General features: G+C 43.4%; 7 protein-coding genes and 3 long non-coding RNA genes across 37 annotated transcripts; 6 read left to right on the top strand and 4 right to left on the bottom strand.

Moving 5' to 3' along the window:
• Window positions 1–60,059: 60,059 nt before the first annotated feature.
• Window positions 60,060–65,124, top strand: XBP1 (X-box binding protein 1). The gene is given in 6 exon segments (XM_014742035.3): window positions 60,060–60,339; window positions 61,404–61,500; window positions 62,316–62,444; window positions 63,510–63,545; window positions 63,548–63,655; window positions 63,973–65,124. Coding segments are annotated over 6 exon segments (1,161 nt in total). The 5' UTR covers window positions 60,060–60,106; the 3' UTR covers window positions 64,531–65,124.
• Window positions 65,125–67,907: 2,783 nt separating this feature from the next.
• CCDC117 (coiled-coil domain containing 117) lies at window positions 67,908–78,229 on the bottom strand. Its single transcript, XM_023646925.2, has 5 exons — window positions 77,885–78,229; window positions 77,307–77,360; window positions 73,239–73,463; window positions 72,423–72,560; window positions 67,908–70,729 (listed from the first exon to the last, which is right to left on the bottom strand). The coding sequence occupies exons 1-5, from the start codon at window positions 78,064–78,066 to the stop codon at window positions 70,492–70,494; spliced, it is 837 nt and encodes a 278-aa protein (XP_023502693.1). The 5' UTR covers window positions 78,067–78,229; the 3' UTR covers window positions 67,908–70,491.
• Window positions 78,230–89,576: 11,347 nt separating this feature from the next.
• HSCB (HscB mitochondrial iron-sulfur cluster cochaperone) lies at window positions 89,577–104,251 on the bottom strand. Of its 10 annotated transcripts, XM_070219852.1 has the most exons (7): window positions 103,905–103,940; window positions 103,309–103,445; window positions 102,808–102,904; window positions 102,369–102,458; window positions 101,594–101,738; window positions 96,651–96,698; window positions 89,577–89,714 (listed from the first exon to the last, which is right to left on the bottom strand). In XM_070219852.1, exons 5-7 carry the CDS (start codon window positions 101,691–101,693, stop codon window positions 89,623–89,625), a joined length of 240 nt encoding a protein of 79 aa, XP_070075953.1. In that variant the 5' UTR covers window positions 101,694–101,738; window positions 102,369–102,458; window positions 102,808–102,904; window positions 103,309–103,445; window positions 103,905–103,940; the 3' UTR covers window positions 89,577–89,622. The 10 variants fall into 10 exon arrangements, 9 of the variants coding, with proteins under 9 accessions (XP_070075953.1, XP_001499619.1, XP_014597607.1 ...); XR_011420739.1 differs by lacking the exons at window positions 103,309–103,445; window positions 103,905–103,940 and adding an exon at window positions 104,016–104,251 and having other exon boundaries at window positions 102,364–102,458; XM_001499569.6 differs by lacking the exons at window positions 103,309–103,445; window positions 103,905–103,940 and adding an exon at window positions 104,016–104,251.
• Window positions 104,252–104,329: 78 nt separating this feature from the next.
• Window positions 104,330–148,728, top strand: CHEK2 (checkpoint kinase 2). 14 transcript variants are annotated; one of them, XM_070219841.1, is made up of 16 exons: window positions 104,330–104,581; window positions 105,422–105,586; window positions 106,343–106,871; window positions 124,839–124,963; window positions 125,082–125,229; window positions 127,667–127,757; window positions 131,820–131,928; window positions 133,788–133,841; window positions 137,071–137,132; window positions 138,965–139,064; window positions 140,516–140,602; window positions 141,421–141,584; window positions 141,808–141,923; window positions 142,949–143,034; window positions 147,473–147,553; window positions 148,298–148,728. In XM_070219841.1, exons 3-16 carry the CDS (start codon window positions 106,550–106,552, stop codon window positions 148,385–148,387), a joined length of 1,635 nt encoding a protein of 544 aa, XP_070075942.1. In that variant the 5' UTR covers window positions 104,330–104,581; window positions 105,422–105,586; window positions 106,343–106,549; the 3' UTR covers window positions 148,388–148,728. The 14 variants fall into 14 exon arrangements, 11 of the variants coding, with proteins under 11 accessions (XP_070075942.1, XP_005612528.1, XP_001499632.1 ...); XM_005612471.4 differs by having other exon boundaries at window positions 104,474–104,581; window positions 105,415–105,586; XM_001499582.5 differs by having other exon boundaries at window positions 104,474–104,581; window positions 105,415–105,586; window positions 106,544–106,871.
• On the bottom strand, window positions 128,372–156,650 carry LOC102149738 (uncharacterized). 2 transcript variants are annotated; one of them, XR_290689.4, is made up of 7 exons: window positions 156,258–156,568; window positions 144,096–144,269; window positions 133,389–133,480; window positions 131,193–131,365; window positions 129,927–129,991; window positions 128,726–128,818; window positions 128,372–128,649 (listed from the first exon to the last, which is right to left on the bottom strand). It is a non-coding gene; the product is annotated as an uncharacterized lncRNA (long non-coding RNA). The 2 variants fall into 2 exon arrangements; XR_011420740.1 differs by lacking the exon at window positions 129,927–129,991 and having other exon boundaries at window positions 156,258–156,650.
• An 18-nt stretch (window positions 156,651–156,668) lies between these two features.
• On the top strand, window positions 156,669–753,561 carry TTC28 (tetratricopeptide repeat domain 28). Of its 4 annotated transcripts, XM_023648122.2 has the most exons (23): window positions 156,669–156,887; window positions 184,831–185,109; window positions 472,357–472,504; window positions 479,049–479,321; window positions 480,291–480,421; window positions 587,138–587,645; window positions 644,859–646,200; window positions 647,441–647,964; window positions 651,464–651,573; window positions 653,517–653,646; window positions 655,631–655,849; window positions 657,801–657,966; window positions 704,926–705,066; window positions 720,435–720,579; window positions 732,572–732,751; window positions 734,743–735,463; window positions 737,824–737,948; window positions 740,307–740,538; window positions 741,209–741,285; window positions 742,854–742,877; window positions 743,696–743,825; window positions 746,937–747,044; window positions 748,362–753,561. In XM_023648122.2, the coding sequence occupies exons 1-23, from the start codon at window positions 156,786–156,788 to the stop codon at window positions 749,990–749,992; spliced, it is 7,446 nt and encodes a 2,481-aa protein (XP_023503890.1). In that variant the 5' UTR covers window positions 156,669–156,785; the 3' UTR covers window positions 749,993–753,561. The 4 variants fall into 4 exon arrangements, with proteins under 4 accessions (XP_023503890.1, XP_023503891.1, XP_023503893.1 ...); XM_023648123.2 differs by lacking the exon at window positions 742,854–742,877; XM_023648125.2 differs by lacking the exons at window positions 156,669–156,887; window positions 184,831–185,109 and adding an exon at window positions 349,510–350,303.
• On the bottom strand, window positions 753,552–809,804 carry LOC111774821 (uncharacterized). The gene is made up of 3 exons (XR_011420741.1): window positions 809,651–809,804; window positions 790,769–790,853; window positions 753,552–753,819 (listed from the first exon to the last, which is right to left on the bottom strand). It is a non-coding gene; the product is annotated as an uncharacterized lncRNA (long non-coding RNA).
• On the top strand, window positions 767,902–803,092 carry LOC138915157 (uncharacterized). The gene is made up of 2 exons (XR_011420742.1): window positions 767,902–768,177; window positions 800,080–803,092. It is a non-coding gene; the product is annotated as an uncharacterized lncRNA (long non-coding RNA).
• Window positions 809,805–809,876: 72 nt separating the features above from the next.
• On the top strand, window positions 809,877–873,380 carry PITPNB (phosphatidylinositol transfer protein beta). Of its 2 annotated transcripts, XM_070219855.1 has the most exons (11): window positions 809,884–810,032; window positions 814,680–814,710; window positions 818,108–818,253; window positions 828,994–829,090; window positions 830,262–830,336; window positions 831,954–832,037; window positions 852,336–852,413; window positions 864,873–864,983; window positions 866,609–866,731; window positions 870,130–870,216; window positions 871,402–873,380. In XM_070219855.1, exons 1-10 carry the CDS (start codon window positions 810,013–810,015, stop codon window positions 870,175–870,177), a joined length of 813 nt encoding a protein of 270 aa, XP_070075956.1. In that variant the 5' UTR covers window positions 809,884–810,012; the 3' UTR covers window positions 870,178–870,216; window positions 871,402–873,380. The 2 variants fall into 2 exon arrangements, with proteins under 2 accessions (XP_070075955.1, XP_070075956.1); XM_070219854.1 differs by lacking the exon at window positions 870,130–870,216 and having other exon boundaries at window positions 809,877–810,032.
• A 42,271-nt stretch (window positions 873,381–915,651) lies between these two features.
• MN1 (MN1 proto-oncogene, transcriptional regulator) lies at window positions 915,652–959,847 on the top strand. The gene is made up of 2 exons (XM_023646926.2): window positions 915,652–919,415; window positions 956,827–959,847. The coding sequence occupies exons 1-2, from the start codon at window positions 915,680–915,682 to the stop codon at window positions 957,006–957,008; spliced, it is 3,918 nt and encodes a 1,305-aa protein (XP_023502694.2). The 5' UTR covers window positions 915,652–915,679; the 3' UTR covers window positions 957,009–959,847.
• The last annotated feature ends 113,772 nt before the right edge of the window (window positions 959,848–1,073,619 follow it).

Raw genomic sequence — 1,073,619 nt, forward strand, 5'->3', positions numbered from 1 at the left:
GCCCCCTCACCCTCGCCCCGCCTCCGCCGCGCTCCGCCCTCGTCGGCAGACATTTCCCCTCCCGGTGGCTGGAGTTCGGCGGGAACTGGGATTGCGTCCTGCTCCGGGGCGACGTGTGTTCTCTCTGGAGGCCCCGCGCCTCCTGGTGCCGTGCAAGAATTAAGGCCTTGTCCTTCCCGACTCCCTCGCCCCAATCCACAACTCCCGGGAGCGGGGCGTCCGCACCCGTCCCTCCACCCCACCCCCACCTCCAGCATCGAACGAGAAAGCCCAGGCGGTCAGGGGGCGTTTGCAGCTCGGCCTGGCCGGGACGTGTCCAGTTGTTGCGCCAGTGTCGTTTAGACAGTTAATCTCAACTGGTGGAGGGACCTGGGGTGGATTTAGCCATGAGGATTCTGATGGAGTTCATGTTTCTGCAGCTCCAGAGACTGTAACTCAAACACCCGCCTCAAGAGAAGTTCTGAAACTTTGAGTCTCATGGTGTGCAAAAGGCTGGAGGATTCCAACACCCATCGCCCTTTATGCACAGACTGATGACTGCCAAATTAAGGTCCGTAGGATAGATGCTCCAGGGCCCAGATGTTCCCAGTCACCCAGAAGATAAACTTTCAATTCCCTGCCCCTCTTCGGAATATGCCTTTTCCTTCCTCATCTAGTCCTCTTTAAGAATCCAACCTTCCTTCAAAATCCAGATTCCATTCCCACTTCCTCCGTGGAGTCTTCCTTCTCTCAGCAGAATGGCTTTGTTCAGATATTCGCAAATATTTGGTTAGGATGGTCTGCTTCTACTTGCTCCCACACCCAAAATATTAAAAAGACAAAAAAAGAAAAGAAAGCTCATTGAGAATTATCTTGGGTAAACATTTCACCAGGGTTACATTTTAAAGTAGAGAAAATGTTTTCAAAATGTGGGATAGAAAATACACTTGATTAAGTCCACAGATCTGCGATGCCACATTTGGACCACCCAGAGCTTCTGCTCAGGAGGGAGGCGCCTAGGAAAGCAGGACTTTGAATATGGTGGCTTTTTAGTTTCCCCAGAACCAAGCGTAACCAGTACTGACTGGAACTGAGCAACAGCAGTCCTGACTATAGTCTCCCCCTAGGTGGGACAGGCCAGTGACACTGTGCAGTATTTAGAATTCAAGGTCACCATCAACTGATGAATGGATAAACGTGGTATATCCATACATGGAATATTATTTGTCAAGGAATGAAGTACTGATACATGCTATAACATACTTGATACAATGTTTCAAGGATGAACCTTGAGAACTTTTATGCTGAGTGAAGGAAGCCAATCACAAACAACCATATAGTGTATGATGCCATTTATGTGAAATGTCTCGAACAGGCAAATCTACAGAGGCAGAAAGTGGATTAGTGGTTGCTGAGGGTTGAGGTGAGACAGGAATGCATAGTGATTGCTAATGGGTTTCTTTTCGAGGTGATGAAAATGTTCTGGAATTAGATAATGGTGATGGTCGCACAACTCTGTAACTATACTAAAAACTACTGAATTATACACTTTAAAAGGGTAAATTTAATGCTATGTCAATTATGTCTCAATACAGTTGTTAAAAAAATTCAGAGTCCTTAGTGGTATTTTCATGCAAACGCACACGCATGCATACACACAGGATACTGTGTAAGGATATTCTCTGCTCTTTGAAGTCTTACTGCAAATCTCACACCCTCAACAAGACCTACCCAGTCTACTCTATTTACACCAGCAATGTGCCCCTTGTCCTCGACTCCCAACCTCCCTTGGCCTGCCCGCCCCCCCGTGGCATTTATCACCTTCTAACGTACTAAATAATTTGCTTATTTATTTTTGTCTCTTCTCCACGCCCCACATACACACATGCCAGAGAACAAACCCTATAATGGCAAGGAGCTTGTCTTGTTCACTGACTAAGGCCAAGCCTGCCTGGCCCAGAGTAGGCACTCAATAAATATTTGTTGCATGAATTAATGACTAAATGAATGAGTGATAAGCTCATCATCGTGTATCCCTCCCATTTTGCAGACATTTGGGGCAGCTTGTTAACTAACAGCTGCTTAGGAACACGGGCTTCATGAGACCAAAATAAATTCTGAATGTGGAGAAGAGCAACAGTCCTTCCCTCAGGGACTGCAATGAAAACCCAGACAAGGGTCAAACAAGAAACCGCTTTCAATTTTTAAAACTCAGCTTAACGAAAGATATAGTTAATAAGACACAGGCCAGCAATACAAAGGTAACATGATTCATCTCTCAGCAATGTAAAGCTGTTTAGAGATGGAGGTATTTACTGAGTAATGAAATTTCACCAAAATCTGGCGGGCAGCAAGGGGAGATAGAAAATAACTTCAAATGAGAGATAAGACCCATTGGCCAGGAGCAAGGACTGGCTAAGAGAGCAGAGAGCGGGATTAAGTGATAAGAGTGATGAGAAGTAATGCACATTCATTATCTCTTGTGGCACATCCTTAGTAGGCCATCCTGAGTATAACTTATCTTGTTCCTTTCTCTACTTATCAGACACAGCTCAGATGAAAATAACCAAGAACAGGTGCATCAGCATTGGTTAAAGCTGCCAGGCCTTTGGCAAATCTCGCTGACTTAGGCCAAACACCACACAAAGCTTCAGGAAATTTTCTGCCATCAAAGTTCTATTTATACGACCAAAGAGGGAAGTTCGGGGATTTCAAATCCATAAACGTATGCTTTAATACCTAAAGAGACTATATCTGTGCGAAATCAAAACAGACGTGGATACTTACTGCAGTATTGTTTTTAATAATAAAAGACAGGAAACAACCTAAATGCCCATCAGTAGGGGATTAGTTAAATAAATTGTGGTACATCCATTTAATATATAATGGAACACATATTAAATAGTCATTAAAAGGAATGAAGAAGCACTCTATGAACCTACATAGAATGATCTCTAATACATACTGCTAAGTAAAAAAGATGTGCATGTGGTATGCTGCAGGGGAAGGGGAGTTAGCAAGGAGACATCGGATACATGAAGGTTTGCAAATGTTACCTATGTGTAGAAGGAGATGTAAGAAATGAGTAAACGGTTGGAGAGGAATCTGGGTGATGGAAGGCAAGGAGAGGAGAGAGACCTACTTCTCCCTGTATACTCTGTACCTATTGAATTTGCTCCGTGCACATGTAATTTACCTTTCAAAGGTAATAAAATAGAGACTAACCTGCTAAATCAACAGATAATAACATTCATTTTCTATATGCAAACATATTCATTCAGTAAACTTTATTGAACACCTACTATGTGCCAGTGGAATCAAAAAGGGATTGGCCTATAGTTATAGAAGATGTTAGTACTGGGGGAATCTAGGTAATGGGTACACAAGATCTCTCTGTACTGTTTTTACAACTTCTTCTTCTAATTATTTACAATAAAAACTGTACCTTAAAATAATGGATTAGGCAATCCCTATATTCAAATAATTTCCTTTCTTTTTTCCCTGTTTCCTTTCTTCCCTTTTTCCATCCTTCTGGAAACATTTATTACTATATGAAACAGATAGAGAAGTCATAAAAGATGACAATAAAGTACACCTTAACTATTTTACAAAGTAATTTTAGGAGTTTGAATCTCATCTTGCTTCTTTAAGGTGATTCAAATTTAAGGCATGCTAGCATTCTTCCACAGTATTTATATCTATTTCTGGAAACTTTCATTTATTGTATTTAAACATCATATAATTCTCTTGAAAGGTACAATAGATGTTATACAGACAAGTAGCGGCAGTTCTTTCAAAACTCTTAGAAGTGTCTCTTCCACCTTTGAAGTACACCATCAATCTACGTCTACTTTGAGCCTTGAGGCGGAAGGCCAATCTGGGCCCCGATTCATCAGTGGTTTAAACCTTGCTTCAACCTGTCCCTGATTTGCAATGGCCACCCAACCAGGAGTCACAAACTCAAACAATGCTCCAGGGGCCAGCCAGGGAATGCGACTGAGCGAGGTGGGCCAGGTGTAAGCAAAAATAACCCAGCAAGTAAGATGGTAAATGGCAAAAGGGCCTCGGGCAGAAACACCCGTGGGAGTGGTGGCCTGGGAACACATGGCCATCCGGAAGGCCTCCACCACACATTGTTGCTCTGGGGAACATGGGCCTAGGATTTATACATCTGATTTGTTCAAAATAAGCAAAAATCCAGATATATTGGTAGTGTCTTCTGATTTTTAAATGTTTGCAGTAGATTTTAAAGATTTGTATTGCCCTATGGGGCCAAATAAACTCATCTACAGGTCATTTTTGGCCCAAAAGACACAGAAGAAAAGTCTGACAGAGTAGAGGCTGATTGGACCTGGTCATAAAACTATCAGTCCTAGACTGTAAAGGTAGAGGAAGAGGAAGAAACTCCAAGATCTGAGAAGTGTAAATACTGCACCATATAAGGAGACAGTTGCATGTGTGGGCAGTACCCTTGACTACATGAGGCATCTGTCTTCAGGATGCAATATTTCAATGAAGTGGAAATGTAGTCACATGTCTACTTGACCAGGAAAGGCTGACAATACATGAGGGGTCGTTAGAGCTTTGAAAGATAGACAAGATGAGTTGCTTAAAAGGTTTCCCTGATTATACTTTTATTTAAAGATAAAGTATTGAGAGAAAACGCTAGAAGAAAATAATGGCCAATCACTTGCTTTTGTCCAACTGTTTGAGATAGGGTGGCTTAGCACAGAAGTGAGTTAATAGGAGAGAAGAAGGATTTTGGGTGAGAATATAGACATGTACACTCCATTCACACTGGGTGGAAAGCAACATCAGTTTCCAGCAGGTAGTAATGAACAGGAATTGTTGACACAGCAACCCTTCCCATGGGTAACCTCCCCTTTCTGGTCCACATCGTCTCTCTAGTGCTGTCAGTCACAGAGCTCAGCTCTCTAACATATGTGGGCATGTGACCCAGAATGGCCAATCAGAGTATTCCACTCTGCTGGCTACAATGATTGGTTCAGAGGTAGGCATGTGACAAAAGGTGGACCAATCAGAGTCTTCCTTGAAATTTGATCTTTTGGAAACTGGGGGAGAGAAGGTCTGTCTTCTCCTGTGGGATCTCAGACTGTAAGGATTAGGCAAATTTAAACCATTTGTAGCTATTTCCCCAATCACATAGAAAATGCTGCTGCTGTAGATAAAGAAGGAGAAGCAGAGACAAGCTGAGATGAGACAAACAAGAAGGGAAAAGATTCTCACCGCATCATTTGAGGCCCTGGATCTACCCCTATGACAAAAGACTGCTGACAAATACAACAGTAAAGCTGACTAGTTCAATGACAATTTCAGTGACAGTAGGGAGCAGACATATACACACACCATAAAACCAAAGAAACACTGAGATCGAGGTAAGTCAAGAAACCCAAATTTTGCTAAAAGCAATTGAGTCAAATATAGTTTCATTTTGAGTTCTTTAGTAACTATCCCCCCAAAATTTTTGCTAACCAAGAAAAATGAGCGGCTGGCCCCACAACAGAGTGGTTGAGTTCCCGCACTCCACTTCAGCGGCCCAAGGTTTCGCCAGTTCGGATCCTGGGCGCGGACATGGCACAGCTCCTCAGGCCATGCTGAGGCAGCATCCCACATGCCACAACTAGAAGGACCCACAACTAAAAATACACAGCTACGTACCGGGGGACTTTGGGGAGAAAAAGGAAAAATAAAATCTTTAAAAAAAATAAAAATAATTCTGAAGCAAAAGATCTAAATAAACAAGTGTTGGGGCCAGCCCTGTGGTGCAGTGGTTGGGTTCAGCATGCTCTGCTTCAGTGGCCCAGGTTCATGGGTTGGGATCCTGGGTGTGGACCTACATCACTCAGCAGCCACGCTATGGTGATGACCCACATACAAAACAGAGGAAGACTGGCACAGATGTTAGCTCAGGGTGAAACTTCCTCAACAAAAAAATAATAATAAATAAATAAAATAATGAGGTGTTCAGTATATTAATTAAGTGCATGGATGAATAGGTGAATGAATGAATAACTACTTAAACTAGAGTTTCCTATCATTTCAATTAGAGAACACTTAAAAGAAATAACTCACTATGTAGAAACAACAAAACCATATTCTCCAAATACAACATAGACTTCCAAGAGGCCTCACATTTTATTCCTGAAAGACACCTCAGAGATCATATAATATAGTTGTTGTTATTTGCTTAACAGGTGAGCAAATCAAGACCTAGAACCCACAGGCTAATAGATGAATACAAATTACACAGCACAGCCTCTCCCAGCCACCTATACTTTCTCATTTATACACAGGTGCTATCTGGCAACAATTAAACACCGGGCACAGATGCGATGTAGAAGAAAGGTATCCCACAAGTTTGCTTTATTTGTTTGTGTGTTTGAGGCGCTGGCTTGCGGCAGAGCCACCTTCCCCTGCCCCGGCCAGCTAGAACCTTGAGGCTTTTGGAGGCCACAGCTTAGATATTGTCCCAAGGAGCTGACAATCCCTTTCCAAGAACAGCTGTGTGAGCGGTGTTACTTCTACCTCTTACTGTTTCCTTTGCTCTGAGCATCTTTCCTTTTTCCATCTAAGATAGAAGAAAGAAGAGAAAAATCAAGAAACAGGAATCTGAAATGAAACAATAATGAGAGTGAAGTTTGAAAGAGGCCAAAGAATTGATGATGTGGAGTGGGAACTGGGGCAACTCCTTTGGAGGACAATTGGGCAAAACCTATCAGAATTTAGAATTCACCCACCCTTTGGATCAAACAAGCCCACTAAGGTAAACTTATTCTACAGGTGCTTTTACACCTGCATGCAAACATTTCTTTACAAGGGACCTTCGTTTGAGCACTGTTCGTAGAAGACGAAGAATGGAAACAACCCGCACCCACCAGTAGAGCATGAGTTATGGACAAGTGATACAATAGCCCAGATTTGTTTTAAAATAATGCATTGGGGGAGAAAGTGTGGGTGGGGGTAGAGAAGAAAGAAGATTGCCCAGATGTTGGTAATTATTGAAGCTGGGTATTTGATACATGGAACTCCTACATTCTCTCTTTTGTATATGTTTGAAATTTTCCATGATACAATGCTTAAACATTTAAATTACATGTCCAGTAACAGAATATTCTGCAACAGTTAAAAATGAAATAGACTTATACGTCCTGATGCAGCAAGAGTTCCAAGACATATTGCCATATACAAAATGCAGGGTACATCACAGCATATATACTATTTTCCCAATTTTTTTTCTCTCTCTGAACCTCAGGTATATAGAATTAGACTAGTCATGGCACATACATCATTGGTCCATGTATGGCCCACTTTTATTTAATTTGTTAGTTACCTTTTACGATACAATGACAGTCATGATCCCACCATCCAAAATGAAAACTAGGACCTTGAAAATCACCTACAGTTTATTGTACAAAAAGATATGTACCAAATGTTAAGAGAAGCACTATTTACAAGAGCAAAACTTGGAAATAACCCAAATGCCCATCAACAGAAGAATGAAATGAATAAACTTTGATAAACGATATATCCATGCAATGAAATATGATATGAGTCAAAACCAGCGAACTTCAATGACTCACAACAAGGTGGATGAATATTAGCAATAGGATATGAAGTGGAAAAAATAAAGAAAGGTCCCAAAAGATTACATGCATTATGATATTCTTCTGTAAAGTTAAAAGCAACTTAAATGAAAAAATAAAAGTTTTAGGGTTACATATAGATGCAAATAAAGTATATAAAAGGACAGCAAAGGATTCAAAATGATGGCTAACTCAAACGGGGGAATGCAGAGGCATGAAATGGGGACTCTTACAGATATTCCCTTTTTTGCAAAACAAAACCATATACATGTATATATATGTATGTATGTATTCTCCCCGCAACCCCGGGATGTACAGAAGAAACTGTTGTCAAAATTGTTTGAAAAAAGGAAAACTGGAAGTCAGGGACGGAAAAGAGACTGACCATATTGAATCTTTTCTTTTACCATAACAGAAATCCAACTCAAACTGCCTTAAGCGAAGAAAAAGAAATTTAATGATTCACGTAACTGCTTTCCTCTGCGCTGTCATTTTCCTCAGTTTCTACACGGCAGCCCATCTCTTCCAGGCTCATACCGTTCCTGACGCCAGCGCTCCCGGGGAGGAGAGAGGTGTTTCCTCTATGCGCCAACCCAAGTCATGACTTGACTCTCATTGGCCAGAGTTGGTTTACGTACACCTCACTGAACCAATCACTATGGCCAGGGGGATGGAATATGCTAATTGGCTAGACCAGGCTCATCTGCCGTTCTCTGGAGCTGGGGACATGGGTCAGTCCCTTGCAACCACATAGACTGAGGTTGGGTGGTGACTGATTCCCCTTAGGAAAGGGGGAATGGATACTGGGCAGGCAGAACCCACAAAAGCAAAAATAGGTGTGGTACTCGCCTCCTCCGTCCCTGGCTCCCCACCCTTGGGTGGACAGGTGCTCCTCCTCCTGTTCTCGTGCCACCTTAAGCAGAATTTGGGTCATGTTGCACAACATTCGTCCATTTGTGTGTCTCTTTCCTCCTACTAGACCATTTAACTCCTTGAGAACAAGGACTATGCCTTTCGCTTAGGTAGGCAATCCCTGTAAAATACCTTACATACAGTTGGCACACAATAAATATTTGCTAAATGAATGAATGGCTCTTCAGTGTATGCCAAAATAAAGTCCTGACATTCAAGGCTTTTCCTGATTGGGCCCCGAGCCATCCTTCCTCTTTCTTCTACACCTTCCACAGCCTATAGGTCACACACACCAGGCCCTTTGCCACATCTAAGCCTTCATCTTGCTATTCCCTCTGCCTGGCTGCCCTTTCATCATGCTCAAAGAGTTCATGATGGAGGGATCCGGAAAGGCTGGCCAACCAGTTTCTGATCTCAAGACCCTGCAGCTGAAATTTCTGTAATAGAAAGCTTTTGACTACTCTGCTCAGCTTCTCATCTCCACTTTTCTTAAAACAAATCCACAGTCTCCTGAGACTGTTTGAACAAAAGGACTCACCTCTCTTCCTTGCTATAGTTGGTTCTCCGGCTGAAGAAGTCAGAACTGGGCTGCTAGTAAGTTGACAGGTGAAGCTGGAACCAGGAGGGCCAAGGAGGCTGACTCCTATCATGTGAGATGAGAAGAGCAACTGGCATTTATTGAGCATCTATACTGTGCCAGGCACTGTGCCAAGGGCTTTGTGCATTTTATCTCCTTTGATCCTTACATGGGGACCATAGTGTCCCCATGTTATAGTTGGGGAAGTGGAGAGGAAGTGGCTTCCCTATGGTCGCAGAGGTAATAAATGGTGAGGCCAGAACTGGATCCAGCTCTGATGCCATCTTCCTTGCTCCTAATCCCAAAATAGAGAGAAGAATAAAATAAATGCTCAGTGAGAAGTAGATCAGGAGGCTTTGTAGTCCCAGAAAGAGAGAGGGGGACAGTGGCTTCCTTGCCTCCTGATGGCTTCGCTGGTCCTGGCCCCTGTCTTTTAGGAGGCCCAACTATGCTTACTGTTCTTAGGTTCCTAAACACACCTTGAAACCTAAAAATTAATTCCTCTTTTTGCAAAAGCCAGCTCCACTTGTGGTAGACCACTGACAAGCTGTGTGGCCAGGGCACATCCTCTCTCTCTCTCTGGGCTTGGGTTTCCTGGTCTGTGGAATGTGGGCAATCCTCACCCTACTTCAGAGGGTCAAGTTGAGGATTACGTGAGATGATGGGTGGGCCATGGAGGGCAGCATGACCTGCATGTGGACGCTCATGATGGCTGTGAGCTCCGATTCCCCCAGCTCTGAGCTGAAGGCAGATTCTGAGTATCGTTATGCATCTCTTCCCACAGCACCTGGCACTGTGTCTCGCTTGCAGAAGGTGCTCAGCAAATACTTGCACTAGCCTATGGGAACCTTGAGTGGCAGCCACTCCTGATAAGCAGGACTTCTTAACTTCCATGCGGCTCTCAAGCCCTGGTGCTCAAGATACGGCCTACACTCTTGTTTGTTTCTTCAGTGAGTTAATGATTTACCTCCCATGTTAAATTTTGTTTAAACAGACATGACCCCGTTGGTGCCCAAGGCTCTGTCCCATCCAAAGTGGCCCAGGGATCAAAGAAGCCCAAAGACACAGGGAGCCCTCCCACTGCGCCATCCCGGAATTGTCCTTTAGACTGCTGGCATCTGCCTCTGTGCTGTTGTCCCCTTGGCCTACCCACCCTGCCTTCAGCCACGCTGTGGCTCGCCCTTAGTTTTCTTTGGGATTAATCTGCCTCTCTCCGGCCCACTGCAGCAGCTGAAGTGGCCACCCCCTCACTGCCCGGTGTTCCTGGGGCCACCCTGGGATCCCTCCTGCCTCTCTCCCCTGTAGATGAGTTATTTCAAGGTGTCTGGAGTGGATTCATTCATTCCCGTGAGGACACTGAGAGCCAAGTGTCCTCCCAGTGTTGCCCTGTCACTTACACCCACTCCGCAGCTACTGTCTCCTTGACTCTCAGATCTGGGAAAGTGGACTTGCCTCCTGGCTGGGGGCTTGGACAGGGTTCCTTCTACCCCCTATCTCATCTTCTCAGCCCTCCAGTCTGGGCTCCCTGTCCATCAACTTCTCTGGCTCCCAGCTCAGTTTCCCGCCTATATTAGTGTCCTAGGGCTGCCATAACAAATTATCACAAACCTGGTGGCTTAAAATGACAGAAGTACATCCTCTCACAGTTCTGGAGGCCAGAGGTCTGAAATCAAGGTGTCACCAGGACCATGCTCCTTCCAAAGAAGAGTCTTTAGAAGGGGAAGATCCTTATTCTTCTTCTTTTTTTTGCTGAGGAAGATTCACCCTGAGCTAACATCTGTTGCCAATCTTCCTCTATTTTGTGTATAGGCCGCCGCCATAGCATGGCCACCGACAAGTGGTGCAGGGCCACTCCCGGGAACCAAAGCTAGGCTGCCTTAGCGGAGAGCGCTGAACTTAACCACTAGGCCATAGGACTGGCCCCAGGATCCTTCCTTGACTGTCCCAGCTTCTGGTAGCTGCTGGAGTTCCTTGGCTTGTGGCTGCTTCACTCCTGTCTCTGTCTCCATCTTCACATGGCCTTTCCCTTCTTCTCTCTGTGTGTATTTTCATCTTCTGTGTCTTATGAGGACACTTGTCTTTGGATTTAGGGTCCACCAGGTAACGCAGGATGGTCTCCTCATGAGATCCTTAACTTAATTACCTTTGCAAAGACCCTTTCACCAAATTAGATCACATTTACAGATTCTGGGTGGATATATCTTTTGGGTGGCCCCAATTCAACCCACTACAACTAGTATTAACTGAGACCAAAAGAATATGGACATGCCAGGTAGTAAGCATAAAACTAGTGAAAGCTTGAGGTAATAGAGAGCCTGATCAGTGTGCCTGGAGCCCAGGAGGATGGTGAGAGGTGAGGTGGGGGACTTGGGGGGAGTTCGTGCACTACCTAGTAGGCTGAGGCAAGGAGATTGGGGATCTTCCTCATGGTCCTGGGGAGCCACAGAGGGTTTTAAGTAGGGGAATGACATTAGTCAATTGTCATTGATTATTGAAGATCTAGGGAGCAGACAACGTGTTATTCAAATAGAAAAAACGGCAGAGGGGATCTCTGCATCACAACATACCCCAAAACCAATTCCAAGAAGATTAAATTCCTCAACTGGAAAAGCAAAACTTCAGAAAGCACATATTGTTTTCACTTTGGAGTAGGAAAAGATTTCTTGAACAAATCACACTATAAAGGAAAAGAGACAAATTAAACTTTAAATCTTCTGTTACACAAAAGACACCATTAAAAAGGGAAAACAAGAGCACAGATGGGAAGATTTTTGTGACATGGAATCAACAAAAGATCAGTATCAGAAAGACATAAAGAGCATCTATAAAGAATAGGATAAAGATAAGCACCTGACAGAAAAGTAGGCAAAATATAACTGGGAAAGCCACAGAATAGGCAATCTGAACAGCCAATAAATGTGTGAGGAAACTCACTTATGAACAGGGAAGAGTAAATTAAAACCACAACAAGATCCACTGCACAGCCATCAGATTGGCAAAAATCAGAAAGTTTGACAATACCAAGTGTTGGCAAGGATGTGGAGCCACGGGAACTCACATGGCTGGGAGAGTGTAAGTTGCACAGTGGGATTGGAGAGCAATCTCATAGTATCTGGTACAGCTGAAGATGTGTACCCCCAACAACCACTCAATTACACTCCTACATGCACACATCTCCAAAAAATCTTGCTCGTGGACACAAGGTGGGTAAAAAATGTTCAGGGGGCGTTGTTTATAAGAGAAAAAAAAATTAAGGAGAAGATGACAATTAACAGAGAATGGATAGGTGTGATACAGTTGCCATGAAATAGCATGGAGTAAGTGAATGAATTACAGTTACATGCTTCAAGTTGGTTGATTCATAAATGCTAAATTAAAGAGTCAAGAAGAACACGTGCTGTATGACTTCATTTCAATAAGCTATACAAACGTGCAAAACAATACTACTTCTTGTTAGGGCATTCATGCAGATACAATAGAGTTAGAAAGAAATACATGGAAATAATAAACATCATGCTTCGGATAGGGTGCACCTGGGGGAGAAGAAGTGAATGGGAAGCGTGCGAACAGATTCTGCAGTTTGGGGGATGTTTTATTTCTCAAGCCATGTGATGAGAACACAAGCGTTTATTGTATTATCCTTTAAATCTTTCGATATGTCAACTATTATATACTTTAAAAAGAGGTGATACCAAAGAAGGTATACAAATAGCCAACAAGCACATGAGAGCATTCTCAATGTCACTAGGCATCAGAGAAACACAAATAAAAACCACGATGAGATGTTACTTCACAGCCACTAGGATGAACATGATATTTTTAAAGAATCCAGAAAATAGCAAGTGTTGGTGAGGACGCAGAGAAACTGGAATACTCTGTCTGCATTGCTAGTGGGAATGCGAAATGGTGCAGCTACTATGGAAAACAGTTTGGCGGTTCCTCAAAAAGTTAAGCAGAAATTACTGTATAATCCAGCAATTCCACTTCTAGGAAAATACCCCAAAGAACGGAAAGCAAGGACTTGAACACCCACATTCATAGCAACATCATTCACAAAAACCGAAAGGTGGAAACAACCCAAATGTGCAAATGTTTATCAACAAATGAATGGATAAACAAAATGCGGTGTATACCAACAATGCAATATTACTCAGCCTTAAAAAGGAATGAAACACTGATACATACTACAACCTGAATGAACTTGAAAATATCGTGCTAAGTGAAATAAGCCAGACACACAGGGACAAATATTATGTTATTCCACTTGTATAAAGTATCCGGAAGAGACAAATTCACAAAGGCAGAAAGTAGAATAGTGGTTACCAGGAACTGGTGGAGTTTAATGGGTACCCATCATTTAATGGGTACAGAGTTCCTGTCTGGGATGAAGAAAAAAATCTCTGGAAGTGGATAGCGATGATAGTTGCACAACATTGTGAATGTACTTAATGCCACTAAATTGCACAGTTAAAAATGATCAAAATGGGAAATTTTATGTTTTGTATACTTTATCACAGTAAAAATAAGTAAATAAGTTTTATTTACATTTATTTAAATAAAAATAAATTTTTATCACAATAAAAATAAAATTCGCCAAAAAAAGTAAAAGGATGGAAAAAAGATATACCAAATCAATTCTAATAAAAGGAAAATTATAGTGATGGTATTTAAAAAAGAAAGATTATAGCAAAGCAAGACACTGCAGAATCTAAGCTAGTTGTCACCAATATTTGTTATATTTATATATTTAAAAAATTAACCCTTAAAAGTAAACTTGGGGTCAGCCCTGTGGTGTAGTGGTTGAGTTTGGCATGCTCCACTTCGGTGGCCCGGGTTCGTGGGTTCAGCTCTCGGGCACAGACCTCTACCACTTCTCAGCTATGTGGCGACAACCCACATACAAACTAGAGGAAGACTGGCACAGATGTTAGCTCAGGGCTAAACTTCCTCAGCAAAAAAGGAAGAAATTTTAAAAGTCTACTCAAAGAACAAATTGATTTAAAGAAAAAAGTAAACTGGATCAGGAGCATGCACGCTGTTTAGTCAACATTTTATTGAAGGTTAATGTACTCTCAGAGATGGGTAAAAATCACAAGTGTACAGCTCGATGAATTTTTATAAAATGAATACATCTGTGTATCCAGCTACTAAATCAAGAAACAGAACATTATTTCTGGGGCTTCCCTCCAGAAGCCCTCTTAATACTTACTCCTAATGCCTACCTTCCCCCTAAGAGTAACCAGTATTCTAACCTTGATACCCACGAATGAGTTTTGCCTGTTTTTCAACTTAATATAGATGGAATTATACGGCACATAGACTTTTGAGTTGGCACTTTCAAATCAACATTATGTTTGTGGATTCATTCTATTGTGGCAAGTAATTAATTTCATTTCCTTTACTCTCGCTGCTGGATAAAACCCCATTAGTGTGAACATACCCCAATTTATTTATTCAGTCTCCTGTTGATGGGCTATGGGGCAGTTTTCAGTGTTTGCTATTACAAAGAGTGCTGCTATGAACATTCCAGTGCGCGTCTTTTGGTGTATATGTGTACATATTTCTGTTGAGCGAATACCTAGGAGGGGAGCTCTTGGGTCACAGGGTGTGTGTACATTGTCGACTCCAGCAAATACTGTCAAACAGTTTTCCAAAGTAGTTGTTGTCCCAATCATCACTCCTGCCAGCAGGATCTGAGAGGGCCAATCGTTCCACATCCTCAACAACAATTGTTATTGTGTGCCTTTTTTTTTTTTTACTTTTTTTTTGAGGAAGATTAGCCCTGAGCTAACATCTGCCGCCAATCCTCCTCTTTTTGCTGAGGAAGACTGGCCCTGAGCTAACATCCGTGCCCATCTTCCTCTACTTTATATGTGGGATGCCTACTACAGCATGGCTTGCCAAGCAGTGCCATGTCCGCACCCGGGATCTGAACTGGCGAACCCCGGGCTGCCAAAGCGCAACGTGCAAACTTAACCTCTGCACCACCAGGCCGGCCCCTGTATGCCTTTTTCATCTTAACCAATCTAGTGGATGTGTGGCATGCACATTTTTAAGGCTTTTGAGTCATGTTGCCCAAATAGACCTCTGGAAAGTTGCCCTAATTTACATTTCTGCCAACAATGCGTGAGTGCTCAGAAACCTTGAGTTCCTTGACTGAGTTTAAGTGGATAAAAATGTCCCCAGAGGGTCTCTACAAAAATCTATATCGTGGTCCCTTGAAGTTGTGTGATGTATTGTCCTTTGCAATCTACTTTGAGGTGTATGATCTCATTTGACCCTCGTAACCTGAGACAGGTAGAGCAGATATAATTATCCCCATTTTACAGGTTGGGGACTGAGGTTCTGAGATGTTTAGTCACTCAGCTTGTGAAGCGTGAGGCTGGGAACACAGCTCGGGTCTTCTGACTTCCAGTTCAGAAATACTGTTAACAGAACACATTTACTTGCACCTATTTCTTTTTTTTAAAGAATTTATTTTTCCTTTTTCTCCCCAAAGCACCCTGATACATAGTTGTGTATTTTTAGTTGTGGGTCCTTCTAGTTGTGGCATGTGGGACGCCACCTCAGCGTGGCCTGATGAGCGGTGCCATGTCCGCGCCTAGGATCCGAACCAGCGAAACCCTGGGCTGCCTAAACGCAGCATGCGAACTTAACCACTTGGCCCGGGGCCAGCCCCTACTTGCACCCCTTTTTAAATGGATGGTGGCTACATCATACAACGGGGATATCTTCCAGGAATGAAGCTCATGTTAATTCCAAATTTGCTTAGAGGAACCTGATCTTCATGCCTAAATGTAGCCACATTCCGTACCTGGACCTGAAAATTCCCAGCGAAGTTCTCAAGGTCAAGGGCAAAGTTGAGTACATGCTCTCCTACCGCTTAATTGCTTTGAAACGTGATGGTTAACCTCTCCACTCAAGTAAAGCCTTTTCGCTAAGTCAGTGGGCCAAAGCATCATGTTCTTTCAACCCTGCTAAGCATTATAATCACGTAAAGCAGAAAACTTTTCTGTCTCTACCTAATGGACAAAGTCATTGAAATACTGACTCCAAACCACCCAGAACCAGCCTAAGCTGGTCAACACAGAGAGGTTTCTGCTATTAAAATTCCATTACCGTAGAAGGCTGGCACTAACAGGACTTTTAAATAAATTTTTTAATTAAATTTCATTTTTTTATTACTATTTTTTCCTTCTTCTCCCCAGAGCCCCCCAGTACACAGTTGCATATTCTAGTTCTGCTATGTGGGATGCTGCCTCAACAGGGCCTGATGGGAGATGCTGGGTCCGAAACCCTGGGCTGCTCAAGCCGAGCAGCAAACCAACCACTGGGCCATGGGGCTGGCCCCTGGGAGGACTTTTAAGTCTAAAGTCAGAGAGAGCTAAGGTCAAAGAGATGGCAAAAAGGTTTCCCCTGTGGGCCAACTCTCACCAGCTGTTGTGTTGAAAAAGACTCTGAGGCTGTGTGTGGACTTGGCGGGAAAGGCTCCTCGGGCTGGTGAGAGACTCCTGCCATGATACAGGAGGCAGTCAGAAAGCACACAGGATATGTGTTCACTGTGTGTAGGTGGCTCCTTCTCATTTCACAGGTGGAAGCTAATACTCAGAGGGGAAGCCACCTGCCCAAGGTCACGCAATGTATTATTGGATGAGCTGGGACTAAGTTGAAGGTCTCCTAGTGTTCAGGCTCTGACTCTTCCCCTCTCTGCACAGCCTCAGTGGACCTTTCCACCACGTGCTGGTCTCGTCTGGACGTCATAACAAGACAGTATTACTAAACTGTTTTCTCTTCCAAACAAAATCTCAGTCTACCCCTTGGATTTCCTCCTTCTGGGTGTCCATTTGTCATTCATAGGCAATTTGTTACCTACATGCCATCTCCTCAACCGCACACGTGATCCGTGAGAGAAAAGTGATGGATCCAAGATTTCATGTGCAATCCAGCCCTATTCCCTTTGATGGAAGTCTGAGTCTCTAACCAGCCTAGCAGAAGGCTCTGATTTGTGTGCTTAGGGTTTTGGAAGAGGTCGGGGAACCAAAGTGGAGCACAATCCTCTTTCTGCACCTAATAACAAAAACTGTCACAGCAGAGTGTCTAATGTTCTGGTTGTATTGCCCCCTAGTGCTAGAAACAAGAACAACACACTAGGCGACTTGCAACATTTTCCAGCTGCAGCGAATTGGTCTTAGTGGCCTTAATTCAATCAAAACCCTTTATTTAGAGTTCTTATAAGGACACTAATCCTATCAGATTAGTGAGGAAGTTGAGGAAGGCAAGGTCCACGAGGGGAAGGGAATCACCGGGACATAAGGCAACTCAGTGGTACAGTCAGGACTGAAAGCAAGACCTAAGCTTTGAGTCCCGTATTCAGGACATTGCCATAGAGTAATAAACTAAGAAATACTTTTCTTAAAAGAAGCAATGACCCATCATAGCACATGCTTTAAAACACCCAGCAAAATGCACATAAATTGTCTTTCTTCTGCCTCCTTTGAAGGCGGAAACTTTGGGTGAAGTACTGAGATCCCTGAGGATTCAGAAATGGCAATAACCATGTAGATGGCTCTTACCATCTATTGTGCTAGTCCCATGACCCAGACACTGGGCTTGGCAGGACTTGGCTGCTGTGACCACTACTCCATCCTACTTTTTTCATTCATTCAACAAATACTCATGGAACCCCTCTTCTGTGCCAGGCACTGTTATTGGTACTGGGGATGCCAAAATGGCCAAAACAGAGTCCCTGTCCTCAGGGAGACTAGATCCAATTAGGGCAGATAGATGATAAACAAGTCAATAATCAAACACATGGTACGTTGGTATAATGGACTGAATGATTATGTCCCCAGAAAATCCACATGTTGAAGCCCCAATGTGACTGTATTTGGAGACAGGGCCTATGAGGAAGTGATTAAGGCTAAATGAGGTCATACGGGTGGGGCCCTGATCTGATAGGATTAGGGTCCTTATAAGAAGAGACACCAGAGAGCACTCGCTTGCTCTCTCTGTCTGGGCATGCACAAAGGGGCCACAAGAGCACACAGGGAGAAGGTAGCTGCATGCAAACCAGGAAGAGAGGCCTCACCAGGAAGCAAATCAGCCAGAACCTTGATTTTGGGCCTCCCAGCCTCCAGAACTGCGAGGAAATTCGCATCTGTTGTTTAGGGCACCCAGTCTATGATATTGTGTTACGGCAGCCCGAGCCGCCTAAGCAGGTTGAGTAGCCATAATTACTATGGAGAGAAATAAGCCGGGGCCAGGGCATCATGAGGGTGGGAGGCGATATGCTCCTTCCAATAAAGTGGAGGGGAAAGGCCTCTCTGATAAGGTGCCAGGGTGTAGCTCGAAGAACTTTTACATATATCACACTCACGTGGCATCCACCCAGATCAAGATATGAAACATTTCCAGCACCCAACATGCTCCCTCGTGCACTCTGCCATCAGTACGCACATACGAGCAACCACTATTCTGACTTCCATCAGCATGGATTAATTTTGTCTGTTTCTGAACTTCATAATAGTGGAATCTTATAGCATGCTGACGGACATTTGGGTTGTTTCCAGTTTGAGGCTATTATGAACAAAGCTGCAAAGAACATCCTTGAATATGTCCTTCGGTAAATATAACACTCACTTTTGTTGGGTATATGCCCGGGAGTGGAACTGCTGGGTCATAGAGCATACATTTGCTCAGGGTTAGTAACTACTGCCAAACACTTTTTCGAAGAGGTGTTATCAGTACATGTCCCCACCAACAAAATAAGAGAATTCTAGCTGTTCCTCACCAATGCTTTACATGTCAGACTTTTTAATTTTAGCCATTCTGGCAATTATGTCGTAGTATCCCTTTATGGTTTTAATTTACATTTCTCTCATAAAAAAAGATGCTGAGTACCTTTTCATAGGTTTATTCGTCATTTTAATATTCTTTTCTGTGAAGCGTCTGTATGAGTCTTTTGCCCATTTTTAAAATTGGGTTGCCTACCCACAGAACGGGAGGAAATACATGCAAATCACATAAAAGGGTCTAGTATCCAGAACATATAAAGAACTCGTACAACTTAACAACAAAAAGACAAACAACCCAATTAAAAAATGGGTAAAGGACTTGAATACATGTTACTTCAAAGTAGATATACAAATGGCCGAAAAGCACATGAAAAAATGTTCGATGTTGTTAGTCATCAGCGAAATGCAAATCAAAACCACACTGAGATACCACTTCACACTCACCAGGATGGCCATTAAAACAACAACAAAAAAGGAAAATAACAAATATTGGCAAGAATGCAGAGAAATTGGAACTCTCACACATTGCTGGTGGGAATGTATAATGGCGCAGCCATGGTGGAAAACAGTCTGTCAAGGGCCGGACCCTAGTCGAGTGGTTAAGTTCGCGCGCTCCACTGTGGCGGCCCAGGGTTCTGCCGGTTCGAATCCTGGGCACGGACATGGCACCGCTCATCAGGCCATGCTGAGGTGGCATCCCACATGCCACAACTAGAAGGATCCACAACTAAAAAATACACAGCTATGTACCAGGAGGCTTTGGGGAGAAAAAGGAAAAATAAAATCTTTGGGGAAAAAAAAAAGAAAACAGTTTGTCAGTTCCTCGATAAGTTTAAACATAGAATTACCATATGACCCGGCAATTCCACACCAGGTATATCCCCAAAAGAACTGAACATGTACAACCACACTTGTACAAAAACTTGTGTATAAATATTCATAGCAACTCTATTAACAATAATCAAAATGTGGAAACAACCCAAATGTCTATCAACTGATGAATGGATAAACGAAAAGCGGTATAGCCAACATACAGTGGAATATTGTTCAGCCATAAAAAGGAATGAAGTAGAACATGGATGAACCTCGAGAACACTATGCTAAATAAAAGAAGCCAGACACAAAAGGCCACATATTGTGTAATTACATTTATATGAAATATCCAGAATAGACAAATCCATACAGACAGAAAGCAGATTAGTGGTTCCCAGGGGATGAGGGGAGCAGGGAACAGAGAGTGACTGCTTAATGGGTGCAGAGTTTCTATTTGGGGTGAGGAAAAAGTTCTGAAATTAGAAGTGATGGTTGCACAATATCGTAGATGTACTTAATGTCACTGAATTGTGCACTTTAAAATTTACAATGGTAAATATTATGTTAATATGTATTTTACCACAATAAAAAAAATTGGGTTGTCTGTCATTTCTTATGGATTTGTAAAGGTTCTGCCTATACTCTGGATGTGAGACTTTTGCCAAATATATCTTCTTCCTCTCTGTCTTATCTTTTCACTCTCATTTTTTAATGTTATCTTTTAAATTAATGGAAATTCTTAATTTTAATGACAGCCAATTCATCAATCTTTTAATTTTTTTATTATTTAATTTTTCTTTTTAAAGATTGGCACCTGAGCTAACAACTGTTGCCAATTTTCTTTTTTTTCTTTCTGCTTTTTCTCCCCAAATCCCCCCAGTACATAGTTGTATATTTCAGTTGTGGGTCCTTCTAGTTGTGGCATGTGGGACGCATGAGCAGTGCTGTGTCCGTGCCCAGGGTCTGAACCAGTGAAACCCCGGGCCGCCACAACAGAGCGCGCAAACTTAACCACTCAGCCATGGGGCCAACCTCCCATCTTTTCTTTTTTTTATAGTTAGAGCTTTTTGTGTCCTACTTAAGAAATCTTTGCCTATTCCAAGGTCATGAAATATTCTCCTATGTTTTCTTATAGATGCTTTATTTGTTTCAAATTTAAGTCTGTGACCTATCTCTAATTAAATTTGCATATGGTGTGAAGCATGAGTCAAGGTTTATTTTCTTCCATACAGAAATTAAATGCACCCAGATCATTTATTGAAAAGACCATCTTTTCCCACCGCACTGCAGTGTCACTTTTGTTATAAATCTGGTGACCACTGTGCTAAGGTCTGTCTCTGGACCCTGGGTTCTACCTGTTGGTCTGTTTGCCCACCTGCATCGTTACCACATGTGTAATTTGTTGCAGCTTTTCAGAAAGTCTCAAAATCCGGTAGTGTAGGTCTTCCAGCTTTGTTCTTTTTTGATATCAGCTTGGCTCTTCTGGGTCTTTTGCATTTCCATATAAATTTTAGAATCAGGTTGCCAGTTTACGCACACACGTGCACATACACACGTGCACACACACACAAAACCTACTGGGCTTTGGGTTGGGATTCTGCTGAATCTATAGGTCAGTTGGGGAACTGACAGAGAGTCAAGAGGCTGTCCTCTTTCTTTCTTCCAGGGAAGAGGGAGAGATTCTGCTCCATCAGGCTCAGACGCCTCCCCACTTTCCTGTCATCTGCAAGGTTCCATTAATGCTACTTTCTCCCGGGAATACTTGCTTCCTCCTCTGACCTCCCACAGAAAGCTCTCCACATCTTTCTAATGTATCTCAACACAGTCCTACACTGTATCAAAGTCCCTTGGTTATCCGGTTGTCTGTGAGTTTCTAGAGAACAGGGAACCACGTCTGAGTCATTTGAGAGAAGGCAGGGGAAGCAATATAATGAACTGGGGAAGGTATAGACCAGCACAGCCCAGTCGAACTTCTGTGATGATGGAAATGTGCTGTATGTGCGCTGTCCAATACTATGGCTGGGAGCCAGCTGTGGCTATTGAGTGCTTGAAATACGGCAAGCGTGACCGAGGAACTGAATTTTTAAGTTTTCTTTCACTGCAATTAATTAAATTTAAACAGCCTTGCGTGGCCAGTGGCCACTGTATTGGACAGCACAGGAATAGACTTTGGGGAAGGAAATTGACCCCTAGCTCTACCACTCAGAAGCTGGCACCAAGCCCTGTCCACTCCACTTCCTGAAGGTATCCCAAATCCATCGTCTCCCCCTCCTCCCACTGTCACAGTCACAGCCTGGCCCAGGTTGTTCTCCTCCTGCTGCCAGACTGATCTTTTAGATAAAAAATCTGATTTCGTCTCTTTTATACTGAAAATACTTTAGTGCCCCCACTGACGAGCTGCTTCTCAAACCAGGAGCTAGTGACATATTCTTGGGGCTCCCTGAGTTCTTTATGCTAATTTTTAAAAAAATGTCAAACCCACAGAAAAGTGGAAAGAACAGAATTCATTTAGAATTACAAATTATTGACCTTTTGTCCTATCTTTCTGTTTCACTTTCGCTGAACCATTTGAAAGTAATTTGCAGCTATGAAAACATTTTACTCCTAAACATTTCAAAATACATCTCCTAAGGATGTTTTCTTATATAACCACAATTTCATTATGTTTATGATCATCTTGATATTTTGTTTTAATAATGTAAACAGGGGCTGGCCCCGTGGCTGAGTGGTTAAGTTCGCGCGCTCTGCTTTGGCGGGCTAGGGTTTCACTAGTTCAGATCCTGGGCGTGGACATGGTACTGCTCACAGGGCCATGTTGAGGTGGCGTCCCACATGCCACAACTAGGAGGACACACAACTAAAATATACAACTATGTACTGGGGGTATTTGGGGAGAAAAAGCAGAAAAAAAATAATGTAAATAATATAAACATATCCTCCATCATCCAGATGGCCTCTTTATATTATAGTATTGTGCCTCAAATTCAGTGCCTGTGTTAGACAGGATGGGCTAGATTCTACTGCAGTAAGAAATAGCCCCCAAACCTCAGTGTCTCGTAACAATCAAAGTTTATTACTATCTCATGCTACCTTTCCATTACACGTTGCCTGGCACTTTGCTCCATGTCACCTCCCTCCAAAAGCCAGGCTAATACCAAAGCGGCCGCCACCTTGAATATTGCTGGTTGCCATGACAGAGGGAAATAGCGTTCTGAAAGGTCTCACGCCAGCAATTAAATGCTCTGGCCCTGTTCACAACTCACTGGCCCATAGGAGTCGAGCAGCCAGAGAGGCAGAAATTTTGGTGAATAGAGTTAATGAGAACCACAGTGCCCAAGTTTTTGTTTGTGTTTGTGATCATCCTGGAGAGAAGATAGCACTACTTTGTCAGGGGTTAATAAGAAGAGAACAGAGTTGAGCTTAATGCTTAAAATTTATGTTTGCACCCACTGAGGGCTGGTGACATCCAGTATAGTTTCAACGGAAGGTTTCAGAGACCGCCTTCTCTTCCACTTCTTCCTCCTCACTCTCCTCCTCCTAGTACTTCTACCTAGTACTAACACAAGCACTGTGCTAAGCACTTTACGTGAATTATTTCATTCCACTATCCCTATGAGATAGGTGTCATCGCCGCGCTCTTTTACTCTTGAGAGCCTATGGCTCAGAGAGGTGAAGTCATTTGCTGCAGGCACACAGCTAGTAAGTGGTAGAACCCTGGGTCTACCTCAGGCAGCCTGACTTGGAGCACACACTACTAAGAGCAGGGGTTGTGGATATTCCAATAGAGAAAAGTGTGGGAAGAGTCAGTCTTCCGGCTGTCCTACAAGCAGGGCAAACTCGAAGAACGGGGCCGTTGCAGCCAGCATCATCTCCGTTTGTTCTGAGTAGTAATTTCGTTTCAGCAAAGCAACTTTATCTGTCACATTAACTTGTTGATAATTGTAATCTTTATTTGTAAATTTGGTTCTGGAGTTCTGCAAGGAGTTTATCCCCAGTGCTACGCTTCTATATCACGATAAAAGTACTTTCAGTGAATACCATGTGGAGAGAGGGTCAGCAAGTTTTTTCCCTTAAAAAGGTCTATTTATACATTATTCAGGTTTCAGGAACAAAACCCTCCAGGATAAAGCTGAAGTTCCTAGCGAGGCTTCGAAGGCCCTTGGTGATCTGGTCCCTGTGTACATCTCCAGCCTCATCGTGTCTATACTCCCTTTTCTCCAGTCGTCTGGACCACTTGTAGCTCCCTGTCTTGTTTTCTCAAGCCTTGTATAAGTTAGGGATTGGTTGGGCTCCATATAACAGAAAACCCAGCTTACTATGGCTTAACCAAATAGGGTTCTTATCTCTCTCATGTAACAGGAAGTCAGAAGTGGGGAGCTCTGGGCTTGTATGGTGGCCCCTTGATGCCAGAAGGGACCTCCATTCCATCTATCATTCCTCACTCCCAACGTGTGGCTGTCAGCCTTGGGCTCATCCCCTCGTGGTCACAGGATGGCTGCTCCATCTCCAGCATCTTCTCTGCATTCCAGGCAAGGGCAAAGAGCAAAAGACATGCCAGCTGAATCTGCCCCTTTTAAAAGAATTTATCCGAAAGCTCCTCTTAGCATTTTTTGTTTCCGTCTCATTGGTGAGATCTCTATGATCTGTCACACAGCCTCTAAGAGTTCGCTTACCTGCTGGCGGTGCTTCTACATTTCTGTGGTGAAATTGAGTAAATTAATAGGATTTCTACATCCTGGACAACACCTGCTTCTACTGAAAAAATTTCCAAAAATACAGATGTGTCAGCTCACCTTTTCCAGAAGCAGACACCGAGATGGGATTAGATGCACAAGAGATTTATGGGAGAAACACCTGCGGACAATAAAGGGGAGGGGGCCAGAGAAGGCAGGGAGAGCCTTTAGACCCCGACGCAGCTCTCACACCTGTGAAGGGGAGGAGCAGGAAAGCGGTTTGGGTAAGAAGAGTCTCAGATGGTCACGCAGTTCTGATAAAGTCTCAGTGAGGCCAGTGGGGAGCTCTTGAGCCAAAGTTGCCTGGTGTAAGCGTCCCATGTCGCCCCGGAGTGGGCCTGCAACAGTAGCCCCACAGGACTCCTTCACTGCCTGGGAGGCCTTGGTGTGAACAGGAGTGCAGGGTGGATTCAGAAGGGCAGCACATTTCCACCACGGCCATACAGCATACTACGTTTCTGGACAAAGGGACCTTCAACAAATCCTTCCCCTACGATGCCCGCAGACCAAGTCTGAAGTTCAAACTGACGTCCTGAGCGTCCTGTGCTCTTCTCCCCGACAGCCCACGGCCCAGGGTGGGGGAGGGACTAACAACTATTGAGGCTCCAGTATGTGTTGGGACTGTTGTGTGTGCTTTTTTATCCCATTTAGTCATGAAGGCAGCTCTGGGAAGTAGGTGTCGCCTCACCTGCTTCATAGCGATGTGGTGGGTGGTCGAGCCTGGCTGCCTGGTGGGGGCAAGCTGGTATCTGGTGTATTTGGCTTCTGGGGTGGGAAGTGGGTTCTTCCAAGACTGACGTGGTAGGAAACTCCACAAAGGCAGGAAGGGTCCATATGCTGGGCAGGAATTTAAAAAAAAGAAAGAGGGGGCGGCCGGGTCGCGCAGTGGTTAAGTGCGCATGTTCCTCTTCGGTGGGCCACGGTTCGGTTCGGATACTGGGTGAGGACATGGCACGGCTTGGCAAGCCATGCTGTGGTGGGCGTCCCACATATAAAGTAGAGGAAGATGGGCATGAATGTTAGCTCAGGGCCAGTCTTCCTCAATGAAAAGAAGAGGATTGGCAGCAGCCGTTAGCTCAGGGCTGATCTTCCTCAAAAAAAAAGAAAGAGAAATGTCTCTCTAACTTTTCCTGATCGGGACCCTTGCCCAGGAAGTGGTGTAGCTCTCTCCTTTGTGCTCCCGATAGACCTGGTCCATGCCCTTATTGTGGCCCTGATCACACTGGTGACAACTGCTTAGATTATCTTCCCTTGTGTTAACTCTTTGGTTGTGCACAGAGGATCCTTCTCATCATTCAGTCTTGCAGCCCTGTAGGCACTGGGGATTCAGTGGTGAAGGAGAAGCACGCTATCCTTGCCCTACCAGAGCTTCTGGGCTGGTGGGGAAGACGATAAAACACAAAGGATGCAGAGATGGGGTGTGCAGAGTCCTATGGGAGGACACAGCATGGGAAGGAAGCTGGGGCAGGGGACAGAGGAAGTATATTAAAGCCAACGCTAGCCATATAGCTTTTGTAGCTGGCTATTGTTGTGCCTGCCCCGCGTGCTCTCCCCTGTCTGCCCATCCCTCCCCACCTCCTGTCGTCCAGGTAAGGCTCTCAGTCACACTGCTCTGTCCCTCTGCCACCGCCACCCTGCTGGGCATGTGATCCTGGCCAGCCAATCAGAACACCAGTCCCCACGTCCACAGGGATTGGTTTAGGACGGGGAACGGGAGCCCAGCAGGGCCATTCAAAGTCTTCTCTGAGTTTTGATATAAGGGAACTGGGAGACAGGGCTTCTCTTCCTTTACAATTATAAGCTGTAAAGACAGTGTAAACTGGAGCTATTTGCCGTTTTCCCAGACGACATGGAAAAAGCCATCTGACTAGGCAAGAATGAGACCGATACACAAAGGAAAGTAAATAAAAATGGGGTGAAGGGAGAGCCCTGGTGATATCTTTCGAAGCCCTGGATGCATTTGTACCTGAAATCCATCTCTAGACTTTTTAGTTAAGGTGAATCATTAACTTTTTAAAGGTTACTTTAAGTAGTGTTGTCACTTGTTAAAGTCATCCTGACTGACACATTGAGTCTTTCATCTTGGATGTTTGCTCCTTCGCTCAGAGTAAGAGATTGATAAATATTTGTTAGATGGGTAGAGATTGTGGGTGGATGTTGACATGAGGTGGTTTTCCTCCTCCATCGTGCTTTTCACCTTCTGAAGCCTAGTAATTGAAATTCTCTGTGAATAATTCCTGTATTTACTTCATTTTATTTATTGTTTTCCAGCTTTATTGAGATATACAGTCAGCCCTCCATATCCGTGGGTTCCACATCTGCAGATTCAACCGACTGCAGAGCAAAAGGCCTGAGATGGTTGTGTCTGTACTAAACATGTACGGACTTTTTTTCTTGTCATTATTCCCTAAACAATACAGTATAACAACTATTTACATAGCATTTACATCGTGTTAGGTATTACAAGTAATCTAGAGATGATTTAAAGTATACGGGAGGAAGTGCGTAGTTTCAACGCAAATACTGCGCCATTTTATATAAGGGACTTGAGCGTCTGCATTTTTTGGTACTGGGAGGGCGTGGTGGAACCAATCCCGCGTGGATACTGACCGACGACTGTAATTGACGTATAACATTGTGTAGGTTTCAGGTGTACATGTTTTCTTGATACATACTTCACTTTTGATTTCTGAAAAATATAGCCACATAACTATGGCTTTGTGGCAGCTTCCAAGGGCTTTTTCATTAGGCACAGAGGATCATCTTAAGTAACAAATACATTGTTCTTGCTTTAAAAAATTTTTTTTTGAATATCCAAAATGTAGCCCCAGGATTTGAAATAATCAAAAGTACCACGATTGAGCACATCCAGAGTCCACATCTTGGTTTCTAGGATCATTTTCCAATTAAAGGAACCAGAGCTTCTTGGAGAAATGGCTGATTCCAGGACCGGGGCAGGAAATAGATAGAGATGAGCCTGGAGCATCTTGTGGTGGCAGAAGGTAAGGAAAGGCCCAACAACAACAAACATACTTTGATGGAGGTATGTCAAAGGGTCCCAGAGCTCCCAATGATAAAAACTGGAACAATTTGGGGCTGGCCCAGTGGCGCAGTGGTTAAATTCGCACGTTCTGCTTTGGCGGCCCAGGGTTTGCCGGTTCGGATCCTGGGTGCGGGCATGGCACTGCTTGGCAAGGCATGCTGTGGTAGGCATCCCACATATAAAGTAGAGGAAGATGGGCACGGATGTTAGCTCAGGGCCAATCTTCCTCAGCACAAAGGGGAGGATTGGCAGCAGATGTTAGCTCAGGGCTAATCTTCCCCCCCCCCCCAAAAAAAAGGAACAATTCAAACAACAACATAAATAAAGTAGTAGTGTTAGATTATAGCCCAAAGTATAAAATAAATATTAATGAGTCTATAGTGATATAGTGATTGAATAAAAAGATAAATAGGGGAGAAGTGATGAATCTCCCATGCAGAAGAATTCCAAATAACCTGTGTAGCTGCTCTGCCCTTAAGAAGGTGGAGTATATTCCTCACTCCTTAGATGTGGGCTGTGCCTACTGATGCCCTTGCAAAGAGTACAGTATGGAAACGCAGGGAAAAAGAAAAATGTAACAGTGGAGAAAGCTGACATACACCACTTCAGCCAGGGGATCGAGGTCAACATCAGCAGTGACGGCAGGTTGGTGGTGTGTACCCTTAATAGGATGTGACGAGAATGGCGCTTTACCTCTGTAGTCTTCTTCCTAAAAACTCACATCTCTGGTCTAACCATCAGAAAAACATACCTGACCAGTATTCCTCAAAGCCGTTAAGGTCGTCAAAAACAAGGAAAGTCTGAGAAACTGTCACACTCAACAGGAGCTTAAGGAGACATGACGACTAAAGTAATGGGGTGTCCCGGATGAAATCCTGGAGCAGAAAAAGGATATTAGGTAAAAACTAAGGAAATCGGTATAAAGTACGAATTTCAGTTAATTGTAATGTATCAATATTGGTTCACTAATGGTAACATGTATCATACTGATGTAAGATGTTAATAAAGGAAGAAGGTGGGTGTGGGATATGTGGGAACTCGCTGTGCTATCTTTGCAATTTTTTTTTAACAGTCTAAAACTGTTATAAAAATTGAAACTTTTTTTTTAAAAAATGTATCAGAGTTAGCAACAAACACACGTAGAGTGCTGCGAAGTTGTGAAGTAGTCACTGGCCTTGAGACCTCACCCTCTTTTCTTGAAGGCTAGTAAATTTGAAAAGCAGAGGGCTTGAGCTGCCTACTCAGGTGCTCCACCAGCAGGTTTAAAGGCTCAAGGCAACTCCAGAGGAACGCAGGCTAAAGAGAGTTCCACAGCTTCTTTTCACTGCGACTGAGAATTTCAGTTCAACTTACACATACCTATGGTCTGCGGGGGGGCCCCAGCCAGCCCTGCGGCCCTGAGACTTCCGGGAGGCCCGACAGGGCAGCGAGAAATAAAATGCAGAAGCGACTGGTAACTCAGGCACAGCAGGGAATTTTGAACTTACAACTCAGACATCAGGCTCACGTCACGGTGGCTGACATGCTCTGTCTCCCAGAATAAAAAGGGACAAAATGTTCCCCAGCGTTCTAGACCCCTCTGATGGGGCACATTCCTCACCCCGCTAGGAAAGCTGAGGGCACTGGACTTCAGGTGCATCTCTGAGGCCCAGGGCCAGGGGGTACCTTCGATCTCAGGCGTTTCCCTCACGCAGCTCTCTGGCAGAAAAGCAAAGCGAAAACAGTTTCAGCTGGGCCCGAGTTACCTGCCCCACCAGTCCTCAAACCGGGCCCAAGCCTTGGGGGTCTGGCCTGGCTCTTATTCTCACCCCGTTATGGGTGGTCACAGACTACAGATGACGACAGGGGTGAGGAGACGGCTTGAAGGGTGAGACACCTCTCCTGCCTTCTAGGAAGTTGGAAACTGTCACTTGATACCATCAAGCCTGTCACTTTTCACTTTACAGTGCGATTCGTCATGCAGATGCTTTTGATTTTGATACAGTCCAATTTAACAATCTTTTCCTTAATGGTTTGCACTTTTTGCATCTTATTTCAAAGATCCTTCTCCAGCCTGATGTTCCAAATATATTCCTTAAATTTTCTTCTAAAATTGTAAGGTTTCATTTTTCGCATTTAGAGCTTTGATGCATCTGAAATTCATTTGTGGTCTGATGTGATGTAGGGAGCCAATTCTAGTTTTTTCCATATGAATAATCTGTTGTCCCAACACAATCCCTTCCCCGTTGACCTGCTGGTTTGGTGTCCAGGCTGAGTCAAAGTGGATCAATTCGGTCTACGCAGTGCGGGCCTCATGGAGGAGCTGCCCTCTGGGTCACCGGACACTAGCCTTGCAGCCAGCCCCTTAGAGACTGCATTGATGAAGGAAGACGCCTGTTACAGTTTTTAGAAAAGTTGTGGTTTAAAACTGTGGAAACTTTGTAGGCAGAGAGAGAAGAGTGGTACAAGGGCATAGTTACAGATCCGGGCTTTAGAGTCAGACAGACTTACCATCAGACCCCCCCCTTTCCCTCTCATACGTGTTTCCTCCCAGCGTTCTATGGCTATCCCTCCTTGGAAGCCCCTTCTCCGACCACACCATCCCCAGCTCTTCCCTGGCTGCCTAACTGTGTCCACCCTCCCCAAACCACAGATGGCTCAGGTGAACCCTGGACAGAGGGAACCCACTCTTAGAGGCTTAGGTTGTGTTCCCTAAAAGCAGAGACAGAGGCAGGTGAGATTCTTGTGCGAGTGATTTATTGAGGCAGCGCCCTCAGGAGAAACCTGTGAGGAAGTGAGGAAAGCAGGACAGAGCCAGGGAAGAAGCCAAGCAAATATGTGCTTTCTGGAGAGGTCTAACCACAGCCTGATCCCACAGGGAGTTCTGGGGTATTTATTACACGCAGAGTTTGTCCCGCCTTGAGGCCAGGGAGCTGGGCTTTGTGCCCCACCCTGTTAGTCAGTCATTGGCCACGGGCCACTCGGGCTGTGTGTGTAACCTCCCAGGCATCTCCTGGCAGGGCAGCTCCCACTAGCTGACAGGATCCTCCAAAGAAGGATGGAGCCACAAGCTTTCAGCAGCCGACACCCAGAGCAGCTGGGAAGTGGGTGCACCAGCCTGTAAAAAGGACCTGGGCAGGGCACCAACAGCATCCTCCATAGAGACCAAGTCTCGCTGTGCGCTGCAAGTTAGTGTGACCTAGGAAGAAATGTTCTAGCAAAGACTGAGGATGTGATGATGGGAAAGGATTAGTGGAAAATATGTCCTTGGCTCTATCTTCACAAAGCTTCATCTGAGAATGATCTATTTTATTATTTGATGTTTATATTATGCTGGTTTAATTAAATTGTCCTTTGGCTTTATTCTTTCTGATGACAAAAGAAATCCTTGTGCACTGTAAATTATTCAGATGCTAAAGTTGTATCTTAGAAAGTAAAAGCGCCCCATGTCATACAATCTCTGCCCACACCCCCAGCCTGATGTAACCACTGTTAAGAGTGGGAAGTACATTATCTCAGCTTGTTATCCATAGGAGTCATTGTTCCGAAAAGTCCAGAAAGCAGAAATCTCATGAAATCTGACCCACTGAAAACCTCTAGCAAATATACTTACTGGTAAATTTGAAAGCTCTCTTTCTGAGATGGGGAATGAGACGAGACAGCTGTTCTCAACACAAATATTTACCATGGTCCTAAAGGCCTTATGACCTTAGGCCATGTGAGAAGACAATAATTAAAGCACAAGGTTTGAATAGAGAGAAGTAAAACTACCATTATTCGATAGCGACATGATTGTGCAAACAGCAAGCCCAAATGAATCTAAAAAGAAACCATTAGAATAAATGAGTCAATTGAGCAAATTTGCTAGATACAAGGTCAATATAAAAAATTTACTTCTGCACACAAGCAACAACTATAAAATGAAATGTAAAAAAGCACCATGACAATAGCATCAAAAATTCAAATATCTAGGGGCCAACCCAGTGGCGTAGCAATTAAGTTTGCAAGCTTTGCCTAGGGGGCCCGGGGTTCACAAGTTCAGATCCGGGGCTCTAACATAGGCACTGCTTAGCAAGCCACACAGCAGCAGATGTCCCACATATAAAGTAGAGGAAGATGGGCACGGATGTTAGCTCAGGGCCAGTCTTCCTCAAAGATAAAATAAAATAAAATAAAATATCTAGAAATCAACATAAAAAAGTTGTGCACAATCTCTTTACAAAAAAAAAAGCAAAATAATCCAAAAACCAACAATAACTATAAAACATTATTGAGGAGGAGTAAAGGATTTTTGAGGCACTGCTCGGGCTTCTTATTGTAAGCCTTTTACTTAGGCCTGTTTGGGCAGCTTTCTGTCCCCTGCCTGGACTGTGCCATCTTTCTATAAGCATTGAAGAAATCAGTAGCAAGTGTTTGCTTGTCAGGAACAGCAGCAAATACATGACATGCACACTTTATCTTAGAACAATCCTGTCCCCAGTTATCTCCATTGGGCAAGAGGACAGAGGGTCAGAGAGTTTAGATAAGTTGCCCAAAGTCACCCAGACAGCAAACTCTAACCCAGGCCTGCCTGGCTCAGGAAACAGTGCTCAGAATCATGGCTCAATGGCTGGCAACTCAATCTTCAGATTTATCGTGAGACAATATTTTTAAGTCCAAGGTTCTAGGAACATTTATAAAATTAATTTCAAAAATTCCACAAAATGGCAAAGATCCTCCTGTCAGAAACCTGGGAGCGAGTTAACCATTTTTTGCAAATGTGAAATAGAACTGCCGTCACTTGCAGGTGCAGTGAGGACAATGGCCACTAGATGGCCCTGCAGCTCTTTGCGGTGTCACTGCCAACCGCCTCGGCCTGTTTGCTTCTCGTGGCCAAAGCACAGAGAGCAAAGAAATGAGAAAAATAAGCACAGTGTAGGGCATTTTTCAAAAATGTTAATGTATTAAATTTAAAAGACCATCCTGTATTCTGAGATCACGTCTTTCCTGCTTTTGGGGGTGGTAATAGATGGTCGTCCCTGGGCAAGTATTCTTCCTTGGCAAAATTGACCTATTATGGTAGACCTCTCCAGCCCCTCCTTTTTTTAAAAAATAATCTTACTGAATTGTGAATTCTGAAAGTCTGGGATCAGTAAAGTATCAGCTTCCCATGAGAAACGGATCCAAGTCAAAAGTCTTAATATGGTTTCAGGATTCCCAGCCCTCCAAGCAGCGGCTCTTGAAATAAATGAGCCAACGTGACTGCAAATGTTAAATATAGTCATGAACATTGTATTTGGAAGATCTTTTTTTTTCTTCTTTCTTTTTGATAGTGAAATGGAAAAATGTTGATAAAAGAATCGTGAAGTCAAGGCAGCTCAGAGTCAGTAAGAATTTCCCAAGGGAAATATTGACATCAGTCGTTCAACAGTTGGAGTGTCAGGAAGGTACAGACATGTGGGGAGTTGGTTCTAGAGAAAGCAAAGCAAGAAGTCTTTGGTGCATCATGGGTCAAGGCTCAATCGAGGTGTTGACCGGGAAAGGTCAGAGCTGCCAAGGACTGGATGTTCTTTTTTTTTTTAGGAAGATCAGCTCTGAGCTAACGTCTGCCACAAATCCTCCTCTTTTTGCTGAGGAAGACTGGCCCTGAGCTAACATCCATGCCCATCTTCCTCTACTTTATATGTGGGACGCCTACCACAGCATGGCGTACCAAGTGGTGCCGTGTCCACACCCAGGATCCGAACCAACGAACTCCGGGCCGCTGAAATGGAACGTGCAAACTTAACCGCTGCGTCACCGGGCCGGCCCCCGGACTGGATGTTCTGAAATGGAAGGGAGGGGAACAGGGAAGAGGAATCTGGATGAATGTAGTCTTCTATTTTGCATTTAAAGATGTCAGTAACCGTGTCTCTGGGTGTGGCCAGAAGGCACCTGGGCCTCACCCCAGGATAAGAGTAGAAGGCCATCCAGTTATGGACACAGCCATTTGGTTTTTCTTTTCTTTAAGAACTGTTGAAATTTGAAACCCTCAGCTCAGTCTTGCTTCCAGAAGCTTCTCTGACTCCCTCACACACATCAAACCAGGTGACTGCTACTGTTTCTTAGTGTTGCTTGAAATTCTGCTTCAGTGTTTCCTTGGCTAACGATTTCCTCTCAGACCTACTGTGTGCCACTTAGCATTCTAATTGCTGTACATCTTGAATCGTTACAATATGAATAACCTTTCCCAAGTTCCAGTAAGCAGCCGGAAACTAGAGATGTGGCAATTCTCTTAGGGTGACTTTCCCTCTTGGTCAGGCAGGTGGATCCTGGGTTCTGCCCAGGTCAGGGCTCCAGGAATTGGGCTGGGCTGGGCACTGGGGGCCTGCAGCTCTGGGTGTGGAGCACAAAGGACCTGGAGTGTAAGCCTCCGATGAAGAAAACCAGGGAAAGTCCCAAGTGTCAAGTTTAGGAAAGTAGGTGTTAGGCAAGAGTCACACAGGAAGCCAAAATGGGCATCTGAGAATAAGCAAGATGAGCCAGCGAGTTCAGGGAGCTGTGCTGGAAAGATCCCCAGAGATACGGGGGTTGAAGGGCAAGGGCATTCTAGGGGGTGCCACTGTATGGTACTCCATGACCTCAAATGGCAAAGAGGCTGGCCCCAGCATCCTGGTTCCGGTAGGAGGCCCCAGGAGTCAGATAGAGCTGGGAAGGTGGAGGAGAATGTCTCCTGCTTGGGACAACTCTCCCTCAATTCTTCTATTTCTCTCCTCCCTGCTCCCTCTAGATATTCTGAGCTCTAAAATTACCCCAGTTTTTTAAAATAGGAAAGAGGCATGCAAAGAGTTCCATAGGTATCCAATTTGATCATTCTAATTCTAGGTTTCCATTTTCCCAATGATATTTGAAGTGCCATGTGCATACATATTTTGTTTTCAGTCCAGGCCGATTTAAAAGGCTTGCAACAAACTCCAGCTTGCCTCTCCCACGCCTCCCCTCTCCTCGATCTTGCTCCTCAGAGGCAACTTCTTTGCTCTTACTTCATGTTACCTCCTGGATTTAGCTTCCTTTTTCTAAATAATAACATTATATTTTTCCATCTTCATGATCAATCCTTAACTTCATTAATTGACTTCCAAATGAGAAATTAGTTCTCTTTTTACAACCACATCCACTTCCCCTCATTCTTCCAATGTATTTTATGTCACCATTTTTATTAATGGAGTGCATTATTATGGTTATATAATTATTATTCACAGCAGAGACACATAGTATATGATGATTAAATTTTCTTTCTTTTATAACTCTTTGTTTTTCCTGTACTTATTAACTGCCTTGCTTTTTCACTTCCTTACTTTTCTCTATATCTATTGCTTTTTGTTTTTAACCAAATACTTCTATGGATCTTATTTTATTCCTATCTGGAGTCCTCCTCCTCCGATGTACACTACTTGTTCTCATAGCCTGTGGCACAACCTTCCTTCTCAGAGTCCCGTCGTTGTCTCCTGCGTGGGAGTTCTTATTTCCTAGATCCCATGCCTTCCTCTTTCTTGGGACACTCCCTTATTATCCTGGAGCACATCTGTCCTTTAGTTTCCTAAACACATGAAACGTACATTTTTAACAGTTTAATTTAGATATAATTCACATACCATATAATTAATCCATTTAAAGTATAAAATTCAATGGTTTTTAGTATATTCACAGAGTTTTGAAACCATCACCCCAAAAAGAAACTCCATACTCTTTAGCTATTAGCCTCCAACCCCTCTCACTATGCCCACCCCTCCAGTCCTAGGCAAGCACTAGTCTACTTTATGTCTCTATGGATTTACCTCTTATGGACATCTCATATAAACGGAATCGTACAATATGTGGTCCTTTGTACCTGGCTTCTTTCCCTTAGTGTAATGTCCTCAAGGTTCATGTGTCAGAATCTCCTTCCTTTTAAAGACTGAACAATATTCCATTGTGCGTTTATCCTGCATGTTGTTTATCCTTTCATCCATCGATGGACACTTGGGTTGCTTCTACCTTTTGTCTATTTGTGAATAATGCTGCTATGAACATGGATGTACCAATATCTCCAGTCTCTGCTTTCAATTCTTTTTATTGCCAAATAATATCCCATTGTATGGATATACAACATTTTATGTGTTCATTCATCAGTTGATGGACATTGCGTTGTCTGTCCTTTTTGGCTGTTTTGAACAATGCGCTATGAAAATTTGCATACACATTTTTGTGTAGACATGTTTCCGTTTCTCTTGGGTGTATATGTAGGAGTGAATTTGCTGGGCTGTACAGTAACTGTTTATGTTTCCCGTTTTAAGGACCTGCAGACTGTTTTCCAGAGCAGTTGCGCCGTTTTACATTCTTATCCGCAGTGTGTCGGGGGTTGATTTCAATTTCTCCACATCCCCATCAGCACTTGTTATTGTCTGTCTTTTCTATTACAGCCACCCTAGCGGGTGTGGAGCGGCATCTAACTGTGGTTGTGGCTTGCATTTTCCTAATGACTAACGATGTTGAGCATCTTTCCACGTGCTTTTTGGCCATTTGTGTATCTTCCTTGGAGAAGCGTCTACTCAGATCCTTTACTCAGTTTTAATTGGGTTATTTGTCTTTATTACTGAATAGTAATAGTTTGTATATTCTAAATACAAGTCCCTCATCAGATATAGGATTTGCAACAATTTTCTCCCATTCTGTGGGATGACAGGACACATTTTTTGAGTCCTTGAATGTTTGAAGAAATTCTATATTCCATCCTGCCACTTGAGTCATGGGTTTGGCTAGGTTGAGAAATCAAAGTTGAAAATCATTTTTCCTCAAAATTTGAAGACATTGCCCATACTTCAAGATTTGAATGTTGTTGTTGAGAAATTCTGTCCATTGTGATTCCCAATCTATGGTATAGGATTGTTTTTCTTTCTAGAAATTTAGCATTCTCTCTCTATCCATGGTGTTGTTACGTAACAGTTCCTTGATGCGGTTCTTTTCATTCTCTGTGCTGGGTAGTCAGCAAATCCTCTTAACATAGAGATTCGTGACCTCTACTTCCTTTATTTGTGTATTTTTTTGAGGAAGATTAGCCCTGAGCTAACATCTGCTGCCAGTCCTCTTCTTTTTGCTGAGGAAGACCGGCCCTGAGCTAACATCCATGCCCATCTTCCTCTACTTTCTATGTGGGACGCCCACCACAGCATGGCTTACCAAGTGGTGCCATGTCCGCACCCAGGATCTGAACTGGCGAACCCCAGGCCAGCAAAATGGAACGTGTGCACTTAACTGCTGTGCCCCTGGGCCGGCCCACATGACCTCTACTTCTGGGAAATTTTTTTTTTTGTATTATGGCTTCAATAATTTCCTTATCTCCATTTTCTCTGTTCTTTCTTACTGGAACTCCTATTAGTTGGATGTTGGGCCTCTTGGATTGAGCCATCAGTTTCTCTACTTTTTTCTCGCCTATTGTCCATCTCTTTGTCTTATTGTTCTACTTCCTGGGGCATGTCTTTGTCTGTATCTTACAAAATTTCTATTATTTTATTTTTTAATTTCAGTTGTCACACTTCTTAACATCAAGAGCCTTTTTTTTTTTTTTTGAGGAAGGTTAGCCCTGAGCTAACATCTGCCGCCAATCCTCCTCCTTTTTGCTGGGGAAGACTGGCCCTGAGCTAACATCCATGTCCACCTTCCTCTACTTTATATGTGGGATGCCTGCCACAGCATGGCTTGATAAGTGGTACATAGGTTTGCACCCGGGATCTGAACTGGTGAACCTCAGGATGCCGAAGTGGAACGTGTGCACTTAACAACTGTGCCACTGGGCCAGACCCCCAAGAGCTCTTTTATTATTATTATTATTATTATTATTATTATTATTATTATTGAGGTCATAATGGTTTATAACTGTGAAATTTCAGGTGTACATTATTATTTATCAGTTTCTTTATAGACTGCATCGTGTTCACCACCAATAGTCTAATTTTTGTCCATCACCATACATATGTGCCCCATTACACCTTATGCCCACCCCCCAAACCCCTTCACATCTGGTAACCACTAATCTGTTCTCTTTGTCCGTGTGTTTGTTGATCTTTCACATATGAGTGAAATCATGCTGTGTTTGTCTTTCTCTGTCTGGTTTATTTCACTTAATGTAATACCCTCAAGGTCCATCCATGTTGTTGCAAATGGGATGATTTTGTCTTTTTTATGGCTGAGTAGTATTCCATTGTATATATACCACATCTTTTTTTTTTTTTTTTTTTTTTTGAGGAAGATCAGCCCTGAGCTAACATCTGCTGCCAATCCTCCTCTTTTTGCTGAGGAAGACTGGCCCTGAGCTAACATCTGTGCCCATCTTCCTCTACTTTATACGTTGGACCCTTACCACAGCATGGCTTGCCGAGCGGTACATAGGTCCACACTTGGGATCCGAACTGGCAAACTCCAGGCTGCCAAAGCAGAACATGTGACTTTAACTGCTGTGCCACTGGGCTGGCCTGCTACATCTTCTTTATCCATTCATCAGTCAATGGGCACTTGGGTTGCTTCCAAATCTTGGCTGTTGTGAATAATGCTGCAGTGAACATAGAGGTGCATAAGTCTCTTTGAATTGTTTCAAGTTCTTTGGATAAATACCCTGTAGTGGGATAGCTGGGTCATATGGTATTTCTCTTTTTAACTTTTTGCGAACTTTCTGTACAGTTTTCCCTAGTGGCTGCACCACTTTGCATTGCCCCCAGCAGTGTATCAGGGTTCCCTTTTTTCCACATTCTCTCCAACATTTGTTATTTTTTGTCTTACCGAGAGTTCTTTTTGATTTTATTCCTTTTTCATAGTTTTGTGGATGCAATATTTTCTCCAGCTCCCTGAGGAGGATAACTCTAGGTTGGGGTATTTGTTTATTGTTATTGCTATTTTGTTTTCTCATAGCCCCTGCATTGCTTCTGTTTTCTCTGGTCCTTTTAGCTTTTCATTTTCGTCTCACTCTTTCATTTTCAAGGTTTTCCTCAAATGTCTGGGGATCCTTGGCCATCAGTTCAAAGTTGAGAATGGGGGGACTAGAAACCTGATTGCAAGTTCTGTATTTGTGTGACAGGCTTGTTAGCCATTTGGTTTTCCCTGTAACATAACCAAGGGAAACCCTGTCTTTTTCCTGTGAGAATCCCCAAAATGACAGTGCGTCCGAGTCATTTATCTGGGACAATTCAGTTTTCCTGGAGGAGAACCTCCCGTCTCCTGTTTGGGGATAAACTTCCCGGGAGTAAGAGAGAGAAACAGACCTGGGAGTCTCACCATTGGTTATGCAGACTTTCAATTAACCCCTTTGTTCTTGGTTCTGAGTCTTCTCTCCACCCCCTGCCACGCCTGGGGTCCCTAAATCTGGAGACTCTTAGGCTCAGTTTTTCAAAACTCTAAATTTAGCTGCACAGGTAAGATCTCTAGAGAACCAACTCTTTACTTTTCACCAGATATATTATTTCATTTTATCCCTTAATGATGACAAGACTTTGAATAACCCTTCAAACATAGAGTTGCCAGATTTAGCACATAAGAATACAGGATGACCTATTAAATTTGAATTTCAGATATACAGTGCAATATCTGGGACAATCTTTGCACTGGTCAGCTTGGGCTGCCATAACAAAACACCACAGATGGGGTGGCTTAACCAAGAGAAATTATTTTCTCACAGTTCTGGGGGCTAGGAGTCCAAGATCAAGGTGCTGGATAATTTCGTGTCTAGTGGGAGCTGTCTTGCGGCTTGCACTGTGTCTTTACAGGGCAGGGAGAGAGGAGGGGGTGAGCTCTCTGGCGTCTCTTCTGATAAGGATGCTAATCCTGTGGGATCAGGGCACCATCCTATTGACGTCATTTAAGCTTAATTACTTCCTCCAAACACAGCCACACTGTGGGTTAGGACTTCAACATACGAATTTTGGGTGGGGCAGGGGGCGGACACACAAACATTCAGGTCATAACAATCATGTACTAATAATTATTTGTTGTTTGAACTTCAAATGTAACCAGATGTCCTGCCTTTGGCAATCCTACTCACACGACTTATGCCCTTCCCTGTGGCTGTGCCGGGATCCAGGCATCAGCCCGCTCAGCCCTCAGGACAGCTGCCGGGGAAGTCTGCATCACCCCTGCTCTTACCCAGCAGGAAGTCATGCCCTGAGGGGTTAAGCAACATGCCAAAGTCACACAACTTGGTAGTGGCCAAAGCAGAAAGATGAGGCAAGAGTCAAACCGCTGAGGCAGGATGCAAATCCAGAGCCTCTGATGGCAAAGCAAAAAGCTGGTAACCACTTCATCAACATCCCTGTCCAGAGAGGGCTAAAGCCATTGTCACGCTTGGACAGGCTCTTTTAGCTCAAAGTACATAAAGTTCTCCAACATGACATTATTTACAAAAGCCACATGCCCATAAGTGAGTAATAATGCAACCTCTTCCCCTCCAAAAACTGTATCCATAAAGAAGGCAATGAAGTACCAGAAAACAGTTCTTCAGGGCAACACATTGGAAAACGGATGACCCCACTCCAGGGAAACGTGTCAAATCAAAGATTGCTGGGTCCTCTGCCTTTTTTCTAGGATGTTCACCTTTACATTTTTTTTAATTAAAATTTTTTTTCATTTAAATCTTTTAAGGAGGTATAATTAACAATAAATGCACAGATCTTAAGGTACAATTCAGTACTTTTTGACAATTGTATATACCCTGTAACAATTGCCCAAAACAAGATGTAGAATATTTCCATCACTCCGGAAAGTTCCTTTACACCTCTTTCCAACCGTGCCCTTTCCTTCCCCCACTGCAACTGCTCTTCTGATTTCTATCACCTAGAGTAGCCTGTTCTCGAACTGCAGATGAGTAGATTCATATAGATCATTCTCTTTTGTATCTGGCTCCTTGACTTAAAATGACACTTTGTTTCGTTTTTGATTGAGGTGAAATTCATGTAACGTAAAGTAATCGTTTTAAAGTGTACAATTCAGTGGTATTTTGTCCATTCACAAGGTTGTGAAACGTCAGCTTCTATCTAGTTCCAACACGTTTTCATCATCTCCCAGAGGAGATCCCATCCCCAGTAAGCAACCACTCTCCAGTTCTTCCCACCCCAGCACCTGGCAGCTACTAATCTGCTCTCTGTCTAACCTTTGCTTTTTACGGCTCAGCAGTTGTCAGCTGTCTGGTAAAATCTCACAAGTGGAGAGGAGTTATTAAACAGAGCTCCAAAGAAGGGAAGCAGGAGGACAGAAGCATGACTAGGTCAAACGAAATCAAGCCAGATGATGAAGCCACGAGGAAGGCCGTTCCTAACCCCCCAAACTGGAGTTTACTCTTCATCTTGAGCAGAAGGCTGCTGCTCCAGCCAGTCTGGAAGGCTGCTGCGTGCTGTCTACACGCCAGTGGTGTTTATTTCTTATCAACAAAGTACAATTCAGTGGCAATGTTGAAAGAGAAAAGCCCCACAGCTGGATCTCTCTACAAAGGGTATTGACATAAAGACCGAAGTAAATATTAACATCCTGGAAACAGCAGCAGGTGTTTTAAATACAAGAATAGCAGCCCCTGGGGCGAACTGTGACCACCTGCTGAGTAGCATCTACTTAGAATTTATTTGAAATGGTCATAATAGGGGTGATTTCTGACTTCTAGGTGCATTCTGTCATTGGTCTTTTTGCTAGGTCTTTCTTTGCAGGGGATTTCTGGATAATTTCTGATGTTTTCCAACCAGCTTCTTGCTCACCACCATACCCTTAGCACCTCATACATAGTGTGATGCTTGGTGCATAGTAGGTGAACAATAAAAAATTTTGGAAGGAATGAATGAATGAGTGAACTATCTGTGCTACTGATTGTAAAAGCGGAATCATAAAATCATTGCACGTTAGACTCAGAGGAGAGCTAGAGAGAAGGGAAACAAAATCAGTGACTTCCCACCAGGGACTGTGCAAGGCAGTGTCTATACATTACCCCATTTAATCCTCAAATCACCTTAAAGATGTCCTGATGCTAACTTTACAGATGAGGAAACTGATGGTCCAAGAGGCACCCTGCTGTCTCCCAGAACACTGAGTTCAAGCCTTTCATTGGATAATTGAGGAAACTCAGGCCCAAAGCAGTCAGGGGTCCTGACCCAGGTGACAAAGCTGGCCTAAGTTAGCAGCCTGACCAAAATGTTCCCAGGTCTGTTTCTAGCTGAAGGCATGATGATCCCAGAAGCAAAATGACCATTTGTATCTAAGGCATAGACAGTTTCCAAAGCTAGAGTATTTGCTTGTGGGGGGGAAAAGAAAAAGGAGCACGTGGCCTCCTGGGCAGATCTTAGGCAAATAAGCCTTTATGGGTAACACTAGGTAGACGCATATGACAGGAATCTCAGGGGATGGTCATGGGTGAGCAGAAGCAGGCGGGACACTTGGGAGGCCAAAAGGCCTGGGACTGGAGCACCTGGGATTGGCCCATGGGTCCCGGCTGATCCCTTTTCGCCTTTCTGTGCCTCAGAGAAGCAACTGACTAGGGACGTACTGAGGGCCTGCCAAGTGCCCTGCCAAAAGGGGCAAATTCAGTCAATAATAATTTGAGTGCAATTAAGTGGCTGGGGGGTAAAGAGGTGTATAAGAGTCAGTCCCTACTTCTTTCTCTGATGGGACAAACAACCATCCAGATTTGCTGAGACTATCCCGATTTAAGAGCTGAAAGTCCCGAATCCCAGGAAACCCCTCCATCCCGGGCACACCGGGACAGTTGGCCATCTTCGCGAGGTCTCGACGAGCAGAAGAAACCACATTTGCCATAATGACAAACAAACGCTATGGGTATCACGTGATGCCGTGTCTAACACAGACACCGCAACGGACACAAGACAACAAACGGTGTGTGCCAACCACATCAGTGCCTGCAGCAAAAGGCCTGAGTTCTGTGCTTTCATGGCTATGTGGGGAAACATCATTTAAGTATACATGTATATACTCATGTGTATATAACTTGTTTCAAGGAATTGGATTATATGATTGTGGAGCTGGCAAGTTTGAAATTTGGAGGGCAGACTGGAGGCTGGAAATTTGGGCAGAAGCCAACGCCGGAGTCCACAGGCAGAATTTCTTCTTCTTCAGAGAAACCTCTGTTTTGCTCGTAAGGCCTTTCACTGATGGGTGAGGCCCACTGAGATGATCTCCTTTACTTAAAGTCAACAGCTAGTAGACGTTAACCACGTCTACCAAACACCTTCACAGCAACACCTAGATTAGTGGTTGACGGAATAAACACTAATTATAGCATAGCCACATCGACGCATAAAACTAACCATCACAAGAGGAGAAAACCGTTCAGGGAAGTTACGTAAATTGTCCAAGATCATCCAGCAGATTGGTGTCAAAGTTGGGACTGGAAACGTGCTGTGTGTGACCACGAAGTCCACATCCTCATGTGTCTTGCTGTTTCTGGGCCTCCAGAGAAGTTCCTGGAGCATCAGAGCAGATTCCAAATCGTCTGCGTGACGCTGGTACGTCTGCGTCATAGTCATTTGCCTGTGTCTCCTCCTGGACTGTGAGTTGTTCGAGAAAACGTCTGTGTGTAAACATCTTTTTATCATCCACAGAACTAGTAAAGGGCCCCGTATGTGCCAGGCATTCAGTGAACATTTGCAGAATTAGAGAATCTAACTTCTTTTTTTTAGTTTGTTAACTTTTGGTTTTATTGAATCTCAATCCCCCCCCCCCCCAAAATAAAATCAAAGGAAAGGACTCTTGTGGCCATTACAGTATATTCCAGAATTCTGTGGTACGTTCTAACTCTGACTTCTTGACAGCCCTGTGAGGTGGGTCCTATTATTTTTGGATGAATGATAGGAAAACAGATGCTCTGAAAAGTTAAGGTGGTGTCTCAGATCACAGAGTTTGTAAGTGGTGAAACTCACGCTCGAACCCAGACAACTGGCTTCTTCTGTCTGCATGCCCTACCACCTTGCCACACTGCCCCAGGCAAACTGACCCCTGCGACCAGATTGGACCTCAGACGTCATGGAGTTGATTTCCTCCACTTCCAGAAGAGGAACAGAGAAGTACAGGTGTTAATAATGGCAGCACCCGGACCAGAGCTCCAGGCTCCTGGCTCCCCTCCCACACGCACATTTTCCCATTTTCCTAGTTGTCTCTCAAAGAGCGGCCCGGCTGGGGACCTTGCATACCCTCCCTGGGCCTCCAGGTGCTATTTACTCAGCTAGGTGTGGGCTCTGCCTGCCTCGCAATCTGTTGTTTGCACGGTAAATGCTGCCCAGGCCCCACCAGTCTATACCCCCAACCGAAGGATGGGAACAGAGACTGAAAGGAACATTCTTTTACTGGTTTCAGACACCTTGACTTGAGTTTTCAGTTTCTATCGAATAAAATGCAAATCACTGAATGTGGGGGTCACCTCAGAAGCATCATGTCCTAAAAGCAATAGGCCAGGCCTGGGTCGTTTCCTTGCCTGTGCAACCTCCAGGAAACTGGGCCACATCTGAAGTCACAGAGATCTGGGCTTGAATCCCAGTTCCATCACTAGTTGTGTGACCTTGGGTTTAACCTCTGGGAACCTCATCTTCTTCCTCTGAGAAATGGGGCCAATTCCTACCTTGCAGAAATAAGAGAACCGATGCCAATTTCCTCCTCGGTGCCTGGCACACGTCCCACACTTGCTAGCTATGGTTCCCCATATTGACATTTCACACACCCTCATGCTTGTTTCTTTGAAAATAAAGGGAACTTGGGAGCAAGGAGGACAAAAACAAGGCTTAATGTTCTTTGCCACTTTGATTTGCTATTCCCTGGCTTCTTCCTGGAAAAGGGTTCCAAGAACTTTTAGAAAGAGAAAGTGAACAAACATGGGAGATTTTAACTGGTAAAAACAGACGTGCAGATTCTGTCTTTCTCAGGGAGGCAAACGTCTACAGCTGGAACCAAACCCACTCAATCAGTAACTTGACCCCCCCTGATCAATTTCCAACAAGGAGTTCCTGTTCTGGAACCAGGATATGCAAACAAGGACACTTACTGGAAGGAAGGTTTCAGGGCCTCCGGATTTGTCAGCTGCCCACTCTCCCAGGAGAGCCGGTGGGACCTGTCAAGCCAGCTGCCAAGGCCAGAAGGCAAGCGGAACATTTCAAGGTCTACCGGGCCTCCTGCTTTTGAGTTGTTAATTTGAGCGGGATACATTCAAGAAATGCCAAGGAGGAAATGGTGTGGATTTATGGTTGCCAAGCCAAGTGGGGTGCAGGAAAAAAAACAAGATGAAATAGAAAAGGTCAGCTATCTCATTGTGCAAAGTGAGGAGGCGGGACAGGTGCAGGCAGCACAGCCTCAGGTCTCAGGAGCCCTTGGTTCCCTTCCCATCTCCTGACCTCCAGAGATAACGTCTCCCTGGGACTCCAAGGGAAAGTGACAATACCGCCGATGCTCAGATACCCGGAAGTCCCTTCTGGCTGCTTTAGGGAGAGAGGCGGAGCAGGAAACGGGGAGGGAGTAACTGTGCACAATTTAAAATCAGACGGGGTGGGGGTGGGGGGGTGCCGGTGGCGCAGCAGTTAAGTTCCCATGTTCTGCTCTGGTGGCCCTTGGTTCGCCGGTTTAGATCCTGGGTGCGGACATGGCACTGCTTGTCAAGCCATGCTGTGGCAGGCGTCCCACATATAAAGTGGAGGAAGATGGGCACAGATGTTAGCTCAGGACCAGTCTTCCTCAGCAAAAAGAGGAGGATTGGCAGCAGATGTTAGCTCAGGGCTAATCTTGTAGACCAGGGACTTCCGGGGGGTGGGGGGGGGAGGGGAAGTGTCATCTCTCTTTCTCATATTCCTGCCTCTATTTTCTTTTTTTAGAAAAGTTGTTGGTTAAAAGAGAAACGTTAAGGAAATCTTGAAGGGGGCTGAAGATGAGGATAGGAAAAGGACAAGGAGAGTTAAAATAAGTATATAGAAATCCAGAAGGATCTTTTTATCCACTTGGGCTTAGGGATAACAGCAGGTGTTAAAGATTGAATACACATTTTGTGTTAGTTTCAGGTATTTTTTTAGCACCAGGTGAACTATTACTGCTTTCTTGAGATTCTATGTCAGGGGCTAGGTGGCATCTAGCTTCTCTAGCCGGGAGAAGGAGCTGGAGGAAAAGAAAAGCTAAGTCCTGTGCAAACTCCTACTCATCCTTCAAAGCCCATGGGAACATCCCCTCCTTTATGAAAGCCTTCCCTGATGGCCCTTCCTTCTCGGTGTCACCACGAAGGGCTGGTTACAGTTACTGCATTGAAATGATTTCCATGTCTCTCTTCTCTTCTAGATTCCGCTCCCCTAAGAGCAAGATAAAGGCAGCACAGAGTTCAGGATGGATGAATGACCCCAAATCAAGGTTTTTCTGGCCATAGTTCTAATCGTGCTGCTGGAAATATCAGTTTATTTCATGTGGACACCCAGGCCCTGGGTAGACACCAAGTTAAAAAAAAAAAATCACTGAATTCAAATGGTTGAGCACAGGTGAAGGGTGGAGATTTCTGGGAGAAGCTCAAGTCAGTACAAAGGCAAATTGTTCTTCTCACGCTGGTGCCTGGGGGTGTGTGGGACACTTCTTTGATCAAGATTTGGGGAGTCCCTTTAGAAATCATTGTCTTCAACTTTTTTCTCCTAAAATTTTTAAGTCGAACTTAGAATCAGACAATCCACTCCTTGCAAGCCTGAACAAATCTGATTTTTCGAGCACTGATGAAACACTTTGAGAAATGTTCATTCCCATCGAAAGCTGTCCCCAGGGCAGCTATCTTCTTTACCCCTTGATCTGTTCCAGAAGGTAAGAAAAAGCCAGACTCACAGACCCTCCGAGCTGTGAAGTCACCTAGGTCACCCAGAAGGTGAATCTAAAGGACCCCCGTCTCCCCAGTATGTGTCTCTGAGATGTCAGAGAATCTGCGTTTGTTCCTTTGGCACCTCTCTCTGTACCGAGCTGCGCCCTGGGTGGGAGGCCAAGAGTCAGTGGGCATGTGCTCTGGTACCCGCACCCAGGCTTCCCAGGCGCCGAGGGGGCCGTCTTTGGGCAGGCAGAGCTCACGGGCGGGGGTTTGTTCCTGTTGCTAACATCCTCCTTTAGGTACCATGGCAGAGCTTCCTAAAGTGAGGGGGTGTGGCTCAGGCTGGGATGGGCTGCTGCTCTGGAGCCTGGAACTAAATGAAACGAACCCCTTCCTGGGTTCTAGGCACTCTGCTAGGTTGCTTTCATGCATATTCCCACATTTTCTAGCAAAAACAAACAACAACAACAACAAAGGAATCTCTTGAAGAGGTTCCTGGTTTACTCCCGGTCATCCAGCAGAGCCGAGCGCTAACCCCCATCGCGCAGCTCAAGGTCAGCGGTTGGTCCACGACCTCTGGGCTCCCCAAAAGGCTGAGGATTGCTGCCGGGACAGACGACAAGTATTTTTGGAAACACATTGTGGGTCCTAAGGACTATAATAAATTCTATAATTCTGGAACTATATGCTGGAAAACACAACTTATTTTCAAACGGAAAATGATTGTGTTGTGTATGAAACAACAGGGTCCCATTTTTCAATTGCAGATCTCAGCTTCTTCTTTCCCAGACTGCACTGCCTCACCCACCTGTTCTGCGTAGAGCAGCTCCCATCAGCCTCCAGCCCCTACTATGGCGTAATCCAAACCCGGCCCCTGGCATCTCACCGAGGGTCATGGGGCTGTGTGCTCAGCAAATGTTTACAGCGCTCTGCTGGGAACGTTGTTCCAGGTCGCACTAACAGGGCAGATCACTGGCAGCCTGCGGCCAGGTCTGGCCCACCCAGGGGTCAAGTGAGCATTTTGTTCTCAGGTTGGGGGAGGGGTAACTGAGGAAAACTCAGCTGGTGTCCATTGCTACGATGTTTTTCCTGCTTTGTGGACCCCATCCATGCTTGTGGTCAGTAACTTCATTTCACACTTAGGCATATTTTAAAGACTTGGACCCTCGATTGTTCTGCTCAGCCTTCCAGGACCTGTCCAACTTCTGGCTACCAAATGTCAAAAGATGGAAGAAAGGATGAGATCAATGGTAGACTAGGAAGAGGGTAGCAACGCCAGTTGGCATTAGGGTGGACCACTGTTGGTAACAATAATACTTCACATGTATTACATGCTTTCTCTGTGTCTCATGCTATGTTAAGTATATTATTTTGTTCAATACTCAATTTTCTTTTTTTTTTAATTTTATTTTTCCTTTTTCTCCCCAAAGCTCCCTGGTACATAGTTGTGTATTTTTAGTTGTGGGTCCTTCTAGTTGTGGCACGTGGGACGCCACCTCAGCATGGCCTGAGGAGCAGTGCCATGTCCGCGCCCAGGACCCGAACTGGCAAAACCCTGGGCCGCCGAAGTGGAGCGCGAGAACTTAACCACTCAGCCACGGGCCCGGCCCCTCAATTCTCATTTTACAAACAAGGAAACTGAGGCTCAGAGGTGTTAAGTAACTTGTCCAAGGTTGCCTGTCCAGTACATGTTAGAGCTGAAACCCCCCCATGTCTCTCCATCTATTTCACAAGACAAGGCCCCTAGTGTGCAGGTGTAATGACTGTTCTTACAGGGTCTGGAAGTGGAAGATGGATGGGCTCTGTCCCAGTGCTCTCTGAAGTAAATATAATTCTGCTTCCTCCTCTGCTCCTGAAGCTTTTCTCTTCTCATAGCCCCTTTAGTCACAAGACCAGAGTTTAGACTATATTTTACCCAGCTAGCTCTCGGAACCACATAAATCCTGGCTGTTTTCATGGAAAAATAAAGTTTATGAGAGAACAGAAAAAGTACAGTTTACTGTCTTTTCCCACACGAATATCAGATGCACAAAGTCAGCTATAAATAAGAGAGGATTTTTTTTCAACGTTGTGAGTCCCCAGGCCATTCTCAGGAGATCCCGTCTCGGAGCCAGGTAAAGACAAGGCCCCCTCACCAAAGCGGGAGGGGCTCCGTCGCTGTTATTTTGGAATCAAAGCCTCGGAGTGCACATGTGTCTGGGAAGGTTGAATGAGTAAAGTCAGCTCTTCAAATAGATACCATTTACTGGAATTACTCATGAAACATTTCACAACAATGGATGAACCTACAGAAACTAAGTAATCAAAATCAAGGCAGAATCCTGGAACAGACAATGGGCATTAAGGGAAAAATGGGTGAAATCCAAATAAAGTCTAGAGTTTAGCTAATAGCAATGTGTCAGTGTTGGTTCTTAGTTTTGACAAATGTACCGATAGTAATGTAGGCTGACATTAGTGGGGGCTGGAACTGGGCAGGTAGGGGTGTATGGGAATTCTCTGTACTGGCTTTGCAAGTGTTCTATAAATCTAAAATTACATCAGAGTAAAAACCACCAACACCAGTGAACTGATATTTATTCTCCCAGTATTAACGAAGGGGGCCTGCAATGCTTAAATTTCTTTCAAGTGAGATAAAACTTGCTTCTGTCTTGCGGTTGAACCTTGGTGTCAATAAAGGTACTGAGAATGGAGGTTTGCGCTTTCTTTAAAGAGACAAGAACAAATGCAGAGCCTTTTAGCGATCTAGGTCAATGCCAAGAGAAAAGGGGAGACGTGCGGTATGTTTGCATTTTCCAAACATATCTTTTCCTTTTGTTTTGTGCCCTTTTAGGCTCTGTTTAATTTACTGGGCAAATGAACTGCAGGGTTTTGCAGCAGCCAAAGGAGTATTGAATTTCTTCGAACTGTAATACACACAAATGAATTCAGGAAGTGTTGCAACTCTTCTCCAGAAAGGGGTGGGCAACCACAGGATTGAAGGAAACATCCGTCCACACGACCGGGGAGGATTTCCTGCCCACATGCTCCCAGCCTCAATGTTACTTGAACGTTTCATAAACGTCCTCCTAGAAAAACATATTCATAAAATTAAAAGGACTAGGGTCACTGGTGCCAGCAAACCAAACGACTGTCATCCATTTCTAGAGGGCCGTGGAGCCCTGTGCACCAGATTCATTTCTTAGTTGTGACAAGCGTCCCATGGTCGTAGAAAATGACAGCATTAGGGGAAACTGGAATTGGGTGAGGGGCGTACACAGCACTTTCTGCAAGATTAAGATGCAACTTTGATTCCATTAGGGAAACAACAATATTATATAGACCTTTGCTCTTCACTCTTTCCTGTATCATTTAAGAGTTTTTTGTTTTCCCTTGGGAGATTATAGAAGTTGTCTTAGAATTTGTGCTTTCCTTTTCCATTTCCACTGGTGTTCAGAACAATGAGCAATGTAGTAATTTCTTGCTGGACTCTGCCTCTTGGTTACAGCACGGGCGTCTCCGAAATATGATGCCAAGCAAAGGCGTGGGACATATGAGTCTTTAACGAGTGTCAAAAGCATGGTGTCAGGGAGCCAGAATTCCTGAATGCTTTTCCCATTCTTCTCCTGAACCATTTTTAAATCTGTTTGGTCGATAAACAGGGGGATACAAAGATGAGTCAGATGCAGTGCTTGCCTTCAAGGTGCTTACAGACTAATAGAGAGATACAGGCAGGTGAACTTGTACTGGCAACTGTCACAAGTGTTTTGCTGGAAGTCTGGAGGACAGCATGGGAACAAAGCGGGTGCAGAGTGAGGTGATGTGGGGCACAAGGTTAGAGCAGTGGCTCTCAACCGGGAGACATCTGGGCTCCCAGGGGACATCTGGCAATGTCTGGAAATAATTTTGGTTGTCATAACTTGGGGGCGGGTGGGTAATGGGCTACTGGCATCTAGATGGTAGAGACCTGAGATACTAATAAAATCCTGCAATGCACAGGACAGCCTCCACAACAAAGAACTGCCCAGCCCCAAATATCGATAACGCTGAGGTTGAGAAACGGTGGTTCAAACAGAAAGATGAACGGGGGTTTTCCAGGCAAACTCAGGGGAAAAGGACATTTCAGAGAAATGGTAGGATTGAAGTATGGGGCAGCCAGATAAGCTAGAAAAGTAATCTACAGTCTTAAGCTGATTATTTTGTCCCTTTGAACCTCAATTTTCCCAGCCACAAAATAGTGATGCTGTAATGCTAAATGACTCATCACTTTTCCTGGCATCAGAAAAAAGTGGCACTGATTAAAATTATGTCGCTGGGACCCACCTACTTTTAGTTGCCCTACGCAAGCATACTTGTTCCTCAGAGGTGCCGGGAGCCCAATCATGAGAAAAACAAAGACAGTGTTTGGGAAATCTGACTTAGGGTAACATGGTGGGTAAAGTGCCTGTGAAAGTGAGGACTCCATGGTGTGGTGTGTAACAAGAACCCAGCCACCACGGTATTTATATTTCTCACTTAACTTGGGATCTGGAAGTGGGCAGGCTAGGACTACACTGGGGCTAAATGGCCATCAGGAACCCAGACTCCTTCTGTCTTTCCCCTCTGACATCCTAAGCATGTGGCTTCCTTCCTCATGCTTGCAAGATGGCTGCTGAACCTTCTCAACCTTTCGAACTTTCATCAACATTCCAGGCAAGAAGGGGTTAGGGGAGAAAGGGCAACAGACAAAAGGCGAAATGCATCCCAGTTGAGTCTTTTCCATTAAGAAACTTTCCTGGAATCCTCTCTGACCAGAACTTCCACTTATCCCTTGGCCTGAACTGCATTACACAGCTATCTATAACTCCAAAAGAAGCTGGAAGCTGAGTGTTTTCAGCTGGGCACTCGACAAAATTAATTTTTTTTTAATAAGGAAGAAAAGTAGAATAGATGCTGTGTAGTAACTAGAAATATTGCCTTAGTGCCTTAAAATGAGCACAATTCCAGGCTTTTGGCATGAGTCCAAGATAGACCAACCTTATGTTGAATTCTGCTTTCAAGAAAACGGTATTGTGTAGCTATCTTCCAGGGTAATTTAAAAGATGGTCTGTCTTTTAAAGCATATTGCAGACAACCTGACAGTTCAATAATCATTTAAAAAATATTACTAGATGTCTAATATGTACTCGACACTGTACTAAACACAGAAGACCAGAGAACTATAGCACGTGCTTCTGTTTTTAATGAGCTTGTTGAAATCCAGTTGGGAAAAACATACAACACAAACAAATGAAAAGCTGAGTGACAATGAAAGAGTTAAATGACAATCTGAAATAGCCATAGAAGGAAGCAGGACGTTGTTGGTGGGAAGGTAAAATGATAAAACCACTTTGGAAAACTGGCAGTTTTTGAACATACACCCACCACATGATCCCGCAATTTCTCTGGTAGGTATTTACCCAAGAGAGATGAAAATACAAAAATGTCTTTCACGTAAAGATCAGTACACAAATGCTCGCAGCAGCTTTACCCACAAAAGCCCAAACTCGGAAATAATACCATTTCTAAACCTAAAACAGAATGGTTAATCTCACTCTTCAAGAGTAAAATGGAATCAAATTTCATGAATGTTTCTTTTTTCAAAAAAGTATGTTTTCTTGATTGGGAGGAAACTCCTCTATTAGACCCAACTTGTTAATTGTGCTATTTCAATCTTTTTTTCCTGCTCCATCTGCTGATTCCGGGAGAGGTGTGTTCGTCTCCCAATGTGATCGTGGATCTTGTGGATCTGTCATTTTCACCATTTATTTTCAGTTTTTGTTTCATACATTTTAAAGTATGCTACTGTGTTTATAAAGATTTATGACTGGTAACTTGTACCTTTAATCAACAGGTAACACCCTTCTTTGTCCTTGTTAATGCCTCTGCCTTAAATTCTATTTTGTCTGCTGTTAATGTTGCTATATGTGCTTTTTTTCTGTGAACATTTGCCTGATAAGCCATTTTCCATTCTTATGCTGTTTTGTTTTATGTGTGTCTCCCGTAAACAGCGTGTGGCTGGATTTTGGATTTTTCACTCAACCAGAGTCTCTCTCTTTTACAAAGAGAATATAATCCATTTATGTTTATTTTTGATTTTTTATATATTTGGACTTCTTCCTACCATGTTATTTCATGTTTCCTACTTGCTCTGTTTCTTGTGCTTTCTTCTTTTCTTATATTTTCTGAAATGACTGTTTATTGTTCTCTGTGTGTCTCTCTTACTCTCCTTCTCACTCTTGTTCTCTCTTTCTCTCTCCTAATGTTTTGGTTCTATTCTTCTACTACAATGGACTTGAAACTTTTTTGTTCACATGTTCCATAAAATAATTTAGTAAAACTATATACTCCACACAAGTTTTAAACTTGACATCTAAAATTTCTCATCATAAGCTTAAATAGTTGCAAAGGATGTCATTTCTAGTGCAACTGGGAGTATTGGCATTTTAAAATAAAACTTTTTCCTCAAAAAATTAAGAATAGAACTACCATATGAGGGGCCAACCCAGTGGCACAGTGGTTAAGTTCGCATGTTCCACTTTGGCGGCCTTGGGTTTGCCAGTTTGGATCCTGGGTGCAGACCTAGGCACCACTTGTTAAGCCATGCTGTGGCAGGCTTCTCACATATAAAGTGCGGAAGGTGGGCATGGAGGTTAGCTCAGGGCCAGTCTTCCTCAGCAAAAAAGAGGAGGATTGGTAGCAGATGTTAGCTAAGGGCTAATCTTTCTCAAAGAAAAAAAAAGAAATATCATATGATCCAGCTATTCCACTGCTGGGTATTTATCCAAAGAACATGGAAACATGAATGTGTAAAGATACATGAACCTCAATGTTCGCTGCAGCATTATTCACCATAGCCAAAGTTGGAAGCAACCTAGGTGCCCATCAAGGGACGAATGGATAAAGAAGATGCGGTATATATACACAATGGAATGCTAGTTGGCCACAAGAAATGATGAAATCTGGCCATTTGTGACAACATGGACGGACCTTGAGGGTATTATGCTAAGCAAAATAAGCCAGAGGGAGAAAGTCAAATACCGTATGATCTCACTCATAAGTAGAAGATAAAAACAACAACAAACAAGCACATAGCAACAGAGATTGGGTTGGTGGTTAGCAGAGGGGAAGGTGATGGGGGTGGTTAGGCACATGTGTGTGGGGATGGATGGTAATTAGTCTTTGGGTGGTGAACATGATGTCATCTACACAGAAATCGAAATATAATGATGTACCCCTGAAATTTATATAATGTTATAAACCAATGTTACCACAATAAAAAATAAGTAAATAAAAAGCAAAAATAAATTACAAAAAACTTTTGTATCATTCTTTTAAATTTATTCAATGGAATCTAAATACCATAGTGATTTGCTATCCGTCATCATAAATTTTTAAATACGAGCCGAGGATTTGGCCAAGAATGGTTGGCTGGGATGGGGGTTGGCACGTTCTGGGACTGAGGATTCAAGTAGTCATTGCTAATAGATTGGTCACATATATTTGCATTCATGAGAATTTAGAAAATAAATATGTTGAAGTTAATGGGAACTTGTTTTCTTGTTGTCAGAGAACGGAGTTAAAATTATGAAATGAGAGAAGGTTAGAATAACCCTTAGGTGTCGGATTGGAATTGGAGTTATTGGTGTGTGCTCATGAGTTTTTAATACATATAGATAGGTTGATATGAAAACAGGTATAGATATATATACATCTATCTACTTCTACATCTTTCTATCTATGTGGATATATACACACATACACATAAATATATTTTCTCGTTCTATCTGCTGAGAGAATGTAGAAGCAATGATATCCTAATAGCAATGGGCACATCATTCTCCACTAAAAGGAACCAGAGCTCCTTGGAGGAATGGCTGATTCCAGGGCTTGGCCTGGGAAAGAACAGATGAATCTGGAATATCTTGTTATACCAGAAAATAAGGATGTGCTCAAAGAATGATTGGGGCATGTCAGAAAGGACACATGCCACACACTCCCAGGGCTGGCCGGGTGGCGTAGTGATTAAATTTGTGTGCTCCCCTTCAGTGGCCTGGGGTTTGCGGGTTCAGATCCTGGGTGCGAACCTACCCACTGCTCATCAAGCCATGTTGTGGCGGTATCCCACATACAAAAATAGAGGAAGATTGGCACAGATGTTAGCTCAGGGCCAATCTTCCTCACAAAAAAAAAAAAAAAGAGAGAGAGAGAAGAAGCTCCTATACATGCTACAACATGGATAACCTTGAAGACGTTAAGTGAAATAAGTCAGACGCAAAAGGAAAAATACTGTGTGATCCCACTTATATGATGTACCTAGAGCAGGCAAATTCACAGAGACAGAAAGTAGAATAGAGCTAACTAAGGGCTAGGAGGATGGGGGAGTGGAGAATTATTGTTTAATGGGTACAGAGTTTCTGTCTGGGATGATGAAAAAGTTCTGGAGACGGATAGTGGTGATGGCTGTAGAACAATGTGAATACACTTAGTGCCACTTAATTGTACACCTAAAAATGGTTACAATGGTAAATATTATGTTATGTATATTTTACCACAATAAAAAAAGGAGGGGGCTCCCATTGGCCAAGTCTGAGACAGCCTGAGAATCAAAATAAATAATGTAGTCACAGATTTTTAACCCACTGAGTAAAACAGGACTCTAGGAGTTGATACCGACGTAAACAAATAAGTAACAAGGGAAAGTTCCACCATACCATAGAATTCCAAATAATAAATACAGAAGGAATGAGGGAACTGGAAATCACTAATTGGAAATCATTATAGCAACAATTAATTTAGGCAGGAATCACCAGTGGATCCTAAGACTGGTGGGTGAAAGTCTAATGAGGAACAAGACAGGTAGATATCTCAAAATACCTTTCTACAAAATACTTATGATTAATAAGTATCACACAATAATTAACTTCACCTTGGAGAAACCTGGCAGACGCCGTCTTAACCAACTGGTAAAAGTTCACATCACTAGTCTGAGACAGACCAACATTGTGTGCCTCCTGAGGGGCATTGAGAAAAACCAGCATCACCTCTGTGGTTTTCCTGACTGAAACGCATAAATCATGAGGGAACATCGGATCCATCCAGACTGAGGGACAGTCTACAAAGTAATTGACCTGTACGTTTCAAAAATGTCAAGGTCAGAAAAGACTGAGGAACTGTTCCCAATGGAAGGACGCGAAAGAAACGTGATAGTCACCATAGGAAGTGCTTGATCTTGGACCAGATTCTGGACAATAAAGGACATTATTGGAACAATCAGTGAAGTTTGAATGGACTTTGGGGATTAGATAGTGATATTGTATCTGCATATATGCTAATTTTCAGATTTTGATGTTTGTATTGCAGTTACGAGGAGAATGCTCCTTGGTTTTAGGAAAAACACACTGAAGTATTTAGGAGCAATGGAGCATCACAGATGCAACTTATTCATAAATGGTTCAGAAAACAATTGTGACTATATACATGATGTATACACATATATACACACATCTACATACATCCACAGACAGACAGACAGAGATTGATAAGGCAAACACAGCAGAAAGTTAATTGGGGAGTCTGAGGAAGGAGTCTGAGTAAAGAGTAAGCTGGAACTCTGTACTATTCTTGCATCTTTTCTGTAAGTTTGAAATTATATCAAAATCAAAAATCAAAAAAATATACCAACAAGCTCTTTATTGCAAACAAGAAAATTTACCTCATTTCTTTTCTTTTCTTTTTTTTTTTTAAGATTAGCCCTGAGCTAACATCTGCCAATCCTCTTCTTTTTGCTGAGGAAGATTGGCCCTGAGCTAACATCTGTGCCCATCTTCCTCTACTTTATATGTGTGACACCTGCCACAGCATGGCTTGACAAACGGTTCATAGGTCTGTGCCTGGGATCCAAACCAGAGAACCCCAGGCCGCGAAAGTGGAGTGCATGAACTTAACCACTGCACCACCAGGCCAGCCCCTCTCTTTCTCTTTTAAGTTATATTTCCATTCTGCTTTATCTACAGACTTTTATCTCAATGTAATATAGTTTAATGCTGAAAAGTCTATTATTGATTAGCTAATATGCCACCTTGCAAAAAAAGTATATACATTTAAGTATTTAAAAACTTTCTTCTTACCATAAAAATTATTCTGCATGGAGCTATCATAACAACTAAAATCATACAAATTTTACAAAGTTTATCAGAACAATATACATTTCAAGTTTTGATAAATGATTATTAAACATAGAGAGTAAAACAATGTTGGAAATGTAGCTTTAGATTCATCTATCATATATCAAGTACTTGGATTAGTAATACTTATTGCTGGCATGAGACAGGATTTGGCATTAATTTATTCCTTTATTTTTTTCATTAAAAAAAAAATGTAAGTGCCGGGCCAGCCTGGTGCCATAGTGGTTAAGTTTGCACAGTCCACTTCGGTGACTTGGGATTCATGGATTCGGATCCTTGGCACGGACCTACACACTGCTCATCAAGCCAAGCTGTGGCAGCATCCCATATACAAAAACAAAAACAAAAAATAGAGGAAGATTGGCACAGATGTTAGCTCAGGGCCAATCTTCCTCACTAAAAAAAAAGAAAAAAAACGTAAGTGCCCCAAAACATCATTCACATAACTAAGTGGAAGGAAGGCATTTTGTCACAACGTCCTTCAATTGTTTGAACATCTTTTGAGCTAGCAGCCAAGCCACAGAGTGACCCATCATCAAAAATTATTGTATTGAACTCTCAGCTGACAACTCAATTTTGTCTTCCATCAATTTTACTGAAAACAAAGAATTAGAACTAATGGAGTTGGAAAGGGATTTGGTACTCAGTGATGAGGGTCATTTCCTTTCTCAATACCATCACCAGCAGCTAGACTGGTCTATTTGTCTGAAGACCAAGAGTTTTTTCCACCTCAGGGGAATGCACCTTGGGTAGATTAAGCATGGGTGAGAAGAGGGTCTCCCCTTGGCAGAGCGCAAGAATGGGGGACTGCGAAAAAGAGAGGTGGGAAAAAGAATCTGCTCCAGAGGCACCATTCTCAGGCACATGGATCTTGGAAAAGAGATTTATCCATGTAACACACGTGGCTTGGACAGTCTTTGTGTACTGTTAAGGGTACATGCACCTTAGTTCTAAAATCACTATTAACACACCTATTTATTCTAAAAGTGTCTAGGATTAATCATTATGCATACCTTTCCCCTGAATAAGGAAGGAAACTTGGCAGGCATTTATTTCCCTCCTTCTCTCTTTACCTGTGCCGTCTCCCACATTGGAATCACCTAGACTAGCGTTGTCCAATAGAAATATAATGCAAGCCACTTATGTAATTTAAATTCCCGGTATCTAATTAAAAAAAAGAAACGGGTAAAATTAATTAAAAAGTTTAACCAAAATATCAACCATACTACCCTGTCAATGTATCATCTATATAAAACGTGATCAATGAAATATTTTACATTCTTTTCTTCATACTGTCTTCAAATCCAGTGTGTATTCCACACTTGCAGTACATTTTAATTCAGACTAGCCACATTTCAAGTGTTCGATAGCCACACGTAGTTAGTGGCTACTGTATTAAACAGAGCAGTCCTTGAATTTTACTTTCAGGTTGTTAATTGGGGTTTGGTTTGCTTTGTACATTGACATTTATTTAGACTTGATGTGCTTCTCATCACTGTTTCTTACATTTCACAAAGACTAAGAACATTGTATTTCATATATTTTATCACTCTTATCACAAGTGCCTAGTAAGTGCTTGAAAATACTAATGGCATCTGATGCAATAATTATCAGAATAATCTTACAGAGAGGATATGAAACTATTCAAAGGTTTGGACTTGAGGGTTCAAGACTTCATGGATAGCAATCGGCAGTGGGTCAAATTACTGTTTTTGAACATGATTTTAAATGTTTATCAAAAAGATAAAAAGCCTTGAAAACAAAGCTGGGGGAGTCAATTTCAAATTCCATCTCTACTCAATTAACGAGACCAAAATGCAATCTATCGACCTTTTCTCCTCTGCCCCAGCAGCACGTGCTGTCTCCATATGGTTATTCATTTATACCCTGCTGGACTAATAGGGGCCTCATGCATTTTCTTTTTATGCTAAATGATTTAAATTTCTTTCAGTCTCACCGAGATTTCTTCCACAGTGCCAGATATTCTCTTGGCGTTCACAAATGTTAATACGATAAATAAAAGGTTGCATGACAATTACAATGCACTTTTCTCAGAACGTCCTTCAGCTTTCCAAGTTCCTTTAACATAAATGTGTAATTCTCAACCAGTAGGCACTCCAAAGATTTCTCCCAAAAGGTCCCAGAGGCCAGGAGTGAGTCTCCCACCCCGGGAGATACATTAGGACCCAGAAAGCTCAAGGCTGATGAGAGTTAAGAAGGAGGCCCGGCTTCTTTGTCCTGCAAAGTCTCTGACCGCCCCCACCTCCTTTCCAGTCCACAGAAATAGTGTGTGGGAAGGACGCCCCGAGCTGGGCCAGCTCAGTTTAGATTAACAGTCACTGATGTGGCTCTGCCAATTTGGAGGAAGAAAACGCGTTACGGGACTCATGGTCCAGTCTTGGAAATAACAGAAACTGTGCCTCTTTAAAGGACCTGTATATCAAGAGATTTAATTGGTTTAGTTCCATCTTCCATCCTGTTCCCTCCCCACCAAAATATAACTGAAGAGCTAATGTGATTTAATAGTACCGATGAATTACCTAGAAACATTCTATCTTTTCATTTTTTGGGTATCTTCCAACCACCAGCTGGTGAGTTTTACTGATCTTTGCATCGTTAGAACCTAGAACAGCGCTAAACCCAGAGGAAGCAGTAACTACTTATTAAAGAAAGTACTGCTTTGTAATTCCAGGGAACTTAAGTTTTTGTAATTTGCTTTAAGAGAGTGAACATGCCTGCGTGGGGTGTTTTCTCCGTTTTAACATCTGTTTGTCTAAACTGCTCTCTGGCTGCGGGTTGGAGGTCCCTCTTTGGCAAGCGCGGGGCCCGGCATTGCTCAGCAATCGACCGGCAAGAGCCTCGAACTTTCCTGCGCTCGAGGGGGCTGAAGGTAAATCCCGGGACCCCCGATTTTACAAGTGAAATTTTCCTTTCTTGTCACTGAGAAAGAAAAAAAAAAGCAAGCAAGGAAGAAAAGTACGTTTATGCTATAAAGTTTAGAAATGCAAAAATATTGAATTACATCTGTTTCTTCCACTGGGAGCTAACACATCGTTTATTAAGACTTCACCAAGAGCTACACCTAGTTCTAAAAAGCGCGATCTCATTTACTAAAGATTTTTATTTCGCGGAATTTCACCGCAGGCTTCTTTCTAACCCAAGGCCCGATTCGCGCTCCCTCCCGACTTTCCGCGTCACTCGGAGCCCGAGGTGGCGCTGGAGACAAAATGCTGTCCGGCGGAGGTAAAAATCTGCTACTCTCGGTGAAAATTTGTCGGTCTGGAAACCGCTCGGTTTGGAATTAAACTCTGTCGTTCCGGGTGAAAATGCGTCAGTCTCGGGGGAAATCCGGGAGTTGAGGAAACTCCGAACCCAGCTCCAGACCCTTCCTTGCCAGGCCCGGGCCGCCCCCCACCTCCCCGTGGCCCCGCCCCCGCCCCGCGCTGGGGGTCGCCCCCCGGTCGCCCCCCGGTCGCCTTCTCAGAAAATGCCTGGGCCCCCCCTGCCGGGGACAGCAATCGCCACGCTGGACGACCTGGCCCCGCCCCTGCCGGGCCCGGCGGGCCAATGGGAACCGAGATCGGCTGTGCGTCACGCGGCGCTGGCCAATCGCGGAGGGCCACGATTGTAGAAAGGCTGGGGGTGGCGGGGGCGGCCGGCAGGGCAGCGGCGGCGCGCAATCGCGTAGACAGTCTCTGGCCATGGTGGTGGTGGCAGCCGCGCAGAGCCCGGCCGTCGGGGGCCCCAAAGTGCTGCTTCTGTCCAGCAAGCCTGCCGCCGCCGCCGCCGCCGGATCCCCGGCCGGCCGGGCTCTGCCGCTCATGGTGCCGGGCCAGCAAGGCGCCAGCCCAGAGGAGGCGAGCGGGGGGCCGTCCCAGGCGCGCAAGAGACAGCGCCTCACGCACCTGAGCCCCGAGGAGAAGGCGCTGCGGAGGTGGGCGAGGGTCGAGGCGCGAACCCGGAGGGCGAGAGGCCGGGGTCTAGACCCGATCTGAAACCGGGCCAGGGGGCTGGGGTAACGCTGGGGCGCCCTCGGCCTGGCCGGTCCGGTGCCAGCGTGGCGCGGGGCGGGGCGGGGCAGGAAGCCTGGACTGACCGGATGCACCGCGCCGGGTGAAGTCCAGGGCTACCCAGGCCTTTTGTATTCCCTTCTCTTGTATCTCATTAGAGATGACCAGAGCTGGGTATGCGGGCACCTGAGTTCCAGGCCCCCTTGCTGTGTGCTCACAAAGCCATCGGTCAGCTCCTCCGAACTTGGGTGTAACACGGAGTCGATTAGTCTCTTCTTGGTTTGTCTACTGTTTTGGGGGCCACGGAGCTGAGATGACAGCTATTGAAAGGGCTGTGAGCTCTGTAAGGCTCACTAGTCAAACTCAATCTCTGCGTCCTTAAAGTGGTGTCTGCTTCATGAGGTCGTGGGGGAGACTGAATGAGAAATGCTTAGGACTTAGTCCTCCGTAAATGTGAATTCTTTTATGATCCGTGTGCCTCTTGTGATTTATTAAGTGCCTCCTCCAGCAGACACGGCCCAGCTACCGGGCACTGCCTAGGACACTGGGGCGAAAGGCATCAGCTGTCCCTTATTTGAGTTGGGTTTGGGGAGGGAGGGTTTCTGTCATAATGCTATGGCAGCTTCGTTAGATTTAATCAGTCCAGGTTGGACCCTGTTTGAGGAAGTTGCAGTCAGGAAGCAGTGGGGGAGTTGAAAGGGGAGGAGAAAATTTCTTATGATGCAAGATGGATAATATTTGTGTCCAGCCCCCATGCTGTGGCCAGGGTGGGTGATGCAATAGGAGAGAGAATAAAGCAGGTCTTCAAGCTAGATTGACAGAAGGCAGTATTTTTTTGTTGTTTCATTGAGAGGAGGAGTCTGAAGTATATTTTACGGTTAGTCTACCGTATCCTGTAAATTAAAATGAAAGCACCAGCTGGCTACGTTTTTAAATAAAGGTATAAAGTTTGAGATGACTCAGTGTGGTATATCCTTTCTGTTTTCAGGAAACTGAAAAACAGAGTAGCAGCTCAGACTGCCAGAGACCGAAAAAAAGCTCGAATGAGTGAGCTGGAACAGCAAGTGGTAGATTTGGAAGAAGAGGTAAAAATACTTCAGGCCAAATTCTTATCTTTTATCCGTTGTGTATCTTCCTGTGGTGAATGTTCTGATATTTGCTGCTCATCGCAAGTTGTTTCAGCTCCTTTAGAATACAGTTGACTTTGTAATTAAAAGTTAAACTAATCTAAGTCAGGGTAGATAGGTAGTTGGTTAAGTGGTGAAGCTTGATGAGAGTGGAAGTGATTGACCCTTTAGCATTTGGTGCCAGATCTATCTCAAATTTGCTGAATTACGACATTACGACAAAGTCTATCGAGTTGGCACTATGAAATTAGTGAAAGCAGATAGGAAATCATTGCTTAAACTTGAGACGCTTCCTGGCCTGGCCAAAAGTCCACCAACTGTTCCCTTCCCCTTCTAGGGTCCACGTGTTACCTAATCTTAAATCGTTGTTAGTTATACATCTTGAATGCATCAGGATTATTTCTATGGTTCTTTTTTTTATACATTTTGATTTTATGCTCCATGACTGCCACTTTTCTTATTACCTGCCAGTTCAAGATAGGATTTATTTTTAATATCGTATCTAAATCAAAGCCACAAGTCACCCCTTGCTGAGGTCTGTCTTAGTAGTTGGAGGCATTGTCTTATTTGTGACCCCAAGAAATGGCACTTCTTAAATAGCTTATTTTTATGACCTTGCCTTCTAATACCTACTGTGAACAACTTCATAAGCATAGAGTTTTCCAAAAGGTCAAGGAGAAGCAAAGGAAGCCAATTGCAGTGAATGTTCATCAAGTGGATTCTGAAGTGAAAGAATTAGATGTTTTAATAGCCTCTTATGAACTTTCTTTCAGAACCAAAAACTTCTGCTAGAAAATCAGCTTTTACGCGAGAAAACTCATGGCCTTGTAGTTGAGAACCAAGAGTTAAGACAGCGCCTGGGGATGGATGCTCTGGGTACTGAAGAGGAGGCCGAGACCAAGGTAAGTCACCTTCTTTATTTGGTGCCCTATTTGAGAACTGGTTCTAAGTGACATGACATGACCGATTTCTTTAATGACACATTCATTTTTCAGGTATGCAGTGAATAGTACTAAGTCCTAATAATTAAAATAAGTTACATGGCTCTCTAAGAGCAAACATTAACAAATGGCAACAGCCAACAGGATGTACCATTCCAGCATTAAGAACCAGAATAAGGGGCCGGCCCTGTGGCTAAGTGGTTAAGTTCGCGTGCTCCGCTGTGGCGGCCCAGGGTTTTGCTGGTTTGAATCCTGGGCGCGAGCCTGCCACCGCTCCTCAGGCCATGCTGAGGCAGTGTCCCACATAGCACAACCAGAAGGACCTACAACTAGAATATACAACTATGTACTGGGGGGCTTTGGGGAGAAGAAAAAGAAGAAAAAGATTGGCAACAGATGTTAGCTCAGGGCCAATCTTTAAAAAAAAAAAATTGGAAAAAGAATCAGAATAAGAGAGCCAGTCAAATCTGACGCTAAATGCTACTAAATTATAGTAGTTCTTTAATGAACATGAATGAGTAGAGAAAGGATTCATTGTGATAGTGACAGCTCTCTGACAGTAAGGTGACATATGGGTTTGAATCTATGGACTATGGCAAATTCAATGACAACGCTTAAGTGGTCTAAGATTGACAGTAGGGCAGTTCTACTCTATGAAGGTGATGTTCAGGACAAACAAAAATTACTATCCAAAAAGATTCTGGGTCTGCATTTCACTATAGAACTCTGTTACTTAGGAACATTATTATTAATGAGAATATGATTGAGATATTAAGAATATCGGTCCCGCCGCAGTCTTGCCTTGGGAAGGGAAAATGTTTCATTGCAAAGAAAATCACAATGAAAAGTTAGTCTTGCCTCCCTTTTCTCCTCTCTTCTTGAGGAGGACTCAAGAAAATGGAAATAATAAAGGTAAGGGGAAGATTTCAGCTCTGAAGAATAGCTTGCTAGCTTTCTTGAAAGTCAGGCATCATAGCCGCCGGCATGCATTTCCTCGGGGTCTCTCAGCTTTGGTTTTCCTTCTAGGGGAATGGAGCGAGGCCGGTGAGCGGGTCTGCTGAGTCCGCAGCACTCAGTCTACGTGCGCCTCTGCAGCAGGTGCAGGCCCAGTTGTCACCCCTCCAGAACCTCTCCCCATGGATTCTGACAGTGTGGACTCTTCAGACTCTGAGGTAGAGATTATTTAGATTTACTCAAGTACGATATAACTAGTTAATTCCATGTTTGATGCCTAACATCCCTAACCAGATAGATGAGGGCAGGAGAAGTTAGTTTTGGTTGGGTTAGAGGTGAACGTTGACTGCCTTACTGTTTCCAGGCGATTTAGGACATGGAGTAAAGTGTAGATAGATGGGTCTGGTGGGGCCCGGAGGTCATCCCGGAGCATAAGGATTAATTTTCATTATGGAACCTGGTACTTAAGTGTTCTAGGTAGATTCTCAGGTGCCTTCTCATAGTTGGACTCTGTTTAATTTTTTGCCTTTTGCAGTCTGATATCCTGTTGGGCATTCTGTTCAACTTGGACCCAGTCATGTTCTTCAGATGTCCTTCCCCAGAATCGACCAGCCTGGAGCAACTCCCAGAGGTCTACCCAGAAGGACCCAGTTCCTTACCAGCCTCCCCTTCTCCATCACTGGGGACGTCATCAGCCAAGCTGGAAGCCATTAATGAACTGATTCGTTTTGACCACGTATATACCAAACCCCTAGTCTTAGAGATACCCTCTGAGACAGAGAGCCAAGCTAATGTGGTAGTGAAAATTGAGGAAGCACCCTCCAGCCCCTCAGAGAAAGATCACCCTGAACTCACTGTCTCAGTGAAGGAAGAACTTGTGGAAGATGACTTCATTCCAGAGCTGGGTATCTCAGATCTGCTTTCATCCAGCCACTGCCTGAAGCCATCTTCCTGCCTACTGGATGCTTATAGTGACTGTAGATATGAGGGCTCTTCTTCCCCCTTCAGCGACATGTCCTCTCTGCTTGGTGCAGACCATTCTTGGGAGGACACTTTTGCCAATGAACTGTTTCCCCAGCTGATTAGTGTCTAAGGAGCGATCGAGTACTGTTGCCCTTTTCCTTGACTAATACATTGCCTGGAAGATAGCAGAGAAGCCTGCCTGCTCCATTCAAAAAGCCAAAGTAGAGGGTGTACAGTCCGAGAGAATTCCTCGAAAGTATTTGTCTGTTCAAACCTCATTAGGTCACCCCAAGTATTGGTTTTTGACATTCAACAGTGCAAGGTACTCAGATATACTACTGTAATCGAGAATTAAAGCTTTTGAGGTTGTACCTTTATTTTAGGGCATTAGTTTGCCCTAAAATACTTATGTAAGGGTCACTGGACAAACGTCTCAGACATGGAATTTATGAATGGCCCTTCATCATTCCTTTCCCCTTCTCAGCTTCCCAGGCTCGCCTCCAATTTTAGGTCCTTTAGTTTGCTTCTCCAAGCAGAGAACACCTACCTGAGGGGGCTCCTTTTCCCTCATTTACAGTTCAAGTAAAGATCAAGAATCTTTTACAAAATTATAGAAATTTACTATGTAAATGCTTAATGGAATCTTTCCCTGCTAGTGTAACTTTTGGAAGGTGCTTTCTCCATTTATTTAAAACCTACCCGTGCAATTAAAAAGTGCAATGCAGTGTCTTTGTTCTTTGATTCCTTCTTGGGCCTTAAGTCTTACTGTGCTTGCTCTAGGTGTCTCACTGTTTGCCATGGTAGTGACTTATCCAACTTGAGTAAGCATGCCACTTTTTAGTGACTGAAGGCACTTCCCCCTTAATTAGTACCTCTTTCAATTCCTGGCTGCCGTAAGTGATATAATCTACTCTTGAAGCAGTTTTATATTTCTAACAGTTTCTTCAGCCCAACTGACCAATATCCCACCTAGTAAGTGGCAGAGTTAGAACTCTTAACAAGGGTTTGCTATACCACTTTATGTTAGAGAAGGACATGCCATTAAATACCAAGATTCTCTTGCCATGATTATAGGGATTAAGAGCATTTTCTATCTCAAAACCCCTGGGTTCAATTCTGCCACTGGTTGGCCGAGTAACATTGGACATAGATCACTTATTTCCTCATCTATAAAGGGGCATAATAGTCTTTTTCTCTTAAAGCTTACTGGAGAATTAAAAGATGATGCACTATAAACACTTAGTATATGCCAGGCACCATCCCCAAGCACTCAGGAGTTAATTATTACCTCCTAATCCACTTTGGAAGGGTTTTAATCTCTTAAAGAGGTATATACACTGTAGAACTGGTTTCAAAAAGAAGGAACCTGTTCAAGAAAAAGTCCTGGGGACATGAATACAACCCCAAAGCTACAGAGACTGGATAACCTCATCATCCTTCATGGTGCATCTTTCCCTTGGGATTCCTCTTAGATGACATTAAAGGGCTTCCCTCATTTATACAAATTATTTCACCTATGCCAGCATTATGCCAATATTTATTAAGACTACCTCTGGGGAGGTCAAAGTGAATGAGTGGACAAATAAGGTGGGATTCAAAGAATCCCAAGCTGCAAGGCAAAGCAGGCTATAATTTCAGCCAAGTACAGGGGACTGTGTTTGGAATGACTGGAGGCACGTCCACAAGCATACCAGGAGGCAAGACAGCCTAAGATACCTGCTTGCTGAAGTCAGAGCCCGATCCTAGTGCTTGGCAATACAAGCTTGCTAAAGCTCTGAGTTTCTGGATCCTAAATGTAAGGACAACCTCCAGCTGTCCCCATGATTAAAAACCTGATCACCTGATTTTCTAGAACTGAAAACTTAAGTGCTGAAAATCTATTTAGGGATTGTATAGACAGCTGTAATTACAGATGTATTTTAACCTCCATCGTAACAGAACAAGCAGCTGGAGATTGAGGCTCAAGTAATTTACATTCAGTGACATCACATGAAAGAGGCAGCTGTACTAACAGGAATAACGAATGGGACAGACATAACCTATAGATGATCAGGGTTTTCATTTCCTGCACAGATGGGTGAGAATTACTCAACACACTGTGCTCAGCCTTGAGAAAACACCTGGTATTCAAGGACATTTTCATATTGAAACACTAAATTGAATGGTTAGAAATAAAAATCCAGACCTTTTTCTGCAAAACCAAGGCAAGATTTCTATTAAATGCAAAAGGCTGTCCATAAATAATATTAAAAGAATCAGATGACAGATGTCTGCACACCATTTCCCTGGGCCTTGGAACACCAACCTATGCGCGTGTCTCCCGGCTTCTCTACTAGGTATGCTTCTCGGGCAGACACAAAGTAGGGAGAGAACTGTAGGCAGAAGGTAATGCTGCCTACTCCAGGAATATTGTATGGCATCAGCTACATTCTAACCACCTAAGAAGTACATCTGTACCCTATTATTCCTAAAGTTCATTAAGGCACACAAAGACTGGCTTGTTTACCCAATAATTATTTGCTGAAAGACAACATCCTTGTCTTGCTGGAGCTGTAGTCTAACACGATATTCTAACTGCATGTAGCTCGTCTCTAAAATGCCACTGGTAAAATATTTGAACCAAATCTATATACACAAAACTATATACCCTCAAGGAGTTTAGCATTACATTGCCTGAACACTGGATTGTAGATTATTTCAATGAAATCTAAATTACATTTTAGGTATTGCTGCAAAAAGACCGTAAAACCACTGGTCAAGCAGGAAGAACACTGGGCCTGCTGAGTTGAGTTATAACATTAAGTTATCACTATCTACTTAGGCTTTAGTTTCCAAACCTGTAAAATAAAGAAATTAGACAGCTTTGAGCTGTGATTTCCAAATTTTGGTGAAAAACAAAGCAATATCCTGAATCTTCTGTAATTGCAACCCAAACTTAACTCCACCTGCCCACAAATCAGGGATCCACATTTAAGAAACAATGGTTGTAAATATGCAGGCAATACTGCCACCCAGTGACCTGTCAACTCTTAAGGAATGACCATGTAACTGAACCTCATGGAATCTCCCTATTTCCTATTTTTAAAGGTCCCAAATCTGTAAAAAAAAAAAAAAAAAAAAACCAAAAAACAAAACAACAAGACAACTGTGAACTTTCTATACCATTTCCAACTCCCTATTTGAACATTTTTGAAGACTCAGCCACCACTGCCATCTGAATACTGGCAATCAATCACCACTGCAAATCAGTGCTGTTGACTGACAACAGCAGTGAATTGCTAAGTGAGAGTGGAAAGCATTCTGTGGGTTTTAGAATTGCAAAACATAGTCTGCCTATTTTGGAAATAACTAATTCATTTATGAAACTTACTTTTAACCCAACATAATCATCTCTTCAGAATAAATTTAAGCCTTTCACAGATATGAATGCTGCTTCAAATACAATTTGGAAGAAAGCAAAGCAGTAGTTGATTTCATTTACTTAAGTGCAGGGATACAAATCTATCAAAAAGTCCAAAACACAAGTTTTATTGAAAACAATAAAATACAGAAACACCGGATTCTCATTGTAAAATAAAATTGACATCTTCCAAAACTTTCCTAGTACTGCACCCTTCTTGTCACTATTAGAAAAACAAAACCAAGTTCCAGATCCAAAATAATTAATGAAGCTGCTGATAAACAATCATTCATGGTTCTAGCTCCCGCACTAGTTATTTTTCTAAATTTTATATTTGCACCTTTTCAAGAATGAGTAGCAGCTGTTTTTTTTTTTTTGTTGACTGATTAATATTTGTGAGAACCGGACTTACTTTCTTCATATTAATGAAAAAAAACCACACACACCCTACTCAAACTCAGAGAAAATATACATTTGTTCATTAAAGCTCACCTGCTTTAGATAATTTTTTCTCTTCACACATTAGCATACTAAGCCAATGTTTGATCCATGCTGTAAAAGCTGTACAAAATGAAAAGACCTGTTAATTCCCGAGGGAAACCTTAAGGCAAAAGCAAAAGCCTTACGCTACAAAAGAAACACAAAGCCAAGGCCTGGGGACTGTGGAGAAGGCTCAGATGATTAAGCACCACAAGGATGAAGACAATTTTTGTACAAACAGATGCAAGAAGATAAAGTTTAAAAAGGAGCATTAGACATCTATTTTCCTGCAGAAATAATTATGTCAGATAATTTGACTCCTGAAACAAGTCTGTTTGGATTTTACTGGCCGGAATCTTGATTCTTTTCCATATTTACCAGCGGTATCAGAGCCTTGTTTGGGGGCTCTTCTTTCCTCCTCCTCATCGTACAGACCTTTGATCAGAGGCCTGCTCCACAATTACTATAGAAGACAATCAGTGTGCTTGGGTCCTTCTTTGGAAAGCTGTCACCTCCCCTTCTGCCCTAACACTGGGACTAACTCCAAATTCCGGGCAGTCACTTCATGTTTTTGAGTTGTACCAGAATAAATTTTTCAGCATGGAGATTTCTTTAAGGCTAGAAACTTTACAAGTTGGTCCCATTAAACAATAACCTAAAGGCAGGAGTTTTTCAAACGGCATGAATCAAACACTTGCACACTTCAACAGAAGACAGTTTACATTCATCTCTAAATCTGAGATTAAGAAACTATTAGCTGGTTTCCAACTGGTTTCAATACTGGTTTGAAGTTCGAATAATTTTACTGTGTAGACATTAAATATTTTGTTTAAATATTAAACATTAAATCATTTCCTGACTATCCAGACAGAAATAGAGAAAGCAGGAACAACAGGCAAGAGAAGAAACAGTCCAATTAACAGACTTGTAACTTCTATGCCATCTGTAACAAGAGGAGGGATTTCAGCACAGGTTTCAAAAATGCCTAGGAGCTGGTTTCTAAAAAGTCACCTGTACTTGGCATAAACCATTTTTTCCTACACAAGATATTGTATTCCTACAAAGAGGAAAGAAACTCAGAAAACAAAACAAGAAGAACTAGGGTGGTCTCCTGTTGTGTGATGAATGAGTGTTTAACAGTGTTACCCTATTACACTCATTTAATTAGTTATAGTGGATATTCTGTAGCACTAAAGGAACTGTCATTTTACTTTGCACTACTGAGTCCTTGCCACACAGAAGAGCTCTTCCTGAGAAATAAAAAGTTCAATCCTGGTTATCCCCAAAGGACATCTTGAGCCTGGTTTAGGTCACCAAGACAAAGATTTCCTGCTAGCAAAAGGCTATTCTCAGCTACTAACTTTTAGGCTTACTGCACAAAAGTTGAAGCACCAGGAAAATTGGCCATTTCAGTAAATCTCAATATCATTTGCCCATATATTCTCAGTTAATTATTCAGTCATTGTTTTCTAAACTAACATTAAAAAATGTTACTGAAAAATAACTGGGCTTACCAATTACGCAAGGGAAACCAAGGAGCAACAGTAGCACAAGGCAAAAAAGCCTTGAAGGAAAAACCTTTTCTCTGTAGTCTCATTGCATTTTTGGGGACAAAGAAGTGAGTCACAATGCTACTGGCTATTTAATCAATATAGCTACCCTGAACTGACAACTAATATACACATTTCAGAACCTCCGTTAAATTTCTTAGCAATAGGCTCAAGCTACCACTTTCTTCCCTCCTTCTCCCCAACCATAGTCACCACTGTAAACAGAGCTTCTATCTACAGAAGCAGCTGTGACTCAAGAGGCAGGGCACAGTCGTCGGAGGAGCAACCTTTCACCCTAATGCATCTTTTTCAACCCAAGTGTCTGAATGTTCCCCAAGTGTCTGAATGGTTTAGACAATGTAACAGATGACTTGAGCCACCCTGACACACACAGCTTCTAGACTTGCCTTTGCAGACCGTAATCTCACGTTCCTTTAACAAGCCCCCTACAAAACTGCTTTTCCGTTGAGACAAGCTTCCTTGGCAAAAAGCTGAATTCAAGAAATGGCTACCCAAGATGAGAGTCCCACCCCAAATCACAGGTGGAGATATTATTACACCCGTTTCATAAAATTTTCAAGTCCCTATATTATACAAATAGGCTCACGACTAAACACATGAGCCTTCTAAAATCTGACAACTTTAGTGTAGAAACTGGTTTCTAGAGTTCCATTTCTTCTTCTGTGCAAGCAGCTGTCTCCACACTATCGTAAACAGGCATCCCTGTTTGCCGAGGTTCCAAGAACAGTTCAGTTCTCTGAGGGAAGGCAGCGCCAGCAGCTGCACGCTCAGTCTGGCTCTCTCCTGTGTAGTTCTTAGCACTGGAGGATGGCTTTGGCTTGTCAGAAAGGAGTTCAGGAAGAGGTTTCCAGAGCACAAGCTCCATGGAAGGACGGCTCCTAAGACATAAAATATAGATTTTTATCAAAAATTTTAGGATATGAAAATAAGAGGTTGAAAAGCTGATGTCTGCTACCTAATATATAGAGTTAAGAACTGACAGCATCAAAAGAGATTTATGATAATCCAAATTAATCTTTAGAAAGGTCACTCAAATACATAAAATCTTACAGTTCTGCACCTTTTTTTAACCAAACCAACTGGTTGTATCGATGCTGTGATTAAAAGTAAGATACACATCCAATGTGAAAAATAGAGGCCCTTAATTTAACACTATTTTTTAAAATTGTGGTTCCTACTAGGAGATGTGGGCTACTATCTTGTACTAAAGCATTATAAATGAAAATGAAACACTGGACAAACACATTAAAAGGGTCTCAGTATGCTTTCTGCTTACTATAGCTATGAAGTATAATGCTTTTTTCAGTAAGCCAAAACGATTATGTCGCCAATGTCTATGCCTGCCCCTGAGCCCTCCCCCATCTAGGGATGGTTTGATTATTTCTGGGACCCAAAGGCAAGTAAGGCAAAATAAAACACAATGAAGAATACCTCCCAAAGGCTTGCTTCTGGAAAATGACCAAGACCAGAAAAGTGCTATGTTTTAGGCTGGAGGACAATGTGACCTGCCTACTCTTGGCTAAACAATATACCCACCCTCAGGGCTGGATAGTTAATTATAAACTCAAGTTAGGGGGCTAAGGCAAAACCTCTGTGATCGCATGACAAGCAGCAGCTAAAGCCACTCTGGCAAAAGGCAATAATGCCTCATCTACCTGGCATGATTGGGACTGGTGTCCTAGGAGAATTTTTCAGATATGAGACACACTAAGTACTAAGTCTAAGCCTTTCTAGGCAACACCTAAATGGCCCTTTATAACTTGCCTACTTTTTTACACAGCAGATAATGATGACTTGAGATCATCTAGACACAAGGACTAAAAGAATTACAGGGCTATCATTAGTTCTCAATTAATAGGCCCCAGGCTGCTTTGCCTTTTTTTTAGGTTCTTAAGTTTCCTTTCCAGTTTTCTCTCTTGTCCTCACACTAGACTATCACTACTTGCTACTACGAATTTGTTTGTTCTGTTCTCACTTGCTGTGTCTGTGTATCTACTCTGATGATCTAGGAAAGCAGATAACTGAGCTCATTAAGTTGTGTCTAAATTAAGAGCAAAAGGACTCTGAGAGCTAAACGCCTGAAGGGCTATACATTATGAGCCGAGAGTATGAGCTCTGGTTTGTGGCCTCTGTAACAACTATTTCGATTGCTGGGAGAGTTCTGTTTGCTTGTTTCCTGGGTCTCAATAGTGCTCCTGGACAACTGAGAAAGCCAGGTAAACAAGAGGTTTTGAAATGTGGTTCCTATAGCCCGTCACCAGAGTTTAAGAGAATGGGCTTAGACATCCCATTCCTAAATATGAGACTATAGTGCATTTCAGGACTTCAAAAGCATCCAGGGGTAAGCAGGCAAGGCAGCCACTACTGCGTATGTCAAACTCCTGCTTGCACAGCATTTTGCTCACCTGCAGTGAACTAAGAAAAGGTCTGTCTCCATCCTGGGCTAACACAAAACCTACTGTGCTTTCACTTGGTTGGTGATCAGGAGATGAAGAGATGGTTAGGATAGGACAGGTAATGGCTAGAGACATTGAGTTTTCCCTCCAAGATCAACCAGGAACCAAAACTTACATGGACTCAATCATTTTCTTTGTAAAAACTTCATCAAATTCCCTCTTCAAACCTGTTTTCATGGTATCAGAAAGGACAAGACTGGGGAGATGGTTAATATTTCTGTCAGCTTCAACTTCTTCATCTTCGTCAATTATCCTAAATAAAGACAGCAAAAGCAGAGAAAGAAAAATTATTTAGTCAAGCTACTATATAGTCTAGTAATGGGACAAAATTTAAAAAATAAAAAAGATGGGCCAGCCCCGTGGCTGAGTGGTTGAGTTCGTGGGCTCTGCTTCGGAGGCCCGGGGTTTTGCTGGTGCGGATCCTGGGCGCGGACATGGCACTGCTCATCAAGCCGTGCTGAGGCGGCGTCCCACATGGCACAACCAGAAGGACATACAACTAGAATATACAACTATGTACTGGGGGATTTGGGGGAGAAGAAAAAGAAAGAAATAAAAAAGATAAAAGCAACAGATGCTACAGGAAAAGATCAAGTAAAATATGAGGCCATACCTGAGTGAAAAAAGTACATCCAGGAGTTATTCAACATTTAACAAAATAGTTTTACATTATATGCAATTAAATTTGAAGAATGTGTCCCTGAAAACTCCCATAAACCAAAATTCAGTATCCAGAGATAGTAAAAATATTTAGTACAGTTTTACGAGAAGAGCTTACTTTAACATTTAATGTGTGCATTTTGAGTTCCCTGATCTTCAAAGTGAGAGGATGAGGATCAAAGTATTACCAAATGATGACTTAGATGAGCTTCAAAGAGTAGAGACATTACAGGAGAAAGCAATCAGTCAGCTACGTACACTGCCCATTTACCTGTCCTCAATTTCCTGAAGCCTCCTTCGGGCAACTTCACACTGTGGTTCTCCGGTTGTCTGATCCATTTCTTCACAAATAGCATCTAACATGCCAGGCGCAGAAAGGCCACCAGTGCACGGATCTACTCCTTGGCCCTCTATGTCCTGATGCGCACAAAGAATCCAGTCATTAGGACCAGCACAGAGCCCTGCTTCAGTTAGCCTTTTCTTTCTCACTGGACAACTGGAAAAAAAAAATTTCAATGAAAATCCTAATATAAATGAAATATATATCATCCCTATTTCTAAACAAATTCTCACATAAAAAACCCTCTAATTTTTGACAGTCTGTGTTTAGAAGATAGAAGATCAAGTATTTTCTTTTCTCTCATTCTTAACAGCCTCCCTGAGATGTTTTCTTCTACTGCTCTTGGCCAAATTAGGCTGCACCTGCAAGATTCTGCCTTTCTAGTTGAGAAGCATTCAATGTGGGAACTTAAGGTCATTCCTATTTATTTGGGTCTAGACAGGTCAAGCGGGAAGAAAACAAAAATCACAAAGCAGCAATTCAGTGCCAGCCACGTTTCGTCACACTGCTGCTGCTCCATCAAACTGGGCATACGGGGTGGGTGGCCTGCAGGCATTCTATGTTCTCTTATGGCAAAACAGATGCCTCACTAGGTCTCTTCCAAGTACTACAAGGTGCAAATGATACTGCTGATTTCTTGGTCCTTCCCAAAAGTGTCAGACTGTCACTTGGCTCTATGAGTCTCCGATGAATAATGGGCTACACTTTCCTCCTACTATGCAACATAAACCATCTTTAATTCCTAGAAAAATTTATATTTCATAGAGACCTTAGAGTTCATCAAATACAATTTCTTTGTTTTGCAGATTAGAAACTAGGATCTAGAAAAGCTAAAGTGCCCCTCCAAAGTGTCACAGAGTAGAGCTGCATGTTGGACACCAGACCCCAGAGCTCCTGAATCCTACCTCTATGCCATTTTCACTAAAACCTCCAGCCTCCTTACGGAAGTTCAACTGTTCAAGCTCTTGCCATGAGCTAGGATCTGCAAGCACTATGACATGCCCAGTTTAGTTGAACGCTATCTGAAGCAAGTTAAATAGACAATTGGCTCTGTTTCATTTAAGCATATAGACCAAAAGTACTTTATTGCCTGGGCATCAGCAAGTGACTCTCAAAACCAGAACACAGCTCTGCAACCAAAAAAATTCATTAATGGCTACAATAGGTTCTGATTCTCTAAAGTGAGGGTCAAAGGAAGCGGGATGCGTTTTATAAGGAGAAATTTCTATTCCATGTTAAGACTATGAAAATCAACATTAAAGTCTGGCAATCTGACAAGTAAATATGCTCTCTTTAACTTAGATTTTTGATTGGAATCAACTATTAAATCATGTTTAGTTTATAATTAGCTTTAATTTGTACGTATTAAGAATGTCTAGCTGTACATCAAATATTTCTGCAATATTTTCATAGTTTTAAAAGTATGTAATGTTTGGAAAGCAGAAGAAAAAGTTATACACAGAAGAAACCAGCTAAGAAAAAGCAGAAATAAATCTAGAGGGGAACAGGTAATTTCCTAGCACATCTAACAATTCAACTGAGTGTAAGAGCTGGGTTCTGATCTCTGACCTCCAACATGATTTGGACTAAATTATTTCATGCTTGTAGGTCTATTTTGCAAATAATTAGAAATCAATGATGATTAAGTTCCAAAGAAGATGTGATATAAAAGACTTCAGAGTACTGATAAGAGCTATGGAAGTGGCAGCTGGGCAGCACACATCCAAATGTCAAGTCCCTCATCCTCCCAGGGCTTCAATCTCTCCATCTGTAAATTAAAGGTGGTTAACTAAGCCAATAGTTTTTACACTTCAAAGTTTTTATTTTTAACACTGGAACTCTTTATTCAATAATCTCTTAAAGGGAACCCCAAAAGATAATAGCAGAGGTCCCTGGGTATCCACAGCAATCCCAAGGTAATAACACATTATCTGGTCCAGTGGTTTTTAAACTAAGGCAACTTTCAAATCTACTGTCTTCCTAGTCTATGTATCAACAAGGTTAGAAAATCCAAAGTTTCTGCTGGCCAAAAAAAATCATACACAAAGTTAAAAGACAAATGCCAAATTTTGGGAAAACATTTGTAACACACATAATAAACTGATTTCCTTATTAAAGATTTCTTATAGATTAACAAGATCAATAAGCCAATAAAAAACTTGCAGAAACATGAATGATTCACACACAATTAAACACAAATGACCTAAATGAAAAGACGTTCAACATCACTTATAATTTACAAAATACAAATTAAAAGTGATCTAATTTCTTTTTAACTATAAAATCCTATGCTCATAAAAGTATAAACAATTTAATGAACAATTACAAAACAAACATCCATGAAAATAACTTTCAAGATCGAGACTGGTGCCAGCATCCCCAAATGATACTCTATTCCCTCCTCCCTACAGGTAAACGCTGTCTTCTATGGATATTTTTTTTTCAAAAACATGCTATCATGCATGCAGACATGCATCCTTACACAATGTTTAGTTTTGTCTGGTTTTGAACCTTATATTTAGGGAATTATACTATCTACGTTCTTGTGATGTTTCTTTTGCTCTTCTTATAAGACACATCCATGTTGCTAGGTGTAATTCACTTTTTTTCTTTTTGCTGAATAGAACTCCACTGTATGATCTTGTAATTTACTTTATCCATTTTACCATTAAGGGACATTTGGGCTGTTTCCAGTCATGAGTATTATGAGCAAGGATGCTATGAACTTCCTTGCACGTGTCTCCTGATGTGCATGTGTCCACACTCAGGAGGGGAAGTGGTGGGCAAAAAGAGTATGCGTGCCTTCACATTATTAGATAATGCCAAACTGTTTCCCAAAGCGCTTGTACCAGTTTACGTTCTCAGCTATAGCATGTGAGTTGCTGCTGCTCTGTGACAGCTCCAATATCTGGTAGTAGAGTGAGGAGCTCATTGTGGCTTTAATATGCATTTCCCTACAAGACTGATGAGGTCGAACATCTTTTTATCTGCCTGATCATTTGGAAATCCTCTTCAGGGAATCCTTTCACTCCTTTTTCTCAACAGACTGCCTATCTATGAGACGCAACTTTTTACCTATCAGATGAGTCAAAAAGTTTGAAAATACAGTTCTGGTAAGGTGTAGAAACAGGCACTCCCACTGTTAAAAGAAGTATAAAGTGGCAAAACTCTTGTTCAAAATTTAAAATGCATGCACTCTGTACAACCAGAGGCACTCACAACTAGAACAGACAACTGCGGACTGGGGGCTTTGGGGAAAAGGAGGAAAAAACAAACAAATAAATAAAATGCATACACTTTTAAGACCCAACAATTCCCCATCTAAGACTCCACACTCACCTACTTGTAAGTAAATACAAAGAACTTAAAAAGAATGGTCACAGTTAGTAACGGCAAAAGATTAGAAATAACTTAGAAATCCATCAATAGCAGACCGGTTAATTATCTATGCCTAGGCTTCCAACGGAATTCCATCCAACAATTGAAAAAAAAAAAAAAAATTAGGCAGAACTCGATGTGCCCGAACGCAACAAGCTCCAGGAGTAAAATGAAAGATCAACGTGTTGCAGTGGAAACAGTATCTTCCTACAAACGTAAAAAACCAGAGGAATATACAGCTATCCGCTGGCAGGTTTTCTGGTTATCTTCCAAAGGGGAAACGGCAAAGAGGGCACAGGCGTAGACCGGGGAGAGCGGTGAGCACGGACTGGGACGATTTTCAACGTCTCCTTTCGCACATTTGGACGTCTTCTCCCTCGCGCATGTAATAATATTCACGCGGCTCAAAACGCAAACATTACAATCGGTCACAGAGCGAAAAGTTCCCCTCTGCCCTGCCAGCCACCCAGCTACTTTCTCTAAAAGGCAACAACGGTCTCACTCCCTGTGCCTCCCTTCGGGGCCACCTGTTTCACCCTCCCACTTACAACAAGGAGGTGGGGATACGAAATAGGCTAACCGAAGGGACCATAAAGTGAATCAATGGCACCTGAAACTTACTCATCGTCTTCCTCCTGCTCTCGCTTGTGTTTCTTTTTGCAGCGACCCGAAACACTGTTGAGACAGACAGACAGGCAGTCAAGGGAGAGACAGGGGGCTCGCGCTCTCAGCATCCCCTCTTTCTTGCTCCAACACGCTTGCCCACCCCACACGTCCTAGCTGTCCCTGTCCTTGCCGAGGGGGCTGGACACTCAAGTCACACGGCCAGCCGGGCGCGCGCTGGGTGGTCCTGACCTCACTGGAGCCTGAAGTCCACACTTCTCATTCGTCACGGGAGCGGGAGGAGGACCCGGGGGCACCAGCGGAGGGAAAGGCGTTCGGGGCCGGCGCCGCGCTCAGCGCTCGTTCCCACGACCTCACCCGCAGGACCCGCGCTGTCCCACTTCGCGCAGGAGGAAACTGAGCGACCGAGGGGCAGCGGCCGCGCCGCGGGGACGTGCGGCTCCGCGGGGTCCGGAGCGGACTCGGGCGCCCTGGAGTTGGCGTCTCTGGGGATCAGTTTCCTCCTCCGCACGCTGCGCCCGGGGCTCGGGAGGAGGGAGGGGAACCAGCCCGCCCGCGCCCGCCCGGGGGCTCACCGTCCGCGCGCCGTGCCCCCGCCGGGGCTGCTCGGGGCGGCGCGGGGTCCCGGCCGCGGCACCAGCTCGGCGCCGTCCGCCCCCGGCGGGAAGGCCCGGCCCGAGAAAGCCGGCGGCGGCTGCAGGAAGTCCGAGCTGCCACTCAGGGGGAGGCCGCTGAAGGGCCGGCCGAGTGCGGCCATGGCCGGGGAAACGAGGAGACTGCGCCCGCGGCCCCGGCCGCCCGCGTCCCCAGGCCCAGCAGCTGTGGCCACAGCGACTGCCGACAGGCACCCGCCTCCGAGCCCGCTCTCGACCCCACGTCACGCCTTCTAGAACCCTCCACCCCGGGCCGCCCAGGGGCACGCCGGGATTTGTTGTGTGTGGAGAGCCGCTGCCGCGAGGGATGCCGGGAATTGCAGTCCTTGCAGACTACAAACAAGATGGCTGCCTCGGCTTGGCCGTTGGGCTGTGAGGATGGCTCTGGTGGGCCTAGAGCATAAGCCAGGTTCGAATCCTCAGTTTGCAAGTTACGTAACCTCTGTACCTCACTTTTCTCAGTAGTAAAACCTGTCTTCATAGAGTTTATGGGAGAAGTCAATGAATCAAAACATCTAGAGTCTTTAGAACATTGCTTGGCACGCACTACACACTCATTAAATATCAACTATTAATTCCTTCCATGTTTTAATGTAAGTGAAGTTGGTGAATACTTAGAGGGAACAGCACCGAGGATCAGTGAAAACCTCAGAGCGCTTGTGAGAGGTACTGGCAAAGATAGTCGACCCCATTTTTCCCTTCTCAGGGAAGGGCTCCCTCATCCAGTTTGAGTTGCTTATGCCAACGTCAACGCCCTTTAGCCAAAAACCACCAAGAACACGCCTATAATTGAACAAAGATGGATTTATTGACTCCTTGCAATGAGGGAGTATCTCAGCAAGAGGGTGTTAGCCAAGGCTTCTTATAGGATTTGGGTGTGTCTTAGGTGATTTGGGGGAAGGTTGAAGGACAGCAGGACTTTGCTCTGGAATTAATAGTTAGGAAGCTGGGATAATTCTATGATTATTTTAGCCAATCTTTTCGAGAAGGTGGGAGGGATGGAGGGAGGTAAGGAAGCAATAGTCCTTCCTACTGACCAGGATGGGGGAATGTTTGGTCATTTTTGTGGTTTGGACAAGGCTCACATTTTTTCTTGATCCATCGAAGTCAGTCTTAGTCCCTGTTTGATGCTGACATTCTGTGAAATTGTTTAACAGGAAGACATCAAGTCCTACCTGAAAGTACCAGGTCAGTTTCAGCTGTCGGAAGATGCTTTTATCATTCTAACCCAAAACCTAAGCATCGTGATTGGTGCCTCTTTTTTGTTCAGCTCCCTATTTAATCAATTAGCAAGTCCAGTGGGCTTTACTTCTGAAATGCTTCTAGATTCTCTTCATTTTTCTCCATCTCCATTGCCCTCATTATGGTCTAAGAAAAAATGAATGAACTCCTTTTGCCTAATGTAATAGAATAGAATAGGTTTACGTTTTCTGTGTGGCATTTACAATCCAGTTTTGTTTTCGTAAGTTAACACCCTTGCTTACCTCAACTAGATATGAAAGATAGTTTTCTGGGTCATTGCAATCCTGTGTTTATGCTAACGAATGAGATGACTCCAGATAGGGGCCGGTCACCAGAAAGACCAACTATGTGATTAGAAGATTTAGGGCTTTGAGCCAGCCCAACCTCTAGGGAGGGGAAGGAGGCTGAAGGTTGAATTCAACTACATGGTCAATAATTCAGTCAATAATGTTTGCATAATAAAACCCCAATAAAAACTCTGGACACCAAAACTCAGTGGAGCTTCCCGGTTGGTGAACACATTGATGGCTGGGAGGGTGGTACCCTGATTCCATGGGGAGACAGCATGGAAGATCTGTGTTCAGGACCCTCCCAGATCTGGCACTATGTGTCTCTTCATTTGTATCCTTTAAAATACAATCGTAATCATAAATATAACTTTTTCTTGACTTCTGTGAATCATTCTAGTGAATTGTTGAACCTAAGAGGGGTCATGGGAACCTCCTGGATTTGTAGCCAGTCTGTCATAAGTATGGATGACCTGGGAACTCCACTTGAGGCTAGCATCTGAAATAAGGGCAATTTTGATGGACTTCAACCTGTGCCCTTAAAGCTGTGGGGTCTCACGCTAACTGTGGGTTGTTAGCATTGGAATTACACTGCAGGATTGCAGTGGTGTCAGAATAGCAAAGGACCGAGAATAGCCAAACAATCTTAAAAAAGAATGAAGTTGGTGGACTCCAACTTTCTGTGATGAGAAAAACAACTTGTTTTTCTGAGTTGCTACCTAGGCGTTTTACAGTATGATAACCTTGCTCACACCCCACATCTGGACATTTAGCTAAGAACCTGAGCTTAGGATCCCGCTGTAAGTTCCTACTTTGCTTTTCCTGGGGCACCCAACTTAGAGTTAAGCCCACAAAAAGTTAGTGACCTCTGCCCCAACCACCTTATAAATAACAGGGGGTTGCTATGTGGCTGTCTCCTGCTTGCTAGTGACCTGGGAAGGAAGACTGCCATTCTCCTGGTTCATTCTGGCCATCTCCCTACCCCCAGCCCCATCCCCGCACTTCTGGGATTTGTGAGTAATAAATCTTTTGACTTTACTTCCTTTGTGTGGGTGTATTGAAACTGTACCTTCAATCAAAATGGCCCTGTGGGTTTCACTTCCCCAAAGTGGGAACTCAGAAACTAAGGGAGCTATCTGCCCACCCCATGTGGGTGGCTTGTGCCTCCTCATTCAGCAGGTCATAATCTGCATATTCGTTTTTTTTTTTTTTTTTGGATTGGCCCTGAGCTAACATCTGTTGCCAATCTTTTTTTTCTTCTCCCCAAAGCCCCCCAGTACCTAGTTGTATATTTTAGTTGTAGGTCCTTCTGGTTGTGCTATGTGGGATGCTGCCTCAGCGTGGCTTGATGAGCAGTGCCATGTCCGTGCCCAGGATCCAATCTGGTGAAACCCTGGGCCACTGAAGCACAGCTCGTGAACTTAACCACTTGGCTAGGGAGCTGGCCACTCTGCATGTTCTTAATTCAATACGCTAGCTCTAGCTTTTCAACACACTTTCCAATTTCAAAACAGTGTGGTATTGGTATAATGGTAGACATATAGATCAATGGAATTGAATTAATAAATACAAAATATACCCTCACATTTATGATCAATTGATTTTCAACAAGGTACCAAGACAGTTCATTGGGAGAAAAGAATAGACTTTTCAACAAATGATGTGGGACAATTGGATAGCCACATGCAAAAGAATGAAGTTGGACCCTTGACTTGCACCATGTACAAAAATTAACTCAAAATGGATTATTGACCTAAATGTAGGAGGTAAAAATATAAAACTCTTAGAAGAAAATACAGAGGTAAATATTCGTGATCTTGGGTTAGGTGATGGTTTCTTAGATATGACACCGAAAGCATAATAATAAAAGAGAAGATTGATTAGTTGAACTTCATCAAAATTAAAAACTTCTGTGGTTCAAAGGATTTCAAGAAAGTAAAAAGATAACTCACAATTTGAGAGAAAATATTTGCAAATCATGTATTCAATAGGAGACTTTTAACCAGAATATATAAGAAAATTCTTACAACTCAATAATAAAAAAGACAACCAGGTTTTAAAATGGGCAAAGGATGTGAATAGACATTTCTTCAAAAAAGATTTTCAAATGGCTAGTAAGTACATGAAAATATGCTCAACATCATTAGTCAGAAATGCAAATCAAAACTACAATGAAATACCACCTTACACCGACTAGGATAGCTAAAATTAAAAAGACAGACAATAACAAGTGTTGACATGGACGTGGAGAAACTGGAACCTTCATACACTGCTGGTGAGATTGTAAATCGTATAACCACTTTGGAAAACAGTTTGGCAGTTCTCAACATATTAAACATAGAGTTACCATATGACCCAGTAATTCCACTCCTAGGCATACACCTGGGAAAAATGAAAAGATATGTCCACACAAAAACATGTACATTTATGCTAAGTGAAACAAGCCAGTCACAAAAGACCGCTTATTATCTGGTTCTGTTCATACGAAATGTCCAGACTAGGCAAATCTACAGGTTAGTGTCTGCCGAGGGCAGGAAGTGGGGAGAGGAAGGGGAGGATGGAAAGTGATTGTCAAGGCTGGCCCCATGGCCGAGTGGTTAAGTTCATGTGCTCCGCTTGGGTGGCCCAGGCTTTCGCCGGTTCGGATCCTGAGCACGGACATGGCACCGCTCATTATGCCACGCTGAGGTGGCATCCCGTATGCCACAACTAGAGGGACCCACAACTAAAAATATGCAACTATGTGCCAGGGGGCTTTGGGGAGAAAAAGGAAAAATAAAAATCTTAAAAAAAAAAAAAAAGAAAAAGAAAGTGATTTTCTTTTTGAGATGGCAAAAATGTTCTAAAATTAGATCCTGGTGATGGTTGCACAGCTCTGTAAATAGGCTTAAAACCACTGAATTGTACACTTTAGATGTGGGGACTTTGTCGTATATAAATTACATCTCAGCGCAACTTTGAAAAAAACAAACCTGGTAGAAAGGTTGTGGGAGAGGAGCTCACACCTACCTCCGGCTCTCGGTGGTTTCTGACACCTACCGAAAGGAAGCGATAGCTATGCATGACCAGGCTGCCTCAGGTCCGTTTGCAAGACAAACCGCCTTTCCTGCTACAGGTGTGTGCCATTTTTTTTCTAACGTATGCTTTGAGGGTTTGGTAACTATTGTGAGTAAGAGATACATAGGAGTTATAGTGAGGTTTCCTCTACTTCTCTGAGAATTGGAAACTAAAGAAGCCAGACAAAATATGAACTATTATCATAATGATGAAAGCAAACATATATAAAAACAGCATGCAGAGAAATGATGGCTCCTCAGCCAACACTTGTAATATAATTGGTATTTAGGACCATGTTTTCTTTTTCTCTTTTTTTTATTGTGATAAAATATGCATAACATAAAATTTACCTTCTTAATCATTTTTAAGTGTACATTTTTTCCCCTTTTTTCTCCCCAAAGCCCCCTCATACATAATTGTGTATATTTTAGTTGTGGGTCCTTCTAGTTGTGGCATGTGGGATGCCACCTCAGCACGGCTTGATGAGCGGTGCCATGTCCATGCCCAGGAGTCGAACCGGCAAAACCCTGGGCCGCCAAGGCAGAGCGCACAAACTTAACCACTCAGCTACGGGGCCGGCCCCATAAGTGTACACTTTTTAAGTGTACAATTCAGTGGCATAAAGAACATTCACATTGTTGTGCAACCATCACTGCCATCCACCTCCAGAACTTTTTCATCTTCTCAAACTGACACTCTGTACCAGGAGCACATTTTCTGAAATTAGGGACCTGAGTTTGATTTTCCTCAAACTATTATTATGTGAATTTGGAAGAGCTCCTTTGCCACTCAAAGCCTTAGTTTCTCCATCTGTGAAATGGGGGTGATAGTTCCTGCCTGAAAGGGCTAATTCAAGGATTCGGTGAGAAGGGGAGCAAGAGGTGGTTATAAAAGGCCTGCTCACCAGATCTCTATCTCCTGCCCAGACATTTTTCCTCAGCTTCAAGCCAACCTCCAGTTGCCTATTGAACACCTATTGGAAATCCCAAGGACACACACACATCCTGTCCAAAGCAGAGCTCAGCCCCTCCTCCACCCCAAGCTGCAGCTCCCCTTCCTGGGTCAAGGCCTGTCTATCCTCCAGTGCACACACCATGAATTTCAGGTCCCTTAACTAAGCCCTCACCAGAACCAATATGTTGCTAAGTCCTAGTGGTCCCATCTCCTACAACACTCTTGAATCTGTCCACTTTTCCCCCTCACCACAATGCTGCCTTAGTTCAGGAACCATCACCTCTCAACTCTCCTGAAGTCCCCACATAGTCTCCCTTTCTCCTCCTGATCTGGTTGCCTCGTTCTCAGTGTCATCTCTGCCACTTCCCCACTCCCACCCTCACCCACTGCGGTAAGATTCTTCTTCATTTGCATGCCATTTCTCCTGCTTACCTGTCTGAAAATGCCAAATGCCTTCCTATTCTTCAAGACTTAGCTCACGGGGTGCTGCCTCCAGGAAGCTTCCATGATTCCACCCCTAACCCTGGTCTAGGTTAGGAGGCCCCCTCTCTGCTCCTATCTCATTCTATGCTTCCTATCAATATTTGCCAAGTGCAGGGCTAGGCTCTGTGCTAAGCACTTTGTGTGGATGACTTTATGTACTCTTCACTCCTCAGGTTATATCTATACCTCCTCGTTATCCGCATTTTACAGATGAGAAAACCGAAACAGAGAACTTAACTGCTCAGGGTCACACAGTGAGTAACAGGAAGTACCAGAGGAAACTCAGTTCTGACCTCATGAAATCTGCAGTATCACAAATATAATTTGTAACTTCTTCTTCCTTCCTGAGTCCACAGGTGAATAGTCTCATTTTTTTTTCCTTGAGGAAGATTAGCTCTGAGCTAACATCTGCCACCAATCCTCCTCTTTTTTGCTGAGGAAGACTGGCCCTGAGCTAACATCCATGCCCATCTTCCTCTGCTTTCTATGTGGGACGCCTGCCACAGCATGGCTTGACAAGCAGCACACAGGTCCGCACCTGGGATCCCAACCGACGAACCTGAGCCGCCGAAGTGGAACACGTGAACTTAACCTCTGCGCCACTGGGCTGGTCACTCATTTTTTTAACCTTGCTGCTCTCACATCACCTCCTCTGCAAAGCCTATTCTGTCCCTTCCCCTTTTGCCAGCTGACTTAGTGGTTTCTTGCTTCATGCTTCCATGGGTCCTGGCAGCCCCAGGGAAATTTCCTGTTAAAATCCCCATTCCAGCTTCTCTTGAAAAAATCAGGAGATTGTCAACACAGTGTCTGAGTCTCACCATGCCAGCAAATACCAGAGCCAAGTGGCGTCTCCTCGCTCCTCTCCAGCTTTGAGGCGGGACACGTCCTCTCCATTTCCTGGGAGACCTCACTCTGTTCCAATAGCATCCACTTCCACCACCATCAGCCCTGTGTATTTCCTGCCTGGAGCCCCTACCCCTCTGTACTCTCATGATTCATTTCTGAGTCTCTTTTGCCTCCTGAGAGCAACCCCTGGAAAGGAAAACATGGTGTCTTGTCTTAATTTTTTCTTTTTCTTTTTTTTTTTTAAGATTGGCACCTGAGCTAACAATTTGCCAATCTCTTTTTTTTTTTTTTTTTGCTTTTTCTCCCCAAATCCCCCCAGTAGATAGTTGTATATTTGTAGTTGCGGGTCCTTCATAGTTGTGGCATGTGGGATGCCGCCTCAACGTGGCCTGACAAGTGGTGCCATGTCTGCGCCCAGGATCTGAACCGGTGAAACCCTGGGCCGCCAAAACAGAGCACACAAACTTAACCACTCGGCCACAGGGCCGGCTCCTTCGTCTTAATGTTTTCATCTGGCCAACTCTGATATATCCAACATGTCACAAAAAGCGACAGAACCAAAGGAATTCTTTGTTAAACAAAGCTTTAGGTCCAAGTCTGTTGCAGCCATTTGTCACTTGCCATTGAACACAATAGGTGGCATGACTGCTTTCTTGACTCAGAGAGCACATCTTTCTCTTTGCCGGGCGGCAGCCACAGAGACAGGAAAAAGTCCTTTAGCAATGGAGGTGCCTTCCTCTCTGGTTATAGATTGTTTGTTCTGTAATTCTCTCAGCTGCGATGGGCCCTCCCATTGGCTTCTGTGCAGAAAAGAATTAACATAGCAGCCCTGAGATTGCATATCCTTAGAAAGGCCTGTGACAAGTTGGCCCTTGGCTGGTGTCTGGGAATTTGGATTTGGGGAGGGTTTCCCTCTTCCCAGAATTGGTAAGAGTGGCCCACTGTGCCTAGATGGCTTGTAGAAACAATGCAGTTTATGCTGAATACCTGTTTTCCGTCTGGGAGTCTGGAATTCTGGCACACGCTAGGCAGAGTGCTTATGTGATCAGTGCCCAAGAAATATTCTGGGTACAGAGTCTCTAACGAGCTTTCCTTGCAGACAACATTTCCACACATGTTGTCACAACTTGTTGCCGGGGAAAGGAAGCATGTCCTGTGTGACTCCACTGGGAGAGGACCCCTGGAAGCTTGCGCCTGGTTTCCATCGGACTTCACCCCAAGCGCCTTTTCCCTTTGTTATGTTCCCTTTGGGTCCTCTCGCTGTAATAAATCCTAGCCATGAGTAGTCTTGTGAGTTCTCCTAGTGAGTCACTGAACCTGGGGGTGGCCTTGGGGAACACCTAACACAGGTTCTCTCTGCCTGTCTGGATTCTGCTCTCCCTCTTCCCTGAAGCCTTATTCCTTGGTTTCCACACCTGGGAGCGATCCCTTCCTTTGCCCAGGGAAGCTGCATGCACAGGCTTTGGAAACAGGGGCTCAGGTCAGATCTTTCCTCTGCTTGGCACGGTGCAGGCCCTGGTAAATGGCCCCTCTTGAGGAACTGTTTCATCCCCCGGCTGGTACTTAATCTGGTGAGTTCAGCCTCCCTAAGAGCACAGGCTTTGCAGGAAGAACTGGGTTTGAATCCCGGCTCTTGACTCTCTTACCTTCTGGGAGCTTGTTTCTTCATCTGTAAAACGAGTTGGATTGGGTTTAATTTGATGGAATCATGCAAAGTACTGCACACAGTGCCCAGAACACAGTAACCACACAGCAAATGGAAACTTTGATTATCGCTTTGTTATTGGTATAAAAGTTATCTCACCAAACAGACAGGAAACATCTAACTGCTCTCTCTCTCCCAGGACCAAGGCCAAGTATTCTCTGACACAAAGTAGGTGCTTGAAACTTTGTTGAAAGGATATTTACCTTCCAGTGAAAGGCCTGATTTTGTTGCCAAAGTAAAAATAATGTCATTATCTTTATTTATTTATTTATTTTAAGATTTTTAAATTTTTTTCCTTTTTATCCCCAAAGCCCCCCGGTACATAGTTGTGTATTCTTCGTTGTGGGTCCTTCTAGTTGTGGCATGTGGGACGCTGCCTCAGCGTGGTTTGATGAGCAGTGCCATGTCCGCGCCCAGGATTCGAACCAAGGAAACACTGGGCCGCCTGCAGCGGAGCCCGCGAACTTAACCACTTGGCCACGGGGCCAGCCCCTGTCATTATCTTTTAAAAATCAGATTTGAGTGCTTACTATGTGCCACGCACTGTGCTAAGCAATTTGTAGAGATAATTTATTTCATTTAATCTTCACAATGAGAGGGTTGGACTGCTGGCACAGCAGTTAAGTTCGCGTGCTCCACTTTGGCGGCCCAAGGTTCACAGGTTCAGATCTCGGGTGTGGACCTACACACCACTTATCAAGCCATGCTGTGGCAGGCGTCCCACATATAGAGGAAGATGGGCACAGAAGTTAGCTCAGGGCCAATCTTCCTCAGCAAAAAGAGGAGGATTTGTCGCGGATGTTAGCTCAGGGCTAATCTTCCTCAAAGAAAAAAAACCGTTGCAATGAGATAGGTGAGATAGGTACTATTATTCTTATCATTTTTAAAGTTGAGGAAATGAAGCTTAGCACAATGGTAGACTCACAGCAAATAAGTGGCAGAGCTGGGATTCAAACCCAGGTGTATCAGTCTGCTCGGGCTAACAAAGCACCATACACTGGATGACTCCAACAACCCAAGTTAGTTTTCTCACAATCTGGAGGCTGGCAGTCCAAGACCAAGGTGCCAGCATGGTCGGTCTCAGTTTCTGGTGAGGAGTCTCTTCCTGGCTCATAGACTGCTGCCTTTCTCACGGGGCCTTTCCCAAGGGCATGAGTGCAGAGAGAGAGAGGGAGGGAGCTCTCTGGTGTCTTTTCTCATAGGGACACTAATCCTATAGGATCAGGGCCCCATCCTTAAGACCTCATTTAACATTAATTGCTTCCTAGAGACACCATCTCCATATACAGTCACACTGGGGTTTAGGGTTTCAACACGTGAGTTTTTGGGGACACATCCAGTCCATAACACCAGGGCTGTCTGACACCAGAGCCTGAGAAGAAATAATCACAAATTAGTCAACACCTCTGATTTGTTCTGACGCTATATTAGGAATTACGTGGGGAGGGAGGGAGATGTTTAAAGTGCTTAATTTGCTTCACTTGGTCAGAAACTTTAATCCAAACAGAGCTGCTAACCTTTCAGACGTCTAGAAGCATACCTCCCATAGGGCTTTCTCGGGGAATACTTGAAAAGGTTCCTGGATTTAGAAGTCCAGCTAAACTTGGAGTTTAGACTAAAAGGGAAAAAATTTGGAAGAGAGGAAAAGAAAAAAAAGTAATCCCACTGACTGACTCAGTCTTTTTTATTTATCCCTCAAGTCAGAAATGGTTTGTTGCTTGGCCCGGTGGCCTTTCCAGCTGATGGCAACAGGTGAAGGAAAACTTTTTTGAAGTTCCTCCAAAGACGTCCTTTGAGGCAATGTTTATCTGATTTCTCTTTGTGGTCAGATTGTTTTGGTTCTGATTATTGTTCTGAAGAAGGAATGAAGATTGTCTACAGGAGTATGCCAAACACTCCTCCACCTCCTTCTTTGCAGAAACACCCAATTTAATCAGGACATTTGCTCGCATTGTAATTATTTACTTAAAGAACTCCCTGTGTGTTTTCAGACAAGTAGCTCATTCTCCCTGTAAGTTGTGAGGGGGTTGGAGATTGTACTGATATTCCTACAGACGATTAAACCAAGACAGCTACTGTGGTTAATTTGCCTTCAGAAGATGCATAACTCCTAAAATGTTAACTAACATTATAACTGGATCAGGATTTACAAGATACAAATTCTAACACGAAGACAAGGCAGGATGCAAGGGAGTTGCAGTTTTAAGCTTTAGGAGTAGTGTTTAAATCCTGGTTCAGAACCCTGACTTTTTTCAATCACAAACAAGCAATTCTCTCCAAGAGTTTGAATGCTGTTTCTTGGAATTTTTTAATCAGAATTTTCTATTTTAATCTTCCTTGACCCAGAGACTTAAAAAAAAAAAGTATTTTTTTCTGGAAATGAGTCAAGAACTTAAACTGAATTTCCAAAGGTCCAGAGAAGCATGGGAATTGTGACAAGAGAGTGTCCACTGTCAGAAAGAAATTAAAACTGCTCCACCCCACCAAGGTGGAGCTGAAAATGTGGTTACTGTTTAATACTGGACTAGTTCTTGATAATATTATCCGTATTTTGAAATGTAGGGCAAAGAGACCCTTAGGCAGATCTGCACGGTTAACAAGAGGACTCTCTGTCAGTGAAGGTCATGGCATTAGAAAGATGTGGCTCTAGGGCAGAGGTTGGCAAATTCATGGCCAAATGCAGCCCACTGCCTGTTTTGTAAATAAAGTGCTACAATGACAGAGTTGGGTAGTTATAACAGAAGCAGTATGGCTCACAAAACCTAAAGTGTTCACTACCTGGCCCTTTGTAGGAAAAGTTTGCCCACCCCAACTCTAGAGCTGCAAGGTGGTCCGGTCCCCACCCACCTCCTCATCATTGGCCAAGATGCGGCACATGGCGTATCAAGTGCCACATGAAGAACTGACCACTCAAGCTCTGGCCAGGCTGTATTTCCCGAGGGAGAAACTTTGTCATCAGCTAATGCCTGAGTCACAGATTTAATTAAGATGATGTTAGCAGGTAAAGCATACCTAGTCTCAAGTAGTAGAAGCCAGAAAAGAAATAGACAAGAACTTTATTTTTAAAACTTCACAATTAACAACAGTTAGACGGGAATCTTCTTTAACTTGATCTTTTCTTCTACATTTGAAAAGTATCTCATCTTTGTTAAAATTTCCTTGGCTTTTTCAAAGTCATCTAAAATAAACAGAGACATTAACATGAGGCTTCATTTCAAGCAAGAATAAAATCAACTCTACCGACCGAGGCAGCCAGATCGAAGCTGAGCTCCGGGCTCTGGAGGGCCAATCAATTGCTCAGTAAATCTGAACAAGAGAGAGGAACCATCTGGATTGTTACAGGGATAAAGGGATTAACTAAAGGGGCCAAAAGCATGCTTGTTTACAGGATTCAGACTTTAAATATGCGAAGCTGATTCTCTCCAGGACAGTTCCCACATAATAAATGGGTTGTGTTTCAAGAGTTCTGTCTCATCATACCCGGTGGTCTAACCCTCAGGAGGATGTGGAAGCACTGGGTGCTTCCTCTGTCAGGTGCTGAGGTACAGAGCTGCCCGCAGGGGGCCTCGGTCTCTGGAAATGACGCCCTCACACTAGTGGTTTCAACTGGGGGTGATTTTGTGCCATATTTTCTGGCAATATCTAGAGACATTTTCGGTTGCCACAACTGGAAAGGTGGTTACTAACATCCAGTGGGTAGAGGCCAGGTATGCTGCTAAATATCCCAGGGCATAAAGGACACCCCCCACGACAAAGAATTATCTTTCCCAAAACGTCAGCAGTGCCAGGTTGAGAAACCCTGACTTAGATATATGCAAAACTAAACAATATACCGTTACATTCATATATAGTTAAAACCATCAAGAAAAGCAAGAGAATGATTAACATGAACTTCAGGAGAGTGGTTACCATGGAAGAGGGATGCAACTCAAAGGGCCTACTGGGGCTTAGAAGGCAACGGTCACGTTCTAGTTCTTTATTTATAAAAATTATTTTAATGGTGGTAAAATACACATAACATATTTATTATTGTAACCATTTTTTTCTTTTTTTTTTAAAGATTGGCACCTGAGCTAACATCTGTTGCCAATCTTTTTTTTTCTTCTTCTTTTCCCCAAAATCCCCCAGTACATAGTTGTATATTCTAGCGGTAGGTACTTCTGGTTGTGCTACCTGGGACGCCACCTCAGTACGGCTTGATGAGCGGTGCTGGGTCTACCCCTAGGATCCAAACCAGCAAAATCCCGGGCTGCCAAAGCAGAGTGTGCGAACATAACCACTCAGCCATGGGGCTGGCCCCTGTAACCATTTTTAAGTGTAAGGTTCAAAGGCATCAAGTCCACTCACATTGTTATGCGACCATCACCACCATTTATCCACAGAACTCTTTTCATCTTGCAAAACTGAAACTGTACCTATGAAACAATAACTCCCTATTCCCCTCTCCCTCCAGCCTGACAGCCACCATTCTACTTTCTGTCTCTATGAATCTGACTACTCTAGGTACTTCATATAAGTATTTGTCTTGTTGTGAGTAGCTAATATCATTTAGCATAATATCCTCAAAATTCATTCATGCTGTAGCATGTATCAGAATTTCCTTCCTTTTTAAGGCTGAATAATATTCCACTATATGTATATGCCACATTTTGCTTATCTATTCAACGTCGATGCACATTAGGCCTGATTCCACCTGTTAGCTCTTGTGAAAAATTCTATCACCATACGTGCTACAAAAATTCTTTCCTTGACCAAATGCTAGCCAGGCTCCTCTGAGCCCTCTTCTGGACTAGGCCTCAATCTTGAACTAGAAAGGCCTGAACAAACACAAACACAGTTTCTAACAGCTCAATGCCCCATCCCTAGGATGACCCTAACCCCGCTTAAAATGCCTGCCTGAGAAAATTCAGGGCTGACAAAAGAATTTATTATTTATTCCAGCCAACACCTGAAGCCTGGGCCCCTGTCTCCCAGTGTCTGTGACTGGACAGGAGCCTAACTTCAGTAAATGCCAGTCAGCACACCCAGGAGGGTTTCACGTGGAACCATGCCTGCTTCTCACCGTTTGTAGTTTTTCCCTTCCCTCATTCTAATAGCTCCCTGAGAACCCTGTCTCTTTTTCCTCACCGGCCCTTTAAAATGCCCAGTCACAAATAAGTTGAGTTCAGTTCACCCTGGACACTTTCCCCTATTGCAATAGTTATTACTGACTAAAATCTGTCCTTAGCACTTTAACTAACGTCTGGCTTTGTTTATCTTCGATGGTTATTTGGCACTGTGACTTGGATCTGGACTGGAAACACCATTAGGCCCTCGGACGGACGTAACCACCAGGCTTTTCTGCTCGCACAGAGACCCATGTCTCATCTCCAGTCTGCTTGCTTGTTTGGGTATCTGGTGTTGAGTGTGATTCCCGATCCAATTCTCCAGATAAACGTCCGCTGAAGCGCAGCGAGGACAGACTTGGATCCTCAGGATTCTGAGCGCACTCTCTGAGGCTAGGCTAGAGTCCCAGGCTGCTTCTGAAAGGTGGCTCCTGGGCTGGAATTGTTGGCTCCTTGTTTCTAGGGGGGACTGGCTCCTGGGCTGGAAATGTTTCTCCCCTGGCTCCTTGTGAGGCCTTTGTTCTATTTGATCCTGCACCTTCCATGGGAACTCAGTCAACTGAAACCCTCCTTCTCAAACTCCTGCTGCCTGGATGCCACCATGGTGCTCTGTTGGCTTCTTTTCTTGGTGGTATCACTTATCCCCAAGCTATCGCCTTTAATACCTCCACTCTCCTTCCTCCTTTCACCACCTTCCATCTCCCTTCAGCTCCCTTGCATCCTTTGATATGTCCCCCTTCAAGCCCCTTCCGCCTCCACTCCTCCGTCCACCCTGCCAGACCTTTCTCTTCCCACTCCCATCCTTCAACTCCCTATAGTCACTGGAATCTTGGGCCCCCTGTCTCCTCTAGGGGTTCTCAAGGGACTCAGGTACCCCCAAAAGCAACCACCTAAAGCTGAAAAAGAAAAAAAAAAGCTAACTGAAAACAGACATTTAGTCTACAGCCTCCATAAGATTATATATCAGGGCCAAAAAATAAAAAATAAAAAATCTTAGGGGCCGCCCAGTGGTGCAGCGGTTAAGTTCGCACATACCGCTTCTCAGCGGCCCAGGGTTCGCCGGTTCAGATCTGGGTGCAGACATGGCACCGCTTGGCAAAAGCCATGCTGTGGTAGGCGTCCCACATATAAAGTAGAGGAAGATGGGCACGGATTTCAGCTCAGGGCCAGTCTTCCTCAGCAAAAAAGAGGAGGATTGGAAGTAGTTAGCTCAGGGCTAATCTTCCTCAAAAATAAATAAATAAATAAATAAATAAAATGTTTAAAAAAAAAAAGAAAATCCCCTTCTCTTTTTTTTTTTTTTAAATTTATTTTTATTTTTGCTTCTTCTCCCCAAAGCCCTCCCGTACATAGTTGTGTATTCTAGTTGTGGGTCCTTCTAGCTGTGGCATGTGGGACGTCGCCTCAGCATGGCCCAACGAGTGGTGCCATATCTGCGCCCAGGATCTGAACCGGCGAAACCCCAGGCTGCCAAAGCAGAGTGCACGAACCCAAGCACTTGGCCACGGGCTGGCCCCTGCTTCTCTTCTTTCTTAAGCTATCTATGACTCATAGCAATCTCATAAATTATACTTTTGTAAACAAACTTAAAACATTTATCTTTTTCTCTCTTCCTGATCCCTCAAAAACTATTTTTGAGTATTCTTATTTTCATGGCAATATAGTTATTTGCAAAGGTTCAGTAAGAATCTGTCCTCTTTGTGATAGGACATACATAAAAACATTGGTTATACTACCAAAGTTTGGAATGGAACGTCATTTTTGAAAATGATGCATAAAATCAGATATAAGCAGACAACTTTAAGAAACTAAGGTTGACCTTATGGAACCAATGCTTACAAAGTCTTCTGAAAAAAGCCAGCCTGGTACCTGGCTTATAGGGTTCCCAGCCTTACAAGTGAGTAAGGAAGGTCACTTCCTGGCAGGCCCAGGAACCTTAGGATATTTTAGAGACCTTGAGAAGAGGGGAATTCACCCAAATTTATAGGTACTGCAGGTGAAGGCTGATGGAGAATTCTTGGCTTGACTTCCTAGCATTGAGAGGCTTTTAAAGTCCAATCTGAGATTCCTTATACAAAGTTTCATAAAGAAAACTTAAAATGTCCTGTATGGCTGATTACCATTCTTGCTGTACTTGTGTAAATAATCAGGCTAAATTTAAGGAAACTAAAATTATTTTGTAAACAAGAATAATCTTACTTTGATTATCTTTGATCAAAAAGGGGGGTCATTGTAGTGAGAAACTTTATTTATTTCAGTGGAAATGTATAACACACCTTTGTGGGTTATTAGAATGTAGTCCTGTTCAGTCTTTAAGATTTTATTTCTCCCTATAAACTGGCTTACACATTTTATCAGCCCTTACCAAATCCTCAATTCTTCTAGTTTCCTTCAATATCTGACTACAACTTTCCAAAGTGATGTTTCCAATTCTTCTGCCTCCTTCCTGACTTGATGTCACTAAGAACTAAAACATGACTGCCCAGATCCTTATTGGGATTCAGCTTGTCTCACAGTTGCCCCTTTCCTCCAGGATCTGAAGCCACACAACTTGATATAAACTTCAAAGAACTCAACACCACCACAAATCATGAATGGGCAACTTTTGTACTTGGAACTGCTGGTAGATGGGCCACTCAGAAAGTCCACCAGAACTCTCGCATCTTCCATGCTCTGCCCTGGGAAAGAACCATGACCGTGACACTGATGTCTAAGCCATCACTACAAACATTCAAACTATAAACCAGGAAATCCATTAGATTGGCACTGCCATCCTCACGCCACCATCTAAAGATGCTTAAGAGTTCAACGTCTTCTCAAGTGGCTGCCCTCTCGACTCAGAAATGGGGTTTATGCTCTGCTCCAACCATTAACCTTTGTTTTTCTTTTTGTTTCCATAGAGATGCTCCTCATTAAATGCCTGATCGCTCATGTCATCCAGCAAATATCCTCTATTACCAAGTATCAACAGATGGTTCAGCTAGTCCTTAATAAACATAAGGCGATCGAATGAGAAAAGGACTTACATTTTTCAGAGGAAAGAAGGGTATCTCTTTCTTAGTGTTTGTCCTAGCTAACACCTGAAGATAGGGCCCCTGTCTCCCAGGCTCTGTGGGAGGGTAGATGCTGAACTTCTATAAGCACCACCGAGCAAACCCAGACGGGTTTCACCACCAACCCCTCCTTCCAGCTTTCTGTAATTTTTCACTTCCCTAACTCTGTTGAGCCCTGCTCATGCTCCCTCCCTACTCTCTCATTCTCCCTTTAAAATGGACTCTTTTCTCCACTGCAATAGTTGTTACTGATTCAAATCTGTCCTTACCACTTTAACTAATGTCTTGCTTTTTCTCTGACAGTGCATCTCTTTGAGCTCCTGTTGTCAATTCTTCCACCCAGAAGTGCAATTGCTGGATGGTACGGTAATTCTACTTTTAATTTTTTGAGGAACTGCCATACTGTTTTCCATAGTGTCTGCACTATTTTACAATCCCAATAACAGCACACAACGGTTCCAACTTCTCTACATCCTTGCCAACATTTATTATTTTCTGATTTTCTTTATAGTATCTATCTTAATTGGTGTGAGGCGGTATCTCATTGTGGTTTTGATTTTCGTTTCCCTAACGATTAGAGATGTCAAGCATCTTTTTATGTGCTTATTGGCCATTGGTATATCTTCTTTGCACGTTTGCATGTTCTATTTCTTAAGCTGAGTGGCAGGGACATGGGTGATTGTTCGATTATTATTCCTTAAATTGTACTTACATATTATTTGTTCTTTTGAAAAATTATCTTTCATAATTAAAAAAATAAAAGTATGCAAAGGTATAACAAGAGCTGGCGGTGGGCCTTGGTGGAACACAATCTGACCATCTTAGCCAGAGGGTTAGGGACATGGATTTCAGGAAGATACGTGGGGCTAGGTTCCTTTCTTGTCTGTCCTGTCTGTAATCTATATTCCCCCACATCTTTTTAGAGACCCGCCATCTGCCTGCTTCTCTGAATCGACTCCTCAAGTCCCTACAGAGTAGGCAGAACACTGTGTAAGCCTATCTCCTGGGCCCTAGCTAATTGGACTGGAGTGGACATCTGGCTCAAGCTGGGCCCATCAAATTCCCTCTCCCAGGAATCTAGAGTTGGGCCTAGGGGACTCCAGTCAGATGGGGAAAGGCCTTGTTCTTACAAGGTAATAGACAAAGCGGGACTCAAGAGTCATCCAGTGGAGGAGGCCACTTTGGAGCCCTGCACATTAATAAGGAAGCAGATGGAACCGGTTTATAGAGAGGAGAGGAGGATGGCGTGGACTGCCAGGGGCACAGATCCAGGATTGCAGTCTTGGTTCCAGACTGCTTTCTGGCTCCCAGGTTGTGTCTCTGAAAACCTCTTGTCACACTGTTCTATAATCACTGCAAAGACTTTCTCTCTGGATTCTGGGAGAGAGTCCTGATTCCTTATAATAACCTCCCTTATTTGGGCTAGTATGAGGGGCTTTCTGCTTCCTGCAGTTAAATGATCCCTAAGCCAAAGAGCTATCATTTTCTTATGTAAGGGGTGGCAAAGTCAGGGATGGAGAGAAAGGTTGTTCTTGCTTAAAAATAGTTAGAAATAGATCTAGTCTCTGCAAGCTGAGAGTCAGGAGCAGTGGGGAGCAGGATGAGCATTCCATATTTGTAATTCAGGCACAGCTCTGCCATGGACTTCTCCTCCTGCGCTTTGCAGAAGAAACGGGTGTGCAGGTTTAGCCAAACGTTGAGCGTGCAGCCTTGCCCTTAGGATCTGCCTGTGTTGGTTTCAGCCCCCACCCCTCACCTTAGCTTTTCCTACTTGCTAAGGGGATTGGAAGCACTTTCTCTCATCCAGTCTTTCACTGGCATGGCACTGTTTTTGGCACACAGTGTATTTCTCTTGTAAGACTGTGAATCCTGAAGGCAGAAGTGTAGACTCATATATATTTTATACCTCCTTAAAATAAAGTCTTTAAAAAAAAAGTCAAGAAATGAAGAAAGTACCTCGTTCAAAAGCTCTGCTCACATTGTCTGTCAGTTCTTTCTGTTTGGCTGAAAGAGAAAACCATTATCTTAATTTTTCTATTTGAATTGACGCATGATATGAAGACAACACTGAGTAATCATGCTGGTGTGAAAGCAACGCAGCAGGGAGCTAGGATCCAAGAGTACAGCATCACAGCCTCTGTCTCTACATGTCCCATGACAGCAGCTCGGTTTACTTTGGCTTGGGCTGACCCGTCCCACTCTTGCTTTTCCACCCATGAAAGGTCTGTGGGGCAATTACCAAGTCCCATAAAATGGTTACAGATTAAGAAAAAAAAAAGGACAAGGAAATGTCTTGATTATCTCCACCAAGCAATCTAAATCCTTCAGATTTCAGCAAGGAGAAAATTAACAAGCTGGGCTTGCCTATCAGGAGGGCATCACGGAGTGTTTTAGACAGCTACTTCGCGTTATATGGCCTCTCCGGAAAATGAAACATTTAGAGCATACTGTACCTTAAGGGAGAAGACGCCAGATGAACTAAAGGGGCAGCTATTTTGTGTTTCTGTTGTTTCCTCATTGGGAAATGAGGAATTTTACAGTAAGTGCATTTTCCACATATAAGTGTATCAATCATTTATATGGTGCTTGTTTTCAGAGCACTTTCAAATATATTATATCCCCATCGTAGGCAATGGCAGGTATTGGGGGATTGTCCTGTGGTCACGTGGTTGTTGAGTGGAGGAGCTGAGAAGAGACCCCCAAGTCTCCAGACTTCTAGACCGTGGTTAGAAACTCGCTTCTTGGGTAGCAACGTGGTTGACAGAAGAGCACTGGACTAGGAGTCTGGAGGCTCTGAAGTGCTGACCCCAAACCAACTAGCTCTATGCCCCTGAACTCTCACTTAGCCTGGGCCTCAGCAGGTACCTGTGCGGAAGGATTTAGGAATTAATGTAAATGAAGGTGAGTGACTCGCTCAAGTCGGTAAGGTCAGCCCTTTCTACAGGGCTAGAACAACCTCCACTGTTGCCTGAGCACTTACTACGGGCCAGGCATGTGTCAAGTGTTTTACATGCTTTATCCCATTCAGTTTGATCCTTGCAACAACCAGCATTAATATTGTCTCCATTTTACAGATGAGGAAACTGAAGCTCAGAGGGGTGGAGTCACTAGCTCAAGGTCACACAAAAGTCAGTACTGTGCCTTTTAGTGGTGTTGGGACTGAACCCAAGTCCACCCCACCCCAGAGTTTCGCAATCTGCTGCCTTCCAAAGCCGTGCAGCTGCGGCTGCTGACTGCAAAGCTGGAGTTTCTCGTCTCCTCCACCCCCCAGACCTAATGCTGTGGATGCACCCCGAGCTGATAGTCCCCCCACCACGACTTCTATTTTACTGCTTTTAACTTGTTTGTTATTTATCCACTGATCTGACAAATATTTACTGAGCCTCTGTTATAATCCAAGTACGGCTCCGTGTGCTGAGGATGTGAAGGAAGCAAAAAGCAGACACAATTTCTGCCTTTGCAGAACTACTAGTCTAATAGGGCAGGCTGATATTGGTCAAATAATCTTACATAGAACAGTAAGGTTATAATGGTGATCAGTCCTACAACAGAGGTACAGACAGAGGTTCTTTGAGGATTCTCTCAGGAAGCAATGATTGTCCTCAGATCTGATGGGAGGAAGAATTAACTAGATGGGATCAGGGAGAAGGTTTTAGGCAGAAGCAACAGCATGTACAAAGGCACTGGGGTAGGAAGATGCATGGTACAGATAAAGAACTGGAAGTAGCCCATGTGGCTAGAATGGAAGGAACAAATGGGAGAAGTAGAGGCCAGACCATGCAGGGCCTTGTTAGTCATGCTAAAGAGTTTGGTCTTTAACCTGAGAGCACTGGGATGCCACTTAAAGTTTTTAAGCAAGGCCAAGGGTGATATGATTAGATTTGGGTTTCAAAAAGATCACACAAGATAAACTCAACCAAGGAAGTGAAGGATCTATACAATGAAAACTACAAGACTTTCTTGAAAGAAATTGACGACGACATAAAGAGATGGAAAGACATTCCTTGCACATGGATTGGAAGAATAAACATAGTTAAAATGTCCATACTACCTAAAGCAATCTACAGATTCAATGCTATCCCAATCAGAATCCCAAGAACATTCTTCACAGAAATTGAACAAACAATCCTAAAATTCATATGGGGCAACAAAAGACCGCGAATTGCTAAAGCAATCCTGAGCAAGAAAAACAAAGCCGGCGGAATCACAATCCCCGATTTCAAAACATACTACAAAGCTACAGTGATCAAAACAGCATGGTACTGGTACAAAAACAGGTCCACAGATCAATGGAACAGAATTGAAAGCCCAGAGATAAAACCACACATCTATGGACAGCTAATCTTCGACAAAGGAGCAGAGGGCCTACAATGGAGAAAAGAAAGTCTCTTCAACAAATGGTGCTGGGAAAACTGGACAGCCACATGCAAAAGATTGAAAATTGACCATTCTTTTTCACCACACACCAAAATAAACTCAAAATGGATCAAAGACCTAAAGATTAGGCCTGAAACAATAAGTCTTCTAGAAGAGAATATAGGCAGTACACTCTTTGACATCAGTTTCAAAAGAATCTTTTTGGACACTATATCTCATCTCCTCAGTTGAGGGAAACAATAGAAAGAATAAACAAATGGGACTTCATCAGACTAAAGAGCTTCTTTAAGGCAAGGGAAAACAGGATTGAAACAAAAAAACAGCTCACTAATTGGGAAAAAATATTTACAAGCCACTTATCCGACAAAGGGTTAATCTCCATAATATACAAAGAACTCACACGGCTTAACAACAAAAAAACAAACAACCCTATCAAAAAATGGGCAGAGGACATGAACAGACATTTCTCAAAAGAAGATATAAATATGGCCAATAGACACTGAAAAGATGTTCATCATCGCTAATCATCAGGGAAATGCAAATCAAAACTACACTAAGATATCACCTTACACCCGTTAGATTGGCAAAAACATCCAAAACCAAGAGCGACAAATGTTGGAGAGGTTGTGGAGAAAAAGGAACCCTCATACACTGTTGGTGGGAATGCAAACTGGTACAGCCACTATGGAAAACAGTATGGAGATTTCTCAAAAAGTTAAAAATAGAAATACCCTATGACCCAGCCATCCCATTACTGGGTATCTATCCTAAGAACCTGAAATCAGAAATCCCAAGAGTCCCTTGCACCCCTATGTTCATCGCAGCATTATTTACAATAGCCAAGACGTGGAACCAGCCTACATGCCCAGAAACTGATGATTGGATAAAGAAGATATGGTATATATACACAAGGGAATACTACTCAGCCATAAAAAAAGACAAAATTGGCCCATTCGCAGCAACGTGGATGGACCTCGAGGGTATTATGTTAAGCGAAATAAGCCAGTCAGAGAAAGACGAACTCTATATGACTCCACTCATAGGTGGAAGTTAACATATTGACAAGGAGATCTGATCGGTGGTTACCAGCGAAAAGGGGGGGTGGGGGGAGGGCACAAAGGGGGAAGAGGTGTACCCACAACATGACTAACAATAACGTACAACTGAAATCTCACAAGGTTGTAATCTATCATAACATTAATAATAAAAAAAAAAGATCACACAAGTGACAGTGTAGGAACATATTAGATTGAAGGTACAGATAAACCAGCCTGGAGTTACTGCAGTTGTCCAGGTGAGAGAGAATGGTAGTGTGGAACAGGGTGGTGGCAGTGAAAATGGATGGATGGATTTGAGACACATTTAGAAGGTCAGCTTTTCAAGACTTGGTGATGGAGTGTCTACGGGGGAAAGGGAGAATAAGTTGTTAAAGATGCCTACTCATTGTTTTGGACTTGTGCAACAGGAAAGTGTCATTCCCTTAGAAAGAGAACATCAGAAGAGGCATAGATGATTTTTTTGAGAGGGAGGGGAGACGCTCATGAATTCTATTTTGGACACATTGAGCTGGAATACACAAACTCCATGAAGGCATGGACCATGTCTTTCTTGTTCACTGCTGTATCCTCAGGGCCTGTATATATAGCAGGCATGCCATAAACACTTGTGAAGGTATCTATGTGCATACTATCAGAGTGAGAACCTTGAAGCCTTTTCTACATGGCATGGTCAATTTTATGTGTCAAATTTTAGGCTATGGTGCCCAGTTGTTTGGTCAAACACTAGTCTAGATGTTGCTGTGAAGGTACTTTGTAGATGTGATTAACATTTATAATCAGTTGATTTTAAACAAGGAGATGAACTTTGATAATGTGGTGGGCCTCATCCAATCAGTTGAAGGCATTAAGAGCAAAAACTGAGGTTTCCTGGAGAAGGAATTGTGCCTCACGACTAACACAGAAGTCCTGCCTGAGTTTCCGGCCTGTCAGTCTGCCCTACATATTCTGGGCTCACTAGCTCTCATAATCATTAAAATAAATTTCTGTCTCTCTCTCTCCATGTATAAATGTATACATACACACATATACACTAATGCTTCTGTTTCTCTGGAGAACCCCGACTGACAGACTATGGAATAAAGTGGAAAGGAAAGCAATCTGGGATCAGAAGATCAAGGTCTCAATCTTTGCTCTGCAATGTGACCTTGGGTATTTCCACAAACTTCTGAGGCCTATTTTTCTCGTCAGAGATAATAATGTTATCCAAATCATGTCAGGGGTAGGAAGGCGGATTGCAACCTGCAAAATACTACCATATTCTTGGTTGAAGGCAGACTTCCAGAGACTTAGGGATGTTGTGAGTCTAACCTCCAGACAAAATTGGTTTCAGTAAAATCAAGAAAAAAATTACTCCCTGAATCACGATGATGACCAGTACGTACTCTTTATATGCATTTTGCACTTAACCCCACACATGTACTCATAAGGGCAATAAAATGAATTTGGTGGTAGTTCATCTTTTACCTCTGACAACAGACTCAATCTCTTTCATGGCAGCTTCACTCTGAGCTTCGGCAAGTTTTTCATTCATTTCCATTATTTCCATGAGGAACTGCCTGTCCATTTCATAATCCGTCCCTTCAGGAATCTCTACTCCACGGAGCTTTAGCTATTCAGGCATAAAAGCAGGGAAAATAAGTTTTAAGAAACTTATTTACATTTATTTATTATTGATATTTACACTTATTTCTTAGAAATAAGGTTCAAGAAACTAGGGTCAGAGTCATAAATCCGACTGAGGACAGAATACCATTCACAGGGAAAACCTGAACTGTCCTGATAGTGAAAGAGTGAGGGTAGGCTGCTGGAAACTTGGGCTGAGACAGGAGTGCTGGGACGGGATCTCTCTCTGCTACCTGGAACTGGGTGACCCTGGGGGGAGTCATTCCTCCATTGGGGAGGTTAAACTAGATATTTGTAAAGATTCTACTAAATCCTAAAATTCTAAGGTGCTCGTCCCCCTCCAAAACTCCCCAAATTACTCTTCCCTAAAAGCTATTACCATCCAAGCCTTGAAATTTATAGAAAATAGTTAAAAAAAAATGCAATCGGGCAAGTAAGATTTAGAGAATACTGAGAGAAAACTGTATTTGTGTAGTGTCTTTGAGGCTAAATGTTGTTGGGTCCCTGGACTAGCTGAGGTCTCAAGCACTCTTCTGCTGAACACAGAGGAGCAGAGGTCCCATTGCACAATGGACACCAGGCAGTCCCACATAGAAGGGTTGGGAAATCACCTTACAAGATATAGTCCCCTGCTCAGGGGGGCCAGAAGGGTCTTATAGGCATCATTCACCAGGGTCGAGTGCTTCTCTGAGAAGTCCTTTTCAGTCTGTTAGCGGAGATGAAGACAGTCTTATTACCAACCAAAACAGCCATCTTACAGTCACAAACTCTTTCATGAAATACTGATGGGCAGGCACCTACGAAGTGGCCAAAGTAGAAGTGGTGTGGGATGAGCTGTCTTTATTTTCAACTGATGGGTTCTAATTCTTTTGGGAAGTCAGGTAAAAAGCTGTGGGTGCAGGACAGGTCCAGGGCCTGGCTGGCTGGGGGCAGGCTGCCACTGGGTGGAGCTGGTTGTCCAGCTCTGTCCCTGATAACCACATCACCACAAGGCCCCTGCCACCCACCCGGTGTGCACATGTGTTGGATCTCCTTAGGGGTGGCCAATAGGCTACCTGAGACCTCTGGCTGAAGAAGTCTGGGTGGACAAGACGCTGTAGCTGCTGGTACCTTTGCTGGAGCTTTGCAGTGTCAACTCTGAAGGAGCGGTTGCTGGAAGGAAATCGGAAGAAGACATTCATGCACCAAATATTTATAGGTTTGTATACTATGGGCCTGGTTCCTGGTCTCATGGGGAAGATGCAATAAACATGGAGACAGACATAATTTCAAAAAGCGGGAGGTGCTGTGAAGGAAAAGAGAATAGGGCCAGAGAGAGTGGTAAATGTGGTAGACAGCTGACATTTGAGCTGAAACCTGAATGATGAGCAGGAGTAATCAAAGGTCAGAGGAAAGAGTCTTCCAGGCAGAGGGACCACACAAAGGCCCTGAAGTGGGAACAAGTTTGGCACCTTGAACAACTTAAAGGGTGGTGTCACTGCAGCCCATCATAAGTGCTCAGTGCCTGCCGGGAGCAGATCCCAGAGATAAGGGGAAGGGGCATTCCGGAATCCCACCTGTCTTTCCAAGGCCCAGGTCTCTTCCTCTGTCTCCTGCTTTATTGTAACCCAATCCCTTTCGCTTTCTATGCCCAGAGCCTGCTCTGACAGGTTTAGCTCCGCCCACACGTCACCACCTGTCCAAGCTCCTCAACCTTCGGAGGAAAATGGGAAAAACTCAGACCTCCCCCCAGTTCTCACTTTTCCCTTAGACTCTGCCTACAATATTAGATTTTCTGTGCTTTTACTTTCTTATTTTGGCCAACACCTCAGTACTCCTTTCCTACAAGTCTCGACCCAGTTTTAATCATCCTGACCCTATCTCTCAAGTCGCCCTTCTCCCGGGCCCCTCAGGTACTCTTCCCTCAGGCCCCGCCCCCCAACTCCGCTTTCCCTCAGGCCCCGCCCCTCGAGTCTCCCTCCACTGAAGCTTCGATCCTTCAATTTCCCCTAACTTCACTCCTCACCCCTCCAGTCCTGCCTCCACGCTTGTCTCTATCCCTCAAAGCCCCTTCCGTCAGGCCCGCCCTCAATTTCCTCTCTCTCAGGACACATCCCATCCTCCACTCTCCCAGACCCCGTCGCCAGCCCCAGTTCTCTAGCGCTCCGCCCACCTATCTGGCCCGTTCCTCCTCCTGCCCGAGCCTGATCCGCCCTCCCCTCTCGCACGCCAGCCCCCGACGTCCCTCTGGCACTGGCGCGTTTCCCGAAACCGCCTCCCGTACCAGTCCATGAGGCTGAAGTAGTCTCGAGTGAGGTCAGGTGGCTGCAGCGCGCGGCACTGCGGGCAGAAGAACCCGTCCCCCCGCACGGGGCCCCCTGGGCTGCCGCAGTTCCAACAGCCGGAGGGGTTGCTTCCCGCCAGCGATGCAGCATTGCAGCTTAGCGGTCTCCTTCCGAGAACCCCTGCTGGCCACAACCCCCACACCCGGAGCAAAGCCCCGGCCCTCCCGCCCCACATCTGGCTCGCGGCCTAACTGGCCGTGGTCACCCGTGGGGGGAAAAGCGGAGAGAGCGGTCGACCAGACTAGTGATGTTGATTGGCTGGGGAGCTGAGGGGGCGGGATCACCCGGGGGAAAACTGGCTGCTGAGTCCCGCTCTGCGTTCTAAACTACAACTCCCAGTAAGCCTGAGGAGACGCGTGGACGGTCACATCCGCTGCTCCTCATTGGTCCGGCGGCGGCGGAGGGGTGTTTTGATTGGCTGAGGGTGGAGTTTGTATCTGCTTGTTTAGCGCCACTCTGCTGGCTGCGGCTGCTGTGAGTGTGCGATTCCAGGTGGGCTCACGCGGTGAGTCGTAGTGGGGAACTATTCTTGAGTGTTTGGGGGTTCGAATCCAGTCCTCAGGGTCTTAATGCGAGCTGAATTTCCCGAGCTTCCGCTTTGTTCGGTTTTTGAGGTCGGGCGGTGGGGAGAGGAATGCGTGGCGACTCTCTTCCTTCTTTGTAGATAAACTCGAGGTGAAGTTCACTTCCCCTGTTACTTACAAGCTGAAACTAGCCGGGACATACAGGATAAGAAGGCACAAAGTTGTGCTGTTCAAAATCAGAGCGAAGTTGTTTTGTAAAGAGTTCTATAAATGTTTATAATTCCTACCATACTTGAGGATCAATTTCCAAAATATCTATTAAGTACCAATTCTTAGATGTTAGGCGCTGTAGGAACGGGAAACACACTGACCCATGTAGGAGGATGCCCTGAGAATGTCCATAAGTAAGTGTGTGGGATGGGGTGGCGGGGAACGGTTAGGAGGGCACCAGTCCTCCTTGGGACTCAGTTTCTCTATTTGAAAAAAGAATTATATTGCACTTGTAAGGGCTTTTCCAGCTGTCGGATTCTTTGGGACTGGAATTCAGTTCTCAATTATCAAGCATTAGTGGAGGAGGAGCTTTCACGCATCATCTCAGTTAATCCTCAAGATCTACTTTTTTCAGATAAGGAAATGGGCTCAGAGAGGTTGTAATCTACCTAAAGGTCATGCAAAAATTTGACTCGGGCATCTGACTCCAGACTATTCACTTCTAACCACTCCATTATACTTTCTCCTCATGGCTGAGACCAGTGTGGTCCTTATTTATCGTAAGCGATGATAGCAGCTGCTTCTTGAAACAGTCTTTTACCAGTTTTCAGGGTGGAGAAGTCTTGTTCGAAAAACAGCAGAAGGACACAGCCTGGCTGGGGTAGGAGAGCAGCAGGTCCTGGAGTGGCAGACTCAGCTCTGGCCTCACCTTCCTGTGCTTCAAGGAAAACTCATCAGGACCTTTGTATCTGGAAAGCTGTGTAAATGTGATCAGTGTGAGTAATGTTTACTATGTTCTCCTTGAGTAGCGTGAGTGTGGGCATCTGGAGAGAATGCCCTTTTTTTTTTTTTTTTTTTAAATCAGATTGGGGGTTTAAAGTTAGGGATTGAAAATGACCTTACTGTAAATTCTATTATCAGAGTTCAACTGTCCGTCAAGTTAATTCTAAAGCAAGGGTGGGAACCTATGTTACCGTCTCCTGTGACCCAAAGAATGGTTTCTGCAGGATTCTGTCATGCTGGGAGACCATTTAGGGTGTTGACAAGCTGAGCCCCGTAATGACTTAGCATCACAAAGGGCTGGTTGGAGTTGTTTAGAGGAGTCTTCTTTGTGATCTGCCTCATTAAGTGGCCCTGCTCTTAGGTAGGAGTCAAGGAATCTAGAATGAAGAACACACAGTAGTCCTACCCTCCAGGAGCTGGCTTGGGGGAGGAGGGGCGTCAGTGTCATTTTATGTTAATGGCCACCCCTAGAGAGGCGCAGGGAGTTATGGTACAGTTTCTCTTTGCCCATCTTCTACCCCTGGCCATCTAGCCTGTCCCCTTCTTTCCCTTTCCAAAAATGTATGAAATTTAAGTGTAGTGTAGACTGTTAATGAATGTTTTAGATTTCATTTCTAATTTTTAAAAATTGAGTGAATGTAAGCTGTTACAAGTCTCTCTCCCCCTCAACTCAGTTTCATTGCTTTTTACTTATTTATAGCCTTCAAATAATATTTTTGTTTCTTTTCCCTCTGGTTTGTGGCTGTCAGACAAAAAACTGATCCGGTGAAAGCGATGTGACGAGAAGCTCTGTCCAGAAGAACTATAGTCTAGATTGTTAGAATTTTAATTTTTGCAGAGCATGCTTGCTCTGGATTTTTTTTTTTCCAATGTAATATGCCCATCCTTCACTCTTGAACTTTAAGTTTTGTTCCTTGAAACTCACCTTATTGTTGGACACTTATTTTGAGGTCGTGATGTCTCAGGAGAAGGATGTGGAGTGTCAGCAGTCCCACGGCAGTGCCTCCTCGCAGGCCCAGAGTGGCTCCTCGCAGTCCCATGGGCTTTCCTCACAGACACAGGGCGCCTCCTCGCAGTCCCAGGGCACGTCCAGCTCCTCCACCAGCACAGCGCCCACGTCCAGCCAGTCCTCTCACTCCAGCTCGGGGACGCTGAGCTCCTTGGACACAGTGTCCACTCAGGAACTCTATTCTATTCCTGAGGACCAAGAACCTGAGGAGCCTGTCCCTGTCCCTTGGGCTCGATTATGGGCCCTTCAGGATGGATTCTCCAATCTTGGTAAGACCCTTTGTTATATAGTGTAATATTTTGTTCAGAAATACAATTAATGGAAAGTTGTTGTAGCAGAAAGCTCAAGCCGCTCCTGGAATGATTCTGGAGTTTGAAGGTGATGAAAGATGAAACCAAGGAAGCAGTTTCGGGTGGGTGCTAGCTCTTAGCTATTTTGGGTCCCCTTCATTTTTTCTCTCAACACATATTAGTTGGGCATCTGCAATGTGCTGTGCCTCTGAGCATCTGAAGAGAGCTGTGGACTCTCCCTAGAAAAATGGAGATTGATGCAAACTTGCAGATATTTACCATTTAATCACAAAACCTCACTTAACCCCTGCTGTGGAATGCAGCAGCTTCAGAGCATCAATTGTACGCTTCAGAATAGGGAAGATTATTTGTTGACCGCCTGTTATATGTTTTTATCTCAAAATAGCCAACCTTGCATTTCAGATACATTCGTCCTCTCTGACACCTGGTTCCAATAGTAAGGCATTGCTATCAGCATGTTTTAAATAGCATTTTTTCTCCTTCTCGGATTAAAATGACCTCTTGATTTAAGAAAAAAATTGAACTTGACTTTAATGGAATAGAAAATAATAATGTAAAGAAATGAGTGACGAATGTACCATTTTGTGCTTTGTCAGTCAACCTTCCCTTGTATGTCATGTCCAACTTCGATGACTTGAAAAAACAGTGAAAAATGGAGAACAACTTTAAATTTAGAAGTAAACATTTGAAGCTATTTACTGATTTAAGCCATATTTTTAAGATAGGCTAAGGGCTTATCTTAAGCTTAGGTGAGTGGGAAACAAATAGTGGGAAAGGGGGAAGTGGGATGCATCACCTTTAAAAGTGAGATTACATATAAAGAGCCTGACAAGTGATCAGCATAAAGTAGATGCTCAATAAATAGAAGCTATTTATTATTATTTGTTACTGATCTACATCTATGTTTTCTTCTAAAATTTTATACTTTTAGCTCTTACATTGATCCATTTTGAATTGATTCTTGTCTGTGCTGAGGTAGGGGTCCAAATTCATCCTTTTGCATGTGACTGTCCAGTTGCCTGAGCACTATTTCTTGAAACGGCTATGCTTTCATGAAACATTGAATGTTCTTGGCATCCTCATCAAAGACCATTTGACCATAAATATGAGGGTTTAATTCTGGACTTTCAGTTCTCTTCCCTTGATCTATGTCTGTCCTTGTGTCAGTGCCATAAAATCTTCCCTACTGTGGCTTTGTAGTAGGTTTTGAGATCCAGAGTGTGAGTCCCGATTCGTTCTTCTTTTTCAGGGTTGTTTTGACTGTTTTGGGTCCCTTAAATTTCCATATGAATTTTAGGATAAGCTTGTCACTTCCTGCAAAGAAGCCAGCTGGGATTTTGATAGAGATTGCATTGAATCTGTAGATCACTTTGGGTAGTATTGCCATCTTAACAATGGTAAGTCTTCCAATTCATGAACACAGGCTGTCTTTCCTTTTATTTAATTCTTCTGTAATTTCCTTCCACGATGTTTTATAGTTTTCAGTGTACAAGTCTTGGCACTGTAAAAAATTTATTCCTAAGGTTTTTTTTAATGTTTACTTTTTCTTATTGTGGTAAATATATATAACAAAATTTTGCCATTTTAATCATTAAGTATATAGTTCACTGGCATTAAGGACATTCACAAGGTTATATAACCATCACCATTATCTATTTCTGAAATTTTTTTCTCTGATAATTTCTCTCCTTTTTTTCCCCCTCAGCTTTATTGAGATATAACTGACGTTTAACGTTGTGTAAATTTAAGGTGTACAATGTGTTGATTTGATACACTTAGATATTGCAAAATGATTACCACCATAGTGTTAGCATCGGTGGTAACATCGCATAATTACCGTTTCTTTTTTGCGGTAAGAACATTTAAGATCTACTCTTTTAGCAACTTTTTAAACATTTTTTATTTTTTAGTATTTTTTAAGATTTTATTTTTCCTTTTTCTCCCCAAAGCCCCTGGTACATAGCTGTATATATTTTTTAGTTGTGGGTCCTTCTAGTTGTGGCATGTGGGACCTTCTAGTTGTGGCATGTGGGACGCTGCCTCAGCATGGCTTGATGAGCGGTGCCATGTCTGCGCCCAGGATCTGAACTGGTGAAACCTCAGGCCGCCAAAGCAGATTGCGCGAACCCAACTGCTTGGCCATGGGGCCGGCCCTCTTTTAGCAACTTTTAAGTATATAATCCAGTATCATTAACTATAGTCACCATGCTGTACGCTAGATCCCCAGCACTTATTTATCTTGTAACTGCAAGTTTGTACCCTTTGACCAACACCTTCCCATTTCTCCATCCCCCAGCCCCTGGTAACTACTAATCTACTCTCTGTTTCTGTGAGTCTAGCTTTTATAGATTCTACATACAAGTGATTTCATACAGTATTTGTTTTTCTCTGTCTGGATTATTTCAGTTAGCATAAGGCCCTCAAGGTTGATCCATGTTGTTGCAAATGGCAGGATTTCCTTTATTCTCATGGCTGAATAATATTCTATTATATATATACCACATCTTCTTTATCCATCATTCATCTGTTGACACTTAGGTTGTTTTCACATCTTGACTATTGTGGATATTGCTGCAATGAACATGAGAGTGCAGATGTTTATCTCTTTCGTATTCTGTTTTCATTTCCTTTGGATATATACACAGAAGTGGGATTGCTGGATCATATGGCAGTTCTGTTTTTAATTTTCTGAGGAACTTCTATACTGTTTTTCATAGTGGCTGTACTTTACATTCCTACCAACAGGGCACAAGGGTTCCCTTTTCTCCTCATCCTCACCAACACTTACCGTCTCTTGTCCTTTTGATGATAGCCATTCTAACAGGTGTGAAGTGTTATTTCAGTGTGGTTTTGATTTGCGTTTTCCTGGTGATTAGCAATGTTGAGCACCCTTTCATGTACCTGTTGGTCTTCTTTGGGAAAATGTCTATTCAGATCTGCTTACTTTTTGAAGAGACTTTCCTCTCTCCATTGTATGTTCTTAGCTCCTTTGTCAAAGATTAACTGTCTGTAGATGAGTGGTTTTATCTCTGGGCTTTCAGTTCTTTCCATTGATCTCTGTGCCTGTTTTTGTACCAGTACCATGCTGTTTTGATTACTGTAACTTTGTAGTCCATTTTGAAGTCAGGGATTGTGATGCCTCCAGCTGTGTTCTTTTTTCTCAGGATTTCTTTAGCTATTTGGGGTCTTTTGTTGCCCCATATGAATTTTAGGATGCTTTGTTCTATTTCTGTGAGAATTGGGATTCTGATTGGGATTGCATTGAATCTGTAAATTGCTTTAGTTGGTATGGACATTTTAACTATATTTATTCTTCCAATCTGAGTGCGTGGAATACCTTTCCATTTCTTTATGTCATTGATTTCTTTCAATAATGCCTTACAATTTTCATTCTAAAGGTTTTTCACCTGCTTGGTTAAATTTATTCCTAGATATTTTATTTTTCTGTTGTGATCATAAATGGTATTGTATTCTTGAGTTCTCTTTCTGTTAATTTGTTATTAGTGTATAGAAATGTAACTGATTTTTCTAAGTTGATTTTGTAACCTGGAACTTTGCTGTAGTTGTTGATTATTTCTAATAGTTTTCTGATGGATTCTGTAGGGTTTTCTATATGTAAACTCATGTTGTCTGCAAACAGTGAGAGTTTCATTTCTTCATTGCCTATTTGCAGTCCTTTTATTCTTTTTTCTTGCCTAATTGCTCTGGCCAAAACCTCTAGTACAATGTTGAATAAGAGTAGTGAGAGTGGGCGCCCTTGTCTCGTTCCTTTTCTTAGAGGGATGGCTTTCAGTTTTTCCCCATTAAGTATGATGTTGGCTGTCGGTTTGTTATATATGGCCTTTATTATATTGAGGTACTTTCCTTCTATACCCATTTTATTGATAGTTTTAAAAATCATAAATGGATGTCGAATCTTGTCAAATGCTTTCTTGGCATCTATTGAGATGATCATGTGGTTTTTGTTTTTCATTTTGTTAATGTGGTGTATCACATTGATTTGCAGATCTTGAACCATCCCTGTATCCCTGGTATAAATCCCACTTGATCATGGGGTATGATCTTTTTAATGTATTGCTGTATTTGGGTTGCCAATATTTTGTTGAGGATTTTTGCATCTATTTGATCAGCAATATTGGCCCGTAATTTTCCTTCTTGGTTTTATCAATGTTTGGCTCTGGTGTCAGGGTGATGTTGGCCTTGTAGAATGTGTTAGGAAGTGTTCTGTCTTACTCAATTTTTTGGAATAGTTTGAGAAGGGTAGTTATTAAATCTTCTTTGAATGTTCAGTAGAATTCTCCAGAGAAGCCATCTGGTCCTGGACTTTTTTTTTTTTGGGAGATTTTTGATTACTGTTTCTGTCTCTTTACTTGTGATTGGTCTCTTCAGAGCCTCTATTTTTTCTTGGTTCAGTTTTGGGAGGTTGCTAGGTCTAAGAATTTATCCATTTCTTCTAGATTGTCCAATTTGTTGACATATAGCTTTTCCTAGTATTCTGTTATAATCCTTTGTGTTTCTGTGGCATCCACTGTAATTTCTCCTCTTTCATTTCTAATTTTATTTATTTGAGCCTTCTCTTTTTTTCTTTGTGAGTCTGGCTAAGGGTTTGTCAATTTTGTTTATCTTCTCAAAGAGCCACCTCTTTATTTCATTGATCCTTTCTACTGTTTTTTTTTTTTTTTTTTAATTTCATTTATTTCTACTCTAGTTTTTATTTTTTTCCTTCCTTCTTCTGACTTTGGGCTTTGTTTGTTCTTCTTTTTCTAATTCTTTTAGGTGTACTTTAAGATTGCTTATTTGAGATTTTTCTTGTTTGTTAAGATGGGCATGTATTGCTATAAATTGCCCTCTTAGGACCACTTTTGCTGCATCCCATGAGTTGATATGGTGTGTTTTCATTCTCATTTATCTCCAGGTATTTTTTGATTTCTCCTTTAATTTCTTCAGTGATCCATTGGTTGTTCAGTAGCATGTTGTTTAGTCTCTACATATTTGTCACTTTCCCACCTTTTTTCTTGTAGTTGATTTCTAGCTTCATAGCAGAAATCAGATAAGTGCTTGATATGATTTCAATCTTCTTAAATTTATTGAGGCTTGCCTTGTTTCCCACCATATTGTCTGTCCTTGAGAATGTTCCATGTGCACTTGAGAAGAATGTGTTTTCTGCTGTTTTTGGGTGGAGTGTTCTATATGTATCTATTGAGTCCATCTGGTCTAATTTTTCATTTAAATCCAATATTTCCTTGTTGACTTGCTGTTTGGATGATCTACCCATTGATGCAAGTGGGGTGTTAAGGTTCCCTACTATTATTGTGTTGTTGTTAATATCTCCTTTTAGGTTTGTTAATTGTTACTTTATGTACTTTTGTGCTTTTGTGTTGGGTGCATATATAAGTGTTATGTCTTCGTGGTGGAGTGTCCCTTTTATCATTTTTTTTTTATTGATTTTTATTTTTTTCCGTTTTCTCCCCAAAGCCCCCTGGTACATAGTTGTATATTCTTCGTTGTGGGTCCTTCTAGTTGTGGCATGTGGGACGCTGCCTCAGCGTGGTTTGATGAGCAGTGCCATGTCCACGCCCAGGATTCAAACTGACGAAACACTGGGCCACCTGCAGTGGAGCGCGCGAACTTAACCACTCAGCCACGGGGCCAGCCCCCTGTCCCTTTTATCATTTTATACCGTCCCTCTTTGTCTCTCATTACCTGTTTTGTCTTCAAGTCTACTTTGTTTGCTATAAGTATGGCAACACCTGCTTTCTTTTGTTTGCCATTAGCTTGGAGTATCATCTTCCATCCCTTCACTCTGAGCCTGTTTGTCTTTAGAGCTAAGATGTGTTTCCTGGAAGCAGCACATTGTTGGGTCTTGTTTTTTTTTTTTATCCATTCTGCCACTGTGTGTCTTTTGGTTGGAGAATCAATCCATTTAAATTTGAGTGATTATTGATATACGAGGGCTTAATGCTGCCATTTTATCACTCGTTTTCCAGTTCTTCTGCATTTCCTTTGTTTCTCGTCCCATGTATTTCGGACTACCAGTTCAGTTTGATAGTTCTCTGATAGTTTTCTTAGTTTTCTCTTTATTTATCATTTGTGTCTCTATTCTAATTATTTGTTTAGTGGTTACTATGCGGTTTGTATAAAAAATCTCATAGATGAGATAGTGCATTTTCTGATAGCCTCTTACTTCCTTAGACTAAGCTGATTCCATCCCTTTCATCTTCGCTTTCTAAGTTCATATTGTCACAAGTTAATCCATCTTGTGTTGTAAGTTTCTGGTTAGAATGATGAGATTATATTTGTTTTTGATATTTTCCTTCTCTTATCTTTAATGTTATAATTAAGTGTTTGCTAACCTGTTATGATAGAGAACTGCAGTTTCCTGGTTTTGTCTACCTATTTATCTCCTTGCTCAAGGCTTTGTAACCCCTTTCTTTTCTTTTTCAAGTATGAGGGCCTTCCTGAACATTTCTTGTAGGGGGGGGTCTTGTGGTGATGAATTCCCTCCGCTTTTGTTTATCTGGGAAATTTTTTATTTCTCTGTCATATCTGTAGGATATTTTCTCTGGATAGAGTATTCTTGGCTGAAAGTTTTTGTCTTTCAGAAGTTTGCACGTCATTCCACTCTCTCCTAGCCTGTAAGGTTTCTGCTGAGAAATCTGCTCAAAGCCCGATTGGGGTTCCTTTGTAAGTTATTTTCTTCTGCCTTGCTGCCCTTAATATTTTTTCTCTGTCATTGACTTTTGCCAGCTTTACTACTATATGCCTTGGAGAAGTCCTTTTTACATTGATGTAATTAGGAGTTCTGTTGCCTTTTTTTCACTTGTATTTCCAGCTTCTTCCCCACATGTGGGAAGTTCTCAGCTATTATTTCTTTGAACAAGCTTTCTGTTCCTTTCTTCTTCTCTTCTCTCTCTGGAATACCTATAATCCCTATGTTGCATTTCCTAATTGAGTTGCATATTCTCTGAGAATTTCTTCATTTTTTTTTACTCTTAGTTCTCGCACTTGAAACATTTCTGTATTTCTGCCTCCAGACTGCTGATTCTCTCCTCCATGATATCAGCTCTGCTTTTCAGGAGTCCAGATTTTTCCTTATCTCATCCATTGTTCTTTTCATCTCCAACATTTCTGATTGTTTTTCTTTATAGTTTGAATCTCTTTTGTTAAGAAGTTCCTGGTTTCATTGAACTGTCTATCTGTATTTTCTTGTAACTCATTGAGTTTTTTTTACGATAGCTATTTTGAATTCTCTGTCATTTAGATTATAAATTTTTGTGCCTTCAGGAGTGATTTCTGGATGCTTTTCATTTTCCTTCTGGTTTGGAGAATTAATATATTTTTTCGTAGTGTTTGATGGTGTGGATTTGTGCCTCTGTTTAGTGATCTGGTTGCAGATTCCACCTGCTACCACTGGGTGGGAGTCAAGAGCTTTGTTTTCTGAGCTTGCCTTGACCCCAGCTCGCTTGCTCTCAGCTGTTGCTTTTCTATCATATGGGCAGGTGCTCTGGCCACCCAGCTGGGCTGAAGTGCCAGGCGGTGGGTAGGGGCATTCTCTTTTGCCTGTGTGATTCTGGGGGTGTTCTCGCTCTGCCCTTGCTATCTGCTCTCCTGGGGTGCTAGCTTGATGAAGCCACCCCCCACCATAGGTTAGTCACCTCTGTGTGGGGCTTTCTCACGGTCTGTGAGGGAATTTGGAGAGTGAAAGTGTTCCTGCTGAGGGCTGCCCCTCCCGCCTTTCCTTTCAGAGCTGAGGATGGTGCTGTTCCTAGGGTCACTACCATTAGGAGAGGAAGAGGAGATCCCCTTACCTCCTTCCACTTCCTCTTGGAGGGTCTGCCTTCAGTCATATGGCTGCAGGGGTCTCTCAGACGTCTTTTGCGTTATATGAATGTCCTTTTTGTTGTATCTTAGGGGGAAAGTCTAAGGGAAGAGCTCACTCTGCCATGATGCTGATGTCACTCTCCCAGATCTGCTTATTTATTTATTTTTTTTAAAGATTTTATTTTTTCCTTTTTCTCCCCAAAGCCCCCCGGTACATAGTTGTGTATTCTTCGTTGTGGGTTCCTCTAGTTGTGGCATGTGGGACGCTGCCTCAGCGTGGTCTGACGAGCAGTGCTATGTCCGCGCCCAGGATTCGAACCGACGAAACACTGGGCTGCCTGCAGCGGAGCGCGCGAACTTAACCACTCGGCCACGGGGCCAGCCCCCACATCTGCTTATTTTTTAATCATGTTTTGTTTTTTTTTTGCTATTGAGTTATGTGAGTTTTTTATGTGTTGGATATTAACCCCTTAACAGATATATGATTTGCAAATGATTTTTCCCATTCCATAGGTTGCCTTTTCAGTTTTTCAATTGCTTTTTTGCTATGCAGAAACTTTTTAGTTTTGTGTAGTCTTACATGTTAATTTTTGCTTTTGTTACTTGTGCTTTTGCTGTCATATCCAAAAAATCGTTGCCAAGACCGGTGTCAAGGAACTTTTTTTTTTTCTATGTTTTTTTCTAGGAGTTTTATGGTTTCAGTTTCAATTCTTATGTTTAAGTCATTAATCCATTTCGAGATAGTTTTTGTGAGTGGTGTAAGATAGGGGTCCAATTTCTTTCCTCTGCATGTGGTTATCCAGTTTTCTCAACACCATTTATTGAAGAGGGTATTGTTTCCCCATCACGTTCCTCTGGTAATTTCTTACCTACTTTCTGTGTCAGAATTTACCTATTCTGGATATTTTGTATAGTGAAATTATAACATTTATCCTTTTGTGTCTGCCTTCTTTCATTTAATGTTTTCAAAGTTCATTCATGTTGTATCAGAGCTTTATTTCTTTTTATCGGTGAATAATATTCCATTGTATATATTTTACACATTATCTCTATCCATTCCTTCATTGCTGGATACTTGGGTTCTTTCCACCTTTTGGCTATTTTGGATAATGCTCCTATTAATGTTTGTGTACAAGTATCTTTTTGTGTCCCTGTTTTCAGTTCTTTTGGGTATATACCTAGGAGTAGAATTGCTATATAATATGGTAATTTTGTGTTTAACTTTTTAGGGAATCACCAAGGTCTTTTTCACAGCAGCTGCACCATTTTATAGTCCCACCAGCAATGTATGAGGGTTCCAGTTTCTCCACATTTCACCACCATTATTATCTGTCATTTTGATTCTAGTCATCTTGGTAGGTGTGAAGTAGTATCTCATTGTGGTTTTGATTTGCATTTCCCTAATGGCTAATGATACTGAACATCTTTCCATGTACTCTTTGGCCATTTTTATATTTTCTTTGGAGAAATATTTTCTCCCATTCTTTAAGTTGTTTTTCTCACTTTCTTAATAGTGTTCTTTGACACACATGTTTCAAATTTTAATTATGTCCAATTTGTCTATTTTTCCGTTTGTTTTTTGTCTTATCTAAAAAAAGCATTGCTTAGCCCAAGTTACAAAGTTTTATCAGTATTTTTTCTTCATAGAGTTTTATAATTCCAGCTCTTAGAATTAGTGTTCGATTCTGTTGCAGTTGATTTTTGTATATGGTGTGAGCTAAGAGTTTCAACTATTCTTATTTTGCATGTGGATATCCACTGTGCTAGTACTATATGTGAAAAAGACTTCTTTCCTCAATAAATTGTTTTGGCACCCTTTTTGAAAATCAGTTGACTGGAAATGTGAAGATTTGTTTCTGGTCTCTCAGTTCTTTTCCATTGATCTATATGTCTATCCTTATGCTAGTACCACACTCTCTTGAGTTTGGTAGCTTTCTAGTAAGTTTTGAAACTGCAGAATGTGAGTAAGTTCACTAACTCTGAACTTCATTTTCAAGATTATTTTGGGTGTTCTAGGTCATTGCATTTCCATAAGAATTTTAGATTGAGCTTGTTAATTTCTGTGGGAAGGCAGCTGGCATTTTGATAGGGATTGTGTAAATTTGTAGTTTGGGAGTGTTGCTATCTTAGCAATATTAAGTCTTCCAATTCATGAACATATATAGACCTTTACAAATTTTTTTCAACAGTTTTGTAGTTTTTAGAATATGATTTGCATTTCTTTTTTAAAATTATTCTTAACAGTTTTATTCTTTTTTTGTTATTGTAAATGGAATTACTTTCTAATTTCACTTTAGGTTTGTTGATTGCTAGTGTATAGAAATATAAGTTTTTTTTTTTTTTTGAGGAAGATTGGCCCTGAGCTAACATCTGCTGCCAATCCTCCTCTTTTTGCTGAGGAAGACTGGCCCTGAGCTAACATCCGTGCCCATCTTCCTCTACTTTATATATGGGACGCCTGCCACAGCATGGCTTGACAAGTGGTGCCATGTTCGCACCTGGGATCCAAACTGGCGAACCCTGGGCCACCGAAGTGGAACATGCGCACTTAACTTCTGTGCCACCAGGCTGGCCCCAGTCCTCTTCTTTTTGCTTGAAGAAGATTGTTGCTGAGCTAACATGTGTGCCAATCTTCCTCTATTTTATGTGGGATACCACCACAGCATGGCTTGACTAGTGGTGCTATGTCCGCATCTGGGATGCGAACCTGCAAACCCTGGGCCACTGAAGTGGAGCCTGCAAACTTAATCACTACACCACTGGGCCAGCCCTGAAATACAAGTGATTTTTGCATATTAATCTTGTATCCTGTAATGTTGCTGAACTTTGTTTATTAGGTGTAATGATTTTTAGTGGCTTCCCTGCGGTTTTCTACATAGAAGATTATGTCATCTGTGGATAGAGATAGATTTGCTTCCTTTCCATTATGGATGCCCGTTATGTATGTATGTGTGTGTGTATGTACCCTAACTGCCGTGGCTAGAACCTCCAGTACAATCAACAGAAGTGTTAAGAGTGGGTGTCCTTATCTTGTTTCCTATGTTGGGGGGAAACTTTCAGTCTTTTATGATTAAATATGATGGTAGCTGTGGGTGTTTCATAAATGCCCTTTCTTGTGTTCACAAAGTTTCCTCCTATTCCTAGTTTATTGAGTTTTTGTTTTTTGATCATGAAGGGATATTGGATTTTGTCAGGCAAACGTTTGGTCTGTTTCTATTCTCTGGAGCTGATCTTGTGGTTTTTGTCTTATATTCTATTGTTATTGCATGTTACATTAATTAGTTTTCACATGTTAAACCAACCATGCTTTCCTGGGTTCTCACTTCATCAGGTATAATCTTTTTTATATGTTGCTGGATTCAGTTTGTCAGTAGTATTTTGTTGAGGATTTTTGCATCTATATTCATAAGGAATATTGTTCTGTAGTTTTCTTGTGATGTATTTGTTTGTGGTATCAGGGTATTATTGACCTCATAGAATGAGTTGGGAAGGTTCCCTCCTATATTTCTTGGAAGAGCTTGAGAAGAATTGGTTTTAATTCTTTAAATGTTTGGTAGAATTTAAAATAAAGCTATCTGGGGCTGGGCTTTTCTTTGTAGGAAGTTCTTTGATACTAAGTCAGTCTCTTTACTTGTCATTGGGTCTCTTAAGATTTTCTATTTCTTCTTGTGTCAGTTTTGGTAGTTTGTGTCTTTCAAGGAGTTTGTCTGTTTCATCGATGTCATCTAATAGTGTCATACCGTTGTTCATAGTATTCTTTTTTTTAGTCCTTTTTATTTCTGTAAGGTCAGTAGTAATTACCTTTCTTTCATTCCTGATTTGAACAATTTGAGTCTTCTCTCTTATTTCTTTGGTCAGTCTTTCTAAAGTTTTGTCAATTTGTCGATCTTTTCAAATAACCAACTTTTGGTTTCATTGATTTTCTTAATTGTTTTTCTATTCTCTATTATATTTGTTTTTGCTCTAATTTTTATTATTTCTTTCCTCTGCTTGCTTTAGATTTTATTTGCTTCTCTTTTCCAGTGTCTTAAGGAAGGTTAGGTTATTGATTTGAAATCTTTCTTCTTTTGTAACTTAGACATTTACAGCTATAAATTTCCCTGTAAGTAATGCTTTAGCTGCATCCCATAAATTTTGGTATATTGTCTCTTCATTCATTTCAAAGTATTTTGTAATTTCCCTTGTGAGTATTTTTCTTTGTCCTTTCAGTTATTTAGGAGTGTGCTGTTTAGTTTCCACTTATATGGGAATTTACTAAATTTTTTTAAAGAATTTATTTTTCTTTTTTCTCCCAAAGCCCCCCCGGTACATAGTTGTGTATTTTTAGTTGTGGGTGCTTTTAGCTGTGGCATGTGGGACGCCACCTCAGCATGTCCTGACGGGTGGTGCCATGTCCTTGCTCAGTATCCAAACTGGCAAAACCCTGGGCTGCTGCAACAGAGTGCGCAAACCTAACCACTCAGCCACGGGGCTGGCCCCCTACTAAATTTCTTTATGTTATTGAGTTCTAATTTCATTACCCTTTTGTTGGAGAACACACATTGTATGATTTCTAAACTTTTAAGATATCGATGGGGGATTTCTTGGCCTGGCTTATGTTCTATCTTGGAGCAGGTTCTTACATGCATTTGAGAAGAAGGTGTATTTTCCTTTTATTGGGTGGAGTGTTGGGACTATCTTATTTAAATTTCAGAATAATCCTGTGAGTGAGTATTGTTATTCTTATCTCCATTTTACAGAAGAGCAAAGTGAGGCCTAGAGAGAAATTGATTAACTTGTCTCTGGTCATACAGCCAAGAGCTGGTAAACTCAGGAATTGAACCTATGACTTTCAGACTTTAAACGTAGGTTCTTAACCTGTAATTGGGAAAGAAATGAGTGTGGGGTAAGAAAGGTAACAAAATTAGCAGCCAAAGGGGACTGTGGAATGCAACAGAGGCTTGTTCCTGTTTAAAATGAGTGTATGAGGGGCCGGCCTGGTGGCTCAGTGGTTAAGTGCGCACGTTCTGCTTCTTGGCGGCCCGGAGTTCGCTGGTTCGAATCCCGGGTGCAGACATGGCACCACTTGGCAAAAAAAAGCCATGTTGTGGTAGGCGTCCCACATATAAAGTAGAGGAAGATGGGCATGGATGTTAGCTCAGGGCCAGTCTTCCTCAGCAAAAAAGAGGAGGATTGGCAGTAGTTAGCCCTGGGGTAATCTTCCTCAAAAAAAAAAAAGCAACAAACATACACACGAAAATAAATAAAATGAGTGTATCAGAGACTGATAGAGAAAGAGCTTAAAAATGCTTGAGTGGCATATATGGAAGATAACAAATACATGGATAAAGAGAACAGATTATTGGTTACCAGAGGGGAAGTGGGTTAGGGAGTGGGTGAAAGGGATAAAGGGGCACATATGTATGGTGATGGATAAAAATTAGACTACTGGAGGTGAGCACAATGAGGTATATTCAGAAATAGATAAATGATAACGTATACTTGAAACTACACAATATTGTAAACTATTATAATCCCAATAAAATTACTTGGGGAAAAAAATGCTTGAGTGGGAAGAAAATAAGGGTGAGAGTGTAGCTGAGGTGGGGGGTGAGTTGGGAGAAAGGGTGAGGGTGCTGTGGATTGAAAGACATGGGTTCAAGTCCTAGCTCTGTCCCTTGCTAGCTGTGTGACCTCGGGCAAGTGATATTACTTCTCTGAGCTTCATGGTCCTCTTCTGTAAAAGGGGAAATAATGTTAAAGGAATGGTCAGGAAAATATGCCAAAGGTTGGGATTGAAAGGGAGAGACAGGTTAGTTTTTCTCAGATGGCCTTAATTTTTTCAGTGATAGAGGATTCTCTGAGGGAGGTCAGTGAGTTTGAATTTCAAAGAGGTCTGGAATCCCTGGCAAAGGAAAAGAACTTACCTAAACTTTCACTTCATTTACCAAAACCAATGTATCTGTTCCTGTCCTCACACCCTCGCACCTGCACCCCCGTCTCCTCTCCTGGGAGGAGCGGCGCCTCCTTGGGTTCATACCTCTTGTTAGCTCACTGAGAGCTTCTGGCCCCCTTACCTCCTCCCTTGCTCTCCCTTTGCCCTTCCACACATCTGCCTGAGGCCTCTCCTAATGAGCAAAGATCCAGGCATGTCCTTCCATGGACAGCTGCTCCTTGCATTCTCTGTCCACCACACTTATTAGTGTCCTAAACTCTCATGCCGTTTTTTTCTCAATTGCCTCAGAATCTCCTGGTTTCTAGTAGAAATATCATGGTTCATTTATTCCTTCCTCTATTAAGAGATGCTTAGTTTGTTTTCAGTTTTTACTCCTGCAAGCAAGACTCCAGTGAATGTCCTGTTGTTGTCTCTTTCATCAGTTGGGCACTCTCTAGGGTGGAGCCTGAATCCAGTCGCTGGGTCATAGAGTAGGCATGGCTTTACTTTTAATGGATGCTGCCATATTGCATTCCAAAGGGGTCGTTCAGTCTATCCTTACTGTCTCACCTCCTCCATGCAGCCTCATTGGTAGCCCCAAGCAGATTTGCCTCAGAATTGTCTGGATAGTCTGCCTGTTGTATTACTGTTTTTTTTTTATGTTCATCTCCCCAGCAGACTTCAGACTCTTTAAGTGATTCATTTAATTTTTTTTTTAAAGATTTTATTTTTCCTTTTTCTTCCCAAAGCCTCCAGTGCATAGTTGTGTATTTTTAGTTGTGGGTGCTTCTAGTTGTGGCATGTGGGATGCCATCTCAGCATGGCTTGATGAGCCGTGCGATGTCTGCACCCAGGATCCGAACCCGCGAGACCCTGGGCCGCTGAAGTGGAGCGCGCGAACCTAACCACTTGGCCACGGGGCCAGCCCCTGATTTAATTTTTGAATACGTTATATTTGTATTAGGTACAAAATTCAAAAGAGGTGCAAGGTCTTCGTCCAGTTTCTGTCCTTCCCCCCTCTGCTTCCTAGTATTGCTGATTTCTTATGTGGCCTTCCAGAGATATTTGATGCATATATAAGCAACTAAGTGTCTATATGTTCTTTTTTCCCTTTTATTTTTAATACTAATTGTAATTCACAACACATTGGTTACAACTTATATTTTCTACTTAACAATATATCTTAGATGTCCTTCTATCAGAATATGAAGATCCTCATTCCTTTTTTTTTTTTTTTTTTTGGTGAGGAAGATTGGCCCTGAACTAATACCTGTTGCTAGTCTTCCTCTTTTTGCTTGAGGAAGATTGTCACAGAGCTAACATCTGTGCCAGTCTTCCTCTATTTATATGTGGGATGCCACCACAGCATGGCTTGATGAATGGGGTGACCTAGTGGTTAAGTTTGGCACACTCCACTTTGGCAGCATGGGTTCAGTTCCCTGGCACAGACCTACATTGTTCATTGGCAGCCATGCTGTGGTGGTGACTCACATACAAAATAGAGTAAGATCAGTACAGACATCAGCTCAGGGTAAATTTTCCTCAAGGAAAAAGAGAAAGATTGGTAACAGATGTTAGCTCAGGGTGAATCTTCCCCAACAGAAAAAAAAAAAGAGAAAAAGAAAAGGAATAATGCTGGGGCCGGCCCTGTGGCCGAGTGGTTAAGTTTGTGCACTCTGCTTTGGCGGCCCAGGGTTTTGCTGGTTCAAATCCTGGGCACGGATGTGGCACTGCTCATCCTGCCATGCTGAGGCAGCGTCCCACATAGCACAACCAGGGGCACTCAGAGCTAGAATATACAACTATGTACTGGGGGGCTTTGGGGAGAAGAATAAAAAAAAAAGAAGATTGGCACCAGTTGTTAGCTCAGGTGCCAATCTTTAAGAAAAAAAAATTTACTCAAAAAAAAAGAATGATGCTATAGTGAATAACCTTGTACATATGTCCTTATGTCCTTTCATAATACATACAATTCTCTCCTTTCTGGGGCCAAGGGTGTGTGCATATGTAGTTCTAAAAACTCAAAGTGAAATTCACATCACATAAAATTAATCTTATTGTGTGTGTGTGTGAGGAAGATTGTCCCTGAGCTAACATCTGTTGCCAATCCTCCTCTTTTTGCTTGAGGAATATTGTCACTGAGCTAACATTTGTGCCAATCTTCCTCTATTTTATGTGGGTTGCTGCCACAGTGTGGCTTGATGAGCGGTGCTAGTTCTGTGCCCAGGGTTCCAAACCTGTGAACCCTGGGCTGCCAGATCAGAGCGTGTGAACTTAACCATTATGCCAGTGGGCCAATCCCCAAAATTAATCATTTTAAAGTGAACAGTTCAGTGGCATTTAGTACAACATTGTGCAACCACCACCTGTGTCTAGTTCCAAAACATTTCCATTACACCAAATAAAACCCTATATCCATTAAGCAGTTACTTCCCATTCCTTTCTCCTGCCCTTGGCAACCACCAGTCTGCATTTCATTTCTGTGGATTTAACCATTCTGGATATTTTATGTAAATACCATCCAATATGTGGCCTTTCGTATCTGGCTTCTTTCATTTAGAATAATGTTTTCAAGATTCATCCATGATATAAAATGTATGAGTTGTAGCGTTTATGCCTTTTTATGGCTGAATAATATTCCATTATATGTAAATACCACAATTTGTTTAGCCGTTCCTCCATTGGGGGACATCTGGGTTGGTTCCACCATTTGGCTTTTGTGAATAGTGCTGGTGTGAACACTCGTGTACAGAATTTGTTTGGGTACCTGTTTTCAGTTCTTTTGGGTGTATACCTAGGAGTGGAATTGCTGAGTCATTAGACAGTTCTATGTTTAACTGTGTGAAGAACCACAAACTGTTTCCGACAGTAGCTGTACCATTTTACATTCCCACCAGCAATGTATGAGGGTTCCAATTTCTTTGCATCCTTGCCATCACTTGTTGTTTTCCTTTTTTTGATATTATAGCCATCTTTATGGGTGTGAAGTGGTTGCGTATGTAATTTTGATAGATCTTGGCAAATTACACTCCCTAGACAGTGTATAAACTTATATTCTTATTGGCAATGTATGAGAGTAACTGCTTCTTCATACCTCTTGCCAACACAGTGTAATATGAAGTTTTTGGATTTTTGTCAATCTGGTTGTTGAAACATGGAATCTTATTGTCTTTTTGGTTTTTAAAGTTTCTTGTATTGAGTTAGCTTGGCCATCTTTTCATATGTTTGAGCCATTTGTATTCTGTCTGTTGTGAATTGTTTCTTCATATCATTTGCCCCTTTTCTACTAGATTGTTTGTCTTTTATTTGTAGGAACTTTACAGATATTAGAGAAATTAGTCCTTTGTGTGTGATAGGAGTTGCTAATATTTTCCCTAGTCTGTCTTTCCCTGAATATTTACTTGCCCACCGTATGCATTGTCCTAGGTGCTGGAGCTGTACTCTTAAACAGGAGACCCAAGGCTGCCCTCCTGGAGTTTATGTACTAACGGGAATGCAGGGAGATGATATACAAATAATCAAGATAATTTCCAGTTATGGTCCATACTTAGAGGGAAACAAAGCAGGATGTCATTATGATAACTGAAGGGTGGTGAGGTGGGAATCTGCTTACATAGAAACCTGAATGGGAGGTGATCATTTGAGTCCAGACACAAAAGGCAAGATGGCCATTCAAATAGCTGTGAAAGAGGAATGCAGAGGCCATGAGGCAGATTGAGCCTGGCATATACGGGGCAGTGAAAGGAGGCCAATGGGCTGGGTGTAGTGGGCAAGGAGAGGGGTACAAGATGAGGCTTGTAGCCAGGGGCCAGATCCTGAGCATCTAGGCTGCCATGAGGAGGAGTGCTGATTTTGTACTGAGTATGATGGGGGAGCCTCAGGAGGGTAATAAGTCGGAAGTTACTATGATATCATGTCTTTTTCCAAATCATTAAAAATTGTTTGAGAACGCTTAATGTCTGCTTGTTATTTCGTGGTGATGTATAAACCATAATTTATTAAACTCATTGTTGGGAAATTTTGATATTTTTCCTCCGCTCTCATATTTAATCATAAAATCTTGATAAACTAATGTATAATTTTGATTGCCTTCTTAGGCTATTTTCCTACGATAGATTTTATGAGCAATTTTTAAAGGTGTTTGAGATGTGAAATTCCTCAGCCCGCTGGAGTGATCTTTTGTGTTACAGACTGTGTTAATGACAACTACTGGTTTGGGAGGGATAAAAGCTGTGAATACTGCTTTGATGAGCCACTGCTGAAAAAAACGGATAAATACCGGACTTACAGCAAGAAGCACTTTCGGATTTTCAGAGTAGGTGACAAATATCCATACATTTGGGAGAGCTGGTAATCTAGTCTTCACTCTTAGATATCTTCCCGCTATAACTCCCCACTGTTACAACTTTGAAATAAAATGTTCTCTATTTTAGGAAATGGGTCCTAAAAACTCTTACATCGCATACATCGAAGATCACAGTGGGAATGGAACCTTTGTAAATAGAGAGCTTGTAGGGAAAGGAAGACGCCTTCCTTTGAATAACAATTCTGAAATCGCACTTTCAGTATGGAATAATAAAGGTAATGTTGTTATTATTATCTTATGGTTACTGGAACTTTTTTCCTCCCATATAAAAGGAAAATTGACGTGTATTCTTGCCGAAGTATGGTTTGAGTAAGTAAAGTAAGCAGATTTGCATTCAAGATTCAACCGAGTCCTAGTTGCGTTTTCAAATTATCAGGAAGTTCTATCATGATAGACACATTTCCTAAGGTTTAATTGGTTTGATTAGTTTTATTTAAAGCCATATGCTGTCAATTGAATTATCATATTGTTTACGAGAGTTCCTAGTTCATTGATGGATACAGGTTATGCCACATCAGTCTTAGATAGCTGTTGAGTTGTTGTTTTAGGCCATTAATTCATCTCCCTCCCTCCCTCCTCGTTTTTCCCTTTCGTGATCCCTTCCATTCATTCATTTCTGCATATATTTATTGAACTATTATATTCCAGGCAATAGGCTACAGGCTATGGGTTTTTCTATAAGAGTCTCAATTTAGACATTCCACCTTCTTAAATACCACGTGATTATCCTGTGAAAGTGGAGATGTTTATTGTCATCATCAAGTACTGTTTTATAAGCATCCATTCCTAAAACTTCATGAATATCACATCTAAAATGAACAATTGTCTTTCAGCGCAAAAGATTCAGTGCAGAAAGAGTAAAAATACCCTACAACTATCTGAGAGTTGAATAGCTTGGAAGGGTGTGTGTGTATGTGTGTGTAGATAACATCTTAAAAATATAGATTCCCACAGGCACTCTCCCGCAGACCCTCAACTAGTAGTTCCGAGATTTAAAACATCCTGTCTAGGTGATTCTTGCGCAGTCAGGCTTCAGATTGACCTCTGAGAACTATGACTATACTTGGCATGCTAACGTCCATTTTAGGATTGACTTAGTTTTCCCTGTTTCTGACTATTTTGTTTCCTATCTGATAGTTAGAGTCAGGGCAGCTGCATAGGGTTTTGCTGTTTGAGAACAGCTGGTGGAAGGGGCAACTGGGCCCTGAAATTTGGCCTGTCTTCCACTTGACAAGCTGTGTGCCACCTTCTAATTGGTCTCTCCAAGGGGCACCTTTTCTAATTTGAACACAGATGTCATATGGGTTAAAGGTGGCCATGGTTGAAATAGATCAAACTGGTATTCTGCAGACTGCATTTGGTCTACTGACATCTTATCAGGCATTTGCTGATATTTGTACTTTAACATGAAAATCCACGTTTCTTTGCGAAGGTAGAGTATCTGGCCACACTGAGCCTATAATCCCACTACTTGAGGATTTGCAGGTGCTGAGTAGAGGCTGCCTCCTTTAGATCGTGATATGTTTTCTCCTTTGAGTCCCCGTTGCTCCATGTTGTCTTACACTCAACCCTGCCTTCCAGCTTGTGTGGGCAACTGCGTTTGCAGCCCCTGAAGTAGAGCTTGACTTTTGTGAGAAATACATCTCCAGAGCCCCTCAAATTCCCAGATTCTCAAATGCCACTGGAACGTCTAGGTTCACAGATATCCACAAGCAGAGGGGCATCGTTGTCTCCTGGGTGGCCAGCAGGTTTCATTCACTAGGCAAGTGTCTACCTTGTGTGGACCAGTCTGGAATGAAGCGTACTGAGGTGGCTCAGATTCATGCCAGAGACTGGATCTCTAGGTTACTCCAGGGAGGTCAAAAACCGTCACCTGAAATCTGGGAAACTCAAGGGTCTTAAATTTCTCTCTTTCAAGATTTAACAGGTAGTTGCAAATTTACCATTGATGACTGTAGAATTGAAGTGTTTGGTAACTGACTGCAGGCTTGGCCCATGTGGATGGTTAAATTATTAAACGAATAGGTGTTTTTTTCCTCTTGTTTTTTCTCTGAGATACAGCCCGAATAATAGAGAAATCAATGGGATTCTTTTGGAAAATGCTATTTATTTAATTTTACAAGTAGGTTCAGGGCGGTTTGCACTATAAAATACCAGATATGTAAAGGTATAAATGGTAAAGAAGGTAATACAAGTATGATGACCTATGGTCTAATTTTTATTGGGTTGTTTATTGCTTGCCTAGAATATTTTTTCCTAGGCTCAAACTAATTGCCTTTTGGTTCTGAGCTTGTGTTAATCTGCATGGATATTTTATATTACTGCAATTGATTAATATTTTGAGGTCAAAGAATAAGACTAGCATTTATGTGTGGATTTCCTGTCCTATAGTGAGAATGATGCTGTGGATTTCCTGTCCTATAGTGAGAATGATGCTGTGTATTTCCATTAAAGAATGAAATTTGACAATCATCATTTTCCGTGGGTTTCATGATATGTATAGCCTATGTAAATAATTCCTTCAGGGTTAAATGTTAAATGTAATTAAAAACAATTGTCTTATATTCTATGTGTTTACTAAATTTTAGTGGCATTTATCTTCTTTTTTATTGAATGAATTAATGAGATCTATTTCTGCCTGTTTTTCCTTAGTTTTTGTATTTTTTGATCTGACTGTAGATGACCAGTCAGTTTATCCTAAGGAATTAAGAGATCAATACATCATGTCAAAAACTCTTGGAAGGTAATTTTCTTATTTCTTACAGATATTGCACTTAATTTTTTTCTAAACATTTGTCATTGCTTAGTTTTCCATTCCTGGTTTTATAACATTCATTATCTATTCATAACATATTTTAGGGGATCTATTTGTGATATGTATGTTATTGATTTATTTGATAATGATCAATTTAAATGAACAGGTTTTCCTTATAAATTTTATCTGTAATAACTTCTTAAAAGCAATTTTATTGATATAATTCACCCATTTAAACCCATTTAACTTACCCATAAAACTCACCCATTTAAAATGTACAATTCACTGGTTTTTAATATATTCACAGAATTGTGAAACCTTTACCACAATCAATTTTAGAACATCTTCACTAACTTCCAAAAAGAGACATTTACTGCATTTCTGCTCTCTTCAGAATTTGTGAAATCTTGGGAAGTGAAATGAAACTATCCATTGAATAGGGCAAAGTTCTCAAAATTTTTGTTCTCAGGACCCCTTACACTCTTAAAAGTTGCTGAAGACCCCAAAGAGCTTTTGTTCATAAGTATCTGTTGATATTTACTATAGTAGAAATTAAAACAGAGACATATTATTAATACTTAGTTCATTAAAAAGAAACTCACTTATGTTAAGATAAATAACATTTTTTAATGAAAAATAATTACTTAAAAAATGATTAGTGAGGGGCCGGCCTGGTGGCACAGCCGTTAAGTTCACACATTCCACGCCTGGGGTTCGCCGGTTCGGATCCCGGGTGTGGACATGGCACCACTTGGCAAGCCATGCTGTGGTAGGCGTCCCGCATATAAAGCAGAGGAAGATGGGCACGGATGTTAGCTCAGGGCCAGTCTTCCTCAGCAAAAAGAGGAGGATTGGCAGCAGATGTTAGCCCAGGGCTAATCTTCCTCAAAAAAAAAAAAAAAAAAATTAGTGAGAAGAGAGGCATTGTTTCACATTTTTGCAAATCTCTTTGATACCTGGCTGGCTTAGTAGAAGATGGCTGGATCCTGATATTTGCTTCTTCATTTGGTCTTTTGTGATATCGCATGCCACGTAGCCTCTGGAAAACTCTGTACACTCATGAGAGAATGAAAACAAAAAAGGTAAATAATGTCTTAGTATTGTTCCAAAAATAGTTTTGACTTCATGGACACCCTGAAAGGGTCTTGGGGTCTTTAGGGGTTGGTTGCCTGATCATACTTTGAGAACCACTTCCTTAGGGAAGGTGTTCAGGACACCTTACCGTGTTACACACTGTCCTTCACCCTCCCATTCCTCCCCCACCCCCAAAGGCCTTTCTATTTATTGATGTTTTTGGAAACATGAGAGTAGGAAATAATAGAAGGCAAGACCACTCATATTCCTGCCACATGGAATCATGCATAGTGTACTCTTTATGACCATCTGTGGGAGATATTTTAGTTTATGGACATGAAATTCAGTAACTCGTTGTGTTTCCATATTTGCATTGGCTACGTGGAAGTTTGCAGCCAAATTTGTGCCTGCCCTTAAGAAATGTATGAGACTCTAATTTTTCTAAGGGAAGATTCCACACAAATCCTTTAACTTTTAGCGGGTGACAGAAATTTAACTCAAATGAGTCAGGTAAGAAATTTACTGGCTCTTGTAACTGGGAAATAGAGCAGCACAGCTGACTTCACCAGGCAGCCTTTGGGCTTCATTGCACTCTGTGGCTTTGTCTGTGGCTGGACCTAAGGGCTCCCACAGTGTTGCCAGGGATCTGGCTCCATCTCTGGATTCAGCTACTCTTTGTTGCCCTCCTATAGAATTGCTCTCTCTGTGCAGCAGAAAAGTGGCTTCCAGGAGCCCCACATTCATATTTTCTTTCTTCTAGAAACCACAGCAGAGAGAACTGTTTCTTTCCCAACATCAACATTTGATTCCAGGGAAAACCTTAATTGGCTCAATTTTGGTTACACGTCCACCTCCAGGTCCTCGGAGTGGGTGCTGTGCTATTATAGTCACTCCACTAGAGCTATGTGGACTCAGGGAAGATTTCTCAGGCAAAAGGTTACTGTTAGCAGCAGCAGGAGAATTGGAAAGCGTTTTGAGCAGATTTAAAAAAATAATAGTTACACGGACCAATATCTCACACCTTATACAAAAATTAACTCAAAACGAAACAAAAAACAATATATAAGAGGTAAAAATATACACCTGTAAGAAGACATAGGGACAACTCTTCATGACCTTAGATTTGTCAATGGTTTCTTAATAAGGCACTAAAAGCACAAGCAACAAAAGAAAAAATAAAGAAATTAGACTTTATCAAATTTAAAAACTTTTGTGCATCAAAAGACACTATGAAGAGGGTGAAACAGAACCAACAGAATGAGAGAAAATATTTGCAAATCATACATCTGATGAGGATCTAGTATTCGGAATGAAGAACTCTCACAATTCAACAGCAAAAAGATAACCCAATTTAAAAATGGGCAAAGGATTTAAGTAGACATTTCTCCAAAGAGACAGAAATAGCCAAAAACCACATGAGAAGATGCTCAGCATCATTAGTCATTAGGGAAATGCAAACCAAAACCGCAGTGAAATATCACTTCACACCCACTAGGATGGGCATAACAAACAGAAAGAGACAAGTGTTTGTGAGGACGTGGAGAAATTGGAACTCCTTTCCACTGCTGGTGGTCATGTAAAATGGTACAGCCAGTGTGGGAAATAGTTTGGTGTTTTCTCAGAGTTAGACGTAGAATTACCATGTAACCCAGCAATTGCCCTTGTAGGGTGTATACTCCCCCACATTGAAAACAGGTGTTCAAACAAAAACTTGTGCATGAATGTTCATTGTGGCTCTAGTCACAGTACTCGAAAGGTGGAAACAACCCAAGTATCCATCAACAAAGGAATGCATAAACAAAATGTGATATAGCCATACAGTGGAATATTATTTAGCTATAAAAAGGAATGAAATACTGCTACATGTTAAGGCATGGATGAACCTGGAAAACATGCTAAGTGAAAGAAGCCAGACACAAAAGGCCACATATTGTATGATTCCATTGATATAAGATATTTGGAATAGGCAAATCCATAGAGACAAAGCAGATTAGTGGTTGCCAGGGGCTGGGGGCAGGGTAGAATGGAGTAATGCTTAATAGGTAAGAAGTTTCCATTTGGGCTGATAAAAAAGTTCTGGAACTACATAGCGGTGATGGTTACACAACATTGTGGATGTACTTAGTGCCACTGAATTGTACCCTTTACAATGATTACAATGGTAAATTTTATGTTATATATATACAAAATACACAATAAAAAAGATGTCTTGGCAAACCCCTGACCCTACCCCCAAACCCACAATAGTTATAATAGTCTACTTCAGGCAGGTAATGAATGACTGATACTTGAGTAGCCATTCCTTTGGGCTGACCCAAGCTTTGGAGAACAGAGCCTACAGAGGATTACCTGTGTCCTCTGTGGCATCCCGGGTAGCATTCCTCCTCCATTTTACGATCCCAATTAATTGGAAATCTTTGAGAGCTTGCTGCAAGCAGGTTAACTGTGTAATGCTTTTGATTTCTTAGGTATTGTGATTTTATTTAGGGTGCAATTCATGGCATCCACTACTTACACACTTCCTTTGAAGACAGAATAAGAAAGAAATATATCAGTGAAAGTAATTCATTTTCAGATACTGTTTACTGTTACTTGTTTCAAGTGCTTATTTTTGACTAGGACTTTGTACTGTTTGATGTTTCTCGGACCTCTGGGATAAGTCATTTCTCTCTGATTTGTTCTTAGTGTCTGTCTGAGAATTTCACAATCTGGGATGACAGTAAGATTTAAGTCTGTATCACTTAGCTCAAAAAGTGGAATTTGGAGCTGACCCAGTGTTGTTGCATGGTCCACATTCACTTGTGCCCTTGACATTTTACATTGGTGCGGTGTTACTGTGTTCTCTGAAACCAGGGACAGTGGAAGGGTTGTAGATGGACCGTCTTTAACTTGTAATAGTTGAGGCTGACTCAGGAGTGGTGGGTCTCTCATAATTAAAAACATTCTCACAGTTACTTTCTCTATTTTTCTCTGTAGTGGTGCTTGTGGTGAGGTGAAGCTAGCTTTTGAGAGGAAAACATGTAAGAAAGTAGCCATAAAAATCATCAGCAAAAGGAAGTTTGCTATTGGCTCTGGGAGAGAGGCTGTAAGTACCTGTGTTTGTGGCTGCTCAGCTGTTCTTAACAATTTCTTCTTAACTTCTCAAAATAATTTTGGAGTGGTGATTTTCAATGTCAGAAAGAATTTACTGCTCAGATATGTGAATTTGTATCAAAGAACATTGAAAATTTTTGAGTATAGCCAACTAATCTAGAAACTTACTTACAGATAATTTGGTTCCAAAAATATTTGGTTGTACATAATAGTATACGTAGCAGGAAGTTTTTTTTTCTTCCAAGTTGTTACAAGACTGTTTTTACAATAAATGAAAGGAAATTAGGAAAAAAAAAAATCCAGTCACATCCCCATCACTGTAACCCTACAGCTGTTTTCAGTTTTCTTTTTCCTTCTAGTCTTTGTTCATATGAATTCCTGTTTTTAGATGGTTGAAATCATATTGTATATACAGTTTTGTATTCTTCTTTTCAACATAATCATTATTAATGCATAAACTTTCCCTAATATATCCTTTTTGATGATTGAGTCTTTATTTCATCGACTTTATCATAATTTATTCAACCATTTCTCTGGTTGATCATTTAGATAATTTCTAATTCTTTGTTCTTCCCATTAATGTGGCAATGAATATCTTAGTGTTTATAGATTTTTAAAAGCTTAATTAAATTATTTCAACAGTCTCTTTATATGGTAGCCATTCATTTTATTGCATTTTCTATAAAATACATTTACACTGGAATGGCCAAGGGTGTTGGTCTTTCAATATATGACCTAGCAAAGTAATGTGAAATATGGCCTGTAATCACATTTTCCTTTGTGGCCAGCTGTTTCTGGCTATTATACTTTAACATTCTTTAAAGATCAATTTTTTTCCCCCAAGACAATGCCATTCTCATGTGGCAAGAGGAATTTCCTTTCTGTGTTCATTGCGTTATAGATCTTTTCCCTTGTGATTCTGGATTTGTTTCCCATTTTCTGGGGGAGAAAATGCTTACCAGATTCTTAATGACTTGCAGCAAAATTTTCCTTCTTAATTTCCTCTTTCAAATCTTATTGGACTCTTTTAGAGCTCTCCACCGTCAGAGTCCACCCTGACTTGGTAATGAGTTTAACGGCTTATAGAAAGAGGCAGGCTTTTAAAATTAAACATCTGGGTTTCTTAGCCAAAGTCCATTTTACATAAGTATGTAATTCTATATCCTCTTTGCTTTGGAGGGTGTAGCCCCTGAGGTTGAGTAACTCAAGTCATCCTTTTGGAATTGTAACGGAGAGCAACTTCAGTACCCTGAAGCTTCCTCTCGTCGGAGCCTCTGTAAATACGACAGCCTGCAGTCAATTGGAACCAGTGTCTGTTCTATTATTAGAAATTTGACTTGACATTTTCCTTATACAGTTTAACTGAATACCTTCTTGCCTGTGGCTTTTGTTTGTTGTATCATTTTGATGAATGTAAATAATTCTACAGCTGATGAGACAAGCAGATCTTACCAGGTAAGCATGAGAAGAGTGGAAGCACATTTGTTTCTGGCTGTGGGAACTGGAGCAAGTGGCTTCCTTTCTCTCAGCCTCAGTTGTTCCATCTGCAAAATGGGGATAATAGAACCCAGTTCATTTGGGAATTATGAGGGTTAGATGAGATGACCGTTTTAATTAAAGAGCTTGGCATAGGGCCTGGTCACTTACTGAATGCTTACTATTGGCCAAGCACTTTGCAGAGTGATTTTAGGTGAGTTATTTAATTTACTGACCTCTAGGCCTTGATCTCTCTGTATGAGCAGAGCTGGGAACTCAGACAGCTTTTACTCAGCTGAGTTTAGCTGTAAATATTTTCTAAATATTGGCTATTATTATTACTAATAAACTCTAATATTATTTTATTTATCAAAGGATCCAGCTCTCAATGTGGAAACAGAAATAGAAATCTTGAAAAAACTAAATCATGTAAGTATTGCTGTAAAATATGACCCATACCTGAATTCATTCATCTCAAAATATAGCAGGAGTGCAAAGCATTTCAATATAATAAAGCTGGTATTAACCTGGGTTCCTTAACTGTGTATGTAAATGTGTACATGTGTGTGTTTGCATGCACGCATATATGTTTTTAGCTGCCATTTAGCTGGGAAGAAACTTTACCCTGAAATTTTGAGAGGACAATACTATGTAAAGATTTCATGATTAAATAATTATGTGATATTTCCACTGAGTTAGTTTCTGACCAAAAGAGATAGTAAATCTCCTAAATATTATATTTCATAGGGGCTTGATCAACTGATTATCTTTGTGAAGACAATGCTAATTTGGCAAATTTGGTTTAATTATACCTGAAGTTTTAACACCTCTGCATACCTTTTGACAGTACTGATTTCCATTTACTTCATTTGGAGTAAATCAAATAAATTCAAGGGTATCCAATAAGTATGACAACATTCTGTCCTTACATCTGACTAAATGGTGTCAGTGGCTTTGTTGAGTGTACATAGTTCCTATCTTTTTTGTGCCGTGATGACCTTGTCTCAATGGAAGTGTCTAAAGATGTGAGAAGAGAAAGTTAGCGTTGTGGATTCCATCTTCCTTTTTATTGTTCTTTTCATTTCTTCATTAATTCATGAGCCCTCATGAAGTCATGAGCTAGGTAGGCACTCGAGTGAAACTTGAAATAAGACCTCCAGTCTGTCCAGCTAAGAATTATCTTATGCTGATTCTTAACCTCCAACCAACAAGATTTCTTCTCCCTTTTCTCATCTCCTCAAATTGCCCCAAACAACAAATAGAAACTAAGACCAAAATCACTGCCATCATCACAATAATTCAGCAGCTTCCTTTAGAACCCATGGTGGATCTGAAAACCCATGAGAATCTGCGTGGCTGACCTTCCTGCTTGACTTTCTTCTAATTCCCTTCCAACTTCCTTCTTGCCTAAATTTTTCTTCTTCTCCAAGGGATCTGGAATCTCTTGTTAAAGAGAAGAGCCCTCTAATTATTTGGGGTGGAGTTGCTTCAAACATACCCCTAAGATAAACACTTAGAATCCTCAGAGAATTTTCTCTGATGTCAGAGGATCCCCAAACATAATATTTATACAAGTCCAATGTCCACTGCAGTCAAGAGGAATTTAGAACCCTAAAAAAGATCTCTGGAGATACTTCTTGGCAATTTACAAGGGCACGTGGAAGCCCTTGGGAATTTAATTTGGGCTCATGAGTGCATTTTGTTGCTTGAGGACAATGAGTTGAGCCTAATAGAGTCCAGTAGACTCTGGCCTTTGGAGTCAGGCATTGATTCAATCAACTGTCAAACACGTATTGTGCCAGGTTGTCTTCTAGGCCCCGGGCAGTAGTGAGCACGGATGGACTTGGCCATCCCTCCTCTCATGCGGCTTCAGTCTAGTGGGGAGACAGACCTGGGGTCCCATATCATCTCTGTCACCTCTTGGCTCTGAGAAGCTCATTTCAGTTTCTGGAGCCTCTATTTCCTCATCTGTCCAATGGACACAATGGGATATTTACCTCAAAGGTCAGCGTGAGAATTAAATGAGATGTGCTCGTAAAGCTTTCAGCACAGAAAACACACTTGGGGAATGGTAGGGATCTATAATTCCCTAAACTGTTCCCCGTGTGACCTAAATGGAGGGGCTGGGTTAGTAGCCTCTGGTTCCTGAGAGACACTTTCAGCTGTGACAGCTCCAGCCAGTGACCCTGGAGACAGTGCCTACTAGAGGAGACAGCTCATGCTGGCTTTGACCCAAGAGGACCTCTTCATGCTCTGTGAGCTCCCGGCCCCACCCATTCCCAGGTGGGCACTGCCTCTGCCTGATGAAGCCAAGCTGAACCAAGCCGCTCTCATTCTTAGCTCTAATCTCCTGTTCCTTTTCCGTGCATATCTTTCCTTCTGCTTCTCTTTTTTACTTTATCACTTGTGTATAGCTGGAGTCAGATAGTGCTAAAAGTTCCACAGCCTTCCTAATCTCCCTCTCTGCAAACATTTTACATCTCTTTTAGCGTTTTTTTTTTTTTTGAGATTTTACTTCCGTATTTCTACATAACAAACTATTATCTCTTGGTTTATCAATTTTACATAGCTTATTGCCTTCCTGTTGTGTTTTATGAGAATTTCAGCTCTTCTTTCCTTTCTATGCCTCTTAATAAAGTACTTTAGTGCCTGTTCAGTGTTTTCTTTATTGTGACCATAACACATGTTCCTGCAGAGCCAACTATACTGTGATCATAGGGAAGGAGTGGTGGAACTTGTTGGCTCTCAGTCTGACTCCCATGGCCATGTGTTCCATGCTCACAATGTGGCTGGCAGGGTCTACCCTCAGTGGGTGGTGTATCTGTTATTGATGTTGTTGGTATTAATATGGGCAGCATATGAGTGTCTTCTGAGTGCCAGCCGTTCTGCTGAGTGTTAGTCCTCGAAAGATAAATAAGACTTGACTCGGCCCATGCGGTGTCTGATGAAAGGAGACCCGTGGTGGGTGTTAGTTTCCTTTCTCTGCCCTCCTGGAGCTCACAGCCTGGCTGGGAGACAGATGCTAAAGGTGCAGTGTGGGGTGGCACAGATTAGAACCACCGCAGGGAGTGTGGTGCATTCTGAGGGAGACATTTGAGCTGGAGCCTGATGCCTGAGGCCGAGTGTGCCCAGAGGGCTGGACCACCAGGCAGGGAGGTAGCTGAGGAAAAGTGTGGTGCTGAGAAAGAGCACAGGGAGTCTGGGCTGATGGGGAGTTTAGTGGTCTGGAGAGGAGGACGCTTGGAACAGGAGTAGGAGATGAGGCCGTGCTGGTGGGTCGGGGCAAGACGAGGGGCTGGGTCACGAAGGGCTTGCTAATCCCTGCTGAGAAATTAGATTTTAGCCTCTAGGCAGCAAGAAGCCAAAGGATTTCTCTCTTGTCTTCCTGCCTGCCTGCCTTTCATCTCATCCCTTCTTTTCCCTCCTCCTCACTCTCCTCTTTTCCTTCCTTTAAATATTTTTAAATTATATTTAACACACATAAAATAGTAATTGTAAATTGTAAAGCAAACCAATAAAATGAACACCTTTCAACTCGCCATCCAACTTAAGAATGAAAACTTGACCTCCCTCACCCTCCAGGCCGATGTCCCCACTTTGCCCTTGTGGTTTTCCTCTTGGGAGCTTCTCACTAGTTTTCCTTTTTTCCCTCATTTAGCCTTGTATCATCAAGATTAAAGACTTTTTTGATGCTGAAGATTATTATATTGTTTTGGAATTGTAAGTAGTAAACTTTTTTATTTGTTTCCACTTAAATGCCTGTAAGCCCCCAAAGAATCGAATGCTGGCATGCATTTCTCATCCTGGGGACCCTCATTGTATGTATGTGGTGGTGGGGCCCACAAAGAGTGTGTGTGTGGGGTTCGTATAAATCCTAAAATCCCTCTGGTGTTTCCAAAGGAAGGTGGCTGAGAGGTCCCAGGCCCTGGATCTGAGGCCTGTGTTTGAATCGCACTCTCTAAGTGACTGACTGCCCTCGGGTTAGTTTATTTCACCTCTGAGTCTCATTTTCCTAGTGTTAAATGGGGAAGATAATGATGCCCCTGTGCACCAAGTCGTAGTGATTAAATGCTATGAGGGAGGGAAAGCCCCCAGCAGAGCACCTGGCATCTGTAGGTGCTTAACCACAGGTGGATATTATTACACTGAAATACCTGCCTGTTAAGGGTGGACCTTTCTGTTTGGGATCACGGTACCAGGTTGCATGGTGACACCTGAGTATCTCTCAGGTGCTGGTTTACTTGCTGGTTTATTTCAGTGGCCATAAAGTCCTGTCTTATTTGGTGTGATGAAAATCATTTCCTGTCTCATTCCTGGAAGGGGCCTGTCTTGATGTCTGTTCCTGCATAAAAATGTAGTGTTTCTAGGGGTGGCTATTGTGGCAGACAGGCAAGGCTTTGCATCTGAGTGACCAACTGTGGCTATGCAGGTGACCATTAAGATTATATACCAGGGGTGGCCCAGTGGTGCATTGGTTAAGTTTGTGTGCTCTGCTTCAGTGATCCAGGGTCCACCAGTTTGGATCGCAGTTGCAGACCTGCACACTGCTCATCAAGCCATACTGTGGCAGCGTCCCACATACAAAATAGAGGAAGATTGGCACAGATGTTAGCTCAGTGATAATCTTCCTCACCAAAAAAAAAAAAAGAAGAAAAGAAAGAAAAAAAGATTATCTACTAGACAACAGCCCCAATCATAGCACCAGGGGAGACTGGATGGCCTGTGTGGTACTTAGGGGAATATCTGTTGCTATTAAATAGGAGCTTGGGACCTGACTGGATCTAGTTAAAACAGCTTAATTATAATAATAATAATAATATAATAATATAACAGTAACTGATTCTAATTAAGCACTTAATATGAGCAGAGTACTGCTCTGAGCATTTTACGTGGATTGAATCATTTAACCTTCTTTACAGTCAGCCAGGTTACTTACAGGTTATGGGTGGGTTACTATTTTTAGCCCCACTTTAGAGAAGAGCAAACTGAAGCACAAGGAATTGAATCTTCTTGCCAAGCGTCTACACCGTACCAGGTGCTTTACCTACATCACTTCTCTCTTAATTTTTGTGACAGCCATCAAGATAGGGGGGATCATCCCTATTTTTTTAAGAGGCAGAGACAAGCTCAGAGAGGTTACATAAGTTTGCCAAAATCCCACAGCTGGACTGTGGTGGAGCTGGGGCTCAGACCCTGGTTGTCTGATTATAGGCTCCTGCTGGCTTCTCTCCACCAGTCTCAGAATCACCTGGAGTGCACTATAAAATGTTCCTGGCCCCACCTCTGATCTATTGAAACACTTTTACAACCTTCCTAAGTGTCTCCGTTGCCCACTGCACACTCCTTTCATCCTTCCTTGTTCCTTAGTTTCCCACGGGCACATCGGATTGTGGATGAGGGTCATTACCTCATTGCCATTTACAAATGGGAGTCAAGAGTGAATAAAAATGGCAACTCTTTCCTGTGTTAATGAGTTTGTTTTTTTTGTGTTATTATTTTCCCTCCAAGTGAGTTTCCCTCCAGGAACGAGCCCCCTGCTTTGTGTGTTTCAGGATGGAAGGAGGAGAGCTCTTTGACAGGGTGGTGGGGAATAAACGCCTGAAAGAAGCTACATGCAAACTCTATTTTTACCAGATGCTCCTGGCTGTACAGGTAAGAGAATTCCTCAGTTCTTTGGATAACCTGCTTTCCTCTAGGTGAATTACTCCCTGAGTTAGGCAGAAAGCGAGCGACCGTGGATGAAAACCCAGAGAGCCGAGAGTCTGTGTGTGTGTTGTTCTGTTCTTGGCAAAAACTTCTCACCCCTTTGACTCAGATGAGACAGCGCATGCTGTGAAGCTTAAGAGAGAGTAAGAAAGGGAGTTACAGAAATAAATGCACAGTTCCATGTGTCTTCTCTTTAGCTTGGCGGTATTTCTGGAGGATTGGTCTCTACTTCTGCCTGATCCTTATAGCAATCTGCCTTTACCTCTTAGGGTGGGAGTAGGGCAGGTATGAGGGTAAGGATGGCAAGTTTGGGCGGTTGTGACAGACGGATTGCTCCCCATGGCACGGTGCTGGGTGTTCCCTTCCGTGGAGCATCCTCTTAACTGCAGCGGGCAGGCAGGCAGGCTTGTGTTGCTGCCTTCTCTTCTCTACTTTGGGAAAGTGTTGGGTGGAGGAACAGCCGGGGGTAGCCTGCCTGCTTCGAGGAACATCACCCTTTCTCAAACCAGGTTTGGCTGTGGTGCTTCCCCACCGAGGTTTCTTCCCTTGAAATCTTGCTCCTTGCAGGAAACAGTGATTGGAAGTAGTGCTTGCTGAGTGAGGATGGAGAGATTTTCCTGGGATGCTTCATCTGGGTTTGCCCTCCCTGGGGGCTTCACCAGGTCCCTTTCCCAGTAGAAGTGTTTTGGAGGAAATTTTTCCCTAGGCCAGGGAAGACTGAAGTCCATAAACATCTAACCAGTGCTTTACTCTCTTACTGGTTTATTTCCTCCCTTTTATTATACCAAGTATATCTGGGTGAATTGAGTGCAGATCGGTGGATGTGGGAATTTCTTTTTCCTAAAGAAATATGACAACATATAAAAGTGAACACACAACCATCAACATTGTATTTCAACCGTAGAGTTTTCGAAGACTAATAGTCTTTGCATCGAGGAATATGTGAACTCTGGGTATTTAAACAGATAATTTACAAATATGTATTTTACAGATTCCTTTTAAAAATATTCTCAGGGATGGAACAACCAAATATATTAGTTTGATGGAATTTTTACGCTTTACTTTAATATGGTCTCAAGATATTTTATATCACTCATTTACATTTTTGTTATTGACATTGACACCTGCCAATGGGAAGGGATATTTATTATCTTGAAAAATGAAATAAAAGGTTTACTGTCATAAGTTGCCTTTTTCACTCTTCTACTCTTTAATGATTTTCTTGAAAACAAATTTGTAAACACTAACCCCTTTACCCAATGGTTTTCTGTGATTTTTGAGACTATGGTTGAGAGTAACATGGCTTACGGTTTCACCCAGCTGTAAGATGCGTGTGTGTGTATCTGCTGATGTACCTACTCCGTAAGTCTAAGGGTCCTGCCTCCCTTTGTGTGTAGTACCTTCATGAAAATGGCATTATCCATCGGGACTTAAAGCCAGAGAATGTTCTCCTCTCATCTCAAAAAGAGGACTGTCTTATAAAGGTGAGAAATTTGTGTTCTGTGTGTGATCACTCCAGTAGATTTCTGTTTAGAAACTGTTTTTTAATTCATCAGGTAAAACGTAGGAGCATATAAAGATTGAGAATTATTAGTTTTTAAAAAACAATTATTTTAAAATTATTTTAGAGGTCAGGTGGTATTGCTCCAATCCAGAGTCTAATGAGCTTTTATTGGGCTCCACTGTATACAAGCCACTTCTGTATTCAGAGGGAGGGAGGGAGTGGTCTAAATGGAGGAGTAAAGCACATCCCCTGTCATCCCCTTCCCTTTGTCTGAGGCAGTGCTTCCTGAGCCTGGCTTCCTTTTAGAATCACTGTTGATTAAATTAAATAAATATTTAATTAATTTAATTTTAAAGAACCATGACACTTCAGCATCTCTTGAAGGTGGCACCCAAGTGTAAGTATTTTTTTCCAAGCTCCTCAGGTATTCCAGTGTGCAGCCAAGGTTGAAAAACCAGGGTCTAAGAAGAACCATGCATTACTAGTTAGAATCCTAGAGTGTCTGTGATAAGGGCTATAAACATTTTGTGAGACAACAGAGAACACGGATAAGTTGGAAAAAACCCTGGGCCTTGAGGTTCCTTGGCTCAGAAATTTTAATTTAAGCAAAATTAAATAACTTGCAGAGCTTGAGATTACTTTACAAAGACGTGAATTTGCAGATGCCAGATTAACGGCAGGCGGGAATTATTGGATAGGCACTCATCTAGCCTGCATGTCTTTTGGGACCGCAGACTATGTTAGTCCTTTTTTTTTATGATGCCATTAAAATTGATTCCCTTTTGTCCTTAATTTTAGATTACAGATTTTGGGCAGTCCAAGATTCTGGGGGAGACCTCTCTCATGAGAACCTTATGTGGTACCCCCACCTACTTGGCTCCTGAAGTTCTTAATTCCTTTGGAACTGCCGGATATAACCGTGCTGTGGACTGCTGGAGTTTAGGAGTTATTCTTTTTATTTGGTAAGAAAAGTTTTCATTGCTTCAGAGTCTGGTTAGAGGTAATTAGGTGAAATCAGAAATATGTCCCGGGAGAGAGCTTGTGTTTAATTTAGGACACTTTTTTTGACCATCGATTTAAAGAAAAATCTAATTTTTCATTATGCTGAAAAAGAAATCTGTATATCCGAATGCCACTGAGAATGCCACTTGATTTCTTTTCCTTTCTCTCTCTACCAATATTAAGCCTTAGTGGGTATCCACCTTTCTCTGAGCATAAGACTCAAGTGTCACTGAAGGATCAGATCACCAGTGGAAAATACAACTTCATTCCTGAAGTCTGGGCAGAGGTCTCAGAGAAGGGTATGGATACGAAAGGGTTAAGAATTTGTGGTTTGCTAAAATGTGTGTGTGCTGTGGTGGGAGTTTCTTTTCAAATTTCCTGATGTTTTCTTCTGTCAATTCTGTTATTTTCTGTTGTTAGTTTTGTATCATTTGAGAGGCAAAAGAAGTTGTTAACAGTGTGGGCTCCAGAGCTCGGCCGATCTAGCCTCAAGACCTGAGCTGACTACGTCCTAGCTATGTGACCTTAGGCGAGTTACTTAACCTCTCTGAGTCTCCATATCATTTATAACAATAAACTCCTAGCTTAAAGTGTTTTTGTGAGGGTTAAGTGTAACATATGCAAATACCTGGCACCTATTTAAGTGTGCAAAATAATAAGTAACTTTTTAGTTATAAGGTTTCGTTTGAGTAAGCATGTAAAAGTTGAATATAATTAGTTACTTTGTTTTAGAATTTAAAAGTACAACTTTGTAATTCTCAAAAGAAAAAGTAGCAAGCTAAAGCTACATGTCAAATAACATAACATAGATGATTGTGTTAAATGTCAGACTGTCTAAGGAATAATGTTGCAATAAACAAGCTAGCCTCCCTTTGTGGCTGGCTCTCAAGCTTTATTTCTGCCAAGACTACAGTTCCAAGGAGCCTTTCGCTGGCTGAGGAACTTTTCACCATCAATCCATGGGTCTCGGGGAGAGTTGGCAGAGTATCCTGAGTGTCTTAGAACTGGGTGGAAGTGCAGCTTTAATTAGTTTTGAACTTGAGTCCAATAATGAGAGAGGGAACAGAGGGTTAAGAGGTTGTGATGTGCGAGCAGGGCGAGATGGGGAGCATCATGGTCATTTCTGGTATTCTCACAGCACTCTGATGAATACAGAGTGAGGAGGATTAGGGGGCCCTGCCCACCACGCCTGCTGACTCACAATGACCTCAGCCCCTCTCTCCTCTTTCTGGATGTTGGCCTGTGATTCTGGCATACTTAATTTTTCTGATTTAATGTATCTATCCTTTTCACCGTGATTTGCCAAATTATCTTATTGCTTTAGCTCTGGACCTTGTCAAGAAGTTGTTGATAGTGGATCCAAAGGCACGTTTTACAACAGAAGAAGCTTTAAGACACCCGTGGCTTCAGGTGGGTATGGGGCAGTGCCTACTAGCAAAAAATACATGGGCAGCCCTGATTTGTGCCTGAGACATGAGAAGGAAGATGGAAACACAATGTTTGCTTTGTTTGGTCTGTTTTTATAAGATTTTATTTTTTTAATTTTTTCTCCCAAAAGCCCCCCGGTACATAGTTGTGTATTCTTAGTTGTGGGTCCTTCTAGTTGTGGCATGTAGGATACCGCCTCAGCATGGCTTGATGAGCGGTGCCATGTCCGCGCCCGGGATTGCGATCTGGTGAAACCCTGGGCTGCCGAAGCAAGTGCGCGAACTTAACCACTCAGCCACAGGGCCAGCCCCTAGGTCTGTTGAATGCAATTGTTTTAGATCGAATTTTAGGTGTGTGGGGTGTGTGTGTGTGTGTGTGTGTATGGGTGTGAGTGTGGGTGTGTCTTTGTGTTTGGGTGCAACCTTTTCAACTAAACTTGTGGCTCTTGGATGGACAAGCCCACTTTATGGCCTGTCCTGGTTCCACTTGGCTTCCTGAGTCTGCAGTTTGGCTGTGTTCCTTTCACGGTTGGTTCTAGCATCACACCTCCACCCCCAGCTGTGCCCTACTCTTTCCTCAAACCCCCACCCCAAACAGGTGGGGTGGGCTGCATTCCAACCATCTTCAACCTTAAATCAGGGAAGCAGGTTAGGAGGAGGAGGACAGCCTCTCTGGGGGAGAATCTGGCTATTTCTCAGGCCCAAGTGATTGAGTATAAAGGGTCCCACTTCTTGTTCATGGTGAGTAAGCATGCCATTAGTGCAGGCTGTTACCTGCGCCTTTCAAGTCTGCATTACCGCTGTGTTTCTGCTGGGGGTTGTGGCTGCCATTGGGTTATGCACTGACCTCACTGGAGCTGCCAGAGTTGGAGGTCCTTTGTGGTTTGCTGGGCTAGTCTTTGGTTTTGGAGTTAACTTACAGCATCGGGCAGTTTTCTTCTGACGAGCGTCAGGTCTTCAATTATGTGCAGTCCATTTGGCACAGCCATGCCCCTTTCTACTAACTTTCATTCGGTCTCTGTTTCCTGTGGGGTGGGGACTTACCCAGGTAGCTTGAACCAGGGGCTGTCACTCTGGAGGGTTACTGTTCCAGGAAATCCTCGAGCCAGCCAGTCGCAGCACTGTGCTTCTGGGACTCTGGGGAAGACCGTCCTCATTCTTTCTCTTTTCCAACCCTTCACCTCTTAACAGTTTTGCTCAGGTTGAGAACAACAAATCCTTAAAAGAACAAAAAAGTAGATATATGTTTGGGATGTTGCCCTGGAAACACCAGTCCCCCCAGAAGAAATCTGTCAGATGATTTAGCACATAATAGACCACACAGATTTGAAACAGCAGGACCCTGGAGAAAAGGAATTTGGAAACAAAGGGTGCCTTTGCATGTGGGAATTTAATTTCGATGAAAAAGAAAAACATGCCTCTTGGCTCTTTTCAAGTGCCCTGCTAGGGAAACTCTTGGGGCCAGATGTGGAGGTGGAGGAGCTTGCCAGTTAGGCCTGGGAACAGGGTTTGCATCTGCCGGAAATTTAAACAAGTCTATCTGATTTTTCTTGTCTCAAAAGAAAACTGTTACTGACACGGAGGAAGAGGTAAAGTTCAGCCCTGCCACAGGGGTCTCACTTGAACACCCTTTTGTCTACTTTTTGTTTTTGCAGCAAAAGGTGGAGCGAACATTGAGTGAGGACAAGGATGCAGATTCCCCATGTAAATCATCTGCTAGCGATAGTTCAGCTTTTATTTTGGGAAAATTCAGTGTTTTTGAAGAAACCAAACGGTTTTGTGGATCTGCCACTGGACTGAGCATTTGGAATGTGAATTCCGGTCTCTGTTTTGTCATTAATAGTGTCCAGTTTGGGGAGCATCCCTTATATCCACTTTTGGCCTCGTGTTCACTTCCCAAAATAGAGGATTCCTTCCTGCTTCCCTTTGAGGCATATTACAATTTAATATTACTGAATAGACTGTAGACACCTCAGAGGAAGGATATTTAGAGGTACACGTTGCGACCTGTGGTATGTAATGAGCTCCTTTTCCAAATTATTGCTAATTGACTTGTTTTAAATGTAGGCCTAAATGGGCTTGTGGTCAGTTCTGTTGGGCTGCCACAAGGGGCGTTCCAGCATGGTTTCATTTCTTAGTGCATTCATTCTTTCAGGGACAATTAATGAGCTCCTATGTTGAGCACTGTTAGGTACTGTGGATGCAAAGAGGAGTTAAGATAAGCCCTTGCCTTGGGGTTCTGACAGTCTGAGTGGGGGCCAGGCCTGACCAGGGTCACTACAGAACAGTGGGATACATGTGTTAAGAGAGGTAGGTGCAGAGTATGGGGGATCCCCAGGATGAGATGGGACCACTAACCACGGGGCTTGAGGTACTCACAGGTTCACACGGTGTGGATAGTGTCTAACGGTTGGGTAGCCTGGGGCTGACATGGGTGTATTCATTTGCTAGAGCTGCCATAACAAAACACCCAAGACTGGGTGGCTTAAACAACAGAAATTTATTTTCTTACGGTTCTGGAGGCTAGAAGTCCAATTTCAAGGTGTTGGCAGCCTTAGTTTTTCCCGAGGCCTCTCCCCTTGCCTTGCAGGTTGGCCGCCTTCTCCCAGTGTCCTCACATAGTCTTTTTTCTGTGCGCTCACATCCCTGCTGTCTCTTTCTCTTTCTTTTTTTGAGGAAGATTAGCCCTGAGCTAACATCTGCTGCCAATCCTTCTCTTTTTTGCTGAGGAAGACTGGCCCTGAGCTAACATCCGTGCCCATCTCTCTCTACTTTATATGTGGGACGCCTACCACAGCATAGCTTGCCGAGTGGTGCCATGTCCGCACCCGGGATCTGAACCAGTGAACCCTGGGCCGCTGAAGCGGAACATGCGAACTTAACTGTTGCACCACCAGGCCGGCCTCTCTTCTTGGGAGGACACTAGTCATAGTGGATTAGGGCCCCACCCTAACAGCCTTATGTTAACTTAATCACCTCTTTACGGACCCTGTTTCCAAATATAGTCACAGCACTGGGGGTTAGGGCTTCAACATATGGATTTGAAGGGGGGGGGAGGGGAGCCAGAGTTCAGCCCACAACAATAGAGGACAGCATTTTCAACATTGACTGAGTCCCTCTGATATGGAGGCCCCTGTGCCTGTCACAGTGCCTGGCATCTAAGAGTGCTGGGGAAATATTTGTTCATGGAGTGAATGAGAAAGGTGGGCGAGGGGGACGGGCAGGAGGGCCAGGAGGGCATTCCCGGGGAAGGCTGTGAGCAGGTGTAGGAGGAAATAAGGCGCGGACCTTTAGAGTGGCACTGTGCCAGAAGTGAGATCCTAAGGGAGGTTGTGGAGTGGAATCCAGATGAACTTGGCACTCTCAAAATGGGCAGTGGGGAGCTACACTGAGTGATGCCATCAACAGAGCGATGGAAGCAGGTGATTCTCCACGAGATATATAACAGGTGAATTCATCTTTGAGCACTGAAGTTTTTTATACCCATTAATTTGCTGAATGTTGGAGGCCTTCACTCCCATGTCCTCTCCCCCACCCACCATGGTACACGTGGCTTAGTGGGAAGAGTAGGGTTGGGTGGGAAAGTAAGTGGGGCTTTGGAATCAGGCAGCTCTGGGTCTGTATTCTGCACACGTTACTTGTGGGTGGCTGAGCTGGGCGTCCAGCTGTCCTCAAAGCCTCTGATCCTAGTCATGGATGCTTTACCTTTCTGAAGGCGGGGAGAGCTGCACCGGGTCACCTCTCAGGACTCCCAGAGGCAAATCTTTGAACCCTGCAGAAGTGAATGTCCAGGGAGGTAGGAGTTACCCTCATACACATCTGGGCAGGATGTGCATGTGCTGCACCCCCTCTGCCCCCTCCAGCAGCAAGAAACACCTGTAATGCTGTGGCCTCTTATTGTCTTCCTTTCTCGTTAGAGCCAAGCTCTAGGCTATTGTGCACCTGAAGTCCTTCTGGGACTTGTACAGCAGTTGCTGGCTGAATTTTCCTAGGGTGCTGAGTTGGTTTGTTAGGCTGGCCCCAGTTACTGGCTTCATTGTTATCAAGGAGGAGAGGGGGTGTCCTGGAGTCAGCCCCCAGAGAACTGAGCCAACCCCAGCCTCTGGCCTCCTGCTTGCCATCTCTCAGCATCTGGGATGCTGGTTCTGCAAGTCTTGACTGCTAAGGTCTGTGGTTGTCTCTGACCCACTGAGAGCTCTTAGGTATGTGGGTTTGAGTCCTGACTGCTGATTAGACCACTCTGGGAAGGCAGAGGTGAGGACCACCTTTCTCTCATGGAGCTCCAGCAAAGGTATGCCTCTAGGTGCACATACTGGATGTCTTTTCCCACTTCCCTGTTTCCAGGGGCATCCTAGCCTTGTCTTTCTAGGAGCTTTCTTTCCCTCAGACACAACCTATTTATGTTTCTCATTTCTTCACAGGATGAGGACATGAAGAGAAAATTTCAGAATTTGCTTTCTGAAGAAAATAAATCAACGGCTCTACCTGAGGCCCCAGCCCAGGTATTCTGGATGAGGGTCATTAAACGTAGGCTAAGTTTAAAGAGCAGATGAGCAAGGATGTTGAATTCCAATAGCCTCTTTAGCAGCAATTGCTTAACATTGTTTTTAGGATCAATGTGGTATATTTTGTTTCAGCTTGATCTGCTCTAGCAGCCTTAGAAGATTTAATAATGAAGAGTATGTTTAATGCATTAGAGAAGCCCAGCTAGGGAGTGTCTTTTAGGACGTCTCCTGCCAGTCAAGATTGGAAGCCTATTTTAGAGGTTCAAATTTAAATTTGTTGAAAAATTTAAAGAGTGGGCGAATGGTTGATAATTTATTGATTATAATTTTATTCCTCTTCAAGTTCTTCATAAGTTAATATCTATTCATTCTTGTCCTATCTTCTGTTGGTGAATGATAACACCCCTCTTCCCACTGCCCCTTCGCAGTTTTATAAATGGGAAAACAAAGACACAAAATGTTGTCTTCTCACAAAAGAACAAGGCTTGGGGCTCCTGGTGAGGGGTGTTGTAGTCCCTTTACACTTCATAATTTAGGAGAAGGTGACCAGAAGGAGGCTGGCTATGCTGCTGACTTTCAGTATATATCTTTGAATGGTTGGAAGCCACAGGGGAGAGAAATGTGAGTTTGATAAGCTTGTCTGAGTCTCGAGAGGTGTAGTGGAGATTCAGAGGTCAATGAAGACAATCAAAGAATCCAGTGGTTTTCTTTGAACATTTCTCCCTTTTCCCTTATCTCCAGCCTTCCACAAGTCGAAAGCGGCCTCTTGAAGGGGAAGCAGAGGATTCTGACACCACAAAGCGCCCGACTGTGTGCACTGCTGTCTCATGAACACTAGCTGAACATGGAAGAAATGTACCTTCTTGAACCTTGCTGACATTTTCTTTAAATCTGTTTTTTTTTAAATAACTTTTTTTTTTTAAATTTAGGTTATAATAGCTTACAACACTGTGAAATTTCATTTGTACATTATTTTTTGTTAGTCACCATATCAGTGCTCCCCTTTACCCTTTTGTGCCCACGCCCGCAGCCCCCTTCCCCCTGGTAACCACTGAACTGTTCTCTTTGTCCATGTGTTTGTTTATCTTCCCCATATGAGTGAAATCATACAGTATTTGTCTTTCTCTGTCTGGCTTATTTCGCTTAACATAAATACCCTCAAGGTCCATCCATGTTGTTGCGAATGGGATGACTTTGTCTTTTTTTGTGGCTGAGTAGTATTCCATTGTGTATATATACCACATCTTCTTTATCCAGTCATTGGTTGATGGGCACTTGGGTTGCTTCCACATCTTGGCTATTGTGACTAATGCTACAATGGACATAGGGGTGCCTAAGTCTCTGTGAATTGTTGATTTCAAGTTCTTTGGATAAATACCCAGTAGTGGGATAGCTGGGTCATATGGTATTTTTATTTTTAGTTTTTTTTTTCTGAGGAAGATCAGCCCTCAGCTAACATCTGCTCCCAATCCTCCTCTTTTTGCTGAGGAAGACTGGCCCTGAGCTCACATCTGTGCCCATCTTCTTCTACTTTATATGTGGGACGCCTACCACAGCATGGCTTGCCAAGTGGTGCCATGTCTGCACCCGGGATCTGAACCGGCAAACCCCGGGGTGCCAAAGCGAAATGTGTGCACTTACCTGCTGCGCCACCGGGCTGGCCCCTATTTTTAGTTTTTTGAGAAATCTCCATACTGTTTTCCATAGTGGCTGTACCGCTTTGCATTCCCACCAGCGGTGTATGAGGGTTCCCTTTTCTCCACAACCTCTCCAATGTTTGTTATTTTTTGTCTTGGTAATTATAGCCATTCTAATGGGTGTAAAGTGATATCTTAGTGTAGTTTTGATTTGTATTTCCCTGATGATTAGTGATGTTGGACATCTTTTCATGTGCCTATTGGCCATCTGTATATCTTCTTTGGAGATATGTCTGTTCATATCCTATGCCCATCTTTTGATCGGGTTGTTTGTTTTTTTGCTGTTGAGTTGTGTGAGTTCTTTATATATTATGGGGTTTAACCCCTTGTCAGATATATGATTTGCAAATATTTTCTTCTAGTTGGTGGGTTGTCTTTTTGTTTTGATCCTGGTTTCCCTTGCCTGGCAGAAGCTCTTTAGTCTGATGAAGTCCCACTTGTTTCCCTTGTCCAAGAAGACATGGTATTCCAAAAGATCCTGTTAAGACCAATGTCAAAGAGTGTACTGCCTATATTTTCTTCTAGAAATTTTATGGTTTCAGGTCTTACCTTCAAGTCTTTGATCCATTTTGAGTTCATTTTTATGTATGGTGAAGGATAATGGTCTACTTTCATTCTTTTGCATGTGGCTGTCCCGTTTTCCCAACACCATTTATTGGAGAGACTTTCTTTCTCCCTTGTATGTGCTTGTCACCTTTGTGGAAGATTTGCTGTCCCTGGATGTGTGGTTTTATTTCTGGGCTTTCAATTCTGTTTCATCGATCTGTGTGTCTGTTTTTGCACCAGTACCATACTGTTTTGATTACTGTAGCTTTGTAGTACATTTTGAAGTAAGGGATTATGATGCCTCCAGCTTTGTTCTTTTTTCTCAGGATTGCTTTATCTATTTGGGGTATTTTCTTGCTCCATATCAATTTAGGATTCTTTGTTCTATTTCTGTGAAGAATTGGGCTTCTGATTGGGATTGCATTGAATCTGTAGATTGCTTTGGGTAGCATGGACATTTTAACTATGTTTATTTTTCCAAACCATGTGCATGGAATATCTTTTCATTTCTTTATGTCATCATCATTTCTTTCAATAATGTCTTATAGTTGCCATTGTATAGGTCTTTTACCTTCTTGGTTAAATTTACTCCTAGATATTTTATTCTTTTTTGTTGCAATTATAAATGGGATTGTATTCTTGAGTTCTCTTTCTGCTAGTTCGTTATTAGACTATAGAAATGCAACTGATTTTTCTAAGTTGATTTTGTACCCTGCAACTTTACTGTAGTTGTCGATTATTTCTAATAGTTTTCTGATAGATTCTGTAGGGTTTTCTATATATGAAATCATGTTGTCTACAAACAGCGAGAGTTTCACTTCTTCATTGCCTATTTGGATTCCGTTTGTTCCTTTTTCTTGCCTAATTGCTCTGGCCAAAACCTCCAGTACAATGTTGAATAAGAGTGATGAGAGTGGACACCCTTGTCTTGTTCCTGTTCTCAGAGGGATGGCATTCAGTTTTTCTCCAATGAGTATGATGATGGCTGTGGGTTTGTCATATATGGCCTTTATTATGTTGAGATACTTTCTTCTATCCTGATTTTGTTAAGGGTTTTTATCATAAATGGATCTTGTCAAATGCTTTCTCTGCATCTATTGAGATGATCATGTGGTTTTTATTCCTCATTTTGTTAATGTGGTGTATCACATTGATTGATTTGTGGATGTTGAACCATCCCTGTGTCCCTGGTATAAATCCCACTTGATCATGATGTATAATCTTTTAGATGTATTGCTGTATTCGGGTTGCCAAAATTTTGTTGAGGATTTTTGTATCTATGTTCATCGGCGATATTGGCCTGTAGTTTTCCTTCTTTGTTTGTCCTTGTCTGGCTTTGGTATCAGGGTGATGCTGGCCTCATAGAATGTTAGGATGTATTCCATCTTCCCTAATGTTTTGAAATAGTTTGAGAAGGGTAGGTATTAAATCTTCTTTGAATCTTTGGTAGAATTCTCCAGGGGAAGCCATCTGGTCCTGGAGTTTTATCTTTTGGGAGGTTTTTTTGTTTTTTTTTTTGAGGAAGATTAGCCTTGAGCTAACATCTGCCACCAATCTTCCTCTTTTTTCTAAGGAAGACTGGCCTTGAGCTGGCCCTGAGCTAACATCCATGCCCATCTTCCTCTACTTTATATGTGAGAGGCCTGCCACAGCATGGCTTGACAAGCATTGTGTAGGTCTGCACCTGGGATCTGAACTGGTGAACCCTGGGCCACCAAAGCCGAACATGTGAACTTAACTGACTGCTGTGCCTTGGGCTGGCCCTGGGAGGTTTGTGATTACTGTTTCAATCTCTTTACTTGTGATTGGTCTATTCAGATTATCTATTTCTTGATTCAGCTTTAGGAGGTTGTAAGATTCTAGGAATTTATCCATTTCTTTTAGATTGTCCAATTTGTTGGCATATAACTTTTCATAGTATTCTTTATAATCTTTTGTATTTCTGTGTATCTGTTGTAATTTCTTCTCTTTCCTTTCTATTTATTTTTTTTTGAGGAAATTAGCCTTGAGCTAACATCTGCTGCCAATCCTCCCTTTTTGCGGAGGAATACTGGCCCTGAGCTAACATCCATGCCCGTCTTCCTGTACTTTATATGTGGGACACCTACCACACACAGCACAGCTTGCCAAGCCGTGCCATGTCTTTACCAGGATCTGAACTGGCGAACCCTGGGCCGCTGAAGCAGAATGTGCAAACTTAACCGCTGTGCCACTGGGCCGGCTCCTCTAATTTTATTTATTTGAGCTTTCTCTCTTTTACTTTTTGTGAATCTGGCTAAGGGTTTGTCAGTTTTGTTTATTGTCCCAAAGAACCAGCTCTTTGTTTCATTGATCCTTTCTACTGTCTTTTGTTTCAATTGCATTTATTTCTGCTCTGATTTTTATTATTTCCCTCCTTGTGCTAACTTTGGGCTTTGTTTTTCTTTAACTCTGTTTTTTATAGTTTGTATTTTAATTATGGGAACAGTTGCTTTTCCATCATCATCGATACACTGTTCAAAACCTATTGGAACCTGGGCTTTATGCTTCTGCTTGATGACCAACTCTTTGTTTGCATGCCTTTTGTGTGTGTGTATCTGAAGTTGTTGTGTGCCTTTCATCTGGCGGTCTGTCCTGGCCGTAAGCAGGCAGGTGTTTCAGGATGTATCCCTGGTCTCAGCCTGGGGAGCTGCGTACAAATTCTAAAGGCCCCTTAGAAAGTTGCAGGGAAAGGGGCCCAGCAAGGTTGGGGTGGAGTTGGTAGAGACTGGCTGGCTGCCAAAGTCCTCATGAGATAGTAGCTGCTTATACCACAGGCCAGTGTTAAATTCTCACCTTCATAAAGATACAAGTCCACAGTCCCTGAAACCGTGGGGCCAGATAAGTTGTAAAATTCCAAGTTTTCCTGATTTTAGGAAGACGACATGGCACATCGACTGTACTATGTGTAGCACCCTGCAGAATCCTATAACCAAACAATTGAATATTTCTGTAGCAAATATTCACGGTAAAAAGGAGAGAGAAGACTATAAGTAGCTTCAAGTCAGTTCAGTGAGTTATGATGACTCTCAGGCTTCAGAGCTGTTTGGATTTTGGAAATGCAAATAAGGCATGTGGGCATGTCAGGTTGACCCAACAATGATCAAGGAGGCCCTGTGTAAAGCCCCTCTCTTGGTTGGTCTTGTCTAGTCCTCACAGTGATTCTATGGGTTGGGTCCTGCAACCACCCTTATGTTATAGGTGAGGAACCCAGGCTGAAGGAGTGACTTGTCCAATGTCACATAGCTAGTAAGTAGTAGAGCTGGGACCCAACCCAGGTCTTTCTGACTCTAAAACTAACGTTCCTCATCTCCTCAGTCTCGTATTCAATAAGACTCAGGGATGTTGACTCACACAGACAAAACTCACAAGAAGTTGATGTCTAAATCTTGAATGCCAGTGTGTTCAATGATTATGAATGGGTACAGCCCCATGATCTGTGCAAGTTGGAACACCTTGGTGGCAAGGAACAGAGGTCCATTCAAAGTACTTCATGGAAAAGGGGATTTGTTTCAAGGTTACAGATGGCTGGGCCTGGGAGCCATCAGGAACCCAGGAATTTCTAACGGCTGGCCTTTTGTCTTTCTGACCCATTGATTTTGCTTCTCTTGTAACTTTTTTCAGATGCCACTGGTCAGCCAGCCAGGGCAGGATCAGGGGCACACAGCTGTTGCCCCAGGCAATGGGGGTGATGGTTGGTAATTTCCATACGAAGGGTGTGCAAGCATTCTGAGGCTTGGCTGGCCTGGTGGGGGTGGGGGTGGGGGTAGATGGTGATTTAGGTGGTTTGTATATTTATGGGAATGAGGCTTAGATTGCCAAGTTAGATGGATTTTAGCTCATTTGAATATTTAATGTGAAGGCTGTGGTTTCTTAGGGCGTTTTTCCTTCTTGGGGCAGGGTCACCCAGCCCTTCTCTGTTTCCAGAGCACTGTGTACGAGCTCCCTCTGATTATACTTACCAGAGTAGGCTGAATAATGGCGCCCAAAGCTATCCTCCTTCTAATTCTCAGAATTTATGAATATGTTCCTTTACATGGCAAAAGAGACTTTGCAGATGTGATTAAGTTACGGATCTTGGGATGGGAAGATTATCCTGTCTTATCCAGCCCAATGTCATCACAATATTCTTTTTAAGAGGGACACAGGAGGAGTCAGAGTCAGAAGAGAAGGAGTGATATGCGTTGCAAATGGAGGAAAGGGCCACAAGCCAAGGAATGTAGGCAGCCACTAGAAGCTGAAAAAAAGCAAGGCAATGGATTTTCCTCTTGGAGCCTCCTGAAGGAACCAGTTCCTTACACCTTGACTTCAGCCAAGTGAAACTGATTTCAGACCTCTGACCTAGAAAACTGTAAGAGAATACATTCGTGTTGTTGTAAGCCACCCAATTTGCGGTAATTTGTTACAGCAGCCATAGGAAATTAATACACTCACCAATGGGGAGACACCAGCTGCTGACTTGGGGCTGCCCAGCATCTACTTCCTCTTCCTAATTTCACTCCAATTTTCTTTCGGGGGGATCTTTTTCCCTATCCTATGAAGTCATGGTGGGAGGGGGAGATGGTAAAGTTAAGTGTCTGCCTGCCCCCCATTATGGAAGCTGAAGGGGTCCCTGGAGGCTCCTTCCCTGACAGAGCTCCTCCCATTGTCCACCCAGCTGGAGGTGGGCAGAGGATTTTGCAACATGAGCAAATGGTGGTGGGCTGGCAACAGTGGTGGTAGGAGCAGTACTGTGCTAAGCTGCGCTCTCTGCACTTCCTGACTTTGGCTTTGGGCAAGTTACTTCAAACTGTTGAGCTTTTATTTCCTTATATGTAAACTGGGTGCAATAAGAGTACTAACCTCACATGGTGTTTGTGAGGTCCATCCATCAATGCTGGCTTCTATTCTTAAAGGTAGGAGGGCCATGTAAGTGGCCAGTGGGAGCCACTTGATCAAGTTCTTGATCAAGGAAGTAACATCATCTCTTCACCTTTTTGGGAGGCACACAAGATGGGAGGATAACCTAGATGCCTTTGGCAAAGCAGATTTGGGAAATGCTGAGGCTGGGGTGGGTGGTGGGAGCAGAGGTGGAGGGGCATTTCCCAAGGGCTAAAGTAACCGCCATTCCCTTCTGAAGAACAGGCATGTTGCCCCACGGCCGACCTGCCACATGCCTAGATGACGGTGCTGTGGACAGCTCTTAGTTTTGCCAGTCCTGCACCTGATGCCTCTTGTGGTAATTGCATTCCTATTTTTCTGGGGGAGGCATGCCTCCTTCCACTTGCCCGCACCCCATCTCCTTCTTGAGGGGCTGATCTCACCCCTTTCCTAGAGGGGCTCCATATAGCCAGGTCTGGCCAATCTTGCTCTGATTGGCTCAGGCAGGGGCATGTGACCCAAAAGGGTGCAATGAAAGTCAACCCTGGGACTTCGGCTGGAACTATTGGGAAACAGCTCCTGCTTTCCCCGTGGCATGTGAGCTAGGAGCTGCCGGGGACACTGGAGAGAACTGCATGAGAGTGAAGTCATCACAGGGGGAAGCAGTGCAGAGAGATTCAAGGAAGACTGAGGTTATTGTTTGAGCACCTGGATCTAGCTGTGCCTGAAGTGAGGTACCACCCCAGGACTTTTAAATGTGTTCCCGTTTTTGTTATACTCTGAGTTGGTTTTTTGGTCACTTGTATCTGGAAAAGGCCAGACTATTTACCATTTACAAACTCCAAGAGACCCCTGCAGACTCCTTTTTCTAGTAGGGAGAACATTCTCTGCTGCTGTTTTCCTGCCAACTTTAGGGTTTTCAGAGAGGTTTGGGGCAGAGAATGGAAAGCGAAGATGTGGGAAGTAACAGTACCTCCAGCCAGAAGGTTGTATGAACCCCTCCCAGCTAATTATACCACAGGGTTTGGGAACAGAGTACTCTCAGTAAACTTTTAGGAGTCTTGGAAGGATAGGGCAGGAATTAAACCAGCAAAGCTTGGAGAGCTTGGTGCGTGCCAGGTACTGTGCTCAGGGATGTACACCCATCGTCTGAAAACTAGCCTCAACCCTGTGAGGCACTACTACCGCTCTCCCCTTCGCAGATTTAGAAATCAAGGCTCTCTGGTTCGGACAAGTGGCCTGGTCAACGTTTCCCAGTTTGCAAGAGGTGGAGGTGAGACTTGAACCGAGATTTCCCTTCTCGAGAGCCCTTGGTTTGGTTACGTTAAAACTACTCAAGAGGTCTGGTCACCCGATGACCACTTGTAAGTACTAGGCGGCAGTTTTGACACTTTAGCTGGATTATCTCACTGAGTCCTCCCAACATGCTTTAGTTGTCGGACCTTCCTGATTAAGGACAAACAGGCCCCTGGAGACCTGACCTTAATCACGCAAAGGCTCTCGGAGATGCGAGACTCAAACTCAGGTTCTCCATTGAGTTTGGCTCTCCCAGGGACATGGGCATTCACTGTGCCACTTACGTTCGCGCACGCGCTTGCACACCTCCAGGACGGGGATCTCATCACTTCAGCGGCGTCGTTCCCCCGGCACTTCTTGGGGGTACTTCCCTCCTCGCCGAGTCCTGAGCCCCAAGTCCGGCGTCGCGGGTGAAGCAAAAGGGGCAGTGGCAGGAAGGGGCGGAGGCGCCTGGCCCAGGGTCGTCTGCAGTGCGGCAGGCGGCGGCGCCGAGCCCTGAACTGCGAGCGCTCGGGTCAGGCCGGACGGGTGCGGAGGGGGTGGGCGCGACGCCGGGAACAGCGGCCGGCTCCGAAGGATGCGAGGCGGGGCGCGCGGGGAGGGGGCGCGGCGAGTGCGCGCGTGCGCGGTTGGGGAGATCCGCGGCGGCGCGCGGGGAGCGGGCGCGGCGAGTGCGCGCGTGCGCGGTTGGGGGTGGAGTGGGTTGCCGCGGCGGCGCGCGGCACGGCGGGAACATGGCGCGCGGGGTCGGCGCGCGCGCCTAGCTGGCGGGACCGTTAGCTCGAGGCGGACGCGGCCCGGGCCCCGCCGGGATGGAGCAGTTGCCGCCGCCGGCGCTCGAGCCAACCCCGGGGCCGACCCCGGCACGGAGCCGCAGGCGGCGGGAGCCCGAGTCGCCGCCGGCGCCGGCGCCGGTGAGTGCGTGAGGGGCGCGGGCCGGGAGACTTTCTTTGTGAAACTCTGTCGGTGCGAGCCGGGCAGGGCCTCAGCGGCTGACGAGCGCCCGCGAGGCGGAATCCGTCCCCCGGGCCGGGTTCGAGCCCCGCCTCGCCCCGCTTGGCGGCAGGACCAGCTCTGCTGCCTGCCCGCCTCAGTTTTCTGCGGGTTTCTGTGCGCGCGCGCGCGGGGGTGCGGTATACAGTCGGCGCCTAATGCCGCGGCCCCTCCCCCTCGCCTTCCACCCCACCGGGAGGCGGCTGCCGCCTACCGGGGTCCCGCGGGAGAGGTAGACTGCAGCCGCTGGGAGACAGGTGTCGGCGCAGCCCGGGGAGGCTCAGGTGCAGACAGCCCCAGGTGGAATCTCAGGGAGTGAGCTGTCCGTCCCCGGGAGGAAACAAGTCTGTCGGTGGCTCAGCACCGTGATTTTGGGATGCTTTACATCCACCCCAGCTTCGTAGTTTGTTTGGGGGTATCGGTCAGGGTGAAGGATGCTGAGCGAAATGGACTTCGGAGGTGTGCCCTCGCCGGGTGGGATGGGATGGGATGGGATGGCCTTGAGCATTGGGCTCCCAAAACAGCCAGGGCATAGGAATAATCTGGAGCGCTTGAAATAGATACAGGCGTCCCAACTCACCCCAGGCCCACGGATTCAGGCTCTCCAAGGCGTAGGAGCAGGTTTTGAATTTGAACAAGCTCCCAAGTTGTTGTGATGCAGGCACATTGACAGGCACTGTTTTAGAGTGAGCTTCCTGCAGCGGGGACCTGTTGTGTTTATAGCTCACCATGGCATCCTGATAGCAGGCACAGTGCTTGGCACATGGTAGATGGTCAGAAAATATTTGCAGGAAGACTAAATGACTTAGGGAGTTTCCAAAACAGGAGTTCTTGAGACACTTTCAGGAGCTTTTTGAGATTATCTTTGTTAGATTTACTGTGTAATGTGATTTTTCTCAGGTCCCAACTTAACTTTCGTGACTGTTCATAATGCCGTGTCTTCAGTATGTTCTAGGCAAAAGCGGAGTATACATTGGTTAGTATAAACCATCCACTCCGTATGCCCTAGCTAGGTTAAAATTAATTCTGAAACAAAATGCAGAATAAAAAAAATGTATGTTTCTTTCTCTTCATCATTTGGGGATGCTAGGCTTATAGGATTTTGTTCCTTTGAGGCAGGTAAATATTTACATTTTCATCAAAGCAAATCTGAATTACTGTTTATTCAGAAAAGTTGGCAATTTGCTTAAACCTCTGAGTATTTGTAGTCTTTGTGTGACATTTTGAAATTGAGATTTATGTTTAGTTCAGAGTCGATGCTAAAATAGAATTGTTTGGAAGTTATTTGATATTTCAGGGCCTTTTTTTGGAATTTCAATAGTGTTTTTTTGTTCTTCACTGGATGAAATATGAATGTGTAAGAAGCCCAGACTAGGAGTTGAGGTTGCATCTGAAGAAGAAAAATGGAAAAATTAGGTGCTTTATTCTCTGTGTCATTTTTGTAGTTTATGTGGATGTCTTTTTTTTCTTTTTTGCATGTGTTGGTATTATTATGATATGATTTTCCCTTTGTTCTGTTGATATGATTAAATATATTGATTTTCAAGTGTTAAACCAACTTGGCACTTCTTTTTTTTTCAAATTTTTAAAATTTTTTTAAAGATTGACACCTCAGCTAACATCTGTTGCCAATCTTCTTTTTCTGGGGATATCTTTCTTTAAATCGAAATATAATTGACATTAGTTTTAGGCGTATGACATAATGATTCGATATTTGTGTATATTGCAAACATCCATCACCATACATATGATTTTTTTCCTTGTGATGAGAACTTTTGAGATCTACTCTTTAGCAACTTTCAAATATCCCAATACAGTATTATTAACTATAGTCACCATGCTGTACATTACATTCCTGTGGCTCTTTTTTTGTGTCTTTTAAAAAAAAACAAGTTTTTTGAGATATAATTTGCCTACCATAAAATTAACCTCTTCAGTGTACAATTTCGTGGTTGTAGTATATTCGCTATTTGCCCAACATCACCAATATCTACTTTTAGAGCATTTTCATCACCCTACAGAGAAATCTCGTGCCCATCAGCATTTTTTATTAGATTGTATCCCAGCCCCAGGCGTAACTAACCTACTTTCTGTCTCCATGAATTTAGTTATTCTGGACATTTTTCATAATGTAATCTTACAACATGTAGCCTGGCTTCCTTCACTTAGCACCATGTTTTTGAGGTTCATCCATGTTGTAGCGTGTATCAGTACTTTATTCCTTTTTTTACCGAATAATATTCTATTGAATGGATATACCACATTTTGTTTGTCCACTCATCCATTGATAGACATGTGGATTTTTTCCACTTTTTTGGTTATTATGAATAATACTGCTATGAACATTAGTGTACAAGTTTTAGCATGGTCATGTGTTTTCATTTCTCTTGGGCATATCTCGATTGCTGGGTTATATGGTAACTCTATTTTAACCTTTTGAGGAGTTGACAGACTTTCCTAAGGCACTGCACCTTTTACATTCCTACCAGCAATGAATGAAGGTTCTAGTTTCTCTGCATCCTCACCAGTCCTTGTGGTTGTCTGTCTTTTTAACTTCAGCCATCCTAATAGGTATAAAATAGTATCTTGTTGCGATTTTGATTTGCATTTCCTTGATGAGTAATGATGTTGGACATTTTTTTGTGTGCTTATTACCTATTTGTTTATCTTCTTTGGAGAAATGTCTTTTCAAATCCTTTGTCCATTTTTTGGGGGTCCATTTTTTAATTGGGTTATTTATCTTTTTATTATTGAGGTGTTTCTTAAATATTCTGGATAGTAAACCTTAATCGGATATGTGATTTGCAAGTATTTTCTCCCATTCTCTAGATTGTCTTTTCACTTTTTTGGGTAATATCTCTTATTGTAAAAGAAGTTTTAATTGTGATGAGGTCCAATTTATCTATTTTTTCTTTTGTTGCTCGTGCTTTTGGTGTTGTATCTAAGAATCCATTGCCAAATCTATGGTCGTGAAGATTTACTCCTATGCTTTCTTCAAAGAGTTTTATGTTTTTAGCCCTTATATTTAGGTTGTTGATCCATTTTGAGTTAATTTTTGCGTAAGGTGTAAGGTAGTGGTCCTAGTTCATTCTTTGGCATGTGGTGATCCAATTTTCCAGCACTATGTATTGAAAAGACTGTTCTTATCTCATTGGTTGGTCTTTGTACCCTTATTGAAAATCGACTATGAGTTAGGTTTTATTTCTGGACTCTCAGTTTTATTCTAGTGTCTGTCTTTATGCCAGTACTACACTATTTGATGACAGTAGCTTTGTAATAGGTTTTGAAATTAAATGTAAGTCCTGTAACTTTGTTCTTCTTTTTCAAGACTGTTTGGCTTTTCTGGGTCCGTTACATATGGGTTTTAGGGTGAGCTTATCAATTTCTGCTGAAGAGTAGCTGGGACTTTTACAGGGATTGTGTTTCGTCTGTCCTTTTAGTAATGTTTTGTAGTTTTCAGTTCCAAGTCTTCCACTTCTTTCAAAAATTTATTCCTAAGTATTCTATTTGATGGTGTTGTACGTGCAACTGTTTCTAAAATTTTGTTTCATATTGTCATTGTTCATCACTATTTCATTGCTAGTGCACAGAAGAAATGTAATTGAGTTTTGGATATATGTTTTAATTTCATCATTTAGAGGTAGTCTGTTCCAATTTTCTGTTTCAAATGTTCCGCCCAAAATAGTGAGGAAGAATGGTCTTTGAAAGCTCAAGTATGGATGCAGATCTAGGTTCCTATCTCAAAGTTTTGGCTCTGCTACTTACTAGTTACGTGATTTTGACAGATTTTAGCTGTTGTACATCTCAGTGTTCTCATATATTTAATGGGCAGTATTGTTAAAGAAAAGAGAATATAAGTAGGTATTTAGAACAATGCCTTGTATGTCGTAAGGAATTGATATATTTCTTGTTTATCTTCTTCTGTTAATTAATTACATTTAAAAACAAGCCAAAAAACAAAAAACAAACAAAAACACCAAACCAAAACAAAAATAACTAAAAAAACCCCCAAACCCCCAAACAAACAAACCTAAAACCACAGACCAAAAAAAAAAAAAAAAAAAAACCACAAAGAAAAAACCACAAACGAAAACCTCAAACCTCTTCCGGTCCCCATCTCTTTTTTGTGACCCAAGAAATCCCTGTGAGTGCTTGAGGAACATCGACAGACAACGTCTCGCATACCACACAGTTGTATTGTAAAAGCTGCTGAATCTAGGCTGCCCTATAGGCTATTCGACCACGTATTTCTAAGTATTATTAAAAACAATAAAAGTGTAACGCAAAGCTATTTGTTTTTACCCCATAGTTATTAATGTGCTGTTCTTACACTACTTATTTCTCCTAAAAGCAGAAGCAATATCTTTTCATTAAATTTTGATGATTATAATTCTATTTCTTTTAAATGATTGCTGTTTTTTAAAAACTCTGTTAGAGGGGCTGGCCCCGTGGCCGAGTGGTTGAGTTCGCGCGCTCCGCTGCAGGCGGCCCAGTGTTTCGTGGGTTCAAATCCTGGGCGTGGACATGGCACTGCTCATCAAACCACACTGAGGCAGCGTCCCACATGCCACAACTAGAAGGACCCACAACGAAGAATATACAACTATGTACCGGGGGGCTTTGGGAAGAAAAAGGAAAAAAATAAAATCTTTAAGGAAAAAAAACAAAAACAAAAACAAAACTCTGTTAGAGACGAAGCCTCATGTGTGAACTTAAACTTAATAATACTTTTACTTTGGTGTCTATTTTGGTAGCCAGAGTAGGTCACTATTTTGTATAGGAAGAAACCAGAGACACAATATAATCCAAATATGATGCTTGGAACACATCATATTCGTTGAATGTGTATTTACTATGAACCAAAGAAAATAATTGTTCACGCTGTAAATATTATTTTAACAATAACAACTTACTGCCAAAATCACAAGTATAATTAAATTTGTAACCCACAAACCCGCAGTTGATAACTCACAGGCGTTTCTATAAGAAAATTTTAAATCGAAGTTGATCTTTATCTAAAAACTCTTTTATTATTACAAAAACTGCACATGTGCATCGTATAAAACTATAAAATATAAGATGAGCAAAATTACCCCCCATAGCATTACCAAATGTAGTGATTATGACTTAATACTTTAATACTTATCTTTGTGGAAATTTATCTGTGCGTCTTTCTATCTAACAGTATTTACACACACACACAAATGTATATAGATATTTAACTAAAATAAGGTAGAACTGCATAAATTGTCTTTAATTTTTATTGTGTTTTATAGTAAACTTAATTTAGGTAAAACTTACATACACTAAAATTTACGATTTTAAGTGTGTAGTTCTATGAATTCTGACAAGTATATGTAGTTGTATAATCACCAGCACAGTATGTAGAAGTAACAGAAGACTGTTTCTTTTTATTACTGAGTATTACTCCTTTGTTTGTGTCCTGCAATTTGTTATCTGTTCACCAGTTTTTGGTGATTGTGAACAGAACTACTATGAACATTCACACACAAGTTTTTGTGTTTTTCATACACGCACCCATACATACATATATATAAGAATGAGATTACTGGTTTGTATGGTGAACATATACAGAAACTGTTTTGAAACCTACTTTTTTTTCCAATCAACAATCCAATCTCCACTTTCCATTTAAGTAAATTTTCCTCTTATTAAATGCTCAGACAATAATCAGATTTTTTCCAGTCTATCCAAAAATGTTCTTTAAAGCTGTTCTGTCAAAATCAGTATTGAATCCAGGATCGTGCCTTAATTAATGTTGCTTAAGTCTGTTTTAATCTAGCATGATCCCTTTTTTCATGACACTGATTCATTGAAGAGATCAAACCAGTTGTCCTGCAGCATGTCCTATCATCTAGATTTGTCTGGTAGCTTCCGTGTGGTGTCATTTATCTTGTTCCTCTATTTCCTATAAACTAGAAGCTGTATAAAAAGACTTCGTGGGTATGAGTTAAATATTTTTGGCTACATTATATCATTGGTAATGTCTACTTAATGTTGTAATATAAGGCTTGTTTTATCATTAGTATTTTCTTGCTGTTGAGAAAGGGAAAACAGTGGTAATGTCCTTCTATTCTTTAAGTAGTGATCAGAGACTAGTCCCTTTTGCTAGAGATCAAAAGTAGTATTGGGAGATTGAAAAGACGATAACACTAACTAGAGAGTAGAACAGAAAAAGGGGGAAGTAGGTGTCATTGTATGGCTCCATTTACCCTCACTGTGACCACTACCAAAAACTCCCTTTTCATCTTATGGTTATAGTTACTTCTAGGAGAAGATACTTCAGTCTGAAAAACATGCATTATTTTAAATTATTAATAGTGTAAAGTTAACTTGCAATAATCTGAAATGTGATTTGTTGAGATTCTAGATGACAAATAATTGATGATTTGTAATGAGTATGTGATACTATTTTGTGGAGGAAAGAATAGGATTGCTAAGAAATAGCAAGCGGTCTGAGTACCACAGCAAACCTGACTTTGTGTTGTGGTTTTGCAAGGAAAAGAAAGGTTAGCTCTGACTGTTAAATCAGGGAAAGCATGTTATTGTATGTGGTTTCTTATTCCATGATTATATATTTGGCATTTCCATGCTATCACTGGCTAAGTTTGCCACGGTGGAAGTTAAAAAATTGCCATAGTAGTGTTTCAACTTACTGTGGACTTAGTTCAGAAAATGGTAGGAAAAATTTTTTATCGGTATTCTTTGCACTTGCAGAATTGCATAAAGAATATCACTTTGATGAAGATGAAAATTACTGAGATTGTTATTGTCCTCTAATGTCAATCATCATAAAAAGAAAATCAAATTAACCTTGATAGTTGTATTTTGCCAAATCATGCATATAGAAAGCCATTAGTGCTCATTTTTAGATTATAGACACAAGAAAAAATAGTTTATGAAGATGAGGAGGGGAAAATAATGGTGGAATAGATTAAAAGAAACAGATGTATTGGAAAAGAATCAACCAAATAAGCAGAAAGCAGAAGAAAGTGAAGATGGGAGGAGAGAAGAGGGTAATGTTTAGATTTAAAAGACAAACGTTCTAAAAGATATTATTGGGTTCTCTGTATACCTGGGCCTTTTCTTTTTCTTTTTTCTTTTTTTTTTTTGACTGAGCTCTGCAGCATCAAGTAAAGCTGGAATGGATTCAGTTCTTTGGGGCTGAAGGTATATTTCTTGGTTATTTTGTTTTAGCAGTTGGACTGGGCAGTTTAAGGAATGTAGTTCTGAAATAAGAATAAGTCTAATCTTGACATCCCATGTTCATGGACCAAAAGACTTAACATTGTTAAGATGACAGTACTCCCCCAATTGATGTACAGATTAAGTGCAATCTCTATCAAAATCTCATCTGCCTTGTTAGCAGAAATCAACAAGCTGATCCTAAAATCCATATTGAAATGCAGGGTGCTCAGAATACTTTACTTCCCAATTTCAAAATCTGCTTTAAAGCTACAATAATCAAGACAGTGTGGTACTGGCATAAGAATAACATAGATCAATGAAACTGAGAGTCCAGAAATAAACCGTCACATTTATGGTCAGTTGGTTCTCACCAATGGTGCAAAGACCATTCAGTGAGAGAAAGAATGGTCTTGACAAATGGTGCCAGACAACTGGATATCCACATGCAAAAGGATGAATTTGGATCCCTGCCTCACACCATACACAAAAATTAACTCAGAATGCATCAAAGACCTAAATGTAAGAGCAAAAACAATAAAACTCTTATCAGGAAACACAGGAGTAAATCTTTGTGACCTTGAGTTAGGCAATGATTTCTTAAATATGATACCAAAAACACAAGTAACAAAAGAAAAAGATAAATTGGACTTCATCAAAATTAAAAAGTTTTGTGTGTCAAAGAACAGCATCAAAAAAATGAAAAGAAATCCCATATAATGGAGGAAAATATTTGCAAATCACACATCTAAAAAGAGACTTGTATGGAGAATATATAAAGAACTCTTATAACTCAATGATAAAAAGACAACCCAATTAAAAAAATGGACAAAGTATTTGAATAGACATTTTTCAAAGAATATATGCAAATGGCCAATAAGCACATGAAAAGGTATGCAACATCATTAGTCATCAGAGTAATGTAAATCAAAACCACAGTGAGATACCACTTCATACCTACCAGGATAGCTAGAGTAAAAAAGACAGTGACAAGTCTTGGTGAGGGTGTGGAAAAATTGGAGCCCTCATGCATTGCTGGTGGGAGTGTAAAGTAGTGCAGCCATTTTGGAAAACAGTTTGGCAGTTCTTTGGACTGCTAAGCATAAAGCTGCCATATGGCCCAGTAATTCTACTCTTAGGATATATACCCAAGAGAAATGAAAGTATTTGTCCACAAAAACACTTGTAAATGAATGTTCATAGTAGCATTTCATAATAGCCCAAAAGTGGAAACAACCCATAAGTGCATCAAGTAACTGTTGAGTGGATAAACAAAATGTGGTATAGTCATACAATGGAATATTATTCAGCCATAAAAAAAGAAGTACTAAAACATAATACAACATAGATGAACCTTGGAAACGTTATTCTGGGTGAAAGAAACCAGTCACAAAACATCACATATTGTATGATTCCACTTATGTGAAATATTTAGCATAGGCAAATCCATAGAGACAGAAAGTGAATTAGTACTTGCCAGGCACTTGGGGAGGCAGAGTGGAGAATGACTGCTAATGGGTGTGGGACTTCTTTTTGGGATGATGGAAATATTAAAATTAATTTGTGGTGATAGTTACAAAACTCTGAATAAATCAAAACCACTGAACTGTCTACTTTAAATGGATGAATTTTATGGTATGTGGCACGTATCTCATTAAACATATAAAAAAGAAAGTCAACTAGAAAATAAAAAGAATATCTAATTTTTTAAAATGCCATTAAAGATATTCTCCTAAAGTCTTTATTTGCCCCTCTCCCATTTTTGTTTTTGCTAGTACATAGTAATATGAGGAGGATTATACCTGTCATATAAGATTATCCTGTCATCTGAGGCTGAGTCCAATAATAAACCTTTATGTTCTCTCATTACTTTTATTTGATAATTATTAACATTTTGCCAATAATTGGATATACTTTGAGAAATAGTTAAGATGTTTAGAATGTCTTTAATTTTCTAAAATAAAATGTGTTCACTAAGCATTTATGTAGAGAACACCTGAAATTAAGATGGATGAGAAAGTTTCTGTGAATTAAAAAAATGTCATGTGAACATATTAAGATGTCTGAACTTTTTTTGGAATAGTCAGGTCTGTAAGTGACAACAATTTTTAATGCAAGCATGTTATCCTTCATGTGCTTATGAGATTACTGTGCCAAATTGTAGAACAGAGGGAACTGTCGCCACTGTAAGACTTTGCCCATGACCTGTCCTCTACTAGGAGCTTAGTTCCTGATATTTCATTAGTGCAATTTGGTATTGAGGAGTGTATATTTAATAAGGCTAAGCACTTAGGTTGGGATAGTACCTTTTATTTTGGAGTTAACTGGTCACAATCTGGGTATATTTTCATTCCCTTCTCAGGAATTTGCATGTTACCAATATGATTTTGGAATTCAGGCACCGTTATTGGACATTTGGCCTTGTGTGTAGTTTCTTGTCATTGGGAAAAGTATATTACAATGGATTGCACAATTTCCTGAAAGAGTATTAAAAACACTGCCACAATTGCTTTTGTTCTGTACATAATGTTTTCGTATTGACTGCTGTCTTGGATCCTTATGGTTTTAGCTTATACAGAAACATGATTTTTGAAAGTTGCTCCACTGTCAAGCAGTGTTCTTCTTCAATTCATTACTTCCTAATCTCCACAAAGATTGTGGAAACCTTTCATAAAAATTGTTCAGGAAATTGGCCATAAATTCCAAATATATTTTATAAAAAATAAAATTTTCATTAGGCGTGTTTGGAAGAACTGTGTAAATTATAGAGTACTTGTGTGGAAGCAGTGTTCCTTCTATAAGTATAGTCTGTTGGTTTCAGATTAATATCACTAACCTGTTGTGTTTACTATGTGTCAGGCACTGTTCTAAATCCTTTATATATATTAACTCATTTAATCCTCACAACTACCGTATGAGGTAGGTACTATTGTTATTCTTGTTTTACACATGAGGAAACTGAGGTCCATTGAGGTTATTAAATAACTTGCTCAAGATCACACAGCTTGGAAGCCGAGTTGCCCTGGATTCTAGTTTAGCAGTCTAGATCTGGAGTCTATGTTCTTAACCATTGCACTAGACTATCTTTGATTTGAATGATCGTTACGCAAACAGTGATCAATTATAACTATCTTTTGCTATTGAATGTTAAACTTATTGCAGGAAAGCAATACAGGCAGTTCCTCTGGATATCTTGTTAAAATGTAGTTTTTATTGTGCACTGTATGGTTATGCTGCCACAGTATTCTGGAATTTGAGTTTCTATAATGATGATAGAGCAGAGAGACGAGTATTTGATGCTAAGTTTGTATCAAAAGATAAAATTAACTAAAATGTAAGCAGTTTAATTTTTTAAGTATTTAAAGTTACAAAACTGTTGTTAAACTAATACTTAATGTAGTACCTGCCATAAATGTTTCTTGAATGAATGATGGGACTTAAACCAGATAATGAAGAAAGATAGTAAAGATAATAAAGGAGTGATTTTAATTTCATGTACATCTCTGAAATAAAAAGAATTATAAAATAAAGAAAAGCACTGCTTGTATCTTCCTTATTTATTTATTTAAAGGTTTTTTTTTTTAAAGATTGGCACCTGAGCTAACATCTGTTGCCGATCTTCTTCTTCTTCTGCTTCTTCTTCTTCTCCTCCTCCCCCTCCTCCTCCCCCTTCTCCCTCCCCCTCCTCCTCCCTTTCTCTCTCTCTCCCCCCCCCCTTCCCTCCCCACAAAGCCCCCCAGTACATAGTTGCATATTCTACTTGCAGATCTTTCTGGTTGTGCTATGTGGGACGCCGCCTCAGCATGGCTTGCTGAGCGGTGCCATGTCCATGCCCAGAATCTGAACTAATGAAACCCTGTGCCACCGAAGTGGAGCGCACAAACCCAACCACTCAGCTATGGGGCTGGCCCTACCTTGTTTATTGATAAAGGTGTATCAGTCTTTACAGTGAAAATTAAAAGTTGTTAACTAAAGACAAAGCATATTGATACTGTAAGTCGTTTGTTGATTGAGAATTTTAGTCCAAGGCCAGGTATGTGAAATAAATGTATAATTATAATTTCTTGAGAAAAGTTTTTGTTGTTGAAAAACAGTGGATTCCAGAAATTTATTCTTCATTTGCGTATTCTTCATTTGAATTTCCTGTGAGGCTAAAATATAGGTATTTACTTAATAAATATTAATTTTTGAGCTTATTTCTTATTCTTAAAGAGAATTGAAATAGCTGAATATCTGGAGATATTTTATCCTATTTTTTTATTTGCTTATTTATTTTTTATTGAGGTATTGGTTTGTAACATTATATAAACTTCAGGTATACGTCGTACTTCGATTTTTGTGTAGACTACATCATGTTCATCACCCAAGGACTAATTACCATCTGGCACTGTACACACGTGCCCTTTTACTCCTTTCACCCTTCCGCCTCCTCCCTTCCCCTCTGCTAGCCACTAATCTAATCTGTATATCTATGTGTTCTTTTGTCCTTGTTTTTGTTTTTTATCTTTCGCATGTGAGTGAAATAATGATACTTGGCTTTCTCTAGAATTTGGCTTTCTCTGTCTGATGTTTTTCGCTTAGCATAATACCCTCAAGGTCCCTCCATATTGTTGCAAATGGCAAGATTTTATCTTTTTTTATGGCTGAATAGTATCCCACTGTGTATATGTGTGTGTGTATATATATATATCACATCTTCTTTATCCATTCATCCATTGATGGGTGCTTAGATTGTTTCCAAGTCTTGGCTATCATGAATAATTCTACAATGAACATAGCAGTGCATATATCTTTTCGAATTAGTGTTATCATGTTCTTTGGATAAATACCTGGAAGTGGAATAGCTGGATCCTATGGTAGTTGTACTCTTAATTTTTTTTTTTTTTTACTGAGGAATGTTTGCCCCAAGCTAACGTCTGTTGCCAGTCTTCCTCATCTTTTTGTATGTGAGTTGCAGCCACAGCATGGCCACTAACAGATGAGTGGTGTAGGTCCGTACCTGGGAACTGAACCCTGGGTGGCTGAAGCTGAGTGTGCCAAACTTAACCACTAGGCCACTGGGGCTGACCCTATTCTTAAGTTTTTGAGGAATCTCCATGCTGTTTTTTATAGTGGCTATGCCTATTTACATTCCTACCAGCAGTGTATGAAGGTTCCCTTTTCTCCAGATCCTCTCCAACACTTCTTATTTCTTATCTTTTTGTTTATTAAGATTATGATAGTTAACAACCTTGTGAAATTACAGTTGTACATTATTATTAGTCGTGTTGTAGGTACAACACTTCACCCTTAGTGCCCTCCCCCACCCCCCCCCCCCCGTTCCCCTGGTAATCACCAATCAGTTCTCTTTGTCTATATGTTAGCTACCACCTATGAGTGGAGTCATACAGAGTTCGTCTTTCTCTCTCTGGCTTATTTCACTCAACATAATACCCTCAAGGTCTGTCCATGTTGTTGTGAATGGGACGACTTTGTCCTTTTTTATGGCTGAGTGGTATTCCATTGTATATACATACCATATCTTCTTTATCCAGTCATCAGTTGCTGGGCACTTAGGTTGGTTCCATGACTTGGCTATTGTGAATAATGCTGCAATGAACATAGGGGTGCATGGGACTTTTGGAATTGCTGCTTTCAGGTTCTTAGGATAGATACCCAGTAGTGGGATGGCTGGGTCATAGGTATTTCTATTCTTAACTTTTTGAGGAATCTCCATACTGTTTTCCATAGTGGCTGTACCAGTTTGCATTCCCACCAACAGTGTATGAGGGTTCCTTTTTCTCCACAGCCTCTCCAACATTTGTCATTCTTGGTTTTGGATATTTTTGCCATTCTAACAGGTGTAAGGTGATATCTTAGTATAGTTTTGATTTGCATTTCCCTGATCATCAGCGAGGATGAGCATCTTTTCATGTGTCTATTGGCCATCGGTATATCTTCTTTGGAGAAATGTCTGTTCATGTCCCCTGCCCATTTTTTGATTGGGTTGTTTGATTTTTTGTTGTTGAGCTGTGTGAGTTCTTTATATATTATGGAGATTAACCCTTTGTTGGATAAATAACGTGTAAATATTTTTTCCCAATTAGTTGGCTATTTTTTTGTTTCAATCCTGTTTTCCCTTGCCTTGAGGAAGCTCTTTAGTCTGATGAAGTCCCGTTTGTTTATTTTTTCTATTGTTTCCCTCGTCTGAGGGGTTATGCTGTCCGAAAAGATTCTTTTGAAACTGATGTCAAAGAGTGTACTGCCTATATTCTATTCTAGAAGACTTATTGTTTCAGGCCTAATCTTTAGGTCTTTGATCCATTTTTTATTTCTTTTTAATAGTAGCCATTCTGACAGATGTGAGGTGATATATCATTATGGTTTTGATTTACATTTCCCTAATAGTTAGTGACCTTGAACATCTTTTCATGTGCCTGTTGGCCACCTGTATATCTTCTTTGGAAAAATGTTCAGACCCTTGGCCCATTATTTAATTGAGTTTTGCTGTTGATGTTGTTGAGTTGTATGAATTCTTTATGTATTTTGGTTATTAACCCCTTATCAAATATATGATTTACCAATATCTTCTCCCACTTGTTAGGTTGTCATTTCATTTTGTTGAGGGTTTACTTTGCAGAAGCTTTTTAGTTTGATGTAGTCTCATTTGTTTATTTTTTCTTTTGTTTCCTTTGCCTGGGGAGACATGATATTAAAAAAGATACTGCTAAGACCAATGTCGAAGAGAGTACTGCCTATGTTTTCTTCTAGGAGTTTTATGGTTTCAGATCTTATGTTCAAGTCTTTAATCTATTTTGAGTTAATTTTTGTGTATGGTGCATGATAATGGTCTACTTTTATTTTTTGCATGTGGCTGTGCAGTTTTCCCAACAGCATTTATTGAAGAGACTTTCCTTTGTCCATTGTATGTTTTTGGCTTCTTCGTCAAAAATTAGCTGTTCAGAGATGTGTGGGTTTATTTCTGGGCTCTCAATTCTGTTCCATTGATCTGTGTGTCTGTTTTTGTGTCAGTATCACACTGTTTTGATTACTACAGCTTTGTAGTATAATTTGACTCCAAGGAGTGTGATACCTCCAGCTTCTTTTTTCTCAGGATTATTTTGGCTATTTGTGGTCTTTTGTTGTTTGTACTCTATGTTTGAAGTCATGTCTATTTGTGAACTCAAAGCTATTTAGAGAAGAACTTTAAATTAAAGTTCTTTTTATTCTTTGTGAGGTGGGTTGTAAACAGGTTAGCAGATATAGAGAAATACGATTACTTTTCTACTTTACAGTACATTTTTATTTCTAGTTGAACTTAGAAGTGTAGAATGAATTCATGTGTTTACTAGTTAAAGTTTTTTCAAATGTGCTTGGTTTCCCACTATTGTCAAAGCTTTTGATTGATTTTATAGAGGGAGTTAAAGTGAATTTGTATCAATTTGGTTCAAAAAATTAAAAAAATTTTTTTTCTTGTGTAGTGTTTTATTCCTTTTTGTACATAGTGACTTCAGATGCAGCAGTATTTTAACACTGAGTTTTTGTAATCCTGAACCCTTAATCATGACACTAAAAACACTATCATTGTGTTTAACAATACTGCAAGAAAGTAAAAAGTACTTTTATTTAATTTCCATTTATATGAAGTTTGTGTGTAAGACATGTATTTGTTATTAAGGATCAGAAACTCTTTTTAATTTTATATTCTCGCTCCAGGATATTTTTGAGCTTCAGTCAATAGAAATAGTAATTTTAAAAATAAGTTATACATATGTTTACCATGAATTAACTTCCTTCTGATTTTTGAGTGGGACGGTAGTGAAGGTAGTAGTTTTTATTTTGCAGTGTGGAGGATGATTTGATTGCCTGATTTTCTGCCATTTTATCCTATATTGTTTAGGGCACCAGAAGTGTGTTGCCAGTTTTGATGTTCTCAGCAGAGAGTCTTGAAAAATCACTCCATGTGTGAGAAAATGATTTTACATATAGCTACAAATCCAGATAGGAACTTTAAAAAGCATGAAGCTAGTTGTGTGCAACAAGTGTTGCTTTTCAAAGGCTGCCTTAAATTTAGAGAGTAGGGGGCTGGCCCAGTGGAATAGTAGTTAAGTTTGCATGCTCTGCTTTGGTGGCCAGGGTTCATCAGTGTGGATTCTGGGTGCAGACCTGTTCGCCACTTATGAAGCCATTCTGTGGCAGGCATTCCCCATATAAAGTAGAGGAAGATGGGCACGAATGTTAGCTCAGAGCCAATCTTCCTCAGCAAAAAGAGGAGGGTTGGCAGCAAATGTTAGGCCAGGGCTAATCTCCCTCAAAAAAAAAAATTTTAGAGAGTTGTGTATCATGGCATTGTAGCATATGTAGTGGTCAAAGGCATGGGATCCACACCTTGCTGTCCCATCTATAAAGTAAGAATACTACCGTTACATCCTTCACAGGGTTGTTGTGAGGATTAAATTAATTAACACATGTATACTATTTAAAACAGTTCTGGACATGTAGTAAGTGCTAAATAAAGTGTGGTTGTTTTTGTTGTTATTATTATTACTCTTCCAGAGTATTGGGAGATGATTGTGTTGGATACAGACTGACGCCCTTGATTTTGATCCCCTGCTCAAAGTTGTAGATTATTGAACAGATAGTTATGGGACCTTAGAACAGAAAGTATTTTGCTGGTTAAGTTATCTCTTAGCTCCACATCTATGTGTTTATTCTGCTTTCTGATCCTGGGGGCTGCAACTCTGCAAGCCTCCTTTCTGCGTTGCCAACTGCTCCCTGTTTGGCTGGCAGATAGGGGGCAGTAAAGGGCTGGAGGAGGAGGGAGGGACTTGCTCTTCCTTTGCTTTCTGTGGCCTTCCTCTCTGCTGTTCCTGTGAATGCCACCCTAACAACACTTCTTCATTCCTTCAGCAGCAGTACCTTCCTGTAGCAGTTGCTGGATCCAGTTGGCAGTTTTTCAGCACTGGAGGACCAGTTTAATCAAGCTTCCTTCAGATACCACTAGTGCCAGGCAGCTAGCACCCCTCTTCAGAGGTCTGATCCCAGACCTGTGAGGCCTCTCCTCAGAAATCAGAGACACCAGCACCTGCTGAGCAGTGCCTTCTCCTCAGAAGTCTGAGTTTAAGTTCCCTGGACCCCTCCTCTAAGCTTCTGTTAGCCTAGTGTTGGGCATGGTAGCTACTTTCTGCAGTTGCTGTCTGTATGATTCCTTAGAGGTCTCTTTTTTCCCCTTCAGCTCTTTACCTAAAAACTTCATACTCAGTTAACAAATCTTATATTAAGTTCTATCTGTTCAAATAACGGGTATGGGTCCTGTAGAGGCCATAAGGACTAGTAGCCAACAGGGATGTGCTTAAGAATTTGTTGCCACTTTTTTTGTTTTTAGGTAATTCTAAGATGACACAGTGTATCTTGACTTTCCCAAATAATTTTATAAAGTATCCCTTGAGAATCTTATGGAAAACATGAATCTTGTAGATTTACCGTTAATAAAGTTGTTGAATTAGACAATCATAGAGTTGATAGAAACCTGCAAGAAGTCTGTACCAAAATACAAGACCCTATTTTTTTTATTTAGTCTTAATGAATAATACTATTTCTTGGATGAAGACATGAGACCTTTCACAAATATGAGATGGATAGATAATACACTGAAAGAATTAGGATTCAAAGAGACATTGATATACTAGAACAGTAAGATAAAGATAATTCTATAATCTTGAGGGGAGGGACCATGTCTATTTTCTTTTCTTTTTTTATGTCCAATCCTTAGTAAATGCTTGGCACAGAGTATGTGCACAATAATTGAATATATTGATAAATCAAGGCAAAATTAATCAATTATAAGTGAGGTTCTGCGTTTAGGTTCAAATACATATGAACAGACCTTACATATGAGTATTTGTGGGAAAAAGTTTTGGGTTATCTGTAAGCTCAACATAAACTGACTATATTCAGTCACTAAGAAGCTAATGAATGCAGTCTTAGTATTTATTAATGAACATATGTAGTGTTATAGTCTTAGAAAGCTGCTGTTGCTTCTCCTCCATTCTGAGTTTGAGTCCAGTTTTAAGAATCATATTTTTAGAGGAACATATTAGTTAACTAGAGAGCATCCTAAAAGTGATTAGGTCACGTGATGAACATTTGAGGGAATTTAGAGAGGAAACATCATTTCCTACTCCTCACCTAAAGATTTACTGGTCCACTGGGAATGGTTGAAGTGACAAATTTGTGATAACTTCTTAGAGGATGTGCTAAGAAAACACCTCACAGTGAGGGAAGGGAAAGGAAGAACTAGGCATAATTTTTTTTCAGCCCCTGAGCAGTTCCTGAGTAGGCCGTTAGCAGGGTCTCAGTTCTGGGAAGGCATAAGCTGGCTTGGGTGTACATGGTCCTTAATTAAGGACTTGCTGGATTGCTGCTTTTCAGCCCTTACAAGTTACTGAGGGCACTTGGGCTTTTAAATGGGGATGTGATGGGAGAGCTACAGCTTATCAAATAGAAATGAGCAGGCACACTAACTTGTCTAACCAGCCCCTCTATAATGTACTCATTAATTCTCCTCTCCCCTGCTTTGCTCTTTCTCCCAAGTGAAAAGGACATGTTGCAAGGATAGAAGTTCAGCACACAACAGTCCTAAGCCACAGGAGCATACCAGAGATGTGGGAGTTGTGTACAATCTCTGAAGGTAGAACCTGCTGGCCTACAGCAGGGCGCAAAACTCAGACCAATGGGTGGAAGTGTTAGGGAGGCAGGTTTAGGCTAATGAGAAAAGAAACCTTTCTGGACAGCAAATAATAGGAAGTTGTATTTTCTGCTGTGGGCTTGGATTGTAGGTGTTCTGTGCTGTACTCTGAGGGCATATTTTTACAATAGGGATCAAATGGGCAATGGTAAAGATGCTGTCAGTTTCCTTTTTTGCAATATTGAGATGCTTAACTTGGTGTCTCATCTGATTGAAGGACCATCCTGCTGACCTACAGAACAGGTTGAGGGGGTACCCTTGAGGTCAAAAGTGGTATTTTCTGAAAAAACATTTGTCCGTTTCAGCCCTAGAACAAATGATAATCTCAAAGTTCTGCAATATAAAGACCGGCTAAGAAGATTTTGGCTTGAAAAATTTCTAAGCAGACATCTGCATTAACTGTAGACCAAAATCTCACAAATGTTTCAATGGACTTTTAGTTCTGTGTATCATAACTTCCCTTTGAACTTTCCAGGTAAGAGTGTTGTAAAATGTTCCCTTAAATAACCAATAAATAGACCAAGATTATTGAGGTTTTGAATATAAACCTATTACATTTTGAAAGATGTCTGGCAAAAACAATAGAATAGTTGCTATTAAGACATTATTTCTGGTAACAATTAGATAGGAGAATTGATTAACCAGCATAACCCTTTCTTCTCTGTAGCAAGGAGAATTCTACCAGATGACTCCTTCCTACTGTTTTGTGGACTCCAAAGGCGGTCCATGGTTCAATTTACGTGTATACCAAGAATTATCTGTAGACTGAGTAAATAAAATAACTTGTTTGCATACGTGCTTCTGTTTTTTCAAATATGTATAGATACTGTTTTGATTCACGAAATATAGATGTATTTAAAGGCAATACTGAATTCAGGATAGACTTTACTGTTTATTTGTATTTTCTCAATTAGCTGTCTTAAGATGTTCAATTAAAAGATCAGAAAAAGGTTTTGATGCTTAAAAGGGATCAAGAGACTAGAAATTATTGACAATTATTGATCTATATCAGAAGTTGGCAAATTTTTTCTATAAAGGGCCAGTAAATATTTTTAGATAGTAAATATTTCAGGCTTTGTGGGCTATACAGTCTCTGTTGCAACTTTAAACTCTGCCATTGTAGCACAAAAACAGCCATCGACAATATATGAACAAATGGGTGTGGCTGTGTTCCAATAAAACTTTATTTCCAAAGACAGGCAGTGGGCTGGATTTGACTCACATGCTGGTTTGCCTATACATGTGTGGTACTTTGAATTATCCTCAGAATTGCTTGTAATATTTTACTGGTTTAGTCATCAGTTATTAAGGTAAATAAAGTCTTTGTTGTGTGTTTATTTTATATTTGTCTGAGAGTCATGATTTTACCTTTAGGAAAACAGATATTTTAAGAGGAACAGGTCACTTAATAGTTTTTATTTACTGGTTCACCTCTCGCAAAATGCCCGTCAAAGAAGGAGAGTATGAACGTACCAGTAAGTTCGGGGATTACTAATCCTCAGGAATTTCCATTATTTGTCATAATTGCTGAAAAATAATGTTTTAAAAATTTTATGGTATGTGAGTATAAATTATTCATGCTTATGTGTTAAATGTTTAAGTTGCATGTATTTGTAACTTGGTTGAATTTGAAATTTTAATAATTAATTTGACTGTGTATTTTGAATAGCCTTTGTTTTGAGTAAACAAGCCAAATTATTTTCCACACTAGCCTTGAAAGAAGGGAATTGGTTGGTTACCTAATAAAATGGTATCGACTTATTTGTAACTGTCTCAAGTGAAAAGAACATTGTAGAAATACAAAGTTATGAATATCAGATTTATGTTGTAGTAAATCTCCAAATCAGAGTTTTTATTGAATGGTTCGTGGTCTAGATTCTATTATTCACTGGCATGAAACTATAGGAATTAACAAGTAAATGCAATTTGGGGTTGATTGACGGGGACTGTCTTAAAACAAACAAAACCTCAACGGGTTACAAAATCTATAAACTGACAAATGGAATGTTTTTAAATGAGCAAAAGTAATTTTGGACATAGTTCTAGCATGGCTTATTCAGGTTGCAGGAAAAAGGCCTAAATAGACTTTTAGCATTTCCCAAACTTTGTAGGGACAAAGTTCTGCCAGATCTTAATAGGTATTCTGGGACATGAATAAAATGTTATGTTTTCAAGTAATTCTGGAAGGAAGGGTAAGAGCACGGACTCCCAGACTGCCTGGGTTTGAATCAGCTCCACCGCTTATTAGCTTATTATTTTCGCACTCTCCCTTTTTGTTAGGTTATTTAACCTTTCTGTGCATCATTTTTTCATTTAAAAATGGGGAAAATAATAGTACCTACTTCATAGGGTTTTGTGAAGATGAAACGAGTTAACACATGTAGCACTTAGAATAGTGCCAGGCACATATTAAGTCCTCAGTAATTTGTCTTATTTGGAAAGACTGTATATTCTCTCTCTTTCTTGGAAACTAACAAAATACATTAGCATGTTAAAGGTTCTAAGGAAGGCTTACGGTAGGCAAATCTGCTTTCTTCCAAACTATTTGAAAGTATTGGCAACTGTTGTTCTAGAATCAGCTAAAAGAGGTTTCAAATCTTAATAAATTTTTCAAAGATCCGAGTGAGGAATTTCCCCCAAATTATTTACATTAGTTTCCCCCAAATTGCTTGACAATGGAATACCTTTTCAAGGACGCCTTTTAAGATCATTTCAAGGAAGAGTTTGGGAAGTGTTCACTTATTTGCGCTAAGGACTGGGAATTTATTGTAAGGATAGAGAGCTGATGACCTCTCGTGGTGTATCTGGCACTCTCTTTGACTCTTGTGTTAGCTGCTGCTGCTTCTTTTTTTTTTTTTTGAAGATTGACACCTGTGCTAACATCTGTTGCCAATCTTTTTTTTTTCTTCTCCTCAAAGCCCCCCGGTACATAGTTGTATATTCTAGTTGTGAGTGTCTCTGGTTGTGCTATGTGGGATGCTGCCTCAACATGACCTGATGAGTGGTGCCATGTCCGCACCCGGGATCCAAACCAGTGAAACCCTGGGCCACTGAAGTGGAGCGCGCAAACTTAACCACTCAGCCACGGGGCTGGCCCACTTGTATTAGCTTCTTAAAGTATCTTTATGATAGCCAACAAAGCTCTAAATTATCTCTATGCAGTAGAACTTTCTATGAAGAGGGAAATGTTCTATATCTACATTGACTAATCTAGTAGCCACTAGCTACCATGTGTGGCTGTTGAGTACTTGCTCTGTGGCTAGTACATTTGAGGAACTGCATCTTTAATTTTATTTAATTTTAATTAAGTAAAATAAAAATTTAAACAGCCACATATGGCTGGTGACTACTGTATTGGATAGTGCAGCTCTAAATGGTTTGCGTCCTAGTTACCTCTGTGACCTTACATGCTTTCACTTTTCACCCTGTTCTTAGCTACACTGGCCTTTTTGCTGTTTCTCAAACATGCCTGGCCCATATTGCCTTTATTTTGTTTCCTCTAGGTGCTGTGGGGGATCAGAATTGGCCACCCCAAAATGCATCTCTTTGCCTTGATTAATTTTAAGAACAAAAGACTCTGAAAGAAACTTTGACCTTCCCCCTAACTGCCTAAAACAATTTAAGATAAAAGGCCTGTCCCCAGGACAGGCCATCACTGTAGATAACTCTGGGTAGAGTTTGAGGGTCCTTGCTAAGCCCATCCTTATCAGAGTTCTGTCTACCATACGTTTGCTTTGCCATCTCCATGTGAATTGCCTTCCTCCCCTTTGAAGCCCCAAACCACTACCCCCAACATCCTCCTTTGTCTTCAGTAGAAGTTGATATTTAAGGTGACAACTTCAGCCATTTTGGCTGAGTTGCTCAGTTTTCCTGGGTTTCTCTCATGTATACACCTTATAAAGCTTTGTTTGATTTTCTCCCATTGTTCTGTCTCATGTCAGTTTGTACACCAGCCAGAAGGACCTAGAGAGTAGAGGGATTCTCTTCCTCTCCTACAATACCTAATTCCATATCTATTTCCGTGGCCAATTTCTTTGCCTTCTGACTTGTCAGTCTTTGATCTAGAAGATCCTTGTTGGAGTCACTGATCTTATCAGTTGTGGCGTGGCAGGAGGATTTTTTCCCCTCTAGAAGCACAGAGCTTTACAAGGCATGAAGAGCTGCCTGAGTCACAGATGGAGCCAGTGTTTTTTTGGCAAGCAGCTTATACTGTTATTCGTTATATACAGATTTTATCTCCAATGCCTATGAGAGTGCCTGGCACATAATGGATAATATTACTATGTTCTAGCTAAGAAATCTTTGCCTGGGGCTGGCCCGGTGGTGCAGTGGTTAAGTGTGCACGTTCTGCTTTGGTGGCCTGGGGTTCAGATCCCGGGTGCCAACATGGCACCGCTCATCAAGCCATGCTGTGGCAGGTGTCCCACATATAGAGTAGAGGAAGATGGGCACAGATGTTAGCTCAGGGCCAGTTTTCCTCAGCAAAAAGAGGAGGATTGGCAGTAGTTACCTCAGGGCTGATTGTCCTCAAAAAAAAAAAAAATCTTTGCCTAACCTAAATTCACAAAGCTTTTGCTCTGTTTTCTTCTAGGAGTTTTAGTTCTTATATTTTAATGTTTCTTTTTTCTTCTGTTTTTTTTTTTGATTAATCAAAAATTTTTATCATCTTTCTATTAAATTGTTAGTTATACAGTTTTTTACTCTTTATTTATGCTTCCCTTAGTGATTATGACATGCATCCTTGACATAAATGGTCTAATAAAATTAATATTTTCATCACTTAGCCCTTCCTCTAGGCTCGTGCAGCTCTGGGCCAGGGTGCAAAGGCTGGTTTTTAACTCCCTTTTGTCTTCTCAGCTAGACACCCTTAGAAAGTGAACAGATTCTACAGCTATGCATGGGTGCCCTGATATATAAAAGTAAGCTATGTTCTGTTTTCAGAATGATTTTTTTTGATATTTTGAAAAAAGCCCGTATATACATATAGTAAAATATCAGACAGTACAAAATTCAAAAGTTGGTCTTCCTCCTACCTCTACCTTCCAGTCCTCAAACAGCTCTTGTGAGACAGTTACTCTACCAGTTTATATATTGTTGCTGACATAATTAATCCATGTACATTTAAGCATGTAAGCGTATGTCCATGTGTTACCGAACCAGGTTCGTTTTTTGCCCACCACCCAGAAAGCCAAACACCAAGACGACGAGATTTGCAGCCGAGAGAGTTTACTCACAAGGCAGCCACGTGAGGAAGTGAGGAAGTGAGAGCATGAGCCTCAAATTCGCTTCCCTGAAAATAAGGACTCAGGGATATTTATGGGATAGGGGGCAAGGTGGTCTGAAATGTGGGGGTAGGTGATTGGAGGTGGGGAGAGGTGAGGTAATGATGATCTGCGCAAGCGTGGTCAGACTCCACGCCTCTTCATAGGACCCATGTTCACAAAATGGTGGCGTTAGCATGATCTGAGTGTGGAGTTTTTAGCCTCTTGACGTCAAAACGTCGCCTATTGGACATCTGTGTGGGCCCAGTTGATGGGTTGGTGGTCTCAACTGGCTTGAAGTGGACAAGGAGTTCTAATTCCTGAAAAACAGCTCATATACCCATCACCATGGAGACCCAGGCTCCAGGGAGACGTTATCTATAGGAGCCTACTGGGAGTCAGATAGCATACTGCCTATAGCAGCACAACAGATAGCACAGTTAAGGATGAGTGGGTTAAACAGCTAAAAGCTATAATCAGTAATTGCAAAAAGGAAAAAAACTTTAGTACCTAGCTACTTAATCATCAATGGCTAACTCTCTGCCGGTTTCACATGTATGCGTTATTTCCTTCCCCCTTTTTCATGGAAGATAACATATTGCATATCTCTATTCTGCATCTTGATTTTTTTTCTATCTTTCCATGTCACTATATAAAATCTGCCTCATTCTTTTGGCTGGATTTATAGTATCAATTTTATGGATCTATTAAAACTAATTTATCTGTTTTCCCGCTGTGTAACATTTAGGTTATTTCTAACCTCATGCTAATGCAAATGATGCTGTTATGAATATCCTTATATATATGACTTTGTTTACATAGATAAATGTATCTGTAGGATAAATTACCAGAAGTGGAAAAAAATTCTAGAATTCAAAGTATATGTACTTTTTACATTTTTGTAGATATTCCCAAATTGTTTTATAAAGAAATTATATTAGTTTATACTTCCACCAATAATGTATGGGTTAACTTTTTCTTTATTCCCTTACCATTAAAGTGTGCTGATAATTTTTTTCCCATTAGTTTCAGAAGTGAAAAATCATATCTTGAGGTTTAATTTTCTTTTAAAATAACTGAAGTCACACATTTAAACTATTGTGCCTAAAAGCCATATAGATTTCCTTTCTCATGATCTATCTTTGCATATTCTTTGTTCATTTTTTCTGTTGGGTTGTTTTCTTTCTTACTGATTTGTAGGAGATTTTTATATAGTAAGAAAATTAGCCTTTTATCATGTGTTTCAAATAGTTTTTTACTGATTTGTTTTTCATCTTCTTGCTTTTTTAAATCTATTTTTTCCATGCCGATATTTAAAATTTTTATGATGTCAAATTTACCAGTCTTTTCTGTTATGTTTTTAGGTTTTGTGTTGTACTTAGGCCTTCTTCAGTTAACATGATAAAAAATTCTTCTGTTTCATTTTAATAATTTAATAATTTTATTTGAAACATTTAATTCTTTAATTCACCTATAATTTTTTTGATATAAAAGATGATAAGTATTTTTCTATATCACTTGAATAATCAAGATCTATAGAGGCCGGCCTGGTGGCACAGTGGTTAAGTTTGCATGTTCCGCTTTGGTGGCCTGGGGTTTGCTGGTTCGGATCCTGGGTGTAGATCTATACACTGCTTGTCAAGCCATGCTGTGGCAGGCATCCCACATATAAAGTAGAGGAAGATGGACATGGATGTTAGCTCAGGGCCAGTCTTCCTCAGCAAAAGGAGGAGGATTGGTGGCAGATGTTAGCTCAGGGCCAATCTTCCTCAAAAGAAAAGAAAAATCTATGACAGGGCTGGCACTATGTTTAGTAATTCTATGTGGCCAAATATTCTGAGCCCGTTTGGTCCATATGTTATTGACATTCCCACTACCCTTTTAAGTTGAGTTTGTCAGAGATTCAGAGGAAAATATCAACAATATTAATATATGTTGATATCCTTAAACTGTATGTGTATGAAATATATGAGGGAAGAAAGAATATCATAATCAGTCTAATTAAATGAGTAATTCAATATTTTATTTTTCTTTATCTGCTTAAGTAAAACTATTCACTCTAATTAATAGTTGCTGAATTTGACATGGCCAGTTATTCCAAGTACTATATATATATATAATCTGAGAAATACGTGCAGAAGTCTTTTCTTCCTCTCGGTCATGCCAAGTTTCTCAGTTGCAGAGAAGATAGAGGAGGACTAGGGGAACTATATTGCTTTTTTTAACCATACACAAAAATTGCTATTTCTTAGCCTCCTAAGGACCACCTTGTAACCAGCTGAGTAGACATGGCATATTTTGACAAATTGGAAGCTTCTGTGGACACTTATTAGAGTGCATTTTTCTCTTAAATTTGTGGACATTTGATGGTGATAATGGTGTTGGAGTTCTCTTCTACTATTTGTAATCTTTCTGCACCAGCCCAAACTTTTTCCATGGTGTTTTTCTTTGCTCTTAGAGGCCTTGTTTAGTAGTTTACATCAGTGTTTCAAGATATTTCTGGGCCAGCTAGATATTTCATTGAAAAGGTCCTTTGATTTCTTAATCTATGGTATCTCCCCTCTCAGATTTACAATGTGTAAAATAAAAGCTCTGAGAGGTCTTCCACTAAAGAAGAAACCTATTTAATTTTGTTCATCCCAGTATCCGGAGCACCTCGGGGTTCCTTGGAACATATTTTGGGAAATGTTACTTTATATTACTGTGTGTGTAGGTAGTAGAATGCAGACCTTTTTTTCTCTTAATTTGATTCTTATCTATATTGACATTGAACCAAAATTATTATTCTGAGAAGTAGGGAATGCTGTAATAGTAGGATCATATCTTTTTCACTGTTAGGTTACATATGAACCTAGCCATTTTACTTTTAAAGGCTGTTATTGCTTATACTCCTGAATTTTCAAATATAGAATTTGTTTCTATAATTTATGGCTGGTACTGCCTTTCAGTAGAGTCATGACGACTAGATTTTCCAAAATGAAATCAATCTTATACATTGTCAATGTCTTACACATTGGTTGGATGATATGCATAAAGTAATTAAAAATCAACACTGTTCAGGAAAATCCTGGTTGTTTGATAAATGTTACATAGTCCATTCACTGTCAAGCAATATATTTCATGATCATAATTTAAAACAAAACAAAAAACCAGAACTAACCAGAATACTTTATTGGTTAGCCACTTCCAGTATGAGGAAGTTGAGGAATATAACTTGGACACTGATATTTGAAACTTCTAGGATATTTTAATGTTTCAAATTCTCCTGGAAATCTAGGACATGATATCCCTGTAAGCGGTAGAAAAATAATGGTTGTCTGTGTGAGATTAGCGCTGTCTTTCTGCTTCCTCTCTGTGGTGTTTATTCTTTTTAACGCGAATACCACTGTGAGGAATCTATTACTATTGTGCATGTTGGTGTGTTACGTATCAGATTCTTCTTCTTTTGAAGGGAGGGACTGCACTTAGTCTTAAGGGAAGACATGGGGAAGAAAGTTACACTTATTAATTTCGCTTAGGGTAAGCCTGCTTAGAATTGCAAACTTTCTTGATACTGCTGTCTTAACTTTCTTCCCTTGGGACTCTAATGCAGTTCATAATTTTCCCCTTTTAGAAATGAATAACGTTTGACTCATTCACTCTCTTTGGTTTTAAAGTCAGTGCTATAAAGTCATAGAGGACTTAGCAATTTGGAAAAATCAACATCAAAAATGGCCTTAAATTGCCAAGATACAATTTACAGCAGATCTTTTTTCTTTTTGGTGATCTCCAAAACCTGGTGTTTGTCTTTGAAATTCCATGGTAGTAGCCAAATTACAGTTCCCAAATTTGCAAGTCTGAAAAGATTTATTGGTACATTAAAATTTATTAAAAAATTTTTTTTCGTTTGAAAACTTAACATATGCTCATTGCCTAACATTTGGATAGGAGAAAGTTTTAAGAAAATAAAAGTAACCCATAATCTTATATCTAAAGATAATTTAGGCTAGTTAATATATTGATCTTGTTCCTTTCAATATCTTTTTTTTTTTTTTTTTTTAGATTTTATTTTTTCCTTTTTTTTTCTTCCCAAAGCCCCCCGGTACATAGTTGTATATTCTTTGCTGTGGGTCCTGCTAGTTGTGGCATGTGGGACGCTGCCTCAGCGTGGTTTGATGAGCAGTGTCATGTCCGCGCCCAGGATTCGAACCAACGAAACACTGGGCCGCCTGCAGCGGAGCGCACGAACTTAACCGCTCGGCCACCGGGGCCAGCCCCTCTTTCAATATCTTTTTAAGTGCAACCATCTTAACATAGTTGAGATCATATTGTCTTTATAGGTTTGTATTTTGGTCTTTCCCTTAGCATAACTTCACCAAGGAAAAGCCTGAATCCAGTACTCTTTTGCATTCATTCATTCATTCTCTCAATCAAAAAATATATACATATGTAAATATAAATGTGTATGTTTATAACTATATGTCTATATATAATCACACACATACATATATATACGTATGCATTCAAGGCAGTATGTTGGCTGCTTCTTGGAAAGTTTATTGTCTTTCTGGGCACAAAAGTTAACTATAGTACAAAGCAGACCGTGAAGAATGTCCATGTTCTCTTGAAGTTCAGACAAGGAAGCCCTCTGGATTATCTGAACTTTATCTCACAAAGTTTCTTTGTTTGTAGATTCCTCTCTTTGGTGCTAAGACTATTGGCCGGAGAAGTCCTGATGGACCAGTACTGAGCAAAGCTGAATTTGTTGAGAAAGTTCGTCAGAGTAATCAGGCCTGTCATGATGGAGATTTCCACACAGCTATTGTTCTGTACAATGAAGCCCTGGCCGTTGATCCTCAGAACTGCATCTTATACAGCAATAGATCTGCAGCCTATATGAAAATCCAGCAATATGACAAGGCGCTGGACGATGCAATCAAAGCTCGACTTCTCAATCCCAAATGGCCAAAGGTAGAAATTTCATTTACTTTCACAGAATCTTTTGTGCTGCTTTCTTATTTTAATGTGAGATTTTATTGACTCACTACAGTTATTAATATTTTAATAGTCTATACTTCAGCAAAATGTAGAATGGCTTCGTTAGAGCTGGTACGCTAGTGAATGGCTTCCTTTTTTGTGCTTTGGAAGTTTGCTTTCTATGTCCAAGTTTAATTCTTTTCCTGTATGTTTGAAATTTGAATTTTTTTTCACTCAGCTTCTTAATAGGATACATTCTAGTTATTTATATAGGTTTTGGACATCTTTTTTTTGCATAGATGTTTTAGATGGAGGATGATGATCATGTTTCTTCCAGTTTAAAGTAATTAATTTTATTCCCTGTTAATGACTGCTTGTTTACAGAATGGTATTTAATCAGAGAGACTTTTTCCCCCCTAATAAATCATTATAATTAGCTGTATTCCCTTGAATAGTTTAAGGCTTGAGTTGTGATCTTTTTTTTTGTATATACTTTATTTTCAGTGTGTCTGTTCACCGCCTAACCCCCAGTTTATTTTATTTATTTACTTTTTTGGTGAGGAAGCTTGGCCCTGAGCTAACATCTGTTGCCAATCTTCCTCTTTTTGCTTGAAGAAGATTGCCGCTGAGCTAACATCTGTGGCATGAGCAGTGCATAGGTCCGCACCCAGGATCCGAACCTGTGAACTCCGGGCTGCTGAAGTGGAGTGCGCCAACATAACCATCAGGCCACCGGGCTGGTCCCACCCCCAGTTTATTTTGGAAATGATTTCTTAAGATGTGACTGAAGTATTTGAAATAGTTTTTATTGAACCACAAAACTGTTTGATCCCATTCTTGACTTTCTGTTGGGTTAACAAAAGTTAATGGTTATTTGCTAGAGATTTAAAAAAGGTTTTTACTGTCTTAATAATAATGTCATAGTTATATTACTTTATACTTTAATTCTCTAGGTATTTTTGGCTTCATTCAGTGGCATTTCCAGTATTGGTGCTGCCTCATGAATTGTTTAGTGTTCTGCAGTTCCCTAAAGGATTTCGTTTATAACCATAGTCATTATAAATTGAAAAAAATCTGTTTTAAAGCATTGTCATATGACACCATTTGGGAGTTAGAATGCTGTTTTAAAGGTCAGACCTAGGTTCAAGTTCCTTCTCTTCTATTAGTGACAGTATGGCTTTGGGTAAATCTCTTAACCTTTCTGGGGTTAAGATAAATGGGATAATAATACCTATCTTGTAAGGTTATTTAAGAAAGATAATTTGTTACTTGTACATAGTAGGTGTGTGGTGTATAATAGCTATGTTTGTGACATTTTTATTAAAAGTTCAGATTAATAAATTATTCTAGCAAGGCTTGGCAGGTGTCTTCTCTTTTTCTTTCTCCTTTTTTTTTTTTTGAGGAAGATCAGCCGTGAGCTAACATCTGCCACCAGTCCTCTTCTTTTTACTGAGGAAGATTGGCCCTGAGCTAACATCCGTGCCCATCTTTCTTTATTTTATGTATGGGATGCCTGCCACAGAATGTCTTGATGAGCAGTGCATAGGTCTGCGCTCGGGATCCGAACCGATGAACCCCGGGCCGCTGAAATGGAGTATGTGAACTTAACTGTTAGGCCACTGGGTTGGCCCCTCCTTTTTGTTAAAAGCTTGTGGTTGATGCAATAAGCCTGATGCATATAGAGACCTTAATTTTCAAATTAAGTATCTCCATTCCTTCCTTTTTTGGATCCACTTATCTCATGTCCTTATATTTGTAAACATCATTAAACTTTTATTTTTTTCCTTTTTCTGTGTCATTTCCACTTTCTCTTGTTAACCTCTTGTGATTTTTGCACAAAAAAATGGCTGAAAAAGGTGCAGTTTTATGGTTATAGATGAAAATTCAACCTTTCAAGATAACTTTTATCAGGTTTTAGTCTAATTTTTTCCCTTATTATAAGTGAACTTATTGTATATTGACAATTTGCATTAGTATTTCATTCAGCTCCATATTTGGCTTTAAGCAAACTTAGGAACATCTAGAATTATATAAAATTATATAAAATATAAATTAGGGTTTATTATTGAAATCATGAAAGGGTCTTCCTATACAATATGACTCATATTAAGATTAACTTATAAAGAAATTTCCATTACTGCCTAAAAAGTTTCATTTTATAAAAACTTGATTTTATACTTATTTTTCTAGAAATATACTCATATGTAAAAGAGAGTTCACTAATACTCTCGTCATAAATATGTCTGGTGAAATTTTATCAATTCATTTTTCTTTTATTTTTGACTTTCTGACTTTTTCATTATAACCCTTTGCCCTTCTGAAGTCTTTCTCTGAGATGTTGTCATTGTCTAGTTTGATGTGGGAAAATATACCTTCCAATTTCTATCTCTCTGTACATGTTAATTTTTTATGTAGAGATCCAAGGGCTCCAGAGATTAGATAGAGAGTCTTTTATTTACGTCTTTTTGTCTGAATGAAAGATTGCTTTTGGTGTGAAATGAGCTGCAAGAGAGATATGAACAAAGCACTATGAGAGCCCTCCAAAAAGAATAAGCCCAGTCCTCTCACTAAATTAGGATACCTTATCTCCAGCTGCCTGTTAGCTCTTGTCTGTTGATGTTCATTCTTTTTGGGTTCTGTTTAAGAAATGTTTGTCTTACTCAAGATTATAAAGTTTTTCTTATGTTTTCTTCTGGAACTTTTATAGTTTTTACCTTTAGGTCTAAGATTCATTTTGAATTAATTTTGGGGTATGGTATGAGGTAAGGGTAAAGTTTCACTATATTTTTTCCATATAGGTAACTGTGTTCCAGCAACATTTGTTGAAAAGACTATTCTTACCCCATTGAATTATCTTTGGCACCTTTGTCACAACCATTTGACCATAAAAGTATGGGGCTATTACCAGACTCTCTACTTTGTTCCCTTGATCGGTCTGTCTATCCTTATGCCCTGATCATACTGTCTTGATTACTGTAGTTTTATTGTAAGTCTTGACATCAGACATTGGAGTTTCCCACCTTTGCTCTTCTTTTTCTATGTTGTTTTTGCTATTCTCTGTCTTTGCATTTTTCTGTAAGTTGTAGAATCAGCTTATCAATATCTTCAAAAAGCCTACTGGCAAATTAATAGGATTGCATTGAGTTTTTAGAGCAATTGGAGAGAAGTGCCATCTTAACATTATTGAGTTTTCCAATCCATGAACATGGTATATATCTCCCCATTTATTTAGTCTTTATTTCCCTTTGCAACTTATTGTAGTTTTTAGTGTTCGGGTCTTGCACATCTTTTATTAAATTTGTTCATAAGAATTTTATTTTTTGATGCTATTACAAGTGGACTTAAAATTTTTCATTTCTACTCTATTGGAATACAGTGTATTTTTGTACTTTGTGTCATGTGACCCTGTTGAATTCACTTTTAAGTTCCAATAGGGTTTTTTGCAGATCCCTTAGGATTTTTTCTGTACACAATCATGTTGTCTGCAAGTAATGACAATTCTTTTTCCTTTATTTTGCGTATGCATTTTACTTCTTTTTCTTGCTCTATAGTGCTGGTTAGGCTATCCAGTACAATTTTGAATAGAAATAGTGAGAACGAACTTCCTTTACTCATTCCTGATCTTAGTGGGAAAGCATTGAGCTTTTCATTGTTGAGGATGATGCCCTTAATCAGGTGGAGGATGTTCCCTTCAATTCCTATTATGATTGAGTGTTGAATTTTTTAAAATTTTTTTCTTCATCTATTGAAATTATAATATGTTTTTTTTCTCATGGTAAATTAAATTGATTTTGTTTGGGGATGTTAAGCCAACCTTGCATTCACGGGAGAAATACCACTTAGTCATTATGTATTATCCTTTTTATAAATTGTTGGATATGATTTGCTATAGTTTTGTTAAGAATTTTTGCATTTGTGTTTATGAGGGATATTGATCTATGTTTTCTTTTCTCATGATGTCTTTGTCTGGTTTTGGTATCAGAGTGATATTGGCCTCATACAATGAGTTGTGAAGTCTTCCCTCTTTTTGTATATTCTAAAAGAGTTTATGTAGGATTGGTATTGTTTCTTCCTTAAGTATTTGGTAGAATTCACCACTCAAGCCATCTTTACCTGGACTTTTCTTTGTGGGAAAATTTTAATTATGAATTCAATTTCTTTGATTGATATAAGGCCATTCAGGTTTTCTAATTCTTCTTTGATTAGTTTTGGTATTTTATTTCTTTCAATTAATTTTTACATTTAATCTCAGCTGCAAATTAATTGACATAAACTTGTTAAACATTCCTTTCTATTATCTTTTAAATTTTTGTGGGATCTATAGTGATGTCCTTTCTTTCATTCTTGATATTGTTAATTTGTGTCTTCTCTCTTTTGTCTCATTAGTCTGCCTAGAGGGTTATCAGTTTTGCTCATCTTTGCACATACTCAGCTATTGGTTTCATTGATTTTCAATATTGTGGTATGTTTTCTTCTTATTAGTTGTGCTCTTTATTATTTCCTCAAATTCTACTGTTTATTATTTCCTTCTTTCTAATTATTTTACATTTAATTTGCTCTCCTTTTCATTTCTTAAGATGGGAATTAGGCTATTTATTTTAAAGCTTTCTTCTTTTCTTAATATAAACATTTAAAGCTAAAATGTTCTCTCCTAGGGCTGCTTTTGCTACATCCCACAAATTTTGATGTTATATTTTCGTTAGTATTCAGTTTAGAAATTTTCTAATTTTCTTTGTGAATACTTCTTTAATTCATGTGTTTAAAAGTTTGTTGCGTACTTTCCTAATAGTTGGGGTGTTTTTAGTTATCTTATTATGGATATCTGACTTAATTCCATTGTGGTGGAAGAACATACTCAGCATGATATTAATACTTTTAAATTTACTGAGGCTTGTTTTATGGCCAAGCTTATGATTTATCCTGATAAACTTAAGTTTTACCTGGTAAAACTATTGGCACTTGAAAAGAATGTGTCTTCTGTAGTTGTGAGGTGTAGTTCTATAGATATGAATTAACTCAAGGTCATTGATGCTGTTGTTCATACCTTCTGTGTCTTTGCTCATTTTTTTTTTTTTTGTCCAGTTATTCCATCAATTGCTGGAATAAAGAAGTTAAAATCTCCAACTAAGATTTTGGAAATTGACTGTTTATCCCTTTAATATTGTCAATTTTTGCTTCATGTTTTTTGAAACTATTATTAATATATACACTTCTATTATTGTTAGATCTTCTTGAAGAATTGATCCTTTTATCATTATGCAAGGTCCCTATTTATCCCTGGTAGTAATTTTTGTCCTAAAATTGATTTTGTCTGATATTGTTATAGCCACTCCAGCCACCTTCTCCTTATTTTTTGCATTGTGTATCTTTTTCTCTCCATATATTTTTAATATTTCTAGGCCTTTACATTTAAAATTCATTTCTTTTGGACAGCATATAATTGGGTCTTGCTTTTTAAATCAGTTTTGTCAATCTCTGCCTTTGATTGGAACCTTTGTCCCTTTACATTTAATGTAATTATTGATGCTGTTGATTTTTTTTTTTAAGCTTGGCACCTGAGCTAACAACTGTTGCCAGTCTTTTTTTCTCATTTTTCTGCTTCCCAAGGCCCCCCAGTACATAGCTGTATATTCTAGTTGTGAGTGCTTCTGGTTGTGCTGTCTGGGATGCCACCTCAGCATGGCCTATGAGTGGTGCCATGTCCGCACCCAGGATCTGAACCAGTGAAACCCTGGGCTGCCGAAGCAGAGTGTGTGAACTTAACTGCTTGGCCATGGGGCCGGCCCTGATGCTGTTGACTTTTGCCTCTACCATTTTATTATTTCTTTGTCTTCTCTGTTTTTGTTCCTCTGTTTCTCTTTTCCTGCCATTTATTGGTTTATTTGAATACTTTTTGAGTTGATTTTTTTTTCTCTTGAGAAAGTTTTCCATTCTTGTTGGTGGTGTTGCTTGGCAGGTAATTATTTTGGTTAGAATAGAACTGCATACTTTGTTTCTGGAGTTGTAGCTCCAACTTCAGTACAGATATTTTGTCTTTAGTTGAACTGCTTTGAATTTGTTCCATACATGTGTAACTCAAGTGTTAGTGAAAGATTCAAGTAGACAGAATTTGAATATCCCTTTTCTGTTTCTTTTCCTCCTCGGATCCCCTTCCTCCTCGGCCAAAGGCTATGGTTTCTTGTGCTTCCGTATTCTGATTCCCCAGGCCAGAAAGACAGCACTCCTCTCCCTCTACTCACCACTCCAATTGCACCCCACCTCTGTGACTTGAAAATGGGAGCTCACTTCACAATTCTCTTCTTCCAAAATCTGCCTACTTCTCTTCACTCTACAGTGCTTTCAGGTAACTCCTTTATGTATTATGTCTAGATTTTATAGTTTTTTTTTTTTGTATGTGAGAGTGGGTCCACTAGGATCTTACTCAGTTATTACTGGAAGCAAAAGTGACATCTTTTAAGTGATCTAAGGTTCCTCACGATCAGCAGATCCCCAACAAACTCATGTTGCCCCCTTGGACCGGTGGCTTTTTTGATGTTTTGAGTTTCTCTTATTGGGGTCGTTGTTCCTAGCTACCTGGTCTCATACATTTAGGATATTTATCTCTTTATCCTTTTTCATTCTTTGTATCAAATTAGTCAGTAACTCCTCTGCACGCTTTCTTAAATGTATTCCGTATATATCTTACACAGCTTATTTCCACAGCCAGTCAAGGTTCTTATAGTTTCATTCTTATTTTGTTGTGATAGCCTTTTATTCTTATAATGTTCTCATAAAAACTTTCTGTTGTTCCATGTTGCCAGTTGGACTGATATTTAAGACTGCACAGGCAGTCATGTTTCCCCCTTTGTTTCTTGCTACTCTGGTGACAAACCTTCTCTTCTTTTTGGTCCTGTCTTCTACTTTTCTTCTTCCGTCTTGTTTCTGCCAAGCTCTGTGCCTGGAGTTTTCTCCCTTGCTCCCACTATTATTGGGCTAAGTAGGTCCAGTTCAACTCTTACCTTTTCCTGGAAGCCACATTGAGCTTCTGTGAATATGTCATTCATCATCTCTTGCTAATTTCACTTAATATTTATATGGTTATATACACATGTCACTTGAATGTATCTGAGTTTTAAACTAGCTTGAAAATTCGTTGAAAGTTTGTCTTTTACTTATTTTATAGCCTAGACATTGCTGGGCACCTTTTTTTTTTTTTTAACCTCAGTGTCTAAATCAATGAGAAAATTAGGAGACGTAGTTGTGTATTTTCTTCTTGAAGACTACTAAGGATGCAGATGTCACAGACCATAAACTTATCACCTTGATGGTTTAGAAGTTCTTGCTTATCGTTAGATGAATTCCTCAATAGTTTTAATCTACTTTTTAATGAGTTCTGGAAGGAATCTAACATTTATTTCAAATCTCTCATATTAAAACCTTTCATATGTTTAGTGAGATAGCATAATATAATGGAAATAGTGTATACAGGCAGTCTTTGCTTTGCATGGTAGCAAAGTACCATAGAAAGGACTGTGCAAGCTGAAAAACCTTTCACTGTGATTTTTTCAACAATTTAGATTGTTCTGTGACATTTAAAAGTTTTTATCAAAATACTAAAAACTCTCTTGCTGTGGGTTATAAATGTATAAAGGATGGGAAAAGTATTAAAATTTATATTTATTTGGTACAACGTGATTTAAAAATGTTAGAAACATTGAGAATTTATTTTACTTTTCTGTAAAAAAGCTTATCTAGAGTTATTTGAAGAGTGCTTGCTGCCTTCTTCTCATCATATAACTTATGATACAGAGTGAGCACCTTTTCTATGCCTTGGCAAGGCATCATACTCCTTTCTAATTTGGATCAGCTTCCTCCATTTTAACCTTTGTGCTTTCAGTTTTATGAATTATCTCTGAGAATTCCTGTAATTCCAATAATTTTGCCAGTATCGCTTTCTCTGGGACGTTTTCAGGCTTTTTGTCACATCCTCTTTCCTCATTTATGTCGATAAGTTCATCTTCACTAAGTTCTTCTGCCTGAATGTCTTGAATGGTGGCTGCATCCACATTCCCATGGTCAGTTATTTCTTCTTTAACTCTCTTTATGTTTGATCTGAATTTCACCTCCAGCGTTATCACTTTTTATTTTTTTGCTGCACTCATCTCTGTTGGTCAATTCTGTCTTTCAAAAATCCATTTTTATAGAATGACCATGTGTTTATCACTGAGAGATAAGGAGACAACACTACTCCCTCTTTGCTGTTTGTGCGTAAGCTGAATAACAGATGTGTGGTGACCAATCACTGACAGACTTTGAAATAAGTGATGTGATTGGTCACTAAGCGTGATGTACATCTCTTAATTACATTGCCCTTGTGGACTAAGGAGCTAGGAGAGGAGTTGTGCTTTATACATTTACTCACAGTTAATATACCATGGTAACTGAAATTTGAACTGTGTTATTAAGAAACTGGTGTTATTTAACTGTGGTAACTAAAATTCGTGTATATTGAAGCAAGATACATGTGAAGTGAGGACTGCTGGTTCTTTGGAATTGGACCTGGATTTTTTCCCCCTTGCACAATGCTTCAGTAAACCTCAGTTTTCCCATTTGTAAACTGGGTTAGCATCACAAGCCTTGAAAGGTTGTGTTGAGGATTAAGTAAAATAATATTAGGCACTTAGCAGAAGTTTTTCATATATTGGTTATTTAATGCATGATGGTTATTAATGATAATAGTGATCATCATGGTGATGTTAGTAATTGTTCTGTATTTATACACACATAGTTTTTCATCAAACTACCCAATTCTTTTTTGAGCATTTTTCTTCCCGCTATAATAGTCTCAGTTGTCTTCTGAATCTCTCTAATTTCTGCTCCTCATTTTTAAAAAAGTATGATGCCAAAATGGATAAAATATCCCGTTAAGATATATATGGAGTAAAATTCAAATCAAGTGTAAAGGAAGTTATAGAAGAAATAGCTGACCATGGGAATGTTGACACCCACCATTCAAGAGAGTCAGTCAGAATATAAGATATATTAAGAGGAAAGGGGAAGAATTATTTTTCACCACATATATAGGAATATGCTTTTTTGAATAACTTATCAGATCCTATTCCTCTTTTATATGTGTGCTATATTTCATTTATTTCAATTCAGTAAATATCTATTAGGCATTTACTATAGGCAAGCATAGTTCTGCTACTGTCTTCTCTGGTAACAGTATTTGGTTGATTTATCTTTTTTTAAAATTTAGCATGCTGACTTTTCTTCATTGTTTTGGTATTTTACTCTTCTCCATTATTAAAAAAAAAACCCCACAAAGAATATAATGTTGATTTGTACTTGTATCTGCTAGCTTTTGCTCCGTAACAATTCACCCTAAAACTTAGTGGCTTAAAATGACAACTGTTTATTTAGCTCAAGATTCTATATGTCGTCAGCTGGGTGGCTCATCTGGTCTGGTCTGACCCGGCTGATTTCTGCTGGGCTTACTTATGTGTTCAAGGTCAACTAGAGGTTTGACTGCTGGTTGCATCATCTAAGACAGTCTCACTCACCTTTCTGACAGTTGCTGTGCTGTTGGCCAGGGGGACAACAGCAACTGGGCCACGTGCCTCTTATTATCCAGCAGGTTTTCCTGAACTTCTTCACATGGCAGTTGTAGGATTCCAAGAACAGCAAGAGAGTGGAAGCACAAAGCACAAGCACTTTTTGAGTCTGTTTATACCACAATGCTATTGTCTCATTGGCCAGAGCAAGTCATATGGCCAAGCCCAGAACCACTGTAGGGTGGGGATTACCCAAGGGCAAATATAGAAAGGAAAGAATTTGTGGCCAGTCTTGTAATTTACCTCAATATTCATTGTCAGATGATATGCACAATATGGTACATATACATGTGCCCTCATTCCTAGAACATATCCCTTTTTAGTTGTATCTATTTTAGTTTGACTTTTTACCCTTTATCTTTTTGTTCTGGAATTTTCTTGAATCACATCTTTTAGACAAGTCAGTTGTGAAGTAGTTACTGTCATTTTAGTGTAATTATGAGTTGCAGAAATAGTTATATTCTTCAGGGGTACCATAGGAAGAGAAACCCCAAGGAATGGTAGATTTTCATATGATACAACACTATGCAGGCATACCTCAAAGATGCTGTGGGTTCAGTTCCAGACCACTGCAGTAAAGCAAATATCGCAATAAAGAGAGTCCCATGAAGTTTTGGGTTTCCTACTGTATATGAAAGTTATGTTGACACTATACTGTAGTCTGTTAACTGTGCAATAGCATTATGTCTAGAAAAACAGTATACATACCTTAATTAAAAAATACTTTATTGCTAAAAAATACTAACCATCATCTGCACCTTTAGCAGTAGTAATCTTTCTGCTGATCCAGAGCCTTATAAAAAATGCAGTATCTGCAAAGTGCAATAAAGTGAAGTGCAATGAAAGGAGGTATGCCTGTGTAGGGAAAAGTTCCATAGTGGGGTTTTCCCATTAATTTTGAAGCACACCATAAATACCTCCTCTTTCTGCTCTTCCCATATTCTCATTCACTGATTTTTACCTGGTGACAGAATCCTATCATCAGGTGTAATACTTGATGACAGAGTATTATGCCTTATTTGTCAGGTATTATACCTGATCACAGAGTTATATGTAAGAAAAATTTTTTAACAATATCTTGGCCTCATATTTCCTTTTGGTTTACCTATGTGATAATAGTAACAAAGTATAATAGCTCTTTTTGAATGCTTTTTCCCAAAGGATTGTCTGAGTCTTTTTATTTGTGATATAAACTTTATACTCAGAATAATCTTATGAAGTAGATATTGTTATCATCCCAACTTTACCAAAAAGAACATTTATGCTTAGAGATTAAATACCTTGTGCAGGACATCCAGCTAGTAACTGGAAGAGTTGGACTTTAACCTGTGTCTGTCTGATTCTAAGGAATCTATGCTTAATCAGTATACTATACTATTTCCCTAGACAAGGGAGTCCATCAGTTAAGAGATCTTAAGAGTTTAGAATTCTCTTTCAAGTTTTAACACTGATATGTCCATATGCTGTTGAGGTAACTATTTAATTTTAGTTCTTATAATATAAATCAGGGCCTGAGATTGCAATTTACTTGCCTTTTACTTGTCATTACAAGTAAACAAAGTGTTTTATATGCCTTGAAGCTTAATGATAGAAATGCACAAGATGGTTTTTAAACTACGTTTTTATGGATAATCGGAATAGTGTGCATTCATTACACACTTCTTGGGTATATGTGCTTTTTATAATTTCAGTTCATTTCCTCAAGAAGAAATAAGTTTATTTATTGAGCATTTCTATGTGCTAGGCGCTGTTCTAAACCATAGTGTTTCAGCCAAAGACAAGGAGGAATAAAGTTACTACTAACATTCCGGTGGGGAGAAGCACGCAATAAAGTAGTAAATATATATGAAAATATTTGAAAGTGATATGTGCTCTGAAGACAATTTAAAATACGTTAAAGGGGCCGGCCCGATGGCATATTGGTTAAGTTCACACACTCTGCTTTGGTGGCCCGGGGTTCACAGGTTCAGATCCCGGGTGTGGACCTAGCACTGCTTGTCAAGCTACACTGTGGCAGAATCTCACATAAAATAGAGGAAGATTGGTACAGATGTTAGCTCAACGACAGTCTCTCACACTCACACACACAAATAAAAAATAAAACAGACGAAAGCAGAGTACTGAGAAAAGAGAATGACAGCACTGTGGGAGAGTGTGTGGGAGAAGATTCAGGTGAGACCTGAAAGAACCAAATGTGAAGATCTAGGCAAACTGCATTCTAGGCAGAGTAAACAGCGAGTGTGAACTTGGCTAACTGAAGAAAATTAGCGTGAAGGCCATTGGAGCACAGTGAGTGAGCGAATGAAAAGGAGATGGTAGGAGCTGAGGTTATTGAGGTGGGCAGGAGCTAGGTGATGCTGGGCCTTTTAAACCATTGTAAGGAGGTAATATTTTATTCACACACTGATGGGATGTCATTGGAAGAGTTTAACTAGAGGGATGACATTTAATTTATTGTCTAGTTAAAGGTTATGAGTATGTTTAATTCCCACATATTTGTGACTTTCCAAATTTCCTTCTGTTATTGATTTTAAATTTCATTCCATTGTTGGAGTACATACTTTGTATCAACAAAGAGATATCAATCCTTTTAACTTTATTGAGGCTTTCTTTATGGTCGAACATGTCATCTGTCCTCAAGAATGTCCCATGTGCACTTGAGAAAAATTCTCAAGTATTCTCCTGTTGGTGGTGGGGTGTTCTAAAGATATCCATTAGGTCTGGTTATATAGTGTTGTTCAAATCCTCTACTTCCTTGTTGATATGATGGATGGTCCTATTTAGTATTGAAAGTGAAGTCTCCAACTATTATTGTGGAATTTCTTATTTTTCCTTTCAATTCTGTCAGTTTTTGTTTCATGTATTTTGGGGTTTGGGTGCATATATTTTTATGATTATTATGTCTTCCTGAAGGATTGATCCTTTTATTAATTCCCAAATCCTTCTTTGTGTCGTGTAACAATTTTTGTCTCAAAGTCTATTTTGTCTGATGTCAGTATAGGCACTGCACCTCTCTTGGTATATCTCTTTTCATACTTTTCCTTTCAACCTGTTTGTATCTTTGAAACTAAAGTGAATGTCTTGTAGACAGCATACGGTTACATCATGTTCTTTTTTTAAAATCTGTTTTGCCAATCTCTGTCCTTTGATTGTAGTATCTGATCCATTTGTATTTGGTGTAACTGCTGATAAGGTAGGAAATATAACTGCCTTTTTGTTTGTTTTCTTCTGTTTTTCTCTTGTTGCATCACTTCATTTTATGTTAAATAAATGTTTTCTAGTGTACCATTTAAATTTTCTTGTTGTTTCTTTTATTATATATTTTTTATTATTTTCTTGGTGTTTGCCCTAGGCATTATAATTAACATTTTAATTTAAAATAATATAGTTTGAATTTATATCAATTCCAATAGTATACAAAAGCTTTGCTCTGATATAGTTCCATTCTCTTCTCCTTCTTTTGTGCTATTGTTGTCATACAAATTACGTCTTTATGTATTATAAGCCCATCAGCATAGTTTTATAGTTATTGCTTTATGCCATTGTCTTTTAAATCATACAATTTCTATCTCTTTATTGATAATCTCTATTTGGTGAGATATTGATCTCATGCTTTCCTTTAATTTTTTAGACATGGTTTTCTTTAGTACTTTGGACATGTTTATAATAGCTGATTTAAAGTCTTTGTCTAGAGCCAGGCGTGATGGCCTGGTGGTTAAAGTTTGGTATATTCTGCTTTGGCAGCCTGGGTTCGGTTCCGGTCATGGAACCATACCACTTGTCTGTTAGTAGCCATGCTGTGGCAGCGGCTTACAGAGAAGAGCTAGAAGGACTTACAACTAAAACGTACAACTATGTACTGGGGCTTTGGGGAGAAAAAAATAAAGTCTTTGTTTAGTAACTGCAGTGTCTAGATTTCCTCAGGAAGAGTTTCTATTGCCTGCTTTTTTTTTTTTTTTTTGCAGTATATGGGCGTACTTACCTGTTTCTTTGTGAGTCTCATAATTTTTTGTTGAAAATTGGACATTTTAAGTAATATAATGTGGCAACTTTGAAAATCAGATCCCTTGTCCTCCCCCCACGTAGGGTTTGTTTTGCTACTCTTTGTTGTTGTTGCCTTTTGTGAGTTAGTGACTTTCCTGGACTGATTTTTTTTTTTTTTTTTTTTGCTGTGGAAGCTTCGCCCTGAGCTAACACGTATTGCCAACCTTCCTCTTTTTTGCTTGAGGAAGATTAGCCCTGAACTAACATCTGTACCAGTCTTCCTCACTTTATATGTGGGTTGCTGCCACAGCATGGCTCACAAGTGGTGCAGGTTTGTGCCTAGGATCTGAACCTGCAATCCTGGGCCAATGAAGCAGAGCACGGCAAACGTTATTAACTACCACACCATGGGGCTGGCTCCCTGTACTCATTTTTTAAAGTTTATATTCTTTGTCATGTGCAGCCACTGAATTTCTGCTCAGTTAGCTTAGTGGTCAGCTATTGATTGGACAGAGATTCCTTAAATGCTTTGAACCAATAACTGTCCTGACTTTGTTGAAGAGTTTGCTGAGTGTGTTGGGACAACCTTCAACACTCTGGCAGTTTACAGCTCTGTCTTAGCCTTCACTTCCTGCTTGTGTAGAACCTCAGGCTCAGGCAGAGGTGAGAGAATACAGCATTCTCAGGTCTTTCTTGGGTACGTGCACAGCCCTGCACGTTCCTAGATTCCCAAGAATAGTTTGGAATTTTTCAAAGTCCCTCTATGAACATCTAATTCTCCAGGTTTTTCTTTTAAATTTTTTCTTTATCCTCTTGTTTACCCAACTTGTATTCCTGCTTCAGGCAGCTGTGATGTTAAGCAGTTGCCACTGGTTTTGTTTGACGTACACCCTGGGGAGAGGGCTGTTTGCACGGAGCAATCTCTAAATCAGGTCAAATAAAGTCCTGTGAATGGAGCTTTCTTAAGGAGCTGCCAGACAGGTCAAACAGTGGTAATTTTCTGGGGCTAGGGTGTTTTGGGGAGCTCTAAACCATTCTGACTTCTCCATTGGCTCCTAAGCTTCTGCTTTTCACAGGTATTGTGCTTGAGAGGCTGCTGGTTTTCACGTCTACCACAGAGCTAGGGAAAGGGGATAAAAATAGCGTAAGGTTGTAACACCACAAACTTGCTGTTCTTTGAGATTCAGCTGTTTCTCTCGAAGAAACATGTTTTGGGTTGCTGCAAGTTGTTGGTTAATTTCCAGAATTCTGAAAAAGTTGATTTTGACAAGTTTTGCTAGTATTCTCATTGCTTTTATGGGAGAGTAGAAATTTGGAGTTGCTTACTTTGCCTTTTAGGTCCTTATTCTGTCATTTTGGAAGTGCTTTTCCATAATTTTATTTGTGGTCAAATATAAAAAATCACTGTGAGGGAAATGGAAAGTAGAAGAGTGAGAGCAGATGCTAAGTTTGACTAGAGCAGTGGTGGTGGACACTGAGAGAAGCTGAGGGTCTTGGGCTATGCTTTGTAAAGACTCACTGAACTCCACAACTGAAAGTCTCTTGCCGATCCTCGTAACAGTCGTCTGGTGTCGGTGGTGTTGTCTCTGTTTTACAGGTAAGGAAGTTCAGGGAGATTTAAGTAACTTACGCAGAGTCACAGAGTAAGAAAAAATCAGTATTAGAAACTGTTTATCTGACTCCAAATTTTCTTAACACCTGTGCGTTCTGCCTGATGACATTAAAATCAAAGTTATGAGTCAAATATTAAATTCACAATAAATACTTACAGTAAAACTGACTGTCTTCCTTGCATAATCCTTTTGTATAAGTTTATTCTTTTTTTAAGGAGGTAAGAATTTAGTTACTCCAAAGCTTTTTGTAGATGGTTGGAATGATAATCAGGAAAGGGGATTTTTCATATGCAAGAATGTGACACTTCCCTTAAATTTAAGTGAAACTCTATATTCTACCATAAGCAAAATCCATCACAGCCAGTGGTTACTTATTTTATTTAATTTTTTTCTTCTTCTTCTCCCCCAAACCCCCAGTACATAGTTGTATATTCTAGTTGTGGGTCTTTCTGCTTTTGCTATGTGGGACGCCACCTCAGCATGGCCTGATGAGCAGTGCCATGTCTGCACCCAGGATCCGAACTGGCAAAACCCTGGGCCACTGAAGTGGAGTGCAGGAACTTAACCACTCAGCCATTGGGCTGGGCCCCTGTTACTTCTTTAATGTTACAGATTTCATTACCGAAACAAGTGTTATTACCAATTTATGTTTGGGAATAAATAGTTTCTTATTTTTAATATATAGGGCATTATTTCATATGTCTTAAACATGATTTTATGACAGGCTTATTATTTGTACGCATTTGAAGCTATGTTTCAGGTGTTTTGGGTTAGTCTATAAATTGCACATGTACATACACACATAATTTTTAATTATAAAAGTAACTCAAAATTACTTATGGAAAAATCTCAATAAAAATTATATTCCTCCATCTGCTGCTCATCCCATTCCTTATCCCCATTCCAGTCTTAGAGTTAACTGTTTTTATCCAACTTGAATATTTTTTGAGATCTTTTGCAGTATACCTACAGCTCTACACATATGTATACATGTGCTCACACACATATGCCTACATATTTTTTGAAGAATGAGGGTTCTTTTTGAATGTTAGATTTACAATGTGTTTATTTTTCTCTGTTAATTCATATGCCTAATTATTTTTAGTAGCTATATAATATTCCATATTTTGAATGTACCAATTTACTATTTTTGATTTTTTACTTAAGAAGAAGATAAAAATCTATAATAAGAGCTGAGATAAAAAGTGGTTGAAAGATTTCTATCTTTTCTTGAGTCCATGTAAGAAGGCACAGAGTACTCTTTGTTTCTTTGTTATTCAAGAAAAGACTCCAAACAAAGGTCTACTTTCTAGTTGCCACCATTTGATTGGGAGCTTTTTCTATTTGGTGTTCAAGTGAGTCTCTCTTAAGCTTACTGGTCATTGTTTACTTATTTATGCGTTTAGTTTTTATTTTACTGTTGTTGATTTGAGATGAAAATCAGTTTTTTACAGAGAGGAATTTTTCTCATAAATGTGAGCCTGAGGTAATGCAGAGTCCACAGCATCTCCTTGGAAACCAGGCTTTTGTGGGATAGAACCAACTACTTTAAGATGGATGCTTTGTCCTTAGGAAATGATTCAGGAAGTCTGGCAAGAAGGGAAGTCTTGCTATAAAGGAAATTCGGGAAATGAGAGCTCAATTATTTAAATTCGCAGGTTTGTTTGTCATAATTCATTTCAAGAATGTTCTAATAACCAAGTTATAAACAGACGTATGATAAGTAACAAGTCTCACTTCCAGCTCCCAGATGGTGTGTCTTTATCACTTAGAAATGTGAATACATTGTTTTAAGTGAAGTGAAAGTTCTATTGTTGTTTGCACTTGACAGTTGATTAAACTTTAGATGTATGCTTTGTGGGTGATATTATTTAAAATGTATTAGGACACTCAACTTTTAAAGGTTTCTCTTTGTCTTGTTTCCTGTAATAAAAGTTTGGGAGCATTTTTTATGTTAATGAAAAGAGAAAGCTATCCTAGGGGTTTCCACAGTCATTTCATAAAAGTATTTTTCAGTAGTTTCAAAAAACATTTCCGATTCTAAGTTATGAAAGCAACTCTGGAAACAATGGCAAAGAAATAGTTTTTCCAAAAAATATTTTAAAACAATAAAAATGGTAGATGACCACTATATGTAAATAAAATTAATCTTTTTTGGAAATTGAAATATTGCTTCTACCAAAATTGGAACATTCTTCTTATATTTGTGTTACTATAGCAACACTGGAAGTCATTGAATAAATCTAGTCATTGATTAAATTTAGTGGTTTTCTTTTTCTCATAGGAGATTGGCTAATATTTCAGAAGTGTTAATTACACTGTTTCAGTTTTGAAGAAAGCTATTAAAAGAATTATTTTTACATTATATTTTAAAAGTTACCTTTAGGTAACTTCCTAGAATGTGAACATTATTACCTTCATTTGAATTTTCTGGAAGGAGTACCTTCCAATTTAATTGAAGGGAAATATTTTTTCTTGCTAATTGAAGTTCAGTGAGGCTCTTAAGAACTGAGGTTAGAATTGCTTCATATGTTTATTCCTTTAGATAATTTTTGAGATGTACTGTACCCTATTGTCAAAGAATTCCATTAATTTTTTTAACTTTTTATTTTGAAATAATTTCATGTGCTTATTAGTTTAGATATTTCTCTTTAAATATGCTGCACTCCACTGTCAAAGCATCTATATATTTTATTTACTTATATATTTTTATATTTTTAATTTTGGAATAATGTGAAACACAGAAAAGAAGACTTCTGAATAACCTTCATCTAGATCCCCCAATTGTTAACATTTTACCATATATATTTAGCTTATAATTCTCTCTTTGCCTATCGTTATTGTTATTTTCTGAACTATTTGAGAGTAAGTTGCAGACATGATGTCTCAACACCCCTAAATCCTTCAGTATGTATTGAGAACACTCTGATATACAACAATACAACCATTAAAACTAAGACGTGGGGCTGGCCCTGTGGCCGAGTGGTTAAGTTTGCACGCTCCTCTTTGGCAGCCCAGGAGTTGCCAGTTTGGATCCTGGGCGTGGACCCAGCACTGCTCCTTAAGCCATGCTGTGGCAGCATCCCACATAAAGGAACTGGAATGACCTACAACTAGGATATACAACTATGTACTGGGGCTTTGGGGAGAAAAAAAAAATCAAGATGTTAATATTGATACAATACTGCTATCTAATCCACAGACCCTATTCAAATTTCATTGATTGCCCTAGTAATATCTTATATAGAAGAAAGGGTCCATGATCAAGTACCTGGCAAGAATATATTAGGAGTCTAGTTCGGATAGATAGACTTTAGTATCAGGTCCGTACCACCTGCTTACATCGCAGGAAACTTATTTAATTGACTGGAGTTTGACCACTTTTGGTTTCCTAATTGTTGCTATTTCCTTGGTTAGTGCCCTGACCTTTGATCACTAAAATAATGTATTCGTTAACCTTTGTTCTGGGCTGTCAGCCTTTGCCTGTACTACCTAACCTGCAGCTCACTGCTACTAGTCTGGATTTTTTGTTTGTCTCTTGATCCTAGTAGTCAGTTCGTCTCTCTTGTTTCCTTAGCATAATAATATGTAAGGGATAAGTAATATTTTTGTGCCTGTGTCTGCCATGCCAGGTCCTCATGTAAGGTGCCTCTTCTGTGTAGAGTTAGGCGCAATATGAAACTTTTGGCATTCAGCATAATTTCATGTGTCACAGATAGTATTAAGACTATATAAAGCTGAATAGAGCTACACACCTAGAACCGTGTTTGTGTGTGTGTGTGTGTATGTAGATTATATTCTACCATGAATCTTGGGGTAGGCAGAAAGTGCTCTGGAATTATTTTGGATTATGCTCCTGCCTATAGGCTCTGTAATCTTCGTCTGGTTGCTTCATATACAGAAACTCCTCAGGTGGTAGCTTGTTATTTCTCTAGGGAGTGAACTAATGAAATCATAGCCTACCATTTGGGATTGCTTGGCAACTCTTGGAATGGAACATTATAGACAGAATATTCACTGCTTGAGAATTAAATAGCGAATATTAGTATGACATGGATTTGGATCAGTTTCTGAAAGTTGGGGGTTTGTTTCTTACAAGTAAGTTTCTTATGATTCTAATCATTCAACAGATAAGCTTTAACAATACTTGAAAATAGGCATTTTAAGAGTTGACTAGCTTCTAAGTAGTAGGTTTTCCAAGGAGAAGTTAGACTACAAGGTGGCATAAACTTCTGATTAAAAGTAATAATTTTTCTTAATGATAAAATATTAAATTTAAGTTTAAAGTCAGTTTGGATGAGGAATTTGTGTTAGCAGAGAAGCAGTGATTTGATTTCTGGAAAGTCTGTTGAGAGAGGGAAATATTTTCAGTGCAGTTGGCCTCTAGTACATATGTGAAGAATTCTTTACAAATCCGTGAGACCATGCATTAAGAGTGACAGATTGTTCAGTAAAATGCAACTTGCCTTTGGTTTTATGAATTTCCCAGACTTGTGCGCCCTCTTGTGTTTAACTTATAGTTAAGACTCTTCTATGTTATGTGGCTTTCAGTAGTTTGATGGATTGGGTTCGTCTATGTGCATTTTTTGAAGAGATTAAAAATTTTCAAGCATAATGATAAATATTCAGTGCATATTACCTAACCTTGTTATTATAAGAGGAAAGAATATTAAGTGTTTCCCTAGTTCTGTTCCCTACATTTACTTTCATATACTCCCCATCAAATTTTATTATATTTAATGAATGTATTTATTGAGGTGTATGTCCTTGAACATAAATTATTTTTTAAAAGGCTGAGAAGGTTTAATTATACTACTGTTTTTATAGGAAGCTTCTGTGGCTGTTGTAAGCTGTGTTGTGTGATCAAGCTAGTAAGTGCTTGGCACACTGTAGACCTTCAGTAAATATTTGTTGAAAGGAAGAATGGAAGTATTATAACTGATGACTTGTATTTTCTTATTGACTGAAAGAATTGAAATTAGTTGGATAATTGCCTACTTACTATATTCTGAAGGACAGTTTGTTACTCTGGTTCCAAAGACACCTGGAGAACAAGTGACTTGATCTTTGGGTCAGTATTTAATTGAAGTAGGACCTTTATACCTCACAGTACTTAGAACCATATTAAAATCTCAATCTATAACCTTCTTTTAATTGACAAGGAAGTAGGCCCCCTTATCTGGACCCTTCATGTTCTGAATTGCTTTGATTGATTTTGTGGATCCCATTAGAATCAGATCAACTTTGGTGCAGATTTATGAGCCATTGTGCCAAACTGATTATAGAAGCTTAGCAAATAGTGTCGTACACAAAACGTTTCATTCAAATGCGGGAGGAATTAAAAAGGTGCTTATAAAGAGTTCATTACCAAAGGTTCAGAATTTGAGAATGCTTTGCCTGCCTACTAGATAATAGTAAAATCCTCCTACATTTGGTTTGTATAGGCAATTATAGGCTAAATCATACAATTTAGAGTTGGAGAAAAAGGACTTTATATGGCTTTCTTGATTATGTTCTCAAATTTAATACCTCTTGCCTTTTAAAGAGTGAGATGTAGGATTCTTCACGTAAATCCCACATAGTTCTATAACTATATAGTGTCACAGAGTAGTAGTTTTGATTTTGGTTTTAGTGTTAATTTATTCTATACACAATCTTGTCTGTGCTTGTCACCTTGTAATTTTCATTGAAAAAGCATTCCATTGATAGTTTTTGCAATCTCTCAAATCACAATTCAAAAAGAAATTACTTTTGGAAAGAGTGACTTACGTATATGTAGTATATTTTTCTAAAGATTTGCTGCTCTGTATCATAAACAGCCACACCCATAATCCTGCCCCTTTTGTTCTTGATATATGTAGTATGTAGATTTATATTTTGATCTTTTAAGTTTGACCTCACCATTAGCAGATTTAAAAGAGTTCATTTTCTATGCACCAAATGGTTGGAGGGAATTTTGCTGGTTCTTCATATTCAGGATACTCTATAAATAATTTGACAAATATTTAGTAAATAGTAATTGTATGCATAGAACTGTGTCAACTATTCCTTGGTTATAAGTAATACGTTATTTGGATTTATCTTCAAATAATTTATATATGTGTAGAAGTGTTTACAACTTTCAAATTGTGTTTACATTTATTTCATTTTTTTCCTTGTTTCAACTCTGTGAGGTCAACATGGTAGGCCCGTTTATCCCTCTTTCACGAAGAAAATAGATCTGGAGAGATTGTAACTTGACTAAATGAATTTGTGTATGTGGAAGTACCTTGTAAAATATAAAAGGCTAAAAATATAAGAGAACTTTATTATTATTGGTTAGGCTATTCTCAAACTTGTGATTTTATTTTAGGGCCAATAGTCATTCTTCCTATGTACTATGTATTTTTCCATATAAATAGATCATATTGGCTAGTTGCCATACTGCTAGCAGCCAGTAACCCTGCCTCTCTATAATTTTGTTAGTGTTCATGGTGGATTGGAAATAGTGTAGTGTGTATTATAATATAATTCTCAGTCACTTCTGTGTTCCTGCCTACATATCGGAAGCAATTCTTAGCTCTTTCCACTATTCACATATTGGTTTAGAAAATAGATGAAATGTGCTTAAACAATTAGTTTAAACAAACTAAAATACCGACTCAAAAACTTGTATACATAGTTTCTTTTGTAGGGGCATCGGTAGTGTTACAATGTAATATCAGTTAAAAAACAAGGAGTCACTTAGAAACACAAAGTAGAATGGCGGTTGCCAGGGGCTTGCAGGAGCGGGAAACAGAGTAGTCATTCAACGGGTATGAAATTTCAGTTTTGCCAGATGAAAAAATTCTGGAGATCCATTGCACAACAATGTGAATATACTTGACACTACTAAACTGTACAATTAAAAAATAGCTAAGATGGTAATTTTGTGTGTGTGTGTTTTTTTTGCCATAATAAAAAAAAAAACATTAAAAAGGTGGAAAATGCTCAAAGTTTAGCATATCAACTATTCACGACCCTGCTACCTAGAATGAGCAAATGATAATGTTTTCTCTGCAGTGACTATTTGTGAGGTTAAATTTAAGTGAATCTTGGTGTTAGAGCTTGGTGTTAGCCTTGAGGTTTCTGCAGCCACCATATTATATCAGGTGAAATATAAACCTGCCTTTAATTTTTAGGCTATTGCTTTATTTGGTTCAGTTAAAATGGTGAGAAATGTTCTCTCTTCTAAATGATGTTACTTTTTTTATTCTGGTTTCTCTGGTAAGAGGAAGAGATGTATTATGTTTAATGACACTTCTGTGCTTTCACTCAGGAACCTCCTCTCCAGATGTCTCCCTGGCACTCATCATGAGCTATTTGGAGATATCTTAGGCTTTGCAAAATTAATAAGTGATTAGCATAAGATCCTAGTATAGTTATCTATAATGTACAGTGGTTTATGCGGGAGCTCTTCAATTTCTTTTAATAATGACTGTCAAAATCTCATTATTCTAACTTCTATTAAAATGTTAGTAGACACTGCTGTTTTATCCTTTAGTCTGAAGATTTAATTATAAAATAACTTTTCACTAAAAAGTAATTTATTAAAACAGAAGGGCTCCCTAACCAATAGCATAGTAATTTTCCTTTCTCAGTATTAATTTTCCTTTTAGTGCTACCTACTACGCAAATGCAGCAATTCAAACTGGCACATACATATTATGGAACCTTAGATAACTTCCCATCTCACTTAGAATAAAATTCTTTTTTTTTAAAGATTTTATTTTTCCTTTTTCTCCCCAAATTCCTGTGGTACAAAGTTGTGTATTTTTAGTTGTGGGTCCTTCTAGTTGTGGCATATGGGATGCCACCTCAGCATAGCTTGATGAGTGGTGCCATGTCCGCGCCCAGGATTCAAACTGGCGAAAACCTGGGCCGCTGAAGCAGAGCACACAAACTTAACCACTCAGCCACGCGGCCGGCCCCCTCGAATAAAATTCTTATCATGGCCCAAGAAAGCCCTGCTCTGGCCTGTGCCCCCCTCTCTGATTTCATTTTCTATCACTCACTTATTGACCCACTATACTCTAACCACAGTCTTTTTTTGCTGTTTGTTGAATATTTGCATTTCTTGTCTACTTTGGACCTTTTGCATTTGCCACCTGGAATTATCTTTTCCCCATATAATTATGGGTGGTTCATACATACATTCAGATATCAACTTGAATATCACTGCCTAATTTAATGTAACTATTTAGCCATCTGTAGTCGCATTGCCCTATTTTAATTCTCTCTATAGCTCTTGTTACTACCTGATAGTTTGTTGTTTTTTTTTTTTTTGCTGTCATCTGCCTTTGCCTCCTGGAATGTATGCTCCATGAGAGTAGGGAAGTTGGCTTTCTCTTTCCTCACTGTATCCCTGTGTCCAGAACAGTGTCTGACTTGTAGTAAATGCATAATAGTTGGACAAATGACTGATTCATTGTTGTCTCTTGCTGTGTGCTAGACACTGTGCAAAGTCCTTTGGAGGTAGAGTTTAGTCACAGAGACTGACAATTCAATAACCATAATACAATATTGTTAAGTCTTATAATAGAAGGATCTATAAAAAGCCTATGAGGCCATAAATAAAAGAGTAATTTCTCTTAGAGGTAGGTCATGGAGTATTAGAGATGAATTAATGTATTAATGCTTCATATTTCACATTAAACCGTTCTGTGGCACTTTGCTCATTAGTTACTGATTGGTTCTTGAATTTCTAATACTTCATTACCCTTGCTATTTACTTTCCTCTAAAAAGAGGGTGGTGATATTGACCTCAAGAATATTGTAAAAATTAATTGTTTAATGTTGGCTAAGTGCTTTCAAAATGCAGAATGTTGTATAAGCCCTGATGTTCTTAATCATATTAACAACCTCTTTCTATAATTGTTTTATTATACTTTGTTCCCAGTTATTCACATAGGAATAAATATTACACTGGTTTTTTTTTAAGATTATTTAGGAAAGGCCTGCTTGTTATTTGACATGGACCTTTTGCATTGTGTTTTTAGTAGAAAATAATATCTGTACTTTCTATTTATGCCAATGTTTTCTTAGAAGAGTAGTAATGTACTATAACCCCCAGGAGGCAGTAGGGTACCAAGAAGATGGTGTGCTTAGGCAAGCTAAACAGCAACGCGAGTCTGCTAGTGATTAGTGACTTGATTTAACGTGCAGAGACGTCCCTTCTTATTGATCAGATAGTGAAGGTTTCAACAGATATTTTAGCTTTCCTTTTCCTATGGTATTATGTTATCTTGTGTTTAAGAGTTTTTCCTTCCTCAAAGAGAAGATCTTATCTAGTTCAGTACTTGGAATGTAATGATATCTAGGGATTGTTATATACACAGAGGTAGCTCGCTTTTTACTATATCATACTATCCTGTGCTATATTACAGATTTTTTTTCTAAAACTTATGAATAGAGTGGAACTTTCCTAAATTGAGTCTTACTTTAAACTTATTTTGGCAGTGAGCTTCAGCCTTCGTTTCTGCCCTGAAGCACCAAGGGGTAAGGTGCGCTTGAGACAGTGGCTTGCTGCTTCAGTGATTCTCAACTGACGGCAGTTTTTTTTTTCCCAGATCTTAGAGGGCTTCATGTTTCATTAACTAATTTAAAAGTCCTACTTCAGAGAGTTAGGGTTAACCATCTTAAAGAATTAGGGCTAGTAGCCATCAAAAAGAGTATTATTCTTAATATTTTACCCCTGCATCCCATTTATCTTTAAGGATTTTTTTTATATTAACATACCAGCAACAGTGTTTTCTGAAGTGTGGCCGTTTTATAGATTTTTTAACAGTGAAATAGTTGGGTATTTATAGATTCTTTCTGGAGAGTCCCCTGTGTGCCCCTGTGAACCTGCTCTTATCCTTCCCCTGAGTCCTGACTTAGCACACTGTGTTATAACTGCCTGTTACTCCGGGCTGCTTCTCTGGACTGTGAGCTTCTTGAGGGTGGGGACTTTGTCTTGTGCTCTCTGTGCTCCAGGCCCAGTTTGGTGCCCGGCACAGAGTAAATGCTCAACAGGTACTGAAAATGAGTGCTGGATTTGTGCAGACTAGAGATATTTTAAGTAAAGATACTTAGTGCAGAGACACAAAGATGCTATTTACAAACGTTTTCTGCTGTGGCAGGGTGGGGGGGTGGTGGTGGTTAGGAGTTGCGTTACACAATGCATTGTGTCAGTGAAATTTTAGGAAATTCTTATTGGGAGTACTGGTTTTAGAGGTTCCTGAAAGCACCAGTGGGCACTTAACACTGATTTTATTCCTCTTTGACGAAGATATGGAAGCCGACAGTTAGAAGGTGGTTTCTAAGAAGGTGGTTTGGCACATTGTTTCATTGATTACTAATTCCTGGAAATTACATGAAGTTGTTGAGAACTAGCATTTTAATTTATAGGTGTTGAGGCTTGATTTTAATGTTTTGTATTAACTTTTTTTTTTTTAAACCCACTTCTGTATAAAACGCATTCTACACTCTTGGTGGAAATATGAAGATATGAAAGCCCTACTCTTCCTTCTGTGGTTCTCTACCCATACACGTACACACATATTTTCCTGATTCTGATTTCAGAGTTAGCACATGTGTAGTTTAGGCCACGCTGTCAAGCCTGGTATCTTAGATAGATTAGCAGCATAAGGCACTGTTCTGTGTAATTCTGGAGATACAGTCTCTGGCTAAAGCTTGAGTGACTGCTCTTTTACCTGCCCACATTTATCATTGTTACACTCTCATTACTTTCATCTGTACTAAAAACTGCACAGCTTTATGTTACATAGGTTGTTTTTTGTTCTTTTTGTTTTCTGTCATCCAGAACATGAGGAAATGCTTTTAAAAATACTTGAAGCTCTAGGATAAGACTTCTCATTACAATTATTAATTTAGTTGTTTGGGGCTCATTTACAGATAAGTGCAAGGAATATTTTTGCCTCCATTATGACTTGTAAGAATTGAGAAAAAACTTAAAAAAAAAACCCCTATTCTCTTTTTAAAGCCATATGGAAACCCTAAGTACTTTGGGAAAGAGATGCTATCACTTGGTAATGGCTTCGGTACTGGAAGTTAGGGAAAGTGTTCCAATGCTTCATTTTACTATGTTCTCTGCAATGTACATTTTAGGTTAAAAGGTCTAGTAAACTGTTACAATTTACATAATCTCTGATTAAAATCCTCAATTTATTGATAGTCCCAAATTGTATTTCTAACTAGTCACCTACTTCCAGGGAATAAATGTGGAAATTTTCAATCTCATCGTAAGGTAAAAAAAAAAACCAAAAAGACTGTGATTCACTTTGGAGATGAGAGATAAGATTAGCTTATTAGCAATTAAAAAATAATGCTGGAAGCTTTTCCATCTCTAAAATTCATTTTGTCTTTAAAGTTTTAGGCACAGCATCGATGACTCTCATCACAACTTCCAGCACTTTATCTGTGCCTTAATTATAGTTCTGGGGACTTTTGATTTTTGTCTTTGTATCTTTTAAGAGTAGTTGTTAAATATGTGAATTAATGAATGAGAAAATTTCTTCTTCCAAGCTTGAGAAGGCTTGATCAATAGTTTTATAGCTGATCTTTTCCTTATAACACCTCATTTCTGAGAAGTCATTCTTCCCCTCCCTTCTCCACTACTCCTTATAGTGCAGAGATTTGAGCAGTAAAACCAGTAAATGACCACAGACAGAAAAAACCTCTGGGTCCATGGGGCTCTTAGGGACATAAAGCAGTAATTATGTAGGTATATAACTTTTAAATAATTACTTCCCTTTTGAATAGAGATACATGCTTATAGTATGAAATTCAAGAAGGTACAAAAGAGTATAGAGTAAAAAATAAGTTTTCCTTCCATTCCTGTCCTCCAGCCATCCAGTTTCCCTCTCCAAAGGCAACTGCTATTACTGGATTGTTTTGTATCCTTCCCAGGGTATTTGATGAATGTATAAGCCTCTCCTTTTCCATAACTATATATATGTATATATGATCTTTATATATCTACATCTATCTATCTACATATAGACAGATATATAAGTACCTATAAATCTATACCTAATCTATATCTTTATGATTGTTAACAGTTTGGGATTGATAAGGAAAACAGAGATATTTAAAATATTTTAGGAATAAGAATTTTAGTCTGGGAGTTAGGGCTTACATGATTATTGGAAGAGCTGGAGGAGTGAATGTCAGGGAAATTACCTTGGAAAGTCAGGGAAGCAGACGCTGAAGACCTCCAGGGTTCTCAAAAGTTAATTGGGAAAATGCTGCAATTGTCAAGAATCTTTGAGATCACTTCTGCCATGTGCCTTGGGCTGCAGCCAATAAAGCAGGTGATTCTCAAACACTTGCCCAAAAGCTACTATGAATCTAACATCTGCCTCCAGCCACCTCTGAAGGGTAATGGCTTCTACTCTTTCCAGATCTCACATGCATTTTTTTCTCTGGCAAAATCTAACCCAGATTGATACAGAGAAGGGGTTTCTAGGAAACATAGAGGTGTCATAGAAGAGTGGTTGGTTGTACTAAGTTACCCAGACAATGGTCAATAAGATTTTTCACCTGAGAAAACTGCTTTGTCCCAAATAGGACTGTCATTCTTACTTGTACTCTAAGAAAGGGGTTTGAGATTTTTGATAAAAGATAACGGATTATAGACACCAAAAAAGACACCAAAAAAGGAGAATCAAGGAATGCAGTGTCCTGAAAGCCAATGAAGGTAAAAGTTTCCACGAGAATTATGCAGTTAATTGTAAACAATACTGTAATGAAGATAGAAGGGAGGAGGAAGAAGAAATCTATTGTGTTTGAAATGAGGATAGTCATTAGTGAGATTCAAGAGTAGTTTTGGCGGACTAGCCAGAGCAGCGACGTCTTTATAACTGGTCAATAGCATCATAATAACCAATCACATAAATGAAGAAAAGTTTATCAAGTGAACTTTGCCCTATTTTATCATCTTTCCAAGTGTTTTTCTGCTATATTTTTCATATTATTAAATGTAAATATCCAAGTGGAATGTAATACTCCTATAGTTGTCAGAGCAAAATAGTGTATACCTACAAATTACTTCTTAGTTCATTTACGTAAATTATCTTCACTTGAGTTAAAAAAAATCTGAGTCATATTGTTTGTGGTCCATTATTATTCCCAGGCACTATAATAAAAAGTACATAGACAATATCAATTCATGGTTTTGATAACATACTTATGTAAGATTAACCATTGGAGGGAACCTGGTAAAGGGTACATGAATCCTCTGTACTATTTTTGTAACTTCCTATGAATCTATAATTATTTCAAAATTTAAAAAAAGTACATGGATCTGGCATTGAATCTAGGAATCTCTACTTACTAGCTGAGTCACCTTGGGAAATTCATCTAACTTATTAGCCTTAGTTACCATACCTATAAAATGAGATTGCTTTTTATAATACATCTAAATATATGTATTATACATTTTTGTAATATATCTCTCACAGGATCAATATAAGGATCAAATAAGATTTTTACTGAAAACAGTTTGTGGACAGCAGAGCACCATTTGAGTCTTACTCAAAATTGTACACTTTTTATAATTAAGAATACTTTTACTTATTAAGGGTCATTTATTTTTTCCAGACCAACTCACAGATTCATCAAAATCACTTTGAACTTTAATTGTGCTTTCTAAAGTTATGATTCTTCTACAATTGATTTTACCTGCAAACAATGAGTATACTCTCAGTATTATGTGTAGACCAAAGATTTGCAGTGGGGTATGATCCCTTTTGGATTAAATTCATATTTTTATTTTCTTAGGAACAGCAGCTGAAGCCATCATTTGAAAGGTTTGTCGTTATTTGTAGGGTAGGTAGGTTTTATAATCCATTTTTTAGGCTAGACAGATAAAAAAGAATAGGGCCTCATGGCTCTTAGCGATTGTGGTCCGTTATCATTCCCTAGCCACTAACAGACCACTGGTTTATCAGTTTTGGTTCTTTTCAACAGATGTTAATTGGGTATCTGTTGTGTGCTGGATAATGTTGTAGGCACTTGGGATACATCTGTGAACCAAAAGAAGAAGTTGCCATCAGTTGAGATGGAGCTTTTTAATGGGACAGGAGAGAAACAATAATCAAAATAAATATGTGGTACATTAAAAAATGATAAGTACTGTGGGAAAAAAAAAACAAGGTAGTACTGGTGGGAAGGATGGAAGTGAGGGTAGGTTTTATGCAAAAGGTAATATTTGAGCAAAGAGTTAAAGGAATAGAGGAAGATAATCATGAAAGTATCTGAAGGAAGAACACTCTAAGCAAAGGGAACAGCTAAAGCAAAGGCCCTGAGGCAGGTGGAGACCTGGTACGTTTGAAGAAGGAATTTCAGGCTGGAGTGGAATGAGCAAAGGAAAAAGTAATAGGACATTACGGGGACCAGAGCATATAGGTCATTGTAAGCCATTGTAAGAACTCTGGCTTTTACTTGAGAAATGTGGAGCCATTAGAAGGTTTTGAGCAGAGAAATGATAATATAACTTAACTTTTAAGAGGATTACTCTGGCTGCTGTGTTGAGACTGGACTGTGGGGGATAAGAGTAAGAGCACAGGGACTTGTTAGGACGCTATCGCAGTAATCCATGTGAGAGATGATGGTGGTAGTAGAGGTAATAAGAAGTAGTTAAGATTCTGGATATATTTCAAAATAGTGCCAACAGTATTTTCTGACAATTTCAAGGAAGTCGAGGATAATTCCAAGGTGTTTTGCCTGAGCAACAAAATGGGTAGATTTGCCATCAACTGAGATGGAGAATGTTGTGGTTGTGGTTGGAGTTGAATTGGAAAGAAGATCAGGAGTTCCGTTTTGGACATGTTGAGTTTGAGATGCCTGAAAGACATCCAAGTGAATTGTTGAGTAGGCAGTTAAATATGTAAGTCTGCAGTTTTAGAGAGAGGTATGAGCTGGAGATATAAATTTGTATTTAAAACCACGATATTAGTTGGAATTACCGTGGGGAGGTAGATAGAAAAGAGAAGAAGTCTGGGGACTGAGTCTGGCAGTGCTCTACCATTCAGAGGTCAAGGAGAAGACAAACAGCAAGCAAAGGAGATTGAGGAAGAGTGATGAGTGATGCAGAAATAACCAAGAGAGTGTGACGTCTTGGAAGCCGTAATATACCTCATCAGTGGGTGAATTATTGTTAGGCATGAGCGTGATCAAGATACTGAAAATGTATATATCAAAAGATGGTTTATGACTCTCATTCCTGAAAGTGGTGGGTTTAGTTTAAGTGGGTGTGAAAGTTGCTGATAGCGTTCTATAAATGTTCGTTAATTGAAATTAAAAAAATTATAATTTCTATAATTGTTTTGCAAAGGTTCATTGATCCTGCTAATTCATTGCATAAGCAAATATTTTGCATCATTGCTGGAGATTTTTAGTTCTTGCAGATTTGTTCTAAATTTTCATGGAGAAGATACTGAGGCCCCATGTAAGATTTAGAAATTGGAAGATGCCCATGAGGATCAAACAGGAAGTTATAGGAACCTTTTCAAGTACCTTGTTATTTTTATAATTCAACTAGGGATAATTTCAGGAAGTTGCCAAAAACCCCATATATTCCATAAAACTGGATTTATATACGAGAGTCCTTTTCAGGGAAAGTGTCAACTAAGAATGTACAACAAGATTATTTAGATAAACGAGAGGTTGGAAGATAGGGGAATGGTAGTTTTATCTTTTAGGGCTTAGAACTGCTTGAGGTAAGAATTGGAGAGTCTTATTTCAGAATAGCTCAATGCTGCTTTATTTCCCTGAAGTGCTAAAAGAGAAATGAGAGCTAAGAAGGCCTGAACATAGTATATGCAGAAGTTAAGGATGATGCTCAATGAAAATGCATAGTTTTTTTCTCTCAAATCTGAAAACAGAGATTAATTATATAAATATATCTCATAAATTAGTTTTGAAATGTTACTTGAAAAAATCATTTACTTAGTGATTCTAGTCTTTGGAAGAGAATAACTAACAAAAAGGCAGTTGCGTAATACGAATGAAGAGGTTTTCAAGAGCCCCAGGAGCAGTGTGCAGACCCTGGGTTTAGGTATTCCCAGGCAGTTTGTAAAGTTAGGAGTAAAGGTGCAAAAGTCCATCCGCAACAGAAGCTTTTTCTGTGGCCCTGGGATAGAATGAAGTTTGGCCTAGTACCTTGTCTGCTAGTGGTGGTTGAGGGTCTTGGAGTTCAAGAAGGTATGCCATTTTTGTACTATTGTGCTCTTCTCAGATCTGCTGATATTTGTGCTAGATGCTAGAGAAGCAAAGAGGAAAAAACCAAGTTGAGGAGACAGACGTAAAGCTATGCCTTTTCCATTTCAACTATTGTCATGTTTTAAAAAGGCCTTTTCTACTAGTATTTAACATGTTAATCACAATGATTTTAAATTCCCTCTGTGTTAGTTCCAGTGTCTGGGTTGATTCTGTTGGTTGCATTGTCTCTTGACAGTGTGTTATCTTTTCTTGCTTCTTTGTGTGTCTCATATATTTTAGTTGAAAGCAGACGTCTTGTGTAGAGCAGTAGACACTGAAGTCAATAGTATTTATGCCTGGAAATGGTCATATCTCTTCTTTTTTCGGCTTTTTTCGTAGGAGTTGTGTCAGGTTAGTCAGAAGCTGAGCTGAGTTTGTTGCTGCCATTGTTATCCCCAGTCCAATATAGGCTTCAAATTCATCTAGTGTTACCTTGTGCTCTGGGTGAGGGCTGGTTTACCAGAGACTTTTTCTCAAAGTCTCATCCACTCTCAGTTTTTTTTAGTACCTGCACCTCAGAGAGAGTCTCTTTCCACATCCTTGCCTTCCCCCCATCTTTAGATCTACGATTACTACCATTATTTTGTTACTCAGTGCCTCCTAACTTGGTATTGGGGGCCAGGGTGGGAGTGTTTTTTGTTGTCCTGGTTTAGCCTCAGCCTTAGGCAGTTGCTGTGTTTGAGGCTTTCTCGGTGTTCCTGATCCAAGTTCCCTCGGAGGTAGAGGTAGGAAATGGCCTGGACCTGGAACATTTTCCTGTGTCTTTCCCCACTCAGGTCTTTTTCTGATCCCCTCTCCCAGCTTCGGTCAGCTTACGGCTTTTGTTCTGTAGGGAAGAAGGATTTGGATGGGGTTTCAGGCTTTCCTTGGAACAGCTGCTGCTTCCCTCTCCCGGGCCTGCACACAAGGGAGAGCTTCTCTGGTTTCTCACTCTTTCTCTCTAGCACCAAGAGAAGTCTCTAGAGGAGAATCTGTAAGTGGGTGAAATTCTGCTTGTTCTCTGACTCCCAGGGGTTCTATACTCTCTTGCTAGTCCACAGTTGGCTTTTAGCAATTTGTTAAAAATTTTAGCTGAATTTTTTCTACCAAGTGTATAGCACCTGGTATCTGCTCCAAGTAAGCATCTGCTCATCTCCTATTTCTCCTTGGAGGCATCTGTCTTTCCTTAGATTTCAGGGTAGTTGTTTGTCCTACAGCTTTAGTTCTTTAATGGTTTCTAGGAAAGTTTATGTTTGTTTAGATTATCCACTTTTATCTTATAAGAGTGGCAACAACTCTGTTTCCAGCATTCTACATCCTAAATGGAAGCCGGGAATTGTTTATAATGTCTTAAAATTTTAAACTTTGTTTCTATGATAGCCAGGCTTAAATGACATTTAAAGATAAATTAGTTCTGTTATTAATGACAGAAAGTATAATGCTTCCTTACTGAAATTTACAGCTTTATATGTTTTTTAAGTTACAATTTACTCCTGGTAACATAACGTTTTTATAAGTATATATTTTTTTCTACTTTAGGGAAAATTACTGATACTTGAGAAATTTTAAAACTATTTGACTTTATTTAAATTAGGAGAATTTTCTTACAGTTCAGGATTCAAGATAATAGATATGAAAGGTCTTTATAAAAATTCCAATTGTGGTACAAATGCATGGTTTTAGCGTTATTAATGATAAAATAATATCAGTTAAGCAATTCAGTTTCCTCTAATTTGTAATAAGCCCAATGAAAGGTGATGCTTCATACCTTTGTATTACTTATGAAACATACAGCTATGGTAAATTTTAAGTATATTTAACCACAATTTAAAAAATTGGAAAACATAGCTGAAAATTGCCTAAGTATCAAAAGAATTTTGATCTCTCACAAGAAAACACTAGCTTAAGTACTTTCTGTGTATGCTTTCAATGTGTCAGGTACCCAGCTTTATTAGCTAGACATCATGAGTCAAGGACTGATGATAAAAGAGAAGTACCATTTCTGGTCTCAGATCTATTTCTCCCTTTCTTCCCATCATGGATAGGTCAAACCATCATCTTAAACTTTTACTTTCATCTTCTCACACCAGGTCTTGCCCTCTGCTTTACAAGGAAAACAGAGATTATCAGGTTTTAATTTCATCTATTTCCTGTCTTCCCTAAACCCCTTGTACTATAAACATACATAAATTCACACTTACTTGATTTCTGTCTTTCCATCTCAGAGGAAGTGATTTTCCTCCTCTCATCCAAGGTTATCTCTTGCCTAGACTCTGACTTTCATTTCTGCTCATCTTCTCCAGAGCCATTCCCCATCAATTACTCTATCACTCTTTTTTTTTTAAATTTTTAATTTTTTAATTCAGTAACATTGGATTATAATAATATAAAGCTTTCAGATGTACATCGTAACATATTTCAAATTCTGTGTAGATTACATCATGTTCACCACCCAAAATCTAATTATAGTCCATCCCCTCACATGTGAGCCTAATCACTCCTTTTGCCCTCCCCGCTCCTTCCCCTGTGGTAAACACCAATCCAATTGCTGTGTGTTTGTTTGTCGTTGTTTTTGTCTTCTACTTGTGAGTGAGATCATATGGTATTTGACTTTCTTCCTCTGACTTATTTCACTCAGCATAATACCCTCAAGGAGACCATCCATGTTGTCACAAATGGCCGGATTTCATCATTTCTTATGGCTGAGTAATATTCCATTGTGTATATATAACACATCTTCTTTATCCATTCGTCTCTTGATGGGCACCTAGGTTGCTTCCAAGTCTTGGCTATTGTGTATAATGCTGCAATGAAAATTATCTTTATGGCATGTATCTTTATGTCTTTGCGTTTTCAAGTTCTTTGGATAAATACCCAGCAGTGGCATAGTTGGTTCATATGGTAGATCTACTCTTAATTTTCTGAGGATACTCCGTACTGCTTTCCATAGTGGCTGCACAGGTTGCATTTCCACCAGCAGTGTACTAGGGTTCCCTTCTCTCCACATCCTCTCCAACACTTGTTGTTTCCTGTCTTGTTAATTATAGCCATTCTGACTGGAGTGAGGTGATAGCTCATTGTAGTTTTGATTTGCATTTCCCTGATAGCTAATGATGTTGAGCATCTTTTCATGTGCCTATTGGCCATCCGTATCTCTTCTTTGGAGAAATCTCTGTTCAGATCTTTTGCCCATTTTTTAATTGAGTTGTTGGTTTTTTTGTTGTTGAGATGTATGAGTTGTTTGTATAATTTGGATATTAACCCCTTATCTGATATATGGTTTGCAAATACCTTCTCCCAATTGTTAGGTTGTCTTTTCGTTTTGTTGATGGTTTCCTTTGCTGTGCAGAAGCTTTTTAGTTTGATGTAGTCCCATTTGTTCATTTTTTCTTTTGTTTCCCTTGCCCAGTCAGACGTGGCACTTGAAAATATGCTGCTAAGACTGATGTCAAAGAGCATACTGCCTATGTTTTCTTCTAGAAGTGTCATGGTTTCGGGTCTTACGTTCAAGTCTTTAATCCATTTTGAGTTGATTTTTGTGCATGGTGTAAGGGAATGGTCTACTTTCATTCTTTTGCATGTGGCTGTGCAGTTTTCCCAACACCATTTCTTGAAGAGGCTCTCCTTTCTCCATCGTATGCTCTTGGCTCCCTTGTCGAATATTAGCTGTCCATAAATGTGTGGGTTTATTTCTGGGCTCTCGATTCTGTTCCATTGATCTGTGTGTCTGTTTTTGTGCCAGTACCGTGCTGTTTTGGTTACTATGGCTTCGTAGTGTATTTTGAAATCAGGGAGTGTGATACCTCCCTCTTTGTTCTTTTTTCTCAGGAATCCTTTGGCTATTCGGGGTCTTTTGTTGTTTCATATAAATTTTAGGATTCTTTGTTCTAGTTCTGTGAAAAATATTGTTAGAACTTTGGTAGGGATTGCATTGAATCTGCAGATTGCTTTAGGAAGTATGGACATTTTAACAATGTTAATTCTTCCAGTCCAAGAGCACGGAATATCTTTCCATTTCTTTGTGTCTTCTTCGATTTCTTTCAACAATGTTTTATAGTTTTCAGTGTACAGATCTTTCACCTCTTTGGTTAAGTTTATTCCTAGGGATTTTATTCTTTTTGTTGCAATTGTAAATGGGATTGTATTCATAATTTCTCTTTCTGCTACTTTGTTGTTAGTGTATAGACGTGCAACCAATTTTTGTATGTTGATTTTGTATCCCGTGACTTGACTGTATTCATTTATTGTTTCTAAAAGTTTTTTAGTGCATTCTTTAGGGTTTTCTAGATATAACATCATGTCGTCTGCAAAGAGTGACAGTTTCACTTCTTCTTTTCCAATATGGATCCCTTTTATTTCTTTTTCTTACCTGTTTGCTCTAGCTAGGACTTCCAATACTATGTTAAATAAGAGTGGTGACAGTGGGCATCCTTGTCTGGTTCCTGCACTTAGAGGGATAGCCTTCAGTTTTTCTCCATTGAGAATGATATTTGCTGTGGGTTTGTCATATATGGCCTTTATTATGTTGAGGTGCTTTCCTTCTATACCCATTTTATTTAGAGTTGTCAAATGCTTTCTCTACATCTACTGAGCTGATCATGTGATTTTTATTCTTCATTGTGTTAATGTGATATATCACGTTGATAGATTTGTGGATGTTGAACCATCTATCACTCTCTTATATCTTTAGTCTTTCCACAGATTCTTTACTGCTTCAGTCCTGCATTTCTCTCATCAGTTCTACACTGACCTTTAAGAGATTGAATTTTGGCCTGGAAAAAATCCCTAGTTTTATAATCCCAGCCCCACCAGAGTGTCCCCGGGCAAGTCACGTATAGCCCCTCAGAGGCACTTCTATAAAATGGAGATGCGGTTTACTGCTACAAGTTTGTTTTGAGGATTAAGTAAAGTTAAATGGAGTAATCAGTGTGAAGCCCCTTATTTCAAATTCTAGCACATAAGTTCTCCATGACGTTTGTTCCCAACTTTCTTTCTTCCTTCAGAGGCAGACTTCTTGAAAGAATGATCTATATTTGCAATCTCTATTTCAGGTGAGGTTTACAACCCCACTATTCTACTGTAACTTCTCTGTCTGAGATTACTAGTGATCTCCTAATTGCCAAATTCACTGAGTACTTTTCAGACCTTCAGCATGACCTTTCTCTTACCTCCCGCTAAAATCCTATTCCCACAAAGCAACCAGAGAAAGCCTTCTTTTTTTTTTTTTTAACAATTACGTTTTATTTTATTTTATTTTTTTGTGAGGAAAATTGGCCCTGAGCTAACATCCATTGCCAATCTTCCTCTTTTTGCTGAGGAAGATTGGCCCTGAGCTAACATCCATGCCCATCTTCCTCCACTTTGCATATGGGACGCTGCCACAGCATGGCTTGATGAATGGTATGTAGGTCTGTGCCTGGGATCTGAACTTGTAAACCCAGGGCTGCTGAAGTGGAGCACGTGAAGTTAACCACTATGATACCAGGTTGGCCCCCAGAGAAAGCTTTCTAAAATGTAAATCCAACCTTTTAGTAACTCTCCATCATATGTAGGATAAAGTAAATCATTTTTGGTAGGGAAAAAAGCACTCTTGCTCTAGATCAGTGCTAATATGGTAGGTTACTAGTTATATGTGGCTATTAAAATTTAAATTCAAGTTAATTACAATTAAATAAAATATAAAAAGTCAATCCCTCAGTCACACTAGCCACATTTCAAGTGTTCAGTAGCCACAAGTGACTAATAGCTACTGTATTAGTCAGCTTAGTTATAGAATATTCTCATATATCACATAAAGTTCTTTTGGACAGAGCTGATCTAGATTTGAGATATTTTTTAAAAAGGGAGACAGATTGGCATTATGCCAGACCTTGCTGGGTTGGGCAAGGGAATCATGGGTGATGATGCTAGAGAACTCATATTGTTAACCTGTGGAGTCAAGGTGCCTGGGGAGAAGCTGGAGTTGCCTTGAAATGAGGGATGCTTGGAAAGATCAGCAGAAGTGATGGTGGTGTCAGGAGAGGCAGGAGCTGGTTCTGTCATTTTGTTGCACTATGGATGAGAAATAAAGGAATCTCATTGATTAAATGAGAGAAAGAAATGGAATACTGCTGGAAATTTTGCTTTTTGCTTGCGATTGAGCAGTTATCTCAGAAGAAAAAAAATGGTGCTTACTTTTATTATTAAGAGAAAAGAATAAATGATTGAGAAACAGTTTCTTGGGATTTTTTTTTTTTTTTTGAGGATGATTAGCCCTGAGCTAACTGCTGCCAATCCTCCTCTTTTTGCTGAGGAAGACTGGCCCTGAGCTAACATCCATGCCCATCTTCTTCTACTTTATATGTGGAACGCCTACCACAGCATGGTGTGCCAAGCAGTGCCATGTCCGGATGCTGCCAAAGCGGAACGTGCGAACTTAACCGCTGTGCCACCGAGCCGGCCCCAATTTCTTGGAATTTTAACCTTTTGGTAAATGATACCTCAGACCTGATATTAACCCATATGTTTTTTGGCTTAAAGGAATTTTGCAGGTATAAATGCTTTTGCTGAGCTGAAAGAGATATTTTTATTCTTATATTCTATAAATAGTCATCTCCAGTCTTTAGATTTATTTTCTGTTCAGCTTATAGTCAAGAATGCTGACTGTTTTAGTCCCATCTGTATAAGTTATTCATGCTGTGGTTTTTTTTAAGCTCCTGGATATTAATGTTTTAAGTTCCCAAACTTCCACGAGACAGGGTCCATACTGAAGGAGGCAGCTGTAAAATGCAGATGCTGACAAGCAGAAAAACAAAGAGATTTTCACAAGGAATTGTGGGTATTTAATGTAACTCTTTAGTTCACAGTTCAGTAAAATCGTGTTGTCTCCATAGTACTGCATTCTGTACTAACCTTCTGCTTTATTGCACAGCTAATTTTAAGGAAGAAAGATGTGTTACATTTTTCATCTGCTTCTTATCCTGCATTTTAACTTTTAAGCCTCAGAAGACGGGAATTCTACTGTCCCAGCGCAATTTGAGCTATTTAAAGTGGTCTGTACACGTTTGTAACTTTTACTTAATTATTGATGAGGAAACTTTAGTTTGTGTTTTATTATGATTATGAAAGTGAAGATGAATCACAAATTCATGAGTGGAACTGACTTTTTATTTACACTTGCTCTATTTTCTCGTTATGTCCTTTTAAAAAACGATTTTGTAAAATGAGAGTACTGCAGTGCTATAGAGGAAGAAAGGGAAAAGAGGTGATTGCATTGCGAGGGTGGATAAAGGGGCAGGCGTTGAGATCACTAGGCAACAGGCTGTGAGAAATGGAGCATTTCTCATTTGTGTCGTCATGTAACTATGGAGGAACCACCATAGAGCCTAACCTGGTATTTCTTTTTAATCAAGTCCAGCTGTTGGTCATGTGAATACACTCTTTCCTCTGGGTATTAAGGGTGTGTTTTCTCCTTTCCTATGGTATCTTAAATGGCTACTTATACATCACCTGGAATGTACTCATGTATTCTAGGAGCCCCTGTTACACTGGTCATTTTTCTTTATGAATCACAAGTAAAATCCTCACCCCAAGTTGCATGTAAAAACTTTAGAACAAAGAATGTTACTTGACCACATAAGTATTCTTTTTTTTTTTTTTTTTTTTAAATGAATAGAGCTCTTGTTTTTAATTTGATGAGCAGGGAACTTTCCAGCTCTAACCCTCTCTTTACAATCTGTCTTTAATTTGAGAAAAAGATGCATTCCAATTTTTCAGACATAAAACTATTTAATGGATTTTTTTGCATTCACTAGTTCTCTAGTCATGATGGGTTATCCTGAAATTCAACATATACCATTTCATAGATTTCAATCTCCTTTTCTCATTTGCACAATTACGTTTACTGCTTTGATATTAAAAAATAATTAGATGGCATCTCACCTTAGTCCTCCTTAAATAATACACAATTGCAGCTGTTAGACTGTTTTTATAGACTGTTGTTACCAACCAGGTCTTCCCTGAAAGAAATATGAAAGCATTTTCAACATCTTGGATCATTTAGTTTATTTTACTTATCCTCTGTGAGACATAATCTATGTGTATTTTTAAGACTGCTCTGTGTTTAAACATGGAACTTTTTTGTTCTACTGTATCTTCTTCGTAGCACTAAGAAACAAATACTTTTCCCTCTGTTTTCTGGAATCTTTTTCTTCCCATCTCCTCTTACTGTTGTGGAAATACTCAAGACGTTCTAAGTCCCAACACTGGACAAAGAATGGTCAGTTAATCATCCTTATAAATTCAGATAAGATAAATCTAAAAACTTGTATAATAATCATCTATTCTTAACTGAGAATAATGGGTAGTAATTGTAGGCGTGAATATTTGCTTTGTAGGCCACAAAATTATTATAATAATATTACTTTGTTTAAAAAATACCCACTTAATATTATTTTGAGATAATAACATTGTGCTTGTCAAAGCATTCTAAATAATACACTCTTTCAAAAGTTTATAAAGCCCTTACTCTGTTTTAGGCCTAATATCAGGTACATGAGATGCCACATGCATCAGTGTGTTGTTTATGATGCATGATCTACTAATAAGATTATGCCAGTTAATGTAGATACATAGGAAAATAGCCATGTGGCTAAAGGAAGAAGTGCTCTTTCAGTGATATCTGTAGATAAATCATTGAATTCTGCTTGTTAGAGGTTTCCTGCTCCTACCTGTTGAAATTTCAAATTGTATGTATGTGTTTGATAATTACTCATGACTATTAGTTTCTTTAAATATTTCTAATAGTTATTTAGATTTTTCTCCACTAAATCACATGTGATATATTTATTCCTTGGAATTTCCTGATATTACTTAATTCACTACCAAATGCCTATTTTGTGTCATTCTAGGGTATATTAGTAATCTCTAGGAATGATATAAACTTATTAGAGTAAAATTAGTTTTAGTTTATATAGATATCTTTTAAAAATTATTATTATTATTACTTTTTGAGGAAGACTGGCCCTGAGCCAACATCTGTTGCCAATCTTCCTCTTTTCTTTCCCCCTCAAAGCCCCAGTACGTGGTTGTATATCTTAATTGTAGGTCATTCTAGTTCTTCTAGGTGGGATGCTGCCACAGCATGGCTTGATGAGCGGTGCACAGGTCCATACCCAGGATCTGAACTGGTGAACCCTGGACTGCTGAAGCGGAGCATGTAAACATAATCATTCGACCACGGGGCTGACCCCTAAAAATATTTTTGAGGAAGAGAGCTATTGCAAAATCAAATAATGATAGAATTAAAATATGTGATTTAAATAAATGCTAATTTTCATTTAGTCCCAGAGGATATATTTTGAAACCCCAGGGATTTTAGCTTCCTAAGACAGGCTTTGCACTGTTTTTAGAGTGAGATGGATAACTGAAACCTAAAGACCCGGTTGTTTTCTCCCCAAATGTCATATTTTATAAATTACTTTAGGAATTGATACCGAATTTGTCAAAGAAAAGCAAATAGATTCAGGTAAAAATAATTACAATTCTATATTCAGTAGGAAGAATATTTAATTCCAGATCTTATGCGGTGTTTAGCCAGCCCTGGTGATCTAGAGGTTAGGATTCAGCACTCTCACCACCTCACCGTGGGTTTGTTTCCCTGTCAGGGAGCCATACTATTCATCATTTCAAATACCAGCAGGGTCACCCATGGTGGACATGTTTCAGTGGAGCTTCCAGACTAAGATAGACTAGAAAGAAGGACACACTTCTGGAAAAATTGGCCATTAAAACCCTATGAATGGCAGTGGAGCATTGTCTGATAGAGCGTTGGAAGGTGAGAGGATGGCACAAAAAAGTTTGGGCAGGATTCAGCTCTGCTGTACCCAGGGTCACTAGGAGTCGGAATCCATTCAAGGGCACTAACAACAAAAGTACAGTGTTTAATACATTATATACTGTCTCCAGTAAATAATTAAACATAGCTATGTTTAAAATTTGTGTAAAAATGACATTAGAACTAAGCAGTTAGGTAAATTTATGGACTCCTGCAAAATTGAATACAGCATGAAAGGAATCTCTGTAAGAGAGTAAAGGGATAGTGCAAGATGGTATAGTACTTAAATGGAAAACACAGATTGGTGGTCGCCAAAGAAGGGAGGAGGTTGTAGGGTGGGGAAAATGGGTGAAGATGATCAAAAGGTACAAACTTTCAGTTATCAGATAAATAAGTTCTGGGAATTTAATGCACAGCATGATGACTATGGTTAACAAAACTGTATTGTATATTTGAAACTTGCTAAGAGAGTAGATCTTAAAAGTTCTCATCACAAGAAAAATGTAACTATGTGAGGTTATGGATGTTAACTAAACTTATTGTGGTAATCGTTTTGTAATATAGATCAAATCATTATGTTGTATACCTTAAACATATACAATGTTATATGTCAATTATATCTCAATAAACTGGAGATAGAAGGTGAAAACATTCACTGAGGAAAAAATTAAAAGATGGCATGGATTTATTAAGATTTGTTGAAGAAAAACATTTCAAAGACACAGCACTATAATGAGAAAATTAGGAAAGTGTAGTTATTCTTTCAACCTATATAATTGCCTATTATTTGGTAGAGAAGAAATCATAAGTCAAAAACTACCTCCAGGTTGGACAGAGTGCCCCTTCTCTGTGTTTCCTTATTACCTTCTATGTATTCTTGCTGCTGTCTTTATCATGCAATACATTGAAATTGTCTGTTTGCTTAGATATATATCTTAAAGAAACAATATAAATTACAGGCAAAGATTTTTCAAAAAGATGTCTGGTACAGCATTATTTAAAAATAATGAAAAACTGAAAACAGCCCGAAAGTCCTGTATTAAGTAGATGGTCATATGAATTTCACTTCTTCCATAGGAAAGAATGTAGTATTTTGACCTCATCATTAGGCTAGTGGCAAGTTGGTCACAACAGTTCCAGACACAACAATCTCCAGAGGGGGAAGAGGCACCTTTTCCTCTCTCTCCTTTAGGAGTGTGAAAATCTTGCCTGCAAGTTCTCAGCTGACTTATCCTTATTTCTCATAGCCCAGAATTGGATTTCATGAGCAGCCATTGGCAGGGCTGATAGGATCCATGGTGGAGAGGATTCAATCACAGAGACTGTTACAATAACAGATAAAAAATGTTGAGAGTGGTTATATTTTTGTAGTGGGAATAATGGGTGCATTTTATTACCTCACTTTTACTTTCCTAGAGCTTAGAAGATATTGCTTTAGTCATCAGTAAAAAAAAATATAGATGCATATTAAAATATTTTTGTGTTTGTTTGTCTGGGTTCCCAAACCATTTGCAGGCAGGGCACTGGTCTGTGGCTTCTTTATCATGGTATCTCCAGTGCTTAATCCATGCCTGGTGATAATAGGTTCTCAGTAGCTGTCGAACTGAATCAAGGATTTAATTAAAGTTAAAAAGAAACAAGCAATAAAGGAATGTAAAATATTATTACTTTTAAGTACAGTTCACATTGTGAACCACCCTGTATTTAAGTGCTAGTAAGTAAAATGAATTAATTAAAAAGTAATCATTCACAATAGGCTCTCATTAATTGTAATGCACTTTTCTCTCCCTAATTTTTGATGCTACTCTTTTTTATAGGACAAATTTTTCTCTACTTTTTGTGAGGTATTTCATAACTATACAAAAAGTGTAAATGTATAACTTTAAAGATTAATTATAAAGTGAACAGTTCTATAACCACCTCCCAAAAGAAATAGAATATTACCAGAACTTGGATTCCACTCGTATATGCTCTCGCCTGAACATCACACTCTGCTAACAAGGTAAACACTGTTCTGGTTTTTATAATAAATTATTCTGTTACTTTTCTTTATAGTTTTGTCATCTGTATGTAGATCCCTAAATAATATATTATCTAGTTTCACTTGTTTTTGAAATTTTTTGTAAATGGAATGAGACTGTAAGTATTTTTCTGTGACTTCCTTCTTTAGGTCAATGTCATATTTTAATATTCATCCATATTGATGAATGTTGCCATAGCTTGTTCATTTTTGCTCCTTTATAGAATTCCATTGGCATAAACATACTATAGTTTATTTATATAATTTATATAATTTCAGTATTTCTTTGTTTCCAGGTTTTAACTCTTAGGAACTATGCTGCCATGAACATTCTGAATGTTGCTATGAACGATTCTTTATGAAAGAGTTTCCCTTGGAGTTAAATTGCTGGGTTGCAGAGCATACATCTTCACCTTTACTTATAATGTAAAGTTGTTTTTCATAGTTTTGTTCCAATGTAACCTGCCATCAGCAGGATGAATTTGAGAGTTCTTATTGCTCCGCATTCGTGCCAATACTTGGTGATCACAATTTAAGTTACTTGCCAATTGGGTGAGTTGCAAGGAATTTTTAACTACTTAACTAAAACTTATGGCTGAGACTTGATTTGAAAAATCTTAATTTGAAAGTAAATTAATCCTTATTTCTTAAACATGTTCTTAAGAAGAAGATGTCACCACCAATTGAGAGAAAATATTTGTAAATGATATATCCAACAAGGGGTTAATCTACATAATATGTAAAGAACTCACGCAACTGAACAACAAAAAATACAGACAACCTGTTCAAAAAATGGGCAGAGGATATGAACAGATATTTCTCCAAAGAAGATATAAAGATGGCCAATAGGCACATGAAAAGACGTCAACATTGGGGCCAGCCTGGTGGCGCAGTGGTTAAGTGCGCATGTTCTTCTTTGGTGGCCCGGGGTTCACCGGTTTGGATCCTGGGTGCGGACATGGTACCGCTTGGCAAGCCATACTGTGGTAGGCGTCCCACATATAAAGTGGAGGAAGATGGGCATGGATGTTAGCTCAGGGCCAGTTTTCCTCAGCAAAAAGAGGAGGATTGGCAGCACTTGTTAGCTCAGGGCTAATTTTCCTAAAAAAAAAAAATGTTCAACATCACTAATCATCAGGGAAATGCAAATCAAATCAAAACTACACTAAGATATCACCTTACACTCATTAGGATGGCTATAATAACCAAGACAGAAAATAACAAATGTGGAGAGGTTGTGGAGAAAAGGGAACCCTCATACACTACTGATGGGAATGCAAAGTGGTGCAGCCACTATGGAAAACAGTCTGGAGGTTTCTCAAAAAATTAAAAATAGGGGCCAGCCCAGTGGTGCAGCGGTTAAGTTCGCACATTCTGCTTTGGTGGCCCAGGGTTTGCCAGTTTGGATCCCAGGTGCAGACCTACGCACCACTTGTCAAACCATGCGGTGGTGGGCATCCCACATATAAAGCAGAGGAAGACGGGCACAGATGTTAGCTCAGGGCCAATATTGCTCAGCAAAAAGAGGATTGGCAGCAGATGTTAGCTCAGGGCTAATCTTCCTCAAAAAAAAAATTAAAAAATAGAAATACCATATGACCCAGCTATACCACTGTGGGGTATTTACCCAAAGAACATGAAATCAACAATTCAAAGAGACTAATGCACCCCTATGTTCATTGCAGCATTATTCACAATAGCCAAGACGTGGAAGCCACCAAAGTGCCCATTGACTCACGATTGGATAAAGAAGATATGGTATATATATATATAAAATGGAATACTACTCAGCCATAAAAAAAGACAAAATTGTCCCATTTGCAACAACATGGATGGACCTTGAAGATATTATTTTAAGTGAAATAAGCCAGACAGAGAAAGACAAACACCATATTATTTCACTCATATGTAGAAGATAAACAAACACATGGACAAAGAGAAGTGTTTAGTGGTTACTAGAGGGAAGGGCAGTGGGGAGGTGGGTACAAAGAGTGAAGGGGTGAACCTATATGGTTACTGACAAATAATGTACAACTGAAATTTCACAATGTTGTAAACTATCATAACCTCAATTAAAAGCAAAGAATGCTTTTCTGAATTAGTATAAGTTCTGAGTCATGGTATCAAATTTGCTAAGATGCTATAATAGAGAATTTGTGGAATTTCTTGTTAAATTCATTTATCCAGAATTAGATCAATTAGAATAGATATCCAAGGCTTCAGTTATGATATTGGAGTTTGAGTCAGGTAGAAGGGGTGGTGCCAAAGATGTACTCTGCACAACTTAATTTTGCTTAGTTTGGCTACTGCCCAAAATTGCATGTAGCTTCAGATACTTTGCTTTGTGTAATAGGCATATTTTTGTGAGTATAGACCTGTTCAGGACATATGCATTCCTCAAATGTTCATGCATGTCATCATTTTGTATGCTTTACTTCAGTTAAGGAGCAAATTAAAAGAATAGTCTAAATCTTATTTATACAGAGAGAAAAACAATGCCAGCTTCAAAATTTTCTGATTTATTTTTTATATTTAGTTTTCGTTTTTGTGAAAGTTATACATATAACTCTTTTAAAGGCTCATTGAACGCCTACACTCCCCTGCAATGCCTTGCCTATCCTTACCTTCCCGCAACCATCTAGCTTCCTTGCTCTTGAGAGGCAAAAAAAGTTCAACTCTTGGCAATTTGTTTTGTAGTTTACCTCCCATATGCTTTCGCTTTTACCTCTTGTTTTCCTTTTTATTGTGGTAAATATACATAACATGAAGTTTACCATTTTAACCATTTTTTAGTGTATACTTCAGTTGCATTAAGTACATTCACAGTGTTGTACAACCATCACCACTTTTGCTGTTACTCCTACCTTTTTTTAAAAAAAAGAATTTATTTTTTAATTGAAGTATAGTTGACATCTTTTGCTGTTACTTTTTAAAAAAATCTTTTTAATTGAGGTCACACTTGTTTATAACATAAATTTCAAGTATACATCATTATATTTTGACTTCTTTATACACTGCATCATGTTCACCACCAAAAGTCTACTTGCCATCACCTTACACATGTATCCCTTTACTCTTTTTGCCATTCCTCCAACCCCTTCCCCCTCTGGTAACCACCAATCTGTTCTCTGTATCTATGTGTCTGTTTATCTTCCACATATGAGTGAAGTCATATGGTAACTATCTTTCTCTGTCTGCCTTATTTTGCTTAACATAATACTCTCAAGGTCCATCTATATTGTCACAAATGGCAGGATTTCATCTTTTTTATGGCTGAGTAATATTCCATTGTGTGTATATATATATATATATATATATATATATATATATGCACACACCCGACATCTTCTTTATCCATTCATCCATTGGTGGGTACTTAGGTTACTTCTAAGTCTTGGCTATTGTGAATAATACTCCAGTGAACATAAGAGATCCATGTATCTTTTTGAATTAGTGTTTTTGTGTTCTTTGGATAAATATTCAGAAGTGGAATAGCTGGGTCATATGGTATTTCTATTTTGAATTTTTCAAAATTTTTTATTGAGTTAATGATAGGTTACAATCATGTGTGCTTTCAGTTGTACATTATTGTTTGCCAGTCATGTTGTAGGTGCACCCCTTCACCCTTTGTGCCCACCCCCCACCCCATCTTTCCGCTGGTAGCCACTAATCTGTTCTCTTTGTCTACATTTTTAAATTCCTCATATGAGTGGAGTCATACAGAGATTGTCCTTCTCTAACTGGCTTATTTCACTTAACATAATTCCCTCAAGGTCCATCCATGTTGTTGCAAATGAGACGATTTTGTTCTGTTTTATGGCTGAGTAGTATTCCATTGTGTATATATACCACATCTTCTTTATCCAGTCATCTGTTGATGGGCACTTAGGTTGCTTCCATGTCTTGGCTATTGTAAATAATGCTGCAGTAAACATTGGGGTGCATAGGACTTTTGGAATTGCTGACTTCAAGCTCTTTGGATAAATACGCAGTAGTGGGATAGCTGGATCATATGGTAGTTCTATTTTTAATCTTTTGAGGAATCTCCATACTGTTTTCCATAGTGGCTGCACCAGTTTGCATTCCCACCAGCAGTGTATGAGGGTTCCTTTTTCTCCACAACCTCTCCAACAATTGTTACTATTAGTTTTAGATATTTTTGTCATTCTAATGGGTGTAAGGTGATATCTTAGTGTAGCTTTGATTTGCATTTCCCTGATGATCAGCGATGATGAACATATTTTCATGTGCCTATTGGCCATCCGTATATCTTCTTTGGAGAAATCTCTGTTCAGATCTTTTGCCCATTTTTGATTGGGTTGTTTGATTTTATTTTTTGTTGAGTTGTGTGAGTTCTTTATATATTATGGATATTAAGCCTTTGTATGCTATATGACTTACAAATATTTTTTCCCAATTAGTGGGTTGTTTTTTTGTTTCAATCCTGTTTTCCCTTGCCTTGAAGAAGCTCTTTAGTCTGATGAAGTCCCATTTGTTTATTCTTTCTATTGTTTCCCTTCTCTGAGAAGACATGGTGTCCAAAAAGATCCTTTTAATACTGATGTCAAAGAGTGTACTGCCTGTATTTTCTTCTAGAAGCCTTATGGTTTCAGGTCTCACCTTTAAGTCTTTGATCCATTTTGAGTTTATTTTGGTGAATGGTGAGAAAGAACGGTCAATTTTCATTCTTTTACATGTGGCTTTCCAGTTTTCCGAGCACCATTTGTTGAAAAGACTTCCTTTTCTTCATTGTATGCTCTCAGCTCCTTTGTCGAAGATTAGCTGTCCATAGATGTATGGTTTTATTTCTGGGCTTTCAATTCTGTTCCATTGATCTGTGCACCTGTTTTTGTACCAGTACCATGCTGTTTTGATTACTGTAGCTTTGTAGTATGTTTTGAAGTCAGGGATTGTGATGCCTCCTGTTTTGTTCTTCTTTCTAGGATTGCTTTAGCAATTCAGGGTCTTTTGTTGCCCCATATGAATTTTAGGATTCTTTGTTCTAATTCTGTAAAGAATGTCATTGGGATTCTGATTGGGATAGCGTTGAATCTGTAGACTGCTTTAGGTAGAATGGACATTTTAACTATATTTATTCTTCCAATCCATGTGCATGGAATGTCTTTCCATCTCTTTATGTCGTCATCCACTTCTTTCAGAAAGGCCTTGTAATTTTCATTGTATAGGTCTTTCACTTCCTTGGTTAAATTCACCCCGAGGTATTTTATTCTTTTTGTAGCGATTGTGAATGGTATTGTGTTCTTTTTCTGTTAGTTCGTTATTAGAATATAGAAATGCTACTGAATTAAGGCAAATTGATTTTATACCCTGCAACTTTGCTGTAGTTGTTGATTACTTCTAAAAGTTTTCCAATGGATTCTTTGGGGTTTTCTATGTATAAGATCATGTGGTCTGCAAACAGCGAGAGTTTCACTTCTTCCCTCCCTATTTGGATTCCTTTTATTCCTTTTTCTTGCCTGATTGCTCTGGCAAGGACCTCCAGTACTATGTTAAATAAGAGTGGTGCTAGAGGGCATCCTTGTCTAGTTCCTGTTTTCAGAGGGATGGCGCTCAGTTTTTGCCCATTGAGTATAATGTTGGCTGTGGGTTTGTCATAGATGGCCTTTATTATGTTGAGGTAGTTCCCTTCTATGCCCATTTTGTTCAGAGTTTTTATCATAAATGGCTGTTGGATCTTGTCACATGCTTTCTCTGCATCTATTGAGATGATCATGTGGTTTTTATTCCTTAGTTTGTTGATGTGGTGTATCATGTTGATTGATTTGTGGATGTTGAACCATCCCTGTGTCCCTGGTATGAATCCCACTTGATCATGACGTATGATCCTTTTGATGAATTGATGAGTTCTGGTTGCCAAAATTTTGTTTAGAATTTTTGCATCTGTGTTCATCAGTGATATTGACCTGTAGTTCTCTTTTTTCATGGTGTCCTTGTCAGGCTTTTGTATCAGTGTGATGTTGGCCTCGTAGAATATGTTAGGAACTGTTCCACCCTCCCTAATTTTTTGGAATAGCTTGAAAAGGATAGGTATTAAATCCTCTCTGAAAGTTTGGTAGAATTCCCCAGGAAAGCCATCTGGTCCTGGGGTTTTATTCTTTGGGATGTTTTTGATTGCTGTTTCAATCTCTTTCCTTGTGATTTGTCTGTTCAGATTATCTGCTTCTTCTTGAGTGAGCTTTGGGAGATTGTAGGAGTCCAAGAATTTATCCATTTCATCTAGGTTATCCATTTTGTTGGCATATAGTTTTTCATAGTATTCTCTTATAATCTGTTGTACTTCTGCGTAGTCTGTTGTAATTTCTCCTCTTTCATTTCTGATTTTGTTTATTTGAGCTTTCTCCCTTTTTTTCTTTGTAAGTCTGGCTAGGGGTTTGTCAATTTTATTTATCTTCTCAAAGAACCAGCTCTTTGTTTCATTGATTCTTTCTCCCACCTTTTTTGTTTCAATAACATTTATTTCTGCTCTGATTTTTACTATTTCTCTCCTTCTGCTGACTTTGGGCTTTGTTTGTTCTTCTTTCTCTAATTCGGTTAGGTATAGTTTAAGGTTGCTTATTTGGGATTTTTCTTGTTTGTTCAGATGTGCCTGTATTGTGATGAATTTTCCTCTTAATACAGCTTTTGCTGTATCCCATATGAGTTGGTATGGCATGTTATCATTTTCATTTGTCTCCAGGTATTTTTTGATTTCTTCTTTAATTTCTTCAATGATCCATTGCTTGTTCAGTAGCATATTGTTTAGTCTCCACATCCTTGTGCCTTTCTCAGCTTTTTTCTTGTAATTAATTTCTAGCCTTATAGCATTATGATCAGAGAAGATGCTTGTTATTATTTCAATTTTTTTAAATTTGTAGAGGCTTGCCTTGTTTCCCAACATATGGTCTATCCTTGAGAATGTTCCATGTGTATTCTGCTGTTTTTGAATGAAGTGTTCTATATATGTCTATTAAGTCTAATTGTTTTAGTTTTTCATTTAGCTCCACTATTTCCTTGTTGATTTTCTGTCTGGATGATCTGTCCATTGATGTGAGTGGGGTGTTGAGGTCCCCTACTATTATTGTGTTGTTTTTAGCATCTTCCTTTAGGTCTGTTAATAGTTGCTTTATGAACTTTGGTGCTCCTGTGTTGGGTGCATAAATATTTATAAGTGTTATTTCTTCTTGATGAAGTGTCCCTTTGATCATTATATATTTTCCCTCTGTGTTTCTCTTTACCTGCCTTATTTTGAAATCCGTTTTGTCTGATATAAGTATTGCAACACCTGCTTTCTTTTGCTTGCTATTAGCTTGAAGTATTGTCTTCCACCCCTTCACTCTGAGCCTGTGTTTGTCCTTGGGGCTGAGGTGTGTTTCCTGGAGGCAACAAATTGTTGGATCTTGTTGTTTAATCCATTTTGCCACTCTGTGCCTTTTTATTGGAGAGTTCAATCCGTTTACATTGAGGGTGATTATTGATGCATGAGGGCTTAATGCTGTCATTCTGTCGCTCATTGTCTGGTTTTCCTGAGTTACCTTTGTTTCTTGTCCTGCGTGTTTTAGCCTACCTATTAACTACTGCAATTTCTTATGCTGGGTTTCTTAGATTTTTCCTTGTTTGTGTATTGTGGCTCTGTTCTGTTTTTTAGTTTGGTGTCTACCCTGAAGTTTGTATTTGTAATCTCGTGTATAATATAGTCCATTCTCTGGTGGTCTCTTACTTACTTGGCCTAGACTGATTTAGTCCCTTTGCTCTTCCCCTCCTAAATTATTGTTTTCATCTCTTATTCCAACTCGTGTTATGAGTTTGTAGTTAGAGTGATAAGATCGTCTTTGCTTTGGTGGTTTCCTTACCTTTATCCTAATGCTATAGTTGAATATTTGCTATCCTATTCTGATTCTATCTATTTGTCTCTCTACTCTGTGGTTTGTGACCCCTTTCTCCCTTTTTTTATTTTTTCAGATATGAGAGCCTTCTTGAGGATTTCTTGTAGTGGAGGACTTTTGGTTACAAATTCCCTTAACTTTTGTTTGTCTGGAAAAGATTTAATTTCTCCCTCATATCTGAAGGATATTTTTGCTGGATAGAGTATTCTTGGCTGAAGATTTTTATCTTTTAAAGTTTTTAATATGTCACTCCATTCTCTCCTAGCTTGTAAGGTTTCAGTAGAGAAATCCACTGAAAGTCTGATGGGAGTTCCTTTCTAGGTTAGTTTCTTCTGCCTTGCTGCCCTGAGTATTCTTTCTTTGTCATTCATTTTTGCCCTTTTTCTACTATATACCTTGCAGTAGGTATTTTTACATTGACAAGTCTAGGAGATCTGAAAGCTTCCTCCACACACATTTTCCCCTCAATCCCTAGATTTGGGAAGTTCTCTTCCATAATTTCATTAAGCACACTTTCTGCTCCATTTTCCTTTTCCACACCCTCAGGAATTCCAATGATTCTTAAATTCGTTCTCCTCATTCAATCCACTATTTCTCTGATATTTTCCTCATTCTTTTTAATCCTTAGTTCTCTTTCTTCCTCTGTCAGGAGCCATTCAGCCTGTCTATCTTTGATTATGCTAATTTTCTCCTCTATGGTGTCTACATGGGTATTCAGGGAATCCGTATTCTGTTTTGTGTGGTCCATTGTATTTTTCATCTCTAGTATTTCTGATTGGTTCTTCTTTGTAGTTTCAATCTCTTTTGTGAAGTAACTCCAGAACTTATTGACTTGTTTCTCTGTATTGCCGTGTACCTCATTGAGTTTTTTGATGATAGCTACTCTGAACTCATTTTCACTTAGTTTACCTATTTCCAAGTCCTCAGGATTTAATTTTGTGTTTTTATTGTTTTCCTTCTGGTCTGGAGCTTTTATAAATTGCTGAATGGCAGAGGGACGGTTTTTGCGCGTGATGGTAGTATTCGGTTGCAGTTACAGCCTGTTGCCACTAGATGCGAGTCGAGAGCCGCGTGTTCTGAGTCCTCCGACTTCAGCCATGATGGCGGGTGCATAGTGTGGGTTGGGGGAGGAGGGGCACTTTCTCTCACCTGCTGATCTGAATTCCGATTAGCTCTTGCTCTCTGGTCTCCTGGGGCCCTACCTTGATGGAGTACCCACCCGTGGAAGCTTTCCCCCATCAGTGGGTTTCCACTGCACTGGTGGTGGGAGTCCTGGATGATCCCTGGATGTGCGGCTCCTCCCCCGCTCCTTTCCTCCCCTGCATCAGCGATCCCAGTCTCTAGGGGAGGGAGCGAAGTTCTCTCTTACCCCGTTCCAGCTCCTCCGAGGGTGGCTCCAGCCTCTCCGTCCTCCGTCGTCTTGCTGCTGTAGGTCTCTGACGGTCTCTGTATGAGAGTTATTGGTTGAAATTCAGTTCTTCTGATTCTTTGGTTGTAGTTTGGAGGGGAGAGAGTCCTGGGTCAGCTCACCCTGCCATTTTGCTGATGTCACCCCCCTCTATTTTTAATTTTTTGAGAAATCTCTATACTATTTTTCACAGTGGCTACGACAATTTACATTTCCACCAGCAGTGTATGAGGATTCCTTTCTCTCTACATCCTCTTCACACTTGTTATGTCTTGTTAATTATAGCCATTCTGATGGGTGTGAAGTGATATCTCATTGTAGTTTTGAGTATAATTTTCCTAATAATTAGTGATGTTGAACATCTTTTCATGTGTCCATTGGCCAATCTGTATGTCTTCTTTGGAAAAATGTCTGTTCATATCCTGTGTCCATTTTTTGATTGGGTTGTTCTTTTTTTTTTTTTCTAAGAAAGATTTTCCCTGGGCCTACGTCTGTTGCCCATCTTCCTCTCTTTTTTTCCCCACATCCCCAGAGCCCCAGTACGTAGTTGTATATTCTAGTTGTAAGTCCTTCTAGTTCTTCCATGTGAGCTGCCACCACAGCATGGCTGCTGACAGACGAGTGGTGGTGTTCTGTGCCCAGGAAGTGAATCTGGGCGGCTGAAGAGGAGCAGCCGAACTTTAACCACTAGGCCATCAGGGCTGGCTCAGGTTGTTCATTTTTGGTTGTTAAGTTGTATGAGTTCTTTATGTGCTTTTGATATTAACCTCTTATCAGATAGATGATTTGCAGATATTTTCCCATAGTTGGTTGTTGTGTTTTCATTTTGTTGATGGTTTCCTTTACCGTGCAGAAGCTTTTTAGTTTGATGTAGTCCCATTTATTTATTTTTTCTTTTGTTTCCCTTGCCTGAGGAGACATGATACTCAAAAAGATACTGCTAAGACTGATGTCACAGAGTGTATTGCCTATATTTTCTTCTAGGAGTTTTATGGTTTTAGGTCTTACATTCAAGTCTTTAATCCATTTTGAGTTAATTTTTGCTGTTACTTCTTACTTTTAAAGTATTATCTATTGTCTTCCTGAAATAAAATATGAAGATTGAACTCTTTCCCCTCTCTGGCACGTATGCACACTTCCTGTACTTCTATTCTCCCTGTATAATTATATCATAAATTTATATAGATTAAAATTATTTATATTAGTGTTATTCTGAAAACGCAGTTCACAGCTGAATCATTTGGTGTGCTATGATTACTTTTCCTTTCTTGTAAAACTTTGTTTCCTCTTGAGTTGATAGTAATTGTCCCCCAGTTTTTTTCTGTGTTTTTATCGCTAATTCTTTCCCAAATTATCCCCTAATTCTCTAAATCTCCTCTCATTGCACTTCGGACACACAGAGTGTTCAGTAAATTTTGTCTTCTTGAGGACATCTCTTCTGACTAGTTTCAAATTCTCAAGGAAGATATAGTTTCCTTATTTTTTGTAATGGCTCCAATCTTTCTCACAACCATCTTACCCACTTGGGTAGTGATAGGCGAGGAGAGGGGCAGGGTGTTAGCTTAAACTTGCCAGCTAACATCTGTTTGATTAGGTAATTCACTTTCTTTCAGGTATATGCTCAGTCTTTCAGATATCCCCAGATATGCCCCCTCTCCTCTTTCCCCTGCTGTGCCACGAGATGCTGTTTAAGTGCTATGGGAGTGGTCCTTAGGTGATTTTGTCATGGTGGTAGAGAGTATCTTGGAATTGTGTACTGGTCATTGGTACTGGTATCTGCTATGGGTAGCTTCTCTAATTTGTCCTGGACTGATTTGACTGTTTAGATGTTTTTTTGTGTGCGTTGGGAGTGATATTTCCAGTGCTAATGGAACTTCTGGATCCTCTGCATGTAGACCATAGGGAGCCAAGAGTATTGCCTCAAGCTCATTTACGTGTTACCTTTCTCTGCTAAGACACTGTTGTTCCTCCTTCCAGACCACATTGCCCCAGGACCATCCTGCATGATGGTATTCTCTCAGGATTTCATGTGGGGAGCTAGACAAAGCCTCCCCCTACTTTTGATTGTTCCCTTGTTTACATATTAGGAGTGGAAGAGGGGGCTTTCTCTGTCCCCCTAATGTTTGGAAGGTCCTTTATTTCATAGCCCTTTCTTTTCCAAAGTAGAATTTGTCACACCCTCTTGACTGGAGCCATAAGGGCAGATGGAGTACAGGGAGAGAAATTTGCCAATATGGGAAAATCCAAAATATCCCAATTACATTAATTAATTGTCTTATAATATAGCAGAAGAAATTTTGTCATCTCCTTTTAAAATGATTTCAGCACTTCTGAATTTTTTACATCTTTAATAGTAAATATACTTTTCCAACTCTGAATCAATCATTCTCAGTCATGATTTGTGAGATGTAATCTCAGAACAAAATTTGAGATTAGTAAGCAGTTAGTAAAGAGCTATTTTTATATTCTTATGGCATTTCCAGAAGTTGGCTGGGATGTGCAGATTCCATTATAGCTGCTTTTCATGTGGGAACTCTTGGATCAGATCCAGTTCTTTGAAAGATGGATTATGTGAATATTTGAGTGTGTTTTAAGAGTGTATCAAAATGTGTAATCAAGGAATCCCTTTTGATAGTGTTCTAGCACTTTAGGACTAACTACTCCAAGCCCCGTATCTTATTAATTCTTCAGTATTCATGCCAGGTATCATAAAGTGTCTTCTTTGGTACATTTTGGAGCAATTTATTTTGCATGGAAGCTTTGGTAGATTAAAATTGTTCTTAATTTTCTTTTTCTAGAGACAGAGCATAGCTATATATTACCCATGCATATTGTTTCTCTTGTCTTCCAGCTGAAGTGAGTACTAGTTGTTCTCTGCTGTGGATTATTAAGTTGTCAGCCTAGAGTACTGTACTATGTATGAGTGAGCCCCACTGAATATAGCAGAGATCTTCACCTTTGGTGCAGGGAGTTTGCATTCCTCTTTGAGAGCCTGATGAAAGCTATTGTCACTTCCCTTCCTGTACCTTTGCCCCAAAAATAGTACATAAACACATTTGTTTCTATTGTAGTTTTCTGTGTTGAAATATATATGATTTGTAGATCAGTGGTTCTCAAGATTGGTAGCAGAGGTAGGATGAGGTAAGATGAGTATGGAGAGAGGGATCAGAATGATATGGGATGTTTTGCGATGTTTTCACGTCCTCTTGTCTTCTTTGAGCTAGTCTCATATACCTTGGTAGGTGGGTGTGGCTAGTGGTGTAGAATCACTGCTGGAGCGAGCCACTGTTCTTCATGCATTGTGCACTGTCGTTCAGATGCCCAGAATGTTGGGGGAGAAAAGTGTGATAACCGTATAACAGTCATGCATAAGGTGTTACGTTAAGTCATTTTAATGTAAAAATTAATAAATTAATGTTACCTCCTTAAAAAGTTGAAGTAAAATAGAATTGGGGAAATAGAACACTTAAGGCTGAATAGACCATTAAACCTGTGACATCTTTGAGGTGGCACTTTGTAAGTTTTTTGACATTGATTTGATTTCAACCTTAGGTTTTTAAAAAAACTATTTATTTAAAAAATTTTACATTTGAAAAAAGGAGGTGAAATTGGCATTACATAAAATTAACCATTTTAAAGGGAACAATTCAGTGGGATTTGGTACATTTGAAACATTGTGCATCCACCACCTCTATCTAGTTGTCCCAAAATATTTTCATTGCTTCAAAAGGAAACCCCACACCTATTAAGCAGTTGCTCCTCATTTCCCCCTCCCCTCAGCCCCTGTCAACCACCAGTCTGCGTTCTGTCTCTAAGGGTTTACCTCTTCTGGATATTTCATATAGATAGAATCATACGATATGTGCTTTTTTTGTGTGGCTTCTTTCACTTAGCATAATGTTTTTGAGGTTCATCTACTTTGTAAATTTATCAGTCCTTCATTCCTTTTTATTTCTGAATACTATTTTATTGTGTGTATATGTCATAATTTTTTTATTCATGCAGTGATGGACATTTTGGCTATTTTCATCTTTTGACTATTTTGAATAGTGCTACTGTAAACTTGTGTGTCCATGCATTTGTTTGAGTACTATTTTCGCTTCTTTTAGTTATATATCTAGGTGTGGAATTGCTGGGAAAAGAAGAAAACTATTGTTTCCCTCTTTACTCATACTCTTACAACACCTCTGATATCAGATATATGGGTTTTTCACACCGAGCAGTTCTCTTATGGACACCAGCTGGGTGTCCTACAGTTTAATTAAGTTCTGACCCTAATTACCTGGAGTTAGTGTAGACTCCATAGGTTAAGGGATCAAACCCAAAAGACTGCTCCCCCACTTCAGATACTAATTGCAACTCCTAGATTGTCACCTATACTTTCGAGTGAATGGCTATAAATTGAGGATTCTCACAATCCACTCCGTGGGTTTGATAATTTGCCAGAATGGCTCACAGAACTCAGGAAAGTGCTTTATTTACTATTACCTGTTTATTATAAAGGGTACAGTTCAGGAACAGCCAAATGGAAGAGATGCATAGGGCAAGATATGTGGGAAGACGTGTGGAGCTTCCATGCATTCTCTAGGCGTGCACCCTCTCAGTGCCTCAGAGCGTTCAACAACCCAGAAGCTCTCTGAACCCCTTCAGTTAAGTTTCTCTCTGGAGCCTCCATTATGTAGACACAATTGATAACATCATTGGCGATTGAACTCAATCTTCAGCTCTTCTCCCCTCCCCAGAAGTTGGGGGAGGGGCTGAAAGTTCCAAGTGTCTAATCACATGGTTGGTTTCTCTGGAAACCAGTCCCCATCCTCCAAGAGCGACCTCATTAGCATAAACTCAGGTATAGTTGAAAGGGGCTTTATTATGAATAACAAAGAGCTCCTCTTACTCCTTCACTCAGGAAATTCCAACGATTTTAGGAACTCTGTGCCAGGAACTGAGGATGAAGACTGAATATATATTTTTTTAATATATCATGACATCACACTGGGTCATGTGGCAGTCCTACATTTAATTTTATGAGGAACTGTCAAACTGTTTTCCACAGTGATTGCACCATTTTACATTCCTACTAGCAATTTATGAGGGTTCCAATTTCTCCACAACCTCGCTAACACTTATTTCCATTTTTTGGTTATAGCCATCCTAGTGAGTGTGAAGTGGTACCTCATTGTGGTTTTGATTTGCATTTCCCTAATAACTAATGATGTTGAGCATTTTTTCATGTGCTTATTGGTCATTTTTATATCTTCATTGCATCAATATCTGGTTTTGATGCAAAATGTTTGTTAAACACTTTGATTCAGAAAGGTAGATAGTACCAAAGCCAATCATTTCAATCCATATTTGCTTTGACAGGAATTACTTGCCTTATATCAAGGAATCCCAGAAATTTTCTAGACATTTGATTTACATGTATGTTATATTATTTGCTCTGCCTTTTAGCAGGGTCACAGCATCATTGACACTGTCTTCATTAGTAAGAAAAGGATGACAAGTGTACATTTCCCATTTAAGGTCATTGAGCAAAAGAATTCTTTTACAATATTCCTATAGATTTCTATCACCTTTTCTTGAAACACTTGAAAAGCCTTCCTCTAATGAAGTGATTGACTTTAATGTCAGAAGTCAAGCTTCTCTGGGGCTTTTGGCAATCTTTGACACTAGGGTTTGTGTGCTGGTTGGTCAGTTAACTGTTTCTCAGCTCCAAACCCACATACAGAATATAAAATATATTCTGTGATCTTGAAGATGGGACTCCGCAAACTACATTTCTTTTTTGTCAGCTGCTCCTTTCTTCTAGTGCAATAATAGTATAATAATAATGAAGACATTGAAAGCAGCATCGTAAGCATAGATACAAAGTAGTTGTTGTTGTGGATGTCTTCTGTGAAACATTTTTTTTTTTTTTTTTTGGTGAGGAAGATTAGCCATGAGCCAACATCTGTGCCAATCTTCCTCTATTTTGTATGTAGGATGCCTCCACAGCATGGCTGATGAGTGGAGACTGTCCACGCCTGGGATCCAAACCTGTGAACCTGGGCCACCGAAATGGAGCATGTGAATTTAACTACTGAACCACTCTGGCCAGCCCCTATAAAGCCATTTTTAATTAGCTTGAATGAAGGTGGCTATATTTCTTATTCTCTTCCCCATGTACTCCATGATTCTATTTTCCATTACAAATTTTTTTGCTTCATTATTAATGTTTATCATTATTGTAACTATTAATGTTTATTAAAGGTACTTAATTACTATGCTTATTCAGTATTTTAAAGGTGATCTAAGTGTCCAATTTACCCTTTTGTGTGAGTATACATTTTAATGAGTAATTCTGAAATTCCATAATAATTTGAGTATCCCATATGTGCCAAGTATTATGTTAGATACTAGAGATATAATGATATACAATTTAGACGTGCTTTCAGGGAATACTTATTTTGACAGAGCAGACAACTACTCAGTAATTACAAAGCCAATGCTTCATGATAGAGAAAAGACAGGATAGTATAAGAGCATATGGCGGGGCTGGCCCTGTGGCTGAGTGGTTAAGTTTGTACGCTCCGCTTCGGTGACCCGGGGTTTCACTGGTTTGGATCCTGCATGCAGACATGGCACTACTCATCAGGCCATGCTGAGGCAGTGACCCACATAGCACAACCAGAGGCACTCACAACTAGAATATACAACTATGTACTTGGGGGGGTGCTTTGGGGAGAAGAATAAAAAAAAAAAAGATTGGCAACAGTTGAACAGTTGTTAGCTCAAGTGCCAATCTTTAAAAAAAAAAAACATATGGCAGGGGGATTAAGCATAGTTCACCTAGTTGACTGATTCAGGGAAAGCTTCTCTGAATTGATAGTTAAGATGAGACTTAGGAATAAGTATAAGTTAGCTGGATGTAAGGGGCAGAGGATGTGGAAGAGCATTCCAGGCTCAGCATTAAGAGAATGTGTGAAGTCAGTGGTTCCTGATGAGGCAGGAACCATATAACAATAGGTTTTATAACTCATTTTAAATAGATTGCACTTTATCTCAAAGCCAATGGGAAACCACTGAGGGATTTTTAGCAGAGGAGTAACATTACATTTAGTAAATACCTACTGCATGTCAAATGCTGTTCTAGGCACTGGGGATTCAGTGGTAACATGGCAAAATTCCTACTTCCTGGAATTTGCATTCTGATGCAGGAAAACAGACAGGCAAATAATATACAGTATTATTTCAGGTAGTGATAAGTGCAATAGAAGAAACAAAGGTAAGGAGATAGGAAATGAAGGGGAGGTAGCAGTTTTAGGTAGAGTGATCAGGGAAGTTCACCCTAAGGAGGTCATCTGAGGAGGTCTTTCTGAGTAGACATTTGAGCAGAGATTTGAATGAAGTAAGGGAGTGAGTCAAATGAAGATCTGGGGAAAGTGTGTCCTAGGAAGAGAAAACAGATAGTGAACAGTACTTGGGCAGGAATGAGCTTTATATGTTGGAGGAACTGCAGGAAGTTTGTGAGTGAGAAGATAGATTAGGGAGGAGGTCAGTAAGATATGAGGAATTTGAACGTGAGTTGTGAGAGGAAGAGAGGATGAGTCCTAGGTCCTTGGCCTATGCAACTTGGTAAATGCTGTTGCCAGTTCTGAGATGAGAAGGATTAAAGGAGAAATACATATTTTTTTGAGAGGAGTAATACAAAGCCAAGAATTCTATTTTAGATGTTAAATTTGAGATTCCTCTTGGACATCTAAGTGGAGATGACAAGTGGATATCTTGGCCTATGGGAGAGGTAAGTGCCTGAGTTACAAATTTGGGATTCATTAGCACATATCTGGTAAGTAAAACCGTGATAAAACTTGACAAGATCCTTAGAGAGTGTACATACAGAAGAGAGAAGTTCTGAGGACTGAATCTGTGGCACTTAAACATTTAGAATTTGGGAATAGGTGGGCAGATGAGTAAAGGAACCTGAGGAGTACAGCGAATGTGGTAAGAGAAAAAACTGGAGCATAGGATATCCTAGAAGTTAAGTGAAGGAGGGAATGATCCATTATGTCAAATACTAAGAATATATCCTGAATAAAGACCACTTTGATTATAGTATGGATGATGGACTACAGAGAGGCAAGACTTAGAAGTGGGGAAATAGAATGCTGTTTTACCTATCCAGAAGAGAAATGAGAAATTATGCCTTAGACTGGGACAGTGGCAATTGGGATGCAAAGTTGTAGGCAAATTCAGGAGGCAGAATTAACAGACTTGATAGTTGGGTATGGAGTGAGTGTTATGAGTCTTTGGTATAATCTTTTAAAAGATTGAACTTTAAAAACTAAAGTATTTAAATAACAGACAGACAAAAAACTAAAGTTACTGCAACTGGAGTACTTTTGTATGTTTGAGGCTGAAGTTTTTAGTATTATTTGAACTGATCAAGACTACAAATTTGGCTAAGTCAAACTATTTAGTGACATTTTAACCAATATTTTGGATTAGGGCATATCAATTGATCTTTGTGGAAAAAGTATTTCTAAGCATGTGGATAAAGTAAAGATTGCTGGAGTCATGATTAACTCATGTGAACGATTTTCAAGCAGTCAATTTTGAACAGGCCATCTACACAGCAAATCTTTTCAGGGTCACTATATGCTTGGAAATAAGGAAACTGAAATTCTTCAGGAAATTCTGTTATTCATACTTTGAAATATTTCTGATATGCTATATCCTCATTACGTGAAGTCCACGTTAATGAGGTGCTATATGATTAAAATACCCCAAGGTTTTTAGTTTCTTAGTGATAGTTTACATCTTACCATGCAAATGAACTCTAAATGATGAATTACTTATGATAAGTATTAAAATGAGTCTATGATAATTTCTCTGGAATTATTTATCAGGTAGAAGATGAGTAGATAAGAAAAGGACTTGGGGACTTTGACTTCTGGAAGAATAACAGACAAGTTAAGTTAAAGACCTTTCACTGCAGACTATTGGATAATGCATTGCTGGACTTTCAATTAAGGGAAATCTTACAGAACCCCTCAAGTGCAAAGCAAAACAAAATAACAACAACAAAATCCCAACTAAAAACTGTGAACTAAAAAAGGAACAGTAAAAGATAAGCACACATGAAAGGTTACCCTGGAAATAAATGCCCATATCAGCACAGCAGTTGGGAGTCTAAGTCTTGGGCTGATGACAAGGTAAGAAAGCTAAATATGAGATTCTAGCTTTAAGCCAAGGACCATAGAAGGGAGCTAAAGTGAGACTGATAGAACTCCATTGTTCCTGGCAGAAGCAAATACAAATTCTCTCCAAAGGAAAACATTTGTAATTTGCCCCCTAGGATACTCTCAGATTAAGATCAACCAGATATGAAGGTCATAATCAAAGATGACCAACCACACAAGGTAACAATTCATTCTTAAGGAGTTGGTTGAAAAAACAGTCAACAGATTTAGACCTCCAAGGACTTTCGATATTGGAAGGATCAGGTATAGAATATTAAATAACTATGCATTAAATATTTAAAGAAATGAGATGGACTCACAAAAATGAGCAAGTAACAAGAGATTAACGAATATGATCAGGAAGATTTGAAAAAGAACCAAATAGCATATCTAGAAGTGAAAAATGTTGTTGTTGGAATAAAAACCTCAGTGACTTGGGTAAATAGCAAATTAGATATAGCTAAAGAGAGAATTAATGAACTGGAGGATGGATTTGAAGGAATCACACACAATGCAGCACAGAGGCAGAAAAATGGAATATATGACAGCGAGGTTAAGAGAAATGGAATAAGAAGGTCTAATATAGATCTAATCAGAATCCCAGAAAGTGAGACTAGAGAATATAGGAGAGACAATATTTCAAGAGTTAACAGCTGAGAGTTTTGTAGAATTATTGACAGGCTTGAATCTATAGATATAGGAAACACAGTATATACAAAGCAGAATAAATAAAAATAAATTCACACCTAAACACATTGTAGGTAGAACTGTGTCTGGTAGCCAGTCTCCAAGATGATCTGCAATGATCCTTTCCTTCCAGTATTCAGTCACATTTTTGTGTAGTTCCCTCTCACACTTAGTAGCGCTGACCTTTATAACCAACAGGATGTTGTGCAAATGAAGGAGTCTGGTTTCTAAGGCTAGGTCATGTAAGACATTATGGTTTTCACCTTGCTCATTCTTGGATCACTTAGTGAAGCCAGCCACCATATTGTGAAGACACTCAAGCTGCCCATGGAAAGGCTCAGATGGGGAAGAACTGAGGCCTCCTGCCACCAACTAGCATCAGTTTGTGAGGCATATAAGTGAACTACCTTGGAAGTGGATCCTCCAGCCCTGGTCAAGCCTTCAGATGATTGTATTATAACTGGGATTTTCCAAGATTATTGTATCAGGTCTTAATGTTGGTAAAAAGCAGAAGGTGAGATGTGAGCTAAAGTGAACAGTTCTACATTTTCCCTCTACTTAAATAGTATAGATGTCCAAATCTCTTCACATTTCACCGCCTGCTCAGGCAGCCATGACATTCTATATTAGCATATCATGGATCTGATTGGCCAATAGAAATGTAGAACATCTAATCTATTTTAAGTGAATGACTACTGAATACACCCAAGGTGATCCTTTGAAATAACTTAAAATAGGTCCATTGTGACTTTTTTTTGTTTTTTGTTTTTATTTTTTAATACTGGGAATAGTAGGTAGAATTCTGTCAAGACTGATCAAATGCTTTGCTGCAGTGCAAGTCCATTAGACCATTCCATTGATGTCATTACACTATAAAATAGAATTTATGAAACATGAGTACTTTTTAATGTTTCATTCTTCTCTTTTTATAGTTTTTCATAGAGCAAAATAATGTTAGAGGCCATTTTTCATATTAGCTTTGCCACGATACAAATGAGAAAAGTGCACTGCTGATAGAAGCAGGGCATAGAAGCTTGATTAATCATTAACAGTGTTGGTTACAAGGAAAATACACTGCAGTTACAGTTGATTCCTGAACACTAAGTTATTTGAATAGATATGTAGAATTATTGTGATTGATGAAATGAACTAGAACAGTCTTGTCTTTAAAGAATTGTAGCTTGAATCAAGAATAATGAAACCATACTAATGGAGATAAACTTTACTGACATTTTACACTTTTGAAGGGAAATGAGATCTTAAGCTGCTTTGGCTAAATTTTCAAAATGAATTGTAGTCATAATTCTGACATTATGGCTCTCTGTCCCTAAGAAATTCTTTAAAAGAATTTACTGCCTACTTCTGCAAAATGTCAATACTGTTATTTACCTCTTTTTTTCAGGAAGGTAGTCAGGATTAACTCTTTGAAAGTAGAAAATGTTATCTGTTAAATTGTTATATCTCATCACTAGAAAATATTGTTTCACTGAACAATTATAGAGAAGATAGTTATCGTTGATGTTAAGAGTTTATCACATACCTCATTGCACTAAAAATTTTGGGAAATTAAAGTGCAGATCTTATTTGTGAGCAAAAGTAACTTCCAAGCTTTGACTTATTAAATATAGAAGTGTGGAGATTTGGGGTTTGATAAAAAATCATTTACAATAGTGTTTTGTAAAATTAGTGATCTCCAATCTTTAGATTGAGGAAAAAGGTTAAAGCCCATAATTTCTACAGTTATTTTTCTCTTCCTATCAATTGCAGTTTTTTTGCAAATGTGTTAACGTAATAAGCATATAACCACATAGCTCTTCCTTTGAGAAGGGATCTGAACTAAAAAATACAGTGGTTATGTATTTTTACATTTAAAGATGTTCTTGTTCAATTAATTGGAAAATATTTGATTGCTTATTATATATTAACATACTAGGCACTGTGATGAGTACAAAAGAATTAAGATAGACTAAAAACAAAAATGGTAGAATCTAAATCCTTGGAGAATAGGACCATTTGTTTTTATTTTTGTGTTCATGGTATCTACATGGGGCCCAGCAACAGGAGACATTTAGTAAAGGTTAGTTGAATGAGTTGACGAATGAGAAGGGCTTTATGGTTGCCCTCAAGAAACTTAGAGCTCTTAGATATAATAAGATGAATATACAGAAAATCAGACTGAACAATAGACAATAATCAATAATTATGTGCTAAGTAACTAGAATTTAGAGGTATTAGAATGTGGAGGAAACACTCAAATAGTTTTCAAACATGATATTTGAAGTGCTATTATCAGAATTTATAGTTGCAATGTCAGATGAAATCTTCTTGAACAAAGTGGGACTTGAACAAACTCTAACAGATTGGTAGGATTTGGATGTGAATATGGGAGGCATCATAGGTGAAGAGAACATCATGACTGATAGGGGGATGAGAAAACGTGTTTTATGGGCCAATGAGAAAAACTGCCTTATTGGAAAACATTAACCTATACTAAGGTTGTATTGGTAGGTGGTATTTAGACAGAAGAGTTTGGATTCCCAAATGGCGGTTTTGCCATTCACCACCAAAACTGATGTGCTGAATGCTTCTAACCATATCCATCTTCCAGTAGTCTGCCTGGCACATTGCCTCTCAGCTATTTGCTCAAGGAGTTTGAGAGCTGCATAGGTAGCAAGAAATGGTGCTGTTAGTATCAGTAAAGCTGCCATCTCTGAAAGCTAGCAAACCAGCAAGATTTCAAGCTTTCTGACTAATGATTCATGGTGATGGTAAATAAAAAAAAAGTAACTTTAAATGGTATGGGATAGGCCAGGCTTGCCTTATTATTTGGAGGTTACCATTGTGGTATGATGTCAGGCTGGAAGGTCTCTCTGTTCACACTACAACATACTTCATCAGCACCCTGAGATGCCAGAACCAATTGATTATTTCTTTGCCCACCGACAAAACATATATTTGGAGAAGGGACCATGCTCAGCTTACTATGAGTGCATTTCTCAATCTTTCCCTAAGACCAGGATTTAATAGAAACGTGGGTAGAAAGAGCATAAGCTCACTGAATGCTGGTGAAGTAGAAAAAATAGTGAGAGAGTATCAGAGGATGAGGGACAAAGGGCAGAGAAGAGGCTTGAAGAACCAATGACAAATTTCATCCACATTACGGTTTTGCTCAGAGCTTCAGCTGCAGGTAATTACAGATTGGTTTAATATTATTGCAGGTGCTTGTAATTTATTAGGATTGAATTCAGTGGTTGGATATAACTGTACAGTATAGACTGGTAATGAGAAGAATTGAGTTTTCATTCTACCCTTTCCTGTTAATTATCTGTATGATTTTTAAACAAATTTGTTCATTTTCCTTCTTGAGGAAACTAGATTACGAGAACCAAGTGAAGGAATCTTGGAGTTCTCTTTTAATCCTAACATTTTGTGAATCTCTGTGGCAATCCAACAACATAGCTGGGAATGAAATTCATGGATACATATAATAAAACCCCTAGCAATTGCAGTCTGGATAAGAATACTTAATTGAGGGATGTGTTTATGTTTCCAACAAAGAAAGCTAACAGTTGTTCACAGGCTTTGTACTTTCTCTCTTACAAGTCAGAAGTATCTTTCTGTTGTACTGCTTGGTTCTTGGTTAACTTTATTATATTTTCATTTTGATTATATAGTATATTTAAAAATTATGCAATTTATATGAGCTGTCCAGGTGCAAGCATTGTTGATTGATTTTAGCTCCTTAGTAATTTTTATTGATCTAGTAGAAATAGACTGTAAATACCTGAGCATTGAGATATGTTAGCAATTTAATACTAAATACACCTTTCGACAGATGCCCACTTATAAAATCTGTCTGATTTAGTAGAGCCTCCAGAATCCTGGTCCGTGATAGAATAGGTCTGGGATGCCCAATCTGGCTTTAGATGCTTCTGGTTGGTTTCCTAGGAAGATATTTTGTTTGAGGACTGATGACTGAAGGCATAAGGCCAAATTTATTAATTCTTTATGCTGGAGTCCGCCTCTGCCCTGTCCCAGAGCAGAGTTCAATCCAAGGATTTGCTTTGGGACTGCCTTGTCCTTCCAAGATGATCTCGGGCTAGGCTAGATCCCTTAGGGTAACCACAAATTGTACTCCCCTCCCTGTGTAAATCGATGTCAAGGACATCGATGCTGAAGTAGGGGAAGAAAATCAAATGTCACTTGGTAGATCCTTTGTCCTTTGTTAGACAGTATTTAGGTAATAATAAAAAAACTAGTACATTAGAATGATGTGACATAAAAGAGTTCCAAAAGAGAGCAGCAGTGTTGAGTGATTAGAAGTAGAGAGATTAAAGACCTATAATTTTCATATATGGTGTTTTTTTTTTTTGAGGAAGATTAGCCATGAGCTAACATCTGCTGCCAATCCTCCTCTTTTTGCTGAGGAAGACTGGCCCTGAGCTAACATCTGTGCCTATCTTCCTCTACTTTTTACATGGGATGCCTACCACAGCATGGCTTGTCAAGCGGTGCCGACTCCGCACCTGGGATCCGAACCAGCGAACCCGGACTGCCCAAGTGGAACATATGAACCCAACCGTTGTGCCACCAGGCTGGCCCCTATAGCATTCTTGATGGAATTATTGTAGCATTAAAAAAACTATGACTAAAGATGTCCTTACTTAAACACTGGCTGAAGGTTAAATAATTTTAGCTGTTTACCCACTGTTAAAGCATATGTTGTTAGAGAATGGTCTATGTTAAGCTTACTATGAATAAATTTCTCAGTCTTTCCCTAAGACCAGGATTTAATAGAGAAGTGGGTAGAAAGAGCATAAGCACTGGTTTTGCACAGTTTAATTTTTTTCAGCTAGTGAGAGTTAAGTGATACATATCTCTAGAATTGTTTTATGATACTTTTCTTTAACATGCCTCAGCATTAAAATGTCCTTAAGAATGTTGCATTATATCATAATAATCTGACTATGGAAGGAATGCAACCATATTACGGTTGAGTAAATTTTTCATGACCATAACACATGGATGTTAAATAAAAAATGATGGCTTCTTGGATTTGGTTGCAGTGTAAAGCTGTGACTCAGAATACTAGATTCATAGACTGGGGGTGGAAAGACAACAGACAGGACACTTAGTATGAGAGGCAGAAAATGTTTTGCATACTTTATAAGAGAGAGATGAGAATCTTAAGTGTAGTTCTGCATCATTTATTAATGGTAGAACCACTTAGTTGAAATGAATTAAGCATAAAGGCTTTTACTATTTCATCTTCATTCATTCAGCTGGTGTATAGGAGGATGGTTGCCGATTAAATGAACCTTTGGCTATGTTTATGCAGGGGGAACACTTATTTGGCAGTCCCGATCGCTGGACAGCACAGCCATGGAAGGTTGTAGCATAACTCCCATGTTCCACATGTGTGTAGAACAAACGGGCACACATGTGCCTGCGTGCACACGCAGAGAGAGAGCGAGATCTGTCTTAAGAAATCATTTTATTGAAGTATAATTTACATACAGTAAAACGTATTCATTCTAAATCTATAGTTCAGCGAATCTAACAAATATATAAATCTTTATAATTAGATTTATATATTTATCCTGGCTGTGCAGTCAAAATATAGAACATTTCTCTGACCCCAGAATATTCCCTGTGCCCTTTCCCAATCAGTCCATCCCTGTGCTCCTACCCAAGGCAACCACTGACCTGTTCACCATCGCTGTAGATCAGATCTGTCTTTTCTAGAGTTTCATGTGAATAGAATTGTACAGCATGGACTCTTTTGTGTTTAGTTTCCTGGCTCAGTGTAATGTTTTTGAGATTCCTCCATGTTGCTTTTATTATCAGTAATTCGTTCCTTTTTATTGCTGAATAGTATTCTATTGTGGTGTTCCAGACACACTACAGTTTATTTACCCATTCACTTGTTAATGGACCTTTGGGTTAGTTTTATCTTTTGGTGTTATGAATAAAACTGCTATGAACTTTTAAGTACAAGTTTCTGTGTATACGTGTTTTCGTTTCTCTTAGGTAAACACCTACATGTAGATTTCATTAGGTTGTGGGCATTTTTACTGTTTTCCTCTTGTGTGTTTGGTTGTTGTCGTCCTTTAGAAAGTGTTTGGCTGTGTTGTAGCAGGCAGTTATGCACAGATCTGTGTAGCTCCTTCCTCTTTGGAAGTCTGCCTTGCCACCTTCGACTGCCTCAGTCTTCCTGAACTCTGACCTCTGACTCTCTACTCAGTAAGACCTCTGTGTTTTGGATTTCCCTCTGTGCTCTATGGCCCAGAATATTCCTAAGAGCCAGAAGATCCTAAAGGGCACAAAGCGGGATATTCACAGGTCTCACCTCATTTGTTTCCCTTCTGTCAGGCATCACAGTTTTGTGCTGTTCTGTTGTCCAGAGTCTAAAAACAGTTGTTTCATATATTTTGTTCAGTTTTCTAGTCGCTGTTGCAGAGCATAAATGTGGTCTTTGTTACTGCATCATGGACGGAAGAGGAAGTCACCAGTGGTTTTAATGTAGGTCATAACACATTTGAAAGTGTGGTAAATAACGTAAATCTATCAAAGATTTATTCTGGGTAAAAATCTATGAAGATAGTCTGATCTTTTCTTATTGCCTTTTAACTAGTCTTCCCTTGTTTTATAGTAATGGTACCAGGAGTGTGATGATTCATCATGACCTATAGAATGAAAACTAGATCTGGAAAGATTTAATCTCATTTTGCCGCTGACTTGTGTGTGTCTTTAGACATATTCAAACCATTCAAACAACCCTTTCTTCCTCTGTAAAATGAAGAAAGCATATTCAACTGACCTAAGATTTGAAGTCTTTTTCAGCTGCAAAATTATGTGACTTTATATTATATCTATAAATGTCACTGCAGGTTGAATTCCAAGCTCTGAAACCAGTTAAGTATTGTAGAAATTGAAGAATCTGGGTTCTGGTTCTGGCAAAGTTTGTTCCTTACTTGATCTAGTTAAATAATAAAACAAGGATGAAAACAATATTAGACTATTGGATTTTATGGTACAAAGGGCGTGTATTCATAACAGTGTTTGATGCAAATAGATGGTAAAGTGCTATTACGATATCTGTGGGTTTGCATAGGATCTTATTTAGAATCAACTTCCTGCAGGGAGAGGCACAACTGAATGCATGGATATTCATGAATACATGGACATCTGAGGGCTGGCCCGGTGGCGCAGCAGTTAAGTTTGCACTTTCTGCTTCTCGACGGCCTGAAGTTCGCCAGTTCGGATCCCGGGTCTGGACATGGCACTGCTTGGCAAAAAGCCACGCTGTGGTAGGCGTCCCATGTATAAAGTAGAGGAAAATGGGCATGGATGTTAGCTCAGGGCCGATCTTCCTCAGCAAAATAAAAGAAGAGGATTGGCAGCAGTTAGCTCAGGGCTAATCTTCCTAAAAAAAAGAAAAGGATATTAAATTCTTAATCTCTATTAAAAATTCTCACTCAAATCCTTTAAAATATTAACTATTTTGGTTATGTAAAACATGCACATAGTTCCAAATATGAAAGGTACTAAAGAGAATTGATTGAAATATAAATTTATCTCTTTATCACCCCTCCCCAACCTTTAGCAATCTAGTTTCTCTCTCCAGAACCCCTTTCCAGAAGCAATATTCTTGTTTGTACTACCACAGATAGCCCATGCCTATAAAAGTATACCTATGTATATTAAAATTATATGTATATACACATATACACATACCGAGTAGCATACTATCTACATTGTTCGCATGTTTTTTTTCTTTTTATATTTAAAAATTTTTCCATATCTGTTTATAGAGAACTACCTTTGTCTATTAGCTGCTTGATATTGAACAAATGGGTATATCATAATTCGACAGTCCTCCATTAATGGATTGTTTTCAAGCTTTTGCTGATACCTTCAGTTTATAATGAATATATTTACTTGTAATTTTTTATTTATCTTAGATTATTATTTGTTTTTTGACATTGTTTATGCTGTGGGGTTTTTTTCATGCATAAAATTTCAATTTTTGTGTTTTTTTGTTTTTCTTTTGGAAGATTAGCCCTGAGCTAACATCTGCTGCCAATCCTCCTCTTTTTGCTGAGGAAAACTGGCCCTGAGCTAACATCCGTGCTCATCTTCCTCTACTTTATATATGGGATGCCTACCACAACATGGCTTGCCAAGCGATACCATGTCCACATCCGGGATCTGAACCGGTGAACCCTGGGCCGCAGAAGCAGAACGTGCACACTTAACTGCTGTACTGCCAGGCTGGCCCCAAGTTTTGTGTATTTTGATCTCTTTTATGTTTCTAAGTCTTTCAATCGTTCTTTGAAAGGCCTTCCCTACTCTTAAGATTTTTAAAATGCTCATTTTTATATTTAAAATTTTGACGAATCTGCAATTTATTTTCATGTGAGAGGATCCATCTTTATTTTGTTTCCAAGGTGGCTGTCCATCCATCTTTTCCCCACTGATACACAATTTCATCTTTATTATGTTCTAAATTTCCATATATATTTGGGTTGTTTCTGAATTCTCTCTTCTTTTTCATTGATATGCTCCTCTACTTATATATCATAGCCATGCTTGTAACTATTGTGGCATTATACTGTAAAATGTGTAACTATAGTTTAAGATCTGAGTTGAGTCAGTACTCATTACTTCTTTTTTTGAATATCTTTCCAGTTTTACTCACCCGTTTGTTTTTCTGTTTACTTTAGAATAAAGTTGCCTAATTAAAAAATTCTGCTGGGGCCATCTCAGTGGCCAGCGGTTAAGTGCCCATGCTCCACTTTGGCGGCCCAGGGTTCTCCAGTTTGGATCCTCAGTGCGGAGCTATGCACTGCTTGTGAGGCTGTGCTGTGGTAGGCATCCCGCATATAAAGTAGAGGAAGATGGGCATGGATGTTAGCTCAGGGCCAGTCTTCCTCAGCAAAATGAGGAGGATTGGCAGCAGGTGTTAGCTCAGGGCTAATCTTCCTCAAAAAAAAAAAATTATAGGTGAAAGAATTGACACTTTCATGGCATTGAATCTTTCTGTTCAAGATAGGATAGACCATTACACTTATTCAGTGCTTCCTAGTAGTTTCAAAAGATTTTATCATGTAGATCTTGCACTTTTCTTGATAACCTGATTCTTAGGTCAATCATATTTTTTTGTTGCTCCTAGAAGTGGAATAATTTCCTCTTTCATATCTTCTAAAATGGTTGTTTATATATTTGAAAGCCATTTACTTTTTGTATTAATGTTATTAGCTTAAAAAATATTTTTTCTAGTTAATTTCTATACGTTTTCCAGAAATTCAACCATATTAGCAAATAAACTTTACTCCCTTCTTCCTAGTTTTTAAACTTTTATTCTCTTATCTAATTGTATGAACTTTTAGAAAAATGCTAAGCAATCATGGTAACAGTGAATATGTTTTTGGCTTTTTCCTGACTTTGGTGGGAATACTTCTAGAGTTTCCTCATTAAATATGATGCTCGTTTTTAGGTTGAGATCTATATAAATTCATTTCTATTTTATTATGTTAAGGGAATAGCTATGTCCTTGTAATTTATTAGTTTAATTTGTTGAGATTTTATAAAATTCAGGCTTCTGTTTGTGTTGATTACATGTTATTGGTATTTTTATTTATGTGTTTCTGTTTCATTTCCATGGATATTTTCAACATTATGTTCAAACTGTTCTCTTTAAAGTGGTCTGTTTGAAAATGAAACAAAAAAATCAAACCATAAAGGGCATTACAGAGATTGGAAAGCAAGTAAAATTTGTTTCCATTGGAAATAGACTGATAGATTTGCAAAATCACTAGTATAGTGTGAATCAAAATGTTTCTGCATCATGTTAAAATAGTACAAAATTATGATATATGAGCCTTAAAGTTTCCATTTCAATTCCTACATTAAGTTTTTAGCTGACGTATTTGCAATTTTTAATGTGCTACTCCGGAGATTACAATATGCATCCTTAATGGTCTACTGAGGGGTAGTATGGCACCAATTCATGTAAAAGATGAGAACCTGGCAACAGTATAGTTTTATTTACCATCTCCTCATATTTTTTGATATTGTTGTCATATATATGGCACCATACTCTTTAAACCCCACAATATAGTGTTTTAATTTTTACTTTAAACAGTCATATGTCCTTTAAGAAATTAAGGAAAGAAAAGATATGTTTTTTATATTTATTCACAAATTTACCATATTTTGTGTTCTTCAGTCTTTCCCAAAGGTCTAAGTTTTTGTTTGGTATCAATTCCCTTCAGCTTGAAAAACTTCCTTTAGATTTTTCATAGGGAAGGCTTGTAGATGGTAAATTCTCTCCGTTTTTATTTTTCTGAAAATAACTTTATTTTGCCTTAATTTTTGAAGATTTTTTCACTGAATATAGAATTTTAGATGGACAGTTTTTTCTTTCAGTGTTTAAAGATATTCCACTGTCTTCTGGACTTGTTATTTCTTATATGAAATCTTTCCTATTTGAAGTTTCAATATCTCATTCTTTCCCAATCAATGTCTTGAATTTCAGATGAGAAACTTGGTGAGACTATGAATTCCACTGTTGTTGTAATTCAGTAACCCACACAGTTAAATTTTGTTTTTGATTTTTAGCAAGATCTGCCCTGTATCTACAAGAAATAAAAGATTTTTTCAGGGCTCTCATGGAAGCCCTATGAATCTCAGATATGACTTGAGCTGAGAGTCAATTGAGTCTGTAATTTTTCTCTCTGTGAGCAATGAAGTACACTCGAAAGAATTCATCCCACATCATAGTCCTTAGAGTTGTTATCATCATAATTGTGAAGAGCACCAGCCATTTGAACCCCTAAGGCACTTGCTTCAGTTGATACTTGATTGGAAACAACCATAGGTGATATTTTGATTAACCGTGATGCCACTGCGTGCCATGGGTTTTTAGCATCCCATTTCCCATTGGCGAGGAGCTCGTAGTTCCCTCAAACCCACGTGCCCAAACAGACCAATCCCAGAATCCCATCTTTAGGAATCTATTTCCTGAGATTCCCTGTAATAATTCTCTATTGGTCTGGGTCCAATCAGGAGACAGTAATTTAAACAGGGAAAGTTTAGTGTAAAGAATCATTAAACTGTAATAAAAATGTATCTATAACACTTAAACGAACTCTCTAGAGTACCTTAAAGTTTAGAGAGAGTACCCAAGAAAGGACAGACTTAGAAGGATGTCCCTTCTTCAAGGCTGGAGACCTTGTTGACAAAGGTGTAGTTGTAGCCCATTGGATGGGAGAGAAATTTCTGGTTTATCTGGGCCAGAACTGGTCTGCAGATTTTAGGCAAGCATGTAACAACTCTTGGGACAGACTAAGCCTCATGCTGGTCACCTCACTCTGGTGACCAGTCTCCTAGGAGTGCAGAGGAAATGGGGACACCAGTCCTTGCAGGAGACCTGGAGTACACTGTGTCCACATTGGTAGGGATGTGGCATTGGGAGGGTTATAGGAAACACAACTCCAGGGAAAGGAGCAAGCAAAGGAATTTGAGGCACCAGTGTGGGTCGGGGGCCTGGAGTGTGCAGTATGTGTCTTGAGAGAGCTGCTGAAAGGTAATCATTAGGCTGAGCTGGGGGCTGTGAAATTGCTAAGGGACTGCATGTTCTTAGCACGTGGCTGTGGCAGAGTGCCACCAGATGTCCTCATACTGCCATCACTGATCCCCTGTGCAGCAGCCAGAAAAACTCTGGAGAGCTCACTTTCCTCCTTCAGTGGTCCTCTAGTGCCCTCTACTGAGAAAGCTCAGTATCGTGTTGACTGTAAAGGAGAATTCCATCCATTCTTGCAGAGCAGGTATTGAAGGGTGAATTTGGAGCTGAGAGACAATAAGTTAATAACAGACAAACCTGTCCTCTAACTTCTCAGGCCGGTAAGACTGTGGCTTTCTGTTTGAGTTCCAGCTGTCCTGCACTGTGTGGACTGGGAGTATTCTCAGACAAAAAAACATTTACATACAGTTTCTGCCAACTGCAGTTCGGTTCTTTCAAGGTTTGACTCCTATCGATCTTCTGTCTGACTTTGGTTGTTATTTTCCTTTAAATGGTTATTTCTTATATTTCGTTCATCATTTATAATGTTTATTTTCAGAGGGTCTATATAAGCTACTCTGTTATTACTGAAAGTGGAACCTGCATTTTTATTATGGAAGGAAAAATTTAAAGCTGTGAAAGATATGTTAGAATAATTATGTCTAACACATATTGAACATTTACCATGTATCAAATGAGATATGTTATTTTAATTCAACCTTCATAATAGGTAATTATTATCTCTAGTAGTTTTTCAGATCCAGGATATTAAAGTTCAGAGAGGTCCTTATTTTACTAAGATCATATGGCAGAGCTAGTATTTGAGTGCAAATGTGTCCCACTCCACAACACATGTCCCATACTTACAGATAGAAGAATAAGTGCAACTTCATTCATCGTGTTAGTATAAGAAGTCAAAAAAATATTCTGTAATTAGTGTTTGGACTTGTTCATTAGAATTCGAGTTTCTTTAGTGTAAAAGTGGTATGCTTCTCTTTTTTGTGATGAATTCTTATGATATGTGGAACATAGTACATTCTCAGTAGGTGTTTGTTAAATTGGATTTATTTCAATCTGAAAAGCCATACAAATATTTGTAAGAACCATTTTATGAAGTTATTAAATAAAAATACTTTTAGGTTTTTAATAGGGCAGTTAATTTTTCTTAAATATGTATTTTGTGTTTTTCAGATCTATTTTTATGTTCTCCTGAGGCTTTAATTAACATTCAGGATATAAGAATGAATTCTTTGTTATATTCACGGCACCTTCACAGACTCCATTTGTAGTATTCATGTCTTCTTTTTTGGAAACCTCATGAAATATAGATCATGACTATTTAAATGAAATTACTTAGAAAAGATACATTCTACTGTCTAAGTTTAAATATTTTTCCTTTTCCCCAGTGATCCTTTTAATCATCCATTTAAAAAAGATGTGAGTGTGTTTCTGCCTGAAAGATTTGTACTAGAGAATAACTAATAAAAACAAAACTTTAGATTAAAAGATTTTTTTGTGTGTGTGAGGAAGATTGGCTGACTTAACATCTGTGCCAATCTTCTTCTATGTTGTATGTGGGTTGCTGCCACAGCATGGCTTGATGAGCAATGCATAGGTCCATGCCCGGGATCTGAACCTTCAAACCCCAGGCCGCTGAAGTGGAGCGCATGAACTTAACTACTACACCACTGGGCCAGCCCCAAAGGGTTTTTTTAATATCAGCACATTTTATTTGTAGATCATAAAGACACGTTAAGTATAAAGAAAAATTACAAGTAATTTAAGCCCCTCAACAATAAGCCCAGTAAACATTTTTTCCATCTGGTATGTCCTGAACACTTTTTCATGGCTATAGAAATTTTTGAAAGAAAAAATGACTTAGAATAATTAAACGCTATTTCATTGTATGCAGATAATACAATTTTATTATGGTTTATTTATATAACTTTTTCTATTTGGGGACATGAAGATTGCTTCCAACTTTTCAACATTAAAATAATACTTATATGAATTTTTGCCTGTGATTCTTCCTTAGTATAAATTCCCAGAATTAGAATGACATGGTTAAAGAGTGTTATGATTTTTGTCGTCAATGATATGTAATTCCAAATTGCCCTCCAAACAGGTTATACTGATGTATGTTTTCGTCGGCAGCATATGAGAGTGCTTCTTTCACCATGCCTTTGCCAATGCTGTGACTTAGAATTTAAAAAAAACAACTTCATATTTTTGTGAAGTAAGGAACGGTTTCTTTGTCAATTTACATTTCTTTGATTTCTAGTGAGAGTAACATTTGCATATATTTACTGGCTACTGTTAATTTTTTGAGGGTAAATTACTTACTCATGTTCATTCGTCACCCCTCCATGACTTTTTTTTTTTTTAAAGATTTTATTTTTTTTTCCTTTTTCTCCCCAAAGCCCCCCGGTACATAGCCGTATACTCTTCGCTGTGGGTCCCTCCAGCCGTGGCATGTGGGACGCTGCCCCAGTGTGGCCCGATGAGCAGTGCCATGTCCGCGCCCAGGATTCGAACCAACGAAACACTGGGCCGCCTGCAGCGGAACGCGCGAACTTAACCACTCGGCCACGGGGCCAGCCCCCTCCATGACTTTTTTAGAATTTCAAACTGACTCTGTTAAAAATAGTTTTTAATAAGGATGAATTTTGATAAAATTGTGAATTATTCAGAATCTGCTTTTTCACACTCTTCCTTCTCCAGGTTTTTCTGCTACATACTGTTTTGCCTTCATGTAGATTTTAAGAAGGCAGAGGAAAAGGAGGGAAAATATGAGATAATCAACGTAGAGCTCTTAGTACTGTGCTTGGCATTTACTAAGCACTTGCCACTGCTATTATTGTTATTACCGTTAAAACATACTTAATTACTATTGGATTTCTTTAGGTCCCTACTTTTTAAGATTTTCTCTATTTGGGTTCTGGACACAGGCAGATCTGGCTTCAGTTCGCTGCTTTACTACTTATAGATGTGACTTTGAACAAATTATCTAATCTCTCTGAGCCTTAGTTTCCACCTCTCTAACATGAAAATAATAACATTTATCTCGTAGGTTTCTTCTGAGGGTTAAATGTGAAAATGAATTGTAATGTTTAGCTCAGTGCTAGAACATAGTAAGTGATCAATCAATGCTCATATCTGAAAAGATATCTTTGGTTTAACAGGTTAAATCTCTCCAATTATATGTTTTCTTTCTAAAATGATCTTTCTGAAAATCATGCTTCCATCAAAGAAGTAACTTCAGTGGAGAGGATTTCAGACAGTGTGGCAGGTGGCAGGACAAAGCTTTTTGAGTAAGGAGTATCTTTTGGTGGCGAAGAGGAAGCCTAAGGGACGTAATTATATTTTTGAAAAGAAAGAAGAGAATTCACTACTACAGAGAAAAATTTTGTATGAAAGTTCAAGCTGCCACTGTTGTGGTACACTTTGAATGGTGAAAACATGTGCTCAACAATGACTGCATAGATTGATAAGAGAGGACAAAAAAGCTATTAAATAATGGCATCATCAGCTTTTTATTTTCCTAAAGCAGATCCTTTAGGGAAGTGACATACTAATGAAGCTAGAAAGACTGATTTATCTTAATCTAGGTCCTGATACAATGGGTTCTGATTAGTCTCCATAGTTCCCTGCCACGCAGTACATTGAAGGCTTAAAAGTTTTTATTGATAGTGGTTTCCGAAAGGCATAGGGAGACTGCTATGTAAGTAATCTTTGGCTAGTTAGTTCTCCTTCTCCTGAAACTCAACAGACTTTAGGCTTTGGTAAATTATGAGGAGCTGAAACAAACGAAGAATGGAGGGGCAAGGTCATCATTGTGAAATAATTATTAATGCGGTGTTCTGTGGAATTTGTGTTTTGTGGCTTTCAGTTAAAGGCAACTTGTCCAATTCTTTGTGATTCTTTTGGCTTAAAAACTCACACTTTTATTTTATCTTGTTCCTTAGATTTCTAATTTGGTATATTTATCAGCCTTTTTAATTGTTTGTTTTTCTGATAAGAAAATAATAAAAAATTAAAAACATTTGTTCTTTTTTTTCTGACTTTACCTAAATTGTTCCTTACCCTAGGACAAGTTGCTGAAGTACTTCTTAAATTTTCTATAGAAGTATCCCTAAAGACACAGTTTATTATTGCTACTTGTGGAGTTTGGCCAGAGCTGGCTGCTGCGACTGGGTGAATTCTTTTTTAAACATAGTGATTCATGTGAATTTTGCATTTTACTTATTCCATAACATATCGGCATTTGTTTTAATAACAGATGATTCAGATTACTTTCCACTGAGCAAAACTGATACTGCAAAGATGCACCATATTTTTTTCTGTGGTTTGAGTTTCTTCTCCATCACTGCCTCTGCTAAGAGGCTTCCAAATCAGTTTGGGAAGTACTGTCTTATAGAGAGTTGTTTCTGCCTTTTGGATAAAACCTAAGTTAGATGGAGGGCCTGCTGGAAGGTTATAGAGGATCCTTTGCAAAGGCTTCATCCAGGCCTTGCTTGGGTCATATTCAGGCTGGTTACCGTTTTTCTTGTCTCCTTTAGGTTTCGGAAAAGAATAGGGTCACTTCAACAATGGGCTTGGCATTGAACCATGGCTCTACAATTTTCTTTGCTAGCTGTGCGACCATGGGTAAAACCACCTGATCTTTCTGAGAGTCTGTGTCCTTGTTTATAAAAGGGGAGTAGTGATGCACCTGCCTCATCGGGCTATTTCAAGGCTGGATGGGACAACATGTGAAGAGCGCTGAGCACATTGAAGACCCTCAGGTACTGACTTTCCCTCCTCGCCCCCATCTCCCCTGACTTCCCTCTGAGAGCCTGAGAGAGCAGAGCTAGATTAAGTTGAGGTACCTGAAGGGTGCATTCCTGTGGCTGCCCAGGCTGAGTTTTGGTGATCTCAGTGTTATCTGGAAGAGTGTCCTCCGGGGGTCAGGCCAGCCCTATCCCAGTGGTGGTGGCAGCTGATTCAGGCTGTGCAGATTTTTTTTTAAGGTACTCACACCATTTGTAGTGAAAAATTTCTGTCAGTAACAATAACACCCAAATAACCTGGCTTTCAATAGCATAGAGTTGAAAGGGAGCAAACACACCAAGATTCAACTATGAGGTCTCCTGGCACACAGAGTGGGAAGGCCTCAGTGTTTCCAAATTGTCTCCTCTTTAGATTTTAGACTTGCCAAGACTCATTAGGGTTATAGTGAGAAATGATCTGGGTAAATCTGTAATGAGGTTAAACTGAATTATTTATTTTAAAATTAATATTCTAAACACTTGAGAATAGCGATCTTTGGGTCCCTTTTAATGGCAATTATCAGCTTCACATTGTACCTGATTTGTTTTTGACATTCTTTTCGGCACTGGTGATATATCAGTGAAAAAACCGACTTAGAATCTGTGATTACAAAATTTTCACATTTATATACTAGTTGAGAAGACAGACAATAAATAAAATAATAGAGATTGTGATAAATGCTAAGAGGTAAATACACAGAGTATTAGAGTATAACAAGAGAGACTGAATTGTGATAGGGTAGTTATGGAAGACATTTCTGAGGAGATGGCCGTTAATATGAAACCTGGAAGCTAAGAAGCGTCTAGCTTTGTGAGGAGCCTGCAGCACAAATGCTTTGAGGTAAGAGAAATTCTGTGTGTTCCCTATACTTACAGAGGGGCTTCAGGTTACTGTGTAGTACCTGAGGGACACAATGGTAGGAGATGAAATTGAGCAGGTAGGCATGGGCCAAAATGTATAGAAGCTTTATTTTAAGAGAGTAGGAAGCCATTTGATGGGTTTAATTAGGGGAGTGGCATGACCTGATTTGCATTTAAAAAAAATATTTATTTTTTTATTGTAATAACATTGGTGGATTACAGCATTATATAGCTTTCAGATGTACATTGTAATATATTTCAGATTCTGTGTAGATTACATCATGTTCACCATCCAAAAACTAATTATAGTCTATCACCTTACATGTGAGCCTAATCACCCCTTTTGCCCTCCCTCCTCCCCCGTTCCTCTATGGTAACCACCAATCCAATCTCCGTTGCTATGTGTTTGTTTGTTGTTTTTATCTTCTACTTATGAGTGAGATCATACGGTATTTGGCTTTCTCCCTCTGACTTATTTCACTAAGCATATTACCCTCAAGGTCCATCTATGTTGTCAAAAATGGCCGGATTTCATAATTTCTTATGGCTGAGTAGTATTCCATTGTGTATATATACCACATCTTCTTTATCCATTCATCCCTTGATGGGCACCTAGGTTGCTTCCAAGTGTTGGCTATTGTGACTAATGCTGCATTGAACATAAGGGTGCATGTGTCTTTATGCATTTGTGTTTTCAAGTTCTTTGGATAAGTACCCAGCAGTGGAATAGCTGGATCATATGGTAGATCTATTCTTAATTTTCTGAGGATACTCCATACTACTTTCCATAGTGGCAGCACCAGTTTGCACTCCCACCAGCAGTGCACGAGGGTTCCCTTCTCTCCACATACTCTCCAACACTTGTTGTTTCCTGTCTTGTTAATTATAGCCAATCTGACTGGAGTGAGGTGATAGCTCATTGTAGCTTTGATTTGCATTTCCCTGATAGTTAATGATGTTGAGCATCTTTTCATACGCCTGTTGACCATCCGTATCTCTTCTTTGGAGAAATCTCTGTTCAGATCTTTTGCCCATTTTTTAATTGGGTGGTTGGTTTTTTTGTTGTTGAGAAGTATGAGTTGTTTGTATGTTTTGGATATTAACCCCTTATCTAACATATGGTTTGCAAATATCTTCTCCCAATTGTTAGGTTGTCTTTTCGTTTTGTTGATGGTTTCCTTTGCTGTGCAGAAGCTTTTTAGTTTGATGTAGTCCCATTTGTTCATTTTTTCTTTTGTTTCCCTTGCCCAGTCAGACGTGGCACTTGAAAATATGCTGCTAAGACTGATGTCAAAGAGCATACTGCCTATGTTTTCTTCTAGAAGTGTCATGGTTTCGGGTCTTACGTTCAAGTCTTTAATCCATTTTGAGTTGATTTTTGTGCATGGTGTAAGGTAATGGTCTACTTTCATTCTTTTGTGTGTGGCTGTGCAGTTTTCCTAACACCATTTATTGAAGAGAGTCTCCTTTCTCCATTGTATATTCTTGGCTCCCTTGTTGAAATTAGCTGTCCATAAATGTGTGGGTTTATTTCTGGGCTCTCGATTCTGTTCCATTGATCTGTGTGTCTGTTTTTGTGCCAGTACCGTGCTGTTTTGGTTACTATGGCTTCATAGTATATTATGAAATCAGGGAGTGTGATACCTCCCGCTTTGTTGTTTTTTCTCAGGAATCCTTTGGCTATTCGGGGTCTTTTGTTGTTCCATAGAAATTTTAGGATTCTTTGTTCTAGTTCTGTGAAAAATGTTTTTGGAACTTTGATAGGGATTGTGTTGAATCTGTATATTGCTTTAGGAAGTATGGACATTTTAATCATGTTAATTCTCGCAATCCAAGAGCACAGAATATCTTTCCATTTCTTTGTGTCTTCTTCAATTTCTTTCGACAATGTTTTATAGTTTTCGGTGTACAGATCTTTCACTTCTTTGGTTAAATTTATTCCTAGGTATTTTATTCTTTTTGTTGCAATTGTAAATGGGATTGTATTCTTAATTTCTCTTTCTGCTACTTCGTTGTCAGTGTATAGAAGCACAACCAATTTTTGTATGTTGATATGTTGATTTCGTGTCCTGTGATTTGACTGTATTCCTTTATTATTTCTAAAAGTTTTTTAGTAGATTTTTTAGGGTTTTCTAGATATAAAATCATGTCGTCTGCAAAGAGTGACAGTTTCACTTCTTCTTTTCCAATATGGATCCCTTTTATTTCTTTTTCTTGCCTGATTGCTCTGGCTAAGACTTCCAATACTATGTTAAATAAGAGTGGTGACAGTGGGCATCCTTGTCTGGTTCCTCTTCTTAGAGGGATAGCTTTCGATTTTTCTCCATTGAGAATGAGATTTGCTGTGCGTTTGTCATATATGGCCTTTATTATGTTGAGGTATTGTCCTTCTATACCCATTTTATTTAGAGTTTTTATCATAAGTGGTTGCTGTATCTTGTCAAATGCTTTCTCTGCATCTATTGAGATGATTGTGTGATTTTTATTCTTCATTTTGTTAAGGTGGTGTATCACGTTGATAGATTTGCAGATGTTGAACCATCCCTGCATTCCTGGAATGAAACCCACTTGATCATGATGTATGATCTTTTTAATGTATTGTTGTATTTGATTTGCTAATATTTTGTTGAAGATTTTTGCATTGATGTTCATCAGTGATATTGGCCTGTAATTTTCTTTTTTTGTGTTGTCATTGTCTGGTTTTGGTATCAGGATAATGTTGGCTTTGTAGAATGAGTTAGGAAGCCTCCCTTCCTCTTCAATTTTTTGGAAGAGTTTGAGAAGGATAAGTATTAAGTCTTCTTTGAACATTTGGTAGAATTCACCAGGGAAGCCGTCTGGTACTGCACTTTTATTTTCTGGGACATTTTTGATTGCTGTTTTAATCTCATTACTGGTGATTGCTCTATTCAAATTCTCTACTTCTTCCTGGTCCAGTTTTGGAAGGTTGTATGTTTCTAAGAATTTACCCATTCCTTCTAGATTATCCAATTTGTTGGTGTATAGCTTTTCATAGTATTCTCTTATTATCTTTTGTATTTCTGAGGTGTCTATTGTAATTTATCTTTTCAAAGAACCAGCTCTTGGTTTCACTAATTTTTTCTATTGTTTTTTTAGTCTCTATTTTGTTCATTTCTGCTCTGATTTTTATTTCCTTCCTTCTGCTGACTTTGGGCTTTGTTTGTTCTTCTTTTTACAGTACCTTTAGATGCCCTGTTAGATTGTTTATTTGGGATTTTTCTTCTTTGTTGAGGTAGGCCTGAATTGCTATAAACTTCCCTCTTAGCACTGCTTTTGCTGTATTTTGATTTCTCCTTTGATTTTTTCGTTGACCCAATTGTTGTTCAGTAGCATTTTGTTTAATCTCCACATTTTTGTGGCTTTTCTGGTTTTCTTCCTGTAATTTATTTCTAATTTCATACCTTTGTGGTCCAAAAAGATGCATGGTATTATTTTGATCTTCTTAAATTTATTGAGACTTGTTTTGGGGCCTAATATGTGATCAATCCTGGAGAATCTTCCATGTGCATTTGAAAAGAATGTGTATTCTGTGGTTTTTGGATCAAATGTTCTATATATATATCCACTAAGTCCAGCTGGTCAAATGTGTCATTTAAGGCCGTAGTTTCCTTATTGATCTTCTGTTCTGATTTGCATTTTTAAAAGGTCACTCTGGAAGCTAGGAGAAGAATAGATTGTGAGGGGGCCAAAAGTGGAAATGGGGAAATATGAGGCTACTCTAGCATCTGAGTGAAATGTTATGATACCTTGAACTTTGGTAGTAGCATTGAAGATGGAAAGAAGTCAAGGTATAGGATATATATTTTGGAGATACTGTTGACAGGACTTGCTAATAAAGTTTGTAAGGAAAAGAAAGGAGGCAAAGATGACTTTGAGGTTTCTGTCTTTAGTAACTGTTGGTGAGGAACAGACTAATGAGGGAGAGGGACAAAATGAAGAGTTCTGTTTAGGACATGTTAAGTTTGAGATACCTCTAGTAGACTCAAGGGGAGATATCCAATAGGCGGTTGGTTATTTGAATCTGGAGCTCAGAGAAGAGGTCAGGGCTAGAGATAAAGAATAGGAATTATCATCTTATAAATGGTATTTAAAGCCATGGGATAGGATGAGATCACTATGGGTCGTGTGTAGTTTAAGTAAAAGAAGAGGGCTTGGTACTGAACCCTGTGAAACTCCTGCATTTAGAGATTGAGTTGAAGAGCCAACAAAGGAGACTGAGAGGAAGCTGCCAGTGCAATAGGAGCAAAAGCAAGAGAGCCTAGCATCATCAAAGCTGAGAAAGACTACCATTTCAATAAAGGATGACAGTCAAATGTGTCAAAGGCAAGTGGGAGGTTGAGTTAGATGGATTTTAGAGAAGCCACCATTGTATTTGGCAATAAGGAAGTATCGTTGGCTTTGGTAAGTGCTTTCAGTGGAATGGTGCTGCAAGACATTATATTCATATGAGAGGAAGCATGAAGGGGGATTTGAGAAAGTTGGGAGTTAATCAAGTTGGGCGACAGTATTTTAGGGGAAGTATTGCTGTGAAAGGAAGCAGAGAAATGGGATGATATTTAGTATTTTACATGCCTAAGTATTATACCTAACTTTATCCCATACCTGCAAAGGAGGCGTTGAAGGGCACATTTCCTAAGGCTAAACTTCAAGCTAAAAGTCAGCTATACATAGGATTTGAACTTCAGTTTTAGTCTTATTTGTCAGAACATGACAAATAATACCTTCTGCTGCAATCTTTCATGTTCAAATTATTCAGATTTTATTATTAACCGAAGGGATATTATACTGATTTATTATTATAAACCTAACTGGATATTCAATTCCTCTATGTTCTGATAGATTTTCTGTCTACTTGCCCTATCAGCCATTAAAAGAGGTAAAGTTTTCCACAATAATTGTGGATTTGTCTACTTTTCCCTTTTAGTTGTGTCAATTTTTGCATTGTATATTTTGGTATGTTATTGGGTTGTATTAGTCAGCTTTTACTGCATAACAAACAACCTCAGAGATCTCTGTAGCATATAAAAATAAACATTTATTTTTTCCTTATGGGTCTAGGATCAACCAGATAGTTCTGTTACAGGCTGCAGGTTGAGTTTAGTTCTATTTCATGTATAGTTTTGCAGCCCCTGCTGTTGGGGTAAGGCTATCTGGGATTTTCTCTTCTTAGGGTAGATCAGTGAGCACAAGACTCAATCCAAACTGTGCAGATGCATTTAAGGCCTCTACTCCTGTCGTCCTCACTGACAATCCATTGGCTGATACAAGTAAAATGGCCAAGCCCAACATTAAAGAGAGTGGGGGAGAATACCTTTACTGAGATGTAGAGGGAAATGTATATTTGCTGAATAATAACGCAATTTATCATATGGGTATACATAGATTTAGAATCGTGGTATCTTCTTGCTGGATTAACTTTTAAAATTGTTACTATGAAATGTCTCCATCTCTAGTAATGCTATTTTTGTTAAAGTCTGATATTTATGTAGCTATACTAGCCTTCTTTTGGTTTGGGTTTACATGTTAAATCTTTTTCTACTCTTGTACTTTTAGTATTTCTGTATCTTTATACTGAAAGTGTGTCTCTTGTAAGTCACACGTTGAGTTTTGTTCCATTCTTTTTAATAATGGCTTTATTGAGATGTAATTCACGTACCATTGTATCTTTTTAAAGTATATAATTCAGTGGTTTTTAGTATATTCACATAGTTATGCATGCATCACCACTATCTAGTTCCAGAACTTTTTTGTCCTTCCAGAAAGAAATCCTATACCCATTAGCACTCACTCTCCATTTTTCCTACCCCACTCAACCTCCTAGCCTCTGCTAACTACTACTCTGTTTTCTGTCCGTATGGCTTTGCCTATTCTGGACATTTCATATAAATAGAATCATGCAATATCTGGTCTTTTGTACCTGGCTGGAATTTCACTTAGGTTGTTTTTTTAGGCTCATCTGTATCCTAGCATGTATTAGTCATTCATTCTTTTTTTAGATTTTTTTTCTTGCTCTGCTTCAGTTAATTATTTTCTGTTGGCCTGCTTTTTAGTTCATCAATAATCTGCTGTTAAACTCATCTATTGAATCCTAATTTCAGTAGTTGTTTTTCAGTTCTAGTACTTCAATTTTATATTTGTAGTATATTTTAATTCTCTGCTGAAATTCTCAATCTTTTTCCTAATATTTTCCATCTATTTCTCCATTTTTGTAAACATGTGAATCATGGTACTTTAAAAGTTCTTATTTGTTAACTCTACATTCTGAATTTCCTGTGGTTCTCTTGTTTGTTTTTTCTCTTCGGTGTCTGCCTTGTCTTTCTTGGCATATCTGGTACATTTTGATAGAAAGGTGGACATTGTGTGTAAAAATCACTGAGTCTACAAATAACGTTTTCTTGTGCAGAGGTTCTCTCTTTCCTCTCCTAGGCAGGTAGAGTGAGGCTGATCACTTTAATCCAGAGACTGAGTTGTGGCTAGCCTTCTAGAACTTTCAACTGAGAGTTCTGGTTGTTTGCCAGGGCTTCTTGCCTTGATGGGTTCTGAGCTCTAATTCTTGTCTCCTCAGCATTCTGAGACTGCAGAAAACTTTTTCCTCCATTTTGAAGGCTTTCTGTTTAGCCTCTTGTCCTGCGCTTGTTTAGCAAGTGTCTTAAGGAGAAAGCTGGCTGTGTGTCAGGCTTAGTTCTTTACCTCTCTCTTTTCCCTGGGATCTTGGCCCCTCAAGTTTCTAATTTTGTTTTACTAGCCCCAGGAGACAAGCAAAAAGCTCTGCTTGTTTCTGTGTTTTCCAGAAGCAACCTTCTGTCTGGAGGAAAGCCTGGATGGATTCTCAGCCTCTTGACCTTTGCCCAGAATTAGCCATGCCCCCAGGGAAAGAGGGACAGAAGAATACCTGCTCACCTCTGTGTTCTTTTCTCATCTCTGGAATCTTGGCTTCTCTAATGCTACTTGCTCTATCAGCTGTCTCTGATGCCTTTAAATAGATAGTTTTAAAAAAATATATTGTTTGGATTTTTGGGAATATTTTTGATGGGAGAGTTGGTCTGCCACAATCTACTCCATCGACTTGAAATCAATAGTTGGACCTAACTGGATAATCTCATTGCTTTTGTTTATGAGTGAGTCGAGCTCTCTGTTGTTCAGAGAATCACACTAAACTTTTATAGTTTTCTCATGTCTATGCAGTTGACCTCTAGTTGTACTCTGTAGGAAGGTAAAGTTTTGGTATTAATTACTTCAAACCTTGGAGATGGAAATTTATAAGATGTGTACATGAGACACTAGTTTATGAAACGCTTTTATATAATTACAAAACACTTTCAAAGATTTCAATTCATTTGGTTCTTTCAACTTTGTGAGGATAAGCATTATTATCTTCTTCAGTTTTCCAATTAAGAGTTGGGCTTGAAAAGACTATAACTTGTTTTCTATCTTTCATTTGCTCCTTTTGGGTAGAATGAGTTCTCAAACCCAGATCATATGAGCCCAAATCCAGTATTTTTTTCACCTGCATCCATTTGGAACTCTAGGAACTGGTTCTTTTGTAAATCAATTTGTCTTATTGCCTAATAGCTTCCTGTAAAGTATTATAACTGTAAAGTGGTATATAACTTACAGACATACATCAAGGATACACTTTCTTTTTCTCTTTAATTTGTCCTAAGTAGAGCATAAGCTCACAAATTGTTCTGTGTTTTGCTTTAACTGTGAACACTTGAAAGTGATAAATTTTACTTCTATCTTGTCTGTTTTTCTTCATCCTCTAGTAAAATGACCAAAGCAAAATTGAAGTGCCGGAAGAGAAATAAGACCCTTGAGTAATTCATAGAAAGAAGAGCTGTTTTCTTCTATTCTTAACAGACCCAGATTACTGTGAGGGTTCCTGGGTCTGATTGTTAAAATATTTTATTCTCTTTCTCCTTTGTCACCTGTCACTTATGCCATTATCAATGGTTTGCTTCTTGTTATATGTCCTTCTTCTCTCTCTGACTATTTTTGATCTGCTATTGCTGAGGAAATTAGGTAACCTAGGGTGTTAAAATTGTCTTAAAAAATAAGAACAGCATTTTAGGACTTTAGAGGGTAGCTGGTGTACCTTTTCTTTACTTTATAGATAATGAAATTGAGGTCCAGAGAAATTAAGTGCCTTGCCCAAGACACACAGCTAGCTAGTTAACACAGAACAAGAAGAACTGAATCTTCTTTTCTATGGACTATAGCATGGTCTTCAATTTTTCCACCGTTTTTTGCTTTTCATGCCTTGAATGAGGGCCTAGAAGCCTATAACAAGTTAAAGGACATTATTCTTGAATGTTTAGGGACATTTTTACTTCCTTCCTAATTGGTAGACAAATTCTTCCAGACATGTGACTTCAACATGTTTGATTTGTTTGTGTATATGTGTTTACACTTATTTAATCTTACATACTAATTTTCAAAAACTTGTCTATCTGTGATCTTAAAACAGGTAGCTGATAATGCAAACAAACCAGTTAACATCTCAGTTCACTGAAACCTGTGCAGCTGAAACCCTACAGCAGTCTTCATTTTCACGAATCTATAGTTTCCATGCTAAAGCCAGAAAGAGCCAATGATAGGAATATTTGAAGATTTCTGCTAAAAATTGCTGAGCATAATGTATCTAATATTTATAGTAGATATATATCATAGATGATTAATAAACATTTGAAGACTCCTCTGTCTAAAAACTTCAGAAAAGAGAAAAATTACTTAATAGTCACTTTGAATGAGTTCAAATTTAATATATTATGAAGTATTGAAGCAGTGTTTGGGGAAGTAAAGAGTTGAAAGTGTTTTCTTCCTATAGCCCTAATTAGAATAGTCAGGATATTGCTTTAATACGTATTTAACAAGTATGTTTAAGAACTTTAAATGACTTTATGAAGTTTTTTCACTTAGGATGAACTGTGGGACTCTAGGTTAACCTGGTTATTGGGAAGGGAAATTCTTGGTCTGATGGTTGAGTCATTCTCTAGCTTAGGAGCTTACAAGAGTTTTCTTACCACAAAGATAGCCTTGCCATTGTATACTGGACCTAACTGGAAGTTCACCAGCTACGGTGAATCTAGGCTCTGCTTAGAGCTCTCTGTCTGTATTCCTTTTTAGGGTAGAGGGGAGAGTGGGCGCTTGACTATCCCTTATGGAAATTTTTCTTTTCCTCTTTAGATTGCTAATTTCGTTGGGTATGTCACGTTCATGTCTTTTATGATGCTCTACTTTGGCTATAATCGGGCAAAAGCTAATTGGAAGAAACTCTTTAGCCACTTATTTACACTTGATTGTTTTACAATTTAGGACCTATCAATTTTTACCTTTGGAAAGGCAGTTTTCTCTCTTGCTTTTAGGGGACTGTTGTCCTCAAACACTAGACAGAATTTTAGAAATGGAATATATCAAAGTCCAGTAAATACTGGGAGTTGTGGAGTAGTGTGAGTTACATATATTCTAACCAAATAGTTAGTATACACCTTTGTTCTTAGTTAATAGATTTATCTTTACTTTTGGTTGTTAAAGAGTGCTAGAAGATTTCTGCTTTTATCCTGTTTACTTTCATGTTATAGAATCTATAGTTCTAGTCCCAATTTTCCCTGCTGACTAGTCCTTAGAGGATTTGTGGTTTATACTTTTATATTAACTCTCTTTAAATTTGGTCAGTTTGATATAGAGGAAAACTTTAGAGTCAGAAACACTTGGTTTGAATACCTAGCTTTGCCCTGTGCTAACTGTGCAACCCTGGGCAAGATATTTATTGTCTCAGCTGTAAAATGAGTTTTAGTGAATATATCTGTTAACTACAGAGTAGTGAGTTGTAGAGAATATTATTGATAACATATGAAAACTATTCTGTTATCCTGGAGCATGGCATATATTTTACAATTTAATCATTGATTTTTCAGAACCATTCTTGTGTCTTACATTTCTAAATAGCTTTTGGTTTTGAAATGCTTGCATAATTCTTAAGAAGCATCACAGTGTCTAGTAGACATGCTCATGCCTCAGAAAATCATTAGCATTGCCATATTAGTTTACTGTTTACGTTAAAATATGGATAATAAAATCATCTCTTTTCCAAATCACATGAATTCACTGAAATTTTCTTATAAATGGAAATATCTTACTATCCATTTTTATATAAAAAGATGTAAACTTTTATATAAAAAGTTGGTTAGGTAATACCTGACTTCTTTTGTAATTTACAAAATTTCAGACCCCACTACATATACCTTGTACAGAGGTTAGCTTGTATCCCAGCCTCGTGTGAGAAGGGCTAAACCAAGGGATGCTGAGGCCTTCCAAAGAGTGCTCTACTGTGTTGCATTGCCTAAATATTAGATTTCTTGATATTTGCCTTAAAACTCTCAATAGTTTGTGCTAAGAGCTCTGCTATTTGCTAAACTACCTTAGTAACCAGCATGCTGTGAAGCAAGACCCCACCTGGAATCTTTCAGTAAAATCTTTTTACTTTAGTTTTCCTATACTTACATGTGTGGTTGTATATTATAGACCAATGGGAAAAAAATAATTTTATGTGAGTAATGTTGCTTTTTCCTCCAGTTTTTTCACTGCTTTAAAAAATCATTAAGGGCTTTTAATACCTCTTTGAAAATAATTATCAACATTTTTAACTATCTTGAAATATCATAGAATCTATTATACAATTGTTTGAAAACGCTTTAAGTGGAATGTTTAAATTAGAAAAATCAGAATATTATTGAAAGCTTTTCTTTGATAGAAAAGCTGCTTTGAGTTTTATTTCATAATCATTAATTAAAAATATCATTTACACAAATTATGATTTACAACTGTCATAGTAATTTTCATCTATCTTCATAATAAAAATTCACTCTGTAATCTCTTGCATAAAAAGACAGTAAACAGCACCTGCCAGAGCACTGTAGCAATAAGAGCCATCAAGTGTGTATTCAATTCACTATGGAAAACAACAGTGAAAGAGTTAATAAAAGCTGAATGCATTACAAGATTACAAAGGTTTTTATTTATTAGGGGATAGGGAGGGTATGGAATATATGGGATGAAACATTAATAACCTCTCCATTCTGCAGGACCGACCTGTTGCTTTGGAACTACTCTCTTAGCCCCACAGGGACTGTGAAACTGTGTTTTGGTGGTCTATAGGAGAGGCTAGACTTGGCAAACGTTGTGGTGAATGATGTCACTGAATGCATACCATATGTATTGAGAGTCAGTGAACGCTGTTCTCACTGCCGTGCACAGGCATATGTAAGTGTTGGAATGGAAAAATCATTTTTATGAAAATACAGAGAAGTAAAACAAGAATGTTCTGTCCTAAGCCTGATCAAATCACCAGTAGCTGCCAAGTACGAATACTCCCTGTAAGGTTTTCTCTTCTTAATTCTCCAGCTTCCGGCCTTTTGTTGGCTCTCAAAGTAGACCCTGCGGAAGGCCTTATTCAGCATGTTCTTTCTCTTGATATGATATGAACACCAAATGAAAGTTCCATTTTCTCCATTAAAGTGAAGCTGGGAGAGTATTTTAGTGTGCATGGTTTGGAGCAGATGGAAATGATTAATTGATTTCACTAACTTGCCAGATTGTTCTCTTTTCCCCAGTAGAGCAGGGTTATCTGAGAGATTCGTACTGTTAATCATTATTCCACTCATTAATATATCAGAAAAGATATAATTGTTGTGTTTTAAATATTTTCGTTACTATTAAGACATTATGCTCTAATGGTACAGTAATGGATATATGGAATACATAAAGCAATTGGTTCCTATTAGGAATTTCAAGCCTGTAAGACAGAATAGAAGACTATATGGAGATACAGAAATGTGAAGTACCCAGTTATTTTATTCTTAAATTTTTATTAGCATGACACAGTGTCCTTAGTAAAAGTTCAATGTCATTTTTCTTAAGCTTAAATATATGCCATCTTAAAATCTTAAACTCCTTTGTATTATATACAAAGACCACCTCATATAAAAAATAATATGATTTTAAAATTATATAAAAATAAAAGCAATATTTGCCCATTACAGGACATTAGAATATATAGTAAATATAAATAATAAAATAAAGCATGTCATTATAACAGAATTCTGTTAATATTTCGATATATTTCATTTTAGATTTTTTCTGTATATGTACACATACGTATATACATAGACATATGTATGTGTGTGTAAAGACATAAGTGTATAGTTTTATTTTTATAAAATTTGGAAACCTTCTGAAATTAACATTTTTGACTATTTTTACTTAATGGTCTATCATGAGATTTTCTTATGTCATTAAAATGTTTTTAGAAATCTCATTTTTACTGAGAAATGAGGTTTTGTTTTAAAAAGGAAATGCTACCTTTTGGACTAGAAAATGTCAACAGACCCTTCCATTTCAGCTACTAAAATTTAAACCATGGAAACAGTGGGTAAGATTAAATAGTGAGGTGGCTGAAGCTGTCACTTGACACATTAACTCTCTCATTGGCTCTTTTCATTCTCGATCAGGGCATGACTATTGTAGGTAAAAAGCAAGAGCTAATATCTTCCTGACTTTGCATTAGAAAAAAGTGTGGGCTGGTTAATAACCAGTTCTTACTGTGTTGTCTTCAGTATGAGTAGTGAAGAAAAAATTTCCAGGTGAAAATATTTTAAAAAGAAGCACAGTGTGCAAAATTCATGTGGAAAATCACCTTTTTTCTGTTAAAAAATTTTTATTATGGAAATTTTCAAACATATACAAAAGTAGAATAGTGTAATGAGCCTATATCAAAAATTATCAGCTCATAGACAATCTTATTTCACCCTTACATCACCCTCCCCCCTCCACTAGGATTTTCTTGAAGCAAATAACAGACATTATATCAACAGACATTTGTGTAATATAAAAAAGCATTTTTTATTAAGAGCATCTCTTCCTTCAGAGCTAAGAATGGACAACCTCAGAGGGTGAGTATTGTAAAGTATGAGTCAGGTGTCAGAAAAATATTATGATGGAGAGAAACTGTAAAATCCATTTAGCAAACATTCACTGACTGCCTATTATGTTGAAACATTGCACTAGGTGCTGAGGATACAGATTTAAAAGATAGTGACCAGGCCTTCTCAGAGTTCACTTTCTAGGGGGGATACAGATAAACACTACATAATTATAATACAATAGAACAAGTGTGGAGTTTATATATGTGCATATGTGTGTGTATGTATAGTATCCTACACATATATGTGTGTATGTATACATGTGTGCATATGTATATATGTGTATATGTGTGTATGTGTGTGTGAGATGAGTATATATACATACACACATATAAGTATAGGATACTTTAGAAATACATAGGAGAAGTATATAACCCAAGGTGTAAAATTGCATGTGATTAGTAACTTCCCTTCTAGATTTTAGTTGTTTACATACAATTTTTTAAGTCTTATGAAGACAGTTATAGGAAAGAGATACCTAAAAGAGGTTAATGAACAATTTGGGTTGTATTTATTACACAAGTGAGAGGGAAAATAGATTTTTTCCTTTACCAAATTCATGATCAGGTTACTGTAGAAAACAAGAAAAGAAATGTATGTTGTTTTACTGCCAGGTTTATATTAAGGATCAAAGTCTGTAAATGTAGCAAATATAACAAATTATTGATTTACATGAGTCTATTGACTCAAGTGTAGTTGTGGGTGAATTGAAGAAGCTCATCTTTCCCATATTGATCCACATTTTAACTAGTATATTTGTTTGTGAGGCTGACTCCATAGGAAATGCTTCTTTCGGAAGCGTGAGTTACAGTGGGCCTGCCAGGCCTTCATGTGAGATGGACAATTATTATGAAACTAGCAATCGTTAGATCAGTGCTTTGAATCTGTCACAGGCTGCCACTGACTGGAACTAATGACTACTTATTAATTTTTGTCAGACAGTTTCATTATTTATTAGCATGTTAATAATCTGTAAGATTTTTTAAAGACCTTAGCTAATACTATTAAGATACTGCTCCAGACAACATTAGCTAAAATATAATGTGAAACATCCTTGCTGAGAATAATAGATTAACATTTTTATACAACATTTTAAAGTTGAGAGTTCACAAATCCCAACACTCAGTAAGGTAGCCTTTTCATTATCATCATTTCATAGATATGGAAACTGAAGCTTAATGATATTCAATGACCCTTTCAGATTTACTTAGTAAGTTGTAAAGCTAGTGTTTGATCTCAGTTATTTATCAACAAATACTCACTTTGAGTCTGCTGTAAAAGGTACTGGGAAATAAAGTTGTGAAAACTCATGGCTCTTATATCCTAGGGGAGAGCCAGATATTAAACTAATCAATCACAGGATTAATTATTTAATTACAATTGTGATTAATGATGGGAAGGAGTACAACGCAAAATGAGAGCATACAACAGGAAGACCTAACCTAGTCTGGAATTCTCTAGAGAAGTAATTCATCTGAATTCTCAAGAAGGTGGAGGAGGGTGGGGGGAGTGTTCCAGGTAGAGGGAGCAGCATGGGCAGTAGTCTGGAGGAAAAATGTTGTTAGATTTAGAAACTGAAATTAGACAGCTGTGTTTACAGCATAAAGAATGAGTGAAAGAGATGTCTGGTGAGGTAGCTAGAGGTCAGGGTCCAAATCTTATCCTTTTTAGCAGAAAGATTCGATAAATTGTTTAGTGCCTGCCATCCATGAGGCAATGTGTAATGGAGTATGAAAGAATACAGTCCTCCAATCTAAATTAGAAAATGCAAAAAAAAAAAAAAAATGCTGCCAAAAGCCAGCCATGGACTTTTGTGGGTATTGTGGTATTATATGATCAATTTGTACTAATAAACTATATAACCCAAACTAGAATATGCTTGCTTTTATCCTTGGTTTAAAAGGTTAAGCCTTTTCCTCTGACTTTTGGAAAAATTGGAGAAGATTTGTATTATCCAAGATTTCTGCAATGATAGTCTTATTGTCAGAATCTTGTGGGCAGCTCTTTAGAAGGACTTTTGGGTGTTGCCTTTATATTTTCCCTCATAATTTCTTCAGAAAGGAGTCTGCATGATTCCTACTGTGTTGCCAGTCAGTAAGTGATATTTAGTGATATTGAAACCAGTTGATCAGCATTTTCCAAGCTGCAGCTCTCTCGGGTGCAGGGATAATGGGGATTAGGCTGTATTAGATATTGGTGCTCATTGTAGAAACAGCGGTTATCTTTTAACTGATTGTTATTAGATGGATTTTCAAGGCTTTGGTTATAGACCATTACCAGAAGTAGTAATTCTATTCTGTTCCATTTGAGATATATGTATGAGAGTGCTATATTAACTGTGTAAGTCTTAAAAGATTTGGTGAAAAAACGTAATGCCTTTATGGATACTAGAAAAAGCTTTTAGTACCAATCAGCTCTTCAATTTAAAACATCAGCATACACTATAAAACCCAAAACTGAATAGCATTTTAAAAATTCGTTGCATCAAAAGAGAATAGATATAAAAAAGTGAATAGGTAAGTGATGATTTTTAAAAAGTATATTTTCTAACATTTCATAGATTATTTTAAAAAGCAAAAAGAATACGATAATGAAAAGACTCCTCATCTATTTGCATTATCATGAAAATATGAAATTTGGAGATGTACTTGGGAAAGAACTACTCAGTAAGATTCGAATTCATTTTTCAAAAATCTGGATCACCAAGTAGGATTTCTTCAAACTTACATAAAGTTGTTCCTGGAGGAGATCTTGTTAAGAAGTAGAATAGGCATAAATATCATATGTTTCAAACTGACTTTTATCAGATCTGTAGTACAGACACTCTGAGATTCAAAATGTGAAGCTTCTTTCTACGTAGGAGTGTGAAATATAAGCTATGTATGTTTTGAAGTAATATCTTGATCTTATATTTGTTTTGTATCCCCCTTATTACATCAGGTATAGCAGCCTGCAATTAAAAAAATTCCATCTTGGGGTTGGCCCGGTGGCATAGTGGTTGAGTTCGTGTGCTCTGCTTGGGTTGCTCAGGGTCCACAGGTTCAGATCCTAGGTGCAGGCCTACCACCTCTCATCAAGCCATGCTGAGGCGGCATCCTACATAAAATAGAGGAAGATTGCCACAGATGTTAGCTCAGTGACAATCTTCCTCAAGCAAAAAGAGGAAGATTGGCAACAAATGTTAGCTCAGGTCCGATCTTCCTTGTACACACACAAAAATTCCATTCTCCATTCCGAAATTCTCCATTCTCACTGACACTGCCTCAGTTCTGACCCATATTAACTTTTAAAAACTTCATTTTGTTTATATATAGTATAGACACAGAAAAGTGCAAAATCATGTGTGCAAGAGTGAACATATCCATATAACCACCTCTCAAATTGAAGAAATGGCATATTACCATTGTCTTGGAAGCACCTCCTTTTGCTTGCTCCCAGTCATTACCCCTTCACTTCTCTCTAAAGGTAACCACTGTCCTGATACCCAACATCATAGACTTTGACCTTTCTTTATAAGGAACCCAACAATATACATTCTCTTGTGGCTTCTGTGTGTTCTGGCTCCTTTAGCTCCACAGTATGTTTGTGAGATTGACATGTTACATGTAACACTAGTTTGTGCGCTTTCATTGCTGTATATTCAACAATTTACTTTGCTATTGTTGGATATTTGGATTGTTTCTAGGTTTTGGTTATTAATAACGATGCTATGATTATTCTGGGTGTATCTTTGAAAGCACATATATATACATTTCTGTTGGTATTTACCTGGGAATATAATTACTGGGTCATAGGGTAAGTATGTGTTCAATTTCATAGGTAATGTCAAGCTGTTGCGCTAATTTGAACTCCCACAAGCAGTTTATGAGACTTCTAGTTTTTCCAAATCATTTCTGACACTTGGTATTTTCAGTCTGTTTAATTTTAGCCAGTCTAGTGATTGTGTAGAGATTCTCATTATGACTTTCATTTGTGTTTCTTTCATGATTAAGGAAGTTGGGCACCTTTTGTTTGCTGTCCATTTGGATGTCCTAATTTGTGAAGTGCCTTTTGAAGTCTTCTTGCTGATTTTTTGTGTGTTGTCCTTTTTATTAGTGATTTATAGAAAAGCTCTCTATATAATCTGGATACAAACACTTGGTAAAGATATGCATTGCATAAATTTTCTTGCACTCGGTGGTTTGCCTTTGTGTTTTTCTAATGGTGTCTTTTGATAAACAGAGGTTGATTTTAATGTAGTCCGATGTACTATTCTTTTCCCTTATGGTAATGCTTGTATCTTGCCTAAGAAACCTGTACCTACTTCAGGGTCATGAAGATATTCTCCTATGTTATATTCGAAAAGCTTTATTGTTTTATCTTTTACATATAGATCTACAATTCACTTGAATTGATTTTTGTGTGAATGGTAAGAGGTAAGGGTAAAGTTTTATTTTTTTCCCAATATGGATATTAATTGACCCAACACCATTTATTGAAAAGTCTATCCTTTCTCTACTGCTCTTCAGTGACACCATCATCATAAATCCAATGTCCATTTAAGTATCGGTCTGTTTCTAGACGCTCAATATTGTTTTATTGATCTTTTGTTTGTATTTTCTTTAAAACTACACTATCTTAATTACTCTATCTTTATATTATGTCTTGATATCCAGCAGAGTAAATGCTTGTACTTTGCTCTCCTTCTTCAAAGTCGTCTTTGCAATTGGCTATTCTTTGTAGTTCAATATACATTTTAAAATCAGCTTGTCATTACCACATATGTGGGATTTTGGATTGAGATTGCATTGTGTCTATAATAGATCAATTTAGGGAGAATTAACATTTTTATAATAATGAATCTATGTCTGTAGGACCTGTAGTGATTGCCTCCCTTTTTATTCATAATGTTAATTATCTGAGCCTTCCTTCTGTGTGTTTTTTTCTTGATTAGTCTTTGGAGGAGTTTATAAATTTAATTAGTCTTTTCAAAGAATCAACTTTTGCTTTTGTTGAATTTTATTGAATTTTCTATATTATTAAGTTGTTTTCAATGTTTATTATTTCTCTTCTTCTACTTTCTTTGAGATTAATTTCCTGTTTTTTCCTTTAGCTTCTTGAGAAGGATGCTTAGATTATTAATATTTCAGTCTTTTCTTTTTATTTATATGCATTTAAGGCATGTACATTTCCCTCTGAACCCAGCTTTAGTTGTATTCCACAAGTTTTGATATGTACTGCTTTAATTATTATTTATTTCAGAATATTTTTCTTCCATCCTTTGTAATTTTTTTTGTTTTGTCCATTTTTTTCAAGAATTTATTGCTTAATTTCCAAACATGTTCTGATTCTCTTTTTATTATTGGTTTCTAGCTTAATTGCATCATTGTCAGAGAAATACTTTATATGAGTAGAGCCCTTTGAAATTTATTGAGATTTGGATTTTTGACCTAATTTTTCAAAAGTCAGCTCTATTGATATATAATTTACATACAATAAAATTTACCTATTTTAAGCATAAGTTTAATGAGTTTCAACAAATGCATATACCCATGAAACTACCGCCTCAATCAAGATATAAAACGTTTCCATCATCTGAAAAGTTTCCTTGGACTCCTTTGTGGTCATCCTACTGCTATTACCCCTGGCCCCAAGCAACCACTGATCTGCTGTCACTATGGATTAGTTTTAATTGTTCTTGAATTTTGTTTAAAAGGAATCATACAGAATGCATGTATTGTTTTGTATTCGTCTTCTTTTACTCAGTATAATGTTTTTGAAATTTGTATGTTATTGCACATATCAGTAATTTGTGCCTTTTTTTTACTGAGTAGTATTCCATTGTATGAATATATCACAATTAGTTTATCCATTTATTTGTTGATGGATATTTGAGCTATGTCTAGTTTTTGACTATTATAGATGAAGGTATAATGAACATTAGTTTTTGTGGAGACATATGCTTCCATTTCTCTTGGGTAAATACCCATCAAACAACAACTCTCCATTCCTCCCTCCCCTCAGCCCTGGCAACCACTGTTCTATTTTCCATTTCCATGATTTTGACTACTCTAAATATCTCATAAAGGTGGAATCATTACAGTATTTGGCCTCTTGTGACTGGTTTAGTTCACTCAGCAGGATATCCTCAAGATTCATCCATGTTGTAGCATGCAACAGGATTTCCATATTTTTAAAAGCTGAGTATATTTCATTATATGTATGTACATCTGTATATATATATGTGTGTGTATATGAATACATATGTGTATTTATGTGTGTGTGTCTGACTTATTTCACTTGGCATAATGCCCTCAAGGTCCATCCATGTTGTTACAAATGGCAGGATTTCCTTCATTTTTTATGCCTGAATAATAGTCCATTGTCTATATGTACTCCACATTTTCTTTGTCCATTCGTCTGTCATTACACATTTGTGCTGCTTCCATTTTTTGGCTATTGTGAATAATGCTGCAGTGAACATGGGTATACAAATATCTCTTCAAGATTCCACTTACAATTCTTTTGGATGTATATCCAGAAGTAGCATTGTTGGGTCATATGGTAATTCTGTTTTTGGTTTTTTAAGGAATCTCTATACATTTTTCTGTAATGGCTACATCATTTTACATTCCCACTAGTGGTACACTGGGATTCCAATTTCTCTAGATCTTTGCCAAGGCTTTTTATTTTATTTTTTATTTTTATTTATTTATTTATTTATTTATTTAAGATTGTCACCTGAGCTAACATCTATTGCCAGTCTTTTTCTTCTTCTTCTTCTTCTCCTTCTCTTCCCCCTCCTCCCCCTCCTCTCCCTCGCTCTCTCTCCCTCCCCCCTCCCCCTCCCCCTCCTCCTTCCCAAAGCCCTCTAGTACACAGTTGTATGTTCTAGTTGTAGGTCTTCTGGTTGTGATATGTGGGATGCCACCTCAGCATGGCTTGATGAGTGGTGCTAGGTCCGTGCCCAGGGTCCGAACCAGCAAAACCCTGTGCCACTGAAGCGGAGCCTGTGAACTTAATCACTCAGCCATGGGGCCGGCCCCTATTTTTTATTTTTTTGATAGTGGCTGTCCTAACAGGTGTGAGGTGATATCTCATTGTGGTTTTGATTTGCCTTTCCTTGATGATTAATGATGTTGAGCATCTTTTCATGCATTTGTTGGCCATTTGTATATCTTCTTTGGAGACATGTCTGTTCAGGTCCTTTGCCCATTTTTTAATCAGGTTACCTGGTTTTTTTTTTGGTTTGTTTTTGAGTTGTAAGAGTTCTTTATATATTGTGAACCTTAACTCCATATCAGATATTTGATTTGCAATTATTTTCTCCAATTCTGTAGATTGCTATTTCACTCTGTTGATTGTTCTCTTTAATGTGTGCACGTTTTTAGGTTTTATATAGTCCCATTTGCTTATTTTTGCTGTTGTTGCCTGTGCTTTTTGTGTCGTATCCAAGAAATCATTGCCAAATCTAATGACATGAAGATTTTCCCCTGTGTTTTCTTCTCGAGGTTTTATAATTTTAGGTCTTACATTTAGGTCTTTAATTCATTTTGAGTTATTTGTATGTGGTGTAAGTGTCCAACTTCATTCTTTTGCATGTGGATATCCAGTTTTCCCAGCACCATTTGTTGAAGAGACTGTCCATTCCCTACCATGTGGTCTTGACACTCTTAGCAAAGATCATTTGGCCATATGCGTGATGGTTTATTCCTGGGTTCTCTATTCTGTTCCATTTTTCTGTATGTCTGTTTTTATGCTAGTACCTCACTGTTTTGATTACTGTAGCTTTGTAATATGTTTTGAAATTGGGAAATGTGAGGCCTCCTTTGTTCCTTTTCAAGATTATTTGGGGGGGGGGGGCTGGCCCTGTGGCTGAGTGGTTAAGTTTGCACACTTTGCTTTGGCTGCCCAGGGTTTCACCAGTTCAGATCCTGGGAGTGGACATGGCACTGCTCATCAAGCCATGCTGAGGCAGCATCCCACATGCCACAACTAGAAGGACCCACAACCAAAAATATACAACTATGTACCGGGGGGCTTTGGGGAGAAAAGGGAAAAATAAAATCTTAAAAAAAAATCATTTTGGAAATTTGGGGTCTCTTAATATTCCATAGGAATTTTAGGATTTATTTTCTATTTCTGCAAAAGATGCCATTGGGATTTTGATAGGGATTGTGTTGAATCTGTAAACTGCTTTGGGTGGTAGGGACATTTTAACAATATTAGGTCTTCCTATTTATGAACATGGGACATCTCCATTTGTTGTGCATCAATTGAAATGATCATATGATTTTTGCTCTTCATTCTGTTAATGTGTTTTATTACATCGATTGATTTGTGTATTTTGAACCATCTTTGTATCCCAAGGATAAATCCCTTTTGGTCATGGTGTGTGATCCTTTCATATGCTGTTGAATTCAGTTTGCTAGTATTTTGTTGAGAATTCTTACATCAATTAGTTTGTAGTTTTCTTGTAGTATCTTTGTCTGGCTTTGGTATCATGGTAATGCTGGCCTCATATGAATGAAAATGTTCTCTCCTCTTCAATTTTTCTTTTACTGTTTCTTAGAATTCTTCAGTGAATCTTTTGTTTGTTGGGAAGCTTTTGGTTGCTGATTCAGTCTCCTTTCTAGTTATAGTTCTGTTTAGATTTTCAGTTATTTCATGATTCAGTCTTAGTAGGTTGTATGTTTCTAGGAATTTATCCATTCTTCTAAGTTATCCAATTTGTTGGCATGTAACTGCTCATAGTAGTCCCTGATAGTACTTTTATTTCTGTGGCATCAATTGTAATGTCTATTTCATTTCTGATTTTAGTTATTTGAGTCTTCTCTCTTTTTTCCTTAGTCTAAGGTTTTTTCAATTTTGTAGATTTATTCAAAAAATCAACTCTTAGTTTTGTTCAATTTTTCTATTGTTTTTCTTTTTTCCATTTCATTTATTTCTGCTCTAATCTTTATTATTTCCTTCATTTTGCTGAGTTTGGGTTTAGTTTGTTCTTGTTTTTCTAGTTTCTTAGGTGTAAAGTTGTTTATTTGAAATCTTTCTTCTTTTTAAATTTAAATGTATATTGCTATGTACTTCTCTTTCACGACATCCCATATGTTTTGCTATGTTGTATTTTTATTTTCATTTATCTCAAGATATTTTTCAATTTCCCTTGTGATTTCTCCTTTGACCCATTGCCATTCTTTTAAATTTTGTTTTAATGGTATCTTATTGTGGTTTTTAACTTCCATTTCCCTGATGAATTAATAATGTTATGTGTCTTTTTTCTGTGCTATTGGTCATTAGCATATCTACTTTTTAAAAATATCTGTTTAAATTTTTTGCCCAATTTTTAATTGGGTTGCTTTCTTCCTATTAGTAAATTAAAAAAATTTATTCTGGATACAAGTCCTTCATCAGGCATATGCAGTGAGAATGTTTTCTCCTAATCTGTAGCTTGCCTTTTGATTTTCTTAATGGCATCTTTAAAGAATAGAAATTTTAAATTTTGGTGAAGTCTAATTTATCACGTAATTTTTTTATAAGTTGCACCTTTTGTCTTATGTCTAGAGAATTTTTGTCTATTCAAAGATTGTGAATATTTTTTCCTAGGTGTTTTATAGTTTTGGCTTTTATATCTGGTCTGTGATCAACTTTTAAAAAAAAATTAATTAATTATTTTGAGGAAGATTAGACCTGAGCTAACTGCTGCCAATCCTCCTCTTTTTGCTGAGGTAGATTGGCCCTGAGCTAACATCCCTGCCCATCTTCCTCTACTTTATATGTGCGATGCCTACCACAGCATTGCTTGCCAAGCAGTGCCATGTCCGCACCTGGGATCTGAACCGGCAAACCCTGGGCTGCTGAAGTGGAACGTGCACACTTAACTGCTGTGCCACCAGGCCGGCCCACTGTGATCAACTTTGAGTTAACTTTTATGTACGGTGTGAGGTAAGGTTTGAGATGCATTTTTTTCGCATACAGCTATCCAATTGTTAAAGTATCATTGATTGAAAAACTGTCTTTTCCCTCATTGAATTAACTTGATAATTTTGTTGAAAGTGAATTGACTGTATATACCTGGGTCTACTTATGAATTCTTTATTCTGTTCCTTTGATTTATACATGTATCATGGCACCAGCATCACACTGTCTTGGTTACTGTCTCTTTATACTTTATAAAGAGTATAAAGTGTACTTATACAAGTCTTAAAGTCAGGGAGTGTGAGTCTGCCAACTTTGTTCTTCTTTTTCAAAACTGTTTTGGGTATTCTAGGTGCTTTGCGTTTCCATATAAGTTTTAAAATCAGCTTGTCAGGTTCTACAAAAAACTAGCTACCATTTTGATTAGCCTACCTTAAATCTATGGATAGATTTGGTGAGGACTGACATCTTAACAATACTAGATCTTTCAGTCCACCATCATGGTGTATATACTCCATTTATTTAAGTCTTCCTTCGTTTTTCATCATCCTGGCCTTCCAGACCCTTCATGATCTGACCTCTGCTAAAATTTTCAGCCCCAATTCTTGCTACTCCTTGACTCTAAATTCTTTTTCCATGTACACTGAACTGTTCACAGTTCCCTTCACACACAGTATTGTTTTATGCTTTGAGACTTATGTGATTTCCTTACCTGGAACACCAGACATATCACATATTCATATGATTAATAACAAGCTGCAGAGTCAGCCTGGGTTTGAATCCATCTAAAGCTTTTAATATATTACCTATCTCATGGTAATTGCTCACTAAATGTTAGCTTTTATGATGCTTGTATTTCCTTTGTCCACTAGATTGTGAAATCCTTTAGAACAGTGACCATATTTATTCATTTTTAAAAACTATCCAGTGCCTCATACAATGCTTGGCTTGTAGTAGATGCTCTACAAATGTTTATTTTATGAATTTTTGCAAGAGCTCTAGCAATAGACACTGAGGAATATTTTCCAAAATGTTCAAATTTCACACCAGTAACAGATATTCCTCTGGTGTCTGAAATTTTATCAAATAAGATACTCCATTTTTCAAGTTTACAAGCACATTAAAGGAAAATATAACGGAATAGTTGACATGTTTTTTGTTTCAGCCACAGACAACAGTGCCTCAAGTGATCTGTTTCTAGTTTCTCTTCCTCCTGTCTCATTTTGCAAAATTACTAACTATATTTTATTCTTTGTACAGCTTTATGGAACTCAAATTATCAGGAATCATGCAGAAGATTGTTACTGCTAACAAATAGAAATTGTTACTGCTAATGAAAATTATGGGATTACTGTGATAAGGAATTGTCTATTATAAATGTTGAGTTTTCTGCATATTGTAGACTTTAATGTAATTAGCTGTGTCCTAGCAAGATTATATATTAATCGAAAGATAAAACTCATCTGAATATTAAGGATAAATTGGACTTACTACTTCTACTGTTACCATTTTGTAATCATTTTCTCTTTGTAATGGTGGATCCTTCTATAAGAAAAGTATTTTTGAAAGATTATTACATGTATCTGACCTCGCCTCTGAATTCTTCCTATTTTATGGGAAAGCTCGATAAAGCCATATGGAGAGAAGATTAAAATAAATGATCTTAAACACATTGACACTGGAATTCTAACAGCAAAACGTGTGAATGGATGATAGCAGACAAAGGCCGCAGCTGTCAGACTGCTCACGATCGTCTTTTAGGTTAAGGTGGTGATGGTTCTTTCTTGGAGACTTCTCTCACTTTTGCAGGCTCTCCAAAGGGTTTAACATTAGCATATCAATTGAAAAAATATTTATTCAGTACTTACTATTTGTATTATTTGGAAAGATGTTAGAATTAAGGTATGTTATTATTTTTTTCAGCTCTATTGAGGTATAATTGACAAAATTGTAAGATATTTAAAGCGTACATCGTAGTGATTTGATATACATACACATTGTGGAAGAATTCCCCCCGTCTGGTTAATTAACACATCCGTCACCACACCTATTTATTTATCTACTTTTTGAGAGGAGATTTAAGTTCTGTTCTCCTAGCAAATCTCAGTTATACAATATAATGTTAGCAGCTATAGTCACTATGTTTTCCATTAGATCCTCAGACCTTATTATCTTATAGCTGAAAGTTTGTACCCTGTTCCCAACCTCATTCTGTTTCTCTCACTCCCCAGCTCCTGGCAACCACTGTTTTACTCTATTTCTTTGAGCTTGACTTTTTTTTTTTCAATTCCACATATAAGTGATGCCAAGCACTATTTGTCTTTCTCATCTGGCTTATTTCACTTAGCATAATGCCCTCAGGGTTCATCTATGTTGTCACAAATGGCAGGATTTTCTTCTTTCTCACAGCTGAATAATATTCCATTCTATGTATATACCACATTTTCTTTATCCATTCATCCCTTGACAGACACTTAGGTTATTTCCATATCTTGGCTCTTGTGAATAATGCTGCAGTGAACATAGGAGCACAGATCTCTCTTCAACATCCTGTTTTCATTTTTTTTTTATATATACCCAGAAGTGGGATTACTGGATCATATGGTAGTTCTATTTATTTATTTGTTTATTAAGTAATTAATTAATTATTGTGGTAACACTGGTTTATAACATTATATAAATTTCAGGTTTACATCATTATATTTCGATTTCTGTGTAGATTACGTCATGTTCACCACCCGGGGACTAATTACAATCCGTCACCACACACATGTGCCTAATCACCCTTCTCACTCTCCTCCCTCCCCTCTTCCCCTCTAGTAACCACCATTCCAATCTCTGTCTCCATGTGATTATTTGTTGTTTTTACCTTCTGTTTATGAGTGAGATCATATGGTATTTGACTTTCTCCCTCTGACTTATTACACTTAGCATATTACCCTCAGGGTCCATCCATGTTGTCACAAATGGCCAGATTTCATTGTTTTTTATGGCTGAGCAGTATTCTATTGTGTATATATATCACATCTTCTTTATCCATTCATCCCTTGATGGGCACGTAGGTTGCTTCCAAGTCTTGGCTATTGTGAATAATGCTGCAGTGATCATAAGGGTGCATGTATCTTTACACATTCGTGTTTTCATGTTCTTTGGATAAATACCCATCAGTAGAATAGCTGGATCGTATGGTAGTCTATTCTTAACTTTTTGAGGAATCTCCATACTAATAGTGGCTGCACCAGTTTGCACTCCCACCAGCAGTGTATGAGTGTTCAATTTTCTCCACATCCTCTCTAACACTTGTTATTTCTTTCATATGGGCGTTCTATTTTTAATTTTTTGAGGAACCTCCATACTGATTTCTATAGAGGCTGCATCAATTTGTACTCCCACCAGTAGTGCACAAGGGTTCCCTTTTTCCACAACCTTACTAACGCTTATCTCGTCTTTTTTTTTTTTTTGGTGAGCACGATTGACCCCGAACTAACATCTGTGCCAATCTTCCTCTATTTTGTATATGGGCCTCCACAGCATGGCTTGATGAGTGGTGGGTAGGTCTGTGCCCAGGATCTGAACCTGCGAACCCCAGGCCACTGAAGCAGGGTATGCAAATTTAACCACTATGCCACCGAGCTGGCCCCATATCTCCTGTCTTTTTGATAATAGTGTTCTAACAGATGTGAAGTGATATCTCATTGTGAGTTTTTTGTTTGTTTGTTTGTCTTTTGGTGAGGCAGATTGGCCCTGAGCTAACATTTGTGCCAGTCTTCCTCTATTTTGTATGTGAGACACCACCAGAGCGTGGCTTGATGAGTGGTGTGTAGGTCTGTGCCCAGTGTCCAAACCTGCAAACCCTGGGCCACTGAAGCAGAGTGCATGAACTTAACCACTACATGACCAAAGAAAAAAAAGAAAGAAAGAAAAACGGCAGACAATAACAAGTATTTGTGAGAATGTGGAAAAACCAGAACCCTCATCCACTGCTGGTGATTGTAAAATTGTGCAGCCACTTTGGAAAACAGTTTGGCAATTCCTCAAAACATTAAATAGTGACTTACCATATGACCCAGCAATTCTACTCCTAGGGATATACCAAGGGAATTGAAAACATGTCCACACAAAAACTTTCACAAGAATGTTCACAGCAGCATTATTCATGATAGCAAAAAAGTAGAAACAACCCAAGTGTCTATCAACTGATGAATGGGTAGAAAAAATGTGATATATCCATATACAGGAATATTATTCAGCCATAAAAAAGAATGAAGTATTGATACATGGTGCAATGAGGGTGAACCTTGAAAAGATAATTCTAAGTGAAAGAAACCAGACCATATATTGTGTAATTCCATTTATATGAAACATCCAGAATAGGCAAATCCAGAGAAACAGAAGGTAGATTAGTGGTTTCCAGGAGCTGAGGGGAGGTGGAAATGGGGAGTTACTGCTAATGGGTATGGAGTTTCTTTTCAGGATGATGAAAATGTTCTAAAATTGATTGTGGTAATGGATGTACAACTCTGAATATACTAAAACCACTGACTTATATACTTTGAAAGGATGAATTTTATGGTGTATGAATTATATCTCAATAAAGTTGTTATTAAAAAAATCATGATGTTGGAGTTTATCTAATAGGCTAATTTAGAATTGCAGTCTTATGTTATCTTATCCATGTATGCTGTCTTCACAACTCTAATTTAAGTTCTTTCAGGATGGGAGCCATGAATTTGTGTTTCCTTCTATTTCTAGAGCCTAGCAATCTCTCTCTATATTGTATTTTCTCTATCTATACAAGCACACATATGCACATATACATATATATCATATCCGACATATCTAAATGTTATATAATTATAATCAGAGATATAGCTAAATAATCATATATCATGATTTTAGTTATTTGAGTCTTGTCTCTTTTTTTCTTAGTCTAGGTGAAGGTTTGTCAGTTTTGTTGATCTTTTCAAAAGACCAACTCTTGGTTTCGTTGAATTTTTCTGTTGCTTTTCTGTTTCATTTACTTATGCTCTGATTTTTATTTCCTTCCTTCTGCTAACTTTGGGCGTAGGGTGTTCTTTTTTTCTAGTTCCTTGGGGTGTAAAGTTGTTTATTTGAGATCTTTCTTTTTTCTTAATGTAGGCATTTATCACTTAAATTTTCCTCTTAGAACTGCTTTTGCAGTATCCCATACATTTTGGTATATTGTGTTTCCATTTTCTTTTGTTTCAAGATATTTTTTGAGTTTTTCTTGATTTCTTCTTTGATTCAGCTTGATAATAGATAAGTGAATATGACGATTGAAGATTGACTGTTGGATTCAGCAACATGGAGCTTACTAATGACCTTGACAGGAGCAGATTCAGTGGAGTGGTGGGGGTTGAAAGCCTGTTGGGCATGGGTTTAAGAAATGATGGGAAGAGAAAATTGGAGATGATGAGTATATATTATGCATTAAATCCTCCAAATCTCCCCATTGTGTAAAACTTATATTAATATGTTCAGACCCATGAGACATTCTTAAAATTTTGTATTCTTGAAATCTCTCTGGAGCCTTCTGATCTACTCCGATTTAGATTAGTTGCTCCATAGCTATTGTATTGCGATAATCATTTACTGTCAACTGAGGGTTACCCCTCTCTTTTGATTCGTTTTTTTTTTTTGATCCCATGTCATCTTCCCATCTTTTGTTTTGGAAGTACACATTCTCTAGCTGTTTTGTGATAAATGAAACATAGGAAGAAAAATGTTAAAATTTTGCATGCGTTGATGAAAATGTCTTTCTTTGACTCTCACAGGAGATGAATAGTTTGGCTGGTTATAGTATTCTAAGTTGGGAATTATTTTCCCCTGTGAATTTTGAAGGAATTGATTCAGCCATTGTCTTTTTCTCTTTTTTTTGGTTGAGAATTCTGATGCTATTTAAAATCTTGATCCTTTATGTGAAGACTTTCTTAGCTCTGGGAGCTTATAGAATCTTCTTTGTCTTCCGTGTGTTCCAGGGAGGATTTGTTTTCATCAATTGTTCAGGACCCTTGATGGATAACTCCCAATCTAAAAACCTATGTACTTTAATTCTGGGAAGTTTCTGTTAATGATTTCTTTAATGATTTCATTTTCATAGTTTTCTCTGTTCTCTTTTTCTTGAACTACTCTTATTCAGATATTGAATCTCATTAGCTAATCTTCTAATATTTTTTCTCTCTCTTTTTCCACCTCTCTTGTTCCTTAATCTGTTTTCTGCAATATTTCTTCAACTTTGTCATCCAACTCTTCTGTTTAGTTTTTTCATTTCTATCTTTTTAAAAAATTTCTAAGACCTTTGTTCTATGGTTATTCCCTTTTACCTAGCATCCCATTCTTGGTTCATAAATGCAGTATTTTCTCATTTCTCTCAAGGTTTTTTAGTTGTTTTAAAATTTTCTTCTTCAGTCTGTTTCTTCCAAGTTTCCTCTTTCCTTCCTTCCCCTTCCCTCTCTTCCCTCTGTATTTTAAGTCTCTGTCTTTCATATTTGGATACTTTTCTCAAATGTTAGATGATCTTTGAACTTCATCTGATATTTAAGAATGGGTACATGCTAGTCCTGGTTTTCTGGGGTTGTCACAGGGTGAGTGGCTGGGCTGTTTCCTTGGGAGGAACTCCTGATGCCAGGCTTTTTAGGTCTTTTCTCTTGAGCTTGTGAGACTCTGTAGTGAAGACTGTTTCAATTTCTGGCCCAAAGGATATTCTTTTGACTGCCAATGCTCTTGAAGTCAAGTTGGAAAAGGAAGTTAGAGAAGAATCATAACATTCATCAAGTAAACTTTCAGTTAATTCTCATTTCATGCAACATCTTATACTTCACTGTTCCTGGTGTCCCTTCTATGAGAGACCCGATATTTTATTCTCTCTCGAGGATAAATCTATGCCATCTTCCACTGGGATGCGGGGGGGCAGTTATTAGATAGTTTGAAAAAGGTATCTTGGTGGGAGTGGGGAGTTTAATTGCTTTTTTAACTTTTCACTATAAAAATTTCAAGCATATACAAGTAGAGAGAGATCAATTTCCATGTACAGTTACTAGCTCTTGGCCAGTCTTTTTTAATCTATTATTTTGAAGCAATCCTAGACATCGTTATTTCATTCATAAATATTTTAGTATGTATCTCTAAAGGAAAAAGACATTTTTAAAAAAGAAGGAACATTGCTGCAACACCATCATTACACCTAAATATCATTAATAATAATTTCTCATTATTGTCAGATAGTTTCATCAGTTTCAGATTTCCCTCATTGTTTCATTAATGGTTCCCATTTCTACCCCATAGCATGTTTGTTTGACTCATGGTCTAAATTAAGATCCATATATTGCCATGTCTCTTAAGTCCCTTAATCTCTCTCTCTTACTCTCATTCTCTCTTTCACTTTCTTTTTTTCTCTATTGCATATGCCCTTGCTCTCTCTCACTCTCTATCTCTCTTGCTATCTCAGTTTCTCTTTCCCCTTGCAAATTCTTGTTGAAGTAACAGGGTCAATTGTCATATAGTTTTCAGCCTGAACTTTGCTGATGGTATCCTTGTGATGTCTTTAACATGTTATGGTGTCTCTTCCATTTCCTAAAAACTGGTGGTTGGATTTAGACACTTTGTCAGACTGACTGTTGCAATTTTTTGTTTGTATATGGTGGCAAGACTACTTCAGAAGTGTTGCATACATCTATCATGAGGCACTAATGTCTTGTTTTTTCTTTTTGTGTTGTTGGCAGCCACTGATGATCATTGGCTAGTTCCTTAAATTAATTTGGGGTTGCAAAATGAAGATACTCTAATTAATTTCATTCCATCCACATTTATTAGCTAGAAAACTTCTATAAAGCAGTCTTCTTCTCATTTGCTATTTGGTTACCTGTGTTGTGGTTCCTATAGAAAGGCAGGATGACAGTTTCTACCCCTTAGTTTCCTGTTTTCACATTAATGAATTGGTTCCTTTACATCCTCCAAAGGGGACCCATGGATTTTGTGTGTGTGTGTGAGGAAAATTGTTCCTGAGCTAACATCTGTTGCCAGTCTTCCTCTTTTTGCTTGAGGAAGATTGTTGCTGAACTAACATCTGTGCCAATCTTCCTGTTTTTTATGTGGGATGCCACCACAGCTTGGTTTGATGAGTGGTTCTAAGTCCACGCCCAGGATTTGAACCTGTGAACCCTAGGCCGCTGAAGTGGGGCCTGTGAACTTAACCACTATGCACCAGGCCAGCGCCTCCTTTTTTCTGTTTAGTCTCATGAACCCTTGGATTTAAATGGATTTGGTGTGTGTCAGTCTGTTGCCATTATTATGCCTGACAATGATCAGTCTCTGGGCCTTGAAGCCTCTTCAAATTGGCTTCTGAGTCCTTTTGACATGACTCTAATGTCTTTGAAAGCTGTCTTAGTTTTTGGAACGACAAGATGTTTGGGCACATTTTGTACATTTTCTGCCTCAGACCTGGAATCAGCTGTTTCTTTAGGGAATTCTGTTCCTTTTTGGAGACATGATATTTAGAAGCCACAGACTATGTTCTAGGGGCTAATTGCTTCTTAAACAAATTTTTACCAGTCCTCCTATTTTTAGACCAATCTCCACGTCTTCTTTTAGAAGTGCCTGGTGCTGTTGCTTGCTGAGCCTTTGAGAGATTTTTCCATGTAAATTGATTGTTTCTTAGCTTTCTCTTCTGTTGGCTTAACTGTATTGGATCTGCTTAGTCTGTTTTCGCTTCTTCATCAACTTTACAGCTTCCAAAATTATGTTGCTCTTTTTTTCTGTTCCTGGTTGGGTTTTTTTTTTTTTTGTCCTTTTGGGTTTATGACTTTAAATAAAATCTCTCATTTTAGTTTTAGAGAGTTTTTTTGTACTAAATATGTAAATTTTAATCTGTTGTCTTTAACTAGAAGCCATATATTAACTTCTTATAGCAATAATTTGGCTATCTTGATTTCACCCTCTTCAAAGCTTATTAGGATATTTTCTTAAACCAAGGCAGTACTCTCCCTAAGAGAAACTCTTTAAAAATATATTTTATCACTTTCCTTCAATAGGAAGAGGAAGAGAAGGAAAGAGATGGGAGAGAGAGAAACAAGGGGGCAGGAAGAAATGACAAGGCTGAGGATTTCATAGATGATTCCTAAGCTTAAGAATTTGTTGGTTTTATTGCTCTTGTCTTAAAAAAAAACCTTCTTGACTAAAAACAGTTTAAACTACTATATGATTGACTTATGTTTTAGGCAAAGAGGCCATTACTAGTGGTATCAAAGGAATTTCTTTTCTTTTAAGTGCACAGTATACAATTTTTATTCGACTTCTGTCTATTGTGGTGTGTCAACCATTTTCTTCTCTGATTAGAGAAACGTTAAGTTAGTGGGGTAAATTGCTTGGAAGAGTAGAGCCCTGTATAACTGCTCCATTTACTCGGTTGACAAAGGAAGTCTAGTTGCCTGAAACAGTGAATGCCTGAGGCTGTTGTCAGGCCCACACTTCTCTGAGACCATCTTGTGGTTCTCCATTAAACCCTAAAAGTGAAATTACTATGTAAGTTTTCAACTGCATTCCATTCAGCATTTCTTTCTTTGTATTACTAATGGAGGTGCTTTTTGAATAGTTAAATTAACTGTGTGTGGTGGCCCTTAGTGCTGTTCATCACTACTTCTGGTTGTCTTCATTCTGGGGCACACAGTATCTCTGTACTTCCCTACCCCCTTGAAGTTAGACCTGGTTATATGACTTGCTCTGACCAAGAGAATGTCAAGGAGTCAGTACGGGATTTGCCATTTGCCGTGTTCTCTTCCACCTGCCTTGTGACCTGCCTTGTTCCATATGGTAGAAGCTCTCGCAGCTTGCATCCCTGAGTGAGGACTGTAAAGAGCAGAGCGATGGGTATGCGGGGAGAGCAAGAGAAGACTTTATTACTTGAAGCCGCAGTGGTTTGGGGGTGGTGCTGTGATGTAAACTAGCCTTTCTTTACTAACGGGCTGTGAATGTAGACTTAGTTACTTAGAAAAACGTGCTGCTATTTCTCTTGATTCCTGCTTAGGCAGTTAAGAACAAAAAGATATAGATGATTGATTTTTTAAAAACTTTATGGCTATTTTAAAATCAAGCTTGAGTTTATGAAGGATAAAATTTTAAAGTGTTTTGAAGGTGAGATTTTGGAGGAATATGTTCTTCTTATCCTTGATGGTTATGGTTGTATCATAGGACACAAAAAGAAAGCTTTTGAATTCTGACTTTGTGGAAGGGTAAATATCTTTTAATGTAGAGATAAAATATAGCTTTCCTTTAGGAAAAGCAATATGCTTGGAAGTTTAAATCTGTTGTGTTGTTTTTGCTACCTCTCACTCATGGTGGCTTATTTCCTTTAATGGTTTAGTGATTTTTAAAAACAGATCATTTGTATATATTTGTTTGAACTTAATCTGTGAGAATCCTAAAGGCCTAAATTGGGGATTGTTTATTTCAGGGAGGATTTGCATTTATTTCTGTTAGAAGCCAAGGGCTCTACAGACTTGAGACCACTTTAGCAGCATTTGAGAGTCTTGGCTTAATTTCAGGGTGAGAAATTCTCATTCATTTCATCCAGGTTTAGTTCCTCCATGCCTCCCACTCGATTTTAGCTCATTGTTCCTTTCTCCACCTTAGGGCTTTCCCTTACTTACTTGTAAACCCAGAAATACGTTAGAAAATATTTTTTATAGAGTATCCTGGATCTAGTTGTATAATAGAGGACAAATCTTGTTTTGTTTGCCGAGAGCAAAAGCCCTAGAAAAGTCATTCCTAAAATATTGAGAGATATCCTATTTACTTGCAGTGTTCATTCATAATGTACTGTGTTCCTTTGGTAATAATGATATGTTACATTCATATAATGCAGGTTTACTAGGAGTTTTCATGTCCTATCTCATTTAATCTCCACAGCAACGAAGTATAAAAACCTTAAAAACAAAGGTATGCATGTTTGTTATTAAAACTAGTCATTTCCAAGAATGAGGAATTGACTTTATAAATCACAATTAGGAAGGGTATTTTGATATTAGTACTTATGGCAAAGTATCTCATTTGTTGTATTTTGCTTATTTTCATTCAGCAACATAGAACATGCTTACAATGGATAAAGAAAGAATATAAGATTGTATCTTTTATGATTATAATTAAGTCAATTACACATTCATATGGGTAAGCATTAGAAGTAAATGTGGCAAAATAAAAACACTTGACTTAAGGTATTGGGATTGTTATACTCATTTTTATTCTAGTGTTATGATTATGATTTTTTACAGTTAATAAAAGACATCTAAAACCTATTCAAAGGTTATTAATCTCCTAGTTTTAATTAAAATCTGTATATACATTTATGCAGAGAAAAATCAAAGATGGGCATATGTGTGTATGTTTGTTTACATATCAAAACCTTAACCATTATCATCTCTGGGTGGTAGGATTTCAAGTGATTTAAAAAAATTTATTCTTTATATTTTTGTAATAACCCATTTTTAAAAAGAGGGATAATTTATTACTTTTATAATTATAAAAAATGACAAAGCTATTTTTATTTTGAGAAAAGTGCCCTGTGTACTATAAAAACTAGGCTTTTGTTTAAAAATTTATCTTTTCATAGGCTGAGGAAGAAACAGCTTATGTCCAAAGGAAAAAGAAGTTTACAACGAATCTTTCCATAAATCTTACTTCTGTGATGAGAGTACGTAAAAATTGAAGACTAAATTTATCAACTAAATGTTGAGTGAGAGTCATTTGCCTTCAGAAGATCACATAGTATACTCAAATTTTTGATCATTCAACAGTAAATCTCAAATATTTAAGTAAATATTTGCCTGACGTGTAATTTATTAGAGGAATTAACATTTACTGAGGAAAGAGCCAGGTACTTTATATATGTGATGTTTAATGTCACAATCATCTTTAATCTCAGAACAGTCCTGCAGTGCTGGCATATCCTTCATTTTGTACATTTGTGAAAATTGAGACTCGACAGATTAAATAATGGGGCAAAGTCATTTACCTAGGAAGTGGAAGAGTCAAAATTTAAACCCAGTTCTGAAAGATTTGAAAGGCTTTGCTCTGTCCAGTGTGGCCTCCATAAAGAGTAGGCCCTTCCTGCTGTTTATCTTATTTGGTTTTGTTCTGTACTTATACCATTTCCATTTGGCACTTGGTTATTTCAGTGAAGGAAGATATTGAAAAATACACATAAAAAGTTGATTAGTTGTAATTCTCATAAGATTTGAGAAATTTCATTCTCCCCCCGCCCCCTTACGTGCCCCCTGCTTTTTTGGCAGTTTGCAAATGGTTAAACTTGATGAAATACTAATGAAGAATTACAGAGTTATTTGTTTGACTTTGCCACTTGGGACACTTGGCAAATGAGACAATTCATCTCAGTATGCAGCTAGTCTCATTTCTTAAAGAAAATTAATTAATGCAGTTTGTCTTCCTCCCATATCTCTGATTAGTCCTTTTATTATACCTTGACTTTCCTGCTTTTCTTTTCTTCCCTGGAAATATCTGTTTTTCAAGACTTCCTTGTTTCTTTCAACCTGATAAGTAAAAGCAATTTTCCTCAGTGTAAGTGCATATTTGTAATTTTAGTACACTTCAGACAAGACAAAGACATTTGTGCAATATCCATAGGAAGAAAATTCCTTGCTAAAAAATTTCAAAGGCATCAACCCCTTTTAAAGTGATTTCATCACTTTTCTTTTATAATTGTCTTTATAACTCTTTGTCTTCTTTTTGGCAAGATGGGTTAGTATTGTGTATATCTCACCACAGTTGTCTTCCTGCACGACAGCTCATTACTTAAATTTATTAGCAGTGTAATTATTTTGCTCTTAATACCTTTGCGTCTTAAAAATCATAATACCTATGATTTTGGGGCCATATTTTAGTGGTCTTTGAAGAACAGGGAGTTGTTTTCTATAATTTTAACAGTTATAACTAGAAATGTAATTTCTTTTCAGGAAATGTCTAGAGCAGTTTGTTACTCAGTTTCTTTGAATATATTTTTTCCCTATTTTCACAGTGTGGACTTCTCATTTTAAAGGTACAATGACTACATGCTCATTTTCTTTCTCTTTTGATATTCATCTGAAAAAATGGGATTTCAGAAAATCTAGCTTTTAAATCACTTTTAACATTTTTTCCACCCCACAGTCCCAGCAAGGCATCAGTTTGAAAAAAATGAGATTGTTATCAATCATCTACCATACCAATGTTATATAAAAAAATTTTAATCATGCTGGTGAGAACACGGAGAATTGGCATGAATATATTTAAAACCGACTGAATGAGAAAAGATATCAGAAAGAAAGGATGGAAGTGAAGTTAATTAGGAATTAAGCAAATACCTCATGTTAAGATAGCAGTTTGTATTTTTATATTAAAATTAAATAAAGGAAATATAAAAGTCACTGTTATAGATTATTCTGGTTTTCAGATTATTTTATATCTATATAGGATATTGACTTCCATATAACTAAAAATGAATTATAGTGAAATGGCTTGAGTCAGTCACGACCAGTTTAACAATGGAAGGATTTTATTTTTCTTAAGATTTGATAATCTTTTCTAATTTTGTCATCAGACCAGGTTTTAGAATTATTGGATTATTTCATTCAGTCACAGCCTTTTAAAAAAATGTTGACTATGTAGATTTACAGAAATAGTATGCCATTATTTGCCCTTGTGATAGCTGATATCTGGCAGTTGAAGGAATGGTAACCTTTAAAATGAAATAGCCCTGTCATAATATCATGACAGAAAACTGACAGGATAGTAAAAATATACTGGAGTTTGAGGGGCATTCTAGGGGGAGCAGTTTACAGATATTTTTATTAGGGAGATTTACAGATGCTATGCTATTTGGTATACTTAATGTCAAGCTGAGGAGGCAGATCGGACACATAAATCATGTTTGAAGATTCTAAGATAACCCAGAAGAGTCTTCAGATTTCAGAGAATAGTTGTGAAGTTGGTCTGCTATTTTCACCTTTTGCTTACTTACTCCTCTTATTTATACTTTCATTGAATTATTTCGATGTAAATCTATATAGTTTTTGTCATTTGAGGTTCTTTTGGGGTTGGAGTTATGGAGGGTTTCCTTTCTGGCCCCAGTCTATCATGAGTTTAGGGTCCATGGGAGCCATCTTTGGTAGAGGCCCTGGGGAGCAGGGGAAGGGAATAATTATATAGTGAGACTTAGAATGTGAGCGTAGGGAATGTTTTTGAGGTCGTCTACCTCTGAGGCTTCCAGGGAGGGATCTGAGGAGCTTCAAATATTAAAAGTGACAAACCATGGGGTATGCCTGTTTTTACAAATAAATTTGACATTCTGAAGTGCTGGAATTATAAAGCTTTTAATAAAACTTTAGGGGTGACGTGATGACTATAGCAGAGCTTTTGAAGAGCAAGGACAAAAGACTATTGCTTATCAGTCTTTACAAAATTGTATATCATGAAAAAAAATAACCTCATGTTAACTATTCACCAATCCTGTTGTGAAGTAGTATATTTCGTGTTACTTTTTGTATATGTTTAGCAAAACATTTCAGAATTTTTCACACTTCTTTAGTACCCTGTGAAATTTCATATTGGGTCATATACTTAATAGTAAGCTATAAACCCACTTTCTCCCTCTAGTGATAATAAGTTTATGCTGTACAGTTCTTTCATTGCTCAAAGATCCTTCTGGCATTGCCCCAGACCTCATAGCAGAGAGTAATGATTAGGTAGGATTATGTCACAATTATGACCTAAATAAACTTGTGGCTTACTTAAGTTTAGAAGAACCTCAAATTCTCTGAAGTCACGAGTTCAAATGGGTAAAATGGCAAGTTCTTTCTTAGAATATTCATTTAGCCAATACAGATACTCGTCTTGAAGAGGAATATGTAGGTTTAAATTTCAGCTCTGCCACTTACTTACTAGTTGTGTTGCATTGGGCAAGTTACTTAAGCTCTTTTTGTTTAGATCCTACATCTGTAAAATGTGAATAATGATCTTTCTTACTTCATAGAATTGTTAGGAGTAGCAAATGAGATAATATATAAACCATTTAGAATAGGGTCTGGTACATACTAAATGCTTAATAAATGTTAATGTAAGTATATATAGTTAAGTATATTTTAAATACTTTAGAACAAAGTTTCCTTCATTAATTTCATTCATTATTTTTTGAGCACCTACAATATACAAGGTACTGTAGAAGTTCTCTGGAGATGGAAAGCTGAATTAGACATGGATTCTGCCTACAAATTGGTAGGTGATGGTGTAGTAATAATTTAAACTTGTAAAAATCCTGTGCCCATAGATTCATTTGTTCACTTCATCATTAATTTAATAAATATTTATCAAGTGTCTGCTATGCAATAGGGATTTTTCTTTTTTTAAGATACTTGGGATACAACAATAAACCAAACAAACCAGATTTCTGTTCTCAAAAAACTCACATTTTTGTGGAAGGAAGCTAGTGATAAATACACTAGAAAAATCATTCCAGATAGTGATAATGCTCTAAAGAAAATAAAGTGTATGATGAGATAGAGAGTGATCTGGTTTCATGAGGAGGTAACATTTAAACTGAGACCTGACTGACAAGATGGAGTTAGCTACATAAAGATTTGAAGACACAGTTTCCTGACAGAAGAAACAACAAATACAAAGACCCTGAGACAGAAATGAACTTGGTGTACTTGAGGTACAGAAAGATCAGTGTCCTGGAGCGTAGAGAGTGAAGAGTTATGATAGGCAATGGTGTCAGGGAGTTTGGTAGATACCTGGTCATGAGGCTTTGTAGTAGGATATGGCAAAATATTTGGATTTTATTTAAGTGCAGTAGAAAGCCCTTGAAGAGTCTTAAGGCTGGAAGTGCCATCATCTGATCAGTGATTTAAAAAGATTACTGTGGCTGCTGTGTGGCTTATAGTGGTCAAGAAGGGAGATCAGTTAGGAGGTGAGTCCTACTGCAGTAGTTTGAGTGAGTGATGGTGATGACTTGAACAATAGAGAAGAAGAGACAGGGACAAATTCCAAATATATTTTGGTAGCAGAGCTGATAGGACTAGGTGATAGGATGGATATGGGGAGGGAAAGAGAAGAATCAGGATGGATCCTAAGTTTTAGCCTTGAGTGATCAGTTGTATAGAGGTGCTATTTATTATGATAGGAAGACTTGAAAAGGAACATACATGGCAAGGAAAATAGAAAATTATGTCTTGTACTTGTTAAGATTGAGATGCTCTGAAACATCTAACTGGAAAAGTTTGGAGGCAACTCCATATAGGAAGTCTGCACCCCAGTAGAGACGTTAAGGCTCAAGATATAATTTGAGAGTCATAAGCGTATAGATGACAGGACTGAATGAAATCACCTGGGAAGAGAGTTTAGTTTGAAAATATGTTAAGATCTAGTATATTTCTACAATGGAGTAGTGTGTTCTAAAAGATATGTTGTCTGAAAAAAAGAAAAGTCAATTAAATAGTTGATAAGGTAGTTTTGAGTTTAGGTTGAAGAAATAACATGGGCAACTTTTAGATGAAGAAACTTAAGAAAATTGATTTGATTTTAGCCAACATTTTGGGTTTTGTTTACATCTTGGTTTTATTTATGTAAATAAAATATTAAGAACTTGAGTGAAGAATGATGTCTTTAGTCATATTGTTAAAATCTTTCACTATCATAGTGGACTTTGAATCATTGAGTCCTATCTGGGTTAGAATTCCACTTTTACTGTGTATATCTGTGTCATCTTTAACCTTTACTTTATCTCTCTAAGTCTTAGTTTCTCGTGTGTAAAATGGGAGTAAGGATGTTTATCCATATTAGATATTTATTTCTATATGTATATTCATATACATGTATATGGTATATATTATATATATTTTGCCCAACTATACCAGGCATGTATAGGAACTCAAAAGGTAGCTTTATGATATTCTGTTCTGAGCTTATAATTCTTTTGGTATATTACTACCCTTCAATATGTATTAGTTGATCCTAGAGTTCCTTTGCAATTTAGATAGTACTCCTTGGTTTGGAGTGTAAACTTCTGATTTCTCACTTCATCGGTTTAAACTGGGGCTATTCTCTAAAGTAGGATTATGGATAGCTATTTTTTCACTCAACTAAATTGACTTAAAGACAGCCAAGGCACCATGTCATCGCAGCTATGTCTGGGTTTCTTTGGCTACCTCTTAGAGGTTTCCAACTGTACTATTCAACATGTATTTCTTAAACTTTAGACTGGAAGGGACCTTAGGCATCCTCTCCCCTCACTCCTGTCCCCACACTTTCTGGAAATTGAGATCCAGAAAGGATAGCTGACTTGTTTAAGGTAGTAGAGCAGGAAGTAGAACTGGGGTTCCTAACCCTTAGCCAAGTATATTTGCCCCACATTTGGAATTTAATACTTTATCTGAGTTATTCATAATTTGCTAGTTACATTCGTTTGAGAAATTGATGGTTTGAGATTTTAGAGTCCTGACATTCCACACCATTTTATTCAATGATTACCTCTAACTGTAATCATATCAGAAGTGTAGGTTTGTTGCCACAGGGCATACTGGTGATGAACAAAATTCACCAGATGGGTTTTATTTTGTATCACACAAGATAAATAGCAAGAATCTTTATATAAAGTTACTAGTCTGAATTAACATTCAGAAAAAGTCACAAAGGGAGCATTATCAAGCCGAAAAGATGAAAGTACTTTGGAAAAATATCATATAAGAAATAATGTTTCATAAAGAATAAATGTTTCACTGGCTATTGAGGTATCTAAAAGTGTTTAATTATCTCATTTCATGTTGTTTATATATCAGAGAGGCCTTTCCTGAGCACCCTATATAAAATAGTACCATCCCATAACTCCCTGTACCCTACTCTGGTTAATTTTTTCATATCACTTACCACCATCTGATATGACATTTATATGTTACACATTTACATATATAAATAGTGATTAACTTGCTTATTATTTTTCTTTCTCAGTAGAATGTAAACTTCACGAGAGCAGAGACTATCTGGTACTTGGTTGGTCCTCAGGAATGCTTGCTTGGCTGTGGAAAACAGTTCAGCAGTTTACCAAAAAGCTAAATGTAGAATTACCATATATGACTCTGCAATTTCACTCCTAGGTGTACACGCAAAAGAATTGAAAACAAGTACTCAAATAAATACATATACACACACATTCATAGCGGCACTATTCACAGCAGTCAGCAGGGGGAAATATCCATCAGTGGATGAATGGACACACAAATTGTGGTATACATCAACAATGAAATATTCAGCCATAAAAGATGAAGATCTCATGCATACTATAACATAGACGAACCTCAAAAACTTTATGTTAAGTAACAAAAGCTAGACACAGAAGTTCACAGTGACCTTTTATATGATTCCATTTATATGAAATGTTCAGAATAGATAAATCCATAGAGACAATACAGATTGATGGTTTCCAGGAGTTGAAGGAGAGGGTGGGGGCATGGAGAGAAACTGCTTGTTGGGTATGGCGTTTTATTTTGGAGTGATGGAAGTGTTTTGGAACTAGATAGAGGTGGTGGTTGTACAATATTGCGAATGAACTAAATGCCACTGAATTGTTCACTTTAAAATGGTTAATTTTATGTTATGTGAGTTTCACCTCAGTAAATTATTTTTAAAAAATGCTTGCTTGCTTACTGAATAATGAATGTGGTCAGTTTGTTTGAGTGCCTGCTGAGTGTAGGGTATTGTGTTTAAGACTGCCAATTACTAGTTCTGCAGTCTGAGCAAAATGGGAGAATGGGAACAAGCAATGATTAGACTAAAATTCTGCAGAAGTTTTTGGTTTATATGGAAGAAGGAAAACACTTGATTGACGTGGAGCACACTTAGAAATAGTTCCTAAAACCTGATGTAACATGAGGGACAGAGCAGAATAAGATTGCTGGTGCATATAGGGTCTCTGTAACAGTGACATACACTTGTCAAGTTGAGAAATGCTAATTCTTTGGCTCTTTCCTTCCCATGAGACTGCCTGCCTGTATGACAGAGCTCATTTTACCTACTCCTCCTTACTTTATCCTTATTGTGCATCCTCCGTTCCAGCTGAAATCTTTCCAGCTTGGAGGTGCGGTGGAAGCACTGCAGCCCAAAAACCATCTTTTAATTGGCTAGAAGTATCACTGTTGACTGACGTGATCTTTCTTCCTTGGGGAATGAAGGAGGAGAACAGTACCAAGAAATTAATCCAAATTCTGTCTCAACATTGGAATCCAGTCATTTTACCCTAGCAGCTAGAAAAGCTTGCCCTTCATCCAAATATGTAGAACAAGTTTCCTGATCCCATCTTTTCCCTTCGTTTCATTCTGTAGCTTTGTTGAGCTCCGCGATGATTATCTGTCACGTGCAGACTTTCTGCTTTTTGCTAATCAGAATCTAGATAAATTTGGATTATTGTAAATTATAACCAAATGTCCAGACCTGGTGTTTTCCATACTAAAATACAGCCTTTTGTGTATATTCTATAATCACAAAGTGCTTTTTTCCCCTTAATTTACCCATGTTCTCTTTTCTGTTTATATTCCCGTGTGTTTAATTATTAGTAATGGTTTCTGTATTTTAGGCATCTCTCGAAATGGGGGAATATCTAAGTGGTAAACCTAAGGTTATTCTCAAATGTAGTGCTTTTCTATGAAAATTAATAATGAACCACCAAAATTTCTGTGGTATGTCACCTGTCATATAAGTGACAGAAATAAAAGTTAAAGAAACATTTTATTCTTTTAAAAGTACCTGTCTTGAAATAGGTAGATTTTTTTGTTGGGTAAGTTTTATAGATGTAATGCAGTATATAACAAAGAATAGAATATCAGAGTAGTGTAGTGATTACAGGCACAGGGTTTTGGAATCAGACCTGAACTTGCATCCCTTCTCTGTAATTTTTGGCTGTGTGACCTTGGTGAAGCCATTTAACCTTAATAATCCTCAGTTTGTCCATTTATAGGATGAAGATGATCAAACTAACTCTCTGATGTGTAAAGCCCTTTAAAAAAAAATAGGACCTGACATTTAGTCAGGAGTGATTTTTCTTTTAAATTAATGATTTTGAAAATACAATAAGAAAATTTTCAGTGTAACTTCTGTCTTTTGCAGCTGTGAACACTTGACTGCATTTTCTCTTTTTTGGTTTGCTTTCCTCCCTAACTATTCTCACCGTTGTCTCATTTGATATAAAACAGTGTAAAAGCATAAAAAAGCATTTAAAGTAGGCTAATCTACGAATGAAACTCTCTTTCCTCCTCTAGAAACTCAGCTTTTGACTTGGTTCTTATGTATGTATGCAAATGAAACACTGAAGAACTGTAGAAAGGACCTAAATAAAACATTGGTTTACCAATCATCAGATTGTTAGTATGCTAGAGAAATGTGCCAGACTGCTTTTGACAGAACCAGAATGAAAGGCTTTTTAAACAGCATGCCAAATGCTAATTAATTTTCTGAACATTTCAAGATTCCTACTGAGTTTATATTCCTGAGTCTTTCTACAGAGTCTGTGACCTGATATTATTGCCAGAAAGTTGATGGTGAGGTCACCAGTGTAAAATTTTAGTTTTATGGCAAGATAGTTGGCATAAAACATTAGGATCTATGTATAGCTTAGTTACATGAGAAACAAGTGTCTGAAAAACAAGAGAAAGGAAATTGTTGGATATGTTTGCAAAATTTCCCAACTCATTAAACAAATGCTTTTAGAATGAATGCTTGTAGCAGCACTCTTGTTTCTCGTATATAGCCTTTGTGAGATTGCTGTGGTAATCATTGTGACTGACAGTTCACATCTGGAGACTTGTAAAATCTGCATATTGATAACCTCCATTTGGCTTTGCCTCATCGTCTGTAATATGAGCTAGCTGCTTGCCTTTTTCTCTCCCTCAGGAAGGAGATGCATAGTCTAATAGGTAAAAACAGTATCTTTTCGTAGTTTTATTTCTTATATTATTCAGTAAATATTTAAAAATATGAATGAGTTCCTTTTAATGGACGCTTGGAGAGGAAGGGAAGAAAGAAGGGATAAGACAAGAGATTGGAATGGGCGTGGAGGAAAAGAGAAGAAAGGGAAAGGAAGAGATAAATTGAGAATAGATGACAGAATAGCAAAGATGAAGAGACTGGGGTTGTCAGGTATAGGGGTGGAGGAGAATGGGGCGGAGAACAAAGGTGATTATTTTGAGGTTAGTGTCAGTGAGAATTTACACACTTGTCATTTTAAGCTTTGAGATTCTGATTATCACCTGTTACTTACTGTCCTTTGAAATGTTTATTAATTAATTATGATTCACCAGCTCTAATACTTAAGTCATTAAAGGTTTCATTCCAAATGAGGTAATCAGAGCAGCCTACTAGAATGGAAAATTCTCTTAGATGCAACAGCAGTGACTAGTGAAAAATCATATTAAGGTCAGATTTGTCATCCTCTTGTGATTAGAGAGGTCTTTATAGTCAAAGAAAAGAAACGCTTATGACCCTTTGTATGAGAGTTTATTGTGAGGATATATGTGTATAGCACAGAAAGTCACCCTGATGGGGTTTTACTCACCCTTTGTGCAAACACTGGAAATGCAGAGGTTGTTATGGAGAAGCTAGCCTGCTTGTAAAGGGTAACAACCTAAGCCAGAGTGGCTCTCCTCATTCCATATACTGTTTGTCTGTTCATATATTCGAAAGAGAGACAGTCTGATTGGGTCAGCTTGCCACTCTGTGCTGAGTACCCCTTTTGGTTGTAGTTCTGTGAAGACATCTCAAAGGTGTTTCTTCTCCCTTGTACTTAGGCCATATACATTGCCTCGATTTGTACATTTGAAACTCAGTTCAGTCAGCTGTGGTTTGATTTCTTTATTCTTTGAGCACCTACAATAAGCCAGATATATACCAGGTGCTGGGAAATCAGAAGTGAGCAAGATAGAAAGGCCCTTGCCTCATGGAGTTTACATTTTGGAAGTGTGGAGGTGGTGAAACAGAAAATAAATAAATGAATGAACAAAGTGATTTCAGATGGTGATGTTAGCACACAAAGGGCACGATCTGCTTGCCTTGAGACAAACACCAATCGTCAAGAGGCAAGGTGGTGGCAGAGAAAGGGCATTTTATTACAACTCGCTAGCAAGAGGGAAGATGGCCGACTAATGTCCAAAAGAACCACCTTAACAGGGACACAGAATCTTGAAGCAGTTATATAGGCCAGTGGGTTATAGGGGAGGGGGTTAGGAATGTTGACTCTCTGGTGTTACGCACTGGGAGTGGCCACACCAGATAGACTCCCTGTCCGGGGATCATCACATTCCTAAGGAACTCAAAAGAACAAAGTTATTGTCTTATCAAAACTGGGAGATACCTACAGAAGCAGGGGTCATAAAATCTACAGAGCAGTTAGATCTCCTGGAGAGTGTATATCCAGCTGGGTGAGTTAGTCAGAGGTCATTCAGAGTTACAATATGGTTTCTTTTCTACCATATGGCTTCTTTTAAGTCAGCCTTGTATTGAGCCAGTGTCGGTAATAAGTCCCGTGGAGACAGGACAGAAGTCAGGGTGATGTGATACAGAGTGACTGGGGAGAAGGTCTGTTTTAGACAGGGTAGTCAAAGAAAACCTCTCTGAGAAAGTAGCATTTTAACTGAGGCCTCAATGAGCTGTGGCAGAAGGAGTAGTAGCAAGTGCAAAGGCCCTGAGGTTGGTTGGCTTGAATTAAAAAAAACCAAACACTTTTGGGGCCAGCCTTGTGGCCTGGTGGTTAAGATCGTGCACTCTGCCTTGGTGGCCCAGGTTTCTCCAGTTCGGATCCTGGGCATGGACATGGCACCGCTCATCAGGCCATGCTGAGGCGGTGTCCCACGTAGCCAGCCAGAAGGTCCTACAACTACAGTATACAACTATGTACTGGGGGGCTTTGAGGAGAAGAAGAAGAAGAAGAAAAAAAAAAAGAAGATTGGCAACAGGTGTTAGCTCAGGTGCCAATCTTTAAAAAAAACCCAAAACACTTTATTATGGAAAATTTCAAACAGAAAGATACAGAGAAAGTATAATGAAGTCTCATGTACTCATCACCAGTTTCAATGATGAACCTTCCACCCCACCCTATGTAATATGTAATGGTTTGACTATACCAGTTTATTTATTCACCTGTTGATGGACATTTGGGTTGTTTACAGTTTTTTGACTGTTATGAATAAAGTTACTATGAACATTTGTATACAAATAACTCTTTTTGTAAATGTCTTCATTTTTCCTGAGCATATACTTAAGAGTAGAATTGCTGAATCATATGGTTTAGTGTATTTCAACTTTATAAGAAACTGTCAAACTGCTTTTCAAAATTGTACCACCTCATTACTAATCAAGGAAATGCAAGTAAAGACCACAGGGAGATACCATGTTCACCTAATAGATTTTTAGAAGTACCATTTAACACAGTTTTCTCGGGGATGATTATCACTAGGACCTCTTACATCTTGCTAGTGGGAATGTTAACTTGTATAACTGATTTTGAAAACAGTTTGGCAGTATTTTGAAAGTTCAACTTTAAACTTCATACTCTACAACCCAGCAATTTCACTCCTAGGTGGAGAAACTTTTGTACAAGTGCACTAGGAGCTATGCATTAGAATTTTGAGAGTAACTCTGTTTATAATAGCAAAAAACTGGAAGCTATCCAAGTGTCCATTGACAAGATAAAGGGTAAATTGTGCATATTCACACATTCCAATATTATACGTTAGGGAAAATGAATGAACTGCAATTACATGCATCATTGATAAAGTTAATAAACAAGCAAAACTAAATAATATTTTGTTCAAGCATAATGTGAGAAAACTATGTCAAAAAAGGCAAGGAGATGATAAACACAGCATTAAGAGTATTTCCTCAGGCAGGAAGCAGGTGGATGGAGTGGTGGAGGTAAATCCAAGTTATGGGTAATATTTTGGTTTTGGATTGCTTTATAACGTAAATATAATCTTCAGTATATCTCTTGGTATGTCAAATATTATATTTAAAAGATCATACAAATTAAATAATTACTCTGGCTTTTATGTAGAAGAATGGATTGTAGTGAGGCAAAAGAGGGACTGATTTCATTGAAGGCAGAATCTGTTACAACTGTTACAGGAAAAACCTAGTTCATGCCTTTTCCTTGGAAGGGAACACTGTATTTGATGGGAGTGGACAAGTTTGGCAACCCATCCTGTATACTATGCTTCTTGGGTTAGTGATTCCCCATTCATACTTCTTCAGTGTTTAGGTCCAAATTCCCATTAAATAGGTATTTAGAAAATTGGAAACAATTTACTTAAAGTACATTTATAGCATTAATTCATCGTTTATTAATTCATTCAGTGTCTGCCTGGCATCGCCTTAATTACAGCATTTATGTTATCATTTGCAACTTAAATAAGAATAAACCTTTATTGATGGATTGATTAACTAAGCCTGATTCTTCACATACACAAGAGCCAACAAAAAAATTAGTATTTTACTTTGAAATTTAAACCCCTCTCTTTCCCCGTGCCACCCTCTCTCCTTTTCTCTGCTGCGTTAGCTATTGTCAAAGGATTTCCCTTCATTCTCATTTGGGGACTGTATTTACATCTCATTTTTTGGATCTTCTTTTCCCTGGATCCCACATCTTCATCTTTTTTGGTTTACTCTTTAATTTTGGTAGAACATGCTCTCCAGTGCCTTCCCAAGAAAGGGAGCATAAGAGATATATTTTGTTCTCACAATTAGTTTAATTCTAGTTTAGAAATTATTTCCTCTCAGAATTCTTAAGGCATTGATTCATTGTTTTCTAGTTTTCACTGTTACAATTGAGAAGTCCAGTTCTATTCTGATTCCTTTCTTTGTGTGAAAGCTGAGCTTTTTTCCCCCTCTCTCTTTAGAAGCTTTTAAGATCTTTTCTTTGTCCCTAGCATTCTGAAATTTCACAACAATATGCCTTAATAGGGATCTGTTTTGATTCTCTGTGTTCAGGCAAATTTTTACAGAACTTACAGGCATAGAATTTGATAGTGTAGCTCTACTTTTCTCTATTTCTCTTCCTAGAATTTCTGTTACTGGCATTTTGAACCTCATGGACCTCTTGTTTAATTTTCTTATTTTTTTCCCCCCGTAATTTCATTACTTTGTCATTTTGCTCTAGTTTCTAGGACATTTCCTCTACTTTTTCTTTCAAATATTCTATTGAGTATTTCATTTCTTGCATCATATTTTTAATTTTAAAAATTCCCTTTTTAAAAAATTGAGATATAATTCACAAAGTTCACCATTAAAAAAAATGTACAATGCACTGGTTTTTGGTTCACTCATTAGGTTGTGCAACCATCACCTCTATTTAATTCCAGGACGTTTTCATCATTCCAAAAAGAACCTGTTAGTCATTCTCTATTCTCCTTACTCCCTAACCCCCTGCAACCACTAATCTACTTTCTGCCTCTATGGATTTGCCAATTCTGGACATTTCATGTAAGTGGAATCATATAATATGTGGCCTTTTACTTCTGGCTTCTTTCACTTACCATAATGTTTTCAAGGTCAATTCATGTTGTAGTATGTATGTCTTTTTTTTTTTTCCTGAATGTTCTTTTTTGGTACACCCTGTTCTTGTTTCCTTCGAGCAATATTTTCTCTTACTATCCTTTAAGGTATTTGTGATAACTTTTTGAGATTTCCGTCTGTGTACGTAGTCCCTGTTTTCCTCACGTTGCTTATTCCTGTTTGTTTTGGTGTGTGCTTTCTGTATTAGATGTTTTCTAGAAAATGTCTACCATTCTTATTTTTCTGCTTAGATTTAGGAGTGCAGGACAATAAAACTTAATGGAAGCTCTCTAAGCCAGGGTGAGACTGATTGACTGTGCTTTTCATCACATGGTGATCTGGCTGAGCTATAGAATTCCTTTGGGTCTTTTTTCCCTCTTGGGTGTAGTCAGATTCTCTACTACCAACTCTTCCATTTTCCTGCCTGAGGATTTACGTTTGGCTGCCTATCAGTGTTCTGAGAGCCAAACGTGTAAGCTTTTATTTCATCCACATGTCTTCAGTATGGAGCCCTCCAACCATGCCTATTATCTCTTAGCCCAGAGACTTCGTTTTCTTTTCTCCGGCTTCTGCCAGAAGAGGGAGGAGTAGTCATCTGGAAGTGTAACTGCTTCTTAAACGGACTTTCAACCTATCTTCCTGTTGCTAGCCCATCTTCTCAGCTTTCAGACGTATGTGGTACTGCCGCTTCCTGAGCCTGATAGGGATTCTCCAATACAAACTGGCTTCCTTTGCAGTTTTTCTCACTGGCTTAAGTTTGAGTTCTGCTAAATCAGTTACCATCAGTCCATCTGCTTTCTAGCTTTTAAAACTTTGCTGTTTTTGCCTCTTCTCCTGATCTTTTTTTTCATTATGAGTTTATGCTATTTATAAAATCCTTTAATGTCATTTTAGTGGAATTTTGGAAGAGAAGAGGCCTAAATGCATGTGTTTAATCCACCATATTTAACTAGTATTAATTATTTTGGCAGAGTACTAAGAGAATTCTGTTAGCTTGCTAGGGCCGCCATAACAAAGCACCACAGACTGAATGGCTTAAACAACAGGAAGTTGTTTTCCCACAGTTCTGGAGGCTAGAAGTCTGAGAGCAGGGTGTCAGCAGGATTGATTTCTTTTGAGGCTTCTCTCCTTGGCTTGTAGATGGCTGTCGTCGTCTTCTAGCTTCGCGTGGTCTTTCCTCTGGGCCTGTCTGCATCCTAATCTCTTCTTGTAAGAACACTGGTCATACAGGATTAGAACCGACCCATATGACCTCATTTTACCGTAATTACTTACCTCTTTAAAGATCGTATCTCTAAATATAGTCACATTCTGAGGTACTGGGGGTTAGGACTTCAACATGTGAATTCAGCCCATAACAAGAATATTTTTGACATTATTAAGTGAATTTGATTTTATTATTTTTCAGCCTGTATACCTTTTCACTATTATTTCATTATAGTGTAAAGCAATCTTTTATAAGAATAATTATGGGTCACTTCCTCTCTCTTTTTTTTTCCTGGCGGAAGATCAGCCCACTGTTTCGTTTCAGGGTCTCTGCCATAGCCTGGTTGATGAGTGGTGTAGGTCCACACCTCGGATCTGAACCTGTGAACCTGGGCCACTGAAGCGGAGCATGCCAAACTTAACCACTAGGCCGTGGGGCAGGCCTCACTTTCTCTTTTTATTCAGTGAAATTAGTAATGTTTTAGCCAAGGCTCTTTTGTCGTTTTTTTGAGAAGGATTAGAAACTCACCCAAACTAGCTTAAATAGAGTATTTCTGTTGAGAAGTCTAAAGCCATTCTGATTCCAAATCCTTTCTTCATGACCCTTTAATATCTTCCTTTCTCTAGAAGCTTATAAGATTTTTAGTGTTCTGAAATTTCCTGATATGATGCCTAGATGTGAGTGCACTTTCATCTATTGCATTGGGTAGTTGGTGGGCTTTTTCAAACTGAAAATTAATATCCTTTGAAATTTTCTTGAATTATTTCTTTGATGATTTTTTCCCTTTGTTTTCTTTATTCTCTTTTGCTGGAATGTTTGCTATGCAGATATTGGCCCTCTTAGACAGGGCCTTGAATTTTTTGCTTATCTTTTCTCTCTTGCTTTCAATGTTTTCCTTTTAATTTTACTTTTGGAGAGACTTCCTTAGTTTTATCTTACTGTCCTCCTAGTGAGTCTTTAATTTTTATTTCATCTTTAATTTCCAAGAGTTCTTTTTGATTCTCTGAAGTTTTTTTTTTTAAGTAACCTGTTCTTGTTTTGTCATTGCGGTTTCTCTTTTTATGTATTTGAGGACACACACACACACACACATTTTCTGTTTGTCAAAATGTAATCTACAAACACAAAGGTATACAAAACAAGATGTTTCATTTATCAGAAGCAAACGTCTTTGAAATTACCATCCAGGACAAGTAATAGAATGCAGTTCTCCTGTCTTCTCCTTTTTACCTCCCATCTCCCACAAGAATTATTTCCCCACTGCTTGAGGCTCATAACCCCCGCTGGTAAAAGAGTGACTATACAAGTCAATCTTTACCATTATTCTTTATAAAGAGAATAGCAGCCAATTAAACAAAGAAATGTCATTGTATTAAAAAAAAGAGTGATAGGAACATCAGGAAGAAAATCATCCAGGCTGGAGAATTGGAGTGTGAAAGGTAGATATGATATTTGATGTAAATTAATAAAGGAATGATAGATATAAATAGATAGCCTTTTGTGTTTCTTAGTTGTTTAGAGTATGGTATTGTATTTGGGGCTTTAATTAGCAATACAGGAAAAACAGACTCTTTGAAGAAAGGTTTTTGATATTAACTTGTGTCACTCATTTATCAACCAACCATACATCATTTATTAAGCACTGAAGATTCGAAGATGCCTTGAGCACAGTCACTGCCCTTTAGAGGCTTAATGATGCTCTCTGACTTCAAATGGGCCTTTCTTTAATTGGTAGATCCTAATAAAGGTCAGAACATGAAGCATTGAGTTTTTACCCAAGCCAAAGAGATGTATCTGAGACTGGCCTGGCAAGAGATTGGAATATTATGTTAATGTTCCCAGTATTCTTTCTCATCTTATATAGAAATCACGCTTCACTGATTCTAAGTTTCAGTGGATTAGAGGAAAATCTTAAACCCAGGAAGATTAATTCAAATCCTGTATTAACCTATTTGATCATGTCACAGTATTACTGGATAATTTGTAATTAGTGACAAGCATTTAGAGTTCATGAATAATCCTGTTTGGGTGATTGCTCCCATGTTCTGACCTTCCATGCTCCCTGTTGTTTGCAGGTGATAAATGAGCACGTTAGTTATCTATTGTTCAGGACACTCTGCTTTTTCTTTACCAAATGATACAGTATCTTCCCAATTTATGTTAAGCATGCGTTTTCCTCCCCCAGGTCTTTGTTTTTTGTCACAGTGTTCTTTCTAGATGGGTGTGTCTTTATTTCCCATGATTTTAGCTCTAGTATTCAACCTGGATTAGGTTTCTGTTATTAGGATTTTATTTTTCTGCATCACTAATCAGTTTCTAATGACATCTTGTCTTTTCATGTGAATTGAAGATTGAGATATAGGCATTCTAGCACTATAATGACCTATCTCATAAAGCTACTAAAAAGAACGATAACACCTTTTGGAAAAAGAGCTGTATATACATACCATAAGAAGGTAAATAAAAGACTGGTAGACTAATAATTATTCACAAAAGTACAACTTTCCAAGCTCTGAAAGATGAAAGGATTGGTAAGCTTGTCCATTTCTCGTTATTGAAAATGGAAAACTGCTTCTCTCATTCTACTGAGATCTAGTGAGTGACTCATTTTGGGAGAATATAATTTCTGTACTGAGCTGTTAAGATAGGTTTGGTTTTTGAAGTACATTTTGATTTCTCTGTTGATCCTCTAAATCTGTAGGCCTTAGACTGAAATGTGGGGAAAATCTGCTTATATCATCTCCGGGCTTTGAATCTAATCTTCTCTGGGTACCCATTTCTCTTATAGTGTTCTCTACCTGCTAAAACTTCTTCCTTTTTCATTGCTAGTGTGTAGGTTTTTCCCACACCAACAACCAGTTCTCTGGTTCTCCAGACACGAACTAGGGCTCCTCTGATTCGTTTCAATTCTGACACTAACTACCTGGAGTTAGTACAGACCCCACAGGTTAAGGGCTCAGTCCCAAGAGACTGCCCTCACTTCAGGTGCCGGTCAAAAGTCCCAGTTTGCCACCTGCACTTCTGACCAACTGACTATAAATCAGGGGTTCCCGTGACCCCTTCTCAGGTTTAATAATTTGTTATAACAGCTCACACAACTCAGGGAAACACTTTTTGGAAGAGACGCATAGGGCAAGATATGGGAGGAGGGGCACAGAGCTTCCATGTCTCTCTTAGGTGTCCCACCCTCCCAGTACCGCAATGTATTCACCAACCCAGAAGCTCTTGGAACCTCATCATTTAGAGTTTTTATGGCACTTTCATTATGTAGGCATGATTGATTAAATCATTGGCCCTTGGTGATTCACTGAACCTCTAGTCCCTTTCCCCTCCCCGGAGATCAGAGGTGGGGCTAAAAGTTACAACCCTCTAATCGTGCCTTGGTCTTTCTGGAGACTAGCCCCCAGTGACCAGTCATCTCATTACAAAAAACACTCTTAACCACTCCAGAGGTACCAAGGATTTTAGGAACGGTGTGCCAGGAACCAAGGACAAAGACCAAATATGTATTTCTTGATGTATCACAGTCATCTTACTGAATTTTGCCCAAGATGCAGCTTTAGGTTCTGGTCTCTTCCAATTTCCTTCTGGTCAATGTACCTTTTCTTTGTCAATTTTCTGTAGGGCTAAATATAAAATTTTGTTATATTATTTTGTTGACATATCTATGTTGATATGTTCAGTTGATGCAATTATATTGGGGAATTCCACATTTAGGTAAAAATAGAGTTTCATTTTAAGGCAAGGTATTCTAGAGATAATACCTAAAGCTACAAGGGTGATGACTGTGGTAGAAATTTGGGGCACTTCCAAGTATGTTTTTAAGCAGCAAATACATTTTTATGTGTTATGATTCTTTCCAAATTACAATGCATAGCTTCTTATACTTTCACTTTATGGAAGTAGATGAAAGTATAAGAAGGTATAAGGCTTGCTTTACATCTTAGCTAAGAATCTGATTGGCCTAAGCAAAATGTTGATTTATTGCAGTGGAACACTGGTATCTTGTGGAACGTAATGGCAAGATGTGTGAGCTAGGGCTCTTGAAGGAATGAAATAGAAAGCAGTTCGAAACTCAGGCAACCACTTTCTTAGTCTCTCTTTCTAGGGCCATGTGGTCTCTATATGAGTTTCTTGTTGCTGCTCTAACATGCTACCATAAACTTGATGGCTTAAACAACAAAGTTGTGGAGGCTCAGAAGTCAGAAATCAGTTTCATTGGATTCAAATCAAGGTGTTGTCAGGGCCATCTTCCCACTAGAGGCCCTAAGGGAGAATCTGTTTCCTTGCTTTTCCATCTCCCAGAGCTACATTTCTTGCATTCTGTGGCTCATGTCCCCTTCCTCCATCTTCAAAGCAGCATGGCATCTTGTTAGTCATTACATTGCCTACTTTTTCTGTAGGAAAATTTCCCTCTGCCTCTCTTTCACAAGGGCCTTTTAATTATATTTAGGGCCTACCTGGATAATCCGGGAGACTCTTCCCATCTCAAGATCTTTTACTTGATCACATCTACAGAGTACTTTTTGCCATATAAGGTAACATTCACAAGTTCCAGGGCTTAGGACCTGGATAACTTTGTGAACTGTTATTCAGTTTACCAGTCTCTTAGCACTGCACCTCTATCTGCAGCTGTTTATGCTTCTCTCTTTTTCTGAAGACTAGCTTTCTCAGTTTGGCATATAGGTACCAAGCATATCTCACCCACAATGGCAGCCTTAGGTCCTGGGTTCACAAGACAGTAGTCCAGACTAATAGGGTAGTAGACAATAGAATTGAGTATCAATTCCAGATTCCTATAAGAGGTAGTTTGAAGCCCTAACTTGGTCAGATGTCCAACCCTTGTCCAGCTTCCTATGGCCAGGGCACAGATTCATGCAAAACAAACATGCCTTCAGACTCTCAATCCTATTGAGGAAATGCAGTTCTCAGAGAAAGAAAGATAAGTAGGGGGCCTAAATTGAGGTTGTGAATTTAGTTATAACTAGAGACAGACTAAATACATGTTCTTGAAAATCATAATTTGAGTATTTTGGTTGTACTAAGAAGGATGAATCTAACGAGTAATGATAGACCCTTAATGATTATTATCTCTTTGTCCTCAAAACCAAATGAGAGCTAAACTTACAGTTGTGACCCTCAACATAGCATCATAAGAGGTAAATTCTTATATGTTTGAAAGAGGTAGAGGATGAAAGAAATGATAATCCAAGTTTAGAAGAGAGATAGGACACAGACTGAAAATTAGATAGCTGTGTGTCTTTACTGTTTATATTTCCCCTGAGCTTGCCGATTTAAATAGCTTTTACCTTCAGTCAAATAAATAGACTCTGTGGGTCTTGGGATTGCAATCTGGGCTTCTCCTAGTTGTGCTGTGAACTTCAAGAAACTGTCCCTTAACTGCTCCTGCCATTTGTAGACCAGCTGCAGATCTACCATGAGGATTCATTCAGCTTCTTCTCGGAGAGGGTGTGTCTGTTGCCCCAGAATTATGCGCACATTCTTTGAGGATGTTTTCCTTTTGGACTCATGATCCTATTTTCATAGCATTCTTACTTGCACCTTATTTCTCTAAGTAAAACAGATCTTTTCCGGGATCTTTCAGATTTCTTTTATTTTAGGATATAACAAAAATTCTAAGCTTATGAATGCTTGAGGCATGTCTTTATATCTGTTTGTCATGTATAATTCCTAATACTACAATTCCATACTAAAAATTAATTGAGGATCCATTAATTGGTAGCACTTGAGATAGAAGAAAATGACCATATTCAACAGTATATTGTTAGTCTGGAAAGAAATTACTACCACAGCTGCCTTACTGAATAGGCTCACATGATGTGTCTGCTTGAAGCTAGATGCCAACAGATCAGTAAGTACAGAATTATTATAATAATAGGAAATCAGTATTAAAATTTAACAAATAAAGTCTTAGTTTTGTAATTTTTATTGAATTTTCAAGAATTCTAGTTATTAGTGTGGATTATTCTTTAAAAATATGATTCCCATTTTTGGTAGGGGCTGCTAATTTTTCGCAAATAGAATAAAGTGCCCATTTTCAAAATTGTCTTCCTAATGTGTTCTAAGTTAAAGTAATAGTTACCTCTTCATGTCCTCCTAATGTATTAATTAGCAAGGTTACAGAAGATGTTTAGCAAGGTATATTGGATGTGAGAATGCTGATTATGGGAAGTGGGAAAAAATAAGAATAAAGGGGTTATGCTAGGAAACTAATGAAGGGTGAGGGGTGGGTACTGCCAAGTCTGGGCACCTATAAAGTACAGAAGATGTGGGTGCTGACCCACGAGTATATGCCGAGTGCTAGTCTCTGAAACCATCTGGCTTAATGCATTTATATGAGCAAATTAAAGATGTAAATGTGGCCATGCAGGATTAATCACTCACTGTGCTGCTCTTTGCTAATCCTAGCGCCAAATCACATTTCAGATTCTTGGTACTCTGTATGATTTCTTTGATGTATTACTTTTGTTTGCTATACCGTCTTTTATACAGCATTAATGCTCTACAGTGGAATTTTTTTATGTCTATACCTGCAACCCGGAGAAAGGATCTCAAGGGGAAAGATGAAACAGAACGCATCAACTCAACATTGTTTTATTTTCTTTCACTGCTCAAATGCTACCTCAAATCCTTAGTAAATTTACTGCTGTCTCTACGTTACGAATCTCTTGGCATTCTCAGTATAACCCTATATTTTCTGGCATTTTTCTTTCTTTTTATCCCCCAACTTTGTTGAGATATGATTGACATGTGACATTGTGTAAGACATTTACCTATTGCAAAATGATTACCACCACGGCGTTAACAAACATCTCCATCACGTCACATAATTGCCATTTTTTATGGTGAGAACATTTAAGATCTACTCTTATAGCAACTTTCAAGTATATAACAGTATTATTAACTGTAATCATCATGCTGTACGTTAGATCCCAAGAACTTATTCATATTATAACTGGAAGTTTGTACTCTATTTTTCTGGTTGATATTCTTCATGCCAAGAGTGGGAAGAGTTTTGAGTGAGAATGACTTGCCTGAGGTCACAGCTTAAGTTCTGGTGCTCAGAAACAATGAAATGTGATCACCACTGTGGTGGAAATTGCTAGCTGTTTCCCAGGATTCACTTCCTTTTCTTCCCTAGCAATAAACTCTCCAATTATTAACTGAATCTTTGGCCACCCAGAATAAATGCTACCTTTCCCGCCCTCACAGTTAGGGTGTACTATTCATAAGACTAAATTCTGGCCAGTGAGATGTAATCAGAAGTGTCAAGTACAATTTCTAGGACATATCTTTACAGGGAGGGATGTGCTTTTCTTCCCGTCTTTCTCCTTCCTGCTTGCTGGAATGTGGATATGATGGCTATTGCTTAAGTAGCTATTTGGACTGTAGTTGAAAGCTATGTGTTGAAGATGGGAGGAGGCAAGATTGGGGAATAGATCCTTTATGATAGTGGAGATGATATCTCAGCCTTGGACTTTGGTCTCTGGACTTTGTTTATATCGGATAAAATTAAACTTCTCTTAGTTAAGCCACTGTTATTTTGAGTTATCTAGTACCTGGAGCTAAATCTAACCCTGACTAATATAATCATCCCAAGATAAGACTTATTTTGTGCCCATTATAAAGTTGGAGAGTTGACAATTTCTAGAATTTAGATATGTACTTTTAAAAATTAAAATTTAGCTCCTGGTTTTCTTCTCATTATCTTTGTCTATCCTATTGTATTCCTGCAATTTTCCTACATGTAGAGTTTACCCTAATAATTGTGTTTCAGGAAGATAGCCGAAGAAAATAGTTTTCTCCCAAATGAAAAAAAACAGAGTTTATAAACCTAAGTCAGTAACCAGAAAGCGTAAATCTATGATGTTTTATAGTTCTGCTTATTAGATATGACCATTGGACACAGAAGTGCAGAAATGCCGTAAGAAATTGAATTTTTGGGGGAGTTTAAAAAATGGAGAGCATCTGGTGTGAAGTCTATAAAAGACCACAATATCAGGTCATTTCAAACTCTTGTGTGAGGTGAGATTTGGCTTGATGTAAGTGGCTTCCAAGTGATGGTCTTCCTTCTGTTCTGGAGGAGGATATTAAAGCAGTGAAGATGCTGTAGTTCCGTTAGGTGGATGTAAACATCCTGGGAGGGTCAACTCTGGGTAAGTATCATCTCTGCCAATGTTGAAACTGAAGTGAAAGCAGGGGGCAAACTTAGAGATAGCAGAAAAAGTAGAGATAAGATACAAGTCCTGATACTGAGAGAGAAAGGACATTTCATTTTAAATTCTGTTCTGAAGAAGATACAAGTCTGAGGATTTTTTCCCTTCTGAAGTGAGCAAATGAAGATCAGTAGAATCTTATCATGCTCTAATTTGATCTTTTTCATAGATAGGAAAAACCTTTCCTAAAGACAATTGAAAAGTAAACATATCAAGAGAGTATAAGATACATGCCTGTAGTCAGGAAAACAAAGATGCAGATATGATAAATGAGCATCTGGCTTCCTCACCAATCTTCTAGGGGTACAAGCATGACCTGGCTTTATTTTCCTACAATCATTTCCTTCAACCGTGCTCTGCCAAATCTGTCTTTCTGGGCAGATTCCAGATTCCATAACTTTCTGTGTGCTTTTGGATATTAAAAAAATTCATTCTGTTCCAATTTAAAACTCCAGTATTACACCCAATTTAAAGTTCTTCCCTTTTCCTTTCTCCAGAGCCAGTGGCCTAGGCCTCATCAGGAGAACTTTTCCTCCCCATCTCTTCTGGGTGGCTAGCTCTTCTGGTGTATTAGAGGGAAGGAGATGGAAAGGATTAAATGTCTCTCATTTTACTGATGCAATTGTATAGCTCACTCACTCTTAATTGTTGCAGTTTCTCTGGTCAACAGTGGCAGGTGTCCAAATGCTAGTTCTCTTATGGAAGCACATGTATGAATATTTTGAAGGACCCTTTAGGAGCTTCTCCATTGCAGTTTTTTAATATGAGAGACTAAGTTCCAGTTCTGTTTCTTCCAACCTCTCTCAGTGTCCACCTCTAGTGGTACACTCTAGAGCCTGTTCTTACTGGAATCCCCTTGTCTCCAGGCAATCCTCTTGGGTGGGATACCAGTAAGATGTCCCAAGTCATCTTCTCTGGTATGTACATTTTGGAAATTCTTGCATCTTTGCCATGCCAAATGATGAGAATTTAAGCTATTCTACCTTTGCACCCTTTCTGCTAGTTCTCTCAAATTAACAGGGCAGATTAACTATTCATTGTTTAGCCAAGTAGTTCTCAAAGTGTGGTCCCTAGACCAGCATCATCAGCACCATCTGGAAATTTGTTAGATGTGTAAATTTTGGGGCCTGGTGGGGCCCACTGATCTGTGTTCTGACATGCCCAAACAGCTGATATAACTAATTATCCAAATAGGGAATGAGATGCCAGTCTTCTCTTACCACTGGTACTCTCAATCTTAATGATTAATTTTCTTGGAAGCCCCCAGCCCCTCTTTGACTAGGGGTAGGGAGAACCAAAAGACTCCCCAAGTAACTTCTCGGAATTTCTAATGTTGTTGTTGTTATTGTATAAACTGGAAAGGTAGGGGAGGGGAAAGCAGCAGCAGGAGGAATATTATTTGGGGGTATTAGCTTATGCTATATTATGCTGGGGTAACAATCCCCCAATCTCAGTAGCTTGCAAGTGCAAAGGTTTAGTTCTTATTCTCATTGCTTATTTACATTGGCTGCAGGTAAATTGCAGGCCTGCTCCACAACTTTTTTCTTCTATGACCCAGACTGGGCTCAGCTCCTCTTTTGAGACATGCCAGTCTCATGGCAGGGGAAAAAGAAGCATGATGGAACCATGTGATAGCTCTTAAAATTGTGTTCAGATGTGGTATATGCCACTTCTACTCACATTGTGTTTGCCAAACTTATTCATACGTCCAAGCCTGACATCACTGGAGAAGGAAGTATACTCATCTCAAAAGGAGGGATTCTTTTAGGATGGGCCAGCCAAAGAGAAGAGCAGTGAGTATTTTGAACAAATAATACAACCTATCACAGTTGCTTAATAAATTGTAGCTATTATATTATTGTTAAAATATAGTTTCTACTTTCAAGAGATGATAGGAGAGGAAACGCTAAGTAATATAGAGCTGCCAGAGAACAACTAATATTAATCTATATACTCTAAGTATAATTACAACATGAGTTTAGAGAAGAGAAGATTTTCAGACAAACTACGTGGTGAATGATGGCTGTGATTAGGATGGTGGGACATGAAAAGGGAGGGAGTTCTAGAATGGGGCAACGGATTAAGCCATGACATGGATGGCGGTAAGCATAACTGATGGAAAGGGCAGAGAAGAGACCAGTTTTCATGGACTAGGGTGACCTGATTTTAGAGTCAGGGAGGATAGAGTTGGCAAAGAGAGTAGGCCCGGATCATGGAGGACCTCAGAAAACAAAGGAAAAGATTTGGTTTGATATTGTAGGTAACAGGGCATTTTGTTTATCAGTTTTTAAGATTGGCTTGATAGAACCATATGGTCCAATAGAGAGAACTAGATTGAGAATTGTAATGCTATTTCTGCCACGTATGAGTCATTTATCTTTAGATAAGTCAATGATCATTCATTCGTTCAACAAAGTAAGTATTTGGTGTTACTATGGTACTATACCTGTAGTATTACAGGTGCTAGAGATATAAAGATGAAATGATAGAGATTCTGCTTTTAACAAAGTTTTAGGCAATTGGAACATAACTTCTGTAGAAAATAAAATAATGACAATAGGCAAGGAGGTCACAAGAGGACAAGCTTGGGAGTGTGCCAGATACTCTTGCTGAGGCGGGGGCCATAGGTAAGCAGATCCTGCCCATGGGTCAACTAAGCTACTGCATTTTGAATATAATGTAGTCGTTTAAAATTAGAGGAGGTAGCTCATGAGATGTCCTGGGTATTCTTTGGGGTGGAAAAGCAAGTTGTAGGTCCATAAATAAAGTATTATCTCATGTGAGTTGGAAAAAAAGTTTCTGTGTGCGTAGAAGAGTTCAGGCAGTGATGGAGAGGCTGAGTTTAAATTTTTATTTTATGCTATTCTATCTATTTACATTTTTACCACAATATATTTTAACTTTATAATTAACACTAGTTAAACAAAAGAGTATCTCACCATAATCAGCCTTTACCCATGACTTTATCTCTGGATTCAAACATCCTAGTAGTAAAACCTTCATGTTAGTATACTTCAACTGTGACCTGGCTTCTTTCGTTTATTCAACTTTTATCCTGATAATCCTACTTGTTTTTCCTTGTAGAGTCTCATCAAATAGCTATTCTTTTCTTATAGACTCTCAGGTTCACTTCTATTATTTGTTTTTATGTTCAATTTTTTTTATTGTGGTAAAATTTATGTAATAAAATTTACCATCATAACCATTTTTTTTTTTTTAAAGATTTTATTTTTTCCTTTTTCTCCCCAAAGCCCCCCGGTACATAGTTGTGTATTCTTCGTTGTGGGTTCTTCTAGTTGTGGCATGTGGGACGCTGCCTCAGCGTGGTCTGATGAGCAGTGCCATGTCCGCGCCCAGGACTCGAACCAACGAAACACTGGGCCGCCTGCAGCGGAGCGCGCGAACCCAACCACTCGGCCACGGGGCCAGCCCCCCATCATAACCATTTTTAAATGTATATTTCTTTGTATTTAACTCCTTTTCTTAATGAACATATTCTTCCACCTCCCCAGTCATCCTCCTCGGGACAAGCAACATTTTTTAAAAGGACAGCCTTGGAACTGATAGTTACAGCCAAGCCTGGGAATTTGAGAGCAGAGAACAATCCAGAATAGATACATACCAAAAATCAGAGCCAGATAATAGGTCAGGTGTCAAGATGTTCTTGAGGGCAAGAGCCAGGCATTGATTCAGATTTCTGGGTATTCAGAGACAAGGAATAAAAAACTTGCATAAGGAGAGGACATCAAGGAATCAGGACTCAATTTAGGAGATTGAGGACAAAGGCAAGATAATTGCATTGTTAATGTGGAGCAATAGCAGTAACAAGAAAGAAAAGAGATGGCTAATATATACTTTCTGCAAAAAAGAAGGAGCTAGTCTTGGACTATGGATGGGCCTGACTTGGAAGAGGGAAGCAGGTGGCACTTTGACCCTGTTTTGAGAGAAATGTTGCAGAGCAAGGCAATTTCTATCAAGTTCTATGCACCTTCTTTAGACTTTCTATTAGAAAAAAAGATTAGGATCTTTGGAGTAGGAATGGAATACTCCCAAACCAAACCACTTACCACTCCCACCCCCTTTGTCAAAACACACACCCACCACCCCACGCATGCACACACACAACTGCCTGCAGCCAGGAGATCTTTTGAGCTTTGGATGTTGTATTCATAATCTTTTACTGGAATGCATGATACATTAATGATCTGATAAAACTAGAATACACTTATTATTCTGGTAAATATATTATTACTACCTTTCAGAAACTGACTTCAAATAAAAGATTAAGCCTCTTATTCAGGAACATAACTTTTGATGTTTCGATCTTTATCAAATCCTGGTTTGTATTAGAACTTCTATTTCAAGGGAGATTATCAAGAAAGTTATTGAAAAACAAATTTAGGTGCATCTGAATTTTTGAAATTATCTCACCCATTTCAGAGTGGTTTTTAGATATAAATTTGAAATGAAGTCCATACTGTCTTCAAGCTAAAATCAACTATTTTAGATTTTATATTTCCATTTGGATGAATTTGTTACCTTGTTTGTTTTATTTATTTATTTTCGTATCTCTAGAAATCCTCAAACAGGACTTTCTTACTCATTTAAGTGTATTTTATTATTATTTTGAATTGTACTCTAGGCTTTTTGAGATAAAACTTTTATGCCTAGAAAATCCAAATAAGTTGACTAAGATAGTAGAAAAAATGAGTTCAGTTAAATAAGTAGCATTCCACTTAGCATCCCACCTAAGTTAGAAAATATAATGGGAAAAAAGAAGCACATTTATCAGAGCAAAAATTACTTAATAATAATGTAAATAAAACTCTGTGTGATTTTATATAATGAAAACAGTAAAAATATCAACTAAATTTTTCTTGAAATTTGACATGATTAATTTGAAATTTATGTAGAAGAACGAATAGATTAGCATATCAAAGATTATTTTGAAAAACTAAAGCTAATGAAAAGAGATTAATTGTACACTATAATAAAGCATACTTTTAAAAAGGCTATAATTAAAACAGTATGATTTGATTTGATTTGATTATTATAACAACAATTTAAAACTCATACGTAATAACGATAAGAAGCTAGAAATTTCTATTGACAACATGAGTTTTGGATTTTCAGATATGAAAACTGTGACTGTTACTTGTCATTAAGATGTGACTATGCTTTAGGAAGGAGAGGTTTTTCTTAATATTTGGAACTGCTTTTGACACAGAACAGTCACTGTGTTTTAGATTGGAATTTCCAAATTTTATCTTTGAAGTCGCGGTGCCAAAATTGGTGAGGATTACAAGAAACAACCTTTTCACCTATATTTTTTGGGGGGCAGTTGAGAAAAGGTTTGTGCACAGGTTGTGGTTCTTTTGAGTTTGTAGTCGCGGATGAGATATGTTACGCTAGGTAGAGATTAGTTTCATCTTTATTTGGCCTTATTAGCTTTGTTCTGTTTCACTGGCTCTAACGTGTCTAAATAAGATAGCATACAGAGCCATGGTGTTGTTAGTAGAATGCTATGAAATATTGACATATTTTATTATAAATTTCAAATGTGCTATAGGCAATGATAATTATAGAAAATGATTCTGTGGTACATACTTACAGTAAATTTATATCATCAGCACATGTCCATGAATAAAATAACCCATTCAATTAAGAATGTTGATCTGTTTTCTCAACTTTTCATGCTGACATCAGTTTGCTAATTGTTTATTTTTGTTGTCTGGTACTAGAAGATGAGCGGTAGCTCATACCAAAGATTTAAAAAATTTATGCGAAGAAAATGTTTTAAGAAGAGAGAATTGTATTTTAACTTAATGTTTTTGTGAATTGGGGAAAGCTGGCTGCCTTTTTTTTAGTAACATCTTTATTGTGATATAATTCACATACCATAAAAGTAATCCTTATAAAGTGTACAATTCTGTGGTTTTTCATGTAATCACAAAGTTGTGCAACCACTATCCAATTCCAGAACATTTTCATCTCCCCCAAAAGAAACCCTGTACCCATTAGCAGCCACTCTTCACTTCCCCATCCCCCAGTCACTGGCAACCGCCAATTTACTTTCTGTCTCTATGGATTTGCCTCTTCTGGACATTTCACATAAATGGAATCATTAATAGGTGTTCAGTTTCTTTTCTAGCAGCAGAATATCTGAATCCAAGTCTAGAAACACCAGCATTCTTACCAAAGCAAATATGAGCAAAACTTCAGTTTTATTGCTAGACTTGATTTCACATCCCAGGAAGTGAGGTGATACATGAAAGTGTAGATTTGATGGCAAATTCATCAACGCAATGAGGGGAACATTTCAAGGAGATCCTATTTTGTATAGAATTATTAGTGTTGCAAGAGAGAGGGATGCTTAGGAGAAATGTGAACAAGAAAACCCTTTACACTACTAAAGAAAAAAAGGAAAGAAAAATAATATTTGTACATTTTAGTTAAATCTTTCACCCTATTTTGGTAGTTGTTTACTAGTTGATTTTTGCCATTTACAGTATATAATTAACCCCAGCTGCTAACATGGAAAGTTATCTTTGCACTGTGTTCTATATGCAGAAAATTGCCAATAATTGTGTTAGATGGTATAATTGATAAGAGTATTTTTGTGAGAGTTGGATCTTCTGAATTATCTCCCATGCAGGTCAGTTGGTAGTTGTCTTATATGTGCATTCAGAACTTAAATGGAAAATTCTTTATGATCTTAATTGCAGTTGCTTAATTTAGTAATCAGAACGTCCACTGTCTGACCCATTCATATACTTTGGATATAGGGAGAAAAAGCCCTCTTATATTTATATGGATGGCCAGATAGACAGCACTTTAAAAAATTAGCATATGAATGTTTTGACTATCTCACTTAAGACAGCCTGTCAGTTTGGCAGCTCTGAGCCTGTTATTTCTGTGTCTTCCCTTTTTGCATTTTCATGTTTTGACAAATGAGATTGTACTTTTGACAAGTGATTTGTACTTCATCTAAGGATTTCAAAGTGTTTTTCATTTATTTATTAAACTATCTAAAGATCATTTTATCTACCAATTTTTGGGTAATGTAAGATTCCCCTTAATACAAATAAAAATAGAAAGTGATATTACTGGAGTTCTTGAAATAAAAAACATCATTGGGCAATAATTATTTTTGAGAATAATTATTGCTTAGTTCTCAGCAGCTTATATTTCTTTCAACTGAACAGCTTTAAACTTACGCCTGGATGTAGTACTGATTTAAGGAGAATGGCCCCTTTTTGTGTCACGTGGGAGAATGTATCTTTCACAGCTGAAACTATTTATGAATATTCCTTGATAAATGAATAAATGCTATGTTGAAAATTTTATTGCAAAAGAAAATTCCATGTATTTAATCTTATCATATAACTGACATTAGATTCACTCGTTCATTCAGTGAATCTTTGAGTGCCTGATATGTGCTGGGAACTGTTCTAAGTACTGGAGTTACAGTGGTGAACAATACAGATACCACTCTGTAGACCTTATAGTCTATTGGGTGACATAGAGATCAAAGAAGTCAATAATGCAATTTCGAATTGTAATATGTAGTTTGAAGAAAACAAAGCAAAGTAATAGAATATACAGTGAATGTGGGGAGGGAGTGAATTTTGGTCAGGAAGCTTCCCTGAGGCCTTGCTATTTGAAAGGAAATTTGAATATTGAGAAGGAAATACCTATTCTGGAGGAAGAGAATTCCAGGCTGGCATAACTGCAACCACCAAGGTCATGAAGGAAGCATAAGAAGGCAGGTCTGGCCTCAGCACAGTTAAGGGAAAGTATGATAAGAGAGGTCTTGTAGGACTTTGTAGGCCTTGGTAAAAGCTTTGTATTTTATCCTTTGTGCAAAGGGAAGCCTAAGGTGGGTTTTAAACAGGGGAAATGGATGTTCTGATTTACACGATAGAAAGATCATTCTGACTACACAGAGAGACTGAATCACAGGAAGCAAAGTGGAAGCTATTGTAGTAGTCCAGTTGACTTTAATGACATCTGTGGCTACAGAAGAAGGGGTAGAGGTGGTGAGAAGTGGCAGGATTTGCATTAGAATTTGTCAGTAGAGAGCTGAGGACTTGCTAATGGATTAAATGTTAAGGGTGAGGAAAGGACGGGAGTCAAAGGTAACTGTAAAGTCTGAGCTGCTAGATGAATAGGGATGCCATTAACTGAGATAAAATAAGACTGGCACAGCAACCGTTGTACCTGGGGTGCCGGAGCTGGAACTACCACTGCTGGAGCTGGATGCTGGATACCACAATGAGCTCCACTGGCACTGATGAACATGGTAATTGGATGTTGCTGTGGCTACTGCCAGAGTAAATTCTCTGTCACTAGTCTTTCTGTCACTTTCTTCACATTCAAAGTTCTGGCAAAGAAACAAACCTAGGTGTTCTTCATCCTAGCTATCAAGTGGTGGGAGAAAGTAATTATCTGACCTTTTTAGTTTCTGTCATGAGAGGTATTTCCTACATTCCACAAAGACTCAGATAATGAGGAATTCCCCCAAAACAGAGCGTGGAAGTTCACATATCAGGCAGTTCAACAACCACCATAAAAGTGTTAGTTTTGTGAATGTAATCCATTTAGTTGCTTATAAATTTATAATTATACAGTTAGGCACCAAATGAGTAGAGGGGCTTCAAATGGACCTTAAAAATAATATTTTCTCTCTACTGACTTTCTTTTCTCATAGCCCGTTTCCTGCCCTGGGATTGAGAAGAGATCCACTTTTCCTATGTTTCTTTTAACAAGAGAGAAATACAGCCTCTTTTGGTTAAAAACACACAAGTAAATAAGGCCCCAGTTCAAGCATCTTTCTTAAGTAAACATATATTAAAACACACACGCAATTACTACCATTGCACACTCAAGATTTCTTTAGGAAGGTGAATAAATCCTACAAAATCTAATGCACAGTGAGAAAGTCCAGCATTCAATCATTTTCCAGTAACACTTATTAAAGGACATGGGTGCTAACCTGGAAATATTTTAATTGTTATCTCTTTAGCAAGCAATTAATCTTCTATCATAAGAATGCTATGACTGTGTTACAAATTTTCCAATATAAATCACATCAATGGACTATCATATTTTGGGCTACAATCTTGTTACTTCTCTCTACCAGGTAGCCATAGTCACAGAGCATGTATAATTTTTCTGTTATATAATTTATCAATCTGGGAGAAATTTCTGTCTATGTTGTTCAGCAAAGAGTGTTGAACTTTGTTCTGGCAGATAGTTCTTACTTGTAGATTGTTTGCTTCTTTCAAATTTGGTTGTTAAGCTTTGTTAGGGTGAGTTTAAGTATACTTTACTCTAGGCTAGTTTCTCCCTTCTATAAAGACATGACTTTTAGGAGTGATGTCACCATCATGGCAGTGTGAGTTGTTCTCTTTGTCTCTCCCCTCTAAGTTACAATCAATTGGATATCCATTGACCAACAAAGAATTCCAGACACAGCACAACAGGATACATAAGAGATCCAGGCATCTATATAGCTGAAGGTGGGTAGGCAGGACCCCCCCCCCCCAGGGGGCAGTGGAACTAGGAGAGCAGCCCCGTCTCCCTTTCCCTGGCAGCAGCCATCCAGGGTGTGGATCCCCACACTGGCCCACATACCTGCGAGACGACAGGCATGGCTTGCTCCTTGCCTGCCTCCCAGCAGACCCAGACTACTTTTCCATGAATGGTCCCAGTGAGGGTGGAGAAGGTGGGCTGGCCTGCTCCCTACCCATCTCCCCATGGACTCATCCTGCTCTTTCATAATTGGTCCTGGCAGGGAGGGAGAAGGTGGGTTGGGTTACTCCCTGCCTATCTCCCAGGAGATCCAGTGTGTACACCCTCTCCCCTGGTAGTGGCTAGGTCTTTCCAACCGTGGGGATAGTATACAAAACTTGGATTTTCATGGCTGGGGTGGGATGCTCTGACCTGAGTTTTCAAAGCACACTGGATAGCACCAGAGACCAGAGGCTGCATAGTGAGCAGCAACAAAAGCCTCTCCTTGCTTAGCACCTGCTCCCCCCTAGCAGTGGCAGGTGTAACCTGTGACCAGAGGCTTTAGGAGCTGCAGCAGAACCAGTGACCCAGCCTGCACTGGCAGTATCCCCAACACCAGCTTCATCAGCAGCAGGGGCTGCATACAATTCCCCAGGTCCCCAGGGCCCCAGCAGTTACAGCAACACTCATGAACCCAGCACCCCCAGCAGCAGTGCAACCAGTGCCCCCAGACAACCCAGGAGCAGAGCCAGCACCCCCAGATAACCCAGGAGCAGCAGCACAGGTGGTGCACAGGGAAGCAGCATCTGAGCCTGTGGAGAAACTGCGGAGAGCCAGTGGAGGAACATGAGACCCAGGTGACCCTAGATGCAGTAGAAGTGCTCGCAGCCTGGTGATCCCACTGGTGACACTTGACACTAAAGAGAAGGCATCAGCAACCCTGGAGGCATAAGAAGCACAAGGAGGGCACTGATGATGCCCCTGGCAGAGGCATTGGGGGGTGGAAAGTGCAAGCTCTCAAATACAACCAGAAGCAGCACAGAACCAAAGTAACCAAGGCCGTAGCCAAATAAGAAAGGTGGTTACCGCCACAAATGCTCCGGTAAAGGATCAGTTCATCAAACACCACAAAGAACTACAGGAAGATGGCAGAATAGAAGGAGAATGACAGCTCTCTGGAAACCAGACTAGAAGTCACAGAAGATTACAATCTGACTAACAGAGAATTCAAAATAGCTGTCACAAAGAAACTCAGTGAATTACAAGAAAACTCAGAAAGACAGTTCAGTGAGCTCAGGAATAAAATTAATGAACAGAAGGAGTACTTCACCAAAGAGCTTGAAACTCTGAAAAAAAACAAACAGAAATTTTGAAGATGAAGAACACAATAAATGAGATAAAAATAATGTAGAAAGCATTAAAAATAGAGCAGACCATATGGAGGAGAGAATTAGTGAGCATGAGGATAGAAACCTAGAAATGAGTCAGGTGGAGGAGGAAAGAAAACTAAGATTTTTAAATAATGAAGAAATTCTTCAAGAAATATCCAACTCATTTAGGAAAAGTAGTGTAAGGATTATGGGTATCCCAGAAGGTGAAGAGAGAGAAAGAAAGGAGCAGAGAACTTATTCAAAGAAATAATAGCTGAGAAATTCCCAAACCTGGGGAAGAAACCAGACAAGCAAGCATATGAAGCTGATAGAACTCCTAATTATCTCAACGCAAAAAGACCTTCTCCAAGGTATATAATATTAAAACAGTCAAAAGTCAACGACAAAGAAAAAAATATTAAGGGCAGCAAGGCAGATGAAAATAACCTAGAAATGAAGCCCTATCAGGCTTTCAGCAGATTTCTTAGCAGAAACCCTACAGGCTGAGAGAGAGTGGAATGATACATTCAAAATAATGAAAGACAAAAACTATCAGCCAAGAATACTCTATCCAGTGAAATTATCTTTCAGAAATGATGGAGAAATAAAAGCCTTCCCAGACAAACAAATGCTGAGAGAGTCCATCGCCACTAGACCTGCGTTAACAAGAAATGTTAAAAGGAGCCCTCCTATCTGAAACTAAAAAGCAAAGGTTTACAAAACCTTGAGCAAGGGGATAAATAGATAGACAAAATAAGAAGATTGCAGCTCTATACCAGAATAGGTTAGTAAGCACTTAATTATAACATAAAAGATAAAGGGAAAGAAAGCATCAAAAATAATTATAACCAATACAATTTGCTTACAAATTCACAACACACACACACAAAAATAAGAATTTATGACTACAAAAACATAGAAGGGGATGCAACCTGCATAGGCTAATGGAGATAAGAGGCTTTCTGAAAAAGGACTATCTTGGGCTAACCCTGGTGGCCTAGTGGTTAAGTTTGGTGCACTCTGCTTTGGTGGCCAGGCTTGGTTCCCAGGCACGGACCTACACCACTCATCTGTCAGTGGCTATGCTGTGGTGGCAGCTCACATACCAAAAAAGGGGAAGATTGGCAGCAGATGTTAGCTCAGGGCAAATCTTCCTCAGCAAAAAAAAAAAAAAAAAAGAAAAAAAGAAAGAAAGAAAGAAAAAAGAAAAAGGACTATCTCATTTATGAGGTCTTTTATATAAACCTCATGGTAACCACAAAACAGAAAAATCAGAGCAGAGTCACAAAGCACAAATAAAGGGAAACTAGAGAAAAACATCACAGAAAACCAGCAAACTGAAATAGCAGACAGAAATACAAGGAAAAAGAAACAATGTAAATATAGAATGACTGGAAAACAAGATAAAATGGCAGTATTAAGCCATCATTTATCAATAATCATTCTAAATTTACTGGATTGAATGCTCCAGTCAAAAGACACAGAGTGGCTGGATGGATTAAAAAACAAGTCCCAACAATATACTGCCTCAAGGAAACACATCTCAGCTCTAAAGACAAACATAGGCTCAGAGTGAAGGGATGAAAGATGATGCTCCAAGTAAATGGCAAGCAAAAGAAAGCGAGTATAGGTATGTTTATATCAGACAAAACAGACTTTAAGATAAAAAGGAAGAGTCAAAGATGTGTATTATATACTGATAAAAGGGACATTCCAACAAGAAGACATAACGCCTAACACAGGAGCATCAAAGTATATAAAGCAACTATTAACAGACCTAAAGGGAGAAGTTTACAGCAACACAATAATAGTAGGGATCCTGAACACTCTACTTAAATCAATGGGTAGATCATCCAGATAGAAAGTCAATGAGGAAACAATGGGCTTAAATGAAATGCTAGACCAGATGGACTTCATGTTCCATTAAGAACATTCTACCCCACAACAGCAGAATACACATTCTTCTCAAGCGCATGTGGAACATTCTCAAAGATAGACCATATGTTGGGAAATAACGCAAGCCTCTATAAATTTAAGGAGGTTGAAATCATATCAAGCATCTTTTCTGATCATAATGGTATGAAACTAGAAATCAACCACAAGAAAAAGCTAGGAAAGCCACAAATATGTGGAGACTAAACAACGTGCTACTGAACAACCATTAGATCAGTGAAGAAATCAAAGGAGAAATTAAAAAATACCTAGAGGCAAATGAAAATGAAAACAAAACATACCAACTCTGATGGGATGCAGCAAAAGTAGTACTAAGAGGGAAATTTATAGCAATATAGGTCTTACCTAAAGAAGCAAGAAAAAATCTCAAATAAGCAATCTTACACTATATTTAAAAGAATTAGAAAAAGAACAAACAAAGCCCAAAGTCAGTAGAAACAAGGAAATAATAAAAATCAGAGCATGAATAAAAGAAATAGAGACTAAAAAAACAATAGAAAGGATCAATGAAACTAAGAGCTGGTTCTTTGAGAAGATAAACAAAATTGACAAACACTTAGCCAGATTCACTAAGAAAAAAAGAGAGAAGACTCAAATAAATAAAATCAGAAGTGAAAGAGGAGAAATTACAGTGGCTACCACAGAAATGCAAAGGATTATAAAAGAATACTATGAAAAGCTATGTGCCAACAAATTGGATGACCTAGAAGAAATGGATAAGTTCTTAGACTCATACAACCTCCTACAGCTGAATCAAGAAGCAACAGAGAATCTGAATCGACCAATCACAAGTAAAGAGAATGAAACAGTATTCAAAAACCTCTAAAAAACAGAAGTCCAGGACCACATGGCTTCTCAGGTGAATTATACCAAACCTTCAATGAAGATTTAATACCCATGCTTCTCAGACTATTGTGAAATGTTGAAGAGGACAGGTAGCTTCCAAACTCTATGAGGGCAACATTACCCTGATACCAAATCCAGATAAGGACAACACAAAAAGGGAAAATTACAGGGCAATATTGCTGATGAACATAGATTTGAAAATCCTCAACAAAATATTAGTGCATGGAATACAACAATACATTAAGAGGATTGTAAACCACGATCAAGTGGGATTTATTCCAGGGATGAAGGGATGGTTCAGCATCCACAAGTCAATCAACATGACACACCACATCAGCAAAACAGAGTGAAAATCACATGGTAGTCTGAATAGATGAAGAGAAAGCATTTGACAAGATCCAACATCCATTTATGATAAAAAACTCTCAGTAAAATGGGTATCGACGGAAAGTACCTCAACATAATAAAGGCTATATAGGACAAACTCACAGCCAAGATCGTACTCAACAGATAAAAACTGAAAGCAGTTCCTCTGAGAACAGGAACAAGACAAGGATGTCCACTCTCTCTACTCTTATTCAACATAGTACTGGAAGTTTTAGGCTGAGCAATTTAGGCAAGAAAAAGAAGTCAAAGAGAGCCAAATAGGAAAAGAAGTAGAACTGTCACTGTTTGTGGATGACATGATTCTATATATAGGAAACCCTAAAAAATCCATCAAAAAACTGTTAGAAATAATCAACAATACAGTAAAGTCGCAGGGTACAAAATCAACATAACAAAAATCAGTTGTATTTCTATACACTAATGATGAACTAGCAGAAAGAGAAATCAGTACAATCTCATTTAAAATCACAAGAAAAAGAATAAAATACTTGAGAATGAATTACATCAAGGAGGTGGAAGACCTAAACACTGAAAACTATAAGACATTATTGAAAGAAATTGAGGAAGACATAAAGAAATAGAAAGATATTCCATGCTCATAGATTGGAAGAATAACATAGTTAAAATGTCCATATTACCTGAAGCAATCTACAGATTCAATGCAATCTCAATCAGAATCTCAATGACATTCTTCATGGAAATAAAACAAAGAATCCTAAAATTTTTTTTTAAAGATTTAAAAAATTTTTTTCCTTTTTCTCCCCAAAGCCCCCCGGTACACAGTTGTATATTCTTAGTTGTGGGTCCTTCTAGTTGTGGCATGTGGGATGCCGCCTCAGCATGGTTCGATGAGCAGTGCCTTGTCCATGCCCAGGATTTGAACCAATGAAACACTGGGCCGCCTGCAGTGGAGCGCACGAACTTAACCACTCGGCCACGGGGCCAGCCCCCCCTCAAATTTATATGGAACAACAAAAGGCCCCAAATAGCCAAAACAATACTGAGAAAAAAGAACAAACCTGGAGGTATCACACTCCCTGACTTCAAAATATGCTACAAAGCTATAGTAATGAAAACAGCATGATACTGGCAGAAAAACAGACACAATGGAACAAATCAATGGACAGAATGGAAAGCCCATGAATAAAACCACACATCTATGGATAGCTAGTCTTCGACAAAGGAGCAAAGAATGTACAATAGAGAGAGGAAAGTCTCTTCAATAAATGATTTTGGAAAAACTCGACAGCCACGTGGAAAACAATGAAAGTAGACCATTGTCTTGCACCATATACAAAAACTAACTCAAAATGGGTTAAAGACTTGAATGTGAGACCTGAAACCATAAAACTCCTAGAAGAAAATATAGCCAATACCCTCTTTGACATCGGTCTTAACTGTATCTTTTTGAATACCGTCTCTACTCAGGCAAGGGAAACAGAAGAAAAAATAAATAAGACTACGTCAGACTAAAAAGTTTCTTCAAGGCAAAGGAAACTGTTAACAAAATGAAAAGACGACCTATCACCTAAGGGAAAATATTTGCAAATCATATATCCAATAAGGGGTTAATTTCCAAAATATATAGGGGCCGGCTCCGTGGCCAGGTGGTTAAGTTCGCGCGCTCTGCTGCGGCGGCCCAGGGTTCGGATCCTGGGCGCGGACATCGCACTGCTCGTCAGGCCACGTTGAGGCGGTGTCCCACATCCCACAACTAGAAGGATGTGCAACTAAGATATACAACTGTGTACAGGGGGCGTTTGGGGAGATAAAAGCAGAAAAAAAAAAAGATTGGCAACAGTTGTTAGCCCAGGTGCCAATCTTTAAAAAAAAAAAAATATATATATATATAAAGAACTCGTGTAACTCAACAGCAAAAAAATGAACAACCCGATCAAAAAATGGGCAGAGGATTTGAGCAGACGTTTTCCCAAAGGTATACGTATGGCCAAAAGGCACATGAAAAGATGTTCAACGTCACTAATTATTAGGGAAATGCAAATCAAAACTACAATGAGATATCACCTTACACCTGTCAGAATAGCTATAATTAACAAGACAAGAAATAACAAATGTTGGAGAGGTTGTGGAGAAAAGGGAACCCTCACACATTACTGGTGGGAATGCAAACTGGTGCAGCCACCATGGAAAACAGTATGGAGATTTTTCAAAAAATTAAAAATAGAAATACTATATGACCCAGCTATTCCACTACTGGGTATTTGTCCAAGGAACATGAAATCAATAATTCAAAAAGGTATACACACCCTTATGTTCATTGCAGCATTATTTACAATAGCCAAGACATGGAAGCAACTCGAGTGCCCATCAACGATTGAGTGGTTAAAGAAGATGTGGTATATATATATACAATGGAATACTATTTAGCCATAAAATTAAGACAGAATTGTGCCATTTGCGACAGCATGGATGGACCTTGAGCTTATTATGCTGAATGAAATGAGTCAGACAGGGAAAGACAAATATTGTATGATTTCACTCATATGTGGAAGATAAACAAACACATAGATAAGAAGAACAAATTAGTGGTTACCAGAGGAGAAGAGGGTTGGGGGAGGCCAAAGGGGTAAAGGGGCACATATGTATGGTGATGGATAAAAACTAGACTATTGGTAGTGAACATGATGCAGTCTGTATAGAAACTGAAATTTACACAATGTTGTAAGCCAGTGTGACCGAGTCTTTATTCCATGTCCCAGGTGTTCCGTCCACTTGGGCTGCTTAGAACTTGCAAGTCTTGCAGCCCTGGTGAGCTGTGGCAGTTGTTCATTTTATAGCTTCCTTTTTCCTAGGCTTGTGGAGTTTCACCCTACATTGGACAACTTTATATTCAGCCAAAACTCAAGGAGACCTCTTTGTTGATTTCTGGAGCACCTTGTCTGTGCGGCCCCTTAGAGTTCATCTTCTCCATTTCTCTACCCTGAAGGTTCTAGCTACTTTGTTCTCCTCAAACTCTGATCTCTGTTTTCTCGACTTGGCAAGACCATTAAGCTCTGCTTGGGATCCACTTCCTGCTCTGTGGTCTGGAAAGTGCCTCCAGGCAGAAAGCTAGGGTGATCATAGGGCTAACTTCATTTGTTTTGCTTCTCTCAAGGTTCATAGTTCTGTGTTACTTATTGTCTGAAACACTATGAAAACAGTATTTTCCCCCGTATTTTGTCCAGTTTTCTAGTTATGTCAGGAGAGTAAGCCTGGTCTCAGTTGCTCTGTCATGAACAGAAGAAGTCCCATGAAGAAAATGATTCTATCACGGAAACACATGAGCGTTAGTTCTAGCAGTTTGCAGCCCTTAAAATGTAATCAACACAAATCCATAGTATTTTGAAGAAAGAGAAAAAAAATCACGGTTAGCACAGTAAAACAACAATAACAACAATATTAAGCAGATAGCATCATGTACAGGATATATTTTCGTGTATATAATTACATTCATAATTTAATCTTTGCAACAATGATGTTTAGGTAGGTGCTGTTATTATCTCCATTTTACAGAGTTGGAAATTGAGGTACAGAAAAATGGAGTAATGCATGGTCACACAGCTAGTATATGGTAGATCTATGGTTTGAACTAGGCACATAAAAATTGCTGCCTCAGGAAACTGGGTAGGTCTCCCACCCATCCCAGCTGGGCAGTGAATTGTGTTGTATTTAGAAGTAAAGCATTGCTCAAGATTCAGTTCTGTTCCCTCCCTCCCTCTCTCTCTTTTATCTTTTTGCTCTAATTCCATCCCTGGGGGAATATTTTTTTTTAAGCAAAAACTTTATACATCATTATGTGAATGACCTCCAAATCTCTTTATCGTTATAGCTGTATATCCTTAACTCCAGACCAGACCTCCACCTACCTACTCCATATCCCTGGGTATCTCTTCTCTCTACCTCAGGCTCTATAAGTCTCAAACTGAATTCAGTGTCTACTTGTTCTTTCTGTGATCCATACCTCAGTGGAGTGTCTCTTTTTCTAAAAGATGATGAAAAATTTTAGAATCGTCTTTATTTTTTTATTTTTCTTTAATTTTTTTTTGATTTATTTTTTTTCCCTTTTTCTCCCCAGAGCCCCCCGGTACATAGTTGTGTATTTTTAGTTGTGGGTCCTTCTAGTTGTGGCATGTGGGACACTGCCCCAACATGGCCTGACAAGTGGCGCCATGTCCGCGCCCAAGATTCGAACCAGTGACACTCTGGGCCCCCAAAGGAGAGCGCGCAAACCCAACCACTCGGCCATGGGGCCGGCCCTGGAGAGATTCTTGCCCTGGGAGGCAACAGGAGTGGCTAGCCTCTAAGGTTCTACACTTCTCAGATCCTGGGGTCGGTCTTCAGGAAGGAGGCACCCCTGGAGGGCTGGGAGGTGGTGTGAAGTGAGCACCATTGATGCAGTAGTTTTGGAGCTTTTAAGGCTTCAAAGCTCTGCTCCTAAACCTCCCTATTCATGATGGATAGGTTCATATGACAGGGTAGATTGTTATACACAGAGCCACATTTTCTTAAAGAGCTAGGAAAACAAATCCCCGTTCTATTCATTAAATTCTTTTTTTTTTTTACTTTTTATTAAGATTATGATGGTTTACAACCTTGTGAAATTTCAGTTGTACATTATTGTCAGTCTTGTTGTAGGTGCCCCACTTCATCCTTTGTGCCTACTCCCCACCCCGCCTTTCCCCTGGTAAGCACCAATCAGTTCTCTTTGTCTATATGTTTAACTTCCACCTATGAGTAGAGTCATACAGAGTTTGTCTTTCTCTATCTGGCTTATTTCACTTAACATAATACCCTCAAGATCCATCCATGTTGTTGTGAATGGGACAATTTTATCCTTTTTTATGGCTGAGTAGTATTCCATTGTATATATATACCATATCTTCTTTATCCAATCATCAGTTGACAGGCACTTAGGTTGATTCCATATCTTGGCTATTGTAAATAATGCAGTGAACATAGGGGTGCATGGGACTTTTGGAATTGCTGATTTCAAGTTCTTAGGATAGATACCCAGTAGTGGGATGGCTGGGTCATATGGTAGTTCTATTTTTAATTTTTTGAGAAATCTCCATACTGTTTTCCATAGTGGCTGCAGCAGATTGCATTCCCACCAATGGTGTATGAGGGTTCCTTTTTCTCCACAACCTCTCCAACATTCGTCGCTTTTTGTTTTGGTTATTTTTGCCATTCTAATAGGTGTAAAGTGATATCTTAGTGTAGTTTTGATTTGCATTTCCCTGATGATTAGTGATGATGAGCATCTTTTCATGTGTCTATTGGCCATCTGTATATCTTCTTCGGAGAAATGTCTGTTCATGTCCCTTGCCCATTTTTTGATCGAGTTGTTTGACTTTTTGTTGTTGAGCTGTATGAGTTCTTTATATATCATGGAGATTAACCCTTTGTCAGACATATAACTTGTAAATATTTTTTCCCAATTAGTGGGGTTTTTTTTGTTTCAATCCTGTTTTCCCTTGCCTTGAAAAAGCTCTTTAGTCTGATGAAGTCCCATTTGTTTATTCTTTCTATTCTTTCCCTCGTCTGAGAAGACATGGTGTCCGAAAAGATCCTTTTGATACGGATGTCAAAGAGTGTACTGCCTGTATTTTCTTCTAGAAGCCTTATGGTTTCAGGTGTAATCTTTAGGTCTTTGATCCATTTTGAGTTTATTTTGGTGAATGGTGAAAAAGAATGGTCAATTTTCATTCTTTTACATGTGGCTTTCCAGTTTTCCCAGCACCATTTGTTGAAAAGACTTTCTTTTCTCCATTGTATGCCCTCAGCTCCTTTGTCAAAGATAAGCTGTCCATAGATGTGTGGTTTTATTTCTGGGCTTTCAATTCTGTTCCATTGATCTGTGCACCTGTTTTTGTACCAGTACCATCCTGTTTTGATTACTTTAGCTTTATAGTATGTTTTGAAGTCAGGGATTGTGATGCCTCCAGCTTTGTTCTTCTTTCTCAGGATTGCTTTAGCAATTTGGGGTCTTTTGTTGCCCCATATGAATTTTAGGATGCTTTGTTCAATTTCTGTAAAGAATGTCATTGGGATTCTGATTGGGATAGCATTGAATCTGTAGATTGCTTTAGAGGTAGTATGGACATTTTGACTATGTTTATTCTTCCAATCCATGTGCATGGAATGTCTTTCCATGTCTTTATGTAATCATCAGTTTCTTTCAGGAAAGTCTTGTCGTTTTTGTTGTATAGGTCTTTCAGTTCCTTGGTTAAATTCACCCCAAGGTATTTTATTCTTTTTGTTGGGATTGTGTTCTTGAGTTCTTTTTCTATTAGTTCGTTGTTAGAGTATAGAAATGCTACTGATTTATGTATGTTGATTTTTATACCCTGCAACTTTGCTGTAGTTGTTGATTATTTCTAATAGTTTTCCAATGGATTCTTTGGGGTTTTCTGTATATATCATGTCGTCTTTATTTTTTTATTTTTCTTTAATTTTTTATTGTGTTCTAAATAGTTTATAACATTGTGAAATTTCAGTTGTACATTAATATTTGTCAAACCCCATATAAATGTGCCCCTACACCCATTGTGCCCACCCTCCTCCCTTCCTCCTGGAAACCACTAAATTGTTCTCTTTGTCTATAAGTTTGTTTATATGGAATCATCTTTAAATCCTTCTGTCTCTGTCCCTTTCACGTAACAGGTTCTTAGGACCTGTTTTACTTGTGAAATGTCTCTCAAGAAAGTCCTTTTTCTGCTTGTACTGCCCTAATTCAAGGCCTCTTCATCTCTTATTGATCTATTGCAACAGAAACTTATTTCGCCTTCCTGTCTTTATTGTTCTCCAATTCTTTCTATCTTTCACAATATTTCCAGAGTTAGCATAGAACTCGAATAGATTTGCCAATACCTTGATTAAAATCCCCTGTGCTCATCATTGTATTCTAAGTCAGGAGTTAAGAATAAGGCTTTGGAGTCTAATGGACTTGAATTTCCTTTCATCTACTTTCTAGCCATGATACTTTGAGAATTTACTTAATTCTTTAGCTATAATTTTCTCTTCTGTAAAATGGGCAGAATAGTAGTTCCTCCTCATAAAGGTATTAGGAGTAATCAAGGAAATAAAAAAATATATAAAATAGTTTAATGCTTGGCACATTATCAGTAAATAATGGTTATTATTATTATTGCTATTGTTAGGCTATTAGCTTTCACAGTCCTCTAACCTTAAGTCCACTTCACTGTGCCTTGCGTTCTAGGTTTCAGATCTATTAGATGACTTGCTAGTGTGGTGCACATTTTCATACCTCCACGTTTTTGCTCATGCTCTGTTCCTTCAATCTGGAATACTCCTCCCCAAATCACTTCTCTGCTTGTCGAAAGGATGCTCTGCTACCTCTCCTGTAACACCTTTCTCAGTTACCACAGTCAGGATTAATTGCTGTTTGGGGTTTCATAATCTTAATATGCTATTAGTTATTTCATTCTTCTGGCACTTAGCTTTCACTAAGAGCTTGGGCTCTTAAGAGTCAGATGAATAGAAGAAGGTCAGTAAGTGTCAGCTGCTACTGTTATTGTTATTTTTGTTAGTTGTGTACCTGTCTTCTCCTTCAAACTCTACCAGACTGCTATCTCCCCAAGGGCAAAAATCATCTGATTTTTGTCTCCTCTCACAGTGTCTAGTACTGTCCCTTGTATATGATAAGTACTCAGTCAGTGTGTGTTGAATTTAAAGGGCTGGGTTTCAGCCTCTCTGTCATTGACTGATAGTGGAAGGAAGTGAGGTGGGGAAGGTTAGAGGTGATCTTCTCTGGAGGTTGTGGAGCAGTTTACCCCCAAGGAATGGGAGCATAGTCCTGCATCAAGTTGGCTGTTTGGCAGAATTCTTACTGTAACAAGTTATTTTAGTTTCTTTCTTTCTTTCTTTCTTTCTTTTTTTTTTTTTTAGCAAAGCAAGGCCTTTATATTCTGAAAGCACCCAGTTGTGTGAAATATCACTAATGAGGCAAAATCTTTTGGTCTCAAATATACTGCTACTTTTGTCCCTTTACTTTCCTAACATCTCTTTAGATACGTGAAAATAATTTAGAAGTCTTTAGGGAAATTAATATATTTCCCAAATACTGTTTCACATTGAGTTTAATACTCTACTTCTAAAACACAATAAATATAAATAAGTATGAGGCTAGCTTTTTCAGGCATTTACCCTGTGATCAATGTTAGACATGTTACTCCTTAGGAAATCTTGAAGAAATTCACAACAATGGAAAAAGGTGTGTTTTCTCCATTCATTTCGTCTTTCTTGCTTTTGTTCAAATTTGAATAGACAAGTGGTTATTGAGGAAAAATACTATTTTAATAGAGTGTTTTACAGTATCTGCTTTTAAGGAAGTGATTTGCAAAGTGCTATGTTATAAATGAAGGAGTTGTAAAAGTGCCTTTTAGTAGCTGTGGATCTGATAAATTGTGTTCTTACTATTTGATATTGGATCTTTGAAACAATAAACTAAATTACAACATTTTGAACCATGTTAGCTTGGTAGCTCTATATAAATAATTCCTAATGGAGAAAGTATATTGGTATAATGGTAATTCTATAAATATTTCAGGTATAATTGCCAGTTCAATTTGGATAAAGCAAAATAAATAAATACACAGAGACAAAAAAATAAGGTGATTTAAGATAGTATTGGTATTTAAAGGTTTCTAGGGAATGGTCCTCTATCCAGTGGTACCTATTAAGTGAAAGTTGAAACACACCAGACAGCAGGGGAAGAAATACCATACAAATAAGTGACTCAAAGGATATGCCTCAAACACTGAAAACTAGTTTAAAGCCTTGTATCACTTTGAAGTTTAAATTGATTCTGTCTTCCTATAGAAACATAAGTATATTTTCTCTCTCCTTTCCTGTTACAGTCCGCTGTTTTCAGACCCCCTCTCCTGCAATTTAAATAACTTTGTCTTTTATTAAATCCAACAACATCTGATCATGAGAGATTGCTCTTCAGTCCACAGACCATGATGGTATGCATATGGATTCACAGATGCCTTCAGAAAACCACCCCACAGATTAGGAACCACGTGGGTCCCTTAATTTACAAACGGGAAAGTGAAGCCTTGAGTGGTTTAAGTCAGCAGTCACAAATTAGGACTTGCACATGGAATTTAGACCTACAGGCATGTTTTGTTTGGCCTGTTAGGATGCTTTAGAATTTTTGAGCAAACAGTTAAAAATCAGGAAAAACCAGGAAATTTTTAGCTTCTCATGAAAATTTAGAGAATCTGGCACCATTGGACTGATATTCCTGTATGACATCAATTGACTAGAGTTACGTAGTGGCTACCTCTTTTGCATGATTCTTGTAGCTCCAGGTTTACAATCCTCATAATTCCTTTTTGTCTCAAACCTGACTCTGTTTCACTTATTCATGTCCCCTACCTTGCCCTTCTGAAAGTTGTTTTATATAGCAAGTCAGAGGCAGAGTAGAAAGTAGAAACTTTTCTCCTGGGCTCCCAAGCAATTGTAGGTGCCTGCCCCCATCACGCAGGCGTTGGTTTATAAACCCTGGGTTCTAGCCCTTCCATTTGCCATTAACTTGCTGTGTGGCATTGACCAGGTCATTTAACCCCTCTGAATTTCAGTTTTGATATCTGTCAAACAGTCATAATCAGCATTTTAATCATGCACATAGTTTAAAAAAAAAATCTAAATTCATATAAAAAACAGTCTCATAAAGTCATAGTTAATATTTTGTTATATATTAGATTGCTTAAAAATGTTGCTTCAACCATGCCCCTTGCCTACTGTTAATACTTTCAATGCCCTGCATTCTGCAAAGTACAAATTTCTTTGCCTTACAGTGTTCCCTACCATTTGGTTCCAACATACCTTGCCAAAGTATCTTTTACTTTGTATGGAATAGAATGGAATTTCACTCATTCACTATTCATTCTTTTTTTCTGCCTCACCGTTCATTGTTTTATCCCATAAATATTGAGCACCTCTGCTGTGCCAGGCACTATTCTGGGCCTGGGGCATTCCAAAGCTGAATAAGACAAAGTCTCTTCCTTTAACATTCTCATACTTAAGCCTTCTATTTTAGGCAGGTCAGTATTTTGTATCTTGACTACATCTTACATATACTTGCCTCCTCTGCTCACACTATTCTCCTTTTTCTCTTTCTTTCATTGTTTCATTCAACAAATATTTCTTGACTGCTTGTTGTGTCAGGCACTGTTCACTGGGTGTTGGTATTATAACAGAGCAAAGTCCCTGCTTCCTTGTCATTTATCTTCTTGTGGGATGAACAAGAAAGACCTTAAATAAATAAACAAATAAGATATATGTATGTCATTAGGGTTATGAAGGAAAATGTAACAAGGAAGATAGAAAGTAACAGTATGTGGGTCATGGTGCTATTATTTTAGAAGGGATGGTGAGAGACAGACTTTGTAATATGATATTTTAAGAGTCCTGAAGGAACTGAGGGAAGGAGCCAAGAGAGTATCTGGAGGAAGAGTGATCCATGCAGAGTGTGCAACAAGTGTATGCTTGACATGTTCACGGGACAGTGAGGTTCAAGACGGCAGGGGCTGAGAAAGAGAGTGGGAACGGGGTAAGAAATGAGTTCCAAAAGGTAGGGGGTCTAGGTCCTGAATGGCATTACTGGCCATAGTAAGCATCTTGGCTTTTGGCTCTAGAATGAATTGTATCTCCTCTAAATTTTTACTTCACATTCCTTTGTGAAACTTTCCTTGACCATCCCTGTTTACAGTGATTTCTCCTTCTAACTCCTGGAATACCTATTGACCACATAAGTCATTTTTTGCTTAACTGACTAAGGCAATGCCTGGTTGTCTTCTTATAGGCCTTCTGTTCTGTCCTAACTTCTTTGTAACTTCATCTAGCGTGGGGACTTAGTCTTACACCTTTCTAACCTACATGATGCTTTGCACCTAGTTGGCACTTAATATATGTTTGTTTTGTGAGGCTTTGGCCTCAGATGTCAGCAGTAGGAATTTGAAAGCCATGTCTAAGAAAGAAGTGAAAGGACTTGGTGATAGATTAGACATAAGGAATGATGTTAATGTTTTAGTTTGTGATCCTGGAAGAATAACAGTGCTATGGACAGATAAAGGAAATTTGGGAAGAGAAACTGATTTTGGGGTAGATTGATGAATTTGGTTTGGAATTTATTGAACTTTCCGTGCGAGGAAGATATCCAGGTTAAGCTGTGCAGAATGATTTGGATATGTCGGAACAGATACAGGGTATTGGTATTATTTGTGACTGCTGCCTGCAGTCTGTAATTTCAAGAGTGGGAACAGCCTCTAACTCATATTTCTAGTGCCTGCAAAAGGGGCTGGTGAATTATGGGTGCTTAAATCATAGGCACTGAATAGTTTTATTGAGATGAGAGGTAAGGTCGGTGTGTAGCTAGGATACACATCATGGAAAGAGCATAGGCTCTGGCGTCAGGTCATCCTGGGTCTGAATTCCAGTCCCACCACCTTCTATGTGTTGTGGTTTTGGTTGAGCAAGTGACCTCTCTGAATCTCAGTGTCCTCATCTGGAAAATGGAACAATGAAATCTTTCTTGCAGGGCTGTGAGATGATGAATGTAGGCATGGGTCCTGTCATAGAGTAGTGGCTTAAGAAATAGTACCTATTCAAACAGCTATAATTGTTAATATTATTATTAAAAAGATAATACTTTCATTGTTGAATTTCAGACTCTTAGGCTTAGAGAAGAGCTCAAAAGTAAACTGTTTCAGTTAACTGTTTTGAGTATTTTAATGACATTTATAGTCTGATATAGTTAGTGTCCAATCTGCATATAATCACCCATATCAGCCAATCCTGCCAATGCATATAGAACTCTGAGAGTAATAAATTAAACATTGTTGGAACATTGGACTCATAGTATATCAGTTACTATTATTATGTACATCAGTTAGTATTCTAGTAGCTTACACTATCCGTTTTATTCCCAGTTGTCAAAAGAGCCTCATGGAATAGGAGTTGATAGACATGTTGGATGGCAAATAATAGTAGAATTTGATATAGTATTTTGTATTTGGAGATATATCTCTTTAAATAGGATGGAATAATTTTACAGAAGATGAATGAAACTCAATCTCCATAGCAATATATGTATATTTTTCTTTGCTGAGAAAGATTTGCCCTGAGTTAACATATGTTGCCAGTCTTCCTCCTTTTTTTCTTTTATGTAAGCTGCCACCACCACATGGCCACTAACAGAGAGTGATGTAGGTCTACACCCGGGAACTGAACCCCAGCCACGCTGAAGCAGAGTGTTCCAAACTTAACCACTAGGCCACTGGGGCTGGCCCCATAGCAATATTTTTTATAGTAATAAAATTAGTGCTAAATTTAGAGAAGCAAAGTCTATTCTTGGTTACATTTTTTATTATCAGATACCTCAAATCTTTTCCTTCAAATCACACATTAAGATTTTGTCTCCTTTTGATCTAGAGTCCTTCCCTTTTCCTTTTTTCTCTTGATATAACACAACTTAAGTACATCTTTTGAGATGGTTTCCTGATTTTGTAGATCTCTTCTAGCTCTGATTCCTTAGAAGCTGTTGGGTGCCTCAGAAACTGTATTTACTTTTTGCTTTGGAGCAGATGTCGTGGCACTAAGACCCAGAAACCATTTGCTCTGTGTGGCTGGAGCTGGGCAGGCTGTGCTCACACTGAAGGGAAGGAAGTCATTAGTGCAGACTGAGCTGTGGAGTTGGGTTCTTGCAGGATTTCCTTCCAGCCTTTCCCCACTAAGGTTCTTGGGAATTAAAAAAAAAAATCTAAACACACAAACCAAGTTTTCCTATTTACAGTATTCAGGGAAGGTAGACATTTCGTGAAGGGCAGATCCTTTCCCCAAGTTCCAAGAAGGAAGAGAAAACAGCGTAAAGAAGCTCTGATTACACATCTTTGGAATTTTCTTTGCTAAATTTTACAAACGAGAAATACACCCAGAATTTTGGGAATTGCTCCAGGCTGCGCGTGAGGGTTTGATTGCTTGTCTAATCTTTTTTTGAGAAGAGGAGAATTCGCCAAAAGGGGTTTGGATGGCAGGAGCCGGGCTGGGTTTCTGCAGCAGCTTGTGTTCTCAGTCTCTTCTCTGAGGGAGGGTCTCAGCAGCCGAGCTTGGAGACCCCCTGCCGCAGGCTCCTTTTGCAGGCGCTAGCTGGAGGGGAAAATGCCCCGCTCTGGCAGGAGTGTGCTGGTTGCTGCTAGGACTTCCTAGCCCGGTGGGAAGTGTGTTCGTGGTTTGGGGATACTTTTCATTGAACTGAAGGCGAAAAGACTGGACTCTTCTGGGCTTTTTCCCTTCGCAGTGAATATGGGAAACAATTAGGAGGTGGGAGGGAGGCAGCATGACTTGCAGTCGCCGCTGCCCTGCATCTGCCCCCAGCCCCAAGCCAGCATCTTGATGTTCCACGTATCGGCTGTACAAATATGATGAAATGGCAGCCCCGGAAGAAGGTAAGTGTCCCGGAGTGGGAACGGGGCCCTGACGCCCAACCCAGGGAAGGGTGACAGGGGGCGGTTGCCCTCGGGTCCCTCTACCCCTTCCGTAGTTTGCTGGACCCACGGGTCCGAGCAGCTCCGTCACCTTAGGGACTTGCACCAGTCCCTTAGGGATGCGTTGCCAAGTCTGGTCTGCGTTCACTGCCCTCTTAAGTTTTTCCTTCTTGGTATGCCTGGACTCTCAGGGGTGACAGCTCAGAAACATCCGTTTGCTTTAGAAGCCCTGTGGAGCCAGTGACACGATTAGCTTTTCAGGAGCCAGCCAAGACCTGCCAGGGTCTAAGGACTAGGTGGCGCCCCGTCTGGGGGGTGGGGGAGGCATTTGAGGATGTACCCCGACACATTCCAGTGTCCCCGCAGGTGGGTGTTGTAGCACTTACTTCCCCAAGGGGTTAATAGGCTTCCAGCCGCTGGCAGCTGCTTCCCCAGGGCCCCGCTGGGGGGCGAGCATCCCCAGCACAACCGCCCAGCAGCTGGTTCCCGGGCTGCAGGGCCGCGGGGCCTCCTTCCCTAGCGCTTGGGGCAGGGCCCTGGCTGGGCCTTCAGCCCGCGGGAGCCCGAGCGGCTGCGTGGGCCTGCGCCAGTGGGCTCGCCGGCCATTGTGCGCGGGTGTGTGTCTGTGCGTGTCAGCGTGCACGGCGTGTGTGCATCGATCGTGGGGAAGAGGGGGAGGGGGCACTTTGCTTTTTGCGAGATTATTTCCTAATATGGCTCCTTTGTTGAGAACTCAGGAAAAAAAAAACCAGTGGTTCTATCAAAATAAATTGCTATTGGTCCCAGAAATAACGTTTCTAAATGTGGGACTGGTCGCTACCCCAGGACGTTCAGGGAGAAAGACAGCTTTCTTCAAGTTGTTGGTGGCTGTAGGTTTGGCTAGGGCTCCCTTTGCTAACTTGTCTGACTGGCGCTAACTGTTAGGTGAACCCAGTGGTTCACTGCATAGCAAGACTCCCACCCCCCCCCCCCCAACCTTCCCAACCCCCCCCCCTTCAAATACCTAATTTGGCCGTGGTTTTTATTGACATTCTTCTGAAGGAAAACATAGCGAACTGAGTATATTGTGCCCCTCCCCGGCTGTGACCTGTCTCTGTTAGCAGCTGCCTGGTGTTTTACTTGAACTAGCTAAACTGACTCTTTCTTTGTGGCATGATGTGTGATACCATGTTTTACATCAGAACTGAAATAGAAATCATGTGTGAAATGCATGAGAAGATATTGTGCATTTGTTTTATTGCTAGAGAATCTAACAAACCCTGCTTCAGTACAGCCTGGTGAATTGAAAGGTTTTCTTTGATATTTAATTGATACAGTTTTGATCTCTAAGTCATTTCTACCTCATCCTGCAGTCAGGGTCTCTCATCTATTAGTTCTCATCTTAGAGCTTCTTTCAGTGAGATTGGTTTCATTTGTTTTAGTTGAGATCTATGTATCTCCCCCCACCCCCATAAAAATCAGAGTTAGCATTAGGAAAACCCATAGAGGAAACCAGATAATTAAGCAATTTAAACAATGCTGTTAATTCCTAAAGCCCCCCCCCTTTTCTTCTATATTTGTAAATTGTGTATTTATGAGTACTTTTAAGATGTCTGCAAACTATATATTCATAAATGTCTGTTTTTTCTATTTTACCCAATATGCAGTAACTCATGTGGTTATGTCTGTGGAAACCCCTCTGGGTACTGGTATTGCTTGAACCACGGAAGTATTATTCTTGGCAGTCAGGTGGATTTCTGGACTCTGGAAGATTCTGTTTCAAGTGTTAGGATTCACTCTGCAGTATTTACTCACTCTATGATGCTTAAATTGCTATACCAGAAGGTTGTGTTTATTCACTGTATTCATAATCCCAAATCATCATGTTATAAGGATCTAGATAAAATTCTGCAGAGGTCATAGCAGATTGAAAAATAAGCTGAGCCATCAAATACTGTATGATTGTTTGGTGGTGGCTTGAGAACAAATCTTGCTTCTTCTACATTGGAAATGGAAGCTTCCTTGAAGAGACTCGGTATTCAATTCAGGATACCAGTAAGTCCTTGCAAAGATTAGGTTTATCTCTGGCAAGAATGCTCATGTGATCAGATCATTGCCATGGTTTCTGGCTGGGTCTGCTAGCACATTTAGAGTGGTACAGTCACATGCCATGTGTTTTGCCAAACTGTTTCATAAAAGCATTTACACTACAGATGAAAGGTGATATTGCATTGATGTGATTTTAACAAAGCCAGGAAGATCATCCATAGAATGCTGCCCCAAGCAACATTTGTGTATAGCTGGACTTCAGGACTAGGATCGGTTGGTAGCTTGCCATCATGGTGCCCTGTCAGCCACTACCGGTGTTGGCTTTTGTATACTCTGGGCTCACTATAAGAGAATGACCATAGGTTCTAGGTTTCTTTGTTTCTGAGCATGTAGCTGGGGTACATGATTGAAGGGGAGTTCTTTACTCCTCTTTTCTCTGCTTACTTGCTGAGTTAAACAAAATACTAAAATTCAACATGTGGACTCTGGAGTATTCAATTAGAATCTGCTACCTTTTCACAAAGAAACCACCAGAACATGATTAATCATATTCCGCTCTCGGGACCAGTGAGGAGCTTAGGACCCAGTCTTCCAGAGCACAGTAGGCCTCTCACCAAGAGCCCTGTGATTCCCCTGAAACAAGATTCTGTGCGGTTGTGATTGCATCATGGTAAGAATGACATTTAATATCACGCAAATAGCAGCTTCCATTTTTAAGGCACCTACTCTAAGCTAGGCATCTCTACTTGCTCTACATGCATTCATTTCTTATCCAGTAAGGTGGTAGGTGTTACAATTTGCATTTTACAGATAAGGAAACAGGTTTAGAAAGGTTAAATGACCCATCCAGAGTCACGTGGCATGGCAGGGTCAGAGCTAGAATTGGATCAGGCCTTATTTGCCTCAAGAGGTGTATTTGTCACCATTGTACTTGGGAATTTTGATGGCCAGGGCTGTTTATCTGACAAAGATATAGCCTGAGAGCTGAGATGATCCCAATATATGAAGGTTAAGCTATAACTTTTCTCCCTTACTCTGGATATTAATACCAAGATGCTCTTCTTTCCTCTCCTTCTTGGAGAAACACAGTGATTTTATCTGCCTCGGAATTTGTAGAGCATTTAGAATCTATGCCCTTTTAGGCTGATTGTCTTTTATTGATAGTAACCTTTTTTTATCTCTTAATGTATATATAACTTTATCTCTTTATGTATATATCTTGCCTCTCAATTACACTTCAAGCTTCTTGAGTTCAGGAACCATATCTCACACTTCTTTTTTGATGCCAAAGATAATATAGTTGCTCAATATTTATTTGATGTAAAAGTAAATTAGAACTATTACTTTCTAAAACTTGTATTTTTAGACTTGCTTATTCTAAGAGTTGGTATGAACTTTAAATGTGAAAAGTTTCAAAATGTTTCAGTCGATTCATAGATATTAGGCTGTAGTGGATTATTAAAGAAAACCAGAATATTTTGCCACTCACTTCTAATCTTTTGTACACAATATCAGGGAGCGGACAGCTACACTTTCCACAAAATCTCCATGGCAGTCATTGTTAAGACGTACTACCAGGCTCCATGGATCAGCCTCCTGATCCAGTGTCACGATCCTTTTATTAATGTAATCTTATTGGCCTGGCAAAATATACTTTTTCCTGTTTTCATGTTAAAAGGCTATTATGCAGCACATTATTTTTATCTTATATTTGCAGAAATGATAGTAATTAAAATGTTCATCTCCTAGGAATATGTTTGTTTACAATTCTGAAGTGATTTCTGCTCTTAAAAATCCAAGGATTAGTATCAGATAACACTGTGTAAATAAGGCAGCAGTCAAAACCTTCAGGAAAGCTGCTGCTGACTGGATTTTTTCATTGCTTATCTAATGTTATTTTACTGTTCACACATAATAAAAGATCATTAATAGGAATATGTCACCTAAGCTACATTAATTATGTCATTTGAGAATCATATGATGTATTTATCTTGTTTTACTTGTCACATTAATATAATGTGAATCTGGCTTCTTAAATGACTTCTGTGATGGAGCTTCATTTAAAAAGCTTGTTTGGAAGCTCACTTGTAAGGATTCCATCCTGTAAATTTGTGTCTTGGAATACAAAAGAGTGTATTTTAAATCCCTGCACTTTGTCTATGATAAAGTATTTTGTTTCTGGTTTGGAAAGCTAAGTCTCAAACTTTAATACAGCTATACTAAGTTACTTAGTTACCTGCCTGAATGCTGTGCTAGTTGATATTATTATATTATTCATTTTGGACCACAGTTTGATAGTCTAAAATTAGACTTAAAAATAATCAAGCACTGGGGACAAAAGTAGTCATAAAGAGAAGTCTTAGAAGTTTCATGATAAAGGTCTTTCTGCAAGTCCATTCTATGCAACGTTGGATCAGTACAAGCTAGATACCCAAGTTTTGGTTCTGGCAGTTTTCATGACTTGTGTCCTTGGGCATGTCATTTAATCTTTCGTAACTAACTCCCCACTGTTATAGTTTAGCGCCTCGTTATCACTTGCTGGATCTATTACCCGTGGCATCCTAATGATTTTTCTTTTTCTGGTCTATTTTTTTCTCTTATTTTTCCTTCTCATTCCTTCTAGAGTAGTTGTTAAAAAAACACATATCCGCTCACATTATTCACTTTCTTAAAACCCTGCCATGTCTCTCCATTGTCTAGTAGAGGTCTCCAAGGCGAGGTAAGCACACCTTGGGCTAGGGGGTGTGCAAGAAACTGACTGGGTTATGGGAAAAATAAGAGAATTTCTGTTTTTATGTATTTTTGAATCTAAAAGAATAAGAATTAAATTAAGCTTTACTAATCTTTCGATATGGTTTGCCACTTGCACCCTTATTTGTTCGGAGGCCGTATGGGGTTCTTAGTGATGCACACTCATTGTTCACGTCAGTCATTTGTTCACCTTTAGTGTGGTATGGTGTACTGTAGTTTCCATAATAAAAGATCTTGCCTAAGTGATTACTTTTATTAAAGAGAAGAAGAAGAAAAAAGGAGAGTGTAGCGTAGGTTGTATAGATGAAGAGGATGGGCTTTGAAGCTAGACTGCCTGGGTTTGAATTCCAGCTCAGCCTCTTTGAAGTTGTCTAGCCAAGTTACTTAAACTCTCTGTACTTCAGATGTCTCATCTATTTAATGTGAATGGCACCTAGCTCTTGGTGTGACTTTGAGAATATAATATAAAATACAAGGAGTGCCTGGCACGTAAAATGTGCTTACTGCATTTTTCCTGTTAGTGTGATTGTACCATACAGTCCAGCTGGACCTGGCTCACTGGGCCTCTGTGCATTTGCATATACTCCTTCCTTTGCCTAGGATGCCTTCTTCTCATACTCTTCTTAATTGCCTTCCTTTGCCACTAGTCATAGCTTAAGAACTAACTTGACCTTCTCCTCCTTAGTGAATCATATAATTGCTGGGCACAGTTGGCCATACCCTCATTTGACCATACTTTTATCGACCATAGTCATAGCCCTGTACTGTAACTGTCAGTATGTCTGTCTCTACCAGTGTAAGGATTTGAAGGCATAGGCACAGAGTAGGAACTGAACGAGTGAATATTTGAAAAAATGTAGTGTATTTATGGAATGAGATGGTCAATGATCTTCCACCAGTTGGCAAGATTCTCTGACTTGCCAGTTATTGGAAATACCTAACTTGCAAGTTTGTCTCTAACCATTTCTCGCCACCTCAGAACGTCGTATTGACTATGAGTGAGGGTGATTCATTAAAGGGATAATCTTAACCATGCACCTGTTAAAAATAAAGTCACAGTTTTGAGGTGGTGGTTGCAAAACATTGTGCGTGTAGTAAAGGCAAGTGAATTGTACACTTTAAAATGGTTACTTTTATGTTATATGAACTTCACCTCAGTTGGAAAAAAATGGGGGAAAAAGTTACAGTTATTTGTAAAACATCTCAAAGCTATCACAAAACATCAGTGCAGCAACACTGTGGTTGTAAAACAGCAGAGTAAATCTTTATTCCCTTCAACCCTAAACAGTTTTGCTTTTGTAAAATTGGTAGGGAATGGTCATCTATAGAAAACTACTTCTGGAAACATTTGAGAAGCTGGGAATGGTTGATCGACCTGATAAGAAGTGAAGGAGGTCAGCGATGAGGAAATCTGATTTGGCACCTTTACTGTTCAGGAGCTAGCCAGTAAACATTGCCAGTGTGAGAGGCTACAGAGTTTAATTGGTCCTAACTTCAAGAAAGGGCGCCAGCAGCCACGTTCATTTTGCTAGTCAGTCACAGTGATGACATGCTGTGGAAGACACAGTGGAAGCAAGAGAAAGCCTGAAATCCTGGCTGGCCCTTCTTAGCTTCCACAGTGAATTCATTATATCATTAATAACAATGTATGTCTTAGCTTTAAGACTTTGCTTTTATTGATGTGCTAAAAGCATGTACTTTTATTGAAAGCTATAAAAATTATATCATTTAACTGACATTTTTAGGATTTATTTGAAGCCTTTGTCCTGAACTTTCTTGTTAGTCCCCCCTTTAGGTTTTTGTAGCTAAGAGGGGTTTTCTCATATGGTGGAGCCCTTTAACTATATTGCTTTTTCAGCACATTTATTTATTCTGTTAGAGTGTTCTGTCTTTGTTATTTTGAGTATTCCATCCTTTTAGCGTATATTTTAAGGAAAAACATAAAACTGTATTCTTTGCCTTACACTTCTGTGTAATAAACTTAGCATTTCTGGAAAAGGTACATGAAATAAGCTTGATGGCAATTGTCAAAGCTGCACATAATCTTTTCGCTGGTATATGTCTCTCAGTTTGGACTATTAAAGGACTGAAATTTCTTTAACTTAAATCTGGCTATGTAAGCCAGTGTCCATTCATGAAGGCACCCATATTTCCAGCATTATTTAATTTGTGGGAGGTAGTGTTTTCGATTTACATCCCATTGTGGAACTGAGACTTGCGGAAGCGCAGATATTGAGGCAATTCTGAGTTAGAGAGCAGTTCACATTTTGGAATAGGGTCAAAGTGGAGTTGGGAGACAGGAATTCATTGTGGGAACTCATTGTGTTTGGATCCGTACCCTCCAAAACACGCAATATACATAGACTTGAACCTAGAAAGGTAATAGTAGGCAGTAGGGAAGGGAGAAATCCACAAGGAAATGTTGTTGCGCATCCTGGGATAACTTTCTTATATTCTATGTTGGCATAACAACACTTATTAGATTAGAAATGGTTTTCTTTTTATTGAGAAATGATTTCTTATTTTGACTTGTCTGGTGTAGGTGTTTCTTGTTTTAAGAAAAATCAAAATACAGTATTTTGAATGGGAAAACAGATTGAATGCCAAATTGTTTTACATAACTAAAAACCTTGAATGTCCATTATATTTATCTGGATTATTACTTCATTGCTCTGACCATTTATTGTTAAGCATATTATATATTTTTTATTATTTATAAATGAACATAGGAGGAATGCACACACATATTTTCAGGATTATGCTAAATTGTAGTATCTATGCAAAGGTGTAATGCTTAAGCCCATATATATCAGATATTTTTGGAACTGTGTTTGTGGAGTTGAGATTCTCAGGCATAAATAAGATTGCTATGTTTTTGAGAAGTAGAAAGAAAATGTCATAATTTTGTGATGGTGGACCCATGATCATTTTGGTGGACTTTGGGTCTTTACTACTTAATAATTAGTTTTTTCCAACAGAGGGTGGGCTAGAGAAAGAAAAGATATAATGCAAACCACTTTATTTTATTCTTTTATTTTTTTAAAGATTTTACTTTTCCTTTTTCTCCCCAAAGCCCCCCGGTACATAGTTGTGGGTCCTTCTAGTTGTGGCACGTGGGATGCCCCCTCAGCATGGCTTGATGAGTGGTGCCATGTCTGCACCTAGGATTCGAACTGGCGAAACCCTGGGCCACTGAATCAGAGCTTGTGAACTTAACCACTGGGCCACGGGGCTAGCCCCTATTTTATTCTTAATAATTTTGGTAAAGATATTAGGTCGAACCACATGAAATTGCTGATGTTTGACCATCTTTTATATACAAAAATAGAAATTTGCTATGGTTCAATTAATATTTGAGGGATTAGGAATGGTGGTGATAAATATTGAAATTAAGACTAAAATGTATTGGGGGATTGTTTATGAATTTTAATATTTGTTGAATACTATATTTATTGAAAAAGAATGCCAAGCCAGATACACCAAAGCAAAGTCAGACAAGGGAAAACTACAGTGGTATTTATCAAATCATTCAAAATTTATCATAATAATATTATGAATTTTAATATTCCATATTCACATTCCATAGTCACCATGGTTTCCATGGAAAATCCCTACACTAATATTTAATTTATGTGTGTGTTCTTGTGAATTTCCTGTTAACTCAAACTTAATTCATTAGCTGCCAGAATTTGTTAAATTTCGATCATTTTTTGGATGTGAAATTTTCTAAAATATGTTACACATTTTTTGCCTTCTTAAACAAGAGGTACTAAGCATGATTTAAACTTCTACTGATTACTCAGGATTATCATCACAAACATGAATTATTCTACTTTGCTGTAATATTGCAATACTGTCAAAGCTTTTAAGGAAGATAGCGTTATTTGTTCCTATACTGAATGATCCCAGATTACTCTTTATTTCTTTTAAAATCCTTTTGTGCCTTCTTTGTACAATTTTTATCTTTCTTTCCATGTTGCCCAAATTAATGCTGCTGTCACGTGCCTACCTCTTGTGATTCTGTTTTATATACTTGTTTCCTATCTGTGGTGGGTAAGAAACACAACTAACTGAGCCTTAGCTTGTGACTGAGATTAAAGTAAGTAGACTCTGAATGAGGGTTTCTCTTATAAGTATATGAACTTTAGAGTGTGAACTGTGGCTTTCTGTTTTGACTGCTTAGAGGTTTTTGTTTTTGTTTGATATTTGATACTTACCTTCTGGTTTTAGATAGTTGAGGTAGTTAAATAAGTGACCTTTTGATAAGTTAGATATTTATTATGCTTTTGATTACCTACATTTAGATATATTTAAGAAAGCATGGTCACAGGGACTGAAATTTTGAATGATAAATACCATTGTAGTTTTAGATATATTTAAGGATGCATGGTCACAGGAACTGAAATTTTGAATGATAAATGCCACTGTAGTTTTCCCTTTTCTGACTTTGCTTTGGTATATCTGGCTTGGCATACTTTTTCAATAACTTGTTCAAATACATACACACGATAAAAAACTATGGTGGAAGGACCTAGTATTAGCAGATTATGTGAAGGGTAGAATTGCCTATCCTGGGCAGTATATGTGATTGCCTTTGAGAAGAAATGACCAAGGAATGTGGGATTCATTTAAATATTAGTTATATATCAATTAACCAAAACATCATTTTTTTAGTGACACAAATGTTATTTTAAACAACCCTTTTAGTTTTAGCTTAGGCTCTTACTAGACAGTGCTTACCATACTGAGACTAAAACGTTTTTAGAAATGAAAGGAACCTTAAGAAGCATTTAATTTTACGGATTAGGAAGCAGAGTCCCAGTAGGGTAAACTGGCTCCCTCAGAATCACGTGGCTGTTCAGAGGCTGGCCCCAGACCTGGGTGCTCTAAGGAGAGGGTCATGTCCACTGGGCTGTAGGGCTTCTACTTCTTCTCTAGGAGCTGGGAATTTAGTGTTGGCCTGGTATGTTAAAAAAAACACACAGTTATATAGATGCTATATTTTGAAGACACAAGAAATTTATTTGCTTTCAGATGCCTCTTCTGTGACTTATTTTCCTAAAACTTCCTTTGTGCTAATGCTTTAAAAATCCATAGTGAAATGCAAATATGATAGTAGCATTTGTTTGCTATTTGTTAGCTTTGCTGATCTGTCACCTAGCAAGACATTCAGAAATGGGATCCTTATAACCTCTTGATCTAGCTGGTAGGGAGGGGTTCATGAAACTTCAGGACTGTAGTGACTGAGAAGCCTGGTTTGAGAGGAGGATGAGGTCACTTTGATGGGGACCCTGACTAGCCAAGAAGCAGCATTCAGGGTTCTGTGATTTGGGGTCAGGCGAAAAAGATAGTTGAGAGAGGAAATAGAGGGTGTTGACCACAAACTTCGCATACTTCATAATTTCAAGGGAGGATGAGCACTAGGTCACGGTAGGTGACGCAAAAAGATCAAGAGTAAGGGAAAAAAATTACTGGCTACTGTCAATAAAGATAGAATAACATCTCAAAAGTAAACAGTTTGCTTAGGTTTACACAAATATGAAGTAGACCTCATTGATAAGTAAATCATATTGGAATGTACTTGTCACTGCTCTAATTATTTCTAATGATAGCTATGGTTCTCAAGAAATTTTAATGAACCATATAAATGCTATCCTCTTTATAGTGGTCATGAAACAAACAATTTAGGACTGGGCTCTTATGGAATTAGTGTTTATAGTCAATAACTGTGACTGTGGGTAAATTATCTGTGTTGATTTGAACAGACCTCTCTGACATTATTTATTTATTTATTTATTTATTTATTCATTTTTTTAAAGATTTTATTTTTCCTTTTTCTCCCCAAAGCCCCCCAGTACATAGTTGTATATTCTTCGTTGTGGGTCCTTCTAGTTGTGGCATGTGGGACGCTGCCTCAGCGTGGTCTGACGAGCAGTGCCATGTCCGCGCCCAGGATTCGAACCAACAAAACACTGGGCCGCCTGCAGCGGAGCACGCGAACTTAACCACTCGGCCACGGGGCCAGCCCCTCTCTGACATTATTTTTTAAGGTGAATCCACAATATATCTTTGCATTGCATCATGCTGAATTAACAATAAATGAGAACGTAAATTCCTACAGCAGCTAATTTTTGAATTATTGTAAATCTACGGAATGTACTGCTGACATTTAGAAGTTGATTAAAATAGGATAAAAATGTGGAGAAAGTGAGTAGATTTATCTTTTTGTTTAAAATTTAAATGTAAAAATTCTAATTTTAGGAGATACCGCTTAAAGGAAGGATCTTAAATTATAGGTTATTGATTATGTGTAATTATATGTGTAAGTATAATTAACATTTATTCTGATCAAATAAACTAGGGAAGATTAATAGGCACAAAGGTTATAAGCTCACCATGGGTGAGTTTTAAACACTAATATAGAAATGTACAGTTTTTGGTTAAATATAACCAGGTATTTGTTCAGAGTTTAAAATATATATAATTTCTTAATGGGTTCTGTAACTATTTTAGATGCTGTTTCAATGATACGCTTCTAAATGGGAATAACTTTAAAAATCAAATCTCTTTTAAATTATTAAATTATAAAACATTTACTAAAGCTGTTGGAGATACAAATATGAATAAAATACATTTTCTGTAGAAGGGAGGATACGACAAGTGCACAAATAACCTGAAATGTGAGGTGACATCTGTTAAGTATCACCAGAGAGAGTGAATAGAAGGAGAGGTTACTGCTGAGTTGGGGGAAGAGTTTGGATTTCAGGACAGGAAGTAGCCCAAGAGAGTCTGCGTGGTGGAGTGGCATTTCAACTAGACTTGATGGCTGATTTTTACCAGACGAAGATGAGGAGGTCATTCTAGGCAATGAGAATACTATAGGAAAAGGCATGCTCTGATCATGTTTGTACAACGTGGTAAGGAATCCCAGTTTGGTTGGAGAATAGATTTCAAATGCCAGCTGAAATCCAGATGTTATTGGCCCCTAAAATGGTGAAATTAGGTTTTCACATGCTTATTCTCCTCGTAATGCTCAGTGAGTAACTGGTCTTTCTCACACTTTCTTATTAAAGGAGAATGAAAAACTGAGTAGATTGCTTATGATGGGATTTTATTTGGCTCTGCAAGGATTTTTATAAATACTACAGCAGCTGTTTACATGTTTTTCATGATTGCCCTATGCATATCAGAATAATTCTCCTCATTGTTTCGTGCGTAAGTCCACATTTGACTCAAGTTTATCTTTGAATGTTTGCCGTTTTCATTTTGTTTTTACTCCTTTGGGTAGTATTAGTTACCTGATGATAGGAATATCATAAATTTGGAATTTCAAGTGCTTCCAACTTCAGAATGTCATCTGTTTACTACACTTACTACATGGTACTATTAAACAATCAGTTTGAGGGCTGTAGCACAATTCACAAAGCAACAATCTCTCCTGTATTTCCAGATAGAGTAGTAGAAGGGAATGATATTTGCAGGATGTGCTATAGTGGTATATTTAGAGAGTACAAGATAATTACTTGTAATTATGGCAATTTTAGTAAGGGAAATCATCCTAATTTGTTCCTACTAAGAAGTAGAATTGCTCTACTCATAGCATTTGAATCTTTTTAGGAGATTAATGTCGTGTGCCTTCATTACTTCGAATGGACATTACAGCTTTTCACTACATCAGAAATTACCCCTTTAATTCACGCTTCTGTTTGAATTCCTGTTAAATGCAATCCTCACTTTTAAAAAGTCATATTCCAGAGCCGTCGTTGGAAAGAACTTATACGTCCGTCCTGAGCAAATTGTCAAAGAACAGTACATCTCTGCTACGAGAGTAAACTTCCGAAGAAGTCATGGTCTGGGTGGTGAAAACAGTCTTAGACTTGGAGCATCCTCCTGTCATGCTATTCCCTGAAGATTGTAAAATATAGATGGCCTTTAGGCTGATGGGTAATTGCTGTGGCTTAAAAGGAATGCTATGTCTCTGGGCATTTTTATGAAGAGAAAATTCTGACTACTTTTCTTATTTTTAAGTATTTAATTATACCATCTGGGAAAGATATCTTACATGTAGTTAAGACAGAGAGAAAATGGAGTGGGAAGAATGGGTTTACACTAGAATATAATTAATTGGAAAGAATATTGAAAAAGAAATGATAGACATATGTCTACATAGGTGACAAAGGTGCTAAGTATGGAAAGTTAACTCATTGTTAGGCTATGATTGTCTACAAAAATAAGTGATTTCAGTCTTCAGAGCTGCTGGGATGGCTTGAAAATTCTGAGTTTTTCCATTAGCACCTATTTCTTAACATTATACAATAATTTCTTTTGGCTCCAGTGAGTTGAAGCTGGTGCCCTAGTGCTAAAATTTCTGTCTCCTCTGATGCCAGGTACACTCAGCAGTAATCAGAAGCCATACTGGAGTACAGCAGCTTTTAGGTAGGATCAGGCAGAGCCAGTGAGACACAAAAGCCACAAGTGACTCAAGAGTTGTTCTCTTATTTTGAAATGTCCTGCTCCTTCGACTAAGGCCTAAATTTGTAGTCAAACTTGGGTTCATCGACTCAATGAAAATTTCAATATGCATTTATTGAGGCCTATTATGTACCAGATGCTGGCTGTTTACATCATAATGAGGAATAAAAATGAGTAATGCTTAATGGTGACTCTGTTATTTCAAAATATAGGATAGTTCTGTTTATCCTTATGAATATTTACCAAGTAAGTAATTACTGAATTTGAGAGAACCAACTAATTTACTAACTATAAGCACTCCCATAATTTATGACATGTTAGACCTTGGGGGTACAGATTTAGATATAATATGATCCCCATTCTCAACAAGCTTACAGTCTAGACAGGAAGTCAGGTGAGAAAATCAATTATTGCAATACAATATGATAACAATGGTACCACTTACAGAGTGCTATGGGAACATTGAAAAGAAGGAAGAGGAGGTTATATGAGCTAAGCATTGGAACTATGTGTAGATGTTGTCTAGGTTAATAACTACCATGTATTTCTATAGTATAGACTTTCTTACCACTTATCCTTTCATTTTTATTACAGTGATTTTCAAAAGTAACTAAAGTAAGCTAATTTTGAAAGTGTTCACCATTCTGATTTCATTTGTTATTTCCATGTTAGCATATTGTTATTCATGGCTTGATTTCCTTTTAGATATTTTTAGAAGCTAAATGTGCGTTTCCTACATATTCACCTCCAATTAGATTAGTTTTTGCAGTTGGATTCTTAATAAAATGAGTGCTACTGCTAGCCTTTTTTTTTTTTTTTTTGCCTTATGGCATAATGTGCTTTTTTCCAAATACTTTAATATACAGACCTTTTAAATACATTACTCATATTAATTTTTTTTTAATTTAAGAAAGCAGTTCTTTTTTTTTTTTGAGGAAGATTAGCCCTGAGCTAACTACTGCCAGTCCTCCTCTTTTTTGCTGAGGAAGCCTGGCCCTGAGCTAACATCTGTGCCCATCTTCCTCTACTTTTATGTGGCACGCCTGCCACAGCATGGTGTGCCAAGCGGTGGCATGTCCACACCCGGGATCCGAACTGGTGAATCCCGGGCCGCTGAGAAGCGGAAGGTGCGAACTTAACCGCTATGCCACTGGGCCGGCCCCAAGAAAGCAGTTCTTAAAATATATTTTATTAGATTCACTGAGGAGGAAAAATTCTATGGTTAAATAAATTTAGAAGAGGTGTACATACTGTCTCCCTCTTGGAGATTCATTTGGCTTTAAGGGTTCTGAGAAGTCCCACAATTTAAAAAGGAAGGAAAGGGAGGAGAAAAGAGACTTCTTTACCTTTATTCAACCAAATATTTCCCAAATATGGCCTCTTTTATTTTTTAAGATTGGCCCTGAGCTAACATCTGTTGCCAATCTTTTGTTTTTTCTTCTTCTCCCCAAAGCCCCCCAGTACATAGTTGTATATTCTAGTTGTGGGTCCTTCTAGCTGTGCTATGTGGGACACCGCCTCAGCGTGGCCTGATGAGCAGTGCTAGATCTGCGCCCAGGGTCCCAACTGGCAAAACGCCGGGCTGCTGAAGTGGAGCTTGGAACATAAACACTCGGCGACGGGGCCAGCAGCCCCTGGCCTCTTTTTTTTTAATGGTATGAAAATACATGTGTTTTGGGAATTGCTTTCTTAACATATCTTTGTTTTTAGATTAGATGTAAGAATTAATATACATAGTCAATATGGAAATATTCTTTTCTTCTTATGGCTGAAATTAATTAGAAGGAAATAGTAGAAGGAAGAAGGCAAGAGACGGAAATAAAATGAGAAGACTATAGGTAGAGAGATGTGAGAGAAAAATACTGGTAGCAGTAGAAAGGTACAAAGAAAACTTATCTTGTAAAAGTTATGAAATGTTATTAAAATGTGACAGAGTGAAATCCATTTATCAGGTTCTTGGATTTAACATTTCTCCAGAGATAGGAAAATGTTGCTAAGTGCCAAAGTATTTTTCTCACATTTAATTTTTTATAGTGCTTAAAACATTTCCCTGCTGTTTTTCCTGAAAAATATTATGAGGGTTTCATTTTATTATTAAAGGACTAAAATTTTTAACAATATAAAGTTAGATAAGAGGGCGTACTTCCTTTGGTGAATTTCACGATTGGGAAAACATTTTTCCTTCCTGGCTTTTTAAGGGCAGCTAAGTTTGAGGTGGTATGAAAAGAATCTCTAAGTTTGATGCTGACTGTGATAGTGTGACCTATAGTAGAACGTCTTTAAGTCTTGAATGAAGGTATGAATTGTTCAATTGTTTGGTTACTTTTTTTCATGGAGTGCTATTATTCTTTTGGATATCAACTGGGATAAAAGGCCATTTCTGAACTTGATTAAGGGGAAGTCAGAGAAGGCCATTGAGTCTGCCCACTCTCTTCTTGCCAGATAGCTTAGGAAAGAACAGAAATTGAGTTGGGAGAAGCATGCTCTAAGTCTTGTCAAAATATTCTGGTTAGCTCTTTCATGGTACATCACCAGCTGGTCCCATTACATCAAAGCAGCCTTAGAAGTAGAAAGTAAGAAAGGTGAAATTGTAGAGACCCTTTGGGGTTAGAATGGCCTGATATAACTCCTGGGGCACACCAACTGACCATAGGAAAATAGATTCAGAAAACTGACTGTGTAAATCGGACTTTTAATTTGATTAATTAATTAATAATATTCTCTGCTTAGTTTTTTTAACTTTGGCATTTTAAGTCTTTTTGAAAATGTCATCAGCTGTATGGAAAAGAACCAAAGGAGGATTTTGTTGTTGTTTTCCTCCACTCCCACTTGATTGGATTGTTCATTGAACAAATATTTAAGAAGTGCCTATGAATTTTGATAAGGAAAGACTACACCTCTTGGTGCCAGTGAGATGGTGGCAGCCACTGTCAAAGTGAATGGACTCCAAGGAAAAGTGAGACTGAGGGGATATTGTTGGGCTCTGTTGTTTTAGTGAGGAAGTTTCCCTTACGGTTTCTAGAGTTTTCCATCTCATCTCAACTTGCCCGAATTGAACTCCTTCTTCAAGGCCTTACTCAAGTCCTCGTCTCCATGAGGCTCTTTGAGATCCACCAAGTTGGAATTAATCCCTTCTTTCACTGCACTGTTTTAACCCTATTAGAGCAATTATTGTAGTTTGATCAATTAATTGATTGATTAGTTCATTTGTTCAACATGTGTTTGTTACACACAATATATCAGCTATTCAATGTATCAGGGAGGGGGCTGATGAGTAAGACTCTATTCTTGTCTTCACTGAGGTAATTGTGCATTGCTTTTGCTTGTTTATATCAGTTTCTCCCACTAGATCTTAAACCCCTAAAGAGCAGTGATGGCTCTTAGCCCTCCTCTCCTGTGTGCCCAGCATAGTGCCTGACTGAACAAGGCATTCAGCAAATGCCTTTGAATAGACTGAATTTGTTTTTGTATCTGACATACAGAACTGAAGATTCATGGATATTGCTTCATTATAGTTGAACTCTGTTTGATAGGCTTATATTGGAGGAAACCCGAATTCAGACAGCTTATATTAAGTGACACATCCAGCTGTATTTAGTAAGTCAGTAACAGATGAATTCATATTCTGATACTTTTTATGTTAGTTTGCAAGCCACTGAACTATTATGCCTTACTTTAGCTTATTTTGAATAAACCAAATAACTGAAGAACTATGTTTTAGAAATATAATTTGTAGTAGAAATAAAGGGTTGGATCTTTGTTTATATGCACGATGATTTAGTAAGCAATAGAGTCAGATGTCAAAAGGCTTTTAGGTCACTGGTTGAGTAGCATTGTGGTTTATTATTTACCTTTTGCCTACCACAAATGTTCTTCTAATCCAAGAACCCAGAGTAAATGTTTGCTGAGAGTCTCTGCAATGCCTAAACAGTGAAATATTCACATGCTTTAGTGGTAGCAAAATTGAATGGCAAACAGCTGCCAGCAGCCATTCCTTACTGATGTAATCCAGGAGGTTTGTGAAAGGCGAACATATGGATAGGGGCTAACTGGAAATTAGCAAAGATCTAAATGTTTGACTAAATGCGGTTATAGTTTGGTATGGTAGAGCCCAGAGGTGAGAAATGACCTCATATCAAAGCCAAATGGAGAAAAAGAACTTTACTGGAAACAGCTATGACACAAACACTGAATTAAGTATGAAATGCTTTTTCATGCGACTATATGCAAAGGAAGTAGTTATCAGACTTATGCTATGGCCTGAGTATTCAGGAGGTAATACATCAGGATGAACTTTTTAAAAAGACACAATTCCTGCCAGGGTATAGTTGGGAAGCATATCTTAATATTCAGTTATAATACAGTATTCTAAGTATTCTGATGGAAGTATGTACTTCAGATTATGGGAACTGAGAAAGGAACATGAGGGAAATTGAGAAAGTTTCTCACACTTGAGGGAAGCGTAGAGGGTTTGTTTCAGGCATGGCATCACCATGGGCAAAGGCAGGAAGATGTGAGACAGTAGTACACGTTTGTTTATTTACTTATTTGTTTATTGTGGGAGTGTAAAGTGTGAAGGGCAAGTAATTACTAAGAGCCTAATTTCCTGTATTCCTTGATATAAATAGTACCAAAAATGATAAATAATCAGGAAAATAGATTTCTGTGGTTTTTAAAAGTATTCCCTAATGTTTAGTGCAGCATCTCTTCTGTGAGTGAAAGGACAAGCTTTCATCGCGTCTTTTTATGTGCAGTTATTTTATTAGGTATTCTTCCAAGTTATTTCATAAGGTTAATGTTACATGAGTTAAGTACACCAAGGAACCTGGCATTTCTAGATGCAACATTCGAGATTTAAATTGTTCTAGTGATCCCAAAGAGGGATGTAGAAATCTGTGATCTTGTGACACCTGTGAGTTGCTTAGCTAATGAGTGAGCATAGCTGCCTACCCAGCAACCTTGTGTTGAACCATTTTATAAATATATCCACGTTTGAATTACTGCTAGTGGAATCTTGACTTCTCCCTGCTATGCAGTGTCCACATCCACCTCTTTATCCTGCTGGCCTATGAGCTGTAAGTGGCCATCATCAGCACTTCGCAGGAGCATTGCTCTGGTTTTGCACAGACAGGTAAGGTTAATGTACCTACTGTAATGATGTAACTTAATGGACTTCAGAGTTTATTTGCATGGCAGGATTTATTTTAATGGCATCATAAATTACTTTCCAGCATTTATAGAACCATCGAGGGTCTGAAAAGGGTTACCTAAAATTTTCAGTTATATTTTAGTGAATTTTGCGGGTGAAGCTATATGCTATGGTATCTTTTGCAAACTTGGGGAGTTAGAATGATCCAGAGATCTTTAGGAATGTCAGGGATCTATAGTAGTTTTTAAATTTTTGGCTGTTAATCTGGAATCTTTCTCCTCTCAGGTACATGGTATGTAATATCTCTATTTCTTTATTTAAAAAACTGAACTATTCTTTCACTATTTTGCGTGCAGAGGTAGGTGACTGGAAATAAGAAAATCGTAATTTGTATTATCCATTGATAGGAATTGTTAATAATGTTAACAGTACATTTTAAAAAATGTCATTGATTTTTAAAACAAAAATTAAACTTTTAGTGTTTATGAAATAAGGGCTTTCTGTCTGAGTTTTAAGATGCTTTTGAGCTTCTTGAGGAAGCATGGATAAAATTTAACTTATTTAATGTTATTGAATGGCAAAAGATGCAGACTGTATAGAATTTAGAGGTATGTGAGGTTTTAAATCACAAGTGTCTGTGTCTCTGTGTTTGTGGTGGTGAGTTATGTGGTTCCAAAAAAGGCTTCTGACCATTAACTTCTGAAACCCATTTATACATCTGCCCATTTCATATATAGAACCTCTTACTGTTCATCAAAGCCATTTAACAGGGAGGCCACTCAAGTGTAGAGTGAGAGGAAGGCAGCTTTCTTTTCCTGTTTCTGAACATTACATTATTACTATTATTCTGTTGAGTGTAACATTTTGTGCTTTGCTGACTTAACAGAGATGCTTATATTCATTTACTCCTCTCTTTTGCTCTTAAAAATAATCACTGGGATTTTTAAAGAGAAATACAGCTGAAGGCCATAACATCCCCATCAAATCTGTTTAAAGCTTATGTTAGAACACATTTGTTGCTCTTCATTTTTTTTTCTTTTTCCTGACTAGGTATCTATTATAGCTCTTCTTGATTTGAAATAGCAACTTTAGGCATTTTGATAAATGCCTTAATTATATAATTTTATCAGTTCTTGTGAAAATGGTATTTCTTCTTTAAGCAGATAATCGGCCTAGATTGATAATTATTGCTAATATATGTATGGAAAAAACATTCCAACCTCAGTCATCAGAGAAATATGATACAGCACTTTTTCACTCCTATTTCTTTTGATGAAATGCTTATTTGTAATTTTCTTTGAAAAGTCAGTAAATTACCATGTAAAATGAAATCAAAACAATTCTTTTTAAAGGTCTTTATTAATTGTATTTTCCTAGATTGAGACAAATCAGTTTCCAGGGTTGAAGTTTAATTTGTTTAATTTTGAAAGAGAATGTGCTAAGTATGCTTTTCGATGTGCTCATGTAAGGGTGGAATAGAATAGGATATGCCAGACTCCTTTTCTATAATTAGCTGGTATAAGACAAAAGAAAGGAAGAAAATAGAAAGATTAAAAATACATGGGAGCATAATTTAAGATCATATAGCATCTTTGTAGGTTGCTTTGTCAGGTAAACCAGAAATGTTGTGGCTCTTTCCTGACTGAGCACTTGGTTGTTGGTCACTAATAGCACTAGCCTCTGCAGGTTGCAACTCTATAGCAGAGTAAGGTCTCTCTGAACTTAGATCATTTTAATGGTAAAGAAGTTTTTATTGGGTCAGACATATGTTATATAGTTTTTGGATAAAATGTGGCATTCTACATTTGAATACATATCAATTAATGTAAAACATAGCAAAAAGAGAGAAGACATCTACTTTCTTTTCCAGGTGTGTCTCAGCTAAAACTGTGCTTAAAATGTTGTTTCTTGGTTTTCTCACTGTAAAAACAGAATTAGAGTTGCCTTCTTTCAACTGGGGAGAACAAAAGAGATAGCCAGAAGGTCAAAGAGTTAAGGCATGCACTCTCTCTCTGTTTTTAGGTGTAATTTTGAGAATTACTGCAGCTGCAGAGAAGACAAACTACCAGGAAAATACTTAACTTTCACCTAGTGTTGCTATTTAGTAATTTCTAATTGGTATCAAAGTTAGAAAAATAAACTATGTTTTCCAAGAGATACACTTGAGCTTTTGTGTTATATTCATGCCTTTTTTTTTTTTACTGCAACTCTGCTTATTAGTTAATAGTGAATTAAAAGTAGATTTTTAATATGGTGGAAGAGAAATAGGCATGTTTATCAAAAGATGAGCAGTTAGTCATCCAGCCAAGAGCTTTCATCTGTCTTCTTTTATAATTGAAACAAAATCTATTAGTCCTGTCAGTCAGCAGTCATCTGGGGTGATGACAAGGGCTGTACAAACACCAGTAGCAGCTGCCAAAGAATCAAAGATGTAACTTTTCAGCATCAGGCTTGCCTAATATGAAATAAATCAGCCCTTCCTGATAAGATTGGTAACTCAATTACTTGACTTCGGAAAATCCGTATCCTGTAGTTTGGATTTTGGGAGATTTTCCTCTTACTTATCATCTTTAGCTCTTTTTATTGAAAATGCATTGAGTCTCACTCTCATTTTAGAACTGCTATTGGGAAAATAGCGTTCTAAGCTATATGGATATTGATAACACTGGCAAGAAGTGTAACAGAAAGAAACTGAACAATGCTACGCTTAGAGTATGAGTGAAGTTTTATTTAAAGTGGAATAAACAGCGTCTTTTGTCATGGTCTGTTTGCTCATCATCGGGTGCTCTGGTTTAACCAGAAGGCCAGCATATCGTGCCTAGAAGGTGGTGGTTTCCTTGTTTAGATTGTTGATTTGCTGTTTAACATCATGTTTGTAACAAGAGTCCTAAATCAGCAGTGTTTCTTAATGATGCCCTCAGACAGTAAGAAAAGGCTAAAATTCTCTTCTGGTTTGCGTGTTTAGTTCAGTTAAACAAATATGTGTGCAACATCTACTTTGAGCAAGGAATTAGGTGTTGGAATAGATACAACGATTCAATAGGCGAGGTTCCATCTATTGAAGAGGTTAACTTCTTGTGGGGGGACCAATGCAAATCTAGCGTAATACAGGGCAGAATATAAGAAACATTTTGTAAAGTGCTGTGGAACACAGAGGAGGGAAGAACTCCTCTGAGGTATCAGATAAGGCTTCTTGGAAGAAATAACATTTTAAATTGTCATGAAAAATGGGTAGAATTTCAACAGGTGGATATGAGGGGTGAAAGTATTTAAAAACAATTATATTCTTTTTTTTCAAGTAATGAGTCTGAAAGAGGGAAATATTGATAAAATGAGAAATTATGGCTTCAGATAGTTATATAGAATCCTTAGTTATGATTCCGTGTTTAATAGGGGTTATTTAGCTTTTAGGTTCTTACAAGAGACAAAAGATTCAATAGAATGCTGATTCCTAAACCTGGCAGGTCATTATAATCATCGAGGCCTAGGAATCTTACAAATGACGTGTTTCTGGATTCTGCTCCTGGAGAGTCTGTCTCAGTGTATCTTGAGTAGGGTTCAAGATTCTGAATTTCAGTTTTCTGTGGCTCTCTCCTGCCAGGTTTGGAAGGCAACCTTCCCAGTACAGTCTTCCTCCTCTCATTCCCAAGTTTGCAAATCAAAGCAAAACAAATGGACATGTTTTAGTCCATGCTTAATTATTTGATCCTTGAAATTTCAATGTTCAAGTGGAATTGGAGTTTATTGTTAGCTATAGGCACATAGGTGCTCAATAAATATTTGTCGAATAGATAAAAATGTACTAAAAATCTTAAGGGTGTGCTGGAGAGTATCCCATAATAAATTTCTTTAAGAGACTCACCCTTTTTTTTGGTCTGTTCTCTCTATGTTTGATCACAGTATGTAATGCTCTTAGGTTTCTGGAAAAGCCCTGCAGGTTCCTTGTGGCCCATGCTTTGAGCATCACTGATAGCTAAGTTCCTATAACATTATGAAGGGCAGCTAGATAAAGCGAGTCATAATGCTGAGAATTTCTGTAATTTTAAGCATCTTTTGTAGCCTGTATTTTTGCTTCTTCACTCAACCAAAAATCTGTTTTCTAGAGATTCTGAAAAAATCTATACTGATGAGTATTTTGAAGTTCTGAGCAGTTCAACTGCTGTCATTGGGGGTTGAACTGTGCACTATATTTGATTTGTTATAGCTTCTTTATTCTACTCGCTCAGCATTTTCCTGGCAGTTAATTACACAGTGGCTTTAGGGTGCATTCCATAAGATGCTGAAGACACAGCTTTGCTGAAGTCTGACACACTTTCCTCCTTGGTTACATAGCTAATGGCCACTCTGGGATAATTAGTGAGAAGAAACTCCAATGGCCCAATTACTGTCTTCTCAAGGTTTTCCCTCTTAATTCTTCTTTGCTTAAATCTTGAAAGATTCCCTCCATTGTAGATTCTGCTTGTGTGCTGTTTAAAACTGGGTTTTCTTAGTTATGGTCAGACAAAAGGTAAACGATCTGTATTTTATGTGTTGAGAGTACTGTAAGAAGTTGATTGTATTTTAGAGAAACCATAGAGTAGTTCCATTCAGAGTAAGAGATAGCTAATATTTTCAAAGCCACAGTAATTCCTGGGTTAAGACTCATACTAACAGTCCTCATCTATGTAGTGAGAGGGCTTGAGGTTTTAGGCTCAGAGCTATTAGGGTTTCCATAGCTTTGCCTGATATGTAGATTAGTAATCAAATATTGTGCCATTTTTCTGTCAGGAAGCTTGGCTTGGGGTATTGTAACTTACTAATGTAATGAAAATGTATGTGCATATGCCTTGGTAATAAAACTATGTGAACATGTCTACCACAGTGTTTGCTAGGTAGGTAGAATCTAAATCTTGTAAATTCCTGAGTCATCTAAGTCAGCCATATGTCGTCTGCCTTTTTAGAATTTCTTTCCAACACAGAACACAGTGATTTCATTCTTTTTTCTAAGGTTCATGTCAACAGAAGGCACTTTTCATTGGGATTGTGCAAGCAAATGTCTATTTCTGAATTTTGTCCAAACTGGGGAAAAAATGACTATGTTAAAAGAAACTCCTTTGAAAAATTGCTTTATGGAAAGTTATTAATATTATGGCTATGCTGTGGATGTGCCATTTTCTATGAATGTGTTCTTTATATAGAGAGAAGGTGCTCAGTGAATATTTGTTGATCGAATGAATGTAATGAAGTTTTATCGCAGGAGTTCTAAATCTTTCCTTTCACTGCAGTCTTCCTGTTTGGTTCGGATGTTCCCAGCTCTCTTTGCAGAGCATGTTACTATCTCACCCAGCCTTTTGTTTCAGTGTTGTGTGCTGTGCTTTCCCAGATAGCTCATGAGGATTGGTAGGGGTAACTTAAAACCTTGGGGTGATGAAACTGAGCCAAGCCACGTTGCTGGAGCTCACCCTAACTTGTCATGTTTTATTGAAGCAGTAAGATTGATGGACATAAGAAAAGAATATTCTGGGAGTATAACAACAACAACAAGTTCTGTTTTACATCCTGGCAAATCTTCCTCTGGTTCGTCTCCAGCAAAGTAAAAGTTCTTTGGGCATTGAGGGTGGGGGCGATTGTATTCAGTATGTAATTACTCCATAATATTTAAGTAATTTCCATTACTTCAGATTGACACATGGAGGGGCTTCGCCTGCTGAGACTGTTCAGAATCCTATAGGAAATTGTGACTGAATGGTATTTTTCTCTAATATCCTCTCAATAAATATTTTTGCTAAGAAGAAGTCTTTTAAAGAATAAGGGAAAAATAACTAATCAATTCATAGAATATTGTGATGTAGTACGCTGAAATTAAAGGAACCAGAGGTGGAGAACAAGATTATTGAATGTACTCTTTATAACTACTGAGATGGCTTCTCAAATGTGTTTTTTAGAGTTTTGTCTACTTGCATAAAGAAAAATCAGGCAATTTTTATAGAGTTTTCTTTCATAGATATGGAGATACTTAGGAAAATTCAAATTTTAATATTGAAATGTTAGAACTTCTTTAAAAGAAAGCTTTTAAGTCCTTTTCCTTACTCAAGGAATTTTCCAGAAATTCTATGCCCTTTGTAAATATATACATTCTTAAACTTTTTATTGAAGGTTGCAAAATGTGGGGAATATATGCATTTGGTGTTTAAAAATTTTTTTGAAATTATTTTGGCCCTTTTAATAAGTTGCATCATTATTTGGATTTTGTCCAGTTTAGAGGCTGAAGTGCCTGATAAAGCACTGAAGGAAGATTTACAACTGTCGTAGCATAAGCTTTTTTTCCAATGATATGATCCTTTTCCTTTCATTGGAATAGCAGTCAGCAAATTGAGGTTTGGTGGTATTTCTTCTGTGTCGTAGCTGTGTGATCGTAGGCACATTATGTACCCATTCAGAGCCTCAGGGTTCTTATCTGTAAAATTGGATAAGGAACTGTGCCTGTCTCAGAGGGCTGTTATGAGGATCTCAAGGGGTAATATATGTGAAAGCATTTGGGAAACTTATAAAGCAATACATTATGACGATTTGTGTGAAAGGGAGTTTCAAATCATATTTACCTTTTGGTCACTATGGTCTATTATAAAATAAACCTATACTTAAACTTCTTTTTATTAATTTCAAAATGAGATTTCACCACAGTTCTAGAATCACATTGAACATATGTTTTATTCTGATTCAATATGGTGATAAATTTTTCCCTTAAATCTGTACTATATATTATTTTTTTCTAATAAAATTATAATTGCTTATCTGCATGCCCCTGAAGGATTGTCTCTCTTTTTCTTTAACTGTTTGTTCATTTAAAATTTCTCTTATTTATCTCAAGGGAATTTCATTTATCTGATATTATCTTATTTTTTCACTTGTCATTTAAGGAATGTGTTAATTAAACTCAGACCCAATACCAACCCTGGCACGTGCAGAGACCCTCCTCCCATTTGACATATTTTCCTTTATCATTTTCCTATGTGATCTCAGAGCCACTTTTCAATCCATCTGGCAGTGCTCCTATTAGGCCAATTTTAATTAAACTTGTGAAGTAGATTCTGAGACCCTGTCTCAGATATTTTACTAGAGTACAGTTTTAGATCATTGGTTTTGCCATAATTCAACAAAATATGCAATTAAAATATTAAAAGTAAATTGATCAAGTCTGTCCAACCTGATTATGTTTTTTAAAAGTTGTAAATATTGTACTGATTATTGCTTGTTACTCCATTTATTTCAAAGGAAGATATTTCTTGAAGTTTCTATACAAAATTGGACATTGAACTATACATATTGTGAATTTATTGGACAATTAGCAGAATTTTGCTCTACTTTTGGTGCTTAGATCATTGCACATTCACTTTTTCTCCCTGAGGGACTAGCTTACATCCCTGTCCTGTCCTTCTCTCTTCAATTCTCCCCCCTCCCCACCTAGTAATAGAAAGGTTTGGTCAGACAACCTTGGTGTTTGAGATACTTGTTACTGTTTCATCCTGATCATCTGTGTTGCCCCCACATGTCTGAAGCACACACCTCCAGTGAGAATGCTTTTTCCATCATAGGGCAACTCTGCTGCAGTTTTCAACTCGGAACCACCTTCTTAACCCTGAGATACGTCTTAGTCTGACAAGAACATAACACATTGGGTTCTCCCCACACCCTCCATCCTCTTACATTATTTTAGAGGGCTGCAGTTAGCATCCCAGATGTTTCAAATATTCCTTCCTGCAGGCACTCCCCAGTTACAGTCTGATCAACTTCAGATTTACTGTTGTTCTCTAGAGAGCTATGCTCCATCTGTACAGGGTGTTTGTTTCTGAAAGGTCATTTCCTGGTGTGAATTCCAACCAAAGGAGATCAAGCCAGAGTACAGCCTTTTTTCTCTTGTGTACTCATTTTACTTGGAAGAGAAATTAAGGCTCCATTCAGATGTGCTGTATAGCACAGAAAATTAGATGATGATGTGACATATTAATGATTGACAGACAGAAATAGGTGAAAATAGGAAGACTAAGCTCATCTGAGTTTTGACATGTGTCTAGGTTTCATAGTGAATTAAGTAGAGAATTATTTCTGAGTTTGAATTAGTCCCTAGTTTATTCTTCTCATTTTTATAATATCCTCTTCAAAGCTTAAAGATAACATAGCTTTTCACCTCTCTGTTGGGTTTTATGTCATTAGGCTGTCATTGTACTTTCTTTTGATCAACCGCAAAGCAAATAGTCCTCCTTCATTTATTCTGTTGTTAGTATCATTGTAAGTGATATGGACCACAGCTCATGGGAATGGTGGGAGGAAGTTACCGAGTCTTTTTTTTTTTGAGCCCTCAATCCTAGTTAAAATTTTCTGAAAACATAGATTTGTTTCCTTAGCATTCTAAATAATTTTGACAAGGTATTTTGAAGTATAAGGGATTCCTCCTGCATTATACATTTAAAATAAGGTTTCCTGTAACAAAATTGATTCTCTTTAACCCCTGTAGCAGCCTTACAGGCTGCTTCTGGTATCAGTATAAATACTAGAGTTCATTATAGCATTTCAGCTTTTATCTCTCAGTATTTCATGAAAGTAAAACCCATTTCTCATCGTTTTTTAGTAATACATCAGATGCCCAGGAATAGTCTGATCTTATAGGAGTCATAAGCATGTTGGTGCCTGGATTCTTCGTAGGAGCCCACCTGAATGTGCTCCCAGGCGTTAGAGATCTAAATAATGCAGCAAGTGAGATGATTTTTTTTAAAAAGGTGACAACCAACTGTTTATATAAAATATTTTAAATTGACTAAGTTTGCCTACAACTGTTTTGCCTTCCTGTCTACTTGCAGCTCACCTGCCCCATCTCCTGCCCATTCTGTTACCAAGCATCACCATTCCTAAATACAGAAAGAGAAAATATTATAGAAAAACACGGGACATGCTAAGACTGTGAAATGAACAGAAGAGCAGTAGAGTAACAAGCTTTAACTCTGAGAGCAGAGCTGGCACTAAAGGAGCAGTAAAATTTTGTCAGTTGGTGGAAGGATGAGGGAAGGATATATCTGGCACAGAACTGTGAAAACACCTGGCATACCTAGTAGGTGGAGAAGATCACTGTGGCAGGATCTTAATAAGTTTGGTGGGATATTATAAGGCTGCAAGGCAGAAAAGATGGATTGGGTCATATTGTGAAGGCCTTGTACTCCAAGAAAAGGAGTTTTTGGTTTTGTTTTGGGGCCAGTGAACATCCAAGAAACATTTTCCGAACTCAGCAGAGAACCATGATCATTTTTCCTCTCTGTCTGTCTCTCTCTGGCTGCATGGTGGAAGATGAAGGAAGAGAGGAGCTGTGGAGGAGGGGTAGAGGGAGGACCTGTTAACCACCTGAGGCAGTAGTTGTAGTCAAGGGGTAACAGAGATGGGCTAAGATGCTGACTCTGACCATCTGGCACAGCCTGCATTCATCTTTTACTCGGCAGATCCTCAGATGTCTGAAGGCAGTCTTGGTCCTTTATCAAGGCATATATTTGAGGAACTTATGAAGTCCCAGCTTCTGTCTCCTGCTAGAACAGGGTATAATGGTCAGTGACTTGTCAACCTACTTTGTAGAACATCCCTTACTATTCTCGTCTCATAATTTTTATGCAACTGTACTATTTTTATTACTTTGAAATTACAATGCTTTAAAATATTTTATTATTTTGAAGTAAAATTGATGTAGGGTCTTTATTTTAGGAGACTCCAGCAGGGTCCAGAACTTTTGGAGAGCAGGATCCTGGAGACTTATGTGATATGATTCTGTTTGCCAGATCTCAGCCTGGCAACAAAGAACTTTGGTTTTGGTTGTTTCTCATATCTCTCATAAGGAAAACTTAAATGATTCAGGTATTACACTGGTTTCTGCTGTAACCCAGCAGTAATTGTAGCTCCTCCAGTGGTTGGAACCATTCATTTTTCAAGATACTACTTTCATTGCCTTTGCGACCCCCGAGATCATCAGTAGTGAAGGCCATTAAACTGACGTTATAACTGTTGCTGGGAAACTAGTACTTTCCTGCAGGCATCATTTAATCCTGTGCCTTTTTGGAAAGGTTATAGTTCTCATTTAGTTGTCAGGGAACATGCTGCTATCTTACAAGTACTGCTTTCTGATGAACTCATGCAGGAGGGATGCTGTTTTTTGCAGAACCTCTTTTTGAGGTTCTGAGGATGGGTAGGCATGATCTCCTGAACCAAAATGCTTTTCCAAGAAATTGGGAGAAGCTTGCTTTTAGATTACTAAGTATGATAAACGTAGCTGAACTGAATGAGAATGCCTTCCCTTCAGAGCAACTGCAGTTGCTCTTCCTGGTTCCAGATAGCTGGAATCTGCAAGTGTGGCTGTCATTGACTTTGCAGCTGGACTCAAGAGAAATTTTTATTATTATTATTTTTTTAAGATTGGCACCTGAGCTAACAACTGTTACCAATCTTCTTTTTTTTTTCCTCTGCTTTTTCTCCCTAAATCCCCCCAGTACATAGTTGCATATTCTAGTTGTGGGTTCTTCTAGTTGTGGCATGTGGGACACTGCCTCAGCATGGCCTGATGAGCAGTGCCATGTCTGTACCCATGATCCAAACGGGTGAAACCCCAGACCGCTGAAGCGGAGTGCATGAACTTAACCACTCAGCCATGGGGCCAGCCCCTCGAGAGAAATTTTTAAGGGTGACAAAACATGATAAAAATATAATACTTTGATCTAAAATCTATTAGAAGAAGTTTGATCTGGAGATTTGCTTAATATGTTTAAAAAAAAAAACAGTGCCTACTGGATAGGTTTTTATTGGAATATGTAAAAATTTACTGGTAAAGCAAGGATATTTAGTCTATCATCTTTTTTTAAGCAAACTTGAAAATAAAGGAATTGTGTAAAAATTAAGTCTTATTCATAGCATACTCAAATTACTGTTTTGGAAACACTTGTTCAGGTTAGCTTTGTGTTTTGTTTTAATTCTGTCCATGGTGAGGAGAATTATTACTGGAAAAAGCTGTATATTGAAGTTTCTATTATTAAAGATAGAATTCTTTCCTTTCAAAAAGATTGAAAAAGCAAGAATTCTACCTATATATTCACTTTATTTGCTAGTTCACCAAATTACTATTTTTCTCTGTTTCTAGGCATTTTATCTTTTTATCCTCATAAGTGTATCCCAAACTCTTCATTTAAACACTTTACTGATTGTATCTCACTAAATATCAGTTTTGGTATCCTCATACTGCCTTAGCCTCTCTTGGGTTCCTCCCAATCTACTTGGCTACTGTCTCTTTTTGAATGACTTCTTTCTGAATCCCAGATATCATCTGTTGATTACTAAGGTCTGTGCTTAGAAGTCACAATTTCTTCTTTCTCACATTAATATAATCTATGTTCCTTCTCACAATGAAATGCTTACCAGAGTGCCATAATTTATTTTCATTCATTATTTAGCAGGTTCATGATAAAGCATAAGTAGCTTTAAGATGAATACAGGTAAACTGGAACCTGCTCAGGATAGCCACCACAGCCAAGATAGTGAATGACAGGGGTGGCTTTTAAACTATTTCACATGAGGAATGACAGAGGGAAAAGGGTATATTTAGAAGTAGGAAGGGGCGTATAGTAATGTGTCCTCAGTATTTGAAGGATTATCACGTGGAAGAGGAATTAGCTATGTTCCACTTTGTCTTAAAAGGTGTGCAAGGACAAATTTTATGGTATATTAATTACATTAAAAAAAATTTCCAGTTGGTGGAAATGACAGGAACATGTTTTGGCTTGTTTCATTTAAGGGAGAACTTTCAAATAGTTAGAATGGTCTCAAATAAGATGCTCTCCCTCTGGAAGGTAGTGAGTTTTCTGTTACTGGAGATTCTCAACTATGTGCTGGAGAGCTGCTGTTGATGAGATTTAGGCATCAGGTAGGAGGTTGAATTAGATGACCTCTATGCCCGATTTCTTTGATTCTAAAAGATGCACTTTTCTCAGCTCTTAGTAATATAGGGATCTGTAAACAATAGACATGATTATGAGAATGACCTCTCTTTTAGTTTTAAGTTTAGAACCATATCATTTAACAATTGTTATTTTTCTTCCCATGATTATCACCAATTTTTCACAGCAGGAGAAGGGTGGAGTGAAACTCCCACATCTCGAAGGCAGATATTGTATAACGTTGCAAGGAGGACAGGGAAGCAAGGATAAGAGTCATAAATTGCAGCTGGAAGCTTGGAACTGATTCCTTTACCCTGCAGTAGCTCAGAAAGGATTCGGCTCCAAGTTTAATGAATAATGAAACATGATCTGAAGAAATTCTATGCAAGAAATACTCTGTCGCCTGGTTCTTAGGTGACTTCTAGTAACTGTACCTTCTGCTCTACATGGGAAGCAGCTCTCCTTGTTCACTTTCCCTTTCAGAGTTTGAGGCAATAGTTCAGGATTCACTTGGAAAGCTCATTTTAATTGCAGGTTAATTTCCAACACATGTTGGTGACCTGTGGCCATTGCAGAGCAGATGTAGAAAAGCACTGGCTTTAAGACTGAGCTTTTAAAATAAAAGTTGGGAGTTTTTACTCAGAGTGTTTGCTGATTGTGTGTATTACGAAATGAAACATTACCTTGAAAATCATGAAATCTTCTAGGTGGAAAGTACTTTAGGAGATACCTGATCCAGTTTCCTTGTTCTTCCTGAGGAACTAAAACAACCCATTGGAAAATGATACTGGAAAGTTGTGTGTTTGCCACATACAATGGTGATGTTTTAGAAACCTTATTATTTTTTTCAATGCTTTGCAACTTTTAGGAAGTCTGCTTCCTAGCATCTTATTAATTAAGTCTACTCTATAAAAATGTGTTTACAAAAGAGGAACAACAGAAACTGTAGCTGAGTTTACAGTAATTCTTCCATAATGTAAGCAAAATATAAGAGAGATTACTGAAATAGAAAAGAGGTTACTAAGAATTCACAAACATCTTTTCTGGAATACTATTATTGAATAGAATCATGTATACCCCTACCTGTCATTCTAAGAGTTAATTGACACCCTGTGACCTTAACTTCTCTATCCAATTCACTTTCCTTAGAGAGGATGTTGACTCTGTGGCATTCAATTCAGTTCCGTGGGTTGTGTACTTGGCATTGTGCCAGATCCAATAGACTGGCCCTTTGGTCATCAAGCACCAATAGAAGTGATTAGCTGTGTGAGAACTAGAAAAATAGAGGAGATAAGAAATTTGTCACCAGGGTGATTCAGTCCTTGTATTCATTAGATGTGCAAATCACAATACATGTACTGCAAAAATACTTAGATTAAAGATGTTATTGTACATTGTAACAACTGTCAGATTTTTCTTTCTTGTAAAATAAGATTAGAGCTCTGAAAAATATAATCAGTGAAGCAGTTAAGTGGATTACCAAGACACACCTACCTTGAACCTCAGCCTTATAGAGAATCAAAAGACATTCTGTCTTGTCCAAACACCAAAACCTTGTGTAAAACCCTGCTTTTGTGTATGTATGTATGTGTGTGTATACATAACAATTCTTTCATATTCCCAAACCTTGGAGCCCAGGGAGCCTGGGCATGCTGGACAGGCTTGTTGGGAAGGACCTTGTTGATAACAGCCATGGAGAACTACCCGGCATAGAATACCAGAAACCTTGGAAATTAGCATTGCTGTGCTTGTCTTTGCTTTCCTCCCTCCTGCCTTCTCTAGAAGTATCTTTGTCCCAGGTCTGGGGAAAGACTAGGCAGGCTAGGAGAGAACTGTATTACTCATCTTCCTAGTTAGGCCAGAAAATGTTAGAACACATGAATTTATACTAGTGGGTCATTTTTTGATGTATTGCTCTCAACAGGCAGGTAGAGACTCACCTATGAAGTACCAAGAAGGATAGTACTTATCCAGTTGCTAAAGCATAAAATATGTTGCTTTTCAACACATCTCCATCTTGCTTCAGGCAGGCCACATACGTACCTTTTTAGCACAGGTTAGAATTTCTAGGGCATGTGCCTCCTCAGAGGGCTAAAACTGACCCTGTAAATTTTTCTGTAAATTGTTAACAGCCTTTTCAAAGGTTTTAAGCATTTCCATGAATTAATAATAAGCGAAAACCTCATTTCCAACAAGAAGTGAAGCATAGAATGGAGTCCATCATGAGTTCTGTTTCTTGTCTGAGGGAAGGGTCTATAGAGGTAGAACGCAGACTTACCCAGGTTAACCGAAAGACTAAGACTCCTGACCTTGGACTCCTGATGTTCTAGTTAGGTGTTATAAGACTTTGAAATTTAGAGACTTGTTTCTAAGATAAAGCTTTTCTTCCCATAATTAGATGTTTACTAGTGCCGGGTTTTGAACTTTTAACATAGCAGATGTTACCAAAGTTTCTGGTTGTCTTTCTGGGTGTCCCGAGGATTTTTTTACTGGATCCCAGTGGAAAATGCGTTTCTGGGCCCACAAGGCTGTTCCTCTGCAACACAGCAGGGACAAGCTCTTCCCCATCTGTCTCAATCATAGATTTCCCCCTGAAATTCAGGAAAACGTTTGCTGTGTTAAGTCATTAACAACTGTTTCAAAACAGTCTGATTTCTAACAGTTGGAGCATGTGGAGATACCTAATTAAAATAATTCCAGTCTCGTTAATAAGTGTGTTTTCTAGTTGCTATGGGATTATTGCTATCAAATACAAAGGGTATGAGGCTTAGCAAGTGAATTTAGCTTGTACTGCAGTCCCTTTGCCAATTTCATCGTAATTTAAGAGTTTAAATCCTTATATTTTTTCTTATATTTTCATTTCAATGAATGGAAGAGGTAACTAGAGAAATGTCAAGGATGGGAATACTAACAACAGACAGTACCTGTAAATTCCACAGGAGATTTAGCTGCCCAGAGAAGTTCACAGAAATTGAAATACTACTACATGGTGAAATAGCCTCTTGTCTGAACTATCCACTATCTTTTCCACTAGTCCCTCAGCTGAAATTGATCTCTTCCTCCTCTGAATTCCCAGAGTGCTTTATATATATCCTTCTTATGGTACTTTCTACTTTCTGCTGTAGCTATTTATATAAACATCTTGTGTAAATGCTTCTCCTTGAAGGCAGGCTCTATGACTGACTAATCTCTTGTCTCCCATGGAACCTAGTGCAATTACTTGCACATCGTGTTTACTCAGTAACGTTTGTTGAATGATTGACCAATAGAAGGAAGAAACATTTTACCATAGACTCTATTTTATATAATTATATTCTAAGTCTTGAGAAGAAACTTAGAACCTGTTCTTAGGTATATAGGGATATTTTTATTTTTAAATCTCAAAAACACTGTCAAAATTATTAAAAGACTTTTGCATGTTGCATTTCATATGAAAAGAAACTGAAAAATGATCCTCTTAGGAAAATCAACAAAATCTTGCAGACCGAATATCAAGTATATCAAGCCTTCTTCAAGAAAACCCTGTATGAAGAGAGAATTCTTTATTAATTGTACAGAGTTCAGAGCTATCACTGAAGTGTCCTGTCTTGACAACACGCACTATTAAATGGTAAACTAATGGGCGAACAGAAGAAAACCACCAAGCATTTGAGGAAGTATTAGAAAGTCAAATATTTAATCAAGCCGTGCTTCCATCCGTCATTGATCATTCCTAGCCCTGGTTGACTCTGAAAACAAATTCTCCCACTGCTGTCTGACACTTTCTGACATCATGATCATTGACATCCTCACTTCCCCAGACTCCATCTTCCTTAAAGCTCTGCTTTCTCTAGATAATTCTTATAAAACAAACATTGAGGTTTTGGCAGCTAACGATCCTAGTAAGGAGTCATAGAGGGGCACCTGAGAAGATAGTGAGAAGGAAAATCAGGGGTGGGTAGGAGAGGTGATAGAGGGACTGGAGAGAGGGAAGAAACTGGAGGTTATGTGCTGGGATGCAGGCTGTGAGCGAGAAGCTGCCGAGGAGAGATCAGGCTGGGCCACAGGTAGGCCAGTGCCTTGGAGAGGGTAACGTGTGTTGTGGAGACCAGTGGTCCACGTCTGTGACCTGCATCATTTCCTTTTTGTGTATATGTCTTAAAAACAATGCGTATATTCTAGTCTTTTTCCATCTTACTAATATTCAGATGCCTTTTGTTAGTGGTTGTGTGTCTTTTGCTTCTGGAGCCTGTCATTTTAGAAGCAAAGAAATCAAAAGCCAAGCCAGTCACATGGAGATGGAAGCTTGTTACTTCAGCTTTTTGGGCAGATGTTTCTTAAGAAAATATGTCTGTCTTCTCTATTGCCTTTCCAGCTCTGGCTGACCTCCTCAGACCTGGGGTGTGAATGGCTGTAGAGATTGTTTTCATGACAAAATGAGACCTGTCACTCCTTTGAACCACACAAAGCTGTTTACCTCTGATGGCAAGAAGCCGAGTAAAACCTGTGTAATGCTCTCCTGTAGCCTCTTACACCTTTGCTATACGTGAAGCAGACGAAATGTGGCATTTGTGATAACAGGATGCTATTTACAGACAACAGACAGCTTTGATTGGCTGCCTGGTATGTTGGGAGTAAAGAGGTCCTGATTTAATACTTCTCCTGAAGCACTTGGGTAACATAGTGGGAAGAAGGGCAAAATGGGCCTTCATGGAGACAGGTGACTCAGGAAAGTATCTGTTTAGAGGGCCTAAATTAGGACATAAAGTGAACAAATGTTAGCCAAGCTTTGACTTTAGAACCGGGCATCATGTTTAACAAGGGATCAGGGCAGTTGTCTACTTAACGAGTTGAACTGTCACTATGGAATCCACCTGCCCTTTCACTGCTATGTTCTCTTTTGGACTTTAGTAACACTAATATTATAAGTGGGTAACAGCTTTGTGCATAACCAAGGTCTGTGGCTAAAACAAAATGTTTTGGGCCAGTTGTTTTTCCAAGTGTTAGCCTTGTAGTAGTCATGTTTGGGATCTAGCGCCAGTAGCAGAGAGCAGCGACTGTAGTCTGTGCTCCTTCTGGTATGTTTGGCATGAGTGCATTGGTAAATTTTTGTGTATGTCTCATGATTTGCTTAATAACAGATAGATGTATGGTTAAGAGATATATAAGCACAATATCTGTAACCTTTGAGATTGACTACCTCCCTAGGTTAAATTACCTTCTGGAGACTGGGAGATTGTATAGAAGTTGTGTAGACGTCTTACTAGTCTGTGACTCAAAAATAATTAGACATGATAAAAAGAACATTTGAAATCTTGGTTGTAAGAGCATGATTGGAGATAAAACTTTTGAAATTCTTTTCCAGTTTCACAGATGGAGGAAGGTTATCAACCCTAATAATAATAATAATAATAGTAAATAAACCATTTACTGAGTGCCTCCTGCATGCTAGGCACTGTTCTGACATCATTACCTACTTCATATCCTAACAATACAGCAAGAGGGTTTTTATTTTTTTAAAGATTGGCACCTGAGATAACATCTGTTGCCAATCTTCTTTTTTTTCTTCTTCTTCTTCTCCCCAAAGCCCCCCAGTACCTAGTTGTATGTTCTAGTTGTGGGTCCTTCTGGGTGTGCTATGTGGGACACCACCTCAGCGTGGCTTGATGAGCGATGTCATGTCTGCACCAGGATCTGAACTGGCGAAACCCTGGGCCGCTGAAGCAGAGTGTGAGAACTTAACCACTCGGCCACAGGGCCAGCCCCAGCAAGAGGGTTTTAAAATGACTGTCTTACAGGGGAGGAAACTGAGTCTAAGAATGGGTCAGTAACTTGCTGACGATCATGGATTTATAAGTAGTGATCTGGGATTTGAACCTGGATCCATCTGACACAGGTGTGCTGCACAATTTCTATAGTTGTGTGCTTTAACATGAAAAAATTACAGACAGGCCTACAAAGAAGTAGTGACAAAACTTCTAAGGTATAGAAGCCTAGAAAGCAGAGCTTTCAACAGGTTATCAAAGATCACAAACCAACAACCTGTGATGATCAGAATGAATTATGGAGTGAGTTACTTAACTAACACTCCAGGGTAATTTCAGGTAAAGGAAAGAGTTAATAGCTCTTATTTTTGCTTGTGCCACCACAGGATTTTTAATGAACTGATTTTCTCTGCTTTAAAAATGACAGTGCTTGTAAGCCGTGTGTCTCCTATCACCACATTAGGCATTATTCAGTGCAGACACCAGGAACTTACTTTTCTCCTTCATCTGTCTACCACTACTACTGGAAACAGATGTTCCTCTAAGCCTACCATCCCAATGCTTCCTCTGACAAGCTCATATAAAGTGGCAGTATTGCGTTTGCTCTTCCTACTCTTCCATTTCAGGGGTTAAACAGAAGACTTCAGTCTCCGTGGCATCAGCATTTCCACAGAGATGTACTCTTGGGGAGCCCATAGTTAGGAGTAATTAGTGCTGAAATCAGACTTTAGCTTTGGACTGAGGATGGGGGAACTTGACCAGTAAGCAGATGGGTGGGAGATCTTGTTTTTTGTTTCTATCTAAGAAAAGGGTCTTTAAAAAAAATCCTGTGTCTGAAACATAGCACTTGTGAATTAAATGCACAGATCTTTTCCAAGTTGATCTTTAGGTTTGGCTGTGTGGATCAGTAAATGAATTGATCCTGTCTCTGTTCTGCTGTGAGTGTAGCGGTTTCGTTGGTTCACGGACGGCACTGCTCTCCATTAGGAGACTAGCCGGTGGGTAAAGCGTTAAGTTGTTATGGGTGGTGGTTCTTCTTCCTCTTCCTCCTCCTCTTCTCCCCCCTCCTTCCTCCCTCCCTTCATTCTTTCTTCCCTTTTCTACTACCACTACTACTTCTTTTTGTCCTAAGGACATTTTATGATTTAAAAGTCCTATTGATATGCTAATAAAGAGACAACATTAATTTGATAATAATTATCTTGACATTAGGGATGTATGACATATGCATGCTTATTGCTCAGCATAGTGCTGTTCAAATTGGGGGTTTCAACAAATACTTGGGAATGACTCAAGGAGTACAAATGTTTTTCTGAATTTGATTTCCCTGAATTTATTTTAAGCACATTTAAAAGCTTTGGTTTTTATTTTTATTTTGGCCATATGACTTGAATAATCACTTAGTGAGCAGTAACAGGCCTGTTATAGCGGCTAATGTAAGGAGATGCTTTTGGTGTAAGGGCCAGTTCAGCTTTTATATGTTTGCTTTTCTCTCATTGGTTCCTTGATTGACTAAAATATGCCTTTGAATTTTCTCTTTGTTTCTCCTTCTGTCTGGCCCTCTACCAACCTAACGTTCTGCCTCCTTTTTAAACTGTAAACAATTCTGTTATCTTTTTTATCATACCTCCTTGATCCCCATTTTTCCTGCCCTAGCTGCCCCTATCTTCTTCTTCAACTCAAATATAAACAACAATTAAGGAAGATGAAACATTAATTTAAAATAAGAATAAAACCTTTGCTTTTTCAACGTTTGATGAATATGTATTTGTATTTTTAAAAATGTTTCAGACCCTTAAGAGTTGAAAGAATGAAATTGAATCTTGTTGGATTTCTTATGTTGCATACTCGTTTAGAATATAGAAGGCTGAAATAGTAATACTAGAAATATATTAGTGGTGGCCTGGGGCATTGGCACTGCTGCTGTTACCCTCCGGGCGATCCTAAATATTTTAGCCAATATTTATGTGTTAAGTCACATTCATTTAGATCTTCTCAATCAGTCTGGATAATATGGCCTCTAACTTGAAGGTTCTGTTTTTTTCCAGATTGAGGATCCTTACTAACTCAAAGGTTTTTGCTTTGTTTAAGCTTTGTATGTATATGATAAGGAAATGTTTCCAAGTGCAGGGTGGTGATATTATTGCTCCTGCTGCTGCTACTAATACTGTTACTACTATACGCAACTATATGTGTATTGGGGCTTAGGGGAGGAGTCCTGGCATTTTCTGAGACATTGAACAGAAGGACTTGAGCTATGCAGATTGGCGCAGGGAAGAAGGCAAGTTATACCTGGCTTGGGAGAGACAGCTTAAAGTAAAAATTGATTCACGGGGATTCTAGATTTGATCCTAATTTGGACAAACCAGCTGGGGTCCATCTGGGATATCTGAATTTGGTCTGGGTATTAGATGAGATGGAAACTTATTGAAACGGAAAAGTGAAGGCTTTAAAAATCAGGTTGCAGAAGAGTATGTGGAATATAATGTTTTGATGAAAACATGTGTATGAATATGTGTATATGGGGCAAAGGGAAAGACCTAATAGGATATATATCAAGATAGTAACAGTGCTGATCTCTAGATGATGGGAATGTGAAATTTTAAAAAATTTTTTGCTCATCTGTATTTTCTAATTTTCTACAATGCACATGCTTCTATTATTATTATAGAAGGTTGTTTTGAAAATTGGCCGTTGAAGAGGAATATTTAGTAGAGTCTCCTTTTGGTTGTAGGGGAGGATGGCTATTGGTGTGGATCCAGGTGAGGTAAGACAAGGGGTAGAGTGCCTGAAGCCTTAAATACAGTGACTTTGATAATACAAAACATCAAGAATGAAAAAACTTCTTATCTTTTAACTGATAATATTTAAGATAAAGTTATCAACTTGTGTGATTATGAGAAATTTACCCTCCTAATTATATTTTAGAGTGATACTAAAATTAGTTTTTATTCTCAGATTATACAGTTTGTAGTGGAAAGAGCTCAGAAAATGAGCTGGGTGGCTGGGGAAGCCCACCTGGGATTTAAATTTTACAGAGATAATGCAGAGTTCATTGTATTAAGAGTTTGGCAGAAATCCCCAGGAGTTAAGACATTTCAAACAAAGGCTGACAGGAGATAGTTGGCTGGAAAATGAAAAAGTCTGGTAGAGTTGAAGTGCATCATATATTAGGATCATCAGCAATGCAAGGAATTTTCATTGCCAAATCACTAAAGTTAGAAATTTAAAAAAATAAAAGAACTGTTTTGGCTTTTACAGTCCATATTTAAGCTTTCAAAAATCACATTATATTTGAACCAGCTATTGCAGTCTGTTTTTCTAAATTGGAGTAGGAAGAAAGGGATAGAAATAAGAAACTGGAAAATAGAAGAAGGAATAATGGCAAAAGGCTGGAGATGCTCACATGGTAGGAAAGTCATGTTTACCCTGAGAAAAATATTATTATGAAGCTGCACCTTAACTCGGGAGGTAGGTTCTAAAGTCACTACCTAAAGTGAAGAATAGAATTGTCAAAATTACCTTGAAAAATTCCTTTAAAAACTCCACGTTAGAGATCAGTAAATTCACTATAGCAGATTTTCCCTCCATTGTTAGAACAAAGCAACATTTCTTTGGTTGAACCCCAGATATACTTGGCTAGCCTTTATAGGCTATGATTTGTAGGCAAAAATAATGCATTATACACTAGAACCACCCTCAGCATGACAAAGTGTTCACACCATGAGAGGTTCATAGAAACTGAGGCTGACTGAAGGGAGAGCACATTCATCACCTCTTTCCATCTCTCCTGAGCACACATGTGGGGCCTCTGTAACCACTTGGGCTCCATAGTTCTCAAGATGACCATTTTAGGCACTTACCAGATGCTCTTTGGTTTGGAATAGGATGGGGACTGCTCCTCTAGCCTGACAAGACCTATACTGCACCTTACAATACCTATGTTTCTGGAGCCATTTAGTTCTGGGGCAACTGGTGTCACCTTGAAGATTGGGTCTGAACTGGGCTCTCAGGGCATCCAGTCTGGTCTAGATGCCTTTAAGATGTTCAGACTTGGCTCACAAATCCTGAGGATGTGTGGGATTCTAAGGATTAATTTTGAGGCTACCTGAAACTTGGGATATATGCAGGGATCCTGGACTGAAAGCCTGCTGAAATGTTAAAGGAGTCTTTTCCAAAGTAAGATTCATGTGACCTGGAGTTTCCTTGTACAATCTGAGAGGCTGTATTTTATGGTAGAAAGAGCACTGAATGAGAGAGAGAAAACTTGGTTCCGTACTGCTTCTTATCTGCTCTATGTTTTTAGGTCAATGTTTCTCAGCTTTTTATGTTTGTGGCACATTTTATAATAGAGCTTTGGTGACATAATTGAAGGGGATAAAATCTCAAACAACACTAAACAAATCATTAACAGTTGAGTAGAGTTACAATTAGAGTATCACAGAGTCTTGGCTCGTGTAAAAGCATCTTTGGTTGATATACTGTTTACTTGGTCACTCTTTCAGCACTGTTTTGCTGTTAGAGCTGCGCACTGCCTGACTGCTTTCTCATATAATTACGATGCAAAGTATTTGTGGTTTCATTAAATACACTCTTTCTTTGGCACCAGCTTTGTGGTGTGTTAACTGCTCTTTCCTCTTATTCGTAGCAATTCTGTACTCTGAATTTGTGCTTTCATCTGATAAGAAGGGATAACAAAAACTGTCTTACCTACCTTAGGACTGTTATGAGGATCAGAGAGCTATAAAGGATGCAAAAATTTTATAACACTTTTATGAACTTGTGCAGGGTTATAGAACTATAAGGGAATTTTGTCTGTTTGTCTCTTTGGCCTACTAGACAGTAAGATTATTGGAACCAGGGACTGGATTTTTTTCCTTTACTTTGTTCCCATTACATAGCTCAATGTTTGGCATATGAAAGATAGTCAATAAATATTAATTAAATTAAAATTTAAAGTTACTTTTATTCTTAGTATTGGATTGGTTTGCCACACAGCCAACCTCCTCTGTGCAAAGTGGTGTCAGTAATACAGAGACCCAGCTGTAGACTGTGATCTCGTCCTGTGTACAGACGAATAAGGTGCGTGTTTGGCACTTCTGGTGGGTTTGGATGGGGAGCAGGGACAAAAAGACAATCAGAGATTCAGGTGCCCTCTTTTGAGAAGCATTTTTCCTAAACGTCGTCAGCTGCATTGTCGCATGGCTGCGGTGTGCAGCATCTGTTTAGGCTGGTTCGAGATGTTCTGAGTGGCTTTTATTATTATAGTGTGTCTACTGGAGGCTCTTCCACAGCCTTATAGATTTCATTTTCTTTAATTGGGATGGGGAGGGAGAGAGAGAACAGCATTTACTTGGCATTCTTGCCTTTTAGAGCTTTGGGTTATTGATTCAGGGGCCTAGAATAGTAATGCTTGGAAGTAAAGGTTCCCTTGGGAGCACCGATGTTAAAGGGCAAAGGGAAAATGATTAGAATTTAAATCTCCAGACTCCACTGAATTTGTGGCTTCATTAAAAAAAGGAGGAGGAGGAAATGATCTGGGCTGCTGCTGTAGGCTTTGTTTAACACTTGCATCCACCAACTGATAACTCAGAATTACAGCCGTTACAAGTTGAGCTTTGTGGCCAAGTCTGAACAGCCAGCCAGTGGACGGGCTGCTTTTACTGCCAGACGTCATTTTGGGCCGTGTTCAGTTAGGGCCAATCAATTCTAGCAAAATATCTCTATTTTCTAAGGGAGAATGTAACCTTTGGCTTTGGCTTTCTTTGAGCTAGTGAAATCTCTTCTCTGCTTGTTTGTAGAACATGTAATCACCAAATTACACACATACTTTGTTCTTTGATGTGTCTCTCTTTAGAAATTCTACTTACCCAAAGTCAAATTTTCCTTTTAGAGTATTTATCTGATACCCAGTATTGCTACTTTAAATAGTACGTTCTCTAGCTTGTCTATTAGCAGAGGAGAGCAATAAGAAATAATGGAAAGAACATTAGACTGTAATGACAAATAGGTTCTACCACCAAACAACTGGGTGACCTTGGACTAATCACTTAACCTCTCTGAGCATCAATTCTTTTGGGTTCAAAGTGAAGGACTTGGGTTAATGACTTCTGGGTTTCTTTGAGCTTGGAAATTGTATCATTCTATGAAATAAAATGTAGTCTAGTTAATCTTTCAACCTTCAGCTAATCGGAAAAAAATCTTATTTTCTGCCGGAATTTACAATTTCCTTATAGAGAGACCCTATAGTATAGTGGTTAAGAGCGTGGGCCATGGAGCCAGAATGTCTGGGATGGAATCCTTGCTCTGCAGTCTACTAGTTGATAGTCGATCTTGGCTATTATTTAATCTTTGCGCTTCAGTTTCCTTATCTATAAAATAGTGACATTAATAATGCCTTTCACAGGCCTGCCTGGTGGTGTAGTGCTTAAGTTCACACACTCTGCTTCAGTGAGCTGGGGTTCACGGGTTTGGATCCTGGGCGTGGACCTACACACTGCTTATCAAGTCATACCCTGGCAGTGTCCTACATACAAAATAGAAGAAGATTGGCACAGCTGTTAGCTCAATGACAATCCTCCTCAGGTAAAAAGAGGAGGATTAGCAACAGCTGTTAGCTCAGGGCCAATCTTCCTCACTAAAAATAATAGTAATAATAAAGAAGTAAATAAAAATAAAAAATGTTTAAAAAGATAATGCCTATCTCCTAGAGTTGATAAGAGTTAAAGTATATAATAAATGTAAAGCACTTATTACAGTGCCTGATACTTAAGTACTAAATGTGTTACTATTAATTTGTTTTCCCAATGAATTTGCTTCTCTAATGATTCTACTTCAATAAATATTTAATGTAGCATATATTTCCTGAGCACATCCCAATAGAGGGAAAAGGCTGCCATAATTATTTGGAGTTGCAGGGGAATGTCATCTTGGTGTTACAAATATGGAATAATTTATAGGAAAAAATAGAGAGTTAACTAAACTAAATACAGTCGCTAAATTAACATATATATTTCAGAAACCTACAAACGGTTCCTATCAATGATAGTGTGCCATGCTTCAATTTATTTCAAAATCTGTTTTAAAATCTTTTTTTTTTTTGAGGAAAATTAGCCCTGAGCTAACATCTGCTGCCAATCCTCCTCTTTTTGTTGAGGAAGACTTGCCCTGAGCTAACATCCGTGCCCATCTTCCTCTACTTTATATGTGGGACGCCTGCCACAGCATGGCTTGCTGAGCAGTGCCATGTCCGCACCTGCGATCCAAACCAGCGAAACCAGGGCCGCCCAAGCGGAACGTGTGAACTTAACTGCTGCGCCCCTAAAATCATTTTTTTAAGCCGTGAGAAGAGGTGTCATGGTACTCAAGAATCAGCAGACGTGAAGTTCTAGCATTGTGACCTCAGACAAGTCACTTCTTCACTGTGGGATTTAATTTTCTCATGTGAAAATGAGGTCGTTGGAATATCTGATCTTTAAATGTGTTTTAGAATTCTAGGATTTAGAGCCTTTAAGCATAACTCAAAGGTACTGTATTATTTGTCTGTATTAGCCATGGTTGTGAATATTTTTCAGATTCTAAGGAATATGAAATTTATCATTGCCTTTCCTGATTTTGCCTGCTTTGATGAAAGATAAGCCACAGCTCATATCCAAATGGTGATCAGGTCTTGGTGCATGGTGTTTCAAAATGTTGCTTTTGTTTGAGTATATTTTGTAATGTAAATAATTTGGTGGAGCAGCATATGTCAGGGATGAAATAGCTCTCCAAAGACATGGGGGTTGTTTACACAGGGTTTATATAAATACACAATAATAATGAATATTGCAATTGTTGCTGTTTTTATAAAGGAAAATGTTTTCTGGCACCACACCCGCCTCCTTCAAGAAGAAAGAGAGAGATAAAGAGGAAGGGAGTGAGGAAGGAAGGAAGATTGATTTGCTCTTTTTTTTAAAAAAAATTGTGTATGGCACATAATTGTGTATGTTAAAAACAAATCCTGTTGCTGTATCCATAAAAATCTACACATACATGTGCACATGTCCAATTTGAGTCAAAGGAGCGCTGTCAAGCCTGACTGGGGATGTAATGTAATATGCTTCTGATCTCCAAGTTTTCGAGTTGAAACTCAAGTCCCAGCCCGAGGACTTGAAATTAAAGATAAAAGTGTGGAGGCTTTCACTTACAATGGAATGTTGGTTATTTGTCTTGTTGACAATAAGTAGATCATTTAAGCTGGTTCAGTAGGAGTCATAGTTACCATGCCAGCTCCAATATGTTTCTGACTATTCTGAGAGGAGAAAGACCGAATATTGAGTGATCAGGTACAATATAATATCCTGAAGGCTGCACTATTGAAATGCTGTGTGTTCTACATGCTCTAGGTTTCATGACAACAAAGCAAGAGACCACCCTCCTTAGGGATATTGGACAGAGGCCCAAGCAGCTGCGAAAGTGAATAGGAGAACTGTCCCTGTTTTGTCTTGGCTTTTCCGTTCATTTTGTCCAGAAGTTTAGTATCCAAGCAGAGAGGTCACATACTTATTGGGGTTTGAGAGTCAGACTGATCTTATTACAGATTAGATCTTTTTATAACAGTAAGTTGAATCTTGTATTAGCAGAGGCTGTTTAATTTGAGTAGTGATTTTGGTGTGATTAATAGAAACCTTCAGAGAAGGACTCCTTATGTGGTAGGGCTGACGGTTTTTAGGAATCCCAGAATTTGGATTTAAATTTAAGATCTTGGGCACAATGGAAAAATAAAATGTTTTTAGTTGTTTTCAAAATTAAATGCAAAAACTTGTAAGTGTTATATTCAAAGCAGGGTGCTAGTGACTTTTGATAATTAGGCATTTTAATATAACATGATATTATACATATCTACAAAATTGTACACTAAAAATAAGGGTTATGGGATAAAATAGGGCTAGATGTTGACTACTCACAATCTATGCAGCTTTGAACTATGGAACCAAAAAAACAATAGCTTGGACTGGCCAGGCTGGCAGCTCAGCATGGATGGAAGTTGCCATAGGTATTAAAAATGTACTGAAAGACAGTAAAAAATGCTGACTTGCAGAAATGTGAGATAATACATTTGAAAGTGGAGCCCTGAGCCAGTGGGGTTGCCATCAAGGTGAGCACAGAAGGAAGTAAGACTTGCCCTGAGATGAGAACCAGAAATTATGCCTGTCTTAGCCTTGTGTACAGGCATATTCACTTTTCATTTTCCTTAAATAGAGCAAAAGGCCTTGTCTGTATAGCAGGCTGGCTGAAGCCATTTTACTTTTTCTTCTGAAGGTTTTAATTCTATTCTACTATTCTAGTTCCTCTTGACTTAGAAAAAAATCACATATGAACCAATATGACTCTCGTGTTCTGTTGACGTGACCTAAGTGGTGCTATAGAAACATGTGTTGTAGCAGAACAGACTGTAAAATGCAACATATGAACTCTGCCTACAAAGAGTTGATCATTTAGTTCAAAATATGAGAAATAAAGTTAAAGTATGAAAGGTTTAAAAATGACTCCGGGAAATACTGTGAAATGACAAAATGCAGTCTGTGATTATCATATGATTAATCTAAGTGTAATTTCTCTAGGAATTCAGAAGTAGGGGAAGAGCTCTCCAGAAAGGAATGGTTGGGGACAGCTTAGGACAGTTGGATCATTGATTTTAGTTTCTTTTTCTAACCCTCTTTCTGAGTGAAGCTAAATAAAAACATTTAACTTAATGCTTCTGAGGAGTTACACAATTCTTAAGAATCTATAGCTATTAGATATCTAGTGTTCTCCCTCTCTCATACTTCTTCCTTTCTTCCCTTTCACCTGATGGCATTTTTTAAAAAGCTCTCGAAAGGGGCTGACCCCGTGGCCAAGTGGTTAAGTTCGCTTGCTCGGCTTCAGTGGTCCAGGACTTGCCGGTTTGGATCCTGGGCACAGACCTATGCACCGCTCATCAAGCCATAGTGTGGCACCATCCCACACAGAAGAACTAGAATGACCTACAACTAGGATATACAACTATGTACTGGGGCTTTGGGGAGAAAAAAAAAGAGGAAGATTGGCAACAGATGTTAGCTCAGGGCCAATCTTCCTCACCTCCCCCCCCCCCCCCCCCGAAAGAAAGCTCTCAAAGTAAAATACTTTATGGAGTCATAGTATGGAAAGAATACTTATATCTGACTCAGTACCCATTCAAAGATAAATATTTTAGGGATGGATTGTTAGCTTTCTTTTCTAGTGTTGAGTAACTTGTGATTGTATAGGCAGGGAGTTCAATTTGATTCAACAGAGTTCTTCTGAATGCCAAGTATTGCATAGCACTGTGCTAATTGCTGGTGGGTCTCTACCCATCAGGAGAGAGTAGCAAAAGAGGCATAAATAAAATAACATAAAGTATAGGAGAAAGAGAGATAAATGCCAACTGGTAAAATTGTGGATGTCTTCTTGTAAAAAATGGGATTTTAGCTGAGCTTAGAATGATTGCAAGATTTTGGCATACGTACTGGAAGAGAAAAGTATTTTGGGCAGAGATGGAGCAAAGAATAGACATAGGAAAATGCTGAATGTGATCAGAAATAGTGAGTAGAGTTGCGAGTGGAGTAAAGTTTGCATGGGGGCTAATGGATGGGGTGTTTAGTAAAAGATAAAGTTGGAAAACTAGGTTGGAGCCAAACTGTGGAAGTCTTTGGATACCAGGCTGAAGAATTTGATTTATTTTATATATAGCGGTAAGCCAGTTAAAGTCTTGAGCCAGAGAATACATCATCAGACTTTGGAAAGGAAAAAAGCCCTCATAATAGTTGAGTGCCTACTAGGTACACTGCTACTAACATTACATGCTTTATATTCTTATTTTAATTACTCCTCATAATAGTCCTGAAAAGTAGGTATTATGTGTCTGGAGGGAGTATGTGAGAACTCTGTACCTTCTGCTCAATTTTGCTGTGAACCTAAAATTATTTTAAAAAATAAAGTCTATAAATGTTTTTAAAAGTAGGTTTTATTATCTCCATTTTATAGATGAGCAAACTGAAATCCTGAAAATTTCAAATGATTTGTTCAAGGTCACATGGCTGGTAAATGACTGTCAAGGAAAGTCTATACCTGTCTAATTTTTAAAGTCTGACATCTTTCTCTTAGGAAGTACATTAAACAAGAGTTTGGATGCAGAAATAGCAATGGTAAGCCTGTTGCCAAAGTTAGATGATGGTGAGCAGAACTGGCAGTCGTAATGGAAATGAAGTGATGTAAAGAAGTGTTATGGAGGTAGATTTGAAAGAACTCAGAGACTAATGGGATGAGGGTAATAACGGAGAGGACTTATTGAAGATACAACTGGGAGAATATCTTCTTTTGGTCACCAAATATTTAGTGCACATCTACCATATACTGGATACTGATTTAGGCAATGGGGATTCAGCACTGAATAAAACAAAGTTCCTGCTTTCATGGAGTTTCTATTCTACTGTGGGAAAGAAAGACAATACATAAATACATTGGGATGGGATGCAAATTTATCTTGGGCAGAATAGAAAGGCATTTCTTAAGAAGTGCTGTATGAGCAGAGACCTAGAGGACCTAAAGGAAAAAGCCATGTGGCTTCTGGGGAAAAAAAGAGTAGTCCAGGCAGAGGGACCATCAAGAGGGCCCACAGGAGGGAATGTGCTTGCTGTACTCACAGAACAGGAAGAAGGACTATTTGCCTGGACTGGAGGGAATGAAGAACATAATGGTAGAAGATGATGTCAAAGAGGCTACTGGGGGAAGGGTGGATCATGAAGGACTTTTGTAAGGACTTTGGATTTTACTCTAATGGGAGGACATGAGACCAATTGGGAGACCCTTGTTGTAATGTGGGCAAGAGAAAATGATGGCTTGGACCAAGGTGGTAGTGATAGAGTGGTAAGAAGTAGCTGGCTTCTGGATATTTTTTGGAAATTAGGACTAACTGGATTTGTTGAAGGATTGGATATGAGGTAAGAGAGAAAGAATGGAGCCAAGTTATTTGGCCTGACCAAGTGGTAGAATGGAGTTGCCATTTATTTAAAAAGGGGGAGAGTGTAGATGAAGGAGGTTTTAGGGGAAGGTAGTGGGAATTAAGAGTTCATTTTTTTGATGCCTATTAGACATCTAAGTGAAGATTTGAGTACACATTTGGAATTCAGTGGAGATGTAAATTTCAGAGTTGTAGGTTATGACTATGGTCAGTTACCCTGAAATGACAAACCCTAAATGGAGATAGGTGAGGGGATGTGGACAATTTGGGATAAACACATCATTATTGTGGGCAGAGGAAAGTGTCTCAAACTCAACAGTGTTGTTTTCCTTAAAGAAAGCACATGAGTAAAGCAATAGACATAATAGAGAAGCAGTCTGAAAAGCAAGTATTAGGGACTTGAATATTTACAAAAGAAGGTAGGGTCAGAAACCAGGATAGGAAATCAAGAAGGAATGGCCAGTGAATGAATGACTACAACTGCTTCTGCATCCGATCTCTTGTCTAATACACTTCTTAACTGGAAAGATGATAGACTTTAGAAGAATGAAAAGAGAAGGGAGTCCTTGAGGCCAAAAGGGAAAATGTTTCAAGGATGAAGAAGTGATAGGTCGAGTAAGATGAATTTGAGAATTGGTCGATGGATTTGACAGCACAGAGGTCACTGGTGATCTTGCTTAGAGAAGTTTTGGTGGAGAGAGCTTAGGAAAATTGGAGACAAAGTAGTGACAGGAAGAATAGCTCGGTTCCTGCATTTTGAAGTTCTGTTATTAGGTGCATACATATTTATGATGATAATATCTGTCTGATGAATTTGCCCTTTTGTAATTATGAAATGTTCTTCTTTACCTCTGGTTCTTTTCTTTGTTTTGAAGTGTACTTTATCTGATATTGATATAGCCATATGCTATAGACACTTCAGTATCGATTTGGTCTAATTAGCTCTCATATTCATTTGATAATGAAGATTTTAAGTTGAAGCTATTTGCACAGTGATATAGGTTTGGTCTAATGTTATGCATTCTAGCTCTTCTGCTCATTTGCTCATTTACTTGTGTTGGATAGCTGATGAACTTAGGAACAGTTACCAAAGGTCAGATCCATGGATAATCCTGTCAAAGAATCAAATCTACTCGTTATCTGTACTTGAAGATGGCACAAGGTGAATATCATATTTGCTGTGCCTCATTTATGTCAGAAACAGCTTTGGGGTTCAGGGAATACTCATCTGATGATGTGGAGAAGGCAGCTCAGAGCTCTTGCCAAGTCTAATAGAGAGTAATAAAATGCCTTGGTATAGTTGTCATAATTGCTACTATGATACTATAGATTAGTATATTCATATTTATATCTTGAGGGAAAATGCAGAGAATTTAATTTGACATTTGGTTGGATAGGATGATGGTTTGCTTTATTTTTTTTGATAGCTTGGATCATACCGGCAGTCACGTTCTTTCATGACTACTGCACTGATCCCTTAATAAGGCTCATGTTGCTAGTTACAATAGAATAATTAAGTTCTCCTATTGGCTCTGGGCTGCTTCCACAATGCTTACCTTTTGTCTATAAATCTGAATGTTGGGCTGGCTATCTACTGCTGTCCATTTTATTCTTTAGCCAAATAATGAAGAATAGGCACTTCCTCTTCCAGTGCCTCCTGCCAGTGCATGTCAAATATGTTTTAGAATAGCATGGAGATCTAAGGGATACTTAGTTTTTAATCCAATCTATTGAGGTATCAGAGAAATATATGTTTTGAAATATAAATAGAATATAATTTTTAAGGAAACAAAATAGTCTTTAAATCTTGCAGTTTTCTTTGGCAGAAGAACAGTATTACCATCTGGTTACCAAACTGTGGTACCCCTTAAGAGAATTGGAGGTGGTCCAGTTTCCAATAAAATATTGGATTAAGTGATTTCACTTGAGTTTTTATTATTTTTAAGTACATTTCTAAACCTCTGTTCTCCCTGTAATTTGCAGTTTGCATTTAGTTGCAAGCAGTGATTTTAGTTTACATGATGAATCACTCTATACCAACATTTGTAGGATACCACAAAAAATATTGTGAGAGTGAAAATGCCAGGTTACTAAAATGCAGCAGACAGGAAGGCACCATATACTAATAAGACAGCTCCATCCTTGAATCCTTGTGTTGGAAGGGAGGGAACTGATATCATTGGGCACTGATCTTGTACCAGAAGCGTTGCATATTTTCTCTCTTTTAGGTTTGCAATAAGCATTTAAGGTAGGCTCATTCATTCCTCACAAAAATGTGCTGAATCAGCAAGAGCAGATATTATAATTTCTGTTGCACTGGTCTGGAATGGTAGATAGAAGTTTGTGAGTTGCCTGAGGTCACATAGCCAATCAGTGGTAGACTGGGACCAGTCCGTCAATTCCTCATTCCTAATCTGTTCCTTCCGCTGGGTTTCCTGAGACCTTTTTTGGAGAATGTGATCATAGAACTGTAAGAAACTTTAGTGGTTCGTTTTTCCAGTTAGTTTAGCCTTCTCATCTAACATTCTCTCTTTCAACAACTGCAAATGTAGTGTATGTATGTCCCTAATACCAAGGTGAATACTGTCCTACCCTGTAGGAGTTCCAAGTAGGAGAGGTAAGGCAGGAGTGAAATAAATGCTAGCAGTGACATTTAGCAGGTGTGGATTTCTGAGGGCCTAGAGAAGTTGTGATTCATGTAAACTTTCCCAGTGACGCAGTGGAAAAACCAGGACGGGAGCACTCATCTGTAAAAATGGGGATAATAGAACATTTCTTCTTAGGCTTGTTGTGAAGATTAAATAGATTATCAGATAATCCATGTGTAAAGTATTCAGAACAGTAGTACCTGGCACAGAGTAGCTGATCCAAACATATTAGTTTCAATTTCATGCTTTTTCTACTCCATAAAACTACCTCTCTAGATGGAAGTGGATAAGAAGGTCAAGAATTAAATGTGTGTATCTCATGGACAGGAACAATAGAGGGAAAAACATGCTTTTTCTTATGGAAATTTAACCAATGAATTGTTACTCTTCAGCAGAAGGGATTGATTCTAAGTGATTGGATTTCATGCAGCATACAGAATTCCACAAACCAATCCTTTTAAGCACGTTCCTGGTTCTTAGCTCCTCCTACGTTATTCCTTATGCACCTAGATCTCCACATTTGTTGGGTTAGTTTTGGGGTTAGTTTTGCTGTCACATGTGTCACAACTTTGGGAAGGAGCCATTTTTATTTTATGTGTAGACTATGATTTGTATGCTCTTCCAGCAGTGTTTGGTGCCCTCATTGTCCTGTATACTCCTGTTTAAAACACAGACAAAGCAAAATTGCTTCTCTCTCCTCTAAGTTAGACCTAAAAGGTGCTCATTCTGGACTTTATTCACCTGTATTAACAGTGGAACTTTTAACTGGAAGTGGTATGCCAACCATGCTTTCTTCTTTTTTTTTTAAACTCTTTATTTTGAAATAATTTTAGATTTACAGAAAAATTGCAAAAATAGAACAGAGAGTTCTTGTACACACTTCATATAGCTTTCTTTAATGTTAAAATTTTGAATAAACATAGTATAATTATCAAAACTAATAAATTAAGATAAGTACAGTACTATTAACTAAATTACAGCCATACACATTTGACCAGTTTTTCCACTAATGTCCTTGTTCCATTCTAGGATACAGTCTAGGATCCCACATTTTACTTAACTGTCGTATCTCCTTAAGTCACCTGCAATATGGGACTTGTCCCTCTTGTCTTTGTCAGTCCTTCCTTTAACAGTTTTTCTGGTGCAGATCTGCTGCTGATGAATTCTTTCAGCTTTTATTTATTTATTTATTTATTTATTTATTTTGAGGAAGATTAGCCCTGAGCTAACTGCTGCCAATCCTCCTCTTTTCGCCGAGGAAGCCTGGCCCTGAGCTAACATCCGTGCCCATCTTCCTCTACTTTATATGTGGGATGCCTACCACAGCATGGCGTGCCAAGCAGTGCCATGTCCACACCCGGGATCCAACCTGGGGAACCCTGGGCTGCCTAGAAGCAGAACGTGCGCACTTAACCACTGCACCACCAGGCCGGCCCCTCTTTCACGTTTTAAAAACATCTTTTTATTTTATTTATTTTGAATTGTGGCAAAATACATGTAACATAAAATTTACCACCTTTGCCATTTTTGAATGTACAGTTCTGTACTGTTGAATGCATTCACATTGTTGTGTAACCAATCTCCGGTGATCTTTTTACCTTGCAAAACTGATACTCCATACCTATTAAACAACAACTCCCTATTCCTGCCTTCCCCCATTGCTTGCCAACTACCATTGTACTTTCTGTCTCTATGAATTTGACTATTCTAGGTACCTCATATAAGTGGAATCATACCATATTTGTCTTTTTGTGACAGGTTTATTTCACTTAGCATAATGTCCTCAAGGTTCATCTTTGTTGTAGCATGTACCTGTCTATCTATGTATCATTGTTTATTTTTAAGGCAGAATAATATTCTGTTGTAGGTACATACCACATTTTGTTTATCTAGTCATCTATCGATAGAAACTTGGGTTGCTTCCGCTTTTTGGTTATTGTGAATAATGCTGCTATGAACACTGATGTACACATACCTGTTTGAGTCCTTGCTTTTAGTTCTTTTGGGTATATACCCAGAAGTGGAATTGCTGGATGATATGGTAATTCTATTTTTAATTTTTTGAGGAACTACCATACTCTTTTCCATATCAGCTCTTGTATGTCTGAAAATGTCTTTTTTCCCTATGATGTTTGAAGATATTTTCACTAAGTCTAGAGATTTCTTTCAAAGATTTAAAGGTGTTGCTCCACTTGTCTCTCATGTGTTGTTTCCAATGAGAAGTCGCTCTTAGCTTTGTCCTTGTGTAAAAATCTTTATTTTCTCTGGCTGTTTTAAGATTTTTTTCTTTATTAATGTTTAAGAGAACTGATCATGATGTTCCTTGTAGTTTTTGTTAAGTAGTTTTTATTTTTAAAAATAATCGTTTTTACTAAACTTGGAACTTTTTCAGTTATTTCCTCAGATATGTCTGTCTGCCCTCTGCTCTCTCTCTTCTCCTTTGGAAGCTCCAATTACACTATACGTTGGGTTGCCTCAAGTTGTTTACAGCTCACTGATGCTCTGTTGAAACACAGTGTTTCCTTTTCAGCTGTTTCAATTGGTATGTCTTCAAATTTACTAATCTTTTCTTCAGTTTCTAATTTGCTGTTAATCTCATTCTCTGTATTTTTTAAATCTGAGACAGTGTATTTTTATCTCTAGACCTCTGATTTGTGTCTTTTTAAAAATATCTTCCAGGTCTCTCCTTAACGTGAGTGTGTTTTTTTCTATTTTCCTGAACATAAAGAATAATGTTATAATAACTCTTTTAGTATCCTTTTCTGTTACTGTGTGTCATTTCTCATTTGGTTTCAATTGATTTAGTCTTCTCCTCATTATGGGTTGTATTTTCCTGCTTATTTTCATGCCTGATAATTTTTGATTGGGTGTCAGACGTTGTGAATTTTACTTTGTTGGATGCTAGGTATTCTTGTATTTACAAAATATTAACTTTGTTGTGGAGCTTTGTTGCTGTTAAGTTACTTGGAAATGGTTTGATCCTTTTAGGGCTTGCTTTTAACATTTGTTGGGTGGGATCAAAGCAGCCTTTAGTCTGTGCTACCTTTGCCCCACTAAACGCAGTGCCCTTCAGAATACTTCATATTCCATGTATTGTGAGGTTTTTTTTCACTCTAGCTGGTGAAAAGACTATTTCTGGCCCTGTGTGAGCTTTGGAGAGTGTTCCACCTTTTCTTTCTGGTGGTTCTTTCCCCAGCCTTGGATAGTTTTCTCACATGGATGCTCTGATCAGTTCTCAGATGAAGACTTAGGGTGGGGGACCCTCTGAAGATCTCTGCAGTTTGCTGTCAGTGCAGCTCTCCACTTTCCAGTATTCTCCCCACCATAGCCTCTTTGAGCCCCCAACTCTGTCTTCTCAGCTAAGGGAGACTGCTAGGCTCTTCTTGGTTCCTCTTCCCAGAGCTGTAGCCTAAAACTCTCTAGGCAGTGAGCTTGGGCAATCATAGGGCTCACCTCTTTCTTTGTCCTGTCTCAGGGATAGTTGTCCTTTGCTGTCTCTTGTCCAATGTCTGAAAATTATTGTTTCTTATTTATTTTTTCCACAGTTTTTTACTTAAGTAATTAGGTAGATAAGTCTTGTCCCTGTTACTCCATCTTGCCTGGAGGCAGAATTTGAGCAAGTTGTTTAATCTCCTTATGCTCTAGTTTACTCCTCTATAAAATGAAGATAATATTTATGGATTTGTGAGGATTGAATAAGATAATATACATAAAGCACTTAGTACAGTTCCTGGCACATACTAAGCCCTCTGTAAATGTTAGTTGTTGTTATTATTGGCATCAAAAAGGAGAACGAATGGCTTGAATCAGTTTGGGGAACTAGGATCGTGAGCAAGTCTTTTTTATTCTGACTCACTTTCTCTGAATCATAAGTGCTAAAAAGCAAGAGCTATTAGTGGAAATCTTTTTTTTCCCAGCCATTTCCTTCCCCTCCCCTCCTGTCTCCTCTTCTCTTTATTTTTAAGATAAAATAAACATCTAAAACAGGCCTAAAACATCATGCTTAAGACCCTAATCAATGTAGATATAGTAACTTTCTCTGAAGCCATTTTTTCCACCAAAGTAATAACAGTATAGTGAATAGGAGCACAGTCGGCAGAGTCAGACTTGGATTAAAATTTTTGCTTCCCCTTTTGCTAATGTGTAGCAAAGTTACTGCCTAATCCTCAGTTGCCTCATTTGTAAAATGGGGCAATACCACATACTTCATGTGGTTGTTAGGAGGATTAAACAAGTTAATACATAAAGCCCATACGTACATAAAGCTCAGTGCCTGTCTCATAGTTAGGGCTTAATAAATGGTGGCTATTAGCTTTACTAGTAGTGAGTTCACAAAGTTCACACCAGAGATCTAAACCTGACATGGCTGCATCTAACTCAAATTTCTAGGCTGTGGTTTCCTTTTAGTAGTCTTTTCTTCTTAATGTACAACTTAACAATATTTATATATCACTTTATAGTTTACAGAATGTATTCACATACATTATTTTATTTGGTGCTTGAATCTTTGTCTCTGTTTTCCAGTGAGGGACCTGAGACTCAGAGAAGGTAAGCAATGAACTTAGGGCCGAACAGCTAGTAAATGACAGAGCCGCAACTACAGCAGTGATGAGAGAACTCCTGTTAAAGTGTTCTATGCACTATCCATGTTGTGTCCTAGTGAAACATTTTATTTGTGTCTAGATTTACATACTGCATCGTCAGCAATGGGTTTTATATTCTTTCAGGGCAAGGATCATGAGGAGTCTTGCTCTATTTTGCTTAGTGACCAGCATTCAATATATAGATATTATTTATATATCTATGAAAAGAAAAACATACTTTTTCTTTTACTGTGTACTTCCCCACAGTGAGAATGATTATTGTGTAATTAATACATATTTGTGTAGGACACTATTAAGTGATATTTCTTCAAAATGTAGATGTGTAACTATACTCTTGAGAAATTTTAATTTTGGAAGCAAATATCTTCTATGTAGATAAATTTAGTGCATTTTCTTTTCAGGATAAAGCTTTTCTAGAATTACATCAAATGGAGCTCTTATTTGCCAATTTCATGGAAGTTATAATAATTCCTTTAGAAGATTCCATTTATAGATCAAATGTCTATGACTAAATATAATTACTTACAGCTAAATCTGATCAAAGCAATAAGCTCAAAATAACTTACATGGAATTTAAAGCAAAGAAGAGAGGCAGGATTCAAATGATGGACGTTTCCAATTGTTTCTTTTGAAAAACAGTCTTTATTTTGAAAAATATCTGTGTTCCTCCACATTTGCTTTCAGAAAACAAAACAAAACAAAAAACATTTCGACTTTTATTTCATGGTTTTTGCCTACACTTTAGTATCTTTACAGAGAAAATTTTCTTTGAAGCAGTTAACTATATGTTAATTATCATGGCCTATTCATGGTAATTGATAATTTTTTCTCCCTTTACTTCCCTACTATTAGAATAATTGTATTCTTTTAAGGAGCCTGTTTTGACCAATTTTTGTTTTTTTGTCTGTACTGCTTCTAGATTTAGGCAGAGGATTGCTGTCATTTCAGCTAGTTTTGGTCAAATCATCCTGTTAAACTTAGTGCAGTTATTTGGTAGTAGTCTTATTTATTTCCTTAGCTACTGGTTATGTTCTTCATAATTACCTATAAAGCAAGTTTTTGTTTTTGTTGTTTTAATACAACACATTACCCTAGGTGATAAATCTACATTCTGTGGTCCTTGCTCTCATAATTAAAATATCTAGTGGGTGCAGATGTTAAACAATGCTGTTTCTGAAGATGTGATTGGAATTTATGGATTCTACTTTTCTTCATCCTCTCTTCTCCAGCGGAAGGGTTCTGTTAATAGCCCTAGAATGCCCTAGGATGCTGAGTATTACTATGTAAGTAAAGCATCCTGGAGCATTTGGAATCCTTTTGATTTGCTCATCTTTTACAAAACATTGGATGCTTAAAAGCCGTTAAACCTTTGTGTATCATATGAAGGAAGGACTTCATAAAATACCTGAAGAAGTTAAAATGAAAGTCAAACTCCAAGGTTGTTTTTTTCAATTTGTAAACTAGGAATAAAACTTCCCTTACATTTTGGCCTTTTCTGTATGTGAACATCTGGCACAGTATCTTGCACATAGTAGGTGCTTGATAAATATTTGTTATTTGAATAAATGAAAGGATCCAGTAAATAATGTGAAAGTACTTCCAAAGTATAAAGTTATCTTTAGGGGTGAGCTCACCAATATCTGGTGTTCTCACACTCTGTCTTTTATTTGCTCTGCGTGCTCTTCTATCCTGCTCTTGTGGTATTCTTCACCTCTCAGCCTTTTGCTATAAATTAGAAATTTATATTAATTAATTTAATTTATTAAATTAAATTAAAAAGAAGGGTTCAGCTAAATGCAAACTTCAGCTAGAAACATAGACTGTTCTGGAAGGAACTTAGCTAACTCACATTTTACTGATGGAGGCATTCCTAAGTTTCGAAATGGCTTGTTTGAGGTCATTTTGGTTGGTCAGTGTATGGTCTATAGCTCTGTTCTCCTGACATCAGTGTTTGCTTCTCTATAGCACAAATCTTGCTGCTTTCCCCACTTTAGATGTTTGCTAGCTAGGACGTGTTGGCAGGATGAGGAGTCACTGAGATTGATGGAGAGGCAGAAGAGAAAAGGAGAGGGAAAAGCTGACCATCACCATCCAAGAATCCCTATCCTGGCCCTTCTGTTAGGAACAGTTATAGAGTTTCCACCCTGTTCATAGAACAAAGAGCATAATCCTGGAAAAAATAGGTATCAGTGTCTTATACTTATCTTCTTCCCTTTTTAAAAAAATGATAAATAGGACAAACCATGAACAATAGGGAGGTGGGGAGAGAAAGTGGCAGCTGGCAGAGTGTTCAGGGAGTATGGCTGGGACTGTAGGGAGAAAAAAACATTGCCATGTGGGTGAGTGAAATGCTGGAGTTTCAAAGTGGCAGTAATTTTACACTGAAAATCCTGTAATTATGTGCTTGGCTGTTTAATAAAAACATCCTGTAGTGAAATTATTATATGTTTACTCTGTATCTGAGATGCAGATATCTTAAATATATGTGTCATCATGGGATGGGTGCTACATCTTAAGTTTTTTAAAAAAGGAAATTAGATGTTTTTAGTAGCAGCTGCTCAGAAAATTTCCAACTATGAATGATCAATTCAGAGTTACCTGATTAAATCTATCATTTGTCAGTCTTGAAGGTTTCCTGTTTTCTGAACTCTTGAAAGAAAATTTCTGTGGAAACAAATGGTTGTATTATTAACTTCTTAGATGTGAACCTACTGTGAAAAAAACTGGTAGAAAGGGTGGTTAGGTTGAATCTACATGTCTGCATGCAGGCTATCTGGCCTGAGACTGAAGTTGAGTCTGGGTTTCTAAGTGATGGAACCTTGTGACTTTGCACATAAGAGCAACCATTTTGCTGCTTTAATGACAGTTAAAATGATCTTGAGTAAATAGAGTTAACTGTAGTAGCCCTGAGTCACCTGGGGATATTCTTAAAAACAGATTCTGATTCAGTGGATCTGGGACAAGACCTGAGTTACTGCCTTCTAACCAATTTTCAGGTGGTGCTAATGCTTCTGGGCCAAGGACAGCAGTGGATAACAAGGGTTTACCGTGTCTCTTCACTTTCTTAACTCTCCTCCCTCTCTCTGTAGTTCTATCTTTCTTCATCTGTGTGTCTCTCCATCTCTGTCTCTCTCTGCTTCTGTTTCTTACTCTTTCTGTCTTACCTTCTCTGTGTGTCTCTGCCTTTCTGTCTCTTTCTCTGCTTTCTCCTTCTCTGTCTTCTCCTTTTTTATCTCCTCTCTCTGGCAACCTGCCTGTCTGCTTAAGTCCTCTTTCCAGCTTTCTTTCTTTCTCTCTATCACACACGCATGCACACACACACACACACACACACACACTCCCCACACTCAGAGAGTTACATGTAGGGCGCAGTGATGCCCAGTGAAGAATGTTGATCACTATTTAATGATGTTGATGATGTATTTCCTATTTTGAGTCTAAGCCAAGGCTTTCTTTCTCCTTGTTGTCACAGATAAGGAACAATGCCAATGTGGGGGTGTGGTATCTAAATTTTTATTCATCGTTGGGATTCTGGACACTGAGACATCCGTCTAGAGGCGATCATAGTTCCCTCAAGACTGTTAGAAAAGCACACAAATCCCCTAGTCTGGTTTGGTCATTACAGAAGGCTACAGTGGTAATTCAGAATCCGGCAGTCTTAGCTTATAAGCTGAATTCCTCTTCCTAATTTAATCACTACCCTTCAAGAAGTCATACTTCTTGCAACCATACATCTACTTGCCCCCAAGATTTACTCCTGATAGGATTCAGACCAGCTAGCTAGTAATTTTGAACTAATTACTTAGACCTTAGGCACTGAGTTCGTCATCTGTAAAATAAGAGAGTTTAACTGGGTGGTCTCCAAGGCTCCTTTTAGCTATGACATTCTGTGATTTTTAAAATCGTTAGGTAAAGAACATTTTACACTGTTAGTTTAGGCTGTTAGTTTGTTCACATTCTTTATTGAATCATTTCCCCCATCAAAATATAAATTCTTTTTCTGTAAAATGGAGCTAGATTTGATGTGTTTGAAGGTTAATCAATATATTGAGTTCGTTTCTCAATTATCTCTACTAATGTAAATAAAGGTTAATGTAAGCAAAAAATCATTTTTATTTGTTTGCGAATACATTATCTAATTACAACAGAATTTTCTTTCCAATTAGTTTGCTTAGGTGATATTTGACATAGTTTATATTTGTGGAGCTACCTGGATCTATCACTATCTAGACATAACATCTAACACTAGATAATCTGAAACCTAAAAAGCCCAACTGAGTGCCTTTTACTTTTCAGTGCTCTGGATACTCTCTACTTCTTATCAGTGAACAGAAGTACAGTTAGTAACTGTTTTAGAAGATCCAGTGGATCTTGGGAACATCCATTGTACAATCATGTACCGTACAACGATGTTTTGGTCAATGGTGGACCACATATATGGCGGTGGTCCTGTAAGATTAGTACCGTACAGCCTACGCATGTAGTAGGCTGTACCATCTGGGTTGTAAGTATGCTCTATGATGTTCGCACAATGACAAAATTGCCTAACGACACATTTCTTAGAACATATCCTAGTTGTTAAGCAACAAATGACTGCATTTTCTTTGCTTTTGGTGGAGAAGAAATGAAGATACCAGGTAGAGTGAGTAGGGCCATGAAAAGCTGAGTTACTTATATACCTAAGTATTTTCTTCTGTAAATGGTCCCTATCAATATACTGGTACTAGTTTGAATGTTCCTTGGATTCAGCATCTCAAAATTTCACATATTATGTGTTTTCTATCAAATTAAATATTAAAAAACCATAGGTGATTACTTATTTCCTGAGATAAGACTTTTGATTTTTTCAGGGAGACCTTTGGATAAATATATATTTGTATATGTAGTCATAAAGCAGATTGGTATGTGCAGCCATTGGTATCACAATGAAAGTTCAGATAGATGGGAAATGTGAGACTGGACAAGATGTAGAATAGTCTTCACGTAAAATGTTCATTTGTCCCTCAGAACAGGTATATCTTGCTTTAAAGAAATATGATGTGTAGAAAGAGTTTAACTGAAGAGAATTTAATGAGGGCACTATTTACAGAGGTTTGAGCAGGGTTAAGGAAACTGAAAAAGGATAGTGAGAATCTGAGACTCGCATCACTGGGAAGCTGTCACCACCTCCCCTAGGCCAAAAGGAGAAAAGGAGGGAAACAGTGTTATTGAAGCCTGATGAGAGTTGGCATTGTTGAAGAAGAGCTATGTGATAAGAAGCTGTAGATGCAGAGGAATGAAGCCACTGATAACAATGGTGATGAGACAGAGAGGGAGCTGAGGGGTTGTAGGAGAGGGATCAGGAATAAATACTGTGATACCTCCCTCCTCTTGCATTCTGATCTCTTGCCAAGTGCCTCCCATTGGTTGAACCCAACTCAAAGCCAGGAGTTGGGGGGCGAGGGGAGCCATATTTGTCCCTAGAGGTTGGCCTCCTGGTGCACAGAGGGAGCCGACAAAGCAGGGTGTAAGGGGAGAGAGGGATGACAAACAGAATAATTAGCACAGAAAGGATACATTTTGATTCACAGATAGAATTTAGCCCTAATGCAAAATGAAGCATATCTATGATTTCATCTCATGCTTACTATATATTCCTGTTAATCTTATGCATATATTTTTAGTATCCTTTAAACTTCTTACAAATAATAATTTTCACTGTGCCTTGTGAATACCTTATGAAGGACTTCCACATAAATGCTAAAAGCCAAAATCAACTTGTTCTGTAGATTTTGTTTACTTCTGTAAATCTTTATTATTCTTAAGAAAAGGAGGCGTGCTAGTTGGTCATGTTGACATTTTCTTTTAAAGCTGATGAAAGATACTTTAAATTAAGCATGAATCTTTGAAGAACCTGCCAGTGCATTTTTAAAACATGACCAGTTCTCTGATGTACATGGACTGTATAAAGAAAAGATTCCATTTTAACACCGCGTATTTTCTTTTGAGTGATGTGTTGCTAATCTAATCATAGCACTTGTTACAACTGATCACACAGAGGATGACCTTTTTCAAATATGCCTGTAGTCGACTTACCTTCCTGATACAACTTGGATCTCCCCATCACCTACTACCTTTCTAGAGGTTTACAACCCATTTTTATTTGTGCCTCATCAGAGTTACGTGTGGTGCTGTGAGACTCCATCTCTTGAATGAGAGAGTTCTGTGTTAGAAACAAACAAAACAGTAACAACAACAAAAACCCAAAAACTTTTTAGTACGTTTACAAACAGATAAGTACTTCAGTCTGCCCTTAAATGTAGTCCTTTTGTGTTCAAGATATGGGAATTCTCTAACTTTGCTAGTCTCCCTTGCACTGTCTACTCAGAAGGAGCTACCCCTGATAAGTAACACCCCTGATAAGTAATACTCTGGCCCTGCTAATGGGGCCAGATATATTGCCCTATTGGTTCATTTGCCCCTTGCCACCTCGGTTCATTTCTAGTCCCTGATCCTTACACTCTTTAGAGTACAATACTATTCTAATACTGGCTTTTCAAATCTAAACTTTTAAGAAAAGAGCTGGGTGTTTTTTCCTTTCTGGGTTTTTTTTTCTTTTGCAAAAGTGGTTTAAGACAGGAAAAAAGCAGTGGATACTCTAAGTAGTGACTCCTTGAAAAACCAGACACCCTTTGAAGTCCTTGATTCAGATCTAAAGTCCATTGGCTTACCACTGTGGTCTGAGAAAGTAACTTCAAGTGTATGCACCCTGGCCAGGACGTGACTTCATTCTCGACTGTTGGATCTCTTTCCCTTCTAATATTGTTTAATAGTTATCTTTTTTAGAACATTTATTTTTTTCAGGGCACATGGGTGAGAAAGCTGAAGTATTGAAGTATATTTATTTTGTTGGTATATTTTTATAAACTCCTGAGATGGGTGTTGCTAAAAATTTTATTCTCACTCTTTTAAATGTTTTTGCACATTCTTTCAGCACAACCCACTGGTCTATCTGTTTAAACACTCATCTTACTAGACAGAGCGTTCACATTGTAGTGTACACATTCAAATGTGACTTCACAGTAATATTGCAGCATCCTGTTGCCATGACAGGATGGAAGCATTTTTTGTAGTTTTTCATTATTATAGTCAAAAAATTTAAAAATAAGACTACTGTGTATCACTAATCTTTTGCAATCATGGAAGAAAATAAGGAACCAAATAAATTGTTTGGGTAGTTTAAGGGAAAACAAAATAAGGAAAATCAGCTGCTTTATACATATCAGATTTCTTATGGAGGTAGCTGAAAATCTGGTCTCTCCCAACTGACATATTCCATCCGTGTCTGCTTTATTCACTTTATCATATGTAATCTTGTCGCAGATATAGAAAACTACCCGAAATTGCAAACCTCAGAGGTGCCTTTGTTGTACTGTCTCACATATTCACTTCTTTTGCAAAGAAGAATGAAAACAGGGTAGAAATGAAATGATTGTTAATGCTGGGATATAACCCTTTTATGCTTTTCAAAAAACAGATTTATTGAGATATAATTGACATACAATAAACTGCACATATTTAAAGTTTTATATGTTTTGACATATGTATATGCTCATGAAACCATCAGCACAATCAAAATAGTGAATATATCCACCCCTCCAAAGAAGTTTCCTTGTGTGTGCCCTTTGTGCTTCCTCCCAGCGATGCCCTCTTCAGGCAACAACCAGTATCCTTTCTATAAATTAGTTTGCATTTTCTAGATTTTTATATAAATGGAATCATACAGTATATACTCTTTTGTGTCTAGCTTCTCTCACTCAGCCTAATTTATTTTGAGAGTTGTCCGTGTTGTTGGGTTTATCAATGGTTTGTTTCCTTTTACTGTGGAGTGATATTCCATTGTATGCATATACTACAATGTATTTATCCAGTCACCTGTTAAGGGACATTTTAGGTTGTTTCCAGTTTGGGGCTATTATAAATAAGGCTGCTATAAGAATTTGTGTTCAAGTCTTTGCATGGATATATATTTCATTTCCTCTTAGATAAATACCTAGGAGTGGAATGGCCGGATCATATGGTAGGGGTATGTTTAACTTTTTAAGAAACTGCCAAACTGTTTTTAAAAATGGCTGTATCATTTTACATTCCCATTGTCAGTTTATGAGAGTTCTAGTTTCTCCACATCCTTAACAACACTCGGTATGTATGGTCAGTCTTTTTAATTTTAGTCATTTTAATAGGTGCATAGTGGTATGCCATTATGATTTTAATTTGCATTTCTCCAGTGACTAATGATCTTGAACATCTTTTCATGTGTTTATTTGCCATCCATATATCTTCTTTGGTCAACCAGTTGTTTTGATTGGATTATTTTCTTAATGCTGAATTTTGAGAGCTCTTTTGCCCCAAATATAAGTCTTTTATCAGATATGTGCTTTGCAAAGATTTTCTTTCAGTCTCTGGCTTAACTTTGTATTCTTGTAGTTGTCTTTTGAGGAGCAGCAGTTTTTAATTTTGATGAAGTCCATTTTTTCAATTTGTTATTTCATAGATTGTGCTTTCAGTGTCATATATAAGAAATCTTTGCTTACTCCAAAGTCACAAAGATTTTCTCCTATGTTTTCTTTTAGGTGTTTTATAGTTTTAGATTTTATATTTCAGTCTATGGTTGATTTTTGTTTGTGGTATGAGGTATGGATCCATATTCTTTTTTTTTTTTTTTGGCATGTGGATATTCAATTCTTCCAGCACCCTTCATTGAAAAGGCTATCCTTTCTCCACTGCACTGCCTTTGTGCCTTTGTCTAAAAACAATGAATTTTTGTTATTGTGCTCTTCCACTTTTCTGTTGTGTTGTTCAGCACTGTGACAACAAAAGGAGAACAAAGACCAAACTTGCTGGAAAATAAACAAGACCTTAATTGTCTGGCCTCAGCTTAACTCTCCTTGTTCATCTCCTACCGTAACTGGTCTCTTCCCATCTCCCCCTGTTTTACTGTGTAGAATTGTTCTCAATTCCCTGACTCTATGGAATTGTTCTCAGTTCCCTGACTGTGTCATTGGCTTTCATGCCTCTGTGCTTTTCCAAAAGCTCTTCCCTCTGCCTGAGATATCCTTTTCCCAGTGAAGCATCAACTCCTTTAAGTCCATCCAGATGCTACCTCTGAGAAACTTCTCATTGCCCAAGTTAACTGCTCCCTCCTTTGTGTCACCAAAGCACTGTAGACGGACCTCTATTGAGTACTTATTACTTTCTATTGTGATTATCTGCATATCTGTCTTTCCTAATAGACTATGAACTCCTAACAAGACAGAGACAGGGATCATGACTAATTCATCTTTGTATCCCAGTGGCTAGAATTCACTAAGTAAGAAAATGTTAAAAGAATGAGTGATTGAGAGAAGAAAGAGGAATGTAGAAGTGAATATTTTAAGAGAAAAACTTGTTGAAAAGAAAATACATTGTATTTAGATTAAGTTTGCCTTTGTGGGCAAAATGTGATAGGGGCTATAGGAAATTTTGGGTGTGACTGCATATTTGCTCATGGGTTTCTTTACTAACTTCACAGGCTTCTTGGTTAAAATTTGCTGTTGTTTCTTTATGCAGTTAAATGCAGTTAGTAAATGACAGAGGAAAATAACAGAAGACAGTAATCAAGAAAGGTATGTTGAGAATGGTATTTTCAATATATATTTACATGCAAAGGAAGAGGAAAGAAGTTGTTGAACTAACAGCTGTTGAATTGTGGCACATGCTTTCCTTTTGGGTGCACGTTTACATAGTTTATAGCACTTAACCATATGCAAATCGATTGGTATTTAATAAGTATATGACTGATATGTGCCATATTTTGTTATTGCTTTTAAGCCAATTGCGGTGAGTGACATTCAATGCTACTACCTTTTTATGCATAGTTTTTAAAAATTCTTAATCCCAATGCTAGTGATTTAATTAGAAATGTCAGTGAGATCTAATTTTGGTACTATTTTTACATGGTATTACTCACTAATATTTGACAGGATTTCTAATAGACTAATACATTCAAATTAAAGGGAGAAGTGACTAGAGGTAATACACATACAAATATGCATGTATACATGCGTTAATATCAACACATAGATTTCATTTTTTTTCCTGTTTATGAGAATGGCCTTCACAAAAAAACACAAGATTTGTGTTCTTCTAGCATTTGCAGAAACAGCCTTTAAACAGAAGCCCTGAGCCCATTAGCACTAATGAAAACAGTCACCCACGGGAATAAGATGGATGTCTTGTGTTTGCATGTGGTAATCTCATGTATGTTTTCTGCTTCAAATAGTTTCCTGAAGATTGCTTTTGTGTTTTTAGGTTCATGTGCCTTTTTCTTAGTGGCTAAGCTGTTAGGAATGAGACTTATGTTGCATTACTGTCAATCATTTCATGGCCTTATTTCCTAATTTTGAATATCACCTAAATAAATCTATCACATCAGAGTTGTTCATGTATGCTGATGGTATTGAACGAAAATGAATGTTTATGAGTTTCAGATTTAATATTGATGTCTTAGTGAGAAGGGGACCCTTATACTTAGCTTTAAGAATGCTGGACTTTGTTTTAAAACAAAAAAAATAAGTGTAGCTCAGAGGATTTTTAGGGCAATGAAAATACTCTGAATGACATTGTAATGGTGGATACATAATCATTATACATTTGTCCAAACCCATAGAATGCATAACACCAAGAGTAAACCTTAATGTAAATTAAGGACTTCGGGTGATAATGATGTGTAGGTCCATCAGTTGCAACAAATGTACCTCTCTGGTAGACGATGTTGATAATGGGGAAGCTGTGTATGTGTGGGAGTATATGGGAAATCTCTGTACCTTCCTTTCAATTTTGCTGTGAACCTGAAACTGCTCTAAAAAAAAGTCTTTAAAAAATACAAATGAATACAAACAAATATTTTTTAAAAGCAGTGCCATCCTAATGTATATTTTACCAGTGTTTCAGAAAATATCAATTTTATGTAAAAATAATATGATCCTAATTAGTGTTTGAAACCAGCTTTATTGTAAGCTATCAAGGAAGAACTTCATGTGATCTCAGGTACTTTGTTCTCAGTGTTCTGCCCAGGATCCCAGAGAGGCTGCAGGCTCAGTTAAGCAGGTAGGATTCTAGAACATACGTTCTGTCTTCCTTCTCTGTTTGCGTCTAAGCAGGCCTTTTTCAATCTGTTTTATATATTGAACTTCTGGTTAAGATTTTGTTTGAAAAAAGATATTAGCTGCTTCAGAATGAGGAAGAAGAAGACGAGGAGGAGGAGGAGGTGGAAGAGGAGGCTACAGGTGGAGGGGAGAGGGAAAAAGAGAGGAGGAGGAGGAGGTGGGAGGGAGAAAGGGAGAAGGAGAAGGAAAGGTAAGTGTTTTGGATTGGGGATCAGATGTTCTTGAATAAGACCCGACCCTGCTAGCTCCGTGTCATCTTGGGCAAATCGCTTCTGGGCTTTGGTTTTCTCTTCTGTAAATGGGGAGAGAGAGGGTTTAAACTAGATGATATCAAGGTATATAGTATCTCTATAATATCCTGTGTGTTGCTCAGAATAGGGGCAGCCTGAGCATATGCAGGTCAGAGCTCTCTGCCCTGGCTCTGCCAGTCTCACACCCCCAGGCCAAATGGTCTCTTGAAGAGACACCAAAGCCTGACATTGATAAGAGGCCATTCCAGAGTCTCAGAATTTCCCTCTGTGCTGAATGGCGCCCAGTAGGCTAGCCTATTGTGGTCTATAAACATAGCTTCTCTGGTTACCAGTGTGCATCTGCTTGACGGTGGGCAGGTGGCTCATGGGCTTGCCATGAACCAGGTTCTTTTTCTTGGGATCCGCCCATGTACTGTCTGTTACTTAACAGGCAGGTGAATGCCACTGGATCCAGAAAGGATTTCACCCCCAAATGTCTTAGGCACTAAGAAACCTCTAAAGCATATACAGACACACTTCTTCTCTAACTCCAGTAAAATATGCCTCATATGAGGAAAAATGGATTATTAGATTCTGGCTGGGTAGCTCTTTTCCGTGGCCCAGTCACTAAACCAGATTTGCTTGATCAATTCAAAATCTGATTTGAGGGGCTATCACAGACGAAGGTTATTGTTTAAATGGTTGAGGTACATGACTACTGTCATACAAACCATTTTGTTTCCTGGTATGATCCTGATATGACACCTAAGATAGCCACTAGGGATAATGGAAGAGATTTTTTAAAAAAGTCTTTTAGACTTCTTTGCTTACTATTTAATTTTAGTCATTCTAATCCATATTCTAGAATTCAGCCCATAGGCTCAAACCTGTTAGTAGTTAAAATTATGCCAAAGTATTTTTACCCTTGTAGTGGGGTATTATTAATGAAATAATCTGCTTATTAGAGTTATTATTATTGCTATCTTAAGAATTGATTTTGTTGTGTAGTTCAGTAATTTTCTAGAAGGTTAGAGGAATCAGGGTACTTCTCAGGTTAGATCCCATTCCATATTACTTAGAGAGCTGAAGACAGGAGATGTGAAGGCCACATAGAAAAGTGGAGAGCAGAGTAGTAAACAAGGATGGAGTCGAGAATAAGAATCCATTGGGAACTGAAATAGAAGCCACAAGCGAGGAGGGTCAGGAATCACAGTGGTCCTCGTTCGCTCACTGCCTGCAGCCCCTCCATTACAGGCGAGTGGGAACATGGGTACCTCAGGCTGGAGGCAGACAATTACTTCAAAATAATAAGTTCCTTGGCATGAAATGTTTTATCTACTGAGTAGGAGAATGAATTTTGTGATATATGAGGATATTATTGGCTTAGGACAAGGCTTTCTTTCCTAATTGGAGGTGCTTTGTGGGCTCACTATTAGCATACCAGCTGATTCCTCTTGTGTTGCACTGCAAATTGCTGATTAACTGCTTTTATGTATGCAGAGCTGACAAGTTGCCTCATTTAGAAACAAACAGTAGTGCTCTAAGGAACTAGTCAGAAGTTCAAACTGACATTTAGAAATTGTAAACCCACAGACTTCATGACAAGTAATACTGTCAGTTTAAATTATAGCTTTTCTACCTAGAGATAGGATAAAAAGAGCTAGTACTATAGCCTGTGACCAGTGTATTAGAGAGATTCTGCTCTAGTGAGCTGAGAGATTGCGCTATTTGGATCTAACATTCAGCTGCACTTCTTTTTCCGTGGATATTTTCTGGGTGATCAGCCAGTGTGAAGGGTCGACACTGCGAACGGTTGTAACAAATGCATATTAGTTCAACCAAAAAAAATGCTCTCTTCTTGCTTTCAGGGGAGTATTTTGAGTAACTGAATTAGGAAATGAAGGAATTGAGAGTTCACTTCTCAAAATAAAGTACTTTATGTTAACATGAGGAAGTTTAGCAACAATTTCACCATCTGGAAAGACTGAATTATATAAAGTATGTGGAATGAGGGTAAGGAAGAATCAGGTTGAAGAAAATAGCTCCCTTCTTGATTTTGGTATCCCCTAGCTAAGTGCTTCCTCGTCATCCCTCTTACTATCTATCTGGCGTTTTGATGAACGTTCTCCCTATGAAATCAAGGAATCAGCTCTCCTGCAGTGAAAGTAGATTGTATCCCAGAGTAGCTTGGTCTCACCTGCTGACCTCGGAATCCTTTGTGACTGACTGCTGGTGACTGAGGGGGAAGGGGAGTCGAGATTGGTGAGTCAAGGTGCATATTGGTGTGGTACATTGGGGAAAAAATGAACTTTACACCTGTTATTTTTTCTTTCTTTTTTTTTTAGACTACATGTTTATGTAAAGCCATTGAATTCTAGAATGTAAGAAATAGAGTTTTTAAAAATATGACTGGAATTGACAGAAATTTGACCGAAATAATTTCCACCTAATGATTAAAGCAGTGGCTCATGTAGAGAAATGGTCACAATCCTAGTCCCCTCCCGTCTGCCCTTTGCTTAGGGAGCACATCACACTGGGATGGAGCTGGACCTGGAGTCAGGAGGCATGGGTTTACGCCTGTCTTCCATGCCTTGGGCAATGCATTTCACCTTCTGAGTCAGTTTTTCATCTGTAAAATGAGGATACCTATTCATCTCTATGTATAGGTTATTGTGAGAATAAATTGAAATTAAAGCTATTTTATGAACTATGATGTTTTATGCAGATGTTGGGTGGTATTATTATGATTATTATGTAGTGTAGCCAGGATCAGCTTCATGGGCCTGTAACCAGTGCAGTTACATGAGATCTCATGCTCAGACGGGGGTCCTGTGCTTGGAATTGAATGCTGTGTGGTCTTCATCTTGAAATTCTGAATAGTTGTATCTTTGAATTTATATTATGTAAGTGAAGTCAGATGGGACAGTGGAGCATGTGCTGGGGGCGTGGATCTGGGGCACAATCCAGCCTTTTGACACTTTTCACTTCCCTAGGATGAATTCTCGGCTGCCAACTCCCCTGCCCCTGCCCAGAGAGTGCTGCCACCCTCCACCCCTGGCAGGGGCTGGGTATGGGCACAGGAGGAGTGGGATTTGGTGTGTACTCTAAATACCAAGTCATGGGTGGTGCTTGGGTGCCTGTGAGAATCTGCATTGTCCCATGAACATCTTCATGCCCTAGGGAGTACAAGATTAAGTAGCATATAAAAATACACCATAACTTGTTTAGGGAGAGACCACCGAGAAAAAGGAAAAAGCTCTTTTTCCTGCTTTTAAACAGGAGGCCCCACATTTTCATTTTGCACTTGCCCCACAAAATATGTAACGGGGCCCAAGTATAGTAATTTTCAAACTCTGCCTTTCAGAGCCCTAGAGATTTCTCTGGGTCCCTTCAAGGCCCCTGTAGGATAGATAATAGTGACTTCAGCAAGAGCAGTTTGGTAGAGGTGGAGTAGGGAGTAGCCAGAAAGGAGTGTATGGAGGAGTGAGTGAAAGGCGAGGGTGTAGACGGCAGTTGAAACAAACTTGTTCAAGAGACTGGCCTTGAAGACTAGGGAACAGAGTGGTAGCTAGAGTGGGAGATAAAATAGAGGGAACAGTTCTTTGTTTTTTGTTTTTTAAAGAGAACTGAGCATATTTAAGTGTTAGTAAGATGAAGTTAGTCGAGAGGAAAAGTGAAATATAATCATTTCCAAAATATTTTCTGAAAATTTATTATATAGATTTTGCTGTACATTCTTGAACTGAGGTTCAAAAGTTTTCATTTTCCAAAGCAGCAGAAGGCGCCTTAGATGCTATTCTTCATATCCAAATAGGGGAGGGCAGTGTGAGCCCCCTTAATGTGGCTCAGGGCCATCCATATTTGGCTGTCTTTTCAGCTGTCGTGGGCTGGTGCTGGAGCAGAAGGCCACGCAATCCGTTTTTCTTGACTCAATAATACAGCAGGGTGATCTTCTGCCCTTGCACACTGTGTTTGGGTGTGAGATCTGCTGGGCCTTTGAATACTCAGCCCTGCAACATGCTGGCGGCAGCTGTCGTATTGGCTCCTTAAGGTATCTGGGATAGCTGTTGGCAGTGACTACTATTCTTTGACTCCCTAGGGAATTGGAATTAATTGGCTCCTACTTGAATATTTATCAGAATTTGAAAGTAGTGAATAGGAGTATTTTGGATTACTATATTTTTGTTTCTTTATCAGTACAATGGGAGTAGTAATCCCTACCTCACAAATTGTTGAGAGAATTAAATGAGATAAGATATGTAAAATGCTTAGGACAGTGTCTGGCACATGATTAGATGCTTGACAAATATTAGTTTCCTTCCTCATTTCTCTCTCTTTTATTTTAACTAAGTGTTGTCTGGATATACCTTTCTTGATGCAGTAGAGATAGTCACAAAAAATTATGTGCTGTCAATTTAAAATTTTTAATTTTGTTGGCTGAAATGTCCATCAGAAGAAACCTTTCAGTGATAATTCCTTTTCTAAAGGGGGAAAATACTTTTGTAAGGAAAACATCTCCAATTTATTTTTTGAAAATATTTTCCTCTATAGTGTTTATTTTAAATAAAGGCAAGTAGATTTAAACCTCAATAGAGCTCTCTTTCTTATCTGTAAAGTCAGGATAACAATAATACATAGCATGGTGTTGTTAAGAAGTTTATTCTAGAATGATGGCTAGCACATTTTAAGTGCTCAATAAATATTAGCAATAATTATTATTTTCTTCAACTGCATATTATTTTGAGATTAAGGATCCTAAGTTTTTGAACATTTATACCCATATTTCCAACAGTAAAGTTGTCTTGATTCTTTTGTTTTTAAAGACGTTTAAGATATGTTAGTAGATATCAATAATATTAGGAAGAGGCATACTCTGAGTCACATGCCAGTTTTATCTGTTTGTTTATTTGTTGTGGTAAAATATATGTATCATAAATTCTATCATTTTAACCTTTTATTTTTTTCTGAGGAAGATTAGTCCTGAGCTAACATCTGTGCCAGTCTCCCTCTATGTTATATGTGGGTCACCGCCACAGCATGGCTGATGAATGATGTAGGTCCATGCCCAGGATCCAAACCTGTGAACCTGGGCTGCTGAAGCAGAGTGTGCTGAACCCAACCCTAGACCACAGGGCCAGCCCCTCATTTTAACCATTTTTAAGTGTACAGTCCAGTGGCATTAAGTACATTTGCTTTGTGCAAACATTACCACTCTCCACTTCAAGAATTTTTCATGACCTGAAACAGAAACTTTGTACTCATTAAACACTAACTCCTCATTCCTCCTTCTGCCAGTCCCTGGTAACCTCTATTCTACTTTCTGTCTTTATGAAGTTGCCTATTCTAGGTATATCATTTAAGTGAGATCATACAATATTTGTCTTTTTGTGTCTGGCTTATTTCATTTAGCATAATGTTTTCAAGGTTCAGCCATGATGTAACATGTATCAGAATTTTATTTTTTTATATGGCTAAGTAATAATCCATTGTATGTATATGCCACATTTTGTTTATCCCTTCATCTGTTGATGGACATTTGGGTTATTTGCACCTATTGGCTATTGTGAATAATGCTGCTTATAAGTATCTATTTGATACTTATGAGTATCTATTTGATAAGTTTTACACTCCCACTTGTGATGCACCAGAGTTCCAATTTCTCCATATCTTTGTCAACACTTTTTTTTCCCCATTTTTTGATAGTATCCATCCTAATGAGTGTGATGTGGTATCTCATTATGGTTTTCATTTTGCTAATAACTGATGACATTGAGCATCTTCTCATGTGCTTGCTGGTCATTTTTGTATTTTCTTTGGAGAAATGTCCATTCAAGTCCTTGACCCATTTTTGTATCAGATTGTGTTTTTTGTTGTTGTTGATAATAGGAGTTGTATATATTCTGGATTATTTATATTCTGGGTATTAATCCCTTATCAGATATATGATTTGCAAATATTTTCTCCCATTCTATAGGTTATCTTTTCACTCTCTTAATAGTATCCTTTGTTACATAAAAGTGTTTAGTTTGGATGATATCCAATTTGTCTGGTTTTTTCTTTTGTTGCCTGTGCTTTTGGTGTCATATCTACGAAAACACTGCCAAATCCAGTGTCATGAAGCTCTTCCCCTTTGTTTTCTTTTAAGAATTTTATACTTTTAGGTCTTTGATCCATTTTGAGTCAATTTTTGTATATGGTATAAGGTAAGGGTCCAACTTCATTCTTTTGCATGTGGATATCTAGTTTTCCCAGCACCGTTTGTTGAAAAGACTGTCCTTTTCCCATTGTATGGTCTTAGCACCCTTGTTGAAAATCACTTGACCATATAGGCAAAGGTTTATTTCTGGGCTCTGTATTCTATTCCATTGATCTATGTCTGTCTTTATGCCATTATAACACTGTTTTGATTACTATAGCTTTGTAGTAAGTAGGAAATCAAGAAGTATGAGTTCTCCAACTTTGTTCTTCTTTCTCCACATTTCTTTGGCACTCAGGTCCCTTGAGATTCCATATGAATTTTAGGATGGGGTTTTGTTCTATTTGCTTTTAATTCATTCATTTAAAATTTTAAAATAGTGGATTGAATAAATTTGTGAGTACTCCAAGTAATAAAGTCCTTAAGGCTTCCTATAGTTGCCAACATATAAGGCAATAGAAAATAAACTAAATTGATCTATAACGCTTTTTAAAAATCATGCTCCAAGTGTACAGCGAGACTGTGATGTAATGAAATTGATCTTTGTGTATAACTTTTAGGGATGCCTTATTATTGTAAAGCCATATCAATATAGAGGCATTGTTATATAGTGATTAAGAGCATGGCTTTTGGAATCAGACACAGCTTTGCTTGAATCCTGGCTCTGCCATTCACTACTTATATGACTTTGGGCAAGTTACTTCTCTTTGAGTCTCAGTTTCCTTATCTGTAAAATGAAAATAGTAGTAGGGTTATTTTGAAAATTAAATGTAGTAACACATTTTAGCACGTCAGACACACTTAAATTCTCAAATAGTAACATGGCTAAAAAAATTTTGGGCTAATGTGCTTTCTTTTTAATGGGGTTCTCCTTTTGGGTAGATGTTTAATAACGGAAGAGTGGGCAGCTGGTGATGTGTGTTCTGCCAGTTTTGCCTCTAACAAGCTGTATGATTGAAGATGATTCTGGGCTGAGATTTTCTCATTTGTAAAATAAGGTCTCTTCTAGCTATAACTCTTCAGTTAAGTCTTTCTCTCTATTCTCTCTGGAACCCTTGTTAGATGTATTTCGTACTATCTTATTCCATCTTCCTTGTCTCCACTTCTTTTTCCTATATTTATTTCCTTGTCTGTCCTGCAGTTTGGGTGATTTCCTGGGGTTATCTTCCTAGTCACTAATTATTAGCTGTGTATTGTTCGGGCTGCCAATTGAGGTCTTCCCCCACTAATATGCACCCCCTCCTTTTGTTTCTAGAGTTTCTATTTGATTCTTTTTCAAATCTGCCTGGTCAATTTTCATACTGTCTTTTTTTTAGCCTTATTACTTCTCTTCCTTTATTTAGCTCCTTCAATGTTTTAAATATTGTTTTCACCTTTCCTTTAGTCTGTTGAATGATGCCTAACTCTTATGGTGCAAATTCTCCCATCTACATTACTTCTCTGGGTGGTGGATGGAGTTTTTCCAGTCTCTGTTTCATGAGCAGACTTTGGAGACTCTTGGTTTTATTCAGTTTGTTCATGTCTGCTGGGCAGCCTGCATGAGGCCTGCAGCCTGGGCACCTCTTGCTGAGGCAGCATCAGCATGTCCCTCCAATGGCTGAAGCCTGTGACTGATGCCAGTACTCACTCTTCCTGCGAGCTTTATTGGCTTCAGCTCCTGCTCACCACTCTGTCTTTATTTCCTCTTTGTTTCTAGCTTTTGGGGGATTTCCCTTCCTTAGATACAAACTTGGGCATGTAGCCTAAAATTATTTTCATATATTCTACCCATTCTGTGTTTTCAGATTAGGAACTCTGTCTTTCCACAGTAGGCCAGTACACCATTTTTGCCATATTGACTGCAAGCCTCTGCAGATATCTAGACATACACATATATTTTCCTGTCTTATAAGTCTTCAGAATCTTTGATTAAACATCTCTCCTTTTTTCAGCCCTAGCATAGTACTTTGTATATAGTTGGTACTCAGTAACTAGCTGTTAAATGAGTGAATGAATGAATGAGATCTAAGGCATTGGTTTCCAGTTTTGAAGTCTAATAGACCAATTTTAATTTCACCATTTTAATAGACCAATTTAATCTCACCAATTTCACTGGTGAAAATTTAAACTTTATTGTTGCTTCATTTTTGTTTTCTTCTGTCTTATTCTCTTTTTAGATGAACTACATAACCTATTTTAATTAAAGCGAACTGAATTAGAGGGTGGGTCATGGAGGGGAGATTACCCAGAAACTAAAACCCAGTAGAGAGTTCAAAACTGCATCAGGAACTGATGATCCAAAGAGGGAGGTAAATATCAATAAGACACTGAAAGTTATTCTTAGAATCAGTGAAAAGCCCCCAGGGACCCTTCTGAAAGGAGAGAGCAGTGTTATCAGCTCCCCCTGTATCAACCATTTGTGTTTTTTCGTGAAATTCACCTCCTTATCTTTATAAGCAGACTTTGATAAAAGATTGCTGCCTAAGTAGTGTGTTTTTTCTTGACTTCCAAAGCTGCTTTAATTTTCTCATAAATACCAAGATAATCTCACTGAAACTAAGTGCCTCCTTCCATCTCAAGCAGAGCCTATTTTCCTGCTCTTCAGCTTGAGCAGGGTTAATGTTGGCTCTGAATGAACATCTGCTGGCCCCATATTGACACAGGAATAAATTATTCAGCATGTAGTATTTGGGAATTTAAAAGCTCCATGATGAATTCTACAAAACTATATTATGTCTCTGACATTCTAGGGTTTCATTATTTTGTCTTCAATTATTAACAAAGGCTTTTCACCTCTCAAAGCGTATATGGAATTCTTCAGATCAAGCGAGCCCAAGGCTGAAACGATGGAAGACAATATTAAGACGTGATGTTTGCCTATTTGTTTTGGTAGTATTTTTCTTTTTAGGTGGACTAAACAACGCTTTCTCTACACATATAAAATTGAGATCCATTTGTTATGAGAGTGAGCTCTTTTGTTTGCAGAACATAGGTTGTCAAGAGACACTCTCTATGTGCAGGGTTGCCGGTCCTTTCCTGACGGCTCTGGAGAAATGTTTCTTGAGGATTATAACAGTAATTCTCAAACTTCATTTACTATAACAAATTATCTGTTTCCTATATGTACATAGAGTGGCTCATTAAAACCTAAAGTCAAGCAAGGGGGTCTCCTAAATACCTCTTCAATCATTTTCTGTTTCTCTACTGTCAGTGCATTGACTCCAGCCCTCTTTGTTTCTGATTACATTGTTGTGGTGGCTTCCCACTAACTCAGGGATTCTTAAGTGTGTGTGTGTGTGCACACACATGTGTGTGTTTGTGTGTGTGTGATGGACCCCTTTAACAGTCTGGTGGAGTCTATGCTTACAAAATACTGATTATAGAAATACAGTTCCATCTGTGAAGTCCTGTATAGCTGAAAGTGTGAAATAGCTTGTAGTTTAACCTAATTCAGACCTCAAAAAATATTCCATCAAAGCTAAAACTTTCCATTCTTGTGATTAACCCCAAAGCAAATTTTTGGAGAGTTTGAATAAAATACATTAAACCATGAAAAAACCAAGTTTTTAAATTTTGATGAACAGATAATTAATACTATTAGTTCTTTAAAAAGACCAGAAAATAAGAATAATGATCCAGATTTTCTTACATTAATTTATTCACACAGTACATTTGATTCCTAAAATTGCTAGTAAATCTGCTAGATGCATAGAACGTATAATGGGAAAATAAGCTGAAATAGCTATGAGAAAATTGTGCTTATCTGGAATGCAGTTAATGTTTAAACTTGCCACTTTGTTACTGCTCTTATAGCCTTCTTTAGCTGCTATTTTATATACAGTGTGTGTAGGAAGGGACAAAGAAAGGTGAGAGATAATGAATCTGTTTCTCTCCAGTGCTTATGTCACTCTCTGCTAATGAGTTAGATGTGGAAAAAAGTACATTTACTTACTATTTCAACCTTCTAGGTACATGCTGGACAGGTATGCTGGTTTTGTACAAGAAGATAACATTACCGTCAAAGTAACATTTTACTTCAATGTAATAATTTTGGGTTAATGTTTTAGAAGTGTTGGGCACTGTGGGAAATGAATAGTAATGCACTGGGATCATGTCGTTTGTCCTCTTTGTTTTTTATCAACTCACTAGTGGAAAGTTAGTTCAAATCTTTTCTGGGTTACTGTAATAAATTATTTGTTTTCATATTTGTCCCCACTACATAATGGCATAAATAATAATAATTGCTTACATTTGTAACTAACTGTTTATAGAACATTTTTACTTGTTTGATCTCATTTTATCCTCACAGTAACTTGTGACACAAATATATCAGGGATTATTTATCTCTGTTTCACAGAAGAGGAAACTGAGGCCCAGAGAGGTTGTGACTTGCCTAAGGTCACAGAGTAAGTAAACGGTAGAGTTGAGATGGAAACTCAGGCCTCTTGGCTTTGTTCCAGGGCTCTTTCCTGAAACTCCAGTCAGAGAGGGTTTGCTCTTTGCTTTCTCTGCACTGTCCTTTTGTACTGCTCAGGCAGATGGATGGGCGTTTGTTCAGTCTGGGTAATGGACATGGATTATGTCCCCATCTGCTTGGTAGAAAATCAGTAACTAACTGAGCAATGTCCATTTAAAATATTAAATTGCATCAAAACTTATGACATTTAAAGTGCATTTACAATTTAGTTAAGATAACAATTTCATCTGTTTCTATGTAATTACAGAGGTTTTCAGTCACTTTAATTTAGCAGGCTGGAAAAATATGACCTCTGGCAACATGGCCTTTTCATGTCATTTTGTGTATGTGTGTAGCTGATGAACTTGGGGAGATTTCATTATTTTCTGCTCTGCTTTTCCGAGGGCTCTAATTGTCTCTACTGCAACCCCCAAACTGCCTCCTCCTGTCTGCTGACAGCAGTCAGCATTTCCATGTGCCAGAGAGCAGCAGATTATTGATTTTGTTTTTTGTGTCAGGGCACTGTGTGTGTTGCTTGAGGTGGTCTTGTGGGCATTTAGTTCATCAGTGATTATGCACAGGACCCACTTTAGTTTGAACTATGAAGGAAATGTCAAACAAGAAAGGATTGGGACAATTCTTTTAAGAGTGAACATCAGGGAATTTATACTAGAGAGAAACACTGAGCTGTCACTTCTCCTTCAGCTTTTCACTTTGATTTCCAGTTGGCATGTTTAAAGAGCCTGACATTTAGTTTCTCTGTGTTCACTTGAGCAGAGAGTATGGGATCAGAAGTCATTGATTGGTTAGCAGTAGTCTATAACTCTTAAGTAGCATTCGATCATGGGTGAAAGCTCCACATGTTTGGAAGTCAGTGCTCAAACAATTAGGTGTATCTACAGCCTGTGGTGGTCTGTCCTATTCTGATTCAAACATGGGGAAGTTGGTCTAGTGCTACTAGGCTTCAAGGAAGCCTCACCTCCTCTCAGGAGAGACCAATTCCAAGGACACAGGAAATCTGTGGGCTTTATTTTGGGCTCAGATAACCTCTGGAGGCCTGCTAGGCCAGACCTGCACCTGGTACCCTCTGGGAACCCCAGTGAATCCTGAATATGATCTCTTTCCCTTGGCCCCTCAGCTACATTCCACCTTTCAAGGACGGGAGGCATATGAGAGCACTTGAGGGCCACTGTGCATGTGGGCAAGGGCTGGAGGTACATCTACTGCTTTCGTATTTTCTTTTGACAAGCTGAGACCACATCTATGAGTTCTGCAGTTATTCCTAGTGTCTAAGGGAGTAATAGTTGTTTTCTTTTGTAAATTTTACCCCAGAGGGAATCTTCTCCTATCATATCCCTCAAGCACTAGGTGGACTGTTGGAAACCAAGGTGAGGTTCTAGACTAACTTGGAATAGTGGAAAGACATGTGCCTGGCTCTTTCTTGGTGGCTTCATACTCCAGTGGCAAGCCTGCTCTTGGTTTTGATTGGTTGATACCAATCTGATAGTTCTGAAAGGAGATGTCAAAACCCCATTGCTTTAAGTCTCTCTTAATGTGTGATATGGCATAGGTGCTATCTTCTTGCTGCCCTTCTCAGTGGGCCTCATCTGCCGCATCTCCTGGAACAATGGATTGGACATGTTTATTTTGCTCTGTTCTCTCCTTGCACCTCTTTCTCTAAATTATCTCATTGTCTGTATGTAAAAAGTCTTGTACATTTCAGAGATTGGCGATCTATGAAGTTTGTGCTGAGCATGGCTCTTAGACAGTTTTCATGAATACTCAAGGAGGTTAGGTCCACAAGTCCCGCTCCTTATCACTTGCAAGGGCTATTGTCATCCACCTGCTCTAACAAGTGGTAGCTTTTGCATCTTTCTCTGATATTCTTTGGCCCATTATCAGCCAGCTTGAATTGTCTATTCTCAGACTCTGGTGAGAGTTTAGAGCTGGTGTCGCCCCTCCTGGCTTTTAGAAGTTTCCAGTGAGCATAAAGTAGACCCATTGTTTCAGGTAAGAATTGTTGGCCAGCACATGTCTTCATTCCCCGCTATTCGAGTTGCTGTTTCTAATCCAGTCTGACACATTAGAGTCAAAGCAATGCAAAACTTTGGTACCCCATTTTGACAAAGTAGGTGATATCTGGTATAAAGAATGATGAACTAAGAGCTGACATGTGGAGAGTTAGACAGGCCTGACTTCATGTTTCACATCTGCCATCTATTACCTTATGGCTTTAGGCAATTTATTTATCCTTCTAAACCTTAATTTCTACTCAGTAAAATGGGCTAATAGTAGGTATTTCACAGATTGTCACAGAGATTAAAGATAGCACATATGAAAAGCATCGAGGGTAGTGCCTGAGTTTGTTTTCCTGTCATCCACACAAACCATCCTACCAGCATATCTTACCCTGAAGATTTAATAAGAATTTATGGATTTATAAGGCAGCATGAGTGATTCAGGTTAGTTATATGAAATAATCTTTTGGCTGTGAATGCTGACTTTTTTCCGAGAGAAGGTTTTAACATTGAATGAATTCCCAATTATTTTAAACGCTTTTGTATAATATTGTCTGAAGTGAAGGTGATGGACCAAGTAACTATTTAAGATCACTGTAAGCCCTGTAGTTTTAGTATTCTTTGCTTTTTTTGAAAAACCACTATAATATGCCTGTCTGGGTTTTAAGTTCTCGTTTCTATGCAGTTAAAATCTTTGAAAAAAACAGTGAGTGGGGCCGGCCCAGTGGCGCAGTGGTTAAGTGCACGTGTTCCGCTTGTCGGTGGCCCGGGGTTCGCCGGTTCGGATCCTGGGTGCGGACATGGCACTGCTTGACAAAAGCCATGCTGTGGTAGGCGTCCCACATATAAAGTAGAGGAAGATGGGCATGGATGTTAGCTCAGGGCCAGTCTTCCTCAGCGAAAAGAACAGGACTGGCAGCAGATGTCAGCTTAGGGCTAATCTTCCTCAAAAAAACCCAAAGAACAAAAACAGTGAGCTTCATAAGAATTTTTTCTTGTTTATGTAACTGGAACATTAATGTTTTTGTGAAGATGTTTTCTCTTAAAAATAAAACAACTAAAAACCAGTTTCTTTGCCAAACTCTCAAAGTTGCTTTGCCTTGGGCTCTGTGAGCAAGCCTGGGCCGATCCATAAAAGGTCATTGCAGGCACCTCAGCTAAGCAGTGTCCTTAGCTCTCTGAGAAGAGTGGGGCTGAGGGAAACAGGAGAACAGGAGGCCTGGGAAAACCGTGGTTCTGGACTTGAGGATTCAATAGTCCCATGCATGGTGTAAGGATTTTTAGGGGTGATTATTAGCGTTTTGGCAGCGGTTATATTTTTCCTTCCTGTGAGTTTTTATTTTGGGGGTCTAGCTTTGGAAGTTCTGTTAACCAGCACTTTATTGGCTGTAGTGTGACATATTCCTCTGTGGTTCCAAATATTTGTGGCTGTTGTGGGGTTTTCTTTTTAATTTCAGTTCCTGTGATATTAAGACTGGCTAGTTGAAGTTATTTATTTTGATACAGAAAGGTATTATGACTAAACCATGCTGAATAAAATTTCAGTCAGGGAGGTGACACACTACCAGGAAAGAGCAGCGGCTTTGAAAGTTAGATCTCAATTTGAGTCCTAACTCAATTGCCTAAGGAACGTGTGTGACATAGGGCACGCTGCTCAGCTTATCGGAGGCTCCTCTCCCTGGAAAAAAGGAATGAATAGTTCTTATATTTTAGGGTGGTTGAGAACATTAATTTTTTTCCTCTATTTATTTATTGGCAGTAATGTTGGATTATAACATTATATAGCTTTCGGATGTACATCATAATATATTCTGAATCCTGTAGAGATTACATCATGTTCACCACCCAAAAACTAATTATAGTCCATGCCCTCACATGTGAGCCTAATCACGCATTTTGCCCTCCCCCCTTCCCCCTTCCCCCTTGGTAACCACGAATCCATTCTCTGTTGCTATGTGTTTGTTTGTCGTTGTTTTTATCCTCACTTATGAGTGAGATCATACGGTATTTGACTTTCTCCCTCTGACTTACTTCACTCAGCATAATACCCTCAAGGTCCATCCATGTTGTCACAAATGGCCGGATTTCTTATGGCTGAGTAGTATTCCATTGTGTATAAATACCACATCTTTATCCATTCGTCCCTTGATGGGCACCTAGGTTACTTCCAAGTCTTGGCTATTGTGAATAATGCTGCCGTGAACATAGGGGTGCATGTATCTTTATGCATTTGTGTTTTCAAGTTCTTTGGATAAATACCCAGCCGTGGGATAGCTGGATCATATGGTAGATCTATTCTTAATTTTCTGAGGAATCTCCATACCGTTTTCCATAGTGGCTGCACCAGTTTGCACTCCCACCAGCAGTGTACGAGGGTTCCCTTCTCTCCACATCCTCTCCAACACTTGTTGTTTCCTGTCTTGTTAATTACAGCCATTCTGACTGGAGTGAGGTGATACCTCATTGTAGTTTTGATTTGCGTTTCCCTGATAGCTAATGATGTTCAGCATCTTTTCATGTGCCTATTGGCCATCCGTATCTCTTCTTTGGAGAAATCTCTGTTCAGATCTTTTGCCCATTTTTTAATTGGGTTGTTGGGTTTTTTGTTGTTGAGATGTATGAGTTGTTTGTATATTTTGGATATTAACCCCTTATCTGATATATGGTTTGCAAATATCTTCTCCCAATTGTTAGGTTGTCTTTTCGTTTTGTTGATGATTTCCTTTGCTGTGCAGAAGCTTTTTAGTTTGATGTAGTCCCATTTGTTCATTTTTTCTTTTGTTTCCCTTGCCCAGTCAGACGTGGCACTTGAAAATATGCTGCTAAGACTGATGTCAAAGAGCATACTGCCTATGTTTTCTTCTAGAAGTGTCATGGTTTCAGGTCTTACATTCAAGTCTTTAATCCATTTTGAGTTGATTTTTGTGCATGGTGTAAGGGAATGGTCTACTTTCATTCTTTTGCATATGGCTGTGCAGTTTTCCCAACACCATTTCTTGAAGAGGCTCTCCTTTCTCCATCGTATGCTCTTGGCTCCCTTGTCGAATATTAGCTGTCCATAAATGTGTGGGTTTATTTCTGGGCTCTCGATTCTGTTCCATTGATCTGTGTGTCTGTTTTTGTGCCAGTACCGTGCTGTTTTGGTTACTATGGCTTCGTAGTGTATTTTGAAATCAGGGAGTGTGATACGTCCTGCTTTGTTCTTTTTTCTCAGGAATCCTTTGGCTATTCGGGGTCTTTTGTTGTTTCATATAAATTTTAGGATTCTTTGTTCTAGTTCTGTGAAAAATATTGTTAGAACTTTGGTAGGGATTGCATTGAATCTGTAGATTGCTTTAGGAAGTATGGACATTTTAACAATGTTAATTCTTCCAGTCCAAGAGCACGGAATATCTTTCCATTTCTTTGTGTCTTCTTCGATTTCTTTCAACAATGTTTTATAGTTTTCAGTGTACAGATCTTTCACCTCTTTGGTTAAGTTTATTCCTAGGGATTTTATTCTTTTTGTTGCAATGATAAATGAGATTGTATTCTTAATTTCTCTTTCTGCTACTTCGTTGTTAGTGTATAGAAAAGCAACCCATTTTTGTGCGTTGATTTTGTATCCTGCGACCTGACTGTATTCCTTTATTGTTTCTAAAAGTTTTTTAGTGGATTCTTTAGGGTTTTCTAGATATAAAATCTTGTTGTCTTCAAAGAGTGACAGTTTTACTTCTTCTCTTCCAATGTGGATCCTTTTTATTTCTTTTTCTTGCCTGATTGCTCTGGCTAGGACTTCCAATACTATGTTAAATAAGAGTGGTGACAATGGGCATCTTTGTCTGGTTCCTGTTCTTAAAGGGATAGCGTTCAGTTTTTGTCCGTTGAGAATGATATTTGCTGTGGGTTTGTCATATATGGCCTCTATTATGTTGAGGTATTTTCCTTCTATACCCATTTTATTTAGAGTTTTTATCATAAATGGATGCTGTATCTTGTCAAATACTTCTCTGCAGCTGTTGAGATGATCATGTGATTTTTATTCTTCATTGTGTTAATGTGGTGTATCACGTTGATAGATTTGTGGATGTTGAACCATCCCTGCATCCCTGGAATGAAACCCACTTGATCATGATGTATGATCTTTTTAATGTATTGTTGTATTTGATTTGCTAGTATTTTGTTGAGGAGTTTTGCATTGATATTCACCCGTGATATTGGCCTGTAATTTTCTTTTTTCATGTTGTCCTCTTGTTTTGGTATCAGGATAATGTTGGCTTCGTAGAATGAGTTAGGAAGCCTCCCCTCCTCTTCAACTTTTGGGAAGAGTTTGAGAAGGATGGGTATTAAGTCTTCTTTGAATATTTGGTAGAATTCACCATGGAAGCTATCTGGTCCTGGACTTTTATTTTTTGGGAGGTTTTTGATTGCTGTTTCGATCTCCTTACTGATGATCGGTCTGTTTAAATTTTCTACTTCTTCTTGGTCCAGTTTTGGAAGGTTGTATGTTTCTAAGAATTTATCCATTTCTTCTAGATTATCCAATTTGTTGGTGTATAGCTTTTCATAGTATTCTCTTATTATATTTTGTATTTCTGAGGTGTCCATTGTAATCTCTCCTCTTTCATTTCTGATTTTATTTATTTGAGTCTTCTTTTTTTTCTTGGTGAGTCTAGCTAAGGGTTTGTCCATTTTGTTTATCTTTTCAAAGAACCAGCTGTTGGTTTCATTAATTTTTTCTATTGCTTTTTTACTGTCTATCTTGTTTATTTCTGCTCTGATTTTTATTATTTCCTTCCTTCTGCTGATTTTGAGCTGTGTTTGTTGTTCTTTTTCCAGTACCGTTAGATGTGCTTTTAGATTCTCTATTTGGGATTGTTCTGCTTTGTTGAGGTGGGCCTGAATTCCTATAAACTTCCCTCTTAGAACTGCTTTTGCTGTCTCCCACAGATTTTGGCATGTTGTATTTTCATTTTCATTTGTCTCCAGGAATTTTTTGATTTCTCATTTGAGTTCTTCATTTACCCAATTGTTGTTCGGTAGCATTTTGTTTGATCTCCACATTTTTGTGGCTTTTCTGGTTTTCTTCCTGTAGTTGATTTCTATTTTAATACCTTTGTGATCAGAAAAGATGCGTGGTATTATTTCAATCTTCTTAAATTTATTGAGACTTGTTTTGTGTCCTAATATGTGATCAATCCTGGAGAATGTTCCATGTGCATTTGAAAAGAATGTGTATTCTGTGGTTTTTGGATGGAATGTTCTGTATATATCTACTAAGTCCATCTGGTCTAACGTGTCATTTAAGGCAAGTGTTTCCTTATTGATCTTCTGTTTGGATGATCTATCCATTGGTGTAAGTGGAGTGTTAAAGTCCCCTACTATTATTGTGTTACTGTCTATTTCTCCTTTTATGTCTGCTAATAATTGCTTTATATATTTAGGTGCTCCTATGTTGGGCACATAGATACTTACAAGCATTATATTTTCTTGTTGGATTGTTCTCTTTAGCATTCTGTAGTGCCCGTCTTTGTCTCTTGTTACAATTTTTGTTTTAAAGTCTGTTTTGTCTGATATACAAAACTTTCTTTTCTGTGCCATTTGCATGGAATATCTTTTTCCATCCTTTCACTTTTAGTTTGTGAGTGTCTTTAGGTCTGAAGTGTGTGTCTTTTATGCAGCATATACATGGGTCTTGTTTTTTTTAATCCAGTTAGCCACCCTATGGCCTTTTATTGGAGTGTTTAGTCCATTGACATTAAAAGTAGCTATTGAGAAGTACGTATTTATTGCCATTTTGTTACTTTTTTTTCTGGGTGTTTTAGTAGTTCTTCTCTGTTCCTGTCTTTTTCTCTTGCTCTCTTCCCTTGTAGTTTGATGGTTATCTTTTAGTAATACGTTTGATTTCTTTTGTCTTACTTTTTTGCTTCCTTATTGTATGTTTCTGATTTGTGATTACCATGAGGATCCTATTTAATATTCTATGTATATAACAGTCTGTATCGAGTTGATAGACTCTTTAGCTTGACCTCTTTCTAAAAGCTCTACTTTTTCACTCCCCTCTTCCCATATTTTATGTTTTTTAAATCATATATAGTCTCTTGTTTAGTGTGTGTCCATCCATTACCCTCTTATCATTGAAATAGGTGATTTTAGTACATTTGTCTTTTAACCTTCATATCATTTTCACAGGTAGTTAATCTGCTAGCTTTACTAATTTTTACCTTTACAAATGATTTTATTGCCTGTTTTTTTTGTTGTTGTTTTGCTTTTTTGATAATATATATATATTTTTTATCTCTATTTGTGGTCATTGCTTTTCCACTTAAATAAGTCCGTTCAGCATTTCTTGTACAACTGGTTTCTTGGTGATAAACTCCTTTAATTTTTGCTTGTCTGGGAAGCTCTTTATCTCTCCTTCCAATCTGAATGACAGCCTTGATGGATAGAGTATTCTTGGCTGTAGGTTTTTTCCTTTTAGCACTTTAAATATGTTGTGCCATTCTCTTCTCGCCTGTAGGGTCTTGGCTGAGAAGTCCGCTGATAGCCTGCTGGGCTTCCCTTTATATGTCACTTGTGGCCTTTCTCTTGCTGCTTTTAGGATTGTCTCTTTGTCCTTAATTTTGGACATTTTAATTATAATATGTCTTGTTGTGGGCCTCTTTGGGCTTATCTTGTTTGGAGCTCTCTGTGCTTCCTGAGCTTGGATGTGTTTCCTTCATCAGATTAGGAAAATTTTCATCCATTATTTCTTCAAATAAATTTTCTGCCCCTTTGTCTTTCTCTTCTCCTTCTGGGACACCTATAATCTGAATGTTAGCATGCTTGATATCCCAGAGTTCCCTTAGACTGTTCTCATGCTGTCTAATTCTTTTTTCTCTTCTGCTTGGGTGATTTCCTCTTGTCTTTCGTCTAGCTCACTGATCATTCTTCTGCATCCTCTACTCTGCTATTGAGTCCCTCTAGTGAATTTCTCATTTCCAGTATTGTATTCTTCATTTCTGATTTTTTTTTTATATCTTCCAGTTCTTTGCTGATGCGCTCACTGTGTTCATCCAGTCTTCTCCCCATATCTGTGAGCATCCTCATGATATTTTGTTTGAACTCTTTGTCGAGTAGGTCACTTGTTTCTGTTTCATTTAGTCCTTTTTCTGGGGTTTTGTCCTGTTCCCTTGCTTGGAAAGTATTCCTTTGTCTCCTCATTATGCCTCTTTCTCTGTGCTTATTTCTATGTATTAGGTGAGTTGGCTATGTCTCTCGATCTTGGAGAAGTGGCCTTATGTATGATATGCCTTATGAGGCACAGCAGTGTGCTTCCCTCTCATCACCAGTCCAGAGGATCCAGGAGTGACCCCTTTGTGGGATACTTGTGTCCTTCAGCTGTGTCAGGGTTGCTCCCACTGCAAGTACCTAGGGAGTCCAGTCTTTCCTTCCCTGGCCAGCTGTTTCTAAAGCCGGTTTGGGGAGCCTCAGCACCATTGGCTACAAAGTCTATCAGCACATTCCTATTGCAGTTTTCCTCTTAATTGGGTTGGTACCCAGTGTAGCTGGTTGCTAGGCTTGGGGGCTTACAGATGCTATAGGCCTCAGGCCTACAAGGCTGTTGTCAGTTCTCTTAGGAGTGCAGCTGAGTGGGGCTGGCCCTAGGCACAGGAGCACTCAATTGTTTCAGGCTTTGGAAGGTGGGGCTGATCACTTTTCTGCCACTGATAAGCCTCACCCCCCACAGGACCATGCACACCGTCAACACAGTCCTGTTCCATGCAAACTTCTCAACCCCTTGGAACATACCCCGACGCCATCCTGCAGAGGTCTCCACCTCTCCACCAACGCCCCCTACAGTTCACCTGGTCCTCACACAGGCTCTGCCCCACAGAGGCAGACACCCTTGCCTGCTTGTAGAGGATCAAGGCGCCCAGCCAATGCAGGCTGAAAAGTAGCCTGAGGGCTTGCTGTTAGGTGCAGTCAGTCCCTAGGGTAGTTGCCTGCCCTGGCTGAACTGGATTAAATCTGTGCTCTAGTGGGCATGGCAGACCCCTGGGCTAATAGGCCAAGGGATGAACCTCAGTGGTTCCCACTGGGGTCTGTGTCAGCACGTCTGGACCAGTTCAGAACAATGGCCCCCACCAATGTCTCAGGCTCTGAAGAGGCCCCTCCTCTCACCAAGATGCCCCCAGAACCCACCAGGTGAGTCTCATTTCACCAAAGGACTGTCAGCCTTTTCTTTGGTGATTTTAGGTTGCTGCAATGAGTGAGTTTGTGCGTGGGCCCTTTAAGACCTGGGTCTTTTTGGCTTTCAGCCCATAGCTTTTCTGGGGGTATCCTTGCTGCAGTTAATAACCAGCAAAGCTAGACAGTAAGCTCCGCCCCCCTCACCCCCCCACCCCAGTTGGGCTGAGTCTGAAGGATGCTCATAGCAGTATCAGCCCCTGCTCTGGACCTCACTCCTCCAGGGAGGGCTGTTTACCTTAGGGTGACTCCTACCTGGCTGGCTGAGAAGCTCCACTGCTCCCAAAGGTGGCTTTTTTCCTCTCCAGCAAGAATTTCTGCCTCTTCCGCCTTAGTCAGGACTGTCCCTTGTTGTGGGGGTTCTTTTTATCAAGTTTTCAGTTTTATCTCGAGGGTAACTTTTCCAAAAATAGTTGTAACGTGGTTGTGTTCGTGGGAGGAGATGAGTTCAGAGTCTGCTTACGCCGCCATCTTGACAAGATCCCTCGAGAACATTAATTTATGTAAAGTGTCCTATATGTAAAGATCTGCCTATGTTAGTACCCTACTTTCTTCTCCTTTGTCTTCTACTTCTTATTCATAAAAACATTCAACCTCTGATTTTAAATGGGGCCAGATCCTTACTAGCTCTTTTGGAGATGAAAGGAGAGAAAAATCCTTCTTTCTTCCTCCTATTGAGGTCGGGGAGATTCATTTTCTCACCCCTTTGGGAAACTTCCCTATCCCAAGGGTGGGCTATATCTTATTTCATGCAGATTATAGAAGTAGGATGATTATAAAATAACTGTGAGATTGGGACAAAAATGGAGTGCCTGTGTGATTGTTAATTATAATAATTCTCATCACTAATAATACCAATCAGAAAATAGATTTAAGTATTTTCAGTTATATTTCCTCTAAACATTCCAGATCTTTCGGTATGTTAGAGACTCATTCCTACAATATCCTTAATGCTTTCAGATTTTTAGGTTTGGCAGGTGGTATCATGGATCAATAATAGCAACAAGGTATTTGTCATGTGTTAATTCTTAAGCATATGTCAGAAAGATCTTGATATCAGATTCTTCAGGTCAGGAAGGAAAGCTAAAGAAATTTTGAATTGAGATTATTTTAAAGAATACATTGTTGAATTTGCGGTTATTTTCTTGGTAATGTTGCTTTAGGGAGAATGTGTTTTATTATTCTCTCTGGTCAGTGGCTCTTCTTCAAGACACAACTTGAAGACACTTGTTTTGAATATAGTCCAATTTCTGAGTTGTGTTCTGACACCACACTGGATTATTAGACCAATGGTCACGGGATTGGTTTATGTGTGGTTAGCACATTCTTTCACGGGGCTAGAGCAGATGCCAAATGAATAGTAAATGACTAAGGCTGTTTTAAAATAGCAAATGCTATTTGTTTTTATTGAATTTTATAATATAGCTAGAGAGTAATAGTGGATATATGTACATAAGTGGTTATGTTCATATATAAACAATAGCATATATTTAATGTTGAAGTAAAGAATCTTTTTCTTTGTTCTTTCTATAAGCTCCCGAGGAAATTAAAAATACCAGAACACTGGGTTAATCCAAGCTTTTACTGTTCATGTAATTTTTTAAACAGGTAGAAGCTAGTTTTATATCAGTGTTTGAAAGCTGTAGAGCAGCTGTACTGGTGTGCTGAATACATAACTCAGTGAAAATGTCACTGCAAACAGAACAGGCTCCAATAGCTGTTTATAGGTGTTTCCACATGTTCCAAATTAAATTATATTCATCTCCAGTGCCACATTCTACAAATCTCACAGAAAGGACTTATCTGTGCTCCATAAATGTAATCCTTTGGAATTCTTGAATTAGACTGAGGCATAGACCAGGCGTTGTTATTCTTTTGTTTCAGAAACTTTTAAAGACACTCGTGATTTTCTCGTCCAGGTTTTTCTGTTTAATCTCTATTGTATTTTATTTTATTCTAAATTTAAACAAATTTTTGGGTTATACATTTTGGAAATAGTTCTGACTGTTAGGTAAATCTTTAAAGTGTGTATACGTTATTCATAAGGTATTGTATTTTTTCGTTATGTGTACATGTGTATGTATGTTCTCTTCTGCCACCAACTAGAAGTTGTCATAGTGAAAACATTTCTTTTTTGCTTAACTTTTTTGTGAGAATAGCCTGGTTCTCTAGTAGAGAGGCTAATGTGAATTAAAAGGTGTTTGGAATTTCCTCTCATGGGTCTAATAAAAACTTTAGTCTAGGTCTGAGTGTGTGTATATTAATTTCTCACATTTATGGAAGAAATACTTTATTCTTTAAGCTATTCTAGTTTCTCTTATCTGGTTAGTCTCATATATTTATAATATGATTAATAGTTTGCTTTACAAATTAGACATGCTGTATGGATGCATGTATTTGATAAAATTATGGTATAACTTCAACTCTGAAATATAAATTTGATTGGATCTGTATGAAAGATAAGTTCTCAACATAGGATTTTATATATATATGCATGTGTATGTAATTTTATACACACTGTGTGCGTATCATACATACATACATATATAAAATCCTAAATGTCTTGTAAATTAACTTCATCTTGCTTCCACTTTTATCTATGAAGATTTTGTAACCAAATGACTATTTTAAGCCAATTTAAGCCACAAGAAAAAGTTAGAGAAATTTCAAGTTTTGTAAAATAATATATGTCTGAATAGAAAAGTATTGGCAATATATAAGCTAAAATGTAAGTAAGGGTCTGTGGGCGATGGGATTAAAGGATGAATTGACTTTAGCTTTGGTTGTGCTTTTATATTTTTCCTAGATTTTCTAGAATGAACACGTATTCTTTAATTAGAATAATATAAATTTTTTAAAATAAAATAAATGTAGTTTAAATTTCTTTGAAAGAAACATTTTAAACTTATTTGTTCTAACTTTTAGTTGAGAAATAGGTCTTATTTGATTAATAATGCAATAAGCATATTAGCATAAAGAACGCGAGTCCAAATTGCAAACTTAACTGTAAAAAAGTTTTTAAGTAATTTTACCTTTTTATGTCACTATCACATTAACATGTTATGCTCTGAGAACATAGTTTTCTAACCCAGACCATATGCAGCAGTTAGGAAATTTAACACAAAAGCAATTTTAGCTCTTATAATCCAAAGATAGATTACTTTTTATTACAGAGTTTTTAAGTACGTCCAGAGTATAAATACATACCAAGATTTGCTAACATTAACATGTCTTTATGATATAAGCTGAGCTAGTTCAAAATTGCAAAATCCCATAAGAAAAGCATCAGGAAGTCTGACAAATTCCAAAAGAAACATGAAATTTACCCATGTTATTATGACTGCAATTAATTGAGCAGCCTTTCTTCTTCTTCTGTTGTTCTGATGTATTGGTCTCCAAATGCCCACAATTCTTATTTGCATTTGCCTTTAATTCGTCTTAATTAGCCAATTGCGGAAGCCAGTACTTTTTTGACCTTAGAGATAGATGCATCTTAGGATCCTCAGGGCATTAGTCAACGCTGGGATTTGTTTTAGGCTTCTCAAAGATACTACATATTGTGCTCTTTGGAGACTTTAAAATAAAATATTTCTCTTCCTAGTTATCTAATTTAAGTCAATATTTCAGAGTATATTTAATGCTGGAAAAAGGCATCTGCGCAATAAAAAAATGTGACTTTTTGGAGCATTCACTAATGTGTAAAATGTTATATTTTCTATTCTGGTCATTTTATAGAGGACCTTGAATGTAGACCCTGTTTATTAGAGACTCCTGAATGCATAAATCAATTTTGACGTTTTCTTTGGTCTAATGATAATGTAACTTGTTAATAATTACTATAGTAACTTCCAATTAAGGAGAATTGTGACTTCAGATTAGATTCCTTCTAATTAGTACTTTGTCACTTTACATCATCAGAAAATGGTGTTTGCTAGTCTGGAATTAAGGGAAGAGTTCCATTTGGCAATAGGTGGTTCATTAACACGTGGAAAGAAATAGACCGCGCTCACTCTTATTGCCAATTGCAAATGTTTTTGTTAAAAGGAAAAGCTTACCCTGCTTTGTTGGGGGATGGTGTTGGCATATTTCTTATCCAAAACTCTTATGTTAGGTTTTCTTTTTAGGAAAAAGTGTTTGAAAAGGAGACATTGAAATGAAACCAAGTATGGTAATCATAAGGCTCCAAATGGTAGTGAATACGGAAGTATTAAGAGGAGAAATTTGGGCTGCCTCAGCAGTTAGCCACTCTATAAATAATTAAAAATGTAGCATTTCACAGAATAGGATTCTAGAATGTTACAGTTGTAAGGAACCTTAAGAAATCACTTAACCCAACCCCTCATTTTAGAAATGATGTAATTGAGGCCCAGAGAGGGGAAAATAATTGAAATTCACATAGCTGGTCAATAACAAGGCTAGGACCCACCCAAGATTTCTTTTCTCCCTGTCCAGTGTTCTAGTTTGCTACCATATATTGTTACTGTCTTAATTACTGTGCTGTCGGAAAGATTAACCTAGTCTAACTGTTTTGCAAGAAACGTGATTATGATTGAACTAGAGACTAGAAAATGTAGTGATTTATTTTCTTTAGATTGCCAAAAGTTTGTTACAAAATTATGCCACAGAACTTTAACTTCCTTCACCATAATTAACGTGGTAACTGATGAAGTATAAGAATTTTTAAATTTGGCATGTAAATGATTTTAAATTAAATGTCATTTGGAATAAGGAGCCCAAATATGTAACTTAAGAGCTTTTTCTGGAAGTAGGGGTAGCTACTACAGAAGTATGGATAGAAGTACAAAATGATATATCAGAATCGAATGTTGGCAGAACAATTAGCATAACCTAGTTCATTTTCATATAGAAGTCAACCCCTAGCATGATAGGGGAAAGGGACATTCTTACCTCGTTGCTTGAAATGCTTTCTTTGCTGTCGCAGTGAGAGACAAACAGCTGAAAGGATCAGGTTTTGAGTGGATATTAATGTCTCCAGACTATTTTGATTTCAAGTATACTGATATCTGTGTACTAAGTTATATCTGTTTATGTTGAAATCTAGAGGCCTTCACTCTCAGGGGAGGATAAGTGAGACAGCAGGAAGAGCTCAACTTTCTAAGCCTCCCTTTTTGTTTTTATTGCAAGGTGTTTTTACAGTTGTTGCGTTTGTCCAGTTTAAAAAAATTATTCAGATTCTTTGAAATAAGCAAAGGAAAAGTTGAATGATTTTCAAATAGACTAAATTGAGCTCTTGTAATTTAAAATCGTTTTATTTTTGTTTGCATTGGCTCTGCTTATTGAGTTTAAATATTTCTTCAGGAAGGACCTCTTCTGATCTGTGCTTTCCCTGGCAAATGAAATCAGTGTAAGCACTTGAATTTCAAATGCATGTTTTTTACATTTAAATTGCTGTTCTCTGCTATAGGAAGAGCTCATGAAAACCATCTATAGTTCATAAGGCTGGACTCTTACAGTGAAATTAGAGGCCATTAGAACTATTGGTCTTGTTTCCAACTGAATTAGTTAACTGCCTGTTAAGGTTCAGAGCTTATTGACCAATAGGCATTTATTATCCTGGCCATAATGACACAATGATTTCCATTAAATTCTAGAGTTTGTGGAAATAAAAAAGAGATCTTGCAAAGAAAGTGGTTAGTGGTTGCATTTAATTATTAGGATTAATTAGGCATTTAAATGGGGATATAAAGTATATTTTAAAAACAAGTATTTCTGTTTCATTGCTCTGAGCCAATTGTGCTGAAGGGAATGAAGATTTTGTTGTTATTTCTTAAAAGTACTGCTGGTTCTCTTGTTTTACTAAGTGTATACACTAAAATTGGTGAGCCATGTCTTCAGAGAGTACTTATCAATATTACAGGATATTTGGTAGTTTAACATTTGCCGTTAATAGTATTCAGGATAATTTTGAAAATAATCAACATGATTGGTATAGGATATTAAATGTACTCATCTGGAAGCCTAAGAAAATGGTTTGTCTTTTTTTCAAGGACTTTTAATGTGAGAATTTCAGAAACTGTATTTCTATCATTTCTATATTTTTATTTAATTATAGTCACAATTTTATAATTGACAAGGATTCTTTACATAAGATATCAATTAAATTAGGGGTTTTTCCGCATCATTTTTGAACTTGTAGTGGTTAAAAATGTATCTTAGAAGCTAGTTAAAAGAACTTATTAAAAAATTAATGTATCCTGAAAGAAGGTAGAGAGAATGACAGGTTATGAAGTGGAACCTAGTTTTTAAGCTTTTGGGATTCTATCTATTACATTAAAAATTGATGTAGGATCTGAATATTCATGTCTAAGACCGTTTGAAATGATAAGCTGCAGAATTAGAGCTATCTCTGTAGAAGACTCATTTGCAAGTGTCAGCCAACATTCCTTTCAAACAACTTGAAATGGGTTTCTTAATTTGCTTTAGAAGTGTAGTTTCAGAAAGTTGATGCAGCCAAGTTCATTTGCATTTCCTCTGGACAGGATAAATCCACTTCATTGATATTAGTTTGGATAATTTCTCCCCAAGGGGCAGTGCATCTTTTTCAAACTCAGAGATCCAAGAGCATTATGGGTAAAGCATCCTAGGTTAAATTCCTATCTGTCCTGGCTGGGAAGCATGCTGAGCCATATAAAAGATGTAAATATGGATTTAGTCTCTCTGGATTTCAGCATCTAAGGAAAGGAAGGAGGAGAGAACTGAGATTTTGAAAGACACTGAGTTCAAGGAATGAATTTGGAAATGGTCAGGATTGCAAGTTTAGGGAAAGCAGAATGAGAGAAGATGTGCTAGTGGGATGGAATTCTGTAGTTAATAAATATTTATTGACGGATAGATTATATATCTGTGGTAGGCTATTTGTGTATAGATATGAATAAACAATGACTCTTGCCTTTGAAGAACTCGTTTTTTGTAAATTTGTTAGTTTGTTTGTTCATTCAGTAATCACTAGGTAACTACTCTGTGACAAACACCACACTGGAGATAGAAAGATGAAAAGGCATTGTCTCTGTACTTCAGGAGCTTTTGGGCTGACATGTTTCTGACATTCCCATTTGGAACACAGAAAAGATGTTCCCTTATAAATGTTGTTTTAAAGGACAGCTGTATGCTATAGGAGTAGAAACCTAGCTTCAGATCCACACACTTCTGGGTTTGAATCTCTGTTCTGTCACTTACAAGTTATTACCTTGGGCAAGTTACTTAACCTTTACTAGCCTCAGGATCCTTATCTTTAAAGGAAGACATAATAATTTACCTTGCAGGATTATTAAGACTAAATAACATTACTTGTGTGAAAGTGCTTGTCACATGCTAATGAATATCAGTTCCATTTCTTCTCCTTTCTGTAATAGGGCTAGTCCTGTAAGCCAATGACATTTTGTATGAACTAGGTCATTGTGAACTGGCTGGTTAATATAACCACCCTTTCTTTACAGCATAATTTTTTCTTTTTATGGAAAAAATGCTTGAAACATTCTGAACAGCTGATTTGAATATGAACTTTTAGAAAATAAGTCCTTTGTAAATTGGGGAAGACCTATATTCAACTTTTACATGCACTTGTTCATATGTTGCTTTGAAACAATTCTTTATTTAATTTGCAGCTTTTTTATCTCTCCTCAGGTTGATTATTTGCTTTCTGAAAGCTGAGATTAATTAACTCTTCTTACATTCTTCTGTAGCACTGAATACATTTATACATAGTAGGGAAAGAACGCATTCTTGATGAAAGGTGAAACAGTTACAGAAAAAATGCCAAAGGTGAATTTAATTAAAAATATGAAATCATTTTGATTATGCAATTTAAAACTTGTCAACAAATAATACTAGAAAATATTTCAATTTAAAAGTTTCATAGAAAGAGAGCTTAAATGATAGAGGGCACAAAGTTAGCAATTTGTGATCTTTGGAAGAGGTGTGGAGTCACATTGTTGCTGCACAAAAGGTACCTGTCAGATAACACACCAGAATTGTGTGCTGCAAGAGACCCTCTTAGGGCAAGGAAGAGCATTCATCTGCAGCTATTTAGCCAATCAAGGCACCAATTGTCTGTGAATATTACCAAGACCTAGATGTTTTAATAGTTATGCAGTTGTATTTGGTGGTTGTACTTGTTTTTAAGTGATTTTGTAAAATACAGATAATCCCGCTGAATATGTAGTTTTTAACACATTGATATTATACCTGAATAAAGTTTCCGAATATTTCTCAATCAAAATAATTTAATAAGTTTCTAATTATGTAGGAACTGCTATGTTATTCTGATGGCTTTTTTGAAAGAGAATTCATTCGCCCCATCTCTGCTGTTTCTTTTTTGGAATTGTTGCCATAATTTCATAGGAACGCATCACCAATAGGATGATTATGCTGATGAATGGAAGCTTCTTGGGCCTGTTGGCAGGCACTAAGTAGGCTCTAAGCAAACTGAAATTCATTGAATCTTAGCAGGGCTGTTAAAAAAATAAGTGCAAATTGTCGGAAGAGAGATTTGTTCCTTAACATCGTCACTTGACTCTTGGATAAGAAATGTTAGGCAAGAAAGAGACTGTTTCAATTTGTCATCCTCCTGAGACCTCAAGATGTTATCTGCAGTGCTGAAATAAACCATTCCTTTCTATAAGCAGAGAAAATGAGAAAATGGTTTATGCCCAGATTGGTCCATTTAGTTAGGAGGACAGTCACATAAATAACTACCTAAGAAAACAAAAACAGAGGAAGAAAATGGGAAATCCGAATCTTTGGCATAGATCCTTTCAGGATTAAAGTCTTTGTAAATAGTATGTGCCGGACAGAACTGCCTGTTTAGGGCAGCTGTAATGTGGCAGGAGGAAGACATTGTGAACTTTAACCTCTCTTTACCTTAGGTTTTCCTCTATAAAATAAAAGCCATTTTCTTTTCACATCTCACAGGAGAAAGCTAGATTAACTCATGATTGAGAGAAAGCCCTTCCATCAAGGGGTTATAGAGATGTAATGACAATGATAATGTAATTACTGAACATGTGTCAGCAGTGTGATGTGACTAATAAGAAATGCATAAGATCCCAGGATGTACACAGACAGAGAAACAGCATATGTCAACTGCACTTCGTGTCATCAAGTCCTGTTTATTTCTTTTCTGTGATTTGCTTATTTTCTTTAAGATATATATATATATATCTACCTTAGTGAGACAAGAGAATCTTTGGGAGTGAGTCATAGGACAGCAGGAAGAAAGTGGGAGGCAGCATGATGTAGGTGAAAGAGCATGAATTTTGGCATCAATCTGATGTGGGGTTGGTGAGCCAAGGAGTCGAAAGAAAGATTTCTTAGACTCTCAAGATCTGGCAGTAGTGCTCTTTTATTTAGAGAATAGTGTGGAATAGCATGGGGACAGGACCCATGGGCAGTCAGAGCTTCTGCTGCTGCTGTTTCTGCTGCCCCCGCTGGCATGGGGACAGGGCCCATGGGCAGGCAGAGCAGCTGCTGCCCCCGCTGACATGGGGACAGGACCCATGGGCAGGCAGAGCTGGTGCGTGGGGACAGGACCCACGGGCAGTCAGAGCTCCTGCTGCTGCCCCGAGTTGAGGGTTAGGGCTAATTTTATAAGGCATGGGTACGTGACTTATTTTTACTGGAGAAAAGAAAAGATGATGTAAAAAGTCATTAAATGATTTCAGTGCAGATGGGGTCTGGTTATTGTGCGGTCATATAACTTTAGATACGAATCTGGCCATATAGATTGGCATGTAGGTGAGGATGCCCTGGGCTTCTCTCCCTGGGGCGGTCCTAATTCATACCATAAAAAAAGTCCACTGGGTCGTATAGTTTGGCATGTAGGCCAGGTCACCTTGGGCTTCTCTAGCTGGGGCAGCCTTAATCCACATCAAATCTACCCTGATTGAATTTTTCCCTGCTAGCTGTACAACTTGAGCAAATTTCTTTGCTTCTCTGAACTCAGGTTCTTCATTTTAAAAATGGGATAATAGGGGCCAGCCCCGTGGCTGAGTAGTTAAGTTTGTGCACTCCACTTTGGTGGCTCAGGGTTTCGCTGGTTCGGATCCTGGGCGCACACCTAGCACCACTCACTCATCAAGCCATGCTGAGGCGGCATCCCACATAGCAGAACCAGAAAGACCTACAACTAGAGTATACAACTATGTACTGGGGGAGCTTTGGGGAGAAGAAGAAGAAGAAAAAAAGGGATAATAATGCCGGCTTTTCAAAGGTGTTATGGGAACTAAATGGCTCATCTCATGCTGTTCTTTCCCAGTGTGGTGGCCTGCTTTGACTTCCACAAGCATACTACTCTCTTTTCAGTCACAGGCCTTTGCAATCCTTCCTGCAGTGCTCTTTCCTTGGCTAGCTTCTTACCATCCTTAGCTCTCAGCTTAAATGGTACCTTTTCTGGCATATTTTTAAATAGGGTAGCTCTTCCCTACCAGTTATTCTTTCGTACTCTACGTGTTTTGTTTCTTTATTGTACTTTCACGATTTATTTTTTTTTTTACTGTGTCTTTGTTTACTGCCTATCTCTTGCACTAGATATGAACTTTAGGAGGGCAGGCCCAGTGTCTATTGCTCTCCCTTGAATTTCACTGGCACAGTGCCTAGCACACAGCTAATCATGCAAAGATTTGTTTAAAGTATGAGTGAATGAATACAAAGCACCTGGAAGAGTATGGGTAAATTAGGAGGCACTTAATGAATAGTAGCTATTAGGGTTATTGTTAGTAATTGTCCCTCTACTTAGAGACATAGGTATCCACTCTGTCTCTGCTCCCTCTTAGAGCTCCAGGAGAGAGTAATGAACAATAGAGCACCTGCACTGGGTGTCAGAGCCAACAGGGAAAATGGTTTCCTTTTCCTCTATTTAAACATACAGTCGGCTCTTGTCGTTCATAGTACTTGCGTTGTATAGAGTTGAGTGAATACTGAGTTAGCAAATACTGAACCATTGCTCCTAGGGAAAATACATGGTTAGGTTCCTGTAAGGCTCTGGTCACAACATTTTTATCAAGGGACCAACAAATAATTTTGTGTTATGTGTGCTTCTGTTTAAATATACCTGAGTTAATATATATTATTGATTCATTAACAATGAACTCATGGCCAACAGCACTGTAAATAATACCTGAACAAAGCTTTCTAACGCATGTATTTTCTGTGTAAGACACATCACAGCCTTCTTGCACTTAGGAATGCTTCAGCACCACACTTAGGGAACATTTAAAACAGTGAAATCACCAATGAAAAGGATATTTGTTTCCATATGAGAACTGAAACAAGAAGGCAAAGTGTCAACTTGTTTTACCTCAGCCAGGAACATGTGGATTGGGTGACTTAAATTTTTTGCTGCTCTGCACATGTCCTTGGGTAAACATGAAGTATTGATTTTGGGGTTACAAATAAATTTTGTAATTTACAAAATTTACAAATTTCAAATTTTTAGGTGAATTTTTTCACCTACAGGTGAATTTACAAATTTACATTTTGTAGGTGTACATTTTGTAGGTGTGAATTCACCTATTTACAAATAAATAAATAGGTGAATTTACAAATACAGAATCCACGAATAAAGAGATCACCTGTACATATTGCTATCTATTATTTATATTTAATCTCGTAACTTAATTTTTTTGGCATTGTTACCATACAAAATTGGGGTTCTCTACCCAGTGCGCATTAAAAAAAGCAAGTTAGGGGCTGGTCCGGTGGCGCAGCGGTTAAGTGCTCACTTTCTGCTTAGGCGGCCTGGGGTTCGCTGGTTCGGATCCCAGGTGCAGACGTGGCACCGCTTGGCAGGCCATGCTGTGGCAGGCGTCCCACATATAAAGTAGAGGAAGATGGCGCAGATGTTAGCTCAGGGCCAGGCTTCCTCAGCAAAAAAGAGGAGGACTGGCAGTAGTTAGCTCAGGGCTAATCTTCCTCAAAAATAAATAAATAAAGAAGCCAGTTAATTACAGCATCAGCCTTTGGGAAAAGAGATCAGCTTTTATTCTGAGATCGATCTGGAGGGAGAACAGGCAGCGTGTACCCTCAGATCTGTCTCCCCGATTCAGGATTTGGGGCAAAATTTAAGAGGTTGGGGAGAACTGGCTGGCACATGGAAACACTGGTGGGACAAGTTTTGATTGGTGGGCTTCAAGCATTTATGGTAAGGTTTAAAATATTTATGACAGGGTTCTAAACATTTATGATGAAGTTCCAAACTTTTATGATGGGGTTCTAAACATTTTTGATGAGGCGTGGAAGGAATTTTAACACTGAATCTTCCTAAATGACAGAATCTTCGCTTCTGATAAGAGTCTGACTCTCAGGTTCCAGTCAGTTCCCGGTCCTCGGGTTCAGTGGGAAGCAGGATCTTTGGTTCTGAGGTCGTTTCAGGTCACGATTTCTTCTTTCGCGCATGCTCTGGCTACATGACTTTGCAGTTTTTCCAAAAGACAATCCTTAATCACTCTCTTGATAAGAGATGGGGTCTGTTCGAACTGGCTCTAAATGGACCCATGGTTACAGCTTTACGTTAAATAATAGACATTTATATAAATAGAATATTATGTTACAAATATAATATTTATATAAATAACTCTTCCGCAGTAGTTTTGTCATTTGTTTTATACAAAGCACATTCCATTTTCATGTGTTCTTTTTGTTTTACAATAGGGCTTGCAGTGTGTGTGTTGTGTGTGTGTGTGTGTGTGTTTATACATGCTTTTCATTGAGATACCCAAAGCAGCATTTTACTTTTAAAAATACCTTTAAATTTAAAAAAATCATCCACAGGGTTCACACCCTGAATTGGTCTTTATAGATTTATCTCTTGACTTTATTTGGCTTGTAGTTTGACCCAGTTTGGAGAAATTGGCAAATGGGCTAAATGCTAGTAATAAAAATCAAACTTGAAAAATAAAAAGTTATCCGTTCACCCATTGAATGACATTTGGATTGTTCTTAGTTTGGGGAAATTATGAGTAGAGCTGCAATAAACGTTCATGTATAGGTTTTGTGTAAACATACGTTATTCCTCTAGGATAAATACCCAGAAGTGGGATTGCTGTATCATATAGTAAATCTGTATTTCACTTCTTAAGAAACTGGAAAACTACATTCCAGAAGTTTTCATTCCACTAGCAATGTATGAGTTCCAGTTGTTCTGTATCTTCACTAGCACTTGGTATTGTCATTTTTTTTTAACTTTTTATTAAGATTATGATAGTTTACAACCTTGTGAGGTTTCAGTTGTACATTATTGTTAGTCAGGTTGTAGGTGCACCACTTCACCCTTTGTGCCCTCCCCACATCTCCCCTTTCCCCTGGTAACCACCAATCAGTTCTCTTTGTCTATATGTTTAACTTCCACCTATGAGTGGAGTCATACAGAGTTTGTCTTTCTCTATCTGGCTTATTTCACTTAACATAATACCCTCGAGGTCCATCCATGTTGTTGTGAATGGGACGATTTTATCCTTTTTTATGGCTGAGTAGTATTCTAGTGTATATATATATACCATATCTTCTTTATCCAATCATCAGTTGATGGGCAGTTAGGTTGCTTCCACGTCTTGGCTATTATAAATAATGCTGGGGTGAACATAGGGGTGCACGGGACTTTTGGAATTGCTGATTTCAAGTTCTTTGGATAGATACCAGTAGTGGGATGGCTGGGTCATAAGGTATTTCTATTTTTAATTTTTTGAGAAATCTCCATACTGTTTTCCATAGTGGCGGCACCAGCTTGCATTCCCACCAAGAGTGTATGAGGGTTCCTTTTTCTCCACAACCTCTCCAACATTTGTCACTTTTGGTTTTGGATAGTTGTGCCATTCTAACAGGTGTAAGGTGATATCTTAGTTTAGTTTTGATTTGCATTTCCCTGATGAGTAGTAATGATGAGCATCTTTTGATGTGCCTATTGGCCATCCGTATATCTTCTTTGGAGGAATGTGTGTTCATGTCCCCTGCCCGTTTTTTGATCGAGTTGTTTGATTTTTAGTTGTTGAGCTGCTTGAGTTCATTATATATTATGGAGATTAACCTTTTGTCAGATAAATAACTTGTAAATATTTTTTCCCAACTAATGGGTTGTTTTTTTGTTTCAATCCTGTTTTCCCTTGCCTTGAAGAAGCTCTTTAGTTGACGAAGTCCCATTTGTTTCTTCTTTCTATTGTTTCCCTCATCTGAGGAGTTATGGTGTCCAAAAAGATCCTTTTGATACTGATGTCAAACAGTGTACTGCCTATATTCTCTTTTAGAAGACTTATTGTTTCAGGTCTAATCTTTAAGTCTTTGATCCATTTTGAATTTATTTTGGTGAATGGTGAAAAAGAATGGTCCATTTTCATTCTTTTACATGTGGCTGTCCAGTTTTCCCAGCACCATTTGTTGGAGAGACTTTCTTTTCTGCATTGTAGGCCCTCAGCTCCTTTGTCAAAGATTAGCTGTCCATAGATGTGTGGTTTTATTTCTGGGCTTTCCATTCTGTTCCTTTGATCTGTGCACCTGTTTTTGTACCAGTACCATCCTGTTTTGATTACTGTAGCTTTGTAGTATGCTTTGAAGTCAGAGATTGTGATGCCTCCCACTTTGTTCTTCTTTCTCAGGATTGCTTTAGCAATTTGGGGTCTTTTGTTGCCCCATATAAATTTTAGGATTCTTTGTTCAGTTTCTGTAAAGAATATCATTGGGATTCTGATTGGGATAGCATTGAATCTGTAGATTGCTTTAGGTAGTACAGACTTTTTAACTATGTTTATTCTTCCAATCTGCTTGCATGGAATGCCTTTCCATCTCTTTATGTAATCATCAGTTTCTTTCAGGAAAGTCTTGTAGTTTTCGTTGTATAGGTCTTTCAGTTCCTTGGTTAAATTCACCCCAAGGTATTTTATTCTTTTTGTTGCGATTGTGAATGGGATTGAGTTCTTGAGTTCTTTTTCTGTGAATTGGTTGTTAGAGTATAGAAATGCTACTGATTTATGTTGATTTTATACCCTGCAACTTTGCTGTAGCTGTTGATTATTTCTAATAGTTTTCCTATGGATTCTTTGGGGTTTTCTATATATAAGATCATGTCGTCACTTCTTCATTGCCTATTTGGATTTCTTTTATTTCTTTTTCCTGATCTGGCCAAAACCTCCAGTACTATGTTGAATAAGAGTGGTGAGAGTGGGAACCCTTGTCTTGTTCCTGTTCTCAGAGGGATGGCTTTCAGTTTTTGCCCATTGAGTATGATGTTGGCTGTGGGTTTGTCATATATGGCCTTTATTATGTTGAGGTACTTTCCTTCTATACCCATTTTATTGAGAGTTTTGTTTATCATAAATGGATGTTGGATCTTGTCGAATGCTTTGTCTGCATCTATTGGGATGATCATATGGTTTTTGTTTGTCATTTTGTTAATGTAGTGTATCACGTTGATTGACTTGCGGATGTTGAACCAACTCTGTGTCCCTGGTATAAATCCCACTTGATCATGGTGTATAATCTTTTTAATGTATTGCTGTATTCGGTTTGCCAAAATTTTGTTGAGGATTTTTGCATCTATGTTCATCAGTGATATTGGCCTGTAGTTTTCCTTCTTTGTGTTGTCCTTGTCAGGTTTTGGGATCAGATGGTGTTGGCTTCATAGAATGTGTTAGGGTTTCATTTTCATTTGTCTCCAGATAATATTTGATTTCTTTAATTTCTTCCCTAGTCCATTGTTTGTTCCGTAGCATGTTGTTTAGTCTCCACATTTTTGCCCCTTTCCCAGCTTTGTTCTCGTAGTTGATTTCTAGTTTCATAGCATAATGATCAGCTTGATATTATTTCAACCCTCTTGAATTTATTGAGGCTTGCTTTGTTTCCCAAGATATGGTCTATCCTTGAGAATGTTCCATGTGCACTTGAGAAGAATGTGTAACCTGCTGTTTTTGGATGGAGTGTTCTATATATATCTATTAAGTCCATCTGGTCTAATTTTTCATTTAATTCTATAATTTCCTTGTTGACTTTCTGTCTAGATGATCTATCCATTGGTGTTAATGGGGTGTTGAGGTCCCCTACTATTATTTTATTTTTGTTGATATCTCCTTTTAATTTTGCTAATGGTTGCTTTACAAATTTTGGTGCTCCTGTGTTGGGTGAGTATATATTTATAAGTGTTATGTCATCATGGTGCAATGTCCCTTTTCTCATTATAAACTGCCTCTCTTTGTCTTTCTTTATCTGTTTTGCTTTGAAGTCTACTTTGTCTGATATAGGTATGGTGACACCTGCTTTCTTTTGTTCATTATTAGCTTGGATTATTGTCTTCCATCCCTTCAGTCTGAGTCTGTGTTTGTCTTTGGGGCTGGCGTGTGTTTCCTGGAGGCAGCATCTTGTTGGGTCTTGTTCTTTAATCCATCCTGCCACTCTGTGTCTTTTGATTGGAGAGTTCAATCCATTTACATTTAGAGTGATTATTGAAATGTGGGGGCCTAACACTGCCATTTTATCACTTCTTTTCTGGTTCTCTTGCATTTCCTTTGTTTCTCATCCCATGATTTTTGCACTACTAATTCAGGTAGGTAGATTTCTGTATTGGCTTTCTTCTTATTTGTAATTTGTGTCTTTATTCTTGTTATTTGTTTAGTGGTTACCAAGTGGTTTGTATAAAACATCTCATAGATGAGATAGTCTATTTTCTGATAGCCTCTTATTTCCTTAGATTAAGATGTTCCATCCCTATCCTATTCCCCTTCTAGGTTCCTATTGTCAGATTTTTTTTTCTCTTCCTTCTTGTGTTGCGAGTTTGTGGTTAAAATGACAAGATTATATTTATTCTTGCTGTTTCCCTTCCTTTTATCTTTAATGTTATACTTAATTTTTGCTAACCTGTTCTGATGGAGAGCTGCAACTTTCTGATTTTGTCTTTCTACTTATCTCCTTTGCTCTGGGTTTTGTAACCCCTTTCCTTTTTTTGATTTTTCAGGTATGAGGGTCTTCCTGAACATTTCTTGTAGGGGAGGTCTTGTGGCAATGAACTCCCTTAGCTTTTATCTGGGGAAGTTTTTATTTCTCCATCATATTTGAAAGATATTTTTGCTGGATAGAGTATTCTTGGCTGCAAGTTTTTTTCCTTCAGAGTTTTGAATATATCATTCCACTCTCTTCAAGCCTGTAAGGTATCTGCTGAGAAATCTGCTGACAGCCTTATGTGGGTTCCTGTGTAGGTTATTTTCTTCTGCCTTGCTGCCCTTAGTATTTTCTCTTTGTCATTGACTTTTGCAAGCTTCACTACTATATGCCTTGGTGTTGGTCTTTTTACATTGATAAAGTTTGGAGATCTATTGGCTTCTGTCACATGGAGTTCCATCTCTCTCCCCAGGTTTGGAAAGTTCTCAGCCATTATCTGCCCCCTTCTCCTTGTCTTCTCCCTCTGGGATACCTATAATCCTTATGTTGCATTTCCTAATTGAGTCAGATAATTCTTGGAGTTTCTTCATTTCTTTTTAACCTTAGTTCTCTCTCCTCCTCTATCTGCAGCATTTCTGTATTCCTGTCCTCCAAATTGCTAATTCTGTCCTCCATATTATCGACCCTACCGTTCAGAGAGTTCAGATTTTTCTTAATCTCCTCTATTGTGTTCTTCATTTGCAATATTTCTGATTGGTTCTTCTTTATAGTATCAAGCTCTTTTGTGACATAGCTCCTGAACTTGTTGAGTTGTCTATCTGTATTCTCTTTTAACTCATTGAGTTTTTTAATGATGGCTGTTTTGAATTCATTGTCATTTAGGTTATAGATTTCATTGTCTTTGGGATTGTTTTCTGGGTACTTGTCATTTTCCTTCTGTTCTGGAGATTTAATGTATTTTTTCATACTGCTTGATGGCGTGGATTTGTGCTTCCGCATAGAGATAGAGTTTAGTTACTGCTTCCACTTGCTTCTACTGGAGTGGGGTGGGGGGAGCAGCTGTTTAATCTGCACCAATCAGGATCCCTGTCAGCTGTTGCTGGCCGGACCTTGGCTCCTCCTTGTAGTCACAGTGGAACTGTGGGGTCTCTCAGCAGCTGTGGGGACAATCGCAAGGGGGCCTCAGGTTGCTGGTGCCTACTGTCGCAGACCACCTAGACGCGTTCCCTCCTTAGGGTCTGCAGTGGTGTTATGGGCTTTCACAGTGGATGGGAGCAGGTTCACCTAGATTCGCAGCTTTGTCACTGTCAGGGCCCACAAGATCTCACTTGCCCCCTCTGGGCCACAGCAGGACACTGTGAGTCAGAGGCAGCTGTTGGGCTGCTGCACTGCCCAGGATCCTCCTGCCCTGGGGCCTCCCAGCATTCTGAATGCTTGGTGGGGCCTCTCCGCTAATGCTGAGTAGAGGCTTTCCCCATGGCTGCTGTGGGACTGTGGATTTTCCCCCTGGACCATGGAGGAGGCTTGCTGGGACTCCAACCTGCCCCTGCCCACTCACACGGGCTCCCTGGGTGTCCCTTGTCCCCTCTGGGACACCTCCGGAGTCCGTGAGTCAGAGGCAGCTGGTGGGCTGCTGCCCTGCCTGGGATCCTCCTGTCCCGGAGCCTCTTAGTACTCTGACTGATGGGTGGGGCCTCTCTGCTAATGCCGAGGAGAGGCTTTCCCCCAGATGCTGTGGGAGCGTGGATTTTCCCACTGAGCTTAGGGGCAATTGCAGGGGGCTTAGGTAGGGCTGTAGTCACCTGTTTCCACCGTCGTTCTGCCAGTGTGCGCACACGCCTGCCCTTGGTGCCTGGCGATGCTATGAGCATGTCTACTGGAAGAAAGTCGCTTGCAGGTACTAGACTGTCTGGGGGTAGGGGTTCAGAGAGTTTTCGCCTATCTCCACCTCCTCCCAGGCGGAAGTCTGTCCACCTTCCGATGTATAGCAGCACCGGTCTCTCAGGCATCCTGAGATGCTGTGTGGATATCCTTTGTTGACTGATGAATGTCCAATTAGTTGTGGATTCAAAGGCGGAGAGACAAAGAAAACTGCTCACTCCACTATGTTGCTGACATCACTGTCATCATTTTTTTTTTTTTTTTGCTTTGCTTTTTATCATTATTTTTCAAATAGCTGTAGTAGTTTACTTTGCATTTCCTTAATGGCTAATGATGTTGAACATCTTTGCATGTGTTTATTTACCATCTAAATATCCTCTCTGTTGAAGTGTGTGTTCAAATCTATTGCCCATTTTTTAATTGGGTTCTTTGTTTTCTGACTCAAGTTTTCATAGTTTTTTGTATGTAGTGGATGTTATAATAAAAGAAAGAGGGAGGATGAAGAGAGAGTAAGGAAAAAAGGGGAAAAAAGAAAAAGGAAGAATTAATGAAAAAAAACCCTCTTCAACATCTTGCAGATTAGTTCTATGCTGGGGACTCCTTCAGTTCTTAGCTGGGTCCTTTACAGCCCTGCTTTAGCCTTCCCTTCTTGCTTGGGCTGAGGCTAGAGAGTAGTCAGAGGTGAAAGGTTAGGGTCTTCTCAGGTCTTCTGAGTAGGGCATGTTCATGGCTTTGTAAATTTCCCAGTATACATGGGTACTTTTTAATGCCCTAATGTTTCAAAGAAGCTCTTTCCCCAGCTTTTCCTTCCAGATTTGCAGTGCTTCATTGTATGCCTCAACTGTAATCTTTGGCCCCAGGTGACTGGAGGTTGTTTATTTGCATTAAAATGTTTTTGAGGGGCTGGCCCCGTGGCTGAGTGGTTAAGTTCGCGCGCTCCGCTGCAGGCGGCCCAGTGTTTCGTTAGTTCGAATCCTCGGCGCGGACATGGCACTGCTCATCAGACCACGCTGAGGCAGCGTCCCACATGCCACAACTAGAAGAACCCACAACGAAGAATACACAACTATGTACCGGGGGGCTTTGGGGAGAAAAAGGAAAAAATAAAATCTTTAAAAAAAAAAAATGTTTTTGAGGAATGCCTGTGGTTTTTCTGCCCTAAGAGAGTTCTAAGTTAAGTGAAACAAAGGCATGCACCTTACATTGTCCTTAGCCTTCAGACAGATCAGAACAGACAAACATGATTATTTGAGAATTAAGGTCTGCTGTGATCCCTCCAGAGCCAGGCAACTGGTTCCCACACTGGGAATGTGGGCTGCTGGATTCAAGACTGTCACCAAGCCAGGGAGGAGGCTGGGGCAAGGCCATGTTAAAATGTCACAAATCTTTCCTATTATTTAAAAAAAATTTTTTGTTTGTTTGTTTTTGAGGAAGATTAGCCCTGAGCTAACATCTGCTGCTAATCCTCCTCTTTTTGCTGAGGAAGACTGGCCCTGAGCTAACATCCGTGCCCATCTTCCTCTACTTTATATGTGGGATGTCTACCACAGCATGGTGTGCCAAGCGGTGCCATGTCTGCACCTGGAATCTGAACTGGTGAACCCGGGACCGCCAAAGCAGAACGTGTGCACTTAACCACTGCACCACTGGGCCAGCCCCTCCTACCATTTTTAAGTTGCCTTTTTCTTGGTTCAGCATTTGTTTTGTTGGTGTAAACCTGTGATTGTGTTCCAAAGTTCAGACAAAGTTAATCCTGATAGTTTTTCTTGAGTTTTCAATGTTTCTTTAGAGGGATGGGCCCTTGAAGCTACCACGTTGCCATTTTTGCTCTGATTCTTTCTTAGTGTCATATTTAATAACTTTTTGTCTAACTCTATGTCACAAATATTTTCTTCTAGAAGTTTTATAGTTTTACTTTTTCATATTTAGGCCTGTGTTCCAGTTGAGGTTATTTTTCTATAAAGTGCAAAACATGGGTTGAGGTTCATTTTTCTGCATGTGAATGCTCAAGTGTTCCAGCACCATTTGTTGAAAAGTATCTCCTTTCTTTTTTAATTCCCTTCCCAACTTTGTAAAAAATTAATTGTCTGTATTTCTGTGCATCTATTTCTGGACTCTCTGTTCTGTTCTCTTGATATGTATCTATTTCTTTACCAGTATTACACTGTATTGACTACTGTAATTTCACAGGAAATTTCAAAATTGGCTTCTATAAGACCTCCAACTTTTTATTTTTCAAAATTATTTTGGCTATTTTAGTTCCTTTACTTTTCTGTATAAGTTTTTAGACTCAGCTGTCTATATGTACAAAAAATCTTGTTGGATTTTGATTGGAATTACATTAAATCTATTTATGTTGGTTCAGTTTGGGGAGAGTTGACATTGTAACTATGTTTAGTCTTTCAATTCGTGTACATGGTGTATTTCTTCATATATATAGGCCTTCATTTATTTCTTTTATGAGCACTTGGTAGTTTTCAGCACACTCATCTTATGTATATTTAGTTAGATTTATATCTAAATATTTTACTTTTTGGAGCTGTTGTCAATGGTATTACTTTTAAAAGTTCAATTTCTAGTTATTCTTTTTTTTTAGGAAATTTGATTTATTTTTGTGTGTTAACCTTGTATCCATTGATCTTGCTAAATTCATTGGTTAGTTATAGGAGCTTTTTTCTGTATTCCTTGGGATTGTTTATATAGATAATCATCTTGGCTTCTTATAGGAACAGTTTTATTTCTTCTTTTCCAATTTGTTTGCTATCTATCTATCTATTTATTTAGACTTATTGTACTGCCACCTTTCCCTCTAGTATGATTTCTCTTGTCTCTAAAGAACTTCCTTTAGCATTTGTTTTAGAGTAGGTCTACTGCTAGCACATTCTTCTTTAGTTTTCCTTCATCTGATAGCGTCTTTATTTCAGCATCATTCCTGAAGGATATTTTCCTGAAGGATTACAGAATTCTGAGTTTACAGTTCTTTTCTTTTAACACTTTAAAAATGTCTTTCCACTGCTTTCTCGCCCCCATGGTTTGTGATAAGAACTATGCAGGTATTTGAATTGTTTCCTCATGTGTAATATGGCACTTTTCTCTGGGTGCTTTCCAGATGGTTTTCTTTGTCTTTAGTTTTCAGTAGCTTGATTATGTTTCTAGGCATGGATTTCTTTGGCATAATCTTGTGTGAGGTTTGCTGACCTTCTTGAATCTGTAGGCTTATGTCTTCCACAAAACATTGGAAATTCTCAATTATTGTTTGTTCAAGTTTTTTTGTTTGTTTGTTTTGTTTTCTTTCTGCTCCATACTCTTTTATTGTTTCCTACTGGGACTCCTATGACATGAATGATAAACCTTTTGGTATCACCCAACATAACCCTGAGGCTCTGTTTAATTTTGTTTTTCACTTATTTTTCTCTCTGTTATTCAGAGTGGGTAATTTGTATTGATCTATTTTTAAATTCACTCATCTTTTTCCTCTGTCATCTCAATTTTACCATTGAGCCCATTCTTAGTAATTTAACTTGTTATTGTATTTTTATGTTTTAAATTTTTTATTTGGTTTTTCTTTATATCTTTTATTTCTTTTCTGAGAGTATCTGTCTTTCCACTTGTTGCAGGAGTGTTTGTCCTTACTTCTTACAACATGGATATAATAGCTACTTTAAAATCTTTGACTGATAATGTTAACTTCTGTGTCATCACCTCAGAGTTGGCATCTCTTGATTGCCTTATTTTCTTGAGAGTTGAGATTTTTCTCATTCTTCATAGGCCACATAATTTTGTTTATATCTTGAATGTTTTGGTGTTATTCTTTGCATCTTGTTTAGATTTTAAGAAGAATGTAGTTTTTTATTGTTTTGTTTTCTTGTGTTAATAGTCAAGTTACCTGATTAGATTCAGGCTATAGGTCCCAACCCATATTTTGTGGACTTCATTTCCTATGTCACTTAAGTTTTCAGACCCTTTGTACTTCTACTAGGACCTTTCTTTTGTATGTATCACCCAGTGGCCAGTCTGAGAACTAATTAGTAGTCTCTCCTATAGTTTAGTCCTCAAAGCCTTAGGTATGCTATTTAGGGTCAGATCCATACACCTCTTTATGGGATAGCTCTCATAAGCTGCCTCCTATATCTAATCTCCCTGCCACTTTCCTGCTCTCTAGCTGCCCCCATCCCTTCCCATCCTCTAGCCAAAAACTAGGACTTTAGTTTCCCTGCTCTGCCATGTATATCCTGTAATTATGTTCATATGAGACATCAAAGAGTGAGGGAGCAGAGAGAGAAAAAAAAGCATTGGGACTCATTCTGCACCCTTGGGACCATAGCTCCTGTGATCAGAGAGAAGTGTCCCCTTTTCAGAATTTTAGATGCCCGCCCAGCAGCCACTGCTATTGCCATGCCTGCCACTGCTGGCTTGCACAGGTTGTGGACTGGGCAAGAATGGAAAGAAAATTTTAAAAACAGGATTTTCTTCACTCTTTCTGACCCTTTGAAGTCCTTTTTTGCTCCTCTGACCGGAAGAAGAGGACTTTTCTTGGAATGCTTTCTATTCGCACCCAATGAGTACTTGCTCGTTTTGAACTGCCTTTGCTTCCAAGCTGGGTGATACCAGATGGGAAGGATAAACAAAACAAGCAGGAAACCCATTGCTGGTTTGGTACTACTTTGAATTCTGGTCTTCTCCCTCAGTCCATCTGCTACCATTTACTATTCAGAGTTCTCAGAGAGCTGTTCCCTGAAGTCTTTCTAGGGCGTGGTTGTATTTAGCAGGAAGGACTGGATACTTACTCCATCTTGCCTAGAAATGGAACCCCTTCTCTTTTGAATAAAGATATAAAGTGTACTGTTATATTTTTGTTCTGGTAAGTATTGAGAGGCAAACATTTTTCTTTTTCTTATTTTTCATTGTGATGTGTGTCACCCTAACATATGTGTACCAATGTAGAAAGATTACATAATGCAGGAAAGGGAAAGAGGTAGGCCATGAAGTTCATCATTTAGAAAAACATGTATGAAATATTTGTGTAAGTTTTTGGGGGGCATATATTCTTGCCTTTCAGCCCTGCTCTCACCACTTGCTCATGTCACCCTGTCCATGTCCGTCTCTCTAATACTTGTTATTTTCTAGAGACTCTTACTGCCAGCTAGCAATTGAAGCAGTTGACAAAGGTATAGGTTGTCAGTGGTTTAGGCAAACTTTGCTTTCCCAAATACCTAAAGTCAAAAGAGAGGGGCTATTTTAAGGATTGGGGCTATAGGCGGTATGGAAATGGTCATTTATTTATGTTTTCTTTTTTAAAAAAATTGTGTGAACTCTTCATTTTCTTCTATAATTTTTCATATAAAAATAATTCTCCATTGATTGTAAAAACGTATCACTGTGGTGTAAGATGTTGATAGTGGGGAAGGTTGTGTGTTTGTCAGAACAATGGTTATATGGGAATTCTCGTACTTTTTGTTCAATTTTGCTATGAATCTAGAACTGCTCTAAAACAGTTTATTAATTTAAAAAATTCTCTTTCAAAAACTTCAAATAAATTTGACATTTCAGGAGATGTGTTATATTATTGTATGCCTTTGCCCTTCTTCACAGTATAATGCTATGAACTCCCATTTTAATTGTAATTTGATGATAAAAGCAAGAGTTGATAAATCAGAAAGATGAGAGAGATAAAGGAATGAGTCACTAATGGTGGAATTTCATCTGGTCAAGGAAGCCTTACGTAGAACTTCTATATTCCAATATATAGCATTTATGGCAATAATTTCTGATAGACTGCTTTGTGGAGGGAGTAGATTTCCATTAATCTGGTATCGTTTGGGTATAGCTGCATAATGGTAGGTGAGATGCTAAGTATTTTTTTCAACATTTAGTGAGAATTCAGGATTCTTTAATTCCCACATTATTGGCTCCAGTGTTTTTCCGAATCCACCATTCTCTCTGCCCATCATTATTTTTTCCATTTTGCTTCTGGTCTTACTGCCTTCTCCAGGGCCAGGCCATGCGTGAAGGCACACGTGCTCTGTGTTCCAGGGTAGGGGGGATTGGTAGGGCGGGGGCACAGAACTCATGCCAAAGCCAGATGATTTCTTGGAGAATGTTCAGGAAATTCCCTGGTTTTCTTCTTGGCATGACTTTTCTCTCCTCCTATGCCACACCCATAGAGTGAAGGCACAAGATATGGAAACTTCAGAATCATTGCTCTAGGGGACTTCAGACTTCTTTCAGTGTTTATTTTTAAAGCTTGAAAGAGAAACTCCAGATGATGGTACACACGTTTTATAATCTGACATAAGCTTTAACATTGGGAATCTCTCCAGTGCTAGAAAATGACACCTACTTAGTTATTTAACTCCTGGCTGTCATTTCATCTTTTCTTTATCTTCTTATCAAATTTCTAATTTCTTTTTAAAATATGTTACCTTAGCACTTTTCATATAATTAGTTTAAAATTAATTTTGGGAAAAGAAATAGCTGATATGATATGAAATAGTCAGGATTGAGAGCAGATTTCCTTGAAATTGATATTGAACATACCAAAAGCCAATGTTGGAGAGAAAAACAATTCACAGCTGCAGATTTGGTTAGAACATTATGTTTAGGCCATTTGGGCCTCTAACTCTGGGTTGCAAACTAAATAATGGTGTTTTCTAAAATAGCCTCCTATCTCTTGCATGTGCTTTCAGCATACACTAAGACAGACAGTAAAAAAGTGGAAGTGTAGTTTTATGGAGAGATAGGAACGATTACTCCCAGCTGAGCAGGTAAAGCACATTGCTACATGAAGAATGTGTTCTTTGCTGATTCTCGAGGTTTTATTTATTTTTATTTTTAATATAAAGTGTCAGTAAATAGAAGCAAGAGAAAATTCACCTGAAAATGTCAGAAAATAAAAGAAGAATAGCAAATTTTATTGCAGGTAAAAGTCCATTTTAGCCAACAAACAAACAAGCATTGGCTGAGAAGCTTGCTGATGGCTCCTTTTGTTTCTCTTTGATTTAAAGCCTCATGCCTGTAATCTAATTAACATCGAACTGAGTTGCAAGTACAGTGGCCTGTTTGGTTCAATAATAATACATTTATATGAAAGGTTAATGAAATGAATTTTCCCTCCATCCAATTCATTAAAAATTGTTCTACAATCAACGGTTGCTAATGGAATAGAAATTAAATATTCATGTTCATAAATTTTCTGTGTCATTTCTGATTTTCCTTCATTTCTGCCTCCATAGGTTGAATTTTGCAAGTACAAGAATTCTCAGACAAAAAGCTTGATGTAGAGGTTAATTGCACACCATTAATTCTTTTATCAAAGAGGTAGTGTGGAATAGTGGAAAGAGAGTTTGGTAGCACGTTTGTCTCACTTTGCAGCTGTCTGATTTGGGGCAAGTCTTGTAACCACCTCTTTTTCTACCACAGCCATTATAAGAATTTCTTGCAGGTACTGGGAGGGTTAGTGATAAACTATGGAAAGCCCTGAGCAAAGTGTTGGGCACAAAGTAGCGGGTAAACAAATGATAACTAGAAAAGGTTTTGGAAAATAAAACTCCTACATATATGCAGTAAAACTTACAGTAATTTATAGTGGCAGGATCGATATGGTCAGAATGGGTTCTTGTTAATTCTAAATGTCTAATTCTAGGCATCAGGTTTGGGCCTTAGAACATCTTGTAGTAATTCTAATAATCAATGAAACAGAATGAAGTCTCTGAGAAGAAGGACTGTTTCATGTTTCTATAGACAGATTTTTGATCATCTATTTTCTGCCACTATTTCTTCTTTTCCACCTAAGCCAAAGGACCTTATTTAACCTGCATATAATGTTTTTTCCCAAATAATGAATGCACTAGATAATTGAAGCTTAGTCAGTCAACTGCCAAAGTATAAACATTTTTAAAACCAATTACTTTATTTTTTGGTTTTACAATTGTTTTGGGTTTATCTAAATTTTTTTTCCCAGATGTTCATCGTAATATATTTCGAATTCTGTGTAGATTACATCATGTTCACCACCCAAAAACTAATTATAGTCCATCCCCTCACATGTGAGCCTAATCACCCCTTTTGCCTTCCCCACCTTCCCCTATGGTAACCACCAATCCAATCTCCATTACTATGTGTTTGTTTGTCATTGTTTTTATCTTCTACATATGAGTGAGATCATACAGTATTTGACTTTCTCCCTCTGACTAATTTCACTCAGCATAATACCGTCAAGGACCATCCATGTTGTCAGAAATGGCCAGATTTCATCATTTCTTATGGCTGAGTAGTATTCCATTGTGTATAAATACCACACCTTCTTTATCCATTCGTCCCTTGATGGGCACCTAGGTGGCTTCCAAGTCTTGGCTGTTGTGTGTAATGCTGCAATGAACAAAAACAGACACACAGATCAATGGAACAGAATCGAGAGCCCAGAAATAAGCTCACACATTTATGGACAGCTAATATTCGACAAGGGAGCCAAGAGCATACGATGGAGAAAGGAGAGTCTCTTTAATAAATGATGTTGGGAAAACTGGACAGTCACATGCAAAAGAAAGAAAGTAGACCATTCCCTTACACCATGCACAAAAATCAACTCAAAATGGATTAAAGACTTGAACGTAAGACCCGAAACCATGACAATTCTAGAAGAAAACATAGGCAGTATGCTCTTTGACATCAGTCTTAGCAGCATATTTTCAAGTGCCACGTCTGACTGGGCAAGGGAAACAAAAGAAAAAATGAACAAATGGGACTACATCAAACTAAAAAGCTTCTGCACAGCAAAGGAAATCATCAACAAAACAAAAAGACAACCTAACAATTGGGAGAAGATATTTGCAAATCATATATCAGATAAGGGGTTAATATCCAAAATATACAAAGAACTCATACATCTCAACAACAAAAAAACCAACCACCCAATTGAAAAATTGGCCAAAGGTCTGAACAGAGATTTCTCCAAAGAAGATATACCGATGGCCAACAGGCACATGAAAAGATGCTCAACATCATTAGCTATCAGGGAAATGCAAATCAAAACTACAATGAGGTATCACCTCACTCCAGTCAGAATGGCTGTAATTAACAAGACAGGAAACAACAAATGTTGGAGAGGATGTGGAGAGAAGGGAACCCTCGTACACTGCTGGTGGGAGTGCAAACTGGTGCAGCCATTATGGAAAGCAGTATGGAGTTTCCTCAGAAAATTAAGAATAGATTAAACCAATTTTGATTTAAAAATTTCCCTCAAATGTATTACCCACTTTACAGGCTTTTGAAACAGAAGATGCCAAACATAAGTTAGCTATTTTCTTAATAACTCAAGGTGATCATTATTATCATTAATTTTTGTTTTGTGCCTCAGTTTTTGTCAGCCCCTCACCCACTTTACCAAAGGTGATTTCTAGTCTGTGAGCTGGTCAGGCAGATGAGCCGCTTGATTAAATTGCAAATGTCAAATAGAGACACTGTTACTGAAAAATTCACTCTGTTCAATTTTTTACAAAGTACCTACTCTATGTTTTGTATCTGATATCATTTAGCACCCATTGTTACAACCCTTTGAGGTCATCATTTTCATCCTCTCTATAAGTGGAAATGGAACATGAAGTCTGGTAAAGTTAAGTGCCTTAGCCAAAGGCACACAGCTAAAAAGTAACCAGGACGGGATTCCAGTCTCAGCCTTATGAGTCCTTTCTCTTCTGTGTCAGCTGCCTTGGGAATGAGGAACAGAGCTTCAGTTCAGAGCTTTTGTGGTAGTTATTTAACTTGCTTAGTACATCCCTGTTCACTTTCCAATTTAGATTTGTATTTGGAAGTTTGTTGTTAGAGGAAGACCAAACTTTAGAACTGTACTGTCCAATACAGTAGCTACTAGCCACTTGTGGCTATTTAAATTTAAACTAAGAAAATGAAATAAAATTTATAATTTAGCTTTTTAGTCACACTAACCACATTTCAAGTGCTCACTGGTCACATGTGGCTGGCTAGAGGCTACTGTTATTAGTGCAGAGAACAGTTCCATCATTGCAAAAAGTTTTATTAATTTCTCTATTGTTCTAAATCAAACATGCATAAAAAAGGACGTAAAAATAATTTGCATGTATGTATCCATACAGGTGCCTATTTCATGCAAGAAGATGACAACTTATTGAGGCCATGCATCCTGTGCCTTCATTTTTATGTGTCAGATTTTTATGTGACATAATGTATAGTTTATAATATATAACAAATTTTATAGTAGGAAATATGTGCATAGTATTTCCATTTTGCTCTTATGATGGATATATGTTTTAAGTAATACAAACAGTCTTTTATTTTCCCATATGATGCTTTCCTGAAAAAGTATATGAAAGCCAAGTACATAGAAGATCAAACATGAATATATCAGACAAAAGATTGACATGTTCAGTGAGTGGGGACTGTTAATTCCTAGAGAACTAAAAAATCAATTCTCAAATCATGGCTTTCCTTTTAAAAATCATTTTTTATGTATTCTCTGTTTTTGTCCTTTTCCATCACAACTGAACATAGTTGTTTCATGTACATTCAGTGACGTTAAAGTTTTTCTGCTTTTGGCATCCTATAATCATTTTCATTTTTGACTCAGTTGTGTTAAATTATAGGTTAGTGCTGCTGATTTTTAAGAACTAGACTCAGCATTTCTATTTTCCCTATTTCTACTCATATTAAGATAAAATAATAAAGGAAAATTCAGTAAAATAGTTATGTAATTTACAAACATTGTTGAAAAAGATGGTGATGGATGGTGTGGTAGCAGACGGTATGACTGGCTAGCAGGTATATCACCATGTTCTAGTTAGAGATGTCTGTTCTTCAAAAGATGTAAAAAAGTTCAAATTCAAACAGTGAAAGACAGGTTAGGAACATTAAAGTATAATATCTGAAAGTACAGGTTAAATAGAAGGCAGAATATTTGTGAATGTTTGAACTAAGTAATGGATTATGTATTGTAAGTATAAGTAAACATTCTAAATTTTATATATCTTTACCTATTACATGTATTTGTGGTATATTTTATGTTATAAATATACACATGTACCTATGAGGGTAGTTGTTTACTTCATCACTCATTTGAGCCATGGGAGAGTAGGATGTGAGGTTATTATTGGGTTCAGTGATGTTTTCGAATCGTGAACCAGGAATGGAATGCTTAAAGGTCCTTCAGTACTTCCAGGGGCGTTTGGAGTAGCTTACTGTTTCTCATGTTTAGTCTTTGAGTGTTTTGCTTTACCCTGTCTTAGTCCATTTGGACTGTAGCAAAATCCCGCAGACTGAGTGGCTTAAAGAACAGACTTTCATCTCTCGCGGTTCTGGAGGCTGGGAAGTCCAACACCAAAGAGACAGCAAATTTGGTGTTTGGCGGGGTCCTGGTTAATAGATCGCTGTCCTCTTGTGTGGCCTCACATGGGAGAAGGGAGGAGGGAGGAGGGAGGAGGGAGCTCTCTGGGGTCTCTTTTATCAGGGCACTAATCCCGTTCATGAGGGCTTCACTGTCATGACCTAATCACCTCCCGAAAGCCCCACCTTCACATCCCACCACGTTGGGGATTAGGTTTCCACGTATTCATTTTGGAGGGACAGAAACACTGAGTCTGTGGCAAACTCTCTGAGGTAAGAGGAATGGCCACTTGATAAAGCGCAAATACTAACAATTTTAACAACAGAGCATGAATACTTTGGTCGTTAGTTACATTTTTATTACTGTAAAATTATTAAAAATCCTTGCTATTAGTAAGCAGTTACTGTAGGTATCAGTCAAGACATTTATAGCTTTTTTTAAAAAAAAATTGTGTCTTTCTCAAGTCATTTATAGCTTTTTATATTCTTCCCTCTGGACTGTGAGCGCCTCGAGGATACGAGTCCTGTATTTGTTTCTTTTTATTTGTGGTACACACCACAGTGCCTGGCAGTGTGGATTTTAGAGCGTGTTATTGAAGAAAGGAGGGAAGGAATGAAAACTTATTCTTGTAACTCAGTTGTATTTCTATTATTTGTGAGGTTATTTAGTAGCATGTGTAGAATAATCACTGGGGGCTCTTTGTGGTGAACAATAAAAAATAAATGAATGACTCTGCAACATTTGAAAATCTAGGCATCCTGCCTTTAGTCTCGTATTAACTAGCTCCCTATAAGTTTCTCTTCTTGGCTAAAGCTTCAGGTTAAAACCCTTGTTCTCGAGGTATAGGTGCTCCCAATGGTCAATCCATGTTGCCTTTCCTTCTCTGTCTACTACATAATCAGTGACCAGAATGTGGTACATGTCAGGTGGGAGGGCTGCTGAGGCAGGGGGATACATTATCTGAGGTTGGCTGGGTACCAAGTGTTCAACATTGCTTTGTAGGCCCCACCTTCGTTTGGCATGCTGCACATATACTACCCCTACTCAATCCTAAAAGTGATCAGAAGTTTCCCTTTCCCACTTGAAGCAACTTCTTGTGAAACCTGTAGTGGTCAGTAACAGAAAAATTAGTAGCAGGAACCAGAAGGGGAGAAGCAGGTAGGCTACAGTGGATCACATCGATTTTCTTGACTCTCTGGTAAACAGCTGTGAATCTCAGCACATCTTGACCTTCTCTTTGGAAGAGGCTGGCGAGGGGTCCTGTGGGCGGCTGCTACATCTCCTAAGACTTGATGATACCAATTTCTGGTAGTCAGGTGTTTCTGATTTTGCCTGGGAGCCCTACAGCAGTGAGTTTCCCACTTGCCAACAGTCTTTTGTGGAGCAGGAGGAGGAGAGAATGAAGAGGTGATAGGAATTGAATAATATTATATGGAATAATAAGAGATTTAAAGTTTTTCTTGGATTCCCCTTATATCCTGTTAGGCTGTAATTATGTGTTCTTGCTGTGATTCTTTCTCGTTAACAAAATAGCTAATTTTATTGAGTACTTACTCTATGTCAGGCACTGTGCTGAACTGTTTCTGTTGTACCACAGTTACCCACAGTAACCTAGGTTTTGTCATCATCAACTTGAACTCCATAGTGGCATATCTCTCCAAGAAGTATAGGTAACTAATTTGTATTCAATAGCTGTTTGTACATGTGATGAAAATTGCGTGGAAAAAAGTTGGGAGAGCTCCACTCTATGAGTTTGGAACAGGATTTTGTCAGAGTTTGACTCATGCTTGACAGGCATACAATTCTTAAGCTTTTTTTTTTTTGAGGACAATTAGCCCTGAGCTTTTTTGCTGAGGAAGATTGGCCCTGAGCTAACATCTGTGCCCATCCTCCTCTATTTTATATGTGAGACACCTGCCATGGCATGGCTTGATAAGCAGTGCTTAGGTCCGCACCGGGGATCCAACCCCGTGAACGGCTGCCCACCAAGGCAAGAGTATGCAAATTTAACCACTATGCCACCTGGCTGGCCCCACAACTCTAAGCTTTTAACAAGAAAATCTTATAAAGTTGGGTGGGGGATTCTGGAAGGGATAAGGGAGGACCAAGGGAGACTTTGAGCCTTCTCTGCTATACCACTTTTCAAAATCTTCTGAAGAAAGGAAGCCAAGATTGTGGATGATTGGTCCAATCATACCGTTTCTCATCTAATTTCTGAGTGCCCTAAGAAAACAGAACACACACATTCTTCTTTAACTGCTCTGTGAACTTAATACCCTAACTCGCAGTTCTCTGTGGACTTTCCCGACCTATTCGGGAGTAGATAAATCATACTTTTCGGTGATTTCATTTGGCAGAGAGGGAAATCAGTTCTTCTCTCAGTGAAGTAATGAATGATAAAGTTTTGCTTTAAATATGCAAGAAATTATAAAAATTCATTGAGAGTAATGAAAGATTTTTGTGTTCTTTCAATTTTATTGAGACATAGTTGACATACAGTAAGGTGTACAGCATATATTGTGAAATGATTACAATAGATTTTTGTGTTTCTTAAAATATGTGCTTGAATCAATAACTACAGATATTTTTTCTCTCTCTCCATAAATAATAATTATAGTTTATAGGTATTTAGCATATTTATGTATAAATATATGTATATAAATTTAATACATATATAAAATATGTATAATTTATATATACATATATACAATTTATATACATATATACATAAGTATATATGTATATAAATTTTTTTAGTTTAGCTTTAATATAGCATTTCTAGAATTATGTAAACTATAGTTATTTTTAGTTGGATGTGGTATATATTGCCTCTTGGGTTATAAAAATCACCTAAAATGTGAAATAAAAACGGTAGTGAAAAATATCTATAAACACATTAAAGATTAAAACAGTGGCTGAGTCCAGTGAAAGGAGGTGATCTTATGAATTAGTAATGAAAGTGCATTTACAGGTTATTGTCTTACTTGGGTCTGAGTTTTAACAGCTGCTGGTAGTTTAAACTAATAGAAGTCTGAATAGCCCATAATAATCTGAGTATTCATTCTGTTTATGGATTGTTTCTTAATAGAAACACCAAATAGTATTGCTTTCCTTAAATTACCTCAAAAGGTAGTTATAAAAATGAAATAAGGTAATATGTTTTGTAAACATGAAAGGTGCTCTCTCTTACTCTCTGTGTGTATGTGTGCATAATGTAAAATTATAAAATTATGTATTAAGTTTATTGAGTAGTAGTTTTAGAAGTTATTTGAAGCTTCATTTAGATCCCATGAATACAATTTGTGACAATTTCAAAATATATTGGACTGAAAAAGTTAAATTTATGTTATAGACAAATAGTATTGTAAGAATATTTAAGTTGAATAGGAGGCCAAGTATTTCAGAAACAGATGTTGTCTTATAAGCAGTGAATGCATTAATGTCATTTTTATGTATTATTTAATCAGGTACAAGGTCCTTTGCTGGTTATGTATTAGTAACACTTTGTTCATTTACTTGGTTTTACTCTGTGTGCTTGAAAACAAACTGCATGTTCTTAAGACTATTCTTAAACTTAAATATTTTATTAATTTTCTGGCTCTTTCTGCAATTGGCTAGAAGGAAGGATGTTTTCCTGTAATCACAGATGATAATACTAGTTTTTAAACTAATACAATTAAAGAATACAAAGGACAACAGTCTTATTTTGTCTCTAGGCAAAGCACACATATTTTAGATAACAGCTTTTAAATATTATGTCTGAAACACCACATTAAATGTATCCATGTTATGTTACTTATTATTAAGATTGTCTTAATAATAATCACACATTGAGTTTTCCCTTTACGTAAAAGGGGAAAATATAAAACAGGTAGAATTTGAATGTCTCTCAATTATCTTGCACTGTACCAGATATTTGGTGAGATGTAAAGAAATCTCCAAACCTTTGTCCCTGAGGAGCTTATGCTATTAAAGCTTGGGAAAAAATATTTTAAAAATCATCAAAAGACAATAAATAAAAGCAATATATGAATAAATGACAAGAATGTAATAAAATTAATGTGTTCTAGAAGAGAAGAGAGTGAAAGTTTTAAATATAGTTTGCCTGAAAGGAGTATGCTTACATTTATGATGTTGGAAGAAATCGAATTTGATTATGAACCATTTACTAGGTTTTTGATCCAAGACTATCTCAATCTTAGTTTGCTGACCTGTTATTCTAATAGAGAATCACTATCAGCCTTGTTGGAGCATAGCGTATAAGTAAAACATGCATTATCTTTTCTTTATTTCCAGGCATACTTCCGACAGGGTGTTGCCCTCCAGTACCTCGGACGTCATGCCGATGCCCTGGCAGCCTTTGCATCTGGACTGGCTCAGGACCCCAAGAGTCTCCAGCTTCTGGTGGGGATGGTAGAAGCTGCTATGAAATCTCCCATGAGAGGTAAATATGATAAAAGTATTTGGTCCAAGACTAACTTAAAGTAGAACATTTCTAGCCTTCGAAGACTTTAGACTCAGGCCTTCAGAATTGATAGGTTATCAAATTTGTGAAGATTGGATATTTTAGATGATGGAAGATGAAGAATCACTGGCAATAGTTGATGTTAATGAGGCAGAATAGGATGGTGGTAAGGCCACTGGGATGGAAGTTTGTGAACCTAGATTATATTTTGGAATTTTTTGTTAACTAACTATATGACCGTGGATAAATGAATTGAATTCTCTGGATTTTAGGATTATCTAAAGAATCCTTATTTTTTTTGTGGTTCTAAATTCTATGCCTCTAAACCCCAACAACTCTAGTAGTAAACTGATTTGCTCAGTTGGACCAATATGCCATCTAGAAATAATCAAATAAGCGAAGATATTAGACATTCTAATTTCATAAAAGGAAATATGGATCTAACTATAGGCTGTGTCTAACATTTTTCAAAGGAGCATTAAAAGATTATGTTGAATTAAAAGTAAAGAGAGAGAAACAGACAGACACTAGCTTGCATGGTTTTCTCCTCCTATACTTCTGTTTTATACAATTGGTATTATGGAAAAACAATGGATTGAAACTAGTCCTGTGGAGACTGGAGGTGTTCTAAGGCCCCAAACCGATTGGTTTCACTTTGAGGAACATTGGTTTTTGAGGAATGAGCTCTTAGGAAGATTGGGCTGAAAGTGTACACCAAATGTCATCTTTGCAGAGTGATGGAGACAGTAAGGCAGATTGATGGCAACTGGTAGACCGCTAATAATATTCCATTTTAATTAGATCATGTCAAACAGAACTCTATTTTTGTCTCTGAAATGGTACATTTTTGAATGAACCTCAAAATTTTGATGGCAGTATCATTAGACATTTTATCTAGTTTTGAAAAGATTTGCAGCATTAGATAGTTTTAATATATTGGTTAGTATGGTACTTGGCTTAAAATATATGCTAAGTAAGAGTTTGATGAACTAAATGATACTCATATGATCCCTGGGCAATTCATAGCTATAAAAAGTATTTTCCTGAAAGTTGAAGATTTCACATTTTAGGAAAAAAAGTGGTAAGGAAACCTCTCTTCATGCAATTTTATAATCCCATACAAAGGTGAGTCTTTGCTGCAGGAACCTAATGGCTTCTCCCACTGGGGGACTTGCTGTTAATAAAGTCTGACTCAGAGCAGGTGTGCTTTGGAGCTCCAGGGCTTGGGGGAGGGTGGGTGGGGGGGGCGGAATGGACAACAAGAAAAATCAATCTGTCTCTCCTTTCCATTTTTCTAGTATTTTCTCATTCGCTCCCTATACACTTCCACAAGTAATTTACATGAAACAGTTTTTGTTTAGTTCATGAAGATATCAATTCTTTATTCTGAGGTGTTTCTGCTGCTACCTTAGAATATTGGAGTGAATGTGTTGAGATCAGCAGAATCATACTTACCGTTTTGCCTTTGAAGCAATTTGTTTAGATAAATGTAAGGATATCTTCCCTGTGCTGTGAGAAGTAGCTCAGCGCTGCTCTCACCTTTAGGTTTTTCTGTGCCATATTCTTTCCCATCTTATAGCAAGTGACCTAAGGCTGACCCTGAAGAAAGCTGCATCTCGCAGGTGCCTGAAGCTCTTCAATATTTTCTTCTCTTTCCTTAAAGCAATTTAGTTTATCTCGTTTATTTTTAGCATTGCCTTTACTGCTGTATCTATTCCAGGTGGGCTTTTCTTATCAACATTTCTTAGAGAGACTGTTGGCTTTGCACGGTGTGGTTCTGGGCATCATCTCACATCTTAATGACCTCTCTTTTTGTCATATGGTTGTAATTCACAAAATCTGTCACCATTTGCTGCCTATTTTCCCCCCCACTGTTTGTTTAGCCTCCTGCAGCTTTCTAAGTTTCTGCCATTGTTGCGTAGCTATGCAGTCTGTGTCGCTTTACATATAGGTCTGATCTAGTGTGTCAGTTGTTTTTGTTTTGTGATTCTTAACTGCAACAGAGAAAGCTCCCTGGTCCAGGTGCATCTGTAAAGAAAGCTCCCAGGATGTGCACGGTGTTCTGTAGTTTGGCCTTTTTTGAAAGTTTCAAGATTTCATTTCTTTTTAAAGGTAGGGCCAAGCTATATTAATATACCCTTGTTCCCAAATAAATATGTGATATTTATCTACATTGAAACTTACTTGATGTTTTTATTTTGTTGTTGCCTATATTGCTAACTGAATTAAGTTTTACTTTAATTTTATGATTTCACTCACGCTCACCAACCCGGTATCAGTTAAACAACTACTCCTGTGGATCTATTTACATCATAATATGTAATGTATTTCCTTTAAATTGTTAATGAAAATATAAAAATAAGGATAATGTAAAATGATACTCTCTTTTTCATGATTAAGTTATCCTTTTACTATTTTCCACTTCTTCTTTTTAGATAGTCTTTTAGCAATTTCAGTTCATTGTATCCCATAAATGTTTATGCAAATTTGGATGGTGTAGCATAGTAGTACTGCCAACCTCAGATTTAATAATATAATTACAAAGTGAGATTGAGTTTATCTTTGTTTGTGCCTCTAAAGACCTAGGGCTGCTTCTTGCTGAGGGTTCTCTTGTGTGTATTTTCTCTCCTCCCGTAATTCAGCAATGTAAAGACTATTACGTTTACGGGCTATCACCTGTTGTGGCTTCTACCAATTCCAGAGGATCTAGGGAAGCTGATTTTATGAAGTGCTGGTGGACAATGGCTGTTGAATGTAGTATTAGCTTTTCTCTCAGCGTCAAGTTGGGGCTCATCTTTTATTTGCCTAATTGTCCACCCTCAGTGAAGTCTTCTGATTCTCTTTGAGGTGGCAGTCACTTTTCACAGGAGGCCTGTTTCTGAGATGTGTTAAAAAAATAGACTTTGGGGGCCGGCCTAGTGGCATAGTGGATAAATTCACACGTTCTGCTTCAGCAGCCCAGGGTTCACAGGTTCGGATCCTAGGCGCCAACCTATACACTGCTCATCAGGCCATGCTGTGGCAGTGTCCCACATACAAAATAGAGGAAGATCGGCACAGATGTTAGCTCAGGGCCAATCTTCCTCAAGCAAAAAAAAAAAAAAAAGGACATTTCCCCCCAAAAGATCAGAATGTAATTCTAACGCCATTTGCTGTTCCAATGATTGAACAAGGTTGCCTCCTTTCTCTATACCTCAGTCCTTATCTGTAAAAGGGAAATGATGTTATCTACCTCCTAATGTTCTGAGAATCAAGAACTAGATTGTGAAGGCAGGTCCCTTGTAGGATGCCTTCCCCTCTGCAGCGTGATGCCCTTCATCTCACTGAGGAGTAGAAGTAGCAGCAGTGTTAATCCTGCCCTTGTACTGACGGTAGGCACAGTGTTGTGGGTGTGGAACGAACACTGCACAGTGCCTGTGGTCCTCTTGCTGAGCGCTCACTGGAGAACTTTCTCTCGGGCCTCAGTGCCAGGAAAAGCTGTGTTTCTCCTGAGGGTTGGTGAATTTTTCTCTTAAAGGTCTGGGAATTTTTAAAGTGATCCTTTATCCTTTTGCTTTGTCCTCTATGAAGTGTAGAGCCCAGTGTCCTGGCCACTTTTAGGAAGTGTGCCAGGGCTTGCAGTCCGCCTGTCTGTATGCTGAGATTTATTGTCTTACTCTTATTTTCCACTCACTCTGACTTCTGTGTTTTCCAGCTTATTTCTATAGAAGGCCTTTGAATCCTTTTGGAATGAATTCGAATATATATAAATACACAAAGAAACCCAGAAAAATGTGAAGTGGCTTAGACAAAGTGCTAAACATGTCAGTTGTTTTTATTTTCATTTCTTGAGGAGGGTTAAGTTTTCCTTTTAGTGCAAACCAAGTTTTTGTTTTTTTAATTGTGGTAAAATATATGTAACATAAAATTGGACCATTTTAACCATTTTTTAGTGCTACAGTTCAGTGGTATTAACTGCATTTACAATGTTGTGCACCCATCACCACTATCCATCTCTAGAGCTTTTTCATCTTCCCAAATTGACACTTTGTACCCATTAAACAAACACTCCCTCTTTTCCCCTCCCTCCTGCAAATGGAAATTTGATCTTCTACCTCTTGTTCATTCAATTTCGTTTTTATTTAGTGAAAATTTGTACAGCTGAAGATTTCTTTTTCCTTTGAGAATCTTCCGGGTATTTCCCTCAGTCCTCCTGCTGTGGCAGTGTTCGTTCTTCTTTCTACTGTTGTGTAGTTGTAGAGGCTCAATTAGATGGTTCTTTTTTTGAACTTAGTCATGGATGCTGTTATTAAAAAATCACCAGCTGAAGCACAATCTCTTTGCCAGCCATCAGTCATTTTTGTCTGTTAGGATCTGAGCACTCTGCCTGTGTTTTGGGAATTCCCTATCTTATACTTCTGCCTCCTGCCTTCCACTGTGAAAGCTGAAAACATCAGATCCTAATCTTCCCATTCTCCTTTGCAGCTAGGACCCCACCTTTGAGTCAGGAGCTAAAGGTTCAAAGAAGAAAAGATAGCACAAAATTCGTTCAGGTAGTGGTGAGTGGCAACAGTGGCATCCATTTTCCACACGTGGCATCCAGTAGGGGTGGAGGCAGCACTGCAAGCTATGGTGTCATGTGTTTAGTTGTAGCAGTTATGCTGCCCTCACCAGGAAGCTTTTGTGGCATGATTTTGACTGTGAGTCTGAAAGTCTGGTTTTCCACCCTTCGCAGTAGCTACTTAGTGCATTTCTTTTCTACTTAAAACCAGCCAAGATTGGTTTCTTTTGTAAACAACTAAGAATTTTGCCTGGTATGGTATCATGAAGCCTGGACTTGGAGCCCTGCAATGGGTGCTTCTCTTGGCTCTGTCCCAAGCTGTCTGACCTTGAGTGAATTATTTAAACACTCAGATTCTTCTTTTCTAGAATAAGGGTATTTTCAAGGTCTTTTCAGCTCTAAAATTCTATTATTTTTGCTTCTGCTAATTGGTTGGAGGGATGCTAATGTAATTATCATTGGCTGCCAAACCCGTCAGCAGGTACCACAAAAATTCTGCTCACAGTTATTTCAGTATGATATTGTTCTTTTCTATTCTATCAATTCCTGGATTCTTGTGCCCGTATTTAACCCTATTGGTTAGCTAGTGTTTACTGGTACTATGCGCTGCTTGCATCTTGACAGGTGTAAAAATGTTCTTTGTTCTCTGTTTAGTGATCTGATTAAAGGGAAAAAATGCTTTAGGCACCAGTAGGTTTTGAGCTTTCCATGGTAATGTTGATTCAGACGAGAGCTCCTTAGTGGAGAGTTGAGATTTGAAGTCATAAATTGTAAAAATTACATTTTAATGCAGTACTGTTGGTTGAGAGATTCAAGATTTAAAGAGACCAGCCTTTTTATAGTTTTTTTACATATGCACAGTGAACGCTAATGTGAAATAGTTTTTCAGGCAAGCTAACAACAAATGCATTATAAATGCTACCTCATTGTAGGGTTATAGTCATTAGCTCTGCAGTTGTCTTTAAAAAAAGAGAGAGAGAAAAAGGGGAGACGGAGCTTAGCGGTCATCCACATTCAAACTCAGCTTCACGTGGAAAGAATCTTCCTTGTGGCTTCCTGACTCCTGTTCTATGTCCTTTCTAACACCGTGTGAAAATAAAATGAGATCAACAGTAATCTTGTCTTCCATCTTAGCTTAGTGAACTCGGATGATTTCTTTATGATTTTATTTTTCACCATAACAAAAATTGATAATATTTTTATTTGGTCACACTGGTCTCAGAAGCAGCAATGGACACTGGATTTTCAGTGAGGACAATGGGTATTTTGCTGGGAGAGCTTCTTTTATTGCATCTTCTAGGGGCAAAGGTGGACAGAGCTTATTAATCAGTCCTTCAGATTCAGGTTTAACAAACATTTACCGAACGCCAGATGTGTTCGGGACTTTCAGCTAGGTGGCAATGGCAAGTTTTTCTTTTGAGCCCACATTGTGTCAATTGCTATGGAGTTATAATGAAGTATTAAAGAGTCTCTACAGCAGTCTTCAGATTTAGCTGGGAAAATATTTTTAGAATTAAGGCATGTGGAACAATTTAAAAATAGTTAAGGTTCAAACTGTGCAATACTAGCAATAAAAATGCAGCAAAAGTTTCGATACAAAGATTAATGTGGGCTTGAGGACCCAGGGGTGCTGCATAGCAGAGGTGGGACTTGAGGGGTGTGTTGTGATATTTTTGAAAGGACAGCAGGACAGGGGAGGGAGAACCATTCAGGAAAAGTGGTGTCATGATCAAAGAAAGAGCGGACGAGAGGATGAGTGTGCCATAGGCATGTGAGAGTGAAGAGAAGGAAATTGCTGGACTGGGGTTAGTGTTACAGAGTCATATGAATAAATGGACAGTGAGGGTGGTGCTGGATTAAAAGTTGAAGAGTTAGTACTTGAAATAGACCATTGAAAGATGTGATACACATTGGTTTCTAGAGCATATTAGAAAAGATTGTTTTGTGTGTCATCCTACATTCTCCTGTTTTATTTTTCTTCAGACTCCCTCGAGCCCACTTATCAGCAGCTTCAGAAAATGAAACTGGACAAGAGTCCCTTTGTGGTCGTGTCTGTGGTTGGGCAGGAACTCCTGACAGCTGGCCATCATGGGGCCTCTGTGGTTGTCTTAGAAGCTGCTCTGAAGATTGGCACCTGCAGCCTCAAACTGAGAGGTTCCGTTTTCTCTGCCCTGAGCAGTGCTTACTGGTCTCTTGGAAACACAGAGAAGAGCACTGGATACATGCAGCAGGACTTGGATGTAGCCAAGACCTTAGGTAGAGTCATGCTTTTCTCCTTTGTTTCACTACAGAAAGGACGTAAAGAAAGCTGATTAGCCTGTCATGAATGGGAATAACATATGCAATGAAGAGTGAGTGTGTCTCTAGAACATTCTCTGTTTTGGAGTACTCACTTCTTTAGGGCTTTTCGTATAACAAGATAACAAGGCTCCCAAAAGGCCAAGAGATGTGGATTAACATAGTCATTACCCTCCTCAGAGGTTTGGGCTTACAGATTTAGTATCCCAAACGATAGTATTGGTGGGTGAATCTTTAATCTTGACTTTTGTTTTTGCCTATGTTCGAATGCATCATCATTTTGTCAGAGGAGACAGTACACTGCAGTGGTAAAAGTGTGGACTATGGAGCAAGACTACTGAGTTTAGAATCCTGGCTCTGCCACTTAGTAGCTGTGTGACCTTCAGCAAGTTGTCTAACCTCTTTGTGCTGCCATTTCCTCATTTGTAAAATAAGTATGACTTATGATTGTGATTGCCATTGCAGTGATTATTCAAGGTCTTGCAGGATTGCAGTAAGAGAAGGGATGTGGTAAATCTGCCATCAGCTTACTTGTAAAGAAGCAACATATAGTAGGTTTGGAGTCAAACGACTGAACCAACAAGCTGATGGTTGTTCAGAACCAAAGGTCATTGGCAGAGCAATGAGGTGACTCAAACAGCAGCTGGGTTGTGTCAAGGTCTTTAACCTCTCATTTCCAGGACACGTATGTCCCTGACTGCAGTTGTATTTCATAACAACAATAACAGTTGTTGTCTAGAGATTTAAGTTCTAGGTCATAACTTTCCACACAGAGTCTTGTAGAAGAAGAAAATACTTTTCTAAAAGAAAGCGAGTGAAATCTTAGCTGGTAAATCTGTGGCCCTTAAATTAAGATGGGCATTATATGTTATAAATAATGCTATAACTTAGAGAAATTTTATCTCTGTTTTTTAAAATCCAATTCAGGTGACCAGACAGGAGAATGCCGAGCTCATGGGAATCTGGGCTCTGCATTCTTCTCCAAAGGGAACTACCGGGAGGCTCTCACTAACCACAGGCATCAGCTGGTGCTCGCCATGAAACTCAAGGATCGAGAGGTAGGACGTTTACCTACAGACCAAAGACAATGTTTTTGAAACATGGAGTCTTTTTTGCTTTCCAAAATATTTTAGGTACCTTCAAATATTGCTTTCAGGAGTTGATAACCTTTACTTCTATCTTTCATCAACAATCAGGTGTTGGATCTCTACCACATATAGGCTGTAGGGATAGAGAGATAAATAAGACGTGGTCCCCGACCTCAGGATCTAACCGCTTGGTCAGATATGTTGTTCCTATTCTCTTCAAATGTGCTGTGGAGTCAACATATGAAAAACTAGCAAAACGCTATATCATGATATATTTATTAAAATCAAGAAGCACACTTTATGCTTTATTTGAGATGGAATATTACTACTGCAAACCCTTCACATTGTTTGTTTGGTGGATTTTTAACTCAGGTGGTAGAAGTATAGTAAGTCTGATTGAGAGACCTGAATTGTAATGATAAAGAAATATCATCCTAGTCTTTATTAGAGAAATGAAATGTAATATTATCAGAGGCTTGATATCTAGTAGATGTGGCGTGATGAGAAAGTGCAGAGGGGAAGGAAGGTGGAGTTTGGAGTGAGAAAGACCCAGGTTTAAATCCCTGCTCCAGCACTTTCCAGCTCTGGGATCTTGGGGAAGTTATTACTTAACTCCTCTTTGCCTCTGTTTTCATATTCAGAAAATGCTGATTCTATTTATTCCATATACAGTTGTGATAGGGTTATAAATAATATATGTAAAGTACCTAGCGTGGTACTTCAGTAATGATAGTATTATGGTATTAATATGATATTATTAATAAGGAATGGAAGGTTAGTAGCAGAGGCAACAATAAATTTATGAATATGTATTGGGAAATATTTTTAGCTACATTCGCATCTCAGAATTTCACTATGGGACGTTATTATATTGTTTAAATGATCCAGCATCTACAGTTCTCTAGAACATGGTCAGGCACTAGGAAGGAATTGAGGAAGAAAAAAGTCTTTGCTTCAGTGACGTGCTGGAATCTCCCCTTTGGAAGGCTGGACTTCTGCAAAGTCTCTTTCATCCATGGGTGTCAGAAAAAAGTCTTTGAAAACCACCAAAATAGACCATTCAAGGGTCATAGACTTTTGGCAATTTTATTTTCAAGAGAGTTGCCTAAACACTTTTCTCTTTGCTTATCTACTCTTAGTTTACAAACAATTCTTGTAAGCCATATGATCTGATTTCTTGATGTTCAGAGAATGAAGAGAGGGATCAGACTTCTAAAGGCAGATATCCTGATGGCATTAAGAAGTGAGAGCCAGGATTAAGAACTAAAACAGCATAGTTGTCAAGATATGGCCATTTAGTGAAAGGACAGATAAGCTATGAATATGTCAAGAGCTTCATTTATACTCTATTTCCATAACCTTTGGCATGTATGTATTAGCCCAATTAGTGGATAGGGTAGAAAGACTTTTTTTTTTTTTTAAATATCCCTCCATTTCTTTTTTTTTTTTTTTAAGATTTTATTTTTTTTCCTTTTTCTCCCCAAAGCCCCCTGGTACATAGTTGCATGTTCTTTGTTGTGGGTCGTTCTAGCTGTGGCATGTAGGACACTGCCTCAGCGTGGTTTGATGAGCAGTGCCATGTTCACGCCCAGGATTCGAACCAACGAAACACTGGGCCGCCTGCAGCGGAGCGCACGAACTCAACCACTCGGCCATGGGGCCAGCCCGGTACAAAGACTTTTAATAGGGGCATAAGATTGTCATACGTGTTAAAAAGAAGTGACATTTTTCTGCATTCCTTCTTCTTAATAGTGTAATTTTCTATAGACTGTGTTATCTGGATTTTATAAACCTTTGCTGTATAATAATTTATTAAGAAGTCATTGAATTATAAGGTTGGAAGGGACCTTGAGGTAATGCTGGTACCAATTCCCTGCCCCAAACCTTCCCATCTTGGAGTTTCCCCCTGCTGCAGACACCCTCTCTCCCCCTGCCCTTGGCCTCTGCTCAACCACTACTACAGTGCTTCACAAGCCTGCCTATTGGGAAAGCCTCCTCATGCATGAGTGAGAGACCTTGAGACTGATTTTTAAACCTATTTTCTTCTTCTCCTCTGGGGGTAGACAGAGAATGTCCAGCTATCATAATCATGATCTATGGCCTCTCCTTTTCTAAATTGACAAATCTCATTCATTTTCTCCTCAAAGTTTCTGATTATCAAAACTTGAATAATTTTTACAACCCTTCTGGCTATTCCCCTTTCGCTCTGGCCCACTCTGACTGCTGGTTAGCCATAGCTTGATCGCAACAAAAGCCTCATTCTGGGATGTTCTGCTGTCTAGCCCATGCTGCTGCTCTGTGTTGCTGAAGCATATTTATCTGATTTCTAGATTGACCTATAGAATTTCTGTTTTCTCTCAGAGTGTGTCTCTTCTGTTGGGTTTACCTCTAGAATTATAGAGTACCATTTGTTTTCTTGAGAAATTTATGTATTTTTTTTACCATTTTTCTTAATTTTTAAGGTTGTATTTGAGTGCCACTTCTTGCCTGCCTGAAGTTAATTGGAAATCTTTATTCCCACATCCCTGAAATCAGCCACCAATTGTTAAGACTGGACTTAATATTGGTTTGGAACTTAAAGGAATACAGTTGTGAGTCACTTAACGATGGGAATACGTTCTAGAAATGCGTCATTAGGTGATTTCGTCATTGTGTGAACATCATACAGTGTACTTACACAAACCTAAATGGTACAGCTTGCTACACACCTAGGCTATGTGGTGCTAATCTTATGGGACCACCATCATCTATGCGATTTGTCTTCACTGAAACATCGTTATGTGGCACATGACTGTACATAAATGTCTAAAAGGAACTACTGCAATGATATGTATTTCATTTAGATTCAAAGTGTTAGTTGGCCAGTCTTCTGGGATTTAATTCACTCCGCTCACGAAGCACCTCAGGTGTGCAGAGCACTGGCTGAGGGCTCAGGGTGTAGGTGGTAGATGTGTGTTCACTCTCCTCGAGGGGCTTATGTTCTCTTTGAGACAGAGTTTTAACACAACAAAAATATTAAAACACTGTGTGAGCAATATGATCAATGTTTTCTTAATCACTACCAAGATTCTGGAATTACAGAGGAGACAAATGCTGGTATAGACTTGAGGAAGCGTCATGAAACAGGTGCAACTCAAGCTGGCCCCTGAGTGAGATGTAGAAATTGGTATATGCGGCTCTAAAACCTGCTTGGCATTTCAGTCATGTTTTGCTGAGTGATAAGACAGTTCATGCCATTAGCAAAGATTAGACATTTTCCACCATCCTATTCGGTATACTCACAGACTCTTGGTTTATTTAAAAGGCAATATTTATTAGTTTTATCCGATTGTGTAAGAAATACATTAAAATAACCAACTGTAAGCCTGCCATCTTGTTAATATTTTTGAGCATAATGTTTTGGTCATATATGCAATTTATAATTGTTTATATCTGTTCAAACAAAAATTGAAATCCTTTTGTAATACCATTTTATGATTTATTTTTTCATTAGTATTTTTCCACTTAATTTTTAAAAAAATTTTATTGAGCTCATGATAGTTTATAACATTGTGAAATTTCAGTTGTACATTATTATTTGTCAGTCACCATATAAATATGCCCCTTCACCCCTTGTGCCCACCCCTCAACCCCCTTTTCCCTGGTAACCGCTTATCTGTTCTCTTTGTCCATGTGTTAGTTTATCTTCCACATATGAGTGAAATCATATGGTGTTTGTCTTTCTCTGTCTGGCTTATTTCACTTAACCTAACAGCCTCCAGGTCAATCCATGTTGTTGTGAATGGGACAATTTTGTCTTTCTTTATGGCTGAATAGTATTCCATTGTATATATACCACATCTTCTTTATCCAGTCATCAGTTGATGGGCACTTGGGTTGCTTCCACTTCTTGGCTCTTATGAATAAGGGTGCAGTGAACATAGAGGTGCATAAGTCTCTTTGAATTGTTGATTTCAAGTTCTTTGGATAAATAGCCAGTAGTGGGTTCGCTGGGTCATATGGTATTTCTATTTTTAATTTTTTGAGAAATCTCCATACTGTTTTCCATAATGGCTACACCAGTTTGCATTCCCACCAGCAGTGTAAGAGGCTTCCTTTTTCTCCATATCCTCTCTAACATTTGCTATTTTTTGTCTTGGTCATTATAGCCGTTCTAACGGGTGTAAGGTAGTATCTCAGTGTAGTTTTGATTTGCATTTCCCTGATGATTAGTGATGTTGAACATCTTGTCATGTGCCTATTGGCCATCTGTATATCTTCTTTAGAAAAATGTCTATTTTCCACTTAATTTTTTTTTTTTTTGAGGAAGATTAGCCCTGAGCTAACTACTGCCAATCCTCCTCATTTTGCTGAGGAAGACTGGCCCTGAGCTAACATCCATGCCCATCTTCCTTTACTTTATATGTGAGATGCCTACCACAGCATGGCTTTTGCCAAGTGGTGCCATGTCTGCACCCGGGATCCGAACCAGCGAATCCCGGGCCACCGAGAAGTAGAACGTGCGAACTTAACCACTGCGCCACCGGGCTGGCCCCTGTCTTCCGCTTAATTTTTAAACCTCTCTTCATTTTATTAAATGTTCTACCGAAAGTCTAAGGACCCTCGTAATTTATTTCATCTATGTCCCTACTGTTTTGTTAGTTTGTTTCAAAATTTTTGGTATTATAAAATCTGGAAGAACATCTTTATAGATAAATCTTTGAACATATCTTTCATCTTTCCTTTGGTTAAATTGTTAGAAGTGGGCTTGCTTGGGAAAAACATATTAATAGGCTTCTGATACTTCTAAATTGCTCTCAGTAAGGCTGTATCTGTTTTCAGTCCTACCAGCAATGTATCAGGTTTCAGTTCTTTGCACTGGCTAACACTAGGCATTACTATTAAAACTAAAAAGTCAATTTAATAAGTAAAAAAAAAAAAGTGATATCATTCTTTTAATTTGCATTTCTTTGACCACTGTTGGGGTTGACTGCTTTTTAAAAATTTCTTTTATAATGAGCTTTATGCTCATATTTCTTCTATAAAGAGCTTAATATTCAACCTATTTCTTTCTATTGTGATATTGGTTATTTTCTATTGATCTGGTTCTGGGCATTGCTGTATCTTCCCACTGAGCTGTTGTGTTCTAATATACAGCTTTAATCGTTGTTGCTTTATAATACGTTTTATATCTGCTACAAGTCCCATATCATTATTCTTTTTTTTTCCTCCTCTAGGAAGATTGGCCCTGAGCTAACATCTGTTGCCAATCTTCCTCTTTTTGCCTGAGGAAGATTTGCCCTGAGCTGACATCTGTGCCAGTCTTCCTCTGTTTTGTATTTGGTTGGCACCACAGCATTGCAGCTGACGAGTAGCGTATGTCTGTGCCTGGGAACTGAACCCAGGCTGCTGAAGCGGAGTGTGCCAAACTTAACCACTAGGCCACTGGGGTCGGCTGCTCATTATTCTTTTTAAGCGTGTCTAGTATATTCTTTTCTCCCCCTTCTCCCAAAATTAACTTTAGAATCATTTTGTCAAATTTTGAAGACTTCCATTGGGGTTTTTTATTGAAAGTGTATTAAATTTACATATTAATTGTGGATGAATTTGTCTTTTCAATAGTTGATTTTCTATTCAGAAGCCTAGTCTGTTCCTCCATTTACCCTTTTCTGCCCCTCACTGGTCTACACTTTTCGGGAGATTTTTTCCTAGATAGTTAATGTTTCTCATTGGAAATGGGGTATTTTTTTCTGTTGCATGTGTGTTTTTTTTTAAATAGTTGTTGATGGCATATAGGAAAGGTGTTTATTTTGCATGTTTTGTAATTGGTCATGTGAAACTTCTCTCATTATAGCTCACGATTCTTTGTTGATTCCTTTGGATTTTCTTGTAATGCAAATTTTATGCAAATAATGATAATTTGGCACATTTCTTTCCTTATATTTTACCCCTACTTTTTCATCTCTTAATTATTGCAGTGGTTAGAACTTTGAGAACTCTCCCAAAAAACAATCATACCCTCTATCAGTATAAAAATTTCAGAGAAGGTGCTTTTTTATTATTATCCTACTCTTAATTGTATCTGTGATCTCAAATTGTACCTTGGTTTCCCTTTTGCATTATTTTGATATTGAAAAAAAAACAGGATACTGCCTTTTGAAGCACAAATTAACCACTGTGAATGCTGTGACTGGTGAGGATACCAAGCTGTGTCTTTCTGCCTCTTGCATCTTTGGCTATAAATACATTTTAAGGTTTTCCCAAGTAGCAAGATAGCAGGCTGAAATCCCTTTGTCCACTTACCTTGAAAAGCAGTGAGTTTTTCTTTTATCTGATTACTTTCAGATACTAGCAGAGGTGCTACCTTCTCCACAGGATTTCTCATTCTAACTAACCTTCTATCTGCTTTAATGGTTTCAAAATTAATTTCAGGTGCCCACAGAGACCTTCCTGTTAGACAATATTAATTGTTAGAAGAGTGCATAAATTATATTGTTTTAGAGATGTTGTTCTCTATTCAGGGACTCTGATATGCAAGTATGCTGATGACTCAGAAGGTTTTTTTTGTTTTTGTTTTTGTTTTTTGAGGAAGATTAGCCCTGAGCTAACTACTGCCGATCCTCCTCTTTTTGCTGAGGAAGACTGGCCCTGAGCTAACATCCATGCCCATCTTCCTCTGTTTTATACGTGGGACGCCTGCCACAGCATGGCGTTTGCCAAGCGATGCCATGTCCACACCCGGGATCCAAACCGGCGAACCCCGGGCCACCGAGAAGCAGAATGTGTGAACTTAACCACTGCGCCACTGGGCCAGTCCCATTGGAAGTTTTTTTTTTTATTAGTCTGATTTCTCTCCTGAGCTTCATATTTCTTTATCCAGCTGCCTCCTGGACACCCAATGTGCCTGAGTTAGCCCTCAATCTGTGCCTACTTCTGCGTTCACTAGTTGTCCTATTGCCTAAGCCACCTTACTCTCATGTTTGGTTTGTTGCTGGGTTCTCTTCTTTCTATAAGAGAAACCACTTTTCTGGCTCCACCCTTCTGCTCTACCATCTTTTGCCTGGACTTTTGCAGTAGCCTCTTCTCACAACTTTCCAGACCACTTTTTTTTTTTTTTTTTGGTGAGGAAGATTCGCCCTGAGCTAACATCTGTGCCAGTCTTCCTCTATTTTGCATGTTGGATGCGTCTACAGCATGGTTGATGAGTGGAGTAGGTCTATGGCCGGGATCTGAACCTGTGAACCCAGGGTGCTGAAGTGGACTGCGCGGAATTTTAATCACTTGGCAATGGGACCAGCCCCATTCCACACTTTTTAACAGATGCTCTCCTACAAGCCAGGGAGAGAGGATGTCTGCTACTTGGATCTATGAGCATAGCCTGAAGCTGCTGCCATAAGTAGATAATTTCTTTCAAGTATAGTTTAGTGGTTGAGAGTGTGAACTTAGATATTAGACAAGCTTGGGCTTGAACTTTGGCTTTGCCATTTATTACCGTGTGACCCTGAAAGTTACATAACTCTTCAAAGCTTGATGGACGTGTGAGTTGTTTCCAATTTTTGGCTGTTATGAAAAAGCTGCTGTAAACATCCTGGTATGTATCTTTTGATAAACATCACCATTTATTTCTAAGTGTTTAGTCATGCATATGTTTAGATTTTTAGATTTTTATCAGCTTTCCAAAGTAGTTATACCAGGTTATATCATCAGCAATGTAAGGGATTGTTAAACCTTAACAAAAAATAAATAAAAAGTAAAAAGAAAAAGGTATATGGAAACATAGATGTCTGAGTAAATAACTCTGTATGTGTGGTTACATGGAGGAAGTGATTCTAATAGTGACTGCTTTGTTTATTGTTGTGAGAATTAAATGAGTTAGTTTAATAAAGTACTTGCTTAGCACAGTGCCTGAGAAATAGTAAGGATTCAAAAAAGATTCAACTGTTGTTATTGGCATTATCATTGACATCATCATTTAAATGATTCATATGAGTGTTGCATATGCTTATGTAATATCAGTGTTTATTTTAATGTAAAATTGTTTTAATTTCACTTTTCTTGTTTTACATTTTATGTGGTTACTAGAAAGTTTAAATTATTATATTTGTGTTAGCATTGCTCTAGCCCATTTTCTATTATGGTTTCGTTTTTCATAAGTGGGAATATGATAGTTTTCCAAATGTTTTTTTCACTTATTAGTTTTGAACCTCTTTTCATGTCAGCACATACAGATCAACCACATTCTTTTGAACTTCTGTGTAGTGATATGTATTGCGGATGTCCCGTTCATCTGCTGATGGAATGTTCAGGGAGATTTTTTTTCCTTTTACAAACATGATTGCAGTAAAAAAAGACCTTGTTTAAGTCTCTTTCTATACATTTAGGACTAAAGTCGTGTCTGACAAGTGGGATCGCTGGGTCAGCAGGTATTATACACATTTCAAATTAAAAGATTTGCCCAAATTGCTCACCATAAGCACTTGATATCAATCTTTTAGGTTTTTTTTTTCAAATTGATTGGCAAACCATAGCCCTTAGTGATCCCTCAGTTATAGCACTTCTCATTTACTAGCTTGTAATGGTGATCATCTCTCCAGTGTATAACTGGTGGCTTCCGGAGGGAAAAGAGAATAGATTATTTATAATAATAAATGAGATAATCTCATTCATTCATTCAACACATGTTTCCTTGGTGCTTACTATGTGCCAGGCGCTATAATGCCTTTGGATATAAAGAGAAACATGCCATTGTTTCTGCCCTCAAGGACCTCGAATCTTCTGGCAAACCTCCTGCAGTGTTCTGTAATCCAGTGTTGGTGATGCTTATCACCTGGAGGAGGAACACGGAGGTTTACAGTAGGTGGAAAGTGCTCTCCTCTCCTTGGTTTCTTGGTTTTCCTTAGAGCTGGAGAAGAAGCCTTATGAAGCCCAGGAGTAAATGCCAACTAAGTTTACTCATCTTTTCTTTTCTGCATTACTTTGCTATCATTAACTAAACTCTAAAATTCACATTCAATAAGGACTTTTTTTTACATTCTCTAATGCCTCCAACATAAAAGGTCTTTTAAAATGAAATTTTATTCTTTGTGATTTTGAAGATTACAGGTAAATCATAATCGTTATCAATTTACGAAACCCGTGGGGTCACAGGAACGGTTACTGACCCCCAAAAAGGGCTACTCAATTTTGTGAGAAAATTGAGCCTCTGAATTTCCTTTAAAATGTAGCTACAGGAAATTAATTAGATGATTTCTGATGACATCATCCTGACCACAGTACTTTCTCTGAAAACAATGCTATTTTTCTTGGACCTTTTTGCAGACATTTTCTACACCATGTATATTAGTGTATTAGTAGTGCTAATATGAAACCCACACGAAGGTTTGTGGGGTGTGTGTGTGTGAGAGAGGGAGACAGACAGAGAGAAAGAATGTAGGAGGTAATTGTTTTACTTCCAGTAGTGCAGGAGAGTGGGTTAGAAGGTAGAAACATTCCATTTCAGCAGAGAACTATATCCTCAGTGGGAGTATTAAGTTCAGGAGGGGAATGCTTGGCAATCTTTTCAGTGAGGTGTATCTTATAGGCTTTGGAGAAACAAATAAGATTGTTAAGCTGTAACTCTTCAAATCACTGAAGATTGTAAGACTTGGAAAGTAGACACTTGCAAAGAATGGTGAAAGGACATCAATTTCTTGATTGTGCTTTTTGTACATTGTATTATAAATCAGCTGGTACAGACCTTTTGGCTCTGTAATGAGTTATAAAAAGCTCTTTTTCTCCTACTGGTAAAATAGTTATTACCTCAAAAGAAATTGCACGCCCAGTGAATATATGTGTGTGTGTGTGTGTGTAATATATATGTTTGCAAATCATTCTGCCTTCAGCTGTTCCATTTTTTCCAACTGTATTTTTTTCAAGTTCTAATTTATCATGACTTTACCTATTATGTTTTTGTTTGTCTTCTTTTAGCCATAGCATTTTACAGTTTCTTCCTCTATGGAGTAGAAGGAACTTCAGACTAAGAATTGGAAGATCTAAATTTGAATCCTGGTTTTACTACCAGTGGCCTTGTATCGTGGGCAGATCTCTTCTGGAAGCTCTCTTGGTTGCTGGTTCACCATCTGTAAAAAGAAAGACCAGGTCAGATGGTCTTTGGAGCCCTATTGCCTGACACAGTAGCCATTAGCCACATGTAGTTATTTTAAATTAAATTAACTAGAATTAAAGTAAAAACTTCAGTTCCCCAGTCACAGTAACCACATTTTAAGAGCTCAATAGCCTGTGTTCCTAGTGGCCACCATATTGGACGGCATAGAAAAAATTTTCTCTTATCTCAGAAAGTTCTATGGAATGGTGCTACTAGAGTCTCTGGTAGCTCTAATCTTTAAATTAGTCAGAAGACAAAAATTACATCAGTGTGAATCATAGAACACCTTCACTTTTCCATAGTACCCACTGTTTATGATAGAATCGTCTATATTGTCTGTAGATACATGGAGAAAGAGGGAAAGTTCTGCTTCTACGGCAAAGTAGCTTATATCAGCCCAGACACATAGAACAATTATAAACTCTGGGCAAAATATAAAATGAACAACTATGTGAAGGTACTGGAGAATGACCAAAATCAGGCAGAAAGTGGAGGAGAATTAGCATTTGGAAGAAAGGAATAACACTAGATAAGTTTGCTGTTTTTAATATCTTTTTTGGCCAGAGTGCCCGCACCAGCCCCATAGTCTACTGAAACTTGTATAGAAACCTGTAGTCTTATTCGTTGTGCAGAGGACAGAGTTTGGACTCACAACAGCAGCAGAAAGTGAGGAGGAAATCTTGGAAAAGAGAGAGTTACATAGAGGAACCCCAAAAGATACGTATAAATTCTGACCGTATCTCTGGGTAACCCCTGCTGTAAGCATATGAGGGCAGATTCCAAGCAACTTGGCTAAGGCTGAAAGAAGCGAACAGAGATTTTTAGCTGCTGCTCACTTCAGGGGTAACAGTTTGGTGTTTGAGTCCATCAGGGTTAACTGCCTGCAAAAACAAAAAAGTTGATAGTCTATAGAATAATATAACAAAGTCCCAAGTGTCTACAATGTATCATTCACAATGTCCAGGATATGTTACAAAATTATTAGACACATGAAGAAACAGGAAAATATTCCTGAAGAGAAAGGCATTCAATGAGACCAAACCCAAGATGACCCAGATGTTGGAATTAATAGATAAGGGTTTTTAAACAGTTATTAGAAGTATGTTCCAATATGGAAAGTAAAATATGCTCATAATGAATGAATAGACAGGAAATCTAACAGAGAAATAGAAACTATCAGGAAGTAAAATATAATTTTTAGCACTAATAATATCTGAAATAAAAATGTTCACTGGATGGGTTTAATAGAGTATTGGAGATGACAGAGAAAGAGGCATGAACTTGAACATAGGTCAATGGAAATGATCTAATCTGAAAATCAGAGAGAAGATAGATTGAAAAGAGTTAACAGAGTCTCAGTGTCTTGTGGGACAATATCCAAGGGTCTTACGTATGTTGGATTATGTATGTATTGTGGAAAGGCAAGATAAAGAAAATAATGGAAAAAAGAATATTTGTAGAAATAGTGACTAGAATTCCCTAAATCTAGTAAAAATAAGGGGCCGACCCCATGGCCAAGTGGTTAAGTTCACGTGTTCCACTTCAGCGGCCCAGGGTATCGCTGGTTCAGGTCCTGGGCTCAGACATGGCACGGCTCATCAGGCCATGCTGAGACAGCATCCCACATAACACAACCAGAGGCACTCACAACTAGAATATACAACTATATACTGGGGAGCTTTGGGGAGAAGAAGAAGAAGAAGAAGAAAAAAAAAAGAAGATTGGCAACAGATGTTAGCTCAGGTGCCAATCTTTAAAAAAAATTTAAAAATAAAAATAAATAAATTTACAGATTCTAAAATTCCGGTTAACCTCAGGTAGAACAAATACAAAGGAAACCACATGTATGCACTTTCTAGTCAAACTTCTGTAAACCAGTTATAAAGAGAACATCTTGAAAGTAACCAGGGGAAAGTGACACATTATGAAGAGAGGGAGAAACAATACAAATTATGGCTAATTTCTTACGAGAAATAATGGAGTCCAAAAGACAGTGAAACAAAATTTTCAAAGTGCTGAAAGCAAAAGTAATGCTGCCAACCCAGAATTTAATAATCAGCAAAAATAGTTTTTAAGAATGAAAGCAAAATAAAGACATTTTCGGATAAGTGAATAGCGAGAAAATTATCAACAGATCACTAAATGCTAAGGGAAGATTTTCAGGCTGATGGAAAATGATATCAAATGGAAATTCAAATCTTCAGGAAAAGAGGAATAGCACCAGAAATAATAAGTATGTTGGTAAATATAAAAGACTACTTTTACTTTTTTTCCGCATATTTCTTTAATATGCATTATGTCTGTTTAAAGCAAAAATTATAACCTTAAATTGTAGGATATATAGCATACATGGATGTAATATATTAGATTCTCGTATATTGTTGTTGGAAATGTGAAATGGTACAATCACTTGAGAAAAATGTCACTGACTCTGTGGTCCAGCAAGTCCATTCACAGATATTTACCCCAGAGAAGTGAAAACATTAGTCTGAAAAATGACTTGTACAAGAATTTTCATAGTTTTATTCATAATAGTAAAATATGAGAATAGCCCAAGTGGTCCTCAATGGAAGAATGGATATATAAACTGCTGTATAGTTGTAAATATGTGCAGCAACAAGAATGAATCTCAAAAACATAAGATTGTGTGAAACAAGTCAAACATAAAAGAAAACGTACTTTACGATTCAATTACCAACATGTTCTAGAACAAGCAAAACTAATGTGTGGTGAAAACAGTGAGATCAGCGGATGCCTTTGGGAGCAGAAGTAGGGGCAGGGGTTGATTAGGAGGGCATATGGATGGACTTTCTAGGGTGATGGGAATGTTTTCTCTCTTAATATGTGTTCAGGTTACCTGGGTGTTTGCATTTGTTGAAACTCATCAAATGGTAACATTTAAAACTTATGCATTTGGCTATAAGTAAAGTTTTTATTAAAAAGTAAATATTGAACTGTAGGTAGTGATACACATGTTGTAGTATTTAGGGGGAAAGTATACTAATGTCTGAAACTTACTTAATATATCAAAAAACAGATGGATTGATGAAAAGGTGTGTAGCTGTGTAATAAAGCACATTTAGCAAAAGCACATTTAATAAAATATTAGTAATTGCAGAATCTTAATATGAATATATAGGTATTGACTGTATAATTCTTTCAAGTTTTCTCTATCTTTGTAATATTTCACCATAAAATGTTAGAAAAAACAAAGAATAGAGGATTTGTTGGTGAAAGAAGGATGAGCAGTAATCCTAGTGATCAGACCTCTTGGTGGGAGCTGACCTATGTGGAATAAATTTCACTGGGTGCCCCCGTCTCTGCCTCCTCCATGTTAAGAAAGCAAAACCACACCACAACTCCCCTTTTCCTTCCTGGCTATACACGCACAGCATATCCTGGAACAACATCCAGCAAAATACTCCTTTACGGGTGAAACCAGGTTCAACTAAATGTCAGAAATTGATGAATTGCACATGAGCCTTGAAGGGCAGTTTTGGTGGTATGAGTGGAAGGATGGAGTGACAGTCTCATCTTCTCCGCTTTAGGAAGGCCGGAGTTCTTGCCTTAATTGCATGGCCAGTGGCCTTTTCTTATAGCATTGGCTGTGGGGAGCCACCTCTTCCTTGCAAAAAGGTGGTAGAATGGAGCAGGGAGGAAGATATAGGTCCCTGGTAAAAGTACTTTATGCAATTTAATAGAAATCACCAGAGCTAACTCTCTCATTTTATCCTATGAAATAGGAAACTTAGAGAAATGAAGTGACTTGCCCAAGATCAACAGTGTATTCCTCAATTTGTTATATTTAAGAATAATTTCCTTGTGTGATTGACGTTGCACTTTACTTCTAAAGATCCTAAATTAGTCAAGTATTTTCTCTGTAATGATACAATTTGCAGAATGTTAACTGAGTCCTAGTCATTTAAAATGGTGATTATCAGTGATAATGAATAATTGTATGTATGTGATTAATGTTTACCATTTACAAGTAAATTTGTTATTTTCTTATACATTATTTCATGTTATTCTCACAAAAACCTTGAGCATATATTTGCATTTCAGGAATGGATTTTTGTATAGTTTGATACGGTTCAGTAATTTCGCAGAGAGACGGGCTCCCTGGGCTATACCAAAAGCCTTTTGCTTGGTATCGCATGTGCTGCCCATATTAGGGACTGTGAACTGAATCAAGAGCTAAGAGATATGAGAACATAAAGAGTCCAAATTAAAAGACTCAGAAACAGAATCTGACATATTGGAGACTACAGCATCATGCAAGGGTGGAGAGGAGTTTGAGTGCTCTTGTTCCTAAGGGCACTGATGACAATCTGTAATGCTAAGACTTTTCATTCCAGTATGATGGGTGGCAGCCTGCCCCGAGAGAACAGCTGCTGGATTAACTTGCACCCCCTTGATTTTAACTTTGGACCATAGAAACGTGGAGAAACTGAAGCAAATTAGTAAAATTATTTCTGTTTTATTGATGAGAAAATTAAGGCTTAAAGAGGATGGGTAATTTTTCTTTAGGCCACACAGCTAATAACTGTTAGAATCATCATTTTGGAAAACAATATAAAATATGTTCTGCTGGCTACTTGGAATAGAATTTTTGGTACAAATCATTAATCCTTGCTGAAATGAAATCTATCCTGTGTGTCCAGTTTTTAAAAAGATAATTTCCAAAACAAAAACAACAACAAAAACCACAATTTCTTACAGTCCATTCTAAAAGGACATCACTGAGATTGGTTTAATTTTATGTCATTATGGCTTAGAACAATTAAAATCTGATGAGAATAAATTGTAAGAACAATGCTCTTCCCATCCATTGCTACAGATGATCCAAATTAGGAATCTTTTCTTATTTTCAATTTTAGCTCACTATCGAAAAAAAAGTCTGTTTTCAAAGCAGTAATCAGAATCCTTTATTCTCCCTGAATGAAAGCACTTTCCCCTAATTACCATAAAACACGTATGAATCTCAAAGTTCTCCTTTTCTACAGAGAAATCACATCCCAAAGAAATTACCATTGAATTGCTTATTGCTTTTATTCCTTAATTCACATTCTTCTGCAGACTCACCTCCCAGGTGTCCACTGGTTTCTGGAGGTATGTTGGAGCGTGTCTTTGAGCCTTTCCTGGAAGACAGAGATTGAGAGTGCCAAGAATCTTCTAAATTTTTTTTTTTTGCCATTTCAGCCTCTGATAACACTTCAGTAATTAATCAGTTAATTAAGCTGATTCTGTTTAGAATTTGTGATAATTGGTTAAGCCTAAATTTTACCTATCTTTTAGGAGGTTTTACTAGGCAAACCAAGAGGCTAAAATGATTATAGAATGAATAAAATCCTCAAGACAATAAGCATTCCCAATTCTCCAGAAATATTAGGCATATAAAGAATTAACTATGCTGATCAGAATTTATAAGCCGAATGTGGTTAAGATCAAATAGACCCTGGTAGAGTCCTCACTCTGACACTTATCTAGTTGGCTGACCTTGAGTAAGTTACTTAAACTTCTTTAAACCTCAGTATCGTAATCCATAAAATAGGGGTAATATGCAACAAAGTATTTAACAGTGTTTAGCATAGAGCATGTGGTCGTTTGGTAAATGTTAGCTGCCACAGGAGTCGCTGCCACCATCCTTATCATCTTCGTCGTCCTCCTGTAGCCATGAAAGCAATTAGAGAAGTTCCAGTTACCATGTATACCTGACAGTATCATATCTCTACCTGCTTATCTAGTCAAATCTTCTTACTAATTCAGATCCCCCTCTCTCATGAATCCAAATCAGTGAGGTACCTAGTTTTCCTTTGATATGTAATTTTATTCTGTTACTTGATCCTGGTGGCTTAGGCTAGCCAAATTTGAGTGTTGATAGATTTGAAGTATCCCTATAATAAAAATAGTAGTGACAGTCCCTATTTTTTTTTGATCCTGTAGCTATCTGTAAACCGTCCTCTAAAGTCTATCACTTTCTGTATATCAGTAACTTTACTTGTTATAGTCCAATGCTGCTTCAACTAGGCGAGCAGAATCACTTGACCAGCCTTTCTAAACTAAACCTACCAGCTCCCACTTCATACCCTATCTGCTGATTCAGTGTCCTCACCATCTCAATATTATAATGGAATGGAGCAGTAGACACCGTAGTTTGAAAAAGAATTTTTTTAAACTTCCTCTTTTCCCACAATAGATTAAATACTTGTTACTTTCCTCTACTGCAGAATAACTTTACTCTCTCCAAAAAAGCAACGGGAGTGCCTTCATTCATGAAAGAGAGGAAGACAAAGGGCATTTTCATATGAGAACAATTATAGTCAGTATGACTGTTTCTATCAGTGGCTGTCTTTTCCAAGGCTCAGCAGAGTCTGATAAGGGGTTCCTTTACTAAATTACTGGAATGGAAGAATATCCAGTTCCTGTAAAGCCTGGGCTTGGTTTCTGGTTCCTAACATTGTTCAGTTTTAAAGCCGCCTTCATTACATATGAGATCCTGAAGGAAAATGTTTAGAAAAAAACAACTGCCAAATCAATAAGATTGCTTTGTTAACAGTCTATATCACAAACCGTGTGCTGGTCTTATGTTTTAGGCAAACTCATGGTGGTGGTGGGAATTTACTTTAAGGGCCTTCTCTTTCTTCCAGGTGAAATATGCATGAGATAGGAAAGGGCTTTGCTCAAGCTTTCACTCCAGACTGATGGATTTTCTGAAAGTTGCTCTAGAAATGTAGAATTTCTTATAACATGTATGTAATGCAGCCTAAATAGTCCATCCTGTTTTAAAGTTCTCATTCTTCTAGTGATTGCTGAATGTTCGCTCTATCACAAATGGACCCCTCCTATGAGGTTCAAGATACTGAATTTATTTTCTTGATTTATCCTGTCAAACTACTCATTTCCTCTCAGCCAGCCAGGTGGGAGCCGCCCTAAGGTACACAGTCCTCCCTGGAGGAGTGAGGTCCCTGAGCGGGGGCCCGATACTGCTATAAGCATCCTTCAGACTCAGCACAACTGAGACGAGGGTCTTACTGTCTGGCTTTGCTGGCTATTAACTGCAGGGGGGATACCCCCAGAAAAGCTATTGGCCGAAAGTCAATTTGCTCATTTCCTAATGCATCCTTACTAGCGTCTTTCCTGTAATCCATACTTTCTTGTTTTTGTTGTTGTTACTCTTAATAAACAATTCTTTCCCTCTTGTCTTAGACTCTTTTTGTTTTGCTTATCTTTAAAATTGATTCCTCATAGAAACAAATGTCTTATGTGATCAAGTTCCCATCCTGGCCTTCTGTACCTTAGTCACTTCATAACCTATAGATGAGCTATAAGTTTAAGCTCCTATTTCTGAGACTGTCTCATTCCTGAGAGTCTTTTGAACCCAAAGAAGGGGCAGCTGGATGATATATTGAGCAGAGAGTCAAAAGGAGGAAAGAAGTTGTGTATGGATCATTTGTGAAATGAATTTGCGATTTAAGGACTGCTATATGTGTGTATATGTTTGAATAAACTTTTATTGAAGTATAACATGCACACAGAAAAGTGCACAAATCATTTTTAAAAATAAATTTTCGCTATGTGAACATACCTGTGTAACTTTTCCTCAGCTCAGGAACTGGAATGTTACCGGAACCCAGTAGTCTGTTTCTCCTCTCCTTCCAGTACTAACCGCTCCCAAAGGATAACCAGTTTTCTGCTTATAATAGAGTAGGTTGGTTTTCCTATTTTTGAGCTTCATATGAATTCATAGTATATCCTCGTTTGTGCTTGGCTTCTTTTGCTCAACATTATGTTTGTTAGATTCATGATTGTTGATGCCTGTAGCAGTAGTTCATGTATTCTCATTTCTATATAGTATTCTATTATATGAAAATATACGCTCTTTATTCATTTTGGTTGTTTCCATTTTTTCTATTGAAAACTCTGTCTCAGTGTTATTGTTGATCCTTTGAAGATGCCCCCCACCCCCCACCTCTTGCTTTTTCTTTTGGTGTTTAGTTTTCAGCACTTTTACTATGAAATTGCCTAGGTGTGGTTTGCTTTGAATTTATACTGTGTGAGGTTCACTGAGCTTCTTAAACATGTGACTTGATGCTTTCATCAATACTGGAGCATTCTCAGCAATCATCTCTTCAAATGTTGCTTCTACCTCATTTTTTCTGTCCTCTTGTTCTAGGCCTCCAGTTGCATGTAAGTTACAGTTTTTTGCCATGTTCCATTTGTCTGTTCATGCTTTACACTGTATTTTCCATTCTTTTTATCTCTATGTGTTTCAGTCTAGATATTTTTTACTATCCTGTTTTTTAGATAACAAATATTCTCTCTTTTGCTATGTCTAACTTTCTGTTAAGCCTATATGTCACACTCTTAATTTCAGTCATTTTATTTTTCCAGAATATCAATTTGATTTTTTTATAGATTCTAGTTCTCTTATAATTCTCCATCTTATCATCTTTTCTTGAACATATTAGTCACAATTATTGTAAATTCCATGTCTAATAATTCATGGGTTTGTTTCTGTTTTTTCTCTTTGTCCTATTTTTGTTGTGCCAGGTTCAGTTTTTTGTTGAATGCTCATCATTGTTCATGAAATACTAAGAGATCTCAATGATATTGTCTTCCTCCAGATAGAATTTTCTTTAATATATGGTATGCATTTAGAGCAGGAGTAGATCATCTTAATCCAGTCAAGAATGAGGTATTTCAGAGCTAGGTTTCAGTCTGGTCAATTTTTGGTTCAACTTTATTTCTAGGCTCTAGTCTTTCAATAGTTCCAACTTTAAGCCTGAGGTACTTATCAGGCCCTACCACCATGGTGGGCTCTGAATTTCAATTTTTATCTTACCAGTACCATGGGAATGCCATTAACATGATTTATTGTAATTGCTTTCTACTTCTCCTCTTTTAGGTGTGTGCTAGTTATAAAATAGTGACTGCCTTGATGGTAAAGATGGCTCAGGTTCTTGGGCTCCCTTTTCTGTAATATTGATCAAATTCCGAGATCCTTGGTAGTCCTTAACTTAGAGTTTTATCTCCCTAGTCCTGTGTAATTGCTGAAGGCTCTGCTAAGTTTCTGTGCGTCATAGTAGCCACTTTATGTTTGACCTCTCAACCTTTTTCCCATGACCCTTTCATATTGGAAAATTTCTCCAGCAGATGTCAGGCTCACCTCAGTGAGTTTCTCTTTGTCCAGGATCTTGGTGCCTTAAGTCTTGAATGCCTTGATCCACTCCAGTGCCTTTAAGTGGATTTCTTTTAAAGACCAATTTTTTTTCTAGTTACTCTTGGCAAATGAGTTCTTCTGCTAAAAACTAGTCTGTCATAGCTGGAAGTAATTTATTATGTGCTTTTTACTCATTAATATTTTGACTCCTGATGTTTATTTATTTAGAATCACAACTTTTGATTAGATAAGGATCTTAGAGAGAGCCTTGCTCTCATTTTATCGCTGAGACAGTGAGGGCTCTGAGATAGAGAGACCTACCCAAGGACACACAGCCCATTAGTGGCTGTTCGCATGTCAGGGACTCCCAACTTCTAGTTGATTGGGTTTTATACTGGTATAAAATATCACTGGTAATGTAATATTTGTGTCTTCTACTTACTTACTGAGGTCGTAAACCATGTCTAACCAGCATTCTATGAAATCAACTCGACTTGCACTTGATTGAGTGATGATAGTGCTGTGACAAACTTCATATTATGAGAAAAGATTTTACATTTTGAAGTTGTGATAATATTGTGAAATTGCAGGCACATCCACAAAGCCCTATATGTACTATTTAATATGCCCACATTTAAGATTCTGAAGTTCTTTTTTTCCCCCTTTTCTTAGACTCTACGTGTAAAATGAGCTTTTTTCAATCTAGAGAGGATAATTCATAAAGAACATTACCAGATTATGCCGTCTGGAGTGCTATAGAAAAGTATGTATTAACTACAATAGCTCAGCTCAGCTGGTGTACCAGAGAAGAATAAAGTATATATGACTATGGAATCACATACAGTCAAAGGGTGCTAAACCAAAGAATATTGTTGTGTACTTTTGCAATTTACTTTCAGAATGTTTGGATAATCTTAATCTTATTACTTCTTTTATCAGTCAAGTTGATAGCTTCTCTTACAAGGGTAAACTTGCTTGTAAACCAGAGGGTACCCTGTAGAATGAATGGAGCTGACTCTGACTAAAGAGTTTGATCTGGTTTATGGGTCTCATAGAGGAGCCATTGACAGTGGCTTTGTGGTAACATAGCTGGTTTCTCATGCTGTTTAAAGATGTATAAAGTAGCATCTGGGTTGCCTATCTATTTGCCCTTTAGTTTTTGTGTTAGGAAAAGTAAAACATAGGTAATGGAAATAGGTAAATAGAAAAAGATATTAATGGGGAGTAAATATTGCTTAGCATTTGACCTCTGTACATATAAAAGCTACTTTAAAGTGTTGGTTTTTTTTAAATGACAGAGTGTAATCTGTACTTGGTGATAGTCTGGAAAAGAATTCCAGTGTTGCTTTGGGCTTTCAGCTTCTCCAGACAAAGTACATTTATTAGGCAATGTCTGATCCAGGGATTATTACTACTTAATAGTATTGCCAGAGCCATAATTTTATGTGCTTGTGACTTTTCTCACCTCTCTCTATTTTGTTTCAGAGTAAGTGTAACTCTGAAGAGTAATATTTCCAGTATTTGCTCTCTTTTTTAATGCAGTTTTAGGATTCAAATGCTTCCTCAGTGTGTCTCTTTTTGTCTTTTGCATTTTGCTTTTTTCATAAGATTTAAAGGAATAATAAATGAAGGTAGTTAAGGTAAGGGACAAGAAATAAATCAGTGATTACTTTGAATCCAGGCCCGGGGAACGTAGGAATTCTAGAAATGTAGAATTTTAGAAGTGGAAAGGACTTAGGGAGATCACCTATAGCATTCTTCTCATTTTATAGATGAGGAAGCCAAGGTGCATAGGTTGTCTATGTGGCTGATTAGGAGTAGATTTGGAACTAGTCTGCAGGCGTTCTGACTCCCAACTGAGTGTTCTTACCATCAGTCCCTCTCTTCCACACGTTTTCTTCCAACTTAAAGTCTGGGTGCTTTGGTATTTTGTACAGCCTGGGCTGTATCTTGGGCTTTTTTCCCCTTTTCTGATTATAGAGATTGATTGGGGTGGTGCAGGTTGGATCCAGGGCATTTAGTTGTCACTTTCCTATGTGAGAGCTTTGCTTATCTCAGTTACTAAAAGTAAGCTTCTAAGAAAAACGCATGGTTCTCCCTGCCCCACCCCCATTTCATAAATGTCTTTCTTTATCCTAATAAACCATCCTTGAAAACTACTCTGTTTCTCTAAACTTTTTTTCTGATTAGCATAAATTCAGAGCTAGTCTTCTGAAAGCTTGTATCCCAAAAGTTATATGTAGGATGACATCAAGTAAGTTTGGCATTTCTTCATTCAAGGTCTTGTTCACATCATGAGCTATTTCATTGTGTTACAGAAATCAATATTGGTACATTATGCAAGAAGTCAAAAACTCATTTCCAAAGACAATGTTGTTAAATGTGGCTAAATAGCTCTGGCTAGAATGGGCAATGTACAAAAATAACTTTAAAGAACAAAACTGGGAAGAGTGTTGAAAGACCACAAAGGACTTGAAAGAAGAAATTAAAAGGAAAATGAAGAGAGAAAAGCAATGTGTTTCTCATTGGGCAGAGTTCCCCAGAGGGACCCTGTATTCAAATACTCTTTGACATTGCATTTGAATCCTTAGCTTCCAAAGGCCACCGATACCACAGAGACCCAACAGTGTGTAATGGTTCCTTCATCTCCTGGGCCTCTAGACGCCTCCTATTACAGCCCCACATTTAAAAATAGCAGGGAAATAAGGGAAAATCATAAACTAGCTATAATAAAATTAGTGCTTGCGTGAAAGACTATTGCCAGAGAACAGCTTTTAGAAGGCCCAGTGCTGCCAGAAGGCTGCTGGGTGTTGGCAGTATTCAAGCATTCACTGGCCAGCATGTTGAGACCTGAATTAGGCGTTTTATTAAAGATAGAGTGTCTTTTCTTCATGATCGTGAGTGTAAAGAGGTTTTTTTTTTAAGTAGTAGAAAATGGAGCAGAAAAAAATAGATTGTCATAATAAATAAATGTGTTACTCTTCTTACCAAAATAAGAAGTAGAAAGTAAATAACATTGACTGAAGAAGAAATATTACTGCTTTTCTTAAAAATACTGATTAAGCCAACGGTGTCTGAGAGCTAACATCTAAGAAACTAGATATCTAGATAAGGAACACCATTACCACTAACAAAAACCCAAGTCTTCAGTAATCTCTAAAAGGGGGAAAAAGTAGGAATGAGACATGAAGGTACTGTGAGGATCATTGCATTTCCCATTAAATGCTTACTTGTAGAAGATCTGGAATTCTCATTACAACTTGAAAGGAAAACTGATTCTCTCTCAGAATCAGATATTTTCAAACTAGTATGTCACAGAGGCTGCTCTGGTTCGATGGTTCTTGCTACTAAGTATGCACTACTGTGGCAATTGGCTTTCGTTCCCACATACATCATTAACATGGATGAGTCTTGAAGTCAGTCTGCCTTCGAGGATGTGTTTCAGTGACCTGGATGAAAAGATTTTTACCTAACCTCATGAATCAGTCTTTTAAAAGGACTTTTATTGGCATACGCCCCACCGTGTCTCTGCTGTTGAACTTGTAGTACTCCTTTCCTGCGCCCACTGCAGGCAGTGGTCTGGATCATGTTTCTCTGTAATATTCTTGTTTCTAGTAGCCTTGGAAAGAAGGAGTTGGAGGATTTCAGTAATAATACCGTTACAAGGGCTATTCGAGTAAGAAGCTTGGGTAAATCTAAAAAGTTGGATTGGCATCCAAAGCTTTCATTTTAGGTAAACTCTTTCCTAGGGCTGCAGGGGCCAGGCCATTAATCTGGTTGGTATACTCCGTTTGTTTTTAATATGTTGAGTGTGCAGAGTATGCATCTACATTCTATTTATTTGTTTATTTGTTTGTTTATTGGTGAGGAAGATTGGCTAACATCTATTGCCAATCTTCCTCTTTTTGCTTCAGGGAGATTGCTTCTGAGCTAAGATCTGTGCCAGTCTTCCTGTATTTTGTATCTGGGACACCATCACAGCATGGCTTGATGAGGAGTGTGTAGGTCTGTGCCCAGGATCTGAGCTTGCGAACCCTGGGCCACCAAAGCGGAGTGTGTGAACTTAACCATTATGCCATTGGGCTGGCCCCTGCATCTACATTCTAAATGGACAGAAAAGAGCCTATTCTTGATGGCACCGTAGGCTTCAACATGCCCTTTAGGTTTAAATAAGGTAAAATACCTAATATTAAACTTTGAGTAAAAGGATTTTACTGCAGCTGATCGGCTCTAGTCCCAAAGGACTTGATTTCTGTCCTGTACTATGGTATAGGAATGTGGGATATAAATCATTTTAGAGACATTGCAAAAACAATTACTAAAACCCTGAGCAAAGACATCTGAATCTAGAAACTCTCTAAGTGATATTATTGGCTTTAGTATGTCTAGACAATGCCTACTTCTGATTAGGTACTGCAGGTTTAATTCATGTGTGGTGATCGGACAAGAAGATTGATAGTACTCGGTTAATTTATATGATGATCTCCCTCTGAGGAACTAAAAATATTTTATATGTTTTAGCACATTCAGTGTTATGACTCTCAGACATCCATGTTTTATTCTGGTTCTACTTTATTTCTCTTGGTTAAGGAAAGAACTGGACGTAAGTAAAGGATCACAAGAAAGCAATGACTTGGGTCCTCCTCAACCAAATTTCAGAAACAGATATTTTGGCTTGCCTTCTTCCTGTTTGCTAAGTGCGATTTGCCCTGGCACTTAGCTGTTTTAGTGTCCTGAGTAGGCTATTAAAAGGAATGGATTTCCTAGCTTATAATGTTTCTTCTAGATTGGTGTGCCAAGATTAGACTCTTGAATACTGGAGAAGCCTTTCCAGGAAATAGGAATAGAAATTCAGCTGCTTTTTCTTCTCACTAGAAACCAGTGTTTCTGTGGAGTTAGGCAACTGGCTTCTTTCAAGGTATAGAATAAGAAATCACAGAAATGGGAAATAAGAAAATACTGTAGGTCATTTAGCCCAATGTTTTGTACAATACCTGCTATTCCCCACAGGCACCTGGGAAGTTAACTACTGTACAAGATAATTTTCTCAAATGATGTAATCTTAGTAACTCAATATCCTTGGTGCTTTCTGATTTTGAGTTTAAAAGCAGTATAATAGGAAAGGTCCAATATTTTATGCAATTCTGTATTAAAATCTAACTGTTTACAAATATCTGAAGAGCAGTGATTTCCCAAACCCTCATTCAAACACACGCTACACATGTCATTGTTGAGATGCTGTCATGTAATCATTCTGACAGAGTCTGGGCTTTTATAGCATTAGTGAGTAAACAATTTTCACATGCTTAATAATCCTGTACATCACTTTTCTGCTATAGTAATGCCGTATGACAAAACAACCACAAAACCTCAGTGGCATAAAACAATACACATTTATTTTTGCCTACATATCTCTGATCAGAGCTAGGTTCAGCGGAGCTTACTTACGTGTCTGTAGTCAGCTCAAGTCAACTGGGCAGTGGCTAGGCAGCTTCCTTGATCTTGCCCAGCCTCTGTCACATATCTGAGACTTCCTTGGGACAACTGTGTTGAGCAGGCTCCGTTCCATGAATCTCATACTCCGTTGGGTCACTCTGGGCATGCTCTTATAATGAAGTCAGAGGAGCAAGTGCTTTACAAGCTTCTGTTGTATCACATTTGCTAACATCATATTGGCCTAAGCAAGTGAACTTGACTGAGCAGAGTCAGCACCACATCCTTAATGGGAAGAGTGAAGAATTGGGCTATCAGTGCAGTTGTGGTGGTGTAATTATCTCATAAATGAGCATGACTGAAGATGATACACCCAAGTCCCAAAAACCTTAATATGTATTGTTTTTAATGTGATTCCTTTTGAGGAAGTAATAAACCTATTGTCCATGTTTTTGGTAGGAAGAACGGGACAAAGCATGACTAGAATCAGTTTACCTGGCACTTTCATACTTTTTTCCATTTAATCCCCACAAAAACCTACAAGAACTCTTTTAATAACTCTAATAATTATCACTATCCCTGAAATATTTGGGCTTTCTCGCTTCTATCTGGGTGCTGTTGAAGGAATGTTGATGAGATAACTTTTAAAAGCCATTTCCAACGCTAAGATTTTTATGATTCAGTGGTTACTGCATAGTTTTTCTGAGTATATGTCTCATTTACTATGTTATCTTGGCCAAATGACTTTGACTTTTTGTTTCAACATTATTCTAATATTTGTCTTTTCCCAAGAATTTTCAATATATAAATAAGTTGGTATAGGTCAATCATCAGCAACCTAGCACAGGAGATGATTTTTGAGTAGTGCTGCTAGTTATTTGGCAAAACTGTCGTGTAATAACAATAGCTACTCTTTACTAAGCCTCTCTTGTGTCCCATGGGATACATGCAGTATCTCCTCTAATCCTCTAATCTGTGGCTTACTGTAAGGTAAGCCACAGAAGTAGGGAATCTTATCTCCGCTTTGCAGATGTGGAAACTGAGGTGCCTTCTTTGAGGAAACATTTCAGCAGGTGATCTGGTACCCACTCCTTCTCATTTCCTTCTCCCACAAAGACTGATTGGGAGAGAGTGAATTGATAAGCCATTTGAAAAACTATAGTTGGTAGTTCCTCCCATAGGCAGAAAATCACAGGATGGATGCATGGTATGCATGACCCCACGCAAGACATTTGCTTGAAATTACAATTGAGCAATCCATCAGTCTTACAGTTCCATTAATTGTGTAATTTGTACAGGTTGCTAATAATAATAATTTCTCAAAACCACATTAAAAAAACAATGGGCATAGGATACATAAATGTATGTTAATCACTTTTTTTCTTCCAGGCTATTTGTGAAATATGTGTTGCAATTCTAATTTATAAATACTATATATTTACATATTGTCTTATTTCCAAGGAGCTCGAGGATAAAATAGATTATCTTGTTGAAATTGCCATTTTTGTAGGTCAAAAAAAATAGAATATCGCTAGTTTCATATGATTTAATCTAATATTCAGCACCATTATCTGCAAGGGAAAATGAGGAATCACTCAGAAATCACTAGAGTTGTATTCTTCATCCTAGACCTTACTCTTAACCTTCAAACCCCTATTTCAGACTTCCTTCCCTACAGCTCTCCCAGTGTGTGTCACAGGCGTCTTCAGTTCATCCAGTCTAAATCGAAGCTCTTCGTCTCCTCTCCCTCCTGTGTGGTCTCTCCGATTCTCCTGGCTCTGCTGATGCCTAATGCAGAAGCCTGGTGATCATGCCAGCTTCTCACATTCTCCACAGCCAAGGCAGTCTTCAGGTCCTATCCAAGCTGACACAAACACACACGTATGTGTTTATATGGCTCATACATGCGTGCTATATGAGATATATATGTATCTATCTCTTTTAAATTTCCTTTCTTCTTTTTCCCAGGAGACCCTCATGGACACCCTCATCATCTTCCCCTGAACACATTTAAAATGTGTTGTGTGTTCCACAAATGATGGAAGGGACAACAATCTCTGAGTTGGTCTTTCTGCATCCCCACTCCCTCCTTTTGACATATTCTCTCTAAGACTTCAGAGCAGAATTTCAAAGTGCAGATCTAAACACAGCATTCCCCTGTATCAAATCCACCAGTGACTCATGTAGCTCACAAATCAAAGTGTCAACTCATTAGCCCTGGCCTTTCATGATCCACCTCCTAATTACATTTCCACTACCATTTACTACTCCTCTATTTGTGGATCCTGTCCACTAGCCTGATGACTCTCCTACTCCTTTTGTCCGGAGATCAAACTTTAGAGCAAGCTTCATCCTCTCTGGTCAGACTTCCCTAAATGCTGTGTCAACATAATCTCTTGCCAGGTGGACTCCGAGCAAAGTTTAATGAAAGAACGTTATGTACCCCAGGTTCACTAATCTATCAACATCACCTCGTTAAGAACACAGAGCACTACATTCATTTGTTTTGCTTCACATGTATGTAAGAATTGACACAGGAACCTATTGAATAGTGTAGATTCAGGAAAGTCGGATGATTATATGAAATAAAAGGCAGATTGTATCTGTATGTAGTGAAATTGTCCCACTTCAGAATTGAACATTTATTATTAAAGAAAAAGTAATGTACATATTGCTGATTTTTTTTTTTTGCTTGCTGTTCATTTTTGTATAACTAGGCATGAGATGTTTATTTTGGACTTTTGTATATAATGAACTGTCATATGTGAAGCACAAATGTAATAGAGTGTTATTATTTAAAAAACATTTTTTATTGAGGTATAATTGACATATAACGTATCAGTTTCAGGTGTACAACATAATGATTCAGTATTTGTATATATTGTGAAATGATTACCACAATAAGCCTAGTTAACATCCAGCAGCATATAGGTACAAATTTTTTTTCTTATGATGAGAACTTTTAAGATTGACTTTCTTAACAACTTTCAAGTATGTAATACAGTATTACTAACTATAGTCATCATGCGGTACATTACATCCTCATGACTTATTTTTATTTTATAACTGGAAGTTTGTACCATTTTACCCATCCCACTACCTCCTGCCTCTGGCAACCACCAATCTGTTCTCTGTATCTATGAGTTGTTTTGTTTTGTTTTGTTTTTAGATTTCATATATAAATGAGATCATATAGTATTTGTCTTTCTCTGTCTAACTTATTTCTCTTAGCATAATGCCCTCAAGGTCCATTTATATTGTCCCAAAGGGTAATATTTCATTCTTTTTTATGGCTGAATAATATTCTATTGTGTACGTATACCACATCTTATTTATCCATTCATCCATTGAGGTATACTTGAGTTGTTTTCATATCTTGAGGGGTGCATTTAAATCAAATTGGTGTGTTTCTTTTCTTCAGATAAATACTGAGAAGTGGAATTGCTGGATCATAGGTAGTTCTATTTTTAAGTTTTCAGGAAACCTCCATACTATTTTCCATCGTGGCTGCAACAATTTGTGTTCCCACCAACAGTGCACAAAGGTTCCCTTTTCTCTACATCCACACCTACATGTTTTTTGTCCTTTTGGTAATAGGCATTCTAACAGGTGTGAGGTGATAGCTCATGGTGGTTTTTGATTTGCATTTCCCTGATGATTCGTGATGCTGAGCATCTTTTCATGTACTTGTTGGCCATTTGTGTATCTTCTTTGGAAAAATGTCTATTCAGATATTCTGCCCATTTTTAAGTTGGATTTTTTTTGCCATTGAGTTGTGTGAGTAGAGTTTTATTATTTAAAAAAATTTGAGTTAGCTGCTCACTCTCTCTAAACCTTTGTTTACTCATCTGTAAAATGGGGGAAAAAGCAGAAAATACTTCAGGGATATTAAAGACATTAAATGCATGTAACACATTAATATCATGCATAGTACGTAGTAAGGATGTAATAGATTTTAGCCATTATTATTTTTTGTCTCTTGATGCCAGAAACTGTCTCATTTATCTCTTCTTTGTTTCATTCAACATCTAACATAAAGCTTCACCATGAAAGCCTATTCTGCAGTTTCCTTAAAAACCACTTTGTACATCTTAACTCTGATTCTGGAATTCTTCCAGAGCAGCTTCTCTGCTTGCCTGCCCTCCTCTTCCTTGTCTTTGCCAGGCCTGACTCCTGAGCCACCCTTGCCTCCCACCTCTTATTTAGGCTCTGTAGTTTTTGGCTCCAGCCCTGCCCCTGGTTATGAGGGACTGACTTCTGGTAGTCATTCTTAGGTCTCATGAACAACCCCTCCCGGTGAGGAAAGCCCTGGTTCTTCATTGGCAATCAGGGCTTGTGGCATGGCAGATTTGCCATCTTTACTTGCCCTTAGGACAGAAAAATCATACCTCTCAGGCTAATATTTGGCCAATCCCTGCCTTAGTGCTTAACTGAATGATTTGAATATAATACATGACTCCTTGGAATCCTTAGCAAATAGCAGTCTTATGCCTAGATCTGACAGTCTTAGTCCCTTCATTAAGATTGATCTTATTTTATACATATTTTTTAACTTTAAGAGGGAAATCTTATAGTTAATTGTAACAGAGGTGAAACTGTAGAAATAGGCTGTTTATATTAAATTTCAGTGACTAAGAGATATTGTGGACATACGAGACTTATTTGAGATACTTTGATGTGAATAAAACAAGATCAGAGAAACAAATTGGATAATGAATATATTGCTTTGAAAAATGTAACTTTAATTTAGCTCTGCTGCAGTGTGGAAAATTCTATTTTTCTAATTTAGTGGCTCAGAACTATTCTTTGCATAAAGTCTAATTTACAAAGTCAGTAGCTGAGAGAAACATTTGTGTCAGAAACAGATGGCTGCAGGGTTGTGTCAGATAGAAATGGCTGCAGGGTTGTGTTTGTTGTAATGGTTCAAGCTGTAGGTCTACTCTTATGTGACAAACAAGGGCCACCGAGGAGTCTCTGCTCAAACTGATGGCCTTAACTGATTTTGCCTAGCATCACTGTATGTTGAGGGAGATTTTAGCCCTGATTTTGCTTTCAAGTACTCCTGATTTCCTTCTCTTTGTTATTATTTCACTGTAGCAAGAGAGAAAGGGTAGACGTCTAAAGCCTGAAGTTGTTTTATCTGTTTTTCATAACACATTTTGTTGACCTTGTGTAATATCAGTTTAGTAAAGAGTCTTCTATTAAAATGTTTGTACAATGACAGATGGCAACTAAACTTTTGGTGGTTAACACAATGTAGTCTATACACAAGTTGAAATAGAATGATGTATACCTGAAATTTATATAATGCTATAAACCAGTGTTACCTGAATAAAGAAAAGGTTTCTGATGCAGAATGTTAGAATAGTAGATCTTGAAGGACCTTGAAGATCATCTAGCTCAGTGTTTTCTGGACTGGGTCCTGAACTGTATTCTGTAAGATGTTAGAAGGCATTCCAATAGTAAAGGGTTCTATGGGCATAGTAGGTGTAGGATTTTCTTGGTAGTGCTGTTGAGTCAATTCCAACTCCAAGTGACCCTTTGTACAGCAGAGTGGAACCCTGCCTGGTCTTTTTTTGTGCCATCCTCACATCTTCCGGCGCTATATCAGACGATGCTCTGCTGCTATTCCCTAGGGTTTTCATGGCCGGGTTTTTTCAGAAGTGGCTGGCCAGGTCCTTCTTCCTAGTCTTAGTCTGGAAGCTCTGCTGAAACCTATCCACCATGGATGACCCTGCTGGTATTTGATACCAATGGCATAGCTTTCAGCATCACAGCAACACGTACCTGCCACAGTATGAGAACCAACAGATAACAGAGGGGTGGTGTGTTTCCCTAATAGGGAAACAAACTCGGGCTGTGGTAGTGAAAGTGCCAAATCTTAACCATTAGATCACCAGGACTGGCTGGTATATAATATCCAAGGCTAAGAAGTAAGCTTAGTAGGCTTCTTTCTGCAGGAGTACTCAGAACTTGAAATGTGCTAAGGTACTTCATTAATAAAAAGGGAGTTAAATAGGGAGGGTTAGTTAAGTACGGAGGGTGACTCAAATTTATTTGAACTCTTTTTATGTGGACACCTACTAACATGTATCAGAAGGATCCAGTTAAAATAGTGAGACAGAGTATGCTTCTTTGCTGCTCAGAATCATTGAAATAGGTTCCTATCTCACGCAGAATAAGAGCCAGGGCCCCTTACAGTGTCCTCCAAGACCCTTCAAGGCCTGATCTCCTGTCTCTCTCCAACCTCCTGTCTTGCTACTCCCTATCCTGCTCCAGGCACACTGGACTTTCTCAGTGAGGCCTGCTCGGATCATCCTGTTGCCAATATTCCCTATCCCCCTTCCTGCTCTATTTTTCTCTACACCATGCAGTGTCTTCTACTATACTAACTATATCATTGCTGTATTTCGGTTTTTTTGTTGTCTGTTTCCTCCTACTAGAATGTTATTCTGTGATGACAGAATTTTTTGCGTCTTGTTCTCTGTTGTATTCCCAGCCTTTAGAATACTGCTTTATACGTAGTAGATACTCAATAACTATTTGTTGAATGAGCTAATTGTCTTTGGAAGAAATCAAGAGAGTCTAAATTAGGGTGATATTCGTGAGGCTAGGAACAAAGGTGCAGATTTTTACTGCCTCCATCCTGAGTGGGCCGAGCAGGGGAGCAGAGGCACAAGCCAGAGGATCCCCTCTAGAAAGTCTTTGTAGAGGAAAGAGGAGTCATATTTTGATCTTGTAGTGGATGTGGTGACAGTTTCCTCCTCAGGACCAAGGGTGAGAAGGGGACATGGGAGGAAATTGGGAATGATACTTCTGAAATAGGAGTAGGTGATGGCGCTCATCTTACTGTGCTGTACTCTCCTGCAATTACGATGAGTGTCACATGAAAGGACAAGGGCAGCCCTCTGGCATGGCCTGACAGTGAACCCTTTGTCTAGAGCTGAATTGGCCCTGAGTCCCAGAAACACTGACCTGTCATTCATTAAGCATATATTTACAGGATGCCAAATCATGCCAAACAAGTTATACAAGGAAGAGATTCATTTTGGGGGTGCTATTTTTCCAGTGACAGATTTTGTTGTTTTGTTTTGTTCTGTTTTGTTTTTGCAAAGCTTATTCATTTGGTTTCTAGATATTGATAATTTCACCTTTTATTTTCCAAATCTGTCATGTCAAAAATGAGTCTGTTTTTGTCTTTCAAAAAACATTAGAACGCTAGGTTGGAGACTTGATGCTATAATGACATTTCTAGTTCTTGCCCCAAAGAAATAGAAGTTTTATTTTTTAGCTATCTGGTTTGTTGAGATTCCTTTCTACTATCATATATTTATCAAAAGGAAATAAGAGAAAAACTTTTAACCTCATTCTTTTCCAGATGGGTAAAATACGCCACTTCTGTTCCATTAGCTAAAAAGAATGTACTGTCCTGGAGAGTTAGTCCAAAATTTGTCCTCTATTAATGCAAAATGTTATAGTACAAAATCACAGCTACTAGTTTTCCACTTCTTCCACTCCTGCTTCATAAAAAGAGAATTGTTTAGAGGTATGTTTATGTCCCGTGAGATTCTGCTCTAGGACATGCGATTGCCCTAAATAAAGCACAGGCTTCGCTAGTTCCTAATAAATTATTATGTCTTCCACATCTGTTCCTGTCTTTTCTCTGAAGCATTCATCCACAAGAACACAGCATAAACTGAAAATACCAGAATCGTGGGAAGGCATTTTTCTGATAAATGCATTGACAGTTGATTTGTTGTGATTAGAGGAAAACCTCAGGAGTAGAGGGTTTGGGGCTGAAAACTGATTCTCTGCCTCTACTGCCAGACAGTGTCTCCTTCTGCCCTTTTCTCCTGTCCTTGCTATTTCCTCTGAGGGAAATCATGTGACCCCGTCACCACAGTTTTTAATGTCAAATATCTAAGTGTCTTTAAAATGCAGCACAACACTTTTAAAGCAAATAGTGGAGTAGTTTCATCTGACATTTCCATTATAGCTGCTCTTAGTGGATTCTAGACATCATACATAAAGGTGGCTAGCTGATACTTTTTAAAAAAAAATCATGATGCAAACCCATTGAGCTGTCTTTTCATATTTGATGCTCCATCCATTGAACATGCAACACATTTTTTTCTTAGAAATGTGATTTGAGCTGAGGATATCTATAATAGTCTAGACTAGATTTTTCTAGCATTTATCTTATATTTTAGAAATGCAGCCATTTCTCATAGTTTTGTGACCTAAGTATTTCTGAACTAGTATCAGTTACTTTGTTATCTCTAGTACTCTGAGTCCAAATTGAAAAAAGCAAAATGTTTAAATTGCCACCATTGTTACAGTTACTGTCAAATTGTTGTTTTATATAGAAGTGAAAATTGTATTTTCAGACTTTGTATACACTGTTTTTGCATCTTTAAAGTTTTATTAAATCCATTTTTATTCATTCATTAAATGTTTAATGAGCATCTATTATGGGCCAGGCACAGTGTATGATGACTTCAATACAAAGATGAGCAAGATTCACTCCCTGCCTTTGAAGAGCTCATAGTCCAGAGAGAAAAGCAAATAGGGAAATAGGGAAATTACAGCAATAATAAATCGCTTCTCAAGAGCTATTACATGTCTATGATATGTGCACATCTGTTACATTGTACCACTTGACTCCCCAGTAATGGACAACCAGGTTGCCTTCAGCGTCCCACCATCACAGCAGTGCTTCAGAGATCATCTTTGTGCCCTTCTGGACCTGTATGAGAATTTCTTTGGCATATATACTCAGGGGTGGAAGGGTGAGGTCATAGGATGTACATATGCTTGATTTAACCAAAAACTGCTAGGTTCTTTCCTGGAGAGGATGTATCAGTCTGTACCTCCACAAATGTGTTGCTGTGTTCCATATCTCAGTCAACACTTGACGTTCTTACAGCGTTCTAATTTTTGTTGCCCTAAGAAGTGTAGCGTTTCCTCATTATTGTTTTAATTTGCATTTCTTTCGTTAGTAACAAATTTGAGCATCTACTTGTATTCTTGTTAGTCTTTTGAGTTCCTTCTTCCATAAATCATTAGCCATTTTTGTTGTTGAGGTTCTGTCCTGTTCATTTGCCGGCGTCTTTCATATGCTCTAGAGTTTAGGACACTTGCCAGATTTAGACATTGCAAATGCCTTCTCTTATTGCTAGCTTGGTTGTGAGTGAGTTTGTGTAATTATTTGTATATTTTATGCGTTTTGCCCTTATTTTATAAAAATGAGTGGGGAAACTAAATATAAAAATGCTAATACTAGGAAAAAGGTATGTGGATCTCATAAACTAATACGATTGAGATAAAGATGGAACATTATTGGCCCTGCCCAAAACAGTATGTCTTTATCCTAAATTGGGGTTTCTTTCACTTCTGGTAAATGAAAGAAAAGAATAAGACTACAGAACATATGTAAGGTGCTGAAAATATATCTTTGAAGATCCTGTCTTACAGCTTGGATGTAATTGTAGAACAAAAACTTCCCTTATAATATGAAATTCCATTGTTTGACCTGTGCCCATTCAGCCTTTGTTCACATCTTCAAGAAAAATTATCACCAAAAGTAGGGCACAGCTCTGTCTGAGAGACCAGTTACAAGGGCATTGCTTAGTAACATCCACCACTTTAGGGCGTCGACTAATTCCAACTATAGTATGCTTATAAAAATGTACTTGTTTTTTTCTGCTAATGAAGGTGGATGATAGGAGGACTGAAAAAGAGTATATTATTAGAGGGCAAGTATATTATTATTTGGGGAAAAGTCTGGGAGCCTTTTACTCAATGGTTTTTAATTAGTATAAAGAAAGGAAGTAGGATTTCTAAAAGGACAATAGGGGTAAAAATCAACTAAGACTTTCTACAAGATTTGCTTGAAGAGCTTAGGAAGGTGAGCAGACAATATGTAGTTCCTCTTTTCTGTCTTCAGCCCTTACTTTAACCTCTTTCTCTTCACCATCAGCCTTACGAATATCTTCGGGTCTCTCTTATCTTAGAAAAAAATTCCCTCGACGCTGTGTCCCTTTTTAGCTACTGTGCTATTTCTTTATCACTGATGTGAGCCACATTTCTCAAAAACATAATCTACACTTATTACTGATGTTTCCTGACTTTCTGGTCACACTTACTTTTTTTTTCCCCCCCTTTTTTTTGAGGAAGACTAGCCCTGAGCTATCTCCTGCCAGTCCTCCTCTTTTTTGCTGAGGAAGCCTGGCCCTGAGCTAACATCGTGCCGATCTTCCTCTACTTTATACGTGGGACACCTACCACAGCATGGCGTGCCAAGCGGTGCCATGTCCTCACCCGGGATCCGAACCGGCACCAAGAAGCAGAACGTGCGAACTTAACCGCTGCACCACCGGGCCTGCCCCTACACTTACTTTTTTTAAAAAAACTCTTTAATCATTTAAAAATATTTATTTTATATGCTTTTCAGACAGTACAGACTAGGTTATCCTGTAATAACGACCAACCAAAAAGTCTCATTGGTTTAGACAATGGAGGTACATATATTGTTTACACTATATATTATTTGCAGGTCATCAGAGAGTCTCTGTTCATTGTAGTCACTCAGAGACCCAGACTGAGAGATTAGCCACCATCCTGAGCATCATTCTGGTTGCAATATCAGAGTGAAAGCGATCTCACACTGGAATTGATACATGTTGCTCACCTACAGGTGGGCCAAGAGGTGCAATCTTATGTGCCCAGAGGCAAAGAGCTGGAAACATTTGGTGTTAGCACTAATGACAACCACAGTTATACTATGTCATGCTTCAGGGGTGCTAATTCTCAAATTTATTGCGTTCTGTGACTCTTGGTGAATGGCTTTCTTGTGTGTTCTACGCATTTGACAAATTGTGAGATAATCTTTATTGGGAGTGATTTTGGCGGAGTTCCTACAGGTTGGCTTTGCATTTGCTTCTGCTGAAGACATTCAGGAGTTTCCCTGGTCTAAGACTTGTTCTTAATGTTGATTTCTTGGTTTGAGATTCCATATAATTTGGGAGATTTAAGTTCAGGCTCCATAGCTACATATCACAGAGGCCTGGGGTTTTAATTTGTCTCTGTATATGGTGTTTCTATCCAGAAGACAAATGGCAAGGTTTCTTGTGTCTTCCAGGAGTAGTTTTTCTAGTCCCCTTTTCATGGAGGGAGAAGGCCTTTTCCGGTCCTTGCTTTGTACAAGAGTATCAGTTCTGGTTCTCTGCCTTCTATGAACCTAAGGCCGGGTTTCTTCCTCCCCGTTCAGGTATTATTCCTCATCTGATGGCCTTAGACCACCACTCTGTTGGCTCCTATGCTTAATATTTTGGTTTTGAGTTCCCTCTCTTTCTAGGACCTGGGGAATTTTAGCATGTCATTATATCTGACATTTCTATGTGTTTTAAAGGAAGGGGGTTCACACCTAGCCTCCAGTCTCTCTTCAGCCATTATAGTATGTCTTTGCCTTCCCCCTTAAACTCAACCCTTTTTCAGTGATTTCTGATTGACTTCCATTTTAGCAAATTCCAGGGATACTTTTCAGCCTCTTATCTTATCAGACTTTTTCTGCACATTCAGTATTCCTGAATAAGCTCTCTTTTTGGAATGCTATTCTTCCTTGGGTATTCTCTTCTGATCCTTTTAGTACTTCGTATTTCTTCACTTTCATTCCTGGGCTTTCCCAAATATGTCCACTCACTAAGTGTTGATGTTCTTCAAGTTTATTTTTCTCTACATTCTCTGTTTGTATGATCCCATGTATTTTCATGATTATAAGTATTACCAAAAGTGTATTTCCAGCTTTACCCTTTCCCTTCCTCATGTATTCAGTGGCCTGCTGGACATATGCATTTAGATGCCCCAAACTAAGCATATCTAAACCTAGACTCATTACTTTCCCCTCTAAATTCATTTCTCTCCATGAATTCCTGATATCACTTAATGATACTATCATTCCTCTGGTCACTCAAGCAGGAACCCAGACCTTTCATCCTAGATTCCTCCTCTCCTTCAACCCCTCATCTAGTCAGATACCAAGAATTGCTGTTTTAGCTCCTAAATATTTTAAAAATCGGTATTCTCCTCTCCAGCTCTATTACCATACATCATTAAGGTCCTCTTTATTCATTCACTTGTTCATACAACAAGTATATATTGGGTACCTTCTGTGTGCCAAGTACTGTGTGCTAGGTGTTGTGGTCACAGTGTTAACTAAGACAGCAAAGTCCTTGCCCCACAGAGCTTTTATTCACATGAAGGAGATAGTGAACGAATAAATATATAATATATAATATGATGTTAGAGAGCAAGAAGTAATTGCATTGCAGTGACATTCTGTTGTTACCTAGTGGTGATTTAGGTAATTTACAGGTTTAGTTTTTTGGAATGTGAATAAAATCTCTCTTGAAGATTCGATCTATAATTACAGTCAGTGCAAGAAAATGTCATACTATGACTCTTTCTCTGGGTTTTAGATCTGCAAAACATAAATTTACTTAAAGTAGTTTGGAAGTATGAAAAATTGTTTCCATTGCATTATTGAGATGTAGTCCTTTAAAAAATCATTTGATTATATAGATATGTTATTTTATATGGTGGCTCTTTCTTTAGGCTGTATTTAGAAAATTTCCTAGAAGTGGAAATATATACTTCCTCTCAAGAGTATTTGTATAGTTTTCTTTTCATTTAATGTTTTGTTTTTTAGTCCGTTGTCTGAAATATCTATTTAAACATTTTGTAAGTGTCTTTAAAATGATGTAACTTTTTTCAGAAAACAAAAACAACAGTAAACTATAGCTATTGAGTGAGTGAGCACTGGAGTACTCAAATCCTATTTTGGCATTTAATAGGAATGGTATATATTTGGGTATCTTTGAACCCACATTATGCTATTCTTTGGCTTGCTCCAGTTGGTGATGAATCAGTCAACATGTTTCTAAAACCAGTAGCTGAACCATATAATTAATAACTGCTGTTGGAGGAGGGGCAGGAGGGCAGAACATTGATCTGGGCTTGCTGGGGGAGTTAACTACCATCACATCTGTCCCCATAGTCAGGTTCTGCCAGAGGATGGTACCAGGTCTTTTGTAGCCTTTGAACACAAACCTGAATCTTTCCCCTGATGTCCACGTCTTAAAAGACTCCAGCAGTAATCATGGAGATGAGCCTGGCAGTCTGAAATGAGTAAAAAAAGATCCCAGCATCCAACTTATTGCAAATGAACAGCTTCTCTTCTGGTTTCAGCTGTTTCATTTAGATAAATGCTTCTAGGAAGATGAGACAACACCATTTGCATTTATGGGTTTAATCATGGCAGTTACAGCTTAACTGTCTGGCTTCAGTTTTGTAGAAATATATACCATCATCTGCCTCCTCCCCTCCTTTCTTGATCTTGCAGCCATTCTCAATTCAGTACATTTCAATAGTTGGAATACAGCATAGCAGTGTGACAGGTTAAACACAATGATTGGAGACTTCATCTTATTTCTCATACTGATATGCTGGAGCTCTGTTTTTGTTAGGGAGCTGTGGCTGATGTTAAACAATGACTGTCGCTACTCCTGGATAATGGGACAGGAGACGTTGAAACAATCTGTTGTAATTGCCCTATCAAATGAGTTGAAGCAAAAGATAGAAATGAAATTACTCCATATTGGCCCAGGGCTGTTCTGGAAAGAGAGTTGTAGCATGTTACCATGTAGCCCTCTCATGTGTACAAATTAGGATACTAAATAATTTTGTGGCTGTTTCTGAGTGTGTCGTCACTGCACATAATAGAATTTAATTTTCTCTTCTAAAAAAAATTAGTAACTGAGTGGAGAATGTCTTACAGCTAGCTGACATGGCCAATAACCAATTGTCTTCAGGATCTAGGATGAATGCTCATGGTCCTGGTATGTGTTTGTTTTGCTTTCAATCACATCAAATATGGATTACTGAGAAAGAGAAAGTTTCCGATCCAGGATATTTTTTTATTGAATAGTGGAATGGAACTACCCTGTCTCATAGCCCTTTTGATATTTCAAAGCATACATTTTCTCATATTTTCATATCATTTATTAGGATAAATATTACCTTTCCACACATTAGACTGTGAAACACAGCTCAAAATAGGTTAAATAAATTGGTTAAGCTTGCTCAATTAATTCCTAACCATATGCCACCATAGATTTGTAAATCTCTTTACATTTTAGTTAGTAATTCATACTTGTTATATTTTTGTTTCTCTCAATTGTGTCACAGTCAGGTATGGAGTCCAGCTCTCTCATTTCCAATCCTGTTGCTATTCCACACATTTTTGGTAAAGAGCCAGATGGTAAATACTTTAAGTTTCTTGGGCCAGATAGTTGCAATTATGCAACTCTGCCATTTGTAGCACAAAAACAACCATAGATAATAAATGAATGGGTATGGCTGTGTTCCAATAAAACTTTATTTACAAAAGTAGGTGGCAGGTGGGATTTGGCCAACCCTTTCTCTAAACCAGTACCTTCTAAACTTCTCCTTTTATGGTTCCCATCTGTGACTCCTTCCAGTCTCCCATATTTTGAAAGTTAGGCTTTCAAACAAACTCAATATTAAATAATAATGAGTTTACTCTGTCATTTTTAAATTAATGTCAATCAAAACCTGTCATGGCCATGTTTCTTTTCTTTCTTTTTTTTTTTTTTAAGCCATGTTTCCTTTTTTTTTTTTTTTTCTGAGGAAGACTTGCTCTGACCTAACATCTGTTGCCAATCTTCCTCTTTTTTTTTTTGGAAGATTAGCCCTGAGCTAACTACTGCCAATCCTCCTTTTTGCTGAGGAAGGCTGGCCCTGACCTAACATCCATACCCATCTTCCTCTACTTTATACATGGGACATCTACCACAGCATGGCTTTTGCCAAGCGGTGCCACGTCTGCACCCAGGATCCAAACTGCAAACCCTGGGCCACCAAAAAGCTGAACGTGTGAACTTAACTGTTGCACCACTGGGCCGGCCCCCTCTTCCTCTTTTTTTTTTTGCTTGAGGAAGATTAGCCGTGAGCTAACATCTGTGCCAATCTTCTCTATTTTGTATGTGGGTCGCTGCCACAGCATGGCTGACTAGTGGTGTAGGCCCACACCTGGGATTTGAACCCGTGAACCCAGGCTACTGAACCGGACTGTGCTGAACTTAACCACTATGCCATGTTTCTTAAAAGCTGTGACCATTGAGTCAGATATTACCTTGTGATACCCAGAGTCTAATTTCCTATCAAAGGCATAGCCACCTAGTTGATGACTTGAAAGTTAGATAATGATAGAACTCAAACCCTGGGCTAATTGACTACCTCCTTCTTTAGCTTCTGTAGTCTGTTACGTGCCAACTGCCACCTTGCCATCAGGTTCTGGAAATAATCCCCTGATGTCTGCATCTGTAGGCTTTCATCTCAGTCAGTCTCTCAGTCGCTATGCAGCCTCATCCAAGTAAATTAACCCCAAAAATTGCTTCCAAAGATGACCCTCAATATTGTTGGGAGGGCATAATCGTTTTTGGTGGGTAAGCATCTTTTTAGAATTATGTATGGAAATAGAGAAGGGATTCAAACCCAAGTATTAATATTTTTGTGTTAGAGAATATGTACTTTTAAAGTTTAAGAGAATTTGACCTGATAGATTAATGGGTCAGCCTTGTGATTCTTAATATATGTAATTGAGTAATTGATTAGATTTATGATTTTGAGTTAGAACTCTAAGTTTGTAAACAATATTAAAATATTTTAGAGAGCCCAAGAATGATCATATTTGAACATTTATTTATAAGAATTACCTACATTCTTTGAAAGGTCTTGTTTATCAGTCACGTAACTAGAAAACTTAAAAAGAGAACTGAGTATATTAAATTTATAAGTGTAGTTTAAAGCATTTAATTGAGTTTAAGTTAAATTATAATTGTCTTTGAAAATGATGTTATAAAGAGAATAATAAGAATAGTGAGAATAAGAAGAAAGAGTGAAGGAGAATTTTGAATTTCAAAATATAACAAATGGATAAATAAACCAAAGAATGCGTGGATACTCTTTTCTGTTTGTGTCCTCTAACACGTTAAAAAGAAAAGCCTCACACTGAAGTGTTCGGTAAGAGTAATCATTGTGACTGTGCTGTGCTGATGGAATTCCAGGCACAGCAAAGACGCGTGGTGTTTTAGTTACTTGCACAGTTTACAGTTTCCTAGAGGCTTTTGAAATATTGAAAATGGTTTATGAATCTCCACGACTGTCTTCCAGGACCATGATTTGCCAGTTACTTACAATAGACACCGCTCTTATGTGTGGAATTAACTTCCTAGTTGAGTGTTAATTGAAATGTTACATTTAAGTGGCTGAGAGTCCTCATTTTAATCACAACACGAGGAGTGAAACCTCAAAGATGCTGCTCTGAGGAACAGTGAATTGGTCTCCACATGAAATAGTGAGCCAGTGGCTGGTTTTTAGGCCTGACCTCTGAGGTAATGTCTCAGAACTGAGTTTTCAATAAAATAGATAAAGAATTTTTATTAAGTTTCCTGAGCTGGAAACACATCCATCCTCTTATTTTGCTGGACAATGTGTTTACCATTAAGGGTCTGCCTGTCTCAGTGAGAGCTCAAGGCTGCTGTGGAGGGCATGCAACCCTGCCACAGGAGGAAGTGAAGCTTGGCTGGATCCCAGTCGCATTACAAGTCCTGGTGGAGGCACTGCCCTTTTGCCCTTGTCCTTGGGAAATCTATCCGTTCCTAGAGCTACCAGAGATTGCAAGACATTATCTCATTCAGCCCTCTGACTCCAAGTAGGAGTTTAGTTAAATGATCTCTGGCAAAGGAGAATGTCTTCATGTACTACTTGTATAATTCAAAATTAATTTTAAAGATATATTTAAAAAAAATTACCTGTGGGAGATTTCATTCTACCTCTTCCTAAGATCTGCAGGCATGGTGAGTCGCCTTGCTACCCTATGAGAAGTAATGATGATAAAGATAATTAAAGCTTATATATATTGAGCGTTTTCCATGTGCCAGATACCCAGGTAAAAATTTTCTATGCATTCACTTATTTAATCCTCTCAGCTGTCTGCTGGTGCAGATACTGTTCTTTTCCCCATTTTACAAGTGAGAAAACCCAGGGTTAGGGCTCCCGAGTGCTGGAGTTGGGATTTGAAACCTGGGTTTGTTTCATTTCAAAAGCTGAGCTCTCGACCTCTGTTGTTATTCTGTCTTCCTCAGTTGTGGTACTTAATTTGTCCTCTTATTGTGTTTTTCTTCTGGGAATAAATTATTAGGCTATATAAAGAATTACATAATACAGTGCAAATTGAAGGATTTGGGGGATTAAGGAATTGATGTTATTCTATGAGTCCTACTTATTATTAATTAACATGTACAGTATTTATGGTTGGAAGGACATACTGTATTTACTCACGTGGTAAAGCTGGTATAAAAGGAAACAGTTTGTGTAGTTCTGCATTTTCTCCCTTTGCTAAATACCCCACACTGCTTTACATTTTAGTTTATTCTTACCGTGTGGAAGAGTGGAGAAGCTAGACTAGTGAATTATCAAGTCCTCATGGCAAGAGTTAGGAAACAAATCTGCAAGAGAACTATGATTTGAAATAAGAGTGTGGGCCTTTATTCCTGGCCCTGTGGATTAGAAGCCCTCTAGGTTTACAAGGCATTTTGGGTAGGATTCTTTCTCTCTCCCGAAGTAAACATCAGTGGAGAGCAAGCTCTAGTGTGGCTTCAGTGGGTGTGTATTACGTAGGACAGAGCTGCAGCCAGAAAAGTGGAATCATATTCCAAGTCTTTCCTCTTCTTTACTAGCATTGAACTGACTTTAAAAAAATTACCTATTTATTCAGGTGGAGCATATAGTAGGGTATATATTGGTTATCTTCATAATATTTTTATAGTTGGCAGTGTTGAGAATTGTGTTCTGTTCTAAATTCTATTGTCCTCCTTAATTAAAGAGCACCTCTGGAATTAACTTTCATTTTTCCATGGTGAATAAGAGCCTGAGAAAGTAGTAGAGATTAAAGTAAATTCAACCCCCGGCCTGGCCCCTGGTTTCCAGGCTGGCTACAGTGAGAACTGTCAGGGAGATAGATGGGGGCTCTAAGGTTTCCTGGAGTTTTCAGCCATGTGTGGGCACCACATGTGGTGTGTTCAGTGAATACAAATACAAGAACACATGCTGTTTCCATTAGGGACACTTCAGACCCCTCTCTGTCCCCAGCCTTACTGCAGAGTTGAATGGGTCATTTATCATAGGCCACTTACTGATAGTGACTGGCGCTCAGGCCCTGCTACAAATAAGCAGCAAACAGTGTGACTTAGTTCTTGCAGAATGTTTATCATACAGTAATATTATTTCTTAGTAATTCAAAATTTCGTTTGCAAAGAAGAAGCGTTTTACTAGCTGCTTCTAGAGGGGACTGTATTTAAAATGCAAATCTGACCATGTATCTACCTTGCTTAAACCTTTCAATGACTCATGATAGTCAAAATCATTCAAGACTGGTTCCGCCCCCTCTGCAGCCTCATCCCCTTCGATTACCTCTAGGAGGCTGAACTGTTGTTAGCTCTCCACTTATGTCATAGAATTTTTGGCTTTTCCTTGACATCTGCTTCTTTGTTCCTTTTGTTGACAAGTCCTTTCTCCGCCTTCTTCGTCAAGGTAAAGCATTCTCATGTTATGAGACGTAGGTCAGATATCGCCTCCCTCAGCAAGTCTTCCTTCTCTTCCACTAGTCTGGATTTGGCGTCCCCCTCTGGGTGTTCAGAGAATGGTGAGATGTCATCTGTCATAGGTAGCTCTCATCTCACTGTATTGAAACAATATTTCTGTCTCTGTCTCATGGTGTGAGCAGCCTGAAGGCTGTCTTGCCTCTGTTTTCTCACCCGCCTTCAGGTGCCCAGCCCAGTGCCTTGAGCAGCACAGAGACAGCCAGTAGTGATTCTTGAACTGAGTTGAACTGCCTTGTAAGCAACTCAGAGCTTCACTCAGGCACAGTCACATATGATTCTCATTATCTTCCTTATCCCATTGCCTTACACACCCGCACTATGAGAAAGTTCATACTGAAGAACTGGCCGGCAGTGGGACTCCCTCAATTTTCCATGATTGAGGAGTCCAGATATACAAACCGTACAATCTGTTTTCCTTCGTGAGTGTTGTCACTAGGGACATTCTTTATTGAGTGTTGTCCCTGGCAGTCCTAGCAGGCACCTAATAGCCGCATCATCTATTGTTTACACTTAGGAGAAAAGTAGTATCTTAGAAAGAGTGCCTGCTATCTCGAAGATCTTAATCATTTCCCTGTTTTCTTTGGCATAGCTGCCCAGGGTCAGAGAGATCTTGTCCTCAGCCAGGGCTCTGGTCAAGTTTCTCACTGCTTCATTTTGTGATTGCATACCGTTTACTTTCAAGAAGTGCATTTTCTTCCTAACCAGGTGCTGGGATGTGTGCAGAACAGTTTAAAAACCATTTTCATTGACGTATAGGGTATCCTTGCCTTTTATTCCATCTTATTATTTTTACTAGGTTTCCATGCTTGGTTTGTCATTTCTTCAAGAGGTCACAAAGCATGATGGGAATAACAGGAGTTTTGAAGTTGGAGACCTGAAGTGAAAGCTGAACTTCACCATGTAAAATTCTGATTGCCTTGTGGCTTAACCACTTTGAGCCTTAGTTTTCTCCTTTGAAAATGAGAATAGTTCCTATGTCATTAGGTTGGTGTGAGGATTCAATGAGATAATTTATACGTATAAAGTATGAATACTTAGTCACTGTGATCATTACCACGTGCAACTATGCTAGGGTCTTTGTGGGATATAAAATACTGACACAAGAAACAAGGAAGTAACAGTATAAGATGTTATGTGAAAAGTGGCAAGATTAGCGCCTCAAAGAATCACAGAATGTGAAAGACCGGAAAAGAGCCTTAGAGACTATCTTGTCTAGTCACCCCTGAAAAACAGGGTTTAAGTTCTGACTGTATCATTTATTAACTGTGTCATCTCAGATTCAGCTTCCTTGTTTTTAAAATAAGGAAAATCATTAATCTGTACCCCTTTACTTTATAGAAGTGGCTTAAGGATGAAATGGAGTCATTACTGTGTGCTAGCAGATAATGGTATTGGTATTACTGTAATTGTTGTTAGGAGCTACATAATCTTCCTACTGCATTTTGCTTTTATATTAAATATAGTTGAAAGTCTGTGATTTTTTCTCCATCATGAAGCATGGAAAACTGTTAAAATAGTTATTCAGTTCTCATGCATCTGTTAAAGAAAATTTCTACTTCTAAATGTTATCAAAACCCCAAAGGGAAGCTACTGTTCCCTGCCATTTGTGAATGTAAGCATGACCTCTGAAAAACAACTTTCTATGATATAAAAATGAATTCTGGCTTGCTTTTTCTCTCTTCATTCTGTTCTAGTGAGCTCTAAGGGCATCTGAATGATAACTGCTTTCTCTCTTAATACATAATGTCTCCACTTGAACTTATCTTGCTTGTAGGCATGACACAAGCAACATCAGGGCTGGGCACTCTCAGTAGGCCTCCTTCTAGGTGTATGTGGATGGCCAGCTAGATCACTTTCACTTCACTGAGCTGTGAAATTGACACCAAATTGTGCCATTAGCTTGTTTCTGAAGGGTATGTTGTGCTGGATGTTCTCTTCTTGCTTGCACGGTACATGAAAAAAGACGACAAAATTAAAATGTCCCATAAACGAACATGAGCGAGGAAATTTAGATGTAATTTGTTGTGAATTAAAAACATTGAATAATGTATCAAGAGCCCCTGGAAGCAGAGGCGCTGAGAATTCAGAGCAGGCACTTAGTACTTGGGGAAGAGAAAATGTAGAGCTTTAGGTTTCTCTTTTGAAGTGTTTTCAGATTTTCCTTTGCCTTCTTTCTTAAGCCCTTCCAGCAAGGGGACAATCTTAGAGTCAGTTCAGTCATTCAGTAGCACTTACCTATCTGTTCGCTGGTGTAGGTGTACTGGTATGTTCATAGGAGTCTTTTTTTCTCTCCATAGTTAAATCATTCTTTGCCTACCTTTTGATTAGAAAATTGAGATAAATTATTTCTAAGTAAAATTTTTCCCCTATATTTGAAAGGAGGTGAAGGGTAACTGTAAATGTGGTTGGAATAGATTTCTCTGAGTGGAATCCTTGTCGTCCTTGTGAAAGCATTCTGCATGGGAAAGCAGTGGCTGCTCTCCATCTACCTTTGTGCTTTCCCTTCACTCTTCTCCCAGATATCCACTTAGCGCACTCTCTTACTTCCTCCAGGCTTTTATTCAAACCTACCCCAACCCTGCCTATCTGCCTTCCCTGCTGTATTTTTCCCTCAGAACTTATCACTAACTTGTGGCCATGTTTTATTGCTTCTCCTCGGCATATGTGTATTTCACATTTTAACATCTCTGAAATTGGGATGTGTCTAATATTCAGTGACATCTTAGATTCTGAAAAATAAATATGTATACTAGCTCATTTTCTTTATTGTCTTTTTCTCACCTCTAGAATGTAAGCTCCCTGAGGGCAAAGATCTCTGTTTATGTTTTGCATTCTGTATCTCCAGTGCCTCTGACAGTGCCTGTAATGTAATCGGTACTCAATAAATATTTATTGAATGAATTGAATAAACTGTCTAGATTCAAAGCATTTGGGGTAAAACTATTTTACATTTACTCCTCTATCGTTGTCTTATCATTCCCCCTCCTATTTACCTTTATGTTAGCCTACTAGTCTTCTCTGTGCCAGAGGACACTCTCATTTCACCTGGCCTGCATCCCTCCTTCTATAGCTTGTGAGGTCACTAAAGCAGTGAGCTGGCATGTACAGTGGATATCTGTTCCCCATTCCCTATAACTCAAGCCTAAAAGTCTAAGAATTCCCCTGCTGGCTCAGATCTTACTTTGTCTAGCTCTGTAGTCTGTAGTCTGTAATCTGTATTATGTAGTCTGTAGTCTGTAATATGATAAGAGCATCTAAACTCACGCTGGATTAGCGCAGTGCTTTTCAAACTCTCTGTGGCTAAAGATCAGTTGTAAATTTTCAATCCATCACAAATTGACACAGTTGTAAAATACAGGAAAAAAAGTGAAAACAAAACAGAGAAATGAAATAAAATTTTAAAAAGACAGATCTACAAGCCTCAATTTTTAAATTATTAGATAAAAATAGATATAAAATCACTTTGCCAAATTGGTAAAAATATTCCTGAATGCTTACTCTCAATTTCTGTCTATATCTCATTGCAGACTAGTAACAAACAATCTGTAGATCAGCGCAAGTCTCTGGGCCACAGTCTGAGAAGCACTGTAACAGGGCGCAGTTGCCAGATTTGATGTTCCATCTAAAACGAGTCTGCTTATTATTACTTCTACCTTTTATAGGACGTTGGTCAAAGACGTTAAATAAAGTTGAAATTTACCTATTCCGATCAGCACCAGTAATTGATTGGTTAATAAAAAGTCATTTAGAATAGAAATCATGAGAAGGATACTTACATATCCAGGGGGATTATTTCAACTAAAACAAACATGAAAAAACACTGACCCAACAACCATAAGATGTGGAACCAATGCCTTTTCTTTCATGCAGCCCGTAGAGTTCAGCCGAGTTGTTTTTGCATAAACCATACCCATTTACAATTTCATTTTCTTCAAAGAGGTGAAAGAATTGAGTGTATCATTTACAAAGAAATCTGAATGCAGAACCCCTTTACATTTTTATGATTTTAAAAAATATTTTCTAGTTACTATTATTATTGTCTTTTTGCTGAGGAGGATTATCCCTGAGCTAACATTTGTGCCAGTCTCCCTCCACCTTATATGTCGGTTGCTGCCACAGCAAAGCTGGCAAGCGGTTTAAGTCCACGCCCGGCCAAACTTAACCACGATGCCACGGGGCCAGCCCCTATTTTATAGTTGTTTTACCTGTATTGAATTCATCTCAAATTCAGTGTCTTTCTAAAGTATTCAGTTGTTTTGTTTTCTTTTGTTTTGAGAAACAAGAGCTTTGTTTTTGTACTCATTGTTCACCAGTTTACTTAATTTCTTAATTACTGTAACAAATAAATGTGCCATGGGGTGGTTTGGGAGCAGACATAACAGATTCTTGGAGAGTGTACCACTCCATTAGGAGTAAAGGTGCTGGGCAGTACTGGAGAGCAGGCGGCTGTCAGGGGTGATCTACGTGCTGTGGCGCTGCGCAGGGTGTTCCACAGAGGCAGCGGAAAGCAGGGGCTAATCTGTGCGTTGGTATGAAGATCCCTAAAAATAGTTTCTGCTATGCCATTTCATTCATCGTACTTTCTTTTTTATCTTCAAAGTACCACTTTTAAGCTTCTGCTAGTACTTCTAGAATTCTGTTGAATGAATCTTTCAGCCATCCTATTTATGATAATAAATGTTTCATTCATATCCTCACTTAGGTTTTTTTCCTTAAAAAAGAACCTGGTCTTTTTAGTATGTAACCATATGACGCATCCCAATCCTTTGATTACTTTCTTTTCCTTCCTCTAGTTTCATGATCACTTTCTTACATTGTTATAATCAAACTACTCTAAGATCTGTGCCTGAAACATAAGAGGAGAGGAAGCCCATTTTTTGTAACTTTTGATTTTTATGTAATCCAAACTTACAAAAAAAATTGTAAGAGTAGTACAAAGAACTCTCATGTGCCCTTTACCCAGGTTCAATCATTATTTTGACTCTCTTGATTTATCGTATTTTCTCTTTCTCCATATATCTTTTTAACTTGAACCTTTTAAGAACAAATTATAGACATTTACCTTTTATCCCTAAACACTTAAATTTATCATATTTACTGAGAATAAGGGCATTTTTTCACACAACCATAGTGCATTTATCAAATTCTGGAAATTTACATTGATTTAATACTATTATTAAATCCACAGCTCATACTCAAATTTTGTCAGTTGTCCCAATAACATTTGATCTTCCTGTTTTTTCTTGGTCCAGGATCCAATCCAGGATTACATTTTGCATTTAGTTTTCATGTCTCCTTAGTCCTCCTTTAATCTGAATAGTTCCTCAGCCTTTCTTTGTCTTTCATGACCTTGACACTTTCAAAGAGTACAGGCCATTTCTTTTGTAGAATTTCCCTGAATTTCGGTTTTTCTGATGTTTCCTTATGATTAGTTTCCGGTTATGCATTTTGGGGGCAAGAATCCCACAGAAGTGATTCTGGTTCTTCTCAGTACATCCTCTCAGGAGGCACATGGCATTGGGGTATCTGATTCCTGGGCAGGTGAAATCTGATCACTTATTTCAGGTGGGGTCTGCGAGATTTCTCCACTGTGAAGTTACTTTTTTCTTTGTAATTTCTAGGAAATTTATATGGAGACACTTTGAGACTAGACTATGTATAGTTCCTGTTTCTTCCTTCTATTTTTATTAGTTGACGTTTTACTAGAAAGAAGAGGTTTCCTTTTTCCACTCTATAATAGTATGGTCTCTTGGAGTCTGGTATTTTTAATTTGCTAAATGGGTTACAAATCTGTTTCTATTGTTATTTAATTTGATTTGATGCTCAATTTGTCCTGGATGTGGGAGCCCTTTTAAGCTGACTCCTATGTCCTTTTGACATGTCTCCATTATTCTTTGAGATTTTTCTTTTTACTTTCTGGTGCAACAAGATGTTCCAGGTTCATGATCTACTTTCCCTGCCCAAGTACTACAATCAGCCATTTCTCCAATTATCCCTGTTCCTTTTAGAGAGGAATGGCTTTAGAAATCAAGATCTCAACTCTAGTTTTGCACATTGCAAATGAGTTATCAATATTCTTCTCTGTAAACTAAACTTGGGGGCAAAAGGTGTGTGTAAATACTATCTATATCTATATCTATGTATGTTTGTATAAAGATGTATACATACATTATATATGCACATACATATGTGTATATACACACATATATAATATATACATGTATAGCTATTTCTACATTTACTATATTTAAAAATCATGCGTTAAAAGTCACTAGTCCCTACAGATATCCCCAGTTCCACTCCAAACCATAACAGAGTTCATTCTAGTCTTCCTTCTTTCCATGTTTGTAACTGCCTTCTTCAGTAGTGAGAAACCTGACTTCTGTTATCCTCAATGTATTTTCTCAGTCCTTTAACATACAGAAAGTTGTTTCAGAAGTACTAATCCATCCCACTATGCAAAACAAACTCCATAACTGGAATCCAATATTTGTTTAGGGTTGTTATTGTCTTTGCCTGAGGGCACATAATAAAAAATCTAAAAGTTTGTTTCACAAGTTTCTTGGGTTAGTTTCCATTCTTTAATACGATTATGTTATTCGTTGGACATACAGTTAGATTTATTTATTCCTATCATATAGTGAATAGAATTCAGGGATGCTGCTAAACATCCTACAAAACACAGGATAGCCTCCAACAAACAATTATTTATCTGTGAATGTCGATAGTGCCAAGATTGAGAAACCCTGGTCTGTAAGCAGTGAGAGGTGATGAGGGCATGAGCGGGTAGGTCTCGGAAGATTGGGCTCTCCTTGAAGGCAGTTACTTCCAGAGAGCTATTATAGGCTCTCTAGCAAGGGGAGACTTAACCGTTGGGGGCTTCAGGTCCTCAGCTTCCTCAGAATATGCCCATCTATCTCCATTCTTTGTTTCAGGACCCCATTCCTTTTTCCTTGATCTTGCCTGTGAGAGCCTGCTAGAATTCCTGGAGGAAAAACTTGCATGAGGGTAGTGACCCTTCTATGTCTATGTTCCCTAGGAGCTTTACACTGTTATGCTAGACCGTACTGGACTTTTAGCAGTCTGCTAAAAAATTTTAGTTTAATCTTCTTACTCGCTTTTAGGGTATTTGGCAGCATCTGTCTCAGGTAAACAAATACTCTGTCTGGTTTCTCTTTTTGCAGTTCCTTGTCTCTCCCTAGATTTCAGGTTAGTTGTCTGCCCTGTGACCTCCATTGTCGGATCAGCTCAAGAAAAGACATTAATTTGTACTTTGTCCAGTCTTTTCTTATTGTAGGATTGAGTGATACACTTTCCAGTTTTCTATATTTCTAAGCTGAAATCAGAAGTCACTAACCACATTTTAAGTTCTCAATAGCCACATATGGCTACTGGCTACCATATTGGACAGAAAAGATTATAGAATATTTTTATCATTCCAGATAGTTCTGTTGTACAGGATTGTGTTAGGTAGAAGGGAAATTGGAGAGACAAAAAGGAAACAAAAAATAAAAATTCTGCTTTGGTCATATGGAATAACTAGGAATAGACTAGACCTTCCACTATAAACAACTGGAACACTGGCCAATAGACGTGAAGAAAACTGTTTTCAGACATTGAACAAAGTTCAGGCCTATGGAGCCTAAGAGAGAGGAAGTGAGAGAGTTGAGCCTTACAGTTACCCTGGTTCTACCCAGAGTGCTTTACAGAGCATAGTGCAGGGAGTGGAACTGAAGCAGAGCACAATGGTCTCACTGATTTGAGTGGAAGAAAAACAGATCATAGTTTGAGGACTCCAAAATATCTAGAATTTGTGGAGCAGACACAGGAAGGGGTGCCAAAGACAAAGACCTCCAGAAATCAAGGGAACTTATGGATCCCCTTGAGTCTTTGGATGAATACCAAGCTGTATTTGCATAAGGAAATACAAATATTTCCATGAAGCCAGACAAAAGTAATTACAGGGACTTGAACAACCAGCAGAGTTACCACAGGGCCAGACTGGAAAGACCTTGTTGAACACCCAGGGCATTTAGTAGAGACCCTAAAAAGACTAGGAGTAGGACTTGACAAGCCTGGTAAAGGCTATGCTGGACCCATCCTAACAAACTTAAAAGAAATCTCAAACAATCTGCAAATAAGTGATACAGATGATGGAATTAACAACAAGTACTTTAAAACAGATATTATAAATGTGTTCAAGGATTTCAAAGAAAACATTTGGTATCACGAAGGGAGAAATGGAAGCTATCAGAAAGAACCAGATGAAGAAACTTGTATATTGGAAAAATACAATGTTGAAAATGAAAAATTACTAGATAGGCTTAATAACAGATTAGACACAGCTGAAGAAAAAAACCAAAGAACCTAAAGATGGAACAATAGAATCCATCCAAACTGAAGAAAAGGAAAAAAGGCCAAGGAAAACGAATAGAGCCTCACAGGTCCGTTGGACATGCCAAATGATCTATCATATATTTAACTGTATTCCCCGAATAGGGCCTACAAATATTGAAGAAATAATTACCAAGGACTTTTCTAATAGTTTGAAAATTATACAACTGGGAAATCAATGAACCCCATCCATGCAGGGTAAACATAAAGTAAACCACATCAAGGTACACCATAGTCAAACTGTTGAAAACAAATGATAAAGAGAATGTCTGAAGAGCAGCCAGAGAAAAAAGACATTAAATACAAGGAACCAAGATAAGAAGGATTGCTGACTTCTCATCAGAGGCAATACAAGCCAAAAAAAAAAAAAAAAAAGAATATTGTCTTTGATGTGTTAAAAGAAAAAAGTCACCCTAGAATTCTATATGTAACAATAATGTACGTCAAATATGAAGATGAATTAAAGACATTTTCAGAGAAAAGCTGAGAAAAACTGTTGCCAGCAGACTTGCACTAGAGAAGTGTTAAAAGAAGTTTTTCAGGAAGAAGGAAAATGATACCAGAGAGAAACTTGGATCTCCACAAAGGAAAGAGGAGAGCTTAAAATGAAAGTGTGTGAATAAATATTAATGACTTTTTCCCTCATTTTTTCATTTTTTAAAAAGATAATTGATTGTAAAACAGAAATAATAGCAGTGTATTGTGGAGCTTACTTATAACATGTTGAAGTAAAATGTATTACAATAATAGAGGACGAAAAGGGGAAATAAAAGTATACTGTTTGTTGTAAAGTTCTTACATTACACATGAAACAGTGTAATACTGTTTCCAGGTAGACTGTATGAAATTAAAGACGTATACTGTAATACCTAGCAGCCTTTCTCAACTGGAGTTCCTCATCTCAACCACAGAACAAGCAAAATTATTTGAGTGACTGTTGTCTCAGTTCTCCTAAGGATGGAATGTAATGAGTGCCGTTCTATGATGCACAGGAGAAGAGTTAAGTCATTACGTACAGCGGATGCCTTAGGGCATTAGGGCTTAATTCTGCATTAGAATCCCACCCAGTTGAAGAGGGCTGTGAGAGCAACCACTGGGAAGGAGGGGAGGGGGGAGAGGAAGAGGGAAAGGGAGAGAACTAATAAGCCAATAGGAGGGAGAGACAGAGAAAGAGAGAGAGAAAGAATTTATAAGCCAATAGAAGAGAGAAAATGAAATTCTAAAAACTGCTCACTTGGTCCAGAAGAAGGCAGGATAAAAAGGGGAAAAAGGAACAGAGGAGAGATGGAAGTTCCAGGTTTTGGTCGATCATCCAGATGTCAAAGCCACTCCCAGTTGCTTGAGCTCAGTGAACTTCCAGGATTAAATTTGTCCTGCATTATATTCCTTTCATCTTAACATCATTAAGATAAATTCTTATAAGTCATCCTCAGGGTTCTGTTGATATGAGTTGTAAAATCTTGTCATTCTATTGGTGTTTGGCACCTCCTCACATGTCATAGTTTTGTACCTGACCCCTTGGAGCTGCCAAGACTTGAAACTAGTTATTAGCTTAAACAGTTGTTCTCAACTAGATGCACTTTTCCCCCAAGGGACACTTGGCCTTGTCTGGAGACATTTTTGGATGTCACAACTGGGGGTGGGGTACTACTGGAATCTAGTGGATGGAAGAGGGGGCTGCTAAACACCCCACAGTACATAGGACATTCCCACACAACAAGCTGTTATTCAGCCCAAAATGTCAATAGTGCTGCCACTGAGAAGCCTTTAGTTTAGAAGCAGTGAGAGCTGATGGGGATGGGATCAGGTCTCAAGGAAGATTAGCATCCTCTTCAAGGCAGTTGCTTCAGGAAAGGCTATTCATTATAGGTTATCAGGAAAGGGAAGACTAACCCTTGGGAGTTTGAGGTCCTCAGTTCATCAGGATATGCCTATGTGTCTTTATCATTTTTTTCAGGGTTCAATTGCTTCTCAGTCAATACCTTAATTAGTGTTCAGAAATCTTAAACCTGGCTTCGGAAAATAAGAGCTTCTTTCAGGACAGTCATAGAAACTTTCTGGTTCCTTATTCTGACCTTGGGCTGGGAATTTAAAGTGCTGAGCTCATAATTTTCTTTCTTCAAGTTCTCTACCATGCATGGAAGCGACCAACCAAGCCTATAATCTTTATATTCCATTTCCACTAATATGTACCATGGCAGCCGCTTCTGAATCACCCGAAGTCTTGCCCCTTATTGGCACTTGACTTCAGGTGACTATAGGTAATACTTGTATAATCTGTTTTGCCACTATATGCCATGCACTATCAGCATCTCAGTTAACACTGGCAACAGAGTCACTAATGCCTTTAAGTATTGTCAGATCAGGCAACCAATTCTAGATTTTCTTTCATTCTATTGCCTTGGAACTCCATTTCCAAGACCAGTAGTTATATCAGTCATGCAAGCAAATCCACTATGAGTGTTAGGGGATAAGGAATTTAGTATAGAAATTAGACTTTACACAAATGTGGGAGTAGCTAAGGAAATGAAGGTCTAGAAGGGGGCGTTGGAGGATCAGTTGAAAAATCACTAATGCTCTCCTCCTGAAGCACTGGCACAGGTGGGCAAGGTGGAGCTTGCAGAGGAATCTAAGAAGTTGAGCATGTTCAGCTGCTGGAGTTGAATTGTGAAGCGGGAGTTCATGGAGGCGTCTGTAGGGGAAGCTGTTGCTTCTGTGTAACTACTGCCAGGCATCTAGGAATAGATCTGGGACTGCTGTTGGTCAACAAGACTAGCAGTTAGGAAGAAAACCTGGATGTTCAGCAGAGGAAGACAAACTGAAACATACCAGGCACTTCTCTCTCTGTTCACCATCATATTAGACCATGAAAATTCTCAGCAATAGCTCCTGCTTCACTTCCACATGCCAAATTTCTCACAAGGTCCTTTTTTGGCATACTCTATCTAACCTGAAACTGTACAAGGAAGGGGATTCTAGGAAATGTAGTTCCGAGCTTAACCAAGTTAACAGTAGATCAAATGGTTTCAGTTTTTACATTTTTATCTATGATCCATTTTGAGTTTATTCTTGTGTATGGTCTGAGGTATGGATCTAATTTTATCTTTTTCCAAAGGCTATCCAGTTTTCCCCATCAACATCTATTAAAAAGTGCATCTCTTGTTCTGCTTCGGTGGCCCAGGGTTTGCTGGTTGGATCCCAGGTGCAGACCTATGCACCGCTTATCAAGCCATGCTATGGCAGGTGTCCCACATGTAAAGTAAAGGAAGATGGGCACGGATGTTAGCTCAGCGCCAGTCTTCCTCAGCAAAAAGAGGAGGATTGGCAGCAGATGTTGGCTCAGGGCTAATCTTCCTCAAAAAAAAAAAAGAAAGAAAAGAAAAAAGTGCATCTCTGCCACAGTGCCTTGAAATGCTGTCATTATCATATTATAAATTTCTTTATGTGCTTGCATCTATTCTGGACTTTGTATTCTGTTCCATTGTCCATTTGTCTATTAGGTGCCACTACCACATTGTCTTATCCTAGAGACATTTACTGTGTTTTCATATCTGATAGGGCTAATCTTCCTTGATAGCTTGAAAGCTCATATTTAAATGCCACTCTTATCTCACTTTAGTTAGAACCTCACTTAGATCAGTGTTTCACCTTGAATATTAGGAATTATTTATGGAAAGGAGGAATTTGATATTTAGAGGTCAATTATTTTTGCCACTGATTACTGTGGGGTTTCGGTGAGGGTGAAGCTTCTTTCCTATATGGAGTTGAGTGAAGGCAATAGACCAGATGTCAAATGCTAGTACAGATGTTACTTCCTTCCCTGGTCTCTTGGTCTTGCCTGTGTTAGAACCTAACAACAACAACAGAATTTTAAAAAACCAACGAGAATATCGTGAGAATGACTGGAGGAACAGTAAAGTCTGGACTATGAGAAAGTGATCTGGGGACTAGTGGTAGCTTTAATACTGACTCTTTGTGACTCTGGGCAAGTGGCTTCGTCTCTTTGGGTTTTGATTTTCCATCTGCCATATGAGTGGGCCAGAGTAAACACCTCAAACAGTCTTGTCTTTTCTAACATGACTAAACCTCATAATACCGTGTATCAGAAAAGCCCCAGAGAAGACGCACTTGTAACGCATATTAGCCCCTTCCTTGGAGATAACGTAAAAGATCACAACTCAATTTGGAAGTAGTCATTGGCTGATTGTCTATCAGTGAGTATATTTTAAGCGCTTATGTGTAAGCTCACAACTCCACTGGAATAGTTCAGCATTGTAGTTCTAATTTAGAAGTAAATTGTTTTTTGGTTGCTTTTTGGTGCTTTCCTAGCATGTCTCTTAGAGTTCAAGGATTTTATTTATTCACCCCTTTTTTTCACTATGTATGAAAAAACTTGAAGGGATCTCGGCCTCTCTCTAATTCTGTATAGTCTTTAAGTTAGAAGATGAGGCATAATAGAAAATGGAGTTTTGGATCCTAGTGAATTCCCTTTTCCCTAACAATTTTGGCAAATTCTTCCGTTGTCATTTAGTCAGTGATGTATTAGACTGTAGAATGCACATTAGTTATGGCTCCTTGTGCTCTTGTAACAAATGCAACACATGGCTTTGAGTGGTGTGATGTATTGCTGGTGAATTTTTCATGTCTGAACCATACTTGGAATACATATGTTCAACTAGGGAATCAACCCCTGGGTGTTTATTATCATTTTATTTTTCACTATTTCACTAGTTGTATAATGGACAAATATTCACATATTAAACAATAAGACAAGATTCTAGAAGAGTATATAAATAGTGCGTTCATTAAAATGTGTGCGTTTTGTGAGGTGTAGAGACATCTCCTTATAATGAAGGAAAATATAAGCATAATTATGTGATATATATGTTACAATTTAAAAGCAATAAAATATGATAAAAATTATCCAAAACAAATATAAATTAATTGGGAGCACTTTAGACTACTCTTTCTACCAATGTACTTGATTTTCTCCAAATTATCACTGAAAAAAATCCAGAATTTTAATGCTCAATTAGTATTGAACATTATAAGGTGATAAAGGAAATACAATTCAAAATTAAGATGGAAATTTTTTAAAAACTACATAAACATTGAATGTCATAAGAGGAACCCTAAATAAAAGAAAGGCAAAACAGTTACTCATAAATCTGGAAGAAGCGTTGGTCAAATTATTTTGTTCACACTAATTTTTTTTAAAAGATTTTATTTTTTCCTTTTTCTCCCCAAAGCCCCCCAGTACATAGTTGTGTATTTTTAGTTGTGGGTCCTTCTAGTTGTGGCATGTGGGATGCTGCCTCAGCATGGCCCAAGGAGCTGTGCCATGTCCGCACCCAGGATTCGAACCGGCGAAACCCTGGGCTGCTGCAGCGGAGCGGGTGAACTTAACCACTCGGCCTCGGGGCCGGCCCCACACTCTACTTTTCTGTCTTGAGCCACATACAGGAACAGTCCTAGCTCTACTGCTCGACTGATTATTTAATTACATTGTCTCAGTTTCTTCATTTATAAAAGGGAGATTGTACTCAGGTTCTTTTGATTTCAAGAATCACAAATTTGTGAAAAGCACATTAAGAGAGTGAGTTTATTATGAGGATACAAGTACCCTAGAATGTAAACTCCAGTAAAGACTACCAGCTTTCTCTTTCCACTGGGCTGATTTGTGTCCCTGTCTCGAGATCTCTGACAATTGTTCTGTCATCATTTGGCCTTGCTGTGAGCTCAAAGCTGCCTCCTGAGGCCTCTCTTTTTGTGCACTTTTCAGCTTTAGCTTTAGTCTTAACTGCGTCATTCTCTTAATGTTTATTAGTTTAAATTCCCAAAAGTGGATTAATCCACTTGGTTGGAACTCTTTTTTCATTTCAGACCACAAAACAGGTCATTGGTATTCCAGTTGATTGGCTGTCTTTCAGTCAGATGCCCGTGCCTGGTTCAGTCAGCTATGATGGGGTGGTTGAAATACTGTGGTACTCAACATGGACAGCTATGGCTCTCAGCAGTGGTTGGGATGAAGAAGCAGTTTCCCTTAAAAAGGACTTGTGGCTGGCATTCCTCGTCACTGGCTTGTCTGATACAAGAAAACTAATACCTGACTTATATGGTTATAGGTTAATACTCTGAAAAATTATTCATGGCTCCCAATTCTCTGCTGGATACTTTCTCAGACAATGTGAACTACGTGGCCCTGAGGTGCATAAGTCTAGAATAAGTATTTACACTTTGCATCAAATCAGAAAGAAAACTTTCCTTAAATTTTCAAGCTGTTGATTGATACTAATTTGCATAAACAAATTAAACCATTTTCGATTGTTTCTTTGCTATTATCAAAGCTGGGATTAATATATGGTTAGAACGGTAAATGACCTGATGGTTGATTTCTTTGATTCCTTGGAACAACAAATATGTTCCTTGCAGACATTTATTTTCATAGACTTTCCTAAAGGCCATGCCTGGTCTGTTAGAGCTGAGTTCCTGGTGGCTCTTGCATAGCATCTCCCCATCAGCCGTGTGTAAACTGCTAACATTCCATGACCCCTCACAGGACTTATAAACCAAACAGAACCCAGAGCTGTTCCCAGCTGTGATCTACAGACACCAGCCCCTCTTGCATTGAGTTTATCTTGTGATTCTAGGAGGAGTTAGAAGAGTTATAGATATAAGCTGTGTGTTTTGACTTCTGTAGGGATTTGGAATTAAAATTTAGAAATAAGACGCTAGGCTTGTTCTCCTGCTCTATGTTCAAAGTCCGGATTCAGATGTTATGATCTTCTCTTTGAGTTTCATTATCTCCTGTATGAAAACACTTATGATATTAAATGTCCGTTTGTTTTACATACCTATCTCCTCCTATAAACTGTTAGTTCCTCAAATGCAGAGACCATGTTTAATTCATCTGTGCATTCTCCTCCCCACCTCTCACCCTCCTGCCTGTCTCTAGCACAATAATATACATGCTAGATTCTGTAGTCAGCATTTGTGTCATGAACAGGTTGTTGAAAGAAAAGCTAGAGTTATTAACTTTAGAACATACCTAAATAAGTGCAAATAGATGGATCACCAATATTATGTACTAATATTTACTATAATTCACGCCTGTAAAAGACTTGATACATATTTTACCAGTACAAACTTCCCATGTAGGCACACACATCTCTCTTACTTAAACATTTTTGCCGAAAACTCCCACAAAGAATTGAGTAATGAAGTTAGACTTCCTATGAGGTCATTCCTCTTGGCTGACAGGGATTAGAATCCTGGGATTGGGATGAATGAGAGCTCAATATTTACAGTTATGGGAAACTTTTCCTGCCCATAAAGAAAAAATTTTGGTTCAACTCACACTTGACTTAATGTTGAGACCCTTCCCAGTTGGCACTATAGGGTATACTTCCAAGGGAAAATATCCCGTTTCTGCTTAACTTTCCCAGCCTCTCTCTGTGTCCCCCAACATTAGTGTAATAGGAGAAAAGCCCCTGGATGAATCTGTCATGGCATGTGAAGGAAATGCTGTGGAAGAATATCCTTTAAAGAATCTTCTGTGATGTCCAGGTATCACTTGAGAATGAGAGGGTTGTTTTCTTTTCTGAGCAGTGAGAAGACAAAGAACTCCCCCAGGTGTGAAGGTGCAGTCTTATATTGTAGTCACCTGTGAACGGATTGTAATAAGTCTTGTCTGGATGTCTTGAGTTAGGTTTAATAACCTACAGAAAGCTTCAGCAGGATCAATAAGCCTTTTACAGCCAACAGAGCTCTCTGCGTACTGCTGCCTATCTGCAAGGCATTCTGCCTCGGCTTAGCTGGAAAGGGCCTTTTCGTGGCCAGGGATGTTTGCTTTCACTCTTTGGCTGTCTCTCTTGTACATCATACTGTCACTTGGGCTAATGTGACCATTGCAAGTAGAAAAAGAGCCTGCATTTTTCTTTGTCAGGTTCTGTTCCCTTTCACAGTAGAAGTGACGCCAGTTGGAATCTGCTGTTGGAGGATGCAGGCTATGGCCACAATGGCTTTTTCCATTCTTTCATTTCCAACTGGTGGCAGCTGGTGACCAGGCTAGAGAGCAGGTTCTCACTCTTTGAATAGTCTGTCTGGAGCCCAGAAACATTGTGTATGTGCATCCTATTTATTACCATATCATGAGGCAGTCATTAGAAATAGAATTCTGCCCTTTTTTAGATGTTTAAAAAAACTTAAGAATCTCAAAATGTTTTATAGAACTGTAATTCTCAAAATCCTCTCAATGAGGAGGGAAAACATCATCATTTATATCTGGTATAAGAGTAAATTTTGGAGAAGTTATGCTGTTTCTAATCCAAAGAGCTCAGAATGAGGCTTCAGAGTTATTGCTCTCCACCCTGGATGATTATTCTCAACTCCTGATTCATATGCTTGTAGGATGAAAGGGGCTGGTGGGGATAAGCTTTCATGACTAGCAGCCCTGAGGAAAGGACTTTTTGCCTTCCACTCTACTCCCCTATAACATTGTTTTGAGGACCCCTTGACTTTAATTATACAACCTCAAATAAATGGTTAGGAGAATAAGAAAACAGTGAAATTAGTTGAATCTGGAGTATTCAGATAAGCTAGTTGGTTTCATATTTTATTTGTCTACATTAGAATAGGGCTACCAGGTAGAAATGAATAGTTTTAGAGTTGGCCTTTGCTGGGAACAGTTGATAGTAGTTCATTATGATAGCTGTAGAAGTTAATCATCTTCTTGATCCACTCTGTTCTCCCTTATTTTAGCTGGCTTAACTTAAGTTTTTAGTTTGTGTTTTATTTTATTTATTTTTTTGAGGAAGTTTAGCACTGAGCCAAATTCCATGCCCATTGTCCTCTATTTTATATGTGGGACGCCTGCCACAGCATGGCTTGATAAGCGGTGGGTATGTCCGCACCTAGGATCCAAACTGGTGAACCCCAGGCCGCCAAAGCCGACTGCGTGAACTTAACCGCTGCACCACCGGGTCAGCCTCTTTTTGTTTGTATTTTAAAGCCAAATGGTGGGCTCATTTGTTTTCTGTTTGATTTCTAAACGCAGTAGATAATATTCGAGAGATGCAAGATTAGCTATTTTTTCCTTTGCAACTAACTTTATTATATTGTTGGGGGGTTGTTTTTATTTTTAAATAATCTGGGATATATTTATATTCAATTTTTGGATTTAAATACAATTTAAAAAATAGTTTCCACCAATAGTGGGGCCTTCACTATCTAAGTGTTACTCTCTTCAAATCTGAGGTGTAGTCTGGGCATCTGTAGTTTTTTAAATTAATTTTTTATTGTGGTAAAACATGACATAAAATTTGCCGTTTTAACCCTTTTTAAGTGTACAGTTCAGTGGCATTAAGTTCATTCATGTTGTGCAACTATTACCACCATCCATCTCCAGAACTTTTCATCTTCCCCAACTTAAGCCCTGTACCCTTTCAACATTAACTCTTCATTCCCCTCCCCACCACCCTCTCAGACCCTGGTCACCGCCACTCGACTTTCTGTCTCAATACATTTGACTACTCCAGGTATCTCTTATAAGGGAATCATATGATATTTAACCTTTTGTGTCTGCCTTTTTTCATATAGCATAATGTCTTCAAGATTCATCCATGCAGCAGCATGTGTCAGAATTTTCTTTCTTTTTAAGTCTGAATAATATTCCATTCTGTGTATATATCACATTTTGTTTATCCTTGTATCTGTGATGGACACTTGGGTTGCTTCTACCTTTTGGCTGTTTACTAATGGCTACTATGAACATCGCTATACAAATATTTGGGTCCCTACTTTCAGTTCTTTTTGGGTGTATACCCAGAAGTTGAATTGCTGGGTCATATGGTAATTCTGTGTTTAGATTTTTGAGGAATCTCCATACAGATCTTCCTTGACTTACGATGGGGTTGCGTCCTGATAAACCCATCGTTGTCGAAAATGCGCTTACTACAGCTAAGCCACCGAACATCACAGCTTATTCTAACCTACCTTAAATATGCTCAGAACTTTTACATTAGCCTACAGTTGGGCAAAATCATCTAACATAAAGCATGTTTTCTAATAAAGAGTTGACTATCTCATGTAATTTATTGAATACTGTACTGAAACCAGTATGTACACATACTGGTGGTATGTATACAGCATGGTTGTTAGTATATTGGTTGTTTACCCTCATGATCATGTGGCTGACTGGAAGCTGAGCTCACTGCCACTGCCCAGCATTATGAGAGAATATCATACTGCATATCACTAGCCTAGGAAAGATCAAAAGTCAAGATTTGAAGTATGGTTTCTACTGAATGCATATCACTTTTGTACCATCATAATGTCGAAAAATTGTAAGTTGAACTAGCATAAGTTGGGGACTGTCTGTACTGTTTTCCACAGCTGCTGCTGTGGAACCCACAAAGGTTCCAATATCTCCGCATCCTCACCAGCACTGGTTATTTTCTTTCTTTCGTATGTTTTTAAACATATAATAGCATTATAATGGGTATGAAGTGGTATCTCATTGTGATTTTGCTTTGCATTTCCCTTATGACTAGTGATGCATGTTTTCATGTACTTCTTGGCTGTTATATATCTTCTTTGGAGAAATGTCTATTCAAATCCTTTGCCCATTATTGAGTTGGATTGTTTTGTTGTGGTTGAGTGTCAATCCCGTACCAGATATATTATTTGCAAATATTTTCTCCTGTTTTGTGTGTTGTCTTTCCACTCTTTTGATAGTGTTCTTTGCACAAAAGTTTTTAATTTTGATGAAGTTTAGTTTTTCTGTTTTTTCTTTTGTTTCTTGTGCTTTTGGTGTCATATTTAAGAAACCGCTGCCAAATACAAGGTCATGAAGCTTTTCCCCTATGTTTTCTTCTAAGATGTTTATAGTTTTAGCTCTTTGATCTATTTTGAGTGAATTTTGTATACGGTGTAATGTAAGGATCCAACTTCATTCCTTTGCTTGTGGATATACAGTTTCCCAGCACTATTTGTTGAAAAGACTGTCATTTCTCCCATTCAGTGGTTTTGGCACTTTGGAGGAAAATCTATTGACCATGGGAGGATTTATTTTTGGACTCTCTGTTCTATTCCATTGGTCTAAATATCTGTCTTCATGCCAGTACCATACTGTTTTGATTACTGTATCTTCCTAATATGTTTTGAAATAAGGAAGTATGAGTTCTCCAATTTTGTTTTTCCTTTTCAAGATTATTTTGGCTATTTAGGGTCCCTTGAGATTTCATATGAATTTTAGGATGGATTTTTCTATTTCTGCAAAAAAATGCCATTGAGGTTTTGTAGGAATTGCATTGAATCTGCAGATCATTTTGGGTAGTATTGTTATTTTAACAATATTATGTCTTCCAATCCATGAACATGGGATGTCCTTTCCATTTATTTACATCTTCTTTAATTGCTTTCAGCAATATTTTGTAGTTTTCAGTGTATAAGTCTTTTGTCTTTTTTGTTAAGTTTATTCATTTGTTCAATTTATACTTATCATTTTTAAAGTTATTTTTATTCTTTTTATTCTTTTTGATGCTATTGTAAATGGAACTGTTTTCGTGATTTCCTTTTCAGGTTGTTTATTGTTAGTATACAGTAATGCAACTAGTTTGAGCATGTACTTTTTTTTTTTTAAGATTTTATTTTTCCTTTTTCTCCCAAAGCCCCCTGGTACATAGTTGTGTACTTTTAGTTGTGGGTCCTTCTAGTTGTGGCATGTGGGATGCTGCCTCAGCATGGCTTGATGAGCAGTACCATGTCCATGCCCAGGATGTGAACCGGCAAAACCCTGGGCCGCCAAAGCAGAGCATACGAACTTAACCACTCAGCCATGGAGGGGCCAGCCCCTAGCATGTACGTTGTTGAAAAGCTTCTTAGAGAGTTCTGATGCATGTCTTTGGTTAGGCACCCTGCTCCTAGGCCTTCTCAAACTCCCTAGTAGGATTTGGGACTAGAAATGGCTTAAATTTCATTTCTGCTATTTACCATTTACTGTCTTATGACCTTGGACATTTCTTCACCATTAAAATGGGAATTATACTATTGATCATACAGGGTTTTTGTAAGGGTTAAATGAGATAACTTTGTGTACCACCTAGAATTTAGTAACCCCTTAACAAATATTAGCATTCATTTTGTTTATTAAAAAAAAATTTCATTTCACTGTTATTCCTAAATTGGTAATGCTTGAAGTAAGTTTTAAAGCCAATGAGAAGTTAGGTGAAAGAAGAGTGTTTTGGCAGAAATCACCCCACATGTGAGGATATGGAGGTGTAAAAAAAGTTTGCCGTGTTGGGTAACTATATAGTGATTAAGAACATGGGTTTTGGAATTAGGTATATTTGGATTTAAATTCCAGCTCCTCTGCTTCTTTGCTCTGTGTTCCTGAGTGAGTTATTGAGCCTTTCTGACATGAGTCAAAAAAGAATTCAAAACTGAAATTAGTAAGTATTCTGAACTGAATGAAAATACAGCATATAAAAATTTGTAGGATGCTGCTAAAGCAGCACTTAAGGGGACATTCATAGCAGCAAGTAGCTACATTATCAAAGGAGAAGGGTCTCAAATCAATGACTTCAGCTTCCACCTTAAGAAACTAGAAAAAGAAGAGCAAATTACACCCAAAGTAAGCAGAAGAAAGGAAATAATAAACATCAGATCAGAAATCAAAGAAATAAAAAAAAGAAAAAATATAGAAAATCAATAAACCCTAAAGCTAGTACTTTGAGAGAATCAATAAAATTTATACTCTAGCCAGACTGATCAGAAAAAAAAAAGACACAAATTACCAATATCAGGAATGAAATAGTGGATATCACAACAAATATTAAAAAGATAATGGAATATTATGATTTATGCCAGTTTATGCCAATAAATCTGACAACTTATATGGAAGGGACAAATTCCATGAAAGATAAAAACTGCCAAAGCTCACTCAAAAATAAATGGATGACCTGGATAGCCCTTTATTTACTAAAGATATCGAATTAATAAATTGGACTTCATCAAAATAAAAACCTCTGCTCTTTAAAAGATACCACTGAGAGGATAAAAAGAAAACAAACAACACAATTTAAAAATTGGAAAAAGAGTTGAACAATCAAAGAATGGCAGTGAATGGTAAAAACAACATAAAAAGATTCTCAACATCAATGGTTTTTAGGGAAATTCAAATTTAAGCCACAATGAACAACCCTACATACCTATTAAAATGGCTAAAATTAAAAAGACTATGCCGAGTTTCGGTGAGGATGTGCAAGAACAGCACTTCTATACGGTGCTGCTGAGAATGTAAAATTGTCCCACCACTTTGGAAAACAGTTCGGCAGTTTCCTGAAAGTTTACACACATGCCTGTCATACGACCCAACCATTTTAATCCTGGATATTTACCCTAGAGAAAAGAAAGCTTATGCCCATACAAAGACTTGTACATGAACATTCATAGCAGCTTTATGAATAATAGTAAAAAAACTGGAAATAAGTCAAATGTCCATTAACAGGTGAACAGATAAACAAATTGTAGTTATATTCAAACAAAGGAATTCTTCTCACTAATAAGAAGGAACAAACTATTCATACACGCAACATGACTAAATCTCAAAGCAATTATGTTGAGTGAAGAAATCCCCCTACTCCCCCCGCCCCTGCCCCAAAGAGTACATACTATATGATTCCACTTATAAAAAACTCCAGAAAATACAAACTAATCTTTAGGTACAGAAAGCAAATCAGTAGTTGCTTGGGGACGGGGGCAAGTCATGGGAAGGAGTGTAGGGATTACAAAGGAGAAGGAGGAAACTTTTGGGAGTAATGGGATATGTTCACCATATTGCCTGTCATGATGGTTTCACAGGTGTATGCATTTGTCAAAACTTATCAAGTTGTACACTTCAAATATATGCTATTTATTTTATGTCAATTACCTCAGTATATAAATTGCATGCTATTTTGAATTATCTGTGCAATTCTACCATTCTTCAGATCATTGTTATACTTTCTTTTTGTATTTGTGTTATTGTTCATCCATAGCAGAAAAGTTAGTTTATCTCAGTCTGAAGAGTTGATTGGAGACATTTCCCCAGGTAGAAGCAGGAGTGAGTAACTTGAGACCATGGAATGAAAATATGAGGCACTCTTGTTTTTCTGGGAGATATGGCGTAGTTGTGAGGTTTATTGTGGGATCATTCATGGCCAGACTGTGTAGTTTAAGGAGCATGGGGTTTGGAGGCAAAGAACTTGTGCCCATTTACTGGTTCTTACTAACGTTGGGTAAGTTTGTTAACCTCTGAGCCATAGTTACACATTGTAAGGTTGAGGGCAGTCGTGAACACATTTTAATCAGGATTCGCTTGTTTTAAGTGAAGAAACCTCCTTAAACTAGTTTAAGCAAAAAAGGGAATGTAATCACGGGATATAGAGGTATCTAATGAATTCTGGGGCAAGAAGTTCAGCTGAAGCCTCAGGAGTGACTGGAACCAAGGTGAGGTCATTCTCTCATATTTGCCTCTCATCAGGCGTTCCCTCTCTCTCTCCTTCTCCCTCTTTCCCTCACCCTCCCTCCCTAGTTCAGAACCTTGTTTCTCTGTGCACGTAGGCCAGACACACAGGCATCCTGAACTTAGCCCTATATTAGTTTCTAGCTCCTGGGATTGATTACTAGCTCCTAGTTTTCAGCAGAAACTCTCTACAGGCCCTGAGGCCTGATGAGAGACTCTCAGAAGAGGTCATCTGACTGGCCCAGCTGGGTTCTGGCGTCCATTGAGGTATAATGAGCCATGGGTGGAAGGGTGGAGTCATGTAGACCATGCACTAGAGGCTTTGAGAACAGATTCTTGAGAAGGGCTGGATGAGACAGGCATGTTGAATACTACCTGTGCTATAGAACCCTGGTACTCCATGCATCAGCAACATCAGCATCACCTGGGAGCTGGTGAGAACTGCATAATCTCAAGCCCTGCCCCAGACAGTGCATTTTAACATGACCTCAGGTGTTGCACATGCACACTCAAGAAGAACCGCTTAGAGCAGGATTTCTCCACTTCAGCACTGACATATGGGGCTGGATCATTCTTTGTGATGGGGGACTTCCCTGTGCCTTTTAGGATATTTAGTGGCACCCTTGACCTCTACCCACTGGTTGCCACCCCCACCCCAGCTGACAACCAAATATGTTTCTAGACATTGCTGGATGTGCCCTGGAGGAACATTGCCCTGGTTGAAAACCACTGCTATAGAGGATTAAAAGAAATAACATGCAAATTTTTTTTAATAAACTGTTAATATCTGTATAAATATTAGTCAGTCTGATGGAATTTGCCCTTCAAAAGCCAAAGGCCGTGTAAAAAGATTTAATGTCAGGATTTTGGTGAATTTTTATTTCTTCATAATGTTAGGGTTTGTAACATTCTTGTACACTTTACTGCATTAATTTGGAAAGCCATTTCTTCTCACTTTCCATTTTTCTGATATAGTGGTAAAATGTTTATTCACATAGATATCATGTACACATTAAATCTTGAACTTAGCCGCTTATTTAATTGTACGTGTTTTCTATAAAATAGCTGTTGTCGTTTAACAGTGAGACCTTTTCAAAGAAATCTCTTTGGGAAGTTCAAGCTCTAACCATTCAGGAAGTTCCACTGCTGTGGCCAACTGTGGAGATGTAAAAACAGATCAAATCCAGTTCAAATAATTAAGTTCTAATGCACAGATGTTTGAAGCTCATGGAAATGGATTATAAAAGCCAAAATCATTGTAATAGCTTTCCTTAAACTTTTAACAATGAACAGTGGAAGTAAATATTTTCTCAATTTCAATTTCTGTTTTTGGAGAAGTAAGCCAAGTATGCTTTCCAGAGGGACTTTGCTGGCTTCACCTAATGTGGTTTAAAACTTCCTTTTTTTATCTTTAATTTCTTACTTGCACTACTATACAAAGTCTGTTCTTGGAGGAAGGAGTCTATTGCAGTAATGGCATTGAGCAAGCTCTCGATAAATATTTGTGAAATGGAAAGAAGGAAGACCAAAGAGCAAGCAGACAAGCATGATGGTGCAGGAGGCGCTGGCTCTTGCCAACTCTCTCCGTAGAGTGCACCTGCTGGGTTCAGGGTTGTGCTGAGAGCATCTTGACAGAAGGGCCTGCCTGTTCCTAGACGTGTTCTCTCCACAACTCTGACTCTAAGGGCATCTTAAGCAAATTAGTTCTTTTTTTGTTAGCATATCTAATGCTTGTTCCTCATTATGAATGGAGTTCTTTCATTGTTGTAGGCCAAAGGGCCATTTTTAAAATATGCATGTATGCATATTTTAAAATAAAATGAAAAGATGTGTGCATAATTTGTTCCCGTTTCTAGGGTTTAATATTCACATTAAGGGCCAAAAAGGGATCATGCAAATTAGCGGAGACCTTGTTTCCAGCCACTCCCTGTTGGGGTCATCTTGAGCATTAACAATCAGATTTGAAGGATTCATTTCAACTTAAAATCTTTCATCATAGAAAAGAATTGACTGATACTGTTGTACATGTCTGAGGATGATGAATAGCCCTTTTCTTGCCCGATAGAAGGTAGGTAGCTTCAGAACATTTCTTAGTGCTGAACTCAATAGCCAGCCTCGGAAATACACATTTGCTGTGTCTGCGATCCAGCTTTGTGCTTGTACATTAGGTTTAGTCATTAAAATCTCATATGCAAGGGCAGAAGGAAGCCATTCTCACATGCTGAATGAATTTTGAAGAGAAAATACTTTCACTGTAGCTTCAGACGCTAAAGATACCAAGTGCCAAGGCTTATGTTTTTCTTGTCAGCAAAGGCAGAGGGACTTAAAATCACCTTCGGGTCATGTGGATTTTCTGGGTTACCCATAGTGGCAGTCATGAACTACACTTGGGATTTTCTCTCTTTTGAAAACATGTGGGTGTTGTGTTCTGCTTTACCTCTCACATCTGGTGATCAGAGCTCAGGGTCAACAGGGGAAATGTCTGACTGCGCATGCAGATTTGCAGTTTGTCCGTAAAAGATTTAGTGCTGTTTTTTCAGCCTCTATATCAGGCTTCAACTGCATTAATGCCCATTAAAGAGCAGGGGTTATGTGAACCCAGGCATATACACAGAGCTCCCATCAATATTGCAAGAAGTGGGTGTGTAGCGGGGGGCGGGGGGTGTCAGTGAGGGTGAGAGAACAGAATTAGCCTCCTAAGGCAAGATCAATATAGCACGATTTAATTGCTTCCTGGGTTTGTTGTTTCAATAATTTTTATTGAATAACCACAAGATGCCAGCCACTATTCCAGGTGTGAAGGATACAAAGTTGAATGGATAGTTGGGGCCTTTTCTCTCTCATACCCATAGTCTATTAGGGTAAAGACCACACCAAATAAAGAGGCCTGAACAGTGGGCACATTTCACAGAAAATAACTTTTAAACCAGGTCCTGAAAGGTAAGGAATTCCCCAGATGGAGATGGAGGAGATGGGGCAGTCCAGGCAGAGTAAACAGAGGATCAGTCTCAGAGGCATGCAAGTTCATGCCGCGTTCAGGATGTGGCAGGCCATTCCCGTGGTTTCAATCTAAGGAGCATCAGCATGAAAGGGAGACAAGACTAGATGGGCAGATTGAGGCTGGACTGTGGTGGCGTTCATAACATACTGCGGATTTACACTCTACCCAGTGTCCTAAGCAATGGCAAACTATCAAAGCCAGTTCCTGCCTTCTCTTGCTTAGCGCCCAATACCAGGACCTTAAAGTTCAGCCTTACCTAGGCAGTCCCTGAAGCAAAGGTTGTTCTGAGCTATTAGCCAGTGGAATCTAGAACTAGTCTTGCTGCTAAACTGTGGTATGCCCAGACACTCACAAGCTCCCTGAGCTCTGTAACTGGACCCTCACTCTTTTCTTGTTCACCTGGTCCTTGTGTCTGGGCTTTTGCTTGGTTTCCAGTTAGCTTTCCAATTCCCAGAACTAGTTCTTGCTTCAGGCTTCTGCTTCCTTGGCTAGAGCCCAGACACTGAGTCTATCTCTTATCAGTCCTCCTTCTCCAGCCTAGATTCTTCTTTCCATAACCCAGCTGCTCGTTGGGATGCTGCTCCAACTGACAACTTTCTTGGAGTCACAGCATTGTCACCTACTTATGGTGAGTGCCTGTTAATTCTCACGGTTGTATCCAACCCACCAAATCAGACCTTCTTGTATAGCAGTACTGTCTCCTCTGGGCTTGTTTCATCTCTATGAATATAAATTTATGTTGATAATAGACCTATATACCCCTCCTTCTCCAAAACTGTCAAACTCATTAATTCTTCTCACCCTAATCTTGGCTCTTCTCAGCTTCTTCCTGTTCCCACTCCAACATATGTGTGGTAAGCATAGTGTTAAGGTGGTCCCCATGATTCCTGCTTCCTGGCGTTCACGCCCTTGTATGATTGGCCTCTCCTTGAGTGTGGGCAGGACCTGTGACTAGCTTCTAACCCATAGGATATAGTAAAAGTGACAGAATGTACGTAATTATGTGTACACGTGGCTGTGTTATGTAAGACCGTAGCACCTGTCTTGCTGAAATCTCTCCCTTGCTGGCTATGAGGAAGCAAGTAGCCATGGAGGGGAATTCCGTGTGGCAAAGAACTGCAGGCGGCCTTGAGGAACTGAGGGGAGTCTCACTGATAAGCAGCGAAAACCTGGAGCTCTCAGTCCTACAGCCATAAGGGACAGAATGCTGCCGACAGCCGCAGAAACAGGGAAGCAGATCCTTCCCCGGCTGGGTCTCCAAAGGAGGACCCAGGCCTTGCGGACACCCTGACTGCAGGCTTGCAGAGGACCCAGCCAAAGTGTGTCTGGCCTCCTGCCTCGTAGAACTGTGAGATAATAAATAGGTGTTATTTTAAGCTACTAAGTCTGTGGTAATTTTGTTATGCAGCGATAGATAACTAATACAGTGTCTCTGTGGAGCAAAACAACATGCAGCAATTAGAATATCTGTTCTGGTTAAATACTTGCCATCTGGTAATTAGATGTGTAATTGTACTTTATTAAACGTTTTTCTCTCTCTCCTACTAACATTCATAAGGAAATGGGAAATTTTTATTTTCTACAAGGAACTGGTTCATCACCTTAATTGTCTCATTCTTGAAACAGGTGTCCTAGATTGAGGACACCAGATGGGATCCAGCAGCTGGAGTAGGAAAACTCTGAAATCACAGAGATTGTGTTGAGTGCAACCTTGTAGGTAGCAGACAACAAAGAAAAAACAAATGAGTTCTTAACGATTTTCTTGGAAGTATTGGGGAAGCTGTCAGGTGTATCTGCAGTACAGTAATAAATGGTTCAGGGTGAGTATTTACTATCACTTTTGAAATTGAGACAGTTTACAAATATCTACTAGAAGAAAATTTTAACCTTTGTCCAAAGCCTTTTAAAATCTCTTGCTCTCAGAATAGTATTAGATTGATCTGTTATTTATGCATCATTCCCATAGTAATTTTCCCATTTATTGTTAGTTCTTCTGATCTTCAATCATTTAACCTCTCTTGGCTTTTGCATATGTGCAAAAACGGGATAATGTTCATTTTATGTAGGGGAAAGAGTTAAAAATAACATTTTGTGAATACCTACTGTGTACTTAGCTACTTGTTTCACATCTCATAGATCTTCACAGCAGGTCTATGAAATGGGGCTATTTTTAAATCTTCATTATGTTAAGTGAGCAAACTAAGGCCAGAGAGGTTAAGTAACATGCCCAAGAGCACACAGCTAGTAAGTCTCAGATTCAGAACTTAAATCCTAATGACTTCAGTCCTGTCTTTCCTCTACATCAGCAGTTCTCAAAGTCTGGTCCTGATATCCTGGGGTCCCTGATATCCTTCTAGGGAATCCATGAGGTCAAATTATTTTCATAATAATACTAAGATGTTATTTGCATGTGTGTACATGGTGTTTTGTTTGTTTGTTTACTGTGTTGATGTTTGCACTGATGGTACAAAAGCGATGGTGGGAAAAACTGCTGGCACCTTAGCACGATTCTGGGCAGTAGCGCCAAACTACTAGAAGTCAGTATATTTTTCACTGCCATAAACTTGCAGTTAAAAGGAAAAACAAAAGCCAGTTTCACTTAAGAATGTCCTCAATGAAGCAATGAAAAATGTTAATTTTATTGAAACTCAAACCTTGAGTACCTGTCTTTTTAATGTTCTCTGTGACCAGACAGGTGTGTGTAAATTACCTCTGATGCATACCAGCCAAAGCACTGTGGGTGTCTCAGAGAGAAGCACAGTGCAATTGTTTGAGCTGGGAGTTGAGTTGCTATTTTTTTCATGGAAGACATTTTTTACTTGAAAGAATGACAGAAAATCTGCGCTATCCAGCCTTGAGTATATGGAGAGATTTTATCAAAAATTAGTGAGTAGAAAAAAAAACCAAATGAGAGAGGCTATCACTTCAAGGAAAATAGTGTTTGTTGCCAATTCAAGGTTTCAAGGAAAAGTTAGTATTTTGAAAAACTTGTATTTACCACTGTGACTATGAACTTAACTTCCCAATACTCAAAGATTTTTCAGATGAACTTGGTGGTGAGTTTTTGATGAAATGTGTCAACATGTGGAAGATCTGTAAACTCAGTGAACAATATTTTCGAAGTCACCGATGCATGAGGTTACAAAGTCACGAGTAGGTAAAAGATCCATTCAAAGTGCAAGATGGACCAGTGTGATGGAGTACAAAAAGTTCATTGATAGAGTCTCAGATTCCACATTGCAGCTAACCTTTAAAAAATTATCGTTGTCAAGTTTTGGTATAGTATTAAGGGATAATATTCACCATTATCCCTTTTCCAATTACATATCTGTGTGAGGCACGATTTTATTCACATATTTCAACCCAAACAACATGTTGCAACAGATTGAGTATAGAAACAGTTATAAAAATCCAGCTGTCTTCTGTTAAGCAAACGTTAAAGATTTTTAAAAATATAAAGTGATGCCACTCTTTTTTGTTATTTTGTTATTGTTTTAGAAGAAATAGTTGCTTTTCATAAAAAAATGTATTTGTATTAACCTATATTGAGTTTATAATATTTAATGGCTAATAAATATTTAAAATTTTTCACAATTTTGGTTTCTCGTATATCAAATACTGATATGTAAAACCCACATAAACAAAACCTCTGTAGTGTTGTGCTTGTCAAGAGTATGAAGGGGTCCCGAGACTGAAAAGTGTTTTCAGAACTGATGCTTTATACTGTGTGGTTTCCTGTACGTATATGTCTATTCTGAGACTAAATGAAATGTTATAAGCAGACTAACTTGGCACTAAGCACCTTAAAGATGCATGGTCCTGTCACTAATGATGATGAGCCAGTTTCACTTTTATTCTAATTATTAGCCTTAATTTTGCTGTTGAGAAAGAAATCTCTTGATATTAGGTTATATACAATTATCACTTTCCTTCGTCACCACATTTCCTTTTTTACTAAATATAACCCATAAATTAGACATGTCTTGGCTGAACTGATATAAATAGGTGTGTGGTGAAACTTGTTTTATATTCATGTCTGAATTTATTGTTAGGTCATTTGTAGATTTTTCTGGCAAGTTATACTCACTTTTAACGGTGCAAAACTGTAGACTGCTTTACTGACCAATTTATGTAGGTCGCAATCAGACTTGCCATTGAAATAATTCCTTTGCCTTGCAATCTGGAGGCAATATAAATTGAGGCTGTTAATTACTCCTCTTCCATCTTTCTTGTATAGTAGAGTGGTTCTTGGGACACAGCTTTGGGACGGTGTGTATCTTGTGTAGTCATTAACACTTGGCTGTTAAGAGCAATGAGTTCTCTGACTTGGACCATTTAATGACACCTAATGAATATGCGAGAACTGACTACAGTAAATCTCTTGCCTATATATGAGGATGTTTAGTATTTTCTCCACACTTGAGCTAAATGTTTTCATCCTGTGAAACTTATTATTGAAAGTAATATTTACTGGCATCAACATCTTTAGTGGACGTCAGGCTCAATAATGACTGTGGTGTTGCTGGACCTCTGTAGACGCTGCCAATATTCTTTCTCCCTCGGTGCCTGCCTCCTGTCCTGCTTTTATTTTACCCTTCCCTCATATGTAAATGAGGCCCTGTAAGGCTTATAAATTCAGCTCAGTAGGATTATGCATGGCAAAGATGACATAAACAGAATCTATTCCTTACTACATCCCACTTTACAACACATAACTCATGTCTCACCACATATCTCACTCCAAATACCTTATGACTATAGGAGAGTTAGACTCATTAATGAGTTTATGCACCAAAGGCTCAGTCTAGGCTCACCTCCTCTCTGAAGGCTTTTCTGACTTTCTCTTCACCCCCGCTCACTGAGCCTGTTCCAAGTTGAATTGATTACTCCTTCCTTTATGCCCTGACTACATGAACTTTTTTCCAAATCAGCCATGATAATTACTGTACTCCTTATGTGCCCGCTCTCCGTACTATACTCTAAACTCTTCAGCAACGGGGACCATGTCTCATTCATTCATTCTACAGATGTTGAGTGCCTCTCTCTGTTACAGTTGCTGTGCCGGGTGCTGAGGATGCAGCAGTGACCCAAAGTGCCTCTCCTCTCAGAACTTAGCCATGCCTGTCCCCAGCATCTAGCCCCACAGGCTGTGCTATATAGTAATGGCTTAACAAAAAATGTCTATTGAATGGTATGAGGCTTTTCATGCACAGTCTTTTCGGGTATTTAAGTTTTTACCCAGTCAAAATTTAATGAGCTGTACTCTGTGCAAGTCTGGCTTTTTTCTCTCTGATTCCAAGGTAGCCTTTGTATGTAAGAGTAAGAAAAGTTAATAAAAACATGTCTTATGTTTGCACTATATCTAATGATTGACAAATCATCTTCCATACAGTGATCCCTTGGTATCCAGGGGGGATTGGTTCCAGGACCCCTGCAATACCGAAATCTACGGATGCTCAAGTCCCTTATTTAAAATGGTATAGTATTTGTGTGTGACCTACGCACATCCTCTCGTATACTTGATCATCTCCAGATTACTTATAATACCTAATACAATGTAAATACCATGTAAATAATTGTTATACTGTATTGTTTAGCAGATAATGACAAGAGAAAAAAGTCTATACATGTTCAGTACAGACACAACCATTGCAGGCCTGTTGATGTACAGTTGGTTGAATCTGCAGATGTGGAACCCGCAGATACAGAGGGCTGACCATATTTCTTATTTCACTGGATTCTTTTACTTCCCTAAGAGAGCAGAGAAGATGGGTTTATTCCCATTTTGCACATGGTCACTAGGATCCTAGTCTTCTGATTCAATCCCAACACACTTACGCTCACAAACATATCCTCACACACGCGCATGCTTTAAAGTCATTTTAGAGATTTGTCAACTTCAGATGGCCTTGTTTTTATTTCTTTAGAGATAAAGTCCATAATGAGGCTGCTATCGTAGGGAAGAAAATTAATCTCCCAATGAGGAGATAGGAGCAAAGAGGGCAGGGGAGGCATTATTTTTCACAGCAAAACCCAATTCATGTGATCCATCATTGGGACCTCTAGCTTCCTTTTGTAGTGTGTGAAGTGGTAGCACCATGGTAGCAGTCATGAATAAACATGGTATTTCTGTGTTAGAAAGCACCACATAGGCCATCTGGTCCAGTCTCCTTTTTCACAGCTAAGGAGACTGAAGTACAGAGAAGTGCAATGACTTATTTAAAGAGTCTCAGCTAGTTTAGTGGTAGCCAATCTATAGATCACTTGGTGTGAAAATATGAAACTAGGAGAGCAGTGGTCTCTTGGGGTCTGCTAAGTCTGTTTAATAGGGATGTGTGTCTGAGAAACCTTTTAATTCCACTCACCTGTTTTGAGTCAGTGGCTATAAAGTAATTTTCCTTGGCAGGTCCCAGATGATTCTAATGGGCAATTGCTCTTCTGAGTGATTGGAGATTGACCCTCTAGTATGTAGAGGATAATCAACTTCAGTCTAAAATTTGCATGCACAGTTTTCTGGTAGACCTTTTCCCAGAGGCTGACGTTGGTTTAAGGTCTATCAAGTCTTAGAGTGAGTTCTAGGTGTTGACTCCAGCCTTTCTGGAGTCATCTTTGAAGGTTTCAAATAAATTTTTTTTGGTTAGAGGTTAAAATACTATATTTTAGCAGACCAGGGATTATTATAACTTGAATTCATAGGATATTAATTTATGTATAAAAAGGGAAGTTACCATTGTGTAAGGGTGGACTATAGCTATGCCTGGTGAGCTAGAGGAGGTCATATGTGGGTGTGTGGCTATTTTTATTCCCCGATTTCTAGAATCTTTGAACTTCTTGTTTTCTGGCTTGTGACACAGAGAAGTTAGGAGTTCACACTCAGAGCTAGGACTTGAACCTGGTTCCTCTGATTCCTCTAGTGTGGTGCTCTTTTCACCAGCCTATCCTGTAAGTGTGTAGCAATTCCAGCAGTCCCTGCCATTTCATTGTTTTAGTCACATGTTATATGGATGAAGAGCCTAATGATGTGTGGACTTCGTGACCAGGGCTGGTGAAGGAAGATAATGAGAACCACAGCAAAGCACCATTAGGCTTGACTAATACTAAGTTACTTTGTCTTTAGTCATTAAGAAATTAGGATCTGTGGATGTCAGGGAGTGCTTCTTGGGAAATGCCTGGGTCCTTTATTCATTTAGCAAATATTGAAGCACCTGGTAGCATTTTAGGCAGGTTACAGAATGGAGGGAAGAGACTGCACATACACACAGTCACACACCTACTACAAGTTCTTCATTTATTGCATGATGTATAAGGACTTGTAGAAGCAACGTGGCTACACAGAGTAGTCATAGGTGCAGCATAGTGTTCTCTTGCCCCTTGGTTGTCTACAGGGCACGCAGCTTCCTGAGACAATCTCCGTGCACGTCAAATTCTGCCAGGTTGAGTACCTCCTACTCCACACTTTTTTTGTTTTACTGTCATACTTTATCTATCTATCATCTGCCATCTATCTATATATGTTAAACCACTTTATTGAGTTATGCTTGGCACACACAAAGCTGCACATATTTTAATGTATATAACTCTATGAGTCACACCCTTTTATTTTCAGGCTTTCCTCACTGTTCTAGAAGAGCTTATACTTACAGTATATGTGTTGTGTTTAAATACCTGTTTGCAAACTTAGGGTGCTCCTGAGTCCTCCAGCAGGCTCAGCATGAGCGAGGCCTTGATGGAGAGAAAATAGAGAACATTCGTATGTGTCCCTGAACCAGGTCTCTGCGTTCAGCTTTTCAGTGTACCTGAAGTCCACCCTTTGATGTTGGTATTGATGTTTATAATGCTGAGTTTAGAAAAATCTTTTTCTTCTGTATACCTCCTGTGTTCTGGGCACACTGCCATGGGTTTACATAGTTAAGAATCTACAAGGGCAGGTACTGTTGGCCTCATTTTATAGCCTGAATAAACTGAGGCCCAGGGGCATAAATAACTTGCCCAAGGTCATGCATGTTAAGTAGTAGAGCCAAGATTCATTTCCACATCTTTCTGACTCCAAAGGTGGCTCCTTGTCCTTTTCATGTGCTGTATAGCCAAGGATAGTGTTTTGGAGTTAGTGTTTTCTGAGTCCTTTTGTGTTCCTCTAGTGGAATGCTACAGTGATTTTTAGGCGAACTAACCCATAGTGATCATACTATATCACAGCAGTAAAGAACTATTTATTGAAGGCCTATTTTTGTGCCTCTTTTTACAGCTACTCAGCGCCCACTGAGTCAAGTGGTGTTCTCTTCAAAGAGCTTAGTGGCTTGTTAGTTATCTGCATTCAGAATTTTCTCCTCAAGGATACTATATTCAACTTGTACATAACCTCAGTAATAGAAAATCCCCAACTGGGACAATCTAAATGCCATTTACATTTGGAGGATTGTCCCAAATTCACCTTCCTAATAACATTTTATATTATCCAGTGTTGAAATGTTAGAGTGAATTACTTGTCCTGACTAGTCCTTCTCTTTGTCCTTCAAGTTTTGTTGCCTTTGCCCCTCCTCCTTTTCTGCCCAGAGTACGGACTTTTCCCCGTTATCTGTAACAACATGGGTCAGTTGCACTTAAATTACTTTTGAGTGGCTGTTTCTTGCAGTGGTGCTGAGTAAAGTACTAGGAGGATGGCAACAAGGATGTAGTGTGGCTCCCAGGGTAGAAATGTGTCAGTTTTCTTTTCCTGGCATCCCCATAGCCAAAATTCAGTCACTTTTCACACTCCTGAAGAGAGGACCCATCTCTTTTGTTTATGAAGCCCTAGTGCTATTTAAGGCAAAATGCAGCTGCCAGGTCTTAAATAATTTAACAGAGGAAATACTAATCAGAGCTCATCTACTGCAAGGGACATATTAACCAGATTTGTACATCAGCAGAGTAGGCTCAATTTTCCTTTATGGCCTAACATCTGAGCAATATGATAAACTAGGTTCTCTTGCACTAGCTCTGGACAGTTAACTGCTGCTTGGGCTAGCACAAATACTATAATTAGCTTCTAATGTTATTAAAGTTGAAAGGTGATTAGAAAGTGGACACGTTTTGTTACTTCTCCATAGAATTAAACAACAAAAGATCTGTGTCAGAGCTCACAGTGAACAAATATTTTACACAAAGAGATCTGAGGAGGGTAGAGCATTTGTTAACCTAAATCTTCTTAGGTTTTTCCCTTCATTCTGTAAATGCATATATTTATCATCACTTACCAATCTGTGATCATGGGTTTTTGTATTTTAATTAGCAATTACTGCAGAGTGTCTCACAGCTGACCCAATGCGTAATTAGACTAATCATGGGAGTAGATTTTGTAAGATGGCTTCCAAGGGACTTAGGTGGAATTTTAAAGTAATGTTTTGCTTTAGATCCTAGGACTCTAGCCTCTCCCTTTCCCAGTTTCCAGTCATGTCCCCCCACCGCCTTTGACATCCCATGGCTATTTAGGGATTTGTGCAGACCGAGTCTGCCGTAACCTTCTTCTACTCATCAGATACTTAAACCTTAGCATGAATCAGTGAGGGGAAAACCAATGTTATTTCGTGAAAATCAATGTGCTAAGCCTGATCACTAATGGTGAAATAAATGATTTTATGGCTTATTAAAGGAATTCATGCATGGGGAAAGGAAAAGGATTTGGGCTTACATGGCTTTTTCCCTGATCTAGGAAATCATACCTTCATTTTAGATTTGTCCTTGCTCTCAGAAGTTTAATTTGAATGTATTTGTCCCATCAGATGTTTTATTCTGTTGTTCATTTAACATCTTCATCATTGAAAATTCTCATTTAATTTGTACCAGCCAAATAGGTTAATCATTCACCTATCTGGCATTTTCCTATGTTAATCTCAATTCCCTCAGTCCTTTGGAAACCACTAGATGGAAGTGTCATTTTATTAAAATTTAATATCAACTTGACCCTGGAGTGTGGGTAGCTGGGCAGAATTATCAGGTGTAAATTCTAGTCTGGGCTTCAGGTGCACGTGATCTTTTCTGGTCTTGTCACATGTATTAATTACTGTGCTGTACCACCTCGTACAGAGGTTCTGAGAAAAATGAGGCTTAGAAATTTGAGAATATTTATAAGGAAAAAATATCCAGATCTACTATAGAGAAGTAAATGAGATTGATTAGAGTCATTTCTGTGTGTGTGTATGTGTGTGTTTCTAGCATTAAAATAAAAGAGCATCTTTTCATCTTCACTGTATTCATTGAAAAGTTTTAAGCCATTTTTATTTCCTGTTTCTGTCTAAGAAAGAGCAAAGAAACATAAAAACACTACAGGTAATATTTCACAAGGATCCTTATGATGACGATGAGGCCGATAGTGAGTTGGTTGTATGCTCTCCACTAAGATCATATTTTACCTGGAACACATATTAGTTTTTGGCATTTGGTCTGAAATCCAAGAGACTAAATAAATAATAAACAGTTTTAAGAGAAGGGTAGGGAAAATGCAAGTAATAAAGTAGTAGTTACTGCCACCAGGAGTCCTCATCATTTGGACACTTAATTTTCTTTGAATAAGAGAATAGATACATAGCTCTGTTTTTCTAGTGTTCCCTATAGTGTCTAGCATTTATGAGTATTTAATAAATTTTTATCATAATTAATATCCCAGACAGATTGGGATTTTTCTCTGGGGGGATGGAAGGACTAGAGGCCTAGGAATGTTGGGACAGATTAAGTGTGTTTTTATGAGTTACTATTTGCCTGTGTCTGAGGGCATCCTGATTTACTTATTCATCGTGCTCCTTGCCTCAAGCTCAGTTCTTTGTTCTTTGTGGCAGAGGAATCATATCGCAGAGTGATGGGAGTCAGGCTGAGTGTTTTTGTGTTGGGCACGTGGAGTGGGAAGAGCATGGACTTCAGAATTAGACAGACCTGGATTTGAATTATAGGTCTACTGCAATCTGGAAAATGGGGACAATTCCACTTCTCTTGCAGGGTTAATATGAGAACAGAACTAGTGCATATAAAGGTTCAGACATGGCAGAGGCTCCTGATATTAGCTATTACTTATGTGCTTTAGACAGAGATATTGAATCCAAGAGGACATCAGTATAAGCAGGTTGGCCTGCTCACGATGGTAGTTCTGGTTTGCATATTGGCTAATGCCCCATCAGAGTGTACTAAGTCCTTATAGTTACCGAGTTAAATTCAGCACATCCTTAGGGAGCACTTGAATCCTATGAGAGAAGTGAGTAGGAGGTCTTTCCCTGGAGGAGCTTGCAGTTTAATCAGGGCTACGTAGAGCTAGCTGCTTGCTGAGTCCTGTGTAACAGGCACATGCTCTGACCTTCAGAAGAGAGAGAGCGATTACCGCTTTGCAAGGGGGGAAGTCAGGATGGATTTCGTGAAAGAGTTGGTAGTTGAGAGAAATCATGAAGAATGGGTGAAGTTTTGACAGGCAGAGGTAGCTATGAGAAGTGAAATCAAGGTATTAAAAATAAGGCAATGAATAAACTTTTTCTCTTTTTTTTTATGGAGCAATAACATAATCAGAAGAGATTCTGAAGGCACAATATCAATCTCCTTGTGACAGGTGAGGCAGAGATGACATAAATAGCAGTGCTTCTGCTGCTGTCAGTCCTGAGCCAGAGTTTAGTATCTTTATTGAAAACACAGATGAATGCTCATCAAATTTATGGATAACACAGAATTGTAGTGGGGTGGGTTAATCCACAGGGATGTGCGCAGGAGAAGGGGCTGAGGCTGGGGGACAGTATTAGGCTTTAAAAGACTTCTGCAAGTTGGACTCCTGATCACAGTCATATAGAATAGCATTTGGTGAGATCAAAGAATTAGCAGTTTAATTCTGCCATTAAAACAAACAAACCAAGCCCAGCTGGATAGGGGAATACATAAAAATTCGCAGAAACTTGACCTGGAAATTATCACACCTCCTGTTACAAGAGCACAATCAGGCCCTGGGGACCTTGGGGCCATTCTAAGACAGGATTCCTGGGTAAAAGTGAAGAACTTTACAGGTTACAATAAAAATAGCTTCCAATTATTGAGGGTATACTATTTTACTGTGATAAATAATGGTTAACATTTATTGAATATTTGCTTAGTGCCAGGCCTAAAGATAGGTATTATCTTATACCTCCCAATAGCCTTGCAAGGGAGCTCTTTATCCCTATTTTACAAATCAAGAAGTTGGAGCCCTGGAAATTTCGTAACTTGCCTGAGTGCCTAAATGAAAAAGCCACAATGCCTACTTGGTCCCAGAGTTCGTGCTTGCCCCTCATTACCATGTCATCTTCCACCAAAAAATGCAAATATGTGCAAATAAGTGTAGAGAATCAAATCTGCAAGATGATACATGCAATATGTTACTATGTATATGGAATTTGAAAACATACAAAACTATAATGTTTATGGACTCCTAATACACAGTAATAGTATTAAATGTGCATGGGAGTGGTAAACACCAGATTCAGGATGATGCTCACTCTGGAAAGGGAAGGGGTATGTAGGCTGTATCTGTAATGTTTATTTTCCTTAAAAAAGAAAGGAAGAAATCTGAGGCAAATATGGGAGAGTGTTAAGATTTGTTAAAACTGGGTCAAGGGTATTCATTATATTATTTTTCATACTTTTCTGTTTGAAAATTTCAAAAATTAAAAACAAAAAGAAAACCAGTCCTAAATTACCACATAAAAGGTTTAGTGGCAGTTGAATGGGAAGGAGGGAAAAGCTAGACGATGCATGCGCCTCTGAAGTCCCTCTTGGACAGCTGTAAAACTGTAGTTCTCCGATCACCAAGGGCCCTGCTAGTTGGACATCTTTATTGCCTTGTAAATCTGATACAGATGATGATGCAAAGAAAATTCTTCTACCTATCCTTGCTTCTCTTGTTTTTAAAGTATTGAATAAAAGTAGGATTTCGAAGTTTGTGAATCGATTCAGATGCATTGAAAAGAACCAGGGCTCTGTGAAGCCAGACTGACCAGGGTCTCAATCCCAGCCCTGCCACTTGACAACCGTGAAACTGAGGACAAGTTACTAAACCTCTCAGAGCCTCTGCTTCTTCTCTGAAATGAGGAAAGCATGACCTCATAGGATCGTCATGGAGTTAGAGATGACATGTGTAAAGAGTTGAGCACATAATAGGTACTCATGGTAGGTTGTTTCATTTGGTCTCTGAAGCTCTATACAAATACTAATTCCATTCAATTCCGTGTCCTAAATATTTTTCGTATCTGCTCACTTCTCTCTGATCCCAGGGCCGTCACCCCTGTTCCGGCTACATTCATGTCTCACCTGGACTTAATAAACAGCCTCTCACCTGATCATCTGTGTCTGTGCTGGCTCCCCTCCAGGTTTTTGCTTCCCTGTAGTCAGATCTTTCAGAAACCCATATGAGGCCACACCTTTCTTGCCTTTCGTGCTCCCTGTTGGGTGTGCCCCAGGCTACCCCTTCCATCCTCTCTCATCTGCTTTCTCACTACTCTCAGTTGCATTCCATGACTCACCCATACAGAGTTTTTTCAGCAACTTGGCAATTCCTTACTCTCTTGCCTCTTGCTTCTTGTCCTCCTCCCCCTGCACCTTGCCCCACCTCACCTTTCAAATTCTTAATGCATTCTTCAGGCTTCATTTCTCCTCTTCTCTTTTTTTATCGAGGTATAATTGACATATAACATTAAATTAGTTTCAGGTGTACAACATAATGATTCCGTATTTGTGTATTTTGTGAAATGATCACCACAATAAGTCTAGTTAACATCTGTCACCACACATAATTACAAAATGTTTTTTCTTGTGTTGAGATCTTTTAAGATCTGCTCTCTTAGCAACTTTCAAATATGCAATACAGTATTATTAACTATAGTCACCATGCTGTACATTACATCCCCATGACTTATTTTATAACTGGAAGTTTGTACCCTTTGACTCCCTTGCCCCATTTCATCCCCCACCCATCCCCCCACCTCTGGCAACCACCAATCTATTCTCTGTATCTATGACCTCAGTTTTGTTTTTTGGGTTTTTTTTTAGATTCCACATATAAGTGAGATCATACAGTATTTGTCTTTCTCCATCTGATTTATTTCACTAAGCATAACACCTTCAAAGTTCATTCATTTTGTCACAAATGGCAAGATTTCCCTCTTTTTATGGCTGAATAATATTCCATTGTTCCATTGTTCCATTCCATACATACATACCACATTTTCTTTATCCATTCATCCATCAGTGGACACTTAGGTTGTTTCCATATCTTGGCTATTGTAAATAATGTTGCAGTGAACATGGGGATGCAGATAATTTTTTCGAGTGTTTTCATTTTTTTCAGATAAATACCTAGAAGTGGACTTGCTGGATCTATTTTTAATTTTTTGAGGAACCTCCATACTGTTGTCCATAGTGGCTGCACCAGTTTACATTTCCACCAACAGTGCCCAAGGGTTCCCTTTTCTCCACATCCTCACCAACTGTTATCTCTTGTCTTTTTGATAATAGCCATTCTAACAGTTGTGAGGTGATATCTCATTGAGGTTTTGATTTACATTTCCCTGTTGATCAGTGATGTTGAGCACCTTTTCATATACCTCTTGGCCCAGGCTTTATTTTAGATCACAGTTTCTCTGGGAGACCTTTGTTGATCCCTACCCAAGGTTAAGTCTGGCTGTTTTCGCCTCATCTCCTGCACTTCCCCCGTCTTCACCAAACACTGTATTGTAATTTCTTGTTTGAAGTGTGTGCTCTATGCTAATCTTGCACTCTTCATGAAAGCAGAAAGCATCACGGTCATTGCTGTATCTCCCACCTAGCTGCCAGGTAATAGGTGCTCACAAAATATTGGTTTGGTGGTTTGAGTGAATGAATCTTGAGATTGATCAAATGCTCCTCCTATGTTTTACTCACTGTGTGCTCTTGGTTAAATGACCCAACTGACCCTGAGTTTTCTAACCTATGAAGTGCGTAACACCATCCAACTCCAGTGTGTTGTGACTTGCAGGTGAGCCAATGTATGTAAACTGCCTGGCACATAGTGGAGGCTGAATGAATGCTAGTTTTCCTTCATAAATGGATAAGTCAAAAGGTGCAGATTTTCCAAGAAATATGACTGTACTTTCTAAAAATAAAAACAAAAAGTATTGCTTATATATATAGTAACATACAATATAACTTTGTACTTGTAAATCAAGTGGCGCGAATCTCCAAGAACCTATTATCAGCTGCTTCGCTCCGCAGAGTTTCTAATCTTTCTCCTATGTAGTGGCAGTCCTAGGCCGTTTCCAGCCTTCGAACCAGCAACTCTGTTTATGTTGTTCCTTAATTGCTATGTGGAGATGGAGGGTTCAAGACTGTATTACACCGTTTGTTTGTTCCCCATTCCGGGCCTTAACTGTCCTCTCATGGCTCTTAAGTTCTCAGAGGAGCTGTCTTCCTGGCCCTGCAGTGCTAACTAAACCCACTTCTAAACTGTTCTCTCCCAACCCTGGTGTCTGATCCCGGTGGCTAGGATTTTGAACTGCCTTTTTAAGGGTAGCCGGTTACCAAGACTAACTCCATTTGGTCCTAATTTATTCTTTCAAGACTCTTCTTTTTAATTCAGGGTTAATAAGACCAGGATTTTAAAAAAGCAAATAAAACTTTTTTGAATTGTAAATTAGTACATGCTGCTGTAGAAAATTTAGAAAGCAATGATTAAAAAGGCAAACAAAAATGGTGTCACCTCATTTCCCATCTGCAAGAGCTGTTAACATTTTGTATTTCTTTTCAGTCTTTTCAATCTTCAGTCTTTTCAGTCTTTATTTTCTTCAGAAAAAGTTCATTTTATTCCTAATTTTATAAATCAATATTTATAGACAAGTTATATGGAAAACAACAAATGTCATCCACAGTTTCATGACTCAAAAATAATTACTGTTAATATTTTTGTATATTTTATTTCTGACATTTTTTAAAGTAAAAAGTATATAAATAATACTTGGATAGATTCTCATGGTACATTTTTTAAACATTACAGTAAAATGAATATACCCTTTCTTCCTCCCCCATCTCTTCCTGCATCATCCTCCCAGAGTAACACTTTTTTCTATTTAGTAAGTGTATCCTTCCTCAGGGGCTGGGTGGGGCAGGCGGAAGAGAGGGTAGTTATTGGTATCTAGAGAGGATAGGCCAAGAATGTTGCTAAACATCCTCCAAGACATAGGACAACCCCCACCCCCCGAACAAAGAACTATCCGGGCCAAAATGTCAATAGTGCCACTGTTGAGAAAGCCTCTTCCAGATCTTATTCTGTGAATACCCACACACATACACATACACACATGATTTAGTTTTATGCTTTTTAAATGTAAGTGACATCATACTCTATTGTTCTGCTGCTTGCTTTTTGCTGTTAACAATATTTTAGAGATATGTCCAACTCAGTTTATATAGTTCTACCTTATTTCTTTTATGCATAGTATTGTATTATATGGGTTTGCCATTGTATATTAAATCACTCCCCTGTATGATTATTTAGGCTATTTCTAATATTTTTAAATTATCTTTGTGTCTATTTCTTTGTGTGTATTTCTCTAGAAGACATATTTAGAAGTAGAATTACTGGGTTGCAAGGTACTACTCTTGTTTTCGGGAATACGTTAAAAAGCAGATTGTGATTGCATTGTATATACAATGTATTAAACCACTCTTCTCATTTAACTTTATATCATGACTCTGACAGACACTGAACTATTTGGTTTATCAAATTTGTTTTCTCTTTTTTCTGGACTAGATTACATTTCCCAGCCTCCTTTGCAGTTAGTGGTGGCCTGTTACTCATTTCTAGACAATGGAATGTGAGTGGAAATAATTTTTGCTACTTCTAGGTCTGGCCCATGAAAAAATCCAGTCATGATTATCCATGATTATCACTCTTTTTCCAACTGTTAGGTGGACAGTCACGCCCAAGGGTAACGTTAGAAGCTACAGAGTGAAAATGGGAGAGCTGCTGGCAGCTGGGGTCTCTGAATGCCTTTGTGGAACAGGGCCCCATCTCCACCCCATTCTGCCTCTGCCAATCTGGCACCACCTTGGACTGTTTCATGGACAAGAAATAAACTTTTTTGTGTGTTAAGTCAGTGAAATTTTGGTGTTCGTTGCAGCAGCTAGTATTATCCCAATTAGTAGAGTGAACATTTTTTTGTTTCATAGAATACTTTGAAAACATCTTTTAAAATAACTGTATGGTATCCCATAATATGGTTATGCCATAATTTATTTAACCGTTCTGCTATTACTGAGCATTTAACATGTTTATAATTTTTTCTTATAATTTTGTGACAACTTAGCTACAAATATCTTCCTCCACCTTTCTCATCATTTTGTTTGTATAGAGCAGTGGTTCTCAATTGGGAAATATTTTTCCCCGTAGGGGACATTTGGCAATGTCTGGAGACATGTTTGGTTGTCACAGCTTGGTGAGGGGGGTGTTACTGGCATCTAGTGGATACAGGTCAGGACTGCTCCTAAGCATCTTAGAAGGCATGACACAGAATGATCCAACCCAAAATGTCAATAGGGCCAAAGTTAAAAATTCCTCGTCTTGAGTCTTGAAGGAAAATTACTGCATTAAAGGACTTTTTTGTGTGTGTGTGAGGAATATTGGCCCTGAGCTAACATCAGTTGCCAATCTTTCTCTTTTTGCTTGAGGAAGACTGTCCCTGAACTAACATCTGTGCCAATCTTCCTCTATTTTGCATGTGGGATGCCACCACAGCATGGCTTGATGAGCAGCGTCTAGGTCCATGCCCGAGATCCAAACTTGTGAACCTGGGCCGCCAAAGTGGAGTGCGCAAACGTAACCACCATGCCACTGGGCCTGCCCCTAAAGGACATTTTTAGGACTTTTGATTTGTTCTGTTAACTTGCTTTTCAGAAAGGCTTCACCAGTTTATATTTGTACCAACAGTGCATAAGAGTTGCCTCACTCCAGTCTCACCAATACGGTGAGCTTTTTTTCACTCTTTGCTATTTGAAAATTGAAGTAGAATCTTGTTTTCTTTTGTGTTCCCTTAATTACTAGTGAGGATGAATTTTTCCATGTTTGATTGGTTTTTTTACATTCTGTTGGTGAATTGTATGTTCCTTCATCTCTTATTTTTGGTGAATATTTCTTTTGGGAAATTTTGCCATTTAATTTACTTTTGGTATTTGCCATGTTTTTGATATAAAGAAATTAAAATTTTTTATACAGTCATATCTTTTGATTTTATTCTTTGTGATTTCTATTATTTTAGGTTTAGAAAGTCCTTCTCCATTCAGAGATTAAGTAATCACCTGTATTTGCTTCTAGTTTTGTGTGTTTTATTTTTTATGCTTAACCTTTCTTTTATCTCTCTGATATTTATTTTGAAGAACTGTGTGTTTTTAACCAATTGTTTCCTATCCATTTGCTTGATAATCCTTTATTTCTCCATTGAACCTATAACTAGGATTTTTGAAGAAGCTTTAGCATAATTTGAAAAAATAAACTTGCGTTTAAACGTGTTTCTTATGATTAAAAATGTAATGCAAATATGAACCGTAGCCTAGAAGCAGGAAATGAAGTGGATGTTTAGAGAACAACAAATACGCCAGGAGGTCTGGGTTGTAAGGAGGGAGATAGTAGTAAAAAAGAAGGTTGGAATCACATTGAGAAAATCGTTACTTGCCAAGCCTAGGGGTTGGATTAGTATGCATGGGGAAGTCTTCAAAGGTTTTTAAGCGAAGGGATGGCATAATCAGAGCTCTGCTTGAGGGAAATTAATAAAGTAGTATAATGGAGGGGCTAGAGGCCAGACTACCTAAGAGGTTGTTAAAGCAATGCAGATGAGAGATAAAGAGGCCCAGAGTGGAAAAGGTCTCAAGTAAGAACAGGGGTCTCAAAAAGCAGCTGCCCAGGGGCCAGCCCTGTGGCCGAGTGGTTAAGTTCCCGTGCTTCGGTGGCCCAGGGTTTTGCTGGTTCGGTTCCTGGGCGCCGACATGGCACGGCTCATCAGGCCATGCTGAGGCGGCATCCCACATAGCACAACCAGAGGCACTCACAACTAGAATATACAACTATATTCTGGGCGGCTTTGGGGAGAAGAAGAAGAAAAAAAAAAAGATTGGCAACAGATGTTAGCTCAGGTGCCAATCTTTAAAAGAAAAAAGAAGAAAAAAGCAGATGCCCAAAGGAGCCAGGCAGTACTGCAAATGAATGAAGTGTGTTTGGATGTGGAGATGGTGAGGTCTGTGGAGAAGGAGAAAATGCATGCATATACTATCTAATGGGGACAGTGCTGTTTATATTTAGTTAGGTGGTTTTTCCTGTGTGGGAATATGGGTCAGTGTTGTCAGATCTGGTGTTTTTGTTGCTAGGGAAGTTGAAAACCTGGATTTGTATGTGAAGTTTCCTAAGTTAAAAAAACACAAAACACTGTGTGAACCAAATAAAATATGTTTGCTGGCCGCCACATGCCACATTAGACATACCTCAGAGGTAGATTCAGTAGGACTTGCCCATCATTGGATATAGGGCAAAAAAGATTTTGAGGAATCAAGATAACGTCAGAGTCCAGTGGTACATGGGGCAGCCACTATAGCACAGCTCATTCTTGAAATTGGAGTGACTGGGTTTGAATCCTAGCCCTGACTTATTAATTGGATGGCTTTGGGCAAGTCATTTCATCTCTCACCCGTGAATGAGGATGATAATAGTATCTATCTCATAGGATTGTTTTGAAGATTAAATGTGTTAATACACGTCAAATGCTTAGGCCAATGCCTAACACAGAGTACTCCGAGAGTAGGTGATAATTATTACTTTAATTATTAGAATGAACACTGCAGTTTAGAGAATAGGTTGTGGGCACAGCTGGTTGGGGTTTGTCTCGACACTTCAGCTATGTGCCCATGGTGTGTTACTTCACCTCTCTGTGCCTCATCTTTAAAGTGGGGAATAACAATACCTTCCTAATTCTGCTGCTTATAAAGGGCCCAGCACAATGGTCTAGTAATAAGTGGATTTGTTGAGTCTTCTTGAAACTACTTAGGCTTCTTAATGAGAAAAGCAAAGCTGAGTGCTCCACCCAGTTAATTAACTGTGATTATGATGACTTTCTTTTTTTTCCCCCTGGCTTTTAAAATTCTCTCTTTGCTTTAGCTCTTCATCAGCAAGACTCTGTGGTTAAGGTTGCAGATTGACCTTATATCAGAAGTTACCCTCCCAGCTCTCCATTCCCTTGGGTTAGCCTCATCTTCATCCCCACTGCTATGGCTCTGGTTCAGGCCCTTAGAACTTCTTCTATACTTTGTCACTCAACTCCTAACTCATCTCCCTTGCCTCCAGTCATGCCTCTGCCACAGTCCATCCTTCACACTGCCCCAGTGATCTTTCTGTATTGCAAAACTGGAATTAATTATTACCTTAGTTTTTGTTGTTGCCATGGTTTTGCTTGCCTTTCTATGTGCCAGTCACTAACATAAGACTTTCCAACTGAACTATAAAATTCCTTTCTAGAGTGCCAAACGTATCAAGTAATCTATACCTTTTATTTTTTCTGGAGAAATCCTTCTCACAAGCCTTTGTGTCCTGCTCCAAACTTCACTAGTTGTTCTCTAGGCCCCCGCACAGCTGCCATTCTGAGACTTCCCTTCCCTGTGATCCTGAGAATTCCTTTCGCCTCTTTTACGTCTTGTAGCCTCTGTTTCCTTGATTGCATCTTTTTTTTTCCCTTTGGTTTACACCCATGTGTTGCTGAAGAACACCCTCATTAGTTCCCTTAGAAAAGAGGCATGATAAACAAAGTTTCTGAGACTTTGAATGTCTTGATAGTCTTTAATTCTACCCTTAACCTTGATTGATAGTTTGACTAGAAATAGAATCTAGATTAGAATGCTATTCTCCCAGAATGTAGACAGTATTTGGTCCCTCGTCTTTTAGCTTTCAACTGCCGTTGGGAAGCCAAATGCTATTCTGATTCCTAATTATTTGTATCTTAGCAGATTTTTCTCTCTGGAATATTTTGAGATCTTTTCTTTATCCCTGTTGTCCTGAAATTTCATAGTGGGTCTTTTTTCTTCTTTGTTGTCTGGAATTTCATGTGTTTATTTTCTGAGAAGTTTCCTTTTAAAAAAATTTTACCAGCTTGGTCAGATGTTAGGCTTCTTGGGTTGATCCTCTAATTGTATCCTCTGTTGTTCTTCCTCTTTTCTATTTCTTTGTCTTTTCTAAATCCTGCTTCCTGTGAAGTAATAGTCTTCTTCAATTTGCTCTACTTCATATGCTGTTTTCTGCTGTCATCTCACATTTTGGAGACTTGTCTGTTGTTCTCTGAATGTTTTGTTTGTATGGCACTCAAAAAGGTCATGGCTGCAGTGTGTTGTTTTATGTCCCTGAAGACTTTATACTTTTTGAAAGTTTTTTTTCCATCCTTTCATTGTATCTGTTCCCTCTTGAGTTCCTTTTTTGTTTGTTTCTTCTTTTTGGTCACTGTCTTGCAAGTTAGAGGTTTCCTCCAATGTCTGGTAATCTTTGGCTGGCTGCTCATATTAGGGGTGAGGCACTAAAAACTGGTTAGAGCCTCTTATTGTTGGGTGGGTCTTGTGCACAGATGGACTTCAATGCAGGTTGAAAACACAGTGAGTTTTTTAATTTAAGGAATCCCCTCATGTTAGTATGTGCACATCTTTTCTTTGGACCAATTTCCCCAGATATTTCCAGTCTGCTGCTGGAAGATATACATGTAGCCGCCAGCATAGTAGAAACTGAGCACAGCACAGGGGCTTATAATGTGGAGAGGTCTGCCCAGTGAGGAGAATCTCACTATTCAGAATGCAGATTTTCACTGATCTCTCTATTTTTAGTGTAGCATCTCGTTTCTATCTTCATCTCTAAACATCTGCAGAAAGTAGGCTTCCATCTTTTGCCAGATTGGAGGAGCATATCTAGAATTTAATTGCCTCTTATACAAGCTTACATTCCATCCTGTTTCAGCCCTGAACCCCTTCCACTGAACATCAGAAGCCTTAGTGCTCAGCTCCTGCCTCTTTCCAGTGTTCTGCAGCTGCTCTCAGCACCCCACCTTGCAGGCAGTTTGGTTTCCATTTTCTCTGTCCTACTAAATCAGTAACCATTCATCCAGCTGTCTTCCATCTTCCAGAATTTTGTGGACATGTCTCATCTGATGGCATCTTTCTCAATCTTTTTGTTTTTATGGGCTTACAGCTTTTTTTTTTTTAATTCTCTTGTTGTTTTAATGGGGTTTATGACAGAAGTTGAGAGTCTTGGGGATTTCCATTTTCCCTAGTCACCCAGAGGTCTACTGCACTTAGTTTTTTCCAGTCTGTCCCCTAAGCTGTGAGCGACTCTGCAGCAGATACCTGGTCTCATTTATCTTTTTATTTCCAGGGCCTAGGACATAGTAGGCACTCTAGTGTTTGTTAAATGAACAAGTGAATAAATAAATTTTAACTATTCTTTTTTAGTTTTGCAAAACATTTGTTTTCTTGATGTTTCTTGAACCAAAGTGCCTACAGTGCCAGTCTAGATTCTGCCACTGTAGCGAGGCAGGTCTCCATTGATTGCAGCTGGTATGCACAGTACGCTTGAGTTACTTAGAATTCCCAGTGGGCATTGTTATGTAGAGGATTTTATTAAGCACCCAATGATGAATATATCTCCTAGACTCTTATTACCAACCCCCTGAAGCACATCCTTGATGCCCCCAGCTGACTTAATCACTACATCGTTCACAAGTACCCAACGCATGTTTAATGCACTACTCTAGTTTTGTCTGTGATGGCACCCATGAGAAGTGTGAGGACCACTATTTATCTTGTTAGAGAGAAGACATTGGAAGAAGCATCCCAGGGGAAATGTAACTCACTTGGGCACATCTGGATTCTGCTATAAAAGACTGGCAAATCCCTGACTGTAGCCTAGAGTGAGGTTGTGGATAGTGGCCTCTGCCTTTTATCACTGGTTCAGCAAGTTTAATTGTGTTACACTAAAATTAGGTTAAAAAAAATCAAAGTTCTGTCTTTTTGACTGCTCATCAAATGCAAATCAAGGCACTGTGTTTCCTTTAAATTAAATTCAAATTGTCATGCTTTCACATTTATGAAAACTGTTTCTGATAATGTTTTGGCGCTATTTTTTCATTTCTTTCCTTTCTTTATTTTGCATCCTTTGTGTACATAAAAGGTTAATCTTAACCTTTGTGCTCATTTAATGACTCTCTGTATTCAGAATTTCTACCTATTTTTCTTAGATTCCAGGCACATAAACAGGCTGAGTGAAATCACCACCAGTAGAACTTGGGAAGCAACACTTTATTTATCTTCTTGTTTTCTCCTGTATTTACTCCTCTTTCCTCCTCTTTTGAACTATAGAAGTAGGTAAAATATGCTTTAGGTGTAATCAGATATGATACAACATGTACTTTCTTACAGGGAGAATGTGCTGCTACTTTCTTGGGAAGAAGCCAGAGCAGGAAGAGGCTGTATCCCACCATCTGGAAGTGGGGCATCATCAGAATTGTCATCACTCACCACTTCACCTTCTCCCTCCCACTGCTTTCTCTCTTTAACAGTGACCAAATCATCACCTCCCCTTTCACCGTTTACTAGGACCAGGGTAAACCAATCCATTCCTAATCCATGATTTTTTTTCAAAAAGAGGCTTCTGAGGTATCCATAAAACTACACAATTTCCGGCAGTCTCTATTTAATTCCATAATACTTTGAATGGAACCTTCTGGAAATGGACCCTGCCATTCTAGGAAATGGGCTAATTCTTCCTTCTGTTGAGCTCTCATCACACCTACATTACTAAGGTACATTTAAAAGGTCCTGCCTGAACTCACAGCCAATACCACTGTTGAAAAGCATCTCTATCTCTAAATGGAATAAACTTAAACCTGAATCATAACACGTCTTCTGAATGTCTGTAATTACAGACATTTGGGAGCAGTTTTCTGGGATTTTTCAGGCATACCAGACACATTAACTGGTCCTAGACTTGGCACAGTCTCTAAACTTTTCACTTCATATCTCTGCATTTATATATAATCCTGAGGATAATATTAATCAAATAAAATACATCTCTTTTTAGACTCATGGATAGGTTGGCAAACTTGAAGACATCTAAAAGTAGTTTTTATATCTGGGGCGGGGAAGTAAAAAATTGTAAGGTGGTCAAAAAGCAGCAGTGTGTAGATTGTTGCAGGTTCTTTCTTCCTCAGTCTTAATAACATTCTGCATCTGTATCCAGTTTGTGATAAAGTTTGACAATAGCCATTTTTATTAAATATTGCAAATTAGAAACACCTGCCTGCGAAGCTATTCTGAGCACCTAATTATAAACAGCAGTAATAATGAGTCCTTTTGAGAGCAAGTGCCCTTGCCTTCTTCCTCAATTTTTGTCTGGGGTTTCTGGAGGAGGCAACGCAGTATCATGGAAATACTCAGCTTGGCAGTCAGGTAGGCCTACATCTAAATCCTAACCTTGCTGTTTATTAGTTATTTGACTTTGGACCAGTTGCTTAATATTGTCTGTTTCCTCATCTGCAAAATGAAGGTTAAAAGTCCTACCTCATAGGGCCTGGTGGGGATTTGGATAATGTAAATAAAGCACCTGATGTATCATAATTCATTGACTCTAAGATGCGCATTTTTTCACATTTTAGTATCTCTGAAATCAGAATCATCTTAGAGTCAATAAGTAAGCATACTATCATTATTTAATTACAACATTTGTATTCCTTTATTTGTGGTACATATTGTAAAGTGCTTCTTAAATTGATGGCAACTTTGATTTGATGAAATATGGTATGCCTGGCTCTCAAAGAATAGTAGTCATATTTATAATTATGATAGGGGCTGGCCCGGTGGTGCAGCAGTTAAGTTCGCACATTCCACTTCTCGGCAGCCCGGGGTTTGCTGGTTCGAATCCCGGGTGCGGACATGGCACCGCTTGGCACGCCATGCTGTGGTAGGCGTCCCACATATAAGGTAGAGGAGGATGGGCACTGATATTAGCTCAGGGCCAGGCTTCCTCAGCAAAAAAAAAAAAAAAAAAAAAAAAAAGGAGGACTGGCAGTAGTTAGCTCAGGGCTAATCTTCCTCAAAAAAAAATATATATATATATAATTATGATATATTTTTTCTAAGAAATATTTTAGTGGTAGCCAGGAAGAATCTGTATTTTACTAATTTTCCTAGACCATTATAATTCTTAGGAAAAAGAGTATTATAGCAAAAATAATAGTGGCTCCTGTTTAATTATTTCATGTCTCATATGAACAATGCAAAGATAAAAGGGAGTAGATGTCATAAGATTTAGCAAGAAGGTAACTGATTGGACGAGGATCAGCAGGTGGCAGAATAAAGACAGATATGAGGGCCCGTGAGTTCTATGCAGACGGATACCGAAGTGGCAACCCAGAAACACCCATGTCTATGGATCCCATATTCTTGCAGCTGACGGAAAGTTTTAGTGTGCCAGAATTTTACTTCAAGAAGACTAGAAGTTCAGAGGTGTTGGTACCGCACATTCATTCTGGCATTCTTAACTTGGAGGATGGAATTTTCTTCTTTTATATCCTTGTGCAGACCGGAAGTCCGATGACTGTCAGTTTGGTACTTCAAGTATTTGTTGAGCGCCTGCTGTGTGGCAGGCATTACACTATACTGTGAAGTTACAGAGATGAATAAGACAACTCTTGGCTTCACGAAGCCCCCAGTCTGCCTATTTCATGTTACGCTCCTCTTCCCTTCACCCATAGTCTGTGTATTTTCTTCTTGCTTTAAGAGAAAATATATGAATCATTTCTTTTTGCTTTAGAAGATATTTCCTTTGAAACTTTAGTACATTTTCTGGTATTCACTTTCATCCAAAACAAGCATACCACTGAAGAACAAATTTAAAAACGAACATGAAGAATTTGATCACACTTATAATTAGAAATTTTATCTATCAGTGTAACCTATATTTAATGTCAGCTTGGATATTTTTATAGTAAGCTAATATTTGAAAAAATAGTTTAGCATCTTAATTAAAAATTTAGTTTTTCTTCAGTGGACCTATTTTGTTCCTTTTTTAGATCTTGGTATAATGTCTTCTTTCTTTGGGGATTCCCAAAAAGGAATGTGTATGTGCTTACGTGCCCAAATAATTTCTGTGCCAAAGGAACAGTAACAAATGCCACACAAGGGAAATGACATTTTAAGATTTTTTAATTAATATAATGAGAAAGCAGAAGGAAGGCACTAATTTAGTGCATTTAAATTTTAAGTAAATGTATAAAATGGGTTAAATGAATATAAATATATGACTTTAAAATTACTTAATTTACTCAATTTTGTTGGTATCTTGCATCTGTAATAACAGCTAGCACTAATTGAATATTTGCTATATGCCAGGCACAATTCTAAGCTCTTTAAATGTATGCTTCTGACAATCCCATGAGATAGATATCATTACCCCCACTTTGTAGATAAGGAAACAAGGACAGAGAGAGTCGGTGACTTCCTTAAGGGAACATAGCCAGTAGAGACAGGATTCAAACCTAGATAGTTCTAACCACTGTATCACCGTGGAATTGCTAAGTCCATAATTATTCAGGAGAATCAGTAGCTGTTAGAAAAGCTACTAAAGTTTTATTAAAGTTTGCCATTGAATTTGTCACTGAATTGTTGGCTTGGGTTTTAGAGACAAAAGCAGTTTGTATCTAAAATATTTTACAAACTTCATCTGTTAACCTTGTCACATTAATTTTGGAGATAATATTTATTATTTAAGATAAAACTGTCAGAAATTTATTCTAAGTGGATCTTATATAAATAATTGGCATTAAAGTAAAGATTATTAAATAAAAACTAGTGTAATTATAATTTCAGGATTCTAATAAAGCTGGTCTAGGGTGGCTGCTGAATATGTGGGCCAAAAGACAGGGAAAAATCAATGAGAATGGTGAGCTTTTGACTGGTTGTTGGAATAAATAGTGATCGCATTCACTTCTTTTACTAATCATGGAAGTCACAAGAGTAAGGGAAAAGGCAGTGAGGGCTTGAGTTTGAGGTGACTGTGAGATGGCACAATGGTTGGCAAAGCAGAATGAGGAGGGTGCCAGCTTGGGGCCTGAAGACCTAGGCTCCAGTCCTGCCTTTGCTGCTCATTAGCAGGTTGACCTTCGGCCAAGGTACTGGAGATCTCTTGGCCTTAGTTTCTACAACAAGAGACACTGAGGAGGGTTTTTCAAACTCTATAGGGTGCCGTAGAGTCTCTTAAGGGTGCTTGGGGAGAAAAGTGGACCCTGGTCTAAGTTAACCTAAACAACTACACTTTTAATCACACAATCACACATATTTGTAATTTGGTTTAAACAAAGTTTGAAAACCAGTGAATTAGGTGATCTCTAAGGTCCCTGCCAACTCTAAAGTTCTCTGTCTCTTGTCCTGAAATCTGAGTTTGGAATCATCCAATGGAGATAAAAGTTGAATCTGCCAGAGTGAGTGAAAGTACAGAAAGCTGAGATTGTGGTTCATATATTTGTGACCAGTTAGATGCCTCGAATTTCAGAAGGTCTCAGCCTGCATTTGGACCTGTCCTTTACAGTGGAGGGCCATAATGATATTCCTTCGTAGATTGTAGCAGAAGCTCTCTTCTTAATTTCCTCACGTCTTTCCAGGATCCTTGAGGACTCCCTTCCATCCGATTTAAAGTTTTCTTGTTTAAATTGTTATCTGCTGGCCCCTGCAAATAAGCTGTCGTTTTCTTGGACTTTCTTCCTTCCAGGAAATGTCTCCTCTGCCTCTTGTATGTGCACTTGCACATGTATGTGTTTTCCATCTCTCTCTCTCTCTCCAAATTTCTCCATTATATCCTGGCCAGCTAAAGCCAGATTTTATGATTCAGTGTAAATACTGTCTTCAAAAAGATGATTGACTATGTTCCAACCCCCTACAGAACAATATTTTATAGCCCACTAACATTCAGGTTGGCTGGCAAGTGTGGAATGCAGCAATTTTGATTGGACTAAAGTATCATTGTGGTAGAATATGTCTCCTAACCTACGTCAAATTAGTACATAAGAAACTTGAGTGAATCCTGTCCTTAAAAACTCATTGAGTCTAGCTTATCTGCCTGTTACTCCCCTAAATAAAACTGAAGATGTAGGTGAAACTGAGAGTGGAAAATAAGTTTCCAAAAATAATTTTAACTGATTATTTTAAGCGAGTGAGGGAATTTACCTCCAGTCAAACTCAGCTGCCTAGTAGAAATCCAAGTCTCTAGGAGTTTTACTTGTTCATCATTGTGTGGCCAAAGAGCTAGGTAGAATAGAGTTTTCTGTAAAGATCTTCCTAGATGGCTAGTATGTGGCTGTAGTGGAAAGGGTTAGGATGTAAAGGAGGGAGGAGAATCCTTCAATAACCTGCAGGAGATGTTAGGGAATGACGCGTCTTTCCTCCAGTGTTCAGCATCCGCCTCACTGTTCACAGTCCTTCACGAGCAAGTAGCATGCACTCCTCCGCTGGCTGCAACTTGGCAGTTACCACACATAACACAGATGCCTGTTGTATTGCATCAAGTTTACATGGAGCATCAAGTTTTTTAAAAAATGAAATCATTATAAATTCTGGCAGTTTTTATGGTATAATTAAAATGTCTAGCAGGATACCTCTGGGAAACTAAATGCAGTTTTACTATTTATAGAGCCAGCAGAGGTAGTGTTTCTTGCCAACTTTCATATCTTATGACCTATAAATTGCTCTTAATAGCTAATCTGTCATCCCAGCTTCTCATACAAGAAAGCTTGTTTCCTTATTAATCTGTTAATTTGCATCTGCAAAGGACATTTACAAATTCTTGGTTTAAAAACATTGCTGTATTAATGCTGGGCATTATAAATAATTTATCACCTGTGATAGCAACTCTCAGGTCTAGGTAATAGATCTTTCTGACATTGTATTATTCTTCCAACCCTAATATAATTTTGATAAAAATAATTACTGTGAAAGCTCCTCTGGCCCCACAGTATTAGAAAAGGCTGGCAGGTTACCATGGAGAAGCTGTAACTATCACTAACCACTCGCTAAGCTCATAGTAATAAATTCAGACCAACTCTGCCAACTATGATATGGTGTACGGTAGAAAGAATTCAGATGTGCACAAATTACTCTCCTAGCTTTCCTGTAACAACTGCAAAATATTCCTTCAACCCTAGGTTTGCGCATCGGGATAGACTGATTAGATTGATTATAGTAAATCTGACACCAGTTATTGACCATAAACAGTATGAAAATGATTTAAGACTATTGAAGACTATGTAATTAAAATTTTCCCTGTTTGTGTGCTATTTCAGTTTCTTCTTTTCGCTGTGAGTTCACAGTTCTTAGAGCTCCTGTTTCATGAAGCTTTCTCCCTACCAAAATCTTTAATATTTAACTATTTTTTGTTTGTATTTTTTTGATTTGTTTTTTCCTCTATTTTAATCGAAGAAGGATTTGTGGTATCAGGAAACAAAACATCAAAGGAAGAAATCAGAGTAATGAGAGGATTAGGGTCATATCACAGGCCGAAGTCAGGGCAGTTTGCACATGTTATGGGATTCTATCTGGCTGCTAAAGGGAGGTTCTACATCAAGCCATAAGCTTCCTGGTGATCCAAACAAAAAGATAAATTTGACCACTTATAGGATTCACATTTTTCTTAAGATAAAACCATCGCAGCTGCTTGGTAGGAGCATTGAGATCTGAAAGAAATTTTTCCTTTGATCCTTATAAGGATAACATTGGGTGACATCATGGACAATGTCCTCATCAATATAGATTATACATTTTTTAAATTATTTTTGTCCAGTTAGTTTTGTGTGACTGTTGAGTGAGGAATTCTAGACATTTATGAACATCATATAACCTTTTGTACAGAATTGCTTTATCAGCTCAGTTGCTGATTAAGGGTAGATTTTTAGGCTATACTACACTCATTAAATAGGGAGTGTATGTCATTTAAAATTGTAGGAAGTGTATCGACCCCACAGAGCATGATTCAATTTTCTGTTTCTAAAGATTTATATTTGGTGATTGTTGACTCCCCCTAAATAGGCCTGCAATTTGGATAAATTACTACTAGGTAGACCTTTTTATCTGGGTTAATATAGGTTTTTAAAGATTAACTAAGTTTATGATTATTAATTTATGCTCAGTATTGCATTAATCAGGCTAGGCCAGGTTATGCTGCAATGACAATAAATCCCCAAATCTCAGTGGCTTAAAACAACAAAGATTTGTTTTTTGTGCCCACTGTATATTTGTTACAGGTCAGCCAGGGCTCTATTCCACATTGCCATAATTCTCACTTGAAGTTCAGTGCTGATGGAGCAGTGTGTAGCAAAGAGAAGAGAGAATGTGGTGAAGCATGCACTGGTTCCTAACCCTTTATCTGGATATGATCACATCATTGGCCAAAGCAAGTCACATAGCCACTCACACCTGACTTCATGCAGGCAAGGATGTATGATCTTACCTGCCTGGAAGGAGGGAAGCCATCGTATTTGTGAACATCCCTAAAACTACCCTAAGTATCATTAATGCTTAAAACATATCTTGTATTCTAATTAGTCATTATTTTAGTTAAGCATTTTGTTGTTGTTGTTGTTACTGATCTCTTTTCTTCTCATCTACTTCATGGAAATACATGAAAGTACAAATCTGATCACATCAGTCCCCTACTTAAACCCGTGCCTATTATTGCCCCTGGGTAGATTTTAAATTCTTCAATTAGAGGCTAAACTATGTGTAGTCAAATAGTATGAGAGCTAGAGCTAGAGTCTGACATATGTGGATCTGAACCCTGGCTTTGCCTGGCTATTTTTTAATTGTGTACTTTTAGGCATCTCACTTTATTTCTTTGAATTTAGTTTTGTCTCACAAATGGATATAATAATAACACACACTTAGGAAAGTTGTTATAATGATCAAACGAGACAACATACATGGCTAATACTTTACATTTTAAAAATTGATAAGGGGCTGGCCCAATGGCATAGCAGTTAAGTTCACACACTCTGCTTCGGCAGCCCGGGGTTCATGGGTTTGGATCCTGGATTCTGGGCAGGAACGTACACTGCTTATCAAGCATGCTGTGGTGGCATTCCACATAGAAAATAGAGGAAGGTTGGCACAGATGTTAGCTCAGGCCAATCTTCCTCACCAAAAAATAAATAAATAAGAATACAAATTGATGGACAGATGGAACTTATCCAAACCTACCTTTCCAGACTCCCCTCCAGCCACTACCCCCACTTCCAGGTCTAAATGGCTTCTTGCTCTCTAATCCTTAAACACTCTGTCATACTTCATGCCTTTGCTCGTACCGTTTCCATTTCTTAGAATTCCTATTCCCCAAATGAGGAAAACTCCAATTTATTTGTTTTTTAATTAACAGATGTAATTTTTTAGAGCAGTTTTAGATTTACAGTAAATTAAGTAGATAGTACAGAGAGTTCCCATATACCCTCTCTCTTCTCCACTCAGTTTCCCCTATTATTAGCATTTTGCATTACTGTGGTACATTTCTTACCAATAGCGATATTATTAACTGAAGTTCATAGTTTCCATTAGAATTTGTGTTGTACAGCCTATGGATTTTGACAAATGGGTAACGTGGTATATCCACCATTATAATATCATGCAGAGTAGTTTCACTGCCCTAAAAGTCCCCTGTGCTGTACCTATTCATCCTTACCCCCTCTGCAACCACTGATCTTTTAATTTTCTCCATAGTTTTGTCTTTTCCAGAATGTCACATAGTTGCAATCATACACATGTGGCCTTTTCAGACTGGCTTCTTTCGTTAAGCAATATACATCTAAGGTTCCCTTCCTGTCTCTTTGTGGCTTGATCGATAATTTCTTCTTAGCACTGAATAATATTCCATTGTAAGGATGTACATTTATTTACCCATTCACCTATTGAAAGACATCTTGGTTGCTTTTAGTTTTTAGCAATGATGAATAAAGGTGTCACAAACATTTGCGTGCAGGTTTTTGTGTGGACGTAAGTTTTCATTTCATTAGGGCGAATATCTGAGAGCATAATTGCTGCATCATATGGTAAGAATATGGTTAGGTTTCTAAGAACTACCCAACCGTCTTCCAAAGTGGCTGCGCAGTTTGCATTTCCACCAGCAATGAATGAGAGTTCCTGTTGCTCCATCCTCACTAGAATTTGGTATTGTCAGGTTTTTTGGATTTTAGCCATTCTAATAGGTATGTAGTGATATCTCGTTGTTTTAATCTGCAATTCCCTGATGACATGATGTGGAGCAATCTTTTCATCTACTGATTTGCCATCTGTATATCTTCTTTGGTGAGGTATCTGTTCAGATCTCTTGCCCATTTTTAAATTGGGTTATTTTCCTATTGTTGGGTTTTAAGATGTTTATAGTATATTTTGAATAGAAGTCCTTTGTCAAATATGTGTTTTGCAGATATTTTCTCCCAGCCTATGGCTTGTCTTTTCATTCCCTTCAAAGTCTCTTTTGCAGAGCACAGTTTTTAATTTTAATGAAGTCCAACTTATCAATTTTTTCTTTCATGGGGTCATGCCTTTGGTGTTATATCTAAAAACTCATTGCCAAACCCTAGGTCCCCTAGATTTTCTCTTCTATTAGCTTCTAGGAATTTTATAGTTTTGCATGTTACACTTAGGTCTATGATCCATTTTGAGTCAATTTGTATGAAAGGTGTAAGATCTGTGTCTACATTCACTTTTTTCGCATGTTGATGTCCAGTTTTTCCAGCACCATTTGTTGAAAAGACTATCCTTTCTCCATTGAATTACCTTTGCTCCTTTGTTAGAAATTAGTTGACTATGACATATCTGTGTGAGTCTACAGAATTTTCTTGAGTACATGAATGAATGAACAAATGAACTGATCAACCAAGAGACCCAAAACACTCCAATGTCTGTGTAAGCTCTGACCGCTTGAAGTAAAGTGCTTTTACCAACAGTACATGTTGGATATACCAATGATTCTAAAATGCCTCTGAGTAAAGGGTGAATTTTCTTATGCCTACATTTGCAGAAGAGTACTCTGAGTAATATGCTTCAGCATATGAAGATCATAACACTTTCCCCACCATAAGTGGGGCAAGCTTCTTGTGTTGTCGTTTTAGTTGTGGTGACATAACTCATGTTCTATTTTCTGGTCACCTTCTACCATGCCTTTGAAATGAATAAGGCTAGATGAGTGTTATCTTGCTGGGGTACAAAGAGAAACTAAAATCTAAAACTTTTGAGCATCTTCTGTGTGCCAAGTACTGAACCAGGCTCTTTATAAGTACTACCTTATTTAGTACCCATCAAGGCAGTGTGAGGTATTAATATTCCCATTTTACAGTTGAAGACACTGAGGCTCAGAGATGTTGCATAATTTGCACAATTCACATAGATTGTCATTTGAACCTTTGCATGCCTAATTCCAGAGACTGTCCCTATTATTCCACATTCCTCTGCCTCTTGGGCTGTAGGTGGTTAACCCAGGACCTTGGGTTTGTAGGCACTAAACTGGCAGGGAATACAAGGTGCATGTGGATTTGGGCAGTAAAAAAGAAAAGCCATGTTACTGATCCTAGCTACAGGTACATTTCCCTCTTTTTAAACCTGCATGTAATTAGTCAGTCAGCAGTTATATTGAGTATTCTCTATATGTGAACATAGTCTTCTCACAAAATAGAACTCTTATTAAAGATACGCACAATGAGGGGAAAACATGCTAGATGTGAAAGAAAGCATGTTTAATTCTTCAAAATAATGTTTAATGGTGGTATCATCAATATGGTTATAGTTTGGGTAGTTTAAACTTTCTCTATTTTGTGTCTCAAACTAAAAGCGCTAAAGGTGGTCTGAAAAAATATGAGCGAATTTCCTACTCTAGTTCCATGTCCCAGGAAACTGACTGGTCAGATGTAGTTCTTCTGCAAGTATTTGGGCCACAGAGCAAGGGGAGATGACTCTCGGGTGCTACGTCTGCAGCTGGAAATCATGCTTTGGCAAGAACATGAGTAATTTATGTCTTGTAAAAAGAGAAAAGTATTGTCTTATTCCAACCGGTTTGTTAGCGTAAGTGTTTGTGTGCATTTTAGTATTCAAATACAGATGTTCCAAAATGTTTCCACTGTGGGAAGCAGCTGCCGCTATTCCAGCCCAGAAATCTCAAAGAGATTAATATCCAAAGGCAGCGTGAACCTTAGTGGCAAATGCAGCATCTGCTTGAGGTGGGGCCTGTGATTCCCCATAGATAGTGGGTCTTCAGATTCTTGTTAACAGCCTGAAACCATGTTTCAGATCAGAGCTTATTCTGCAGAAACAGGAACAAAGACAAGTGATTAATTTGTAATTCACTTAGCTGATAAATATTATCACATTTGATTTGCCCAGGGGCTGTAAAACACTGGACTTCATTTCCTGTGGCAACTGATAGGAATATAGATATTTGGTCGTAATGACTGATGTTTTCAGTTGCCATTACTAGCTTCTGCTTGGTAACAGAGCTCAGCCCAACCAGCTTGCAGTCATAAAACATCCATCCACACCTTAGTTATGCATTCACAGAGACTTTACATTTACTCAGGACACTCACATGCCCTGCTTCATCTGATCCTATCCTAGTCCCAGGAAGTATGTACACTAGCATTATCAGCACAGTTACAAATAAAGAAAACACAGGTGAAGAAGGGAAATGACTTATCAGGATTACACAGCCAGGGCCTCTGACTCTAAACCCTATTCCGTTCTTATACTACATCAAGTTGCCTCTCTAATTTTAGAGGCTATGATGTGTGCTTCATAAATCGTGTCATCCTTTCTGGAGATGCTGGTTTCCAGGACACCCGCATGAAGAGTCCCAGCCTGACAGCACTGCCCGATAACTGGAGGGTGCCAGGAAGAGCTAAGCTAAGATAGTAGTCTTTCTTTCTTTGCCCCACACCCCAGAGGGGAAATGCTTGAATGCTCCCTTTCCTTACTCAGCAAATGAGCTCCTCTATCTCCATGGCATTTAGAGAAATGAAGAACCAGAAGCAGAAGATCCCAGGTCTATCATTTGGAGTTGTCATAAACCGGAAGCCTGGGGTGTTGCGCCTGCCCCAGGCCTTCCACAGCCATCCCCCGCAGTGTTTGAGGGCTCATTGCCTCCAACCGGATCTGTTATTTGGGATTATCTGTGAATTATTTATGGTTTACACATTTGACAGAGACTCGTGGCTGAGTTGGAAAACTCTCAGTTCATAGCTTACTGCTGGGGCCTAGAATATGTCTGGAAAACCGAGGCTCAGAGAAGTTAAGCTTTTAAAGGTCCCAGATCTAGTAAAGGGCAGTGCAGTTTTGAACCGAGTGTGGACTCAAAGTTTCGGACTCTAAGTTACACTAGCTCCATAGTGAAAAAGCCATGTGTTTTACTTTCAGGGCAACAAAGATTTGGGGGGGGGGGGGTGTTGTGGACTCTCTTGCTCCCTAGCCAGGCTTTGGTAGACAAGAACCCCAGAGAATGAGGTGGGGAGGGCCAGCTACAGAACTCGGGGAAAGAGGCCGAGTCTCTGGGCCTGCAGCGAAGGAGGAAAAGGAGATTGTCGGGTGAGAGAAGGGGAGTTGTGAGCAGTAGAAAGGTCCATGTACCTTGTGCTGCCCTGAAGTCCTAGCCTCTAGTCCTGAAGAGGCTCCCAAAGTGGGAACCTAGGCCAGTATATGCCCAAGTAGCATGTTCTTTGGTGGCATCATTGCTGCCTCTGCCAGAATCACACTTCTACAGGATTGTGACTTTCACGGAATTGTTTCTGCTCTCCCTCACTCAGAAAAAAAAACAAGTAAATTTCTAAGTATTTATTTCCTCTCTATTTTTCTACATCTTTTTGTTGGAACATCTGTGAAATGATAAAAAGCAACTTAAAATGATATGGAACCCTTTGCAAATACACAATTTACAAACACTGTAAAGATGGTCAGTGTCTCAGTTATTCTGATCAAGGACTGCTATTTCACAGGCAAAGAAATAGGGTAGCAAATCACTCACATCTCTAAAATATTAATAAATGTGTTCTGAAATGCACAGACATAGAACACATCTCATAAAGAAATTCTCCAGGTGAGAGGCCTTCCCTCGCTGTTATTCCCTAGCCTGGAGGCCTTCATGAAGATTGCTTGCCTACTTGTGACAGACACACCCTTTGTTCTGCCAGGATCACATGTGCCTGTTAGGAACAGGGAACATCGTGAAGAAAGGGAGCTGCATGGCCCTAGCTGTAGGTACACTGTGAAGGAGAGGAAGGGTAGGCAAGCCTCCCAGTTGTAGAATGAAAAAGCCTAGTGTAACTTCCCTTTTATGTCTCTGCGAAGAATTTAGACACTGAAGACTAGCATCTAGGACTCTATGCGCTTGGTGAGATTTTGGAACCCGTATAACATCTCCTTTGTTGTTTTGTTGCTCCTGTTTGGTTAACTATTCTGTCATAGAGTCTTTTTCATTAAAACCTTCAAGACAAAAAGGGCTCGTGTACTTTTCTTTAGACAGGAAATGCATGAGTGACAAGCAGGGTGAGGGGCCTAGGAAGATAGCATCTTTCTGCACAGAGGCTGGAGTCAGAAGAGCCTCCGGGCAAGAAAGGCAAAGCTAGAAGAACCAGTTCAGGCCTGAAAGGGGTGGTGAGGCCCAGTGGGGACCACTCAATTCAGAGTAACCACCCACTGTTTTCCTCTAAGCCCTCCACAGTAACCGGCACTGATGAGGTCACACTGGGGGAACAGGACCCTCTGGTGGGTCCTGGGTCACAAAATCATCAATCATCATTCTAAACATCTCCCTTAGCATTTGTTTTGGGAGAAGACAAAACTAGAGAAATGCCCAGGAGTGCAAAGAGCCAAGCATGGATTTCTCCTATGAATTTCCTCTGCTATATTATATGTAGTAATTAATTTTGGTTTTCTTCAACTTTTTCTTATACTACACAGGTTAATAGCTATTAAAAGAGATATAATATTATAATATTAGAAACGTCAATAAGTCTTTAAACTAACATGAAGGTTCTATGGAACGCAACCTGTTTCTATGAGATTAGATGTTGAAAGTTACTAATTAAATGATATTGTCTTTTATTAGGAACTTGCTGTTTGGATGTGCTCTTTTTCAGTTCTGCATAGGTCTGTGGACCACTGATAGAAACACCATTAGGAATTGGATTGGATGGTTACAGGCAAACTCTGTAAAGTTTCACCTGCTGAAACAAACAAAAGCCATTTTCTGATGTGCTTTCATTTCTCTGCCTTATCCTTTCTCTCCAGGCAGCTTCATCAGCCTTGAGCAGTCTGGGCCACGTGTACACAGCCATTGGAGACTACCCCAATGCACTGGCCAGTCACAAACAGTGTGTTCTTCTCGCCAAGCAATCCAAAGATGAGCTTTCTGAAGCCCGAGAACTTGGCAACATGGGAGCTGTGTATATTGCTATGGGTGACTTTGAGAATGCTGTGCAGTGCCATGAGCAGCATCTGAAGATAGCCAAGGACCTGGGGAACAAGCGAGAAGAGGCCCGGGCCTACAGCAACCTGGGCAGTGCTTATCACTACAGGAGGAACTTTGACAAGGCCATGTCTTACCACAACTACGTGCTGGAGCTGGCGCAGGAGTTGATGGAGAAGGCCATTGAGATGCGGGCCTATGCTGGCCTGGGCCATGCTGCCCGGTGCATGCAGGACTTGGAGAGGGCTAAACAGTACCATGAGCAGCAGCTGGGCATTGCCGAGGATCTCAAGGACCGGGCTGCAGAGGGGCGAGCGTCTTCCAATCTGGGTAAGGACAGGATTGCTTCCAAGATCCAGGGTCCATACTATGGGCTGGAAATGAGCTGGAGTAGCCTGCTACCTTTTACTGGAATCTGTGTGTTTGTATTCAAAAGAATCTCCTCGTTGTGTGTGTTGTATATTTCCTTCAGATATATTTCCTTGGAGCCTGCCTGCTGTAAATCACACGATCCTTCCTGTCATCGCAGTGCTCTAAGGATTAGAACTCTGAAATACTGGAAAAACAAAACACCCCAACCTTTTAATCTGTCTAGAGAGAAGAGCAACCAGATTTATCTAATTAGAGAGAAGTGGCCTGAAATGAGGATATAAAGCTTTGTTTGGTTTAAATGAAAGAGAAGCTGCTAGGAGGTCATGAAAGAGAATTTGAGAGGATTTTTGTTTAAAAGGATTTCTTTACTTGTTTACATTAACCCCACAAGAAATGTATTTTTTCCTCAAAAGTGTTTGTATTCACAAATGATATTGACAATTTTAGTATAAATGAAAATTTATTTTTTGAAAGATCTATTTAGATAAGATAGATTTGCAGTCACTGTTTTGATAGTACTTGGTTACAGTTAAGACATTTATAAATTTGGGAGAATTGATATGTAATGGTAAGAGACAAAAAAATATGTAACTGGCTACTTTGTAGAAGATATTGTTATCTTGTCTTTTTACCCAAACCAATGTGGGTATGATAAATGCAAGGAACAGATGTGTTTGGAAGTATAGGCTGAACTCATCCCTGTGCCTGGAGCCCCATGGTTTGTTCTGTATCCACAGGGACTTGGGGTGGGGAGAGGACAAGGAGAAGGTGATTTTATTGATGTTAGTGTATGCTTATCAGATACTAGTAGCAGCAGAACGTAAAACTTAGCCCCCTTTTCTTATATGACCTGCAAAACCAAGGCTCCCCGTCTCTATTTATAATTTGAGCACTACTCCTCCCTCCCCTCTACCTCTGCTTACTGTGACCATATGTTTTGTGAATATGGCTGTTAGAAAAAGTCTGGCAAATCCCTGGAGATGACTCTGAAGATGGTATTGAGATCGGAATGAGAGTCTGATAAGAACCATAGAAATAGCTCTTTGTATTATATATTCACTCAACAGATTATAAGTATTTATTGAATCATTACTGTGTGCTGAATCCTGGCATAGTTGCCGTAAGCGATAGAGAAGTTAAAAAAAAATCCTTGCCCTTAAAGAGCTTGTAATTTAGTGGGCTGGCCCGGTGGCGCAGCGGTTACGTGCGCACGTTCCCCTTCTCGGCGGCCTGGGGTTCGCCGGTTCAGATCCCGGGTGCCGACATGGCACCGCTTGGCATGCCATGCTGAGGTAGGCGTCCCATGTATGAAGTAGAAGAAGATGGGCACAGATGTTAGCTCAGGGCCAGGCTTCCTCAGCAAAAAGAGGAGGACTGGCAGTAGTTAGCTCAGGGCTAATCTTCCTCAAAAAAAAAAAAAAAAAAAAAAGAGCTTGTAATTTATTTGGGAAAATAAGACTAATACACAGGATAACAGTGGCTTCCCTGTAAGACAGTGTTAGTGATGTTGTGTTGCCATGGAATTCCTAGAAGGGAGACCCTGAGGACTGAGAATAGCCTGGAAAGCTTCTTGGAGGAGATTAGACCCAAGTGGACCTCGAAAAACAGTGAGGTTTGGCCAGGAATGGGATGGCATTGATGGCAAGGGGTATGTGAAAGTAGGTATGAGATGCAATAGGTTGGCATATCTGAGGGATGGTGGCATGATTAGCTTTCAAGAATGTGCCAGAGGATGGTAGAAGGTTAGTGCGAAAACTGCACAAGAGATGTGCAAATGAACAGGAGCTCCTGAAGGTTTTGAAATATAGGAGTAAGAAGATAGACTAGATATTTAAAGAAGACAAGTCAAGCAGTGGCACATAAAACAGACTGGAGGGCTTGGAGCCTGGGGTTTAGAAGGCCATGCATATTGGACTGTTCAGATTTTCCCTGTCATCTTGTGTCAGTTTTGATAAGTCATATTTTCCAAAGACTTTGTTCATTTCATCTGTTATTGAATTTATTGGCATAAAGTTGTTTATAGTATTTCCTTATTTTCCCTTTAATGCTTGTGGGATGTATAGTAGTATGCCCTCTTTCGTTTCTGTTATTGGTAGTTTGTGTTTTGCACTTGTACTCCCTCCCCCCCTTTACTGGATCATTCTAGCTAGAGATTTATCAATTTCAATGATCTTTTGTAAAGAACCAACTTTTACTTTCGTTAATTCTTTCTATTGCTTGTCTGTTTTCTATTTCACTTATTTCTGATCTCATTTTTATCATTTTATTGCTGCTATCTACTTTGGGTCCTCTTTCTAGCTTCTCAAAGTCGAGCCTTGGTCATTGGTTTTAGACCTTTCTTTTTTCTAATACAAGCATTTAAAAATACAAAATTTGGGGGCTGGCTCTGTGGCTGAGTGGTTGGGTTCGCACACTCTGCTTCAGTGGCCTGGGGTTTCACCAGTTCAGATCCTGGGTGCAGACCCATCGCTGCTCGTCCGGCTATGCTGGCGCAGCGTCCCAGGTGCCACAACTAGAAGGTTTAGAAGGACCCACAACTGAAAAACATGCAGCTATGTACTGGGGGGCTTTGGGGAGAAGAAGGAGAAATAAAATCTTTAATCAATCAATAAATAAAACAAATATATAAAATTTCCTCTAAATACTGCTTTAGCTCCATCCAATAATTTTTTATGTTAGTGTTTTTACCTTCATTGAGTTTAAAATATTTTCTAAAATCATTTGTACTTTCCCTTTAACTCCTGTGTGGTTTAGAAGTGTTTAATTTTAAAATATTTGGGATTTTCCTATGTAGTTTATTGTTACCAAATTCTGCTTTAATTTCACTGTGGTCAGAGAACATACTTTGTAGGATTTTAACAGTTGTAATACTCTAAAGATGTCAATTAGGTCAAGGCAGTTGATGGTGTTGTTTAGATCATCTTTGTCTTTTTTGATTTTTTTGGTCTATATCTTTTGTCAGTTGCTAAGAAAGAAGTTGTTCAAATCTGCAACTATTATTACGGACTTGTGTGTTTTTCCATTTAATTCTTTGAAGCCTGGCTTCATGTACTTTGAAGCTCTCTTGTTGGGTGAATATTCGTTTATGATTGTTTTGTCTTCCTGACAGATTGGCCCTTTTTATTGTTCTGAAATGTGCCTTTTTTATCATTGATCTTGTCTTTTTGTCTTGAAGCCTACTTTGTCTGATGCAACTGTATCCACTCCTGCTTTCTATGCTTAATGTTTATGTGGTCCATCTTTTTCTGTCTATTTATTTTCTATTTCTCTGTGTCTTTATATTTAAAGTTTGTTAATTGCAGATGACATCTACCTATGTCTTGCTTTTTTATTGATTTTGATAATTATGGCCTTTTAATTAGAGAATTTTTTCCAATTAACATTTAATGTAATTATCAATATTGTTGGATTTAGGTCTACCATTTTACTGTTGGTTTTCTGTTTGTCCCATTTATATTTTGTTCTCTGTTCTTCCTTTCCTGCCTTCTATAGGTTAATTTAATCATGTAGATTTGTCTATTTGCTTGTCAGCTCTACCTCTTTGCATTACTTTTTAGTAGTTGCTCTAAGGATTATATATATATTTTTAACTTTTCACAGTCTGCTTTAAGCTAATATTGTACCACTTCCTGTAAAATATAAGTACCTTAAAACCTTAAGGGTCTGTTTACACCCCCCTCCCTGTACTTTATGCTATAGTTGTCACATTTCTTACTACACCTGTATTCTTTTCAAATTCCACAATACAGTGGTATTTTGTTGTTGTTTTATACACCCATTTTAAAGAATTAAGAGGGAAAATATTGTTTTCTGTTTATCCTCTTATTTATCATTTCTGGTACTTGCATTCATTCCTAGAGCTTTGAGTTTCCATCTCATCATTTCCCTTCAGCCTAAAGAAATTCATGTAGCATTTCTTATAGTGCAAGTCTGCTAATGATAAATTCTGTTCATTTTTGTTTACTTTAAAATGTCTTTCTTTCACCTTCATTCTTGAAGGATATTTTTGCTGGATACAGAATTCTAGGTTGATAGACTTTTTTTTTTTCTTTCTTTCAGCAGTTTAAAGTAGTCTTTCCAGTGTTTTTTGGCCCCCATTATTTCTGATAAAAAGTCAGGGAAATTAATGATCTATGTGGCATAGGCTGATTTTTTCTTGACTGCTTTCTGGATTTCTTCTAACTTTGGTTTTCAACAGCTTGACTATGATATGCCTAAATATAGCTTTCTTTGTATTTTTCCTTCCTCTGGTACTTTGAGCTTTTAAATCTGCAGATATCTTTCCCAAAATTTAGGGAATTTTTACCAATTTTTTTTTCAAATATTTCCTCTTGCACATTCCCTCTCTCTTCTATTTATGAGACTCTGCATTATTTTAGACCCTTTAATATTGTCCTATATATTACTGAGGCTCTGTTTATGTTTTTCTTTTTTATCTGTATTATTAAGATCTGAAAACTTCTGCTAATCTATCTTCAAGTTCACTAACTCTTTCTTCTGTCTTCTCCAATCTGATATTAAACCCATCCAGTGAGGCAGAGTTTGGGATTCCCCAAGACTACTCTCACTTCTGACATCAACTGCAAGCAGGGGTTCCCCAAATCACCCTTAGGTTTAATAATTCATTAGAAGGACTCACAGAATTCACTGAAAGCTGTTATTCTCGTGGTTATGGTTTATTACAATGAAAGGATACAGATTAAAATCATCCAAGGGAAGAGGCACATGCGATAGAGTCCAGGAGAGTTCTAAGCATGAAGCTTCCAGTTGTCTTCTCCCAGTGTGGTTCATGAATGATGCTAACTCATCCAAGCAATGATGTGTGACAATATGTACAGGGTATTATCAACCAGAGAGACTCATTTGAGCCTTGGTGTCCAAAGTTTTTATTGGACTTTGGTTACATAGATATGGTTGACCACATGCATGAGTGACCATAGTTTCCAGCCCCTTTGGAGGTTGAGCTAAAAGCTTGCACCATAAATCACATTGTTAGCGTCAACTATCTGGCATGGCCAACACCCTCAAATAAACTAAGACACTCTTTTTTGTTGTTGTTGAGGAAGATTGGCCCTGAGCTAACATCTGTTGCCAGTCTTCTTCATAGTTGTATATCCTAGTTGTGTGTGCTTCTAGTTCGTCTGTGTGGGATGCTGCCTCAGCATGGCTTGATGAGTGGTGCTGGGTCCATGCCCAGGATCTGAACTGGGGAACCCCAGGCTGCTGAAGCAGAACATGCAAACTTAACCACTATGCCACCAGGCCGGCCCCAAATGAAGACACTCTTAAGTAGGTCATTCTAAGGACTTAGAGATCGGTTCTCAGAGCCAAGGGCAAAGGCCAGGCCTCTTTGGGCAAGGTTAATTTTTTACTGAATGGTGGAATTTTTTTTTCAGATATATATTGCATTTTTTAGCTCTAGAATTTCCATTTGTTTCTTTTAATTAAGATTTCAGTTTTTCTGCTAAGATTTATGTGTTTATTCATTACATGTATGTTTTCCTTTATGTAGCTGGGCCCTAGTTATTAAAAAAAGCTTTTAAAACCTTGTCTGCTAATTCCATGTGGGTCATCTGAGAGTGAGACTATATGAATTACCTGTTGTTGACATTGCTGTTTTCTAACAGCTTGATTGAGATGGAATTTACATACCATGCAATTTACCCATTTAAAGTGTATAATTGAGTAGTTTTTAGCATAGTCACAGAATAGTGCATTGCTTGCCTTTTGTTTTGAATATTAGTCACATTTTGATGTTTCTTTGTATATCTAGTAATATGGGATTGTATCCAACGTTGTGAATGATACTTTATAGAGACTCTGGATTCTGATATATTTCTCTTAACAGTATTGACTTTGTTGTTGTTTTACAGGTTAATTTGGCTTAGTTCAAACTCTAAACTCAGTCTTGCCTGTGGTGGGTAGCAGCTGAAACCTCTGTTCAGATCTTTTAGCTTCAACTGGGCTGCTTAGATTCAGCCTTGCACATACATATTTCAGGAGTTACACAGAGATTTGTGTAGAATTTATACTCAGAATTCAAGGCTCCTCACTGTGGCTCTCTCTGGGATTTTTCCTCTGGTTCTTCAAGCCAATAAGACTATTTCTACCTGAGTTTTAGCCTCACCACATGGCACTAATTGGAGCTTCACCCGCTTTGTCCCCTAAAAAAATGCCCTCTAGCATTTCAAAAATGGGAAATTTACCCAATGACATTCCCTTCTTCAAAGAGTCAACTCGAAACTCCCTACAGTTTCTCACTGCTTCTGCTTTTGGTTACACTCCAGTGCTTTTAAATAGATTCCTCTCCTTGCCTCTTCCATGCCCACCCACCTGCCTGCCTCTGTCCCCCTGCCAGACTTTTTAGTTGTTGTCTGTAGGAGGGTTGGTCTCCTCCGTTACTGGAGGTAGAACTCCTCCTATTCATTTTTGAACCATTACAATTTGACTTGCACCTTTTGTCTCCTGAAAAAGATCGATAGTGGCAGAGTGAGAGATCTTTGGACGGTTCTAAATTTCCCTCATCAGGATGCAGCATGTGGTATGTTCTACTCACTTTTCCTTGAAAGTCTCTCCTAGTTTCTGTGAAGCACCACTGTCCTGATTTTCTTCTTGGCTCCTCTTTCTGTGCTTTCTTCGTTGGACTTTCTTGTCCCCCTTTTAGAAAAATGAACAATTGTGAGAAATTACAAAAGGTGCACTTAGTTTTGTAAAAGAATTCTACAGTACAAAAGTGTATAAAGTAGAAAAATGAGGTCCACTCCCTTACATTATTACCTTCCCCTGTCCCACTCCTCAGAGTTAACTACTGTTAACAATTTGGTTAGAGTCTTTCCAGACCTTTTTATTATGCACATAAACACATGGCAGTACAATGATATATTTAATACACACATGTGCATACAGATTGTTCCTTTTTTCAAAACTTGGATCATAATATGTATACCTTTCTGCAGCCTGCTTTTTCTATTCCCTCTTCTCTCTTAGGCTTCCCTCTGTGTCATTATTCAGATATCCTACATTATTTTTAATGGCTCCTTTCCATTGTATCACCATTTGTTAAATGTGGAAGTTCTTGTGTTTTGTTCCTTGGTTCTCTTCTGTTCTTTTTTTTTTTTTTTTTATCTCCCTTTATCATTTTTACCACTATACCTTCAACTACTACTTCAACGTACATTGTTTCTAAACCTGTATTTATCAGCTCTGACCTCCGGCCTGAGCATCATTTTCACATTTCTAACTGCCTAGTGGATACTCCGTCTGCTTTTCATGCCGAGTTGTCGAAGATAGTGAGTCCAAACGTAAAATATCTTATTCCTAAATTAACTGCTTCTTCTAGCTTTCCTAATTCTGTTGGTGACAGCCCAACACCTCTAACTATCTGTATTAATTTTCTATTGCTACCATAACAAATTGCCACAAACTTAATGGCTTAATACAACACAAATTTATTCTCTTACAGTTCTGGAGATCAGGAGTCTGAAATCAGTTTCACCAGGCTAAAGTTAAGATGTCAGCAAGGCTGGTTTCTTCTGCAGCTTGTGGGGAAGATTGAGCTTCTAGTGCTGCCTGTGTTCCTTGGCTTGTGGCCTCTTCCTCCGTCTTCAGAGTGCATCACTCCAGTCTCTGCTCTGTCATCACCTTGCCTCCTCTTCTGCCCTCACTTCCCTTGCATCCCTCTTATAAAGACTGTTGTGATGACATCAGGTGTAACTGAATAATCCAGGTTAATCTTCTCCTCTCAAGATCCTTAACTGAATCCCACCTGCAAAGTCCCTTTTGCCATGTAAAGGAACATTCACAGGTTCCGGGGATGAGGACGTGGACATATTTGGGGGGCGATGATTATTCAGCTTATGTTATCATCCTGACTTAGAAATCTAAAGTCATCATTGATTTTGTCTCTCTCTCTTTTTTTTTTTGGTTGATTCTCAATCTAACAGTTGTCAAATAAGTATTCTCATAAAGGTTCATTTCTTTCACTGCCCCTTCCTAGTTGCCCAGTCTGTTCCATTAACCTACTGGTTGGGTTTTCCTCACTCCTCCCTCCCTCCCCTATCTCCTCCCTCCCATATGCCATCATTAGACTGATCTTCCTAAGGCTGTACTCCAGGTAGTAGTTGCTGCACGTTGCATAGCACATTATGGTCAGAGTCCTCACCTAAAAATGGGGCCTGTCATGATTTCCATTCTTTAAGTTGACTACTTCCCTGTACATACTCCATACGTTACCTGAAACTGGGCTTTTCTATCTTCCCTAGTCTCACCACATTGGCTATGCTTTCTTGCTTCAATACGTTTCCTCAAGCCATTTCTTCCACTTAGAACTTTTGTGTCCCTATCCTGCTTGTCTAAAGTTTACTTATCTTTTTAGGATTATCCCAAATACTGTTCACTACTTGAAGCCTCTCTTGATAACAAGATAAGTTCTTTACCTTGTCTGTGCCCTAGTAACACTTTTAAAATTTCCTTAATTCTATTTATATTCAATCATAAATTATGTTTATTTCTATACTTGTATAGTTACTTCTGCTGGTTTAAGACTTATTAGAAGTATGAACAACATTCCACTCTGTAGTCTCCATATCACTGAATATAACCCCTTACACGTAGTATAAGTAGTAATTAATTTTACACTAATTGGTTGTTTTTCTTTGGAAATCCACAGTATGATGTATGGGGACATATTTAAAGTAACCGCTCAAAATGTCAAAGGGTCTGTGAGACCTCACATGGAAGTTCTGGGTTAGCCATGTGATTACATTATGCTTGTTTTACTGTACTTATTTGTCCTTCTAATAGACCCGTGAGGTAAACTATTATTATTCCTTTTCACTGATGAGGATCCAGAGATTAACGAATGTTTGTGACTCACCCGAGGTTATAGAGTAAGAGGCAGAGTCAAGGCTAGACTTCAGGTCTCTGATTCCATGTCCACAGATCCTTCCATGAAGGAACATTACATCTAGAATGGTGGATTCCAGTAGGAGCCATGCAGGGATTACCAGCCTAGGGCTAAAAGCCAAAGATGCTGCTGCTTCTGCACCCATCCCCCAACCTCCATAGACGGGAAGATGAAAAAGAGGAAGCACCACCAGAAGGGTGATAAGCCACCTTGAAACAGTGATCCCTTCTTGTGCCCAGGTAGAAGATAGCAAACCTTCTAGAGAAGTATAAGCACCATCAGGACGGAACAGCCCTTTCTTCTCTTTTCCTAGAGAAGCTATTGTCTCTTGATTACCTGCATTGATCTAGACATTTTGCATATATTATTTCATTTCATCCTCACCACAAAGCTATGCGGTAGGCATAGAAGTAAAGCTACTGGCCCAAATGTATGCCCTTTATAAGCAACAGAGGCAACATCCAAACCCGGGTCTGCATGCTGTCTTCTCCTACAGCCCACAGGCCCCCATGAGCCCTACACATTTATTGAACAGTTAGTTCTTCTGCTTGAGAAGCACAGACAAGACTACACAGATTGCGAAAGTATAATAATGTCCATAATAAGCAAGCCAAACCACACACCTCTGCTTTTCATTCAAAGCCCTTCCTATTGAGGATTATGAAAATATAAATTCAAAAAAAAAAGTGTCCCAGGGCCTGAAACAGATTTTTCTAGACATCTGAAAGAAAGTCACAAGAATGTGCTTTTCTTGTTTGAAAGAAGAAATGAGAAATGGAGAGCATCAACCAAAGCAGGAGATTTTTCTGATCAAGCACCAGAGGACTCACAGAAAATGATTCACACTCTAATTAAGGTTGTGACATGCACATCCTGTGGTGTGCCCCACACCTATCAGTGCCTAATAAATATTAATAATATTTATTCTCTCCTTTGGGTCAAGATTTGTCACCCTGCTTGTCTAGACATTGCTATTTAAAAGGAGCTGTGATTTGCTTATAGATACAGCATGTCTGTAAACACGCAAGCAGAGGCAGACGGGGCAGTAAATCTTGGTCAGAGCTGCACTTTGGACTGTTGCAGGAGAGGCTGCAAAACTGTTGTTGGAATAATGAAGTGGATGCTTGCTGCCAGGTACCAGAGTTCTGTCTCCAGCAGGCAGAGTCTAGCAGTAAATTAGCTTATGTTTCAGCTTGGCAGTTGGCACTTGGTTCATTTGTAGATGCTAATTGTAATCTGATGTTATCAGCAGCAGGTAATTGAAATGGGCTTGATGAATTACTTAATTTCTTTTAATAGCTGAGTCTTCAAGAACTGAATAAAGAAGATAAGGTGATCATGAGGAAAATACAACAGCTCTATCTTTCTAATTAGTGCTTGGAGGTTTTTTCTTCTTTACACAAATGATTATGAACATGTGAGGCTGAATAGGTTTATGAGTCAAAAGCCCCCATGGGGGCATTTCCCATTAGGCAGCCCAGTCCTGAGCATTGATAACACTTCTGTTAGGACTTCAGAAAGGAATACTTGAGTGATCACTTTGGAGAACATTCACTTCTAAACACAATTTTCTTTTCCCAGACTTAGATGGGCGCTGCCTACTTGGGGTACTGCCCCTTTGGCACTCATCCTACCTTCAGCTCCTCTTCTGTGGCTATTTTCTGTGAGGAGTGCTACCTGGCACCATACAGTGAGCAGGGGAGCCTCACAATGATGTTACTGAGGCTAACCTGGCACTGGCACCTCCCACACCTGTCTGTCCCTAAGTCTTTCCATCTGTAGCAGTTCCTGCGTAGCCCTTTGCTTTGCCAGCAATGATGGGTACAGATGTGACCCTGGGTCCTGCCATCTGTGCTGGACACTGCATACTGGACCTATGCCATATGACTGCAATGAGCTTTGGGGTCTTTCTTTGGAATCATTTGGCTCTGCTTTTAGTCTCATGTTCATTCCTTAAGTAATCCATCTGTTTGGGGTGACTTTGGAGGAATTTACTTTTGACTAATTTTTTGAGAAAATCAAAGTAACAGCAGAAAGTGTAGAACCTTAGAATCAGGTCTCTTAGATGGACATTTGGAGATGATATAGCAAGTGATTGCTCAGATCACCTCTGTGGTTCTCCTTCATGGCGAGTTCTATTTAAAGACAGCTTATTGTTAGGGGTGAAGATTCCAGGTCTCTAAGCCACCACCATGATTGTGGGAGTAACTGCCTTTGATGGTGAATGGGTTGCAGGGATTCTAGTAATGTTCTCCTTCTTGATCTGAGTGGTAATTACATTGTGCTTACTTTGTGAAAATTTGTTGATTTGTATGCTTAAGATTTTATACCTTCCTGACCATATGTTATACTTTAATTAAAGATTTATTTTAAACACACATTGAACTCTGGGGGCAGAGTAGAAATGGAATGGTACGCCTTTCTTGATCCCATCCATGCCTGTGGCTTTAACCATCATACACCAGCTCCCCAAACCCAGACCTCACTTCCACCTGAGACATCTATCTACTGCTGCTTCCTAGATACCTCCATCTGCCCCAAATAGGCCTCTCTTCAAGTCCATGAGTTCACATTTCCCTGTTTCTGAGAATGGCAACACAATCTCAGTGCCCAACCTAGAAATCTCAAAGTTATCCTGGGATCCCTGCCTCCTTCTCTCACAGCCCAGATCTAGTTGGTCAAAAGTGCTGAGAATTCTGCCTTTTCAAGCAACTTCTAATGGTCTGCAGGGCTGTGTTTTCAGCCTCCCATCATCTCTTACCTGGAATATTGCAACAGCTCCCTCCATACTCGTCTCCCAGCTTCCCCTTCCATTTATTTTCCATGTTGCTTCTATGGGAACCATCTCGAAACCCCAACTGTCACATCATTTCTATACTTAAAACCCTGTAGTAGTGCCCTATTACCTTCAGGATGAAGTCCAAAATCCTTGGCCTGGTGTGAGATAATAGAAAATAAATATATCAGTTTCTGCCCCCAGTTCCTGGCACAGAGCTCCTTAAAAGCCCTGTAATTTCCAAAGTGATAAGAACACTAGGAGCATCTCTTGTTCTAGTGTTTATCTTTGACCATCCCTGACACAGGGCTCCTAAAATCCTTATAAATTCCTAAGAGCACTAAAAGCGTCTTTCATTTTAATGAGGCAACTCTGGGGGGACTCCTGGATGGCTCCTGGATGGGGGCTAGTCACCAGAAAGACCAAGCCATGCTTAAGATGCTTGGAATTTTCAGCCCCACCCCTCATCCTCCAGAGAGGAAAGAGGGGCTGCAATTGGAGTTAATAATTGCTCATGCCTACATGAGGAAGCCTGTATAAACCCCCAGTGGTAGGGGGTTTGGAGAGCTTCCAGATTGGTGAACCGTCCACACTGAGAGGGAGACACACCCCAGCTGCGTGGGGACAGAGCCTCCTGTGCTTCCCTCCTGCGTTCCGGGAGCTGCTCTGGCAAGTGACTCCAACCTGAGAAGGAGGTCCGTGCACCTCCAATCTGTAGCCAGCTGGTCAGAAGCCCAGGTGATAACCGGAGCGCGCAACTGGCATTTGAAGTGTGTGAGGGTGGCAGTTTTGTGGGACTGAGCCCTTACCTGTGGGATCTGACACTATCTCCGGGTTGTTATTGAAAGAATTGAGTTGAATTGTAGGACACTCAGCTGGTGTCAGACTCACTTCTTGTTGTGGGGGAAACGCCGCAAACATTTGGTGACCAAAAGTGTCAGAAGTGAAGTGTTCTGTGTGAGCAGTAAAGGAAACTCACAGGAGAGAAACACAGTAGGGAAGAACTGGGTTTTTCTTTTCTTTTCCATCTTTTTCTTTTCTTTACACCTGGCGTATATATTTTTCAACAACCCTCAACATTCAAAAAGTGTTTATTGAGCACCTACTATGTGCCAGGAACTATGCCAGTGGCTGTTTGGTAGACAAAACAGGCATTTTAAGTGCTTGAAGGAAATGTACTTAGTGATTTCAGAAAGTATTACATGGGGTATAATTTGAATTGAGAGGGTGTCAGAAAACTCTTCTCTGAGGAACTGGCCTCAATTTATCTTACTAATGCCACTTTCTGCTGCTCTCATTCCTCCCTGCTTTCCAAACCTCTGAGCTCTTTTACTCCTCCGTGGCTTTCTTCATGCCATTTCTTCTGCCCTGAATATCTTTTTCTTTCTGTCAAGTCTGTGAAATCTTACTTGTTCATTCCTACTTCAATAAAATGTCACCTTGCCCTTAAGCCTCTTAGGCTCCTCCAGGAAATTTAGTGTTCATCTATGTTCCCCTAACATTTTGTACATGGTACTTATTAAATATTATAATTATTTACCAACTACATCATAAATGCCAAGAATGGGCAGGATATGTATCTTAGCTTTTTTGTGACCTTATTACCTAGTGAGTAATGCTTGGTCCGCAGTGGGTCCACCGTGTGTATATATGTATGTATGTATCTTGAGTGGATGAAGGATGATGTGAGCCAAGCACTATGGAAAATGCCGGGAACTAGTAGCTGGAGTCTGAAGTTAAAGTAATTACTTACCTCTTTTATGTTTACTGTGTTCCCGCATTTGTGCCTCACTGCGTTCTTTAAGTCCAGGTGTCATTCCTGCTGCTTCTGACCCTGTGGCCCAGGGAGACCAATTCTGGGCAACAGTGGCAGTTTCTGTGTATTTCATATTGGACCTTCTCATTCTCATGGGTGTAACTGATCTCTAAAACTCTCTGCTCTTCTAAAAAACCGAAATTCTGTGATTTTTGCTCGGAATGACATGTCTATAGAAGCTGAAACTTGATTCCTAAAGCCTTTTAAATGAACCTAAAATATAATCAGCTTGAAAAATAGTTAAAACCTGTAGGCGGTGATTAGGTTTTCTGATGCCGTTTTAATTTTACTCCTTACAGTTAGTGGGAATACTGAATGGAGCAGATTATCCTCCTTCTTTTACATAGTCCTCTGCCCTATGGCTAAATGAGGCAGTCTGATTAGCAGGCTAACTAAATAATATATTAACTTTTCTGGATCTTTATCCAAGAAGTTTACAAAGCATGGCTAAAATGAAGCCTTTTGTTCAGCTTCGAAGAACCCTAATATTTATTACTTTTGGACAAGAAAATCACTAGAGTATCACACAGTTTCTTCTTTTAAGTACATGAACTTAACAGTCTATACTCCTTTGCGTTTAACATCTAGCCTCAGGAAACTGATGCTAGCTTCACTTTTTAGGTATTTAACAGGTTCCATATAGAGTATATGAAAAGGCCTTTGTAGTCGCTCCAATACACCCTTGAAGTGGCATAGAAGTCATGATAATAATAAGAGGAATGACTCACGGAATGTTTCCAGTGTGCTGACACTATACTTGGTATAGCTGCTTAGGCAGTGTTTCATTATCATTTAAAAATTCAGAAAGATAGGGCTTATTATTCCCGTTTAGAAATGTAAACCCTAGAGAACAGAGAGGTTAAGCTGTCAAAGATCCCACAGCAAGTGTGTGGTAGAGCTGGGATTTGAGCCCAGAACTCTCTGAATCTAAAGTCAATGCTCTTTATACTATGTCACACTGCCTTTCTAAAGAGAATGGCTAAAAATATTTAGGAAAGAGCTAAAACCCTTGCATTTTTAAGTGAGTAGGACAATTTGACATTGTAACTGGAAAAAACTGGGATTTGAGTATTTCTCTTTACCCACAGCTTCTTTTCCTTCACATTCACTCATGGCTGTTTCATACTGGGTGCACATAAGTACACCTACAGACTGAATGAGGACAGAAGCGTGGCTGCTCACATGCCACAACCTGAACTCTCCCCTCTTTTCCAGCATGAAATCCACAAGAGGCTCGAGTATTTAAGACTCTCTTCAGCATAATTAGTAATTTCATGGAGCCTTCAAAAAGTAGCTTTCACCAAGCACCATTTTCAGCATGTTGTTCCAGAAATTCTTCTTGAGGCTCTTTCTGACACAGCAGAAAATGCATTTATTGAATTGGATTAAAGCTGGAATGCAACTTTTAGTTGGTATTGCTGACTCAGCCTGTCCCCACTTGACTTTCAAACAGCTTTATTTGCTCCTGAATACAAGCTCTCAGTTTTCAACGGATTTCAAAAAGTGGTCCTTTCTGTCTTCCTTTGAAGAGTTAAGTTACTCTGGGAAGTGAACGCTTTCATTTTCTCGTAAAAATTGCATTGGTGCCATTTAAAATGTTTCCAACAGCAATTAAAAAGTGAAGTAAATGCTTTGTTGTTATGTGTCCAATGTGCTTGTAAAGCAGGCCCTCATCAGAAGAGACCCAGTGGCAAAAACGTAACAGATTTGTGTGCTTGAGCCAGAATGTCAGAGTTGGCCACTTATTTGAAACAACAGCAATTCTGTAATTGTTTCCCTGAATCAAATGGAAGGTCCCTTCAAATCTATTATCTAATACGGAATAGGACAAAGACAGCTTATAACATGGCCCAGCTGTTGGAGTGCTCTGGAGGGAGATATAATATGCTCTGTGGCTCAGTAAGCAGAAGGTAATGGACTAAAAGTTATCAAGCCCTTCACAACAAGGAGATCTGGAGTTTAACCAGAAATTTCAGACTGTCAGCCTTAACAAAGCAGATGGTGTTCTCCAGTTCGCAGCACCATCCGGCGAGCTGGCGTGTCTGCCTTGACAACTAGTAGTACTTCTTAATGCCTGATGGAGAAAGACATCCTCTTTGTCGTCAGTGAAGAACTCACGCTCCTCTGTGTTTGACAAAGGGAACAAGAAGCACCTGCATGCTAAATCCTTTGCTTAACGCTTTTATGATCTTTCTCTCCTACTCCCTTGCTGTCCTCAGGGGCTATGGCATTCTGCCTAAGAATCCTGCTGGACTGTTCTTTTTCCTTCTCTTGGTACCGTAGAAACACTCAGATCCTGTGCTGATCTCTCTCTATTTTGATCACTAAGAAGCCCCATTCACAAATGGCTCACCTTCACTGCCAATGTTATGGGCTTTTACAGTGTTGTTTGGGTAGGGTGACTATCTAACTTATTGCTAGGACAGTCCCAGGCACCGCCAGGATATAGGATATAGAGTCACCCTACATGTAGCATACATGTGAGGAATCTGACTGATAGAGTCAGGTGGCCTGGCTTTCTGACCTTGGAGAAGGTACTTAATTGCTCTCTACATCAGTTTCTTCTTCAGTGAAATGGGCATAATTTTAACACACATCTCACAAGATGGCTGTGAGGATTGAGTGAGTTAATATGTGTAAAGCCATTTGAACAATGCCTGGCACATAATAAACACTCAAAAATGTTTTAATCACTATCATCATAGTTTTATATCACGTGTGGGAAGAGTATAGCATTTGTCAATGCAAAACTAAGATGCTAAAAGAAAGGAGAAAATGCTACTGATACGTAACATTTCTTACCCTTCAGAATTTTCTGATCCACTGAAAGTTGAAAGTGGTCATCAGGGACCAGCAGTACTTGTTGTTATTTGATCTCTTCATCTCTTTTTTTCCCAGCTTTATTGAGATATAATTGACATGTAACATTGTGTGAGTTAGAGGTGTACTATGTGATTATTTGATATATGTATATATTGCAAAATGCTTTACCACAATAAGGTTGGTTAACACATCCTTCACCTCACATCATTACCATTTTGTTGTTGTGGCCGTTGTTGTTATGAGATCATTAAAGCTCTGCTTTCATAGCAAGTTTCAAGTATACAGTACAGTATTGTTACCTCTAGTCGCCATGTTGTGCATTAGATCGCCAAAACTTATTCATCTTATAACTGAAAGTTTGTACGCTTTGACCAGCATCTTCCCATTTCCTCCACCCTCAGCCCCTGGCAACCACCATTATATTCTCTATGAGTTTGATGGTTTTAGATTCCACATATAAGTGTGATTGTACAGTATTTATCTTTCTCTGGCTGACATTTCACTTAGCCTAAGACCCTCAAGGTCCATCTGTGTTGTTGCAAATGCAGGATTTCCTTCTTTTTTATGGCTGAATATCATTCCATTGTGTGTGTGTATGTATAACATTTTCTTTATCCATTCGTCCATCAGTGGACACTTAGGTTATTCCATGTCTTGTCTATTGTGAGTAATGCTGCAATAAACATGGGAGTGCAGACATCTCTTTGAGTTAGTGATTTCATCTTCTTCAGATATATACCCAGAAGTGGGGTTTCTGGGTCATATGGTAGTTCTAGTTTTAATTTTTTGAGAAACCTCCGTGCTGTTTTCCATAGTGGCTATACCAATTTAGTGCACCAGGATTCCCCTTTTCTTCACATCCTTGCCAGCATTTGTTATCTCTTGTCCTTTTGATAATAGCCATTCTAACAGGTGTGAGATGATCTCTCATTGTGGTTTTTATTTGCGTTTCCCTGATGATTAGTGATGTTGAGCACTTTTCATGTATTTGTTGGTCATTTGTATGTCTTCTTTGGAAAAATGTCTATTCAAATCCTCTGCCCATTTTTTAATCAGATCATTTCTTTGCTATTGAGTTGTAGGAGTTCCTTATATATTTTGGATATTAACCTCTTATCAGGTATATGGTTTGCAAATTTTTTTCCCATTCCACATCTTGCCTTTCCATTTTGTTGATTGTTTTGTTTGCTGTGTAGACGCTTATTAAGTCGATGATTTTTGATTTTGTTGTTTATGCTTTTAGTGTTATATCCAAAAAAATCATTGCCAAGACTGATGTCAAGGAACTTTTCCCCTAATTTCTTAGGAGTTTTATGGTTCCAGATCTTATATTTAAATCCTTAATCCATTTGCACTTAATTTTTGGAAGTAGTATAAGATAGGGGTCCAGTTTCATTTTTTACTTGTGAATATCCAGTTTTCCCAGCACTTTTTGTCAAAGAGACTGTCCTTTCCACATTGAGCATTCTTGGTTCCCTTGTTAAATATTAGTTGACCATATATGCGTGGGTTTATTTCTGGGCTCTTGATTCTGTTCCTTTGGTCTGTGTGTCTGTTTTTATGCCAGTATCATACTGTTTTGATTACCATAGCTTTGTAATATAGTTTGAAATCAGAAAGTGTGTTTCCGCTTTGTTTTTTCTCAAGATTGCTTTGGCTCTTCGGGGTTTTTTTGTGGTTCCATGTGAATTTTAGGATTGTTTTTTCTATTTCTGTGAAAAATGTTGTTTGAGTTTTGATAGGGATTACATTGACTCTATAAATGGCTTTGGATAGTATGGACATTTTAACAATATTAACTCTTCTAATCCATGAGCACGTGATATCTTTCCATTTGTGTCTTCTTTGATTTCTTATACCAGTGTTTTATAGTTTTCAGTGTATATATCTTTCCTGTCCTTGGTTAAATTTATTTTTAAGTATTTTATTGTTTTTGATGCCAATGTAAATGGGATTGTTTTCTTTATTTTTCAGGTAGTTCATTGTTCATGTGTAGAAATGCAACTGATTTTTGTGTGTTGATTTTGTGTTCTGAAACTGTACTGAATTTGTCTATTAGGTCTAACAGTGTTTTGGTGGAGTCTTTAGGATTTTCCATGTACAAGATCATGTCATCAGGAAACAGAGACAATTTTACTTCTTTTTCCTGATTTAGAATTATGTTGAAGTATATTCCTTCTATACAGTAGTTCCCCCCAATCTGCAGGGGATATGGTTCCAAGACTCCCAACTGATGCCTAAAACTATGGATAGTACTGAACCCTATATGTACTGTGTTTTTTCCTATACATACATACCCATGATAAATTTTAATTTATAAATTAGGCACAGTAAGAGATTAACAACAATAACTAATATTAACATAGAACAATTTCAACAGTATACTGTAGTAAAAGTTATGGTAGATCTTAGCAACCTGAGTATACGATTTTTTTTTTGTTTCTTATTAAGTTGAGAACTTTTACCTTCTCACGTAAAGGAAGTACTGTATGGCTTCTCTGGCATATCTAAATTGCCAGCATTGCTACTCCTCTGCTTTGGAGCATTTATTAAGTAAAATAAGGGCTACTTGAAGACAAGCACTGTGATACCATGACAGTCAATTTGATGACCAAGACAGCTACTAAGTGTCTAATGGGCAGTTAACATATACAGCATGGATATGTCGGACAAAGGGATGATTCAGGTCTCAGGTGGGACGGAGTGGACAGTGTGAGATTTCATTACACTACTCAGAAAGCTGTGCAATTTAAAACTCATGATTTATTTATTTCTAGACTTTCCCATTTTATGTTTTCAGACTATGGTCAACTGCAGGTAAGTGAAATCACAGAAAGTGAAACCACGCATAAGGAGAGACTACTGTATCCAGTTTGTTGGGAGTTTTTATCGTGAAAGGATGTTGAATTTTGTCAAATACTATTTCTGCATCTACTGAGATGATCACATGATTTTTGTCTTTATTCTATTAATGCATCACATTTATTGGTTTGCGTATGTTGAACCATCCTTGCGTCCTGGAGATATATCCCATTTGATCATGGTGTATGATCCTGTAATGTGCTGTTGGGTTTGGTTTGCTAGTATTTTGTTGAGAATTTTTGTATCAGTGTTCATCAGGGATATTGGTCTGCAGTTTTCTTTATTGTAGTATGTTTATCTGGCTTTGATATCAGGGTAATACTGACCATGTAAAGAGAGCTTGGGAGTGTTCCCTCATCTTCAATTTTTTGGAAAAGTTTGAGAAAAACTGGCATTAATTCTTCTTGAAATGTTTGGTAGAATTGACCAGTAAAGCCATCTGGTCCTGGGCTTTTCTTTATTGGGAGGTTTTTGATTACTCATTCAATATCCTTACTTATTATTATTCTGTTCAGATTTCCTATTTCTTCATGATTCAGACTTGGTATGTTGCATGTTTTTGGGAATTTATTCATTTCTTCTAGGTTGTCCAATTTGTTGGTGTGTAATTATTCATAGTAGCCTCTCATGATCCTTTGTTTTTCTGTGGTATCAGTTGTGATGTTTCCTTTTTATTTATAATTTTATTTATCTGGATCCTCTCCCTTTTTTCTTGATAAGTGTAGCTAAAGGTCTGTCAATTTTCCTTATCTTTTCAAAAACCCAACTCTTAGTTTTGCTGATCTTTTCTATTTCATTTGTTTCTCCTCTGATCTTTGTTATCTCCTTCCTTCTGCTAACTCAGTTTAACTTGGTCTTAGTTTGTTCTTGTGTTTCTAGTTCCTTGAGGTACAAAATTAGGTTGTTTATTTGAGATCTTTTTTTTCCTTAATGTAGGTGCTTATCACTATAAACTTGCCTCTTAGAACTGCTTTTGCAGTGTTCCATAAGTTTTGGTATGTTGTGTTGCATTTTCATTTCTTTCAAAATATTTTTTTTTCCTTTTTATTTCCTCTTTGAACAGTTGGTTTTTCAGGAGTGTGTTGTTTAATTTCTGCACATTTATGAATTTTCCAGTTTCCCTCCTGTTAATGATTTTTAGTTTCATACCATTGTGGTCAGAAAAGATACTTGGTATGATTTCAGTCTTTTAAAATTTGCTGAGACTTGTTTTGTGACCTAACATATGATCTATCCTGGAGAATGTTTCATGTGTGCTTGAGAAGAATGTCTATTCTGCTGCTCTTGGATGGAATGTTCTGTATATGTCTGTTAAGTCTGTTTGGTCTAAAGTTTATTTAAGTCCAATGTTTTCTTATTGATTTCTAGTCTAGATGATCTAAGCATTGTTGAAAGTGGGGTATTGAAGTCCCCTACTTTTATTGTATTGTTTTCTATTACTCCCTTCAGACCTGTTAGTATCTGTTATTAAGGTGCTTCTATGTTGGGTGCATGTATATTTACAATTGTTATATCCTCTTGATGAATTGACTCCTTTATCATTATATAATGACCTTCTTTGTCTCTCGTTGCAGTTTTTCACTCAAAGTCTATTTTTTTGGCATAAGTATAACTACCTCTGCCATCTTTTGGTTTCCATTTGTATGGAATATCTTTTTCTGTCCCTTCACTTTGAGCCTGTTTCTGTCCTGGAAGCTGAAGTGAGTCTCTTGTAGGCAGCATATAGTTGGTCTCATTTTGGGGTTTTGTTTTTTTGCTGAGAAAGATTTCTGAGCTAACATCTGCTGCCAATCTTCCTCTTTTTGTATGTGAGCCACCACCACAGCATGGCCACTAACAGATGAGCAGTGTAGGTCTGTGCTCAGGAACTGAACCCCGGCTGCCAAAGCAGAGCATGCTGAACTTAACTGCTAGGCCACCACGACTGGCCTGGTCTTTTTTTTTTTTTAACCATTCAATCAGTCTATGCCTTTTGATTGGAGATTTTAATCCATTTACATTTTGGTGTGTCCTCCCATGGCTGCACAGTCTCTCTCTGGTTTTGTGCATGGAAGTGGAGGCCAGTGATGGGGGTCAGCCCGGGTGTGTCCTGGTGGACAGCTGCAGAGACTAGCCCTGAGTGTCTGCACAGTGGAGAGGGTCAGCTGCAGGAGTCTAGGCTGGCATCACTCTTGCACAGCTGCAGAGGCCTGGGCTGCCTTCCTGTGCAGTTCCCAGGCTCCAGTGAGAGCGTGGGGAAGAACTCAAATAGGTGGTGCTAGCAAACACGAATACCTGTGGAATGAAAGCTGGTGAAATTTGCAGGTGGTCCACAGTAGTTTTGCTGGCCATTGGTCTCTTCAGTGGTGAAAACACTGGAGTTGTCTACAGAGCAGGTCCCTGTGGAGCCATGGGCGCTGCATGGCTGATACTGGTAGTCCCTGCTTTTCTTCCTTGTTCCTAGATTTCTTTGTACATCTCAGCTTTGCTAGTCTCTGTGTGGGGTGAAACCGAAGCAGATCTTTCTTCTGATGCACCAGAAGGCTAGGGAAGCTGGTTGCTCACTCCACTTTTTTGTTCTCAGCAAAGGAAACTCTTTCTAGCTGGAGTTGGCATTGAGCAATGCCGGCTGGGGAAATAGGATGATGCAGGCAAATTGCAGTTGTTCTTCCATCCCTTTTTCAATTATTCTCAATTTTTTTGTTCCAGTGTGTTGCTGAAATTTCTTAAGTGGACTCCAGAGCTCTCTCAGAGCTGTTTTTATTCATGGAAATCTGTCTAATTGTTGATCTTTGTGGGGGACAAAGGCTAGGGTGTCCTACTCCACCATCTTGATGATGTCAGTCCTACTTCTGATCACTTCATCTCTTACTGACAAACTCTCTGTTATCACTGTCTGACAGCTTTCTGACAAGAAACATTTCAAATGAAAGAGACCCATAAAAAAATATCCAAATCAAAACATCGACTTGGGAGAACTCACCCCAGATTCTCACTCTGCCACCACTGTTGACTGATCTTTGGAGTAAGGCACTCAGTTTTGGATACCAAGAAAGGAAAAACTCAAGCAGATATGATAAGCTAATGTTCTGTGGCTCAGAGATGGCTGGACTGGGAGTTAGACATTCAAGAGCCTCAAAGTGAGCTCTGAACCTTAGCCTTTGCAAGTCACTTCCCCTCCCTGGGCCTGAGTTTTCTGACATGCCAAAAAAAAAAAAAAAGCCACATAATATATTTGTTCTTCATAAGATAGTTATGAGGCTCAAAATGAGAATCTGAAAATGCTTTGATGACTGTTAGGTACTGACCAAGTAAGAGGCACATCAATATGACTCTACTGAGAACCTAGAAGTTAGTGTGTTTTTTGTTTAGTTTTTCCCCTGTAAGATAAAGGTAATCCTGTGGCGGAAACTTTAAGGAGGATATTTTCCTGTGAGGCCACAGCAAGTGGTGGGCAGAGCATGGCTTTGAAGTGAGGTGAACCTGGCGCTTCATAGCTGTGCACCTTTGCATTACTTAACCTCTCTGACCCTCAGGTTCCATCCTGAGGTGTTGTGAGGAGAGACCCCCCTACCTCTCAGAAGCTTTCTCAAATTCATACTGGGGCTCTTCTGCACCCTTGCAGCACTCTCTGTCTGACAGGCAGGGAGCACGTTTCTTACTGCCCTGCCTGGCTGGCTTCCTTGTCTGCTTCTCTCTTCAGGCTGCAAGCCCCTGGAGAAGCTGCAGGCTCCCCATCTGATGCATTTGTATTCCTAGTGCTTAGCTCTCTGCTTGTTAATCTTTTGCCAAGTGAATTGATGAGTAGTGCTTAGCACATAGCAAGCACTCAGTAAATGGTACTGCTGTTATTATGCTTTGAGAGATTTGTCTCTTTTAAAATAAGCTTACAGATGTCTCCACTCATCTCAATTAGCTGGATGTTAAAATGCAGACTTGGGTAAAGAATGACCATAGCACAGCAATTTGGCTTTCCAGAAGGTTTTTGCCAAAGGAAGACAACAACTGCCACTTGTTTTGTTAATGGTAAACCCAGATTTTTCTAACTGTGACCAGAGATCTCAGAGTATAATCTTGAAAGAACTTGAAGGTATACCTGGTAGATTTCCAAACCATCTTCCACTATTAAGCTGGTAAAACCATAGCTTCCTGGGATTCTCAGAGGGGAGGGAGACTGTGGCAGGCAGGAGACAGAAAAACCTGAGCCTTGGTGTTAGGCCTGGGTTTGAATCATAGCTCTGCCATTTATGAATTGTGTGACCTTGGGAAAGTTGTATAAACTCTTCAAACTTCAATTTCCTCTTCTGTAACATGGAGTTAAGAATAGAACCTCCAGGGTGGGTGTGTGGGGTGCAGCTCTTATGAGGATTAAATGAGACAATGTATATGAAGCACTTTTCACAATGCCTGGCACACAGTACAGACTCAGGAAATCATGGCTGATATTGCACTGAGACCTCCCATGAACTCGAGGCACTGCTGGCACCATAAGGCTCTTTTCCTTCTTTCTTCTGTATTCCCTTTCCCTCCTTCTCTGTGTGATGTCAAAACTCTGGGAAAATTTAAAGAAGTTCTTCTTTGTAGAAAACTTGAAGGTTCCTGACCCACACAGATGATTGGAGCTAGTGCCTCTTGTGCTGTAGGATTTGCTAGGAGAAAAGTTTCCTCCTATGCTGATGAAAAAATAACTTTCTTCCCTTATATGGTTTTAACTTGTACTGAGCCCCTTTTTCCTGTTTTAACATTTTAGACCTTCTATTTGATCTTGGAAAGCATTTTCTTTTCTTCCAAATATGTTTGTAATAATTGCAGAAGCAGTGGTGTGCTTGTAAAGTACATGCCTGACTTTTAGTCCATCTCTGTGCTAGGGCCTTCCTCCCTTCACCTTCTCTGTTCACCCTCATTTAGGAAGAAGGGAGTCATACTAAATGTTGCCAAATAATAGCAGTCATGTTTAAGAAACATGTTTTACCTATATTTGTTCTCACACTCATTCCTTTTGGGATATGTATAAACAAACACATACACACATACGTACATATACACATACCAGTACTCTCCAACACAAAGTTATACTTGAAAAGAAAGAAGTCTTGGAGTCAAACAGAATAGTTGATAAGCAGGAGCCATCTAGCTTTTCAGTTCTTTATTTTATTTCTGAAGTATTTCAATGGTATGTTCTCCAACCTTTTCTAACTATGAGCCTTGACTCACAAAGGATGGTTTTACTATTTCATTCATTTGTCCATTTATCTGTTTACCCATTCTTCCATCCATCTGTCCATCAAGTAATTTTTGAACACCTGCCATGCTTGAGGCATCATTCTACAAGACAAAATTCAGTGGATTGGGTGTCAAGAGATGGGGGTTTTAGTTCCAGCTTTGCCATTAACTCAGTTTCCACAGAGAGGAGAAATGACTTACTCCAGAAATATAGTAATGCGGAGCTCTTTCTCCCTCTGACATTTTATAATACATCCCAACAGAAAATTCGACCAGTACCCGGGTACCGTGGTTGAAGGACATTTCACACCCCTTGAGAGTCATGAAAAATGTACAGATGGCTCCGTTGTACATTTAGGCACTTTAATTTATGTCAACATTCACGCTTTCTTCAAAGAGCTCAGTTTATTCTGGGGAATCTCATGGTGGTGGTGGTGTTTCTGAATGACAGTATGCCCATCGTGTAATTTTTGGCTTGTCGTGACGGTCTCCCAAATGTCAAATTTTCATTTTGTGAAACCGTTAACAATGGTGGACAAGAAATGTCAGAAAAGTCCAACCCTGATTTTTCTTCTTTGCTTTTCCTTTGTTCTGCTTTTATGGCTCCAGTAACAGGAATTTTATTACAGCAGTTTGTGTCCTCAGCTCTTTTGCTGAGGCTCTGCATAATTTATGATCTAGATTCCAAAATGTTAGTGAATTGCTCCACCAGAAATAATGGAATGTGACAGCAATGGATTTCACATTCTTGGCCCAAATGTTTGTGTCTGTGGTTTACAAGTCATTTCAGAGCACGATTGCTACATTGCTCAAGCTGTTACTGCGAATGAATTCTGACAAAAGAAGAGAATTTTGGTAATTATAAAAACACAAAGTGGATCTGTGCAACAGTATTCTGCTTATGGGTATCAGAAAGAAGAGCATATTTCCCCCTGCCCAAGCTGTCACCTTCCCACAGACATGGTTCACCTCTCTATTCTGGGCCACACTGCTGAATATTAGGTAGTGGTTTAGATCGCAGAGTATCTGTTATGTGAAAGGTATACATGATTGGTGAGTCACCATTTATCGGACACTTATCCTGCCTGAATAAAGTGCCTGAATAAAGTCATGATATGCCCTTGAAGGCATCACCTTTTTAAAAAGTTTTCTTTTGCAGGGTAAATGCCTGATGAGATAGTAAATAAGTCTCACGTAAACCCAGATGACCAAGAAGCCCCAGAAGCTGTTTAATTGCTTTTTGTTGAAATGCATTTTTATTACGTATATCTCCCATCAATTTCAGAAAGATCTAGAAATAGAGCCTACTTTAAATGCAAGATCATAAATGACCAAAAACTGCAGCTACTTCAGAAGTATTAACGAGACTGTTTGGTGTAATAAATGAATCCTTGCTCCCATGTTGATGTGGCTTTTGTTGGTGAGTCGGAAGAGGTTTAGTGGTTGTGGAATTAACTGTATAAAGGATTGGGAGGTTTGTTTGGTATTAAATTGTCCTTTTTATCGCAAAAATAAGATAAAAATCATCTCACCAAATTCTTGGACTCTTCTTGAAAAGAGTCCTGTATATTAATTCTTGTGATAGAGCTGATAGAAATGACACAAATGCAGTGTGGACGAGAGCATGCTGCTACAGTTGTAAAGGTATCCTCCAAGTTCTAGGACACAGCTGCTCTTTTCTCTTAGTAAAAATATTGATGAGTTGTCTCCACACCAATTTGAACCTACTCAATGATCGTACTACCCAGAGCATGGACAGAGTCATGAACTAGAATGTATACATATGTATGTATGTACGTATCTGCGTTCTCACTATACCCGCCAGTAGATGTGATGAAAAACACTTAGGACTTTTTATTAGTTTGTTTATTTACTACTTAGTGAGCATCATGTCTCGGACGCTGTTCTAGGCATTGGAGATAAAGCAGTGAACAAAAACAAAACCACTGCTTCACTTACATTCTAGTACAGGAGACGTGTTTTTAAACAGACAAACAAATAAGTGCCAGGAAGGAAAATAAAGCTGGATAAGGGGTAGAAAAGGACAGCAAGTGGATGGAGAGGAAAGAGGAAGTCTGGGAGCCAGCTAGGATACTTCAGCTGGTGAGGTCAAGGAAGGCCCCTGTGAGGAGGTAACTTGGAGGAGAGACCTGGATGAAACACCGAGTGAATTTCAGAGTGAGCCAAACTTGGGTTGGAATTCCATCATTGTAACTTACTTGCCGTTGGACCTCTCTCAGTCAGTTTCACCATCTGTTAAAGTGCAGTTAATAAAACCTTGCTTGCATGAATGTATTTAGTGTTTATTGATATTCTTCCCCTTCCTCCTCTTTTTCTTTTGTATTTAAAAATTAAATATAGCTTTATATTCTCTGACCATGCTGGTTGACCTTGAGTTTACAATATTTACAGTAACCATATTTTCCAAGCAAAAATTCAAGACTCAAGAATCTGATCTGAAAAAAATACTTATTTCTGATTTACGAATTTGTTTATATAAATAAATATCCAAGGAAGTTATAAGAATTAGACTTAATTATACATTTAATTAGTCTTTGCCTTTATTGAGAAGATTACATGAAATTGGTGATTTCTAGAAAGTTCAGGCTCATGGATATCTTAACTATGTTAAATGCCTGCAGTCTCATAAAACTCTTTTGGGGAGTCCAGAAGTCAGTTTTAACAGATTTGATCTTAACTACTTGGAACTGTTCATGGGACAGTGGGTGGCATGAATGTTGACTTAGTAGGAAGTGACAGAAAAGTTCTACAGTTCGAGTTTCTAGTGTGGTGTGTTCCAGAGACTGTGATCTGAGTGGGATTGAGGTGGACAGCATTACTGTCAGTTCACAGTAACATGAAAAGCTTCTTTAGAGAAAGAGTCTGCTGGGACCTTATTAGTTCTAGAGCCACCAGCTGCTCTGGGGAGAGATTTCCAGGCACAGCAGACGCAAGGCTGTATCTGTTTTACATCCAGTTCCTCCCAGGGAGCAATACGGCACACAGCTCTGTCCTGGCAAGACTTCCGGCCAGAGGAGCCCCTGGATCTGGAGCATTCAGTTGTCACAGTCATCATTATAATGCTCTTTTTGTGCAGTGCTTTATGAATCACTTCATTTTGTCCCCAGTAACAAGCCTGCAGAGAGTCAGGGCAGCCCCGCTTGATCTGATGGGTGAGGAATTCACATGTCCAAGCTCAAGTAGGAAGCCAGGAGTACACCCAGATCCTTGCCCGTGAACAAGTTTCCCCTGGGCCACGTGCTAGGAAGGACCACTTTCCTTTGCACAAGAGCTGCACATCCTTCCACAGAAATCCTCTGGGTAGTTATGGTTGGTGCAGTGATCTGGTCAGTTGTATGAGGTAAGGCAGCAGAGGAGAGAAAGGAGTTTGGCTCAGGGCCTGAAGCCAAAGAGAACCATGCAGGGAGAGAGGGTACCTAAGAGAGGAAAGAGCCTTTCCTTGGAACATTAGGATCACAGACTCTAGAGCTAGAGACGGGCTGTAGTGATTGTATAATACAATCCCCTTGATGTTTAGAAAAACAAAACAAAACCAAACCACAGCTCAGAGAAGCTGAGGGATTTAAATTACAGAGCTGGTTCGTGGCCAAGCAGTATGAGACCCTATTGTTTCTAATGTCCAGGCAAACAGGTTTCTTAGTATTTTCCTTCTTCATATCAGGCTTACTCTCCTTAATCTCCCTTCTGCAGTAAAAAGCCCTTTAATTTTTGACAGTTTCATATTTTAAAATTGTTCATCTAGTGCTCATGGTTCCTAAAAGCAGTCCTGGTTAAAATGTCTTTAGTTGAAGTAAGGGCAGTGATTAAGGCCATCCTATCCTTGTTATGTGGGTTTATCCTCCTTACCATCATCTCTCTGATTTGTGAACATACTACAGAAATGGAGCTCACTGGGTCCTGGAGGCAGTTGCTCATTTCATATAACTGAGTTTTATTTTCTGTTGTTTCACGTACCACAAGGTATTGTTCTTATTTCTTTCTTTGTCTCTCCTCACGTCTAGTCGGTGAGCTCTTTGAAGGCCTGGCACCGGGCCTTTTGAGCCTGTGGATTGCATCCGCTAGCACAATGTATGACCCTCAGAAGGTATTCATTAAGTGTGTTTGTTTTGGTAGCATGTTTACACTGCAGTCCCCTCAACTCCACCCCATCTCCTTCCTTACCCATTCCCCCAACTCAGGATGACAACAGTTGCTCTGTAATCCTAATAGTTAACAGACAGGAAAATTTGGAGCCTTGTGATTCATGCTCATGTTTGTCTTTTTAAGTATCTGTGTTTTGAGAACTAGTGGTCATTGTTATTCTTTGTTCATCTGAACTGTCCTCTATTTTTGTCTGTATCTTTGAGTTCAGTTCAACGATACTGATTTCCTTTTAATGGAATAGGAGCCACCTCAGATCTTTCCTGCATGTTGAGTTAAGTTTTGGTGTTTAGGAGAGGCAGTGCCGCCTGGTGATTAAGAGCTCAGGCTGTGGAGTCAGAGGGGCACAGGGTCTCATATCCTGTCTGTGGGGTTATCTCTAGGCCAGTTGTTTGGCCTTGATAAGCCTCAGGATTTTCCCAAGCTGTTAAAGCCAGAGCTGCATAGACTAAATCAGTATCATCACAATTCTAAACAGCAACAGATTCCTGGGTTGTTTTCTTCTTCACTCATCCATGCAGATGGAGACATGGGCTTCTGCCAGAGTAGGCATCTTGATGGTGATGCTGGGTAGGAGGAAACATACAGAATCTCACACTTTCAACTCTCTTATTAGTTATTAAAGCTTCCCATGTGCAAATACTTGTAAACATTTGCTCAGTGTTTTTAAAAATTTGTGGCAGAAAGATTTATTGGAGCATTTGAAGATTTTTGGATCTCATTTCCCAAGAACCTAACTGTGCATCCCTTTACCCATTATTAAACATTTATAAAAGTAAAGAGTTCTAACAGCTTTTGACAATATCTTGCAATTGTAATGATTTTTGTTATCAGACATTTGTTTGCTTTAGACTCTGGCTTGTTAATATTATAGTTCATTTCACAGACTGAGTTAAAAGAGTTTAAGGACTGTGGAAGTTTTAAAATCTGTCCACAAATTCATTGACATTCCTCCCTGCAAAAAGTAGAGCCTAATTCTCCTTCCCTTGAATGTAGGCCAGACTTAGTGATTCCCTTCTAACCAACAGAAAATCACAGAAGTGATGCTGTGTGACTTCTCAGTCAAAGTCATAAAAAGGATACAGCTTCTGCTTGGCTCTCTCCCTCTGTATCATTCACTCCGAGAGAAGTCAATTGTGAGAATCTTGTGAGAAAGCTCAAATTTCATCTCCCAGTGGAGGGTAGAAATGGTTATTCCCCCTCCAGACCAAGAGAGGGCCTCCAGGAGAACTACTCATAGCGTTTGAGGTACCTGCAAGAATGGGAGTTACATTCTTCAGACAGATGTCTGATTATGTAGTGAACTTGGTGGTCTGCTTCCTGTACCTCCTGAGAGGGAGGGGAGAAAGGTGAAGACAGGGGCTAGTAGCAGAGAGCAGGCACTTCCCTATTTGGCAAATCAGGCACACACAAATTTCTGTGGACTAAAGAGTATAGAAGTTGGCTTGAGACAACTCTCCAGAAGCCTGCCCAAGAGGGCTGCCTCTGGGTGAGGAACCCCAGCAGCACAAGGCTGTGGAGTGTAACTCTATAGATAGGGTCTAAAAGAGGGTTCCCGCATCAGGGAATTGTGCAATGGGTAGATGTCTCCCCAGGGGCTCCAAAGAACTTATCCAAGACCCTCACAAATGGGGCCAGCATTTGGATGCCAGCTTAAAGGCAGCATCAGTAGCCAGTCTTGGGCAAAAAACCAGCAACAGCTAAGAGAATACTGCCCAAGTAAGAGTCATCTGTCCCTTTCCATGCCCCCCAGGCCAACATATTGGAGGATTGAGGGGAAGAGAGAAGCCGTTTCCTACTAGTTGTTTTCCAGTAGAACTTTGACAGACCTTCCTCTGTGTACTTATGGTTAAGCAACCTAAGTTTCCCATCCTCCTTGGCAAGGATGTGTTACTACTTCTAGCCAATAAAATGTGAGGCCATGGAAAGCACACATGCAGTTCTCCAGTGTCTGTTTTCCTGCCACAGCCACTGCGGTGGTGGGTGTGCAGAACAGAGCCTCCTGCTGACTCACCTTGGACGTGCAGAGTGAGCAAGAAACAGACATGTGGTAAACCTCTGAGACTGGAGTGTTCTTTGTGACAGCATAACCTAGCCTACCCTGATTAATACAAGCAGGGGCATGGAAATGGAATGCCCTCGTTTTAGATGTTTCCCTGGACATCTGGAGCTCAGTTGAGAAGTCAGGTTTTGAATTTGAGGTCTGTGCAGCCTGAGTCCAGCTTTAGAGAGCAGTGCTGCTCTTAAGAGTGGGCCGGTGCCAGTCCATGAACTATCTATTCCCTGAGAATATAAGGAGAGAAAGCAAGAGTGAGCATTTCAAACTTGATAGAAATTGGACATTGCTGTGGTATTTTATTGCATTTTACAATAGTATTAGTCCGCAATAGATTGTAAAAAGCAAAAAGAATCCAACTGGCCCTTCGCCTAGAAACTTTGAGAAGCACTGCTATATAGTATATTCAAATCAATCTTAAATATAGTTAAAAGAGTAATCAATTTGGAATTATTTCTTCTTTGTATTTATCCCATATATCCATTGTTTCTAAGGCTTCTTGATCTTTCTTTTGAAATGACTCTGACATAGTAACAGTTACAGCTGTATATCAGAAGCCATCAGACGTAAATGCCCGTATTTCCTCCCTTTCTCTTTCACACTTGGCTCCACCTCTTCATTACTCTTCCTTTCAGGTTCTCCTTCCTCAACTCCCATTTACTTCTCACCCGCCGTAAGTCTGGCTTCTTCTCCCACCACTCTTTTAAATTTCTTTTGCTAAAGTCTCCAGTGATCTTCTAAATGTCAGATCTGTCAGCCTCTCCTTATACTTCGTTTACTTGAACTCCCCGTCCTGTCTGCCATTCCTGACACCCTTCCTGGAATTCCTCCTTCACTTGGCTTCTAGAGCTCCTTTGAGCCCTGGGGCCTTACTTCTCAACAACTCTGCTTAGCGAAAGCTGGATATAAATCATTAGGAGGGTAAAACTTTTGAAATTTAGTGCATTGATGGATTTAATAAACCATTGTGCTTATTTTGTAAAGAATCCTTTTATAATGTGAATAAGCATTTTCTTAGTTATAAAAGATAGGTTAGTTTTTTATTACAGTTTTTTTTTTTAAGGAAGTAATACTGGAAACCGAACACACAGTAACATGAGCTGATTCACTCTTAATTTCTCTTCATCCCAAAGCATTATGAAATTATGTCTTCACTTTAAGACATTTCAATTTATGTAATTTACTTCAGTCATCATTTGCTGAGTGCTTTCCACTGGTTATCTACGGGGCACATTAATTCTTTGTTAGAAAGGTGAAATGATTTGCTCAAGATCGCATCACCAACTTCCGCTTCTAGGAAAATGGAATAGACGTACTTTCCCTATTTCTCCCACTAAGTACAACTAAAAACTCTAGACATTATATATAAAACAAGTATAAGAAGACTCAGAAAGGTAGGGAGAAGAAGGCAGACTAGCTAGGAACCTCAGGACCCAAGAAACAATGTGATGGTGAATTCCCTGGGTCTTCTTTTTCCTTTATTTATCGCAGACGGGACACTGGAGAAGCCAGCAACCTGGAAGTACCAATGGGTGCAGACCAGAAGAAAAAAAAAACAAGAGAAAAACTTACAGTCTAGCCAAGTGATCGGTCTACCAAGACAGAGAGCTTTTAGACAATCTGCTCTACTCCAGCCAAATGCCACAGAAAGAATTGAGGCCCCACCTCCGCCAGCAAAGGCCAAGTGGAGAGCCTAAACTTTTGCCCTTGCCAGGTTACGAAGAGGCACCCCAACCCATCTTCTGGGGTAGTGCCAGAGAAGGCTAAGTGAGAAGCTAGAACTTTCATCCCTGCCAGCTGAAACTTTCACTCGCTCAACTCTGCAACAGTGGAAACCACCTGGGGAGCCTAGACCTCCAGCCTCACCGGGTGGCAACAGTGCATTCCTCCTTCTCCTTCCTGGGGTGGCACCAAAGGAGACATAGTGGAGAGTCAAGACTTCCATCGTCAATCCGTGGTAATGAGACCGTTAACCCCACACCCCATGTCAGTGGAGAACACATGATGAGCCTGGACTTCCACCCCCACTAGCAGTAATGAGGTACCCCTCCCATCTCCTCTCTGAAGGGTGATTGGAAAGTCAGGACTTTCACCATCTCTCAGTAGTAACAAGGCCACCTTCTCCCATGGTGTCATTGGAGACCATGTGGGAAGCAGTAATGAGGTGACACTACCCCTCCCAGCCAGGGTGATATCAGTGGAGGCCTGAACTTCCAACCCCACCCAGAAATAAGAAATGCCTCCTCCATACCCTCAAGTACAACTAAAAATCCTGGACATTATATAAAACAAAAATAAAAATACTCAAAGACAGAAAATAAACCAGCTAGGGACTTCAGGGCCTAAAGAATGACCATAGTAATGAGCTCCATGGTAGTGAGTTCCCTCAACAGAGACTAAATGGAGAGACCTGGACTTCCACCCCACCTGGCAGTGACAAGGTGGTACCCTACCTTCACCCACCAGAGTGATGTCAGAGGAGACCTGTTAACACACAAGATTTAAAAAGATCCAGAATCTTCTAACATAATATCCAGACAAGCCAGGTTTCAATTAAAACTCACTCATCATACCAAGAACTAGGAAGATCTCAAACTTAAGGAGAAAAGACAAGCAACAGACACTAACACCAAGACGACACAGATGTTAGAATCATCTAATAAAGATTTTAAAGCAAACATCACACAAATGCTTCAAAGAGTAACTATGAAAACACTTGAAACAAGTAGGAAAAAATGAAAAGCCTCAGCAAAGAAATAGAAGAGATAAAGAAGAACCAAATGGAAATTTTAGAACTAAAAAATATAATAACTAAAATAAAAACCTCAACAGATGGGCTCAACAGCAAAATGGAGAGGACAAAGGAAAGAATCAATGAACTTGGAAATAGAACAATAGAAATTATTCAATCTGAGCAACAGAGAGAAAATAGACTGGAAAAATATGAATAGAGCCTTGTGGACATGTCGGACTATAACCAAAGATCCGACATTTGTGTTATTTGAGTCTCAGAAAGAGGAGAAAGGGACTAAAAAGAATGTGAAGAAATAGTGGCTGAACGTTTCCCCAAACTGGCAAGAAACGTAAACCTACAGATCCAAGAGCTGAGCAAACTCCAATAGGGAAAAGCCAAAGAAACCTACACCAAGACACACTGTAGTCAAGCTTTAGAAAACTAAAGACGAAGAAAAATGTCTTGAAAGCAACCAGAGAGAAACAGCACATTACTTTTAGGGGGAAAACAATTTGAATGACAGTGGAATTATCATCAGAAACCACGGAGGCCAGAGCAAGTGGCACATCATTTTTCAAACCCTGAAAGAATTATTTCAACCCAGAATCCTATAACCAGTGAAAATGGAAATTAATACATTCTCAGTTGAAGGAAAACTAAGAGAATTTGTCACCAGCAGACCTGATCTAAAAGAATGGCCAAAGGAAATGCTAAAAGAAGGAATTTTGTAACATCAGGAAGGAAGAACATGGTAAGAGCAAAAATATAGGTAAATATAGTGGACTCTCCTATTAGCAAGAATATGTAGAAAAAGTCAACAATACCATCAGCCAACAGGATCTAATTGACATTTATGGAACATCTCACCCAACAACAGCAGAATACACATTCTTTTCAAGCTCCCACAAAACATAAATCAAGGTAGAACATATCCTGGGTCATAAAACAAACTTCATCGAATATAAAGTAATTGAAATCAGAGGATGTTCTCTGACCATGATGGCATCAAACTAGAAATCAATAACAGAAAGATAGATAGAAAATCTCCAAACACTTGGAAACTAAGCACACTTTTAAATGACAAGTAGGTTAGACAGAGTCTTAAGGAAAATGAAAAAATACATTGAACTGAATGAAAACCAAAATACAACATATCAGTTTGTGGGAATCAATTAAAATAGTGCTGAGAGGGATATTTATAGCACTAAATGCTTACATTAGACAAGAGCCAAAAATCTCAAATCAATAATCTAAGCTCCCACATGAAGAACCTAGAAAAAGGAAAGCAAGATAAACCCAAAGCAAGCCAGAGGAAGAAAATAAATAAAGGTAAGAGCAGAAATCAATGCAATTGAAAACAGCAAAACAATAGAGAAAAATCAATAAAACTAAGAGCTGGTTCTTTGAAAAGATCAGTAAAATTGGCATACTTGTGGCTACATTGACAGAGAAAAATAGAAGACACAAATTACTAGTATTGGGAATGAAACAGAGAATATCATTGTAGACCCTGCAAACATCAAAAGCATAAGGAAATACTATGAACAACTCTACACACATAAATTTGACACCTTACATAAAATGAACTAATTCCTTGAAAAGTACAAACTACCACACTTACTCAGTGTGTACCAGGTAATTTGAATAGTCCTATAACTAGTAAGGAAATTGAATTCTTTGTTTAAAACCTCCTCAAAAAGAAATCTCTAAGCCTAGATGGTTTCACTGAAGGACTCTACCAAACATTTAAAGAATTAACACCAATTCTGCAGTCTCTTCCAGAAAATGAAAGAGGAGGGAACACTTCCCAACTCATTCTGTGAAGCCAGTATTACCATGATATCAAACCAGGCAAAGACATTTTAAAGAAATTTATATACATACATATGCATTATATACACACACACACATACATGCAGGTATATATAGTGAATATAGATGCAAAATTATTAATGAAATATCAGCCAATAGAATTCATCAACATATAAAAAAAATTATACACCATGACCTGAGGAGTTTATACCAGGAATGCAGGACTGGCTCAGTATTTGGAAATCAGTCAGTGTTAGCCACCATATTAACAGACTCAAGAAAAAAAATCACATGATCATGTTAATCGATGCAGAATGGAAAAATAAAAACAAAACCAAAAATATCTGACGATACAAGTGCTGATGAGGATGCAGAGCAATTGGAACTCTCATACTTTGCTGGTGGGAATGCAAAATGGTACAGCCACTCTGAAAAACATAGACTCATCGTATGACCCGGCCATCCCACTCCTAGGTATTTATCCTAGGGAAATAAAGTCTCCATGCTATCTTTGCAACTTCCTATGAAAGTAGGAGTATTTCAAAGTAAAGATCAAAAAAAAGAGAGATCACAGAGCCAGCTAGGGTCAAAGCCAGGATTGAGAACAAGGTCTTTTTGCTCTTATCAAAAGCTTAGTTACTATTCTGAACCCTCAAGAAACTTAACTGATTTTGCTCTTTCAATCTCAAAATGCCAAATCTGGATGCCAAAAGTGATGAACTCTTCTAATTCTTCTACCTGAAAGAATTATTTCTTGACTTCCAGAAGCATTTGGTGCCATTTTCAAGAACCACTGGCATATTCTATAGTTCACTGCATTTATATTTGCTGAAGAGTTTGAGATGTCCTCTGCCCTTTGGTGCAGTTAGCTTGTGACCTGAATCAAGCTGTCAGTGGGATACTTCCAACGTTGTCAGTCATGTTAGAAAATCAGATTATTAGTGTATCCCAGCATTAAAAGGATCTTAGAACCATGGAACATTAGAATTGGAAAAGCTTTTTATAGAACATTATTCAGTCTAACTCCTTCATTTTACTGATAAGAAAACTTGTGTTTCGGAAGATTTATTGCCTAACCTGAGATCACACAACAGATTCATGGCTAAGCCAAGAGGAAAACACATTTCTCCTGGCTGTTAGTACATTTCTGTGCTGTAATGAGGGTCCTGTTGAAGTCACCAGGCTGAGAATTGTGCTTATAAAGTATATTGAGACCACTGGATGAGTGATTGTGAACGCCTCCCACCATTCAGTATTTCCATCTCAAAAGGGTTGCCTTATTAAAATGTGTAATTTTATAGAGCAACAAATCTGATAGTGCATGATGACTTCTCCCATGCTACCTTCAGGCATATACATCTGTAGTAGCATTCACACATTGGACTCCAAGAGCCCAACTTTTACAAGTTGATTTTTTCATATCTTCTCATTTCATTCTTTTGTTTTTTTATTGCATCTAGGTGAAGAATCTTCTTTTTCCCTAGAGTGGTGACCCTTGGAGTGTGTGGTCACTGAGATGTCACAATACTAATGGTTTGCATCTAGCTTACTTGGCATAATGGCCACAAATTTCTGAAATCAAAAGTTCTGAATCTTTTAAATAATGAATGAATTCTTCCCCCAGTGCTGTTGTAGGGATTAGCCCAGGGACAGAAGAAAATAATCAGAACAAGCAAGTGAATATTTAGTGCTACATACTAAAAATTGTAATAGTTACAATTTTTTGAGCATTGATTCCATTCTAGGCACTGTGCTAAGCTCTTTAGTGCATCTCGCTTAATCCTTAGTGCTCTTTGTAGTAGATGTAACCACCACGTTATGGATGAGGGAACTGAGGCTTAGAGGGGGGTAAGCAGTTTACTCAAAGTCACAGAGTTAGTACATGGTAGATATGTATGTCTCATAAAATTGATTGGGGAACTGATCTTCAGCCAAAAAATATTTACCTTAGAAAATTTTTTTATTTTTAGCTTAGAAACAGACCCAAGCCTCTCAACATAATATCCAATTATTTGATAAATCTTTCTAATAAAAAAGGCCTTATTGGATTTTTTTACTTACGGTCCTTGCCCAAATGCCTCCAGCACCTGGCACTGAGTGACATACTTGCATAGCAGGTACCACCAGTGTTTGTTTGTTGGGTGTCCTGGCTATTGCCATTGTTACTCAAAAGCACCCAAACACCTGCTCCTCTCTGGTGACAGATAAAGTTCTGTCCCCCAGGAATGCAAGAAAACAGAATCTAGAGGGCTGGAGGAACCTCTGTAGAAGTTATCATAATTGAGGTGATCCAACCCATTCATGTAGCAAAATGGAAATTTCAGATTTTCCAAAAGACAAGTAGACTCTTAAGGATGCTTTTCAAAATTATCTTACATAGAAACCTTAATTACCCAGCTGTCTTTCTGCATCTAAAATAGCGTTTAATTCACCCAGAAATTTTTCATGCCCAATTTTTTAAACAATGTTATTTCTGTGTAAAGATGGATACATATGTATAAAACAAAAATTGCATTATCATTCTGATAGGATGCACACTGGTCTAAGATTATTATGCTCAAACAAAACTATTGACGTTGTTGAGAAACACCATTTTCATTTGGGGATAAAACTAGGGAAGTTTCTGAATCATCAAAGAGGCAGTTTAATGTTATTTTCGTGAAGTGGAGGAAGAGGCCCAAGGCTCCTTGTAGGTTGTAATGGATCTTCTGCTTTTCCTCAGTAATAAACAAAGGGAGAAATACCTTTAATTCTTGGGCAGAAGGGAGGGGAAGCGGGCTTTCCATACTCTTGTGATTCAGACGTGTTTGTTAAGTTGAATCAGATGATGACTAACGGCAAAAAGGAAAATATTGTAAGATGAGAGACAGTGGGCTTAAGCCTTCAAATTTTTCATACAGAATCTCTGATTCAGACTGGTTTCTTTATAGGTGTTACACTTGCTATAAAGTCTCTCAAAAATAAAAACATTTTGAAGATTCGAGAGACTAATATGATGATACTTCCTAAAAGTATGTTAAGGAAATATTAGTAGTGCTTTACTTCAGTTGAGAGCTTTACCATTTACCGTCTTGGTACTCAAAGTGCGGCCCGTGGGTCAATAGTGTCGCATCTCCTGGGAGCTTATTAGAAATGCGACTCTCAGCTCCACCTCGGACCTAGAAAATCAGCTTCTGTGTGTTAACAAGGTCCCCTGTGATTCTTATGCACGTTAAGGTTTGAGAAGCCTTGGTCTGCAAAGTACTTTTACGTGCATCATCTCCCCTGCCAGCGTAGCATGAACACAGGAGGAGGTGAGATTGACTTTCCCACATGCAGGAGTCATTTCCCCTGAGGTGAGGGAAATATTGATAATGATAGCCACGATGTGCCGGTCATTCTGCACGTTGATCGTATTCGCTTTCTCCTCACTGCCCCTCATGAGGGACATATTAGCTCCACTTTACGGTTGAGGAGAATGAAGCTCAAGAGTAAGTAGCTCACCCCAGATCACACAGCCGAGAAATGCTAGCGCCTAGATAGTTCCCTGATCTCAGAGCCTCTGCTCTTTTCAAGTATTCAAGAACATGCTAGAACGAGAAAGGGACTTCAGCCTTGGCTGCATTTTAGAATTGCCCAGGGAGCATTACAAAATACTGATGCCCACTGTCTTAGTGTGTTTGGGCTGCTGGGACAAAACACCGCAGACTGGCTGGCTTCTAAGCAGCAGAAACGTATTGCTCACAGTTCTGGAGGCTGGAAGTCTGAGATGAGGGTACCAAGATGGCTGGGTAAGACTGGGCGACCCTCTTCCAGATCATGGCAGAAGGGGCTAGGGATCTCTCTGGAGCCTCTTTTATTAGAGCAGTAATCACATTCATGAGGGCTCTACCCTTATGACCTAATCACTCCAAAGGCCTCACCTACTAATATCATCACCTTTGGGCATTAGGATTTCAACAGATGAAGGTTGTGGGCATACATTCAGCCTATAGCACCTACCCTCAAGAGTTCTGATTTAATTGATGGGAACTGGGCCCGGCATTGGGATTTTTAAAAGCTCCCAGGTTGATTCTAATGTGTACCCCAAGGTTGAGACCCACTGGTTTACAGACTGGCTAAATGTCTCTCTGCTTGGCACTGTTAACAGGACCTCCATTGGGAATAGCTCATCAGCCTCAGTTCACTTGTTGCACAGATAGACTTCGAGATTGCTGGCACTGAGAATGCTGGAGTAGCGGTATAGATAACTAAACCGTTTGGTGTATTGTTACATGCAACAATTCTGTTGTGTTCAGGGAAAGAAAAATTGATAATGGCCATCCAGATCTAGGTAAATGTGTAAAGGCAGATAGGCATCTTTTGCAGTCTTCATGATGAGTCCAATTCTCTTATCTTACTCCTCATGCGGCCTGGTCCTCATCTCCAAGCACCACTTACTTAACATCTTGTGTGTAGGTCTGCAAGTGGGTCTCAGTATTAGGCACAGAAGTGTTGAGAATAGATACCAAAGTTTTAATCCTGCTTCATCATTTGGTGACAGGAATTGGCTGTGTGCTTTACATAAGTACTTCATTTAATCCTCACCTTATCCTGTTTCTCAGGTGCACAACTGAGGGCCAGAGAAAATAAAGTTTACTGGAGCTGCAGTTCAACTCAAAGTAATGCCAAACAGCTCGTGTTCTTTTCTCTTTGCCACGCTTTCTTATAAGAAGGACGTCTAGCCTTGGAGAGTTAATCCCTGGGAATTCAAGTTAGTTCAACAAAGACTTTTGGAGGCTTTGGTGTGACCCAGACACTGATCTAAGTTCCAGGGCTCCAGAAGCGAAGAAAGTAAGATCCTGTGCTTCACGAAGCTCATGGTCGCGAAGGGCAGACCAATTGGCTAGAGTAGCGCTGTCCCTAGAAAGACAATGCAGGCCACAATGTCATTTACATTTTTCTGGTGGCCACATTTTAAAAGGTAAAGGAGAAATTAATTTTAATAATATATTTTATTTAATTCAATGCATAAAAAATATCATTTCAACACGTAATCAATATGAAAATTAATAACGTATTTTACATTCTTTTTCTTATACTAAGTTTTTGAAGTCCTGAGTGTATTTTGTATTACAGCACATCTCAGTTTGAACTAGCCCTGTTTCTAGTGCTCAGTGGCCACGTGTGGCTAGCAGCTACCATACTGGACAGTACACATCCAGACAAACGTTGAGGAAAGCCTATCTTGGTTGTTCTTGGAGGAACAGGGGTTAGGGGAGGTTGGTTGTTTATTGCTCCCGTTTTCTACTTTAAAAGGTACCTAAAAGCCGTAAACTGGATAAGTGTGATGCTGTTTTCCTTAGGTTGTATCTCTGCACTCAGGTAAATAATGCAGTATGCTTCTTAGAGACCTCAGTTGTAAATGCTCTTATATATCAAAATTTCAGCAAAATGACTGATTTCAACTCTTGACAGAGAATGTTTCCTAGCCCAGTCCAGAGAAAAGTTACCTGTGTCTCCCAGGCCTGGTGACCCACTGGTTCCTCCTGACAGTAACAGATGTTTTTAATAGGGCTTGACTTTGTAATGATTATAGTTACATCAAATCTTTTAAGAATCAATTAAACAATGTGTTTCACTTTATTAGAATATTTTAAAAATTGGCTAGGTCACAAACTGTTCTGTAGAACCCGTCTTCTGGGAGATGTGGATAAGGCTGTCTTGCTGTGCTCAGATCATTTGGGATACCAGATCCCCCTCCAGGAAATTCATCCTGCACAGTAGCATATGAAAGGTCCTGAGAAGTCCTGTATTAACTTTGTTTAGCCCAGTGTTTCACACTCACTTGACCATGGAAGACACATGTGTCTCTAGACAGCTGTTAGCATCTCATGGGGCACAGCTGCCTGTGGAGCAAGGTTTAGAAAACACAGAACTAGATGATTATTTTGCTATGACCCTATATTTACATAATGGCAGCCTTTCCCACCAGAAGGGAAGACATAGAACCTCTCGTTTTTCAATCTAAATTTACATAGTTTAAACTAGGGAGTGAGTCCTCAGGCCATCAGATCTTGAGAACTGCCATCATTTCTGTGGAAATACTGTCTTGCATCTCTTAGACTGGAGTCACTGTATTTAGTGAACCGTCCTAGAGAGCGGAATTTGAAGAGGAATGTGGAGCGTGGATTAACTCAAATACCACGAGAGTCTGGAACTGCTGCCTAACAGTGGGTCACAAAACACTGGAAACCCACAGTCCTCCATGGATTACATTTGTGATTTTGATCGATCTGAATGATACATCCAGGGTCCAGCCCAATACTTAGATTATATAATTTCATGATTAGGTTATTTCATTATATTAAAGAAAGGCCACTTTTTCTTTTGGGGAACCATGCTTGTCCTTCATTGGCAACCCCTGGCCCCGTGTGGTTTAGGAACTGCTATCAGGATGGAGTGTTCCTGACTTCAGAAACTGGGGGACTTGGTCACTGTAGAAACCGCTCAGTGCTGCAGTAAATCATTTCCCATCTGCTTGAACGGAGAGCCAAACTTAGTCTCTCCACTCCTCTCCAGTCCGCTTTTAGGACCAAAGTATTCTCTCTTGTTTCATGTGTTGGTTTTTGCCTCAGGGGTACAGTGTCTTTCAGTAATAGAGAATATAGTGGCTTTGCTGCTTTCTAATTTCCATTTCCCCAGCTCCTCTAAGGACTCTAGATGGATATGTGCAGTCTCTAAGCCCCCAGTGTGGTATTTTTTTTCACCTAATTTATGCAGATGCCTCATAAGAGAAAACTCATCCTTTTGTCTCTTACCCAGCTTTTTGTAATGAACTATGCAACATTTTTTTTAATTTAATGGATGAGTATTTTAAAGCATTTGTGAATTACTTACAAATGTATTTTTATTAATTTTATTAATGATTTTTTTTTAAATCACTGTTAAGCCGATTACTTAACTGCTTGGTGATAATTCTTTTTTCAAACAGACCTTTACGAACTATTGCAGTTAAGAAGCACATCATAAAAAGAAATATGAATCCTCTTGCTGTCAGCCTACACAGTAGTGATGTGTACAGTTTTGTGGTACCACAGTTCAAGGTGTAAAAGCATTCCTTACTATTTTTCCCCCCACTGAAAAGAGCCTTTGGCAGCCTCGGTAGTCGTTAGAGTGAGCACCTAGCAGCAGAGGCCTTTGTGTGCTGTTTGTCGAGGCCCCGTCCCTGCACCTGTTTCCCTACTCTGTGACTGCGCCTCCCCCACCAGGTCGTGAGCGGGAACCCTGTGTTCATGATCTCTTATTCCCCATGCCCACTTCAGCACTACAGTAAATGTTTGCTGAAAAGATGATAAAGGCATTTTAGCAAATTATGTCCAAGCCAACAGAGATTAATAAGTCAAGTTATTTTTCACTTTGGAGGACTCACAGAACCTGATCCTAAGGAGATGAGATCGGAAACAGGTACATACTAACAGTAACCAGCTGTCTGACTTTGGGTAGGTTGCTCCCCTTCTTTGTACTTCAATTTCTCCATCTGGAAAATGAATGATTAATAACTTTGCATCCCTCTGAGTAATACTATAAAGATAAAGGGAAGAGAGAGATGAGAGCACGGTGAGCTCTTTGGAGGCATGATCTGTGTAACACTCAGTCATTGTAATTGCCACTGTTACTGTTTCTCTAGGGTGTACAATGTATTCAGTTTGCTCTGTTGAAGCACACAGAGGAGAGCTAGCTGGAGTGGAGGGTGTGTACTGGTGAGGCATGGGAGACGAAGTTGAGAGCTAGCTGGAGTGGAGGGTGTATACTGTGAGGCATGGGAGACTAAGTTGGTTAGCAGTTGAGAACCCATCCAGTTTAGTATCGATCTTTTCAGTGTTGGGGAACCTCTGGGACTTTGTCCTGAAGAATTACCTCCCCTGACCCCCATTCGAAGTTGATGAAGTGAAAACCTGAGACAACTGGAAACCCATGACTAGATCTCAGGTGAGCAATCTAGAGATGATTTAAAAGGCACTGGGCATAGATAGTACCTCCCCAAATTCCGCTTTCACTACCTACATCCTGCTCACAGAAGCTTCATTTATTGCTCAGATGCCATTAAATGCTGTCAGATATACTGGTTAAGAGCTTGACCTTTAGAATCAGACTGCCTGGGTTCAAATCCCAGCTTGCTGCTCTCTAGGTGTGTGATGTCAGGCAAGTTCCTTAACCTCCTTGTGACTCATCTGGAACATCAGAATAATTATAGTGCTTAATTCATAGGCCCCTGTGAGAATTACATCAACACAGGTACAATGCCTAAAACAGGGCCTGGCACGTAGTATGTCCTTGATCATTTTAGCTATTAAAGTAGATGCTATTACACACCAGGGATTGAGCTAGGCGCTATGTACATCGTCGTCTGTCATCTAGCTGTAGATCTGAGGCTGGGGTTTGGCCAGTACCCAAGCACATGGAGAATGGGGCCAACTCCATTGGAGCACAAACCATGCACTTTATTTATGAATAAATATTAGGTACACCTTGCTATATTTGAAGCTCAAACAGGAAAAAAATAGAGATAGATGAAAAATTGCTACAGAATAAGGGAGAAGCAGCATTGATTCTCAGAAGGGAAGCAGACCTTTAAAAATTGTTCACTGTAGGAACTAAGAGAAAAGTTTACACAAGTTTGGCATCCTTAGCAGATGCAAAAAGACGTGAAATAGGAGTGGAAGATCATAAGGAGAAAGGAGGTTGATATGGGAAAAAAGAATCAGATGAAAAAGAAGATGGGTGATGGAAGGAAGAATTGCAAGGAACCTAAAAATGTAAAATCTGAAATAAAGGTAGAACTGAGCGCAACTGATCCAGGGGGAAACTGAGTCCACGATATGGAGAACAGGCTCTGTTAGAGCATAGAGGAAAAGAACAAACAAGTGAAGACAAGAGTTAGGAAGTGTGACTGGAGGCCTTGAGGGTCTTCTTTTTCTCATCTGCTCCCACATTTCAGTTGGCCAGTGTATTGTAAAGTGGCTTCTGCTACCAAGAGAACTTTGAACCTGCCGTGTATCTGTCAACTGCCCTGCTTTGTTTCCTTGACCAGTACCAGAAAATGTGTTTCTTTTGCCACATCCTTCACCCCCATTTCGAACGACTCTTGTTCCGTGTGATACCCCTGACAGCCGTAACTGATGTCGTCCTATCCCGGCACTTCCTAAGAATGGCTTAGTTATTTTACATTGTGAAAACACTATCAGAAGAGTTACTGAACTAAAAACATTTCTTTTTATTCTACAAAGCAGAGCTGTAGAGAGCAACGTAATGACCATTTTCATTACCAAGAAACTTGAGAAATGATTGTCTACATTCTTTAAACCCGTATTGAATGATATAATTGTAAGCAAATACCTAACTGCAGATACCCATCATAAAGTCCTTTTTATTATTATCTTCCTTTACGAACCTGGTCTTAGTTTAATTATGTTTAAAAACCTGTACATATAATATGATCTTTTTTTTTTTTTTTTGAGGAAGATTAGCCCTGAGCTAACATCTGCTGCCCATCCTCCTCTTTTTATTGAGGAAGACTGGCCCTGAGCTAACACCCATGCCCATCTTCGTCTACTTTATATGTGGGATGCCTGCCACAGCATGGCTTGCCAAGCGGTGCCATGTCCACACCCGGGATCTGAACCAGCAAACCCCAGGCTGCCAAAGTGGAACGTGCGAACTTAACTGCTGTGCCACCTAATATAATCTTAATAGTATAAACAATCCACACCAACACAAAAACAGATTGTCAGGAACCCTACTAACGTGTTAGCAATGATTGTCTCTGGTAAGATAGATAGCTATATAGAGGTTTTCTGTGTTTCATATTTTCTACATTGAATATTATAACAGTAATACTTTGGCTAAGAAACAGAAAATCTGATTTATAGTGGCTTAAACAAATAGGGGCTTATTTTTCTCACAAAACAAGTGTGAGGCACCTGACCTTGGTTCAGAGGTTGTGGATAACAGGGCCTATTACTCTGCAATTCTCTTGGCCTTTCTCTCATGCTAGGTCTTTATGCCTCATGGTCACATTATGGCTGCTGCAGCTCCAGGCATCATGACTTGTTCAAATCAGGAGAAGCAGGAGATGCTGAGCCAGCTGCTTTTGTATCCTTTTATCAGAAAAGGAAGAGCTTTCCCTAAAATGCTGGCAGATTTATGCTTTTGTCTACTGACCAAAATAGTGTCTTTGGACCAACCCTGGCTTCAAGGGAGGCTGGGAAAGTGAATAGTTAGCTTTTCAGCCCCATAGCCAGAGGCAGCAAGAGAGAAGGAGGAAGTTGGAAATGAGTGTTGGCTGAGCCAAACTTTTCTGTCTGCCAGATGCATTTTTTAACATGTGTTATTTTTATAATTGAAAAAATATTTTTGAGATTCTTCAATTTCGATTATAGAATCTCAATAACGTAAAAATATGCACAACAAAAGGACAAAAAGAAAGCCACAGAAGCATTAAAGTTGTCTGGGTCTTGACACTAATGGTATTCTGCGTTAGCATTCTGTATGTGATCAAAGGGGAGAGACTGGGTGGTTCCTTTATTTATATGTGCATGGAAGAAGTGGTTGGCTGGAGATAGGAGTGTAGATGGACAGCTGACTGGTCTGGCAGGACAGACAGACAGGAATCCACCCCTTCCTGATGTAGGAGATCTGAAGTGTGTCAAGAATCAGCAAGTGTTTTGGGAAGCCCACGTTTAGGTGATTTCTACAGGTTTCTCTGATCCTATGAGTCTACAACTTGAATAAAGGAGGTAAATGGGGTTTCAGATTTAAAGCTGTTCACAAAAGCTTTCTAGGTGGACATGTTTCAGTATAATCTGTGATATGCCTAAGTGAGCCAGCCTCAGGAGCCTCTAATTTCCTAAGTTAATCCCTCTCAATTAAACAGAAAGGGAAGAAAAACTGAAAGCAGGAAATGGATTCACAATTTCAATCCCATTTTGCTCTTTTCCATGTTTTCAAAATTACCCTAACCAAAAGTCCATGTACTAATAGAAAAATGAGCAGAATATATGAATCACTTGTTTTAATAGCATTATGCTTAATCTAGCTAGAACGCTTCACACAATCATAGAGTTTGAGTTTTCTATCCAGTGTAAATTTCTAAAATGAAGCTTTTCAGACCCGATTGCCTTGGGAAAGCAGATTTCATAATTTGCTCTCCAGCCTTGCTGGAAAATCCATCTGCTTTGCAATTGAATTTGCAAAGTGAAATCATTTTGAAGGGCTGTTCTTTTGGCCTGCTCTTCTGCTCCTCCTCCCTTTCCCTGTCTGTTTCCAGGACTCCCTGTTGGTCTGGGCAGGCTGTGCCATCCCCTCCTCCTCTCTGGGCTGATGGAATGTTGTGGCCCTGGGGCATGGGCTTTGTCCTCACCCCAAATTGCACGGCTGAATTCTCCAGCAGTTGCTGCTTTGGACCCTCAGAGGGACAAAGTAACCCAGGGGAAGAGCGCTGGGGTGGGAGGCGTGGGCCTGAGTTCAGGTCCTAGCTCTGTAACCTAGTGACCATGTGGCTTTTGTGAGTGTCTTCAAATGCAGACCCAGCCACCCTGCCTTTGTCCTAGAGTGAAACAAGATAGTGGAGGCCCGAGGACTTTGACAACTGACAAGTGCCATAAAATGTTAGATTTAATTCCGCTCAGCAATTCAGCAAACATTTTTGGGAACCTTGAGCTTTAGGTTATCTGAGGCATATCCATTAGGTAGTTCGATTTATGAGACTTATGTCTAGGAGAGATCTCCAAGCTGGCATTGCATATTTGGGAGTCACATAGTAGGTTCTTAGTGTCACGGTGTTGAATGAGATCACAAAGGAGAATTTCGTATATTGTTGTCATTATTATTACTGCTGCTACTATTTTTATTATTTAGGAAGTGTTCCCCTCTCCCTTATTATCATAGTGAAATTGGGAGGAAGCTCATATGTAGGTATTTTTAAATTTATCTTCTTAATGAATGAATTACATTTCACAGGTAAAAAACTGGTGAAGGCAATCAGTTAGTGAGGCAAATTTTAAAATTGTTTTCCAGTTTCTCAGTCTTTTGCTTAAATTATGGGATACCAGCCCAAAGACTTCCCAATTAATTAGCTTTGAAGATTTATTTTAACAACGTAAACTGGATGACCATACAGAAACGGAATTTTTTTTTCAGATTATTAATTAGTACCAGGGTGTAAAATCGCCTTAGAGCATCTGGTGTGTCTCGGTACAGTCCGTTGGCCTTTAGGGGTGGCTTCTTCACTGTGCAAGACTTTCCCACATGTTGCAGGCTGTTTGATACCCTGAGCCCACCTACAGCCTGCCAGTTTGGGCCCCCAGATATTTTGACAACCAAAAATGCCCCACCACATTTCCAAATACCCCCAGGGGGCCTCTGCCATATGCACGCACTGAGACCCTTAAGGAAATGGGCCCCGTTATCACATCACATGCAGAGCTTGGTTATAATGTTCTCAGAGCCCATAATTTTGCACTCTCCTTACATGAGATGATCTGGTATCAAGTTCCCTTTCGTGTACTCACTTTGGAAATATGATGGCATCTAAGACTTAGAGTGAATTGCACTCTATACAATAATGCTAGAGGGAGTGGCGATTTTGATTTTGTTATTTGTAATACTTAGGACTATAGTTATTGAAGCTGTCTGGAATAGTACCAATACCCTAGAAAATGGAGACTCACACCTTGGCATTCACTTTGTTTGATCTTTGGAATAGCCATCCGAGAGAGATGAAAACTTGAGGCCAGGAGAAGCAGTAACTTTTGTAAGAACGTAAGAGTGAAGTGGTAGAGCCAGGCATAGAGAACTTCCAGTGCTGGCCACATTGCCTGTCCACCATAAAGTACTATCTCCAAGTAACTAGCACTTCTGGATGGTTAAAGCTGGTAAAATAGGGCCCATGGCACAAATTGCAGCAAAGTCTAGTAGTGATAGGCTAAGGGCATAGGCAGATTACTGGGGCAAAGTCAGCTGAGCATGCAACAGGTATAACTTTCGATTGCTTGCTTGTTTATAACTTGTTTCATTCCATAAAGGATTTTACTTAGCTTACAATCTCAAATGATGATACTATAGAAATAGAAAATCAAGATCAGGGAAATACAAATAAAAGTAGAAACCAAGATCAGGGAAAAAGAGCCCAGACATGCAACCCATAAAGGTTAACATAGTTGTTGTAGTAGAGTTTCATATTTGAGTCAGAGCTTCCTGGCGGCCAAAGCAAAAAGAAAAACACATAATTCTCATTACCCAAAGGATGAGAGCATAGAATTCCTCAGGGGAAAGAAAGCTGAATTCTAAAAGAAATTTCTTAAGAGAGATTTTATATAAGGGATTCTGGTAACAAAATTTATGGTATCAATACAGTTTTGACAGCAAAGATTATAATAGATTTCAGTGTGCTTTTTCTAGTAGCAAAATTGAATCAAAAACAAATAACTAATCCTGGGGCATTAAGATTAACCTTTAATTCACTGAAGCCTACTCTGTGCGGGTCCAAGGTAATTTGGTTTGTTTATAGATTTTAGTGGTCTCTCCTGATCCAGAGCTAGAATTTAAAACATCCAGAGGTGTAGCTGATGTAGTTTCCCTCAGGAAACTCCTATTAATAGGTGTCTCTCTTCTCACACAGGCTTTGTCAGCACAGTTTGAAACTGTAGGTTATGGTGAGGGTTTGGAAGGTTGATATTAGATGGTACGTTCATCAGGAGGTACTAGGGTCTGGTACAGTAACAGCAGCTCACAAATCTTGGTGGCCGCAAACAACAAAGTATTATATTTATACACAGCCTACTACAGGTTTGTGTAACCTTCACAGGCAGCTCACTAATCCAGGCCTGCCATGGCTCCATCTTGCTATAGCGGCACCATCCGGCACACACAGCTACCACAGTCAATGAGGCACGGGAAGAGAGAGCATGGAATATTGTACTCCAGCTCTTAAACATTTGTCTGGAAGTAACGCATGACTTTACACACATTTCATTGTGCAAAGAAAGTCACTTGGCCACACCTAACTTCTCCTGGGTGGGGAAAATACACGTCTAGTGTGGAAGAGAACCAGAGAGTAGGGAACATTAGTAAAGTCTGCCACAGATCAGGGAGAAAGGCAGTGCAAGCCAAGCAAATGGGATGAGAAAGTCAGGCATACGAGGCAGGGTGGGATGGAGTGGAAAGGCGAGTGGAGCTGCTTGGCTGCTGGCATAGCATAAAGAGCCTACATGGGACAGGAACAGCTGGGTTGGACCTGGATTTTGGAAGCTTGTAAATGCCGTTTTAATTGGTCTATACTTTACTCTGCAGGCCAGAGGGACCCTCACAAGGTGCTCCAGGGAGGTGGGACTGGTCCAGTTTTTAGAGGCTCAGCTCAAGGGAGGGGCAGAAGCAGCTATCTCAGCATTTCAGTGATTCTACCCCAGGCCTCGAAGCAAAAGAAATGTTTGTTTCATATTGAAACTAACTCCCTGTAACATTCTCTGCATTATGAACTTGTGAGGGTGCCTCTCACCTCTTATTGCGATCCAGAATGAAAACCAGGCACACTTTGCCTCTTCCAAACAGTGACTAATGGCGGGGCTTGGCCCGGCAAGCCCAGCATATTTTTCACTCTGCTCTGGGCTTCCAACCAAGTTCTCTCGCAGTGGTCTGGCCACAGCCGTTAGGGATGACTGTGCCCAGCACTTCCTACCTCCTCATCCATCTCTGGAGCGCCCCTCTCCAGCCACCTCCTTTTTAATTGGTTTAATTATAGCTTCCCCTACTTCGTGGCCCAATTAATCTTCCCCACTGCCTCAGGTTTTACAGCTGTACAGGCCCAGGGAATTTCAGAGCTATTCACCTGCAGTCTTGGTTTTTTAACTATCCAAGGGAAGTAGGAAGTGGGGCCATATATGAAGGCAGTGAAAATATCTGTGGGCTCCACTGGGCTGCAGACGGGCTTCTTGTCACTGTTATTTAGCCCAAGCCTTTGGGATGGTGGCAGGAGGGGGCTGCAGAGGAACTGACTCTGCCTCTGTTCAGGCTAACGGGAGTTTGAGGGCCAGGGATTAGCAATTAGGACTTCTCTGTTTTTCTTTTAAGTACATTTTATTTCCTCCAAGTTTGGTTATAAGATGAATAAGTTCTGGGGATCTAATGTACAGCATGGTAGCTGTAGTTAGTAATATTTAGTGTATACTTGAAATTTGCTAAGAGGGAAGATATTAAGCATTCTCACCACAAAAAGGTAATGGGCGTGTTAATTAACTTGCTTGTGGTAAACATTTCACAATGTATATGTGTATCAATTCGTCACATTGTATGCTCTGTACAATGGTATTTGTCAATTATACCTCAATAAAGCTGGGGGGGAAATGACAGATAGTTTCCATTGGAGTGTGTTTGTGGGAGGGAGAGGTGGCATGTGCAGGGATTTCCTTGACCTTATTATAGCGGGCTCCTTAGAACTGAAACAGAAGGGAAGGGCAATTGGGATCTGGGACAGAAGTGCCACTGAACTCTCAATGTCACTGAAGACATCCTAAATTGCTGTTGAAGCAAAGAAGATAACAGGCTCTTAACTTCACTTATCCCTTGGAGTAACAGGAAGAGCCTGGCGGGTTCGGTAGAAAAAGTAGACAGATGTAATTAAGATAAATGATGGCAGAAGAGACACACGTGATGGCCCAAGAATTCTCCGGAGGTGACACCCACACAGATGACTACTTCTGCCTCCTCCTACTACATTCCTGAGTCTCTTAGGATTTTCTGGTCTCTAATGTGTACTTCTGTGCTCTGTATACAAATTTAGCCAGGCTGTCAATCTGTTTTTATATAGCTTCCATAAGGTTGGTTTGCCACAACAGTATACTAATGTTAATAAGGAGGAAATGGGTGCAAAATCATGTCCACCTTTCACTAGAAGACATTCCAGCTTCGTTTCAGAAGGGGAGCAGGTGAAAGAGCATGGACTCCTGAGTCGGAAGAACCTAGGTTCCACTATCAGTCCTGCCGCTTAAAGCTGTGTGGGCCTGAGTAAGTCCTTGAAGCTCCTGGGTCTCTGAGACCACAATGTTGACCTCACAGGATTGTTTTGAGGTGTGAATGACATCATTAAGTAGAGAACCAGCCCATGTTCTCAGGAAAAGTTTACCCCCCAGGAAGGTGCTCGTAGCTGAAATCATATGACAAGTAATTTTGGAATTATCTGCCATTTTAAAATATCTGTTCCTTTGCTGTCCTCCACTGGCAAAAATAATGGAGACTTGTTTCCAGGTACATAAAAAGTAACCTGAAAATGAGTTAGATAAAACATCCAGTTGGTTGCATTTCTAACATAGAGCAGTTTGCTGTCTTGCCTTTGATTCCAGCCATCTGTTTACTAACCAGCTCTGTCCCGTCCTCCCCACCCCAAGCGTTGAGATATTTTAGGTACAGTGTAGAAGAACCCTGTGGAAATTTGAGAAGGAGAGGATCCAGGGGACCTAAAGATGTCTATAGTTGGAATAATGGGTCCCCTGGAGAAACGTGCCACTTCTCCTGGTGAGAAGGAGGATTGAGAATATGCAGTGCTGTTTCTGTGGAGCAGGTTTTCTCAGCAGTTTTTACCATCCCCTCCCACCGTGCCTGTTTGATAGACAGGGTATCATCTTATCCTTTAAGATCATTTGAAATTGAAGGTAAAACTACGTATCATGACTATAAATAAATTAAAGCAATAGGACAAAGCACTGTGTTTTTTTCAATCTGTACATGTCCTCCTTTCAGCCTGGAGAAGGATATGGAGGCTGGTATAGGCTGACCAGCTGATTTCTTTTTCTACTGAGGTCCCAAAGACGGAAAAATGAACTTAAACATCCACATCAGGACTTAGCTATGAGGAAGAGTTTCCTGATCCAAAAGGGGCTACAGAAGAATGTGCAGTACAGATCTCTCTGCATATCTTTACTGTTTGATTAACTTTCTATTGTGGGAATTTTCATACACTCTCACACACACACACATGCACATACACAGAGAATAGTATAATGAACTTCCATGTATACATAACTCAATTATCAACAATTTGGTAATCTTGTTTCATCTATTTTCATAAACACGCTACATGCTTACCGTTCTCCCCCCTGCTGGAGTATTTTTAAAGCAAGCCATAGACATCATGTCATTTCGTCTGTAAATACTTCCATATGTATTTCTAACAGATGAGAACTTTTTAAAGCATGGCTACTGTTCCATGTCACACCTAGTAAGACTAATAACAGTCCCTTCATGTCTCCTGCATATCTTGAAAGCAGATGGGCTAGTACAGCTGAGGACAAATGTGGGTCAAAACTCTCTCCTTCAGCTCTGCCACTAACTCACTTCCTCTCACTGGGCCTGGGTCATGTCATTTATAAAGTGAGCCTCTTCCAGTCCCCAAATCTTATATTTCTTCTGCGAATAGCTGGTGATTTGGCTAGGATGGAGCAGAACTCACCCTGTTGGACAGCAGCAGGAAAGGATAGCTGAGCTCTTAAAGTCTCATTTGGATTGTGCACTATTAATAATCAGAACAATAATATTTTCAATAAATGAGAAGAGTGCTTCCATTGTTTATGGAGTTGCACTGAAACCCTGCTTTCAGAGAATTCACCAGTAGAAGGCAGCCAGAATTCATTGCCAAAATGCTAAATGTTCTAGTTTCAGTAGAAATTCTTCTGCTTGGCTTGTCCTGTTCACACCTCCCTTGGTCTTTGCTGGTAATGGTTAATAATAAAAGCAAATGTATTGAGCATTTACTCTGTCCCAGGCACTTGTCCTAGCTTCTCACCAGCATGATCTCCTTGGCTCTCACAACAGCTCTTTGAAGTAGGTAGTAGTATTTCCATGGCAGTAACCATTCCTGATGCATAGGTGGAGGCCAACTGTGGTGATGTATAAATTTATAACCGTGTGTTCTTTCTCTGCACGCCCTTGTGAGAACTCAGCTTTGTGAGGATCTTCTGCCCCACTAATCTTCATTTAATTGCCCTCTCGGCAGTACGTTGTCACCTCGTGCACCCCTGCTGACAGGCCCTCTGTAAGTCTTCATCTGAGTGACGGCCCTGGAAAATCAAGCTGTGGTCTCGAAGGGGAAGGAGGATCTGCAGATTACCTCCTCAGCACGTGCAGTCACTCTGCTGGCAGCTCTCAGGGCCGCCTTTATGTTGCCTCAACAAAGAGGAAGGCTGCCAAGAGTGTGTCATGTTCCGTTCAGAATTCTCCAGGCTGGCAGCGACTGGGACAGTAGAGACACGGGGCAGATGAAAAAATTCCCATCTCCGCCAGGCCCACCTCCTCTTACCCTTGCCTGTATCCCAAGTCTTTGTTTTGAGAATCTTCCTAGGATTCTTTATAGACCCTTGGAAGTGTCAGACGGAGGGGAAGAACAGGAGAAAAGGGGAATGTTCGGGCAAGCTGGCTGGGGGTCAGATCATTTTGCCATAACCAGCAGGCAGTTTCTTTCACAGATCATTGAACCCTGGGGAGCCATTATCATCCCAACTGCTCCCTATTAACTAGGCCAGACTCTTAAGGCCATGAGAATAAGAGACAGAGAATTCCTTTTCCTTTCTAAGTACTGCTCATACCGTGTTTAGATAGCATGCTATATAGTTTACAAAGCTTGTTGATATATGCTATTATGTTTTTCACACTATTTCTTTGAGATGATTATAGCCTGACCTTATTAATAAGAAAATGGAAAACACCAAAAAGTTTTCAATTAAAAAAAAAGAGGCTGAGAGACATAAAGTGGTCTCAAAGATACTAAGCTGAATGAGGTAGAAGCCAGTCTTGTAAAACAGGACTTCTGATTTAAAGTTCTGTGCCTTTTCCATTATAGTGTGCCTTCCAGATGCTTAGCCAGCTTCCTGTAGGATGGGGTATAAGTGGACAGGGTGGGAGGCTGGCCAGGAGACCTGTGTCTTGGTGGTAGGGAGCATGCAAAAAACCTGAGCTCCCTTGAGTGCTTTCTCGGAAGGTCTCTCACTGCTTGCTTCCCCTTAACGTCATCTTAGCAACAAAATAATGATCATATTGGCTTAAAAATCACTGCAAAGAAATCCCAAAGCTGTGGGGAAAAATGAACACAGAGGCATCGCTGCAGAAGAAAGTGCTCAGAGGGAGACACTCCTGCTGCCCTTGCTAGCTCTGACTCTTCGTGACTGTGGACTCATGGCTGGGCAGATATTTTGACCCTCATTTTAGAAATGCAGAAGCTGAGGAGAGAGGGAGTAAATGATTCATTCCCTCTAAGGATACCTGGAAAATTTAAATCTAAAAGTTTTACTCTTTAGATAAAAGCAGTTTAGCGATATAGGCCAAATTCAGGCCTTTAGAACTGCAATGTGTGTCACTAATAATTTTTCACCACTGAAAGTGTTCCAGGTGATGCTAAGGTATTGCCTCTTGGGGAGCTTAGAGTTTCTAACCTTGAGACAGGTTCTGAAAAACTCTGGTCCTTCCAGCTAGGATGCTGGTGACATCTCCAACCCAGGGAAGTGACCAGACCCAATCCCTGGGAATATTACTCCTCTTATTGGATCAGAGTTTCAAAAATACTTTCAGTAATTTTTAAACAAAGTGTTATATATTCGCTATAGAAAAAAATGCCTAAAATACAGATAAGCAAAAGGAAAAAACCATAATTTTACCACCCAAAGATTACTGTTAACATTTAAATAAATTTTATTCTCTATGTGTATGTATAGATATAAATATATATGTCTATGCACACACCCTATTAATGTTTTTATTAAAATGTACTTCTTTGTGACCGTATATCCTATTAATGTATTGTAATTTTTCCCATATTGATATATAAACTTCTACTTCACCATTTGTAATGGCACCATGTTATTCCATTGTATAGACTACCATGATTTACTTAGTTTTTTAAAAAAATTATGAAGTAGTTTACTCATACAAGAAAATACAGAAAAGAATTACCATAGTTTATTTAATCTCTACCACCTCAAGAATTCCCTTTCCTGGAAGCATATAGTAATTTCAGTAACTAATATTTGAATTTCACTTTACAATGTACAATGCACTTGCACATACATCATTTCATTTGATCTTCACTACTACCCTCTAATGGTATCAAGAATATTATTTTCCTCATTTTATAGATGAACTAAAAAAAGTTCAGAGAGGCTAAATGATTTATCCAGTACCCTAAGTCCAGTTAATGTCAAAGAGATGGCTGGGCCCAGAGATAGGTGCCACTCCTGTGGCAGGGCAGACCTCCACCTCAGGCAGAGGAGGAAGTCGGGACCAGAAGAGTGGCCCTGACATGCTCCTCTCTCCCCGCCTCACTTCAGCAGCTGTTATGTGTACTGACATTATTTGTTTCATGACTTCTTCCTTATGACCCTGTGTGCTTTCTGAGGGCAGATTCGTGTCTTCATTGTTCTCTCTACCCCTGCTGCCCACCACAAGGCTTAGTACACAATAAATACTCAGTTAATGTTTGCTGGGTCAGTGTGTAAGTGAATGGATGAATGAATGAATGACAGGTCTCATAGAGATAAATAAATTACAGAGACAGGATGTTGACAGTTTTCTTTCTCAGTGACCGTTTTCAGTTCAGACATTTTAAGAACCCATCTTGGTGTTTTTGAGTTTTTGTACTTCTGCAGGTTTTGGTCACTCATGCATTGATGCATGGAAAAGCATGTTCGAAACCAAGAGCAAGGAGAAACCTGGTTGGATACTAGATTCCCTGTACCTTTTCCAGAGCCCCCCACCCCAGCCCGAACTGGGATGAACCAGGCTTTCCTCAAAGGCACCTCCCAAGTTACTTTTATGATATGCCTCATTTGGAGCTACTTTATATTTATGATATATCTCACTTTGAGCTGCTTGTAAAAACAATAGCTTAGCAGCTAGAGCATAGTTTATGAGCATTGTGTGAAGGACTATTATAGTTGACAGTAAAAGATGTATAGTAGAATTACAAGAAATTCTGGTACAAAAATTATTCAAATCCCATCACCTAACAAGGCAACTGTTTTTATTTTAATAATCCCCTCAAGGTCTTGTCCACGTGCACACATTTATTTTCCTAGTTGTTGTCACAAGGAACATGCAGCATTGTTTTCTGCATTTTTCACTTAACATTATTGTAAGAACGTTTTTCCCCCATTCTTCTGCATAGGCTTCATAATTATCTTTTTAATGACTGCATAATCCTCTCTTGAGTTGATATACCAACATGTGCTTATACAGTCCCCCAGTGTTTGTCATTTACGATGTTTCTGATTTTCCACTCATCTGTCATGCTGCGGTGAAGACTGTTACGCTATAGCTTTTGCATCTGTCGAATGATTTCCTTAGAATACATTACCTGAGTAGGATTGCAGGGTCTGAGCAAGACCATGTTTATGGTTCTTGCCCTGCTGCTGCTTCAAAGGCTATTGCAGTTTCTGTCCAGCGGTTAATGTCTTTACCAGTTTCAGGGCAACCTTGTCAATGTAGGGTATTGTTTAAATTTTTTGTTTGCTAATTTAGTAGAAGTAAAATGATACTTCAGGGTTGTTTTATTTTGCATTTCTTTGATTATTAAAAGAAATTAGCATTTCCCCTGTGGTTACTCTTTGTATTTCCTTGCACATGAGTTGTCTGCTCACACCTACTGTTCTTTGTCTATTTCAGTAAATTGGGGTCTTGATTTTTTTAAATCAAACCAAATGAAATCTTTACACACAATAGCTATTGAATTTTTTCATATATGTTTCATGTATTTCCCAGTATTGTGTTTGCCTTTTAATTTTAGATACATATTTGTAGTATGAAATTTATTTTTGTAATCAAATCTGTCAATTTGCCATTGCTTCAAAGCTTAGAAAGCTATACCCCCTCTGGAGAGCTGATAAATATTTAATTCTACCTTCTGTTATTTTAAATTCTTTAATTCATCTGGATTGTATTTGAGTATAAATTGAGTTGCAAATTACATTTGTTTCCAAATTGCTAATCGGTTATTCCAACGTTTTTCTGTTTTTATTCTCTTTCTCAGGAATCATACACCAGATGAAAGGCGATTATGATACTGCACTGAAGCTGCATAAGACCCACCTGTGCATCGCCCAGGAGCTGAGTGATTACGCTGCCCAGGGCCGTGCCTATGGGAATATGGGCAATGCCTACAATGCTCTGGGCATGTACGACCAGGCGGTCAAGTACCACCGGCAGGAGCTACAGATCTCCATGGAAGTGAATGACCGCGCCTCACAGGCATCCACACATGGGAACCTTGCTGTGGCCTACCAGGCCCTAGGTGCCCACGACCGAGCCCTGCAGCACTATCAGAACCACCTGAACATTGCCCGGGAGCTGCGTGACATCCAGAGTGAGGCCCGGGCCCTCAGCAACCTGGGCAACTTCCACTGCTCTCGGGGAGAGTATGTCCAGGCTGCCCCCTATTATGAGCAGTACCTCCGGCTTGCTCCTGACCTTCAGGACATGGAAGGAGAAGGGAAGGTCTGCCACAATCTCGGCTATGCCCATTACTGCCTTGGCCATTACCAGGAGGCGGTGAGATACTATGAGCAGGATCTAGCACTGGCAAAAGACCTTCACGACAAATTGAGCCAAGCAAAAGCTTACTGCAACCTGGGCCTAGCATTCAAGGCTCTGCTGAATTTCAACAAAGCTGAAGAGTGTCAAAAGTACCTACTGTCCCTAGCCCAGTCTCTGAATAATTCCCAGGCTAAATTTCGAGCCCTAGGGAACCTGGGAGATATATTCATCTGTAAAAAAGATATAAATGGTGCAATAAAATTCTATGAGCAGCAGCTGGGCTTAGCTCACCATGTAAAGGATAGAAGACTGGAGGCCAGTGCGTATGCAGCCCTGGGCACTGCATACCGAATGATCCAGAAATACGACAAGGCCTTGGGTTATCACACGCAGGAACTGGAGGTATATCAGGAGCTGAGTGACTTGCCAGGGGAGTGCAGAGCTCATGGGCACCTGGCTGCTGTCTACATGGCCCTTGGGAAATACACAATGGCATTCAAGTGTTATGAAGAACAGCTGGATCTAGGGCAGAAGCTGAAGGATCCAAGTCTAGAAGCCCAGGTCTATGGCAACATGGGCATCACAAAGATGAACATGAATGTGATGGAAGAAGCCATCGGCTATTTTGAGCAGCAGTTGGCCATGCTGCAGCAGCTAAGTGGAAACGAGTCTGTGCTCGACAGGGGCCGGGCCTACGGCAACCTGGGGGATTGCTACGAGGCCCTGGGTGACTATGAGGAAGCTATCAAGTACTATGAACAATATTTATCTGTTGCCCAGAGTCTGAATCGCATGCAAGACCAAGCTAAGGCTTACCGGGGTCTGGGAAATGGACACAGGTAAAAATGACAGAGGACAAATGTGGTTGATAAACCTGCACAAAGAGCAGTTGTGACAGTAACGCAACTTAATGTCTGCATGGCAGTTTATTAACTGTGGAGCATTTTCACACGTATCTCATTTGGTTCCTCTAATGAGTCTTTGAATTTAGCAGGGGATATTATTACCATTATGTTATGGAGGAAGACACTAAGGCCCAGAGAGATTACGTTAATATCCGAGATTACCCAGCTGAGAGTCAAACCCAGGGCTCTCTGACTCCAAGTGTAATGCCTTTCTGACTACTTCATAATGAGCAGGATAAAAAATCGGAATGGGAAAGATGAATGAACAAATTCAACTGATCTTTTCTGAATGCTCCCCACATTATATGAATGTGTTTATTAATACAACATCCATGCCCACCAATTACTTGAACCTCATTTTGTTGCTTTTAGGGAAAGCAGAGTGAAGAAACATACTATCATCATGCTTGGCATCTTGCATAGATATCTTGCTTAATATGTATAGCAATCCTGTATTACTTTAAATTTATTATCATCTGCTATGGGGTTGGGATTTATTATCATCCAGACACTGAGGCTCAGGGAAAGGAATTCATGTGCCCCCCACAACTGGTTTGGTCTTCTGCCAAAATCCATGCTCTTCCCACTCTTATCATGCCATCTCTTAGCAGCAAAAGAAGACACTGCTGGCCAAGGTGATGCTTCCCTTCTAAATGTGGGGAACCCGAGAAGGTGTCTGTGTCTGCAGAATATATGGCCTCTCCAGATAGGCAGGGGATTAGGGCTCCTGGAGTGGAGGAAGGGCAAGGGTCAAACTAAATCATCACCCACAGAGTGCTCTGAGAAGCTCAGGGTGAAAGATTTATGGCCATTGTAAAGTGATTTCAAAAACATAGTCTAAGCGGTAGTGGAAATTGGGAGGCCCGAAGAACCAAACAGTTCACTTGCTATCATTGTGCCTATTAATATATTTTATGTTTCCTCTGGGGTGTATATCCCATTGAATCTCAAGCTCTTGGGAAGGTCACTTAGGGATGACTTTTGAATTGCTTTCCAGATTATGAAATTCCCCTGCATCTCACTCTAAGGGCAAATGATAGATTTTAGCCAGAAGAGGAGTTAAGAGCTTCTATAGTAAGTGACAGTGACAAATGCTTTTCATTTTCTCAGGGGCTTTAGCATGTCTGCACCTGCACAAAATAATATCATTGCTTTTCTGTCTACCTACCCACAGGGCAATGGGGAGCTTGCAGCAAGCCCTTGTGTGCTTTGAAAAGAGGCTCGTGGTCGCCCATGAGCTTGGGGAGGCCTTTAATAAAGCCCAGGCCTATGGAGAGCTGGGAAGTCTGCACAGCCAATTAGGGAATTACGAACAAGCGATTTCCTGCCTTGAACGCCAGCTGAACATTGCTAGAGAGATGAAAGACCGAGCTCTGGAAAGCGATGCAGCCTGTGGCCTAGGGGGCGTTTACCAGCAGATGGGGGAATATGATACAGCCCTGCAGTACCACCAGCTCGATCTTCAGATAGCAGAGGAAACTAACAACCCCACATGCCAGGGCCGAGCCTACGGGAACCTGGGCCTGACGTATGAATCCCTGGGCACCTTTGAGAGGGCTGTGGTCTATCAAGAACAGCACTTGAGCATCGCTGCACAGATGAATGACTTGGTGGCCAAGACGGTGTCATATAGTAGCCTTGGAAGGACCCATCATGCTTTGCAGAACTATTCCCAGGCAGTCATGTACTTACAGGAAGGTAAGTGAAAAGGTCGATCATGGTCTCTCAGTCTCCTGTGAGATGGAGTTCAGAGACTACTCTGAAGAAAGTATGCACAGTTTGAGTGCCCACCTCTGCTTGGAGAGAGGATCTCAGAGGCCACATCATCAGTTCAACTCCAAAACCATGGTGTCCCCACTGAGTGTTCCTTAATAGTACAAAGGTGTTCCATTGTCCAGAATGCGTTACCCAGGTTGTCTTACTCTGCTAGCCAGCTGCCTAAGGAGCTGATATCATCCTTGCTTTTCAGAGCCCTCTGCTGCGTGGATAACATGTTCTCACACAAGATGAATCAAGTAAGATCTAATCGTATAAAATCTAAGGGCCTGAATCAGAGGAAAATGACCATCTGTTCCAAGCCCTGATGTCCCTCCAGAAAATCTCTAAGCTGTGTCAAAACTATGTGGAAGTCAATTTTGGTATGGCAGCTGAGGTCTAATCCAGCAGCATCAGTCTAAGGGTCATTCAAGCAGTTGACCAGGCTTCCTTCCCAGTGCTTATGACCCACAGTGCTTGGGCTGGTGCCACGGTCGTCTTGTTCCAGGAAAGCCCAGAAAGTGACTGCTCCTCCTGTTCCTCCTCCTCTCCTCCTCCTCTTCACCTCCTCTCTTCCTCCTGCATCAGATTCCATGCACTTACCTGAGCAGTCAGTGCTTGGATGCTTCCTTCCTCGTGAAGCAGAAGTCCCATAACAATGTGTTTACCTTCCACCTCCTTACACTGGAATGGAGCTTTCTACTCGGGAAAGCACTTCCCCTCACATGGGCACATTGCATCCTCTCGTCCTGGGAGGGCTTTTGCATATATAGTTTATTTAGTTGGATTTAATTCTCAGGTAGCCTTTAGAAGTGTATCTTTTTATTCCCATTAGCAGCCAAGTGACCTGAGGCTCAGAGAGTACAGTAGTTTGATCCTGACCATGTGGTCAGTCAGTGGTGGAGTGGGGCTCAGCCCAGGTTTTCTGACCCCAGGAACCACTGAAGACCCTGTATAGAATCATTTCTAAGCTCGCAAGAACAGAGCAGGCTTGGGGCAGTCGTATCGCTATTACTTCTGAGCCCCAGCTGGGAAGCCAGGAGAGAGGGAAGCAGGAAGCAAAGTAGAGAATGGGCCAGGGGCTGACGGTTCACTGTCCTCCTTTGCACAGACCAGGAATTGCTCTGGCCTGCAGGCTGAGAGGTTACTGAGAGGCTGGGAGCCACTTCCCAGACCTTATTTGGCTCCCACTCAGTGGGAACTCTGCCTCAATTAAATATGAGAGTTGGCTTTTGGTTTCCTGAAGCTTGACTGTAGTAAAATGCCAACAAACTGGGGGGCGATTTTCAGTTAAATTTGTGAAAACTGTTAAATTCAGGCCCAGCATATGACAACCTTTCAGCTGTGTTCTTTTGTACTCCTGAAATATTGTTTCCATGAAGCAGCTGCTTCGCCTGAGACGTTGTAACATACTTCTATATTTATGGAAAACTCCATTTCTTCATTGTTTTTTGTAATTTAAGTCTTGCAGAGATCTAAATTCTAATTGTGGCATCTCCATGGTGTCTGTTTCATGGATGTGCTCCACCAGAGAGCCTGGTGTGACTCGTGGACCAAAGCAGATGCCTCGTCTCGGGAGCTGTTCCAGGTGCAGGACACCTGGAAGGCGCTTTCTGAGTGCTCTGAGTCGGGTCTGCAGCCTCTTGCAATGAGGGAACAGTCCAGTTGGAAACCACCTCAGTGCTCTCTCTCTCCTGCCTTTCAGAGGGGGCTGAGGGTCTGCATCACTATCACGGGGTGGGGTGGCCTGGTCTGAGTCTTTTAACAAGCTCTCCAGGTGATTTGAATACACACCCCTGGTTAAAACCACTAGTCTCATCCAGCTTTTTCTCTTTCTGCAAATGAAGAAAGGGATCCTGGAGGGATTTAGCGACTGACCTGGAGTTTTGCAACTAGTTTTGGGCAAACTGGGCTTTAGGAGAGCTGGATGGGTGGATCAGATTCCTATAGAGGCAGAAGCCGATAGAAACTGGGCAGGACAAGTACCATGTCTGGTCAGTGGGCTTTTAACTATTGCTGAGCCTCTGACTAGGGGCCAGGGAGTGTCCTCCATGCTGGGAATCCAGCAGGGAACAAAGCACAGCCCCTGCTGGCACAGAACCTGCCTCCTGGGGGTGGGAGGGCTGCCTCGATGACTGCTCCTCCTGACTCACAGACCCAGACCTAGCGGGGATAGCTACACTGAAGGATGGATGTGGTTAGCTTGTGGAGGGTTGAAACAGCTAGCATCCTGGTTTCCACCCAAGAACCATCTTCTTTCATTTGTGTTCCTATTCTATGAGGTATTTTAAAATGTGACTAATTTGCAAGTATTATTTTTGGGTACAGTGACATGATTTAAACTTACACTGCTATTTCTAAGTTTTCTGACTTATGTGCATTCTGAAATGCATACTATTTTACAAGCATGAACCTGAGTATTGCTTTTATTAGCCTCTCAACTGACTTAGTTCCTTTCCAAAAGTCTGAAATTGCATGGGCCCAGCATGCTCAGAGACAGGTTCCCATCCACCTTGGATTAGATTAGAAAAAGGAAGTCCTTCCTTTGTGGAGCCGTAGTGTGGGAGCCTTCATGCTGTCTTCTGCACTAGCTAACTCGTATGTACAGAGAGCAAGACAAAGAACAAAATGTTGCTGAGAACTGCTTAGCGGCCAGTACAGTAAATGGTTGCCCTCACATTTGGCTCCCACAAAGCCCTAGAGGTTGCTGGTGTCCTGAAATCCAGAAGCTTGCTGTGGGTAAGTGACCCAAACTGCAGGTGCCTATCTGAAGGCCATTAGAATGAGGACAGTCTCATTGAAAGCTTTCGACTCATAGCACTTGTTCTGCAACCCCGCTGAGGCACATCAAAGTCTCAGCCTTAAAGGAAAAACAGATTGCATGGGAAATGTGTCAGTGGCATCAGTAACAGAAGGCAGGGTCAGGCGGTGTGAGCATTCTGCTTTTGGGAAGACGTCAGATGCATCTCCCATCAACACTGATTGGAGGCACTGCACGTGAGATAGGAAAAGTATTAGCGTGGCTTCAGTGCTTGACTATGGAACTGTCAGGAAAAGCTTTGGCCAGCCAAAGGATTGGGTTAAATTTATAGGCCAGAGGTTTTCATTTGCAAAGCCAGGGATTTCACATCTGGCAGGGTGGCCAGGTTAGGTTCCGTTGCAGTGTTTCCGCCTGTCCTGCAAACCTGTCTCCTGCTGACAGCCTTCACCTGAGCTCTTGCTGGGGCATCCTGAAGCGTCCTGGAAAGGTCGCTACCAACACAGACTTTGAAGAGAATGCTTACTCTGCCCTGGCTGCTTCTACTCTTGCCCTGTATTTTATCTGGCTGCGTAGTTAACGTTCTTTATATACACCTGAGGCACAGTTACCCTCCAGGACTCCTTGGCAGGATGGAATTGTCCGTCTTTTATGTGTCCTTAAAATTTCTTTACCTGATTTCAGGTTTAAGGTTAGCTGAGCAACTGGGCCGAAGAGAAGATGAAGCCAAAATTCGCCACGGTCTTGGCCTCTCCCTTTGGGCTAGTGGGAACCTGGAGGAGGCCCAACGTCAGGTGAGCAGGAGAAACCCTGTCCTGAGTGGATTTTGTTTCTAGAAGCATGGAGACCTTGGGATTGCTGTCCTAGTGGTGATGACATTTGCCAGAGGTGCTGACCTCTACTCTTGGGCTAATGTACAGGATTTCCAGCCTGTACCAGCCCGGAAGTGTTGAACCATAGGAGAATTCTTGCTCGCTTGTGTGGTAGATTTCTCAATAACTTCTTTGGAGTTCTTTACTATTAATGTGCTGCTCTTCCTCATTAAACCTTAATATGAAACTGCATACATTTTATGACAGAAGGACGTAATCCAAGAATTCATGATTAGTGGATTTAACGTCTTTGTAGGTTTCTAGTTATATCAGTAGATAGCGCTCTCTCTCGCTCTCACACACACACACAGTTCACGTTTCTGCATATATACAAATAGTTCAAGAGAAGCCCGCTCCCATGCTGCCTCTGAAAGTAGAAAGATCTCCAGAGTTATGGGTTCCTCGGTAGGAGCTGTGAGACGGCGTCATCTAAAGTCACCCACGTAGGCAGCGTGTGAGTAACTACTGCAGAGGGCCCTGTGCTAGGCAGAGGGGGCGGAGGAGAAGTGAATCAAGGCTCCTGTGGAGGTGCCCACAGGAACTGAGGGAGTGATGTGACTGAATTTGTGCCATGGCATCCTGGAATTTTATGGTATTTACTGCACCTTTTTTTTTTTTTTTTACTGTACTTTTAAAACTATTAAAGGCAGTTTAAATGATTCTATAATTTCCTGGTTTTAAAAATTAAAATTTAGGGGCCGGCCCGGTGGTGCAGCGGTTAAGTGCGCACACTCCACTTTGGCGGCCCGGGGTTCGCTGGTTCGGATCCCGGGTGCGGACATGGCACCGCTTGGCACTCCATGCTGTGGCAGGCATCCCACATATAAAGTAGAGGAAGATGGGCACAGATGTTAGCTCAGGGCCAGTCTTCCCCAGCAAAAAGAGGAGGATTGGCAGCAGTTAGCTCAGGGCTAATCTTCCTCAAAAAAAAAAATTATATTGATATAGTGATAATTTTCTAAGTGCTTTCACTCACTGAATTTATTCCTCAAATGACCCTCTAAGGTAGAATGATAACCACCCCCTTTATAGAGGAGAACAAGAAACTGAGCTCTGAATCTTGCCAAGACTCACACAGCAAATTAGTGGCAGAGTTAGGAATACATTCCTCTCTCCTAGTCTTAGTCTTGGAATTCTGTTTAAGTTTGCGTGAACTTAAGATTCAGTACTATTTCCAGCATGTAAACAGCGGAGAAAAGTCTTGTGGTCTCGCTGAGAAGCCTATCAGAGTAGCAGTACAGTGTCTCCTTAGGATGTCGAGAGGCTAGTCCTGTGGATGTCCCTGTGAGTGGGCGTGGCTCCTATGGAGCTTGTCTAGCAAAGACCTGACCCTGGGGCACTAGCTATGGAGGGCAGTGTTTGGTTCAGCTGACCCACCTGCAGAAAGCTGTCTTCCTCCTGTGAGTGTGGCTGCCTTCATCTCCTTTCCCCTCAGCCCCATCTGTTTCTAGCCTACCTCCACCACACCTGTTCTCGCTCCAGTCCTTTAGCATCGTGAGGCATGGGGGTGGTGAGTTACGGTTGCTTGATGACAAGAGGAGTGGCTTTTTGTTTTAATCAAAATCAGCGCTTGGTTGGATTAATAGCTGTTTTTTTTTTTTAACTTTCAGACTATGAGTCTATAACTCTTGTCTTTTAGATCCCTTATATGTCAACAACTGACTACGTGAACTAGAATTTACTGGCTATGATCTGGTGCCTTTTCAGGCCCACAAAGACCTACCTGGACGTAAAGAGTCATCCTTTCACACCTTTTAACACAATTTTTAGGTCGTGTACCAAGATGTGAGCACAAGCTGTCTTTAGTTGGTGGACAGTGGTTTCTGAGGAATGGATAACGTACATTCTTTGTCCCCTACTTGCAGCTTTATAGGGCCTCAGCCTTGTTTGAAACGATCCGACACGAGGCACAGCTGAGCACAGACTACAAACTGTCCCTCTTCGACCTGCAGACGTCGTCCTACCAGGCCTTGCAGCGGGTGCTCGTCAGCCTAGGTGAGAGCAGCTGGGGCTCCCCCCTTGTGCCCAAGCCTCTAATTTGTTTAGTGATTGCTGTGATGAAACGTGATTTGTTGTTACAACAGATTGTGAAGCCACAACCACAATCCAGCCATTGAACGTTCATTCGTTTATTCAACACATATTTGTATGTACTGAATGCCTGCCCTAGGGATTAAAGTCAAGAAGCCCTGGTTCCTGCATTCACGAAGCTCTTAGCCTGTTAGCGAAGGCAGTATGACATGATTGGCACCAGGTAGAAGAAACTCAGGTGCTGTGGAAACAAAGCAGCTTGGCAGGCAGACACAGGAGCCAGGGAAGGTATCCCGGAGACAGGGACGCTTAAACCAGGTCTTCTCCCCCAGATTCCGCATATCTTTAATTCTGCTGGTAAATGTTTTTACCATCTGCCTGCTAGGCTGTGGTGTAATCAGTGATGATTCTCCCAGGCCTGTGGTGCTGCATTGCACGGCGCAACATGCATCTTCCCTCACCTGGGCCTTAACTGTTGGCAGCCATCCTATTCTAACTCCCCTGTCCTGCACCTCTCCTCAGGCCTATCCATCTCTGCAGGCCATTTTCCCAAACCCAGAACTTGGGTTTAGGAGGTACTCATTGGAATAAACAATGTCTTTGAAGTTGGATGTTGAGGGCTTGTCAGTCACCTGTCCTTTGCTTGGTGTGTATGAATACTCAAACTTCCACTTGCAAAATGTATTATTAAATGTCCTCATTGCCTGGGATTACAATTTATTATCTATTATAATCACAGTGTTAAGTCTGTCTAGCGCTTTGGGGCCAATTTTCCAATGTGCACAGAAATAGTCCCTGCTGTTCCAGTTAATAACTTAATAGAGTGAAAGAAGACATTTGCATACACACGTATAAATCCCACTTTCTACTGATGCTTGAGCTGCAGGAGGCAAGGCACTCTTTAAGTGCTATGCCAGAGCTGTAGCCTCTGGTCTCCTGCCTCTGCCCGCTCTCCCTTTGGAGCCTCGTTCTAGCAACTTTTCCATATTTATATTTAAGACGTAAGCAAATACCTGCATTGTGTTCCTTCAGCACTTCTAAACAAGCCTCACTGGAAAGCATGTTGCTTTATACTTTTTGTTCTTTCATATTTGTGCAGTAGCTTTTAAACTAGATTACAGACTAGTCTTTTAGAGGAAGTGGGATTAGAAATTGGATTAAAGACTGAGAAACAACTTGAAAGAGAAGCAATTTCAAAAAACTAAAGACCTCAGAGCTTTAAACCTTATACCCATGGAGACTAGAAGAGAGAAGAGGAGTGAGTGTGTGGGAGCCCAGAATGGAATGAGGTATCAGCTCTAACCATAATATCACCTGTTATGTGTGTGGTGTTTTGGATAAAGCCTACCACCGTCTTCACATACGGTACCTCAGTTAATCTTGACCATAGCCCTTTGAAACAGGCAGGACAACTATTAGGATCCCTCTTTTTGAATGAAATGGGGAAGGGCACCCCCAGCAGAGGGGCCAGCATGTATAAAAGCACAGAGGTAAATTAGGGGGAAATGTGGAAATGGGGCTTGACGGTATGAGGCATAGAGGGGCTGTATCGAGGAGATATAGAAAGATGGTCAGGGGTAAACCAAAGAGCAAAACATCAGGTCCAAGAAGCCAAGTGAAAGGGCTCAGAAGCCAGGAGGCCAGGGTGCGACTCAAGATGTGGAATAGAGAACAGGCGGGGCTGAGGACGAATGCTCTGAACACAGTCAGCTCTTTTGTGGGTGGCTGCAAGACAGGGGAAGCCCCGATGCTTAGGGTGGTATGGAACCTGAAAACGTGGGGTTTATAAGAATACGCACTGCACCCATCATCTGAGGCAGGCGGTCAAATTTTAAACAGCGTGACTGAGTCTGCCACACATTGGAGTGCAGAGACAGTGAGGTTTCTGCCCAGAATCTGAGTAAGCACACTCCCTATGGACTTCTCAGCTTATCCCTTTGTCTCCTAGGCCATCACGATGAAGCCCTGGCTGTGGCAGAAAGAGGACGGACAAGGGCATTTGCCGATCTTCTGGTCGAACGACAAACAGGACAGCAGGATTCCGACCCCTACTCCCCGGTCACTATCGATCAGATCTTAGAGATGGTTAATGGCCAGAGGGGACTAGTGCTTTACTATTCCCTGGCCGCAGGCTACCTGTACAGCTGGTTGCTTGCTCCCGGCGCAGGTAAGATCTCTTTCCGTGGGCACAGGACATTGAGACACTGGACTTTGAAAGTCTAATGAATAGAGGTAGGAGAGGTGCGTTACCATAGATCAGATTAAGGAGCTGATGTCGGCTTTCAGCAAAACCTCAGCGGCAGCGCATATTCCATGGTGGGGCGTTCAATTAATAAAACAGCCCAGCTTTCTCATTCCCCCAAGAAATCGCTGCTCCTTGCCGGTGAATGTGAAAGCATTTATCAAGGAAGACTAAGAGCAGGATTAATTTCACCAGCAGCCCTATTTTTAGGCAGCTGTTGTTCATTAGCTAATAAAGTGATGACTGCAAGTCCTAACGCGTTCTTTCTAGATGTGATTTAATAATTGTGACCCTTTGTCATGGTAAAGTTAAAGAGACTAAAATGATAATGGCAGTTCTATCAGTATATAAATGAAGTCTTATGCTTGAATTTTCTGAGTCTAGCAGAACCCATTTTTAACCACTTCTGTTATAAATCCATTTCAGAAGTAAAAATCCCCTTTGATTAAATCGGCATTAAATGTTCAGGCTGTAACAGTTGCACTAAATACAGAACAACTAATTAGCTGTTAGGGCCATATTTTTTGCATAATAAAATGCTGATGGCTTTACCATGTTGGAGACACACCAGATCCAATTAGAGTTTATTGACTGGGGAAGTGGATCTTATAATTGGGAATCTCGAAGAATGGGGCTTCTCGAATATCTGTAAGCCAGTTTCAAAAAGTTCAACTGCCAGGGAGAATTGACAAGATTTTCTTGATTATGTTTCTATCCCTCTGATTTGAAAAAAAAAAAAAAAAAATGATGTCTGGATGACAGCTCTCAGATGCCTCTTGGGTTCAGAGTACCATGCTTATACATTCTATGCCTCAGCATTATTTTTAATAATCTTTTCCCCTTAATTCTATATTTTTATGGGCTTTCTACAAAGAACATTCTTACCTCTGACCTTTTTATGCTAAAGGTTTTAAGTTGTGTTGTTCATGGTGACATGGTAAGTGTCAGCTACAGTGGAATGAATCCCTGTGTATCCCAGCCCACAGAGGGGCACGAATACCCAGGAGGACACGGTTGATGATGGACGTATCAAGTTCTGTCTCTCTGTGGTTGTTACGTTTTGGGGACGTGATTTGACAGGTGGTATATCCAAATCCCTGTAATAATGAGCCATGTATAATGAGGCTCCTATTGTTTCTCTTTTCGTTCCTCTTTGCTCTTAATGAGACTCTGAAGCTTTCTCTGGGGCTCTAAACCAATCAGAGAGGACCAGCATTATCCAGCGCTGACACACCTCATTACCATTTGAGAATGTGTCCTGTGTTTATTGCCAGAAAACCACCGTGCATTGCCTCAGTTTCATTCAGCCATCATTTTTTGCTCCTTTAATCCATTAATGACCATTGACCAGTTAGTTTTATTTAAAAATAATTTGAAATATTTTTATCTGGCCTTTATACTGCATATTTATTTCAGTTTGCTCTTGTGAAATGGAAGGCCTTTGATTACCACGTGGCTGGTTTTATTTTTGTCCGGGATTCGGTTTCTGGGGAGCCCGTACCTTGGCATGCTCAGGCACTCTTCCCGAAAGGACACTTGCCTAGTTGGTGCTTCTGAGAAGCAACTGTTTTGAAATACCTATGAAGTAGTCATCATTCCAGGAGCTTCTGAATATCTCATCGAAAGCAAAAAGCCCTACCTTGAGTTCTCTGGTTTCAAGCACCAAACCTGATGGTGAAAGCTGTAGAAAGGGGGCTGACCACACTTCTGAAAGCCCTCTTGAGACCTAGGATTTCAGAATTTCTTCACATGGTTTGGAGGATGGCATGCTTATCAAAGAGGTCACATGGTGGTGGCATTGCTATCCCCTATGCCCCGCTTTTCTCACCCCCAATCCCAATTGCGTGTAATGTTGGCTGTGCCTGTGTTGTTTCAGGAATTCTGAAGTTTCACGAACACTACCTGGGTGATAACACAGTGGAAAACTCCAGTGACTTCCAGGCTGGTAGCAATGCAACTCTTCCAACAGCTACCAGCTCAGCCCTGGAGCAGCACGTCACCAGTGTGCGGGAGGCCCTGGGGGTAGAGTCTTACTACTCGAGGCAAGTAGTACAACCTTTCCAATCCCATCTTCAGATACAATCTCAGGGGTTTTTTACACTTTTTATTCTTTTGTAAACATCCTATTTGAGCTAATGGGAGAAATCTTTTGGAATTCACACTTTTGTTCTAGTCTATTCACAGTTGCTGCAGCAGAGACAAATATGTGTCCCTGGAGTGCAAACCCCTTAGTGGGATATCTTTCTTCTTGGGGGCAATTTCCTTTCAGACAGGGACGGGCCTCGTCAGAGATGCCCATTTTCTAAGGAGAATTTATAGAATGTTTAAACGTAAACATGGCTTTGAATTTAACATACCAGCTAATTAGAACACAGATGATTTTTTGGTTATAAACAGATTCATAATGAGTTTGTTTGTACTATAGCTGAACGCCTGTTTGAGAGAGTAATTTAGCACCAGAGACAGGATCTGTGCGTTGAGGGGCTGAGGTGGAGGAAATTGAAGTCCCAATATCAAAAATAGAGAAGTGCTTCTTGCAAAGACTGTAAAAGTTATATGCTTATACAAATATTTTATCATGATTGACTATTTTACATGTGGAAAATAACTTCCACAAGCACCCTGCTTCTGGAGAAAGTCAACAGAGGAGGGTCCCTACAGCTGGGTCATAGCCAGATGTCCCAGGCGTCTCAGTCCTCCATCCAGTGGGTGACAAGTGTCAAGAAGATCCGTAAGCCAGAGAATCTGCTGTGTTAGCTGGTGTCAGGCCCCAAGCGTATCTGCTTGGTCTCTTGAATGGTTTCATTTGTAATCATAAAAATCCTAAGATATCACTGAGATTTCTTTAGAGATGCTTAACCATCTCTTAATACTCTTGAGTGTGTGGTAGTCATTGCCAGCAGCTGGATTGATCTTTGGAGTGCTTACGAAGTCGAGGACGAGTTCTTAGATGAAAAATAATCATTGGATAATGTAATGTCAAGACAGGAAGGGGTTGTAGTGGTCATCTAGTCCAACTCTTTTTATTTAACAGAAGCCAGCAATGATTGGGACTTGCTGACAGCCAAGTTAGTGTCAGAGCCAAGATCAAAACAATCTAGATCTCGCCCAAACACCCAGGCCAGTGCTTGTTCTGTTTTTAATTATCAAAATTAATATCATATTTTAAGAAAATAGCAGAAGCATGTAAGAATGTCATCTCTGGCTTCTGTCTGTATGAAGTATGAACAGGCTTCAGCCACATGCACACATTGTTGTCTTATTTCTCCCATGACTGCTGTGCATCCTGGAGCATCCCTGTCCTTAACCCTGGGGAGTGGTATGCTGATTACAGGGGCTTGACATTGTGGTAACCCCCAAAAACTTGGAAGTAAGGCTACTCCCTGAGATTTAATTATAAATGACTGTAAAATAAGTTAGGCCAGGAGTATACAGAGCTGCTTTAGCAGAAGAAAGACACATAGGCCAGTCTGATTAAACTGTAACCTGACCAAAGATACTGCATATCCAGAGCAAGTGTTAAAGGAGAATGGTTGGATAGCAGTAGAAACACGGAAAAGGGGAGAGTAAGCAGGGCAGATTTTGGCATTGCCCATTTCTGATATTGTTAGGGGGAGAATCTTGGCTAAGGGACTCGAGCCCCATTGGAAGGCTATTCCCATGGTGGACTTGCAGTCACCATGCTGGTATTTCTCACCCTCCCTCCCTTCCACAAATATTTGAGCACCTACTATGTACTATGCAGACTAGAGACTGGGGATAGAGTAGTGAATAAGGCAGGCATAGCTTCTGCTCTCAGGTAACTGAAAGATAGTTAACAACAGAGCATATAAGATCTTTTAATTAAAATTGTTTTAAGTGCTTAAATGAAAATGCAGGGTGTAATGAAAATGTATAAGCAGGGTGGGGAGACCTATACTGGGCATTGAGGGGGCTGCCTTGAGGAGGTTATATCTGAGTGAAGCTCAGAAGGGTGATGAGAAATAAGCGGTGAAGGCCACCCAGTCCTTGGGTGACCCACGGTGGAGAAGACCTCTCAGGTTGTCCTCCTGCCGTCCCTTGTTCAGGTTCCATGGTTCTTGTCACACTGTCTGATTATCATTTGGTTTCTCATGTGAATCTACTTGCAGATAGAAAATGCGCATAAACTGGCATTCTGGTTTGTACAGCTCTGCGAGCTTGGTTAATGAAAGTGGGCTCCGAAGAGGCAAAGCCTCTGAGCCCAGGCCTAAGCAATTCTTTTATATCATCCTGGGTGGTGAGTAATTCTGCTTCCAGATGCCTTTTGAATTGAAAAAATGGCTTTTGGGTTATAGTTCAGCTCTTCATCACTGGCAGGGAAAGAGGAAGGACTGTAACTTGCTCGTGTTCCTCACTTTAATCTTTTCCCCTCTGCCGTATGCAAAAAGCTAACGAGTTACGAGTCCTTAGGGATCTCTAGGACTTTGGGGGGCTTGGTGCTCACTCAGCATGACTTTGTTGGGCTGCCCTCGGTAGCTTCAATCCCCACTTTGGACTGCCAGAAATAAGGCCTTTCTTGCTACTTCAGGCTAGTCTCATTAGAAATTTGTTCATATATTGTAAGCTTAAACTCAGGTTCTTGATTATGATATTAAAATTGAACACCGTAGTGGTGTGGTTTGAGTTAGTCAACTAGTCAGAATGGAGTTTTTGTGAGACTGATTTCTGCTTCACAGTTTCATGAAATCAGTAAGAACATTTCAATGACAGATAAATTATTTTTCATCTATAAAATTAGTAAATATTTTTAAAGCCATAATGCTCAGTGAGGGTAAGGATGCAGTGAACGAGCAGTCTCATACCCTAGGGACATAAACTGATTTGGCCTTTCTAAAAATAATTTGCCAGTAATATTAAAAATCTTCAAAACGTTCATACCCTTTGACTCAAAAATTCTCACTTTAGAAGTGGAGCAAAGATGTGTTCATAGGAATATCTATAATAGGTCTATATGTTATAGAAAAAAATTTAAAGCAACTTCAATGTCCACAATAATTGTCAAATTATTTTATATCTATCCAACATATTATGTTGCAATTAAAATTATGTTTACAGAAAATTTTTAATCACATAGCTAAATGTGACAAAATATTAAGTGAAAAATGTAAGATATAAAATTATGTATATAACAATTTAGATTTTGTGATATATTCAAAAGATGGGTATAGACCTATTATAAATATTCCTATGAATACATCTTTACTCCATTTCTAAAGTGAGAATTTTTGAGTCAAAGGGTATGAACATTTTAAAGATTTTTAATACTACTGGAAAATTATTCTTAGAAAGGCCAAACCAATGTAAACTAAGAAAAAATTCTTGGAAGGAAAGCGGCCATAGTGTTAGTGGTAATTACAGCTGGATGACAGAATTATAGATGCTTGGTATTTTATTCTTTATACTTTTCTTTATTTTCAGTTTTTTTCACAATGGACAATAGCCATGAACAAACAACTCTGTCATTCAAAAGGAAAAAAGAGAGCTTTCTGTAATTTAAGTTTAGAGAGAATGCAGTCGAAGTTTCAGAGCCTGGCACCGTGATCTAGCTGTAGGAAGGCATTCTGGGTTTATTCTCCATTCTTGCCTCTTGGTAAACGCCATGCCCCAGCCACCACACCTTCCTCTCTGTTCTCTATGTGTACCCTGTGACTTCTCCTCCCCTCTAGCTCAGGCATCTCTACCTCTGGCTCTGTAGGTGTAGCTGCCCACTACACATCTCTGCCTGGGTATCTTCCAGCCATTTCTACTCTAAAATATCTAAAGCTCAACTCTTGAGTTTCCTCATTTCTCCCCCAAATCAATCAATGTAATATATACTACATTAACAGAATGAAAGACAAAAAGCAGATGATCATCTCAATAGATGCAGGAAAAGCAATTGATAAAATTTAACACCCTTTTGTGATAAAAACACTCAAACTAAGAAAGGAAGGAAATCACCTCATCATAATAAAGGCCATATATGGAAAGCTCACAGCTAACGTTGTACTCAATGGTGAAAACTGAAAGCTTCCCCTCCAAGATCAGAAACAAGGCAAGGATGCCCTCTCTTGCCATTTCTATCTCACATAGTACTGGAAGCCCTAGCTAGAGCAATTAAGCAAGAAAAAAAGAAATAAAAACCATCTAAATTGCAAAGGAAGAAGTAAAATTATATCTGTTCACAGATGACATGATGTTGTATGTGGAAAACCCTAAAGATTCTACACAAAATCCAAAAAAACCCCATTAGAACTAATAAATGAATTCAGCAAAGTTGAGGATACAAAATCAACACACAAAAATTAGTTGCGTTTCATATGCTAACAATGAATAAGCCAAGAAGGTAATTAAGAAAACAATCTCATTTACAATAATATCAAAAAGAATAAAATACTTAGGAATAAATTTAACCAAGGAGGCAAAAGACACGTACACTGAAAACTAAGAAACATTGCTGAAAGAAATTAAAGACACAAATAAATGAAAAGACATCCCATGTTCATTGATTGGAAGACCTGATATTATTAAAATGTCCGTATTACCCAAAGCAAACTACAGATTCAATGTAATTCTACCAAAATCCCAATGACAGTTTTGCGAAAAATAGAACAAAACCATCCTAAAATTTATATGAAATCTCAAAGGACCCCAAATAGCCAAAACAATCTTGAGAAAGAAAAGGCTAGAGACCTCATACTTCCTTATTTTAAAACATATCACAAAGCTATAGTAATCCAAACAGTGAGATACTGGCATAAAGACAGATATATAAACTAAAGGAATAGAATGGAGAACCCAGAAATAAACTCTCACAATATGGTCAAATGATCTTTGACAGGAGTGCCAAGGCTACATGTTGGGGAAAGGATAGTCTCTTCAATAAACGGTGTTGGGAAAACTGGATATCCATATGCAAAAGAATGAAGTTAGACTCTTGTCTTATACCATATGTAAAAATTAACTCAAAATGAATTAAAAAGCTAAACATAAGACCTGAAACTAGGGGCTGGCCCTGTGGCCAAGTGGTTAAGTTCACATACTCCGCTTTGGTGGCCCAGGGTTTTACCAGTTCGGATCCTGGGCACGGACCTAGCACCACTCATCAAGCCCTGCTGAGGTGGTGTCCCACATGCCCCAACTAGAAGCACCCACAACTGAAATATGCAACTATGTACTGGGGGGCTTTGAGGAGAAAGAAAAATAAATAAAATCTTAAAGAAAAAAAAAAACCGAAACTATAAAACTCCCAGAAGAAAACACTAGAGAAAAGCTTCATGACATTGGATTTGGCAGTCAGTTGTTGGATATGACACCAGAAGCACAGGTAACAGAAGCAAAGTTAAACAAGTGGGACTACGTCAAACTTACAGTTTCTGCACAGCAAAGGAAACAAACAATAGAGTAAAAAGGCAGCCTATAGATTGGGAGAAAATATTTTCAAACAATGTGATACGGGGTTAATATTTACACTGTATAAAGAATTCCTGCTACTTAACAACAAACAAACCAAATGATCCAATTCAAAAATGGGCAAAGAACTTGAATAGACATTCTCCAAGAAGATATGCAAATGGCCAACAAGCACGAGAAGACGCTCAGCATCACTAATCATCAGAGAAATGCAAATCAAAATCATAGTGAGATGCCACCTCACACCTGTTAGGATGGCCACTATCAAAAAACCCCAGAAAATAATAAATGTTGATGAGGATGTGGAGAAATTGGAACTCTTGTGCACTGTTGGTGATACGGTAAAAAGCTGCGGCCCCTATGGAAAACAGTAAGGAGGCATGTTTTTTACCATAATTTTTTAAAAAAAGTATAAAGCACATTCTGAATCCATCCGCTTCTGTCTGCAGCACAGGCGCAGTGCGGATCCCGGTCATCTCTGTCCTGAACCATTGCTGCCGCTCCTCTCTGACTTCTCTTGCTCCCTCTCCCTCTCGTGGCCTTCCAGTGCCTTTCAGCCATAGTGATCTTTCAAAGATGTATTTGGGACTAGATTTCCTTGCTCTTCTGCCCATCACAACCCGCCCCCCCAGCCCCGCCCCCCACTTTATCCATTCAAAGGTTCTGATGGTCTTCAGACTCCAGCTCAAGTTCCGTATGCTATCCTGTAAGCCCGTGAGATCTAGCCTCTGCCTGCCCCTTGAATGGCACCTCTAGTCCTTCTCCAGCTTGGCATCTCCCTGTGCCCCAGCCTCCTTTCACCTCCTAGGATATACCAAGGGCTTTCCCACCTTGAAGCTTTGCACATACCCTTCCTTCTCTCTGTAAAATTCTGCCTACTGCTCTTGCTGTGGCTGGTTCCTTCTCATCTTCAAATTCCTGCTTCAATGTACCTCCTCAGAAAGACCTTCTGAAGCTCCATTGTCAGGTTCATTTACCTCTGCATATCCAGTCCCTAGGGCAGTCCTGCAATATAGTAGATGCTTAATAAATGTTTGAGTGAATAAATGTTTGACTGACTCTCCGAATGAATGAAGCTCTCCTTTCTGCCTGGAATTGTCCTCCTCCTGTAGATAGTCTAATCACCCGTTAGAGCTCTGTTCAAATCTCGCACTGCTTCCCTTAGGGCCACTCAGGTCACTCTAAGTCCAAATCAGGTTTCTGCTCGCCTCTGTGGCACCTAATAGTAGCACTTATTTCATAATCGCCTGACTTGTGTGTCTTCCCAAGTAGATAGTGATGCCATGGAAAGCAGATGCTGTGTCCTTCTCCTTTCTGAATTCTCCCTGTCTGACACAGTGCCTGGCCCATAGTGAGACGTCAGTAAATTGAAATTTAGTCGCCAGAAGACGTGCTGTGAGCAGGCTGTCTGTTCATGCTGGGCTGGTTTACTGATTCTCTTTCTCTAGTGGGTGTGAAAATACATTGTGCCCCTAGAAATTGAGTCCCTGTGCCTTGGGGAACACCTTTATTCAATTACCCACTGCCTGGCCATGGTGTCCTTGTTACTCTGCAGACCGTTTTTGCTCTCCTTAATGGCCTCTTGCTGCTGAAAGGAAGTACAGCACTACAAAGGAGTTTCTGAAAATGGATTTCAAATAAAAGAACTGCTTTTATTAAGTGTTTAATAAGAACTTCCAGTCCCTTCTTCCCAGATCAAGAGAGGCGTGGATTGAAGCCACTGTAGAGAGCATGAACCTCCCATAATGGAGGTGTTAGGAATTTCAAAACACATCTTCAGTTTTTAATTCTGATGTTTAGCCAGAGTCTGGCTGCCTCCTGAGCACCTGGGACAGTACAGTGGCACTTTGGGAACGCTAAGCTCACTGATAGCCGGGCTGTGTTCAGTAGTAGATCAGGTCTGGAAGGAGTGCTCCCAGGGGCTTTTGAATAAATGTCAATTGTAGACTGCCCTTATAATAGGGTAAATATTCCTTTATTGTAGATAAATAGTAAACCTTGATCAAGTGTAGCTGTTATTCTTCTTTTCTTTTGGTGTTTTTCTATATTTCTAAATTTTCTACAGTGAAAGTTATTTTTAGAATCAAATGCATTTTCTTGTTACAAAACACTGATAATTTAGATTGCACCAATTCATAAATAGTGATGGCTCCAGTTGATTCTAGACTGATAACAAGTGGCAGTTATTAACAAGTCTGACAATGCCAAGTATTGGAGGAGATTTGGGTCCACGAGACACCTTATGTGTGGCTGATGAGAGAGTAGATTGGCATAACCACATCAGAATACAATTTTTTTTTTTAAGATTTTATTTTTCCTTTTTCTCCCAAGGCTCCCTGGTACATAGTTGTGTATTTCTAGTTGTGAGTCCTTCTAATTGTGGCATGTGGGATGCCGCCTCAGCATGGCCTGATGAGTGGCTCCATGTCCGCGCCCAGGATTTGAACTGGCGAAACCCTGGGCTGCCAAAGCGGAGTGCGCGAACTTAACCACTCTGCCACAGGGCCGGCCCCCAGAATACAATTTGGCAGGACCTTCTAAAGCAGAATATTCACATACCCTTTGACCCAGATATAATATATAAGAGAGGCTCTTGTATATGAACAAGAATGTTCAGATCTGCACTGTAAACAATAGCAAAATCCTGGAAACACCCACATGCCATCAGTGAGAGAGTGGATGAGTAAATGGTGGTGCAGTTCCAAATGGAACATTAGGCAGCAGTTAAAAAGAGATGAGCCATAGTGAACCCAAAGATGAGGCTAAATCTTAGAAATATAATCTTAAGTGAAAAAAGTAGGTCCTAAAATACTACCTACAGCATGACATCCTTTTAAGAGAGTAAAAAGCAACTGAAATTAAAATACGCTTTTAGGAATACATCTAGATGCCATAAACCTTATGTAGCAAGGACAAGCAGGGAGTGAAGGCCATGGGATTTGGGCTGGTACTTGCCTCAGGCAGAGGAGGTGGGGGATGGGCTCCGGGGGAGGTAACAAATGATTAGACGTAAGTTGTGCTCTGGCTTTTGTTTTGGGTGGTTGTTTTGTGAGCACTTCTTATGTTATTAAAAATTACTAAATAAGTAAATGAAAGGAGGCCGTACATGGATTAATGATGAGAGGGTGTCTGGAACCAAAGATTATGATTAATCCAATCCCAAAGAGATTCCTCTCACTCCCCAAAAAAGAGGAAAGAAAGAATTTTTCAAGCAAATGAACTGCAAAAGCAAAATTGCCACTAGGACATATTTAATTGATTTATAAATGGAAAATTGTTAGACTGATTTAAATTATTTGTATCTCTCCTTTAAGCAAGTACCCAAGCACCATTCATTGCTACATCATTGGCTTATTTTCAGTTACACTGGGTCTTTGAAAGTTTAAAACTATCTTTACAATATTTTCCAATTCTGGCTTTTTGCTAATTGAGGCTGACGTTCCAATTAATCCTAACTATTAAGGTTTTATTTTACAAATCAAATATTTTTTCTTACCCCAAATCCTTTCCATAATTCTGTGGAATAAAAGAGGATATGATATTTTGGGGCGTTTATTTTGTGCCTTAAACAGAGTTTCCAATTTGATTCTAAATTAAGGTAGTACCATTTTGAAAATATTTTATGAGCGTGTAGTCTCTGCCAGAGCTGGTACTGCGCCTGGAAGTATATGCATGAATCGTAGCTGGACTCCTTGGCCTTACAGTAGCTCACAGTGTGGAACGCACAACAAGTGTGTAAATTATTAATCTACTACGTGTGAAATGTTACGTAAAGGTCTAAACAAAGGAGGCTGAGCCTTGTTCTGCCTACTTGGGGGCTAGGCAGTGGTCCAAGAGGCTTCCAGGGAAGGTGGCTTCCGTTTGAGCTGGGCCCTGCAGAGTGAGGGGAGAAAGGTCATTCTAGGCAGAGTTGCTCCTCACCGGGCAAGGGTGTGGAGGAAGGAAGGGCCCAGGGCCTTCAGAGGGTGAATGGTGGTGGCAAGAGGAGGACAACCTGTCCTTTGCTTCAGGAAATGTGGTCTTCTCCATCACAGTCGCTCAGCTGCTGCGTCCTAAGGCTCGCCTCTTTCTCGCAAGATCTGAAGTCGGGCTCCCTTTCTGATGGGGTGGGTTTGCTTGACTGATTTTCTTATGTCTTGTCTTCTTGGGAGATGGCGGGGTTCCAAAAGGCAGGCCTTATCTCTGAAGTGACTCAGTCAGGCTCAGCTACATCTGTTTGAGAAAAGAAAAGATGATGCCAGGTTAGGGATTAGAGCACTAAAGAGACAGCTGCAGAAATGAGTGGAACACACTACAGACTCTGGTCTTGTGCCCTTGATTCCCGAATTTGGATTCCTTCCAAAAGGCTGAGTATAAAATGAGTTCAGAAGGCTTCGGTAAGCTTCTTAGTGTAAGTCAGCAGCTTAGCAAGGAGGATAAGTGTAGTTGGCCTTCTAGTATGACCTCTGAAATAGCCTAAATTGAATCCCCTTTTGTATTTCTCGTGAACTTTTTTAAAAGCAAAATTCTTGAAATTGCTACATAGGAGGTTTTTTTCTTCATATTCATGGGTGGGATAATCTGGTGAATGGTGGAATCAGCCTAAAGATAAAAAGCAGAGTGCAGTGACTCAAGGAAAACCATTATGTGCCTGTCATTTGGCAAGCGTAGGGGCCTGGAACTGTGAATGGCCTGGGCTTCCCTGGGCCACCAGCTGACGCTTCTGCACCTGGGTCACAGGGTGGGGGACAGTTTGGTAGATGCCATGAAAACCTAGGAGGGGCACTATTGGTCACCAGACATTTCTTCTTCTTCTTCTTCTTCTTCTTCTTTGCTGAGGAAGATTCACCTGGGCTAAGATCCGTTGCCAATCTTCTTTTTGCATGTGAGCTGCCACCACATCATGGCCACTAACAAACAAGTAGTATAGTTCCGTGCGCAGCAACCAAACCCGGGCCACCAAAGCAGAGTGTGCCAAACTTAACCACTAGGCCACTGGGGCTGGCCCCAGACATTTCTTCTTTTATTTCTTGTCCCAGATCTTTCACTCATGGTCCCAAAGCTTAGAATGGCATTCCTGTTAGAACCAGGGCCACAGGGAGAGGGGTGGGGTGAATCCATTGACCAATCCAGACATTCAAGTGCTTCCCTCTCAGTTCCACATCAACTGTTGGCTGGCTGTTGCCATAACCAATTTTGTAAAAATTCTTTGAACTAATCAAATCTCAATCTCCCTGACTTTGTATATCCTGCCCTTTGCCCCAGTGAAATTCCCTGGCCTTTTCTTTCTGATTGATTCTGTGCAGCTTTATCTAACAATCAATATTTAAGACATTTAATATATAACTCTTGACTTATCTTGCTTTGGGAAAATAACCCCAGCATAGCCACGAAGTTCGTCTTTGAACTGGTTAAAATAGGCATTGTTTTTCATCCCGCTTGTACTTTGAGCTCAAATCATAGCACTTTATGATTTGAGCACAGGGGTAGGAGGCCCTGGAGGGGTGCCGTCCTTAAAGGAGCACATTTTGCTATGACAGACCCACAACTCACACTCTATGGGTTGAGTTTTCCTCCAAAATGCCATATAGCACCTTGAAATTTCAGACTTATAACCACAAACATGAATTTCTGCTCTGGGTCTGTAGGTCAACTGGAGTGGTTCTACTTTAGGCTGCCTATTGGGCTTAGATCCCTGTGTCTCATCTTTTTCTGACCAGTGGCAAATAGGCAAGACTCTTCTCATAGCAGAAGTCAGGACCGCAAGAGACCAAGCACATTTAGAGCTCTGCTCACCTGTTGTCCGCTCATGTTCCATTGGCTAAAGCAAGCCACGGATCAAGCCAGACATCAGTGGGGTGGGAGTGTATCTATCCCATGGAGCAAATATACACTGAATAGTAACACAGTTTCCTACTCACACCTGCCGGTGGAGACCTGGAGAGAGAGAAGGGTGATCTTCGCTCAGGCTTCAAGCTCCTGTTCGCTCCAGCATCTGATGGTTGACCATTTGTCTGCTTTTCTCTCTCGCCCCTGGACACCACACACACCCAGGTGTGGTGAGGCTCTGCAAGCACTCCTCCATCTCCTCTGATGGCGTCTCATCTTCCTCTTTCTCTGAAGCTATGGGCATTTCCCCTCACTCACACTTGGTTATTGGACTTCCCCTTGGAAACGTAGTCTTCCTCTCGGACACAGATTATGTCCCTGACCCACTGTCTCGCTTGATTTCTAGGCTTGACCTTCCTGCTGTATATAAGCAGCTCCCCGGAAATTCACCTCAAGCTCAGCACACCCAAAATCATACCTTTTCTCAGGCAACTCCTCGATCTGGGATAACTTTATTCCCAGTTTTTCCCATTTATTTTAAAACCTCCATCTTTTCTCCCCAAGTTCCTTAGTTTTGAGGCCTTTGAATCATTTGTACTTAAATTTCTCTTTCCTTTATTGCTGTTTATTTAATCAATAACTTAACACTGTCTGCTCTTACCCGTTTGCTGGCTACTTCTTCTTCTCTCCTACTTTCACCCTTTCTTCTCTCCTGCCTTTTTCTTCCCACTTCCACCCCTGTGAAGTACCAGGAAAGCACAGTATTATCCTGGGCGCTCAAAGAGGTGGATTACCTAGATTAAGTAGTTAATGCAGACCTTGAACTAACATCCACATTACAAGACTTGACCCCTAGGCCAGCACGTGGAGCTCTTCTGATTCCCAGTAACACATTCAGCTCGTTATGGCTTCACAAGTAATGAGATGTTCTTTCCTGGCTTTTGATAGACTTATGCTAATGCAGTGAAGGTCACTGCTAATAAGCTAGGAGAGGCAGAATTGATCTAAGGATCTGTCACTTCCAAAAACATATTGTCTGATGGAGACAAAGTTATCATCATAAACTTGTCTTTTTCCGTCTTCCTGTGCATGCTGCATGTCTCCCTGCCAAGTAGAGACTCTGGGAGATAACGCTTCATTTTCTGGCGGCCCTCAGCAAAGCTTCCTGGTTTAGGAAGGACTAAGTACCGTCTCATCTCCAGAGTTGGCCATAGCTGTTCTGCACTTGCTTCCCTCGGCTTCCACACTAGGGCCTCCCTCAAGCGTGTTGCTGATAGGGGCTTCGGGTCATTTTCTGCTTCCTCACCTCCAGTCCCACAGGTGGATCAAGCAACAGTGGATGCTTCTACCTAAAACCGGAAGTTGGATTGACATATCCTGTCCAGGAAAGGATATAGCCATGGGATAGCTTTCAGCTTGTGCTGTAAATTAATATATATACTTATTAATTTAGACTGATGAGGTTGAAACCATATGCATCACATATTGTCACCTCAAGGTTGGAGACAGCCTTTCTTGTGAAGATTAAATGGAAAGACTAAGTGATACATGACATTGATTTCCTTTCCTTTAGCTATCCACTGCAAGCCATCTCCTCTGTCTTTTGGATTTGTTTCTTAATGATGCTTTGGGTGCCACGTCCCCATAGAAAACTTAGGAAATCTCTTTGGGGTTGTTTAAAAAAAAAGCTTTTTGTTAGTCTGGATAGTTTTGCTGTTGTGGATTTCTCTTTTCTTCTATCTCAGCAGCTTGTATGTTTCCTTTTTGACTGTCCTTAATCATAGCCTTATTTATTTTGTGGAGTTTATGTTGTAATGTCTCTCTCTCCCTCTGGACTAGAGGTCCACTGAGGGTGGGGATTGGGTCTGTCTGCTTTATCATCAGTACAGTACCTGGAACGTGGTTGACTCTCAGGGAATAGTCACTGAGTGGCTAAGTGAAATGGGCCTACCTCTTTTTCCATATAAACACTGTCTATTAATAATTATGTTAAAGCTGAAGCTAGTAAAGTTTCAGATTAATACTAGAATTGGTCTGGCTGTGTACTAGAAAAAACTACTTCCAAAGAAGGACACAGAATGAGCTCACTGGGCTAATACCCGAGTGAAATAAAAAAGAACAAGAAGAGTATGTGTGTACAAACTTTCTTTCAGTCAAGCATAAGCTAAGGGTTTGTTGTGTGTTTCTTCTTGTCTATTTTCTCCTCCTTTGGTTCAATGTTGGGTTTTAAGCCCTAGAGATTAAAACTCAGCATAGTTTATAGTGAGTAAGGACTTTGGATTATGGTGTTTTTGAATGTTGGAAATGGCTAAGTTTAAAAGAGAGAGAATTATAGTTGGAAGAAAGTTACAAGGAGGAAAAAAGCTATTTGTCTAACTTATCTTTGAAAATGAGTCAAACAGACAGGAGAATCTAGATTCTGTAAAATACGCGTCATTTCAGTTTCCCATGGCAGATAGGATTTCTCAGTAAATGTACACAACTTTGATTTCATCTTACACTACTAAATAATATTAATAAACTGAGATGCATAAGGTGCCTTATTGGGTGCTCTGTCATGCCAAGTTAATGCTTCATATTTTAACTCAGACTCTCTATTAGAACCTCTCAGCTTGCTTCTTTTTGGACAAAGAGAGAAATGGCCTCTGTTGGCCCTTTTCCATAAGCTAGACACAGGTTTGCAAACTCAGTAGATGTTTGCATTGTCATCTGAGGCTGTGATTGTGGTCCCCATTTTACATAGCAGAGAGCTGAAACTCAGAGCTATTCTATGAGTTGTCAAGAGTTCACAGCTAGTTAGATGGTGGCACTGGAATTCAAAGGTGGGCATTAGAAAGACCTGGCAGAAACAAAGAGCACCAACATGCCTCCTGGGGCTCTAGAATTGTATTTTCCAATGATTTTTTTTGAGGATGAGAAAAAGACCGACAGAAAATGATTTCTTCGCTGCCTTTCCAGACTTTTGCTGCCCCTTTGGAGGTTTCAGTAGACTTTTCTCTTTCCCTTCTGGAAACTTCCATCGAGTCTCCAAGTACTGGATATTTTCCTGTCTCACTGGCTTCAGTAGTAAAATGGAGGAAAGAAAAATGTAGAAAAATATACAAGATGAAAACATAGAGAAACATTCTGTCAGAGTGCGACACGTCACTGAAATAATTTTACTGTGGTGAGTTTGAGAGCAAGGAGAATGGTTTCTCATCGAGAAATAAAAGTCCTTTGGCTTAAAGAATATTTTCGAAAAATAAATCCTTCATTCCCCTAGGTATTTCTTCATGTGAAAATAGTTCATATCAAGCCGCATCATGAAAGAAAGAGTTCAGCAGTCCTTGAGAATTTGCCTATTTCCCATTCAAACATTAGAGTGATCGTTTAATCTTACATACAATTCCCCGAACTCTCCGTAAATCAGTGCTTTGGTGATTTCAGTTCAACCTTGAAACAGACTGGGATCTGTTGTATGTTTGACTTCATTTGAAAGAGAGAAGCAATCTTAAAGAAATAGGCACTTCAGAGGCTTAAACCCTTTGCCCATGGGGACAAGAAGAGAGGAAAGGAGAGAAGTAAGTGTGTGGGAGCCCAGAATAGAATGAAGTATCAGCTTTAACAATAATAATACCACCCATTATGTGTGTGGTGCTTTATGTAATGTCTGCCAGGCGTCTTCACATGTAGTGCCTCGGTTAATCTTTACAGTAGCCCTTTGAGATAGGCAGGATAACTATTAGCATCCCCCCTTTTTTTTTTTTTGAGGAAGATTAGCCCTGAGCTAACATCTGCCACCAATCCTCCTCTTTTTGCTGAGGAAGACTGGCCCTGAGCTAACATCCGTGCCCATCTTCCTCTACTTTATGTGTGGGATGCCTGCCACATCATGGCTTGTCAAGCGGTGCCATGTCCACACCCATGATCAGAATTGGCGAACCCCAGGCCGCCAAAGCAGAATGTGCGCACTTAACTGCTGTGCCACCAGGCTGGCCCCTTAGGATCCCTTTTTTTGGAGACAAGGAAATTGAGCCTCAAAGACTGATCCAAGGTCACACAGCCAAAGAATGAAGTCAGAACTTGAACCCAGGCTTCCAGGCTCCAATCTACTGCTCTTTCCACCAAGCCATTTGTCTCTCTTAAGGCAAGTATTTACTGTGGATAAGCTCTTGTTAGATTTGCCGAGGCGCATGCAAAGTCTTTGTAATGGAGCTTTTCCTATGTTTGAGACATGTGGGTGTTGCCTGGGGGTTGTAATAGTGCTTATAGAAATGGAATTTGAGTTGTAATAATGAAGTTCTGAATTTTCTGTGTAACACTTCAGATGAACTAAATTTAAGTCAACAATATATGGATGAACTGGTTTACTTAACTTCTTCATAGCTTGAGCATGTGGGTTCTGGGATAAATCTGAAGGTGCTTAAATCAAAGTGGGATAAGAAACAGGTAGCAAAGAAGAAATAAATACGATATCACTTAGTGTGATGTAAATATGGTTAAAAGAACAGCTGTGGAGTGTTTGGAATGAAGATAGTATGGACAACTTTAGAAGCATTTTTCTAAGTTAGTCCAAATAGAGTTTGAAATCTTTTATCTATTCATTCTTTTAATTCATTCAGCAGTTATTTTCCGAGTATCCCCATAATGCCAGTCACTGTGCTGGGCCCCAAGAATTCAGAGAAAAGAGGGGACAGCTCCACGGCCGAGTGGTGAAGTTCACCCGCTCTGCTTCACCAGTTCAGATCCTGGGCGTGGACATGGCACTGCTATTGGGCCGTGCCGAGGCGGCATCCCACATAGCACAGCCAGAGGCACTCACAACTGGAGTGTACAACTATGTCCCAGGGGGCTCTGGGGAGAAGAAAAGAAGAAGAAGAAGAAGAAAAGAAGATTGGCAACAGATGTTAGTTCAGGTGCCAATATTTTAAAAAAGAAATTCAGAGAAAAGACACGTTTCCTGTCCTTGAAGAGCTCACAGACCAGTAGGTTTGTGGGTGTCATAAATAGAGACACTCAGAGCACAGGCAAAAGTTTCACAAAGGTCTGGCATTCATCTTATGATAAGCACCAAGTTTACCTGCTCCCCAAAATTTTCCAATCTTTTATTTTCTTGCAGTTGGAATTTGCAGCATTACGAGAGATATTACAGTCAGTCTAATTTGTGAGAAATCTAATCATAGAGGCACTCGCAGCAAATATTTGTTGAATGCACACTCTGTGACTGGTCCTTTGCTCGGTATTGGGGTTACAGAGATGAAACCAATAGATCTCCTGCCATAAGGTGCTGTCAGTCTAATAGGAGAGAAGCAATAAACAGATACACCCAATCCGGACTCTGCTGCTTACCAGCTGCATGACCATTGGCAAGCGGTTTAATCTCATGGAGTTTTTGTAACGATAAATTGATAATGCCTGAAAAGCAGTAGGGTAGAGCTGGGCACAAGAAGCCTTCATGTAGTTGCCACTGTTGGTTATTATGAGAGAAGTGGGAGAGGCACACAGAGGGGCCACTTGTGCCTCAGGGATGGCTTAGTCAGGAGAGGCTTCCTGGAGGAGGTGCTGCTTGAGCTGCATCAGAGGTGCAATGGGTTTTTGCCATGCCAACAAGGCAGTGTGAAACCCAGGTGGAGGGCACAGTGCAAGCTGAGGCATGGGATTGACAGTTGCCCCATTTAGGGAGATGCCGGGAGGGCAGCACATTTGGGATATAAAGCACAGGGAGAACTTTGACCTAAGCACTCATAAAAACAGGCTGGAGAGGTGCAAAGGGGCTCGATGCTATGTGGCTTTGGAGAGGGGTGTCGCCCCGCAACCAGAGGCAAGAGGTTATCATTTGAGAAAGACACATGGTCCAAATTGTCCAGGGAGAACTCAAGATCATTTTGCCTTGTTCTTTCTGAGGTTTTTGGGTTAAATACTGTCTGGTCAGTTATTTTAAGGAAAAAAGAGAACCATTTAAAAAACCTGCTGAACAATTCAAAGTCCTGTTGAACATCTGCCTTTAAGCAAGAAGTATTGTGTATACAAAGGAGGAGGGCTCACTTTCTAGTTCTAGGGAAAACTGGAAAATTATTATTCTGATTCGGTCCGCAAATACTGTGAGAGTACGCCGAATATAAAATATGTGCATGTCCTGGTAATGTCTTTGATTGAGTTGGCAGAAAATTCCCTATCGGGGGTAAATGTTTAGGGGGGCAGGCAAGGTTTCCAAAATCCCTCCTCCTCAAACCCACCTGACACGGCCAGGGCCTGACGCAGTGACAGCCTGCAACCTGAAACGGTGTCAAACTCTCTTTTTACCCTATTTCTTTTAGAAGTGAAATTTAATACTTTTGTCATGATGTCAGTAAAAATAAATAAAAAAGATAACAGTAGAAAGAATGGTCTCCTTTCTTTGAAGGGCAGACAATGTGAGACTCTTGAGCGATCTTTAAATACTACAGCAGCAGAACTGTCAAAGGAGCTTGCTGGCCCTCAGTTTAACCATAGAAAAACATGTTTTCTTAAATTATTTTGGCCTCATAGCGTGTTTTCTTAACTGAGAAAGGATCACAGTTAGCATGCCTGACCCTTGTTGCCCTGATCATTTTATGAAGAAGAATAATGTTGTTATGGCAGAGCAATCTGGAAAGAATGTCAGCTCGCTTAGGTTAAAGATTCTCAGTGACCTTGGAGCACATACTAAGTCGGTGGAGAAAGAAGAATTGAGGGATAAGTATGTAGATCGTGAACTGTGGCAGAGTAACTAGTACTTTCTTCGGCATCCACGGGTTTTTCACTTCCTTCTTTGGAAGAATCTCATCTTGGTGGGAAGTATAATTACCCTTGCATATGCCACTTTGGGAAGAGAACGTGTGTCCACAATCACTGAAAGGAAATACTCTAGCGTGGTAAGAGTCTGTCCTGGCTGGCCTAATGAGGTTTAGCAGCTGCTGCCAAGACGCTTTGCAAGGGGGGTGGCCTGGCTGGAATACCAGAGGCATTGTTGGTTTCTGGATGCGATAGGGAAGGCCACACATTCCTATGTCGAGTATATCAAAATGATGCCTTGAGGCTCTGATAGTTCTCGTATAGACACTCCTATTCATTCACTATTTACCTTTTATTTTAGTTTTTGAATAAGTGGTACTTGTATATGGTACAAAATTCGAAGGGTTCAAAAGAGAAAATGGTGAAGTCTCACCCCCATCTCTTGTTCTCACCACCTAATTCTCCTTGGAGTTGCCAACGTTATGGTTTCCTGGGTATCTTTCCAGAGGAAATCTCACCCGTTTACTCTGATGTGTCTGTCTCCTTGCTTCTTGAGGGCAGCAGCGGAATTTGACAATAGGTATGGTAAAACTCCTTTGCAACCTTAGTTCTGAACATAGAGCCAATGCTGGGAAGTGTGAACTTATTTGGGGGAGGTGTGTAGTTAGGTCTGTTTACAATAAAATACTAATTTTACTTTATGTTTTATAGTAGTGGAATATTTTTATTCCATGTCTCACTTTATCCTTATTACAATCTAGAAAACAGATAAGAGCAGGTGTTATTATTCCCATTTTATAGTTCGTAAAACTGAGGGGAAGAGAAGGTGAGTGCCTTTCATCACATCTTACAGCTAGTCAGTGGCGGCATTAGACTAGGAGTTCCCCTGTGTTCGCGCTTCTGTTCCGTTTCGGAAGATGCAGTGTCGGGGGATTCTCCATTACTGTGTATTTTGACTTGTAAATGGAATCTGTTCTGATTTTAGACATTTGTCTCTTGCCTTCAGTAAAATATTTGAAGAAGAAGGATTGTTAAAGACCTATACTAAGAAAAATATGTCATTATAACTAATCTCTGAGCCCTTCTCTGTGCCAGGCATTGTGCTAGGTGCTTCCTGTATGCCATTTAATGTCACACAACCTTGTGCGGTGGGTGGTATTAACCCATTTTACTATCGAGGAAACTGAGGCATGGAGAGATGAAGTAAACTACCAGCGATTATACAACTTGAACGTGGTAGAGCTGGAATTCAAATCCAGATCTCTGCCTATTTAGCCACGCAGTGCTGCCTCCCCGGATTGGGTTACCAGAGCAGAAATGGTTATTATCTCCACAATGCAGATATTTTACTTATTTAAAGATCCAGCAAATACATATGGGTCTTGATTATTTAGCAGTTATTAAAAGGTGGTAAGAATTCAAGTATCAAATTCTGTTAAAATACCATAGAATATTAAAGAAGCAAAAGCTTGCTTTCTGCTTTCATCAAGTTGAAGGCATAGAAGTAACACAAATAAGCTTCAGAACATAAATAACACCATCATAAAACCACACTCGGAAACATAGAATCAGAGAAGTTTGAAGTTAGAGAGGCCCAGGAGGTTATTTAGAGACTCCATCCAAGCCTGAAGTCATCCTTTTCCCTCCGATTTGTGTGTCAATGATACCACCAGCCTCCCAAGACACCAAACCCACAGACATGGAGTTCTAGTACATTCCTTCCACTCCTTCATCTCCAGTCTTCTGAGGAGCAGCCTTGCAAACTAAATTTAAAGTGACCATCAATATTGCACCCCTCCCTTATCCACAGAAAAAGTAATAAGCCCATGTCAGTTCTTTCACGTCCATCCCCAGCCCTGCCAACTATGCTTCTCCTGGGTCATATCCTGTCAAATCTGGGCTAGAAAAGAAACACCAGCCCAGATTTCTGGACCCCAGTCTCTGTGCAGTCCAGGGCAACAGACTCTCTGCAGGCCTGAGAACCCTCCTAAACCGCAGCTCTCCTGCTGCTCCTCTGGTGAAGCCTGCACTGACATTTCTGCGTGGGTCCACGCTTCAGCTCCTACTCCACCTCCCCACTGCTCTGCTAGTCGTCTCTCCGTCTCCTCACATCCCAGGTTCACATGCCTGCCTCTGGGCTTTTGCCTCAGGCCGCATCTTCATCCAGATGCCTTCCCACCGAGGGCGCTGGACTATGGCGTTTGTGTCGGTGGGAGGTGGAGTCAGCCCGCACATCCATCACTGGTAGAGGGATTATGTAAACTGTGGTAGAAGCACACTATGATGTATTAAGCAGCAGTAGATATGCAGTGGTTCCACTTCCAGTGTGGTGAAATAAGCTCCCTCCAGGACAGTCCTCCCACGAATCACAACTAAAATCTTGGGGGGAAAAGTACCAACTACCTGAAGATACTAGAGAGTGAACAGAAGCAAACAGATTTTGGAGAGGTGTTGAAACATGGGAGAAAGGAATGGCACAGTGTGTTTCCCATTTGTACGGCTTTTAGCCTAAGGTCAGGCCACAGTCAGCTGCCACATTTGGCATTTAAAACTCCCATAGAAAATGGCAGCCATTCTGGTCTGAAGAACCAGATGGTAGTGTTCGGGGCTACTGCAGCCGGTGTATAAACTCGACCCAAATCTCTGGATGACCCTGAACTGCAAATGCACGGAACAGGTTCTAGCTAAAGAAAGGAGAACTGAACTGAGGTTTGAGTTGCCACTCAAGAGAGAAAATTTTCCATTTGAATCCAATCAAGTTAATTGCCTGCTTTTAAAAAAACAAAATCAATACTCTTTGGAGGACTGTAACAGAATTCACATTATAACTTTCATAATATCCTGGATACATTGAAAAATTATTTGACATACAAAGAACTGGGAAAATGTGACTCAGTTTTGAGAGAATAGATAGTCAACTGATACCAAGACTGAGATGACATAGATGTTAGAATGAGCAGACAAGGATTTCAAGGCGTTTATAACTATGTTCAATGAAGTATGTTCATAATGAATGAAAATACAAGACAGAATAACAGTATATGGATATATATTATCAAGTATATTTCAATATATATATAATAAAATATAATTCAGCAGAGAAGTAGAAACTTTAAAAAACACAATGAAAATTCTAGAACTGAAAAATACAATATCTAAAGTTAAAAACTCACTGGATGGGTTTAACAACAGAATAGAATTGACAAAGGAAAGAGTGAACTTGAAGATAAATCAGTAGAAAGTATCTAATCTTAAGAGAGATAAAAAAAAAGATTGGGAAAAAAAGAATAGAGTCTCTCACAGATCTGTAGGATGATATCAAAAGATCAACATGCATGTAATTAGAGTCCAAGAAAAAAAAAAGAGAATGAGGTAGAAAAAATATTTGAAGACAAAATGACCAAAACATTTCCAAATTTGGTGAAAGACAAACATTTAAAAATTCGAGAATCTCAGAGAACCCCAAGCAAAATAAATAAGGAAAAGGCCATGCCTTGGCACATCAGAGCAAAACTTTTGTAAATAAGATGGAGGAAATTCTGAAAGCAGCCAGAGCAAATCAACACATCACGTAAAGGGGAGCAGTGCGGGCGATACGGATTTCTCATCGGAAAGAGCGGAGGGTGGGAGACGTGGTATGACGCCTTTGAAATGTTGAGGGAAGAAACTGTGGATCTAGAATTCTGTAAACAGTGAAAGAATCTTTCAAGAATGAAGGCAAAATAAAGATATTTTCAGATTAAAAGAAAAAAGCTAAAAGTATTGAGCATCAGAAGACCTGTACTACAAGAAGTGCCAAAAGAAGTTCTTTAAGTTGAAAGGAAATACTGGGTGGGAACCTGGATCTTCACAAAGAAATATAGAACATCAGAAACGGAAAAAAATGAGTGAAAACAAAAGACTAGTTTTCCCTTATTTTTTTAAAGTGCGTATAAAATGCATAAAATACATATCACATAAAGTTTGAAATAGTGTTAAATGGACCAATTGATTGCACGGTTTCTACTTTTTTACTTGAAATGATACTTTGAAAAGTTAAGAAAGTATATTGTAATCTCTAGAACAGCCATTTTAAAAAACAGAATAATGTATATAGGTAATCAGCGAATATAAATTAAAATGGAATTCTAGAAAACATTCAAATAATCCAAAAGGAGGTAGGAAAGGAGGAAGAGGAGGAAAAAAAAAAAACCCACAAGGAACAAACAGAAAATAATAAAATTGTAGGTTTAAATCCAACATATTAGTACTGTCATTAATTATTGAGGAATTAAATATTCTGATTAAAGGACAGACATTGTTAAATGGATTTTTTTTAAAGTGGAACCAAAATATCTGTTATTTGCAAATAGATTGAAAGTGCATGGAAAAAGATATACCATGCAAACAGTTAGCGTAAAGAAGACTAGACTGCCTTCAGTCAGATAAAATAGACTTCAGAATAGAGAATTACCAAAGATAAAGAGGGACATTTCTCTTTTTTCTTTTTCTTTCTTTCTCTCTTTCTCTTTTTTGGTAAGGAAGATTGGCCCTGAGCTAACGTCTGTTGCCAATCTTCCTCTTTTTGCTTGAGGAAGATTGTCGCTGCGCTAACATCTGTGCCAATCTTCCTCTATTCTGTACGTGGGATGCCACCACAGCATGGCTTAATGAGTGGTGTGTAGATCTACATCCAGGATCCAAACCTGTGAACCTCGGGCCGCCGAAGCAAAGCACATGAACTTAACCACTACACCACCAGGCTAGACCCAAAGAGGGACATTTCTTAATGATAAAAGGATCAAAATACATGAAAACCATAAATGTATGTTTGCCTAATGAGAAAGTTTCAAATTACATGAAACAAAATTTGATAGAATTAAAGGGAGAAGCAGACATTTCCATAGTTGTATTTGGTGATTTTTAATACCACTCTTTATTGATAGAACAATTAGAGTTTGATAGAACAATTAGAACAAAAACAAAAACCCATAAAACATAGATGATACAAAAGCACCATCAACCCCCTTGAGCCTAAGTATATTATAGAACACTACATCCCCAAAGTCAAGAAGACATACTCTTTTCAAGTGCCCATGCTATGTTCAACAAGATAGACCTTAAAACAAATCTCAGTAAATTAAAAATGATTAAAATACTGTGGATGTGTGTTCTGACCTCAGATATTTGGAAATTAAACACACATATAAATAATCCATAGGTCAAAGAAGGAAACAGGAAATTTAAAAATATTTCTAATAAATGATAATGAAAATCAGCACATCAAAATTTGTGGTATGTAGCTAAACATACATAGAGGGAAATTTATAGCTTAAATCTTTATATTAGAAAAAGAGAAAGATAAAATCAATGACCTAAGTTTACACTTACAGAAGCTAGAAAAAGAAGAGCACAGTAAACCCAAAGTTAAGTAGATAGAAGGAAATGATCAAGGTAAAAGCAGAATTTAATGAAAGAGAAAACAAAAACAATACAGAAAAATTCACAAAGGTCAAAGTTGCTTCTTTGCAAAGGGCAAACAATAGATAAACCCCTAGTGAGACTGGCTAAGAAAAGAAGAGATAGAACATGAATTAAGAATGTAAGAGCTGAAAGAGGCATCATTGCTACAAAGCTTACGAATGTTAAAAAGATAAGAAAATATTATGAACAACTTATGGAGAGGTTGTGGAGAAAAAGGAACCCTCATACACTGCTGGTGGGAATGCAAACTGGTGCAGCCACTATGGAAAACAGTATGGAGATTCCTCAAAAAACTAAAAATAGAACTACCATACGATCCAGCCATCCCACTACTGGGTATTTATCCAAAGAGCCTGAAGTCAGCAGTCCCAAAAGTCCTGTGCACCCCAATGTTTATTGCAGCACTGTTTACAATAGCCAAGACGTGGAAGCAACCTAAGTGCCCATCAACAGACGAATGGATAAAGAAGATGTGGTACATATATACAATGGAATACTACTCAGCTGCAAAACAGAACAAAATCATTCCATTTGCAATAACATGGATGGACCTTGAGAGAATTATGTTAAGTGAAATAAGCCAGCAAGAGAAAGATAATCTGTGTATGACTCCACTCATATGAGGAATTTAAAACTATGGACCAAGAACAGTTTAGTGGATACCAGGGGAAAGGTGGGGTGGGGGGTGGGCACAAAGGGTGAAGTGGTGCATCTACAACATGACTGACAAACATTAATGTACAATTGAAATTTCACAAGATTGTAACCTATCAATAACTCAATAAAAAAATAATAATAATAATAAAAAGAAAATATTATGAACAACTTTGTACCAATAAATTTGGCAACTAAGATGAAATGGAAAAATTTCTTGAAAATGCAGTTTACCAAAACCAACACTAGATGCAAAAGGCTATGACTAGCCTTATATCTATTAGTGAAATTTGGTTCATTAAAAAGCCTTTTAGCAACAACAAACTCACTTAAAGCCTGGGTGGTTTCACTGGTGACTTCTATCAAATAGTTAAGAAAAAACTCACAGTTTTACACACACTCATTCAGAAAGTAGAAGAGGAGGAAATGCTTTTTCACTTGTACTATGAGGTCAAAATAATCTAAATACCAAAACCTGACACTGATATTAGAAAGAAAAGGAAATTTCAGACAAATATCCCTCATGAACATAGGTAAAAAAGTATTTAGCAAAATATTAGCATGTCAAATATAGCATGACCAAGTAGGGTTTATCCCAGGAATGCAAGGTTGGTTTAACATTAAAAAGTCAGTCAATATACTTTACTATATTAACACATTGGAAGACTCAGTATTGTTAAGATGTCAGCTCTCCCCAAATTATTTGTTGGTTCAACACTATATCAATAATAATCCCCAATGTGATAAGCTGTTCTAAAACTTATGTGGAAAAGCAAAGGACCTAGAACAGAGATTCTCAAACCATGGTCTATGGAACAGCTGCAGTTTTGTAAATTAACTTTTATTGGAACATGGCCACACCCATTTGTTTACATATTTTCTATGGCTACTTTCATGCTGCAAGAACAGAGGTGAGTAGTTATGACAGACACCATATGGCCATCTGGCCCTAAAATTTAAAAAAAGTTTGCTGACCCTTGATCTAGAATGTCCAGAGCAATACTGAGGAAGAAAAACAAAGCTGGAGAACTTACTCTCCAGCTGACTCCAAGACTCACTGTAAAGCTCTAGCACTCATGACAGTGTGGTATGTGAGAATTGATAAGAAAGTCAATGGAGCAGAATAGAGAGCCCAGAAATAGACTCACACTTTTTTGGTCACTTGATTTTTGACAAAGATACCAAAGCAATCCAATGCGAGAAGAAAAGTCTTCTCAACAAATGGTGCTGGAATAACTGGATACTTCTATGGGAAAACATGAACCTCAAACCTTACCTCATACCAAACACAAAAATCAGTTCAAGATGGATCATAGGCTTAAACATAATAGCTAAATCTATAAAGATCTTAGAGGAAACCATGGGAGAGTCCCTTCCTGACTTAGGGGCAGAGAGGTCATAGAAAACAATAGCCATAAAAGAAAAAAATTATAAATTAGGCTTCATCACAACTTAAAATTTATGCTCCTCAGAAGACATGAAGAAAATGAATAGGCAAGCCACAAATTATGTATCTGACAAAGACTGGTAAAGAACTCCCAGAACTCAATAGTAAAATAGCGAACAATCCAACTTCAAAATGGAGAAAGATTTGAACATTCAGTTCACAAAAAAAGTTATGTGAATGGCAGTGTGCACATCAAAACAATATTTAACATTATTGGTCATCAGGGAAATGTAGTTTAAACCACAGGAAGATGCCACTACCTTCCCACCAGAATGGATAATATTTAAAAGACTTCACAACACAAATGTTGGTAAGGGTGGAGAGCAACAGGACCACTCATGTATTATTGCAGTGACTGTAAATATATGGTCACTCTGGAAAAAGTTCTAACAGTCTTTATGAAACTAAACATATACCTACCCTGTGGGCCGGCAGCTTCGCTCCTAGGTGTTTACCCAAGAGGACTGAAAATACGTATTCACAAAAGGAATTCTATATGCATGTTATTAGCAGCTTTATTCATAATATCCCCAGACAGCTTAGGTGTCCATCAACAGGAGAAAGATTAAACAAACTGTGCTATAGTCATACAATGGAATGGTGCTCAGCAAAAAAAGTAACACTACAAATACAAAGAAAGCATGATGAATCCCAAAAACACCTTGCTGAGTGAAAGGAGCCTTATACAGATGAGTATGTGCTGTATGAGTTCACACATATGAAGTTCTAGAACACGTTTAGTTAATCTATGGTGGAAAAAAATCAGAACAGCAGTTGCCTCTTGGGTGGTTTCATGACAAGTGCATGGCTTTGTCAAAACTCACTGAATGTACATTAAGGTTTGTGTAGTTCATTTTACATAATTTTTATTTTTTACTGTATATAAATTTTACATTAAAAACCATTAACAAATATTGTATTCTAGCTAAGAATATGACTTCTGAAGTATTTAGGAGAAGTTTAATTAAGTCTGCAAATTTACTTTGAATTGCATCCAAAATACAAAATGAATCGATGAATGGGAAGAGAGAAAAATAGTTGGATAAGTATGTGATAAAGCAATTTTACTAAAATGTTAATGATAGAATATAGGCAGTAAGAATTTGAGTATTCACTATAAAATTCTTTTAAACTTTCTATATGTATGATTTTTTCAAAATAAAACTTTGGGAAAATTTAGGATTGCAACATGGACATATGGATCTTAAAAATATAGTGGAAAAATAAGAAAAAGGATGAAGTATATAATACAGTATCATTTACATGATTAAAATACCTATATCCCTATTTAGGGGGAGAAATTCAGGCAAAATGATATACAATGAACACGTTCGAACAGTTACCACTGGGGAGAGGAATATGAGTGGGGTCTAGGGTCAACGATATGAGTGATGGGTGGGTCTCGGATAGATAGGCCTTGTGTGGACAAATGATAATGGGGCGAGAGGAGGGAGGGTGGCTGAGTGGATGGAAAAGCATTCAACTTAGCCAAATCTTGGCCTCACAAGTTACTAACTATGCCATTTTAGGCAAGTTGTTCAACATCCTTTAGACTCACTTTCACATCTCTAAAATGGGCATTATGATCTCTACCTCGCTGAGTTGTTCTGAGCCTTAAAACTAAATAATGTCCAGGACATTTCTAGTACAGCCCTTGATCTACGGTAGATATTCAGCAAAGGTCTATCCTTCTTTTTTCCTTTTCTTTCCACTCTTCTAAATCCTCGGTGTCCTTCAAGGGGCTTACCTTCTCTGACTCTACAATGCCATGCCTCTTTTTCCTGTTTTTCAAAGACTCTTAGCACTTGCAGCCCATTCCATTCTATCGCTTTTTGTCTCACACGTGTGTAGAGTTGCTTTGTATTTATCTGTCTTATCTCCTCCACTACCCATTCCATAGCTTCTTGAGGGCTCAGAGTGTAGCTTTGAGAGTCCCTCTGCCCAGTTGTCACCAGTATTGTTGTGTGTAGTTACTTGAATGTCTAGATAGTGTCTGTATTACTCCCTATTTTGTCTCCACGTGGAAGGGGCTGAGCACGTATTTGATGAATGAATGAAAGAATAGACCTGTTTTTCGCTGCTCTTTCCACTCAGCGCTGTCTAATAAGCACATTGATTTATCATTGCTTTTAGCCACTGCTAGACTTGCTGAACTTGTCCAAACGCACAGATGCAATGGTATGAGCCCCACTCAGGTCTGTGGCAGGATATTGCTCCAGAAACACATTTGACTCAAAGACCGGGACCCTCTTTTTGCTGTGGGTGCTCTCTTAGCCATTCTGTTAAACTATGGATAACATTTTAGAGCTGGAAGTGATCTTAGATTTCATGCAATCGGACCTTCAAATGCTAAGAGTTAGACGAAAGGGTCTGGATATTCAAAGTCAATTGGGATTAGTCAGAGAGATTGCCTTTAAGGAGGAGGTAAATATTAAGCAGAGTTTGTTGATGGGGAGAGATGTGGGTTGTCTAAAGAGAGGGTGGAACATTCCAAGGGTGTAGAGTGACATGAGCCAGGTATTGGTGATGACAGCAGGTATGTGCTGGAGGGGAGCCCACAGTGGGGCGTTGGCTGCTCATCGGGATTATCACATGACATAAAGGGGGCAAGAGAGCAAGTGGATGAGTTGGAAGCCATCACCATTCCCTCTGTACTCTGTCCTTTGCAACACCCTTATTTCATCCTTGATTTGGTCCTGACCTCCTCTTCTTTTTATTTGGGCCAAAGACAGGCTCAAACCCTGATTTTCAAATGAAATCCAAATGACACATCTGGAACCCTGTATTTCAGCCCGGAAATGTTGGTTTTGCGTTGTGTTTGGCACAGATAACAGCCAGCTGAGATGGCCCAAAACCCAGGAGGGACCTTTGGGACAGCCTCAGCCTGATATTTCCATGTCTTCAAATCAATCCAAGCTACTCATTAGGAGGCCTCATTTCAGCAGGCAGTCTGCTATGTGCGGGACCATCCTGGGATCACCATAGCCTTCCCTTTGGTCCGGCTCATCATTCCCTCTCCATTCCTGCTTCCACCACATATATGGATCCTGGAAGACAGCTGAGGAAGCCAGTCTCCTTGCTTACATTCCTGGAGGGCCAGATACCCAGCATATGTGCCCCTTCTTCCCCTAAAGTGGTCCCTATACTATTTTCCTAAACCAGATCATCCCTTTTGACTCAGTAAATGTACTAGGGGTTTGTTGAAGCCTTCCCTTGGCTAACAAGCATCAGGATGCATTTACATTTAAAAGAAGAATTGTTTAATGCATTCTAAAAACCTTAAAAGCGAAAATGTCCATCAGCAGGCTTTACTTCTACTTTTTTTTCTTTTTTTCTTTTTTTTTGCTGAGGAGGATTGGTCCTGAGCTAACATCTGTGCCAGTCTTCCTCCACTTTATATGTGGGTTGCTGCCACTGCATGGCTCATGAGTGGTGTAGGTCTATGCCTGGGATCCAAACCTGCAAACCCAGGCTGCCGAAGCAGAATGTGCCGACCTTAACCAGTATGCCGTAGGGCCATCTCCTAGTAGGCTTTACGTTTTGCTCCCAGTGATACCAATGAGCACTTTCTTTGGGTAAAAGCTGTCTCTTCAGAAGAGTTTGCTTTTTTCTTTCTTAGTAATTCTTAAACTGTTCTTTCTTTTCTTTTCTCTAATCATTGAAAAGGAAAAAAGAAATGTAGCTGCCTCAGTAACTACTTTCCTGGATTCCAGGGCCCCTGGGGTATGTGCCGTCTAGGGCAAGCAATCTGTGAAACACTTCAGAGTTAAGCAGGGAGAGACCATAGTTCAGGGTTTGGGATTCCATTTAATGGGCAACAGCATTTCTCCATTTAACACTGCTTCACTATTTATGCAATGAAAGTAGCTCTGGAGAAATCTACGCTGTTATTCCCCTTGCTCTTTGAATTTGGATTTTCCAGTACTCCATCCTCAGTCTTAATGATGCAGGTTATTACAATTTGTTGCTTCTCATGACACACGTAGTAAATCCTGGATTCAGAGATAGCAATTCTTCAACCCTATCCTATCTTGAATGAAAACTACTCTTCTTATTTGATTTCTCAGCAGCCATTATCGAGTTATGCTTCTTTAAGGTAAAAAAAAAAACCACCACTAGCAGAATAATTTGGATCCATGTAGATTGTATGCAGATGCCCAGTGGGAGAAGACAGGCAGTCCTGCGTCCAGAGGGATGAGGAATAAAGCCTCTGCCTCACATGCCTCACTAAGGCCTGGTTTTCCATCCTGACGCAGCAGAAGTCATTTCATTCTTTGCATTTCTTTGTGACCAACATGCCGATACATTCACCAAGCTGTGTAGACAGTTTCTCTAGCACCAACAGCTTTTATTCCCGCTCCTACCCTGCTGTAAACCTAGAAACAAATATTTAGCTGGCTGTGGAGTGCCATCTACATGAGTGCTCTCCCTCTGGGGGTCTGCTGCACACGCAGCGCCTGGCTGGTCCTTTCACTGTGCACAGGACATATAATATATTTACGTCTTGTGTAACCATAGAAACCTGTTGTGTCGGAGAAGACTTTATGATTTTGCTGCTCTCCAGAAAGAGATGAATAAAGCCACAGGGCAACCTGCCACCTCTTGCTTAGTTACTTTGTAATCGTTTAGCAATTAAGACTGCAGAACGTATTTACTATAATTTTCACATCTGTAGACATTTTATAGGGTATTGAATATACATAAGGAAATAAAAACACTTGAGACATTATTTAGAAGCCCCATAGCCAACTCAATTTTTTTTTTTTATAACACACAATTTGTACTTCATTCGTTATTCTTGAAAATGGCTGGTCTTTTTTTCTGTGGTAGTGTTTTCTTTGGGTAATCCCAGGCATGAGGAATTCATACGTTTTGTTCTGCTGGTTCTACAAGAGGGCTGTGGAGAGGACACCAGTTTGGGAGCTGGGAGGAGTTAGGCGTAAAGCCCAGTTTCAATCGGGGCCCTTCCCATTACTCGCTGACCTTCCTGGGGCAAATGACTGAATCTTGCAGAGCTTTTAGGGGCTTTTAACAAAAACCTATGAAATGGGAAGAGGAAGAAGAAGATCTACCTTGGTGGATCATTGTGACAAAAACAATAGTATAGGACAAACAGCTGGCACGTGATAAGAATGCCACTATACGGTACTATTATCATTTCTATCGTTCTTAACTTTCGTGTCTTTTGATCTAATACGGAATTGTACCACAAGTATATTCTGATGCCTGCAAAAGCTTGTTTTGTGTAGCACATGTATGGTACTTCATACTTATCAAAGACTTTACAAATATTTATTAATTATAAAAACCCCAAGGGAGCTGAGGAGTACAAATTCCATCTCTTTTCCAATTAATTCTGCACCTTTCCATTTGGCAAATACATGTGTTTCAGGGCTTTTAATAGAGCAAGGAACCCCCTTGGCTCTTTTGTCTATGCCTTGGATTGTTTAAAGGAATTATCCACGATGTCATGGAAGCTCTGATTCAGCTGCTAGATGGCTTGGGCGACCCCTGCTGGTTGGCTGCAAGATCAGGAATGCCCAGCAAGCCAAAAGCCGCATCCTCAGCCCCAGGCGCTGTATAAATTAGCTGTGGACTCTGTGGACTAGGGGCGGTAGGCTGTAATCATGGCTGCGAAGGCATGGAGTTTACTCTTATTGTTATTATTTTCTTTATTGTTGTTATTTAAATGGAGGTATTAGAAGGCAGGAGACGTTTCCCACCAGCTAATAACCATTTAAGTTGCATTTGGGGGCTTTCACGACTTGACAACAGCCTTTCAAAATCTCGAGCTGTTAAACCCCCTACCGGGTTAATGTGGCAGAAAAAGACAAGAACGACCCCAGCCAGCGGGTTTTTGTACAGTGCTGTGTCGTAAGCATCTGGGATAGGAAGGGGAAACGGATCTTTTTAGAAAATCCAATTAGAGAGAGAAGGAAATGTGCTTTGCTGAGAGAGAGAGAGAGAGAGAGAGAGAGAGAGAGAGAGAGAGGGAGAAACAGAGACACGTTCTCCCCCAGAGGTAACAGACCTCGATATTAACAAAGGAAAATCCTATGTTACCTTGATTTGTTTCAGAAAACCAGTGTTTCTGGATATCTTCTCAGGAAACAAACACTGCAAGTGAACAAGGAACTGTTTCCACTCAGAGTTCAGTTTAAATAATAACAAATGTGACTCTCCAAAAGCATCACAGAGATAGGGGAAATGAAAGACTTTTCCTGGTCTCTCTTAGAGCATAGGAGTCACAGTCCCCGACACTCTTGTTTCTGTGCTTTAATTGAATGGCCTCATAAAAGATCTAGGGACTAGGGAGTGGTCTTAGAAGTCATCTCCAGCTTTTAGGTCCCACACCCCACATGAAGAATAATCCCCCTCCCCACAGCCTTTGCCTAGCATTGAGTCACACCTTGACTTCCTCTGTTAAGCGGTCTCCTTATCTAGACCAAATAGAGTCAGTTTGGTAGCTCTTGGTGACATTATTTGTGTAGAAATTTCAAATATGTGCAATTTAGTTAGATTTAGAGGATTATAAATAAAACTACCACACAGCCCTTCAGTTTACCTCATTAAGGGGATCACGTTGTATTAGAGTATGCATTTTCATTATGACATATTAGGGCTGGTTGCATTTATAATAACTCTGAGGGCATTCTCACAGTGCCCCGTGGAGGTCTAGCTGCAGGACTCCCGTTACAAGCAGGCACAGTAGGAGCTTTGCTATAATATTCTCATTATCCAAAACTCTCATCTCTTTTTCATTTGTTAAAGGGGTCATTTGGCTTTTTAATATAACTTGTATTAGTGCAATTGTAGGAAACAAAAGTCTTTAAACGCTGACTCAGGCAGGTCTCTCTCTGTAACAGCTGATGAAAGGTATGCCCATACTCCACACTTTACCTTCATGCCGCTCAAATCCCTCCAGTGTAAATGCTCCTAAATGATACGTAGCGTGTACATCACGTGTGCAAATGTTCCTCCCAGAGACCTTCTTGGCTTTTAGTGGACAAGGGAAGTGGACCTCATGGTGATCTTTGAAGACCATTTTAAGTTATAATAGCCCGTGTTTTCCACAAGACCGTGGAATCAGATGAAATTTAAAAGCCTGTGTAGTGTATGAGAGCTGCCGAGAGGACTGCGGGAATGGATCACCTCCGTGAACTTTGGGGTCCTCCCTCCCTGACTGCCTTTGGAACCCATCTCCTTGGATCAGGCTGCTTCTGCGCCTGAGAGGCTAGAATGGCGGCCTGGGAAGGTGCAGGCCCAAATTCAGGCTCACCTGGCTCTGAGGCTGCGTTCTGCTGCTTAATACCCGTGGGGCCTTGGACAAGAGCCTCAACTCCTCTGCGTCCCCCTCCAAGCATTTCTAACAAAGACGTGATCTGCCTCCTGGCCTGCCTCCTGGCCGTGCCTCGAGGATTAATGCGAGAGGGCCCTGGCACTCAGTCACTGGCTTCAGCTGTTACTAATAACGTGTCTCAGCTCTGTTGCCCTTTGGATTTGAAATTGGGGGGCCCTACAAATGAGAAAGGGTGCCTTATTTTAGATGCCCACAGGAAGGGCCCAGAGCTACTCACCCGATAGAATGCTTTGTCTGCACACGCCCTCACTCACTCTCGCATGACATACCCCTCGTAGGACACACCCCTCACGCATACAGCTCTCACATGACATGCTCACTTCACATAGTAACATGCTCACACCCCTCACACAACACGCATGTTACACACACGTTCATGTCATGCCCTCACTACCGCACACTGTTGACACTCCCACCCTCACAAATGCACATACTTACCTCTTCACACTATGCATACATGCATTCACACTCACATGCCGCATGATGAAGTGAAGCAGGGCCATCGTGAGCCCTTAGACAGTCCCCAACCAGGGTGAGGAAAGGAACAGCCAAGCCCTGTTCTAGAAAGTGCCATGGATTTGGGAGCAGCCTCCAAGGGCACAGCATCCTCCAGTGCTCCAGAAATCTGGCCCAAAACCCAAGCCTGCTTAAAAAAAATCCCTTCTATAACAATTCCCCCTTTCTTCGGTCACCTCATAGGAAGAAAGTTCGAGATTCTAGGCAGGATATGTAAGAAAGATACACTCTATTCGGGACTGTGTGTTTTTGAGTCTTCAGCTCCCTCACCTTCACTTCTCAGAGACCAGGAACCCAGTCATTCGTGGATTTATCCAGGCAGAAAAAAACCTTCCACATAGGCAAGGGTGGCTGCTTGCCCCAGAGTCCTATTGCACAGGATGGTGGCTCTGAGTACAGGGCCCCATTCTGGGGAGTGGAGGAGCCAGGAAGTTCTCCCCTCAATTTTGAGCAGAAGCCTGACTCTAGGAAAGAATCCAGGAGGAGGATAAAGATGCCTCCTTTCCTCCATGCCTGAAGGCAGTATGATTTCCTTAACCAGAATAGAAGACAGCCCAGGATAGACTTTTGTTATCAAATAAATTATGAGGCTACTTAAATTGCTCTTCCCACGAACCTGAATGTGGTCATATGCAGTAGCCAGGGTTTGTCCCACTATGGCCAAGGAGAAGAGAACATTACACTCACGTGGGCCTGCTCTGGGCTGGAAGCCTGCTGAGGGTGAGGGGCAGGCCTGCCTCCTCTGCCGTTATCACAATGGGTGGAGGGAGGGCAGGTAAGGAGATAGGACTGTTCTTGCTTGGCTGGGTGCCTTTGGGAACTTTGGGTCTGGAAGATGGTGAAAGTGGAATCTTGCTTTTTGTAGGCATTTCATAGGCTCTTTGGAGGTGCCCTGCAGCTTGCTGGATCTTCCATCATTCTCCTGCAGGCTCCCTTGAGACACTTTCTCAGCCCTTGGTATCCAGTGGTGCACCTCCCCTGGCCTCCCCAGGTGGCTTTGTGGGACAGAACTCAAGATGAGTCGTGCCAGCTCTCCTCTCCCCGTGGACCACATCTGGTCACAGGAAACACTCTTGCATCCCTGACTCCAGCAAACTCTCACAGTGCAGGCTGGTCGCTCCCCATCTGAGCAGGGACAACGGTGGGACAGTGAGAACCCACTCAGCAAGGGTCAGGCTCCAGTCCTCCCAGTCTCTCTCTCACCTCAGAGTGCAGATTTCCAAGCTCTCTGAGAGGTACCCCAGTGAAAACACCTCCACCAGGCCTGAGGTAGGAGAGGTGCCCTTCATTCCTTGTCCAAAAGGGTGCGATGAGGACCCACTGTATGGGGGTAGCTGTCTCCAAGGAACTCTCTTCACCAGCCTCCTCACTCCCCCCTCTCTGGTCTCTCTCAGACCCCTGATCTGGCTGGGGACTAAGCGTCCTAGGTCAGGTTCTCAGGGCCATTTTCTGTGTGCATCTGCGCATGGAGAGCTGAGGAGGAGCACCTGTCCCTTTAGTGGCTGGTGTTTATTGTACTGGCACCTCAGTTAAAAAGGTCTCATTCTGACATTCTATTCCCTATGTGCGCACGTACACACACACACACACACACACACACACAGCTGTCATACAGGCCTCTCTATTCACAGAGTGGGAGCAATGTTCGCTTGGTGGGAGGACAGTGGGACTCTTACATTTCACTTGCTTACCATTTTTTGAAACAATTTAAATATTTGCCACAAGTATATCTTACTTCTAGAGTTAAAAGAGAGTAACCAAGATTAAATCACCATACTCTTTTTTCTAGCTTTTGGTGTTTTCACCAAGGAAAGCACATATTGCTGCTTCATATTGCTATGGCTAACAATTCCATTAGATGCTTACAGTAACAACACAATGATAACTTTCGTCTCTTCAGTCTGCCTTTTACAAAGGGCTTCACCTATGTGCTCATTTGGTGCTCAAAGCAATCCTGTGTAGTTTGGGTGACTTTCTTTCCTGGATGTATCTGGGCGTGCGAGTATGTGTATTTCATTCTCATACCACACACATGTGTGTTCACAGAGTTGGAAAAGAGAGGTGTCCGTTGAGTGCCTACCAGGTTCCTCTGGGTGCTATACGTCCATCATTTCACCACTCCTATAATTGTCCCCACTGTGCTTACAAAGAAGAGAGGCTTGCTTGCCCAGGGGACACAGGTGGTGACCAGGAGTGATGGGATTCAAACCTAGGTCTCTCAGACTCCGGGAATTTGGCTCTTTCCACTGCCACACACAGCGTCCACCTGGGTTGAATTGGGCTTTATTGTTGTGACAAAACCAAATCGATGGTAGAGAGGGTTTGGGAGCCACGCGGTCAGGGGCGAACTCCATTGCCAACACTTTCTCAGCACGGGTTTCAAAAATGAGTCTGAGTAATGGGGCCTTCCAATCAATTACAGTCTTTCTCTCTTCCTGCATACAGGCTGTTCAGCTAGCGGAAGTGAAACCGTCTCATTTGTTTGATCACTGTGTTTACTGAAGGGAGCAAAGCTAGGGAAAAAAACCCTGTGTTCTTCCTCTTAACACTTAAGTACAGACTAGATAATTCCAGGCCATGAGATAAGCAGGGTACTCACAAAATGCTTCCGAGTTAAAATTGCACAGTTGTTCTGGATCCCAAAGGCGGGAGGCTTTTTTTTTTTTAATTCATATGATCATCTGCAGGCATTTCAGAAGAGGCCTTTTATTATCAGTTTAACAACTGTAGCACATATCAGAGCTTATTGATTGATCAATTGAGTGTGTGTGTGTGTGTATGTATTCCAGGAAGGCAAATGCAATCATTTGTCTTCAGAGCAACAGAAAATTTGTTCTATAAATAGTAACTGTTAGATAATAGCATGGATTATAATCTTGAGATGATCCAGAGAAAAGCAATTTCTAGAGTGATATACAGGAGCAAGGAATTAAATTTAGTTTCATCCAACTATAAGCATTTCTAGAGAGACAAGTGGATAACAATGACTGTTGATTTCTGATAAGAAACTAATACTCCGTGGGTGGTGCTGCCAGTGAATGCTGAAGGGGCCACACTGCTAGTGTGGCTTTCACTCAGAGTCCGCGCTTGCTGTGCCACACTCCCTCTGGTCGTGAAGTCTGGACTGTGATATGAGTGGCCTCACTGGGAGGAATTTCCTAAGAACAGCCTTCACATTGTCCCCGTCCTCAGGGTTGATTCGAGTACCTCTTTCTGTGCTGTGCAGCTCACACTCTTCCTACCCTCTGAGTCTTGCTGGCCTACTCTCCTGTGTGCCCACAAGTTTGAATGATGCCAGAGCAACTCGGGCAGCTGTGGCACTGACTCTCTGCAGTAAGGCCTCACAGGTCTCCGAGGATACCTCTCAGCCCTCCCCTCCATCTCCTCCTCTCAAAAGTTTGCTTAAACCAAAGAGGGGGTTTTGTAATAAGGTTACGGGGACAAGGAGTCCCACGAGATCCAAGAGCAAACTTGGAGTGGAAAAGGAAAACTGCAAGGAGCCTCTGGGTTCCACAGGCCAGTCTGGTTCTCATCACTGCCCAGCTGCTCCGGTTTACACCTCCTACTGCAGACCTCCAGTTTGCAAATTGGAGGTGCAAAATGCTTTCTGGTCCTAGTCCCAGAGCGGGAAAAGAGGTCCCTTCAGCAGCTCCTGTGCTCACACACAGCCTGCGGTCTACAGAGGTCACCCCCAGCTCTCCCTCAATTCCAGCACCAGTTTTGGGGAAAGAAATCTGATTGGCGCAGCTTAGGGCAGATGTCCACCTCTGCTCCAATCAGTGGTGGGAGTCACCAGGTATAAACTTGGCACTGGGAACTCACCCCTGTGGATCAGGGAGGCAATTTCTAAAAGTAGAATCTTTATGATCAGAGCAGATGCCCCAAAGCTGTCTATTCCACCAGCATCTCCTCCTGTCCTGAAGATATAGCCTGTTTTCCTGCTTTCAAACCTCACATCAGCATCTCTGTTTCTTAGGTTCTTCTCCTATGTGAGACAACCCATGGACTCGGATACTTTTTCCCCAGCTCCCCCTTTCCTTGCTATTCCTAAAAGTAAGCCCCAGGCTCTTTTCATTTTAGATTTACGTATAATCACTATGAAAAAACAGACAGGTGGGGCCGGCCCGGTGGCGCAGCGGTTAAGTTTGCACCTTCCGCTTTGGTGGCCCGGGGTCCACCGGGGTAGATCCCGGCTGCGGACATGGCTCCGCTTGGCAAGCCATGCTGTGGTAGGCATCCCACATATAAAGTAGAGGAACGTGGGCAGGGATGTCAGCTCAGGGCGAGTCTTCCTCAGCAAAAAGAGGAGGGTTGGTGGCAGATGTTAGCTCAGGGCTAATCTTTCTCAAAAAAAAAAAAAAAACCCACCAGACAGGGACTAGCAAGTAATTCGCATGGGAAAATTTCAAACGTCTCCTCAGAAATCTTGAGTTCCCAAAGTCCCATGTCTTGAGTTTCTGGGACTCTTGCTAAGTGGCTTCTGGGATAATTGGGTCTTTTCAGCTGTTGGCAGACTGGCCATGCAAAGCCCAGAAAATGCCCGTGGTGCTTGTCATCTGTGCATCTTTTCATATCTCCAAGACATTCTCTGCTGCCTGGCTCTGGAATCCTAACATGGGGCGCTGAGGCAGTCAGGCCTGGTCTCTCGTAATCAGGAAGCCCAAAATGACTATATGCAGTGGCAGCAAATAAACTAACTCTTGCTTCCTCAATTTTCGTCAATTATAAAGAGGTCTTTGCTTTGAAAGAAGGAACATTTTCCTGCCTTTGATATGATTCCTTCGGGTGTGGGGCTAATGGTGTAGGAGCTACCTCATCACCCTGTGCATCAGAAACTGAAGATGAGGCTTTTCACCCATTGTTTCTAGCTTCAGAGTTGCAAGTAACTGGTTATCAGTGCAAAAGAAGCCTCGAGATGGGGGTGAGGGAATGAAGAAAGAATGAGTTAGCAAAGGGATGTTGAGACGTAAATAAAAGTGTGCCTGTGTGGAGCTTCAGTGGCAGCTGTCAGAGGGATGATGGAGAGTGTGTACTTGGAGAAATCAAGAGGCCACACTTACAAATGAGAATCTTCTCTGCAGCCTCTTGCCAAGCCCTGTCTCTGAGAACAGGATGAGCTCTGGCACGACTCCGTGGCGCTTGATTCATGGGCCATTTCTATCTCTCCAGGGAATGCTGCGTGTGAACAGCATTTTGGAGCCTGCCTCTGGTGACGGCATGATTTATATTCCCCAGAGCACACAGGGCTGGGCTTCTTGCAGGGTTCCAGGAGCAGATGCTGGCAGGGCAGCTGGGCACCATGAAGCTACTGCCCACCTGCTGGACTCTCCAGCTGCCCTCTCAGCCCCTCACCAGGACCCATGCCACCGTCCTGCACTTAGATCAGCTTGTACTGACTTTAACCTTTGGCCCTCACTGTTCTCTGTGACTGAGATGATCTAAACCTCAACCTTTCACGCAACTCCATGCAGGAGGCTGGAGTGGAGTCCAGCCAGGATTCTGACTGGTGGGCAAGTGCCAAGTCAGGGGCCTGGAGCAAGAACAGAGACATCACTACCCTTGGCCCCCCTGCCAGGGTCCAGGAGTAGAAAGGGCCAGGAGGCAAGTCGAGCTAGAATCCTTAGGCCTCAAGAAGCACAGGGAAGGGGAGATAGAGAATAGAGTGTAGTAATCAGGCCCAGAAGGCAGCACAGGTAGGCAGGCCAAGGGTCCAAAACTGGGTCAGTAGGACTGGAACGTGAGCAGAATGCGGAGAAAAGAGAGGCATTTGGTGCATCGCCACCTTGCCAGTGCTGGGCAGCTGAGTGGGTCAGTGCCCTCCTTCTCTGCTCCTCCTACTTTGCCACCCAGCTCACACCCCTTCTCTCCCTTGAGGCCTTCTGGTGTCGCCTTTGTTGAAATGTAACTACTGAACCATGACTACTAGTTTTGTCTGCAAAGCCACCACTTTTCTGCTGTTCCTTCTGTTTCAGATCATGGCCATCAGAAGAGTGGCCAGAATCAGGCATGCGTCCAAGTGCCCCAGGGGCTCTTTCTGCACAACCACTGGCAGGTTTTTCTTTCATGGGCAGTTCATAGGCAGTTTCTCTCTTTCTTTCTATCTTTTGTTCTCTCTCTTCCACCCCCGCTGGTGGTTCAGTCTCTCTCTATACACACATAGACACACCACTGTGTAGTAATTGTGTGTGTGTGTTGCAGGGATTAGTCTGCATCTTCTCTGAGCTTCTCGAGGGCAGAGGCTGTCTTCATTCGGAGTGATCCCAGCCCCAGCTGAGGGCCTGGCACACACTGGTTGCACAATGAATGTTTTTGAGGCTGGTCGGCCTGATGGCCAGATAAATGAATGAGTAGCACCAAGTTTATCTTACTCTTCTGAATCCCTCTCGGGATTTGGTAACAGGAGGATTTATTTTATTTTTTTAAGTTAACTTACGGTATGTATCAGGGTTAAAGCAGGAACAAGAAACCACACAATAAGTTGAGCAGGGATAGTTTTAAGATAAAGAATTGTTAATTATAGCAGACATTAGAGTAAAAAGAGATTGGCTAGTAAAAGTATTCTAACGACTACAGGAATAGAAGATATAAGGAGCAGTCAGTACCTCTGAGGATTGAGATAGAGTGCCCAAGGAAGAGGGGCCCCCCGCACCCCCCACCGAGGGCTGAGATCTGGACCTTGTTGGAGAAGGCACTTCCATGGCTCACTCAGTGGCAGAGAAGTTACTGTGATACCACACTGGTGGAACTTGCTGGAAACCCACCCACTGCTCTCCAGGGTGCTTTGGAAAGCTATTCACATGGAGGTGTCTCCGTCCACTGCAGAACCACCCAATGAGTGGTCACCAAGGGAAATTAATGTCCACTGGGGGCTGCTGGCTGCCATGTACTGCAAAAGTGGGGTTGTGGAGAAACTACCCAAGCTGCAGGAACTGGGTACTGGGCAAGCCATGTCGCTGCAGGAGCTGGACACTGGAGAAACCTCTCATGGTGCAAGAGCCAGATGCTCGAGAAGCTGCTTCCACTGCAGGAGCTGGATGCCGGAGAAGCTACCCACGCAGCAGAAGCTAGGTGCTGGGGAAGCTCTCTGTGCTTCAGGAGCCTGTGAAACAACGGACACGAGAGCCAGGAAGGCAAAGACCCTTGCTCTTGCATGTCTCTCCAGTGCTCTCTACTGACAAAGCTCAAACTGTGCCAGCTGGCATAGGAAAAATATTTAAAGGGCTTAATCCATTATGTTAGGGCAGGCAATGAAGGATGAATTTGGAGCACAGAGGCAATAAATGGCTAACTGGCACACAGTGAAATTTATTCTTTTGGTGTACAGGTCTATGAATTTTAATACATGTATAGAGTTGTGTGACCACCACCGCAATCAGGATACAGGACAGTTCTGTCACCCCAGCTAACTCCATCTTCTTATAGTTATTCCCTATACCTCCCTCTACACCTAACCTGGCAATCACTAATCAGTTCTCTGTCACTCTAGTCTTGTCTTTTTGAGAATGTCATATAAATAGAATCATACAGTACATAACCTTTTACCACTGGCTTCTTTCACTCATTCTAAAGTTTTTGAGTCTTTGAAGTTGTTAACTGTATCGATGGTTCATTCCTCTTCTTTTTTTTTAGAGAGATTGGCCCTGAGCTAACATCTGTTGCCAATCTTTTTTTTTCTCCTCCCCAAAGCCCCCCAGTACGTAGTGCATATTCTAGTTATACGTCCTTTTTTCCAGTTCTGCTATGTGGGACCCCACCTCAGTGTGGCTGGATGAGTGGTGCTAGGTCTGTGCCCGGGATCCGAACCAGCGAAACCCTGAGCCGCTGAAGCAGAGCGTGGGACCTTAACCACTCAGGCACTGGGCCAGCCCCTCATTCCTCTTTTTCCGAGTATTCCAGTGTGTGGATGTACCACAGTTTGCTTATCCCTTCACTCGCTGAAGGACCTTTGGGTGGGTTCCAGTTTGGGCAGTTATGACTACAATTGCCGTAAACATTCATTGGTAGGTTTTATGTAACACAAATTTTCATTTCTTTAGGGTAAATGAATTTATTTCTTCAGAAGTGGAATTCCTGGGTCATATGGGAAATATATATTTCACCTTATGAGAAACTGCCAAGTATTCTCCAGAGTTACTGTACCATTTTGCATCCTCACCAGCTGTGTATAAATACGAGTTCTAGTTGATCTGTGTCGCCAGCACCTGATATTGGTAGCGTTTTAAAATTTGAGCCATTCAGATAGATGTATAATGGTATCTTGTCATGGTTTTGGTTTGCATTTCTCTAGTGGCTAATGACATTGAACATTTCTTCATGTGCTTATTTGCCGTTCTTATATTCTCTTTGATGAAGTGACTGTTTAAGTCTTTTGCCCATTTTTAAAATTGAATTGTATGTTTTCTTATAGTTGAGTTTGAAAGTTCTTTATATATTCTGGATACAAGTTCACTGGCAGGTACATGGTTTGCAAATATTTCCTCTCAGTCTATAGCTTGTCTTTTTCTTTTCTCAACAGTGTCTTTCACAGAGTATAAGTTCTTAATTTTTATGACATCAGTTTTATCAGTTATGTCTTTATGGACTGTGTTTTTGGTGAAATGTCTTAAGAAATCTATAAGTAATTCAAGATCAGAAAAATTTTCTCCTACAAGTTTTATACATTTCTTTGCATTTTTATATTTAGATCTGAGATTGATTTTGAGTTAATTTTTGTGTAAGGTGTGAGGTTTAGTTCAAGGTTCATTTTTTTTGCGTGTGGATGTCCAGTTGTTCCCAAGCCATTTACTGAAAAGACAATCCTTCCTCTATTAAATTATCTTTGTACCTTTGTCAAAAGTTGATTGGCCAGATTCAGGTAGGTCTATTTTGGGACTCTATTCTACTCCAGTGATCTGTGTGTCTATCCCTTTCCCAATACTGCACTATCTTTGTTACTGTAGCTTTATAGTTAGTCTTAAAATCTGGCAGTGTCATTCCTCCAACTTTATCCTGCTTCTTCTAAATTGTTTTACCTGCTCTAGTTCATTTACCTTTTCATATAAATTTTAGAATCAGCTTCTCTATAGCTACAAAAATGTCTTGAGATTTTGATTGGAATTATGTTAAACTTATACATCAATTTGGGAAAAAGTGCTATCTTGATTATGTTGAGTCTTAAAATCCATGAACATGGTATGTCTCTCCATTTATTTAAATCTCCTTTGATTCTTTCATCAGCATTTGTAGTTTTCAGCATACAGATCCTATACATGTTTTTTTAGATTTATGTCTAAGTATTTCATTTTTAGAGCAATTATGAATGGAGTCATTTTTAAAATTTCAGTTTGCAATTGTTTGTTGCTAGTATATAGAAATATTGACTTTCTGTGCATTGATCTTGTATCCTGAAACCTTGTAAAATTTTGTATATTCCTTGGCATTTTCTACATAGACAATCGTGTCTCCTGTGAATATGCAGTTTCTTTTCTTCCTTTCTAATCTGTATACCTTTTATTTTCTTCTCTTGCCTTTTTGCACTGGCTAAGACTTCCAGTACTGTGTTGAATATGAATAGTGTGAGCTGACATACTTACCTTGTTCCCAAGGTAAGCATTCAGTCTTTCATCATTAAGTATGATATTAGCCATAGACATGTTGTAGCTGCTCTTAATCAGGTTGATGAAGTTCTCTTTTATATTCCCAGTTTGCAAGTTTTTGTCATGAATTGGATTTTGTCAAATACTTCTCTGCATCAATTAATATAAATATGTATCTTTTTCTTTAGTCCATTGATGTGGTAGAGTATATTGATTGATTTTTCAAATATTGAACAAGCCTTACATTCCTATAATAACCCTACCTGCCTTTGACTTGGCGTATAATCCTTTTTATATGTTGCTGAATTCTATTTGGTAATACTTTATTGATGATTTTTATGTCTGTTTTCATTTGCTCTGTGGAGTATTGGTCTGTAAGGGTTTTTTCCCCATGTTGTCTTTGCCTGCTTTTGTCTCAGGGTAACATAGGCCCCCATTAAATGAGTTAGAAGTGTTCTTTCTTCTAGTTCCTGGGAGAGATTGTGTAGAGTTAGTATTATTTCTTCTTTAAATGTTTGGTAGAACTTTTTGTCAGACCCTGAACTGACAGCTCTCAACTGCCCTCCAAGTTCAAGACCCTCCACCATCACCTCCTCCTTCTCTTCCACTCTCACCCTCTTCTCCAGCTCAACTGAGCTATTCCCTTGGCCCTAAATAGTCCCCACACTGTCTTGTCTCCACATTGTGCTCATACCATTCCATCTGCCTTGAAGCACCCATCCCCGCAAGTGCCTACCTGTCAATGTTGTGTCATTCAGAATGCCTCTCAGATGCAGCTGATTCCAGGAAAACTTGCGTGCCCTCCCTGTCTTGGTTATAGGCTGGTGCCCTCCTTCTGCTCCTTCTTCATCTACCTTAGCCAGTAATCGCTAGTCATGCTAGATGGTAAGTGTGTGACTCCTTCTGTTCAGCCTCTGCAGCTCTTGCATACAGGTCCCACTCAGCAATCACTGTTGAGGGGAAGTGAATGGAGTGAGGGCCTGAGGTGATCAGCCTAGGTGATGTGCCATCTCTAGAAAGTCTCTCAGGGAAATAGGGCGAGGTGGCTGTGATTTGAGGACCACCAGTGGCAAGGCATTGTTGGGCCCTGCTACATGGATGAGGTTTGTTTTGTAAATAGGAGATTTCCTTATCTGTGACATCGCCTGTTTGTTTTTCCCTTCAGTGTTAATACTTTGAAGGGTCAGGAAATAGGAAACAACCCCATTAAGCATGAGATTCTGAGGGCTCAGTCAGCGTCCGACAGCAAGAGTGGAACTGCAAGATAATGGAGGCCGATACTGGTTCCAGCCAATTCTTCTCCCCTTTGCAAAGCGCTGAATGACAAGCAGATTTCTCAGCTCCAAGCAGGCAGTCACATTCAGATGATAAATGTGTCCCTGGACAGAGGAGCTTGTTGAGTGATATTTACCAGGGTCTCTGTGAAGGGCTCTCAGCTCCCAAGGGAGCGTTTCAGGCCTTCAGCTTCTCGCCTGTTCAGCTGAGACTGGTGGGGCAGTGAGAATAAAACCTCATTCCCTGCTTTCCAGCAGAATGGAAGCCATGCTGATTTGTTTAGGTGCTGGGAAATTTCCTGGTTTCTCTTGCTTCCTCTATTCACCCACTCCCTCCCTAGTCAAACCCCAGCAGAGAGAGGCTTGGAATGTGTGAGAAGCTTACGGCCTTAGAGGGGGAGGGGTGGGGAAGTCAGTGCCAAAGACCCAGGCTGGCATCAGTCCTGGCAGTACCACCTAGTGCTCCTTGGCCAAATTCCTCAGCTTCTCTGAACCTGCCTCCTTGGAAATAGGATGGACATGAGAAGAGCCAGCTCACAGGGTTGTTGTACATATAAAATTAAATCCGTGTGAAATTACTTTGCATGTTGTAAAATGCTCTCCAGCGTAAGTCAGTCATTCACTCGGCAGTTCCTCACTGCACGCCTCCTGCATGCCAAGCACTGTGCTGGGTTTGTAGGACCATGTCCGGATTGTGTGGGCCAGAAAGAAGAGCAGGCTAATGGCCTTTATCAGCCGTCAGTGTGGTTCTGGGGTGAAGGCAAGTCGCTGTCCCAGAATTTGTACCTCTGTGCTATCCCTGAAGACTGCTCCACTCTCAACACTTTTCTAGGGCTTCAGCTCTTGGGAACCTTTCCCAGTGGCTGGGCCTTTTTGTGACCTGTGACAAGGAACATGGCTGAATCAAGACTCTGGTGTTTAATTATCAAATGTGTCAGTCTGGGTTCTCCAGAGAAACAGAACCAATAGGATACACACACACACACACAGATTTATTATAAGGAATCAGCTCACATAGTTACGGAGGCTGAAAAGTCCTAAAATCGGCAGTCAGCAAGCTGGAGACCTAGGGGAACTGATGGGGAGAGGGTGTAAGTTTCAGTCCAAGTCTAAGTCTGAAGGCAGGAGACTGATATCCCGGGTTGAAGACAGTCAGGCAGGGAGAGGATTCTCTCTCACTCTGCCTTTTTGTTCTACTCAGGTCCTCAGTGGATTGGATGGGGCCCATCCACACTGGGGAGGGCAGTTTGCTTTCCCCAGTCTATTGATTCGCATGTAAATCTCATCCAGAAACACCCACACAGACACACCCAGAATAATATTTGACCAAATGTCTGGGCACCCCAGCGCCCAGTCAAGTTGACACATAAAACTTACCATCACACTAGAGTTGACGTTCACACAGAGCATGCCGGTACCAGGCAGCCTCACAAGCTGTGTCTCATTTGGCTCCGTAACAACCCAGTGAGGGAGTCATTACCCTTCTCCGTTATGAAATCCTGATGTTTGAAGCAGGTCGTGTTCACCTTAAACCCAAATCTCAATACACCGAGCTGTCCCTCCGGGCCACAGGAAGTCTCCCTTTCCAGATCCCACTTCTCACCCAGCGTGCGAAAGGCCTGTGCCTCCGTGAGTCTGTCTTCTGCCTCCAATGCCCTGGTGCTCTCCACTCTTCCACACTGGTCCTTAGTCAGCAGGAAACTGTGAACAAAGTTGTCATACGGGCTGGGCGTTATCTGTGGACTAGATGTCACGTGGCCTTCCACAAAGTCTGAATGTGATCATCATGCCGAAGGGAGGTGGAGGCTTGGTTGAGAGCTCTGCTTTTGCCGAGATGAGATGGTGCGCTGTGGTGAGCACTGGGAGGAGGACGGCCGCAGGCGGGCAGCGCTCCCTCGGATGCGTTTGCGTCTGTTGTGTCTGTCTTGGTCTCATCAGGCCACAGTGCACGGCTTTTACGTTTAATAAGCCTTTGTCATTTTAATCATGCCGATGAATCAAGGCACTCCTGGGTATTTCTGTTTATTTAAAACCCATTGTGAGATATTCTATTATAGTCTGTCATGGGGGAAATGTGAATTTATTAATTCAAAAATTGTACCATCCTCATGCTGAGCTTGGAAAATGGGCTCCAATCAGCAACATTTCGCAAGCCTGCATTTCAAACACGGGACCACTCTGCCTGGCATCGCAGCCACTTGTATGCATGTCTATCTTCTCGTCTGGACAATGCCTTTTTGGGCTCTGTTTCCCTGAGGCCTAGCATGGTGCCTAGCACATGATAGGTACTTAGTTACTGTTTCTGGAGTAGAATGGACTGGAATTCATGCTAGGAGGATTGCCACAAGCCACACTCACCTGAGCTCTACTCTGGAAGGGCGCCCAGGCAGCCCACCACAGACACAGCAAATGTGCCGTAATTTTGGCAGAAAAGTGTTGAACACATAGTGCGTGTCAGGCATATGCTAGACGCAGGGTGTGCAATGCTGGTTCAGGCACCGCTCCTCCCGGTAGGGAGTGCGCAGCCGAGTGAGGGTGACAGCCAGAAACAACCAAGCAGAGTGCCTTTTGAGAAGCACTGGACAACAGACGGATGAGGGGCGTGGGGACACTGAGGAGGATGCGGGGTGATGCCGGCTTCAGGAGGCACTCAGGACCAGGGGTTTGTTGGGCAGAAGAATGGCACAGAACCTCAGAGCAGACTTTGATCGCTCAGCACTCCCTTTCTCTGACTGTCTTTCTCTGCAATTTTCCCCCAGGGCCTGTGCCAGCAGCGAGACGGAGAGTGAAGCTGGAGACATCATGGACCAGCAGTTTGAAGAGATGAACAACAAGCTCAACTCGGTTACTGACCCCACTGGCTTTCTGCGGATGGTTCGCCGCAATAACCTCTTTAACAGGTGAGTGTGGGCTCTGTCTCCCAGGCCCACTGCAGGCGAGGTGTCCTGAGCACGGATGACATGCTCTTGGCTGATGCTCCTTCGACTGGTTGGGCTTCTGGCCCGTGTCATGTGTTTGTAGAAGTGAGCCTGACACTACCGTGGTCTCATGCTCCTCAGGGCTTTGGTGTCACAGCAGCATTTCCAGGTCAAGTGAAAAAACAGGGGCAGGCTTGATGTGACAGTCTGAATTTAGCTGGGATGGGAGACCAGGGGATGGTTGGCCTCTTCTTCACATAGTCTCCGAGCTGACTTCCTAAACACCAGGCCGGAAGCAGACAGGATAGCTTCACATCCTTCTTTGCCAGTTTCTGCTGGTAACTCGTGGGCCAGGCACCTGTCTTGACCTTCCTGGCCTGAGATTGAGGGAGGCCAGGGGAAGTGGGGGTGCTGGCATTGCTGGAGAGAGAGCTGGTCCAGACCCGGGCCCACTTCTCTACCCTGAGACCCCATCTCCCTGTTACTTAGCCAAATAGGCCTTCACTGCTTTGAAATGAGTCAAGGTTGGAATTGAATTGCCAACCAACATACCCCTGCATCTTTTTATCAGAGGTGATGGCTGAACTGCATCCAGATAAACAGAGGCAGGTGGTTGGGATTGAGGGGCACCTGTCCCACTGTCATTTGGTTGCCTAGCAACAACCCAGGAGTCACATTTAGGTAGACTTTCCAGAAAGACATCCTGCACTCTCTCAGGTCCTTGCCATGGCCTGAGTGCCTGACTTTAAAGGGCAGCAGGTTGAGCCTGGAGCACAGGAGGGAAGTGACTGTGCTCTGGGTGGAGGCAGCCGCTGCCTGGCGGCCCTGCTGTGTGGGGCATTGTGTGCCCTGTCTGTTCCTACTCCAGGCCCTGGTTTCCTCTCATTATTGTGCTGTCAGGGTGACAAACTTTTATTTACTTTCCCAGGGGCAAGCTGAATGGGACAGAAGCCAAGGGCCAGGGATGTAGGAACTGGCAGCTTGGTTGAAAGGAGGCCAGAACTTCAAGTTGGATCACCCCCCATCCTTCTGCCCTGCCCCCTTCGCAGGGGTCCCTCATGCCCTTTAGTTTCCTGTAGGGACGCAAGCAGGTAGGAGGAGGCACGAGATCAGGCCTGTGCTCACGTCCTCTTCTGCCAGCTTCAGGCCAGTGATTCATGACACTTCTGGGTGATGTGATCCACGGTTGTAAACTGGAGTTCGAAGAGCCGGCCTTGCTGCTTGCCAGCTGTGGGACACTGGGCAGGCGGTATCTACCACTATCAGCTTGTTTCCTCATCACTGAAATGGGGACAAACTTCGTACCTTGCAGGGTTCCCTTAACCTGGGTGTTAAAGGAGCTAATGTATAAATAACACACTGACCGGCTTCTTAATGCATAGAAGGCACCCGTACACATGGTAGCCTTCCACTGTTTTGAGTAAAGTGGGAAGGACAGTGCTAAACTTGAGTCCTTATGATAATCTGGGTGGATGAACTTTGGGAGGGATGGAATTCGTATGTACCTGTGCATCAGTGTTAGCCACCTTGGGCTGTGGCCTCCCTGTCCTTCCTTCCTCTTCCCATCCTGCCTCATGTCCTTCACATGAGAGAGTGCCAAAGGGAGGCAGGCAGGCTTCCAGGGCCGACCTGATCGTAGGTGCCGGCAGTCAGGAGCCCCTCCTCAGGAGCCTTGGGCACTACAATAAGAAATGGGTCAAGCCTGGTATAGCTGGGATCCTAGCTTATCATCCCTTGATGGGAGGTCATGTAAATTTTGGATTATGGAGTTGCTCATTTTGGGAAAATGGCGGTTGTCCTTCTGAACAGCTCTGAGAGAGGTCCTGTGAGCACAATACTGTGGATTAATTCATTGGTTCATTTAGACGGTGCAATCTGTGCCAGCCCTGAGGCTGGGTGGGGAGCAGCAAGGCTTACAGCACTGGAGCCCGGGCCTCCCTGCCTGGCTGCTCTGCACCCAGCTCCCTCAGCAGGGTCTGCAGATCCTTCCAATTGTGACCTTCTGGAGGCTTCTGAGAGCAGATTGGATGAGGAGAAACAGCATGCATTCTTTCAGCTTCAGTGCAGTGAGCCGTAAGGCCCAGCACAGGTTGCCATGGCCTGTGCCCTTTACCTCTTTCTGACAAGTCCAGGAAGAGGGTTCTCTGGCCTTCTTCAGAGGAGAGCAGAGCTGTGGGAGGCAGAGCTGTCCTTGTCAGTCAGAAGGGCTCAGGCCCTCGAGAACTTGTAGTCCAGCCTCGCATCTCCCAGCTGAGGGGCACACATAGGCTGGGGAGGTGGAGACCTGCCATGAGCAGATGCCAAAGCTAGATCTCAGGCTGCACCTGCCAGCTGCCTTGCCAGCCTGGGCCTTCCCACCTCGAGGCCTGCCAAGTGCGCTGCCCTGCCCTGCCCTGGGTCCCAGGCCTCCCTCTCTGCCCCTTTCACGTCCAGGGATCTCAGCTAGGAGGAGGGCTGGTTTATCACTGAATGGAATGGCTAAGAAGTGGCTTTTCTGCAGACTCCTCAGAGCAACTAGGGCTTACAGAGTGCCCGTCTCCTGGAGCCCACAGAGGTGACGTCGAGGCAGCCCTGTGCACAGGGCCTTGAGTGCACTGGAGCGGCACCAGCTCCCGTCCGCAGGCTCTCCAGCTCGGTGATTCATGGGTTCCTTCGCCTGTCTGTTCTGGCTGGTTTGCTGGACTCGTTCGGTGATGAGGCTGCTGCAGCTGATACGAGTCAGTGCGACTTGCCTTTAGAGTTTTCTCTCTTGCCACTGCAGCACTTGTCTTTGTCCTGCCTTTGTTTTTGAGGTCTCCCCAACCACTATTTTTCTTCTTGCCCTGTGCACTTTGGTAAAAAACACATTTGTCAAGCCCAGGACAGGTACCACTAGTGAGGAAAAGCAAGATTTCTTCTCTTGTTTAGCACCCTGACCCTGGGTGGTCCCCACAGGGCAGAGCAGCAGCCCTCGGAGAGGCCTCTGCTCCTCATCTGCAGAATGCTCAGGCAGTTATGTTGGAGGCTAGAAGGCCAGTGTGTGTGTGTGTATGGGTGTGTGTGAATGAGTGTATGTGAATGTGTGTGTGTGTGGCTGAACCTGGGGGCAGTCAGCAGATTATGTCTGCTACAAAGAAGAGGAAGAAAATGGGACATGCTTTCAACCACACCTGGATCCTAGGGCCCAGGGCGGAGCCTCGGCACTGGAGGTGTGCCCATCCAGAACCAATTAGGACCAATATCCAGAGAAATGTTCTGACTTATGTCGCCGCCACTGTATAACATGCATCCTAAGTCTTTACTTTTCCACATTATGGCTGTGTGTGATGTGATGTGGAGAGGGGCTTTCCTGTCGCCCAGAGATTAGTGGCTAGAGCCAAAACAGACGACAGAGAAGTGTTAAGTCTCCCCATTCCAAAGAGAGGTGCCACAGTGGGGCCAGAGCCCGCTCTCAGGTCTCTGTGACCTCCAACTAGCACCCCAAAGACATACCCCCCATCTCTAACAGAAGACTGGGTGGGGGAATTGACAAGTGAGACTCTTCTGCCTGGTCAGGGTCCTCTAAGAAAATCAATCACAAAGATTGGGGGTCCTGCAAGAAAGGGACAGAGAGAGAGGCATCACCATCCCATGGGACTAGCCTCCCATGACTGTGAGGCAGGGAGAGAAGAGAGTAAAGAGAGGGGCCTAGCAAGGATGGGCCCACCACAGTGTGGTCTGCATGCCCACGTCTAGTGTGGCACAGACGAGTACCTTTCCTAATGGGTGGGTCACATGGGCTCAGTCTCTTGCTGGGCAGAGGGCCTCAGCAGCAGGAGTGATGAGGTTTGCAGCCAGTGGCAGGACTAAGGTGACAGAAGAGGCAGAACAAGCTGCCCTGTGTTGGGGGGTGCACGGGGAAGCCCCTGCAGGGCCCTCAGAAGCCAGGGAAACACATGGAGGGACATCAGCAGCACTCGTCCTCCCACACTGCCCTCACTGCCAGAGAGTCAGGTCTTGACAGTTGGGGGGAAGAGGGGAGGGAAGGAATGCTCCCAGAGCCCACCCTGTGCCCAAATCCGTGAGCAGAAGCCTGGCCTACAGTGGAGGCAGGAGGGGATGAGGTGTTCACTACACAGCAGGCTGGGGGCCCCTCTACCCAGGATTCCTAAAGGCATGGGGAAGAGTGACTGGAGAGAATAAAGCTGTCCCCACAAGGTCAGCCTGGTCAGTGAGCTGGAAACTGCACACCTGTGTCTGTCTGTGCGTTTGCGTTGTGCGGGTATCTGCATGGCTGTGTGGGTGCGGTTCTGTGGAAGCGTCTACGTGGGCTGCCCTGAAGCAGGCTGCAGCGGTGCCGCGGAAGTCCACTGTGGGCCGGGAGGCCCTCTGCAGATGGTGTTCTCTTGATCTCTGTGTTCCTGGGTCTGGGCGGATCTCTGTGAGGAGACACACAGTAGGGGGAAGAACCCTTGGGCTCCGGGCCCAGACAGACCTGGATTTGAAAACTAGCTCTACCTTTTATTAGTGGGTGGCCTTGAGCCTTTTATTTTTTCATCTGGAAAATGGGGGTAATAATGCCCACTGATACGGTTGTTATGAGGATGCAATAAACATGATGATGGATAGGTCGACCCTGCTGTGTCGTAAGTGGTTTCTCTCCCCATCTTGGGTCTGAGGTTTCTGTGGCGCCAAAGGCCTTTTACCGGGGGAGGAATCAACCACTTTTTGAGTCAAATCTCCACCCTGAAACCTGATTGGATAGCTCAGTGCTTCCTCCCCTTACGACCTCTCGCTGGCTACCAGACACCAGAAAGGCTGAATAAATGCAGAATGATGACCCAACTGGATATCAGTTACAGCCACAGCTCTGGCCTTGAGTCTCAAGGCTCCATACTCAGCTTCTGGCTGGGTTCCTGCTAGCCCTGTCCTCCGCTCTTTGGTGAAGGCCCTGTTGCTCTCCTGCTGGCCCCAACAAAAGGGCTAAGTGTTCTCCCCAGCTCCGACCTGGGCCAGTCCCCCAATCCGTATTCCTCTCACGTGGCAATTCTGCCCTGCCAACAGCTGCTCCACAGCTGGGTCCAGTCACTGGGCCTTGAGCAGGAGCCCTTGTCCTGGTGTCCCATCGGTAGGCACAGCCACCAGCCCTCCTCAGGGCTCCCTGTCTGTCCCCATGTGCTGCCTCGAGGCACCCACCAGGTCAGCAGACCCCTTGGGCACTGGCACACATGCTCTCTCCAGGCAGCACAAATACAAGTGAGATGCAGCTGTGAAATTAAGAACTCTCCTCAGAAGTCACTTTCAAATCAGGTCCATCAGGTAGTGACAAGTTCAAAATGCAAAAAGATTCCCCACAGGCTGCCTCTAAGTATCAAGCTTACCATATATTTTAAGGCACAATTTAATTTATGAATAATAGTTTCTTTACCATTTGTTTATTTGTTCCCTTTCTTGTTCCAGAACTTAAGACAGTTTACCAAACCATACAAATGACACCAGACCATATAAAAAATAAATAAATGGATGAGAAAATCAAGATAGAGGGGAAAATAAAGGTAGAAGAGAGGGAGTGACGTTTACATAGAAAACATGTGTCATCAAGCACAGCTAGAGATGGCTGGGGTTGGACTCTTGAGTTTTCCTAGCAGCCGAACAGAGAGGTCAGCCCAGCTGTCTGCCTGGGCCTGGCCCTGACCCAGACCTGCTGGCTCGGAATCTACTTATGACGAAGTCCCAGGGGCTTCATGTGGGAGTCACGCTGAAGAAGTGCTGTCCCACCTTTCCTTAAGGGGCCCTGAGCCGAAGGTCCCCCCTGGGGCCTGTTCCTCCTGCATCCCCCATAGTCCTAATGCCAACTCCCCCCGCAGTGAGCTCACGCCCCAAATGCAGTTTGCTGCCAAGGCCTGCCAGGCCAACCCTGTAACATTTCTAGCCTCCTTCCCTCTGTCTATTCCCATTGCCAAGTTCGTTCTTGAGACTCACTCTCCTCCTGAAATCACCATTCAACATGATCCTAGGAGTAGGTCACAAGGTCACCAATGCTTAGTGAGGTTACTGCCCAAGTCTCCCAACTTGTTGATGCAGAACTGGGCTTGGCCCCCTGCCAGCTGAGACTGTCGCCTGTGCTGCTCTTGTTACTACCCACCTGGTCAGCAGGCCGCTGGCTTTGCCACCCAGCTCTGGCTGGAGCACAGTTCTGATTGCTCACTCTCTTGTTTGGGGTCCCAGGGGTTCTCAGTGGAGCGGCAGAGCCTGGCATTTGAGTCCTAGTCTGGCCATCCTTCCTGCCTGTCATTTCCTTCTTCCCTTACCCTCTGTCCTGACCCAAAGAGACCATGGAGCTGCCCTCTCCCGCCTCAGAACCTTGGCTTGGGCACAGCGAAAGGCCAAAGAGGGTTTCCCCTGAGGTGCATCTCAAACAGCCTCTTTCATGAATCTGTCTTGGATCCCCTAACGAGGAATAGTCTTCCCCTTCTCAGAATCCCCTGGCACTTTATCTGTCGGATAAGGAGCCACCACCTTTTGCCTGGAGTTTTAGTTATGTACGTCCCAAGGCCAGATCCTCTCTGATTTCTCTCTGTATCTCCCAAGGTGCCTCGCCCTGCGCTTCGTGTTAAGTAGGTGCAGGTACTTGCTCATTTGTGGAGGGAAGGAGGGAAGGCGGGAGGACGGGAGGAAAGTGGATTGGTTGGTCAAGATTGAGACAGACATTATGTAACATCAACAGTGGTGATGCCATGGTGATGACAGTGGTGACCATCTGCTGATTACTTCCTCAGAACCCAGCACCGTGCTAAGTGCTTTGTTATCTTAGTCAGTCCCTACAACAGCCACGAGGGGTGCTATTGCAACCCTTTTTAAAGGTAAGGACACTGAGGCTCAGAGAGGTTAAATTAGTTGCCCAAGGTCAGACAGCTAGTAAGTGACAGAGCCAGCATTAGGATCCAGATCTGTCAGTCTCCAGAGACAGTGTTCTAGCCCCCCCAGATCCACACCCATCTAACACCCCTGCCAAATGATCACTCAGACTTTGCTTGAACTCCTCCAGTGACAGGGAGCTCACTATCTTCTGAGGCAGTGCATTCTGCCTTTGGACAACACTGACTAATACAGCTCTGGAGGTTCTTTATGGGCCGGTGAGTGAGATTCCACGGGTTTGTTCGGGTGGAGGAGACAGGCTTGGACCCACAAGTTTCCTATGGGTGCAAAGCCCTTTGGAAAGGTTTTGCTGTATTGATGGGCATGCATCAGCTGGGCAGGCCATCACACACGGGGTCATCTTTGCTTCTCTCCATCCCTGAGCCAGTGATAAATGAACAGGTACCTGCATCTAATTGATGAGCCTGTCCCCCAGTGACTGCCCAGCTTGGACCCTCTGTCCTGACCCCAAATGGGTCAGCAAGGCTGGCCTAGGCATCAGGTTTTTCCAAGGTAACCATCTCCAGGCTTGGCCGTGAAGCCTCATGCACATTGCAGCAAAGAGCAGATAGCCACATCAAAGTGCCCTCAGTAGGCAGAGGTCATGGCTCCTGTGGGAGAGAGAGCCCAGGCCTTCTTGGAGGACGGGTGTGCCACAGCCTTTGACCTAGGCCGTGAACCTGCCCACAACCCGACATTCCTGGGAGAGCCCAAGAGCAAGGAGAGAGAAACCACACGCAGCCCCAGACTCATCCCTGGGCTTGAGAGGAGCCCGCACCGCTGGAGGAGCAGGGGTCCCCGCCTGAGCCCACCCAGCATTGTGGCTCTTCTCCTGGGGAGGGAGCCAGACCCAGGGAACCAGGCACTCGGTAATTAAGGAGGTGAGCAGGCAGAAAGTCCCGGCAGCATGTTGAATAAGTGCTTAAAAGGCAGCATTTGACAGCCTTCATCTCCCAGAGGGGACAACCCTTCGTGTGAGGATGTTCATGGCGGAAAGTCACTGAATGGTGTCACAGTCCTCTTTTAAATTGAATTGAGGCATCTCTGGCTACTTGAATATAATGGATTTGCCAATTAATTTTTCCCTTGGCACCTTAAAACCCAGGTACTTGTTCAAATCTCAGGATGGCTCCTCTCCCTCAGAAGACCAGTTCAGAGCTCAGAGCGCCAGAGGGGACTTTGCAGCATCCTGGTCAGGGCTCAGGGCGGGGAGGAAGGAAGCGGGTGGTTTCACAGGCAGCAGATCCCAGTGGAGCATGAGCTCCGCGCACCGTCTGCCAGGTGCTCCCCAAAGCAATCCTGGCTGCTGCGGGGCAGGAAGCCCCCACCGAGAGGCGGAGGGGCTCTCAGCCCTCGGAGGAGCAGAGGCGGGACTTCCCCCAGGCCCAGGACAGCCAGCCCTGCTCGCCCCTGCCGCTGTGAGCGCAGACAGGAGGCCACCCCACCTGGCCAATGGAAAGTGAAAATGTGTGATAAGACGTCCTCAGAAGGGAGGAGCCACGGGCAGAGGAGCAGAGGAGCAAATTCATACCAAGAGCGAGCTCAGCGCCACGGGGAAGCAGCCTGCTTCCTCCTCCCCGCCCCTGCTCAACCCTGACCTGGAGGCAGGGTCCTGCTTGCCAAGGGCCCTGGAAACTGGTGCTCTGTGCCATGTCTGCCATCCTGGGGGAGTGCGCACCCTCCAGACGAGGTGAGTGTTCCTGGCTCAGCTTACTCCACAGCCCTGCGTCTAGACAGTCAGGTGGGGGAGGCCCCAAGTGCCTGGTGGGGATGGAGAGCAGAAGATAGGACATGGAGAGGTGGAGACGTGGGAAAGGAGAAGACGCTCCAAGGTGGCCTTGCCCTCCCACCTGCCTTCAAGCTTCAGGCCACATATGCGCACCCTTGCAGAGCCTCTCAGGCCTTGCTTGGTCCTCATGAGATTGTCAGCTCTAGGAGGACAAGGACCAAATCTCCCTGTTCACTGATGTCCCCCCACAGTGGTCCTGGGCCAGCCGCCTGGGAGGCACGCATTGCTTGAGGGAGTGAACCCTGACAAATCCTTGGCGCCTGCCTCTGGGTCAGAATGCACATAGGGGAAGCTGCAGCCCACCTGTTTTTAGGGAGCTCTGGTCCCTCATGATTTTTGGGGTTGTACCAAGCTCTAGGTCGCTGGTTCCTCCCTCCATGCCACAGAGACGGGGATGGAGTCTCAGGGTCAGACCGGCTCCAACCCTCCCTGGAGTCTTCAGGCTGGCGCAAGGGCCCTTAGTCTCATTTGAAGGGAGCCAAGCCCCTGCTCCCTTGTTTCCTCCGGCTCATTTCACTCTCCATCTTTGAGTGTGAAAGCCTGAGACACCCGTGTGTGTGTGTATTGAGGGGGGCTCTCACTACGCCCTGCTGTCTGCACGGTGACCTAACTCCCCTCCTTAAACATCAGTGTGTGTGAGCCCGGGAGTCTGAGCATACGGGTCTTCTGCAGGCCCATCCCAGTTATAAATCCCCCGCCTGGAGAATAGATCTCTTCATCCCCGAAGGTGATTCATGAGCAGCGAGTGCTGCCCAGGCCGCCTGGTGTTTGTCATCATTGCAGAGACATAAACTACAGCCCGATGCCTCTGCCCTCCTTGGTAGTGCTTCACATATCATCTCATAGCTCTGTACTCTGTCCTTGCAGGGCCACGCAGCTTTCCCCTTGCCTGCCAGCCTCCCCTCTCCCTGAATAAGCGCTCGCTCGCTCTCCTTGTTCTGCCACCATGCAATGGCCACGCAGTGGAGAAAACAAATATTTCTCCAGAAGCAGATTAATGAATGCAATCTGAAGAATGAGCTAATAAAGACGGTGTGGTATGAGAAAATCCTCTCTCCATGAGCCAGGCTGTCAATTAGCCCAACGGGGGTCCCTGGCAGTAGACAGACAGGCCTGGAGGAAAGCGAGCCAGTGCCACCTGCTGGAGCCGTGCAGTGGTGCATCTGTGAACCCTGGGAGCCCAGCCCTCCTTCACTGCTCCCACAAAGCAGACGCCGCCTTCTGCCAGCTCCACCTTTGCTGACCCAGCAGCGAGGAGGGCAGGGGTAGGTGCAAGTCTGCAGGTTGTTCAGTGTGTCCCCACGGCTGGGACAGCACGGCAAAACCCCTCCGGGCCAGGTGGGAGGCCTGGCCCCTGCCCTGCCTGGTGCCCAGGACAGGTCTCTTGCCCTCTCTGAACCTCCGTTCCTTATCTGTAAAGGAAGACCAACCCCACCTTATAGACCCCTGAGAGGGCGATGTGGATGTGGCAGGCCTGGCAGGTGCCCAAATGGGTAGCACAGCCCTTCCTGTGGCTCACGTTCCTGCCACATGGGAAGCGTTTCCACTCCTGTCAAAGCCCCCATTCTGATAAGTGGAAAGCACCATTCTCCCGTCTTGGAGTCCAGATTGCTGAGGCAGAGAGAAGTCAGCCAGGCTGAAAGGCCCTGCAGAAATCAAAGCGGTACAGTAAGCGAGGTCCCACCACTGAGGACCCCTGCCCCGCTCCAGGGCCATTCTTCCGCAGCGCAATGGATGCACTAGGCCATCATGACAGCGCCAGGAAGGAGGCAGATGTGCCTGCAAGGAGGACAGCAGGGAGCAGATCGGCCCACACACCCGTTCACACCTGTCAACCACTGCCGGCCAGGAACTCAGAGCCCAGGGGACCTGCTGCCACTCGGCTGTGACTCTGAGATCCTGACTACAGGGGTGTGCGTCAGTGGTGCCAGCTCTCCTGGGCAGATTACGGCACCTGAAGGCCGCAGTCACACCCAGCGCTCATGCAGGGCGAGCACAGGGAGGGCTGCGGGGCTTTGGGTGCTATGCTGGTGTCCTGTCGGTCAGCAGAGGGGTTAAAAGAGCCTCTGCAGTTTTGATGGCTTCCCAGATTGAGTAGATTTTTAATTTTTTAAACTAGAAGAGACCTACAAGGACTTTAGTACCACCTCTTCTTTTTACTCTTTTACAAGGAGAAGAGGGGAGTGGAAAAGTGACATGAGTCACTTGCCAGAGTCACACAGCCCATGGGTGACGGAGGCAGCCTGGCGGTCCTGTTGTTAGTCGTCTGTCACCGTTCCCAGGCCCAGGGCTAAGGAGCTGGCCGCTTGGCTGTTTTGCATTACTGACTGCGTCTTCATGCAGATCTCCGGGCAGACCTGCCCCGGTACAACAGCTGCAGTAGGTCACTGCAAATGTTGTAAAGCAGAAGCAGCACGCGAGAGGGAGCTCCTTGACTGCAGTCGCTCAAGGCGGCTGTGGCACCTGACGATGGTAGAGGTGAGGAAAACGCTGGCCCAGCGGGGGCTGTGTCCTGCCTCCGGCTCCCAGGCCGAGACCCTCCCCGCACCTGCACCTCAGGAGGCCTCCCGCCTCTTGGCTTTGTTTTCCTGCGCTCTGATTCTCTGCCCCTGGGCCTGCTGCCCCTGGGACAGCTCTCCGTGGGGACCAGCACAGACTGCTGCCGTTGAGGCAGAATGAGGCGCCCGGGCTGCCAGTGTGCGGAAGCTGGACTGCAGCTCCCGCCTGAGGAGCTGTGGCAGAAGAGGTCAGCGCGGGGCAGGGAGGCAGGCCAGGGAAGCCACTGCCTCGGGGCTCGGGCTGGCGCGCACCAAAGGCCTCCCACTCAGGGAAAAAAAAGTCTTGAATGGATTTATTTTGGCCTCAAATGACGGTTTCAAGTTGGTTGTTTCTTTGCTTTTTGTTTTTTTAGTCACCGTGTATTTTCTGGGCTTTTGTTTTTACTTTGAAAAGGCTATCTCTAGGGATAGGTGCTCTCCATTACACAGAAGCACAGACCAGAGGGGGCTCTCAGGGGCTTCCTGCCTGACCAGCGCAAGAAGCTGCATGGCCAGGGCCAGTGCACCCACCCAGGCTGCACCAGCTGGGGTCAGTGCCCAGGAGCTATTGCCCCAGAGACCGTTCTTCTATGACCTGCCAGGCCTCGAGAGAGACCAGGGTAGGAGGCTGAGAGCCAGTGTGAATGTGGCATCGAGGGGCAGAAGTCAGCAAGCACAGATGGGGCACAAGTTGGGTTGACAGCCTGAGAGAGAACAGGACAATGTCAGATGCCACTGGCAGGGTGCTTGGCCAAGGCTCGTACATGGGGCCTCCACTGGCAGGTTTGTGTGCCCTGGGGTGCCCTGCCCACCCTGCCAGGGCCTGGTTCTTGAAGAATCTGCACTGCCTGGAAACATACAGATGCCTAGAGAGGGTGTATGAGGAACCTCTGCAGAGTAAATAGGTGCCTTGATCGCTGCGTGTCTACCAGCTCTGGCCAAAGACGTCTGACTGGTTTCTCAACTGAAGCCAGGGCCGAAGGTGGGGTGTCACGTGGCCTGATCGTGGCTGCTCTGCAAAGCCCAGCCCTGGAGACCAGTGGGAGATTTCTCAGGGAGGGGTGTCCACAGCCTTCCTCTGATCATCCCTAGGAAGGAATTAGGCTAGGGGGAGGGGCTTCCTGTTCAGGCAAGCCTGGTAAGTTTAAGGAGGTGGGCTGGCCGGCCCTACAGGCCTCACCTCCTCCCCACAGCATAACCCCGGGGCCACAGGCCCACCTAGACCACTTACCCTCCAGCCTGCAGCCCTGACCCTCCGTCCACTTGCCCCCTACACTCACTGTCCCAAGCACCCCAGTCTCTGTTCCCAATGTCTGTGACTTCCCCTACATAGTTCTCTTGGCTTAGAATGGTCTTCTCCACCTTATCCACAGTCAGGCTAACTCCAGATTGTCCCTCGTGCCCACATCAGGTGGTCCTCTCCCAGAAAGCCCTCCCGTGGCTCTACCTGACCAGCAGCTAGTCAGGGTCTTGTGCCTTGGTATTTCCTCACTGCCTTGCACAGGGACCCACGGCCTGGCCCCTCTGTGGACCTGCGTGCCTGGCATGTGGGTAGTGATGCATGTGGAATGCGTTAGCCTTCTTGGGCTCTGTAGATGCCTCTGGCACTTCATGGGGTTCAATAAAAAGACACCACTGCCATCTGCGCTTGCACCCTGGAATCCTCAGCCTGTCGCCCACCCTCCTGTCCAAGCCTCTGTATCACTTTCCCATCAGCTAAGACTCCCAACACCTTTCAGGTTCTGCATGCTTTGCAGTTGTCCTCTCCAATCCTGACATTCCTTGCCTGTGGGCAGCGTTTCCCCTTTTTGCAGATGCAGAAAGTGAGTCCCAGAAGGTGAGTGACCTGCCCCAGGCTGGGATTCACGCCCAGCAGCTCTCTCTACTGCACACCTCCCCACCTCCCTCCAGATATTTTCCTCTTTTGAACTGCCCTTCCCTAGCACTTCCTTGCCATGCCACTTCCAGAAACCATGGAGCAGCTCACACTGCCCACAGGGTGCCCTGCCCAGGCCTCCAGGGCCTGTTCAGCCTGACGGCCTGTGCCCTCAGACTACCCTCACCAGGGAGAGGTGAGATGGGCCACGTGTGCGGCTCTAACTTTTTGGAATAAGCAGCGTGCTTTGGGCCAGCTGGAGGGCCCCCTGTGCAGCTTGGGTCATGCTGGTCTCCTTGTTCCCCAGAGGGGAGCTCGTGGGGATGCTCTTTCCCCGGGAGCTTTTTACTTCGGAGCCTTGGGGTTTGTGGAACGCCCCCATCAGTCACCATTTGGACCTGCAGTCACAGCATTGTCTGGGGACATGGCACTCCCGCTGGGCCTCTGCGGCTGGATTAATCAGTCTCAGGTGTCTCAAATTGGGTTTCAAACCCACAATCCAGGCGGACACAGATCTAGGGAGTGAAATGAGAGGTGCACAGGGAGAGGGGCACTGAGCGGTCCTGCTGCCACCCCATCCTGCTGTCTTGATGGCAGCACGGGCTCTCTAGGCCATGACCCCTGCCTGCACACACACGGGCGCGGGTGTAGGCACGTACAGCACCGTGAGAGTCACGGCACGTCACGCCAGAGTGCCTCCTCTGGAGAGCAGTTTGGTACTCCTGCAGGGGAGCTGCTCTCCGTGGGTGCTCTGTGGAATTAAGTGGGCCTCTGAATGTCACTCCAAGGTTATCTGTGCTTCGCTGACTCTGACGGCAAAGACGCCGCAGCCCCAGTGCCTGTAATTACGTGTTTCCTGAGTGAACAAGGTGAGGAGTGGGTGTGTGCAGGCTCACAGACCCTCCAAGTCCTCTGCTCCTCCTCCTTTTGCTGGGAGCAGGCTGAGGGGCCCAGGATGCTCACAGCTTGGCTTGGCACGGCCCTAGAATTTAGGTCAAGTGGGACATTGCTGAGAACACCAGGAAAGGTGGGGGAGGGCAGGAGGTGGAAGTCTATACCTGGAAAACACAAAGGAGTCTTTCAAATCGTTTCTTTTGGGGATCACGGATCCTCGCCTGGCCCAGGAGGGAAAGCCGCCTTCTGGTTTTTTCTTAGGTAACAAACAAGGAGCTGCCACTGCCAACAGCCCAGAGTGCTCACCGAAGCTGGGCAGTGTGTCCAGTGTGAGACCTGGTCTCTGCCCTTCAGGGCTCTTGATTACATAGCAGAAGCTCCCAAACTGGCACAATGTTAAATCAAGGTGAAGAGACCACTGGCTGTACAACAGTCACGTGGAGAATGTCACCAGAGGCTGTGCTGAGGCCACAGCGGCCAGGCAGAGGGGCAGGACCCGAGAGAGGAGTGGGAGCAGCCTGGTCCCTGCATCCAGAGTGGGTTTGTTCCCCCGCCTGTTGCTACTTCTGCTCACCTGTGCAGTTTGTCCTCTGTGGGTCCCCAGGGCCTGGCAGGTGGCCAGTGCTTCAGAAACCTAAATTAGGAAATTCTAAATTAATGAATGAATCAGTGAGTGTTCTCATCCTATATTGAGAGTGTGAAACTTGGAGCCGCTGGGGGTGAAAATATCATCCTTGCTAATAAAACTGCCTGGGAACATTGAAACCTAGATTAAAAAGCAAAACAGAAGCCTGCAGCGACTCGGGCTGACCCACTCGGCAGGGCCTGCCAGGTCAGCGCTCCCTAGTCCCCGCCTGATGGGGGCCACGGCCTTCAGGGCCTTGTGCCATGCTGGGGCTCAGCTGGGTGCCCAGTGGCTGACCTGAGCCCAGGTTCGGGCCAACATGCTTCTTGTCTTGTCCGTGGTCCCACCCTGTAGGGTAATGGGCCTTGAGGCCCTGTCCTCCCTGTCAGCTTGGTGGCCGCTGCTGATTCTAATGGTCCTCACGTTTGCCTGCACACAGCCGCTCCACACAAGGATGTAATTAAATCCTTTGAACAGCTCTTTGGGACATTTGATTATGCAGAAAAACTCCATAGAAATGTAAGCTGTTGTGTGCAGCTGGTTTACCCCGCGGTTTCTGTCAGTGCTCACTGTTCTGTGAAAATCACCTGAAAGGGAGGAGGAGGGGGCGAAGCCGGGAGGGAGGCCGGGCCAGACCCTGCTGTGCAGCCTCCGACCTGCCTTTTGCAGGAACTGGAGCACTCTGGGGTGAGCAGCGAGTCCCCGCCTGCCCCATGTGTGCCCTGGTTAATCCCTCGGCCCTTTTCCCCCCAGGAGCTGCCAGAGCATGACGAGCTTGGTCAGCAACACCATGTCGCCAATCAAGGACGGGACCTCCTCTCTTCCCAGGAGGCAGAGCTCGTTCGCCAGGCCCCCGCTCCGTGCTCTGTACGACCTGCTCATAGCACCCATGGAAGGGGTAAGTGCCTCCAGGGCCAAGAGGCTTCTGGGTGTCAGTATGCATCATTTACTGCTCAGTGCCCACATGGAGGTTTTCCAGAACGTGAGTCCTCTCTCCAGCTTCTCAGTCAGCATTTGGAAGTTAAAGGAGGCACGCATTCTTGGTTGGCTGCTGGTTAGTGGACGAGGCCCTGAGTCTCAAGTCGGTAGATCGGGGTTCAAGGCCTAGCTCTGCTCCTTACTAGTGGGATAAATTTGCCTCGACTACCTCAGGTACAAAGTGAAATGCTACTCCCTTCCCAGCTTGCACATCACACACTGAGAGGCTCTGTGAGGCGCAGGGCTGTGCAAGTCTCAGCAGTTGTCAGTAGGAACCAGACCGTCAGCATGGGCCTCCAGCAGACACCACACGCCGGCTGGCTCTGCCGCACCCTGCTGGGAAGCTTCCCTGCCTCTCCACCTCTCCTTCGAAAGTCTTGCCTGAGCGACTTCAAGCAGGGCTGTGCTTCCTGATGAGAACAGATCCCGTGGCCTCTGCCATTGTCAGGAGTCACTGACTGCATCACAGAGTCCGACTTCAAAGACACCCTTGCACTTGTGATTTCTCGAGAAGGTTGAGAGCGGCCGCCAACAGGTTTTTGTGGCCTTGGTGTTTGCACATCATTTTCCAGTCCAGACACTGCTCTCTGGCTGGGTGGGGAATGCCGAAGGGCTCGGGGATCTTCGTGAATCTGAGTGGTGAGTCCATCAGCTGCCTTTGTATACGACTGTGTATCAGTGAGCTCTGGCTGCTGTAGCCCCGTGGGTTGGGTGGCTTAAACCGTACACATTTCTCTCTCTCGGCTCTGGGGGCTGGACGTCCCGGATCAGGGCGCCAGCATGGTCAGCTTCTTGGTGAGGGCCCTCTTCCTAGCTTGCAGACACCTTCTCACTGTGTCCTCACATGGCAGAGAAAGGGAGAGAGAGAGCAAGCTCTGATCTCTTCCTTTTCTTCAAGGGGCACTAATCCCATCATGGGGGTCCTGCCCTCATGGCCTCATCTGAACTGAATTCTCTCTTAAAAGCCCCACCTTCAAATACCATCACGTGGAGGGTTAGGGCTTCAACATAGGAATCTGGGGAGACACGAGTATTCAGTCCATGACACACCACCAGGAAAGCCCAGGGTACCTGCAGGAAATGGAGGTTGTGCTTCTGGGAGATGGGGCCCTCCGGCAGGGAGGGCTGTGATTGACAGGCCCCGGAGCAGGCGGCACGCTGTCTCAGCCAGCCTTTGTACCTCCTGGTAGCTGCCCGCGACCAGGCGGGAGATTGTCTCTCGGATGTTGTGGCAGCTCTTTCTCTGGCTTCAGCCCACTGGCAGGGGTGAAGCACGTCCTCGGGAAACCGCACCAAACAGGGATTCCTTCGTCCCCAGGAAAGGCCTGTGATTTCCCTGCCTGGCCTTCCAAGGATGTGTCTCAGCTTGCCTGGTGTTTTTCAGAGTGCTGCACTGCCTGCCAGTGCCCTCTGGACTTCCCTCACTCGGGGAGATGCGGGGTGAGCACAGAGCCTTTCCCATGTAAGGGAGCCTGCAGGCTGAACCTGCACCTGGCACTGCCCGTTCCTGGCTGGGTGACCTTGACCAAGCTGCTTCCTTCTCCTCCTTGAGTACCTGGGTCCTCAGTGGAAAATGAGGATGATGCCACCGAGCGTGTCGGGGTAGAGCAGGGAGGGATGAGATGAATGTGAAAAGCACGCAGGGCAGTGGCAGCAGCGAGTGCACACCTGGTGAGCGGTGGCTGCTGTGCCCAGATACCTGCCACCACCCCGCTGAGCCTTCCCTTGCCCAGGCCTCCGGTCCTGTCAGCACAGAGGCCCAGCCTCTCCTTCCCTGCCATGCGCTCAGCCGTCCCCTCCTTCTCAGGATTGTTATCCTCTCGGCGTCCTCCTTTTAATGAGGACCGAGACTGCAGAGAGCACTCCAGCTCGGAGCGTCTCAGATGCCGTAATAACGCAGCCTGGTTTACATGCCGAATCTCAGGCAAGAAATACACACCTAAACCCTTAGGCTGATTTTTCAAGTTTTCTTTGCTACCATCACCCATCATGCAGTCTCTTTCAGTGACTCACCACCAGCCCCTGCTCTTGCCCTGAGCTCTGCATTTCACAGTGATCCTCTGGCTCCTCTGAAGGCTATTTGGACCCTCCATTCTTTCACTCATTTGGGCCTCCTGACTCCCTTTGCATTTCCCTCTTTTGCATTCAGATCCCAGATTACTTGCTCCATGAGTGTCACATTGGCTGGTGGAGAGGTGGGGAGGGAGTGGCGAGCCGAAGGCAAAGACGGAGACTGGCTGTGACCCCAGTGTGGCATTCGGAGGCTCAGGTCATCTGGAGCCGGCGAGCTCCTCTCCTCTCTCTGGCTCAGCTCAAGTGTCCCCTCCTCTTTGAATTCTTCCTTGCCCTCTTCTCCCCACTGCCCTGCTCCTTCATGCCCCGCCCTGCTGCCGGGCCCCGTGTGTCCCTGGCGTCTTTCGTGGCGCCCGATCCTTGACTGGGCTCAAGACTTACCTCTTGGCGTGCCTCTCGTTCTCTCCCTTGCTGCCCACCTCACACTCCTGGAGGCAGGACAGTCCCTTATCCCTGTGTCCCTACCAACTGACACAGGGTTTGGAACATGTTGGCACTCAGTAGAGTTTATGGCATGGTACGTGGTCCAAAGCTGCATTTTCTTTTTGGGTCTAGTTTGGCATAGAAAGCAGAAGACTCAAGGCAGAAATCAGCTAATGGATTTTCTGCAGCCCCTTTTGTGTGGCACCTGGGAACTTTCTGAGAGGTTTTGAAGCAGAAGGAAGGGGCTGGGCACACTCTTGAGCAGCACTGAATCTGGCGAGCAACTCCCCCTCACCTCCCGATCCTGCCAGCCAGCATGGTGCCAGGTTTCTGGCTTCTTTCGGGGTAGGATCACGAGGCCAGCCGACATGCCCGCAGAGGACCCACACCTCAGCATTGTTTCCCTGGCTGATGCTGCCCCATTGGCTGGGAGGAGGCTGTGTCATCAGGCAGAAATCCTCTAGGAGGAGAGCAGTGCAAAGAGGAAGCTGGGAGCAGGGAGAGGCGGCCCCCCACTCCATCTGTAGGAGTGTTTCTACCTAGAAGAGAAGCTGCTTCAGCACTGCTCGTCACCCTTAAAGGGGATTCTATGAGTTTATAAAAGCTGAACTGTGTCTTTTTTAGACAGTTTTTCTCCCTGAGGTCTTTCCCCTGTGATTTAAAGAATAAAAATATACCAATGGGATTAGTGGTAGCTCGTGTCTGGACATCTGTGTTCCTCTAGGCGTGCTAGGAAGGGCAAGATTTATGGACTCGAGCCTTAGACGAGGTGGAACAGTGATTGAAATCATGCCTTTGTAAAGTTAACTAAGGAATGGAAAAGCCCTGCCGCAGACGTGTGACGGTGTCCTGAAGGCTGCAGTGGCCCGTCTGCCTTCAGAAGCTCCACTGTATGAACTCACGTAGCAGCCCCGTGCACTCACCTTCAGGGGTGGTCTAATCTCAAAGAGAGGCACTTAGTTCGAAAGCATATCCTTAGTTCCTGATGTTTAAAACTGTTCTCTTTGTGATGGAGGTGTTTGAACACAGTGAAGGAGTTTGGCTGCCTAAATGAGATGCAGAGTGAAACCTTCCAAGGGCCATTAAAGCAACGGATCAGAGCAAGAGCTTTTCCTTGGCTAACCAAGGTGATCCGCTGGGTTTCAGTAAAAACACTTATCTGAAAAAGTGGCATCTCATCAGGAGTCCCTTCCATCCCGTTTCACCTGTTCGTTCAACGTGTGTTTATTGGTGTGTGCTGGGCACGCGCTGTCCTGGGCCCGGAGGTGGAGGCTGAGAAGCAGGCAGCAGCTCGCGACTGCTGCTCACGCGTGTGCCCAGGTGGAGCAGACGGCTGCCTGGTGGAGGAGGCGGCCTGGACCATCCTCCCACTTCCCAAGGCAAGCACAGCTTGCTCCAGAGGCCACTGGAGGGCGACACAGCACTGTCAGCCCTCTGCCAGCGCTGTCAGCTGCCAGACAGAGCCAGACCCTTCTCCACATTTCCAATGAAAATACAAATCCAAACCGAAAGTCCAAGATTATGAATCACTGACACTTCAAGACTAAAACGATTAGCCTCTTCACATGGGGCTTATAATTATTTGAACAACTGCCTTTGTTTAGCCGCAGTCCTGTTGCTAAGGGACTAGGTCAGACAATATGAAAAGTGGAACAGAATAATATTTTACCGTAGGCTCGCACCAGCATTTGATTTAATTTGGCTTAAGGGAAACACTGTCATGGCTCTTTCCTGGAACCACGCTGTCCTTTGCTGTCAGGATGGGGCAAGCATGTCCAGTTCTCTTTGAGGAAGACCCACTTACATCTGCACATGAGCCATCATCAAACATTAAATCAAGTCCTGTCTGATACCCAAAGGAGAAAATGTCACGAGAGAAAAGTTGCCAGTATTCAGTGTGAAAGGGGAGGGGACCCTGTTTGCGTCCGTGGCATTTGCTTTTAACCAAATTCGAGTGAAGGATAGTAACCTAAGCCTCTGAGCCTGGCCTGCCCTGCTTGTGGTGAAAGATGGATCCTGGACCTGTCTCGTCCTCGCAGTGGGCGCACACACAACCACGCGCCAGCAGTGGTGTCCTGGGGCCTCGTCTGCTGCGCCGAGGGCCTGCAGGGCTGCTGTGGCGAGGCCGCCCGTCCTCTCAGGCCCCACCCCACTCCCTTGGCTTGCAGCCGGCTTTCAGCCAAAGCCAGGAACCAGGTTTCGAGCGTGAAATTCCCTGGGCTTTGGTCAAACCACTGTTTAAAGGTCCAGATTTGGGGACTTTCAGGATCCTTGGAGCTTGGACTCATTCTAGTTATAGTCTCTGTCATCCTTTTCATTATTTCCATTAATGTAAATGTCCTGTTTCCTATATTTACAGTCTTAAAAACCAAGGTTGTAGGGCATGTAGGGCAGGTGGCAACAGTGAATGACTTTGATCAGAAAGAAAAGGACCCCTTGTCCACCTCCACTCTTGATTAATGAAGCTGCCTGTCTAAGTGGAGTTACCTGTTTCAGGACCCTAGAAACTTAGTAAAACTTGCTGTTCGTGTCGTTAGGTTGGTCAGCGGGCGCTCCAGAAATTCGCCCAGACCCATCATGTAAGGACGTGAGCCAGAGGCCTGGCTCTGCCCAGACCTTGGCCGCGAGGAGCCTGGCTTTGGCTGTCATCACTGTAGTTACTGCTCTGAGGGAAAAGGACGCTTGGCAAATCAAGCAGCATGATAAACCAGCTCACCCCAGAACCGCTGCCCCGGGAGCTGAGACAGCCTCCAGGTGCCTGTTTTCTCAGTAGATCGGAGGGTTTGGAGATAGCCAGCAACGTTTGTCCACAGAAGCAATCAGACCCACACTCCAGAATGTGGAGCAGAGGAGGAGGCCCTTGAGACTGCATGCTCAGGGCTGGCAGCCCCGCCGCCAGGCTGGCTAATTGATTTCTGATTGAGACATCTGTAGTAATATTCAAATGAGGACAGACGTCAGCCGAGGACAGCAAGCATTTCCACAACTGATTAGGAGAAGGAAAAATTGAGGCAATTACTGGCAAGCTGTCTGTACCACTGAAACCGATGGTGAGAACACCCTGGCTAATCCGTGAGTTCCCACAAGGTGAGTGGTGTTCTCACCTGGATCAGTGCTGTTGAGTGAGAGTCATCTGGGTCCTGGCTCTATTCGAGCTGATGTTCCACAGCAGCCATCTCAGCCCTACCCCGGGCAGGTTCAAGGTAAGAGGAGGCACTCTTGCCGTTGAGGGCGTGTGGGCTCCTTTCTACCAGCTCAGCCAAGAGAGCGAGGGCCCCCACTGCACAGAGCCCTGCAGCGTGAGCAGACCCGTGACTGATTCGGCTGAGGTTGGACCTGGGGCTAAGGCAGGCCCCTCTGGCTCTTGCTGACTGTTGGTCATGTTTCTCCAGCACCTGAGTTCCTTACCCGTCCCCTGCTTAGGTCCTTCCGGCCACCCAGTGGTTTATTTGGTTGGCCAAAGCATACAGTTGAGCAGCTTGATTTACTTTTGCATTTCTGGTTGGAATACAGTGTCTACAATCTTGGTAGATTTTAGTCATGGTTTGAGGGTTATTTCCAACAGGTATGTGATATTTGCTGAAACTGTATAACCTACCCATCATACCAAGATTTCTCAGAAGCATCACAGAAAAGATTCCTTTACCTTAAAAAGTTCTGTTTGATCAATTCACTCAATCAAAAATGTGTGTCAGGGGCCGGCCCAGTGGCGCAGGGGTTAAGGTCACACGTTCCAATTCTCACTGGCCCGGGGTTCGCCGGTTCGGATCCCAGGTGCGGAGATGGCACCACTTGGCAAAAGCCATGCTGTGGCAGATGTCCCACGTATAAAGTAGAGGAAGATGGGCATGGATGTTAGCTCAAGGCCAGTCTTCCTCAGTGAAAAGAAGAGGATTGGTAGTAGTTGGAGCTAATCTTCCTCCAAAAAAAAAAAAAAAAAAAATGTGTGTCAGGGGAAAAAACCGAACCCTGTACACAGTTATGGAGTATCCAGATTCCTAGCAGTTTTTTACTTCTGGAATCTTTGTTGTGGACAGTAAAATCCATCTCATCCCAAATCTAATCAGCCCAAAAGCTCACAGACCCACGAGTTTTCTCTCTCTCCCATGGTGAGCCGGCATGTTTATTCCTCTGGCCTGTGATACTGTGAAACTCTGAGAGACCGCCTTCGTCCTCCCAGGAAAATGAAACCCCACACGAGGAGGGCGCAGGCTGATCCTCTGAACCCTGGTGATGTGCAGGGAGCACGTGCCTCTTAAGCCAGAAGTCAGGACACATGCAGCATCACATTTGATACCGGTGCTTTCTGAACAGCTCAGGACCCCTGGTCCCCATGAGGAGATCCAGGAGAGCCCCACTGACCAAAATGGTGATCACACCAGATCTCGGCACCCAAGCCCGTGTCAGGATCTGCGGGCTTGCCTGGGAGAGCCGCACACCCAGAAATTTGACTTTAGAGTAGCTGCTTGGTGGTGGATTTCACAGGTGTCAGGTGTCACGGACACTCAGTAAATAGCTGTGGATGATGTCATGATGGTGACATGAGGATGAGAAGGTTGGTGGTGACATCGGTCTCACTTAGTCCCTGGGCTAAAATCTGGAGCTGGATGCTCCAGAGAAGTCATTTATGTTTTAGCCACATTAATGTTTATAAACACCAGAGGGAAGGGGTATGAGGTATACTGGAAAAACGATGGAGGAGAAAAGAATAGTGTAAATAATAGGGCCTGTGTTCAGCTTATCTCGAGCACCTGAAGACAGTTGTGAATTTACATGTGACCAGTATATGCCAGTACCCTCTGGGTGCCAGGCACAGTGCCCCACACACTCCCGCAGCTGGCTTTGCCTGCAGGCCTGTGAGGTAATGGACCTGAGCACTGTCTTGTGGGTTTGGAAACTGAGGTGCAGCGAGGTGACTGTCTTGTCGCCGTGCTCAGAACCACCACCCCACCCCCAACCCTCACCAAGCACCCCACGATCTAGCAATTCCAGGTCACTAAGTGCTTCCGACACAGCAGGATGACCCAGACCCCAAGGCAAAGGGCTCTCCCTGGAATGTGCCTTCCCTTCTTGGTCACTGGACAAAGCTCTCCATCCTTTCAAGCCCAACTAGACAGAGTCTGGGTCTGATCACACAGTAGGTTAACCAAGGGAAGTTGAAGATCAAGACTTATTCCCCGTGGTAAAGGAGTAACTCTAAGATAGAAGGCAATTCTGTGTGGTTCTCTTGGGCTGAGGGGGGATACCCAAGAAAGGACAAATACTGGAGAAGGTGGGGTCCAGCCCCCTGGAGAGCAGTGACATTCACTGGTTTGGCCAGGCCGGAGCTGGTCTAGAGTTGCGGGACAGCATCAGACCCCCTCCAGTGCGGGTGGGAGGCCGGGCGATGAGCTGTGAGGGCAGGGGGGATGGGAGGCCAGGCACCTGTGGGCTGCACGGGCCTGGTTTCTGTGCAGAGTGGGCTCTGGGAAGGTTCTCGCTAGGTCGAGATTGCAAGGTCACAGAGGGACCCCTGGGCTCCCCTGGATGTCCTCACACACACTGCAGACCTAGGCAGGCAGGAGGGCTCCTGCCCCCCACAGTGCCCCTCAGCGCCCCCACTGAGGAAGCTCAGCACCGTGCTCACATGACAGAACCGGCTGCAGGATTCCAGCCCATTGCCAGAGCAGGTGGTGACTGGGCTTCGGGAGCTGAGAGGCTAGAAACTGATAACAGTCGCCCGGAGCCACCTCCAGGGTGCCCACCGCCCACGCCGTCTAAAGAATGACTCTCTCAGCCACGGGCACCACTGGGCTTTAGCCACTTCCGCTGCCTGCTGGGGCGCCGGTCTCTGCCCACTCCATCCCCGGGCCTGGCCCGCAGTGAGCACTCCAGTGTCTTTGTGGCCTGGACTCACCCTGGGATGGGCGGGGCGGGTGCAGTGGCGAGTGTGAAGGGTGCCCCTGGGGGAAGAGGCAGGCTTTGGCATACCTGGCCTCCTTGTCTTGTTCTCCTTCAAGGATCCATTTCTAGAAACGGTAGAGGTCAGGAAGTCCGAGTCTGTGCTGGAGTTGTTTGGACTCTCTTAGTTGCAGGTGTCAGGCTGATGACTGAGCCCTTTATCTTTCAAACCCAGGACCTAAGGAGCCAGCAAATACCCTTTCTAGACTGACACTCGGAGGCGCAGAGCAGCATTCCCTTGAATCATCCTCTTTTTTCATCTAACAGATGATGTCTAATTTGGATAGAGACATCACTTTATTTTCTGTTTCCAAGTTCACATTGGATTATAGCTAATCTTTCAGTACAAGGGCAATGCTTGCATATCCTGGAGGTAGAATTCAGAAGACAGTTTCCAGGGCATCTTTTCCAGCATGTTCAGTCAGTTTTCCCAGTGCCTTTTCCCTGGAGCTGTCAGTCTGCCAAGTGACCTGGCTGCTCACAAGCCGGTCTGCTGTCACCCGCCTCCTTCCACGCCACCCACACAGGGGTCCCATTCAGGGCCACCTCAGTACCAGCCACGACACTGTCCTGGGAGGACCCAGACCTATGAGTTGGGAGGCGCAGTGCAGAGAAGAGTCTCCCAATCTCCCAGCCTGAAATTTCGGAGACTTTTCTCTCTCCTCACCACTAAGGTCACTCTTCTCCCAGTTTTGGCAACTCTCCTTGTCCCCTTCTCTTGACGTCTGTCTCCTTGTCTGAATTATCGTGCACAGCCCCATCTCCTGTGGTGCAGGCTGCCTCTGAACACTTTGTTGGAGGTTCCTCAGCAGAGGACACATGGCAGGTCCCTACAGCCTACAAGAGCCCCATTTTCCTGCCTGACCTGGGGGCCCTCTGCGGTCTGGCTCCTGTGTTCCTCTTCAGCTTTGCCCTCCGTTTATCCCACGGGACTCATCTGCCCAGGCCGGGCCTTCCCCAGCCCTCACATGCCGGGGCAGCCTCCTGGCGGGGTCTGGCCCCGTGTCCCAGGTAGGCACTCCCACCCTCTGCAGCTGCCGTTTTAGACTTATGTGGTGCTGTTATATTGAATAGTGTCTCACTCCGTAAGGGCTTCTTGCGTACATTTTGTTTTTCTGAGCAGATCATTGGAAGCTCACAAGCAGGGACTGAGTCCCGGCTTATCTGACTTCTCTGTAGTCCACAGTAAGCACATGACAGACACTATGCAATGGCTGATGGAGAAGCCGAGGCCTGGCGGGGAGAACGACTTCTGACAATCGGGCCACATGAGAGGACCACGCCTCATAGAAAGAGTAGACATCACTTGTCAGAGAAGACACCAGCTGTCTTCGAGGACATGAGATCACTCATCTTTAGGCTTGTGCCGGATGAGAAGGTCTGGTGGGCAGAGTTAGCAGAGGCCCTGCAAAGACATTTGACCAGTGAACTCTTTCTCTAAACGGCTTCCAGCCTGAGGGTTACGCCTCTTGCCTTGCCCAGCACTCCTTGATTGCCTGCGAAATAGGTGCTGTCATGACCAGGGACTTGTCCGAGAGTGGTGTGTGTCCTGGTGACATCAGTGACCTGTGGGATAACACCTGACAGAGATTTTTGGGGGTTGGGGCCCCGGCAGCATGAGTCCAGGGAGGACCTACAAGGATGGGGCTGGTGTCTCATTCAAACATGCCTGGCCACCCTGGGTCAGCTGATGATGCTGCCAGTTTTGCACATGGCAGGTGGCCCAAGCCCCCATGTGGCAGCAGGGCTCTCGCTGAGCAGCCAGCAGTTGCCAGTGTCACAGCTGCTGACCCATCACTCAGGTCAGGGCACCTCAGCCTGGCCGCTCCGGTCCAGCTTCCAGGTCCGCTTGGCACAGTGCAGCGGCAGGTGCGCTGACCTCCAGAGCGGCCTCACAGAGCCCCCTCCACCTGCTGAGTCAGGCGGGGCCTCAGGGTAGTCCCCAGAGGGGAAGTGGGCCAGGAGCTGACAGCTGGAGTGAAGCAGGGCCGTGGGTGCCCAGGCCTCCCCACCGCCCTGTGCCAGCCCAGAACTCATCACAGACAGCATTGGGGTTGCTGTGACACACCCTACTTTCTCCTTCCTGGGTTGTACAGAGACTTTTTTTATCCCTTCTGGGAAAATAGCTCTTAAAGCAAACAAGAAGCAAATTGGTTTAGTAATTTTTATTTCTGCTTTTTTTACATGCATCTAGAATTTTAAAAAAAGAAAGCCACAGGGGGTTTGTACAGACTGAATGTCCCGCCAGGCACTTGTCACTTTGGGTTAGCTGAGTGCCGTCTGCCACCCTCAGCGAAGCGCCCACAGCAGTGCGTCAGACGGATTAGGCGTGCACATTCGCTCCTCCGAGCACAGCAGCACCCTGGTGGGCACTGCGCTTGGTTGGCAGACGGCGTGAGGGTGAGCGGAGCCTAACTGGGACTCTCCCATGGAGGCAGCACTGCCCCCGAGACTCAGACCCGGGCCAGCACCCCGGGCCCTGGTGCTCGCACACGGTCTGTCAGACCCGGGACCTTCTCCCGTGCAGGCTCCCAGCGGCCGGGGTCAGCTGAGCAGCTCCGGGCAGCATCTCCTTGAGTACCAGCAGCAGCTTCTGTTTCATCTCTGTGTACGCTCAGCCTGCATCTAGTCCCATTTTCACAATCGTTGCCTACTTATTTTATCAAAATTCATATGGCCTTAGTCTCCATCAACAATTCCTTTGGAAAGAGATGAGGACGGGAATGAGAAGGTGTCTGTCTGTCTGCTGTGGGTCTGCGTGCACCCTCCCTCAGGGCCTCGAGAAGGGCCTTTCCGGGGTGGTGGGTGTCACATCAGTGTGTTAGATCTCCTGACAGCCCCGGGGGAGTGGGTGGGGACAGCACCTGCAGAGCCCAGGGACAAGGGGCCATCCTCTCCTCAGAGGAGGAGCACAGAGGCCCAGAGATCACGGAAGGGCCCAGAATCAGGAGCCCTTCTCCTCCAGAGGATGTCATACCAGGTCCCAAACCTTCTGTCCACACTCTGGTTTTCTAGCCTGCTTGCACTGAGATGGACAGCACATCCCACTCTAGCTGAGTTCTTGCTGCTTGTTTTGAGAGGAGTCATTCCTGCACTGCTCTTAGGGTCCCTGTGCCACACAGCGTCCCCTACCCTGGTCCTTTGGGCCACACCGTGACTTGCAAGCCTTTTCTGATTCAACTGCCCTTTGCATTAATTCCCTGCCTCCTATAGAAACATCTGGATCTATTGGGGCCAGTCCTTGTCTTTGTGGGACATCCCCTGCCATGACCCTGGTCTCCTGCCTGCTCTGCAGACTTGAAGAGACTGCCCTCTGACCTCCTCCTTGGGGCCTGTGAGGCAGGCAGAAGCCCCCACTTGGTGATGCTCCCGTGGGCAGCACCCCACCCCATCACCCACGCTCCCGCACGGACCCTTTGGATCTGCCTGGTCCCTCCTGGGCATGTTTCAGTCAGTGCTCCGTGCTTGCTCTGCAGGGCCTGATGCACTCCAGCGGCCCCGTCGGCCGGCACCGGCAGCTGATCCTTGTTCTGGAGGGGGAGCTCTACCTCATCCCTTTCGCCCTCCTGAAGGGAAGCTCCTCCAACGAGTACCTCTACGAGCGCTTCGCCCTCATCGCCGTGCCCTCCCTCCGCTCCCTCAGCCCGCAGTCCAAGGTAAGGCTCGCAGCACGCTCGTGGGGCCTTACTCTCGGGTCCTCGAGCCACGGTCTCTCTGGCCAGGAACTCTTCAGAAGGTTGATGTTACAGTTTGCAGCTGGGTAGTATGACCTTAGAGTAGATCTGTCCAAAGGTGGGGGGACAGCCCTCCTGACCCCTGACAAATCTTTGCTACCTCAGGAAGCTATGATTTGCATCATTTCTGTCTGAATTTCTTTACTGTGACATCAGGGTTGGGAGCCACTCAGAGGCACTAAGTCAGGCTTGAGGCCAGTCCGAGTGTCTGAGGAAGCTGGTTGCCCATGGTCAAGCATAGCCCTTGGGGAGGCGCTGTGGCCCAGCCTTCACCGCGCTCATCCCGCCCTAACGCTGACCGCTGACTGGGCGCCAAGTCTGCCCAGCGGAGGGACCACAGGCAGGGGTGGGACAAATAAGATCAGCGTCAAGTGGAAAAGAGTCCCACAGGCCAGCAAAAGGACTGCAAACAAATGAAGCGGCTTGCAGGGAACAGGCAGGGACTTGAGTCTCATTCAGCAAAAACATCAGCACAGGAAGAAATGCGAAAATGAAGAGGCGACAGTGGCCATCCGCAGAATCATGGGTCTCAGCCCCAGCCACCCTTGGCCCTGCCCATCTGATTAGAGAGCCTTTTGAGCAACCTCAGTCCTCTCCCTCTTCTCCAGACTTGCTCAGAGACCCTGAGACCATGGCTTCCTCCTGCCCCGTCCTGGCTCCCGACGTCCCCACCCCCCTGGCACTGCGCTAGCAGCACCCGCACCTGCCCCAGACATGGGAGGGGCAGGAACTGCTCAGCCGTCAAACTTGAAGTTGCCTGCAGGCAGAAGCTGCTCCCAGGGCCCCTCAGACCCCTGAGGGCTCGGTCAGACAGGCCTCCTTGCGGTGGAGAAGGTGGTTTGGGAACCAGGCCCTTGTTGACCTTGTCATTGGCATGGTTCTCAAACTGGGCCAGTTTCTGCCTCACGAGGTGTTAGAGATCTTAGTTTTGACTGTTTTTGTTGCTGAACCATACCTTTCTTATGGGACAGAATCAGTTCAAAGTGTTCTCTGAGTTTTTCTCGTGTCCATGGTTGACTGTGAAACTCAGACGCAAAGTGAGCTGGCCTCATTGGACACTGTCCCGCACACAGGGCCTGCTGCAGGAGCACCAGGGGTCAGCAAGCACCCATTAAGGGAGCTTTATTTGATGACAACAGTAAGCTGGCTGTTTGCCAGCTCAGCCAGGGAAAGGCAGAGTCCCGTCTCCTGACAGACTCCCGAGTTTAAGGCATCACTAAGCAGAGGCACCAAAAAGTTATTTTGAAATAATGTGATACTTGATCTTTCCTAAAAAGCATCAAAAGGCATCGTGGGGAAAATCAGAACTCTGTTGGACTTCTTCATGCTGATGTTAGGATCCAGTGATGTTTGTATTCTGCAGCACGTAAGGCGGAAGGGAACTCTCATCCTCCAGTATGTCGTGCCTCCAAAGGACGTCGTTTGCCCTGTCTGCCCTGAGAGTGACTGGCTTCTGCCCAGTTTAGACTGTCTCCCCTGCAAGCCCTGTCTCCCCAGGAGTGGGTTTCCCATCCCTAGGAGCACTCAGGGAGGTCTGTGGGAGGGAGAGACGTGGGGCAGGCTGGCACCACAGCCCCTCGCCTCCTCCACGTCCCGTCCCGTCAGCGCCTCCTCACGCAGCCCTCCCGGGCCCTCGCAGACAGGAAGGGTGCTTCCTCCCATCCAGCTCTGGTCGTTTTCAGGAGCGTGTCCTAGCACGAGGGACTCTCAGTGAGAAGTGCACTCCTGTCAACGGGGTGTTGAGAATGCGTGAACGAGGTTACTGGGAGAACAGGCGGAGTCAGGCTAGACCCGGCCCTGACCAGACAGCTGGCCGGCCTGTGCTCTGGAGAAGCCCCCCGCCCAGCCAGCCACTGCCGGGCAGCCTGGCCACTGTCTGACAGGTGGTCTGCGTGTCTTTCCTCCCCTCCTAGTCGCACCTGAGGAAGAACCCACCCGCATACTCCAGCTCCACGTCCATGGCAGCTGTCATCGGCAACCCCAAGCTCCCGTCAGCAGTGATGGACAGGTGGCTGTGGGGGCCGATGCCATCAGCCGAGGAGGAAGCCTACATGGTGTCCGAGCTGCTGGGCTGCCAGCCCTTGGTGGGCAGTGTGGCCACCAAAGAGAGGGTCATGAGTGCCCTGACCCAAGCCGAGTGCGTCCACTTTGCCACCCATATCTCTTGGAAACTGTCGGCCTTGGTGCTCACACCCAGCGTGGATGGTAACCCTGCCAGTAGCAAGAGCTCCTTCGGCCACCCCTACACGATCCCCGAGTCCCTGCGGGTGCAGGACGATGCGAGCGATGGGGAGAGCATCTCCGACTGCCCGCCGCTGCAGGAGCTGCTGCTCACGGCGGCCGACGTCCTGGACCTGCGCCTTCCCGTGAAGCTGGTGGTCCTTGGCTCCTCGCAGGAGTCCAGCAGCAGAGTCACGGCCGACGGGGTCATCGCGCTGACACGGGCCTTCCTGGCTGCCGGCGCACAGTGTGTCCTTGTGTCTCTGTGGCCTGTGCCCGTGGCTGCTTCCAAGATGTTTCTCCACGCCTTCTACTCGTCCCTGCTGAACGGCCTGAAAGCCAGTGCTGCCCTGGGGGAGGCCATGAAGGTGGTGCAGAGCAGCAAGGCCTTCTCGAACCCCGCCAACTGGGCAGGTAGGAGCACGGCCGCCGGCTGGCGCCTCTGTCCGTGGGCCTCGGGGTGGTCTTCACAGCCCCTGGGTGGGCAGTGGGGAAGGGCGGCATGGGAAGATTCAGGGAGAGAGCCTCGTCTGCTCGGGCTCTTGCCTTCTGCCAAATCAGTCTCGTCTTCCTATGGCATTAAAATGGTCTTTTTGATCAGGGAGCGGCAGAGCAGTTTGCCATCGGGGTGTGAATGTAAAACTCCCCCTGAGCTTATTGTCCACTGGATGACCCATCCTATGGTGCCCTCATGTTAAAGCCTGACTCCTGAAGAGAGCAGTGTTGTAGAAAGACCCTGGATTCGATCATCAGAAGCCTTGGGTTTGATCTAGCTCCACGTCCAGGCTGTGTGACCTGAGACAGGTTACTTACCCTCTCTGAAGCTCGGTGTCCTCAGTGATAACGGGGATGGCAGAGGCAGTGCCGATGATAGCTCTCTGTCCACATCTGAGCCCTTCCATGAGGAGTGGCACATGAGGTGGCACACATTCTGGAGGGCCAGCAGTGCGTGCTCTGAGTGGGCCTGTTGCAGGGGCACAGAGGGTCTGGGAGTGAAGGGAGAATGTGTCCTGTGACATCTGGTCACAGGAGGGGGGCGAGGGCCTCTGCCTCTCAGCTCCATGTCATGACCTGTGGACCCACCCTGATGGGCCTCGACCCACAAAGTCCTAACCCAACCCCAAGCCATTCCCCCAGCCGGCCTAGCGCCAGCCGGGCTGTCTGCTGCCAGCCTCGTGAGCCTTCAGCCTGAGGTGTTCGCTCAGGATCGGCCCCACACGTCCCTGAACACTCCAGAGCCAAGGGCAGGCCCACCACTGCTGGGACGACGGCACCCACCTATAAAGCAGAGTGTCTGAAACCTTGAGAAACAGGAACACCAGAAATGCTATTCCAAACACTTCCATTTTAGTGTTCCAGTGGCAAAAAATATACCAGGTGTATATTTAAAAGTTTGGAACAAAACGGCTTCCACTTTACTCTTCCTCTCAAGATAAATCCGGTTGCCATGCGCTGATATTGCTGGCGTCGTTTTCCGAAGGTGGGTGGCCCCTGAAGGGGAGCCGTGGCACCCCAGGCCCAGGGTCCCGCCAGCGCAGAGCGGTGCCGCCCACGCTATGGCGGGCACCAGCTGGATGAGCCGGGCTGTTGAGAAACGGAAACACTTGTTTACTTCACCAACTCAACACAGCAGAAGCATTTTTCAAAAAGGTTCAAGAACATTCAGTTGGTCCAACAGGCCTCCACTTTGGCGACCTCGCCTCACAGCCGTCTCCTCATTATGCCACCACACGGGCGGGCAGATCCTGAGGGTTTAGCCTGGCTGTGTTGCTAAACTGCTTCTGCCGTCAGGACACGCAGGAATCAGAGGCCCTGTCGGGGGTTCCCATGGTGGTTGTCTGCTCCACATCCGCTCCCGGCAGTCAGAAGGGGCTCTGGGCCCCACGTGGTCCCACAGGATGTGCTGCAGGCTGTGTGCGAACCTGGCCCCTGGGCTTGGCTGTTTGTTCCCTGCAGGGCCGGCTGCCCCTCTCTGCAGGACCCCCTCTCCGTCTTGCCAATATGCTTACAGAGGTGGTGTTTTGTCCTTGTTTAGTTTTAGAGACAGATAATATAAAAGTCACAGCTTTGTTCTGGGGAAAATGACGTTTGATGATGTTGGCCTGTTAGCCTCGGCTCACTCACTCTCCTGGAAAACCCTGTCCCTCCATTATTTGGGGGCAAGTTGGTCCTACAGTTGCTTGGTGGCTCGAGGAGACTGCTCGTCCGTGCCTCCCCAGGCCCTGCTGGTGGAAGTCAGGGCCGGTGGCCGCGTCGGGCTTCCCCAGCCCAGCCCTTTGCTCGTCCTTAGGATGGAGGAGCACCTCCTCCTGCTGCCTTGTCTGTGGCCCAAGGAGGAGTCGAGTCCACCTGCCCCTCTGTCCCTGGGCATGTTCCAGACAGACAGATGAATTTCAGGGAAATTCAGGCAGGTCATTCCTGGGGATGGTGGCTCGCCAGCCCGGGACCACACAGCCTCTGGCCTTCACTCACAGCACCGCAGGAGAGCAGAGGCGCTCTCCTGAGCAGCTCTCCCCCAAGCAGCGCTCTGCTTCTGAGCCATTGCACAGCATCGATTCTTATGGGGGATGGGACGAAAGGGCGCCCAGCTGCCCCGGCTAGTTAGACGGCCCACAGTCTGCTGGGAGCGGCCGTCCTGGGCAGGCCCCTTTCAGGCAGGGTAGCTGAGGCGTAAGCAAGCTGGAGAGGCCAGCCGGGGCTGGGAGCGGGGCTGGGCTCCCGGCTGCCTGGCAGAAGGGAGGCGGGCTCTGAGGTGCCCTCCGTGCTCTCCGCAGGCTTCCTGCTCATCGGGAGTGATGTGAAGCTGAACAGCCCCTCGTCGCTCATCGGCCAGGCCCTCACAGAGATCCTACAGCACCCGGAGCGCGCACGGGATGCCCTGCGAGTACTGCTGCACCTGGTAAGGGGGCCGCGGGAGCCCCTCGCTAGGCTTCCTGGGAGCAAGTGAAGTGCACGAGGAGAGAGGGGTGGTCGAGGGGTTCCATAGCATCCAGGGACTAGCATCAGTGAGCAGGTGGAGGAGACATCCTTCCCCAGTGTCCAAGGGTCGAGCCAGTCGGTCTGAGCGGTGAGCATGATGTGTGGTGTCATGCAGATGGCTGCAGCCGTCCTCGCCAAGACCCCGAGGAGGGGGCGCTGAGGAGTGGCCTGGAGCAGAGGCCCACACCACGGCCCTTTCTGGGCCTGGGCTCTCTGCGCCTCAATTTCCTCCTCTGGAAGGGGGGATAGAACGAACTCTTCCAGGTCATCATGAGGATTAGAGAAGAGGTGAGTAGCTGGCACACACAGGGACCCAGTAGCTGAGAGATGGTACTTCATGATCAGATGACACTGGCCTTCCCCTAACGGCAGCTGGAAACAGTCCAAGCCTGACCCTGCCCTTGGCCAGCCCAACCTTGCGGGGCCTGGGCGAGGGCACAGATGGAGGCCCCAGGCCGCTGTCCACACGTTTCAAGTTACAAATCAAGCCAAGAAACAGGGACGAAGCTTGTTCCGCGCTTCCACCGGGACAGCCTGGAAGGCCGCTTCAGGCAGTTTAGCTCTTCGCCTCCTTGGAGCTCTGCCAGAAAGACCAGCCTCGCACGGGGGCAGGGCCCGCGCCACACCAGGCTCTTTCCAAACTCGATGCCAACAGCTGCCCCATGGCCCCCTCGCAGCACAGAGGTGTGCACACCATGGCCCAGTCCGTGCTCCGTAGGGAGGCCCAGGGAAGAGCTCTCCCCAGGCCCTGGGAGCTTTGAGTGGGGAGTTCAGAGTCTGGGGCCTGGGGTCCAGGAGGGCATGTCCCCTTGTGGGACAAACTGACTGCCCCCTGGGCCTGCGGTGCTGGTGCTCAGTGCCCTCCTGGTGATAGATCAGTCACAAACATTTCTTAAGCTTAGGGTCTGCCTGAGGAAGGTGTTCTCAGCCCTGGAGGAAATCAGTGTGTGCACAGGCAGGAATGCCGTAACCCGAAACCCTCCGAGAGTCCGCAGGTCAGACGGAGGGAGCCCGTGCGCCTGTCTCCCCGATCTTAACCTGTGCCCGGAAGCCACACAGAGCCTTTAAGCTGCTGGGCACTAAGCCCCTTCTCAGGCCCCTGTCATCCCCAAAGTCACCCTTTTTCCTTGCTGCATCCCCAGCTGTTCTTCTTAGGTGGCCAAACTGCCACCTCTACCCACACGTGTGGCTTTCTTCTCCCCCAGGCCGTGGAGCAAGAGCCAGCGCTCAGCTGCTCCCCATTCGGCCTTGAGGTCCCTCAGGCACATTTAAGGGTTTTCTCTTCTTTCTTGGCTTCATCTTCTGGAATGAGTTCAGGGGCCATGGGTCAAGTCCCCCAGCCTTACCTCCTTCTAACTACCCTGGGTGCCCCTTGACCCCAGTGGGCAGTGTCTCTCCAAGGTCCTTCCAGCCCAGCCTGATGGACAGCCAGCTGGCTGGTCTGTCCTGCCCGGGAATGCTCATTTCCTCCCGTTTGTGATGTCAGTCCCCCGCATCCCAGGGTTTCACTGTACGAAAAGTCTCAGGTGACATCTTGGATGACTCTCCTGCCCCTCCATGTGCCCAGGGCATGTGATATCTCAGGATGGACTGAGACAGAAGCTGCTGGGGGAAGACCAGGGGGTGTCAGAAGTGCTGTGGAATGCTCACAGGGGAGAGTCCCATAGTAGTTAGCTGGATGAACTCAGTCCACATGTGCCAGGCACCGGTTTAGGCCCTAGAAGGTGGGAGGGGTACTTGATGATAGAGGGGGAGGTATAGGTTCTGGAGGCCAGTGATGTGGGATGAAGGAGAAGTTGGAGGTGGGGGAAGGACATTGCCAGCCAAGGTCCCATGCTGGGCACCGCTTGGTTTGTGTGAAGTGGATGGGCAGTGAAGGGGGTCTGGAGGCCTGAGGGTTTATCCTAGGAACGGGGATCTGTTCCATGGTGTGGGGCAGACCCCTGACCTCAGATTTGTCTTCAGACAAATCACTTTCGTGTCTGTGGAGAAGAGCCTAAAGCAGAAGGAAGTGGGTTGGGGAGGGGACAGAATTCTTCCTAGTCGCACCAGCCCATGCTGGCTCTGATTGTAACATCCTTTCCCTTTGTACCCTCCCTTGCAAGAAGTCGGACCATTGCTGCAGCGTCATGGTCCTCAAGCCTGGGTGCCCAGGCGGCAGCAGTTAGCCCTGCGCTGGCTTCACACGTGGGGCTTTGTGTTCCCTGAAAGCCACTCAGAGAGAAACCGGGGCTAGCTCCTGAGCATAGTGGTGCCTCACTCCACCTTACCGTTCCAGGTGGAGAAGTCCCTGCAGCGCATCCAGAACGGGCAGCGCAACGCCATGTACACGTCCCAGCAGAGCGTGGAGAACAAAGTGGGCGGCATCCCCGGCTGGCAGGCCCTCCTCACCGCCGTGGGCTTTCGGCTCGACCCCCCGGCCAGCGGCCTGCCTGCGGCCGTCTTCTTCCCAACCTCTGACCCGGGTGACCGGCTCCAGCAGTGCAGCAGCACCATCCAGTCCCTCCTGGGTGAGCCTCAGGCAGGGCTGTGCCACTGAGGGACGGGCTGCCTGCATGCACTGAGAAGTGGGTGACCATGGTCCCTGTGTTCAGGAGCACGCTGGATTGCGTAGCTGGGGAGGAGCAAGAGAGTGTCTTAAGAAAGGGCAGAGTCCCACACACAGACTTCTCCCGATTTGGAGGAAACGAGTGCTCTTGACTCAGTCTTGTGATCGTAGTGGCAAGGCCACGTCTGCCCCAGCGGGCACGGCCCTCGCTCTGCCTCCTCCTGGGGTAACATGAGGCAGTGTTGGGCAAACAGGAGCCGCTATTAATATTTATTGAGCAGCTTCGGATCTGACAGCCGTGTGGCCAACCCCGGGGCAGAGCGGGCTGCAGATGCTCAGGGCTGCCCTTTGTGCTTCTCCTGGGTGGTGATGCTGCCTGGGCAACTGAGACGGGGTCCTGGGAAAGTGACCGTGCAGTTGCAGGAGGGGCAGGACTGGCCCCTGCCTCCACCTGCCTTTCTCAAAATCATTCTCTCCTTTTCCAAGTCAGATATGGATGCACATGTCTGGCTGTTCTGAGCTTTTGAAAATGCCACCAATGCTGAGTGTTTCAGGCTCTTCCCCTGGGAAGGCAGCAGGACTGTGGGTGCAGAGCCCCTCTGGGTAACACCTGCCCCCACTTCTTGGTTTAGGTCTGCCCAACCCTGCCCTCCAAGCCCTCTGCAAGCTCATCACTGCTTCCGAGACGGGCGAGCAGCTCATCAGCCGGGTGAGTTGAGTGGGGTGGGCTGAGCCCAGGCCTAAGGGCTGTGCCAAAGACAGAGGGGGTTGGGCCCTTAATCGGAACCTGCAAGTAACGCGGTCTCATTGCTCTTTTCAGCCTTTGTGATTAGAAGGGAAAGGCGAGGGTTGGGAGTAAGAGAACAGCCTTCCCCAGCACGTGCAGGACACGAAGGGGCAAGTTCTTGCAGCGTCCTCTCTGGGCGCTGAGTCCCAAGAGCGTTAGGGCCTTCAGATTAAGGGGCCCTGTCACCTGTGGTCTCAGGGCATTTCCTGAATTCTTCATTCAGTGGCCTCCTGCACCTTGTCATCCACACCTGCCAACTTTTTCAGCTGACTGACTAGCGTCACAGCCACCTTCCCTAGGCCAGCCCACCAGCGCAGCTCCAGGTGTCCCAGGACTTATTCTCACCCAGAGTATGAACTCCACCTGAAACAGAGCAGCCACTGAACCACAGTGGTGCACAGCACGTCAACTCTGATGCCAGATGCCTGCCGCCTGGCAGCTTTTAACAGTGTGCTTCCTTTTAGGAGAATGTAGACCTAATTCAGGAATTTGGAGGGTCTTAGCATCACGTAGGTCCTCCCTAACTTGGCTGCAGACTTCTGATCTTCCTGCTGTCCAGCGAGGGTCTGGACAAGCCCCAGGGTGACAGCAGTGTGGGGGGCTTCTGGAGGGCGGAGCAACCCCTGAAAAGCACAGAGCAGTTTTCTCTGGTCATCTTGGAGTATAATAATTTTAAAAAATGAGATATATTGTTACTAGATGTTTATCAGTAGGTTTCATTTTAAGCAGAACTATTTCCATGTGAAAATAAAGCTGCTCTATCTAGGATTAGCCTCTGAAAATCTGAGTGGTGTCTGGAGCCTCCCGCTGGCTGGGGTTGTTTCCACCCCAGATTTGGAACGTAGCTTGTGATCTGGCCCCTTTGTGGAGTGCCTGCTCATTTTGTAATAAGTGTTAATCTGTTGAACAGGGTCAGGAAGACACTTCCAGAATGCTGCATATTAAAACACCCTGAACCCAGGAGGGCTAGAAGCCTGTGCTCTACAAAAAGGAAGAAGTACATTTGCAGGGCAAGGCCGAGAGGCCAAAAAGCCAGTTGCTTAATTTCTTGCTTTTGGTGGCAGCACACAGACTTTCCACCTGATATTCTGCCCGGCCTCAGGGAGGTGTCCCGGGCTGCGCCCAGCAGCCGGTGGATGGTGGCCATTTCCTGAGTCACTAGAACCAGAGACTTTGGTTTAAAGAGTGGCCTATCCGTGCCCGCTGTGCCCCTTCCCCACTCGAGTCTGGCCTGGCCTGCTCCTCTCCTTGCAAGGAAGGGCAGGGCCTGGCTGACCTGACCCCGAGCGCATCTGGCCTGGGTGTGGCTGTTTGTTTTCCTGTGTGTCCCTGCTGACTCTTGCTCCTCTCCCCTCCCGGTCAGAGCTGCAGGCCTGGTGTGGCGCTTCCTAAAGTGATCAGCTCGTGTTGCATAACAACCTGTGCTTGAGTCTAAACTCTCTTCTTTCTCTCTCTTTTTCTTTCTTTTTCTTATATTCTGCTGGCCGAAGGCTGTTAAAAATATGGTTGGAATGGTGAGTACTACTTTAAGTAGCAACTGTCGTCAGGTGAGCCCCTCGACCCACCTACCCCCGAGACCCCTGGCACGCTCTGAGCTCGGTGCGCACGTGCTGTCTCTCGGAGCTGCATGCACGTGCCAACCTGCGCTCCGGGCTGGGGCGACCAGTGCCGCTGGCTCAGGCCGTCTGCCCCTTCCTCTGCTCTGGCTCCCCCTTTCCTGCTCCACCCTTCTTGTGTTCTTGGTTTGACCTTTCAAGTTCCATTGGAACAGCAGGGACAGAAGCAACTTTAAGTGAGTGACACTCTGAACCCACGCAAGGCCCCTGAGGAGAGTTCAGAGACTCAGGAAATCTGAAACCCCACGGGCGCTGGCACAGGTTGTGTGGGTTCTTCTCGAGTGCTGAGGCTCTAGAATGTAATGTATTCCTCTTCACCATTTCCCTAAGATCCTAAGGATGACTTAAGTAGAGAGAGAGCTGGCCAGTCCTGTAACCCACCCATCTGCTAGTCCCTGAGCCCCTCTCCTCTGCTCAGTAGCCCCACGTACGGCAAGTGGGGACAAGGGAGGACATGAGGCTGGAAGCAGAAACCCTGCTGTGGGCCGGCCCACAGCCTCTAACAGCTGCTGCCCCTGGAGCTTCCCACAGAGAGGGCAGCAGGTCAACAGGCAGGGGGGGCTGTCAAAAGAATTTCAAATGCTACGTACATGTAAGGGCATTAGCAGTGACACCAACAGGTGACACAAGAATAACTTGGGGACCAATCCGAGGCGGGCCAGAGGGGAAGCAGACACTGGGAAGGAGCGAGAGCTCATGCTGTTCTCCTCACTCAGCTCCACCAGGTGCTGGTTCAGCTGCAGGCCGGCGAGAAGGAGCAGGACTTCGCGTCGGCTCCCATTCAGGTCTCCATCAGCGTCCAGCTGTGGCGGCTCCCGGGATGTCACGAATTCCTGGCGGCCCTAGGTAGGACATGTCCTTGATTAATTGTTTCTTTAGTTCCATTTTTTAAAAATCGGTTTTTCTCCAGGTTTCTGTTGGGTAAAGTTGGTAGACTCTTAGGGATCTTACTGTTTTTTTTAGATATGTCATTACTTAAAAATAATTACCTCAAAGATTCTAGTGCTTTAGCACAATTCCCAAATGGCCCTCCAGCTTTGTCCCATTTCCCCTATGTTATGATTTCATCTCTCTCACTTGTAGTCACCAACTTACTAGGAATCTGCCAGATCCAGTATTGTTGGGAGTCAAGCCATGATTAAAAGCTAAAGAAAATAAAGTCATAAAATAATGGTTTCAGTGTTGGTCTCTATCACTGGCTACTGGCAGAAAAAGGAAATACTCTTGAAACCACCCTTGATTTGACCCTGGGGATCTAGAACTGCACATAACACCAGGATCCTCGTTCAACCCAGGACACTCTTCCTTTGTCGACCCTGGAACGCAGCTGAGGCAGCTCCTGACATCATTCTGCTCACTTCCCGCACGTGCGCGTGTTGGTAAAACTCCACACGAGGCCGTGAGCCCCCTCCTGCCCCGATAAGTACCTGTGTGGCTGGCTTCAGAGCCATTCACTCCACAAGCTATTTTTTGATCACTGTTCTGTGCCACGTGCTGCTCTGGGCACCAGGGATGCAGCAGTGAGCCCAGCACAGAAAGCCCTGCCTCTCAGACTCTTCATTCTAGTGGGCAAGAGGAACAGAGGCAGTAAAGGCCTAACCGAAGGGGAGCACGTGACAGACAAAAGCATCAGGGTCACGGTGCTTGGCTGGAGGGTGGGGGCAGGCCCAGGGAGCCTGTGCTTGTTTTCAGGATGAAGGATCCAAGCAGGAGGAAGTGCCATCGGCAGCCTGAGCATGAGGCCCACGCAGGGGTGCAGAGGACGCGGGGGCAGATGAGGCAGGGGTGGGCAAGCCATGGGCCGCAAGGCCGGGGAAGGCCTTTGGTCTCTAACCCGAGGGAGTGGAGAGTCTCTGGGGGAAGACATGGCCTGAAGTCACTGTTACAGGGACCAGCCATCAGACATGGCAGGGCAGCAAGTCCTTACAAGGAACCCTGCTTGGGGAGCCTGGGTATTCAGTACCGGGCCATCTTTCCTAATGAGCTTTAGATGGTCCTCTCTCCCCACCTCAACTTAGGGCTGGCTCCCTCTGTACCTGAAAGTAAAGAGGGGAACCCAACACCCTGCAGGGGCTCCAGATCCCCAAGTGTAGACGCTCTGGTGTCCTTTACAATTTGTACTATGTGCTTGTTTTCTGGACTTAAAGCTTGGTCTTCCTGGTATAAACATGTAGAAGTAAATTTATCTTAAATAAAGGTAGTGAGTAGCAAACAGAGCGAGTAAGAAGGGCAAGTGCACACCCAGGATGAGTCTCCCACTTGGGCGACAGGCTGTAGCGTCGGCCTGGGGCAGGGACAGGACACAGGAGAGCCAGGAGGGTGAAGCCTTAACAGAGGAAGAGCAAGGCTCTCCTCGTCGTGCAGGGCCGAGGCCTCCCGGGGTGTGGGTGACACAGCCGCTCCTCGCCTGAGAAGCGGATGTTTTCTCTGCCCCTTTGCCAGGCGGATCCCTGGCCCGCTCTGGTGTCGGGATTGGGGGTGATTCTCACGGATGTTCCTCTGCTCCTCTGTACTTTCCACGTCCCGTTGATACTCAAGGTGCGAGTCGGTTTGCACAGAGAATCTGTCCGTCCCTTGGACTGACAGTGGGGAGAAGAGTCGCTGCAGGCCGGGCAGCTGGAGAAGCGCTCCTCACTCCTCACTCCCAGAAACCCCTGGTGTCCAGCCTCAACATGAAGCACTGTCACAACCTGTCACAGCGCTGTCGCTTATCAAGAGGACTCAATTCTTTGGAAGCAACCAATTCAAACCATTTTGATAAAAGTAGAGGTTTCTAACTAAAACATTACATTTATATTCTTAGTTATTTGTTCTTAAATGCTAAGTTCTCTGAGACCTTCCTGCTGCTTTCAGGGACTGTATTTTCAAGCTCAGAGAGGAAAATATCCCAGAGCAACCAGAGTGCCTAATGGCTTCTGGAGTGACGCGGATTCACAGAGGAACGGTAGTGCCCGAAGAGCATCGAAGTCCTTGCATAGGATAGACAGACAGACAGGCCCTCTCTCCTTGGTGAATACTCTCCGTCGTGAACTGCACGGCCTGCTGACCGTGGCAGCACCGCGTCACAGATGCCTGTCCCTGGGATGTTGTGCAGTCGGCGGGGGAAAGGGCCTGCCCCCCGGGCCTGCAGCACCAGGCACGTGCCCTGTTTCAGGAGCTCAGGGATCCGCCGAGGGGCGGCGTGAAGACCTGCCGTGTGGAAGGCTCTTCAGGGCTCTGAATTCTTGCTCAGTGGTACCTGTCTATGGACGCAGCCCTTGGCCATGGTGTCTGTGTCTGGCTTCTTCCTCCTGCGCCCTGGGGAGATGTGTGCTGGGTGCCTCTGTAATGTCTCTTAGTAATCTAGGTGCTGTGGCATCAGCTCGTTAGCCAGCCTCTTGCTCGGGAGGCCCAGGCCTGCTCCAAGTCTCATGAGAACCGTTGGCCTCAGGGAGCAGCCCCCTCCCCTGGGCTCTGGAGGAGCATAGTGGAGGCCTGCAGGGTGGGTCAGCCAAGACAGCCTTCTCCATCGAGAGCGCTCATTTCAAAGCCCTTGCTGGCAGACACTGACCAGGTATGAAGACATTGTCCTTGCCCTTGAGAAGCCTCTGCCTTCCCGCACCAGCTTTAAACACTGGAGCCACTGCCCAAGGGAGTGGCCCGTCTCTGTCCTGGCCAGTCTTCTTTAAGTGGATTGTTCCGCAAAAGAATGGAGAAAACAACGAATGTTGATGAGCCTTTTTAATTCCAAGCCTCAGCTCTCAAGAAGGTGGTTGAGGGCAGGAAAGCAGCCTGTGCTCTCTGCCCGGACAGGGATTGTCCCTTCACACGCACAGGGGGCAGCCCCAGGCAGGGCGCTTGCCGAGGGGTGTGCAGGGGTTCCCAGGAGCCTGTAGGAGCAGCCCTGCAGCTCTCATCCTTTTCAGGAGACGGGGTCTTCCCTGAGGAAGCAGATGTTTATGTTCTTTGTTCCTCTAGGTTTTGATCTCTGCGAGGTTGGTCAGGAGGAAGTAATCCTGAAAACCGGGAAACAAGCCAATCGCCGAACCATGCACTTCGCGCTCCAGGCCCTGCTCGCGCTCTTCGGTAAGAGCTCCGGCCCGGCTCCGCGTGCGCCCCCTGGGGGCAGATGCCGGCACAAGCCTGGCGACGCTGGGGAAGGGAAAGTGAATACACTTGCGTGTGTCTGTTAGGGACTGCTCAAGCGCAGCAGACAAAACTCCCCGCTCTCCTGGTCCTTGCAGTTAAGCCCATGCAGTGCACTAGACGGGGTGCCGCCGAGCGCTCTAAAGGAAACAGGCAGAGCAGGGGCCTAGCAACGGAGAGCGGCCGCAGAGCAGACGGGAGCAGGAGGAGTGGCGCCCGGGGCCCTGGCCTGGGGGGCAGTTTTCAGGACCCCAGGGGCACACCTGCCTGCCTGACGCCCTCAAAGGGCCACCTGGCTGCATCTGAAGACTAAATGCTGGCTTGGATGGTGGCCCTGATTTGAAGGTAGAACCAACAGGATCTGCTGAAGACTATGTCAGAAAGAAGATCAAAGGTCATACCCTGTTATTTGGGACAACTGCCAGAATGGGACTGCCTTTTGCTGAGACCTTGAAAGTGGCAGGAGGAGTGGGTGGGGGCTCCATCTTGGACACGTTCAGGTTTGAAATAGCCATCAGACATCTCCACAGGCGCCCATTGTACGGGTTTGGAGTTCAGGGAGAGGCCAGCGTGGAGATCTCAGTGTGCATACAGCTGCGAGGGGAAGAGGACTGTGTCCTGTGGGCACTCTTGGGTTCAAAGGTCACAAAGATGAGGGGGGGCCTGGGAAGGAGCAGTCAGTGAGGGCTGGGTGGGATCGACTGTGCAGAACTGAGCAGTGAATGCTGGATGTGGCAGCATGGGTCTCGTCAGTGACCTTTACAAGACTGGGGAGGACAGAAGCCTGAGTGGAGTGGGTTCAGAGAGGTGGAGGAGAGGCAGTGTGGAGAGAGAGCGTAACCGACTCCCAGAGAGTTGTTAGAAAGTGGAGCAATGGGGCCGGAGGTGGTAGGCATGGTGGGTGTGGGTTCAGGACAGGACACATCCCAGACTGCCTGCAGGCCCCAGCCCCAGTCAGAGCAGGAGGCAGACGTCCCGAGCAAGGGAGCAGAGTAGGGACCGGCGTGGTGGTGGTGGTGGGGTCTGCAGCGTGTGGGCTGTGAGCTTGCCTAGGGTGTTTCTGTCCCTATATAAGATTTACTTTTTCCAACAGGACCATGTTTTTCAGGATTATAAGATGAATTCAAGTTGTATATAAGTAGCACTTGTTAATTCTTTGCCAGCTTCTGTGCATATAAGGATGCTTGTGATTTTGGAAGAAAAATCAAAACCATATAGATTTCTAATTGCCCTCTGGGCACGTATGTTTTGTCTTAGATTCTACCGAGCTGCCCAAGCGCCTCAGCCTTGACAGCTCTTCCTCCCTGGAGTCTCTGGCCTCGGCCCAGTCTGTCTCCAACGCCCTGCCCTTGGGCTACCAGCACCCTCCCTTCTCGCCCACCGGCGCAGACAGCATCGCCTCGGATGCCATCTCTGTGTACAGTCTGAGCTCCATCGCCTCCTCAATGAGCTTCGTCTCCAAGCCCGAGGGTGGGTCAGAAGGTGGGGGCCCCCGAGGACGGCAGGACTATGACCGGGCCAAGAATGCTTACCCACAGCGAGCCACCCTGCCTCGAAGCCCGCTGTCCCCACAGACCCGCCCTGCAGGCAGCAAAGACGAAGAAGAATATGAAGGGTTTTCCATCATCAGCACTGAGCCTTTGGCGGCCTACCAAGAAAACAGAAAGACACGCTTCTCCCCAGATCACAAACAGTCCCGAGTTGGCACAGCTGGAGGTGTGAAAGTTTCAGTCAGCTCCAAGGGGAGCATAAGCACTCCAAATTCTCCAGTTAAAATGACTCTCATCCCCAGCCCAAACTCACCCTTCCAAAAGGTTGGAAAACTAGCAAGTTCAGATACAGGAGAATCAGACCAGTCTAGCACAGAAACAGATAGTACCGTGAAATCCCAAGAAGAAAGCAACCCAAAGCTTGATCCACAAGAGTTGGCCCAGAAAATTCTAGAGGAGACACAAAGTCATCTCATCGCAGTGGAGCGTCTTCAGAGGGGTGGCAGTCAGACCAGCAAGAGTAGTAATCCGGAAGATGGCATTTCCATGCCAAATAGTGCCGCTGTCTTCAGAGCGTCAGAAACAAGTGCGTTCAGCAGGCCTGCCCTCTCCCATCAGAAGAGTCAGCCGTCGCCTGTTACTGTTAAACCAAAGCCCCCAGCCAGGAGCTCGTCCCTGCCCAAGGTGAGTTCCGGGTACAGCAGCCCCACCACCTCGGAGGCGTCCATCAAGGACAGCCCAAGCCAGCACAGCGGCCGGCCGTCGCCCGGCTCCGACTCCCAGACTTCTCTGACCGAGCAGCCGCTCTTCAAACTGAAGTATCCCAGCTCTCCTTACAGTGCGCACATTTCCAAGTCACCGAGGAACATGTCCCCAAGCTCAGGCCATCAGTCTCCTGCCGGTAGTGCCCCCTCCCCGGCTCTCTCCTATTCCTCAGCTGGCTCTGCTCGCTCGAGTCCAGCTGATGCTCCCGACATAGACAAACTGAAAATGGCAGCCATTGATGAAAAGGTGCAGGCTGTCCATAACCTGAAGATGTTTTGGCAGAGCACACCCCAGCATTCCACAGGACCGATGAAAATATTCCGAGGGACCCCTGGAACGATGACTTCCAAAAGGGATGTCCTTAGTCTACTAAATTTGTCACCTCGGCACAACAAGAAGGAGGAAGGAGTAGACAAGCTTGAACTGAAGGAGCTGTCTTTGCAGCAACATGGAGAAACACCACACAAAGCCCCTCCCAACGGCCACTGGCGCACGGAGACCACCACGCTGAGCACGCTGCCACTGCCCGCAGGCCCTCCTGCCGCGGCTCCCACGCGCCCTTTGAGACTTCCTTCTGGAAACGGCTACAAGTTTCTGTCCCCAGGAAGATTTTTTCCTTCCTCCAAATGCTAAAGCATCTGAAGACCCACTGACTCAGAGCGCAGCAGCCGCAGAGAGGGGCCCGGCACTCACGTGGCCGGCTCCGTCTGAGTGCGGTCACCCCACACAGCCACCAGCCCCCGGGGCGCTCTCCGGGCACGGGGCACCACCATGCCCAGGCGCCACCACACACACGGCTGGTGGCTCCTCTGGGACTCGGGGCCAGATTCACCAAAAGCCAGGACTTCTGTGGGGTTGGTACAGGAGGCTCATAGAATTTTCTACACACTTCACCAAATGTTTACCTTTGAACTCCCTGCTTCTCATCTTCAATGCGATTCTTCGACAGGATTTTTGTACAAACGTGGTCATGGTTTGAGGGCGGGGAGAGCAAAGGGAGCACATATTTTGCTAAGAGGTATATATGCAGTACCTTTTATACACAAATACAAATAGAGCTTTTTTAAGGCTTTCAGGTGCTGGTTGGGGTGGGATATAGAAAATCTAAGTTGAATTCTACATGAAAGTGTTATATTAGCCAAAAACAGAATAATGGTTTTAAAAATGCCAATGATTTGTAATTGTAGCGATTTTGGTCTCGTGATATTGTAAGGTCACACTAACAATGCAATAATTCCCGTCTGAACAGCGCTTCCATCCTGAACTCTGCTCGGCTCCATCGAGCGGCACAAATGTCCCTGGGGCCCCGCTGTCAACCAAACTTGAATTTTCTTAAAAAGTTTATGTAGCTTTTATCCAGGCATTTTAGAACTATGCAATTGTGATTTAAAATGCAACTTTGTGCTTTTAAAACATTATCGACCTTTTTTGTACGTGGATAAACAACTTGGTTTTATTATCAATAGTACTTTGCATTTATAGCTATTATTTTTAAAAGCTCAAAAAGTTTTTTAAAATGTCAAATTTTGAATAATCATCAATAAGTATCAAGTTTGGGGGGAAGGTTGAAATTATTCAGTTTCCTTATAAGCAAAAAAAAAAAAAACCCCATGCTAACTTAGATTTAACGAGAATCTAGCCTTCCAGCTCCTCTTCGCTTTATCAGCTGCTTAATTTTATTCTCTTTTCCCAACTCCAGGCCTCTGAAACCTCTTCTGTCTAGTCTAAATCTGTTGCCAGGTTCCCACAATCCCCCCTCCCCGTGTCTGAGCGGCATATGGACCCTCGTCTTCCCTGTGCCCAGCGCTCCTTGCTCCTGTGGTCTGGAGGACCACCCCCCACCCCCCACCCCACAGACCAGCGTCCACAGCCTGAGAAGCAGGGCGCTTTTACTGGGCTTTACATCCAAATTATTGCTGAACAGGGAAATAGAGCTCCCTGAGAGTGTTGTCATCGGAAACAAAGGGGGGCTTCTTCTATAGCTATGACGGTGCACTGAAATTCTAGCCAGCTGAGATGAGACAGAAGAATAGTCTGGGTAGCGGATAGGGGTAACCATTCACTTATTTCGGTAAAGAATGAAGTGCTGAAAATCCTATTAGTACTAAGTTTAGTTGGAGAACTTAAATCAGCCTCTTTTTGATAATTCTAAAATTAAAATCCTACTGTCCTCACTCACGAAAGCAAACAATAAGGATGTCCATTCTAACCCTGATCCCAGCACTGGAAGAGAAATACTTTATAAAGAAGCAAGCAATTATGAGGTTGTCTTTATGTCAGTAGGGAAAAAATAAATGGTAATAAAAGTACCAGTGTAGCAAAGGAAAGCCGTTTATAGCACTGTGCGTTTAAGTAGCAAAATCAGGTCCTCAGCAACGAGAACCCAGCCTCAGTCAGTTTCTGGATCCATGTGCCGACAGCCAGGCTGCTCCTTCCTCAGCACATCGCAGCCTCTTTCCTAAGTGCCAGGGAGGCCTGGAGGGAGGGCTGGGGGCCGGGCTCCCTCTGCGGGGGTGACGCTGTGTCCCGTCTGCCTAGCTCCAGTGCACACCCGCTGCCACCCGCTCTGCTTCCCGTGGTTGCCGAGCCAGCCAGCAGGACTCCCCTCACCCGGGTTTAGTCCCAAGTACATTGTTCTTTTAGGTTTCATGTTGAAAAGCCAAGTGGTCTAAGTGATTTTTTCTGTCCTAGACACAAGCTTCAATAAAGGAAAGCAAAGATGATGAAACAGCAGGACCAGTCTAAAAATCACTGTAGAGTTGCTGCTTTATGTTTACTGTCAGTCTGGTGTTAAGTGAATCTTTCAGGCTACACTGAAAAAAGTATGCACTTAAAACTTAGGTGAGATTGTATAATTCACAGATTTCTTTGTACAGGTCAGGGGTTGGCAAACTACAATCCCTACAGGCTGAACCTGGTCAGAGGCCTGGTGCTTCACAGCCAAGAGCTAGGAATGGGTTCCACATTTTTAAATAGTTACATAAATACCTACATAATATTCTTGATTTTGCTCTTGGCCTACCAAGCCTAAAATATCTAATGCCTAGCCCTTTAAGAAACAGTTTGCTGACTCCTGGTATAGGTGCCAGAAAACAATTAGAATATGTTTTGTTTCTACAGCCTAGGGAAAGGGAGTGTCGGGCTGTGGATGAATTGATGGGCGTGCGTGGGAACCCTGAGCCACGTGGATGGAAGCGAATGACTCCTGCCTGATCCCGCGGCTCTTTGCCCCATTTGGAAGGAATCAAAGGATGTGGGTAAAATTTGCAAAGAGATTTTTCCCTGGTCATAGGCAGACAGCGTTGGCTATGTTTTTCAGCTCAGGAAACTGGAATGTCCTGCCCCTCCTCCGCTCCATCAGACGCACGTACACTGAACACAGCAATAAGATCTCCCCATCCTAGAAACCTGGGTCTGACCACAAAGCAAGGCAGCAGACTCGCTCTTGATTCTCACCAGTGGACCACTCAGCTCCTTTGCTGACTTTAACTAAGTCAAAATAGCAAGACAGAATTAGCTGCTAAAACTGTTCTGCTCTACATTAGCGTGTAGGAAAATGAAAAAGCTCTCACCTTCTTCCCCTTCGAAAAACTTCATGGTCCACACTGATCCTTGCTGGGCCTGAGCAGGAGACGCGTGCCGCCCACACTCCTTGTCCTGCTCGCGTCTGTCCCGGCGACCCTCCGCAGGGGAGCCTTGTAGCAAGTCCCCACTATGGTGCCTGTCCCACCGCTTCCCGCCACAAGGAGAACTGTCACTTTGCTAGTTTCAGTTCAGGTTGGAAAAAATACCACACGAGAATCTGGTTTGCTTTTAGTAAGTAGGCAGAAAGTGAAAATTGTATAATTTTCATCACGTTTTATTGTTTTATCTAAAATGATTGTACATGTGGTTTGTGAACTGGGCCCTTATTTGTGCCAGATCCTTCAACGACGTTCCATGTAAGGACACACGCGGTCACTTCTCCCGTCCTCAGACGCCGTCCCACTTGGCACTCACGCCCCTTGTATGCAGTGTTAGCCATCTTTGGCCTATGTGGACTTTTTTTTGTAAATTACACAGTTTCCAGATGGCATTAAACTTTTTATATTACGAAATTTACCATGTAAAAAGAACTTCATATTTTTATTGAGACTGCTAAGGCACTTGGCCTTCCTTTGTGATTTCAGTGTCTATTAAAGCATGAGCTCCCTCGGTTTTAAGAGCTGTATCTGACTCACTTTCTATGCACATCCCACACTTTTTCTGGGTTTCTTTGCGGTACACAGTGCGGTCGTGTGTCGTTAATCCATGTGTCTCCATCTGGAGTTTCTCTTCTAGATGCACTGTAGCCCCACGTTAGCCATGAGAGCCTGAGAAAGTGCGTGGCTGTCCCGAGGCTCCGGTACCTGTGGGTGGTGGTGACTGAGACGTTGAATGCTTCTGATCTTGTGTGATCATAGCTGGAGGGCCAGAGAACCCTACGGTTGTAGAGACAAATAAAAACAATTCATTACCACCAGACCCCTGTATCTAAAGAAACTTTCCGAGAAATATTTGAGAAAGAAGGAAAACAGTCCTAAAGGGAAAAGTCTGAGAAGCCTGAAGGCTAGTGAACAAAGAACTAGGTAAATGGGAATAAATCGCAACAAATATTGATTGATTGCATAAAGAGCAATGTCTCATTTGGATAGCAATAGAAACATTAAAATACTAGACAATAATATATGAAATAAGTTAAAGTGTTATAGGTTGGGAAGAGAAGAAAGAGTAGATTATTATTATTTTTGCTGAGGAAGACTGGCCCTGAGCTCACATCTGTGCCAATCTTCCTCTATTTTGTATGTGGGATGCTGCCACAGCATGGCCACTGACAAGTGTGGGTTCATGCCCAGGGTTCTGAACCTAGGCCACTGAAGCAGACCACGCCAAACCACTACACCACGGGGCCTGCCCCAAGAGTAGATTATTTTTAGAGTAACTTAAATATGCATAATCACATGCACAAAAAATAGAAATAGAGGGTTATACTTCCAAACTAGTTAGTGGAGGAGAAATAAGTGAATTTTTAAAAACCTGGTTGATCTAAAGGAATAGAAAAAGGACGGAACAACAACAAAAACCATTTTAAAAGCAGGACAAATAGAAAACAAGGTTAAAGAAAGAAAGAAAAGTGGGACTGGCCCTGTGGTCGAGTGGTTAAAGTTCTGTATGCTCTGCTTTGGTGGCCTGCATTCACCAGTTCAGATCCCGGGCACAGACCTGTACCACTTGCTGGCCATGCCTTGGAGGCATCCCACATATAGAGTAGAGGAAGATGGGCACGGATGTTAGCTCAGGGCCAGTCTTCCTCAGCAAAATAAATAAATAACCAGTAATCATTATAGATGTCAGTGAACTAAACAATTAAAAAGACTGACAGATAATGGCAATGTATAATATGCTCTTTAAAGAACTATATGCTGTTTGAAATTTTTAAAAAACTACCAAAGGGCCACAAATGGTTGACAGTAAAAGGATCAGCAAAGTAGTTATTAAAAAGGCACTAATAAAAACAAAGATCTATTTTCTAATGTTTAAAAAACTTAGCAGAAAGGTAAAATTCTAAATTTGTATGCAGCTAACCATGCAGCTTCAAAATTCATAAAGTAAAAATTGGCAGAACTCCGTGTGGAAAGTACACTATCATAGTGGGAGATGCTCCCTCCTACTCTCACTAACTCCCGGATCAGCGTACAAACTTAGAAAGCACGCTGTAGGGTTAGACGATGGAGCAAACAGGCTTAGAAGGGGAGGGGAGAGAAGCTGGTCTCCGACAGCGGCCCTGCATGCTTCACGAGCACGCACGGAGCACTGCATGAAAACACCGTGCACGGGGTGTGTGGCAAGTCCCAGCAAATACTGAGGAGTCAGTGTCACGGCCACCATCTCTGCTTACACGCTACCTTCAGGAAATACATAAATTATATAATAGCTTAAAGATAAATTTTAAATTCCATAAAAATTAGTGGGATGCAGTTAAAGTGGCACTTAAAAGACAAATTTATAGCCATAAATGTTATATTCAAGGGTAACCTTCAAAATACATAACTGCATGAGCTCCAGCCAACAAGGAGGGCTGCCCGTGCCACGATCCCAGTGAGAGCTGGCACACGCTGGGACAGCAGGCTCACCACTGAGCCGGCGGCCAAGCCCTAAGCAGTTAGCAGAACAACAAACCCAGCAGGAAAAGAAGGGAGGGGGTAAGGACAGCCAGAAATTAACACAGACGACAATATAGAAGATCCAGACGGGCCAAGTTCGCCAAAAAGACAAAAATACACTAACTTCTCAAAAGGTTGATTGTGTGCACGTGTGTGTGTGAGAGACAGATTGACAGAGAAGAGGAAAGGGAAGAAAAAGTGGGTATAGCTAAAGATGCAGCACAGATTAAAAAATAAAACACTATAAACAATTTTATGCCAACATAGTGCAAATGCAGAATGGCGGCTCACGGGGTTCAGGCACACACGCGGTTGGGGGTGCAGAAGGGGCAGGAGAGCGGCGCCCCGCTGGGGAGGGAGGCGCTGGGGAGTGGGTGTCGGTGACTCCAACTGCACAGCACGGTATGTAACACACACCTCCACGTGGTCCCAGACAGGAACTGTTTCATCATGAATTTACGAATGAGCGAAAAGCATTATTAGCAACTACATAACAATAAATTTCATTATACTAACTTAAAAAAAAGTGTTAGTTCTGGTGCAAGAAGGACAAAAAACCTGACTAAGGTCCATAAAACTAAAATAGTAATCACAACTCCTTTGCCTTTATGCAACTCTCCAAAAAATGCAGGCTCAGATGCTTTTACGTGTTTTTACCACACTTTCAGGGCCAGTTAATTTCTGTCTTTTCAAATAGTTTAAGAAAATATAAAAACAAGATATGCAAATTACTTCATGATGCTCTTCTTAATTCTAAGGTCAACAGATAGAATAAGAAAACAATAGGCCCATTTCACTTATAAACCTGGACATAACAATCCTAAATAAAATATTGGCCATTAAATCCTTATATTTTTAAAACTAGGAAAACACAGGTTGAAAGTGCATCTGCGTGTTAGTCTTTGCTGATGACCACACACGTGTCCCTCCGGGGCCAGAGCTCTGGCCCTCAGGGACATCTGTAGACACCACACAGGGAAAAACAAGAAGCATTAAACCGCGGAGAATGTTACTATCTTGAGAACTACGAAGTCAATGGTTTACATGGTAATTAGGCAGGAGGCCCATCTATCACACTCCTGTTACAAGAACAGTGAAATATAGATGTCAATGTAAAGGAAATGCCAAGCAGTCCTACCATTTCTTAAGGAACGATGTAAGAACCGGCTATTACTGCTGCGCTGGAAACTGAATTTAACACCATAATGTGTTGAGGAAACCTAAGGACCAAAGGTTAACGCAGCACCGCACAAGGATTTGTGAGCACCATGCGTGGTCCCTATCACCTTAGGAAATACGATTGATGCTCTCCGTTACTGCCGAAGAATTTGCACAGCCACTGGTGCAACACACGTCTTGTTGATGCTTCCCTGGAAGGAGAGTGTGGCCTTGATGACCATTTGCTTAGGCGCTGAGGACCTCAATCGAGAGCTGACACACAAGACAGGGCTGAGCAGGTCTGCTCTGAGCTCCCGCAGCTGCGCTTGAATATTCCTATTCTAATGCTTTCTTTATAGTCGCTTTGTTTTGTTGTTTCAAACCTCAGAATTTCTGGACAGGGACCGCAGCTTGGTACCTTTCTCAATTTAAAAGCTCCTTCAACTTTCCCAATGAGTGTGCCTGCTCGCAGCCTCTAATAATACTAAATAATGGCAAACAGCAGGGAGCTGACAGGCTAATGCTGCATCCACTCCAGCAAATGAGGCCGAAACATCTGGATCCAAAGACATTAAAGGGACGTGTCGGCATTAAGGAAACATTTTGCCTCTCAAATGAATTTACATCCAATCTCAAGATTTTTATTAAATTTGTAGCAACTGTGCATTTGGGCTTCAGGGAACAATAATATTCTTAAAGATATAAATATTCTCAATATGTTTCTATTAAATAGAAAGTTCTAAAATTCTAAAATAACTTTACATCGCAGAAGCAGAACTCAAAGCCTGCCCTTTTAGTTAACTGGGACAGGTACATGAATCGGAATTCTGATCTGCCTGGCAGCATTTTGCCAAAAGTCTGATTTTTTTTTTTCATACACAGAGCTTTCTGAAATATAGTCATTTTCTTTTTGAGCCCAAAATGCGAGAGTAAAATAAAAGTGATAGGTAATTAAGAAAAAAAAAGAGGCAGTTCTTATCTGTCATTTCAAAAGTCACTCATTCCACAAATATTTGCTGAGGGTTGTTGTGATAAATAGAACGTAGCCAATAAAAAATAAACAAGCAGAAAGTTAAAATTGGTATTAAAAAGTCCATAAAATAAAGCCTGTGTACTTCACTTAATTAGATGCCATCCTCGCCAGTATTACACACAATTCCAACAGCTGCGCGAATCAAAATGCCAATCACTGTGCCTCCCACCCACGGCCCAGCCTGAGGGACGAGACAGCGTGTTCCCCGTGGAAGGACCCACGGCCCCGGCTGCAGCTGACTAGGCCAACCCCGTGCGAGGTCAGAACCTTCGGAAAAGTCCCGGCATCAGCTGCCTTTTCTCATGAACTCAACGCAGGAAATGCTGACTAGATGCCGCTGAAGAGAAAACCTAAAGGTAATGAGGGAAACTGAGGCCAGCGGAGCCGGCACAGCCATGTGCAGGCCAGGGGTGCAAAACCGATGAGCGAGCCGAGGAAGCCAGCAGTGGAGAGAGGACCTGGAGAGAGACAGACAGCTTCGGGCCACGCTGCGGGGCCACGTTCCGTTCCTTTCCACTTGGGGTAACTTAAATGGGACTTTTTTCCTTTCGATTTAGTGGCCTTCATTGTGACTCTTTGAACCCACGGCACAACAGGAGCCAGAAGAGGAGCAGGACGGAGGGCTGCGGAGTCAGGCAGGTGGGAAACCAGACAGAAATGACAGGAAGGAATTGAGTTACACATGTATGGCTTCGGACGCCTGGATGGAGACAAACAAGACAATCGATCAGAAGAGAAGTCCCACGGCCATTCCTACGACTCACGCTCTGCCTGCCTCCTGTTACACTGCGGGTGGAGCTGTCGGGTCCCTCTCCGCGGCCACCACCCCCACCTGCCAGACCCACCGTCACTGCCCACTACAGGTCGGCGCGTCAGTAATTCCTTCCTCTCCGGGCCGTCGCGCTCCTCCTCTCAGAGGAACCCTTCCTCTCAGCACAGACACGTGCGGTCGTCGCTCCACTTCAGCCCCTCATCCCCATCCAGCCAGCAGCCCACTTCTCTGCTCTCCTTCCAGAACAAAGCTTCCGACGGGTCTATACGCAGTGTCACCAATCCCACTCTTCCTCTTCTCTCTTGAACCCCCTCAAATCAAGTTTTTGCCTCAAGACAAGATCAACTGCTACATCCACGTTGCAAAACCTGGTGGTCAATCCACAGTTCTCTGCACCGCAGCACAAAGGACACAGCGTCGCGTAAGAGGCAGGCTTCACAACCTAAGTGCCCAGCAACAGACGAATGGATAAAGAAGATGTGGTACATATATACAATGGAATACTACTCAGCTGCAAAACAGAACAAAATCATTCCATTTGCAATAACATGGATGGACCTTGAGGGAATTACGTTAAGTGAAATAAGCCAGCTAGAGAAGGATAATCTGTGTATGACTCCACTCATATGAGGAATTTAAAATTATGGACTAAGAACAGTTTAGTGGATACCAGGGGAAAGGTGGGGTGGGGGGTGGGCACAAAGGGTGAAGGGGTGCACTGACAACACGAATGACAAACATTAATGTACAACTGAAATTTCACAAGATTGTAACCTATCATTAACTCAATAAAAAAAAAGAAAACAAAGAAACATGACATTTCTCACACATTCAAGTTTGTGGAGTAAGATTCATACCTACAACAGGGAAGGGTTTTGTCCAAAATTATATTAATACAAGACTAGAATTTGGTTCTCTTAAAATGACAAATTGTCTTGAGTACTGGGTTTGCTTTACCTATAATCTGCCCAGACAGCAGAGATTCTGTACCATAAACTGACTTTGGCATGCCCTTAATTATATTTTTCAAAAGTCTTAAAGAGCCACATTTCCTTATAATTATATTATCTTATTCTTTGTTTAAAATATTGTACGGTCACTTTGATTACTGCTTTGACTATCTCTCTGACTATACTGGAACGTCCCTGAGATGAAAAAAAAAAAAAAAGAGGCAGGCTTCAAAGAACAGCTTAATCTGCATTTAATTAAACTTTTAAATTTCTGTAAAGTTACAGACACATATATAACTTTTAATTTACTGTAGATTATTACAGAACAGAGATTATTAGAATGAGTTACGCAACATCGGGAGAAAACAATGAGGCGGATCCGGAAGATGGGCCCCCACCACGCCACACAGCGCTTTCCAATGCAGCTTTCTGCAGCGAGGAAAACCTGTGCCGTCCAACCCCGGGGCCACCAGGCGCTGTGGCTACCGAACGACAGAAATACGGTTAGTGTGACCAGGGGTCTGAGTTTTTATTCTAATATAATTTAATTTATTCATATGTATAGTGGACTGGTCTGGTCTCTTAAGCCAATATTATGAGGCAAAAACAGACACTGGGTACTCTTCAAGAATCAAAGAATTTGAAGCAAAAGACATCACAACCAAATGTGAACACAACTGTGTTTCCACATGCTAGCAACAAACACTGGAAAACAAAATTAAAACCAATGCTGTTTACCATTATGCCAATAAACATAACATAATTGATTAAAATACACTGAACTATATAGTAAAAATGGGTGCAGTTCATAATATGTAGATTATACCTTAATAAAGTTGATGAAAAAATACTCAGAATAAATTTGGGGCTGGCCCCGTGGCTGAGTGGTTAAGTTCACGCGCTCCGCTGCAGGCGTCCCAGTGTTTTGTTGGTTCGAATCCTGGGCGTGGACATGGCACTGCTCATCAGACCACGCTGAGGCAGCGTCCCACATGCCACAACTAGAAGAACCCACAACGAGAAATATACAACTATGTACTGGGGGGCTTTGGGGAGAAAAAGGAAAAAATAAAATCTTAAAAAAAAAAATACTCAGAATAAATTTAACAAAAGATAAGACTCCTACATTGAAAACTACAAAACTGCTGAGAAAAATTAAATAAGACATAAATGGAGAGAGACCCTGTGTTCACAGGCGGAATACTCAATATTGTTAAGACGTTAATTCTCCCCAAATTTATCTATAGAGTCAACACAATTGCAACTAACATATTGGCAGGAAAAAAGTCTTAGCAGACTTTTTATCAGAAACTGACAAGTTAAATCTAAAATTTATTTGGAAATGCAAAGAATCTAGAAAAGTCAAAACAGACTTGAAAAAGAAAAGTTGACCTGATGATGACTAAAGCTACAGTGAGTAAGACCATGTGGTCTGGCATACAGACAAGCAGCTCGCGGACAGAGTCCAGGAATATACAGCCAGAACAGAGCGCAGACACAGACGGCTAACTGATTTTCAACTGGGGTGCCCAGGTAATTCAACAGAGGAAAGTACGGTATTTTCCACATGCGGTACCAAAGCAACGACATCTCATTTAGGGGAAAAACCTCAACAATTACTTCGAGGCACACGCAAAAACTAATTCAAGATGGATCATAAACCCAGACTAAAAAGCTGAAATTATAAAGCTTCCTACATATGAGAACATCACTTTGACCTTGAGTCAGGCAAAGATTTCTTAAGGCACAAAAAGCACTAACCACAAAAGAAAAAGTAAATAAGTTGGAATGTACCAAAATGAAAACCTTCTGCTCTTCAAAAGACATCACTAAGAAAACGAAAAGACAAGCACATGGGGCCAGCCCTGTGGCCGAGGGGTTAAGTTTCCATGGTCCGCTTTGGCAGCCCAGGGTTTCGCTGGTTCCGATCCTGGGCGCAGACATGGCACCACTCATCAAGCCATGCTGAGGTGGCATCCCACATGCCACAACTAGAAGGACCCACAACTAAAAATATAGAACTATGTACCAGGGGGTTTTGGGGAGAAAAAGGAAAAATAAAATCTTTTTTTTTTTTAAAAAAAAGGCAAGCACAACCTAGAAGAACATATTTGTGATACTTTTCCAGGGTACCTTTACCTGCCAAAAAGACCTGTGTCTGGAATATACATACAAACGCCTGCGACTCCGCAAGAAAACATCAAACAATAAAGGCAAAAGATTTGAACACAAACTTCACAAAGGAGGATATGTAAATGATTAATAAGCACACGAAAATGCGCTCAGAATTATTAGTCTTCAGGGAGTGCAAATTAAAATCACAATGAAAAAACACTCCCCCCTCTAGAATGGGTCAGTTAAAAAGCTTGACCGAATGTCGGTGAGTTGACACAACAACTAGGACTCTCGTGCCTCGTTAGTGGGGGTGTAAAATGATACAACCACTTTGGAAAACTGTTTGACAGTTTCTTATAAAACTTAACATATACTCACCCAACTCTATGTCTAAGTATTTGCCCATGAGAAATGAAAACATGCTCACAAACAGACTCATTCGAAAATGTTCCAAGTTGCTTTATTCATAGTAGCCCCAAACTGGGAAAAAACCCAAATGGCTATCAGCCCTCCGTGTCTTCGGTTTCCACATTTGCAGATTCAACCAACTGCAGACGGAAAGGCACAGGGTGGTTGCATATACTGAACACGTACAGACTTGCTTTCCTTGTCATCATTCCCTCAACAGTACAGCATAACAACTGTTTACGTAGCGTTCACACTGTATTAGGTATTATAAGAAATCGAGGGATGATTTAAAGTACACGGGAGCATGTGCGTAGGTTATATGCAAATACCACGCCACTTTATGGAAGGGGCTTAAACCTTCTCAGATTTTGGCACTTGTGGGGGTTCCTGGAACCAATCCCTGGGGATACCGAGTGCCAACTGTATGACCCCAGCACCCAGAACGGTGCCTCGCACAGATTTTTCTAAATATAATGAAAGAAACACAGGACCTTCATGTAGAAAATCATAAAACTTTATTGAAAGGCATTAAAGAAAGATGGATCGTATTCATGGATAGGAAGCCCAAATATCATAAAGGGTCAATCATTCCAAAATTAGTCTGAAAATTAAGCGTAAGTCCAACTGAAATCCTGAGTTTTTCATAACATTTAACAAGATCATCTTAAAGTTCACATGGCCATGCAAAGGACTCAGCAGCCCTGATAGTATGAGAAAGGGTGTGTGTGTGTGTGTGTGTATGTGTGTGTGCGCGCGTGCACGTGTGCAACAAGGGGAAACTGCTTTACCATCGAATGAGTCTCGTTGAGAAGAACCTAGGCCAGGTGGCCTGCAGGCAGTCCACACCCCCGGGTGCCCCCTCTGCTCTCCTTGAACTCACAGGGCTGGGTGTCCAGCAGCCACATTTCCTGGGAGCCCACGGGCAAGTTTCTGGTTAGGTTCTCAATGAAAGGCATTCATATAACAATGTGAGGGCAAAAGAGAAGTGTGTTTTTGCTCCTTCGTCAAGGAGGGGCAGACGCATGATGGACTTGAGCACACGTGAGATTCTGCAGTATCCTTTAGGTGTTTTTTGTAAATCACCAGTATTGGTGACAACCAATTATTTCCAGAGATTTTCTGTGGTTTTTGCACGTTCCTGACTCCCTGAAAGTCAGTTGCAAACCTGAGAGGCAGCAGTCAGTCACTTCCTGTACCTTCATTCCTCCAGTCCTGCCACTGTGTTTGTAAGCCCCAGCTCTCCATACTGAACCTGTTCTTGCTTGGAATACACTGGTTTGTTTCACAGACTGGACCCTGGCTGAAGGAAAAGTCACGGTATATAAGGTAGCGTGGTAATGACCAGCCCAGAAACAAGCATGCAGACTAATGGAAGAGAAAGCTCTGAATGGAGACATGCACATATGGAAACGACATACGCGGAAGTGACAGCGCAGAGCAGTTTCACAGACAGTTCACGGATCAAAATATGAACCACTCTACAAATATTGCTGGAACCCATTTCAAAAGAAACAAAATAATAAACTGGATCCTGACTTCTTACCATACACAAAAATCAATTCTAGGTGATCAAAGCCTTAATTGTGAAACATAACTTTTTATAAGCATTATAGAATATTCTTATGATTTCAAAGTGAGAAAAGACTTCTTAAATAAGACAAACATTAAAAAACATAAACCACAAAGGATGCATCAAAAAGCATCTTAAGCTCTCCCCCTCTTCTTTTCCCCCCAAAACATTCAGAGCAAAAGCCTGAGGCAGTTGTGAGCAAGGGAGGCGTCCACACCGGAGAAGAGCACAGCAGCCTGGGGGGGATCACAGACTGGGATCAGGGTGAGGAGGGCACCTCTGAGCCGTGGGGAGGTGGCGCGGGGTGTCAGAGCACAGGCTGGGTGAGGAGGATGTCCACATGGAAGAGGGGTGACGATGGTCCCGTGTGGGGTGCTGGGGCCTGAGCGGGTGAGGGGAGCATCCACCCAGGTCAATGGCAGCAGTGGCAACAGGGATCTGTCACATACAGTGGGACTGGTTAAATACACAAATATACCAAGGAGGATGGGGGTCAGGTTTCTCACTGTTGGAGAGGGAGTTACAAATATAGACAACGAGATGAACCCTGTATGGTGCTGGATTGGAGGTACTGATGTCAACTCATTGTTTACAGCTATTGACCGATCAGTCAGTCAATTGATGGATATACAGATATATTCCCCGGGTCTGACTGGAAGGGCCTAGCAGCAGCAATACCCCAATAGGAATGAAAACACCTAACACTCAGACCTTGGCTTCTAAACACCCCTCTCCAGTAAAAGGAAGCGGGGCTCCCTGGAAAATGGGATTCCAGGCCTGGAACATCTTGTGTATCAGAAAGTTAAAAAGCCCTGAAAGAATGTTAGGGACATGTCAAAGGTGCACAGGTGACACCTTGAAGGGGCTCCCACTGGCCAAATTAGGTACCATTTGAATCTTAAAATAAATAATGCTAGTAACAAAATATAATCCAGTGAATAAAATAGGAAACCATGAGTCCATACTGATATAAACAAACGAATAAACTGAAAGTTTGATGAGGAACAAGATAGTTCCCATCTGTAGAATATTTATTTATTTTATTTTTTAAGGTTTTCCATTTTGCTCCGTATCATGCTCCTGCTCTCTTCTACCTTCTGGAACATATAAATTATACTTAGAATTGCTGTTTCAATATCCTTGTTTTTTTAATTCTGTCATCTGTGACATTTCTTGTCAGTTTTCAATGAGTTTTCTCCTCATTAAGGTATTTTCCTGCTTTGCATCTCTGATAATTTTGGTTAGATGCTGGACATTGTAGCTGTTACACTCTGGGGTGCAGGATTTTGGGGGGAGGGTTTCCTTCAAATGTTTGTGTGTTTGATCTGGGACATGGGTAAGTCACCTGGAAACAGCAGGGTCCTTCCGGGGCTTGCTCTCCAGCTCTGTTAGGACCAGAGCAGCATGGAGTCCAAGGCTCATTCTGCTCCACCTCGGAGGTGGTGCCTTCTGAGAACTCCAGCCAGTGCTGAGCATGGCGAGGTTTCTCCAGTCTGGCTGTTGGGGACACGAACTGTCCCCTCCCTGTGAGCTCCACAGTGTTGCTGCTCATTATGGTGGTTCTATCCCCAGACTCACGACTGTGCTGGAGACTCGAGGAGCAGGTCTCCAGAGCTCTCTCCGTGGCTCTCTCCCCTCTGACCCTCTGTCCCTGGGTTCCAGCCATGCTGACCTCCCCAAACCCTCAAGCTCAGCTCACAGAGACACGGAGCATGGGTGAGCTCCCTTTCCTGTGATGAGGACTGGACGCTCTCTCCAGGCACCGACTTGGGGCAATCATGGGGCTCACCTCACTGGAGGGGTCACCATCCAGCACCAGACCCAATGTCAAGAAACCACTGTTTGCCATATTGTCGGATTGTCGGTATTGTCTAAGACTGTAGCATAAGTCTGGACCCTGTTATTCCATCAGGGCTGGAAGTGGATGTGGACAATGAGATATTTACACTGCTTCAAAGTACTTCTCCACAAAATGTTTACCAATCACAACGAGAAAAAGAGTAACTTTACACGGAGAAGCCTAGCAGACATCATTTCAATGACGGGACCAAAATAAACATCATCAGAAGTGGGTCCAAAGGAATCATGTGCCATTTCATAAGACAGACCCTCACTCCTGTGATGCTCCTGGCAAAGACGTACGACCCGAATCCGGGCAAGAGGAAACATCAACAACTCAAAGCGAAAGACATTCTACAACACAGCTGGCTTGAGAACGGCATACACATTTTGGAAAGTAACTTGCTAACAACTATGAGAGATGTTTATGCCCCATGACTCAGCAACTTAAATACCAAGTACGTATTCTAGAGAAACTCATACTTGTGGACAAGAAGAGGCCCATGGGAATGCCCATCGTGGTATTATTACAGCAAAAGGTTAAAAGTCAACTTAAATACCCACCAAGAAGAAAATGACGAAATGTGTAGTAATGAAAAAGAATGAACTAGAATGTGTACACACCAACACGGATAAATCCTGTCAACAATGAGTAAAAATATCTACTACAGATAATGCACGGAAAGCATAACAGCAAATTTACGGCTGTGGCGGAGAACACAATGGAGGAGGAACACGCCAGCAGTTTCAACTGTATTTACAATGTTTTATTTCCAAGGATAGATGGTAGACGCATGAGTCTTCATTGCTGTTCTCTTTACCTTTCTGAAGCTATTTTACCAAAATATGTTACTATCTTAAGTTGAAAATTTTCCACCCAAAGTGGTTAACATAAAAACATTGCCCAAATAGTTTTATTTTAGCATACCACTGGTTTTCGGAAAAAAATATACTCATAAGGAAGTTCTGTGTAGGTAACATCAGATAAACTTTCATTGTATTTAACAAGTAATTTCCCGACATTTAGCTAATTTTGACAGTGCAGCCAGGCTATCAGCTTCATCTGGAACCTGACCAAGTGATAAGGAGTGCAGATCTGAGTAACTGATAAAGCTTTAAGACATCTTGAGAGACCGGATGGAATGGCCATTACCAACCAGCACTGACCAGCAATAATTATATAGGCTATTTGCCATGTAGTTGCAGACAGCTATACATACTCAACTTCATCAAAGAAAATGAGCTTAGCAACCAAAAGCTGTTATTTTCAGCTTTTCCATCAGAAGTCATGGGCACACAGATGAGGATGCGTACAGAATAAGAGAAGATTTTGGAGTCCAAAGTTTTCTGTCAGAGGTAACAGAGGAGAAGTGCTCCTTCCTAGTCTTTTGGCACAAACAACTGGTTTGACAAGTGAAAAATTCCTTAAGGTTGGCTATGTAGGCTAAAGAATGGTTAGTTTGATTCTGATCTTTTTTTTTTTGAGTAAAATTAGCCCTGAGCTAACTACTGCCAGTCCTCCTCTTTTTGCTGAGGAAGACTGGCCCTGAGCTAACGTCCGTGCCCATCTTCCTCTACTTTATACGTGGGACGTCTACCACAGCATGGCATGCCAAGTGGTGCCATGTCCGCACCTGGGATCTGAACCAGCAAACCCTGGGCCACCGAAGTGGAACATGCACACTTAACTGCTGGGCTACCGGGCCAGCCCTTGATTTTAATCTTTAAAAAAAATCAGTAAAAGCGGTTATGTGTACAGGGTTCTAAAGATGCAAATGACGTCACAACTGATGGAGTAGATGCCAGATTGTTTTCCAAGATGATCCCAGGTCCCAACCCTCTACACCCCATTCCTGCCCAGGTCCTGACACACAGAATTGCAGAGACAGCTTCTCAAACTTTTAGGATTCACAGAAGGCCGCTGTGGTTTCCACGGAAGGATGTGGTTTTGATGCATCTTCCTGGCCACAAAAGAGCATCTGGCATGGAGCATATTCTGTTTGAAGAGTAAGTTGCATACAATGGCTTTTTTCTTTGAAAATTTGTAATGAAAGAATTCTTTTGAAAGAAAACCCACATGCAATAACATTTGTATAATGCTTTCCATAAATCATGAAAAACCTGTTTTTATATGTATACCGATTTGGATATTCTTGTTAAAATAATGCATGCAGAAACACATATACATATGTATCCTTCAACTTCCAAAAAGGTTTGAGAAGCTCTAAATAAAAGTACAGAATAAAACCCATAAAAACAAAAATGAGTCAAGAAATGAGGAAGGAAAGGAAGAAAGTGAGTGAGTTTCTTGCACGGGAGGGTTGCATCCCAGTGTGGGCTAGGACTGGTCACACAGCTCCTGCCACAGCCCCCTCCCCAGGGCCCCTCCAAGCAGGGGTGGTCTGGGGCACCGAGCGTGGCCTGGCACTCTTCTCACTGACACTCTCGAGTCCACACCAGCGACAGGCGGTGTTCACTCCCCACACCCAGAGACTTGGCCTGAGGCCCACACCCTGCTCCTTCCCCAGGCTTCCACCAAACGCCAGGCATCAAGGACAGCTACAGCGACTCCGCCCACACAGAGGGCCAGAGCCCTTAATGTTGCTCGGTTATATTTTTTCATCTTTTACTTTTGGGATGACTTTCAGCAAGCACACCTGGGGAGTCCCTGAAGCACTGAGACCTCAGACTGGTTACTAACCCAGGGAGGAAGTCTCCCCCCAGCCAAGTTCCGCTGGGCCCGGGAGTGCACCAGGCGCTGGACGGTTGCTAGGAGCTGGAGGATCGAAAGGTTAGTGAACATTTCCCACTCACTACTTTGCGGATTTTCTATTCTGGCTTTTTCCTCTCTCCCTTGCTGTGCTCCGAACTCCAGGCAAAGGATTTTATGTTTATGGTAGAAGGAACTGATAAAGAGAAATGGTGGGACTGAGGGGGCTTTCCGTTAACGAGACTCATAAACTTTAATGGTTTATTACCCTGAAAGACATCCAATTACCACAGCTCTAATATCTTGCCAATCTTGTATTAAAAAGTTTTTTTAAAGGGCAAAATGCCAATGAATAATATCTCCACTTTCCATTTTCTGAAAATTAAGCTGAACCTTAAAATCATATCATGAAAGTAAAATTTTTAATTCATCAGGATTAGAATAAGGTTAACAAATATTTCTCTACTTTCATTTTCCAGATAAGCTTAGAACTCCTCTTTCAGAGCATCATATCATAGAATAATTTGCCAACAAGAACATTCAGCATAACTTAAGGAAACATCCAGGATATTCCAAAATTCTTTTTTATTTTTATTTTTATTTCTTTTGAGGAAAATTAGCCCTGAGCTAACATCCACCACCAATCCTCCTCTTTTTCTGAGGAAGATTGGCCCTGAGCTAACATCCGTGCCCATCTTCCTCCACTTTATGTGTGGGACGCCTACCACAGCATGGCTTGCCAAGCGGTGCCATGTCTGCACCCGGGATCTGAACTGGTGAACCCCGGGCCGCTGAAGCAGAACGTGCGCACTTAACCACTGCGCCACCGTGCCGGCCCCCAGATTACACTTTTAACACAGTAAACTGGTCAGCCTATAGAATTAGCATCCCCAAATAACACCTAACAGAGAACTGTTTCTCATTTTGAAGATACTATTTTTAAACATTCCATGTTTATAATTACAAACATCCTGGCTCCTTAAAGAGGGAAAACAAAAATAAACATTTTAGGGTGGGAAAAGTTTCACTGTGCTTCTGTCTTTTCAAACCAGATGTCATGAAACTAGGTTTCATTTTCCACTAAGATGGAGCTTTGAGTGGAAGAAAACAGGTTCTTGTATATACTCTTCTTAAAACCAACTGTGCAAAAAATAAGTACATTTTCTATTTGCAAATAATATATAAAATTACAGAGAAGAAAGGAAAAATCACCCCAAATCCCATCATCACTTAGATAAAACTACTTTTACCATTTGCTGAATATTCTTTCCTTTTTGGTTTTTTTTTGAGGAAGATTAGCCCTGAGCTAACATCTGCTGCTGCCAATCCTCCTCCTTTTGCTGAGGAAGACTGGCCCTGAGCTAACATCCGGGCCCATCTTCCTCTACTTTATATGTGAGACGCCCACCACAGCATGGCTTGCCAAGTGGTGCCATGTCTGCACCCGGGATCCGACCAGTGAACCCCAGGCCGCCGAAGCGGAACGTGTGCACTTAACCGCTGAGCCACCGGGCTGCCCCCTCAAGTATTTTTTTTATTGTGGTAAAATACACATAACATAAAATTTACCATTTTAATCATTGTAATAAGTTGGAATAAATGTACAACTCAGAGGCACTAAGTACATGCACAATGCTGTGCAACTGTCACCACTACGCATTTCTAGAATTTTTTCATCACCCCAAAGAGAAACTCTGTACCCATTTGTTATGGGTTGAATTGTGTCCCTCAAGAGATGGTGACATGCTAACCCCAGTACCTCAGAACGTGACCTTCTTTGGACACAGAGTCTTTACAGAGGTAATGAGGTTACGACAAGGTCCTCAGGGTGGGATCTCATCCAATATGACTGTCTTTCAAAGGGAAATTTGGACGCAAACACACACACGCACAGAAGGAAAAGCCCTGTGAAGATGAGGCCTGGAGCATGCTCTACAAGTTGAGAAACACCGCAGACTGCCATCAGCCACCAGAAGCCAGGGAGAGGCACAGAAGGGTTCCCCTACGGCTTTCAGAGGGAGCATGGCCCTGCCAATACCTTGAGTTTGGACTTCTGGCCTCCAGACAGAGACAAATAATTTGTGTTTTTTCAGCCACCCAGTTTGTGGTATTTGTCGTGGCAGCCCTAGGAAATGAAGACACCATTCAACAGTAACTCTGCTGCCCCCACTCTGACCCCTGGTAACCTACATCCTACTTTCTGTCACTATGAATTTGCCATTCTAGGCACCTCATATAAGTAGAATTACAGCATTTGTCCTTTCGTGTCTGCCTTATTTCACTTAGCATGTTTCCAAGGACCATCTATGTTGCAGCATGCATCAACATTTCACCCCTTTTGATGGATAACATTCCATTTACATATACACCACATTTTGTTGATCCATTCCTCTGATGATGGACACTAGGGTTGTTTCTACCTTTTGGCTACCGTGAATAATGCTGCTATGAACACTCGTGTACAAACATCTGTCTGACTCTCTGCTTCCAATTCTTTTGGGTGTGCACCTAGGAGTGGAATTACTAGGTATGACGTGCAATTGATGACTCTATTATGAGCTGTCCTTTGGGGTCATGCCTAAGAATTACCGCCTAACCGAGTCAAAAAGACTCTCCCACTATGTTTTCTTCTATAGTTAGCACTTACATTTAGGCCTATGAATGATTCATGGGGAATTAATTGTAGTATATGGTGTTAAGGGTCTAAGTTCTTCTTTCTCTCCTTTTTTCTTGCATATGGATATCCCATTGGTCCTCCACCATATATGCTGGAAAGACTAGCTTTTCCCCACTGCATTCCCTTGTCAACTTTGTCAAAACACTGTGTTTTGGCCAACGTGGAGTAACAGTGATCACAGGTACCATCTTGCCTGAAACCAGGGAACAGACAAAATATATGAAAAAATAGTTTTCAGGACACTAGCTATAAGGCAATAAAGATCAGTGACCCTGAGAGACAGGAAACAAATGAAGTGAGCTCTCCAACAGTCCTGGCTCACTACCTTGATAGTTTCCAGGACGTGGTCCAGGTAGGGGGAACCCAGTAGAGTCTGGTGGACTCAAGTTGAGGAGATGTAGCTGAGGATGTGGGAAGAACAAGATGGCTAGCTTGCAGGAGAGAATACGAGAAGAGAGAGCTGCACAGAGAGAGCTCTGAGGACCTGCAGACAGTCAGCCGTGAGTATTCAGCTGAGTAATGATCAACACATGCATGTGAAGAAGCTACCTTAGGCCTGTGATCACTCAGGATGAAGAACAAGGCCTGTTTCCACCAGCCAGCCAGAGTCACGAGGCACTGGGTAAACAAAAGCATCTTGCCTCAGTAGTGGGCAAGAATTAGCTCAAGGCTGACCAGTGCTCTGGTCCTGCCTAACAAAGCAAGACCCAAAAGGACCAAACTGCTCCCAAGTAATTTAACTGTGTCCCAGGACAAAGCTCCAGAATATGTTAGGAACACAAAGATATTCAGGACCCCAAAAGGTAAAACTGTCTGGCATCCAGCAAAAACAGCTAGGCATGCTAAATTATGTGAAATTATGACCTATAATGGGAAGCAAATCATCCCGTCTTCTTTCCATTCAGTCTTTCAACATTAAGATTTGATTGTAGGTTTTTTGAAGATGCCCTTATTAAGTTGAGGAAATTCTCTTCCATTCCTAATTTGTTGATTTTTATCAAACACGAGTGTTGGATTTTGTCAAATGATTTTTCCCTATCTAAGATGATCATATTTTTCCCCTTAATTCTATTAACATGGTGATTCATGTTAATTTTTTAATAATAGCTTTATTGAGATATAATTCACATACGCAATTCACCCATTTAAAGAATATAATTCAATAGTTGCTAGTATATTCACAGAGTTGTGCAACCATCACAATTTTGGGACATTTTCATCACCCAAAAAGAAACCCTATACCCATGAGCATTCACGCCCTTTTCCCCAAGCCCTGGGCAGCCACCAATCTATTTTCTATCTATATGGATTTGCCTACTCTGGACATTCAAATAAATGCAATCATACAATATGTGGTCCTTTGTGACTGGTTTCTTTCATTTAGCATAATGTTTTCAAGGCTCACCCATGTATCAGCACTCCATTTCTTTTTATTGCAGAATAATCCCATTGCATGGATTTTATTTTCTTTATCCACTCACCAGTTGACGGACATTTTATTTCTGCTTTTTAACTATCGTGACTAGTGATGTTATGAACATTTGTATACATGTTTTTATGCATACATTTTAATTTCTCTTGGGAATTATATCCAGGAGTGAAACTGCCAGTCATATACTAACACTACGGTTAACATTTTGAGGAAATGACAGACTGTGTTCCAAAGTGGTCGTGCCATTTTACATTCTCACCAGCAGTGTATGGGGATTCCAATTTCTCCACATCCTCACCACCACTTGTTATTATGTTGTTTTGATTATAGCCTTTCAAGTGGGTGTGAAGTAACACTGTAGTTTTCATTTACATTTTCCCTGATGGCTAATGATATGGAGCATCTTTTAATATGCTTATTGGTCATTTACATATCCCTTGGAGAAATGTCTATTGAGATCCTTGGCCCATTTTTTATTTGTGTTGTATTATTATTGAATTGTAGGAGTACTTTATTTATTCTAGATACAAACCCTTTATCAAATATATGACATAGAAGTAGTTTTTCCAACTCTGCAGGTTATCTTTTATTTCTTGATGGTCTTTTGAAGCACAGAAGTTTTAATTTAGATTAAGTTCAAAGTATTTTTTTTTTCTTCTGAGGAAGATTAGCCCTGAGCTAACTACCACCACCAATCCTCCTCTTTTTGCTGAGGAAGATTGGCCCTGAGCTAACATCTGTGCCCATCCTCCTCTATTTTTTATATGTGGGACACCCGCCACAGCATGGCTTGGTAAGGAGTGCATAGGTCCGACCCTGGGATCCAAACTGGCAAACCCCAGGCCACGGAGGTGGAGTGCGCAAACTTAACTGCTACACCATCGAGCTGGCCCTTCAATGTACTTTTTTCTTTTGTTGCTTGTGCTTTTGGTATCGTATCTAAGAAACCACTGCTTAATCCAAGGTCACAATGATTTTATGCCTATGTTTTCTTCTAAGTTTTATCTAACATTTAGGTCTTTAATCCATTTTTAGTTAATTTTTGTACATAATAGGGAGTTCAAATTCATTCTTTTGCGTCCTTATCTTGGTCCCCTTGTTGAAAATCAATTGACCACAGATGTATGGGTTTATTTCTGGTCTCTCAATTATATTCCGTTAGTCTATATAATGGAAAAGCCTCAGTTTTTTCCTTCCTACATAGGGGAAAAATCCAGTTCTTCCCTACTGTGTTTCTCTCCTGTGAGTCTCCTTTACCATTCATGTAAAACACTTCACTTCTGACACTTCTGGTCACCAAATGTGTGGAGTCTTCCTCACAATGACAAGCAAGTCTCTGACACGAGCTGGGTGTCCTACAATTTAACTCCTTTTTTAAAGATTTTATTTTTCCTTTTTCTCCCCAAAGCCCCCCGGTACATAGTTGTGTATTTTTAGTTGTGGGTCCTTCTAGTTGCGGCATGTGGGACGCCGCCTTAGCGTGGCTTGATGAGCAGTGCCATGTCCGCACACAGGATCCGAACCTGCGAAACCCCGGGCCGTCGAAGCGGAGCGCGCGAACTTAACCACTCGGCCCGGCCACTTAACTCAATTCTGACACTAACCATCTGGAGACAGTATCAGGTCCCACAGTAAGGGCTCAGTCCCCCCAGACCGTTCCTCTATTCAGATGCCAGTCACAAGCTCAGGTTATCACCTGTGCTTCTGACCCACCAGTTACAGACTGGAGGTTCCAACAACCCCCTCCTCAGGTTTGCTTAATTTGCTAGAGCAGCTCAGAGGACTCAGGGAAACACTTACTTACATTTAACAGTTTATTAAAGAATATATAAAGGATACAGATGAACAGCCAGATGAAGAGACACATAAGGCCAGGTCAGGAAGGGTCCTGAGCGTAGGAGCTTCTGTCCCCATGAAGTCGGGGTGCGTCACCTCCCTGGTGTGTATGTGTTGGCCAGCCTGGAAGCTCTCTGAGCCCTGTACTTTTGGGGTTTCACAGAGGCTTCATCACGTAGGTGTGACTGATCATTAACTCCATTTTCAGCTCTTCTCTGGTCTCAAGAGAACCGGGGGCAGGGCTGAAAGGTCCTAGCTTCTAACCATGGCTTGTCTTTCCAGTGATCAGCCCTCATCTAGGAGCCATCCAGGAGCCCATCCGGAGCTGCCTCATTAGAACAAAAGACACTCCTATCACCCAGAAAATTACAGTCAGGAGCCTTGTGTTAGGAACCAGGGCTAAAGACCAAACATTAGAATAAAAGGCAATCCTGTGCTCTTATCACCCAGGAAATCACAAGGCTTTTAGGAACTTCCTGCCAGGAACCAAAAGCAGAGACCAATATATACATATTTTTCTATTATCTCAGTCTATATGTCTATCTTTTTTTTTTTTCCTTTTTCTCCCCAAAGCCCTCCAGTTCATAGTTGTATATTCTTTGTTGTGGGTCCTTCTAGTTGTGGCATGTGGGACGCTGCCTCAGCGTGGTTTGATGAGCAGTGCCATGTCCGCGCCCAGGATTCGAACCAACGAAACACTGGGCCGCCTGCAGGGGAGCACATGAACTTAACCACTCGGCCACAGGGCCAGCCCCTATATGTCTATCTTTTTGACAATAACACATTGCTTTGATTACTGTAGCTTTGCAGTAAGTTTTGAAATCAGGATATGTGAATCCTCCCAACATTGTTCCTTTTAAGGATTGTTTTGGCTATTCCGGATCCCTCGAATTTCCATATGAATTTTAGATCAGCTTGTCAATTCCTGTAGAGAAGCCAGTTGGGATTTTGATAGAAACTGAATGGAATCTGTAGACCAGTTTACAGAGTACCGCCATCTTAAAAATATTAAGTCTTCTGATCCACAAACATAGAATCTTTCCATATATTTAGGTCTTCCTTTAACAATTCAATACAAGAAAAAAAAAGTATGGAGGTTCCTCAAAAAATTAAAAATAGAACTAACCGTATCATCCAGCAATCCCACTTCTGGGTATATATCCGAAGGAAATGAACTCACTATGGCGGAGAGCTGTCTGCACCCTCACGTTCACTGCAGCATTATTTACAATAGCCAAGACATGGAAACAACCTTAGTGTCCATCAGCAGATGAACAGATAAACAAAATGGGGCGTGTGTGTGTCTATATATGTACATATGTATGTATGTATGTATCTATGTATACACACAATGGAATACTATCCGGCCATAAAAAAGAAGGACATTCTGCCATTTGTGACAACATAGATAGACCTCGAGGGCATAATGCTAAGTGAACTAAGTCAGACAAGAGAAAGACAAATATTGTCTGATCTCACTTACATGTGGAATTTAAAAAAAAAACCCAAAACAAAAAAACCAAACTCATAGAAAAAGAGATCAGACTTGTGGTTACCAGAGGTGGGGTGTAGAAGGGGAGCACGTTGGGTGAAGGTGGTCACGAGGTACAAACTATCAGTTACAAGTCAGATGAGTACTAGGGACAGAACGCACAGCATGACAACAGAGACAGCACTGTGGATGGTACATTTGAAAGCTGTTAAGAGAACAGATCCCAAAAGTTCTTATCACAAGGAAAAACAATTTTTTTTCTTTCTTTTTCTGGTATCTATATGAGATGATGGATGTTAACTAAACGTACTGTGGTAGTCATTTTGCAATATATGTAAGTCAAGTCATTATGCTGCACACCTGAAACTTCCATAGTGCTGTATGTCAATTACATCGCAGTAAAACTGAAAGAAAAATTTTTAAAAAATCAAAGCAAACTAGAAAATAAATTTAATCATTCCAGTTCCCCTCCTTAAAAAAAAGGTCTCTTATTTTAAAAAATCCACAAACTATGAAAGAAATTTAACATCATAAAAATAAAAAAACTTCCACATAGGGAAAAAAACACCCACCAAAAGCCAACTCAAAACACAACTGACAAAAAGGGGTAAATATCTGTGACTCATATCACAAAGGACTATTCTCTAATATATAAGACCAGCAACTTAATAGAAAACTAACCAAAGGATAAAACTAAAATAATATCCTTTTGGTAAAAATCCCAAAACTTGGTAACACATTTTGTTGGCAAGGCTGAGGGGAAATAGTCACTCTCATACCTCAGTGGTAAGAGTGGAAACTGGCACAATCCCTGTTGATGGCAATTTGTTAATACTCTTCAAAATTAAACACGTACCTCTCATTGTACCCAGCAATTCTAATTCTTGGAGTTCATCCTACAGATATATTGCACACATGTTAAATGGTTTTGCCTTGCAGCATTGTTTGTAACAGCAAAATGGTAAAAAAAAATCTTAATGTCCATTAGAAGGAAGGTAGTTACATAATAAATTATGGACCCAATGGATATACTCTGGGGCTGTTAGTGAAAAAAAAAAAACTTTTCTAAAACAAATAAAATAACCCCCAAAACCATACAAAGTGGCTGCCTTTTATGTACTGATATGTAAAGGTCTCTGAGATATCATAAATGAAGAAAATAAAGTATGGGACAGTGTATAGAAGAGGCATAAATCTGTGTAAAAGGGGGAAGAGGAAAAATTTGCATTTCTACTTGGATCTATATGCATTAAACAAAATCTCCACAGCATACACAACCAACTAATGACAGCTGTCTGAGGTGGGACCTAGGCAGCACAAGAACAGACTCCTGGAAATGGAACTGCTAGGTCGATGGATAAATGCATACGTCATTTTGTTAGATATTGCCACATTCCCCTACATAAGGGCTGTACCATTTTACACTACCACCAGTTAGGTATGAGTGTGCCTGTTTCTCCACATCTCCAACAGTCTTGCAAGATTTTTAGCTAAGCTGTTAAGTAAAAAATGATACCATAGTGTGGTTTTATGTTTTTAAATTCAGCTTTGTTGGGGTGTAATTCACATCAAGGTGCACAGTCTGATGAGTTTTGACAAACATATATTTGTGTAACACCACCACAACCAAACTATAGAACTTTTTCATCATCCAAACAATTCCTTCATGTCCCATTCCACCATCCCTACTCCCTGACCACCACTAACCTGATTTCCGTCCCTACGGTTCTGCCTTTTCCAGAATGTCATATAATGTAATCGGAGTATGAAGCCTTGTGTCTGGATTCTTTCACTTAGCATAATATTGGCATCAATAAGTTTGCTCCCTTTTGCTGCTGAGGTGCACTTCATTGCATCATACCACAGTGTGGTTTTGATTTGAATTTCACTTATTATGAGTGGGGTTGAATATCTTTAAATATGTTCAAATGCCATTAGACTTTCCTTCCTGTGCACTGAATGTTCAAGTTTCTGTCCAGTCTTTTTTTGGGTTTTTGATCTTTCTTCTCATTTTTTGAGAGCTCCTTGTATATTAACGAGCTTAGCCTCTTGTGACATAGGTTACAAATATTATTTCTCAGTTTGCTATTGACTTTACAGTACTTCTGGTATGCAAACAGTCTTTAATTTTTATGTAGTCAATTATCAATCTTTACTTTAATAGTTAGATCGAGTAAGAGTGAGAAAGGCTTTTGACGGTACCAGGTTATAAAGGAATTCATCTGTTTTTTTCTTCTAGCTCTTGCATGCTTTCACTTTTTACATTATATGCTGGCCTATTTGAATTTATTTTGGTGTGCAGTGTGAGGTTTAGATAACAATATTATCTTTTTCCAAAGTGCTATCCAATGATCTTAACTCATTAAAAAGTCCATCTTTTCCCCAGTCATTCCAATATAGCAAATCTCCCTAAGTATGTAAGCCTATTTTTGGAGTTTCTATTCTGTGCCACTGATTTGTCTATAGCGTCACTCCAGCACTCTCTCCTCATTGTAGAGGTCTTAGAGTGTGTTTCAATGTTTGGCGGGGCGAGGCACACCCCACTTACTGTTCTCCTTTTTCAGGGATTTCGTGACTGTTCTTGCTTGTTTATTTTTCCATATAAATTTTATAATTAATATTTCTGTCTCCTGGAAAAAAGTTGATATTTTTATTGGCATTGTGTTTATTTTTTAATATGGGGAGAAACTGACATCTTTGTGATACTGCAACATTCTTTTCAAGAACATAGACTACCTTTCCATTTGTTAAAGTCTACATTTGTGTATTTCAGGAATGTCATAAAGTTATCTTCATATAACTTTTAAACATTCGCATTAACTTCATCCTTCGGTATTTTTTTTATCACTATCGAAAATGAGGATTTTGTTCCATTGCTTGTTCTAGGCGGTCACTGTTTGTATTTACGTGAAAGGTACAGATTTTTACGTGTTAATTTGAAGAAAACACACTTTCAGCTTATAGTAATTTGATTTCAAACTAGATTAAAAAGTGTTGGATTCAAAAGGATTTTACATTTGAGTTCAAGCAATTTCAGAATGTCACTCTCATTCTCTGCAGAAAGTACTCACGTCACAGAATCCATCCGCACTAACTGCACATTCTATTAACAATCTCAGGAAGAAGCAAAGGACAAAATAAACCTAAAAGTTACAACCAGACATCTTTTCCTCAAGATGGTCTTTTGAGGTTACGATTAATGCAAACAGAGGAGAATGTTTCCATCAGTATCTGTTTGGAGAAAGATGTTAGAAGTGCGCATGCTAATACTGTCACTTTTTAAAACCGTGAAATGGTCTTAAACTTAGTGGAGAGAAAGAAGCACTCAGGATTTCTCCCATGTGACAGAGATACTAATACAGATATTGGAATTAAGATTTGTCTTAAGATAAGCTAATAGAGAATGCTTAAAAGTTATACTAACATTTAATTTAAAAACATCTTCACCTATTATACTAGACCCACTGTAGAACAGCCACAGAAATGCGGACTTATCATTCCAACGGAAAGAATCCTACCACATGAAACAATAAAGATGTGTCGTATAAGTTCACTGTTCACATGCAGCAACCATTTTACTAGGTATCCATTTTTACAAGGCAGAACATGTTTTCAATGGCTATGATTTTTTATTATTATCAACAATAAAAGACTATATAGTTTTTTTCCTCTTCCCCCACCCTGTTTTGTTTTTAACTTTATAGGTGTGCCATCAAGGTAGTATAGTGTTGCAATACAGGCCCAATAATATTTATTGATTGCTTCCTAACTAATTTAATGACAAATCTTTTAAAATTTGATGCTGTTTCAAAATAGTATATATTCTGGAAGCTCTCTTCTGCCACCATTTAACCTTATGAGAAGTGAATTGTAAGAAACATTAGAGAAACTAGAAAATTTATTTGAGTGGCAAGGAAAAGAGAACTCAAAAGTCACTGTACTACTCTAGTTTACCAGAATATTCCCTCTAGCACCAAGTCTTATCTCTAATAGATAAGTAAGAGGATTCTACACGAGTGAAAACAGAAAATGCAATTACATTTTATTGCAAGAAATTTGGAAAACGTATTTTTAACAAAGTTAGCTATTCAAAAGTGTTACCTTAGGCTGTCTCTTAATAGCTCCTTTTCACAAGTGTGAAATTTAATGAAGGCAACAGCATTTACAAGCAAGACCAAAATGGTATCTTAATTACTAGCTGCATTTTCTTAGGCTACAAGAGATTAAATGGAAAGAGAAATTAGTTTTACAAATGGCATCATACATCTTTATGTTACCCACCCCCCTATCAAGTCACAGATGGTTATGTATCTCGAACTTCCTAATATTATAGGCAATTTTCTTTTTCTTGGGCACACCCAAATCCATCACTACTCTAGATTATATATTACTTTTGAATCATTTACAACGACTGAGGGTGTTTATCATAAAGATTTAACATTTACTGACCACACAAAATGACCTTTTCTCTTATTGGGCTTTACATGAACATGAAATTTAAGACTTGTTGAAACTACTGGCCTTGTCAGTTTGCAGTGTACTCAGTACATAACAGTTTGGAGGAATACCTTGACCTGACCTAACTAACTCTAATAAAGGGTTCCTGGCCCAGTTACTACTGACTGCCAACTCTAACAGCCAAAGCCCGGGATGAAGCCATGGCTAACATTACTGCTGCCTGTCACACAATTCATATCATAAATAAGGACTCACAAGGGCCCACATGGGACTGCTCTCCTCAGACGAGTGTCTATAAAACTCATGCAATTAAAAAGAGCCCAGAGATTTTGGGGGCTGGCCCCGTGGCCGAGCGGTTAAGTTCGCGGCTCTGCTGCAGGTGGCCCAGTGTTTCGTTGGTTCGAATCCTGGGCGAGGACATGGCACTGCTCATCAAGCCACACTGTGGCAGCATCCCACGTGCCACAACTAGAAGGACCCACAATGAAGAATATACAACTATGTACCAGGGGGCTTTGGGGAGAAAAAGGAAAAAAATAAAATCTTTAAAAAAAAAAAAAAAAAGAGCCCAGAGATTTTACTTTTAATCATGGCCGAGTAACTCCTATTGGACTAATAACTCCACATATAACAACTACAAACTCTGGACAAAATATCAAAAAAACAACTACCTAAAGCTACTGGAGAGCAATCAAAAGCTGGAAGATTCTAGAGTGTAGGGATAAGCACTTGGGTTGAGTTTTCCATTTTCTACTTTGGACAGGCCTCAGTCTGTGCCATGGCAAGAGGCTAAAACTCATATTAAAAAAAAATCTATAGTCCTACTTTCTTGTTCCAGAAGAAGGATTTTAGGGTAAATGTAGCAGCTGATGTGGAGGAAAATGCTACAAAGGGGAGAGCAAGAGAGGAGTCCCCCAAATTGTGTTCATAAACACTGTGTTTATAAATTGTGTTCACAAATCTATGGCTAACCCCTGAAGCACACACATGGAACGCAGACTCAGAGCAGCTCAGAAAATACCAAAGGAACAGAAACGAATCTGAGCTGCTGCCCACTGTGAAGCAGCTAAGAGTGTCCAGTTCCAGTTCAGCCAACCTAGTGGCCTGATTTTTAAAAAAGAAAAATTCAATACTCGTAGGAGGAACATAATAGAATCCAAAGTCTTTACAATATATCATCCACAAAGTCTAGGATACAAGCCAAATAAATGTACTTGACATAAGTAGAAGCAGGAAAATGTGAATCAAACTCAGAGACATTTAATGGAGACTGACCTGGAAAGGACCCCAGATGTTGGAATTTACATACGAGCAATTTAAAGCAGATATTACAACTATGATCAAGGACATTAAGGAGAATACGCTTGTCAGGAATGAAAAGATAAACTCAGCAGAGAAATAGAAACTATATAAAAGGAGTAAATGGACATTTTAGATTTGGAAATTACAATATCTGAAATAAAAGACTTCACTGAATGGGGTAAGAGCAGTTTGCAGATAACAGAAGGATACACGAAACTTGAAGAGACACCAGCAGAAATTAGACAATATTTAGAGAGAAAAAAATATTTAAAAAAAGTAACAGAGCCTCAGGGACTAGTGAGATAACATGAAAAGGTATAACATGAGTATAATCGGATTTCTAGGAGAGAGATTACAAAAGAAAAAAATGAATAATGGCCAAAAACTGACTCAATATGGTGAGAGACATAAACTTGTAAGAAGCTCAGCAAACCTCAAGACAAACACAAAGAAAAATATGCCTAGGTACAGCCATCATCAAAATGATGAAAATCAGAATTAAAGAGAAAAATCTTGAAAGCAGCCAGAGGGGAAAAAAACCCACATTACACACAAGGAAATAATGAATGATTCAAAATATCTGCTAACTCCTCATCAGAAACACAAAAGCCAGAAGAGATAATGGAACACTACCTGTAAAGTTCTAAAAGAATAAACAATAATAAATCTAGATTTCTATATCTAGCAAAAATATCCTTCAAGAGTTAAGGTGAAATAAAGAGAATTTTAAATTAAAAAAAAAACTAAGACAATTCATTGTCAGCATATCTGCATTACAAGAAATGCTAAAGGAAGATCATTAGGCAGAAGGCAAAGGATACCAGATAGGAACAGATCTCTACAAAGACATAAAGAGGGCCATAAATGGTAAATATGGGGGTAAACATAAAAGACTATTATTTCCCATTAATTTCATTAAAATCCATATGACTATATCACAAAAAGTGTAACATTGAACAATGGAGTTAATCATGTTTCTAGATGTATTATGTATGACAACTATATCATAAAGAATAGGGGAATGGAGTAAATGAACCTACATGGCTGAAAATTTCTTATATATTTATGTGCTGTGGTACATAAATTTTAACTCCGATTATGAAAAAATAAGTTTATACATTTTAATTCCTAGAATAACCACTTTAAAAAATACAAAGACGTGGGGCTGGCCTGATGGCATAGTGGTTAAGTTCCTGTGCTCTGCTTTGGTGGCCCAGGTTTGCAGGTTTGGATCCTGGATGCGGATCTACACACAACTCATCAAGCTAAGCTGTGGCAGCATCCCACATACAAACTAGAGGAAGAATGGCACAGATGTCCGCTCAGGGCCAATCTTCCTCACCAAAGGAAAAAAAAAAAACCCCGACAACAACAAAAAACAAAGAGGAATAGTTAAAAAGCAGAAACAAAAGAACAAAAAACAAAGAAGATAAACAACCATACCAATAATTACATTAATTGTTAGTAGACTAAACATTCCAAAAAGCAAAGGTTGTCAAATGGATAAAAAGCAGCTAAATAGTGTCTGTGAGAGATACACTTTAAATACAGACACAAATAGGTAGAAGGTAAATGGATGGAAAGTCATACCATTAAAAGATACAAAAGTATGAGATGAATGGAGTGGCTATATTAATATCAGATAATGTAGATTTCAAGATAAAAAATATTACCACAGGTAAAGAGAAAAATTTTATAATGACAACAGGTTCAACTCAACAGCAAGATGTAATAATGATAATGTGTATCTACAGATTAACAACTGGAAATTGAAAATTTTAAAGTAGTGATAGCATCCAAAAACATAAAATGCTTAGGCATAAATTTAACAAAACATGTTTCAGACCTTTACACTGTAAAGTGTGAAACACTGCCAAGAGATATTAAAGAAGACCTAAAAAATTGAAGATATACTTTGTTTATGGATTGGAAACCTCAATACTTAAGATGTCAGTTCTCCCAAAATTGATTAATTTAATCCATTCACTCAAAAGCCCAGCAGGTTTATTTTCATAGAAATTGGCAAGCTCTTTCTAAAATTTATGTAGAAATTGATGACAAAATAATTTTTAAAAAGAACAAAGATGGGGGATTGATTTAAAGATTTACTTTAAACTTATAATAATCAAAGCTGTGTGTTATTGAGTAAGGATAAACATATAGATGAGACTGGAGCAACTGAATATAAATATACAAAAAAAATGAACCTCAACCCTTACCTCATGCCACAGACAAAATTTTATTTGAAATGGACTGAAGACCTAAATAAAACAAATAAGACTACAAAACTTCTAAGAAGATAACATAGGAGAAAAATTTCTGCAACTTTGGGGTAGGAAAAGATTTCTTAGATAAGATAGAAAAAGCATGAACCATAACACTAAAAAAACTGAAATATTGGATTTCATCAACAGTTGAAATGTCTGTTCTTTAAAACAACACAAGTAAATAATACATTAAGTAAATTATGCATATATCAAAGAACCTATATCCAGAATATATATTTTTTTAAATCTTACAACTCAAGACAAAAAACAACACAATTAAAAGAATGGGTAAGGGGAAGATCCAAGATGGCGCCGTGAGTAGACCTCTTTGTCTCTCCCCCTTCGAGTCTACAATTATTTGGACACTTATTGCTTGACAAAGGATATCCAGACAGCATCTCAGGACGTCTGAGATACCCACGCGACTATACATCGGAAGGCAGACGGACTTTCCTCCAGGAGGATGTGGAAATAGGTGAAAACTCTCCGACCCCGACAAGCAGCCTAGTACCAGCAAGCGGCTTTCTTCCAACGGACGCCCCCAGAGGATCTACACACATCTAGGGCAGGAGCGAGCACACAACAGAGGAGCGACGGTGGAAACAGGTGACCAGAACCCTACCTAAACCCCCCGCAATTACTCCTAAACACAGAGGGAAACTTTGGAGTTGCACACCTGAGCCCGCGGGGAGACCCCGCCTGGTGTTCGCGGCGCCCGGAGGGTCCCAGAGAGAGTCGCTGAGGGTACGGAGGTCTCCCAGCTGCCGTTGCCCACCCTGTGGGAGTAGGGATTGCCAGAGATCTCGGAGAGGACCGGGGCTGGGGGAACTTTCAAAGGCCGGCTCTGCGACCCGGAGGGGAAGCGCCGGAGTTCCGCCCGGGCAGCAGACAAAACTCTCTGTCTGCCATTAGCAGAGGGGCCATGATGAGCATTCATGGCTCCGGGAGAGGCCCGGAGAGAATCCCAGAGGGCGGGGCGACCCCCAGCTGCCGTTGCCCGCCCCGTGGGACTAGGGATTGCCAGAGATCTCGGAGAGGACCGGGGCTGGGGGAACTTTCAAAGGCCGGCTCTGCGACCCAGAGGGGAAGCGCCGGAGTTCCGCCCGGGCAGCAGACAAAACTCTCTGTCTGCCATTAGCAGAGGGGCCACGCCCAGCATTCACGGCTCCGGGAGAGGCCCGGAGAGAATCCCAGAGGGCGGGGCGACCCCCAGCTGCCGTTGCCCGCCCCGTGGGACTAGGGATAGCCGGAGATCTCAGAGAGGACTGGGGCTGGGGGGAGTTCCAGAGACCCAGCTTCGTAGCCTAGGGGGAAACCCTACAGGCTCACAGCAGCCTTAGGGAAAGCCTCTGCACAGCACCAGTAGAAGGCACCCGGCCGCCAGCCACAAGGCTGGAAGACCCCAGGGCAAAAGCAGCATAGCTAGGTGAACTAACCACAGACTGTAGAAGATGCCAATAGCTCTCCTGCGACCCGTAGAGGACAAGTGAGATTTTGTGGGTGCCGACAGCAACGGAGTGACAAATATAAGTGATCCCACCCCTGGCCGCTGGAAAAGCCCATAACACCGTTGCAGACCCCAAGGAGACAGCACATCTAGGTGGGCTGCAACAGTAGGCACCAGCAGCCTGAAGCCACCCTGTGACAGCCCCCACAGCAGAGGAGGGAATCCAAAGGGCCACTGTGGCTACGAAGAGGGGCCCAGGCCCAGTTAGCAACTACGGACAGGGTTCCTGGTTGGTGCAGTATAAACAGCTGCTCCCCCACCGCAGCAGCTGAAACAAGCGAAAGGAGCAACTAAACTCTATCTCCATGCGGAGGCACAAATCAACAACATCAAGCAATATGAAAAAATACATTAAATCTCCAGAACAGAAAGAAAGTAACAAATACACAGAAAACAATCCCAAAGAAAATGAGATATATAACCTAAATGATGATGACTTCAAAACAGCCATCATTAAAATTCTCAATGAGTTAAGAGAGAATTCTGACCGACAACTCAACGAGTTCAGGAGCTATGTCACAAAAGAGTTTGATACGATAAAGAAGAACCAAACAGAAATATTGGAAATGAAGAACACAATAGAGGAGATTAAGAAAAATCTAGATGCTCTGAACAGTAGGGCCGATAATATGGAGGAAAGAATTAGCAATTTGGAAGATGGCAATATAGAATTGCTGCAGGCAGAGGAGGAGAGAGAAGCAAGACTAAAAAGAAATGAAGAAACTCTCCGAGAATTATCAGACACAATTAGGAGATGCAACGTAAGGATTATAGGTATACCAGAGGGAGAAGAGAAGGAGAAAGGGGCAGAAAGCCTATTCAAAGAAATAATGGCTGAGAACTTCCCAAATCTGGTGAGGGAGATGGATCTTCAGGTGACAGAAGCCAATAGATCTCCAAACTTTATCAATGCAAGAAGACCAACTCCACGGCATATAGTAGTGAAGCTAGCAAAAGTCAACGACAAGGAGAAAATACTAAGGACAGCCAGGCAAAAGAAACTAACCTACAAAGGAACCCCCATCAGGCTATCAGCAGATTTCTCAGCAGAAACTTCACAGGCTAGAAGAGAGTGGAATGATATATTCAAAAATCTACAGCCGAGAATTCTCTACCCAGCGAAAATATCCTTCAAATACGATGGAGAAATAAAAACTTTCCCAGGTAAACAAAAATTAAGGGAGTTCATTGCCACAAAACCTCCTCGTCAGGAAATCCTCAGGAAAACCCTCATTCCTGAAAAATCCAAAAAAGGAAAGGGGCTACAAAACCAAGAGCAGAGGAGATAAGTAGAAGGACAACAACAGAGAGTAGCAGCTCTACATCAGAACAGATTAAACCATGGGACGAGAAACAAAGGAAACTGAAGAAAACCGGAAAACAAGACACAAAATGGTAGTGGTAGGCCCCCACATCTCAATAATCACTCTAAATGTAAATGGATTGAACTCCCCAATCAAAAGACACAGAGTGGCAGGATGGATCAAAGAACAAGATCCAACAATATGCTGCCTCCAGGAAACACACCTCAGCCCCAAAGACAAACACAGACTCAGAGAGAAGGGATGGAGAACAATACTCCAAGCTAATAATGAACAAAAGAAAGCAGGTGTCGCTATACTAATATCAGACAAGGTAGATTTCAAAGCAAAACAGATAAAGAAAGATAAAGAGGGACAGTATATAATGATAAAAGGGACTCTCCACCAAGAAGACATAACACTTATAAATATATACACACCCAACACAGGAGCACCAAAATTTGTAAAGCAACTCTTAATAGAACTAAAAGAAGACATCAACAACAATACAATAATAGTAGGGGACCTCAACACACCATTAACACCAATGGACAGAACATCCAGACAGAAAATCAACAAGGAAATAATAGAATTAAATGAAAAATTAGACCAGATGGACTTAATAGATATATATAGAACACTTCATCCAAAAACAGCAGGTTACACATTCTTCTCAAGTGCACATGGAACATTCTCAAGGATTGACCATATTTTGGGAACCAAAGCAAACATCAATAAATACAAGAGAGTTGAAATAATATCAAGCATCTTTTCTGATCATAATGCTATTAAACTAGAAATCAACTACAAGAAAAAAGCAGAGAAAGGTGCAAAAATGTGGAGACTAAACAACACGCTTCTCAACAAACAATGGATCATTGAAGAAATTAAAGAAGAAATCAAATTTTATCTGGAGACTAATGAAAATGAGAACACGACAAACCAAATCATTTGGGATGCAGCAAAAGCAGTCCTAAGAGGGAAATTCATCGCAATACAGGCTCACCTCACTAAACAAGAAAAAGCTCACATAAGCAACCTCAAACGACACCTAACAGAACTAGAAAAAGAAGAACAAACAAAGCCCAGAGTCAGTAGAAGGAGGCAAATAATAAAAATAAGAGCAGAAATAAACGATATTGAAACAAAAAAGACAATAGAAAGGATCAATGAAACAAAGAGTTGGTTCTTCGAAAGAATTAACAAAATTGACAAACCCCTAGCCAGACTCACCAAGAAAAGAAGAGAGAAATCGCAAATTAATAAAATCAGGAATGACAGAGGAGAAATCACAACAGATACCAATGAAATACAAGAGATCATAAGAGAATACTATGAAAATCTATATGCCAACAAATTGAACAACCTGGAAGAAATGGACAAATTCCTAGACTCCTACAATCTCCCCAAACTGAATCAGGAAGAAATGGAGAATCTGAATAGGCCAATCACAAGTAAGGAAATAGAAACGGTAATCAAAAACCACTCCAAAAATAAGAGTCCAGGACCAGACGGCTTCTCTGGAGAATTCTACCAAACATTCAAAGAAGACTTAATACCTATTCTCCTCAAACTGTTCCAGAAAATTGAGAAAGATGGAGAACTCCTTAACACATTCTATGAAGCCAACATCACTCTGATCCCCAAACCTGACAAGGACAACACAAAGAAGGAGAACTACAGGTCGATATCACTGATGAACATAGATGCAAAAATCCTCAACAAAATTTTGGCAAACCGATTACAGCAATACATCAAAAAGATTATACACCATGATCAAGTGGGATTTATACCAGGGACACAGGGATGGTTCAACATCCACAAGTCAATCAACGTGATACACTACATCAACAAAATGAAAAACAAAAACCACATGATCATCTCAATAGATGCAGAGAAAGCATTTGACAAGATCCAACACCCATTTATGATAAAAACCCTCAGTAAAATGGGTATAGAAGGAAAGTACCTCAACATAATAAAGGCCATATATGATAGACCCACAACCAACACCATACTCAATGGACAAAAACTGAAAGCCATCCCTCTGAGGACAGGAACAAGACAAGGGTGCCCACTTTCACCACTCTTATTCAACATAGTACTGGAGGTGCTGGCCAGAGCAATTCGGCAGGAAAAAGAAATAAAAGGAATCCAAATAGGTAACGAAGAAGTAAAACTCTCGTTGTTTGCAGACGACATGATCTTATATATAGAAAACCCCAAAGAATCCACAGAAAAACTATTAGAAATAATCAACAACTACAGCAAAGTAGCAGGGTATAAAATTAACGTGCATAAATCAGTAGCATTTCTATACACTAACAATGAACTAACAGAAAAAGAACTCAAGAACTCAATCCCATTCACAATCGCAACGAAAAGAATAAAATACCTTGAGATAAACTTAACCAAGGAAGTGAAGGATCTATACAATGAAAACTACAAGGCTTTCTTGAAAGAAATTGACGATGACATAAAGAGATGGAAAGACATTCCTTGCACATGGATTGGAAGAATAAACATAGTTAAAATGTCCATACTACCTAAAGCAATCTACAGATTCAATGCTATCCCAATCAGAATCCCAAGAACATTCTTCACAGAAATTGAACAAACAATCCTAAAATTCATATGGGGCAACAAAAGACCGCAAATTGCTAAAGCAATCCTGAGCAAGAAAAACAAAGGCGGCGGAATCACAATCCTCGATTTCAAAACATACTACAAAGCTACAGTGATCAAAACAGCATGGTACTGGTACAAAAACAGGTCCACAGATCAATGGAACAGAATTGAAAGCCCAGAGATAAAACCACACATCTATGGACAGCTAATCTTCGACAAAGGAGCAGAGGGCCTACAATGGAGAAAAGAAAGTCTCTTCAACAAATGGTGCTGGGAAAACTGGACAGCCACATGCAAAAGATTGAAAATTGACCAGTCTTTTTCACCACACACCAAAATAAACTCAAAATGGATCAAAGACCTAAAGATTAGGCCTGAGACAATAAGTCTTTTGGAAGAGAATATAGGCAGTACACTCTTTGACATCAGTTTCAAAAGAATCTTTTCGGACACTGTAACTCCTCAGTTGAGGGAAACAATAGAAAGAATAAACAAATGGGACTTCATCAGACTAAAGAGCTTCTTCAAGGCAAGGGAAAACAGGATTGAAACAAAAAACAGCTCACTAATTGGGAAAAAATATTTACAAGCCACTTATCCGACAAAGGGTTAATCTCCATAATATACAAAGAACTCACACTGCTTAACAACAAAAAAACAAACAACCCGATCCAAAAATGGGCAGAGGACATGAACAGACATTTCTCAAAAGAAGATATGAATATGGCCAATAGACACATGAAAAGATGTTCATCATCGCTAATCATCAGGGAAATGCAAATCAAAGCTACACTAAGATATCACCTTACACCCGTTAGATTAGCAAAAACATCCAAAACCAAGAGTGACAAATGTTGGAGAGGTTGTGGAGAAAAAGGAACCCTCATACACTGTTGGTGGGAATGCAAACTGGTACAGCCACTATGGAAAACAGTATGGAGATTTCTCAAAAAGTTAAAAATAGAAATACCCTATGACCCAGCCATCCCATTACTGGGTATCTATCCTAAGAACCTGATATCAGAAATCTCAAGAGTCCATTGCACCCCTATGTTCATCGCAGCATTATTTACAATAGCCAAGACGTGGAACCAGCCTACATGCCCAGAAACTGATGATTGGATAAAGAAGATGTGGTATATATACACAATGGAATACTACTCAGCCATAAAAAAAGACAAAATTGGCCCATTCACAACAACGTGGATGGACCTCGAGGGTATCATGTTAAGCGAAATAAGCCAGTCACAGAAAGACGAACTCTATATGACTCCACTCATAGGTGGAAATTAGTATTTTGATAAGGAGATCTGATCGGTGGTTACCAGGGAAAAGGGGGGGTGGGGGGAGGGCACAGAGCGGGAAGTGGTGTACCCACAACATGACTAACAAAAATGTACAACTGAAATCTCACAAGGTTGTAATCTATCATAACATTAATAAAAAAAAAAAAGTGTGACCCCCATTTTCATCAGATAAGACATTTTTTAAATGCTGGAAAAATATACCTCAAAATTTAAAGTGTGCTGGACAACCGGTAATCTTTGTTTCCTTCTTTTTATTTATCTACCTTTTCTAAATGTTCAAGGAACATGTGTTATTTTTGTAATAAGAAACAATAAAAGGAAATTTTAAGGAATAAATGTAACAATGATACTAACCTAACTCTGACGAAAGTTTTGGAAATATCTATGCAAAGAAATAGATACATAAAAGAGGGTAATTCCAACCTGTTAAGTGATGTCCACAGCTTTAGTAAATTGCAGACTTGCCTTTTTCTCCAATACTTGGTCCCAGGGATCAGTCTGGACAGGAAATGGCAGAGTTGACCAGGGCTCGAACTCAGGTTCCATCGATCTAATCCGGAACCAAGAAAATCTTTCAGAATGCAACAAAGATCATTTTAGAAGCCAGATTACACTGGATCGTTTACCCAATATGCCTGTGTACTTCTTTCGAGATCTGACAACATCTTTAAACAAAACAAGAAGTATGCCATTTTGGTGACTCAAAAAAGAACAAAGACATAAAGAGCCTTCAGTCAACTTCTCTTCGCTCAGCTTCCCTGACCATACCTGGCTCACTCCCAGTAGAGGGGAAGGAAGGAAGAAGCCACAACGCTTCACCCACTTCCTCCTTTCCAGGGAAAGAGCAGGTAGGGATGTGGGAAGGGGTGGGCACCCAAGGGAAGCAAGGTTTCTACACGACAGCCCAGAGTGGGCTGTGGCCTCCAGAACCTTCCATCCCGTGGTTGGCAAATAGTGGTGTCAGTGCTCCTTCGTGACCTCACAGACCTTACCTCCCCCCACACCAGCCATTCTGAACCCACTTGAAGTTTTCATTTATTTTTTGCTTTGAACAAACACTCTGCGCTAAGTGAACACATTCACATGGAGTATTGGGTTTAACCATCACAAAAAGCCTGTGAACTTTCAGCTACAAGATGAACAAGGTCTGAGGATCCAACGGAAAACAGGGTGACTGTAGTTGGTAAGATTGTATTGTATGAATGAAATTTGCTAAGAGAATAGAACTTAAATGTTCTCACCCAAAAAAAAAGATAAATATGTGAGGTGATGGAGTGATGGATGAGTTAATTAACTAACTGGGAAGAATCCTTTCACAATATGTATGTATATCAGATCATCACAATGTACGCTTTAAATATCTTACAATTTCATTTGTCAATTATAGGTCAATAAAGCCGAAATGAAAAAATAAATTTTTAAAAAAAAAAGAATGGGTAAAATAATGGATTGAAGACTTGAGAGTAAGGCCTGAAACCATAAAACTCCTAGAAGAAAACATCGGTAGTAAGCTCTTTGACATCAGTCTTGGCAATGATTTTTTGGATTTGACATCAAAAGCAAAAATAAACAAGTCGGACTACATCAAACTAAAAAGCTTCCGCGTGACAAAGGAAACCATTAACAAAATGAAAATGCAATCTACAGAATGGGAGAAAATACCTGCAAATCATATATCTGATAAGGGGTTAATATCCAAAATACATAAAGAACTCATACAACTCAATAGTAAAAAAAATCCAATTAAACAATGGGCAGAGATCAGAGCAGACATTTTCCCAAAGACGACATACAGATGGCCAACAGGTACATGGAAAGGTGTTCACCATCCCCAATCATCAGGGAAATGCAAATCAAAACCACACCGAGATATCACGTCACACCTGTTAGCATGACTATTATCAAAAAGACAAGAAACAACAAGTGTTGGAGAGGATGGGGAGAAAAGGGAACACGTGTGCACTGTTGGTGAGACTGCAAACTGGGGCAGCCACTGTGGAAAACAGTACAGAGATTCCTCGAAAAACTAAAAATAGAACTACCACAACATCCAGCAATTCCACTTCTGGGTGTTCATCCAAAGAAAATGAAAACAGTAACTCAAAAAGGTATCTGCACCTCTATATTCACTGCAGCATTGTGTATAACATCTAAGACATGGAAGCGACTTAAGTGTCCAACGATGGATGAATGGATAAAGAAAATGTGGTATAGCTACACAATGGGATATTATTTGGCCATAAAAAAGAAGGAAATCTTGCTGTTTGCAATAACATGGATGGACCTCAAGGGCGTTATGCTAAGTGAAATAAGTCAGAAAGAGAAAGACAAACACTGTATGATCTCACTTGTATGTGGAATCTAAAAAAAGCAAACAAGCTCATAGACACAGAGAACAGATTGGTGGTTGCCAGAGGGCGGGGGTGGTGAGTGAAATGGGTGCAGGGGGTCAAAACGTAAAAACTTCCAGTTATAAAATAAGTTATGGGGATGTAATGTACAGCACGATGACTACAGTAATAATACTGTATTGCATATTTGAAAGTTGCTAAGACAGTAGATCTTAAAAGTTCTCGTTACAAGAAAAAAATCTGGAAACTATGGTGATCAATGTTAAATAGACTTATTGTGTTGATCATTTTGCAATATACACAAATATGGAATCATTATGTTTTACACTTGAAATTAATGTAACATTATATGTCAATTATATCTCAATTTTAAAAAATGGGTAAAAGATTTGAACAGATACTTTGCAAATGAAGATGTATGAATGGCCAGCAAACACATAAGTCATCAGAGAAATCCAAATTAAAGCCACAAGGAGATAATTTTAACCATTGTGGTGGGTGGATAATGTTAAGACTGAGAACACCAGAGTTGATGAGTTTGAGCAGTAAGCAGAACTCTCATGTATTTGTGGTGGAAGCATAAGATAACACAACTACTTTTGAAATCTACTTGCCAGTTTCTTACTACAAGCAATTCCACATCTAAGTATATATACAATAGAAATTAGTACAAAAGTCACTAAAAGACTAGGGTCACTATTTGTAAAAGTCAAAAACTAGAAATAACTCAAATGACTATTAACAATAAAATGGCTAAATAGTGCATATTCCTATCAGGAAATATTCTACAGTAATGAAAATGAACAAGCAGTCGTGGATGAATCTCACATAGTGCTGAGCTAAAGCAGCCAGACACAAAAGAATGCTCATTATTCCATTTATGTACAAGTTCAAACTCATGAAAAGCTGATCTATCACGACATGAGATGAGAGTGCTTCCCCCGGATGGCAAATACTGAGGGGCTACGAGGGGACTTCTGGGGTTCTGGGAGTGCTCTACACTCTTTCTTTATCTAGGGGAGGTTATGTGTTCTTATTATCAACAATTCACCAAGCAATATACTTATGACTTTTTTGCACTTTTCTGTATGCATGTTATATTTTAATAAAAGCTTTCCTTTCCTAGAAAGAAAAGATGTATCTCCTACAAAGGACCAGAAATTAGATGACTAACTTCTTCACCCTGACAATGAGAGCTAGAGACAGGCCAATGGTATCTCAAACACGCCAAGAAAAGACAAATCTCAGCCTGGAATTTTATAAAGTATTTTTTAAGAATGGAGACAAAATATAGACATTTTCAGACAAAAAAAATCATAATTTACCACCAACAGACCCTCATTAAGGTAAATTTTAGAAGGTGAATTTCAGCAAAAGTAAGATTATCCAAGATGGAAGGGCTGAGATGCAAAAGGGAATGATGAGCAAATATAGTGATAAATATTTGAGCAAACCCAAATAAATATCGATTGTAAAAAACAGGTTCAAAAATGTTTGATTTGTAAGAGAAAAATGGAATGGAACCAAAATAAAATCCAGTATATTGTTCAAACTCTTGTTCTAAGTTAGACCAAAAGATGACAAGGGGGAATAAAAGGAATACAAGCAATGAGATGAACCTAAAATTGCTGAAATAAATCTGTAACAAATGAAATGGACAAATGCACCAGTTAACAGAGTATCAGGATACACAAAAAATCAGACTGGGGGCCAGCCCAGTGGCACAGCGGTGAAGTTGGCAAATTTGGCAGCACAGGGTTGGCCAGTTAGGATCCCGGGGGCGGACCTACACACCACTTGTCAAGCCATGTTGTGGCAGGCATCCTACGTATAAAGTAGAGGAGGACGGACACAGATGTTAGCTCAGGGCCGATCTTCCTCAACAAAAAGAGGAGGAATGGAGGCAGATGTTAGCTCAGGGCTAATCTTCAGCCAAAAAAAAAAAAATCAGAATATGAACGTTAAACAAAGAATCTGGCTATAATCTGTTAACAAAAGCCACACTTAAACATAAGCTAAGATTGAAAGCCAGGGGATGGAAAACAATAGCATTTATAGGAGAAATTATATGATGTCTTGCATTTGCTTTAAAATATCCCCCAAAAGAAATAAATTGGGGAGAAAGAGTAGATGAAACAAGAATGCCAAATTGATTAATTGTGAAAGGTAGGTGAACACATGGGAATTCATTATACTCTTCCAATTCTGCATATGATAAAATTGCTTTTGTAATAATCAATGAGTTCAAAAAGACGAAGAGAAAGATACCCCAGGAGAATACTAACCCAAAGTAACTTGGTACAGCTATATGAATGTCAGATAAAAGGTAAAAGCATTGCTACAGGGACATTACATATAATAAGAGTATCAATTCACCTGAAAGATGTAAAAGTTCTACTTTTTATGCACCTAGTAACATAACCTCAAAAGTATATGGCAAAAAATTGAAAGAACTACAAGGAGAAAAAAATACATCAATCACTATATTGGGAAATTTTAACACATCTCATTCAGTAAGTGTTGGATCACACACACACACACACACACACATACACAAATCACTAAGGAGTTAGAAGATTTGAACACTGTAATAAACAAACTTGGCCTAATAGTCCAAAAACTGGAGAAAACAGATTTTTCAAGAATATGACCTTTACACTCAAAATTAGAAATGAAAGGGGAGACATTACAACTGATATTATAGAAATACACACAATCCTAAGAGACTACTATGAATAATTATATGCCAACAAATTACATAACCTGGAAGAAATGGATACATTTCTAGAAACACACAACCTAACCAAGACAATCAGGAAGAAATAGAAAATCTGAACAGACCAGTAACAAGTAAAGAGATTGAATGAGTAATCAAAAAACTCTCCAAACAGAAATTTCCAGGACCAGATGGCTTCACTGGAGAATTCCACTAAACATTTAAAGAATTAACACCAATCCTCCTCAAACTCTTCCAAAATACCAAAGAGGAGGGAACACTTCCAAACTTATTCTATGAGGCCAGCATTACTTTGATACCAAACCAGACAGGGATATCACAAGGAAAGAAAACTACAGGTCAATATCCCTGAATATAGATGCAAAAATTCTCAACAAAATATTAGCAAACCAAATTCAAGAACACTTTAAAAGAATTACGCACCATGACCAAGTCAGATTTATACCTGGGATGCAACAATGGTTCAACATATGCAAATCAACAAATGTAATACATCACATCAATAAAATGAAAGATGAAAACCACATGATCATCTCAATAGATGCAGAAAAAGTATTTGACAAAATAGAACATCATTTCATAATAAAAATCCTGAACAGACTGGGTATAGAAGGAACATACCTAAACATAATACGGGTCACATACGACAAACTCACAGCTAACATCACACTCAATAGACAGAAATCGAAAGCGTTTCCTCTAAGATTAGGTACAAGGCAAGAACGCCCACTTTCACTACTCCGTTCAACATAGTACTGGAAGTCCTGGCTAGAGCAATTAGGAAAGACAAAGAATGAAGAGGCATCCAAATCAGAAAGGAAGAAGTAAAATTGCTGTTATTTGCCGATATGATCCTATATTTAGAAAATCCCAAAGAATCAGTCAAAAAAACTGTTCGAATTAATCAATGATTTCAGTAAAGTGGTAGGATACAAAATCAACATACAGGAATCAACTGCATTCCTTTACACTAATGTTGAAGCATACAAAAAAGAAATAAAACCATCCCATTCACAAGAGCATCAAGAACAATAAAATACTTAGGAATAAATTTAACCAAGGAAGTGAAAGATCTGTACAATGAAAACTACAAAACTCTTTTTTTTCCTGAGGAATATTCGACCTGAGCTAACATCCACTGCCAATCTTCCTCCTTTTTCGTATGTGAGCCACCACCACAGCAGGGCCACTAACAGATAAGAGGTGTAGGTCCATACCTGGGAACCGAACCTGGGCTGCTGAATCAGAGCCGCCAAACTTAACCCCTAGGCCACCAGGACCGGCCCTAAACTACAAAACTTTGCTGAAAGAAGTTGAAGAAGATACAAACAAATGGAAAGACATTCTATGTTCACAGATTGGAAGAATTAATATTGTTAAAATGGCCATACTACCCAAAGCCATCTACAGATTAAATGCAATCCCCATTAAAATACCAAAGGTATTCTTCACAGAAATAGAAGAAACAATTCTAAAATTTGTGTGGAACCAAAAGACCCCGAATAACCAAAACAATCCTGAGCAAAAGAACAAAGCCGGAGATATCATCCTTCCAGGTTTCAAACTATACCACAAAGCCATAGCAATAAAAACAGTATGGAACTGGCACAAAAACAGACACATCAACTAATGGAACAGAATAGAGAGCCCAGAATTAAACTCCAGCATATATGGTCAACTAATATTCAACAAGGGAGTCAATACGCAATGGGAATTTCCAATTGGGAAAGGACAGTCTCTTCAACAAATGGTGCTGGGAAAACTGGAGAAACACACACAGAACAATGAAATTGGACGCCTATCTCACACCACTCACAAAAATTAACTCAAAATAGATCAAAGACTTAAACACAAGACCTGATACCATAAAACTCCTACAAGAAAATGTAGAGAAGTTTATCAATATTGGTCTTGGCAATAATTTTTTGGGCATAACACCAAAAGCAAAAACAAAAGAAAACATCAACAAATGGGACTGCATCAAACTCAAGAGCTTCAGCACAGCAAAAGAAATAATTACACAACAAAAAGACAACGCACAGAATGAGAGAAAATTTCTGCAAAGCATATATCAGACAAAGGGGTTAATATTCAAGATATATAAAGAACTCAGTCAAGTAAATAACAAAAAACCAAACAATCCAATTTTAAATATGGGCTGAATAACTAAACATACATTTCTCCAAACAGGGCATCAAAATGGCCAACAGACACATGAAAAGATGTTCAACACCACTCATCATCTGGGAAGCGCAAATCAAAACCACAATGAGCTATCACCTCACACCTTGTCAGAATGGCTGTCATCAAGGAGAAAACAGGTGCTGGCAAGGATGTGGTGAAAGGGGAACCCTTATACATGTTGGTGGGAATGTGAATTGGTGCAGCCACCATAGAAAATTATATGGAGGTTCCTGAAAAACTTAAAAATAGATCTACCATATGATCTAGCAATTCTGCTTCTGGGTGTATACCCAAAGGAAATGAAAACAGGATTTTGATGAGATATATATATGCACTCCCATGTTTATTGCAGCTTTATTCACAATAGCCAAGATATGGAAACAACCCAAATGTCCATCAACGAACAAATGGATTAAAACAATACGGTACATATAAATACTAGAATATTATTTAGGCATGAGAAAGGAAGATATTCTCCCATTTGCAACAACATAGACGGACCTTGAGCACGCTATGCCAAGCAAGATAAGTCAGACAGAGTAAGACAACTACTGTATGATGTCACTTATATGTATGTGTAATCTAAAAAAGTTAAACCTTTAAAAAACAGAGAGTAACTCACAACTAGAATATACAACTATGAACTGGGGGGCTTTGGGGAGAAGAAAAAAATAACAGAGAGTAAAATGGTAGTTACTGGGGGAGGGGCTGGGGGGGGGCAATAAGAGCCATGGTGTGTAAGGATATAAACTTGTAACGAGTAGTAAATAAGCCATAGAGATCTAACACACAGTATAATGAATATAGACAATAACATTGCACTATAATTATGCAATGTGATCAATATTGCTACATTAGCAATATTATATAAATGTGTCAAAGTAACATATTGTACACCTTAAACTTATACAATGTTACATGTCAAATTTATTCAATTAAAAAAAAAGAATAAGACCTTTAAAAAAATGTCAAACATATAGAGGACCTAGAAAAGAGTTTGATATATGTCAGAGTTAGCATATACGTTAGAGGAAAGAGTTACATAAATGATGCTAAGATCATTTGTTATCTACATGGGGAAAAAACCCACTGGATCCCTACACCTCATACCGTATACAAAAACTAGGTCCAGGTAGACTAAAGACCCAATGTAAAATGTGAAACTTTAAAACTTTTAGAACATAGAATAACTTTATAACTTCTGGATAGAGAAGTGTATTATTTTTGAGATAATACACTGATAGCTTAATCTATAATAATCTTCAGGGAGGAGGCATGAAATAGGAGAGACGGAGATGAATCATATAGGTACATATGGGGGCTTCAGCTTTACTGGCAATGTTTTATTAGCTGGTAGGCACACAGATGTTCATTACAGTTCATATGTCAGAAGTATTTTACAAGAAATTCTTAAATGTAAGAATAGAACGAATACTTGTCTATACTACTGCAATAGATACTATGACAACAGTCCTATCATAAGATTAAGGATTAGAGTGAAATGAATTAGAGTATATCTATGTAAACAGAAAAGAAAAAGATGTTAGGGGCCGGCCCAGTGGCGCAATGGTTAAGTGCGCACGTTCCGCTTCGGCGGCCCGGGGTTCGCCAGTTTGGATCCCGGGTGCGGACATGGCACCGCTGGGCAAGCCATGCTGTGGTAGGCATCCCACATATAAAGTAGAGGAAGATGGGCATGGATATTAGCTCAGGGCCAGTCTTCCTCAGGATAAAGAGGAGGATTGGCAGCAGTTAGCTCAGGGCTAATCTTCCTCAAAAAAAAACAAGAAAAAGAAAAAGATGTGAACAACTTAAGAAAGAAAATCCTAGTTAGAGGACAGAGGAAGTGGGAGTAATTAAGAACATCTCTGCAGATATGGAGCCTAAGACAATGAGTAGAAAACCAGTCTTTGTATAGCATCTACTATATGTTATATGCTTTAAAAAAGTCTTCCACTTAATTTTATGAAACTCTTAAATTATATATTATTACTATTTCACAGATAGGACTCAGATACTATAAGTAGTATGGCTAGAGTTTTCCTGGCTCCAAAGCCAATATTCTTTATATTATAACATGCTGCAATTAACAGAAATGGTTCAGAGGGGAAGCCAGCAACACATGCATATATGTGGATGATCATCAAAGTCTTTAAAAGACATTTGCACACAACGAAAATTATATGGTCTTTGAGTACAGTAGTGGTAGTTGCCTCACTCAGATCTAGTTAGAGACCCAGCCTTAACCAAATATTCACAAGATGATAGTGGTTCTTCAACACAGCACAGCTCTGCAGACATAAAATTAAACTTCTTGAGCTACTATTTTAAGCATCATTTGCCCTTCTCTGTAAACTACTACCTGAATCTCACGATACCACCAGTTTTCTTCTTAAGCCACATTCTGCCATAAGGTATGAAATGGGGAAAATTCAACATCTATTTCAACAATAATAAACATTTTCTTCAGTAAAATATTGAATGATCTGAATTCTTTTTCACAGATGTCTGCCTGTCACTAAGTATCATCAGCATCTCGTATACGTGAGGGCCTCAATAAATGTTTCCTGAACGGAAGAATGAGAAAGCAAATGAACGCGTGCACGTAAAACATTACAACTGGCCTCCCTGCCTTCATCCCAGCTCGCTGAGATTCCCCAGGTGACTAAGTGGCATCTCTCTTCTAAGTTGGGAAAACCTGAAGCAGCTATTTCCAAGGCCCTTTAAAGCTCTTAAAATTCTAGGATTTTTAAGTCAGTATGTTTTAAAATACACACTTTAATCAAATAATTTAGCAACAAAAATTCTGATTCCTTTAAATCATAAAAATAATGAAATAGAAAATTTATAGAATTTCGTGTAAGGGAACTGCAAGCAGGATAGAGAAGAGAAATATAAGATAGTAGTTTTCTAGTGGGAACCAGGATTTTCAGTGTTGAGGAGAGGAGATAAAAATATAAAAGAGACTAAGTGAAAACTCCATAGTCCTGGATTTGAGTTAGGATAAATGAGCATAAATTCATGAGGTACTTTACCTTTTAAAAAAGCTATTTTTATTATTTATTGGTTTCTAATTATTTTATTGAGGTTACATTTGTTTATAACGTTGTGTAAGTTTCAGGTGTACATAATTATATTTCGGCTTCTGTATAGCCTGCACCGTGTTCACCACCAAAAGTCTAGTTTGCATCTGTCACCATACATATGTGCTCCTTTACCCCTTTTGCTCTCCTACCACCTTTCCCCTGTGGTAACCACCAATCTGTTCTCCTTGTCTGTTTCTCCGCCACGTGAGTGAAATTATACACTGTTTATCCTTCTCTGACTTATTCCACTTAGCATAATACTCTCAAAGTCCACACACATGGTTGCAAATGGCACGATTTCACCTTTTTTATGGCTGAGTAGTATTCCATGGTGGGTGGGTGTGTGTGGATTTATCTATGTATCTCACATCTTCTTTTATCCATTCATCCACTGAGCCCTCATACACTGCTGGTGGGAATGCAAACTGGTGCAGCCACTAGGGAAAGCAGTATGCAGAGTCCTCAAAAAATTAAAAATAGGGGCTGGCCCCATGGTTGAGTGATTAAGTTCACACACTCCACTTCGGCGGCCCAGGGTTTCATCAGTTCGGATCCTGGGCACCGACATGGCACCACTCATCAGGCCATGCTGAGGTGGCATCCCACATGCTGCAACCGTGACCCACAACTAAAAACACACAACTATGTACTGGGGGGCTTTGGGGAGAAAAAGGAAAAATAAAATCTTAAAAAAAAATTAAAAATAGAAATACCATATGATCCAGCTATTCCACTTCTGGGTATTTATCCAAAGAACATAAAAACACTAATTCAAAAAGATATATGCACTCCTATGTTCATTGCAGCATTATTCACAACAGCCAAGACTTGGAAGCAACCCAAGTGCCCATCAGTGGATGGATGGATAAAAAAAGCTATTTTTATATTTGTACAATTTATAATTTGTACGCTTGGAAATTCTATTATTTATACATAATACCTATTTAAAACAAAATGTTAAACTACATATTGAGATGATATGTAAATTTCAGTTACAAAATATAATTATATTGTGTTCATGTCATATTTAAATGACATATATTTATGCATTATCCATATATTTGTACAAAATTTTTTTAGCTCTAGCTACCAAAAAGGCCTAAAAACAATGCCCAACCCATTAGCCATGACATACCTAGCACAAGATTGTGCTTCGGAAATACTATTTGCCACTAAAAGAAACTAAGGTTTCCTGGCAAAATGACAGATTTCAGTCTGGGACAGCAGAAAATGTACAAGATCAGTCTTTTCACACTAGATCTTGTCACACCAGATACAAGGAAATTATCAAACACTAATAGGAACACATCAAAAGGACTCAAGAGATGAGCTGAAGAAGCTGGACTGGCCAAAGGTAAAACGGTCTGAGCAATAATGATAAGAATAGTAAATGAAATAGAAACCAGTTCTTCAAATTTGTTTAAATTGACACTAAAACATAGCAATTGATCACTGTTAGAGGATGACAGGAAACTAATTCTCATTTTGAAAACTGATTTAAAAAAGGGGGGGGAACAAAAATCAAAGTTTTATTCTGCCTTTCCTATATAAACTGTACTATATGTATAGAAGTATTCCCGCCAATTAATCAAGAATGACTCAATAAGAATGTCGCCATTTTGCAATTCCCAATAACTTAACAGATCTAGGCTTTTAGCAGTAATGGCTGCTTTGACTGCAAAAAGAGACAATAGAGGGGCTGTGGTTAAGTGTGCACATTCCACTACGGTGGCCTGGGGTTCACTGGTTCAGATCCCAGATGCGGACGTGGCACCGCCTGGCACGCCATGCTGTGGTAGGCATCCCACATATAAAGTAGAGGAAGATAGGCACGGATGTTAGCTCAGGGCCAGTCTTCCTCAGCAGAAAGAGGAGGATTGGCAGCAGTTAGCTCAGGGCTAACCTTCCTCAAAAAAAAAAGAGAATAGAAAATGTGTCTCCTGATGAAAGAGCACATTAGCACATTACCACCTATGAAGTAAGTTTGCCAAAAATACTGCCACTGAACCTGACCAACCCTGAAGATCTAAAAGCAGCAAAATCCAGAGTGTGGAAAATTCTACAGATCAAACAACCCAATTTCCTCAACAAATTGCATGAGGAAAAAAGATAGGATTACACGTAGATAAAAAGAAGCAAACACTAAACCCCATAGTTTGGGGGGATGCATACTAGGGTGATCGAAACTATAAAGAAAGGCAAGGAAGTGATTCCTATAACAGTCAAGAAGGCAGTTACTTTTGGGGGAGAGAGAGCTGTGACTGAACAGGGTATATGAAGAACTTATGGGGAGACTGGCAGAGTTGTATTTCTTGACCTGGTGGAGATAACAAGTGTAGTTCTCCCTATAGTAATTAATTTGTTTTATGTAACTTTTTTGCATCTGTATTATATTTTACAATAAACAGTTCTTTTTTAAAAAGTTTGAAAACATGTTGGAATAGTTCGGGGAAATGGGTACTCTCACTCATTGCCGGCGGGAGCGTAAAACGGTACAGTCTTTAGGGAAAACAATTAGGCAAAATCTGTAAAAATTATAAATGCACACACCCTTTGACTTAACAATTCCACTTTCAGGAATTTATCTTACAGTTAGACTTACACATATGTGAAATACAAAAGGCTATTTATTGCAGGACTCTTGTAACAGCAAACTACTAGATACATCCCTATTGGCTACCAATAGGAGACAAATTAATAAATTATAGTGCACTATACAATGGAATTATCATGCACCTACAAAAATGAAGCGGCCCAAAGTGATCTACAGATTCAATACAATCCCTACCAAAATCTCAATGACTTTTTTGCAGAAATAGAAAAACTCATCCTAAAATTTGTATGGAATCTCAAGGGATCCTGAATAGCCAAAACTATCTTGAAAAAGAAGAACAAAGCTGGAGGACTCACATTTCCTGATTTCAAAACTTACTAGAAATCTAAGGTAATCAAAAGAGTGTGGTACTGGCATAAACACAGCCAGAGAGATGAATGGAACAGAACAGAAAGCCCAGAAATAAACCCTTTCATATATGGTCAAATGATTTTCAACAAGGGTGCCAAGACCATTCAATGGGGAAAGGACAGTCTTCTCAACAAATGGTGCTGGAAAAACCACATATCCACAAGCAAAAGGATGAAGTTGGACCCTATCCAACACCAGATACAACAATTAACTCAAAATGGATCAAAGACCTAAATGCACGAGTTAAAACTATAAACTCTTAGAAGAAAACACAGGATGAGAGCTTCATAGCCTTGGATTTAACAACTATTTCTCAGATACAGCACCAAAGGCATAGGCAATAAAAGAAAAAATAAATTGGACTTCTTGAAAAATAAAAAATTTGGGCATCAAAAGACAGTATCAACAAAAGATTTATCAACTGTTATAAGAATGCAACCCACAGAATGAGAGAAAATATTTGCAAATTGTGTATCTGATAAGGGATTAGCATCAAGAATATACAGAAAACTCCCAAAACTCAACCATAACAAAAAAAATACCCAGTTTGAAAATGGGCAAAGCACTTGAATAGATATTTCTCCAAAGAAGATAGACAAACGGCCAATAGGCACACGAAAAGATGCTCACATCGTTGATCAGGGAAATGCAAATCAAAATTACGATGAGCTAGTACCTCACACCCATTAGGATGGCCATCAGGATAGAAGCATGGTGGCTGCCAGGGCCTGGCTTGGGAAAGGCATCAGTGGAGTTACTGTTTAATGGGTACAAAATTTCAGTTTTTTTATGAGATGAAAAGAGCTATGGAGATGGGTACACAACATTATGAATACATTTAATACTACTGAACTGTACACTTAAAAATGGTTAACATGGTAAACTTTAGGTGTATTTTACCAAAAGAGAAAAAAATGAGGAAAGAAAACTTAATTGAAATGGATCTCAGACCTAAACATAAAAGGCAAAACTTTAAAATTTCTAGAAGGAAACACAGTAAAACAAAATCTTTGTGACTTTGGGGTAGGTAAAGATTTCTTAGGTAGGACACAAAAAGCATGAATCATAAAGGAAAAAAAACTGGTAACTTAAGACTTGCTCAGAATTTAAAATTGCTGTTTGAGACATACCATCAAGAAAATGAAGAGGCAAGCTGCTGACTGGGAGAAAATATTGGCAACATATACATCTGAGAAAGGACTCGTATATATAAAGAACTGAGAAAGGACTAGAACATATAAAGAACTATTATGACTCAATAATAAAAAGACAAACCAATTTAAAAATGGGCAGAAGATTTGAACTGATACTTCACAAAAGATGTACAAATAACCAATAAGCACATGAAAAAGTGCTCAACAGCATTAGTCTTCAGGAGACTGTGAATCAAACTACAATAAGATCCCACAACATGTCCACTAGAATGGCTAAAATGTGTTGACGGGCACATGGAGTAACGGGACTCTCATACATTGCTGGTGGGAACGTAAAATGGTGCAACCACTTTGCAAATCCACTTGGCAATTTCTCCTCGAGTTAAACATGTACTTGCCTTATAATCCAAGAGAAAATTTCCCAAGAGAAATGAAAACATGTATCTACAGAAAGACTTCTGCACAAATATTCGCAGTAACTTATTTTTAACGGCCAAACACTGGAGAGAACTCAAAAGTCCATCAACAAGTAAATGGATAAAACAAAATCCAACATATAGATATAAGGGGCCATCACTCAGCAATGAAGAGGACTGAACTACTCACAACATCAATGAATCTCAAAAACATTATCCTGAGTGAAAGAGGACAGATACAAAAAAATACATGTTATATGATTCAACGACAAGAAACTCTAGAAAAGGCAGGTCTAATTTACAGGCACAGAAAGCAGTCCCATGCATGCCGGGCTGGGAGTGTTGGAGGACTGACAGGGAAGTGGCACAAGGAAACCTTTTACAGCAATGGAACTGTCATGTATCTTGACTGTGGTAATGATTCCCAGAAGTATATATTTGACAAAACTCTTCAAACTGTATACTTAAAATAGGTGCATTTTATTGCATGTAAATTATAGCTCAGTAAAGTTGATTAATAGCTGCACATGAGAAGACATAAACAAGATTTCTCCTTTACAAAAGAGAAATAATAATAGTACCTACTTTATATGTGCTGTGATGAGTAAATGGGTTAGGGTTAGCATTAAATCACGTGAAACACTTATGGCCTGGCATATAATAAAAACTCAAAAAATGTTAGATAAGATTTTCTTAAAGATAAATAACTTTGCACAACAGAGTCACTACAAACCAGTGGTTCTCAACCAGGAGCAATTTTTCTCCCCAGGGAACACCAGGCAATGGCTGAAGACATGTTTTTCCTTCTTCTCCCCAAAGCCCCCTGGTACATAGTTGTATATTCTAGTTGTGAGTGCCTCTGGTTGTGCTATGTGGGATGCCACCTCAGCATGGCTTGATGAGCGGCGCCATGTCCACATCCAGGATCCGAACTGCTGAAACCCTGGGCTACTGAAGCGGAGCACATGAACGTAACCACTCGGCCACAGGGCCAGCCCCTGGAGACATTTCTGATGGTCCTGATTGGAGGGGTGCTACCGGAATCTAGTGGATAGAGGCCAGGGATGCTGCTAAACATCCTACAATGCACAGAACAGTCTCCACAATAAAGAATTATCTGACCCAAAATGTTAATACTGCAGAGGTTGAGAAGCCCTGCTGTAAGCAAAGTGACAGAACAATCCACAGATGGAAAGAAAATACATAAAGTGCACATAATCAACACAGAATTCAAATTCAAAATGGCTATATATACCTTCCACAAATCAAAAAGAAAAAAAAACAAAACCAATAGGAAAATGAGCAATAAATAAGAACATGGTCAGTAAATATGGAAAGATCTTCACCCTGCAGGGAAAAATAAAGTGAATACGTGAGATAGCATTTTAAAACCAATAACGTGCCAAAAATGACAAATTCTGACAATACCAAATTTGATGACGATACAAAAGAACAGAAATCTGTATTATGCTCTGCAGGTGAAAGGGTAAACTACAGCTATATCTGGTTACAGATATGAATGGTACGTACACATACATGCATTCTTCTTGCATTAGGATGAATAGTGATTGATAGTTACCACTAGGGATGAAGAGGAACTTAACTATATCTTAATTCAAATTGCTGTTCTGCTCTCTGAAAGGTGTAACCTTCCACATGATTCCCATTCATTGGACATCTATTACACACACCAGGCAACATGTAAGATAGACACTTTGCATACTTCATATCTTTTACTCCTCACAACAAATCTATGTTGTGGATATCAGGAGTTCCTTTTTATAAATGAATAAATTGTGTTTGTGAGATTAAGTAATTTACTCAAGGTCACAGCCAGCAAGTGGCAGAGCCAGGATTTAGGCCAAGGGCTGTCTACTACAAAGCCCAAGCCTGTCCCTTCCATGGTGGTACAATATTATGACCTATGCCCTCATGTTTGACAAAATTAAAGCATTTTTGGGAATATTTCTAGTTTTCATAGAAATAGTCTCAATTGGTAACTCTGGAATGAGATGTTACAGAAAACAGGATGGCAAGATGCAGAGTAAGCAAATGAAAGCTACAGACCTCGTCCCCAGAAAAATGTACATAGACATGAAATTATGTATATAATTTCAGTGGTTCATAAATTCCCTGGGAGCACTCACCAAAAGGGCTTTGCATCCTAGGTTAAGAACAGCGGCTTTAGGGGAAAAAATATAAACAGGCCAAATTCAATTGTAATATTTGAAGGACCGTTGAAATTTCTTTGACCAGAGTTGTTCTTTATCAACACGCATAAAATAAGTGTCCCAAACACCGTTCAGAATCTTTTGGTTTGCCTCAGTAAAATCTACCATCATTTTTACTAGAATGAGCTCTTAGCTTCAGAACTGTAGACAAGAGAAGTAATGAGACTGGTGGTTACATGAGGCTTGAAGAATTAAATTCAGTTGGACACCTAGTGTGTGAAGGTTACCTTTGTTAAGGGTTGAAAGTCATTTCAAGGAACGCGAGAAATCAGGTTTTAATTTTTTCTACATCCAGAGACAATTACTAGTAAGTTCTATCCTATCTTATGCCCACATTTGCAAAAGTACACAAGATTCAACACCATTAGTTTTAAAACAAGAAAATGTCACACAGTCCATTAGTTTATTTTTTTCATGTGTAATTGTCTTTTCCTTTATATGTCCTTTGCGCTCATTTTGAGGTGATACTTCATGGCTTTCCCACTCCCTAGTCCTCTTTGATATTCCCAGGAAAATTGGGACATTTTTCTCTCTTAAGCAGATGTAATGTACAATTATTTAGTTTAGTTATACAGATGTCACATTCTACCAACCTAGCTAATTTTGTGTATGTTTTCTTTCCCTCAATAAATACATCCAAACTGGGTGTTTTCCAGTTGAGTGTTTTAACATGAATCTTCAGATGGGAAAAGGAGACAATGTCCACAGCATATTCTGGTTCAGTTACGCACCATCCAGCACACCGTCTCATTTATTTTACACACATTTGAATACTATGAGCAGCAACTGAGCTATGCAGACAATGGAATCAGTGAACACTTGTGGGAAGACTTCAGAAGTTACAGAAATGTTCCACAACATCCTAATTTTTCTTGATGGTTGATAAAGCATGTCAACCACAATTTATCCATGCTTTTAAAGCTATTTGTAACTTCAGGCTGCATAGCATCTGGGGAGAAACTACGACATAAAATGGACTAATTAGTTTGGCAGTTCCTATTACCACCTCGGGCCTTCATCTCCTAATTGATACGGGGGTCTGGCACTCCAAACTGCATTTGCGCTACACCTGTCTCTAAGCATCTTCTAGATTTTGACCATATCTCCTCCTTTCCATAACCGAGAACATGCCTCAGCTTATTTATTTATTTTTATCCAGAAAAAAGTCAGTGGAGTGGAAAGACCAGATTTGGAAGTTATTAAAATCTGGATTTGAAACCCGGTTCTGCAAACACGCCGGCTGAGCGAGTTTTGCACAAATCCCTAAACGTGGCCCTCTGAACCTTTTTTTTTGTCCTTTCTAAAGCCCGCGAAAACACCTCTCTCACGACGCCGTTTCGGGGTGAACGAGATGAAGCGCCTTCACCCCCCAGCACAGCACTTGGCCGCGCCAGGTGCCCCGTCCGCTGGAGCCGGCCCCAGGTCCAAGCTCCCGGGAGGAGGAGCCGGGCGCCTCGCCCCATCTTCGCCAGTCACCGCGCGACGCTCCAACACGCCCCCCGAGGCCTCCCCGGGGCGGCTCTGCCTCCTGCGGACCCTCTTCCTTTATGCATAGACTGTCACTCTTTTGTTTCCAAGCGAGGGCAGGGAACACATCTTGTTTCCAGGTGTTGCCCCATGGCCTACAACTGTGCCTGGCTTAGAGGGAGCGAGCGACCCGAGTGACCCCACGGAGGGAGCGAGCGACCCCACAGAGGGAGCGAGTGACCCCAGAGCCCGGGACGGAGGAAGCGAGTGACCATCCCAAGGTCCACCTCTCGGCTTCCAGGCACGGGCGGCGGGGTCGCGTGGGACCTTCCCTGGAACGGCGGCCCCGAAGAGGTCCCTTCCTGGGTCTCACGGCCGAGCCCCTCTTCCCCCCGGGACTCCGTCGCGAGCGTAGGACGCTCCTCCTGTGGGGCCGCAGGCCCTAGAGGACCGTGGAGCCGGGACAGGGGGCGTGTGGCGTTGGGGACTCGGCGGCCACCGCTGCCGGCCCCGCCAGGCGATCAGGGTCAGACGGCGGCCCTCACGAGGCCTCTGGAGGGCGCCCGGGTCGTGACCCGGGGAAGGTCCTCCCGCCGAACCGGCGGCGTCGGCTTCCACGCCCCTCACAAGTCTCTCACGCGGACTTCACAAACGGGATGTCCGTCAGGAAGGTGGGCCTCCTCTCAAAGGCAGGGCGAGAAACTTCAGTCCCGGTCACCGGAAAACGACTTCCAAGGAACCGACTGGAACACTCACCACAAGACGCCGGCGGCACGCACGTCCCAAAGGAGCTGGACTGGAGGGAGCAGCCCTAGGAGGGCGTGCGCGTTCGCGCAGGCGCAGTAGCAGCCGTACGCGCTCGGGAGAGCCGCGCAGCCGCTCTGAAGACCTCGTGCGCCCAGGGTGGGGCGCGGAACTGGGGCGGGGCTAGCCCCTCGCGCGCGCTGACGCGACGGGTCGCGGCGGAAGGGTGTGGACGCGCAGGCGCTGTGGGGGCTCGCAGGGGCAGGGAGGCGGGGCCGCGCAGGCGCCGTGAGAGGCGGTAGCGGCGGCGGCGGTGGTGGCGGTGGTGGTGGTAGCGGCGGCAGCGGCGGCAGCTGTGAGGGGGTTCCGGGAAGATGGTGCTGATTAAGGAATTGTGAGTGGGTCGGTGGGCGCGAACGAGGCTCCGGGACGGCGGTGGTGGGAGATGCAGTGATGGAGAAGTAGCGGGATATTCCTAAGAAGGAGCGGGACCCGGACCGGCCGCTCCCTGCGCGCGCCCCCTGCCCGCTCGAGGCCCTTCCGCCGCGCGCCCTCCGCCCCACCCCAGCCCCCCAGGGCCTCGCACTGGTCACCCTGCTGCCCCCTGCCCCGGGCCGGCGGCGGCTGGTCCCGGCCTGAGCGCGTGGCTCGGGAAGGCGCGGCCGGGAGTTTCCGCTGGGACCCGCCTTCTTCCCAATCTCCCACCCCCGGTTGAGACTGGGCCCACCCCCAGGCCCCAGGGTGGGGGCGACGTGGGGAGTCTGACTGTGATTTGTCGTCTGGGGTGGAGCCCGCCTGAAATCGCGGGAGATGGGCTTGCCAGGTGAAGGCAGCCCGGGTGTCGGCACTCGGGGGACAGCGTAGGCGCCCCGAAGTTCCTGCGGGAGTCGGGAAACCCTGCGCTCCACCCGGCCGCTCAGTTCACCGCACGGGAGGGCCATCTCTCTGCTCCGAGTCTCAGTTTCCACGTCTTTAAGATGGGGTGACACTCTGGGCTCCACCTACTTCACGGCGTTGAGGTGACGAGTTGGCCTGTGTGTGGTCTGTTCGATGGAAGGGTTTCCAGGCGCTTCCGATCGACCGGGCGATTTTGTTGAGAAGTTGCGGCGTTTCCCACCAGCAAGGATTGGCAATTTCGCAGGGAATCTGATTGGCGATGAATATTCAGCTGTCATAGCTGGTTCGTGTCGTCAGCATCCCTTGGGCCACTAGGGATTTTGAGGATGGTCCGTTCTTTGTTTTTTCAAATGCTCTTTTCATTTTAAATTCTTAAGAATTTTGGCTTAATTTAGCTAGCTCCAGACACTGTATTTTTTAGGATTCGTTCTCAGAGTTTTTTTAAAAAGTCACTCCTCTGGCTTCTCTGCTTAAAACTCTCCAAAGACTCCCTGTCTCACCGAGAATAAAAGCCAAGGCCTTTACAGTAGCTTCAGATCTCACACTACTATTTTCTTTACTGCTCTGAGCTCATTTACTCCCTTCCCTTGCCCATTCGAAGCATCCTTACTATTCCTTCACTACTCCAAGAAAAAAGCTCAGGTCAAGGCCTTTCTGCTTGCTATTCCCTCTGCCTAAGGTGCTCTTCCCTCGTCTCACTAACTCGTTTTCTTCCTTCAGGCCTTTGCTTAAATGTCACTTTTCTTAGAGAATCTCTCTGAAGACCTAATTGCAGCCCCTACCATTTAGTATTTGCTTTCCTGAATTTGTTGTTCTCCAAAGTGGTTATCACCATCTAACATGCAACACAGTATTAATTTTTCTATTTTACTGGATGTATTCTGTTACTACATGTAAGCTCCGTGAATTTGCCTGTTTTGCTCACTCCCGTATCCCCTGCTCTGAGAACGTTCCCTGGCACATAGTAAGTGCTCAGTAAATATTTGTTAAATAAATTAATGAAAAATTACGACTTTAATCTGTGACAGGGATCCTGAGAAAAGACACATTTTCACTTCAGGCTTATTTATAGTATTGAACTTTGGATTTATACAAAACTTTTCTCCCAAGTTGTTTATTCACTGTATCATGCAAGTTGTTATCTCATTTATTGCTCTCACATCTTTGTAGTATAGGGAGGTGGCAGATATTAAGACAAATGGAGGAAATAAGACAGAAGGACATTGACTTGGCCCAAGTCACATTAGCAGAACTGATTTTAGATCACAGATTTAGTCATTTCTCTTCTGCTAGAGTTATTTCCTCCCTCCTAAAATGTGAATTAAGTGTTCAGTCGATCCCTTTGACGGTTATGTGAGGAGTATCAAGCTAACTCATAGAAAGCGATCCCCGTTGGGAAGTTACACTATGCTTTTCGCAAATCATTACCTTCATTATAAAAATTTAAATGCTCCGAGGTAACAGATGTTGAAATGTGCCCAAAGTGTAATTTTTTTGATAAGGAGTTATAAATTACATTTCTCGATGTTCACTCCTCATGTATGTCTCCCCTGGACTTATTCTCCTCTTAGACTTTTTGAAGGCAGAGGATGTTTCTTATATTAAGTATTCCCAGTATTGAGCCCAGCATCTAGTCTAGCACACTGTGAGTACCAGTGTTGTTGAATGAAAAACATGATTCTTCCTACTCGCAAGTCAACTTTCTAAAATTGTTTTTGGTTAGGAGCGATGAATAGGTCATTCCCATGTGAAGATGTTGGTAAACTGTAAAATGCTTTGGCAAATGTTTGTTGTCCTAAAATATGCCATCAATTTTTGACATGAATTGAAAGGTTGGAAATGACTTTTCGGGGTGGAGAGTTCCCTTCAAGTTGTTACTTAAGCAATAGGTGAAGTTGCTGTTAGTGTAAAGTCCTGGTTTTAAAGAACTACTTGCTAGTTCCATTTGGAAAATGATTTTCGTGAGGAATTACAGGGAAGTTTGAAAATTTTCAAATTGCTCAAAAGTTGAATACTACTTTTAGAATAATAATGGAAAATCAAAGCTTGTCTGTTGCTTTTCTATTTTACTTTTTATTAAGTAAATCTTGAAGAAGTTACTTGACTCATCATTCATTCACAATGTCTTCATCAGTCGCTTTCGTTTTGTGGAATAAGTTTCCCCTGAAAGTGTTACATAAAAAGGAGGCTCTTCAGCTAGTGAGTAGTAGTTAAAATTACTCAGCAGTAGTTCTTTGGTTTTGTGAAGCTTCAAGGAAATCTTTAACTCTTTCCTCTCTTCCTTCCTTCCATTTCCTCTGCAGCCCATGATTTTGATTCGGCCTTTGTAAATCTGCCCAGTCTCCCAAAAGATGGCTTCTTCCCACTCTCCTGCTTCTCAGCATTTTTAAACACCTGCACATTACTTCCTCAGGTTAGCCGTAGTTATGCTTCTGATCTATATCTTAGTCTTTCCTCTGACCTCTGCACTCCTTTTACCTCGGTCTCTTTTCTGTTACTGAGACAGCAAGCAAGTTGGTGTGTACCCTCAGGAGACAGCTAAAAAGATTTGGTATAAGCACTTTGTATAACAAGTTTATTCTTTTTTTTTTTTTTTTTTGGTAAGGAAGATTAGTCCTGAGCTAACATCTGTTGCCAGTCTTCCTCTTTTTTTTCCTTTTTTCTCCCCAAAGCCCCAATACATAGTTGTATATCATAGTTGTAAATCCTTCTAGTTCTTCTGTGTGGGATGCCACCGCAGCATGGCTTGATGAGCGTGTAGGTCCACGCCCAGGATCCAAATCCATGAACCCTGGGCTGCCGAAGTGGAACGTGCGAACTTAACCACTATGCCACCTGGCTGGCCTGCAACAAGTTTATTCTTGATGAGAATAAAAGTTAGTAACCATTGTGACTTTGAGACTGTTTATTGTCTTTAGATAACCATTTTCTGAAAAACAAAGAATGATAAGTGATCCTCCCCCCACAATAGTCAAGGAGGAAGAAATAACAGGAGGCATGTTTCGTACGTGTTGGAGATTAAGGTGATGTGAGTATTCAAACACAGATGTTTGAGGAGACGAGGGAGGGAGAAGTAGGTGGAAAGTGCGGCTGAAGAGAAGTTGGAATGAGGAAAACTATCGGGAATGGTCTGTAAAATGAAATTCAAGGTGACTGCTGAGATCTTTGTCTCTCTCCTTATAATAGAGTTAAATCAAGACTTTAAATGGCACTGCTGTGGTAGCTTAATGATTAGGGGAGAAAAGCCTGAGAAGGACCAGGCCCAAAAAAAAAAGAAGTTGCTATCTTGGACATTAGCTGTTATGTTGAGACAATTGATATTTGGGGATGGCCTTGGTTTCCAGAGTGTACGGTGGGAATAAGTGAAGATATTTCCCTGTAAAAATCTGCAGATAAACTGCAATATTCTGATATAAAATAATTCGCTATAATACTGTTTTTTGGAATTCATCTTTAGGAGCATTATGTTTCCATGTAGGTCCTTTTGTATGTCCGATAACAAACTTGCTTGGACAAGATCAAACATAGCAACCTTGTAGTGAATCCAACTGAGTCTACCCTGGAGGGGGTTATATTTATGAGGTTCAAGGTATTTTCTATGGTGAAGTCTTTTTCTTACTAAGTCTAAAGTAGCTTTCACTCGTTTTTCTTTTAATAAAATTGAGAAGTAATTGGATATTGGGGAAATTTTTGGAAGCGTTCATTCATGAGATTTAAGACTTGCATTCTGTGAGAGGTTGCATAGTATGTAGATGGAGAATGAAACCATACTAAAAATGTCATGAGGGCAACCTGACCAGACAGTCCACAAATAATACATTCTGTACCCTGCAATTTCCAGTGATGAGTTTTCTCTTGTTCCTTCACTCCTCACCAGAAGCTCTGAACTGCGTTTTTAAGGTCCTGGCACAGTCAGCGCTAAATGTGAGTGATCATTGAGAGCCAGGAATGGTAGTCTTATTTCCCCAGTTTAAAAACCCTTATTTAGAGCTGTAGGCATTGTAAAGACCCTCTTTCATAAATGACATCGTCGTACTGTGCTGTCATTGGATTTAAAGTAAAAACTCCCTTAGACGTGGAGATCTGTGTTTTAAAGCCGACTTTTTCATATGTAACATGTATTCTTTTTTCTTTTGTCTTCTAGCCGTGTTGTTTTACCATGTTCTGTTCAGGAGGTAAGTCTTGCTTGCTTCTGTATTATTTTATTGGTATAGTTTATTTTGGTATGTTAGTCTAAAGTCATATTTTCATTATATTCATTTACCTTTACATTCCAGTTTATGCGACAAAATAATTATGGTGTGTTACAGATAATTAATTGTAAATGAATTTCTGTTACACTTGTTTTGGGGGGGGGGGGGTCTACAGATTGTGGTTTAACCTCCTGTCCAGCGCAGGAATTGTGTCTGCAATATCCCAGAGAAAGGAGGTTCTGGCCTCAACTTGAGCACTCTAAGGTTATGGAACTTGCTACTTAGAGAAGCGGCCGACTTTGCTGTTGGATATTTTAAACATTTGTCTTTACTTTAAACCAAAATCTGCTTTCCTATACTATTTGACTGTTGTTTACAGTTCCTTCCACTTGAGCTTTGGGAAATAAGCCTGTTCTGTCTTGCATATGGCAGCCCTTCAGGTTTTCTTTTGACAGTTTTCTCGCCTCCCCCAAACCCTTTTCTTCCGTCTTCTCTGCGTGAGGTCACAAGGTTAAACATTCCAAGCATGTTCCTTGGCCTGATAGAACATAACCTCTAGACCTCCTCGCCAGCTCTAGCCTGGTCTCACCGCTGCATAGGTCATAGTTGTTGCTGTCAACTGAAAACAGTATTCGAGACATGGGCTGCCCAGCACGTAACTGTGAGAGATGATTGTCTCCTTTGAACTGCACATGGTCCAGAAATACATGACCCATTCAGAACTTGGCGGCCCACAGTTGTAACTATATGTAGGATAGCCAAGAATGAGAATAAAAGCAGAGAAGGCTTCTGAGAAATCAAGGTATGTGGCAAAATCGCTGAAGCCGTCTGGGTCCTTCTGTAACTTGCTCACGGTTTGCACTGGCTCAGTTATCTGTTTTCCTAGAGGCTGACAGTAGATTAGAAGCAGTGAATTGGAAGTGGGACAAAACAAACTGATAACCTAAGAAGTGACAGCTGACAGAAGACAGAAAAAAAATAAAATGCAGGAACTAAAATGAGTAGCTGACACTGTTTAATGTAGACTTGGACACAGCTGTATATACCTCAGTAGTGCCTGGGTTTCACTGTATTAAAACACTGGAGGCAAGCCAGGCGCCCCTGTTCTTTACTCGTACGATTGATCATTAGAACTTAAAGGTGGAAGCTGACGTTTGTTTTTGTTAAATTTTTTCTTTTGGTTTCAGCTAGTTGGATCAACTTGTTGAAATCTTTGTGAGTCTTGGTATTGTCACCTAAAATCTCAGCTTTTTGTTATACTCAGACTTAATAAACATGTCTCCTGTCTCTATTTAAGTTATTCTTAAAAATGAGAATGAAAGCCTAGTGGCGTGCCACAAAATATCAGTCCATTAATAACGTTTTTGGGATACTGTTGTTTGGTTGTTTCTGTGTAAATTTTTCTTATTCTGTTCCTGACCAAGATCAGATTTACCTCTCAACTTAGAGACATTTTAATCCTATCTTTGAAATATGACGGTGTTGAAAAGTACATTTTGAAGGACTTAAGGATTGTAGCATTACTGGACTAACCCTGGTGGTGTATCACAAAAACTAAAGGGAGAAATGCAGCCCTCTCTACAGTCTGAAATCCCTACAGAAATTTATTTTTGATGCATTTAAGAAATGTGTTTGGTTCTAGCTTCCTAATCCTTCCAAGCCGAGTGTGTGCGTGCGTGTATGTGTATGTACATACGTACGTGTTTAAATTAACCTTCAAGAAGGCATCGTATTCCCTTGGCCATTTTAGATAGGAATATTACTGAGCTTACAACTATCCCTGTTTTTTGTCCCTGAAATAAAATGTTAGTTTTGAATTACAGTCCTCCCTCGGAATCCTCAGGGGAATCATTCCAGGTATCGTGAGGATACCAAAATCCGCGGATGCTCAAGTCCTCTGTGTAAAAATGGCGTGGTATTTGCATGTAACCTACACGCATCCTCCCGTGTAGTTTAAATCATCCCTCGATTAGTCGTAATACCTAGTACAGTGTAAATGCTACGTAAATAGTTGTTATGCTGTGTTGTTGAGGGAATGATGACAAGGAAAGCAAGTCTGTACGTGTTCAGTACAGACACAACCATCAGAGGCCTTTCCCTCTGGTTGGCTGAACCTGTGGAACCTGTGGATACGGAGGGCCGACCGTGTAAGTTTTTAGAGGTAGCTTTTCTTTGAAAATACACTTATAAAAAAGAAAACCCTTTTTTCAGTCTGTCTTCACTGGGAGGAAGAAATTTAGCCACTTTTGAAGAGATGGGAGATAGTGCCACGTTGAGTCACTAGAATAAATTAGAACACAAGAACTTTGCTTTTTATCATTCATTGGAACTGTTAGTGACTCCACATTGGCATAGAACAACACTGCCCACTCACAGGTATTGGTTTAGGCCACTGAGAATTCTGGTTCACTCTAAAATGAAATAGAAACCACTGTCAGCAATTTGTTGCTTTTTATGGTAATACTTGGGTATTTATAATACCTTAAAAACAGTTTCTGTGTACTTGAAATGTCACGATTAACAGTTCTGGTTCTGGGTTCCCAGTGCTCTTTCTGTTTAGGTGGGCAAGGGCCAAATTGGGTGTGTCACATAAGTCATGGAGAAAAGACCCTAGGGGTGTACTAAAATTTCTGGACTGTAGTGGTTCTTTGTGTTTTCAGGCTTTTATTATTACACTTTATATCCCCCCTCTTTATTATTGAGAACAGTATGCTGGTTGCTCAGCTTTCTTTCTCTCTCTCTTTTTTTGGTGGGGAGAGGGGGTGGGGAGGAACATTGGTCCTGAGCTAATATCTTTTGCCAATCTTCCTTTATTTTGTATGTGGGACACTGCCACAGCATGGCTTGATGAACAGTGTGTACGTCCGTGCCCAGGATCCGAACTGGCAAACCGTGGGCCACCAAGGTGGAGCGCACGAACTTAACCACTATGCCACCAGGCCAGCCCACTCAGCTTTTTTAATTGGCAAAGTGACAATTGTATTCCTGCCATACCTTCCTCAGAAGTTTGTAAAATTAAATGAGATATAATAGACACAAAAATGCTTTGGAAAATACAAATGTGTATTTTTATTCAAAAAGTCAAACCAAGTGTCAAGATGTTTTCTTGATAAGTAGATAATACATATTAAAGCGCCAGAGTATTTGAAACTGGCAGTTTTCTTGAATAGGGGAAACTTGTAGAGTTTCTTGAAGCTGTATGATCATCTGATGTTTGTCTTCCTAAACATAGTTCTAATTTGAGTCATGTTTTCATATAGAACATATGTGCTGAATGGTTTGGGTATGTTTTTCTCTATCATCTATAGTGAAATTTTAGCAGAGGAGGCGTCTGCAGTTACTCCTGCCTGACTGGGATTCTGTGCTCTTTGAATTTCAGTACCAGGTTGGGCAGCTTTACTCTGTTGCAGAAGCTAGTAAGAATGAGACTGGTGGTGGAGAAGGAATTGAAGTCCTGAAGAATGAACCTTACGAGAAGGATGGAGAAAAGGGACAGTACACACACAAAATTTATCACCTGAAGAGGTAAGCAGGGTTCACATTTGATGCTTAATCATTATATTAAATAATTAATGCTTTAACTACCCAGCTTGCGTATTAAGCAGGTAACTACCTAACTTACTAGATGTGCTGAGGTACTTTTAAAATCTCACTGGGACGGTATGTTGCATTTTAATTTTTTGAGAGAACTCCCCTCCTTTGTTGGTTACTTTTAAATTATAAAAGTAATACATCTGCTTATAAAAAAATTCAAACAGAGGAGATTATAAAATAAAAACTTAGTCCCCTCCTCTTGCTATCACATATCCATAATCCCAGAGAGAAACACTAGAAACAGTTTAAAGTGTATTCTTCTACATCATTTTCTATACGTATTCAAATAAATTTTTAAAAACAAACATATAAAGAGATAGAACCCTTATATCACTTTGCTTTTTACAAAAAATTTTTGTTTTCTGCAGTTTGCTTTATTTTTTCAAGCAACGTGTCATGAACATTCTGCCATGTTATTATTTAGTATCCATGTCATTCTTTTTAAAGCTGAATAAAATTTCTTAGGGACACAGCATAGTTTACTTAACCATTCTCTAAATGGTAAGTCGATTTAGGAGTTTTAACTATTTTCCTTTTTGTCTGTTAGAAATAATATTTCTGTGAACATGATTGTAGAGAAGGAAGTCTTCATGCCTTGTTTACTATTCCTCCAGGAGAAATTTAGAAAAGTAGGGTTGCTGAAAGAACATAGCTCATTTTAATTTTTTTTTTCACTGCCAGGTGGCCCTCCGAGAGTTTGATGGTGTTCATTTTCCCATCTTTTTAATTTTTGCCAATTTGATACACAGAAAATAGTCTTTTGTTTAAATTTGCATTTCTTCATTAGTGAAGTTGAACGTCTTATGTTAACTGACCATTTGAATTTCTCGTGTGACTTGACCATTCAAATCCTTTCTTTGTTGTTGTTATGTCTCTGGTTTGTAGAAGTTCTTTTGCACATTCTCCTGAGTTTGGCAGTCTAATCTCTATCTTTGGCATAAATATTTTAAAATGGAAAATGCATACCAATATTTGTCTAAGGGCAAAAGACCAGTAATGGTTTTTGAAGGTCCCAGGGAATCTTTGCTCTTCTCTCGCCTTTATTCTCTTGGTATTGAAACAAATGACACCTCTATTTTGTAGAGCTGAAAGTTGTGAATGAGCTGTGATGATCACTATTTTTTATATTCTCTCAGTTTAAGACTACGGCTTGGTCTATAGTGACGCATGAATATAAAGTAGGTTATCACTTTCTAGAACCTTAAATTTTATTGTTATTATCTCTTAGAACACAGCATTCCTTTGCTTCTGTTGCAGGTTTAAATGAAGGCAATAACTGATCGATCATTTATCCATAGAGACTTATTCATGTTTCTGTTAATTTGTTAGCACCCAAAGTATATCTAAAAAATGTGTCAATTGAGAGAAAATTTGGGCGTTCCAGATGGTATAATCTAGATATAGAAATAGTATTTAAAGTATTGAATTTACTTATGCATACTCAGCTTTCTTTTTCTAGCATTTTACATTTGCTCATTAATTGAATTTTACCAATACATAAAGCTCCCTTCACTGTAAACATTCAGCTCTCTCTGAGGGGTTCTAAAATAAACCAGAAAGTTCATATATAAAATTTTCTGTTGGTCTTTGATGTCCATATGTGAATAAACTTGAAATAGATTCAAGATATCCTTCATTTGAAAACTAGGAGTTGGAATATTGGGGAAATAATTGATATATTATTACATGGAAAAGACCAGTTGCTAAATATGTACATAAATATAAATATGTTACATATGTTTCTAAAAAATTAATCAGAAAAAAGCCTAGAAAGAGATTCATTAAAATGTTAAGAATGTTTTTCCCTTGGTGGTGGTTTTATGGCTGATTTAAAATTTTTTTTACTCTTCTGTATTTTCATTTTATGAGAAAAAAAATAGTGAATAATATGTTTGAAACGTCTGATTTAGGTGACAGTCAAGCCATAAATAACATCTCTCTTAAGTTGAAGAGGGCTGTATAAATATGGTTAGTGCAAGAGAGATTCCTGTTCTGGAGAGCTTATTTGGGCATGAGGTTTTCAGTATTCCTTTCAGGCTGTTAATTCAGGATTAAATAAAGGAAAACCTTGGCTCCCTGGAGCCAGCCTTCCAGCTCCCTCAGGCTTCAGGAACAGCTTTGTTCCTAGAAAGAGCTGATGTCGTTCCACAGTCCCCTTGGTCTCACCCTCTCCTGCCCTCACTCTCCTCGTTGCAGTCCTGAGAGAGAGGCAGTGTGCACATTGTACGTAAGAAGACACTCAGGTGCCCTCTCACCCAAGTCACACAGCTCGCGAGTGGCAGAGTGGTGACTGAGACCTGGACTCTCTGATTTCTAATCCCGTGTTCTTTTGGTCACAGGTTGGTAGTTCCAGGTACTTGACGACAAGCGCTCAGAACCTGATGAGCACAGGTGTCCGTGAGAAGGGAGGGAGCAGTCTGATTGGTTGGTGAGGACTGAGTGATGCCCATAGAACTCTGGCCTTGTCACACGAAGATGGCAGCTGTGGACGAAAGCATGGAGAGGCATGAAACAGGAAAGGAAAAAGGGAAAGAGGGCGGCATTGATGGGTCTCAGGCAGTTTGGCAGATAATAGCCACTCTGACAGTAGTGAAAAACAAGCACAAACCTGTGCTTTTCTAAAGACAAAACAGGGACCAACTGTCGCCGTAGTCTGGGGGAGGAAACGGTCATGGGGCAAGGCCAGTCAGATGCCTACACTCGCAGTTGTTGGTGTCCTACTGGAGGCATGTTAGCCACGGGATAACCAGCCATATTATGGAAGGGCAAAGAATCCTGTGGTAGTGAGTGCTGAGGCCCTCTTGGTGCCGTAGGAAAGACTGCGGTCGTGGCACAGGGCTGGTGGTGCAGCCGCATCAGACCTTAGTATCCTGTAAGGGCATCAGTTCAGCGTGCTGAAGACATCCCTGCAGTCCCGAGAGAGTGGAGAGCCCTCTCCTGAGGAAGTCAGATTTGTGCCCAGTAATAAGATATTCTCTTTTCCAGTATTTAGTCCATTTTGTAACCTGTAGTGCTCAGTGCACTCACTGTAGCATCAATCAAATTGCAGACTTGGCAGGCTTGGCTGGCTGAGGTGGTTGGCTAAGGCCACCGACACCTCATTTTACATTTGAGACACTTGAAATTCTGAGATCCGCCTTACCCACTGTCATTCAGGTCTCTGGATTCCCTGGCCAGTATGCTTGCACATTTCACCAAAATACTTGGTAAGATATACACATGTAATCTCAACCAGAAGATTGAGAAACAATCTTGGCAAGGTATTAAAAAATCCAAAGTTCAGTGACCATCACAAGGGACATTTCAAATGCCTGGATTCCTCGAATCTCACATAATATTGTTATAGGATAGTAAGATTTTTCCCATATTTTTTGATAACTGGTAGGGAGAAGTTGCTCATGGTAGTTCCAAGCAGAAGATCTGGTACTTACTGTATTCTTGCTGTGTGCTGGTCGCTGTCAGTGCTCCGGGTGGGGGCTCATTTGTTCCCCTCAGCACCCTTTTCTAGTGAGGGAGCTCAGTTCCAGGAAGGTGAAGTGCTCCCTGGCCCTGGGCCACGGCTGTTGAGTAGCAGAGACAGACTGTGACCACACGCAGCGCGGTGACCCCAGAACCTGCCTTTTTTTTTTTTTTTTAATTGAGTTGATAGGTTACAATCTTGTGTGATTTCAGTTGTACATTAATGTTTGTCATTCGTGTTGTAGGTGTACCACTTCACCCTTTGTGCCCACCCCCAACCCCATCTTTCCCGTGGTAGCCACTAATCTGCAGAACCTGCCTGCTTAAATCACCTTGCTCTACTGCTGAGCCTTTGGGGGAGTTAGAATATTTTCCGTTTCCTGAAGTGGACTCCAAAGGAGTTTATGGAGAAATTCTTCCAAAACCGTGGATTTTACCATATCCCATTTTCTCATAAGTCTTTAAAGTCTCAAGTCTTCCAAAACAAAGTTAAACTTTAACAAGGTGCTCAAGATTATCAGCACATCCCCGATTGTATAAGTCTGTCCAGAGTAAAGACCCTTGGTCTAAGCAAGCCAGTCTCCTCATTGTCCTCCAGAAGAGGCCTTTTCAGCTCCTTAGGCTCTTTTCATCTGATGTGGGTTGCTCATCACCGGCTCAGTTTCCCGAGCACAGCTCAGGTCTGTCCTATGCAGAGGAATTTCCTGACTACTTTTATTCTTCCCTCAACTCTGTCACTTCTTGTCACCTCTCATTTTGACACCTAATCATGCACATACATATCAGAAGACATTTGTCTTACTGACACCATATACCATAAAAGTTCGAGTATGTTTCCTTAAGTTGTTTAGTATACGCTGAATAGTGGATGGTAGGGAGCGAGGACAGAGTTTATTGGGCGAAGAATTTCAAAGCAAGGCAAGGAAATGTGCTGCAACTTTTGAGATGCTTTTCAGAGAAAAACTTACAGATCTCCTGTGACCTCATAAGAGCACACTGACCAAGCCTTTTGTTGTTGTTTTCTTTCCCTTCTTGGGGAAGATCGGCTTTACTCTTTTTTTTATTTCTCATTGGCATTGTATGTACCTTCCCGAGCTCTAGTCAGTCCTTGATGGAGAATTCATGAAGCTTTGCCGACTCCAGAATGGCTTTGTTCCCCAAAGGTTGAAACAGCAAAGATCTGGTAGAAAAATCTTTGTAAAATACCATGTGTTTCAAGTTAAGAGCTCATTTTTGTAAGCAAGAAGTGTCATTTGCCAGGAACTAAAGTTCTTGTTTAAAAATGAGAGGTTTAAATCACCTGAGAATGCAAAGATTGATTATATGTGATGATTCACATTCAGAGAGCATCTTTGAGTAAGTATAAGTAAGAAATTAATAAATGTCAACCAAATACAGTAATTGTTTCTTGAGTCTAGAATTAGCCATCAACAGATAAGTTTTTCTTCGTATGTAGTTCTGAGTCTTAAATTTTGCAGTTTAAAGCTTTCTGTCAAGAGTGATCCTGTTCCAGAAGACTATCGGAAATATTTCTGAAATATATTGTTTCCCCTTTATGATATATTTCGTTTCTCATTGCTGTTCTTTTGTTATGTGAGAAATACTTCTCTTTTTATAGTTGTTCAAAACTTGAGTCTTGTTATATCTCCTGGAAGTTAGCCAATTTGTATCTGGTTATTTTGTACCTTTTCCAGAAATCAGAGGATTTTAAGTCATTCTGTAATTTTTTTCCTCTTGTATTTCTCCGTTTCTTCTTTCTTCCATCTCCATCACCACTAGTTAATGCAAGTTACCATTCTCTCTCTTGAACTTCTCCAGTTGCCTGTAGTCTGATCTCTTGCTCTCCATTCTTGTGTCTATTATAAATAATGCTGCTGTGAACATTTGTGTACAAGTTTCTGTGTGGCCATATGTTTTTATTTCTCTTGAATATAGTCATATGTTGCTTAACGATGGGGGTATGTTCTGAGAAGTACATTGTTAGGCAATTTTGTCATTGTGCAAACATTATAGTGTACTTACACAGACCTAGATAGTGTAACCTATGTAGTCATGTGTGTGGTCTTTCATTGAGCACAACCTTAGTGGCACATGACTGTACATATGTGTGTGTGTGTCTGTCTACCTACAGTTGGAATTGATGGATCGTATGGTAACTCCTCACTTTCTGAAGAACTGCTGGACTGTTTCCAAAGACTGCACCATTTTACCTTCCCCCCAACAGAGCACAAAGGTTCCAGTTTCTCCACTTCCTTGTCAACACTTATTATTTTCAGGGTTTTTAAAAGGATTATTTTATTGACGTCATATTGGCTTAGAACATTGTGTAAATTTCGGGTGTACATTATTATACATCATTTTCTTTATAGACTGCATTGTGCTCACCACCAGTAGGCTAGTTTTTTTTGTTTTGTTTTTTTTGTTTTTTTGAGGAAGATTAGCCCAGAGCTAACTACTGCCTCTCCTCCTCTTTTTATTGAGGAAGACTGGCCCTGAGCTAACATCCATGCCCATCTTCCTCGACTTTATATGTGGGATGCCTACCACAACATGGCTTTTGCCAAGCGGTGCCATGTCCGCACCTGGGATCCAAACCAGCGAACCCCAGGAAACCGAGAAACAGAACGTGTGAACTTAACCACTGCGCCAGCGGGCTGGCCCCAAGTAGGCTAGTTTTTATCCGTCACCATACATATGTGCCCCTTTACCCCTTTTGTCCTCCATCTACCCTCTTCCCCTCCGGTAAATACTAATCTTTCAGAGTTTTTTTTTGATAGCAGCCATCCTAATGGGTGTGAAGTGGTGCCTCGTGGTTTTGACTTGTTTTTCCCTGCTGATGAATGATGTTGAACATCTTTTCATGTGCTTGCTGGTATTTGTAGATCCTCTTTGGAGAAGTATCTGTTGAAATCTTTTACCTGTTTAATTGGGTTGTCTTTTTGTTATTGTAAGAGTTCTTTATATATTCTGGATACTAGCCCCCATCAGATACATGACTTGCAGTTTTTTTCCCCTTTCTTTGAGCTGTCTTTTCACTTTCTTGATGGTGTCCTTTGAAGCTTAAAATGTTTATAGTTTTGATGAAGTCCAATTTATGTATTTTTTCTTTTGTTATTTATGCTTTTGGTGTCATGTCCGAAATCATTGCCCAATGCAAGGTCACAAAGATTTACATCTATGTTTTCTTCTAAGAATTTTAAAGTTTTAGCTCTTACATTTAGATCTTTAATCCATTTTGAGTTAATTTTTGCCGCCATCCATTCTTACCATCAGTTCAGTTTTCCACGCAAATCCAGAATAATCTTAAAACTTAAATCGGGTTGTGTCATTCCCCTCCTTAAAGCCTTCAGTAGCTTCTTGTCGTACAGAGAATAAAATCCAAACTCTTTGGCCTGTAAGATGGGCCCCACTGTGATCTGTCTGCCCCCTGCCCACCTCACCATCCTCATCTGGTTCACCTCTCTTCCTTGTTCAGTATGGTCTAGCCATGCTGGAGGCTTCACAGTCGCCCAAGCAGGCCACGTCTTTTGCTATCTTAGGACCTTTGGCTATGCTGTTCCCTCTGCCTGCTCTGCTGTTCCCTGTCTCTTTATGTAGCTGGCCCTCCACACCCTCAGATCACCATGGTAATGTCACTTCCTCAGAGAGGCCTTGCTGAGCACCCTTGCCCCAGGTGCTCACTTGCCCATTGTCCTGTCCCTTCACAGCACTTCAAGAGAGGTAATTCTCTTCGCCTTTTGTTGTTTACTGGTCTGTTTTCTGCTTCCCTTCCTGCAAGGTGAGCTCTGGGTAGGAATCGTCCCTGTTTGTGCACCGTTATTTACACAGCACCTGGCACATTCAGTAAATAAATGAATGAATGAATGAAGTGCAGATGTATTTAAGGTGTATTTCAGTTGAGTATAAGATGAATGATTTGCTTTGTTTATGGCAAATTAGTCAGGTCTTCCAATTCTTTGCTCTGTTTTTCTACATTTTGATGTTTATCCACAGTAGGATAGAGAAGGATGGAAAAATGGAACTTTGAACAGTTTTGTTCATTTTATTTACAGGTAGCTGTAAACATTTCATGGGAAAAGTGCAGTTTGAAATGATTTGCCAAGGTATTATTTATCTCAGGAACAGGATTTAAAAAAAATATGCTCCTAGATCAGAAGAAGTTCAGTGTACATTATGGTCATTTATTATGTATCTTTTAAACCATATAAGCCCTTTGTTTTCCTAGACCACTGTGACAAAGTTGTCTTACATTGAAACAAACATCTTCACAACCGTTGTTATATTGAGGTTAGATCTTAATATTATCTCCTCTCGACACAATTGATAAAACACTTCAGTTGAATTTTACCCTGAAGGTAAATATTCTTGATGTGCATTCAGTGTTGGAGTTGGGGAAGGGCTGTGTAGTAGCAAAGAACTTTTGTGCTCTTGGACATTATACTATAGCTAACTTTAGCTCTTGAATAGCTGAAATCCAGAAGTGTTTACCTTGAGGTAAGCACTGTCCTGAGTGTTGGTTTATCATGAGAGAATAACATTTTGTGGATAGTTTGGGAGAACAAAACGGGGAATGTCCTTTTCATGTCTTTGTTTTTGATGGCTTAGCTCCATTTTGTTAATTCAGTTAATATTTCCCCTTTTCTGAGACTGTCTAAGCTTCCAAAACAGAATTTCCTGCATTTTGCTGAATTGACTTCTTAAGTGATACCGAGGTGGAAAAATGATGTATGTGCTTTCAATTATATATAAATGGCACACTTGAACTGCCCTGTTAGGAATATGTTGAAGTTGCCATAAATGAAAATTCCTCTCCTTTAAAGTAGAATTGGAATTTAATTTTATTTACTCCATTTATGCATTTTCCTTAAGTTTAGTCAATTACTTAGATTCATGGAGGAGAGATGTGTTTGTTAACATTCTCATGTTAAGTGTAAAAAGCCAGTAAATTTGAAACAAAGCTAGCTCAAAGGTTTGGTCATTCTTAACTAAGTCAAAATAAGATGAATTGTTGGAATTCACATGGGAAAAAAACGCATCCTGGAAATAAGATAACAGGCGTTTGGGAGCAAGATGAAGAAATATTAAAACTTTTTTTGTAGATCTGGCTCTTGCTGGCCCTTAATGACTGCCAATTTTCTTCTGTTTGGGTCAGCAAGTTTTAGAACTTTTGATGAATATTAAAGTTTTTAGAATATTGGGCACAATAGGAATAAATAGGATAGTTAAAATATGTTTCTGAGCTGGTACACAGCTATTTTTCTCCTACCTTATTTTCTAAATTGATCAAATGAACCGTTGATAGATCTGTGACACCCTCAGATATGGATAGGTAATCTTGTAGCTCATAGTAAAGACGTTATACACATGTATCACATAATGCCCTCATTAGACTTCTCCCACATGTAAAGGAATTTTGGTCCAGTTTTCTACCAGTGGAAGAAGTAATTTGGATTGCTAGATAGTTTTTGACTTTGATGTGATATTATTTTCAGGTAATCTGGCTTCATTTTCTGAAGTTATACTCCTTTGCATGAATCTTCCCAACATCTGGAAAAAATACGTGCTCAGAGAATTAGCCCTCCTTCATTATTATCTTTTAAGGATGTTAAAATCCTCCTTCATTATTATCTTTTAGGGCACAGGTAAATCTCTCTGTGCCCTTGCAATCTTGCTCATACTGCCATGTGTAATAGTAGTACTTAAGCTTTTCTTTTCTAGTGATTGAATTTCCCCCCGTAGTGGAAGCTCCAAGCAGTGTACCCATTCTTGTGTACTGAGAAGACAACGAAAGGACTGTCCACATTGCCTCTTCTGTAGCTGCACGGCTCTCTGACTGGGGTAGGGTTCCTTACATCTACCTTGCTTAGCCTCCGGAATTCAACAGAGGAATGTCTGGTCAACTGCTCAATCTTATTATCGGGCCAAAAGTCTTGTCTGGGTCCCAAGTTTTCTTAGTTTGTTCTTTCTCTTAGTTTAGGAAGTTAAGTTGTGTTTAAAGATTTTCGAAGAAGCAGCCCTGATATGAAAAAATATATAGGGCTTCAAGTTGGAGTATAGAATTTTGACAGACAGTTATTTAGCCACTTCACTGCTGGTTGTATGAAATAATGAATGAATGCTCACCTCGCAATGGTAATGGGAGGTTCAAGTGAAGAAAGGCTCGTCATGGTACCCATCTCCCTGTCAGCTTATAATTAAAAAGCAGTAACTACCTTTTATTGAGCTCTCATTGTTCTGTGCAATGTGCTAAACGCGTTACAGGTGTTATCTGATTGAATCCTTTCCATAACCCTGCAGAGCAGGTAATATGAACTCTGTTCAACACATGAGAAAGTTCGGAGAGCCACCTAATATGCCCAGGGTCACACAGCTCTTAAGTGGTGAGGCTGGGATTTGAATCCTCTCTGTGTAAAAAGCCAGTGCTTGCAAAACTGCTTTCTTAACAGTAGGCTTGAATCAGTAAAAATGGCCATTTCCCTTGCATTTCTTTGAAGACTGGTAAGACTGATTTCTCCATTTGTGTGTTAACCAGTATGTTTTGTATTTGTAATGTGTCTGTGGATGTCCTTTGCCCACTTGTCTTTTGGGATCTTTCCTGATTATCTTATGAATTTGCACAAGCTCATCATGTATTAATTATATGTTTAACCCTTTTCATCTGACCATACTTGAGTGACATTCATCTTCCAAATCCATAAAATTTCGTGCTTGGATATGTTTTAATATCTCATTTTCTACATGGATCCTTCATTGTCATTTTTTAAGGTTTATTGTGTAAAATGTATTAAAAGGTTTCCATATAGAGATACGCTCTTATGGGCGCTTTATTGTGTTAAGGAGCAGCATAGAGTAGCGCACCTACCTGGAGAACGTCCGTGTTCTATTATGCACAGCTTGAACAGCTTCAGTTCCCTCTTAGATTTCACGTAAGGGGAGTAGATCAAAAGCCCGTAGGAGAGAAGTTCTTCTACTGAAAAAGAAATCCTTTTTCTGGTTAAACATAATCTTTATCATTTTGTTGTTGTTACGTTAATTTTGCACTTGATCACTTTGGGATTGAAAATAAAACTGTTGATAACAGTCTTGAACCCGAGTTCGTGAAGCTTAGGACATACTCACCTTGGATTACAGCACTCTTTGAAGCAGTCTGGCAGATGCCAGGAAAGAGTTGGTGGTGCTGTTGAAAATGTATCCGTGTTTCTTTCCTCCCAGCAAAGTTCCTGCGTTCGTGAGGATGATTGCGCCCGAGGGCTCCTTGGTGTTTCACGAGAAGGCCTGGAACGCGTACCCCTACTGTAGAACAAGTAAGGCTGGTCCCAGCTGCTCTTTCAGCCCTTTAGCCACTGCTGATGAGGAGAGGGACTCCCAGTGCCATCGCCTTTGAGGAGGGTGACACCAGGCAAGGCCTTCTCTGGGTTCTCTGGTGGTCACTGCACCAGCTACGGCAGAGGAGAGGCTGCTTTGGCTTCCTCCCCCCAGACCTTTGTGAGGGGCATGGGCTCATTCTCAGATGACAGCCAGCTTGAGGTCCTTGCTGACAAGTAGGCTCCAGGGGCGAGCAAACAAAAGGAATACAGAAACCTTAAAGATAGGTCATCCACACCTGGAGGGGTCTTTTGGTGTCGTTTCCACAGTCTTTTATTTATATTGCCACATAGTAAGGGGAGGAATATGACAGACTTCTGAAACAGTTTGTTTGCTAAATTAGCCTTATAAACGATCTTCTGCTTTTGTGACATTATTCCTTTCACTGTTGTTTTAAAATTAGATTCTTGACTCCATAAAGTATCCTATAGTGTCATTTGCGTAGAAACTGTGTTTTGCAAACATAAACTGCTAAATGTTCTGTTTTCAGGTAGTTTAATCTGTGTGACATTAAATATTAAACCAGATTATTTTGACTCGGATTAATATTCTGAAATTTTTCCCTTCTCTTGCCTCCTTGTCCGTTATGCCTCAGTTGTAACGGTGAGTAAAACTATTTTTATGTCACATACTCTTCATCTTTTAACGTTGCTTTGCATAGGAATTATTTTCAACTGTGCTTGCTTTTTTATTAAAACTGCCCACCACTGCATGACTCCTCCTCTGCGCTCCTTCCACCAGCCCACACTCCACCACGTGTTCCCAGTGTTGATGGGCTCTTTCCAGCCTTCTCTCAAAATCTCCCTGTTGACTTTATTTTGCTTCTCCTACTTCCTTTGAATGCCAGATTTGCTCACCAAACCTCACAGCTTCTTTAATATTAGCCCTGTATGCTGCATGACAAGTAGGGTTGTTTAAATTATTTAAAAGCATGCAGCATTTGGTTTGCCTGACAAGTCTATAAAAATAGGTAGCTAATGATTGTTAGTCACTTGAGGATCAGTCTCCCTATGGCGTCAAAGCATGGATGCTTATGCTGGGGAAGGCTCCTGCAGATAAGAGCCCCGAAGAACCGGTGAAAGATCACTGTCATTTTGCTGTTGTGTTTTCTGCAGAATGAATATATGAAAGATGATTTCTTCATTAAAATTGAAACATGGCACAAACCAGACTTGGGAACATTAGAAAATGTAAGTTTCAACTCTGGGCTTTCAGTGGAGAAGCCCCTGGAAATGGGAATACTGTAGTCCGTTTTCTCATCACCAAAGTGATGCCACCTGCATTAGACCAGCGCCTGACCACACCAGGGTGTATCAGATTGCAGTGAGGCAAGCAAGCAACCAGAAACAAATGGGCTTTCCTCATCTGTCCCTTTGCCTTGGCCCATGTGGACGTTGGTGAGGTTGCTGTTTTTATCAGCAACTCTATCTGGGACAGGGAGACTACAGATAAACAAAATTCACAGATAATCCCCAAACCAATTTTAGCCATTAATTTTAGGGGTTTTCCCCCCCGTCTTTTTGTCTCTGCATTTGGCAGAGCTGCTCTACAAAACTAAATTGATTGCTTTAATTTTTACCTCCATTCCACTTTGTGGGGATATGGGTTGGTATCGGAGAAATGACTAAAAGGCAGGAGGGAGAAGGTACTCTGAATAATTTACGAAAATGTTGACAAGCTCCTGGCTTTTACAAGTTGCTGCACATTTATCCCTAACGTAGGTTTCAAGGAAGTCAGGTACGATCAGTGTAATCATTAACTTTAGGTAAGGGTTATCAGTGAACTTGGGAGCGCATCTGGTATAGGTTGATGCCCTTGGCCCAGTAGTTCTCAAAGGTGTGGTCCCTAGACCAGCAGTAGCATCTGGGAACTTGTTAGAAATGCACATTCTCAGGCCGCACCCTATACCTACTGAATAGAATCTCTGGCCGTGGGGCCCAGCAATCTCTTTTTTCTGGTGCATGCTCCAGTGTGAGAACTGCTGTTCCACACTTGCGATATGCTGTTATAGGAGAGTAAGTTAATGGTAATTGTGGTAGATTCTGTTCTTACTGTGCTTTTATGTTATTAGTGCCAATTAGAACTTTTGAATTGTAATTTGTCGTATTTGACTTGAGTTTTTCTTTCAGGTGATCATTTGACATTTCATGTTATTTTTTCATAGTAACTAAAATTTAGAGTCTAAATGAGATGATTGGTATGCTTTGGTCTGTGTATAATTTAATCTGCCATTTTAAGCTTTCAAATGGGCATATCTTTGGCAGTTTTTAAACAGTTCTTAATTGGTTCATAGATGGAGTTTCAGAAATAAATGATTGGACAACATGAGGTATAGAGGAGTTGACATCATACTGAAACTGAATAGCTTTAGGATAATCAAATTCAGGAGAGGTTTAGACCATACAGTGCAGCTTCTTGAAATCTTAATTATAATGTCATCTTGTGTTTGTCTAGGATTTAGAAGTTACAAGGACTTTGTTGTGTATCATTTGAGTAAAACATAGGTCAGGTACATTTGTTAGATGAATTCTCTCTAAGAACTACCAGAAAATAATGATGACAGATTTCTGTTAATTTGGCAGCATCATCACACACACACGTGCTTATTATTTGGAGTTACAAGGGGTAACAGGATTTCTAGATCCCTCAAGACTACAGACAGCAGAGTTAATGAAATAGCAATTTGGATTTTTTATCTTCTCAATGTACTCTGAGAGACTCCAGATAAGGATTATATATGTAAGTATAATAGTTTTGCCTAACAAGAATAGTCTATAGTTGGTTTTGTTTCTCTTTGTCATGTGTAGGTACACGGTTTAGATCCGAACACATGGAAAACGGTTGAAATTGTCCATATAGATATTGCAGATCGGAGTCAAGTTGAACCAGCAGTAAGTACTACGTGTTATTCAATGACATTTTAACCTGTTGCCTCTTACATCTAAAAATCGTTTTCTTTTTTTCATGTATGGCCTCCATTTCTACACTGAAATAAGCCTGGAGCTTGGGTCTGGGTCTTTGCAGCAGAACGACCAGAGAGCAGGAGAGCTGGTTTTGCTTCCTGTGTGGATTTCACCTGTGCACAAGCGATCCCTTTAAGAAATCCCAGGGTATCTTGGGTGGAGAGAGGTTTCTTTTCATTGGGGGAAAGAGGAAATAATCGTACTTACGAAAGAATTCTCCCTTGAGCTTCCTCAACTGAACTTCTACTTCTAAAGTGTGATTAAGAAAGCAGAAATTTAATTTACATGCAAATTTACAGTAACTCACGTAGGCCTAACTTTGTCCTTTATGGAAAGTGGTTGATGATGAAATACTCAGTTTAGCAGTTCTGTAGCTTTCTATTTTGATTCTTACTAGATGTAAATATATGGTACTCTAGGCTTTTGACTTAAGATTTTTTTCCCTAAAGACCTTTATTCTCCTCTTACCCCCTCACATTAAGACCCATGCATCACTTTGCTGTAGTTTGTAAATATTAGCTCAGTTTTTTCTTAGTATGCTGGGTGCTGCTTTGGTTTTGCAAGACATAGTCGTGAACTGTTTGCCTTTTAAGACAACCAGCGACCAACCCTCTTCCTGCTAGTCTAGAGAGCTAAAGCTTTGGGGTAAGAGTGGCACCCTTCAGCCCTGTTGCATAGTGGTTAAGTTTGGCACGTTCCGCTTCGGTGGCTTGGGTTCCTGGGTTTGGATCCCGGGTGTAGACCTATACCACTCGTTAGCCAGGCTGTGGCAGCGACCTGCATTTAAAGTGGAGGAACATTGGCAGAGATGTTAGCTCAGGGCTAATCTTCCTCAGCAAAACAGAAAAGAGAGGCACCCTTGTTTTGTCAAGGTAAAGTGCAGCATGTTCAGTTAGCATTTCATTTCACAGCCCCTTGATTTCATTGTCAGTGCTTGTTCCCTGAACTTGAGCAGTGTTATAAGCTGAACAGAAATAACCCAAACGCTAAATGTCTAGTTTTGCTGTTGAAATTTAAAGACAAACCTTATAAAACAAAGATCCCCTACCTGTTCTCAGAAATCGCTGGGATTGGGGCTTCCAGCAGAGGGCCTCTGCTGGGCTGGGTCCTGTCCTGTGGGCCCCTCCCTGATTAGAGGTGTGAGCACTGATGGGGCCCTTGTCATGGAAGTTCTTAAAGTTTAGTCATGCTGTGATTTGAAGTTATTTCAATTTTAGGTCTATTTCCACCTTTGAAATTATATAGGACTTTTTTTATCCTTAAAAGTAAATATGTGTTCTCTTTTTAAAACAATATTCAAATATGTTTTGCCCTTTTATTTCTCTTGGTATCTTTTCCAGCCATGATTTACTGTATGTGAAAGGACGGTGACAGGAAGAAAAATGATTGGGAGTGAGTAAATGAGTGAGTCAGTTAATGGCTACGTCGGGATGGCTTGCATGCCAGCAGGACAGAGCACCAGGGTTGGGTGCCCCAGGGAAGTCAGCCAGGTTATTTGTCAGGGTTTGAAAACATCGTGCTGGCCAAGTGAAATGATCCAGTCTTGTGGTTTATAGGTTTGCATTCCATGTTGTTCTCTAGCAGATACAAGTCACCTTTGCTTTTGCTAGGGCATGAGAGTAGTTCTTTGTTCTTGTCCTCAGGCTAAAATGGGCGCTCAGTCAGTGTTCGCAGGCAGGAATACAAGTAGAAAGAACAGTGGAGGCAGATTGTGCCAGAGCCCTGGGTCCCATTCCTTCCTCCCCCCACTTAGACTTTGGAGAGGAGGGGAGAGGCACTGCTCGCCTCGAGGAGGCCTGATGACAGCACTTGAGATAGGTGCTTGGGTGGAGGGCCTTGCACACGCAGCGGCTGCCCTCTGTGTAGGATGATGTCTGAGGTGGACAGATAGAGAGAGAATGGATTGGGGCCAAATGAGAAGGGTCTGTGTCTTGAGTCCGTGGAGCTGTGACTAATCATACATTCTGAAACTATACTGGCCTCAGATTCGAATTGTGAGGTTCTGCCACCTGCTGGCTGTTAAGTCTTGGACAGGTTACTTAACCTCTCTGTGCCTGTTTTATCTTGTATGAAATGGGGTTAGTTATCTCACAGGATTAAATACAAGCACTTAGAGCAGTACCTAGTTTAACAAATGTTCGCCATTGTTGTCAGTGTCATTAGCAGGAGTTCTGAGAGTCTGTGTTCATACTACGCATTGTTTGGGGAGTGAATAAATGTTCATATGTGTTAGTTTTCCAGTGTTCACAGCTCTTGTTTTCGAATTTAGATTTTAGAGGTTAGTAAGATACAAATTTATTTTAAAGATTGCTCAATTCAGAGTACCTTTTTCTTTATTGTGATAAAATACACATAACATAAAATTTACCATCGTAGCCATTTTAAAATGTACAGTTCAGTGACATTTAGTGCATTCAAAATGTTGTTCAACCATAACCACTGTCTAATTCCAGAACATTTTCATCACCCAGGAGGACACCCTATACCCATTAACAGTCACTCCCTGCTGCTTCCTCCCCGCAGCCTTTGGCTACCACTAAGCCAAAGGCTGTCTGTTTTCTGTCTCTATGGAGTTACCTTTTCTGGATATTTCATGTAAGTGGAATTATAACAATATGTGGCCTTCCGTGTCTGGGTTCTTTTACTTTAGCATGATGTTTTCAAGGTTCACCCCCGTTATAGCATGTGTCATTACTTCATTCCTTTTTATGGCTGAATAATAGTCTGGTGTATGAATATATCACATTTTATTTATCCATTCATCTATTGATGGACATTTGAGTTGTTTCCACCTTTGGGCTATTGTGAATAGTGCTGCTGCAAACATTTGTGTCACAGTAGCTTTTTGTCTGTGTGTTTTCTCAGCTGTAGATACTAAAGGTACAACTGATATCATGTAGGGATTCTCAGACATTTTGACGTTAAAAAGGGAACCCTGACATGCACATTTTCTGCTACAAAAGCAGGGAGGGGAACTCTGTGTGGTGGGACGTGAAGGTGTCCTTAACAGTTTTTAAGCCTGGGGGTGAGGAGCAGAGCACTGAGCCACCTGGGGCTGTGTGAAGCCTGGGTGTGGAGGGGAGAGTCCTAGGGCTTGGCACCCATTCCAGCAAGGAGGTAGGTGAGAGACCTGGTAGCACAGGGACTCTGGGTCTGCCCTTTGCTTCTGCGCGTCCTCCTCTGTCCACTTGCTGGCACAGACAGTTGCCTGACGTTCTTGCGTTAGGTTCTGCCCCATCTATTTGGCCTTGAATAGTTCATGTTTGTCTTAGGGTTAGCTTCTATTGCAAACACCTGGACCACCTGGCCATCTTCTTACCAGATCCAGTTTGGTTTTCTCTTGAGTTAATTTATTCATCTGATTCTGCTCTTTTATGTTCCTTGAAAATTCTAGTCCACAGCATTGGGGAAAAGGAAGCTTAAGAATGCATTTGCAATTCTAAAATGGCGGTGCCTTCATGTCAGTAACAGATTTTGAGTGCCTGCTCAGTCTCTGCTGCTGACATCGCCCTGCAGTATTGGTATGGTAACCGCAAGAGGCTTACAGTCGAGGGGAGACAAGCCCAGTGCAGTGAAATAGTTAACAAATGGCAGGGGCTTCTGCATGGTCCAAAGTGCTGTAGGATTTCAGAGAAAAGAACAAACGATCTGTGAGGACAGAAATCTGAAAAGACTGAATGGAGGAGTTATAACATGAGGATAAGTAGGATTTTGATGGGTGGAGCCGTCTACCCCCACACTCGTTACACTTCTTCCTCTTACCCTCGTTGCTCTCACATATTATAAATTTGTTTTTCTCTCTCTCCTTTCCAAACAGAAATTGTACCTTAGAGGGAAGAATCTTTGTGCTGTTAATTGTTGTCTCCCCAGCTCATAGAACAGTGTCTAAGATATAGTAGGTACTCAGTGAATCTGTGTTAAATGAATGAAAGAATTGTAGGCAAGCATAATAGACGCGAAGGTACAGGTGTGTTAACCAACACTGAAGTAAAAGCTGGAATAGTTTACAGAGTTGAAGGGGACCACAGCTACCTAGGCCTTACTGCTTTCACACTGTGCCTTGCACAATCCTGAGTGTGTTGAGCACGCTCGGGTTGTCAGGATGGAGCAACTAGAACATGGGGCTGAGGAGCTCTCTCTGTCCCCCTCTCCTAGCACAGTCTACTTGTCTGACGTTAGTCCTCACCGTAAGGTCTGCCTGAACACAGTTCTGCAGCTACAGGAAGTCTGGTTTCAGGGTGAGGAAACTAAAGCCCAGATAAACTAGTTCTTCTCAAGATCATTATCTAATGCCAGCAGTGGAAATTCTAACTCTCAGTCCAATGTTCTTTCCACTGCCTCTCGATTCCTTCTGTGCCGAGGCCCTGCTTTGTCACTCCTCGAGCTGCCACTTGAGCACTCTCTTCCTCTCCTACGACTGGTCCGCCACTGACCATGTCCTCTGCGTTCCTGTCCCGGTGCACTGCTTGTTCTGGCCTCCCTTCTGGGACTCCTTCCTCTCTGTCCGAAGCCTGTGTGTCCTGCAGGAACTAGGTCAGATTCCATTTTCCTCCAGCGAAATTTCACCCGTGTTGCAGTCTTCCTGTTTGCTGAATTTCAGCTTTTGACCACACTGTTGTGTCTTGTTCTCTATGTTCAGGAACCCATCTCCTTTCCGCAGGGTGGGTGCTTTCTAAATATTTGTCAGATGAGCCTAATGAGCTTGAGGATAATGGTGACACAAACCTCTGTGAGTCAAGAATTTGTATAAAATCAATTTGATGTCAATTTGATAACACCTGGGTTGTCAAGGGGGGGTGGTGAGGAAATAGGCACTCAGGTGCATTGCCTCTGGGAGTGTAAAGAGGTACAACCTGTGAGGCAGAATTACAAATGTACATGCCGTTTGACCAGCAAAATTCCACTTCTAGGAATTGAGCCTACTCAGTGTGAAGTGACAAATGTATAAACAAGATGGGAAACAGTGGTGAAGTCCAAATATTTTTTCATCAGTGGGGAACTGATTAAAAACATTATGGTTCCCCCGTGTGATGGAGTTCAGTGCAGTCGTTAAAAGGGAGTGAGCTCTTATCTGTTCTGATAGGGCATCTGTTCCAAGATAATGTGGAGGGAAGATGACGAAGAATGTGTGTAATATGCTTCCATCTGTAGTATTGTAAAGGGGAGAAAAATAGATCTTTATGTCAATATTTTCTTGCTTATGTATAGATGGTCAAGAAGAAGGCTGAAGACCATGGTAACGGTGATTCGTTTGAGAATTGGGAGCTAGATGGCTAGGGGACGGCGTGGAAGAGTTGAGGTCTGGTAGAGACGTGCACAGTAGGGGATGTCCTCTTCTCACTAAGTGTATTTGTTTTTTATTGCTGCGTGGCAGATCACCACAAATTTAATGGCCAAGTAATATAACCTAGTTAAAGAAATGGCAGCCATTTCTTTTGTCACCTTCGCCATAGTCTGTTGGTTAGAAGCAAGTCACAGTTTCCGCCTGTGCTCAGAGGAGGAGATTATACAAGGTTGTGACTCATTGTGGGCGTCATCTTAGGGTATGTCTGCCATGCCAATGGTCAGTTTTAAAACTTGCTCTTCAAGGATTCAAGTGACACTAGAATTGGGAGGTTGGTAACCGTGAATGGGCCGAGAAGTTGAGTTTTCCCTAGGGAGACCTTCTGAAGGTGTGGTACTCTCTCAGAGTGCAGACTGTGGCACCTTAACTCCTGTAGGTTTTAGTCTCAATTGCTTAATTCATTGATTTTGTTTTTAATGAACTCTGGTTTTTCTCAGATGAGCTAGTTTTTCTGAAAACTTCTTAAATGGTTGAATTTCTTTACTGCATATTACTTGCTTTAAAAGAAAGAAAAATAGTTGATTAGTGATTTTGAGAGGATAACTGGCAAAGTCTCCTCCCAAATCAGGAGGAATGTGAAATAGTTGGGAGTTCAAGAAACTGAGAAGTTGGAAGTGAAGTTTGAATCGTTTAACTCCACCTGGTGGGAGTTTTCTGTCACTGCAGGTGGATTTAATATAAACGCGGCCTTAAACATTTTAATTGAGTGTGACTGTTGATTACTTTTAGGGTTTAACTCTCCTGGGTTGCTGTTGTCAGACGGTTTGTCTCCCAGTCTTGTAGACTTGCAGTTTTTCGGCTGGCTTATGAACTGTGCTTCACCCTGCGTAGAAGGGATGTGATTAGACCCACAGGCTAACTGAATACTTGGGTGGATGCTTTGACGAAGGGTGGCACTGTCACAGTAACTCTAGGAACAAGGATTTATTGTGAAAATCTAGTTCTGTGACCCTGGGTCCCAGAGTAATTTGCTACGTAAGTCCTATATATTTAAATATTGGGTTATTCAAGTTTTTTGTGGATAGCTTATGGGAAGTTTGTAAAGGACTGTTACTGTAGCTGCTGTTCTCCGTAATTTTCTAGAAGATATATCATTGCCTAATGAAACAAGCTGAGCAGTCAGGGATTTCTGCTTAAATGTCGCCACCCAATTTCTTTTGGCCACCGTACAAAACAGATTTCCTGTTTCAGGGGAAAGAGGCATTGTAGCCAAGTGTTAAGGTGTTATGTCCTTTAAGGAGGGAGGCTCCTCCTGCTGGGCATTCCAGCAGGACACACCCTTTTGCCCCCACACCCTCCTATCCTCTCCCCATTTTAAATCTAACCCAACTATCACACCTGAAGAGCCTTCCTCGGTAAATTGGGTACCCCTTGGGGCCCTAGACTGTTCTGTACTCATCATCTCTGTGTTTCCAGGACCTGCAAGATGCTCTGTATTGAGGCTTACACGGAGTGAGCTTTTCAGTAAAGGTTTGGTGGGTCAAAGAGAATTTGTAGGGTTTTTTCCTCTGTTGTTTTTTAAAAAAGGAAAAGAAAAAAGGACAGTTTGGAGGAATTAAGTTTTTGTTGCTCAAAATAGTAAATGAACAAAATACTACTTGAGTTCCTTCATTACTAATCCTATATGGTGAAGTATATATGATGTGCCTTCAATTCTAAAAATTTTGTTGTTTCTGAATGATTAAATACCTTTCCGTCAGATTAGAAAGTGTTTTAGTTAGATCAAATTGTAATATGACTCAAGGTATCCAGCATAAAACATGAGAATATAAATTCTAAAGTTTTTTTAATTTCTAAAGTTGTCGTTGATAGATAACCACAATAAAAAGTTGAGAATTCTTTAAATGTCCTGATGAAATGCACATGCATATCTTCAACTCATTTCCAAAATATACACAAATGAGTCAGCTAACATCTGCTTCTGCTTTTTTTTAAGGTATAAATTTGAATCTGGCCCCTTTTAATCATCTCCAGCACTTTGTCTAAGTAGCTTTCCATGATTTGTATACAAAAGTCACTTCCCAGGAGAGGAAGACTCTTTAAAGTGTAAGCCGAAGTGTACACACGATTAACATCAGAGAGACCTTCGTTTTTGGAAGCAATTTGAAAGAAAATGAGCACGGTTTAAAAAACAGACAGAAATTGGAACCACATTTTTAGGTATTTATGTGTAACCAGAAAGAATTGTATCAGCCTTCCTCGGTAGTATCTGCTTCTTCTGTAGTACATGCTATGCGAATTTATTTCTATAATTTCCAAGGGGTTTTTTTTAGTAGATAAAATGCTTAACTCAAAATTTTAAGGCTCACAGGTCTAAAAATGATACAGCTTAACATCCATCCAGCTGTTTTTTAGATGTCAATAATAAGGAAATATTAGTAATATGAAAGCATTAAATTGTTTGGAAGATGTAGTTTAAAAATAGAGATCGATTCCATATTAAAATTCAGTAAGGTAAAGGGAATGAATTTTTTTCCCTCATGTTTCAGCATGTCAGAGTTTGTTAATTTGTGGGTGAGAGATTTTTTCCAAATGAGGCATTTCAGACCCAAGAGTTGCCCAGTTTTGTAACAATGGTGGTGTTTCACTGAAGATGGTATTCCTAAAAGAGACACAAGTTAGAAACTTGTGTGCCGTATTGTTTCTGGGCCACAGAAAGGATGTGCACGGTGTGCTGTAATTGATAGGGTCCTTCATGGGGACTTCCCTGCAGAGCTTAGAGGAGCCCTTTTAAGGTATGTGATCTGGTAAGCTTGCGCTCTTAAGATAAAACTCAGATTTTGTCCATATCTCTTCCTTCTTTGTCTCCCTTTAACCCTTTCCATCCCGATTTTTACTGCATGCCCCTCGTCCTTACCTGCTGTCGATGCAAATAATACATAATTAATCCATAAACCAAAATTGGGGTGAGTTTGTTATGAGCCAGGTCTGAGGGCTGTAGTCGGGGGCCTTCCTTCCCAAAGGAAGGAAGGGCACCAAAGAGCTGGGGTGTGCAGAGTGGTTATATACTCTCTTGGAACAAAGAGCATACATCACCTAAGACAGGAATATCTCTTTTACTAGTGTCACAAGATGTTGAGCTGGCACAGCAAGTTGGTGGTCAGTGGTCACAAGGTGAGCACAGCAGGTTGGTTTCCAGGAAGAGATGCTTATCCTTAAAGAAATGCCGACATGGGGGCAAGTTACATCCCTATCTTGAGGGTGTCGTTCTTGTCTTTGGGACATAGTAAATGTTTAAAGCAGATGTACAATGCCTGCTCAACAGGCCACATCAGGCCCTTTTGGAAAAACAAGGTCAGGCCACATTAGTTTTACACCAAATGGCTTCCCCGTATAACCTAGTGTATCCTGTTGCTTTTCACTTTTTATCACTCCTCATGAGCATAATTGCCATGATATGTTTGTCCCAAGTCTCCGTCCTTTTTTCCAGTTCCTCCTCATTCGCAGGTGTCCCTCCTGGGGAGTGATGAGGAGGGGGTGTCTCACACTGTGGGCTCAGAGTGCTACAGCCTCCCTGTGGCCATGGTACCTGCCCCCAGGAGCCAGACTTCCCTTCCTGGGCTGTGGTCCTTGAGTCATTGCTGCTGCTGGACTCTAGACTGCTCTGTGCACCTCTTTCCAGCAGAACACTTCTGAGCAGCTTTTTCAGTTGTGAGCTCCTGTGAGCAAAGCAAAGCTGTGGCTCTACTCACTAGTCACAGTTCTTTCCTTGATGCCCCACAGGACATAGGCGCTCCGAAGTGAGGGGATAGGGCTGCTGAGAAAGCTTGTCCTTCCCCGCAGACCTGGGGTCACTTCTGCTCAGTCCAGCTCGCTTAGCCTCTCCCCTGCTTGTTTAGTGTTTGGACTAAACTTGCACCATGGCCCTGAGACAGGTGTGTACGTGTGAATTCCATTGTGGGCTGAATCTGTCCATTGGTCCTCTTCTCTGAATATTCCTTGGAAATTAAGAGGTACTTTTTAGGGCTGCTGAGACCTTCTAGGAGCATTGTGGCTGATTCCTGAACTTGCTTCTCAGAGCCTTAGCTAGGAGTCAGGCCAAACGCCCCCTTCCAATCAAGTAAGTCTGCCCATGGGCAGCTTGTTAGAACTGCAAATTCTGGGTGAGTGAGGGGGAATTGGGGGAAGGTGGTCCTAAGGTACAAACTCCCAGTTAGAAGATAAGTATTAGGAAAGTAATGTACGACATGACTACAGTTAACACTGCTGTTTGATATATAGGAAAGTAAAAAGGGAGTAAATCCTAACAGTTCTCATCAGAAGGAGAAAATTTTTTTTTTATTGCAGTCATGTGTCGCTTACTGACAAGGATGTGTTCTGAGAAATGTGTAGTTAGGTGATTCTGTCAGTGTGCAAACACCATAGAGTGCACTTACACAAACCTGGATGGTATAGCCCACTACACACCTAGGCTATATAGTACTAATCTTACGGGACTGCCGTTGTACATGTGGTCTGTGTTAACATGCGGTCCATCGTTGACCGCAAAGTCATTATATGACGCATGACTGTCTCCTTATGGGATGATGGGTGTTAGCTGAACCTGTTGTGGTAATCATTTCACAATATATGTAAATCAAACCATCATGCTGTACACCTTAAATTTACACGGTGATGTATGTCTATCCTCAGTAAAACTTGGGGAAGAAAATGAAATGCAAATTCTTAGTCCCCTCCTCAGTCAGAATGTTCACGTTGGAGCTCTGGACTCTGTTTGGCTCTCCAGGTGATTCCTGCACGTGCTCATGCTCGGGAAGTGCTCCAGTGCACCAGCAATGGTGAAGACTGTAGGGTGAGCACCCTGCTTCTAGGATTTTGGAAGCAGAACCAATTTCATTTGGAGGCCATGGTCCAAAACGTTTACCCCAGCCGTTATTTTTACTGTTAATGAGTTTGGGCCCGCAGAAGTGCGGTAACTTCCCCTGAGCCACATAACTAGTGGAAGGGGAGCCAAGACTCAGAAGCAGGGCTGCTGCTTATTTTTGTCTTTCCAGAACATCTTCTCACTGTATGATGTTCCTTCCTTTGCAGTATGTCGATTGAGCTTTCTTAATTTATTTAAAACAAGCAAGCAACTGCCTTCTCTTCCAGCCATCTTCCCTAGTCCCTCAAAAATACCAGTTTTTATCAGTGGCCTTGGTCCACCTCCATCTATAACTCCTGAACTCTGGCATATTTTGAAATTTGCATACGTGCAATAGAGTAAGAGGATTGGGGACCCTAAGATGTTTTTTGGTGTATGTACTTATAGAAAACACTCCTACATGTTCTTATATGTTCATTTAGCAAGCATTTATTGGAACTTGCTGTTTGTTCTGCTTTGATATGGTAAAGATGGTATGGTAAAATAAAGGAATAATGTGTCTGTCTGAAGAGAGTGCAAGATTCTTAGTCAGTGAACACGTTAAAGTGTTTCTAAGTGGAGTTAATTTGTTCCAGCAGTTGCTTGTACAGTAGGGCAGCTCTGAGTGCCCCTCCACCAAAGGGTTTTTCCTCACAACTGATACAGACCAGTGCTGGGCTCCAGGCTGCAGCCAGTGTCGGGGTTCAAAGGCTGGCTAGAGCTGGCACGTTTGGAGTTTTGTACGTTTAATTGCATATCAGAAGACAGTAATGGGATTGTTGGGTTCATCTGTACTGCTCATCTAAGCCACTGGGAGAAGTCCCAGAATAATTTTCTAAAGGATTGTGATGTCAAAGAAAATAAAGATGGGGTTTTTCAAGTTTGTGCTTTTTGCTTGTTCTTTCTAGTGTTGACCAATTTGTTCTTTGGTTATGATCGATTTGTTTGGTGAGTATGTTTTGGTAGGCAGAACAAAGTCTCATTTAGTTAAGAGCAGAAATAGGCTAAGCAGTACCAGATTTTCTGAAATTCCGGTTGCCCTTGGAAATGAACCTATCAGACTTGCCTTTTCCTGCATTTAGCCGTTTTCACTTTGAACGCACCATTCCATTATTTGAGTGTTGAACAATCCAGCACTTTTTAATTGTTTTAAACCATCAGTGTGTATTGTTTTAAAGTTACTGCTTTTTTTAAAGATCCTTTTTCTTAAATGTCAGCCTTGGAAAGTTGATGAAACTTGGTTTAGTTTATTTAGGCATGTAAGTTTTGGTCACACCTTAAGCAGTGCTTGTTTCTTGTGCTCTAGAAAGGATCCAGGCATATCTTTTCTTTTCATCAGACATTCTGTGAGACAGTGCCCAAATGTACATTTAAGTAGACAGTCTTGGCAACATATGTGTTACTGCACTGCCTTTAGAAAAAACTTCATAATTTTAAAGAAATGTAGGAATCAGAAAATAAGCTTTCTGAATCGTTAATTTTTTTTTTTTAATTAAAAACATGAAATCTGGCTGGAAAAAGTTAAATGTTAGATCAGACCATGCGAAATTGTTAGTATTTGTCAGCTTTTGAGCTACAAAAGTGACATTTTTGGGGGTCAACCTAATAGAACTACCGAGTTTACTCTTGGTAGATAATAACCCTAAGTGGCCAGCACTGACCGTCGCTCCAGTTCGTCCTCTCTCCCAGCTTTCACAAAACTCCCATGTCTTAGATGTTCGTTTTGTTCCAGCTGTTGCCTCTTACTTCCTAAGAAGGGCTTTCTGCTTCTCAGAGCTGTGTGGTGGCTACCCAGTTCTCTAGCCCTAAAAAGAGCTTTTGTTTACTAGAAGTCTGTGGCTGAGATCCAGCCAGTCTGAGCAGAGCCCGCGGTTGCCAAACGCTCCTTCGCTGGTTCTCTTTGGCGTGAACAGACACTCGATCTGGTAGAGTACCTCTTCCTGTTGCCATTAACATGCACCTAGACATTCATTTCTGTCTGAAAAGTTTGTAACTTATCTCTGGTGTTTGTGCGAGCGCTCCGAAAGCTCTTCATTGAAGTGTGTGCATAGTAAAGAGGTGAGAGTTGTAACCCAGTCCCTAGCTGGTAACAGTGGCCTCCTTGAACTCAGAAAGAACCAGAACAAACCAAATACCACTGGAGATAGCAGTGATTTTGCTTTTGCTTAAGAAATTTCCTCTTGTGTCAAGTGCTCTTCTCATCTCACCTCTGTTATGCAGTGAAGCAAACTTGTCAAGATCTTTTTTGTGGTAAGTTATAGAGCTATTTTCCCTGTCCTCAAAGAAGATATAGATAAATGTTAGCATGGTCCTTATTGAAAAGAAATGTGAAAGTGTTTTCCACTTTATTCTCGTGCCTTACATGGTCAAGTGCTTTTGGAACTCTTGTAAGATTTGCGTCCAGTAGTGGATTTAGAGTGTCCCCCTGTGTTTGGAGGCATAGTTGGGTGGCAGTGCCCTCTTGTGGGAAAATAACGTACTGCTTATTTCATGCTTGCTTAAATCTTAGCAAGGATTTTAAAATTTCTCTTACAAATCTGCTTGTGCGAGCATATTTTTCACAAAGTACTTTTTCACTAGAACCCATTATTAACTTAGTGGCTATTTCTAACCTCTTCCATGTTTTGAAAGTAAAAACAGGGCGGGGGAGTTGTGGAGGGTGCGAAGTAGAATTGCTCTAGTTCTTGGGTGGGGAGAAATGCTCTGGTAAGAGTTAGAAAATGTCTTTTTGAGCAGCAAATGGCAGATGTTTTCAAAGAAATTAGCATAAACAGCTCCAAGTCGAGTTTTTTTAAAGTGTATTTCTTTTAAAGGCCCTTTTTCAGCGCTTTCAACTCTCAGGGATGGTTCTCTAGGCTGAGAGGGAGCAAAGCTCCGGTGAGGTACTTGCGTCTCATCAGCTGATAAAGAGTAGAGCACATCCCGATTTTGCAGTGAAGTGTCTGGTTGGCCTGGGTGTCGAGGAGCTGCCGCCAAGTCCCAGCTCTTCTGCTGAGCAGAGGCGGCCCTGGGCGAGGTGTTGCCTTTCCCACCCCCGGGGTGATGGGAGTGCCTTTGTTGCAGGTGGTGAGGGTTAACTGGGAGACTGCGTGTGCCTGCCACATAAATAAGTTCTCCAAAAATAGTAGCAAGAATGATGCTGCTTATCAGATTTTGCTCTTACTGTAAAAAAAAGAAATGATGTTTAATTTTTTTCTGCAGTTATTTCCTATTTATGCTAATGGGTTAAATGGGGTCCTGGGACTCAGGAGCGGCTGTGTCCGAAGGCCAGATCATGAACCAACATGGACATTGTACTGGAGAGGGCTCACCCTGTGGATTTTCAATAGGATGTTTCCCCTCGTTTTAGTTAAAGGAATTTGATGTGATATGTTCTGTGATCTCCTGTCATTTAAGAAAAATGCTTCTTGTGTTAAAACTTTCCTGTACATATTACTCATGTTTCAGGCATATGCAATTTAATTTTAATTTATATAATGCTTAACAAGCACCTTTGTGACTTGTTATATTGTGTAGGTGTGCGTGAAACGCAGCCTTACCCAAACCAGTAGCCCACCCACCCCTGAGGGGAGGCTAAGGAGTGCCCACAAGCCCTGGGCTGTGCAGGAACTCCCTCTCCCACCCCCAGGGGCTTGCTCCTCTCCGTCTCCTGCCCAGCCCATCTGGAGCAAAGTATTTGCTTCCCCTGCTTGGTTGTAGGATATGGAGTCTGTCACCTCAGGTTTTTGGTTGTAACTTTTTTCATAGCTGAAATTCTGATTTTCCCTTTCTCTATAAATTTGTAACTTTCCAAAGGCTTTGGGCATCTGCCTTCATAAACATGACAGTGTTGGTGGTCTCTGGCTGCGATTTGGATGAGATGAGAAAGAATGGAAGAGCAGTTAGCCTGTGCTTGAGCCCAGAAGTGCTCGAGGCCCCGGCCACCTTTTAGCATAGAGCTCTATTGACAGCCCCCGACCCGCTTCTCTCTCCGCTGTGCTCACCTCGACCCCAGGTCTGTGAGAGTAGAAAGATTACAAAAAAGTGTCCTGTTCGGGTGTGTAGGTTTGACTGCATTTCTTGGTTCTCAATGCAGTTGTTTAAAAATTCAGCTTTTAGGATTCGTTGGTGGAAAGCCAGTAAGGATTAATGAGAGGGCTGAATTAGAAAATATTTTTTAATGCAGTTTTGTTCCTCTGAGGTACATTCAGTAACAGAAACTAGGCCAACAAGTTATTGACAATTAGTGGTCCTTTGGGAATCTGCTTTAATGAATAGATAAGAATGATTTGTAATTAGCATAATAATTATATGCAAATGAATGCTTCTGAATTGCTCTAAAACACTTCTGAACTGTTTAAACAGCCCTCCTGAGGTCTTGTTACTCTATTAATTTGTGTAGCAAATCTTTTTTTCATAGATCACGCAAAGATAAACTTCAGTCCGGCCCCTGTCCGAATTATTCTGAATTCCAAGGTAGTAGGACCTGAATTAATGAGATTTACTTACACTATATTAATGGTACTCTGTGGGACCCTGAGAGGGTGAGGAGTCACTGGGGAGAGGTAATTAAAAATAGAAAAGAAAGCTGCTTGTTGGAAAAGAACTGTTGAAATGAGTTTCTTAAAGAAGTTAGTAAATGTTATTTCTCTTTACACCTCTGTTTCTTGCTATTGCAAAATTTAGTGCAAACATTTTTTTAATGGGCTTTCCCTTGGAGTCTGGCTTGAATTGTGTCGGCTCCAGTTAGTTACGCACTAGGGTCAGCGGTGGTGGATCTAGGGCCTGCCTGTGTTCCAAGTGCCACAGCACTGAAAAACGCAGGGCGTGCTAATAACTGAGGTTTGTTATCTTCATAGTTAATTCAGCTTTCCCCCAACCTGGTCTTCACTTTTTAGGATGTGATTAGAGGAAATAAGCTTTGCTAAGTTGAGCAGCAGTACCTGTACATTTTAAACTTAGTGATTATCTTTGAGCTATTTGAATAGACACCTAATTAATCGTCTTAGGCTAAAGGAAAGGGTTTTGCAGCAGGCGGCAGGATCCTAATATTTCTCTCAAGTTTTTACGTTTACCCTGTAGAATTGTTTCTCTTTGGGGTGGGCGTGGGGAGTGGCTCTCTTCTAAGCAGGCGTCGAGGAGTTGCTAGTGCTTGTGGTTTGGGCTCTCTTTTCCCCGTGGACATTTAGCCTCACCTGTGGTAACCCACGCGTGGTTCTTTCAGCAGTTTCCTGATGTCTGGAGCTCATCTCGATTTTTCTACAAGCTGTCAGGAAACTCCTACCAGCCTGCCCGCCACCTCCTACTCACTTCCGCATTCAGGGTCATGAGTTAAATCTGGGCTCAAGGACATTTAGGTTGGCTCAGTGCAGATTTTGTACTTGCATTTTGGGGGACAGCTTCTATGCTAAAAGATTCATAAAACTAATACTCTTTGTTTTCAGAACGAATCTGGTTTCTGTTGAGAGTTTCTGTTGAGAGCTGTAGTGAGGGACAGATGTCCACCCAAGAGGCAGCACAACTTTCGTTTTCCGGTGACAGAAAACGGTTATTTAGAAGAATTTAATGAATGTATTCTGTGGCTCCTGCACGGAGACTCAGCAATCTGTTTATTTACCATATTATATTTTATTTGTTCTCCAAAGGCTGTCTTGACTTTCACTTGCCTCCTTTTTTACTTAAATAAGAGTTTTCAGTTAAATAGAGTTGTATTAATATTAATCTGAATCTACCTATGCTGATATCACTGTATTTTTCTGTTGTTCAGGCGCTAGTGTTGGTGGAGCGAGCAGTGTCTAGGGACATTACATCTAACTTGATAATGATGGGTTTACTAAGCCCTTATCCTGGCCAGGCCTCTGGGCATCATACAGATAATTAAAGTTTGATCATAAAAAATTTTAAACACAATATACCTTAGCAATAAGATTTTTCTACTTTTAACACTCATTTTAAAAATACATTTCCTTGGCGTAGTGAATTTGCTTTCTTTTTTTCCCAAGGATTGCAGAAAGTGCATAGCAAATTCAGCCTTCAGAATACCCAGGAGCTGAAGACTCAAGTAGGCTACAGCTGTCTTCACCCACAGTATTCTAAAAGAACTAATGAGATGAGAAGTCTGCAGCTGGTGGCAAGCACAATAAACCATGAGCCAAGGGCTTCTCTTCATCAGAGCCTCCCCTTTCCCCATGGGATCCCAGAGGAGACAGAATACTAACAAAGCCAGCAGGCTGTCTCATTCCACGCTATTGCTCATTTGCAGCTATAATTGGTAGCTGAGGTTGCATTCTGTACGCTGAAACTGTCATACGTGAAGGAGTATATTTGTTCATTGTGATACGGGTATAAATCGGCCAGTTTTCAAATACAGAAAGACCAGAGTAGAGACCCAAAAATAAAATTGTAGCGGAGAAGATACTGTTCAAAAAATTAAATGTTTGTTATAGAGATACAAAACTGAGGTGGTTAAAACTACGCCTCCTTCCTGCTTTTTAGTATCTTGCTACTTAATTCAACTGATTAAACATTTACGTATTCAAACCAACATTAAAAAGCACAGAAATTCCTAGGTTTTGACAAGATGCGTTATCCTCATCTGTCAAGGTTAAGGTGCTATTGTTAATAATTGGGTTTTGTTAAGTTTTTAGTGTATCTTTAATGTTTGCTACTTTGTATTTAAGAGAAAAAAGTAGGGAGGGGAAACAGCTTTGGAGATACGCGTGTATATACGTATGTATAATAATTTATATGCACACATGCATTATAGGAAAATCCATTTGGTATCTCTGATGCTGCTGCTGCTTGGTTTTTTTGAAATGTGTTTTGTTTATCTGACATTTGTGGACTCCCTTCTGCCATCCTCCTGTGTGGTGGTCTAGAATGAGCCCAGGACAGAGGCTAAGAGCTTGTGTTAAGGTCCTGGGTAGGTGAGCCACACCACCTCCTTGGCGGACTGTGGTTTCCTCATGTGCAAAACGAGGTGGCTTGAGTGGTCTTCAGGGTTCGTTTCCCTCTATAATTCTGTGAATCCGTAGTTCAGGAAGTTTCTCCATGAACAACCAGCACTAATACCGAGGGCTCAGAAACATATTTTCCGAGACAGTGTAGCAGTTAGGTCCAGAGTGGAGAAGTTTTCAAGTGTTATTCCATATTCTTCAGTTAATTAATCTGTGTCACACAGGCATTGAAACCCCTGAAGTTGTCGCCGTGGTGTGGAGCCAGGGTCAGGAAGGAGGAGCGTTATCAGAGAAGTCCGTCTCATCCTTACGCTCACATTGTCACCTTCGCTGGTGCCACAGTCATGCTCAGGCCCATCTCTTGGGGCAAGCCACTCCCTAATTAATTTACTCCTGCACGAGAATAATTTATGTTGGCCACAATTTAGACCAAGCTCGCTTAGTTAATTCTTAAATTAGTTGTTTCTTGGTTTATGTGCTACCCTTACTGTATACCATCAGTGTTTTTTTCCTTTAGTGTTACTGATATTTGTGTACACTCTGTTTTGTGGCTTTTCTTTTTTCTCTCTCTCTTGGAGCGGGCAAGTTTAGAATCCACAGAAGCAGTTCTCCAGTCTCCATTTCATCAATTTTAAGATCTCTCCCCACTGATTTTCCCTTCATTTTTTTAATATAGTCAGAATCAGGATTTGTCTTCCAGTTATGGCATATTTTAGTGGCTGTCTTCCTTAATGGTACATAAAATAATGGAGCATCCTCTGATGACCTTTTAGATTCAAGAAATGTGATATTTACTGTTTGACTCATGCCAGGCTCCATGATATCTCAAGATCTTGTAAAAATTTTAAAAAACCAAAAACTTCAGCATCACGCCCACAGTGAGGTCACTCTCCAGTTAGGAAAAAAGGGGGAAAAAGTGTTTCTCCCTCAAATGGGATGAGCTATTAAACACTGGCCAGGCCTCTGGGCATTATTCAAATAATTAAGATTTAATCGTAAAAAATTTTAACACTATGCACCTTAGCAATAAGATTTTTTTTACTTTGAAAGATGATTTTTAAAATTTTTTAAGAAATACCTTCCCTTGGCTGGTGTTGGTTGGTTTCGATTCTGGCTGTAATTCTGCTCTCCATTCTCTGTTGGCAGTTCACGTGTAGTCCCTGGGGTTCAGTTAGCTTTTCTTTGCCTTTTTTTCTGTCTCCAGCTAGACTGCGACTTTCTAAGAGCCAGAACCAAGTGTTGGTTCTCCTTACGTCCTCAGGCCCATGGGACATACCTCTTAGCGTCCTTTGCACTGTTCCACGTGGTGGCTGTTCAATAAATAGACCTGATTGAGGATGCTGAGGTCAAAAGTGATACTTGATGTGATGTTAAATATTTTCAGTTTCGGAGAATTAGGTGTGTCTCGGGGTTTTAGTTCCAAGCCTGTGACCTAGGAAAAAATGCGTTATGGAGTTAGGTGATTATGTCTGTTAGCAGGATAGCCGATTTCTTACTGTAAATCCAGGTCTTGAGACCACCTGTGCAGTTGATGGTTTCCTCAGTAGTGAGGTTGTTAATTTTTACGGTGCGGTTCTAAGTTGGAATTTGAGAATTCGTGTCAGCTGACAGTGCTCGAATTCTGCTGCCTGGTTGTCCGGCTCCTTGCAGTCGGCTCATCTCCGGCTGTCTCTCGTGGGTTGTGCCGACGGACCTAATGCCTGTGGCCACGCCGCTTTGCGTATTTAGAGCAGGGAGGGCCTGTGTGGCCAGCTAAGTTTGCTTGTATAATTGAACCCCTTGTTGGGCGTTTTTAGAGCTTTTTAGAAGACAGTAGGCTTTGAGTTCAGGGTCACATATTTACCCACTTAGCTTTCTTTAAAGTTTTGTTTTCTCCCTGAGCCTCACATAATTTATTGATACCTTTCTCTTTCGGAATTATTAACGTGTCATGTGTGTTTACTGAGGAACTGTTGAGTCTTGATTGACTGCTTCTCAGCCTGTTTTGCTTTGTGAAAGTTTGTGTTATGCTTTGCAGTATGTTCAGTGCTTGCATTGCCCTTATCTCCAGAACAATAATTTTTCATACTTGACTTGTCTGGGCATTTTTCCCAAAATAGGTGGTCCCTCCATGAATGCGATGAAGGACCCCAGTTCAGAGATTCTACACAGGAAGGAGGGGCCCTCCCTTTGTCGTATTTTTGACTGACCTCTGTTCATTGTTACTGTTACAACTCATTTCTTTTTTTAAATCTGGACTTTAGCTCTTAAAAAGTAACTTTTTATTTTTATCTGTAGATTGTGCGCAGTGACAAAAGAACTTCTTAAAGCAGATAGGATTAAAAAGGTTTACTCCTTTCATTTCCTTCATTCTATCAGGAAGAGGAAATTAAGGGAAACAGAATTTACACACACTAGAACCGTGCCTAAAACCTGAACTTCAGGACTGTTCCCTGTGGCTTGATACAACTGAGGTCGTCCTTTCAGAAACCCCTCCCTTGTTTCTTTTGACAGTGAGGGGCTGACATGAGTACAGTCTCTCTTCCATGAGGAAGCTAAGGTCTGTGTACCCCATGGCTCTCTGTGGACCGGGGTGTGGAGAGGCTGGCCTCCTATGGAGGTGTCGCCCACAGACCAGCCGCCCAAGAGATCGGGGGTGCCCCGGGGTCAGTGCTTCTGCTCCGTGTTCCTAGTCACAGTAGTTGCTCTCTAGCGGTTCTTAGACTCCTTTGTCATCACCTGTGGGTATTGTCAAAACCTAGATGGGTATGCTTTATTTCTTGAATGTGATTCTGCATTTATCAGAATGCTGAAACTGTTGGAAAATGTCGGAACATTTGTTCTTGGACATAGCTATCCAGTAAACAGTGATGCTGGACTGCTAGTCAAGACTTCTGTTACTCTTTATCGTATAGTTGTTTTGCCTCAAGGTGGAAGTTTACAGCAGAGAGAACCAAACTGAAAATTGAGTGTCGTATAGAAGCATTTTCCTACTTTTATGCAAAAGCACAGTAAGCCTAGTCGGTTTCTGTCCTGTGTTTTAGTAGCTGCAAAGAGCTGTTCTGGCAAGGTTGAAGAATTTCCTCTGGTTTTCTTCTCTGCTCTGACTTTGTTTTGCTTTGCAGGACTACAAAGCTGATGAAGACCCAGCGTTATTCCAGTCAGTCAAGACCAAGAGAGGCCCTTTGGGACCCAACTGGAAGGTACTGGATGCTGACCTTTCTGACAGGCAGAGTCTTGGCAACAGAACACTTGACAGGTCCTGAGTCTGGAAGAGCTGGTGACGTTTAAGTGAAAAAATAGAAATGGCACAAAAATAGTTTTATTTGCGCTAAGGACTTACGGCCAGTTGCAGTTGGCCAGCAAGTCTGCTGCATTAACAAACAGAACCTAGCCAGACTGTCACTCTCAGCATAATGCTACTCTGATAACCCTTAAAAGAGACGAGTGATTTAGTCTGTGGGGATTGTAATGTTCTCTTTGGAGACTCGAAGCAGTACAAAAATCCATATTAAATGAAAGTTTACAGTTTAAATTTAGGCTTAGTAAAAACTGAACAAGTTTTCCTCACCCATGCTCATGATCCTGGCCTTTTAAAATGGTTATATTTTGGAAAGCAGGACACCAGAAAACAATTTTGATGGCAAGTAGTTGTTTTCTAATAAAGAACACATCTTTGCTTTCTTCATGGAAGTAAGAAAAGCAATGTTAAGGTAATAATTTAAACTGCTGTAAACATATAATGCATTTTTTTTTTTTTAAGATTTTTTTATTTTTCTCCTTTTTCTCCCCAAAGCCCCCCGGTACACAGTTGTATATTTCGTTGTGGGTCCTTCTAGTTGTGGCATGTGGGACGCTGCCTCAGCGTGGTCTGATGAGCAGTGCCATGTCCGTGCCCAGGATTCAAACCAACGAAACACTGGGCCGCCTGCAGCGGAGCGCGCGAACTTAACCACTCGGCCACGGGGCCAGCCCCAAACATATAATGCATTTTAAAGACAACTGCTAAACTAAATGACAACCCTTAAAGAAGGCTTAATGTGTTGATAGCAAGTTATTACAGCTAATTTGACAGGAGAAGGGGAGCATAAAAACCTAAATATGCCCAGAGCGGATTTCCCACCCACAGGAGTTTACTTGGTAACCAGTCTGTTTATGCTGAAGCCAGACAGGTCATCAATAAGTGGTATCTGGGTGCTAGTTGTTGCTTGTAGACAGAGGATTTCTCTCTCAGCCCCACATGTCATCCACTGAGTGGTTCTCCCTGGGTGTCAGACTGTTCTGTGACTGTCTTGCACATCAGTTAAAATGAAGAATGAGTGACTTTCTTCTGTAAGAAATGATTCATAATTACCTTATTTTCACGTTTGTTCTCTGGGTAGAGTTCAGTTCACCATTCTCCCAGTTTAATGGCCATGACTGGAGCTTTTTTAACTTAATACCCAGAAAGTGATATATGTCACTTATAAATTAGGGAACAAATTCAATATGCATGATCTAAGTTTACTCTCAGAGATTAAAAAAACTTTGCCCACCCTTTTCCAGCTTTATGGCTCTGGCCTTGGGCACTCGCCCTGAGTCAGAGAAGGCTTTCTCCTTTGAGATTTAATGCTGGCCTTCTAGAGGAGAGCACCGTGCAGGGCAGCGGACAGGCCGCTCCTGCTCAGTGGCCATGTCTTCCAGACGGCCGTCTTGCTCCAATAAGTACTGACTCTCTGGCTGATGGTAGTCTTACGGGGAAAAGAGAGGCGCGAGGTTGAGACTTGGAGGGGAATTAAATATTTCATTTTCTTCAGATTATCGATTTTTCAAATATAAACTTGAACAGGCAATGGGTGGTGGGCTATTTGTTATGCTTGGGCTCAAATCCTTTCTGTAGGAACTCCTAACTCAGTTTTTAACAGGCAGCAAAAATAGTTTGATGCTGACTTCTACCTGATTTCCAAGCTTTTGGGAACTTGGAATATGATTTTTATTCCTTTTTTATTTATGACCTTTACCTTTTTCATTAACGTTGCTTTGTCTTTTATTGTCAGTGATTATTTAAAATTCTAGAATAGGTTTAGTTTTTAGTGATAATGTAAATTTTGCATTTTTTCAGGCTGCAGTATAACAGTCTTTTCCCCCATTTTGTGTTTGTGTGTGTTGAACAGTAGCTTCTTATTTCCCTGCGAGAATGCTGGCTGGTAGTGATAACTTCTACCCATTTCTTATTGGTTGTTAACTCAGCCAAATGATGGTGAATGCAGCTCCTCTTATAAATCTAGTCACTGCCTAAATGAATTTGAATAAATTCTCAGAAATAACTAAAGTTATCAAGAATAACTAATTAAATAAGTAATAAAACCAGCCATTTATTAATCATAAATAACTAATTAAGCCAGTAATTAAAATCTACTGACTACTGTGAAGGAAAATAAAGAGTGAGAAGGACGACCAGCTGATAGAACAGCAGACAGATAGGAGCCTGTGGACTGACTTGAGCTTACAGCACCTCCCCATCTGCTGTGACGTCAGCCCCGTTTGTCGGTAACTGGAGTCGTCGTGGCCCTGAAGGGAGCAGTGGGCACGGGTGGTAGTTGGAGCTTTCTGCACTTCTGAAATACGAGAGTAGGGAAGAAGGACATGGTGATTCGGGCAGAAAGGAAGAAGGAATCTTGTTCTGGACCCTCTGACCCGGGATGGCATGGAGGGAATCCGCTCCGCAGGCCTTCCACGCCCTTGCAGAAACTCACCTTGCCAGAACAAGTTCCACGTGCACTCAAGGCCGAGTGCGGACCCGGTGATCTCTGTGACACTGCTTCCTTATCCCACGGTGGTGGTCTCCTTCTGAGTAACATTGCCGTATTTGCTGCTTTTCTGCACCACACTGGGTAGGGGAAGAAACCTTTTCTTTGGTGACAGACACTACGCAAGGTCGTATTTAATGTTCACAACCTTTCTGTGGGGTAAGTATGACTGCTTTGTTTTATAGATGAGAAACGTGGATAATAGTTGTAGGAGAAACAGCAGAATGTCTGCCATTTCTGTAGCGCCTGATTTGGTGCTGGTCACAGGGAGACGTGTAAGGTGTGGAGATGTAGCAGGTTCTGACTCCTAATCCGGTGACTTGCAGATCACCAGTCTGTACCTTTTATGCCCCATTGCATCGTGGCAGTTGTGTGGCTCTCTGTATTCATGGTATTTGCCAGAAGGTGATAATTCTTGTTAATACCAGGTGCACATTTCCAGTGGTCAGGGAACCTGTAGGTGACAGTGGCGCTAAGGGAGATCCATTAAATACCCATCATGAATCTGTCACAAATCGTGACTTAAATGACTTAACCCTAACTCTGAGCCTTGGTTTCCACGTCTCTAAAATGGGAATAACATTAGTAACCTCAGAAGGCTGTTCTAAGAGCTAAATGAAGTAATGAGTTTTGTTCCCAGCACAAGAAGTGGTCGTTCTTATCATTCTTGTCATGCCTTTGTCTTCAACAGTAAAAGACCTTCATTGTCTCTTAGGGTTGATGAGATCTATAAATATGCTACCTTATGTATGACACAGTTCTTCCTTTTCTCTGTCTAGTATCCAGGGGTTCCACTGGTTCTAGTATCTGGGGATCGTCAAACACATCTTCCTTCACTTGTCCTTACCCCTTGTGGGTATGTGTGTTTAATGAGTGCTTGGCTTCGGTCAGCCATAAAGCAGAGGCCACACAGTTTAGAGAGCCTTCGCTAACGGGATCATTGGGCTGCTAGGGAGTAGATTTCCATATTTTCCACATTCTTTAGAAAAGAAAACTTTTTTTTTGGCCTATGGTATGGTACATACGTCTTATTTATTTTTTATTTTTATTTTTTTGGTGAGGAAGATTGGCCCTGAGCTAACATCTGTGCCAGTCTCTCTCTATTTTATATGTGGGATGCTGCCACAGCATGGCTTGATGAGTGGTGTGTAGGTCTGTGCCCAGGATCTGAACCTGTGAACCCTGGGCTGCTAAAGTGGAGCACTTGAACTTAACCACTACGTCACTGGGCTGGCCCCCATACCTTTTATTTTTTGAAAACCACACACCCAGAGATTCAGGCCTTAGTTTAGTGGTGTATTGATTTTCCATCTGAAAAACTTTTTTAAAGCTGAGCACATGAATTATGTTTTGCACTTTAGGTTTCAACACTTGATTAAGGGACTCTGTGCATAGTGACAGGAGAGTGATTTATAACCTGATAAAGATTTTTGCTTCAGGGCAGAATTTTGCGTTTCTCATGGATGTAAATGTCTCACTTCTCTGTAGCACCACACATGCGTGTGTACATGTTTCAGTTCGTTTTGTGTGTTGGGGGCTTTGTGTGTGGTGCGCCGTTGGGAAGACTCCCTATTCCGATGCCTCCTCAGAAACAGTTTACATGTGGATTCATTTCGCTTTCCAGTTTGCCGCCTCTGATCTGGCGAGGAATTGTCGTTTCGACAAGTTGAACACCACCTTTGAAGATTATGGTGTCATTTTTATCGTATGGCAAGGCGTCACTGCTTTCTTCATTTAATCCATACACCTCAGGAAGACTTAAACTTTTGTGTTTACATATATACGATAATGAATAATTAGGCTTGTAAAGGTCTTTGTAAGAGGCTTCGCTGAAACGCCTGGCCCTTACAGTGCTTGACATGTCTGAACACTGAGATACAAGGGGATCAGGTCAGATAAAGAGGTTGATCCAGAAATTGTGGTGGCTTTTCTCTTATCTTTATTTATCTGTATGCTCTTTCTGATCCTAACGCACGTCCTGTTTGTCTTCCGTGTTAGTTAACTGCAGTCTGAGTGAAAGCTCTGGCAGTCGGAGCTTGGCCTTTCAGAACAGTTTGTCACACCAGTTCCTGGCTCAGTCGTGCTGTGGATGTGTTTTAGAATTACCGCGGAGGCCATTCTGGGTCCTCCAGCCAGTGGAAGGCAGCCATCTTTGGGGATCATAGGGATGTGAATTTGTTTCCTTTTGTGCTACCGAGACTCCCTTTTCTTCCCACCTCATGCCTGTGAAAAGGTGGTGGCCTTGGTTGTCAGTGCCCTAAAGTAAGGACACCACAAGGTTCTGTCGGCCAGGCATGGGAAGGGTAGACAGGCGGTGAGGGAGGATTTGAAGCCCAGCTCTGGAAATCCGGGAGAGAGGCTGGCAGGAAAGCAGCCCAGAGTCCTCGAGAGGCGAGTGAGCAGCACTGCCTTTTACCGTAGGCACCGCAGGAGAAGACGGAGGGCGCTGCTGTGCCTTCCTCCACACAGGCCGAGGCCGAGACCGGGAAGGAGGCGGGGGCGCTCTCACCTTTGAAACCCCACAGTAGGGGGCATGAGAAGGTGACTCATTAATTTCTGGTTAGACCACATTGTGGGTTATATATTATGTATAAAGCAGACCTTAAAACCTGGCTGATTGTTTTGAGTACTTGGTTTGGCAACTAGGTTTTTAATTTAGTATAAAAAATAGTATTTTACACTTAGTATGCATTAATTATGCAGCTCCTACAGAGGACACCAAAGAAGCTATTCCCTGTCTTCCGGAAGCCAAGTGCCCCAGCAGCAATACGTGGTTCGTTTTAGCCTTGTCTTGGGTGCTGAATGCCTCTGTCCTCAGGCGGAGCTGAAGGCCTCAGGCAGGGACAGGCCTGGGTCTTCCTCAGGGTCGAGGAGCCACTTGACAGGCTGGGCCTCTTGCAGAGGGTCTTACTGGCACTGTCACGGACTTAATGTTTCTCCACGAGTTGCACTTGAGGGTGAACTGGTGGTTTCACTTGTACATAGTGTCACTCCTGCAGTAATCGGACACAAGCATGGAGCGCATGTCATAGAGCTGATCAGTAAAATGGGTGTGAGTTACAAAAATACTAAGTTTGGAGACATGGAAAATGTGACCGACTGTCCTCTCACGGGCAGCAAGCTTTACCGTCTTAATTTCATTTTGCCTATTTTTGTGAGATTAGTGTCACCTACAGTTAGTTTCCTCTTTCCTGAACTTCATCCCACGTTTACTTCTTCCATTTAACATTTCACATTTGCCCAACCAGATAGAGCTCTCCAGCCTCTGAGCTCTGCTGAAGGCTTTTGTTGATGACCTTCTCGTGGCACTTGGGGTGCCTCGTGTCAGGGTGGTGGCTTTTGTGTTCACTCTGTCTTATTCAAACCCTCCCTCCCTGTCCCCCTTTACTCACTGAACTTTCAGCTGTAGGTTGTGTCTGACTTACCCTGATAGGTGGCAGTGCCTAGAACAGAGGCTTGGCCATAGTAGATACTTAGTTAAGTTTTTGATAAATTCAAGTTAACTATCTTAAACCAAATACAAATCAAGCAAATGTTAGACTTGCCATGTACTTAGAGAGAATGTAATGTCCAGTGTAGGTCTGTCCAAATGGCTACCAGAATCTCAACAAAATTGAAGGCACGAGGAGCGTGCTTTGGGAAATTGGGTTTTGCTTGAAATTTCAGCACACGTACTTCACATGTCTTCTGTGATCTTGTGTTGATATTTACTGAAGCATGCACTGGCAGCAGCCCCGGCAGTGCATTTATTTTTAACTTTCTTAGTAAAATCTGTATTGGAAACTTACGTTACAAAGTCAACAGCTGAAATTGAGCGTTCAGATTGCCTAACATTGAAAAATTAAAATACAAAGAGAGTGTGATCCTTAAAGAAGCGGCTTTGTCCTTGCAAGGTGTTAACTCTGGTTAAGTGTAGCATATGACCTGTTCCATCTTCATCCCAACACATTTTAAATAGGAAAGACTGTGGAGTTGACACGTAGCATGAGACTGTGAGAGGACTACAGTTTTAAAAAATGAATTTCGAGGATGCCTTTGGGGTTTTTTTTTTTAATTCTCTTACATTTGTATATATTTGTTTGTCACAGATACAAGAAACTAGTTCTTGTGGATAACATGGGCTGATTGCTCACCATTCCAGTTAAACACACTGCGTTTTGTTTACTTATGTTGTGTGGCTCCAGTATACATTACTCCCCCTTAGGCCTCATCCACATACCTCAGGGTAACTTAATATGTGTCGTTAAATTAAAAACATGATTTGAGTTTAGGGGTTTCATTTATAGTTAGAAACATGAAATGTAAGGAATTCAGTGAATACACAAACTATTTAAATACAATTTTGGAAACATTTCACAACCAGCTAGTGCTTGCTCTCTTACAGATGAAACTTAAATGATGTAGGAGGAGTCGTAATTTGGTGTTCTTCTGTTAGCCCATGACTTTCATTTTATAGAATTTCTGGTGGTTCTTGTCTTTTGGTAACCAGCCGTTCTTTACCTGTTATATGTAGTTGTTCTTTTATGTTTTTATGCTTTAATCTACATAAAAGTTGTATTTATCAGCAAAATAATTTTATTTACTCCTAGATTAGGAGAGCAATAATCCTGTTTTGTTTTAGTTGAGGAAGTGTTAGGTTTGTGCTGGATTGGAATTATGTATGAATGATCTAAATTCAGATTTTGCTTTACATGCTTTGGGTTTATTTTTTCAACTGATGAAGAATCAGAAAACGTTTCTGTTGTTTAAGGCCAAGGAGGAGACTTTGCCCTGCCCCAGTGGTGAACTCCCGAGGCCTGGGCAGGCGAGTTGGCACTCCTTTGGCTTCTGTGGATCCTAGAGCATTACTCTGAATGTAGGGTCTCAAATATTTGTCCCATTGAGGTTTTCACATTTTAACAGTTACACGTTTTTTCTCAGAAACATTTCTGATAACTGTGAAGAGTTAATTGTATTTTACTCTGCATGTAAACCTCATTTTTGCTTTACAACTTTAAGATTAGGAAAAATTAAATATGGACTGGACTAAAGTTATATGTTAAAGACCTTAATTCAACTTTTAGCTTGATTTTGTTTAGCTGTGATTTATTAAACATCAGAAAGAAAAGAGGGAGGAAAACATTGTTTATAGTCAAAGAAGAATGGGGATTTGAACTAGTACCCAGATAATTTAGGGCAAAGTAAATCTTTGTCCTAAAATACTCAGCGGTGGGCAAAAACTTTTTTAGAGTCTGGTTTTTAAACATACTAGGGTTTTTTCTGATTATAAAGTGATATTTGTTAAATTTTGAAAATGAAGAATTGTACACAGAAGAAAATAAAAATGAATTTTAGTCTCACCATTTAATTACTGCTATTTGTTATATTTCCTGATTCATTAGTTTATTTTGTTGCAAGTGTTTATACAATATGTAGACACCTATTTATATTCATATTATGCTTTTTTCCCCACATGGTTAACTATTCTTTAGAAAGATGGTTTTTAATGGCTGTGTTAGTACCCATTGTTTGGAAGGCCTGTGAGGTGTTGCACCGCTCTCCCTCAGTGGGCGTTGTGTTGTTTAAGAAGTCTTGGTTTTGGCCATTATAAACAATCTACAGTGTTGTCACTTTCTCACCTGATGAACTGGGAGCCGTTTCTGAAAGTGGAATTAGCAGGTAAAGGGTGTGTGTGTGCGTAGGATGTGATCAGCTCTAAGACTGTGTAATTACGTAGTGTCAGATTTCACCCTAGAAAGATGGTGCCAAGAGGATTCTTTTTGCTCGTACTCACTGCATCTAGGCAATGTCACTATTTTCTCTTTCATCATTAATTATGGAGATTTTTTAAGCCATGTTCTTAATTTAAGCATTAGTTTTAAGACCATAGTTCAAATTAAGAGATGAATTGCATAAGTCATTTTTAGAATTGGATGAAACCTCAAATATCACATGGATATTCATAATAATGATTGAAGAAAACACAGAGCTGCCATGTTCTCAGCTTTCTCTTGGGGACACGTGAGATGGTGTTTCTGTAAGTCACCTGCGCCTCCCACTGAGGTATTGATGCTGTGGAGAGTTAGGCCAAGAAATAAAGGCATCAGGCTGTTTGTTTACTTGTTTGTTTTTTAATTGCTTTACATATTCTTCCCTAAACTTTTTTTTAAAAAATAATTACTTGTAAGTTGGATGGAAAACAAAAAGCAGATTGAGACTAAATATGTATTTTAGATCTGGGGAAGATGGCTTAGAGAACTGGTTCTTTTTCGTCCTATCACTTACAGTTTTTAAACTAAATTTCGTAGACTAGTGTTACTTGATAATTTCGCAGTATTACCGTAATTGATTTGAGCAGCCTGCCAGAGTCACTAGAGAGAATGTGAGAAACAAACTTAGGTAATTGTTGAAGTCACGTGTGTGCTCTGTTTTTGGAGCCCACATTTGGTATAGGCATATTTGTATTAAATTTAGCCTACTCTTTAAGTGGAACCATGTTTCATCCTGCTGTTTTTATAAAATGATCGGAGAATTCTGAAGAGTTGGTGTGCTAGTAGAAACACCCAAGGTTTTCTTTTAGCACAAGGTGTCCAGTGATTGGGAGTTTCAGAATAAAGCTATCAGCAGCCTGTAACTAATAGGACCTCGGAGTGTCCACATGGAAGGTGTCTTAGGGTTTGTCAGTGGTGCAGCTGAGGCTCTCAGCCATGGAGGGCATTGGGCACGCGGGGCTGTGCAGGGGAGTGTTTGGTTAAGCCCAGGCATATTACGGAAAAAAGTGCAAAATTATATGGAGTTTTAAGACAGGCCGTTGGGTGTCAGGGCCATGTGCTGACCACCTGCAGCCCTGGGGCAGCCCTGGCACTCGAGGAGCTGAGCTCACTCACCGCTGCTTTTAGTGTCACATCCGTGGGCGCTGAAAAGCTCCAGAGAGCCCAGCCTTTCCTTTACTGCTGGAGAAGCAAGGCCTGAGAGGGTAAGGATCCTGCCCACCTCACAGAGGAAGGGAGCTGCAATCCGAGTCCCCTTCCTCTAGTCTAGTGCTCCTTGCTGGGCAGGTGATGGCACACTTTCAAGTACTCTATTCTGCCTGTGCCCAGACTCTCATAGAAAGGCTCTCAGTGGCTCTCTCTGGGTTAGAGGGTGCTTCACCACTGGCTCAGTGCTCATTGAAAAGTGATCTGCAAAAGACCAGCCTTGTCATTATTTCTCTAAGGCCGTGCACTCAGAAGCTAGCTCTGTCCTATGGAAGGCTGCTTGACTGCTCTGACACACACCAGAGCCCAGCTTAAGTGCATGGGGCCTGAAGCTCAAGGAGAAGGGGAGGGAGTTGCAAATATATGATTTTATTCAGGGCCACAGCATCCACAACAGAAGAGCGTCCTTTCTGATAGAGATCATTGGCACCAAAGGTAGTGGTTTTATCGTTATTTATATATATAATTACTCTCCTCTCTACCAGCCACTTTTGTGTCCTCTGACAACACGTGGCACAGATTTGGTTGTAAATGGTACCTGCTTAAGTAATTGCTGAATTAAACTTGTTCATAAAGTATGAGGTGGTGTGTGTGTGTGTGTGTGTGTGTGTGTGTGTGTGTATACATACATATCCGTGCTGAATTTTCACATCGGTACTCTGTTTTATGGGAGGGAAATCATGGAAAAATAGAGCTAAGCCAGCTAAGTTCTTCTGTTGACATAGAACTCACCTACAAAAGGACAGTTTGCTGTATGTAATGTTTTTCTTTAAATGCCTGTGTGTTACCTCATTGATTTACCCCATGTACCAGGTCGTTATTCAGAAGGTGAAATGTTATTACAGAAGAGATTTTCTGAGAAAAGTTATCAATCATGCAGGATTCTTCAGAACTTTGAGTCCTATTAATAATACCAAAAGAGAATTTTTTCATATATCATATCCTAAGAATTCACTTGAAACTGGAACATTCTTGAGGATTTGGGGCAAAGGATGTCCTGTACTGCTATGATTGCGTAAATGAAGAATAATCTTGAGGTTTTAGAATGAGACCTAGAGTTCCATCAGTTTTTGAATTTATGTACATGTGGCTAAATGGAAAGAATATTTGCTCACACACTACAAACTTATTGAAAGTGGAAGGTGTGACTGAGTTGAAACTGACAAGAAGTGACAGTGGCACACAATGTGACTGATGCCGGCATTGTAATGTCCTAAGTGCCATGTGAAGCTGAGAACAATGGTGAAGACGGGAAAACCCCCTGTAAAAGGCTGCTTTAACTTTTCACTCAGTAATTTAATTTTTATAAAAAGGGTCTCCATGATGTTGCACATGACTCTCTACGCTTTTGAGAAACTTTATTTAAGATTGTTTTGCAGATGTGAAGAGGTAAGTAGGGTTCTGTGAAAGAAGAAAGGCGGGAGAGAACTAACAGGTGTGAAGGCCCTGAGCGCCCAGCTAAGGGCGGCGCACACTCATGGTTCCGTCTTCTAAGCGCAGCGGCCTTGGGGCTGAGATTTACACATGGCCCCTCCTCAGACCACACCTGCAGTTGCCTCTGCCATCTGCGATTCTTTGTTCAAAGTCCCTGCCTTCTGTGCCAGGCCGGGCGCTCCTGAGGCAGGCACCGTCTGCGTTCGCTCACTGCTGTGAGCCGGGCCCAGGCGCTCTCAGGGCTCAGCTCAGGAGGGCTTGGTCTCCTGCACACACCCCTCGGAAGAGCTGTGGTGCGCAGTGGGTCCCTCGTGAAAACACCCATGTGTGCTGCGGGCCCTGCCTGCCCCGCCCACGCCTCCCCAGGTAAACACTTGAGGACACACGTGAGCTCACTGAGACAGAAGCCTGCACTGAGTTTCACAGAAATTCTCAGTAATGCTATAGGTTGGACTTACCCCTTGCCCAATTTTTATAAAGAAAAACTTCAAAACCAGCCCAAAAACTGCAAGAGCAGTGAACACCTCCGCCTAGATTCAGCAGTTGTTAACGCTTTGCCATATGTTTTTTCCCCTGTCCTCCTCTTCCTTTTCCTCCTTCCTTCCCTTCCTCTTTACCCAAATACATATTTTAGAATGTTTTTGTTTTGTTGTGGCTGAATATAGAGTATATATAGAGAATACAGAGTATAAAAATTCACTCTGAACCTAGAGTGACAATCTGAGGACCCAAATTCTAATTGCTTTTTTATGTTTCCTTCTGAAAGTAATTGCAGACTTTATATTTTGTCTCTCTTAATATTGATAGTCCCCCCACCTCTCTCCCTTGCTCTTTTTTTTTCTTTTTATAAATATTTTCCCTTTTTTACCATGACAACTCTTTATCTGATTTCCTGAAAACAGCCATTTAAACTGTGAGGTGTAATCATTTGTGGAAATTAGAGTCCGGATGTATGGGATTTGCCTTCGCATACTTGATAATTATACATCATCTTTGCTGCTGCATCTTTTTTGTATCCCCCTTCTACTGAAAGTACCTCACTTAATAAACAGCCCCTCCACCTGCCGAGGTTTGAAGACACAGAAGACGACTAAACTTCCTCCTCGTTTTTTCTTGTGCCTCACCGCATCCACGGTGGGAGTGCAGTAATGTTGTTAGGAGAACCCTTATGCGCTGTGAACCTTATGTGATGTGACTAGAATCTGGTATTTAATATGAGTCTGAATAGTGTAATTCGAGGCAGAGCAATGCGCCTATTAAACTGTAGAGCCAGGAAGTAACTTCTTCTGTGAAAGGAGGGTTTGCAGCAGGGGAATGCTGCTGCTTTTGCTAAAATGATTTCAAACTTCCAAATACCTGAATTAAACACATGTGAGATTGTAATTTTTTTCATGTGTGTCTGTGATGTCGTTACACAAGTCAATTTTAATCAAAACATAAATATTTAAGCCACAATTTCTCCTTTTCAATTTTCCTCATGCAGAAGGAGCTGGCAAGCAATGCTGACTGCCCTCAGATGTGTGCCTATAAGCTGGTGACCATCAAATTCAAGTGGTGGGGACTGCAAAGCAAAGTAGAAAATTTCATTCAGAAGGTAAACTCACTTCAGAATGTGGTGACTGCAACTGAGGTTAAGATTTGAGGCAGCTGCTAATGGGATATTTCCTCTCTTAACGCTTCCTTTTTCCTTTATGAGGTGAAAATCCTTGTCCCCGTGTAACTCTTCTCGATTCTTCTTTTTCTCCCTAGAAACAGCAGACAGATGCCAGCGGAGGTGTTCAGGGGCTTTCTTTAGGGAGGAGCATAGCGGGTTTTTCAAAGTGCTTGCCTGATGGCTTACCCAGGTCTTCTATAGAGAGCCCTCTACACATAAAGCATGTCCCCAAGGGACCTGGTGTCCCAGCACTGGCTGGAGGGAGACCCAGGCTCTGTCCCAGCCCAGCTGGGTCCCCCCTCATCCCTCCACACAGTTCCCTCCTGACACACACTTTCTTGTCTACCTCCCTCTTTCTTGTGGGATGTCGTCTTTAGAGGTCCTCACTGAGAAGACTTACACTCTGAACCTAGGGTGACATAATCTGAGGATCTAAATAGATTCTAATGACCTCTTTTTTATGTCTTCTTTATTAAATTGAAAGTAACATGCGCAATTTGATTTAGAAAGGGGGAGAATTGCACTTGTATAAATACACATGTTGTAAACACATGAGGACTATGGAGTTTCTCTGAGGTTTACTTTCCCTGTAGTGTGAATGTTTATTCCATTATAATTACGAAGAAGCCCCTGTTAATCTCCGAACCTACAACCAGTTGCATCTGAGTTTCACCATAACTTTTCTACTTTTAAACTGTAACTGCTCTTAACATTTTTTAAAAACTGGATCTTAAAGTGCTGGAAACTTTGATTATTCTGGGGCCTGCTTGCTGTTGGCCCACAGTAGGCACTCTGTAAATATTGGCTTCCTTTCTTCCTCTTGGAGCATAATAATAGATAACTCGTCCAGTTCTGATAAATAGAAGTCACACATGTAATGGATGAAGTCCCTTCTTTTCATGGAAAAAAATTTAAAAGCTGAAGATTTTCCAAAAATACTGCCTGTTTGGTACACTTTTGTCTCTTCTTGAGAAAGTTTAGTAAAACTTTAATAATCCAGCAGTTAAAACCACTAATAATATATATGGTTTTACGCTACACATATATATATAGTGGCAGTAACATTAAAGTACAAAAATTAATGGAGAGTATGCAATGATTCTTAATTCAATGAAACACCTAATTCCAAAGAAAGTAGGACTCTTTTCTTTCAGTGCATTATTTTATTCCACCTCAGAGTATTCTTTTGAATTGCACAGAAGTTAAGAATGGCAATGTATAGTTTTATAGCAGAAGAAATTGAGTTGACCTTTGGTCACTGACATTTAGAAAAAGGTAAAAATAAATCGGGTTCATCAGGAGTTTACGTTGGATCAGAATGCGCACAGTACGTTATTTTTTTGTTCCTACTGGGAGAGATTGTTTCACATTTCACAGAGAAATTTTTATTTTGTTGTACAACACAATAATAGGATGGAATTAAGATTTCCACTAATCAACCTAGAGTGGTCTTTTCAAACCAAATGTATGTGGATTTCATGGGTTAATTGGGATGCATAAGGTTAATATGTTGTTAAACTTAGATATTTACCATCTTACACTACTTTTTTTCTTTGTTTTAAAAGCAAGAAAAAAGGATATTTACAAACTTCCATCGCCAACTTTTTTGTTGGATTGACAAGTGGATTGATCTAACAATGGAAGACATTAGGAGAATGGAAGATGAAACTCAGAAAGAACTAGAAACGGTAAGACTTCCGACTTGCTGTTCTGTAGAAATTCTCTAATTCTCCCTTTCTAAAACTGTGTGTGCTCAGTAAGTGTAGACTTAGAATTAAGAAGAGTATTACTAAAAGCTATTCTTTAATCTTCATTTCCTCATCAAAATCAAGTTTCTTAGACACTAATATCCCTTCTCATGTTCTGATTTCTCTTTCCTTGTGCATCTTTCATGAACATAGACTAGCGCTTTCTTGATCTAGAATTTGTTACCTGTAAAATGTCCGCTGGTTTTGTAACCAATTCTTTTTCGTGCGTTAGTTCTCTGTGCTGGTATCTGGTTCTCAGCCCTTCTAGACGCTCACTTTATCGGACCACGTTGCCTTTGGCTCATTTTGTTACCATAGTAAGTTATTAATGTTAGCACAGTAAGTCCTAGTTCTCTTCTGTAGCAAAGATAAGGCTAGTGATACTGTACCTGATTCCAAAAATGCCGCCTCCCCTCCCACAACTAGCAATGAATCCTTATTTCTTCATAAGCTTTAGGCAGAAATTCAGGTGGTCTCCGGGCTGGAGGTCAGCATGCCATGTTTCAAGGTTAAGCCTACCCTCACTCCTCCCTGCCAGCAGGGAGCAGGCCCCGCAGTGCGTGAGCACCCCTTTTCTCCCTGGCACAGTCTTCCCCGACTTCCTCTTGCACGAGTCTGGTTTTGCTTTTGCTCTGGGCTACACTTCTTTTCAGTGAGAGTAAGGCCCCACGGGGGAAATGAACCCCAGGAATGTAGAGGATAGGCTCGTGGTTTCCATGCAGTCATCTCGAGTCCTGCCAGCGCTCCGCGTTGGAAGCCCTGCAGGCGAGTGTTTGATGAACGCCTGTGTGTGAGGCAGGAACTCCATTTAATCACTGGGGAATGGCAGCAAATCAGGTTCTTTGGCACAGAAGGAAATCTATTTGTCTGGCACATAGCATCGTAAAGAATCTGTGTTTAAAACTGCTTACTTTTGGTGATTATGGCAGATCTGCTTCTAATTAGCTTTATACAAACCTTCTGAGAGGACTAGGACATATTTTCTTTATAAGGCAATAAAGTGTTTTAACCTTATCTTATACATAAAGTAAACTTGAGGCAGTCTCCAACTTATGAATGGATTTTGTTCCAAAAATTTTTAAGTTGATTTTTTGAAATTTGGAACATGTTTTCCCATAGAGACAACATTATAAATTGGGGTTTGGTTTCTAAGCCAGCCAAAGGAAGCCTGTTTGACTTCAGTTTCTCATACTAATAGTATGACTGAGTTCTGGATCTTTGGGAGTAGGATGATAGAATGGCAAGCGTGGAGGACTCTCTCTCCCTTACCCCTTTATTTTTAGCCTGGCCCCAGGCAAAATATTTAAACAGGCAAGAGTAAGTCGTGGGTACTTCTTACCTTTCTTTCCATGCCTCTCTCCCACTCCTGGCTTCCCTTTCTCAAGAGTCAGATGCCCTTCTGTAAGAGGCACCACCGCCCAGTTTTAGTTCCTTTCCCTGCCTTGCCAGCTCTCCCCCTCCAGGTGCTCCAGGCTCCGGAGATAGCTGCCAGCTCCGCCCCAGCCCCTCCGAGCAGCTGCTGTCAGCTGGATAGTAAAAAGAAAGCAGCGATGTTACACTTATTCTCACTAAGCTCATGGTACAACCTTGCGTCTCCAGAAAGGATTTGCCCAACACCAAGATAAAACAGAACAGACTTAGTTTTGGTGGCTTGAACTCTCAGCACAGAAGCTTGCTTTTGGTTTTGGTTTTGATGCTCAAGGCCTGTCCGTCACGTGAGGAAGACAGATCACGGTTGAGGATCATGAATGGAGGGCTCTTGCACAGAACTTGGCTGAGAGCTCACCTTCCCCCACGGCAGTGCTCTTCCTTCTCTCACAAGTTCTCAGGCTCAGGATGCCTGACCACAGAACTGTGCCAATGTCAGTGTGATGAGAGCCCTGACAAGGCACTGGTGGCTCACTCCCACCTGTGGCAGGGGGCCTGCAGCCTCAGCTGCTTCTCCATGCAAGTCAGTTATTCGTGAGTTGGGAATTGCTCTTGAAAGGAAAGTGTAAGATAGACAAGCAGTTACGTGGAAGCCCAGTTTACTAGAAGATACCATCATCACTGTACGCTCTTGGCTCAGAGTGACTCTTTCCCTCATGGACTGGGTAGAAACCTGTCATTGATTCAGGGTTGAGGGGACATGGCAGTTTCTCTCTTAAATGTTTCAAAAACATTTCAAGACAGATTTCAGCGTTAAGTGCTGATCATCTTAACGTTAAACCCCATTTGAGTTCTTTTGCTCTAGGTCATTGGAGAGTGCTTTATTCCACATCGCACTGCTGCTGCCCTGAGTCCTAACGGCTGGTTTGTGAGCATCTTCAGAATCTGGGCGCATCATGCCTGTAGGCCAGAACGCCTAGCTGAAGAACGCCTGCCTCCTGAAGAGGCTTGACATTCTCAAATCCTCCTTGCCACGCAGGCATTTCCCCTTTTCTTGACGGCCTGTTTCCCTGACACCTGATGATAGAATTTGATACATTGTAATTCTCTTCTTAATTCGCAAATATTTTAAGAATTGGATTTTTTTCAAGTGGGTTTGGCCCTGGAGAGAAGGAATAGCGTCTTGAGAGGTGAGGCATGAGAGGAATGCTCCTGCCTGCCTATAATCCTGAGGAGAAGTACTGGGGGTAGGCCAGCCACTGAAGGAGGCCTTGGGGCAAACGTTAGGCCTCTTGTGCTCAACTGGCACTTCTGTGGGGCGTGCGTGGGGTAGGAGGGGTTAATTTTAGAAATGTATTTATTGCATTTGTCTCTTTTCTCTCCGTTCTTAACTTCCTCATTGAGTTTTTAATTACAGGCTGTTGTCGTAGCTGTCTGTCCTTCCCGACGCACCCTCATGTCCTCCATTGTTTCTCATGTGCTCTTCCTGTGCTATCTTCTTCTTCCTTTCATCCTCCCTCTTTTCAATAAACTTCCCATCAGGAACTCCTCTGAGGGACCCTGGTCTCAGAAGCAGCAGAGGTGGCCACACCTCATGGCCTCCTGTCAGGTCTAGGGACTATGAGAATTGGAACCAGACCATCGGGACATTTTCTCACATTGTATTGGTGAACAGTTTATTTCTCCTTGGCTTATCTTTGATAATTTCACATCATCAGTCTGCAGGCTTTTGTTTCCTAGATTCAAAAATAGATACACATTTTTTGTCCTATGTAAGAAAAGCCTTTTGCAAGATTTTCTTTAGACCAAGCTTACTTGAGGGGCCTCAGAAGTTCATTCTCAGTCTGGATATAGTTATAAACCGGCAGCAGTCCCCTCACAATCTCTTCTAGATCCTTTTGCTCCCCTTGCTTACTAACCCAATTTAGAGTGTGTGATTTTAGCAGCTCATGATTTTATTTTACGTTTAGATGCGTAAGAAGGGTTCCGTCCGAGGCACGTCGGCTGCTGATGTCTAGATGAGTCCCCTGTAGGGTCAGAGACAATAATCAAACTGTGTAAGTGAAGACCTGGGGAAAAAGAACGTTTAACAACCAATACCTTTTTGGTAATGGGTAGTTAACTTGTTAAGCAGAGACTAAATGTTAAAATGTGGTTTAATTTTTAGAATTTGAGATATATATTTTGGAAATGGACAGTGAAAACTTGTGTACTATTCTGTAAGAATTTTATCTGTGGAACAGGCTGTATTGAGTAATCCTGAGCTGGTTCTTAGTGTTAAGTTTAGAAGCTGGCTGCCAAGTGCACACATCATCGTGTAGCACGGTCCTGGAAGCCAGCAGAGTTTCACCGCTAACCAGTTAATTGACCTATTTCTTAGTAGGACCATTTATGGTTAGTTAAGGAAATACGTAAAAGCATTTTAAATCAAACAAAGATCTTTCATCCCATACCATAGGGGCCAACCTCAATAAGTCATTTTAATTGAATGTTTTTTGAACACCAGAAAGTCTTCCTTCATGTTGAATCTTCAATTATCTTTACACTTAGCTTTAATATGTGTAAATACACTTTGGTTCTCATTTACAGTATAAAACATTTCTCCCGTCTTGTTTCTCTAACACAAATTTATATGCCCAGATAAGAGGTTTTCCTAGAGGAGAGAAAGCCTCCAAATCTATCCCACATAGTGAAAGCAGTGCGAGGAAGCAGAGATGCACAGCACACTCGTCGCTTGTTAATATTGAACCGCTGGGCTTATCAGAAGGACGAGGTGGAGCGCTCTTCCCACTCCCGTGAGTCTCGGCTGCCCCTCACATGCGCTGCCCGCTCTGTGATTACTGAGCCCGCGAGCAGTGAAGGGTTCAGTCGTGGAGACAGAGTTGTACCGAGTAAGAATGAGTGAGCTCTACCAGGATTCCTCCAAAGCCCTTTCTTTAAATTCAGCGTTCATTTTAAAAAATTTTACGTTGTTACTTTTGTTAAGTTCTTCTAAGTTTCTGTGATTTATTTCTGCTTCTAATTTATTTCACCTCTGATGAAACAAAATGTTATGTCACTAGTAAGACCAAAATTTTCAAGAGATTAAATTTTTAAAATGCAGTAGTTGGGGTACCTTTTCTGCCTAACATTTTGCTACGTTGAGAATCTTTTTCTGGAGAATGTGTGTGGCAGGCTACTGTCTGACATTTGTTGTGTCTCTGTATTTTAACACATTGCACTGTCTTTTGATTTTCTTACAGTTACGTAATCAAGGTCAAGTGAGGGGAACAAGTGCAGCCAGTGATGAGTGAAGAAGAATCTGACCAGTATCTTGCAGTATTGACAGTTCCCAGGCCTGTGTGTGTAACTCTGTACTCACAGGCACAGGTCCCCAGCCACGTGTATATATATGTTGGTGTGTGTCTGTCTGTAGCTGTATATAAAGCGCATGTAGAGCTGCAGACCCAGTACACACACTGTGTATATATGTACATACAGACATACTGAAGGGATTAGTACAATTTCTCCGAAGTACTGTACCTATCTTCAGCAAGAATGCAAAAGAAAATATTTTCAATATATATACCTGGAACAGATTTTAATAATTATCAGAGTGATACCATAAATGGACAGATTGACTGCGATGTAATACTAGCTGGTATGTTTCATAAATGTCAAGTTGTTGTGGACCAATATATATATAGCCTTTTCTTACTTTCCTGTTCTTTTAAATCCGTCTCCTATAAATTTTTATTTTAGTCCCATAAGCAACAGACTCCCACAGAAAAATTTATTCAAAATCTTTTGGTATTCCAATGAATCTGGAATATAAACTTTGAATGTATTTATAATGATTTATTTCTGAACAGTCATTATCTTGCAGTTCATTTGGACAATAGCTATTAGTAAGGAGTACAGTTACAGGCCACTTTTTACTTGTTTGCCCTGAGGGAAAACACCCTTTTTAAAAAAAATTTCAGGTTTTTATTGGATTTTTGTATTTTAAATTTCAAGTATTTTTCTACATCAGACCTAGCAAAAATGGAGATGGTGGTTTGTGATTTATAATAAACACTATACAATTTTCAGGCTCCTGTTAGGCAAACAAAAAAATTGGTGAAGAAAGGAATAACATCGTAGGCTGTTTAGCAAAACTGGAAGTACAGCACTTCATGAGTCTCACTTTTGATGAAACTACTGTTCTCTGAAATCACAGCTTGGAAACTATGCAAACGATCTCCATTCCTCACAGCTCACACGGTAGGATATAGCTAGTGATGACATGTTGCTCTTTTCGTGCTGAAACACACTTGAAGGGGGAGATGCTGACTTTGAGACGGGAGAATTTAAGGGGCAGCACGAGGCCTGGCTGCTCACAGACAGGGGGCCTTGCCGAGGGGCCAGCGCATCTCCGCGCATTCTGATGTGCTCTCCAGTAGGACGTCATTGGGACGTATCCTGAATAAGCAGCGTGAAAATGCCGCTTAGAAGCTGCTGCCACCTTTCTTTCTTTCTTTAAGAAAGGAACAATAGCTAGGTGAGATTTTCCTCAGCTTTCTCTGTCCAAATGCAGTGATTCTCCCGTCAGTCCCGGAAGCTTGAGTAGAAGGATACTGTTGAAGCCTTCAGGTCACAAACTGTCGTGTTTAACCTCTCATCCTCCCCAACACGCCAGGCCCTGTAGTCACATCACGTTAGTGATCTGATTTGCTGACAGTCCTGCCCTCCCTGCCCGTCGTCTTCCCACGTGTCCTGTGTCCCCACTGAAGTGATGGCGGCGACTCAGACAAGGGTGTTCAGGATCGCTCCTGCAGTGCGAGTCCCTGTGCTCCCCGGCTCCAGAGCCACATCGCGTGCGTCCTCCGTGCTCTCAGGATCGAGACCGAGGTTTACTCTCTGGGCACTGCTGTAAGATAGGTTTTGTCAGCGCATAATCACTGTCTGCAACGTATTTGATGCGAGGAAGATGATTGCTAATTTTGTGAAGTAAAGAGTCTAGCCCTCTCCTTTTAATGAACTTAACTCTCACTGGCATCTGTAGCATCATTGGGAGCTTGGGCGCACGTGGAAATGAGAGCCCGGCGCATGGATTTTAATGTTTTTCTAACAACTGTGGAGATTTGAGGGAATGTGTGGTGAATGTAAAATATCTAGTTTACTTGGCAGTCTCTTGTGTAAATTACAGTAAAACAAAGTAAATGAAATTTAAACAAAAAATAAATTTGATCACAAAATGCCACTTGTGTGCTTGAGTGGTTGTTTCCCTGATGCCACATCCAATTCAGAACATTGCGGACCACTTCTCTCCTGTTTTTTCAAGAATTTTTTAATTTGCAGCACTACCACTCCGGGAAAAGTAAAGAAAAAATGGGTTTTTATTTTTTATTGCAAACTCCTGTTCTTGAACTGCGCCTGTGCCACATTAAGTTGTTACGTTTGGTTTCTTAAATAATTTTATGCTTTAAAAGCTAAGCAGTAAACTAAAGAAGGATGATTATTAGTCTCAAAGGTTTTTTAAAAATTATTTTTAAAGAGGAAAAATACGGAAAACCCACATTGCTTTTAAAAGCACTCAGTAGGGATTTTGCCGTTAGATTCTGAGTGTTTTGAGATTGTGGCTTTTTGGTTTGGGGCTTTGTCCTGTCCAGTCTGCTATTTTTGGACGTGTAACAGTTATTTTTCTCATGGTTCCAACTTAACGTTCCAGAGCTGCTCAACCTTCGGAGAGGGGGCCAGCTGTGTGGATGGATTTCCTATGAAATGCTCTATGTCCGGGGTGTTCCTTTGCTTGTTTTCTGAGGTAATTTGCTCAGTGTTTGATTTCAGGCGTCATGTTTGCATCCACGATGACAGCCGTCACTCGCGCGTTCAGCAGCCTGAGCACTTTGACGCCCGGCACTCAGGTCTTGCTGGAGGTACCGAGATGGACTAAAAGCCACGCACAGTCCAGAGCAGGAGACAGACGTGTGAGCAGGTAAATTACAGGTTGGTGTGGTAAGTAGTCACTTACCAGGAGAGACTTAGTTGAGCGCTCTTAGGGCTATCCATATGGTACAGATGAGAAAGCACAAGTCCAGGCCAAAGGCAGCTGAGGGGCCCAGGGGGGCCCACTCTTGGGCGGGTGCTGGAAACAGTGTGGGCCTGGGGTCAGGTGGACCCCTCCTGGCCCCTTGCTGAGTCTTGGACCCCTTGTCTGTCGGTAGAGGCCACGATGTCCAGCAGTAGTGTGTTCAGGATCAGTTGAGACATTGTGTCCTCTAGCCTATGGTGTGTCCTCTTCAGTGTGATTTCTCCATTTTTGTTCCATTCGTTTACTAAACTGCCTTCTGGTTGATCTAAAATCACTGTGGACCTAACATCTGGCTACTAAAAAGCTCCCCTTTCTTGCCCCTCTGCGATTTATGACGCTGTTAAGTTTCACAGCCCAACTTCCTCCTCAAAATCTTGTCTCTGAGGAAGTAAGCCAGCTTTATGAAGTTGTCTGACCATCTCCTCTGAGCAGCTGAGTTGACAAGGGGTCGGCGTGGAATCCCCTGTCGTTGGCCGTTTGCAAGGAGAATGTCGTGCCTGTTCTGAGACCCTCAGGTGTGACGCCGTGAGAACCACTGAGTGTTAGGAGGTGGAGTTCAGCGGGCACCAGACTGCTTTTTTCACATTACTCTCACTGGCAGTTTTGGAGTTTGGGACTTCACGGAACTGAAGGGAGGGAGAGTGCTAGGGGACAGGTCAAAGATTGTCCTGCAGAGCTTGGAGCATCTGCTGCCAAGAGGGAGTTCCTAGGAACCCTGCCAGTGTCATGTGGGGTTATGTTTTCTGACTTGGAAATATTAAGCAACGGGAGGTCCCTTCAGAACCAGTTCTTCAGCCAGATTGGATTGGGAAAAGTGGAAGCTGCAGATATCCTGAAACTGCCTCTCACGGAAGTTCCAAGTCCATGCTAAGGCTTTCAAGCAGTACTCAGCAGTCTGGGGCATCTGACGCTGTAACATCCATCCTTCTCTTCCTTCTGGAAGTGCCGTGTTGAAAGACATCTTTATTGTTCGAAAGGGCTTGGAACCGATTTTGTTTGCTTCCCCGACTCCCTCAAGATCGCTTGCACTCCCCGGAGGGTTGTGTGAGGAACCACTGCTTCATGACCTCCTCGTACTTTTCTCTACTGTTGAATTAAATCATGAGTTAAAATTGGTCCATGGATGAAAAAAGAGCCTCTTCCGTTTCAGCCAGGCTCTCCTCGGCTGCGTCTTGTGAGTTCCCATCTTCTCAGTGTTTGTTCGGTTATGGTAGGGCTACTGGTCTGAAAAACTTCAGCTCATGTAAACCAGAGGTTCTCGACCCCAGCTCACCTTACAGTCACATGGGGAGCCTTTCAAAAACTTAAGTTGCCCACCAGTGCCCTTTCTGTGGCTTGGGTTCCATGTGCCCTGTTTCCAAAGGATAGGGGAAAAGGGTGAAGAGAATTCCTACTCTTCTGGAAGGTGATTGAGAAGACCACCTTCTCTCAGAGCCCAGGGCCCCCCCCACGCGGCCTGCCTTAACCTGGCCTGATCTCGGCAGCAGGCCTCGCCCTCATCTGGCTCTTCGGACTCCACGCTGCCTTGGTTAGTAGATGCCGTCATCTTTTACATGTCTGTGTGTTTCACATCAAAGTACAGTTGTACCCCAAGATCGCCTCCCTTGATGGAAACTTTGACTCTGAACCTGCTTTCACCCACAGCAGATTCCTGCCTACCCTGCGCAAGGCCCCCTTTGAGTCCTGGGGTTAGAGGGGAGGAGAGTAAAACAAAAAAATCGCTAAGGTCTCGTTTCTGCCCTCAGAGAATTAAAGCCTGACAGCCAGCTGCAACAGGAGGTAATGATCCTGGTGCTGACGTACAAAGAGCAGCAAGAGCGGAGGAGGGAGTTCCAGGTCTGCATCCTCTGCTTTCCAGACACCTAAACCAGGCTCTTCCAGCGGAAGGGATCTAAAACCACACTCTTAGTCTTCCCGCCTTTCCCCCAAAGGTACTGGCGTCTCCCACCAGGTAACTGCATCACTGGCTGTGCTGCCCAAGCCAGAATCCTGGCTGGTCACTGAGTCTCAAAAAGTGCCCCTAAATGCTTGTGAAGTCCTGCTCTGTTATGTCCTGGTCCGAGCCATGCTCAGATGAGTCATCCTCTCATCTAGGGCAGGGTTCCGAAAACTGTAAAAGGATAGACAGTAAGTATTTTAGGCTTTGTAGGCCCTATGGTCTATCACAGCTATTCAACTCTGCCCTTGTAGCAAAAACAGCCATAGACCACATGTAAATGAATAAACGTGTCTGTTTCAATCAAACTTTATTTACACAAACAGCAGGCCGGATTTGCTGGTGAGGCGGTAGTTTACCAAGTCCTGGCCTAGAGCTTGGATAACCTTACTCAGGCTCTGCCAGAGGTGATATCCAGAACACCCCTGATTGTGCTACACCCTGCATGGCTCCCTGAAGCCTTGAGGATCAGTGCAGCCCAAGCGGATGACCAGGGAGAGCCTTGTTCTGCAGTTTGTAAGGTGGAGCCAGTGAGACTCATCTACCTTGTGGCGCCGGAGGTTCAGGCTTGGGTGAGAAGGAGTGAGCTGATCTCTAGCGCATGGCAGGGATGTCGTCCATAGAAAGGGCCCTGAGCATAAGAAGATGGCTGCTGTAGTTTGCCATCAGATCCCCAGCCAATACCAGCCGAAAGTGCAGGGTACTAACAAAAGCTGATGTAGGAAATACAATAGATAATGCTGGTTAGCTACACTCTGCTCAATTGGCATATTTTACTTCACTGTATGTTGTCCAGAAAACACCATCTGTGACTGTTAAACTAAGTGCTATAGTCATGGAAAAGCTCATAGATGTCCTGTATATGTTCCACGATTGAAATTTAGCTCTCTAGGTACCACTGCTAATGCGTTACACTGAGCTTGGCTTCACAGCTCCTGATGGGGCACGGTAAGGCCAGGCCTTTGCCTGGAGCATCAGCCCAGAGTTTCCCAGAGTCAGTGACGCTCGACCTCGGGTCAAATCAGTTTACTCCTTGAATGCTGAGAAGCAGTAAAGCTCCATGACTTGCCTCTGCCTCGTTGATCCCTTCTGTGTTTGACACCACCTGCTCATCAGGCGATAGCAGAATTGCCTTGCACTCCAGACTGAGGGAGGTTCATGGAGTGGAACGGAGGAGTGGCTTCCAGTGTTTATTAATGTCTGTGCTGAACAAAAGCTTCGCCCCAGGCATCCCATGGCACGCCGGCTCCCTGCAGCCTGGAATACTGATGGCATGTTCTCTCAGAGCCGCCTCCACCTTCCCATGGCCCTGAGACAGCGGAGCCGACTGAGAGGTGCTGGGAGTGCTTCCCGGCCCTGGTGTTCTGGACCCATCACCCCAAAAATGTCACCCCCAGGATGGCGCTGTGAGGACGAGAGACATCTCCCAAGTAAGGCTGGAGGAACGCTGAGATCAGGCTCAGAACAGCCGCGCACAGACATCACACACGCCGTTCATTCACTTAGATCAGGGGCTGGCAAACTTCCTCTAAAGGGCCATCTAGTAAATATTTGGGGCTTTGTGAACCATATAGTCCAAGTTCCAACTACTCAGCTCTGCCTTTGTAGCCTGAAAGCAGCCATTATGTAAACGAATGAGTGTGGTGGTTCCAATAAAACTTTATTTACACAAACAGATGGTGGGCTGAATTTGGCCCAAGGGCCATAGTTTGCCAATCCCTACTTTAGATACTTCCCCCAAAGACAGCCAACCGTAATAGCGCTGGCTGTGTGTCAGGCACTATTCTAAGCACACACATAGATGGCCGCGTTGAATCTTTACAATCCCCTGTGAGGCGGGTGCTATCAACCCCCTTCTGCAGGTGAGGAAACTCAGGCCCCGATAGGCATCTTTCTGCTAGGTCCTATTACCAAAAGCAGAGGAGCCATGGTTGTAATCCAGGGGGCCACTCCAGAGTCGTGTGTTACCACTGCTCGCGTCCCGCCTCCCTGTCTTTCAGAGCCGCACAGTTCCACGTCTGTGGCCTTTACTAAGGCTGCATGCAAGGAGCAGCCATAGTGATAAAAACTCTCTTGAGGACACTCTATGTTCTTAAACACCACTTAGGAGCAAACTGCCATGACCCATTCTTCCCAGAGCTCAGAGCCAAGAAAACATTTCTTCCTAGGCGGTGTTGAATTTCCCCCTGGGTCTTGGTGGCAGGCAGGAAACTCCCATGCTGCACCTGACGTCAAGGGAGGCAAGCTCTTTACTCAGGGCTTCCTGGCCTTACTCCTCCCCCCGCCACCCCCAGTCCCCGAGCCCCATCCCTCGTACTGGGTTTTTGTGATGGCCTGGTGAGATCTGGGGGGTTGTGGTTCTGTATCCCTGCCGCCTCTGTCACTCACCCCAAAGTCCTTGAGGGGGAGGGTTAGTGATAATTCTCAAGCGTCTGGAAGCACAGTGTCTGCTGCGTCGAGGAGAAAGCTGCCATCACCTCGCATGCAGGAAGTCCCTTGGCCTGTGAACATCGGGAGGGGAGCCACCACGGTGGTTTTGTTAGCATGGCGGGACCGTGGGTAGTTTTTTCTCCCCAGATTGTCCTCAGGGTTTCATTTTACAAGACAGCCTTATTTGGAACTATTTTTGTCGCGTCCAAGGCCCCGAGATGGCTTCCTGCACACGAGTGCCCCGCAGTGCCTGCTATCACTACAGATGAGATTTTCCGTCCGGCATCTGGGGGCCCATGAGCTCACTCCTCCCAGCGCGTGCCAGAAAGCCGTCGGGGGGGATTTCAGGATGCCTCGCAGCCCCTTCCAGCCCGACAGGCTCAGATTTTCCACTTGTGCGATTGAGGTCAGTGCCTGCATTCTGGCTGGCCGGCTCCCCGCACATGCGCATGCCAGGCCTCAAGCCCGGCTTCTCCCACTTGCCCTGGAATTCAGCCCCCTCGCAGGTCCCCTCCATCCCCAGGCTGTGTGCGCGCCACACGGCACCCACCATCCTGTGGGGCTCCATGGGTGATGGGACGGCCTGGCCCAGCCCTGGCTCTGGGCCGCTGCGATGAGATGGCGGCTGCTGTGTTTGCTCATGCCTTTGTGTGAGCGGGGAAGAGTCGTCCGGCCAGCCGAGCCACAGTGGGATTAGTGTTGCTTGCCAAGAGCTTCGTTCCCTTCCTTGTCAGCCTACCAGAGAACAGGGAGCTCGGCAACCATGGCTGCTGCCGTTGGGTTTTACTAATGGTCGCTGCTGCTGTCTCTCTCGGAGAGGCCATGCTGGACACGGGGGCTCTGGTATCTGACGCCTGCATTCCCAGCCTGCCACGTCCACTAACTGAGCAATGGGCCAGCTAGTAAGTCTCGGCCCCGCTGAGCATATGTCCTGTCAGTGAAGGTTGGGGTAATCAGACCAGCATGGAATGTGGCCATGAGACAAAAAATGTGTAAGTGATGTGTGACAATCTCTTCAGCACCAGACTTGCCCTTGTTGGTCTACTAGTCAGCCAGGGTGACCAGCTATCCCGGCTTGTCCAAGATGGAGGCGTTTCCTGGGAGGCTGGACTTTGGTGCTAAAACCAGCACAGTCCTGGGCAAACTGGGACAGTTGATCACCCTATTTCTAACCCCACGTCAGCATTCTTTAAGCCAGCCACTTTCATTTAAAAACAAAAGCTAAACTAACATTGTCTAGGAGACAGACAACCTTGTTTTGTAGCCTGATGTGCCCCAGCCACCTGCCTACAGCCCTTTCTCCAGCCCAAGCAGGGCACAAGCGGTTTCAGGGTGGGGAGGCAGGTTGTGGGGACGGGGGTCTCCAAGGAGGTGCTGGCCAGGAGGACCTGACGGCACTTTGCTCAGGCAGGACGACTCCTGGAGGCGGGAGGACATCCCTCCTCTGCCCAAGCATGCTCTGCTCTAGGTCATGGTTCCGCGCTGACACCGTCCTGGGGAGCCGGGAGTTCCCACACTTCCATGTCCTTCAGGAAACTCAGGCACATGTGGGTCAAGAAGCTGCCCTCAGCTGAAAAGAGGCAGCGCCTCCTGCAGCCAAGGCCTCTCCCAAAGGAAGGTGGATCAGGTCATTCCATGTCTGCCTTCAGGACCCAGAGAAACCTCCTCGCCATGCCGAAGAGGCCCTGCGTGTTGGCCCGGCCACCCCCTCCATCCTCATCCCTCCCCTCCATGCCCCAGCCACACTCGCCTTGTTCCAGGTTCTTTTGAGACCGAAGGCCACGATGTCCTCTAGGCTGAGAGCTCTTTCCCTCCTCTGTTCATCCTTCGACCTCAGCCCAGGGGCCACATCCTGGAAGTCACCTCCCCTGACCTCCTGACTAGGCCAGCATCCCTCCTGGCCACTGCCATCTCAGCCAGGCCAGGAGCTCTGTAAAGGCAGGTACCAGGAGCACTAGTGGCACTCACCATTGTAGGCTCAGGGCCTGTCCACTGCCCGCCTCGGGGTAGCCCACACTCCACAGATCTGTTTTGAATGAATGGAGGGGAGGCCCACAATTTAACCGCTCTCCTCCCATGCGTTTCCCACCGAGCAGCTAGGCAGTCTCCCTTAACCGCTGTTAACCGTGCCCCCCGACCCTGCCTGCAGCGCAGCCGAGGCCCCATCCCAGGGAGAGCCACTCCACCCCAATCCCCTCCCATCCTAGGCGAGGAAATATTTCTGTTTTATGACTAACTCTGCTCCTCATTTCTCTCGCGTTATCTTAATGAATTAACTGGGTCCCCATCGTTCCCCCGGCCCCCCGCAGTTTATGAGCTGTACAGCAATATCTGCGATCTTAGTCAACCCCACACAGTTGTTATGCTGGTTCCTATTACAGTAATTGGCATAAACTTTATTCTTTTGCAGAGAGATTTTTTTTGGCCCGCTGAGACTGCATAACCATCTGCCATAAATTGAGACTAGTACGGCTTATTTTGGTGAATGCAAAATTGGATCCCATTCTTTACTCTGTGGCTTGATCCGACTTCCAGATGGTTAATCCACATGAAGTAATAGGAATGCACCACAGCTCTGCTTAGCTGAAGATGGAGACGTAATATTTATTTGCTGATGTGGAGGCCTCCGAACGCTGCCCTGTCGGGATGTCAATATATAACGCAGCAGCCCAAAAATGTCAGCTTGTTCCACAGGAGCGACAGCGTTCCTCTGAGTTGCCATGGGGGACCCCCGGATGCCTTTTTTTTTTTTTTTTGTCTGCCCTTGACCTAATCTCAAGAGGTTTTGTTCTCTCCTGGGCTGTTTCTTATCAGCCATGTCGGCCCGTGTAGCCGGCTTCGCATCTGCTTTGACTTTAGTGCCTGTGACATTTTCATTAATACTCCTCCAAGGTTGAGCCTTTATTCCAAATATCTTGTAGCTCACGGAAGCCGAAGCTCAGCTGTGCCCGGCTGGGGGCTGCTGGGAAATTTGGCCCAGCAGCATCGACAAGCTCGGACGTCTCCACCCAGTTGGGTTAATCTGCTCATTTTCATTTTTGCTTCTCCGCACCCTGGCCTGCCGTGCTGGGAAAGCCCTGAAAGATCTAGGTCAGCCAGTCGTGGCCTTTTAGACCCCCTGGGGCTTTCCTTCCCAGGAGTCTGGACTGCCCCTCTGCGTGGATTCCCACCCCGGCCAGCCTTCCTTGCTCTCGCACACTCTCCCCGGACTTCAGAGCCTGGCCATGTTTCCCCGCCTGCCCCAGGGAAGCCTGCGACTCAGGGCCTCCCTTCTGTGCCCACAGGGCCCTGTCGACCACCTGCATTTGAATCACCTGGGGAGCATGTTAAAAATGCAGGCTCCTGCCCTGAGTGGGGCCAACTGCCCTTGTTGGTCTTGATTTTAGCGCTGGAAGTCATGCGTCCTGGGGGAGCCCTCAGACCTGGGCAAATGGGGACAGCTGGTCAACCTACCTGGGTCCTAACCTCGACCCCAGAATGAGAACCTCCAAGGGCTCGGGCCTAGGCATCTGCAGTTTTTTTTTTGGGGGGGGGGTGTTTGTTTTGTTTTGTTTTTTGAGGAAGATTAGCCCTGAGCTAACATCTGCTGCCAATCCTTCTCTTTTTGCTGAGGAAGACTGGCCCTGAGCTAACATCCGTGCCCATCTTCCTCTACTTTATATGTGGGTTGCCTACCACAGCATGGCATGCCAAGTGCTGCCATGTCCGCACCCGGGATCCAAACTGGCAAACCCCGGGCCGCCGAAGCGGAACGTGGGCACTTAACCGCTGGGCCACCGGGCTGGCCCTGGCATCTGCGTTTTGATCAGTTCCTGTGGGTGATTCTGATGAGCACTGGAACTTGGGAACCAGAGCCCTCAGGGCCCAGGCTCCCTCCCCCGTGTGCCTGGCACCCAGCGGACCTCTGGAGCCCTTTGAGTTGAGCACGCAGTGCTATCCTCATTTACTCCTGGAGTGTTTGCGTCCCTCCACGGAGGGAAGGCTCTCCCAGTTCCTTGCTGCATTCTCAGTTCCCAGCTCCGTGCCTGGCCCACAGCCGACACTCTGAACAGACTGACTAGGAACAATTACATAGAAGCCAGTCTTCACGGTAGGGAAGTGCCCCAGACCTGTTTTTTCACGTACTTTTCCAAAAGTTCAGGGGTGGACTCCATTAGAAATTAGATTAAGGAAATTCTAGTAAGGGCAGGAATTAGGACTTGGATAGTTCTTAAGGGAATGAAAACCTTGAAAGTTCCAAGATGGAACAAATAAGGAATTAGAGCTAAGAATTTCTAAGATGGAATGGACTGGAACCCTGAGCGTTTGAAGACGGAATTGCTCTTCCTTCCTTAATCGTCGCAGGAGCTTCTGCAGGCAGGAAGAACAAGAGGCGGATGCTTGTACCTGACTCTCGGAGCCCAGCATCCCTTAGTGCTTTCAGCTGCATAAAGTCTGCAGCTCCCCAACTAAGCACAGCTGTGTATGCAGATGACAATTGTGAGGGCTCTGGGCCGGGTGGTGGGGGCGAGGGAGCCCAGAAAACAGGCTGAGCCAAGGGGAGGGAGTGGGAGCAGGTGTCTGGCTCCAGCAGGATCCCAGCACTCGATCCTTCACTCCTCAACCTGGGTAGGTCTCAGCCAGGTGACGGCCATCTCCTTGTCACCTGAGCGCAACCTCAGCTGTACCCCAAGTTGCCCAGCTGCCTTGGGCAGCAGAATTTGCCGCCTCCCAAGTTTAGTTTCCTCGTCCGTACAATAAACCTGGAAAGGCTCTCCTCTTCTTTGGATTGTGGCTTCAAAATGGGGACAAACAGCAAGGATTACTTGTGTGGGTTTCACCTGTGAGAACGCTGTGGTTGTGGCTGACCCAGGGTCCCTGTCCCACACGCTGCTCACGACCATCTGGTTGGCAAGAAGGAGTGGGTGCGAGGAGCAGAATCTGCCACTGCAAACAGGAGCCCCAGGGGTGACCTCAACAAGGGACCGGGCCTGCTGGCTTTAGTGGCAGGCAGCATGCTTGTTCAAGTGGATGAAGTCCAGCCCCAGCGACAGGCTGCACTGGAGGGCCCTGGGCACCACCGAGTGGAGACCTGGCTCAGCCCCCAGCTCCTAACCAGGTCAGTGGTGCCCCTCATGCCCCATGTTGGATTCTGTCAGCTCTGCCTTCAAAATACGTCCAGGATCCGACCCTTCTCACCACGGCCATCACAACAATCCTGACCCAGCCCGGCCACCAGCCTCTCTCCCTGGACTGGTGCTCAAGACCTTCCTAGCTGGCCCTTTTTCCTCCCATGGAGGAGACAGAGGATTGCCCTTAAGTATCAGGTCACGTCCCTCCTCTGCTCAGAGTCCTCCCTGTAACTCAGTGCAGTGCACATCCCTTACTGGGACCACCGGCCCACCTCTCTGACCCCACCCAGTCCAGCCATACTGTCCTCCTGCTGGCCACTTCTCCGATGCTTCAGGCAAGTCGCCTCAGGGCCTTTACACTGGCTGCTGCCCCACCTGAACACTTGCTCAGAGCCCCTCACCGCTCCCTCCCCTGCCTCACTAAGATGCCCAAATGTCCCCTCTTCAGGGGGCCCTCCTCAGCCCACCTTATATAAAACAGGCCCCCCGATCTGTCCTAGCTCTTTATTCACAGCACTCACTGCTACCTGTGTTGTGCGTGTGTGCACGTGTGTGTGCCTGCGCATGTGTGTGTGTCGCTTGTCTTTCGCAACTGGACCCGAAGTTGTGTGAGAGCCAATTTCACCATTCTCAGTGCCTAGAACCAGGTGTGCGCTAGGTGCTCAGTAGGCGTTTGTACCTAGGCACCTCCGACGCTGCCCCCACGTTAGAATAGGCTGGCGACACTCAGTGAACCACACGGTAGTTGCAAAGATCACAGTATAACCAAACAGGGCTGTCCAAATGCACTATAATGGCCATTAGCGTCTCTCCCCCCCAGAGCAGCGATTCTGGAGCATTCCGTGTAATTGGAGCCCAATGAAGCATATGGCAGTGCTTCCACCAAGCCAGAGAGCTGAGCTTCCCCGACGTGGGCTCTGGTTTCTCTCTTTTTCTCTGTAACAATAAACCTGGATCCACCATTGGGCGGGCCCCGTGGTCAGGATCACAGGGGAATGCTGGGGAATGCTGGGGAATGAGGCTCACGCTAACAGGATTTAATCCTGAGACGCTGGGCTATATATCCAGTGGCAATTTCCTGGATTTTGCAGCCAACATAAATAACAGCGAGAGGATTCCCACTGCATGATGTGAGGCGCGTCCTGCTGCTCCAGGGCGGGAAGCTGCCCAGCCTGGGCTGCTGTCGATGGACCAGGCAGGGGCCCCCAGTGCAGTCAGCAGAGCCGCACCCCACTCCCCTCCCACCTGGGCCAGACCACTCCCTGGCCTCACTCCCTCTGCCAGGAGTACCAGGCACTGTGCAAAGCGTCCTCAGGGTGAGAAGGGCTTACAGCCCAATGAGAGAGACGAAAATTAAGACACATATTTGGCACTCAATTCAGCCGTGTAGTGAAATGCCTTTTCTGTATGTACAAATCCTGTCTTTCCAACTGGACTGGGAACTTCCTGGGGGTAAGGTCTGCATTTTAGACAGCCAGCTTGTAGAAACTTGGAAGTCATCTGTGGCACTTCATTTTTATAGTTGAGATCACTAAAGAAGTTGAGAAGTTAGTAGGACAAGGTTAGAAAGAACTTGCATGTCCACCTGTGGGGAAATGGACAGATAAAATGAGATATTCATGAAATGGAATATTACGCAGGAGTGAAAAGGAGTGAGCTACCTCCATGCTTACAGCAAGGATGAATCTTGAAAATTCATATTGATGGAGAGAAGAAAGTTGCAAATAGGCCACAGAGGATGCGATCATTTATGTTCATTTAAAAACCACCCACCCAAGGCAGTGTTACTCATTGTTCCTGGATACATAAATACATACATAAAGGGGTGGCAGGTGTCCCGAAAGGATGGAATTCCTTTAAGTATGCAATGGCCCATGACCATGGTATTGCGGACAGGAATAGACTGGTGTTGAGGGTTTGTCTAGGCTGATGATGATGTTGAACCACTCGTGGATAAGTGTCCTTGAGGGGGCCAATTCGTTTCCGTGTACCCGCCAATCAAAAATAAGTCAGTTGGGCTCCCCGCATCTCCCCGCCTGTGGTGGCACAGCGTCTTGGTGTCCTGAGCCGCCATGTGCCTCCCCAGCGGGTCCTCAATAAATACCTGTTGAACTCATGGGACTTGCGCATTCATAAAGCCATATGCTAGGAGAGCTCTCTCCGCCATCAAGAGACTCTCTGCCGACTCCTGCAATGAGAACCCAACCCCTAGCGCTAGTGCCTTTCCCCGCTCCCTGTGAGATTCTGCCGGTCCCTCGATTTGCGTGGGGCATCGTGGGGTCTGCTTGTTCTTGCTGCTGGGCCTGTTTTTGCAGCTCCCTCTGCTTGTTCTTGCTACGGGAGTCTGACTCAGCTGTAGCACCCGCTTCCTAAGAGTGGTGTTGGTCCTCTTTTTCTCTTTCACAACCAAAGGTCTTCTTTGGTTCTGTCTTCTTTTTTATTCAAGCCACTTGCCTTGAGTAGCTTCTCTGTGCCTTTAGCTCTGCTGGGTGGGATCCAGATGTCAACACAAGATAGTTCCTCCCCTCACGGGACTTCAAATGCAATACTCCTCCTTCTCCGGGCAGGCCCACGATCGGAAGACAAGGCCAGAGGTGCAGGAACAGGGGTGCCCAAAGGGCGAGGTTTGTTCCAAGCAGGGCCTTTCATGAAGGCCATGGACGACCGGGCTTGCGTGCAGAGGCGGGTGGGCGGGAGGGAGAGGGCAGTGGAGACCGGGTTCATGAGGAACGTGGGAGGGCCTGGAAGTCCACATTCCTTTCGGAGAGAGGGGCTCTCTCCGCCTGTCGACAGCCCTGAGGAGCCAGTCATGCGGGTTTGGGGGAAGGAGGGCCCCAACTGGGATCCGCACAGGTTGAGACAATTAGGGGGATAATTTGGGCTGAGTCATCTTGGCGGAGGCCGGGAGGAGCGTGTTCAGTGGGTGGGGACCCCATCACCGTAATTGCTCCAGACTTCTGCTTCTTTTGGACATGGCAGTAAAGTCAGCTAATCCAAGGCTTGAAAAGGGCTGGGTCTCCTCCTGCAGCGTGGCGTTAACTGCAAAATCTGCCTGAGCCTGACCCCAGGCTGACCTGGGGAGGACCCTGTCCCGGGGCAGGAGGCTGGGAACAGAAGGGAAAAAGCAGGCGACTGACATAGCCTCAGTGCCCCCAGCTGGAAAGCGAAAGCGGGAATAAGGCCACACTCCGCCAATTCTAAGTCCTTTTTTTCTCTCTTGCATTTTAATTGCTCTAAAATTGGGGTGTGGTTTACAACTGACAGTGTCTTAGATTTCATGAAATATGGTGATAAAAAGAGGAAAATAGAAGAATCATAACCGTTTATGGAACTGCTTCCAAGAACTTTACGGTTTAAACCTCTTGACAACTCTGTGAACTGGATGCTGATTTCATGCCCATTTTATGGATGGAAGAAACAAGGTTTCAAGGGTGAGCCACACACCCTAGGTTCCACAGCCGGGAGCAGGGGATGCAGAGTCTGGTGAAGTGGCTTTTGACGCCTACCCAGGCACACGTAATTTGAAAAGAGAGCAGATTTCAGTTCTCAGCTCCTGCCTGATGCATGGCAGGTGCTCAGTCTTCCTGCCCTTCCAGGCTGTCTCTGTTCAGAGTGTGGCACCGCCCAGCCCAGGGAGGTTCCAGAAATGTTTGCTGCCTGCCAGACAGTGTGGGTGGACAAACTTCCTGTCATCGAGGCCCCACCCACCTCTCCCAGCCCACCCCAGAGGTCAGCCGCAGGCAGCCTCCGCACTCTGTCTGGTGAGTGGGCAGCCTGGCTAGAGTGCTGGAGAGGTAACTCGCACCCCAGGAGCAGCCTGCAGCCGGAGCAGGACCGGCGCTGGGGGGGGTAAATACCCCACAGAACGACCCACCCTCAGTCGAATGCCGATTTGGGGAACTTCCAACATCTGAGTTTCCTTTTCCTTTCAACTGTAAAATGGGGACAAATGCCCTCACCATGGAAGTCCTATAAGGATTTAAAGAGATTATGTACAAGAAGCTCAGAGTCACTGTGCAGTGGCCACACAGTGAATGTTAACTGGAACCACTGATGTTAGGAGTTAATCAACACTTATTTTATTCCCTGGACACTTCATACTCCTGCCACGCTGACCTTTTTGGGTCCCACCACAGGGCCTTTGCACATGCTGTTTCTGCTGCCTGGAATACTGTTCCCTCCTTTCTTTGCTTCGTTACCTCCCATCCCCCTTCAGCTTTTAGCCTGCATGGCACTTTTTCAGGGAAACCCTCCACGACCCCCACATTCTCATGGCATTTTGTACCCCTCATTGCCATTGTTCCAACTCTATAGCTTCATGTGCTTGTTGAATGCTGCCCCTCTCTTTAGTCTATAAGCTCCACGAGGGCAGGGGCTGTGTCTTTTTCTCTTTTGCTCATGACACCTTCCCTTCCTCTACCCACAGGTTCTGGCATACAGTCAACACTCAATAAATGTTCATTGAGTGAATGTCTGAAGAGGGGGCTGGTGTCGAAAGAAAACTGAAGGAGTGACTCAAAAGCAAAGAATTTGGAGGTGGGGTGGGTGAGGGAAGACAGCCGCGTTGGTTTCCGCCGTCTAGCCCGGCCTGCGCTCCAAGCCCACCTCTGGCTCCTGCAGGCTCCATGAGGCGGCTGGAAGATGGAGCTCCAGGTTCCTCATCTGGGAAACAAGGGAGGAAAACCCTATCTCAACGGGTGGTGAGGAGGAGTAAATAAGACATAGTGCAGAGCTGAGCGGAGCCAGCTCTGTCCTCGGACAGAGGCGACTCCTTCCACTCCCATTAAAAGGAGGGGCTCCTCACACAGCGGGGACGCTCCGGAACTCTCCACAGAGCCTGGGGATGCGCTGTGGCCACGAGGCCGCCGCCGCCGCCCAGTCGTAACTGCCGGGTCAGATGTAAGTGCGTCCTGCAGAGCAGATGGCCACGCCGGGCGCCTCCACACATCGCCCTGGTGTCGCCGGCAGGGCCACCTGGCACGCGCGGGGCCTTCCCGGCACGTCCTGTCTGTCGCGGAGGCTTCTCCGGCCGTGGCTCCCGCTGGGTCTGCGACTGGACACTTGACGCCAAGTCCCAGGGGGACAGCGAGGGTGCGGGGACGGCCGGCGAGGAGGACAGAGGGCCCCGGAGCAGGGGTTTTGTCTTCCGCGCTCAGGAGGCTGCGGGAGTCACGGGGCAGGGACGGCGGACAGGGTCACTGGGGGCACCGCGCATCGGCTCCGAGCCAGCCGCCACATGCCAACGGTGATGCCTCCCTGGGCCTCGGCTCCCTCCTCTCGAAAGTGGGGATGATGGTCCCTAGAGACTGAAACGCCCTGAGGCACAGCGGTCTCCTCCCTCTCACCCTCCATCCGTCTCTGGACCCTCAGCTCTCGGTCTGCTTCTCTACCTTCTCCCGGACCGCACCTCCCCTGGCCTGCAGCTGCTCTAGTCTGAGTTTCTCATGGCTGCCGAATTGGCCGTGGTAGTGGGGCCTCGGGAGAAACTGAAGCACACACACTCACATACACACAGCCATACACATGGATCCTCACATGTACACACGCACAATCTGTGCCACCAGTGAGATGTTCACATTGCTCCTAGATTTCCACCATGATAGAAAATACTGGAATGAACATCATCCTGTGGATATTTGTTTTTGCTGTGGTTTTTTGGGGGGCTTTTTTTTTTTGCTGAAGAAGATTCACCCTGAGCTAACAGCAGTTGCCAATCCTCCTGTTTCTTTCTTTCTTCTTTTTTTTTTTTTGCTTGAGGAAGATTAGCCCTGAGCTAACGTCTGTGCCAATCTTCCTCTATTTTGGATGTTGGACACCTCCACAGCATGGCTAGTGAGTGGAGTAGGTCCACACCCAGGATCCAAACCCACAAACCCGGGCCACCAAAGCGGAGCACAGGGAACCTTAAGCACTTGGCCGCAGGGCAGGCCCGTTTTTGCTGCTTTTGAATTCTCTCCTAAGGATAAATTTCAAAGTGAGAGAGCCCTGGATCTTGCTCTGTAATTTTGTCATTTTTGGGCATTGAGGATGGCATTTCCAGCAGGGCTGTTCAACAAAGGCACAGACTGCGTTGGGTGGCAGTGAGCCTCCTGTCCCTGGAGACATGTAAGACAATTGGGACGGCCATGTATTGATCTGACAACTGTTTGTCGGGCCTCACAGTGTGCCAGGCCCGTGTTAGGTGCTGAGGACACAGGCGACACGGTCCCCACCTTCCTGGAGCTCACAGCCCGGGGGAGGAGACAGAGAGGTAAGGGAGGTGACCTCAGAGCGCGGGCCGTGCTGTGTGATGAGGGGCGCTCAGGGCTGTTTGCTCCCCTGCTCAGGCTGCGAGGGCCCCGCCCCAGGCAGCCACAGCTCTGCGTGTCAGGACGAATCGCCTGGGCGGCAGGTCACGGTGGCATGCCCCGCTGCGTGGGACCTCAGCTCCTTCAGCCTGCAGCCCTCCATGTGTGAGGCGGGATTCCTTCTGGGGGCTCCCAGGCCCTGTCTGGTCCTGACTCTAGAAAGAGGTTGTTTGAGGCCTCCCCCTCCGCAATATTTACCTACAGAACTAGTGGCTGAGACGGGGCTTGCAACAAGGCAACTTCTAGAGTCACTTCTTAAACGTCTGAGAATCCGTGGACGGCTTCCCTGGGCTGTTTCCAGGGAGTGAACATAACCCCACCCTGCAGGGGCCACATTGTGAACTGCTGGTCTTCGTGGTGGTCTGAAGGAAGTCCGGAGACCTGACTGCTCTTGGGTTGCTGTGTGACCTTCCACCAGTCCCTTTACCTCTCTGTTTCCACTTCAGGCAAATGGGGATGGTAATCCAGTGGGTTCCTGCTCGGCCCAAGGCTGGGCCACTTTTCCCCCTCTGCTTCATGGTCCATGATCAAGGCTCCTAGAAAGGGAATCCAGATTTTCCTTTGGGGACCAGTCTCCCTGCCACCTCAGGCTGTGGGTTTGGGGTGGAGGTGATCCCACCCCCTAACTCCAGGTGTGGGCCTTGTTGTAGAGCTGGCCAATGGGATACCACTGCGATTGGCTGAGGGATGGGCCTATTAGAGCCAGGAAGTGGCAGCACTAGGACTTGGGCTGAAAGTACTGTGTCACAGGCATTCTCTTTCTGGTGGGGTTGCTAAGCCACAGGAGGCAACCCCTGAGCTCCTGGGACCCATCTTATCATCACAGAGGGAGGATCTGTCTCAAAAGACTCCAGAACAGAGCCAAGACATGGGGAGAAGCTGGTTTCTAAATTAAGCACCTGGATGCAGCCATACCTGAAGCTAATGTCAATTGTGTGAGTCAATGAATTTCCATTTTGCATCAGCCATTTTGAGCAGGGTTTCTTTCACTTTCCTCCTTAGTGTTCTGTTGCCTCTAGTCACACCCTCTTCCAACGTAACTGCTGCAGAGGAGCTAGACTCATCTTTCCAAAGTACAAATTTGACCTTGTCAGTACTGTTTAAACCCTCCCATGGCTCTCTAGCGCCCTCAGGATAAAGTCCCAATTCCTTGGCCTCGCGTTCAAGCCCTCCAGACCTGGGCAGCCTCCTCTCCTGCTCTGTCCCTCAAGGACGTTATATTCAGCCACACACTCACCAGCCTCCACACCCTTGTGTCCTTCCCGGTGCTGTTCCCTCAGCTTGATTGCCTGTCCCCACTGAGCTTACCTTTCCATGTTCAGTTCCAAGGCACTTCCTGGGAGACCCTGGCTGAGTTTTGCACATGGAAACTACTTGCTCACAGCATCACTGGGAGTGGTCTGAGAAACATAGGCCCCCCCAGCTACAGGGCTGGATTCTCTGGGGTGGGGTTCAGGGAGCTCTGATTCGAATGAGAGCTCCCGAGGACTTGCGCCCCCCCTGCTGTGTGACTCCCGCTCTGAGCCTCAGTGGCCTGCTCTGTAAAACGTTCATCCTCTCCCTGAGAAGGTGGCTGGGAGAATGAGGGGTGACAATATTTATATAAAGCCGTAGTGTGCCTGGGGCACTGAGGATACTCTGTAACAGCAATGATGGTCATCCTTATTACTCTGTCTTGTGGGGTAACCAATGGGCCCCACCTGCCCTGGACTCAGGATTCCTTCAATGTGGGGCTTTCAGTTTTAAAACCAGGAAGATCTCAGGAAAATCCAGATGAGGTTGAGTGCCTTACATCTCTTTCTTTCTTTTTTTTTTTTGGTGAGGAAGATTGGCCTTGAGCTAACATCTGTTGCCAATCTTCCTCTTTTTGCTGAGGAAGATTAGCCCTGAGCTAACATCTGTGCCCATCTTCCTCTATTTTGTATGTGGGAGAGCATGGCTCGATGTGCGGTGCATAGGTCCACGCCAGAGATCCGAACCTGTGAACCCTGGGCTGCTAAAGTGGAGCATGTGAACTCAACCGCTGCGCCACCGAGCCGGCCCCATCTCTTGCTTTCTCTTCCCTGAATCTAAGATTGTGCTTGTCTGCGTTGGCCCCACTGGCCAGTAGGAATCACTCAATCCGGGGCCCCAACAGAAGGGCTGGAGGCTCAGTGAAGAAAAGCACAAACAGTGTTTGAAAATATTAAGAATCGGTGTTTTCCTTGCGGGAAACATGCGATGTGGTCTGCCTGTTGCCCTTCATCCCGTGATGCCCTCCGCCCTCCCCACGTTCCCTGGCCTCTCGGCCTCACCCACGTGCGCGATGGGGCCGAGAAAGCCACACTGGCCAGACTCCAGCTTGAGTTTTCAGAGCTCTTGACGCTCCAAACTATACATCTAAATATCCCCTTCTCTAGAGTCTTGGGGATTTTTTTTTTCCGCATCGAGTTCCTGGATTTATTTTGAGCCAAACGGCTCCTCACCCAAACTCCTCTGCCTCCTTTTCAAACCCAAGGCCACGTCCAGCCTCGCAGGCCCAAACCACGCTTACATAACCCTCGGTGACACTAAGTGCTTGTGAGGCCAGCCGGAGCGCGGCCGGGCCGCCAGCTCTGGAGCACAGGGGACATTTTGTCCTGCAAAATGATGCTGTTTGGGGTGTGTGCGTGCGCGTGTGTGTTTTTCCCCTCCTGAAATTCAAAAACAGCTCCTTTTGCTCAAGCTGTCAAAAAGGAGAAGAAGAAGAAGAAGAAAAAAGTCTGCAATAATTTCAGCGCTGGGCCCAGATCAAGAATTGCAAATGCTAAGAGAATATTTTCCAAAGTTATGAGGCGAGGAGGAGTCCGAGTTACGGAAAGTCAGAGGCTGACCTTGTGTAATTTCCAGGGGCCTTGTCTCCTGGCTGGTCCCTCAACGGCGACGGGGTTTTTCTCTGATCATCACGGCTCATGACGATCTGGTCCTCACTATGCACCAGGCCTTTCTTATTTCCTCCTCGCAGATTCTCTGATTAGTCCCAGTTGCCCGGGAGGGAGGAAGATCAAGTTTGGAGAAGCCAAAGGAACTTGTCCAAGGTGCGTTTACTGATGGCTGGAGAGCGGTGATTTGACTCCGGCTGGGCCTGACTCCGAAGTCCAGGCTTCTACCACCGCAGGATGCTGGACGTGAGCACCTACTGTGCGCAGATAGATGCGTTTCACCTTTCATGGCTTTCTTGCTGACTATCCAGCCTAGACGTAGCTCAGGCTGTAGCCAGTCCTCCAAAGGTGGCATTTGATGTTTCCACAGGAAGAGTCACATGCGGGAGGGTGGCACCTGTGGCCACTCTCGGCTGTTCAGATAGATGGGCCTGTGACGAGGGCTCCTAACACCTACTTCTTCTTCTTCTTCTTTTTTTTTTTTGGTGAGGAAGATTGGCTCTGAGCTAACATCTGTGCCGATCTTCCTCTATTTTGTATTTGGGACACTGCCACAGTGTGGCTTGATGAGTGGTGTATAGGTCCATGCCTGGGATCTGAACCGGTGAACCCTGAACCGCTGAAGTGCAGTGCATGAACTTAACCACTATGCCACCAGGCCGGCCCCCTAAAACCTACTTCTTTGATGGAGAAATCTGACGCCTGAGATCAACCCCAAAGGTTGATCAACTCAGAATCTGCCTGCATGAAACAGGCCAAGGAGAGAAAGGAGCGGCCGTGGGTTAAACACCGACTATGTGCATTATAGACCTCGTCTGGTTTAATTCTTGCACTGACTTCTGAAGCCAGGCGCTACCCTACAGACCTGTGAAACTGGGCTCAGAGAGGGAAAGACATTGCCCAAGGTCACACAGCCAGGGAGCAGTAGAGCTGGGATGGAACCCAGGTTCACCCAATCTACAGCTGGGTCCTGAGTGTTCGCTCCGTGCTAGATGGGGCCCTGGTGACGAAGAGGTGAATGAGACACACCTTCTGTCCATAAGGAATCTAGTTGGGGATTTGGGCCAATGACTTTACGAGATGAGGTACTGGGATGGGGGTAGCAAAGGGGCCAGGAGAGCCCAAAGGAGCCCCCTGAACAGTCAGGGAAGGCTTCTTGGAGGCGGTGATTGTCTACACTGAGACCTGTCAGCCTGGGAGATCCATGATGGCAGAGGCTGCATGTGTCCTGGTCACCACTATGTCCCCAGCGTGGTGCCTAGGACGTTGTAGGCACCCAAAATGTGCGCACTGAATCTCTGAACTCGCGGGCGTTATTCAAGGTGAGAGGAAATGGTTGTGATGGACGGAACAACGGCCCCCAAAGATGCCCACGTGCTAACCCCTGTGACGGTCTTTCCTCGCACGACCAAGGGTCAGTGCAGGTGGTTGAGGTTCAGGATCTTGAGATGGGCCTGTCCTGCACTGCCTGGGCCGGGGGGCAGGGTGACTCTATGACCCCTCAAAGCCGAGAGCCTTTCCCGACTCTCTTGGGAGGGAGCTGTGACTGTGGAAGGACGGCCAGAGAGACGCAACACTGCTGGCTGTGAAGATGGAAAAAGGAGGTCAGCGAGCCAAGGACTGCGGCCGCCCCTCGAGGCTGAAAGAGGCAAGAAAACAGTCTCCCCTACAGCTTCCAGAAAGAAATGCCTTAATTTTAGCCCAGGGAGACCCTCACCTCCAGAACTGTGAAGACTTCTAGCCTCCAGAATGCTAAAAGAATAAATGCGTGTTGTTCTAAGTCGTTAAGTTTGTGGTAATTGGTTACAGCAGCGACAGCAAACTGATCCCGTGGAAGAGAGTTCCAGGCAGAGGAAGAGCATGTGCAAAGGCCCGGAGGTCAGAAAGAACATCCAGGGCCAGCAGGAGCTGTGCAGGCTGGTGTGCCTGCTGCTCCATGCCCCTCCTTACATATTGCCAGAGAGACAGGTGGGCACCTGCTGGCACAGGCAGGCAGCCAAAGCTCCTCTTGGTCTTCTGTATGTGCTCCCGTGGGGTGTGATCTGGAAAGCGGGCCAGGCAGACAGACTGGCAGATCGCACCCGGAGCGCCCCCTCTCATCCCTGGCCTGCCTTCTTTCCAGGGATCTTGTGAGAACAGCGTGCGGTAGGGCCCCTTGGAGGAAGGTGGAAAGCTTGCCCGTGATAAAGGCTGTCAGCTGTCTGCCTGGAGCCCAGGGTTCTGTTCCTGTTTGCTCTCATTGTCATAATACTCTTTCTTTAAATGATGTGGTCTCCTCCAGGAGCTTCCTTTGAGCCTGTGAGGTCTGTACGCCAAGGACAATAGGCCTGATGCACAGAGGAGAACAAAGATGCCCAGAGAGGTGCACCGACCTGCCCAAGGGTGCCCAGCATGTTGGGCAGAGCTCAGCTGGGCCCTGCGTCTTCTGCTGCTCTTTCCTGTCCCCCAGGCCACTTCTTGCCTGAAAGGGGAGTGGCATACAGAGTTTTAGGTTTTTTTTTATTATTGTGGTATGATACACATAACGTAAAATGATCATTTGAACCGTTTTAGAGTGAACAATTCAGTGGCCTTTAGCACATTCACAATGTAGTACGACCATCACCTCTGTCTAGTTCCAGAACATTTTCTTCACACCAGGGAAACCCTGGACCCATCCTCCTTCCCCAGCCCCTGGCAACCGCTAAGCTACTTTCTCTCTCTCTAGATTTACCTCTTCTGGACACTTCATGTAAATGGCATCATACAACATGTGACATTTCATCTGGCTTCTTTCACTTAACAGAAGGCTTCTGAGGTTCCTCCATTTCCACCTGTTTCCAGTTCTTTTGGGTGCATACCTAGAGGTGGAATTGCTGCGTCGTATGGGTGACGCTGTGTTTCATTTATGGAGGAATCCATGGGTTAAGTTGCGCCAGCGTAGAATCTGGCGTGCTGTCGAAGGTCAGTAAATGTTTGTGGACATCTACAGCGGTTGATCAAATTCCCGGCCGCCCAGGCACACTTCTTAGGGCCAGGACTGCCGCAGGGACCAAGGCGGACATCCTTCCTCCTCGTGGACCACCTGGGAAGCACAGGAATGTGACGTGTCCTTGCAGGAGCACTGAGCCATGCACCTTCAACTAGGAGGTGACATTCAGGTGAGCTGTGACAGGTGAGAGAGAGCCATCAGCTGGGAGAAAAGGATGGCAAGAGAATTCCAAGCAGAGGGGACAGCCTTGTCATGACGCGTAAGCTGGAGAGAGCTTTCGATGTCACCCAAAACCATCCGTTGTCATAAAGAGGGAGAAACTAAGGTCCCGAGAAGAGAAGGGATAGACAAAGCTTATTATAGCTAAAGGTCAAATTACGGCTGTTGTCTGCATCCTTGATGGATCGTGGCTTGAGGGAGAGGATCCTGGCCAGTTGTAAGAGAACGGGAGGGGCCTTGATGTGTCGTCCCCTGAGTCCTCCTGGCAAGCATGTGTGCGTGCGTGTGTGTGTGTGTGTGTGTGTGTGTGTGCAATGTTCAGGGAACACTCTTCCTCTGCAGGCCTGTCACCTGTTTCACAGAGTTGACCCCTGGCCTTGCTCCTGTAAATGGCCTTCTGTTAAATTCCCGTCACATCCCCCCGTCTGAGCTCCTGATGGACGCCCACCCGATACAGGCGCGGAGTAAGCTCTCAGTAAAGAAACACGGAGAGTCTTTCCGGATGCTCGCGACGCCCAGCACGCTGATCGGACGAGGAAAGTCAGAAGCAATGACCAGACTGGGCACAAGGTCTCAAGTCATGGCTTGGTTTTGTGCTGAAAAGCTTTCTCAGTGGCTAACAGGATTTGGGGGCTAAGATCATGCAGTGGCAGTGTACCCAGCAAACGGTGGGGAGTTGCTGGCAACTTTTCATTTGAACATCTTCTTTTCCGGAGATGTCCCTTCTCCCCGAGGAGGTGACTATGACACGGGTGGACACCGCTGAGGTCCAGGCAGAGCAGGGTTCAAGGTCTGCCACAGCCCATCCCTGATTGTGGTCCCAGCCACGTCACTTCAGCGCTGACTCCTGGCTGCCTGCTTGGCGACAGGGACCAAAGAGTGGTTCTGAAGATGAAAGTAAAAGAAAAACAGCCGCTGCCATTCCCTTGGTGTCAAGCTCTTTAAATATGTCATCTTGTTGGGTTCTCACAATAGCTGTGTGAAGGGATGGGAAACTGAGGCACAGAGAGATTACATTAATTTCTTTTATTGTGGTAAAAGTCACCATTTTTAACCATTTTAAAGTGTATAACTCAGTGTTTTTAGTAAATTCACAATGTTGTACACCCGCCACCTTTATCTAGGTCCAAAATATTTTCATCACCCCAAAAGGACACCCCACAACCGTCAGTAGTCGCACCCCAGGCCCCGTGCCTCTGGGCACCAGGCAGCCGCTAATGTGCTTTCTTCGTCTATGCAGTCGCCTCTTCTGGATGTTCCGTTTATAAGGAATCATACAACAGGTAACCTTTTGTGCCTGGCTTTTTCACTTAATGTTTTCAAGGTCCATCCATGCTGTACCAGGTGTCAGTATTTCATTCTTTTCCATTGCTGAATAATATTCCGTTACATGAATATGCCACATTTTGTTTCTCCGTTCATTCACTGATGTACGCCAGGTTGTTTTCACCTTTCGGCTGTGATGAATAATGCTGCTGTGAACATCCACGTCTGAGTTTTTGTTGGCACACCTGTTTTCAATTCTCTTGGGTCTATACCCAGGCGTGGAATCGCTGGGTCAGATGGTAATTCCAAGTTTAATTTGTCAAGGAACCCGAATTCACTTTTAACTGGTCCTGGGTCACACAGCTTGTGAAAATAAGGGAGAGCTAGCTGATGTTTCTGACTCAAGGCCAAGTTCTTGGCCACAGAGCCCTCCTGACGCTGAGGGCTGTGGGAGTGTCTCCCTGCGTTAGGCCACTTCCAGCCCTCAAGAACGGCCACCGTCATTTATTAAGAAGTCAAGCGGAGGCACCGTCTGGTGCCAGCGGCATTGCTTCAGAGGAGGAGAGATGCCGGGGGAGGTGCCGGGGGTGACCTTAGAGGAACAGCGTGTGTGTGAGGTCAAGTGGCCGTTGGCTGTCCTCCTGCGTGAAGTGGGGTAAAGCTCAGGGGTGGGAATGTCCGCGACCGTGGCCGTCAACAGCACAAAGAGGGTACATGGGAGGCAGTTTAGAAGATCCACAAGACGCGGTTCAGCTCCGGCTCCGCCATTTGAACAGCACCTCCGGACCCTCCGTTTTCCCACCCGTAGAATGGCACTGCCATCAAAAGCTCTCCGAGTGCTAAGGACCGGCCGTCACACATGTTGGTGGGCCGGCACTTGTTAAGGGCTCCGTCAGTGACAGCTGGCATGGTTGTCCCAGTGGCTTTTGGGACTATTCCCCATCAGAGACTGCCCAGCCCAGGCCCGAGGCCCGCATCTGCCCTGAGCTAATCTTGATCCTGATAAGAAAGCGCGGGGGCAGATGCCATTGAAACGATCGCCCCCAAATTTGGAACGTGTTCCTTAAACAATCTCGGAACCGCCTCGCAGTGTGAGCTCCCCTCCATTGCTAATATCCTTAGGGATTTAAAAAGTATATTTTGCAACAAAGAGGCCTTTGTCTGCCGGGCTGGGCAGCCTGGCGGGGATATTACTCGAAACCTGATCTGCAGACGCTAGCTGCAAACCTACTGTATTGTGCCCAGCAGCGCCGGGCCACTGTGAGGCCGCTGGATTAAATTGGGCCTTTTGTTGGGGCGGGAAGGGCCACCAGCCACGTGACACAGCGGGGTCTTAACCCTGCAGGGGCCGACAGCCCCCTTCCCAGGAGCGTCTGGGCCTTGGTGATCCCTCACCGCAGCCCGGGGAGGGGCACGAGCTCCATCCCTGCTGTCTAGATGAACAGCAGGCAAGGGTCTCAGCCAAGGTCACCCAGCACGTGAATGGCACAGCTGGGATTCGAACTCGGATCTGAACACAAGCCCTGTGCTCTTCTTCAGGCCCAGGCATTGAGTTCTAGGTCCAATCATTCAGCAAATGTGTGTTGAGTACCTACTGCAGGTAGCCCCCGTTCCAGTCACCGTGGATCCAGTAAAGAATAAGACAAAGACATTGGCTCATTCGTTCATTCATTCATTCATTTAACTATTTTTTTACTGAGCTCCTACTATATGGCAGGAGCTGCAGAGCCAAAGGGGAACTGTCCAGCGGGTAATTCACTTTGCAATTCACACACCCGGAGCTCCAGGAAGCAGCCATGTTTCTAGCTTTTCCCTCCTGCTTTCCCAGTGCCCAGCACCACGCCTGGCACAAAGTAGGTTGTTTAAAAAAGCAACTTTGTGTACATGTATGTTTGCAGCAGCCCCATTCACAATAACCAAAAGCTGGACAGAACCCAAGTGTCCATCAATGGATGAATGAAGAAATAAAGTATGGTAGATCCATACAATGGAATATTACTCAACCATGAAAAGGAACAAAGCACTGATACGTGTGACAATGTGGACGAACCTCAAAAACGTATGCTCAGTGAAAGAAGCCTGGAGCAGTGGTCACAGATTGTATGATGCCATTTACATCAAGTGTCCAGAATAGGCAAATCCAGAGGGGCGAATGCAGATCGGTGGTCGCCAGAGGCTGGGGGTGAAGAACAGGGAATGACTGCTTCTTGGGGAAAGGATTTCCTTTCGAGGTGGTGAAAATGTTTGGAACTAGATTGAAGCGGTGGTTGTACAACATTGTGAATATACTAATTGCTACTGAACCATTTAAAAGGGTGAATTTCATGTTATGTGAATTTCACCTCTATAAAAACAAAACGAAGTGACTTTCACAGTGACTCTGTAGGGGTGTGGTTTCGACGGCTCCATTTTACAGATGAGGAAGCAGAGGCTCCGGGAGGGTGCTGGGCTTCCTGGATGCACAGGGGCTGGCTTGTGGTCTTCTGGCAGCCCAGGCCTGGCTTCCACATACCCCATGCTGCAGCCTCGGGAAGAGGTTTGGCACCGTCCCCCACCGAGAGCTAGTGTCAGGCCCTCTGCATGGTTGTTCCAAAGGCCCGAGGTCAGGGTGAGTGTGCAGGTCTGTCAGAAACTGGTCTCAGCAACGAGGACCCCAGAGAGGTCGAGGAGGAGTTTGCCAAACCAACTTGAAGGGCCTGTTGGGATGGAGACATATTTCCACGAGGCAGGGTGACCCGTGCTCATCAGCCGCCTTCACACGTGTGTCGAAGTGCCGGGAGACACCTGAGCCTCCGTGCCTGGGGAAGTCACATTTCTCTGCACGTCCAGGGCGCGGTGGAGGCGCGTCTGCAGCGATGTGCAATGAGAACGCCGCCCCTTCCCCGCGTTCTCACTCTGGCTACTCACTGAGTGCAGAGTTAATCCCACTGCTCCGGTCGCCTCCAGGGCACAACCAGGTTCTGCAGAATTAGGGTCCTTCTCGGGGAGTCGTCTGGGGTTGCAGGAGTTGTGCTGACATTTCTCCTTCTGGAGGCTGGGGTGGGGCTTCTGATTTTCTGCGTCTAAAGAATTCTGCAATCAGGGGTCAGGAGCTCGGTTCTTGCCCAGGTGGGGAGTTGTGTCTGACTTGCCGGCGGATCCCCAGAAGTCTTTTCGACTCTGATGCACCTTCTGCACTGTGCCGTGTCTTGGCCAGAGCATGTGAAGGATCTAGAAAGATGAGTGAGGTCTTAGGTGGTTCTTTTAGGGCATGCCACATGCTCTAGGGGTATTATTGTCACCACTCAGGCCCAGCCCTCATCCTCTCCAAGCCAAAGTATTGCGCACAGATTTTTAAAAAATTTTCACATAGCACAACCAGAGGCACTCACAACTAGAATATACAGCTATGTCCTGGGGGGCTTTGGGGAGAAGAAGAAGAAGAAAAAGAAGAAGATTGGCAACAGATGTTAGCTCAGGTGCCAAACTTAAAAAAAAAGAAAAAAATTTCATATTTGTCTCATTTTCTGTGACTCTGAAGCTCCAAGGTTTACAGTATTTTTTTCTGGCTTGAGTCACCATCATAGTTATGATTGGCACACCACGGATCGAAATAACAGAAATAAATTATACGTTTTTATAAAATTATAAAATATTTATTATTAATATTATAATTATAAAATAACTCTATTTTATGAACTAATTATTAACCATTTGGGGGAAATATGTCCCATAAGGAGGCGAATCAAGATCAAACTTTTCCTCTGCCTTGAAAACACACATGTGGGAGCTGCTCACACCTCACCCGTCTGCGGTCAGCTTCTTAATTTTTATTTTTTTGTTCATTGGTGGTAGAACCTGGGAAATGTTGTATGAGATGCAATGCAGACCGACCGTAAGTGGAATGAAATGCCTTGTGATCTTACTCGACAAAATGTATTTTAACACCTAACTTAATAACGCACGCTGAATTTGGACCCGATTGTGTGAAAGTTTTACCCGTGGGTTGTATCCAGTGCGTCTTGGAAAAGCTGATGTCCCTGGAGAACATTCTAGTTGATTTAAAAGAACCAGAGTGTACTGAGTCGAATGGTATACCCCCAAAATTCACGTCCCCTCCGAGCCTGTGACTGTGACCTTATTTGGAAATGGGGTCTTTGCAGATGTAATCAAGTGAAAATGTCATAGTGGAGTAGGGTGGGCCCTACATCCAGTAGGGCTGGTGTCCTTATCAGGAGAGGGAAATCTCAATACAGAGACACACACGGAGAACGCCTAGAGAAGATGGAGGCAGAGACTGGGGTGACGTGTCCACAGGCCCAGGAACACCAAGGACTGCTGGGGCCACCAGCAGCCAGAGGAGACAAGGAAGGGTCCTCCCCCGGAGCCTTCGGAGGGAGCACGGCCCTGCCGACACCTTGATTGTGGACTTCTAGGCTCCAGAACTGTAAGAGAATAAGTTTCTGTTATTTCGCTCTGTTACGGTGGCCCTAGACCCTAACACATGGAGTCGCTTCCCCTCGGGCTTCAGCTGCTTCGAGATCAATTCTCTCCGGCTGGTGTCATGATGTAAGGATGAGCACTGAGACTCAGGGGAAGAATGGCTTGGGTGAAGAAGAAGAAAGGAAAGAAGGAAGGAGGGAGGGAGGGAGGGAGAGAAAGACTGATTTACATAACGCCACAAATCTGATCTCCAGAGGGTCAGCTCTGTGAGGGGTGGGGCCTCGTCAGTTGTATTCAGCATTGTGTCTCCAGAGCCAAAAACTGAGCTGTACAAATAGGAGCCCACAGCGGATGCTAAATGCATATGAAATGGTTGAATGAATGAATGAATATCACTGTCCCCTAATCTTCAAAGGCTTCCTTTGGTCCACAGGTCCTGCAGGCCTGGCCCATCTCAAACTCTGGGCTCTCTGTTCTTCCTCATTTCTTGAAATTTCCGTGTTGCTTCCTGCCTCAGGGCCTTTGTATATGCCATTCTGTCTGCTTGGAGCACCATTTCTCTCTCTCTCTTTTTAACCAAGTTAATTCCTATTTGTTCAGCCCGTGTCCCAGTTGTAGTCAGAGTCTTTTGTTGTGAGCTCTTCCTGTCTTCTCCTTCAGAGCCTCGGGGCCCTGATCTCTCCAGTCCTATGCTGTTCCCGTCAGTGTTGCATTGATACACACCTCCCTCTGAACTGTGGGCCCCTGGAAGGCTGAGACCACATCTGATTTAACTCTTCATCTCATCATCATATTCCTTGCATCTGGCACATAGTAGGTACTCACTTAAAGTCTGCTGACATGAACTGTCTTTTGCAGGAGTAACCTGGTTCCCTCCTGTCTCTCGGCCTCAGTTTCCCCAACTAGTGAGCAGGGGCTCACTAGAACCCAGTTTGCATGGAGCCGGGGAAGTCACGCCATGTGTGGCCCAGGGGTGGTCTCCATATGTGGTTAGGGCTGTGTCGGACCCTCTCAAGGGGAAGGAGCCATGTGCGTGGGAGGGATCTCCCTGCTCTTTCATTCCGACAGTCGGTGTCTTGAAAGCAGATTCTGGGTCGCGTGGGGCCAGGCGGGCTTGTGCCTTCCTGCCTCCCCTCCAGCTTCACTGAGTTGCCCCGACTCCTCCATGATGCCTCCATCCCTCCGCTTGCCTCTCCTCTGCCTCTTACTGCCTCCCCGCCAGCCAGTGCATCTAGGACACACACATGCCCTTCCTTTACGCAAACTGGAGTGAGGGCCAGCCTTCCCATCTCGTCCTTCAGACTGGAACCTGGGAGCCTTCTGGGCCTCTCCCTGTTGGCTTGCTGTTCCTCTGCCTGAAATGCCCTTCCCTGCTTCTTGGGCAACACTCTGCTTGGGGGTCACCTCCTCCAGGAGGCCTGCCCTGATCCTCTTTCCCCTCCAGACTCTCCTCTTTGCTCCTGCAGGCCCACAGCTTCCCCGATATGGGCATCCAGTCCCTGTGTTTCTCTCCCCAGCCAGGGCAGGGCTGGTCTGGGGCACAGTGGGGCTCCCGAAGCCTTTGTGGGAGGAGGGGGAACTCGACTCCTTTCAAGTCCTGGGCGCTGCGACTGCATGACCCCCGTGGGGAAACAGGAGGCAGCCCAGAGGCCAGGCTCAGTGTCGGATGGAAGCTTCTGGCCTCAGTCTTCTTGTCTGTACAGTAGGCGCTGGGAGGATTTGGTGAAATAAAGATCCATAAAGAAAAAGATCCAGGACCCACTTGTCTAACTCACCTTTCAGTCCCCAGGGCTGCACAGAGTAGCTCTTCAAACATCTGTTGTATCAACGAGTCAATGTTTAAAAAGCACTCAGGCTAGTGTATCACAGGTGCTCAATAAATTACAGTGGCTATATTATTATTATTATAAATGGGAAATGGAGGCCCAGAGAGGTGAAGTGACTTGCCTGAGCTCACACAGCGTTTGGGGGGCAGAGCTTGGACTAGAAATCAGGGCGAATCCAAATCTGGGACTCCTGGACTCTCTACATCTTGATCCCGTTACGTGCCAGGCTCCGAGCTTGGCCCCTTGAGGGATGGAGATGAATGAGACATGGCCCTCGACCCCGATGAGCCTGTGATCCAGTTCCAGGGGTCAGCAGATAAACGTGAGGTTGGACCACGAGAGGAAGCTGGCCCAGTGCTGAGAGTCGGCACAAAGGGGCCTGGGAACAGGGAGCGGGGCAGACGTCACTGTGCCCCGGGTCAGGGCGGGCTTCTGAGGACCCTCGACCCCGAGCACAGCGCTTTTCAAAATTAGTTGACCTTGACCCAAAGTCTGAAATATATTTTACATAAACACACTAACACGCAAATGAAACAAACGTTTCACCAGATAATTCTTACTTGTGTACTTAGTCGGAGAGCTTAAGGGGTTTTTTTTATTGTGGTAAAATATACATAACATCAAATTTACTATTTTGACCATTTTTAAGTGTACGGCTCAGTGACACTAAGTATATTCTCAATGTTGTGCGACTATCATCACTGTCCATTTCTAGAACTTTTTCATCACCCAAACAGAAGCTCTGTGCCCGTGAACAGTAACCCCCCCCCACCTCCTCCCCCAGGGCCTGGGAACCCGTATCCTACATTCTGTCCGTGACTTCGCCTCTTCTAGATACCTCACAGAAGTGGAATCATATGATATTTGTCCCTCTACGTCTGGCTTATTTCACTTAGCATAACATTTTCAAGGTACATCCATGTTGTAGCGTGCATTGGAATTTCCTTTCTTTTTATGGCTAATACTCCCTTGTATGTATATACCACACTCCCTAAATGGATTTTTAACCTATTAATTGGTCACAGCTGTAGTGTGAAAAGCTCTAAGTGGGGCTTTGTAGGATGAATAGGAGTTTATGGGGCCCAGAAGGGCAAGTAACAGTGAGACCAGAGAGGAAGACAGAACAGGGAGGAGTGGACTGTAAGACCTGCTGGTCAGCAAACCTCCTGGGCTTGATCTAATAGGTCTTAGCAATGTTGCTCTGGGCCCCCCACCCTGCCACTTTCTCTGGCTGGCAAGATGTCTTCATTCATTCATTCATTCAGCAAATGTCTATTGAGCACCCACGTGTTGCCAGAAACAGCAGGGACCCAGAAACAGGCAGAGCCCCTCTCCGCCTGGCACTCACTATCGAGTAGGGTGGACAGAGTTTCATTAAAGGATTCCATGACATAATGCTCCTGGATGTCACACTACCCAGTTGTCGGGCTGGGAGAGCATCCTCAAGTCTAGGCTCCTCTAGGAGGAGGGTTTCCCTAAGGATGTGGCAGCTGAGCTGAGGGATGGCAGTGCATTCACGGGGCAAAGGGGGCGTGGGCAGGAAGGAGCCCTCCAGCTGTGGCACCGCACCTGCCAAGGCCTGGAGGGGAGGGGGCGAGAGGGGCCGAGTGTGGGCTCAGCTGGGGAGACAGAGGGGGCCGCATAGTGCGGTCTGCAGGGCCAGGCACGGAGGGCCTCTCAGGCTGTGGCGAGGAATTTGATCTTACCTCCCAAATGATGGGATCCACGGACCCGTTATAAGGATGCAGGTGGGGGTGGGGGAGGGAGGAGGGATGTGTGTGACCTGGTTTGATCAGATTCCCACCCTGGCTGCTGCCCAGGTAGGGAGGGTGGTGGCCAGGACCAGGGGACGGATGGAGCAGGAAGGCATTTCCACAGGACCTGGGGATGGGTAGGATCAGTGTGTGTGTGTGCACGTAACTGCGTGTGTGTTACACACACGCGCATGCCCCCCGTGAGTGTCCGAGTGGGGTAAGCACCTCCAGGCTCCCCTCCCTCTGCCTGAGACTTGCCACGGATGCAGGAGGGGGTCCAGTGCCCGGGGGTGGTCCCTCCCTCCCGGCCCCACCTCTGGAGCGTCCTCGGGTGCCTGCACGTCCTGCCTCTGCTCTCTCCCGGCTCCCTGTGATTTAAGAGGCATTTTCCTTCTGGGTGATATAGATTCCAAAACGCCGCATCCATCTCCTCGGCGTGGTGAAGCCAGCCTGTCTGAGTTATAGCAGATTGCTTTCTGCGTGCGCGAGGGGCGGAGGGCACGGGTGTGCTCTCTCTGCTCCCTGGACCTGGAACATTTGAGCAAACATCCCTGGCTGCTTTGGAAGTTACCAAACCCAGATGAGCTCATCTGAGCCAGAGGTGGGGGCAGCTGGCGCCTGGAGCCTGCCCAGACCTCACCAGGTGGCCCGGTGGCAAATGTCAGAGGCGGCTGGGCCTCAGCTGGGGAGGAGGCAGCCAGGGGCGGGTGGGCCCCTCACAGCTGGGGCCTGGCCCCGAGGCCCCTGGGTGGGGAGGCCTGCGGGCTGCCCTTCCTCAGCGCTGGCAGCGTGTTGGTGTTGCAAGGCCTCTGGATGCAAGCTGGGAGCCCCAGGACCGCACGGCCAGGGTCTGCTCGGGAGCAGATGTGGACGCAGGCACCTCATCAATCCTTCTCAGGGCCGCCCTATGGGAGCCGCCCGCCCTGCAGGGGCCTCGCTCCAGCTCCACGCAGTAGCGCTGTTTATTGAGTGTTAACTATGTGCTAAGTGCTCTGGGCCGGGCTCACCTCCCTGCCCCCCCCCAACCCGAGGAACCATTATTCTCCCCATTTGACAGATGGGGAAACTGAGGCTCAGACAGGTTAAAGTGATGTCCAGCGGCCGAGCTTGAGGCTGACCCTATTCCCCTCTAGGCCGTCCTGGCCTTCCTGTTGCACACAAAACAGGGCTCCGAGGAAGAGCTGCTCCCATTGTCACGGGCCAAACGGTGACCATGTGTGAACTTTCCCAAGGACCTGACTCAAATAAGCCCGTTCCTTCCTCTCTCTGGGCTCTATTTCCTCATCCGGGTGGGAAGGGGGGTTCAGAGCCCGCCAGCCCGTGGTCCACTGCGCAGCCTGAGTGGCAGGGGAGGGGTGTCAGAGCGCCCCCTGGGGAGTTCTGTCCCTTTGGGCGACAGGCACAGGCTCTGACTTCGGAGCAGCTCTCCCCACGCTCCGTGCCGAAGCCGTGTGCCTCCCTCTAGGTTCCCTGCTGTAAAATGGGCACGTGCACACCCCCGGTGAGGGCTGGCGTGAGAATCAGGAATCTAGGGAGAGGACTCAGCATGGAGGCCGGCACACAGGGAGCGCTCAAAACTGGAGACCACTTCCCTCCCATTGTGAGTTGCCAGAGGGGCCCCCCGCCCCCGTTTCCTACTCTGGGGCTCACACTTCCAGAAGCTCCAGAGAAGAACCGTCCACCCTGATAAGCCCCTCCACCTGCCTCCTAGGGGAGGTGCGAGACTGTGACGCTTAACCCATATCATTTCATCCCATCCTCACAAAGGTGCTTTGACCTAGGTTCTGCTAGGAACTTTCACAGATGGGGAAACTGAGGCACAGGGAGGGGACTGACCTGATCAAGGTCACAGATCTCAGATCTGTGTGAGGCTCTGAGCCACACCAGCCTGCCCCTCGTGGTGGGAAATGAAGAGGGACATGACAGCGCCGAGCAGACAGCGACTTACTTGGCCGGCCCCTGTAGCTGTCGCTGCTGCTGCAACACAGAATGTGGCTTCAGACGCCTGCTGTGCGTCGGGTTCCTTCCTGGGGGACATGTCCTCAGCACCAGGCGCTGCGAGGCCAAGTCTGGGTGACCTTCTCCATGCCTCGGGGCGGATTCTCCAGGTCCCCCCACCCCCAGTGCCGCCTTCCCCGGCAGGAGAGAGGTGGGGATGGGGGAACGCCGGGCGGGCAACGCGATTTGAACGGCTTTGGCTGGTCTGAAGTTTTCCCATCGTGTCTGCTTGTTTGGTTCCGTTTATGAAGCTGGTTTGCCAGCTAGATTCTCGGTGGTAATGAGCCTGCTTTGCTGACGGCTGGGGAGAGAGAAAACCTTCCATGGAAGGAGGGGGACAGTACCCTGAAGAGGTTTGTTGAATAATTATGAAGCCTGCTGGAACTTTCGCATTTTCTAACTAATTGTGTAGGGAGTGACGCTTTCTGTGTGATCCTGTTTTTTTTTGCGGAATGGGAACTTTTTCAAGGGGAGGCTGGACTGGGCCCTGGGTTTGCTGGGGCCTCAGTTGCAGCCGGTAGGGCTGGTTTGAGTTATTTTGGGACCGGGGCCTGGGTTCAGCACACGCCGCTTAGAGAATGGAAAATAGAAGCTCATAGCTGGATGCCGTCAGGGGGAGAGAGATCCTTGTAGATCCAGAGGCCGCTGAAACAGCTCTAGGATCCTGATCCCGAGTTTGAGAGCAGGCCCTGCCGCGTACAAGCTGTGTGGCCTCCCGCATGTTTCCAAGGATAACGGAGAAGCTCTCATCAAGATTGCTCTTCGCACTTTCAAGCCGCGCTCCAGTTTCTGATGCCCCGGGTCCCAGCGAAGCAGGCTGGATGCCGTCGAGATGTTGGTGCTGGCCCGGAGCTGGATTCGTGAAAAAGGAGTGTGCCTGTGGGGAGGCTGGGCTGTCAAGGAGAGCTTGAAGCTGGAAGCAGGTTCCAGAGCCTCGGCCCCTGCGTGTCTGGGTCCCTGGGAAGTGGAAATGCCTTATGGTAGGCAGGGTTCTCGCCCGGCTGTGCAGGGGGCCCTGCCCGGCCGGGCGGGCTGGGACGCAGCCGCTGTTGTTCCAAGGGAAATTCAGCGGCTCCCTCATCTTGAAACTCTGTGGTCAGGCCCTGGGGGTATCTCGGAAAGAGGGGAGCACAGGAAGGAGTGGAGAGAGCAGAAAAGGAGGGGACTCCTCCCCAGCCACCCTCCAGGGCTCAGACCCAGGCTGGTATGTGGGGTCAGCCCAGGCCTGGTGTGAGTCTCGCTCTGCCTCTCACTTGCTGGATGCCTTGGGGCAAATCCTTTCACCTCTCTGTGCCTCAGTTTCCTCCCTTATAAACATGGGAAAAATACAGAACTTACCTCACAGGGTCGCTGTATAATATAATAATAGAGGATAATAGAGGATAATAATGCATATTATGTATAATATATATTATATAGCATGGGCTGGGTGCTTTCCCACACTTTCAGCCTCCCTGACACCCTTGGGGACAGGTCCTATTATAGATCCAGTCCAAGGCTTGCCCAGAGTCACGGGGTCAGAGCCTGGTGGAACTGAGCTTTGAGCCTGCCGGGTCCAGCTCTCTTGTCAACACCCCTCGGCCTCTCCGGCAGAGGGCCCGGTGGGAAGTCCTACTCACCTGGAAGCAGCACGTGTAGTCGCTGAGGCAGAGGGGACCCTTGTCCGTGCCAACAGCCCCGAGGTGGCAGAGCCGGCGGGCACTGCCTTGGTCTGTGCTGGCTGCTGGGGGACAAACTTGAGACTTTCCCTTCCCCGGGCCCTGTTTCCAGGAAAACCAGTAAAGATGGCTTCTGGGGCCGCTTTGAGAAGCAGAGAAAGGGGAGACCCTGAGGTCTTCAAGGACCTTTTCACATTCACTTCTGACTATGTCACTTGGCTTTGCTTAAAACCTTTCGTGGCTCCCCAGAACAACGTCTAAGCTTTCCCATGGGCCTTTGTGGTCCTCCTCATCTGGGTCCTGCTGACCTCTTGAGAGGCAGCCCCTGCCCCTCCCTCATCCTACTCTAAATAAAGTGCTGCCCGAACCTTCCCACAGCCCGTCTAACCTGATTCCTCTGCTTGGGAAGTCTTTCGACCATGGTCTGGTCGTTAAACTCCTATTCTACCTTCAATACCCATCTCTGGGAACCCTTATCTATTATCCCTTCCTCTCAGCAGTTATTTTACCCCTTATAGTGTGTAATGTAGTCTTCTTCTTGTAGAATACTAGGTTTCCTTTCATCTGGCTTGAGGGCTTGGACTAGACCTTCTGCTTTTTCTGAGTTCCCAACTTGAGCCCTGGTACACAGTAGGCACCCAATATGTATTTATTCAATGGACAGGGAGGAGAGACCTCAAAAGATATCAGGCGTCATGCACAGAGAGAGGGAGGGGATGCTGTTGCTTAGCAACTGGCAGTCTGCGCCCACATGGGGGTCTGGTCCCTTCCAACCTCTAGCCAGCTACTATCCTCTGTCAGGCCATAGCTGGGCCTCCCCTGGGGGCTTCAGCCTGGGGTGCTCCCTGGACAGGTGCTGGGCCTGCACCCATTTACACCAGAGCGGTGTGGGCTGGGGGAGGTTGAGGTGACCAACGAAGGGAAACCTTGTTTCTCTCGAAGACTGGTGGCGAGGCCAGGCTGATTTGTCACAACAAGCCGGCAGCTCTAGGATCATTGTTCTGTTCTCCAGCTCCCTGGATCCAAACCCAGGAGAAATAATAATGATCATAACAGTAATAAGAGAGGCTACCAGCTAATGAGTGCCCGCCATCTGCCATGCTCTGTGCCACTTTTTAAACATTGTCTCCATCCTTATGCGCCATAGGAACCAGCTCAGAGGAGGCAAGTATTTCATCCAAGGTCACCCAGCTCGTAAGTGGCGAAGACAAGATTTGAATCCGAGTCCGTAATGTTAAAGCTCTTCCCGTTTCCTGACTCAGGAGAGGGAGTCTTTTGAGGGCCCCTCTACCCCTGGGGAAGGGGGTTCCCCTCCAGTCCCCTGAGGGCCTGTGCCTGCGGGAGACACTAGGTCTGTTGTGATTGCAGTGTTTCTGAGCTCTAAAGGGCGCGGCAGTGAGCGGCGAGAAGGCTGAAGATAGAAGTGTGTGCATGTGTGTGTGTGCTAATTTCTCATGCTTGTGTAGTCGAGAGACACACAGAGAATAATACTAGTCATAACCACGATCATATTAATAATGACAGCAGTGGCAGTCGTGATAAAGGTGACTGCCATTTCTCGGCACTTACACATTCCTTGCGCCGGGCTAGTGAGCACTTTTCCTGAACTGTGGCACGCAGGCAGAGCAGGCAGTGGGTAAGAGCCAGCTGGGGGTCAGGTGGACTGGACCGGAATCCCCACTCTGCCATTCTCTGACTTTGGGGAAGTCACTTGACCAGTCTGAGGCTCCCTGTCCTCACCTGTCAAGTGAGTTCAGAGTCCCGACCTTGGGGGGTTGGGTTGCTGCAAGGGTGAAATGGGCCCCTGGCTGTAAAGGACCAGTGTGACGCAGAGGGAGCCTTCCATACCCCGTGGCCAGTAGGCAGACACGTCCGCTCGGGAGGTGTGTGTGAGTGTGCATGCCCGTGTTGGTGTTGGGGACCTGATGGGTGGCGTGAAGCCTGTGTGTCCACACAGTGAAGGTTGAGTGTCAGTTGTTTTGTGTTTTTGTTGCGTGAGGGGTTCACTAATGGGGGCCCCCTTTGGGACGGGAGCTCCTGGGCTGGTTCAGGGATGCCAGGCTCTCGGCCCCAGTGGGGCGGGTTCTGGGGGGCCACTCCAGGCAGCTCCCTGCTTGTCCCCAGCTCCAAGCACCCCTCATCAGCTCCAGGGTCCCAGTCCGGCTGTGTGTCCTTCTCCACCGCCCAGGAGGCCCCCTCAGACCTGTACCAACGCTCTCAGTGACCTTCAAGGGCAGGGCTGGAGGAAGGGAATGAGGAGGGAGAAAGGCCCCGAGACTGGACCCTGTGGCTCCGGCTGCTCCAGGCTCTGTGCCGGCGGGCGGGGACTCTGAATTCATCTGAGCGCTAGGGGGCAATGTGTCTGTTCCAAAGAAACGCAGGCCCTCGCAGGCAGGCGGAGAGCACACACACGCACACGCAGGGGCGCCCACGCCAGGGAGGCACACACCCCGGGGCATCCGCAGGCACAGACGGGCACAGGCAGGGCCACACGCCCTCACACTCGCAGAGAAAACGGACACCCGTGAGCAGAGATGCAGGCACACAGGTGTGAGGCACTTGTGCGCACACTTAGGTTCAAACACAGAAGCATACACACAGGGGTTGGGGGACAGACAGTGCATCTCCCCCGGGCACATTCCTGGAGACACCCGGAGACACAGGAACGCACCGCCATGCAGGTGTGTCCACAAACACGTGAGGGTGCTCTGCTACCCCCGCACGGGCAAAGACCCAAGTGCAGGTCCTGCTCCACACCCGCACAACATGCGCAGTGTTAGGAAAAGGCGACCCAGACACACATCCTGCGCAGAAACACAGCCGGCCCCAAACACACCCTCCTTTCAGACACTCACGCACCACGGAGACTTAACTTTTGGAAACAGCCCCAGAAAAATACTCCCACACCCCCCTCCCTGGAGTGCACAGAATTATTCCACAGGAAACCTGCCCAGGTGTTCAGGGGACCCCCACCCAGCCCCATGTGAAGTCATGCCTCAGCGAGGGCCCACCCCAACGGGGGTCTCCCCAGACTGCAGGTCTCTGAGCTGTTCCTCCCACTGCCCTGGCCCACCCAGCGCTCCAGACAGGTCCCAATTTCCCCTACTCCCTCCAGACACACGTGGAGACAGGAGGCACCTATAGACACCCAGAACCCAGAACCCACCGCTCTGGACCAGGTATGTGACCAGGTGTCACGGGCTTTCCGAAGCCTTTGCCCACGCAGGGCCCTCCTCCTGGAAACCATTCTCCCGGCTGGTCCCCTTCCTGCCCGGAAGGTTGCCCCCTGCTCTGGCCTGGGGCCCTGGGCGGGCGGGGGTGGGTAGGCTCGCAAGAGGCCTACTCAGGCTCTTTATTTCTTTGTGCCGATATCAGCCAAGCCCCGGTCTTTTCTCCAGCCCTCACTTCCCTGTCACTTCGCTAAGTAATAATTTCCATGTCCAATTCCATTTCTTTTCTAGTTCTGAAACCTCTGAGCTATCAGCAAGAGGATAGTTCACATGAAAACTAATTACACAAAATCAATATTTAATCACAGCCCAGCAACCTGATCCTGCAGAAAAATCCTGTTAAAACTCCGCCGCCCTATACAAATACTTCTTCCCGATGCTTATTTATGGACCCCATTTTTTGGTGGGGGTAATTTTCATTTTTAATTTCAAAAAGAAAAAATATCTGTGGACATCCACAACAGGGAGGTCCCAGGAAGGGCCTTAGATCTGAGCTTGCTACAGCTCTCTGAGTTTTAAAGTTGGAGGTTTTGTATTGTTTGTTTTTATCTGTATTCCTTTTCGGCGGGGGGGGGGGGGGGTGTTATTTTCTTGGGGAGCCCCTCCAGACTCTGCTTGCTGCCTCCCCTCGGCCTGCGTGGAGCCCATCCTCCTGGCATTTTGATTCCAGGACACCCCAGCGGCTGCCTGCCTAGCAGCACCTCCGGAGAGTCATGAATCCGCGCGCCCGCCGTGCTAACTTTTTAACTCCCGCCCGCGACGGTGGAGTGCTTAATCTGAGGTTTTTAAATAAAAAGGGCTCAGGGGTTGGTTTTATTATAACGTTTATTTCATTTCAGATTTCATGCGCAATTTAGCAAACGCTAGACAGACTTGGGCGATAAACACTTTCTTTTGTGGGGGGAAAAGGCATTTTTATACACCATGCTTAATTTTATTTAGATTTAATAGCGATACCAGGGCACTTCAAAAAAGTTCTTTTTTTTTCCTTCCCCTTCTAAGAACGCTGGTCTGCTAGCAAAACCGCCTCGTGCTATTTTATGGCAGGGAAAATAGACGTTCTCCCCTTCTCTCCCTACACACACTTTAGGGATGAACACACACACACACACTCACACACAGAATAAACACCTCCTGTACCCTCCATCACCTCTAACTCCCAACTTCTAATTGCAAGATAGATTTCAGCCTCAGTGGAGATCAGGAAGACCTAAACATTTTAAATAAGATTATTGGGATAAATATTTCATAAAGAGCAGGGCAGATATTAAATTACTCCTATTGATTTTAGTATCACAACCCAATTCCGTTCCTTGGCCTCTTCAGTTTAATTGATCTCTTAAGGAGGCCGTCCTCGCGCCCGCAGAGGGCCTGGGCCTTGGCCCGGCCGCCCGCAGTGGGGTGCTCCGGACAGCGCGTGCGTGCGTCCTCCGCGCGAGGGTTTTCTCGGGGCTCCCAGCTGCCTGGCCGCTCTGGTGCTGGGCTCATCGGATGTGTCCCCGATAAAGTGGCCGAGTGGTCATGGCTCCTCCTGGCGGAAGCTAGCGACGGAGAACCGGGAACCCCAGACAGTGGGGATAGGGAACCATTGTGCGCGCCCTAGTGAGGGAGGAGCGAGCACGCGCCCGGATCTCTCGAGGGGAACCCTAACTTCGAGGTTCCCCGTCTGCTTTCACCTCCAGGAAAATCTGAGGGCCGGCTAACTTGGGCGCCACTAGGAAGCAGGCGGCGGGGGAGAGCCGAGGGTTCGCCCCAGGGCTCAAGCGCAGTCGTCACTTAGCGACTTTCCGTGGCGAGTCCAAGAGAATTGCCTGGCGACCCCATTGTCTGCGCGCCCCGCACCGCTTACCGCCCACCTCCCCGCCCCCTGCCCACCCCGCAGGTCTCGCTTCAGTTGGGGGTGGGGAGTTGGTAACTGTGTAAGTGGGAAGGGGGGTGAACAAAGCCAGCTCCCGCCATTCTCCGCCTGCGCCCTCTCCAGCCCGCGGAGCCAGGAGGCCAGGGCGCGCCCCCAGCGCACTGGCGCCGGACCCCGAGGCGAGACCGGCTCGAGGGACCCCGGAGCGGGCGAAGTGCGGGTTCGCGGCGGGGGCCTCAGCAGCCAGCACCCAGGACCACCTTAAGAGCGAGCCCCGCCCCGGACCCGGAGCTCGGGCTGCGCTGATTGGTGCAAATGTAATGGCTGAAATTGATTGCTGAAATGCAAAACTTGTTGCTGCTTCTCCCGGCGCTGGGCGAGAGGCAGACACAGAGAGGGGAGCCGAGACCCTCGGAACGCCCCACGCAGAGCCCCCCCGCCAGCCAGGAGAGGGGTACGCGGACCCCCCAGAGGTGCCCCCGCCCCCCCAATCCGGGCTCCGAGAGCGCAGCCGGAACGCCTTAGCCTTCTAGCCCAGCGTGGCCCCCCAACCCGCGTACGCCCCCCTCCCCGGGTCCGAGGGGGACTGGCGAAGCACCTCGGCGCGGAGGCAGGGAACCCGAGCCTTGGAGCGACCCAAGCCCTCGTCTCGCTGCCCGTCCGCGCCTGGAACGGGGCGCGGAGCCCCCCGCGAACTCAGAGACCGAACAGCGGACGACAGAAGCGGCAGGCAGCGGACGTGGCCGCGAAGCGGCGCGCCGGGGTGCAGCGCACCAGCCGCGGAGCAGGGGAGCGGCGCCTTCCCCCAGCCCTCCGCTCCAACCCCGGGCCCGCCGCCTCCCCAGCCGCGCTGCGCCCTCGGCTCGGGGGCGGGCGCCGGTGATGCCGAGCGGAGCCTCCAGTCCTCCGACCCGCTGAAGAAGCAGTAGCCGCTCGCTTGGGGCCGCCGGGGACTGTGCGAGCGGATCGTGCTTGGAGGAGGCTCGGGCTGCGGAGCGCGGGGACTCCGGGGGCGGGGGGAGGGACCGCTCTGTCCGTACCCCGGCGCCAGCCGCCGCTTTCAAGGGTCTCCCTGCTCGGTCCCTTAGCAGCTCCACCACGGACTCCGGCAGGCTTGCGGCGGCGTCCGGGGCTCCCCACTCGATCCAATCGGACTTAAGAAGGTGATCGCTCTGTTCTCCCTCCTTCCTTCCCGCCTCCTTCCCCCCACTTAACTTTTTGTCTCCACTCGTCCGCAGCTCCGTCCCCTCCCCGCAAACCCACCCGCGGCTGTGCCCACGGCCCGGGGCATGGGCCCCCCAACACGGCTCCTGGAGGCCCCGCGGCGCCGCAAGATGTGAGAGGCCCGCGTGGGGCAGAGGCAGAGCTTCGCGAGAGGAGCAGATAACCCACACGCCTGGCGAGGTGGCGGCGCGCGCTGCGCCCCCGCGGTGCTGAGCGTCCCGGAGCGTCCAACCCAGCGCCGGAACGAGTAGCTGGCCGGAGGCGCGCCGCGGAGAGCAGGCTGTCATGCCCTATTGATCCCCCCGCCCCCCGCCAAGTATGTTTGGGCTGGACCAATTCGAGCCCCAGATCAACAGCAGGAACGCTGGCCAGGGCGAGAGGAACTTTAACGAGGCCGGACTAAGCATGAACGCCCACTTTAAGGCCCCGGCTTTCCACGCAGGGGGACCCCCTGGCCCGGTGGACCCTGCCATGAGCGCGCTGGGGGAGCCCCCGATGTTGGGCATGAACATGGAGCCTTACGGCTTCCACGCGCGCGGACACTCGGAGTTGCACGCGGGGGGGCTGCAGGCGCAGCCAGTACACGGATTCTTCGGAGGCCAGCAGCCGCACCACGGACACCCAGGAGTCCACCACCCCCACCAGCATCACTCCCACTTCGGGGGCAACTTTGGCGGCCCGGACCCAGGGGCCTCGTGCCTGCACGGGGGTCGCTTGCTTGGCTACGGAGGCGCCGGCGGCGGCCTGGGCAGCCAGCCGCCGTTTGCCGAGGGTTACGACCACATGGCGGAGAGCCAGGGGCCCGAGAGCTTCGGCCCGCAGCGACCCGGGAACCTTCCGGACTTTCACAGTTCGGGCGCCTCGGGCCATGCCGTGCCTGCCCCATGCTTGCCGCTGGACCAGAGCCCTAACCGAGCCGCCTCCTTCCACGGCCTGCCCGCCTCCAGCGGCTCCGATTCCCACAGTCTGGAGCCCCGGAGGGTGGCGAACCAAGGAGCCGTCGACTCGCTGGAATACAATTACCCGGGCGAGGCGCCCTCAGGACATTTCGACATGTTTTCGCCTTCTGATTCCGAGGGGCAGCTGCCTCATTATGCGGCTGGCCGCCAGGTTCCCGGGGGCTCTTTCCCGGGTGCCTCGTCCATGCCCAGAGCTGCAGGCATGGTGGGCTTGTCCAAAATGCACGCCCAGCAACAGCAGCAGCAGCAGCAGCAGCAGCAGCAGCAACAGCAGCACGGCGTGTTCTTCGAGAGGTTCGGCGGGGCCCGCAAGATGCCCGTGAGTCTGGAGCCGGGGGTAGGCTCCCGACACCCGTTAATGCAGCCTCCTCAGCAGGCGCCGCCGCCCCCGCAGCAGCCTCCCCCGCAGCAGCCGCAGCAACCGCAGCAGCCGCAGCCGCCGCCGCCCGGTCTTCTGGTCCGACAAAATTCGTGCCCTCCTGCGCTCCCGCGGCCCCAGCAAGGCGAGGCGGGCACGCCCAGCGGCGGCCTGCAGGACGGGGGCCCCATGCTGCCCAGCCAACACGCGCAGTTCGAGTACCCCATCCACCGGCTGGAGAACCGGAGTATGCACCCTTATTCCGAGGCTGTGTTTAACATGCAGCACCCCGCTCCGCAGCAGGCGCCCAACCAGCGGCTGCAGCATTTCGACGCGCCCCCCTACATGAATGTGGCCAAGAGGCCGCGCTTTGACTTCCCGGGCAGCGCGGGAGTGGACCGCTGCGCGTCGTGGAACGGCAGCATGCACAACGGCGCTCTGGACAACCACCTCTCGCCCTCCGCCTATTCGGGCCTACCCGGCGAGTTCACGCCGCCTGTCCCCGATAGCTTCCCCTCGGGGCCACCCCTGCAGCACCCGGCCCCGGACCACCAGTCCCTGCAGCAGCAGCAGCAGCAACAGCAGCAGCAGCAACAGCAGCAGCAGCGCCAAAACGCGGCCCTCATGATTAAGCAGATGGCGTCGCGGAATCAGCAGCAGCGGCTGCGCCAGCCCAGTCTGGCCCAGCTAGGCCACCCCGGGGACGTGGGCCAGGGCAGCTTGGTGCACGGCGGCCCGGTGGGCGGCTTGGCCCAGCCGAACTTTGAGCGTGACAGCGGCGGCGCGGGCGCAGGGCGCCTGGGCACCTTCGAGCAGCAGGCGCCGCACTTGGCGCAGGAGAGCGCGTGGTTCCCAGGGCCTCATCCGTCGCCAGGTGACCTGCTGCCTCGCAGGATGGGCGGCTCGGGCCTGCCGGCTGACTGCGGCCCGCACGACCCTGGGCTGGCACCGCCCCCTCCGCCGGGTGGCTCAGGGGTGCTGTTCCGGGGCCCTCTGCAGGAGCCGCTGAGGATGCCCGGAGAAGGCCACGTGCCCGCGCTGCCCTCACCTGGCCTGCAGTTCGGGGGTAGCCTGGCCAGCCTGGGCCAACTGCAGTCGCCCGGGGCTGGGGTGGGGCTGCCTAGCGCTCCCTCCGAGCGCCGGCCCCCGCCGCCGGATTTCAGCGCGCCCGCGCTCGCGGGCCAGCCTGGTTTCCCGTTCGGCGCGGCAAACCGGCAGGCCACGCCGCACAGCGGCCCGGGCGTGAACTCGCCCCCGAGCACGGGTGGGGGCGGCGGCAGCACGGGCGGCGGCGGCGGCGGCGGGGGGGGCGCGTACCCGCCGCAGCCTGATTTCCAGCCCAGCCAGCGCTCCTCGGCCAGCAAGCTGGGCGCGCTCTCGCTGGGCTCCTTCAACAAGCCCAGCTCCAAGGACAACCTGTTCGGCCAGAGCTGCCTGGCTGCGCTCTCCACCGCCTGCCAGAACATGATCGCCAGCCTGGGCGCTCCCAACCTCAACGTGACCTTCAACAAGAAAAACCCGCCCGAGGGCAAGAGGAAACTGAGCCAGAACGAGACCGAGGGCGCGACCGTGGCCGGCAACCCGGGCTCGGATTACTTCCCCGGAGGGGCTGCTCCTGGGGCCCCAGGGCCCGGAGGCCCGTCGGGGACCAGTAGCAGCGGCTCCAAAGCCTCGGGGCCGCCCAACCCGCCCGCCCCGGGGGACGGCACCAGTCTCTCCCCGAACTACACCCTGGAGTCAACGTCGGGGAACGACGGCAAGCCGGTCCCCGGGGGCGGCGGCCGGGGCCGGGGTCGCAGAAAAAGGGACAGTGGTCACGTGAGCCCCGGGACCTTCTTCGACAAGTACTCTGCCGCGCCGGACAGCGGGGGCGCCCCCGGGGTGAGCCCAGGGCAACAGCAGGCGCCGGGCGCAGCCGTCGGGGGAAGCTCCACCGGCGAGGCGCGCGGGGCGCCGACGCCTCACGAGAAAGCGCTCACGTCGCCGTCGTGGGGGAAGGGGGCCGAGTTGCTCCTGGGGGACCAGCCGGACCTCATGGCGTCCCTGGACGGCGGGGCCAAGTCGGACAGTAGTTCCCCGCACGTGGGCGAGTTCGCCTCGGACGAAGTCAGCACGAGCTACGCAAACGAGGACGAGGTGTCTTCCAGCTCCGACAACCCCCCGGCCCTGGCCAAAGCGAGTAGGAGCCCTCTGGTGACAGGCTCGCCCAAACTCCCTCCCCGTGGGGTGGTCGCCGGGGAACACGGACCGAAGGCGCCCCCGCTGGGCCTGGGCATCATGTCTACGTCTACCTCGACCCCCGACAGCTACGGCGGCGGCGGGGGCGCGGGCCATCCCGGCACGCCGGGCCTGGAGCAGGTCCGGACCCCGACGAGCAGCAGCGGGGCCCCGCCACCCGACGAGATCCACCCCCTGGAGATCCTCCAGGCCCAGATCCAGCTGCAGAGGCAGCAATTCAGCATCTCCGAGGACCAGCCCCTGGGGCTCAAGGGTGGCAAAAAGGGGGAGTGTGCCGTCGGGGCCTCTGGCGCGCAGAATGGCGACAGCGAGCTGAGCAGCTGCTGCTCCGAGGCGGTCAAGAGCGCCATGAGCACCATCGACCTGGACTCGCTGATGGCCGAGCACAGCGCCACCTGGTACATGCCCGCTGACAAGGCCTTGGTGGACGGCGCAGACGACGACAAGACGCTGGCGCCCTGGGAGAAGGCCAAACCCCAGAACCCCAACAGCAAAGAAGGTATAGCATCCTTCCCACCTCTCCCAAACCCGCCCCGCCCCACTGCAGGCCTGGAAGGCTCCAGAAAGGCGGAGGGTCCTTGAGGTTAGGAGAGCACAGGCTGCCAGGTAGATTCTGTTTCAACAGGGTGGTAAGAACTGAGGCGGCAGCCCTTTGGGGGTTATTGTGAATCCCCGTCTTCAAGTTTTAGCTGGCTTGCTGGTTGCTCAGAGGACCAGGTCCTTTTCCTTTTACCCTAAGACTCCTCATCCCCAACATTCAGGCTGGTTCCACTTTTTAGGAGTTGTGTCCATCCCCCTCCTCCTGGCAGGCCACCTGGGAAGTTGTGTTGATGTTTCTCTACCTTCTCCTAATCAGCCAGCCTCCAGCCTCAGTTCCCTTTGGTGTGCCAGCATCCTTAGGAAAGAAAGTTACCAGCTCTGGTGTCGCCAGGCAGCACCACTCAGGGGCGATGCCTAATTTGACATTTGTTCCTAATGAATAGCTGTTCGTCTCTCCTTAACTCCTAGAGTTTCCTTGAAAAACTAGGGACCTGTCTGGGTCGCAGGACACAGGTGGACTTTTCAGGGTGTATCTCCTTGGCATCTGGTGGGGGGGCCGGGGTTGGGGTGGGGTCTGCTTGGCAGAGAGCGGACCCCTCAGCCAGGGCATCATTTGTGTATGGGGATAGGATATATATTCTTAAGACACAAAGGACCCGCGTTTGTCAATATCTCCCCTGGCTTTTGTGACAGATGTCTGGACCCAGCTCTCGTTTGCATTCTGAGCACCCCCTCCCCACCAGGCCCGGAGGCCTTAAAGGTGGGTGGGATGGGGGTCAAGAAATGGACCACCATTGCAGTTAAAGGAATATCAGTTTTTTTAACCTAAAGATGACTGGGCTGCAGTAGATATCCATTTTATTATAATGAGGCCTTTTTTTTTCCGTACAGATAATGGCTTCTTAAAATTAACATCATTTTTTTTCCCCCATTCCTACCTTTTTCTGTTCAACCCTAGTTGAATCCCCTTGGTGTCACCAGATGGAATATTCCCGTGCAGCCAGTGGCCGGACTTAAGCTTGTCTTTTACAAAATCCACCTCCTGCTTCTTGCCCTCTCCTAGAGTTCTCTTCCTCTGACTTGGTTTTCCTGGTCCTCCCCACATCCTGCCATCTCTTGACCCTGGGTTTGAGGTGAGGGTAGGTTTTAGGAGAACGGGGTGGGGGCAGGGGCGGGAGGAGGAGGGGAAGTGAAGCAGGCGGGGAGTTGGGTGGCTCAGAAGTCGGGGGGCGGCGGGCGCCCGCCCGACCGGGTAGCCTTCCCGCTTGGGTTTTCTAATTCATGAATACGTCCGCGCCGCTCTTCTCTTTGTTTGCCTACCGCCCAGCCCGGGACGCCGCGCTCTCATTTGAAGCCGCGTTTAGCATGCACAGCAGCCGCTGTGCCCAGCATCAGCATTCTGCAGGCTTCTCCCGAGCAAGGCCATAAATTGGTTAGTTTGGGACCCTCGGCTGCTTCTCCTCCCCCCTCCCCCTTTTGAAAATGGAGTGGGACTTAGCATCCTGCGCGCTCGGCCCCCCTTCTCTTTTATTTTCTTGTACACAACATCTCGATCCGGTCGATCGATAGCTGGTTAGCACAAATCGCAGCCCCTGTCACTTCTACCTGGCCTGGCTTGGCCTGGCCGCCCCTCCCCCTTCCCCCTCCCCCCCCATAATTAACAACATATTGGCCAAAATGGGGTGAGAAAAGTTAAAAAAAAAACAAAAAGCAAACCTGATTTAGAGAATTAATAAAGAAAAACCAGTAGCACTTTGCCTGCGAGCCTTTCGAAGGCCCTTTTTTAATAAGATTTTTTTTTAAGGTGCCACACCACTCTCTCCCCAGTCCAACTAGTTTTCCTTTGCAGAAAAAAAAAAAAATGCAGGGGGCTGTGAATGAAGAAATGTCGTTAAAGAAACGTTTTGTTTTGTTTGTTTCATTATCACAGTCAGGCGAGGGAAAATATTTTTGGGGATACAGATGCTGGGCACGTTAAGGTTGACTTCCCCTGTGAGCTGAACGCGGCCCTCCCCTGCCCAGGAGAGGACAGGGACTTCCTTCACAGACCGGGCCAGCCCAGCCGCCTGAGAAGCCTGGGCAGGGACACCCACTTGACCTCCTTTGTTTTCCACTCTCTGATGTGGGAAGGATAGTTTCCTAGATAAAGCCCCGAATTGAGGTCACTCACAGCTTCTGCAGCCTTGGGGCTGCTAGTTAAGGCTTTATAAGGTATGTGCATCCGATTTCTACTCCCTTACTGGTAGTAAATAAGGATGATTGAACTTTTCATTATGATAACACCGTGCAGTTCCATCTGTACATGCTGTATAAATAGGTACACAGAGCCTTCAGCAGGGTCCCGAGCCCCCCGGCTGAAATTCAGAGTGAAGTGTGCCACTTCGAAATAGAGTTAAAACATTTTTTTTAAGGAAAACATTCTGCTGCTCCTTAAGCACCGGCCCGTGGTCCCCCCAGCCATGAAGCAGTGGTGTCCCCAGGCTTTAAAGGTACCTTCTCTAGGTTCCAGCCCTAGCAAGCACTTTCTGTCACCTCCCACCCCCGCCCGCCAGCCCCTTTCAGGCAAAGCTCATTTTTGTAATGATATTTTATTTTGTCACGCCATAAAACACACCCGTCCTAATGTGATTAAATATTAACACCGTTTCTGAAATTCTTCGCTCCGATGGCAAAATCCTAGCCGGTATTTAACAAAATGATCCGTGCTCAGATTGGAGAGAACGAAGAAGTCTTCAGAACTGCACCAGCCGTGTAGCCACTGGGACGTGCCCAGATTGTCTTATGGGGCTTAGTTGTCTTTTGGAGGGGAGGGAACTCGACTGGCAAGTTGCATTTCTCGCAAAGTCTAGGCCAGAATCACATGCGATGATGATTTTTTTACGAGGAAAGTGAACTTTTCCAAATTATGGTTCCTCTGACTTCTTAACCCACCCAACAACTTTTCTATAATGAAACTCTGCGTCTTATCGAGGGGGTTCTGTTTGCACAAAGTTGGAGTGGGGGGAGGGTGAGGTTGAAGAAAGAAAGAAAAAAAAAAACCAGCCTGAGTTTGGGCCTATTCAGACATCCATTAAATTACTGAGGATTACATGAATTTGAAATTAGTTTGCAAAATCGCCCACCTATCTTTGTAATAGATGTGTGGCTATGGAGGAATTTCCAAACAGACAGAGAAGGAGAGACAATGTTAGATTGTAGAGAAAGGATATGAAGCCTAAAAAAGGGTGTTTTCCCCTCTCCTGCCCTTGACGATTTTCAAAACTTGAATTAACCGTGGTCTGTAATAAGTTTGGCCTTGCCAAAGTTCCATTCCGTGGGTTGCTCTCTATCTTGAGGTCCCGAGCTGTCTAGAAGCGCTTTTTCACACACACTGAAATGGGAGAGCTCTCTGTATACGCTCTGCATACAATCCTGCCCTTTTTGGAAGTATGATGTTTTTACAATGATGTGGGAGAAATTTTTGGAATTTCATGCTTCTCTCCGTGTTCCAGTTGGAACACAGTCAGTGCTGAGAAATACTAGGCAGGCAGGATCTGAACGTTGAATCTCCTTAGTCTAGGAGCAGGCCTGGGGGAGGCTCGCAGGGGGGATCCTAGTGCTATTTTTCTGAGTCGCTCTCCCCCCTCCCCACACTGCGGAGAGAATTTTTAAGGCTCACTCAAACTTGTTTTGGGAAGGCAAGGAGCCTTGCTCTCCCGTTTCCCTGCGAAATGAGCCAGCCCCGGGTTGCATGCCTTCATGGGACTTTTGCGCCTCCGGAAGATGTAACCCAAAACTTCGCAGGTGTTAATCAGGAGTAATGTAAACAGATAGGAGCCCGCTTTGTGCCGCGAGGATGGGGCCTGCCCACTCCCTGGCTCGTCCGGGACACACTACTACCGTTCTTTGGTGCTTGTTTAATATTTCATCGGTGTAATAAACCTGTCTGCTTTGCCCGCCTCCCCACATAAAACCCCAACCTTGTGCACATCTACAATTATACATTTCTACTAAACGTTAATAAAGGACAGGGATGTTTTAAGGGGCTGAAGCTTATCGCTGTTGAACTTGTCATGGTTTCTGCCACTGGATTTTTCTGACTGTTTTGCTTTTAAATAGCCACAGCCTTCTAATATGTAATATCTACTTCTATATCCTTATGTATATAAATATAGTCCATTTTTTTGTAGATTGAAGGCCTTTCCTCAAGGATATCTTCCTTTCATATAAATTCATTTCGATTGCTTGCGAGGCCCCTTCAGACCGGAAGTAAGAGTCTGTTGAAATGTACTTCTGTTTTATTGAGGTTTCTAGGAAAGGAGCAAGGGTTCGTTAATCTAATTTCTCTTTCTAGCAATGAAATTCTCTGATTCCTGATATGATTTTGTTTGCCTGACAGAGGTATTTAAATTTCCACAAAGAATCGTAATAGGTCCTGAAAATACGACTGCCCTCGCCAAGAAGTGACTTGATACCCTCTGCTGATATAAAATGTACCTCTTTGATAAACAGTCCGGGAGGACCAGGTGAAATTAGAGGACGCAAATTCTTCCCACTCTGGAAGAGCAGATTTGAGTGTATCCTTGGGATTTCACAGGACCTCCCGAACTCCCCCCATGCCGGAAGATTTAGCAAAATCACCTTTCTCTCCACTTGAGTGACAATAACATTGGGTGGTGTTCTCTGCTCAGGGGGTGATCTGCTTTGCTGAGAGCATTTAGGAGATAAATACTCCTAGCAAGGAATACTGTATTTACCTCTGTTTGGCTAATTTTGGAGATTAAAAGGCTATAGCTCTACGTAAGCGGATCAAATGTCCAGGGGGTATGTGAGGGCAGGCAGGCATCTCAAACACATTGCAACATAAAGGCGCCAAACCCTCCCATGCCAGAGGGGACCTGGATCTCCCAGGGGCCCCCTGTAACCAGTGGGTACACCTTATATCCTCCCCTCCCTGCCCGCCTGCTTGTTCCTCTCAAGTCTTCCGTCTGGAGGGGATTGGAATAACCCAGCTTCATCATTTTGACTCAAGTCAGGGTTTCGACTCTCCGAGCGACGTGTTTGTTTGAAGGCAATGTGTATTTTTAGGCCCGTCTTGGGTGGACAGCTTTGAGCGTGGGTTTTGATTGCTTGTGGCGGAGATGTTGATATATACACGAGCGCATGATGGAGAAGAGAGACATTTGGGGGGAAATTTTCAAGTTTCCTCGGCTCCTCGCACACACTGGAGCCACACGCAGTGGTCTGGGGGCCGGCCTGAAAGAGCATGGCCGAGGTGGGCGTCTGGTCTGGGTCTGTCTGTAGACCCAGGCAGGAAAGCAGGGCCCCACGAGATTCAGATGTGAAGGAGCGCCCCTCTGTAGCCCCCTCGCCCCACCCCGGCGTACACACATATACATATGCATGGCCAAGTATATTTCCATCAAACCGTCCGGCTCCTCCTCCAGTTTACCCTTAATCTGCTTTCCGAAGGCGAGTGGGCAAAGAAGCTAAACCTTCCTTCTCAATGGCCTTAGCTGACAGGTTCTGCTTCTGTAAAGGATTGAATGAGCACAAGTCCTAAAAATGGAAGGAGGATTCTGAAGATCCTCCTTACGAAATCTCGGCCTCCTGGGCCTCCTGGGCCGTGGGTGACTTTGATCTGGAGAATTTCGGTAGCAGACGCACGTCGCCTCTCGCCGCGCTTCGTGCGTGAGCGAGCGTGGAGGTGTCTCTCTGGCTGAGTTCAGCTGACACCATTCTCCAGCCAGGAGAGGAATCTTTGAATCAGCACCCCGCCCTCCGCTCGGCTGCCCCCCACCCCCTCCCAGCTGTGGGAAGCGGACGCTGCTTCTCATTTATGGAAATTCCTCTCCTTTATTGTAATCTTTTGGTACCCACGACGTGGCGGAGACGACGCTGGGCTTTCGAATTAGTCACAGCCTTGGCTTCAGGGACCCTCTGGGTCCTGAGGCACAACTGCTCAGCCCACAGTCCCCACTCAGTGCCACTTGGGCCCTGAGAAACCGTGAATGGGACCCAAAGGAAGAGACGATTCTGGGACCCCCGCACATTTCGCTCGATAGGACGCCCAGCGCACAAATGGCCCTGATCGTCTCCAACGGCACGACCACATGCATCCCACACCCAGCCTCACCTGGGCGGTCACTTTAGGGTATCGGTGAGATGACCCTATGGGTGTGCACTTTAAGGGGCTACAACTCCGTACTTATTCTGTGAGCGAGATGGAGAAGCAGAGTTAAGTTTGATTGACTTGAGCGAAGAAGGGTGTTGGAGAGACACCATTCTCGCGAGCTGTAACCATCAGAGGACGCCGAGGCCTGCTTTGTTTGCTGGGCTGCATTTTAATCAGCGGCCTCCCAGGTTAGGGAACAGAGTGAAGGGTCTGCTCCCGACACCGTGTTTGCTGAGAAAGGACACGGGGTGCGGGGTGGTGGAGAAACTGTCACAGGTCTCCCCGAATTGTGAGATCCAAGGAGCTGTTTCAAATCCGTTACTGACAGCTTCCAGTTTTGGCCCTACAAGGCCACGTCAGATCGGCACCGCTGGCACTTAGTGAGTGGGGGGGGGGTCTGTCATAGCCACAGCATCCTAAGGTCTCATTCTCCCTTTTGGCTGAGAAAGCGGGTGGGTTTTCATTATCACCACTTCCTTGAGAAGCTGGATCCGAGAGAACTTTATAGCGATCGTGTGCATCTCCTTTCACGATTTATACATCCTCGCATGGACCCAAATGCCCTTTAAACATAAAGGCAATTGAATTTAACAGTTTGGAGGTCTGGGCGCATTCATGAGAATAAATTGGCTCCCTCTGAAGGCCCCAGAAGGAACGTCTTACATGGAATAGACTTGTCCAAAAAGGGGGAAAAGCCTTCAGTAAACATCCCACCGCAGACTCACATTGTTGGGGGAAAGCAGGTTTTTATGTTCTGATTTTTAAAGCTCAGAGGTGGCCTCCGTCTTGCTCCCCATCCTCGACCTCTGTGGAAGCCCAGGGACTCCTCATGCTGTGTTTGGCCCTGCGATTCTGTTCCTCCGCGCAGTCTTTCGTTTCAGGGGTACAGTCCGACTTACCTGAGCGAGTGTTCGGTGTGGGTGAAGCGAGGCGTGTGGACGATGGTTTAGGGACCTGGGGAGACCCTCTGTCAGAGGCATATCTGGGGCCCTTTGCCATGGATGCTTTTGGAGAGTCGAGTGTTTGAAGACACTCGGGCGGTCAGCTAGGTCTTGCTTTAATCCTGCCTGTCTCCAAAACTACCTTGGCACCTACTCAGGAATAGACGGCTCTTGTCACACCTTCGGAGGGAGCACCGACTGACTTTGGTGCCGGGGCGTTTCTGGCCCTTTCCCCTGCAGCCTTGTCCTGGGAAAACTAATTGGCCCGTAAGAAGCATTTGAGACTGAGGATTTAAAATTGCTTTTTCCTTCTCACTGTTGATAATAGTTTAAAAAGTGTTTGGGCATAAAGATTTCATTTGATCTTAAAGCTTGGGTCAAAAATCTCCCTGAAGGGGCACGGTCTCCGGCCTTTCTGACGCAGCTGGCTCTGCGTGGTGTGCCCGGGGAAATGCGTCTGCCGCAAAGTTGAGGGCCCCAGGGTGGCGTTCCTGCTCGTGTTTGGGAGCTCCCGGAACGTGAGGCGACAGTTAATGAATGAAGCCCTCCATCGACACACTTGCACACGCACGCACGTGCACACACACTTGCATACGCACACGTACACACACACACACACACACTGTGCTCGCTATTCATCCAGGGCAGGGCGAGATGTCAAAAAGATGTGACCCGTTTTAGTTACCGTGAAGCCGTGTTTTCAGACGCCCTTGGATCTTGGAACACAAGCATTGTCGAATGATTGGCAAGACCACCAGGAATAAAATACTTCTGAGGGACCATCTTATGATCAGAGAGGGGGTGGGGGAGTCCGCAGAAAACACAGCCTGCTTTGAAATCCCCAAAGCTCAGCCTTCCAGAGAAAGCGCGGGCTGGTTGAGAATTCGCAGGGATGTCAGCGGGTTTTACCTCGTCTCCCTGGGCTGTTTGAAAAGTCCTTGAAAACGGTAGGGCCCGAGTCCTGATGAGGATGACCTGCCATCCTTTCCTGGGAGCCGGAAGGCAGAGAGAGAAGCACCCCCAGTTAGCAAGACTGGATGGAGACTGGGGTACAGTTTATTTTCTCCATGGATGATGGGGGGAGAAATGCATCCGGATGAGTCGAAATGTAATTTACTGACACTTGGGGCTCAAGAGTGGAAAGTAATTTATAAATGTGGAAGTCATTTATACAGCACCTCCTGGGCAAGGCTGGGGGCGAGTGGATGGCTTGCCGGCCAGTGTCGGCCATCGTAAAGGATGGAAAGTTCTTGGCCCAGCTCTCCCTGCTGGGCCTGGGGCTCCCACATGCCCGCAGATATGGGGGAGATAGGTGTGGAGGACCCAGCCTGGGACTGACGTCTGCGTTGTGTGTCTGTTAGCGATCAGGGCCCATTTCTGTTTACTTAGGGACGGAGGCAGGCACAGGGGGCTGGGGGCGGTGAAGACCCAGACAGGCCCTGCGTGGGGCAAGCCCTTGGAACGTGCTGGTGGCCCATTTCTCTTGCAGAGGAGCCGGCCCCATGAGGCCTTCTGCAGATGCATCGAGTTCCGCCAATGCGCCCAGGTCTTTGCATAAAAGAGGGACCTTGTGCCTGGTGCCCCTGTGAGGTGACCACCTCCCAGCACGGAGCCTCTCCAGGGATATTCTTGGCTTGCAGGCAGGTCCCGCTGCCTTGAAACGCAAGCGGTGCCCTCCCACACAATATATATATATTTTTTCTTTTTCTGAATGGTAGGCAAAAAGGGAATGAAACGAAGGGACGAGTTCAGCAAGAGGAAGATTTCCCTGACTCAGGGTACGCCACGTGTGGAAGGGAGCTGGAGAAATGAGAGTCCTCTCTTTCCTTCTCTTCTGGGGACCCACGGGCCAGCCATGAGCAGCCCTTAATGCTTTTGTAGCGAGGCCTAATTGGCTCAAAACAAATTGACCATTTTTATCCCCTGCAATGTAACTTTTGGTGCTTGTTCAGTATTTCAGGGAGGGGAGGCTGTGGACCAAAATTTGGCTTTTTTAAACAGGAGCAATTTCACGATCCTTATGCCGTGACTATTTCTAAATTGTCTGGGCATAAAGCTTTGGAGGCCCCTGGCTGGTTTCTGCTCGTGTGCACGCACGCGCACGCACACGCCCACTCACGCACATACACGTACACACACCAGCCCGAGAGGTCTTAATAAGAAATGGAAAAAATAAGTATTCTTTTTTTTCCCCCCAAGAAGCGGCTTGTACAAAGTTTGCGCCTCGTTCAGTTTTAAGTAGAAGCTTATTGATCTCAGTGTGGTCAATTTTTGCCGAATTTGTAATCCCGTTAGCCCTCTGGGAGAAGCATGATTAATTTACTTGTGCATTTCGCTATTTTGGGTCAGTTTAGTTAATAAGCATTTATTTTGTGCTCAGTGTGTGTGAAGCATTTTGGTGGGATTAGAAGTGTGTGTGTGTGTGTGTGTGTGTGTGTGTGTGTGTGAGCTTGTGCGCTAATGGGCCTGCTCGCCTGTCACGGAATAAAGGCCCCCAGTTGTGGTTCCCATCGCCTCCCCAGGACAGGAAGAGAAGATGAGTGGCCCCTTCTGCCATCACTCATTGGGGAGGATGGAGAAAAAGCCCAGCCTCCCAGAGTCTTGGGGACAGCCAAAGAACATGGGGCTTCTTCTCCCGCCTTGGTCCCCCCAAAGTTTCAGAGCATTAATTCTTCATTGCCTGGGAGCTGAGCACCGACATGGAGAAGGGTTGGGAATCTTAAACCTCCTTGGAGCACCTTTCGCGCTGCTGCTTGACAAATGGTGGTGCTGGGGGGCGGGCGTGTGTAACTTCTAGAGAAACGCATGGTTTGACTTCCAAAGAAGGAAGAGAAAGTATGCGTAAGTCTTGAAAGCTGGGGGGGAAAAAAAAAAACCCAGAGCCAAACAGCCCGCAGCTTTGGCCTTTCCCAACACTGAGTCTCGAAAGGGGAGCATGTGTCATTTTGATGGTGCGGGCTCTTGAGCCGGGCGTCTCTGGGTGCCCCCCACTTCCTCCCTCGGCTCCCCACAGCCTTCCTGTCTCTCTGCTTCCAGATGATGGGTTCAAATTCCACTTTTAGTGGTTTTTTTTTTTTTTAAAGATAGGTTTGGGCCATAACAGTTTCAGAGCCACTGGTTTCCCGAGCACCCCCAGCCTCCTTTTGCTTGATTCCCCGCACGTCAGTTTGCGCCGAGGCCGCCCCTGTGCAGAGCCGGGGCTGGACTGAGGATTTTCGGCTGAAATGAACCAGCTTGAAATGAACCAGAGTCGCTGGGGAAACAGGCGCTGGGAGAGATGGGGATACAATTTCTCTTTTTATGTGGGCCCGTTAAAGTCTAATGGACATTGGTGTCTAGCCTTAAATTTGGAGAGGGTCTTTATCTAACCCTTAAAACCAGAGTTGTTTCCGGTAATTTCGACACCCCAGGCTAGACCACTAAATCTTCCAGAAGCTCGTCTGGAAGACGGTGGTGGTTGGGGTGGGAGGGGCATGGGGCACACCTGTTACCTGGTTCAGCTATAATTATGACATTTCTGGACTCCTGGTTTGAAAGGAAGAATTTATGGAGCGAGCCACGCCGGAAGAGGCGGCCTGTGGTGTTCTGGCTCACGGCAGCGAAATCGCAGGGGCCCCCACGCTCGGTGCCCATCACAGCCCCTGCATTTCCTTAATGAATTAATTTAGTTCCCCGACATTTGGTATTAAGTAAGTAGTTATTTTGGGAATTCAAGAGAGAAAGAGCTGAAAGAGCTAGAAGACTTTTTTTTTTTTTAACTTTTTGGAAAAAAGGAAAAGTGTTGCCTTTTGAAGTTGAGACGTCCGGGCATGCGCTGTTGTGGGGGAGGACCCGTGTGGTGGGACGTGGCAGAATGTGGCAGAGCGGCCTGGCCCCATCCCCGCCTGGAGTTTTGCTTCTTGACAGGGGACTTTTCCACTGTTAAGAACGGTGGAGGCCGCGACACCCAGACTCCATGCAGTTTGTTTGGAAATATTGTTTAGATTACTCTCGCTTTTCAAATTGAGAGAAACTTAGTTTAATGGGAAAATAGCAGTCTTACTATCTTGCTGTGCTTACTTTAACATGTAAAAATGGTTTGTTTTCACATCCTGAAACGCATCCTTTCCTTGTTTGCTTGTCTGATGGAAACCCGTGAGTGTGTGTGTGTGACACCAGCACACACATCTGTGCACACGCAGGCAATCGAATAGTTGTGATCACGCAACCAGAAATCAGTTGCAATTGTACAGCTGGCTGAAGGGACCCAGGGCATTCGCTTTTAACTTAAACCATCTTGTCCCTTCTTCTCCCCATCAGCACACTACTCCTAACACCTCCCCACCTCCCTCAACAATATTTATTTCTTCCTTAAAAAAGGAATGCCGGGCCTGTGTGCTGAGGCTCCTGTTGGACTAGATTTTTCAGGGGTTATGTATTAAATGTGTTTGAGGGCGATTTCAGCCCTCGGCCTGGTCGTCCCAGTACTAATGGTGGCAGGGCCTATTATAGAGAGGCAAAGAATATTGTAAATGGCTTATGCAGAAAAACCATTTAGATAAAAATGCAATTTTCCCGTCTGCATCGAGTGCTAAGAATTAATAGCACATTCTTTCTAAATGGGTATTTTTATATTATATTTTCCTCCTAATGAAATTCTTTTCCCAAACAGGAGCATGTTTCATTTTAAACTTTCAAGTAAAATGGATCTGTTTTCAAGGCCGCCAACGCCACTGTCCCCCTTCTCAGCGGGCCCCTTCCCTCTGTGCTCTGAGCCCAAGATTTTCGAGGTTAGATCCCGCGGAGAATGGCGATGGTTCTGTCCCTTCGCTGTCTGCAATAAGGCTGGGAACAGAGAGAGGGACTGACCGGGTTTGCCCACACTTCGGTTATTTCTTCCTTCTTCCTGGGGTGAGTTTGGGGGTGTTTGGTGATTTCGACAAATAGAGAAACTGGTCCTGACAGTGGAGCTGTTTGTGCTGGGCGCCCCCCACCCGTTCCCCTGCCCTGGGTGGGAGGCTCACCTCTCTTGTCCCAGGGAATTTCCCACCATCACTGGGTGCATCCCTCTCCCTGGCTTCTTCATTACTTCAGGGGAGACCCAGGTACCCCCTGCCTGCCCCCCATTACTTGACAGCTGGGAAGGGGGATGCTCTCGGCCCCGGAGCACCCACCGAGGGATGGTTCCGTCCGCAAGCTTTCCTCCAGGGCCTCTGTGGCCACTTTGGGAGGAGTGGAAATTCAGGACTTCTTAGAAGGCCGACTTCATGCATTCCAGCCGAAGTTTGCGGCAGCATCCTTGTGGAAAGTCTCTGAAAGCTTCCCATGCTGGCTGCCCTGGGCCAGTATCTGCTGACCAAATTTTTCCTGCCCTGGGTGTTTATATGTGGAGATAGAGGGTAGACTTGCATTGACAACTTAGATGTCCAGACGCCTCAGTGGTTGAAGCCACAGCATTGCGGTAGATGAATGTTCGCAAAAAATATGCTTGTAGTTTTCACTATTGAAATGGCACTAAGGTGAAAGTTTAGGTAAGATTTTAGAGTGGGAGAGAACTTCTCCCATTTTTGTGCCCCTTCCCCACAACATTTTCCAGCGGAGAGATCCAAGGCCCAGAGAGGGCATGTACCTCGGCCAAGGTCACACAGCACAGTGACAGAACAAGAATTGGACTATAGCTGACTCTCGGCCTTGACCTTCTCTTACTATCTCTCGGCCCCCTCCTCTGGGAGCTAGGACCTGATTCTGCCTGGCTAAGCCTTGTGCAGGCCAGGGTTGGGGTCTTAAACTGGAAGTTTCCAAACCTTTTGTAGACAGCACCATGACACACATTCCGGATGACAGTAACACTGGTCCCCATTCCTCTTACGGAGGGGGACATTGTGTAGGAGACAGTTCTTGACCTTGGGGAAGCCGTGGTAGCCCCTGATCCTGCCAGATGGGTGGTCTAGGTTTGAGGCCCGGCCCTTTGACTCTTCCTCGCTGTGTGATCTTACCTAGGCTACTTAACCTCTCTGTGCCTCCATTTTCTCATTGACGAAAGAGGATAATAATAGTTCCTACCTTGCGGGGCTTGGAGGATTCAGTGAGTTAGTACATACGTGAGAAGATTCTCAGACCACCTCACACAGAGGAAACGCTGTGCCAGCACCAGCCTTTATTGACCACCTCCTGTATACCAGGCATTTCATATATGGGGTCATAGGACCATTTGAAGTGCAGGGTGGTGTCGCTGCTGTTGTCTGTCCCATCTTAGGGGCCAGAAAATGAATCACAGAGAGGCTGTGTGACTTGTCCTTGGCTGTCGAGTGGTGCTGGCTGGAGAGGCACTGTGCCAGGCCGTACCTCAGGCACTTAGCACGGCCCTGGCCTGGGGACTTGCTCAGTAAATGTCCCCATGTCATACGGCAGGGCTGGGCTGGAACCCACTGCTCCCACGGTCTCAGCGCTTGCTGTCGGACCCTCTCCTGGCGGGGCAGTCAGACCCTGTGTGGACCTGGCTGCGCTGATCCCTGCCCGCGGGGTTGGCCGGGTCAGGCTCGGGTTGCCGGGGCGGGGATGGCAGTGGCGTGGTGTTTCTCTCCTGCCTGACAGCTCTCCCCGTGCACTGGAGGCACGTCCCTGACGTGCGTGAGGGATGGTCAGCCTTCTCGTTGAAGGCGTTCAGGAGAGGAGCCGGCCTGTGGCCTTGGAGCACTTTGCCGGGAGCCCATGCCAGCCATAGCCAATCTGGGAGCCAGCAACAGAAGAATTGAACCCAGGGTCTGGTCCCCCAGGTGGGGCCTCAGGAACCTGACAGGCCTGGGCTGAACAGCGAGAGCGAGAGCAAGACAGAGCGAGTGAGCATGGGAGGGCTTGAGCACCTCTGCCGCAGGTCGGGGAGCGGTTAGGAGTCAGACAGGCCTGGGTTTGAATCCCAGCTCTCCCACTCATGTGCTGTGTGACCTTGGGCAGGTGGTTCACCTCTCTGAGCCTGGGCTTCCTCACCCGTAACACAGGAGTAATCCCTGTGCCCCCTCAGAGGGTTGCTGGTGAGCCCTGTGCCCTGGGCTTTGGCATCAGCTGGAGGGGGGTCGTTCTCTGTTCCCACAGGGGACCCTTGGCCAAAGCATGACACCTCTCCCAGCCTCGGTGTCCTTGGCTGCAAACTGGGGCGAGTAGCACAGCTCCCTAGGGGCCCTGGCTGTGGTCCTCAGCCGGGGGCTATGTGACCCCCTCCCCCCAGGGGACATGTGGTGATGTCTGGAGACCTTTTTGATTGTCACAGCCGCAGGGAGGGAGGGTGCTCCTGGCCTCTGAAAGCTGGAGGCCAGGGATGCTGCTAAACATCCTGCAGTGCGTGGGACTGTCCCTCCCCCAGCCTCCCCCAACGAAGAGCGTCCAGCCCTAAGTCAAAAGTGCCAGGTTGAGAAACCCTGAACTGCAGTGAGGGATTGAGCTCAGGCTCCAAATAACCCTCAAAACCCGGTAGTCAAGGCTGAATTCAAAAGCGCCTGGAATATTTATTCAGTCGACAAACACCTATCCAGCACTTGCCATGTGACAGCGCTGCTCCCGGTGCTGGGAGGGCAGCGGGGAGCCGACAGACAGAAGCCCCTGCCCGCACGGGGTTTACATTCTAGGGGGGAGACAGCTCGGCAGACAAACCACAAACAAGAAGGATGTCCCGGAGGGAGCAGGGCCGGAGCAGAGAATTACATGGGGACGGGCCACTGGGGGAGGCCTCCGTGGGATGGCTGAGACCTGGGTGATGATTAGGAGCCCGCCGGTGGTGTGCTGGTGACTTCCCACAACTGGCGCTTTGCACGGGGGTGATCCCCCTCGTGTAAATCCTCCCACGTGGCCGCCGTCCAGCTCCCAATGTAAAGTCAGCTGTCACCCGGCTTGCACATTTCCTGAACCTTTCACAATAGATTCCCGCACCCTGGAGCCAGCGTGTCGAGCTCTGTGGGACGGGTGTTCAGGCGAGGGCACAGCAAGTGCAGGAGCCCCAAGGCAGGGCAGAGCTGGCTGGTCCAGGAACAGAGGGGGACTTCTGTTGTTGGGGAGAGACGATCCAGACAGGCAGGGGCCGGCCCGCTCAGGGCAGGTCCTCACCATCCGGTCAGGAGTGTGGATTTTATTCCAGGTGTGCCACAGAGCCGAGGGAGGATGTCGCACGCAGGAGGGATGGGATCTGATGGCACATAGTAGGTGTGCAATTAACGGTGGTTGCATCTGAGCCCAAAGTATGTGAGGAAATGTCTGTTTCCCTTCTTCTCCTTCACGCCTGGCTCCTTGTGAAGTGGAAGAAACTCTCTTCCAGTAGTTTGGCAGCAGCCGGGCCACGGGTCGGGGCAGGGGCTGTCCCCACCCTCCCGGGGGACAGAGCGCTCAGGCCCCAAGGGAAGCCTGCCACAGGAGGGGCCGTGGGGGATGTCCATGCCCCCTGGTCTGGGCAGGCCATGATTTATGTCCCGGCTCCGGGAGCCTCCATTTCCCTCTTTCCCAGGCATTGTTCTCCAGGCCTGCAGAGGTCACTGGACAGGAAGGTGCAGGCCCAGCTGGGGCCACCCCGAGGAGGCACAGCAGGCTCAGCCTCGTGGTGACCCGGGCTGGGCGTCCGCCTTCTGGAAGCTTCCCTTTGGCTTTTCCTCCCTGACTCTCTGACTTGCCAAGGAGTGGTAACAGGCCGCAGTCATTGAGCGCCAATCACATCAAGCCCCATTTTGTAGATGAGAAAACTGAGGCTCAGAGAGGCCAAGGAGCCTGCCCGAGGTCACCCAGCTTGAGGGGGGAGAGGAGGCAGAGTGCGGATTCACACGGGGGCCTGTCTGACTTGGGGGCCTGTGTTCAGGACCGCTGAGGACGAGATGGAAAGTTGATTTCCCACCAACAGATGCTCCAAGTAAAGACCCGCTCCTCGTCTCGCTCGTCTTCTCGCCCTTCCTGGCAGTTGCCAGCCGTGCCACTAACTATTCAGGTCTTCCCCATCTGTTCCCACAGGTGACGGGGCAGCGGTCAGAGCCCCAGGTCTGGGGGCCGGGAGGTGACTTGGTGTGATTGGGGCAAGGCCACGCAGCCTTCCTGCGCCTCGGTCTGCCTGTCTGTCAAGTGGGTCAATCCTGGTATCTCTGAACACGCTGGGAGCGGGGAGCATCTGCCGTGTGTCTGTTACCTTCTCTCTCTGTTCCCTGTGCCCTGCCCGGGCCGTAGCTGAGAACAGAACAGACGCTGTGCCTGCTGGGGGAGTTAGTCAACATTTGATAAACAGGACGGTTGCGTTAACGTTCCTAAGAAGTTGGCCAGGGTAGGAGAGAGGGGTCTGGGGTGGGCCCAGGATGGCCAAGTGGCTCTGAGCTGAGTTGAGACCAGAATGAAGACAGTGGCCCCATCCCCAGCACCTGGCACTGGCTTGGCGGCCAGTAGGTGCCCGGTGATTGAATGAATGAAGCAGCTGCAGGCCTGTGTCCTTGCCTGGTCCCCGGGCTGGGGCGTGAGTGCCACCACAACACTCCTGAGACCTAGGAGGGGTGATGGGGGTTCCTTCTGGGGGGGCTGGGGAGGGGCTGGTTCAGGGTCCACGACCCCAGCCCCCATCTCTGCAGGGGTGAGTATGGAAGGGAGGGGGACCCGACATGGGTCGTCCCCTCTCTCCACCCCCAACACTGGTCTCCCCCTGCCCCTCCCCTCTGTGGTTTGTGCTCCCCTGAGACGCAGTGGCCCAGGACACAGCCCCTGTCCCGCCCGAGACTTGTAAGAGATGCAGGGCCTGCCTGCCCACGGTGGTCTGGGAGAGGGTCCCTGATTTCCTCCACGAGTCCCCTCCTCGCTGGCCGCTGGAGCTGGTGTTTACGTCCCAGACCTTGGGGAGGAGGAACGACAGCGCGGGAAGGTGGGGCCCAGCCGGAGCTGCCCTGCTTCCCCTTGGACCTCGGTTTCCTCATCAATTTTTGGGTTAAACCGGGTCATGGTGAGGATTATGGGAGATAATGAAAAGCACTCAGCCTGGCGTCTGGCACATCCCAGAGGTCACCAAACCTTGACGTAAATGCTTTCCACCCCTGGGAGGGGGAATCAGGAACCCACGAGAGGAGAGTCTGCTGCGGAAAGTGGGGGAACGGCCGGCCTTTTCCGGGACCCCTCATTCCCCGGTGCGCTGCGGCAAATTTGCCTCCAGAGTTTGGAAGGGGGACCTTGGGCGCCGCGGAGGGTAGGCATGGTTGGCAGAGATTCCCCAGGTGGCTAGATGTTTTAGAACGCAAGTCAGTAAGAAAATGGATCGGAGATAAAAATTGTGCATTTTCTGGAACCCCATGGAGGTTTCAGGACCCTGGCTCCATATACCCACTTCTTGGATTCTCTGTTTGTGTGGGGTTTGGAAAATCAGTCCCTTGCTGGTGTTTGGAAACTTTTCTAGAAATCCTGACAACAATGTTAATAATATGTAAAGGAATATTAAAGCGCACCGTCTAGTCTGTATCTAGATGGTGACATGATCTCCACGGGCAGCTACCAGACAAACCACGTGGAGCCCTTAAAAACTGTGCCTGGCTGGTAGGCACCCCCCTAACAATGACCTGCTGCTTTGTCATTGGCCTGGACCACCGACTCGGGACGGTAAAGAAACATACCTTGTCGGACTTTTCTTCTTGCTTCTGTGTCTCCCCAAATCCATGGGATGGAGAACAAGCCCGTTGGCTGGAGATTTCATCTAGATTTTGCTTTCGGAAAGAAATCTCCTCTGATTCTCTGCCTCGAGCATCAGTTTCTGGTTTAATTAAACAAAGGTGGGCGGTGAAGAGGGCGCGTAGGGAGCAAAATCCTTTCTGCTCCGAATGGGGCGTGTCGCTATCCCCCTGGTGTTTTAAAGACCGGTGCAAAAACTCTGCCTGCCTGTCCCTGGGGGACAGAAAAATGTCTCCCGCTGTGGCTCCCCCAGGCTCCCTCCCTCCCGCCGTCTCCCCCTCCTCGTTTTCCTTCTCTCTCTTTCATTCCTGGAACAATTGTCCGGCCCGTTCCTTTGGGCTCCTCCACATTCCCTACCCCAAACAAAAACCATCCTTAACCCCAGATGACCAGGCCTGCAGCCGTTCTGTCTGGTATGTGGCGTCCGCCTGGGGTGGAGGGGTTGTGCATGCTTCCAATTTATATTCTGGCATGCCAGCTTCAAGGGGAGCAGAGGCCGGGGAGACAAGGCCTCGAGGAGCAGGGAGCCCAGAGCCACCAGACAAGAGAGGAGAGAGGCAGCGAGGGAAGGACGGAGGCTCAGGGATCTGAGGCCAGCCCGGGGCGCCAGTGGATCCTGGGTCAGGCCAGGCCCCGGCTCTGCACATCCCACCACCCCCCACCTTGTGGACTTTGGGTTTTCCTCTGTTTTCTATTTGGTTATTATTATTTTTTAATGAGGTCAGCCTGAAAATCCATCTGCCTGGGCCTGCCTAGGTTTGAAGGCAATTAAACCGGAGACTAACCTCTTAATTAGGGTTTCGCTGTGTAAATCTCATTTGATAAATTCCTTATCATCCTTGGCTTTAACTACAGCGCAGCCTCGAGAGGGGCCCGAGCTTCCCCTGGGACCGCTAAGCGAATCGCCCCCAGAGAGGCCGCCCGCTCTGCACCCCGGGCTCCGCCAGCTACCGCCTCCCCCAGGAAGGGCTGGCAGGGAGGCCCCTTTCAGGGTTAATTAATCAGAAAACGTCGCGGGCCCGGTGATTCCGGAGAAATTCTTCACCACCTTTTCATTCTCCTGTGCCCCCTTCTAGGTCTTTCTTTTTTTTTTTTTTAATTGTTTTTGGGTGAACTGAACTCTGCTGAAGGAAATCTACAGCCCCCCCCTTGCCACTGTGTACCCCCCCACCCCGCCCCGCTTCTCCCCAACCTGTTTGTCTGTGGATGGTTCAATTTTTTTCCTTCCCTTTTTTAAATGCAAGTGCCGCTGGGAGTAGAAATGTCAGGGGTCAGGCTGAGCGGGGAGCTGGGCAGCCTCAGCCGCTGCCTTTGCCATTCGAGAAACCAAGCTGAGCTTAACCCTTTGGAGCCCAGCCCCGGCCTGTGGGTTTGGACGCTTCTTACTGTCTTCCCTGGAGTCAGGGCACTGTGTCATCTGGTCTCCTTTTTTAGGGTCTTAGGCTAAAAATCACTTCCGTGGTGGTAATGGGAGGGTGGGAGGGAGAGGGCTGGGGGGCAGTCACGGCAGCATCCCCTAGAAGGATGGCGAGTTGGATTCGGGGACCCACAGCATGTATTGAGCACCTCCGGATGCCGCCCGTGTAGATGGGGTCAGTGGGGCAGGCCTGGCCACGTCACTGCCTCAACCCCATCAGCATCCCAGGGAGACGGTCGCTTAACAGATGGGGAAACTGAGGCATGGGAGGCGTGGTACATGCTGAGGCTCCCAGCTGGTGACAGGTAGCGGTGGGATTGAGGCCCAGCTCTCTCTGTTCCCAGCCCCCAGTTCCCGTGTCCCAGAGCCTCCTGGGGTCCTGATGGCTCAAGGATGGCGTTTGGATTCCTTGTGCCGCTCTGCAGCCATCGAAATGGCACGGGAGCCAGTTTGAGAGCTGAGCGTGGCGTCCTCACGCCGCTGTGAAGCAGCTGCTTTTGCTGACCCATTTTACAGATGGGAAGGGTGAGGTGCAGAGAGAGAAAGGACCTGCCTGCGGGTATGGACAGCAGATCTGCCCCCTATCTTTCTGCCCACTGGGCCAGGCTGCCTTTCAGCGTGGGGCCGCTGCCGGGGCGTGGAGACAGGAGAAACGGTCCCGAGCTGTTACTAGGCCTCTGGACCACTGGGTCTCCATCACGTGTGCAGTTACCCACGGGCGATGGCGAGACGGATGGTCTGGGAAATGGGGCTCAGGAGAAGGTGCGTGTGGCTGCGCTGTTGTCAGGGTGACCTGGGGTCTGGTCTACCAGTGGCTTAGGTAGCACATGGGGTCCACATGGTAATGACCACAGATGTTATCCTCGAGTCTTGGTTTCCCCATCTGTGAAGAGAGGGTGGTGGCAGTGTCCACCTCATGGAGGTCTGTGGGGAGAGATTGTGCCTGTTCATACACAGACAGCTTTATGATCAGTAACTCATATCTGGGAAGCTTCAATAACGCATCAAATTTGTTATTATTTATCCCTAAAAAAATGTAGGCACCAACGGAGTCCCAAAGAGGAGAGCCCCATGTTACGATCAGCACCTTTTTGGGTAGCCAGGAACAGGAGGCCTCCCTGTGGGAGGCAGTGAGAGCTGCGAGCAAGAAGCTCTGCCCTAGCCCACCTCCGGGGGTCGACCTCAGAACCCGGGCTGTGTGACTCTAGGCAAGTCACCTAACCTCTCTGTGCTCTGGTGCTGGGGGAAGAATGCCACCTTGGCCAGCAGTGGGATGAATGTGGACCTTGAGGCTGCAGGGGGAGCAGAGGAGGGTTGCTTTATGGCTTCGCCTGTCATTGGGCAGTACCTTTGGGATCCATCCTGCTGGCTGGGCCTCAGTTTCCCCGTCTGGAATGAGGAAGCTGCAGTGAAATTTAGAGGAAGTGATACACCTGGATGTACTTCGCAACCTCCAAGAAAGCTGTTTCGCCGTCAGGCTGGCACCAGGGGGCTCGTGAGAGAGAGTCACAGAGATAAAAGGACCCAGACGATGTCGGGGGTCCTGGGTCTGAATGTCGGCGCCCTCTTTTGTTACGTGGTCTCGAGTGAGTCATGTTGCTACCCGATGCCTTAATTTTCTCATCTATAAAATGGGCTTGTGGGGTGGCTGTGAGGGCTAAGCGAAGCGAGGCATTCGAGGTGGCACCCTGGGCTCCGCACGGTGCCATGCGCCTGGCGGACGGTCACTGGAAAGGTCTTCGGAGCCCGCGGAGCCTGCCTGTGGCCCCCTCCCTGCCTCCCGCTGAAGCCAGCGCCGGCATCTGCTTCCCCAGGAGCTGTTTAATATTCCGCCGCGGTAAAATGAACTCATCGGAGCCCTCCGAAAACAGCTGAATGAACCCCGGGCGTCCGGCGGCCTTTCAGAGCGGCTCCAGACCCCCTCGGGCCTCGAGGAGGCTGGCAGCAGCAGCAGCTGCAGGAGAGGGCCCCCTTTTCTTCTTGCGGCCCTGGGGGAGCCTGTGCCCCCAAAGGGAGCTCCTGGAGGGCTGGCCGGGGGGCTGGAGCCTGGGGAGGGGAGGCCTGTTGGGGGCCTCATTTGTACTTCTTGGCTCAGAGGTTCTGTGTGTGGGGCCTCCTTGGGGAGGCCGAGAAAGCTAAGCCTTCCCCAAATTCTTCTCGGGATCTTCCCCTGCCCCAGCCTCAAACCGGGCCCAGCAGAGGCCGGAGGCCCCAGCCTGGAGGCAGCGATGCTTGATGGTGATGGTGGTGATGGTGATGATGATGGTGATGATAGGACAGCAGCATCCACTGAGCACTTGCTGAGTACCAAACACTGTGTTAAGTGTATCATCTGTGCTGTTGGATTGACTCTTCGAAACCACTGGGGCAATTTCCTATCCTTACTCCCATTTGACAGATGAGGAAACTGAGGCCCAACAGGGGAGCTGGCTTGTCCAAGGTCACGCAGCCAGGAAGGGGCCAGGCAGGGCTTCAGCCAGGGATAGGCTCTCTCCTGGATGGCACGCAGACCTTTGGGCCCTGGTGGCCTCTTCTGCAAACAGGAGGAGCTCTAAAACGCCCACCTGCAGGGTTTCCCCGAGACTGAGCGAGTCACGCCATGTGTGGAGCATCCCAGGTGGGCACACGGGCGGAGCTCACTGAAGGGCTCGCTGTGACCCTGACTCAATTCCGTTGTAAGCCTGTTGCCTGTAGAGTCCGGATTTCGGTGCCCTCTCGCATGTCCCCGCCCCCAGTTGCTCCCACGTGCCCCCGTCCCACCCCAGCTCTTGGAAGGCGGATGGGAGCAAAGCACTTGCCGGTAGCAGCCGAATTAATTTCGTGTAATTATGCCCGATAAAATTAAATATGACTTGCAATTAGTCTTGGGCGATTTCTCTCCTGGGAGGCGGTGAAGCAGTGGGGTGAAGACCGGCCGGGTTGGCGCCCGCTCGGCTGGGTGCTGGGCCTGCTGGCAGTGGGAGTGAGCTGCCCCTGAATGTCCCTGTCACCCGGACTCAAACCCGCGGCTGGGATTTCTCCCCGAGGCAGAGAGCGCCGGGAGGGGGGGGCCGGGGGGGGGCTGGCACACACGGCCCCTCTCGCCTTATTTTCTTCCTGAGGAGCCTCAGCAGGTACCTCTGGGCTTTCTCGTTCCAGCAGGTGGCCTGACATGCGTCTTGTCCCACAACTTCTCAGGACGATCCCAAGAGCTGACCGCCAGAAATGGAATCCAGGGTGTCATGTTTCCTCCCCAGGGTTCAAATCCAGCCACAGCACTTCCCAGCTGTGGGGCTTTGGCCAAATCCCCTCCCTTCTCTGAGCCTCAGTTTTTCTCATCTGTAAAATGGGGGTCGTTTGGACCACTCAGTGAGTTCATGCAGGCGTCTGCGAACTTTTCCTGTGAAGGAGCCGATGGTAAATATTTTGGGCTTTGCAGGCCACAAAGTCTCGGTCACGTCTCCCCAGCCCTGCCCTCGTCTGCGAAAGCGCCACAGTGCGCACGTGAACTGGCGTGGCTGTGCGCCCATAAAACTTTATTTATGGACGCTGGCGTTTGGATTTCATATCATCTTCATTTGTCGTGAAATACTCTTTTTTTTTTTTTTTTGACTATTAAAATATGTAAAAGAGCAGGGCCGGCCTCATGGCCGAGTGGTTCAAGTTCCGCGTGCTCCGCTTCGGCAGCCTGGGTTCGCGGATTTCACCCGGGTGTGGACCTACTCCACTTGTCAGCCATGCTGTGGCGGCGACCCACATACAAAATAGAGGAAGATGGGCTCAGATGTTAGCTCAGGGCCAATCTTCCTCACCAAAAAAAAAAAAAAAAAAAAGGGGGGGGGAAGGAAATTCTTAGCTCCCAGCCTGAGAAAAACCCAAAACCCAAAAAATCAGGTGGTGGGCTGGATTTGGCTGGCAGGCTGCTGTCTGCCAGCCCTGGACTTAACACATGGAAAGTGCTTAGCACAGTGCTCAGCCCAGAGATACTGTGCAATGCAAGGATCCAATTACTGTTATTATTTTCTGGACTTGAAATACCTTTGATGGGTGTATTTAAGAGTAAGTTAAAAACAGGTTTGTACCATGAAGTGCGGGGGATGATAAATATCCTTTTTTACTGTTTATACATTATCTTTACATTTTTATTTTGTTCTTTGATCAAGGCAGGATCTGTTACCCCCATTGTAGGGCGATAGAGGCCCAGAGAGAGAACGTGCCTTGTCCAAGGTCACACAGCCAGGAAAAGGCAGAGGCAGGACCTGAGCCCACGTGGTTCTCTGCCTGGCCTGGGCTCCAGAAGCCAGTTATCGATAACAGATTACGATTGCCACTTAGTGACTGTGACCTTGGGTCTCCAAATTTCCCTCAACTCCTTATCTGGAAACCGGGAATAATAATGCATACCTTGTAGCTGGTCGTGAGCATGAAGGAAGGTACCGGTGACACCTGAGGCTTGGGGCGGCCACACAGCAGGTGATCGATAAGTTGGCATCGTTGTTCTTATTATTGCTGTTGTTGTCACCGTCCTTCTTAGTCTTCAGGCATTGCATTTCCAGGACTCTGAGCTTTGACTATCCACAGCTTTAACGCGGGAGAGGCGATGGGGAGAGCAAGAGGCAGGAGAAGAGAGTTTTGACCCTGGCCTGGCCTGGCCCCATCGCCTGACCTCGGGAGAGCCCCCTTCTTTCACTGGGCCTCAGTTTCTTCCTCTCTCAGATTGGACTAGGTGAGATTTACAGATTCAATGTCAAGTGCTAATCTGGATCCATTAGTTCTGGCTGCCTGGAGCACCGTGTTGAGAAAGACTCTGAGGCTGTGTCTGGGTTCCCTGGGAGGGAGTGCTGTGATCGATGAGTAATGTCTGCCGTGGGCTCAAGAGGAAGTACGTTTTGGTGGGAGTCCCAGGTGGTTGGTAATCCTGGAAAGGTGACCCTGGTGGCTCCTTCTAAAATTTCCCTCGATCTATGGAAGCTTCCCATTTGAAAAGGGCTTGCCTTTTGTAAGAAACCTAGTTGGCACGGAGACCGCCAACAGATTGGGAGAGACCATTTAGGTTATGATTCTGGGCCAGCGCAGTCCCACAGAACTTTCCGAGCTCATGGAGGCCGTGTCTGCGATGTCCAGTCCCATAGGCGCTATCCACGGACGGTTGTTGAACGCTTGACATGTGGTTCACGAGGAGTGGGTTTTTAAATTTTATTTAATTTTCAATTTAAAATTAAAAAGCCACCTGTGACTCGTGGCTGCCATCCTGGGCAGCCCAGCTCTACATTCGCGGAGCCCCCGAGCTCACAGGGGCCCCGAGATCGTCGACTTGTTACAGCCCAAGCATGCCATGAACTCCAGGTGGGTTGTGGGTGGGGCGGGGGAGCCTGTTGCTTAGCAACAGACCCAGGCCCCGGCGGCTGGAAACCACCTCGGCAGGAGTGTTGCTCAGGTGGCTGACTGCACAGGAGCCTCCGCACTGCTCGCCCCCCCCCCGGGGGCCTGGTTCCCATGGCTCAGAGCCTGAGGGGGCAAGGCTTGGCCTGGATCAGATGCCCCCATCTGATGGCATGTATGCGGGCTTCTCCTCCCCGCAGGCACCCTGGGAAACAGGCAGGTGCTGCCAGGCACACAGTGGGCAGGCCAAGAAAGGGTGACGGGGCCCTCAGGAGAATGGGAACCATTTTGCATTCTTTCCTGCCCTCCTTCCCTCGCCCTCTGTCCCTCCCTCTCTTTCTGGTGTGGGGCAAAGTAGAAAAGCCTTTGGAAACAGACTTGGTTTCGTCCTGCCTTGGTCGCTCCCTAGCTGTGTGGCGTTGGGCAAGTCACCCCACCTCTCTGAACCTGTTTCTGCATCCTCTAAAAAGGAATAACGTGCACATACAACCAGCCACACAAAAGCCCAATGGCAAACACTTCAAAAAGAAAAAAGAATGAGAGCGCCTCCCTCCGAAGGGAACGGGACGGGCAGATGCGGGATACACAGAAATTTTTAGGTTGGTGTTGGGAACGTGGTTCCCCTCCCTGGACAAGGAGGAAAAAGAGAGATGGTGTCAGAGCAGTGGAGGTGACTTAACTGGTTCCCGTGCCTGGCGTCAACTTAAAATGCGCCTCCGAGGTTATCCCCGTGGGTCCAGGCATGGGGTCCGCAGGCGGGAAGGGGCTGGCGGGGCTGTGGGTTGGGACGGGGCCTCCCCGGTCGTCACCCTCGGGCATTCGCCAGCTGACCTCGCGAGTTTTTCTCTGTGTTAAAGGCCGCGCACCTTGTGGCCTCCTCACCGGCCGCAGGGTCTGAAGTAAACAGGGAGAATCCACCCTCCGGACTAGGAAGGCAGCGTGTGGCCGTGTCGGGGTTCTGGGGAGCAGGTGGGTGTCCTTCCTCCCTTTCTGGAAAGTCTGTGAGAGGGTGGGCCCCTCTCGGCGCATCTGGGGAGGGGCAGTGGGCAAACCTCCTGATGAAGGCTTGTTTCATCGACTCCCTGGGAGCCTTGGGAAGTTCTTACTGAGGTCAGTCTGAGATTCCGGGTGATAGGGTTTGAATCTTGCTTATTTTGGTGATTTTTGAGGGTTTCTTCCTGCCCCAGGAATTGATGCAGTCAGCACATATTGGTTGAAGGCCTACTGTGTGCCAGGCGCTAGGGCCGCAGTGACGAATAGGAGAGACAAGATCCTCGCTTTCATGGAACTCACAGTTGAGGGGCTGTGGCAGAGAATAGGGCAATTATTACAGTATGGTGGGCATCGGAGGCCACCGGGGGGCTCGGAAAGACCCACCTGAAGAAGGAGGGTATGGAAGAGTCACCTAGGTGAGGGGACCACGGTCGTGGTTCAGGAAGAGGGGAGAGCAGGCAGGAGTAGAGTTGCCACCACTTGGTGACAGCGTACCGCAAACTCCATTATCAAACCTTCTGAACGAGGTGGGGACCCAGTGCTAGCTTGGGCAGGCAGGTCGGAATCCTCTGATCTGGTCACACGTCTGCGCCTGACTTGCTCCTCTCTGGCCTCAGTTTCCCCATGTTCAGCACCAGCCGACCCAGTCTTCCTAGGGTCCAGTTCCACCTTCCTCAGAAGACCACAGGGACAAGGGGCCATGGAAAGTGAGGCACTGTGTCTTACTCCTGCTTCTCCATACCTGAGACATAGGCCGAATCCGGAAAATCCTTCCAAGAGGTGGGGTGTGGGTGTTGCAGAATGCGTCGCGTCTGGGGAAAATCCGACAGCAGGAGAGGCTGGGGTCAATCCAGTCACCTACCCCCGACCCTTGTGCCTGCTTTTCCCACACTCCCTGCCTGGAAGGAATGTGCTGCCCCCACTCCCCTCAGAGCCCTACCTTCCCAGGTCAACCCCAGGACACACTCTGGGCATTGCAGGCCCGGTGGGAACATGTGGGCCCAAGCCAGTCCCCTCTCCCGCCCCTAAGATAAGATTAGCCAACACTACCCATCAATCCACAGTGTGATATGGGATAGGGAATGCCGACCTGGGCGGCCGCTTTTGGTCACAGAGTCACAGGCCTGGCAGCTGGGATTCCTGCTGCTTCCAAAGGGTATGGCAGCCCAGAGAGGGCAAGTAATGCACCTGAAGTCACACACCGGGCTTCTGGCAGAGCTGGGCCTCGGTTTCCTGCAGGAGGGAAAGCAAGTTGGGGGTTGTTTGTGGCAGGAACTCCTCCTCCCGTAGAGCCAAGGCTGGACCTGCCAGAACCCGTGGGAGGTGAGAGCTGAGGATGGGCGGGCCAGCCACCGGGCAGCGGGGGGCTTCATTCCCTGTTCTTTTGATGAGAGTGACCAGCCAGCTCCTGGCAAGCCCCGACCGGCTTCTACTGCTCTCCCCCCATCTGTCTCCTCCAGGCCAGGCAGATGCCACGGGGTAGTTAAGAAGATACAGGCTCTGGACTCAGAGGCCCGGGTTCGAGTCCCTGCTCTCCACTTTCTAGCTGTGTGACCTTGGCCCTCGCAGGGCTGTCAGGGCGATAAATGAGATCAGGCAGCGCGAAGACCCCGGGCCAGCCCCAGTGTTGATGCTCTGCCCACTGCTGTCCACACAGCCCCACTTGCCTGGCCCGGCCGGGTGCCCCTTGCCCATCATTCTGTCTGTCCCTGAGGCGGGGCCGAGCTGTGACAGAGCCCTCAGGCCATGCAGGAGCGTGTGCTGGGGGCCGCCGTCTCCTCTGGCCTGATGTGCCTGGCTCTGCCGCCGAGCACCCGCCTCTCTCCTCTTTCGTTGCATTGGTGGACACGCTCTGGAACACATTTTTTTATCCCACTCTGCCTCTGTGGCACGAAAACAGCCCGAGACACCAGGTGAACCTACGAGCGTGGCGGTGTTCCAATAAAGCTTTATTTACAACATCAGGCGGAGGGCCAGATCGGACCCGTGGGCCAGGGTTTGCTGACTCTGGCAGGTCCTTCATCTGTGAAATAGGGCTAAGAGAACAGAAGCTGCCCTCCGGGGTGATGGTGAGGAATTAGTGAGATTAAAAGAATGAACCCGTGATAGGCGTTAACTCTAACTGTTGTCCTTTATTATTAATATTATATAACATCCTCCTGGCAGCCCCGCCCTGTAGGTGTATGGCCTCATTTCACAGATGGGGAAACTGAGACTCAGAGAGATCGACTGACTTGCCCTCTGCCCTTCTGCTCACCATTGGATGACCTGGGACATGTCTCCGCCCCTCTTTGTGCCTCAGTTTCCCCACCTGTATCCTCAGAGAGGATCCGTTGATATAAATGCACGGGGCACAATGATCACGTCCATCATGTGGAGGAGGGGTGGAGTCCCTCAGCTGAGACGGGGCAGGGCTGGGGTTAGGACCCGAGCTGCGTTTCTCAGGGACCCGGGTTCCAGGCGTCTGACTCAGAAGCTGCCGGGGAGGAATGACCGGCTCATTTCTCCCAGAGCTCTCTCAGAGTACCGTTCCCACGGGGGTGGGATAGGATCCCCCCACTGGCTTAGAGTTGGGGAGCACAAAGGACTGTGTCCCCGACGAGGGACAACGTAAGTCAGGCGTCCCACGCCAAGGCCAGAATGGCTAAGGGGCAAGCCTCTTATTATTTGGACAGATTCCCGATGCCCCTCCCCTGCTCTAAAGCCTTCCTTGGCTCCCCTTTGCCGGCAGGAGCAAAGCCAGACTCCCTCCTGGGGCCTCCATGACTGACTCCATTCGAGCTCTGCAGCCTTCCCATCCTCCGTGTCCCCCTAGGCCCCAAATCAGGGCCCTGCGCTGGCCTCTGTTTTCCTGAAACAGTCGCTCCAGGGTTTGGAGCCCCTCCGGCCTCTCCCGCTCCAAAGTTTCCCACTCGTCCTTCAGCCCCCAGTGCGTCTTCTCCTTCGAAGTCTCTTCCCGGATCCCCTCCTGGGCCCTGGCGCCCACGGCACAGGCAGCCTTTTGCCCTGATGGCAGTCGCGCTGTCCCACAGGTGCGCATTTACCAGGACGTCCCTCCACCGGGCGGCGAGCTCTGTGTGGGGGTCACTCTCCGAGCCCAGCGCCCGGCGCGTAGCTGGGAGCGCACGGCGGGTTGTGACGCCCACTGCCACGCCGTGTGTGTGTGTGTGTGTGTGTGTGTGTGTGTGTGTGTGTGTGTCTCGAGGGCTCCCTCTCAGAGGCTGCCCCGGGCCCAGGTGGGCGGAAATGATGGTGGGTACCGGGCATCGAGCATCACCTGGGGACCAGGCATTTCATCCCTCTCTGCAAGGCAGGAAGGACCAAAGTTGTTCTCCGGGTGAGGAAATGGCGACTCAGGGAGTCCCAGGAGCCGATCCAGGGTCACACAGCCCGGCAGTGGCAGGGTTGACATTTGAACCCAAACCTCTGTCTCCAGTGTCCCACGACCGAACTGCTTGTGGGAAGGGAAGAGAACAGAGAGTGGGAAGAGGGCTGCGCTGGAGACAGAGCTGGAGAGAATCTCACATTCTATCCTCACACAGGCACTAGCAGCAGCAGCTGCTGTTTCTTGGGGCGTCCTTGCTGCCTGGCAGTATGCTGAGGCTTGGCTGGCGTTGTCACTGGGCCCTCCCCGTGGCCCCATGAGAATAATACCGTCTCCATCCCCGTTTCATGCATGAGAAAACTGATTCTCAGAGGCGGTAACGTCCCCAGCGCTCTGGACTCGCACCGCAGTGCTCTCCCTGCACGAGCACCCTCGCTGCACCACGTGGACACAGTCAGAAGGAAGGTGCGGGCCCAGGGCTCGGCCCCCAGCCCCCCAGCCTGTCATGTCTCGGTGGCACACAGGCCAGGAGTGGCCTGGGGGGTGTGCAGGGCTGCATCTGTCACAGGTCACTGGCTGCATGGCTGGAGGATTCAGGAGAAGGGGACCAATCAGAGGCGCTCAGGCCCTGTCCATCCTGTGGGCTCTGGCCCTCAGATGCCACGCCGGCCCCTCCTCCAGGGCCCGCCCCCAGCTCCCGGGGGCCTGGTGCCAGCGATGCCCTCCCCGCTCCGCCTCAGTGCAGCCCTCAGCCAGTTCTCAATCTGAATGGCAGCTGCCCTCAGCCAAGTCAGCTCCAATTAATTTCCGGAGGCTTCCAGGGGCCCGGCCGAGCCTCTCACAGGCTGAGCTGCCCCGGCGGCTGGGCGAGGCCCCTCCTTCCCCCACCGTGGGGCCTCACAGGGCCCCTCCCATCATTGGTGGGGGGCCTCCCTGGCTCTCAGAGCCCCGGGGGATGGCCTGTGCTGGCCCCCATCCGATGGGGCTCAGGGAAGACTCTCTGGCAGCGTCCAGAGAGAAAGCATCGAAAGGGGGCTTTGGCCTTTGTCCTTGGCTGCTCTGTCACCTCTGGTCTCTCTCCATCTGTGAGCCTCAGGGCCCTTTCCCAAAAAGTGAGAGTGTGGATCTGAGAGAGGGAGGAGGATGGGGGGGGCGGGAGGAGAATGTGAGGGAGGTGGGAGCTAGAGGGAGATGGGAGGAGAGAAGGAGGGAGAGGTGGTACCTGCCCCTGTGGCTGGGACATTGTACTTTTTCACGTGACTTTGATGAAACCGCACACTTTGGCATCAGACAGACCTGGGAGCGACCCTGGCTCTGCTGCTGGCCGGTGTGTGACTGTGGGCCAGTGACGTCCCCTCTCTGAGCCTCAGTTTCCTCCCCTGTCAAGTGGGCTGGAGTGTCAGGCTCTCTTCCTTGGGTGTTGGGGTGATGTGATGAGATCGGCCGAGGCCCGGCCTGTAGGGAACCTGAGGTCAGTGTCTTCGTGTCCCTCGCATTGGGAGGGCTCCTGCCCCAGCCTCCTGCCTACATGGAATGTAAAATCTGTTTTCCCCAAAGGGATAGAAAGAATCAGGGGGGCTGTGCATCCACCCACTACCATTCATTTTAGAGGGGACCAAATAGGCCCAGAGAGGGGGAGTGACTTGCCCAAGGTCACACAGCCAGCAGGTGAAGAGCTGGGATGAGAAAGCGAGTCATTGATTAAGATATTTACCAAATCCTATTGGGTGCCTGCTGTGCACCAGGGACCACAGAGACAGCTGGTAGCCACATGGGCGTCTCCCCCAGGGTTCCAGGCTCCTGTGATCTTTACTGGAGGGATTGTTACCCTCTTCTACAGATGGGGAAACTGAGGCTCAGCAAGTTGAGCTTGCCCAAGGTCATGGAGCTGGCGATGGGCAGAGTTGAAGTTCAGTCAGAGATGGGGTTTGAATCTGCGCTTCTGAGCCCAGAGTTGGGCCCCCCAAAGCTGCCGAGCGTGGGGAGGGCGCCAAGTGGGGTTTGGGTTTGCTGTCTTCCTGCTTGGCTGGTGGCGGTGTAGACCCTCTTTGTGCTGCCTGACATCTGGCTTAGATTTGCTGTTCCTGCCCCTGAGCCCAGAGCCGGTGAGGCCCCGGGACCCCCTCTCCCTCCCTGGAGAAGGGGATACGGGCCCAGGGGCTGGACATGGAGGCAGCCGAGGTGGGGTCCTCCTCGGGGTTGTGGGGCTCTGCAGAGGATCCCAGCTGGGGTTCGGGGGCCAATTCCACGGGGTGCGGTCCCCCACAGCCCCAGCGGGGCACTCTTGGAGACGGGCCCTCGTGCTGCATTAAAAGCGCTGCCTCTGGGCCAGACTCTTCTCTCCCAGGACTCCCATCTGCTCTGACAGCTGCTGGCCACGGCCCGAGCCCCGCCACCCGCCAGGCACGATGGACCTGGTGTAGCTGGCAAGGAGCTGGGCCCCGTGCTCATCCCATGTCGTGGAGAAGGAAGCTGAGGCTCAGAGAGGGAAAGCGACTTGCCCAAGGTCAGCCTGCTGGGAAAAGTGCTAGGAACCGCCATGCAGACCTTGGTCACCTGACTCCAGAGTCCCTCCATGATGTCTTCCATCGTTGGCGCCTGTGGCCAGGGGGCCTGAACTCAGGCTCCCGCCTGCAGGACGTGTGTGTCACTGCTTCCCTGCAGCCCGCTGGGCGGGAGCTGGTGGTGTCGTTACCATTATGGGAGCTGGGGGCGGGTGTGCCATCTGCGAGGGAAGAGGGTCACATCCCTCAGAGGAGTGGCGATGCAGAACCGTTGCGGCGGGGCCGACAGCCGGGTAGGGTGGCCGGAGTCAGCAGGGGTGAGGAGGGGAGGGTGTTCGAGGCGGAAGAAACCTCAGGAGAGGAGGCATGGAGGTGGGAAGGATCAAGGCTTCGTTGAGGGACTGGATAGCTGGGGTACTGAGAGACGAGGCTGCGGGCCCAAGAGGGGAGCAGGCCAGGTCATGCGAAGCTGGGGACTTTACAGGGGCACTGGGGAGCCATGGAAGGTTGAAGCAGGAGAGCGGCCTGCTCTGGCTGGTGCTTCAGAAAACTCATCCGGCTCATAGGGGAAAAAGGGCTTGGGGGCCAGTGGGCAATCAGAGAGAGCAGCAGGGCGGCTGGTGCAGGCAGGGGACACTGGGACCTGAGCACAGTGGGGCCAATAGGGCAGGGCAGAAGTGAGTGGGCTTTCCAGGCAGCCTCTTCCCGCCCCGGCACTGGACCCTGGGGCATGGAGAGGAGTGAAGAGCGACATTCAATGCCCGGGCTTTCTCAGAGATGGGGAACAGGAGCTGGGGCATCTGGGGGGCCATGGATGTGTCTGGGTCCCTGAAGGACTGCAGGGCTGCTGGACAGAGGCACCAGGAGGAGGGGGCCCCGTCCTGTGGCTCCCAGGCCCAGCGGCCCAGCCCCTCAGCTGAGCAGCAGTCTCGCAGTCACCAGCATCTCCCCCTGCCAGGTCCCAGCAAAGGAAAACCCCAAATTCATCTCCCTCTGCCGGCATCCGCCAGGGTGAGCGGGCGAGTCATTCGCTATTGTGTCGTGGGGCCCACACGGCTCCTTACATAAGCTTCCAGTTAAAAATACGCTCAGAATTCTAATTCGCCAGCTCTGCCTGGGATGGCACCGGGGGCCCCCCACCAGCCTCTGTGGGCAAGGGGTGGTACCCAGGAGACCAAGAAACCACCCTGCGGCAGGCGGCTGGCACAGGGCAGTGCTAGCTCTGGCTGCCTCTGAGGCCCAGGGCTGTGACAGCTCAGTAAGTGTGATCATCCTAAGAACAGCTAACCGTTTGTGAAGCTCCTCCCGAGCGGGAGACTTCACCTGGGATCTGCTTAGTCCTCCCAGCAGCCTGCAAGGGGGTTCCCGTTTTACACCCCAGGCGAACACCCAGTCCAGGCCACACTCTGGATGAGCACCCAGGACCCCTTGATCTGGGCGCTAGTTGGAGCCCACCCTCGACCCCCAGCCTCCCCCGCTATACCCGGCCCTTCCCTCTGGTGGGCGGGAACCTTTCGAGGGTTGAGGACAGCACTTCCGCTGCGCCCCCCACCCAGCTCACCTCGCCTGAGCATGTGGCTCCCGAGGATTGGAACCCGTCCTGGGGCTCTTGCGGGCAGAGCAGGTGGGGACAAGGCCTGTTTTGCTCACTTTACAAGAGAAAGAAAGGAAACTCTGCCCCCTGCGTGGGCGGCATCTGCAGAAGTGAAATTAACAACGCGATGTCCCCAGGTAAACAAAAGCGCGTCTTTTCCCTTCTCCTTTCACCCCCGTCGTGGCCGGCAGAAGGGTCACTCCGCCGTCCCCGTTCGCAGTCCCGCCAGCATCCCGGCCCAGCAGCGCAGGGCGGTCCTAGTGTTGGCGGGAGCACGTGGATCATGTCACTGGATCCCCGTAACTGCCTCCATGGCGGCCAGTCCTATTATTTCCCCCATTTTCCAGGACTGAGGTTCTGAGAGCCGAAGGGATGTGCGCAAAAGTCCCCTGCTCCACAAATGGTGGGCGCCGTCCTGGTGGATCCTGTAAGAGAAACGGAATCACATTCCTCATTCTCGCCGCCGCTTTTGTGGCACCGGCTCGGGGTCCTCTCTTCCCTTCGTGGAATTTCCTGTCCCCGTGGCGGACTGAGACGCCCAGAAGACCAAATTGGAAGCGAGTCCGCGCGGCGGGGTGCGCCGGCTGCGGCGGGTACCTGGATGGAGTGACACGGAGCGGGAGCCGGGAATGACCGAGTGAAGACAGTGGGTGCGGGGAGAGCGGGCGTCCCAGCTCCGGGCCCTGTGCGCCCCCTCCGCGTGGGCACGGAGATGGTCCGTTCTGGCCAGCAGGCGGATGTCTTTACGAGCAGCCCCGAAGTCCTTCCTTGCTGGGCGGGCGGGCCATCTGGTCCCCGTGAGCCAGCAGCCCGCCTCCTCGGCCCCTGTGCCGCCTGCACGGGATGAGGCACACGCGGCCTTACACGTTTTGCGTTGATGACACCTCTGCCTCAGGGACTGACCCCCCACATGCACGGTGTCGTCAGCTCTTTCTCTTGTATGGTCTCCCCAGGCTGCTCTGAGCCGGCCCACCAGGCATCTCCATCCCCAAGTTACAAATGGGGAAACTGAGGCTCTGCTTCTGGCGGCCAGCTGCCTGGGTATGGGGAATCTGGGGTTCCACCTCAGCTTGTCCCTCTGGGAATCCTGGGCCAAAAGGAGAGGGCTGGTCCCAAAGCTGGTGACCAGGCCCCGGGTGACCCCTGAGCAGCAACCTGCCCCTTGGGACCTCAGTCTTCCCATCTGTCAAATAGGCACGAGGGTCACGTTGCAGTCGGCGCGTGGGCCCCGACTGTGCTGTGATGGGCAGACCAGACCTGCCCCACCCCCATGCAGCCACACGATAGGGTCCCCTCCCCCACACAGCCACAGCCTGACGGCAGAGGCCGACAGCTAGCAAGTGGAAAACATGACAACACCCATCCATTTCGCAGTGTCTGCCAGTGCCGGGCGCTGAGTAACTCCGGGGTCACCCCCAACCCTGGGAGCTGGCGAGGGGGCGGTTTTATCTCTGGCCCCCGCATGCCTACACCCACTAGCCGAGGATCTGGGGACGAGGGCCTCTCCCAAGCCGGGCAAGCTCTGACTTGAGGCGGCTTCCGTGGGACTAATTTATGGCAGCCACTCGGCAGCCCGGGGGAGCCGCGGTCGGAGGGCGTGTTGGGTCCCCCCAGCTGGAATGAATCCGGCGGGAGGATGCGTTTGGTCATGCTTGGGTTGTCAAGAACTGAAGAATAATATTCTCTCTTCCAAATACTCCCTGTGGATACCAGACTCTCTTGCTCGTCCCAGGCAGAGGCTGGGGACTCCTGCCCTGTGCTCTGTGATGTGGGGCCAGCCCCTCACCCTCTCTGAGCCCCAGGTGCCCCCTCTAAAGTGGGGATAAGGGTGCCCCAGCCGCAGGGCTTGGATAATACACAGCAGTGTTCACACCCTCATTAATTCCACCCCAAGTAGGAAGGGTGGCTGTGTCTGGATTGGCACATGGCCGTAACTTGGAAATGCAGCATCTTTAGGAAATTTGCCTATTTGGGCTAGTCTGGAGCCCTCACTCAGCAAACCCAGCTGCTAGCAGAGTCCCCAAGCTTCCTCCATCCCAGCGTGTAACCCAGGGCACTCCGACTCCCCTTTGTCTTCCTGCTGCGGCAGCCACGGAGCTGGGGAGCCGGGCGTCTGGAGCTCAGCCTGGGTGTGTCCTTCTTCAGCTGTTCAAACTTGGGCAGGGGGCCTCGGTTTCCTCTCTGTGAAATGGGTGCAAGCATTGCTGTGTCAGCTCCTTGAGAGAATGTGTGTAAAGTGAGATAAGGAGCCCCTTCCAGAATCCGTCTGTCTCCCTCTCTCTCTCCGGCAGATACTACTGCCCGAGTCTGGATCTTGCAATGCTTGGAACAGAATTCCTTTTGGGGGTATGAAGCAGTGGGGTGTCGCTGGGAGCAAGGCAAGCGTGGGCTCCAGAGCAGAGGCATGGGGACTGTGCCTCAGCCTTGCTAGAATCCAGGGACTGCCGCGTGCTGGGGGACCCTGCATCTGGTGCCTCTAGCGTCCTGGGGACGTTCTCCCCAGGGAGCCCCGGGTGTGCCGTTTGCAGCTTCCCGGCTCCACCACTGGCAGCCAGCTTTGAAACCTTGAACTCAGAACCTCAGCTTCCCCTTCTGTGAAACAGGGCAGAGACTCCAGTTTCGTGGGCAGGAATGTGCCCATCTGACCAGTTCCAAGGAGAGGACAAGGCTTGGGGGCTCCTAGATGGCTGCAAGGACCCCTCATGTCCTGCCCTCCCCAGATAACCAATGATGGTCCTGGAGCCCTGTCTGGGGATCGCTCTATATGCCACACCATTACGAGGCCCCTGAGGAAGATGACGTCCCCACACTTCACCAATGAGGAACTGAAACTCAGAGAGGGAGAGTGGCAGACCCCTGGCCACACAGTAGTGGGGCTGGGATTCGAGCCCCAGTCTGTGACTCTGAAGTGCCTGTGCTGTGACACTGTCTCCTGGCCTCAGCGTCAGCTCCAGGACGAGGGTGAAGACAGTGTCTGCCTTGTTTCCTGCTGGATCCGCAGGGCTGGCGCCCCACCTGGCACGTCACAGGGACTCCAGAGTGGGGCTTATTAATGGAATGAATGGGGGAAGGGGCAAAGGAGAGAATATTCGTCCCCAGCTCCTCCCAGCATGCAGGTCCCAAAGCTGGGTGTCTCTGGGGCTCCAGGCTGGGGACCCCAAACCCAGTTAGGCACGGCCTGGCTTCGGCTGCCTGGACCCATCCTTCTGGGAGGGTTTTCTTTGCAGGCCGTGGCTCAGCTCCCCGGGGAGGCCTCCCCCCTTAATCCCAGAGGGCGGGCCAGGCCGGGTGACTCCTGCCTGGCACAGGGCCCTGGCTGGGCCTGCACAGTGTGCTGAGGAGGGCGGGCCGGTCACAGAGTTCAGTATCTGGGTGTGCTCCCTCAGCCAGAACTGGGCCCCCACCCCCAACTTCAGCTTTTCTCACTTCTCCTGAATCAGAAATTTACCACCAGCCCATCTTCAAACCCAGCTCTTCCCCTTCCTGGCTGTGTGGTCTTAGCCAGATCACCTCTCCTCTCTGAGAGTCAGGCTCTAGAGAAGAGAAATAATGAGAATATTCATCAACATATAGAAGGTCTCAGAACAGGACCAGTGATCACTGGCAGCTGTAAATTAGAAGTCCTCCGAAATGACTGCTTCATTCCTTCCCTGCCTCAGTTCTTGCTCGCTTCTATTCTAATTCATACTAAGGTGTGAATGTTTGTCAAACTGCCTTTCCCCTTGAGCTTGTCTAACCAGACATCACTGTGATCTGTGGATTTTCTGGTACTTTACGATGAAGTGGGAAGGAAATTGACAGGCTTTTCCTTGAGGGTGTCGGGGAGGAATAGACTCCCTCACCCCATCACCCAGAGTCCCTTCATGCAGAGCTGGGGATTGGCAAAGGGCACTGGTCTTGTTGGCGAGTCCAGGTTCTTAGTCTTTACTGCTCTGGGCAGTTTGGCACTGTTTAAGGAAGGTCCCAGCACATAGTAGGCCCTTAGCATATGTCTGTCTGGAGGATGACAAGAGAATGGGCTGTGCTCTGGACCTGGACAATCCTCTCCTCCACCTTTTTGCTGCATCTGGTGAACTCCTACACATCCTTCAATGCCCAGTTTAGATGCCTCTCCTCCAGGAAGCCTTCCCACCTTCCTTCAGGTCCAGTTAATCTTTCGGGAACTCTAGTCCATCAGAGGTGGGCAGACCCTGAGTTTATCCTGCCCAACACTCCTATTTCCTAAGGGGAAAAAAACTGAGACCCAGCAGGGGGACTTCCCTTGGCTGCGGCTCACAGCCAAGTCAGAGGCAACAGCTGGGGGATTCGAACCAAACCAAAGATACTCTAGATCTTGAGGCGTGGAAAGAGGGCGCCGACCCTTTGCTCCCCTCCATGAGGGCCTCCTGCAGAGCCTAGGGTGCCGCTAACATTCTCTTCCTTCTTTCTCCGCAGCCCACGACCTCCCCACGAACAAGGCCTCGGCAGCCCAGCCCGGCAGCCATCTGCAGTGCCTGGCCGTCCACTGCACAGACGACGTGGGTGACGCCAAGGCCCGCGCCTCCGTGCCCACCTGGCGGTCCCTGCACTCCGACATCTCCAACAGATTCGGGACATTCGTGGCCGCCCTAACTTGAATCGACAAGAAATGCCCTCTCCCCCTCAGGCCCTTCCCTCCCCCCTCTCTCTCCCCTCCCCCTGAACCCTGACCCCCCTTCCCCCCCCGCCCCCGTTAATTTGAAAGGGCCACTATTGCTGGATGATTTTTTTTTCTAGGTTGGTACCTGCTTAGTGGCATATGGACCGGAAAGGGTTAATTTAAAGGGAAAAAAAAAAAAACCTCAAAAAATTTTTTTAAAAAGAAACTCGTCTGCCACGGTATGTTACCAGTGTTAACCCTTCTGCCGTTAGCAAACTTTTGCTTAAGCCTTTTTCCTGCTAGATAATTCCCCATTTTTCGGTAATCTTGGCATACGTTTTTTAGATGACCTCTTTCCTTGTTTAATTTCCATGCTGCTGTGTGTCCAAGCATCGTTATTTCAAAGAATTGCTTTCCTTTTTTATTCTCTTTTATTCTTGTTCCTTTTCTCCCTTCCTCCCCCCACGCCGCCTTTTTTTTTTTTTTTTTTTTTTTTCCCCTTCTCCCTTTTGCTTTGTTCACTGCTTATTAAAATGGAAATCCTGGAGCATAGTAGTTCTGGAATATTGCCGGGTGAAAGTCGGATTGTCATCACAATATTATATATTGACACCCAACTGTCATCAGTCAGGCAGAAGCCAAACAATTAATGCCCCCCTTAGGTATTCTGCCTGGGGTTTTGTTTTGTCTGTTCCCTAAGAAAATAGAGATATATGTTTGCGTTCCTACAAACACACACTCAGCCTTCAGCTCCGTTCTCTCTCCTGCTGGAAGCTGCCGCCTCGGCAGTGGAGGTGATGACGTGTCCAGCCCGCTCTGTGGGAAGGAGTCGGAATGTTCGACGCTGGGGTTTTCTCTCCTTTTCTGGGCCTCCGCACAAACGCCCGGGCTCTGCATTTTCACACTGTGCTAAGCAGTCCTCTTCCTGGGCGGGGGGTGGAGGCCGTCCAGCTTGCTGTGTCTCTGGGGACTCCAGGCGCCGGCCCCTCTGCTGCCAGGCCACCTGGGTCTTGGGTGCTGCTGGCCTTAGGGAGGATCGATTCTTAGCCCTTGACCTTTCTAGACAGCTGTTCCCCGCCAGGCCTCCCCGGGGACGAAGGAGGGGGCTGCGTCCATCTCCCCCACTGCTTCCGTTTGGTCCCCATTCTCCATCTATTTTCCCGCCTCCAGCCTGGGCCGCCCCCCATCCCTGGGAGGGACGGGGCGTTCGCCAGCCCTGTCCGAGGGGTTCTGTCACAGAGGAGCCTCCGGGCCCAGCCTGCCGAGCCCCCCTGCTCCCAGCCTGGTGTATTTCTTTGTAGTGGTTCGCAGACTCTTAAGGGCTGGGGGAGGAAGAGAATAGAACTAATGGCTTTGATTCCTGGGCCTTTGTTTTTCTCCGGAATTTTTTTCCCCTTTTCATTACATCTCACCCTCTTGCAAAACTAGAGAGCGGCGTCTTGCGGAGGAACAAGTTCTCCTCTGAGCAGAGAGGAGGGGCGGCCGGGTGAGCAGGGCAGCGGAGAGCAGGGCTCCCAGACCCAGGCTTTCACGGGTCCTCCCAGGGTGGCTGTCACTGGACACCCAGGGCTGGCAGCGGTGGGCACCTCTGGGTGCTGGTGATGGCTGCAGAGGGCTTGCGTGACTCGTGGGGTTGTTGGGGGGCACCTAGCTTGCAGGGTGGGCCAGGCAAGAAGGGACTCACGTCACTTCACTCAAATCGGTAACGTTTCTATTTTATTTGTTTTTGCGAAAGAGCACGTCTTACCAAATGTTCCATTTTGAGCCTCGCACTCTCTCCCCCAACCCCAGGTCTCCAGAGTTTGCAGACCCGGCTCTTTTTTTTTTTTTTTTTTAGCAAGCGACCTGAAGATTTGGGGGCTCACCCTACAACACCCACCTTGTTTATTTGGAAGAACTTTTCAGCAAATGGAGAAGAGCATCCAGAAAAAATCTCGCTCTTTCCCCTCCGTCCTCTTCTTTCCTTCGGCCAGTCCTTGCGGCTCGGGTCCTGGTCTGGATGGTCCCAGGTTCTTGCCCGGGCCGCCTGACCGGGACCCCGGCCCGCAGAGGGCAGGCAGAAGCAGCTGGTGGGAATTTATCAGCCAGGAGGTGCGAGCTGACTCACTTCCTGTGTTCTGCCACCAGAGGAAAGAAAAGGAGAGAAAATTTCCCCCGGCCACCGGCTGCAGAACCCCGTGCCCCTCTGATTCCGCCGTGTACAGCTGTTTGAGAGCTTCCTCCTTTGATTTTGGAAACAGGAATAATTTCTCCTTAATTGCTTAAGGCTGGGGAGCCAAGCGTCTCGACTTGGGTGTTTGACTTTTCCCCCCGCGTCGAGTCCGTCAGCGCTTGGCCATCAGCTCGCGGTCCCAGCAACTCGGAAACCCCTGCGGTTTGAAAGTTTCTCGCTCCCCACGACCCCAGAGTGGAGCAGCTTTTCAAATAGCCTTAAGCAAAAGGATGTGATTTCATGAAATCGGGTTGAATGGAAAGAATAAAAGCGAAGGACAAACACAGCCGCCCCACGAGACTCCCAGCGCCGGTAATCGGTACTACATAGCAAACTCTTCGGGAAAGGAAATGAAAATGTTCTTGCACATGTAAAATAGGAAAACTTAACTCTGCTGTGTGTTAGGCAATCCTGTAATCTTTTTTGACTCTTAAAAGAAATTCATTTCTGAAATGCTAGGTTGGAAGACTGTGACAATAGCTCATGAAATTGAGTGTTATTTTTTTCTTTCTTTTTTTAAAAAAAAAATATGTAAAGTGCAGTCTTCTGTATTCATACATATTGTATATACCTGTATATGTTTTCCTGAGCAGCTAAATAACAATAAATATGACGTTAATGGTGATGGTGGTCCATTTGTGGGCGGGGCTTTCTTTTTCCCCACCCCGCTTCCCCTTTTTCCATAGGTCTCTTGAAATTCCCCCGGGGGGATGGAGGGCCGGTCTGGACGCTGTGGGGCGTGTGTGTGTGTGCACGTGTGCGCGTGTGCATGCGTGCGGGGATGCTGTTCTGAGTTGGGGCATCTCAGATCTTCTCCGATAGCCGCTATGGATGTTTGGGCTGGATCCGTCTTCGTGGTGGGGGCTGTGCTGTCCACTGTCTGTCTGGCAGCTTCTCTGGCCTCTAGATGCCCATAAGACCCCCTCTCCCCCTCCTTTGTGACAATCAAAAATGTCTCCCAACGTTGCCCAGTGTCCCCTGCGGGGCATGACCGCCCGGGGCTGAGAGCCACTGGTATCTGGTTAGTGCCGGAGGGCGGGGGCAAGGGGAGACCCCCAGGGGGCCGTGCTGTGTGATGGTTACTCTCTTGGGTCCGGCTAAGCTCTGTGACCTCCCGCTAGTTACACAGCTTCTCGGCTCCCCCTCGTCATCCATGCCAGGGGTCTCACTTGAGGAGTTGTTACGGGAGACTGTGTGTGTCCCTGCAGGAGGGCTCCAGATGTGTGACCTGTTAACGTGGCGCCATTGTCGGCGCGTGGCACAGCTGGCAGTGCTTTGGGTTCTGGCTGTCCTGGGTTGGATGCCATGTTCTCCGCTTGCAGGCGTGGGCCGCGGGCAAATGGTTTAACCCCCGTCTCCATTTTCTTGTCTCTAAAATGGAGTGAATAACGTCCCGCTTGAAGGTGACTGTGAGCGCCACCCTGTTCCAGGCCCTGCAAGTGCTCTGGCTGTCCTGTGGGCCGCTCTGTGGGCGGCAGCTTCACGCTGGCACCTGCAGCCTCAGGCTTGAAGTCATTGAAGAAGCTTAGTCTGCAAAGAGGGGAATGAGGGGCAGAGATAGATAAATTGACAAAGTGAGAGGAATATGCCCAATAACCCATGGCAGTGCAAGAAATGAGTGTCACCCTGAGAGATTCATGAACCCCATGTCCGTCATGTCCAGGTGGGGTTTTGAAGGATGAATAGGAGTTCATCCTCTTCATCCCAGCATATAAATTGACCCTAGTTTGGCAGAAATTTGGTTGCATTTTTTTTCCTTCAGCTTTGAAATTTTTCTTTATATACATGGCATATTTGTCAGAATATAAAGTTTTAAGGATGAGGTCTCTATATTCGTTTTAATTTGGAGGAGCTTAAAAATCTCTTTAACCTTTAGAGGTCTCCAGCCCAAAGTGACAGTGGGATATGATCATGTTCAGTACCCCAGGAAGGGAGGAAAAGTGAGAGAATGATGAGCACTGGGTGGGGGCATTTTGGAGACACCAGGTTGGTGTGAAATGAATGGACGAGTGAGTGAATGAATTTGCGTCTCAGAGGGTTCAAGGACCAAAAGGACCACGGACTGGCCTATCGTTGAGGGGGGATGGGGGCTGCAACAGCACGGTGCATCTTGGCCCCAGGGAGGCCGGGGGAGGGCTCCGGCAGCAGGCTGGTCCATCTGGTGGGCTGGCCTTTCCACACTGACAGAGAAACATCATCTTAGCCAGTGGTCCCACCGCACCCTCAGCGTGGCTGCCCTCTTCACCCAGGGCTGAAGATTCCAGAGGGCCGAGGGCTGTCTCATGGGAGGGGTGGAGGAGGAGTCAGGGGGACCATCTGCCCTTCGAGAGCTGGGGGGCGGTGCAAAGAAGGACTCCCCATCCCACTTTCTTTTTAAAAGATTAGAGGCCGGCCCGGTGGCATAGTGGTTGAGTTTGCGCACACTGCTTCAGCAACCTGGGGTTTCACTGGTTCAGATCTTGGGCACAGACCTAGTCACCACTCATCAAGCCATGCTGAGGCAGTGCCCCACATACAAAAAATAGAGAAAGATGGGAACAAGTGTTAGCCAAGGGCCAATCTTCCTCACCAAAAAAAAAAAAAAGATTAGAAAAAGATGCCAAGACCAGAGCGAAGTGTGGATTTCCCTAATCCCTGACAGGGGGTCAGCAGGAAGGACCCCACCTGGGGCACCACAATTGAGTTGTAGACGAGACAGAGGGTGTGGGAGTTTTTGCCCCCAGACCAGGCTGATCTGACCTGGAAGTGATTCGGGGTGAGTTCCAAATTCTGCAACTATAACCCAGTGTGATAGGATGGGAAGAAGACGCGAATTCTGCAATTCTAGTGTCGCCTGATGACATGCTCCAGGAACCTTGGAAGAATTTATGTTCATTGAGATAAAATGTATATCACACAAAATTCACCATTTTAATGATTTCAATGTGTACAATTCAGTGGCTTTTAGTATAGTCACAATGTTGTGCAACCATCATTGCTATCTGATTCTAGAACATTCTTATCACCCGAAAAAGAAACTCAGCACCCATTTTCAGTGAATCCCAATTACCCCGTCCTTCCAGCCCAGCAACCACGAATTTACTTTCTGTCTCTGTGGCTTTGCTGTTCTGGACATTTCATGTAAATGGACTCACACAATATGCGGTGTTTTGTGTCAGACTTTTACTTAGCATAATGCTTTCCAAGTTCCCTCGTTTTTACGGGTAAATACTATGCCGTTGTAGGACTATACCACATTTTGTTTACCCATCAGGCCTGTTCTTACCTTTTGACTATCATGTTCATATAATAATGCTGCTGTGAACATTCGCATACACATCTTTGTATGAATGTCCATTTTCGATTCTCTTCGGTATTTTTCTGGGAGTGGAATTTCCTGGTCGGATGGCAACTCTGTGTTTAACTCTTTGAGGAATCGCCAAGCTGTTTTCTGCAGCAGCTGCACCATTTTTCATCTTGGAAGGAGTTTTTGGTTTATTTAACCCAATATTCCCCACCCCCCATTTAACATTTTAAAAATTGAGGTATAATTATTTTTTTAAGATTTTATCTTTTTCCTTTTTCTCCCCAAAGCCCCCCAGTGCATAGTTGTATATTCTTCGTTGTGGGTCCTTCTAGTTGTGGCATGTGGGACGCTGCCTCAGCGTGGTTTGATGAGCAGTGCCATGTCCGCGCCCGGGATTCGAACCAACGAAACACTGGGCCGCCTGCAGCAGAGCGTGCAAACTTAACCACTCGGCCACGGGGCCAGCCCCTGAGGTATAATTTTTATACTACGAAACACACACATCTTAAGAGTATAATCTGATGTGTTTTCACAAATGTCTACACCCATGTGACCCAAACCTCTATCAAGATTGCACAACAGGGGCCGGCCCAGTGGCATAGTGGTTGAGTTCACATGCTCCACTTTGGCAGCCTGGGGTTCGCAGGTTGGGATCCTGGGTACAAACCTACACACCTCTCATCAAGCCATGCTGTGGCAGCGTCCCACATACAAAATGTTAGCACAGATGTTAGCTCAGGGCCAATCTTCCTCAGCAAAAAAAAAAAAAAAAAGGAGAGATTATACAAGAGGACAGGCTCCCCAGAAAGTTCCCTTCTGTCCCTTTCCAGTCAACAACCCACCCCTATAGCCATGGCTGATTGGATTTCTCTCACCATTGATTAGTTTTGCCTGTTCTCGCACCGTGAATATCATAGAAATGGAGTTACACAGACTGTACTCTTCTGGGCCTGGTTTCCTTCCTCCCATATTACGCTTTTGAGGTTGCATGAGTCAGGAGTTCAGTCCTTTCGTTCGTTCACCTGTTGATATGCACTTGAGCTATTTTCAGTTTTTGGTTACTAGGAGTAAAACTACTAAGAATGTTTGTATTCAAGTTTTTGTGTGGACTTAAGTTTTGATTTTCATATAGCAGGTGTATATTTCCTTTATTAAGAAACTGCCAAACCATTTGTCAAAGCGTTTGTACCACTTTGCATTCCCAGTGGTAGTGTCTGAGAGTTCCACTTCCTTCCAACATCCTTGTCAACATTTAATATTATCTGTCTCTTTAACTTAGCCATCCTTGCATACGTGTTATGATGTCTCATTATGATCACAATTAGTATTTCTCTGATAATGTTGAGTATATTTTCATGTGTTTATTTTCCATCTGTGTATCTTCTTTGGTGAAGTGTCTGTTAAAATCTTTGCCCAATTTTTTTTTTATTAGGTTGTCTGTCTTTTTATTATTGAATTCTAAGAGTTCTTTATATATGGTGGATACGAGCCCCTTCACAAAATCCATTTTATCATGTTTCTTTCATGGCGAGAGCTGTCTGTGTCCCTGTGTCCTCATGCTTTCTTCCAGCAGCTTTATGGTTTTACATTTCGCTTTCATGTTGAGCTCTCTGATATATTTTGACTTTGGTTTGCATGTCATGTGAGGCAGAGGTAAGAGTTCTTTTTTTCCAGAATATCCAGCCGTCCCAGCAGCATTGGTTGAGGCACTTTCCACTCCTTCATCAGATTGCTTTGGCAACCTTGTCGAAAATCACTGGACCACGTATGTGGGTGTCTAGTTTTGGACTCTGTGTGCTGTTGATCTCTCTGTCCATCTTTCGCCACGTGGGCGGATTCTAGGCTGGGGTACTGCTGGAATTCTGGCACGTTCCCTCTGGAGGATGAGCAAGCGGGGGAGTCGAGAAGGACGATCCCAGTGTGTCCCACTGTACGTGATCCTAAAATAAACACCCTGAAAACACGGCGATGTCGCCACTGCCTGACGACCTGAGACCTTCGCTGTCTGTTGGGAAAAGAGGTCACACATTTGCGAGAGGTGTTGCAGACCCAGGGGCACCGAGCTGAGAGCTTCTCCTGGTGGCAGAGAGTTGACAAAGGGGTGACTCCGTTGCTAGGAGGTTGGGAATTGCTGAGTCCGTGAGCCTCCCGTGCCACCGTACGCCCTACTTTCCAAAAACATCGTTCTGTCTCTCCATTTTACACTGAAGACATGGAGGCTCAGGATGTCCAGTGTCCTGCCCAAGGTCACACAGCAGGTCAGTTACAGGGCCGGGGCCCAAACCAAATGCCCTTCTGCTCTGTCTCCTCCTGCTAACTGTCCCTTGTCCCGAGACGTGGCTCCAGGTAACAGGAGGGGACGGTGGGTCCACCGAGAAGTCTGTTTTGTTCATGTCAGTATCTGCAGCAGCCAGCCCAGGGCCTGCCACGCGGCAGGTATTCCCTAGATGTGGGTCAAGCAAAAGGGGCTGTTGGTGGTCCTCCCCACCTTTGGCTGCTGAGGTTAATGAGTAGAGAATGGGACTTGTCTCTGGGGGTGAGAGCTCACTGCTCAGACTCAGACTCTGGCTGGGGCTGCCTATGGCTGTGCTCACAAAAACGCACACCAGGTTATGAGTGAACTCTGTTATGAGGACTGATACAGCTGGGGAAGGAAACAGAGGGTGACGGGGGATTGCTCAGGGATTCCTCCCTCAAGAGGGCTAGGGGAAGAGACTAAGAAAGTGGGGGGGTGAGCCAAACAGATATCGGACAGAAGGAACAGCATGTGCAAAGGCCCTGTGGTGGGAGCATCTTCAGCATAGTGGAGGAACATTGGGGTGGCCATAATGATAATGATTCCACTGGGCCCAAACTCTGGAAGGGGCTTCCAGAATCTAGCCGCTGCCCTCTGAACCTCTCACTCTGGTGCATTTAAAGACAAAAACCGAAATAAGCTTCCAGCATCTTCTATACTTCATCACTCTCTCCCACGGTCCCAGTGTCCCCTTGAGTTTCTCTGTCTTGATCCTGACCCCACCTACTCCCTTATCACCTGGCCTGGCCTGTCTCTGAGGTTCTCGGCATCTCTGGCTGCCCTCAAAGGCCGGTCAGTGTCAGCCATTCGCCTCGCTTGATCTTGCGGAGGGAGGTAACATTAGGGTCTGTGTGCACAGAGGCTGCCAGGCCCAGAGGGACAGCGCCAGGGTCTGGGGAGGCAGGAAAGGACACACCTGGAGGCGCCAGGGCGTGGCTGTGATGCTCCCCGACTCGAGCGGGGAGCTCCACTTCATCTGTCGATGGTTTGGGGTTTCCAGGGGTGCTTCTTGCTGGCTGGAACGGGGAGGGGCTGTGACAATGTTGTTGCTGCTGCTGCTGCGGGGACCGCCACTCCTCGGACACACGCCCAGAGGCTTCCTGTGCACCGGCTCCGGCTCAGGCTTCTTGTCCACGTTTCCTGGGACTTGAACTCAGGCCTGCCTGAGCCCGTCCAGAGCTCTGCCACCACCAGAAGGTCCTGGTCCAGCGGGCGGCGTGTGGGGCAGGGTTTGAACAGGTGGCACGAGGAGCCCAGTGCGGAATTCCCCGCTACCCGCCCAAGAGTCCCCTCTCTGGGCCTTAGTTTCCCCATTTGAAAAATGGCCTTCAACCAGCCCCTGCCACCAGCACCTCCCAAGGCGAGGCTCCCCCGAGGGAGAGACGGAAACGGGGGGTGAACTCCAGCCCTTGCTGTTTTCAGAATCCGTGCAGCCCAGGGTCATTGATCACCTACTGTATACGACACGCTGGCTCGGCGCTGACCCTGCACCCCTGCTCAGACAGCCGCAGAGGCCGTGCCACGGAATCCTTCCTGGTTTACAGATGGGGAAACTGAGGCGCGGGGATGAGCAGTCTGTGGGCCAACGTCGCCCAGGAGGTGAGTGGCCCGTCAGAGGCACATTTGGGAAGCACAGTGGCCACCCTGAGCAGATGATCCACACGTCAGCTGCTGTTGGTGGTGGAATTGACCATTGCGTGCCTCAGTTTCTCCTTGTGCAAAATGGAGATACTAAAAAAACAATATTAGGAAACACTTGTGTGATGTTTGCTATGTGCGGGGGCCTTACAGTGATGAGTGAAATTAACAGCACACGCACAGGCTCGATTATGAGCCCTATTTTCCAGAGAAGGAAGTCGAGACACAGAAAGGTGAAGCCACTTGGCTGAGGTCCCCTGGGCAGCTGGTGGCAGCTCCCCCTCCCGGGGACATGAGGAGTCAAACATACTCCGCACAGGGCCAGGCCGGGCCAGCCCCCACTGGGTGAAACAAATGAGGCTCAGAGAGGCACAGCTACTTATCTGAGGCCACACAGCCTGCCAGTGCCAGAGCCTGGGCCCAATTAGGCCTTTCGGTTTCAAGGGGCTGATTTTTTTGCTCTCCTTGCTCTGTTCTGCGCCCTGTAGGCAGTAATCGCTGGATAAATGCTCTGTTCTCTGCCCAGGGCAGGGCCTGGCGGAAACTTCTCCCATCCTTTTAGCTGTTGCTGGCTAAGGAGGCGGGATGGACAGGCTGGAGGGGAAGAAGCTGCGGATTTTCATGCCCTGCTCCCAGCAGGGCAGCCGATGGGCTGAGGGCTGGGCCAGGAGGTGCTCCTGGGGGCCACCCCTCCTGCCCTCCAGCGGGAGGTGGGCGCTCCCCCTTCTCCGGCCCCTCCTCCTGGGGCCGCAGCCCTGCAGGTCTGGCCGGCGGCATGGGGGCTGGAGTAGGGGCTGAGGGGCCGCGGGGACCATCGGGATCAGTGCCACTGTGAACTGTGCCGCGGCCTTTGTCCCCACCATCACGGCCCCTCCCGACAGGTTGGAGGAGCTGACCCCACGGGCATCTCACCCGCAGGAGCGCATTCTTCCTGGCCGGCCTCTGGAGCCCCTCCGGCCGCCCCTGGCAGCTCCCACTCCTCCAGCCTTTGTCCCAAAGAGGAACTCTCAGGAGTTCTGAGCCCCTCGGAGGACAAAGGGCTCATTGAGGCGCCAAGGCCAGGCAGAGGGGGAGGGGAAGGGCGTAGGACAGAGCGACTGGCAAGAGTGACAAGGCTGGAGCCCCCAGGGACCAGGTTCAGACCCCGCTCCCGCCACACCAACCCCCCAGGGCCCCGAGGACCTCGCCTCTGGGAGCCTGGATTTACCCGTCTGTGAGATGGAGTGAGAAGGAGCGATGAGACCCGCAGTGGCTGGTTACTGCCTGCAACTGTCATCTTTATAATGCACGGAGTTGAATATTGTTGCTATAGATACCAAGGCCGCCACCTCGCCTGGACCCCCGGGGGCCGGCTCTGCTTCCAAACCTGGAATTTGGGAGAACTCAGAAAGGCGGGCTGGGCGGGCCTTCACCACGCGCTCCGTGACACCCCAGGGGGCTGCTGTCAGATACTGGGAACCATCGCCACACTCTCATGGGGTGAGATAAAGACCTCCAGGCACACGAATTCGAGAACTTTCTGTTTTTAGAGCCTTTTCGGATCTCAGGATTTCACATAACAGAGTAAACAAATCCTTTACTGCTATAATTCATTCATTCATTCAGCAAATATCTATTGTGCCTCTGCTGTGTGCCAGGCACTGCTTCAGGCTCGGAGGACCCAGTTAGGAACAGGCGAAGACCTTGCTCCGTGGAGCTCACACTGGGGTGTGTGGGTGACGTCTACACCCGACTCTCCATGTAGCCGGGGGTTTGTGGAGTCATCCAACCTCGTTTACAGATGCAGAAGCCACTGCTGTCCACCCCTAGCCCTCAGGTTTTCTTAAAATCTCCTCCTATATTGTGTGAAAGGCGGATGTGCGGATGGGATGGCGATGGGTCCCGAAGTGGATGCCACGGTCAAGACCAGCTGGAAGATGAGGGAACTGGCCTGGGCCATGAACTGACTCACAGTGGAGCCCGGAGTGGCAGGCAGGGCCTGAGTCCTCAGCGGCCCCAGAGCCCAGCTCCCCGGGGCGGGGTGAGTGCTGTGTGGGCCCGGAGGGTTGCACGGGCCTGGGTGCGAATCCTAATGGACTTCCTGCTGGCCTAAGAGGTGGCCTCTGGGGCCTCAATTTCCTCAGCTGCAAAATGGGCTCAGTGAGAAGCTTCTAGAAGGACTGAACTATTGAGCCGCTGGATGGGGAAGGCGCCTGAAGCAGCTTAAGCTCTGAAACAAAGCAGCTTTTCTCTCTGGAGTTTGGAGCAGGGTTTTCCCCTTCGGTGAGCCGCTGTAGGGGGCGGTGGGGCCCTTAAAAGACCCCAGAGGTACAAGTTCCCATCCAGACTCTCTGACCCGATCCTCCTGGTGTGGCGTCTGGACTCCTGACCTCTGGGCTGGGTGGTGAAGGCTCAGATTGAGAGACTGTCACTCCCGCAGTGGCCCCGGCCTGGGGACCACAGGCCGCTGTAGTGGGAGGCGGGTGAGCGGCAGCCCCGCTTGGGATGCGGATGGAGGGCCAGGGGCCGTGGGCCAGGAGCTCACACTCAGGTCGGCTACACGATTTGGAGGCCGAGTGCCAAACGAAAACACAGGCCCCTGTTCGAAAAAGAGGAACAAAGCACAAAAAAAGGCACTCGAATATAAAGCTCTTCCCTTTCTTTCCACGTCTCTGATTTCTCCTGGCGTTTTTTATTTGCTATTTAACATGGCGCTAGGTAAAGAAAAGTTCAACTTTTACTTCATCAGCATGAATTGCACCGCTCATCCACGGATCGTGCCAGCTTTAAGTACAAATATAAGAACATTTATAGCTCACACGCGGAATCGTGGAAAGGACGCGATTCGTGTTCGTGGTTCGCGCATGCACGTGTATTTCGTTTTAACCAGAACAGTGGAAAGCAGGAACTGGCTGTTTTTATTTCATTTCCTGACGCCATCTGCCGACACTCCCCCTTCGGCGAAAGGAAGAGGAGTTGTGAGTTGCTCTACCCTCCCCCGCCTTCCGTGTCATTTCCAGCGTCAGGGCGCGGATCAGAAAGGCTCCCGCAGGGTTCCGTGGCCGTCCATGTTTCCTAGACGCCTTCCCTCTGCCTTTGAAGAAAGTTCGGGAGGAAAGGGGGGCCTCGCGCGGCTGTCAGCACCCCCTCTGCTCAAGCTTAGAGGCGAAGCGCTCACCTTTCACTTGACCTGCGTCCGCTGGAGCCCTGTGCTCCCAGGGCCTCGTGAAGGCCACCCGGGGGCAGGGCCGCAAACAGCAGCAGCCACTCGGGCAGCGAGGGCCACCTCGGCTCACACGCACGCACCCTGGTCCCGGAGGCCTTCGCTCACAAAACACAAGCTCCGAGACAAACTATTAGGAGTTTTAAGACGGCGACAGCCAAACATTCAACCAAGTGTGGGGCCTTTGTGAGTGTGGGGTCCTGTGGGCTGGACAAGTCACACACTCATGAAGCTGGCCCTGTTCCAGGGCACTGATTCCCTTACAGATGGGGACACTGAGGTCCAGGGAGGGGCAGGGGCCCTGATGAGGTCGGAGATGGCCAAACTAGGCCCTCCTTGGAGCTCAGTTCCCTCGTGATTGGACTGGAGATCATATTTGCCTCATGGGGATGGGGTGCTGGTGAGGACTGAGTTTACAGAGGCCGATTATGTCCCTGTCTCTTGCAGTTCCAACACTGGCTCATTTATTCATTCAACAAACACTAGCTAATATTTACTATGTGCCGGACAAGACTGACGTGATCCTGGTCTTCAAGGAACTTCCAGTCTGGTGGATGGGGCTGTCTACTCCAAGCCTAGATAGACTGTCTAGAAACTTCCAGAGCAGAGGCCACGACTCTGCTCCCCCTTGATAAGTGGCAGGAGGGTGGGACATGTGACAGGATCTGCGTTCCAGGCAGAAGGCGCAGCCCGGGCAAGGGCTCAGCCGTGAGACAGGGTTTCAGGGGAAAACTGAACTCCTAGAACCTGGATGGGGAGAGGTGAAGGTGAGGGAGGTTTGCGCTGGAGGCCCCAGAGGTCACGTGAGTCCGAGTCCCATGCCCCACCCCGTGAATTCTGGGGCCAGGCCCCCAGCCAAGGCTTCTCCTCCAAATTCGGCTCTGCGGGGAGCTGAAGAGGTCCCGACAGCTGCCTCACGGCACAGACGTGCCAGGCCTTCTCTCTCTGCCCCTTCCTTGCTTCCTTCCTTCCCTCTTTCCCGGGCCTGGGGCTGGGCGGTCCCTCAGTCCAGCCCCTGCGTGACAACATCAGCTGCCTTGTGCATCCAGCTCACGGGGTGTCCAGCCCTGTGCCAAGCCTGGGCCTTATCTCACCAAATCCTCTCTCATTTTCGAGATGAGAAAACTGAGCTCAGAGAGCCAAAGTGACCCTGCCGTAGTCATTGTGATTGGGGACCTGGGTTTAAGGCCAGCCATGGGAGGCTCGCCCCTGGGCCCTGAATCACCAGCCACACTGCCACAGGCCTGGATGCTCACGTCTCCCCCTTCTCTCTGCCTTCATGACCTCTTTTCCTCCCACCTGGTAAACTCCTATTCATCCTTCAGAACCCTGCTGAAATGGCCTTTTCTTTGTTTCTTCAAGCCTCCAAGGAGAGAACATTCCATTTCTCCATCCCACAAATATTTGAGTACCTCTATGTCCTAAGCATGCTGCTGGGTCCTGGCGAAACACTGATGAATGAACTAAGCTGGTTCCACCAATTAACAAGTAAATGCAAACACAATACATTGTTACCAGCTGTGAAAACAGTTATGAAGGACACGAACTGGGTGCTTTACTAAGGAATAATAGCTTGGGATTACTATGTATCGGGTGATCAGAGAAGTTCTCTTGAAGAGGTGAGATTTGAAAGTGCCTTCCAGGCAGAGGAACTGGCAGTGCAAAGGCCCTGAGGCAGGAAGGTCTTGATGTGTGTGAAGAACAGCAAGGAGACCAGTGTGGCTAGACCGGAAGGACAGAGGAAAGGGTGGTAGGAGACGAGGTAGCAAGGCGGGCAAGCTCCACTTAGAGCAGTTCCCTAAGGTGCTGTGGTGTCGGAGTCTCTGCCTCCCTCCTGGGGCAGAGGGATCAGATCAAATCCTCATAATGTCCCCAGAGCAGTGCCTGCCCTCCAGGAGGTGCGCAGCTGAGGCGGTTTGAGGCCGTCACCAGTCTGCAGGCAGGTGACGGGCAGCTCCCTCCTTCCTCCACTCAGGAAGGAGGCTGGGTCCTCCCCACGTGGCCAGCTCTTCTGGAACACCCACCTGCGGGGTGCAGTGGGTCAGCTGGTGGGGGCGGAGGGGTGCTGACGTCGGGCCCAGGAGAGGACCAGGGAGGCACTCTCTTTTCGGGACTCAGGCAGCATCTGCAGCTCATTTTCCTGTGTCATTTGTATTTTCTCTGAAATCCTTCTTTTTAAGGTTCCAGCCAAATGCTCTGTCACACAGGCTGCAGCTTCAAAGGACTGTCCGGGGAGCTGAAGGGCGTCGGGTGTGGCCACTCCGGGCCTCTAGCCTCCCCGGGGTCCCACTCCAACCGCCCTCCTGCCCGAGGCAGCTGGACCCTGGGAGGGGAGTGGAATGGATGGGAGCCATGAGCCATGCCCAGCGAGTCTGCGGGGTCCCTGTGCCCGGCTCCGTGCTCAGGGAGGCCATCCAGGCTCCACGAGAGCCGGGGGCAGGGCCGGGGGCACCCCCTGCACCAAGGCTCCGAGTGTGCTCACAGCGAGCAGCGTAGAAGCTTCCAGCAAACTTGCAGCCTGGCTCCTGTTCTCACGTTAAGGATGGGCGGGGCTGCCAGAGGGCACACAGGTCTGCCAGAGTCACAGGCTGCCATCTCTCTGCTGAGGACAGAAGGGTTCTCTGAGGTCCTTTAGGACAACCAACCATTGTACAGTCGAGGAAATGAAGTCCTTCAAACCGACAGGAAAGGGTGGGGTCAGGATTTGCACCAGGAATGTCTGCTTCAGAGAAGGACGAGTGAGGGAACTCCGGCCCTAAAAAGAGGGAAGCCTCTCCGAGGGGAGGGCTGGCTCTGCCCGGAGAGGATGGTGGGGGACATAGACGCCTGCATGAAGCATCGCGCCCCCTGCCAGCACGTCATTCCGCCAATGTGTCTGGAGAGGTGGGTGCAAGCCCTTCGGCGGACAGGGGCAAATAATCTTGGACCCCCTAGGGAGACGGCTATGTCCTTCCAACTCCTCTCATGACATCAGGGAAAGACTCCTGTTGGGGCTCATGTGTCTTTAACACTTCTCTCCAGCTCTTACTCATCCCCCTGTGAACAGAGGGGCCCAGAGCCTTCTGCAGCCAACGCCGTCCAGCTGGAATTCAGTGACAGCTCTGTCAAGAAGGAGCCATTTGAGCTGAGCCCAGAAGGGTCACTGGGAGTTTGACGGGGAACAGGGAGGAGCTCTCGGACTGGAGGGAACAGCGGGGAACAGTCCTGGAGGCAGGGGGAGCGTGGCGTATCTGGAGAGAGAGGAACTGTCTGCCGTGACTGGCACTGCAGCGTGTGGGTGACAAAGTGGGAAGAGGCCCGAGGTGGAAGGGCCCCAGTGCCATTGGAAAGGAATTTGTCCCATGGGCAACGGGGGTCATGAGAGGGCTTGAGCAGGGGCAGGGGTTTTGCAGGGAGTGAGTCTAGAGACAGGTAAGTAGTCAAGAGATGGTACCCGTGCTCTGGGCTAAAGATGACAGTGACCCAGAGGAAGATGTTGGCTTTGGGGATGAAGACACCAGTGCTGGCCTAACAACCAGACTTTACCTAATGGTGATGGTGATGACGATGACGATGATGGTGATAGTGATGATTGCAATGATGCCGACGGGGGCAGCGGTGCTGGTGGTGCGGATGATGATGGTGCTGATGGTGGCGATGATGATGGTGGTGACCACGATGGTGATGGTGGTGGCGGTGATGACAGTAATGATGAGGATGATGGTGGCGATGATGATGGTGGTGATAGTGGTGGTAACAGCATAAATAATACTCCCAACTAACATTTACTTTTATATTCCTCACCTCATCATTATCCTTAAGCCACTATCCCATGGGAGTGACACCATTTTTATCCCCATTTTTCAGGTGAGGAAACTGAGGCTTGCCCATGGCCACCCAGTTAAAGAAGAGCAGAGGGGAGATGGGGTGCCAGGCTGGCCTAACAACCGACTACTGAGCTCTGGACCAAGGCCTGCTGCTTCCAGGCAGCAGGTGGGGGAGGCTGTGCCCCAGCCTCCCCCCTGCCCAGAGCCCCGAGAGGGCCAGTTTCTCTCCTCCCCGGCCTTTGTCCTCCTTTGACCCTAAGGGTTTAGACTTTGAAGGCCCCGGCCGCACTTTAGCTGGAGGCTTGTCATCCCCTTGGCATTGGCGGCTGTGCTCTGGTCCCCAGGGAGGGACGAGATGCCTTTCCACAGCCCTCAGCGCTTTTGTGCCAAACCCTGGCCCGGGTGAGACGACTGTGGAGGAATTTGGTCCATATGGATCTAATTTCTCTTGGAATATACAGCAAATGGTGCTGGACAAAGCCAGGCTGCCTTGGCCGGACCTGAAATATGTGGAGGATTGCTTTCGAGATGTTTGACAACTCCAAGACTCAGCGGGATGGGCCGGCGGCAGTGGGTTATGGCAACCGGTCCAAGAGTGAGCAATGGAGCGCCACGGCTCATCCTGCGAGCATGCCAGGGACACACAGGCAGGGCCCAAGATGCAGGGGCATTCGGCCAGGCTGGCGAGGTGCTGAGCGGGGCTGCCCGGGCACCACAGCCTCTTCCCTCCAGGAGACACGGCAGAGTGCAGTGTCGGGAGCTAGGTTTATTCTCCTGCTGGGTGACCCCAGTGAGTCTCCCGACCCTGCTTAGACTTGAGGGTCTCCCTCTGTCAAACGGGACAAGCGGTCCGGGACAGGGCTGAGCAGGGCAGAGTATTTTGGTTTTATCCAGCCTCCCTTCCCTTCCGGGCATCTGTTCCTCCTTTCCTCAACGAGCGCTTGTGATGGGGGCTGCCAATCATAATGCCCCACCCTCCCACTGCAGCGATTGGTCTAAAGACGGGCATGTGACCCACACTGGGCCAATCAGAGTTCTTCCCTGGGATTTCTGCTCATGGGCTGGATCAAGGCGACTCTTTCCTCCACAGAGGTGAGCCCTGAGCTGTCTGCCACCGTGTCCCTCATGTGTCAATGACTGTACTGTGGGGCCTGTGGAGTTAGACCGAAGGACCAAGCCTTCAATTCCTCTTCCCCGCCCCTTCCTCTGTCTACGCCTCCTTACACGTGGCTTTGCAGTTCCTCCATCAAAGGGCGGAGTCTGTTTCCTCTCCCTTGAATCAGAGTTTGGCCATATGACTTGTGTTAGCCAATGGAATGTGGTAGAAATGTCCTTAGCCAAGGTTTGAAGGAGGGTTTGCAGGCTCTGCTGTCTGTGGGACCCCTGCCCAGGTGCCATGACGACAAGCCTGGGCCAGCCTGCTGGAGGACAAGAGGCCCGTGGAACAGACTCGAGTGGCCAAGGCCAGCCTAGATCAGCGAGCTGAGCCCCAGACGTGAGCACCAACCCAGCCAAGATTAGCAGAGCCACCTGACCAAGCACTGTAGATGTGGCAGCAATAAATGCTTAGCACCAGATGCTGCCAAGCTTATGTCATTATTTTGTCACACAGATTTAATGTGACAAAGGTAACAGGCAGTGACAATGAGGGGGAAAGGGAGAGTGTCTTCCTTAAGCCATCTCTGGCTGTGCCTACCTTGCTGGATGCCATCATGAAGGACCACGAGCCGCCATCTCCCTCCACCCCCACACCCACCCCTCGGCCGCCGAGAAGGTGTGACACAGGCTTCCAGAACTGTGCTTAAGTGCCTGTAATTAATGGCAGGGCTGACTCAGAAGGCTCGCCCCGCCTGCCCACCCGACTCACAGAGGAGTTTGCAGGAGCTGAGTAATTGTATTGTTTATTGCACTAAATGCAACATTAATCAGGCACCTCGGAGGTGCTGGGGCTGTCCCCACGGGGCACTCGCTCCACCTGTGTGATGGACATGGGGGTCCCAGCTCCGGCCTGCTGGATGCTGCCCCCAGCCCAAGGCCTCTCTGGTCTCCCTGTGTGATGGAACCCACTTTACAGATGTGGAAATCGAGGCCCAGAGAGGTCAAATCACTCCTTCAAGATCACCCAGCGGGGGAGGGAGGGGGAGAGGACTTGAACTTTTAGGTGCACCTCCATCCAGAGCTGGGCTGTGAGCGATACCCCTGCAGGTGCCCCGGGACCACCAGCCGGCCCCCTATGGCTTCAGGCCTTCTCTCTCAGACTCTCTGAGCCCTGGAGGAGCGGGGACGAAGCTGGCAGACAGCACCGACCACCCAGATGTTTTGCCTAAAGCCGCAGGAAGACTCCGGAGCCCCGGGCATCAGTAAATCTCCACGAAGTTGCTGGGAACTGGCTCAGGGTGGCGAGGAGGGGGTGGCGCTGACAGGCGCAGCTCTGCGAGGTGCTGGTGACTTTCCACCTCACTCCCGTGGGCGGGAGGGGGGGTCTCTCTTCCCTACACCTCGTGACAAGGTGACTATTTTTAAACCCCTCTTTTTATAGTTAAAACGTGTTCACGTCAAAGCCACCACGTCAGGCACACCAAAGGCATCCTGGAAGTGACGTCAGGCAGACAGGCCCCGGGGAGCGGCCTGGAGCTGACGTCAGAGCCGCTGAGCTGGCAGCCTGGGGGAGGGGCTCCGATGGGTCACCCACTCTTCCTCGCCTCTCCTGCTCCCCTGACCCTCGGAGCTGTCCTGCTGGGAGTTTCCTAGAGACAGGGACAGTGGCTCCATCCAGAACTGACCATCCACTCCGGCCTCCGGCTGGAGTCCCAGGTGCTGTTTGCCCACCTCTACTGAGCACTGAGGGCTGATGGCGCTGCCCTCCTTTCTAGTCACAGGATGAGCCAACCCCATCCCATCCAGCACCGCACGCCCCCTCCCTAGCCCCCCAAATCCATGGTCCATACCAGGGCCAGAGTGCCCTTCCTAAAGACTAAATGTGATCACGGATCTCCGCTGATCAAAACCCTTCCTGGTTCTGCTCCCCATTGTCCACAAACTAAAGGCCCCCCTGCCCGAGACCTGACCCCTGCAGGCCTGAGCCTGCCCTTCCCCCAGCCTCCGCTCCTGCGGCTTCCTGTGCATGCTCTGTGTCCCGCCACCCGCTGCCCCGGGCCTCTGTGCGTGCTGGTCCCTCCACCTGGACCACGCTTGCTCCGACGCCCTCTCCCCAGCCCGTTGCTATTTGTTGTGAGCATCTCCTCCAGCTGGACCTGGGAGATGGGACGCGAACAGGGGGCAAGGAGAAGTGGCCTGGGTTGCCAGGATGAACTCGAAGGGGATCAGCTATTCCGGAAGCCTATAGAAGAAGAGGATGGGACCCGGGCTAGAGAACAGGCAGGCCGGCTGGCCGGACGATGGAGTGGGGTTTCCTTCCTGCCTGGACGGGACTTGGGGAGCAGCTTACCTGGGGGCTTGGAAACCGTTTCTTGGGCCTTTGAGTTCCTGAGAGCATGGAGGCCACAGCAGAGCCCTCACTCATTCTATTTCTTCCGCCCTGTCTTTCACAGATCTTCCCTAGAAGATTTTTATTAGAAAGAAATGTTTTGCACCTAAAAAGAAAAATAAAATGTTTGAAAACCCCAAGTTTTCAAGTCAGATTGCGTATGTTCAAACCTCTGCTCGCCTACGTAGCTGTGTGACTTGGGGCAAATTACTTGACATCTCTGAATCTCATTTTCCTCTTCTGTAACATGGGAATAATAATCATACCTTCCTCGCGGTTGTTTGGAAGAAGGTGACAGACTGTATTTTCCAAAGATGGTCACAACAATGTTTCCCAGCCCTCATGGCCTTACAGAACGTGGCCAATCCCTCGTCAAGAGGTAGAGCCTGAGTCCCCTCCCCCTGGAAGCTGGCTGGGCATTTGCAGTTGCCTCTGCCAACAGGAGACAGTGGAGGGGATGCTGTGACTTCTGTGGCTCGGTCATAAAAACGCCCTGCACTGTGCCTGGTGCTCCGGGCATGCTCATTCTTGGAAGCCAGCCGCCATGTTGTGAAGGAGCCCAAGCAGCCTGTGGGAGGAGTGGAGACCCCCAGGGTACAGCCCTGCTGAGCTCCGGCCGACAGCGGGCACGAACCTGCTGGTGCGTGAGCGAGCCACTGTGGAAGCTGACCCCCTAGTGCGCGGTCGGTCTGCCTCCGCTGATGCTGTGCGGAGCAGAGGCGAGCTCTCCCTGCCGAGTCCTGAGAACATCACAGACTCGTAAGCAAATGAAGTGATGGTTCTTGCTTTCAGGCCCTAAGTTTTGGGGGGATCTGTTACATCGCAGGAGGTTTCCAGAACAAGGAATAGGTGAGAGAATGCACGCAGGTGCCTTGGCCCAGGACTGCGTGCCTTGTAAGCACTTTTTACACAGGAGAAATTGAGCACAGAGACTGTAGCGGGCTGTCCCAAGGTCACACAGCTACTGGGCATGTTTTCCAAAGACTGAACTTGCACCCATTGCTCAGAGCAGAGTTTGTCAACCGGGCTCGGGTACCTGCAGACGGGTTGGCGGCCAGTCGGTCCTCCCCGAATCTCGCCTCGTGGGCCTGCCACTGCTGCCCCGGGGAGGCAGGGCCGAGGGGCCCAGCTGGGCGTTGGCACGTGAAGGGCCCCGGAGGCGGGGAGCGGGGCATCTCTGGCACCAGCCCCAGCTTCCTGTCTGCCTGTGGCTCCTACTCCAGCGGGAGCTGCTGTGAGAAAGGCTCTGGGTGACGCTTTCCTCTCAGCATTAATAATACTGTTAATTAAGCGGCCAAGAGAAGAGCACGGCTGGCGCCAATGAGAGGACAATGGTCTGAAAAGGAAACAGAGAGACACAGCAGCAGCTTCCCATGCAGAGCTTTCAAAAGAGCAGCTGCGGGCGCAGGCGGGTGGGGGCAGAGGGGACGACGTCGCCAGAGTGGCCATCCCAGCGCGGAGGAGCCCGTGCCAGCCGCCCAGCTGTGCTCCTCCCTGGCACCCCCTGCCTGCCCAGCTGGACGAGGGCTTCTCTGGGGCTTCTGCAGAGGCTGGGCGAAGCACGCAGCCAGAGGCCACCCGCTGGGCCACACACACTCCTCATGGGAATCAGGCTTCCATTTCCTCACCCACGAAATGGGGAGGTTGAATGAAATCCTATTTCTTCTGTGTCCGTATTGATTGGAGGTGGCGGCTTGGGATGTGGACTTGAGAATTTAGAAGCCAGATCAGTGCTCTACGGAAAAGCATGCTGGGATTGATTAGTGATGTCTGCCACGGGTGTGGGACTGGCAATGTGGGCCCAGAGTGCTGCCTGTGGATGGGGTCTCCAAGGCCTGTTCATTCATCCAATAAATAGTTTAAAAAAACAGCCACTAAGTGCAAGGCTTCCCCTTTTCCTGTGCTAGTTTTCCCGTCTATGCAACGGGTGCCCAGGAACAAGTATCTTCTTTTCTCTGGGTTACAGAGATAAAGAAAGCGGGAAGAACTTTCTTTAAGTAGGAAGGGCTAGGAAAGAGTTGATGTCAGTCCTGTTTTCAGTGGAGGGAACTACAGCCTGGCCACAGGAGGCAGGGCTGGAACCTGGCATCCTTGCCCTGGGCCTCCTTCTGCCCCCTGCCAGCTCCAAAGGCCGCTGACCCTGCTCCCGGATCTTCAACACCACTCCCGGCCCCCAGCATCCCTCATCTGAGCGATTCTGACAGCCTCCAGGATTTCTCCTTCTGCATTATCCCATAGTGGCTAGAGAGCTTTTTCTTAAACTGAAATTGAATCAGGCCATTCCCTTGCTCAAAGCCCTCCCATGGCTCCCCAGTACCCTAGTCCCAAGCCAGAAGGCCTTGGCATGGTCTGTGAGGGCCCTGCTGCATTCGGGCCTTCCCAGCTCTTGCCTGCTCTGGGGCACGCCTGCTCCTTCGGCCTGGAACTTCCCACCACCCCTTACACACAACTTCTCCTCATCTGTTAAGGCTCAACTCAGTCCACAAACAACCCCAACGAAGCTTTCTCTGCTCCCTCCCCATGTCCAGCCAGATCAGCCCCATCCCCCAGGCTCCCCCAGACTCCCATCTCCCCATCTCTGTTCACACTAGCTTGGAACTGTCCGCTGATCTGCCTGTCTTTCCTTTTACTTTGTATTATTTATTTTTAAAGGTATGCTTTTTTTTTTGGTGAGGAAGATTGGCCTGGAGCTAACATCTGTTGCCAATTTTCCTCTTTTTTTTTTTCTCCCCAAAGCCCCAGTACATGATTGTATATCCTAGTTGTAAGTCCTTTTAGTTCTTCTGTGTGGGATGCTGCCACAGCACAGCGTGGTGAGCGGTGCCGTGTCCGCACCTGGGATGCGAACCTGTGAGCCCCGGACTGCCGAATTGGAGCGTGCGAACTTAACCACTGAGCCATGGGGTGGCCCCGTCTTTCCTTTTAGACTCAGTGTGTGTTCTTCCCCCAGCACAGACCTGGCATCCTGCAGGCATTCACTAAATGCACTCACAGCCTGACAAGCCTTGCCGGTTGGAGCTTGCTCTCAGCTCTCGAACCCTGGCCCCTGCTTGCTGGCCTAATGGAGAAGGGACCAGCCCCTGAAGACCCCTGGGGCTCCCCACTCCCCTTCTCCCTGTGGCTGTCTCGGGCCTGAAGGGCTGGCAGCTGTGAATTTGCCAGGCAGAGGTCATGGCAGCTCTGGGCCTCCTTATTTTTGGCATCTGTCTTGTCCTCTGAGCATCTTTGGTGGAGAAGAACAGCTTGATGGGAAAATGCTCCAGCAGACATTCCACCTTTAACACGTTTTGCTCATGCCCTGAATGGGGCCCCATGATCCATTTTGAAACCTTTGTAGTGGGCAGAAAGAAGGACAGCAGTAACACTAAAATGTTGTCGGGGGCATGGGAGTAAAGGGAGGATGGAACTAACATTATCAAGCACCTATTATGTGCCAGATTCTGTGCTACTAATAACAGCTACCATTTGTATAGCATTTACTATGCACCAGGCACGGAAAATGTTAGGATCTGCCTTCAGGTATGGCTGGATCCAGGTGCTCAAACAATGTCATCAGAACTTAGTTTCTCCTGGCCCCACTTTCCTCTCCCAGGCAAGCCCTACCTATAGGACCCTGGGCAACTCCAGAACTCCACTTTCCTCTCAGAACTATTGCAGAAATAAAGCCTTTCCCAATAGCTCCAGCACAAGTTCCAGAGTTCATCATCACTGACGGCACTTGGGTCACATGCATGTTCCTGAACCAATCACAAGACCAGGGGATGGAGCACTTTGATTGGCCGAGCCTGGCTCATGCATCCGTGAAAGAGCTGGGGAATGGGCTGTCTCTCAACTTCCCAGACGGAAGGAGGTGGCAGGGTGACGCCAAGGGAGCATCAGGCCCCAGGAGAGAGGCTGGGTGCTGGGCAGGCAGAAACGACAACTGTCCGTCACAGGGGGCTGAGCATCTCATTTTCATATTACTGATGAGGAAACCCAGCCACAAAGAGCTAAATGACCTGCCCAGGCTCACACAGCTCTAGGACTGGCTCAGAAAAGCCCCTTGGGGGCAATAAACCATCTGTCTTTCCCCTCCCGTGTATTTGTTGAGCACCTACTGTGTGCTGGGCATTATGGTAACTCCAGAGATGACAATGGTGGGTGACGCAGATGTGGGCCCTGCGTGGCAGAGCTCCTGCCTCCCGGCCCTTGCCCCTGCTGGACCCTCCACTGCCAAACCCTCCGCACCCCACCCCTCCCCATCCTCGCTGGCCTGTGTTACGATCCTCCCCCTCTTTCTGTCTAGTTCCAGGGAGGGACGCCATCCTCTCCGAGCCTGCCCTGCTGGCTGCGGCCAGACCCCCGATCCCTGCCCCAGCCCCCCCGCAGCCCCTCCCCTCCATCAGAACATACTTGGTCTGTCTCTCTGCAGGGGGGGCTGGGGGACCGCTAGCCTGTCTCCTCCTGCCCCCCACACATCCTGACCTTCCGCAGGAACCTGGGACAGGCTGGCTGAGTTGACCCCACCCCCAGAGAGAACTGAGTGTCCCGCTATGCTAGGTGGAGCTGCCCCATGAGAAATTCAAGCTGGCCGTCTGTCCCCAAGAGGGAGACCAGCACAGACGGCGTCTCTGTTCAGTGTTGGATGGATGGGTTTGTCCACTGCTAGTCACCCCTGCAGGCCGGGGCACCCTGCCTGCCCCTGAGAGGTGCAGAAAGGATGGAGAGGCTGCCCCACTCACTCATAAACATTTATTGAGTGCCTACTGTGTGCCAGGCACGTGCCAGGAGGAGGCACAGAGGGGTGAATGAGAACAGGTCCCTGGGTTCCGCCCCCCTTCCCCACTCCCCACTGCCCACCCAGGGCCCAGAGACTACTGGGACAGAGGATGTTCATGGAGAAGCATACGGTGCTTCAAAAGAGAGACACGTGGAGTGAGGAGGGTGCGTATCAGGGAGGGCTTCCCCGTGGAAGTGGCAGCGAAGAGCTGAACTGGGTGAAGAGCATAAGGGACAACCATTCTGTAGGAGGGACTAGCATGTACAGAGGACCTGAGGGGAGAGGGGACAGAAGGCCTCTGACAGGTTGAATAGTGTGGCTGGAGCTCTGAGAGGGCCGGGCTGAGTCGGCCGCGGGAAGGAGGGTAATACGCCGTGGGGAGCCAGCTAAGAGCTACAGCGGGGGACTGATGGGGTCTGACTCGGCTTCAGAAAGATCCTCCTGTTTGCTGCGTGGAGAAAGGCTTGGGGGTGGGCGGCCTTGGGGCGAGGAGGCGGCTGTGCCGTCTGGATGGAGAAGGCGGTGGTGGTGGCGGGCGTGGGGAGGGGGCGGTGGCTGCGGAGGAGGAGCTGAGCCATCCGAGAAGTCTCGGCGGTAAAGAGGAGGGGGCACAGGTGGCACTGGTGTCCCGCGGTGGCCGTGGGAGGGGGCCGACCGCCACCACTGACCCGGGGTGGATACAGAGCAGGTGCCTGGTGGGGGAAGTGTCCCCTCCCAGCCCCCTACACCTGCCTCAGGCCTCCCCCATGCACAGCCTCGCTCACTCACAAACATCCTGCACGGTCACGTGCACACGCTCGCTCACACGCGTGCTCACTCACGTCCTCACTCACAAGGCCGCCGAGTCCTATATCCCGGTCGGTCTCCATCGCGGCTGGGTGAGGGCTCCACTCCCCTCAAATCCCGCCACCTGACACGGGGACTCTCTCTTCCCGTGTTCACGGCGGCGGAGGAGAGACCCGGGACCCTGTGTGGGCTCCTCCAGCTCCGCCCCATGTCCACACACGTTGCTTCCACTTCCCATCGGCCAGAGCGAGTCCCGCGGACGCCGAGCAGGTGTGACCCCTCTGCAGGACGGGCAGGGAGCATCTGTGCCCAACCGCGCCAGGGCCAGTGCACCCCCGGGCTCGCACGGGACCCCCCACTGACACACACACTCCCCCCATGCCCACCGGCAGCCTGCCATGCACGTTCTCAATCACACTCTGTTGGCACTCACACCCTCAGGGCACGCGTGTGCTCTTGCCCTTAGCATCCCTCCCGCTCGTTAACACGCTCCCTCATCCTCACGCTCCCCTTCTCACGGCCCCACGCACTTCCACACACACTTGTCCTTTGGCACGTTCCCACACTCAACCTGGTCCACACCTGTGACCACCCACACTTGCGATGGCTCTCAGACACAAGCACGTCCACTCATGCCTTCAAACACACGTGCCCCCCAGCCACGCCCCACACACGCTTGCACACATGCACCTGCGGTCATGTCTTCTGCACACACATGCCTCACACTCAAAAAGCTCACTAGAACAGCACGCACAGCCGTCAGGCTGTTGGGTCCCTCCCAGGTGAATTGCTCTCGGCGCCTCCTGCCCTCTGGGTCTGAGTGTCCAGCTCTGTCCCCTCCAGCCTGCTGGCGCCACACCTCGAAGGTGGGCAGGCGGGTCTGCGCGGAGCCTTGCTCAGCGGGAAGTCCCTGGTGCCCCCCTCTTCGCTGGCACCCAAGGCCTGTCACCTCCCGGCGCCCCCAGGAGCCTTGATGCAGCGGCTCCCCATAATGGGCAGCACAGGGTGGATCGACGAGCCTCCGTGTGCAGTGGGAAGCAGAATTAACACGGTTTGGGAAGCCTTAATCGCACCACTGAGGAATTGCAATCCGCCTCCTTTGGAGCTTCCTTCTGAGCGCGTCTTTGCCTCCACTGAGCGTGCGGAGATGGAGAACGGCTGCAGAGAGGCATCCACGCAGGGCGGGAGCCCGAGAGCCAGGCCCAGTCCCGTCTGTCGTGGGAGGGAGGGGAGGTTGCTTAGGCGGGGGAGGAGAGACTGCCCTCCTCCAGGAAGTCCTCCTGGATTGCCACAGCCCCTCTGGAATCCCCCCACATCCCAGTTCAGCTCGTGGCCTCCTGCCTCTGTGGTTTGAGATCATTTTATGTGGATTCTCGCAGCCTCTTGGTGGTGAGAGGCCTTGTCCACAGCACCCCTTCAAGGAGCCTCTTGCCTACTGTTACCGTTATTGCTGTTGCTATTATTTACCTCTGTCCTCCATCTAGTCAAGGCCCCGGATCAGTGGGTTTTGTGTGTTTACCTTCTTTGTGAAATAGGCTTCCTTTGTCCTTAACTTTCAAAGCTCAGGTCTGAGGAAATAAACCGTGTCAGTTTGGCTGTCTCAATGGCACTAAGGAGGGTTGTCACTGAAAACGTTTCGGCCTCCTTAACCTCTGGCACATGAAGCCCCAATTTAAAAAAAAAAGGAGGAAAGAAAAACTGTGCATGGTTTTGGAGTGACCTTGTGCCTTGTCCACACCTCCAATCTCTCACCCATTCCTGCCCGTCATATCCTGGAGCCCGAATTGCTGAGAACCGCTGAAGATCTGACCCTGAGGCTTGGTTACGGCTCCCTTCCCAAGTGTCTCTCAGGCTGAAAGGTTAGGGGAGGCATTGTGGATGAGGAGGGCTTCAGCAGGATGGGTTTTGCAGGACGAGTAGGAGTTTAACAGAGGGAGGAAGGGTCTGGGAAAGGGCCTCTCAGGCAGAAGGAACAGCACATACAAAGGTAAGGAGGTAAGAGGCAGCTAGGCATGCTCTGGGGAAGGTGGAAACAGCATGGCAGGTGCAGATGGATACAAAAGGGGTCAGAACTTGAGGGGAGGAGGAAGTTTGGTCTGCAGTCTGAGGGCACAAGGGAGCCAAGGCAGGGCTTATGCAGAGGGTGGTAGGATTCCATTTGCATATTAGGATGATCCCTGTGGGTCCGAGAAAGAGGAGCCGATCTGGAGGGAGGAAGACTGGAGTCCAGTCACGAGCTCAGGGAGGAGGCAGCTGCGGGGCCCAAGGGAGAGGTGAGGGGACCTGGCTGGGGTGAGGGGTAGAGAGGACAGGAGGGCCCGTGTCCTATTCAGGAGCCTCGACCCTCATCAGGGCACCCTGCCCCTTTGCCCGCATTCTATTTACGCCTCCAGGCCTTTCCTCCTGCTGTTCCCTCTGCCAGGAACCCACTTCCTCACTTTCTTTGGTCAGGACATTCCTACTTTTTCGTTGAGACCCAGCTCAGGTCTCTTCCTGGGAGTCTCTCTGGTCCACCGTCTCTGCACGGGCCAAATCGACTTCCCCCTCCCATCCTCCACCATCACACATCAGACCACGCAATCAGACCACGTCGTGGCCCCGAGGTGGGGCCATGGACCCCTTTTTCCTCGTCCCCACGTCCACGTCCATATGCGGGCGCCTGACACCCGTCCTCGGCTGGGGAGCGTTTGCTAAAGGAATAAACACGTATGTGAAGAACCTCAGACTTTCTCAGCCTCCTGAAATTCTGTCGTCGGTGGGACGTTCGGGCGTGGGCACGAGTTGTGCACAGGGACGCGTGTGCGTGTGTGCTGTGCGTGGGCAGCCTGGAGCATGTGTTGCCACACGTGTGAGACGGGGTGCGCATGCACCCGGGTGGCGGGGAGCAGCGTGTGGCATGTCTTTGTGGGGTGAGAGGCACACGCGTGTGGCCGTGACTGTGTCAGGAGCTGGGAACATGCGTGTGGCCATGTGGGGGATGTGGGGGATGTCTGGAGTCACGGGTGCATGGGGCTTGCGTGGGTTCTGCTCTGTCCTGAGCTTTCTGCCCGCGCTTCTGGAATGTGACGGTGCGCCACGTCCCTGGCGGGGCTGTACCCTGCAGGTCCGCGTTCAGCGTGGGGTCCGAGTTCCCGCCTCTCTGACCCTCTCCTGGATGCGGCCGGTGCTGCCTCTCTATGCACCACACTTGGTATTGCCAGGCCGCTGGCCCCCAGGACGGGCCTGGGACCACCACAACCCACCCAGCCAGGCGGCTCTAGGACAGGAGCCCAGGCCTCTGCCCCCAGCTCCCCAGGCCACCTTAGCGTTGGGGGCTCCCCGGCTCCCTCTTCTCTGCCGCCCCCGTTCCGCAGACTCTGGCATCGAGGGGCGTCAGCGGGTGGGTTTAATGTGCCCGGGCAATTCTCATGGCTCAGGTGCCAGCGGCTATAATTTACCCACTAAATTATGGCCATAAATTTCCTCTAAGAGATGGGTCCCCAGGCAGGTGGGTGGCCTGAGGCTGGTATCATTGGGCAGAGTTCAGTCTTACTAAAGGGGAGCTCCGGCCGGTGCAGGGCCAGGCTGCCCCAGGGGCCTGTTGTTGCCAGGCATGGAGGGGGGGGCGTGGAGTGGGCAACCGTGGTGGCACAGGCAGGGCGGTGGGCTCTGCTGCGTGTGTAGAGTGGAGAGAACCAGGCGGCTCCCTTCTAAGCATCAATCTGGTCCTGCTTATAGCAGGTTGAACGATGGTCCCCCCAAAAGATGTCCCCCGGAAGCTGTGAAGGTGGCTACTTGGAAGAAGAGTCTTTGCAGATGTCATTAAGTTAAGGTTCTCGGGATGAGATCAGCTTGGATGCGGGTGGGCCCTAAATCCAATGACAAGTGTCCTTAGAAGAAGAAGGAGAGAGGCCGGCCTGGTGGCGCAGCGGTTAAGTTCGCACGTTCTGCTTCTCGGCGGCCTGGGGTTCGCCGGTTCAGATCCCGGGTGCGGACACGGCACCGCTTGGCAAGCCATGCTGTGGTGGGCGTCCCACATATAAAGTAGAGGAAGATGGGCACGGAGGTGAGCTCAGGGCCAGTCTTCCTCAGCAAAAAGAGGAGGATTGATAGCAGATGTTAGCTCAGGGCTGATCTCCCAAAAAAAAAAAAATAAATTAAAAAAAAAAAAAAGAATTCCCTAATGAAACGGAGTCTCCTTTCTCATCGCCTTCCTGGTGACTAACGAGGACAAGGCCTCTGCTGGGTGCTGACGCATCTTTCACACCTCCGCTCCGGCTACCTCCCTTTTGAACAAAAAGCAAGCAATCCTCAGGCTCGAGCCCGCCGCAGCCTGCAGGCCCTGGCTGGACACTCACAAAATCGCTCTGCCCTGTTTTCATGGCATTTGGTGTAAAGGCACCGTCTATCCAGGGCGAGTGACATGCACTCCTGTTCACACCGGCAGTGAACATTGTCCTTTCTCAGGACACACCTTTAAGCTGAAAGAATGAGTTGATATAAAGAAAAGCACTGGATAAATGGGAGCGTTGGCAGGAGTGAAGCTGGGAAAGTTTGCAAAGTGGAAGGAGGATGGTGGCCGGGGGGAGGCCCCGGCCGAGGGGTGGTCACGGGGCACGTGGGCCTGCTAGCCCCACGGCCTGCTCGTCATTAACAACCACCCCTCGCGTCACAGTTGACAAAAGCTCTTTGCAAGTGCGGTCTCCGCGGTGCATCTCACGCCCAGGGACCCCGCTCTACGGGGTTCTGCGCACAGCTGCATCCTCAAAGCATCCAGCTGCCCTTCGCAGGTCGTGACGCAAATTTCAAAGGGGTCAGCGAACTGCTCCCGATGCGTGGCCTGAGAGGAGGGCACGGCATGGATCCCAGCTGCCAGAGGAGGAAACCAAGGCTCAGAGAGGCTGAGGGGCTTGCCCAAAGTCATATTGCCGTGGATCCGTTTCCTGCGACAAATTGCCACAAGCTTGGTGACTTAAAGGAGCAGACACTCAATCTCTCACAGTTCTGAAAGCCAGAGGTCTGAAATCAAGGTGTCGGCAGGGTCCAAGGCCCTGGGGCAGGTTCTAGCTCTGGCCTCCTGCAGCCTTGGTGGCTCCGGGCATTCCTTGGCTCGCGGCTGCATCACTGTGACCTCTACCTCTGTCTTCACACGGCCTTTCCATCTGGGTCATCTCCCCTTCTTCTTTCTTTCTTCTTTTTGAGGAAGATCAGCCCTGAGCTAACATCTGCTGCCTATCCTCTACATCTGCCCATCTTCCTCTACTTTATACGTGGGACGCCTACCACAGCATGGTGTGCCAAGCAGTGCCATGTCCGCACCCGGGATCTGAACCTGCAAACCCTGGGCCACCAAGAAGCAGAACATGAGGACTTAACCACTGCACCACTGGGCCGGCCCCTCATTAGGGAATTCTTAATGCTGGGTCCGCTGTGATCCAGACTGTGGGAAACCGTGCTCCAGCCCCACCCCCTGCCCTGTCGCTACTCCTGGCCAGGGCGGGGGCTGGGATGGACTCAGCTGAGGTCATAGCTGACAGCACAGCCAGCACTGGAATCTGGGTCTTTGACTCCCATTCCAGTGCTCTTCTGAATGTGCTAGGCTCCCTTGCCGTTGCTGTAGAGAGGCCTCCGGGCAATATGCTGCTTTATCTCAAGTGGGTGAGACTAATGGTGGCCCTTAGGTGCTGGGTGGCAGACAAGTCACTCCTCACTCGCCACAGCCTGGGAACAGGGCTGACCCCGATGAGAGGGGAGGACGGGGTGCTTGGGGTGGGGCTCAGGCTTGACCTCTTGGAAGCTTAGCTTGTCTACCTGTCACACGGGTAAGACCATCCATCCTTGCAGGATGATGGAGCAGCTCGCTGTGATAAGTGGGCAGTGCCCGCCCGGGGCCTGTGGAGCCCGCATGGGCAGGTTGCCCTCCGTTGGCATGGCCCATGGAGCTCAAGGCCATCACCGCGGTGGGCAGGGGCGCTGGCCGGGCCGGACTTCTTGTGTCAGCAAGTGTGGTATAACGGGGAGCAGCGTGGGTGCGGGGGATTTGCAAGTTTGTGAGGCTGGCGCAGAAGTCAGAAGCCCCTTTTCGTCCCAGGGCGCTCAGGGGGGTTGGGTCCCGAGATGCGGGCAGCAATTAGAACCGAAAAGCCCCTGGTGGTTTGTCTGCCTGCAGAAGAAGGAGCGCTGGGCGGGGCTCAGGGCGGTGCTCCAGTGTCGCAGCTCTGCTCCAGACTCACTGGGTCTTGGGCTCGCCCTTTCTCCTCGTGGGCCTCGCTTTGCTCATCTGTGAAATGGGGATGACTAGTCATCAGACGTCACGATTCTCGCTCAGTCACTCATGCAGGCAACACTGAGTGAGCCCCTTCCCTGAGGAGTCAGACACTGGAGCAGTTGGAGAATAACAAGCCCACATCCGAATGGTCACGTCAGATACATGAGTGAGGAATGCCGGGAGCCCTGGGGGGTCGTGGGGAGGAGAGCGGGTCTCACAGCCAGGATGGTGCAGGAGAGCAGGGCGTCTAAGAGATCCTGTCCCTGGAATCTGGAACCCAGGCAGGTCAGGGGGCAGTGCTGCTCTGACGTCAAGCTTGGGAGCGGTTCCAGATGCCCCTAAAGGAGGAGGGGTGAAGGGACAAATGATGTGGGGCGGGGGGCAGTGAGCTCTGATGCTCCTCCGGCCTGCCACCCACAAACCACGCCTTGGGGTTCTCACAGTGTCATATGAACAACGCTCATTCTCTCAACTTTCTGAAAACTGTGAAGGACCCTGGCTCGTGTCACTGAGCTGAGTCGGTGGGCTGGACACGCCCTTGGGGCTTCCAGACGGGGCCCCAGCCCCTCTCTACCCAGGCCCCCCCAGGCCCACCGGGTGCCACCCCAGCTGCCGAGCAGGCGCCTCTGGGGCGGCGAACGGGGATGCGGTGTTCAACCACAGCGACCCTCCGAGGAAGATGAGGGTCCCTCCTGAAACCCGCTCTCAGCCCCTCTGTCTACACCCAGGAGCAAGTCTCAATGCTGGCGTGCCTTTCACGCCTCTTCAGCTCTGGCCAACCTCCGACCTCCGTTTACAAGGAAGAGGGGAAGGCGGCCCGGAGCTCGGCATTAGGCGACAGGAGCGCCGGCCGTCTGGGACCCAGTGACAGCCTTCTGCTTCCACTGTATTTATTTTTCTTCTCTTTCCAGGGCCTGTTCCACTGCTTTTCCAGTTTTCGGTGATGATGATACAAAGTTTCTTTGCAGAATACCTTTAAGGGAATGAATTTGAAGAACACATAACATCGAACGCTGTTTCTTCGGGTGCCACACGGACGATGCTGGACTCAGGAAGCTGGGCCTGGAGTTTGGGACCGGCTGTCCCGGGCGATGGGAGCCCTGGCAGGTCTGTGAGCAGGAGAAGGGCTGCCCACAACTGTCTCCCAGGAGCGCTGGGGACCCCGAGTCAGGCCCAGGCCTAGCCTGAGTCCACGAGGCCCCAGGCTCTGAACTTCCGTGGTGATGGAGAAAGATCGAGAGACAATAAGGCAGCGAACCGTGGCGGAGGGTTTATGAGGCGGCCATGCTCGAATGGTCGAAAGTTAGGGAAAATGTATTTATTACAACACTTTTCATGGGCAAGTTATCATTTTGTCAAACTTTATTAGAGGGACTAATTAATGGGTTGTAAAAAGTACTAGTGCGTGGCCAGAGAAAGAGCTGGTCCCGGGGACATTGGCAGCCCCACGATTTATGAGCCCTTGGTTCCCCATTTATTAATGCAGAGAAGGCACGTGGAGTGGGTTATATATGGGCTGGTGCAGAGACACCTCCCTTCCCCGGAGGCTGGCGGGCCTGGGAGGGGGACGGGCAGGGGCCCTCCAGCCACTGGGAAGGTCAGGAGGCAGGTGGTGCGGGGCAGGGGCCCATGGTAGGAGAGGGACACCTGGCTGTGTGACCTTGGATGACGTTTTCCTCTCTGTGCCTCAGTTTCTCATCTATGCACTTCAGGGCAGATGTGAGGAGCCAAGAAGACCCTGGGTAGGAACATGCCTTATAAACTATAAAGTGCTCTGCAACATGAGACCGGCTGCGGAAGGCTGGCGTGGCCAAATGACAGAGGGTCGGGCAGACATCAAGAACGACCTTGATGGTGCTCCAGTTTACGGCAGGGGCTGGACAATCCTCCCCTCGTTCCATTCCCCCAATCCACTCTCGTTCCCCAGCCCTTTGCACGGTGGCTCCTTCTCGTCTTTAAGCGCTCAGTCAGGGGCCTCCTCCTCCAGGTAGCCCTCCCTGACTGCTCCACCTGCTGCACTCTCTAAGTGGTGCTCAGTTCATTTCTCCCAGGCCCCATGCAATCTTTATTTATTTAGTGATTAGTTTGCTGACCTGTGTGTTATCTGTCTCCTCCATGTGATAATAGAGCAGGGGCTGTGCCCATCTTGTGCCCTACTCTGTCCCTGAGGACCAATGGATGTTTACTGAGAGGATGAGGGAAAACCTGTGGGCATCAGGGCTCAGAGATGGGACCACGAGGTGCACATGGAAGGAAGTGACAGAAAGCTACTGCCTGGGCGGCCACAGGAGTCTCTCAGTAAATGCGAGTCACTGCGGGGAGGGTGGCTTGGGGCCTCGTCCTGACCCTCCCCAGGTGCAGCGGGGCCAACCTTCTGGCACAGCCCCCTCTGTCCAGGCCACAAGTTATGGGGGCAGCGCAGCTGACTTCCCAAAGTGGGAGCCTTCGGGCCCTTGGTGGAGATGACATCAGGAACCTCGAGTGGGGACCCACATTTGTATCTGCTGTGTCTCAAAGGCTTCCTTGCAAACAGTCTGACCGTGCGGTGAGGGAGGGTGCCCCAGGCTGCAAACAGCGACAGCAGAAACTGACTGGGGCTGGGAAGCAGGGGGATCGGAACGTCCCACAGCTGCGGGTTCAAATCCTCGCTTGAAACCTTGGGCACGTCGCTCCACACTCAGCCTCGGTTTCCCCATCTGCAGAGTGGGGATGCTAAAGGTACACACCTCACCGGGCTGGTGTGGGGATGCGAGATGATGTCTGGGGAGCTCGTGGCCCCAGGAGGCCCTCAGACACGGGGCTGCCCTGCTCGTTCCTGCCTCAGTCTCGACCGGGCCGCGGGCTCCGCTCCCCTGGGCTCAGCTTTCTCCTGTGCCGAGCCTCGTGACTTCTGTGAGGACAACTGGCCCCTGGCTGGGGACAAGTTCTCCTTTTGGTCTCTTGACCGGTGTGGTATGAGGTCAGCGAGTGTTAACCTGGCAGGGACTGCTCTGCAGGGTCAGTGGGAGGACAGGAGCGGAGGGTGGCTTGGAGGAGTAAAGCACCCACGGTCTGCACTTCTCCTTGTTGCTTTTTCCCCAGCAGGGGAGGGATGCACACAGGTGTCGTCCTCGCTTCCCCTCGGAAGGGGGCTGGCTCTGCTCGGGCCTCCTGGCTGCTGTGAGGGGCGGCCCGTCGCTTCTCGGGCTCTGTGCATCTTCCAGGTGGAGCTTTCGTGTCTCCTTGTCTCCTGGTCCCCCCAATGCTGGGAGGTTGGTGTGATGACCCCATTCTCCAGGTGTGGAAACTGAGGCTCGGGAGCTCAAGGTGTGTGGCTCTAAAGGACTTCAGTACCGGGCGCTGGTGGGCTGTGGGGGTGTAAGACCCAATCTCCACCCTCGAGGACCTCCCAGGTCGATGGGGGAGATGGACCCAGAATGACAGACCAGGATCAGAGACAGACTCAGGACGGAGGAGCTTTCTGGAGAAGGGGACGTTTTAGCTGGGCACTGAGTATGAATTTTCCAGGGACACAGAGAGAAGGATGATGTTCCAGGCAGAGGCACCAGCATGTGCAAAGGTGCGGAGGATCAACAGGAGCCGTGGCCTGATCTGGTGAGGCTGGAATGAGGAGGGGAAATTGGGCCACGGAAGAAGATGAGGCAGGCGAGATCGGCAGGCACAAAGCCATGGAAAGCCCTGGAGGGCGGGCCGAGGACCAAGGTCGGGAGGAGAAATCCGATGGAAGGATCAACAGCCACGCCATCGACTCATTTGTTGATAAGATCATTCCAGAACGAGTGCTCTGATCCTCACCAGCTGCAACAGCTCCTGTGGGAGAATCTAATTCTCAGTGACGAGAAGGACTGGCAGCAAGTCACACGTGCGAGTCCGGGGTCCCAGGTGGAGGAGGAACAGGGACCCCCATGTTCCCGAGTCATTGGTTGTCAACAGATGGCCGGAGGCCTTTCCCCGGGAGGTCCCTAAATTTTGATAACCCCCTCCTTTTGGCCAGCCGATCCCCATCATGGCACGTACTGAGTGGGGTTGGTCAACAGCAAGACCACCTGTGTGAGGGGCTGGTGGGAGGGGAAGCCAGTGCCACGCTGCCCCACAGAAAGCTGGGACGCTCACTGGAAGGAGCCAGAACTCTCCACGGGAGTCTGCAAGAGACCCAGGGCAAGGCCCGTTCTTCCCAAACTGGGTCCAAGTGCACGGTGTGCCGGCCACAAATTCTTTCTTACGCTGTGTGTGGTTCTCGCTCCTACCCCTGACTTGTTTAGTGTTGTTTTGAGTGATTTAATACTTGTGATGGGGTGGCCAAGGATTCTAGTTTAGGAGAGGTGCCAGGAACATTCAAAGGTTGCAAGCAGCTGCCCGCAGGGAGGGGAGCCAGGGTTCTTTGGGGGGGAAGGGCCAGATGCCCACAGATGCCAACACAAGGATACGTCTGCTTCGAGCATCTCCCAGGGTGGCTCCAATTTTGCTCAAAGCTCTTCTTTGAGCCTCCTGTTGTTTCGAATCAACTTCTGACCTGTTTGCCGGGCTCTGGGGGCCCTGGGCCTGCCCACCTCTCCCTCCTGTCTGCTCTGCTCTGGCCACGCCCCTCCTTACTCTTTCTGTCTGTTTTGTTTGACGCCCAACCCTCAGAGCCTAGCAGGGTGCCTGGCGCACAGTAGGTGTTCATTAGATGTACGCCGATGGGACGAGTGAATTTTTGCGGGCCCCGGGGAGTGCTTTCCAGGCCAGGCTCATTGAGCCGTCCCGGCTGCTCTGCAGGGAGGCTGAGACGGCGGCCAGGCCCTGCCAAGGATGCACAGCCCGGAGGAGGACTTGGAGCCTGGCTGTCGTCTCTTCCGATGGAACCACCCAGGCTCACAGGACTCGTCTGAGGTTACACGACGGGGTCAGCCTCGGACTTTCTGAGGCCAGGTCCCCACCCTGAATCCAGGCCCTGGGGGCCCCGTCTTCATCTCTTTGTTCAGGAATATGGAGAATGGTATTTTTATACTCTACTCCCCTCACCTCGAGCCTTCCAGATGCCTCCCAGCAGGAGCTGGGACCAGGCTGCCCGAGGCTCTTCCCAGGTCCTGCGGTGTCGATGGGGCTCAGAGTGAGGGTGCCCGTGCCGACCCGGGGCCTGGGATATGCCGGCGGGCAGGCTTGCCCTTCGTCCAGCTGCCCCAGCCCCTCAGCTCTTCCTCCTCATCCCTTCTCTCCTTCTAGAGACATCAGGAGCCTTCCCAGCGCTTCCCTTTGGGCCTCTGAGACTCCAGCTGTGGCCAGCTGCTGGGCTTGGGACCCACCCTGGGGCAGGGGTGTGGGGTGAGCCTGCAGGCCTCCCAGACTTACAGCCAAGGAGGTGAAGCCGCCTGCGTCAGCAAGTACTGGGCGCCGACTGTGTGCCAGGCACCCAGGCATGGGGATGGGCAGGGTTCCTGCCCCGGAGGGGCGAGACACCCAGACCAGGAAGCGTCAGAGGAGGCAGAGAGTGGGGCTCAGGTGGGCTGTCCCAGAAAGGGACAGGAAGGGAGACTGAGAAAGCCCCTGCTCGAGGTGAGTCTGGAAAGATAACCCCGCTGTTTTCCAGATGCGTGAAAGGCATTCCAGGTGGGGGGGCACAGCCACGAGACTCCCTCAGGAGCCCGGGGACCCAGCGGTGAGGCTGGCCTCTCTGTGGGCCCCCTTTGGAGTTGGGGTGACCCTGCCTGGGTGGCTTTGTACTATGCACAGAGGCCAGGAAGCCTGGCCTGCACTGGCAGGTGCTGGTTCTCCATTTAGGAGAACAAACGCCCCGGGATATTTTGGTGCCTCTGCTCATTGTCACAGGCACTTGGGTTCCATGAGAGCAGACCTGCCCCCCCAGGATTCGTTAGGAAGCTATTGGCAGTGTGAGCACTTCCTGCCTTCCAGAGGATGCTCTCCTTTCTCTAAAAAGGTGATTTGCTCAGTCAGTCACTTGACAAACATTTACCCAGCATGCCCAGCAAGCCTGGCCCTGTGCTCACTCCAGAGACAGGTGAACGAGCCGAGCCGGCCCGGCCCCACCTCGGTGGGGCTGGCAGTCCGGGGCGGGGAAGATGCGGAGTTACAGTCATGCTGGGCTCTGGGAGGGAGGAGGAGGGGAGCAGCGAGAGAGAACAGGGCAGGGGGCGACTTGGTTTGAGTTGCTCAGAGATAAAGATTCAAAAGCAAGTGGTTTGCTTCGGAGATGATTCTAGAAAGACACCTGAAGAGAAGGGAGGCGGTGAGACAGGGAGGGGAGGGCAGCTCATGCAGGGCGTGACTCAGTTACCCCATGCGCAGCTGGAGTTCCAGCCTGGGGGCACCTCGGGGGACCACGTCAAACTCGCCCCTCAGAGCTGTGTCCCCTCTCCTGTGGGGAGAGGGAGCCGGGGCGTTGCTATACCAGCTCCCAGAGCCGATAGTTCTCTCGCGGGTCCGGAGAGGCCCCCAGGTCCGTGATGCTGGGGCTGGTGGCAGGGTTCCCTGGGATTCTCAGAGATGCTCAGGCCTGAGGACTGTGGGGGGGGGGGGGTAGTGGTGGTGGGGGGGCGCGTTAATTTCTGTTGCTGCTGTAACAAGTGAGCACAGACTCAGTGGCTTGAAACCACACACATTCATTCCCTTACAGTTCTGGAGGTCGGAAGGACGAGAATCAAGGTGTTGGCGGTGTTGAAAAACGAAATTCGGTGGAGTCAATTTTAAAGATCCCACTGGCTTTGTTCAGCGATTCATGAATCGGGCAGCATCCAATCTAGGAGACTGAAAAGAGTTCCGAGAAGCTGCACAAAACGCAAGACTTTGACGGGCAGAAGGAAGCAGGAGCACTGGTTTAAGAGTCCATTTCTGAGAGAGCCGAAACTGGAATTAACTCTTGGTTTGCTGACATGGGGCTTAGCATCAGCGACTCCTTTTTGGGCCTGTTGTCTTGTTTTTTGTTGTGCTTTTTTTTTTTTTTTTTTTGCTGAGGAAGATTTGCCCTGAGCTAACATCTGTGCCAATCCTCCTCTATTTTCTTGTGTGTGGGATACCTCCACAGCATGGCTGGTGAGTAGCATATGGCCATGCTCAGGATCCAAACCTGTGAACCCGGGCTGCCAAAGCTGAGTGCATGGAACTTTAACCACTCGACCAGGGACCGGGCCCCTGTTGTCTTGTTTTAACAATAGAGATGATTTCCTCTGGAAGTTCCAGGGGAAAATCCATGTCCATGCCTTTTCTAGCTTTTAGAAGCCACCTGCACCCCTTGGCTCGTGGCCCCATCCTTCATCTTGAAAACCAGCAATGTAGGACCTTCTGATATCTCTGTTTCTGTCTTTTCCTCACCTCTTTCAGCTCTGACCTTCCTACTGTCTTATAAGGACCTTTGTGATGACACGGGACCCACCCAGATAATCCAGGATAATCTTCCCATCTCTAGATCCTTAACTTCATCACGTCTGCAAAGTCCCTATTGCCAGGGAAGGTCACATATTCGCAGGTTCTGGGGACTAGGGTGTGGGCATCTGTGGGGGCTGTTTTTCTATGTCCCACAGGGACCCACAGCACGTGTTCTAGGCGGGTCCAGGGAGGCCTCCCAAGGGCGAGGGCATTTAGCCTGACTCTGAAGATTGAAAAGGTGTTCCCTGCACAGGGAAAGTGAGTGGGCAGTGGATGGGCCTCTGTGCCTGTGGCCTGAGCTGCTGCGTTCACAGGCCTGACAAGAGGCTGCTGTGGATGGAGCAGAGTGAGCAGAGGTGGGGGCGGGCAGGAGGGTTACAGCAGCTGATGACATGGGACTGGCCAGTGGGGACCAGGTCACCCGGGAACTTGTAGTCTATTCTGAGAGAGCGGGAAGCCTTTGGAACATTCCAAGCAGGAGAGGAATCTGGTTTGCATTTTGGGAAGGTTACCCTGGCTGCTGACCCGAGGATGGGCTGGTGGGGTCAGCGGAAGGGCCGGGAGAAGGGTGTTCTGAGCAAGGCCTGGGGTGTGTTCTGGACAGAGGAGGGGCTGCGGGTGGAGAAAGGAGGTGGGGCTTGAGGAAGATTCCAGAGGTAGAAACGAGACTGGAGGTGGGTCGACGCCAGCAGAGGAACTAGAGTAGGACTTCCGTTCTGTTGGAGGCAGGGACCCAACGATGGGTTTTAGACGAATCACTCAGTGTGAAACATCCTTGGCAAATGGGAAGGATCCCGGCTCTGTTCTGTGAAGCATCACCTGGGCCGGTGGTAACAGCCAGGGCTGGCAGGCGTGGAGGGAAGAGCAGTCTGTGAGGTGGGGGCCAGGGCTACAAAAGCTAGCTTTCCCCCTCCCTCTTTCCCCATCTCCCTCCTGTCTTCCTTCTTCCTTTTCAAACCAAATACCTCTTATTTTGAAACAGAAAGAGGAAAGCAGTATAAACTCCTTACTCTAAGAAATGCAACCTGCCTTAGGTGTGCATTAGGTAAAAAGCCGAGTCTCCCCCGACTCCATCCCTGCATCACTACTCTTAGAAGGCAGCTGCCATCAGTTCCTCCTACGTCTTCCCAGGCGTTTTTGTGATGGTTCATTTTCCTGTATGTTTTATGATTTGGGATTGTGAGCTCATCTTCGGCAAGGCCGTATCCGTGGGAATCCTGGGTGCCATGGCTGCGGGGGCATCTGGTACCCTCCAGGGAGCTTTAGTGTTTGCTTCTGTCTGGTTTTCCATGATAGCATCATCCCCGGTCTCAGTTTGGAGGTTCCCTCCCAGGCAGGTGATACAAATTTAACCCCAAATTGCTGTGATCGTAGGTACATGATTATAAATTCTTAAGGGAACTTTTTTCTCACTCTGAGTCCAAGCCAAGAAAGACAAACTTCCTTGTTGCTGCCCTTTGCCTGCACATAATGTTTTCACCTACTTCTTCTTCCTTTGAGGATATTGCCCTTTGGGAGTCCTGGTTTTGGGTAGGGAGTCTCAGTTCCAATACTTTTCCCTTGGAAGACTTCCTGGGTGGGAATCCTAGCCCCACCACTCACTAAAGATGTGACCCTGGGACACTCATGGCTAACCATCTCTGAGCCTTAGTTTCCTCATTGGGGATGATAAAGGTTCCTATATCATAAGAGTTTTGCAAGGGTTAAGTGAAGCGATAAATGTGACCATCTAAAATAGAGCATGTCAAGCCCTTGATAAATGCTGGCAATGATGACAAGCGTTCTTTTGTTTTTACACAGATGGGAGCATAAGATGCTCATTGTTCTTCCTGCTGCTTTTTCTGCAGATTGCTCTGTATCAGCCCAAATGGCTTCAGGTAGTTCTTTTTAACAGCTGCGTAGTACTCCCTCCACAGACACACCACAGTTTATCTACCTTGTGCCCCGTCAGTGGGCATTTCAGATGTTTCCAATTTTTCTCTCTGACCAACAACACTGTGACGAGCATCCTGCGTGTCCGTCTTCATCATCACTCATTCCAGTTTACTTCCAGACCACGTCCACGAAGTGGGATTGCTGGGGGAAAGTGAAGCCTCTTTCAGAGACAGTTTCCCTCCACCTTCATTTCCTTACCCCCTTCCCTGAGGGAGACTCAGGAGACGTGGTGACTGAGGGGAAATGTACAACAAGGACCCCGAAAGTCACACGCATAGACATTTCCCCTTCTCTCCTGTCTAATTTTTCTCTGCAGTGAAAGATATCTTGATTAGACAGTAATTAAGAGTGTTTTGGACAGCACAAATCACTAACCGCCTCCCAGGTGCTTAATAAGTGCCAAGGCTGCCAAGAGAAACATTTATTTAGCATCATAACAGGCTCCGTGGAGCCAAGTTCGCCTTCAGCCATGGCACCGTAACACGGGAGGATGGGAACAGGGTCAGGGCTGCAGCGCCCGCTGGACGGGGCGACGGAGGCGGCCGTGCGGGCAAAGCAAGCGCACCAGGGTTGGGAGCCAGACAACTCCAGGTTCTAAGCCAGTCACCGCCGCTTACTACTTGTGAGACCACGGCCAAGTTGTGGACCTCTGTGTCCTCGCGTGTAAGTCAGGGCTTGTGACTTCAACTGCGGTGGGTTCTGGGAGGCCGTGGAGCGCAGCAATGAGGACTGTGAACTCTGGGCTCTAATCTGGCCACTTCCCCTTATTCGCTGCTGGCTCGGGGCGTGTTTCTGGATGTTTTCAAGTCTCAATTTCCTCATCGATAATGTGGGAATACGAATAATCCTATGAGACCAGCTTATAGAATTGTGGTTAAGATAAAGAAGAAAGTATATGCAACGAAATTAGCCCAGTGCTTGGCACAAATTAAATGCTCAAAAAATGAGTAGCGTGTATTATTAGAAGTTTGCTGAGTCTTAAAAGAGATGATGGATATACAACCAAAAAAATACGTATAATGAATATTCATGTACATGGTAGTTAAGGCAATGCTGGCTGCGTTAACAAATGGAACTGTTGCATGCATGGTCGGACACGATAAAGGTTCGTTTCTCACTAATGTCACAGCCCACTGCTGGCATTCCTGGTTGGTGGCCCTCCTCCATGCGGTGATTCAGCCACCCAGCCTCCTTCTATCTTGTGGCTCTACCGTCTTCAACTTGTGGCTCAGACAAAGAGACACACCCACTGGTTAACCAGTCAGTCCTGACGTGAGCCATCCCTCCATCTCACAGTCTATTGGCCAGAGATCATCACATGACCCCACCTCATTGCAAGGGATGCTGGGAAATGTAGTCCCTGCCTGATCAACCACTTCCCAGCAACAGCTCTACAATATGGAAAGAGCAAGAATCCATGGTGGTGACCTCTGCTTAACCCAGCACCCTCAGTTCCAGAGGGTGATCTAGAAATGGCCCCAGTGGGATAGAAGTGCCCAGAGTCATCCAGTGGGTTGGATCTTGGGGTAGGGAGGGGTGTGTCTCCCTTCCTTGAACCTGGGGTGATCCTGGTGCTGGAACCGCCATCATCTCCCAGACAGTAACGGGAGCAATGATTCCCCTGGAGCCTACAGGACGTGGATCACCCCTGTGATCACACAGAACGTTTTTATTATTACCATCACCTATGTCGCAGAAGAGGAAACTGAGGCACAGCATGGCTACATGCCTTGCCCAGGGTATCACAGCAAGTAGGGGCCGACCCAGGGCCGGGTCACGGCAGAGGGTCCCGCATTCAGGCCCGGGGCTGGAGCCCCTCCACCTCCCCCAGGCGACTTCGGAGCCCCAGGCCTGCTGGACAAGGCTGGGCGCCTGTGAAGCCAGTGAACCCACCAGCGGAAGAATAAAGAAGAACGGTTATTCTCTCTGGGACCTCTGATTTGTTCCTCCAGCAGGTTACACCGCGCCTGCCCCCCCGCTGGCCACCTTCACTGGCCTCGTAAGCCCTGGGGTGGCTGTCTGGGCATTTCTGTCCACCCAGCACTGAACTCGGAGGCAGACACACCAAGGGGCTCAGCATGTATTTGTCGAATAAAAGAGAAAAGGAAGCCTGAGGGGAAATTGATCTGAATGACGCTGACGTCCACGTTGGTGTGTGGAGTGTGGGCTGTGGAGGGCAGCAGGAGCCCCCATGGGGGACTGGCCCTTCCCTGAATCCTCACATGGCCCTGGGAGGCGAGCTCCACCGATATGTCTACTGAGCAGACTGGGAAACTGAGGCTCTTCTGCAGTTCCTGCTTGTCAAACCTGCCTGACTCCTCATCCCCCGCCGCACCTGCTGCCCGCTGCTGCCTCTGGGTCGGCCGGGTCCTGCAGCGAGGCACGGACGGCGGGGCCCAGCCTGCTGCGGACACCAGGTGACCGCTGGGAGAGCCTTCCTGCCTCGGGTGGCCCTTTGGCTGTCTGCCGGAGTCACAAGGGGCTGACAAGTGGCCTCTGGGCATCTATAATTAGGCTTGCCTGGCGTGGGGGTGCTGGATCTTCTGTCCCGGCTGATGTTGGCTGAGCGCTCGCTGGGCGGCAGAGCTGTGCTAAGCCCTTCACACCCTCGCCCCCCACCAGGAGCCCCTGGCGGATGCATTAGCCTGGCCATTTTTCAGTGAGGAAACAGACCCGAGGGGCCGTGGCTGAGATCTCTCAGCTGGGAGGGGATTGGAACAGAATTTGAACCCAGACCCCTGCAGTGGTGACCCCGGCTGGTAACCACCGGGCACTGTCAGTGAACGGTAGCTCCACGTTTCCAGGTCAAAGCAGGGTGTCAACTGAGCAGGCAGGAAGAGGGGTCCTGGGCACTGGGCACTGACTGTTCTCTTGTGCCTTTCCATCTGCTGGAGGGAATGCCCCTCACCCAGATCTCTATGTGTCTGGCTCCTTCCCCTCCATCGCGTTTCTGTGTAATGGTCACCTCCTCCAGGAAGCCTTCCCTGACCACACCTGCTCCCAATCAGTTATTTCTTCTTTGAATGGATCTCCAGGTGAAATGATCTTTACTGTTTATTGCACATTTAGCTAGACGTGAACTCCACGAAGCTGGAACCCTGGGGAGGGCAGTTAACGGGCTGAGCATGGAGGTCTCCTAGACTCCAATTCCCACTTTGACCAGATGTCCTATAAATAGTTGTCAAGTGAGTGACTGACTGACGGGAACGGCTCCTCAGGGACAAGAGGTCACCAGGATGGATGGGCAGGTGAAGGTGGGGACAGAGCCTCAGGCCACCTGTGTGCCCAGAGCGGGGCTTCTCCAGCTGTGGGTGGACAAGGAGCAGGATCCAGCCTCCTGGGAGAGGAAGTCTGGGCCCTGAGCAACGGGACGCTGAGGGCAGCATGTCCAGGTCTGGGGCAGAGTGGCCTCCCTTCGTCCCAGCTCACTCTGGGGACATGTGACACTGGTAGCTCCTGGAGCAGAGCAGGTTCCTGGACTCCGGCCTCGGGGTCCTGAGGAACCACTGGCTGTGTTGGGACTGGCTTTGGGGACCTGGAGGTGGGACAGCTTGAAGGTGAGAAATGAGCGGGACCTCGGGGTAGGAAAAGAGGGGCATTTGTCGTGACTTCCCCAGGCTGGCCCCTTGCCCAAGGCCTGGCACCTCCATCAGCCAAGACTGTTGAAGGAATTAATGAAGGGTGGTCCCAGGCAGACCCCAAAGTCCTTTTTCTCTAACAAACATGAGATGCTTTGCGTGGTGCAGAGGGGTTTTCAAGCGTTAATGCATTTTATTCTCACAACGACCTACGAGTCGGCTCCTATCATTAACCCCATTTTACAGAGAACTAAACTGAGGCACAGAGAGCGGAAGTGACTTCCTCAAAGTCACGCAGCTGGAACTGGAATTTGAACTCTGCCTTCTGGCTCCAGAGTTGTGCTTCTAACTCTCCACTCTGCGGCTTGTTTGGGGCCAAAATACTCTGACTCGAAGACTAAAAGGCAGTAGTTTGAGCTGGAGTTTTCACAAGAGAGTTCTTGCTCAGACACCCAATATGGAACATATAGAAGATGGGCGCCGCCCCGGCCAGAGGGGAGCCTGGAGTCGGGGAGCCCTCCAGGCTCAGCCCACTACCCCCGGCCTCCACCCCGCCACCACCGCAGTTCCAGCTTGTGGTCCAGCCTCGTGTCTGCTTCTCTCAAGGACTCACATGTTCTCAAAAGCCAGAAACAGATGGGTTTGACCTTTTGGTGGCTATTGTTAAGCTTTTCCTTAGCCCCAGAACCCTTACAAATCGCACAGGTCTTGGGACAGGGGGTTGTAGATGAGAGGCCCCCAGCATGGCCCCCCTTGGGGCATCTGAAGCCCCAAAGGGGTCCCATGGGGTAAGACTGCTCAGGGACCCTACAGGATGCTGACATCCTGAGACCTTCTATCTCCCTAAGACAGGCTCACCTGCTAAAGATTTTTTTAAATTGAGAGACAATTTGTATAGAGTGAAATGCACAAATATTGCATGTTACCCCCATATTGCCACCACCGGAATCAAGCTAGGAAATGTTTCCAGCCCCCAACAGCTCCTATGTGCCCATCTTTAGTGTTTAACTATTTCTCACCTTCTGAGATCCTTAAGTTTTCCGAAGAAGCCACTAAAGCAGGAATCAGCAAACGATGGCCTGTGGGCCAAAACTGGCCCACCGCCTGTGTTTATAAATAAAGTTTTATTGGAATGCAGCTGGACTGATTTATTTACATTGCACCCACTAGCTGCTTTTTCTTCACAGAGAAAGTGTGTCGAGCCCTGTTCTAAAGCAGAACTTTCTTTGACGACAGAAGGTGGTGGGCCTGCACTACCCAATATGGTAGCCACGGGCCACACATGGCTACTGAGGCCCTGAAATGTGGCTCGCTGAACCAAGGAACTCAGTTTTTAATTTTGTCTAAGGAAAATTAATTTACATCTGAATAGCCTCCCGGGTCCCAGGGCTAACCAGTTCCCACGCAAGGCCGCTAAAGATCCCCAAGAGAGACCACCATTCTGGGAAGGGACACAAGTGCGTCCCCAGCTTGGGTCTCCCGGAAGTGGCCCCGCCATCTCAGGCCAGCAGCTTTGGGGTTAATGAAGAGGCAGCCTGGGACTGCTGCTTTTTCTCCAAAGATGTTGTTTGTATTGATAGATTTTTGGATGATATTCTAGCATTCAAAAAAAGGGAGAGAGAGAGAGAGAGAGAAAAAAAAAAAAAGAAAAAAATCAATGCTCTGCTGATTGTACCAGGAAGGGCAGTCGATTGGTAAAGAGCGGCAGCCGCGTATTGGGAAATAGATTTTTCTGCCCTCCAGACATTAGCTTGAAATTCTTTGAAATGAGGGACCACAATCTGTGTCAGAAATGAAAGATTAAGGAGGTTAATATGCTGGGCCTCCCCTCCTCCTTTTTAATTTCCACGTCTCGGGTGCCCTTGGCCTCCTGAGGAAGGACACATGCGCCGCCACCCTCCGCCCCGCATCCCCTCCCCCCACTCCTCGTGGGGCGCGTGGAGGGGCAGAGGCCCGTCACCCGCCCCTGGGGAGGATGCGGCCAGGAGGAAGCGGTGGCCGGCCTTTGTTCCCTGCAGGGGGCTCAGGGCCTCCAGTTCCGGTGGCCTTCTCTCTGGGGGTGATTTTCTGGGGTCTGGTGGCTGGGCCCGGGTCCCACTCCTGGCTCATCACAGACCTGCAGGGCCCCTGGACTGTGGGCAGCCCCAGGGCGGGCCCTGGGGAAGGCCTGTGCTGAGGACACGGTCCCCTGGAACCCCCCAATGTCATGCATTACAGGTTTGCGTGCGTGAAACGAACTTCAAACGTGTGAAAACTGAGCAATAAGCTCCTATGTCGTAAAGAGGCGAGGATTTACCCCTGGAGAGTGAAGTGTATTTTTAAATTCCTTAGTAGACCGTGTTTAGACGAAGTGGTCGACAGACTTTTCCAGAATTTTATGTGTCCACTTGGTTAGCTCTTTGCCTTCACAGTTGAACGTACTGCTGGCCGCCTTTCAATGCCCGAAGCAGCTGGTGGAGGTGAGAGACCTGCCGCTTGGGGCCTGCTCCCTGGGCTGTCCTTCTTGCTCTCGAAAATGCCCGGTTGACGGGACCCGCCCCTCTTGGCCCTCAGAGCCATGCTTCCGGGAGCCTGCTGTCACCCAGTCTGCGAACACCTTCACAAAGTCAGGAGCAATGTGATGTCCAACGAGGTGCACGGGCAGCTCCACAGAGCATCAGGACCAGGAGAGAGAGGCCCGGGGGACACTGGGTTAGGGGGTTGGGCCCTCCACGAGGCCACAGGGCCCCAACGAGCCAAGGCAGCCGCGTGGGATGTCACACAGCTACACGCAGAAGAGACTCAGCTATGGTGTGACAACAGGGGGCTGCTGGACACTTCTTGGAGTGGGCCTGGGACCGAGTGACTCCATCCAGGGATCCAGACACAGGAAGCGCCGAGCCCAGTCTTGCTCTCCACCCCATCCCATTACCTGCAGCCAGGAGCCTCCCTGGGGCCAAGCTCTCCAAGGTCAGCAGCCCTGTTCGTTCCAGGGTGGCTGCAGCGGCTTTGCAGGGGAACGGGGCAGATGGTGGGGACTTGGGCTGGCCTTTCTGGCTTCTGATTTGGGGCACCCGCTAGGAAGAAGGGTGGGTCCCAGGGGATGTTCCCGCCGCAGGTGCGTCCCCGGGCACACAGGGGGTGCCTGGATGAGATGAGAGAAAGTTGGGTGGAGGGCGTCTTCCTGACCCTTCCCCCCCAGGCCAGGGTGAGCCCCTGGGGCTCTCAGGTGCTTCCAGCACCCTCTCTCCGTGGCACATCCCACGGGGCAGCTTTCCTTCCGTCAGTGCCAGTCCTGGGCACGTCAGTCTCCCTCCAGACTGAAGCTCCCCCAGAGCAAGGCTGGTGTCTGTCCTCTCTCTCCACATGGCCTCTCTGGCTCCGTCTTGCCGTGTTCCCGGAACCCAGCGAAGGGCAGGACATGCCATAGATGTTAGGTGGATGAGCGAACTCGAGGAATCATCGTGAAGGGCAAAGAAGGTGATGCCAGCAATTTATTTAGCACTTACTGTGTGCCAGGCACTGTTCCAAGCACTTCCCTGGACCAGCCCCAAGAGGAGGTGAGAGCACAGAGAATGCTCTCAGCAGACGCTTCCTGATGTCTGTGGAGCCGAATGCCACCAGGGGCCCTGGAGGGGCCCCAGAGCCACCCCATCCCCAGGCCTGCTGTGTCCCAGGTGGAGCCCGGCGTGAGGTCGCGCGGAGCAAATGGATCCAATTCTCCATTGCTCTGTGGGAGGGAGAGCTGCTCCCTGAAAACCCCTCTCGGGAAAGCTGGGACCTCTGCGGCTGCTTGCACTCGGGGCCAGAGGCCTCAGGAGCTCTGTCTGTCCCTTGGGCTTCACATTGCAGCTGGAGACCCTGCTGCCTGTCACTCGGGCAGCGTGGATGGAGCAGGACAGGCAGCAACCTAACCAGCAGGTTCTCGAAGCAGCAGGACGTGGGGTCTTATAAGCGATCTTGAATGGGAAAGAAGGTGAAAGATCATTTCATTCATTCATTCATTCATTCACTCTTATGGCAGAGACTGGCCAGCTGTTCACTAACCCTGTTTCTCTTTCTTCCAAGGCACCCGAATAGGCCGCGTTTCCCAGCCTCCTCCACACTCAGCTGCAGCCAAACGACTGAGTTCCGGCTACTGGGATGCGAGCAGAAGCGACAAGGCCACACTCAGGCCTTGCTCATCACTGCCCCGCCCCCCCCCCCCCCCCCCCCAGTCCTCCATCTCTCTTTCTCCACCTGCCAATTGAATGCAAGTGACTCTGAGATCCTAGAGGAGGGAAGAGCCACAAAATGGAAGGAGCCTGGGCCCTTGGGGGGCTGCCTACTGCTGTAGAACCCCCAGTGGTCCTCAGAGGAAGGGAACAAAATCGTCGTGTTGAGCCGCTGAACTGGGGACTTCTCTGTCACAGCATCTGGCGTCCTCCTAACTAACAAAGCTCATTCTGCAAATACTCACTGAGCGTCTGCTGTGTGCCAGGCTCGGGGCAGAGAACTGGGCTCGAGCGGTGAACAAGGCAAACGAGGCCCCTGCCCCTGGGGAGCTTCCATTCTACTTGAAAAGACAGAGCAAACAAATAGGATTATTTCAGATGGTGGCAAGTGCAATAAGGAAAAAGAAGGCAGGATAATGATGCGGGGAGGGATGGAGGAAAGAGAGGGGCTCTTTAGGTACTTAGGGAATGTTTCTTTGAGAAGGGAATGTAACATCTGTCCTGAGATCTGAAGGCCGGCCATGCCAAGAGCTGCAGGAAGGGCATTCCAGGCAGGGAGAACAGCATGGGCAAAGGCCCTGAGGTGGGAAGAGAAAGGAGGCCACAGGGGCTGGAGGGAAGTGGGGAGAGGGAAGAGATGGGTTTGGAGAGAGAGGTGGCAGTCAGATCAGCAGAACCACAGAGAGCACAGGAAGGAATCTGCATGCTAGCCGAGAGTATTGTAATCATCTCATGAGCCATGCTTTGTGCTAAACATTGGAGATAAAATGATGAGCACAAATGGATGCTGTCCCATTCTCCTAGTGCTCAGATTCTAGGTAGCTGACTGCCCATCTGAAACTTGGAGCCTCTCTCAAGTGTCTCTGCCAAGCTGCCTTTTCTTGTACGCCTCCTGTGACAGGGAGCTCACCACCTAAAGAAGTAGGTCACTGCAGCTCTGCACGGTTCTGATGGTCCAAGGCCCTTCCTTAAACTGCCTCCTGGGGACCTTCACTTTTTCTTAGTGGCTCTGGGAGTAAATAAGGAAGTCACCCCTTCTGTCTTATGGGAGCAGGGCAGCTACTCTGTGCCAGGAAACAGGGACACAAAGGAGAATAAAACAGGCCCTTGCAGGCAAGTATCTTTTGGTCTTTTTGGAGAGCTGAGATGTGCTCAGATCCCATATGGCATATTATTATCATGCTATAGCATGAATTTGTAAATGCCAGGTTGCTTAAAGCATGGAGCAGGAAGGAAATAGAGGCACCATTCTCACTTGGGCGAACCAAGGAGGGCGTCACGGAGGAAGAGGTGTTTCAGCTGACTGGAGGGCAGGGGGACAGATGGGGTGGGGGGCATCTCCTCCCCATCAGGAGATGGTGGGCATGCACAGTGGCTCCGGGGGAGGCGGGGCACCTCTGTGTGGGACCTGTGCTCTGAGGGGGTCAGGGTGAAGCTTTGACACATTAACTAATGTCCCCCGCCCCTCCTCCCTCTGTTTCGGCAGCCACAGGGCGCTCTGTATTTTCTGCCTCAGGGACGCTTGTAACAGCAAAAGAAGGACAAAAAAGAGCCAAGTTTCTGGCTTCTGGATTTCAAAAGTCTGTTTTAAGTCACTAGAGTCTGGCTTTCGAGCCTCAGTAGTGCACGTGAGGAAGGACCCGGGGCACAAAACTTAGAATCTAAGAGACAATGGGGAAGACTGTTCAGTCAAAGGTGGTTATTGTCATCCTGGAAGAAAGGGCAGTTCCGGGGCCGGGGCAGAGGGAGGCTGTGGGAGACGAGACAGCCCCCTGTGGAGGGCAGTGGCAGCCTCGCCTGGCAAGCAGGAGGCACGGGCCTGTAGATGAGCAAATAAATGACCAGGGTGAAAAAAGCAGGGGCTAATATCTCACAAATATCCTGTTACGTGAGTCTGGGCGTTTGTTGCCACCTCCTGCCATCCTTGCTGCTAATCAGGATTTGCTCCTGTCCGTCCAAGGGCCTACTGGAGAGAGACTCTCTTCTGCTGGTTTTGCTAAGCTACTCTAAGGGGAGAGCCTACCTGAGAACAAAATCAATCAAGAGGAAAATTGACTTGAAAGAGACAGGCAGCAACTTACACAATGTTATATGTCCATTATATCTCAATAAAACTGGAAAAGAAATAAATTTTTAATAAAAGTAAAAAGAGACAGGCAGCTTCTTGTTGCCATTGTTGAGACCCTGGATCCAGCCATACCTGAAGTAGTAGCTTCAAGAATTTTTCAGGTATGTGAGAAAACAAATTATTGTTCTTGTTTGTTTGTTTCTTAAGCTACTATGAGTTGGGTGTCTGTCGCTTGCAACCAGGAGTCCTGATAACACCATCCAGCAGTGGGAGCGGGGTTTACCATGTTTTGACTAAATCAGGCAGGACCCGTTCTCATTCAAGTCTCCCCTCCACTCTGCGAACCCAGGAGCTCTCTCATTTTACAGAAGGGCCGGCTGAAACTCAGAGGAGACCTGAACCAAGCGCAGGCCTCATGGCACAGCAGCAGCATGGCCAAGATCTAAACAAGCTTTGCTCTATAATTCAGACCCCACTCCACGGCCGCCGGGCTCCTCCTGGGGGCTGCCCTGCCGCCGACGCCGCAGAGAGAAGCCGGGAGAAGGGGGGTGTCCGGGGTGCGCGCAGAGCCTCGGGAGCGAGCCACCGTGCGCATCCGGATGGGGAAGTGAGGCAGATGGCCCCTCGGACTCCGCCGCATCGTGTGAGTTCGCGGCGTCCGCAGGTTCTCCCCTGCTGCGTTTATAGGGACGTCTTCAGGATTCCCTTTTTGATATACGAGAGAGGCGCCATCGGCTGGGGCCCCTCCCGCCGAGGGGGATCTGCGAGTAAATCACTGCGAACCAGGGGCACGTGTTTGTGCCGGGCGCGCCCCGGGCGTGCTTTGGGATAAATCTTCTGAGTGATGGACGTGCTTACCCGTGTGACCCCGGGGACCGAACAGCACGGAAAGGTCAAGTACGAGGGGCAAAAGGGAGCTCGTCCTTTGCTCCGGCTCTGGACCGGAAAGCAGAGCAGGAAGAAGGTGGCAGGAGCCTATACTGGTTTCCTAGGGCAGCCGTAACAAATTAGGGGGCGTAAAACGACAGACCGAATTCTCTTAGAGTTCTGGAGGCTAGAAGACCGACATCGAGGTGTTCACAGGGCTATGGTCCCTCTGAAGCCTCAGGGGGAGAAGCCTTCCTTGCGTCTTCCAGCTTCTGGGGGCGGCTGGCCATCCTTGGGGTTCCTGGGCTTGTAGACACGTCACTCCGATCTCCGCTGCCACTGTTGCCAGGTGCTCCCGGGTGCATTTCTGTCTCCGTATGCAAATCTCCCTCTCCTTTCTCCTGTAAAGACACTCATCACCAAATAACGGCTCATTCCACCCTGGATGACCCCATCTTAACTTAGTTACACCTGCAAAGGCCCTACTTCCAAACAGAGTCGCATTCCAAGGTTTGGGTGGACATGAATTTTGGGGACACACGATACAACTCAGAACAGAGGATGACAAGGCAGCTTTGGCATGAAAGGGGGCCTTCAGAATGGGCACCTGCCCCTCTGGGGGATTTCTTTAAGATGACACATCTCATAGCAGCTTCTGTTCACCCTGACTAATAGTCAGGTCACTCCAGGGTGTAGGTAGGCTGAATGAAAGTGTTCTCTATAACTCCGCAACTCCACTCCTAGGAATGTCCCCACTAGAAATGAGGCCTCCGGGCACCAGAATGTTCATAGAAGAATTATTCATTTTGGCTGAAAACTGGAAATTACCTGATGCCTAGCTTCAGTAGATTGGAAAGCAGTCACAATTCTTTGCAGCCCATCTTCTGAAGAGACAGAATATTTTTTCTTGCCTTGAATCCCGGCTGGGCTTGTAATTTGCTGCGGCCGATAGAATGTGGCAGAAGCGATGTGTGCTGGTTCCAAGCTCAGGCTTCAAGAGGCCTTGCACGCTTCTCTGTGCTTCTTGAACTCTTGTGGTCACCATGGGATGCTTCCAGGCTAGCCGGCTGGAGGCTGAGAGATGCGTGGAGCAGAGATAAGCTTTCCCAGCTGACATCATCCTAGAGCAGCCAGCCTCAGCCATAGACGGTGGACACATGAGCAGGTCCAGCGGAGACCAGCCCAACCCAGCCCAGAAGACCACCCTGCTGATTCCCGTCCAAATCTACCAGCAGAAGCCTGTGCTAAATAAATAGCTGTTGTTTTAAGGGGCTAAGCTTTGGGATACTTTGTTACCCAGCAGTAGCTAATTGATACATCACCAGAGCAAGATGGATACATTGTGGCTCAGTTGCACAAGGGGATAACATGCAGCTCCAGAATGAATGAGTTACCGCTACACACAACAGGCTGAATGGCAGACACCCAGCTGACGGAAAGCAGCTCAACACAGACTAGCGCGTTCTATATGATTCCATTTACACAAACAGTCCAGAAACTGGTGAAAATCATCTCTGGGGAGGTAAGTCAGGAAGCTGCTTACCTTTGGGGCCTAGTGACCAGGAGGGGCATGGGAGGGGACTTCCCGGGCTGGTTATACAGGTATGCTCTCCTCGTGAACTTTCGTGGAGCTGTACATTTACGATGTGCGCGTTTTTGTGCATGTGGATTAGACTTTGGCAGAGATTTAAAAATGTCAGGTTTGTTTTTTGTCTCGATGGGGTTGCATCTTCTGGGAAGGACAGGTGTGTAAGGGGAAAATCATGTAGCCAAAACGCCCTTGAAAATTCCTTGGGAAGCTGTCACGTGGGAGCCAACTGCCGTCTCTCAATAAATCCAGTGCAGTGAGTTTTTCCTCTCGCTTTGGGACAGGTCGCTATTTTTCCTGTCAGGCTCCCACTGAAGCAGAGGTTGAAGAAGAGGTTTAGGGGTCTCGAGCTGTGACTCTCACAGGGCGCCGGAACGGCTGGGGGCTCACACCCAGAGATGTGCCGGCCCAGAGGTGAGGGCCCGGCTCAGGGCAGTTCCCTTCAAAGCCGGGGGTGTGAGGAATTCCCCCATCCTATAGTCTCCCCCATTGAAGAGGGGGCAAATGTGTTAAGTTGACCTTAACTAAATTTAACTCTGTTCAGTTAAATTCGTGTCTGACTCAAGGCAAGTGTATTAATTAAAGATTTAACTCTCGATTAACCAGCTGTTCTTCACCTGTAATCCCAGCATGCCCTGTGCCATCTGGAATGTCAGGGTTGTGTCAGAAAACCTGAGCTGTGGTCCTCATGTCATCCCGGGCAGGTGACCCCATCTTGCTGGGTCTCGGCGTCCTCCTCTGTCAGTGGAGGAGGCTGGACTTGGACAAGATGTGTACCCTCTGCCACTTCGAGAGCCTGTGATTCTAAGCCACCCTTTGGGAGATAAAAATACCCCCAGACCTGGGTCCTAAGGGCTGCCGTAGACTTTCTGGGTGACCCTGGGCCGGCGCTCCCTTCCCTGCCCTATCGCTCTGTCTGTGTCCTGGGCGGCTCAGTCCCATGGCTTTCTTCTGCAGGCACTGAACAGAGGTGGGGACAGGCTGCGGAGGACAACTGTGATCGCCAGGCCCAGGATGAGCGATTGCTTGGGATAAAGACAGTGGCCACGCTCTGCTCTGAAGTGGAAGTCCGAGAGGCGGGCAACATGCTCGAAGCTTCGGGGTGGGGGCGGGGATGGGGCAGCTTCTCCCATAGGTCGGCTTTCTCCTGAGCCCTACGTTCCTTTCTGAACTCAAAAGGCAGCCCAGCCCTGGCTGGAGAGTGGGTGGTTCCAGCTACTGCGGGTGGACCCAGGGGCCACAGACACTGAGAGAGCAAGAATGGAAAGGAGAGAGAGAAAGAGAAGGACAGATGGACACAGGGGACGAGAGAAAGACAATCACACAGGGAGACTTTCATCTTTTCAACAAATATTTATGGAGTACCCACTGGGTGTAGATGCTGTGCTTGGAGCATAGAGAGGAGAGAGACAGAGACAGAGACAGAGAGAGATGAGAATAGACAGAGAATAGACAGAAAGAGACAGAAAGAGACAAAAAGAAAAACTAAGATGTATTTCATTCACCATTTCACAAGCATCCGTTGAGCCCCTGCCTTGTGTCAGAGGCAGATTCTGGGAGAGGGGGAGTGGGGAGCCTGCTGGACCGAGTCTATGGGGGGCCAGGGCCTCCTCGGTCAAGCAGAATGTTACAGAAACACGCACGACACCAGGCCTTCTGACTCCAAGCTCCAGGTCCTCCCACGGGTGCCCCCCACCCTTGCCCACTGACCTGCCACTCTCAAACTCCCCCCTCGGGTCCTACTTGGGGCTGGGAGTGCAGCACAGGGGGGCACCCCTCCTGGCTGCTCCCCTGAAGTGTATGGGAGACCCTCAAAGAAACTATAGACTCCTGGGCCCTGACTCTGGCACTTGGGCTTCAGGGTTGGAGGGGGGGGGGGGTGGGCGGGTCCAGGGCCTGGGAATCTGTATTTTCACAGCTGCTGCCTCCCCGGGCTCAGCGGGTGCGGGAGCCCAGGTGGTGGACACGTGTCCCCGGGGGGCCTCTCAGGGGGCTCCCGCTGCTGTCACAGCCACACACGTCCTTTTGCAAACACACACGGCCCATGATTGATTCTCTGCCGTTCCCCTCACAGCCCAGCGGGTCAGATTCAATGGCCAACGTGCTGCCCACACACCCTGCTGGAACCACTTCCCCGCCCTCTGCCCCGGAAGTCGTTTGTTTGTTTTTAGACACAGCCTTTCTGTCCCGCTGAAAGGCCACCAGCCTCCCGGGAGCCGCCCATCCAAGCTGGAGCCGGGCTGGATTGTCCCCAGGCTGGGGTGCTGCTGCAGGGACCCGGATGCCGAGGGTGGGGCTGGCTGGGCTGGGGGGCCCAGGTGGGGCCCCTCACCCTCCATGGTCCCTCTGTGAGCCCAGGGAGGGCACCTCGTGCTTCCTGCTTTGGGGCAGCCTTAGACGGATCTGGGTATTTGTCCAACGTAGCAAACACACTTTTACACACTCAGCAGCTGTGGGCGGGGGTCTCTCCCTCCTCCTTCCTCCTTCCCATAAACACTATTTATTAAGCACCTACCATCAGCCAGGGCTGGGAGTTCCAGTGCCTTCCTCTCTCCATCTACATGGATGAATCCACAGGCAGCCTTTGGTTATTCAAAGGTTAGGCTCTACAGTCCATCAGACTTGGGTTTGAATCCCAGGCCTGCCCCTCCCCCGTGCCTCAGTGTCCTGATCTACTAAATGGGCCTGATAAAGCCAGCTGGAAGGGTGGCTGGGCGAGTTCCCCACATCCTGGGTGAGAGAGAGATGCCTGGCACGAGCCTGGCTCACAGAAGGTGCTCAGAGCCTCTCCCTTGCTCCCTCCCGCCTCATCCCCGTCTCTCTTGGTCTCTGTCACCTGGCCTCCCTCCCCACCTCGACCTGTGCTATAGAGGAGGAAGCTCTGGGCCAGGAGTCTGGATCCCTGGGTCCCCATTCTCACTTTACTGTACCCTGCTGTGTGATCTTGGGCAAGTATCTGCCCAGATCTGGTCTGCCCAGATCATCCCAAAGGCCCGTTCTCTGCTGTGTGCCCAGGCTGTGAGTTCCTGGGGCGACTGGACTCGGTTTCCCCTTTCTGGGTGCTTTCCATCTTGTGTAGTACACAGTAGGCGCTCTGGGAATGAACATGGAAATGAGGTGAGGGGTTTGGTAGCAACGTCTAGGCCCCAGATCATGCAGATCTGACTGGAGGGCTCTGGCTGTCAGAACGGAGCTCCTGTTGGAAGGGCTGGGCCTGGGAGGTGGGGAGGAGGAGAGGTTCTTATTTGCATGGAAACGCTGCAGCCTCAGCCTCCAACACTGGTGAGGCAAAAACGGGGATGGGGTGGGACTAGAGGGCCAGTCTGGCTTCAGACGCCCCCAACCCCGTGGGTCAGAGCAACAGGTAACCCTGTCCTTGTCTCCCCTCCCAGGGGCCTCATCTCACGTCTTTACTTCTTTCTCTCCTTTCTGGGTCTAGCAGGTCCAAGAAATAGGGCCATGCACACTCACCTGTTACTTTACCCACCCACCCACCCGTCCATCCATCCATCTACCCACCCACCCATCCATCCATCCATCCAGCCATCCATTCACCCACCCATCCATCCATCCATCCACTCCCCCACCCATCTATCCATCCACCCATCCATCCATCCATCTATCCAGCCAGCCAGCCAGCAGCCAGCCAGCCAGCCATTCACCCATCCATCTATCCATCCATCCATGCACCCATCCATCCGTCCATTCACACATCCACCCACCCATCCATCCACTCATCCGTCCATCCATCCATCCACCCATCCGTCCATCCATCCATCCACCCACCCATCCACCCATCCAGCCATCCAGCCACCCATTCACCCACCCACCCATCCAGCCAGCCAGCCAGCCATCCAGCCTGCCATCCAGCTATACAGCCATCCATCTATGCATTCACCCACCCATCCACCCATCCACCCATCCACCCATCCATCCATCCATCCATCCATCCACCCATCCACCCATCCATCCATCCACCCATCCAGCCATCCATTCACCCACCCATCTACCCATCTACCTATCCATCTATTCATCTGTACATCCACCCATCCATCTATTCATCCATCCACCCATCCATCCATCCATCCACCCAACCCTCCACCTATCCATCCACCCATCTATCTATCTATCCATCCTCCCATCCATCTACCCACCATCCACCCATCCACCCATCCACCCATCCAGCCATCCATTCACCCACCCATCTACCCATCTACCTATCCATCTATTCATCCATCCATCCTCCCATCCATCTATCCACCATCCACCCATCCACCCATCCATCCATCCACCCATCCATCCATCCACCCATCCATCCACCCATCCGCCCATCCATCCACTCATCTACCCATCCACCCATTCAACCACACATCCATCTATCCATCTACCCATTCACCCACTATCCACCCATCCATCCATCCACCCACCCACCCACTCACTCACCCCACAAGCACAGCTGTGGTTTACCCTTAAGGGGCTGTGAGCCTGGTGGGGGGTGACAGCAGGTCAGTAGGTGGTGATAATTCAGGGTGTTGGAGACACACAGGGCATGTGGGAGCCCACAGGGGGCCCCTAAATCAGCCCGGGATGGTGGCTGTCAGGCAGGCTGCCTCGAGGAGGGGATGTTTAGGGAAACACCTGCAGGAATTAACCAGGGGAGGAGTTGGGGGTGGGGGGCATATCAAACAGAGGGAACAGCGTGTGCTAAACTCTGAGAGTGGCTCTCCAAGGAACTGAAAGCAGCTCAGAAATGGCTGGAAGTGGGAAACCAGTAATAGTAACAACAACACCAACAACAATGATCTCCTCCCCTGGGCATCTACCCCAATTTATAGACATGGGAACAGAGGCCTGGAGAGGTGGAGACTTGCCCAGGGCCCCAGGCTGCGTGAGCCTGGCCTCCTCACCAGGACAGACAGCCCAGCTCCCCCGAGGGCAGGAGAGGCCAGGTGGATGGCTTCCTCCCAGCACTCCCCTGGGCTGAGCCCGAGGCCCCGGGAGGCCGTGCGGGTGGGGGCGGGGCGTGGGAAGCTGCAAACTGGTTTGGGGCAGTAGGGCTTTCCTGTCGCTGCCGGTGGCCCCCGCCTTTGTCCTCATGTGTCACTGAGGAATGCAGCTCCAGTCTGGATAAAGGCAGCTTTGTTTGCAGCCTCAGGAGGGGGGCGGGGAGCAGCTCGGCCATGAAAGTGTTACTGTCGCTCCCTTCTGGCTGGCCCGGGGCCTCGGGTCCGGGCGGGAAGCACCTCTGCCCCGTGGACGCCCACATCCTCTGCTGAGCCCTCGATGCACTTCCTGACCTTGGCGAGTAGCTTCCCTTTCTCTGAGCCTCAGTTTCCACATCTAGATAATGGGAATCATAGCCACCTGCTATGGAGGGCTTTGAGGCTCCAGCTAAATAAGCCACGTGGTGGACTGCCTCTGCGAGGCCTATTGATGAAGGAGAGAAAGGCAGCTCAGAGAGGTACAGTGACTTGCCCACAGTCACACAGCCTAACCTTGCAGGGGGGCTGAAGTCAGGTGCTCGCCGAGGGTGGCAGGGCAGGGACACAGACCTGTTTGCCTCCATCTGCAAGCGGCTGGGTCCTGGGCGGGCCTTTTGCCTTAGTAAGGAAGGGTGGCTGGGGACACTGGTGAGCGTGCACTTGCTCACGGAAGCCTCGGACGGGGGCACTGGGTTTGTCCTTGGTCGCTGCTGTCCCCAGTTGCCCGCACAAGGTTGGCGGTCAAGCCCAGGGGTGCAGCCACAGCCTCTGTGTGACCGCGGGCTGGTCCCAGCCCCTCCAGGTCTCAGGGTCTCCCTCTGTGACGTGGATGTGATGGGAGCACGTGGCACGGGGCTGCGGGGCAAGTTCAAGGAGAGAATGTGCAGTCAGTGCAGGACCCGGCCCCGGTCAGCAGGATTAGGGGGACAATGGATATCGGCTCGCTGGCTGCACAAAGGACTTTCTCAAGGTCACGGCTTGGATCAGCCCTGGCTCCTCCTGGCTCTTCCTGCCTGGGAAGGAAGGGTGTGCACCCAGAGCAGCGGAGTCCTGGGTGGGACTGTCGAGGGCAGGAGAAACAGGGAGCGTGAGCCGCCCAGCTCTAGCCTTTGGGGAGGAGGTGACATGGCCCCCCGCCCCCTCCCCATGGTGACGGATGTGCACAGACAGACGGGTCACGGCTGAGCACACTTAGTCATGGCCCAGATATAACCTTGGCCTCAGGGGGCGGCTACCTCTGTCTTGCTCCCTCCCAGCAGCTGCAGCCAATCCCAGTCAATCCAAGACCTCAGTTTGCTTGGCGTGTGGGTCTGAGCTCACTCCCTCTGGATGCGAGAAGAAATGGAAGCCCAGAGGGGGGAGCAATTTACTCAAAGCCACACAGCAAGGGACAAAATCATTCACCCACTCACCGACTTGGCAAAGAGTGGGTTAAGTCCTTCAAGAGGGCATTCCTGGAGGAAGGCCTGGCTTGTGCAAAGGCACAAAGGAGAAGTCCTGTGATGGTTAGGGGTTTGGGAGCTGGAGTTGGTCTGCGGGGTTAACTCCTGACTCTGCCACTTGCTGTGTGACCTCAAGCAAGTGAATGAACTGCTCTGTGCCTGTTTCCTCACATGTAAGTTGAAGATATTCGTAGGGCTTATGTCATGGGATGGGTGTGAGGATGACAATGGGATCATCCATATCGGGTGCTTAGCATGGGGTCTGGTACACAGTAGGCGCTCGATAAACAAAATAAAGGACTCGTAGAACTTGGGGACCGCCAGCCAGCCATTGGTAGAGATTGGCTGGAGCCTAGCGGGGGAGTTTGTGGCTCAGTTTTGCAGCTTGGGGAACCAGAGAAGGAGGCGTGTGTGTGTGGGGGGGTTGACTGTAGACTAGAGGCCAGAGGGCAGGGGTGGGACCATCCAGGGGAGCGATCATGGGGGACTGGCCCAGAGCAGAGGCGGTGTCAGGGAAGAGAAGGAGGTGGAAGGACTTGGTGCTGTCTGGGTGCAGGAGGAGGGGGGGACGTGGTCCAGGATAACCGAGCCCCCCCACGCCTCCAGGATTCTGATGGAGCTGAGGGGCTGCGGAGGGCGAGGCAGGTGGGGCCCTCGATGCCCGGGGGACGAGGCCTTGGAGGGGTCATCACCCCCAGGGTGGGATCCGGTGCAAGATAACCACGCAGGGCTCCTTGTTCAGAAAGCAGGAAAAAAGCGCCAAGAAAGGTACCAACATAGAAAGCTTTTTCCTGTCTTCCGTGTATCTCGTCTGCTCACACGCATGCTCCATCGTCCTGTCGGCCTTCACTCAGAAAACACAGGTTCAAAGAGAAAATCAGTAAGGATTCCAAGACGGCAGCAGCAAAATGTTTGAGCCGGGTGGAGCCCTTCTGGCTGCAGGGCAGGCGGGTCCACGGAGCTGACGCTTGCCAGGCCCATTTTACAGATGGGAGATGGCGGCTCTGGGAGGGAAACGCCGGGACCTAGAACCTGTTCTCCTCCCCAATTCCAGAGCGTCCTGTATTGCTCCTTATCTGTGTCTTCTTGTGTCTAATCTCTACTTACCAAACTCCCAAGCACGGTCTGAGGCAGTCTATGAGAAAACACAGGAGCTGTTCTCATGGACACAGAGAGAGAGGCAGCATTGCCCAGTGGGAGGGGCCGGCCTAGGTGCTGTGTGACCTTGGACAGGCCAGGCGAACTCTCCGTGCCCACCATCTCTCAGCAGAGACAGCTTAGAGCCCGGAACTCCTGCTCACCCCCAACAGGGCTTGTCCACCACCACTCATGTCCCCCTCAGTGTCTGAGGCTGGAAACAACCGTAAGAAATATAAACCGCAGACCCCCAATGTGCTTGCTGGCTGCTCAGGCCTTATTTTTTTTGGCCGCTAAGGAGACTAATAAATGGCTTGCCACTTGACGTAATCATTAAGGGCTCCACTGAGCTGTGGGCAGAGCTTCCTCCTCTCTCGGGCCGGGCCTGGGGCGCCCAGCCACCGAGGGTGGCAGTGATGGATGGTGTCATCACAGGGCTCGTCCCTGGGGGCATGTGGGCGGCGGGCGGGCATGACTCTCTCCTGCGGGCTCCTGGGCTATTCATTATGGGCAGGGCGTTGATGTGTGGGGGTGACGGCTGGCTTCCAGGAGGGACGTGAGTGGGACTTTCGAGGGGAGTCGGGCCAGGGTGGACGTAAGACCAGCGCTCGGGTGCAAGGAGTCAACTGACGAACGGAAATAAACAGATGGAAGGAAAAAAGCGTAATCTCTGTTGCAGGTGATCCAAAAATACACAATAAAGTGTGTTTTTGCAAAGTGATAAAATTGGTAAACATTAAAAAATATTTAATTAAAAAATGTGACAAATTGATTGCAGACTTTTTCCCAATTCTCTAGCCCTTCCTACATCACTACCGTTTGCAAAGTGGCTTTGCAGTGATGGAGTCTATTTCCCACCTGCTGAATCAGGGCTGCTTCACGTGACTCGTGCTGGCCAATCGGAGGTGGTAGATGTGCCACGCTGCCCGTTCTGAGCCTAGGCCGTAAGGGGCCTCGCAGCTTCCGTTCGCTCCCTTGGAACGCTGCTGCCGCCATGTGAACAAGCCCGGGCTAGCCCGCAGGAGGATGAGAGGCCACGGGGAGCAGGGCCAAGCCCTGGACGTATGAGAGCTCCCCGTGAAGACCAATAAAACCAAAGATGCCCAAGTGAGCCTAGCAGACGAACTGCCCAGCTGACCCGCAGACACACAAGCAATAATAAACGCTTACTGCTTCAGGCCATCGAGTTTGGTGGTCGCTTGTTACGCAGCAATTGCTAACTGATACAAATCAGACCACCCAGTGTTGGTGATGGTGTGGGTAAACAGGCTTTCCCATGTGTAACCAGCGGGAAGGCAGTTTGCTACAATGTTGCATATCCATCGAAATGACTAAAAGATGAAAAAGCTTTATAAATGCAGGGCGGTATTATAATTTTGTGGCCCTCAGTTTCTGGATCGGGAAAATGGGGTCCTAGTACCCATCTCACAGGCTGTTGTGGAGATTCAGTGACTGGACCCAACACAACATGTGGCCCTGAAATAATGCCCCCAGAGTGACCGTCCCCTCCTCTGTGAGCACATCACGGGGGCTACACACTCAGGGAAGCTTACTTCTGGTCTCAGCTTTGGGCATTGATTTCTTCAGAAAGCCTCACACATCTGTTTCCTGCGGATAAAGATTTATCAACAAGGATGTCCACTGCAGCATTGTTTATAGTAAACAAATGGAAACAAACAACAGGACCAACGAGGGAAGCCATTGTTGCTTATTTTGCTATTTAATTATTGTTGCTTATCCTTCACTAATTTTTCCTAATATTGCTTAAATAAATTAAGATCTGGCTGCATGCTCAAGTGCAGTTCAGCCGTGAAAATCAGGTTTTAGAAGAGAATTTGCTGACATTCAAATGTTCAGGCTGTGAACTGAAAAAAAAAAATCAAATTACAAATCAGAATGATAATGTGATCCTAATTCTTGTAAAAAATTGTTTTTTTTCTCTCTCTCTCTCTTTCTAAATCCATGCAGAGAGAAAATATCTGGAAGAAACCACGCTACAATGTTGCCTGGGTTTGTCCCTGATGGGAGGGGGCTCTATGTCTCTTTTTCGTCGTCTTCCTATTAGCACATCTACTTTTGGTTTCTTCCGTGCCAGGTGCCTTATTAAACGCATCCATCTGGGGTCTCCTCTAGTTCTTGTGCTGAACCTTCGAGGCGGATGCTGGAATCATCCCCATTTCACAGATGGCAACATTGAGGTTGGGAGGAGGTCAGCAAATGTGAGTTAAGTGAGCCAGTGAGTGAATGAATGAAGCCAGAAGCCTGTGGCCAAGAGGAAGACGGGTCTGGAGACCTCACTCCCATTAGCTTCTTCCTTCACTCAGTCGCTGCATTTTCCAGACCTGGAGGAACCCTGGGAAATGATGTAGCCCTACATTCTTGGTTAAGTTTTAGAGCTTTTCTTTCTTTTAATAACCTTTTCATCCTGAAGAACAAAGAACTATTCATTGTGGAAAATTTAAAAAATGATAAAAGTATGAAGGAGGAGACCCCCCTCCCACCGTTTCCACCGTCAGGATGATCAAGGTTGACATTTGGGTGCGTTTCCTCCCAGATTCGTGCTCTCTGCGTTTCTCTCTGTCTGGTTGGCATCACGCTGGATGCACAGACTTGTAACCTGCTAGTTTTATGACGCGTCGAGAGAGGTCCACATGGACGTAAGCCCAGCAGTGGGATATTCTGATGTGTGGGCATCCTTGATGGATATTACCAGTCCCTGCAGTTTGAGGAGCCTCACGGTTTTGTAGGGAAGGGTGACAAAGGCGGGACTGGGCACCTGGGGTCCCAACCCCCGAACTCTGAGTTCGCACAACTCTATCTCTAGCTGCTTTAGATACTGAGGAGCCACCTACAATTTTGATCAAAAAGGAGAATCCTTTGCTCAGAAAGGTTAGGCCCATCATCTAGAGAGGACATGGGACCCGTTCAAGGTCCCCCAGCCAATCAGAGGTGGACAGGGGGCTGGGATGGGCATTTATTGGACAGTCGTTATGGTGCCACCTGGATGCCAGGAGCTGTGCGGGCCCTGAGGAGTCGGGGGCTGAAGCAGACAGACCCGGCCCCGCTACCCTGAAGCTTCTGTCCCGTGGGGGAAGTTGCAAGATCTTGGTCATCGGACAAATGACGAGTGATCCCACAGTTGCAGTTTGCGACTGGAGCGATTGGAGAGGAAGGCAGAGTGGAGGCGGAGATGGTCTCTCCAGGGGCTGAGTCTGAGCTCAAGGGTTGGAAGGAGTGGGGAGCAGGCCGGAGGCTGGCTTGGCATGAGCAAGGGAAAGAGCAGGAGGAGCCAGGTCAGAGAGCTGGGGCGACCAGGGCACGGGGTCCAGGTGAGAGGTGAGCAGAGGGATGTAAGCAGGGGAGGGACGCGACGGGACCCACATTCTAAAAGGCCCCTGGCTGCCATGGGCTGTGGCTGGCAGCTGCTGAGGCCCTGCACATCCAGCTCCTGGAGCATGTGGCTCTTACAGGGCCCTCGCCGCCCCCAGGAGATGACAGGTGGGCCCATCGGCTCGGCCACAGACTGAAACCCCTTTTTGCACTGCAGGGGGATGAGAACAGCAAATTGCTCCCCTGGCCTGGCTGACACCTGCCTGCCCCGCCATGCCCTAGGTCACCCCCTGTCCGGGCATCAGCCGGAGCCAGGCTGGCTGTATCCTGCTTTGCTCCGCCACCCTGTGACCCTCCCTATGACCTCGGTGTCATGTTGAGGCCAGAGCCCGGACCGAGTGCCTTCCTCTCAGCCCCACCAGCTCACCCCTTCCCCACCTGTGTGGACGCAACAGACATGGCCATGACGTCACCCGCCCAGGATCACAGAGCTCGTGGGGTGCAGCTGGCCTATAGGACAGGTGTCTGCAAACCCCAGGTGCCCCACCCGGGGTTCTGCTGCTGAGCACCCAGGGGGATGCCTACCACTGGTTAGAGGAAGGGAGATGGGGAAGGGTGTTCTCACCAGTGGGAGCAGCATATGCCAAGTCCTAGAAGGGACAGTGTGTAAATACATGGATTTTTTTTAACTTTATTGAGATATAATTCACGTACCATACAATTCACCCGTTTGAAGGGTAGATTCAGTGGTTTTTAGTATATTCAAGAATTGTGCAACCATCGCCACAATAAATTTTGGAACACTTCCATCACCTCAAAGAGAAACCCTGTGCCCTTAGCGCTCATCCCCCAATTCCTTCCTCCTCCCAGCCCTAGGCAACCATGAGTCTACCCTCTGTCTCTACAGACCTGCCTGTTCTGGACATTTTGTATAAAAGAAACCATGCAACATGTGGCCTTCTGTGTCCAGCTTCTTTCATCAGGAGTAACGTTTCTGAGTTTCATCCGAGTTGTAGCACATGTCAGTGCTCCATTCCTTTTCACGACTGAATAATATTCCACTGTATGGACGTACCACATTCTGTTCACTGTTGACTGGTTGATGCACATTTGGGTTGTTCCCATCTTTTGACTATTACGAATAATGCTGCTGACATCCGTGTACATTTCGTATGTCCATGTGTATTCATTTTTCCTGCGTGTACCCCCCTGGTAGAGGAATTACTGGGTCAGATGGTAACTCAAGGTTTAATTATTTGAAGACTTGCCAGACTTGTTTTCTGAAATATATGCTTTTAAAAATTGTAAATGTGTGTGTGCGTGCATGAATATATATGCACCAACAGTGGTATCTGTATGTGTGTGTTAGGTATGTAAACACATTTGTACATGTGTTTGAGTGTTAAATTGTCCTTACATGGCAGCTATCATGATAATTTTTATCTTACTTATAGAGGTAGCTCGAGAGGCCTTCCTGGCAGGGGCATCAGGATGGGCAAAAGCTGGCAGGGAGGAGCGAGAGAAGTGAGTTCTGTCTTTGGAAAGTGCTGGAAAGTGGCTGGGTCCACAGCAAGCCCCCACATTCGAGCCCACATGTCTTTCTCCCACCCTCCCAGCCAGGGCCCCAAACCCACAGTGTCTCATGCAAATCATATGCAAATCTCCCTCTCCCATCAGCCCCGTGGCACCCAGAGGAGTGGGAAATATTCTCGTTTGGGTCCTTCCCTTCATTAATTTCCAAGCCGTAGTACATTACTCATGGATAATTAAGAGTGAGCTATTAATACAACGGTTAATATTCAAGTGCAGCGAAGAGGAGAGAACTGTAAGTCACAGGGTCCCATTCGACAAGACGTCACCGTTTAGCGAGGGGATGTTTTTTTCGCCTTCCAGATGCTCGGGACTGCTGGCGTCGAAATGGGGGCCTGCAAACTTCCTTTATTGACCTTAAATCACCGGGAAATCCACTGGAAGGGCTCGGTGGAGGTGGCTGGGCAGCAAGCACACCCGGAGTGTGAGTGTCTCCACGGGGCACGTCCCGAGCGAGGAGACGGCCCGGCCATCCCGGCTGTCAGGGGATTGATGGCAAGGATGTGGGGCGGAGGCAGCGACAAAGGAGAGAAGGTGACCGTCAACACGATCGGCGGGGAGTGGATGGAGTGTGGAGCGGCCGATTCTGGCCGCCCGCAAACCGAGCTCTTCCTGGCTGGTGGGGAAGGCAGCCTGGGCTGCCCACACACTGCCCGCGTGACCTTGAACATAGGGATCCTCCTGTGTTTCAGCCTCAGGGATCCTCTGGGCCTGACATGGAAAAGGAGCCTAATGAACATCTTGGAGCACCCTGAGGCCTCAATCTGTAAGATGGGCTCTCCGTGGAACAATCTCATGAGCCACTTCTCACCTTCCTCTGCCTCAAGCCGGTAAATGGCACATGGCCCCTGGGGGTCACTTAAATGCCAGTGGCCGTCAGTTACAGAGGCCCGGTGGCACGTGTGGGTGGCAGACCTGGGTCACATTCTGGGCCTGCTCCTCTCTAGCTGGGTGGGGAGTCCTGTCGGTTTCTCTGGGGTTCCACCCTCCCGTCTGTAAGGTGGGGGGACAAGTTGTCCTGGGGCTGTCCCCAGTTCACGCCCAGAGAGGCCTTTGTGCATCGTGAGCTCTTGCTAAGCGCGTGGTGCATGCTGCTCGTGGTATGTGGCTTGGTGGTTTGGGCAGCGGCTTTGGCTGTGGGCTGATTGTGTGGCCCAGGCAGTGCAGGTGGGGCGGTTGCTGGAGAGAGGCGGGCCTGCGGGCATAGATGTGAGGCTGAAGGAACTGCCCTTTGCTGGCGTGAGCTGGGCTCTTCCACGTGGACTGTCTGACTCTCACACCCAACCCGCCGGGCACAACCCCTTCCTCCATTTCACAGGTAAGGCCGAAGAGGCCCAGAGACGTCAAGGAACCTGCTCAAAGCTGCCCAGCAGAGCCCAGTTCTGGGACTCCTGAATCTCTGTCTCCAAGGCCTGTGCTGCCTGGTCTCCCTTGGGACCCCAGGCAGTGCTTGCTGGGTGGGTGGGGATGTGCTGGTAACAAGCTGGGCCTCAGAGTCAGGCTAGAATCGCAGCTTTGCTCTGTGTGGTCCTGGGCACGTGACTTTTTCCTCATCCCTCAGACCCCTCCTCCTGAGGTGGGGATAACCGAATGAGAACCCACCTGCTGGGGTTGTTCTCTAGGGCAGACGAGGCAGCGTTCTCCAGGCTGTTGCTGGGCCCCTGGCAATTGCTCAGCACGTCTCAGCCCTGGGAATAATCCATGTGCCCATTTCACAGATGAGAACACTGAGGTTCACAAAGGCAAAGTGACCCTCGAGGTCATTAAGCGGCAGGACTGTGTTTGAACCAGAGATGTCTGAATCCAAAGTGAGCCTTGTGACCCCCCAGTCGTTATTAGATAGTAATATAATAGTAACAGTGATAGTATCATCGATTTCGTCTCCTGCTGACCCAGGGATGCCCCCTCTCCCCATCGCCCTCAGAATTGTTGCTGAGCAGCCTCTTGGGTTTCTCAGGGTGGGGATCCTGGTGGGACCCAACTTCGAGGGGCAGAAACACAGAAGGGCAGGGCAGGCCTCTCTCCAGCCCCATCCTGGCCCTCCCCTCCCCCGGCCTGAGGCAGCAGAGGGTTGTCTGTCACTGGTCCTCCTTTCTCTGCCCACCGCAGGCCTGACAAAAGGGCTGTCAACTGTTTCCTCGCTTCCCTGTGCCTCACCACCCGCCTTGGCCATCGCAGCAGGGGGAGGGTGCACCTTGGCCGCTGGAGGCTGGGGAGGGCTGGTGCAGCCAAGACCCCAGAGGGTTTGCCAGAAACTGCTTCTAGCTCTGCTCCAACTCCAGAGAAATTGTTTTGGATGAAAGAAGAATTTAGCAGAGAGGATGGAAGCTTAGGTACCAGGTTCTTGTGTTCTTAGAATAAATATTGGAATCTCCGAGTCAGAGCAGAGGCCCTGCTCAGCCTGGGGGTCCTAACCCCTCCGGGGCAGTATTTAGAGCATGTCGGATGTTGGCTTGGTTGATTTTAAAAGATCTGCAGCCCCTTGTCAATGATGACACGGAGCCGCAGAGCCGGCCAAGGTGCCCAGGCTGCGCTGCACGTTGTGGGCATTTGAGCCCTGAATGGGGGTCACCTGCAGCCCAGCCGCCGAGCTGGAACTGTATCTTGCAGTGCCTGACTCCTTGTCCAGTGCTCCCCTGTCTTCATGGTTGGCTCACCTTGCAGAAAGTTGGGGAAAGTTGACTTTCAAATGGGGCACCAAGGCCTGGCAATGTGGCAACCAGGATATAAATGGACCCCCCGCCTAGGGTGCTGGTGGGGTGAGCTTGCGTTCATAGGTGAAACAAGAAGCTGTGGGGGAGGGAGCTGTTCCAGGGCCCTCCAAGCCTCCCACAGGGACCCTCTGGCCCTCACTGGAATGTGGAGAATTAAAATGAAATGACTCTTCTCCCAGGGGTGGTGGCCATGTTGGATAATGGCTGTTGGTGATGGCTGCCATATTTGGTAATGAATGCCAGTGATGATGGCCAGACTTGGTGTTGGCTGATAGCTGTGACATAATCATGGAATTACGATGGTGGGCTAAATTAGGCAGTGGGCTAATAAAATTTCTAGACTTTCTACTGATTTCCTCAGAGGTAAGGAGAGTATGACAAGAGGAAGAGAAATTTGGGTGGCTGGGAGCACCCGACCTGGTCTGGCCCCGGCCTCAGTGCAGAGGCTTCAGAAAGCCTTGTTGAAGGAATGGAGGAGCAGGAAAGGATGTGAGGCTTCCCCACCCACCCAGCCATCCAGCCACCTACCTGTGGACTCAATGTGTGTGTCCTCCAAATTCATACATTGGAGCCCTAACCCCAAGTGTGGCTGCATTTGGAGAGGGCGCCTCTAAGGAAGCCATTAAAGTTAAGAGGTCAAAATAGTGGGGCCCTGATCCAATAGGATTGGTGTCCTCATAAGAAGAGACACCAGAGAGCTGGCTCTCTCTCCCATGTACACACAGAGGAAAGACGTCGTGTGTCAGGAAGAGAAGCCTCACCAGAAACTGAATCAGCCTGAACCTTGATCTTAATTTCCAGCTTCCAGAACTGTGACAAAGTAAATTTATGTTGCTTAAGCCACCCAGTCTAGGGCATTTTGGCATGGCAACCTGAGCTGACCAGTACGCCTTTCATTCCCCTTTGCCCTTCCTTCTTTCCTTGATTCCCTTTCTCCTTCCGTCTTTCCTTCCACCTATCCATCCTTCCATCGTTTCATCCTTCCATGCACCCGTCCATCCATCCGTCCACTCATTCATCCATCCATCCACCCGTCATCCATCTATCCATCCATCCATCTACTCATTCATTCATCCATCCATCCATCATCCATCTATCTGTCCATCCTTCCATCCATCCACCCATCATCCATCCATGTATCCATCCATCCATCATCCATCTGTCCATCTATCCTTCCATCCATATACCCATCATCCATCCATATATCCGTCCATCCATCCATCCATCCATCCATCTACTCATTCATCCACCCATCTGTCCATCATTCATCCATCCATCCATCCATCCATCATCCATCTATCATCCATACATCATCCTTCCTCCCTCCATCCCTTCCTCTTTTCTTTCCTTCTCTCCTTCCACTCATCTACCCATCCTTCTGCCCCATCCTTCCTTCTCTGCCCCCTCATCCTTCCCACCCTGGCACTGTTGGAGAGTCTTTGCCGCCTGGCGTCCTCAGCCTGCACCCTGCACCACGGCATTACCCACAGTCCTCAGAGCCTGCCCTTGGGGCTCAGCCCAGGGCTGAGAGGACGCCTCTGTACATTTCCTGTCCAAGGCACTTCCTATAGTAGTTTCTCTTACTCAGTTGCCACACAGGAGAACCTTGTTAAGTCAGACCAAACTTACCCTTCAAATTTGATAAAAAATCCAACCAGCCGCGTGTTTGCCCCATGAGGTAACAAATAGAAAATTACTTTTATTTACATAAATAGCAATGATTACACCCCAACAGCTGTGCAGACAGCAGAGGCCAGAGCATTCAGGGAGGTCTTCCCAGGGGAGGCTGGCCTGGAGAAGCCACGTACCTGGGAGAAGGGCCCCCAAGGGGGGCTTGCGGAGAATTCCCAGCAGCCTCTCCCACCTGCTCCACCTCAGCCCCGCCCCGGCCGGCTCCATGCAAATCACCCAGGAGCCTCATTTGCATCCCCACCAGCTCATTTCCATATCCCCCAGCTCTGGGTGGCGTGGCTGCCACAGGCTGGCTGACAGCAGCTCCTTTTGTTTTCACATGCCATCCAGGGAGTTGCTCCTTCATCCTTCGAATTGGGGAAGAAAGAAAGAAAGCGAGAAGAAAGAAAAAGGAAGGGGGAAAACCCTCAAGACAAAGAGACAGGCACCATCTGGGCAAGAGGAAGAAAATGCCACTGTCTGGAGTTGGACCCTGGGGGAGGCAGGCGACAGAGGGACAGGGCCCCGGGGCTGGCTGGAGAAGGAGAGCTTGGAGTCGCCAGAACTGGCTTGAGTCCCGGCCTCGTCATTTACTTGGCTCTGGCCTCCCGGGCAGGTGACTGGGAAGGCTGTGCCTCTGTTTCCCCATCTGGGAGTGGCAGTGCCACCCCAGCGTATGGACGTCACCCAGCACGTAGCAGCCCCCAGCTGCCGCTCTTATGCTTAGTCCTGCTGCAGACCCCTGGCCATGTAGGAGAAGGTGGCGCTCCCGGCACACCTGTGTCCATGGGGTCGGCGGTTGTCCACCTGGCTCTTCCTCTCTCTGTGCCTCAGTTTCCCCCAGATGGTAAGATCTCCAAGGGCTGGTTCCCTTTAATTCTCCTCTCCTTCCACTGTTTAGTGACCAGCAACAGAAGCCAATATATATAGTGACGACAATGATGATGATGACGATGATGCTGATGGCACGAATCTTAATAGGGTCTGCAGGAGAGGGCCCAGCCCTGGCCAAGCCCTGGCCCTGGGTTTTCTCATTTTGTCCTCCTAACCACGCAGCGGGCCAGGTTTACTACCACCCCCATCTTACAGATGAGGACACAGCGGTCCCCACAGAGGCGTCGGCCTGTGCTTTCCGCAGGCAAAGCTCTCACCTCCTAGAGGACTTTGCCTGCGCCCCTTCCCATCCCCCTCCCCTTGAGCCACACCCTGGCCCAGAGAGCAGCCCCTGGACTCCCCTGCAGTGCATTGCTGGGAGGGGGTGGCACTCTGGCGGTGCCAAGGGCGGGGGCTGGAGGCTGCCCTATCTCAGCGAGGTGGGCCTTGCCCAGGGGACCCTCATTTGGGCAGGGCCGGCCTGGGGCTTGGTGGGTAAGGAGTTGGAGTGCCTTGTGGGTAGGCGAAGGACACAAGTGTTTGTTCCTGCACTTTGTCTCTCACCTTGTGATCCCTCCAACCCCTGATCCCGACCCTGCCTCTAAAGCCATCTGCCCCCACCCCCAAATTTCTTTCCTCTCCCAGGTTCCTAGATGAGTGAATGCAGTGCAAAGGCCCTGTGGTCCACACACACTAGGGTCTTTCTCCCTCTTGTTCTCACACATTTGGTTGCATTGTGTGTGTGTGTGTGTCCATCCCACAAGCAGGACAAACATGCTCCAGTGCGAATATGTGTGTATTCCTGTAGGTGCAAGGGCCCTTGTGTCTCCACAGTGTTTAAGAACATGGATTCTGCTGCCAGCTTGTGTGGGTTCAAATCCCGACTGTGTCAGTTGCCAGATGTGTGGCTTCAGGCAAGCCACTTAGCCTCAGATGCCTCATCTGTCAAATGGGGTGAGAATAGTCCTTAGCCTTGCTGTGGGAATCGAATGAGTAACACATCCATGACTATGGAGGATGATATTGGCCCATGGAAGCTCTCTATAAGAGCCAGCTGTGATGATGACGGAGTGTGTATGTGTGTGTGTGTGTGTATGTGTGTGTGAGTGGGTGCAGCAGGTCAGGTTCAGAACCTTATGAGAGGGGGCACGTATGTTGCACTCATCACATGTGCATATTTGCACTTGCCCATGTGGGTGAGTGTCTGTACACACACATGCAGCACACCTGGGCACGCCCGTGTTCCACATACCCGCGTGCATTGCATGTGAAATGTGCGTTCGTGATGAGTAGGTCAAACCCAGGAGACGAGAGCCTCTGGTGAGGTACGGATTCGTGCTTGCTCTGAACTCTTCATACCAGTGCTCGTTACCTTGATTCATACCTTAATTTGTGTGGAAGGGTTTGTAGGGAAATACAACTTGCTCCTTCTTCAGGAAGTATTAGCATTTGCCTCAAAGGCCTCTAAACAGGGTCTTCTCTCTCTTTTCTTCCACCTTGGAATCAGGAACAATGTCCCCTAGGCAGGAACCAGAGAGTGGCTCAGGTGACCAGCACAGGCTGGCAAAGCCCTCGGCTGGCGGGCTGGTAACTCGCCCGCTATCTGCAAGGCTGGCTTCGGGAGCCTCTCTCTGGGCCCCCCTGGAACTGCCTCCCTCTGCTTGCTCGGAGGGCCTGGGGAGATGACCGAAGCTCTCTGCTTGGCCCCAGGCCTTCCCTAAGTGTTTTGACGCTGGCCCGAGGATCACGTTGCAGCTTTAAATTTAGCAGCGTGCAAAGCCTTGTGTAACCCTGGCTGATTCATCTTTCCAAACCTGGCTCCTGTGTGGGATCCGGGGACCTCTCAGAACCTTTTAGGAAGGGACAGAGTTGGAATGACCAGGAAGGGGACCCCAGGGGGCAGGAGACCCTCAAATTCCTGTAGACCCCTGCCTGAAACCCCTCCCATTTCTTAATCATTCCTCTCTGTCCCAGAGCCTTGGGCCACCTGGCCACTTGCCTCTCTTCCGAGTAGATGAAGCTGCTGCCCAGACAGGAGCCCTTGGCTAGAAGTCTTAAGACACAGGTTTGAGATCTGGGCCACCTCAGAGTCGCTCTGCAACCTGGGCAAGCCCCTTCGGCCCCGTGGACCTCAATTTCCCCAGCTATCCAGTGGGCTTCAGTTCCTCCCTGGTTGTCCCCGAGGCTGGTGTGAAGATGGACTGCACGGGATGGTGTCTGTGATCTGTGACTGACTACGTCTTCTGAGTTTCCCAGAAGCCTTTGCTCTAGAAATTTTGGTTGATTAATCTGTGGCTGGCGAGGGTGTTGGTGGGGGTCCCTGAGGGGTGTTCCCTCAGAGCCTGGCATGTAGAAGGTGCCGTGCAAGTGGTAGTCAAATGGATGACACCTTCCAGGGCTGACAATTTCTGGATTCTGGCCCACCCAAGGTCACACAGCCGGCGAGGGCCAGCTGGTAGCTCTTCTCTCCTCTGGGAGGGCACGGACCCTGGGGGTGACACGGGCCACTGCAGTCCTGGTGTGCCTGTCCAGGAGGAGGAGGGCGAGAGATTAGCACCCAGGGGCACACGGTCACTCGAGGAGGCCGCGCGCTCCCTGGGAGGCCTGGTCATCCGGCCAGCTCGTCTCAGGGGGAGGAGCGGGGGGAACCTGACACGCCCGAACACCTGGTCCTGTCACTCCCAGGGGATTTGGTGAGCCGGTGGGTAACCCGGTTGGGTACATGCTGTGCCGGGTGACCAGGAGCTGGGGGGGTCGGTACATTCTTTGTGAGTCCAGCACAGTGCCACACAATAGCAGGACCCATAAATATTTTTGCATAAATAAATCAACAGGAGAACCCTTGACCTCCCCACCAAAGTCTCAGCCAGTCTTCCCCAGCTAAACTGATGTTCCCACCATGATCTCAACATCCACATCCAGAAACCTGGGGGTCTCCTCTTGCTTTCTCCCATTGGCTCACTCGTCGCCTACCGCCCATCTCTAAGACCCGACCATTCTACCTCCAGATGTATCCAAATCCACCCTCTGCCCCCCTCATCGCCATCTCCCACCTTGCTCACTCCCTCCACCTTCTTCTCCACCAGGAGCATCAGCCGTCCTGGCAAAGTCTAAGTGGCCATGTCAGTCAGCCGCTCGAAACCTGTGCCTTTTAAAATCAAATGCGACCTGTGCCTGTAATGCCCTCTCTTCTCCACCCTCACACGGCTCTCAGTTCTGCTCCTTAAACGAGCCAAGGTCAACCCAGGTCCCACTTCAAGCGTTTGCTTAAGCTGTTCACTCTTCTGCATGTTCTCGGGGCTGCTGTCTTCTTGTCTGGGGGGTTTCACAGTGTTTGAGACTCTGTTCTTATCTCCTTATGGTTCTTTCTGTACTCAATATCTTGATATTAGGTTATAGCGACACATCTGGGACAGAATTGGGAGGAAGAAGTTAGGGGATGATTGGAATGATTAGAAAGGAGGAGAGAGGTACCCTTTACTATGATGGGCTGTTTGCCCTGTAGTCATCCATTCAGCTATCCTCCCTTCCTCATTCTCTTCCATCCACCCACCCACCCATCTACACACCAACCCACCCATCCACACACCTATCCATCCACTCACCCATCCATCCATTCACCCATCCACCTACCCACCCATCCATCCACCCATCCACCCACCCACCCACCCACCCATCCATCCATCCATCCACCCACCCACCCATCCATCCACCCATCCACCCACCCACCCACCCACCCATCCATCCACCCACCCACCCATCCATCCACCCATCCACCCACCCACCCACCCACCCACCCATCCATCCACCCATCCACCCACCCACCCACCCATCCATCCATCCACCCACCCACCCACCCACCCACCCATCCATCCACCCATCCACCCACCCACCCACCCATCCATCCATCCATCCACCCACCCACCCATCCACCCACCCATCCACCCACCCACCCATCCACCCACCCATCCATCCACCCACCCACCCATCCACCCATCCACCCATCCACCCATCCACCCATCCACCCACCCATCCATCCACCCACCCACCCACCCACCCATCCATCCATCCACCCACCCACCCATCCATCCACCCATCCACCCACCCACCCACCCATCCACCCATCCATCCATCCACCCATCCATCCAGTCACCCATCCAGTCACCCATCCATCCATCCACCTACCCATCCACCCACCCACCCACCCATCCATCCACCCATGCACCCACCCACCCATCCATCCACCCACCCACCCACCCATCCACCCATCCAACCACCCTCCCACCCACCCACCCATCCACCTACCCATCCATCCATCCATCCACCCATCCAGTCACCAATCCATCCATCCATCCATCCACCTACCCACCCATTCATCCACCTACCCACCCATTCATCCAGCCATCCACCCATCCATCCACCCACCCATCCACCCATCCAACCATCCACCCACCCATCCACACACTCATTCATCCAATCTTTATCAAACTCTTTTTACTTGACCCGGCCAAGGCAGATAATCTTGCTGTACCTCTGTCCTCTTCTCTTTAGAATGGGACAAACATACCCACCTTATGGGGCTGCTACGAGGACCACACAAGATAGTGTGTGCACTGTTCCAAAGGCCTGCCTGGCACAGGGGAAGGGCTCGGCCAACACTTCTCTCAGCAGTGCTGGCAGCAGCACCTGGATTTGGAGGACAGGCATATACCCGTTTCCCCCGCCCGTGCACCTGCAGAACTTGCATCTTCTCTTCCCTCAGCAAGCTCATTGCTAGAGGCTCCGTCATGTCACACTGCGCCTGCGGAAGGAGAGGGAGGAGCTGCTGCCCCCGTGACCCACAGGTCGTTTGGAGCAGGTGGGCACAAGGGCAGCCTTCCGCTGGCCCTGGTGAAGCACAGGGAGGGGAGGGGCCAGGCTGTGGGTGGAGGTGGGGCCCTTTCTCTTTCTCTGGATCCCTCTCCAACTCTCTCTCTCTCTCTCCCCCTCACTCCCTTCTTTCTTCTCTTTCTTTCCTCTTCCCTTCAATTCTCTTCTCTCTGTCTTCCCAACTTCCACTCTGTCTTTCTCTGTCTCTCTCCTTTTTCCTCTTCCTCTTTCTCTCTGTCTCTCTTCTCCTTCCGCTTCCTTCTCCCCCACTTTCTCCTCCTCCTTTCTCTCTCTCTCTTCCCAACTTTCACTCTCTTTCTCTCTCCATTCCTCTCACTCTCTCAGCATCAGCCAGAGGACCTGCTTCTGCTCGTCTTGGTCCTGGCTGCCTCACAGAATCACACAGTAACAGCCTCATCCTCAGAATCTAATGGCATCTCACCTCGGAGTCGCAGGGGGCCTTGGGGACAGAGAACAACGGGGTCAGAGAACCACAGAGTTGACACTCCTGGGGTCTAAGCTCCCCAGAACTCCAGACTCAGGGTTCGTTGAATCTCGGACAACAACAGAACATCGCGATGGCGGGATTTTAGAAGCGCAGAGAACGGACTGCTGGGCCTGGCTGCACGAGTGTTCAATACCCCATTCCTACATTGCCACCACCTTCATTTAAGAAATATTCACTGTGTGCCAAGCACTAGTCTAGGCCACTGGGGACAAATCTGTGCACTAAGCAGGGAAAGCTCCCTGCCCTCTGGGCTTGACCCCCGGGAGGCGGAAACGGCCGCATGTGACCAGCTGATGTGGCGGGTTCGGGGGTAAGGGCTGTGGGGTTTTTGGCATAACCCAGTACCACCTACGTTATTGACTTAATATTTTTCTTTAAGTTGACTCACCTTAAACACACAACTCTAGTTTTAAAAGGAAGCTTTATATTACTGGAAATATTGAGAAATGACTATCAGTGGCCACCAAGAGAAGATGTCTTCGAAAATAAATACGACACTGTAACAGGGGACCTGACTTGATGCTGCTTCTTGCCTCTCCTCTGAAACGTCGGGAGGTCTGCCCCCCTTTGTCGTGAAGGGGACTCGGCAGGTGATGGAGCTGCCAAGGAGGGGCAGTTGTAAGGACATAAAAAGGATGGAAAAGAAAGAGATGCTGTTTAGACATCCCCTCCATGTACCAGGGAAATCCTCGGGCCTGGCCTCAGCCTGCCTCTCCGAGCCCCTAATTAGCTGTGTGACATTGAGCATGTCATCCAACCTCTCTGAGCCTCAGTTTCCCCGTCTGGAAACAAGGGCATGAGGAACGCATCTTCCTCCCGGGGCTGTTGTAGGGGTTAAAACTTCAGGTGGGCTGGAGGCTGAGCGGGGTTGGGCCCCTCCTTCCCTCCTCTCCAGGCCCCTCTGCACAGCTGCTCCAGGCTTCTGGGGGAGGGTCCCCAGGCCCAGCCCCTCCCGGACCCCCACACCCCCACACCTTCTCCTCCTGCTCACCCTGCCCTGGTGGGAGTGCTCAGGATGCCTCCTGTGGGCTGAGCCCTCAGGGCAGCGGCTCTGGGGCAATTTATGGGCCATGATTCCCTTGCTGCTGATCCCTCCTGGCTGCAGGGTGTGCCCCCCGCGGTATTTCACGCCCCTGGAGATTTAGGGGCTCACCGTTTCCTGCAGGAAAATCGGGCCGGGGGGAATTCTGATGCCTGTTAGCAGATCTCTCGTGCTTTCCCACCTGGCGGGGGATTACACGGGGTTGGACGAGGGCTCCGCAAGGGCGATAAACTCCTGCATCTTTATTCCTCGCAAGAAGGGGCTGTGGGCCAGGCAGACCCCGGGGAGGCGAGTTCAGATGGCTTTCACCATCCATGTCGAGACCTTCCAAAGGATGCTGGGACTCATCCAGGAGTGACAGGTGTGGTTCATTCATTCATTCATTCATTCATTCATTCATTCAATGTGTATTTAACCAGGGCCCGCCCTGGGCGAGCACTGGGGATACAGTACTGAACAGAACGTGGTTCCTGCCCTCCTGCAGGTCACAGTTCACCAGCAACAGGCTTTGAGAGCCCCAAAGAGGGCGGCCCAGCCTGGGAAGTCCAGGAAGACTTCCTGGTGGTGGTGGTGGTGGGGGGTGGCATATAAGCTGAGTTTTTGAAGCCTGAGGAGGAGCCGTCCAGGGTTGGTGGCTGGGAGTGGGGAAGGAGTTGGGGGAGGGAAGGAGGAATGGAGGGAACAGCGTGGGCAAAGGCGGGGAGTGGGGAGAGGGAGGGAGCAGGGTGAGTGGGGGGCAGTGAGGGATGACGTGGGGGAGCAGGGGGCAGGGCCAGGAGAGGGCCAGGGGGGCTGTGGGGAGGGGTCTGGAGGGGTCAGCATGGCCGTGAGGAGATGAGCAAGGCGGCTGTGGCCGTGTCCAGGAGAGACGGCAGCTGGGAGAGAGAGGAGCAGACACACCTGGAAACTATTACGGGGTGGAATCCACAGGACCCGGGCCTGGGGCCAAGGGTGTCTGCTTGGCGGCGTAAGCAAGCAGGGTGGGGGACCTCGACCTCAGACCATCAGGCAAGCGTGTGGTGCGGAGTGTCAAGGAGCAAAGCACACCACCGCTCTGGGCCCAGGCTCCCCGCATGGGTGCCTCTCGGGCTGCCTGACTCAGAGATGAAAAATCTCTTGCACTAGACAGGTGACTGCCGCGGCCCTCAGGGACCCCACCTCCTGTCTTCTTCCCCAGCCCACGGGGAGTGAGGGCTGCCCTTGCTCCAGCTCCAGGGAGGGGGTTGGGTTCCTGGGGGGGCAGAGGTGATGGGGGGCCTGCCTCCCTCCTCTCAGGCCCTCCCTCTGGTTTCATCTGGGGCTCTGCGGTGTTTCATCGTGTTTCTCTCTGAAATGCTAATTCGTCCCCTCATGCTTCCTTTCCTTCCCCTCTCTCTCTCTCCTGCCTTCCCTCCATTCAATACGTATTTATTGAGGCCCAGTATGGTCCAGGCACGGTTCCAGGCACTGGGGGATGCAGCACAGCCCAGATCAGGCAAAGATCCCTGGCCTCATGGAGCTGACATTCCAGCAGAAGGAGGACCAACGATAAACAAAGCAGTTAAGACGTGTAATATGCCCAATCGTGAGAGAAATAACGCAGAGAAGGCTGAAAAGGAGCGTTGGGGTGCCGGGTCGAGCTCCTGGATTGCTTCGTGTCACTCCCACGGCCGGTCCTTGCCACCCCCGTGTGAGTCCGCAAATGGTGCGTGGTGTGGCCTGCCATGTTTTAAAACTTTCTATAAATGCAAGCATCCCATATGTGTATTCCGTGCTCGCTTTCTTGGCTCCACATCCGCGTTTGAGAATGATCCTTGTTGATACGTGACGCTCCAGTTGACACGCTGTCACCGCGACAGACCGCTCTGCAGTGTGAATATGTCACTACTCATTGGAGTCATCCTCCCAGGGATGGACATTTAGGTTGTTTCCAATTTTTTTTTCTCTTACCACCCCAGCTGTAGGAACTTTCTTGTAACAGTCACCACCCCTGATCTCCAGTATTTCCGAAAAGAAAGGGACCTGGCGACAGAAAACCAATAATATCTGTCGAAGTGCTCACCGTGCCCCACGATGACGAGAACGAAGACCATAAAAAAGAGCTCCGGGTACCGAGCGCTTACTTCATCCAGGGCTGTTCCAAGCACATCAAAGCCCGCCACCTCCTTTTTGTCCTCACACTTTGTGAGGCGGAGCCCAGCGCTGATCTCACGGAACAGATACAGGTGTGGAGACCAGAGAGGCTCAGGAACTTTCTCAAGGCCACCCAGCCAATTGCAAACCCAGACCCTCTGAGCTTAACCACTGCCCTGCACTGCCATGTCCCCCTCCCTCCATCACTCCCCTCCAGCCAGAGTGGCCTCCGTCATATCGCTCAAACACCCCCAGCTTGGTCCTCACTCTGAGCATTTGCACCAGCTGTTCCCTCTGTCCAGAATGCCCTTCCAGTCTCATGTCCCATGCTGCCTCTCAGGACCCTTCCGGGATCCTTGTCTCTTTCCTTCCCGGCATTCCCGCCACGCGTAATGAAGCGGTCACTGGGCGATGGCTTCTGTGCGTGACTTCCATCAGGCAGGTCCTTGATCTCATTTCTCTCTACATCCTTAGTGCCCAGCACACACAGTAGGTGATCAATAAGTAATGCTTCGACACAGCGCTGCCTCCGTGCCAGGCCCTGGGCTGAGTGCTTTATGGAGATGATCCCGTTTCATCTTCACGCTTCTCTCCTGAGGTGGGGGATGGTCTTCATTCTCACAGGCAAGGAGGCTACGGCTCAGGGGCGGTAAGTCATTTTCCCGGGGTCACCCAGCGAGGGCAAGCAGGGGCGGGATGTGAAGGCAGTTCTGCCCGCCTAACGTCACTGCTGCCTTCATTGTCTCCCAGGACACTTGAGCATCACACACATCGGATTCACACATCAGAGCTCAGAGATGCCACCTTCCTTCCACAAAAGGGGAAACTGAGGCCCAGAGCAGGACCAAGACTTGCCCAGGGTCACACAGAGAGTTGGCAGCAAGTGAGGCCAAGCTCCTGTCACATCCTGGGCTCTCAGACCCCTGGCCACACTGCCCCAGCAGCACGAGAGTGACCGGTGTCACCTCTCTCTCCACACTGGGGGCCGGCGGCCAGGGACACGGCTGACAAGGGAGAGCCTGGCGGCAGAGGCACAGATCAGAGACGTGTCTGTCGCTGTGGCTGGACGCTCAAGGAGCCTCCATGATTCAGGTCATCGGGCTGAAGCCACCAGGCGGGGGAGGGGCCCCGCTGCAGCCGGGATGGTCAGCTGGCTGGGCTGCAGGGGGCCGCAGGGCCCCGGGAGCTGTCACCGCTGACTGATGGATGGGGACAGCTTCCAGTCGCCGGCCATCCGCGCCACGAGCCCCGTGGCCATCTCGGTGGCCGCCCACGCTGGCCTCCCGCCCGGCGCCCGCCTTTGAACGGCCACAAGGCCTTTTGTTCCCGCAGCAGGGGCTGGGCAGGCAGCACGGAGGGCTCCTTTCAGAGGAAGGAGCCGCCTGCTGGGGCTTCCCCCTGCCCTCGACCCCCACTGCGTTCCTCTAATTACCTGCGGGCAGGAGGGGCCGGCGGAGGGGTCCAGCTGAGCTGCTAGGAATCTGCTGCGAGTGGGGGTTGGGGGTGGTCAGAGAAGCCTGGAATTCTAGCCTCCAGATCCCAGATGGGAAACTGAGGCCCAGAGAGGGCAACAGCCTTGCTCGAGGTCACACAGCGAGTTAGAGGTAGGACTGGGCCTGGATAAGGGGCGGGAAGGACACTGGCACTTAATATATTTTAAACGCCAATTAGGTGCCAGGCACTTGACACCCACTATCTTCTTGAGTTAGACAGACCTGTTTCAGGTCGCTCTCGCTTCCCAGCTCTGTGTCCTCAGGCAGGTTAATTTCCTTCTCTGAGCCCAGTTTCTTCATCTACAAAATACACTTATTCATTGAGCACTTCCCATCTTCAGGATCACGAGGCAACATAAATTTGACAGTCTCTAACCTGGAGGACCTCTCTCCCGACAAGGGGACAGATGAGTCAGTAAAAAGCCCAGCACACGAGATAAGTGCTGTGCTGGCTGGGTGGAGGCAGGGGTGGGACCTCAGGGGGCCCCCCACCCAGCTTGGAATCATGGAGGGCTCCACGGAGGGCGCCATGCCTGACAATTTTATCCAGAGGGCGACGGGAGCCATGCATGGGTTCTGAGAGTTTAGAGATGGGGTCCCCAGGGGAAAGGAGCTGAGGCAGAGGCGGGCGGTGGCATCGAGTCTCCTGCAAGGGCCCAGCTGCGAGGTGACAGGCTCAGGCCCATCCCTCCATCTTCACAGGCGGGGCTCCCACCCAGGGGCAGAAGTTTGGCGGTTCCTCAAAAGGCTAAACATAGAGTTGCCATATGACCCCGCAGGTCCCCTCCTAGGTCTATTCTCAGAGGGACTGTCAAGTGGGACTCGAACAGACACGTGTCCACCCATGGCCACAGCAGTGTGATTCACGGCAGCCGAAGGGCAGGAACAGCCCCAACGTCCATCACAGATGAATGTGTAAACCCAAGGTGGTCCATCCACACAGCGGAATATTATACAGCCTTGAAAAGGAGCTAAGTCCTGCCACACACTTCCATGGGGACAAACCTTGAGAACGTCACGCCCAAGAAGCCAGACACAAAAGGACCAACCCTGTGGGGTTCTGCTTCTAGGAAACGTCTACAATGGGCACGTTCGTAGAGACAGAGAGCAGAGCAGAGGTCCCCAGGGGTGGGGGGACGAGGGAATGAGGAGTTAGTGTTCAGTGGGGACAGAGTTTCTGCTTGCGGTGACGACAAAGTTTTGGATACACTGGTGACAGTTGCACTACCTTGGGCCATTATGAGTGTACTTAATGCTACTGAGTTGTCCACTTAAAAATGTTTAAAATGCAAACTTTATGTTATACGTCTTTTATCACAGTTAAAAAAAATTAATCACGGACCCAAACCCACTGGATTTATACTTGAAATGGGTGAATCGTGTAGTAGGTGAACTACATCTCATTAAAACTGTTAAAACCGGTGGGAGCCATGCTGGGGGTCCTCAGGCGCCCAGGGAGACGGGAAGAAGGGGAAATAGGCTTTGGGAGACAAAGGCCACCGCACGCTCAGTTTGGCAAATGCTGGCCCGCCGCCTCTGACCCCGCCCTGTGGCTACATAACATTCCCAGAGCCTTTTGAAAGATTCCAGCCCTACTCCTGTGCTGACTCGCTGTGTGCCGTTTGGCAAGTCACACAAGCTCTCTGGGCCTCAGTTTCCTCCTCTCTACATCACCTGTGCTGAGGGCTGGCTGTTGTTGGGCACAGGGTCAGGTTGCTCTGAATTGCCTGTTTCACCCTATTCCACAGGAGAACACAGAGGCCCAGAGAGGGTGGGCGCCTTGCCGGGGTCTCCCAGCACAGCAGCGCTGAGCCGGCCATAGAACCTGGTCTGGGGCTGCCCAGCCCCCCTCCCGTTGGCCCCCGGCCCTCCCTGGCCAGCCCCGTTCCCTCCCCTCGCCTCCCTTCAGAGCTGGTCACGGATTTTGTTCCTTCTGCAAATGATCTCCATGTGTCCGGGATTGGGTTTCCCGCGTCTGGCCCTGTCCCTCTGGGGACCCAGGCCCCCCACGGTCTGGTGCGGCGGGCGGGGCCTCCCCGGCAGCTCCACGGCTCCTTCTGACCCCAGGAGGGGGCCCAGGCGGCCGGGCCGGGCATCTGGTTTAACGATCAGAGCGGGGGCTTGTTTCGGTTTCAGTGACCCGTGGAGCCCCCAGGAGAGGGAGGGAGGCGACCGGGAAACGGGGCGCAGAGAGGCAGCAGGGGGGTCGAGAGGGCCGGAACGGAGCAAAGGGAGCGTCCACGGGCATCTGCGCCCCAGCAAACTCACACGCGCTCACGCGCACGCGCACGGATGGAGGACGGAGCAGACGCCTCCTCACACCCACCTGCATCCCACGGGCATCCCTCGCTCCCCCGCCCAATGGCCTGCTCTTCTTCGCGCATGCGCCGTACCGTCCCACCGCTGGGCCCCGGTCTGGTCTGGTTCCTTCACCCGCAAGGCCCTGCAGGGCCGTCCCTGCAAATGCCAAGCCTGCGATTTCCAAGGGCCAGGCTTCTGGGTACCCTTCCCTGATCCCCACCTCCACCCGCCACCGTTGGCAGGGCCCTCTCCCGCCTCAGACCCGCGGGCGGCGTGGGGGCGCAGAACGCGTCTGCTCCGTGCTGTGTGACCGCCCAGTGATCTCGGCAGGTCCCTTCATCCCGTAGAGAGGCCCCGCCACACCTTCCGCCCTACTGGATTCTCAGGACAGCCCTACTCGATGGTCTGCATCTTGACGATGCAAGGAGAGTTCAGAAAGCTGTAGTCATTCGCCCGGGGTCACCCAGCTGGCTGGTAGCAGCCTGGATTCCATTCTCGTGCCTGTGCTCCCCCCCTTGTGTTGTCGAGAATGCCAGCCTGGGGCTCAGAGAGGCCTCGGCCACTGCCAGCTGGCCCCTCGCTGCTCCGTGGCTCTCCCTTGTTGTCGCTCTGACGGTGGCATGAGACTTCCCAGGGCCCTTCTGGTCCCTACGCCATGTGGGGCCTTGGGCATCTCCCGGCCCCTCTGGGCCTCGGCCTCCTGGGCTGCAGGCCGGGAAGCACCTTCCCACTCGCTTGACCGGACTCCACGCTGGGAGGGAGACTGGGTGGGAAGAGGCGCTCCCACTTCTCGGAAGGGCAAACTGAGGCTCAGAGAGGTCCGGGGCCTTTCTAAGGAGCCACAGCCGGGCCGGGGTGGGGCTGGGACTCGAACCCAGGCTTTCAGCTTTGCCTGTCAACCTCAGACTGACTCCTGCCTCTGCCTGGCAGGTATAAACCAAGCCCCGGGCGCTCGCGTCTTTCTCACACCCTCGCTGATCCTGGCCTCGGGGTGGCCCGTCAGAGCGGGCATTCAAGAGAGTTCCAGGGTGATCTGGGGGGCAAGGGCTCACTGGGGACTCGGGGCTCCATGGACCCTTCTGCCTGACTCCCAGTGGGGTGGCAGCTTTATTTCCTCCCTCCGGTGGGCGTCCTGCTAGTCCCAGCTTTGTCGGTGGCCCTGAGGATGAGGACCGGTTGGTAGGAAGACGCATCCAGCATTAGGACAAGGCCGTGTAAGTGTCGGCTGTTACTGTCACTGTTCATCATCCGCTTGGCATGGCGTTGGGGACATGCTGAAGCTGGCTTTTGGGCAAAAGTCTCGTTCCTTGTCACAAGGACTCAGGGTTGAGCTGGGCTATGACACTGGCCGTGGCCTCTCCAAGCCTCAGTTTCTGCATCTGTGAGGTGGGGACGATGCCGCAGTCTGTGCTCTTGCGCAACCTCAGGGTCTCAAGCTATTCGGAGCCACCGGATGACAAGTGTGACGCAGCCCATGCAGGCTGCCCCACCCCATCCCAGGCGGCAGAGCCTCCCACCCCATCCCAGGTGGCACAGCCCCCCACCCCATCCCTGACGGCACAGCCCCCCACCTCATCCCTGATGGCAGAGCCCCCCACCCCATCCCTGACAGCAGAGCCCCCCACCCCATCCCAGGTGGCACACCCCCCCACCCCATCCCTGCCGGCAGAGCCCCCCACCCCATCCCACATGGCAGAGCCTCCCACCCCATCCCTGCCGGCAGAGCTCCCCGGGGAGCAGCCTCTCCGTAGGGGGTGGGGGCAGGGGTGGTGTCCGGTTCCAGCACCTGGTTTCTCCGCCTGCAGGGCCGGCCGGGGGCCAGCCTGAGCCTCCATCCGGACCGAAAATACCCGTGCAAATCCCCCTGCAGATCACCAGCCTCCTCGCATGGGCCTCCCGGGGACACACCGGAGGCTAAAATAAGACCTGAAGTCAGCAGGCGCCTGTGCCCGGCCGCCTCCCGGTTCAGCCCAGGCCCTTGGGGGCTCAGCGCTCCCTGCGCGGCCGGATTCTGAACTGACCGTGGGCGCCGGGCGCCTCGGAGGGGTTCTAGGGCACAGGTCCCTGCCTGCCCTCGAGGGGCAGGGGCAGCGGCCTGCGAGGACCTGGAAGTCTGCTTTCCAAAGGTCCCACGGCCGCTGGCACTGGGTGTCCGCCTTCCCCCACCCCGACACCGACTTGCTCTCATTGACTCACACGTCTGTGTCCCCTCCAGCAGCACCGGGGGCCTCTGAGGGCAGCGAGGGGCTGAGTGACCTTTGCCTGTCTGAGCGAAGGCTGCGTGGGATGAATGAAGGAAGGAATGAATGAAGGAGTGGCTATGCAGCTCACTGGAGAATTCTGGACTCTTTGCCCCCCACAGCAGGGAGAACTTTGGGGCCCAGATTCCCCTTGACACCAGAGCTCAGTTCAGAGGCACGAGGAGGCGTTTTCTAAATTGCTTGGGCCCCCTCCTCCGGGAAGTCTTCCGTGATACCCTCCCCACCTGCTCTGCACCGTGACCCCTGGGCTTCTCTCACCCATCTCATGCTGTTCCCTCCCCAGGGCCCACCCCAGGCCTGGCCCGGAGTAGGTCACCAGTAATGATGAGTGCGAATGCAAACAAAAGGATAAATGGAACACCTCGCCGGCTTTGTCTTCCACTGTGGGCGCTCAGAGAGGGCCACCCTCTCATGTCAGGCTCCCCTCTTTTTCGTGGTTTCAGTCCTGTTGCCTTTTTTCGAATTCCTGGTGCTTTCTCCAGCCCCCAAGCACTTGCGTGTGCCGTTACTGCTCCCTGAAGCTCCCTGCCCGCAGCCAATTCCTCCTCCTTGTCTGCATCAGGGTTGCATGCCTTGACTGAGAGGGTCCTATTGTCCGCACAGAGCCTCAAGTTCTCACTGAAGCCACTCTCTTCCCGCTTGAAGTGCGAGCTCCCTGACGCAGAGGCCATATTGACTTCATCTCTGCATCTCTGACCCCCAAGTGAGCTGGGAATGTTTGTTGAATGAATGCATGACCTTGTTGCAGAACCTCGACTGTGGCTTTTTTCATTGTTGGTTCTAAACCCTAGTGGGGCTGGAGGACCTGCGCTGGGGCCTCTCAGAGGTGGGTGAGTCATGAGGAGCGAGGTGCGGCTTGGGGACAGGGCCCTTGAGCTTGGGAATGCTGGTCCATCAGCCTGGGACCAGAGATCTTTGGACCACCGTGCAGCAGCTCCTTGACCTGAGGCTGCACTGACACCTCCAGAAGCTGAGATGTCCACCGCTCCCAGAGCTCAGAGAGGGACTGAACTGGCCAGAGGTCACACAGCAAGGGGTGGAGAAGCAGTGCACGAGCTTGCTGGAGAGGGTTCTGGGCCCCCAACTCCCCCCAGGACCTGCAGGAGGAAGGGGAAGCAGCACCCAGGAAGCTCTTAATAACGTTACAGACCCGTGTGAGTGTCAGGGGTTACTATCACTATCAAGACAAGCGGCTCCCACTGCCAGGAAGGGCCTGACCCATCCTCCTGAGTGATGATGGTGATGATGATGGTGGTGATGATGACGATGATGGTGGGATGATAATGGTGATGATGATAATGACAGTGATGGTGGTGATGATGATGGTGGTGATGATGATGATGGTGGTGATGATGATGGTGATGATGAGGGTGGTGATGATGATGGTGGTGATGATGATGGTGATGATGATGGTGGTGATGATGATGGTGGTGATGATGGTGGTGATGATGGTGGTGATGATGATGGTGATGATGATGATGATGGTGGTGGTGATGATGGTGGTGATGATGGTGATGATGATGGTGGTGATGGTGGTGATGATGATGGTGATGATGATGGTGGTGATGATGATGGTGGTGATGATGGTGGTGATGATGGTGGTGATGATGATGGTGATGATGAGGGTGGTGATGATGATGGTGGTGATGATGATGGTGGTGATGATGATGGTGGTGATGGTGGTGATGATGATGGTGGTGATGATGGTGGTGATGATGGTGGTGATGATGATGGTGGTGATGATGATGGTGGTGATGGTGGTGATGATGATGGTGGTGATGATGGTGGTGATGATGATGATGATGATGATGGTGGTGATGATGATGGTGGTGATGGTGGTGATGATGGTGGTGATAATGGTGATGATGATGGTGGTGATGATGATGGTGGTGATGATGATGGTGGTGATGATGGTGGTGATGATGGTGGTGATGATGATGGTGATGATGATGATGATGATGATGGTGGTGATGATAGTGGTGATAATGGTGATGATGATGGTGGTGATGATGATGGTGATGATGATGGTGATGATGGCGGTGATGATGGTGACGGTGACGATAGTGATGGTGATGCTGATGCTGATGGCATATCAATTGATTAGAGCCTGTGAGTCCTGGCCTAGTGCTGAGAGCTGGGGAGGTGGAGAAGAGAATAACACAGCCACACTCACGGAGCATCTGCAACGTGCCGGACGCTCCCCTAATTGCACTTCCTATATTAACTCATTTAATCCTTTTGATAATCAATTTTACAGATGATGCAACTGAGGCCCAGAGTGGCTAAGGGAGTCTCTTGAGGTCACAGAGCTCCTAGGGGGCAGAGGGATTTGACTCAGGGCCTCTCTACCCTTGACCACGGCAACATGTGGCATCTGGGTCAGCCACAGTGCGTGCATCGAGGGGGCCGGGCCCATGACACTAAACTCTCTAGCTCCAGCAGCTCCCAGCCCTTTCATCATGACAGGTGCACAGCTTCCTGTCTTTTTTTCACACTTACTCAATCAGCAAACATTATTGAGCACCTACGCTGAGCCAGGACCGTTCTCAGCACTGGGATCCAGCTGGACAAGTACCCCCCATTCAGGGGAGGAGACGACTTGGGAGCCTGGGTACATGGTGGCATATGCTCTGAGGGGGAAGCCCAGGGACCTGGGGACTCGCCCTGTTTTGTTCTGTTTTTTGTGGGAGATCAGGGGAGGCTTCCGAGAGCAGTGAAGTTTCAGGGGTGACCTGAAGGAGGAACAGGAGTCGGACGGCGGCCGGCAAGGGGGGGAAGCAAGGAGGCCTGGAGAAGCTCCCAGGGGCTGGGTGTTCCAGTTCGTCCCACCACAGGCCTTCGCATGGTCTGTTCCCTGTCTGCCACACTCTTCCCTCTTGGTCTGGCTCCCACTTGCTTTGCAGGTCTCGGCTCAGACATTGGCTCCTCCGGGAAGCCGCCCCAGTGCCCCCTTGGCTGGGTTGGTGGCCTCCTCTAGGCCTGATGAGTCCCATGCCACCTGAGTGCTCCCTAGGCCCCGAGCTCCCCGAGGGCCAGGCCGGGTCTGGTCACCTCCCTGGGCCCCATCAGCGCAAAGGGGACGCCCGAGGAGGGTTTACTGAATAAACGGAGTGAAGAAAGCCACCCGCTGCCTCTCCTTGCTGAGGGCGAAGGCTGCGGACCCCGGGACCCCGGAGACCCGCACACACAGACCCCTTCTGCCCCCAAATGGCTTCCCCTTGGGAGTTTACCGAGACTCCACTGATGATCCCACGTGGACCGACGTGGGTGGAGTGGGGACAGGGTCCCGTCGCTCGAGGGCAGCGGGGAGGTGTCACCAGCAGGCGCGAGGCTTTGCCCAGTGACGGCTGCTTTTGATTCGAATCTGCTCTCAGCTGTTTGAGAACCTCTGCCGGGACACAAACATGAGTCCTCATGCGGACACACAGACGTGGGCATGCAAGGGTTCATGCATGGACACGCGGACACGGACACACAGACACATACGTGGTCACATACACGGACACACCCATGGACACACATGCATAGACACACACAGACACACACACGGACACATGGCGCTGGGTCCTGAAGCGGGGGGCCACCATGTGGTAGTCCCCAGCCACCGGGTCTGCCCCGCGGGTCCCACACTTCTCCCCCTGGGCTGTGGGTGAAAGAGGCCGCCAGCGGCTACCTGGCTCACGGGTTACTGTGGGGATGGGATGAGCAAAGTGATGAAGGCCCAGCTTCAGCAGAGGCTCAGCGCGTGGGGCAGGGCGGGTGTCACGGGCGTCTGCTGCCCTGGAGGACCCCGTGCTCGGGGGGGCCCGTGCCTGGCTCTGTGCTCTCTGTCACCATCCTAAATTCTTCGCAACTTCCTGAATGCGGGCCTCGCCTTCTCGTTTGGCCCTGGGCCCTGGAGACTCTGCAGCAGTGCTGTGCGTGTCCCCGGGAAGCTGGAGCTGCGGCCCGGAAGCCTGAGGGAGAGCCCACGGGAACGCAGACCCCTGGGGGGCTGTCCGGAAGGCGAGGAGGCCACATGCTGTGGGAGGCCAGGCTCAGAGGCTGCGGCTGCACAGCCCCGGGGCCCGGGAGGAAGCTGTGGACTGGTTTGCAACAAACGTCCACGTGGATTCAGAGCATGGAAGGGTGGATTCAGGCCAGAGCAGAGAGGGCGGGGACCTGGGACCCCTGCCCTCCACTCCTGGCTGCCCCACTCATCGGGCAGCAGCCGCATCTCGGGGGCCTCGGTTGTCCCCATTTCTGCAGTGGGCGCTGAGGACGGACCGGCCTGAGTGTTGGCGCCCTGTCCCTCCTGCTCCGCAAGCGGGGTATGGAGGCCCGACGACATCTCCACCATGAACCTGGCCTCAGCATCTTGCCCTGGAGATCAGCGGCCGGGCCGGGCCGTTATCTGCTCGGAGCAGGTGGAGGCCCCGAGCTCCGGGCCCGCCAGCCGCCTGGTTTGTATTTTTAACACCCGGCTCTCGGGCGGTGACAAGGTGTCTGCTAAGTGAGGTAATAGGCAATTGAGTGGGTTCCGCTTTGCCGAGGGCCCTCATAAATCACGTCTGTCAGGGCCTGTGTCACGGTCCAGGGCAGCGGCCGCGCGGCAGCAATTAGCAGGCCTGCACCCGGTGGCTGGACCGCAGCCCGCTCGCCAGCACCGTGAGCCTGCCAGGGCCCCCACCCTCCTCTCTGTCTGTCCTCTCTGTCCCTCCCCACCCCACCCCCCCCCCCAGCTTGGCCTCCAACAGGCAAGGAGGGGCTGACGCGGTGCAGGACCGGGGCAGCCTCGATGCTCAGCAGGCCGTGAGGTGGCCTCTGTAAGTGTCTTCCCCTCCCTGGGCCTCAGTTTCCTTGTCTGTAAAGTGGGTGAGATAGTCCCCGCTGAGGACTAAGGAGTGGAAGTGACACGGGGGCCGATGTCTCTGGACATAGGGATGCGTTCAATGAGTGACGGTGACCATGGTAACGGACACCTTGATGGCGCTCGCTCTGTGCCATGCACTCCTCTCCCCACGCCCCCCTACCTGGTCCCGAAGCTTCCTTTTTGGCGCGGGGTGGGGGGGCGGGAGGGATGCACAGCAGCTTGAATATGTTAATAGCAGTTACTAAGGCAGAGGCGCACTCCTGCCACCACCAAAAATCCCATGGGGTTGATACTCCCATTTTACAGATGTGAAAACCAAGGCCCTGCTCGGTTTGTCACACAGCTGGAACGAGGAGAGGCAGGTCTGGAACCCAGGCAGCCCGGCCTCCAGGTTTGCGCCCCTCGCCCGTGTGGCTCCACTGGCCAGCAGAGCAGCCTGGAGCTTTGGGAGGGAGTGAGCTCCCCATCTAGTGAAGAGTCTCAGCTGCAACTGGGCAGATCTCTCACTGGATGTTGGGAGAAGGGGTGAGTCCTGTGTGAGCAGGGAGAGTGGCATGGACCCTCTCTGAGATAGCTCTAAGCTGTTGGGATTGGGGATGCTGATGGGGAAACTGAGGCCAGAGAGGGTGAGGAAGTTGCCCAAGGTCACACAGCCAGTTGGTAGCAAGTGTGGGACTTAAAGCCCGCTAGTGTCTCTTGGTTGGGTTTGATTTGGTTCCACGAACGTCATTGCACTGGGCACCTGATGGATACAATTCATCCCCGAGGGGCACCAGCCCCCTGGAAACATCAGTTCCTTTCTGGCCACAAGGCAGCCTTCTCCTCAAGGCCTGGTTTTCTTCTGGTCCCTGGCGTCCCCAGCCGGCAGCTCAGCCCCGCCCCCGGCGTCTCCCGGCCTCACCGTGCTCATCTGTGAACCGGGCTCTTGTCCATCACATCTCTAAAGGGGAGCAGAGCCCCCAGGTCCTTTCTTAGAGACACACACTCGCCGAGGGGAGCAAAAGATGCCACACGGACACACACCCGTTCACACAGGCTCACACGCCCCCACTCTCGTACGCAGTCACACACGTACTCCAGCTCAGAAACACAGACCTCACACGACACCCAGCCTGTCAATCATCCTTTGCACCTACCGTGTGCCCGTCTGGGGGATACAGGGTAATCCCCACCCAGAGAAATCGCTGCCCTCAGGCCACGGCCCCCGGCCCCACACGGCTGCGCACGCACAGCCCTGCACACCCCCCCATGCGCACGCCCCCCCGAGTCCCCGCGCCCTGCTCCCTGCGCGCCACCCTCTAGGTTCCAAAGGCCCCATCCCTGCTTCCTGGGGTGGTGGGGCTGGGGGGGCTCAGACGCACACAAGGCAGAGAGGACACCTGCCCCCACCCTGCCCTCCTCAGCATCCCCAGATGGGACGCCTGTGGCTGCCGCCAGTCCCTCCCCGTCCCCCTGCCAGCCTGACCAAGCTTTGTGACTAGGAAGGGGTGGGGGTGGGGCTTCCAGGGGAAGATTCTTCCAAGACAGCTCCGCCGCCTGGGGGCTGCCCTGGGGCTGCCTGGTCAGAATAGGGGCCCGAGGGGCATAGCGGGGGTTTTGGAGGGATGGAGGATGGTCCAGTTGGGGGGCACTTGGGTTGACTATTTCTGCCTCTTTTTGGGGCCCAAACACCAAAGTCCAGCCTCCAGGCTCATCCAGGGCCCACCAGCTGCACAGCCCCCCGTCCGGCCCGACTCTCTCCATCCCCCACTGGCTGGGAAGACCTGGGTGGGGTGGGGGTGGGGGCCCTGGAGACCGCCATCTGCATGGCCGTCGGCTGCCTCACCTCCCTGGGGGTCACCGGGGGCCAGGGTCGATGCCGGGCCCAGCTGCCAATGGCGCCCCACGACAAGCCGGGCCCGGCCTGGCTCTAATTGATGACACTGGGGCGTCTGCGTGGGCCCAGGTGGCAGGGCCTGGGCAGCCTCTGGCTCCCTCAAGGCACGGCCCGGCTGGGGACAGGAGAGTGGGGAAGACAGCCGGCTAGGGGCGGGGGCGTCTGTGAGTCCCAATTAAGCGACGAGCGGCCAGCGCAGGCTGCTCCTAATTTGGTTTGGGATAATGAGCTGTGGAAATTGGCTCCTCTCCGACTGGAGCCTAAGCCCCAGCTGGGCTGGGCCCCGCGAAGGACTGTTCCATCACTGCCCTGCGGACTGAGGGGCGGGATGGGAAGCCAGCGCCTCTGGTGGGCACCGCACTCTACAGTATGCACACACTTCCTCCTTGGTGCTGTCCTGGGCGTCTGCTTAAGGGGGAGCGGTTCCCAGTGTGGCCCATTTTCCAGATGCACCAACTGAGGCTGGCCCAGCGAGGGCGTGTGGAGGAGTCCCAGTTGTCTCCTTGGCTCAGATCTTCTCATACACGGGCACCTTTATCTTCCTGAGAAGTCTTTTGGTTTTTAGGGTCGCCAGATTCAGCAAATTAAAACACAGGACCCTCAGTTACATTTGAATTTCAGACACACAATGAATGAAATTTAGCATCAGTCTATCCCGGGCACTATCTGGCACATACTTATACAAAAAAAACTGTTTCTTCTGTATTTTATCGGGCAACACTATCCGCTCTTCCCAAGGGCCTCGGGAGAGCCTGGGGGTAGCGGGAGCAAGCTCTGGAGCCTGTCAGACCTGGGTTCACACTGGTTTTGGTGCTTTCCTCCTGTGGGGTTGCGCTGGGCACCACCCTTCCCATCCCGCGACCCCGAGAGGCCCACGTCCTGCTCCCCAGAAGCTGTGGTGCGTTTCCTTGAACAGCAAAACAGGCTTTGAGATCCGGGGTCTTGAAAGAGGGGGGCATCCTGGATCCTCGGGGGGCCCAACGTCATCAAGAGGGTCCTTATAGGAGGAAGATGGGAGGGTCAGTCAGAGAAGGAGACGTCGTGACGGAAGCAGAGGTTGCAGTGACGCAGCCCGAGGATGGAGGAGGGAGCCACAAGCCAAGGAACGCAGGGCCCTCCAGAAGCGGGAAAAGGTGAGCAAATGGATTCTCTGCTGGAGTTTCCAGAAGGAACACAGCTGTGCTGACGACTTTAGCCCCACAAGACCCTTTGGAATTCTGACCTCCAGAATGCAATAAATTCCCGTGGCTTTCAGCCACAAAATTTGGGGCGATTTGCTACAGCAGCAAAAGGAAACGAACACAGTGGCCTTGGGGAAGCTGCTCCAGCTGTCTGGCCTCTGTTTTCTCGTCTGTGGAATGGGGGTGGTCCTCCTTTCCACATGGGGCTCATTGAGGTTTCTCTAGGGCACAGCAGCCAGATGGTCCCCTCGGCGGGGGTTACTGTGAAACCTCAAGGGGCTTCTGAGGCCCCGCTGAAGCTGCCTTCCCCCAGCGCCTCGCTCAGCCCAGCCAGAGGCATCTTCAGACGCCCCAAGGGAGCTGAGAAGCAGACTCTGCCTTTCTGGGAATGAGCTGGGCTGGCCCTGGAGGACACGGCTCAGAGCACCTCCAAAAGCTGCTCTTCAGAGACAGAGGAGTGAGTCCTGGGGTCTTGGTGGACCCCTAACTCCCAGCTGTGTGACTTTGGGTAACTGAGTCACCATTCTGTGCCTCAGCTTCCTTAATGACTCAGGACACATCCCCCTCCCGGGGTCCTCCTGAGGGTGAAGTGGAATGCGATCAGAGCCCATGAGTGGAGGCACTCGGGAGCCCGTCAGCCAGCGCTGGTCTCATCGGCTCCGGGTTGCTCCCATTTCACAGATGAGGATGCCGAGGTCAGAGAGGATTTCTGAAGGTCACACAGTACGTGGTTGCCAGGCCCTGGACTGGACCCTGGGCCTGCCGATACAGCCCTGTCTGCTCCTGTTGGACCTGACACTGCCCTTTGCTGTTGGTTGGGGGCTCTGAGGGGATTTGAAATCTCTGGGGTGCAAATTAGCCAGGAGCAAAATGGGAAACCAGCTCCTGTGCAGCTCTGAGATGCACCTGACGACCAGCATGTGGCCGTCCAGGCGACGGTGGGCCCGGCGTGGTCCCGGGAGGTGGGGCTCTTATTCTGACTAGGGGCCGCTGTGCTCACGTCATGCCCGCGTCCTCCTTGGCAGTGACTTCAGAGCCAGCTACCAGCCGGCCACAATCCAGCCCTGCCTGGCCGAGACCCTGGTCCTCCAGGCCAGCCTCTGTCTCCCCGCTCTGCTGGATTTGGCCAGAGACGTCCCGGCCTCTCCGAGATGCAGAGCACAGAGGCCGTCCTCTCGCTCCCGGAACCACGCACGCGGTAGCTGTTATATCGTAGTTCACAGAGGGAGAAATTAAGGCTAGGAGAGGTGAGGGGACTTGTCCAGGGCCACTCAGCGAGAACGTGTGGGGGAGGAAATGGGACCCAGGACTTGTGGGTGAGCCCCCAAACCTTCTGCTCTCCTCTCACCAGGAAGGAGGAATTGTCTAGTAATGGCAAGGGAAGCCTCTGACGCCACACTGCCCGGGTGGGTGCAAATCTCATTCCTGCTTTGCACAAGCTGTGTGACCTCAGACACGTCACCTGATCTCTCTGAGCCTCAGTTTCCTCACTGCAAAATGGGGTTGGTGATAATCGTACCTCCCTTGAGGACTGTCTGGGCATTAAATAAGCTAATAGAAGTGAAGTATTCAGAACAGGGCCTGACTCGTAAGAAACTCCCCTTTAAGCATTGATGTCCTTCTGTTTATTTCACGGTGAAAGACAGATACTGCCATTGAGACAAATGGCACATTGGGTATGGCATTAAGTAACATCAAACCCCAGAGGGAAATGAACTCCCCTTTTGAATTCCTATTTGCATTACTGTCAAGGCAAAGATCTCCGGTGGGAGCTACTCTGACCCCCACACCTCCCTAAAACTTCTCATCTTCCCTTTCTTTTCTTTTCTTTTTTTTTGGTGAGGAAGATTGGCCCTGAGCTAACATCTGTTGCCAGTCTTCCTGTTTTTCTTTTTCCTCCTCAAATTCCCCCAGTACATAGTTGTATGTTCTAGCTGTAGGTCATTCTGGTTCTGCTATGTGGGACGCTGCCACAGCGTGGCCTCATGAGTGCCCTTAGGTCCGTGCCCAGGATCCAAACTGGCGAACCCTGGGCTGCCAAAATGGAGTGCATGAACTTAACCACTGGGCCATGGGGCCAGCCCCCTCATCTTCCTCTTTAACCAAAAGGGACCAGGCTGCAGGCCAGGGATGTGGCCGGCCACGGCAGTCAGCTAGAACTCAGCAACACGTTTTCACTGGGCTCATTTTTGAGATTACTTTTATTTTGTGACAACCAGTACCGATTGCCCATTTATGAGGCTGATTTCGAATGCCCTGTCTAAACAAACCGACTTAAAGAAAGCGGCCACGTCCTGGAGGAAGGAATACACCCTAACGTCTCCCCAGCGCCCGTGCCTGTGCCTGCGATAGGCGGGCCCCTTGGCTCTCATCCCGTGTGACACAGGTGAGCCGGCTGCAGGGGGAATTGTCAGAGATGTTTAAAAAATTGGGACAAAAACCTTTTTCGTATAATTTCTGTCCTGGGCCTCGGTGTCCATAAATATATCAGATACGGACGATCATCCCATGAGCTGACCACACTTTCGAGAGCACAGAGCCGTGTTCTAGAAACACCAGAGTGACCGTGAATCCCCAAGCTGTCTGCAGAAAGGAAATTGTCCCTTTGCAGTGGCGGGTTCCTTGTCCTTCACCCCCTCCCCACCTCCTGCCTCTGATGAAATGGCCTTAATCGTGCCTTCAATGTCCTGGGAAATATATCATACTTATGTTTCTTAAGACAAAGAAACTCCTTATCTTTCTCCTTTCTAGTCTCAACAAACACAGTCTGTCTGTGTGCCCTCCTTCCCTGCTAAAAGTCCACGCTGGGACAATTTTTCGGAAGGCAGTTTCGCAGCAGACATCTAAAGCATCCTACAGAAGCATGTATCATCTCTCTGCTCAGCCATCCCACTTTTAGGGCTTCATCTTTAAGAAAGAAACGATCACCACGGTGCATAAAGATTCAGCTATAAAAGGACGTTCATCTGAGCAAATATCTAGAAGCAACCTAATTGCCCAACCATTGGGGATCAGTTAAATGAATAACACTGCATCCCCACGATGCCATGTCTGATAGCCAGCCTGTTAACAGGACGTAGCAGGAGAATGGCAGCTGCACGGGGGCAAGGGTTTTGTACATCAGTTTCTTTTTCCGCTGCGCTAACTCTAGGGTCTAGGACACAGCCCGGCATAAGTAGGTGCTCAATAAAAATTTGCTGGAGGATGAGGGAATGAATGAATGCTTAACAACACGGAAAGATCAACTTACTATTGCCGAATTATCCGTGTTATCCCATTTTCTGTAAATATGCATCACGTACATACGGAGAAAAAGTTTAAAGGTAACAAAATGATCAGCTTGGTGTTTTCTAGACTTGCTGATTTCAGCTGATTTTCCTTCATGACTTTTCACTTACTGATATTTTCTAAAGTTGATTCAATAAATGTATCACATCTGAAATAAGAAATAGCAACGCGAGTTGTTTCTTTGTGAAACTTTGAAATCGAGTTGTTTCTTTGTGAAACTTTGAAATCGCCTGCGGGCTGGCGACAACCCCACTCGTTTGATGAAACAGTGTCTACTGCATAGATTCAAAGTTCTCTAATTTAAAGAGCTCCCATCTTCCCAAACTCTGGATGACAGCTCTGGAGAACGTGTGGTTTCAAGGCCAGGGAGCCACGGGTCCCTGCCGTCCGGCTCCGCGTTTATGCTCGACCAGCCAGTTCAAAGCTCCATGACCAAAATGTCAAATCCAGGATTTTAATCCATGACAAAGCGGGAGAATTTCTCATGTTTCTCTGTGGAAATTCTGGGCCCTGAGCATCAAGGAGCCCGGCGGCCCCCACCAGCCCAGTCTGGATGGAGTATCCGGGATCCAAGGGGATGGGGTTGGCCTGGCCCGATTCTCCAAAGCCCAGGGTGGGGGCAAAGACCCCTGATGTCCTCGAGGGCCCCGCAGGAGCAGCGGGAGAAGATGCTCCGGGCATGGGGTTAACCCTGATGACGGCTGAGAGTGCTCTGTGAACAACGATGTCGGCCAAAGGAATTTCAGACAAAGGGGAAGGGAGGCGGGGGTTTGAGGGGGTCTTAGGGAGAGAGGGGCACGCGGATCCCGCACCCATGAGAAGGAGGCTTTCTCCATTTGTGGGCAAAATCAACGACATCGGACATACTACAAATTGTTACAAAACAAGAAAAATCCTTGTCACTGCCTTTGTTTTCTTTAATTTTTCTGTAAAATTTCCTCCCACCTTAGGATTTAGACACATACTAAGGTAAAAACACAGTGGTTTCTCATCAAACTCGGTCATCGCTGTGTGCGAGGCCCAAGAACGCCAGGCTCTCTCGGGAAGAACCACAGAGGTGCCCAGTCACCCCGTGGACGCCGTGCTGCCGGCCACTCCTGGGGGCAGCAGGTGAGCAGGACACTGGTGGCCCCTCCGGCGTCCTCCAGCAGGTCCTGGCTCAGCAGTGCCCTTGGGAAGACGCCTGGTCCCCCCGCAGGGCTCAAGTGGGAGCCGTCGCCCCTTCCTGTCCGGCGCTGGGGCCCGTCCTCCCCGGTGGGGGCGGGGGGGCAGCATCCAAACTCGCCTGTGATGTTCCCGCAGCCCTGGGGGCCTGTGTTCTTGGGGTGACGCCCATATGATGGAGGAAAACGATGACTCTCAGTTTCTCTTCAGGACCCAGGAAATTCATCCTTAATACATTAAAGAAACAGCCTTGGAGAAGATGCGACTCTGCCCGTCTCCTTGAAGAAACGCTCATTTCCTTCCCTGCACCCCCGTCTGCCTCCCCTCTGCCTGGTTTGGTCCTGTAGCTTCCAATATTGTTCCTATATTTTCTTTTTAGCCGTGGCACTGTTGGGTCAAGGAAAATCTTTGAGAACTCCAGAAATGAGCTGATGAACAGGGCGGCCCCGGCTGGGGGGGAGGGGCCCAGAAACCCCACTCTGCTTTCTCCCATTGTACCCCATGGGGGTGCTCGAAAGGCTTCATGGAACCCCCAGGGTTCCATAGAAGACAGTTTGAAAACCACCAGTGGGAGCTGGGAGCTCTGGCTCCTCCATCTGGGATTCAGAGCTGGTCTGAGTTCCAGCGCTGCCCTGGCCTTGCTGTGTGGACCAGTTCTTTTCCTCTCTGGGCCTCAGTTTCCCTACTTTTTACAGAATCTCAATGTGTAGAGGACCCAAGGTGAAAAATAAGCCCCCTATCTGAAAGTGAGGAAAACGAGAAGCCCAGAAAGGGCACTCCACTTGGCCCAGGGCACACAGCTTTATCCTGAGGTTTGGAAAACATCCCAGCTTGAAAGGTCAAGGTCACTCCTCGAATGAGGGGGCACCCCATTTTGTTCCCGGCGGATGCCCTCCACGCTGCCATCACCCAGTGGGACACGGGCAGGCCAGACGTCCACACGCCGGCCCCGCTTCCCCTGACGCCCTGAGCCCGGGGCTTTCCCATCTGGAAGGAGTGGCCCTCTCAGGGTATTTATTTTATTCCCGTAAAAGTGGGCAGCAGCTCTCCAGGGCCGTGTTGATGACCCGTCTGGCCAGAACACCTTCCTGCTATTTCAGGATGAAGACAGTAAATGCCTTTTCTGGGATGTCACGGTGTAAACACTGGGCTCTCGAGGGAAGAGGCAACAACCACTGGGCCCTAACCCCACGTCTGTGACAGAGCCAGGGACCAGGGAAGGGGCTGCAGGCTTTGCGATGAAGCCCACCCCGCCCCGCCAGGGCTCGAGGGACCGGGGCCCTTGTCCTCACTGGGGCTGAAAGCAGGTGGCAGCTCCTTTTTCCTGGTGACAATGAAGGGTCGGGAGCCCCCATCAGGTGCATGGCGAGTGGCTTTCCGTCTCTGATCCTCGGCATCCTCATTTCTAAAACTAGAGTAATCACAAAGCTCTCAGCACGTGCCGGGCCCACAGTAGGTCCTCAGGACGTCACAGCCACGATGATTACTGTTATCGTTGTTAATATGATGATGGGGATGATGATGAAGCGTGGTTGAGCAGGGCATACTCACTGCGCCCCAGAAGCTCATGGGGGAACTGGGGAGACAGGACTGGCAGTCCGAGCGATGGGCGCTGGCTCGGGCTAGGGACGGGGTGGCCCAGGGGAAGCAGCATGGAGGGAAGGAGGGCTGGTCCACGGAGAAGGAACAGGCTGGCCAAGGCTGGGCGGAGAAGCAGATCACAGCTCTTCAAAGGCCGAAGGAAGCTGGCCAAGGCTGGGACGCCATGCATCGGGGGGCAGTGGCGAGAGGCGGGATTGGGGCATCCCCAAGACCCTGTCACACGCAACCCCGCGAGCCATGGCAAAGGCCTGTGCAGTTTCCCTGGTGATTCGCACGTTAGGCACCAGAAGTTAACTTGCCCCAAAGGACACTTGCCAAAGGCGGGCTCTCGGGCATGGGCGACCCATGGAGCGCTGGGGCCAGAGCCAGGGCCAGCGACACAGTGTGGGGTCCAGTGGGGCTCCCCAGCAGCCTCCGTGGTTAGGGGCGCAGGAGGCCAAGGGGAGAGGCTGGAAAAATCAGGTCAAGGGAGGCAGTGACTATTAAGCGGGGAGCAGGGTGCAGCTCCTTGTTCTGACTCCGCTGTCAACGTGCCGGTTAAGCAGCTGGCATGGGCAGCAGCCAGGCAGTGCCGGCTCCACCGAATCGCAGGAACTGGGGATGGGGCTCGGCAAGGCGGCCGGCAGCGGGGGTCCCAAGGACGGCTGCCAGGGTGGGTGCGCGGGCAGCCATCAGCCCTGGGGGGCCTGCTCTGCTGGGGTCTAGAGAGAGAGGGTGGGGCCGACCCAAAGGAGCGAGACCAGGCCCTGGGAAGCCGATCCAGCCCCTAGGATGGTGGTCCAGCCGCGTTAGCGGTAAGAACCCCCAGGTGTGCCCAGGGATCTTTGCTATGCAGAGCGCCTCCTGGGTCCTCCAGCGGAGCGTGGTGCTGGTGGTGGTCTGGGTTCTGAATCAGAGGTTTGGGTTCAAGTCCCTCCCCCCCTTGAGAGCTGGCTGACCCTGGAAAAGTCCTCCTTCCCTCTGAGCCTCTTTTCTCCTCTGTAAAATGGGTTTGTCACATCATCACCTGCCCTTATGGGCCAGGGCACAGGGTAGGCGAAACGTGATGTGCCCTTGGGGCTGGTGCACGCAGGAGGGGCCCAAGGAATGTCAGCTGCTGGTAAAATGCTGACGACGACCCTAAGTGACGTCTTTGCTCTGTGCCTGGCCCAGGCAGTGGTGGCTCTGAGGCCAAGATGCAGCTGCTGAGGAGGGGAATTCGCTGACGGATTCGATCCACTGACGTTCCTGGGGGCTGATGAAGGGCAGGCCCTGTGTCCACTGGGAACACAGACATGACACAGCTCTGGCCCCACTCACAAGCCAGGGCTCTCCTTCCCTGCTGGCGCCAAGGCCCCACACTGATGACACGTCCCCCACCGGAGTCCTCCTCTCTGCCCTGGAGCCCTGCCTTCTCGTCGCTCCTCTTCAGCTTCCTCTGTGAGCTCGTCTTCTTTTTGTCTCATAGACTGGAGCTCTTCCCTCTCCCTCTTGCCTACCTCATCTTCCCACCCCCACCTCCACTTCCCCTTCAGTTCTTCCATGGGGGTGGCCTTTTCCTGCCTCAGGGCCTTTGCATCTGCTGCCCACCCCCAGGAACCGATGTCTATTCTCTGTGAACACTTCCTCCACCTCAGTTTCCATTCTGGACTCATTCATTCATTCACTCACAACTATTTGTGGCTGAAATATTGTCACTGTCATGTAAGCTCCAACATGCGAGAACTTTGTCCTGCTTACCACCCTCTCCCCAGTCCCTGGGACAGAGCTGGCAGATGGTGGACCAGAACCACACTTGCTAAAGGAACCAAAGAATCATGAGCCTCTTCGGGGAGAACCTTCTCTCAGACATTGACAGCCACAACCCTCACCCCCCCGGGAGACATGAAGCCTAGGAAGAGACCAAAATCTCTTGGTCTGAGCTCAAAATCACATCAGAGGAGTTGGAAAGGTCCCTAAAAGGTTATCCACCCCATCCCTTCCACCCCCACTTGAGAGATGGGGAAACTGAAGCCCCGAGCGTCAAGTGATGCCCAAAGTCATGTGGCAATTTGGTGGCCAAGCAAGGCTCATGGAACGGAGCTCTGGCCTCTTGGCCGGGAGACCGTGGGGGTCCGGTGGCCCCAGGGGCAATCCCACAGCAGCCAGCCGGGTCATATTTCTGTCACGTTACATAATGGTGGGCAGGTAATAATCACTCAGTCTGCGCCGTTGCAGCGCATAATGGGCAGGAAAATGAATTCAAATGTCATTGGCTACAATAAAGGGAAGGATACTCGGTGCTCCCAGCGCTCCGCAGGCTGACGGGGGGCGACGCGCCTTCTTCATGAATCACCTGCCACGCGGGAGGGAGGGCGTCACAATTATTCCCTGAATGCCAGCCCGGCAGAGTGTAATCACCGGGTTATCTTTATAAGCAAAGCCGATGGATGTGTGCGTGTGCCAAGGTGAGCAGGCCTGGGGCACGTGCACGGGTGTGTGTGTGGGGCCCCGGGAGAGGGTGGGGTGGCTTGTGCAGGTGTGCATCTACCAGTGCACGTGCATGTGAGTGGCGCTCACCCATCTGGGCGTGTAGAGTGACCTGTGCACGCTCTGGACAGGCAGCCCCACGAGGACAGGGTTCCTCGTCTGTGTCATTCACCAATGTTCCCCTGGCACCCGGCCTGGTGTCTGGCACACAGTAGGCGCTTCATAAGTGCGTGTTCAACGCATAAACAAATCCCGCAGCCCCACTGCTCCTTCCTGTGAGAAACCCTCAGCTCTGGCCGCGTCTCTGCACCCTGCGTTCGCCACCCCAGTCAAAGCCGCTCTCATCTTGACCTTCCTTTCCGTCCCTGGGGACCCCTTCAGTCCACAGTCCAAGCAGTGGCCAGGGGGGCGTCTTCTTAAAACTCAAATCGGAGCAAGTCACTCTCCTGATTAAAAAAAATAAAAGAAAAACAACCCAGTGGCTCCCCATGGCACCCAGGTCAAACCCCAAAATCCTCCCCGGAATCTTCAAGGTCCTGAGTGGGCTGGGGCCTGCCTCCCTCCTCTCCCACTTCCCCACCCCTTTTCCCTCTTCCACTCTTCCAAGGCGGGGGGGGTGGCCTTTTCCTGCCTCAGGGCCTTTGCATCTGCTGTCTCCTCTGCTTTCAACAGAGCCTGTTTAAATATGGCACCTCCTCTGGGAGGCCTTGCCGTCCACTCTCTAATCTCCATCCTGCGCTTTCCTGTCCGTCCATTTGCTCTAGCACATTTGTCACCGTCCGTGAGCACTCATGCGTCGGTTTCCCTCTAGACTGAGTTCTGGAGGGCAAAGCTACGTCTGTTTGATTGCACAGAGTACCACAAGCCGCCAGCCCAGCCCTGGGCACACGGCAGGCACCTCCCACATGGCAGCCATCGGCTAAGCACCTTGCTGGTCCCTCTCGGTCACCACCTGCCATCCCTCAGCATCCTTGCATCACACACCAGGAGGCCACTCTGCGTCCAGAGGGCCGGCCTGGGGGACCCTGGCTCCCTCTCTTGGGGCCTCCGTCTTCCCTCCTGGTAAATGGGGCTGCCCCCCGGGCACGGCCGCCTGGCTCTGCGCAGCTGCCAGGATGGACTGGGGTCCCGGAGGATGAGCCGTCCCGCCGGGGGAGGCCTCGGCTGTAGTCTTTCCTGTGCCTCGGCTGCTTCCCGGGATGGGACGGAATTTTCATTTTTCAGTCTCAGCCTGCAAGGGAGAAGCGTGGGCCTCTTTGCATAATTTTCATTCCAGGAGGCCGGAAAGGGGGTCCGCACAGGTGTTTTCAAGAGGAAGGAGGGGGAGCCGGGAGCCCCGGGGCAGCTGTCATTGGCAAGAGGCCAGAGGCGCCTGTTTTCCAGAAGGATGGAGGGAAAGGAGCCTGGGGCGTGACTGAGCGCCGACTGTGTCCTCGCTTGTGCACCAGCTGCCACACGCTCCAACGCAGGAACTCCTGCAAACAGCCCGCAGGGCAGGTGCCGCCGCCCCCCACTCCACAGATGCGCAAACTGAGGCTCAGAGAGAGCAGGCGCGCGCCCGAGGTCACGCAGCTGGGGACTGGCAGGGCCAGGATTGGAACCCGGGGCTGCGTGGCTGCCAACTTGTGACCTTCACCGCTGCGCTTTTAGTCTTCTTTTCAAACAACAACAACGCTACGCACAGGAATAATAATTCCCCTTTCATGGGAAGAGCTCCCCCTGGTTCCCAGAGGGCTTTGGGCACATGAGGAGGCTCAGAGGGACAAGGCGACTGGTCCAGGGTCACACAGCATTCCAGGCCTCACCTCGCAGCCCCTCAGTCCCGCAGCAGCTGCTCTGTCGCTGCCCTGCGGCTTGTCGGTCTTTTCCCGGAGAAGGAAGTCCAGCTGGACCATGGGGGCGGCCACTCCCCAGCAGCCAGGCACTTAGGGACGCTTGTTTCCGAGCCCCCTGGCCACCCCCGGTGTCGAGGGCCCATGGAGGGGTGACGGGCTGGAGATGTTATTCCCGCAGTGGAAGCATCTGGCTGGGACATCCCAGCTCCACTCCAGGGCTCCGTCTGCCTCTGTCCCTGAAGGGACGTGGGTCTGGGGGGCGCAGGCAGGAGAATGGAGGCTGAAACGCAGCGGTGTCCCTTGAGGGTGGGGGTCCCGGGCCTTGCTGACCAGGGGCCTCCGGCTGTCAGAGATGCACAGCGCTTCCCCACCGCGCCTCGCTCGCGGCTGCACGGCCCCCGTCCCCCCTCTGTCCCTCTGTCCCTCTGTCTGTGACTCTCCTCTCTCCATGGGCCCTGCCAGCCTCTCCTGGTCCTTGTCTCTGTCTCTCTCCCTCTCGGTGTCTCTGCTTCTCTCTGTTTCTCTGTCTCTCTTTCTGTCTCTCTTTCTTTGCTTCACTTCAAATCCTGTGTGTTTGACCCTAAAGGATGGAACAGGAAAACAGCTGCGAAAGGACACAAATAACCCAGTTTTTTTTTTTTTTTGGTGGCAGTGGGGAAAGGACTCAAAGGGAAAAGAACCCATAACAAACAAAACAAACGTTGTATGGTTGAGTAAAAGATTATAAGGGAACCTCTTAAGACAATTTTGAAAAATTAAAAAGAAACTGAAATTCAGCTTTCTTTTCCCTCTAAACCAGTTCTGAGTCCAATTCTTTGGCCTCCTCTGAGCCCGGTTCCTTGTCTGATAAATGAAAGAAAGACCCCCCCCCCCCCCCCCAGTTGCCGTTAGGTGAGATGCTCAAGAGAAAGCTGATGAGGGGAGCCCCGGCCCTGCACCTGTCCCAGAGTGGGTGCTCACGGGATGGTTCCAACTGTGTGTCCTTGGACAGGTTGCTTGCCCTCTCTGAGCCTTCAAAATGAGGACAGGTTCGGAGTCTTGGCCGCTCCTGACTCCTGAACCATCTCGGCACGGTGGGGGGCAGGGGCTGCAGATAGGCAGCTCCGGGCCCTTCTCCCCCCAACCCACCGCAGTCCTGGGTGCGAATCCCGGCGCACCCAGACTCTCCTGCACGACCCCCTTCCCCTCGCTGGCTCCGCCCGGGTCACAGGCGCGCCTCCTCCCGGCTCGGCTCCAAACCCTCCCCCGCCCCACCTCCCGCTCTCGGAGGTCCCTCCGCCTGGGACGTTCCGCCCGCCACGCCCCGCCCGACCCCTCGGCCTCTGCTTGTCTGTCCTCGAGGCGCCTCCCGCGACCCCCGCCCTGGAGCGAGGCCCCGCCCTCTCCTCGCTGCTCTGCTTCCAGAGGGAGCGTCTCTCCGGGTGGTGCCTGCGGTGACATGTGCCGCCAGGTGCTCAGTGAGCCGCCCTGGGTGCCCGCCAGGCTCGGGCTCCGCCCTGAAGAAGAACAGAAGGTGATGAGCTCCCCATAAATCCCTCGAGGATGCTGGGGTTTGGGGAGGCAGCCGGTCACCGCCCAGGGGGTCCCCCATCTCCCACAGGCGCCTGCTCCCCGCAGGACCCTGTGCGCAGACGAGGGAGCGGTTTGAATTCCCGTCTCACCCACGAGCCAGATTCCGTTATTCCCATTTCCAGACGAAGGAACAGAGGAGGTCACATCCCTGCTCCAGGCCACACAGCCAGGAAGAGGCAAGGGGGAGCTGGAGCCCACGGCCGGTCTCAGGAAGTCCCCGCCTCCGGGCTGCCTCCCAGGGCTGCCAGGGGAGCACCTGGTCCACCCCCTGAGCTCAGAGAGATTAAGCCTCCTGCCCAAGGTCACACAGCGGGGTGCTGGAGGTCCCGGCTACAGCCCACAAACCCCCCACCCTGGCGGGCCGGGACTGGCACCAGGCGGCCCCCTGGCCACCCTCTGCCCTCGGACCCACCCAGGGGCGCCCCCAACACCGTGGGTGCCGCTCAAGGAGCGGCGGCAACTTCATTAATGACAGATCGGTGGGGTCGGGGAGCGAACGGAGCGCCCAGAAATCAGCCCAAGGGGGCGACCGCGCCGGGACAGCGCCGCGCTCGGAGGTCCCCGGGTCGTGCGGCCGGAGGGCCAGGCCCCCGCGCGTGCGTCCCCAGCCCGCAGCTCTGCGCGCCGGCCCTCCCGGCCCCTCGTCGTCCCCGACTCTTCTCTCTCTGCTTGTCCCCCGCCCCGCTCCACCCCTGCCACTGTCAGCCTGGTCCCAGGGGGTCCCCCACGCCCCGCCTGCGCTCGGTGCCCCCTGGGTGGGCACAGTGCCGGGAGCCCACCCCCCACGCTCCCCTCTCAGTCCCACTTCCACTTCCCCATGGTTATAGCCGCTCTAGGATCAGGGTTCAAATTCTCCCCCTGGTTCTTGGGTGCCTCAGTTTCTGCCTCGGTGAAATGGGGATCATACAAGAACCCCCCAGCATCGTTCATGGGTCAGCGCATGAACAGGTCTCGGATGTAAGCCCCCAGGTTTGGGAGCTCTGCCCCCTCTCCTGGCCTGCATGTGGCCACACCCAGCACTTGCAACACAGGCATGCCCCCCCAACAGTCCCCTGATTTTTGTCTGCATGACACTATGCCCATGCTCTTCACATGCCCACGTGTGTGCCAGAAACATGCTCATTCACAAATGCATCATGCACACACATGTCTACATGTGTCAGAGGCACATGTGCATCCTGGTTAACTATGCAAATCACAGTCTGGGGAGAAGATGCCCCTGGCAGAGGAAACAGCATGTGCAAAGGCCCTGTGGTGGGAGGGAACAGGTGTGCTATAGAACTAAAAGAGGCAATCATGCCTGGTGTGGCCGTCGTCCTGTTTTCCACAGAGGGACCTTGGATGACAGGCAGTTTTGTAACCTATGGCAGAGTGTGACTCAGTCTCTTACACAATCTTGCCAGGTTAGTGCTTCTCCGATCCAGGCCTTTCAGCTCACCTCCATCCTGCCTTTACCCACAGAGTTTCAGCCTCTCCTAATTCAGCCCTCTTTCCCTGCCCCACAGAGGGGCTCAGGTCTCTATGGCCAAGCCCAGGGACCTCCATCCTGGTGAGAGTTGAGCTGAGGAAGTGCGGGCCAGTAGGGAGGAGGCCAGCCATAAATTTCCAGCAGGTGGCCGCTGGCAGCTCTCTGTGTGCTCTCAGAGGCCATAAAATTTTACTAGAGCCAGGGCTGCCCATCACAGAGCCAGGCAGGGTTAGAGCCCGCCGGGATGTCGGCCCTCCGTGCCTCCCTCACCTGTGGGCTGCCCCACCCCACGGCTCGTCCGCTCTGCCTGCTTCCCTAAGAGACTCGGGACGGGCCACCATCTGCCAAGGGCAGCGCACTTTACAGTTTAGGAGGTAATTCCCACCAGCCCCATGAGGAATCTTCCAGGCCTCCCAGGGAGCTGTCAGGGCAGAGTCATCAAGCTCATTTAGCAAACAAAGAAACAGACTGGGGAGGGTGATGCCACTGACCCACGCTACACAGCGGATTAAGGTGAGGTGGGAAACTCGAATCTAGGACTCCTGAGTCTTATAGAAAAAGAGTGTTTTTTCATCTTTGGTTTCTCTTTTGATGAATAAAAAGAACTCATCTGTTCACTGATCCACCCATTCTTCTTTCCAACTATCCATCCACCCACCCACCCACCCACCCACCCATCCATCCACCCATCCATCCATCCACCCATCCATCCATCCATCCATCCATCCATCCATCCATCCACCCACCCACCCATCCATCCATCTACCCATCCACCCATCCACCCATCCACCCATCCATCCACTCATCCATCCCTCCCTCCCCCCAGTAAATCTCTGTGAGGCACAGACTCTATGTAAGGCGCAGAGGTAAATGAAACACAGCCCTGCCCTCAAGAAACAGACATGGCGATAAGGAAAAAAAGTCAGCACACAGTCCTCAGGCACCCAATGTGCGCAGAGCAGCGTGCGGAGAGCTGAGGATGGGAGCAGAAAGAATGGCGATGGGGCATCATGTGCCACTGCTCTCACACTCCCTCCTGTCCCAGGCTCGCTGTGTGCCAGCAAGTGTGAGCAGTGTCCCATGGTCTGCCACAGGTTCGAAGCACAGAGCTGCTCTGCACCAGGCCTGACACGGGATCGAACTTAGGGACCGCCTTGGTCCTGCGAGGTCTGGGTATTCTGACTCTTGTCTGGGCAGTAGGGAACTGAGCTGGTGGGATGGGGTGGGTGAGGGGTGCAGCGGGAGCCAGACAGGGTGTGCGGCGCTCGGACCCAAGGTGGCCAAGGAGCGGAGGCTTCTGGGAAGGGCTTGCGGGGGTCGTGGGCAGGTTCAGCCTGGCTGCAGGCGGCACAGGAAACACCTTTGCCTGGCAAACAGGATGGTCGTTTGCTGTCGGAGCCTCGGGGGCCTGGGTTCGGGAGGAGGGGAGCCCAGAATAGTTCCTGTCCACCCCCCTGTCCCCTGCCCGGCCCCTGCCAGCCCTTCCGCAGCCCCGGCCCCCGTGCCCACAGCTGGGAGCCCTCCCCAGCCAGGCTGCTTCCTCTGAGCCGCCCAGGGTCCGAGCTGCAGAAGGGGAACAGAGGCTCCGAGACGGGGAGCAGCTGGCCCTGCGCGACCCCACCCCAGAGCGGTGACCCCTGATTAACCCGGCTTCCAGCTTCAGGCCCAGGGTTCCTGCAGGGTCCAGGGGTGGGGGAAGAAGGAGGGGCATTTGGGGGTCTTCCCTCCCTCAGGCAAAGCTGCCATCTGAGCAGATCTAGGTCCTCCTTTTTGGGGGCTCCCAGCCCTCGTCCCTGCACCCCGTTTCTCTGGGAGCAGCCAATGACAGAACCTTCCAGGTACTTCGTAGGCCCTTCCTAAAGGCAGGTGGCCCCCATGGGGGATTTCTGGCATGGTGCTCGGTGACATAAGGGCTCATGTGTATGTGTGTGTGTGTGTGTGGTGACCGCGCCTCTGACAAACTCGGAGTCTAACCCATCCGAACCCCTTTCCCCTCCCCACCCCGCAAAGTGCCCCTGTGTGCGGGGATGAACAGGGTGAGAGAGGCTGGGGGGCGGCGGGCAGACTCACCACCACCCCACACTGTCCCCAGGGTGCTGGGAAGCCCAACCCTGCCTGCTGTGTGATCTCTGGCAGAGCACACACCCTCTCTGGGCCTCATGATGCCCTGAAAAGGACACCAATTGGTAGTCTTTTCTTGCTCTTGAATCTTCCGATGTGATGATTTCAAGCTTCTGTGACCCTCAGGTCCTATGAGCTTATTACGTGAATATTCTGAGTCTGTGATTCTTAGACTCGGTCTTTCTAGAATTTTCTCAACCACGCTGTCTCTCACTTGTGCACAAGTGTGTGTTCTGAGAGGCCCTACAGGGTGAGCTGAGGCTCCGAGAGGGCTGGTGAGCCCCCCAAGGTCACACTCAGAGGTGTCCCTCCGCTTCGGCCTTGCGTCTGCACCCCCAAAATTATCGGCAGTGTCGCTCGTCAGATGGCAGAGCTCCATCTGGTAAGAAAAGGATTCCTCTGCTCTGACTGAGGGTAAGCCAAGTTTCTTTTTCCCATCCTCCCTTCCCTCTTTTATCCAATCATTTATTCATTCGACAAACACAACACAGAAACAATCTCACCCACCATTTATAGACTTCACTTCAGATAACACAAAAATGACCCAGGACCCTTTTTCAAGAAGCTGTGCTATATCAGAAAGGCAGGTTCTTTGACATCATCCAGAGCCCTTAAAAATCTCTGCTCCCCCACTTCCATGCTGTGTGAGCTTCAGCAACACCCTTCACCTTTCTGGACCTCAGTTTCCTCATCTAACAAATGAGGACAATGGTGCCCACCTTGCTCCGTTCCCTGCCCGCTGGGGGGCGAGCGGGGGTGGTGCTGAGGATGTTTCTCCTCTGGGGGAGAGTGGGCCCTGGGGAAACGCGACTGCCAGGGCTACTATTTTGGCGGGGAGACCAGGCATCAGTTGGGAACAGGACCATCCTGGGAGCCCAGCGAGGGGCCCGAGGGTCCAGGAGGCGCGTGCGGGTGTGCTCGGCGGAGCCCCTGCGCCGCAGACGCCGCGAAGCCGGGCGTGAAATCTGGGCGCACGCGGCGCGCAAAGCCCGGGCCCCGCGGACGCGGACCGTCCTTTGATGTGCTTTCGGGGTGTGTAATTAACTGTAACTGAAATATTATTTGATCTTTTATGTGGAAAATCAAATTGTGTCGTGTCAGACAGGAATAAATACACACCGGGCGGCTCCGCGCGGGGGCGGCCCTGCCCAGCGCCCCTCCTCCGACGCCCGCCCCCTCCAGGGTGGAACAGAATCCTCGCCTTTTAGACCTTTTCCCTTTGTCTGCTCGTGAAAGGCCCCATTGTCCCGGGGGAAGGGCGGGCGGGGCTGGGGCCAGCGCAGGGGCTGGCGAGGGGGTCCCCCGCCCACAGCCTTGGGAGCTCGTCCCCTCCCTGGGTGCCCGTGGGCAGAGCGCCACGGCCGTCTGAGCCTCAGTCTCCTCACCCGGGCGCCCCCTGAGGAGAGCACTGGGCCCCGGGAACCCTCGGGGAGCCACGTTTGACAGGGGATGGGGGTGACAGCCCCTCGGGGCGGGGGACGGGGGGATCTGGGGGGAGTGATGCTGCCCAGAGGGGAAGAGCATAGCCTAGTGGTTATGGCCAGACTCCAGAACCAGGCAGGCAGCCCATTCACCAGCGGGGAGACCTCTCTGAGCCTCAGTTTCCTCATCTGGGAAATGAGGACCTCCCTCATTGGGTTGGAAGGCACCTTAATCTTGGCACATTCTGTTCCACCTGCCTAGGACGCCCTTCCCTCCCCTCTCCTCCTAGTTGACACTTTTACCCATTTGTCCGGGCTCAGCTTAGACATCCTTTATTTTTAGGGGGGACTTTTGCTGACTCATCTGAATCTGCCTTTGTGGGGGTCTCCCTGCCCCCTCCCCCATTTTCCCTCCCATCACATTGAGCACCCCCCCCCCCCCCCCCCCCCCGCACTTCCTTATGCTATATCTGCCTCACCCTCTGCCCTGGGAGCTGAGGAAGCTCCCCGGGGGTCCCCGGGCCTGGAACAGCATCAGGCACAGAGTGGGCACTGGGGCAGTGGTCGCTGCCATTGCGCCCTGCAAACCCCGGCTGCCCCTGGCCCAGCCTGTGCTCTCGGAGACTCTGGAAGAAGTTTCGCCTGGGACCTGGTGCTGCGAGCGGGAATCAGAGATGGCCAAGCGAAAACACTGGGAGCTGGGCCTGGGCCAGATCAAACATCCGGGAACTAAAAAAATAAACAGAAAAAGAGGGGCCACAGTCATCGTCTGAACCTGTAGTATTTACCTGACTGGGGATGAGGGTGACCATGCCGAGCGGGCCATCCCGTTGCTGCCAGCTGGTCGACCTCCGGGGGGTGGGGGGCTTCTCGCTGCCCTGGGCAGACGGGCAGAGAAAGAGCCAGAAGACGGGCCCCGGCTCCAGGACTCGCGCTGCACAGACGGGGAAACTGAGGCCAGCCAGGGGACAGCCTCCAAAGGCCACACAGGGGTGACAGAGCCCAGAGCAGTTTCCGTGTCCTGACTTCTCAGCAGCGCTCATTCCTCTAAGAAAAACACCGGCAAAAACAATAAAAGCTTTTGTTGGATGCGCACTGGGTGCCGGGCGCTGGGCCGAAGGCTTTCCACCGGGCCCCTTTTCAATCCTGTTGTACTCAGGCCACATTATGGCTTTCGGGGGCCCGCTTCTCCCTTAAACAATTACCCCAAATTATATTTTATGACTATGTTGGTATAAAGATGAAAATATTAATTTTATATATTAAATTGTTATCTTCAAAAAGGTCTTTTGTTTCCCTTCTGATTTTAAAAGAAATTAAAACATTTTTAAAGCCCCCAAATCTATGGTGGGCCCTCAGCTCTGTGATGACCGTAGTGGATGGATAAGTTGGTGCTGCACAGAGGAGAAACTGAGGCTCAAAGAGATGAGGCCACTGGCTCAGGGCTACGCGACGTGTTAACAAAGGGGCTGGAAAAACCAAGGCCCAGTGGGGGCGTGTGTGTGTGTGTGCGCGCGCGCGCGTGTGTGCACGTGCGTGTGTGTGTGTGCATGTGAGGGGGGCTTGCTGGGTGCCCCCAGCAAAGTGTAGGGCAGCCCCACCGGGCCCCAGGCAGCCTCTGCTGCCCCCGCTCTCCAGGAGCTGGGCTGCAGCCATGCCACCTGGCGTCTCGTGTCTGTGAGTCCACACGGCGACACAGTCCCACTGTCCGCAAGAAGCCAGTTCAGAGGGCTCCCATTCTCAGTTTCTGCAGTTTTGGGAACCCCTGCCCCCACCCTGACTGTTTGGGGGGGGGGCCAGGAGCAAAAGCCCTTGTGGGGACCCCTTTGCTCATCCCGTCCCTGCCTTTGTCACTGTAGGTCAGGACTTGGGGCTTCCCGAGGGCGGGACCACCTGCCCGCAGCCGGAGAGATGCTACAGTTGGCACAAAGGTCATTAAACCACCCATATCAGGCAGCGAGAAAGCGGCTCCCTTTTCGTTTTCCTTCAGCCTCCTGGAAGCTCCTGGCAAATTCTAGAAAGTCTCAGCTGGGCGCTGACGTGTCTTTAACGCTTCTCTCGAAGGCTCGCCGGTCCTCTCTGTAAAGCCCTGGGCGCAGGGAAGGTGACGTGTTGGGCTCTAAGTGAGCAGCGCTCTTTTTTCTTTCTTTTCGTGGCTCCTTTCTCTTGATGGCATATAACGCTGGCTTCCCATTTAAGGTAAGGACACAGAGTTTCTTTTGAAAATAAGTTTAAGTAAAAGGAGGAGGTCCCATTAGGGAAAAAATGCTCAGTAGATCATCACAGAGAAGAATTATGGCTAGGGCAGAAGTCATGCTGGAGGCACACAGACCAGGGAAGCCTGGACAAGCTGCTGGAGGCCACAAACGCATCCTTGTTGATTTCGCTTTGGGGCTCAGAGAGGGGCAGCGACTTGCCTGAGGTCACACAGCAAGACCGTGGCACTCAGAAAGGACCCAAACTCAGGTCTTTGTGACTCCAAAAACCTATGCTTTTGTTTCAGGAGTCATTCACATTTTGGAGTGGGGTGGGGTGGAGGTCAGGAGCCTCTTGGTGCACTTCGGAGAAGCCTGTGGGTACATGGCCATGATTTTGCTATAATTTCAGGATTTTGGTGATCTAGGCTCCAAAGTCCTATTCTGTGTACACTCTGCCACGTGTCCTCCATTATCCCTGTAGGATGGCAGACGTCTCCTGCCTGTGACTCCATTCTTCTCCTGAATACATTCATAGAACCCCCGTTGTCCAACTGGCCCCTTTCTCTAAGGACCACCATGGATGCAGGAGGGGTTAGAGGTGGTCGGGGGGACACGCATCCCTGTCATGGGTCCACACGGCCCCAGAGCACAGTGCAGAGAGGTAGGCCTCCCTGAGTGGAAGGAAGCTGGTTCTCACCACCAGAGCTGTTCCAGCCGGGCCGGTCAGAGAGTGAGCTCCCCGTCACTGGAAGTATGCAAGCAGAGGCTGCGGGCCTTGTGGTTGGAATTCTCACCCTGGGAGTGAGACGGACCCTAAAGCTCCTCCTTCTTTAAGAGTCACATTCCCAGCATGTCCATGGGGTTGGTGGACGCATCTTGGGGACTGGGATCAGGCAGGGCTTGGGGGGAGGCCACTCTGCCATGCCCCACCTCCCCTGCTCCTCCCCTCACCTGGCTTGATTTTTCTTCCCAGCACTCATCACTACCCTCATTCTTTTGTACGCTGTTCTAGTTATCGGTTGCTGGTTCACAAACTACCCCGTTACTTAGTGGCTTAACAACAGCAACAGTCATTCGTGTGGCTCATCAATCTGTCACACGGGTGGGGCTCGGCACAGACGCCCCTCTCTGCTCCGAGTGGCGTCGGCTGGGATGGTTTGATTGGGGACGGGAAGACTCATTCCCGGGACAGCTCACTCCATGGCCGTTGTCTGGAGACGTGGGCCTCCTCGAGCTGCTTGGGCTTCCTCACAGCGTGGAGGCTGGCTTCCCAGAGCGAGTCTCCCCAGAGGGCTGAGAGGAAGCAGGAGATGCTGTTAGGACCCCCCCCCCGCCGGCAGTAACACGGCCACACTCCAGCCGCAGCCTGTCGGACGGGCCGTCACAAAGCCCAGTGTCGAGAAGGGGCAGAGGGTCCACCTCTCGAACACGGGAGACAGGAGACACCGTTGTGGCATCTTTGGAAAACAGCATCTCCTGCGGATGTCTGTTTACTTCTTTGTTACTGTCTGTCTCGCAAGCACAGGGGGCTGGTCTGACTCATCGCTATCTCCCCAGTTTCTGGAAACTGCCTGGCAAATAACAAGTGCTCAATATATGTTTATTGAATATATAAATAGAGAGATGAATGTAAAAAGAGGCAGAGATATAAAAAGACAGCAAAATACAGAAAGAGGGAGAGAGAGATGGAGACGGAAAAGGCGGAGACAGAGGGAGACCAGGAGAGACACTTGGTGAGACAGGTCAGGCCTGGCAGAGGGGCAGCTGGCGTCCAGCGGGCCCCAAGGCGGGGAGTCCTGGGGGGGCTCCAGCCAGGCCTACATGGGGAGGTGGGAGTGGGGTGGATTTTGGGGTCTGCAGCCTGTGAGCTGGGGTGGCCCCGGCCCCCGAGGGGTCATGGCCAAGGCGGAGGAAGGCTGTGTCCGGCACAGGCTGGCCCCACGGCCAGGGCCCCAAGGCCAGCGGGGGCTGATGTGGCGGTGGTGGTGGGTGCAGGCGGCCCCCTCCGCCAGCAATTTCCCTACAGCCAGAAGCGCGGCATCCGAGAGTAATGGAACAGAGGAATGTCGGTGACATTTTTCTAAAGAGGAAAAATGTGGAGTTTCGAGTCAAAAGGAAAGACTTATTGGGTTCGCGGCGAGGCTAGCGCTCACTTTTGAGAACAAACTGCTGGATCGGGGGCACGGTGGAGTCCCCGGGAATGCTCACCCGCGGCCGCACGACGCCCGCCCACACTGTTTTGACTACATTGTTCCCATCGATTTTCCTCCAGTTCCTCAGAAATGGAGACTCGGCCATCTCTGGGGATCGAACCCGGGGAGGGCGAGATGGAGGCAGAAGCACGGGGCAGGAGGGTCTGGGGGCCACATCGCTGGCTGGGCAGGCACTGCCCTCGAACCTGGGCTAACTGACAAAGTGGACGACAAGGCCCAGCACGATTTGCCCAGCGTTTTCCATTTTCCCACTGAGAAAGTATTTTTTTCTCTCTCTCTCACATGCTGTCTCATTTGTGACCCTCGTAGCAATCCCACCAGGCTCAGAGAGCTTCAGGGAGTTCCCAAGGTGACAGCATCAGCCAGGGGCAGAGGCCCAGTGCAGGCCCGGGGCCCCTGGTTCTCAGGCCGCTGGGCCTGGAATGTGGCCTCTGGTTCGCAGAGGTCTCTGGTTACCTGAGAGCGTCCTGGCCAGTCTTCTGGGTTTAGACGCGGGCTTCCAGAATCTGCCTTTAACACCCCGACCCCTCTCCTGCTGCACATGCGCATTACTGAGTGGTCCCACCAACCTGGTCTTTAACTTACTCGTTCTTCTTCTGGAGCATCTGCTGTGTGTTGAGCTGTGAACAATTGACGTCTCGAACTCAATGCATCCCAAACTGAACCCACCATCTCTTTCCCTCCTCTCCTCCCCCTGCTCTGGCGTCACTTGTCCCATGAATGGCAGGACCACCTCCATCTTTCCAGGAGGCCCCCCCTTGGCTCCTCTCCCCTCCCTCCCAGACACCACCATCCCCAAGGCCTTGAGATTTTTACCTTCCAAATCTCTCCTGAATGCATCTGCCTCTCCACATTCCCACTGCTGCCACTGCCTTGAGGCCACCAGCTTTGACGACTGCAATGGCCTCCCCCAGTTCATTCTCGCCCCCACAGCCCATCTTCCACACAGCAGACAGAGGCACCTCTCCAAAACGCAGCTCACTCCCTGCTTGAAGTCTTTCTGCTAGTTTCTCGGGATGCATGGGGTCTGGACCCTGCCTACCCTCCAGCCCCATCCTGCTCCTCCAGCCCCGCCCCTCTCCTCCAGGCCCCGCCCACTCTCCAGCCACGCCCCTCTTCTCCAGGCCCTGCCCCCATCCAGCCCGGCCCCTCCTCCAGGCCACGCCCACTCTCCAGGCCCCACCCACCCTCCAGCCACGCCCCTCTCCTCCAGGCCACGCCCACTCTCCAGGCCCCACCCACCCTCCAGCCACGCCCCTCTCCTCCAGGCCACGCCCACTCTCCAGGCCCCACCCACCCTCCAGCCCGGCCCCTCCTCCAGGCCACGCCCACTCTCCAGGCCCCACCCACCCTCCAGCCACGCCCCTCTCCTCCAGGCCCCGCCCACTCTCCTCCAGCACCCCTCGCCTGTCCAAGTCCCACCCTCGTGACCAAACCACCTTCAATTTCTCAAGCATTGCCTTCTCTCCAGTCCCTTGACCTGCACACCCTGTGCCTTCTTCCCGGAAGCCACCCTAGATTGGAATCATCCGCTCTCCCGTCCTCCTGGCCCTGGCTGCGAGCTCCTTGGAGATGCACCTGGGCTTTATCGGTTTTTGCATCCCCAGCATCGGCCACACACCTTAGCACACCCGCGTGGGCTGGGGGCACGTTCACTGAATGACAGGATGACTCCAGCCTGCTGATCAACCTAGTCGTCCGAAGACGGGGTCTTGAGCACCCGGCGCTTGCCCAG

This window comes from Equus caballus, chromosome 8, assembly GCF_041296265.1.
Source record: "Equus caballus isolate H_3958 breed thoroughbred chromosome 8, TB-T2T, whole genome shotgun sequence".
NCBI classification, from domain to species: Eukaryota; Metazoa; Chordata; class Mammalia; order Perissodactyla; family Equidae; genus Equus; species Equus caballus.

Coding starts and splice junctions, on each gene's coding strand:
- CHEK2 (XM_070219841.1), top strand. CDS start 106,550: ATGTCTCAGGAGAAGGATGTGGAGTGTCAGCAGTCCCACGGCAGTGCC. Junction 127,758..131,819: donor ATGTCAAAAACTCTTGGAAG/GTAATTTTCTTA, acceptor TTTTCTCTGTAG/TGGTGCTTGTGGTGAGGTGA. Junction 141,585..141,807: donor GGAGTTATTCTTTTTATTTG/GTAAGAAAAGTT, acceptor ACCAATATTAAG/CCTTAGTGGGTATCCACCTT.
- TTC28 (XM_023648122.2), top strand. CDS start 156,786: ATGGAGCAGTTGCCGCCGCCGGCGCTCGAGCCAACCCCGGGGCCGACC. Junction 657,967..704,925: donor GTAGAGTCTTACTACTCGAG/GCAAGTAGTACA, acceptor ATTTTCCCCCAG/GGCCTGTGCCAGCAGCGAGA. Junction 735,464..737,823: donor GAACCCCGCCAACTGGGCAG/GTAGGAGCACGG, acceptor TGCTCTCCGCAG/GCTTCCTGCTCATCGGGAGT.
- MN1 (XM_023646926.2), top strand. CDS start 915,680: ATGTTTGGGCTGGACCAATTCGAGCCCCAGATCAACAGCAGGAACGCT. Junction 919,416..956,826: donor GAACCCCAACAGCAAAGAAG/GTATAGCATCCT, acceptor CTTTCTCCGCAG/CCCACGACCTCCCCACGAAC.
- PITPNB (XM_070219854.1), top strand. CDS start 810,013: ATGGTGCTGATTAAGGAATT. Junction 829,091..830,261: donor CCTACTGTAGAACAAGTAAG/GCTGGTCCCAGC, acceptor TGTTTTCTGCAG/AATGAATATATGAAAGATGA. Junction 832,038..852,335: donor GGAGTCAAGTTGAACCAGCA/GTAAGTACTACG, acceptor TTTGCTTTGCAG/GACTACAAAGCTGATGAAGA.
- CCDC117 (XM_023646925.2), bottom strand. CDS start 78,066: ATGGCCGCACTCGGCCGGCCCTTCAGCGGCCTCCCCCTGAGTGGCAGC. Junction 73,464..77,306: donor GAGCAGGAGGAAGACGATGA/GTAAGTTTCAGG, acceptor TTTTTTTTCCAG/TTGTCCAGTGAGAAAGAAAA. Junction 72,561..73,238: donor CTTCAGGAAATTGAGGACAG/GTAAATGGGCAG, acceptor GTCTTTATTTAG/GATAATTGACGAAGATGAAG.
- HSCB (XM_014742119.3), bottom strand. CDS start 104,251: ATGTGGGGCGGGAGGGCCGGGGCTTTGCTCCGGGTGTGGGGGTTGTGG. Junction 101,739..102,368: donor TGAGCAGGGGACTATATCTT/GTAAGGTGATTT, acceptor ATGCCTGAATAG/CTAAAGCTCCGTGGAGTAGA. Junction 96,699..101,593: donor GATTGAGTCTGTTGTCAGAG/GTAAAAGATGAA, acceptor TTTCTCTTTCAG/CCAAACAGAAAGAACTGACA.